This window comes from Emys orbicularis, chromosome 11 (assembly GCF_028017835.1).
Source record: "Emys orbicularis isolate rEmyOrb1 chromosome 11, rEmyOrb1.hap1, whole genome shotgun sequence".
In the NCBI taxonomy this organism is placed as follows: Eukaryota; Metazoa; Chordata; order Testudines; family Emydidae; genus Emys; species Emys orbicularis.
The window spans coordinates 10259406-11245419 of NC_088693.1; the positions used below are offsets into that span (position 1 = coordinate 10259406).

The window sequence follows — 986014 nt, forward strand, 5'->3', positions numbered from 1 at the left end:
GAGCTCCGAGACCTGCCTAGCCGATGTGATCGCAACCAGGAAGGCCGCCTTCCACAAGAGGTGTGACCAGGAGCACGTGGCTAATGACTCAAACGGGCCCCATGAGACGGGCCAAAACCATGTTTAGGTCCCACTGTGGGACAGGAGGCCTAACATATGGGAAGAGGTGATCTAACCCCGTAAGGAATTGGCCAGTCATAGCATGGGAGAATACCATGTGGCCCTGCACCAGCGGATGGAAGGCCGATATGGCTGCCAGGTGCACCTTGACTGACGAGGGCGCCAGGCCCTGGGCTCTAAGGTGAAGAGGGAGTCCAGAATAAGCTGGATTGGGGCAGCCACCGGGGAAACACCCCACTCGTTCGCCCATCTGGAAAACTGAGACCACTTTGCCAAGTAGGCTCGGCGTGTGGAGGGCCACCTGCTTTATAGGAGGACGCGCTGAACCCCTTCCGAGCATGTCCTTTCCTCCCAACCTAACCATTGAGCAGCCATGCCATGCGGTGGAGTGCCGCTAGGTTGGGGTGGAGGAGGCAGCCCTGGTCTTGGGAGAGCAGGTCCGGGCAGGACGGCAACGGCCATGGCAGGGCGACCACCAGGTCCGGGAGTGTCCCATACCACTGCTGCCTGGGCCATGCCGTCGCAATCAGAAGGACCTGGGCCTTGTCCATCTTTATCTTTTCCAGGACCTTGCCGATCAGCGGGAACAGGGGAAAGGCATAGAGAAACTGGCCTGACCAGGACAGGAGGAAGGCATCGGAGATAGTGCCCTGTTCCAGCCCCCCACCCCGAGCAGAATCGGGGGCAGCAACGGTTCTGCCGAGTCATGAACAGGTCCACCTAGGGAGTTCCCCACACTTGGAAAAGTCTGGGTGGAGAGACCACTCGTGCTGAGAGGAGAAGTCCCTGCTCAAATGATCTGCCCCGCCCGGCAGATGGAAGACCTGTAGGCAGATGTCGTGGGCTATACAAAAATCTCACAGCCTGAGGGCTTCACGGAAGAGGATCGGGCCCCGCCTTGCCTGTTGATGTAGGACATTGAGGCTGTGTTGTTCGTGAGGACCCTGACCACCCAGCCCTCCAGGTGCGAGCAGAAGGCCATGCATGCCAGCACCTTGACATTTATGTGGAGGGTCAGATCCTGAGCCAACCACAGACCTTGGGTCTGAACGTTCCCCACATGGGCTCCCCATCCCAGGTCCAACACGTCGGACACCAGCTCCAGCGACGGGGCCCTGTCCCTGAACGGAACCCCTTGGAGCATCTTTCTCGGGAGGACCACCATCATAGGGAAGTGATCACTGGCTCGGGTACTGTGAGGACTTTGTCCATCCTGTCCCTGGCTTGGGAAAACTCCAAGGCCAACCATCGCTGGAGGGGCCTCCTGAGTCTGGCGTGATGGACCACATAAGTGCACGCCGACATGTGACCCAAGAGCTGGAGGCACACTCTGGCTGTTGTCACTGGAAACCTTGTGACCGTGTCGATGAGCCCCTTCGGGGTCTCGAACCTGTCCGGTGGGAAGGAGGCTCTGGCCGATGAGGCGTCCAGGACTGCCCCGATAAACTCTATGCGTTGAACCGGGACTAACATGGATTTGGTGTTTACCAACAGGCCCAAAGTGGTGCACGTGGACAGAAGGAGCGCCATGTGATCCCGCACCTGCGACCGGGAGCTGCCCTTGACCAACCAGTCGTCCAGAAAGGGGAATATCTGGACCCCTCTGCGCCTGAGGTAGGCCGCCACCACGGACATACATTGTGTGAATACCCTGGGGGCAATGGACAGACCAAACGGGAGGACCGTAAAGTGGTAGTGTTCCTGCCCCACCGTGAAATGGAGAAAGGGTCTGTGCCCCTCAAATATATGAATGTGGAAGTACGCGTCCTGCAGATCGAGGGTGGCATACCAGTCCCCGGGATCCAGGGAGGGGATGATGGAGGCCAGGGAGACCATGCGGAACTTGAGCTTCACCATGTATTGGTTCAGGCCTCACAGGTCCAAGATGGGCCTGAGCCCCCCTTTGGCCTTCGGGATAAGGAAATAGCGGGAACAGTACCCCTTGCCCTTGAACTCCTCGGGGACCGCTTCCACCACTCCTAGGCCCAGGAGCCATCCCACCTCCTGCTCGAGCAGAGCCTCGTGCGAGGGATCCCCCAGGAGGGACTGGGGTGGGGAGTGGTTGGGCGGGAAGGAAGTAAACTGGAGGGTGTAGCCCCGGGAGATGGTGTTGAGGACCCATCAGTCTGAGGTCAGCTGTGACCACTCCGGGAGGAAAGCACACAACCGGTTGGAGAAGGGAAGTTTTATTGAGGGTGGATCCCTGATGAGAACTGGCAGGGCACCCGCGGGCGTCCCGTCAAAACCGCCTTTTCCCCGCTGCCCTTGGAGGACCCAGGCTGGGGGGCAGGATGAGACTGCCTCTGTGGGCGCCTCTTATAGTCCCGCAACTTCTTATAAGCGGTCTCGTATTTTGGGTGGGTGGCCCGAGCGGGAGTCTGCTATGGCTTGAACTTAGGTTGAGCCAGAGCCAGAACATAGAGACCCAGAGTCTGGAGAGTTGTGCGGGAGTCTTTCAGGTCATGAAGCTTTGAATCTGTTTGTTATGCAAACAGAGCATTGCCGTCAAACGGGACGTCCTGCAGGGAGGTCTGTGCCTCGCTGGACAGCCCAGAGAGCAGGATTCACGACGCCCTTCTCATGGACACCGCAGAGGCCATGGGCCGCGCGGCCGTGTCCGCTGCATCCAAAGCTGCCTGCAGGGTTGCCCTGGCAGCCGCTGTACTCTCCTCCACCAGCACTTCGAACTTTCCTGGAGGGAGTCCTCGAACTTGGGCAGGGAGCCCCACAGATTGAACTCATACCGGCCCAGGAGAGCCTGATGGTTCGCCACCCATAACTGGAAGCTCGAGGAGGAATAAATTTTCCTTCCAAAAGAGTCCAGCCTCCTTGAATCTTTATTTTTCGGGGTAGGGGCTGGCTGGCCCTGCCATTCCCTGTGGTTGACCAACTCGACCACCAGGGAGCTAGGAGCAGGGTGGGTGTATAAGTATTCCTGCCCCTTGGCGGGTACAAAATACTTGCATTCTGCTCTCTTAGAGATGGGGGCCAGTGAGGCCGGGGTTTGGCACAGGGCATTTGAAATTTTCGCCACTTTTCATGGAACGGCAAGGCCACCCTGCCCAGTGCCGAGGAGGACAGCACATTAAACAGGGAGGCTGAGGGCTCCTCCATCTCCTCTGCTTGGAGGTGGAGGCTTGATGCCACCTTTTTTAAGAGTTCTTGGTGGGCCCTAAAGTCCTCCTGTGGGACGGAAGGAGGAGGGGCCATAATCACCTCATCCGTGGAGGGTGAGGAGGCCGGCGTGGTACTTTGGGTGTCCACCGGCACCGGAGGGTCCACCACCTCGTCAGTCTCCGGGCACGGTGCCGAGGATGTACGTCCCACTGACTCCTTCCTCGGAGGTCTGGAGAGGGAGGCCGAACGTCCTTCTGAGGCTCCGGCCACTGAGCGAGCCCCCACTGGGGGCTGTGTTGAGGGCCACGGTGCCCACTGGTACCATTGGGCCAGCCACGGTGCCCGGTGCCACTGCAGCTGCTGTGGCACTGGCGGAGCCGGCTGTTCGGCCTGGCTGGCCTGATCCATCGAAGGACGACTAAGAAGGGAGGCCGGGCTGACATATGACCTGCCGCTGTCCCTGGACAAGGAGGAGCGGTGGCGCCGGGAGCGATGCCGACCACAGGACCGCGATCCCGACGTGGAGGACCGGTACCATCGGTAACAGCTGCTCTGCAATCGGCTCCGGCGGGCAGACCCACGATGGCAGGACGCCAGCGATCAACACCCAGGGCTGCGGAGGCGGTGCTGTGGCGGGGTCCTGGAGCTGAACGGGAACAACGTTGATGTTCGTGCCGTGACCAGCTGTGATAACCCCTCCGAGACGAGGACCTTTGGTGACATCTGCCTCAGTCCCATCGGTGTTCGCTCCTCAAGGCGGAGCGGTGTCGAGAGTCTCGGTCAGACGGAACCCAACCAGACAGCCTGGTGGGCGTCAAGGGCGATCCACGTGGATTTTCCCTGAACGGTCACTGGGCAGTGAACGGCATCAGAAACATTCCCTCGACCGAGACATGGGGCGACTGCGGAGATCCCAGTGGTGGCTTGCCTCTGGAGTGCGGGGTCAACATCGGCAGTGCTCCTGGTACCGGCCTGGACATAATGTCCCACGCCGCCTGCAAGGCGGACATTCGGGGAGGTCTGCTCCAAATGGGCCGGGCTACTCCGCTCGACTTGAGTTGGAGGCCTCAAGGCCGGTGGGGATTGAGGACTGCCCGACGTGGGTCTAGCCTCTGTTCTGGGTTTACTCCGGTGCCGCGGTGAAGAAGGCCTCTTCCTAGCCTTCTTGGCGTGCCCTGTGGATGGGGAGCGGTGCTGACTAGTCGATGGCGCCGGAGGGTCACCACGCACCAACACCATGGTGCCCGGTGCCAACTCGGAGCAGCGTGCCGGAGCCGGGGTCAGTGCTGACTCCATCAGGATAGCCTGGAGCCTAATGTCTCTTTCTCTCTTGGTCCGAGGCTTAAACGACTTGCAAATCTTGCAGCGATCGCTGACATGGGTTTCCCCCAAACAGCATAGACAGTCTGTGTGCGGATCACTCAGTGGCATAGATCGCTTACAGGTGACGCACGACTTGAAACTCGGAGCATGGGGCATGGCCTGCCCGGGCACTCTAGCTAAACTAAATAGCTAACTAACTACAGGTTCCAACACTGAACGAACAAGCAGTTTTGGGGATGAGCCACAGCAAAGCTGGAGCAGAGCAGTTCCGAAGCACCTTCACTGGCGGCAAGAAGGAACTGAGGGTGGGGGGAGCACACAGCTCCCCTTATACCGTGCCATGGAGGCGACACTCCAGGGGTCGCTGGGGCACTCCCCTACGGGTACTGCTAGGGGAAAAACTTCCAGCACCAGTGCACGTGGCGAGCATGCACGCCTATTGTGGAATACACATGAGCAATCACTCAAAGAAGCAGCTTTGTGCCCAGCAAGTGTGTGTGCATAAACAAAGAGTGGAAAGAGACTAATAGTCAATATATCAATCATACACTGTGTTTGTAAATTTGGTTCGAAAATATTCTCAAACTGCAATGTTTAAGGACCTTTAATTGCTCCAAAGTGTATCTTGGTCAGATAGATGAGGCATCAGCATGTTTTTGTTTTCACTAAAACCCCACTGTGTAAGAAGAGAAAATAAAGCACCAGGACTCAGATATTGTGCTATTAGGCATGGGAGAAAAACAGTGGGTGGATTAGATAGTTCTGGCTATTCCTTTAATGGGGACGCAAAGACCATTGAACTCCAGCACTATCCCACTGGCTGCTGTATTCATTCAGCAAGTGATTTGTCATTGCTAATGGATGTGCAGGTCTAGTAGCTATTTGTTGATGTTGCCCCTTCAGCCATCTCCAGTTAGGCAAGTAACAACCCAGACAGTAGGTGCTAGATTCTGCAACAGGCTGAGCACTTTGGCCCTGCTCCAGCAAAGGACTTAACCAAAGCCGGCCTACTCAAGGTGCTTAAAGTTAAGCATGTGTTTAATTGCTTTGCTGGAGTAGGGCCAGAACACTCAGCGTATTGCAGGCTCGAGCCCTCACAGCTCTGTGCCAGCTCAGAATCACTTACCTGGCCTGTTTGTAAGCCAGTATTCATATTTCGAGTGCCCCTAAACAAACTTCCCCAGATGCATGAGGGATTTTTAGATATTTTTACTAATGCATAGAGTTGTGAAGTGCAGTGAAGGTGAGTGAGAATAACATGCACTGTGGAACAAAGTGAGCCTGTTATTTTAATGACTCAAATTAGTAGCTAGAAAAACAATATGCTAGGCATAGATTTTTAGTTTCCGACTTGAGAATTCACTACACAGAAGTGTCTTGCTTGCTAAATGGTTTTGTTTTGAATTGCTTATGCAAATTCAAGTGTAGGAATAACGGGGGGAAAAATCTGATTCCCACTAAGTTTATTTTTACTGATGATGTGCCTCTCAATTACTTTTTGATGGTCTGCGTTTGAAAAGAAATTCTTGTACATACACTTGAGCATCTGAAAACACCCAAAAGATAGCTTATGATTTACTAGGGATAAGGTGTTCCATACGCAGGTGTAGCATGTTTCAGGTTGTTAGCAATCCAATCTATTTTTTATGACAGTATGGTGTAATTTTCTGTATAAAACTACAATATACGTCTTCAGCTGTCTTGAAACATAAACTAAAATGTTTCTGACTCTGTCACTTTCTACAGTCTTTATTTTGATTAATAAATGGGATGAGAGCACTAACGTTCTCCAGTAAGAGGCTATGATCATCCTTCAATCAAAAATGTGCCCATTTTTACAATTTTTTACTGTGATATGTAACAATTGCAAAGGAGTCAAATGCACCTAAAGTGTGGGAGAGTGGCAGGAGTGGTTTTGGTGTTTAGTTTTATTCTGGAATGCTGAACAAAATCAGGTTTGTTTAGATGGAGTGTTGCATTGTGTAGCTGAATTTAATTTTATACCCAGTAACCTTATGTAGTCATCCAGGCTAAAATTGTGATAAATGCAATTCTGTGTCATGGTTCAGGCAATAAGGGGATTGTGGTCAGCAAGGAATTAGATATTTACACATATTCCAAGTTCTAAACCTGGCCCAATTGGCCAGTTGCACTCTGGGATGTGTTTTGCCATCTGTAACGTATGTATTTACCATTGCCGGGAAAAGGTTGCCTGTCAAATCTTCGGTGACTTCATGTTATGTCTTTTTGAGGGGAAATGACTCACAAGCTCTCCAGGTGGTTCTGTTTTATTTCTGAATTACTCTTTACATTGTACAATATATAAAAATACAGAGTACCCCCAAAAAATTCACAGTGTCTAAAGGCAGTGATTACAGTCTAGGTCACCTTTATATACCAATAGTACCAGCGTGTTCAATTGCATAGGAAGGGTGATGTGCCTTCACACTAAGAGTCCACTAATACTTGCCAGATTTTCCTTTTTTAGAGTAAATATACTGTTTTCTACTAACAATTGCCTGTGTATCAAAGATCCAGTATTGCCTCTGTCACTCCCTCCTCACCCCTGCTTAAGTCCTAGCTAACATACTTACCCTGTGTGACAAAGGTTGTTTCTGATTAATTTGCTCATCTGTTCAAAATATATGCAGATGTTATTAGAGATGAGTTGCATGTAGATGAAACCCACAAGATCATGCAGCTGGGTGGCTTTTTTCCCCAATGTTTTGCCATATTTCTACTAAAAGCCCTTTTGCTTCAGTTATTAGACACACTGACCTCTCCCCCATGCTGTGGCCTGTATGGTACACAGCATCCCAATCCCACTGAGGTTTCAGTGTAACAAAGGAGTAGTGGTATTTTTATTTCAAAACTATTTATACTAGGAATTCAAAAGCTCAGTGCTGTCTTTATAGCATGTAACTATTCACGCTGTCAGGGCCAATGTGTTTGGAAAAAATAAATACTGGATAGGGCTGGGATGAGGAATCAAGTTCTAGAAGCAAACAACACTGATTACAATGATGAGAATAGGTCTTCTGCAGCTGGGAACCAGAATTGCAGTTAAAACTTCAAGAAAGGCTCTACCTTACAATGTTGTGGCCATGAGAATTAAGATACTGGATTCTCCATGAGGGCTTGCTTTTGTTAGTTTCCTTGTGCAGTTTTGAAGGCTCCAGTGCTACAGCCAGCATCCAACTTGGTCAGTGCTTATCTGACCTCAGAATTGTTTGATGTTTTCTCTTAACTGGCTTAAATGAGGGATTTACCTATACGAAGCTGTTCCCATTTGAGAATTCACTGAGCTATCAAAACAACCCCTTTAGCTAGGGCCAAATCCACTGCTCAGATGGGTATAGTCTTTACTCTACACTCCTTGAAATCAATGTTCCCATCACTCCAGTGGGTGCTGGAGCATGCCTGATATTCAGGGAGTCCCATTGATGTCCCTGAGTGAGGGTTAATCTAGAAGATAAGGCTGGGGATTATAAAGGTGCCCAAAGACATTAGCTACATCTTCTCCTAGTGCTCTGTCAGGTCCACTTGAAAATCACAACCTAGGAGGTGGCAGGATCTAGCTCTTAAGTTGTATGATAACAGTCCTGTGTGGAAATGGTTATTAAACTATTATGCTGTCACTCAACTGCAAAGCTCTTCAACATGCAAGTGAAAATTTCTTCCAGATCCAGTTTAACATTTTTTACTTTCCATTTATTGTTCTAACCTGCTACTTTGTTTGCATAATTAGTCTCTACTTGTAGTTGAATTCAAGAGTGATACACAGAGCTGCCTCAGGTTGATTAGTCATTCACTGAGTGGCCACAAAAATTAGGGGGTAGCCCTGTTAGTCTGTATATCCACAAAAACAGATCATGGGGTTTCTTAATCCTTATTTTCAGTCTTTCCCTATGGAATTTGAACACTAGCACTGCCTTTCTAAGTCTAAATTTTCTCTGTAGGCATTTGAATGGATGGAGACAGAGTGTGTGTATATATTATAAATATATACCCTAGATATCCGCTGGTAGCTATGCACACTATTAAACTTTAAATTTACATTTTATATGTATAAAAAAATCTGACATTTGGTACAAAGAATACACTGATCTGCGTGGACAGCAATTTCATCTTCACGTGGGCTTATCTTAGACTAATCATTGGAGGTTTCCTAATCATCTTTACCACATCTGGCATTTAATGGACTCCATTCCCACTCTCTACCTTGATTTCAATATAACTTCTATTTCATTTTCTCAAAATAAGGCATTAAGAACAGCAGTCATTACTCCATACACATTCTTTTCTGGTATTTGTACATTTCACATGTTTAAGAAGAGCGAGTGGCTCATATTTACAAACATTCACAAGTGCATCTTTAGACAACAGCGCCCCTTTCTCCAGGTATTTTACTTTTGGGGGGTCTTGTCTATTGGAGGCAGCTGCAAGTTATAAAGGGGTGGCATGTTTATAACTGGCATCTCAATCCAGTGAAGTGCAACAGCACTTTTACAATGGGGCATAGTTCACTCCATACATGCAACCTTTAGAGCAAGGGAGTAGTGCATCTCTTCATATGGAGGTGGAAAAAGAACGACCTCGTTAAACGCTACCCCCTACCCATTTGGGTGCAAGACACTTACTGCTTTCAACATGCTGTACAGCTGAATCCTATTCCAGAATATCTGCAGTGAGCTAAGGCTGCAAGGTCAACCCAATTTCTTGCTAAATAACTGATCAGCATTTTGTTTTTTTCTAAAAGTTAAAAAAAAAAAAAAAAAAAAAAGCCAAAGCTGCTGTTAGAAACCTTTGGTGCTAGAGCAATGGTATTTCCAACACACTGGGCATACTTTTAGATGACCTTAAGAATGGGAAATTTAAGCAGTTTAACGTCAGGCTGCAGCAGCAATTCAATCTCCTATGGATATTACAGATCTGATGATCTGCTGCCAATTTACCTGCTAGAACCAAACAGAAACACAAGAATATCATTGTATATTGTGTCATTAACCTGGGCCGCACTGAGGAGTGCAGAAGGAATTCAACCCTCACATCACATTAACATTGCCCTTAAAGAACTGCACTCTCACACAAACATTAATTGAGTACTAAGAGTTCAGAGTTTCTCCTCCCCCTGCTTCTACTTTCTGCTTGAATGGAGTGCACAGATTCTCGCTGTGATTGCCAATTTCATGAAGCCATTCAGATGGCTAATAAGAATGACTCTGAAATGTCTTGATGAAAATATAACCTACCCCATTGCCCCTACACACTATAATATATGCACCTTTTGAGCACCATGAAAGCAGTGATCTTGCTCACGGAGTTGAAAAACTAAATAATTTCAGCTCTTACATGGCTTTGGGGGGGGGCAAATGGAAATGTTTGAGCTACCAAAAAAAAAAAAAAATTAAAATAACTGCAAGGTTTAACTCGCTTGCAACTCTAAGAATTGCAGCTGTAATCCTGCCAAATAAACAATAACCGTCTAACTCTCCAACACAGGGAACCACCTGAAATGGAAGCTTAGAAATGACTTTAGCTTGTAATGTCTACAGTGATCTTGGGCGCCAATAGTTTCTTTAGAACTGCTGACATTAGAGATGTCTAGTGCAACAGTTGTCAGCCAGGAGGGCTCTGCACCAGTCCTGTAACTTTAGCTTGGGATTTTCTATAGCCCTAAGGGAATTAGGTACCTAACTCCCACTGAAAATCAATGGGGCTTTTGTGACCAGTGCCTGCCTCTTTTGATCTAGCTGAATAAGTGGAAGAAACTAGTACAGCCAAACTCTTAGGGCCAGAATCTGCTTTTGGTCATACCGCTGTATATATCCAGAGTAATTTTATTTAAATGGGGTTTTCCCAATTTACACTGGTGTCACTGGAAGCAGAACCTGGATCAGGCTGCTAAACTGGTACAGTTGCCAGAAAAGGTTAGAGTAGCTCAATAACTCCCAAGACCCTCACTGACGAAATTTTATAATAAATCTCCTTACAGCTATAGATCACTACCATAGGTTAGGGTTCAACTAGTTTAGAAACAGGTTACTTTGTTCTCCTGCTTTTGGTCCCACACTGTAAGACCAGGTTACAGAGTCCACCTCTGCTCTGCCTCACCCTTAGGAGAGCTGTTCATTTTGAGTCATGAGCAGCAAAGCCCCTTCTCAGCTCTGTGGATGGGTATGTGTGCAATGACCAGCTCCATCTCAGCCCCACCTTCCAAACAAGTGTCCATGAATGACAGCAACGAGAAACTAGCTGAGTGCTGGCTTACAGTGAAATCTCTCGTATGTAACCAATACAACCCAAACTGCTTCAAACACATCCCAGTCAATGACTGAAAACAGACATGGCAATTGCTACAGTAAGATGCATACAAAGAATTCAAGTTCTGGAGCTACTTGGAGCTCATGGGTGTTTAGGTTTGTACTCTTATCTCATGCTCAGTATTGTGGCATTCTAAAAAAGTCTTAGCCTCAGGAGTTCATTATAAATAGTTAGAAACATTCAATACTAACAGTGTCAAACTTGCTCACGTTGCTAACACATTTGATGGAACTGTCCATTAAGCACTGGCGATACTGTTTGGCCAAAACAAAACAATGTCAGACATACATATCTGGTTGTACACACCATGGCTTCTGCAACAGTCTAATACAGTTCTGCTGGACACAGGCACACACATACACAAAATTACATTTCAAGGCTGGATATAATGTTTAATAACGCTACAGTCCCAATTTAATAACTGTAACAAGGTTGGGTTTTTTTGTTTGTTTCTAGCTGAGAAATCTAAAGAAATATTGGCAAACAATGCACATTATTCAGCTGTATAATTATTTGATGGCGTACTGACTGGAAGACACTAAGAATGTGCAGCAGACTTTCTGCGTCATGGTATGCTATGAATACATTCCTTAGAAAAATACCGTGCCAAAAATTCAGAATTTCTTACTCTTCAAAAAATAAGTGAACTAAAAAAATAATAAAATAAGAATTAGCCCCAAGCCTAGTGATTTCACAAGAGGAGGGCCTGGCCATCAGTCGTCATTCCTTGCAGATATGAACAGGATCAAGCTTGGAGGGAAAAAAAGTAAATGTCATTTCAAAGAAAGCTCATGGCTCATGTACAGCACTCCTCACATTTTTTCCAGTGGTAAGCACATCTTTGTTATGCAAAGTCCACATCTCATTAATCCAACATTTACTTCACTTAACATCTCATTGCCTGTATCATTTTCTTTTAATTAAAACTGGAAATATTCTGAAATGCTTCTTTGGGTAGAGTACTTTGTGTGTTTTCTTTCCCCAGTTGAACTGGATGTTACCAAAGAAGAGACTGTGGAGGCTATTTCCTGCAATGTGAAAGGAATCTTCTAGTGATGCTGGAGACACCACTGGAAACCTAAAACTGTGTTCTAGTTCCTACCAGGATGGAGTCCCAGGCAGCTCGTCTTGTGAACGAAGTGTCATTCAATGTACCACCATTGTCTAGTCACTGTACAATCATCCATTGCTCTAAGGAGCTACCTGTAATGTTTCTTAGAACACACTAGTGTAGCATGGTGGAAACCTAGCACAGCATGCAATCAGCTCCTCGGCAATTCAGGCCTCAGAGAGAAATACTGATCATCCAGCAATGAATATTTGCAGCAGTAAGTGTCATCACCAGCCAAATATCCACAAAAGTCTATGCAGAATGGTCCGTGGTCCATAAGCATTCTGTCAACTTAAGATGTGCTGTTTAAAAGTAATACAGTTAACCAAAAAAAAAAAAAAAAAAAGGCCCTACTTGTACAATATTTACATCTGGAGACCGGGCCAATATTTGGTCCATAAACTCAGTTTAAAAAACAATTCATATAGGAAGTGATCCAGTCCTTGGACAGTCTGTCCATCATCAGCTGTTGGTAAAGGTCCTTCCAGGGGAGGCCTCAGGCCTGTAGTCATATTTATTCAGTGTACTGGGATAATAGGTTGTAGTGTACACGTTGGTTTGCTGCAAGGGGTAGAAGTTGGTCCTGTCATCAGGTATTAAGTTGTTCTTGTTAAGCGTCTGTAAAAAGTAAAAAAAATTACATAGACATATAAATGCTTTGTAAATGCTCTTTCCTATTTTCAGATCTTTCTTGCTCAGATTCCATCTCCATCCTGGGCCACTGGCACCTTCCCTCCATCTGGGAGGATAAGATGGGTGTGTACCATACATGGCTCTCTCTCTCTGTGGAGTCAGTCAGTGGGTGGACCCACAGCTCTTGCCATTTCTGTGTTGGTGGATCTGTGCTCAGCCATTACTAGAGCCAGAATCCAGAGTCTTCTGCAGAGACCCAGATTCTCCTAGTAGATGGCATGATGTCTGATCATCATTGTCACACAACCATGCTGGGCCTAAACAGGACTGAGTGGTGAACTGTACACTCAACCTATTCCCTTCCAAAGTGTTCTTTGTACAGCCACCAACTCCCTGTCATAGCAGTTACCAAAATGGCACTTCGTGTCTCTTTGGAAGAGCAGGTGCACATTTACCTGATCTCCATCTCCATTGGTAGATATCCAGGTTTGGACCCCCCGATATTAAGTGTGTCACTTCTGTCAGCTACAGTATAAGTAACAAGTCATGGTCACTTTTTGAAAAACTAAAATGACTCAAGAAATTCTACAACCAAGTAACAAGTGTTGTCAATAGCAGCAGAAAAATGAGAAATACAAAATGTATCTTTTACCACTAGAATTTAGAAAAGAAAATTCCCCCTTCTCTGCCTTATCATGGAATCACTTATAGTCATGGCACCAGAAATTGTTTTCCCCCTCCCCTTTGTTGTAAAATCCACTGACAAGCCAGATGTTTCCAGCTCAAAAGGATAAAGTCCTGTTTTGGAGGATGAGACTCCTCTCAGAAAATTTATCGTTTTCCTTGCTGTCGATGTCATTTCAGTCACACAATCCATTTCGCTTTTGAAGCATGCTCATGGCAGGCTTTTATTTTTAAATAACTGCATGCCTCAATCTCTCACGTGGGCCCCTTAATCTGCTGTTATGCTGCAACAAGGAATTCATCCCTTGTTCTGAAGCAACAAAAGATGTATGTTTCACTTACACCCTTAAAATAGGTGCACACTATTTCCTAAAAGGGTGCAGAGACCTGTGATTGGCTAGTTCAAGCTTCTTGCCATCTGGAGTGGAGAGTGTCACCTATTTGAAAGGCAGCATGGACTGGAGGACTGAATATAGGCTTTGGAGTCTGGAACTCCTGAGTTCTAATGCTGGCTCTGCTACTGACTAATTGTGTGACCTTGGGCAAATTACATCACCTGTTTCCATATGGGTTAATAATGCTTGCTAACCTACCTCCCAGAACTGATGTGATGAATAACTGGTCAATGCTCAACAAGTGCTAAGGGCCCAATACTTCTACTCTCACTCAACCTGAGAAGTAGCTTACTCATGCATAGAGTCCTAGGTACTTCAGAGGGGGCTTCATGTGAGAAAAGCACTGCTCTCGGTGACTAAAGGTAACAGCATCAGGCACTATATGCATGCCAAACATCACTATTTGAATGGGCAGAACTCCTACTATAGTTGTGCAAATGCTAAATAATTTCCAACTGGCCAAAAAGGGGTGAGAATTCCTTCTGCCCTTAGAAATGAAAGGAAGATGTGATAGGAAGTGTTATGCATCGCTCCCAATCAGCCAAAGAAATATCAAAATAATAAAGGGAGCAGTTTGTTGGTTAGAGCTCAGGGCTGGTGGTCAGGGAATTTGAGTTTAATTCTCTGGCTCTGCCACATTCTGTGTGTCCTTGGGAAATCTCTGAGATTCGGACTCCCCATCTGTAATATGAAGATAAAAATACTTACCCAGCTTGGTCAAAGAGTTGAGATCCCTGGGTAAAAGGCACATTATATGTGCAAAGTATTATTATTGGGGAGCTCTTCCAAAGCAAATGAACTTAGTTATTCATGCATACTGTACATAAGGTTTGTTATTTCCTAGCTAGTGTGATTTAGCTCCGTATACTTAACACGTGCAGTTAAATACTACATGCCAGTGCCTTCCATGGAGGAGTACGGCGCGCCGTACCATTGGTGTCCTCATTCTCCAAGTGAGCATAAAACACCGCCAGATCTACTCGACTGCACAGTAGTAGCCCAAGTGTAAATTTTCAGAAGCATAAATGAGGGCAAGAGGAACACGTGAGTGAGGAAATCGCCTCCTACATGGTCAAGTCCTGAGATGATGCTCAGGGAAATCTCACGGGTTGCACAATGTGGGAAGGAGAGGGCTGTCAGCATATGGATGTGTGAGAGCAGGTGTTTCAGTTGGATGCTCTCAGGAGGTCACGGCAGCTGTGGATTAGCTGAGTCTCTCACTAAGGGTTAAGAGTAGAGATGAGTCTAGATCTAAACACCCCTGAAGCTTGATGATGATCAAATCCTGGTCGGGCCCACCTCTAGCTGAAAATGAAAAATCACAGCCCTCGATTCCTTGGGCTCTCAGCTGGAATGACTAAATTTCAGGATTTCCTGCAATGCTTTAAATCTAGTCACTGAAAGCAAGCGTTGCATTTAATTAACACTGGCATTTTCTCTCTCTTTTTTGCCTTTACTTTCCTATAACACTTAATGAGAAAACAACCCCACAACTGTTTCTTTGTTCTTTGATGGAGGGTTTCATATCTTTGGGCAATACCTTATGAAAATGCTTTAAGGGATTTATAATGCAATTAGCTTCACAGAATAAGGCTCTGGCGATATTAGGAAGGCAGAACGAGCCCTAAATCAGTATGATCAATGTACAGCGCCTTAATGTTTTCCAGCACAAACCTATTGTTGGTCTTATTTTAATAAATAGATGGTTAGGCTCCCAGGCACTAGAAACTGGTTGATATTTTTGCAAGAGGCGAAATTAGGCAGCAGCGAATTTTAGAAATCCACAAACCCAGACGGGGATTGCACTTAAATCTCTGTGGGTAGCCTCACTTGTATTATTAAAAGATTTAACCCTGGCTCCTTTCCTTTCTCCCTATGCAGGGATGAGAGACAGGTGACAAACTGTCCCTCTGAAGACTTTCCTTCAGGAGCGACATGGGTTGCGCCATCAAGGCAGGACATGGCTCAGACGCTGGACCGCTTCATCCCCAGTGTGCTGAACTCAATGGAGTTACACCCGGGGCACATTTGGCCCACTCTGAACAGATAAGGGTCTCCAGCAGGGTTTGTTGATGCTATTGCCTCTCCTCTAAAACTGCAGTAAGATGCCTTTTCCTCAGGGCAGCACTCCCCCTGGGCAATACACAGCTGTATCTGAGAACCTTCCTAAACACGGCTGGGAAAGGGGTTCAGGCTCTCTCACAGCCCCATCCTGCCCTGCCTCTGTAGCAGCACTCAGAATCTATGGTGATAAAAATGCCTGTAAGCTATATTTAGATAGAAGGATAGAAAATTGTTTCACTCAGGAGCAAACAGGAACTCAAACCACATTGATCAAATATCTGCTACCTGCTTCCTCCATCCTCAAGATCAGCAGTATCAGCAAAGCCAAGTTATATTTGCCAGTCTATCCATCAGGAGCCTCCATCCAAGAACCTTTTAGCAGATGGCTTGCCAGCAATTTATGCTAATCTGACCAAAACCCATTACTCAAGGACACACACCAGAATTTAAACGTCTTCCTTTAAAAGAGTTTTTATTGTATTATATTGGCATATGAATAAAACACAAGAAAGACTCTTCTGTCCTAGGAATATTAGTTTGTCACATAGGGACGTTTTCAGAAAAGTGAAGAAAGAGATCACTGTGAGATGGTTTGAGATAAGTGCAGCATTTTGACATACTATCACTGTCAGCAATTTTAAAAAAAAATATGTCCTGACAATGCTACTGGGGCTAGCAGAACACTGAATAGCCCAATGTTTACCGAAATGTATAAGCAATGTATAGTTGTCATTACAATAATTTTAAAAGCATAGGGCTACCAAAAATGCCTTCCATATATTGTCATAACCTCTGAAACTTATATACAATATACGTATGGATATATGTATGAATGAATATGTTCCATATGGATGGACTATTTTGTATGCGCATATGTGTGTGTGTGTATTATTTAACATACACACACATGCACAGACAGTTCCATCCCATCCAAGATAAAGTTCCAATAAAGCAAAGTGTAAGTAATTTTTAAACGTGACTGGCATCATGATATATTTGTTCACTAGATCTTTTTCATCATTTACTAGTGATATTTTTAGGCGAAGTAAAACATTCAGACTTTCTAATTACTAACCTCCTGTGCCATAAGCCTTACCCCCATGCCAAAAAATTTTGCCCTTAGTCCAGGTCATTAAATTATAATCCACTAGTGTATTGGATTAAAATCTGACAACTATCAGCACATAATCACATTTAATAATATGCATATTACAGTACTAATCCAGTTTGATCTTGGATACAACTGTATATATGCCCTGTATGTACATTTGTTACTTATACATATAAATGTGTGCTAAAATTTTTCCAAATTTCAATTTTTTTACAAAAACTTTTCAATTTTTTCCCCATTTTTTTACCAGCTCCAGTGAAAAGGGCAATTTTTTTTTAGTGTATTAGCTATAAATACACGTTCCTCCCAAATATATGCCTCCAAAATCTAAGTCAGCACAAAAAAGTAACAGCGTTTCTAACACAGTGAAATAATACAGAAAGATTTCTGGTAAGCCTCATCTGGTGCCTGATTTTGCAGTTACTTCCACATTTGTCCAGTCCTCTCAGCACTTCAGACTCCTCTCCCTTTTTTGGAGCTCTCCTAGGATCTTGGGGGCAGATCTTCATTTGGTGTAAATTTGTCGTAACTGCATGAAAGCCAATGGCGCTATGACCATTGACACAAACAGCAAATCTGCCCCAACATCTTTCTGCCACTGGCAGATATTTCAGTCATTCCCTTTTACATATGGCAGCTATTTTTAGTTAGGTGACCCCTTTAGAGCATCTCACTCATCATTTGTGATTAACCCCTAATCACATTTTAATCTTGTCCTGGATTAAGAGGTTTTATACCATGATGCATATCTTTCCAACTGTAGTTTCCCCCAAAAGATCCCTCTAAAATGCGATGACTGCACTTCCACTCCTGCAGTTTTGTATATAATGTAAGATCTCTTTCTACCATTAAAAACACATCAGTCCTAAACTTCATGTTGGCTGGAAAGGAACACAAGAAACCAGCCAGCCAGCCAATCAGTGCTGTAGCCTCTCCATACACTTTTAAGCTTTGACATGCATTGTGCAGTGGATTTAGGCAATAGCCCAGAACTGGTGTCTACATATCAAAGTGACTGGATTGCTTTATGGATAGACAGCATGAATTAGACTACTGCACTCAGTCACAGTAGGAACCCACAATGCCCAAATTGGGACCATATGCAAGTAAAGCTTGATATCCTACTTCCACTGTAATCAAGGGCATGAATTCAATGGCACAACATTAGGCCTTTAAAGAATAAAGTGAGTGGCTCCCATTTTCCCTGCTAGCAGTATCCAATATTCTGCAGGAACAGTGATCTGAGAGAGCAAGCTGGACACTCCTGTTTTCTGTGGGGAAAGAGGGAGGGAGAAGGGAATTATATAATCAACTCAAAATGTAATTACATAATGGATAGAAATAAACAAACAATAAAGCATCCCAGATCCAACCTTTTGTCTTTTTTGTGTTCCTCGTGGGGCTCATGTTTTCCTCAGAGTAAAATCAGATTGGGTGAAATGCTTTTTCAATACAGATTGTTTATGTTTTATGGAGCTAGCCAGGCCCTGCTCATGACAGGAAATTACTCGGTGTCATGGCAACATAAAATAGATAAGGATTACTGAAATGGACTCAGATTATGAACACTTCCCTGCAGAATGCACTTTTCTGGAGTGGTACAAGGTGGTCATCTCAGCACTATGACTAGCCAGCAAATTGGTGAATAATTAGCACAACAATTACATTAAAAATAAACAAAGCACATGACTAAAATCAAACCTCTTGGCATTTACTAGCACTAACAAAACAAAGGATACACAGCCTACTCCCGCCCATCAACTGCCTGCTGCAACGGTATCATGTCTCTCACGCTATACATGATAGCCACTACTGAAAATACAGACAAATGCTGGAAAGGGCTTCGGAATCCCACAGATTAGCCACAAACTATAAAAAGATTCAGAGCCTCTGGCATCTCTTCTTTCAAGTCTTCCTTAGAAGCTCACCTCCTCCCGGATGGTGCAAAGACATTTAGATCTGCTAAACTGTACGCCCTGTGGGTGAAATCCTACCCCCGCTGCAGTCGATGGCACAACTTCCATTGTGAACTAGGCACATACTTATGGCTAGACTTGTGTTTAAGTATCTTTCTGAATTGGGACCCAAGAGTCTGATCCAAAGGTGACTGAGGTCAATGGGAGTCTTTCCACTGCCATCAGCAGGCGTTGGATCTGACCCTAAGTAATTTGTCCACCTCACACTCGGCGTGATCTCAGACTCGCACGTATTTGTTGCTCTTTGGATGGTTATCAGCATTGGTTATTTGTGAGTGCTACAGGAAACAATGTGCTAGGCACTATACAGACACGAAGCCCCAAGCAACCTACACCCAAAAAATTCCCTCCTGTTTGTCAGCATGGAGATGTTTGCAGTGGGACACAAAATTCCAGCTGTAGTCTCAACAGTGCTGTGGAGATACAGACTATCTGCTCCCTGCTCTGTGATGTCTCTGCAGAATTCTTCTGTCCACCTAGCTATCGCCTATTGGGAAGGTGGACAGATGCAAGCACCCCTCCTGTCGGCATAGGTATATCTACACTGAAGCGCTACCGTGGTGCAGCTGCAGCATTTCAAGTGTAGATAAGCCCTACATCAATGTGGCTACACTGGTGTAAACAACCCTAATGTGTATATACTGCAACAGTGCAACTTACCTGGGATGGTGTGAGCCCCACATCACTCCAGCACAGTGCATTTAGACTGGGAGTTACACAGATACAGCTACCCCAGCGCGCGCGCACACACACACTCACTCACTCTCTCTCTCTCTAATTTGCCAACCAATACTGTCCTTAGGTCTCTGACAGCCTTCTTGCTTTTCAGGGATCTCCTATGAGGCTGGCAGACCAGGTGCCATCTCTTGCCAAGGCTTTAGACCTCAGCTGAGCACTGACAAATTTATTGCTGGAAACCAGTCAGTTTTACCTGTGTATCCGCATGGCTAAGATGGGTACTGGACTTACCACAAAGTGTTTAGATTTTATGAAATGCTTAGAAATTGCTGCAGGCATTAATCTCACTTATCTCTTTATCACGTGCTATGAGGTAGTATTTACGTTTTTGTTTTGTAACTGTAAAAAATGCTTGCTCTGAAATTGTGAACTCAGTCAGGAGGGATGTCTCCTGCCCATCAAGAAGTCCTATCAAAATGAAATGAACCATTGTGGAACATTACAATACAAAGACTTTGTTAACTGCCCCCTCACACTCATCAAGAGGCTACATGCAAAAGGGCTCATCACATCAGCTTGAATTCTGGAAGCAGGAAATAAAAACAGCTGACAAGAAAATGTGTCATCTCTTTTGCTGTTTGGAAGCCAAAAGGGCTAGAGGCGGCTCCGAAACAGAAGCAGAGATCCCCTGGGTGAACCTGGGTTAGCCCTAAAAGACATTCAGAGCTGACATATTACTACAGCTCTGTCACCTTTTGAAACCACACACTAATTCATTTGCGTATGTATGTTTGCCTACTTTAATTTTGTAATAATGCTCTCGTTTTTTTGGTACTTAATAAACCCTTAAATAATTTACAATAGGATTGGCTACAAGCATTGTGTTTGGTGTGAGATCTAAGGTGCAAATTTACCCGGAGTTAAGTATCTAGTCTCTTGGGGCTGAGAGTAACCCAAATCTTTTGTTATCTTTGGTGCATAGCAACCATCTATCACTAAGTCGTTTGCCTGGGTGGCAAGACAGACTGGAATGCCCAAGGGGACTGTCTGTGACTCCACTGTAGATTTGGTGAAATCTAATTACAGAACATACAACCAGTTTGGGGTGTCTGCCCTGCTTTTTGACAATCTGCCTTGAGGTTGGCACTCACGGTCGTGAGCCATTCCAGGCAGCGTGACACCTCCCTCCCACTACATAGCTGCCTTTTGAGTACCTTCCACACGATTGCCTTGGGCCCCGCCCATGCTAAATCTCACCTATTTCTTTCTACTACACCTATGAACTCTCCGGGTCCTTTCCCATGAGTTTTCTATCAAGGCTGGTGTTTGACACACCTCCCAATTTAGGGTCTTCTGATAATTTCATTAACATGCTGTTTGCAATGAAGGTATCGAAGGAAACCAGGCTTCACACGGATCATAGAATCATAGAATATCAGGGTTGGAAGGGACCTCAGGAGGTCATCTCATCCAACCCCCTGCTCAACGCAGGACCAATCCCCAACTAAATCATCCCAGCCAGGGCTTTGTCAAGTCTGACCTTAAAAACCTCTAAGGAAGGAGATTCCACCACCTCCCTAGGTAACCCATTCCAGTGCTTCACCACCCTCCTAGTGAAAAAGTTTTTCCGAATATCCAACCTAAACCTCCCCAACTGCAACTTGAGACCATTGCTCCTTGTTCTGTCATCAGGTACCACTGAGAACAGTCTAGATCCATCCTCTTTGGAACCCCCTTTCAGGTAGTTGAAAGCAGCTATGAGATCCCCCCTCATTCTTCTCTTCTGCAGACTAAACAATCCCAGTTCCCTCAGCCTCTCCTCATAAGTCATGTGCCCCACATGAGACCTCCCCACAATATGGGTAATTGCCATTAATCATTGCTGAGGCTATGGATTTAATCACGGGTATTTTTAGTAAAAGTCACAGACAGGTCACGGGCAAGAAACAAAAATCATGGCCCATGACCTGTCCATGACTTGTACCATAAATATTCCTGATTGAACCGGGGGGGACGCTGCCGGAGCCCTCAGCACCAGCTGCTGCGGGGGAGGGAGCCCCAGGGGCCCATGGCACCAGCTGCCGGGGGGGGGGGCACTGGCGGGGTGAGAGCCCCGGGGGCCAGCAGCCGCTCCTGCCGCTGCCGGGGAGGGGGCGTTGAGCCCCGGGGCCTGCCACTGCTCCAGCTGTCCTGGGACTGCTGCTGGGAGCCACTGAGCTGCAGCTGCTCTAGCCACCCCTGGGACTGCTGCTCGGGCGTCCCCCGGGGCCGGCTGCACTGGCCGCTGCTCGGGCGTCCCCCGGGGCCGGCTGCACTGGCCGCTGCTCGGGCGTCCCCCGGGGCCGGCTGCACTGGCTGCTGCTCGGGCGTCCCCCGGGGCCGGCTGCACTGGCTGCTGCTCGGGCATCCCTGGGAGAGCCCCTCCAGTGGCGGCCGGTGTGGCTGTCCCAAGGGCCGCCTGAGTAGCTAGCTCTGGGGCCAGCTGCTTGGGTGGCCCTGGGGTCAGCAGCACTGGCCGCTGCAGAAGTCGCGGAATTTGTGCCTTCACAGCACTGGGGTATTGCCTCACTTTTCATAAATCAATACTAGTAATTGGGGCTGTTCATTAGCTAATTCTCGCAGACTCCAGGATACAGTCCATCCAGACCTGTTGATACAGATTCAGTTTTCCCCTTTATTCCCATACTTAGTGCTAGGTCCTGGGATCCAGTGAGGCCGCTCAGGCAAAGCAACTTTAGAGATGTCTTAATGAGGATTCCCCTTGTATACAAGCACCTGAAGGAGTGGCAGAGCCAGCATTGTTAACTCAATGCCAAACCCACCCTGTATAGGGGATGTGAGTGCTGGAGCAACCAAGGCATCTTAGAGCAGCACTGAGGCTGCTCTCAACTGCTCCTCTGGACTGCCCTGCTGCCTCGCAGCCTGAGTGTCAGGAAGACACAAAGTTGGCACATGGGCCAGGTCCCTTCCTCAAGCTGCTCCAAGGGGCCAAACAACTGTCCCCTAATTCTTAGAATTGATAGTTCATTATTTCCTAATTATCAGACTCACTCTCTTTATGATTCCAGTTAAAGAAGCCATTCAGTAGCTCAACTATTCTAGAGTCCTAATTAATTTAGTCTCCTTCCAAATGTATCACTGGGCTTATACTTTCTCTGGTATTTATTGTTCCCCTCATATATTTCTAAAGCCCCTCTTAATTTCTTTGCTTAGCATTCTGCTGGTTTGGTTCCCTTCCCTCTTACACAAAGCTTTAACCAATTCTGGCTATATTATTATTAGTCCATGGCCACTCAGGACTTCACAGGTTTCTCTATGCTGCATACCATTGCCACTCCGGGCTTCATGGGAGCAGTGGAGGGAAGAATACACATCTTCCTTCTCCAGTAGCACAGTCCCATGCCCCCGAGCCAAGGGAAAATCACCATTAGCTGTTAGCAGTAAAGAGCCTAGGACATAACTGAACAGCCTTGTTCTGGCCAGTAGAGGGCAGTGGTATAAATATACAGTAGCCAGTTAACTGCCATATTGTTGAATTCCCTCAGGAATCCACATTTCTTCTTCCTTGAATTCTGTTTTTTTCAGTGTGGGGGACAAATAAATATCATGCCAACGACGGCAAACCTGGCATTTGCAATGACTCGATGGGGTTCTCAGCTCAGAGTAGGGGACAACAGCGAAGATCCTGCTCACATGCATATCACCCTCGGGATGGGGGAGAGAGTTGAGTAATCATTAAACACTTGGCAGGACAAGAATGAAGCACCTACATCCACAGGGAGGTGGTTCTCAAGATGACTTAAAATCAAAGAGGAAGTGAAAACCGGATCGAGAGAATTGAGCAGAAGCTCTCTTGACAATTACCGATGTGCTAATTTGGATTCCTGCCACACAGCACGCAGCCACAGCCCTGCAAAGCAACGAAGCGCCCGCCTTAAAAACGGTTAGAGTGGAAACCAGATTGGACTAAAGCAGCAGTGAGCGGCTGTTTAACATTCCAAGGGGAAGCCCTATCAGGGACAACCAGAGAGATGAGACATTCCAGCTCTAACTGGCAGTTTTCACTGATCTTAAACAATTCATCTATAGATCAGAGGCATATGGGAAAACTAGAAGGCAGCTTTCCCCCTCCCAGCTCCCGTCCTCCAGGACGCTGCTGTCACGGGGTAATGACCCCTCTGCTAGATGCAGATCACTCCGTGGGCAGAATAATCACATAATAGCCACACATCCAGGCATGCCTGACTGCTCAATTTGACTTGACCCAATTAAATAAAAGGGTGGGGGGGAGACAGACACTAATAGATTTCATCTGAGTTGCATGGCTTAATCCTTTTTTCCCCCCCAACAGGAGCTCTCTTACTTTCCTTTCCTAGCAGGACTTATGTAAATCTAGACTCCCCTGAAGTGATATTTGCAATTGCTGGATCATACAATGAAGAGCACAATGCTCCATTGCCAATACAGCCACCAGGCCCTACCATTCTTTTTCAAATAAGACTATACTCGTAAAATATGTAATGTGCCATTCAAACAGTTAAATGCCACTTTGCTCAGGGGAAATAGTTTTTATTAAGCATGAAATTCCCCTAAAACAGATTTTATGTTTCAATCTGATTTACTGTTGTTTTTATTTGTTGTTGTTTCATCTGATTGCATCAGCTAAATCTCTCTTTAAAAAGCCACATAGCCAAGGCAGATGCTAAAGGGAAACTGTTGAGAACTTTCTTGACTGAGTTGTGTTTCATTAGCTGTTGACTAATGTCTGAACTGTATAGCCCAATTCCTGGGACTTGAATGATGCACAGTGAAAGGGTCATTGAAACAAAAGGAATTCTTATATCACAACGACATCATGGTCTGTGCTGTGACCACATAGGAATAAGTGGGTTAGCTAAGTGTAGTTGAAGTAGCAACACATCAAATTAGGGGATAGGAGACGGAGTCCTAAATTTTCCAAGGGTGAGAGAAGCAAATATCCTCACAAACTAAGAATGCCTTAGGCAAAACTTACCTCTGGGGGACCCAAAGTAGCTAAAACTTTAACCCCAGCTGCTTCTCGGCTTTAAAAGAGATGCAATTTTCAGTAGCGGTAAATACCCGAAAGAAACAGATTTTTAAAACCAAACCGATATCCACAGTCTGCTTCAAGCTTTATTTCTCACTACACAGTTGAAAGCTGCACCAATCTTTAAGACTGATGATTCGTTCAGAATATTTATTCTTCAGCAAGGCAGAAACACTCTCGTGCGATCCCCATATTGATATTTTGTTGCTATAAAATATTTTGCGATTGTCTGGCATCCCTTGCAGAGGGTGCCTGCTCCACATGGGTCTTTGGCGCTCAGTGGGACTATTCTCACTTTGTTGAAAGGCGTTTAATTTCGATTGTTTGATTTATATAGCTCCCATGGGAATTAATGAATATATTTTTCCATTTATGAATATTTTCTAATAGCTGTATTTTCATTCAGAGATATAACTTTGTTTGGGCAGGTGTGATATTCGCAGACTTACCCAAGTTAGTTTGTAGTGGCCTGATGTCTTCCTATAAACTCCAGGCACTAGGAAATGTATCAAACATTTACAAGTTTCTTCACAGCCCAATCCTGAAATCCTCACTCAGTTTTCACTCCATCCTCTCTCATATAAAGCTCTCGTTGGAGCAGATGGCAGTTTTGCTTAAGCAACAACTTTTCCCGTGGTTTACAAGGGATGGCAGTGGGGGTGACAGAGACAGGATGTGGAGTAGAGGAACTGGAAGCTTTGATCATTTGTCTGAGGCATCTCTACAGAGAGAGAAGTTTGATTTTATAAAATATATGGATAGGTCTTCAAAATAAAGCTACAAGCTACATTAAAAAAAGATACGTCAATACAAGCACCGCTGGGAAGAAACTCTGTATAGTTGTCATCACACCCAACCTTGAAAACATGCAATTCTCCTTAATTGATATGACCCTGATCCAAAGTCCACTGAAGTTAATGGAAGCCTTTCCACGGACTTCAATGGGATTTGGTTTTGGCCCTATGTGCAGGTGCCTTTCCCAGACTATTCTAAAACTCAGCCCATACGCTTTGTAGAGTCAACACTTAGCCCCGTTTATTAACAAAGAATTTAACAATAAGAGAAAGTTCAGTTTGAGCCTTGTCTCCAGGCATGGCTGCTCTAAGGCTCCTATCTCAGAACAGCTCAGCCCTGACCCTGGGTCCTCCTTGCTTTTCAATCCAAGATTCCTCCTCCCTTATATCAAGTGCAGAGCTAACTTGCCACTTGGAAAGAGTGGGCTGCTGGGCAATTCCCAGAAGGAACAAAACCTGCTAAGAATGCCAGTTTTGCTCTCCCCTATTATCATCAGTTATTAACTAATCAGCCTGACAGTACTGGGGATGTCGTAGGAGGTTCTGTAACCCATTCTGCCATGATGCCCAGTTCAAAGAGCTGCTAATTCTTATTTTATCGTGCCCTTGTACTGCACAGTGCTTGATATTGTCAAAGCCCTGTATGAATTTAACTAATGAATGAAATGTGAACTACTTATTAGATGACCCCAAAAGTCTCTCCCTACAATTTATGAATAAGAACTCAAAATCTACGTATTGCTGATGAAAGCATATGTATGAAATCTTTTAAAATGTCACAGCAAAAATATCTAATAATAGAATCCACAGAGTGTGACAAAGCAAGATAGAAATTCAAAAGAAGCCAGGAAAATAAAACATTCTTGTACAAAACCCTATCCTGGCAAGTTATCATCAACTAAATAATCAATAGGTCACTGTCATCTATGGTATTTACATCTGATCTCCATTAATATGTTGCTGTACTTGAGTGTCCCAACAAGGCTCAGACCTGGTAAGATTGCCTTCATTAAATCTACCTTAATATAAAATTCACCTCGATTTACAATTCCGCATTCAGCACTGTACATTTGAGTGTAACGCTCTCAAACTTTCGGCTGTGTTCCCCTGCTGATTGGGCAACAGAGATATTTCAAGATGAATACGAAATAAAGAAGGTTGCAGAAGTCTTAGTAGTATCAAAAGAATAGAGAAAATAATAGAGCTGTGCATTAGCTCAGCCTTATGTTATCATCCAGTCAATGTGCGTTATTGGTTTCTTTTACTGCCGAGTAGCCGACTGATCATATATTTCCTTAAGCTCAGGTTTTATTAACCCATACGCACGCACATACATCCATACTGTGTCCGTGTGCATTATTCTGACCCAGAAAATCAATTGGAATTCAAACATTTAGAATACAGACAGGCCCAAGCCAAAATTCCAGAGCACTTCCCATTTTTAAGAAGGTGAAATTTAGCCCCCGTGAATTTAGAAAGACAATAAGGTCCATGTTACTGTATAGAGCTCAGTAGGATTACACTAAGACCATGGACCCTTCTTTAACTGATGAGAATTCTAATATATTTTTAAACTTAAAAAACCATTAAGAACATTTTTAAGTTTCCCCTTTTTAAAAACCAGAGCAGGACAGAATCTCTCCCATCAAAACAAGCACCTACTACAGATCAGTTTAGGCAGGCACAAAACATAAGCAGTGAAAAAATCCCTCAAAATGCCTGCTGAAGTTTGTCAGCTACTCCCAAATACAAAACTAACTAATAATACCCCTGTGCCTTATGTTCCACACACACATGCAACCTCTCTTCAACTGCACTAACACTACATTATTTAGAGAACAATGAGAAGTGACTCAACTGAAGTGTAAGTCTAAGGTTGTTGGACAGACTAAAGTAGGGGTTTAAGGTAAGATGAACTATATGCAAGCAGATTTTAAGGGGACACGATTCTACAGAGGGAGTGATGATTGGGGAGAAGGGATTTCATTTAAATCAACTGCCTTCACCAACCTGGATGTCCATACCACTCATTCCCCACTGCCTCTGTAAAATAAGATCTCTTTAAATTCTTCTTAATATACAAGTCCCTTTTACCCTGAACTCTTAGTTCTTGGCTGTCCAATGATCTTCGATTTACATACTTCAGTTGTGTCACTTCTTAATGGTCTCCAAATAACCCCCATCTTGTCCATCACTTCTTATATGCGAGTCCCTCCTTTCCGTTAACCACCTTCACTGCCCTACCTTGCACTGTCTCCAATTAGCTAAACCTTCCTTCAAATAAAGTAATCTAAATTGGACACCCAGAATGTGATCTAACTAATGCTAAGAATTCCTACCTAATATATATACACACACCCCTTCAGAGAATCCAACATTCTATCAGCTTTTACTGTAGCTGCACACAAGAGCAAATATTCAGATATTCGGTCTGTCAAAAACCCCAGGTCCTTTTCTGATACTGTATTAACTAAACCATTGCCATTTTAAACTGTGCTTCACTTGAATATTATCAACTTTATACAGACACATTCCATTCCATAATCCATTTGCCCAGTCAATCAATATTAGTCTGTAATCAGCTGTATCCATCTGAATCTTAGCCACTCCCACTATTTTAGTATCATCTGCAAATGTACTGATCTTATACATCACAGCAACGTTTGCATCATTACCAAAATATTAATTTAGTGCCCTGCAAGTATCCATTCCTTGCCCACTTCCAAAAAGAATATCCCCCTTTCACTCCAGCCCTCTGCATGCTGCTCATGAAACAAGAGAACAGTCCTGCATAAGTCACACGAGCAGGCCTTACTCACCACTGCAGGCCTATCAGGACTAGTCACATAACCAAAAGGTTTACTCCTGTGGTTTTGGAGCTTTCAGGATCTGGCCTCAATCCTTTACCCATCTTCATAATTTATTATTTACCCTGTATTCTGAGAGTTTATAGGATAATCCATCCTGTGAAACTTTGTCAAGAGCTTTCTCAAAATCCAGATATTGTCTGCTGCTTCCCTTCTACCTAGATCAATATTTATTTAATTTAAAAAAAGGAATCCAATTTGCGTGACATGATTTACTGTCCACAAATGCATGCTGACTCTCATTATTATGCTGCACCCTTATTAAACTGCATGCAACTGTATCCGTAAGCCACCAGGAAACGTATTTTTGAGATTGCATTTACAAACTTCATAATCCTGCAAGGTGCTAAACAACAGAGGAGAGGCCCATAACACCCATCAGGAAGTACTCACCACCTCAATCAAGACCGCAGTTACCAGATGAGTCTGTAATTTTCAGACTCTTATAATATTTCTTTGAAGTACCAGAACAATAGTCACTCTCTTCCAATTACCTGGTATAGCCCCATTATCATAATTGTTGTTATTATTATTTGCGTCGTGCTAATACCCAAAGGCCTCAATCAGGATTGACGTCCTCTCGTGCTGGGCGCTGTGAAAAGGTTTAGGTAGAAACGGTCCCTGCCATGAAGAGCTTACAATCTATGGCCCCGATCCTGCAATGAGCACCGTTCAAAGTCTATGGGTACAGGGGTCTGCCTGCATGGAGCTTATTGCAGGATCATGGCCTAAACAGGAAAGACAGACAGACAACATACGCAAAATGTCAGTGATACATAACTACTGGGGAAGAGCGGTTGTTTGTTCTTATAACTTCCAGACCATCCTTCCCACTGTGTTCCTGTGCCCCAAGACAGTCTGCTCCACTCAAAGTCCCTTCCTGCCACCTCAGCAGTCACCATTCAGCTGTCTGATCCCTAATCTCATCTATTACCGGTAGACATCATCCATTACTACCCCAATTTTACACAAATACATGTTTACCGTTGTTTCAGTATTCTCAGTCTTCTCCAGCACATTGTCTCCTGCAACTCCTCCATGCATGTATTGCTAATGCTCTCCTTACGAAATACCGATGCCAAGGGAGCATGTGAGTTCTACCATCAGTTCTTCCTACCTCCTTAAGATCAGATTCTTCCAACTTTTCACACACTGAGTAGCCTCATTGATTTCAATGGAGCTACTCGCAGAGTAAGGAGTTACTCAACATAAATAAGGGTGGCAGAATTCGGTCCTTATTCTGTTGCCCCAGGAACGGCCTCACCAAGTCTCTCCTATTTTTCATTCCCTCAGTGTATTTAAAGAATCTCATCCCGTTTATCTAAATATCACCACTAGCTATTTGTACTTTAAGATTTCTATTTTTCTCTCCATTCCTTCTGCTTCTTTTTATCAAGCCCTAACAATGCTGTCGGGTTATCCTCTTTCTGATTCTTTTATGTACATATATACATTTTATCTATGTATCACACGCACACACATTTATAATTAAAACCATAGCATAATTATATACGTAGGCAGCTGTTATCAATTTGCTAGTGGTGTTTCTGGTAAAGTACCCTACCTTGAATTCCATGGGCGTGTACTTTTCATTCTTGGGGGTTGTGTTGCCTTTGTAATGGAGATGGTTGGGAGTGGTTGGGTGGATAATAGTCGATTCCTGGGACTGCCGCTGACAGCGCTGACAGTACACATAGATCACAAACGTTAAGAGACTGGAACCGAAGAAGCAGGAGACCCCGGTGGCAATCAGATGGAGGAGACTAAACCCTGCAAGCAAAACAACAAGTGATGCTCCTTTCAAAGAGCAGCCTTCTTCCTCTCTGGACAAGAGCACAGATACAAATCAGAGCTACATCATCTCGGAATCAATGGGGATAAGTTGCTGAACTGAATGGGTCCATACATTGTTTTCTCAAAGCTCTTTCCCTGTCTCCCCATTCTCTCTCCCTCTATTGATACTGAAACTAAACATTCTGTTAAGCTGACAGCAAAAGAAACGAGGCATACAGACAGACAATACACGTTCATGGATTCCGAAGCACGGGCATGTCATGGAAATAGGGGGCTACAAAAACTCAGTGTTTTATCCAATGGAAAATAAAAGCCCTCTTTGTTGGTGACCCAAAAAAATTCAGTGGGGGAGGCGTATGGGGGGAAGCAGCATGACACATTCCTCCTTTATGTAATCCCCACAGATACGTCGACAACGCAAAAAAACACAAACAAAAAAACAAAAACCCATGGCAGCAAGTCTCAGAGCCTGGGCCAACTGACTCAGCCACGTGGGGCTCCAACTATGGGGCTAAAGAATAGTAGTGTAGACGTTCCTGCTTGGGCTGGGGTCCAGGCTCTGAGACCCACCACCCACCCCGCCGGGAACGTCTACACTGCTATTTTTTAGCCCGGAAGCTTGAGCCCCACGGGCCTGAGTCAGTTGATCCAGGCTGAGACTCACAGCTCCAGGACTTTTTTGCAGTGTCCACGTATCCCAAGTGTGCTCAGCCATCTTGTTTGTTGATTTGGCAATTAGTCTCCCCCAATATCTATGAGGTGTATTAGCAACACTAAAGAGTGTTCTGGTAGGTGCACAGGAGGGGCCAGGGAAAGGGGGGGAATGAGGCGGAAACAAAATGGGCAGTGGGGAGAAAAGAAAATACCAAGGAAACTGCCTGAAATATTCTTTGATCAAACTTCTCCATGAGCTGCCCAGACAGAATTCCAGGCAGGCCCTGGCGAGGCAGCTATAGTACAAAAATGTCGAAGAGCAGAGCTCTTAACCTCAGGTTTCAAACACTTCCAGCACACCATGTTATCTCCTGGAAGGAGATGCATATCTACAGGCAGGAGAAACCACAGGTGCTGGGAGAGGTAAATGGAGGAAGTCAAATAAATGCTAGGAGAGAGTCATCCTTCTTATGTTCTTCATTCCTGCTTCACCCCAGAGAGCCTTTACATGGTCAGGGTATAACCAAACGGCCAACAGCTCTCCACCTTACACAAGAGGAACAGCCCTGACTGGAGTCCATGGCACAACCAGCACTCGCAGATGTAGGAGCGGGGACTGGAAGAGTCTTGCGCAGCACCCTGATGTGATCTGTTTAGTGTCCATCTTCAATCAGAGGCTGCTGCTTTCCAATCGAAAGAGTGGAGCGATTTGAGGAGAATCAGCAGCGTTAGCCCAAATGTACATTTCTACTGACATTGGTCTGCTACACAATCTTTCCAGGAAGGACGACATGGGCCACAAAAGTTGAGCGGAACCACTGCACTACTGAACATCAACATGCTCACCGCTGAGTGCAGCCACTTATGTTCAGAGACTAGCTACCAGAATCTATGGGAGTAACTATGACTCTATGACTATGACTCTCTTCAAGTGTTCTACTTGGGGGGGGGGGGGGTGTCGGGCTCTTGAGGCATGAAGAAGCAGCTTCGTTGGGGGGGGGGGGGTGACTCCTCCCGAGCGGCCGGCGCTCCAGCTGGATAAGGAGGTTGCACCTCTCCTCTTGAGGTTTGCTGATTCTCTCACTAATCTGAACCTTTTAGGGGGAAAAGACGTGGTTCACCACTGATCCTCCTAATCAGATCTAGTTACTGGGGCAGCAAGAATAGATCCTTAACCTTCTCGCGGTGCCCGCTGGATGCCACTTATATGGTGGTGACCAAGAGGATCTGCTGCCCTGCCCCACAGGGTGATTTGGGCTGAAAAACACCCTGTGGGAGAACACTTTTGTGTTGAAAAACAAATATGAATTAGCCGAGCCTTATGGTTCGCAGCAAATTGCCCTTTTTTGCGTAGAGAATGGCGGGGTTCTCTTGAAACTTTACATCTACGGCGACTTAAGTCACTCCTGGACTGGAGGTGGCAGGCGCTCTTCGAATGTAAAGGACTGGAAGCCGGGACCCTCCAGACCTTGAAAAGATCAGCCTTAGTCTTCGGACACTGCTGCCTAAGAAAGTTCGAATGAACACCGTTCCATGAGGTTCTTTCCCTCATGCGATGTCTTTCTCCATTTTCCCACTGTTCTTATCCAAGCTATCTACCTTGCCTCCTTCATGGGATTCCCGTAATGATTATATTAATCATGCTTGCTGTCACCAGATTTGACGTATGGATTGGATGGGCCATCTGTGAGTGTATTGCATGCTCCAAATAACCCAAAAGAGAACCCGCATGGGTTTGACAAATAGCCCAGGAAAGCCAAAGTATTCATCTGCAGAGGCTGCGGTCTCAACTTTACTGTGTGTGGCATAAGTGACTGCCAGGCAGGGAACACTAAAATGATGCTTATTCTTGGTCTGCTCATGATACAGATGTGCCTCTTTCTGCCTGTCAGAGGTTGATGACATTTTACTTTTTGATGGACATGCTTTTCAAATAGAGAATTTCACCCACTAATTTTACTGTTTTGCTCTAATCTTTATTTAAAAAAAAACCCTATAGAAATAGAGTTTAACTGGGAGTTTGATAGGGTTCTATAGAGACTTAATAGGGTTCTATAGTAATTACATGAAGGAATGTACAGAATTGAGTAGACCCATAAAAAATGGTTACCTACCTTTCGTAACTGTTGTTCTTCGAGATGTGTTGCTCATGTCAATTCCATTCTAAGTGTGCATGTGCCCACGTGCACAGTCGTCAGAGATTTTTGCCTTATCGGTAAATGTACGGCCAGCTGTGGTGCCCCCTGGAGTGCCGCGCTCATGGATCGGTATATTCGGCGCTGCCAGCCCTACACCCTCTCAGTTCCTTCTTGCCTGCAACTCCGACAAAGGAGTAGGAGGGCGGGTCATAGAATGGACATGAGCAACACATCTCGAAGAACAACAGTTATGAAAGGTAGGTAACCGTTTTTTCTTCTTCGAGTGCTTGCTCATGTCGACTCACAAGGAGTATCCATGGAGGTGGGCTCGGAGTTCACAGTCGTGCAGCTTGCAGTACTGCTCTACCAAAGCCAGCATCGTCTCGGGCCTGCTGGGTAAGCACGTAATGCGATGTACGTGTGTGGACAGACATCCAGGTGGCAGCCTGGCAGATATCCTGGATTGGCAGTTGGGCTAGGAAAGCTGCCAAAGAGGCTTGTGCCCTGGTTGAATGGGCTGTTACAATCGCCGGATGAGGCACCTGGGCCTGGTCGTAGCAGCAGCGGATACAGGCAGTGATCCAGGACGAGATTCTCTGAGCCGACAATGGACGACCTTTCCTCCTGTTGGCCACCGTGACAAACAACTGCGTCAACTTGTGAAAAGACTTGGTCCCCTTAATATAGGAGGCTAACGCCCTTCTGACATCCAGAGAATGCAACCTGCGCCTCTCCTCCAACTTAAGAGGTTTAGGGAAGAAGATAGGTAAGAATCTGTCCTGACTCCTATGGAACTGTGAAACCACCTTGAGCAGGAAAGCAGCGTGCGGCCGCAGCTGGACCTCGTCCTTGTAAAACACTGTGTCGGGCAGCTCAGAAGTGAGCGCCCTAATCTCAGAGACTCAGCGGGTAGATGTTATTGCAACCAGGAATGAAACCTTCCAGGAAAGGAGAAGGGGAGAGCAGGAAGCCAGAGGCTCCAAGAGGGGCCCTGTGAGCTGCGACAGCACAAGATTCTGGTCCCACAGAGGCACAGGGTTCCTGACGTGAGAGTGGAGGCACTCTAGGCCCTTGAGGAACCTGACCGTCATGTCCTGGGCGAAAACTGACCTGCCCTTGAGCAGAGGATGGAAGGCCAAAATAGCGGCCAAGTGGACCTTAACAGATGAAAGGGACAAACCCTGGAGCTTAAGATGCAGGAGGTAATCCAGGATGGGCTTGGTGGCTGGACACCCAAAACGGTAGACTGGCTGTAGAATAAATCTTTCTGCCAAAGAGGTCCAGTTGTTTGGCATCTTTATATTTTGGTGAGCCACTCACCTATCCCTGCCTGTCCCTCTTGTTAACTGCGGACACAACTAGCGACCCCGATGGTGGGTGGGTGTGGAGATATTCAAACACCTCTGTGGGGACATAATACTTCTCTTCTGCCCTTCTGGACACAGGTGTAATCGAAGATGGGGTCTGCCACCATGTTTAGAACCCATGGATGGACAGGCAGCTTGATGCGGGCCGGGGTAGGAGACAACATGATGTTGAACAGGTCATCTGACTGCTCCACCAACTCCTTGATTTCGAGGCTTAAGTTGTTAACCACCCTTTTAAAAAGAGCCTGGTGCTCCTTAAAGTTGTCAGGGGAACTGCCAGTCTGGGAGGGCCCCGCCACCCTTTCGTCTGGCGACGAAGATGACGAGGGCATCGCAGGGGAAGGGGCAGGTTCCCTTTCTGGGGATGGCTCCTTGGGTGGTGGCCCCTGTTGTGCTGTCCCCACGATGGACTCCACATCCTGTTCCGAATCCTGTGCTAGCGGTGCCGGGGGGGTTTTCGAGGCAGCCAGAAAGGAGTGGTGGAAGCATGGAACTGGCATCATCGGTACTCCCCAAGGGTTCCAACATGGCCACTGGGCAGGCCGCTGGCCCTGCTGCCACCCTGCCGTGCTGGTCTCGCAGGCCGACAGAGATTTGGACCCCTTTGGCGATGGGCTGAACCCTGGCTCTGACTTGGACCAGCCCCCTTCCAGTGATCACAGTGGGGCTGTGGAGGCCTACATCTGCCAACTAACCCTTGTTGGAGACCGGTGTCTAGCAGGCAGGGGTTGCCGCCTGTCCCTCGAGCGGTACCGGGGCAGTGAAGATTGGTGCCGCGATGGTGAGCAATTCCGCACTGGCGGGGACCAACGCCTAGGAGACCGCCTAAGTGATGGGCGCCAGCGCCAAGGCGATCTTAGGCGGGAGACTGGCCGCTACTGGAAACGTGGTGCCTCAATTCCGGCATTCATGCCTCGTGGAAGGAGAGCACGGTGCCAGGACCTGGGCCGTCTAGCCGGTGACCGAGGTTGTGGGACCGGGTCCTAAGCCGTGGGGACGGAGACAAACGCCTGAGATCTGGGGACCGATGGTGCTCCCCTGCCCTTTGGGGAGGTCCTATGGCCTTGCTTGCCCTTAGATTGCAGGGCCTTAGCTATGTCCGGTGCGAAATCTGTGGTGCCGGCAGGCCCACCAGCTATTTGGCTGCCTGGGCCATCTCGGGCAACAAAGGTCCCCATAGGGGCCAGGATCCCCTACTGCTCCCAGGAGTCGGAGTCACATCCCTGGCTGGCAAGGGGGGTCCGACCATAGCGGTACTCCCCTGTAGCTCCAGGGCTGGCACGGGGCATGAATTAGACCCTTTGCCCAGAGTCCCCTTCCCCTTCTTGGGCGCCACAGCTGACCCTACGGATAACAGTAAGGCAAAAATCTCCGTTGACTGTGCATGCGGGCGCACACACACCAAAAATGGAATCGACACGAGCAAGCACTCGAAGAAGAATCTATGGTTTACTTTTTAAACATTGTATAAAATTCCATAGCAGGCATATAATTTTCTATTATATTTTATAGGATGGTCCAAAAAGTCTACAGAAAGACTATAATTTCCTATTAAATTTTATAGGACTTTTCCATCAGGGCAGTTCCCTCCTAAAAATCCACTTCTACTTTAACCACCCTCGCATCTCATATCAACATTACAATAGCAAAAACGTAGAATGAATTCGATGAGTTCAGTGATGTCACACGACTTTCTCTTGCTCAGTTTGCCCATATTGTAACAAATCTGGTGATGGTTCCACGAGGAGGCATGTCTCTTCTGTGATTTTCATTCATTCATTCATTCAGTACAGTAGGAAATCCTTTCTGAAACCTGAAGCTCTTTTACAAACAGCTCCAGCCCTTGAAAGAGCCATCAGATTTTGTGCGTGTTTTCATAGCACCTTGGGGGCAAGAGATTTTGGGGGTTTTTCATAGGCAGCACATCAGTTCCCAAAGGTGCCTTCCTGGTTCATCACTTTTTAAATGTTGGTTTTCTCTTCAAGATGCAGCACGAGGAGCTTATATTGATTAGCTTCCTTGCCAGATATTGTAAGATGCTAAGTAATAAATAATATTTGACAGTATCAAATATAAATTGTAACTGCAAATAAAATAGCAATGGAAAAAAGACAGTTCAAATTGTCAATAGCAATGCATAATTCTGGAGTGCAAGGATAATCAGGAGCCCCAGAATAGGAGCAGATACCCTGCATTATTTGGGCAGAAATAAGTGATGCAGAAATACACTCTTTATATAATTGGTACTGAAGTCATAATTCCACTGACTGCCCTGCAGCCACAAACCAAGAAGCTACATATCAAAATACTGACGTTTTATTTGTATTTTTTGTCATCCCTTGGAAGGGAGAGTTGCTCTGCATGGACCAGAAGCTGTGCTTCATCATGAGGACTTGCAGGCACAGCTGGTGATTTGTATTTCACAAGAGCTTTGTGTTCACCACCAGTGGAAATCTACCAGAACCCCTGTGTGAAGCTTCTCTGGTACCGTTTTAAAACGTACAGAAAAATCAATAATCCGTGTCCCCAGCGGCATTGTAGGGAGCAGTAAGGGCAAGTCACAGAAATCTTGAAAGTCTTCAGAAGACCTTATCAATCTAGAACTTACAGGACCGTGGAGAGGTGAAGTTATTGATTGGATCTTCCAAGTTCTACACATAATGAAGACGCAGCTGCTTGGTAGATAAACAAGAACATGAATGGAAGGGAATGCTTGGGAGGATGACTGTCCACTCTGATCTAACCTACCTTGTCTCTCAAACCTCAATATACTGCAAGAGTACAGTCTGGGATGTTCTACTCATTGAAATGTTCATAGGTGTCTGAAGGATACCTCCCTCCAGACAGCTGGAGTGTCAGAGGAATCTCTCTTCATTTCTCTTGGACCATTTACAAAGTGGGCACAACAAGACAGGCATGTGCTCCCTGCTAATTAACGACTCTGAGGACCCACCCCAAATTCAGAAATAAGGAAGAGTCTTGGAACTGGCAGCTGGACAGAGCAATACATTCTTTCAATCTGACTCAGACAATGAGACTCCACGGGAATTAAGGCTATCAGCAGGATGCGAATTGGGTAGATTAATGGTTTGGTTGATGCTGCCCAGAAAGGAAAAGCCACATTAAGATAAAAAGAAGATATATAGTTAGTTGTACTCTACCTCCACAGTTCGTGCTCTCATCAATGCTCGAGGCCGGCAGGATCACTAAACAAAGAGAAAGCATTGGGGAAAGTTGTCATTTTGCCATCAGTTGCAAATACCCCCTTTGCTCCTTGCAGAAGTTGACTGTGCATTCCACAGCAAGCTGCGGGCCTAAGTGGAGAGATTGGCTGACAACATGGAGCAAAATTTAACAAAAACTCTGTATAAACCCCAACGGCACAAAGGTGCAGCACAGAAAAGAACACTTAGAAGGGGTTCTTCAGTCTAAAATTGCTAAATATTTGCACAGGGGACTCAAATTCAACTGACACAAAGCCTCAGGTTCCAGGTGTTCATGAACCTCAACCTGTCAGCAAAACGACACCCGAAGAGCCATCAATGCCCTCTCCCCTCCCCACATCAGCCCTACAAGCCCAGACGCCTTGCCCCTGTGGGATGTTTCCCCTGGGGTGTCTGAATGAACAAAACTCCAGTCGCCAACATTCACACAAACGCTAGGATTCATTTAATTAACACCTCATGAACTGCACCCTGTAGGGTTTAATGGCCCCAATTCAAATTAAGCAGCTTACTTAATTTACTGTAGCTGTAAACAGCATTGCCTTATGGGACAGCTGAGCTGCCACATCCATTTCATGCACAAGGCGCTGTATGTTACAGAGGGGTTTTTCAAAGAGGTCTGCAGGCGTGTGACACGCCATTGCCATGATTTCTAGTGGCATCCAAACCCCTTAGGCAGCTCTGGACATTGCAGCCTATGTTGACTGACAGTCATTCCTCCTAAGAGAAACCTGCTTTCCTTGCCCTGGGGGGCTATGCTGCACCTACCGGGAATCTCGTTGTACAGGCAGTCTTGGTACTGCGTGCTGTTTCCGACGCACTGGGATGACTCTGGATTGTGCATCTCGCAGTAACGGCTGCGATACTGGATCCCGTCTTCGTTGCACAGGCTCCACTCTGACCAGTCCGACCACCCACCTTAAACCCAACCAGTCTGAAATCAGGAATAATGCACACACAAGGCTGCCACGGTGGAGGGCAGGGGGAAGGAGGACACCCGTACGATCCCAACTTCCCCAGTGTTTGGGGGTGTCTGAATCCTGATTCCAGGGCAGGCCCATCTCTAGTACGGCGCACAACAGGGAGCCATCAGGGGGCTGGATTTAATTCCCTCAATATAATCAACATTACCACTGTGCAACCTAAGCGTCACACTACTCCAGTGAGTGCAAAGCACCCTGAAGGCTGACTTAGCCAGCCCCAGAAGGAAAACCCAGACTAGGGGGACCCTCCTGGGGCTCAGAGTGGGCATAAAGGCTCCTAGATCAGCCCTCTTCCTGTAGTGGCACAGAAGCTGGCTGGAGTTTTGTTCTAGCTGCCATAATGCCCTCGTGGGGGGCTGCTGGCAGTCAGCATAACTTACTGCAGCCTGAGGGCTGCTCTAATGTCCTACTAGCCACCAGCCCAGCATGCAGCCAACCCAGGATCAGGGGAGCATAAAAGTGGCTTCAAACCACCTCTGCACCCTTTTCCCATCTACCCGTCAAGTTGTGATGTGAGCTCCTCACCCATTCTGTGTAGCACAACACAGGAAAGGAAAATCCCTCGTCACCTGCACAGGCTGCTACTTCGGAGACTTCTCTTGCAAATGTCTCGCCTCAAAACTGATCTGCTTTTTCAATTATTTTAAATGGATCAGCTATCAACAAGATTTTGGCTGGCTGGCTCTAGAATACCAGGCCATGCTCTAGTGAACAAGTTAAGAGGAAGGTGATGCATTTAATTTTAAGAATAGGGTATCTATTCCTAAATAATCTGCTACCTTTGCAGGCGTGTGTGTTGCAGAGCGCCTCCTCGGTGTGCAGGCCAATGCAGATATCCTCTCCGCTGGACGGCGCTGGGTTGGTACAGGTGCGGGTACGCTGGTAGTGTCCTCCCCCACAGGTTGCTGAACACTGAGACCAAGGGGTCCAGCAGGACCATGAACCTTTTACTGAGGATCATAAGAAATAAAAGAGAGAGAGACACACTGGCTTTTATTTCTCTTTCTCTGATGAAGCTCAGGGGACCAATTGAGTCTCGACCTCCTAGGCAGCCCAGCCCAACCTAACGAGCTCTTTCTGTGCCACTAGGAATAGAGATTTCCTGGTGCAAGGTCTGTGCCTGACAAAGGACAACTTAAACCAACAACGAGGTTAAACATGTTATACTCCATAGATGCTGAATCAAACATATCTGTTATTCAGCCAGAGGGAACCCTGTATCTTAGAGTGCTCTAAAGGAAACAATTCTTTTTCATGTTTCTTTGTTCTTACACATGTATAATATAGCCACGTTCATAATCTATTATTTACCTATTTCCTGACAAGGCCCACTTCACCTACGAGGAGGCTGAACTACCTAGATTTCTTGGAAACAAATAGCTGCTACAACCCAAACATTTTAAATGCAATAATTAGTCTTTGAGTTTGCGTAGATTTCAAAGTGCTTTACTAACAGTAAGTCCCAGCACACCCTTGTGAGATGTGTAGATCAACCCCTTTTACAGACTGGAGAACTGAAGCACAGAGAAGTTACTTGACCCGAGGTCACGCAGCCAGTCAATGGCAAAGCTGAGAATGGAACCCACGAGTCCGGGCTCACAAACCCATATTCTGGCTACTAGACACTCTCCCCCTTTTTCTCATATCCATGTTCCGTTCCTTCAAATGTGATTCAGTGCAACATATACCGGTATATTTATACACACAGAGAAAGAAGGAGGGAGGCAGAGATAAACCGATATAAGAACCACGCACTCAAAACAGTGTGCAATAAATCACTGTAAAAAGGAAAAAAGAAAAGCTGTGCAGGGTGCACAAAAGGGCACAACCGTTAGTGAAAAGCCACTGGGATGTTCCAAAATAGGAGTAAAAGCCGTCTTTGCAGAGTTCAAATTTTTAATTTTTATGGGCCACGTGGCTCAAATTTTGTCACTCTCATTGTGCTCAGACCATTATGTTCACATCTCTCCTGTCTAAAAATGGCAGCTTTAGCTTTAGGGTTGCCAAGCCTCCAGGACTGTCCTGGAGTCTCCAGGAATTAAAGATTCATCTTTAATTAAAGATTACTGTTGTAGGATGAAACCTCCAGGAATACATCCAACCAAAATGGCAACACCATTTAGCTTCGCCTTTGATATTTTAAAATATAAGAAATATAATAAATGATACTGCTCATAATGATACTTAGCAGTTATAGTGATTTCACCCGTAGGGCATAAAGTGTTTCACAGGAAGTGGCTAAGTATTGTTACTGTTCAGTGGTGAAGTGACGGCTGAAATTGTTTCTACAGGGTGAAGAGGAGTGGAGTGGGGAGAGTCCCTGGACTAAGAGTAAGGCCCTACTTAATTCGCAACACTGCGGAAATTGTGGATCCCACAATATTAGGCTTCCCCTGCAATTTTGACAGTGGGAGCCCCGTCCGAACCGGCGGCCGACAGTGGAAGCCCCTGCTCTTAGCCCAGGGTTGCTGCTCTCAGCCCTGGGGTGCCGACAGCGGAAAATCACAGAAAGAATAATGGACCTTATTACCACAAACCATAAGATCCATTACTACTTTGATACGATTCTCCGTGGCTTGTCCGCAAGTCAGTAACAATTTTTTGACAATCATCCTGCAATTCAAGTAGGGCCTTCACTATGAGTACTATTCTGGACCAGAAGTGCAACAAAAACACGAGGACAAACTCGAAAACCAGGTAACCTGGCATGAATACTCCCTGCTGGCCATGCAGGAAATGCTAATTGATGTCAGGAGGAAATGCCCATGGTGAAGACATTACATAAGCGGGAGAGGCGGGAAGTGAGAAGAAACAAATGTTCACACAAAAAAATTGCCACAACAAGCATCTCTACGCAGTAGTAATCCACATTTGTTGTCCTCTCACCAGGGGTAAGGGCACCACACTGCCCTCTGTTGGATGGAGCACTATACCTGCACAAGTGTGTGTTAGTCACCCTCTAGTGGCTAGAAAAATGGAAATTAAGCTACAGTGCTGCTCTCTAGAGCATGTTGGTACGTTGCCCTCTAGGGACGACAGAGGGCATAAGGCATAGCACTGAAGTGTGCACGTATCACAGGCTGCCCAAAGCTTATTTAAATACCTTCAAAAAAGTGATACAAGTTAAAAACAGACATTTAGAACTATTGAGTCTTCATGAGAAGAGCACATAATTTTGTGGCGGAAAGAAATTATTTTTACCTGGGCAGGGATGTGGGTTACAATCTTGGTATTCCATTGCTGATCCCACGCAGGGCAGGCCACCATTTTTCGGCTCTGGGTTTGTGCATGTTCTCTTCCGGATCCGAAAGCCTAATTCACAGTCCCTGGAACACGATGACCAGGCCCCCCAAAAGGACCAGCCCCCATTGATAATCCGTGCAGAGGTCTTACCAGTCTTTAGAAGATCGTCAACTAGAGCTTCAAGAAGCACAAATAAGACACAAAAAAGTGTTAATTTTGGGGCAGGGCTTTGGCTTGGAAACAAACTCATTCCATATTCAGGCTCTGGGGAGGAATTCTGTGGAAACTGCATCCCCCAGCGGTGCTGGAAACCCAGTGCCAACAGCGTGGCTCGACTGCTCCAGAGTGAAACCGAAAGGGAAATGCAAGGGAGCAATCTGGTTTCCCTGTGCAAACCCAATGAAGTGAAAAACCAAACCCGCAATATCACAGGGGCAACAAACTGACGAGGGCCAGACTGGGCCTGAAAAGCACTGACCTGTGCTACAGGCAGCACAGAGGTTCTCTGCCCCACAGGCAGCACCAGGAGGATTTGTGCTTTCCCCTTGGGCCTCCAGAACACGCAGTGGGAGCGTATATGCCACACCTCAGGATGTCCCTCCCCGCTAGAGAGAGAACGGGTGAGGCTACGCCCCCACCTGCAGCATCTCAGCCCCCTGCGGGCACTAGGAGGAAGCAGTCACTACACTCCCATAAGCACAGGGATTAAGACTGTGTCCCCTTGAGTGCAGGGGAACAAATGCTCCTTGCAGCCTCCCTGCATGGTGCTCCCATGCCAGGGCCAGTGACAGTTGGGTCTAGAGACTCTTGCCATCCCTGCAGTATGTGGTGGTGTCAGAGCACAGGTCAGCGTTTATTCCTGACTGCGCCCCCCTTTCACCACCACAAAGGATGCAAAGCTGAGCTTGGCCTCGGGCTCTGGGCGAGCCGGCGGGACGTACAGTCGGTATCACAAACCGCCGAGCCGTCATTGGGGCAGAACCGACTCTCCGTCTTCTTCCTCCCAAACTGCAGCTCGTGAGGATCAGGCAGCTGGGCGCGGCAGGTGTAGCGGAAGCGCTGCTCTTGGCGGGCTCCATTCTGGGTGAGGTTCACGGGCATCCAGGGGGTCCAGGGCGTGTTTCTGCGCACCTCTGGGCAGCCCTCTGGATTGCAGGTCTTGTATTCCTACCAACCAGGAAAATCATTTCTCGTTACTCCCAACTTGCTTATGGATGAGCTTAATGACTATAACACATCTGCAGCACAGCTAAGAGGAAGGAATTCCTTTACACTCAAGAAACCAGCGTGAAAACACGTGGATCTAAGAAGGCATGCATCTGCATCACCCTGAGTGCTCCAGATACAATTCACCCCCATGCAGAAGGACAGCATGATCCAGAGGGATTAACTGGGAGTTAACTGGTGCAGAGGCCTCATACAGGTCTTCGGCATGGGATGAATTTCACCCACTGACTTGTGGCCTATGTCTCCTTTCTTTGTTTCTTTGTTTTTGTTTCTTTGCCGATTGCAAGCTCTTCAGAGCAGGGAACAGGTCTTTGCACACATTTGGACAGTGCCTAACACATTTTGGGCAGGGCCACAATGCAAGTAATAAATGAAATAAATTATAACAATAGTAAATCTCTGGCTGTGAACAGCAGTAGGACAATCCTGGAAGTTAAATCTACAGAAGTGCATGGCCCATCATTGAAGTAAAAGCATTAGCCCATTCTCCAGCACTTTATATTCCAGTCGTGGCACTATCTGTTTACTTCTGAAGAGGCTTTTAGAAAACCTCTCTTTTGATTTGGGTTTCTGACATACACGGTGAGGGCGATGGGCCATATAGGTCCTCAGTCTAGGTCTGAGTTCCTACTGACATTTGTAGAGGTTCTGTATGGGCGGATAGCATGGTGGTCCTGGATTCTGACAACCCCATCACCACCATGTTACAGGATGAATTCCAATGAATAACACTGAGTTCCTGTTTTTTAAAAAGAATAAGGGAATTCCTTCTGGCAGGGGGACAAGAATATTCCTGCTTCAGGACTTTATATGACTCTAGAGTAGATGCCAAATGGCTTGTGAACAAAATCAGAGGCCCCTGATCAAATCTGCTTGCACCTAGGAAAATCCTTCATAAAGAAAAACCTTTCTAAAACAAACTAATTCAAAATAGTGTGCACCCATCAGCTGACAAACTGTGGAGAAATACAATGGAAATGTTAACCAGTGTATCACCGGCAGGCTGACTAAATACACCTTCTATTGTCAAATGCGCGTGAGGCCCATTTCTGTGGTATGTGCAGGGCTCCCGCTAACTGCAGGAGGCTCCTCCACGGGAGTGAGATGTAAAGGAAAAAAACTGCTGGAACGCTCTCAGTTTCCCAGACAAGCGAGGGCAAAAGGCCTGATCGAAAGCCAACTGAAGTCAGTGTAAAGATACCCCTCCCTCCCTCCACCCCGGCATCAAGTTCCATGAGCTTTGGCTACCTCCCAATATAGAATGAATCCACTGACCTACCATTCTCCCCACCATCTCGCCTAGCAGAAGTTGCTCCTGGCATTTTTTACTAGCACAAAAAATGAAAAAATAAACACGAGCTCCCTTGTAGGCTGAATACAATGCCAGTAAATAATACATACCACAGCGCAGCCTGGGCAGGTGTTGCCATTCTCGCAGGACCTCTGCCTGGAATGTATCCCTCCACCACAATTCGCACTACATTTATTCCAGGGGCCCCACGAAGACCAAAATATTGGTAATGGGCATGGACTGTTCTCGTTGCAGAATCTGAAAGAGTGTGGGCAAAGCACATCAGAGAATCCCTGTCACTTACTAGAGGCATCCGAAGGACAGAGGGATATGGGCTCTAAATGCCACCCCCAAAGCAGGATCACAGCCATTACATACGTTTTGGGTGAAATTCATGTGCCACCAAAGTCAAACTTAAGGGAAGTGTGGGCTTTGCTGGCATGCCACACAGGAGTGAATTTCACACTTTGCACTTAACCCAAGGTGGTTAACCATTTAGGGGGAGATTTGCTAACAAGCTCGGCACCCACAGTCAGGGGCACATTTTCAAAAAAGAGTTCAGATCTCATTTGGATAGCAAAATCAATCTGATAGATTTTCAAAAAAGCCATACCCCCAACCCACATGTGTCACAATGGTAGACGCTGGGTACTGAGCATTTTGGAAATCTGGTCCTTATTTTAGGTGCCTAAATGGGAGGGGAGCTCTTCAATCTGTCCCCAGTTACAGGTGCTGAGCCCTTGATAAACTTTCGAATCGCACAAAACCAAATACCCTTGCCCCGCCCCTTCTCTGAGGCCACACTCCCACTCACTCCATCCCCCCTCCCTCCGTTTCTCGCTCTCCCCCACTCTCACTCACTGGGGCAGGGGGTTGGGGTGTAGGAGGGGGCAAGGGCTCTGGCTGGGGCCAGAAATGAGGGGTTCAGGGTGTGGGAGCAGGCTCAGGGCTGGAGCAGGGGGTTGGGGTGTGGGTGGGGGTGTGGACTCTGGGGTGGAGCCAGGGATGAGGGGTATGGAGTGCAGAAGGGGGCTCAGAGCTGGAGCAGGGAGTTGGGGTGCGGGAGCGGGTGAGGGGTGCAGGCTCTGGGAGGGAGTTAGGGTACGGGAGGGGGTTCTGACCTTGGGCAGGGAGTTGGGGTGCAGGAGGGGGGTTCAGGGTGCAGGCTGCAGCTGGGCAGAGCTTGCCTCAGGCGGCTCCCCATCGGCGGCACAGCAGGGCTAAGGCAGGCTCCTTACCTGCCCTGGTTCCACGCAGTTCCTGGAAGCGGCCGGCATGTCTGACTCCTAGGCAGAGGGGCCAGGGCGCTCTGCACGCTGCCCGCACCTACAGGCGTTGCCCCTGCAGCTCCCATTGGCCACAGTTCCCGACCAATGGGGAGCTGTGGAGCCGGTGCTCAGAGTGGGGACAGAGCATGGAGCCCTCATGGCCGCCCCTGGACCTAGGAGCCAGACATGCTGTCTGCTTCGGAGAGCTGTGCGGAACCAGGGCAAGCAGGGAGCCTGTCTTAGTCCCGCTACGCTGCCAACTGGACTTTTAGTGGCCCGGTCAGCAGTGCTGACCAGAGTCGCCAGGGCCCCTTTACGACCCGGGGTTCTGGTCGAAAACCAGACTCCTGGCAACCCTATGACAAACTGCTCTTTTGAAAATCCCACCTTTATTGATGTTTGGAACACAGGTAACTAGTGTTTGAAGTTGGGCTGTACCTAAAAGCAGATTAATGTTGTTTCATGTTTCCTTTTAAAAAGGGAACATCATTTTTGTTCAACTTTTGAATCAAACTCCATCTGAATTTTAATCACTCCAGTCTTTAAACTTAGACCACAACTGACATGCAGTCTTTAAAGTTCCTTTTGAATGGCCACAAATCAAGCCAAACATGAAGATGTCCAGAGTCAAGAAAGTGAAATGAATTACCCTTTGCACAGTGAAAAACACAGAGAAACCTGTCTTAAGTCACTACTCAAGAGACCAGCAAAAATCTGCTGCCAAGTAGAAATGGCCTTTAATGAAATGTCAAAGCTAGAAACCACATGGGGATACTTTAAAGCATTTGCTTAAAGAGTGGCTGGACTCTGAGAAGTGATTCTGTGGAAAACGTATTGTGCATTCCAAATTTATTGTCTTTCAATGATTCCAGATCAGATTTCCTCAGTTTTCAAGTAAAAACAGCTTTTTCTCATGCCCAACCCTGCAAACTCAACCTGAGATCTGAAAGTCAAACTGGGTCCTTTCTTTTTCGCACATAATTACCATTAACACTGACCTAACGGAGTGAATTGGAGTTGTAATTAAGGTGCAACTGATGTGTACGCTGACTAGAGTGTATGTACACCACTGCCCTCTAGTGGGTGGAATCAGAACTGCTCAACTGAGTATCCTAGGCATTATACTGCTGATAGAGATTCTCTTTTAGTACAAGAGATAGGATCATCTGTGTTTGGGGCAAGATGATGTCAGTTCTATCCCTGCTACTACGGCGAAGTTCTGCGAAACCATGGCATGCAGCACGGTGGTAACTGAAGTCTCAGGGCTTGTCTTCACTACCAGGGAGATCAACGCTGCTGCGATCGATGCAGCGGGTGTCGATTTAGCGGGTCTAGTGAAGATCCGCTAAATCGATGGCAGAGCGCTCTCCGGCCAACTCTGGTACTCCAGCTCCCTGAGAAGTAAGTCGGCGGGAGAGCATCTCCCGTTGACACAACGCATTGAAGACACCGCGTTAAGTCAACCTAAGCTATGTTATTTATGTAGGTGGAGTAGCGTAATTTATGTCGACCCACCCCACTAGTGTAGACAAGGCCTTAGATTTTCTCAGCTTTGTTATAATATAGAGGATGGTCAATGTGGGTGAGCTAATGCATCTTAACTCTGGAATTCCCTCACTTCTATGTGCTTGACTGGTCAGCCCTAACGCTGCATTAACCCTAGCTCTTAACATTTCATCTATGTTAACTTCAGACCCATCCTTCCTGCTGCTACATATTTATAACCTTGAAAGTGAATGCACTGCCCAGGATGAAACACCCTCTAGTGTTTGGGCTGTGAATGCCTCTTACCGCTCTTCTCTGCTCTGTCCCACACAGACCCTGCCCCCATACCGCGGAGCAGGGTTGCTGCATGATCTCTGACGGACCTGAAAGCCAATCCCACAGGAGGTGCTGCATTGGGCCCAGGCGGACCAGGGTGTCCAAGCTCCATTTCTGACAGAGAAAAGGGAAGGGGCAGATGAGAAAACAGGCTATTTGGGTTAATTACAATTCTTCCAGTTTCATGCTATACTCAAAGGCTTAGGCTGTAAAGTTCCTAAGGGGCAGCCCCACTAAATCACTGGGATACACTAGTTCTAAAAAGGCTCACTTCACTTCAGCCAGACCCAAGCGATAGGCCCCAAGTTAGGACTGGGATTTTCAGAAGCATTCAACCTTGGCCTAACTCCGTTCCCACTGAAGTTGATGGCAAAGCTCCCATTGACTTCAAACAAAGCAGAGTTAAGCCAATGCTGAACAATTTGAAAGTCCCACCTGAGGATTCTCTGAGTTTTCTGTGATGTTACTGTTGATGATTTCCCTTTCCCTTCAATCCCATTCCTCTACAAGTCTCATTGACCAATCCCCTCCAATATCTCTTTACCTTCCTTCTCTAGTCAATATGCTCACACAACAGCAGACCCCAACATTTGCATGTTAAAACCCATCCCCATTGCATGAACTGGTCCTCCCACTAAATGGGATTCAGGTGTGGGGGGTCCACAAAACCAGCTCTGCCAATGCCCAGGAGTTGAGAAAACTACCCCTCTCCATCGAGGGCATGCTGACACTACAGATTTGCTATAACTTGTGTTGCTAACTCAGGATTTTATCATGAATCCTGTGATATTTGGCAAATAAAAAACCCCAACATTTATTAATTTAAAAAAAATCTCAAGATTTTTAACCCCAATCTCACAATTTTGGGGGCCTGATGTACGATAGGGGTTGGTAACACTACTAGATCATAAATCTCAATAGGACCAGGGGACAGAAGAATTAGATTACGGTCTTTCATGTGCCACAGATTCTCATCTCAGACTGAGCCACCAGATAGGCAACTATCTCTCTCCCTGAAGACCTCATCTCAATGTGTTACTGTTTCTAGCCCAGCAATCTCATTTTGTAAAAAATGCCACTTTCTGATGTCTACTAAAGAAACGACTCAGGTGCTCTCCTGTTACAGCCATGCTCGAAAGCTGAGCTGGAAAACAGATGTTACTTTTCAAAACCTTTACTGAACTAATAACACTGCTGGCAACAAGTGCGTTTTAGCCTGGCACCAATCATGGTACAGGATGAAAATTAAAACCCAAGTTGCCCTGAACGTTTTTTGTGTTCGTTATCAGCTCTTGCCTTCTCTGAGCAGCCTGACTTCAGAACAGTGCTGGATATCCCCTCCTCCCCACATAGGTGAAGGAATGAAAGATCCTTTTACATGAAAATCTTACTCTTCCATGTTTTAACCCACCTCTCACCTGCCAGTCCTCAATCCAGTAGGAGAGGTTTTACGCAAAATCTTAAAAGGGAAAAACACTACAAGGAGGATTTTTGTTGCTGTTGTAGCAGGAAAAGAAAAATAAATATATACAAAAAATATTCCTCATAAAAATAACACTTCCTGCCATCAGGTGATTTGTATTCCAAGTGGAGAGGAGTCTTAATGGCAACAAAAAGTTTCCATTTTCAGATTTCCAACTCCTGCTTTCTAATAAAACTCATCTTTAAACATCCTGCTTTCTCTCTGAGGAAACATCCCAATGGCATATGAAGTCAATTAAAGGAAATTCTAGGGCTTACGTGGATGTAGGATGACCAGATGTCCCTATTTTTCAAACCCTGCTGCCTTCCTATGTTTTATGATGGAATACATATTTCAGCCACTTCTTACAGGCTGTTCCCACCACTTTTCCCGCTGGACCAGAGCCTATAACGTGAGCGATCCTGAAATGCTTGTCCCTCTGGTGGGCCTGACATCAGTCACTGACAGAAAGGGTCACCTCAATACGAGGCAGCAGAGCAGTGGCAGGAATGGCTGGCTCTGCTGGGTAGGCAGCACAGCTGGAAGAATAGACTGGAATTAAAATACGACCCTTAACAAATGTAGCTGATTCTTCTGCTGCCAAGAGCAGGGCTGAGCTCCGGGGAGGAGGTGAGGCCTACTCAGTATGAGGAGTGTGATTAAAGCTATATAGGATCCTGATTCAGGAAAGCACTCAAACATAGGCCTAAGCTGAGCTCTATTAGGGCAGCACTTAAGCAGAAGCTTAACTTTAAATCCACGATTAAGTCCCATTGATTGCAATGAGACATAAGCAAGTCCTGTCCTGAATAGGGACGCTTTCCTAGGTCTGCCCTTGTCTCATGCAGCCAGCCGGCACCAATCCCCTACGTGGCGTGATGCTGATGGTTCACTAACTCAGGGACCCCGGCACACAAAGGAGGCACCTGAACTCTCCCGTGCAATATACTGTCTCTCAGCCCCTTCCATTTGGCCACACTTCCAAGGCTAGAAACACAACACTAGTGTGCAACACTAGTGTGCTTAGCACATTTTAATCTTCACAGCACTGTTCAGTCACTACCTAACTAAACCTCCTGCCACCGCACTGTCGTCTCACTATTCCCCCTGTACAGCAGGGGGAAAGTGAGCCCCAGAGAGGCTAAGTCCAACATTTTCCAATACACCCGCTCACTTGGGGGCCTCTCAGCTTTTGGGGGCCTCACTTGACACACATTCAGCCTGTTTTTTCAGAGGAGCCGAGTCCCTGCAGCTCCTAGTGACTTTAACTGGAGTTGTGCCCACTTACCCCGTGGGCCAAATGTGGCCCAGAGACAAGACGATACCAGTGGAAACATAGGTGAGGAGACCAGACATTTAGGAACCACCCTGTTCCCCTCCCAGCCATGCAGCGGTACCTTGAGCAATTTGCAATCTCGATCCTGGCCCCTTCACAGCCGCGACCCCCGCAGCGAGGGCGAGGGCTGTCACAGGACCGTGACCTGCACATACAAGAGCCTGTGCTGTCCCCATCCGAATGCTCACATGGTTGCCACGGGGACCAGGACCCCAATCTCCCATTTGTCGTCAGGTTTTTCACCTAATTTAAAAAAAAAAAAAAAAAAAAGAAGTGACTACAGAGAGTTTACATTACTGGAGACAGCACCACAATAGACATGGCAAACAAAGCTGCTGAGAGGATTAAGATGCAGCTTAGACAGGAGCTGTCTGTGCCTGTGAGCGGGATTCAAAAGCTGGGGTTATTTTCAGACAATGCTGAGCCAATATTTACCCTCAGAATTCCACCCTGCATACCTAACCTGCGTATACAAGCAGCAAAGCTCCCTCAGGCTACTACCGCATCCCAGAAGAGCATTGTCTGCCTCTCTCACAAAACTGCCACACCTTCAGATATCATCTCACACCGCCTCAGCCTTTAAACCACCACCACATTTGGTTATTATCGTTATTTATTTGTCTTACCCTAGCACCTGGGAGGCCGAGTCATGGACCAGGAGCCCACTGTGCTAGGTCTTGTGCAAGCACAGAACAAAGACACAGTCCCTGCCCCAAGGAGCTTACCATCTAAGGAGAAGACAAGAGACAACAGGTGGATATGGACAGACGGGGAGTACAAGTGAGCAAGGAGACAATATTGCTCCGCATGATAGGCAGTAGGAACTGCCCACTAGCAGCCTAACCACTGTCTTCCTGTGTTAACAGTCCAAAACTCCACCGTTTACTAAAGTACTGCTGCAATGTTTGAGACTATTGCTGTCGAATTTATTATTTACTATTTATATTACTGTAGCATCCAGCTGAGCTCAGAGCCCCACTGCAGGAGACAGTCCCTGTCCCAAGCAGCTTACAATCTATTTAGATAACATAGGCAGAGGAGGGGAGATGAAACAGACACACAGAGGTAAGTGAAATGACTTGCTCGAGGTTACACAGCAGGTTAATGGGAAAGCAAGGAATAGAGCACAGGTCTTCTGTGGCCAGTCCAATGCCTTATCTAGTAGGTTGTGTCACTCGTCTCCAGAAAACTCAAATATATTCAGCTTTGGGGCAAGTGCTGTCTTTTCATTCTGTGTTTGTACAGCACCTAGCACTCTGGCCTCCTGCTCCGTGACTCGGGGATTCCAGGCATTACAATACAAATAAATAATAATAATAAAAAAATCAGGGTAATCATGCAAGTGCAAAAAACTGGAATAAGGGGAAGTTTCAGGCTGGGATTGAGATGTGTGAGAGGTGGGGTGTCCGTATCTGCTCATGCGATGCCTGGCTTGCTGTTAGTCTCATGCTTTCAGGATCGCTAAATTATCCTACAAAAGAAAAATAACCTTGCATGTCGGTCATGATTTATACTTTAAAAAAACAAACAAACCCAGGCACAATTATTTAATCAAACAATCTTCCTATTGAAATTAATTCTACAACCATTCCCATCCCCCCCACCCCTCTCGCTCTCTTTCTTTTGCTACAGGAAGTTGCCCATCTCACAGAGGCTCCTATGTGATGCACAGGCGTAAGGTCACAGAATTCTAGTGCAAAGTGAAGCCAAGGGCCTTGCGGAAGAGAAATGAGTTTGCTGAGCACGGTTGCCTATAGGGGAGGCAGCGTGGCACCCTAGCCAGCCATGGGAGGAAGTGTAGAGGCCCTAGAGGTGCCAGTGTCTATAACTGTGCCTGAGATCCATTGGGTTCCCAACGCCACTTCCTGAGGATGTGCAATTTGTGTGTTGTCTTGAGCCTACAACTCCCTTACAGCTTCCACAGAGACAGCCAAACCTGAAGGGCTCTGACAGAGGTGTGGTGGGACATGTCACCTGGAGCTGTTCCAGAACTGTGCTTCTGCAATATGGTCAAAGTGAAAGGAAACAGACTCGCCACGTGTCAGGCATCTCCTGTGACATTTGTACTTCCAGACCCAACCCCAACCCCTGCCCCCATTCCCACAACACCCAGCCACAGGGTCGGCTCTTGGAAACTGACAACCTCTGCACCTCTCTCCTCTGGCTGCTCCCTGCTTCTGGACCAGCAGAGAGGGACGGAGGCAGCAGCAGTGCCACTCAGGCAGGAGTGCAGGGGCACATGGAAAGAAGTGCCTCATGCCTCCTCTGCCACCCAGCAACTGCACCTCCAGTTGCCCCTGGTTCCTGCCCTTTCTTGTGAGGTATGCAAGGAATATGGTCCTGCACCAAACCCTGCAGCTATAGTGAAACTGCCAATAAAGACAAGATGGAAATTGGTCTTTGTGTCTCATTCCAAGAATGATAAGAACGGAATAGACTGGGGCCCTGGCTAACATCTCGGGCCCAAGTACTGAGCCAGATACAGCGGCAAACAAAACCAACATTGTCATGCTTAATGTTTATCCCTCTACAGCTTCAAAGAGTTCTACGATCATTCTGAACTAGCCGCCACTACCCCGGTGACGTACACATCTTTTCCTCAGCTTTACAGATGAGGAAACTGAGGCACAAAAAGGTTAAGTGACATGTCTGAGGCCACACAGTGAGTCAATTGTAGAATCGGGAGTAGAACTCTCTCACTCCTCCTCCCCCGTCTGGCCTTATGTTAAGCTTTAACTAGGCACTTTTGAGAGCTGTCATCATCCCCCTCAGTCCATCTAACAGCCTCAGCAACCAGCAGCAATGACATGGAAGTAATTTAGATCTGTTACTGTGCTCGTCATATTGTGGCTAAGGGGTTTCAAGCATCTGTTGCAAACCTTTGTTTTCAACACATTGTCATTCAGCAGCAAAAATTCATTCTGGGTTGAAGGTTACCAGGCAAGATGTCCCAAAGGAGTACATTATTTATTTTTGGTTGATTTTGTGATTTTAAATACAGACGTAAAATTAATACAGCTTGGGTGTTACAAAATTAGAAAATTAAGAGAGCTACTTTCAAACATTTGATTCTTGATTATCATTTTTTCTTTTTTTGCTTTTCAAAAGTAAAAATCCAAATATTGGATCATGCTGTTCATTTTTAAGCCAGAAGCCTTTGCTGATTTCCATGAGGAGTTCTGCTTAGAAATCAATGGTATGATATGGCCCATTGCTTCAGTTTTTAATAATAAAAAGCTGATAAATAATTATTGGCTCGTAATTGGTACTGGGAAACAACCCAACATTTAAATAAACAAACAAAATGGCTGAAATGTTGAGATTTATAAACATGTCACGTTGCAAGTGTGGGAAGTTTTTTTTTTTTTTTTTTTAAGAAATTACATATGGATTATTATTCCATCCTTAAGTTTGTAGTGACATTTTGAAAAGAGCAAGCTCGGGAATTTGGATAAAAAACCATGCATTGATCTTTTCCAGAACAGGTCTCCGTGGTGGCTCCTTTGTAGCCATCATATAAACGAGATACATTTTAAAACCTCTAATCAAATACACCTTTGAAATTATTACACGATCAAATAAGAGAGTCCTTGTTAATCATAAATAGACCCACATATGCAGAAGGGTCCAATCCTCCACTGCTCGCACAACTTAAATGTCTCACTGAGTTCAAGGAATGCAGAAACAGGCCCAAAAGCAGCGGTGCTCAGAATCCAAGCTAAAAATCCAGACTGACCTGTTTTTATGCAGAGCAGATAATTGTAATGTATAGTCAAATATTATAGGTGGGGATGGTAGCACCACCATAGTTGGCAAGTATAATAGGCCTAGACTCCCCTGATGCAGCTGCCGCCGCGAGACACCTGGGCCGTAGTGGCCTCACTTGTACCCAGCCTCTTCCTGACCCTGCTCCGCCCCTTCCCCAAGCCCCGCCCCCTGCTATCTGGGGAGTCCCTCTTCTTCTCCATTCCACCCTCCCCAGGAGGTCCCCCATTGCTCGCCACGTCCATCCTCTCCTCCACCTCCCCTGCCCCGCAAGGCCCCCACCGCCCTGCATCCCTCCTCTCCTTTACCCCCTCCCGCCCGCTGCTCACGGGCGGTGGGGGAGGAGGGTGGAGGAGAGAAAGGATGCTGACAGTGTGAGCAGGGAGGGGCCTCGCAGGGGAGGGGGCATGTGGAGGAGAGGAGGGAAGTGGAGAGCAGCAGGGGCCTCATGGGGGAGGGAGGGTGGAAAGGAGGGATGCGGGGAGCCTCATGGGGGGCGGAGGAGAGGAGGAACGCAGTGAGTGGCGGTGGGGGACAGAGTGGGGGGCCACGGGTGTGACAGGGAGCTAGCCTCCTTCAGGGGAAGCTTCACCCGCTGCCCATGAGCACCACCTAATATTAATGCTGTCCAACATTTCTCATTATAAGACCCCGTTTTAGGTTCCATATAGCTTTGCCAGACTCAGCCATTTGGGCTGGTTTTCCATGACAGGTGTCCGCCTCAGGCTGATTTTTTAATTTCAGCCATTTCTTAGAGCAAGGCTAGGGAGAAACACATGGTTTTCCCTATGTTAAAAATTTCTGATGTCTTTTTCTTTCAACAGCTCTAGTGTCCCTATGATTTGGAACAGGGGTTTGAAATTTGACAGAGGTGAATCAGGGATGTGCCTTTTGCTGTCCCAAATTTGGCCAAGTTATAAGCCTTTGAAAAAAATCACAGTTTGCACAAGCTCAATAGAGACTTCTTAGATTTTAGAAGCGGAACTCCAGGAGCTTGGTTTGTTTGTTTACCCTAACCAAAAGAAGGCTGAGAGGGGATATGATTGCTCTCTTTAAATATATCAGAGGGATAAATACCAGGGAGGGAGAGGAATTATTTCAGCTCAGTACTAATGTGGACACGAGAACGAATGGATATAAACTGGCCGTGGGGAAGTTTAGGCTTGAAATTAGACGACGGTTTCTAACTGTCAGAGGGGTGAAGTTCTGGAACAGCCTTCCGAGTGAAACGGTGGGGGCGAAAGATCTCTCTGGCTTTAAGATTAAGCTTGATAAGTTTATGGAGGGGATGGTTTGATGGGATAACGTGATTTTAGTCAATAGGTCTATAACGTACCATCGCAGGTAATTAATATCAATGGTCGATGCGGGTCTGGCTGGAGATTCTTGCCTGCATGCTCGGGGTTCTGCTGATCGCCATATTTGGGGTCGGGAAGGAATTTTCCTCCAGGGTAGATTGGCAAAGGCCCTGGAGGTTTTTCGCCTTCCTCCGCAGCATGGGGCAGGGGTCGCTGGCTGGAGGATTCTCTGCGACTTGAAGTCTTCAAATCATGATTTGGGGACTTCAACAGCTGAGTCAAGGGAGAGAATTATTCCAGGAGTGGGTGGGTCAGCTTTTGTGGCCTGCATCATGCGGGAGGTCAGACTAGATGATCATATTGGTCCCTTCTGACCTTAAAGTCTATGAGTCTATGAGTCCATGAAGATTGTATCCATGCTGGGAGGACAGAGCAGGACTTTCTCTGCCTCCGTTCCCCATCTGTAAAATGGGGATAATATCAACCCTTTCCTCACAGATATTTTGTGAAAGTAAAGGCATTAGTGTAGCACTCAGATCCTACAGAGATAAGTGCCACAGAAAAGCCCCTGAGGAAGTTAATCATTCTCTCTCTAGAGCAGAAGTTGAATAGGGTGCAGTGAAAAAAGCATGTGCTACGCATTGAACAATGAGGAGAAAACAAAATATTGAATAGTTGCTCATTAAACGAGCACTGTCCATACTATACAGTGAATCAGGCAGCGGTCCTGTGGAAGAAATAGTGCGTGATCATGTAATTAAAGACTACCATAATGCATACACGCAAAGAGGCTGAATTAATGCTGCACTGGCAACTTTAATTATGGTATTTTCTAACTTTTGAGTGCTTGACTTTGCAACTTGAATAACATTCTTTTAACGCAGTGTGCATGTGTGTGTATAATTTATGATTAATAAAAATGTTTATTTATATAGTTCCTTGGATAGTACTTAATAGAATACTATGGATCAAGTACCTGAAACCCAATAAGATAAAAATCTGGATTCTCCAAGACACAGGAAGTAAAACAAAAGAGATAACGGAGAGGCATTCTTCACAAGGGCAGGCCTGTTAACTTCAGTGTCCCAGCCAAATTCCGACTTGGGTCACTGCATTCTATTTACCTACATGCCATTGCATTTTAAATGGGTAAAACATTCTTCTGCTTACTGTAATGTTCGGTCCCTTCTGAGCAAGTTGTTTACCATGCACTTAAAGTTGGGTGTATGCTTCCATACATTTAGGGTTACTATATTTAAGGTTTTAAAAAAGAGGACACTCCACGGGGCTCTGGCCCTGCCCCTTCCCCACCCCTGGCCCCGCCCCAACTCCGCTCCTTCCCCAAAGTCCCCGCCCCAACTCCGCCCCCTCCCCTAAGCACCCCGCATTCCCCCTCCTCGCTCCCAGCCATGTGAAACTGCTGCCCGAGTGCTACTGGCTTCACGGTTTGCCGGGCAGCCCCCAGACCTCCAGACCCGCTGCGCCCCCAGCCGGGCGCTTCCCCAGCACAGCCGGAGCCCGGGAGGGGAAGCGCCCGGCCGGGGGCGCAGGGTCTGGAGGTCTGGGGGCTGCCCGGCAAACCGTGAAGCCGGTAGCGCTCGGGCAGCTCGGCTCTTCAGCTGTACAGAGCTGAGGCGTCTGGGGGGAGCAGCAGCAGCAGCCGCTGCCGCAGCGGGGAATCCGCCTGCAGCTCGCAGCCTGCCGGAGCCGCTCAGGTAAGCAGGGGACTGGGGCAGGGATGCCGGCATTTTCCCAGACATGTTCGGCTTTTTGGCAATTCCCCCCAGATGGGGATTTGAGGACCAAAAAGCCGGACATGTCCGGAAAAATCCGGACGTATGGTAACCCTAATACATTGCTGAATCAGGGCCTTAAATCAGCTGTTCCATTCCACATCAGAGATTGATATATTTCAGTGGAGGGGGGAGGGGAGAGCGAGAGGAAGTTATTTCTGTAATGTATGTGGTTATTAAAGTACTTGGAATGAAAAGTACTATATTGATGAAAATTAATATATTAATAATAAAAAACCTAAAACTAAAACTATATGCATATTAAATTCTAACGCAAAGGTGAAATGAATGTCCCTAGGAGCACACAATATTCAGAATGCTCTTGAATATTCTGTGCAGCTTTTATAACCTTGAAACAATGATCTGGAATTGCACGTTCCCCAATGTTCTGCCATGGCGGATGTGTTGGAACTAGAGGATTAACACCTCACACACCTATCAACAGACACAGGCATCAAACAGGAGATAACAGCTTGTGCAATCAGGAAGCACCACACTAGAGGGTTATAAACACACAAGCCTCTGAATCCAGTGGTGAAAGACTTAAGCCTGCCAAGCGGAGGATGGATTGAAGTAATGACTAGTATTTGCTGGGAAATCTTCTGAGAAGATAGATAGATAAGAGAAATAACTATCCCAGCACCTCCAGACATAAACAGCATATTGAAGATATAACCCACCCAACCCCTTCTCAGCCTGCTGTAGTTAGCAGCATTAGCACACTAATTGGCATTAGATAACAATGGAGGTTGAAGAGAAATCTTTTATTTTCCACATTGCAAGGTAATCAGAGTAGTTCTCTTTCCTGCAATCTTACAGATATGGTTCAAGCAGCAGGAATTAACTTGGCCATGCAGCTTTCAAAGACTGCAGCCATGAACTGGATATGGTAGGCAGAAAGTCAGCCAGTTTGCTGCTTTGTTGCAATGACATTTCAGAGACCACGGCAAGAACAGGAAAGTGTTCCCTCTGAGTGCCTTAAACCGTGTTTGAATCCTACTCAGATGAGTGGAGGGTTACAATTTCATATATATATATAATATCTCTCTCTCTCTCTCTCTCTCTCTCTCTCTCTCTCTCTCACACACACACATTTTTCTACCTCTTCTGTTTTAATTTCTACTTACCGGGCACTCAGTAATATTCTGAGTCCATAGGCTCATGTTGGAGCTGTCCTCAATGGTGGTGCAGCGTTTCTGTTTGTTATCCCAGCCACAGTATGGGTCCCTGGCTCCTAGACATTCCCTGTGTAAGGAAAGAGAACAGATTAGAGCTCTTTAGATTGGAACCTATATTAAAGTGTAGTGCTTCTATATGACAGCTGTCAACTGCACTGAACCTCAGCAGAAGAAACAATTTCTTTTAGGCAGTACTTCACCTGCTTGCAACGAGAGAACAGTTGAATAACAAGGGTGATAGGACACAAAGCAAATATCACTCATACAAACTGTAGATTAAAAACCCAGTCACTCTCTTTTGAGGCCTGGGGCGGGGGGGATTGCAAATTTTAGTCAAAGAACACTTGTCATTGAGATATCCTTGTGCCCCCTAGTAATCCTTCACCGGGCCAGATCTCACACAAAGCATCCTCTGTGAGCATGTTTGCTAACACTATGTCCATGCAAAGGGGTTAGACAAGCAGAATTAGCCAATAGGCCAGTAATAAAGGCTTTCTATTAGTCTTGGCCTTTGTCAGAACAATGATTTCATTTATAATCCTAACATCAAGATGTCAGTTTGGAAGAGTCACAGCAGAACATTATTTCTGAGCCTTTGGCTGCTCTGAATACTGGTGCCTTCATTCTCCTGCCAAACCCATATTTACAGCTATGTGTGTGTTCCCATCCTATGAGCTGCTAAAGAAAAATAACTATGGCTGCCACCATCACTGGACAGCAAAGGTCAGTGATGAGACTGGTCCATCTTGGGCTGTACTGGTTACTCCTCTCGTGGATTCCTTTCAAGTCCTTAATTTTCATTATGAAAACGTAATAGCACAAGCCACAGAGAATATGTACAAGTCAGGGAGAAAGAAGAGGGAGGACCAAAACTAAAAAGATTTGTAACATCATTTCTTTATTTCAGTGATCCATGCTTTGCTATCATGCAAACTGCTGCTTGGCTCTTTCTGAAATCCCCAAAAGATTTCAGAAATGCCAATTAAATGGTAGCATGGGACCAACAGGAAAAATCCAGTTCAGGCAACTAAAAAGGAAGATAATGAGATTCATTCCAAGGGTAGGTATCAGTATGATAAGTGAAACATCAGAAAAAATCAAATGAAATGAGATGTGAAGTATTCCCACCCAGAAATCTTTGAAATCCTATTAGACCATAATCAGCTACAAATGAAAAAGGATGTCCCTCAAGCACAGCTGAAAACACTTGGATGCAGCACTAGTCCTACTGATTCCAAAGCAATTTGCCCAAAAGCAAACACTTGATTCTTTTGCTCTCTGGTACTGGTTTTTATTACTTAACAACTCTCTAATTTGCTCATATGGTGCAGAAGGGCGTCTGTTTCACTAAAGATTTAAACCTGGTAAACAGCAAGCAATGCTGTCTCTTGGTTGTTTTAAAGGAGATATTTAGTGAACAAGTTACAATGATTCTCCATTATGTTTTCCTTAAACTGCTTAAAAATACCTGAGGAAAAGGTATAGATAATTCTCATCCAGCCCAAAGTAGTAAAGGGCTAGACTTTAACGTAGAAAAAGACTTCTAGCCCAAGGACATTGAAGGGTACATATGTGCTGCGGTGCTTACTATTCTGGCTAAAGAGCCCCATCCTACTGTTTTGGCTGCCCATCCTGTTCTAATCCACAGTATGGGGTAGAATTCATTTTCATAGGAAGTGCTTGTCTGCCTTTTGCACTTCAAAGGCAGCAGCTCCTCTCTGGGACGGTACATAGTCACTGAGCAAATGCAGAGACTGGGAAGATGCATGGCATATGCTCAGACCTCTAGGTAACCCCAGCACTTCAGGAGGGAACTGTGTGGTTTCTGGAGGAAGCGAGAAAAACACAGAGAAGAAGAACAAAAGAATCCTGCATATAACTGTACAGATCTCTGCTCATCCTTCCAGACCTTGAGACGGAGCACATGTGGTTGCTTCAGACTGTATAAAGCTGGTCCACTAGACACTCAGCAAACAGAGGCAGTCATTGTAATTCGTAACAGGGATGGCTATTGTGAGCATCACCCTATTATAAATACACATTTTCTCTGAATTTAATTGATAGGAAAACATGTGCTGCATAAATTCAGAAAATAATCTCCATATGTTCTGTGCTGCAGCCCACAGCCACTCTGCAGGCTGCAATATATCCCAGTTAGGCACTGACCACTTTGCTGGTACTATTATTCCGTATGTCATGTAGCTAATGTGCTGCTCTTGGCTGAGAGCAGCAAGTCACAGACCCTTAATGGTGCACACAGTGAATCACAGCCTGCCATTCTCTTGCCTCTCTCGCTAACCCCCACAGCTGATGGGCAATCAGTAACTGAATCACAGGACCGGTGCCGACGGGCCTTGGCAAAAGGCTGACACTGTGTGTGTTAACACGAGCTCTCTCTTGTGCGAGGTGTGCACTCACTGGCCTCTGGAACATGAATAGAACAAAGTGTCATTTGCCTCTCTCTGCCACTTACATGAGAACTGGACTCTATTTGGTTAGCAGAACATACATGGTATAATTTAATAATAATCATAAAGAACAAGACATTTCCTCATCTCAAGACTGGCTCCCGTGACCAACTGAGATCTAAAAACAACACAGCTGTGCTGTCAACTTCACTTCAAAATTCAGAACCCATCTGGTTCAATTCTTGTAAGAAACCTATCAACTGACAGTGATACAATTTAAGTTAAAGAGAAATGTATTTACTTACACACAAGTTGCTTCATTTTTTTCTTTTTATAAATGGAAAGAGCATTACAATACACAGTACAGCAAGAGACGATGTCTGGCTAATGTGTTAAGTAAACACTTTCAAATCCGCATTTCATTTAGAGTTTTGAAAAATATATTCCTATTTTATGAATAATATAAACACACACACTCAATACATACACACACACACGTGTATACACACACACACACACACACACACCTATACACAGTACATCCCCATTTATCTGAATGGGCTGGGGGACATCCAAATACTTCAGATAAACAGGCTTTCAGACAAACAGAAGTGCTAGTAACTAACATCGGGCTACATGGGAGGGACACTGTGGCTTTGGATAACTAGGATTTTCGGGTAAAGGGAATTTTGATAACTGGAATTATACTGTACATATACACACACACACCCCCCAAAGTGCTACATACATTGTATTGAGAAAATGACAATGTATGCAATAAAAAAACAAATTAGACACCTTCTAGACTGTAGACTCTGACGTAGGGACTGTCATGTGCTATATGTGCAGTGCATAGAAAAATGGGACCCTGATTTGGTTGAGGCCTCTGTATTTACCATAATATAAATGTTAAGGATCAATAATATCTATACAATAGTCACCATTAGTAAATCAGCATTTGCCACTCCATGGTAGCTAAGACACCACAGTATTTCCCTGTATTTAGAACAGGAAATACATGTGGTAACTACTTACAAATATTATCATGTAGCAGTTACATTTTGGTACTGCCCAAAAGCCCCCAATCAGGATCGGGGCCCCATTGTGCTATGCACTGTACAAGCACATAGTGAGACAGTCCCTGCCCCCAAAGAAACTCAGAGTGAAATCCTGATGCTACTGAAGTCAATGGGACTTTTACCATTGGCTTCAATGGGGCCAGGATCTCATCCCGTATGTAGACTCTTTAATAGCAAACAGTATGTAGATTCTTAAAGTGACGGATTAAAACCGCCTCAAGGAGCAAATGATACAGTATCATCTCCTCCCTGCCCCTTGCCATCACAACTCCCATTGAAGCAACACTGCCAGGGAATCAATCCACTAGTCCCCGCCCCCAGAAACTCTCACTGTGGGCCTTCCAGAGCACAGCAGGGAATAGTGATTACATTAATGCTGATGGTGTTGCCCACTGACTTACTTGATGAAGTCCCAAAGGGTGGGATGTGCATGAAGAGTAAGATGTTGCTGACAGCAAAGCCACCCCCCTGCACCAGGACCCCTCATGCCGATTAATAATTGCAACATGTTCACTGAGTCAGGAAAATACCTCTCCACGTACAGCTACTGGGCTCGGTTTACGACGACAGGGTATTTGTATCAATAGTGATTCACTTTAGTTCATTGGCTTGCAATAAATGTCTTATCTGGTGCCTAATGGCATATACTGAAAACCCCCAATTTAGAAACAATTCTGCTGGTATCTCCTGCACAGGGTATTTTGTCGCTCGCTCGCTCTCTACTTTCACTCACCAAGGATATTTGCATGAAAATAGGATCTCCTCCTTAAGAGTTCACTGGGTGCCGGCTGTTCTGGAGCCAGGGGACTGTCAGTTGTTGAACAACACAATAATCCCCACAGCAATGAGTTGGGATAACACAGACAGAGGATTAAGGTTCCAGGTGGGGAATCAGCAAGTAGGATTTGATCCACAGCCCACTACAGTCAACAGAAAATTTCCCCTGCCTCCTGGCCCCATTCCCCACCACTCAGGCCCGGCCTCCTATCTCCTTTCCTCAACTGATCGACCTCCCCTTCTAATCACCCTGCCTCCTGTCCCCACTCCTCAATTGCCCAGGCTCTGTCCCCCCCCCCCCATATCACTCAGGCTCCGTCTCCTTCCCCATTCCTCACCACTCACTATCTGTCTCCTCTCCTTATTCCATAATTATCTAGGGCCAGCCCCCCATCCCCACTCCCAATCACATAAGGTCCATGCAGCAGTGGCGGCTTATTGGGAAAGTATTTGTGAATTTTTACGTCCTTAAGATGCTGTTTAGCATCTGAAAACAAGGAGGAGAAGCCAGCATTGTGTGGCCAACCATCTCTGTGCAGACCACCGCAGGAGAATTTTTCTCTCGCAGAGCAATGAAAATGAGGGGGCCCTTCAGAGTCACTTTGTTGTTGCTGTTGTGGGCTTTGGTTTTTAGGGGAATGAATTTTACCACAGACTGTCCCAAAATACGAGTTAAATGACCCAGAAAGATGTCTTACCTGTGAACACAGTTGTTTCTTAAAGGGAATGTCTATTCCAATGTGCACCTATTGAAGCACTGGGGATGTTTGTGCCCACAAACATCTAAAGGCCCCTCCCCTTAACCCCAGGGGAGGAGCCACTGGACCCAGGCTTCAAATAAGTTCAGGGGACAAAAAATGAAAAAACAGGGACGGGAGTGAAGGTCACAGGTATAAAAGCACGGATCCAGAGGGGGACACCATGCACAGAAGCCCGGACACCACCCACTGCTCTTGGAAAGCAACTAGGGAGCCAGTGGAGGTGACCCAGAGGAACTCTACCCAGAGACGTGATTTGAGGGAGGACTGGAAGTAGACCCCGCAGTTGCAGAACACTCCTTCCCCCCCATCTAGCTTCCTGCTCCAGGTATAGTGGATGGACACTTCGGCCATGGTCAAGAGGAGGCTGACAAGGAGGTCTTGCGACTCTGTGGGGCCATGGATAGGGTGTTTGTAAATCAGGAGATGTGGGGAGAAGTGCAGCCAGAATCAGAGGAGTAAGTTCTGGAGGAGCCGGAAGAGGGGTTGCAACCAGGCACACTTGATATAAACGTGTGCCAGGGTCTCCCACTCGCCACAGAGGGAAAAGGTATTAGGGGAAGTCGTGAACCGTGCCAGGTACATGGCAGTGAAGGAGCCGTCAACAAATCTCCCCTGGAGCCAGGGTGGAATACAGACTAGCCCACCAGGATTCCTCTTCCTCCTTAGGTATGCCAATGTGCAGCGCAAAGCAGAAGCAGCAGCCCACTCAGTGACATGGGCACTTGGGAACTCTTGTTTACGGAGTGAACAATTTCTCCCTTAAAATCTTCATTAAAGTTTAAAAGTCTGCAGTTCAAAAGTTTCCAATCCGGCCCCTAATGTGCTGATGGCACAAGAGGACTCCATCTTTTGGTCAGTTTTCCCTGACAGATAAAAGCTTTAGACTGTGTAATAAACAGATCTTTTAAAATCAATAGAGCAGACTCAAGAGATTAGGCTTTGACAGGCCAAAGGAAAGCAAGAATTACTGTAACTTCTGTCCTCTCTTCTGATTATCATGGGAGAGACAACAAGCAAACGTGCTCTTCTGTACCAAGAGTCCCAAAGCAACCACATGGCATTTATACTAATAGATATTCAGCTAAGGCTCTCCAGCAATTCATCACAATGCTCTTGCTCTCCCCATGCCCTTCCTCTCTATTTCCGTTTTCTTCTTTCTCACTCCCTTTCTCTTTACTCTGTGAGTAAATGCAACGAATTCTGGAAGGTGGGTGAGGGTGTAACAGGCTGGCATGACCTTTAAGGGCCACAGGCCTGGGGCCAGCTAGCCCAGTTCACTAATCAGATTCAGCTGAGCAACAAGTTGGTGCTCCTTATAAAGAGCTGCAGGGCAAGCGTGTCTGCACAGAAAACTGCCAGGAAGGGATAGTCTTTCACAATAGTCCCTGCAGTAGGGAAAAGAGTCCAGGAAGGAAGGTCCAGGGGAGCAGCCCTGTGGATACTGTCCTGTATAAAGGGCAGGGAACGAGGAGAGAAACAAGACTGAAGAAAGCCAAGGGGCTATAGAGGTTACGTTTCATGTCAATCTCTGAGACTACTAGGGTGAAGAAAGGCCCAGGGAAGCAGTTCTGCAGCTACTCTCTGGAACAAGGAGCAGATTGCTGAGAAAAAACACAGGAGGGACGCAAGACTTTTATTAAGCCCAGGGTGGGTGGACCTTGTTTATGTTATTCCTTTGTTTTAAGGAAGACTGGGGACTGATAAAGAACCTGAAGTCATAGAAGGAGATGGGAGCCAGAATCTTTTGCGTTACAGTACTAAACTTTGCTTTGAGATGTTAGGAGTCCATATTAATAGGTTTCAAACACAGAGCAGCCTGGGAGGGATGGATAGCTCAGTGGTTTGAGCATTGGCCTGCTAAACCCAGGGTTATGAGTTCTTGGGGGGGGGGGATTTAGTTGGGGATTGGTCCTGCTTTGAGCAGGGGGTTGGACTAGATGACCTCCTGAGGTCCCTTCCAACCCTGATATTCTAATGCAGGGGTAGGCAACCTATGGCACGGGTGCCGAAGGCGGCACGCGAGCTTATTTTCAGTGGCACTCACACTGCCCGGGTCCTGGTCACCGGTCCGGGGGGCTCTGCATTTTAATTTAATTTTAAATGAAGCTTCTTAAACGTTTTAAAAACCTTATTTACTTTACATACAATAAGAGTTTAGTTATATATTATAGACTTCTAGAAAGAGACCTTCTAAAAAAGTTAAAATGTATTACTGGCACGCGAAACCTTAAATTAGAGTGACTAAATGAAGACTCGGCACACCACTTCTGAAAGGTTGCTGACCCCTGTTCTAATGCAAAGAGGACAGCATTTTGTAAGCAATAAGGTGGTATTATTGCTGTTGATTAGGTGTGATCCTAAAGACTGTGTTTGGCAGACTGGCATTTCCTGACAAGTTTAGCTTATTGTCCCATTAACATTAACCTGCAGAGGGTATGAATGAAACAAATAATCATATTAGCTTCCAGCCAACCAAATCATAATTCCTGACAGTCTCAATAACCCACGCAAAGGAGAGTGGACTTTTGTCTTCCCTAAAACCAGATGGCGTGAAGAGAGCAGAGTCAGAATCAAAGGATGTTCACGGCTTATGAAAGTAAGATTAAAAAGAAAAACCAACTCAAACAATCCCTGTAATTTCAATACATTAAAAAATTTAAACCCATAGAGATGGGCTTGTGATCTGTGCAAATCCATTATCTTTCCCACTGAACAGACAAGTGGACTGGAACTGAGCTGTTGCAGTCAGATGCTGGTCAAGTTGCAACTTCATTTTTCTGCCAAACAATGCAACACATTCAGAGCCAGATTTTTCACCCATTATTCATTTGGAGTAGGACTTTAGCCCTTGAGTAATCAATGGAACTACTTACTGAGTAAGGTACTGCTCCTAGACCACAGTGGGTAGGGTGATCGTAGCATTTAGAGTGGCTAGATGAGGTTCAATAGTTTGGTGCATGGTGTCAGAACACAAAGACAGAGAAGTGTGTATGTGAAGTTTATCACCTACACACCACCAGCTTCAGTGATTTCCACTTTGTACATGTTGTGTTTTAATCACAAAAATTAAAGCCTGACACATGAAAATGACTTCTGAAACTAAACTACCTTCCAGGCCATTTAAAAGCCAAAACACATCTAACTTATTTGAAAGTAATAGTGAATAGATGCATGACTTCTGTCGGCAATTTTGGCTTATTTCCCTTTCCACGCCACAGACCTTGAATTGGTTTTATCTTTGTTACTTTCCACTTGGGCCCCAACATTTTCAATATCTCCATAACTGATTGTGGCTTTATAGATTATGGCCTCTCACAATCTACACAACAAACTATTGCATTTCTTACTCCCGGACATCCCTTTCCATCATTTCTTAGGGACAATGAGTTCCTTATTGGGTATGGTTTGTTTTTTATTAAAGACATGAAATAAAACAACATTGCATTTATTCAGATTTGAAGATTAATGCTATCCTAAGAAAATTCTGATTAAATCTGGATTTACGTTGCATCAGTAAAACAGGTTATTAAAAAAAAAAAAGCAGCAGCATTGCTCCATAAACACTATTAAAAACTCCTGTCACCATGCCAAGCAAAACTGACCTCTAATAAAAACAGAAAGTCAGTGTGCCTTTGACTACCAGATTTGGAATCAGTCACCCACAAAGCAATGCAGATAACTACACAAGTCCTAACCAGAGGGATCGCAAGAAGGAATTCCTCAGTAGGGAGCGTATTTGTCCGGATGTTGAAACACAATCCATTTCCGAAACTCAGAAGACCTTAGCCATAATAGAAAATTCCTAGAGCATATGTGGGGGGAGTTCTATGGCCTGTGTTATACAGGAGGGCTGACTAGATGATCCCAATGGTCACTTCTGGCCTTGGAATCTACAAAGACAACATCTCTTATACACAATGCAGACTGCAGTGTGGAGCAAACACACCCAAAGCAAAAAGGCAGACGGGTTAGAGGTCCTTTTGAAAAACAGCATTGGCAAATTTGCCCATTCAAGTGTTATTCCCTACAGCTGCTCCGTGTCGTGAAATGCCAGGATGCTGATGCCACGTCTGGCTGGTACTTTGCCTCTACATTTTGAGTTTGCAATGTCAGATTTCATACTCTTAAGAATGAAGTGAATTCCTGCAATTTACTGGCTTGGGAGCATAGCAGAAGGGGCAGCTGGAGGGAAAAGAAATGTGTCTGCTCTCAATGGCAAGGAAAAATGAATATGTTATAGGCAACCTCCAGAAGATGCTGCTGATTCACACCTAGGCTACGATGGGATTTATCGAGAAGAAAGCGTGCAGAAGCAAACGACTTTGAAAGAGTCATGAACGAGAGACACAGGTCTGAAAACAACCTACAGTTTTCCCCAAGGCTGCACAAAACAATCCCTATTTGAGCAGCTCTTTCATCTCAGCTTGTTTTGTCCAACCTTTGGGTAATTACTTTCTGCTCAAAAAACTGCCCTCAGCGGATTCAATAGAGAGAGTATTTGTAGAATAACAGAATATTAGAGAGTTCGAAGAAATGTTAGGCCATCTAATCTATCCCTTGGGGATATAGTTCACCCCTTGCCCAGTGCAGGATGGTCCCTACGCTAGACAAGTGCAAGACGATCCCTTCAATATGTTCTCCATCACTTTGTTCTGTCTAGTTTTAAGTGTTCCAGGCAACAACACTTCCTCTACTTAACTTGACAGATTATTCCACACTGTAACTGATCTCACGATCAGGATTTTTTTCTTGATATTCACCCAATACCTTTCTAGTGCCTGTCCAAAACAGCTGTGTAGCGTTGCTGGGAGCTGCTGTGTTTCACTTGAGAAGTGACTAATTTTTAGTGGTGGATGAAATGGGTGACTATATTTTTCACAGAAGGTTGTTGCTTTGGGATACTTTGGCATGAAAGACACTATATAAATATAAATAACGATCACTATTATGTGTTTGATTCTGATGATGAATTGTATATACATATTTTACACACGATGCTGATGCTGTAAAGAAAACCCCAACAACTAGCACGTCTCCAAATGAAAAGGCCAAATTCCCCAGCAGCTATTCCGCTGGATATTAAACTATGACTCCTCCAATCAGGGGCGCACATTGCATATTACAGTGACTGTTCACTCTCACTGCAGGTCTTGCTGTCAGAAGACCGGAAATTTGAGATATGAAGTAGGCAGCCGGTGGAATTAGACTCCAAGCTCTTTGATGCAGAGACTGCATCAAAGTGGCTAGAAAATTGAGGGTGCTACAAATAATATGAAACAACAGTTGCACAAGATGTAAGAACTGAAGGCTGAAATGGATGAAACACCTGGAACCTGCTTATAGCATTTTGTTATTAATATTATTTAAATGACTGTAGTGTCAAAGCCATCCTAGCATCGTACATTCCAAGAAAACTGCATGCTCACTGTCAATCAGCACTGGACTGAGACTAATTTCACAGCGCCCACCAAGCAGTCATCAGATGGTAATGACTTCTAGACACCACTGATCTGGGCTGGACTCTAGCCAGTTAGCTAGAGGTGAAAAAATCCATCTTCTAAGCTATTCAGAATCTTCAGAGCCATCCAGGTCACAAGTGCAGTGTGGCTTTTTTTTTTGGTTTTTTTTTTTAAACAGTAACATCAAAGCATCCCAAAACAAATTGGCAACAAAGAGATGACAGTGAGAAAACAAAAGCCAGTGAGCCCTGAAATTAGCTCATTTTACTGGGCTCATTCTTAAGTGACCTTCGTCTGTCTCAGTTATAACCTTTCTTTTTTCAGTAGCTGCGTAAACCTGGGCTTCAGCTATTGTACAATATGGTAAATGGTAGTCTAAAAGTGAGAGAGAGAGAGAGAGAGATGGTATTAAAAAGACAGCATAAAAAGACAGCTTTATAAATTGAGTTTATAGAATCATATAAGACACAAATTGGACAGAACTATCAAATTGTCCAGTCTGTTTTCCAAGCACGGTGGGGTTCTGTCCACTCTACAGTAGTTTTAAATGTGCCAAGTGACGGGGCTTTCGCCATGTCCCTTGGGAGATTATTCAATAGCCAAACACATTTCTGTAACCACGTGGCATTCACACCCTGCTCTGAGCAGAGCATCCAGACGCAGCACAAAATCCTGAATTCCTACTGTTTGGTTTTTCATGTTTAACTCAACCACCACCACCAGAACACAAACCTCAGTCTCAGCTTTCTCCCCAAACTCACCCCATCTTAGCTTTCCTTGCAGATACTTAATTCTCTCATCACTGTTCTTTGTGATTCTTTCACACTTTAGTATCAGCCACAAAGCATGCTATTTTCTTCCACGTCATAAAGATACTGTCAAATAAGATGGACCTAATGCCAATTTCTTGGGTACCTCACTAGAAACTTCCCCCAACTTGCTTCGTTTTCACTTACCCGTGCCCTTTGCTTATGATCTTTTAATCGATTTTAGATCCATACGACAATGTTCCTTTCCTAAGCAATTTGAATTAAGCTTTCATGAGATACAGTACCCAATGTTTTACTAAAATCTAACCATATTACATCTATCTCATTCCCTTCAAGCACAAAAGTCCAGATCCTGCAAACTATGATGAAGGTGCTTAACTTTAGGGACGCGACTAGATTTATTATAGTAATTAAGAGTACTCATCTGCTTACAGCTCAGCATGTGCATCAGAGTTTGCCGTTTGGGGGTCCAATATTGTAGTGCTATAAAAAAAGCAATCAAATTCATCTACCACGTAAATCCATGTAGCTTATGGATTGTAGTTCTGCTTGTTATCCTTTAGGGTTATGTCTACACTGCAATTAAAAACCTGCGGCTGGCCCGTGCCAACTCACTCGGGTTCGTGGGGCTTGAGCTAAGGGGCTGTTTAATTGCAGTCAGATGTACAGCCTCTGGCTAGAGCCCAGGCTCTAGGACCCTGTGAGGAGGGGCTTCCTAGAGCCCAGGCAGCAGTCTGAGCCCAAACGTCTACACTGCAACTAAGCAGCCTCTTAGCCTGAGTCAGCTGGCATGGGCCAGCCACGGGTGTCTAACTACAGTGTAGACATACCCTAGAGGTGAAATGCTGGCCCCATCGAGTCAATGGGAGTTTTACCATTCACTTAAATTGAGTCAGGATTTCATTTGCACGATTTATCACATTATATTAGTAGGGTTTGTGGATGGATTTATGGGATAGTACTTTCCTTCTTTGAAGTTTTCCAAGGCTTTTCAAATTAATTATCAGTGGTATAGTAAGTAGCTAGTTCCCTTAACCCTACAGTGACGTCAACCAAACCCGATGGAAAGAGTTAGTACAGATTTTCCCTTTTCTGCTTTTCAACAATAGTTACATTTTCACAAGGCCCCCCTCCCTACTTCTCGTTAAGCTCTCAAAGACGTGCATAAAAGGAGTTCAGTATCTCAGCAATTTTCATAGTCGTTAAAGAACCAGATTTTCAAAAACACTCAGCTCCCACTTAGGTATCAAAATATTCAGCAAAAATCTGGCCATCAGTGTCACAATGGGAGCTGCTGTGCCTTAATTATGATGGTTCAGGGCTCCTCTGTGGTTCTCCCAGCATTTTTAATACTTCCTTCCATTGCACATTACTCGTTTGATTTCTGAATTCCCCAACATTTGCTTTCCTGAAATCTAGCAGGCTTGTAATGACTGCATCTTTACTATGCGAGATTCAGGTAGTTCACCTCTTTGTTTCAGGGGATCTCGCTTTTTTGTTTTTGTTTTTTTAAAACATCCAAACCCACCCATCTTTCACTTAAAATGTCTAGTGGAAGTTGCTTAGGCCCAGATCCACAAAGGTACATAGGGACCTATCTCCCATGGATTTCAATGGCAGCTAGAAGCCTAAATACCTTTGAGTTTCTGGGCTTAGAGGCCACCTTTAGAACTTTTATTTGACATGTGCCGAGGAAGACAGGAAGAGTGAGAGCGCGAGAAATGCACTACACTGCTTGGATGTTGCTATTGACCCTTCCTCCATGTCCAACATTCCCCTCCAAGCAGGTCCAGAAGTTACTCACCCACATGTATTCAGTTGTCTGATCACTGGCCCAGGGCTGTTTTGCAGCGAATTGTGTTCCTCACACAGACCCCAAGTCAGCAAACGAGAGTAGCCGTCAGTCGAGCATCAGGGTTTTTGCTGGCTTTGCATAAAGCAATATGGCCAAGGGGTATGTAAAACAGAATTTTGGTCAAGCTATCAATTTAAAACCCAGAGTAACAGGGTCAAAAGACAAGAGAGAGTCACAACTGCATGCAAAGAGGGCCTGGTTCTCATCCCAGTCACACAAGTGTAAATCAGGAATAACTCCAGTGATGTCATTACCCTGCTGCCAAACTGGTGTAGGGCCCAAGAGATTCATAGCTGAAGAAGTGAACACAATTGCACAGAGAAAAATGCACCTTTAGCAGCAGAGGTGGATAATAAACTGGCCTGTTCCCAAGACCTCATAGTGCACCCAAAATATCACTGATTCGTATGAGCTGTAGACTCTCTCCAGACAGTTGTGGGAGACGGCGTGGGGAGAGGAGGGGGCGGAAGATGATCCATAAAAAGTGCAGTAAAATAATGTCTCTAGCAGGAGTTGGAGCAGCAGTGATGTTGGCGTGACCTTCTAGCCTGGTCATCGACCATGTTTTGTTGATGCTGTTCTAAACCAAATGCATGACTACAGCTTTGCTCACATTCCCTGTCCTGAACGGGGTTGGCTGACCCACAGTTGGCTGCACTGTATGCACACTCTGGATAGATGCTGGGCAAGGGGTAGGTCACATAGATCACAAAGCTCCTTGTGTTAGTGCTGGCCTCACTGTCCCACCTGCTTCACTGTGATTCCCAACATGAAATAATGATCTCACTCTCCCTTTAAATAATTCTTGACCTAGACTAAAGATTGGCCCAAACTATCAACACTGGATCGTGATCACAAATCCCCACCACTCCAAAGTTCAGATGCTGGGTTTTGTTTTTACCTGTTCTAGATATACTGTGATGCCAGCTGTGAAATTTAGAACAGGAATCCAAGACCAACCCCAGGCCAAAGTTTAGGGGTATTTTGAAACAAGTGTTAAACCCAACTTTACCTACTTCTCGTATTGTAAGGAGATTAAAAAGGTTTCTAAACAAGTAAAACCCTGAGCAGCAAACCCAGCCAAACTACTATGCAGCAAAGAAGTCTAGAAACATGACATGTTTAAAAGGGTTTGCAGGTTTTGCATGCATTGGACACCCTCCTAATACTCTCCAGTGGAAGTGAGGAACCACAGCGTTAACACAATAGGAAAACACACAAATGCACAAGGCAAGGTCCCGGCAGCCAAGTCCAGCCATCAATTTGGGCAACTGACACTACAGCCGTCTTCCTGTCGCTCGGCTGGTGAGCCTGGCTGTATGAAAAGGCCAATTGTGACAGGTCAGTAGACATGTACAAAGCACCATTTAGACACCCAGAAATACCTTGGGTCAGCGAGACACATCAAGACACTGTGCAATACTATCAGTGACCATTTAGCAGGTTCAATTGATGCTGTGGCAATAAACAAACAGTAAAGGAGAGGCCAGACGTGCTTTTTTCACCCCCTTTCTTTCTCTTCCCCTCTTTCTGAGCCTTGGGTATGGGTCCCCCTGCCTTGCAGCAGCAGAGCTGTTTGGAATGCCAAAGCTAATCGATGCTAGATCAGTTTTGTCTCCACATCTGATTTCCCTTTCTTGGGGCCCAGACTGATAGGATTCCAAAAACTACTTGGCAATCATAATTCCTAATTAGCCCCCCGGGGTGCAAAACAGTCACAAGTTTCCTGATAAAGAAGGACAGAGCCAAGGGAAACAAACAGCACTGTAGTATTCCTGCCTGGGAGGCACAAAATTTTCATCATCTGAAAGCTTCCCAAGCCCCCATCAAAACGATTAGATTATGAAAACTGCTGAAACCAGAGCTTTTCTGAGAAGCCAGTCAAGAAGTCATAGCACTGGCAAGGAAGTAGGCGAGGGGTAGGAATCGTGACTTGCTCCTGAGGTTATTTATTGGCATGTATTAAACATAGACACAACAATAAGCAATAAATCACAGCCCATGAGAAGTGCCAGGTGGAAAGCACCAGATGAAATTAAAACACCCCTCTTGAAACAACTCAGCACTGAAATAAATACAAAGGAAGTTGGTAAACATGTGATCTACACATCCAGGATATTAAAGGGGGAAAGTTTCAGGAATCTGAAATTGAGAAATCTCCTACAAAACAGTTTCTATTAGGGAAAAAAAAAACACCATCTAAATACATACAACCCCAGCTCCTCTTAGCTTTCTTAAGGGATGTGCATATTTGCAAGTTTCCATTTGGTTTTTTGCAATGTACCATCCCTCTATTGCTCCACATCTCATGATAACCTCCCAGAGTTTTTCCCCATCTTCTTTTGAACTCAGGACCCACCACGGCATTACCTGCAAAATCACATTCATTGACCAACTCTCTCTGAACAAATTCTGGCTTACCACGTTGTACAAATGTGTTCGCTGTTTGGCACCCAGCATATTTACAGTACGTTTCAGTTTATCCTATCTCCGGTACTTCTATTTAGCCCAACCCTACTAATTTTACAGTATCTAAAACTATGATAAAACTGACTGTAGGAGGCAGGATTTTGAGTCACCAGCCCCTCAAGAGCTGGGTTGATGCTTTATTTCATTGAAAGAAGTATGATCTGGAGAAAATTTAAAACCCTCATCTGATGTCAGGCAGCTTCCAGTCATCTGAGATAGACCTTAACATTGTACCATGAAGTCAAATGACGACTATGATGTGTGAGAGTCTGTGTGTTCTAAACTATTGTATACCACTAAGCTGGAGTAAAGATGGATGACCAGGGGAGGAGTTGTGCCTCCCCGATCCAGGTGTGGAGGGGACTCTCATGAGGCAAAAAGGACTCAGCTGCGCTTGTGACACCGTCACCCTTTCCCCCCAGTCCATGAAGCGGGTTCTCTGGGTGTCTGGGATTCTGAGCCAGGTGAGGGGTGGGCAGGCTGGGACTTGGAACACATAGCATCACTCCTCTGGCCCTGCAGAAAGTCCTGGGGCTTTGTCATCTTTTCTGTGGCCCCCTCTCCAATCCAGCGATCCCTTGAAGTGGGATACCCATGGCCAGGGAAGTACCTGGTAGCATGGATCCAGTGCAGCCCCACTGAAGCACTGAGAGCTAAGGAAGGATGCAAGGGGCCTCTGTGCTAAGAGACTTAGCTTCCTATAGATCCCACAGGATCCTCGGGGTTTCTGGGTGGGTTCCACAGTCTGTTCCATATGCAGAAGCAAACCCTGATCCTCCTGATGGAATCTCCATGAGGAGATGGTCATAGACTGAACACAGGTGGTCAGGCCTAGTGGTCAGAGCAGGAGTCAGGAGCCAGGAACCGAAGGTTAGCAATGGAACCAGAGTTGGGAGTCAAGCCGAGGGTCAGAGCAGAGTCAGGAATCGGGCCGAGGCTCAGAGCTCGAGCCAGGAGCCAGAGGTAGGGCACAGAAGCAGGGATCTGGAACAAGGCAGGGCGTAGGAACCAGGAATAGGACAGGAAGGCAGGAATCAGGAACAAGGCAGGACTTAAGAGTCAGGCAAGAAGGCAGATCTGATGTAGCTACCAGCCAGGAATTCACCTAGTTGTTTAGACGACTTCTGGTTCAAACAATGAGTCTGAGCCAATTGGAGAGACCAGACAGTTTCTCCAATTGGGAGCTTTGTGAGCGGGGCCTATGGTGAGCTAGGGTCCACCAGCCCACACTCTTTGCTGGTACCAGTCTGGTGGTGGCTGCAGTCAGAGGACTGCCCAGGGACCTGGGTTGAGACCCATGATCCCCCACAGGGGACCCTAACAGACACTTCCTCTCCCAAACCCAATCTTATGGGTTTTTCCACAGGAACAGATGAGCCAGCCTATTGAAACTACGTTCTAAATATAATGGTGTTGCACCTGGAATGAAACTGGCCCCAGATGTGTATGTCACAAGGCTGTCTCACTAGGAAAACCCTTAGCACTAAATCAGCATCGTAATGAAGACTGTGCATGTTTGTCATGGTCATGACTTCCAGGAAGAAAGTCATGATTTTTAGGGGAGTTATACGATGACGGTCTCAGTCACCCAGTTCAGTCTGTTACTGAGCAAGTCTCATCCATGAATGCTCACAGGATTGGCTCGTTCTCTCTGTTCAGTGGAGTGGCATATAAGTTCTTCTTTAATGGTTAGCATCCAAATCCCTCAGGCAACGCGGAAAACCTTGGCCAAACCGCCTTTAATTTACAATACAAATTGTTAAAAGCAACGGCAATGGGAATGGAGTGTCCAGATACCTTAGGGAGCCTTGAAATTGTTGCCCATTTGACTTTACAACTTTACAAAAGCTGGACCCCACAGTGGAAAGTACTTTTATATCCTCAGACTGGGAACTTTAACATTCAATAAATTATTAGCAAGTTTAATTTGGGTATATCTTTCATGAACAAACAGAAAGAGAGGGAAGAATTAGGTTTCCCTTAATCCATTTTATATGTATATTCCTTTCAAGCTGTATTCTCCTATACAATCGTAAGAGAAAGGCTCTTGTGTTCTGGCCCTTTAAACATCTGCCATTCAGAGGGGAGGATTGGATGATGTTTTCCAACTATGGTTCCTTTCTCGTATTAAACCCTTCTGTATCAAACTCCTAAACCTTAATACATTCACCATTCCTGAGCCAAACTTGAAGTAATGACTGAAGTGGAGGGTTTTTTTCCTAAAAGGGATAAGTATACTTATGAGGCTCAGCAAAAATAGAAAAAGCCGTTGTTTTTACATTTAGACAGACTCAACTTTAGAACAAGCTAGTTAATAATTTTAACCTGGTTAGAAACTAAGCAATCATGAAATTCACCATGTGCTAGGCCAAGAAAGAGGTAGAGCATGCTAATGAACTGCCTCCTTTTGGCATGCACTGAAGATATCCATTTCAGACAAGGATCAGCAATGCAAAGGCTGCAATAAAGGGGGAAGAGTGTCTTTAGGTGTGCAAATAAGCAATTACCCACAGCTGGACCCACTTCAAACTCTAGGACTGAAGATGGAAAACACAGATTACATGAGCACCTGTCTCAGTCAGCTAGTATCACACTGCTTTGCCTGCTGAAACTAGGGGCAGGCCATGTAGCTATCCAAACCCTTCTGTATTCAACACTGGGTGGATTACACCTCTGCAATCAGAGGTCAATATTGAAAAAGTTTTTTTTATTTTCTTTTAAAATGTTCAAGCCAAACAGCACTTTTCCAGGTGCCAACTCTGTCACATGCTGTTCCAATGAGCTACTGGCTTCTAAAAGCAATGAAAAATAGCCACCCAATGCACCCCTTCATTGTTAAATGGTTGGGAAGCAATCATTTATAAGCCACAATGGGCCAGAGGACCAAGAATTCAGAATACTGCAGCCTTTCAGCCAGTGAGAACTACAAGCGAAACACGTGGAGATGATAAAACCAACACTGAAAAGTCAAGTAAAAAAGTAAATATCGGAAGTTACTCCTCAGTAAACATGTGATTAATTTCTAATGAGGACGAATTAATATTTACCAAAAACAATACCCTTCATTCCCATTGCTCCTGGCATGAGCACTATCAATCAAGACATATACACACACACAAATATCTTGTCTCTCTCTCCCAGTGATGAAAAAAGGCATTCTGAAATGAATCAGACTCGAATATGTTTCCCTGGTGCTTTCCTTTGAAGCTGGAGTGGAATATATCAGAGCAGTAAAATTTGCTTACCCTTCTGTTCTGTACACTGAACACCTCTCCAGAGGAATTTTTAGCACTCCATTATTTAAACCCACAAATAGTGACCTGTCACTATGCAGGATTTGGAGGCTCTTGATTGGTTCCTGTTGACCGTCGGGAAGAATCTGCATTTCCTCTAAATAACAACTCCTCAGGCTCCTATTAGTGGTAGAAAGTGCCTTCAAAATGGTGCCATACTCTAATGGAACAAGAAGCAAGACGCAAGTAAATCTTAGAGATATTGATTCAATTTTGTACCTAGCATGAAGACTAAAGATTAATGACATCCTATTTACATAAACACTTTAGTAGAAGAGGAAACAAGCCTTACTTTTTAAAAAATTTTGTTATCCAGGGTAGAAACTGCCTCAGCTATGTGGGTGCAATTCCCTTTTGTGTATTCAGGTGTCCTTACTGGTTTGTAGCTGTGGAACAGATGGACCCAGAATAATGCCATCTCAACTGCAACAAATGGTGCGCCAGTGTTGGAAATCTCTGATGTCATAGTAAGGACTGAATGGGTTTGAAGTCTAAATTATCCTTTCCCTGCTAAAAGTGGTCCTTACAGTAGGAATATGGGATACAATGACAATGAGCAGTGTTTGTATGGAAGCTTACACTACACTGTTGATCTATCAATTGATGGATTGATGGATCTATGGGAGAAGTTCATCTTTGGGGCTGTCAAACTAGCATTTTTTTCATGAATAATACATGCATTTAGAACAAAAATTAGATTAGTCAATGCCTGTTATCTTTGAAGTCTGATTTATTCAAGGGAATAAGCTTTCCTGGTCAAACAGCATTTTTTGTGTGTGTCAGTACCATAGTTAAATTACTCCTAGCAACAAAGTTCTGTTACATACAGGAAGTTTCTATATCAATTAATAGGGCCTCAAAATACAGATCTGGATCTATACCATCATGAAGTTTGGGGTCAATTCTGATTTGGGTTCAAGTCCACCCCTAATCTCCAGGATCCAATATGCTCAAGGCTTTCTCTAATTGTGATTCTCATCCTTTGAAAGGTTTCAGTTTCAACAGATTCCAGTCTCCAGTGACCACTACCAGTGTCCAGAGAAACTGATGTGTATAAAATAATAGATGATAAAACACTATGACTTCTTCACAGATAACGGAAGGCAAAAAGCAAATGGAATTAAAATCTCAGTCTTCCACTTCTGTTTCTTCTGGCGTAGTAACTGGGACACCTCACTTAAGGAATAAAGATGTAAAAATGGCAACACCATGCCATATTTCATTTTAAGTATGGTTTGCTCATCACGATCACTTCCATGCAGGCTTAAATCAGGGGGACTGTTACTAGAATATATCAAAGCTAATCACTTTCAAAGTAAGTGGTGGTAAAAGTTACATAAATTATGACACAATCCTGGAAGATGGTAACTTCAGAGTGAGAGGATGACTCCATATTGCAATGTTAGATTAAACTAACACTTACAGGGGCAATATATCTTATTATAAAGTCAACACTCTCACAATAAAAGATGAAAACATTACACCCATGAGGCTGGCCATATGCTCTGATTAATCAAAATATTTAATTTAACTTTGATCTCAAGTGTGAATATAGGTTAAGGCAACCATTTATAATGCTTTGCCTTTCTTCATCGCCTTTCATCCACGGTTCTTGTGCTTTCCAGCATGCCCTAATTGTCAGAGCATGGCAGTGGGAGTCAAAAGATCTGCATTATAATCTCAGTGCTGCCACTGACTCTTCGTGTGACCTTAGGAAATTGTCTGCCTCAGTTTCCCCATCTGTAATGTGATGATAATAATGCTTACCCATCTCGATCTCATAGGCGTGTAGAAGTGCACAAGTATCATTGCAGATAGGTAAACTGTAGCACGGAGAGGTTAAGTTAGCTTGCACAAGATCACACACAGCAATTTGGTTACCTAGGGCAAGCCGTTTGCCCTTCTCCACCATTGTGCCTTAGTCTGATTAGTTGATACATGTTAAAAGGAAAAACATCTTTTGCTTCTTTACGCATTGCGGATTTAAGGCCTATTCTCTCAAGGTCATGCCTCAAGGTCTCTATTCTGTTTTTATCTCTTCCCTATTCAGAAAAACTAGCTTCCATGGAGTTTTGCCTAAAGTAAGAACACAGTACAAACAGTAACGACCTCAGGATCAGGCTCCCATACTGCTATGTCTCTGAACGAGGGGGACTTCTCCTCCTTAAACTCGAATGCTCTTACCTGTGCCAATATACATCACGTGGTAGAGAGTATCCTTTCCTTGAACAATGTCAACCACCAGTTTGGAAAATCGAATGTTGTCCTGAGTGACGTAGGGATCCACGGAGACTGGCTGAACCACGTCATTCATCAGGAACAAGCGCTGGGCATCCTGCAGGATCCTTTCGGTCAGGTTCTCGTTAGGGCTGTTGTCATTCAGCATCCCACACTAAACAGGGACGACAGAACTTCAGCAGCTGTATTTGCACTTCACCCAAAACAACCCTGAAGTCCTTCTTCAGGGAAAGCACTTGTTGACTTCACTGAGAATTGTGCCTGAGGAAAGCCTTCAGGATTTGGCCCCTTGTGCTAGCAGCCAGTGTTACAGGGAGCTTTGGTCACTCTTCCACCCCATCAAGTCATGTCTCCATATTGGTCCATTGGCCAGTGAGATGGTATTTTATTCCTTTGCGACACCACAGAGTGAGCGCGTCTACAGATAAACTACAGAAGTTCAGAACTAACTTGGGAGAAAAAAAGTTAAGGATGGATAAAGAAATTCAGAGGAGATAAGAAAACCCTGAACTTCTACCCAAACCCTTTCTGAGGTTTTCCCAGGTCTGCCTGAAGTCTTACCCTAAAGTCCTGTAAACCTGAGATGAACGCCCCCCAAAAATTACTCTTTTTGTATGAAAACACCAAGTTCACCACCTGGCCTCTTCCACATGCATTCCCCCACTGGCTCCCCTGACTTTGAATAATCCTTGCAAGGGAGTTGGCCTGCAAGTTCCCTCCAACTCCTACAGCTTCACATAGATAGCTGGTTAGCCTGTGTCCGACCATCCTCAGACTTCACCTCACCTTCCAGGTCCATCAAAATGGACCTTTTGGTTAAGGCATTGGCCTCCTTGCTTAAGTTCAACAGCAGCATCAGATCTGCTACCCTGGTTACCTCATTCTGAGGCCTGAGTTGCCCTGGAATTCACTTTATATCATACTTTAATACTTAGCACTTAATATTGTCAAAACACCGTGAAAAATCATACTCCCACAGAAGTCAACGAGATGTTTGTTACTGATGTCACTGGGAACAGGATTGGCGCTGTGAGGTGGGCAAGGAGGCTTTCATTAACCCATATGAAATGCGAGGAGTCTGTTAAATGTCCTGTGCCCCAGGGCACAGAAGTCAACGGCAGAATTGGGATGAGTGCTCAGTCCTAAACTCAGTCCACTGGACTATGTTGCCCCACTGATTTACTGATCTTGACAGATCAAGGAACAGACAAATTATGTTTTCTCAATTAGGGTCCCATTTTTGACTGTTTACTGCAACAACGAACAAGTTCTTCACAATGTTCTAGGCACAACTTTCCTTTTGTGAATCCCTGCCGAAAATCTGCAACTAACTAAAATCTGCAACCAGAGCTGGAGGAACTGGAGGAAATCTAGGGCAGTCAATAGGGCTGGTGCTGATGTATTCCAGCTGAAGATCTAGCCCTTTGGTTAGTATCTTCAGCCTCTTTCTAAATACTCATGCCAAGGTTAGTGGTTTTCTGACTCAATCCTTACAGAATGCATTTGCTAATAGAGAAGTTCTTTCTATTTCATCAGTGCCTAATCCCTGGTTCCTAAAGAAGTTTGGAAATCTCTCTTTTGCCACCTCTCTTTTGCCACCTCTAGCCCTGAACGTTCATGCTTCAGATAGTCCCATTTTTACCCACTATACCCTTTTCCTTCACAGGTCATCAATGAAGGAGGAATCCTGATGGTTGGAATGTCATTGTTAGTTTTATTTCCTATGCTCATGAAGCAGAAGGTAACCCTTTTGCTCTATTGGCAGCCCGCATGCTGACACAGCATCCTCCTGTTATTGTTTTATTTTGTTTTGTTCTAATTTCCTGATTATCTATGCTGTCTTGATCCTCTATATCCTTCAGTATTTCTCCTTCCTCTCTGGGAAGACTTTTTTTTTCTGGCATCCTTCCCTCATCTTCCCTTGTGAACACTGAGTCAAGGAATTAATTTAATTTTTTTGCAATATCTGCCTCTTCTGTCACTAAATTACCTTTGTCATCTCATAAAGGCTCTTCACTGACCTCTTGTTCCTTACATACTTGAAATATATCCAAATCTCTTTTTGCAATCTTCCTTTCATCTGCCATGGACCTTCCTTTCTTTCTTTCTTTTAATCTTTTAACACTCTCATATTGGTCCTGTAATCTCTTCACTCCACCATTATATCTGATATTTTCCACAGCAAATAAATCTCTTTTCCAGACTCATTTTTTGCATTTCCCTGTTCACCCAGGACACAGTCCAGAGAGGTGCTGAACACCCTCGACTCTCAGAGAACCCTAATACTTTTCAAACCCAATAGGAATTGAGGGCATTCAGCATGACCGGGCCTCCAGTTAGGCCTTAGATTTTGTTTTGAATGCACCTAGATCAGTGTGGCCAAAACGTAGCCAATCAGTATGGAGCAATGGCATGTTGGAATCTGTAATCTGCATCAACTGCACCTCTGCATTTCTAAGGGGAAATGGGCACCCAATTTGGCACAAGGCTCCACTGTGCCACAGAGAGATTCACCCTGAGGGTGTGAGGGAAGATTCCTGACACACTGACACTCCCCCTGGGATTTCCACCAGTGGGGGAGGACTAAGTTCTATATTTCGATGCAGGCTTCATGGCAGCCCAGCTAACAGAGGCTGCTCACGGATGCTCTGAACCAGTCATCTTCACTCGCTGAGGTTTTGTGCAGAGCTGACTGTAAAACTGGATGGTTGCAATTTGTTCCTTTTTTGACAATTAGCTGTAACTCAGGATCCCAGCAAGTTCACAATTCACAGATGCTTAGATTTTAAGGCCCAAAGGAACTATTATGATCATCTAGTCTGACCTCCTGAATAATTCACACCATAGAATGTCACCCAGTAATTCCTGCATAAACCCATAAATTCCTGAAGAGCTAGCACTATCTGTTAGAAAGACACCCCCCACCCCCCAATCTTGATTGAAAGATTTAGGAGATGATTTAAGATTTCAAGTGACAGACAATCTACCACATCCCTGGGTAAGTTGTTCCAATGGTCATGTGCCTTAGTTCTAGTCTGAATTTGTCTAGCTTCAGCTTCCAGCCACTGCATCTGCAAATCGTGGCTGGGAAGTCTGCATGGCTCATTTTAAGAGTTTCATTCTAGCCACACACATACCACAGTGATGAGCATAGCAGAAATACAAACCTAGGAGCACAGGAATTCCCATTCTGCAGTCCCTCTAGCCCAATATGGTCTCCAACAGAGGCCAATGCTAGCTGCTTCAAGGGACAGTGCAAGAAACCCCACAGTGGGAAGTTATGGGATAATATGTCCCCCAAGAAATTTTCATCCTCACCCTTTTAATTAGAGGCTATTTTCTGCCTTTCAGCATGAAGGTTTATATCCCTTCCACAACTCTTGTTCATTTTATAAATCTTTACTATAACAACAACTCTGGCTATTCTTAGTCTCCATAGAAATGTTCAGTCTTCTCTTGAATCCTGCTAAACTCATAATCTCAGTAATATCATAGAGTCATAGTCATAACGTTTGAGGCCAGAAGGGGCCACCAGATCATCCAGTCTGTCCTCCTGTATATCACAGGTCACCAACGACCACCCAGACACCCCCATATCATGGCCAACAACAAGAATTAGACCAAAGTATTACAGCTCACAAGAGACTCCCCGGGCAGAGAATAGGAGGGACAAAGGAGCACCAATCCCCAAGACCCCTACAATGTCAGGTAATTGATTTGGCAAGATATACCCAGATCATGTGGCAGGGAGTTCCACAGACTAAGAATATGCTGTATGAAAAAGATTTACTTTTACCGGATGAGAGGCTAGACCTATATATTTTTTTCTCCTCCTTCTACTTCATTTGAATACATACAGTGATTCCCGAATTCTTCCAAAAACTGACCATGCTTTTCCCCTCTACTCACTTCAGTCTTTATCTTGAAGTATTTTGGTAAATCTAGAGCACTAAAAAGAACCCACCCCAAACCTTAATTTTCCATTACACCTCCCAGTGTGGACAAATATAGTTCAGTGATTTGTACAGCACCATGCTTCTGCCTGGTATCCTGAATTCCATAAAAATCAACTCAGTACAACAGTTCCATCAAAGAGAAATTAAAAGGGTCTGGAGTAAATTGAAGTGCTGCAGTAATACCTGAAAATTAGGGATGGGGTTTATTGTTGGCAGCCATGCTGATCTTGGATTCTCCTGGTATCGGAAAGGGCCATTAAATGCCTGAGTAATGGCACTGAGGTTGAAGGCACATACTGCTGAAGCAGCTATACTGTTTCTGGAAAGGGGGAAAAATCAATTTAATCATTAGAACATTGACAATTTCATCATAACAGACATCAAACTCCATTTGAATAAAATACATGTAAATTACTAGGTAAAAGTGCAGTGCTACAGATCTCAGAAGGAGGAAAAAATCCAGCCAGATTAGATGACAATCTTGAGAATGAATTTTAATCTCAATTGTAAAATGTACATGTTTTAAGAGCCACGGAAGCAATCCTGACACGAAGGGCACATATTGTTCAATTTCCATGGATTATTTGTGTCCGGTTTTTTATATCCCATCAATCCTGACTGATAATGAACAGACTAATTTTTAATTTCGTGGTATTTGTCAGATGAAGTTGAAATTCAGTTTCTGTAGATGCCTGAAATCTATAGCTGCAAAAATATACTAAATACACCTAGAGAGAGAATTAGCACCAAACCAGCGATTGCAACAGTTCAACATGCAAGGTCATGCCACAGAAAAAGCTGTTTTCAATGACCACAGTTCACTTCTTTGTGTCCCCAGCTGGGAACAGTATCTGTATCTGAATAGTATCAAGAATGCATGCCCCAGGCAGAGGAATCAGCCTGTAAAACAAATGCTTCTGGAGGAAGGACTATCTGCAAGGGAACTTGTTTCAGCAACTTTACCCTACTCAGTCATCATATCCTGCAACTCAGTGGGCCACTGCTGTTCCATTTCTGTCAGCAAGGGCATGTTTTGGCAAGGTGCTAAGCACACTCCACTTCTGACTTTAACAGGCAGTGAGGTCACCCAGAACCACCCAGGAGTGGCTCCATATCTAAGTAGGGACAAGCCCTAAGCATAGATATTAACTTAAGTGACAGAGCTTGTATAAGCCCAACCTGGGATTCAACCCATTCTTTTTAAAGGAAGAAGAAAAGAGAGAGAAAATTAGAGAGAAAGACATCAAATTAAAAATAAAAATAGATCACTAAGGGATAGCATGATTGACTTGTCATGGTGGCTTTTAGATAACCCAGGGTTTGCTTGACATATTGCGCTAATTAAAGCAATCTGAATTCTCTGAAAAGAACAATTTTTTTACTAAACCAATAATTACACACACAAAAAGCCTAGCTGCACAATTCCAGGCAGGGAACGAGAGGGACAGATTCTTTCACAGCAGATTCCTTTGGAGAAACTCCATATAAAGAGGAACTTTTTTTTCCTATTCCCTTTTCCTCCCCCCACTAACTCCCCTCCCTGCACCTTCAATTCCACTGTGCAGTGGAGCAGTTCACTCTGAACATGTCAAAGCAACGCAAGTCGAACCTTTCTCCACTTTTGTCTGAATGCTGCTGACGCAGTGCATGTTCACAGAAGGCAGCTCTTTAGACAAAGCTAATGATGGGTGACAAGTAAATGCCTCGAGGCACACAAAAAAAGGCTAGTCTAAATAAAGCTGCATAGCTTTTCAAAATAGAATGAATTCTTATAGAGCCCTGCTAAACATTACAGAGTCAAGTTCCTTCCCTCTGCTGAAGATGAGTGAGAAGAGGTGAATATCAGATAATTATCCCGCCTCCAGGGCAGTGCTGTTTCACCCTATCAAAAGCTTGATCCCAATCTTAAACCACTGACATTAATTTCTCTGTACAGTTCTTTATGGGCCAAGTGTAGCTATCCCCCTCATTCACATCCAGTACTAGTGGTGATGGTTCAACCAGGCCGTTTGGAAAATGATTTAGTTCAGAGGGTTTTAAATGTGATCTCAATGACCTTATAGAAAAACTTTAATAACAGCAGTTTAAATATTTCAGAAGCTACTTCCCTAAATAACCATCTTTCCTGCTGACTTAGCTCAATATTACACAACAATGAGCAATAAATCTGTTTGTCATGGATTTTTCACAATGAAGCATGATATAAGCCAATCGTCCTTTGTTGGGAAACGGCCCCGATCCCATTAAACGCGAGTTTTCAAAAAGTAATGATACTTTTAAACAAAAATCATGTATCTTCAGTCTACCAGCAGAACAGTGGATAGAGACACAGACTGGAGCATAAATCAGCCTTATTTGGCATGCAGAACACATATAGCAAGATATAAATCCCTGATGGAAGTTAAAGAATAATTATTATTTCTCTAGTCAGATGACAAATTGGAACATTTTCCTCTTTGAATTCTTGAAAGAACATTCTGTCGTAGCCACAAAAAACACTACTTGATCTAACTTCAGCTACTGTCAATAATAACGCATCTAGTCAATTACACCAGTGTTATATAATACATGGAGGTGAGAAGGATGAACCAAGTGTGGGGGTGGGCCCTTTAAAGCCATGGAGTAACAAGAGTGTCTAACTGTATCCCATATAGGGATTGGGTGACACCCATTATGTTCTGTGTTGCTTACAAATAATGGGAGAAGTGATGCTACAGACCCAGCAGGAGAGTATCCTATCCAACCCATGCCACCCAATACCTTCTCCCAGTAGATTCTAAGTATACCAGTTGTTAATTACAATAATGTTTTAATTTTTTTTTAAATTATCATTTCAAACTTTTTGGTGCCAAATGGATGTATGGATAAAAACCATCAACATCTTCATTGCAAACTGGTCAGCCACTTTTGGTAACATAAGCACTGTCTCATATCTTCACCCAAAGCTCTAGCCAAGTTTCTTTATAGGGTCAGAATGTTTGGCTAACTTCCTTTAAGCATTAATTCTAGAGAGAGTTTCATGCAAACTTCAGATCTGGGTTAGATTTTCTCCAAAGTGCACAGGGTGTTTGGATCTGGGTTTGTGGTTCAGGCCCACTGCCCAATTATATTTTCTTTTTTAAGCTCTGCGCTGGCTAGTTCCTGGCTGATTTTGGCAGTGAACATGCAGAAATAGCACAAGATAGATAGATAAGTACAGCCTACCACCCTCCCTCCCTCTTGGCGTTTATAGAGTATGGGTGAAAGCCGGGACCCATTGACTTCAATGGCAAAAGTCCCACTGCCTTCAGTGGAGCCAGGATTTCACCTCTAGGGCTGCAATATCTAAGCACTGTATGCGGATAACAAAAAGCACAACGCCATGAGTTGCTTTGAGAGAAGTTGGTTCTCTGTCCCAATCTCAGTGTCAGTGGAGCCCATGCTAAGACAGCGTGACTCTTTCCAGTCTGCCTCTAGTTCCTGTAGAGAGGTTGAGTTTGCTGCAGCCTTTGAGCTAAGGAATCAGGTTCTTTAGCTCAAAACGCAGATGTTTAGATCCAGGATTCCCAAGCTCAATTTCTGCCACTGCCAACCCCTGCAGAAGCATCACTGTACATAAGCAAGACCCCTATTTGAGTGTGATGCCAAGTCTCTGCCCTGCATGGGCTATTATTTGGGGCTAAACCTTTATCCACATTGAGTAGTATCCTATTCCATGAGTAGCCCCGCAGAAGTCAGCTACACAAATTAGGCTCTCTGAGTGTCGCATCTTGTACAACAATTAATTCCATTTTCATCTTCTCCTTTATAATTCAGTCTAACATAAACTCTAGAGAGTATTATTGTGCCCTCATAATGGACATGCTGGTAGCAGTGAGAAATTGTTCTCATCTGAGCGAGGGGGTTTGGAGAAGCCTGGCTTACACTCATCTAACTTTAAAAAAGTAAATAAAAACCTAAAAAAATTCACAATATATTTTTTAAACTTAGCTCTTCTCCTCTGACTCTGTCCTCAGGATCCTCACACATGTGCACCCAAAACCATCCCAATGCAACTTCCTTGAAAACGATCCCAACAAACATCAGAAAGGTGATATGACAATCTCCAGTTATGTCTTTGCATCCCTCTATTTTATAGTTCATGCTTCTCCCTGAAAGTTCTAAAGGATACTTTGCCTCTAAATGATCTTTCAGAATGATTGACTGGAATTGACAGTAAGACAGCTTCATTGTGCTGGGAGCTGAGGTGGGAAAGAGGGGCCGAAACGTAACTGAAAGTGTCACAACTCACACATTGGTAGTGAAGACTCCATAGATCAGGTCTTGCTCAGGAAGATAGAAGGTGCTTTGCAGTTCATTGTAATAGAAGGGGATTTCTCCAGAGCGGGAGCAGTTCAGCCTGGCCTTCATAAAAGTCGTCCACGTGTCCTCCAGCAAAAATCTCCCCCCAATGTCGTTTTTGCAAACTCTGGCCACGCGAGAATAGACCGTTTTCCCACAATCATGTTCCACCGCATTCTCACGGAAAAAGAAGTAGGTGAACAAACCAATGTCATAGGCAGCAATAAAGTTGGGCTCTGGAAAACAGACGCGCAATGAGATTTACAGAGCTCAGAACCCGAAGGGTGCTCATCGAACGGCTCTGTGCGTTGCACTGTTAGGTTGTAGGGGACACTGCGTTGGCAGAGGGCACCCGAGCAGTGGATCTGAGAATAATGACATATGGGTGTGTAGCTCCCATTCAGTTCCTCAGCTCCAACCCTGGGGATGCAAATACTGGGCCCAATCCTTTCACCATTGCTATCAGTGGTATAGCTACCACATGTGTACCTGTATTCACTCTACAATACAAGCCACCCACCCCCTTTTCATTGCTGAGTCACACGTTATGGTGTGTTAGATATGCTGTTGGCATCACCTCCTAATTCTCTAAATGCTGTATTGAAACATTCAACCTATTCTCCTAATGCAATGACATCTGGCTTCTATCATGGGCCTTATTCCAGTTCATAGGCACTAAAAGATTTTCTCCTGTTTGTAAAACAAACCACACCAGAACGGATAGTATCAAAACAAGCATTGTCGTTCTCCCCCTACAAGAATTTAAAAGACTCTGGAAGAGGTTTGAAGCGTGCATTTTAATCAGACACTACACACAGTTTTAAAGTGTATATTCTTTCATGCCAACAGACTTTGTAGAAAAGGAAAAAGTTTGGACAATGACCAATATTTGACTGGAGGGGGGAAAAAACCTGTTGATTTTACAGGCTGCTTTTATGATGCTTATGTTGGACTAATGCTCAAAGGAGGAAGAAAAATGTACAGGAATTCCTTTAATGCTACAGCCCAGGAGCGAGGAGGAGAACAGAGCATGCACGGGGAGATCTGGTAAAGCTGCAAGGCAGGTTTAAGCTGGGAGGTAGTAGATGATAAAGTAGGAGAGGGCTCCACAGAATGGGTCCAATCAGACCATCACAGATAAAGCTATATAGATTTTAAGGCCCAAGGGACATTATGATCACCTAATCTGATCTTCTACATAACACAGGCCACAGAATTTCCCCCTGTGGTTCCTGCATCAAGCCCAGTAATTTTTGGTTGAAGCAGAGCATATCTTTTAGAAAGACACCTAATCCTCACAGACCGATTTCCTGAGATTTCAAATCCTCCACCTTCCTTGGTAACTTGTTCCAATGGTTAATTACCCCCACTGTTAAAAACAGGCACTTTATTTTCAGTTTGATATTGTCTATCTTCCGCTTCCAACCTTTGAACTTATTGTAGCTGTGTGTGCTAGGTCAAAAAGCCCTTTTTTAATCAGGTATTTTCTCCCCATGCAGGTCCTTGAGCTGCACAATCAAGTCACCTTTTAACCTTCTTTTGAGTAAGTTAAATAGATTGTGCTCATTAAGTCTCTCACTGCAAAGCAGGTTTTCCAGACCTCAAATCATTCCTGTGGCTCTTCACTGAACCCTGTCCAATTTTTCAACATCCTTTTTTGAAATGTTGACACCAGAACAGGACACAGTATTCTGATAATGGTCTCACCAGTGCTGCATCCAGAGGCAATACTGCCTTCATACTCCTACTCAATATCCCCATTTATACATCCACAGTTTGCATTAGCTCCTTTAGCTACAGCATTGCACTGGCAGCTCAGCTCTGCTCTGCTCTTCTTTAAACTCTCTCTTCAGATTTTCTTTCCTTCGCCTGGATTTTTCTCTATTTGTCTTTCTGTTTGTTTGTGCAGGAAAACAGACCGAAAGGAGAAATGCTGGGACTTGCCTCTGAATGGAGAAACAATGCCATAGTCCAGCACCTTCTTCCTCTAGACACTGCTTCAACACAATATCCCACAGCTCTATAGCAGCCTTCATGAGCCTCACCAGGATCTGGCGAGTGGACACAAGCACTGCCCATAGGGTTTGATCCAATAGAAAGACTCCCACTGACCTGAACGGTTTGTGGATCAGGCCCCACTAACCAAGGGACATAGCAGATTCTCCATCACTTATGTCTTTCAGTCAAGATTGGGTCTCTTTCTAATAGATCTGTCCTTGCTCATCCAGGGCTCGATGCAGGAATTACTGGATGAATTTTTATGACCTGGGTTACACAGGAGGTCAGACTAGAACATTATAATGATCCCTTCTGACCTCAACATCTAGGAATGTATAATAGGGTAGGGGTTTATGTTGACTTAGTTTCTCCTCCTTTGGCATCTCAAGACTACATACCCAGCACCCTCTCGCTGTAAAAAGTACTCTATAAACCACATTCTCTGAACTGTATAACGTTCTCTGAGATCCCCTGTCAATTCTGGATTCTGGTGTGAAATGAGGGAGAGGGAGCTGATTTACAAGCCTATCCTGTTGCTTTCAATACACGTATTGCTTCGGTTTGGCCAGCGGGACTTTACCATTAAGCCATTTGGAGTTGTATTGTGCAGTCCGTAGTGGGGGAACATTTCCAAGGCTGCGGTAAATGGCAGGATCCCGTCCAGAGAAATCAATTACAGTTGCAGCATAGAGTTCTCCCCGGGATGTAATCACAGCTGTCGAGTTATGCCGAGGGTCATACGGGCATCTAGCCACTCCATTTATTTTGTCAATGGTTTTACTAAGATTTCCTACCTGTATTTAAAAGGAGAGAGAAAGTAGGAATAAAGGGTTTAATAACACAGCTGGCTTCTCTAAGCATGCACACAGAACTCAACCTTTCCTTGAGCACCTAGTAACAACCCCCATGTTAAAAAAAACCAATAGGCAATGGTAAGAAAATGACATTGTGCATGATTGTAAATCAACGGTCAAATCTGCCACTTGCAGAAGGCCAGCACAAAGCCAGTGTGGTGCATTAGCTTCAGACCTGCTGGCCCTCTGCAAAGAGGTGATGTGCACCAGCCTGGGATGCCAGCGGGCACAGCTCGCCAATGTCAATGGAGTTGTACCCACATACATCAGCTGCCTATTTACAGTCTCTGGATGTGTAGATTCCTTCTGTTTCCAATTTTACCAGCTGACATTTTTTAAATCACTAGGGTCCTGGTCCTGCTTCTTTTAATACCAAGAAGAGCTTTGTCATTTGCTTTGGTGGAACCCTATATGAGTTGGAATTCCAACAAACAGGGCCGACTCTCACTGAAAACAGCCTTTGTAGTACTAACGACACAGCTGCAGGGGCCAATCCTGATTCTGAGGGGGGAATCTCTCCCGTTTGGGGAGCTGCAGAATGCCCCCCCCCATTAGTTAGTCTGTGTTCCATGTCTCCTGAATCCACCCAGCTCAATTGCCACCCGGGATAATCTGGGTCTTGAGAAGGATGTCAGAGGACCGAGCATGCCCCATGCACATCCCCAACATCCTAAAACAGAGACAGCTTCCAGTTCAAGCTGACTGAGCATTCAGCTAGGGAAGAACCTTATAGAGACAACAGATGCGTGTGACCAGTCCTAGCTGTCAGCAGCAGGCTTATGAGCAAGGGAAGAGCAAGAAAGAGCCATGAAAGGCGTAAAGTTTCAACAGCCCTGTAATCCCTCTCACCCCAAGGCCCCTTTCACAGCTCTCCAGCTCTTCTGCCCTGCTCCCTACAAGGGGCTGGGGTGAGGACAAGTGAAAAAAACCCTCTCCTCCCAGAACAAAAGGGTAATCGGAGTCCAAGCCCCTTCCACCACAGTCAGCCTCCCACCTCACAAAGCACTACCCTATAGGGAGTGTGTGACTCACAAGGCCACAAATATTGTGTTGTAGCTGAACCCAATCCATATATAGCATCAGCCTCATTTCCCAGCAAGGGGGGTGGGTGGGATCACAGCAAAGAGACACAATTTCAGATCAAATGAATTTTAAATATTTATTCTATAATAGGGAATACTTCCATCTTCGCCTCAAAATGACTCTTTCCTTGGAACACACCCTCATCTCTCTCCACCATCCCTCCCCCTCCCAAAAGAGAAAGACAATAACAGACCTGTCTACTGGAACACACTGGGGAGAAGGCATTGGTACCACAGGTAAAAACCTTCTTGCCATAAACAATCAGCACTCGCACATAGTTCTGGCATTCCTCCTGCAAGAAGGGAAAAGACAAACAGTCTATGTGAAAGGGGGACTGTCAAGGTAGCAGTTTTGTTAAAAAATCCTCGTATTTTCCTTACCTGTGTTACAGCCGAAATATACCTTAGAGCATTACTTATCTTTGAATAGCATCCGAGAGCCCCATTCAGGATCAGGCCCCATTGTGCAAAGTGCTGTACAAATACACAGCTTTGTATAGTCCACTGCCTGAATGGATAAGTCAGACAGGCAACAAATGACCAATGTGCAAAGCAAGGTGTCCACGGAGATGTTAGAAATCCACTTTGTTGGTTACTCCTCTAACCGCCCCCATCCCCACTCCATTGAAAGGATTGCAATAATCTAATCTAATTTACCCTTCACCGGTTATGCCAACGGCTCACTTTAGGCACTTCACCTAACTTGCAGAATGAGGGAGTGTCCACAATAGGACATTTTGTACCCATTTTCCTAGCAGTGGTGCGGCTGTACCAGTATAACCAATGGCACAAGCTGTAGTGCAGACCAGGTGCCCTGCTTACACTGGGGTTCATACTGTTGCTAGCAGCAGTGTAGTTGCATTGTTGCTGGAAAAACAAGTAAGAAATTCTCTGCTGTAGACAAGGCCTGAGAGTCGAGCAACGAGGCTCACTTGTGTCTAGGCAGCTCCACTGCCTGGTTCTCATGCCCTGGGACTGTGTTCTCAGGAGTTTCACAGGATGCAGCATAAAACAAATTTCCCACACCAACCCAGGCCACTGAGTGTCAGCAAAGCCCCTGTTTACATCTGTCACTGGGGACTCCAGCACGCAGCAAATGACTGATTGATCTGCACAGCCGTAAATCCATGGTCCCTGCCCCAGTTCCCCAGAGCTGCCCTTAACAGCCCTGCAGAATATGGGAGATGTCCTGCAAGACTGCCATCAAAACCATGGCTTAGGGGTCTCTGTCCATCCTGCACTTCACAGAGAAAAGGATACAAGCACTTGTTCATCGACTACCATTCATAGGGCACATTGTAAAGAAATCAAATTAAATTCTATTGTAAACAGAAAAGGAAACTTGTTAAAAATAATAACCTCATCTTGGCTACATTGGCTGCTTTGCTTTCCTCCCCCCCCCCCCCCCGCTGTAGATAATAATTTGCCATTAAGCTGAGCCCACAATTGCAGACACAGCTCCTTCTTTTGAGAGTCGCAATCATGCTGCAAGCTCCCCTATCTCCAAGTCCTACAAGCGGCTGATCATTTCCCTGAAGACTTCATTTGCAAGATTCAGCCATGTAAAAACACTCCATATCATTTGGGAGGGAAGAGACTTGCTCAGTTGGATTAAGTCCTATCTCCTTTCATTTGCTACATGGAAATCAATTCCTGGAAGGATTGTATTTAAGGAAAGGCTACCAGCGTTAGCTAAGAACAAGGTACTGATGTTTAGAATATTTGGGGATTATTTTTTTTTTTTTTTTTTTTTTAAGATGCTACCAGACAGTGGGATGTGCACTTTCAGAGCTAGTCTGGGAGCACTCAAGGATTTCATGTGAAGGCTGCACTTTTCCATTGAGTCGGTAACTGCCAATCTTAATTTCAGGTTTATCGTTTCTTGATCAGATATAGCAGGGATCAAATTTGAAACCCCAAGTGCCCTGGAACCAGAGCTTCAAATCCTAGCTGGGTCGATCCACCACTTCATCTTTCAGAAGCAGATAAACTGTTGCTTTGTCTATCAAACAGGACATTAAATAACAAGATCCTTATCTGTTTTGTGTTGAAATTAAAGCTCTTGTGCTTTTTTAAATAAGACTAAGGGCTTGTCTGACCATGTCTCCTCTCACTCGGTCGTATTCTGTTGTGTGATCTGATTGCCCCCCTCTACCCTAGAGGCGGCTGCATTTCACTGGTGGGTAAAGTAATTCTTGTATATGTAAGTCATAGTTCTGCAATCCCGACTCAGCCAATAACTCAGTGGGGGTTTTGCCTGAATTAGGACTGCAGATTTGGGGTTGATAGCGGTACAGGACCAAGAATATGTTGGTCAGTGGCTGCTATATAAATAACTAGACATGGGCCCAATCCCTTTTCCCCACAAAATTTTCTATTTAGGATGTGGGGAAGGTTCAGCATCTAACCCAGTATGCAGATCTGTATCCAAATTCTAGTCTCAAAGAAGCTAACCCAACCCCACTCCTACTCCCCATTCCCCCAGCCTTGAGGGGATTGTAATCAGCATCTGATCTGAATTAGCCACAGTTGTTTAATTTGATCTTTTGGGGGGTAACTTGTGTTAGGGGTGCGTAGAGTGTTGCCTAGATTCCTTTTTATTATTTTAGGAACAACATAAACATCTTTTACAGAATTTGCCGCTTTGCCACAGAACGATATTCTGGACCTTCACTTCCATTAAAAAAAAAAAAAAAAAAAAAAAAAAAGCCCTCATGGCTGGCAAGATAACACTGAAAAAATGAACGACCTGTAAACTGATGCTGCAGGGTCTTCCTGACTCTGCAGGCAGCCAGCAACAATAAGCAGCAAAGTATGACATGAATTCTACTCCAGGGTGATTAGGATGCTCAAAGCATCCCGATCTGGCTGGTAAATTACCTGTATTTCTGAGAGGTTATGCACGGTTTTTAATTGTGCTCGCTCCAGCAAAAATGTAGGCCATTTAGCAAAACAGAAGGTGAATGGCTAAGGAATCTATATTGAGGAGATCTTACCACTGTGGTCTGAGCTCGTAGCATTACATTCTGACCTGTGACTCAGCTTGTCCGCTCCTGATCGTGGCAGCAAAGAACATGGTTAGTATGGGGGTAGTAGGTTAAAACAGAAGCATTTGACAGCTGATATTTTTCACAAAATTGAATGAGCTGAATTTGCTAAAGTTTTCATTGGTTGTAATGGAAGCTAGGGCAAATAGTGGCATTTTCTACACCGCTTGGGAGGAGGAGGAAGGGAACGCTGCCAGGCAGAGAGATAACATGGGGCAAATGTAATTGTCTTATTCCTACAAAATAATTGCCTGGAATCTGCATAGCTTCTTTAACCGAACTAAGTCTCTAGTGACAATAACAATGCTGCACACTTCTGGAAGAAGGGCAATGATAACATAGTTCTTTTTATCCACTGAGCTTAAAGAATTTTCCTTGGCATTATTGAAAGCCTTATAACATCCCTCTGAAGCAGGTAAGTATTATTCTCCTGTTTACAGAAAGGTGAACTGTGGCAAACAGGTGTTAAGGGACTTGCCCAAGGTCATGCACTTAGAGTCAGTGGCAGCTCTGAGAATAGGACCCAGAAGTCTTGACTTCGTCCCCTCCTTTAGCCACCAAATAGCACAACCTCCTACACATCCCTAAAAATAGTACTGTATTAATCTTACATTTTTCACTGCTGCCTCCACACTCTCAGTTGCCTGTCTGTGCTATGTGAAAGCCTCAAGCAAAAGCAAGAATGATGCAGAAATGTTTAGATTCACTGACTCTCAAAACTTCCCCATGTGCTTAACATGAAATATCCCCTTATTTCCCCCCCTCTAAATAGCTTTGTAAAAGGCCAGCCTTCTATACACATTCTTTAAATTTACCACCTTGTCCACAAGACCTGGGGTCTCTCTGAAAAGTTATCTGTGGCTGTATTTGATACACTTCTCCCTATAACTTAAATTTGTAACTTGTTAGTGAAATTAAATCAAATGCTGCAAAATAACCAACTTCAACTCACAGCCTCTGACTTGCCAGCTTCTTAGGCATAAACGTTTTAAACAAATAGAAGCTATTCAGTGCTAGATTTTACTAGCTAGATGTGGAGCAATTATTGTTCTAAATAGGTGTGGCTGAATCCAAAGAGGTTTTCCTGCTGGTCACAAAGTTTGGCAAGCCAGACTCCATGACACGACAATATTTACATCACAATCTGATGTCATGACACCAGCCCAAATGAACCTGTGACCAATCAGCCTGTGGAATTCATCACCACAAAATATTACTGAGTCCAAGAGTTTAATCAGATTCCAAAAAAAGGACTGGACATTTACATGACTAACAAAAACAGCCCCCATTACAATAGATAGGATTATTTTCAAAAAAAGAGGGTGGAACTGATATAAACCCTTATGTTTACTGCTCAAAAAATAAGCCAACCTCTAAGTAATGGGGTCAGAAAGAACTTCCACTAAGGACAGGCTATTCCATAATTATCCACTTCTGAGTTCTTGCTCTGTCCTCTGAAGCATCTAGCATTGGCCACTCTCAGAGACAAGCTACTAAACAAAATGGACCATTGGTCTGATCCAGCTGAGCTATTCCTGTTTTCCTAGAAAGCATGAGCATCTAACTGCTGGCCTAGTACTCAATCCACTAGGTCACCCCGCTTCAATATCAGGGAGAGAACTTCCCTAAAGCCCTCACTTGCGGTTCCATAGATTTCATGACCAGAAAGGACCATTGTAACCACCAAATCTGACTGCCTGTAGAACACAGGCCATAGGACTTCCCCAGAATAATTCCTAGAGCAGATCTTTCAGAAAAACATACAATCTTGATTTTAAAATGGTCAGTGATAGAGAACCCATCACGACCCTTGGTAAATTGTTCCAATGGCTAATTAATGGTTAGTTTTGTTTCCATTACTTTGATTGTTGCCACCTAATTTAAATCTTTGCTACTTTGTTTCATTCATTCCAACATTTGGCTTTAAAAGCTCCATGAACAACGTAATATAGACCAGCAAGGTATTAAGAGCAGGCCTCATTCTGGCATTTACACACTTGCAGGCTGCTCTGAATTGTCACCAAGAGCATTTCAAACCCAATCACAGAAAATGGCGCCTTTCTCGCCTTCTCCCCATTACTGCCCTTCTTCATCTGGGGAGACCAGCAAGGCAAATAAAGGGGAATGAAGTCCCTGCTGAGCTGAGGTTCAGATAAAAATCAAAAGGCAGTTTTCAGCATATTAAGAACAAACCTGCTGTAGATGCTTCCCAAGGCATGTAATCTGTCATCTTTGAATACTGGGGGTTTGAAACATGCCAACCCTTAATCTCATTGCACAGATGTATTTTTCCTTCTGACTGACTATATGGTGGGACCCCCTTTAATTGGGACCTCACTTTGAATACATCAGTGGGGATGGGTTTTCTGTGTGCTTTTTATTTCGTTTTTAGTCATTTGGCTCAAAATAGTGCACAACAGGTGAGCTGAACATCTTGGTGGATCATGAAACTAGCATGTAAAAATACAAACACATGATATAATGGGGAAGGATCGATTCTGGATGACCTGTTGCCCTTGGCAAAGAAACACATAAGCCATTCAGACAGCAAGGAAGGAGAAGAGCCACTTGGTGTGGGGTCCACAGTGGTTTTACTAGGAGAAATGGAGTAACGTTGAACAAAGGTATAGGTAAGAGGAGGACTACAATCAGACCCCTAGTGGTAAGATCTTGGTTGTGGATAAATGGAAGTATATTTTCACACTATGCACAATTAACCTGTGGAACTCATTGCCTCAAGATATCATCCAGGCGAAGAACTTAGAAGTATTTTTTTAAAAAGGAATAGGAGTTTATAGGGAGAAAAAGAACATCTAGAGTTTCAACAGCAAGGGTTTATTCCACGTGATTTGGAAGGGATAAAAACTCTCATGCTTCAGGGTTTCAACCAGCCTCTAATCAAAGGGGCTGAAGGAGCTAGGAAAAAACCTTCCCTGTGGGCAGGTTATTCCATAGCTACTACTGAAAGGTTTCTTGGATCTTTCCTTTGAAGCAGCTGTTACTGGTGCTGTAACAGCCAAGATACTGGACTGGATGGACCATTGGTCTGAGGCTTGGTCTACACTAGAAAATTAGGTCCGTTTAACTACATTGGTCAGGGGTGCAAAAAATCCATATCCTTGAGTGGCATTGTTAAGCCGACCTAAGTGCTTGTCTCCACTACCGCTTAAGTTGATGTAACTTATGTCGCTCAGAGGTGTGAAAAAGCCACCCCCGAGCCACCCAAATTACATCAACCTAAGAGCTGTCCACACCAGCGCTAAGTCGGCAGGAGACACTCTCACTCCCACATAGCTCCCGCCTCTCATTGAGGTGGAGTAACGATGCTGACGGGAGAGCGCTGTCCTGCTGGCATAGCGTGTCTTCACCAGACACGCGACAGCAGTGCAGCACAGTAGTGTAGACTTGCCCCAAGTCTCCGTGTAGACAGCGCTAAGTCAATGGAAGAATTCTTCCATTGAACTAGCGACTGCCTCTCTGGGAGGTGGGTTATCTACACCGACAGGAGACTCCATCCCGTCGGCGTAAGTAGTGTTTACATTGAAGCACCGCAGCTGTGCTGCTGTAGTCTTTTAAGTGAAGACAAGCCCTCAGTTAATATGGTCATTCCTACCCTCCCAAGTGAGGCAATGGAAGCCACATTGCCTGAGTTATTTAAAAGCGGATCAGACCAAATACTGAAGAATACACAGTGGGGAGAGACCCTGCATGGCCGGTATCAGGGGATGGATTCTAGACTGGCCCTGGCTGGTATTTCTTCTCTAATTCTATGATTCAGTATTTTCCACTGTAACTTACACATTACTGTCAAAGACTCATGGCTCTATCTATGGCATTGATTGAATGCAGGGGAAACATTCTTGACAGGGATGGGAATTTGGGAATTTCCACTGCACCAGGGTTTGCTTCAGTTCCCACTTACTGCTCTATACATTTAAAGACATTGTTCGTGGCCCTCTTGGCTGCAGGGACAGTGAACACGAGTGCATTCAGCTGCAGCGGGCTCGACTGTGCCTCCCGTGGGTCTGGGTTTGCCTGGAGCAGAAAACACACTGCACTCCAGTGGAGAAGCCCTGACGGGACGAAATTCTGGCTGGTAACGGTGTGGGAGAAGCCTCGGAGGCACTCCCATTTCTACTCACGTGCAATAGGTATAGACAGCAGAGTGCAGCCATCCCAATGCGCACGGGCAGCCCTCCCCAGGCATGCCCCTTAGAAGTTCTATGGCACTGCCAGCAAGACCCAAGCAGATCATCCCTGCTTGCTGTGTGTGAGTGGTGAAGTGGGAAGGGAAAGGGCTTCTGTGACACCTTGGTGATTTGCCACCCTGTGTCAGCAACTAAGATCAGCCCTGACAAATTCACTACACCTAGCACATTGCTGTCATAGCATTTATCGATCAAGATGACATCAAATGAAAGCTTATATCCTAGTGGTCCTCATAAGCACCGCGTGACAGATGTACGAGTAATATGTTAGTAGTTGCATGTACTACTCCTGAGGGTATTCTGTGCTGAAAAATTAAAAATTCTGCACCAAGAAATTAAAAATTCTGTGCACAATATTTTAAAATTCTGCCAATTTTATTTGTCAAATAAATGTGGAGGCTCCAGCATGGCATTGGGGAGCACAGGCCACTGGCTACACAGAGGTGGGAGATCACTGTGCAGCTCCCCCCTCCGGGATATGGACTCAGCAGTGAGGCTGCACCCAACCCTGACACAGCGCAAGGACCGGGCCTGCCCCAGCAACACCCCAGGGCCCTGCCCCTCCGTGCCAGGTGCACCAGGTGTGGGCAGGCAGGTTCAGCAAGGCAGGATCCAAGTGTGGAGGGGCTTAGTGTGGGGGGATCCAGGTATGGGTTGAGAGGGTTCTGTGTGGGGCAATCTGTGTGTGGGCGGCTCAGTGGGGGATCTGGGTGTGTGAGGGGGGGATCTGGATGCAGGGAGGCTTGTTGGGGGGTTCTGGGTGCAACGGTAATGAAACTCTGCAGGGGGGTCCAGGTGAAGATGGTTGGGGCTCAGCGGGGGGGGGTGGTCTGGGTGTGTGTGGGATAGAGCTCAGCAGGGTGGTCTGGGTGTTGGGAGCTTAATGAGGGCATTCAGATGCTGGGGGAGTGGGGCTCAGTTGGGTGGGGATCCAGGTGCAGCTGGTTGGGGCTCAGTGAGTGGGGATCCAGGTGCGGGTGGCTCGTTGGGTGGTCCAGGTGCAGGGGGAGTGGGGCTTATCAAGGGCGGTTCTGGGTGTGTGTGTGGGGGGGGTGAGGCTCAGCGGGAGGGTTTGGGTATGAGGGGGATCTGGATGCACAGGAGTTAGGCAGATGGGGAAGCAGCTCCTTGTACAGTGATCCCTCCCCTTGCAGCTGAGGAGCGATGGGTATAGGAAGCACGGGGGGTGGGGGGTGGGGGGAGGGAATTTGCAGAGCTTCCTATAGCCAGGGGAGAAATCTGGGTGTGGGTTTGACATGGTCCCGGATGCTGTTCAGGGGAAGAGGAAGTCCAATCCTCCCCAGCTCAGCCGGGACTAGCAGCTGAGCCCGGCCCAGGGTAGGAGCCACCAGCCGGGTCTTCCCCAATCCCGCCCCCAACCCCACAGTGATTTACCACTCTGCCAGCTGCCCTGGGCACCTGAAACATACTGCTTGGGGCGGGGTCGCATGACCGCTCTTGTGGCTTCCTTTTGCTTCCCCATCAGAAAGTCATTTTTTCTGCGGGGAAGCAAAAAAATCTGCGGGGGACATAAATTCTGCACATGCGCAGTGGTGAAGAATTTCCCCAGGAGTAATGAACATTCTAAAAGTATGTTTAAACTATGTAAGCAGGCAGGGATTGATAAACAAGTTTTTCCCAGACAAAGGAATGTTGGTTTACCTGTCTGACTAGGTCTCAGATGCAAATTAAGCACGGTAAACCAAACCCAATGGAATATATTTGCATCTGAGGTATACAAGAAGATCAAGTTAACCAGAGGATGGGAAAGAAGCATGGTGTCAGCATACCACAGCACAAGCAGCAGGGGAGAAGGATCTTAGCTGGAGGTACACTTCAAAAGGATCCATTTCAAAGGATTACCAGACTATAAAAAGGAAAAAGAGCCATTTTGCTATCCATCACTGAGGGAGCAAAAAGAACAGCGATTTTTGCATTAATGAAAGTTGGATCCTGGCCCAGGGACAGGGCTAGTGACACTGAAGTTGCTTTAGGTGAGCAACTTTCGTTAGACAAGGATTGTAGCCTGCTAAAGTTGTGTTTAATCTCTTAAAAGGCTGCTATACTTTCGTTTTAATTGTACCCAATTCTGTTTCCACTATCCCTATTCAGTATCAATTAAATCTCTGTTTCGTAATAAACTTATTCTTGGTTTTATTATAAATTCATCTCAGTGCTGTATATTAAGTGAAGTATAAATGCTCCACTAAACCAAACAGGCTGGTGTGTACACTTTCTCTTGGGAGACAGCAAACTTGGTTATTTCTGTGAGTGTCCAGTGACAGGGGCTGGATGCTACAGGAAAACGCTCTTCAAGAGGGCTCAGAGTGCACCTAAAGATGAACTGAAAGGCGAAAAAAAGGCTGGAAAAGCTTCTGAGGAGATTGGGTGGCTAACAGACTGGAGTGACAGGGAGCTGTCTCTCTCTAACTGAGGCAGGGGGGATAACAAGGTGATTTATAATCCTGAGTGCGTTGAGAAAGTGTCACAGCTTCTTCTGGCCTCTTCTCCTTCTGGGGAATCAGCACTGAAGTTCACAATCTCTCCCCCTTCCATTTACATCATCCCCCCAAGAAGAACCTTAGCACAATCCCAGACCTATTGGCCGAGCTGGATTGACTGGGTCACCTTCACTAGCCAGAGGAGATCCCAGTTGAGTGACCCAAGACTCTCCTCTTCTACACATGCTTCTTCACTCTATAGCACTCCCAGCCTAAAGGAACACCAATAGCAATGAACTGAGCCCGTCTCTCCCCCATGGCACTGAGGTACAGAGCATTAACCAGCAGAACTACCCACTGCTCTTTCCAAAGCCATGTCATTTAAGGCTGCAGCAAACAGATTTAATTTATTTGCTGCAGTCCACTCTTTTCAAAAAAATCACCCCCTTGGAGGCTTCCGAGCACTGTTATTAATACGCTTTCAGATATTTATATTTATTTCCTTAGACAACCAATTCCATTAATCAGCTTAGCCTGCATCCCAGCCAAGCTATCTTTCCTCGGCATGCAGCAGATACCAAGCAGGATTTCCTAATGATTTTCCAGCCAGTTTTATTTCAATGGACCTCATATCAAACTTGGGGATGAATCCTGCACTGCCAACTTAACAAGAGTAGAAGGAACACAGGATCAGGTCATTGGAAAAATTATAATAAGGGGCAAATCCGGACTCATCTCCATTTATCTATATCCATCTATCTAGGTAGTTATATGGCCCTTATCATATCTGGTTTGTGTCCTTCCCAATGGGTGGAGAGGACCCAGGGTGAAATGGAACTAAGGGTATGTCTACACCCAGCCGCTAGTTCGGCGGCTGGGAATCGAAGTTCCGGGTTCGATTTATCGCGTCTGGTCTGGACGCGATATATCAATCCCGGAAGCGCTCGCCGTCGACTGCGGTACTCCAGCTCGGCGAGAGGAGTACCACGGAGTCGACGGGGAGCCTGCCTGCCGCGTGTGGACCGCGTCTGAACCGCGGTAAGTTCGAACTAAGGTATGTCGACTAAGTTGCGTACCTTAGTTCGAAGTTGGGGGTTAGTGTAGACCAGGCCTAAGAGGACACACCCTCTGCACAGCATGGGAATCAGCCTGCAGAGCACATTCTCTTGTAACAGTACATCCACTCCACAGCTGGGGATAGCAGATTCCAGCCCCTGGCATACAGGACTACCTGCGCCAAGCCTTTGTAACTGGGCTCAGCACATGGGAAAGACTGGCCCCTAAATGCACGAGAGGAATAAGAGCATATTGCTGATCAAGCATACAAAGAATGCCACGGTAGGATTTCTTCTAGTTCGACTTTTAATCAGGTGTTTCCCTCAGTAAGATTTATTGCTCCCCAATCACTATTAGCTCCTTGTCTCTCTTTTTCTTTCTGACCTCTGTATTACTGACAGGCATACAGCCTGGGACTCTCACAACTGTACACTACAGGCAGCCTCCACTAAAGTTTTCCCACACAATCCACTCAGTCCCTAGCGGGAAGGCATGCCAATTTGGAGAGCTAAAAATAATTCAGCACTCACCCCAGAGCAACGTGTTCGGAGCGCTGCCAGTCTCTGTGTACTATGCAAAATGACCAGTGGTGGGGTCTGATTGTTATGCAACCAGAGAGGAACATCAGCTAATGACAGACCAAAAAACACTGAATGCTGAGCTCCTCGCTAGCGACAATGAATGCATCTTTGACCCAATGGGGTCACTTCTCCCCATGCCCCACCCTGTTACTCATGCTAGCCACACCCTCAATGTGACATCACTTGAAAGACAGGGAAAGAGGCAGCAAAGTGTTACACAATGCACTGCCAGCCAATAAGGTGACACTTTAAGATGTTGGTTTTAACCTGCAATCCCGAAGGGACTTGGACCTGAGCAAGCACCCAGCCTCATGCAATAGGTGGTCAGGTGTAGGGTTACTACTACAGTTAATGTTGTTACGGCAATATACGAGCAGCTCACCATGTATTTTGTTAATATTTTATCTGTGACTTGTATTCTTAGGCTGAAGCTCCAGGCACTCTATGGCAAGATTTTCTAAGCTACCCGAGGGATCTGATTTAGACTCTCAATTGCCATGAAAATGAATAGGATTTGGGCACTATAATACTCTAGGTGGCTTTGAAAACCCCTCCCTGAAAAGTACAAATAAATAAATATATGTTTGGATGGGGGAACTAAAGCAGACAGGTCAAGTAACTTAGCCCTGGCTATGGGATAATTGATGTCCAGAACTCTTGGCTCTATCTCTTTGGTGCCCATTATTACAGTATCTGAGCATTTCACAATCTTCTGTGTATTTATCTTCACAACACCCCTGTGAGGTAGGGCAGGGCTATTATCCCCATCATACAGATGAGGGACAGAGATACTAAGTCATTTGTCACATAAAATGACTGATAGAGCAAGGAATTGAACCCAGCTCTCCTGAGTCCCAAATTAGCACCATAAACCACTGGACCATCTTTCCTCCCTCCTGCCTAGCTACAGGTCTTGTTGTGAGACCAGTAGGCAACACCTGTCTGCTTTCAGTGCTTCTAATAGTTCAGTGCCACTCTAACTATTGTCCCTGAGAACTGTAAGATGGATTCAAGACATATCTGCAAGCAAAGGCCAACTGCATGCACTACGGTCCTCTAAGCTATGGCTCAAAATGAGTTTGAACTCAACTGTTCAGAACATTATCCTCTAGTGAAATGTTTGTCAAACTCTTTGCCATGTGATCAGCAGGGACAGAGCAGGCAGCAAAAAACCAGACACACAAACCATTGCTTTCCACTGACATGACGTTAAAAAGATAAAAGTGAAATTATCATGCGATGTGCTCAGTTGAGTGCATGGGAATCTCATACTGGGTTGCTCTGTGGCTTGACAAAATAATGCTTGGTTATAAATTCAAGTACTTCATGAACAATGGAATGTCATTTTATTCTTGCGCATTCCACAGTGGGTGGTGATAGTGAAATGCTCACGTCAGCGTATATATTCTAAAACGTAAGTACAGAAGATTTCAGATTCAACTTACAAAAGTTCCCAGTGTCTTGATTTTTTAAATTCTCTCTCATCTTGGGTTTTTTTGGTATATGTATGTACAGCACCTAGCACAATGGGGCCCCAGTCTCAGTTGGGGCCTATAGGTGCTATTGTAATACAGTAATAAGAATTTCAAATACCCTGAAGTTCCCAGCTTTCAAAACCGGGGGTTGGTTTGGGCTTCATAAGACGACAATGGCCATTTACAAATTGTGGGTGCGGATCTGAGCTTGAATCAAAAACACCCACAAATTCAGGTGTGTTGGAATCCAAGCTCTTTACATGGACTGTTTTTGGTTTGAATTGCATTCTAGGAAGGCGGACCTATCTTATAAAGAATGCTGCCATGTCCCTGATGTAGAGAATTGTTTTCTGTCATCAGATTAAACAATGCTGTTTGAGTGAATTATACCAGGACATGTGCTTGTCTGCAATTAAAGCCGAATGCAAACCGACATGGCTGAGATCCAGAAACTGACTGTCTCACACCAAGCGTAAGCTGACCTGATCAGTCTCAGCTATACAATAAATGTTACTCCTGGTCTGCCACCATTCTGCTCTCTGATTTGTCACAAATTACTCCCCTTCCAGCAGTGAATTACCTTCAAATTTCATGCAGAGCAGGTCTAATAACTAGAACAGAGGGCCTTTCAAATGGCTGGTTCTATGTAGCGTATGCATTTGTTGTGGAGGCTCTAAAACCCTGCAGATTTACAAACTAGAGCGGGTGTCAGATGTTCCCTGCATGTATTTCCAAGGGTGTGAAGCAAATAATTTAACTGCAGCCTCTTTGTGCCAAAGCAAAACTTACCTCAGTTTTTCCTTTACTCTGACAGGACCTCCTAGTGTCTTCATCTGAGCCCCATTCTGTTGCCTGGGAAACCAAAATGTACAAGTCACATGATAATAGTGTGAACTATTGCTTCTTGGCTAACCCACATCTGGAGACTCAAAGAAACAAGAGCAAGCATCTCAAGTCAATTTATGCAGTGCAATTTGCAGCAGGCACTGGGACAGTAAACATAATGTCATATATATCATTCTTCTTGTGCTCACAGTGCAAACAAATGATAAATAGATGAACCATCCAGGGGTTGAGGCAACTAACCCGTTAACAGAGAACAGATTTTAATTTGCATGTAAATACAACATCTGATTATAATTCAAGTGGAAGGGTCCAATACACAAGCCCCATACACCAGGACTTTGCCTTTTTTAAAGGTACAGTGCAGTGTAAAAGTACCAGCTTTAAGCACTAAATGGAACAACAACAACAAAAATCCTTACAGCAAAGTCGTAGGTATTCAACAATAATTTTGCACAAACTTGTTTAAGTTTCCTTAAAAGCTCCCCTGAGATAATCACCCTATTACTGAAACCTAGTCTTAGTCACACTGCAAAATCAGTTGGATAAGATGAGAAATGGAGGGATATCTTGGCAAGGGAATATGGGGGGGAAGAGACCTCGAAGTGATTCTACAGCTAAAGAAATGTGGAGTGCTTGGGCCAGATGCTTAGCTTATCCTTAGTGTAAAATGGCTCTGCTCAGTGCTTAAATTCAGCTGGAGCTGTCCAGAGCGGCGCTCCGGTCAGGGGCGGCTCTATGTATTTTGCCACCCCAAGCACAGCAGTCAGGCGGCTTTCGGCGGCACACCTGCAGGAGGTCCGCTGGTAACGCGGATTCGGCGGCATGCCTGCGGGAGGTCCGCCGGTCCTGCGCCATCGGCGTACCCGCCGCCGAATTGCCGCCAAAACCGCGGGACCGGCGGACATCCTGCAGGCATGCCGCTGAAAGCAGCCTGACTGCCGCCCTCACGGCGACCAGCAGAGCCACCCCCCGCGGCTTCCTGCCCCAGGCACGCGTTTGCTGCACTGGTGCCTGGAACCGCCCCTGGCTCCGGTAAACATTTTTAAACCTGGGGCTGAAGCCCTGAGCACCAGGGGAGCTCAGCACCCTGAATGCGGGGGCGGGGAAGGGAGGGATGCAGCCTCCAGGAAATACTATATGAGAATTTAAACCCTGGCTATATTGCATTGCCAATAGTGGAGTTATGCCGGTCTATACCAGCTGAGGATCTGACCCATAGGGACTGCTTTGAAAGAGGAGTCAGACCCCCAGCAATACTGTATCAAACAGAGCAACTTCAAGCTTTAAAATATACCAGCATCAGATCCAGCTGTTTACCACTGTCTCAATTTTTCCCCCTTTAAGCATTTTTAAAAAATAAATAAATTTAAACAAATATTCTTAGCTTTAATAACTGGCAGTGAAAATACACACAGACATGCAGACTGTACATTGCTCTGAGTGCTAGCAAAATAGCCCTTCTAACAAGATTGGATTGTAAGGTTCAGATATGGATCCAAACTCCGCTAAAGGAGACAGGGATTTGGTGGGTTTTTTTCCAGCTCATAACAAAGATTGGTAATAGCAGCAAAGTTTGGTCTAGAACTGAACTTTCCCCCAACTTTCTGACTGCTGCCAATATTTTAATACTGGGTGTTTCCAGAAATTGTCCCCTTGACACAAGATGAACCCAGGTTGCCATGGGAGGTAGAGGAGTGCCTGCAGAAAAGAGGGGAGCTATTAGTTTTCCCAATTCAACAAAATACACTCTCTCATAATCACAACCAAGGACGGAGGTAGCACCACCCAGTAAGCACATTTATATTAAGCAGCACCTTGTAGGGAAGTGTTTGGGACTGTTTATATATTGGTCCTGAAAACTGTGCTTTGTATATTATCATCAGAGCACTGCGTTCCACCTGGAGAGCTAAAAGCGTGTGTGTGTGTGTGTGTGTGTGTGTGTGCTAGAGAGAGACAGCATTGCACTGGAATATGGAGGGAATGGGGGGTGAACTTTTCCTGGGAATTGTTTGGGGAAATGAGAGCTAAAAGCGCGCGCGTGTGTGTGTGTGTGTGTGCGCTAGAGAGAGACAGCATTGCACTGGAATATGGAGGGAATGGGGGGTGAACTTTTCCTGGGAATTGTTTGGGGAAATACCTGTTATTTAATGCAACTCAGCCCATTCCAAAGGCCAAACATTTGCTCTACACAAGTATTTTATGAGCTTGGGGATAAGTCTCCACTGGCAGGGACAGTTTAGCAGTATCCAGATAGGGGAAAGACACCATCAGAGGTAGGGAGATGACTCCAACAGTCCCTTCAGACCAGATGTGGAATTTTAACTGGCAGCTCCCATCAGAGAGGTGTAACACAACAGTTAGGGGGTTTGGATTCTAGGTCCTGGTTCAGTCCCATCATCACAGCCAGCTAGCTGCAATATTCTCTACCCTAAGATTAATTTTTGACAAGCTAAACAACCAACAACAACAAAAGACCACCCCCACGACACAAACTCCAGAGCAAATAGCTTATTTGATAGTTTTCTTCCCATTTCAGAAACACTAAGAAGCAGCACTCTCCTTTACAGCACCCGTTTAGCATGACAGCGCTTGGCAGGACAAAATGAAAACCAAAAGAGAAGGTGACTTACCTGTAACTGGAGGTTCTTTGAGATGGGTGGTCCCAATCTGTATTCCATTGAGGGTTATGTGCATGCACCCAGAGCCAGAGCTTTTCAAAGTAGTATTGCTTGGCGATCCGCGCATGCAACCTTGTATTGCCTTGGGATTTCATTCTAGGTGATAAAGGGCGAGGAGGACTGGCCGCGCCTTCTCCACTGCAGAACTACAGACCTACAGAACCATAGCACAGGGGTGGGACTGAAATACAGATCAAGACCACACGTTTGAAGAACCTCCAGTTACAGGTAAGTAACCTCCTCTTCTTCTTCTTCTTCTTCAAGTGATGGTCCCGATTGTATTCCACAGAGGATGATTGACAAGCAGTACCTTGAGAGGCAGAGGGTGCGAGGAAGATGGCAGAACTGTAGAACGGAGGACCGCTGCACCGAATGAGGAATCCGTCGCAGAATCATGTACCAGAGCATAGTGAGAAGAAAAGGTGTCTTCTGAACTCCACGTGGCCGCCTTCCGTATGTCCGCAAGGGGCAGGTCGTGTAGTGCAGCTATGGTTGATGCTTGCACTCTCGTGGAATGGGCTCATCTCCCATCTGGTGGGGAGAGCCCTGACGAGAGCAAGCAGCGCATAATGCACCCTGAGACCCACTTACAGATTCTCTGGGTGGAAATGGCCTGTCCTTTAATTCTCTCCGCTATGGCGACAAATAGCTTGGGAGACTTCCGGATCGGCTTTGTCCTTTGTAGGTAAAAGACCAGGGCCCTACTCAACTCAAGGGAATGAAGCCGCCGTTCCTCGTTTGAGGTATGTGGTTTTGGAAAGAACGTAGGCAGATGTATGGGTTGGTTGAAATGGAATTGGGAAACCATCTTTGGCAGAAACTTGGGATGCAGTCGCAGCGAGGACTTGTCCTGATGGAACGTGGTGAAAGGGTTTTTTTGCCATCATGGTGGCTTCCAGCTCACCACCCATCCTCGCGGAGGTAATGGCAACAAGGAAAGCGACCTTCCTGGAGAGGACAGGGAGAGTGCAGGAGGCCAGCAGTTCAAACAGAGAGCAGACTTGTATATGGTCTGTCCACCACCGAAGACAACAGATGACCTCTGGTGGAATGCTGAGTATGATGTCCATTGACTGATGCACAGGGGAATAGATTCTTTGCAGCCATAGCTGTAGACAACAAAGGTGCAGGTGGGCAAAGGGCATGATGTATGTGCACGCTGCCATGTGCCCTAAGATGGAAAGGCAGGTCCTGACCAAGATCGAAGGCTTGGAGGTTATCAGGGACTGAATAGGGTAAAAAGTTGATTTTTCAGCACTGATGCTCACTCCTAGGGAGGAGATGAGTAGAAGAAGCTAGGATGTCAATGCTCGAGCTTCCTCTTTGGACCATGCTGCCAGCAGCCAGTTGTCCAGGTATGGGAAGACAAGAATTCCCTGACATTGTAGGTGAGTCGCTACCAAGAGAAAACTTTTGTAAAAACTCAGGGGGCAGTGGTAAGTCCAAACGGGAGAACCCTGAATTGGAAGGGTCTACGCCCCACTTTGAACCTCAGGAACCTTCTGTGGGTCGGATGTATGTCAACATGGAAGTAGGTGTCTTGCATGTTGAGAGCTGTAAACTATCTGCCTTTTTCTAGTGAGGGAATGATGGCTGCAAGCATGACCATACGGAACTTCGGTTTGCGAACTGAGCAAGTGAGCTCACGGAGATCCAAGTTCAGTCTTCATCCCTCTTTCTTCTTGGGTGCCAGGAAATAGTTCGAATAGTTCTCCTCTAGGGTAAAAATACTGTTGTGAGAGGGATCTCTATGTGGGGGTTAGGACGGGAGATGTGGAGGAAGCGTCGTCATAAACTCTATGGTGTAGCCATGTCAAACAATGTCCAAGACCCACTTGTCTGTTGTTGCATCTTTCCAAGCTGGTAGAAAGAGTTTGAGACAACTCCCGAAAGGCATGGAGGGTAGGAGCACTGATGTACAGAGTGGTTGACGGCACTCTAGGCGCACTCAGAAATACCATTTTTGCGATGACTGAGTGCGTCGTGGAGAGGTCTGAGTTGCCGGAACAGGTGGACGGGCTCTGTGTATCTTAGGGCGCTTCTGAGGAGGTTCAGAGGCCCAATGGTGGTAGAAGTGAGGAGTTCTATAGCGTTGGACTAGTGGTGGATGATAAAATTTTATCTTTGGTGCCAGTGTGTATATGTTCAAAGATCAAAAGATGGCTCTAGAGTCCTTTAGAGTGTGTAAGGAATCATGAGTTTTCTGGTTGAAGAGGTGTGATTCACGGAAGGGAAGGTCCTTGATTGTGTTCTGCACCTCTCCAGGGAGACCTTAGGAGTGTAACCAGGATTCCCTCCTCATGGCAATTCCAATCACCAATACACGCAAGGACATGTCCGCTGAATCAACTGCGGCCTGAAGTATGGACCTGGCGACCAACTTGCCTTCCTGTATAACACTGGTCTACAATTTTTGAGAAGTCGTCTGCTTCAGAGATAAAATGTGCTATTTATTATGTATTTTGATGTGCTGAATTCAAATATGACAATTAAAACAACTAATTGGCTACTGTTTCTAAGATATTTAAGTTTTTATATTTTATGTCTATGTATATTGTGTAGATAGTAGAGTTTTAATTATAAATTGTAAACCTAGGTCTTTTCATGTGTTTATGGTTGCTTTACATGATAATATTTCACCTGTCCTGTTTATGTAACACTTTAAAAATCAGCAAAAGGGTTATATAAATAAAATTTATTATGAAACAAAAGGCAAAAAACTATTATGTACATAGTTTAGTCCTATTCAGTGTCTACTCGGCGCTTCTTGGCTTGTCTCTTGTATTCATTAAATGGAGCATCTCTTGTCACTGTCCAGCAATAGCCTGCAAGCATTGATGGGCTCCATTTGCCCTGATAGCGTTTCTCCATTGTTGCAATGTCCTGGTGAAATCGCTTGCCGTGCTCGTCGCTCACTGCTCCGCAGTTCGGTGGAAAAAAATCTAGATGAGAGTGCAAAAAATGTATCTTTAGTGACATGTTGCAACCAAGGCTTTTGTATGCCTTGAGGAGGTTTTCCACCAACAACCTGTAGTTGTCTGCCTCGTTGTTTCTGAGAAAATTTATTGCCACTAACTGGAAGGCTTTCCATGCCATCTTTTCCTTGCCACGCAGTGCACGGTCAAATGCATCATCTCGAAGAAGTTCACGAATCTGAGGACCAACAAAGACACCTTCCTTTATCTTAGCTTCACTTAACCTTGGAAATTTTCCACGGAGGTACTTGAAAGCTGCTTGTGTTTTGTCAATGGCCTTGACAAAGGTCTTCATCAGACCCAGCTTGATGTGTAAGGGTGGTAACAAAATCTTCCTTGATTCAACAAGTGGTGGATGCTGAACACTTTTCCTCCCAGGCTCCAATGACTGTCGGAGTGGCCAATCTTTCTTGATGTAGTGGGAATCTCTTGCACGACTATCCCATTCGCAGAGAAAACAGCAGTACTTTGTGTATCCAGTCTGCAGACCAAGCAAGAGAGCAACAACCTTCAAATCGCCACAAAGCTGCCACTGATGTTGGTCATAGTTTATGCACCTCAAAAGTTGTTTCATGTTGTTATAGGTTTCCTTCATATGGACTGCATGACCAACTGGAATTGATGGCAAAACATTGCCATTATGCAGTAAAACAGCTTTAAGACTCGTCTTCGATGAATCAATGAACAGTCTCCACTCATCTGGATCGTGAACGATGTTGAGGGCTGCCATCACATCATTGATGTTGTTGCAGGCTACAAGATCAGCTTCCATGAAGAAGAATGGGACAAGATTCTTTTGACGGTCACGGAACATGGACAACCTAACATCACCTACCAGGAGATTCCACTGCTGTAGTCTGGAGCCCAACAGCTCTGCCTTACTCTTGGGTAGTTCCAAATCCCTGACAAGGCCATTCAGTTCACCTTGTGTTATGAGGTGTGGTTCAGAGGAGGAGGATGGGAGAAAATGTGGGTCCTGTGACATTGATGGTTCAGGACCAGAAGTTTCATCCTCTTCCTCTTCCTCGTCTGACTCAAGTGAGAATGACTCTGGTGCATCAGGAACCGGCAGTCCTTCTCCGTGGGGTACTGGGCGTATAGCTGATGGAATGTTTGGATAATGCACAGTCCACTTTTTCTTCTTTGACACACCTTTCCCAACTGGAGGCACCATGCAGAAGTAACAATTGCTGGTATGATCTGTTGGCTCTCTCCAAATCATTGGCACTGCAAAAGGCATAGATTTCCTTTTCCTGTTCAACCACTGGCAAAGATTTGTTGCACAAGTGTTGCAGCATATGTGTGGGGCCCACCTCTTGTCCTGATCTCCAATTTTGCAGCCAAAATAAAGGTGATAGGCTTTCTTAACCATAGTGGTTATACTGTGCTTTTGTGATGCAAAAGTCACTTCACCACAAACATAGCAGAAGTTATCTGCACTGTTCACACAAGTACGAGGCATCTCTGCTCACTTTGGCTAAACAGAAATGTGTCCCTTTGCAAAATCAAACACTGACAAATAAGAGAGCACGACACTGTATGATTTCTAGAGCTGATATAGGGCAATTTGTTCAGCAGAGTGATGTAAGCTTCGTTATGATTGCATCATCCATGACTTCTAGGAATAACATGATGCGATTCATATCATGTATGACGCAATACCAGCTTCAGATTGCATCATTCATTGTTTTGCCTAAAAAGCAAGTACTGTCCAAACCCAGTCATAGATTTATTCATAGATCCAGTCAAAGATGTATTTTAGTCATTTCTGGTTTAAATTGAGATCCCTTCCCTTTATAACTCACTTATCCTCCGCCATTCCCAAGTCAAGGGTCATATATACTGACCCAATAGCATATCTTGAAAACTAGAGCCAATCAACAATTTTAAGCATCGTTTTCGTTCTCAGTGACCCAGAATTAGTAAAGTTTGACTACATTTATTTCAGAAGCATTTTGGCTGTAGAGCAGTGTAATCTATTGGAATCAAGTACGATCCTGCTGAGGTAGTTTATCTGCAAATTCCTCCGTCCAGCCATGGTTTATAAAGTCATACTTGGCCATCAGTGCCAAGTAATTAGAGATCTGGAACTGTAGTCCAGCCAAGGAGGCCTTTCAACAGATGAGGTCCAGTCTCTTTCCCTCCCTGTCTGCCGAGGTGGAGCATGGGTGTTATGGTTTGATCCGCTCTGACGCAGCCTGTATTAACAAGGAGTTAGGTGGAGGGTGTGAAAATAAAAACGCTGACCTTCTGGGGGGGAAGTAGTTCCTTTTCTCTGTCCCCTTTGGGGTCAGTGCACATGTGGCCGGGGTATGCCACATAGTGCATGCTGGTTGAAGAATGGCATCACTGATCAGTAAGGCCATACTTGCCAGTACCGATGCCTGCAGAATGTCTACTATCTGGTGCTGACTGTCCTGCATCTCTTCTAGGGGGATCTCAAGAGCATTGGCTGTTCTCCGTAAGAGTTCTTGAAACTGAAGATAGTCATTTGCCGGGGAGGAAGATGTCGATGACACAGCTGTGTTTGGAGACAATGAAGGGAATCTCCAAAACCACCAGTATCATCGGAGCCAGGCTGATTGGTGCATCATCTAACTCCATTTCCAAACATCTATCGGATGGAGAGTGAGACAGTGAAACAGGAGTTCTCCCGAGCCAAATGGGACTGTTCTGAAGGCAAATATTGGGGCCATGAGCTCCAAATGGCCAACTCGTTTGATCCTGCTGTTGTCCTCCTTGGATTTAGAGGAAAACTTACTGCCATGCATATGTGCATGCTTCTGTGGCTCACGGCTAGGCCCCGATGCAGAGTCCGTAGCACTAGAACCAGCAGATCCAGATGGAGGCTCTGCAATAGAGCGAGTGCTCTTGGAGTGTTCAGGCCGATGTACGGGGTGGGGTGGGGGGGTTCCCCAACCACGATCCAACTTTGGGCCCATGGCTACCTCCATGAGGTGCTTCTTAAGGCAGAGAGGTCTGCCTTCCCATGTATGGGCAGGGAAGGAGAGGCAGACACTGCACCTGGAGGTGATGTGGACTTTCCCCAAAAACAGTACAAACAGCATTGGTGTTCATCGCTGATGGAAAACAAGCGAGGGCAGGAAGCACAGACTTTGAAGCCCAGCGTCTTCGGCATAATCCAGTACCCAGACCTGGGAGCTGGGGGGCAGGGGAGGAGGGAGACTGGCAGGAAAAACTGTTGAAGCGGCATCCCAAGTCCTTAATTATAAAAACTGCTAGAAATTACCAAAATACAATGAAAAAAAAAAACACAAAATCCTAACTACGAACAAAAATAAAAACAGTTGTGTAAATTTTTTTTAAAATGTATCACTAAAACAAGAGGTCAAGCAGAAGCTCCTACTCGGACCATGCGGTGGTGAAAAGGAACTGGAGCTGTGGATGGTCCGCCCCGCCTTTTTTTGCCTCGGGCGAAACCACGAGGTAATACGAGTGCGCATGCGCGGACCGTCGAACAATACTACTTTCAAAAGCTCCGGCTCCAGGGGCATGCAGCATGTGCATAACCCTCTGTGTAATACAATAGGGACCATCACTCGAAGAACCACCATTGGTTTTTTAGCAATTGATGCTGCCCCTTGGTAAATAATCTGGGCCCTTTGGGACAGCGGCAATGTAACTGAGAGCAGAATCTGGCCCTCTATAGAAGAGCCTCTACTTTCCACACACAAACTCAGAGTTAATCTGCAAACACAGTTCAAGTCAGGGATGTATCTGTGCTCTAAGCCATGTTTTTGTGCTGAGTTGTTTTCTTTTGTGGACAACACTGTCCTTAGGTTCCCCCAAGTCGCCTGATGAGACTGCTGATAACAGAAGCCCTTGCTGATAGAACAAATTATAGCAACATGTTGCCGGTGACTGCACCATTTGTCAATTTAAGTTTCATTAGAGTCAAGAGGCTAATTAAGCACTAAGGCATGTTTTATTAGGCCAGTATACACACCTCAGGTAAGCTCTGAGGCACAGGGTTGAGGGCTGACTGACTCCAATGACCTCCAGTGACTCAAAGAGCAAATTAAAGACCCTGCAAAGGGGAACCTGGAGCTTCTTGTCACTAATAAAAATATAGCTGCAAAACCAAAATGCTAATGTATGTTTAAGGAAAAGTAATTGTACATCAATGAATGAATGTGCGCCAAGGGCCTGTCTCAAAGCCAACTGAAGTCTGGCCATTCATTCCAATGAGCTCTAAAGGATCCCATGGAGGGCCAGGATTTTGAGCTCTCAGCCTTTTTATCACCTCTCCTTTTGGACTCAATCTGTTCTATCTGTTTAGATCCCTCTGCTGGCCAGACCCCCCTTTTCAGCTCTGCAACCACTTCCGAGTTTCTTCTTTCATTTCTGCTGTCTTAAGCATCTTGGATTTACCCCTATTGCAAGCCTCCCTAAAAACTGCTCAGGCTTCAGTGTAAGCTTGTCCTTTCTACTTCCCTTCCAAGTCTCTCCTTTCCAGAAGCTCCTTATGAAACCTTCCTCTTCCCCTAGAGGCATTCAACACTTCTGCTTCAGCCAACTTTATCTCCCAGTACCTTTCAGAATCTCTTCAGTCAGTCTTTCCAAGGAGACATATGTATTCTGCGGCACATTGAGTATATAAAGCACGTGTGTCTGGCTGATACCTACATAAGCAGCATAATACCAAACTTTGGGGGTAAGGCACCCTTGCACTCATTTCACTACCTGATCACAATGCAGATGGCCAGCCCAGCCATGACACATTTTCTTAGCCCCTAGTAAACAAAAACAAAAAAAGTTATTTCTGTTTATTTCTCAAAGCTGTCTATGCACATTTAGCTACACTGCAAACTAACTAAGCAACAGGCTGCAGATCATCTTGAATTCTTCATTCATTTTCTCAGCTGTCTGAGCCATTTAAGTTTCACTGCCACAGCAAACATCGACTGGACTATTTCCGTGCCTCCTGATATGTGTGTCAATCAGGAGAAGAACAGCAGATGCCTATGGAATGACATGGTAAGACACCAGCTCTCATGGAAAATAGAGCCCGGGTTGTTAGGTGACTGAAGCTGGTAGGAGGATGCAGAACAGGAAAACAGGAGAATATGAATGTTCTTCTAGCTGCTTCCCCATCTCCCACATGCTTACACCTGCAAGCAATATTTAGCAGTTTGAGGATCAACTGATTGGGGGCACCAGTACTTCACTCCCTGTTCCTCCTAACCTTGAGGGTTCCACCTCTTCTCACCTCCTACCTGGGGGGGGGGGGCTTCCAGCCCCCTCGCTCCTTCCCTCTTCCTATTTCCAAACAAACTTTATGGGGTTTCTTATTGTCAATGGTTCTGGAAACTTTGGGGACCTCATATGAAACCATGTGATCCATATGCAGAATGAAGAAAGCCCATATTCTTGTACTATAAGAGTTTGAATAGCTAGTCCAAGGGTACCGTCACTGCACAAAATGATAGGCACAAAAAACATGCACAGAGTGGCCCACCCATCTGTGCAGGCTGGCACTAAAAATTCTGGCAACAGTATCTGAGGACTGATGGTGCCATTTAATGTGCTTTTCATTCATAAAATTGACAGGTGCATCTGCTTCCCCTCTCCTCCACCTCTGTGACTTGTGTTCCTTTCAACACAGTTCTTCTCCCAAAAGGCTTTTTCTGCAACTTTCTGAAGCCATGCAAGGGAGAAGAATTCATTTTCTGAGCTAGCAGGGTCATGTTTACATCATCTCAGATACATGGTGCAACAGTGGCTAAATGGAGAACACTATAAGTACCACAGAGATGAGCCACAGACGCAAATCTGAACTTTCTTAAAGTTCATAGATATTCTGATTGAGAGTCTGGGTTTTGGCTGTTTTAATAGGTGATAGAGGCCAGTTGTAAAGTTTGCATCCAGTTCAAAATTTAACGCTGATGGATTATCTGATCCGAAAACTCCATTCTATCTTGTGCTTTCAAACTCTTTAGCACTCAGCACACACTTCTCGGGGACTTTTGTAGATCCAGCTACTCAGTTACCTACAGGTGCCACAGCAGGTATCCTCAGTACCTCCCTGTGTCACACAAATCCTGGTGACCTAGGTCATGTGTGTCCTTAGGCTAGGTCTACACTACCCGCCTGAATCAGCGGGTAGAAATCGATCTCCCGGGGATCGAATTATCGCGTCTCGTCGGGACGCGACAATCGATCCCCGAATCGACGCTCTTACTCCACCAGCGGAGGTGGGAGTAAGCGCCGTCGACTGGGAGCCGCGGAGGTCGATTTTGCCGCCGTCCTCACAGCGGGGTAAGTCGGCTCCGATACGTCGAATTCAGCTACGCTATTCGCGTAGCTGAATTTGCGTATCTTAAATCGACCCCCCCCCCCCCCCCGTAGTGAAGACCTGCCCTCAGACTCTGATGCAACACTCTCACTGACTTCCTGGGCCAGACTTGTCTTTGGCCCAGTAACGTTGATTTGCAATCTATAATTAATTTGAGACTGCATTTTAATGAAGTAGATTAAACTCACAATAATCCCTGTGTTATACTTGGACTACAAAGATACAGTTTTTGCCCAGAACTAACTAAGGTATCATTTCAAAAATGGAAAGCAAAGACTATTAAAAAAAAAAAAAAAAAGTTACACTGCATATGTATTTGGTAAATGAAACCCATTTTTAATTTCTAAAGTATCTCATTACAAACCCATCCATCTGTCACCATCCTCACTTCCATTAAATATGTGTTCCATAAGAGCTGCTGACAGCCTTTCGTGCCTGCAGCTAGGCCCAGAATCATGCTGTTCTCTTCTCTTTTCATTAAGATCTTTTGTTTTTACATCTTATGTTATTTATATCTGGAGGTGATTGGAATGCACATATTGCAAACACAGGGCCTGATTCTGCGAGATGCTGAGCATCTCCTGTAAGATCCTGAGCCCCCTCAACTCCTACAAATGTCTACAGGAATGGAAGGAGCTCAGCATGTTGCTAGATGAGGTCTACAGGGACTGCTAAAGGCAATCAATTCACAAGAATACACAGAGAGGGATTCTTCCATTTGCCCAGGAGAGAAGAGGTGATTTTTGTTCCATGCTTGTTCAATGAACGGCACCCTGAGCCCAGATTGCCAGCTCCATCAACCTGCACTGGCAAAGTTATTTCTCTCCCTTACATGTTCCTTTCCAATAACCCTAAAGGGGGCTGGTATCTGCAGTTAAAATACTCCTCTGAAAAGAGACACACCACCACCAAGGTAGCTTCCAATATTCCTTATTCCAGCACAAACGTCTGCATTTCTTATCATTTATATTAGTAAATCTTTTTGTACTGACTCATTTTGGACCTGACCGTGTGAGGTGCGGACAGCTCTCAAATCCCCCTGACAGCAGGGAGCACAGAGGGTGCTCAATACTCCACAACAGGCACAATTAAGCAAAGCATTTACGCATTCACTTAACTTTAAGCATGTGTTTAAATCCATCTCTGTTCAGCAAAACATGTAAACATATGCTGAAGTCTGTTGATTTGAACAGAACTAAAGCACCTTGCTGGACAATGATGGGCTTTAGCATGTGCTTAACGTTAATCAAATGCTTAAGTACTTTGCTGAATTGGGGTCAGGGTAAAGCCCTTTGGGCAAAATGCTGCCTACAGAAGCCAGCACATTTCCGCTACAAATTGCCATCATAAACCTCTTCATCCATTTAACACCAGTCAGGAAAATGTCAGTTCCATAAAGTGCAACATACAGATTATTGTTGATGTAGACAAACTACTTTATAAGGCCATTTCTATGCTCATAAATATTTGATAATCTCCACAGAAGACAAAGTCCACACCATCAATGACAATGCTGACCTACCGTTTATGGGAAAATCCGGTAGAGTTTAAAAGGAAATGATAACTTTCTATTGGTGTTAAATGACAGAATTTAAAAGAAACCACCTCTACTAGATGATTTTAAGGGTTGGATCAAGAAAACTCTTAAGAATGGATCTCATTTCACTCTATATAAAAGTATTCTAAAAACCCTATTCCTTTTCTACATAGCCTCACTGGTTTCCTCCTCATTAAATTCTATTCGACTTATCCATAAAGGCCTTGGTTTTTGTCTGCTAAGTACCAGGCACATTTGCCTTGCTCTATAAACAATACACTGCTCTACAGCCAAAATGCTTCTGAAATAAATGTAGTCAAACTTTACTAATTCTGGGTCACTGAGAACGAAAATGATGCTTAAAATTGTTGATTGGCTCTAGTTTTCAAGATATGCTATTGGGTCAGTATATACGACCCTTGACTTGGGAATGGCGGAGGATAAGTGAGTTATAAAGGGAAGGGATCTCAATTTAAACCAGAAATGACATCTTTGACTGGATCTATGAATAAATCTATGACTGGGTTTGGACAGTACTTGCTTTTTAGGCAAAACAATGAATGATGCAATCTGAAGCTGGTATTGCGTCATACATGATATGAATTGCATCATGTTATTCCTAGAAGTCATGGATGATGCAATCATAACGAAGCTTACATCACTCTGCTGAACAAATTGCCCTATATCAGCTCTAGAAATCATACAGTGTCGTGCTCTCTTATTTGTCAGTGTTTGATTTTGCAAAGGGACACATTTCTGTTTAGCCAAAGTGAGCAGAGATGCCTCGTACTTGTGTGAACAGTGCAGATAACTTCTGCTATGTTTGTGGTGAAGTGACTTTTGCATCACAAAAGCACAGTATAACCACTATGGTTAAGAAAGCCTATCACCTTTATTTTGGCTGCAAAATTGGAGATCAGGACAAGAGGTGGGCCCCACACATATGCTGCAACACTTGTGCAACAAATCTTCGCTAGTGGTTGAACAGGAAAAGGAAATCTATGCCTTTTGCAGTGCCAATGATTTGGAGAGAGCCAACAGATCATACCAGCAATTGTTACTTCTGCATGGTGCCTCCAGATGGGAAAGGTGTGTCAAAGAAGAAAAAGTGGACTGTGCATTATCCAAACATTCCATCAGCTATACGCCCAGTACCCCACGGAGAAGGACTGCCGGTTCCTGATGCACCAGAATCATTCTCACTTGAGTCAGACGAGGAAGAGGATGAAACTTCTGGTCCTGAACCATCAATGTCACAGGACCCACATTTTCTCCCATCCTCCTCCTCTGAACCACACCTCATAACACAAGGTGAACTGAATGCCCTTGTCAGGGATTTGGAACTACCCAAGAGTAAGGCAGAGCTGTTGGGCTCCAGACTACAGCAGTGGAATCTCCTGGCAGGTGATGTTAGGGTTTCCACGTTCCGTGACCGTCAAAAGGATCTTGTCCCATTCTTCTTCATGGAAGGTGATCTTGTAGCCTGCAACAACATCGATGGTGTGATGGCAGCCCTCAACATCGTTCACGATCCAGATGAGTGGAGACTGTTCATTGATTCATCAAAGACGAGTCTTAAAGCTGTTTTACTGCATAATGGCAATGTTTTGCCATCAATTCCAGTTGGTCATGCAGTCCATATGAAGGAAACCTATGACAACATGAAACAACTTTTGAGGTGCATAAACTATGACCAACATCAGTGGCAGCTTTGTGGCGATTTGAAGGTTGTTGCTCTCTTGCTTGGTCTGCAGACTGGATACACAAAGTACTGCTGTTTTCTCTGCGAATGGGATAGTCGTGCAAGAGATTCCCACTACATCAAGAAAGATTGGCCACTCCGACAGTCATTGGAGCCTGGGAGGAAAAGTGTTCAGCATCCACCACTTGTTGAATCAAGGAAGATTTTGTTACCACCCTTACACATCGAGCTGGGTCTGATGAAGAACTTTGTCAAGGCCATTAACAAAACACAAGCAGCTTTCAAGTACCACCGTGGAAATTTTCCAAGGTTAAGTGAAGCTAAGATAAAGGAAGGTGTCTTTGTTGGTCCTCAGATTCGTGAACTTCTTCGAGATGATGCATTTGACCATGCACTGCGTGGCAAGGAAAAGATGGCATGGAAAGCCTTCCAGTTAGTGGCAATAAATTTTCTCGGAAACAACAAGGCAGACAACTACAGGTTGTTGGTGGAAAACCTCCTCAAGGCATACAAAAGCCTTGGTTGCAACATGTCACTAAAGATACATTTTTTGCACTCATCTAGACTTTTTTTCACCGAACTGCAGAGCAGTGAGTGACGAGCACGGCGAGCGATTTCACCAGGACATTGCAACAATGGAGAAACGCTATCAGGGCAAATGGAGCCCATCAATGCTTGCAGACTATTGCTGGACAGTGACAAGAGATGCTCCATCTAATGAATACAAGAGACAAGCCAAGAAGCGCCGAGTAGACACTGAATAGGACTAAACTATGTACAGAATAGTTTTTTGCCTTTTGTTTCATAATAAATTTTATTTATATAACCCTTTTGCTGATTTTTAAAGTGTTACATAAACAGGACAGGTGAAATATTATCATGTAAAGCAACCATAAACACATAAAAGACCTAGGTTTACAATTTATGATTAAAACTCTACTATCTACACAATATACATAGACATAAAATGTAAAAACTTAAATATCTTAGAAACAGTAGCCAATCAGTTGTTTTAATTGTCATATTTGAATTCAGCACATCAAAATACATAATAAATAGCACATTTTATCTCTGAAGCAGACGACTTCTCAAAAATTGTAGACCAGTGTAATTTATCAAAATCTAACTTCTTAATAATACAGAACAGAAGCTCGGTGCCCTAAAAGCCACTTCTGAAGTTCCACAGCAGTTAAATTTATTAAAACTGTGATACACAAGGCTGATAATCAGATAGATACAGTTGAAAGTGAATATAATGCTGTGTCTCAGTAAATAGATGCGCTAAGTATTGCACTGGGCAAATTATAGAACACTGCTGCAGACTGTGATGCCTATGAGGAATGGTCATGGAATTCAGCAAATTAGTTTTTGATGGGAGCAGAAGTGGGGAGAGGAGAACTGCACTGCAGCGAATCAAATTGCTAATTGATTTCCCTTCAATGATCTCCAAATCCTTAGGATGTGATAAAATGCAAGTTGTACATTTCATTTTCAACCCAAACTAACCACACTGTCTATCAGCAAAAGGCAGCATAAGAACCTGGCTCTACCCCAAGTGACTGGGCTAACCATATGTGCTACAAGTCACCTGCAGACGCTGAACATTATAATGGAACATTTAGGAGGCAGGAGGGATACGTACTGAGAAAAAAAAAATCAAAAGGCCCAGATCACCATTAACCTGTATTAGTGGGTATATACATTTTTCACCAGCGCAAATCAGTGTACAAGGATCAGGGCGATAGTGAATCAAGCCCTCTGATTATAACTAAAAATAACCTATTAAAACAGTGCACCTGATTCTGCTCGGACACTGGTCTTAGACTTAGGTAACTCCTGATTTACACCAGTGTAAGATCAGAATCAGACCCTACGTGTAAGTGACATTAAGGGGAGGCATACACCAGCCAAAGGAAGAAAGTTCTTATTTAAGGTTTGCTCTGGATCTGTAGGTGTATTGAGGCTGGATTAAACAACCTAGCCCACAAAGAGTTTTATCAAAGTCCTTGTACACTGAGAAATGGTATAGCCCCAGGTTAGCTGCTGTACAAGAGTTGTACAAATCAGCTACAACCACTCTTCCTAAATAAGTCAATAGGGACAAAGCAGGACTGATCAGACACTCAGATTAACTCTTTCTTCTTCTCCGGTTGTATTTATTTTAACCATTTTGCACCATTTATTCCTGGCAGGGCCTGTTTCCCTTCCTATCATTTGTCTGTCTTGTCTATTTAGATGGTAAGTTCTTCCAGACAGGAACTGTCTCTCGCTAGATGTCTGTACAGTGCATAGCAGAATAGGGTCCTGATCTCAATCAAAACAAATGGGACTTACTGCAAAGTAAGGTAGACAAAATCTGGCCCTTAGTTTTTAAATGAAATTCTAAGTAATCCGTTTTTGGTAAAGTACTTTGCCTTCTGTGTGTTCTTGCTAATCCTGAACATTAGTTATTTCTCTCTCCTGAGCAGCTGCAATTATCATGTATTATTATTTATTTGTATTACAGAAGCTCTACACAGGGAGAAAAAACCTGCAGCTGACCCAGGTCAGAGGACTCCAGCTCATGGCACTTGGGCTCTGGGGCTTTCCTTCCTGTGTAGATGTACCCCCAGAGGCCTGGACTGAGATGGAGTCCCCATTGTACTGGCATTATGCAAACACACAGTGAGAGACAACCCCTGACACAAAGTGCTTACAATCTAAACAAACAAAAACAGGCAAATGGTGGGAGGGGAAACAGAGGCACACAGAGGCCCAAGCTCACACAGCAGGTCAGTGGCACAGCTAAGAACAGAGCCAGTTCTCTTGATTCCCAGTGTGCTGCCAGGTCCACAATACCACACTGCCTCCCAGGTTTATTTTTGTATAGCATTCTTCATAGAAATAGTATCACAAAATGCTTCTCAATCACCAGGTCAGTGCTAGCTGGAACGGAGCAGCACTGGGGGGTTTTAAGAACAGGCTAGACAAACACCTCTCAGGGATGATCTATGTTTAGTAGCTAGAGCAAAAAGGACTGGATGCAGGATGCACAGGTCTTATTCTTAATTCCAACATGGATTTGCTGTGTGATCTTAGGCAAGTCAATCACCTCTGACTTTGTTTGCCACTGTGAAACTGGCATTACTGTTCTGTAGCTGTAAACTTTCATTTGCCCTGCAGGGGATTCCATTGAATAACACTGGGTTCCTGTAAATCAGACACTCCTCCGTCCTGTAGTGTTGGGTAGGAATTTACAGCTCCAAACTCTATATTTCCTTATCTCAAAGGGTTATTGTGTGAGGCTTAATAGACCACAGTTTCTAAAGCACTCTAGGATGAAAAGCACTGTACAAGTGCAAAGTATTATTATTAAAGATTATTGTCTAAAGCTTTACTAAAGAGCATTTGATACCAAGTACAAATTTTTTTCCAGCCCTCTAGAACTAAAATGGTATAAAACTAGATTAAAATGTTTTTCTAAAGTAAGTGATAAAGATAATCACAGCCAGGGTACAACTTGCATTCCCTGTTTCAGCTCTTTGTTGCTTTAAGGACATAGATACAAAGGAATTAAAAAAATGAAATAAAAATCACAGTTTATAATAGAATGGCCAATTCATCCTTAAAGAGACACTGTCAACTTTAAATTCGTAACTTAAACAAGCAAATTTCCTTGCTAGTTGGTCTAATCCAGTGGTTCCCAAACTGGGGTTCGTGAACCCCTGGGGGTTCACAAAATGTTACAGGGGGTTCTCAGGAAAAAATTCCCTAATGGTGGACAGAGCTGTCCCTAGGGACCCCGGGCAGCACGGGGCCAGCAGCCCGGAGCCCCTGGACTTCTGAGAGCTACGCATTTCAAAGCAAGCAGATCTATCACACTGAGGAGATTTAAACTTCAAGACTCCATTTCTTATAAGGAAAGGGAGGTGGATATTTTTTGCTGTTTTTAAAATTAATTAGGCAGTTAGTATTGTTTTTAAAATTATTATGAAGAGCAAGTTTAAGCTTTGTTGTAACGTGCGTTGTTTGCCTGGACTGCTCAAGACCTGAATGCTTGTGTAGGAGGAACTCTTTGAGTTGGCGTCTTAAATACCTTCATGCTGTTTCACATCTGATACTCCTTGATGAAACATAGGAGCCTTGTCTCATAACAAGCTTATTCAAAGTGATACATGCTACGAAAATGAGATCTTGGAAGAGTGTTGCCGTTTTCATAATGTAATAAAATTACTGTAATGATAAATAATAATTAATAATAAATAGTGTATAATAAGCATATCATAAAAACAATTTTATATGTCCAAGATCACTGCTTTTATGAATTATACTCATGTAATGGAGAAAATCCCTGGAAATATTCATTTTTAGAAGGGGGTTCGCGAAACTTGACATTTTAGTGAAAGGGGTTCACAGATTGTTAAAGTTTGGGAATCACTGGTCTAATCTTACCCTCAGTCATTCTGGTGTATATCCAGTCTAACCAAACTGACTTCCACTGAGAACAGAACTTGAGCCCTTAACAATAATGTAAACTTAGATGGTTGAAACAGGAAGTATTTTTTAATTTCCAATTTACTTTTCACTAATTACTTTTTGCATTTCTTGCACTGCACAAAGTACAGTCAATGACATTCATGTCATTTTGTTTACAAATCATTGCTCAAAACTGCAATATTTGGTTGCAAATACTGCAGAAGAACATTTTTTGTTTAAAAACAACTATATCTATTGGCAGTTAGAAAGAAAACAAATATTTCTATTGGTTGTAAGTTTGTAAAAGCACATTTTTACAAAGTCTAAAGTTTGGTCCAAATGCAAGTTGATGGTGTTCCTTCACCGAGATTAAAGTTGGGTGGGAAACGATTTTTCCGGCCTGTGAAAAATTTCAAGATTTCAAAAATTTTCCTGTTCTGTATCAGAACAAAACCAAATATCCCAGATGAGTGCCTTAACCACCAGGCAACTGGCTATCCTGGGGTGGATTAAATATTCCTTGGAACGGGGACTCAAACTTGGGTCTCACACATCCCAAGTCAACGCTCTGACTGCTGGACTAGCAAGTCAGTCTTGCTTGGTCTCTCTGACCCAACGAATATATAGTTATTTATACAAAACAGAAGAGCTCAAATAGGAGAGACTGAGCAAGCCCTATCCCAGAACAGCCATTAGCCTGGTGGTTATGCTAACCACTGAGCTATTCTGTAAAGACAAGTTACAGTATTTCCTATGATTGAGAACCAAAAGCATACAGGAGCCATGACAAGGTATTTAGCAAAGTAGGCAGTTAACCTCCATGGTAGAATTTGGTCTCCTGCCATATCAAATATATCTTGTAAATTATGGCAACAAACGTTGGCAAAAGGGACAGGTGATTATGAAGACACAAGATTATATGATAAATCAATAAAATAATTATATAAAGGAAGTTAAAATGTACACAGCCAAAAAAATAAAAGATGTCACTTTAATATGTCAGACACAAGTCAAGGATATGAATATAGCTGAACGCTAGTTTATTTTAGGTTGGTCATAATCTTTAGACACACCTGACATTTTTGTAGCACATAATACACTTTCTTCGCACCTCCAGCTCTGTTTATTTTGCAAAGATCAATTTTTACATTTCTTCTCTCACAGGTATAACAAAGTATTCCTTAGGACTGACTCAACCACAGCAATGCCTCCATTTTAGCAGCATAGATCAATTCTCCCTTCCAGGCTAATGTATCACCAAAAGATGTCCATCTCCACCCCTTTTTGTTCTTTAGTAGAGTCACCATTCAGAAATAAATGCCTCCCTCCCATTCATGGGGTCCACTGATGGATGTGCCAGGACTCCTAAACAGCCTTCCTTTACTGTTCTGCACAATGATCTCGGCAGTAGAAGGTTCAAAAACCCTTCCAATGGACCAGCCCATATTCAGTACAAAATCGATTTACCATGGCTGCAGTCCCCTTTGTGTTTCTGCATCAAGCAAGGAGATTTTATTCTCCTTCATTTTTCTGCTCTGGGTTTCCTCTCCATTGTGCTTGCCTTTGAAGCTTACTGCTGTGTAGAGACGTTAAGACTTCTCGACTACACATGCTTTTCTTTTTCCACTACACAGATAGCCCGGATGGATACCGCACAGTCAATTGAGAGATTTTTGTGCACCCACATTAAAAGGCTTTAATGTCCAGCTATGAAAGGGGATCTTCGTCAACGCTTCCAATCAAAAATGTAATCAATAAAGTCTATGTGAAGCTTCCACACATTATCAGCTTCCTAGATAATAAAGTGGGGAGCCATGCATTCCTTATTCCACTTCAGGTTACTGCAAGAAGTAGTCCCTTTAAGCCTTTATTTGTTTGTTTAGAGAAATAACTGAATTAAGCTCAAGGAAACTGCCCAGCATGGACACAATTCTCTCAACAATTAGGATGAGATTCATGAATCAAAATCAGCACATCCTGCCGTTTTAAAGAGACTAATGAAGAACTCAAGATGACATTTTCACTGTTCTGTGTTCCTTGTTTTTCTTCAGGGAAATCACATCTATTGCATCAATGGAGCCTAATACTCTTTCAGATGACAAACACCGCAATATATTCTCATTAAAATCGTATAAGTTGTTCAACATGGGCTTAGTCCTGTCTCGGCTCTAAAAAAGGGGCAATTAAACAAATAAAATGTTCATGTGATTCGACTTATCCTACCCACATTCTCTTCTGGTTGTGCATTTAAGCTTGGTGTAGTGCAACCAAAGGGGAAAAAAGTGGAAATCTTTAATGAAGCAAAAAAAAATGCCTTACTGGGACCAAATGAAAGGCTTGAAATTACCTTAATTAGTCCAGGGGAATTTCGTGCAAGCCAGAGAAACTGGGAAAGTCTTTTGCAGAGAGACAGACTGAAAACATCAACAGGATCCTGAATAAACACGACTGCACTATGCAACTCTCTGAGTCTGCAGCACAAAAGGCAAAACCAGAGTCTAATTCTACTTCTCTATCTTATGATGTTTCTGAAGACATAACTTCAGGAGGAAAGGCAAGAATGGCACAACACCCACAGGTACAAGTCAGCCCACTCTTTTACCCTAGTCGATCCACTTTGCTGAGATCAAAGTTTCGCCCTCTTTTTAAAATATATATTTATTGCTGGGGAAAGAATCCAGACAGAAGACCATTATTATTATATGTAATTGTGGTAGTGCCTGGAGCCAAGAGCTCCATCACACTAGGCGCTGTTTAAATGTAGAACAAAAAGGAAGCCCCCGCCCCACAGAGCTTACAATCTAAGGATAACGCGAGAGACAACAGGTAGACACAGCAAAGAGATGGCAGAGCACAAGGTTACAATGAGATGACTGTGATCAGTGTAATAAGTGGCAGTCATAGACTAAATCCCTGTTTTGCCACAGAACACATGGAGCCCAGGCAGAAGCGATGAAAGCTTCCCCAACGGGACACTGGCAACATGCCTCAATCCTGACATGGAAGGACCCCCCTGACAGCTGAAAGCACAGTTCAGTCTCCAGGGCCCATTCAATCCATGGCCTACCAAATGCTACCTGAGTTGGTGGAATTTGGGATGCTGAACACACATCAAACAGAAAGCAGACTGAAATCACCACTCATTTCCCTTAAGTAACGAACACTACAGCAATCAGTGGGCAGCGACTTTCAGTTGCTACCAATAAGGGATGGTGTAGTGGGGTGGCTGCCCCACTCCTGCAGAAAAGGGGTCAAAAGCAGCCCTGGAGAGGGCTGCAGCAGGGAAAGGGATTAAGAACAGCTGGGGGAAGCTGACTGGGTAGCTGACTACAGCTGTGGTCAGCTTACTCAGGGCCAGCTGGCACTTATAAGAGGGCTGTGGGCTAGAAGCTAGCAGACTCTCTCTCTAGCTTCTGAGAGAGAAGGACCTGGCTGCCTGGGAGCTGAGCAGGGTACCTAAAGTGGAGCAGGGCTGGGGGAAGGCCAGAGGAGCTGGGGAGCTCCAGCCTGAAAAAAACCCAGGCTGCAGGCCTTGCTAAAGGCCAGGAAAGGTACTGGGGCTACAGAAGTGTAGCCTGGGAATAGGCAGAGGCAGCTGGTCCAACCCCCCTTGCCAATGATGAGTGGTTTACAGACTGCCGTCTGCCCCAGTGAGCAGGGCTAGATGGTGACTGGCAGTAGCCACTGAGGCAAGGTGGGGATAGAGGGTTGGGGGTTCCTCTGGGTGGGGAGACCCAGATTGTGGCGCTTCGGAGCTGGTGAAGAGCTAATTCCTAGGACGACCAGCAGGAGGTGCCACGCCAGTGAGTCGTCACACCCCGCCACAGATGGATTAAAAATCAGCTGAACTAGTGATGAAAGGTTCATAATGCATTACCAACCCCCAGAGCAATCCAGTCCCCTGCAGTATCTTTTTAAGTTCACTGTAGATGCAGTTGTGTTACAAATCTACACTTCTCCAGCACCTTACTCAGAGCACCCAGCGTCTAATTACAGCTTCCTGCCTGCTTTACCTCAAGCTCGCTCTGAAACTAACTTCCAGTGCCGGTGTGTCTTCATTAACACCAGACCATCCAGGGTCTATCAGCAATGGAGCACTTTACTTAAAGGAGATAGCAGAACAAACTGTGCTGACTTCCTCAGGCCATGCTCCCAAGACCTATTCCAAACTCCCACTGCCCTCAAATCAATCTTCTGAACAAACCAAAATTGATCCAGTCCTAGATGCACCTTCCAGAAAGACCAATGCACCCATTTTCTCCTAGAGCCCAGCTCCGTAAGATGCATCACCGTGTGCAATTACTTCCTCACTGGCCACTAAAACATTATTAGGTCCAGGTCAGGATGACCTTGCCAGAACTTCTCAGATGTAGATATAAAACTAGGGCTTGGTGCTTCATCATCCCGACCAGCTGGCTGCTAGTTTGCTCAGCCTGCAAAAAAAACAGCACTGGATCTGAGTGAGGGAATCTGACACTTCTCCAAGAGAAACACAGAGTGCCAGCTTTGAGAGAAAGTGATGGGGTTTATAGAAAGAGACCTTTAGGGAGGCTATATAAAGCCCAGCATTTAGTACTACAAGACAGAGACAAACAAGAGTTTAATCAAAACAAGATTATTACCTTAAAGAAAAAGGCTCCCCCCTACTCTATGTTGCCAAAAATTCTAGTGCCTCCATCAGAATCCCATTCCACAACTCTTGCAGCAATAAAATTTTATCTGCCTCTCCGCTGCAAGTAAGCATCCTCCCCAGGCTTCCCTTAGCAGTTGCTCTATCTCCTCCTCAGAGTCTGTTGAAACAGACTCCTTCAGACTCCCTGCTTGGTCTGTCACGGTTTGCCTTGCTTCTGTCTCTTCCTCTCCAACACCAGACGTCAGCACCTGATGCTCCAGTCGTCTCTGCCAAGCTCCGTCCCAACAAGGAATTTATTTGCTCTTTCTACTGTAAAGAAGACTCTCATCCTGTATTTTTTATTCCTTCCTATCTCTTGCCATCCCACTATTTATCTTCCAATTTTTTTCACCCTGAGCTCAGCCCCTAGTTTCTTTCTGGCACCTGTCCCTCTCCCCTACCTACTCCTCAAAAACAATTAATTTAACCTCTATCCAAGGTCAAAGACTCTAGTGTCTAGTAACACATATTAAGAGTATGCCCCTTATTTAGGATGTGGGAACACAGTCTGATTCTCTATTGGTCTTAACAAAGGATATTTTTCCTCTGTCCCATTTCTCTCTGGATCCTTTTCTGGCTGTGCAAACTTTACATGGAATGAAAATTTCAATAGATGCTACAAGCAAAGTACATTAAAAATATTATTATTTAACATTCATATTGCGATAGCATTTAGAGGGCAACTAGATGAGGGTCCCATTGTGCTAGGCACTGCACAAGCATCTAAGAAACAACAATGCCTGCCACGAAGAGCTGACAGTCTGAAAGATAAGACATACACAAGGATGAGAAGCTGGGGGCAGGGGAGTGAGAGATAGCCACAGTAATGGGATGTGCACCGTTCTTAGCCAGTCAGGCGTGGCAATCACAAGTTATTCCATAGGAAGACCTATACCCTACACAGAACTGTGTGCATTGGAAGCCTTTTTCCTTGAGCAGGATCTGTTCTTCTAAGACGGCTTTTTGAAATGCTAGACTGGAAAACCTGCATGAGTTCAGCTGGCGGCACAAACTCTTAAAGTTGTGGAGAAGCCAAACCTAAGCTTCTTCAGACTCCTGAAGCGAAGCTTGAAATAATCCCTGAAACTACGGTCTCCCCAGCTCTTGGTCCCCTAATGATAGCATCTTCTCCCAATCGAGGCAACCGAGAGGTATTTAGAGCTAATCAAGTTGGGGCTTGATCATCTTTTTCTCCTCTTCATACCTGGCTTATAGAATGTGGATTTTTTTTTTTTTCTTTTTTTTTGGAGGGGGTTGGGTTTATTAAGCGGGGGAAACCCTTCCAACCAAAAGCCTTGTCATGTTATCAAAGATTTCACCCTGGCATGCTGCGGTGAAATCAATGTTCCACACAAGTGATGAATTGTTCCCCTCCCTCCCCAAACTCTGGATGTGCCATAAAAGCCGCAGAGCTATGCAGCCTGTGTTAGTGACTCTGCTGTATGGCTTCAGGCTGCGATAATGGGAATTACTCATTCAAAACTGTTACATATCAACTAAACTGTTACCAACCAAAACAAATCAGGATCATTTTATCCCGGGAAACTGCTTGTGCTACCATGAAATGTATTTACTGTAAAATAAATGTTTGGGGTTTTTTGTTTTTTTTTTACAAGAGCTCAATCGTTTGTTTTATAGGAAACACACGAGGTTGTTTTTTAGGCCAGTTTTAGAGAGGCACAAATCAATAACTAGTCTTCTTACACTCCCACTATAAACTACCCTATGCTACCAGGGGCAAATTTGCTCCTGTGCAGACAGCCAGCACAAGGTATATGAACCACTTAAGTCTTATTCAATCCCTGTTTTGAATTTAAAATGCAGATATTAACCTATATTATACCTACACTATTCTACAGTAACTTGCCCAAATACTGCAATTTCACTCTTGAAAGATGCAATACTTTGGTACGGAAGAACATAATGTTGTCTCCTTTACTAAAGGTCACGTAAGAACACCCAGGAGTACTAGCAGAAGGAGAGCAAACATGAAATACTTTTTCAGCAGTGTCAAGGGATTTTCAGCTCATTTCTGGCCAGGTCTTAGGAACAAACATTTCATCTGCTTTCACAGAACTTCTCATTACTGAGTCCAAGAAAAAAAAAATTGCCCTAAGCAAACAAACAAACTTCTGCCAGTAGGTCAATTTTGGTGGAATGTTGATTCTTTGCTCAGTAACACCAACATAAATAAGGAGCAAGTCCCTAAAGACAATGAACTGATGTTGGTGCAGAGCAAGAGGAGAATCATAGCACAAGTACACCGACGTCTTCTGGGCACCCTGGAATCAGAGTAGTGGGAAGCAAGAGACAGAGAAAAATAAGCAAACTAAAGCCAAAATATGCTCCACATCCTTTTGCAGCACAAGGAATCAGAGGCAATGCTGATTGTAACAAATGCGAGGTGCATTTTTTCTGGTCTGTGTAAAGCATGTTTAATGGCCCTGGCTGTAACTTGCAAGTAATAAGAACATTAGTCTTCATTCCCCACACATAAAATGCCTGACAGGGTTTTATCAAATAAAAAGCCAATATGCCACAGTTATCAGTAAGTGACTTCAGCAGCTACTTAAATTCTCAGTTTTTGACTCCTACTCTAAATGTCTGCTGACAAAGCCCAAAGCCCTGGCAATTGTTTCACCGTTTACATTCCAAGGTGAGGGGTGGGGAATGGCCGCCTGAAAAGTTATCTGGGAAGAGGGCTGACAACCAGCGGCTGACAAACATCACAGAAGCTGCACTTTTCACACATGAAGGTAAAGTGCTAGGTCCTCAGCTGATGTAAATCAATGCAACTCTGTTGACTGCAGTGGAGCGTCACTGATTTACATCAGGTGGGGTTGTGGTCCAAACACATACAGTGTCAGAAAGTGAACCTCCAAACTCTTCTTACTGCACCCTAATAGTGCACCACAGAGAGCACTGACTTCAATGAGGCTTCACACAGCGGTAAGCAATATGACCCCAATTGAGCAAAACATTAAAGCATATCCTGAAGTCCATCCATATTCAGCAAAGCATGTCAGCATATTCTTAACTTTAAGCAAGTCCAAGAGGAACTTGAGCACCTGTTTAAAGTTAAGCACGTGTTTAAGTGCTTTATAGAACGCAGATGGACTCCTGAATAGAGACCTTACCTCTGTAGTGAGTGTTTGGAGGAAGGAGTCCTTAGAAAGGAATGCGGACTCCAGACACACACTTTGACACTTCTCATATTTTCCCCTACATCCTAGATTTCAAGAATCCAGAAGCTCCGGCAACCTCTTGGATAAAATCTGGGAAGAACCTGAAATTCAATTTTCAGGTCCAGATCTGAATTTTTCGAAAGGTGAGTGTATTCAGATGGAGGGTTTGATTTGGGCACAGACGTCAGATTAAAAAAAAAAAAAAAACCCGATGACAACAAGAATCAGGGTTCCCTCAGTATTCAACCTTCTATAACTGAAACACAAGGAACCACAATTTCGTATGATCTTGATGAAAACCAGATTTGCTAAAAAGCAGGTCCAAGATACTAACAAGATTTGTCAGATCTTCAGCACACAGTACATCCGTCACATAAGCCATTTATTATGGAATGGCATTAGAACTCTGGGCTGAGAGTAAGGGATTTTAGGTGTAGCTATGGTAGGTAATTTAGGAATAGATTTATATGTTAATCTGCTAATAAAAAAATGTATCATTCTGATAAAATATGTGACATTCATAACTAAACTATAATCCACATATTGAGGTTTGCTTCTGCTCTACTATATAAGGTGTTGATTATGTTTTAAAAAAATAACTGGACGTGCCTGAAAAATAAGAAATAAATGTTTTATCTAGGTATTTATACCACATCACACACAGTGGTAACTGAATATCTGAAACAGACAAGCCACATTCAAAACACTTGCAGTTAACTACAACTTAAAAACTATTTTCTTCTGTAAAAGTTACATTCTTGAAAATTTCAAAATGCAACTGATTTTAATGCAGCCTCACTAGTAAATAAAGCTATGAAAAAGGTCCAAAACTCATCTGCGTTTTGTGTTGAATGACAAACCTGGAACTCAGACCAGATTCTATTAAAGGTTTGCTAAAATTTGTGGACTTTGGAGGAAACTTGGACCTGCTTTTGAGCAAATCTGGTTTTACATCAAGATCATATAAAATTGTGGTTCCTGTTGTTTCAGTTACAGCAGGTTGAATACTGAAGGGAACCCTGATTTGGAAATATTTTTGCAAATAAATACAAATTAAAATAATAATGCTACTCTTAGATAGGCCTTTCTTCTGTAGCTCTAAAACCACTTTACAAAGGATCATTATCCCCATTGTACAGATGGGGAAACTGTGACAAGGAGCTGAAATGACTTGCCCAAGGTCGCTCAGCAGGCCAGTGACAGAGCTGGGAACAGACCGCATGTCCCAGTGCAGTAGTTTGTCCAGTAGGCAACACTACCTCCCAAGTTGAATTTAATAATATCATTCCACTCATCACAGTAATCATTTGCAAGTATCCTGCTGAGTACTGGTCCTTCATGAAAATGTTTCTGAACCCTTAAAGTTCCATGAATTTTAACATGAATGAAAATTTGGATGAAAATTTCTACTGAAAACTGCATTATTCACTATTCATCATTTGTTATGCTTATAAATGTTTATGCAACTGTCCAGGGAAATACTGGAAGTCAGATTCTGCCACCTCTACTTACACAGAGTAGTGCCTTAATATGTGGAATGCTTGCAGAGTAAGGTACCAATCAACATATGTAAGGGAGGCAGTGTCAGGCCTCGAATAGTAGGAAATAAAGCAAACAGGATGTGTTTAATTCTTGTTTTTGATTCAAGACCAGAAATACAAATCTTGTTCATTCTGTTGCAGGGAGAGATGTTCAGGACCGATGGAGACATTTTATTACCATTAACTGCAACCCGTTGATAGGTACTATTGATTTACCAGTGGTTTTGCCCTAGAGTTAGTGATCCCTCCACAGAGAAGTGTCAGAGGGAGAGTGTCTGTAGCAAGAGCAGTTCAGTTGAAGAGCTGGATCTGGGACGTGCAGCTGTTTCTGACTGTCAGATTAAGAGAGAAAAAGTGAAGCAGGGTAAAGTACCTTCTCTCAATGGAAATACTGATCGCTAAGAAGGGCAGTTTAACTAGTAAAGAAATGTATATCAGCTTTTCCTCTGTACTTGAGCTTTGCACATATCTGCTCCTTTACAGAGTGGTCCAAATGCCACTGAAGTCAGTGGAAAGAGTTCAACGATTTCACTGAGTCTTGGATCAGGCCGTATGGGCTTGGGCCCTGATTCAGAAAAGTGCTTGAGCACATGGTCAATGGGATTTAGGCACTGAAGTTAATGGGACAACTCGCCTGCTGAAAGTTAAGAACTTTCTTACAAGTAAAATTTTCAAAAGCCCCTAAGTGATTTAGGAGCATACGTCCCATTGACTTTCACTTAGGGTAAAATTTTCAAAAACACCTAACTGCTTTGCTGAACAGGTACCATATTTACCTGCTTGAGGGATGGACTGAATTAAGGCCTAGATTCTGATACCCTTACTCACACTGAAAAGTACCTTACTCCACAGATAAGCCACTAAAGACAATGTTGTTACTAAGATGCTTTTTTCCCTCGGTATGAGTAAGGGCCTCCATTCTGCAAGTCTGGACCAGGTATTTATTTTGCCATTTAATATGTAAATACTTTATGGCTCAACTCCCTATTTTTTTAATGGCACCCATTTATAAAAGGGGCAAGTATTCTTGAAACAGTTTTAAAGTTGCCTTCATGAAATAATGTCATCAATATACATGATGCGCTCATACCCTGCAGTGCTGTGAGCCGAGCTGGGCAAAATGGTTTGGATGAACAGGTTATACTTGAATAGTCATCTGAGGAGGACTTGAACTTGGGTCTAACACGTGAGAGTCCTAACTACCATGGTACAGAGTCATATATTTCCTTCTCTCCCTCCTTCCGCCCCCAATGACTATTCAAGTATTTTATACACAGTGGAATAGCATCAACAGGAGAGACAGAGAGCCCTGCCCCCAGAATCCCCCAAAACCCTGTGATTAGGGCACTCTCTTGGGAGGTAGAACACCCAAATTCAAACCCCTGCTCCCCATCAGGCAGAGAGGGGGATTGAAAACGGGTCTCCCACATCATGGGTGAGTGGCCTAACCACCAGGCTAAAGTTATAGGTGGCAGCAGTCACAGCCTCACCTCCCTTCCCACTTTGTTAATCTAGCCCCTTTAAAAATACCAAGGAACAAAACGTGTCAGGTCAAGCCAAGTTTCATTCGATGCCCAACTGACTTTCTAGATACACTGAAAATTTCAGAAGTTTTCCATTTCAGTTCAGGTCAAAACAATTCCCACTCCCCACCTCCCCGAACTGCCAGTGAACCGAAAAATCAGTTATTCCCCCAGCTCTAGTTGTGAGTACTCTCAATGAAGTCAGTAGGACCTGGGGGTATTCAGTACTCAGGGCCTAGTGGGAAATGTGTGCCAGGCAGAGTGATTTTATATATGCTGGCAAATGTCCTTGTTTAGTCCTTTTAAGAGGCCCAAATTAGTCCAGTGTATTTTTTTAAACGCGCCATGAAGATTTTGTTTTTAAACGGACACTTTCCACCTAATCTATTAATTGTGAAGTCTAGTATAAACATCCCCCTTACTGGCCTCTCTGTGAAAGCTGGGGATTAGAGGGTAACCCTGTTCCTGGCTCTTGCATAAATTGAACAGTGTGTGCTATACATGCATATCATTGCCTAGGTTTAAAAAAATGCCCAATATTTATGAAACATAATGCATACGTGAGAGCTGCTTTCAGGGTGGAAAAGGAAGATGTATGGATTTCATGTTAAAGGGACATTAGCAGATTTAAAAAAACCTGTATGTTTTACAGGCAAATTTCCAGAGTTCTGCCAGAATTTTAAAAAGCTACAAGATTTTCAATAGTGACTAATGTTTTTAGGTATCCAACTTGAGGTACCTTAAAGGGACTGATTTTCAGAAAGTCTTGAGAACTTGTCCCCTGGAAGTTCAGCTTCATTAAGATAGGCACTAAAACATTGAGACACCCAAAATCATTAGTGATTCCTGCAATATCTTGGCCCCAGCTCACTGTTGGCCATTAGCACAGACTGTTAATATTTTTCATTTCTCTCAGCTTGGGTAGGACAAGAATAGTTTCCCCTTTGTTTCTAATCCATTTTGCTTCCTGGTTCTCAAGCACAGGCCCGGTGCTGCAGCTCTTGGAAGGGCAAACAGGGGAAGGGAATGTTTAACTTCAAATGAAAATCTAAAGCCACCCCTGAACCAGAAGTGAACCTTGGATCCTGGCAGGACAGAGGGGACCAAAGCAACCTACTCTGGAGAAGAGACAGGAGATAAAGAGCGGAGAGTGAACGCAGAGGAAGAGAAAAGAAAAGGACAGTCTTTACTGTCTCCTTAACAGCTCCCAAAGACTCACATGTCCTCCTCCCCACCAAAGCCTGCCATATCTTACCCTTACCTCCTCAAAGTGTCCCCGCCAGCATCCTCCTGCACTCACCCCTTGAAACACACCCCACAAAAACCTTCCCATACCCATGCCCGACCCGCCACCAAAATCCTATCCTATTTATCAGGAAACATTCATTGTTGAGACATCTTTCATTGCACAAACCATACCAGTAATGTGCTCCCCGAAAACAAGGATGTGAAACAAGTTTTCATCATATGGGCAAGACATTTGTTATAGTTTGTCTTTGTAATTGTAATTTCAAGATCCTAGCTCCATATTTTATGTATTGGGGGGTAATGTTCTATTCCAGTTTAAAATGGATTGTATCTCATGTCAGTATAGCACATTTTTGTTGTTGTGCTGTGAGCTTACAAGCATTCATTGCAATGCTGTATGGGATAGAGCTGGGCAATTTTTTCCTCCAGCAAATAGTTTATTCACTGAAAAATGCCTTATGGGAGAACCAAGTTCAAATCCCTGCTCCACTATTTATGTAGATATGTATCCAGAATGGAACAGCTTCAATAGGAGAGACAGAGAGACCCACAGCAAACTATAGCCCAACCGCTAGGGTGCTTCCCCCACAATGTGGAAAACCCAAGTTTAAATCCCTGTTCCACAAGCAGCGGAGTGGGGAATTGAACCCAGATCTCTCACATCTCAGCTGAGTGCCTCAACCACTGGACTACAGGTCGGAAGGAAGACAGTTACAGCAATGCCATTGCCTCCTCCGGCTGTTTTATTTCATTTCCTTTGCTTTTACAGTAAAACGTGCCCAGAAAATACACCAAGCTGTTTGTTTGGACACAAAACAAAACAAAAAATTCAACTTTTTCTATTCACTGAAATTCTTCAGATTTTGTGTGTTCAGTTCAGGTTGAAACAATTTTAATTTTTGTTTTTTGCTATTTTTCAGAGCTGCCAGCAAACTGAAAATCCAGCTATGTGGAAAGAGAGAAACCAAAGTCCCAGAAGGCCTTCAAGTTTCCAAACCAAACAGCACCAAGAAGGTTTACTCTAGCCTTGTGAAATAGTAGCTAGAGCCCTGCACGGATACAATTTTATATTCACTGATATCCACATCCGCAGATATAAATTTGTATCCGCGCAAGGCTCTAATGGTAACTACAGAATTTTCAAGGGCATAAGAATTTCCTTTGAATGGAAACAGTGAATAATGTAATGTATATGATGAGTGACTTTGTCACCTGTTCAACAGTAGGAAATGTTCATTTTCTGAGTCGAGAAAAGACGGTGCAGGGAGGATGCATTAATCAGAGTTAGCCACTAAATCTACAACATTACAGAAGGAGAGAGATTTTCAAGCACCCAGGTCAGTGGGCCAGGTAACAGTGTCACTAGGATATTGCTCCAGTGTTGCCAGGCTCATTGGAAAAAAAAAAAAACTACACTTCTACCTCGATATAATGCTGTCCTCAGGAGCCAAAAAGTCTTACCACGTCATAGGTGAAACCGCGTTATATCAAACTTGATTTGATCCGCCGGTGCGCGCAGCCCCGCCCCCCCAGAGCGCTGCTTTACCGCGTTATATCCGAATTCGTGTTCTATCGGGTGGCGTTATATCGGGGTAGAGGTGTACTAAGATCAGCCTCCTTTGTGGCAAAAGCACTGAAGGGGCTTGACTCTTGTCTGTGGGTGCAGAGTGACTGACATTTACACTCACCCTTTACCCACAGTCAGCTGTGGCCATGGGGGGTGGCAGGGAAGGCAGCTTTAAGCTCAGACTAGTAGTCAATCGGATCCCCTCCATTAAAATTTTAGTTATAAGTTAGGGACGCATAGGTTGGAAGTGACGGAGGAGGAGAAGGACCTCGGAGTCCTGGTTGATCGTAGGATGACTATGAGTCGGCAATGTGACGTGGCTGTGAAAAAAGCTAATGCGATTTTGGGATGCGTCAGGCGAGGTATTTCTAGTAGGGACAGGGAGGTGCTGCTTCCGTTATACAAGGCGCTGGTGAGACCCCATCTGGAGTACTGTGTGCAGTTCTGGTCTCCTATGTTTAAAAAGGATGAACTCAAACTGGAACGGGTACAGAGAAGGGCCACTAGGATGATCCGAGGAATGGAAAACCTTTCCTATGAAAGGAGACTCGAGGAGCTCGGTTTGTTTAGCCTAACCAAAAGAAGGCTGAGGGGGGATATGATTGCTATCTTTAAATATATCAAAGGGATTAATACCAAGGAGGGAGAGGAATTATTTCAGCTCAGTAGTAATGTGGACACGAGAACGAATGGATATAAACTGGCCGTGGGGAAGTTTAGGCTTGAAATTAGAAGAAGGTTTCTAACAGTCAGAGGGGTGAAATTTTGGAACAGCCTTCCGAGGGAAACGGTGGAGGCGAAAGACCTTTCTGACTTCAAGATTAGGCTTGATAAGTTTATGGAGGGAATGGTTTGAAGGGATAACGTGATTTTAGTCAATTAGGCATTAACGTGCCATCGCGGGTAAAATGAGGATCCGGCTGTAGAATCTTGCCTGTATGCTCGGGGTACTGCTGATCGCCATATTTGGGGTCGGGAAGGAATTTTCCTCCAGGGTAGATTGGCAGAGGACCTGGAGGTTTTTCGCCTTCCTCCGCAGCATAGGGCAGGGCTCGCAGGCTGGAATATTCTGTTGTGGGTGGGTCAGCTTTTGTGGCCTGCATCATGCGGGAGGTCAGACTAGATGACCATATTGGTCCCTTCTGACCTAAAAGTCTATGAGTCTATGAGTCTAAGGCTAGCCTAGAAGATGCGCTGAATCAGGGTCTCTTCTGCACGTCCTGGCTCTGCCCCTACTCAGCACACAGTTCCTACTCGGTGGGCAGTGCTGCCCAGTTCAACCTCAGCAAGGCAGGGCTGGGGTTGGGGACTTGCACCACGTTATCCCCACTTTCAGGCAGATTTGGTGCCACTGGCAGCCTGCAACATGGGTTCCAGTGAGAAGTGAATCAGATCCACTGGTAGGAGAAAAGACCCTCCCAATACATGTTGAACTGTAGGATCCGGATTATATTTTAAAAGAGCTGCTAACACTTCCATACAAAACAGTCTCCATTTTGTTATTTTCTAAACTTTGCCTGCCTGCCTGCCTCCCTCCCCCTTCTATTGAACTGAACTTAGAATCCCCTTAATTTCTCGACTTGATTGTCTATTCTTTTCTTTAAAATGATGTATATGGAGGGGTGGGGTGTTCTCTGAGCAGCATTATGTGCTTCACGGATGCAAGCCAAGTAGCTACTTAGGCAACCACCAGGTCTGGAAACAATCGTTTCCATCATTCCCAACACGTGTGTCCGCATAATTCCATGCTCTCATTGTCATGCAAAGAGTTTTGTAGAAATGGCCGGATACACCCAGAAAGCAGGAACAAACTAAGCTCATTATGTTAATCAGAGATCCCACCACATCCTCCACTTGCATACAGGAGGGCTTTCAATTTTAGGCAGTGTAGCGTGCAGGGCATTGTGGAAGAAATCTACCCCAGTGCAGGAAGCCTGCACAAAGCTCTAGCCATTGTTGAAGCCCCACTGCAGCACTGCCCGCAGGAGACTCTCAACCAGGTCGGGATGTAGGGGACCCCAGCGGGTAACCAGAACAACAGGCTGTGATAGCCCCTCTGGGAATCAGCCCTCTACAGAGAAACACTATTTCACCACCACCACTAGGCTCCCATCTCTTCTATATCCCATTGGAATTCTTCTGGCACACGTAACCTACCATCCTTGAAAGGGAAAGTTCTGTTAGATGAGGTCAACTTTTAGAGTTCGTTCCACTGTCACTTGTACTTCATAGAATAAAAAAGGAAGATGCACGGGAATTAAGTGTGTGACTGCTAAATAGCTATGCTGCCCTCCATCCACACTTAATGTCAAGAGACTCGCATGCAAGGAAACAGGGTGTGGCAGGTGCTTTGCCCAGCCATGATGAATACTGCCCATTGGTCAGAGCATTTTAGCCAGACTCTACGTGGGCAAGGGCGCCTTGGAAGTCAACAGGGCATCACTCAGGCACCTGCACTGAGTGAGATGCCATAATGAGGCCTTGGACTCTAAAGTCTTTGGGGGTAGGTGCCCACATTTTGATCTGTCTAACAAGAGCAAGGCACATCTTTTGGTGCCTACAGAAAACAAACAAACAATCTATACCCCAGCATATTTGTTACTGACACTCTGTTACTTTTAAATTAATTAATTAATTAATTATTAATTTTTGCTGCACCTTTCAGTTCCAGATTCAAGCTGGAGGGGGGGAAATCTTGCTCATCCCATTGGCTGTTTGTAAGCCTTTTCAGTCCAGTGCAGACAAGCCTCCTCCTCTACCATTGGGTGGTGGGTGACACACATTTACAACCAGCTGTGCCTCTGAACGCCTGCAAGTCCTATCTTGTTTTTAGTAACACATTCAGCTCCTCAGCATTCCATGCTCCCACGGGCACAACAAAAGCAGAGAGCGGTGATGGACAAGAACTATTAAAGCCATCCCTGCAAGCTGCTGACCTCTGCACCAAGGAAAGCCAAAGATTTCTTTGTATGGTTTTATTTAAGCTGCACCAGTTATCAGTCATGCTACCTGCTTTGTTTCTTTAAGATGTCATATTTTCAGCACCCACCCATCCCATCACCACCAAAAACACTCAAGAATGGAGAGCAAGGAAGTGCTATCCAAATGGCCAAGCACTGGAATGCCCTCCCCTTTAGCATTATCTTCTCAGTGAGAACAAAATAGTCTAATTCTTCCCTCTGCCACTCTGAACGCATATTGACAGCATACACCAAGCGATTCCAGTAGCACGTTCATGAACGAGTCAAGCAAAACGATTGGGTAAAAAATGAACAGACGTACCTGGATAAGAGAAACATTGTGTAGACTAAGTCTGAAGAGGTAGTTCCTGCATGAGAAAGAAGAAATAAAAAAAAAGTTGTTAGATTCAGGAGAACTTTTTAAAAAAGGAAGGGCGGGGGAGAAGAAAGTGAGGGAAAATCATATACTTTCGGCTAAAATGTATGGTTATGCATTTATACAGGCAGCAAGGCTTTCCAAGAAAAGTGTCCACGTGATCCACCGAAAGAACAAAAAGAAATACTAAAATGGTGCCTCTTGTTTCACAGAAATGTAGGGCTGGACTGGACCTCTAAAGGTCATCTAGTCCAGGCCCTGGCACTAAGGCAGGACCAACTAAACCTAAACCATCCCTGACAGGGGTTTGTTCAACCTGTTCTTAAAAACGTCTAATGATGGGGATTCCACAACCTCTCTTGGAAGGCTATTCCAGTGCTTCACTGTCCTTACAGTCAGAAAGATTTTCTTAATCTTTAACCTCAATCTCCCTTGCTGCAGAGTAAGCCGATTACTTCTTGTCCTACCATCAGTGGACATGAACAATTGATCCCCATCTCTTTATAACAGCCCTTAACATATCTGAAGAGTGTTATCCGGTCCCCCTGACTCTTTTCTCAAGACAAAATATATCCAGGGTTTTTGTTGTAACATTTCCTCATAGGTCTGGTTTTCAAACCTTATTTCTCCTCTGGATTCTCTCCAATTTGTCCACATCTTTCTGAAAGTGTGGCACCCAAAACTGGACATGATACTCCTGCTGAGGCCTCAGCGCTGGCAAACACATCAGGACAATTACCTCCCTTTGCCTGTCTTGTCATGAACTTTGTAACAAAACTCAGAGCCAATTTGTAGCCAAACTTTCCAAAGCCTTTAATGGAGATGTACAAAGAAACTTGAACAACTAGGGGCTTGATTCAAAATCTTCAGCTGGCCCAAGGCCTATGCTGCTACACTCCTGTTTGCTTCTGGGAGTGGGGATGAGATGGAATCTGCAGACCTGGGCTCAGAAGAGCAGGGAAAAGGGCAGCTGCATTCTGCTAGGTGTTCTCCACACACACAAAATTTGCAGCGAAATCAGTGCAAGGGCCTGTGGCCTGAACCTGTGGTCCATGTGGAAACTCCCCATGCCCCCACACCCAAGCCATGATGTAGAATCTTCCCAAGCAAAGAGGATTCTGGGGCAGAGGCAGACGGGTCCTGACATGATAGTTCTTGCTGCCAAGTGTTAAAGGGGGCAAGGGGATGGCCAGATGGCTATCGGAGGCAAAGGGCCTAGGCATCCCCACGACACTTTCATGATGTGTGAAGAGCTAAAAGAAAGATTCACAGATTACAGAAAAAAAGGAAACAATCATTTGTGTTATGCAGGTGTTTATGCTTAATAACCTTGACTTAATGCATTCACATTTCCACCCATGTCTAATGAATACATTCAATATAGTACAATCATAAATATAATAAATAGAGAAAGATATAGTGTGATCCAGTGGCTGGAAGCTGAAGCTAGACAAATTCAGACTGGAAATGAAGCACAACTTTTTGACATGGTAATTAACCACTGGAACAATTTATCAAGGGTTGTGACAGATTCTCCATCACTGACAATTTTTAAATCAAGATTGGATGTTTTTCTAAAATATATGTCATTTATTTTGGGGAAGTTGTATGGCCTGTGTTATACAGGAGGTCAGATTAGATGATCACAATGGTCCCTTCCACTCACCTGCACAGGAATAACCGACATAGAGGAGCATGAGACTCTTAAATGACCCTCATCAAAGCATGTCACAGACGATACTAAATGAATGATTTCCTGAGAAGTATTTAGGCAGTGTGGCCTAACGGAGCACTAGACTGGGATTCAGGATACTTGGGTTCTAGTCCCAGCTCTGCCACGGGCCTGTGGAGAGACCTTGGGGAAGTCACTTCCCTCCCTCTGCCTCAGTTTCCCCATATGTAGCATGGGGATAATGACACTGACTTCCTTTGCACAGAGCTTTGAAATCTCAACTCTGTTCACCTACTGATGAAAAGAGCTAGGTATTATTAATTATTATTATTATTATTAGCAAAATGTGTCCAATGTATCTTTCCAAGTTCTCACTTAAGAGCATCTCCCCAAATCCAGCATTTCTTTTGTATACTGAAAACATCCTTCCCTTCTCTTACAGCTGCATAACCTCCCAGATACTCTGTTATTAAACTGTTTCTCATCAGCCACAGACTTAGGGCTTGTCTACACTGTGCAGCAATGTGCACTACCAAGGTGTGATTCCGAAAGCACACTAACACGTTGTGCACTACCTGGTCCGCACCGGGAGGCTGCATGCACACTAGAAGTTCCCCAGTGCACTGTATTGCAGTGCTGTTTCAAACAGCAGGATGTTAAAGCATGCTAGGGAAATTTTAGTGAAAACCAGCAGAGTCTACACAGACCAGTCAGTGCGCTTAGAAATCACATTGTTGTAGTGCACGTTGCCACGCTGTGTAGAGAAGCCCTTTAACAAATATTCAATGTTTCACAGACCCATGGCACGAGGGTTACACACAGGGGTGAAAGTAAGACGGTACGGGCTGGTACAGTGGCCAGTACCCAGCTGACTTTAAAGTGTTGCCACGTCAGCGCTTTAAGGATCCTGCTTAAAGTGCAGCTGCAGCAGCGCTTTAATGTCGTTTCCCCCCTCACCCCTCCCTGGCCACGGACAGGAGGAGCAAAAGGAGCAGCTGCCCCGGGGCCAGTGATTTAAAAGGGCCTGGGGCTCTGGCAGCGGCGGCTGGAGCCCTGGGCCCTTTAAACCTCCGTTGGAGCCCCGGGCGGTGCAGGCCAGGCAGAGCATATGGGCTGGCTGGGTGACGCTGACCCCCCCCAGCCCCGCCCCTTCAGCCCGAGGCCCCGCCCCTTCCGCCCAAGGTGCCGGCCTCTGTACCGGTAAGTCCTGTGTTTTACTTTCGCCCTTGGTTACACACAGCTATGGAATCGCTCAAACTGGAAATTTTGATCCAACAGCTGATTTTTCTTGGATCCCTTAGGAAAGCGCATGCTAATTTAACAAAAATAATAATGCAGCTCTAGTGTGTAAGGTATCATGAAATAATCCTGCTCCTGAAGGTGTTAAAGCATGTCACAGGGCCTCAAGTCTTATAACACCCCGAGGAAGGAGTTCTCATAACTGGCTCGGAGCTGGTATCCTGTTGTTAAGCATGCTATTTAAATGCATTGATTTTGGAAGTCTTATAACACAGATTCCAGCTCCTTGTTTTAGTCCTGTGAAACACGGGGTGGTTTGACTGAGTGATAAACTTTTAATATTAGATTTTTTTCCCCCCCACATTGGAACAGATTCAACCAAAAACTTTTAAAGGAAGAGGCATATTCAAAGGAGATGGTTTTCCTTGCACCCAGAAGAGCTGCAGAAAGAACAGAGTCATTTAAAGAAAAACAGAGTCTATCTTTGCAGAGATCACTATGTGGCGCATGCACATATGCATCAGCGGTGAGCTGTGGTCAGGTGGCACACAACCCTTCATCAGTCAAGGATACTAAAGTTCACGCAATTATCTTCTCGACTCTTCATACTAATGTTACTCCTGGTGAAATTCTGCACCAAAAAATGAAAAATTCTGCAAACAATATTTTAAAATTCTGCATATTTTATTTGTCAAAATAACACAATATCATCACACCAGTTTCAATTATTTTGGTAATTTATTTCAAAATACCTGTCAGCCTAATTACAAAATACCTGTAATTTATTTCAAATTACCTGTTAGGTAATTTATTTCAAAATACCTAACAATACAGACAACAAAAAAGATTCAGGAAATGTTTTTTGACAAATAGATTCCTTACTAGGCATATTAATACAGAACTCTGAGTAAGAATTCATTTAAACTACAATACAGAACCCCCACACCCCTCAGAAGCAGTGCAAAGGCTTGGGGGAGTCTGGGATAACGGATGAACTTAGGGAGAGGGAAGTAAGTGCTGGGAAGGACCCTGGGTATAAACTTGAAGGGTTGTTGGGTATTGGTGGGGAAAGTATGGAACAGGTTTTTTGGAGGGTGGGGAGGGATTGTTAAGGAGCGTCCCCATGCAGAGCCTGGCTGACCCCGCGCCTCTCCCATTCAGTCAGGCACATCTCCCTCTGTCCACATGTCTCTGTGTTCCTGCTCAGCCATTCCTCTTCCCCCCTGTAGCTCTGCACCCCACCCCGTCTTCCCATGTGGCCCTGCGCCTCCACTCCCATTCAGTCCCTGCCCTAGTCTGTCCGCCCTCACTAGCGCTTATGAGCCCCTCTCTGTGACCACCCCAGCAGCCCCACACTGTCCGTCTCCCGACCTGGTCACAGGCGCTGTGAAGAAGGCAGGCTCTTTCTCTTCCCTATCCTGGCTGGGGCTTGCCAGGAGCAGCTGCTGTGTTCTAGTGCCACAGCCACCTTCTGGTGGGCAAAAGGCAGAACTGCCAAAGTTATTTTCTGCTGGGAGCCGCTGCTTTGTTCTAGCGCCACAGAGCCCTCCAGTGGGCAAAGGTGGAACTGAAGCAAATTTTCAGCAGAAGCTATTTTCTGCAAGAAAAATAAAAAATATGCATGGCACATGTAATATGCACATGCGCAGTGCCGCAGAATTCCCCCAGGAGTAATTTAATGTATACCTCTGTCCTGCAAACACAACTCTGTAAGAATGGTGTCCTATATGTTTGCCATTTTTCCATGGAGAAAAATGGGCCCCATTTACAGATACAAATGTGTTTTTTCTTATTTCTCACCTGGCAAACTCAACATGGCATCTGAGATGAAACTGAGTTCTTTTTTTCTCGCATATCATCACCAGTAATAGAAATTCTGCTAGCCAGATTATGCCCTCAGTGATGCCTATTCAATTCTTTGTCTTTTAATGGCTTTACACAATTGTAACTGATTGAATCTAACAATTCTGTTGGTGATGCACAAGAAGGGATAGAATCCAGCTCAGTTGCTCTTAGCTGTGTTGGCCCTGTAGGGCTAACAGGAGGAAAAAGCAGCAAAAATTTATTTTACTCACTATATTCAGCAAATGTGACTCTGAATATGCCCAGGGAGAAGATTTACTGAGTAAGAAGGCACCGTTTCTACACGGTCACTTTTAAGAGTAGAACTGTAATTTAAGGCCCCTATTTAAAAAGGTACTTTAAAAAGGTAACTCAAAATGCCCCCACATTGACTTCACTGGCACATGTGCTTAAAGTCATATGGCTGTTTAAGTAACTTGCTGAACTGGAGTTTAAATCAGCTGGAGGTGTAGAATTAAGGAATACCCAGGTGCACCAGGCCTTTACATAACAGCAGAGGTGCCTAACCTTATTACACGGGAGGGCCACATAAATCTAAGCACAACCTTGTGTTGGCCACACAGACTCTACATATTTTATTAAGATTTAAAGTCATGTGTATTGATTTATATTTTAAGTTCAGCCTGGGCAGCTCTTTATTTGTGATTTGGGAGAAGGTTGTGTGTTCTTTACTGGGTTTTTTCCCCCCGTTTTCTATAATTCTGATGCATGTTTTATGCACTGATTTCTTTATTTGTTTTTAAACAGACAATACTGTACATAGATTGTTTCTATCTAATACGTAGGTCGGGCATCCCTCTGCATAACAGGGTGGAGAGCTGAGCCCCACTTTAGTACATTCCCTCTACCCCCCAAACCTGGCCCTTTTTCTTTTCTTTTCTTTTTTTTTGGGGCAAATTTCAGTTATTTCCTTTTCACAATAACTTTTTTTTTTTTTAATAAACAAACCTGGAGCAGACCAAACCAGCCAAAAGAATAACTGTCTGGTGCAACAAAAGTTATCCTATGAACACCTTTCTCCTGTAGTCCTATAACAAACAATGGTATGAATACATTTAAAGGGATAGGATGGTATTCACTTCCCGTCCAAATTGTCCCCTTCATTTCCTGTCCTAAACTGCCATGCAAGGTTGCTTCATACTGGTAAACAGTTGCTTGTTTCATTCCAGAGTTGGCTGCATTTCACTGGTGGGTTGTTCAAGTGATTATCATTTGTAAAGTGCTTTGGCACCCTTTGGGATGAATAGTACTATATATATTGTAACATACTATGAATGCTAATTATTATTATGCAACAGAGGGTCCTGTGGCACCTTTAAGACTAACAGAAGTATTGGGAGCATAAGCTTTCGTGGGTAAGAACCTCACTTCTTCAGATGCAAGGAAGTTCTGAAGCTTGCATCTGAAGAAGTGAGGTTCTTACCCACGAAAGCTTATGCTCCCAATACTTCTGTTAGTCTTAAAAGTGCCACAGGACCCTCTGTTGCTTTTTACAGATTCAGACTAACACGGCTACCCCTCTGATTATTATTATTACTACTACCCTTATTTCTCACAACCTCCAATGCGTTTCTAAAAACTCCCCTATTCTTATTTCTTGTATTACGGCAGCACCCAGCAGCCTCAACCAAGACTGGGGTCCCATCGTGCAAGACAATGTATGTATTCGTAGTAAGATCATGCTTTTTCTCTAAGTCCCCAATTCATGAAAGCACTTAAGCACATGCTTAACTATAAACCCATGCTTAAATCCTATTCACATCAATGGAATTTAGGCACGTGCTTAAGTACTTTTCTGAACAAGAATGCTCTCCGCAATCTGGACCTAAATCCTGTTTATTTGCAGGTTTCTCAGAGCTTCACTGTAGTACAAATCCTATAGATAAAAGTATGTATTAATTGGCTGGCCTGAAAATGACTACATGCTCCTCGTGCCTACCACCACATAGCATGAGCTGTTACAGAAAGGGAACAGTCTTGATGCATCTTAAAGAGTGGAAAAAACATATCCACTTCATTCTCCTTCCAATAACATTCCACAGTCAAATCTGCTTACTGAGTAGCCACCTCACTTGGCCAAGCGCACCCTGGCTGAACTTTATAACACGTTACCACATTCTCCCTCCAAAACTGCCTTGCCTTGAAAGAATTGTATGGAGGGCTCCAAAGCACTGAGCAATGCAGCTGAAAGAGAAACTGGGCATTTCTAATGAGACGCCATTTAACGTGATCTGGAACAAAAGCCGAGATCTCCTCTAGAGGGTTTATAAGTATTTTACAATATACTTTCAGGCACACCAGTCTACAAACAGATGTGTACTCTGCTCTCTGCAAAGCCCTCTCTTTTTTCAGTCACCAAGTCTGTCAGCACGATGCCTACTGATTAAAATAAATCTTCCTTCTAATGAAAAGAAATCCTGATCCAGAGCTCACTTACGCTGCTATAAATCAGGAGCAGCTCGAGCAGAGTCAGTGGTGTTATACCAGTTTAAAATGGTGCCAGAGAACAGAGAGTCAGGCTTCCATTACTTTTAAATGTGGTAGTTCATTTTCACATCTTGTTTCCATCTGTATTTACCGTCTTTCTCTAAAAACCAGAGTAACTCAGCTGTGCTTCAGAATGACCTCTGCTGAAGACTGCAAAGCCACACATTTTTCCAGTGCTGGTGGCCAGTTGGGACGCACAGAGGCAGATAACGTTAATTCACAATTAAAAGCATGGCTTGTGGGGGGAGGAATGTGGAGGTGGAGAGAGAGAGGTGTCATTCTCTCCTTTTGGGGCCACTCAGCTCACTGATACAGACTGATCCTCCTAGATGAGGGAAGTTTAAAGCCATCCCTGGCTTATAAGCATTCTGACATGTGATCTGAGAAACTAGAGACTTCAGGTATATCAGTGTAACTCTGGGAAGGAATCTTCTGTATTTGTACAACACCTGGCATAGTGGGGTCCTGGACCATGAAAGGGGCTCCAAGGTGCTACAATAATATACTACAGTAGTTACCAGAACTGGGTACAGCAGACAAGATAAAAACAAGATACAGACTGAGGTGTGAGACAAATCTTAACACCTCGCTTTGGCATTTTGCTAGAAGCCACATGGCTTAGGAATGCAAGGCTGGAAGCTGGAACTCCTGACTTCTCTGCCTACCTCTGTAAGGATCTGGGGACTAGAACCCAGGTCTGCAGAGCCTGGGACAACTGATATTCCCACGCTGCCAACAGGATGCCATGCAGAGACACACTGTGGAGAGTAGGCGCCGTAGGAAGTACCACCCAAGAGACTCAGCGTGATGGTACCTTATGGCCCTCTGACTGGCCAAGCGTCCTATTTAACCCCAGGAAGTTGTCTAGGCAGCCACACAGATTTCGGCCTGTTGCAATGCCAGACTTTGTCTGATCTCCTGATCTCCGGTCTCCAACTCCAGCCTGACTCTGACCCTGACTCTTGCCTCCTGATTCCAGCCTGGTACTGCCTCTGATCTCTGGTCTCCAACTCCAGCCTGACTCTGACCCTGACACTTCCTTACAGGACCTGGGTCTTGCGATTCCTCCAAATCCTGCTTGATAACTACTGTCCCTGGTGGGACCTGAGCCCAGCTGTGACTGCTAAGCCAAACTGCCCTAGTCCCTTACATTGTGGAGCTATAGGCCTAAAGAATACTTTGTATTTCTATAGCACACGGCAAACATAACTTAGTCGTGTTTCACAACCCCTTTTGCAGATGGGAGAAAAGGAGCCACAGAAAGGTTAATGACCTGCCCAAGAGCACACAGCAAGGCAGCAACAGAACCAGAATTAATACACAGGTGTCCTGATGGCCAAATCTCATGCTAGACTGGCCCACAATGTCCCCACTGAGGCCCAGATGTGGTTTGCACTTCTAAGAGGGCTATGTACACCTCTGAAGTTGTCATCTGAAGAAGCCCAGAACACGGACAGATGATTCCAGGCTTCTTACTCAGAAAGGGTTGATTACATGCCTGCTTCATCAAGTGATGCAAACACTACTCTACTGATTCATTTACAGGGACCAGCATATGGATGCTGGAGAAAAGCTGATCTGCCAACATCTCCCTTGCAGCTTGTAATCTCATCGGCCAGTAATTTGGTTTCTACTGAAGAAAAACTTGTCTAGAACATCATTCTTTCTTAAAAATCAATAGTTGCTCAGCAGAGAACTGTACTAAATGGCACACAGGAATATGATGCAGTTACTCTATGAGCAACTGCTTTTCCCTTAGCAACAATTCTCTGTGATGAATCTAGGCAGAGCTACTGCAGAGTTCTCTTAGCTGGGATTGTCTTGTAGGCAGCATATCATTCCGATTAATCAACTGTCTCAATTAAGAAAGGAGCCCACTAGGCCTTCATGTTTGTCACTGTGCCACTCATCATGGCCATTTGGTCCCTCACACTGGCAGTGAAGGTGAAATCTCAGATTCTTCTGACTCCAAAAACACAGGCGCCCGGCCAGCCATGGGAGAATTGCCATCAGCCGAAGCAGTATAGGGCTTATAACAGGCAGTTGAGCAGTTCTGGTTCTGTCTAATAGAAGGTAACAGTGTGCATGCCAGTTCTGAACAAAAATAAAAGGATAAAAATAGTATTCTGAGAAATCAGAACAGCACAGAAATTCGGTGTGGATATGCCTTAGCAGTAGCAATGAATGAAAAACAAAATAGGGAACATTTCAATGAAATTGTTAGTGGAATTTCCACCCTCTTTTTCACACAAGTACAGAGCTGGCTGAATTCCCCCCCCCCCCCAAAATCTCATATTTGGCAATGGGGGGGGTGGGGGGGAAGAGAAAGAATCACAAAAACTTCCATGATACTTTTCCCCGACCAGCTCTGGTTATTAGGTTATCTATTCCATCCCTCTGACAGGTTACAATATTCTCCCACGCATTGCCCAAGCAAGCTGTAATAAATTCAAACTATAGAGCTTTGACTACTTTCCTAGGGAGACTATTCCACATCCTAATGCATCTCACTGTCAGCAAGTCTTTCTTACTATCACCGTATTACTTTTAGTTACACTCTGTTATGCCATCTTTAGTGTTTACATTATTCACATCTTTATTGGTAGTCCCTCCCACCTCCTTAAGCATCATCACTTAGCCCAAATATCCTTATTTAACTTTTTCTGTTTTCCCCTAAAACTCCAGATGATCTCTATGTTCTCTATATGCAAATGAAGGCATGCGGGGCTGGTGATGCCGGTTCACTGTTGACCAACCCACTTTCTCTGCTGCTGCTGAGTTCCTTATGCCCTTTGAACTGCACAGAAACTTTATGTTTAACTTTTAAGCAGATGGAGAAAGAATCACTTTAGGTCGAACTATCCATATAAAACTGCTATATCACAAACTTTGCACCACAGCCAAAGATGATAACTCCATTAACACAAGGTTAAAAACTGCTCTGCAGCGCCACGCAGTGGTTTTGAGAGGAGTGCATTAGAAAGAAACCTGGGTTAGCCAATTGCTGGGGTATGTTTTTCTCAACGGGAAGCCGTTCCGTCAGTTGAAGTTTGTGCTAGGAATATCAGTGTAATTAATGTCAGACGCTGCCTTAAATAAGCACAACGGCTACTGTTGTGCTGCTCCTTCCTCCCAGGGATCATCCAGTTGGCCACTCTCTAGAGCAGTGGTTTTCAATCTTTTTTCATTCGTGGACCCCTAACAAATTTTGAATGGAGATGGAAATTTAACCTGTGGTCCACAGACCCCTATCATAGAAGTCTTAGTCTGAAAACTGACTGAACAGAATTCAACAGTAAATGTTGAACGGGCTTGGCACAGCATTTGACGCAGTGTGAGAAAGGGCACTAAACTGTGGGCGTCTGGGTTTTGACCTGTAGGTGGGAGTATTCACATACTTTGATCAAAAAAACAGAATGCCTTTTCTAGGATCTGAAACTTTATTTTCAGTCACCTTTCGCGGACCCCTTAGACAATCTGTGGACCCTCAGGTTGAAAACCACTGCTCTAGAGCTTTCAGAAAAACATCATGACCTTGTGTTTGCTTGTACCCAAGTCTCTGGAACATAATTTTTTAAACTTAATTATCCTGTATGGGCTATTAGAAGCAAGTGTCTCTCATGGGTGATTTATTTTGTGATGGGGTATCACTGACATTCATTTTATCTGACGTGTAAGGCACATTTGCAATCTAGCCCTCATTTGTGAGGTTAGGATGATTTTCATAGAACCCACATTGTGCTGAGATGGTCTTTCACACAGTGCTGTCTGTGAGACTATGTCTTGAGCTAACTGAGACCCTCGTGTGTGGATACCATGGTGATGGAAGGTTATAAGATTAGGTACTCGATTAAACAGGCTATTTGGCAGAAATGCAGATGGTGCCACCCTGAAGTTATAATTGAGGAACATTTGTTTCCATAGCTAACAAAAGGAAAACATGGGCTAAAATGCCCATTGTCACAGCTTCAACTCCTGGAACTCCACCTCTTATTTGTTCAATTACAGCAGCAACTGCTTGTGCGCACTGACTAGCACCAGCAACCTAAGTCTGTTTGTTTGATTCTATGCTCTATTTATTCTGAGGTAATCAAAATGCCCATGCTGAATGCTAGGTAAATGTACAAACTTTACACAGAAAAAAATTATACACTGAGCAAACTGGGCCAGTGTTCAAAGAGCCCAGAAGCCACAAATTAAAAAAAAAATTCTTCCATCTCCTTCTCCTCAACAGATAGCCGGAGAGACTGCTAACACTTGGAGCATGACATGAAGTCAGCAAATTCAGACTCTTGGGACCTCTCCCCTGGAAGGTCTCTAGCACCTTCACATGTAACCTAGGAGCTGCTATCTGAAGTGCCTGAGCGAATTCCAGCTAGCAAAATACCATATAAGAGGGAAGCCAATGTATCTCAAAAGCTTGCGTCTTTCACCAACAGAAGTTGGTACAATAAAAGATATTACCTCGCCCACCCTGTCTCTCTAATATGAGAGGTAAGTCTACCTCTGAACTACCTGAGGATCAACCCATGTAAAGCTCTATTGATTAAAGCCTGCACTTTAAATCACGTTTGTTCCCCCGTAAAGAAACTCTGTGCACCCCTAATTAAGGTTTTAACCGGCAGTAATGTCTACTCATACATTTCTCACACTTTGCCATGTTCTCTCTCATAGAGAAGATCAGGCAGTTTCTTTAAAAAAATGTCAATGGCCTTTTGAATTTCTCTGTAAATTTTGAAGGAGGGTCCTTCTTTCGCACATTACCAGACTTGTTTATTTTCTAACACTGGGATGCAGCTTTTAAATCAGACCATTTCTTTTGTTCCTCAATAAACTTAACATGGTAAGAGTGGAGGTTATTTGCTTTTCTGAGTTTCCTTCCAGCTTCTGCAACAGATTTCAGATACCCTCCTACAAGCAATATCATCAGACACACTCTCATGCTCTTTGCTTGATCACATTCCCATGAATACTTCAACTGGCAAAGTAATTTCTCAGCCACAGATGACTTGGTAGGGGGCAAAGCCAGCAGGAGGCTGAGTGATATGAATGTAAGCCATCATAACAAATGGCAGTAACTCATCTCAGTCACTCTCTCAGAGAAATATTGGATCAGATTCAGAGGTGAACTAAGGACTGCACATCTTGTCCCTATTGCTAACTTGATAGTCGACGTGTTATTCAACCTCTCAACGTACTCATCAGATTGTGGGCGATAACAAGTTTGTTGTGTTTTAATTTCTACGTGGGCACACACTACCTGATTTTCAGAGCGGCTGAGCACCCACAACTCGAGTTGAAGTCAATGAGATCTGTGGCTGCTCAGCATCTTTGACAAGGATGGTCCAGTGGTTAAAATACGAGATTAGAACTCTGAAGTTTTGATTCAAGACCCTGCTCTGCCACAGACTTCCTCTGTGAGCTTGGACAAGTCACTTAGTCTCTCTGTGCCTCAATTCTCCATCTAAACAATGAGATAATAGCATCCCCCTACCTCAAAAGGGGACTGCGAGGATAAGAGATCGTGAGGTACCCAGATCCTATGACAATAGGAAGTAGCTTAGACAGACTCCCATACTTATGATCTGACATTCTGTGTCTTCCTAGGAATGCCAAACATGAATATAAACTCCCAGACCAGGACTTTGCCACAGTCCCAGCTTCCTGGTTTGCAATGAATTTCTGCCCATGCAACATAATCTGGTATAGAATCATAGAATATTAGGGTTGGAAGGGACCTCAGGAGGTCATCTAGTCCAACCCCCTGCTCAAAGCAGGACCAATCCCCAACTAAATCATCCCACCCAGGGCTTCATCAAGCCTGACCTTAAAAACCTCAAAGGAGATTCAACCCCTATGTAACCCATTCCAGTGCTTCACCACCCTCCCAGTGAAAAAGTTTTTCCTAATATCCAAACTAAATCTCCCCCACTGCAACTTGAGACCATTACTCCTTGTTCTGTCATCTGATACCACTGAGAACAGTCTAGATCCATCCTCTTTGGAACCCCCTTTCAGGTAGTTGAAAGCAGCTATCAAATCCCTCCTCATTCTTCTCTTCTGGAGACTAAACAATCCCAGTTCCCTCAGCCTCTCCTCATAAGTCATGTGCTCCAGCCTCCTAATCATTTTTGTTACCCTCCGCTGGACTCTTTCCAATTTTTCCACATCCTTCTTGTATTGTGGGGCCCAAAACTGGACACAGTACTCCAGATGAGGCCTCACCAATGTCGAATAAAGGGGAACGATCATGTTCCTCGATCTGCTGGCAATGCCCCTACTTATACAGCCCAAAATGCCATTAGCCTTCTTGGCAACAAGGGCACACTGTTGACTCATATCCAGCTTCTCGTCCACCGTAACCCCTAGGTCCTTTTCTGAAGAACTGCTTCCTAGCCATTCGGTCCCTAGTCTGTAGCAGTGCATGGGATTCTTCCTTCCTAAGTGCAGGACTCTGCACTTGTCCTTGTTGAACCTCATCAGATTTCTTTTGGCCCAATCCTCTAATTTGTCTAGGTCCCTCTGTATCCTATCCCTACCCTCCAGCCTATCTACCACTTCTCCCAGTTTAGTGTCATCTGCAAACTTGCTGAGGGTGCAGTCCACGCCATCCTCCAGATCATTAATGAAGATATTGAACAAAACGAGCCCCAGGACCGACCCTTGGGGCACTCCGCTTGATACCGGCTGCCAACTAGACATGGAGCCATTGATCACTACCCGTTGAGCCCGATGATCTAGCCAGCTTTCTAGCCACCTTATAGTCCATTCATCCAGCCCATACTTCTTTAACTTGCCGGCAAGAATACTGTGGGAGACCATATCAAAAGCTTTGCTAAAGTCAAGGAATAACACGTCCACTGCTTTCCTCTCATCCACAGAGCCAGTTATCTCCTCATAGAAGGCAATTACGTTAGTCAGGCACAACTTGCCCTTGGTGAATCCATGCTGACTGTTCCTGATCACTATCCTCTCCTCTAAGTGCTTCAGAATTGATTCCTTGAGGACCTGCTCCATGATTTTTCCAGGGACTGAGGTGAGGCTGACTGGCCAGTAGTTCCCCGGATCCTCCTCCTTCCCTTTTTTAAAGATGGGCACTACATTAGCCTTTTTCCAGTCATCCGGGACCTCCCCAGATTGCCATGAGTTTTCAAAGATTATGGCCAATGGGTCTGCAATCACAGCCGCTAACTCCTTTAGCACCCTCAGATGGTAGCACTTACTCATTTTATGGTTCAATGGCAGCCACACTCTGGATACAACTGAAGAGGCCCCGGGGCTGGAAGTGATGTTTCCCAAGTGGCACAGTTTGACAGCACTATTTGGAACTTTCTGCCAGCTACGCAGGTAAAAGCCTATTTTCAGCCAAAAGTCTGCTCAGAGGCTGCTATCTGAGGTACGAAGCTACCAGGCTCCAGGGCTCTCCAGAGAGTTTCAATCAACTCAGGGTGCCAGACCTGCAGGCTAAGGATCTCAGAACTTATTTGCAATCCCAACCTTACAGAAATATGTGGAACTTAGGTAACTGGGGCCTCCATCCAGACTCCAGGCCTTCAGCTTAGCTAGTACACAATCATTTTTTGTTCATACTCTACCAAGGCCCTGTGATCAGTGTTTGCTGGCATTGGGGGTACCTGGGTGCCATGCCACCTGTTTACCAGTGATCTGACCCCTCCAAAGGAGGCTTTTTTAATATATATCTTCTCCCCTTTGATACTCAGAAGCAGTTCTTTTGACCTAATCCAGAAAAAGCATTTCTAATTCATGTCCTGGTCTACCTTCCCTTAAAACATTGAGTTGCCTCTTTGCCAAACACTAATAGGCATATTCAGAACAGCTCTTAATCACTCCCCTACAAAGCACACAGGCCTCCATCACTGTCAGCTGCACAGTCCTAGATCAAACGAAGGGCATCAGACCATATCACAGTGGCCAACAGTCTCACAAAACCCAGGCCCTCTCTCCTTGCCAGTTTACAGCCCTTTAACAGGGCTCAGTAACTTCCTTACCACCAACGGCCTCCTCCGCAATGTCTGTTTATGGAAACAACTTCTGCGCTTCAGAGCCCATGTGAATTCCACGAGGGACAGACATTTTATAGCTCCTGCTGGAGCTGGCCATCCCCTGGGCAGGCTGAACAATGGAGACTTCTTGTCATGATGCTTTCTGGCTGCTTTTCCATAGCAGCACCTCAACTTGCTGCAAAAGGACAGTCTCCTTATAGATGCTTCTCACCATCCACAGTTCCAGCAGGCTATCTCCCCAGAGCGACATTCCCTGCAGCTTCCTTCTCGGGGAAGTTATAGGTTTCCCAGTCTTTCTGCGTGTCTCCATTTGTCTGGGCACCATCCTTTTTTCGGCCAAGCTGCTTCACTTCAGTTTGTAGCCATGCAGATTGTCTCACAGGGTCTCAACTATCCCCCTTTTAAAGCTTTTATTCTCTTCTAGTCAGCAAGTTCTTGTACAGTGCAAGTGTTGGCTTTAGTCTGAGTTGGGTCTTTACAATCAACTCTCCTTAGCTGCTCCTGCCACTGCCCAACAGGTAATGAGATAACCCTGAGCTAGCATGTCTCAAACGGCTCTGTCACATACTTGGTAGGGCAGTACACGTCCTCCACAAAGCCCTTTATACCTTTCCCCAGGTTACCCCTTCTGGACCAAAAGGCAGCAGGGCCATCGCATGCGGACACTGAAGGTTGAAACAGTTGCTTTTAATTTACCACTCTCACTTTTCATCTCAGCCATCTAAAACACTACATGCATCTCTTGCCCATTCATTGAATTAGGAAATTTAGGTTGCCTCCTTCATAAAACCCATTTATTTTTGAGCAGCTAACTCAGGCTGTTCTGCCCAATCCATTCACCATCTGTATAACTCTGGCAGAAGAACATAGTGTTCCAATCTGCCTAGTCTTTGCTCCAGTATTTGAAATAACCTCTTCCCTGGCAGTTTCGCCGCTGCAACGCTTTTGTCTGTAATTACTTTTAACACAGACACGCATATCTCATTACGTGACACCAATCTGCAAGATGCTGCCACTGATTTGTTACCTATTACTCTTAGATTTCAGATTTTCTGGTTGTGTACATATATTCTTAGTTAATAAAAGCAAAACATCCACAAGGAACGCTGCACAGCAGGGTTAAATTTGAACTCTGACAACGGGGGAAAAGACAATTGTTCCAGTTATGGCATTGCAGAGAGATGGGAGCCTTTTCAATAATGAACATGGTGTAGCTGGAAAACTTGACTAGACAAACCACCGATAAATAAACCATAGGGCTCAATCCTGCATTGGCAGAGTGATGGACTACACTGGCCTACTAGAACTTTTCTAACATCTGTTATTCTCTGGGAGACAGCAGCTTCCTGTTTCATTTTAATTGCATTTCAGACGGTTTAAAAAAAGTCATGATTTCAATTCTTTACAATTATATTGAGATTCTAAAACCCCTATATAATTATAGCCCTCTTTTTGAGAGACAGACAGACAGGCAGACAATCTACCCTGAAGCCAGTAACCTGCAGGGAAAGAGCTTGAACAGCAATACTGGTCTAATTACAAGATTATCTTTACCTTGCTCCCACAACGAGCTGATTCCTGTTGGCATCCAGTGCGAGCTGAGAAAAGTCGTGTACACCTGGATAGGTGAAATTCGACACCCAGGGTTTCAGATCTGCAAAGAAAATGAAAAAGCAGAAAACAATGACGCTGCTCCATAAACCGAGAGTTCACCCGGACATCCACTAATGGTTTTCCTACCGAGTATCTGTCAGGGGAAGGATAATTAATAATCTTTTAAAAGTGCTTCTGTTTATTCTGAGCAGAATCTGCAAAAGCTGCATAATAATGGGAGGTTGTCTCAGCAGTTATTTTCACATCCATGATGCCCAAAGATTGAGTGTCAGCATTATCTCTGAACAGACATCATGGTGGCTTGGTTTATTAGTTTATTTTAAAGTCTATGTGCCAAATTCAGAACTGGTGTTAGTGGTGCAATTTCACTGAAGCGCCATCCAGGGTAGAAAGGCTGGTCTAGTGGATAGGACACTAGACTGGTACTCAAGAGACCTGGGACCAATTCCTAGCTCCATCACATACTTCCTGTGTGACCTTAGGCAAGTCATTTATTCTACCCTCTTCTGGAGTTTCCCCATCAGTGAAATGAGGATAGAACTTCCCTACATCAACAGGGGTGTTGTAGGGTGCTGTGGTGATGAGGGCCATATAGTGCCCAGACAGAATTCTTCACCAGGCTTGAATATGGCCCTATAAGATACATGTATCTTATTTATCTAGCTTGGATTTGCCATGCTAGGCACTTCCTCAAATTGCAAAACACACAAAAGTTAGATTCTAAGCAACGGAACTGGCCGTCCTCAGATGGTCAAAACTCCCACTGAAGTCAACAGGAGACCCGTGAGAGTCACATCAGTTAACACACTAACATCTATTGAAAGATCCAGGGGAAAATGTTTGTGATATAATAAAAAATAGTATTTAAAAAAAAAAAAAAAAAAAAAAAGAGCCCAATTCCACGGCAGTTCTTAGATGTAATGTGAAGGCATTTATAGATTTTGAAGGCCAGAAGGAACCATTAGATCATTTACTTTGACATCCTGTATACAATGCAGGCCATAGAATTTCACTGTACTGAGCCCAAAAACTTGAGCTTGGCTAAAGCATATCTTCCAGAAAGGCATTCAGTCTTGATCTGAAGATATCAAGATACGGCATATCCAGCAATTCCTTGGTTAGTTTGTTGCAGTGGTTAATCACCCTCAATGTTAAAAATGGGTGCCTTGTTTCTAATTTGAATAAATTCAAACATCCAGGGTAGCAGAGGCAAAAATAAGAACCATACCACTACCTCTCTAGTACTTCTATGACCAGAGAAAAAAAAATTGTGCTCCCATTAGGTGCTGACCATAGGCACCGACTTTGTGATTTGCCGGGGGGTATTCGACCTCCCAGCTCCAACCCAAGCCCCGCCTCCACTTCATCCCTTCCCCAAGGCCCCGCCCCGCCTCTTCCCACCCCTGCTCCAACCCCTGCCCTCACTCCGCCCTTTCCCCCAGCATCTCCTGCATGGCTGAACAGCTGATCGCGGCAGGCGCTGGGAGGGAGGGGGAGGCAGTGATCGGAGGCTGAGCACCCACAATTTTTTTCCCCATGGGTGCTCCAGCCCCAGAGCACCCATGGAGTTGGCACCTATGTTGCTGACAGTAGGGCTGGTCAGAAATTTTCTGATGAATTCATTGAAGCAAGATGTTTTGCTGAATCTATCACAAATTTGACACAAAACTTTAGTCAAAACACAAGCAGGTTACATTGGAAAGCTGCCAGTGTTCCAGGGTCCACAGTTCTGCAGCAGAGAGCCCTGGCTGGAATAGCAACCATGATTCAATGAACAACATATGTGACACAGTCAAGAATGTCAATTTCACTTATCCCCTTTCAGGAACATGTTTCAGTGTTCCCAAACCAAATTTTCCAGGGGCTTTGGTTTGCAAGATAGTCTGCTAAAATTTGCACTTTGAAAGCAAATTCCAAAATACTGAAATATCTTGTTAACCGCCCCCCCCCCCCCCCAAGTTTTGGCCAGATGAAGCTGGAAGTTTGGAAGGATAATTAGGATCCAGTACAGTAAGAGATTTCAAAGTGAAAGTTAATGTATTCTATGTACATGCCAATCCATGGAGCAGTGATCCTTTCTACCCACCCCCCTGGGATCATGCTGTTATGTTCTGCATGACATAACAGATTCAAAATCAGCCCACTAGAGCTTTTAAAATCTGCACATTTCATTTATATGCTAAGTATGGGTTTAGGTGCCTCACTTTAGGAACCCAAGTTGGAAAATTTCAGTCTTAATGTCCCTGTGCCTCAGTTCTTGCACCTCGACACAGGGAGTAATAATGCTTCCCTGAGTCACAGGGGTGTGCACTGTTTGCAAAGCACTCTTCATGGGCTACAGAAGTGCAAGGTATTATAACAAATGAATGGCTGGGTATCTGCTGGTTAACCCCAAGCCCCTTCTCATTCCAGCAGTCAGGAGGGGTAGATGAAGGCTAAATGAGACCTGGAGCCACCAAAACCTTGAGAAGCACCCTGGATGCTCTTCACCTTAGCCTGGCCTGCCCTTTCCCAGACAGACTCTTTCTTCCAAGCTTCCACCTTCCCCGGGATGTTCTCACGTCTCCCACACACGCCTGAACTGCTCCTGACTGAGCCATCCCCACCCACTGCGATCAACTGTGCACTGAACCGTGGCCTGGTGCTCTGACTCAGTGCTGAGTCAGGCCCCTTATGGCAATGGATTTAAAGATCCTGCCTCAGGGCTTTTCAGTGGGAGTCATGGGGTTCCCTGCACTGCTCAGGATCGGGCCCTTAATCTTAGCGAACAAGCATTCATAATCACACTAACCTGGCACATGGAATGCATGTACCCTACTCTGCTATGCAATACAAAGGTGTGAGGTACGGAATAATTCAGCCAGACTAATCTTCAAGCACTTCCACCTACTGAGCAGTCCTCCGAGACCTTTAATGGTGTACTAGCACCAGGGAGGTGTGATGCTTTCACCTCTGGCGACAGTCCTCGCTAATGCAGCTCAGACTTCTTTTCCTGTAGCTCTTTAGCTGCAGAAACGTTTCTGAGCCCAGCGGCAGAAGCTGTAAGAAGAACACCTTTCCAGGCAGGTGAACCAGGGCATTCATGTGGTCTAATGTGGGAGATCAAACACTGTCTAAGGTGGAGGAAGGGAAGGTCAGCACATAACCATAGAACCTTTTAAGAATCCTACTTTTATGCCCTAATTTCTATTTGTTCTTCTTCCCTTCTACCAACTCTTTCCCCCTCCCCCCAAACCAACCCACTATTATAATTCACTGGCAAGAAGAGGATTTCCTCATCTGCTGTTCTAAATGAAATCTCCTCACTTCAGAGAGGCCCAGTCCTCAACTCTTCCTTTTGATAGCAAGTTCTGACAAATCACAGGTAAAAAAATAACAATCCTAATGAAAAAGCTGTCAGTGGCTCAGTTCTTGCCACAGACAGTTTAAACATCAAGCAAGCCTATGAAATAACAGGCACTGTCCCGCTTTCCATTTACTACCGCAGGTGGCACAACTTATAAAGAAACCTTTCCTGATTATTAAATTAAAGGCTGAAAGGCATGCATCTTCATAGCAAAATTAAGCTTTTATAGACACGTCACTGGAGATTATTAAGCTCAGCGTGGTTCCCATCTAAGACTATCTAACTGCGAGTGATGGGAATTAATGCCAAACGGCACATTATCCTCCCCAACCTTCTTTTCTATTAGAATGAATGGATAAAGTGGAATGGAAATCCAAGCGGTGAGAGAGGATGTAGGTCTTTTTCATTCAACACATTAAATCCTATCACTCAGACCACAGGCATCCCTAAGGGCAGCTCAATGCTTTTATTTTAAAATGAGCCTCACTTCTGTGAGAGTAAGTGTTTGGCTGGGCCTGTCCCACCTTAGCAGAAGTTTACACATATGGACCCAATGAACTCTAGCGTGTGCTTGCATTTGACCTTTCTCCAAGAGCTGATTTTTCAGAGCCGACTTTTTCATTTGGCTGGAAGCCCTCAATGCTGAGGCATGTTTACCTTTGCAAATTTATCGATTTAAAAACACTATGAAAAATTAAAACCCAACACTCTGGCTTGGCATGTCGGCAGCAGGGGCAGGAAATCTAGGAAACAAATGACTTAAGGGCCAATCTGCTCATGAAGGCCTCCTTTGTGCTTCATGTTTCTATTTCCAAGGGGTTAGAGAGCCACGTTGTCGCTTTCTCCACGTTAGTACCCCAAAGTGTAATTGTTTCAAATACACCCCAGGGTCAGCAATGTGATCCAGAGCCTCTGAACTTTTGCTGGCCTATCTGCGGCCCAAGCTGGTTCGCAAACATGGCTGCAAAGACCTAGGGCCTTCATACAAAACATCAGTCCTCCACGCATGCACAAAGGTGGGGAGAAAAGTCAAGGAATTTGTTGCATTTTTTAGGCTGGGGTCAGGCACAATGCCATTAGGGAGGGTAGCCACTGATCCTGCTAGCACTTCATTGTGCATTAATCACCTAATGTAAACAGGATGTGGCGAAAGGGCTGGATCTAAAGGCCGCTGAAGCCAGCAGGATTTTTTCCATTAAGTTTGGTGGGCTTTGGATCAAGCTCTAAATGTGGAAATTGTCTCATAAGTCTCGTTATGATCACACTTAATCCCATGTCTCCTCCAAAACCCCCTTTCTCCATCCCATTCACACCTTGCATGCTTATGAGTAAGGAAGCAGGAGAGCAGAGGGCTTGAGACATCTCTGCATAAAGGATCCACCTTCAGTTTAATTTCACTTGTGCCCACATAGAGCCTCTACCTGCACTGGAGTGCAACAGTCTCGTGCAACCTGCTCACACCATGTAAGGATCAAGGTGTTAAATACTCGCATCTGAAAAATGCAAAACCATCTCTAGGTGCTAAGTAATATTCCTATTAGAGGTATTGGGGTTATTAGGCCTATATGAGCCAGAGTTCTTCCATGTTTAAACTCGGTCCTTCCATGTTTAACTCTAATCGGCCTCAAGAGCCAAGGACAGGAATTGGAATGTGTAAATAGCCAGTTACCAATTACGACCTTGCTCATATCCAGGTACCAAGCAATAATGATGAGGTTTGCATGTTTTTAGCTGGAGAAGGGGTAATAAACTAAAGGTAAACAGAACCAAATAACTGTTTAGAGGAATGTTACTAACAAGCTAGATTTATAGCCCTAGAATGATTTAACGGCTTAAAGGTATAAACATGCCTTCAGTAGAGAGGGGAGGGGGAGAAGAGGGGGGGGCTTAGTTGTAAAGTATAAGAAGAGAGAAACTGTTTTTGCTGGTGTGCTCGATTTGAGACTTGCCTGTCTCCTTGCACCACTTTGAGATCTCAAATAAACTTTGATTGTTTCTCCACCCCGGTATGTTTATTGGCGCGAAGCACGCCGGGCAACGAACCCCGCAGTTGCTGTCCTCGGGCCTCTGTGCCTGTAACAGAGGCATGCCACTGTAATCCACCATCACTGTCAATTTGAACCCTGGACCCATTTATTCCCTGTTAGAAATGAGAGGGTAGCACTGAAACGCATGAAAGATATAACAAAAACATACTGAAATAGGCAAGATTGGAAATTAATGGGAAGGAGTCCCCCAGGACCCCACTCCAGAAACAAACCCAAAGCAGAAACTCTGTTAATTAGCCTTCATACTACAGATTTATATTATATAAAGTTCCCATAAAATAAAGCTGATTCAACAGTAATGGAGCAAAACATACTATACTCCTGGGCGCCTGCCAAACCCAGTGGCATAAATAAATACCTGCTCTGCCGACACTCAAACCCACTTTTGTACAGGGCTAACCTGACCACACATGGAGTGGTTTCCTAAGTGCCTCAAGACGCCCTCCTAAAAAGACTTGAACTGACTTCACTGGCTGCATGTCACAAAACACGGAATGGGTATTTTTCTTGGTGTCTGAGTTGTGTGTATGTGAATTTAGTCCCCATGGAAGGTACGCCCATTTGACAGCCATGACGTTTGTTTATCCATAGAACAGGTACAGTTAAGGCAGTGGCCATGAAAGTATCTCACATGCACCCTTGTAACATGTCTCAACTCTGACAGGGAGGGATCACCTTTAGTTCACTCTTCATGTCTAGTCAGCCACTAGCGTCTCCGTTGGGAAAGGTCAGTTCAGAATGGTCTCGGATTGCATTGGATCCCACCGCTGACCAACAGATTTCCTTGTAACAAAGGTTTAGGTCTCAGGCAGCTTAGTCTGAATACAGTGACGATGCCTCCTCCCCAGCAACAGACCCACCTTCGAGGCCTCTAATTTGCTTAGCTGGGTGTGCAACCTCATGTAACTCAGCCCACTTCAAGCCATGTTCCCTTGGAACTAGTGTCAACGGTGGCAGTGGCTTTTGTGATCTGGACTCTTTTCTGCTACAAACTGAACTGAGACCATGATCCTCATTTTATATAAATCACTGAACAGACAGCATCAGATGGTGATAATTTCCCATCAGCACCAGCAGAGACTGGATCAGCACCAACAACCTAGAAGGGAAAAGGCTTTAGATGCTACCACCAGTCCCCTGAGGTCAGTGTGCATTGGTCATTGCAGAGAGATTCCCAACAGCATCCACATACAATCCTAGCACAATCAGTGAGACACCACTTTATAATTCCATCAGCTAAATCTTTACAGCTTCCTTCTATCAGCATGGACATTTTCACAGCTGAATAAAAAGCTACAGTTGTCTTACAATCCTCAGACAATGTAATCTTAATATGTGATTCACTGTCAGTTTAATAACCTCTTCCTTTGAAATTCTGACTCTCTCTGTAGGTCACACTGTGGGGTTAGTGCAATAGTTTTTGGAGAATTGAGTTCTAATCCTGTGCAAATGAGCTGCGCAGCCTCCTCCTCGTCCCTATTGTACACAGCGTAAAACCAAACCACAACGTGGGGAACTGGAAAAATCACAACGTGGGGAACTGCAAAAAAAAAAAAAAATCTATAGATGCGTTGGCAGGGCTGCCTAGACAAATATGCCAACATTCAGACTTTAACTTTATTCCTGAAACCAGAGATCTTGGTGTTACCCTGGGTTCTCTCTCTCCAGGGATGAAAGTAACTTAAAGGGCTTACCGTACTCCGGAGTTCTTAGGAGGGGGCGGAGCCTCAACCGGAAGAGGCGTGGCATTTAAATTCCCAGGCACTTTAAATCAGCATCGGAGGGGGCCCCAGCCTCTGACAGAGCTTTAAAGGGCCCGGGGCTCTGCTGCGGTAGCAGCAGCCGGGAGCTCCTGGCCCTTTAAATCACCGCCAGAGCCCCGCGGCCGCTACCCCAGAGCTCCAGCAGCAGGGCTCGGGTGGCGATTTAAAGGGCCCTGGAGGGTAGTGGCAGTGGGAGCCCCGAGCCCTTTAAATCGCCGCCCGAACCACACTGCCGGAGCCCCAGGGTAGCAGCGGCAACCGGGCGCTCGGGTGGCGATTTAGGGCCCCGGAGGGTAGTGGCAGTGGGAGCCCCGAGCCCTTTAAATCGCCGCCCGAACCACACTGCCGGAGCCCCAGGGTAGCAGCGGCAACCGGGGGCTCGGGCGGTGATTTGAAGGGCCCGGGGCTCTGGCTGCCACTACCACCCCGGGCCCTTTAAATCATCCCCGGAGCCCTGGGGTAGCGGCGGCAGTGCTCCGGCGGCAAGTTAAAAGGCCCGGGCAGTAGTGGCGGCCAAGCCCCTGGCCCTTTAAATCGCTGCCTGAGCCCCGCCGCCGCTATCTCAGGGCTCCGGGGACAATTTAAAGGGCCCGGGGCAGTAGCTGCGGCAGGCGCCCCGGGCCCTTTAAATCGCTACCCGAGCCCCACCGCCGCTTCCCCAGGTGTCCGTCAGCAGGGCTCTGGCTTCCCCTGGTGGCAATTTAAAGTGCCAGGGGCTCCCAGCAGCAGCTGGAGCCCCGGGCCCTTTAAATTGCCGCCAGGGGAAGCCAATCCACCCCGGTACGGCGCACTGGCTCTTGCGTACCAGCTTACTTTCACCTCTGTCTCTCTCTCTTTCTCACACACACACACACACCTTTGCTATACTGTCTTCATTGTGCACTAATCACATCCTTGCCTCAGTGACTGCAGTTCCTACTTCCCCTGTCTTCCTGAATCCCTGCTCTCCAACCAAAGTTCCAGGGATTCAGAATGCTCCAACCAGGCTACACTCTTGTTCTAGGAAATGGGGCTACATCATCCCAGTTCCTCTGTTATGATTGCTGGCGTCCTTTCCACAACTCTCATCTCCAAATTCAATTCAAAATTGCCTCCCAGATTTTCATATCTTCCTGGATTCCCCCAGCCTGCTTCTCTGACCTCATATCTACCCTCCTGTAACTTTAGCGCCCTCCTGGCCAAGATGGGGTCTGTTCTGCAGGCAGTTCTTGCCAAGAGAAGGCGCACGTAGGAACGCAGCAGTGAAAGTCTCTTCCACCCCAGGGGCACCTGTTCCAAACACCCTCCCCCCCCCAGGAGTGAATACACACACACGTGAACACACACACGAACACACGTGTATAGTACAGTGAATACAGGAAAGGGAAATATTTATTTACAGAGGGATGAATGGAGAAAAATATCAGGGGGAAAGACAGGGAGAGCGGTAAAACAGGGTTGCATTCAACACAAGGCCCCACAGGCCCAGTGGTAGCACAGTCTGAAAGGACAGACACTGAGCAATGCGTCTGCACTCAGAGTTTGGGAGTCCTGGCAAAGTTCCAGTCCAATGGTGAGTCTTGGGTGCTCCTGGTCATCTTCGGTGCCAGTGAACTTTCCCCAACAAACCCCTCCGGGGCCCTCTTCTGCCGCTCTCTGCAAAGCCACACACACAGAGGGACAACCTCCCCCCTTAACTAGCTAACAGCCTCCCTCCTTATCCCCAGTGCAAGCTCCAGTATTCACAGCCCCATGCAGCTCTGGGCAGCAGTGATACTGGGTCCAGCTCCGGCCTGTCCTTCTCAGGCAATTCCTCCCTGGCACAGTGCTCCTCCTGGCTCCATCCTGGAGTGTCCCGGATCCAGGCAATCAGCATTCCCCCACTCAGGACAAAGATTTAAAGGGGCCATGCTCTCTAAACCCCAAAAGGGTTACACTCCTCTCCCACCCACTCACCCAATCGGTCTCCTTTCCATCTCATTTCCTGCCCACTCACTCCACTCTTCCAATCCTGGCCAGCTCCACCATGAGCAGAACAATGAGCAAACTCACAATGGTGAGAGCGCCACAGGGAATCTTGCCTCCCCCCCCCCCTTCCCTTAAAAGGCAGTGACAAAGGAAGTACAGGAGCTATCAGTGCCCCCACAGCCCATGCTGTCCAACAGCAGGCAGGAAGGGGCAGCCTAGATGGAAAAAGGGAATAAAATTCCTGTTCTCTCCCAGCACCAGGAGGGAGAAAACAACCCCCTTCCCCTCCCCTCAGCAACCAAGAGAAGGAAGGAGACAGAGCAGGCAGCTCTCCTCCTTCCCAGCAGTAACAGAACAGAGGAGCTGGAGACCCACGTCATCACTGAGAGGAGTCTCAGAGACACGGGGTCATTGCCCAACCCAAGACCACTTTGTGGCACTCACGCTCGCAACAGTCCACAGTAGCTCCCTAAACTGAACTTCCCATGGTCCTCCCATCCTAAGTTACAAGGGAGAAATGAGACCTCGTGACCTGAGCAGAGACCAAGGAATCCTGGAATGCCAATAATGGCTCTGACACGGAATCCCTTTGTGGCCTTGAGCAAGTCACTTAAACTTTTCAGTGCCTCAGTTCCCCTGACTGCAAACTGGGGCTAATGACTCCTCCCTAACTCACAAGCGTGCTGCAAGGCCTAATGACTTGTAAAGCACTTGCAGGATGTGACGTACGGCAAGACTATGTGTTGGTACAACAGAACATGGATCATCTCAAACCTTAGGTTCCTAAATAATGATCACTTTCTCAAAACAGGAGTTGGCTTGCCAAATTGCTGTAATAGGAACAGAGAGGAACTTATTCCAAAACCTCTTCACTGTACAAATACAATTACTAGTATTTATTTGCTTTTTTTTATTACTATTGAGCAGCCAGCAAAGTGTTGTGGTCTGTTTGGAAGAATCCCCAGTGATTCAAAGCCCAGGTAAAGAAATGCCAGATAATCCCTATGGGCTAGATCGTGACTATACAGTCTGCTCTCATTCTGTCCTTGGAGCACCCTAGGAAGGAGATTGTGAGGCAGAGTCTCACAACTACCCTCCTGGATCCCTTGCTGCTCCAAGGAAGAAGTAAATTCCACCAGATCTATACCAGAACAGTGCATGCTGCCTGATGCACTATAGGGTGGAGCCAAGGCTCCGCCATCCCCCACCCCTTCGGGCCCTCCCAACCACTTGCACAATGGGAGTGGGGGGGGGGGGACCTGCAAAGCCCTTGCTGTGCCCCTCACTCTGCTATCTGAGAGCGGGGTAGCCAGTACAAGGCAGTAAGGGGACTTTACACCCTATTACTAACTTGCATTGCTGCACTAGCCCAGACCACAAACTGGGGCCCATGTCAGCTAATTTAGAGCCTTCTTGTTTTTTTAAGCACATTCCAGGGCATTTAAACATTGTGACCCATTGTTTACTGAGACAAACACTGAAGCTGTCACACAATCACATTTATTGAGAAAGATAAGACTAGTTGCCCATGCATCACTCATTGCGTCTTATGACAATCTGATCCGTATAATCCCTCTTTTCAGACAGGAAGGCAAGTTGCATCTTGGCTCTCAGAGCCACTGGCATCTGATGGAAAAAAACACACTCTTTTGTCATCACTCAACCAGCCTCTCCCACATCTGGGGGGTGGATTTTACATTATCTCTACACTCACATCTATGCCAGCAATTTTGTGCCAACAGATGTGTTGTACCAAATTCAGAACAACTATCTCCCCTGATCAGATCCTGCAAAGTCAGTAGAGACTCAAATCCTGTTAAAACATAAGCTTTAGTCAAATACAACTTACTAGGCTCCACACAGGTATAACTGGATGAAAGTCTATGGCCTCTTTTATACAGGTAGTCAGGCTAGAGTATCTAATAGTCTATTCTAGCCTTTGAATATATAAATCTATGAATGAACATCAGCCTGAAAAATCCTTTATGATTGGGTTTAAAATCTGCAGATTGCCAAGGCCTTGATGATTCCCGTTTTATTAGCACTGGGCAATTCTTAGAAGGTTTTAAGTAGAGAGGCTCAAGCTGCAAAATTCAGACCCAGATTTCAAACACAGGGACCATTTGGTTCTAGGGCACATTAATGGAGAGAGCGAGAGAGAAAGGGCCATTTGTGAAATTTAGTCCATGATCATCCTCCAGTATTAACTTTCACTTCCTGTTTGAAAAAAACATCCAGAAAAGTTTGACCATGTATTCAAAGCATTTCCACATGTATCTGGTCTGCATGCCAAATGGCAAATCTCCTGGGAACCGGCTTCCTTCGAAACACTTCCAGTATTTCGCAGCCTCACCTCTGTTTGGTGCATTAGTGTGACCCACTGGTAAATGTGAGTTATAGGCCCCTCTTGGTACTGAGGATACGCGCTTGTTACTATCTAGAGAGCATTAGCGCGAGGTATCGGCTTATGCTTGGAGTTCTGGAAGTCCCCAGCTCGGTCTCCTGTGTGTCAGTCAAAATGGTAGCCATCATATCAGCACGTCTGCTGCATATACACATGGAAATCCAAAAAGGGAAAGCTAATCAAGCTCTCTCTAACCTCAGAAAGGTTATCCCAACCAGATGGCTTAACCATGGTTGAGGAGATTGTTTGCCAGTTGTATCTATCATCGCAACCCTCTGAGCAGACCAAAAAAAAAAAAAAAAAGTGTGTTAGGATTTCCAAGTAAGGGCTTGATCCTGTAAAGTGATGAGCACTCTGGCTCTGCTTCAGCAAAACACTTAAGCATGTGCTTAGCTTCAAACACGAGTCATCCCATTGGCTTCAAGATAAGCATGTGCTTAAGTCTTTTGGTGGATCAGGGCCACAGTGCTCATCACCTTCCAGGTTCAATCCCCTGATAGCTAAAGGATAGTATCAATTAAACAGTTCTCATACAGGGATACATTTAATTCAGACACGATGAGATCTTTGGATGGAAGGTGTTAGAGAAGTGCATTATGTTATTGTTATTTACAACAGAAGATGTGTACAGAGGTTAACTAAATCAGTTTTGCAATACTATTGGCTCATAAACTGAATCTGTTAAGGAGCAACATTACGCAAACCTTAAAATCCAGAATGAGCTCTCTGGAAAGCAGATGCTTGTTGGTATTGAACCACCACAGAAAAGTTGTTTTTTTCCCCGCTTCTCTTTCTTTTGCTGTGGTTGCTGCCTGGGATTTGTAAAGCAGCACTGCTTATTAACAGCACAATTTTGTGTCCTGGATCCGACTATTCTGAATGATATATTCAAGACTCAAAGCAACGTTGCATGCAGCTGTTATCAGAAATTAAGCTAGTGGCACCTAAGAAACACCCAGATGCTTTTCAAAACTCTACATGGACTCATTCCATCTATGCTACCTTTTTGACCTACTCGCAGTCAATTTCCTCTGCTCCACAACACTTCCTCATGTGCTTCTCCTCTGCATCCCACCTCCCATGCCTCTTCGCGGTTGGGGGTCGCTCTTTCACTTGTGTTATCCCATCTCTTTAGAACTCCCTTCTTCTCCCCTCTGTGAGAGGCTCTGAATCACCCCCCTCCTTTAAATCTTACCGTAAAATCTTCCTTTTCTCTGCAGCTTGTGAGGGACTCTCTCTGTTTAAAGCATTTTATGAATGAAGGGCACTTTTCCCAGACCCTTTTTATCCCAGAGGCCTTTCGGCACAGCACACTGAATCCTTTTTATCAGTTCTCATCGTGTTTATTTGCAAGGCTCGTAGGACACCATTGATGAGTAAGTACCAATGAAAAAAATATTATTGTATTAAAAAAATACATTGTACTGTATAGTTGAAAGCTGTTGTGTGAGATTTTCAGATGGTTGCCTGAGAGCAAAATTACTTTCCTAACCATTGTTCAATTATTTATGACTTTATTGCTAGTACTTTCAAACCAAATTCTAAACCAACCCTGAGGAAGAAAATATCAGACTCATTTGCTATAGTTCCATTTTCAAGATAAATAAAATACTATGAGGTTTTCTAATAGAAAAGAAATCCAGAGCCAAATGCCTTTGAGGTCAAATATTCTGCACCACGGCAGTCTTAGGCACATGCTGCTGTTGCTCACCCATCAGTGTTACATTAGCAGCTCAAGTTTCAACTCCCTTAATGGAGATACCAGAGTGGCAATGGATTTTTCCCATAGTACCTTTGGTTTCCCCAGGATATTTGGCCAGCAATACCTCCCAGACTTCATCCCAAAACCCTCCACCTTTTTAAACGAAATATTTGGATAGGAATGGCAAAAATAAAGCACACTCAACATGAATGCAAATCTTTAGCAAAATTTCCTATGGGCTTTTCATACCTGGGTGGTGGACTTCATGGATGATAGTGTGTTTTCCCCCCCCCATCAGTACACACTAAAGGGAATAATGTATTAGTGACCAATTCAACTGTAGTGGGGGTGTTTGGCAGAATATCGTGCAAATCCAAGAGAAATAAATCATACCCCATTATCTTTTAGCCAGACAAAGTTAAAACAGCCTTTTGTTTCAGTACAACAAGCACACATTTAATAGCTCCCTGTAGACCTCAATGTTTGCAAGTTGGCTGGTTTTCAAAAATAAGTTGTTTAAAAATAAAAATAAGAACAATGCATTTATATGCAGCAAGCTACGTTCATGCTATCCAAGTCATATTCATCTGGTAGCAGGTTACAATTACACATCAGCCCAAAGTAAAACCCCAGATTAGAACACTCCCAAATCAATTAAAACACCAGGCAACAGAAAATGCACCCGAACATAATTCAGGAGAGATCAGGTACCTGCCAATAGGCCAAATTTTGCATGCACGGAAACTTTCACCAACAGTTATGATAGGATATGGAAAGCGGTCATATATAACGCCCTATGTGGTTAGGGATTTAACAGTCTTAGTTAACTAGCTCAATCCACCTCTTCCCTATGCATCAGCATGATGGCTCAGCTCAGCGGAGGAAGTTTTGCTGACAGTCCCCCCCAGGATTGGTGCTAGCCCATTGGGGGCCCTAAGCAGGAACATTTCCCCCCCACACACACTAATAATTAATAGGGGTCCCCTTGAGCTGCTCGGGCCCTAAGCAATTGCTTAGTCTGCTTAAGCCTAGCACCGGCTCTGGTCCCCGCGTTGTGCATGCTTGCGGAGTGGAGGTAGAGGAGGAGAGCTGCACGACCAATATTGAAACAAGGGACTCCCACAAATAGGTCCATCTTAGCCTATAACCACCCCCATGTCCCAGGATGAACACACTGGCTAATAGGAGAGAACTAAGGACCCTAGTAATTTGCTTACTCATTTAAACAACATTCTTTCCTAACCATAACCAATAAAGAAGGCAGCATGATTTACAAACAAAACCAGAGAGAAGGAATTAGTATAGAAATCTCACATGAAAACCTGTTCTCAAGTGACTTCTGGAGAAGTCTGGCAGATCCAGGAGGTTCAGAATGGACAAACACATAACATATCTAAGCTTACATAACATGGCCCTGGCTCTGACTTTGTTCCTGTGGAATGGATAAATAAACCTCGATAGGACACACGTTGCCGCAAAAGGCTTACAATATAAGTAGATAAGACAGAGAGTGGTGCCCTACCTTGACCCAACTTATCAATAACCAAGCCAAGGCTAGAACCCCGAGTCCTGACTTCCAGTCCAGTGCCCTACCCACTAGACCATGGGCAACAGCTAAGGAGATGCATGGGGTCTTGGGAAAAGGAATCCTCCACCAGGCTGTGGAGCATCAGCCCAGCTGCTCCATAGGCTACAATACCAGCAGCTGCCCTTGCATTCCCACTACACAGTAGGTTATGGCCCATGGAACAAGGTATTTGGGGACCTATTGGCCACAACTCTCCTGCTCCATGCTGCCATGGAGAGAGCCTTCACAGAGCAACACTCTGCAGCACATAAGATGTGGATTTCCCAATCTGTTCCCCTTGCACAGCAGAATGGCAGTGGTTCCAATGCATTCAGCACTTTCCATGCCCACTGGTGTTGGGACCAGGACAGGATACAGCCTTAAGGTAAATCAAACAAAGAGCTGTGACGTGCTTTTTGGATGCACAACACTCTCTTCCATAGACTTTTGAGTGCTGCTTGTAGCTAAGGAACAGCGGTACCTTTAATTTCATTCTGCATATTTTCCTACAGAACATTTTCAGCAGGGCTGCATAACAGAGCACCCAAGACTACAATGTATCTTGAACAATCACCAGGAAACAGGTGCAGAAAACAAACTATAATCATGAATCTAACCAAAGTTTAGAGGACCCATGTGAGGACATTTGCCTTAGATGGCTGTAATTTTCATCTCTATTTCTTTCCTATAATTGCCGGGCTCTAATTATTCCATACCAGAAAAGAGCGGGGAAAGGAATGCTCTGGGTTTTTGTGTTCCTGCTATGCCTGATTAACACAAAGCAGTTTGGCAAACGAAGACATCCATCTTGAACATCAACATCTCCAACTGGCTTCTCAGGATCAGAAGCTAGGGTTGAAACATGCTTCTAAACTTCACATGGGCTCTGGAAGCTAACACATCTTAAAGATGGATCCTATAACCTGGTTCTTTGTGAACCACAAAAACCCAACCAAAAATATATATATATAATATTTTTATAATATTAAGAGACCCAACTTCTCTCTCTCTCTGTACTTGTAATATGCTCATTACTGTGTATCTGTTTAAATAGCCAATTGAGTTCCAACACATTTTTTAACCTCAGGGATGTCTTTCACCCTTCCCCAATAAAGCAGAAGGTCAGCATTATTAAGCAATTAAATATCAAGGTTTATTTACCCATTCCACAGGAACAAGGTTAGAGCCAGTGCCCTATTATGTACTATAGGCTTAAAGATTTGCTAATTTACTTTAATCCACTTAAACCTTTAAAGCATGGATAATGGAAAACAGACAAGAAAACTGTTTCCAAATGTAAAGACAATAGCTTCCTTCCCTCCAAAGAAGCATAAAGCCTTAGACAAGAGCCCTAAAAGGTCATCAACTTCTCCTTTCTCCCTAGACACCCCATCTCAAAGGTCACAGAAGCCTCATTCAGATGCCCTCAGCAAAGAACCTAACCACAGATGTACTGCAATCCCCCAAAGGGCAGCCAAAATCAATACTTCAACATTTAGGAGGAAGCTAGAGCTGCCAAGGAGGCTCAATGCACTATGGTAATGGTGTATGGAACTTCTTACACTGGACTGTATAGGTGCTCGGATCTGAGGGTGATGAGGGTCATGGAACTAGATGGATGAATAGATAGAAGCGCTGACAGAATCCATGGGGTACCACTACTACACATAACGACATGGACCATTTATCTGGGATAAGGACACAGTTCTTCAGGGGAATTCTTATGCTACAAGACACCAGTAAGAGGCCTATGATGTTTTTATGTATGGCACTGTAGGCCTCTGCAGTTAAAAAGGCTGCTCTTTTGCCTCTAAGATCTTATCAAGGCCGGAGTCCAGATGGAGGTCAGAAAAATCACTGGCAATGACTACAAACGTATGCAGAAAAAAGCAACAATGGAAGCAACTAGTGACGATTTTATTATTATTATTATTATAGTATACACAATAATCTTGCTCTAAATGTCCAAAATAATAAATGTGCCTTTCAAAGATCTACAAATGCTTTACAAGTATGAAATAAGCCTCATATTAGCCCTGTGAGGTTTAGAAGCATCACTGAACCCATTTACGGATGAGGAAACTGAGGCAAAATTCAGTGAGTTGCCCAAGATCACAGAGTCAGTGGTAGAATGGTGACGAGAAACCCTGAGGTCTTATCTCCCAGCTCTCTGCTCTGACCTCGCTGCTTCCCAGGACGTGGACTCCAGAGCAGATTATCCTATTGTACCTTGCAATCAAGCTAAGGCATCCAAGGGAAGAGAATCTCTTACCTTCGAAAGCAATGGTGGGGTGTTCTCTTCTGATGCATTGCTGTTGCTCAGTTTCAGGATATTCAGGTGCATTCTGTGATGCTGAGAGATGAAAAGTGAAAAGGAAAAGGCTTGCCAATGACAGAGAAATGCCCTTTAATCTTGATACAACCATGATTGGAGGCCTGCGGCAGATCTAGCTTCCAAGGTAGGCCCTGAGAGGATACCTGCAATGCAAAGAATTTCATTTTAGAAAACATACATCCCTATCTAAAGTCTGCAACAACTCTCTGGGTTTTCCTCTTTCATTACAAACCCACGTGTGTTAACTAGATGTGATAATATTCAGCAAACAATACACTGAAAAATTAAGTGCCTTTATACAACTCTTGGCATGCAATACCAACAGAAATTGTAACGATACTGAAAAGTGCAAATACTCCAAATACATGTAAATGGCTCAGTATTAAGTAATTCAAGTAATGCAAATGCAAAAATAAACTGCTTAAAGCGGCAGTAGGAAAGAGGCACCAGGTAGCAACATTAGGTAAAGCCATATGGTATGTTTTATTCTTGTCCCTATGGGTTCTGAATATTGCCATAAAGATGATCAGTAACTCTTCACACCCTCGAATATCTGCATCTGCAGCAACTACTATATATTATATCAAAAATTATGTTAAAAGAACATTAAGATTGAAAAATCAAGCACTCAGAAGTTAGGAAATGCCAAAATTAAGATTGCTCCAGCCCCTCAGCTGCCCGCACCAATTAATTCCCGCATCCCACCACACCCCCTCCTATCTCTTGTCTCCTCTGCATTCCAGAGTGGCTACTTCCTCCTTCTCTGCCTCATTGTCTGGCTTCCAGCAGGGTGTTTTACTGAGAACACAGGAGACTGTCTTCCTGCTGCAGACTGGAGCATGCTCAGTGCAGACAGAATCTTTAGAGAATTTAGCTGCCAAACTAACAAGTTTCTATTGAGCATGTGCAAACTGAGATTTTTTCCCCAAAGGCTTATAACTTGGCCCGATGTGGGCAGTTTTTCATGGGAAGAGCAGAAGATATGTCCCTGACACCAGGGCAACCCCCTCCCCCTGCCACATTTCAAGCGCCTGCTCCAAAGCAGGGGGTAGCTACAGCTTTTCAGTGAAATGGTTGCAATAATTTTTTAAAATACATGCAAAACAATGTATTTTCCCCTAATTTTGTTCTCAGAAACAACTGAACCATTTTAGCTGAAACTTTCCAAAAAAATTAAGCTGAGGCAGACATCCACCATAGAAAATTTCAGCCCTAACAGTACTTATATGGTAAGCAAGTTGGGGCAGGGGCAGTCTTCTTGTTCTGTGTTTGTACAGCACCTAGCACAATAGGATCTTGATCCATGACGGGGACTCCTATGGTAATACAAACAACAGATAATAAGAACAGTAAAGTTTGACAAAGTTATAAGCAACTGTAATGGTCCTCACTTGGGGTCTAGTTGGGAAGTGTGACCTAGTGGTTATGGCCATAACCCCTGACTGCCAGGGGGGGTTGTGAGGAGGGGAGCCCGGGCCCTTCCACTCCAGCAGGCTCCAACCCAGGGCCCTTTGGGCTACCAGTAGTCTAGCAACCAAGTAAGGTTGCCAACTTTCTAATCGCACAAAACCGAACACCCCTGCCCCGAGGCCCCGCCCCTGCCCCAAGGCCCCGCCCCCACTCGCTCCATCCCCCTCCCTGTCGCTCGCTCTCCCCCACCCTCACTCACTTTCACCGGGCTGGGGCAGGGAGTTGCGGTGCAGGAGGGGTGTGAGGGCTCTGGCTGGGGGTACGGGTTCTGGGGTGGGGCTGGGGAGGAGGGGTTTGAGGTGCAGGAAGGGGCTCCAGGCTGGGGGATTCAGAGTGCGGGAGGGGGTGTGGACTCCAGCTGGGGGTACAGACTCTGGGGTGGGGCTGGGGATGAGAGGTTTGGGGTGCAGGAGGGGGTTGGGGCAGGAGGTGTTGGGGATGTGTGCAGGCTCTGGGAGGGAGTTTGGATAGGAGGGGACTCCGTGTTGGGGCAGGGGGTTGGGGTGAGGGAGAGGGTTCAGGGTGCAGGGTCCTGGCGGCGCTTACCACAGCTCCCAGGAAGCAGCAGCCAGGTCCCTGCAGCCCCCTAGGCGCATGGGCAGCCAGTGAGGCTCCATGCACTGCCCTCGCATCTGCAGGCACTGCCCCCGCAGCTCCCATTGATAACACTTCCCGGCCAATGGGAGCTGCTGAGCCGGCATTCAGGGCACGTATAGTGTGCGGAGCCTCCCTGACCACCCATGAGCCTAGGGGCCGCAGGGACCCGGTGGCCACTTCCAGGAGCCACACGGAGCTAGGGCAGGCAGGGAGCCTGCCTTAGCCCCAGACCCCCACTGCGCCACCGACTGGACTTTTAACAGCCCAGTCAGCAATGCCTACCGGACCCGCCAGGGTCACATTTCGACCGGGCATTCTGGTCAAAAACCAGACACCTCGCAACCCTACAACCAAGGCTGCTTAAGGCTGCCCTCCCTGGGCCTCTTCGTGTCATCCCTCGTGCCCCCTCTTATCAGGCCTCAGTCCAAGGCCTTCCCCTGGTGGGGAAATCCAAACCAAAAAGAAGTAAGAGGGAGTTACCAATGTCCAAGGTCACAGGATACTTCCCTCTCTGGTTGTATCTGGGGTGGGTCCTCCCTTCCCTCAAGGAGGAGGCCCCCTTTGGGCAGCCGTATCAGAGCCTTTAGGCTTCCCTCTGCTCTTCAAAGCTATGGACTACAGGTCTACTCACCTCCAACTCTGACACCCAAATAAACTAATTGTTCCCTCCCTTTTAATTCCTCCAGCAGATGGAGCATTTGCTGCAGTTGTGGTGGGGAGGGGCTGGCTGAACCCAAAATAATCCCTTAACCCCTTGTTGCCCAGTGTGGGGTTTGTACACCCCATCACAGCAATTGAAAATGGGACCCTAGAACAGGAAGCATCAGGCAACTTTAACTAAGGGCAACACTAGCAGTTCCTCGTACCGTTAGAGGCTATGTCCAATTTAAATCCTTACTTGGGCTAACTCAACCCAGTAAAGTCAATGGGAATTTTGCCTGAATAATAAGTGATGAAAGACCTCAGAATTTGGCCCTTGGTGTTCACTCCTATTGCATCAGCGAGTTGTGTCTGAAAAAAAGACTCGGGATTTGGCTCCGTGGCAGTTTTGTCTGACACAGTGAAGTCAATGGAAAGCCTCAAATTGGTTGCAATGGGTTTCAATCAAAGCCCTCAATGCTGCAAAGTTACTACAGGAAGGTATTCAGGGTTTGGCCCAAAGGATTTTTCAAATCTTTTGCCTCCTTTTGAGTGGTTATGAGCACCATCAATCCCAAATTATGTCACTGATTGTTCTGACAGACATAGCAATTTCCTGTAATAGCCTTGAAAGACACTAGTGCATTAGTGTATCACTGTGTTCTATTCCATGGGGGAGGGCTACTTTAGCTCCTCCAGGAACTAAAACCAGTGGGTGGTGATTAAGGCAAATCAGTCAGGTTGTAACCCCCTCCCAGAGAGGTACCACCTCCTGTGGAGGCTCACATATACTAGTTCAAACTACATTCTCCAGAGACCAACAGACAAAGAAAGGCCTTTTGGATAAATAGCCTGAGTTTAAAGCAGACTGCAAAGGGATCTCACAAAACTGGGTGAGTAGGCAACAAAATGGCAAATTAAATTCAATATTGATAAATGCAAAGTAATATTTAAACATAATCCCAAATATACATACAAAATGATGGGGTCTAAATTAGCTGATATCACTCAAGAAAGAGATCTCGGAGTCATAGTGGATAGTTCTCTGAAAACATGCACGCAATGTGCAGCAGCAGTCAAAAAAGCTAACAGAATATTAGGCACCATTAGAAAGAGATGGATAATAAAACAGAAAATATCATAATGCCACTATATAAAACAATGTTACACCCACACCTTGAATACTGCATGCAATTCTGGTCGCCCCATCTCAAAATAGATAAATTAGAAATGGAAAAGTTACAGAGAAGGGCAACAAAAATGATTACGGGTATGGAGCAGCTTCCACGTGAGGAGAGATTAAAAAGACTGGGCTATTTAGTTTAAAAAACTGGCAACTAAGGGGGATATGATAGACGTCTATAAAATCATGAATGGTGTGGAGAAAGTGAATAAGGAAGTGTTATTTACCCTTTCACATAACAAAAGAACCAGGGGTCACCCAATCAAATTAACAGGCAGCAGGTTTAAAACAAACGAAGTATTTCTTCACACAACGCATGGTCAACCTGTGGAACTTGTTGCAAGGGGATGATGTGAAGGCCAAAAGTTTTACTGGATTCAAAAAGAATTAGATAAGGTCACAGAGGATAGGTCCATCAATAGCTATTAGCCAAGGTGGTCAGGGATGCAACCCCATGCTCTGGGTGTCCCTAAGCCTTTGACTGCTAGATGCTGGCCCTGGACTTCAGGGGATGGATCACTCAAGAATTGCACTGTTCTGTTCATTCCCTCTAGAGCATCTGGCATTTGCCACTGTCGGAAGGCAGGATACTGGGCTAGATGGATCATTGGTCTGACCCAGTATGGCCATTCCTATGTTCTTCTGTTGATTCAGGGCCTTCTTTCTGATCCAGCAAGTGGGTGGGGAGCTCTAATCCTTCCAGAAGGATTGGAAGGACTTGTCCTATTAGGGCCCAAATGACTGACAGGTGAACTTCGTTAAGCTTTTTTAGCATGTGTATAGGTTCTTTATATATAAAACCTATTTATATAATAGGTTTTCGCTATAATGCTTTCACTTTAAGAACAAACGCACTTGCTTAGAAAGAGTTGTGTAGTCACTAACACCTATGGGCAATTACTCTGTTCATAGCCTCTGGAGAGGAAGCAAAGTGCAGACTCTAGCTTGTTTAGGCAGTCTGGCTTGCTGGGAATATCACAGTGTAAGGGAACTCTGCAGCCTGGAAAAACACTGGTCAAGAGGGAGTGAGGAGCAGGTCTCCGCCCAAGAGAGGTGATGGCTGGGAGCCAGAAACCTTTAAGTGGATGTCCTTGATGGAGCACAGCGGGGGGAATATAGGTGCAGTTGCCCTGAACTGTGACAAGTGTTACTGGCATTTAGCTATTCTCAGGCCCCAGATTAGCACAGATTTCATAGAGGGCTTTTATAAAATCCCACTGTGATTCTCCCCAGGAGGCGCTATGTCTCAGCTCACAAATACTGCAGAAGGATATATTTTTTTCTTTTAAAAACACAAGCAAGTTAAAATAACAAGTGGCACTGGCAGAAATGAGAGATGGAAAATAATTCAAAGTTAAGGTTAGCACAGTCTATAGCTCATGCCATTAAAGACAAGGCTATTGCAGGGATCACACACACACACAAAGGGTACTGGGGAGAGGTTACATGCAAGCCATGTGACGATGGGAGGTATCAAAAGAGGATACTGTGGGGGGCGGAGTGAGGGCAGCGGCTTCAGCAGTGTTAGTGAGCATGCTCAGTCCGTGTGAGCATGCTCAGTACAAGCCAAGCAGGAAATCGGGAGGGGGGGACCCGGCCCACGGCCCACCCCCCACTGCATCCCCTCTTGTATCACAAACTTTATCATTACAGAAGCAAGCAAGGGACTGAATACAGCAAATATTCCCAACATCTAGGAAGATGTGCTTTTTATCACTCTCTCCACACTGGGTTCCAGAGAAGGTAGCATGCAGCCTTCCTCCACTACAAGGTGCTTGTTATGGTGGAGGGTGTCAAAGATGGGAAAGGACCTGGGACAGGGTGGGCAAACTACGGCCCTGGGGCCGCATCCAGCCCTCCAGATGTTCTAATTCAGCCCTTGAGCTCCCGCTGGGGAGAGGGGTCAGGGGCTTGCCCCACTCCACACAGCTCCCGGAAACAGTGGCATGTCTCCCCTCCGGCTCCTATGTGTAGGGGCAGCCAGGGGGCTCCACATGCTGCCCCTGCGCCAAGCACTACCCCCGCAGCTCACATTGGCTGGGAACCATGGCCAATGGGAGCTGCAGGGGCGATGCCTGCGGACAGCGAGCGCACAGAGCTACCTGGCCATGCCTCTGTGTAGGAGCCGGAGCAGGGACATGCCGCTGCTTCTGGGAACTGCTTGAGGTAAGCGCCGCCTGGAGCCTGCACCACTGACACCTTCACTTGCCCCAACCCCCTGCCCCAGCCCTGATCCCACTCCCGCCCTCCGAATCCCTCGGTCCCAGCCCGGAGTACCCTCCCGCACCCCGAACGCCACATTTCTGGCCCCACCCTAGAGCCTGCACCCTCAGCCGGAGCCCTCACCCCCTCCCACACCCCAACCCCCAATGTTATGAGCATTCATGGCCCGCCATACAATTTCCATACCCAGATGTGGCCCTCAGGCCAAAACGTTGGCCCACCCCTGATCTGGGAGGACCTCACCCAAAAAAGGTGACCTTGATTGACACTGCTGAGTTGCAACAATAACCAGATATAAAGTGCTCACCCTTGACCCAAAGACACATGCTAGGCCTCCTGCACATTCCTCTGATGCACTCCTCATTCACTGTGAAGTCTAGCATCAAGGGAGAGAGAAGCCTAAGTTGCATACTCGCTAGGATCATGGAACCATAAAAACTGCAGAGAGAAAAGACTCACAATGTCATGCAGTCCATTCTCCTGCCAATGCAGTGTTCCCTGTTGTATAGTTACGAGCATTTTGTCCAGGCTAGTTGTAAAATGTGCCAAGTGATTGGATTTCTGCCACTTTCCCTGGGAGACTATGCCACAGCCCAGTAGATATCCGTGTTCCCTAGAAAGTTTTCCCTGATAGTGTAAATTTCCACTCTCTCTTTAAAGGTTTACCAGTGTAGTTAAATCTAAAGTTGTATTCAAAATCATTATTTTCAAAATGATACCAAGTAGAACCAAGATGAAAAAGAAACCATAAAAAAAATCTAAAGCTTAAATATCTGTGAATATCTTCCCACTACTCTGAAAAACTGAACAAAAATCAATGCCATGAACCCCTTGAACCGAGACCCACTGTAGTCCATGGGAAATGCATGCTTGGATTTAAAAAAAAATAACCTCAAAACCCTTTTTATGGTTGGGTGGATACATTTATGGTTTTATTGAAACAGGACATTGGAAGCTGGGAGCAACAGCAGACGGAGGTGCGTTGGTACCAAAATATTCAAAATGAGCATTGGACCAATACACAAAATAAATATAAATGTTATACAACATGGCAGCTGAGCGATACAGTCATGACAGCCTAGCACAGCGAACTATGCACTGTAAAAAAAAATAAAAATAAAAAAACCAACCCAATGCCAGCAAAAATGCAGTCCTTGATATATTCAGATGTCATTGCCTGCCCTGACCACAGACCTCAGCCAGCTGGAGTTCACTCTTTCAGACTGTTTCAAAAGGCTGCTTCTCACTATCAAGAAAAAAAACAGAGCTTTTCTCTCTGCCACCAGCAGTTGGTACATTTACCCATTAGTGCTGTTTATGTTGTGAACAGTGGATCTGTCTTACAACAGAAAACGATACAGTGCAATTATATAACACAATGTGTCAAATCTTTCAATCACATTTACAGAACTAGACTCCCTTCTAGCATACTGAACTTTTTATTTTTTAATGCGAAATACATTTGACTACATAAACCATTGTTCAGATGTGTGTCTGGGAAGAGTATCTCTCTCTTTTTGTTTTAATCAATGCATTGTATTTTTCTTTTCTTTTTTAAACCATTGACTTATTTCTACTTTTACTTCCAGTTAGACTCTGAAGTTCTTGATTCTGGCTGGGATTTGTTACTTCTAGCTGCATCAGTCTCTACAAGCTACTTATATGGCCCTAATTAGCATACCATCCTGAGGACCTAAGAGTCTCCAAGATATTTATCCTCACAACACAGGGAAGTATTACCACCTCCTTTTTACAGAAAGGCTAAGTGACTTGCCCAGGATCACACAGGAAGTCTGTAGCAGAGCAGAAACTTGAACCTGGGTCTCCAGCTTGCACTCTAACCACTGGGCCATTGTTACTCTTTCTGAGTGTATAACTCACTAGGAGTTTGTCTCTTTTGAAGCACTCACGAGCTTTTGACAACATTGTTGTTTCTCATACAGGAGTAAACAATGCAAATCAGGAAATACGACAAGACACATTACTCTAATCTCTCTGTTATCTTGACATATGAGAATAGTTCAGACATCTCCACATAAATAAAAAGTTACTTAACCTACTAATTCACATTGCAGGCACATGGCATGGAAGCCTAAAAGGGAGTTGGGAAGAAACAGTCTAAGGTATGAGCATCTGTAGGACTAGATAGCTCAAGGGATTGGTAATGGGCTTAGATCACCATTTGATTCCAGCTCATCTTGGTAGTGACCAAGGACATGATCCAAAGACCACTGAAGTCAATTGAAAGACTCCCATTGATTTCAATGGGCTTTGGATTAGATACCACAAGATAATACTCTCTAATGGCAGCTTGGTGGCCCAGTCTGAAATGAGTCAGTGGGTCTCAGTCCACTTCTGCATGGGCCAGGTGTCCAAATCAGAGGAGCCACCAACTGGCATTAGTTGGCCCCCTTGTTGACAGAGAAGCTAACGAGTGAATGGTCATGGAAACTGAACTGCTGTCACCCTTAGAGGAGGTCCCTCCAGAACAGAATTCTATTATATAAAGTTCCCATAAAATATTTCTGATTCAACAGTACAAGCATGTGCAGCGGAGCACGACCTACTATATTGCTGGGTACCTGCCAAACCCAGTAGGCACAAATAAATACCTGCTCTGCAGACACAAACCTACTTTTGTACAGAGCTAACCTAACCACACATGGACTGATTTCCTACATGCTTCAAGATGCCCTCAAAAGAAAAAAGGACTTTTGAACTTGCTTTATTGGCTACATGTAATATAAAAACGTGAGCTATTTTGTTATTTGTTTGAATTCAGCATTTGTGAAAGGTGCCTTGGAGTCTGAAGTCTTCTGTTTATCCAAGGAACTAGTTTGGCGGTCAAAGCTTGCACACATTGCCCTGTCCATATGCCTCAATCCTTCTCTCGGGGACCCCTAGAATCATAGAAGATATGGGTTGGAAGGGACCTCAGGAGGTCATCTAGTCCAACCCCCTGCTCAAAGCAGGACCAACCCCAACTAAAACAGGACCAACCCCACCTAAATGAGAAAGATGGGAGGAGTGGGAAAGAGCAGCAGCTTGGAGAACGCAGGCAATGATCCCGCTACCTCTCACATGGTAAGCGAGCGCGCTACCATTTTAGCTAACTCCCCTTGCCCTCTATGACCCCTGCTAGGCTTGAGAAGGTATTTCCATCCCTGTCCCCAATCAGTACTTGGCATCTCTGCTGAGATGGTCAAGAAGGTTGCCAGAAGTGATGGTGGTTTTTGTGCTGAGAGAGGCTTGTGAGCTAGGAACTCCACTGAGTATGAAATGAGTGTGACGGGTTAGATCATAGAAACCCTCTTGGGAGCTGCTACCTGATGTGCCAAGACTACCTCTGCCCCTGCTTTCCCTGCCAGCTTGGGACCCCAGCACCCTGTCTTGCTAGCCAGACATGCCCGTCTGCTCCAACAAAGACCCAGGGTCTGAATTACTTGCCCCAAAGCTGCAGGTTTACCTGAAAGCAGCTAACAGAAGTGTTCTTGTCTTTAACACTCAGATGCCCAACTCCCAATGGGGTCTAAAAGCCAAATACATCCGTTTTACCCTGTATAAAGCTTATACAGGGTAAACTCATAAATTGTTCGCCCTCTATAACACTGATAGAGAGATATGCACGGCTGTTTGCTCCCCCAGGTATTAATACATACTCTGAGTTAATTAATAAGTAAAACATGATTTTATTAAATACAGAAAGTAGGATTTAAGTGGTTCCAAGTAGTAACAGACAGAACAAAGTAAGTTACCAAGCAAAATAAAATAAAACGTGCAAATCTATGTCTAATCAAATTGAATACAGATAATCTCACCCTCAGAGATACTTCAGTAAGTTTTTCTCAGACTGGACACCTTCCAGGCCTGGGCACAATTCTTTCCCCTGGTACAGCTCTTGTTCCAGCTCAGGTGGTAGCTAGGGGATTCTTCATGATGGCTCCTCCTCCTTTGTTCTTTTCCACCCCTTTATATATCTTTTGCATAAGGCGGGAATCCTTTGTCCCTCTCTGGGTTCCCACCCCCTCCTTCTCAATGGAAAGACACCAAGTTAAAGGTGGATTCCAGTTCAGGTGACATGATCACATGTCACTGCAAGACTTCATTGCCCACTTGCCAGCACACACGTATACAGGAAGACTTACAGGTAAAACACAGCCATCTGCAGACAATTGTTCTGGTTAATGGGAGTCATCAAGATTCCAAACCACCATTAATGGCCCACACTTTGCATAATTACAATAGGCCCTCAGAGTTATATTTCATATTTCTAGTTTCAGATACAAGAGTGGTACATTAATACAAATAGGATGATCACACTCAGTAGATTATAAGCTTTGTAATGATACCTTACAAGAGACCTTTTGCATGAAGCATATTCCAATTACATTATATTCACTCATTAGCATATTTTTATAAAACCATATAGACTGCAACGTCACAAAGAGTTTTCAAGGTCCCCATTTCACAGATGGAGAAATCAAGGCAGAGATTAAGGACCTGATTTTCAGAAGTGTCCATCACCCAGAACTCCAAGTGAAGTCTGTGGGTGCTACAGTACTCAGCACCTTGCTAATCAGGCCATACATTTCTTGATAGGGCTTCAGGCATAGGCGCTGAGTTTCTAACCTGCCAGGGTGTGCTCCCCCCCAGCTCCACCCCTTCCCTCCAATGCCCCAACCCTGCTCTGCCCCTGCCCGTGCTGCGCCCTCGCTCCCCCGTGCCTCCTGATGCGGAGAAATGGGCAGGAGACGCTGGGGGAGGGAGAGGCATTGTTAGGGGGGCTGCCAGTGGGTGCTATGCACCCACCATTTTCCCCCTGTGGGTGCTCCAGCCCCGGCGCCTACGGCTTCAGGAGGAGTGATTGACACAGCCTGGATCAGGAATCAGGAGCCCCAAGTTCCAACTCAAATCTCTAGGTGTTCCATCAAAAGGATTGAACGAGGGGAATTGCAGAGGGCCAGAGAGGGGAAGAGTCCTCATAGGTCACAGGGCAGTAGCAGAGCAGCTGTGCAGCCACTATTGCATCCTTAAGCCTGCAGCAGCTCCTTTTCTGGTTACTCCCGCACAGGCTGTGGAAATGGCTTCTGGCCTGGGCAGTGGGTATCATAGGCCAGGGGAGGCTAAGCCTCCCCAAATAGTCAGACATGGCCCCGCCCATGCTCTGCCCCGAGGCCCCCTCCTGCTATTCCCCCGTAGCCCCAGCCCAGGCTGCTCCTCTTCCCCAAAGCGGGCGGGGGCTGGGGCAGGGGCTGGGGCTAAAGCAGGCCGGCCTGTGGCATGGGACTCGGGGCAGCTGGGGCTGGGGCTCGGGCCACCCGGGGCTGGGGCTCGGGCCACCCGGGGCTGGGGCTGCCCAGTGCTCAAAGGGCTGGGGGGCCGGCGAGGGAAGGGAGGCAGAAGATTTGAGGGCGCGGTCTTGGGCAGAAGGGGCGGGGCCAGGGGCTAGCCTCCCCGAACAGACCGTTCTTGCACTACCCATGGCTTCTGGATCTGCAGAGTAATGCATCCAGAAGCACTAGCTTCACTCTCAGCCCACAAGTGCCCCCTCTAGAGCAGAGGATTTTCCCCTTACTGCAGTAACTCAATAAATATTTAAATAAATGCAGGTGTATTTTCTAAGTAATTAATTGTTTAAAAGGCTATTTAACAGAATGTTGGGAATCATTAGGAAAGGGATAGATAATGTTTTCACCCCTCGAAGCAATATGATATTTTCTATCAATCCATGGTATGCCCACATCTTGAATACTGCGTGCAGATGTGGTCGCCCCATCTCAAAAAAGATATATTGGAATTGGAAAAGGTACAGAAAAGTCTATAAAATCATGACTGGTGTAGAGAAAGTAAATAAGGAAGTGTTATTTACTCCTTCTCATAACACAAGAACTAGGGGTCACCAAATGAAATTAATAGGCAGCAGGTTTAAAACAAACAAAGGGAAGTATTTCTTCCCACAACACACAGTAAACCTGAGTAACTCTTTGTCAGAGGATGTTGTGAAGGCCAAGACTATCACAGGGTTCAAAAATGAACGAGATAAATTCATGGAGAATAGGTCCATCAATGGCTATTAGCCAGGATGGGCAGGGACGGTGTCCCTAGCCTCTGTATGCCTGAAGCTGGGAATGCGCGACCAGGGATGGATCACTTGATGATTACCTGTTCTGTTCATTGCCTCTGAAGCACCTGCCATTGGCCACTGTCAGAAGCCAGGATACTGGGCTAGATGGACCTTTGGTCTGACCCAGTATGGCCGTTCTTATATTCTTATGCTGGGAAAATGGGAGTTATTTTCAATTATTTTTCTCATCATTTTTTTCAACTCAAAAAGATTCAATAGAAATGTCTATATTCATGCAAAGTTACTGCTCGCTTTTATAATACTGTGCATTTCTATAGCCCCTCCTATCAGAGGATCTTGGAACACATCACAAACACTAATGAATTTACCTTCTCAACACTCCCACGAATTAATTTTACTAGCCCCATTTTACAAATGGGGAAACTGAGGCACAGAGCAATTAAGTGGCTTGCTCAGAGGCAAATAAACAGTCTTTGGCAGAGCCAGAAAAGTAACTCAGGTCTCTTGATTCCAAACACTTTAGACACAAGGCCCTCCTTGTTCTCCCAGTTTAATTTGGAAACCATAACTCTGCTTGACTTTTGCGCAATTACAGTACTAACCATAAAGTTTTACTGACATTGTTTTATATTGCCGTGTAGAGGCACACTGGGGGTGTTCTTTGATTAAGGCTTTTGGAATAAATTTAGTGCCTGTGGCAATGAAGAGAAACTAGTAACAGCCCTGGAAGTAAGTCAGGCATAGTTCAGGCAGATACAGTACTGTGGAAGTTCCCCCTTCGACTCAACACTGTAAAGACCCTGGCTAGTCCAGTCCTGGGACTCTTTTGAGGAGAGGTTGATGATCACGCTGCACTGTACCAGGCCCTGTGGTGGTCTTGTGACTGCAATATGCAGAAGGGACTAAAAGGAGATCAACAAACTCAGGGTATGTCTACACTACAGACACGACAGCAGTGCAGCTATGCCACTGTAGCACAGACACTCACTACAGCAACAGAAGTGGTTTTTCTATCATTGAAGTCAATCCACCCCCTCGAAAGGTGGTAGCTTGGTCGACAGAAGAATTCTTCTGTCAACCTAGCGGTGTCTACATTGGGACTCAGGTCATCTTAATTAGATCTGAATCTAGATCTTAATTTTGCCCAGCCCTGAGTGATGCAGCTAGGTTGACCTCAGTTTTAGGTGTAGACCAGGCCTTATTTTCACTTGTGACATAAGCCAGGATTTGAACTTAAGTCTCCAGCAGCCAAAAGCCAACAGATCAAATAGCCATGCCACCCAACTTCCTATCTGATAGTCAGGTTTAGCATACAGGCTTGATCTACTCAGCAAGACTTTATTTTCTGACTTAAAGACGCCAGTTACAGCTTCCTTCTTTCTCCACTTACCCTGCCCAACTACCCCTGGATCAACAATTGCCATTCCTCTGATCTAGCCACCACAAGGCATTATGGATACTCAAAACCCCGCACTCCCCAATCAGGCATAATCTGATTGGCATAACAAATTTGTAGCATACCCTGCAGTATTTCTCTCAAAAACACTGGAGTCTGTGCAATAACTGGATGAGAAAAACCTTTATCTAACGTGCGTGTGTGAGAGAGAAATGTGTTTTTGGCTGAGACTTGTGATTATCAGCTGCCTCATAACAAATATATGACTTAATTATAACTATAGAGGGATAAGCACTCAACAATGTTACAACGGAACTCAAGTTTAGCATGCTTGGAACCACGAGTACTTTTCACTGCAGTGTTTTTTTGGCACTTCACAGCATCGTTTATCACAAGCAAGCTCTCAGCTACAAGGCATCCAAAAGGTCTATAAATGTCCAGAATGTGAAAGGGGGAGGGGGGTGAATCAAACAGATTCTCCCTTTTCCTGCTACACCCAGCACACCAGTTTTATTCTGCACATTATTCAGCAGCAGGCAGCTGTCGCACTACATTAACTTTTCTCATCCATGGACCAACTTTTATCAGCCCCATCTATTGCACTCTGGATAGGTGTTCTTTAGGAAAAAGTGTGTTATGCTAAAACATATACAGCTGCATAACATCACTTAAAGGGAGAGAAACAAGTAGGAAAATACCCAAATCACAAGTCCCTTCAACTCTTCATTACCATGAAGGATGTAGAACTGTTACACTCAACACGGTTATGAAGGGCTTAAACCAAACAATGTAGGACTAAATTCTCAGAGTAGCTTCACTGAAACCACCCCAATTTACACTTCATAAGTGTCTGACATCAGTCCCCCTAATACTCATGCATACCTCTGTTCTACCCATGAAACAACCAGGCTTTGATCTTATCTTTAGCAGGCTGGACCAAATTTCTTTCTTAGCTACCCTAGTGCAACTGTCAATAGCCTTGCACCATAGTGCACTGGCCTGCTCTTGCTCCCACTGAGGTTAGTGGAAGCTTGCCATCAGCTTCAAGAGGAGCAAGGCAGGTCCCCTGAGAAAATCTGGCTCACCGTTTTCATTGCCTCAAAATTCACTTTGCAGTGGGCTCTTGTTTATGGTCCCAATCCCGGGAAGTGCTGGCTCCCTCTGCTCCCAGCGACATCAGCGGGACTGAGGGGTCTCAGCTCCTCACAGGGTTGGACTCTGTGTGATCTAACATTAGGCCAGACAGAACCATGCTGGTGTAGTAGGAGGGAATATCTAAGACTATGCAGCCCTCCACGCACTTCTGACATATGGCTAAAAGCTGGGTCAAACCTCCAATTTAGAACTTGCTTTAGGAAATGTCATCTTTTTTTTTGGGGGGGGGGGGGGGGGGAGGAGAGAAGTCTGCAAATAGAGTATCTCCCAGCCCCATGGTGCTGACTTTACACTGTGGAACAACTTTTAAAAATAACCCTTCAGATCCAGAGCTTGTCATTTCACGGGTGGAGAAGGGCTATGAGTGACTGCTAGGAAGGCTGGTGTCAGTTTCACACACTGTGAAGCTAGGGCTTTCTGGAGAAGATGAATGTGTGTAATGAATTCCAAGCACATGAGTTCTAACCCCCTCACCACCGTACTGCATATATAACCAAATTAGTTTAGAAGATGTAAGTTATTCAGGGACTTAGCTGTTCAGTCTGGCCTCTGAGGATTTGCTCTCATTATGGCTTTTATGCAAATTCTGTCCTCCAAATCTCTTCTGAATCAATTATTACTAGATTAATTTAAACATGTCCACCTGGGGTGCCTGTATATCATGTGCCTCATGTTAAAAAGTAAAAAGGATGATAATGAATTCAGGAGGTGACTGAAACAGATTCCTGCTTTGTGGAAATGTGACCTTTTTGCATAATGTCATAAATGAAAGAAGTTCCCTCAAGAAACATGGCAGACAGGGTCGTTCCTCAGATCATCTGGGTTCTCAATCACTCTTTGGAAATTAGCATGACACAATAAAAAATTTATAAGAAATTTTTTTTTAAATATCATTTTAAAGCTCCAGACTATTAAAGTTTTTGATGGAGTGCTAATTGAAATATAATGCTTAATTTTAAGCAATGCCATTTTATTAATGGTAAAAACTTGAATTAACGTCATTAACCAATGTTAATATTACATATACCCGAAGGGATAACAAAGCAATTAAGTTATTCACGAAATCTGAGACAAAAAAAGTACATAGCCTGCACATGGCTCTTGTGAGGAGGCAGAAGAGATTGATATGATCTGCATTTCCCCTACTGAGAAGGGATTTTTGGGGGGGGGGGGAGGGAGAGGGAGAGGAAAAGGAGAATTTTTGCTAACTTAATCACTGAGCTTATTCAGACTCTTAATATGGTTTTAAGGCTATTCTGCTACCTGGACACTACACTAAGGAGATTCTAAAAGAATAACTTTGGGAAGCAAAACCCAGTGGTGGAGAAGACACCCCACTTGGCTCCACTTGGATCCAGGTTGTAGCTAGAACACATGCCAGCAGCACACCCATCCCCACACAACTGGACAGATCCTCACCTCCTGTTAGTGGTTCAATAGAGCCATGTCCGTTTGTACCAGCTGAGGCACTGGCCCAATCCAGACACAAGAACTCTGTGTGGTGCCGAATGCCCTCAGTTCTCTGTGAGTTGAGAGAATTCAGTAGCTTGCAAGATCAACCCTAATACAACAGGATAGGAAGAGACTTAGTGTTAATAAAAGTCTAGATGAAGAATCAAAAATGAAACCCTCGCCAATTGTCAAAAGCCATATCGTTCACAGGGAATTAAAAATTCTGTATGGCAATGGCGTAACACTGTATTTACTGAACCACAACCACATTCAGGATAAATCCTTGATTAGCATAGTCTCTGTCATACAATCTTTGTTTGGCTGAGTATCCAGCAGCAATGGAAAGCCTTCAGCAAGCCAAGCAAAGTGGCAAGTCTCACTGAAGAGCTGAAAACCTTGCTATCTTTCTTTGGGTCCCCAAAGATTTATTTCTCTCTCTCTCTCGCACACACACACACACACACACACACACACACACACACACACACACACACACACACACACACTTCCTTGAAACTCCACATCAGAAAAGCATATAAACCAGCATCCCATTGACAAAAACAAGTCAGTCAAAAGTACAACAAATTCCCAAACAGCATCAATGCATCAAATAAATAAATCAATAAAATTAAAAGAAGATATTTCTATTAGTCCCTGCTATTGTACAGAATACACTAATGCTCTGCTTTAATAGTTCACACAGAAAATGGCTCAGAAGGTTCTGGTGTGATCTAACGAATCATTTTTTCTAATATATTTCTGTTTCCCTTCATTCTTGAGGGGAAACCCATTTACAAACAGGCTTACTAAAAGCATTACTAACCAACTTCTTACTCACTTTAGATGCATATAGCATAGACAGCTCAATTCTGCCTCCACAGAAATCAACGGAAAACTAACTACTGACTTCAGTGGGTACAGGAACTACCTATAAGTTGGGTCTAGTATCATAGATTCGCATATTTGCTATGTGAAACCATAGAGTCTTTGTTCCTTTGTGGCCCAAACCCCAACACTCCCACAAAGCCTCTCTCAGCATTTCAATTTGGACATGGTGAGAGTTTGGGATTTCAATACACTGATACATTACGTTGGGTCTCATTTCAAAGGGGAGAGAGCAACCAGGAATACTTAAATATTAGAGCAATATAAGTCCCCAAGAAGCACTGCCGCAAGAATTTTCTAGTGATTGCTGATGAAGTCTAGCACATGGAAGGTGCCAATCTAGCAATCTGGTCATGTTGGAGACAGACACACCATTTCTTGTGCAAAATTTACAATCCAGGTCTTTTATTTTCCAGTAATGCACTCTCGTGCTCTCTCCTTTCATTTCTTCAGAGATTGCAACAGGATGCATGAAAACCCAAGAGAAATATACCCGAAGTCCTTTCCTCTAGTGCCGTCTCTTCCTTATCCCCCTCTTCTTCAACAGGATGGAGAACAATCATTGAAGACACCAAGGTCAATGCAGAGTGAGCCAAAGTCAAATTCATAAGATCATTTAAAACCTCACACCATCCGGCTATTATAGAGATGCGAGACATTATGGATTGCAATTTAACAGATCACAAAGGCGGACGATAAAGGGGGGGGGGGGGAGTTCCCTATACACTGAAACTTACTGATTAAGGAGCAAGAGTGGTCGGGGTCCGCGACAGCATTCACATTCATAAAGCCGAGACTCACTCGCTTCTTGATATTAATGGACACACCATTGTCGCCAGACACAATGTTTTGTTATTCCGTGATTAATTGAAAGTTGCAGGCAATGACATATTATAGGCAGGATAAAGCTGTCACTAGAAAGTCATTTTTCACAGTAATTCCTGCCAATGTCTACTATCTGAAATTGTATACACTGTTACAGATGAGCCCTCAAGTACAAATACATTACATATCTTTATATAAATAACAGTGCCGAGCAGCAGCAGTCTAGGGTAATCTCTATGGGATATGAAACAGGGAGAAAGTAAGGCAGAGAAATTGTCTTCAAATATTAGTGAGGTTGTGCGTGTTAATCTCAATCAAATGAGGCATTTCTCTTTTCCTCTCAAGGAAAACCATGCTTGTCTGAGATGCATGTGATATAATAACAGAGACGCTGTGGCATAAACTACAATGGAAAACCTTCTTCTTAGGCCGCTAATTCTAAATCTTAAAAACGAATGTGGATCAATACTAATTAAGCTTCTACAGGGTTGCCTCATCAGTGACTGGTCAAGTTTAATTTCTGAAGACCTCTTGATCAAAGATCCTTTTATATTGCTTTCTTCAATGGCCTCAAGAAGATACCAAATCATCACTTTTTTCCAGCATATTTTATTTTAGTCACAAGTAACTGTGACCAAATTATACACTGGCTGACACCTGAAACAATGTCTACAATGCTCGAGAAAAAGACACTGCCATATAGATAAAAGGTACCGAGGACGCAGTTCACGTCACTTACATGTCTTGTGTAACAAATTCACAGCTGAGTTGCCATATTGGGATACAGTTGTCTAAATTTCCGGAGTTAAACCCCATTCTGCACTCTGTTGGATGACGGTTAGATCTGTCACAATACTCTACTAATATATTTGCTATTTGAAAAAAAAATTTAAGATATTCCACTATTCCAAGTAGATGTGCATTTCACAGACCTCGCCCTGCAAAGATCACAGTATCTAAAACCAAAAACTTTAGCCTTACTGAACCAAAGCTTTTCACCAGTTTTCAATCTGCATTTCAGACATCCTTTGAGAAGTCCAAGAGACTTTAGAGCATTTAAATGCACCCACTTTTATATTTTGCACTGAACTAAACAAAGCAATAGAAAAAGAGGTATTTACCTGGTTGTAAGATGGTCTTGCTCAGACTCTTGTAAATCTGCCAGTGACAGAAAGGACCCAACATAAATGGTGATATAAAAGCACAAAGCCTGGGTTGTCCTATGGCCTACAGGCAAATAGCAATCTCTGTCTTTACCTAATCCAACCAGAACCCTGGAAGGGAGTGAATCTGTGTCCACCGGCCCTTTTAACAGTCACTTAATGACCGTTAACTTTTTTCAGCCAGCCATTGATTCTAATGGCATGTGCATTCACAGACAATAATACCTCAGACGGCCTTCATTAATTTACCATGCATAATTTCTCTGAAAGCTTTTGCCAATAGAATACCACTAAACTGACTCGCTAACTGGTGAAGATAAAGCACTTTCTGTGTGAGACCATTATGCAGATTCATGGAGTTCTCCTAAAATAAGTTAAAAAGTAGGTATTGTTTGGTGTCTACACATTTTTGGACACAACAAAGTTACATGGCTGGCAAATTTAAAACTGCTGCTTGAATATCCGGTATTACAATGACTACGTAAGATACTCTAGAGGGACAGGGGGAAAAAAACAAACCCTGACTTATATGAATAAGCCTTTCTGCTGTGAAGTTCCTGAAACCCCTTACAAATTTCAACAATGGGAAGCCCTAAAAGTGAAAGGCCTTTAAAATACCAAGAGAAAATGCAGCAATATAGATATTCACAAGCCCAGTTTCATTCATCTGGAAAGATTTTTTTTTTTTTAAGTAGACTTTGTTCTTTGGAAACAAACCATCTCAGAAAACAAAACTTTGGGACTTTCAAGAGAATTACAGTGCTGCCCATTAGCACCACAATAATTTAAGACTCTGTCAGCATTTTCCCATTATAAATCTTCTGAGTCTCCTCTCATGTACACTGGTGTAAAACTCAGGAATAACTCCAATGGAGTCAATGGAATTACAGAGCGAAGAATTATGGACCCTGTTTATAAAAATTAGCTATAAATATTGTCTATGGCCTTTCAAATTTACATAGTACTGGTTTTACACACGAAGGATTTTTTTTTAATTAAAATTAAATTGGCCTTTTTGAAGTTATAGGAAAGACAGATGCAAGACAAACCACAAAAGTTATTTGGAATCAACTCTGCTACCTTTATGCTACATAGTACATTACTCTGCAAGTAATCACATTAATTTCAGTAGGCCTGCTTGTGGAGTATGGTATTACTCAAAGCTAAAGGTGATCGTCTAGCTCTGAGTGAATACTGTCTGTTTTGTTTAATATGCAGGCTTTTTTTTTTCTTGCCCTCCTCTAGCACAATATCTAGAGATGGGGTGAAGCCTAAGAAGTTTGGGCCTATAACTTAGACTTTGTCTAAATTCATGGGTGTTTAGATCCAGTGTTTTGGTTCTACCCATTAGACAGAGAAGAAACGGCACAAAGTTCTAACACAGAAGCAAACTTTAGCAAAGTTTATGGGTGTTGGGATCCGGAGTTCTTGCTCAGACTCTCTCTATTAAAAACAACTTAATTTTATTTAAAGGAAGTGGCATTTTATTATCATTTCAGAATGTAAACTGCACAGGAGGCCCCTTTGGGTATTTTACAATGAAGATTGAGTGACTGGTGGGAGGGGACAGCAGGCGGGGACCTGTTCATATGTAATAACTTTCAGCCTAAAAACATCCATAAGACTTTTGACAACATGGACTTAGTGCAGAAGAAGCGACCTGCTACCAGTACACATGTAATGAATACTCTGGAGGAGACATCAGGGACTTGAGCTAATAGTGCCAAAGAATGGTTAATATTGCTGGTAATTTAAAGTGCCTAAGCACAGTTTTATATGAGGCTGTAATAGTGACAAAGAAGCCAGTACACCATCTGCCTAGTGAATAATGTGCATTTCCACAACCCCTAAGTATATACCTGCATGATGAAATGGAAAAAAGCCAATCTACACTTCAGTGGAGAATTATTCTTCTTTAATTTTTCTTTTCTTCTATACGTCTGATTTACATTAACCAACCCTTCGTTGTTGTCTTGGTCAGTGAATCAGACACCAAAGGCTTTTGTTAAAGTAACACAGTCTGATTTTGACCACTGGAAACCTGGAAGGGGGGAGGGGGGAAACCAGTATTAAGACCAGGATTCTCCCTTCACTTAAAGTGGTGGCAGTATTCAAAGCCTATTCAGTGCAAGTATAAATGGCTATACTAAACAAAGTAGTGGAGATGATGGAGAGTTCTGGTTTGGTAGCATTTTACTCACTTTAAACAGGCACAAATGATGACTCAAGCAAGGTAGTGGATAAGCAGGCCTTCTCTAGGTGTTATGATACAGCGATACCTTGGTATGTTTTCCTGACTCTTTGAAAAAGTGTTTCTGCATAGTACTTTCATGTGTGTTGGTGACAAGGTGGGGGAGAGTGGAAAAGAGCCACAAGTACCCCTTCTCTAGCTCTTAATTTCTGCATTAATTGGTCTTTATTGGAATCCTGAATGTAATGCTACTAGTGGAAAATTGCAGCACTCTGCTTTCAGAGTTTATACTGACAGGCCAAAATATAATCCAAATGTCTGAAGTACCAGAGGTTTCTAGCCAGGACTGATTAATGCCAACTGCATTTCAACAAAGACAAATCTAAAAATAATGTACCATTTCTCTCTTTGTGAATAACCACTTGAGAAAACTCCCCTTCTGTATCTTAGAAACCCAAACCAATTTTGGAAAATTGTCTTACAATAAATCAAATTTGGGACAGCGCTTGACTGATGAAATTTCAAGCATCATCTCTTTATTCTTTGGGTGCCTCTTTTATGATGTCAAGTTAGCAGGGAAAAAACCACAGTGGATATGCAGACTCCAGAGACTTTCAAAAGTTTCCATCTGGGCCTTAATTGCTATCACAGTTGCCTCACTAAATTGGATACGTTCCTCCCCCTCCTCAGGGTTTCGTCTTTATATCTGTTTTGTCTTCGTTTTGCCTTAATGAATGGAATCTGGTATAATCATTTTGTATAATGCCCCTGAGAAACATCTTCCTGTGTATGAACATGCAGGCCCATAAGTCAGGTTTTTACAGTTCTGTCTTCAGACTTCGCTCTGAACTTTACTCAAATTGATTCTTTTCCCTTTCAGGATATTATTTCGGAAAAGCTTAGGAGTAGATTTCCTCCAAAGATCAGACGGAGATTAGATTCCACCCTCCAGTTTTTAACCACTGGAGGAAAAACTACACCAAAACTTCTAAGCAACTTCTCCCAACCCCAGAAAGCACAGACAAACACAACTCTTTCTCCCCTAGAACACAGTATCACCTGTTCCTGACCCTGTCTGACCAGTTCATTATTGCTTTCAGATGTTAATTAAAGATCCCAGAAAGTCTGCTCTGGCATTATTTCTGATCTGTCATTGCCTGGCTTCTCACAGTTAATATCAGTGTATTTCTATAGGCATTCTCAGAGGGTAGTAAAATGTATACCATCTGTCTTCACTCTCCTAATTTGGACTGTTAAATAAAAATATGCAACATCATCTACAAAAACACCTTCATTAGGGCTCTGCCATGAGCTCTGTATCATTTATAATTAACTGCAGGCCTGCTTGTTGGTTTCCAATAAGGTCACTCATTCACTAATCAGATGTGTTTCCAGGAGACAGTGCATAAATATCCCATATTGAAGCCCAAATTAGGCTAATTTCGAACTTTCTTTTCTCCTTTAAAGCAAACATTTATGAGCTCTTGCAATATCAGAGGTTCCTTTCTACAACCATAATTACAGCAGATCTCCTTGCTGACTGAAAAAACAAAACAAAACAAAACAAACACCCGAAAAACAAACACATCAGCCTAAGCAAATGTACTGCAGTTTGGATTCCTCTGTGCATTCACTATGTTGGAGATTTCTTATTCTACTCATAACATTTCACTCTTTAAAAAAAAAAAAAAATTAATAAAAAGAAAAGGAGCACAAAGGATAATTAAACTGGGAGGTAAAGACAAAGAAAAATCTTGGAAGGAAACATGGTTTTGTGGTTAAAGCACAGACTGGCCAAGGTCTCAGGAGATCTGGGTTCAATTCCAAGCTCTGCCAGACTCTCTCTCGGACCTTGGGCAAGTCCCTTAACCTTTTGGTGCCTCAGGAACCCATCTGTTTAAAAAAGGCAAAGCAAGGGGGGAAATGTTATTTCCTTCCTCCTACCTTTTGTCTTGTCTGATCCTACAAAGACTTACTTACATGCCTAACTTTATGCGCCGTGAGCAGCCCCATTCTCCAGTCACCATGTGTACAATTCCACAAGCATGTAAGTCTCAGCAAGAGTGGGTGGGGCCTTACACTCTAGAACCTCCAGGGCAGAGATTTTCTCTTAATATGTGTTAAGTCCTCTGCTGGATAGGGTTGGGTTTTTTTGGAGATGACTGAGGGTTTTCATGCCCATAGCGATAAAGGGGCGGAAGGGAGTTTTTGTTAGTGTCTGGCTCTCTAAGCTTGGGTTGAAACCATTACTTTAAATGCTCCTGGGATTTTATTGTTTTACTCATGATGTGTTAGGACCTTGGATAGGTGTCTTTTTAAATTATTTTTTATTTAAATCTAAATAATTAATATGCGTTTTTACAGTGCCCAGCATAATTAGGCCCCAATCTTTAGCAGAGCTTCTACGTGCTGTTGTAATACACATAATAAATAATATTAATCATCTTATCCCAAGGCAGCAGTAGAAAATAATAGGTCACTGGAGAAGTGGAAAGCGTTAGAGATTGGTTTTAGTAACCAACAGGGCATCAGTTGATCAACTGGAGGTGTAAGGATCTTTAACAGCTAGCTCCGAGTTAAATTTTTCCCATCCCACATGCTAGTGCCTACCTCACGCTGAGACACGATGGAAAACCCTTTGGGATCTCTCAGCAGGACAGGTTCCCTAGCACTGCTAGGTCTTGCAAGGCAAGAGCATCATCATTGGCTAGCCAGCCTGTTTGATGGCAATTCGTTGTTTCTGGTATCACCCATCAATATGCTAGATACTTTCCAAATAATAAAAGAAGGCGTGGGTCCTGCCTCAAAGAGCTTACCATGAAGCCAACACAAAGTGTTCAAGGTGTAGTACATTTGTTCACAGGCTAGCAGAATGGGTGTGGGGCCTTCAGCTGCTACCATCACACAATATTAAAAAGATAGATAAGTGAAGACATGAAGTTCACAACTGACCCCATTAAGTGTTTTAATTACAATGTGTTGGGAAGAGAGGGTGGTTTTGGAGTTCAATGTCTTTAGATATGGTAAGATTTTTCACACACACACACACACACACACACACACACACACACACACACACACACACACACACACACACACACACACACACACACACACACACACACACACACACACACCATTATCCCCCAGCCCTAATCAGAGACCTAGTTTCTTGCATGGCAGACTTGGACCTTCCGGAGGGTTCTGAATGCACAGAGGGTACTGGCCTCATCAGCCAGCTCCGGAAAGGTGTTCCGTGCCTGGGGGCAGCATGAAAGAAAGCACAGTGATTTGTGCAGGTGAAGTGCACTGTAGATCTTGTCAGTCTTGGCTAGTTTTTATAATCTCAACATTGATGGGCAGCCTGTTAAATGTACTCATCAGTAGTAGGTGACACCAGGGGTACCCACACTTTGCAAAGCCAAGAGTCACATTGGCAACTTACCAGGAGCCCTAAAGCTGCACCTGATTTTGAGAGAGCGACATTTGTTTTGATGCAATTCACCAGAAATGAAGACAAAGCCCAAGAAAGGCTGGGTTATGACTCTATACAGAGACATGCTGTCCAACCAGCAGCGCCCCCCCAGGTATTGGGCTAGGAAGCATGGACTTCCACCAGGTGCATCGTACATCTCCCTTGTGCAGGGCATGTTCTGCTGATCAGGTCCTTTCCCCATCATAATTCTTGTGCTCCCCAGGTACAAAGTGTGGGATTGTCTAGCCTCTGTACAGGGCTAGAGAGGGGATTTGGGGAATGGAAAGGGAGGGAAGGTTCCTTGTGCCTCCTTCTTCTCCTTATAGTTCTACACTGGGCCACAGGCAAACAGGGCCCCAAACTTTCATAGAGCCACTCAGTGGAAGTAGCAGACTTGGGGTACACCCGGCTAGAACCATTAGTCTCGGTCAGTCACTCCTGTACACAGAAGGACCAAGACGGTGTCCACAGGCCCCGTTTTAGGGCTCTGGGTCCCTGGCTGCACCTTAGGTACATATACATACCTATGCCACAGTATACACGTATTTGTGCAAAATGCTATGAAGTCCCACTGGATTCCCCATGGGCCCTAGACACCTAGGAAACAGCAGAAGAAATGTCTGCTACCATCTTCAGCTTGCCAGCAGACTGTGCCCTTTCTTCTCAGACATGAGTCTAGCCACAGTGAGCCATATATTAGTCACCTCTAGATCAGCGTATTGCAATTCAGTGTGTCTGGGACGGAAGGTAGAGGTGATACAGATTTCTGCACGGGCAGAGTGAAGCAGCACACCTTATCAGCAGACCACCTCACACCAGTGCTCTTCATCTTCCAGTAGCTCCAGTTCACTTCCCTTGACCAAATGTTCAATAGGGGAGGGACCCAGCTACACCAGAGGCTGCCTCTCCATTCATGACTCTCTGAGAAAGCTGCACTCCTCTGGAACAATGCAGCTAATGGTGCCCTCGACAACACTCATCAGAACTGCAGATAATGTGTTCTCAACTGAGGGCCCTTGACTTCGGAACGACCACTAGACTGAGCCAAAGTCTGATTGTCTTCATAACAGGTTGGAACGTTCAACTGTTTAGCAAGCTGGCCTTGCAATAAGCAAGCTACTGAGAACTTGGGAGCATTGGAAGAGCAGAACCCACTATGAACAGCATGACCCTAATCTTGAGTACCGTATTGGGTGCTTAGATATTATGATGATGGGTGCTCTAGAAATGATACAGACTGGAGAAGTTGGTAGATGTAGATAGAATAGATACATATAATAAAAGGTTGGGGCATCTGTGACCGAATGCACCCCTGTATTCACACCCTACACACTATTGTAATGATCTTTGTACAAAATATGCCTTGTGAGGAAAGCTAATAACTCACTGGTCAGTAATATCATTGGTAAAATGTATGCAGCAATATTGTGTGTAAAGATATGAAAACCTCCCTATATATATTAAAGGCACATGTTCAAACTCACGTAACCCTAATTGGGTAAAACAGGTCAAGCAAGCCTGTCTTAAACAAAGGGATGTTTGTTTACCTCAATTTGCATATAACCTGTAAAAAGAGTCCTCAGATAGCAAGAGGGGAAAGAAAGAACATACAAAAAATCTGCAGTCAGCATACCCACGTGAAAAGAAACGGCAAAACATCTCTTCCCCACAAGACTCCACGTCTCCTTGCTCTCAACTGGACAGAGCTTTATTTAGGGGGTCACTCTCAGGAAAATACATTTCAGAGGGTGACTGAACTATAAAAGTGAGGGGCAAAAACACCCAAGTTATATCTCCCTGTCCATCCCCCTCTTTTCACCTAAGAAGACAAAGAAACAGACATTGGACCTTGGGATCAGATCCTGGCCTGAGAGTTTGGTCAGCAGTGTACTGAAAATATACGGTAAAATTTTCACCTCAAACCAAGTCTACTTTGTTAAGTTTAGCACTAAGAAGCGTTTTATCTCTACTTTTCTTCTAACCATTTCTGACTTTAATGCCTCATTATATGTACTCACTTAAAATCCTATTTTATTTTGTTTAATAAACTTGTTTTATTCTTTAATCAAAACTAATCCAGTATCGTGGTTAAACTGGGCTGTATGGTAACTCCATTTAAAAGGAGCAAGTTGTTGTATATTGTACCCTTACAGGAACAAAGGACTTTTGTTATCTGAACTGTCCAGGAGAGGGTTGAACAATGCAGTACATAACACATTTTTGGGGAGGGGGGAAATCCGGGACTGGGAGTGTGTTGGGGACATCCTGCATATGGTAATCAAGGCTGGTGGAAGCCAGAGTGTGACTGGAGTGTACTGGAAGGCTGCAGCTATACACAGACTCTCAGGGTGTGACCTGCATGCTATTTGTGAGCGGCCCAGGTGGGAACTACTGCAGCAAGGCATTGTGAGATACCCACGGTTGCAGGGCAGGGGTGACAAACCCTCACTGGTCTGGATTGCACCCTGGAATGTCATAGCTTCTTTCTTACTTTACTAAACCCGTGCCTTGAAACCACGGAAGAGCGAAGGACAGAAGTGAACTATTTTAACTGTGTTCTTCTTCACCCGAACCTAAAGGTTCTCTTAGCTACAAAAGATGGACTTGTGAAAGTCCTAGTTCTATTTCATTATTAATTCATCTGCTTAAATTTGGTATGTGGAATTTAAAATTTAACTAAATGAAGGCTAAGTGAGTAATAGCCTAGTGTTTATTGCCCCGTTGCCTCTGGAAAACTGGCTTCAAATGCCATTATAAACAACAAAACATTTTTTTTTAATAATTTTTTAAGGTCTGGTGTCAGAGGGGAAGGGCAAGCCTTGGCAATTCTGGATATAATACGTTTCCCTCCCCAGGTCCCTGATGAATATTGTGTATCTGTGTACACAGCATACAACAAATAGCACAGCTGTCTGTATTCTCTCTGCAATTTTTCCCTTTCATACATAATTCACAACTTGTTGCAGCCATTCGGCAAAGTTACATCTCCTTTAAACACAATATACAGATTCTTTCCCTTGCTGTTTTGAATATTGAGCACATTGGATACGGATTTCCTTTTCTTTTTGTTTAAATTTCTCTTTTCAGCGTGGAAATGGCTTAGGCCAGGTACAATGCAGACAGGTAGCATGCAAGGATTCCCTACACAGGTCTGCTACTCCTTCTTGATTGAAGTCTGTGGAAACTGCCAGTGATGTGGTGGTTTGATGATATGAACAAATGCTTATTAGGATTTAAGGAGGAGATTTTTAAAGGAATACATGGAAATTAGGCACTCAACTCCCACTGACTTTCAATGGGGATTGGGAACCTAAAGCTTTTAGGGAAAGGGAATGTCTCTTTTTTCTATGTCTGTACAGTACCCAACACATTAGTGTGACAGCTGTGAAAATAACAGATGTTTTCGTTTGCTGGCAATTCCCAAAATTAAAAAAAAATTGTTTTGGTTCAAAGTATTTTGTTCAATCTGAAACAAAATGTTTTCATTAGATTTTGAGCACTTTTAAACATTTTTAAATTTTTTAAAATAAAATTAAGACGAAATTTCAAAACAAAAAGTCATTTTGCATTGAAACATTTCAATTTTTTTGGAATTATATTTTTTCCACAACAGAAACAATTCTGTAAACAGCACAAATTCTTGAAATGTTCCCATATCACTGAATCTGTACTTTCTGCCAAAAAAAGTTTCAGTCAAAAAGTTTTGAGCCGCTTTAACTGGGGCCACAATCCCACTTTGGCCTTTTTAGACACCACCACAATATAAATATCTTGCACTAATAATAATAAATAAATAAATAATAATAATAATAATAATAATAATGCCTAGCTCTTGTCTAGGGCTTTTCATCATAGAGTTCAAAGTGCTTTACAAAGGAGGTCAGTATCGTTATTCCCTTCTTGACACAACTGACCTTTGTGTCTTCGAAAAATCTCCCCTTCAACTGCCACTACCAAATTCATTTTCACTTAGCATCTAAATGACAGATTTGACATCAGACTTCAGATTACCTGTGGTCTCCAAGTCTAGTTTTAACAATGTCATACAAAATCACAAGTTGAAGTCACATACCCCTAACATAAGGCTCTTTTTAAAGTTCGGTAAGCAGTATCATTTCTCTACCACATTCCCAGGAGGCATGGAGAAAGAAAATGACTCAGATTGTGGGTCAAGTGAATGGCATTCCAGCAGGAATCAAAGTGAAAAAAACAAAAACAATACAAAAAAACAACAACCCAAGAATGATTTTATTGTTGTTTCTGAAAGATCTAGTTGGGTGCAGGTAAGCAGAGATTTCTTTTCACTTCTTGCACTTGCAGCCGACTTACCTTTCTCCTCTAGACCAGGGGTAAGCAACCTATGGCACGCGTGCCAAAGGCAGCACGCAAGCTGATTTTCAGTGGCACTCACACTTCCCGGGTCCTGGCCACCGGTCCGGGGACCTCTGCATTTTAATTTAATTTTAAATGAAGCTTCTTAAACATTTTAAAAACCTTATTTACTTTACAAACAACAATAGTTGAGTTATATATTATAGACTTATAGAAAGAGACCTTCTAAAAACGTTAAAATGTATGACTGGCACTCGAAACCTTAAATCAGAGTGAATAAATGAAGACTCGGCACACCACTTCTGAAAGGTTGCCGACCCCTGCTCTAGACTAAATGATTAATATTTGTTTTTCTTTTAAAAGGTTGGTCTCTTTACAAACTTGTGTTCATAAAGCACTGTGTAGTAGGGCTCTTCTGGACAGCGCCCCTCTAGTTCTGCATGCTTGCTTGCCTATCTACCTAAGGGTCCGTCTACACTACAGCCAGAGGTGTACGAGTAGACATACACACGCGAGCTTTGATTTATCTAGCATCCAAAAAATAACAGCATTGCCAAAGCAGCGCAAGTGGCTGCACATACCTAGGGTCCTGAATGGGATTATATTCAGGCAGCTAGCCCATGACGCTGCCCATGCCGCCATGGCTGCACGATCAGTCAAAGCTAGCACGTGTACGTCTATCGAGCTGGACGTTTCACCGCCTGCTGCAATGCAGACATACCCTCAGAGAGCAACGTAGAATTACCGGCTTTTACAAGGCATGCTCGACACGGGTTGCATTTCATTGCAACATCACGTTGATTTCACATTCTGAACACAAACCAGAGTGACAGGTTATACACATAGTGTATTCTGTGGGCCAGATCCTTAGCTGGTGTGTAAGTGAATCTAACTCTACAGTAGGTCAAGTAGTGCTACACCAAATTACACAGTTGAACATCTAACCCAGGGGTCGGCAACCTTTGGCACGCGGCTCGCCAGGGTAAGCACCCTGGCGGGCCGGGCCAGTTTGTTTACCTGCCGTGCCCGCAGGTTCGGCTGATCGCGGCTCCCACTGGTCGCAGTTCGCCGTCCCAGGCCAATGGGGGCGGCAGGAAGCAGCGCGGGCCGAGGGATGTGCTGGCCACCGCTTCCCGCCGCCCCCATTGGCCGGGAGCAGCGAACCGCGGCCAGCGGGAGCCGTGATCGGCTGAACCTGCAGACACGGCAGGCAAACAAACTGGCCCGGCCTGCCAGGGTGTTTACTTTTGGACAAGTTCGGCGTGCCAAAGGTTGCCAATCCCTGATCTAGCCTCTGTGTCTAAGAATTAAGGCACAGAACTGCAAGGCAAGAGTGCTAGCTTTTAATTTTAGCACTACCCTGTGCAAGTCATTTAATGCTCAGTGCCCTAATACACCCTTCTGTAAAATGGAGCTAATATTGCCTATCTACCTCACAGAAATGGTTTAGTTACAGTTTGTAAAGTGCTTTGGGATTCTAGAATGAAAGGTGCTATGGAAATTCAGAGTATTATCATAAACCATTAAAAACACACTACAGAGAAAGTTAATGGGTACAGTTGCTAGAAAAACATCACCCTCCCGCCCATGTTAGCATCATGCTGTACCATGAGCCAACGAATTAGGAATCGCAGCAGTGCTGTATTTGAAGAACAGATGCCAAAAAGAGGAATGTACCATAAACTAAATTCTGGTCAGTCCAAAGGCCATCTGCACAGGTTGGTGTGAAAGTGTTGTGTGTGGGTTTTCTACCCTAGCACCATGGAAATCTGGGGCAACTGGCTACATTTTCAGGGGTGGAACCTGCCACCCAGACAGTACTATTGACATTTGGGTGCCCTCTCCAAGCAGAGCCTTCACTGGAATAGGACATTGCCAATTAGAAAGCATATGTGTAGTCCTCTTTCCTCCTCCCCCTCCACTGAACAGGCTGTAAAAGAACAAAACCACAACAATCTCACAGATCTAACAAGAATATAAGAGAAACCAGGAGGCGCTGCTGCCCACCTATGACTGTCTAATTCCAGCCCAAACAATCTGCCTCCCAGCTGTGGAGAGCAATCAGCGATGGAATCTGACAGTAAAACAGAGCCAGTAGAGACGCGACTTTGCGCCTCTGGCTCCAGCACTCAGCTAATTACAAAGGACCATTATTATAATTAGTGCCAGTGGATGTGGCCAGGTCTCCCTGAAACAACTGCGGGGAATTTTCAACCCTCACTCCCAACCAAAAACCATCTGTCTAACCGGAGAGCGCAAAATGAAACACCTTCATGCCAAATCCTTCCATTAAGTCTGCTCGTGTCACTAATCCAGCTGCAATGTGTGACGTGCAGGCCTCAGATAGGAACCAGTTAATTCATGTTTGTAGAAAGAGATTGCCATTTCCAACCCACTTCCTTCCCAGCCCATTCCTTCTCATCTGTCCCAGGTCGGTGTGTTTCAGTAAGCTGGGCTGAAGAAGAGGGATCAATTACAGAAAGAAAGTATGATTTGGAAGGGCTATCAGGCAGCAGTGGCGACGTTGCATGTTTTGCAAAGGATGGTTGCTCCTGGCTGTTCACACACAGCATGCTTTAACTTTCTTGTACGTGCACTTTGGAGACTTCCTGCATGGTAACTAGAATACTGGAAAATATAGTAAAGGCAGCATCAAGCTTCCAACTGATCTAGACACAGACCATGGAGAGAATAACCTCATGCATAAAAAGCGATGGACCATATCAGACTGCTTTTTCTCCCTAGCTCAATTAAGAAACAAACAAACAAGAACACAGTATCATCCATCGTAGTACCCTGTCTTATCTCTTTTCATGTTCCAGGGGATTTTTTTTCCTTTCCTCTTCATACTACAGTGTTGGAGATGAATTCTCATGAGAAAATAACGGAGTCAACCCAAATTGGCCATTTTTTGTGTATTTCTTTAGCTACCAGACCCCAATCCACAAGTTCACAGATTGCCATCTGGTTGGTCTGACACCCAATTACCCGCAGTTATTTGGGGGGGGGGGGTACTTACAGATATCTAAGCAGGCTAAGACTGCCAGTCTCAGTTACAATGGTTTCCCCCAACAATCTAATGGTTAATACAAATAGGCATCACAACTAAATGAGCATTTTCAAATATTTTGGGTGAACATTTTTTTTCTTCCAAAATTTTTCTAATTTTAGGACTATAAAGCCAATAGCATAGAAAATCAGAGGTCTCTATGTACAGATGACCCAGATATGCTTATCAGACCAGCTCAGGTTGCAAACTCCTAAAATTTCAGAAGCAGTGGCAGGCCAGGCCTGGTATGCAACTGAAAGACAAACAGGATGTTGCTGCAGAAAGCAATGCAAGTAATTCAGTGCAACTAGTACTCAGATCCTAACCACTAGCTGTTATAAAGATAACATAGGAGCAAAGGAAAGACGGTATGGAATTGGAAAGCAGCTTCAATCTCAGAGCTGCCAGAGACATCCCATATGGTTTTAGGTAAATCATTTAATCTCTCTTTGCTTCAGTTCTCCATCTGTAAAATGGGATAAATGGTGGAAAAAAGAAGAATCTGTCTTGTCATAGGCTACGTCTTCACTACAGGGGGGGGTCGATTTAAGATACGCAAATTCAGCTACGCGAATAGCGTAGCTGAATTCGACGTATCGCAGCCGACTTACCCCGCTGTATGGACGGTGGCAAAATCGACCTCTGCGGCTTCCTGTCGACGGCGCTTACTCCCACCTTCGCTGGTGGAGTAAGAGCGTCGATTCGGGGATCGATTGTCGCGTCCCAACGGGACGCGATAAATCGATCCCCGAGAGGTCGATTTCTACCCGCCGATTCAGGCGGGTAGTGTAGACCTAGCCTAAGAGAAAGCTCCTTGGGCCACAGACTGTCTCTTATGATGATGAGTATATAATGGTGCATAACACGATGAGGTCCCAAGCTTGGTTTCTACTATAGTAATAATTATAAATAATAAAGAGCTGAAGGTTTTAAGCTGACACTGCTTCAGGGACAGAGTTAAGGTTGTTTTTGTAGTATGTTTGCATATGAGTGTGATGAATGATGCACATGTTCAGGACTGGGCTGAATGAAAGCTGTACTTTCTACAACTTTTTGTTGGTTGACTGCTGTCTTGGACATAAACATATTAGGCAATTCATAATTAACTTAACACCTGGGTTGATGGTGGGTGTACTTGTGTAAACTTAACTGTTACACAAGACAGTGTTCTGTATTGGAATATGCACATGAAAGTTTCTAATGTGCTAGATAAATGTACATTATTATTTAATATGGAGACTTTTCAATTCATGAAAATGTTACACTTTGCTGCACATTTTAAAAAAGTTTTCATATTTCCCATAATATTTTATTGTAAATCTTTAATTCCAAAGGAGAATAAAATAATCCAGAGGAATACAGATCACATTTAATAAATTTCAAGAATAATCTCCAGCGGATTCCAGCTAAATAAACCAATCTCTAATGTGTTTTAAAATGGACAAGGCAACCCACCACTGAACCATGTTTTAGTCTGGGAATTTAAGCATACTAGTGTCCCTAGACAGAGATTTAACTTTTCCTTTTATATCCTAAATCATTCTTAAGACTGTTCAGAGAAAATAACCTTTGCAGCTTCGGAAACAATGAACATCTAAAGTAATGGGTTTCCCGCCATGCGGATTACTCATATGGCTTTGTTAATGTCAGTAATGATTTAATTTCCAATCTAGATTTCTGGGAGAACAACAATAAAATAACCTTCATATAAATGGTAAGAATCCCCTGGGCTATCTGAGACCACCAAGATGAAACTCCTAAAAGAAAAATTGAGGAGTCCAAGTCAGGTAAAATAAACTCTCTATGTTTTATGCAATTAGTAAGCATGTTTTACACTAAGTCTTATTAATCCCATCTTCCTGTCAGATAACCTAGTCATAAATTCATCAGCACTGAGTCACCACTGTGTCCCTCTAGGGTGCAAATGTAACTGAAATCTCAAAACCACTTACAGCTGTTGTTTTTTCCCTATTAAAAAGGCTACCAAGGTTAGAGTCAAATGCACTAAAATATCAGATCAATCTGACATTCATAACAGCTTTATCTCATGAAAGAGCCCCTGATAAGTCTGTGGATAAATGTTTGGCTTTCGATTTGCATTGACTTGCACTATACATACATTCAGATTGCTTGGCCTGGGAAAGTCAGGGGAGACGCACCTTCAGTAGAAAATTATTTGACAATCACTTAACAGTGGTTAACATCTGGTGCTTAGCTACATTAAGTCTCATCAATCAGTTTTCATTCTACTTCCCATTGGTGTTTTTCTTTATTGCTCTATCTTCCCTCCATTATTGCTGTTCAATGAAGTAAATACAGCAGATAAAATGTTAAAACGATTAAAGACTATAAAACTACAAAAAGTATGTGTAAATAACATGAAGAGTCTGACTTAAGCATAGGAAAGTCAAGGTGAAGATGACATCTTAGAGCAATTCAACAGCCTGAAATCACAAAAGAAAGAAAAAGAAAAATCATCATCCACAACCATTTAGGACAGGAAGTGAAGAATAACCTATGTAACTGATCAGTGGATGTTATTTGTATTTCACCCTTTCGGTTGCACTAATGGGGATGGGTTGACGCTTTTAAAACAAAAAACAGAACAAAAATCAGGCCCTTGGTGTTTCCCAGAACATAAGCAACTACAGCCAGGAAATGACTAGGCTTGTGATCCTACCTGTGCAATAATGTACTCCTGGTCACAGGCAGCAATGTGAAATTGGCAGCTGTGTGAAATTGACTAGTACACCACAGGCCAACATGCACTACAATTTGCAATCCTAATCAGTTCCATCTGCTGAAAGTGCTAAATGGAAATGGATTTGTCCATATAACCATAGCCAAAGCCCTTGATATTCTGCACCCTTCACAGGCCTTTCTACATCAAGTACTCACTTGAAACGGCAGCAACAAACATCACCCACATTTATGTACACAGAATCAACTAAGAATTCTAGGAGTCCTGTCATTAAACAACCAAATAACAAGCAGCACATCAACCTTATTTGAAATTCTTTTTTTAATAATGCTTTACTTCCCACAATATTATTCTTGGGATATTCAATCTCTTTTTGTTCTCATGGAACCACCAGTCTGGATAACTGACACTGGCTAAGTGATGTCAGATCTGGCAATGTTTACCATCAGATACTATCCAAACAGTATATTTAAGAATGATGCTGACATCATATATATTGAAATTTTGCAGTTATTCACCTCTCTCAATTCCACATTACTTTTCTATTCTGCAGTCGGTGGGCAAGGAATCGTGAAATTGAAGAAATTCAAGTGGCCTGATTGTAACATCGTCATCATCATATTGTTCTCACTGACAGCTCTCCTGATCAAAACATAGGGGAAGCAAAATACCCTGATCATACAATACATATGAGAGAGAAAACTAGAACCAATCTGGCTAACAATGGGAAAAAAATATACACATTTTCATTCAAATGCTAAAGCAAATTTCTATTCAACCATGTTCACAACCCTTCGGTATTCAATTACCATGAAAATTTGAGAGCAAGAGATTTAAGTGTATAATAAGCTCAAATACCCTGAAATTCCCTGAAAGTTAATTTCAGATTGTATATTTGGTTTTATTTGCAGTTCAAACGGTTTTGATTATTTACATAATTCATCCAATCAAATAACAGAAACAATACAATAATACTTATAAGCAAAAAATATAGTGCAAACTGAGAATATCTGCAATTTGCAAACCATCAACGGACTTGAAATTATTCATGCTTGAATAAATGATAAATAAATAATTGCAGAGTCTGTGAACATTCAGAAATAGAAAAAAAGGGTGAAATTTGCCAAATAAAAGTTGTTCACACCCAGCTCTAAATCAATTGCTTTCATCAGGAAACATTACTTTAAAATAAACTAAGCAGAGCCAAATAAAAAGATACAGATCTGGCAATACAAATAGACAAAATGTTCTGAAACAGAAACCACTCTTAATTCATCATTTGGATGCAACCTGTAAATCTAGTGTCTATTCTAAAGTGGCTCAGAGGTTCAGTTTTCTTCAACTTGAAACGTGGAAAAATATCTCTGCTATGGGAAGAGCACTGGGATTCCAACACATAAAATGAAGAGCATGGAGGTTCATCATGCTACACAATCACCATGATCCTACCACTTACTAAAGCTGTGCCATTGAGTTTACAAATGGCATTTTCACAAGCACGCTGGCCTAACTCTGCTCCCTTTAAGTCAATTGGCATTTTACCACTGACTTCACTGGGAACAAAGTTAGGTCAATGCAGAGCACTGTCATACAGGGTTTTCCCCTACAGCAGTGGTTCCCAAACTAGGGTTCGTGAACCCTTGGGGGTTCACAAAATGTATCAGGGGGTTCTCAGAAAAAAAATCTGTAATGGCGGACAGAGCTGGCCCTAGGGACCCCAACCCTCATGGGGAGGCAGCCCGAACCCCGTGGGGAAGCAGCCCGAGCCCCGTGACCATGACTTCCTGGCAGAACAAGTTTAAGCTTTTTTGTAGTCTTGCATTGTTTGCCAGGACTGCTCAAGACCCGAATGCTTGTGGAAGGAACTCTTTATTTGAGTTGGCTTCTTAAATACCTTCATGCTGTTTCACATCTGGTACTCCTTGATGAAACATGTAGGAGGCTTAATCTAAGTGCTATGAGCTACAGAAGTGAAATCTTGGAAGAGTGTTGCCGTTTTGATAATGTAATAAAATTAATAATGTAATGATAAATAGTGTGTAATAAACATGTTATAAAAAACCAAATTATTTCCAAGATCACTGCTTCTATAATTTATGCTCAGGTGAAGGAAAAAATCCCTGGAAATATTCATTTTTAGGAGGGGGTTGGCGAGATTTGATATTTTCGTGAAAGGAGTTCGCGGGCTGTTAAAGTTTGGGACCCACTGCCCTAGAGAGTGGTCACAGTACCACGTGAAAGCCAGGGGAGGGTTCTTTACCACACAACAGAACTGGCTGCACCGAGTCCTGGATCTCCGGGAACCCTGGCACAGGCAGTGTAAGCAGGTCTCTCTAGCTGCTGCAAATGCCTCCGGGATGGACAGTACTGTAAATTGCCCAGTATGCAGCCTGCTAGGAGGATGGTATTTCCTGCACTGGAGTTCGCGGAGCTGGCATAGGTGCTGGGGTTGACAAAGGCAGCGGCTGCGGTGCCAGGGAGGGAGAGCGGCCCGACACAGGTCTCGCACTATCCCGATCCTCTTGCTTGCTTCCTTTCAGCACCAGGGAATGACTTTTGTCCTGGTTCTTATGGTGCCTCTTCTTAGGGACCAACAAGGAGGACTGGTGCCAGGACTCTCGACTGGTGGGAGGTGCGCTCCGCACCGAAGCGGAGGTGCTTGATGCCGAGTCCGAGTGCGGCTCTGACGCTGGTCTCAGCGCTGCCTCCATGAGGAGGACCTTCAAACTCGCTGCCCGGTCTTTCTGGATGTGGGTTTGAAGTCCCTCCAGATCTGGCAAGGGTCTTTTCTGTGCTTCCCCATAGCACTTGAGACAGCTTGAGTGTGGGTTGCTCAATGGCACTGACTTGCCGCAGGAAGTGCAGGGCTTAAAGCACGGTGACCGAGGCATATCCTGGCACTGAGGAGCAGACAAGCCTCTTCAGGTAAGTGTAGAGGCGTCCAAAACACGCTAACTACAAACTACTACTATCACTATCAAACTAACTAAACTACAAGAACTATATACACAAAAAAAGGAGAAGGAAACCACTGGAAGAGATTGTCTGAACAATGAGTGAAGTTCCAGCAACCATCACGAGCAATAAGAAGGAACTAAACAGGCGTGGGCTCAGCAGGGCCCCTTATACCGGCGCTATGAGTGTGCGGCACTAGGGGGCGCTGGAGCCGACTCAACGGATACCACTAACGGAAAGAATTCCGGCAACTGTGCTTGTGGTACACACCTAGAATGGAATGGACATGTGCAAGAACTCTAACTTCCTTTATGACCCAGGTTGGGATTTCTTACATCTTCCTCAGAGGTATCTGGCACTGGCCAACATCAGAGTCCAGGGATTGCGGGTCTGATCCAGTATGACAATTCCTATGCTTCTAACAAGTAACAATAGCTACAACTGTGTCGCCGAAGCACTGCTTAAAAAATACACTCCTAATTATTTTGCCAGTAGCATTTTGAAATCCTATAAGGACAAGCCACCCACAAGGAGGATATAGTATGGTCAGATAACCAGTTTCCTGCTTAGGAATAGAGCTATCTTCTGAAAAGTAAGTAAGTGTTGGTACTAGGCATAACAAGTCTCTCCTTGCCATCCAAATCATGTTGCATCATTATGAACAAATGTTTAGTAGTGCGCGCACTGGAAAGCCAATATAACTCCAGAAGCGTAGATTCTGCCCTATTTTCCCTCATGCATTGCAAGCAAAGTTTCCAGCTAAGTTCTGGATCCAGCATCTTTATTGTAACTGATGATGCATGAAGCAAGAAGAACAATGCTTGTTTTTTCCAAAGACCAGGTGGACCTTGCTGTGCTTGTTTTGACTTGAAAACTTACTGGATTAAGTGTATAAACCACACCTGAAGAGTAAAGAAGGAATATCAAGGCATCTTTTCTATTGAGTCGCATGACTCTTTAATGTTTATTACAGTCCAAACATGGTCTGGTCTAAGGATCAGTGCCAAAAGGATTGTATAAGAAGGTAGAGGCCATCAGCTAAAATGGGAGAAAATAAGTATAAAAAAAAATACAAGGCTACAGACAAATGACATAAAAATAAAATTCACTAAAGGAAATCTACACACATTTTTTGTTAGCTTTAAAAATAAACCGTGATACTGTAATTCTAGCCTACAGCAGCATAACATGCAACAGCCCACAGTTCATACAACAAGTGAAAGTCATTTAGAGGAGGGATGGGGATAGCATCCTGTTAAATTAAAAAACAAAAGATCAGACAAATAGAAAGGTGCGAGGATCTTAAAATCAACCTGCTGCTTTATTGGGAATCAATTTAGTTCCCTTAGGATACGAATAGCATAATGGAAAGACTTAGATCTGGAAAAGTGTATTCCTACTGAATTCTATATGAGAGGCAAATATTAAAGGACAGCTACTAGCAGCTATGCAGAACAAAAATGCTACAAATCACTCATAGTTGGATCAAGTTTCTGTGCTAGACCTGGATCTACAAACCCTTACTCAGATCAGCAGGCCTTAATCACATGCTTAGTTTGCCAGCCTCTCGGACTTGGTATCTGTCTTCAACACCATCCTCTTCTTCAAAGTAGAATCTTTAGCTTCCCCCTTTGGAACCATGCTCATCTTTTCCTTTCCCCACCCTCTGCTTCTGTGCTGTTCCCCATACTGTACTCCCTCATCTGGTACCCTGTGCAACCTCTCCCCCGCTTCAAACCTGCCTTTCCAATAGTCCCTCAACCACTCTCTACATAGTTCCCTTTCAGAGGTAAAAAACATAATTACAAAAAGCAACACATTGACCTCACATACTGTGATCTGTGCCATTCAAGTCATTTCTTTGTAATCCTTCCTTCCTCCATCCCCCTGGCCTGTTTACACTCCCTTGCCCCAATATCCTATCTTGTCATTTCATTTGTAAATGCTGAGATTTACACAGCTATGGCCAAGATTTTCAGAAGTGTCATTGACTTGGGAAGTCTCCGTTTTTGGGTGTCCAAGTGGAGACTCTTTGGCTTGGGTTTTTGTCGGTATAACTATGTCACTCAGGAGTGTGGAAAATCCACACCCCTCAGCAACATAGTTATGCCAATCTAACCTCTGCTGTAGACAGTGCTAAGTCAATGGGAGGGCTTCTCCCGGCGACATAGCTACCGCCTCTCGGGGAGGTGGAATAACTACACCGATATGAGAAGCTCTCCCATCGTCATAGGTAGTGAATTCACTGCAGCAGCACAGCTGCGCCACTAGAGCATTGTATGTGTAGACAAGCTCTTAAAGGGGCCTGATTTTCAAGAAGTGCTGAGCACTCACCCTCAAAAAATCATGTCCATTTACAATGCCTTAAGTTGAGAATGCAAGAAAAGAGGGGGGAGGGATAGCTCAGTGGTTTGAGCATTGGCCTGCTAAACCCAAGGTTATGAGTTCAGTCCTTGAGGGGGCCACTTAGGGATCTGGGGCAAAATCAGTACTTGGTCCTGCTAGTGAAGGCAGGGGGCTAGACTCAATGACCTTCAAGGTCCCTTCCAGTTCTAGGAGATAGGATATCTCCATTCAAAAAAAACAAACCAACCTCCAAAATCACTTGTCACTTTTGTAAATCTTGGCCTATGTGAAGCACAAGACACACCTATGGCACTATATACTAATCTTAAATAATCGCCTTGTTGGCTTCAATGAAAGAACTCACATATGGGTTTGCAGAGGTCTACAATTCTTATTTGACAGTTGGGCATCTTAATAGTGTGAAAGATTCTGAGCGCTCTTTGAGTCCCAATCAACTAGGACACTGGCTTACAAGTAAAGGCCTTACAAGATCATAGTGTAAAAAGAAGCCACCCTAAAAGCCATCCACAGACAAAAGCATAAGTCCCAGAACAGACAGCAATGGTGCTGTGGGCAGGAAGAGACCTGATACCAAATGCTCTGCAATCACACTGGTGCTCATGGGACTAATACATTTTAGGCTTACGGCACATTTTACAATTCCGATGTATACAGAATAAGCCTGCATTGCAAACAAAGCCCACATGTGGATCACAAAATAAATCCAGTCATCATAAATAGAGACTATTTGAACCATTCTTTTAATGTCACAACCCAAAAGCAAAGCTTCTAACCATCCTCCAGCCAACGGCAGCACTTGAAGCACTGTCTCACCCAGAAAAGGAGATAATACATCAAAGCTTAGCAGCAGTTCCACAGAAAAGGACCTGGGGATTACAGTGGACGAGAAGCTGGATACGAGTCAACAGTGTACCCTTGTTGCCAAGAAGGCCAATGGCATATTGGGCTGAATTAGTAGGAGCATTGCCAGCAGATCGAGGGAAGTGATTATTCCCCTCTATTCAGCACTGGTGAGGCCACATCTGGAGTACTGAGTCCAGTTTTGGGGCCCCCACTACAGAAAGGATGTAAACAAATTGGAGAGAGTCCAGCAAAGGGCAACGAAAATGATTAGGGGGCTGGGGCACATGACTTGTGAGGAGAGACTGAGGGAACTGGGCTTATTTACTCCTCAGAAGAGAAGAGTGAGGGGGGATTTGATAGCAGCGTTCAACTACCTGAAGGGGGTTCCAAAGAGGATGGAGCTCAGCTGTTCTCAGTGGTGGCAGATGACAGAACAAGGAGCAATGGTCTCAAGTTACAGTGGGGGAGGTCTAGGTTGGATATTAGGGAAAACTATTTCACTAGGAGGGTGGTGAAGCACTGGAATGGATTAAAAACTATTTCACTAGGGAGATGGGGGAATCTCCATCCTTAGAGGTTTTTAAGGCCCAGCTTGACAAAGCCTTGGCTGTGATGATTTAGTTGGGGTTGGTCCTGCTTTGAGCAGGGGGTTGGACTAGATGACCTCCTGAGGTCTCTTCCAACCCTAATCTTCTACGATTCTATGAAAAGTAAAATAAACGTGCCTTAATCCCAAATTCCACATACAACTGCCAGATGCTAATCTGACAGCACAGCCCTGGCCAACTGGATAGGGCACCGGAGTGGGACTCAGGCAAGTTGGGTTCTATTCCTGGCCCTGGCATTGGTCTGTTGAGTGACCTTGGGCAAGTCACTTTGCCTCAGTTTCCCCAACTTTAAAATGGAGTTAAATGATACTGATAAAAAGCCCTATAAAGAGCTTGACAGATATACCTCTGCCATTTACACTCTGGGGCTTGCTCATCCTAGTAGGAGACTCCACAATAGCAGCAGGAGAACTTCAGAGAAGGTGCCCATGCTTCATTAGGTAGTTTGGCAGCAGAAGACTAACGGGAATGTTCCAAAGTGCCCTTAACTAGAAAGCGTGTGCACAGTTAGGAGGAGCTACTGTGCTCCAACCTAATGGGCTGACCATGAGCTGCCACTGCCTCTGGGCCAAGAATAAAAACTGCCGCTGTTACTCAGATACCAGGTTACATCCCTCTAATTCCTCTCCAGCCTAAAAACAAAAGCAATCTTACCTCTCCGGGTCACCCTGGTTACAGAGTCGTGCCTGATCCTCCAACTGGCAACAAGTCTCTGCTTCCCATCTGCAGCTTGACACGTCCATCTGCAGCAGAGGGATCCCCAATGGCAAGGTTCCTTCTCGGCTCTCGCCTTTCCCCTGCAGTGTCAGATCACCCCTCTCCTCCCCACCCTGGCAATCAGGAGTTAGTCTGCAAGGACCAAAGGCAGGATTTCCAAATAGAGAGAGGAGGGAGGGGGGCAGTGGGAAGATTCACTCCATTCCAGAGGGACACACAAGTGATGACAAAACCTCACCTTGTCTTTCTAGAGTTGGTGTGACCGTTTTCTTCTTCCAGTTCAGCAGCAGCTCAACACATGCTGAACAGTGGGCTCTAACTGCCGATCATGCTGACCAGCACCATCTCATAGTTTACTTGTCGTTCCCCGCCTGTCTGCATCCATTTGTTGTCTCATACTCAGATTGTAAGCTCCTCGGGGCAGGGACCATCTTTTTGTTCTGTGTTTGCACAGCAGCTAGCACAGTGGGGCCCTGGCCCATGACCAGGACTCCTGGATGCTACAGTAATACAAGTAAGAATCATCATCACCTCAGCTCACCAGTCTCCCAAGTTAGAGCTTGTGTGGAGGTAGCCAAAACTTCCTTTCATTTGACTAGTTTAAAACACTAATTCAGCTTAGATCTGGAACCTGGGCTCATTCCACCTTCAGCAGGAAATAAGCATGTCAGTAGCTAGACAGTCACAAGCAAAGACAATTCAGGTTCCTAACTCAAGATCTATGAAGTGTCATTTTGACTCTTTCCCCAATAGCTAGTGCAGAGGCCTGGACTCCTTAAAGTGTGACAGGATTCGCTTAATGCTCATGCTGGAATGCTCCTTAGCACTCCCCCTTGCCCCCTTTGGCAGGAAAAGGCTCTTCAGATAGCCTGACTATTTAATCAAGGAAAATTCCTCTGAGAGCCTTTGCAAAGAACATATTAAACAGAGTTTGTAAGTCCACTGCCAGAGCTGCTATGACACCAGCTACTGCATGGTATTTATACAGGATGTAGTTGAGGAAAAGGTACAACTTATTAGCCATGGGCCTGGTCCCACACATGAACATCCCTTCACTTTGGATCTGAACTTTTGCAGCTCAGGCCTCTGCCATCTAGACAGACACACAGAGCCACAGTCTTGGCAGCTGCAAAACTGAAGTCAACAGAGTTGCATCCATTTACATCAGGAGATAATTTGACCGATAGAGCTCCACATTACAGGAGTCAGAGCTCGGTCTGTCTTAGGTATTTATATCTTAGGTACCCATTCCCATTGTATCTGAAACTCTCGCAATCATTGCAATGTATTTATTCTCACAACACTCCTGTGAGATATGTATCAGCTCCAATTTACAGATGGAAGAACTGAGGCACAGAGATACCACGTGACTTGTCCGTGGTCAGACAGGATGTCCACGCAGAGCAGGAAATTGAACTCAGGTCCTACACTAGCATCCTAACCCCAGGATCATCCTTCCCATCAAAAGTCACTGCTCCATCATTGCATCCCTGTCCATGGACCTGTCACACTCTGAACGTAGTAGAGACCGATTCCTCAAACTGCTTTCACCCACTCCTCACTGCCTGGAACTACAGCCTCTTTCTAATCCTTGCAGCATATGCTCCCCAGAGGCTACAGAGCCTGACAAAGAGGCTTTTCAAGTGGGGGGAAACTGCTAATGAAGACAATTCAGAAAATCTTTCCCACCCCAGCGGTGTCTCATTCAGAGGAGAGATATTAAGCCAAGGTCCTGATTGTCTAGTCATTAAAGAACCCATGGTGCTTTTTCTCACAGAAAGAGTTGTCAACTCTAGAGTTCTGTCCACATTGCAAATGTGGTAGTTGAGGGTCTGCTTACTTACACGTCCCCCTGCCGCATTACCTGAATACAGCATTCTTCACTTCCTATCTTAGACTACTGAGGAGGGTTGCTGTTCCCTTTTTAATGACCTCCCTCTTCTCCATTTCAGTAATTAAATGATCCCTAAATAATTATACATTATAGTCCCTAAACTGCTGTGGGGCCCTTGTGTGTAGTAAGAAAGCCACAGAATAATAGAATCGTAGGACTGGAAGGGACCTTGAGAGGTCTTCTAGTTCACTCCCCTGCACTCAAGGCTACCCCTTGACTACGTATAATAATATAAGGTTAACAAGCATGGGGACAAGGGTGATCCAGTGAATATAGTGTACTTAGATTTTCAGAAAGCCTTTGACAAGGTCCCTCAACAAAAGGCTCTTAAGCAAAGTAAGCAGTCATGAGATAAGAGGGAAGGTCTTCTGATGGATCGGTAACTGGTTAAAAGATAGGAAACAAAGTGTAGGAATAAACAGTCAGGTAAATAGTGGTGTCCCCTAGGGTCTTTACTGAGACCACTACTATTCAACATATTCATAAACAATTTGGAAAAAGATGTAAACAGTGAGGTGGCAAAATTTGCAGATGATACAAAACTACTCTAAATAATTAAGTCCAAAGCATACTGCGAAGAGCTATAAAGGGATCTCACAAAACTGGGTGACTGGGCAACAAAATGGCAGATGAAATTCAGTGTTGATAAATGCAAAGTAATGCACGTTGGAAAACATAATCCCAACTATACATGTAAAATAATGGGGTCTAAATTAGCTGTTACCACTCAAGAAAGATCTTGGAATCATTGTGGATAGTTCTCTGAAAACATCCACTCAATGTGCAGCAGCAGTCAAAAAAGCTAACAGAATGTTAGGAATCATTAAGAAAGGGATAGATAATAAGACAGAAAATATCATATTGCCTCTATATAAATCCATGGTATGCCCACAACTTGAATGCATGCTGTTCTGGTCGCCCCATCTCAAAAAAGATATATTGGAATTGGAAAAGGTTCAGAAAAGGGGAACAAAAATTATTAGGGGGATGAAACAGCTTCCGTATGAGGAGGGATTAATAAAACTGGGACTTTTCAGCTTGGAAAGGAGACGACTAAGGGGGGACATGATAGAGGTCTATAAAATCATGACTGCTGTGGAGAAAGTAAATAAGGAAGTGTTACTTTCTCCTTCTCGTAACACGAGGACTAGGGGTCACCAAATGAAATGAATAGACAGCAGGCTTAAAACAAACAAAGGGAAGTATTTCTTCCCACAACACACAGTCAACCTGTGGAACTCTTTGCCAGAGGATGTTGTAAAGGCCAAGACTATTACAGGGATCAAAAAACAACTAGATAAATTCCTGGAGGATGGTCCATCAATAACTATTAGCCAGGATGGGAAGGGCTGATGTCCCTAGTCTCCGTTTGCCAGAAGCTGGGAATGGGCGACTGGGATGGATCATTTGATGATTACCTGTTCTGTTCATTCCCTCTGAAGCACTTGGCATTGGTCACTGTCGGAAGACAGGATACTAGGCTAGATGGACCTTTGGTCTGACCCAGTATGGCCATTCTTATGTCAGTTCCCTTTAGTCATGGATCCAAACTGCAGGCTACCCCAAGCTAACACTGCCAAATCCAAATATTTGTCATTTAAACAAGGAACTGCACCTCAAGTATTAGTCCTAGGTCTCACAAAGCAATGGAGAGATTAAACCTTTGGAACTGGGTTCATAAAAGAAATGCCAATGCAACCTTAACTGCAACGGCAGAGTCCCGAGGTTGCGAGATAGTGTTGTCAACCTTCAGACTTTCAAATCAGCTGAGCAGTAATTTCTACTTGCTTAACAAAAATAGAGAAACTTTTCTCCCCCATGTCAGGAGACCAGCCTGAGTGTTTTCACGTACGCCCACATTTGTCTCTCTGTGCAGTACATTACAGAAACATTTCTTTTTGCTCTCTTTATACACTGTGTTCCAAAGCTTTTCTGACAACAGTGAATTAAATCCCCTGTACTGAGTTAATACATGTAGTCAACTCATAGGCAATCATCAATCCCACATAAAGTCATGAACCTTTTATAGAAGCCTTAAGAAGTGTCATAATGAAAAGGATCAGCGCAAGTCTATTATACTAAGGGTGACATTCCCTTCCCCTCCACCCCCACATTGCCCAGGCTCTTCTGCTCTGTTGAAGGCCCACAAAAACCTTTAATGTGCATTATAAACCATGCCACAGTGAAGATGACATCTCACGTCCCACACTGCACCCAGTGTGTGCCCCCCAGAGCTTACCCAGGCCATCTCTGGAGGGCCTTGTTGCTATGTGCATTGTGACGCTCTCCTTAGTGTGAGAAAGTTTTGTCTGTGCCTTCCGTGGATTAGCTCCCTGAAACCACCAGCCTCTGGCACCACAAGCACTGACTTCCAGACTTCCACGGGCAAGTCCTTGGTGCGTTCCCTGTAAAGTCCAGCCTCTTATCCACTGAACACTCTACAGAGTTACCAGGGCTGCTGTTCCCAAAGGAACAGTACACACCACCCTGTAAGATTCAACTCAGGAACAGCGTTTTGCTCACCACCCCAGCACTTAGATATATTTACCATGAAAACCAGTGATATGGAGTCACAATACTGGAAACAAATGATTACATATAAAACAAAATCATAACTTCCTTTCTAGACACTAAACTTAGCTTAGAACAGTGGTGCCCAAGCTTATCTCACCCAACATTCTCTCCAGCATTTTCAACCAAGCCCGACTGAGATCCCACTTTCATGAAGAAAGCTTGCTGTCTGTATACTTCCTAGGTAAAGGATGACAGGGTGTCATCTTTGTCCCCCAAATATACTACAGCAAACCTTTAATGTGCACCTCAAGATAGGGTTCTCCTCTCCCTCGTTACTGTATACTTCTTCCTGTTAGTTTTCTCTCTTTGAAGTTCTTACAATCGTTTATTAGCATTCGGTTCAGACTGGTGAGAGGATACCCATTGTGAAACAGACCATACTTAATTTACATGTAAATAGCTAGTTAGATAAGCATTTCTTCTCTGACAGAAAACCTGTTTTCCACCTTTGCTGGGGACCAGTCCTGAGACACGGACTTTAAGGACATAGTTTTCAGTGTATAGACATAACTCCTTACTCAACATCCGGTACACAATCATACTGATGACCAGTCTGACACTGGCTTTTATTTGAGACCTCACCTGACACTCTTGGGTGAACAAGAATGTACATGCCCGACCTAAGAGTAAACCCTCTGCATTGCCTCTGCGCCTCTTGCCAGTTGGCACTCAGAAGTTCCTGGGTGGCATATATTAACACCATATACAGCAATAATAAATATGAACATATGGGCAGACTGGCTGAGTAATGATCGGTGTGGGAGCCAGCACTTCGAAGCTCATAATTTTCGTGGATTTAAAAACTGAATCACAATGTTGCAGTAACACTGGGTGTGATGCTTTCTTGGGGCGTCTAGAACTGTACGTCACCTTGTTACCCATCTGCCTCAGTGAGAAGAGATTTGTTGGTGCTATGCTGTGTGACAGCACCCTGCCACCCCAGTTTGTTAGCCAGCAAACAAACTCCACAGGACTCTGCCAGTGCAAACTTTGCCTTGCAGGTTGATCCTTGACGTACTTCAGCTCCCAAATCCCTTGAAAAAGCGTTCTTCTGCAGCATCCAGCCCCCGAAGTCGGGATGCCAACAGAAACATCAAGTCCCCTGTCTCCAAAGAGACAGAATACACACCAGCCTCTTGGCTCAACTGAGGGTGCACACCTCACTTGAGTATAAACAGCACAGAGATGAATTTATAATAAAACTCGAACATGTTTATTAATAAAGACCAGAGCGTTAAGTGATACTAGGCAGAGATAACAGAAGTAGAAAAGGGTTACAAATCAAACAAAAGAATAACACACTTCTAAGATTCCACATGTAACCTTAGCAGGCCCCAAGCTTTGTCTAAAGCAGTTTTCTCACCTATAATTACTTTTCGGCATCACCAACCCACATAGGTAGGGCCCACCATTCATAGATGAAAACAACGCTGGCCTCTCTGTTCCCTCCATGATGGGCAACAAAGGGTCTCGCTCCCCTTATTCTCATAGTCCAGTGAACCTTTGAAATGTATTCCTGTGAAGTGCATCTTCAGATTCTTCTCCCCTTCTGTTTGTGTTCCCGTGAGCTGACACCATGCTTTTTTCTCATCCTCCTCAGATGATATTTACCTCAGATGCGAACAAACCGCCCACTGTCTTTGGCATAAAGAACAGGAGTACTTGTGGCACCTTAGAGACTAACAAATTTATTAGAGCATAAGCTTTCGTGGGCTACAGCCCACTTCTTTGGATGCATCCGAAGAAGTGGGCTGTAGCCCACGAAAGCTTATGCTCTAATAAATTTGTTAGTCTCTAAGGTGCCACAAGTCCTCCTGTTCTTTATGCGGATACAGACTAACACGGCTGCTACTCTGAAACCTGTCTTTGGCATGACGCTGCTCAATTTACTTTGGCAAAACAGTGAACAGGCAAGCAACATTTCTTTGTCTAGGAAAAATTTCTCTCAAGTCTGCCCCCAAAACATATTTTAGGAATATATTTCCAGCACATATACATAACTTTTTACCCCCCATCCGTACATACATCATGCAATGATATTAGTGACTGGTGTCTCCACAGCTTTCCTTGGATACTACACACAATATTCTACAGAGATATATACTATGATGGCAAGTGTTAAGGTGTAGTGAGTGTGTCAGACCTGATGGGAGTTTACAGAACAGTGGGCCATTTGCCACTGAGGGGCTCTTAGCATTACATGGGGGATTATGGTTGGCGGTTGGATTTAAAGGATAACATTTTATATTTTCTCCAAAATGAAAAAAAAAACAGCAATATTTGAATGGATTCACATCAAAATAATCAAAAAGAAAATTCTCTTCTCCCATAAGAGAAATTTCATCCAAAATGGTAGTTTTTATAGAAGAATCTGAAGATGCAGGTCTGGAATGAAAGTCCCATTTCAGCCTTAATCAAAGATTCACACTGAAACAGTAGTGGATTACATATAAGATTAAAAAAAGCAGGGATATTAACATATGAGCCCCATTAATTACTGTTGATCGGGAAAATTAGCCCATATATTATTGAAATAGTCTGATTTGGGGGATGACTCAGGTGATTGGTAGTGGACTCTTCTAAGTCAGACATTCAATCTCATCAACAAAAGTCACGGCCATCCAATGGATGTTCAACAGCAATACTTCCCTAAGATAACTAAAATGAGATATGCAGTTAGTTACGCTGTTAGCGGCATTCAAAGGATTCCCAAAATAAGCATAGGGAAGAAGAAGGGAACCTGCAGCTATTGAAGTAGCTGAAGAGTTAGATCTAAAGTGCATTATTTTTCCCCTCTCCACCCTGCAAGGAAATTTATCCTACATAATAACTGGCAGACAGAGTAACTGCCTTACCACGTCTTAGCTTTCAATCAGAAAGATGACAGGGCAATTGCTACTGCCACCAGGTCCTCTCCTTCAGAGACTTCATTCGCTGATACCTGTGACATTGCACTGTCCCAGCAGTGCCCTTGTTGTGAGCAGCATGATAACGAAGTACAGATAATGACTCCAATTAAGAGGTGTGAATGTCATTCCACTCCCCCTGCTTTCTTCCAGGTCAGGAAGAATGCAGCTGAAAACGACTGGTGCAGCAAGTTAACGATAATTTAAATTTAATTTGCTCCCTGTCATCTCTGTTTTTTCTAGAGGCTTTAACAGTTTAATTTAACAGTCGTAAGCGCTGTCTATATTACCAAGACATAATGTATTTCAGGTCTGGGCGGTTGCTTGGCACAAAATAACAACATCTCACATTTATATGGTGCCTTTCATCCTGAAGGCACTCAAAAGTGCCTTAACAACCATATCCCTACAGGAATCACTTCATCCACTCCTGAAGGGCATCCACCTCATACGTGATCAGGGATTCAGTTTTATGTCTACTCAAAAGACAGAACCTGTGGGGGCACAGTTCCCCCGAACACCATGGCCATCTGCTGTGCCCAAGATTTTCCTCAGCTGTCTCCCATCCAATTACTGACCAGGCGACAGTGCCACTGCTCAGCGTAATAATCTGGTGATAGCCTGAAGTGGTGTAGGCCCCAAAGAGAAAAAAGATGTAGTGAAATAACTGGTTAGGTTTCTCACTTCATAATTGCTCCTGCTGAATATATGCACAAGATCCTTAATACAGAGTAGGGTCCTGATCCAAGACTGAAAGTTGATGGAAAGACACCCACTGACTTGGGATCAGGCCCTAACTGAACAAATCTTGATGTGCCTGTATAAGTGTTACCAGGTGCCAGTTTTCCAACTAAAAGACTTTTGATCAGCCCCACAACTGTGGGGTGAGAGTAACCATTTATGTTTGGACAAGCATCCTGCTTTAACTTTGAGTGAGTGGTACACCAATCACAAGAGCAATTCCTAACATACACATTTAAGACATATTACGATAGGAGTTGGTTTTGGAAACTGAATTGGATCTGTTTATATTACCAGATATTTCTGCTTTGTTAAGGTGGAGTTCACTGTATAAGAGCTTCTGTCAGATCTTCCCTATCCTTAAGGCCCTGGCAGCAATCAAACTTGCTGCATTCTTGTGGGTTTCCCAGATAAATCTTCATTGCAAGGGCATATTTTTGTGATAGTGATCCAAAGACCAAAAGAAGTAGCAGAAAGTGGGTGGGTGGAGAATGAATGTGTTAAATTTAATAAAGATTCTCTCTATTTTCTATCTAGCACATTATCACATCTATGTTCATCATTTATTAAAAGCCTTTCATTTATTAAAAGTCTTTAAAGCCTAGTTTAATAACCTGTAATCATTATTTGAATCACAAATTCTGGTGTGTGTGAGAGAAGCACTGTCGGGCTCAGTTTAAATTAAAGATATGCTCAAATGCTCCTCGGGTTCCTCCAGCAGGACTGCTCAGCCCACACCCTAGAACCTCTTTCCCTTATATCCCGATGGGATAAAAAGGGGTGATTTCATTATTAATCCTCTTTCTTCCTGAGCGTTTTGTGGGTATTTTTAAATTAAGAGTTTAAACCCTAAGATTTCCAAGGTGGAATTTGTGTATGTGACAGGTAAGGATATAACAACTTTGATGGAATTATCTGGCTTATGGGAGACCGTATGGTAGCAAATCAGAAATCCCACACACAGTTGGGAGAGAAGTCTAGAACCCTACCCAGTCAGCTCCAAAGGCACAGACCTCTACCACTGAAGCTAAATGAAAATTCCTATAAGGATTAATAGCAGTAGGTCTCATATCCCCAGTGAGGCCAACCACTAAGAGGGCATCGTCACTCATACACACAAGAGGAAGGACATTACAAGAGCTAGATCCAAACCAGAACGAAAAATAAAACAAGAGCCAAATTAAAATTGGAAACGGGTCCAAGTTGCAAACCTGAGATCTGAATCTAAAGTTTGAAGCTATTCAAATCGGGGTTTTGGTTCTGGCTCATCTGTAATTAAAAAGATGTACAATCTTCCTGAGACAGTCAACAATCTCCACTGATTTCGAGATCTGGCTTTCATTAATTTCATTAACATCTTAAATGCATTCTTGTTGCTTGTTCTCATGCTAAAGAGCAAGCAAAATAACAACACACCATGAACTAGTTTATCTTTGTCTTCATGAGGAAGCAGATACAGTATCAGACTCATGGGCATACAGGCCTTTTGTATGGAAGAGGCTAGGGAAGGGAGTTGTACTCGTGTGAAAATCTCCATCTTGAAAAAAAAGATTGAAACTCACAATTTCAGTGCTTTTTGGGAGCTGCATAAAATTCTTAGTATTAATGAGCACAAGAATTTATTATTATTTGCAGCCCTTGGCTCAGGGAAATCCCGAACAATCAGGATCCTTATCTGATCTTTCCAGCAATCTGTATTCTGAAAAACTCAACTCGAAATCTTGTAAGAAGTAGCCTAGTTCTCATGAGATTTCCAGCACTTCTTGCTACTGGTCAAGGAAGAAATATTGAGAGCCAAATTCACTACTGGCATTAAGTGGATGTATTATGTGGTATTTGTGTATCCTGTTGTATTTTGCATTTAAAGCCATAGCTCCAATTTGAAAAGGCAGCAGCAGAGTGAAAATGAAACACAGTTTGGAAGCCACCCAATTTTTTTCAACCTAACTAGCATCTCAGGGTACTGAAATTTGGAGCAAACATTTAATAAAACTTCTTATTGTATCTAAACTCTTTTGCCCATCCGTAGCCGTTGACCAGTACTGGGGTAAGACAAATTACCCATGGAGTTAGCTAGATGGCACTAAAGCATACTTATGCTTGGAATGTGACTGTCTGGAGTACAATACTTGTTGCTGGTTAGAAGTTCCTGGAATAAGTTAACTATTCAGGTTTGTGATGCCGTTGATTTTTTTCCCCAAATTGGAGCAAATGGTATTGCCTCCACTTAAAGATTTTTAGTGGCAAGAGGAGAGGGTGCTTTTTATGTGCTGTCATCTTACTTTAAATCCACTTTGAGGTTTAAAAGTAAAAGAAGAGTGGAGAAAAAAGTTTGTCTTAGAAAGATAAACCCTCTCTTCTCACATGAGAATTAGTTTTAATTAAACCACCACACACAAATTATAATCTGCACATAAAACTTAACAATATCACCTAAAATTCTTAACAAATGCAAATTTTCTCCAGTGATTTATTTGTGCAATTGTGAGTAGGGAGAAAGCACACAAAGCTTTTAAAGTTGAAGATCGAGGTAAATTGTGTGTCAGACTATGTAAAATGAGGGAAGGAGGAAGAGGAAGGAACAAACACATTCCCTGGCTGGGAAGTTATTGAATGCTCAGAGCCAAAGAGGACCTAGCAGCTTGGAGAGGAAATTCCTACAAATAACCCCCTGATTCAACCCCATTTCCACTTCAAATGTCTCTCCCACTTAGCTAACAGATGAAAAAGTTTCAGGGGTAGATGGAGGATTAGATTGGTGGTTTAAAAGGTCATTGCAGAAAATCAGCTCTAAGGTAAGCGAAGTTTTGCAATTGGTTAGATCCTATGTGTTTCACACTTGTGTAGAGCACTGGGAATGAGGTAATCGCTTAGGAATGTGTGTGGTTGGATGGCCCTGAAAAGAGAGCCGCTCAGTTACCAAAGCTCTGTGCTGAATATTCACGCCACACACACACAATCATTTTTCTTGTTAAGTGCCTAGAAGAATGGGAACATTACAAATGCAGTATCTTTTTTGGCTACAAGTTTAGCTACTATAAAAAGATATTAAAAGACACTCCCCTCCCCCTCCGCCCCCAAAGCAGATCTGGATATACAGGAGTTGAGAAGGAACTAACAGAAGAAAAAAGAAAATATATTTCAAATCTAAAAGAGGATTTGCCAAACAATAAGAGGTTTAGAAAATGACGATGTAACAAAACCATAACAAGTATTTTAAGATTTGGCTACATGAAAACAGATCAGCTCCCCCCCCCCCAGTATTGGGTCATATCTGCTGACCTTATATTAACCAAAACAAGCATTTACTTCTGTTAAGAGGGCAGTCAGTACAGCCATGGGAAAGCAAACTAGGTTCTAATATCAACAGAACTGTCAAGTCAATTTCTGGTTGTGGAATCTTTCCTACCGGCAACACAATTAAGACAGGCAAAAAGAACACAGCTTGATTTTCCAATGCCAGGTAGTGTTTGTGGTGCTGGCGGTTAGAAGAGTAATTTTTTGCCTAAGATACTCAGCAAATTTGTTATGAAAAAGGCATTCAAGGCCTGATCCAAAGCTCAATGAAGTCAATGGAAAGACCCCAATTCACTTCAATAAACTTTGGATTAAGTTCTAAGAGAACAAAACGCTGAAGCCACAATATAATTAAACTAGCTTTTCTGACTATTAGTTGCCCTTTAGCAACAAGATTAGATAAATAATCTTCTCTTTGGGCTAGATCCAACTCCTGCTGAAATCAATGGGAATTTTTCCATTTACTTCAATGAATATTGGAAAGAGGCCACTTGTTTAGCTCTGTAGGTTCAGTTTTATGCAATTCTCCCCAATGGTAAAAAGAAGATGACTCTGCATAAGAATTTCTAAATTGCTGATATCTATGAAAGAAAAAAAAAATCACTCAATTGTATGTCTCCTTTTAAAAACCTTAACTCCACACATTTAAACTCACAAGACTATGCAAGACTCTAGAGCCAGAGGATTTCCGGATGATTAATCAGTAAGATATGTTTAAATACCAACCAATGTTCTCTTAAGGGAAACAACCAGTCCAACATGTATCTCTTGGCCTGCTTTAGTTCCTCTATAATATACAGTTTAATAAAAGGGCGGGAGGAGAGCCCATCATCTTAAAATCCTCCATTACAGCTCTGAAGACTTAGACTCCAAAGAAGCATTTGTGTGTATGTGCTCAGAGATGAAAAATCATTAAGCACATGAACTATCTACAGCTCGGCAATAGAAAGTGTGTTCCAAGAAAGCCACCTGTTCCATGCCAAATGGCCAAGATGCTAATTTGTTATCTTCAATTTCCAAGGACACATTTAGAAATTTCCTGGATATCTGACTAACGTTACAGAACTGGTATCATTTTCCATGACACAGGAGTAAGTGAATGATCCTCTCCTGTCCCCCACACATGCCAATGAGTTATTCCTATAACCACAGACAACCTGCAAGGCAAGTGATGAGTTTCAGATGCAGACACCATACTTGTAAGAGGAATACTATTTCAGTAATATGGAAAAGGCACCCGAATCCTTACACAATAAAGAGGCAGTAGCAACTGCTTACTTTTAATGACCAAGTCACCTTTTTCACCTGAAAGTTGCATTTTCTTCCGGCACCATTCTTCACAAAGCCCCAACTGCTTCACAACGAGGAGACTGAAACATGACATAGAACTGAAAACACACATATTGAGCCAGATGATTCTCAGTTGCAGCTACATCAATTGACACTAGCTGAGAATCTGGCCCTTAGCACTTCTGTTTGTGCCTCCCATCAGAGGGTACTGAAACACTTCAAATGTAAATTGATGAAGCCTCAGAACATTAAGTAACCCCCCTCCATTTCACCTGGGAGGGGAAAAAAAAGAAAGAGTGAAGTTAAGTTACTTGCTCAAGGTCACACAGTGAGTCAGCTCACCTATAGGTTAGAACCCCTCTTCAGCTCTTTGTTCTGGGTTCTAACCTCAGCCCACATTCAAAATGTCCTTGTCTCTGATGACTATCTCCAAGCACTTAGAAACAAGGCATGAAACTTTGACCAAGAGGAACCTCCTTTACCTTACACCAGTTAAGTTCATTACCTTATTTTAACGAGAGGCACTGCCTTGAATACCACCCCACCCCACCCAGCTACACCTGAGTTTGATCACACCTAGAATCACTACGTCCAATAGAATGAATGCCCTCAATGGAGCATAATGGAGCTCATCTCCAATGTAAGGCAACTAAGGGATTAAAAACTTCCAAGTGAAATGACATTTATAGCTTCAAATTTGTGCCAATTACACACACTTGAAAAGAGACAATTAGGGACTACACATAACAATTATACTAAAAAGTCATTTTCTTTTCAAATGTCTCATCAAGTTTGTTAATATCCTCTGATGTTGGTGAAATGATCCCTTGTTAACATTTCAATTTATTATTGCTGTTCCATTAATGAGACCACACACAAAAACCCCACCTATAGTGGAGGCCCATAAATATGCTAAGAGTTAAACTCGGGTAGCCTAATATTGTGTGCATTTTATGAGCACTGCCATGTTACAGCTAGCATTCAAAAAGCGCTGAGGGATGGCTTTGCAGCATAAGTACCAGGTTTGAAATACCCACATTCAAATCCCAGCAGGGTCAACTCTGCTATATGTCATGCCATAGTAGATGGATGAGTTGAGTTCCATTTAGTTCATTGTGCAAGTGTCTTTAGGGTGAAACCTTCAAATTAGAGGTTGCATGTGGCCATTTAACATCCCAGGGCACTTTCTGCAAGAGTAGGGATTTGACTCAGAGTCACTGACTGAAATTCCCCTCCCCACGCAATTACAGAGAATTGCTGCTGTCACCCCTGAGTGGTGGAGAAAGCAATTTTTATCTGTCAGTTGTTTGGAAGGTATTTTCGGATCGTCCTGAGAATCAAAGTAAAATCCTTTTTGTTACTAAGCATCCTTTTATTTATATCAGCTCATTGTGGCTCCTCCGCTGAGCTTCCACAAGTACCGGTGAACATGCTCCTCAGGTCAAGCAAGACTTCTCCTAAGGCAAATGCCATTGCTGTACTTGGATGTTCAATTATTAATGTTTCACTTCTTGTCTTCCAAACTTTTTCAAAAGAGGAAAGCAGCAGCCTCTCTCTCCCTGTGAGCAAATAGCAAATCACATCACAACCTGTTGCTTCCCTGATTCATGAAAGGAAAGGTCCATTCATCACGGGGATGGCTTATCACACAAACAACATTTTTGTCTTCTAATATTTTTCTCTCTAGTGACTAGTTACAATAAATCCTACCTAGTTTTCTGTGCAGGGCTGAAGGCATCAGGCGGATGCTAAGGGACAGATCTGTGGCCACACTTCCACTACAGGTATCGTCTTGCAAGGAACAAACTTGTTTTAAGTTGATTTGCAATTTATTTCCCATGAAAGCCCAAGCTTAGAAGCAGTATTTGGTTTGCACTGAGGTCTTGCTCCATTGGTGATGAGAGAACTGTACGCTTCATGCTCCTTTTATGCGTTAACAGAAGAAATAATCTAAATTAGCAATTTTTCTGGTGCATTACAAGTGGGTTTTAAAAACTGGATACCTTCAGGAAGATGAAATAAAATGAAACGTAAAAAGAAGCCTATTTAATGACAGCACAGACTATCCTAATAAACCTATTTCTTTGATAAGCAGACTCCAACTGTCAGCCTTTTATCATCTGCAAAAATGCATAATGGATCTTCTCTGTTTGCTTACAGTTTCAAACCTTCCTCCCTTCGATCAACTAGCATTTTTGCTCCAGTGCCTACAACAACAATAATTTCTAGCAACAAACTCAGATTCCCCCTCAAGCAGTGCCAATCCAGCCATGGGCTCACTGGTATCTACAAATGCTGCACACACAGACTGGTGAAAGGTTGTGCAATGCTTTTCTTGTCCCGAGTTTTCCTCCCTTTCAGGCAAACTGTCCACACGGAGGTCGCACACATGCTGCTGAAGCAAACACTATATGTTTAATCGTAGCCACTGTGAAAGAGCAATAGAGTCTAGACTGTGCATTCTGCATTGCCATTCCCTACTGCAGCTGCTCAAGTGAGGCAACTTTGGAGGGTTATTAATTCCCATATTAATGGCTGGCCTTTTCCTCGTTAATGAATCATGGGATCCTGAGTGTTTCACTCCCGCTTTCCCACATCTCTTTCAATTCCTCTATTGTAAGGAGATAAAGTCATTAGTCGGCGGAAAAGGGCCCCCATACAGCACATACTTGCAGCACTTTATCTAGCTTCATGATTCAATTGCTCATTTTTTTTCTGCTGCGTAAACAAATCTTGTTCCAAAAAAACCAAAAATGTACGGCAAGTTCCAGGAAAACTGCTGAACTGGTTACTGCCTGTGTGCACTGTTTGCTCTAAACCAGTTAGCCTGCCACATGAAGGAATGATTCAACTGCAATTTTAAACTAGGTTAGTAAAAGTATCTCAGTCCCGATCCTAGCTGATTTGAGATGATTATTTCTCAGCTATGGATTTGAGAAAGCAACGCTGCCAGACATCATTAACATAGGGGCACTTTATGCAAAATGCAGAGTACCATACCAAGCCATGTGAACCTGAAACACCACCAGCTTTCCAGGTTTGAATCTTTCAGGCACTTTGCTGAAGTTCATGTTTTATTTCTTGGATATTAGCGGGACAAACTCTCAACTGATGCTTATCAGCATAGTACCACTGAGTTCTGATTCCACTTGCATTAGTGCAAATCAATAGCAACCCCACAGAAGTCAATTGGCCAGAGCCTCAAAAAAGAAGTCTTTGGAGCTATCCTAGTCTACACCAGCTGGGTATCTACTATCTTCAGACTGAAAGATGCTCAAAAGCTTGCTATTTTTATTTGCATTAACAAACTTAAAACAAAATTAAAAATTTAATCTGTGATAAAATCATCTGGCAGCCATTATAAAACATGCTGACCCAGATTCTCATCACCTGTTGTTTGTCCACTAGAGTAAATCCATTGACTTCAGCGGAGTTCCTTTATCCTCTCATCCACACATTCATGAGATCTACTCCAAAGTAATACTTTACATGGACTGAATGGTGGTGAAAGGCACTGGACTGATAATCCTAGATTCCTCAATTAACTCAGAGAAAAGGTACAGCAAAGGCATCAGGGACCAAATTCACTCCAGTGAAGGCCTTTGATTTCAGTGGGGTTGCATTAGGAATGAATTTGGTCCCAAGGATGTCTGCTTTCCCCAGCACTGCCGCTCACTCTAGCCCAGGAGGGTTCACCTCTAGGACTGAGTGAGGGGCCTGTTTGTTTTGAATACTGCACTGGGAACATTCTTATCGTTAACAGCAGGTATGTGCCTGTACAACTAAACCACTGAGTATGTGCCGCCACCACCACCATAAAGAGTTACAAAGGGCCAGGTTCAGTGCAGAATCCGTGCTGGCGTCTCACAGTGCAGACCCTGCTAGATGACAGCCCAACAGTGGGGAACAAGCCAAAGAAGAGAGCGAGGCCTACCTCAGCGTATAGACTCCCCTCCCCATCTTACACCATATACAATTCCAATATGGGCTACCTCTCAGTAACCACCACCTACCCACACATACACACCCCCACCGTCCCACCCAGGACCAATCCCAGACCATCCTCCAGTTCATACTCTCATTAGTAGCAAGAGACACCACGCTCTTGTTATCCTCTAGGTGTGCTCGAAGGGCCACTGTCCAAAAGGCAGAAGATAGGAGATACACTGATTCAATGCATCCCACGAGCAGTCTCCTATGGATCTTGCCCCATCCATAAACTCTAAGTTGTTCCCACCCACAAACCCTACCAGAAAACCCTGAGGCGGAAAGTAGCAGTAACATCACCTACCATCCCTCAGGGCAGATTCCCCTTTGGAGGGGGCAAAGCCCGGGCTGGCACAGGGAGGTATCATTTACACTTCACTGAACCGTCTTTGATGGATCTTGCTGAAGGTTTTGAGAGTTCATAAACGAACGGCTTCTCTTTCCAGCATCAGCAGTGTCAGGATGTGACACCAAGGTGTTTGGAGGCAGTATCTGATCTAAAGCTAAAACAAAAGAGCTTATTTCCCCTTGTCTGAGGGAGAATCCAGTCAGCCTCTTGGGCACATATTTGAAACTACAGTAAGGCAATCAAAGTCCTGGCTGAAATCCCAAGATCCAGAAGAAAGCAAGCCTGTAAGATAGACCGTCTGGAAAAGAGCTGCAATGAAAGGTGAGGTCTGGTGTAGGTCCACAGCAAATGTCGGAGAGCTCACTCCCATGGGAAGCAGCATGGCATAATGCAGAGAGCACTGGACTGCAAGTCAGCAGACCAGCCTTCTTATTCCAGGCTCTGCTAGGACCTGTTGAGTCACCTTGGGCACTTCTCTGTTCTCTCATCTGTAAAATGGGGACACAGATAGGAGCTAAGTATTGTTAAATAAATAAATGGAGATATCCCATCTCCTAGAACTGGAAGGGACCTTGAAAGGTCATTGAGTCCAGCCCCCTGCCTTCACTAGCAGGACTAAGTACTGATTTTGCCCCAGATCCCTAAGTGGCCCCCTCAAGGACTGAACTCACAACCCTGGGTTTAGCAGGCCAATGCTCAAACCACTGAGCTATTCCCCCCTCCCCCTAATTGTTATTAATAGCTCATGGCATGCCAGCTCCTACATGTCCTTATCCAGGCAACAACCCCACTGAAATCAGCACTAGATTTGCCTGCCCTAAGTAAGTGTAATGGGACAATATAAGAACAAAAGATGAAACCGGGGGCCTTTCTGAGGCTCTCTAGACTGCTGCCAAATGCAGTCCCCATGTTCGCTGTCGCAAAGGAAAGCTCAGGCCTGTTACTCTTTCACAGATGCAAATATTGCTCCATCACAGGGCCCTAGGACTTGCTTTTGCTTCTTCCCTCCCTTCCCCCCCTCCTCCCCCATAACCAAAAACCTCCCCATTCAGGATTTCAGACGGTGCTGATTAATTTGGGGGGGGGGGGGGGAATGGGCACCGTTTCTGCTGCAGCTATTGTTTGGCTCCAACCTGGAAAGCCTCTCTGCTTCTCCCCCACACTCCCACCTGGGGAATTCAGCTGCTTGCAGAGACACTTGAAAAGCTAAAAAGGAATAATAATAAAATTTAAAAAAAAATAAAAAGTTGGCTGGCGCAGCCCAGAAATCGGAATTAAAGGCAAGCTGCACACCTCGCCCCAGTGGCTGCAGGAGTTGGAGCCAACTCAGGGCTGTGGAAACAGAACGTTGCTCTTTGTTAACAAAAATAAATAACTCCTCACTTTCCCCTTCGGGGCATGTTTCTACGGAGGAATAAACCTCCACGGGGAGTTTATTATGTGTACATGAGAAGTGTGCCTCCTACTGAAAAACAGTAGGGGTGGTTTTCCCCCTGCGAGTCTCACTCGCGCCCTTCCACCACCTCTTTATTTATCCCCCAGGTTCTCCCCACCGCCCCCATTTCTGTAACAAGTGAAGCAACACAAAGGGACATTCAGGTAATTTCGATTTTAGCTGCACAAAATGACACGGCATTCCCCCTTCCTATATAAACGATCAGTGTGTGGCCCGGGTTTCATTTGCAACTGTAAATGAAACAGGCCTACAACTGTGTTTATAATCCTCCTTAATTGAATTTCTGTGACAAAACCCAGACAAAATTATTACCCTCAAGTTAGCAGCTTGCTCCAAGTAGCCAAGGGTTCCTGGAAAGCTTTTAGAAACACATGGCAGATTCTGATGCCATGCAGCAGTACTTTGGTGTCGCTAATTTTTTTAATCTATTTATTTATTTATTGGGTCGAGGGTGGGGAGATACAGAGGTAAAGATGAGGGGAGCAGGGCTGCTTCACTATCAGGGCCAGCCTTAGGATCCGACAGACCCCAAGCAAGAAAGAATGGAGGTACCTGCGGGGGAAGCACCTACGGTGGAATCCAACCTTAGGCAGTGATTTCGTGCTATGTTCAAGGCATTCGCACAGAGGCGTTAGACAAAAACATAAAACACTCTTGCTGGAAGCTTGCAATCCTACCCTATTTCTTAGGATTCAGAACGATAACACACAAGAACCCAAGCACAGAGAGACCATGCGGGCTGCTCCCTAATACAGAGAGGCACATCTGCTCTAGGCTGGCTCTCTGCAGATGCTCCACAGGACTCTTCGTTGCTTTTTACAGATCCAGACTAAAACGGCTACCCCTCTGATACGCTCTGCAGATGGACTCCAATTGCACACTTTCCTACTGAGCACTGTAGCCTACAAGTAGGACCAGGAAACCTCTTAGAAATGTCACGGATTCCAAGTTCAGAAGGGACCACTGTGATCATCAACCCTTCCCTCTTGTAGAACACAAGGGTAACAGGGTGTTCTGGCCCTTTAAACTAAGCAGGGAAGGGAGGGGGGAGAAACCCCATCTCAGGGATGTTGGTGTGAGCACAGCCCAAGGAACCGATTGAACTGGGAAGAGAAGAGGTGGTTCCAGCCAAGGACTTATCAGTGGAAAGGGGAAAATTCCAGGAATCTGTTACTTTAAGGGACCAGGATCAGAAGTCTCATAGCACAGGAGGGGCCAGGGCTCCCCTTTCTCCTAGCCAATCGTGAGGAGCTCTTAGAAGGAGGAGAATATATATACACACCTCTACCCCCGATATACTGCTGTCCTCGGGAACCAAAAAATCTTACTGAGTTATAGGTGAAACCGCATTATATCGAACTTGCTTTGATCTGCTGGAGCGCGCAGCCCCGCCCCCCGGAGCGCTGCTTTACCGCGTTATATCCGAATTCGTGTTATATCGGGTCGCGTTATATCGGGATAGAGGTGTACCTCTTCCATACCCAGAACAGGGTGCACCCCAAAAGAGGAAGGAAGGCAGAGCCAGAGAGCCATGCTTTTGCTGGGCAGAATAAAGGCTCCACACACGACAGGAGCATTGGAGATGGGTATGAACTATGGGGTTGCTAGGATGGACGTTATGTTTGGGACACTGAGTCCTATTTTGAATTACTTTGGGCTACTGACCCAGTTTCAGGGGAAACCTGATGAACTGTACCAGGGGTAGGCAACCTATGGCATGTGTGCCAAAGGCGGCACGCGAGCTGATTTTCAGTGGCACTCACACTGCCTGGGCCCTGGCCACCTGTCCGGGGGGCTCTGCATTTTAATTTAATTTTAAATGAAGCTTCTTAAATATTTTAAAAACCTTATTTACTTTACATACAACAATAGTTTAGTTATATATTATAGACTTCTAGAAAGAGACCTTCTAAAAACGTTAAAATGTATGACTGGCACTCGAAACCTTAAATCAGAGTGAATAAATGAAGACTCGGCACACCACTTCTGAAAGGTTGCCGACCCCTGGACTATACTGTACTCCGTAAGGAGCCCCAAAGAGAGGGGACAGATGGAGTGAGCTGCAGAAACACCTCTGGCCACAAGAGGGAGTCCCTGCTACAACAGGCAATAACAGTTCCCCAAAATAATTCCTAGAGCAGATCTTTTTAGAAAAACATCCAATTTTGATTTAACAATTGTCAGCGATGGAGAATCTATCACAACTCCTGATAAATTGTTCTAATGGTTAATTACTCTCATCATTAAAAAGGTAAACCTTATTTCCTGTCTGAATTTGTCTAGCTTCAACTTTTAGCCATTGATTCTGTGATAGCTTACAATTTTAACACAATTTTCCAAAACAACACTTTTGCCTCTCCTGCTCCAGCTACTGGAAAAGGGTAAGGCACTGTCCTGTTTTTTGGAAGAGGAGTATTATTTGCAAGTTGCTGTGGTTAGAGAGGGAGACTCAGAGGCAGAGGAGACCCTCAAAGAGGGGTTTGTATTGTTTATTCCTAAATCCAGATCGAGCCAAAATTTAGGGGTTTCTCCTTCAAAACAACTCCCCTGGTAAAAAGCTTATTCATTTCCTTAAAATAAAAAATTGACTTATGTAGTAAACATCATTCTTAGTAAGAAACAGAGCATTAACAATAATATTGTGCCACTGCTAAAATATCCTGGGCTTATACCATGAGAGCTCTTCTTATTGGAAATACTGTTTCAATAAAGGCCCTGTTGTTTTGAATTACGTCTGGAATAGGAACATTAAATAAAGCCCCTAATATTACTGAAAATTCATGCAAACTCTTCCTCCAGGTGATTACAGTGTTTTTTGGGAGGCTGCTTCAAAACTTCTTTGGACACAGGTTCGTGTTTGCACCAACTTCTTGTGTCACATGCACTGATTTGGGCACTGACACGCGTGCCACATTTAGCAATCATTAGAACACCTCTGCAGCTCTCTGTGTCGGCTGGTAAACTGCAGCAAACTAGTAAAGTCATCTATTACATCTCAAAGCCCACCATTAATATTTTACTTAGCATTCCCATTGACCTCAGTAGGAATTCTGCCTGTGGACTGATAGCAAACAGAGCCCTTGATGAAAAGAACAGGAGTACTTGTGGCACCTTAGAGACTAACAAATTTATTTGAGCATAAGCTTTCGTGGGCTACAGCCCACTTCTTCGGATGCATGTAGTGGAGTTTGACAGGGAGGAGATGGAAACAAGCCAGCCCAAGTCAATGCAGTTTCCTAGGTTGCCCCCAAGTCATCATGGTGACAGTTGTTCTTTTGAACTTAAGCTGGAGGAGAGACAAAGAACGGGTGGAACTGGGTCAAGAGAAACGGAAAGGGAAGAGCAGTGGCTTCAGAATATCCCCCACTGTAGGCCACAGCAGCTCCTTCACAGACAGCTGAGGTTCATGGGTATGTGGAGGAGTTGGGGGTGGGAGATTACACAGAGAGTCTGTGTGGGAATCAAATCCCTCTCTATTAAATTACTTCTATCCTCCTCAGTGGTGGGGTAAGACGCAGGCACAGGTGGTGGAGAAGACTAAAAAGCAGCATGGCTCATGGAGGAGAGGGGAAGACCAGGCAGCAATGTTCAGGAGCCAGGTGCACAGGACTTGGCGACACCACCTGACTGTCGCCAGACCACTCCTCCTCCCCACCTGCTTTAGCGCTAAGAGTTTCTAGGAGACATTTCCCGTCCTGTGGAAGCAGCAGGAGGTGACAGTCAGGTCCTATCGCCTCTCCTCAACATCTTCTCTGCTCAGAATTTGCCATTGCTTGCACTAACACCTGTTTTTGAGAGTGCTGATTAGCCCTAGGGTCTTCTCTTGTAAATTTCACCAACAAGCCACTCATGGCTCTCTAGGTAACCTTTTAAGAAGCATCTTTTTATAGGGTATAGTCCCTGTTTTTCCCCAGGCCATGAGCAAGCTGCACTGAACACCTGGAGCAAAGTGAGACAGAAAGGCAATATATTTATATATATAAAAAAATCAGGGCAGGAGACCAATGCCCTCCGGAGCAGATCTGGGGATAAATCCATGACTGTGCTGTACCACTGCTGCAGCACAGGGAAAAAAGGGAAAAAAATTTAGAGGGTGATTAAATGCTTTGAGAAAAAGCAATATATTTTTATGTACTTGTAAAATCCATTGGCAGTGAATTTTCTGGTTAATTGGTTTCATCTTATTAAACTAAAAACGTATTTGTAAAAGCCAGGCCTTTTTGAGCACAAGTTTGATTCCTGCACCAAAAGCCAATACAGCATTTTGCAGACAGAAAGCTAAGCACTGCAAGCCAGGTTCCATTAGTCTGAAAGCACAGCATTTGCCACACAGAAGAGAAATGGAATGGAAAGCTTGATTTTTGTAAAACACACCGTGAAAATAAGCTTGTTAATCCATTTCCCCCAAAATTGCAGGCTCTTCTCTCAAGCAAAGTCTGCTCAGAAAACTTGATAAACATTTCAGTGCAATAATTTGATGATTTATAGATCAATCTTTTGGTATCTTTTCCTGCACATGTCACGTTCAATTTCTTCCCCTCATTAGGCTACTCTCTCTTTCATTAAATAGTTCCTCTGTCTAACTTGCCAAGGAACTGCCAATGGGCCCCTCATCTTACAGAAGAATAGGCCCAGTTTTACCAATGGGAAAGGGCCTCTAATGTACCATGGACAGAGTACAATGAAGCATGGAAATTTGCCTGTGTTAATGATGCTATTCCGCATTGATCGGTGAAAACAAAATCTTTAATAGCGAAATGACATCCAGTGTTTCTGTAGCCTGTTGAATCTGAAAATAGGGGAAGCAAAAATCGGTGTCCCTTGAGAGGTGGAATCAAAGAAGCTGCAATGTCCATTTTTTCCAGGTCTGGCTGGAAACACTGGCAAAAAAAAGAGAAAACCCACACTTTAAGCATGTTAGCAGTTTAAAATCAATGGACATTAAGGTTTTGGATTAATAAACAGATGAGTGTGTTGTCACAGTTCAGGGCAACGGCACCTGAATTTCCCCTCTGTGGTCCACCAAGGTCACCCACTCGCAGACTTCCAGCTTCCCAATTGTTGCCTCTCTTGGGTGGAGACCCACATCTCACTCCCTTCTGACCAGGATATGGCCAGGCTGCACAGCTCCCTGATTGCACTGTGTATTTCCCAACAAAGGCAGTCTGCCTAAACAGACCTGCTTGCTTTCTCTTCAGAGACTGATAGAGTGATTGCCACAGATATAAAAGTTACCACACAGTTCTAAGCAAGCCTACTTTATTCTTAAGGTAAAAAGCGTTACAGAGAAAACAATAAACATGAGAAAACATGCATCCTAATAAGCTTGTCAGAGTTCACCCTATCATGCATTCTGGCAGGCCCAGTCCTTCCAAGCCTATCCTAAGGATTACTTGTGGCACCTTAGAGACTAACAAATTTATTTGAGCATAAGCTTTCGTGGGCTAAAACCCACTTCATCAGATACATGCAGTGGAAAATACCGATGAAGTGGGTTTTAGCCCACGAAAGCTTATGCTCAAATAAATTTGTTAGTCTCTAAGGTGCCACAAGTACTCCTCGTTCTTTTTGCTGACACAGACTAACATGGCTACCACTCTGAAACCTATCCTAAGGATTGGGGCCTTCTGCAGACCGGGGTCCTGTGCGTGTGCTGGATCAGGAAGAAGGCCCTGAGTCCACCAAACCCAGGTTATTTATCCAAAAGTCTTTTCTTTGCCTCTTGTTCTCTGGAGAATTCAGTTCGAACAGCTATGTGCATTTGTCCCCAGGGGGGATGGCTACAATGGCTGATAACCAGGAAGTTCATTACCTTCTCTAGTAGGGTGGGGGAATATGCTATATACAATGCCACAACACACACAACTGCATTTTTCATACAATGTACCCCAAAGATATTAACCCTAATTCAGAAAATTTATCTTAATTCAACAAAGTGTATCTTCATTCCATAAGGTTTCTTCAGGATTCTGTCAGTTTGTCACATATGTACTTACGTTTGCATATGCTATACACTTATACACACGATTAATTACACGGCACAGTCGAAAGCATTAGTGCAAAATATCTTTCACCGGTAGAAATAAAATCTGTGATGCATATTTTTAAGGAGAATGGAGCAAATCATTGTAAAAAAAAAAAAAAAAAAATTCACCAACATCCTTTGACACTTTTATTTACTAATCCCATTAAGAACCCATCCCTGAAGACTTCCCAGTTCAGCAGAGCACCTAGTACATATTTAAGTGTTTGACTGAATCCCAGCCTGAGTGCAACCTAGGAAGTGCTGAGCACCCTCAACACATATTGGATGCTCTGCATCTCTCATGAGCAGGCTCTCTGGGTTGCTCGGTTAGTAAAAGGCTGCTCAGTACAGGCGATCTTTGAATGAAATTAATGGAGAATTGTAGTCAATGGGCCAAATTCAGCTCTCAGGTGTGCCTGGGTAAATCTGGTATAACACCACTGACTTTGATGGAGTTAATCTGGTGTAAAGGTGAAGAAGCTATGAGCAGAAGTGGATGCAATATGTTTGGGACCACTTAGGACAATCACTGAAGATGGGAGGTCACAAATGAAGTTTCTTCTACAGGTTTCACAATTTAGGAAGACTGAGAGCTATGGTTTACACCAGGGGTAATCAATTATTTTTTGTCAAGGTCCAAATTTTTTGGTCAAGGTATAGTCAAGGTCCAGACTCCAGAGAAAATAATACAAACATAATAATAATGATGATGATAATAAGTAAATAAAAAGATTTTGTAGTCCATTGAAAAGCGCCGGTGGTCTAGATTTGGCCAGCGGTTTGCCTGTTGACTACCCCTGGTTTACACTGTAGTTTATGCTAATCAAGGTATTTGATTGATATTTCTGTTATAGAAACCCTTATTTTCAGGGTATTACAATTTGTCAAAAATTCACTGGATGTGTTTAAGACTTCATAGCAGTCCAGATTTTCATAATACAATAGGCTTATCTAAACTACTGCTAAAGTCGATGTAACTTACGCCTGTGTGAAAAAACCACCTCCCCGCCCGCCAGACGTAAGTTACTTTGACTTAAAGCCATGTCTACACTGCACTATGTCAGCAGGAGACACTCTCCTGCTGCCATGGCTTCTGCCTCTTGTTGAGGTGGAGTAATTAGGTTGACGGGAGAGCGCTCTCCCATCTACATAGCGCTTCTTCACCAGCTGCGCTACATCGCTGCAGCGGTGCCAATGTAGCCACGGTAGAGAAGACAAGCCCAACAATAAAGGGTCATCAACGGAGGTCAATAATAAGCATTTTAGGACTCTTTAAATACTAGCAAAAAGAACAGGAGTACTTGTGGCACCTTAGAGACTAACAAATTTATCACTGTGCGGCCCGCGGGGCTCACTCTCAAGCCTGGGAGGGAGGGGGAGCAGCGGCGCGCGAATCAGCTGTTTCGCGCGCCGCGGCCGCTCGGGGTCTCCCCCTCCCTCCCAGGCTCTCAAACCTGGGAGGGGGGGGAGATCCCGAGCGGCCGCGGCGCGCGAAACAGCTGTTTCGCGCGCCGCTGCTCCCCCCCCCCTCCCAGGTTTGAGAGCCTGGGAGGGAGGGGGAGAAGCGGCGCCCGCGCCGCGGCCACTCGGAGTCTCCCCCTCCCTCCCAGGCTCTCAAACCTGGGAGGGAGGGGGGGGAGATCCCGAGCGGCCGCGGCGCGCGAAACCGTCCCCCGTGCCCCAAGCGGGACACGGGCAGGGAGCCCTCGCGCGCCGCCGCGCCTCGCCCCAAGCAGGACACGGGCAGGGAGCCCTCGCGCGCTGCCGCCCCTCCCCCCCCCGCCCCAAGCAGGACACGGGCAGGGAGCCCTCGCGCGCTGCCGCGCCTCCACCCCCCCGCCCCAAGCGGGACACGGAGCCCGCGTGCGGCGCCGCACCCCGCAGGCCTCAAGCAGGACAGGGAGCCCGCGCGCGCCGCTGCCCCTCCCCACTGCCCCAAGCGGGACACGGGCACGGAGCCCTCGCCCCCCCCCCCAGCAGGGACACGGGGCTCAGCCACCGCCCCCATCCTGAGCGCTTTTTGCCCCCCCCCCGGGATTCCTGCCACATCCACCCCCCCGCGTTCCTTGATGCCCCCCCCCCCGGGACCCCTGCCCCATCCACCCCCTTCCCTGTCCCCTGACTGCCCTCCGCCGCCCCATCCAACTCCTCTCCTGATTCCCTATCCAACCACCCCTTCTCCCTGTCCCCAGACCACCCTTGGAACCCCTGCCCCTGCCCCTGACTGCCTCCCACCGCCCCATCCAACCCCTGCTCCTTCCTGACTGCCCCCCGGGACCCTTGCCCCCATTCAATCCCCCTGTTCCCTGCCATCTGACTGCCCCGACCCCTATCCACCCCCCCACCCCACCCCCTGAACTCCCCTGCCCTCTATCCAACACCCCCTCCCTGCTCCCTTACCGCGCTGCCTGGAGGTGGCTGGCGGCGCTACAGCCACGCCGCTCGGCTGGAGCCGGGCCACGCCGCCACCGTGCAGTGCCTGGAGCACCGGGTCAGGCTGAGCTTGCAGCCCCCCTGCTTCCCGCGAATCAGCTGTTCACGCAGGAAGCCTGGGAGGGCTGAGAAGCAAGCGGCGGCTTCGCGCTCAGGCCCAGGGAGGCGGAGCAGAGGTGAGCTGGGGCGGGGAGCGGTTCCCCTCCGCGCCCCTCCCCCCGGGTTACCTGCTATGGCGCGGGCGGCTCCCCCCACCCCAGCTCACCTCCGCTCCGGCTCCCTGGGCTTGAGCGCGAAGCCACCCCTTGCTTCTCTGCCCTCCCAGGCTTCCCGCGCGAACAGCTGATTCGCGGGAAGCGGGGGGGGGATGGGGAGAAGCGGGGCAGAGTGTTCAGAGGCAGAGGCGGAGCGGAGGTGAGCTGGGGCTGGGGAGCGGGGCGGAGAGCTGGAGCACCCATGGGGTCGGCTCCTAAGGCGCCACTTTTGGATAATGTGCTCAGGGGGAGCAGCCGCTCCCTCTGCTCCCCCCCAGCTACGGTCCTGGTCACTTCAACTTACCAGTTGTTAAATTTAGAAGCCCTTTTAGAACCGGTTGTCCCGCGCAGGACAACTGGTTCTAAAAGGGCTTCTAAATTTAACAACTGGTTCCTGCGAACCGGCTCCCGCTCACCACTGGAGACTCCCTTTGCCGCTCTCACCCTAGGAGCCAGAGACCTCCCAGCAGGGCTGGTGAGTACGGCCAGGGAAGGGGGAAGGGTGTGGTGGAGTGAGTGTCTGGGAGATGTGCGGGGGGTGCTGGGCTGTGAGGGTGTGGAGGGCGCTGGGCAGTGGGGGAGGTTTGTGTGTTTTGGGGTGCTAGGCAGTGGGGGCCTGTTGGAGGGTGCTGGGCAGTGAGGGAGATCTGTGTGTGTCAGGGCACTGGGGGTCTGTGTGGGGCATTGTTTAGTTGTGGTGGTGGGGCTGTGGGGAAGGGCACTGGGAGGGAGGGAGGAGAAATCTGTGTGTATTGGGAAACTAGCGAGTGGGGGGTTCTATGTGGGGTGCTGATGTGTATTAAGAGTTACCAGCTGGATTGAGGACTGATAGATCTGGACAGAGTTTATATTGAATGGGCAAATGAAAAAGATCGCAGGGAAAAACAGTAAGGTTAGTTTAGCGGTCTTTGACATTTCGACCAATAAGGACATTAAAATGCATTTGTAATTACATATCTTATTCTTGGCTGATAATCATTTATTGATATTTTTTAGGAAAATTTTCAATTTAAAACACAAACTTTTGTTTTTCTTTTTTTACTTATGATGTCTATCTGAAAACCCATATAAACTGACACAAATTGCAAATTAAAACATTTTAAATGTATAAGCATTTTACTCACTTGGGCGCATTTGCCTCATGGCACACAAATTTGAACTCTGCTTCAAAAATTTGCACAGAAGAAATTTTTCTTTTACCTTAATTATACTATCTTAGGAGCCCGCTATAACATAGTACCAAGGTTCAATACAAAGTCATATAAAAGTTATACAAAAATGCATAATGCAGATATTTATCTACAACTGCATTGATTGACTGCTGTGTGCAGTAATATAGTGACCCCTGGACCTACAGGCTTCCACACACCGTCAGTGCCTTGCTAGTGTGCCATGCGCCGTGAGATATCTCTTCTCTTTGTGTGTGACTGTGAGTGTTTCCCTTGTGTGTGAATTTATTCAACAAAATCTTGAGCTTCATAATGGATACCATGAGTGAAAAGAAAAATAGAAAAATAGAATCAGAGCACAGAGTTTTCAACACTGAATGGACGAATAAATACTTGTATACTATTTCCAAAGACAAAATACTGTGCCTCGTGTGTCGCGAAACGTTAGCCGTTCCGAAAGAATACAACCTTCGGTGGCACTTTGAAACTAAGCATCCCAATCTCGCCAAATTGAGCCCAAATGAAAAAATAATTAAAGCAGCCAGTTTAGCGAAAAACCTTAGTAGAGAACAGCAAATTTTCAAGAAAGTGAGCACTGAGAACGATACAGTTACTAAAGTAAGCTTTAAAATTTCTAAGGAAATTGCTGCTGCTGGGAAATGCTTGACAGAAGGCGAGTTATTAAAAAAGTGTATGTTGATTGCTGTATCTGAGTTATGTCCAGAAAAGAGGGGAATATTTGAGAATGTCAGTCTATCACGCATGACTGTACAGAGAAGAATAGCTGACATTTCTACTAATCTAAGTAATCAGTTAAAGCAGAGAGTCAGTGAATTCTGCTTTTACTCCCTAGCTATGGATGAAAGCACCGATTTAAAAGACACCGCCCAACTTCTTATTTTTATTAGAGGTATTGATAAAAACTTTGAAATTACTGAAGAACTTGCTGGCATGTGCTCCATGACGGGTCGCACAACCGGAAAAGAAATTTCCAGTGAAGTGATAAAGTGCACGAATGATAAGTCGGGATTAGATTTCACAAACTTGGTGGCCATTTGTACTGATGGTGCTCCAGCTATGTGCCAAAAAAATGTTGGAGCAGTTACTCTTCTTGAAGAATTTATCGGGAGAGAAATAACCAAACATCACTTCATTATGCATCAGCAGGTTTTGTGTAGCAAAGTCTTAAAATTTGAGCATGTAATGTCAGTGGTAGTTTCCATTGTAAACTACATCCGTTCTAGAGGACTAAAACATAGGACATTTCGAGCCTTTCTTGAAGGGGTAGACACCGAGTGCAATGACTTAATCTACCATACAGAAGTGAGATGGTTGAGTCGAGGAAGAGTGCTCCAGCGTTTTGTTGCTTTGAAAGAGGAGGTAGCAAAATTCCTAGAAAATGGGCCAATAAAATTCCCAGAGCTTGAAAATGAGTCCTGGAATCAAGATCTCTTTTTCTTTTGTGATATTAGAGCACACCTGAATGATCTCAACATTCAACTTCAGGGAAAAAATCAACTTATATTTCAAATGTGTGCAGCAGTGAAAGCTTTCAAAATGAAATTGAAACTTTTCAGAAGTCAGCTGTCAAAAGGTGAAATGTGTCACTTTCCCACTTGTGCACAGCGTATCCCTCAGCACAAACACGCCGAGTTAGGAGAAAAATACGCAAAGCACATCATTCTTTTGATTGAAGAATTTGACAGAAGACTTACTTTGTCTAAAGAAGAAGACGTCCAGTTGAAGCTGATTGAAGATCCCTTTTCTGTGGATCCAGAGGAAGTGCCACTAGATTTGCAGTTGGAGGTTATTGAACTTCAGTGTTCAGCAGTTTACCGAAATAAGCACAGAGAAAGCAGCTTGCGGGACTTCTACAAAAGTCTGGACAATGAAGTTGCACTGAAAACGTTCAGCATTTTTGGACGCACTTACATATGTGAACAAACATTTTCCATCATGAACATGAATAAAAACAAGCAACGTTCTTCTCTGACTGACAACCATTTGGAAGACATTATGAAAATATCCACTTCAAATATGACCCCCAAATGCGACAAGCTTGTTGCCGAAAAGAGATGTAATATTTCTCATTAAATTTGCAAGGTAATTATGAAAAGTACAAATGTTTTCTTTCAATGGAACAGATGTTTTTAATTTTTCCATGATTAATAAAAAAATTTAAAAGAATTAAAAAAATTGTTTGATTTAATTGAAAAATTCTTAATAAAGTATCACACACCCTCCCCCGCAAACCTTAGCTGTTTCGGCGGTGCGGTGCTGGGGAAGGAGGGTTTGTTTCCGCGGGGCTGGGCGGTGCTGGGGGGGGGGGTGTTTCCGCGGGGCTGGGAGGTTTCGGCCCTCAGCTGTTTTCTTTGGAGTAATATGGCCCTCGCCGCTTTACGAGTTGTGCAGGCCTGCTCTAATAAATTTGTTAGTCTCTAAGGTGCCACAAGTACTCCTGTTCTTTTTGCGGATACAGACTAACACGGCTGTTACTCTGAAACCTTTAAATACTAGTTTACTCAATAAACCAGACTAGCACTAAGGGGAAGTGTTAGAGTCCAGGAAACGAATACCTCACACAGCATGTTAATAATTCCCTAATATGTTGTATTATTAGCCTTTCTTTGCTGATCTGAAATATCTGACTCAATATAAAAAGCTCCCTAAATATGTGTTTACATAGTTGGCTCAGTAATCTACTTGTAGAAAGTGGGCTTTTGTGGGGGACGGACATTTTGGTTTTCTTTGAACACTGCTTGAGTTACACTAAATAAATGCAACAAGGAGTCTGGTGGCTCGTTGTTTTTGTGGATACAGACTAACACAGCTACCCCTCTGATACTAAATAAATTAATCCTTAAATTTCTTGGATAAATTTTGTTTTTGTCCTCCTCATTTTGGGTCCCACATATGGCCTGTGGCAATTTAAGAGTATAACTGTCACGAGGAATATCTCTGTAAGTAACCAAATAACTATGGACAACTCTGCAACAGGTCCCATACTTCACTACTCATTCAAGCAAACTCTGATTGCAGTCAAATACCCAAAGCAAGGACTACAGGATCTGATCAAGTAGTTATTAGTCCATTCCAAATCTGGGCTCCAATCTTTCTCCTAATGAAAGCAGTTGAGGTTCTATGCAAGGAAAGGCTAAAGGATTTGGCCTGTAATTTTGCAAAATCCATGATCTACTTTTTGCTGTAAGTGCCTGATCAGATTTTCATTGTGACCACTAGAGAGTGGGTGACAGCATGCATAACACAGAGGAACCTATAAAGTTAATCACACCTATGCAACATCATTTTTCACATAGTATTCTCTTATTGTCTTTTCCTCAAGCTCTTTCATATTTGATCTCCTTGAGAAAAACAGCCTTGCCTACTGATATAAAAAAAAAAAAAAAAAAAAATCACAATTTTCAATGCCAGGGATTGAGTTATCCGATAACACCTGCCCAAAGCCATCAACAATGACTGAAATAATGGCTGGAAATGGTCTTGTCTTCATTATAAGTGGTTTGGGTGATGAGTTTTCCACTGAATTAAATGGAGATTGAATAGACCAGCAAATGAGCTGAGTGGAAGGCGTAACATAACACTTAGGAAAGATCTACTGAAATTCACAGTTAACTATTTAATTCAACCATAAAAATTAGAAATGGGACCAACCAATAAATAACAGCACGACATTTCCTTTTTTAAACTCTCTCCAGCCCAGGACTAATAAATCTAACCAGGTTTATGCCACAAACAGTTTTTCTGCCATACAAGAGGAAGAAAGTTTGTGGAAGGAGAAGGCAACTTCCCATTATGGAAGCTATTTTTGGATGTAATGAAAATTTTAAGCTAAATGCCAGAAACTTTATTCCCCAAAGTATAAATGGTAAAAGGCTGAAAATGTTTTATTTTTAGGTGCGAAAAGCCTTTACGGGGCTCCGATTCTGACACAAAGTGACAAAAGGCCGACAAAACACAGTCAGGGCTGGAATGAACCCGAAGTCAAATTCATTCCTAGTGTAGCATCACTTAAAGTAGGCCCCCTCAACATGCCACTCTAGGGTTTAGAGACAATATGGTCTCCTTGGTTCAGAGTGGAATTCCTAGTGATATCGATGGGACCTCCACAAACAGGCAGAAGGCAGCCCAACACCCTTTGCTTGTTCTGTGACTGGGTATTGCATGCCAAATTTTGGTAATGTATCACTGCCTTTTATTTGCTGCTCATAGATATTAGTGCTGTTTTTATTTTTATGGTTCTGTGCCCTTTCCTGCAATAATGATGGGTTCACTTGGCATTCCACACCCAAGCTAAACAAGCCATTTTTGGAATTCTTAAACAAGAGAACAATAAGCTGTGAAAGCAAAATGTCTCAACTTGCACCTTCCATTTTGGAACCATATGATCTTACAGTCATTTCCTTCCAAGCTTTCTGTAGAAAGGAATTCAGAAACAGAAGGCAGGTTCTAGCAAAGAATAGGGGAGGGCTGTAAATAGAGTCTTAAATACTTACTGCCTCTGCATCACTGGTGTGTCACATTCAAAGTCACACTCAGGGAAATATCCTGTAATAACCTGAGGAAACACCAAAGAAAATGGTAAGTGGGGAGAGGACACATAGGACCAGGTCTCAGCAGAATAGAGCAGAGACTTAAAAAAAAAAAAAAAAAAAAAAAAATACTATTATTTAAAAATAATTATTTTTAAATCACCTTGATATTTTGAATTAAGAGTTAAATACAGAGTAGGGCAAAGACTACAAAAACGTTTCGGTCAATGTTCATTTCAATGTGGCTTCGGAATTTGCTTTGCTTGTGCACACTCCAGTTTTGTATTTGCTTTCTGCATTTATCCTAACCACAGTTTTAGAAATTTTGCAGAAACAGCAACATAGCATTTGTTTGAAAATTGGATATGTGTATGGCCCCCATTACCGGAGTATCTGAGCACCTCCCAATCTTTAATGCACTCATTCTCCCAGACTCCCTATGAGGAACGGCAGGGTTATTATCACCATTTTACAGATGGGGAACAGAGACACAGAGAGGCCAAGTGACTTCCCCATGGTCACAAGGGAGGTCCATGGTTGAATCCAGGTCTGTGAGGTCACTAACCACTGGACCATCCTCTCTCTTGTTGTGAGAAGCAAAATTTGTAAACAAGCACATTCGCTCCAGACATCTAATTCTTAAGAATTATCTTCACCCATTCAAGAAGCAGAAACATATGACGTGTCCAATCCAAACTAACCTACCCGGCTCACATTTAGAATTCCATGAAAGTCTCACAATGGGTTTGCAGAACTGGAGAAACTCTTTAGCTGCTTGATGACAGTGAAGAGGCAAGAGTAAGCTATTAATAGTATGAAACTGGATTGCGGTAGTGTCAGAAAGCTTCAACCCATTTGGACCCCCTTGTGTGAGGTGCTATACAAACATAATAAATGACAGTCTCGGCCCCAAAGAGCTTACAGTCTAAATGACAGGCTTGGAGGTTGGAGACTTAAGTAAGTAGACAGGCAGGACCACAACAATAAGGAAAAGTATAAGTTCTTTTACCAAGACTGGTTGTGAGTGCAATTTTTAGCCAATCAGTTACTCACTTTGGGACAGATTCTGATATCCTTACCCACATCGAATAGCGCCTTACTCCATGAGAAGTCTCACTTAAGTCAATGGGAGCACCCATCTCTCTCTAGATATCTACCTGCCCACCCCCTATCACTGTACTATCTAAGTACCTCACAATCTTTAAGGTATTTATCCTCACAACACCCTGTTTGGTAGGAACACCTATTATGCCCATTTTACAGATGGGGAACTGAGGCCCTGAGACGCTAAGTGACTTGCCCAAGGTCACATAGGGAGCTGTGCCCTAAGCACTGGGCTGTGGACCTCCCAAAGAGAATGTGTCACTTGTCATGAGCAAAGGGTATCAGAACCTGGCCCTCTGAATTTCTTGCTCATCTCTGATATCTGATTATCCTCCCTGTAGAAAAGACTCTAAAGCAGAGGTAGTCAATAGGTGAACCGTGGGTCAAATCTCGACAGACAGATGCTTTTGAATGGACTCCAAAATATTTTTATTTACTTATTATCATTATTGTTATTTTTTTTTATTATTTTCTCTGGAGTCTGGACCTTGACTATACCTTGCCCAAAGAAATATGGACCTTGACAAAAAATAATGGACTACCCCTGGCTCTAAAGTGTTTAGCTCTTGCAGATCTTACAGCAAAAAAATAATAGTTCTAATAATTGCAGCAGCATCCAATCTGGGAAAAACAAGGAAGCTGCAACAGAAGAGCATTCACACCGTTGGCAGAGAGGACTGAGACAACTGTTTTCCCACAAGAAACTTCATTTATCATGTCTCCACAATGCAGAAGCGGCTCTCAGGCCCTTTTTTGTAACATTTTAAACCTGTCACACACACATGGTCACACACCCACCATCACCTTTCAATTTCCTTCCCTTCCCTAATTGTGCTTGTGGGAAAAACTAGAGGAGGGGCTTTCGGAGAGGAAATCTCCACAGGGTTCTCCCTGGGGCTGGACTCAAACGCTGCAGAGCCCAAGAGTTTTCCCCACAACTCTGGCCTGGCTCTTTGGCAACATGGGCATTATTGAAGTCGCACTAGCAATGACGCTCCGGAGGATTCTCCTCAAAAAGGGAAGGGCGTGTAAATAACATTCCGCTCAGATGATACTACTGCTGCATACAGCCAGTGGGGGAGGACCATGTGCATTCTCATCCCTGCAGATAGTCCACCCAATCTCTTTCCAGCCTCACCCCCACTCCATCCTTGGACACCTCTGCTTTAGGGCAATGTTACACAGCCACCCTTGACAGTTCATTAGACCATAATATATACAAGTCAACTCAAGCCTTTTAACTCAAGATCGGGGGGGGGGGGGGGGAGGCGCGGGGAGAGAGAGAGAGAGAGAGAGAAGAGGAAGGGGCTGTCTAAAAGGCATGCTGTAGCTCAGCCACCAACTACTGGGTTCAAAGCAGGGATTGCCAAGGGGATTTTCATGGCCGCTGTGATGCAGGAGGTCAGACTCAGACAAACTGCACAGTCCCTCTGCCCTAAGATGTATGAGTCTATAAACTAACTGACGCGTGTGTTTGGAAGCAGTGATGTGTTTACCTAACACTACTTCAGAAGTCAGATTTTGAACTCCCTCCCAAGTTAAAGGATGAAGCTGTTCTCCTCTCTCGGTTAAAAAATAAACATGATTTATGGGTGGGATTTTCTAAGTCTGTCAGGTTATTTGGATGCTCTATTCCCACTAATTTTAAAGAAAACGGGGGTTCAAGTCCCATGTGAAGCTATGAAAAATCTCAGCCTCCATGTTTTGCACAACCAAAGACAAGAAATTCTAAGCGAAGTATGACAGTGAGTGTCAAGAAGGGACTGTCAGAAACGTTAATAAGTAGAACTCCATGGAAAATAAGGACCAAACCTCACCCTGAACACGATTTCATGCTGGTTGCCATCTTGGCCAACACACCAGAGCTTGAACTGAGGACCTCCAGAATTAAAAACACAAACTGCTATAGCTTGAGCTAAAGAACCAAGCCACTCCTCCTGGGGCTAGAACAGAGTCATATTTTTGGCCGATCAGACACAGAGAAGGACCTGTAATGCACACTCCCCCGTGGGTTACACAGGCAGCTCCCACTGGCTTTAATGACAGTCAGATGCTACCAAGGGCAGAATATTACACTGAAGAGCACCACCTTCAAGAAGCAACAGCGGTGGTGTAGAGAACTGGGAGTCCGCGGACATGGGCTACACTCCCAATTCTGCCACAAACTTGCTGTATCATCCTACTCAAACCTCTTTGCTCCTCTGCACCTCTGGTTTCCTAGGTGTATAGAAAGGCTAATGATGCTTGCACACCTTTGTGAAGCATTCTGAGAGCTGCAGACAAAGATCTCTGAAAGTCTAAATAAAGCTGGAGTTTTGGTGTTAGAGTATAATATACCTAGCTATTTGCGTGGCTCTCTTCAGGATAGCATCTGAGCAACGTCATGATGGATTTTAATCCGCACATCACCCCTATGAGGTAGGAAAGTACTATCCCAGGTTTACAAAGTAGATTAAGTGCCTTGCCCAAGGTCACACAGGAAGTCTGTAGCTGAGTTAGGACTTGAACCTAGGTCTCCCGATTCCAAGTCCAGTGCCCTATCTACTAACCCATCGTTCCTTAATCCTGGGCAACCTTTGAAGCTCCCAATGGGTGTGCAAGGAACAAAGACAAACACAAGAGGTGAATGCAACGGCTCTGATCACTTTGCATTAGTGTCAGTAACATTTAAGCAAGGAGCTGTAGGATTAACCTGAAATGAAAGAGTTGGTTGAATATCATGTTTGGGTTACTACATAAAACCACAAGAAAAATACTGTAACAATGTCAACATTTTCCCCTCCAAACTAATCTGACCCCTAACTGTTCAGTGCTAGGCTCCCAGCCCCACCACAGATTCCCCATTCCTGTCACTTAGTTGCATAGCAAGGAACATTAACACAGCAGAAAAACTAGCCACAAATCATCAGTAGCTGAAGGCTCATGCATTATATCGGTGTGATTGAAAGGGCAGCATGTGGTTGCACAATGAACCAAAAGGGAAACAGAAAAGCTAACAAGGTTCAAAGCCAGACAGCTAACTTTTCAAACTGTGCAAGCTTTTAAGACCAGCTTTATTATTACAGTTGTGATTGCTCGCCCTGGTTTTGCTGAACAAAGTGGTGTTTTCCCTTGTAATATTTCAGAGTCCTTTTGGGAATCAGAAAACACCCCCAGCCAAGTACATAAGGAGCAAATAGATAATAATGTAAATGAACCAATAATTTAAAGTCAGTGGAAGGTTCCTTGGGTTAACACTGAGAAAAACCTGGGTCAAGGCTTCAGGATTTGATCCTTTGATAAGATCCTGAGTGCAGAAAACCTGCACCCCTTTGGCTTGTACAGTGCTGTGCACACATCTCACACAGAAGAAACAGTTACTAACTTTCCATAAATGTTGTTCTTCGAGATTGTCTTCGAAATGTTGCTCATGTCCATGCCAATGTAGGCATGTGCTCGCCCCAAACACCGCTGCCAGAAAGCTTTCCCTCAATGGTATCCGTTGGGTTGGCTCTGGTGCCCCCTGGAGTAATGGCCTCATAGCACCAGAATAAAGGGCCCTGCTCCCTCATTGCCCCTTCAGTTCTTTCTTGCCAGCTAACTCCGACAGAGGGGCAGGCAGTGGGGATGAGGAATTTGGAAAGGACATGAGCAACACATCTCGAAGAACAACAGTTACGGAAGGTTAGTAATCGTTTTTTCTTCTTCGAGTGCTTGCTCATGTTCATTCCAATGTAGGTGACTCCCAAGCAGTTGTGCAGGTGAAGGGTTCGGCATTCACTGGCATGCTGACTGTAACACTGCTCGGCCGAAACCCTCATCGTCTCTAACTTGCTGGGTGATGGTGTAGTGGGTCACAAGAGTGTGGACTGATGACAACATTGCCGCTCTACAGATATCCTGGATAGGAACGTGAGCCACGAACACCGCCACTGATGCTTTAGCCTTGTAGAATGAGCTGTCAGCAGAGGAGTCGGGACTTTTGCTAGGTCATAGCATGTGCGGATACAGGAAGTGATCCACGATGAAATTCTTTGGGCCAAGACTGGACGGCCTTTCATTCAGTCTGCAATGGCTACAAAAAGCCGAGAGGAAATCAGTACTGGGCTCGGTGCTGGGACCTTGTCTCTGTTCCAAGGGAGGTGGTGAGGGAACTCTCGACTCCGATACAACGGAGTAGGACCTCCGGGACTATGGACCCTGGACTGGCGGAAAGCCCAGGGGTTCTAGAACAGCCACTGTAGTGGCATCTGTCACTGCACCGGTGGCCAGGCCATCGGCGGAATGCCCTGGCTCATGTCGACCGTCAGGTAATGCCAGTTGGAGCAGTGTTTGCTCCTGCGGGAGGCATATGACTCCACCTCTGAGTCCGACTCTGAGGAGTCGCTTCTTGGCGACCAGGGTGGAGCGATGCCGACTGATATCGGAGAGCAGTGCCGGGAGGGAGAAGACTATGCTGTGGCATCATGGCTAGCTTGCCTTTTGAGGGCATCTGGGGTCTCGGTGCCGCGGTGGCCATTGCCTCCAGTGCCGCCGCTGACAGCTCCCAAATGGTGGGGGATGGCAGTACCGGGAGTGAGAACAACTCCCTCGGTGCGTCAAACACCTCCAGCGTGGACGGTAGCACCAGGGTAGTTGAACTCCGATGGCTCTCTCGGTGGAGAGTCCAAAGGTGCCAGACTCAACAGTGCTCTTCCCGGGACCGGACTCAACGGTACCGTCCGCACCGCTAGTGTCTGAGTGGCTTGGCACGGGTCACACTCTGCCAGCATCTCTATGTCTGACCAACCTTGGGGTTGGGGATCGCCTGCAGTCAGTTTTCCTCTGCTTCTTTCTCAGCACCGGCAATGGATAGCGGTGCCAAGAGTCCCGTGCAGGAGTGGTCTTCTTTGGCAGCGGGGATGACTGTCGGTGCGGGAAGTCCCAGGAAGCAGAAGCAGAGTCCTTCCTTGGCTCCGGAGAAGCAGAAGGGCCTGCACCTCCCTTTGAGACGCTGGGGCGCTGCTTACTGAAGCACTCTGTGCCAGGTCGGCGCGACGCGGCTCTGAGGGCGGGCAAAGTGCTGCCTCAACAAGGAGGAACTTGAGTCTGGTGTCCCTGTCTTTCTTAGTTCTAGGCCTGAAGCCCTTGCAAATCCTGCAACGCTCCTGCATGTGGGCATCCCCCAGACACTTGAGGCAGCTGGAATGTGGGTTACTATCTGGCATGAGGACTGAGGCATGCCGTGGTACTGGGGAAGGGCTAACCCCGCTAAGTGGGGTCTGCTAATCAGTGTTCACTCTAATTTTTTCCACCTATGTGCGGAATTAATTGTTATGTGCACCAGTATGGAGATGATGTGTGACACATCACCTTCATATCAGTGCACACAACAAAATTCATGTGGCAGGGGTGGAGCCGAGAGGTTCGGAGTGTGCCGTGCCGCCCCGGCCAGGTTTGGGCTGGGGTAGGGGTGCAGGTCCAGGCTGTGGTATAGTTGGGGCTGGGAGGCCGCCCTGGGGTGGCAGGTTGGGGGCCATGCTAAGGTGGGGCCGGGATGGGTTCCCTGAGCGCCTGCTGTGTGGCCATGCGGCTTACAGGGCACTTAGCTGCTAATCTAACTTACTAACTGAAACATAAACACTACAAAAGAACCATGTACAGTAAATAAGCAAAGTTCACTGAGAGAGGTACTTGCGGGAAAACGCAAGGATGAGATGCAGTTCCAGCCATCGTCATGGGCGGTAAGAAGGAACTGAGGGGGTGGCAGGGCCCTTCATACTGGTGCTATGAGGGTGTGACTCCAGGGGTACCAGAGCCAACCCAGCGGATACCTCTGAGGGAAAACTTTCTGGCGGTGATACTCAGGGCAAGCACAGGCCTACATTGGAATGGACATGAGCAAGCACTCAAGGAACAATCACATACAAGCTGGAGATTAAAGGTACTAATGACATAGTGCCTATCTCTTACCCACCTGCACAAGGGAGTAGGAGCGAGTACCTGTTCCACCACGCGTTGCAGAGCTACTTAGGGCCTGTCACAGTTACAGCACCAGTGCTTGAGGACGCTTAGGGCCTAGGTCCCTCCAGAGCAATGGGACAAGAAGTGGGCAGAAAGTAACCAGAGCCACAGCCAGTAGAGCGGCAGGTCACACATGGGGAAATGGGGGGGATGGTGCCGAAGGCTATACATGGGTGCCACAAATGACTCTTCCCAACCAATGCAACTGGGTCGCCCAGGAAAGAATGTACCTCTCCAAGGCACTATTCTTCCTGATGCTCCCTCGGAACAGTCGCCATTAAGCACGACCCCTTCCTGTGGGCTGGAGGCAAAGAGCACAATCCAGCCAATCATTTCTACTAGTGAATATTTTTTTTCTTAAACAACAAATTGGTCAAAGTGCATCTGATTTTTAAAAGCACCAACATCCAAACATACACAGGAAGCAAAGTCATTTTCTTTGTGAACTTTTCTACAAGTCGCATAAATTTGGTGGACATCCTTGCATAAAACATGAGATAAGAGGGGGCTTGGTTTTTAGACTGCATATCTGAGATGGTTCCTTAGATACCAGAGAAAGACTGAAGGCATGTCTTGGCTCTCGATCCTTTTTTTTAAAAAAAACATTTTCGGAAAGCTAAAGATGCCTTTGACATAGAACTGATGAGAAACAGGGATGTTATCTGTATCACTCTGGGTAACATGCCAAACCATCTGGAGAGACCATCATATTTAAAAACCCTCCTGTTTGCTACTGATTATGCAGCCGAATTAAAACTGATTAAATGATTGACTGGGATCCAAGACTGTTTATCTGCACATAAATCACACTCACACTATACTCGGCCAGTGTGGATTTGGCAGCCTTGGGAAGAACCCACCTCTTTGGCAAACTGATTATTGCAGCAATTAAAATATCAATGAAGTACACGTCTTTGGGAGAGAGATGTCAGGGGTTCCTGAAGCAGTGAATCCATGAAATATGAATTCAAACAGGCTCCCAATTAAAGTTTTGAAAACAGCTCCTGATAGAGTATTAAGTATTAATTTGTTCCTTCTGGTGGGTGTGTGATGTTAGAAGAATCAAATCCTAGGGAAGGATAGGCACAAATTAAGTAGTTAGACATGCCGAAGGGATGGTAGATACATATCGTATGAGTGCAAGGGAATTAAAAAATAAAAATAGAAGGTGCCCTGTCAATTCAGACATGGTGTTAATAGCTAATGAATATGACAGTACGAACTGCACTTTTCATAGCTATTAATCTAAACTGAAAATTGGTAGCAGACTGCAGCAAAGAAAAATAAATCACACTTTGTTCAATTTGAAGATATATGTGTCAAATAACTCCCATCCCCACCCTTCTCCCCCGGCAGAACTCTACCCTGTCAAACAGCTCCGCAATGAATGTGACATTTCGGAAGCACAGAACTCCCAGATGAACTGAAAAGTGACATGATTTCATACTACTAAACACAGCTAATCTACTTGGGGGGAGGGGAAACCCACAACTTTTGTATTTATTTGAAGCATGAGCCATGAGATGCATTTCCAATCCTGAGAAACTATTTAACATGGGAAGCGGCCGGGGGGTGGGGAGGGGAAAGTTACATATCCCAGCTGGAATCCAGGATGATGCTTCACAATTCTGATCTCTTTCTGCCAAGTTACATGCAGGAAGTATGAGAGCATCAGGGGTGCAATGAAATATGTTCTAGACAATAAACAACCCAGGGATGTATACAGACGGCAATGTTATGGGCCCCGTTGTGAAGCCCTTAGCATTTACTCATGCAAGAAGCCAACAGGACTACTCACATGAGTAAATGCGCATTGTTGAGAGTAAGAATCCCACAACTGGGCTCTATATAAATAAAGTCTTCTATGAAATGTGAACACAGAATATGTCCATAGGGGGAAATGTTGTTTGGATGCCGTATGAGCAGACAAGGCCCCAAAAGGCAGTGCTGCATATGGGGGTTGGAAGTAAGAGGCAGTACCCTCATGTGCTGATCCGTGGCAGCTCTCATGGTAGAAAAGCATCTGGGAGAGAGTGCCACCCAGACCCGTTCCCAACTCTGCTCCAGCCTTGGCCGCGAACCGCAGCTTCATTCCCAACCCCAGACCTGCCCCAGCTGTGGCCCCAGTCTCAACCCCCTTACCCGTCTGCATCCCCCTCCCCAACCCACGGTCCCACTCCCAGCCCTGGGGGAGGGGCACAGACAGGGGTGGGGGGGTTGACCCCGAACAATTTGGGGACCACTGCTATAGACACTGCTACAGCCCAGAGACTCCCCTTAGCTCTGGGCTGGGAGTGGGAAAGAAGAAAAGAGGAATTCTGTATCCCCCTTCCGCCCACTAATCAGTCCATGTGTACTTTGCCCACACAAACCCCAGTTGCTCAGGTGGTGCTGGAAGAGGACAATTTGCCCCCAAGTGGGTATTTAAAGAGGGGCTTCCAAAGTCCTTTGTTATGATTCTCAATGTTCTGTTATTCCTCTTGGGCCTTGGCTACACTGGCAATTCACAGCGCTGCACTTGCTGCGCTCAGGGGTGTGAAAAAACACCCCCCCTGAGCGCAGCGAGTGCAGCGCTGTAAAGCGCCAGTGTAATCAGCGCCTGCAGCGCTGCACGCTCCCTCGCAGCGCTGCAAGCTATTCCCCTCGGAGAGGTGGAGTACTTGCAGCGCTGCGAGAGAGCTCTCGCAGCGCTGGCGGCGCGACTACACTCGCGCTTCACAGCGCTGCCGCGAGTGTAGCCAAGGCCTTAGCTCCTAACTGCCTTCTAGAAGCCACAAACCAAAATATGTAGATTCCCTCCTGTTCTGTCTGATCTCCTTTCCTCCGGTAGCTCCAACAGAGCAGGAGCCACACTCACCGCCTTACGTTTAGTTAATTCTTATGACAGATTCAGCAAGAGAATTCACAACATTGTTTTTGTTATCCATAGATCTAAAATATGGATGATGCTTTAATAACTACTGTTAATGTGGGTAATTTCACTCATCACAGCAATGCAGCCATTTCTGGGGTGGAACAAGAGGCAGTTATTTAACAAAATAGTTGACAAATTATATGAATAAAATTTGTCAACTATTTTGGGATCCATCAAGATGAAAGTCTCTACATAAATATATATTACAATTTTACTGAACAGCTGATGATAACTTGAGATCCAAAGGAAACGCTTTCCCCCTATTGAGAAGAGACGGGCTACTACATGAATCAATTCAATCTCTGTTTTTCAAACAATATAAAGCAGTTATAACTTTCAAGGAGCCACATCTCATCTGATTTTTTTTTTTCCTAGGCTGCCTACCAGGGATTGAACAGTAAGTAAACATTTGAAAAGTGTTCCTCTGAGAGCAAAGGTTTAGATTTGAGTCACAGGATCCATTGAAAAGAAAAATTGCTTCTGTGTATTGGGACAGTGCTTTCCTTTCTGAAAATTTTACAAAAAGAATAAATGGAGATAATCTCTTTACAAGGTATAGCCCATATGGAAATTCATTATTATTATTTTTTCTAACGTCAACAGAGTTCTGAAAGGGTCACAAGAAAAAAAAACAATATTATGTGGAAGAAAGATTTCCTCACACCTACATACAGCATGGGTACATTTTAAGGGCTGTATCATGGTCTTGAGCGATAATGGAACTGTTAATGACAATGGGCGATGGGTAACAGAGAGAAAGGTACAAAGCCCCAAGTGATCAAGTGTATACAGCCCAAAATTGTGCAGTAAATATTCATAGACCCCCCCCAAGGCCAGAAGGGATCATTGTGATCATCTAGTCTGACCACCTGTATAAGACACGCCAGAGAACTTCCCCCAAATAATTCCTAGAGCAGATCTTTTAGAAAAACTCCCAATCTTGATTTTAAAATGGTTAGTGATGGAGAATCTACCATTACTCTTGGCAAATTGGATCCATTCTCGCTCAGTGCATAATACCCACCTATTGCACGTTTTACCTGAGGCTCTCAAACATTTTATTAACAATTAGTCCAGGCTTATAACTCCGCTTTGAGGTACAGTAGGAAGGAATTATTGTCCCCATTTTGCAAATGGAAAACTAAGCCACAGAGAAATTAGAATACTAGCCCACTCTAAACATTAGGTCATGCTGCCTCCCTTCCCAGACATACTGAGAACAGAACTCAGAGCTTAACTACAGTTTTCAATATTGTACATTTCACATACAGCTGTAACTACAGAACTTTAGATTCTCAGATCTAGAAGCACAGACATCCACAGCAGAATGAGAGAGGAAGCAACTCGGACTGACTGACCGAAGACAACATTAATGGCTAGATTCTGCCTTCAGCCAGCCGCACCACTGTGAATCCAATGTAATTCTGTTGACTTCATTGGATTTACACTTGAGATCAAAATTTGATCCTAACGGTCTAAATTAAGCCACCAGCTGCCTGAAAATCATTTTCTGTTATAGCTGTCACTCATTCTTGTAGTCGACTTGATTGTGCACTGTAAGTATGGCAAGCACCTGAGAATGCTAAGTAATCTTCCACACAGGACATGCTGCAGCACCAAGACAAAACAATGTGAGTTCCAGACACAGACAATAGGCTCATGGATGGTGACCTGAGGCATCAAATTCTTGTCCTAAACGAACGGATAGGTGACTGGCTGGGTTAAGGACACAACAGCAGCTTTAATTCATGGTTTCTGTGTTTTGCTATTCCAAGCAGAGTCTTTAGGGGCAGGAACTGTATATTCTATTCTTAGCACATATTCACAACTCCCATTAGAGTTAAAAATGTGAGTTTTCTATCAGTCAAAATGTGGGGGGAGAGAGGAAATGTCTTCAGCCACAGAAAATGCACTCCACAGTGAAGTCCATCATATGATTCAACCCTTTTACTGAAGAGAGGACTGCCAAATAACTGAACTCAAGGAAAGTCAACATATTCGAACAAAGGTTGCAATTTGCAAATTTTTAACCAAGCCTATCACATAGCAAGTGACTTATGAATATCTTGTTGCAACACGATGATGGAAGAGGAGAAGAGCAACTAACTCTTCCAGTGGCACTTATTTACCGTGGGCCAGATTCTGACCTGTTAACTTCACCAGGCTTGATTCACTCTTGCCCTGCCCCTTGGGTAGTCATTTCCACCAGTGCAAAATAAGTGGTACATATAAGGTGTAGGGCTACAGTGAACTGGGCCCATAGAGTCCAATCAAGTTACTCCACATTTGCATTGGTGTAACCTGAGTCAGAATTTGTCCCTTGCTTTATGGTTATAACAGGGGTAGGCAACCTGTGGCACACGAGCTGATTTTCAATGGCACTCACACTGCCCAGGCCCTGGCCACCAGTCCGGGGGGCTCTGCATTTTAATTTAATTTTAAATGAAGCTTCTTAAATATTTTAAAAACCTTATTTACTTTACATACAACATTAGTTTAGTTATATATTATAGACTTATAGAAAGACACCTTCTAAAAACGTTAAAATGTATTACTGGCACACGAAACCTTAAATTAGAGTGAATAAATGAAGACTCGGCACACCACTTCTGAAAGGTTGCCGACCCCTGGGTTATAACATGCTTCCCCTTATGCACCATACAGTATATATAAAGATCACATCATTTAACATCTCTGAGATAGGAACATAGCCATTTTTATGTCCAACCTATCATACAGACCTACCCACTTGTGCAGCTAGGCAGTCTGCAATATAAAGGATCCCATTCCCATTGAAGATCATGGTACAACTCCCACTGACTTCAATGAGAGCAGAGTTAGGACAGCACTGAGCATTTTTAAAAATACCACGCCTCAAGTCCATGATCCTTTGCTTTGCTTTACAGTCTGTGGCAGCCTTAGAAACAGACCAGGTCTCCCGACTCCCACACTTGTGCTATAACTACGTGTCTGCATTTCATCTCAAAACTAGAGCCACTATCATTTTATTAAGAAAAAAATCCAGCTCTGGGGAGAGCGGCACCCAGCGGCTCTTCATAACTCATGCTTCAGCACAACATAAAGTGTACAACTCCATCACTAACTCGCCAGAGCAAAATCCAAGTCCAAGACAAATGGTCCTGCCACAGTCCAAGTTCCAAGTCCCACAAGATAAACTAATCAAGAATAAGGAAATACAGAACCAGTGCTGCAAGCCCCTATTCGCACGAGCAGTCCCACTGAAATCTTCTTTGAATTCCTCATACTCTGAGAGCTTCCTTCACTGGCATATCTCCTGGGCCTCCTTCCTTGTATGTCTCTTAAAACTTTGTGGATGATTTATTGCTTTTAAAAAAATGTAGTTTTGCTCATCACAAAGCCCTCCGAGTTTGGCCGGATACAATAATGATGTTATAATGTCTTCTTTGAGGAAGGCTCTCATTCTTTCTGTCAGTTCCTCTCTCTTTTCCTGAGTTATGGGTCTGAGATCTCAGGAAAAATAGCTTAGAGCCTTCATAGTCAATATCCTTTTTTTAAGCAGCATACATGATTTTATGTCTCTCTTGAGAGTCTAGTCTGATATAACCGTCATCATTGAAGGGCTTGCTTTTCTTCCAGTAGGGGCACTTGTAGGGATTCTGTATCCCTGTTCAATGTAAATTTCACTGAAAGCTCACGCATCAGATTATTATTACTACTTGTATTAAGGTAGTGCCTAGCGGTCAGCTCCAGCATGTTAGGCACCATACCCACACACTGTGAACTCCTTGCACAAGGCTCTTTTACAATCTGAATAGAAACAGAGAGATTAAGTGATGTGCCTAAGGCCACACAGGGAGTCTGTGGTAGAGTCAAAAACGGAATGAACCCAGCTGTCCTGAGTACCACTCCCTAAATCATAAGACCATCCTTCCCCTCCCACCTGTCTCTGCTTAGAACCCCCCGCTCCGAATTTTCAGCTGCATCTCTTGCTTGCTACTATCTCAAGTATCATCTCAGTAACAACATTACTAATTGCAGTTGGTTTTTTCGAGCATACATCTCCAGTGGCAACCATGGTGCTAAAAAATTATCTCATTTGTGAGTCCATACTGGTAGCATGGAATCTATTAGAAGAGACTAAACCAATCTGCATCCTGCTATTAATATAGGTTTGACACAGCATTTAAAAATTAAAGTGCCAAATTCTTCTCTCAACTACTCATATGCACCACACAGGCACTTCCAGGGCAAAATTTGATCCTAAAAATTGTTTGAAATATTAAAGCACTATAGTATTTCTTCAGCTAGAGGAAATCTGAGCTGAATTTTGAAGCTTTCACTCTCTCCCTTGCTTCTGTATTACAAAACCAGCAATTATGAATCTCTTTAAATTGTTTAGCTCCACTCTTTGCAGAAATAAATATTACAAAATGAGACACAAGTGCCAGTCTTGGAAACGCTTGTCCTGACAGAAATGTACAGATTTTTCATGCTCAGCTACAAAACCTCTTTAGGTCAATCCAGTCCAGTAGGAATTACAAATGCTAGGGAGTTATAAAGTCAGGGCCACATTCAGATCAGAATCTGTACAAAGTACAAAGGAAAATCAAGAAAGACAGGAAAAGTCTTGAAACACCCACATTAAGTTCCCAGATACACAGCCTGTTAAGTGAGTTGAAGTGGAATGGTGTAAAGGATGGAGAACCTGCCAGAGGTTGACAAGCCAAGATGAACTGAAAAGAGGAACAGTTACAAGGAAAGACTTATTTTCTGTGCTGTGATGAACTGCTCCATCCAATTACAGCACCACAGAGCAGAGAGGGATTAGCCTATGGTATCTGAGCAGAAAGACTTCTGGCACCTTCTTAGAAGAATTAAGATATTGGAAAAGATATTCCCAGTAGGAAATGTTGTCAGCCTGCTTCAGCTACACAGGCTGTTACAACAGGCTGTGCAATCTCCTTGCTTATGTCTTTTAAACAATATGGACATTATTCAACTATCAAAGATGCACTTTAATTAAGCATCCTTTGTTTTTTGCAGCTGAGCAGGTAGACATACACAAACACTACACAGCAGTGTGGACATTAATAATGGTGGTCTCACAGTAATGTTATTCATAGATGTTAAGGCCAGAAGGGACCATTTGATCATCTAATCTGACCTCCTTCATAACACAGGCCACAGACCTTCACCCGGTTACAGGGTTTAGTTGAGAACATGGTATGTATTATTTGTAGAACACGGTGTGCTATGCACTTTTGCCTACACATTTCTACAAACAGGGGTGCTGGAACAATGTGTACAGTGGGGGTTCTCAGAGCCATTGAACCAAAACTGTAAACCCTGTATATAATGGAAACCACTTCAACCCAGCACCCCTAGTTCCCGCACCTATGTCTACAAATATTCATGGAAAAATATCTACCTTTCTTGGGTCATGCCACAACTCTACTGGCATAATCTCAAAGGGTCATTATTGGGCAACTCAAATATTTACATGATGCCTGGGGTAAAATTGAGCATGTCGCTCTTTTTGCCCCCAGAGAATTAGGCTGCTTTAGAAAATCACCATTCTTTAACACATATTGTATTGGCTGCTGCTAATTTGGATTTGCCTTCTTCAGCCTTTATGACTTCTCTCACTGTTTTGGTAACTACTGCTTGCATTGCCTCTGCTATTGCTGGCACTACACAACCACAGTACGCGAATGATACTTTTCGGCTCATCTACCACAGGTAGAGAAGATTACAAAGCAGTACGATCTCCTGCATGGATTACAGAACACAGAGTAGGTCTCAACAGGATTGTCATCTCACAAGTGGAACAACATTCTGATGGCCCACAAGTTCCATGTGTGCAGTAGGAGGTGTGGCAGAACCCAAATAGAAGTGGAGAGATCTCTAAAGGCTGGCTAACAAAGATATGGAAGAAACACGATGGTGCACATCTAGAGAAATTGAAATATCCAATTTCTCTGCATTTTTTATTTTGTTTTGTTTTCATTGCCCAAAAACTACACTTTCTTTGGCTGTAAACTAGGTTTTCATCTGAAATTTTGGAGTTTTCAGTTGCTGAACACTGAAAAGTTTTCAGTTTTTCAATGAAAACCTGAAAAATTTGAAGTTGAATTTTTATGAAAATTTAAAAAAAAAGTTTTCATGGGAACAAAAACATCTTGCAACCAGCTCTACAACAGGCACAGTTACAGCACACTGTACCAAATACTAATAGCTAATAAGTTCAGTGGACTCCCTCTGCAAACAGCAAGCTGGTTTTGTATCTTTCTGAACAAGCAGAAAGATACAATCCTTTTCACTTCAGATAATTTTTTCCTCAGTTTTGCATTACAGGATCTACCGCACTGTCCATTTCCATTGTTTCTGGCGCAGATCCACGCCCTCTTGGACACTGAAATAAAACACCAGGCCCTGGCTCTTCCCTCAGACTGGTTTTATATTGGTGAAACTCCAATGATTTCTTTGGAGTAGCTCCTTACTTACACTAGTGAAAGTGAGATCAGAACAAGACCACATGTCCCTAAAGTGTCCTAGGCCCAACATCAGCCAATGGAAAACACTCTGCATCTGATAACATATCACATCAATCATTGGATTGTAGTATACAGTGAAGAGCGAGAGACAATAGCATTTGACAGTGAAATCTGGGACCACATATAGATATCACAATCACCACCCATATGCTGAAGAGGGGAATTGATCTAAGGATCCCATGGTCCAACCACAGCCTTAGCCACTGACACTAAAGGAGAGCCTTCAGCGTCTAATTTTTCCAGGAGTACCACAGCCTCTTCTTAGACCAACTATTAAACACTTAGGCCCTGACATTCCATCCAGTAGAGGACCACAATAGGTCATAAAAGGATCACAATAGCTAATCTGTGTGCCTCAATTTACCCACCTGTATTAAGCGTATAATAATAATATTGATCTCGCAGGTTTGTTATGAAGCTTAATTAATAACGGTAACACTTGGATATACAAGTACAAAGCATTATTACATAGTCCTCTTCTCTCTGTTGCTATGTATTGTTGGCTCTCTAACAAATTCTGCCAATCAAATCACTGAGAGTGCTTTCCAAATCATATGAAATTAAACAATTTTACAATCACTTCCAGATATCTGAGGATCATTGTGAGTTATATTAATTTTGAGCAGATTAAATCATTCTATGAATTCTGTTACAAGAATGTAATAATCATCAAGTGCTTTGTGCAATATTTGCCATTCTCATACACTAAAATATATCAACCCACTTCATCTTCAGAAACAGTAAAAATTACCATTTGGTGACCATTATCCATTAATTAGGCATTTTGCATTTGTCAAAGTATTTTAAAAATGAGGCGAGTAACAAACTGTATAATTGTGGAACAAAGAAATAAATATATTTTACTTTGCTAATCATTTCCTTCAGTATGTAATTCCCTGGACTAAATCCCTCGCAGGTGCAATGCCACCAATTTCTTTATTCACTCACTTCTGTGGACTTAAACCTAGGATTAGTTTGTCCCATTTTCACAAAGAGGTGATGTTCTGGCAGTATGTAATTTGCATCTCATTTCATAAAGCTGTCATAGTTTTCCTCCAGCTTTTTAATTTTTTTCCACAGGAAAAAGATGTTTGGGTTTGTTTTTTGTAAGCTAGAGGAAATGACAACCCTGCACACCAGTGGTTTTCAAAGTATAGGTCGTGACCCAGTACTGGGTCGCAGAATATTAGGCACTGGGTCACTTGCAAAATTAAAGTCTCATGATCTCTTAAAACATCTTGTATTACAGTTTTAAAATAACATTACAATCATTTAAATGTTGGACGTTTTACTTATTTTCAGTAAGACTTATTTGTTTGCAGAATGTTTCTTACGCAGTATGCACTACACACGTACACAACGTGGCCATTTTGAATACAATCACCTTGCAAGACTGCTTTCCACACACTGTCAGTTTTGTTAATGCTGTGGAGACTCAAGTTGCAAGGTTTAATCAACAAACCTTAATCCTGAAAAATGAATTGTTTTGTAATAAGAAAAAGAAATTCAGAAACCCAGTCATGAGATCCATCTACATCTGAAAATGAAAATATAAGTGTAAGTATGGCGTCTGCAACAGAAAGTTCTAGTAATAACGGACAGACTTCTGCCATGTCGGCCTCGTCCAAACCACTTACTAAAAAGAAAACCAAATTGTGGTCTAGGCATTATAGTGATACTTTTTTGAAATATGGTGTCATCAATTGAGCTAACACAAACCAAGATCCAAAGCCACAGTGTGTTATTTACAGCGAGGTGCTTGCAAACGAGAGTTAAAAGCCAAAGTTAAAAAGACATTTAGAAACAAAACATGGGGGACTCATTGATAAGCCTCTTGAATATTTTCAAAGGAAGCAACAGGAATTAAAGTTGTCAGCACAACTTCTTAGTCGGTCAACTACTTTGAATGATAAGGCACAACTGGTATCATATTTGGTAGCATCCCATCAAGAGAAAATGGCCCATACAGTTGCCGAATGTGGCATCATGCATACCATTTTTGAAGACGAGTCTGCGACAAATTGAGAAGTATTCCTCTCAGTGATTACACAACATCTCGGCGAATATGTAATATTGCAGAGCATTTGGAAGCCCAGCTTATTACTCAGTTACAGTCAGGCAGGGATTTTGCTATCTAACTTGACAAGAGTATTGATATTTCAAATTGTGCAACACTGTTAGTTTAGGTGAGGTAGGTATGGCAAGATGACTTTATGGAAGATTTGCTGTGTTGTCTGACTTTACCAAGAAATACAACAGGAGCACAGATATTCGAAGCACTGCATGACTGTGTAACTGGAAAACACAAATTGGACTGGGCTAATTGCAAAGGAATTACAAGTGAATGGTGCAGCAAATATGACAGGTAGAAATAGCGGAGTTGTGAAAACAATAGTCGAGGCAGCTGGTAATGATGTCATTTGGAATCGCTGTTTCATTCACCGTGAAGCTTTGGCATCCAAGGGGCATTTCCCTTGATCTTATGGCAATACTGAAGGAAGTAGTGAAAATTGTTAATTTCATTAAGGGAAGCTCACTGAACAGCAGGCTTTTTGAAGTGTTATGCTCAGAAATGGGAGCGGAGCATGCTCATTATCTGTTTCACGCTGATGTACGGTAGCTGTCACAGGGCAGGGTGTTTACAAGGGTGTATGAACACAGGAATGAGATTCACATTTTTCTGGTAGAGAAACAGTCTAACTTGGCAAATTTGTTTGACGCCGACAGGTGGTTAATAAAGTTATCATGTCTAGCTGCCATTTTCTCAATTTTAAACTAACTGAATTTGAAGTTACAAGGAAAAAACAAATATTTGTTTCGACACTGTGAACAGATACAAGCATTCCAAAAGTCATTAGCACTGTGGCAAGCACGACTGAAAAGTAATCGTCCGAGTTACTACATGTTCCCAACACACTGGGAACAGTATCAGTGAAGACAAAGTGAATGAAATGAAGTGTCAGACAGTTACATTTCACAGCCCTGACCATTTTAGTTGCTACTTCCCTGAAGAGGGGGTTGAAAATTTGAAGGAAAAGTGCTGTGTGAAAAAAGATTCTTTGGCTTTCGAAAATCCTGAAATCAATAATGGAGCTAAACTTGATGCCTGAGCAAGAAAAAGAGCTGCTGTAATTTACCTGTGATAGCACACTCAAAATACACCACCAGTCATTAAGATTGTCATAGTCTTAGATAAGTGTTTTCAAAGAATATCCACTGATAAGCAAGATCAGTGTTCTGTTGTTGCTATGGTTCACAACAACCTACATGTGTGACTTGGGATTTTCAATTTTGACAAGATTAAAAACAAAAGAAAGAAGAAACCGACTCAATAGCGCATCTGATATGCAGGTGGCTCTTTCATCTGGTGGAGATCATGAACACCAGGCAGCCCCTCCCGTCACATTAAGTACGTGAAACTCAACCGGATAGTCTTTTTTACTGCATTATATTGTATTTAAAAATGTTTCACAAGTAACGTCGATGTCTAATTTTAATTACTTGAGGTGAAGTGGTTAAAGCTAGCAAGTATTGCCCTTTATTGTGATTTTATGAAAGCTCTAGTCAGAAGATATTATTGTTTTGGGTCACAGGGATGTGTGATTTTCTTCCACTGTGTCTCAAGAAAAAAGGTTTGAAAACCACTGCTCTACACGGTCCCTTTTTCCATGTATACTCTTATAATGAATAGTACAATATCTGCAAGGATAAAATAGAGCATCTCCAGTTCATCTCGTGAGGATTGTAAATGGTGGTTAATGAAGATCAACCATTTAACCATTAATAGCCACTGTCAGCTGTAGTAAAAAAAAAAACAAAAAAACAACCAGAAACATGAATCCCAGCTTGACTTTCAAAAGAACCAACGGAAGTTAGTGCTTGTCTACATAAGGACACTCATGAAAATTAATCCAGATTAGTTAAACTGCATTAAAACCCTGTGTGGAAACTCTTATTTAAAATTAAAGTGGCCTTAATTCAGTTTATCTTAATTCACTCCAGAAGTAAATTAGTCATTTGTAAATTTCATATGATAACAAGACTGCCCAGACATAGCATACTGTGAAATCAAAGGCTTTAAATCTCAACTAGAAAAACAATTAAGCATTTCACTCTTCAGCTTTTATTTTGAAACTAGAGCACAGCTGTAATTCAAGGATCCTGTCTCTGACTCTTCTTCTCACGCTCTCTACTGTTAAAGGTTAAGAATCTTGTTTCTCTGTAACAGCATTTCTACTAAAATATAGATTATTGCCCAACTAACCGTCATTGGATTGGAAGAGGACTGCTGGGTCACCTAGTCCAAACCTTTGTGTCAAGTAGGAAAAATTCAACACTACACTTATTGAACCTAGAGACCTCAACAGCTCTACTGAGTTTGCTATAACTACCTTATTAAGCAAACTATTCCATGGTCCGATTGCCCTCAACTGTCTGACAGTTTATCCTCATTTCCAATTTGAATGTGCCCTTTATTAGATTGGAACCTATTGTTTGTTCTTTGTGTATCTAATGTCATTTCATCTTCCTGGTATTTTATTACCCTTAAGTTGATCATCTCCCATTAAACGTCGCTTTGGACTAAATAAGCTGCTGGATTCCCTTTAACCCTCATAAGTCTCTCATGCTGCCTGCCCATCTATGTATACTATCTAGCTTTGGAGCAGTTTTCTGTTTAAGTAAGAGCACTCTCTCTGTGCATGGGATCCCAGGTGTGGTCCCAGCAAAATGTGGTAAGTGACTCTTCAATCTCTTACCGTGTAAGAAATCCTTCAAGAAAAGGTCTTAAGAGTCGAATTGTTCTTTACAAAGGCATCACACTCTGAACTGATAGTCAGTTTGTTATCCTCCATTAGCAAATCTCTCCCTTCCTGACTGCTTTCAAAGGGCCAGATTTGTGCCACCTTTATTCAAGACAGCCCTCCTACTAGGAATAAGTCACTACACAACATGAGTAAGGTTGGCACAATTTGGTCGTTAATAACACTTTCTTAATTTTTATCTTCTGGTATCTGCTACACATATTGCCTTGCCATTCTTTACATATAACTTGGGTCCAATCAGCTCCTGAAACTATACAGATCTTTCTGTATGTTTACATGGTGCTTTCTCTCTGTTTCACATCCCTCTCTTCCCGACCTCAAGATCCAAACGGAAAGACGCTTTTTGTTAAAGAAATATGTTGGTGTGCAATCCATTCACTCCCTACATTTCCCAGGCCTTTAAGTAAGCAGACGTGACAAATGCTGCAGGGAGCAAATTCTGAAGTGAATCAAGTAAACAAAACAACAGAGCCTGATTAGCAGACATCTGTGTACGTGAAAATCAGGCCCACAATGCCATTTTTTAAAATGACATTTCTGTGCCGACTTAATAGAATCAGGCTGCTGTATTTCAAAAGCAGCCTCAATGGATGGAAGCAATAAATCTTGTCTGATCAGTTTAATTAAAGGTAGTAAGCAGCAAAGCCTGCTACACAGCCTCTGTGCAAACACACATACACACTAACTCATAATATAAAACCTTTTGCCTCTCTTCCATGATTTATCTGCAAATAGCTTATAATGTGGCCAAATATCCATCTAGCAGACCCCACATTACAGGAAATATATTGTGTAGTTTGAAGCTGTTTATTTCTCATGGTTCTCTTTATTTATTTTTAATTTTGGCCTCCTCTCCCCACAGAGAGCAGAATGGTATGGAAATTATTCTTTAAGTGGAACTGTAGCTATGTGGGGAAAATCTCGCTGGTCTTAATTAGGCAAAGGCTCTTAAACTCATGGAGATATAAATTGCCAGAAGTAGAAATCTATTGAATGTAATAAATGTGCTTTAGATAAACACCAGGGAAGAAAGTACAAATAGCCCCATGTTATGTGGCCTGACAAAGTTTTACTTTACTTGGATCAGTAGTAGAGGTTTTAATATTGAATTTTTTATTATTATTGGAACTTTGCAATAGACTATTTAATATCATGAACTGGGATTCATAAAAATAATGAACTGTCTACATATTTTTTCTAATTATAATTTACAGAGACAGTTTTGCACTGCTTATTTACAAGTCTTTAACCAGGAAGCACAAAAAACAAAACACAAAGAAAAAGAAAGATTTAATCTCTTTACTATAATACCAAGCAACTTCATTTGCTGTATTTTAAAAAGCTGCATGATACCAGCAGTGGCTTTTATAATGCCATATGCACCGCTGAACAGTGTTTCACACCACTTGTGCAGTCTTACTGGAAGGTTAATAAAGAGGCGTGATCCTTTGCTAATAAAAACTGAGCCCATTACAAAGGGGATAAATTTCAACTTGCAGGAGGTAAAAAGTGAAAACAATGATAACAGCCAAGGGAGAACTCTATCCCTCCCAAGGACTGTGCTGGAACAGTAGTGTTGGATGGAGTAATTTGCAGAGCAGAAGATAATGGCCTCCTATGGTGTATCATCACTATAGAACATGGGGAAGGTAGCCATAGGCCCAAGTCAGAGAGCTTGGATCTTGATCTAAAGTTTGGAGGTGATTGGATCTGTAATTTTTGGAGTAGCCCATTAGAGACAGACGGACAGTTACGGAGCTTGGATCCCAAGCTCAAGGATAATGGGAGGCAGCGTTTCAGTTCAGGCCCATCTGTAGGTTTGCACTTCGGTGGAATCTGCTGCACTCCAAAGGCAAAGCGTTTTCTCTTTCCATAGGTGTTTTCCTAGGCCAGAGAAACAGAGTGATCTCTAGTGGGGGACAGCTTAGCAGCCGCTAGAGGGGACCAGAACTACAACACCCCAGAGCAGAATCCCTGCTCCACCATGCAGTGTGAACACTGCCAGCAAGCACCAAAAAGCATCTTTTGAAAAGGCAAACCTCTCGCCTACTGCTAAGGAAACAGCAGACAGACACAGACACAGACACAGACAGACACACACACACACACACACACCAGGCCAGGTCCTGAAGTCTTTACTCTATTTACTGAGACTACAGTCCCGTTGAGGTAAATGGGAAACAGGATGCCAGGATTTGATCCAGTCTTCAAAAGGAATTTTGCTCTAATATAGAACTAAGTGCTGCAGGATTTTGCCCTTAAGAAGTTTCCAAAATGACTCATGGAAATTACCTCCTGCTTGGTTCAGTTGCACTGTCACTGTCACTTTGGCAGGCTATTCTTGAGGGCATCAATGCTGGCATTCAGACAAGTCATCAGCTAAGAGATTTAAAAATTATTGATTCTCCTTTCACTCTGAAGCAGACTAAACCAAACTCTTAACATACTGCATCCTTCATTATATCGCTTTGGAGAAAGACATACTTGTAACACTGAGGCGGGGGTGTTGGGGGTGGGGGGGAGGAGAGATCTCCATCTCCCACACTGTGATGAGTGGATGGTGTGATGTGGCCGGTGTATTTTATCCTAAAACAAGAATTGGTTGAACGAAAATATGTTTGCACAAAGAACTGCTTCCAAATCCCTTCCCCTTGAAATGTAAAGTTGACAATTATATAAGAAATAAAAGCTATATTATAGTGGCTCCAATGTGGCACACAAAGAAGTCAACTCAAGAGGCAGTTTTCCCCAAAGTCATCCTTTGATAACCTCAGATTACAACCTCTCTCCAAAATTCAGGAGCCAATCCATTTAGTTCCATGCATAATCAATGACCAGTAGCACTAGCCTGCGGATGCAAGAAGATCTTGACAACATCTTTTTGCATCCTGCAAGCTGGTAATGGGGTGGGGAGGACTTTTCCATGGTGTCAGGCAGTCTATGTGCATTATGCCATAGTGACACTACATCACCATTGGATCATGTCATTACAATTATTTTTCTTGCCAAGGAGTAGAAACCATATCTGAATGTCTGGACCTCCCTTGTTTGTCTTCTGCTTAACCATCACCATTCGTAGGAGATGGGACTCCCTTCGGGAATGATGTTTAATAAGCCAGAGGGGTCTCTCCTCAAGGGATGAGCTTTCTGTCTCCACCACACTCAGACCTCCTGCCGTCCCCAAAGGCTGAACCCCAGAATGGAGCTATGGAGAGCACTGACTACTATACCTTTGCCTCTGTTAATTTATAGCAACCGAAGGACACGGAAGCAGCTCCCCGTTATGTCTCCTGAACTTGGGAAATCTATGTTGGGACTTTCTACAGAGCCCATTGCTGACTAATGCTTTGCACTCATATAGCACTTTTTATCCAAAGATTGAAACCAAGGCTCAGAAAGTTTAGTTTACTAGCCAGAGTTCACACAGTGAGTCAGCAGCAGAGCCAGAAATAGAACCCAGGAGTCCTAGCTCCCAGTCTTTTGCTCCATCAACTAGGCAACACTTTCCACAGTATCGTACTGGGCCACATCAAGAGTGCTAGAGTATCACATAAAACCCCTGGGCAGAACTCCGGCATCTCCTGATTTAAAGTATAGACTAATTCAAGTGGTCCAAATCTTTCACTTTGAAACGCTTCCTCTGCACCTGACATATAAATACTTTTCATGCAAATTTTTACTACACATGCCGCAGAGATTCTAAATATTCATTCAACCGACACATCTTAATGGCTCTGAAGATGATATTATGGCTTATCAGGTCAATGATCTGCATTTTAATATCTCCCTAAACACATATTTACAAGCAGCACCACACAGGCTGTTAAAATCTATTGTGTCAAACTGTTACATTATTAGCTTGAGTGGCTTTTTTTGTTGTGTTGTACAAATACTACTTTTCTCAATACTTAAATAATAACACAAGTGATTGCTTTAGCCACTGCTTTTAGGACTGATTAAGATAGATACACGACGGAGATCTCTCATTAGCATGAAATATTTTGTACCATATACACTGTAATACACAAGGATAATAAATTCAGGGTTGCCACATGTTCCAATTTTCAAGGGACAGCTCTGATTTGGGTAGTGTTGCTAAGACATTAAAAAAAATGCAATAGCACCACATCTCAGTGATGTACTGTTTGCACCACAGGGTCATGATTATGTGTCACAGCGATGCTGGGACATCCTGATGTAAATGACAACAGAGAGTCGTGAGGACTTTATCGCAGGAGACGAAGTATAAAAAATGGCAACTCCACAGGGATAAGTAAAGAATGCAGAATCAGGTGTAACTTGGTGCTTTCCACTGATTTGTCGCAACGGCTCTGATCTTGCAAAGTACATGCTTAATTTTAACCTCAATAGGATTACTCACACATCCCATTAGGTCAGGGGAGGGCAAACTACGGCCCGCGGGCCGGATCAGGATTCCCAGCCCCATGGCGCAGCAGGGCTAAGGCAGGCTCCCTGCCTGCTCTGGCCCCGCGCCGCTCCCGGAAGCGGCCAGCACCATGTCCCTGCTGCCCCTGGGGGATGGGGGGGCAGAGGACTCTATGTGCTGCCCTCGCCTACAGGCACCGCCCCCTGCAGCTCCCATTGGCTGGGAACGGGGAACCACAGCCAATGGGAGCTTCGGGGGTGGTACCCACAGGCGAGGGCAGCACACGGCAGAGCCGCCTGCCCCACCCCACCCCCAGGAGCTACTGCCAGACATGCTGGCCACTTCTGGGAGTAGCGCGGGGCCAAGGCAGGCAAGGAGCCTGCCTTAGCCCCGCTGCACATCGCTGCCACCCCAGAGCCGTTCAAGGTTAAGTGGCGCCATGCCAGAGCCCGCACCCCGAAACCCTCCTGCACCCCAACCCCCTGCCCTGAGCCTCCTAATCCCCTGCCTTGGGCCCCCTGCTACATCCCTCCTGCACCCTAACCCCCTGCCCTGAGCCCCCTCGCACACTCCACACCCCCTCCTGCACCACAATCCCCTGCCCTGAAACCCCTCCTGCACTCCGCACCCCCTCCGGTACCCCAACTCCCTGCCCTGAGCCCACTCCTGCACCCCGCACCCTCTCCCACACCCCGCACTCCCTCCTGCACCCCAGCCCTCTGCCCCAGCCCTACATTCATGGCCCAGCATGTAATTTCCCCACCCAGATGTGGCCCTCAGGCCACAAAGTTTGCTCACCCCTGCATTAGGTGAACTGACCATGTGTGTGAATATGGGCTCAGAGGCCAATCTTTGCATTTCTCATATGTATTTGGAACAGAAACAATAAGACACAGGCTCATATATACACAGGATGTTGAAATAAAGGGAAGGGGGCAGGAAAACACTGTCCACAATATTTAAATCAAACTGAGTTAACACCAGAGGATAGCAAGGTATTTACACAAACATATATAATAATAAGCAGAGGACAGCACTGAGACAGACATCTACCCTGGATAGATGGTTTTGCAGCCTTGAAAAACACTAGGCACAAATCAAATATGAACAAGCATTAGCTACTGCAACATTTCAGATGATGTACTGATAGCAAGACAAGGTAGATCATGTGTATCTTTTATTGAACTACTATATAAGCTGTTACACACAAGGACTTCAAGCCAAGAAGATTCTTCAGGGGCTGGCTGCAGAAAGAACCTTTCTGGCTTGAAAGCATCTCAGTATTTTGGGCCAATGAAAGGCATCCATCTCTGCCCGTTTTATCTCAAGCAGCTGCAAATGTTTTCTGCATCCTTTTAGTGACACAGCAAGACAACTACAGTGACAATCTGCACTGAATTGCCACGCCCACTAGAAAGGTCTTCATCATCTGAGTATTCCATTTTCTTTCTGCACTGTTTCTATCAGTCCATAGTACTTGTAGAGCATTCATCCTGGTGATTAGGGGTCAAGCCTACACTATAAGCAAGTCCAAGCTTTTAAGAAGTTTTAAGAGGCACACGAGCATGTGAAAGTACACGTGACTAATTTCGCCTGACATTGAAATGCAGCTACCTCTAGGACAGAAGACTGCAGCTGGCTTAACAGCACTAGACAACAATTTAGGAAAGGAAAAATACCATATCCAAATGAAAATGCAAGTGGTTTTAGGGAGACAAAATGAAGTTACCCAAATCTAGATTTGGCCAGGACATGGACTATAACTTCCAATCTTACACAAAATGTCCTTGGATCTCTTAATAATTATTTGTATTGCAGTAGTGTGATGACCACCATCCTGGCCAACACATTGGGAACTGAGCCAGAGAACTCCAGAGCTAAAAGCATGATCTGCCAGAGTCTGAACTTAAGAGCTGGTGGTTGTGACAACTTGTATATTCTGTGGATCAGTACAGAGGAGGACCTGTAAACAAACACACACACACACACACACACACACCCCCCCCAGTGGATTAAAGTAACCCCTCGCAGTCCTACCCGAGACTGGGCCATCAGTGTGGAGTGCTGTACATCGATATATATTAAAAAAAAAAAAAAAAGACAGACCCTATCATGAATATCTTACAATCCAATGACACAAAAGAAGCATTATCATCCCCATTTTACAGAGGAGGGACTGAGACACAGGGAGATCGTGTGACTTGCCCAAGGTCTCACAGGAACTCTGTGGGAGAGCCAGAAATTGAACGCTACTCTTCAAAGTCCCAATCCCACACCTTCAGCACAGGACCAGGGGCCAGATTTTTAAAGCAATTCAGACCCCTAAAGATGCAGATCGGTACCTTGAGGGAATTTCAGAAGCTCCTTGGTAGAGATGGTCAGGAAAGCATCAACTTAGCGATTTTCCATTGGAGAATGCAGTTTCATCAAAGTCAAAACCCTATGTGAAATGGTATCAGTTTTGCCAAAATTTCAATTTGGAGGGGATAAAAATGGGAACAAGAGTTCTGACTAAATGTCAAATAGTCCCATTTTGATGTTTTCAGAATAAATGTTTTGATTTTTCATTTTGAAACAACTTTTCATGTCCATTTTTGTTATTTGGTATTATGTATAACAACACACTTTTAAAAAAGGAAAAAATTGAAACAAGTTTTCTTCAGAATTTTCATTCACAAAGAATTTTGAAATTTTAGGAATTTGATGCTAATCGGAACGAAGACAAATGTCAAAATCTCAAAAGCTTTTGTGAAACAGTTTCTATCCAGCTCTACACACAGGTATCTAACTCCCAGTGATTTCTAGGTGCTTTTGACAATTCCATTAGGTGCCTAATCTGCATTTTTGGGCACCTAAATTCCTTTAACAAATCTGGCCCAATGTGGCTGTTTTGCATCTCATCTGGAAACTGGATTTTGTATTCCCACAACATAAGCTAAATTGCATCTCCATGGAAATCACTTAACATCAGATTATTTACTGTCTCATGAATACCATTTCCCTCAAAAAAATAAAAATAAAACAAACACCAGCCCCTTGATAATGATAGTGTAAGAATTTAGCTGTAATGTACTAAGGTTGTAGCAGCCGATATCATTCTTTCCCCAAAGGAACCTTAAGTTTATGACAAATAGGAGATGAGGCTCAACAGCTATTTGATGAGCTCCACAACAGCTGCCAAGGTCTGCATGCCACTGCAGCACAGCTGGAAACATACACTGCCGCATCATTAACTGGATAATAATTCAGGGCTTGCCATACACCACGGAGTATTACTAACTTTTTTTGATGAGTTATTTGTGTCGATAATCAGCTGTGAAACCCTGAGGAAAAAGATGCACTCTGCAAAGGAGGATTTATCGGAAAAGGAACCGCGTGGTTATTAATAAAATGGCCTGCCCTCTATACCTGGACACAAATCAGAATCAAAAGCCTGTGTCGTATTCTTAAGGCATTTAAATGTTGTCCCATTTAAATTTAAAAAAAGGATTAAAAGTATGATGCTGTAAGTAAATGAATTGAGAGACTATGGTACTTAAAAGATTCTGTTAGGGAATTCTAATACACCCATCAGCATGGTATCTTGGGTACATCATCTCGCATTACAGCTAGGATAATATTCAGCTTGAAAAAAAATCTTCAATTAAAGGCTACAATCAAGCCCTAAAAATTACTAGGGCTTGATTGTAATTTTACTATCTGCTCTGAGTAAGGCATGGAGCATAACTGTACTGGCACAGGTGTAGCCAGGGAAGGAACGGTAGATCAGACAGTCACGATTCCTTCCAAGCTCTGTGGGAGGAGTAAGCTACCCAACACTGTTGCATGGAACACTCCACGCCCCGTGTGCATGGCCATATTGGCCAGCTACTCTAGACAGGGAGTGCAGTGGACAGGACCAGGTCCCTCCCCATCTTGCAGCTGATGCCACAATCTGAGCAGGGGGGAAGTATGCAAGAGTGGAGTATTGTGTGGCCAAGCATGGGATGTGACAAGCTAGCTGGTACTGATTGTCTATGTGTGTAGTACAATAAAACCCTTTCCATAGCTCTCAGTCAGTGGCAGCCTGAGGTGTAGACTGTACACTATACCATACACTATACCAGGCCTGCACAACATGCGGCCCGGGGGCCGCATGCGGCCAGCGTGGGCTCACTGTGCGGCCCGCGGGGGGTGAGTAGGTGGGCTCACTGTGCGGCCCGCGGGGGGTGAGTAGGCAAGCGGCGGGTGAGGGAGGGAGGCTGAGGAGGCGGGGGGTGAGTAGGCAAGCTGGAGGGGTGGGGGGCTGAGGAGGCAAGTGGGCAGACAGTGGCAGGGGGGCAGGTGAGGCAGCAGGGGCGGGACTGAGGAGGTGAGCGGGCGGGCAGTGGCGGGGGGTGAGTAGGCGAGCCGGGGGGCTGAGGAGGCGAGCGGCCGGGCAGTGGCAGGGGGGCAGGTGAGCCGGCGGCAGAGGGGGGGGGCTGAGGAGGCGAGCCGGGGCAGTGGGGGGCTGAGGAGGCGAGCGGGCGGGCGGGCAGTGGCGGGGAGTGAGTAGGCGAGCCGGGGGGAGTAGGGGGCTGAGGAGGTGAGTGGGCGGGCAGTGGCGGGGGGGCAGGTGAGCCGGCGGCGGGGGAGGGGGGGCTGAGGAGGTGAGTGGGCGGGCAGTGGCGGGGGGTAAGTAGGCGAGCCGGGGGGATGGGGGGCTCAGGAGGTGAGCGAGCGGGCAGTGGCGGGGGGTGAGTAGGCGAGCCGGGGGGATGGGGGGCTCAGGAGGTGAGCAGCGAGTAGGTGGCTGACCTGTTCTACTGATCTGGTCTGGCTCCCATCCCCTCTCCAAGGGTTGCAGCTGCCTGGAGGTGCTGCCTTCCACACCTTCCTCATTCACACCTCATTCATTCAACAGGGCAATTGATTACAAAGTGGGGGGAAGATCTTATTCTACTTCTAGCAAAAAGACATTTTTCTTTTACCTTAATTATACTACCTTAGGGGCCTGCTATAACATATTACCAAGGTTCAATACTGCTGTTTGAGCAGGGCGGCGCTGGGGAAGGAGGGTTTTTTTCCACGGGGCAGGCAGCGCTTGGGGGGGTTGTTTCGGGGGGGCTGGGCGGCGCTGGGGGGGTTGTTTCCGTGGGGTGGGCGGCGCTGGGGGAGGTGTTGTGTTTTGGGGGGGGGTTGGGTGGTGCTGGGGGGGGGTTCAGCAGGGCCGGGGGGGTTCGGCCCTCAGCTGTTTTCTTTGGAGTAATATGGCCCTCGCCGCTTTACGAGTTATGCAGGCCTGCACTATACTATGCCAGCCTATACCATCTTCTCCTGTTGGTGGTGGGGCATGGGCCAATAGGTAGCGTGGCCAACAAAAGGTCCAGAGATTCACCTAGGAGAATCTTCCAAAGACAGCATTCTACATGGAAAGACCGTGTCTCTTCTGGCCCTCACCCCAGCTCTTCAGCATTGCTGTGTGTTGCATTCCGCCCCCACACCCACCATGCATGAAGAACCTCTCCTTCATGCAGTGAAAACTACAATGCCAGGAGCAGCTGTCATTCTTGAACATGCAGGGAACCATGCTGCGTAGAGCACATTTCTCTTACTCCCCACTAGCCTCACACCTAAACATTAGATCCATCTACCTACATAGCTCAGGACTGTGAAAAATTTTGCACCCTTTTTGACGTAGTTAGGTCAACCTAACCTACACAGTAGACGCAGCTAAGTCAATGGAAGAATTCTTCCATCAACCTACTTACTGCTTCTTGGAAAGGTGGATTACCTATAACAATGGAAAATCCCCTTCTGTAGATAAAAGAATTGTTTATACTACAGCACGACAGCTGCAGCACAGTAGCTGTATCACTGTAGTGTAGACATACCCTAAGTAGGTGGACATTTAGAGAATCATCATGTCTAAGGGTATGTCTACACTTCAAGTTGGGGGCGTAATTCCCAAATCGAGGAGACATACTCACACTAGCTACAGTCACAGTGGTGCACGCGGGACTAGCCACCCCAAGTATGTGCTTAGCATATCAGATGGGACCATACTCAGCGTGGTAGCCCCTCCCACAGCTTGCACTCCACTCTATTTTTAGCGCACTAGCTCAATCAGAGCTAGCACAGGTATGTCTCCTCAAGATGGGAATCACACCCCCAGCTCAAAGTGCAGATACCATCTGAGAGGACATCAGAAGAGCACAGGGGCTACTCATGAACTGAGCTGTTCCTCAGCTCTGACATTTCTGATCACCCACAAACCGCTGAGCAGAAAAGTTACAGATGGAGGAAGAGCTGTTGGAAGCAAGGGGAGCCATCTGAGGTGGACTGGGAAGATAGAAGGTACAAAATTCTGTTTTTTGCCCAGGGTGCTAGTTCATGTAGCGCCAGTCTTGCTTTCAGCCAGAGCCATTTATACAGTGACCAATCTTTTCTGTCTTACACATTCCAAAGGAGTCTGCCTTAAAGAATTACAATAAATAAGAGTCATCGTATTTCCTTACATTATTTATACCTGGGGCATGAGAAACGAGGATCTTGGTCTTACGTATTCACATCAAATATCATTTTCCTTCCTAAACTATATGCTGGTGGGGTGGGGGGGGGGGGGGGAGAGGAGAGAGAATCTACAGCATGAACCAAGGAGACATCTTTACTGCTATCATCAAAGGAGACGGAAAGCAAGGGAGGAACAAATGGGGGAGCAGGATGTCTCAGACATGGGGAAGCCAGATTTCCACTGGGCAACAGTGTTGTGGAGAAAGAACACATAGGCTGAGCCCATGGGGGGCTGTGTCTACAATGGAAGGGGGAAGCCATTCCCACCCTGTAATCCTACTTCTCCAGGGGGACAGAAATCAGACAACAGCAGCCACACTCCAAAGGTTTCCACTACCTAGAGTCAAGTGGCACGTGACACCCCATATAGATTTTGTAGGTCTTACTAGATCAACACTCTTCACTCAGGACTTGACTCAGGCAAAGCCATTGCTGGAGAATAAAGACATGGATTTCACTTAACGGCACTTCGCATTTTCCAGGTTCCAAGTGCTAAGCACAGGGCTATATGATGAGCAATTCACCAGGAGGGGAATCAGAGGAGATGGAAGAGGCTTATTGCAACACTGACCCTCTCCTCCTGCAAGTGCAGGGGTTAGTCTCCAAGTAGTGCATTAAAACGGCTCCGATATTTGATCTCTACAAAAAGGTCAAGATTCGTCGAAAGACTCTACGCAGCAGCATGTCAGCAAGAAGATACAGGAACACTCACACAAGATACGGCAATACCAACTGGCCTCTCATTCCCTTTAGCAAAGCACTCCTGGAGCCCATTTGGAGGCACTGAGTGGAACAACAAGAAATACCAAGCAATGAAAGTTAATCCATGTTCACAGCATTTTAATAAATAAAAATGAACAAACAAATAAATCCAGACAGATTCCAATGGCTCTTGCCAACTTTGTTAATTTTTTGTAAATGACTTCACACAGGGACATGGAATTTTACAAGTATTTGGAGCCAATAAGTGTCACTCCACTGGCTTCAGTTGGAGTTGAATCAGGTCCTCGGTGTTTTATAATTCACCACTCAAATCTGTAAATCAAGCTCATGTTGTCTAAGCTTTGCCTCCAGAGATAAAGCACTGGTTGCAGAAGGCATGTAAAGTGATTGGCACATTTTATTTGAACCTAATTTCTAATTTGCTTTGATGTCAGCTCTGACTGCTCAGGAGTTGGTTTCCTTCAGGTATGGTGGGCTGTCACAATAAGGCAAGGGGGGTTCAATTAACTTTTGATGTATTGCAATATTCTTCACGCGGAACGCGGCTGCATTGTAAACAAGAAGCAGGAAGCATTATCTCCTCCAAATTGCAACCAAACTTGTTTGTCTGAGCGAATGGCTGAAGTAGGACTGAGTGTGGACTTGTAGATTCTAAAGTTTTATATTGTTTTATTTTTGAATGGAGGTTTTTTTTGTATGTAATTCTACATTTGTAAGTTCAACTTTCATGATAAAGAGATTGCATTACAGTACTTGTGTTCGTATTTTTCAGTTTACCTATTTCTTATTTACAGTGCAAATATTTGTAAAAAAAAATAAAGTGAGCACTGTACACTTTGTATTCTGTGTTGTCATTGAAATCAATATACTTGAAAATATAGAAAACATTCAAAAATATTTAAATAAATGGTATTCTATTATAGTTTAGCAGCACCATTAATTGCGCAATTAATTTTTTTAATCACTTGACACCCTAGTGAAAAGTCAATCAGATTTAAAATCATTTCATTTTAATCATTATATTGATACTCATTAAAATGAAATAATTTTAAAACATATATTTTACTTTTTATCATGAATTCAGTCTGTTTAAATGGCTTAAAGAATGCCTCTTCCATCCAGCAGTGAACTAGCCAGGCCCACCATTGGAGACTGCAGTGTAGACAACACTCTGGCTTTTATACCACTTTGTTGTTCAGCGCTGCTTTGTTTCACCTACAGCTTCCACTTGTGCAGTCATTGGTGAGGAGCACCCTCTGGGAACTGTGGCTCTGAAAAATCCTAGCTTAGACAAGGCCTCAGAGGCCTCATCCGGACAGTGATTTACATCACTACAGCAATGAAAATTCCTGTCTGGAACCAAGTGCATCACTGCAAACTTACTATAGCTTCGGGGCTAACCAAGAGTCAAGAGGTCGCAATGTTTATTTGTTGCTCTTCCAGGCTCATTTTCCCATGAACTTGATGGATCCTCAAATGCCTTGTATTCCACAGCTTCCCCCTCCCCTGAAGGCTAACTGTGATTAATGTAAAGTCTTGTTTTAGTTGGAAAAGCTTCAGGGGGTTTTATGTTTTGTTTTGTTTTGAAGAGAATCTCCTCTTTAAATATACTCAGATTCTTAACAGCTTTAAACGTGAGTTAGTAGTTTTAGATGACCAATAAAAAGGTAGGGTGTTTTTTTTTTTTTTAAATGTAAGCATAATGGCACTGATCCTGCAAGAATAAATTACTCATACACATAGCCTTTACTTAAGGAGTCCCTCTGAATTCAGCGTACAACTCAAGTGAAAAAGGGTTGCGTGTCCAGGCCCTTAGAAAGGAGCAGGGTGACATAGTGTAATGGATGAGGCCAGGGCCGTCCTTAGGATTTATGGGGCCTTACGCAGTATTATTAAACTGGCGCCCCTATGCCCGATGGTAGCCTGGGCTCGCAGCCCAGTATAGGAGGAACGAGACAGCAAAGGATACCGAGCCGCCCGGTCCGTCTCACAGCGGCGGAGAGACACAGTTCCCCGCAGAGAGCCCCATACCTTTTCCCTCACGCAGAATGCGCAGCACCAACGCATTTGGCTCTGTGAATATGGCCCCTGCCTAAGGAGGCTGCAGTGCGCACGCTGGGTGTGTGGGAGCCGACCCGCTCATACCTGCTGTCACGGCAGGCTAGCTACCCAGCCCACCTCCCCAGCCATGCCCAAACCCCGCCCCCACTCTGCCCAGACCTCACCCTCTCCCCACTGTCTCCCTTCTCTCTTCCCTCCCCCTCCATGATCACCCCCTTCCAGCTAAATCCCTGAACCCAAATGAAGCAAATGCCATTTGAAAAAAACAAAACCACTCTTCTTCAATTTCTTTCTAAAAAAACCAGAGCATGTTTTCCACTGCATGCCAGAAGTTGAAGACTGGACACGCAGAAGGTACCTAATTTAAAGCACTAAATTTGGGAATAAAAAATGTCAGTCACAGGTTTTTTGATATACCCTGAAGTTTGTCAGAGATTTATTTGCAAAAACTTTGTAGTAAGGGCAAGTCAGCTGTCCTGCTGAATACATTAAATATTATGGAATACATGATGCAGCTCTTCTCTGTTTTACATTTTCTTAATCAGTATTTCTAAGCTGTTTTATAGTTTAAATGTACTCTTAAGCCTTCATAAAGTAATCATTTCAGATTACTACATATTTAACTCAATACATACTACATATTTAACTCAATGTCTGAAACAAAGACATTATTTTAATTAATCAGTCACAGAGGTTCAGTGTGTTCATAACAATGTTCATTGCTTTTAGAAAAAGGGAACACTAATTTCCTTTGTGTGCTCTCCATAACAATAGATATGTTTATGAAATCTCACCAACTTTAAAAAATACGTTTCCAAAGATTTTAAGCATAACAAAGGATTTTATATCTTATTAAGGTACTGATTTTGCTAGAGGGTTCTTTTAAAACTAGTTCATCAAATAGTCAGAAGTAAAGAAAGGAAAATTAATTTGTCCAGCTATCTGGCAGGAAAGGGGTGTTGTCCCTTTAAGGGCTCTCTTCAAGGATTTTTTAGAGATGTGATTTTATCATCTTCAGCAACTCACTAATGAAATATTTTTAAAGCAAATTTTAAACTAAGGTCCTGTAGACTAACATGTTCTGAGTTAATATTACAGTAATACACAACTGTTTTTGTCAGTAAATTCAGAAACTGACAGTATGGGGGGGGGGGTTGGCAAATGCCTGTTAAATGGCTTCATTACCACTTGAATGGCTCTTTAACCATTTCAATGTTGTGCTAATAGGTCTGGCAGGCTGGAAGGCCTTTTCACTTTTAAGTTACTAGATGGCCTCCGGAGTAAGAGTCACCAGACTGCAGCAGCCAGCTGTGGGAGCCAGCAGGAAGGGTTAGATAAGGAATAGGAAGAGGCGGGAGGGTGGACACTAAGACCCAGGGGTGGCCCAAATTTTCGGGTGCCCTACGCAGCCGCGTATGCTGCGTGTGCCTAAGGATGGCCCTGGATCAGGCACTAGACTGGCATTTAGGGGAGTTAGGTTCTTTCCCAGCTCTGCCATTAACATGCTGCTCACCACTGCACATGACACTTCACCTCTGCATGGCCGTAGCAAGTCACTTCACCTCTGTGTGTTTGTTTCCCCTCAATCCTGCTGATAATAAGAGCTAGAGTAGCCCTAACCATTTTGCCGATCACAGCAGAAAACGTTGCGCCGCCACCCCCTCCCCCACTCCCGCCAAAAGATGGCCAATCAGCAGAGACCAAATAAAGGCTGGCCAATCAGAGCAAATTTAAAAAAAAGAAGCCAAGCAGCCCCCCTTGGAGGCTGGCAACCAGGGCGACCGCCCCTGCTTGCCCACCTACAGAGCCAGCCCTGCTGTTTAGAGACAGAAAAGTGGTTTATTATTTCTGAATTCTCAGGTAAAATAATGGGACAACGTATATTTACACAGAGTTGTCAGCTCTTGTGATTCCATCGTATTCTTGCACAATTCAGAGGGTTTTTTTTAAATCCACAGTGCTTGCAGCCATGTTCTTATGTGAAAATCTCAGCCTGCATTTAAAGAAAAGAAGTTTCTAGTTCTCATGACTGGAGAGAAAAGATCGAAATTATGAACCATAAAATAATAAAATGTAGAAATCTTTTGATTTAAATTTCATGATTTTAAAACCAATCTCTTGGTTTTGGGGACCTGACTCATGGGTTTTGAACATTTGGGGGTTTCAATGCTGTTCATAGGCCAACATATTTACTGCTGATTTATTTCAGAAAGGTATTCTTCTTCCCCCAACCCCTCACAAATATGGCTGGTTTTCCCTCTCTTGCTTCATTGTCTTGCGAAGCCAGAACTCAATTTTGCGTTTAAGACTAGGCCTGAATGGGATACCCCGAGAGAACAGTTTTCCAGAAGACCAGATGTCCTTTCCATCACGATAAGACTATTCAGTCCCACCCTCCCATCACTACTTTGTTGTATACCAGGTCCATTTGTGGAACAGTGTCCCAAATCCAAATGGATCAGAGACCATCCTCGATAGTGATTTCAGGAGAGATCTTCAAAAGGCCCAAATGGCAGTTTGTCTTTCCAAGAGAACTTGGCCACCTAACTGCCCTTTGTGCCTTTGGAAATCTCCCCATTAGTTAAGATTCTAACAAAGAACAATTCATTTAAATTGCCATTCAAGTTCATAGGATGATGTCATCATTCAAAGGGGTGTGACTTGTCAGTTTAAATCACTGGGAATCATCAAGAAAGGGACAGATAATAAGACAGAAAATATCATATTGCCTCTATATAAATCCATGGTACGCCCACACCTTGAATACTGCAGATGTGGTCGCCCAATCTCAAAAAAGATATATTGGAATTGGAAAAGGTTCAGAAAATGGCAACAAAAATGATTAGGGGTATGGAACAGCTTTCGTCTCAGGAGAGATTAATAAGAGTGGGACTTTTCAGCTTGGAAAAGAGGCGACTAAGGGGGGATAAGATAGACGTCTATAAAATCATGAGTGGTATAGAGAAAGTAAATAAGAAAGTGTTATCTGTTCCTTCTCATAATACAAGAACAAGGGGTAGCAGGTTTAAAACAAACACAAGGAAGTATTTTTTCCACGCAATGCACTGTCAACCTCTGGAACTCCTTGCCAATACTATAACGAGGTTCAAAAGGGAGCTAGACAGATTAATGAAGATAGCCATTGATGGACCTATTAGCCAGGATAGGCAGGAATGGTGGCCCTAGCTTCTGTTTGCCAGAAGCTGGGATTGGGTGACAGGGCATGGATCACTTGATGATAATCTGTTCATTCCCTTTGGGGCACCTGCCATTGGCCACTGTCCCAGAGGACAGGATATGGGCTTGATGGACCTTTAGTCTGACCCAGTATGGCCATTCTTATGTAAATCCAGTCAAAGGAACTCTAGTCAAGGCTTGTTGGACTAAAATTAGACATAACGCCTTTGCCTTCATTCATAGGCATGTATATGAAACGAGCATCCACGATTGCAAACAAACCAGCTGATCTGAATTTTGCTGACTGGGGGTCAACTCTCAGAGAAGCTGGGATTGTGGCACTATTTCAGCAGCCCACATAAAGGAGGCAGCGATCTATTTTTGGGGAACAGCAGAAAATGTAATACTGTGAGTCTTTTTATGAAAAGGTTCAGTTAGGGCCTGTCAGTGCTGATGGTGTCTATTAAAATAAAATTCTGAACAGTGCCTGTAAAGTGTCAGACTCAGGCTCACAAGGTGACTTGTCTTCCAAGAGCCTTATAATTAACTTGTTATATTACAGTAATGCCTAGAAGTCTTAAACATGATCAGGACTCCCTGATGTGAGGCCCTTGACTGGTGACTTGTCACCAGCAGTGACTGGTTGTGCCCCAAAGAGCTTACAATCCAAAAAGAGAAGACAGTGTGTGGGAGAAAGGAAGTCTTTCTATCTCCATTTTTCCTCTAAACTTGCCCAGTGTCACACAGGAAGTCTGTGGCAAAGCTACGAATTGAATCCAGATCACCTGAACAGACATCTGATGCCATAACCTTAAAGCCATCTTACACTCAAATATCAGAGGGATAGCCGTGTTAGTCTGTATCTACAAAAACAACGAGGAGTCCGGTGGTACCTTAAAGACTAACAGATTTATTTGGGCATAAGCTTTCGTGGGTAAAAAAAACATGCCACCGGACTCCTCGTTTTTGTTTTTGTTTTGTTTTGTTTCTAAAACACTAAAATGTAGATTAGAGGATCAGAGAACTGATTTGCCAGGGGACTGGCACTGGATCCTTTCAACCTCAGGTCCCTCTACAGTGGAGCAGAGAGTGTGGACAGCTCCAACGATGGCTTTTCCACACTGCCCTAACAACATGATTCAGTCCCTGTTTTGGAGGGACCAACTCTAAGGACAAGAGGATATAAAAGTTTCAAGGTCCACCCAATACACGGCTTCTCCACGGAACTGACAATTAGCACCAACAGGAGGGTGTTTTTTCTGTGAACATCTATCAGGATGTAATGAAAGCAGTGGCTATCAACCTTTGAAGACTACTGTACCCCTTGCAGGTGTCTGATTTGTTTTGCGTATCCCCCAAGTTTCACCTCACTTAAACTACTTGTTTACAAAAATCACACATAAAAGTACAAGAGTGTTACAGCACACTATTACTGAAAAATTGCTTATTTTATAAGTATATGGTAAAAATGAGAAAGTAAGCAAAATTGGAATATAACTATTGCACTTACATTTCAGTGTAAAGGATATTGAGCAGTATAAACAAGCCATTGTTTACATGAAATTTTAGTTTGTACTGACTTCGCTAATGCTTTTTATGTAGCTTGTTGTAAAACCAGGCAAATATCTAGATGAGTTGATGTACTCCCTGGAAGACTTCTGCATACTCCTAGGAATATATATGTACCCCTGGTTGAGAACCACTGAACTAAAGCATCCATATAGCTCATTTCACATTGGCTGCACAACTGAAGTGATATGATTAAGACTTTTGGTGCCTACTACCCAGTCTCAATTTAAACCGGTAGCCTAATATTATTTTTAAATATGTTGTTTGCAGTGTTGTTGTAGCTGGGTTGGTCCCAGGATATGAGAAAGACAGGTGGGAGAGCTCAGTGGAGCTTGAAAGCTTGTCCCTTTCACCTACAGAAGTTGGTCCGGTAAAAAATATCACCTCATCCACCTTGTCACTCTCGTATTTTTAAATACGACAGTTATGGGGCAGTTTCAGGATTGGGCTTATGGGCAGAGCTCCTGGTGAAGTGAATGGGAGCTGAAATCTTGAGCACATTTCCAGTGGGAAAACAAGTTGTTCCAGAATTTTGAAAGCTGGCAGGAAACCCAGCTTTCCAAGAGACTGGAGTTACATGGGACAAATCCAATGCTGCTACTCAGCAACTCTGTTTCCCAGAGAAATATAGTGAGGAGCACAATAAGGTCAACAGAGAACTAAAAATATCCTAGGGCTTAACCCACATTGTACATACTGTCATTTAACATGCTGAAGTCATGAGTTTATCATACATACCCAGCAATGTATTGTATAGCACAGTTGCTCAATTAGCAACGGTAATGCCAGGGATGGGTTAAGGCAAGGTAATAGGCAGTGGTACATTACAGCTATCTGCTGAGCCCCGCTGGGATGTCACATATGAAAGAAAGAAGTCTCAGGGACAGGAGTACATCAAGAGGAGCAACTCTAGTAGGGGGAGAATCTGCCCCAGACGTTAAAGGAGGGTAGGAAGAAAAGTCTGTTCGGGTGGGAGCCCAACAATTTGGTGAATCCGGGTACCATTTAGTCTTTATGCTTCCCTGGATTACGCCTGAAAATTCTACTCATGCAAGACTGCAAAACATCTCTGAGACAGGCTCTAATTCAAGTCATCTTTCCCTTTCAGAGGATAATGGCATCAGATTCCAAATAATTAAATCAGACAAAATCTAGAGCTAAGATGCTGCAAGATTTGATATTGTTCATGTAGCAGCAGGCCAATCTGACACGCGTTAGTGGATGTGAGTGTGCAGTTACTGCATGAAGCTCTGAGCCCATTGACAATAGTTAATGGGTGGCAGTTATCGTCCAGGAGTAGGGTGACCAGATGTCCTGATTTTATAGGGACAGTCCCGATTTTGGGGTCTTTTTCCTATATAGGCTCCTATTACCCCCCACCCCCGTCCTGATTTTTCACATTTGCTGTCTGGTCATCCTATCCAGGAGCCAAAAGTGCCTTTTGACTAAATGTTATTGAACCTTCTCATTTTGGTCCTTGAATTCCCCCTTGGTAGGCATCATTCCCTTCATGTAACCTCTGGTTGTTGATTAATGAAACTTGGCAAAGTGGAGCAACTCCATGCCAAAAGCAGCACAAAATCCTAAATTTCCTCAAATCCTCGAGGTGGAAATGCAGACAACCATCACCATTTCCTGTCTTCACTTAGCTGTGAGCTAGCTGAAAGTACTCAAATAGGCTGTGCTTCCTTCTCAGCACTCCTACCAATGGCTTCACTTTCAAAGCAATTGCAGCCATCTCTTGTGTACAATTACTGGCCTTTTACAACCTCACCTTGTCTAATTCCCCACTACAGGTCACGGCTCCAGTCAGACGCCACCTGCATTTTCAGTAACTTCTCACATCCGTTGCCTAGAACTCCAGCAACTTAGAAAGCCCTGCAGCCTGCAAAGTTAACACACTTTAAAACCTTGGGTACAATTCTCACATAACACTAAAACTCAGCTCTGTGGATCATTAATGTCCATGGCACCTTATTGGGCTGGTGTCAGAACAACTAACCTCTGTGGTCAGTAGATCCAGCAATGTAATGAATGTAACATTCACATATGACGTTCTTGGGTGTTCAGATTCTAGCTCAATTTTTTTAATGCATTATAATCATTATTAGGGAGGCAGTAGAGCCTAATGGATAGGGCATGGGATATGGTTCAATTCCTGGCTCTGCTAAGGGCCTGCTGGCTGTCTTTGGGCAAGTTGCTTCCCTGCCCTGTGCCACAGTTTCCCACATTTTTTTAAATGGGGGAAATGACACTGACCTCTTTTGTAAAGTGCTTTGAGATCTACTGATGGAAATCACTAGAGAAGAACTACTAGTAGTAAATATTTATATGGTGGCGGTGCCTACAATTCCCAGTGGGATTGGAGCTCCATTGCAACAGGCACAGTACAAACAGTGTTAGAGGGCTTTCCCTCCACCCTCTCACTTCCCTGGTTCTTGTCACGCAGATAGCAAGCAGCAAAAGACCAGAAGTCCAAAGTGCAGACAATGCGATGTTTATTGGGGTTAGTTTCCAAGCAAGCCTATTCCAACGCCCTTCACACCAGTCGGGCTTATCTCTATACGATAGAGTCTGTTTCCCAGTGTTCTGTTCCCAGCTCTAACACCGCAGAGCCTTGCCCGTGTCCCTGTTCCCTATTCCCGTTCCCCCCTTAGCAAACATGATTCCAATTTCCCTTCCCTCCCACTTCCTGTTTAACCCGTTTATATAGGAATATTTTCAGCTATACCTTAACCAATCATTTTACTGAAATTTAACTAACCAATCCTAACATATTGTAACATAATTCTCTAACCAATTATATTCCACTACCCTAATTAACTTACACCTAGCAAAATTAATTATACAGCAGACAGAAACAATTAGAGAACCAGACAGATTAACAATAGAAAAGTGGGGGCCATAAAGACAAAAGATCTGTTTCTTTATCTGGTGGTGATGGGCACTATCAGGCCAGGATCATCTACCTAACAGCCCAATACCACCTTATTTCAATGTGACTGGTTTTCAATGTGAGGATGTGACCCTAGGCTTCCCAGCTGATTGCTGCCCCTGGTGCTTAGACAAAGGCCTTAGCCTAAGAACAAGGCTTCAGACTATCCTAGTGAGAGAAGGCCCATACACAGGCGGACTTGTGATTTTGATTCTTTGTTTTATACCTCTATAACTAGCTAAGTGATAAAAATACACCTAATTTCTATATTCTAACACATCGAAGAGAGACAATCCCTGCCCTGGAGGATTTACAATCTAAGAGACAAACAGAGGAAAAGTAAGGGGTAACACATACAAGCAAATGAGTACGGTGAAGAATTGGCCCAGCTTTGTTAATTACAGGTTTTGCTGTTTTAAACTGGGGTGCAGGCAAAGAGTAGAAAAAGGAAAGAAGGGGAAGAGGAACAGTCACAGATTGTCACACGCCTAGGCATGAGCAGCAAGCTGGGTTTTGTAGGCAGACGGAAGTCTTAAAACTCATGCACATGAATTACTACTACAAAACATTGTCTTGCACAGTGATTTTGAGGGGAGTGGAATGAGACAAAGTTCTCCGCTTCACATTAGAGCAATTTATTATTATTTAGTTGTTAAAATTTATTTAAGTTGTGTTGGCCATTTTCAAACTGGCACAATGGAACCAAAGAAAGTAGTCAGACTGATTGTTTTTAATTATACTGAAGAGAGGTATTTTACGAAATATATTAAGGACATAAGAACGGCCATACTGGGTCAGACCAAAGGTCTATTTAGCACAGTATCCTGTCTTCTGACAGGTTTCAGAGTAGCAGCCGTGTTAGTCTGTATCCGCAAAAAGAACAGGAGTACTTGTGGCACCTTAGAGACTAACAAATTTATTAGAGCATAAGCTTTCGTGGGCTACAACCCACTTCTTCGGATGCATGGCCAATGCCAGGTGCCCCAGAGGGAATGAACAGAACAGGTGATCATCAAGTGATCCATCCCTTGTCGTTCATTCCCAGCTTCTGGCAAACAGTAGCCCTGCCCATCCTGGCTCATAGCCATTGATGGACATATCCTCCATGAACTTATCTAGTTCTTTTTTGAACCCTGTTATAGTCTTGGCCTTCACAACATCCTCTGGCAAGAAGTTCCACAGGTTGAGTGTGCGTTGAGAGAAAAAAATACCTCCTTTTGTTGGTTTTAAACCTGCTGCCTATTAATTTCATTTGGTGACCCCTAGTTCTTGTGTTATGAGAAGGAGTAAATAACACTTCCTTGTATCAGAGGGGTAGCCATGTTAGTCTGGATCTGTAAAAGCAGCAAAGAGTCCTATGGCACCTTATAGACTAACAGACGTATTGGAGCATAAGCTTTCGTGGGTGAATACCCACTTCGTCGGATGCATGTCATATAGGCATGCATCCGACGAAGTGGGTATTCACCCACGAAAGCTCATGCTCCAATACGTCTGTTAGTCTATAAGGTGCCACAGGACTCTAACACTTCCTCATTTACTTTCTCCACACCAGTCATGATTTTATAGACCTCTATCATATCCTCCCTTAGTCGTCTCTTTTCCAATCTGAAAAGTCCCACTCTTATTAATCTCTCCTGAGACGGAAGCTGTTCCATACCCCTAATCATTTTTGTTGCCCTTCTCTGAATCTTTTCCAATTCCAATACTGTACATCTTTTTTGAGATGGGGCAACCACATCTGCATGCAGTATTCAAGATGTGGGTGTACCATGGATTTATATAGAGGCAATATGATATTTTCTGTCTTATCTCTTTCGTAATGATTCCCAACATTCTGTGTGCTTTTTTGCCTGCCACTGCACATTGAGTGGATGTTTTCAGAGAACTATCCACAATGACTCCAAGAACTCTTTATTGAGTGGTAACAGCTAATTTAGACCCCATCATTTTATATGTACAGTTGGGATTATGTTTTCCAATGTGCATTACTTTCCATTTATCAACATTGAATTTCATCTGCTATTTTGTTGTCCAGTCACCCAGTTGTATCATCTGCAAATATTACCACCTCACTGTTTAGCCCTTTTTCCAGATCATTTATGTTGACTAGGACTGGGCCCAGTACAGACCCCTGGGGAACACCACTATTTACCTCACTCCATTCTGAAAACTGACCATTTATTCCTACCCTTTGTTTCCTATCTTTTAACCAGTTACCTATCCATGAGAGGACCATGACAACTTACTTTGCTTAAGAGCCTTTGGTGAGGGACCTTGTCAAAGGCTTTCTGAAAATCCAAATATACTATATCCACTGAATCCCCCTTGTCCACATGCTTGTTGACCCCCTCAAAGAATTCTAGTAGATTGGTGAGGCATGATTTCCCTTTACAAAAACCATGTTGACTCTTCCCCAACAAATTACATTCATCTATGTGTCTGACAATTTTATTCTTTACTATAGTTTCAACCAGTTTGCCCAGTACTGAAGTCAGGTTTACCAGCCTATAATTGCCGGGATCACCTCTGGAGCCCTTTTTAAAAATTGGCGTCACATTAGCTATCCTCCAGTCACTTGGTACAGAAGCTGATTTAAATGATAGGTTACAAACTACAGTTAGTAGTTCTACAATTTCACATTTGCATTCCTTCAGAACTCTTGAGTGAATACCATCTGGTCCTGGTGACTTATTACTGTTTAGTTTATCAGTTTGTTCCAAAACCTCCTCTAATGACACCTGATAACATCTTGTAACTGGCCATTCAGAACTACAAAGCAACAACAGGAATGGAATTCAGAGCCCTGCTCCCCAAGCCTAAGTCTGTATGGCTTTATCTACAGAGAAGGCTGTTAGCCATATAGGACTTATGAGATAATGCTGAAAGTTGTGATTCTACCCAGTAGAAGGCAGAGGTGCACATGCACAGTAGCAAGTTTTATAGTTTTACATGTCCAGCGGAGAACATAAAAGACTGGATTCTTATCCAAACCTCTCTCTAGAGATGCAAGCACAGGACTGAGAGCATGGCATGGCTCTACCACAGACTTCCTTTTATGACCTTGGTTAAAGCATTCTGTGTGTCAGTTTCCCCATCTGTGAAAGTGATGATAATACTTACTCATTCCCCAGGGCTATTGTGAACATTAATATTTGTAAAGCACTTTGAAGATGAAAAGTAAAAGTCAATATTTCCCTTGTATCTGCAGAGCTATTCTTACAGAAAAGTCCTATGGTGTTTAATAGAGATGAAACCAATAGGAGTCTGTAGAATTGCAATAGTGCTATACAGATGTGATCCTAAAATCTACAGAATGTAATAAAGTATAAAATCCTGTATGGGGAAAAAATGTAAGCATCCTATCAATTCTATAGCAAGAATTTAAAGACAGGCCCAATCTCTATTTTTCAGTATAGGAGGAGACAGAACAGGACTGGGAAAGGAAGGGACAGAAAAGAGACAAAAGGCTGGCGTTGGAGGAAAATGACTTAAGAGGCAGAGAATTGAAATGAAACGTGCCGTGTAAGTGTCTAGGGAAGACAGGGGGCAAGAGAGGAAATGATGTCCCTGCTATGAAAACCAAGGAAAGCCAGGAAAGCTATAAATTCTTCACACATCAGTGAATTAGCAGTGACTACTCAGGGAAGAGGTTTGAAAGAAATTATGTCAACAGCGGAGATGGGGAAAACATTGCAGAAAAAAAAGAGCCAGTGTGGAATTTGCAGACTGCAAAGCAGAGTCATGGCAAAGGTGCCAATGAAATGTGTGTTATGAATTACTGATACAAATACGGGAGATGGAAGCTCTCCACAGAAAGGGTTAAAAGCAGAACCACACAGTATGTTAAGGGGGTGGTGTGGGTTAAGCACTTTGCCTGCCGACTACCCTGGACAAAGCCAAGTAATGTGAACAGAAAATGCCAAAATAACAGGAGTACTTGTGGCACCTTAGAGACTAACAAATTTATTAGAGCATAAGCTTTCGTGGGCTACAACCCACTTCTTACTCCTGTTATTTTTGCGGATACAGACTAACACGGCTGCTACTCTGAAACCTGTCAGAAAATGCCAAGGAGCTGATGGGGCAGGCAGGATGCAAGAACAAAAGGCTTGGTTGAGAGGTGGGGGGGCCAAGAGAGAAGCTGCTGGATAAAAGTATGGATGACTCTGAGCCCAGACTAGGCTGTCTGCAAGTGAATTGCTTGTTTTGGTTGCTCATCTGTTGCAAATCAACATAGTTTGTTGTATTTTTAGCATGTACAGAAAATAAGAGGTAACAGCAGAAATCTGGACATCATTAATTTATCTCCCGGTATGAGAGACACAAGCCCTAAAGCTCCCAAAATTCAGCACATGAGACAACAATAGAAAGCTGGCTATGCAGCCCTCCGAACACAGAGCTCCAAGTAGCAGAGTCCCTAGGAAATGCCATGTGATCACTCAGACTATACAGTAACAATAACACCTTTCAGTCATGAATAGCAAAGCATGGCATTAACATTAATATAGCCTCACTGCACTCCTATGAGGCCAAGGAATATTGCTACCCCCAGTTTACAGAAGGCAATCTGAGGCATGGAAAGGTAAATGACTTGCCCAAGGTCATACAGCAAGTCAGCAACAGAGCCAGGAAGAGAATTCAGATGATCTAACTCCCAGTATACTACTCTGCCTTTTTCCCCCCCAATACTTTTTAGTTAGACTTTGGAACTCATTGCCAAATGATGTGGTGTAGGCCAAGAATTTAGCAAGATGCAAAGAAGCTTTAACAAGACCATCCAGAGTTGTACTAGTTAATGCTAGCCAAAAATTAAAAAGAGGAGTTTTGGAAGGGATATAAAAACCTCATGCTTTATGGCTTGAGCCTAGCTCTGAATATTAGGGGTTAGGACGAGACTTTCACGGCGGGCAAGTTATTCCACATCTGCCTACTTGCACCTTCTTCTGAAGCATATGGTGCCAGTCAGTGACTGTCAGAGACAGGATACTGAACCAAATGGACCATGGATCTGATCCAGTCTGGCCATGCCTATATTCCCAACAAAATCACTATAGTCTATCTCTATGAACAAACAACTTGGACAATTCAGTTCCTAGCAGAGACGCCCTGGCTAGAAGCTGTTTTCAAAATGGTGAGGAAAAGAGACTGAAAATATTCCTGGATGGAACTAGATTCTTCCTATCGTCTGCATTCTTTCCTTTCTATTTGCCACTTCAGAAACCGCCTCTGGCCAAAACGTCCCCACCAGGAACTGAACATGCTCTGAGCTGTCTGCTGATAGTTATCCACTTACAGCACGTAAGGAAGTGACTTCTCTCGCAGTCAGTGCTGATATCGCTAAAGGGCCCAGAGAGTCATTCACCGAGAAAGTGCTGAGGATGTAGGTACAGGTAAATTCACAAGCCGAAGGACTGGACTGATCTTCAGCCCACTCGTTCGTTCCTGGGCCAATCTCTGCTGATTGGGACCGATTCTCCACTGTCCTCAACCTTGTGTAGTCATTCAAGCCAGTGTGAAGTGAGTGTAAAATGCTACTATTTTTAACTGGTAGCATTTAATAGCAATTTTGCTCCAGTGTAAGTGACTACCCAGGTGAAGGGCAAAGGAGAATCAGGCCCTGAGAGATAACTGAAATAGCTTTATTAGGCGCATTAGGAATCGTAACCTATGTGTGCACACACACACGCATATTAACATACATATGCGCAAGCAGTGGGCTACATTTAAAAAGTCAGCATTTGCAAACAGCTACAGATATACTGTTTCCTGTCTCTTCCGCCACATGTATCCCCCCCCCCCCCCCCCACACACACACACACAGTGACTGAATAAGAAATAACGGTGCAGCACCTATTGGGAAAAGTTGACCATGTAGAAAACAGGTCCAATGTCTGACAAATAGCAGTTTGTAATCGCTTGTGCAAGTCAGGCAGAGAATCACTCTGCTAGACAGGAAGGAAAGATTCCAGGGCACCTCAGAAGAGAGATGATTTAGCCCCTTTTGCATAGAGCAGGGGTCGGCAACCTTTCAGAAGTGGTGTGCAGAGTCTTCATTTATTTGCTCTAATTTAAGGTTTCACGTGCCAGTCATACATTTTAACGTTTTTAGAAGGTCTCTTTCTATAAGTCTATAATATATAACTAAACTACTGTTGTATATAAAGTAAATAAGGTTTTTAAAATGTTTAAGAAGCTTCATTTAAAATTAAATGAAAATGCAGAGCTCCCCCGGACTGGTGGCCAGGACCCAGGCAGTGTGAGTGCCACTGAAAATCAGCTCGCGTGCCACCTTCGGCATGCATGCCATAGGTTGCCTACCCCTGGCCTAGAGTAAGCTCAGAACAATTCACACACCTTCCCCTTGCTGGAAATCTTCCCTGATCCCTGGCCCGGTGCTTCTGACACCATCCACCTGCTCTGCTACAAGCTGGACACAAGCAAAAGGGAGATCAGCCAGGAGAACATGTACAGGGAAGTAGAGCGAAACAACAACGGGCTGGTCAGAGCAGGTAAGCAGCTGTGTGGAGACCGGAGGGGAGAGGAGGCAACTGGCCTTTCAGGGTGGGGAGACTGGGATGCAATGCTTTGAGTGCATGTGGGCAGAGGGGAGCTGTGGGAGGATTAGGGAGAGTCAAGGGAACAGCAGCTGCGGTCCTGTTGGGGACAAAGGAAAGTCCTCTAAGGGTTAATACTTTCCCAGTGAGGGTGAGATCCACCTCCTTCCAAGGGGTAGAGGTGAAATCTGGCTCTATGCAGCTCTAGCAGCCCCCAGGGCTTGTCTGACAGCACTGCCTCAGCAGGAGCACTTTGCCCTCCCCTGGCAGAGAAAGTGAAAACTATTGAGCCTTATGATTTTTCTGCACCAGTAATCTCCACCCATCCCTTTTTGGCGACTCAGAGCGGGAGAGCTCCGCACACTGAATCATCCGCAGACCAATCATTTCCTTATTACATGTGGCAGCCTCCCACAGACCCAACCTGCCAGAGGGCTCCTTGGAATCTCATTAGGTGCCTTTCCTTCTCCCTGCTTCATTCAACCCACCTTCTCCACCCTAAAGATTACTGGTTCACATTAACATCTGGGCAGGCCTGGACGTGCTTCCCTCCAGGGTCCATCAGTATTTAGATAGTCAAAAAGAGACCCTGGGAAAGAACAGTGTGAGTCTGTATAGCATTATGGAAGTCACTCTAGTCTGCTAATTCCCATCCAGTTCTCAGTGGCCAGGTGGCCACATGCCCAAAACCACTAACCGCAACTCATAATAATTGATACCTCCTATTGGGGGGTCTCCACCAAGAGCCAAGAGTTGAATTAGTCTCACACACCTAGAGGTGATTCCTCTAGGTGAGGGTTGAGGCACATTGAGTAGCTTGCATTGCTTCCCTGCTGCATGGAGTTGCAGAGGGCTTCATTCTCCAGGGAATGCCTATGTGGCATCTGTTATACACACAGTCCCTTTTTTAAGGGACTGAAATGAATGAACAAGACTCTATAAATGTACATGAACTAAGGCTGCAATTTATCTATGGATGCTGGGGAGATCAACAAGACATTGTAGTTTGGCACTCACGGTTTCTGATGTCACCACCAGCATGCCTTGATGGAATTATAGCAGCATGGTTATGCACAGCTGGAGGTAAATTCTTTATGTTACTTTTTTTTATTTAACACAGTAACTTCCCTCGTAAGTACTATTGTTCAGGTCCCATTAGGCAGAGGGAGGCTGCCAATCAGAGCTATGATAGGACTATACCAAGTCTGAATCAAAGCAGACAAACCCCTGCAAAATCCCTTAAAATGCTCTACACGAACACTCAAAAGAACGGATTTCAAAAGTTTGTAGCATCTGAAGGGTGGGCAGTTTCTCTCTCTCTCTCTTTTTTTTTTTTAATAAACACACACAAATGTAACAATTCCATAGCAAATGCCTTTGTCACATAGTTCTACAGGACACACAGTCAGGATGTATAGCTAACATAGCTGTTGTGAAGTGGTCTCTCTCCACTGGAATGCCTATAAGTCACCAGAACAACCTGAGTGTAAGGTAAACAGACGTTTTCTATAGACATACAATTTTCTAAACTACTCTGCCGTTAAATTTGTATTATCAAGTTCTTGTCAACCATCATCTTCCCATTTTATTTGTGTGGTGTTCCCATTCCCCATATCTTCCACCTCTGTTTTGTCTTGCTAGAGGATTAGCACGATCCTTTGCCCTATAGTGATTTCTTTTCTGTTTGGAAAGCATTTAGCCCATTGCAGGCTCTATTGGAAACAAATCAATATCACCACCACAATGTCATGATAGTTACAGCAACAGGGAATGGTGATACATCATCATCTCCTAACTACAGCCAAGAGAAATTCAGCAGCATCAGGACATAGGGATTTGTCTCAAACTTTTTCCAGTTCTGGGTCCAGGTGACTTTGTGCCCCTGCAGTTCTTCTTTGAAGGAACCCATAGTCTAAAAGCAAAATTCACATGACATCTCAGAACCCTCAGTTTTGCCTAGCATCAGCCTACATCCATGAAGATTACTGTGGCTTCCACCCAAAACCGTAAACCACTCCTCCGTGTCTGGAGCACATCCCAGAATTACTTTAGGGGTTGAAAACCTCCGCAAGTCTTTAAGGGAATCTAGTCCCAGATCCGGGGATGTAACCAAATCTGAATCAGGTGAGTTTCACCTGTTTGGAGATTGTTTGTGAAGGTTTCATAACACACTCCAATCATGCGAGCAACATCACCACATGCTGACAATGCAACATTGCAACGCTGAGTCCTGGCGCTACAAAGGAGATTTGGGGCATTAATTGTCCCAAAAGTTAGACCCACTGTCTGCAGAAAAGACCCATGAAAATCAGGAGCATCCCACAAGTTTCAGGATAGTCCTCTCTATGAAATAGCACAGTAGTGTTATTATTTGTATTACATGGGCATCCCACTGTGCTAGGCAACAGCCCTGAAGGATTTATATCTAAATAGACAAGGCAGGAAAAGGGTGGGAGGGTATTATGTTACAGATGTGGAATGGAGACGGAGATTAAGTCACTTGCTCACGGTCATGCAGGAAGTCTGTGGCAGAACTGAGAATAAAATCAAGATCTCCTGAGTCCCAGGCCTTGTCTACACTACAGCAGTAAGTCTACCTAAATTACACTACTCCGGTTACGTGGATAACGTCACTGAAGTCGACGTAGCTTAGGTCGATTTACCGGGGTGTCTACAAAGCGCTGTGTCGGTGGGAGACACTCTCCCGCCAACTTACCTTCCTCTTCTCAGGGAGCTGGAGTACCGGAATCGACGGGAAAGCGCTCTGCCATCGACTTAGCGAGTCTTCACCAGACCCACTAAAATCGACACCCGCTGCATCGATCGCAGCAGTGCCAATCTACCGCTAAGTGTAGACATGGCCCCAGTCTACAGCCTCAACCACAAGACCATCTTTCATGTCTATGAAGGATAATCTTTGACTTTCAAAGGCAACGAAGAGAAAATTAAAGTATTTTTTCACTGTGGAACAAAGCAGAAAGTAAAGTTACAACGTGGGCCCAGGTGGAACTGAAGACTGAGTGCCTTTGATGGCAGTATTGAGCATCTCATCTTTTATAGCAATTAATGAAGCTTCACTACAGTCAAAGGCCTTCTTTATCACAGCAGCGCATTGCCTCAGCCTTGCAAGCAGTTTGCTTTTGGACAATTTCCCCTCTCTCTCAAGCCCATGTATCAGTCACAGTCACAGGGAAGTGGACACTCAGATTGCAGGGGCTGATTTACCCCCAGTCTCAGTTTCTCACCCATACCTATTTCAGCACTGAACATCTGCCCCACATTTCATAGACGCTTTAATTGGGCCTGACTCTCAATCTTACAACCCTTTTAGCAACAGCCCCCTAAAATGAATGATCAAGCCAGACCTCATTCTTACACAGATTAGCAGGGAAAGATGATGCTTGGCTGTGAAAGGAGAGGGAAAGGAGCTGTTAGCCTCCACCCATCCTCAAGCTGTCACCCCATGAACAACTACTCAGCTCCCAACAAAACTCTCCTCCCAACAAAACCCTGCCTTAACCATCCTGATTTATACTTTTAAAATCTTGTCACCACCTCCAAGCCAATCTGAACCACATATGTGCTTAGGTGGACACCTTATAAAACAAAAAGCATCATATGGATTCAGCCTAAAATCAGGCAAAATTTGTTTAAACTTCACTTTGAGTTTTTGGATTCGCTCAAACCTACATCTCAAAGCAAAATGCAAGGAGGGTGAACCACCATGAGGCAAAGACAAAACATCACTCCAAGCATGACCCTCCTCAAAGCACAACTGCTAAGTTCTGCGGCCCTAGGAATACAGAGATGCTGTCTATTTTCTGATGCAGTGAAGATTTAAGTTGCTGTAAATGCCATAGAGATTTATAAACATTTTTGAGCATAATCTATTGCACTAAATATAAGACTGGGAGTTGGGAACTAAGGTCCAATCCTAGCTCTGCCACTCACTCTCTGGGCTAAATTTAACCCTGATATAAAGGGCTGCAGTTTCATTGACTTCAATCAAAACACACACATCCACGCCAAGGCTGGAGTTGGCCTTTCTGTATGGTGCCAGGCATGTCTCTTCACCTCTCTCTGCCTAAACTGAGCCATTTGTTAAATAGAGACGATAATGCTTACTGCACAGGTGTGTTCTGAGCTTCAGCACCACCTTGAACCGTAGTCAGCTTCAAATGAGAATTTCAAGTACTTTCTGACCCTACACCTCCCGAGTCACCCTGACAGTTTCTGTGCCCCTGAACTCACCTTTTCCCATGTTTTCCTCTCCTTCCTTTCTGCATGAAAGACGCATACAAACCAAAGGGGAAATGGATTGGTGGACTGTACAGGGGGAAATGGTGCAAACTGACTATACACAAAGTACTGTCAAAGGTACAACATAAGCAAACTGAGGAAGGAGGGATTTATTTTTCTTCCTTTATTCTCTTTTATAGTTAGAGCTGTTCCAAAAATTTCCATCAAATCCAAATTTTGACAAAAAGAAAGGGGGAAAAGGGGGGGGGGGATGCCATAAAATTCTCCCCTCGTTTTCTCAGTAGCTCTAGTTGTTATAGCAGTCTCAAGTGTTATTTGTAAAATCGTAAGAGAAAATCAGATTTCAAACAGAAGTGTGATTTCTATGTTGAGCGTGTCTCTTTAATTAGTTAGTGTTTGTACAGCACTTTGGAGATGTAAAGGGTTATTATAAGTGTTAAGCATTATTTAATGACTATGCATATGCAAAATTCAAGCAGGTGTGAACAATGGGATAGTAGGGAGTTGCCAAACACTATACCATGTGGCTCTAAAAAGTCACAAATCCTAAGAAAGATCTGTAATGAACCCTTCCTCTTTAAATGGTGGGACCAGGTGGTGAAAACTAATGCCAGATCAGGTGGACCTTTGAACCATGCACAGCTCCACTGACTTAAAGCTTGTAATTGTATACACTTAAGACCTAGTTCTTATATAGTGCTTTCCTTCTGTATGTCTCAAAGGAGGTCAGCATCATATCAATTTTAGATGGGGAAACAGACACAAGGAGGAAATGACTTGCCCAAGGTCACCTAGCAAATGGGGAATTGAACCCACATCTCCGGAGTCCGGTCCACCACTCTAGCTATTAGATCACACTGACTCCCTCCAAATAGCTGGACAGAGTTTTGATAGTAGTCACAAGCAGAAGTATTTGCAGGGTCCCTGAAGTCAATAGCAGCTCTCCCGCTGCCTTCAATGGGAGCAGGCCCAGGCACTACAGAGGAAGCAACGAACCACCTTCAAGGAAGTGAGGCTAAGAACAGGCACAAAGTGCCATATCTTGCGAGCCCCCCTGACACAAATGGCAGGATCTGGCCCAAGAAAACAGCTCTTTTGTACTTGGGGACCTGTTAAGGCTTGCCTGCCTTTAAATAAAATACCCTGAGACTGCATCTTCAGCCTCAATTAAGCCAAATCTAATGAAACAGAAGCTCAGCTGAGCAGAGCTGGTCACAATCTCTTCCTGCTCAACCCAGAAACCAGCTCCTCTTTCAGACTCTGAGGGATGGAGAAGCTCAATATTCTCACTGGGAAATTTTAAAAAGCTGACCCGACCCTAAAACACTGAAACACACTGCCAGGCTCTGGCCTTTCCTTCTTCCTCCTCTCTGAGGCAACCCACGCTGCCTTCATACAGTGCCGCTCCCACACACAAAGCAATTAGAATACCAAGGACCCGAGAAATGTTCACATTTGGCTCTTTCCACAATGAAATTGCTGCTCATGCTACGAAAGCTTAGTGATATGGGCAGATGTCTGGTCAGGCCACACAGATGCTTATATCTAACTCTTAGAAGTTTGCTAGCTTTGCTAATTACCCTCCCCCACCAAAAGGAGCCCCAACTTCCTCCCTGCTTCTGTTCCTTCCCTTCTCTCCTTGACAAAATTCGATCCCTGCCCTAGACCTATCACCAAGCTGAAGACTCTCCACCCCAAGCCAGGAGAAAAATCACTCCCTGATTAGAGCCATCAGCCTTCCATCTCTGCCAGCTACTTCCTGAATACACGAAGACCTATCTACCACACTGAGACATAAGTCCAGAGCAGACAGCTGCAGAAGGACACAGGTCCTATCAAAGACGAAGGAAGGAGTGGGCTTTCTGCAGGATGGAGGCAGAACACATTGGGACTTGCTCCTCTGAAGGACCTCAAATTTGTCCCACTGCCCAGTAGCCACAAAACCTGCTTCCTTCATAGAAAATGCCACTTAGGCGTCCAAATCCCATTGTAGATCTAGCCCTAATTGCCACTTCAGGTGCCTAAACTGAACATTTAGATCCTCAACACCATCACTGCGGTGCCTAAATTCCCTAGGCACCTCACTTTCCACTGGTAAAGTCCCCGAGGCATCTTCATTGCTGCCAGTGGGTATGTGCAAAGCTCCCTCAGTTCTGACACCCAAACTCTAGCTCACACCTCAGCTCTGGCAGGATTCACAAACTAGGTGTTCTCCTGTCTAGCTTGTCTGTAAGGCCCAATCCAGTGGGGATACCATTCTTTTACCCAATATCCCAGTGGTTAGCGCTCCCATCCAGGATTTCAAGTTCAAATCCTTCCTCTGCCTGACATGCAGCAGGCACTTGAACCCGGTTTCCGATATACCAGGAGAATGCCCTAAACCCTGGGCGGATCTCTTTCCATTTCTCCTGTTGAAGCTCTTACACCTTTTATAAAATAATTCATTGGGCCAGAGCAAAAGTAAAATGACTGTACAGCATGGTCCTTAAGGCACCCACCTGGGAAGGGGAAGACCTGTGTTTAAATCCCACCTGCAATGAATATTTAATACCTCTCCTTGGCACTTCCCATAAGCTAGCTTATCCGGCAGCCCATTCGTCTTGTTGGCTTTTGTGAATCCCATTTTTAAGTGCCGATATTCCTCCATGCACTGTATAGGGAGCAAGGTGCCTAACTCAGGGCTGTGGATTCTATTAGGTGGCAGAACCCCTAAAAGTTAGGTGTTGCAACGCTGAACCTAAGTCCCCTCTGGGGAACTAGTCCTTAGCGGCCACCTCTGACTCCTGGAAATGAGCCAGTTCTCAAGTGGTATTATTTAATTCCTTCACTCACTGCCTATCCCAAGCTCTACACTCATTACAGAATATATACAACCACAGCAGTAAATTATTAACACAGGATATTCAACCACACCCTTTTTTGGGGGGGGGGGGGAAATCAAACATGAAACATATACTTCTCAGAATACCTTCCCAGTCACAAGCAACCCAGCCCCATCCTTCAATCAACACTCCAATCAATTATCCCCCCTCCACTCCCCAGGAAACACCTGGGCAAACAGGTGGCTTGTACAGGGTGTCCTGTAGTTCACCAAATCCACCTGGATGTTAGCTAGCTTCTTAGATGTTAAATAGAGCAGAACATTCCAAAGAATTACATGCCAAATATAACACTTTGCCCCTTTTGGCCCCAAGCGAACTCAGAATTCATGCTGGAAATGGCAGGCAGTGTAGTCCAGTGAGCATGGCACTGGACTGAGAATCAGGAGACCTGGGCTCTATATGTAGCTCTGCCATCAACTTTGCCTCTATTTCCCAGTCTGTCTTGTCTGTTTAGATTCCTTCGAGCAGGGAACGGTCCCTCACAATTTGTTTTTAGAGTGTCTAGTATGATGGGGCCCTGATCTCAGCTAAGGCCTCTAGGTGCTGCCATAATTCAAATAGTGGTCAAAAAATGGATAGCTGTCCACCAGGCCAAACTAATTTCCATTTGTAACTTGACTTAGCCCTTGAACCCACAGCTATTGAGTTTAATGGTTGATAGCACTAATCGCTACTGACTGCCCCATTCCTCCCCCACTGTGCTTTAACCTCAGCTGCGACCATTAGCATTTTACTCCTTCCATAATGGAATGAATTCATGATTGATTGTGGGCCTTCGCTATGAATCTTCAGGCTTCTATCAGCCTGTGTCACAAATGTAACATTATTTAATTGTAAGTTTTCCCATTTAATTGCAATATACACCTGCTCGATGTCCCTCAGTGTGTGGAACAGCACCATACTTCATTTAAAAAGCCCTCATTTAAATTCAACAGCTAGCTGCACAGATTTAACCATTAAACTGATTTATGTTGCATAAAAGATCAAACCAGATCGCACCTTGTGGCCAAAAAACCATAAAGGTTTCTGTAAAGATCATTAATTCACCTCCCTGGGCAGTTAGTTTAACAGTAAATATGGCTTAGATGACTTTATCTAGTTAACCTTAAATCAATTTGTTATTATGATTGGTTGCCCTAAATAATACAAATGTGAGATAAGAAAGTGCTACAGTTTAGGGCCCCCCGAACAGACCATCCCATGATGCATTGACCCTGGTTTCCCATGTTTTTGGGACAGAGGCACCTATCACTGCCTGTGACTTGACTGGGCTTTAGATCAACCCCTTAGTAAACTGGCAAACTGCATATCACAGCACAATGACCTCTCTCTTTAAACTGAGAAAATAAGATTACAGTAGACTGGGATGAGATGCAACAACAGGATATAAAACTGATGAGAGAGTTGAGATGGTCCAGTGGTTAGGACACTAGCCTGAGATGTGGGAGAATGTGGTTCGATTCCCTGCCTGCTCTGTTACACACTTCCTATATGACCCTTATCTCTCTGTGCCTCAGTTCCCCATATATAAATTGTGGATGATAGTACATCCCTACCCCCACAGGGGTATTGTAAGGACATTAAAGATTGTGAGGCACTCGGATACCAAGGTGATACAAGTACCTTAGTCAGACAGACATGTCAGATATCACATTCAGGGTCCAATTATCCTCTCACACCAGTAAGACTCTGACTTCAACTGATTTTTCACTGCAGCAATGTAAGCTCAGTCAGAGTCAGGCCCTCAGCCTGGTAAAGGGCTGTCTCTTCATCTGTGTTATACAGAACCCAGCACCATGAGATACTGGCTGGGACCTCTGGGCACTACAGTAATACAAGGAATTATCAATAATAGATATCATAGGCTTGAGTCTCTGCAGCCTTGCTTAGATATTTACACCTGTGCAAAGTGAGTGTGTAACGCTGCCAGCTCAGGATTCTCCACTCAACAAGGGGGCAGGCGGGCATTTTGTACAAGCCCTGTATTGAAAAATGTGGGCGTCGGGACATACAAAAGAGATAGGTTCTAATCATCCTCTTACCAGGGCAGCACCAGTCTCTTCCCAGTGGTGGGGCGCTGAGGTGAATTAGCCTCACCCCCTACTCCTCCTAAATTCTGGCCCGGCCTCCTCCTCTCTTCCAATGCCTCACCCCCTGGATGGGGCTGCAGCTGCTCCTCAGCTTCCCTCCACCCTTTGACTGCTTGCAGCCGGGACAGGCCCAAGAACCCAGGTTGGAGCAGGTCAGTCCAGGCAACTGTGGGGAGCCCTGGACCCTCCACCTGCCCTGGGCGGCACGCCCCGGCAGGTGGGGCCACAGGCCGCTCTTGGGCAACCCGCCTGGATTTACTCCTGCACTGCTGCTGGTGGTGGCGCTGCCACCTTCAGACCTGGGCACCTGTCCAGCAGCCACCAGCCTCTCTGTTCTGCCTTCAGAGCTGAGCGGCCAGAGAGTGGCAGCTGCTACAGAGAGGCTATGGGGGTCGAAGGCAAATTTGGGGGTGGATACACCCCCTAGCACTGCCCCTGCCTCTCACACATATTGGTGCAGATCGGGGTAACTCCATTGTAGTCAATGGTATTACACCGGTGTGAGTAAGAGGAGAATCGGGCCCAAGGTGTCTAGATTGCTGCTCCGCAAATCAGTCTTCCCATCCTGCCAGTGGGAAGAAAGCCTCACTGACACCGTGCTACTGCACTTGGTATTCAGTCAGTGCACCAGTAAATCATGGCTCCTCGCATGAAAGAGCTCATTCTGTCTGTGTGCATATCTGTGTCTGTGTTCAGTCTCGCCAGACTGAGGAAAGCACTTTATCCTTCATTTCTATGCTCAACCACATGCTTCCTCAGCCTTCCTACCTTGTGCATGCAGCCACAACAGTGGGGAATATTTCTCCTTCCGAAATGCACCCCCACACACCTCCCATTAGAAAAAAAAAAAAACCTATGCACACGGTTTTCTAACACACACAAAAATCTTATGAAAGAATGGATTTGATATGAACAGGGCAACAAGGACCTGATCCTAAATCCACTGAAGTCAATTGGAGCCTTTTCACGGACTTTAATAGACTTTGGATCAGTCTCCAAGTGTTACTTGTCTTTTTCGCCTAAACACAGAATCTGGTCATACCTTTCAACCTGCCAACGAACTGACTGTGGGACACGTGTTACAGGCATCCAAAATTATTCATTCAGAAAGCTTAAAATGCTGTGGGGGAGAGCATGAACCTTTCCACAACCTCAGCTGCACAATGTTTTATTTCTGATGTAAATACTTTTTCAGCAAGACAAGTGAAGGGGTTACAAATTTGCGTGGCCTGGAGGTAACGTTGGGTCTAAAATGAGCAATGTCCTTTGAAATAAGGGACACTGGAGAGGTACGTGTCTGATAGTTTATACTCTCACAGATTCAAATTCTATGAATCTATGAATCAGACTGCTGGAACATGGTCAATGTGATTATAAAGAAACTAAATAGCCTATTTTCATTCTCCAAGCTACATTCTCAGATACCACAGCAAAAAGTGTGATATAAGGGCCTGAATGGAAAGCTGACTGAATTGTAAGCAAACTAAGGCTCCAATTAAGGCTAGCACTTAAAAAAACCATGAAGTGTGTGTAGGTCTCATTTTGACTTAAATGGGACTTAAACATGTGTTTAAGTGCTGTCCTGAATTGGGGCCTAGAAAGCAGAAATATTAGAAAGCAAATCTACAAAAATCTTTTAATTTTAATAATCACAGGCACTATCTGTCACACAAATGAAGAGACTATCTATAAAACATGATATGAAATCCAAGTTCCTTTAAAATGCTGAGGGTTTTTTTGTCACATTTGAAATCCAGGTGCCGCGTGTGACTTCCTGACAGATTCACCAAGGAACTGCCAATTAGCAAACAAGAAACAATCAGAAACTGAGCATTACAAAGTCACAACATCATCAGAAAAGGGAACACATTTCCTTTCTCAGACTGAAATGGCATTGAGGGGGAGGAAAAAAAAAAACTTTGATAAAAATAACCTTTAATGATAGGTAAAGGCTTAGCCCTTTACTACCGACCACACACGCATAAAAAGGTCTTAGTGACAGTGTAAACATAGAAACTACATATTGCATCTGCATTTTATTTAACTATGTTCTTCTTGCCATTATTTCCAATAACAATTTAGAGAGAATTAAAATTGAATAAAAAGCCTAAGCATATTTTTCACCATCTTGTTTGCTTTTTGTTCCATTTGCATAATCAAACTAGATGGTCAATTTTACATTTGTTTCTAATCTATGGAGGCCCAGCAGCAGGGTCAAAACAGGAATGCTATCTGGTGCTCACAGGTTGTTTCGCTTATTTTCAGGCTGAGGGGAAGGAAGGGGACCAGGCTGCAAGGTAGTTAATAAGAATAATCTCACATTTCTATAGTGACCTTCATCCTAGAGAATCCTATATTATTTTACCAACCATGGCCTGATCCTGAATTGAAGCCAACTGGACTTTAGGTGAGAATAAATTATCTGCAATCACTTTGCAGCATTGGGGCCTAGGAGCTCTTAAACTCACCCCAGAAATGCAGCCGCTTTTGGGAACACAGCAGCTGTTTAGACAATATAGAGGAAAAGAAAAGAACAGAGAAAAGAAAAGAGAAAGACTATCATATTAAAACTGCAAGGGGGGAAATCAGCCAGACAGAATGCAAGTACCCAGACTGGAATGTGACCAGGGTTTACATGACTACTCTTCTGAAAATTGCCAGGTGATCATCATTAATGATTTCAAGTGGTCAGTAATAATAGCTTACCTGAAACACACCACCTCCAATATTGACACTGTGCTGGGCACTGATTCAGGACTGACTCAGACAGAAGGACACCTTCTACTGAATCATCACCTGCATTTCCTGCAGCCCACTGGGGTTTTCCATGGAAGTCTGAGCAGGTCTGACCCTGTTTGACAAGTATGATCTGGAAAGATCAAAGCCTGCCTGATGTGCTAGGGCTGAATACCGCAGATATACAGAGCTCTGTGTCTCATTACTGTATTAACCCCAACCCCCCAATATCTGAGTCTTGTCTCTGTGCACCATTACCAGTTCCCTGACTCATGTCCTGTCCATAGTGAGCAATCTGTTACAAGAAACAATTCTGAGTCTCTCTCAGATTGTTTCCTAAACCAGTGGTTCTCAACCAGGGTATGCGTACCCATGGGGGTATGCAGAGGCCTTCCAGGGGTACATCAACTAATCTAGCCTAGTTTTACAACAGGCTACATAAAAAGCACTAGCAAAGTCAGTACAAACTAAAATTTTATACAGACAACGACTTGTTTATACTGCTCTATATATATACACTATACACTGAAATATAAGTACAATATTTATATTCAATTGATTTATTTTATATGGTAAAATTGAGAAAGTAAGCAATTTTTCAGTAATAGTGTGCTGTGAACACTTTTGTATATTTATGTCTGATTTTGTAAGCAAGTAGCTTTTAAATTAGGTGAAACTTGGGGGTACACAAGACAAATCAGACTCCTCCAAAAGTTGAGAGCCTCTGTCCTACACAACAGGTGCATTCAGAGGACTTATTCAACAGAAGACTCTTGTAAAGGTATTGAGATATAAATGAATACTATTTAATCATTAAGGTAGACAGCTTTGCTACTGACGCATCTGCTGCCCATATTTGTATATTAGGTCTATGTCATAATTTAAAGACAATAAAGAGGGTGTTTTCTGCAGTAAAATGATCAACCTGTTTTTCAATTTTTTTTCAGGTCCATTGTATGGCGTGTTTCTGACATAAATACAATAAACTGACTTGGAAAGTGTCACATTTCTGAGAGAGAAAGCATACTCCAATTCGCTGGGCAATGACGTTAGTTTACATGCAATTTTCTAGCTTGTTTTGCCAACCTCAGACAAGAGTAACAGTTTAATTGCTATTTTTATTGGTATAATAGATGATCAGGGATAAGGTGTTATTTTAAGTTAAACCCTACTGCACAGTTAAGTGGAAGAAAAAAATGACTGTGTGTAGTTCTCACGTGCTTCAGATAAAATCTGTATTGCAGGGACTTGCGGTTTTCTATGAGGGTGTCTTTAATGGAGCTTGTATGATGACAACCAAGGCCCCAATCCTGCAAGTTACTCTGTGTGGGCAGAGCCCCACTGATTTCAACAGGGGGTTATGCAGGTGGAAGGATTCACCCACACAGATTAGTTTGCAGGATCAGGTCACAAGATAGCCCAGGGAAATCAAATTCAATCCTTGTCAGGCCTAATGGATTCAAAGTGGGTGGAAGCAAAAAAAATCAGGGTAGAGTTTTAAAGTAAGGACTCATTGATAAATAGCTCATAAAAGGGTTAAAACATCTATTAATAAATGATCAATTGTTATAGACTGTTAGAGTGTTCAACAGGTTGTTTATAATCATTGATAACACTTTCTATAATATCACACTCTTAAGCCCCTGCATAACATTCACATTCAAATTCATCAGCCCGTGCAAAGTTCCTCTTCAGAACGATTTTGCCTTCACCCTTGATTTTTCCATTACAATGGTGTTAAAGAAAGGCGCTTGAGCACGCTGGACTTGGAATGACCCTTGAAGGCACCACTTATTCTCACAGCAGGACACTTCAACTGCCTGGTCAAATAAGTTTCCATCAGACGGGTTTACTGATTGGGAGAAGCCAAGTCTCAGAGAGAGGATAAAGCATATTTCACAAATAGTGGGGAAAGTACAATAAAGTCCCTATGTCCTCACACAACCCAAAAACGTTACCTCTAGGCTGCATACACTGACAGTCCTTTGAATTTATCCTGCACCCTCTCATCGGACTCTTATGAAGAGTCTTACGAGTGTAATAGGGATAGAACCAATAAGGAATAAAACCTATAAAGTTTAGTAGATAATAAGACCTTGGCTACAGGTTTTATTTTAACTGTCCTATAGCAGGAGAGCGAGAGAGGGCTCTGTTAAATTGCAATGTTATTTTAGCAAAATACTCAAAGTGGAAGAAGTGCAAATCTAGAGTTATACGTGAAACTGAAACTGCAGATATTCCGATGATTAACCCAAGACTAAGAAAAGTAGATGTCCTGTAACTATATAAACCAAAACATACATATCTGCTGTCATCGCCCACACCAGTTGCTACAATTGCTCCAGGGATTTGGACCAGGAAAAGTAGCAGAACAGGATTACGTAAGAGAGTCGTCCAGAACCAAGATGAAGTTGAGAGCGAATTTAGGTTCTAATCCATACAAAAGTTTTAGGAAAAGATCACAAAACTTGGGCGGATGATGTCAGAAGCAGCATCCTTCCCCCATCTACACAGTCTGGCCCTCACACGGGTACCTACCCAGCCACCTTCTCCCAAACAAGCCTTGACTACTCCTCACCTTACTTTAGACGCCGTCAGAAAGGGGTCTAGTATGAGCCCCTCCTAGGGTTTTCAGGGAGCACCAGATGCTGTCCCACACAGGAGCACATACTGGTTGGCAAGAAGTGGTTCTAATATTGCAGCAGGCCAAGTGGCCGTGATCTATATCAGGCAGCTGTTTGGGAACTGTGCTGACCTATGGGTGGGTGAGGAGGAAGGAAGAGATGCTGTGAAGGGATCAGCACACAGCTGGCACCTCCTCAAGGCCGGGTGTGGCACGTCAGCTCTCTCTCCGCTGTAGTCTGCTGCCACCGGCTGCTCTGCCTCTGCGGTGACCTGTGGCCCTCCAGCCAGGTCACTCCCAAGTCTCTTCCCTTCTGAGGTAGTCCATGAACAAAAGCAAGGGGAATGAACACAAACCAACTGAGCTAGTGAGAGAGAGCCAGGAATGCTTCCCTCTCAGGATATGTCAAGATCAGGCCCTTCTTTCCCTCCGGGAGGGACCATCAGGCAGTGGCTGTTGGGGAACCTCCTGCCTTGAGTCAGCCCTTTCTCTGGAGCTGAGGGTTGAAGGTCTCTTTTCCCTGGCCTGCCCACAAGTGAGCTGTTCTGCTTCCCTTTTAATGCCTCCTCCAGCCTGTGCAGGTGTGGTGGGGTGGGGCTAGTTGAGCCCAGAGCAGCTCCTGAACCCCTGATGTCCAGTGGGGGGCTTGTATACCCCATCACAGATGCATATCCCACTACCCCCACAAAAAACTACAACTATTGGGAGACAGTGCACTGCATGAGGCAGCCCCCCTAAAGGATCGCCTGGTTGGAGGGAATGGAGACTCAGTTCTCCTGAAGAACCGGGGGGAGCAGAGGGGGCACCTTTATCTCATAACTACTTCACGGGATGGGAGCAGTTTACTGTAGGCTGCCCCAGCCTCTGGGGATGAAAAGAAGAGAGGGCTTTTCACTGATGGAGGGGCAGATTTACCGTCAGCCCAAACCTTTAAACATACCCTCAGGAGCGAGACCCTTGCTACCCTGGGGAATTGATCCTAGCAGATTTGGGCAGTCCTAAAAAGGTAGGAGCCTTAGGAAGGCAGGACCTTTTGGGCAAACTGACAGGTAAGAAAACAGCAGCTGCTATAATCCAGATGTTGCCAGGGAAGAACTGCTAGGACAAGTATATGACAAAGACCGTATCTGATCTCAGGAGGAGAGCCGTAAGCAATCTATGATGGCAGCAAAAAAACAAAAACTCATTTGTAACCTTTAAAAGCAACAGGCTCAGTGAGCCAAACATCATCTCCTAGATAATGATCTAATGAGAACCAGTCTCTCTCTCTATGTGCATTCCTTTGATGTACAGGTGTAAGAGCTAGTGCGGTGTGATTTGTTTCATAAACCGATAGAATACATAGGGCTGTGCAGAATAGTCCCTTCAAAGCTCAAACCAAACTCAGGCTCAAGGTTTCTTGTAAGGTTCAGCTCCTGATTATGAAAGTTTGGCAAATGTGGGCTGAGGATGTTTCACAGCTAGGGAGGTAGAAAACTTCCCTTCTCCCCGATAAGCCCCTGGAGTGTTGAGAGAAAAGGACTGAATCCAGTGGGTTTCCTGGGAAGTAGGAGTTAATTTAATGAGAACCTGGAGGGGAGTGGTTCACTTGCAATCTCTCTGAACCAAAATTGCAGGGCTCCGCTTTTGTGAACTGATCACTGCAGAAAGAAAGGATGCAGAAGTGGGTCATGAATAGGCTGGAAAGTATTAAAGACAGGTCCTGAGCCACAAAATTTGGATCCAATCATCCAACTTTTGGGCAGGTTCAGATCTTCGGTTTTGTTCTTTATGGAGATGGGACCGTCATGCTGTTAGGAGCTGGGTTTGGATTGCTTCCTTCCCCTCACCAAAAAATGCAGAGGGTGGTCAGATCGGTGTCCATCCCTAAAGCGTATACCTGTTACAGCCCTCTGCTGAATGGAATGAGACCTGCTGAGTATTACTCATTATCTCTATTACCTCAGTCCCTTTTACCTCAGATCTATTACCTCAGATCCCTTGCACCGACTACTGTACACACACCCACACACACAGCAAAAAGATGGTTCCTGGCCAGAGAGCAGAGACAACAGGTGGATACAAAATAGGGGAGGAAGGTAACAGAGAGATGACGGTAAGTGTAATAAGCACAACACACCGCACTGCTCCTGTGCTGGTGATCACTTCGACCCCTAGCTACTGAATATAAGCCTTATACTAGTGTCAGACCTACTCTGAATCCACTGAGACAGCTGTTCCCTTTTGTCCGCAATTTCCTCTTCCCAACACTGGACCCCTTATGGCAGTGCTAGTGGTTAAGGAAGTGTCTGCATTTGGCTGCCCAACCCCAATACCAAATTCTAACCCCACACGCTCTTTACATGAAACCATAATGAAGCCTGTTTCCCTGCTCCTTGGTTATTGATTCCACCTACAATCTTTCATCTCTCCTGGCACGTGCAATGAGCGATTTCCAATATACATGCTCATTATGCTCCAGTAGAACATACCATAAAGTAAAGGTAAGCGGCACGTAGCAGACTGGCTGCATGTAACAATCAGTGATGGGGAAGCTATTCTCAGCTTACAAAATCCACTCAGACACTTCCAGAAAATTCACATCAGATACCCGTGCCCTCTGAACGGATAATAAATACGTCTGACCCAGCAATCCAAGTGTTATCTGCGTTTCAGTTACCAATTCATACAATACTGCTGTACACCTGACGTGATTTTAATAACATAAGACCACAAAGAGCAATGGAGCACAATGACTAAAAGCAGACAAGAGAATATTGATTTTCAGATTGCATTCCACTATAACATCAATCAGCTGGTAGCTTATCTGAAATATAAGCAGCCCCAAGTGGAGCAAAGCAGCCCGTGGTACATGTTTCCATGCGCTATCCCCACTGACTCCTGAAAGCACCCCCTCATCCATCAGAAAAGAATCTTTATTCAAATAAATACCAGCTTTTTGAGAATCAATATGTCCTTAGCTACAGATTTACTAATCGGTTTAGCCAGAATAAAGGGGGTTTGACAACGTTTACTTGGGTGTTACAGGAGATGGAGCCTGCATGGAAGGAGGGAGCTTATGTCTAACTACTTGTAGCATATTGAGAGCCCTGGCCTGCTTTAAAGCCTTAACCAAAACCCTTGTGTTCATGTAACAGAAAATCTGTTGCCCTTTCTCATCACTGAGGCGTTTGACATCAGAACTCTAATCCACTGTAATGGCCAGGTGCTTCCTCACTTGCAGTGGGGTCACAGAACGTTGGGGCATTGTCTTGAGATGGCGATCTCGTCTTCGGCTCCAACTGACATCTCGAAGTTCATGAAAATCACATGAGTGCCCAGATCAAGCCCACATAATGAGATCCCTAAGGCCAGATTCTGCTCTCACTTCTATGGGTGTAAATCCAGAATAACTTCACTGATGTAAATGGAGTTAGTTCAGATTCACAGCCAGGAAATTGAGAGCATACTCTGGCTCCTGGTGCTTAGGCCACAATAGCTTTATACGATTTATGCAATGAATCTGGGCTTCCTGTGAGAAACTCTGCCATCTTAGCAGATATGGGAGCAGACATACCAAGCACATTTATTTGGCTACACTGGAAGCAACTAGCCCATTTCCCTGCCCAGAATATAGAGGTTAGAGACAGACCAGAACCCCAAACTGAAAACCCCTGAATTTAGAGGTCACACAATTCCCATGCACTTCAAGATGTTCAGCATCTCGAGACCACACCCTAAGACTGTGACCCCCCCTCCCGCACCACAAATCTGAACCCAAACCCAAGTTACATGATAGGTAGGGCTAGCATTCTGTATCTACAAGGGGAATCTGTGGGGACAGAGGAGGGGACATTAGAATGACATATCAGCCAGCTGGTGGCCACACATGGGACTCTGCTCCATATACTGGGTGGCCTTCATGGTTGCCAGCTTGCCTGGTATGATACTGAAGTTGAGATTCAAGCCTTGCTGTCTACTGACAGATTGTAGGAGCCCATACAAGCCGCTCCTTCTGGCTAACCCAGCAGAAGCTGTGCTAAGCTAGTCTCAGCTAAAAGTCACCCCTCACATCTCTTCCTTGGAGCATTCCTCCTGCCCACATTTCTGAGTTGATGGAGGGCCCACAGGTAGAAGATAACTGGATGCAACAGGTCCAGACTCCAACGATCTTACAGTATTTGGGCCCATTCTGCTCCCTTTAAAGTTAATGGGGAAACTCCTATTGACTTGAACAGGAGCAGGATCATAAGGTAGACAACACAGTGCAGATAGCCAGACGATGGTCAATGTAACAATGGTGCTGATATCACATCTGTCCCATCCTCAAGCACTGATCATCATTTTAGAAGCTGTTCCAATGCTATTCTGAGGCTGGCAAATGAAATGGCCTGTCCATTTCACCCCCATTTCCCTCAGCCTTAGAATCTAAGGAATTTAGAATTTGTCCATTTGCTAATATTTACATGTAAAGGTTTAAAAAAAAATAATAATAATCACACAGTGCTGGATTGCTGTATGTTTCCCCTTGCCTGAAATGTACAAATGGTTCAGACCTTGGAATACATTTCCAGCACCAAACTTTTGCAAGGATCAGGGCCTCTACAACAGAGCAAAATAAGTGATGGGGTTTGATTTGCCACTTGATTACTCCAGTTTTACACCAATGTAACTCAAAATTAGTGAATGGAAAAGAATGATTCAGGGTCTGTAAAACATGCCTTACAGTGAGAGACTTACGGAGTTCAATCTAATTAGCTTATTGAAGGGACGGTTAAGAGGTGACTTGATCACAGTCTATACGTACCTACATGGAGAGGAGATATCTGATACCAAAAGGCTCTTGGATTTTGTCATACCTTTGTCTGCCAGATTAAATGGCTACAAGCTGAAATTAGACAAACTCAAAACAGGAAATAAGATGCAAATGGTTGAAAGAGGATAATTAGCCATTGTAACAGTTTACCGGGGGTGTGGTGGATTCTCAGCCATTTGAAATCTTAAAATTCGAGATTAGATGTCTTTCTAAAGGGTATCCTGAGTCTAGTTCAACCACACATTATTGAATTTGGAGGAGGAATTACTGGGCAAAATTATATGATCTGTTTTATGCAGAAGGTCAAACTAGATGATCATAATGGTCCCCTCTGGCCTTAAAAGTCTATGAATTAAATAAATGGAGTTACACTTGCATAAAACTGGAACACTGCATTAGTGAATCAGGCCCATCACTTTTGCAGTGATAGTACAGAGGATAGAATAGAAAATACATATTTTAAGACAAAAAAAATCAGTCCCTATTTTACAAGAAGGGTCCAATAAGACTTTATTCTGTTATATATTTAAGATGATGTTCATTAGTTTTCCTTTACAATATTATTCCCTTTAAACCTATACAATTTATTCTAAGAAAATGTTACATGTCAGATGTGGGTTTTCTTTGCCTTCAATTTCATTAACATCCAGGAGTTTTCAAAAGACCCACACATGGAACACAAAAGTTGTAATAATACAGATCTGCATGTTTTAACTTTGGGAGTGAAACTGACCTTTTTTTCCTCTCTTTGCAACTTCTCATCTTCCAAGGAGGGAAATTCTCTCTTTTTGGAAGATTTGGGAATTCCAATCAAATTAGTATGCATGCCATGGATTATCATACTCCTAAAAATGCTTGTCTTCTCTTTGCAGGCTTGAGCCAACAAAACACCTATTAAAGTCAATGGAAAGACTCCCATTAACTTCAGTGGGCACTGGATCAGTCCCTAAATTATTATTACTGAATATGGACAGACAGAAGGTATTTCAAGGAACAGCCACTACAATCATTTCTTGGTCTGACGTTAGCTATACTGAAAGCTCTACCAAAAAGCCGGAACTGAAGCTGTCTAAGACCCCATGCAGTATTTATTTTAATAATGTGAAACAGCCAAATGTTCCCAGACAATTAACAATAGTTTGTACATCTTCCATTCCACAGCTACTCTATAAACTATATTCCCCTCCCACAACCCTATGCCTTTTGTCAGATTATTTCTTCTAGGCCATCTATGGCAGTGGGTTTCAAACTTTTTTTCTGGCAACCCAGTTGAAGAAAATTGTTGATGCCCGCGACCCAACAGAGCTGGGGATGAGGGGTGTGGGAGGGGCTCAGGGCTGGGGCAGAGAGTTGGGGTGTGGGAGGGGGTCAGGGCTCTGGGCTGGGGGTGCAGGCTCTGGGGTGGGGCCAGGGAGGAGGGGTTTGGGGTGCAGGAAGGGGCTCCGGGTTGGGGGGGCTCAAGACTGGAGCAGGGGATTGCCGCACGGGCTTACCTCCGGCGGCTCCCGGTCAGTGGTGCAGCCGGGGTGCAGAGGCAGGCTTCCTGCCTGTCCTGGCACCGCAGATCATGCTGCACCCCGGAAGCACACAAGGTTGAGGCACACAAGCAGTTCTGCGTGGCTCTCGCCCGCAGGCACCACCCCCCCAGCTCCCATTGGCCATTAACCTGCCAATGGGAATGCAAAGCCGGTGCTTGGTGGGGGGGGGGGCAGCGCGTGGAGCCCCGTGGCCCCCCTGCCTAGGAGCCAGACCTGCTGCTGGCCACTTCCGGGGCACAGCGCGATGTTGGAACAGGTAGGGACTAGCCTGCCTTAGCCGGGCAGCACCGCCAATGGGACTTTTAATGGTCCGGTTGGCGGTGCTGACCAGAGCTGCCGTGAACCAGTGCCTTACATTCCGCGACCCAGTACTGGGTCACGACCTGCAGTTTGAAAACCACTGGTCTATGGGAATAGTGTTTAATATCACAAAAGGCAAATCATTTGTGAAGCACTGCTTTTGATATTGTTACATTCCTTTAAATACAAAAAACTCATCTTACAAGGAAGAAGGGGAGGGGAAATCTTAATAGCAATGGCTCAAACAATTGTGTGCAACTTACAAAGTTAATTCCACAGACTCCCTAACATTATCTTGGCAAGAACTATCATGGGGCTCTCCAGCTTGTTACAAAATACTACTTATGTCCAATCAAGTGGCATGTGATTGCTGAACAGCAATGAGTTACAGCAGGTTCGTGGAGAGCCCCAGAAAAACCTCTCCACGACCGGTTTTAGAATAGAGGTCTGTTTCTTGTCACATCTCACACAGACAGATAATTATTGGCCTGAAAGTACAGAAACCATTTTTTTCCAAAGGAAATCCATGGTAAGTACTGTAAAATCAAACTATTACTTAAAAAAAAAAATGAATGAAAACAGGCAGAAGCAGGTGTTTAAAAGATAGAAACAGAGGTGCGGACAGAAGCTGATGCACACAGAGTTGGAGAGAGAAAGGGGTATATTAAAAATTAGCTCTAAGGCAAGGTTAAAATCAAGTTGTGTATTAGCCTGTTCTATTGCTCCATCTTATCACAATTACCACTCTATTTTCCTCCTATCGTTTGTTACACGCTTGTTGCCTTTTGTCTTTAAATTATCCTGGAAGCTATTCCATGCAGTCAGAGCCCCATAAACTCCAGTGGTGCACTAGGTTCATCTAGATGGATTAGTTTGCAGGATCCAGGCTGGAACTGTCTCCTACTATGGCCTGGTCTACACTAAAAAGTTAGGTTGACGCAAGGCAGCTTACATCAACCTAACTCCATAAGCGTCTACACTAAAATGTTGCCCTCGCCAATGTAACTTGCCTGCTACACCGACTTAATAATTCCACCTCCGCAAGAGGTGTAGCACTTAGGACAACATAGGTAGGTTGATGCAGTGTCAGTTTAGACACCGCGTTACTTATGTTGACTTTAGTGGTCTCCAGGAGGTGTCCCACAATGCCCCATCGTGAATGCTCGTCACCATTTTAAACTCCACTGCCCAGCAGCTAGGTACATAGGTACACACCCCTCCCTTTTTAAAGCCCCACAAATTTTTGAAATTCCATTTCCTGTTTGCTCAGCATGGAGAGCTCACCTAGCAACTGCCCAGCTGACCACATCAACTCCATGCTGCAGACGCACTCCTGCCTGGAGTACACAGGAGGTGGTGGATCTCCTGGGTCTGTGAGGAGACTAGGCTATGCATACACAGCTCTGATCCAACCGTAGAAACATCGATATCTACGAGCATGTTGCTCGGGGCCTGGGGGAAAAGAGCAACAAGAGGGACACTCAGCAGTGCCGCGTGAAAATCAAGGAGCTGCAGCAGGTGTACCAGAAGGCAAGGGAGTCTAACAGTTGCTCAGGTGCAGAGCGGCAGACATGCCACTTTTACAAAGAGCTGCATGCCATCCTCGGTAGAGACCCCCACCACCAACCCCAAGAGCCCTGTGGATATTTCTGGAGTCACAGCCCCTGAAGTGAACAATGAGGAGTTGTAAGAAGAGGAGGAGGAGTATGGGGGACAAGTGACTGGGGGATTCAGTGACACAGGACCCGTTTGTGACTCCAAAGCAGTCAAGCCATTCCCTACATCCAGCACGGGTGAACCTGATGCAGGGGAAGGAACTTCTGGTAAGTATGCACTTAGCTTTGACATTGCAAGGACACATCTGTTCATTTACTCTTTTTTAATCATGCTAGAAGAGGTAGTGAAATAACCAATAGAGGTAGAGTCGCTATCTGCTTCTCTGTACAGGTAGGCAGAAGGGGCCCTGCAGAACAGTTTGTTTGTTTATGTGCACTGGGATGTCCTGTGAATCCTCCATAGTGATCTCTGCAATCCTCTGCTGAAGGTTTCTGGGAAGTGCTGCCTTATTTCTTCCGCCACAGTAGGACACATTCCCATGCCACTCAGCAATTACTTCAGCAGGCACTTGCAGCACACAAGCTAGCAGTATACGGACCTGGTCTGCAGATGGATGAGTGCAGGAGCTGTTCCCTTTCAGCCTCCGTTATCGCACTCCTGAGGGTATCAGCTAAAATCATCACTGCCTGTGGAAAACAGTATTCAGTGCAATTGCCCTATCTGCATATACTAATACCCATAAGCTACTCCTCTGCCCCCTTGTTGTCCCAACTTGCTTCCTTCCCCCCGGGCCATACTCACATGGCTGGGACTGCTGCAGTGCTCTGTGAATCCCAAGGAGAAGTGAGAATGTAGTGCTTGTAACTTGTGTGGATCAAGGGAAGTGAATTCAGTTTCCATTTATCTTTTGAATACACTTACAATAGTACCTCTGTGCAGTGTATCTTTTACAGCTGGAAATGTGGCCTTGAGAATGTCTCCATCCATACCAGCAGAGCGGCTCAGCCAGAAGGAGGAGGAGAAAGAAGAGGACACAGGATGACATGTTCCAAGAGATCCTGCAAGCCTCTTGGGCATCGGATACCGAGCACAAGGCTTTAAGGATCACTCTCACAGACAGAATGTACAGGGATACAGCGGAGAGGAGAAAAGCACAGGAAAAGGAGAGACATATACCACAGGAGATGCTAGCACTTCGCAAGTGGCTAACAGACATGCTGGAGACTCCACCATCGCTTGCAGTACCGTAGAAAAGTAGCCCTTTCTGTCGATCTACTCTGTGGCAAGGTGGTCTGCTGCCAAAATAGGGAGATACCTACTATCTATCCCCCCGCTGCATTTCGGGAACTCCACTGCTGCAAAACCATCCACTATGTCCTGCACATTGCCCGGAGTTACCGTCCTTGGTAGCAGGAGGCGATTAATGGCTCTGCACACTTGCATCACAGCAACCTCCACAGTGGAGTTCCCACTCCAAACTGATTCCCAACTGATTGGTAGCAATCTGGCGTTGCAAGTTTCCACACAGCGAATCGCCACTCGCTTCTCCACTGTCAGTGCAGCTCTCATTTTGGTGTTGCTGCGCTGGAGGGCTGGGGCGAGCTCCACACACACTTCCAGGAACATGGCCTTGCACATCCAAAAGTTCTGCAGCCACTGCTCATCATTCAATAATCCCACCAGGCAGCGCTAGTTTCTCAGGCTCAGAACCGGTGCTCCACCGCCTGCAGCTGCTCCGTGAATGCAAACAACAACCGTGAATTGTTTCTATGACCCACAGCAAGCTAGCCTCCAAGGAATCATCTTATTCCTTGCAGCTCCCCCGGCGGCTCTGCAAATACTGCAGGATCAAGCGCGTTGTGCTCACAATTCTCATCAAAACAGTGCAGGCCTGTGCAGGATCCATGCTTCTCACAGAAATGGCAGATGTGAGGGTTTGAGGGGCTCTTGGAAAGAGGCACAAAACATTATGGGATGCAGATAAAATTATGGGATGGAGAAAACTGCATCATGGGACTTTGAAACCATGTTCCCAGTCACCCCTGCGCGACTCGTTTGCCCCTAATGGGTAGGGGATGATATGCCTCAAACACCCTGTGCTAGATGGTGGCAAGTTGCAGAGTGGATAGCTACCCATGGTGCACTGCTCTCTGCCTTGATGCGAGCGTTGCTAGTGGGGATGCGCACCGCCAACCCAAGGAAAGTAGCATGGACATGCAAAAGCGAGTTAGTTACTGCAGTGGCTGTACGTCGACGTAAATTAGGTCGCCTTAATTTTGTAGCCGAGACTTTCCCTATGGCTTTGTACAGCACCTCTCACAATGAGGCCCTACGCCTAACTGGGGCCTGTAGGTGCTACTGCAATACAAGTAAATAGTAATAAGCATATTTAGTCAGTACAAAGATTAAAATTACAGACTCTTCTGTGGGTCTGAAAAGGTTCCTCCTCCCCAGTAACAATACCTGGCTCTCATAGAGCACTGGTCATCTGTACATCCATTTCAAAGCACTTTATGAAGGAGATAAGAATCATTATCCCCACTTCACAGAAGAGGAAACTGAGGCACAGAGAGGCAAAGTGACTTGCCCAAAATGACCCAGAAAGCCAACAGCAGAGAAGAGGATAGAACCAAAATCTCCTGAGCCCCAGTCCTGTGTTTTATCCACTAGGCCACAACTGCCTCCCAGGATACTGGTTCCACCCAGCCTCCCTTGTTAGACAAGAGAATCATCCTAGTATTACTTCATTTAAATGTACTGGGTTTATTTTAAATGCACAGTGCGGATAGGAATGTCTCCTTCAAGGAGACGGAGGATAAATCTGTGCAAAATACAAAATACTGCATTCTGCTCTGGTGTCTATAATATCCTGCACATTTTATGCCACAAAGAAAGAAGAAAAAGCTTTGGGATTCTATCTGCCTCTGCTACACTGCTGAAATGGCAAAGGATAAAGAAATTCATTGGAGGGCAAGGAATTGATTCTCAGAGGTCTCATCTGTTCCAGTTCTGGTCATACTTACAAGTGAGACGCCAGTAAATTATCTCTGCCAGGTCTGTCCCTTGCCAGTTCTGGGAAAGACAAATGGTTGTTCACAGATTCTCCAAGGAGCTGCTACATTGTTCTGATGTTACTGATCATGCTAGAGATAGGTCTGAGCTACAGAGTTCAGAACCAGATCCAAACCGCTGAAGGTGGTGAGTTTTGGATCAGCCCATTATGGAGATAGATCTGACTTACCTTCTGGACCCTATGGTTTTGGTTAAGGCCCATCTCTGGAAGTCACCATTGCAGTTTAACTTCTATCATCCTGAAGCCAATTTGCCTATTAAACCCCAAAAGTTATGAACAGTTGGAGCCCAATTCTGACCTCACTTATCCTGGTGTGAACTGAGCATAACTCTGCTGAAGCCGATAGAATTATCACAGTAAATCTGGTGCAAGCAAGATCAGCATTAGGTCCTCACTTTAAGACAGTTCCACAAAAAGTCTCACCGAGTGACACGAGGAGAGAACAGCAACAGAGGGTCCTGTGGCACCTTTAAGACTAACAGAAGTATTGGGAGCATAAGCTTTCGTGGGTAAGAACCTCACTTCTTCAGATGCAAGGAGAGAACATGCACCCATATCTTAGAGTTCTAGATATACCAGAGAGGACACCAAGACACAGGGCCAGATCCTTAGCTGATGTAAATCGGCATATCTTCACTGATGTCAATGGAGCTATACCATTGAAGTTCTGGTCCACATTCTTTTTTCTCATTTAACGGAGTTGGAACAAGGGACACGAAAGGAATCCAGAGAAGTCACATGAAGTACATGGGGAATTGTCTTCAAATGGGAGTGTAACTTGTAGGGTTCTGCAGAGATCAGTACTAGGGCTGACCCCATTCAATATTTTTAATCAATGATCTGATGTAAATATAAAATTACTGCTGATAAAATGTATGGGTGACACAAAGATTGGCAGAGTGGTAAACAATGACAAGGACAGGGCAGTCATACAGAGCCATCTAGATTGCTTGGTAAGCTGGGCCCATTCAGACACCAATGTGTTTTAATACAGCCAAATGTAAGATCGTACCTCTAGAAATAAAGAATGCAGGCCATAGCTACAGAATGGAGGAATGTATACTGGAAAGAGGTGCCTCTGATTTAGGGTTCATAGTGGACAAGCAACTTAACATGACCTCTCAGAGTGCCATACAAAGCACCAATGCAATCCTCGGATGTATACACAGGGGAATAGTGAACATGAGTATGGAGGTGATTTTACCTCTGTATATGGCTTTGGTGAGCCTAATACAGGAATACTGTGCCCAGTTCTTGTATCCACATTTTTAAAATTATGTTGAAAAACTGGTGTGTGCAAAGAGCCAACAAAATAAAAGTGTTTTGAGGACTGGAGAAATGCCTTGCTGAGCGGTACTTAAAATGCTCAAGCTGTTTATTTTATGAAAATGAAAATTGAGATGTGACTTGATTACAATGTACAAGTACCTTCATGGGGAGAAAATACTGGGTACTAAAGGGCTCTTTATTCTAGAGAACAATGGCTGGAAGCTGAAGCCAGACAAATTCAAATTAGAAATGTTGGTAAGTACAAAGTAACACACATTGGAAAACATAATCCCAATTATACATACAAAATGATGGGGTCTAAATGAGCTGTTACCACTCAAGAAAGATCTTGGAGTCATTGTGAATAGTTCTCTAAAAACATCTGCTCAATGTGCAGCGGCAGTCAAAAAAGCAAACAGAATGTTAGGAACTGCTAGAAAAGGGATAGGTAAGAAGACAGAAAATATCATAATGTAACTTTATAAATCCATGGTACGCCCACACCTTGAGTGTTGCATGCAGTTCTGGTTGCCCCATCTCAAAAGAGATATATTAGAATTGGAAAAAGTACACAAAAGGGCAACAACAAATGATTAGGGGTATGGAACAGCTTCCATCTGAGGAGAGATTAAAAAGACTGGAACTGTTCAGCTTCGAAAAGAGATAAATTAAATTAATTAATTAATTAATTTATGGAGATATCCTATCTCCTAGAACTGGAAGGGACCTTGAAAGGTCATCGAGTCCAGCCCCCTGCCTTCACTAGCAGGACCAAGTACTGATTTTGCCCCAGATCCCTAAGTGGCCCCCTCAAGGATTGAACTCACAACCCTGGATGATTAAGGGGGGAATGATAGAAGTCTATAAAATTATGAACGGCGTGGAAACGGTGAATAAGGAAGTGTTATTTACCCCTTCACAAAAGACAAGAACAAGGGGCCACCCAGTGAAATTAATAGGCTGTAGGTTTCAAACAAACAATAGGAAGCACTTCTTCACACAACACACAGTCACCGTGAGGAACTGGTTGCCAGGGGATGTTGTGAAGGCCAAAAGTATAACTGCGTTCAAAAAAGAATAAGTAATGAAGGATAGATCCATCACTGGCTATTAGCCAAGATGGTCAGGGATGCAACCCCATGTTCTAGGTGTCCTTAAACCTCTGACTGCCCTAAGCTGGGATTGGATAATGGGATGGATCACTCGATAAATTGTCGTGTTCTGTTCATACCCTCTGAAGCATCTGGAACCAGCCACTGTCAGAAGACAGGATACTAGGCTAGATGGACCATTGGTCCGACTCAGTATGGCCATTCTGATGTTCTTATGAAAAAAGGTGCACATTTTTAACTGTCAGGGTGATTAACCACTGGAACAAACTACCAAGGGAAGTGGTGCATTCTCCATCCGTTGATGTCTTCGGACCAATACTGGAGGCCTTTCATGAACATATACTTTAGTCAGACAAGTTACTGGACTCAATACAGGACTAACTGGGTAAAATTTAAAGGTCTGTGATGCATGAGAGGTCATATTAGACGATCTATAGATCCCTTCTGGCCTATAGACGAACATAATGATGATGATGGTCTCTCTTCAAATTCTATTTTCTTCTGTGTGCTAAATGCTTCTGTCAGTATGGATGTCTTCCACTGCTGAAAAATGCAGTCTTTGGGGTTATGTACTATGACCCAGTCACCTCTTGGTGCCTACATAATAATTTGTCAAAGGGTGTCATGTAAGGTCTCTACTGAAAGCCTGTGTCACACCAATCATCATAATCACTCTGAAATGTATATACAGATAATGTGTAAGGAGTTCTGTATTTATACTGAAAATTACACTCTTAAGGTCTGTGAGATGGGACTGGTCATCGAAAGTGATAAATCAGTTTCTTTCAAGCAGGACAACACTTATCTACCTGTCTGCTATATGTAGATTGAGTATTGTAAACTTCACAATGGATACTTATTTACTGTCTGAGCAAAATGAACATAAGAACATAAGAACGGCCGTACCGGGTCAGACCAAAGGTCCATCTAGCCCAGTATCCTGGCTACCGACAGTGGCCAATGCCAGGTGCCGCAGAGGGACTGGACCAACAGGCAATGATCAAGTGATCTCTCTCCTGCCATCCATCTCCATCCTCTGACAAACAGAGGCTAGGGACACCATTCCTTACCCATCCTGGCTAATAGCCATTAATGGACTTAACCACCATGAATTTATCCAGTTCTCTTTTAAACGCGGTTATAGTCCTAGCCTTCACAACCTCCTCAGGTAAGGAGTTCCACAGGTTGCTAATCAAGTGATTGCGAAGTGTCCAGGGGAGATTGTATATAGGAAATAAGAAGCAGTGGGGGTTACACTGTTTACAAGAGAAGACAATGGATGGTTGGAACTATAGCTGGGAATGCGGAGGTATACCCAGGTATCCTTTACCTAGGGGACAAGCTGCCAGCTGGCTTGTCTTATGAACAGAGGATCACAGCTGGTCTGGCTGTATAACACTGGGAGAGAGATTTTATGAGACAAGAGAACATCTTGTTAGTTAAGTTGAGGCTCTAGAAAGCCTGTTATACTTTTACTTTATACGTAACTATTAGTTTCCATTAATTCTACTTTGTGCTTCTCTAATCTGTGTTCTTCATAAAATAAATGTGTACTAGTTTTTGCTATAAACCAGTACACATTTACGCACAAGATAACTTTTCGATTTTAAGTGCAACCCAGGATCTATCCTGCTCCTTCCCCGAGGCCCCGCCCCCTCACTCCATCCCCCCTCCTTTCGTCGCTCACTCTCCCCCACCCTCACTCACTTTCACCCGCTGGGGCAGGAAGTTGCTGGGGTCTGGGGGGGGTGCGGACTCTGGGCTGGGGCCGAGGGGGTTCAGAGTGGGGGGGGCTCCAGACTGAGTCTGGGGCAGGGGACTGGAGTGCAGGAGGAGGTGAGAGATGTGAGCTCCGGTAGGGGGTTGGGGTGCAGGAAGGGGCTCCGGTGTGGGGTGCAGGCTCTGAGAGGGAGTTTGGGTACAGGAGGGGGCTCCAGGCTGGGGCAGAGTGTTGGGGTGCAGGAGGATTTATGGGGTGCGGGCTCTGGGAGGGGGCTCAGGGCTGGGGCAGGGGGTTCGGGGTGCTGGCTCCAGGAGGGGGCTCAGGGCTGGGGGTTCAGGGTGCCGGAGGGGGTATGGGGTGCTGGCTCAGGGCTGGGGCAGGGGGTGCAGGAGGGTTTATAGGGTGCTGGCTCTGGGAGGGGGCTCAGGTCTGGGACAGGGGGTTCGGGGTGCAGGAGGGGGTTCAGGGTGCGGGCTCTGGGAGGGGGCTCAGGGCTGGGGCAGGAGGTTCAGGATGGGGTATGGGGTGCTGGTTCCGGGAGGGAGCTCAGGGCTGGGGGTTGGAGTGTGGGAGGGGTGCGGGCTCCTGCGAGGCGGCACTTACCTCAGACGGCTCCCAGTCAGCTGCGCCCCAAGGGCTAAGGCAGGCTCCCTGTCTGCCCTGGCCCTACGCCACTCCGAAACCGGCCATCATGCCCCTGCAGCCCCTGGCGTGGGGGCACATGGCTCCACGCACTGCCCCTCTCTGCAGGCACCGCCCCCGCAGCTCCCATTGGCCGGGAATGGGGAACTATGGCCAATGGGAGCTGCGGGGATGGTGCTTGCAGGCAGGAGCAGCACGCAGAGACCTCTGCGCCGCCCCCCCCGCCCCAGGGCCTCAGGGGCATTCTGGCTGCTTTCAGGAGCGGCACATGGCCAGGGCAGACAGGGAGCCTGCCTTAGCCCCGCTGGACTTTTAGCGGCCGGAGATTGCAGTCGGTTGGCAGAGGCTCCAGGATCGACCTGTCCATCGCGATCTACTGGTTGGTGATCACTGCTATAAACCAATCTCAGAGTTGTGAGCTGAGCGGTGTGGTGACGCTGCTAAACTGACATGCAATATACCCTTGGGAGTAGCAAATCTGTGAATTCTGCATGTCCAGTGGAACTGGGGATAGACACTCCAAGGAATGCTTGTGGGGATCGAGGGTTGGTGTGTGCCTATTGCTAACCTGCAGAGGGACAGCAGAACCCGCATGGATTCAGAGGGGAGCACTTGCGCTGCCTGCGGCTGGTGGAGGCAGGGAGCTGACCCAGCAGAAATTATTCCACTTTCGCTTACTTTAGCGAAAACACAGTTGTTTTAAACAAAGAAACGTTCCCCTGGTTTGGATTGAAAACCAGAGGTTGAAGCACTAAGAACTGGAAAGTGAAACTGATTTTTTAAACAAATGTAAAACGTCATTGATTTCCGTTGTGCAGGCTGAGATGAATGCGAAAAAGTGACAATTTTGGAGTGTTAATTCCCCACACACACACACTATGAACAATCTAGTGTCATTAGTAATTTATGTAAAGAGATGTGTTTATAACCTAGAGGGCCAGAACTTCAGCTGGTGCAAATCTGGATAGCACCACTGAAGTTTATTATTCCAGATGAGTATCTGGCCCATGATTTTTAAGTTGGCAGTGTCCCTTTAAGAAATTACGCTTTACAGCATGATGGGTCAGATCTCTTAAGTCCCAGTCTTGTGCCTCTCATCATTTAGGGCTAGTTGCTATAACAAAGGCTTTGTGTTTGTCACGAATTCTGTGACTTCTGTCCCCTGAGCAGCTCAGGCAGCCCCTGGGCCAGTCGCATTGGCTGCTGCTGGGGCAGTCTCGGGCCCTCCTATCCCTCAGCAGCAGGAGTTTCGGTGTGGGGGGGCTCAGGGCTGGGGGTTGGGGTGGTGCTTACCTGGGAAGGGCTCCCCGGAAGGGCGACAGGAACTCCCCTCCCTCAGCTCCTAGCTCAACGTGCTGCCTCCACCCGCAGGTACCGCCCCCACAGCTCCCATTGGCCGCGGTTCCCAGCTAATGGGAGCAGCAGAAGCGGGGCTTGGGGAGGAAACGGAGGCAGCATGTGGAGTTAGGAGCTGGAGGTCGCCGCTTCCCAGGAGCCGGGTAGGGAACCTGCCGAGCCCCCCGCCAACCCTCAAGTTCTATCCAGTAGGGGGCAGTGGTACATGGACGCATGGGCCAGATCATGACATTCTATTCTTTTCCTATATGGTCACCTTCTCTTCTGAATTCTGAAGCAGGATATATGGAAACAACAAGGAATCCGGTGGCACCTTAAAGGCTAACAGATTTATTTGGGCATAAGCTTTCATGGGTAAAAAACCTCATGGCCATGCATCTGAAGAAATGAGGATTTTACCCACGAAAGCTTATGCCCAAATAAATCTGTTCGTCTTTAATGTGCCACCGGACTCATTGTTTTTGTGGATACAGACTAACATGGCTACCCCCTAATACTTAAGGATATATGGAGTGACACGAGAACAAACTCTGAGGGAAGTTCAGTCTTTTCATGGATCTAACTTACACCACGGACCTAAAAGCACATTGTGGATTCACACTTATATGTTAAAGGCCAAGCCACTTCAGAGTGCTGTCAGATATTACTTATTCACCTGCAAACTTCTACACCTCTACCCAGATATAACACGACCGGATATAACACGAATTCGGACATAACGCGGTAAAGCAGTGCTCCGGGAGGACGGGGCTGCGCGCTCCAGCGCATCAAAGCAAGTTCGATATAACGCGGTTTCACCTATAACGCGGTACGATTTTTTTGCTCCCGAGGACAGCGTTATATCGAGGTAGAGGTGTATTTCTGTTTAACCCAGGAAAACATAGTAAAAAAACCTCAACAGATTTTTTTCCCCCCAATCTGTTTAAAAAAAAAAAAAATCACCACCAACAAAAACCCTTACTCCCAGGATGAGGTGCCGTATGCCAACTGTCAGCATGGAGCACATTTTTGCAGCCAGCTTCTAAACCCCTGAATAAAGAGAAGGGCTTAGTGGAAATAATGACAGAAGTTTAACTACTATGGGCCAAAGTTAGCCTTGTGTAAGGGCAGGCAACTCCATTGATGATAATGGACTTCCATCAGGGCTAGATTTGGCCCCGTGCCTCTAGCTGGCATGGCTAAAATATGCAGCCGTAATACTGAGGAAATGAAAGAGGAAGGTCTCTGGGGGACATGATTCTTGATTCTCGCATCTGTTGGGATTCCTGCTTCAGCAGGATGGATTGCATCGCACACCTCATGAATTAGCACCTGCAGATTCACCCATGACCAGCTCTAAAGGAAAACGGTGCCACTTTTCCACGGGACAGTGATTATGTATTACACCTCTGCTAATAACTTGTAAAGCCCAAGAGACGATAATGGGGCCCTCATTGGCAGAAACCTCACGGCAGGCCTCATTTTGCACACAGTAATGTGCTTTGTTTTTTAAAGAGAGACCACACAGGGATTTTGACATCCTGTAAATGGGAAATTGTGGCTGGTTACTAACCACGAGGAGTCCGATCCTTGGCTTCAACAGGTGTTTTGTTTGAGTAAGGAACAAATAAGGGGGGAAAATCAAGGAAAACAATACACTGTATTATCAAATTAATTTCACAGAACGGATCGGGTGAGGTTTCTTGCAGTCCCTCCAACCCCGAAATACAGTCTGGCTGTATAGTGCAGTGGCACAATTGCTGTCATCATGGATATAGGAAGACCAAACACTCGGGGCCAAAACCATCCATGGTGTAACTCCACTGGCTTCACAGAGGATGAATCTGACACACATACACTAGAGAAGGAGTAGTCAACAGGCGACCCACGGGCCAAATCCAGACCATCAGATGCTTTTGAACAGACCCCAAAATCTTATTTACTTATCATCATTATTGGGGGTTTTATATTATTATAAATTTCCTCTGGAGTCTGGACCTTGACAAAAAAATAACTGACTACCTCTACACTAGAGTACTTTTTAATAGCACTAGGATGCGATATAATACAGAGTTTAAACAGCTTTTGATTTCAGCAACAAAGCTGGATTACAGTCTGTGTCTGGATCAGTACTGTGACAGTGTACCCCATAAGGCTTTATGGGGAGGGGGTGCTTATAAATGTATGTATGACATAACTGGAATATGTTTTGTGCTGCCTGTGCCATGTACTATATCTCCGTAAAGGTTATCGTCTACTATATCTATTCATCCTATTTGTACATATATATCATTTTCTACTTGAGGTTAAGAATATGGGCTGTATGCTTGCTTGGTTTCTAAGTAAGCTTTGGGAGGCATTTGGTCAGCTTCTTTAGGAAGGAATTCGCCAGGTTAAGTACCTGATCAGGAAACACTTGGAGAACAATGCATCTTGGAATGCTCCAATCCACATAAGAAGTCTTCCTGGAGACATGCAAGATACCATGTGGACAATGGCTTCGGCCTGTAAAGACTGAGTCATGCAGGAACATGTGACTTGCCCAGGTGACTCCAGAACTCCACTGTTGGAGCTGGACTTTGCATAGGAGGGAGGAGGAGGGGTCTCCACCCACAAGAGAGAGTCTATTTAAACCCGTGGGAGACCCCTCCATTTTGTCTTCAGCTGGCGAAAGAAGGAGCCTCTCCATCCCCCCAGGATACTTGAAGGAAACTAGGACAAACGACAGTAACTACAGGTGGTGTGAGTGATTGCTGGACCCAGGCTGAAAGGAGATTAGCCTGTAAAAGGGAGCATTCTGGAACTGGTGAGGAACTTACCTGTATTTAGTTTGATTAGACATAGATTGCGCGTTTTATTTTATTTTACTTGGTGACTTACTTGGTTCTGTCTGTTACTACTTGGAACCACTTAAATCCTACTGTCTGTATTTAATAAAATCACTTTTTATTTAGTAATTTACTCAGAGTATGTATTAATACCTGGGGGAGCAAACAACTGTGCATATCTCTCTATCAGTGTTATAGAGGGCGAACAATTTATGAGTTTGCCCTGCATAAACTTTATGCAGGGTAAAACGGATTTTTTTGGGTTTAGACCCCATTGGGAGTTGGGCATCTGAGTGCTAAAGACAAGCACACTTCTGTGAGCTGTTTTCAGGTAAACTTGCAGCTTTGGGACAAGTGATTCAGACCCTGGGTCTGTGTTGGAGCAGACGGGAGTGTCTAATTCAGCAAGACAGGGTGCTGGAGTCCTGAGCTGGCAGGGAAAACAGAAGCAGGGGTAGTCTTTGCACATCAGGTGGCAGCTCCCAAGGGGGTTTCTGTGATCCAACCCGTCACAAGTACATTTAAGTACATTCAAGTATAAGGCTCCAGTCCTGCAAGGAGCTTCTGCATGGGTATAACTCACATGGAGCCCCATTGGCTTCAAGCGAAGTTATACCAGCTAAGGATCTTGGCCATATACATTGTGTGCCCATATACACAGACCAACACGTACACACTGCATCTAACTCCCAGCCAGACTGAAAATGATCTTGGATATCGTTCTTAAAGGAGCTCTGCATGGGCAGACCCCAGCATAAGTACCTGACCTTAACAGAATTGGGTCCTGCTCAACAAACATGCTCAAGTTCTGTCCTTTATAGGGGGGATGCTTTCCTGAACCGGAGCTTAAAGGCTTTATCCTGCCAAGTGCTGATCACCCCTCAGTTGCCCCTGAAGTCAGTAGCACCAAAGGAACTCAGCACTACAAGAGCTTTTAATGCGATGGATGTCATCTTGGCCGACACAGTGGTGATGGAGCCAGGGACCTTCAGAGCTGCTACAGCTTGAGCTAAAGAGCCAAGGCCTTCCAACTGGGGCTATAACAGACTTGTCTCCTCTGCAAATCAGGCACAGAGAAGGGACCTATGACCCACTCACCAATGAGTTACAGAAGCAACTTTGTAGGACAGAGTCCTAAATCCCATAAAGCATACAGTAAGTTTCTAGGGAAAGTCCTTTTTGAGCTAGGGGTTTATTAAAAAAAAAAGTTCAGAAGAATTTTCAAAAGAAATCTATTACACCTAACTTTTCAAAGTCTCTTATCGCTAGGGTGACCAGATAGCAAAGATGAAAAATCAGATGAAGGGGGTAGAGGGCAATAGGCACCTATATAAGAAAAGCCCCAAATATCGGGACTGTCCCTATAAAATCAGGACATCTGGTCACCCTACTTATCGCAGTTGACAGATTCAATAGACACATTGCCTAAAAAAACCTCTCTGGTCAAAAATCAAATATGCAAGATTTCAAACACATGGGACTTTTTTTGGAGGGATGAGGGACATCAAGAACAGAAGCGTCATTATTGGACAGTTATTATATTAGAAAGCTACCATAACTGCAACCTGAACTATGCAACTGCTGCTGCTGCAGGCCAGCAAGAATGCTTATAAATACTATACAGCGCATGTGTAATTTCGGGGGTGCTACATAATCTGCTTGACATATTTAGAAAGCTCTAATTAGTTTAATGATCTATGCTTTGAAACTACCAATTGAAGTCAGTTAAAAAAAAATGTTAAATTACATTTGTGAATTAAAACAAGCATGGCTGAGTAATCACCACTTCATGTTGATGTATATTTCATTCAGTTCAATTAAGTTGTATCACAGAATGAAGAGGGAAAGATAGCCAGGCAAAATGCTCTTGCAGGAATTTAGGTGGAAATGAATACAGCTTACAAATTAGGGAGAGAGATTGCTGGCAAATCATCATTTAAAGAAAATAAGTTACAGATCTATTAAAAAGGCAAAATTATTATCACTTGTATTTATAAGTGCCTTTCATTCAGAATACCATCAAAGCATTTTACAAGCCATATTAGAAATACTTCGCCCATCACTGAAATGCAGCCACCACTGGAAATGGAAAACAGAAACTCTTGAACGATACACAGTACCACACCACAATATGTTAGAAAAAGAGGGGACGAATACTCTAGGCAGTTGAAACTGCAAGGGAGACTTATAATATATAATATAAATATAATATATAAGACTCACAAGCCATATGAAATAACACTGGGAGGAGAACAATTCAATGTAAAACAGCTATAGCTTCACTGGAGAGGAGATCATCAAATATTCTACCTACCTAGCTTAGGGGTTTATCCCGACACCCATCACAATACTATCTGAGAACCTTCCATATACAATCAATAGCAATGGCCCTATTGGATTTCATGGAATCTCCTTATTTTGGGTGTGGGAGATTATTTGGCTAGCTGGCTACTTTATTTGTTACAGGGTTTAGCAGGGGTGAATTAATGCTTTCTGGAGGAGGTTGTGTAGATGGGGGTGTCAAGGCCACTGATCCTTAGGGATCCAGGTCTTCCAACCCCACAGATCACACCTAGCCGCCTGGAAGTGCAACAGGATCAACAGCCACATTGCCATTGGCTGTCACCCCCCAGCTGTGATCTGTGACGCAGCAAAGGGGAGCCCCAGAGCATACAAAAGCAGTTAAAGCTGCCAGCTGATCCTGTGGCTCATCCCTCATCTGCAGGCATGGAAGGAGCAAGTTTTTAGGCCACCATCACTGGCCCTGCCCAATTCTTCTGTGAAGCTCACAGGGGTGGGGAGGGAGTCTACGTACAGGTTGGGGGACCATGCTGCTTAGCCACTCCCCGTGTGTGGGTCCACCACACCTTCCTCAGTAGACTTGTTCTCCTCTGAGCCTCACAGGGAACATGGCTCACAGAGTGCGATTTCCCTAGTTTGCTATCCAGCCATGACACCAGGCTCACAACCCTATCAGTACAAAGTTCTGCCTCAAGGGTCTCCCATTCAAGAACTGATCAGACCTGCCCCCCCTCAGCTTGTGAGAAGCAAGGAGATCACAGCCAGGGGCGATAGAGCTAAAGGCTGCTAGTTACACTTTTTTTTTAAGCCATGAGATAATGAGCAATACTTTCCTACGCAAATCAGAGGAGACGTCATTACTAGAAAATCTTACCACTGATTGTCTCGCTGTAGTACATTCTGACAGCGGTAGCTACTGCTGATCTATCAGCGAGCTCTTCTGCTTACAAAAGTCCATGCTAGGAAGACAAAACCTTTCACACGTCCATCTTTCCCGATTTGTGAGGCATGCCAAAAAGGAAGAGAGAGTGAAGCAATGCTAACTGACTCAGGAGCAGATGAACACTGTAACATTTCATTACCTGGGTAGCACAGTCAATTTCTGCAGCGGGAACTCATTTGATCAGAAGTGATTCTGTTGGCAATTTCACTTCATTGCTCCCATTGAAATATAATCTATGCTCCCTGTTTTAGCCAGGGCTTCTACTCACTGCCCTCAAGAAAATGAAAGCCAGATAAATGATTTCCCAAAGACATGGTGGATGCTTCTTTTTAGATTCAGTAAAATGATTTTGTCTCGATGCATACTACAGGTTTTATTAATTTAATTCAACGCCACGAAGAAGCTCTGCTTTCCTTATGAAAGTAAAAAGCTTGATTTTTAAACATACCTGTCTCAGGTTGGGGTTGCAGGGCTGTTAGTCAACATAAAACCCCCATCTTTTTGCTTGCAAAACGAGTGTATGAAATACGGAGCCACTGGGAACCAAATCAACATGCAGCTCTGCATTGCCATTACAACAGAATCACACTTTAAAAGCAGTTTTCATCTGAAATAACCAGAGGTTATGCACACTAAAAACACTTATTTTTTTGAGATGATGCATCTCCAGAGTCCTGGGATAAAAGAAACACCAGTGGTGGCCTAACTGGACTAAAAGACAGGTGAGTTAATCACAGAATGCTACCATCTCCTCTTGAACTTGCTGGTCTAATATCAACCAATCTCAGGAGATGACCTGGTCTCTCATTTTTCATCCTTTTCTTTGCACCTGACCCCCACCATGCACCGCTCCCCAAGTCCCCACCCTTCTTAAACTCAAACACTTGTACTTTTGGCAATACATCCCCATTTGTTTCTAAAAGAAAAAAAATCACTTAACAACTTAACCATTTGGTTTCGCAGCAAGGCAAATAATCCAGCACTACATCAAAGCAACAAGTAAGAGCAATTGGAAAACTGCACAGGTTTCAGAAACAGAACAGAGCAAAGAACAAGTAAGGTCTTATTACCAAACAGTGAGGAAAATTAATGAGGCTTTCAAATACCCAACTGGCAGTGTTACTGCGTTAAAAGAATGTAAAAGAGGGGAAAGGACCATCTGCCTGCCAACTAAGAGTGCTCTCAGGCTGGTGCTAAAAACTCCACTGACTGCTGGGCTTAAAATTCAGGTATTAAAATTTAAGGGATGTGTTCAGGACTTTTATTAAATGAATGTGAGTTACACTCAAAAAAAAGAGAGTCAGTGATGCTTTTTATCCTCTCTTACTTTTAGTACAAGTTTAGCGCTAAATGTACTTTCTGGCCACCTGTAAAAATGTTACCTTTCCAAAAAAGGAATGTTTTCTTTATTTACAACAATTCATAAAAAACACAACACTGGGGTCACGGCATAGTGTTAGGTTGATGCCTCTTTGCTAGACTCATATCAAAAACGGCGAGTTGATTGCTGACACCGTTCTGCTTGACATTGTCTAAAACAAGGGACAGTCCTCATGTGATCAAGAAATGGGCTCAAAATTTGGATCCAGATCTCTCTTGCTCCAAAATACAGTCTTTCGGACCTGGTGTTTTGGTTTGACCCATTATAAAGATAAAGGGCCAGTTGGAATAACAATACTTAGCACTAACCATCAATAAATCTCAAAGATTTAACAAAGCTGGGTAAGTATCATTGACTCAGTTTCTCCATCTGTAAACTGGGGTTAGAGAGGCTAAGTAATTTTCCCAAGGTCATTAAGTGAGCAAGTGGCGGAGCTGGCTATAAAAACCCTGGATCATTTGCGTCCCATTCTGGGATGGTTAGATTCACTACAACATGTCCTCCAATATTCAGAACTAGCTCTGGGTTTAGATTTTGAATACTTCTAAAGATCACAGGTACCCAGATGCAGGGGTTTGGCTCAGGGTCCCGATTTCCATTCTTATTCTGTATGCTATGGAAAATGCACATTGCTGGCCTGATCCTGGAAGGTGCTGGGAGCTTGAGAGCCCTCGCAGAATCAGGATTCGGTCAGAAAGATGTAGATCTACAGGATGGAATTCAGAGCAGCACAAACTATTAGTGAGCTAGAGGGACCAATTTATAAAAATAAAACGCCTGACGGGGTAATGAGAGAACCATCTACAAATATTTGAAGGGTACAAAAATACAAAAAGGGGAAAGAATTATAAAGGGTGGCCAAAGAGCTGTAACAAGAAGTGATGGGAACAAATTAAGGAAAAGAAAGTTTAGGCTGAATGTCCAACGAAGCTCACTAACGGCGAGATCTGCTAGACTGCTGAATAATCTCCCAAGGGACCTGATAGAAACTCAATCATTTAAAACTAACACTAGAAAATGCACTGTAGGGAACAATCCTGCCTTAGCGGGGGGATGAACTGCATGGCTGAACAGCTCAGAGTCTTACCAATTATTTTATGATTCTCTGATAATCCTTTTTGGGACTGAAAGGTCAAACATACTCCACACAGCTCAGTCTGCACACCAAGAGAGGAAAGCAGAAATTCTCCCTGTGCTGTATGTTACATTGACGTTCCTCAGGGTTTCAGAGTGAAACCCTTTCCCAGCGAAGTAGTTACATCACAGAAACCCCACTCTCCAAATGGGGGTGTCGTTTTAGCCAGAATTGCAATTTACATGGAGCAAGTTGGGAGCTTTCTTTCGACTTCACCATAAACACTTTCCCCCACATCTGAGTTTGCTGCAAAACTGTCTAGACGAGGAAAACAGGTTGTGATGAAAAACGCGTTAGTTAACATGTTTTTAAAATCAGTAGTGTAGATATGGTTTAACGCCTGTGAAAATGTGTTAGCTGGTTGTGGTCGAGCCCACGGGTTAAACCCTGTTTACACTGATGTTTTAAAAGATGGTAGTTAACACATTTTTTAAACAAGACCAATTTTCCTAGTCTAAACATGGCCTAAGTGGGTCCCACTACATATGAAAATCTGCAAGGCACACAAAAAAAAAATTACCAGATGTTTGCCGAGTGAACGACTAATAATAATCCCCTTCCCACCCTCAGTAAAACAGGCAGATCTACAGAGGGCTAAATGACAAAGACTATGTTCAAGCGGCACGAAGGGATATAGCCTCAATTTCACAGGCAGGGCTTTAGCTCCCATCGGGGGGACAACCAGAATTTTCTTAAGGAGGGTGCCCACCCCTCTCCCTCCACTGACCTGCACCCAGCCGGACCCACTTCCCCCTCCCTGCTGCCCCACACCCAGCAGCGAGCTCTTCCCTTACTGCTCCCCCATACCTACTCCTGAGGTCTCTCACACAGCCTCCGCACCTAGACCCAGGGTCTTCTCCCCATACCTAGCTCCACACACACTCCCCTCCTGTTGCCCCACACTCAGCTCCGAGCTCTCCCCACCTCGCCTGGAGAGAGGCGGTTAGGCTGAAGAGCACCTTCCCCACCAGGGGCCGGGCAGTGCTGGGTTCCTCAGACCCCACCCTAGCTCTCCTTCTCTGCTTCCCCAGGAAGCACCAAACACCTGGCTCTACTCCTCCCACCCTCCTGCGGGCCAGGGGCTCCCAATGCCCATGGCCACCGGAAGGGCTGCAAAAGTGGCATTGCAACTTGGCACAGGGGGTCACAACGCCACTCAAATTTGGCCTGGTCAGGGGCCAAGGAGGTGGGGGGGGAGGACAGGGCTACCCCATCTCCCCTTCTTGTACCTCTGGCCTCCATTAGCATAAAGCTGAAAACAGGTCATTGAAAGCCTGAGGAGTTCACAAATGCCTGCACGGTTAGGCAGACCGGGAGACTTCTGGTTAGGCACAGAACCAATGTGACATGGGCGGTGGCAGAGTGGGCTTCCTGCCTTGGCAATGGGACCCAAACCAGGACCACCAGTAGGGTTCAGTGGCTAGTTCAGTCCGCAAGCCCACTCAGCTCTCAGCCTCTCTCTTCAGCCAGCCAACAAGGGCAAAAACACACTGCCGCAGCGAATGAAGTGAGGAAGCAGGCAAGCACAGCGCTGCCTAGGGGCCTGACACCCTATTTGCTGCTCTCCCTAAAGCACATCCTGCCAGTGAGGTGGGAGGTAGCCAGGGTGGATATATATGATAAAATGCTTTTTGAGGAAAAAACCTATCTAAAAATCGTTTTAATTAAGATACATTATAGCTCAAAGATATCATCATGGAATAGGGATTATAAATTCTAATTCTATAGTATGAGACAATATAGTCATGTAATGTTTAAGAAAAGGTTTTTAAATGAGTTCCAATAGTTCATGGATTAGGGACCCAATCTTATGGGATTCCACAGGCTTCTGTATAGATTATTTAGGTTTATCTTTCTATCTACCCAATGGGACTCAGTGCTCAGTCTAGAAGATACCATCAGAGATGCTTAGTTTTGCAGTTCTCAAACTGTGGATTTGTGTCTCCAGAGGTAACATGCTTGTTAACAGTAAAAATGTTTTTAAATAAATAATATAGAGAGGTGAGAAATAACAGACCTCAACTCTATTGTCCCTCTGCAAATTTGTGTACACAGAGTCAGTCCCTTACCTCTCTCTAAAAGTGCAAAGTTTCAAAAAGTTCAACGAATAGAAGATTGTTGGGGGCGGAATAGATCTGGACAAGGAGAAGAAGTCTGGAGATAAATGTGAGAAGCGAGGGACAGATGCTTGTTTTGTTAAAATATTATATGTTTGCTGTTGAGGGGGAAAAATCCAGAATACTTAACGTTGTTGTTTTACTTAAATAAAACAATTTAAATGTCTGTCTGGTGATGTTCTCCTCCTAATACAGCACGGCAAGAAATTCCTCCAAATATTAATGATTAACCTGTTGAACTGGAGATAGTTCACCACCCAATCACTTCAGAAATATCTGCTTAAATTACCTTTGATAAATGAAATAACCAAACAATCATTCATTTTCTGATATAGCTGTAAAACTAATCTGAAAAGTTTTCAAAATAAATCACTGTTTAAAAATGTATAGTGTGTACCTTCTAAAAATGAAACCCACATCTATCTCTAAGTTGTGAAGAATATGTATTAAGGTTATAAAACCAACAAGAATGCACTTTTATCTAGAAAATGATGATTAAATCAAGTCTTCCTGACTAGTGATTTAAATCAAATCCACCCTGGAGGTAGCACCTTAGGCCCTAAACCAGACACATGCATCAGGCAGAGCAGGAAGGAGAATGCCTCAGTGCTGGAGAACATCAGCTCCCGGATGGGACAGACAGGGGCAAGCAGCAGCCAGCATCGCTGCAGGAAAGGAGAGAGAATCCTGCCCAGCAGGTGCTTCCCCTATCAGCAGCCAGGACGGGAGACCGGAGCTTGCCTGCTTCCAGCAGTGCGGATGGAAGGGAAAGAGCATGAGGCAGTGAGGAACGGCGCCCATTTCCAGCCCGCAGGAGAAAGCACGTCCAAATAATTTAGCAGCCCGTAGAAGAAATAGCTTGATAGGGTTTGTTCAGTTTTTGCTGTGTGTCTCTGTGAGAGAGAGAGAGAGAAACAAGGGAGCTCCTCTCTTCCCCACCCAGCAGAATCCAAACCCATCACCCACACAGGAAACCCAGCATGCCACCACCTCCACAGTTTCTAGATACTGTGAACAATGAGCTACCTGTTGACTCTCCTGCCTGTTCTCCGCTCTGGAAAAGCGAGGCCCAGCCATTTTGCCAAAGGAAAGCTCCCCATCAGAGGCAGTAGCATTATGATTATCCCCCAAGGCTGCTAACAGTAGAGGGCAAAACACCATAGATTTTTCTTTCTTGAGCATGTGTAACATTCCGTTCCGCAGCGGACAAGCACGCAGCTCTACTACAATCAGAGGCCACGCAATGGGTGAGGCATAAAAATCCTAGCACATTATAGATGTTTTCACACCAACGAGACCCCATAAATCTGTCCAAGGCATTAAATAAACAAATTTGCATATTTTCAACCTTAACCAAAGTTTAGCACTGCCAAGTGAAACGCTCAAATGCAGGTGGACAGCATATAAAGCAATACATCCATCCCCCGGAGTAAGGCACCCGGCCCTTACCGACGTGTGCTCCAGCTGTATTGCAGCAGATGTGCAGTTCTCACTTGGCTACATAAATAAATAAATACATACCTAAATAATGGTTTGGGTGGAATCGCTCGCTTAAAGCTACAACATGCTACTGGCCCCAGATTTTAGTTGTACAACATCTGTATAGCCACCTTCCGTCAAAAAAACCCCACTCGATTACTACATCAGATGTGGTTAGCTATGAAAATCAATGTAAATTCACACACAACAGACCATATTAAATGAAAATGAAACTGTAAGCTGGTTGTCCCAGAAAAAGTACCTGTCATTTTGAAATACAAGGCAGTGTTCTCCAGTATTGCACCTATGCATCGCGTGGAAGGAGGAAAAAGGATGTTACAACAGGATTTGATTAAGAGCCTGATGCAGAGCCCTTTGGACTCCTGGAAAGATGCCTCCTCCCATTGACTGCAAAGGGCTCAGGATCAGGCCCATAACAAGGAGCCCTTAGGTAATTCAGAGATGTTAAGGTCATTAGGACCATCTAGTCTGGTATAACACAGGCATAGTTCTGTTCCTGGGGAAGAGGACGACTTGCCTCTGGTATTTTAAAGTCCACATCAAAGGTAGGGCCGACTAACAAAGTTCATGGAAACTTTAAAGCCAGTTGGACCTTTGCAGTGAGCACTTGCAGAGCCGTGAATGGGAAACATCCTCATGGCCGCCCACTTCAAAGTCAAGTGAGAGGGGGTATCATGGGAACATGGAGCCACTGAAAAGAGAGGCTTGGCACTTTTATAATCTTTTCGGCCTGAAAAGAGGCTCAACAAGCAAGAAGGCTAGCATATGAGACTTAATACACTAGACTAGAGAGCTCTCACTTTCATTCTGATCACCAAAGGGTTGAGGATCACGGCCAACAGAGTCAGCAGCTTGTTTCCAGTTCACAAACTACGTATGCAAGCTGGATTCCCACTCTCAGAAAGGAAGAGCTGAAGGGAAATAATTCAAGTTATCACACCCTCGGGGGCTTTGTTTGTTTTGTTTTTTTAAGTTGGCACAGGTCACTAGATCCAAAGCCAATATTAGAAGCATAGAATTTGTCTAGTGACTCACTCCTTGTTACCAGAACCACAGGTGTGGAGGAGTCTAAGAACGGGGAACGCAAGCTTCTCCCACCAAAGAAAATAAGGATGGCTAATGCCAGTTGTTCTGCAAGTAATTTGGGGCAATGACGTGAACGGAGTTACAAGCAGCAAGACTTGGTGCAAATCTGGGGGCGCTGTAAGTATATCTTCGGTGATATGGATTTCAGAGATGGCACAGCCAGAATTAACTAAATCATCTTTTTATCTTTTTTAATGGCACACATCTGTCCTTTCTGTTGTTTTGATTTAAAAAAGGGTCATTCCAAAAGGAAATCACCCAACAGGAGCTGCACATCACACTCTGGTTTTGTTTTGTTTTTTAATTTTTTTAACTGCATACAACTCGTACATAGAGGCAGGAAGCATTTTTAAATACATGGAACTTTTCTGGTTCAAAGCACTTCACAAATAATCTCTGATTAATCCTCACAACATTATTATTCCAACTGGGCAGATGGGGGAGCTGAGACAGAGTTTAAGTTGTTTGTCCAAAGCAACTGACAGAGTAGCTGGTAGACATGGGTTTAAAAGTCAGACTTCCTGGGCTCTGTACCATCAGAGAGCTCCATTCTCCCTCTTTCCTGACTGTTGTTAACATGCTGCAAATCTTGCAATAGCTATAAAGGATACTTGACTGACACCTCCAGACTCCAAGCAGAACTCATAATAATACAATACTTTTACTTTACATTTCTTTAGTATATCTGAGGCCAAGTTCTCATAGTGCTTCACAAATCCTAGTGATGTAAGCCTCACAACACTTCTGTCAGGCAGGTATTGTTTATTGTACTGTGGGGGAAACTGAGGCACTGAAGGGTTAAGTCACTTGCTCATGATCACACAGCAAGCCTGAAGAAGAGCCAGGACCAGATGCAGAATCCAGGTCTAAGTCTCCTGATTCCTAGTCCCGTGCTTGACAGATGAGCCTATCCTTCCTCCTCCTCCAGTATGCTAACAGATCTATATGAAAAAAGAACAGGAGTACTTGTGGCACCTTAGAGACTAACAAATTTATTAGAGCATAAGGTGCCACAAGTACTCCTGTTCTTGTTGCGGATACAGACTAACACGGCTGCTACTCTGAGATCTATATGAAGTTACCTTGTAGTGTAATTGCCAGATGTTGTGTTCTCCAGGCAGATATATTTTCCACATGTGGGATGACGATATAATATTACAGTAAAAGATGATCTTAATCAACCTCTTCAAAGCTCCGTGCACAAACAAATCTGGAGGAATTAAATGACTGTTCACATGGGGATAAATTATTTTGTTTTTCTAAACCATCTCTTGGCCATGTCCAGTTTAACAAGTACAGCATTTAGCCTTTTTAGCATCCTTAGTAAAAGTTGCCAACAAGCTCAATAAAGCAACATTTGAATCAGTCTCCCCTAACTCTAAAATCAATTCCACCCATCACAGAGCAGTAAAAGCTAGAGCTGCGAACATATTGTATGGCTCCTAGTGCTCTTGTACATAAACACACATCAGGCCCTTAGTGGTACTGTAGTCCTGCTAAAACAATTTCCATTAAATGCCTCAAACAGCTAAGAGATTTTTATCTGAAGGCAAACAGAAAGCATTTAAAAAACATGAAGCACTTGGATTTTTGAACTTATTACAACAGCATCTAGAGAGGCCACGACTGAGAACGGGCCCATTTTGTACTGTATATACATATAGTTTATTTCCCTAAAATACTTTGTGATTTCAATAGACAAGACAAAGGAAGTATTCATATCCCTATTTTACCGAGGGAGGGAGGGCATTGAGGCAGAGAGAAAAGGCTAGATTCTCCATTCCATCTGTCCTCCCCTGGGAGCTGGTTACAGTGCCCTGATCCTGCGCCATCCTGACTCCAGCATAAGTTAGAGCAGGGGTAGGCAACCTATGGTACGCGTGCCGAAGGCAGCACGCAAGCTGATTTTCAGTGGCACTCACACTGCCCAGGTCCTGGCCACCGGTCCGGGGGGGCTCTGCATTTTAATTTAATTTTAAATGAAGCTTCTTAAACATTTTTAAAACCTTATTTACTTTACATACAACAATAGTTTAGTTATATATTATAGACTTATAGAAAGAAACCATCTAAAAACATTCAAATGTACTACTGGCACGCGAAACCTTACATTAGAGTGAATAAATGAAGACTCGGCACACCACTGCTGAAAGATTGCCAACCCCTGAGTTAGAGCCATCGAGGAGCAGCTCTAATTTATGCCACTGGAGTAAGCATGTCAGAGAAGTAGCGCAGCTCCATAAAGTGCAGCCACAACCGATAGCTAATGAAGATATTTTTGTTTAAACAAAACTCTTTGCTCCTTTACAGTCCATCGTCTGTAAAGCTCCAAGAGGAAAAGAAACAAGGACTGTAAGAGCAGGGTAAGTCCTGCTGTCTGAGTGCGGATGGTCTCTTGGATCCTGAGCACGAATGGGTATTTGGGAATCAAACCTGACCTACGACAAAGAGGATTCAAGGAGCTGTTGTATCTAAATCATGGTATCTGACAGACTCTTGTCTGTGGCATCTTTTAGCGCAAGTGCTGTACAGTAACTCCTCACTTTACGTTGTTGTTATGTTCCTGAAAAATGCGACTTTAAGTGAAACGATGTTAAGCGAATCCAATTTCCCCATAAGATTTAATGTAAATGTGGGGGTTAGGTTCCAGGGAAATTTTTTTTTGCCGTACAGTACAGTACTATAGTTGGGAGGTGCCCCCGCCTTACCCCACACAGGCACAGCCCACTGGCACTGGAGACAATGAGGCAGGCAAGGAGGCTGAAGGTGCTGTAGGCTAGGAGAAGCACGTTGCGCAGCGGCAGCTTCCCCTACTCTGCAAGCACCAGGGGTGGGGGGCTCAACCCTCGGACCGCCCACTCCACCCTTTCCCCCAAGCCCCCACCCTTAACCCTCCTCTTCTTCCCTCCCTCCTCCCCCTTTACTCCACACGCTGCGTCCTCGCTCCTCCCCCCTCCCTCCCACCCGCAGCAATCAGCTGGTTTGCAGCATTCAGGGGGCAGAAGGGAGGGGGGAGGAGCTAGGACTCGGCGCGCAGCCTCCCCCCTCCCGCGGCAATCAGCTGGTTTGTGGTGTTCGGGGGCAGGGAAGGGAGGGGGAGCCTGCGCGCCGAGTCCTCGCTCCTCCCTCCTGAACGCCGCAAGCCAGCTGATTGCTGCGGGCAGGAGGCGGGGGAAGGCGCTGATCCGTGGGGTCTGCCGGCGGGCGGGAGGTGCTGGGGGGGGTGTAGGGGAGCTGATAGGGGGGCTGCCAGCTGTGGACAAAGCAGGCAGCCAAACAACGTTATAGCGAACCATTGCACAACTTTAAATGGCGCATGTTCTGTAATTGAGCAAGGACGTAAGATCGAAACAACGTTAAGCGAGAGGACGTTAAGTGGGGAGTTACTGTATATACATACCACCAAAAGGCAGCTGTGGCTGCAGTGGAGGGTGACAGACATAGGATATGCTGCACCATAGTGGCAAAGGAGAGTAACTCCAAAGTAAGTTCCTCTTTCCCATTAGAAGTACCACAGGATCTTTACGCTGCACACAGAGTAGACCACTCCGCAGTTTAAAGTTTTTATCCCTTAGACAGACAGGCATGCATTCAACTATATTGAACTATGGCTACTGCAAACACTATTGCCACTTAGACCAGCTACTGAGCTCAGGAATTGAGCTGTTTTTCCTTCACTACCCTGCTTCCTTAGCCTGAAGCAGGGCGCATGCCTTCAGGCAACGTGAGCAGCTGGGGCAGAGACCTGGAGAATGGGCAGTTGGAAACCTAGGTTCCCCTCTCAACTCTGCTGCTGACTCACTGGGTCACCCTGCACCAGTCCTAGGCAGCCAGATTTTCAGAACTGGCCATTGATTTTGGGCGCCCAACTTCAGCTACTAGGCCTGATTCTCACAGACACCAAGTACCCAGAGCTCTCAGCAATTTCAACTGGAGTCATGCGGTATCAGCATCTCTGACAACTGGGCCCTCGTTGTCCAAACTGGGCATCCAAAAGGGAGGCGGCACCCAAAATCCCTTCTGAAAATACTGAGCCAGGTCCTCTGCTGGTGTAAATGAGCGCAGCTCCATTGATTTCAGCGGAATAGGGATTCAATGGAGCTGAGGATCTAGCCTGTACAATGGGAATAGTAATATCCATCCAGATGGGCAAAGCATTTCCGATCCTCCAATTAAAGGGTACAGTATTGTAGGCACTAATAGGATTTATTATTAAACTGCAAAAATGCTGCTGTCCTCTGTGAGTGCATATCGTACACTTCTCTGTTGCACAGACCTGAAGCAGACACAGGGGGAAAGGGATGCTGCAATAATCAACTCCAGCCCTTCTGATCTGTTTGTTCTACAAATGAAAGGAATATTTGCTCAGGAAGCAGGTTTACAGAAGATGAAGAGTGTCTAAGAACAAATGTGATTTAATTATGGGTAGATGCAAGGAACATTCTACACATTAAGTAGATTAATTTATGTTCACTGAAAACAGGCAAATTTACTGCACAAGACTGGTACTTGGCTAATAATTTTCTGTGAGGGAAAGAGAAGGCAATGAAAAACTTAGAGTAGCTGTATTTGTTGTAGAAAATGTATTTAAAGGTGATTTGCAATTCTTTTTTTAAATAACTAAATATATTTTTGTATAGTACAACTTTATTTTTACAGCATCTTTCATATAAACTGTACCCCAAGAGGCTTCACAGAGTTAAAGAATAAAGTTACAGAATTAAACAAGAGAGAAATCAAGAGTTTTAAGTAAGGACAAGATTTGTTTTTATCACAGATTTGGCATGTGACAGAGAGCAGATGAAGTGAGGGGGTAGAGAAAATTTCCTTATAGCACAATCCAGAAAGGGTTCTTGCACCAAGAGTGGAAGGGACAGAGAGCTGGCCATTCCTAGCCGAATGCTTTGATTATATGTTTACTTGTAGCATATTATTCAGTCTCTACATGACTGTGTGCTGTAGAAAGTTCCAGACAGGGTGGGATTGTTGGTGAACAAGGAGACAAAGCTGAAACTCAAGCTTTGTGGAAGTCTGTTTCATTGGGTCAGTAGTTGTATCTGTTTTCCTCAATAAAAACCTCCTATTCAAGACAGACTGTATGATTCGATCGAACAGGAGAAGTGTTAAAATGAGTAGGAAAGTAGAGACGACAACCAAGCAGGGCTTTAAAAACCAAGGGCAATTTTGAATTGGATCCTTGGAGTGTGGCACTCAAGTACACGTGTTCTAAAACATATCCTATCACCACTTAATCCAGGGCAGTTTACATCTCAGTTTTCAGCCTTGTGGGGCATCACCAGCCATGGCTTCCAAACTTCTCCAACAGGAGAGTGGTGGGAAGGTAGTTTTTCAGAGATGGCAATTTGATGGCACTGTGAATAGTGGGACAAAACCTAAAGAACAAGTTTGAAATTTATTTTGTTATTGTAAGCATCCCTAAGGCACCTATCAGCATAATATTAGAGCTCACTTTACAGAGCAAAAATATTTCCCTATCATCAGGAGCAAATATCTCAAGGCCTCAGCACACCAACAAGCAGAATTAGCCAGATTTCTGAGGTGCGTGTCAGAAAGTCTCTTTAAAGACGAGTACTGGAATCAGAAACGCTTGTCCTCTAATCCTGACCTTGACACTGCCTCCTTCTATGACCGTGGGCAAGTCACTTAATTTCTCTGTGCCTCCGTTTCCCCATCTGTAAAATGAGGTTTCCTTTGCTGGAGTTTGTAAAGTGCTACATAATGGCTATGATGTTTTAGTGTGGTAAGGGGCACTATGCAGAAATCATATTGCAGGTATTGACCGATTCTTTCTGTATCTTCTTCTTGCTCTTTTAAATCTATTGCTAAACATAGCAGGGTGAGGGTTTTTTCCTTAAAGTTGCTTTCGCTCTCTCGTCTCTGCACTCCCTTCCCCCTCTCCACCACACAGAAGTTGTATCTGATTCCAATGTCCTTTATGAACAAACGATTTACTGGAGTGCTAGCACATTTCAATATCCTGGTACTGCTTGGTTTCATACCAGTCAAGGAGTTTGGAAAAGTCCTTCCCGACTGCAAATATGGTGATCAGTTAGACCCTGAGCATGTAGCCAAGACCCACCAGCCAGACACCTGGACAAAAATTCTCTGTAGTAACTCTGAGCCCTCCCCATCTAGTGTCCCAGTTTGCTTTCCAACCAGCTGTGATGTTTGTGGGTATGTAGAAGATTCCATTTTTCCAGAGATGCCCAGGCTTTAGCCTGCAGGTGACAGATTCTAGAGAAACATTTTTAAAAGCCTTGATAAAGGGTAAAATGCAGCTAAATCTGTAGGGAAGAAAACAATGCAGAAATAGGGATGGCTACAGCTGCTCCCTTTTAGGTCCATTTGGTGCAGTCCTCTGCCTTTTAGCAAGTTGCTAAAGCAGCATTCAGTTGGGCAAGATTTGGCCACCAACATTTTAGATTGTTGCCTGACTGTTTACACCATGTAGTCCATCATTACGTTGCTATATTGAAAACCCATTCTGAAAAGAAAAAAATGGGGGAGGACCCCAGTTTTCTGGAACCCTCCATGAAAAAAAAAAATATATAGGGGCTAGCTAATATAAAATGCTTTGTTGCATATCGGAAATTAACAGCAGCTCCTTTTTATCAAATACATGCTGTTGTAGTTGAGCCAACATAGACTGTGGCCAGATTTGCAACTTTTGGTCTTATAAAAGAAACCAACATTTTCAGAAAAGATCTCCCTACACCAATCTGCTTTGAAGTGCTTCCTACAATCATGATAATCTGTTCCAGAAACTGGTCAGAACAGAAAGCAACATTTTAAAGCAGCACATGAAACACATTTCCAAAAATGCTTTCAGTTACACCTCAATAGCAAATGTGCTCACTTTGTCATCTGGGAAGGCTGGCTGTGATAAGCATGCATTCCCCCGATCTATTGCCTTTTAATCATACCTATCAACTCAATTGTAACTGAGAAACATGTTAGCTTTGCTATTTAAAACAAATTGGAGATATCTAAATTATGCCATTGCATTTTAAAAGAGACCCTTTCAGGTTAAAAATTCAGGATCAAATCCTGCCATCCTGACTCAGACAATACTGCAATTTCAAAAGCAAGGAGTGCCTAAGTAAGAACTGCACGATCTGCACACATTTAAAGAGCCCAATTCTGTCCTCATTTAAGTCAATGGACACTTTATTATTGATTTCCACAGATGCAGGATCAGGCCCCTCATTTATGTTACAAATAACACAGTTATATCTGTAATAATTTAAGAGTTGAAACCTTATTTTCAACTCTTTGCACTGCTCATTTAGGTTTGGTTTCTGCTATCCTAACTCAGGCTGAAAAGAGCTTTACTACGCTAGTAGTCCCATTGGAATCAATGGGCCGGATCCTCGGCTGATATAAATTGGGGTAGCTCCAATAAGGTCATTTAATAGTTAATTTGGTCTACTTTGTGTATGAAAGTACAACTCAACCCAAGAAAGAATGGCAGAATGTGGCTCTTGATTCCCCCCATCCCTTCCAGTTCCATCAGTCTGGCCTGCGAAACAAACAAGACCCATCCATTTCACTTCTGCTTCTAATCCATTTCAGAACTGGGTCTCATGCTTAAATGTTTGTGGTACTTGTACCTCTCTTTTTAAAAAGCCTGTTTCCATTGGCTTGTTCTTACACAACCTAATTTTGGAGGGCAAATTTGACCTGACAACATCCTTATATAACCCTGTAACAGATAAGCCAAAGATTTTTTAAGGACATATTTGTGTGACACTATAGGCCAAACTGTACTTTGTTACTCTGGTCCAACCTCAAGACACCAGGGGGGTTATGCCAGAGTAAATGAGAAAAGAATTTGGTCTGTAAAGTGTTCATGGATCCCCAAGTCCTTTGAGAGCTCTGTAAAAGGTCAGAGTACCATGCTGCCAGAAAACAAGAAGTTTTTATTATGTGATAATATCTTCCTGAACTTAACAGAAAGACTGTGTTACTTAAAAGAAGGTCCTAATCCTTAGGCATAGCAGTTATCACAGTTTATGCCAATCCAACTCAACCAACCTAACCTGGTATTAGATTCATAAGTTTGCTTGATCCTGTAAAATCTCATTCACTAGTAGTCTCATTGAAATGAATAAGACTTCATGCATAAGGACAGACCACTCACATGAGTCAGTTTTTGCACGAACATGCCTTATGTTTCCAACGGCAGCATGACTCATGCTAGCTAGACATTGAGACTCAATCCTCATCTTACACTTTTGTTTAAAATGTCTTCTCCTGAGTGTGCATTTGAGTACTCTTCAGTAAGAGCGTGTGTTTCCATGGCTGGGAACAGATGCTCACAAACTTCCCCACGTCAAGCTCTGCTGATACAACCCAGTCCTGATATACAACACTTTCCGCTAGCCCAGTCCATCCCATCCTATAACAGAAGGTGGTTTCCCAGAGATACTCCAGCTCTTCCCCAAGCAAATACCTCTGCATCTTAGTCCAGACCTGCTGTTCCATTCTTAGGCCTCCTGTGCCAATAAGCCTCAATCTTGACTTACAACTTCATTGTTGTACTAATCCTTACCTTGCCCCTCAGCTCTGCTAAAGCACCTCAGTCTTGACCTGCAGCTCTTTGGTATTCCAGTCCTCCCCACCTCCTACAGATCTGCCACTACACCTCAGTCCTGACCGCCAGCACCCTCACTGCAATTTACTGTAGGCCGGCGGTTTTCAAAACTTCATTGCACCGTGACCCCCTGCTGACAAAAGAAAAAGTTACTACACATCCCCAGGAGCAGGGACCGAAGCCTGAACCAGCCCAAGCCCTGGGGCTCAGGCATCTGCTTCAGCCCTGGCCCAGAGCAAATCTAACACCAGCACTGGTCACCCCATTAAAATGGATTCATGACCCACTTTGGGGTCCCAACCCACAGTTTGAGAACTGCTGCTGTAGGTTATTTATCAGAGGGGGGAGAAAAAGCACATTCTTTCAGAAATCAGACAGTGGGTACGTCTCCACTGCAACAACAACAAAAAGACACAGCAGCGACTCTCAGAGCCTAGGTCAACTGACTCAGGTTCGCACTAGGGAGCTAAAAACAGCTGTGCAAACATTCCCACTTGGGGACTTGGTCTCAGAGACCCACCCCCCTTTCTGGGTTTCAGAGCCCAAGCGGGAATGTCTACACTGCTATTATTAGCCCATAGCACAAGCACAAGCCAGTGGGCTTTGGGTTCTGAGACTCGCTGCCACAGGGGGTATATTTGCAGTGTAGCCGTACCCAGCGTGATCTACTGATGAAAACAGCTATCTAGGTTTATTATTAATGGTAAAAACCTGCAAATCCCAATTCACATGTGGATTCCTTACTCACACAAGTAGCCCCAATAAAGTCAACACGATTGCTCATGGGTATTAGTCATGTGCGCCATTTGCAGGTTCAGGCACTGGGTTTGCAATGAACAATTTTAGATTTGTCACCCCTATGCACACTGAACTAGAATAGAACAATCACTTTGTCCAGTTGTCTTTTTAAGTGATTTAGCATTTTGGATGCCTTAGCATTTGAACTTTACACAGTGATACTTGGTAGGGAAGGAAGGCATTGTAGCTTTGGCCTTCTTAAAATTAACTCACACCAGCTATTATCTGAGGAACCATCATCATCTGTGAAACTGTTCAAATGAAGAATCAATAAATAAATATGAAGAAGAAATTTAGGGAAAACGAAGTGCCATTAACATTGCAAGAGTATAATGAACTCATAATTCTCAAAGGCAACGCAGTGAAACCCAGCTGTATGAGGCAACCAAAGACAAGTAAGTGTACAGAGCTCATTCCAAATCTAAGTTGTTTTAATATTTCAAAGACACATTAGAGGGAACACATCACATTAGCAACACCATGATGTACAGTCCTAGACAAATACAGCAGATAGCTGGTAAATTACTCTCCTGGAAACAGTTTCTGTTGGTTAAGGGAGGACATGCTAAGTTTAATAAGATGTTATTTACTTGTTTTCATTTTAATTAAATCTTTATATATCAAGAATGATCCAGTCCCACTTCAAAATACTGGGCCCAATTCTGCACATCTTTACCTAGGTAGGCAGCTCTCTCTCAAGTAGAAATCCTATTGATTTCAATTGAATTATGTGGGTGAGTATTTGCAGGATCACGATAATTGTTTTAAAGGCACAGGACTAGGGCTCTGATTCAGGAAAGCACTGAACTGAAGCACTGACTCAATGGAATTTAAGTATATGCTTATATATGTACGTGTTTAAGTACTTTCCTGAACTGGTGCCTAGGAATCATGCATTCTGGAGTCTTAACTCATCTCTGCCAGTCACTCACTGTGTCCTTTGGCAAGTCACTTAGATTTTTGAACCATCAATGGGAGGTCAGACATCATTATTAATTATTGGTATTGCGGTAGCATCTAGGAGCCCCCGCCATGAGTCAGGATGCGACTGTGCTAGGTTCTGTACATATATATACACCCTTGACCACTTCATGCTACCAATGTATTTCTTCCCCATTCACCATCACTGCTATTTCCTGGCTACATGTAGAATACTAAATTAATTATTTTTTATTTTAGATATTTAGTTACTAAGTAATTAAATAATAGTTGAGCTGCCTTACTATGGATAAGCATATCAGGCAAATGCCAAGTCCTGTACTTTAAAAAAAAAAAAAAAAAAAAAAAAAAACCACATGTGCCCTTGAGATATACAGTGGACCCTGGAAAGGTCACATTGTGGAACATTATATGGACTGACAGGACATTCATTGATTGTCCTGTATAATCCAGCTGATTAAAAAACTCTCTCTCATTATCATTTACAACAGAAAGGGAGGTTGGGTAGGAGGAGACCCTGCGATAACTTTAATAAACTTTTGAGACCTGGCCAATTCTCTTCTCCCCTCATACATACAGGATCAATTAGGTCTCCACATGCGTCTGTGTCTATTGCATCGTTCCTTCTAGATGATCAGTCCAGAATGAGCCTCTAGCCATGACCAATGTTTCATTTTATGAGACAAATCGGCAATCTTTAGCTGAAACTGCAATCTAAACAATTTATGCCTGACCTGGAAACAGCACAGCAATTACACCTGGACAAGAGGCCATCCTTATTCAGCAACCTCCTGTCTTTCATATAGGCAAGAAAAAAAAACAAAATAAAACAAAAATCCAGTTTCAGGTTGACCAGAAAAGAATTTGAGGGTGGAGGGAGAATTTGGGGGGGGGCGGGTCAGTCCCCAAACTGAGGACTCAAATTATTCACTCAGCTCTAACTCTGTCCAATTTAGAATATATGCTATCTGAGGGACCACCTAATCAGGCTCCATTCCCACCTACCAGATCAGGGTGCTGCTGGTGCACGGTCTCGGTTTCAAGTTCATATTGTCTCTGCCTCGCTCGGTCTTCAAGCATCCCAAAGTATTCCCAGACTTAGATCCCAATCCTATGCACTGATCCCAGTATGGGCAGCCCCCTGTGCTCACTCAGAACCCCTTGAAGTTACTCTCCACAAGCACCGAGATCCATTGTACAAATCCAGCTGCAGAAGTGAGGACTTTGTAAAGTTCTGATCCTCCTTTATTAGGAAACCTGTTATTCAACCAGTTTGTTTTCTGTCCTCCGAGTGGTTCCCTAAGACAGGTATCTACCCCTGTGCCATTAATAACTATTATGGTCATTTCATAGAACCCACTATTTGACCAATATGTTAGAACACTTTTGGTACCATATAAGCAACTTCCATTCCATTATGTTTTGAAAACATTAAGCAAAATTAAAACTACTTTTAAATTTCTGAGTACCTTGCATTATCTTTGGATTAATTATTAAAATGAAAATATTACTATTAAAATGAAGCACATGGAACACATTACATCTATCACAGCTTAAAAAAAAAACTTAAGTCTATGAATGGATGTAGTTCATTCATTGACACATGCACCACAACTCCTCCAGGGAGTTTCACAAATTCACATGATCTCTCACAGAGCCGGATTTTGCATCTGAATCTGTGTTAGATATAAAAGACGTGTAAAATCTCATGTAGCCAGACACCGTTCCCTCTTGGCTACACAATACACATTTTAGGAAGCATAAATTATTACAGAAAGTGGTCTGGAATAAATTACGCAGAATAAACTGACTTCAGATCCACCTGTTTCAGCACATAGCAAAATGCATTTTGCTAAAGCCACACGCTTTTGTCCTGAGTTTTTTTTGAGAATTTTTTTGAGAATAGAAAACTACTTGTGGATCACCCACTTATGGCCAAGTCCTGGAGTCTTTACTCACATGAACTATAAGCTTCAGTGGAACTGCTCAAATGAGCAAGGCCGTAAGCAGCATCTATGCCGAGAGCCCGATCGTACTAGATGCTAAGCACCTCCTACAAAATGCAGAGACACCTAGACCAGCAGTAAAGGAGGGCCCATCGGCACCTTGAAAGTCCAATCATAACACACTATTCCAAATTTTGGAAACTGTCTCAGGGATCTAAAAGCAAGATCAAGCCCTTGAAACTCAACAAAATATCTGGCAGAGACCAAATACATTACAACAATTCTGAATTGTAAGCTGTTGCTTTCCAGCTAGTCACATGAACGGGAATGTTGCTGCACAATGGATAAACTTGAACCTTTGTAACTGGCACATTGCATTGGGAATCAATTTTTTTTGCCTCCTTCCAATAAACTAGCAAGTATATAGGCATTTAGTCAGCTGTATGACACAGGGGAGGGGGGGAATCCTTGCTCATTCTGCAAACCGCTACTTAATGAAAAACCAATCAGAAATCACACACAGTCTTATTATAAACGCTCAGTGTGGTCACAATCAATTTGGGAATTAAGCCTAGCAATCTGCATGATTGCTTGAGATCTCATTTAAAGCTCACTAATATAAATAAAAAATACATAAGCCCTTATCCAACAAAACACTTAAGCACCTGCTTAACTTTGAGCACGTGAGCAGTCCCATTGCTGGATCAGGGCCATATTCTATAACTTGCTAACATATTTCATGCATAATTACCCCACAGCTTTATACAGCTATGAAAAAAAAAATCATTTAGATCATAGACACACGCTTCAGAACAATGTAACAGCTCCAACCCATCAATGTTTATACACTGGTCAGGGGAAGTTTGTTAAAAGCACAGAATAATTTATATGGTCATTGAAATTTGCAAATTTCTTTCTCCCAGTGTCTGACATAGACCCAGTCCAGCAAAGCACTGAAGCACATAGGGAGCTCTGAGCCTGTTGGCAATCCCAATGGGATTTCTTACATGCTTAAAGTTACATGGGTGCGTAAGAATTTTGCTGGTTATAGGGCTTGAACCTGGGATAGAGGGAAACAACGAGGATAGAGTACTCTACATGACAGTGAAATTATAACCAAAGTAAACCCCCCACTCTTCCACCAGTATCCATAATGTGCAAGGCACTGTCCACAGAAATAGGAAGACGTTGTCCCAGACCCAGAAAGCTGCAGAAATCTTTCCTTACTCAGGTAATACTCCCATGAAGGCTACTGAGAATTTTGATTAAAGAAAGAGAGATCCAATGCATCTATCACACACAATATGTAGCTGCCCAGAAAGAAAGAGAGGGGAGCGCGGAACTACAATATATCCGTATGCCATTATGTTATCACACCTTGCTGTATAAGCCTGTTTGTTTTTTCTTAGAAGGGAAACAGATACTGGTATTTTGTTCCCACTGATGGCTAGATATTCTAGAATGCAATCTTCATAGTCATGTTAAATGTTACAGTGGGGCCAGCTGAACAGTGCTGTAACACTTTGAGATAGTCTCTTGCAGTAAATCAGAATAATGCGAGTTGGAATACTGCAAATTCACCACTGCACAGAGGGTCAGCAAAAGGTCTATGTATCTCTTAAGTAATATTTTGAGAGCTTCGTGGAACTTAATTGCTGAATAGGGCACAGGGGCAAACTTTACCCTGAGAGAAGCTTTCCAATTATCTCCAACCTTATCCGTACTTGATTTTAAATAACCTCCACCTTTTATTAAAATGTATCAAACTGCTGTATTTTGTGCTTCTTCATTTGTAAAGCAAGTCTTAAGAAACATAAGAGAAATATTAAAGGCAGATTGTCAATTTAAACTTGGCCCAATTTTTTTTGTGAAAACAACTCTTTCTCAAACCCAAGATTGATACAAATCATGGAATCATTTCCAAGATGTTTTTTAAGAAATAAACATTCCTCTTCATTATTGGAAACCCAAACAGTGCAGCCTTATGAACATTGGAACGAGTTACGTGAAACTAGCTTGATTGATTTTTTTTCTTTGTCCAAATTGAGGGAAATGCAAAAATTTGGGTGTGTTTGTCACTTTTATAATCTGAAAGTCCTAGCAACAGATAAATGTGTATTTGCCAACTTATGCTTTTATACTGGTAGCGTTCTTTTAACACTGAAATATGTCACATTCAGTTTTATAGCAAAAGGTATGTAAAATCATATAAAGATTCCAACTATATGAGTAAAGAAAAGGTTAAAAGTTTTTAATGCACTTTTTAAAAAATTTCTGTATGCCTGATCAATATATTTCCCTAGGCAGAAAATAAATGAGTTCTCCTAGGAAGCGAAGGACAGAACAAAATGTCCATTTCTCTTTCTAGTATGAAAAGTAGTGATATAACTGCCCTCCAAGTAATTTTCATTAACAGCAGTCCAAACCTAGGGCTTGATCCTGCTCATTGAGATCAATGGGAGATTTGCCTCGCCATGGACTTCAATAGGAGCAGGATAGGGCCCCTGTAGCTGGTATTTTCAGTTGTCAGCCTTCTTAATAGGAAGAAAAGTGGCTTTGCAACCATATGGTATTATTTTTAACCCAAAACATTTCACTGGAGAAATTTAGGCATGTTACAAACCAACGTAGTCATAAGCTTGCTACTTCATGCTTCAAATACTTTTCCTTTGGGGAGATCTAACAATGAGGGCTTTGATCATGTAACTTTTACTCAGGTAACTAGTCCTGATGACCGTCAGTGGAACTAATCACCTGAGTAAGGGCTGCAGGATCAAACCCAACGTTACCAGGTTCTGGGTAGGAACGGCAAATGTTAATGCCCACGGCAGAAACTCAAACGCACAGTTCCAAAGAGTGGATTTCTTTGTAGTATTGTTTGATACTGCCCCCTTTTGCCCAACAACAAATCAACACCCTAGACTCCAGACAAAACTTTGCGTGACATGCCGCTGTTTTCAGTAAAACATGATCATGCAAATGCTCTCATTTAACCCTGACATTGCTGCTCGGCGCTCTAAAGAGAGACTATTAATCAGGGCTATATAGCTCTGCTGTGCAAACCTCATTTAAAACCTGGCCGCAATTTGCCAGGCAAGATCCTTTTAAAATAGAAAACCCGTCAGCGATATTCTTCAGTAACATTTCCTCCCTTGTACTGAGGGCCCGTGGTCCGATCCTACTTCAATTTAAAGGTTTCAGAGTAGCAGCCGTGTTAGTCTGTATCCGCAAAAAGAACAGGAGTACTTGTGGCACCTTAGAGACTAACAAATTTATTAGAGCATAAGCTTTCGTGGGCTACAACCCACCTCTTCGGATCCTTATGCATCCGAAGAAGTGGGTTGTAGCCCACGAAAGCTTATGCTCTAATAAATTTGTTAGTCTCTAAGGTGCCACAAGTACTCCTCTTCAATTTAAAGTGACTTAAATGGGAGTAATACCTGAGTAAAGACTGCAGGAGCGGAGCCCCAGCTCACCACGTGGAGCGAAAAGGAGGTCAGGCAAGACCAGCAGAGACCTTTTGAAATTAAGCCCTTGTTTCACCCGCATTGTCTATCAATCTTTGGGCATTTCCAATGCACCCAGCCCCGTGCTATCTTTTTCAGGCTGAGGCTGTGTATATAAACGGATGGGGCCACCTTGCTACAAGTCATTCCCCCTGCCGAGTCCCCTTTGCCCAGGGCCCCCGCTTCAAGCTTTTGTCTTCTGATTTGAACTCTCTCTAGCTTGCCCCTTTTCTCCTCTCTGGTCGCCTGAGCGCTTCCTAGGGGTCATGCGAGGGCAAACGCGTTGTCAATTGCCCCAACCTAACAACAAGAGGGTGGGACAACAAACAAAGCCAAGACCCACATTCTGTATGGCAGGAGCCCCGGGACTACTTCGGGATTAACACGTCCCTGACCAGGCTGAGGACAAAAAAATTAATCTCTTTAAGGATAGAAGAAGGGAAAGGGGGAAATCGCCCCCCTCTAAAACAGCAGAAGGCATAACACGCACCGCAAAGGTTCCCTACTGGAATCTGCTTTATTCATCACTCAATCCAATTTTGGAAGGAAAAGTTTTAGTCGGAGGGTTTAGGAGAAGAAAAACATGCATGATTCAAGCAGCTGTTAAGAAAAAAAAAAAGCTATTTTAAAACCCTGAGTAATCTGGTTAAATATCAGCAGGATTTTCCTTCTTGCCACCCCCTTTCTCTCTGCAGTTTTTGACTAGTTTTCTCCCTTGGGTACCTTATAAAGGCATATAGCCAAATTAGCGCTTCTCTGTAGGAACAGTCGTTTGTTCCATCTATGCTGTCTCCCTCCTTCTTGCCTTTATTCGCCCATCTTTTCTAATGAAAACAGCAATAACAACATTTGCCATCCGTTCAGTAAACAAACACTGAGAAGGGGGTTGGGATGGGGGAAGAATCACAGCCCTGTTATAACTTTTTGCTTTAGTTGGTTTCTCTCCTGTTGGCAGAGCAATCGGCCCTGGGTATCAGCTTGTATATGAACCCAGCCAAAGGCGCTGAGATCAAATCTACTGCAGCCTAAACAAGAGTTTGGGCAACAAAGATAATAAACAAGGGCGTGGGCATTCTTGTTTAGTGCAAGTTTAAACTTCACCAGGAGCCCCCCCACACACACACACACATACAAAAGTTAAAGAGAGATCAGGAGCTGGGGATCTCACATGCTTGCAGGGTTTTTTTTTTAAGTGCAGGAAATAATTTAAAAACCCAAACAGAGCGAACAGTGTACAAGGAACCATACAAGTGTACTTCTCCCCAGTTACTTCCCAGCAGCGATCTAAGCCCATAAATAAAGGGACAGATTTAATAACGGAGTAATGTGGACTTGACAACCCCTTTAAAATATCCTCGCACTCCCCCCTCCCTTTGTTTGTTTTCTTTAAGGAAACTAACACTGTCTGGGCACTCATGCTGCCAGTCAGTACCCTGTGGCAGGTGGGAACTGCCGGAAAATACAGATCTGCAACTTTTGGTGGGTGGGTGTGTATGCGTTGGCTCGGCAAAGATTTGTTTTAGGTTCCCCCCCCGCCCCCACCACCTAAATTTCCAACAATACATGAAACCAAGGAGCCGTACAAGGCTCTCTGGTTCCCTCTCCCCCTCCGCTTTTGATCTTCATCAGGACGTGAGCTGAACGTTAATGGGCCACCCCTACCACAAAGACAAATTACCATCTGGGGGGAAAAAATCATTCATCCCCTTTTCCTCCAAGGTACCGCACCCCACCCCACCCCCACACACCTCTCCCGCTCCTCCCGCTCTGTGCAGCCCCGGTGAGTGGATTTAGGGGGAGAAAAAATAAATCACTTCCACAGCCGCCTCTCCTAGTTCATTTCCTCTCCGGCGCTCCGGATCGCCAACTGCAAACCCCCCCCCCCCCCCAGCTCTACAGCCCCCGGTGGGGAAGGAGGTGTGGAAAGGGACCGCACAACCCGGACACACACACACACACACACACCCGGTACAATGCAGCTCCCCAGCACCTCGCCTCCCCTTCCCCGTGGCGCCGCGAATCGCCTCCCACCGATCCCTGTTGCTGCGGCAGCCGGAGCGAGAAGGAGGTGAAGCTACACAATAGCTTTTCTCCAAAGACCCCCCGGGTTTGCGCCGGCTTCGCCATCCTTTCTCCTAGGCACGGCTCCCCCCTTCTCCCATTTACCCCACCTCCACACGCACTGAAGTTGCTAAAGTTTGCAACTATACCCACACCCACCCCTCTCCCTTCTCACTTAAAATAGACAGCGCCGGGGCAAGGAAAGGGGAGATAATCCCCCCCCCCCCCGCGCGCGCACATACACACACACACACAGGCTCTTACTTACTATTTGGGGAGGGGGGGCAGTCACTCACTTGCACATCTTGCTCTGGATCTGCAGGATCAGCTCAGGCAAGTCCACCGCTTCTCAGCCACCCTGGTCTCCCACGCGCGAGGCTCCCGGCAAGATCCCGGGGGTCGGCGGCGAGTTCTCGGGACTGAAGTCGCCCCCGTCCCCGTCCCTCCTCTCGCTGCCTTCCACCCCAGAGCAGCCCGGCAGCTCCTACCAGGAGCGCTTCCACTCTTCCCATCAGGGAGAGGGGGGAGGAGGAGGGAGGGGGGGAGCCAGGGGCTGGCAGCCCCACTCACACTGATGTCAACTAATATATTCAAAGTTCAACAGGGCATTTATTGACACGCAGCTCCCTCTCTTCCTTCCAGCGCGCACACAGCCTGGCTCGATGTTCTGCTCCCACTCCTCCTTAGCGGCTCACGATGCAGCCAGCGCCTCCCTCCGTAACCACCCTCCAGGAACCCGGGCTCCCGTGCAGCTTAAAAAGCTTGCACGCGAGACCCACGTTAGCCGTTTGCACGGGGGGCTCGCTCGCCTCTCTAATAAAGCCGTTGCAATATTTGTCCTTGCCTGCTCTGTCAGGCACAATGCCTGCCTTGTGTGCGTTTGCTGAGGAACTGTTTCTCACGGGCTTACCAACTGCATAGCTGGGTATTTTCGCGTGCAAGCCGTTTGCAAGCCTGCTCGGCGCAGGAGTGAATAGCCGAGGGCATACTGCAAGCCCCCGGCTAGAAATGTTTGCATTTAACCCTTTAGGCGCGCAGCAACATTTGCTGCCTGGGGAGGAGGTGGAGCAGGCGGGTGCTGTTTGGTTGCAGAGGTTTTTTGGAAGCAAGCGAAAGTGAGAAGTTTAAACTTCGGCCCTGGGAAATTTTCAGAGCAAAGCGCGTTAAGAAGCAAAGGAAATGCATACAGGCAACTCACTCCCTCTCTCTTCTGAGTGGAGTTTCCACGACTGCAGCGAGCAAACGAGTTGTTTGGAGGGAAACCTGAAAACACCCCCCCCCCCCCTCCGGGCAGTAAGGGACTCATCTGTCAGGTCAGCTTTGGACCAACATTTTGGGCTCTACAGCCATGGATCAGCCTTTTAAAGTTCCTACAAAATCTAAGACCAATGGAACTGTCTCCCTGAAACGTCCCATTGAAATTGCTTAACAAACAAATATTTCCCAGCACTGATTGCAACCCCCACACTGCCGCTTGGTGAAGCATTAGGAAGATTATTTGCTTTTTGGGAATGCTCACCCCACAATGGATTTATGTGATTTGTAAAGCAACAAGAAGGTAGGGTTCCTGCCCCAGACAGTTTGCAGAGTGGCAGACAGAGGGGAAGGGAAAGTGGTCATGGTGGTGTTGCCAGGATGCAACCCCATGCTCCAAATGTCCCTAAACCTCCAACTGTCAGAAGTTGGGACTGGACATGGGATGGATCACTTGATAATTGCCCTGTTCTGTTCATTCCCTCTGAAGTATCAGGGCTGGCTTTAGGCCGATTCCCCTGAATCGGGCCCCGCGCCTAAGAGGGCCCTGCACCCTAACGAAGAGCACCTAACTTAGGCGCCTTTTTAATTTTTTTACTCACCCGGCAGCAGTCCGGGTCTTCGGCCGCACGTCGGCAGCGGGTCCTTCACTCGCTCCGGGTCTTCGGCGGCGGGACCTTCAGTGCCGCGGAAGACCCGGAGCGAGTGCAGGACCCGCCGCCGAAGACCCGGCTGGGTATTCGAATCGGGCCCCGCACTTACTAAAGCTGGCCCTGTGAAGTGTCTGGCCCTGACTACTATCAGAGACAGGATGCTGGGCTAGATAGACCATTAGTTTGGCCCAGTATGGCCACTTATGTTAATTGCCCTTGCTAGGTGATAATGTTTTCACATCACAATGAGGTGAGTGTGAACCAGAGGGATTTATCTCCAAGTGCCTCCAATCTAGCCATAATCAGCCAGTTGGTTTCTGGTCCAAGAGAATCTTTAGCAGGGTTTTGAATGCAGAGAGGATAGTGGCTGGAAAGTGAAATGAAACTGAGTGGTTTGTTTTCTAGAGACAAGGTGGGTGAGGTAGTATCCGAAGAAGTGGGTTGTAGCCCACGAAAGCTTATGCTCTAATAAATTTGTTAGTCTCTAAGGTGCCACAAGTACTCCTGTTATTTTTGCGGATACAGACTAACACGGCTGCTACTCTGAAACCTATCTTTTATTGGACCAACTTCTGTTGGTGAGAGAGTCAAGCTTTCATACATCTCTTTTTCAGGTTTGCTTTGTTTTCATTATTCTAAATTGAGAGAAATACAAAGTTAAAAAAAACTGGTGAAAAGCAAATTAGATTTGTACAATTATTTCACTTTTAATACTCTGAGGCGTTGTTAGTAATACAAGTGAGGACATTTGTTTTATTTTTTTAATATATTACAGGCGAGTCTCATCTTACGCGGGGGTTCCGTTCCGCAGTTAGTGCGTAAAGCGAAAACCGTGTATAGTCAAAATTACATTGAGTTGAATGGCGGGCAAAATCGGCCGCACTACTGGTACAGTATTAAAATTGTTATTTTTCTCTTCTTTGTTTTTTTGTTTGTTTGTTTTTGCCGACCGCGTAAAGCTGAAATCTCGCATGTTAAATGTGCGTAAGATGCGACAGACCTGTACTTTTAATCAGATGGTATTCATTTAATAGCTACTGCATCTTACATAGATTTAATAGTGATCTCTCAAGTACTGTTTTAGGGCTCCATTGGGCAGCGTAGTGGCAGGGTGTGGCAGGGTGTGCACATCATCAGTGGAGATTCACACAACATTGTGCCAAACAACACAAACACAATGCCACCAGAATTCTGTGGGCTGCAGGCATGGTAGGCACCCTGCAAGGCTAGCCAGTGCAGCGGAGTGGTTAGGGCTGTGTTCCCCTCCATCCCCTAACTGAGGCCAATAATTGGGATTGTGTCAGAGCCCTGCACACAGCTGCAAGGAGGTAGACTCCAGCTTCCATTGAAGGCAGTGGAAAATTACACAGGTTGCAGGCCAACCCATACTGAACAGAAGTTGATCTGAAAGTGCTATTGCTTGTGATTGCACTCTAAACAATATCATGGTGCACGTTTTCCCAGCGTGCTGAGTGCCAGGAGAGTTTACTTCAAGACAATACAGTGGTGGTTTTCTCCTGAGTCCTTATCTGCAGAGTTTGCAATAAGCTTACACTGCAATTGCATTTATCGGGGAAGGGGACTTGCCGTCCCTCATTTCAGTGAAACTTAGGTGTTAGTATAGACAGGCATTATTAATATAGCATGGCACATTTTGTTAGAGCAGAGGTTTGCCCCAGTGTCCTTGCCCAAAATTCCATGCCCTTATGGTTACCCATCTAGTTAACACCCTCCATCCTGGAAGTGGTTGCATCTCCTTAGTGCTATATGTATATTGTCACTCCGGGATCCTTTGCCCTGAAAATCGGTACCTATGGCCCTCAATAAAAATTTAAAATTACTAACAGATCAATATTTACATTAGCAATATGTTTCTTAAGGTGTTTAGCTGAAGCTGTATAAAGACAGTATAATAAATAACTCTATAGTAAAAAGAAATACATCAAGGGGTTTTAGTGACATTACAAATTACAAGATGAGAGCGTCAGTTACTTATTTCCAGAATCCCAAAATGGAATTTTCTTTAGCGGCAGTGTTTCAATATATATATGAAACTGTTTCTATTCAATAGACTAATCCAGTCATATTGATATTGTCAGTATGTTATAGTTATAAAACAGTGTGATTGTAGGATGTCTCGTCAATGCTAATATGACTATACATCATGTTGGTGGTGGGTGTTTTCAGAAATCATATCACAGGAAAACAGCGGTATAGAGCCACTGATGTAGTCATCACACAGTAAATAATAATCTGCCTATTCTTTGCCTGCTCTAATTTCTCTGTCCTTCTGTAATCTTGTTATAATTTAACTCCGTCATTGCATTCTTTAACTCTGAAAACATTTTGCAGTACAGTTTGTATAGGAAAAATCTCTATATAAAGCTATATGTATAGTATTTTCAATCTGACTTCCTTTCAAAAACTGAGATTGAAAAGCAGGGGACTGGTACTTTTAAAAACAATTTGAATTGTTTTCTGATTGCAAATCTATTGCAATGCCACAATGGGCTCCACTCAAAGTTATACAAAGGAACTAGGCTTGATCTAGTCCTAATGTAGAATATATTGTTCCAAACCTCTCCTTTCTTCCCTGTTCATCCAGCCTGGTCCACTCGTAGGATATGATCTGAAGCACATGGAAGCCAATGGAAGAATTCTAATTGACTTCAGTGGGCCTTGGATCAGGCCTTGGAACAGCAATGCCACGTGTGTGAAACTGCTGCAATGGAATCATTAGTTCTCTCTCCTGGTTGGCGTAGGCATGTGATCAAGCAGAGTCAGGAATTTGGAAGTGAGCAGTCCTCTCCATTTTTCCTGTCCTGCATTTGTTTTTCCCTCAACTTCTCTTTACAACTGTAGTTTTATTTGGCATCATTACATAGTTTTTAGGGTGTTGCCTTAGTTGTCAGGTATCTTATAATGTCTTGTGTTTCTCCATGTCCTTAGCAGGATGGATGATTGCAATCTTACTGCATGTATTTTTGTTCCGTTTAATTATATTACATTTTAAATAACTGAGGTGCACCAACTTGGGCACAGAGAGGAGATTATATCTCCAGCTTTGTAGGCATCTGATAGTACACTAGCAGTTTTCCTTTTAAAATTTAATTTGGAAGGGATGGGTTAGCTGTTAGCTGACACTCCCTGCAACTGAAAATCTAAATCCCAGAAGAGTCAACTCAAACTTTCTTTCTTGTGAGGTATGAAATTTAAGTACTGAGCAGTGTAGTGTGTGTGGATGTTTACCACAAGCCCTTATAAACCAGGGTCCTCTCTGGTCTCTTTGAGCATTAAAGATCCCACGGCACATTTTTACGGTGGAGTTCTCCCCTGATGTCCTTGAGCAAAATTTATCCTCTGATACTGTTGTGCTACCTTTCACCCAAAAGGTGGTGGCAATTCAGTGGAACTGTGCATATGTAAGTTGTAGAGAGCTTTGGGACTAAAAGTATTATTTAAAATAAAGCATTGTAACATTTCCATAGCTACCTAGAATTTCATGGTTGTCACTTTGCTGCAGATTGTGGACTCTTGGAAGTTCATGGTGATGGCAGCAGGGATGAAACTTAAATCTTCCATCCCTAATGCAGAGGACCCTATCTCTTGAGTTAAAGGAGAATCCCCATTAGCTGTTAGGCCAATGACACCTGGTTGTTCAGTTCAGAGCAATGTACGTGAATAGTCAGGCTATTACAATATTATTTTCCACTTGACATGACATACAATCAGTTTTCTGACCTCAGAATCCTACCCCCTATTCCAGGCCATTATACAGACTGTATCAGAGCTTCTTTTCTGTGACTTTACCAGAAAGAGCTCTCGCTGGCCAGACTTTGAACTGTTACTATTTATACTGACCACGGGCCTCTTCTCCCAAAGAATCTCCCTGCAGGACTCATTTGTTATGGGCACTGGTGTCTGGGATGAAGACCTTTCTTCTGTGTTTTCTCTTCATCTTCCAGCGCCACTGTTCCTTTTCTCCTTATTCCTCCATTCTCTTGATTTCTTCTTCTGGACTTCACCTTACACTGCATGCTATCTGAAATGCACTGTCCTGCATGCAGATGTTTGACAGCTAAACTAAGGACAGATATTGCAAAAAGGATTCAGTCTGGCAGTTGCATAGTCCTGCCCTGCATCTCCCCCCAGAAAAGTGTTCAATGTATTTTCACCACTAGGTGGTGCTGATGCATCCTCATACTCTCTTGAGTATGGTACGGAGGAGGGACAGATTGCCCTGGAGAATTCACACTCATGGGGATGTGTCCATCACACGAGCAAGAGTGAGGCTAGAGGAGCATATGTTTAGTCACAGGGTGTAGTATATAAAATCTGTGCCCTGTATACAGTAGTTGAGTTGCATATTCTGTCTGAGGGCCCGCACTACAAGCCAGCGGCCTGGCCTCAGGAATCCCTGCACGTTTATGTCGCTCTGAGGGTGGCCAAAGGTTGGGATAGAGGTGCAAGCCAGGGAGACTAGAGGGAAAAATCTTATTGCTTAGGACAAGGCAAAGTGCTGCCTGTGCAAGTTGAAGTGTTGCTGCCTGACAGGGCTGGGGAGGCAGGTTCATTGCCATCAGCCATAGCCCTGCTGAACTGTCTGTCAGCAGGGACAGTGACACAAAGGGCTAAGTGGACCAAAGAGAACTGAGCTGCCTCAGGCAAGAGAAGGAGGAACTAAGCTGCCAATCCAAGGAGGGCGAGCTAGCAGATATCGGGCACACAAACAGAGTCTTGGGAGAAAAGGGGTGGAATCAGAAATGCAGTGCGGAGCCAGCCTGAGCCTCCTTAGAACATGTGGCCTGCTAGTGCTTTGATCAGAGATCTGCGCTGAGTGGGGAGGGGAGAAGTTGCATTAAGGTTTTTCAGTGACTGTCAGGTAGTTCAAAGGGAGTAACCATTGCAAGAAATGCAGCTACAGTGTCACTTTCCAGCCAAGCCAGAGTAGGCTGTGTAACGTCTGTTTGAACATCGAGAATTGGTCTGTTTGTAACTGAACTGGCTGGCCAGAGGTGCTCCAACACTTCAGTGCATTCAGATTAGTCATGCTAACTGAGACTTCAGAGGCAAAGGCAAATCCACAGAAAAGTCTTGCCATTGGCCTTAGCATCTGGATACCAGATTCGCATGCGGGTGGCTGCTCTTGGTGGTTTCAGTGCTTTGACTACATGTATTAACCTAGTGATTTTTTTTTTTAATTGTCACTCTGCCATAATGGGCTGGACCACTTCATATATATTGAGAGAAGAGGAAAAGGAGTGTGGTTGCATTTAAAATTACTCTTAATACCATCAAATCCACATCAGTGCATGAACATGTTTCACCAGCAGGCCACTTGCCTTTCAGGATCAACTTCTCTTAACCTTCTCATTGTCCTCTAGTGCTGCAATGGAAGAATGCGGGTTTGCCACAGCCACAGTGAACGTAATCAAAACAAACCCATACCTGTGTAGCAACGCAGTAAGACTGAATGGCCTAACTGGCCTGCTGGCTACATCTCTGCTCTTTTAAAAGGTGAACTGGGACCAAAATGTATTTCTGAATGCATTCGCAGGGAGCACTCAACAGCAGGCTATGCTAGTGGAGGATGAGCGCTCGCCTGAATGATCAGGTCTAGATTTCATGCCACATAGCCATTATCCATAATATTTAGGTATAGGGATTTTTGCTTAAATTTGAAATGTTATCATATACTCTCTGTTGCAGCTTACAGTCTCAGACTGGTGGCAATGTAACTTATACTAAACAGAGGACAAAGCTAAAGATATGATCCCACGTGAGAGTCAGGCAGGCACATTGAAAGCAAGAGAATAAAAATTAAAAGCCCTGGGGACAGTAGCACAAACAGAGCCTGCAGAATGCAGAGAGGCCTTTAGACAATTACAGCAGCAACTGTATTTAATTTACTGGGAAGATGAAGTGAAAGCCTGAAAACTGGAAAATCTGTTTTCTTGTCATACAACCAAATTTTAAGTTTAGGTGCCCATGAAAAAGTAATCTGCAATTTTCCCATCCTGAAGCCAGGTACTGTTAATTATCAATTTTCATATGTCCATTGGTGTGATAAGGCAGGCAGGTATCAACATTGCTAATACAGGCAAGACCTCGGGACTTCTGAGTGTCTCTGGCTGACAGATGGGGGAAAAGGATCGTGGGTCTGTCTCCATAAACAGAGAAGCCTAAAGGATTTGTGGACTAGAAATTGATTTGACCATGTGTCTCATATGTGACCTGAGACACATTCCATTGTGTGGTGAGTATCTGCATTACTGCAGCTCTCACAACACACAGTAGCCAACCATTTGCTGCCAGGTAAAAAGGAACAGTGAAAAATTAAGTTATAGCAGCACCACAGTAAACTAAATGGTTCAATCCCACATTAGGAACCTGTTTTTCAGCTCTAGCTTTGAGCCCAAGAGATCATATCAATTGGAAACAGTTTCTGCTTTGAGACTGGAAAAATAAAACCAGACTCTGAATTCATTTATTGTACCAAGGATAACTTTATCACAGGGACTGAAAAATTCATTGTGGAACCCTCTCCAGGGTAAGTCTGGGGGCCCTATGTCTCCTTTGCTACAGAAGTTAAGCTTTCAATGAAAGGCACTGTGGTTGGGTGAATAAAAGATCATAGTGATAAACTTGATATAAAAGTCAGAATAGAATAGAGCAGTGGTTCTCAACCAGGGCTCTGGGGCATCCCTGGGGGGCCATGAGCAGGTTTCAGGGGGTCCGCCAAGCATGGCTGGCATTAGACTTGCTAGGGCCCAGGGCAGAAAGCCTAAACCCTGCTGCGTGAGACTGCAGCCCAGGGACCTGAGCCCCACCACTGGGGCTGAAGCCGACGCCTGAGCAACTTAGCTTTGTGGTGCCCCCTATGGCATAGGGCTGCGGGCAATTGCTTTCCTTGCTAGTCCCTAACCCGGCCCTGGCTTTTATATGCAGAAAAGCAGTTGTTGTGGCACAGCTGAGCCATGGAGTTTTTATAGCATGGTGGAGGGGGACTCAGAAGGTAAAAGGTTGAGTACCCCTGGAATAGAGCCACACCAGAGCTCAAGGATCTCATTTAATTGACTTTGGATACATCAACTAGGACTAGTATCAGAGGGGTAGCCGTGTTAGTCTGGATCTGTAAAAAGCGACAAAGAGTCCTGTAGCACCTTATAGACTAACAGACGTATTGGAGCATAAGCTTTTGTGGGTGAATACCCACTTCGTCAGACACAAGTGGGTATTCACCCACGAAAGCTTATGCTCCAATACGTCTGTTAGTCTATAAGGTGCCACAGGACTCTTTGTCATTTTCAACTAGGACTAGATTTTCAAAGAGCTCAGCATGCAGCAGCTCCCATTGTGACACTTGTAGCTACAGGAACAGGGTATCAGCTCTTTAAAACAGTTGGCTCACAAACTATTTAAAGGGATACTATCCTACTCCTACACACTGTAACACTTACAGCACCCAGTGAGCTGTGCTCTTTGGAAAATCTGCCCCCAAATGTGGATGCTGTGCTCTTCGAAAGGCTGACCCTTAGCCTTTCACCTCCGCCTCCTTTACACTACATGTAATATACTGACACAGAGTAGCCTGGTTAATGAAATGCAAAGAACTAACGAAGGCCTTCCAGGGAAGAGGTGGAAATAGAATGTAGGACTTCCTGGCTCCCAGCTTTGTGCACATTCCCTTGGGATATTCTGATGGAGAATGCAGTGGAAGGAAGAGGATCTTCTTACCAGATTCTAGTTCTTTCACAATATCTGAAAATCATGGCCTGTTTGCAGCTATTTTGAGGACTAAAGAGTCAAGAGCACTTGGCTAACACAGCCATATAGAACATGTCCTTCCATAGCTGCACACTTTTCATGAGCTTGAGTAAAATACCTTCTGGGCATGCTCAGTATGTGATATTCAAATACTTACAAGTCAGTCAAATCAAAGCCAATTAACTTTCAAACTTCACCCAGTTTGGCTGCAGTGTTGTTCAAATTAAAAGGTCATGAGAATTTTTTTTAAAGGGGAAAATTGTTTTTTTCCATCTCACTCTCTTCTTGCTTAAAAAAAAAATCATAACTATTTATTCAAAGTTGAAAAAAGTCACATTTGGGCTGAGATCACACAGAGAAAATTTAATCCACCAAATTTATACATTTCAGAAAGTTACAAGTGATTGAAAACAGGGGTTTAGAATAAATCTAGACTACAGCAGCTGTGACGAAATGCCCACTATCCCGAGAAATGGAGCCGAGGCAGGGATTGAAATCCAAACTTATCTCTGACCTTTGGGAAAGTTCAGACCCAAACTCCTGCCCAAATCAGAACTTCACCGCTCAGACCTGTCACAATGATAGGCTTGAAATGGAATCTTGAACCCCATAACCCTCTCCCTCCCCCAACCGTGGGAAGGTTAGAATCCGGACCCAAACTTTGTGGCTCAGTCCCCTCTCAAAAGGTAAGATACTCCATTCTGCAACATGTCGATATACCTGAAGGACCCCAGCCATGTCGGGCTAGAACCCCTGTTGCAGTGGGTTGGCAGAGAGATACCTATGGGGCTCTGCACTGGCCCCTTTCTGCACTCTCCTTTTTGTCATTTTTTTTTGGGGGGGCACACTTTTTAGTGGTTTTTGCACTGCCCCCCCCCCACTCCCCAGAATGCTATGTTGGCCTGGGGGCAGGGCCTAAAGGGAACAATTCCAACAAGAGAGTTTTTTTCAGAGAAGGAAGAAAAATGAAAAGAAAAGCCAGGAGTGTAGGGATCCTGCTCTCATCAAAGCCCATGGGAGTCTTGCCATTGACTTTAATCCTGGGAGCTGGATCAAGCCCTTACGTCTCCAACCAAGAAAAAGGGGAAAGCCCCTGTTGGACTTACAATCCTGTGGCAATTGGGCTGCAATTGGCCATCTCCAGGATTGTGTCACACTTTGTCCATCTTTTAAGCGATGGGTTAATAAGAAGTCCACTTAGAGGAGTTTACAGGTGGGCACAGTACAAACATGAGATTGTTCCCATTTTTCCATTTGTACGATGCTGTGTGGTAAGTTGGCTTGGCAGCAATATCACTCATTCACAATTCTTGCCTTTGCCTCTGTAACTAGGTAAGAGGGAATCAGTGCTACTGTGGAGAAGAATGGCAAGCAATAAGGCCTATGTGATGCAGCTTTGTTTTAATCCAGGTCTCACAGCCCACTCTGAAACCAGTGCCCTGAACGCATGGATGGGAGCATGGAGAGAGACCTGTAACAAGCAGTGTTCACCTGAAACACTGTTAGAAGATGTTGATCCTGCTGAGAGCGGGTTTCCTGGGTTCTACTGACTCATGGAGATAGGTGGCTCATACACCCACGTGGGGTTAAAGGGAGGTGGGAGTAGCTTAACACAAGAACCAGGGATCACCCAATGACATTAATAGGCAGAGGTTTTAAACGAAACAAAAGGAAATACTTCACCTAACACACAATCAAGCTGTGGAACTTGCCCAGATGGAAATGTTGAAGGCCAAAAATATAACTGGGTTCAAAAAAGAATTAGGTAAATTCAAGGAGGATAGGTCCATCAATGGCTCTTAGCCAAGATGGTCAAGGATACAATCCTATGCTCCAGGTGTCCCTAAACCTTCATCTGCCAGAAGCTGGAACTCGACAATGGGATGGATTACTCAAATTGCCTTGTTCTGTTCATTCCCTCTGAAGCATTTGGCACTGGCCTCTCTCAAAAGACAGGATAGTGAGCTAGATGGATCATTGGTCTGATCCAATATGGCCATTCTATGTTCTCTGAGAAGAGAGGATCTAGAGTGTGGGCTGAGTTGTCCTAAGAGGAGCTAAGACTGAGCTGAACTTTGTTCATGTTTCTTTTTTGTTCATAAAACTATACCCCAGAAAGACAATGAGTTTGGACTCGCTACACTGTGCGCGCTGTGTTTGTAGAGCAAGTTGGAAGGGGTGGCTGCTCACAATACCTCAGCAAAAGTTTTATTGACACCACAGCCCATTATATTACCTTAAAGCTGAGAACACACATATATAGCAATGCACTGTTCAGCATCCTAATGGAGTGTGTCTGCTTCCCTTCACAGGCACAGCCAGAGATGCCAAGAAAGAAAGATGATTGCAGCAAAGAGTGTGTTGGTGCAGAAGGAGAGAGGTGTCCTACTCTAAATTTCAGTGATAAAAAACTTGCAAACCTCTTCTGCCTAGCATCGTATCCTTCATTCAGCCTGCGCATCACAACATGTAGCAATGGACAAATAGCCACTAAAGTTCCACCCGTGAAGCACAGCATCAAAGAGAATCAACAGCTTTCTCCTGGTTTTTGAAGGTATTGTACAGCACAGTGCTGCTGCATACGATGAAAGACTGTTCTGTTCATACACTGCCTTTGAATGTCTAAAATCAAATCCTGTGCTTGTATTTCAGGAATCAGGAACAGGGAACATTTTGAACAAAGTATAATCAAGATTGCGGTGGCATTAAACACATACACAGATTGGGCATTGTTTCATCCCAGGTTAAGTATTACTAAACAGTAGTATTAGATTCTTGTAAGCTGTCTACTCAGATTTTACTCAGTGGAGTCTAAATACACTGTATATTTCATTTAAATCTCGTAGCCCAAAGCATTCAGCATCATTTCAGGCAACAATCCCATACACCCGGTTTATCTCTTGGGAGTATAAGCTCCAGCTGAGTAAGCAGAGTATCTCATCCCAGTACTCTGACATTAACCACACGGTCCACTTAGGGCCATGTCTTGTAAGGTACAGAACACTCCCAGCCTTCCACAGAAGTGGGTCAAAGGTGCTTAACGCCTCACCGGAGCTCTTGCTGCATTACAGAATCAGACTGTTCATTAGAGCAGTGATCTAAATTTCAGCTCTGTTGGTGTGTTGCAAGTCACCGGATATCCAGCCTGATCAATTATTTGATTTCTCATGAGCGCCTCCACGCTTGAATCCTTCTTCCTATTTCTTTCATACAAAAGTTGTCCATCAAAAAATACTTTTAGCAGGCTAGTTTTCCATTTATATTCATGTTGTGATGGGAGAGTGAAATTTACAATGTTTGATTCTTCTGTCAGGCCTGTTCTCCATTTTCCACCAAATGTCTGATTCAAACAGGAACAGAACAGAAGAATGTTTAAGGCAAATAGTGTTTTTCACTAGAAAATTAGAATTTTACTACTGAATGTTATGCAAATATTATCACCGATTTATGTTACAATCATTTCTTTGTACTGTAGTCAGTAGGACAAATCTTATTCCCCTATCAAAATGAACAGAGCAACTGAGAAGCAGGAGCTACTCAGGTGAGTAAGGTTTTTCAAGTATGCTAACTAATTTGTATTAAAATGCTTATTCTTATAAAGGAAGTATTAAATAGGTTTTATTGTTCAAGCTTAGTTTCTTTTTCTTGAGCTATTCACATGCAGCATAGATGCAACAATGTAGGTTTTCTGAAAGTAGAAGTGATTAGTTCTAGGAGGTGTGTTCATAGTCAGTTGAAAGTCATGTCTTAGAGGGGGGGGAACCAAACACAAGGGCCTTGAGGTATTAACCAGGTAGATTATATAGTGGCAAAAGGATAGGGTTATTTTTGTATGAGTGCTCAATTTTTGAATGTACAAGGACGGGGGGGGGGGGGGGGAACAAAAACGATGTGTAGGAACTTAGGCCCTGATTCAGGACAGCTCTCAAGCACATGAGCAATCCCAGCTCTGTTCTTCAAAGCATATAAGTACATGCTCAGACTTTGAGCACAGGCTTAAAGTTCCACCAAAGTTCGAGTGAAGACAATGGAACTTAAACAAATATGCTTAAAGTTAAGTGCTGGGCCTTATTTACAGTAAAATAGCCCCATTCTACAATCTAGGAGCTGTCATCAGGTTTATTAATATTTTATGCAATGCTCAAGTTTTGCATCTTCTCCGTCCCTCTCACTGCATCTCTATCAGGAATCAAAACAATTTTGGGTTTCATCCACTGAAGGAAGTGAGAAATCCTTTAAGAGACTCTCAGGTTGGGCCTATTTAAGAGCTCCTGAGTTTAGCCACTGTCTTCAGGGAGAGCAGGATTGGTCCCGAAACAAATTCTATCTATCTCAGGTAAGCAAACCTCAGAAACTGAGCTGTAACAGCAGCACACACTTCAGAGCGGCATTTGCTCCGACACAGGCTGTAACCCTTTTTTCTTGTTAAATACAGAAGTTTTTTCACTGAGGGGTTCAAACATACAGGTCTGCCTTGGTTTCAGGAGCTGGTGTCACATTGCTACAAACTGACAGCAGGATGTGGCTGTGATCAACATGGTAGCACACTTTCGACCTCTTTGCAGCATTGCCATGCGCACACCTAGGGACATGCCTTAAAAAAAAAAAAAACACCATTATTACAGAAGACCCAAGCCACAATGTTCAGATTGGCATCCACTTCCCCAAAGTTTGAGGGTGTTTGGATCTTCCGGTTATAAGATAGACCCAGATCTGAACTCCACAGCTCGCCTTCAGCTTCAGGCATGCTTGGATCCAGGTGTTTGCTTTGAGTCCACCTCTAATCCTTAGTGCTACAGCAGTATACAGCGAGGCAAGATCTACATCTTGCATAGGCATGCAGGTGGTTAGCTCAGATATCCCAGGCGGACAGTTTTGCTGAATCAGCGACCACAGTGGGTCTCAAGCTGTAATTGGCTGAGCTGCTCCTGTCACAATGGTGCCGCATCTGTCAGTCTTCAAGCTGTGACTCTTGCAGCTAGTTGGAGCTCAGTTAAAGATTCTCTTCAGGTTTCCAGATGCTGTTTTGGATTGTCTGACCAGCTGAACTCAAGCCATCTCTGCTTCATAGCCTGTGCAGCTGTTTTTCTGTGTGGGGTGTCTTTGGTGTAAATTCAACTGTTGATCAAACTTTCAGACAGGTCAGGATAGCAAACACACAGGAAGACAAAACCAAAATGCAGAGTGACCTGGAGAGATTAGTGGGAACCTGAAGACAACAAAATGAGATTCAATCCTAAAGAAAACATGAGGCCCCATTTGTTCTATTTATAGATTCATAGATTCTAGGACTGGAAGGGACCTCGAGAGGTCATCGAGTCCAGTCCCCTGCCCGCATGGCAGGACCAAATACTGATTTGAACAGTACAGATGCAAAAGAGGGGGATGTAACCAACCAGGTGCACACATCCCATTAAAGTGAGTTTAATTTCACATCACTACTTAGCACTAGCCTAATTTTCTCTTCTTTTTTTTCTGGTAACTAGAGTTGCCATTGGAAAAATAGGAGATCAGGGTTGGGAGGAAAAATAGGGTACACGAAAGGAGAGCTTAAGATGAACTGACAGTAGGAAAATGTTTGAAAACCACTGACTCAATCTGCAGTTAGTTATGCTTGCTGTGGAAGCACTGCTGTTCTATTTATGTAAATTCCCCCTGTAGTTTCAGCTGGAGGTAGTATTCTTCACATCCTGGCCCCAACTATTCTGGTGTGTGCATCATTAAGCAGCAGCTGCATTTCATTGGTAGGCTAAGAGATCCCGATATGTAAAATATGTAGGAGTTAAATAAGTGTAAGTCATTTTTATTTCATTAAAATATATGCAATTGCCTTCTTTATGGCAAAGGCACATTACATCTAGTGCATGAGCTTGTCTCCCCTGAATCATCTGGAAACCCCCCATAGTCCAGTAGTGGGTCATCAGCTGATGTTTGGATACCTTTGATACAGCAGGTTTTGCACTTGCAAACTATATCAATGGTGTAAGGCCAACTTGAGTTGTTTACCTTCCACATTCATGCAATGCCATTCTTGCCTTAATCATCTGAGTTGACATGGGGCTTCTGCTCGCTTTGCTGATATACCGGTACACTCCAGAGGTGATATATCACATGTACAAATACAAAATGGGGAATAACTGGCTCACCAACAATACTGCAGAAAAGAATCTGGGGGTTATAGTGGATCACAAATTGATTACAAGTCAGTGTGAAGCTGTTGTGAAAAAAGCAAATATCATTTTGGGATCCGTTTGGGGTGCCACATTTTATGAAAGATGTGAACAAACTAGAGAGAGGCCATGGAAGAGCAACAAAAACAATAGATTTAGTAAACATGACCCCTGTGGAAAGGTTGAAAGAACTGGGCATGTTTAGTTTAGAAAAAGGAAGGCTGAGGTGGGACTTGATAAGTCTTCAAATATATAAAAGGTTGTCATAAAGAGGATGGTGATCAATTGTTCTCCATGTCCACCAATAGTAGGACAAATAGTAATCAGGTTAGTTTACAGCAAGGGAAATAGAGGTTAGACAGTTTTTTCCTAGTACCTAACTATAAGAATAGTTAAGAATTGGAATAGGTTATCAGGGAGGTTGTGGAAGCTCCATCATTAGAGGTTATAAGAACAGTTTAGATAAACACCTTCCAGGTATGGTCTACGTGTCCTTGTTTCTGCCTCAGCACAAGGGGAGGTACTAGATGAGCTTGTGAGGGTTTTCCCAGCCCCATGATTCTATGCCATCGGAAATGTTGTCAGACTGCCCTAGGACTGGCTCGTAAGTGCAGGTTACAGCCTAAACAATGGGATTTCCATCCATCATGCTCCGTAGTGCATGCACAAGAAGTCCAAAAGGGCAAGAACCAGACAAGAGACAGGAAACCTAAAGCATGGAAGCAATAACATTTTTGCCAGTCATCCCTATTTGCATGTAGCCTCAGTAACTGGAAGTCATTAAGGTTAGATTTGCTTTCATTTGTCACCAATTAAGCTTGCTTAGCGTAAGTCACCTGACATTGGTATGCAGCCTTCCTTTGCATGGCAGGGTTCGGCCTACGACATAGGAAAGGTCAGATTGGATCAAGTCAGCAGTCCATCTATTCCAGTATTCTATCTCCAGCAATGGTCAACACTGAATGCTTCAGAGGAAGGTGTAAGAACTTGCAGAGCAGAGGTGGACTAGTCTGCCCCCCCACACCCTTAGATTGGTTTAAACCCTGAAGCACAAGGATAATATCTCTTCCATAATTTTTACCATCATTAATTATGTAGAGCACTTTACCAATATTAAACTAACCCTCACACCACCCCAGTAAGGTAGGTAGGTAGGTCACTATTATCCTTAATTTACAGGTGGGGAAACTGAGGCAACTTCCCATAGGCCACACAGTAAGTCAGTGGCAGAGCTAAGTTTAAAACTCAGGTCCTTCTGGTCCCCAGATGTATGCTCATGCCTGCTTTGAGCCCTTTGTTCATTCAGCAATGGCCGTCGCTCTTTCCTGACTCACACACACACCACTATTGGTTTAGCCTTTCTGCCAGGTGTCATCTGCCAGCAGCAGCAACGGCTAGGTTCAGATGTCTAGGGGTTCCTATTAAACTTCTAACAAATACCACAGGCTCCAGCCTCCACCCAGACGCACTCGACACCTTCCTGGGTACCCTTCGTAGGCAATCCTTCCCCACTCGCAAGAACTGTCTGTCTGTGAAACAAGGAGACCTCACTAAGGTAAAAGGGGACACAGAACTGACTTGGGGAAACACAATAATAAACCTATATATATATATATATTACCCTCATGTTGTCTTTGTCAGAAATCCTTTAGCTCAGTTTCCCACCCAATGGTGTGAACATCCTATAAGGCAGAGGTGGGCAAACTATGGCCCGCGGGACCGTCCTGTCCAGCCCCCGAGCTCCTGGACTGGGAGGCTAGCCCCCGGCTTCTCCCCCGCAGCCTCAGCTCGCTCGCTCCGCCGCCGGTGCAATGCGCTGGGCGGCGGGGCTGTGAGCTCCTGGGGCAGCGCAACTGCAGAGCCCAGCCTGACCCGGTGCTCTGTGCTGTGTGGTGGCGGCAGCCTGGTCCGGCTCCAGCCGGGTGGCGTGGCTGTAGCGTCGCCAGCCACCGGTACTCCAGGCAGCACGGTAAGGGAGCAGGGGGGGTTGGATAGAGGGCAGGGGAGTTCGGGGTGGTGGGGAGGGGACAGGGGTGTGAATAGGGGTTGGGGTGGTCGGGGGGTGAACAGGGGGTTGAATGGGGGCAGTCAGGAAGGAGGGGGGTTGGATGGGGCGGCAGGGGGCAGTCAGGGGACAGGGAGAAGGGGTGGTTGGATGGGGCAGGGGTCGCCGGGGGGCCATCAGGAATGAGAGGAGGAGTTGGATGGGGCGGCGGGGGTCTGGGGGCAGTCAGGGGACAGGGAGCGGGGGGGTGTGGATGGGTTGGATGGGTCGGGGGGGGCAGATAGGAGGTGGGGACCGGGCCACGACCCCCTCCCCTAACTGGCCCTCCATACAATTTACGAAACCCGATGCGGCCCTCAGGCCAAAAAGTTTGCCCGCCCCTGCTATAAGGCAATGTCTCTAACGGTCACTTTCTTCTCTGCTATATGCTACTTATAGTTGGTTGTCGGTGGTTAGCTAAATCCCAGAGTTCAGGTTGGTCTGTCTCGAGTCCAGCCACTAAGGGAAGTGCGTCTTGATCCAGAGCTGAGATGCCACCTGTCTAACCCAGCTGTGGTGATGTCAGCTTTACTGGTGCAGGATGGGGGCCTGCATTTAGCTCTGTGGCTGGCTCTGCAGCAAAAGCCATCTGGAACTGCATTTATTTCCTCTCGTCCATTAAACCTCAGCAGACCTCATTTCCCCACCCATGCCTCAATTGCTTTTTCCCTCGGGTATCATTAATTCCATAACCGGCTTATTGACACTGTCTGCTGATTTGTACAAAAGACACTAACATAAGAACCCCATCTTCGCACTATCACTCATGCTAGCAGTCCTTCATTAAGGCTACTTATGTACGTGAGAATTTGCAGAATCAGGTCCTATATCTGTATTGTTTTGAGGGGAAAAAAAACTGTGCTAATAGAGGGACCAGGTATTTGTTACTGCAGAAGTCACCAGGTGGTGCTGTCACACACAGGCCTACAAGTTATTTTTCTTAGCACACAAATGGTGTACAGTCTCCGGAGAAATATTGTATCGCTGTTAGGTTTGTGATGTAGCTTCTCTTTGGGAGAGCTGCTACAAAAAGCAACTGAATTTGCATTCAGCCATAATATCTGTAGCTAGAGATCATTCTTCAGGCAAAGTTACTTCCTGGGAACCGGGCATCTGTGCTGGGCTGACAGTTCTGAAAGAGGGGGTTTGCCTGTATGCCATTTGGCCACCTTTGTTCAAGGACTGGTGTATATAGAGTAAGTAAAACAAATTACACTGAGAAAATACCCAGACTCCATGTCACTGATTTCTCCCCGAATGGGAAGCTGAACCACACATCCAAACATCTACCAACTCTCGGCAGAGGGGTGACACCATCGCTGTTTGTATTACAGTAGGGCCTGCAGGCCCCAACTGAAGCTCTGTTGTTCTGGGTACCGGCTGTGTAACCCAGATTAACCCATTCTAGGTCTGTCTCCCCTCTAGTGGCTGATCATATATGAGCTTACTACTTTCTCTAAAGCAGTAAATGTGTCTTCAAGCGGTGGAAGCTTAGGCTTTTAGATCCAGACAGCCCAGGTTCAGTCCTAACTGATGATGCAATACCTACCCTAAAGAGTTAATCTAAACAGACAAGTGGGGGAGAAATAAAGTGTTATTTTACTCTGGGGAACCAGGGCCGGCTCCAGCATTTCTGCCGCCCCAAGCGAAAAAAAAACAAAAAAAGCCGCGATCGCGATCGGCGGCGGCAATTGGGAAAAAAAAAAAAAAAAAAAGCCGCGATGGGCGGCGGCAGTTCAGCGGCAGGTCTTTCGCTCCCAGAGGGAGCGAGGGACCTGCCGCCCCCAAATTGCCGCAGGTGCCGCCCCTCTCCCTTGGCCGCCCCAAGCACCTGCTTGTTAAGCTGGTGCCTGGAGCCGGCCCTGTGGGGAACTGAGACAGAGACAGAGAGGGATTGATTGCACAAGGAAGTCTTCAGCAGAACCAAGAATTGAGCCCAGATTTTCTGCGTCCCCCTGCAGCATTTTAACTACAAGATTACCCTCTCCCTGTGGTATCTAGAGTCCAATAAGATGTGACTTCTCCTATCTTATCTCTTGTATTTTCCTCATTTTATTGTAACTATTTTTGAATCCGATAGTATTGTTAAGATATTAAAAAAGAGTGAGCCAAATGCAGCCAAGTATAATGGGTTTGAATTAGGCATTAATTTGGGCCAATATGTTTGGCTATATTCATTCAGTTTAGTGTTGTCCTAGGTGTGTGTATAAAAAATATTTGTTTCTTGCTCTTTTCCACTTGCTCATGGAAAAATTGTTTTGGTTGTGTTTTTTTCCCCCCTCATGAAAATTAATCAAGAATTAGTTGACAAATGAGATGCTTGGAATTATACTAAGCTCTGGCTCTCTCCAGTTCTTTGTGCCTCAGAGAAAGAAGTAAAACAAAGAAATACTAATGGGGAAAGAATATAATAAACTACCTTGGAATGAAGAGCATTTCAAAATTATGCAGCCTCTCTCCCTTTCATTATGCCCTTGGTTTGCTTTAATTCATACAGTATTGTTATCAGGTTTGTTGGGGTTATTTTGAGAAGAATGACAAAACAATGTAATGAAATGTGGCTATATTCATCAGCCAGAATTAAACTCAGAAAATTTAGCAGCAAAAGCTGAAGTCCCTAGCAAGTGAACTGAAGGACTGACTAATGCCTGGCAATGAGTAACAGACTGTTACAGTCTCAGGGGCCAGCTACTAGAGGGAAATATACTCAAGTAGTCAGTATACTACAATTATGCTGTACATCAGAATCTTTCTGGTAATGTGTAGAATAGATCTATGTAGATCATCAACAATTTTTTTTTTTTTTTAAGAAACAGCTCAAGAATCTCTTATGATGGAAAATAAACCCAGTGGAAGCTGGTGACATCTCAAAGCAGAGAGGCCAGGTCCCTTTTCTCAGGTTGCTTTCATTTGTGTCACTGTGGATTGTGCAGACTGCCAAAATTCAAAATATTTCTGAAATGCTGCTGCAGTGGTGTCTAAATGCAATTGTAGTTCAGGTGTCCCATGCTCCTATTTTCCTTGATAGGCCAGGATCTGTGGTTGGACTACATTACCTACAATGCACCATGGTTTCCCCTTCATTGAGCAGAGTGGGTGCATCATGGGAAATATCTGGCTAGACCCACCCATCCAGAAGAAAGGGGGATATAAGGCCCTTGAACTACACTTCCCTCGAGGCATTACAGCAGCATTTCAAAATTGGAACACTTAAGTTTTTAGGCAAAAAAAGTCAAAAACTTTCCAGGCATTCAGTTTTTGAATGAAAAAATTAAAGTTTTCGGCAGAAAGAGACACTTTCATGGAAGAGTTTGTTTTGTTGAAAACCCAATTTTCTATTGCAAAACAACTTTTATAAGTGATAAATAGAGCAGGCACTATCTGCCTATAATTCTAACACCTGTATTGCAACCTTGAGATGTATCTGCGAATGTGATAGAGGATGGTACATTCTGGCAGGCAAAGCTCCTTTAGTGATGCATTGGAAAAGTCGCCTTCACAGAAAGAGAAAGTGAAACATACTTTCTTCAGCCAAGTCCTGAGAAGAAGAAGAAGAAGAAATCCATTCTAGATTCTGGAAGCCCAGACAAGTATCATGTAGCATAGGCATGGAAAATAGCCTTGCACCTCCGACTGTTCTGGCCATACAAGTCTATGTTCAAGCAGGCACTCTGTCAAAACCTGAATAAAGGTGGGCTTTTTGAGGGGCTGTTGATTTTGCTGAATGCTAAGGAACAACAGTATCCTATCTGCCAAACAGAAAACTCAAACATGGAGAATAAAGTAATTATGGTGACTCAAGTGTGACACATTGCATTCCATATTCCTTATGAAAATATGCTTATGATATGAATATGACATAACAGATATAATTGGAAAGGTTATGGTTTACTGAATGTCAAGTATCAGAGGGGTAGCCGTGTTAGTCTGAATCTGTAAAAAGCAACAGAGGGTCCTGTGGCAACTTTAAGACTAACAGAAGTATTGGGAGTATAAGCTTTCGTGGGTAAGAACCTCACGTCTTCAGATGGCATCTGAAGAAGTGAGGTTCTTACCCACGAAAGCTTATGCTCCCAATACTTCTGTTAGTCTTAAAGGTGCCACAGGACCCTCTGTTGCGGTTTACTGAATGTGATTATCCATTTCTGTATCTGAAGTTAGGAATATTGACTATGTATCTGTATTTCAGCTATGCTACTTTGGGTGACGCCCACTGTTAACACGTCAGGTACAACAATGGAAAAGCCAGACAGGGCAGATGGCCCATCAGCAAGAACAATAGACTGTGAAGAGCTTGGCCTTCCTGTGGACACTCCATACTGCCACTGACTCATGGATGCTGTGATCCTACAGAGTCAGGTGGTCTTGTCATCGGATACTAAAACATTACTGGGGACTTGTAACTTTCCACTGTAAGGGAAGGGGGGGAGGGTGTCAAGTTTGGGAAACAAAGGATTCCCGCCTTATGTAAATACTATTTAAGGGTGGGGCGGAAGGCAAACAGGACTCCTCCTCTCCATGGCCTGGCTACTCAAGAAGACAGACTGCAAAAGGGAAGGCAAGGGGGGAGTCCAGACTGAGACAGGGGTCCAGACTGAAAAGGAATATAACCGGAACTCTGAACCACAGAAGCTTTGCAAACTGCCTGCAACAATATCTAGGGTGAGAAATACTATTTGTAACCAATTTCTTTAGTGAAACTAGCTGAGTTTGCATGTTTGATCTCATTTGCTTAGTAATCTGCTTTGTTCTGTTTGTTACCCCTTTTATCACTTAAAATCTGCCTTTTATAGTTAATAAAATTTGTTTTGTTTATTATTAAACCCAGTTTCTGTCATTTCTAACTGGGGTGGGGGGTAAGAAGGGTGCACATCTCTCTCTACACTGAGGTAGGGGGCAAATTTCATAATAAACCTTTGAGTCTGCACTCCAAGGGAGGTGGACACCTGAGTCTGGAGCAAGTCCCTTAAACTGAGTCTTCCCAGAGCTGATCTGCAGCTGGGTGTGGCCCAGCCGGTGTGTGTTAGAGGAGGTTTTAAGAGTAAAACAGATTAAAGGGGCGTGTGCTGGCAGAAGAGGTAGACTCAGTGGTATCTCAGCACATCAGTTGGCTTCCCAAGGGGTCCAACCCGTCAGAAAGTATTTGGAAATAGAAATGTAGGACTGGCAAGAGTGGGGGTGGGGCAGTTGTTAGGGTGTTAGCCTTGGATTTGGGAGACCTAGATTCAAGTCACTGCTCTGCCACAGACTTCCTATGTGATCTTACCTGTGGGCACATCACTTACCTTCTCTGTAATATGGGGATAATAGCATTGCCCTATGTCATGAGGGGATGTATGTAAGGATCACTGTATAACAGATTGTGAGGTACTCAGTTTAGTAATGGGGGGCTATATATGTACAATAGATTATGCAATACCATTGGATTGGCCATTGATTTCAATGGGATTAGAGTAAGGCCAATATGGAGTCCTTTCAAAAATTCCACTCCAAACATGGATCTAGTGATGCACATTGGAAACAGGGACGGCTAGTTAAATAGTGGGGAAAATTCCCACATGTGAAATTTGGCACTTAAATCAGATGACAGATATTATTGGCTGCATCTTCTTTATGCAGCTCTAGAGCAGGTCAAATACTTCTCTTGCCGACATTTTCATTTTTGGTCAAATGCTTAAAACCATCTCATGTACAAACTTCCAGTTTTGCTCAGCATAATCATATTTAGTTCTTCTTTAGCACACTCTTTCTTAAAAAAAACCTACACAAATATGAAGGGGACACGAACATTCCTCCCTCTTGGGGTCAGGGAGCCCCTTTCCGGCAGCACTGGGAAGCTGGCACACACGCCAGAAGTTCGTTGGGCGGTCTGACCTGCGACCATGCAAGTCAGCCAAATAGCAATTCAGATCTCCAATAGGAGGGCTCAGCACATCCCCAGTCAGCTGTAGTCCCAGCCTCCTAGCTGGGGTGGACAACAATAGTCTATGGCCCCGGCCCTCTGGGCGTGGGCTAAACATTTCAACAGTCTACGGCCCTCAGCAGCCTTGCTGGAGTGAAGAACGCTGTTCTAGGGCTCTGGCCCTTTGGCCTAAAGGTTAGTGCACACCCAGCCCCGGCAGCATTGGGTAATCCCACCACAGGGTCAGTGGGGAAATGTGAGGTTGCTGCCATGCATCCCAATGGGACAACTGGACCAAATTCTTGTTTCCCCAGGCTACTTCCTACCAGTTCCTGCCAGCACTGCTCCATCACCACTAGGCCCTGGCTCTCAGTCTCACAGTCCTTCCTACAGTCTCTCTCCATAACCTTCCATCTCAGGGGACTATGGTTTACCTTTCCTCACCGCTTCCAGTCACAGGCTCAACTCCCTGGGAGGGACAGCCGTCTCCTTCCCTGGTCTGCCTGCAACAGAGCTACAGGGCCCTCCTCTTATACTTCTTGCCCCACCCCTGCACTTCCAGGGAAGGGGGTGGGACAGGCTTAGCTGCACCCACTAGGGGGCATTAACTCCCTCCATACTGGAGTGAGGCCACTATGCCTCACTACAGACACCATCAAACCATACTGGGCCCCAAATTTAGAAGGGAGGGGGGTAGAAGTATGCCAGTCAAGTTTCCCCATGAGTCAAGACACAGCATGGCAAGTGTCTGCCACTCTATCACCCCCTGGCACTCAGCTCTTTGGTGACTCAGTCACCTGTTCTTGTCCACAACTTAGCCCCCCAGCTAAGTGACATACAGTCCAGATCCCTTCCAGGGTAAGGAAAGTCCAACCAGTCCCTCTCAGGCTACTCCTCAACCCTGGGCTCAGTCTTCAGGCCCACCCTAGGCTCAATCATCCTTACCGTGAGGCTTTTACATCCCTTTCTCAGGGCTGGTAGGGGAACATAGCACACCCTCTACAGTGATTTCCAGCCCAGGGATTCTGCATTAAGTCTGCTCCTGTGGACATGCTGCTTCTTTCTTGGGCTACTTTCTACCTCCAAGCCCCTTAATGCAGTTTCCTAGTAGCTTAAAGCTAATTTAGGGTCTCCAGGTTTCTTCCTAGGCCCTCCTAGTTCCTTGTTCCTCCCCTGATACAGCAACCCACAAGGCCATCTCCCTGAGTATCACCCCTTTTTCCAGGCCCCTCACAGAGATATCCACTCCTTCATCTGACTGCCTTCTCTTCCCTCTCTATGTAGTTCTGCCTGCCCTGACCCTTCCACAGCTGGAGTCACTAATTGAAATTGTGTTCAGATCAGCTAGCTGGAGGTTAACTGCTAGGTCACAGACAAAGCAGAGCCTGACTCCCCTTAAAGGGCCAGCCAGCTAGTGATAGGGTAAAAATAAGTTTTTTATAAAATCCAAAACCAATAGAAATGTTTCTAGACTGTAAGCTCTTTGAGGCAGAGACCATCTCTTTGTTCCGTGTTTGTACAGCACCTAGCACAATGGGAGCCTGAGCCGGCTGTGACTCCTAGGTGCTACTGCAGTACAAATAATTAATAGTATTAATCTCTAGTAAGTCGCATCCCACAGCCATTCAAAAATTCAGTGCCAGTGGAGACAGCACTCTCAGCCTTTGCTTCAAAAAGAACAGATCCCAATGATTTGAGCTAAAGGAAAATCTGTGTTAGCTATTAGCATTACAGAGCACATGACACACAGTTGCACGTTTTTGATTCTGCCCAGTAGAGGGCAGTGGTACATATATACATGAATCAGTTCAATACACAATCAAGTGGAAATACCAAATATTATTTAATTGTATTATGTTAGCACCATGGAGTCTTAGTCACGGACCAGGACCCCATTGTGCTAGGTGCTGTACAAGCGGAGAACAAAAAGATGGTCCCTGCCCCAAAGAGCTTACAATATAAGTAAGAGCTTACAATCTGTCTGTTACTGAGTAGAAATGGTTTCTCTCTGGACATTCACTAGAGAAACCTAAATGAATATTTGGTCATTCTATATTTGAACTAATTAAATTAATCCAGGGTTGTGAATGTTCCCCATCACAGGATCTCATATTTTTTGCATGAGGTTGTTTTCCCTTTCAGCGGCCTGGACATAGTACCACGGTATAGCTCATGAGCAGTGTTGTGCTTCACATCCACAGCATTTTTCACTGTCAGCTTCTATTTCGTAGGTCACATTTGCTGCACATGCTTGCATTTTTAGCACAACCATTTGCTGCCTTTCATACCTAAGTGCCTTCAGCAGATGCTCAGTTTTTCTGTTTTTCTACCTGACAGAATGAAGGAAAAAAACAACAACAAAAAACCCTACAGTTGTTCAGTTCAGCTGTGTTCCTTCTCTGGTGCATGTGGGGAAATGAACCCATTGAAATGACCCTGTCAGCAACAGCTAAAACTCGTTCTATTGCTCTTTACTAGTTCAGCTGGCCTATACCTTATCAGTGTTTCAGTATTGTTCCCATCTTATATTTCATAGACTGCACTGTCTGCACATAGCTAGTTTCAGTGGATGTTTTATCAGACTATCCTTCTTCCTATATATATAGCCTTGGTTCTGTGTTGCTGCCAATAAGCAACTTGTTTAAAATATTAATCAAACGTAGATCCTGATTTATGTCACCAGGATAACTTCAACTCTATGGTTGTCTCCTTAATAAGGTCAACTTATCAGATGAAATCATCTAATAAAATGAAACTTGGTTTGTGGGAAATTATGTCTCATGAGTAGGGCCCTACCAAATTCATGGTCCATTTTGGTCAATTTCATGGACATAGGATTTTAAAAATCATAAATTTCATGATTTCAGCTATTTAAATCTGAAATTTCACGCTGTTGGAATTGTAGGGGTCCTGACTCAAAAAGGAGTTGCGGTGGGGTCACAAGGTTATTGTAGGGGGGTGTTGCGGTACTGCTACCCTTAAGTCTGTGCTCCAGCTGCCTTCAGAGCTGGGCAGCTGGAGAACAGCGGCGGCTGCTGGCTGGGAGCCAGCTGTGAAGATAGAGCCACCACCAGCAGCAGCGGAGAAGTAAGGATGGCATGGTATGGTATTGCCACCCTTACTTCTGCGCTGCTGCTAGCGGGGCGCTGCCTTCAGAGCTGGGCGCCCGGCCAACAGCCGTCGCTTTCCAGCCACTCAGTGCAGAATTAAGGGTGGCAATATCGTGACCCCCCCCTAAAGTAATCTTGTGACCCCCCCCCTGCAACTCCCTTTTGGGTCAGGACCCCCAATTTAAGAAATGCTGGTCTCCCCTGTATAGTATAGAGTATAGAAATCTGTATAGTATAGAGTAAAAGCACACAAAAGACCAGATTTCACAGGGGGAGACCAGATTTCACAGTCCGTGATGCGTTTTTTACGGCCGTGAATTTGATAGGGCCCTACTTGTGAGTCCAGATCCAAAGCCCATTGAAATCAACAGGGGTCTTTCCACTGACTTGAGCTCAGTCACATAGTGACTGCAACTCTTTCTGAGCTATTCTGGAGTCACTGTGTAAGATTTTGGGATAATAATACCTAGTTATTACATAGTGCTTTTCATCAGTAGATCTCAAAGCTCTTTATAAAGGAGGCTAGTATCATTATCCCCATCCTAATGGGGAAAATGAGGCACAGAGACTTGCCCAAAGTCACTCAGCAGGCCAGTGGTGGAGAACTCAGGTCTCCTGAATCCCAATCCAATGCTCTATTCACTACACCACACATTTATTAAAGCCACTGCTATGTGGTTTGTAGATGTAACAAAAAGTAACTGCTAGGCCCTTGCACCCATAGCTTTCTGAGGTCACAGCTACACAGGGATAGCCCAATCTTGGAGTCCCTCTGTAGGCAACTCTTGTTGGCACTCAAGGAGGGCAGGATTGGGCCAAAAGTGACTGGAGAGTGGAACTTCATGTGTCATGCATAGATATAGAGCTGGTGAAACATGTGTGAATTTTTTTGGATTAAAAAACGTGTTCCCATTTTTCAACTAGCTTTACATAGTTGTTTATTATTTCTGAATAGACAAGCTAGTCTATGGCCATAAAGATTCATTCATCATCTGGGATTTTCTAGTCCTTAAATGAAGGAAATTTTTACATAAGACTTGCCCAGATGCATCAGATCACCTCACAGTCTAGTTCTGTATCCGCCTATTTCCAACACTGTTGTATAGATGTCTTATATATACACATATTACACACAAAAGGCTACATTAAAACAACAGAATTAAAGTTGCCCCCTTGTACACAAGCATTATGATTTAATCTTTAATTCCATTATCACATACTATTTTTCCTCACAGGAACCCTGCCTCATTCAACACACAGGATGAATGTGCTCATTTAATATTTTGTTTTGTCCTCATTATTCAATGCGTGCCCCTCCCCCAAGGCCATTTTTACTGCACGCTATTCAAATCCTGCTCTTAATACAGAATTATTCATTTCCTCAAAGGCTTTTCAGTGGGGCTCATCACTGTAGTATCTGAGTGAGTCACAAACATTAATTCATTTATCTTCACTACAGCCCTGTTGGGTGAGTGGATGATATTATCCCCGTTTTGTAGATGGGGAGCTGAGACACGGAGAGATTCATTTAAAATATTTCCACTAATTTGGGTGCCCAATTTGAGATCCCTAGGAACTGATTTTCCAGAGTACTTAGCATTATATAGCACTTCATGTGTTCAAAGTACAGATCCCGTTGACTTCAGCTGCTGCTGGATGCTCAACTCTTCTGCAAATCAGTCCCCAGGGTCTCAAGTCAGACACCTGAAAACTGAGGAACACACAGTTAATGACCACCTGTGAAGAGTTTGGTTTCAGTGCAGTAGCGTAGCTGGGGGGAGGGCGGGGCAATTTTTAATTTTTAATTTTACTCACCCGGGAGCGGAAAAAGAAAAAAGGCACCACCCGCTGCGGCGCTTTTACTGATGGGTGTTTTCGGCGGCACTGAAGCTTCATCGCCGAAATGCCACCGAAGATCTGCAGAGCAAGTGAAGGTTCTGTATCCGCCGAAGACCCGGCACGCCGCCCCGTCAGTAAAAGCGCCACAGTAGGTGGCGTCTTTTTTTTCCCCGCTCCCCTTCTTCCCTCCACCTGGCTACGCCACTGTTTCAGTGACTTGCCCCACATCACATAAGAACTCTGTGGCAGAGGCAGGGATAGAATCCAATTCTCCAGAGAAGCATACAACATTAGCCATGAGACCATCCTTTCTCTTCCCACAAGCTCCCTGCCTCATTCCTACACACCTGTGACTCAATGGGAGCCTGACTTGCGGGTGGTCTTGTCAGTGTATGCGATGACATGCTCCTTGTGGCCCAGGAGCAGGGAGACCTTGTCAAGCCATCTATTTGGTGGCTTCCTCTGCCAGGGTCATCTGGGTCAAGAGCTCTGGGCTGATGGTCAGGGGCAGGTGACAGGTGGGGGTCCCTCTGACCCCCGCTTTGTGCCATCTGGTGTGTGTGTGTGTGTGTGTGTGTGTGTGTGTGTGTGTGCAGGGCCGGGGCTTCCACTAGGCGACCCTAGGCAGTCGCCTAGGGCGGCAGGATTTGGGGGGCGGCATTTTGCCGTTCTCAGCAGAAATTCGGCGGCGGGGGGGTCCTTCCACTCCGGGTCTTTGGCGGAAATTCAGTGGCGGGTCCTTCACTCGCTCCAGAACCCGCTGCCGAAGTGCCCCGAAGACGCGGAGCGGAAGGACCCCCCCGCCGCCGAATGCTCAGAGGAGGAGCGCTGCCGCCTAGGGTGGCAAAAACCCTGGCACCACTAGTGTGTGTGTGTGTGTGTGTGTGTGGCCACTGCTCTATCTGGGTGTGTACCTTTCTGCCACCAATCCCTCCTGGCTGGAAAACTGGATCAATCTAGAGAGCAGGGTGTCTGACTGCGTGCAGAGGTGGATGGGGCTGCGCTACTGCTTTACCCTGGCGGGTGCTGGCGTTCAGCCCGCTAGGCCTGTCCCTGCTCTGGCAGCAGTTTAACACCCTCAGCCCACCCCTGGAACCCAGGCCAGCCTCCAGAAGCAGATCCTGGAGTTTTTCTGGCCGGGGCTGCACTGGGTCTCTGCGGGTGTCCTGAGCCTCCTCTTTGGTGAAGGCGGACAGGGCCTGGTCTGCATCTGCAGCCAGGTCCCCCCCACACACACACCTCCAGGCCCTGCACAACCACCCTTTAGTTGGTGTTGGTCCTGCTTTGAGCAGGGGGTTGGACTAGATGACCTCCTGAGGTCTCTTCCAACCCTGATATTCTTTGATTCTATGATTCTACTGTGCAGGTAGCCTGGCATGGAGCTTGCTGGCACACACCTTTCTCCACCACCTCCGATATGGCCAGCCATTCTTTTATCTCCACCTGAGCTGCCAGTCTCTGAGCTGTCAATCTTCTACCAGCACCGCCTCAGGACTGGAAGCTAGTCTTAGCAACCAGGTTCTGAGTGAGTGCTGAGGGGGACACGCTCCTAGCAGAATCACTGCTATATAATCCACAGCTTAGTGTGCAAGTGGTGGAGTCCCTGTTGGTGCACTGGAGGTTGGTCCTGGCTGCACCACCAGGCTCAGAGACCTCCTGGATTACAATTTAAAGGGCTGGGTGGCCCCTGCAGTGCTCAGCCAGTGCATGGGGTTCCCCACTCTGTGTGTCCCCTCTTGTATGCTCCAGGAGCTGAGGACAGCCTTGTCTCCTGCTTCTCTTGCTTTCCTTGAGCAGGTCCTGCAGGAGCGTGCACCCCACCCATCCCTCAACCCTGGCTCCCCAGAACTAGTCATCAGGCCCCTGCCCCGCAAGCCTCTCCGTTTGCCCCCAAGGAGCCATCTGAGCTGTCTGCACAACATCCACCTCCAAACCGCACCCAGAGAACATCTGTATGTGCTGGTGCTTCATATCATCCACTTCCTCATTCTCATGTCCTGCCTTGACACCAAGTGGCAGGACCTGTTTTCTCCTTTGTTGTTCCCCATAATTAATTGTAGTCTGGACTTGGTGGTTCCTCCCCTTACTTGTTTCCTTCAGTTTGGGCGGGCCTACACCCACCTGTCCAGTATTTCAAATAGTAAACACCCTCCCGCTTCTGCAATAAAATTGGCAGGGATTCTCCAGACAACAATCTTCTTCACTATGCAATCTTGATGCATCCCCAAGAGCAGGTCCATCTTGTGTGCTGAATGAGGCAGGGGTCCCGTGGAAAAAATAGCATGTGATCATGTAATTAAAAACTGTATCCTAATGCATACACACAAAGTGGCTAAATTAAGGTTGCAAAGGCAAAGATCTCCCCTTCTCTAGCAACTTCCATCTACATATATCCGATGAGCTCATCCCCGTAGTATGTAGGAGACAAATACAAAGGGGATGAGAAACTTCATTGCTGAGTGAATGAAGAATCATGTCCTTTGACCCGCTCTAAGCTATACTGTGATTCTAAGAGATCAATCTTGGTGGTTGATTTCCAGGGGGAAAGACCCATGTTGCAACCTCTGCAAACATCTGTTAGGGCTTTTGGAAAGAGTCGCGGGTAGAATTCCCACAGTGAGGAAGGGGGTGGAAAGGAGTTCCTGCTGAAATGATTGTCTTAACCCCTGGCTGGGATTTCATTGTGTTATAAATGATGTGTTAGGATGCCTAAAGCCTGGGATTGGCATTTTTTCAATTATTTAAATTCAAATAAATAAATAAATGCAATAAGTATTAAAGGAAGGTCTGCAAAACTAGCCTGTCTTGCACCGACCTCCAATGGTGGCAAGATTCAAACTCTCCAATGGCAGCGGGGTCCACAATGGAAAGCTCTCGAGATTGCAGAGTGCTTTGTAAAGACTAGCTAATGAAGCCTCAATAAGCTGAGGAAGTTATCTCATATTACAGAAGAGGAAACCGAGGCAAGATCAGCTAAGTGACTTGTCAAAGGTCATGGTGAATCTGTGGCAGAGCTTTGGAACTTTGGTCTCCTGACTCCTCGTCCCATTCTTGAACCCTCAAGACCATCCCGTGTTTATAAAAACCCCAAATCCACAGTGACTCACATCATTGTTTAGCTAGGGCTCAAATCTGCAAGATGCCAAGCACTCCTGTGAGTGCTGAGTTCCCTCAGCTCCCATTGATTTCAGCAGGAGCTCAGGGTTTTCAGTAACATGCAGAAGTGAGCTTTTAGGGTATGTCTACACTGCACTAAAAAAACCCTCCAGCACTGAGTCTCAGAGCCAGGTCAGCTGTCTCAGGCTCATGGGGCTCTAAAATTGCAGTGTAGATGTTTGGGCTTGGGCTGGAACTGGGGCTGTGAGACCCTCCCTGCTCATGGGGTCTCAGAACCCAGACTTGAACCCAAGCCTGAATGTCTGCATTGCAGTTCTGGAGCCCTGCAACCCAAGTCAGCTGACCAGGGCCAGCCACTGCCCTGCCGTAGTTCTTTTATTGAAGAGTAGATGTACCCATTGAGACCAGTTTGAGCCAGAGGAACCACCAGCTTTGAAACAGTCAGAAATAAGCTTCTCCTGGGTCAGCTTGTGCCATCAATCCCCAATGCTGCCTGCCTGCACAGGCTCCTAGCTGGATTGCTCACTACCTCTCATTCTTTCTCTTCATGAATGCCCCAAAGGCTTCTATATCCACTCTCGCCTGCCTCCCTTCCACTTATTGCTATGTCCCATCCCACTCTGATTTCTTCCTTCTGTCTCCTGCATGGATTCCCTGTTGGCTTCCCATACCTCTCCCTTCTTCCTCTATTGACTTCTCTCCCACATGTTTAGGGCCTGATCCAAAGCTCACTGAAATCAATGGGAGTCTTCCTATGGACTTCAGTGAGCTTTGGAGCTTGCCCTTATTCCCTTGCTCTTTTTGCAATCTCCCTTCCCTGTACATGCTCCTTCACAGCAGTCCCAGCGGTGTTTCCCTGGTAAAAGAGGTTTTTTTGCAATGTGTGTGTGAATTCTCAGGACCTTGTAAATTCCATACTGAGTTACCAAATTGCTACGCTGGCAGTGGAACTGCAGAAAGCCAGCAGACCTGATCATAATTTTGTTAAGGTAGCTCTGCCATGCTTTTTATATGGTTGTGAGTAATGATCCCTGCAAGAAAAGGTCCTTTAAAAGGAAAATCCCTCTTCCATTAAAGTATTCTTATTGCATTCTATAACCAATGATTGCAGTCATGTGTTTAATTGTGGCTGCTGGTAGTAAGTCTGGACAGTCTGTATTTTAATCATACAAATGAATGTAAAAAAAACCCCTGAAAAATAGGGAAAAATTAAACATACAAGAATAATTGTGACTGAGTCATAGGGAAAAACAAATGATCTAATCTATATTTGTATAGAGATACATTCTATCTATGCACACATGCAGAGAAAGAGAGGGAGAAGTACTGTGTATGCATCTATAATATGTATTGCTTGGAGTAGATATACATGAACAAATTAGCTGAGTGGAACTATATTGAGCTCAATACGCTGAAAGATTAAATTAGTTTGCATTTTTAGAGGCTCAAATAACATTTGCATTTGTGATCATTTTGTACACGGGGGGACAGATCCTCAGCCAGTTTAAATCCTCACAGCTCGGCTGAGGACTGAAGTCAGTAGAGATATGTCAATTTACACCAGCTGAGGTCTGGCTGTGTTATATATATATAAGCCCGATCAAGCAAACACATACAGGTGTGAATAACTTTACTCACATGAATAGTCCCATTGACTCTAATGCCACCATTCATGTGCATAAAGCTAACGTATGTGGGTGTGATGGGGTACAGTCACTATTGGGGGCACCTCCTTGTGGCTGGGCCTGGAGAGCTTTCACTGGGTCTGGTGCCCCTTTCTGTCAGTTGCTTGCACCATAGCTCTTCTCTCTCTCTGGGACTCAGGGTGCTTCTTCTCCATGACTCAGCCCTCTGGCCAGGTCACTATTCTGTCCTCCCCCTCCAGGGTGCCAAAGTCCCACTGGAGACTCTATCCATATGCAGTACCAGGCAGTCTTCCAGTCCAACTCCAGGTCTAGTACCACTTTCCCAGTGGCGGGTGGGGGAACCTGGGCCTGTCCACTACTCTGGGTTCCAGCTCAGGAACCCTAGGCCTAGCAACCGTGATCTATTGAATCCCAAGCCCAGTTGCTGTTTCCCTGGTTTCCTTCCTACTTCACTTCTCTATCTCCTGGCCCACGTCTGGGTTTACCAGCCCAAGCTTCCTCCGTTTTCAGTGGCTACTGCCCCCCTCTCAGCTTCTTGCCAGACTTGGTAGTCCGAGACAGGATCTCAGGGTTTACTCTCCCCCCTAGAACTCCTCCTTGTCTCTTCCCAACTCTCTTCCTCTCGGGGGAGTGACTGCAGAGCTCCCAACTGCACCCACCTCCTGCCTCAACTTCCTGCCTTTATACAAGCCCTGCCTAGCTGGGCTTCATCTTCAGTTTGGCTTTATCTGGCCCTGGTTCTCCTCACAGTGCAGCCTGAAAACACAGGCTCTGACTTATTTTTCCCAGTGGGTGCTCCACCCCTGCTCTGCCCCAAAGCCCCACCCCAACTCTGCCCCTTCCCCCGAGGCCCCACCCTTGCTCTGCCTCTTCCCGCCCCTGTGCCTCCCGCAAGGCCCCCTTGCCCGCCCACCACTCTCCCCCCTCCCTGAGTGCCTCCAGGCAGCCGCCGAACAGCTGATTGGTGGCCGAGCTGAACAGCTGTTCCTGGTGGGTGCACCCCTTATTTTTTGTGTGTGAAATCTATGAATGAGCCTCCCAGCCCAGGTCCACAGACTCCTGCTAGCACTCTAAAAATAGCTGTGTGTAGACGGTGCTTCAATATTCAATATTCTCAAGCTCACCACCTCACTGGCTTCAGAGCCCGAGCTGCAATGTCCAGCAGCAGTATAGACATGTCCTATATGGCCTCCATCACCATTATATCTGAGTTCTTTCACAATCGTTAATGGATTTTATCCTCACTCCCACACTGTGAAGAAGCAAACTGCTGTCCCCATTTTACAGATGGGGAACTGAGGCATGACATAGATTAAGTCTTGCCTAAGGTCATGGTTGCAGGAGCTCTCTGGCTGAGACAGAAATTGAATGCAGGGCTCCCGAGTCTTATTCCAGTGCCTATCCATTGGATCAGCAGACAAAGGGGAGATGAGATAATATCTTTTTTTGGACCAATTTCTGTTGGTGAAAGAGACAAGCTTTCGGGCTTACACAGAGCTCTTAGATCAGCTTTTCACCCAGCCTTGATGATGCATTAAAAGTAAAACTACCTTAAAACATTTTTAATGCTTCTGCAAATCACTAGAAAACAGACTTGACTCTTAATAAATATAAATGTTTATGAAACATCCAATATAAGTGCCTCAGTCTCTGTACTTCAGTGGGTGTTTTAATCTTGTTAAAGCAATTTTCTCAACAGGTGACTGAAAGACATAAATTATCTACAACATGACAGCAAGGGCCCATACTAGCTCAAACTATAGATGGTGTTTATATTACATATGAACATATTATACCTGCCTTTGGAGACTTGAGGAAAGAGACTATAATATTACTAACAGTAGGGCCACTTTAGTGTTAAGGGGAGCTCAGACCTAAGACAAAGAAAACAATAAAAACTAATGGAAAATTTTTGAGAATAAATATTTGGAAAATATCTGTACTAAACTTTTAAACTGACCCCTGAGATTCCTACTGTTATACCCCCGCACACACATACAAAGACTGCTCTACCTATAGTCTAAAATTACTTTGATTTTAGACTGAGGGAAACAGTAACAACAAAGTACTGAAGTAAAGTTTCTGTGAAAAAAAACATTGTGCATGTCTCCCTTGTGCTGTATGAAAGGGCTGTCCTTAAAGTCCTTAGCAATTTAAAGGTGTAGTTTGCAGAAAAAGAAAGCATCAGATGTGCATAGGTGCACAGAGCTGGGTGACCAAATGTCCTGATTTTATAGGGACAGTCCCGATTTTTGGGTCTTTTTCTTATATAGGCTCCTATTACCCCCCACCCCATCCCAATTTTTCACATTTGCCGTCTGGTCACCCTACACATAGCACACCTACAGATGGATCAAACTCTCCCCTGCTTTGCCTTCGTTCCACTCCCATTGACTTCAGTGAATAAATCAGGTGTATCAGGCCTGTGACCTGATCTATTTACCAGATTTAAAAATAGTTTAAAAAAATGGGGAAACTGATAAAATAGGAATGTTTGCTCTCAAATGCAATCCTTTAGATGCAGCCTGCACCCTTAAACAATTTCTATTGGTGTGATTACAATCTCTTATGGAATTTGTTAGCAGGATGCTCATAATAATAGATCTGGCTGCATCTCTCAATATCGGGTACTGGGGACCTAGCAGGAGCAAAAAAATTACTTCGGTGACTCCCTTCAAACAGATCTCGGAGAGTAGCTCTGTATAGCTGTTCCTCATCCTCCAATGGCACTTGCACATAGAATCATAGAATATCAGGGTTGGAAGGGACCTCAGGAGGTCATCTAGTCCAACCCCCTGCTCAAAGCAGGACCAATCCCCAACTAAATCATCCCAGCCAGGACTTGTCAAGCCTGAGCTTAAAAACCTCTAAGGAAGGAGATTCCACCACCTCCCTAGGTAACCCATTCCAGTGCTTCACCACCCTCCTAGTGAAAAAGTTTTTCCTAATATCCAACCTAAACTTCCCCCACTGCAACTTGAGACCATTACTCCTTGTTCTGTCATCTGGTACCACTGAGAACAGTCTAGATCAGGGGTTGGCAACCTACGGCACGCGTGCCAAACATGGCACGCGAGCCGATTCTGAGTGGCACGCAGCTCCCTGTCGTGGTCCCGGCCCCCAGCCCCACTCAGCCCCCCCGCCCACCACTCTCCCCTGCGGGGGCAGGAGGCAGAAGCTTGGTTCTGCAGCAGCCAAGCTTCCCCCCTCCCCTGCTTCTTCCCCCAGCGTGGTGCTTTCCTGCCCCGACTCCTCTCCATCCCTGCGCCAATCAGCTGATGGCCCTAGCGAGGGGGAGGGGGAAGAGCAGCAGCTCTGTAGAGGAGGCAGAGAGAGGTAGGGATGGAGCCTGGGGGAAGGGGGTGGAACAGGGCATATCCCTTCCAGCCCCCTGCCGTGAGCCGCTCAGGGCAGGGGGCTGGGAGCACCCCCACGAGCCGAGCACCCCAGCCCTCTGCCCTGACCCCCCCCCACACACCCAGCCTTCTTCTCTACACCCCCACACACCCCCAGCCCTCTGCCCTGAACCCCCCCACACACTCAGCCTTCTGCCCTGCACCCCCATACCCCCAGCCCTCTGCCCTGAACCCCCCACACCCCAACACACACTCAGCCTTCTGCCCTGCACCCCCATACCCCCAGCCCTCTGCCCTGAACCCCCCACACCCCAACACACACTCAGCCTTCTGCCCTGCACCCCCCACACACCCAGCCCTCTGCCCTGAACCCCCACAGCCCCAGCCCTCTGCCCTGAACCCCCCCCCACACTCAGCCTTCTGCCCTGCACCCCCATACCCCCAGCCCTCTGCCCTGAACCCCCCACACCCCAACACACACCCAGCCTTCTGCCCTGCACCCTCACAGCCCCAGCCCTCTGCCCTGAACCCCCCCCACACACTCAGCCTTCTGCCCTGCACCCCCATACCCCCAGCCCTCTGCCCTGAACCCCCCACACCCCAACACACCCAGCCTTCTGCCCTGCACCCCCACAGCCCCAGCCCTGTGCCCTGAACCCCCCCCCCACACAGCCTTCTGCACTGCACCCCCATATCCTCAGCCCTCTGCCCTGAACCCCCCCACCCCAACACACACCCAGCCTTCTGCCCTACACCCCCCCACACACCCCAGCCCTCTGCCCTGATCCCTGAACCCCCCCCACACACCCCAGCCTTCTGCCCTGCACCCCCTCCCCCAGCCCTCTGCCCTGACCCCTGAAACACCCACCCCCAGGTCTGGGGTCCCGGCCGCAGGCCCTACTCAGCCCGCTGCCGGCCTAGGTGAACAGAACCCCAGGCTGGCAGCTAGCTGAGCAGGCTGGTGGCGTAAGATCAGCATTTTAATTTAATTTTAAATGACGCTTCTTAAACATTTTGATAACCTTGTTTACTTTACATACAATAGTTTAGTTATATAATATAGACTTATAGAAAGAGACCTTCTAAAAACGTTAAAATGTATTACCGGCATGCGAAACCTTAAATTAGAGTGAATAAATGAAGACTCGGCACACCACTTCTGAAAGGTTGCCTACTCCTGGTCTAGATCCATCCTCTTTGGAACTCCCTTTCAGGTAGTTGAAAGCAGCTATAAAATCCCCCCTCATTCTTCTCTTCTGCAGACTAAACAATCCCAGTTCCCTCAGCCTCTCCTCATAAGTCATGTGCTCCAGCCCCCTAATCATTTTTGTTGCCCTCCGCTGGACTCTTTCCAATTTTTCCACATCCTTCTTGTAGTGTGGGGCCCACACTACAGGACATAGAGTCCTGAAGGGGTCAATCCTGTCTCCTCTTCTTTTCCATCATGCACAGGAGACCTCTTGGAAAGGTCACGAGGAGCGAAGGGCTACACAATACTGTCAATATGCGGACAACAACCAGCTCTTGTATGTATCTCCTCCAGCAGATGCAATCAGTGCTGTCGCACAGATATCAAAGCGCCTGTGAAACAGAAGCCCATGGACAAAAAGCAGCTGGTCAAGCTGAATCTAGAGAAAGAGGTGCTGCTGGTAGTAAGACAGTGACCAAAGCCTTCAGTAAGGACATCAGCCCTTATTTTATCCAGGCAATGCAAAGCCTTGGGGTACTAGCACAGTCATCACTGCTCCTGGATTCACTGATAACGAGTGGCAAAAAACCACTTTCTTGCACCCTTGGCTTGCTAACAGGCAGCATCTATTCCTAGCCACACTGATATCATCTCGGGGCTACTAGAGGGGGGATCCTTTTACCTGGGCTGAAAGTGAAGGCCACAAGAAACTTCTGCAGATTAAAAAGACAATAACTAAAGTGCTCAAGTAAAGTGGTTAAACCTAGGAATGGTGGAGTGCACAGTCCTTTACACTCATATGCAATGTTACGCTAATTGTGTATTTAGCACTTGTGCACTTGTATTTGTATAGGTGTTGTGCACTTGTATAGGTCCATTACAAATACTTGAGATAGATAGATCGGTGGTGGCGAGTGGTCTGAGCAGAGACCTTGGAGACAATATCTAATTCCCACTCTGATCCTCTCACTTTATGGCCTGGGGCAAATCATTTAACCTTGTTGCCTCCTTATTCTGACCTGTGATCTGGAAACAATAATATTTTCTTCCTCAGAGGGGTGAATTAGCTAATGTCTATAAAGTGTTTTGAAAAGCCTTTTACAAGTGCTGTGTCTTGATATTCTGGACAGGCAAACAGCATGATGCTACATAGCAACTTGCCACCAAATCAGAAATGGACAGTGATGCCAAACAGACACTGCATGGAGCCTGTAATACTAGATAGCAATGCACCAAGATCCCACAGTGATGGGTTCATTAGAAATGCACAGCTAGACTGATTAGATAGATACCGCTATGAAGTTCTGTCCTGGAGAGAGACGATGTGTGATTTTGACTTCAGACAGATACCCAGTGCCATTGTCCTGTAAGCAGGGCCGGCTCCAGGCACCAGCTAAAGAAGCAGGTGCTTGGGGCGGCCAATACCAAGGGGCGGCACTCCGGCCACTATTGGGGCGGCACGTCTGCTTCAGCGGCAGGTCCCTCAGTCCCTCTTGGAGCGAAGGACCTGCCGCCGAATTGCCACCGAAGAGTGGAGCGGCACGATCGCGCTACCGCGACTTTTTTTTTTTTTTTTTTTTTTGCCACTTGGGGCGGCAGAAAACCTGGAGCCGGCCCTGCCTGTAAGTAATGACAATGTCAGGAGTCAAGGGGTATGTCTACACTACGGGATTAATCCGAATTTATATAATTCGAATTTAGGAAACCGATTTTATAAATTCGAATGTATTCGGCCACACTAGGCACCATTAATTCGGTGGTGTGCGTCCAAGATACCGTAGTAGCATCGATTTCCAGAGCGTTGCATTGTGGGTAGCCAATAACATTGAATTGCCAATAACATCGAATTGCGGCCACACTAACCTTAATTCGGATTAACAATACCGATTTTGACGCTACTCCTCTCGTCGAGGAGGAGTACAGAAATCGAATTAAAGGGCTCTTTAATTCGAATTAAATGGCTTCGTTGTGTGGACGGGTCAAGCGTTAATTCGAATTAAAGCAGCTAAATCCGAATTAAAGTCGTAGTGTAGACCAGGCCAAGGCCTGCAGCTAGCCAGTCTGGGAGCAGGTCCTGCAGCAGATCCAGTCTCCAGGCAACCTAACAAGCACAGGTGGCCTGTAGTAGGCTGCCCAATTGGCTACATTGCCTGATTGGTGGGAAGAGTCAGCAGAGCAGCTCGTAAGCCCAGCAGCAGTTCAGTGGCTGCTCGCAGTTTTTGCCCATGGCTGCAGTAGCTCCTGTGCATGCTTGTTCCCAGCCTTTCTCCTGCTTTGTTCCAATGTTTGACCCTCCCCTCCCCCTGCCTTGCCTGACTCCAGGTAACCCAGTTCTGAGCCTGGGCTCAGAGTCTCCTGGCTCTGGCTGTGACCCTGGGCTCTGACTCCTGGCTACCTATGCATGTTCGACCCTAATGCCTGCTGCAACCACTCGATACAACCACCCGTGTCCCGGTCACCGACAGCTTGAGCAGCCCAGAACACAAACAATAAGGGCATTAGAGCTGACCCAGCAAACATGAATCCTACAAAACCCAGTCTCTCTCTGATGGAGATAGTGGGCGCCCTATAGACCTTGCAGGCCCAGGTTGCCCCCTGCAGGCACAGGATGCAGTCCTGCAAGCTCCAACTGCACCGTCTTCATCTCCAGCCCCCAGTCCCCACAAGCCCAAACTCCCCCTGCCTGACAAATTCGATGGGTTCCTAAATCAGTTTTGGCTCCTATTTCTGCTATGCCTACAGTCGTACCCCACTGACCAAGCTCGAGTAGCACTGATTATCAGACTGCTTCCCGGAGAGGCCGTGGCTTGGGCGTCTCTGCTCCGGGGAAAATCAAACCTACTTCTGGAACAATTTGAAGACTTCATTTGAGCTATGGCAGTGATCTTCAATGACCCGTTGCGAGCAAATGGTCAAAGCCACCCGTCAGGTATTGTGGCAGGGACGCTAGCCAGTTGCTGAATATGCAGTGAAGTTCTGATCCTTGATAGTAGACACTGAGTGGAACAAGGCCACCCAGTATTAACAGTTCCAGTTTGGTCTAAACGATGATATTAAAGATGAACTGGCAAGGGTGAAATCCCAATCCGGCCTGGATGCCTTAGTTGACCTATGCCTCAAGATTGATGACTGCCTGACTGAACACCTCCTGGAAAATGCCTTCTGCTACCACAGGTTACCGATGGGCATTGTATTGGACTGGGGTCCCTAGTTCATCTACTGATTCTGGTGGGAATTTCTCAGACTCCTTGGCATCGAGTCCCTCACCTGATCTGCCTGTCACCCATAGACTAATGAGCACACAGAGTGGGTCAATCAAATATGGGAGCAGTATCTTCATGGTTTTTTGAGCTACCACCAGGATGACTAGCTTCCCTTGCTGTGCTATGCCGAATTCACATTTAGTAACGCAATCCATATCTTGACCCAACAGAGCCCATTCTTTGCAAACTATGGCTTTCACCTCCACTTCCACCCAGACTTGCCCATGAGCTCCTCAGGACCAGCCAGCGTGGATTTAGCCTCCCACCTACATCAGGTGCACTCTTGTAGTCCACCAAAAAACCTTATAATGCACCATGTGGACCAAGACCATCAGGCTACCCCACATCTGGCTGTAGGGGACAAGGTGTGTCTCTCTGCCCAGAACCTTAGATCAAGCCACCCATCCACCAAACTATACTATCTGTCATGGCTTGGGTTGTGGGCAGCCAGATCTAGTGGTCACAGCCAGAGTCCACATTCAGGAGACAGGAGTAGAGAGTCAGCTGGGTCAGGATAACAGGGGATCAGAAGCAGGAGACAAACTTGAGATCAGAACCATGAGTTGGGAACCAGAGTCATGCTGGGTCGGGATGCCAGGTAGATAGCTGCCTTCCTTCCTGTCTGGGAGAAAATCTGTTTCTTTCCCTTTGGTGGGTCACAGACTTTAAAGTATAATATTAGTGAGTATCCATAATTCCGCAGTGTTAATACATACATTTCCCAAATATATTAATTCCCAGTGTGTCACCAATTCGCACATGATACCCATTTTAGATGCAGCTTATGACAGTACATTGGGGTATACTGGGCTGGTAAAGTCAGCTGAAACTCACTGCTACATACCAGGGAGTCCCTTGCCATCTGGCACTGGGGTGCTCTTAGGGTTACACCTTCACTCTGTCATCTGATCCTGGTTCTGACCCTGGACTCTGACTCCTGGCTACAGATGCCTGCTCCAACCACAAAACCTGAATGCCCATGTCCCAGTCGCTGACAGACCATTCTTCTCTATGCAGGTTAAAAAGGAAATCAAAGTATAGATTATTCAATTGAGAAAGAAAATCTGAAGGAACCACATGAATGTTCTGTGATATTTCAGTGTGTGTGTGTGAGAATTATAGTCATCAAGAAATTGCCAAACTGTATTTTTGTATAATCTTTCTGAATTGCTGTTTGGAATAACACATCTTGTACAAAGCTTTTCTTTTTCGTTCTCCTCCTCTCCCCCACTATTCCTGAGAGTATTTCTTCTTTTCTTTTCACTGTGATTTTTTTAAAAAGCACCACTATCACAAAAGCAACGACACACCAGGATTCTAGCCCTTTCTGCAGCAATGGCAGCACATCCTGCACGGTGCTGACCTACCTCAGCAAACTGTCATATTAAGGTTACTTTTGCATTGCCTAAAATATTGCTGGTGACAATGAGATAAAGCATTAGGAGATGGAACAATTTTCGACATAAAAGAGTCAAAGGAGAAAGTCGCGCTGTCATAAAGAGCTTGGGAACCCAAGTGAGAATGGAGGACTGGATGGGTCAGGTCAATTGTGTACCTACCTCTTTCAGCTCTCGGTTATCAGTCTGAAAGTGAACTAGTTTGGCAGTGAGTGGAAGTTGTTACTAGGTGACGGCTGTTCGATGACTTACTTGGTTGGGGGCGGGGTTGGGCTGACTCCATTTCCTAAAGGGAAGTTGCCAGTTCACCATATACACCACCACTGGAACCACTGCCTTCCTCCTTGTTGGCAGTCTCAGAAGAGTGGCCAAGAATCGAATGGGCACGGATGCAAGTAGACATGGAAATTAACAGCATCTGCCGTGAGTGTCCTTGGGGTACAGGAATGTTTGTACTAGCTCCTTTCACTCTTAAGTGAAAACTTTTTTTTCCTTCTCTTTGACTTTTGTAGGTCTCTGCCCAGCCATGTTTTCATCCCCAACCCAACCCTTCCTGCCTGCCTGAAAAAATTGTCTACTAGCCAACTAGCTTCCTTCTGTAGCTCTTGTTCTAGGGATGGGTTCCCAGAATGCAGGGGATTTCCAGTGAGGTTGCTTGTTCATGCAATGGAAATCCTCTTCACAATCCCATCACATATGACTCTTTCAAAGGTTGCCTATCTACCTTGTGCCTAAAGTCACTTCTGGTGATCCCAGGATCCCCCCAAATAAGGAGTGGTGGGGACATTAGTGGAACAGTATGGGGTAGTTCAGACTGCTGTTACATTGTCCTGTGTGTTATGTGTGTAAGCAGGGTCTGAATGAACTCTCCCCTGACAGCTAGTTGGTGGTGGTGGGGGGGGGGACGACTTCAGGAGCAAACTGTATTTACATGAACACACCTATTGTGCGTAGGTATCTAGCAGACAGGAGCTGTGGAGCGCCAAGTGATCAGCTTTGGTTGGTGTTGGGTTTCACATCACTTTTGAATGCAGGGGTAGTGAAATGTTGTTATCAGTGTTGTTATCTTCATTGTATGAATAAAGGGGAGCAGAATTGTGCTTAACCTGTCCCAAATGAGGGGATCACCCTCAGCTGAAAGAAACTCATTAAGCCAGGGGCTCGAATGCCAGACCCCTGTGAAAGTAAGAGGGGTGGGGACAGGTGTCTCAGCCAAGCAGTGAGTCTGGTTTAACCTATTCCTCCCCACTGTTCAAAGATAGAGCTAAATAGGCTTAATTAGGAGCCTTTTTGTTATTTTAAATGCTTAATCAGAGCTGAAATCACTTGTGGTGGGATTGTGTTTCTGCCCAGCCTGCTAAGAGCTAAAAATAACTAAGGGGTGACAATCACTGAGAGACTGATCTGCAGAGATCACAGCAGAGAGGCAGGTGGCAGCAGAAGGGTGGCCAGCGGGAGTGAAGAGCAGCTGGCGAGGCAGCCAGCACAAGAGCTCAGATGGTGGATCAAGCTAGCTGCCTTCTTCCCTGGGTGGGAGGTGAATTCACACAGATGCACCTCTGAACCCTGGGGCCTAACTGACCAAGGACAACCACTGTGAGTGGGGTATGGTGAGGGAGCAGAGAGGGGCACAGAAAAAGAACTTTTGGTTGTAGAACTCAAGAACATGAGGCAGAAGGCATAGCCCCATGCACTCTGGGGTGGGTGTCCTGCTCACAGTTTTATGATTTATGAATCCTGCTTGTGGCATTTTCCCTAATTAATGTCGGGTGACTTCCCTCCTTTCATTAAAAGTTTCTTTTCTACACTCAGACTCTGTGCTTGCAAGTGGGGAAGTATTGCCTCTCAGAGGCGCCTAGGGGTGGTGTGTCATTTTCCCAGGTTATTGTGTAGGGGCTCGAGCCAGTTCTGTGTTGTATTGTTGAAAAGGAACCCCTAGATATTGAACCTGGCCCTGGTTGCTGCCGGCTCCACCTGGCAGAAGGGTTACATGTGGATAAATACAGGGCTTCAGTCTCCATTTGCAACCACATAGCACAGCAATGGGAGCTATGGACCTACTAAACTAAATACCTAGATAATCAGAAAGATGGTGGGCAGGAAGACAGATGTGGGCTGCACCAATCACCAGCCAAAAGGAATCCAAGAGGAACCAATGGTTAGGGAAAGTGGTGGCAGTTCAGTTGACTCACATACAAAGAACTCATTAGAATGTCTTTCTAACCTTTGATTTAGGTTTAATAGGTCTGTTAAACTGATGTACTGTGCAATAGGCTGCCTGAATCAAACAACCTTTTGGATGATGTGCAGAACAGGTCCTGAGCATTTATAACATTGAAGATTCCAAGGCACTCCTCATAAGAGTTGGTGCCAAATTTCCTTTGCTATTTCAACCAGATAATACATTTCTGCCGCTTCTCCTGACACCAGTGTTCCATTTCTAACAATAGTATTACACTTCTGCCAAGCAACAGGGGAATCCTCGAGCCCTGCATGTCAGTGACCCGGCTGCTTTATTTACAAACATACACCAGTCTTGGAACAGAGACCGTCACTGACAGAATGCATGCATTCTCCTATTCCACAAGTTTCAATCCATCCACTAACATCCAGTTCCCTAGGAAGCTACTCTGTCCCAAGAACTTCTCAACTTTATTCTTTATATTTGGAGAGCAAACTGCCATCTGCCACACTTCTCACATAAGACCACTACAGCTTTTCTTCAAAGACTAAAAGTTTCCTCGCATGCTAAGAAAAAGAATTTGTAAGACTATATATAAGAGTGCTGCCTGTTAGCTCCTCCCATAACAATATTCCTCTTCACTTTCTGCCTTACACAGTTGGAAATAGTGCTGTGCACCGCTAAATGTCTTCCACATTCTGTTATGGAAGGTGTCAGCATTTCAGTGGTGGGTAAATGAACAACAGATAAACATGTGCGGAAGAAGTTATTAGCTAAGAAAAACCCATGGATGACAGATGAAAGCGTGGATGAAAGAAGAAAAGTAAAAGCACAAAGATCAACAACAGAAAAAGAGGAATACCGAAGACTAAATAAAATTATAAAGAATAAAATGCAGATTTACAAAGTCTGAATGAGAAATGCAAAAAAGTTAAACAGTTGGATAAAGAGAACAAAGTGAGATGTGTCACAAGATACAAGACTTTAATTACAGAAGAAAGGTGATCAATATGACCCTTAAGAACAAAAATGGACAATATTTGACAGACCCTAAAAACAAGAATGAGAGATGGTGAGAATATACCCAGGAACTATATGGTGATCATAAGCCTGAAAAAGCTAAACTATAGATCAATCAAGTAACTCCAATGTCACAAACCCATGTGCTGTGCCTCAGTTTCTCCTTCTAGCTATATAAATAACTCTCATATCAGATTTTGTCTCCAAGATTCCCATAACCAGGAGAAGACTTTATTTATCAGTAACCAATAAGCTACCATAAAGAGATAGTCCAAAGTTTCAGTTTCAGTTACTCAAGTCGTCATCTTCTTGCCTCTTGTCTTCAGTAAGATGCCAGCAGCCCCTCTTGTCTCTCAGACTCACCTGCTGGGCCCTTGCCCACATTGGGGTTCAGGCTCTTGTTCTGTTACTCCTCCTTAGAGTGCTACTCTCTTTTCAGGGTCTCTCTTTCTCTTCACCAGCACCCTTTTCCTCTTCCTAGTCCCTTCCCAGAAACCTGGCTCAAACTGTAGGCCTCCCCCCTCTAAGGGCAGACACCAGCCTTCTTCCTGGACTTACTGACAGGAGTCTCCCACTTTCTTCCTCAGCCAGGGACTCTGAGCGGTCTCTTGGGGATCTCACTATTGACCCTACCCCCTCCTTCAGGGCTTGTTCCCCCTCCTGCAGCATCTGCCTGCCTTACCTGAAGAGAGCTCCCTTTCCCTAGGGCAACTTCCTCTTTTACTATTCTAGCAGCCTCCTAACTCAGCGGTTCCAATTCTAATTAGCTAAAGGGAGTACCACCTGGATCATTTGATTGCTCCCTGGTATAGCCCCTCAGGCCATCAAGGGCCAGGCAGGTCCTATTTCTCCTGCAGGACCATCGGCCCTATCGGATCCACCAATAATGGATGAGGAAATCATGGCTGTAATAAGAAGACTTTTGAATGGAAAAGCACTAGGTTGTGATGGAATACCGGCTGAATTGTTCAAAAGCATAGGGGATGAAGACTTGAAAGCCCTATCAGAGATAATGAAGAATATGTTTGAGACAGAATTACCAGAAGATTTTACAACCTTACTGTGTATTCAAATCCCTCGAAAGAACAATGTGATGGACTGTAAATACTACAGAACACCAGCCTAGAATCGCATGCCTTTAAGATACATTTGTGAGTTGTTCAAGACTGATAAGGAAATAAGTGAACAACTTTACAGCTTCAGATGTGGAAAGGGCATGATAAACGCCATTATGAACTTGAAGCTCATATTAGAAAGAGCCATTGAAATGGGGAAAACAGTATATTTGCGTTTCATTGGTTTTCAAAAAGCATTTGACAGAATCTTCCACTACAGATTGCTCAATATATTAAGATCTGTAGCGACTGATGGATATGAACTCTGAGTAATAAAACAATTATATTGGAATCAGAGGGCAATCTAACAGAAATCAAGAGAAGAGTGATACAAGGTTGCATAATGTCACCAACTTGATTCAACATTTATAGTGAGTGTTTGATCAGTTGAAGAAACAGAAAGAAGATATTAAGATGTATGAAAAATGGGTGAATAATGTTCACTATGCAAGTAACACAGTGCTGTTGACTGATTCAGAAGAAGGTCTGATGAAGTTAGTGGAGATTCTAGATGAACAGGCAAAGAATATGTGCTAGAGTTGAATGTGGATGAGACAAAAACTATGGTGGTTGACAGGGAGCCTGGGTAAATGTGCAAGATTTCAGTGAATGACTCAGCCATACAGCAAGTGACAAATTATTGCTCCTTTGGAAGCATCATTACAGAAAATGGAAGTTCAGATCCTGAAGTCAGCCCTAGAATAGCAAAAGTGAAAGAGATGTTCTGGAAGAATAAACATCTGATGGGAAGGAACATAAATCTGAAAACTAAATTCTAATTCTTAAAAACTTACATTTTGTCTGTGTTAAATTATGGCTGTAAAACATGGACATTCAAACAATAAATAATAAAGAAATTACAATTCTTCATATGATGCTGTTAAAGAAGAATTCTGAAAATATCATGGATGGACCGGGTAACCAATGAAAAAGTATTGCAGATTATTGAAACTCAGCAAACACTTGTTAGAAATCTTAGGAAAAAAGTGATTTGATTTGCAGAGCACATTAGGTTCAACAGGCGATGCATATTTATGGGCACTGGAAGGGAACATTGATGGAAAAAGAACACAAGACAGAAAAAGATCTTGGATGATCTATGTGATATCCTGGCTGGATCAAAAGGACTATTCAACCACAAAGAGATTATCAGAGGACCGTAAAGAAAGGGCTACCATGGTTGCAAACCTCCAGTAATAGAGGTGCCACATAAAAGAAGTACAGTAACTCCTTACTTAATGTTGTAATTATGTTCCTGAAAAATGCAACTTTAAGTGAAACAATGTTAAACGAATCCAATTTTCCCATAAGATTTAATGTAAATGCGGGGGGTTAGGGTCCAAGGAAATTTTGGGGGGGCAGACAAAAGGCATTATATACTGTACAGTACTGTACTGTGGTTGGGAAGTGCCCCTGGCTTACCCCACACAGGCACAGCCCGCTGCAGGCAAGGACACTAGGAAGCACCTTCACAGCAGCAGTGGCAGCTTTCCCAGAGAAGAACAGGCGCCAACTTTGCCAGGGGATGCTCCAGGCCTGCCTCTTCCCATCCCCGCTCCACTCCAGGCCCGCCTCTTCCCACCCCCACTCCATCTCCTCTCTGGAGCACGCCGCGACCCCGCTCCTTCCCCCCTCCCCCAGAAAGTCCTAAGCGCCGCCAAACAGCTGTTTGGCGGCGCTTAGGACTTTCTGGGAGGGAGGGGGAGGAGCGAAGACGCGGCGCTTCCCACCTCTTCCCCCTTTTTCCCCAGCACTTTGCGCTTAGGACTTTCTGGGAGGGAGGAGGAGGAGTGGAGATGCAGTGCTCCTCCTCCCTCCCAGAAAGTCCTTAGCGCTGGGAGGGAGGGGGAGGAGGAGGAGAAGAGGAACTTGTGCAATGCTCCCTTGTAAAGTTGCTGCTCTTCCACAGAATCTTACAAGCAGTGGACAGAGAAGGCAGCCAAACGACGTTATAAGGGAGCATTGCACAACTTTAAACGAGCCTGTTCCCCAATTGAGCAATGACGTAACTTTGAAATAACGTTAAGCAGGAGGACGTTAAGTGAGGAGTTACTGTAAATGAACTCTTTATATAGTTTGGATGTATCAACTTATTACATCTTTGCAAGCTTTTATGATAAAGCCATAACATAAATGTAAATCCTAACTATCCTAATATCTTAACCTCTTTTGCAAGAAGTGGAATTTGCTAGCTTTGCAAAAGGAGAACACTAGATTGTAAATTCATTGTTATTAAAATAATAATAATAGCAATAATTAATAATATAATAATAAATACCTAGCTCTTAAAGCACTGTACAAAGGAAAGAAGTGTCATTATCCCCCCTTTTACAGATGGAGAAACTGAGCACAGAAAAGTGAAGTGACTTGCCTAAGGTCACCCAGCAGGAACTGGGTGATTAGGGCAAGGACTGTCTTTGTGCTATGTCTGTGTACGTATGACTGTATCTGAATGCTACAGCAATATAAATAATTATAATAATAACAACTTTCTCTACATATGTTTCTAGTTTACATTATTAGCTCCCTAGCGGTGGGAGGAGTTGATTTCAGTAGCTTTGATCACCACTTGAAGTGATCAGTCAGCTGTATGGATCTACAAATTACTTCCCAGAATTTGTCTCCGGTTAGTGCTGATGGGTTTTCCTCTCACGTCAGTTGTAAGCATCAGACTGTGAGTGATGTCTTTGATTTCCTTTGATATTTCCAAGGGAAGTAAAAATGTCATGCCTTCCCGCTTGGCTGTAGGTAAAGAACTGTGCTGTTGGTGGAGGGCTAATGAGAGTCAATTATAACCTGTGTGACCTCTCTTGACATTACGATTCCTAGCAGGGCTCACTGTCCTTGTTTGCTAGATAGAGAGCTGGCTCTCTGTTTATGCCTGAGCTGGAAAATGCTCAGGAGATTTTCTAATCTGGATGAAGTGATCATTCAGCTATAAAGATCAAAATGAAGGTTTCACAAGCTGATACTAGCATTTATTTATTTGCAGTTTTAGATTGTCACCAACACATGAGGACATTCAGAGATGACTTTAGGGTTTTGGGGGCACCTAATGAGATTATTCTTTGGGGTCGAGGGTCCCATTTCCTAACCCACTACCCCCCCAACCCTCAACCCACCTTTTTTTACTCCTCTTTACTTATTCTCCCCTGCTCTTGTTGTAAAACTAGGCAGAGCTAGCAAAGACTTCCTGGGGTGGAGAATAGAGTAGGGGTAAGAGCTGAGGACAAGGGTTGAGCCACCAAGAATATGGTGGTGATGGGAGTGGGGCGGATTGCATGGATTAAGATAAACATTTTGGGGAGGGGATTGAGGTACAAGAGGCAACGTTCCTGATAACATCCGAGAGCTGTAAATAGGCACATTTGAAAAGAAAAACAAAAATACACCATTTAACGCCATTGAAATACACTGGACAAGAGTAGCCCTTTATTACTATTATAGCTGAGACAGACTGAGCATGGGAGAAAGTACTATTATTCCCATTTTACAGATGGGGAACTGAGGCACAGAGAAGTTAAATAATTTGCCTAAACTCACTCATGACTCTGGGAAGAGCCAGGAACTGAACCCAGATCTGTTAAATCACAGGCTTCTAAGTCACAGGTGTAGTGACTTAACAACAAACCAGCCTTCTTTTTGTATAGAAGCCAAATGGAAAAAGGATCAACATAGTTACTGAAAACTGGGGCCTGTCCCTCCTAAAAGAGGGCCAGTCAGCATGGGAAGGGGTCACATAAGAGTTCTGGATATGCATTGCTGAGTGGCTCCCCCTCACACTGCACTGCCCAGGGGAAGGAATTGAGATGTGGCACAGCTCTAAATGTCTGCAGCTCCCCTGTAGCCTCCTACCTGAGAGAAGGCTGGGGAGGCGCAGGCATTTGGAGATGTGCATGTCTCAACTCCTTTCCCTGGGCAGTGCAGTCTGAAGGGGCTCCACACAGCCTTTGGTGGGCAGTAATGCCAGCCTCAAGATCAAAAATCATGTATTGGACCCCTTGCCCCCAAAAGAGATCAGAAATCATTAAATTGGCCCCAAAATTATGAGATTTTTATAAAAAGATGATCTTGTGGTTTTTTGGGCTGTTTTTTGAACTTCTACCCATCCTCAATGTGTGTAGCAATTAGAGAGCTCACTCTCCCAAAGGTATTGAGTAAGGTGATTTTGGTCTCTCATCCCCACATCTGCCCGCTCCGTGACCAGCGGTTAATCCTGTCCCCCACTCCTCTCATCATTTCTGTCCCCAGCCATCCCTCCCATTAGTTCAGCCCCCCCCCCTTCAGTTTAGACCCCACCGCCACCTCTGCTCCTCCTATGTTAGAATTAGATAAGTTCATGGAGGATAGGTCCATCAATGGCTATTAGCCAAGATGCTCAGGGATGCAACCCCATGCTGTGGGTGTCCCTAGCCTCTGATTGCCAGAAGCTGGGAATGAATGACAGAGGATGGATCACTCAATGACTGCCTTTTCTGTTCATTCCCTCTGAAACATCTTGCATTGGCCACTGCTGGAAGACAGGATACTAGGCTAGATGGACAATTGGTTTGACCCAGTACAGCTGTTCTTATGTTCATCTCCTTCGTTCCAGGCCTAGGATGGCTGCAGCGGGGTCCCCTCTCCAGATTGGGGGGGAGTGCAGCTTGAGGGGCTTTTTGTCTCTCTGCCCCTTCCGGGTTGGGTGCTGGGGAGAAGCAGAAGCACCATCCTGTCTGTGTTTCTCACAGGAGGAGAGAGTGGAGCTGCACCGGGTTGCTAGGCCAGCTTCCAGCAGGGCTGAACTTTGGGTATGTCTACACCCAGCCGCTAGTTCGGCGGCTGGGAATCGAAGTTCTGGGTTCGACTTATCGCGTCTTGTCTGGACGCGATAAGTCGAACCAGGAAGTGATCGCCGTCGACTGCGGTACTCCAGCTGGACGAGAGGAGTACTGCGGAGTTGACGGGGGAGCCTGCCTGCAGCGTGTGGACCGAGGTAAGTTCGAACTAAGGTACTTCGAACTTCAGCTACGTTATTCACGTAGCTGAAGTTGCGTACCTTAGTTCGATTTGGGGGTTTAGTGTAGACCAAGCCATAGTGAGGGGGCTGGAGCTTCTTGTGTCATCGCCAGACAAGCTCCAGAACCCTCCGAAGTTCCACCACTGTGAATAGATTGCGCACATTGGCAGTACCTCCCCTATTCTTCCCCTCATCCCATGTCTAACCCTGTTCCCCCTACCAAGATAGGGGGGCATCTGCACAGGGCAGAGGTGGGGGGTAGGACAACTCCACTGTAATGAAACACCCCAGGATGGGCAGGCAGTTGCAGGGATTGAACCCAGGACCTCTAGATCTAAAAACACAAGCATATACTGCCTTTGCTAAGAGATCTTGCCCTGCAGGCTAAGGCTGTAGCAGGCTCATCCTTTGTATGTGGCACTGCTGGAGGGGGGCAGAGCACCACATGGCATGGGAGCAGGCTATGTCATCACTGGTGGCCAAACAGAAAGGGGAACCTTTGTGCACCAGCCTAGGGGAGGGGATGATGATTTGGCCCATTCCAGTGCTGCCAATCTTTGTGATTTAGTTGAACTGTAGGCCAGGGCCAGAGCCAGTCTGGTGATCATAGAATATCAGGGTTGGAAGGGACTTTAGGAGGTCATCTAGGCTAACCCCCTGCTCAAAACAGGACCAAGCCCCAGACAGATTTTTACCCCAGTTCCCTAAATGGCCCCCTCAAGGATTGAACTCACAATCCTGGGTTTAAGCAGGCCAATGCTCAAACCACTGAGCTATCCCTCCCCCCTTAAGGTCCAAGCAGCTCCAGCTGTTCCGCTCCACCAGGGGGCAAAACTCTCTGATGACTGCTTTCCTCACCATCCCATCTCCTGGGGAAGAGCTGCCCATCAGAGCTGCTACAGGAAGCAGGCAGAGCTCTGCCACCCCCCACCCTTCCCTTGCCCTGTCAGGAATGGACACCACTGTCCCCTCCTATCAGCAATGGCCCGGGTCAGTCTGCTGCCTGCTCCCCCCTCAGCACCTGGCTTGGGAAGGGGGATGGCGAAGAACCTGTGGAGCTGCAGGAGGGGCAGAGGGGAGGCTGGGGCACAAGCAGATGTAGGGGCACGGGGCAGAATTGTTTTGTGGCAGAATCACTTGCTGGGCAGGAGTGGAGCTGGGGGGGCATGACATGGAATTAATTAATCAGCATGTTGGGGAGAAGCTGGAAGCCCCGTGCCATCAGGCAGCCAGGCCCCAAGAGCTCCCGCAATGGAGGCCAAAATCACCCTACTCACTCCATTTGGGGGCCTTGGCAGCACTGATTCTCTCTCCCTCTCTGTCTCACACACATGTGGGCAAGGGGAGTTCAAAAATCAAACCAGACCAGCCACCGCAATATGATCAATTGTCTAGACTAACCTCTTGCAGCGGGGCGGGCGGGGGTGTCTGACTCATGTGGGGTTGGCTGTACAACCCCATGGGCCCACCTCTGAGCAGAGCCTCAGCTGAGATGGGCTCAGACCCCCGGGGATATCCCGGGGCTGGCAACACGCCTGATCTCCAGCATGAGCTACCTGTGTTTTGCCTGGGTGGGGACGGTGTGGGGGGGACCTGACCAGTCCTGGGGGGTCACCCCTGCTGCAGTGGGTCTGGGGGACAGCACGGGGCCCCTCTGACTGTGCACGTGCTTTCTGAAGACGGAGCACCCAGGCACTAAGGGTCAAGTAACTGCACTGGGGAGGAGAGGAGAGTTGCTGCTGCTCCTGCTCGTCTCTTTCCCCTTTCGCCATCTGCTCCGCGCCCGTCCCACGCGCCTCGCCGCCAGGGCCAGGGCAAAACTACAACCCCCGGCATGCCTCTCGCCCCCCTTCCCTCCTCCCCACTCGCAGGATTCCCCATGGATTGCGCATGCTTAGCCAGACGTGGCAGCCGCCGCCGGCAGCAGCGGGAGCTGGGGGTGAGCTGGCACTGAGCGCTCGGCGGGGAGAATGCTGCTGCTCGGACTCCTGGTACGTGCCGGGCGGGGGGGGCTCCCCCAGGAATGGGCACGTGCGGGGTGGTGCCCGGGGGCTGGCGCGCGGCGCGGGGGTGCAGTGGGGAGCCGGGGCGTGTGCCGCGCTCGCTGTCAAAGTGGCTGCGTGGAGCCGCCGCGGCAGCAGCAAGTTGCCTGGGCAGTTCTGGCAGCCGCAGCTGAAGTTGAACTTCTCCGGGAGCCTGCGGGCGAGTCCCGAGCGGCTCCTTCTGGGGCAGCCGCTGCCCGGCTGCTGTGGCTGGGCTTGCAGTCACCCGCTGCCAAGGTGCGGGCGCTGGCATTTCCAGCCTCCTGCAAAAAAACATACACATGCATGGACCCTTCCGCCCCCGCCCACCGATGACCCCTTTCAGATTTCCTAGGGCATGTTGTGTATAGACTGGTCTGGGAGGGTTATATAACACTCTAGGGTGGCACTCTGACATGCATTCTGTGGGGTGTTGCAATATTTCAGGGCATCCAGCTTCAAGTGCAGAAAGTGTTGCTGATGGGAAAGGGCTGGGGTATTTCAAGCCTGCTGCAAAAGGGGCAGAGTTGGATTAAGCTTTGGGTAAAATGTAAATGTGTATATACAGCAGAAGGTTTGAAATACCAAAGCCTTTTTCAATCAGCAGCACTTTTTGCACTTGGGATGGATATACTAAAATATTACAATACCACATTGGATGCATCTAAGGCTGGCCCCCTGAATATTATATCATCATTATAGAACAGTCTATACAAATATATTTATATGATCCTTTCAGGTTTTAAAGGTGTGTAGTCCTGAGGGAATCCTTTGAAATGTTTTATAACATAAGGCTATAATGCTGCAGGGACATCCAACACTCAGGGTAAACATGCTATTAGCTGGAGGAGGCATTGGCATTTCAAACCTGCTGCAAAATGGGTTTAACTTCGTGCTAAGTAAATGCATTTTTAAAGAATATCCTTTAGATTCTATAGGTATGTTTGTATATGTCACATAAATATAAAACAACTAGAGAATATGTAAATATTGCAACAGTGTAGGGTATTCCATGTAGAAAAAATTCCCCCGAGGAGACTGCTGACTCTGAGGCAATTAGCTTTGACATTTTGTGTCTCACATGGCTTTACTCTGGGGTACTTGGCCCCTTCTGACTTTGCCAGTTGCTGAGGTGAACTTTGAATTGTTTCTCCATTTTTCCTTTTGGGGCTTTATTTTCAAAACAGGGTGATTTTCTTCTTTTGTTTTGTTTCCTTTCACCTATTTTTTTCATCACCTAATGTACTCTCCCCACCTTCTAAAAACATTTCCATTCTGCCAATGAAATAATCTATACGTATTTCTTTATAACTTTATAAAATATGAGAGATGCTATTATTAATGGTGAAGGGAATATTCCTGTGATCAATATTACATATTAGATTAATTTCTTTTTTTCGGTTGATCAGTTCACATAGTAACTAATTAGAAACAAAAGATCCTGCATGATGAAGTGTGGCTTATTCTGTTGAAATTCCTTTTAAGGAGATCTGATTTGGTGGGGTTGCCTCTTTTAAATCATAAATTTCTATCAAAAATGAACATTACCACTGAAAATGGATTTATTAAAGATGTCTATATAGTTACATTCTATAGCTTTTTCCATGATACGTTTGTATGTGTGTACTCAGGTTACAGATATCCAAAACAATGTGGAAATCTTAAACTTTAACTGGGTACTGAGTGAAAAATTGTATGACAGCACATCCAGGAATATCTAGGCACATTACATTTAAATTATATGAAAGAGAATAGCAAAATAATGCTGTTTCGTACCTTAGACTCATAGGCCTGCAAAAAGATGCTTTTAAAACTGATTCTTTGAAAGTTTAGTATAAATATGTAAAAAGATTGGTTAACATGAATACTTGCATTCACTCTTTTATTGAACTGATTTAGTGGAAATATATTTCTTTTCCCTTCTCTTTACAAAAAAGTTAATAATTAATGATAAACTGTGTTTATTTTCTCATGCACACACAATCCAAAATACACGGCAGAAATACAACTATATGAAGCAAGTGGCAGAATTGCTAGAAATGTTATGATGTGGGGATTGCCCCCATTGCATTGGAAATTAAAACATAATGTTGGAGTTGCCGTTCTAGGACAGAACTGATGGCCCATCTAGACTAATCTCTTGCTTCTGACAGTGGCCTAGATATCCGTTGGTTCAAAGAATGACGGAAAAGAACTACACATTCTGCACAGCAGGTTGCATGTACCTGAAGCACAGAGGTCACTAGCATTTGAAGCTGTGTAAGCGTCTAATTGAAGTGAAGCTGAACTGTGGAGCCAAACTCTTCCTAAAATCTGAAGATGTCTTGATTCAAGGTTTTGTATCAGGCTCCTCTTTAGTATGTGAAGCGTTTGTCTCAATAATAGCTGTGGCAGTGAAAGTCCCAGATTGATTATACAATTTGGACCAAGATTATGCCAGTGGAGTTACACCAGTGATGAGGTTGATCCTAGGTCTTTAAAAATAAATACAAGAATTTTTATTTATTTCCCCTTTTTTCTTATCTTATCAGATTGGAGATCATTATACCACTCCCTTTCTATATGTAGACATCTGTCATAATTCCTCTTCTCTTTTCCAGATGAAATAATCTTAAATATTTTAAATCTCTCTTTGTATAGAACTCTCTGACTCTAAAATTCTTTTTGCCTTTCTCTGGATCTTTTTTATTACAGTCATGTCCTTTTTGAGATAAGATGAGCAAAAGTGAATGTGGTATTCTAAGTGAAATTACATGGTGCCATTATAATGAGCAGATGTCTTAATTGAGCTGTTGATTGTGCTGATGCTTTACCCATCAGTGTGTACAAGTAATTTAAATTCTTTCTTCCAGTTTTTGTTATCTTGAGCTTGAAGGTGTGTGTCCTCTTGAAATTTTACTTCAAGATAAAAAAATAAAATAAATTAGCCTATGGTCTTGGTACAGCAAAGTCTGTGATTAACTTTATGCACTCACTAATTTACCATAAATTAAACATATGCGTGAGACTTTGTAGGATCTGCGTCTTAGTCTTGATTTTAGTGAAGATAGTGTTAACTAGTAGTTAGAGCAGAGACTAAGGAATCAGGAGACCATTTCCAGCCCTGACTTGCTCTGTTACCTTGGACTGGTAACGAAGGTCTTGATTTTCGTAAGTCACCTCCATTTTTGGGTGTGGACTTCTGAGATTTTTCCAGAAGTGCTGAGCACCTGCAGCTCTCTCTTTGATGTCAACTGGCATTGTGGGGTGCTTGGCACTTCTAAAAATCTGAGTTAGGTGCCCCAAATTAGAGGTTACTTTTGAAAATCTAGATTTTAACCTCTTTCCGTCTCAGGTTTTCCATCTGTAAAATGGAGATGGTTCACATACCTTTGTAAAGCAGTTTAGGATCCTCTAAAGAAAAGCACTAAAAAGCAAATGATTATTCTTAATGCAGTGAATTATATCAGGAAAGTTACTGCAATAATCTGTGTTAGTTGTAAAGTCTTCCTTACGGATGTCCAAGTAATATGATAATCAAGTTGTGTGCAACCACATAGTGCTGTGGTATACCTTTTTAAGATACTTCCCTTTTCAGTATATCAAATGGTTGATTAAACCTTATACCTCAGGGCAAAAACTGGTGGTTGTAGGAGTCAGGAAGGCATCTTCCTTCAGTGCACAATATTGCACAACTGATAAGGTGGAAAGTGCACCTTCTTATGGTGCATAAGGTATAGACCATTGCCAGAGGCAGGATAATTACCGCTTCTACAGCATCTCTGGAGTACTTTGCAAACATTGACTATCCCTCACAACATCCCTTGGAGGTAGGTGACTGAACTGTTGGCACCATTTTACTGATAGGGAAACTGAGCTCAGACAGTTTAACTTTCCTGAAGACATTCTACACATAGGTGACGGGGTCAGGATTAGAATTCAGGAGCTCCTGGTTCCCAGACCATTTCTGAGCCTATTAGAGTAGACTATAGTGTCTGAGTTGGTGTGGCAAGTACTCTTGTGTGTGTGTCAGAGGGACACTGCGGACTGCCAAGTCCTCCACTTTAGATCCCCTCCTAAATACAGATATGTGCATGTGTCCATTTTGTCCCTACCCCACCTCAAAATGTTTATTTCAAAAAGCTATCCCCTGGGTAAAATCTCAGATATCCCTCCAGAACCAAACCTCGACTCCTGAATTGGTTTTGGTTCACAGGCGTACGCTTGATGATACTTATATAGAGTGAGATCCTGTTTCCATTGAAGTCCATGGGAAAACTCCCACTGACTTCAGTGAGGCCAGGTTTTCACCTGTAGCGTCAAAAGTGAGTGCTCAGCTTTACAAAGTCCTGTCCAGAGGAGCTTATGGTTTACATATATGACCTTTAGATGTTTGTGAAGAAGTAAAAGCAAGTGATTGAGTTGGGGTAATTAGCAAATGTCTTGTGATTGGAGGACTAGACTGGGACTCGGGAGACCCTTTCTGTTCCTGGCGCTGCCGCTGGCCAGTTGTGTGACCTTGAGCAACTCCTTTTACTTCTCCGTGACTCAGTTTCTCCATCTGTAAAATGGGGTGTAATGATATTGAGCTCCTTTTATAAAGTGGTTTGAGGGCTATGGATGAAAAACTCAGTATACGAGCTATTATTCTCAGTTGCAAGATTTTTGTTTCTTTTTTGCTTATGCTTTTTTGGGGTAGGGCTAGGCTTGTAAGGACTCTGGCAGTCAGCTGCAATATTATGACACAAAAGGCCACTGAAACTAGCATGGGGCTGTAAATTTCAATGTCCTGGTAGCTCATGGGAGCAGAACTGGTAGTGTGAACGGAGGGACAGTGCGATATGTGCACCTGCAAAACAAAGATGACAGAGCTAATCTCAATTTTGGCAGCTTTAATGCAATGTGCTATCTTTGGTTGTGTTGATATGACTTTAATACCTGCTCTGGATCGGTAAGAGATTTCTTTTACTTAAAGATGCAGCATAGTGTGATCATGCCCCCATGATCTACATATTTCTGAGTTCTCATCATGGCTCTGACACTGCCTCTGTCTGGCCATAGTCAAATCATTTAACCTCTCTGTGACTGTTACTCCTGCTGTTAAATTAAGATAATACTCCTTACCAGCATGGCAGGGGTGTTATGGGGATTGAGTAGGTAATGTTTGTGCAATGCTTTGACAATGTAAAGCATTCTGTAAGTGCTAAGTATTATTAGAGTTCATCCCCCCCAAATCCCATTAGTGGAGTGCGATTTCTTTCTTTGGTCTCACATATCGAATAAATTATATTGTATCTCTTTACACTTCCTCAAAACTACTGTCTAGCAAGGGATAATATGGCACACACTCTTTTTCTCAGGCCCTTAATTTTAAAAATTACACAAATGTGTTCATTCATGAATTGATATCTGGGACAAATACTAAACAGAATGTCAATAAAATAATATGTTGCACCAATGCTGGACTTGATGAGAAATTGAACTTTACATTCATAACAAGGAGAAAATTCTTTGTCAGCATTGGTAATTGACCGTATTACAATCATTTGTTAATTAGTAAATAGTTGTGCAGGTTTTCCTTCACTAAGCATTTTAAAACCAGTGATATTCAGTATAATTAATGGGTTACACAGAGCTTGAAACAACTGTTAGGACAAACTATATATTATGCCTGTAGTTTAAGTACTGTGCAGAACAATAGGCACTAGTCACATTTTGACATCACCATGGTATTTTTCACTATCCTCTTGACTTAGAATGTGAATTCTGCAAATACCATGTTACCTTTAATGCATTGTTTATAGTGTTCCTTATTTTAAGGGTATGTCTACACCGCAGTTTGAGGTGTGACTGCAGCATAGGTAGGATATCTAATCTAGCAGTGAAAACACAATGCTAGCAATGCAATACTTACTCAGGGTCCCTGTCAGCCTTGTACGGCCTACCCTAAAACCTACGCTGCTGTAGCTTCACTGCTGTTTTTAGCTGAGGTAGCATGGGAATGGTAACCGGTGCTGCAGTCACACCTCTGATTGCAGTGTAGACATACCCTAACTTTAGGGTAGAACATAAATACCATGATGTGATCCCTGTGTCACTTCTTTTGTTGGAGGAAGGAAGAAATGACGTTTGTCCTTTTAGTTACTATGCATCGTAACTGAAAATGCATCAGTGCTTTTTGGCTGTGCGTTGTTCCTTAAAAGGCTAGAGGTAAGGATTAATTATTCTCTTTATAATTTGGATCAGTAAAGGGCCATGGCTTGTACCTTTCAAGAAAAATGAACATAAACAAGTAGAAAAGTCAGATGGGATTTGCAAGCCTAACTCTACATTAGTTGAGACTTCTTCCTTTTTTTTTATATACATTGTCAGTACCACAGTGGTTAAGAAAAGGTCATGTTACTGGCCCGACGGATACCATAGATGCTGTTTATATTTTTATTTTGTACATTAATAAACTGGAGATTTATTTATGACCACTAAAATCTGAGGCCAAAATGTTATCCTTTCTTTGTTCCAAATATGAAGAACTCAGCAGTTTTCTTGAAGCATTCAGAATACAGAGTTCTAAATACCTTCGTGTAACAGAGGGGAACCCCATTGTTTCTGATCTGATTTGATTAAAATGTTTCTTCAGCTATTTTAGATATTAATCATAAACAAAAATGGGGGACTGTCTGACTTATCACTTTCTGTCTCACAAGACATTTGTTACAAATGGCTCAGTGATCAAGGCAGCGCCATCCTGATTGTAGATAGTGGTAACGAAAAGGTGTGTGCGTGGGTGGAAAGAAAGCAATTATTGCACAAGGTCAAAAGCAGTTTACATGATGAGCTAGGAAGATAAAAAGCCTATTAACAATTTTTTTTCTCTTAAACAAAGGGGTCTACATTTTCCAGAGTGACTACTTAATATGGGTGATGCAAGTTTTGACATGCCCAACATGAGACAATCTAAAGGGACCTAGTGTTCGGATAGTGCTGCCTGCCTGCTATCTGAAAATCAGCTCTCTTTGAGGTGTTTCTCATTGGACACCTAAAATCATGAGTCACTTTTGAGTAGGTCTACATAAGTTGTTTGATATCCAAAGAAATAAAAAAAAAAAAAGACCAGGAAAATTAATTTTAGATGTTTTTGTGAATTCTTAATATATGGGTTTACCCTTTAGATTTTGGTGATTATTATAAAACATGTATAATAATATAGTATACGTTACAGTAGCTTTCACCATGCTGTGGTTTCTGTTAAATCTTGTTGTAAAAGAAGTCTCTGATTCATGATTATAATGCCTTCATACATGTACCTGGCACAGCTTATTTCAAGTGTGCTAGCAATTGCATTTAAAAAAAATAAAATCAAAAACGTGTATGAGAGGAGGGAAAACAATAGTCATGAGTGAATATTTCAATTTGTCTAGACGGAGGGGGAAAATCCTTTTCAGTTTTGGCAGTATGTGACTATTTAAAAGTAGTGGAAGATCCAAGAGAATTAACTTTTAAAGAAAGTTGCAAATACAGCATAAAGCACTGCCACGGGATTTGCTATAGGAATTAGTAGGAAAAGGATGGGCAAAGCCAGTCTGCCTATAAGGATTACCTGCTCTTTCCCATCTCACCCTGGCAAGTGAAAGACCTTTTTTGGGTTGTCCTGCCTGGAATTTGTGTTGCTCCTCTTGTAAAGAAATCAGATAAGTTATTTAAAGTCTATAATCTCCATAACTGTTGTGGAATTTCAGGGCAGTCTTGATGTCCTTCTAAACGCTGATTAGGAGAATCATGTAAAATGGATTTTTTTGTCAGGCAAAGTCTATTTCATACACACAGGATGACTTAATATTCTTATTTAAAGTGACTAAATGCTGCTGTGCCAAAATGAGGACACTTGAGAGGGTGACTGTGCTAAGGTGGGGAGTCCCTTTCAAAGACGAGTTGCAGGAGAGTTGGTGTTGTCATCAGTTGAGTTAGGGGAGTCTGGAGAAGTCATTACATACAGGAAGACCATGATTTCATGGCAGGACGCTAGGACCTCCTGGTACTTGTATTAGAACCCAAATTACTTTCATGGTCCCAAAAAATACACATTGCCATGGGTGAGACTTTCAAAGGTAGGTATATGCAGTAGCACACACCTGTTTTATGCATGCAAATACCCATTGTCCACGTAGAAATCAGATATTTGTACATACACTTGGCCAGTTAGGTGCCATTTTGGCTATGTGCCTGTGCAAACACCGAAGTCACATAGATATGTTTGATTATGACTAAGGCTGTGAGTTTGTCACGGAAGTCACGGATTCCGTGACTTTCTGGGACCTCCGTGATGTCTGCAGCGGCCGGTGTGGCTGGCCCGGGGGCCGCCTGAGGGTCAGCCGCACCAGCCACTGCTGGGGCAGTCTTGGACCACCGCACGTCCCCCTCCCCCCCCAGCAGCAGGAGATTGGGTGGGGGATGGGGCTCAGGGCTGAGGGATGGGATGCGGGAGAGGGGTGAGGGCTCTGGGTGGTGTAGAGCCAGGTAGGGAGTCTGCCAGCCCGACCAACTCCTCCCCCCCCCCCCAGCACCAGCAGGGGTCCCAGGCCGCCCGCCCACCTGTGCCCCCAGCACAAGCGGGGGTCCCGGGCAGTGCGCTGTTGCCGCCCCCAGCACCCGTGGTGCCTCCCGGGTTGCACCCTGCTCCCCCCCCCCAAGATTTAGTCAAGGTTATATAGTATAAGACAGAGGTGGGCCACATCCGGCCCGCAGGATCGTCCTGCTGTGCCCTTGAGCTCCTGGCTGGGGAGGCTAGCCCTGGCCCCTCCCCTGCTGTCCCCCCACCCCCGCAGCCTCAGCTCGCCGCGCTGTCAGCACTCTGGGTGGTGGGGCTGCGAGCTCCTGCTGGGCAGCGTGGTGCCATGGCTGGCTCCGGCAGGGCGGCGGGGCTGTGAGCGCCCGCCGCTCTGAGCGGCATGGTAATGGAGCGGGGGGGTTGAATAAGGGGCAGGGGGTTTTGCAACCCCGATGTGGCGCTCGGGCCAAAAAGTTTTCCCACTCCTGGAATAAGAGGGGCAGTCAGGGGACAGAGAGCGGTTGGATGGGGCGGAGATTCGGGGCAGGGGCAGATCAGGGGACAGGGAGCAGCGGGGGTTGGATAAGCGTGGGAGTCCTGGGGGGCCTGTCAGGGGGCGGGGGTGTGGATAGGAGTCGGGGCAGTCAGGGGACAGGGAGCACGGGGGTGGGGTTCCGGGGGGTGGTGGTTAGGGGTGGGGGGTCCTGGGAGGGGGCATCAGGCGACAAGGAGCAGGAGGGGTTGGATGGGTCAGAGGTTCTGAGGGGGGCAGTCACGGGGCGGGAAGTGGGAGGGGGCAGATGGGGCGGGGGCCAGGCTGTTTGGGGAGGCACAGCCTTCCTTACCCGGCCCTCCATACAATTTTGCAACCCCGATGTGGCCCTCGGGCCAAAAAGTTTTCCCACTCCTAGTATAAGTCATGGACAGGTCACAGGCCGTGAATTTTTGTTTAGTGCCCATGACCTGTCCATGACATTTACTAAAAATACCCGTGACTAAAACATAGTCTTAGTCATGAATGCATAAGTTAAATGTGTGCAAATGCATGCGTAGACTTTCACATGCCTAATACTGGAAGCCAGGGCCCACATTATTACAAATTTAGGAGAATTTTCTCCTAACAGTGGTAACTCTTTGACATACACCATATGAAGCAAAGCTGTGTTCCACTATTGGGTAGTAAATGTGCCTTGTTCATTTGCATTGTTCAGCACAAAAGTTGACTTCCAAGTTTGAAGATTACTGTGTGTTCAGTGTAATTGTGTGAAATGCCCTGATGCTTTTGTGAGCTGTTAAGGGGCTAGTTGTATAAGTTAAACCACGCACCCAGTCATAGTGGTACTTTTTTTGAGTCATACGCCACATGGATAACCAGGTTTAAATATGAAAAAAGCACTCTGAGAATTGTTTAAATAGCATTCTCTTTTGTTGTTGCAAAACCAGCTTAGTAGCCTTATACGAGCTTGAGTACACTCTTACCTCTCTTTAAACTGCCAATGATTTTGGAGTTAACATAAGGAATAACAAAAAAGTTCTTCAAAAGTTCATTTGTCCTGAAGGTGACTTACAGACAATTACTTACATACCTGCCCCTGGGGCCAGTGAGAGTGGATTTTAGGAGTTCCTGAAAACCCAATTGTCACTTGAGCAACAACTCTTATTATAGTGGGGCAGTAGGTTGAGACAAACTTGCTCTTTAACAGCGGATTCTTCTAACAACTTGTAGGAATCACTAGTTTAGAGATAATGGAAAAGCTCAAAAGGAAAGAGTAAGCTAAATGGAAAGACTTAAATATATATCTTGATATGGTGGTCAGGGACAGAGTAAAACCCTGCAGCTGAATCTCATGATCTTATAATTCTGTATATTCAAATAGGAACAACACATATCTTGTTCTGAGTACTGTAAGCAATTACAGGACCTTTTACACGCTCCAGCTCAGATACTATTATGATGAGGGCAGTGTAAGAATCTAGGTAGAATGACAGTATTTATAGAAATAAATCCAGATCCTGGAGACAGGGCATGGGTAAAACAGAGTGGAACTGAGATCTGCCACCTCAGGGCTCTTCTCCACCCAGAATCCTAAAGGCAGGTGGCCTTGAGACATCTTCATGTCATAGTGCCTTTCCTTGAAGGCCTCCACCAAATTTTCCTACTGCTGATGTGCACAGTGCCACAACTGTTGTTTGTATTATCATAGAGCCTAAGAGCCTAACTCTTTTTTGCTAAGCCCTGTACAAACACAGAACAAAAAGACAATCCCTGGCCAGAGAGCTTGTGATCTTAGAAAATTGTTGGCTTGACTTCACTCTTTCCTGATCTCTTTAGAGACAAGGCACTTCTTAAACAGCGGGCATGTCGCTTTAATATTCCCTCTACTCTCAAGGATTCCAGAAGTCCATTCCCACATGAAGCTGCCAGTCTTGCTGGGCTTTTCATGAATAGTTTTGAATTTTTAGGTTTCTTTGATCAAATGGCAGGTCGGCTTCATTTGTTTCTTATTTATAGTGCTCCATCCACGTGCATAGTGCTTCCTGAGACAAATAAAGTCAGACTTCCTGCCTGCGGGAGTCTGTCACTTTTCCTGGCCCCTTCTTTTTAGTATGAGCTCATCCTCTTCTGTGTCCTGGATTTGAACAATGACTAAAGCATTTAATACAGTGCTGGCTGTCTTGTAACCCCTTCTACACAGACTTGGACAAAAAGTCTGGTGTAAGTCTATCCCTGAATCCCATCTTGGTATCCAGATAAGGTAGCAGTGGATTTGCAAGTCAGCCTTCTCTACACTAGACTTCTTTGCTGTGGATTTTCAAATGAACCTCAGGGAGATAGGTGACCAGTTCTTACTGCACCAGTTTCAGTGGGAGTTGGGCCTTGATTCCCTAAAGCTCTCTTGACAACCACTTGTTTCTTAATTGCCTGCTGGTGCATCTCCAGACCAGCTGCTAGTGTTTTAACCCTTGTGTTGACTGAACCATGCCTGGAACAGAGCTAGTTGAGCTCATGGTTGAAACCCAGGCCAGTGCCGGCTGCACCGTGTCTGCATTAGTACTCGTTGTCCCATTGTTGCTGCTCGGTTTGGGTGAGGGATCTTACACTAGATCTTACACTTGTCTACACTAGACATTTTTTCTTATGTCTGAGGATGGTCTCAATTTATTAATTTAAACTTGAGAGATTCAGAGAACACAAACCTGATGAATTCTTATCAATTTGCAAATGCCATGTCCCTCAAACTCTTATGACAAGGCGATGAGCTTGCAGACACCAGCTGTAACCTACCAATATTGATGCACAGCCTTAGACTCATAGGTGCCGACTCTGTGGGTGCTCCGGGGCTGGAGCACCCACGGGGAAAAATCGGGTGCTCAACACCCACCGGCAGCTCCCCGTCCCCACCACCCAGCTCACCTCCGCTCTGCCTCCTCCCCTGAGCGCACCGCATGCCTGCTTTTTCCTCCTAGCTCCTAGCACTTGTGCTGCGAAACAGCTGTTTCATGCAGCTGGGAGGGAGGGGAGAGGAGGGGGTACGCGGCATGCCAGGGGAAGACGACGGGCAGGGATTTGGGGAAGGGGTCCAATAGGGGCAGGGAGGGGGTGGAGTTGGGGCAGGGACTTTGGGGAAGGGGTTGGTATGGGGGCGGGGCAGGGGCAGGGAAAGGGTGGAGTCGGGGCCGGGCCAGGGGCAGGGGGGCGCGAGCACCCACCGGCGCCGGGGAAAGTTAGCGCCTATACTTAGACTGATATGCAATTGCTATATTCATGTATAACTCAATAGTTTCAGACCGAACCTTGGTTTCTTGTGGCTTCAACATTTATCTTAATTCTGAGAAGATGACAATGATTTATTTGGTGGGGGCGATCAGTGTACTTGGCATGCTTCAGTACCTGGCACCTGCCCCAGTGGATTTATGATCTAAAATGGACAGGCACTTGGGTATCACAATGATTGGTGTGGTAGAAGAATGAATGAATAACACACATTGATAGCTGCAGAGCAAATTGTGCTAGGTAGCAATGGATATGTGCAGTGCAAGGGGCTTCCCCTTTAAGGGGACTGCAATTACACCAGCACAACAAATTCTGTGTTGGTGACTGTCGTTAAAGCCATTGTTTCCTGAATCCATGTTTTCAACGGGTGTATAACTCTGCCATAAAAATTCACTGAAATTGGCTGTACAGCTTCTCCGTCTGGAAAAGACATAATAAGTTTGCTTCCAAACTATCAGTAAATCTATACAAGTGCTTTTAAATAAAGTTTACCAGTTTATGATGCAGCCTGGTGTTAGTGACATTTTGGAAATGGCTTTGAGTTTTAAACTCAGATTTTCTCAGACAGTGATTCCATAGTGTAGTCTTATTGATTTTTGGTTTCCTAGACAAATAAAAAGTGTATAGTTTCAGCCTCTCTTTCTTGCATGCTAGACAAATTTGGCAATCCCTAACCTGTGCAGATTTTTGAAAAACCTCTTACTAGTTCTGGTATAAAGTTGTGAGAACTTCAATCATCCTCTCCCCCTCCTCCCCCCCCCTTAAAAGAAAAATAATTATATGGATTGTGAACAGACCCTTTTCAGTCCATGTGTTAAATTCATCCCATTGATGACTTCTGTGGAATTGCATGAAGCTGAATTTCAGTATGTGTAACCCCATTAACACAGTGCAGCTATCTGTCCCCTCTAGTATCTAGAACGTGTATTCGTTTAGCTCAAGCAGTATACTTGTATCAACACCGCTGACTCCAGGGATTGAACTGTGGACCTCTCGAAGAGCCTCTACTGCTTGAGCTAAAGGAGCAAGCCTGTTTTATTTTGGAGGTGGGAGTGGACTTACAAATCTCTATATGTCGTCTAACCACTAGAGTGAGACTAAGAATCACACTCTGTTGAGAGGTTACATGTGGAGTGGGGTAACTCGTTCATTTATAGGTGTACATGACTTTTTACAACTATAGAGTAAGTGTCAGTATAGTTTTCTGTAACTATAGGGTCCCAAACATTGTATTACAGGATTTCATTCCCATGGCTACAGCAATTTCTATCTAACCTGACAATTGAAAAAGTTCCTGAAAATACTCTGTCCAATCAGGAATTTGAAATATCTTTTCTTTGGAAATGTCTGTCACCAAATAACATGGCTTTTATGGATTTTGGGTTTTGTTTTTCGGCCTTGATGACAAGCTGTTGCTTGTAAATAATTTTGCATTTCATTTCAAATTTAGTGCCTGGAGCAGAGAGCTCTGACTTTGATTTGCTTAGTGTCTTGCTTTTGAACACAGGTCTGTAGCAGACAGGATGCAAAAAGAACTGGCTCTTCCTTTTTCATATGCACTCTGGTCTGGACGCATGTTTTACAGCTCTCTTGGAATGAGACACTCAACTATTAGTACTGTAATTAGGGAAATGCTGAACCTCTTATTTGTCTTAGGCAAATAAACTAAAGCTTTTAGCTAAGCAATTGAGTATTAAGGTTTTCCTGTAAGGTGAAAGTAAACTAGAGAATTTTTCCAGCGAGGCTTCCTATAATCTTTTGATTAGTATGAATGCATTAGAGTGCAGAAGTGAGGCAGAATGGTCCAGTAGTTAGGATGATTATTACTGGAGGCTACAGTAACGCAAACGAGTAGTAGAGGCCCCAACTGAGGCGATGGCCCTGTTGTGCATACATAGGCTAAGAGGCTAATAAGTCAAAAGGTGTGACAAAAATATTATCCCCATTGTATTGATGGGGGAACTGAGGTACGTCTACACTGCCATTAAAAACCTGCGGCTGGCCCATGCCAACTGACTCGGGCTCGAGGGGCTTGAGGTAAGGGGCTGCTTAATTGCGGTGTAGACTTTCAGAATCTGGCTGCAGCCCAAGCTCTGGGACCCTCCCAGCTCCATCCTCAGCCTGAAAGTCTACGCCAGGGGTGGCCAACCTGAACCTGAGAAGGAGCCAGAATTTACCAATGTACTTTGCCAAAGAGCCACAGTAACACGTCAGCAGCCCCCCCCCCCCCCCGGGGGGAAAGGAGGAGGAGCGAGGGCACTGCAGGCTCAGGGGAGGGGGCGGGAAGGGGTGTAGTGGGGGCAGGGCCTGTGGCAGAGCCAGGGGTTGAGCACCCCCCCGGCACATTGGAAAGTTGGCGCCTGTAGCTCCAGCCATAAGTTCCGACTCCGTGGGTGCTCCGGGGCTGGAGCACTCACGGGGAAAAATTGGTGGGTGCTTAGCACCTACCGGCAGCTCCCCGCCCCCTACCCCCACCCCAGTTCACCTCCGCCTCCGCTCTGCCTCCGCCTCCTCCCCATGGCTCACCGCGTGCCTGCTTTTTCCCCCTGGCTCCCAGCGCTTGCGCCGCGAAACAGCTGATTCGCGCAGCAAGCGCTGGGAGGGAGGGGGGAGGAGGGGGAACGCACTGCGATTGGGGAAGAGGTGGGGCCGGGGCGGGGATTTGGGGAAGGGGTCCAATAGGGGCAGGGAGGGGGCGGAGTTGGAGCGGGGACTTTGGGGAAAGGGTTGGGGCAGGGGCGGGGAAAGGGTGGAGTTGGGGTGGGGGGGCACGAGCCCCCACTGGCGCCGGGGAAAGTTGGCGCCTATGGCTCCAGCCCTGGAGTTGGTTCCTCTACAAGGAGCCACATATTAACTTCTGAAGAGCCGCATGTGGCTCCAGAGTAGGGTGACCAGACAGCAAGTGTGAAAAATCGGGACAGGGAGTGGGGGGTAATAGGAGCCTATATAAGACAAAGCCCCAAATATCGGGACTGTCCCTATAAAATCGGGACATCTGGTCACCCTACTCCAGAGCCACAGGTTGGCCATCCCTGGTCTATGCCATTATTTAGCAGCCCCTTAGCCCAAGCCCCATGAGCCCGAGTCAGCTGGCATGGGCCAGCCGTGGGTTTTTAATTGCACTGTAGACATACCCGGAGAGGCAGCGAGATGAAGTGGCTGGCCCAGGGTCACAGAGGATGTGTGTGAGCAAATCTCCTGAGTCTCCATTCAGGAGGCTCTCTAAGATATGGGACTGGGAGTTGAGAGATGTGGGGTGAAATCTTGTCCCCCATGAAGTCAGTGAGACTTTTGCCATTGATTACAGTAGGGGCATGATTTCACCCTTGGATTCTACTCTTGGCTCTATCACTGACTTTCTCACCTTGGGCAAGTCCCTTAACCTCACTTTGCCTACTTGTAAAAAAAGAGAGACCATATTTGACCCCTTTGAAAAGCATTTTGGGATCTACGGGCAGGAATGCTTTATAAGTGCTATATTATTATTTATTACAGTGGATAAATAAAATAAGAATTAGGTTACTTGAGCAAATTTTAATGGGTATGCTTGCACACCTCTTAAATAACTGTCTTGGTGGTGTTGGGAAATATTTATCCAATACTTGCCAGTTAGGAATTTCTTTGTGGAAATGCTTAACATTGCATAGTTCCAGTTTTGATTGAATGGGGTTTTTGTTGTTGTTGCTTTTTGTTTATCAAATTGTTGTGAAACTTTGCTTAAAGCACTAAGTTATCTGAGGTCGGAACAGTTTGAAATGCCAGAAAAGTGGTTGGTTTTGGAAGTGCCTTTCTGCATTTGTTTTTCATGCAAGCAGGGAAGTTGTCACTTACATTTCTAACTTCCTGCATCCTTAGGCAGTCCTGCCAGCATGTCTGTTTTCGGTGAAGGTGTCTCCACTCATAGAAAAAATTAGCGACCACAAGGATTTCAAGAAGCTCCTCAGGACACGGAATAACGTATTAGTGCTCTATTCCAAATCTGGTGAGTTCTCCTTTTGCTTTTGACTGTTGTTCTTTGTACCTGATGAACTAGATTGTGAGCCCCTGGGTACTTATTTAGGTGCCTAAATACAAACTCCCCATGTTTAGCCCTCATTTTTTAAAATGTTGGCCAGTGTCATCGTCTTTTCCTGTACAGTGATGAGCAAGCTCTTGGTGCTCAATATTTACTAACAGTAATGCACAGTTGTAGTTTAGTGGTTAGAGCAAAGGCCTGGGAATCAGGACTCCTGGGTTCTGTTTCCAGCTCTGTTGCTTACTCCCTCTGTGACCTTGGATAGGACACTTCATTTCTCTATGGCTTTGTTTACCAGTTGGCAAAAATGGTCACTATAATATCTATCAGTAAGGCTATGTTTTAGTCACGGGTATTTTTAGTAAAAGTCATGGACAGGTCACGGGCAGTAAACAAAAATTCATGGCCCGTGACCTGTCCATGACTTGTACTATACACCTGATTGAAACTTGGGTGCTCTGGGGTAGGGGGCAGCCCAGAGGTGGCGCGGGTGCTCTGGGGGTGGTGGGGAGCAGCGCATGGTCTGAGACCCCCGCTGCTGCTGGGGGAAGGGGCGGAGGGGCTGACGGGGCTGGCAGGCGCCGCACGGCTCCCGGAAGCAGCCGGCATGTCCCTGCGGCCCCTACATAGGCGGACTCAGAGGCGCGACCAGGGGGGCTCCGCATGCTGCCCCCGCACCGAGCGCCTGCTTTACAGCTCCCATTGGCCGGGAACTGTGGCCAATAGGAGCTGTGGGGGCAGTGCCTGCAGATGGAGGCAGCACAGAGAGCTGCCTGGCCATGCCTCCATCTAGGAGCCGAGGGAGGGACATGTTGCCACTTCTGGGGAGCCCCCCCGAGGTAAGCACCACCCAGAGCCCTCACCCCCTCCTATACCCCAAGCCCAACACCCTGCCTCAGCCCTGAGCCCCCTCCCGCACCCAAACTCCTGCTGGTGGGGGAAGGGCGCTGTGGCCCGAGACCAGCCCAGCAATGGTCTGTGCGGCTGGCCCAGGGGCAGCGGCCCTCGGGCCAGCCGCATTGGCCACTGCAGAGGTCACAGAGGTCCTGGAAAGTCACGGAATCCGTGACTTCTGTGACAGAGTCACAGCCTATCTATCAGACACAGGTATTTCTAATGTGCCTGTCGCCATAATATGTAAGTCCAACCTCAGGGTGGTGCATTGTAAGGCAGAATGAATGAACATTTAGAATACCTAAATCCAGCCATTTGTATTGCTAACACCTTTGGATTTTCTATGGTTGCCTCTTGTCTTAATTACCATAATAGTGGGCCTCTTGTGTTGCTCCCCCGTCTCCCTCATCTCATACCATGTTACTTGTCCCTCTAAGATCTTTTCACTGTCGTCTACCAATCTTATTCAAACTCTCCATCCTCCCCTTTAAGGCTCTTCAATCTTGCTCTTATGTACCTCTTTAATCTTATTTCCTCTAGCTCCTTACCCTTCTGCTTTACTTCCTTTTCCTGTTTGTGCCTTTGTATTTTCCTTTGTGCTGCTCCCCAACCTTGGAACAGTCTTCCACTTCTTGGTATGTACCTGCTCTGTCTCTCCCATGCCTCTTAGTTAAAACCAGTGTCTTCCGTGAAGTCTCCCCTGCTGATATTCTCACCAGAGATGTCCCCTCACAATCCATAACTGAAATCTTGCTCTGTGTGTTTGTGTCATCAGACATTGATTGCAAGTTCTTTTGGACAGCGGTACTGTCTGGCTCTGTGTGTCATAAAGTACTGGGTATATTTATGGTGCCAGGTAAAAGAAACAGTGCTTTGAGATCCTTAGGGAAATGCAAAATGCTATTATTGTCGTGGATTTGATATTCATTTGGCCAGCACACATGAGAACTGCTGATTAACTGTGAAGTGAGATCAAAACAAGTCTCTTTAATGCTGCTGCTTCTCACCCTCCAGCCCCTGCAAGTACAGTACGGAAAAGGAAGCAGCCAGGAAATGTTGTTTTTTAATATTAATATCTTTTGAACTGTGCTTAGTGAGATGGACCCAAATTCTGTTCTCTGTTACACTGGTGTAAATCGAGTAACCCTACTGACTTCACTGGAGTTACTCCAAATTTACACTACTGCAACTGAAAGCAGAATTTGGACCCTTAATATGGTGTTCCAATGTTCTTTCCCCAAAATAACTATTGTTGATAGAATTCTCCTGTTTTCTAAAGTGCAGATGCTTGGGGGAATTAACTTTGTTTCTGAGGTGTGGTAGGGTGGAGGGTTATGCTGAAATGGTTAAACTGGCACGTATGCAACATTTGACTTAAATACTGTTAAAATATTTATATGTTTGGTATAATGGGAAAGTGCTCAAACTTGGCCAAGAATGTCTGTGGAACAGACTCAACGTGAAAATCATAAATCGGGTTTCTAATATTTTTCCATTTGAAAAGAACATTTGTTAAAAAGTAAGGCAACTGTATTGTTAAGCTTTTTAAAAGTTTTTTTTTTTTTTTTTTTTTTTTTTCCAGGCTTAACATTGTTAGTGGTGGTAGCTTTCATTTTTAGTAGTACGACCACAGCACTTCAGCACAGACACTTGTCAAATAAATGTCGCCCTATGGGCATCCTTCAAAAGTCATGTTCTCGCTCTCTCTTTTTTAATTTAATTGGTTGGATTTAACAATGTAAAGCATTGCACTGAGAGCTGTCTGGGGGATTAACATTTCCTAGAGTGGTGATCCTTATACACAATTAAAAAATCTCTCGCTTAGCCGCTGTCCTGTAAAAAGTCATCGGGCACGATTCTAATCCCAGATATGCCCCATGCATCTGTGTTGAGATTCTGGCCAACTGACAGTCACATTGCTGGTGAGAAGGGTTAAAATATCATGTGGGGCTCAAGCAAGTGCTACCTAATATTCCTGGTACGTGCAGAAAATTCATTGATCATGAGGGATGCACCCACCTGAGGTATGTGCTTATTTCATGCTAACAGATGACTTCCACAACCATTGTTGCTGTCCGTGGAGGGAACTCCCTCCATGTTCTCATCCAGTATTTCCCAGTTTGAAATGCCTTCTTGGCACTGGGTTTGGTGATTGGGTATATTTAGGCTTGAAAGGATTAGGTTTTTATTGGTAAATGTCTTGTTAAGATTGATTTCACCGTACACACACAAACAAATGAAATTTTTTTTCCATCAGTACTCATTTAAATTTACAGGTAGGCAGAGGAAGAAAAATGCTGCTTGAGAACTTATTAGAATTTGATTAAAGGATATTTTCTTTGTATATTTTGACATGTAATGTTGACCTCTCTCCCGTAATTTCGTGCAACTGTGAAATGTAAAGCCATAAATATTTGAAAAAATGATTTAAAATAAACATTGATATTATCCCTTGAAATTATATTTAAAAAAAAAAAAACTCATTTGGCCAAGCCTAGGTATATTGTTGCATTCTGTACTGTTTAGAGCAAATGCCAGTCGCATAGGGTCAGTGTTTGGGGACGAGGATAGTTTCCTTAGTACTAATTCCAGTGGGAGGAGTCCCTGATAGCATAGCTTCATTGAGCCTATGCTGCAGAGACATGGAGCAATGCTGGGGATTATGGAGCTGGTATACAGAGAAGGTGGTTCCCATTACTTAGATTCCAAGATAACAGGTGCTTTGTAAATGTCCTACAGAGAACAAGAATGCTTTTTAAAAATTCAGCTGGTAAGCAGAAAAGGAATGTTCTTTGCAGCGTATGCCTCTTTGTTAACCCAGCCAGCATCCCCATATGTACACTGAAGAAGAGAGAAAGAACCCTCTTATGAAAGCCCTTGGGGCAGAAGTGCTGCTGTTTAAAACTACCCTCTGGGAACTCTCAGGCCTTGATTTGTCTAGGAAACAGGTTGACTTGTTTTTATAGATCAAGTTAGCGAACCCCCTTTGAAATGACCTTCAACTCTTAGTGTAGGCAAAGTTCAAGGCCTTAGTAATTGAGTTAGCTGGTAACAGATGGCCCTAGTGAAGAGTTAAAGGTGGAACCCTACCATTGGCAAAGGTTCCAGTCTTGCTAGTTGATTGGTGTAGGCGAGTGGTTCTGTTCATGCGGATTAGCTTGTGGGGTCAGGGCCTAAACTGGTGGGATGTGGTAGGCTTGTTGTTTTTTTGTTAGCTGAGGAGCCAGCAATGGGAGCTCTCGTGGTTTTGATGGTTCCATTAAAATTATGTTTTACAGTGGAGCAGCTGATTTCTTTCAAATGCAGCCACTTCTAGGGTTAAAATGATAAGGCCCCCTTTACCATAGTATTTGAGCATCTCTTTAATGTATTAATGCTCCCAACATCCCTGTGAGTTAGCAAAGTGCTATTAGGGTTAGGATGGGGAACAGAGTGGCTAAGTGACTTGCCAAAGGTCACATAAGAAGTCTCTGGTGGAGCAAAGAATCAAATCTCTGTCTCCCAGAGTTTTCGCTAACGCTCTAACCACTAGACTATCTTTCAAAGGCAAACCACTGAGTGCACAGCTGTAGGGAGAAGGAGGTGGGAGAAAGAAAGTGGGCCAAGATCCTGAAGTCCGTGGTAGAATGCATGACATACCCCCAGAAATGTAGGCAGTGCATGCTGTAGGTATAAATGTTCAAGATATCAGCGTTCCTTTCAAATTACACAAGCTTTACTGATTCCTCTTACAAATGGCACTCTAGGAAAAACGTTCTCTCTCTGCTTTGAGCAAAAGATTGCAATTGCTGTATCTGCTGATTGGATTAACGCTATTACTGTTGTTTTCAGCTGCCGCTGCTGAAACTCCACTCCGGTTACTGTCCGATGTGGCCCAAGCGGTGAAAGGACGAGGTACTATAGCCTGGATAGATTGTGGGTATGTGATGCGCTGTTTTCTTTTCCCCCTTCCTCTCCATCTTATTTTGGTACTGCGAATTTACCTCTTCAGTGGCTGTAAATCGATCACCTCATATAATGGAAAGCACTTTGTCATGAAGGGTAACCCTGTAATTGGAGTGGGTGTACTTTTTACACACCTTTCTGGTCTTCCTTTGGGATGTCCTTGGGATAGTCTCTTCCCCACGGCTCTTGTCAATTCCTCTCTACCAGCATGTTCTTTTGTCATGAGCTGGGAACCCTGGAGCATGGTCTTTCTTTTGCTGTGTCTCTCTCACCCCCTTCAGAGGGGAATGCAGCATGAAAACTCTCCTCTCCTCCCTCCTTGGTAGGGTGACCAGATAGCAAGTATGAAAAATTGGGACTGGGGTTGGGGGTAATAGGTGCCTATATAAGAAAAAGGCCCAGATATTGGGACTGTCCCTATAAAATCAGGACATCTGGTCACCCTACTCCTTGGCTCCTCATGGAAGAGATTGCAACACAGAAGACTCTGTGAGCTGGAAGAGAGATTGGAGTGTACTCTCAGACAGCGCATACTCATCCTCTGTGCTCCATGGCTGGGAACCTAGAGCTTAGGCTGTTCTCTGCTGGAGCAGAGCAGCAGGCTCAGGGGATGTTAAATATGCAGCTGTGAACTGGGGGACAGTGGGTGCAACTCACCCCTGTGCAGAGGGACAGCCTCAAACCTATGCAACACTTACATCATATATTGAGGGTAACATAGCTGTGGTAGAACATGCAAACATTGCATGATTTGTATAACTCTTTGGTTTGGAAGGGACCTGCAGTTATAGCATTTCACTAGAAGATGTATTTTAGAAACTTGCTCTCTCACTTGTAGTTTCATGGCAGTTCTCAATGCAACATTGGGGAAACTTTGTTTTTTTGTATATTTGAGGGGGAAGGAACAGGTGTGCGGTTTGGTTTTAAGATCTGAAAGCCTCTGCTGTGGTTCTGCTCATGACGCTGACAATAGCACAGTACATGTGGTTTTAGTTTTCATATCTTGGTGTGTGTCTCTGTCTCTCCATCTTGAAAGCTATGCTTTTCTGCCTGCTGTTGACAATGTCCACTTCCTGTTCTTATAAGGGAACAGATTGCTGGCTACCTTTCTAGAGGCTGATATGCTATAGTACAAGTAGATGCACCATGGTCAGATTTAGGTCATCTATAAACTCAAAGGGATTTTTCTAAAATTGTATTTTCGAGTCCGGGCCCTTCGTCTTTTGTTAGAAAACAGTGACCCACAATAAAAGTTATTGGTTAACCAAAGTTAATTCATCATTATTTTGCTCCCTGCCACCTCTAAACAAATCATAATTAACAAGGGTCACATTATGCCTTTCTTCTACGTCAGGGGTGGCCAACCTGAGCCTGAGAAGGAGCCAGAATTTACCAATGTACATTGCCAAAGAGCCACAGTAAAATGTCAGCAGCCCCCCATCAGCTCCCCACCCCACTCCCAGCACCTCCCACCCATCGGCAGCCCTGCCAGTCAGTGCCTCTCCCTCCCTCCCGATCAGCTGTTTTGTGGCATGCAGGAGGCTCTGGGGGGGTGGGGGGGGGAAGAGTGAGGGCACGGCAGGCTCAGGGTAGGGGGCAGGAAGGGGTGGAGTGGGGGCAGCGCCTGTGGCAGAGCCAGGTGTTGAGCACTGAGCACCCCCTGCACATTGGAAAGTTGGCGCCTGTAGCTCCAGCCCCAGAGTCGGTGCCTCTACAAGGAGTCGCATATTAACTTCTGAAGAGCCGCATGTGGCTGGTTGGCCACCCCTTTTCTACGTTCTTGTTCTGTTGGGCCAGTCCAAATGAATGTTATGTCCTCCTTCCAGGAGACGACGACAGTGGTTGAGATTGTTAGCTGGCATAAACTGGGGTAGCTCCATTGACATCAGTGGAACTGTATCAGTTTCCAACCTCTGAGGCTGTAACTCAGCAAACGGATTGTGAAGAAGAAAATGTAGTGGGGAAATGTGGCATATCTCTTAGGTCCCCTCTCCTGCCAAAAAATGTCAATGACAACTAAAACTTGACAGGCACTGAGGTCTAGTAAATAGGACACTGGACTAGAAGTCAGGAGACCTGGGTTCTTTTCACAGATTTGCTGCTGACCTGCTGTGAGACATTGAGCAAGTCTCTTCACCTCTCTGTGACTTTGTTTCCCCTCTCACCCTTTCTCTTCCTTTCCTGATTTAGATTGTCACTATGGGTCAGGAACTGTTGCTTACTGTGTGTGTGGATACAGCTCCTAGCATAGTGTGCTCCCATCTTGGTTGGAATCTCTAGGTGCTACTGTAACACACATAATCATAAGCTTCTATGTAAATTTTAGCATTACATCAGGGAGAAATATTCAGTATTTAGGGCCCAATCCTGGTCCCATTTGAAGTCAATAGGAGTATTGCTATTGAGTTCAGTGGGATCAGAATCTGGCCCTTAATTTCCCCGTGTGGGATGGGGGGAGGAAACACAAAGATCAAAACGTTGAATTACAACAGGTTCTATTGACTTTAATTCTAATATCTTCCTCCCTCTGCTTTCCTTCCAAAAGGCTGTCACTTAAAACAAGCTTCCTTTATGAGTTACTCACAAGGAATATACTTTAACTCGAGGAGACTTTAATACTTTAATTTACTTTATAATATGTGTGGTACTTACAGTGCCTTTCATCTGGTCAGAGCAGAGTTCTGTACAAATATAATCAATTAAGCCACATCACCAAAATGAGGGGGACAAGTATTGTCCTCAGAGAAGTGAAATGACTTGCTGAAAGTTGTACCGTAAATCACTGGCAGAGCTGGGAATAGATATCCTGGCTTCAAGATTGCTCCTTTTAACCCCAGATAATGCTGTTACAACAGTAATTGAGTGCACTAACAGTGGAGACCACGTTGCAAACATGGGGCTGGTTGTAATCCGTCAGAGGGCCGAGCTACATTCATGTTCAGAGGGTTCAATTTGGGAAGAGACCTAAAAAACTTGGATGCTTTTCCCAGACATAATCAGAATGTTCAGAGGTCTCTTTCCCTGCCCCCTCATTGACAATGAGATATCTTAACAGAGAGAGATGAACCAGCTGAGTGCCGGAGACCGAGTGAGGGAAGGCCAGGAGTCTTGATGGTAGCCAAGGGAGTTCTGTTGCAGATCCAAATTGGTTTGGTTTTGAGTCAAGTTTTGCTTGGTGGTTGATTGTTTTAAAGCCATGGAGAGCTCTCTGAAATCAATATATTCATAGAGGATGGGGTATTATTTTTTTGCTCTCGAAAGATTTTCCAACCCATTGTCTCTTCCTTTCTGCAAGAGGCTGCAAACTTCCGCTGACTCCCTTCATTCCAGCCAGAAAATGTGAAAGGTGTCTGTAGTGCCTTCTGTTGCTGACCACAAAGGCCTGTTTCCAGGAGTGCTGAACAACTGAGCCCTACCAGAGCTGCTCAAGATACTCTCCCATTGCAAATGTTTTGTGATGCTTATTTGTGGTCTCGGCACCGAAACAACAAATGCACAGATGTAGGGATATTTACAGTGCAGGCTCAATTTGTTTTACAAATATTGACGAGAAATGGTTTGTTTGGCAGCAGTATTCTCCGCTCCCTTAAGCAGAGAATTTTGGCTTTAGTCTCTATGCCCTGCTGTAGCGAGCTCCCTTTGCTTTCAGATATGTGCGTTGGCAAGGCTGGCATTCATGCAGAGTTGTAGTTGCTGCCTTCGGCTCGGCTCCCGTGTGGCGACGACAGCGCTACCTCTTCTATTGGCCGTGTTCACCGCTTTCTCAAGGCACAGTGGTTTTTGCTCCTTTTTGCAGGAGAAAGCAAGAGTATATTGCTCCCCCAACAAAGCTGGGGGAGGGATAGCTCAGTGGTTTGAGCATTGGCGTGCTAAACCCAGGGTTGTGAGTTCAATCCTTGAGGGGCCACTTAGGGATCTGGGGCAAATTCAGTACTTGGTCCTGCTAGTGAAGGCAGGGGACTGGACTCAATGACCTTTCAAGGTCCCTTCCAGTTCTAGGAGATAGGATATCTCCATTAATTTATATTTATTTATTTAATCTGTTGTTGAGCACTAGCTGAGCTCTCTCTGCTGTGTGAAATACAGAGGAAGATGCAGGCCTTACCACCAGAAGTTTTCTGTCTAAATAGCCTACTTACATGTAAACCAGCTTCCCCATTCGTGGGTTTCCATGGGTCAAGCAAGAGGTTAGGCTTGAGCTCTCCGGTCCAGTGCTGACAGAAATAGAGCAGCCTCTGGAAGGCCAGGAAGACTTGGCCTTGCCTAGACTCTGGGGGAAAGTTGGTCGCTTGCCCAGCTAGTTAGCATGGAGAAAATCTGCTGCTTAGTTGGTAGCAGCTATTACAAGGATAGCTGAGCTCCTCCAGAATAGATGTGACTGGCTTCTCTGTGATGCTTTGGACACAGTTCTGCAACGTGCTGAGCGCCTTCCTCTCCCAGACCTCTGGGATTTATTCATGTGCATCAGTCCCTTGCTAGAGCAGGGCCCTATTGTGTATAGGCTCGGGGGCCTCTTAGCACTTTGCAGCATAAGGCCTTTACTCAGCAGCTAGATTTGAAGCGATTCATACTGGCTTAAGCCCTGGCAGAAAGGAGCTGACCCCTACTAAGGGGGTGCTTGTGCTGGTGGAATTTATCAAAATATCAAAGTGAGGACTCTTGGTTCCTATCTGAGGTACCGTAGGTGGCTCTGTACATAATGAAACACGAAGCAGTTCAATTATGAATGAAAGACCCGCAAATGATGTGACAAAAATACTTACATTTTATTTCAGCCTTTCCATGTTTTAATTAGGAAGCCCTCACTGAGGCGTTTGATGTTGAATGAATTGCAGCGTGTGAGATGTCGGAATGTTGAATTAATAATGTCTGGTGAGATGCAGTCTTACACATGACATCTACTTTTTGCTGCTGTCTGTTTAAACAGAATGCTCCCATTATGTATTTCAAGATCTAGTGCATCAGTTCTGGATTAGAAACTAAAAGCTAACTATATGAGGGTTCAGTAAACCTTCATATAGTATCTGGACGGGGACAGCTGTTGGCAAGATAAGGTTTCTTATGAACTGCTCCGGTTTGGGCTATAAGTGCTTAGAGTGAGGCACCCTAAATACAAACTAGGGGTACGTCTACACTACCTGCCGGATCGGCGGGTAGTGATGGATCTATCAGGGATCAATATATCGCGTCTAGTGTAGACGCGATAAATCGATCCCCGATTGCTCTGCCGTTGACTCTGGAACTCCACCACGGCGAGAGGTGGAAGCAGAGTCGACGGGGGAGTGGCGGCCATTGATCCCGCGCCGTGAGGACGCGAAGTGATTCTAAGTTGATCTAAGATACATCGACTTCAGCTACACTATTCTCGTAGCTGAAGTTGCGTATCTTAGGGCTGGTCCACACTAAGCCCCCAGTTCGAACTAAGATACGCAACTTCAGCTACGTGAATAACGTAGCTGAAGTTGAAGTATCTTAGTTCGAACTTAAAGGTACATACCGCGGGTCCACACGCGGCAGGCAGGCTCCCCCGTCGACTCCGCCTACTCCTCTCGCAGAGCAGGATTACCGGCTTCGACGGCGAGCACTTCTGGGATCGATTTATCGCGTCTAGACAAGATGCGATAAATCGATCCCAGAAGATCGATTGCTTGCCGCCGAACCAGCGGGTAAGTATAGACGTACCTTTAGATCGATCCCTCCCCCCCACAGTGTAGACCAGGCCTAAGGCTCAGGTGGTGTAGTCTAATAACTAGAGCAAGGAACTGGGAGTCAGGACTTCTGAGTTCTATTCCCAGCTCTGCCACTGACTATGTTTATAATTTTGGGCAATTAACTTAAGTCTCTGTGCCTCGGTTTACCAGACAAATGGATAGGTTAACACCTATCTCCCATGGATGTTGTAAGGCTTAAATAATTAATTTTTATCAAGTGTTAGAGATTTTTGAATGACAAAAGTACAAAGTTAAAATAAGTATTACTTCTTACTGTACATTTAGTGCGTCCAGATGCTAATGTGGTGGGCATACATATCATCAAAAAAGGCTTAATATTTCGGTAAGAGTCTAGTTCAGCTTTCACAAATGTGGGCATGGATCTGGCTGTAAGTTTGCAGGGGAACTGAAATGGGGAATAGAAAGCTTAACTTGTTTGAAAAGAGAGAATTATTTTCAACCCTTATTGTGACCGTAAAATAGGATATGTGGTAAAATAGGGTGATTTAAGAGCTGTGTGTGGTGCAGCGTGAGGCTCCCCACCGTGTGCATCTGATTGGCTTACTCTACCTAGTGTCACTGCAGATCTTCCATGTGCCCAGCTCCCATTGGGCTCCCTGGAGTTCCATGGACTGAGAGGATGCAGGATTGGGGCCACGAATTGGTGATATGAGTAATGGGTAAATCAAAAGAGCTGTGTCAAGTGTAATAGGACAGTTCTTTGGGCCCTTTGTAGCAAATGTTAGCATGGTCTAGCAGTGACAAGTATAAACTGTGAAATGATGTAAACTTATTTCTGTGTTGGGGTGGTGGAATGCCAGTGTTGTTATATTGCTTGGATTGAAGTTCAGTCACTCATTACTCAGGTAGCTTTGGCCTAAACAAGGAAAACCTAACCCCAGCTTGGAAAGCGCTGAGATCTGGTTTTGAAGGTTACCAATCATTCTCAGATTAGTTTGCAATGGATGGAGCAGAACTAGAGTGCATCTGAGTGGAGGCGGAAGGGATGGGTGGAATGTGGCAGATGGGCGGTTGAGAACATCAGTTGGAATTGAGTGGGGGGATTAAGGATGGGAACTAGGTTATTTGGGAGATGCGGTCAGGAGGACATGGCAAAGGGTCTCTAGAGAACCTTTACGCTCTAAAATGATATCCACAACACTGATGCCTCTTTCTGCCCCAAATTCCTACCCACAAGAAAAGAGGAAACGAATAAAATCTTTAAAAAAGGAAAAACAAAAAAGAGCCAAGGTCCTTACCCCAACCAGTGCTGTGACTTTGAAAACGGACAGGTGCCAAGGACTCCATAAAGTCCACCATGAACTTTGCTATCCCTGTTGTACCTGAAAGGTGCTCTGATGCTTCCATGTTGGGTGGCAGTATGAAACTCTAAGATAAATGGAGAGATAGAAGTGGGAATTGTGTCAGAATGTTTGCAGGTCATCTTTTAGTACACAAATACAGTGGCTAAATGCTGGCATTCTGCGGAACACACTCTGAAGGACATTTACGAGTAGCCTGGGGTATTTTGGATGTGTAGTTCTCCTGCCTTATTTTTATAACTGGGTATTTGAATTTGGTATCCCCATCTGATCTAGCTTCTTCTGGAATCCCAGGAATTTGTCTGCTGCTCTGTGATAACATTTTTGGTTTAGTATCATTTTCCCAATTATGGAAATTGGTTTTAAAAACCAAACCAAAGCAAGTGCATATTGCTTTGGCTTTGAGTAATTAATCCTTCATCAAACACACACGGTGCTTTTTAACGTAGGTCCCAAACAGAAACAAAGCTGTTTGTGTGGGTCCCATCTGCTGTCACAGAGCATGTGCTCAGATTTAGCACATCCAGACTGTTTGTTAGGGAAATGCAATCTGGCCTAAAATGCCTTGCTCTTGGGTTGGTCTTAATCCCACCTTCCTGCTTCCATGTCATATACCTCAGTCCCGTCTACCTCCTCCAGAAATGGGTGTAGGTGGCTGATGAATGCCTTTGTAAGATATTGCTCTCCTTCCCTTCCGATATCTTATCGTATTTGTTAGCTGTTGGGTGAAATAGTTCTCTCTGAGTTTCTCATTTCCTAATGTTTTGAATACAGAATGTTTTTATAGGAACTGTAGTAAATGAATTGGTTTAATTACTTGGGATGGAGGAGAGGGACTTTTAAGAGTCTAAAATCCATCTCAATTTTTGTGACTGAAGGTAGAAATAAGAGCTGGTCAAAAATGGGATGCAAATTTATTTTATCTATTTATTGCAATTTTTTTCACACATTTATTTATTTATTTTGGGGGTGGGGATTGAAATTTTGATGAGAAACTTTGATGAAGTTGTGAATTTCAGAACTTTTTTCCTAGAGCTGGTGAAGAGAGAGAAGAGGAAAGAAAGGAATGCAGTGCTGTTGCATTTATACAGTGCCTGCTTAAGTGTAGCCATGTCTGGGGTGAAAGATAGTAACTGTGCAGTAGAAGATAGCAAGTAAACATTACAGGACAGGTAGGAGAGGAAGTGAAGAATACAAATATCTGTTTGAAGCTCTTGAGGGGATTTAGGGCAGGTCTACACTAAAAAACACACACTTTTGCCAGCATAATTGTGTGTACATTGGAGGGTTTTGCCAGAATAGCTCTGTCAGCTAGGGAGATCACCTCATCACACCACTGACCAGCAGAGCTATGTTTCTGATGTAGACCTGGCCTGATGTGATGTAATCAACCACATTAGAATTTAGCCAGGGTGAGACATGTCTGACTATTGTGGTAAGTGCCATAGGATTCTACTAGCTCCAAGGAGTCAGGGCTTCAGTTTTAAATGCCGACTGGGAGATGGTCTCTCTGACATCACACTGCCTCCTAAATCATGCTGCAGCTTTAGGTCAGCGACTCAGGGAGAAGAGTGGCACCTCCTTGGGTTAAAGCATGTAGGGGTGCTGCTAACCAAGTTAAAAACTAAGTTGGCTTGTCTTCCCCGATATTTTAACCTGAGTTAGCTAACACAATTTAAGAACACCGGTTTTATTTACAGTGTAGACATACCCTGTATCGCCTCTGCTCCCTACAGCACCCAGTGTAAACATTTCTCATGCATGGGGAATAGCTCCACTGTAAGAATATAAGCAATTTTATAGTTATACTATTCGTTTAGATTGGGGAAAGGAGCAGACTTGTCATCAGTGGATTTCAGCCTGGTGAGTAGGCCTAGCCTTTGGGCTACTAGATGTAAAACTCTTCAAGCCCTGGTATATTATATTAGTTCAGAAGAATTATGGTCACCTCTAACTAAAGACTACCGGAATGCATGCGCATAAGAGGTAGCGTTCAGATCGTGCATTCAACCTTCCTGTTTATTTTCTGATTTTCTGAATTGCTGATTAACTGCGGAATGTTAACATTAATGTTATTAGCTAAGATTGAATTAACGCTACCTCCGTTTTCTTGCATTTAGTGCTTAATAATCCACTTTAACCATTCTCTAGGTAACTCTCCCAGTTCATCGAATACATATGCAAAGACGCAACCAAAGGATAATACATTATATAACAGCTTCTGTATATATGTGGATGATATTTCCTAGAAGTATTTTCATATATATTTAATTCTAATGTGAATTCAAACATATACTTATCGCCTTCTATTGATTACAGCATTGTTACCATAATTTGGAATCTCCTAGGCCAAGATCCAACAGTTTAGGTGGAGTCTAGTAGAATCTACAATGAGAGGGGCTTTTTTTTTTTTTTTTTTTTAGAAGAAAGTGACGCTTGCTTTCTGCCCAGCCTTTGGTTGCTTTTTAAAATCTCTCTATTTTATTTTGATGCAGGTTTGTGTGTTGCTGTCTCACCTTATTAATTTGGAACTCCAAGGAAAATACCATTCATTATAACATTGTGGCTTTCTGCAGAGCTGGAAGATCATGGTGTATAATGGTTCTTTTCCTGCTCTTGATTGTTGGTGTCTGAAGACACCTGCATTAGCTTTATCTTGGGGTGTTTTTTTTTGGTTAAAGATACTTTTGCTGTTAGTGATATCTCCCGAGCTTCAGTTTTGGAAAATGTCCCCCCCCGCATTTTGTTTGTTCTTTGGCTTTCTAATTGACTAGAGGGTAGACAGAATCATTTTTATTGGAAGACTGGTGGTGCTGGTTTTATACAGCATATAAATTGCTGCTGCCTCTTCCATTCACATCACGTTTCAGGGGAATGTTCAGAATAGAGAACTATGATGCATTGTGGGTCTCTGATGGAGGAGTTTTGCTGTCTTTTGGGCGAGCCCCAAAATCCACATGAGTCCCTGGATTCTTGTTGATCTGCTAATCCCATTTCCTATTTACTTTCTATGAAGCAGTTTTTCCTTTTTGGTTCAAACCTCCCTGTCCCCAAAATCAAATCAAATCAAACCCTTTAACCATTGCGCAGCCCCTTACTTGATTTCTGTCTGTTACAAGCAAGCCTGTTGTTCTCACTTCTCTAGTAAATTAGTTTCCATGAGAAATGCAGCATCACACTATGGCAAATGTTATTTATAATAAAGGAACGAGTCCTTTATTTTAAGCTTCCCGTGGTTAAAATGTTATCTCTGTCCTGCTGTCTGGGTCTTTTCCTGTTCTGTTCGACATAGGTTCTTATACGGCTCTCGTTGTCACAGTATCGGAGTGCCTGTCCGAGTTGAGAGCGATGCAAGTGCTTTCTGTCTGAGTGGATGTAAGCCATTATCATCCAGTGGCTGCTTAGCACAGCTGTTTGGAGAAGAAGAGCTCTTGCAGCCAGGTTGACAGCTTCTGAGAAGTGATTCTCTTCTCCCCCCCCCCCCATTTCAGATCTGTCTCGGGAGAGTGATACAGAAGGGCCTGGGATCATTACAGAATATGAGGATCCATATAAATGTGACATACTGTAAGCAGCACTAGTCGTGGCAGCTGCTACCTCAGACTAGGAAGTATTAATAATGATACACACACAAACACCTCCCTACAGTTGGGGAGAGATTGGAGGGAGAGGGTTGGTATGTCTTTTCTTTGATTGGCACGGTACTCAAGCTGCTGTATTATAAATGCATCATGTGGTTCTTGCTCTAGTGTAGGGAAGGTGATTGTAAGGCATATAGTCAGAAATCACATGCTGCCTAAAACACATTGCTAATCAGTTGCATTTAAAGTTCCTAAACGTCATAATCACCAATAAGACGCTGACTGTCAATGGCTTTTCATTTCAGAGGATGCAGCTAAGAGTTGCTATTGCAAGTCTGTACGTTTTTGTTGAAATGGATTGTGAATGTTTCTGGCATCTGTGTAACCTTTTCGATTGCTGCTTTATTGGGTCACAAGTGCGAGTGGATGTCTGGCTGGAGGCGCTAGCAAGATCTGAACTCCATGCATCTCTGGATGTGCATTGGCTTGTTGCCATAGAAGAAGAAAAGCAGGACAGAGCCTGTATCTCTGGAAGCCCACCAGAGGGCTTTGCGAAGGCTGTGCACTGGGGTTGGGAACCCAGAGAAGCGACACCAGCGGGCTTTGGGAGATTAGCCAGAGCTTGGGCTCCCCAACCTCAGAGAATGCTGGCTGCCAGCGAAGCTATTGGGCAGAACAAATCCAAGGGATGTTCCAAAACTCCAGTTAACCTGGAGTTACAACTGGGTCTGTAGTGTGCATGTTTTTCCTGGCACATTGTGGGGAAGTAGAAGCACTTAAAGAGCAGAAGCAAAAAGTGATCAGGAACACTGATGGCAGAAGGACAGTCCCGAATGATGATTTTCTTTCAGCATCTGAAGTGTATCTGAGAGGCATTGTGATCCAGTGAATCAGATGCTGGACTGGGGTGTTAGAGACACTGGTTCTGTGTCCAGCTCTGGCATTGACCTGCTGTGTGAGCTTGGACAAAACACTCCACCACTGTGTGTCTCTGATTCTCCCTGCCACCCAGTCTCTGTCTTGTCTGTTGAGACTGTAAGCTCTTCAGGGGCGGGGCTGTCGGTGTGTGTGTGTGTGTGTGTGTGTGTGTGTGTGTGTACACGTACACAGGGCCTAGCACACTGGGGTCCCAGTCTTGGCTGGGGCCTGTAGGTACTGCTATCATATAAATAACCAGAACTGGGAAACAAAATGTAACAGGCAGGAGTCACTGAGCCTGGTTTCGGATTGTGAGATATGGCTGCATGGTTCAGCTGGGCATACGTGGATCTGCATATCCGGGAGTGAGCCAATGTTAATATAGGCAGAGTTATTGACCTCATTATTTAAAACAGTGCTTCCCAGGTGTCTTTGTTAGCCACTTCTCTTATGCCTGGGACCACATCATGTGCAGCTACAGACTGGTCAAGACAGCAAGCTGCAACCAGGCGCTGGTGCTATGTGAAGATGATATGGCTCAGCCTGGCCACACAGTAGCATTGTTTTATTGTGGGCTATAGAAATGAACTTGTTTTTCACATAGAGTTTTGTCATATTCTAGAAGAGGGTTTGAAAAACTTCCCAGACCCTTGCTAGCCAGAAAGTGTCACTTTCTGGCCAGAAGCTGATGCAGGCATAGGGCTCCTTTGACTTCCTTGGTGAGAAGCCAAGGGTCAGCATTGTCTGAGGAGGGAAATCTCTAGAGGATTCTGGAAGTTACTGTCCCTGAATTAAGAGAGAGAGGACATTGGCCAGTACACCGAGTCTTGTCCTGCTGATTTCAGAATTTGCCAGGGGGATCTTTGACTTGCACCTGATGGGATGGTGGTCAATAGTGCCACCACCAGACACTATATTCAAGTCAGTATCCAATTCCGCCTTGATTTCCTAAAAACCCTGCATGGGCTCGCTGCAGCCAAACTCCTGGACCTTGTCTCTCTGCTCCCCGTTATCTAGCAGTGGCCTTTCCTCTCTCCCTCCATGCAGCCTGCCCACAGTTGGTGCAAGCGCCTTTTCCTTGCAGCTCCTGGCATTGGGAACACCCTTCTGTATTTCTCCACCTCATTGACTTGCCAGCCCTCTGAAAGTTGAGTTGAAAACCTACCCCTTTCCTAAACCTCGCCCACGGATCTTCACACAACCTCACCCAGGCAAAATGCCCCCATGCTGCTCCTAGAGCCCCAGCAGCACATCTCCCCCAGGGGTTTCCACTGATTCCTCATCTGCTCCTGGGCCATCTCCATCACCTTTGGGGGGGTGGGGTGGACAATACAAAGCAGGTTTCCATGCAAGCTAAGGTTGGCAGGGGCAGCATTGTTGGATGCCAGGAAACTCAGTGGATATTCCCAAGATGGCTTTCCATGAGCCCAGTCCCTCTCGCAAACTATAGATCACTTAATGGCTTCTGTAGAGCCAGATTGGTGGGAGGTGGTGAGATGGGACCACTTTGGTTCAGCTTCCCTTTCTCTATTGATATTTTTAGCAAGTTTCCTGGTGTGCCCACTCCTTTGGGAGGGGGATATTCTGGCCTCTGGTTTGGGCTAACCTCAGGGGATAAAGCTGGATCATTTGTAAATAAAGCTGTGGCCTCTTCCTTGTCAGTGGTGGTGTGGCACTGAGCTGCTGGGGTTAACATTCATGCAGAAGTGGGTGGCATGAGGAACTAGAGCAGTATTAATGTGGGCAGAGTTCCTGACCTCATTACTTAAGCTAGCATTTCTGAGGGGTCTCCAGTAACCACTTCTCCTGAGCCTGGATCCTTATCTCTAATGTCTTATAAGTTCGACAGTCAGTTTGGGAGTTGTGTGTGTGTGATTTTTTTTTTTTAACATGCCCTGTAACAAACTTCCTTTCCTCTTCAAACAGTATAATTAAATCGCAAGAGCTGGAGACCTAATTATCCTTTCCCATGTGAGAGGTGAAGCGCTTGTCATTAGAGAAAGGCTGTTGGCTGAAATCCAAAGGAGGTAAATCTCCTCAGAGCAGAGGCTGAAGCTCTGTTGGTATTTACTGTTAAGAATAATGGCAGTTACCAAATGTATCGGAGAAGGTTGCTATCAACAGACACCTTGCGGATTATTTTATTTTTTGGCTTGCGTGGAGATAAGCAGAAGGAGCAAAGATAAAAATAACTAGATTCAGCATTCCCTTCTCAGTTACTTGGTTTTTTTTGCCCCTTCCAAAGAAACATTAATGAAGCCTCTGCATGGTGCATTTGACATGCTGAAATCTTGGCCATGGAACCTGTGAAGCTATGACATCTGCAGTGATGCATGAAAAAATTACTGATGAAGATCTAAGCCTCATCTGTGCTGGGGGTTTGCTGTGATCCAGCCATGGGTGTAGCTTGTTCAATGCAAACCCTAGTGTAGATAGATGAAACTTTCATGGCCTGGTGTACCTGTGCTGGAAACCAGGGTAAGATGCACCAGTGCAAATCATAGCTTTCCTTGTCTATACTAGTGGGTTTGCACCTGTGCATCTATACAGGTGGCTGCAATTGGGGCAAATCCCAGTGTAAGCAATGCTTTAGAGGCTGGTTTTTGACCCGGTACCACCTGTTGTTTGTATTCCCATTGTTTAATAGATGCCCAAGTTAGTGGGGAGTTAGTAGGAATTGCATTCGGTTATGTTCATTACAAGTATTCATAGGGCATCCATTTTAATATCTAGCCATCCCTTCCATCGGAGAACAATACTGTGTAGCACTTCTCTGTAAATCTAAAGAACTTTTCAAAGGTAAGTCTCACTATCCCTATTTTACAAATAGGAAGAATGAGGCTTTGGGAGCTAAGTGACTTCCCCACAGTGAATCAGTGGCAGAGGTGGGAATGGAATCCGTCTCTTGACTCCCATTCCAGTGTCCTGTTCAAGATAAACATTCCCAGCAACAGAAAGCAAATATACAGCAACACTATCTGCAGATAAAGGTCTGTCTAGACTAGAGCTTGTGGCCCTACTGTAACTTGCTATATAGAGTTGCCAGCACCTTTGTACACGCTAAACTAGACACTCCACAAAATTTGTTCTAAGATGAAGCTGAGATGTAGGGTAAACCACAGTTGTATGTGTCCTGGAACTAACGTTTGCGGGGTGCCGAGAGTAGCATTTACAAAGACGTTAGCTAGCTCGTGTTAATTGGCAACCAGTTACTCCAGTTACAACAGCAGCACAAGTTCTACTCCAGATGGACCCTCTATGTCTCGGCTACAGCGTCCTGGCGAGAGTGAGTTTTGGATGCTAGGGCTCTGAGAATTCACTGTCATTGGCTGCCCTGAGCCTGGCCCATGGGGCAGTTCACTGAAGCATCTTGGATGCGTGGAGGTGGCGTGATAGGCCAGAGAGGGTGAGGAGGTCTCTGGTAGCTTGGCTTATGGCCATTTAAGGCCTTGTGGATGGTAAACAATACGTTGAATTTCATTCAGTTGATGTGCAGAGAGTGGAGCACAGATGTCCCATGCTGTCACTAGCTCACCTTGCTCATGAGATGGGCAGCCCTGTTTGTTCCTGGCTGCAGCCTTAGAGTCCTGTCCCATTGCAGTGCTATGGAGAATGAATCTCAGTAGTCCAGCCTGGAGGTAACAGAGATGTTGCTGACCATAGTGAGATCTGTATTGGAGAAGCAAGCATGCGGTCTCTTGGTATCTGAAAGTGAAGAATAAGGAAATCTATTACTGGCCGTGATCTGTGACTCCAGGAACAGATGTGAGTTTAGAAAGCCCCCAAGACTGCAAGCTATTTTGATACTGAGAAATTGAGGGAATAGTCACAGGCATTGCTATTTCCTCAGAATGCTAATTTGGATTCACAGAATAACAGTCTAGTTTTTGTAGGTGTCAGTACTATTTTCTTTAACGTAATGCCATCTGTAAAGTGTGTTCAGAAAACCTCTGCACACAGGGTTTGCTCTTATCTGCATCACAGTGTTAATTTATTGTTCGTTTCTCACGTTTGCAAAGAGACAGACAGTTCTTCTGACAGTCTCAGTCACAAACACCAGCAGTAGCACTGCGTTTATTGAGGCTCCTGGCAGCCATTGTGTGTGTGTGTTCACACTGGAACAAAACACCCACACCTGGCCCTTGTCAGCTGACTTGGGCTTGCAGGACTTGGGCTGCAGGGCTATAAATTTGCAGCAGAGATGAGCCCGAGCCCAGGCTCTGGGACCCTCCCACTTGCAGGGTCCCAGAGCCTGAGCTTCAGTCCAAGCCCAGACAGCTACACTGCGGTTTTATAGCCTGCCCCCGGAGCCCCGTGAGCCCGAGTCAGCTGACATGGGCTAGCAGCGGGTGTTTTATTGCAGTATAGACATACCCAATGTGTCTAGGCTTTCATAAGTGGCTCTAATTAGTGTAAATTTCAGCAACATTGATGGGCGCTCAGCGTTTTCATTTTCTAAATTGATTTATCAGTGCAAAAAGTACCAGCTGCCGACTGCTGCGGAACAGGTTTCAAAGCCTTTTAATCTCGCTCTTTGTCTATGCAAAGAATAGTATTGCCGATGCGAATCCTCCTTTTCCCATGCCACTCCGACCATTTTTGGCCTCTCTGCAAAATTCCTTCACTGGCGGCTTCTTGCCTTTCACATTCACGTCAACCTTTAAGGCTCCATCCATGCAACTCCACTCTGATCTTTGTGCAGAATTCAGGACAACACTTAAGTATGTGCTTCAACAGGACTTGAGCACATGCTGAATTGCTGTCCTGAACAGGGATGCTTTCCTGAATTAGCGTCTACATCTGTCTTATTTCTTCCCAGGCCCCCTCTTGCCCCTTTGACTCCGCCTCTAGCCTTTTCCCACTCTTGTCTTCACTCCTTGCATGCTGCCCACCCCTTTTGCCTGGAATTCCCTTCTACCCCGATACAAAAAGTTGTTTTTAATTCAAATCCCTTCCTGAAACACTGTTTGCTCACCAGTCCCATCAATAAAGCTGTGGACACATTCTTTGTGGAACTTAGAATCTCTCTCTTAGTCACCTGCACTGAAGCCCTGCCTGCACACTAAAACATGTAGCAGCTAAACTCAGTTCTAAGCGAGAGGAATCTGGGCAGGAACCGCAATTATTGGTCCCCGTTTTATCACCATTCAGCCCCATGTACAAACTGTCAGAATCCGAGCTGGCTGCAGCAAGGTTCCAGTATGCTTGGCAACTTTGATAGAAACCACTGTTGCTCGAGACTTAAGTGAATGAGGTTCCTAAACTACGAGTAATCACAACAAAGTTGATGAGAAACCAGAGCTATGCATTTTATTTTAAATGTTGGACACATTTTGATTTCGTTTTTTAACCATACATTTTCCTGTCTCTGTATTTTGCAGTGATGCAGAAAGCCGAAAAGTGTGCAAGAAGATGAAAGCAGATCCTAATTCAAAGGAGAAAGGGGTGGAATTATTGCATTATAAGTAAGTATAGGACTGGGATGAGATTTGCTGTCACTAATTGTTCAAGCTACTGTATAATGACAGCTCTATGCATCCGAAGAAGTGAGGTTTTTTACTCACGAAAGCTTATGCCCAAATAAATCTGTTAGTCTTTAAGGTGCCACCAGACTCCTTGTTGTTTTTGTATAATGACTTTCATTATTAGTTCTGTATTATATTATACTGCACTTTAGTACAGGGGTTTATTAGCTTGCCACTGTGCACTTGGACATTTAAAGCAGTCCAGGCCCCTATTTAACTACGCATCTCAGCATGTGCTTACGTCCCATTAAAGGTGAATTTACTAAGGTATTGAATTTGATGGGATGTAATCACATGCTTACATGCTTTGCTGAATCAGGCCCTATATGAATAGAGGTATGAATCTGAGGGAGCCTGTGTGACCTAGTGGATAGAGCACTGGACTGGGACCTGGAAGACCTAGGTTCTATTCCTGGCTCTGCCACTGGCCTGCTGGGTGGCCTTGGGCAAGTCACTTCTGCCTCAGTTACACCATCTGAAATAATACATACATCCTTTGCTAAGCACTTTGAGATCTATTGATGAAAAGTGCTGTGTATTATTACTCATAAGAAGAGTTGCAATATTGCAAATGTAAGAGGTGCTGAGCAGCTGCATCTCCTAAGATCATACCTCTAGTAAATGTTCTCATTAAGGCTTTGCAGAAGAAATTATTCACTAGAGAGCTGTTTGCTTTAAGCTTCCCCCCTTCTTTTTTTTAATTGCTTTGCTGTACATTTCACACAGTTCTGTGATTTGAGTAGGATAATTTTATTCTGGCTAACGAGATGCCAGGATAAACAGCTGTACGATTTCTAGCAACATTCCTGAAAGTTAACACTGTTCCCCACTCTTCATTCAACAGGGATGGTGCATTTCATACTGAATATAACCGAGCTGTCACACTGAAGGTAAATTTAAATATTTGATTTTTTTTTTTTGGCACTGGAAAGTGGAGGGATGGGGAGACGTACGTGGATTAAAAACAGATGTTGGCTTTTGCAGTTTTGTGTAGGAGGCGGCAGGGAGAGGGTACATTTCACAAACAGCTGAAACCCTTTAGGTCATTCTGTCTCTATGCGTCTGTCAGCTACATATCCACAAAAGTTGGATATGATTACCAAGATAGAACCAACGTAAACTGTGAGTTTATTTGCAGGCTGGTAACAAATATGTTGTTTTGCCGTGAGATCCTGTCGATGGCAGTGTGTAACTAATAGTGTTAGCTGGACAGCATTTTGGGAAATACTTTCTCTGTTGTTCTAGCCGCCGAGATATGAGCTTTAAAGGGAGATGAAATGGCCTTTTCTCTGATCTGATTATGGCAGCCTAGATTCATATGGATCTGCCCTGAGCACAGTGGGAACAAAATGACCTTCTTTCTCCTCCTGGAGATTTCACACAGACCAACAGGAAGCAAAATTCTATGGGAACAATGAAAGAAGGAAAAAGACTGTCAAAAATTCAAATAAATGTGTGAATTTTGGTGCAGTAGATTAAAAGCACTGTAGGTCGGGCAGACATTGCAGAGCTTTCCCCTATGAAGCCCTGGCAGGGAACCTGCATCCTAACCGGCAACATGTCTTCCTATCCTGGTGCTGGGCCCTCCGCAGCCCTGCCACTGCACCAGATACAGACCTGCAGTAACACTACCTGTGCAGCTTTGCTGCAGCTCCTCCATCCAGCCCTGCAGCACCTCCTGCTCTCCCAGCAGGTTTAGCCTTGTGAGCGGGGATTCGCCTGAGCATTTTGTGGACTAATGCCCAGGCTAACACCACGGCATTCCCTTTTCCCTTTTGCCTCAGGCCGGGATTTGAACTGGAGATGAACAAACCTGCAGAGCTTGAGGCATGTGGGTTACATGAACTTGCCCTGTGGGAGCCGTGCTCATTGGCTGCATGTTTCAGCCCACTCCTGCATGTTCCCTTTAAAGCCAGGATTTCCAAGCGGACTTATGCTTTCTATCTTTGAGATGGGCAGAGGGCTGAATCCATGGTCCTCGGGGAGCACTCAGTGTCTACTATCCTGTCTTCAGTCCTTGTTGGGTAAGGGCACTTGTCTTTCCACCCTGTTCAATAAAGGTCTTGATGGCTGCCAGGAATCACCCCATATCCCCTACAAATGTTGCCACAACAAGGGAGAAATGCTCCTGCAGTGCTGGCGGATGGGCTATGGTAAACCGCAAGGCACGCGCATGCTCCTGAAGGGATTAGTGTGCTGTTACTAGAGAGCGGAGCAGGTACATTCTTAAACATTATGGACGGTTACTTATTCTCTCAGCTTCTGCTGGGAGCTTTCCCCATTCCCGCTGCCCTGTTTGGCACATCTTTCTTGGGCCTCCCCTGACCCTTATTGACTGGATTACTTGGCCCTACCACCCACCCTGTCCACTGCCTACTGAAGATGGGTAAGCAACTCATTGATGACCCAAGGAAGGGGGTATCTGGCTCTAGTGCAGATGAAAAGGGGTTATCCAGGTACCATCTTGCCCCTATGTTTAAAGACCATACTCCTTATTATCAGTTTAGTGTCTTTAAAGTTAGCTTGCAAATGCATCAGTTCAGCATCAGTCCATCATTCAACATGACTTTCATAAACTTTCTCACTAGCTTTGCTACTCAGAGCTATGTGTCTGTTGGCAAGGGCTTTCTCCCTTATAGCCCATCTTCTCCTCTTCCTATTTCATCTTGCATAGGCTGTGATATATCTCCCTCAATTGCATTTTGGCCATGCATCTCCAAGTACTTTACAAACACTAACTAAGTGGTGCAATACCCCAGCTAGGTAGGTTATTGTACCCATTTTGCAGATGGGCACACTGAAGCTCAAAGAAGTTAAGGGATTTATTCCACATCACACAGCAACTCAGTGGCAATAAACCAGGATTTTTTTTATTCCAAGTCATGTGCTTTAATTGATCGATCGACCATACTGTATAACTTGTAGTTTTCTGTAGTGTAAGGCCAGGATGCCATAAATGCAGGATTGGAATTTAAGGCTCCACTGCAGGAACTACCTGAAAGGGAATTTTCTCCTGTTCTGTAAAGGATAAAACTTGTTAAAACACAAATCTCTTCAATAATAGCAAAGAGAATACACAGACGTGCTAGTCTGGTAAATCAGTCCTGGTATTATCTCTGAATCAAGTTTGCTCTTGCACGTCCGTGTTTAAAACTGAAATATTTGTGTGTCAAATCTAAAGGATAATAAGCCTCTTATTAGCATCCTGATGCATTATGGTTTACTTTCCATAAGGTGGCCAGTTAACAACCAGCTTATATGGGGCTCACCACTGTGCTGGGGAACCTGGTTCCATCATGTTGAAACATGGTTTGATCTTGCAATATAGAGTGGACAACACCAGGTTCCTGAACTGTGCTACATCTGTATTAAGTTCAAAGCTTTGGTGTGGTTTGAGAAAACAGTTAAAGCACAACTTGGTCCTGTCTGTGCGATGAGATCAAAGTGGTTTTTTTTAATCACAGTGTTTGCTACGGACTCCCTGACACAGTGGGTGGACCTTGTCCAGATCTCCAACCCTAACCAGGGAATGCAGGAACCCTTGTAGTTGCTTTTTATGTTCTTGGGATTACAAGGGTTATTTTAAAATGCTCAGGAAATGTGGCAGCTCCACTGAGCAGAGGAATGAGTGGAAGGCAATATGCTGCCTACCCCTGCCAGAAAACATGACACAGCATCTTTTTTTTTTGGCTGCAAGATAGAGGCTGGATGAATTAAATCCCTTTAATCCTTCATCCTCTAACAGCATCTGTTTCTACATAGCTGAACTTGGCACATGGGAATTCCTGAAATCACGCTTGATAGCAGTTAAAAGATTGACCCCCTACCTCTTCCCCTGATGTATAATTGAGATCTAGACAAGCTCTGCCAACTCTGAGAGAGCAGAATCTGATGTATCGTTCTTAACTGCAGAAGATCTCTCTCCCTTCCTCCCTCTCTTTCACCTGCCCTACCTCCCCCACATGCTATAGAGCCCTCTTCCAGCATTGGTCAGGGAGGTTATTGCCCGTAGCTTCTGAGTGCCATCTATGCTACAGTTACAATTACGTTATAAGATGGTTTGGCCTGTCTAGATGGGACCCATCTCTGTTACCACCGTGGTAATGTGTGTTGCTTCTCCCAAAAGTGCCGGAGTATGTAAAGTCTCCTTACTCAGCAGATCTGCTCCCTGGATGTATTAAGAGACCTGTCTGCTGACTCGAGTAACTAAAATACACAGATACTGCTTTTCCCTCCCCTGAGCCCTTCAGAGCCAACTGGGATGCCGCCGGAATCTTTCTTCTTGCCCATCATGAACAGATTGTTGTGCTGAGTTCCAGTCGGTTACACTGTTGCATCCCCACTGAAGGCAAAAGGGTTGTAAGAATGTCACTGGGGCCTTGTCTAGATCAGAATAAAAGGTGGGGTGTTAGCATAGGTCAGCTAACGTGTCTGAAAAGTCTCAAGTAGACAAATCTTCAACACCAGCTAAGCTGGTTGAGCTCAAGCCTAGACTTTAATTTGACCAGTTGAGCCATGTGCTAACTATGTGTGGCTGTGAGTACACTAGACTTCTCAAGTGTGAGCTGCCTGAATAGAATGAGAATCTGGCTTGAAGGAAGGGAGGAATCTTAGCCCACCAGGCCAGGGAGCAGCTGAGGAGCTGCTTTATAGAATCTAGTCCTGCTGAAGTAGTCCACTGTGATCTGGAGGATCCTTGCAGCAGTGTATCCTCTAACCTGATCATGCCCATTTTTTGACCTGTTTCTGCCATGGCTCCATCAGCCATACGGAGAGAACAAGCCCTGATGACCTGGGATATTCATGTCATGCAAGGAGTTCATGCCTTTGAACAGCCCCTCAACTCCAGCACCTTCCACCCTTGTTCAGATAAACTGCATCAGTTCCCCTACCCGGGGGCCCTCTGCTGCATTAAAGAGTATAGCTTTAGGGCAGAATGGCAAAAGCTGTTGCTGAAAGGGAAGACGAAAAGTCAGCTTAGTGGAAAGGTGGCATTTGGGATGGTATCCCTCCTGTTCTGGTAGCAATTATGTTTAAAAGCCCCTTGTTGTCTTTCCATTCATCGCAGTCAGTGGTGGCCTTTCTAAAGGATCCGGAAGGAGCTCCGTTGTGGGAAGAGGATCCCGAAGCCAAAGATGTTGTGCATGTGGACAGTGAAAAGGTACTTCAACCAGATACATAAAGTGTGTGTCTGTATTTTTAATGTAATGTCAGTAAGAAGTGTGTAAACTCTTTACAAAAGTGAGCAAGTACCATTATCCCGCTTTTCAGAAGAAGAAACTGAGGCACCGATTGTTTAAGTGACTCTCCTGAGTTCACATCTCACATTAACTGCAGAGCCCGATCTCCTGACTCCTGTCTCTGCTGCAGCATGCTGCCTTACTTTTAGTGAATTGCAAAACCATTGTGGGTATTGCAATAGTACAGCTGAGATCGGGGCCTCATTGTGCTAGGAGCTGTACACCCAGTAAATGACCAGTCCCTGCCATGAGGAGTTTACGTCTAAATAAAGATGAGAGAGACAGACTGGGAGAAAGTAATGCTATTTTCATTTTATAGACTGACAATAAAGCACAATGAGATTCAGTGATTTGCCCAAGATCATGCAAGGAGTCTACAGCAGAAGCAGGAAGTGAAACCACATCTCCACGGTGCTTGCCCAGTGCTGTAACCACAAGACCAGCCTTCCTCTCCGTTTAAGTGGGAAGGCTGTGAATATGTAAAATTGTATTTCTCGTTTTGAAAAGACAGGGTGGTTGCAGTGGTAACAGTGCGGTCTCCAGTAATGATCAGTTTGGTGTTTTGTATGCTTTTCCAGTCTATTGATTTTAAAATTTTAATTGATTGAGCTTTAGATGATGTTTCATAAAGAGCCTTATCCATATCTAGCTTTCATTTTTGATATAAGGAACAGTTATTTTGACATTCAGTTTTTGTAAGAAGATTAATTTTTAATGTTCACCATTTTGTTCTCCATTACAAGCTCTCCCAGGGTCACATTCAATTTAAAAACTTCATCTCGTTTTCCCACCATACCGGCACTGAAAAATCTATTCTCATTGCCTCTCATGGCCCTAGGCTTTCATGGTGTGGAAGCTAAAGTCTTTTATTTATTTTTTTATTGAGTCCAGCTCCTTAATAAGAAATCAGAGTAGTTTTCTTTGAGAGCATCAGGCTGGAAAACTGGTTTATTATCCTATAGCTTCCAAAAGCCTCTATTGAGAGTCGGCAGGTAGTGTAATTTCTACATCCTATCACTGAAAATTTCTCGTAAGGTATTTAGTGAATCAGTCCCGTGGTAATTTGTATTAACTCTTTCTAAGCCGGAATTGAGTGGAGAGAAGTGATTCGACTTTTGGCTTTTTACAAGATTTCCCCCCCTTAAATAATGAAGCAAACAATGGGAAGTGTCTTTAATACATTATTTGCCTTTTAAAGTTGAACACAGATAAGTGACTGTGGCCTGATGCATGTGTCTGTTTCATGGATAACGGTTTTTGTTTGGTTTATACTTTAGGAATTCAGAAGGCTTCTAAAGAAAGAAGACAGACCTCTTCTGATGATGTTCTATGCCCCATGTACGTGATCTGGTATTTCCTATCAACTCCTGTGGCTGATCAACCATCATCCCTACCCAGACGTGCTCTCCTCTGAGTGGAGTGCTCTCCACTTGCTTCATTAATTACGCTTTAGTGACTAATATTCATCTCCTTGCACTGTACAGCCCTTAGCATTTGTCTTCTGGTTTCTTTCTGGTCTCTTTCCCCCTGGCATCCACTCTATCACTCTCCTGGCCAATCAGACTTCTTTTAAATTTGTTTCCCTTTTCTTTCCACAAGTTGTGCCTCTTTCCACTGCCTGCTGGTACCGGTCTCAGTCACTACACTTTCACATCACTTTCTTACTACTTGTCCTGTCTGGTTTTCTCATTCTCTATTCCTGTTTGGTATGCTGAGTGCATATGACTTAATAACGCATATGCTTTTGTGTGTGCCCAGCACTCTGCCCTGTATAGTACTATGGACGCATGTGAATACTGTTCATATTTTTATTTACTTTCTGCAGTGTTCTTCTCCATAGCCCATGAAAAGCTGGTCCCATGAGAACAGAGAATCTCCAAAGGAGACCAGGGCTCTGGCTGCAGCTTCATATGTTCTTCCTTGTGTCAGGCAGAGGGGACCGAGTACTGCTCAGGAGAGCTGCATACATGATGTAACATGGGGTGCTGAGTAATTGAACCCAAGTTGCCAGGATCCCTCAAAGCGTTTGGGAAAGAGTGTGTCAGGTGGAGTTGTAACAAGTCACAAAATGACAGCAGTGTGACACCTTGACATTGTGTTGTATCAATGCCCGGTGACTGAGTCACGCTGCGAACATCGCTGGGTGTGAATGTTGCGCTGCTGCTATTTGGTGGCTCCTTGCAATTCCATTCAGCAACCTAGAGACTTTCCAGCTCTTTTAACGCTCAGTACCATTGCACTAGAGCCATTGCCCACTTGCAAGACAGGCGGGCTGTGAAAAAGGAGCGAGCACATGATCTAAGGTAGAAAAGCACTGCTGCATTAACCTTGGTAGTGGAACTGGTGATGAGTTAGGTGTCACTTGCAATTGGGTGATCATTGCTTTGCTGTGTTAAACTGAGCATCCCAAGGCAGCATTGTCTGTGGTTTCCTAATGAGTGGCCCAAAGTGGTTTCCTCATCCAGGGTATGTAATTCTACATTTAGTCCCATCTGAGCTTTGCTAGGAACTGCCCAGGACTTGGTCTAATAGCTCAGTAAAAGAGCGCATTTCCCTTACCACTGCAGCTTACCCTAGCTCCTTTCATTTAAGCTTTACACATGTGGAGAGATTCTCCGGGTCATCTCTGCGGGACCTTGTCATGTTCTGAGGTGCAGCATGTACTGTAACTCCCAGCAACTGCCTCCTGCCTTGTGTCCGGTGAGATGATATGCCTTCCCTAAGTCGGTAACTCGTTCCTCTAGGGAGATTCCTGAGCCCCAGAACACTTTCGCAATTTACCTCCTTCATTAATAATTGTTTTCCACAACCAGTCCTTTCTTGAAATGCGCATTACTTGACCCTTCATTCCCTTTGAGCTGTTCCCCAGACACACTGCCGCTTCCAGTGTTGCTGCTTTTGAACACCTGCTAGTTTTCGCTATTGTAATGCTTTTGCTGCTCTCTAAACTTCTACAAAGAAGCCTACTTTTTTTTTTTTTAACCCTTCTTTGATTTCACAATCCTTCATTCCCTCATCTTTTATTTAACATTAACCTTCTGACTTGGTTCTCTTCCCACTCTTCTACTTCCCTTCCGCTGTGCCACCTACTCAAGAAAGACCAAACTCATCCAGCAGTCATGTTAAAATACTGGTTATCAGAATGTGCAGATACTGATTGCTGCCACGTGGCGTGGGTGGAACCTTTTGTAGCCCTGACCTAAGTCTTGTTTTTGGAAAAGGAAAATCTGGATCAGTCTCTTATAAGCACCCCTGTGTTTCACACTGTTATTACCCAGAGCTGGAAAAAAACTTTTCCTTTGATAAGAATGGGGTCCCAAATCCCTCCATCTGGGATGGTACCTGACTAAGATCTGCAGTGCTTCTAAACTTTCTTGGAAGCAAGTCGTACTGCAGAGAAATCAAAGACGGTGAAATCATCCATTTTTGCTACATTGTGGCAGACTCACAGGCAATAGACATCTTCAGTATGTGCTAGTGAGTGGGAAGATGAAGGTATCTGCAAACTGCTAAATAAAGTAATTTAAAAATCTAAGAATACAGTGATGCACACTAAAAGCTATTGGTGGGGAGGGGGGCGAGGAAAGGCTCATTTTCCATAGAGAAATCAGCTGCCACATGAGAGCATTGGTGGTTGTTACAGGCCTGTGCAACTAAGCCAAATCTAAACAACTAGCAGGTGGACTAATTGGAGACCAAATTATTTGTGGTATAACTCCAGTTCAGTGCAAAATGATTGCAGGAAATGGACCTGACTTTGCAACAAATGAAGGATATTTATAGTACTGGGCTTCCAAAATGGAAAGGTTAGTGAGCATTGCAAAAATTGAAGTGCATCTGATTAAAAATTCATTCGAAGGCATAAAGACAAAATGGAGGAATAAGCAAATGACAGAGACCAAAATTGCTTGCCGTGAATGTGGAGGAACAACACAACTGAGATGTCTGCATACACTAGAGGTGCGGGATCATGTGTGCTGCAAAAGTGTGGTGTTCTCAGCACAAGTTGCGAAAGAAGTACAGAAGCAAAAACGTGACCAGACAGCTGGAGGATATATCTCATGATGACGACGACAAAATTAAGTTCTTGATTGGGTCTCTTGATTAAATTTACAAAGTGATGCAGTCACATTCAGTGTTTGTTAGAAAAAGATCAGTGACTGTTCAATGTTAAAATAAACCCTAGCCTGTTTCAAATACCTGGCACAAAATGAGCCCTTGTGACAAAGCTACACTGAGAAGTCTGTATAAGGACAGATACTAGTCGATGAAGTTTGTAATAGGGTAACAGGGAGTTCACTGCTGAAAGATGGTAGATGCAATACAGCATGGAGTTGAAGGTGAGGACCTCAAGGCAGCTGTCGTAGATGGTGTGTTCTGTGAGTTTGGAGCCGAAGGGAGTTAGGCAGGTGGGATTTTTGAAGGTAGAGGAGACCAGTGCATGCTTGGATTTTTAGGAAAGAATTCAGAAGAGAGTGAAAGGTTAAGGCGGGGACGACGGAGGTTACTAGCCAGGACAGTCTGAGGCCCAGAGGGCTGCTGGAAGGAGTTTGAAGTATAGAGCAAGAGACGTCAGCGTTGGTGAGAGGACAATGAAAACGGCTTGTGGGAGGAAATGACTGACAGAGGATGCCATTTGCTGGCTGTTCAGCAGACTGCATGACAGTGGTTGATGCCAGTTTAGGCCTCAGTGAAATGGATGGTGTGCCATGTGCATTATGAAATCTTCTTAACTGGCACTAATTAGCCCCCTTGTACCAATCTCAGCCAAGGTCAATCTCACGCCAAGGGTGGAATAGCCATGGAAACTTGAATCCTTTTCCCTTCTCTCCTAGAGGATGTTCCCCCTGGTTGCGGATGAGGCACACTGATGTGGGGAAGCTTGAATTGCTGTTGCCAAAATCTCCCCAGAAACATTAACAGATCTTTTTGGGGGTGATCTCATGCAGCGTACAGGGCAACTGCTTATTCTTTTTCTCGTCTTCACTGCTGGCTGGAAGACAAATGCTGACTACTGTCACATTGCAGTCCCAGGAGTCATTCAGATAAAAGTCCCTTTCATCTGACTCAGAAGAACTTAGTCACGTCTTCTCCCCCATCTCAGTTTACTTGGCAATGGAAAAACCTGCTGGTTACAAGGTGATTTATTGCTAATCTACTTAAACCTCCTACAGCATCATCTACACACAGCTTTTTAGCACATGCCAGTCCCATGTCTTCTCTTTTTTGCTAGCTAATCTGCCTTGTCTGGCATCTGGAGGATCTTCTTTGAACTGTCACCTTTCCTAAGTAGTCAAATGAGCATTAGTGTTTTTTTAATGTCCACTTAGTGTGTTAAGGAAGGGTTCCTCGATTAAATTCTTAAGACTTGTTACACTGGATTGAATCAGAAGTGCCCTAATTTTTCCATATTAAGGGCCAGATTCTGATTGCTCTTGCACTGGAGTGCAAGTTTGGGGAGACACATATGACCTTGAACTTGGATCTTGACAAGTGACTTTTAAAATGTAGGGTGAGACACAGATACCTATTGGACCCAGCTCAGTGGGAATATTGAGTGCCTAGAGAATACAGGATCAGGTCCTTTAATTGTAAGTGTGTGTGTGTATGGTTTCAGTTAAAGGGACACTGAGAACTCAGTTTAGGTCCAGAATTTAGAATTAATTTTTTCTTTAAGTGAGGAGGCGAGGGAAGAAAAAAGGTTTTAATAAAAAATGAAGAGAGATGTTTTGCTGAAATTTTGGGGGGAAATATCAGTGATAACTGTTTCAAATTTTAAGAATTTTTATGAATTATCATGGCCCCAAACACAACACTACTGCCTCTGGAATCAGAATGTGAAACTGAGTATGAAATTGGCTGATCTGGATGAGTGAAATGCAAAGCCAAACCCAAATGGCAAAAAAGTAATTCTCTTAGAGATGTTAAATAATCTCAGGGGCTTAGTAAAGTAGGTAAGGAATAAACAGTGATTTTATTTTTTTTAATCTTGATATTCTTTAGAATGTTTTGAGATTTGAAGCTGTTTTTCAGAAAACATTTCATCTTTCACTGTTTTGATGTGCTAGATTTCATGTATGAAATAGTGTCATTACTGGTATATGATTTGCCTTGTCTTTTTCTCCCCCCTTTTTGACCAGGGTGTGGTGTTTGTAAGAGAATGATGCCATCTTACCAGCAGGCAGCCACAGAACTGAAAGGCACATATGTAAGTGAGAGGATGACAAGATGTATAAATGTCAAAAACAAAAAAAACCTTAAGTTTATCATCTGAATATTTAAGACTGTACATATTAACTGAAGCAGGACATTTTAACTGATTTCAGGTTGGATGAGAAATATTTTAAGCAACTCCAAAAAAACAAAAAACAAAACCCAAACCCGACTCCAAATCCTTTCACAATGTTTGGTCTTGATTTCTGTACTGTGGAGCACAAGATTTTACTCATTCACCTCCTACACCAAGTGTGACTCTTGCCAGAACAGGCTATGGTTCTGATCCCGCACACACTTACCCACACACTTAGCTTTAAGTATGTGAGTAATCCTGTTGATTTCAATGGGGCTGGTCATGTGAGTAAAGTTAAGGAAGAGTTTGCAGGATTGGGGTCTAATAGTCCTTTTAGTCTGGTGTCCTGTCTATGAGGGTACGTCTGCATTGGAATGGGAGGTGGAATTGCACCATGTGTGGACGTACCGGAGCGAGCTTTGATCGAGCTAGCTCTTTAAAGTAGCAGTGAAGCCATGGCAACGTGGGTGATAACCAAGTATGTGCCCAAGATCCTGGGTGGGATTGCACTTGGGCAGCTAGCCTGTGCTATTTTTAGAGAGGTAGCTAGATTAAAGCTAGCGTGGGTATGTCCACCTGAGCTGCAGTCACATCTCTTGTTGCAGTGTGGACATATCCTGAGAATGACCAAAGCTGGATGCTTCAGAGAGACACTTAAATTCCCATAATACACCTAGTTTTATAACAGGGAATCATACTCTGGTGGGAGGGCGAATTCCTCCTGACTGCAGCTTGTGATCAATCTCTATGTCATGAAGGATGAGGATTGATTGACCTTGTAATTTTATCTTAGCTTTTATAACTGCAGATAATGTTCGTATTCATAGCAATGTCAATCATGTTTAGAACTTCATTAAAGTACTGGCATTGGTAATATCCTGCAACAGTGAGTTCCATAGGTGAATTATATGTTACATCAATAAGATTTAGCATTGATCATAAAATCATAGAAATATAGGGCCGGAAGAGACGTTGAGAGGTTATTAAGTCCAGCCCCCTGCACTTGAGGCAGGACCAAATAAACCTAGAACTTCTCTGACATGTGTTTGTCCAACCTGTTCTTAAAAACTTCCAATGATGAGAATTCAACAACCTCCCTTGGAAGCCGATTCCAGAACTTAACTACCTTTATACTTAGAAAGCTTTAATCTAACCTAAATCTCCCATGCTGCAATTAAGCCCATTACGTCTTGTCCTTCCTTCAGTGAACATGGAAAACAATGGATTGCCATCCTGTTTATAACAACCTTTAACATATTTGTTATCAGTCCGTCCTAAGTCTTCTTTTCTCAAGACTAAACATGCCCAGTTTTTTTAACCTTTCCTCATAGGTCAGGTTTCCTAAACCTTTTATTATTATTTGTTGCTGTCTTCTGGACTTTCTTCAATTTATCCACATCTTTCCTAAAGTGTGGTGCCCAGAACTGGACAGAGTTCTCTAGCTGAGGCCTTACGGGTGCTGAGAAGAGCAGGACAATTCCTCCGTGTCCTACATATGACACTCCTGTTAATATCATTTTGGGGTGTATTAACCTTTTTCACAACTGCATCACGTTACTGACTCAGATTCAATTTGTGATCCACTCGAACCCCCAGATCCTTATGAGCAGTACTGCCACTTAGCCCATTGTTCTCCATGTTGTAGTTGTGCATTTGATTTTGCCTTCCTGAGTGTATTACTTTGCACTTGTCTATATTGAATTTCATCTTGTTGATTTCAGACCAAGTCTCAGATTTGTCAAGGTCATTTTGAATTATGATTTTGTCTCCAAAGAGCTTGCAACCCCTCCCAGCTTGATGTCATCCACAAATTTTATAAGCATAGTCGCCCCTCCATTATTCAAGTCATTAATAAAAATATCAAATAGTACTGAGCTGAGGACTGGCCCCCACAGGACCCCGCTAGATACACCCTCCCAGTCTGATAACGAACCATTGATAAGTACTCCCTGAGTACAGTCTTTCAACCAGTTGTGCACCCACCTTGTAGTAATTTTATTTAGTCCACATTTCCCTAGTTCGTTTATGAGAATGTCATGCGGGACTGTGTCAAAAGCCTCACTAAAATCAAGATATATCACATTGACTACTTTCCCCCTACTTGATATCTTCAAATAAGTCACGGGGAGTGCTTGGGTCAAGATTTTATATATATATAAAATATATATATAAATATATATATAGAGGGAGAGGGAGAGGGGGTCTGGGTACGTGGGAGGCAAAGGAAAATGACTGATGGAAATGTGGGTTAGAGCAGAGTTTAAGCTGAGTTTGGGTTCCTTCTAACAGCATTCAGGTTGTCACAGATGGCAGGCTATGCCCCAGAGAGGCTGCACGTGGTAGAGCAGAGAGGTTGAAGCCTTGAGTTTCATTGGCAGGGGAATTCCAATCAGTATATCTTGTGAGCATTAAAAATCCTCACACTTGCATGCTCCCCCAAGTACTTGTTCTGAAACTCGGTAGACGCATGCGTTAAATGCTTGTTTGCTTAGGGCTACCTTCACTGAGATTTGCTTGCATTTCTTAAGGGCAGAGTACTGCCCTTGAAGATATTTGTATAAGAATTCTGGTATGGCTGAAGAACATTAAAATTCCACCTGTCCTACAGTGTGAATTCCATTGAATTAACACTAGGTTCCTCTGTACAAGACACCCCTGTCTGGCAGGACAGGTGAATTGTATTGCTTCAGGACTTTAGGTATACAGGAATGAGATACATAAGGATCCACATGTGTAACCGTTGCTGGAGGGCTAGCACTGTGCAGAACGCACTGTATTTTCTTGTAATTTTCTATTGCCTATGCCATAGACAATTCCACTTTTTATAGGAGTTGCAACTCAAGCCGGAGAATTTAAACCATTATTGCCCCATTTCCTCCCCCCCCCCAACAGTTGATCATTTCCTTCTGCTCTTTAGAACGATCTTTCAGGAGTATCGTCTTAATAACCCAGTGAGACTGAATGCTGGGGTCCCAAGACTACAGCGAGCTCCATGCAGGCAGACACCTGGGCCGGGTGGAAAGTTGCTGAAGTCAGCGGGACTTCATGTTGGCACAGGGGGGCCTCTCTGCACAGAGTCAGCTAAGACCAAAGTCTTGATCTGGCAACTCACTGTAGATCAGTGGTCACCAACCGGTCGATCGCGATCAACTGGTTGATCCTAGAGGATCTCCCAGTCGACTGCGATCTCTGGTGGTGCTGTGTGCCTGCTGCCAAAGCAGACTCCCTGCCTACCCTGGCCCCACGCCGCTCCCGGAAGCGGCCAGTGCAGCCCCGGGGGTGGGGGGACAGGGGTCTTCCTCCGCGCACTGCTCCTGCCTGCAAGCACCGTCCCTGCAGCTCCCATTGGCTGGGAAAGCTGTGGGGACGGTGCTTGCAGAGACGGACAGCGTATGGAGCCATGTGCCTCCCCCCCTGCAGGGGCGTGTTGGCCCCTTCCTGGAGTGGTGTGTGGCCGGGGTAGGCAGGGAGCCTGCCTTAGCCTCGCTGCGCCTGCTGCCGACCGGGAGCCGCCAGAGGTAAATGCTGCCCGGTGGGAGGCCGCACGCCAACCCTCATCCCTGAGCCCCTCCCGGAGCTAGCACCCCATACCCCCTCCTACACCTTGAACCCTCTCCTGCACCCCAAGTCCCACCCTGAGCCCCCTCCCAGAGCCAGCACCCCAACCCCCTGCCCTGAGACCCCTCCCGGAGTCAGCACCCCATACCCATTTCTGCACCCTGAACCCCCTCCTGCACCTCAAGCCCCAGCCCTGACCCCCCCTCCCAGTGCAGCACCCTGTACCCCTGTCTGCACCCCAACACTCTGCCCCAGCCCAGAGCCCCCTCCTGCACTCAAACTCCCTCCCAGAGCCCGCACCCTGCACCACCTCCTACACCCCAGCCCCCTCCCACACTGTGAACCCCTCGGCCCGAGCCCGCACCCCCTCCCACACCCCAATCCCCTGCCCCAGCCCGATGAAAGTGAATGAGTGTGGGGGAGAGCGAGCGATGGGGTGGGGATGGAGTGAGCGGGGCTTGGGGAAGGGCTGGGGCCTCAGGGAAGGGGCAGGGTTGATCCTGGGTTGCCCCTAGATTCAATAAGTGTTCTTGGGTGTAAAAAGGTTGGAGACTACTGCTGTAGAAGATGCTGTTTCCACACAGAAGCTCAGTCCTTTGGTCTAAATTAAAACCCAGTTTTCCATGGATTAATGGTCCTATATTATCTAACTTTTTCCATATATATTTCGCCATTTCTAAAATTAAATTAACTTTTAATTATACTGCACACGTCACAGTTTTTCCATTGTGTACTTTAAAGCAGTAATGGCTCCGGGTGAGGTGTTTCCTGGCAGTTTGTGACTGGCTTGGACAAGCTGAGGGTTTGGCCTTTTAACCCAACCAGTCATTAACTGCCAGGAAACGCCGGGCTCTGAGGTCATTATTGCTAGGAGAAAGCATGAAAATATAAAATAAAATAACTGCCTATTTAATAGGTTGTAAAAATGAAAAGGTGAACTGTACCTGACATTGGTTACTGTATTCTGCTTGTGAGACTGGTCTTTTTGCTGTCAGTGCTGTGGCCAAGAGGAAAGCTAGATGACTTTTTCAGTGTTAAAGTAGGTTCATAATTCACATTAAATTGCACAACGGTGCAAAAGGAAAAAGACCAGCTCACAATTTGAATGTAGTATCTTTGTCCTGCAATCAGGGTGAATTCCAGTTAATAACAGTGAATTCCTGTAAGTGTCACTTTCTGGCCCCAATTTGGGAAAGCATTCCTGGTCGGCAAAGCACTTAAGCACATGGTTAAGTTCCCATTGATATCAGGTACTTGCTTAAGAAGGCCCCTTTCTTGGAGGTTATTGTGTTAGTGCGTGTCATGTGTTTTACTTTATTGCATGGGATCAGCAAAATCCAGACATGTTTTAAAATACCGAGGATTACACATTGCATGGAAGTTTTGATCTCATCTTTCTCTTGGAATTCTTAAAGCGTATATTATAGCAAATTTGGGGTCAGTTCATGCTCCCGTTAATGTCCATGGGACATAAACCGTTCACTTAGAGCGATCATGTGTCCCTGAAAACCAAGGGCCAGATCCTCAGCTTGTGTAAATCATTGTATCTTAATTGAAGTCAGTGGAACTACAACAGTTTACACCAGCTGGCCCCAGGAACATCCTTGTGGAGTCTTGGAGTTTTCTGAGCTCGTGTAGCTAATGATTTAAGTGAGAGCTTTGACAGCTTGACCCTCAGAAGAAATGTAATTAATCGGCCTGATTCGCCGCTCCTTTGGCCTGTATAGTCATTTATACCATGCAAACTTACCATTGTGATTTGGTAGCTTGTTGCACTTACTCTGCATGTGTGTAAATGACAACCTGAGATACAAGGCATGGAGAATCAAGTCCAGTACCTGTAAGGATCAAGTAAAATCTGTCATTGGTGGTTCAAAGAAAATGTATAAAAGTAAAATGAACAGAAGGCTGATGTAAGGCTTGCTCCTTTAATCTGCCTCTTTGAGTTTGCTGGAGTAGGTGTGGAGGAAAAGAGACAAAAATGTCTCCTTTTGTAACTCTCCAGTACATTCTGAGTAAAGGCTGACTGACCTTCATGTGAGGATTTTGTACTGCAGATTTATTTCCAGCTGGCTCTGAGCACATTTTGTCCGTGCAGTTTGCTGCAGTCAGGAAACTGGTATTAAATTCCGATGTGGTATTTCAGCTGGAAAGAGAAAATCCTGTTTTCAGAGGGGTTTGGATTAAGCCCATGCTGCTAAAATGATTTAAACCGTCAATGCCATTAAAATGGAGTTAATCTTGGAGTTGTATCCCCAAGTTGTGAGGTGACCTCTGTGTAAGTCCCACACCCACAGAAATGCATAGCTACTCCTATCCACTACTCTCCAGTGTTTTGAAAATACTTGAGGGGTAGTATGGTCTGTTGGTTAGGGCACAGGATTGTGAGCCAGGAACTCCTGAGTCTGTGTCCATTTTTTGTCACTGACGTCTCTGTGAGACATGTCACTGTGCCTCAGTTTCCCCATCTGTAGAATGGGTATCGTGCTCACCTGCCTCACGGGCATTGTGACATTTATGAAGTATATAATAAGCACTGTGTGTGTTATTTCGAGATGCCATGGATACTTGGTATCAAAAGGCAGGCCTCCCCCTTGCCAGGCATTGGTTATAATGGACATATACTTACTCCAGCCTTAGCATAGGGGGCTGGACTAGATGACCTCTTGAGGTCCCTCCCAGCCCTACGTTTCTGTGATTCGAAGTGAGGATGGATGAGGGTGGCTTTGTTGGTTTAAAGAGATTCATGCAGCTCAGAGCCCAAACCCATTTCTGGAAGCCTCTGAGGAAGGACTCCTTTCCTGTTGTACAAAATGAAAGCGAGCTCTATTTTTAAATTGCAGCAAGGTTGATTTATGCCTTCTCCTCCCCCACCCCACCCCAAAGTGCCTTTTTAAATGGCAAAGCCACTGCTCAGGCAATTGGGTTTTCTGGCCTTTAGGTGAGACTTTAAACTGGCTGCCCAAATGGAAGCCAAAGACGTGGGGCTAGAACTGCTGCTGTCCTGGCTAATGTCTGCGTGCTTTCTGAGCTGTGGTACTTGAGAAACAGAATAAACCTGTTCATCCTGCCACTTGAAATGTAAATATTCTGAGATGGCATCAGTAATTCTATTGAACAAGTCCCCTTTGGGTACTTCTATTAGACGGTGCATATAAATATGAGTAATCTGTAGCAGAAAACAAGGAACAGCAATAAGCTAACTGGAATGTTTCTTCACAAGCTGTATATAGTAGGCCAGGCTCTGATCTCTCTTGCATCAAAGCAAAACCAGTGTAATTCCACTGACTTCAGTGATGTCTCTGTGGCTTTGCCGTAAAATGAGTGCAATCAAAATCTGTCCAGGACTATTAGTCTGGGCAGTTTGTTTCTTGTTTTGAATTTGCAGTGACGTCTTGTATTATTGGGAATAGCAGGAGGGCAAAGAAACAAATGGTTCTGTTCTGATCTTGCAGGTACTTGCAGGGATGAACGTCCACTCCGCTGAATTTGAAAAGATAAAGGAGGAATACAATGTTCGGGGATACCCTACCATCTGCTACTTTGAGTCAGTCCTTTTTACTTCTTCTTTAGAAATCATATGTTAAATCATAATTTCATGTTCCTCCTCATCTTCCAATACAGGGACTAAATCTCATTTTGTTGCATTAATAGGAAAGGAAAGTTCCTGTTCCACTATGAGAACTATGGGGCTACTGCAAAGGATATAGCAGAGTGGCTGCAAAAGTAAGGCATTGAACTTTATGTACTGTACAAAACAATCCAGTCCCCTTCCTCCCTCCCTCCCATACTTCCTCCTCTCCAAAGACCAAATAAAACCACACCACTGATGTTGACTGACCTGTTACAGGTTAACTCTGAGTAATGTTTGTTTTCAGCATGCATGCCTTGTATTTTACAGTTGCAGTGTGTTGCTAGCAAAAGGCTGTCTGTGACCTGTCTGCTGTAGACAAAAAGGTGTGCTGATCTTTGGGTTTCAATTCCAGTTCAAAATGTGAGCCTAAATTTTCAATTATCTTGGATGTTTCCATTTTTAGTGACAAACTTGAGACACCTTTTTAAGGGGCCTGAGTTTCATAAGCTGGGTGCCTCAGCAGTTTTGAAAACGACAGGCCCCTTTAAGGTGTCTCCTGTTAGTCACCAAAAGTCAATGCACCCAAAATCACTAGTTGCTTTTGAAAAATGAGGCCAGGATCCCTATGATGGAGATTGGGTTTTCTGCCTTGCTAGTGGCAGTGCTTATGTCATGCTAAATATTTTTTTGGCTTGTTGGAGGTTTGTGGGAATCATAGTTGAGTCACTATACATTTTTAAACACTCGTTTTGGCTAGATCTTCAGCTAGTGTAAGTTGGCATAGCTTCACTGAAGTCAGTGGAGTTACTGGAAAGCACGCAGATACTGTGGTGATGAGGAAGACACGAGAACCTGTATAGAATAGGCTAGAACGCCAGTTTACAGCAGCTGAGGACCTAGCCCATGGATTTTATCAAAATTTGAGAAAGTCAGGACTTTCCCCCTTGCCTTCCCTCATCCAGTATGTTCTCCAGCACCATATTCTCCATATCTTGGTCGATTCCTCAATAGAAAATGTGCACCTCCCTCTTCCTTCCCTCCCCTTCATCTGTTCGCTACACTTGAGGCGTGGGGGTCTTGGGGCATTCACAGCAGTAGGCCATTTGGCCTGGACTTGCTGATACTTCACCATGCCGGTACCCCAGAATGGAGCCTTGACAGGATGCCCATTCACATCAATGGGAAATCTGCATTAGGGAACCTAGGATGCTGAGGTTGGCTTGAGTCCTACTATGTGAATCAAAGAGAAATTTGGCTTTGGTCTCTAAGCCTCTTTCAGTCCATGAAGTCATCAGAATTGAATGAGTAAGACAGCAACTCCCTTAGAGCAAGGATATATGACTTCATCACCTGTACCTTTTATGCCTTTCAGGCCTGGAAGGATGTGGGTTATCACCTGGCTACCACATGTGAAACCTTAGACGTTTGGTGCTTTTTAGTCTGCCCACATTACATCCAGATAATCCCTGTAATGTGCAGTGCTTTTATATCAGTGCCGTGACAGCTCGTGAACACCGCTACTGGAAGCAAAGCAGAACAGCTGCAAGCTCTTTCCAATGATAATCTCCGTTAACAAGCCGCTGTGGGCTTTGCCTGTTACTGCAGCAGTCCAGAGCTAAAGACAGCTGTTTGTCCTCACTTAATTTTCCGTACATGCTTAATAGTTTCTCAAAAGACAATCTGTGCAGACGCTTTCTTGCCCCTCTTTTGTAATCAATATAATTTTTAAGAAATCACATGTAGAGATTAAAAACACTAGGATTTTGCCAGTAATAGATGTTGCAATTAAAATTGTATATAGTGTGAGCCTATCACATGCTCAATATGATCTTACACAGAGCGATCTGCAGTACAAGTAGCCAAAAGCTGTGGCCAGGGCCTAAAAGTGTAATTAAACAGCTTCAAGACGTATGTATTTTAAATATACAGCACATATGTAATTGAAAACTCTCAGCAAATAACTCAACCTCAGGTTCATCCTGCTCTTTGCAATATCTGTTTCTCAGGCTATTTCTGTAAGTGGAGAGAGAGGAAAGTGGCTTCCTTTATGAAACAAAAATGGGGTGAAGCAGTCGGTGAACACGCGAACTCTATACATGTGCCCACACCAGCTCTTGGTTCTAATATCCTAGCACCAGATGTCGGGAATGCTCAGATCGGAGTCTAAATTCCCCTGCTTTGGTTGTCTCGAGCACGAGTGAGGCGTGTGTGTGTGTATAACGTCTGAAATAAAATGGTTTGAGGTTAAAGAAAGCCCCTGCAACAGAATCTCTCACATTAGGGAGCTACTTTGGTACAGACCATTCTGTATTCTGACTGTGCAGAGCAGCCAGGATGTGTCCTTACCAGAGTGTCCGTTGTGGCTGGTGGTTGGGCAGGCCATCACGTATACCGAGAATCCGGCAAAGACTTGTGAGCCATAGAAAATGTCAATAAATTGTGAAATAATATAAATATATCCTCCAAGGGGTTGCCTTCCCCCCCCCCACCCCTTTTCTCAATAAACTTGCTTTCAGTATTTGGCCATTCAGTCAGCCTGTCCTAAATGCTGGGGGGGAAACAGTAATTTGATTTTGGGGTCGCAAAGGGGGGAGAGAGAGAGAGAGAGAGGGGGAGAGAAGGATTGAGTCAGCCAGGGTAGTTGTTTTCCCTCGGGATAGGATCTAATAGTTTGGAGGATTCCAGCATCTTTCCTACTGCTTACTCAAGACTTCTGTTTCTGACGCTGGAGGCGTCTACCTCATCAATCTGCAGATATATTTGACCTCTCTTATCTTTCTAATAGACACCCAGATAGATCTGACTGCTTATCTCATTGAGCCTTAAGACATTTGTATGAGGATGTAGAGGAACAGCAGTCATACACACTGCACACTGCAAGGTTAATACATTAGATGCTATCCTGTACGTATAGTGCTGTAGCACTTCTCCCGCAGCCTTTCCTATCCTGATGATACAATGCATCTGTCTTATTAATGGCATTATATAAATGATCTTCAGTGATGTCGCCCACTCATGCTCCCCTCCCTAGTAACAACCACCAGGCCCAACCCCTCGCAACTGATTACTGAGTCCATCTTTTTCTTTTTCTTTTTTTTTTTAACACTCAATTCCTAAGCTCTGCTTTTTTTCAGCTGCATCGGTCCAGATGCAAACTGTCTTAGTAGGTTCTTAGCTCCTCTCACTGGCTTCTTTTGACCTCCTATTGGGCCCCACTCAGACATCCCATTGCCCTGTTACAGTACTCCCCTTGTCCCTAGTTCTTCATTTAAATAGCCCTTGATAACCCTTCCAAACTTCTGTCATCCACTGTCGTTAGCCACTAGGTTTGCCTTGCCCCTTAACATGCCCCAGGTGCTTAGATGGGATTTCAGCCAAGCACTGAGGCATGTCTTCTCTGCTGCTATCTAGCCTTACTAACATGCACACAGGATTTTAAGTGAGCCACCCATGTGGAACTCCTTCACCTTAATTTACTAATTAGTTCCTAAAATAGATTATATGGGGCCTCCAGCACTGCTTTCCTTATGTTCATTATTTCCTTAGGTTGCTATTGGAAATGATTTTTATTATTGAAGCATCTAAGAGCCCCAATCATGGACCTGGATCCCATTGTGCTAGGCGCTGTACAAACACAGAACACAAAGACAGTCTTTGCCCCAAAGAGCTTACAATCTAAGCGAGTGCCTTCATTAATTAAACTGCCAGATCCTCTCGCAGACCTGGTAAAATTCTGCCCGCTAATGGGGAACAAAAACTCCCCATCAAAATTCTTAAAACCACCATGTGATCCTCTTAAAAAAAAAATCCCTCTTTAAACCCTACTTCTGCCAGGACCCTACAAATCACTCCCATCTGGCACTGATTAGGCAAGTGGCTTTTCTGCTAAACCCTTTGTTTTATAGCTTTACCTGAAGCTCCTCGCCCACCGCCCCTCCTTTTGTCTGTTTTGGCCTCCTGTTGGTCTCTCTCTACGAATTAGATTGTGAACTCTGGGCAGGCACTGTCATCTTCATTTGTCTGCACAGTGCTTCGCACAATTGGGCCCTGGTTCTTGATTTGAGGTTCTTAGATACTACTGGGATCTACATAAGGGGCATGGTGCATCCCAATTTACTATGTAATATTTGGTATTCTTGGGCCATACCTCGCCGCATATGTAGGCAAAATCCACTACCTCTGTCTGTCTGTATCTCTTTTCTACTGTTACTAAACTGTCTTTTTGTCTAGAAATGACAGCCAGACAAGATAAATGAGTTGTATCCTCCACTTGCCATTGCATGTGCCAGGCAGCTGAAACAGTAATACATTTAAATCAAAAATAGCAAATCTGCCTCCATCAGAGATGGGCCAGAGCCAGATCTGAACTTTGCTAAAGTTTTTGAAGATGTTTGGTTCCATGTTTTTAATTCAGCTGATTATAACATCAACAAAGTCTGGATCCAAATGTTCCCGTGTTTGAGTCTACCGTATTATCAACAGCATCTTAATAAATGTCAAATTAGTACCGCTCTTTGCATCTTCCAACTTCTGTTGCTTTTCCTTCTTTCCGTTACCCCATCATCTGCCGTCTCTTTACTGCCCATGCTTCTGCAGCATACAGCATTGTGGAGCGCATCACTGTTCTGTACAGTTGGGCTTTCAGTCTCAGTGGCATACACTTGTCAGACATAACACCTGAGATGTTATTTCATGCTCTTCTAGCATTCCCCAGTCTGGACTGTATCTCGCGTTCAAACTCTCTGTCTTCCATAATCTAGCCACCAAAGCACTTGATATGATGAGTCTGATTAAGTTGTACTCCTTTAATCTCTTTATCCAGTTTTCCAGTGGCATATTTATTGACCCGCATGCCCTCAGTCTTAATGATGCTCATTTTCATCTCATGAGTGCTTAGCTGGTCACACCGCTGGTTTACTGTTTCCTCTAGGTCTTCTTTTGAGTATGCCCATATTGATGTGTCATCTGCATATAGCAGCTTCTCACCTTTTCCCATTGGGATCTTCCTGCTGAAGTAGTCACCAGTATGATAAACTGCCATCTGCCATCTTCTGTCTCTTTAGTGTACGTTTATGGAGGGGAAGAAAGATAATCTTCAGGGTGAGGCATTGGACTGGAACTCAGGAAATGTGGATTCAGTTCCCAGCTCTGCCACAGGCTTCCTGTGTGTCCCTGAGCAGTCACATAATCTCTTTGACTCCGGTTCGGCAGAGTACGTAAGCATGTGCCTAACTCTAAGCACATGAGCATCCCAGTGAAGTCAGTGGGACTCGTCACGTATTTGAGGTTAGGTATGTGTCAGAGTCCCTTGCTGAATCAGAGCATAAATGCCCAGTCATAAGATAGGCCAGTATTATCTCTCAGAGGTGTTGAGGATAAATCCATAAGTATTTGGGAGCTACTCAGATGGGGGCCATAGATCACTAGAGACAGAGTCTTGGCACGAAGTCCTGAGACCACCCCCGTCACTTTACCTCTGCATAGGAGTGCTAAATCCAGCAACGTGCATTCTGAGGCTATTTGTTAGAATGGCTGTTTTACATTTGCTGCTTTCCTTTCATCTGCAATGGGGCTAATGGTAGCTAATGCTGGGAGAACGGAGCATTCTGCTGAACTGTCTAAAAGAGTAGTTTAAAAAAGTGAATTTTATATTATAATGAAATAACAAAGCATTTCTGTTTATCTCCCTGCTCTACCCCTTCTATTTCCACCGTCTTTAGGAGCTTCTGATCATGATGGATTTTTCTTCCCCCCCCTGTTTTATCTAGTTTCAGTGCATATCAGCTCAGAGTGGAACCAATTACAGAACTCCATTTGGTGGGGTTAGCGTGTCACGCGTTGGTGTTTGCACAAGCAGATTGGTTTCCTGCAATCTGGTTGGCTGAAATGATTGCTATTTAACACAGAAGAGCTTCCTCTCAGCTGTGTATGTTTGTTTTATAGTCCCCAGCCGCCTCAGCCACAGGCCCCGGAGACTCCCTGGGCAGATGAGGAGAATGCTGTTTATCATCTGACGGATGAAGACTTTGACAAGTTTATAAAGGAGCATTCGTCTGTACTAGTGATGTTCCATGCACCATGTGAGTTTGCGTTTTCCATTCCGTAGTCTGATCCAAATGCCTGTTTATAAATAAAAAGAGGGTTGTTTCCATCTCAGTCTCTCACACACAATCTGAATGTCAAGATGCAGATTTTTTTTTTTAATGATCCTCCTAAAAGAAAATTAGCTTGAAATGTTCATAAGTTCAGAACACAGCTGAGGAGCTGGAGATGCCTTGTTTTTTGTTGTTGTTTTTTTTTACCGCAGTTGAAAAACTTAATGTGTTGAATATTCTGGACACTCATTATTTTACAAAGCGATCGCCTCAGGTTCAGCTCATCCCGTGCGTTGTCCCACTTCCACTGCGAGGGATCTAGTGGATTCAGCATGTAACTGAGAGCCGGGTATTCCTGAATCCTAATCCCATTGCCTCTAACTTTTCACTTTGCAGCCTTGAGCAAGTCACTGGCACCTATCTGCCTCGGTTTCCCCAGTCTGCCAGAATAGGGACAACTGTAGTTGTGTACTTCCCAGGGGTGTGGTGACAGCTGGTTAGTGTTTGTTGGTAAAGGGCTTTGAAAACCTAACGCGCTGTAGAATTGTTGGTATTTTAATGTTAATTATTTTGCTTACAATAAATTGAGGTGGGTTGGATTACTTGAATTTTCATCTTGAGCAGGGCAAATGCAGGATCTTGCCTCAGATCGTTGCCTTTTTGCTCCTTCTATGGTCTCATCCAAGCAGAATGCTCTAAAGTGACCTTGAGAAAGTATTTGGAGCACATTTTAAGTTGACTCCTGAGGTTGGTGGTGCTTTATTGACACATCTCAGGTTGTCTAGGAGGCTGTGAGTAGGCCTTGCCATGATGTTTCATGCTGTGTATGATCTGCATGTTGAACTACTGAGAGGCACTCTATTTTAGTAGATCACTTGGTGCACACTTGAAGACCACTCAGATACTTCTGCTAGTGGAGAATGTGGTTAGCCTGCTTACTTAGTGGCATTCTGCATCTAGTGCATATATATCACTACTCTTATGCAGATTGCCCTGGCTGCCAATTTGTTTCTGGGTGCAATTCAGGATAATGATTTTAATCTATATTGCCCAATATGGCGTAGCTCCTGTCTCTTCATACGCACCATCCTGGCAATTGCAATCAGCTGGGATGTTCAACAGCTCTAATGTACCTAGATTTGAACACCACAGGGGCTCTGGAGGCAGTGTGTTCTCAATTAGCAGTCTTTGGCTGTAAGGTCGAAATCTTAGCCCCCTTGAGGGGTTCTTGGCTCAAGGGTTGAAATCCTGGTACTAGCACTTAAATCCTGGCTCTGTTCAAATCAATGGGAGTTTTGCTGTTGATCTCAATGGAGCTGGGATTTCACCCTAGAACTTTCTTTTCCAGCAAAATCCAAGTTACAAGGCCTGTCTCTTTAAGGAGGCTATGTGGGTAACATTGTCAAAAGAACCTGGGGCTAACCGTGCAATCGCTCTACTCCCCTGAGTAGTCCCATTGGTCCCTACCAGCACTTTGTCCTACCTGGCCTAACGTGGAGTAAAAAGCATGTTTACTATTAGAACAAGTCCTTTTAAACAGAGCTTTTTTTATTTGGGGCATAGAAGACGTGGTGTGACTTGTTTACATCCAGAAAATTCCTACCAAAGATAGGTGTGTGTATATGCAGAATCCAGCCTACAAAGATGTAAAAGATCCTCACTCGCAAAAATCCTCTCTGGGCATCAGCAGCAGAGGGTGGGCATGCAAACTAATTAACAACAGACAGCTATCATAAACATTATCGCCATGATTAAAAGATCTTCTCCAGGCACTTCTTAAATTTGCTAATGGAGTCACCTTACGAATATTAGGAGATAAATTACTCTCTAGCAGAACATGCAGTAAAGGCAAAGGACATCTCCTCATTATTTGTTTTAACCTTGGGAAACTTAGAAGATGTGAATGTGTCTTCATTTAAAATATATACACATTGGTCTCAGAAGAGACAAAATAAAAAAAATCGACAGGAAAGAAATTCTGGATATACTCTGTGCAAGTTCTTTTGGTAGAAGCAGAATTATGGCAGTGATGCTTTAACTATAGTTTCATAGATGGCCAAAGTACTAATAGACCTAGTATTAAGAGACCCCAGGAAAACAGAAGTATTTTTTTAACATTCTGTTGAGCCAAACTCCATCATGGTGTAATTCTATAGTTCCATGGCATTTTGCCAGGGATATATTTAGCCAATTGTATCTCCTTAGCTACTAATGATAGTCCCTGGGGACCAGATCATGATATCTTTAATCATGATGATTTGCTCCTTATTTCACAAGTAACCCCACTGAAGTAATTGGGACCATGGTGGAGTAAAGCGCTACTCAGCCTGAGTAAGGGTATGAGAACAGAGCCTTCTCTGGCAAGTGCAGCCCCATACTACTGGTGCAGTCCAGTGTGAGCAGGTGCACATATTGACCGCCACTGGCAGTGCAGCTCATGCTCCCAGTTAATCAACCTGTGCCTAGTCTGGGGATAAAAACGTAGATTTGCTTTGAAGCTTGGTGCATAAGTGGGCGGAGAGGTGCAAGTCACTAAGGGCTTGTCTACACTTACAGCGGGACAGCTGCACCACTGGAGCACATAGTGAAGCTGCTATCTATGCATCGGCATAGGTACTCCACCTCCCTGAGAGGTGGTAGCTGTGTTGGCGGGAGAAGCCCTCCTGTTGACAAAGCACTGTCTGCAGCGAGGGTTAGGTCGGTAACTCCGTCGCTCAGGGATGTGGATTTGCCCCACCCCGAGCAATGTAATTATACCAACACAAGTTTGTAGTGTAGAACAGGACTAAGGTTAGGTGTTTGTTGCTCAAGTTAGTTTAGGCACAATGGAGGGTTTTAACCTAAAACAAATTGCATTGTAAAGCTCTCAAGAGGATGTTCAGTTAATCTGAAAGTTTGGATGAGGGGAACCGTAAATAACAGTCAGGTGCACTTTTATGATGTGTGAATCTGAAGGCCACCTCTGAACCATCCAGGCAGGGCATGCATCATTGCATTCATATGTTTTGGTTCATTTCTGTAACTATTAGCTAACATGTCTTCAGCTTTGCCGTGATCCTGGATTACTGTAATATACTTCTACCTTAATCCCTATATAAATCTTCGTATTGGTGTGACGGTATCCCCGGGGTGCAACCTGGACTGTCGGATCACTGAGCCTTCTGTCCAGCCAGGCTGGGGTATCCTTCTCACACTCTGATGCTGTTACCACGCTACAAGCCTCTGACAAGTGCTGCACTTGCATCCACAGACATCCACAAGCAGGGACACACCCAACTGAAGTACGTGAATGATCTCTCTGCCATTCATGAACCAACAAAAGAGAGGCTCCAGCTAATTCCCCCCAGCTCCCAGCCTTGCACCCCAGAACTGTACCGTCTTGCACTGGTCAGAGGCCTGACCAGTGTAAGTTCATTACCCAGTCCGCCCCTGCCTCGATGTGGAGGGACATACACTCGCCTTTGTAAACTGAGCTGAGATTTCCCTAGCACCCCAACCACACTGCTCTAGGTAAAATACAAAACAGACGTATTAACTACAGAAAGATCGATTTTTAAATGACTAGAAGTAGGAAGCCTAGAGCTTAAAGTTGGTTACTTAAGAAATAAAAATAAATTTGCAGTCTGAGTTCTACAAACTAAACAGGATTTGAATCAAGCAGTGTCTCACCCTGATAGATGGTACAAACAGGTCACAGATCTTCAATACACAGGCTGAGACTCTCTCTTTCAGCCCGGGACCACCCTCCCCCAGTTCAGTCTTTTGTCCTCCAGATGTGTTTCCAGGTGTTGAGTTGTGGGGGAGAGAGAGAGACCAAGTGATGATGTCATTTCCCTTCTTTTATAGTTTCTTCCAGCTTGCTGGAAACATCTTTTGCTGTGACGTGGGGGTCTGCCCCCATTGGTCAAGCAGTCTCCATTCTCTACGTGCTGTCCCTGAAAAGTCTTCTAGGTTGGCTGTTGGGAGAGTAGATTCCCTTTAATGGGCCAGCAGGACATGTCTGGCTACTCCATTTTTTTTTACCTGAAAGGCTGGTTGTGGGTGTTCCCAACCTCACAACATATTTCAGTAACATGTACAGCAGTGCTTTATAACCTCACATACAATGATAGCACATACAATCCAACAGAATATTAATGTTCTACAGAGTCAGACTTTTAAAATGATACCTCAGAAGGCATACTTTGTACAAAATATCTCATAATTATATGACAGTGGTGAATATGCAGGTTCCAGGGTGCTGCTTTGAAGTATAGAGTGTCACAGTTGGAATCTACTATCTCTAAATAAATAGATATTTACAGTCCTGTGCTGAGTTCCTTGTGGACTAAATCTGGCTGCACTTTGACTCTACCATCTCAGCGTTGCACGGAAAGGGTGAAAACCTTCATTTAAACACACTTGCACCTTTTCTTGTATTATTTCTTTTTGTTATTCTGGCTGTTTCATGTTCCAGTGCTGATAATACAGAAATATGCTGTCCCAGAAGCCTTCCTCCTCACAGCAGGGGGGTTTTCACTCACAGTTTGTTGGGCCCGCACAGCTTTGCTTTGGAACTGAATGGTTCCAACCAGAGCTATTCATCTCACCTCCACACCATAATATAGAGGCAACTGTGCAATTCAGAATAGAGAAGGTCTGAAAAGCCTCAGAGTCAAGACTTTCAAGAATAGGAGCCTAAATTTAGCCTCCTGAATCCATATTTAGAGACCTACGAAACAGCCAGCTGCAGTGCAGTGTGCTGAGCACTTCTGAAAAATCTGTCCAGTTCATTTCGGTTCCTAAAATGAAAATCTAGCCCATTAGGTCTAGACTGCTGGTAATATGTTACACTCCTAAGTCTTTGAGCACTTAAGTCAAGTCCCAATGGGCTCCTAAATCCTTAGGCACTTTTGAACACTTTGCCCTGCATCTCTCTTGTGGCAAATAATTTGGTGAGGCACATGTGAAACAATCCCTCAAAAAAAAAAAGGGGGGGGGAGGGGAGGGAGAAATAATCACCAAACTAATGGAACTGGGAATCTCTTGGACAATATTTCTCAAAGGAAAACATAAGCGCCGCACATTTTCTCCTACACTTAGTTATTTCCCTCCAAGCACGATCTCTATTAAGTCTCATACAATATAAGCCAGAGTCTCTGATAAGTCAATGGAAATGCTGCTAAAGGGCATTTAAAGTCTGGGATTGAAATTAAAATCCATTCATCTCATGCATAGGAGATACTGTTCATTATGTTTTCTTAACCGAGGTGACATTGGTAACATTTAAAATGTCACCATTCCCGTTACATCATGTAGAAATGACCTCTTGAGCTCTCCTCTCCTGTGGTGTATTAAGCAGTACAGATTCAGCAGCAAGTCCCAGTTGCTAGGGCAGTGAAAGTTGTTGCCCTCTGATGGTGGTTTGGTGGCCTGGGCAGGGACTTTAGGCTGATTCCCTTCCCATACTATGTCAGCTCCGATGAAGTCACTAGAGCTGCTCTCATGTCAGAAGTGGTGGAAGTGAGACGAGAATTGGACCAGCTGTTTTTAGGATTAAACAGTGAAAAAAATATTATTACAACCACCTCCTCCAAGTCTCAAAGCCTAAGCTCATGTTAAACCCACGTCCAAGCAGATCTCTCCAGAGCTGACTCAGACATATGATGTAACCTGTTGCAGAGGACCTGATGATTGCAAAATTACTGTTGCTGCTGTTTCTCTGCCCTAGGAGCCATATTCTTCTTCCCACTCTGGTGAGCAGGGCAGATATGGAGTACTCTTCATATCCCCTGGACGTCAATATCCACAAAGATGCAGCTGGTGATGCACATCATCTCAGTTTAGTCATAAACAGAAGGTCTGGCGAGAACTAATCTAGAGCTGGTAGAAATGTTTCCAGTTTTGGAACTTCATTGAGATTTTATTGAAATTCCCTTTCCCCCTCTTTAGAAACACTTTCCTGGTGTGCTGTTCCCTTTATTCCCCCCAAACCAGCTCTATAAATTACATGATTGAGATTTTTTCAAGTAGGTGATTTAGCCACACAGTTCTCTTCACTTGTAATGGGAGCTGTGTGGCAAAATCCCCCAGTTGGCTCTGAAAAATCTCAGCCCATATTTTTCTTTTTAATCAGTGAAGCCCAAAATGTTTTGAGACAGGCTGTGAACGTGCGCTCCCAATGCTGAGCAATTAACCCAATGTGAGCGAAGGGCTCAGAATCCTAAACACAGAGGAGTCTAGTGCTCTCCTGCTGACTTCAGTGGAGTTACTTCTGATTCTTACTGCGAGTGAAGAACTGGGACAATAGATTTCACTTTTTACTTTAAAAACAAAAACCCAACCCCCCCAACTGATTTTAGAACTATAAATGAATTAATAAATCCTCCTTCCGGTTCCCAGGGGCACACGCTCTGGAGACTCCTTACAAAACAGCTACCATGGTAGTTAGCTCTAATTGGTACCTCTCTGGCAGTTCCAGCAGAGGGGCCAAGGGTTGAAGAAGCTGGAGACTGGATTTACTGTGTAGCCTTAAAAGCGGTCCTTACAGGACAGGTTGAAGCTCATCAGCAGTGCAGTGTGGGCAGGCCTTTGAAAATACAAACTCATCCCATTAATTTTTTTTTATGATGCTCTGTGATTTGATCAGGATGAGCAGCACTAGGGCAAGCGGTTTTGTTCTAAATTAGTGTCGTTTGGTGCACAGGTGAAGGAGCACACAGATTTTTGTTTGTTAGATATTTTGTTAAATTTTGGATGAAGAGCAGGTAAAAAGGATCCTTCACTTCTTGAGGGATGACATGTCTGTGCACTTGAGAATTTACTTTGAAAGTCCTTCAAGGAGCATTCCCATGTTGGTCCCATGCGGTGGCTAAGTACAGAACTTCCACGCGGCAATTGTCACCAGCATTCAATTCACTAATAAGGGCAAAATAGAGAGCAGTGGGAGACCTTTCCAAACTGTATACGTAACCCATTGTGGGAGAGTGTAATTTTTTGTCCCCCTCTAGTGTCCCCCAGACCTAGTGGCTGGTCTGCATAAGCAGTTGGAGTCCATTGCTACTTCCAGCTAAGGACTAGTCCTTTAGCTCAGATAGTAAAGATTCATTATTTTTAGTTGTGAAGGTCTTGATTTCAAATCTCACTGTTGATCCAAATAGGACAGTTATAATAAAGTGGTGCCTGATGTGGAGTTCCAACACAGAGAGACCTCAGATACTTTGGCCATCAGTGGGGTCAGTTACAGAGACATACTTTCTGCAGTGCAGGGTGGGGAGTTTTTTACCTGCAGTTTTTTATTTGTATTCCCTGTTTTCAGTCATTCGTAGTTTTCAGAAACTTTAAACTCTGAGGCTGATGTTTTCCAGGCTTGGTCTCTGCCTGAAGATGAGTGTATGGGTTGGGGATAGATAAACTCATTAAGTGAGATAAGAATGGGCAAAGGTTCACTTTCTCCATTATATAAATAATATTTCCATTGCTTGAAATGGCAGGGACTTGAAGCTGAAATTTGGCAGGGAAATATCCCTCATTCAGGGAAAGTCCCTTTTGAGTTTCCTGGTGAAATTCAGTCTTTGAAAATTGGATTTTACACATGAGTAACTCGGCCTTTTGGCTGAGAGGTGAAAACATTATCTAATATTTTACCAAATATAACATTATTTAACTTCAATCACATAAGAGAGAGAAATGAAGATGTATTGTGCCTGGTACATTAGCCACAGAGTAAAATAATTGTAGGGAATGAGGCAGGCATTCATAAGGGCCGTGCCTTGTTGTCTGCATATCTTGTAAGAGGGCATGACCCCATGTACGCTTGATAAGGGTACATATGAGCTCACTGACTCTAAAGTGTGCATCATGCCACACACCTTTTCAAAGTATTCACTGAGAGATTGAGCCACCTCCCATTGAAGTCAATGGAAAGGCTCCCATTGGCTTCATTGAGAATTGGATGAAGCCTTGGATGAGGTAAGGCTTCTCTGGACCATCACCTATTTACTTATTTACTGTCCATCACGTGCCTTGTACTGTGTGAATCCTGTGGGGGTAGAAACAGGGCAGATCTCACAAGGCTCTGGAAAGGGGATGGGACTTTGTATATATTTCAAAAGGGAAAAAAGGAAGAAGAAAAAGAGAACTTCCATCCATAAAACTTGTTTAAAGAACATCCTAAGAACATAAGAATGGCTATAGTGGGTAAGACCAATGGTCCATCTAGCCCAGGATTCAGTCTTCCACGAGCGGCTGATGTCAGATGCTTCAGAGGGAATGAATAGAACAGGGCAATTTATCTAGTGATCCATCCCCTGTCATCCAGTCCCAGCTTCTAGCAGTCAGAGGTTTAGGATGCCCAGACCATGGGGTTGCATCCCTAAGCATATTGGCTAATAGCCATTGAGGGACCTTTTCTTCCTGAGCGTATCTAATTATTTTTTTTAACTCAGTTATACTTTTGGCCTTCACAACACCCTCTGGCAACAAGTTCCACAAGTTGACTGTGTTGTGTGAAGAAGTACCCCATTCTGTTTGTTTTAAACCTGCAGCCTATTAATTTCATTGGGTCATCCCTGGTTCTTGTGTCATCTGAAAGGGTAAATAACACTTCCCTATTCACTTTCTTCACACCATTCATGATTTTATAGACCTCTGTTATATCCCCCCTTAGTTGTCTCTTTTCCAAATGAACAGTCCCAGTCTTTTTAATCTCTTCTCATATGGAAGCTGTTCCATACCCCTAATCATTTGTGTTGCCCTTCTCTGTACTTTTTACAGTTCTAATGCATCTTTTTTTGAGATGGGGCGATCGGAACTGCATGCAATACTCAAGGTGTGGGCATGCCATGGATTTATATAGTGACATTGATATTTTCTGTCTTCTTATCTATCCCTTTTCTAATGGTTCCTAACATTGTTAGCTCTTTTGACTGCCGCTGCACATTGAGCAGATGTTGTCAGAGAACTATCCACAGTGACTCTAAGATCTATTTCTTGAGTGATAACAGCTAATTTAGACCCCATCATTTTGTATGTATAGTTGGGATTATGTTTTCCAGTGTGCATTACTTTGCATTTATCAACATTGAATTTCGTCTGCTATTTTCTTGCCCAGTCACCCAGTTTTGTGAGATCCTTTTGTAACTCTTCAGCTTTGAACTTAACTATCTTGACTAATTTTGAATCATCTGCAAACTTTGCGACCTCACTGTTTACTCTGTTTTCCAGCTCATTTATGAATATGTTGAACAGCACTGGTTCCAGTATAGATCCTTGGGAGACCCTTCTATTTATCTCTGTCCATGTGAAAACTGACAATTTATTTCTACTCTTTGTTTCTTATCTTTTAATCATTTGCTGATCCCTGAGAGGACCTTCCCTTTTATTCCATGGTTGCCTAGCTTGCTTAAGAACCTTTGGTGTGGAACCTTGTCAATGGCCATCTGAAAGTCCAACTGCACTATATTGACTTGATCGCTCTTGTCCACATGTTTGTTGGCCCCCTCAAAGAACTCCAATAGATTAGTGAGGCATGATTTTCCTTCACAAAAGTCATGTTGACTCATATAAATTGCAAAGTGAAACACTTCTAAGTCTGGAAATGACAAAAATACTTAAAGTTTGAATCACAATGCAAACTCACAAGGACGCTCAGATACTACTGTGGGGAGTGCTGGTAGAAGAAACTGATCGGTAGATGAAAGGGAGGCAAACATCTTAATGTTGCCATTTCTTGACTTTTGAGTACTTAACTAGATCAACTTAATGTTCTTTTAAAACATTTCTTTTTATGGAATATATACTAAAAAGTTCCCCCTCTGGCAAATAATTCAGTATGTCAGCTTTCATCTAATTTTTTTCATCTGAATTCTAAACCCCTGAGAAAGGTGCTACAGCAGAAATTCTTAGACTCTCTGCTACTACAGTGTAAATGGTTCAGCTGCAATCTTGGGGCCTTATCCTACTCTCAGTGAAGCCAACTGAGGTTTTGCCACTGATTTCAGTAAGATTAGGATAGGCCCCCTTACAAAATCCAAACACTACATGAACAAAATATTTCAAAGGGTGTTTATTTACAGATACAAAGTGCTTGATATTGTAGAGTTTTTAAAACCAAGAACAAAGAAATCCAAGGGAGCAATAATGTACAGTAGACAATTCGCTATCATATCTATCAAACTAATTACAGCACCAACTCTCAGTACAGCAGTTATTCACATGCATTCGAACAGGCGTCCCTGAAAATGCAGTAATACCATTAACTTGTAAAATGAAAATCCCGCTATTGATTTTTTTGAGCTCTTGAAAAATGTAGGTGGGATTGTGATTTAAAAAAAAAAAATCAATGCAAGTTTATAGCAATAGATCATGTAAATAAGAGTCAGAACATCGTAAAAATCCTAGCCACCAAGTTATGCAGTAAAACTTGGGTAGATAATCAAAAGGACCAGGGCATCAAAGGCAGTCCACGGTCTCTCTTCTGTACGTAACCTTCATCAGTTGTATAACAGTAAGGGATTTATCTGTTGAGTGTTCCCAGGGCACTAATGTGAATAGAGGAAGGATTGTCCACTGTTAGGGTGCTAGTCTGGGACTTAGAGAGACCCAGGTTTAATTTTCTGCTCTGCCACAGACTTTCTCTTTGTCCTTGAACAAGTCCTTCAACCTATCTGTGCCTTGGTTTCCCTTCTGTAAAATGAGGACGAGTACTTCCCTATCTCCCGGGGGTGGTAAGGATAAATACAGCCAAAAAGATTGCAAGGTGCGTAGATACTACAGAGGCACCAGAAAATCACGCCAGCTCCCAGCCTTGCACCCCAGAAATATACCATCTTACACAGGTCGAGATCCCCTTGGACAGTACAAGCTCATTAATAAGTTCGCCACTTCTTCAAAGGAAAGTGGACATGCACCAGCCTTTGTAATCTGAGCTGAGATTCCCCAGGCACTTCAACCAAAACCACACTGTTTTAGGTAAAACATAAAACAGATTTGTTAACTACAGAAAGATAGATTTTAAGTGATTACAAGACTTAAGAAATAAAAATAGAAACACAGTCTAAATTCTAACTTTAACAGACTAAGCAAGGTTTGAATCAAGGGAGTCTGTCACCCTAACAGACATTACAGGCAGCTCACAGTTCAGCTGGAAGGTCCCTTCCAGCCTGGGACCAATCTCCCTAGTTCAATGTCTGTCTTCCAGGTGTTGAGATTGGGAGAGAGGAGGAGGGGACAGGCCAAGCGATGATGTCATTGTCTCTCTTTTATACATTCTTCCAGCTGCTAGAAAGATCCTTGCTGTTATGTGGATTGAGTACGTGCTTTCTCTGAGAAGCCTCTGGGATAGTGCATTCTTCTTGATGGGCCATTAACGCCTGTCTGGCCAATGATAACTGCTCCTTTGTTGCTACTGAAAGGCCAGCTGTGGGTGTCTCCCAACCTCCCAACATATTTCAGTAACACCTATAGCAATACCTCATAACTTCATATACAATTATAGTACATACATTCCAACAGGATATTAAGGTTGAACAGATCAAGACTTTTAAAATGATACCTCACAAGGCATGTGTTTTACAAAGCCTACCATAATCATCTAACATTGGTGAATAAGGGGGTTCCAGAGTGCTAGTTGAGGTACAGTGTGTCACAACCATCTTAAGGGGTTCAGAGCTATTTCATTTCCTTGGCCTGGCTGCTGGGATGGACAGTGAGGGTGCGTTTATGATGATGGGTTTGTTGGGGTTTGGGTTTTTTTTTTTTTTTTTTTTTTTTTGGGTGATGTCGAAACTTATCTCTGACAGCCTTTGGTCATTGCAGGCCTGGGAGACTTCTTCTGGGAAAGAATCATGGTTTATATTCATAGCCTTATTTTGCTTGCTTCTAATGACTGATTAACCCATGAAACTATTTCTTACCGTTAAAGCAGCCATTTGTTTATTTCATTTTGAATGAATTCCCTCCCTTGCCCAGAATATAGAACCAATTAGGTTGATATACGGTGCAAAATTTCCAGTCATAAAGTCCCCTATAGTATCTGTGCCCCATGATGGCTAAGAGTCTCTCATTGCTTTGACGTTAGAGCCACTCTCTGTTTTTTCTGGGCCTTGCATCATTTCCACTAGACTGAATTTAAGAACAATCTCTGGTTAAATTAGACAAACCTAATCAGTGTGTGTAGGTGGGAAGAGGTTGGCTTTTTTGTTTTTCATTTTCCTAAATACTGTGTGGTTTCGCTCAATTTTCTGTTGTCCTCTGCAAATAGGGAATTTGGCCTGCCAACCCTGTAATGTAATCAGGGAACTGACTGTCAAAATGGTACCTTGTTCCTCCATATATCTGCTCCCTGGGTATTTGAGACATATATTTACTAGTTTTGCTGACAAAAACCCTGTTGGCATTGCAGAGGATTTACAGCTGTAGAGGAATGATTTGGATTCTCTTTGACCTGCTGCCCTGCCTATGATCTTTCTGCTGTAATCCTCTCAGAGCTTCCGATCAAAGGGGGGACGGACCAGGTCAGTACTTGGATGGGGCCATCTCCAAGGGATGACTTGGTGTTGGTGTTACTCTTTCTTCTGACTTAGTAATGAACCAGTACCTCAATATGATGATGGGGACAGTGTGCGGGGAAAGGTGCTGTGTTCTGGAAGAGATATCTGACTGGTCACTTGTGATTAGTAAGTATCCCACAGCACTTTTTCTAATAGTGTGTGTGTGTGTATGCACAGGTGGAGTTCCCACCCTGCTCTGAATCTGAACAGAAAATACACAATCTGCATAAAATCCAAACTTACCCCTTCCTGGAGTTTGCCTTTGTTGGTAACAACACAAATCCAACATCTACGTCACTCTAATTTCTCTCCAAGGTTGGTTTCTCTTAGGGTTTTCCCTGTAGGACCTCTGTGTCCCACGCCCTAGTTCCCTCTGCCTCTGAGAGAGGATCCAGTCCCACTTACAGGGGTCCAACTGCTGACATCAGGATAACTCTGAGGAATGCCACATTTTTATGCAGGGTCCAGAACCTGTTGTACTGCTACAGGATGTTAACCCTGATGTCCTGAGCAAACTGCATCTTGGATTAAGATGTTCTGCTCCCTTAAACTCCCCTTGCAATTTCTGCGAGTTACATTACTTTTCGCTATCTGGCCTGAACTCTGTTTCTGTAGTGTTGTGTTGTAGTTAAATCCTAAATGAAGAATCTGTCCTGGTGCTGGTAGTATAACAGTCAGGAAGAATACAATTTAACTTCCCCCTGAGACAAGTTTGTGTTTGCAGGACTGGCAATTGGGGGTTGGGGGGATCATCTTATGACTTATGAACAAAGTGCATTTGGATATGGAATAATTGTGAGAGAATAAAGATGGAACTCTTGTGGTAGTGGTCTCATAACATCCCTTTAACAATTTCACTTTAAGGCGATGCTTTGTCTCTCATTTTCACAATCAAATAGGAGAGAATTTATTTTTCACACCTGCTCAGGGCCTGTTTCCCAAAGCTGGCGTAGGGAAGTATAATCAGCCACCCCCATATCTCTCCCATCTCGGAGGGAGGAAAGTTTGTGGTACTAACCTCTATCGACACTTCCCACAGATTGGGAATCTGTTTAATTTCCATGGGGCGCACCATATGACCTCAAAAAGTTGAGACTAGGGATGCAGAGGCTCTGGAGTAGCAAGATCAATGTCTGGAAGCTGCAGCGAGACAAATTCAGAATAGAAATAAGATACAATTTTTTAACAGTGGGGGTAATTGGCCATTGGAACAACTTGCTGAGGGATTTGATGGATTTCCATTGCTTTAAATTGAGATTAGATTGAGAAGAAAGATGTAGGTCAATCAGAAGCTTTGAGCTTGTTGCAGGAGTCACTTGGTGAAAGTACATGGCCTGAGTTCTGCAGGAGGTTAGGCTAGATGATGATCATGCGCCCTTCTGGCTTAAACTATGAATGTGATCTGCAGGAGCTCTGACTAAGCCTTCTCTCCTCCCAGTACCACCTCTGTATTGAGCTGTCCTGACCAATGAGGTGGAATTTTTTACCTCCTTCTGCACCTCCCCCTCCCACTTGGGAGTTTTCCTTTGCCAGGATCTACCCTGGGTGAATTTAGCCCTGATGCTGTAACTGTGAAAATGGGTGAATGCACAAAGGATTTCTGACAGAAGCATTGAATAAAACTTTCTAGTTTTATCTGATTCTTCCACAGAATACAGTGATCATCCGAGCCCGTTTTTTTTTTTTTTTAAACGTAAGTCCATTTAGCAGAACTTGTGGATTGCCTTTCTAAAAACAGTCATGAAGCTTTCTGCTATCTGCAAGATGTTTGTGCCGTCAGGTACAGCGTAATGCTTGTAAGAGGAAGGGAAATCCAATTCTTGACCTTTAGTTCAACTAGATCTCCTCTCCTTCTGCAACGATGATAATGACATATCCAGTTTAGGGTATTAAAGCCAAAGCTGCGGTGGTTGCCACAGTCAGAGTTGCATACCATTCTAATCCCATGTTTTCAGTTGCTGAGAACTTAATAGAGCACTACGCCTTGATCGAGCCTCTAGAACTGATGTGGCAGTTGGCAGTGCAATTCTTTCCTCTCTTTTGGACTTGATTCCGCAGCTCCTTCCTCCTTATGTGGCTACTGCTCCGGAGTCTTTGAAGTGGAGCACCCACAGGGACACTACTTGAAGGAGGGGTTACTCACCCTGTGCCGTAACTGTAGTTCTCGGAGCTGTGTGTCGCTGTGGGTGCTGTACTATCCGCCCTCCTTCCCCTCTGCTTCGGAGTTTCCTTCTGAGACTTGGCGATGGAGAAGGAACTGAGGAAGGTTTGGCCACACAGCCTGATATAGCCTTGATCTGATAGACAGGATATGGGGCATATGTGCACATGAAGTGGAGCACCCACAGGGGGACACATCTCTAAGAACTACCCTGACTGCACAGGGCGAGTAATCTCTCTTTTCCCATTAGGTTAACAGAAATATTTGTAGTATGCAGCCATAGGGGAATGCAGAAATGGCACGTTCTAATGAATATTGATAAATGCTAATGTTGCCCGAATAGCTTGTCAATAGAAGGAATTTAATAATGATTCTTTAGAATCTTTATTCATAATCTAATTTGTCTCTAGGGTTCTGCAAATCAGAATTCTGCAAATTGCTCGTTCTCAATCAGCTGGAGGTTGGTGATGATCTTTATCTCTTGCTTGTTGTGTACCTGCCTTCTCTTGACAGCCTCAGACAATGCTGTGTCGAAATGAGAGGCTGTGACCAAAATTGTGATATTTATATAGCCTTAACTTGAGAGAAACAATCCGTAAATAAGTGCCATGGAGAAGCAGTGATATTTGTATTCTGGGGGCAGTAGTAAGACTGCCTATGCAGTAGCTTGGTTGTTGGATAATTGGTTTGCTCCGTGTCTTCTATAGGCAGAACTGTAAGTTTTCAGGGGTAGAAATATATAAGTTTTTAGCAGTGGTTTTGAAAACAAGTTGCTGCAATACACACTGTCTGTAGTTTTGTGTCTTTTTAATGGTCCCAAGTGTCATATATAATAGATAAGAATGCTGTTTATTTTGGGGGAGGAAAGGAATTCTCTTTAGTTAAAGCTCTACACTGCCATGTAAAAGGTCTAGATTCAGTTTCCATTCCTGATCTCTTGCTTTGTAGACCACAGGGTTGGGTATACTTTGTAGGAGGGCGTGTATGTATGGAAGAGGGAGGAGAGTGCAGTACTGGGCATATCCTCGCATTGGTGAAGTTGGGTTAAGACCTGCAGTATTGGAACAGACTAGTTGTCCATCCGATTCAGTGGTGAGCCGGCTGTTCTGTTCTGGCACCACAGCAGCCCCTGGTGGGCAAAAGGTGTAACTGCAGAGCCTTGCAGTCAGAATGTATTTTCCACGGAGAAAAAAAAAATCTGCGGGACACATGAATTCTACAAGTGTGCAGTGACACAGAATTCCCCGAAGCATTGAGTAATTGGCATGGCTCGTTTGGTTTCGCTAGAGGCACATGGATTTACACTGGCGGAAGATCTGGCCCCTGAGACTCTAAGGCAGGGGTTCTCAAACTTCATTGCACCACGACGCTCCCTTCTGACACTAAAGTTACTATATGACCCCTGGGTGGGGGATGTCGGAGCCTGAGCCCTGCCACCCTGAGTGGAGTGAAAGGGGTCCACAGCACAAGCTCCGCTACCCCGGGTAGGGGTGGAGCTCGGGCTTCAGTTTCAGCCCTGGGTCCCAGCAAGTCTAATGATTAAAATGGGATCGCGACCCACTTTGGGGTCCTGACCCACAGTTTGAGAACCACTGCTGTAAGGTGCTTTTATCCTTTTTTGAAGAGAGCTCACAAAGCACCGTCCTCTGTTCCTGCATTGTCACAAGAAGACTGAAACGTTGGTAATGGCATCTTCAAAGGTGGACCTCACAGCTGCCGCCAACTAGGCATATGTTTGCAAAATTCTTCAGCCTGCTGTCTGGGATAAAAGCTCCCTTCTATACCTACAAGCTTGCTTGTCAGTTCTGTTTGTAACTCTGGTTTCCTGGACTGGAGCAGAACCTCGGTAGTATGGAAATGTTCAGTTGCTCACTGATGATGTAAGTCTCTTACTTAGTAACTCATCCCTTTGTCGATATACTGCTACCTCTTCCAAATTAATATCGTCCCACCTGCTTTGTATCTGAAAGAGCTCCCAGCTGCTAGCAATTGGGATGTGCCAAGTTACAGTCCTATCTACCCGACAGTGGGGTTTTGGTCTCCTGAGTCTTGCAGTTTATGCCCAATCCCTATGCTTTCTCTGCACTGGAATGATACAGAGGATGTTAAACAACACGATTCTGGCTGTTATCATTGAGCCTTCTGACTCCTGATTAACAGCAACTGCACTGGAGGAAGACGCTGTTTATTCCCATGGTTACTTAGGGCAGTTGAGAACATAAATTATAAATAAATAAGGAAACTGGAACTCTGTTCGTGCAGCTATTTTAAAACCATTAGCAGGGGCTTGCGTTACACAGTATGTACAGTACTTGATTTTTTTGTAGCTTTTTTAAAGTTTAGATCCCCCCCTCTCTTTTCAGTATGGAATATTAACAACTTACACTTGTTTTATGTATCACATTTCACTGCAGTGGCTCAAAGCATTTCACCTCTCTTAAGCCCTGCAGACTAGGTAAGATGTCCATTGAATAGGTGGAGGAAGCTGAGGCACAGAGATGTCAAGTTATTTGCCGAAGATCATTCTGCAAATCTGCAGAGCCCGGGGCTGGTTTTCCCGCTGCGGGGTGAGAGTCACTAACTTTCACTTCCTCGGGAGTTCTTCTTTCCTGTGATGCGAGTCTAAGGGTACGTCTACGCTGCAAAAAAATAAACCCCGTGGCAGTGTATCTCGGTGCCTGGGTCAACTGACTCAGGCTCACGGGGCTGAGTCAGCAGTGTAGACATTCCTGCTCAGGCTGGAGATGGGGTTCCGAGCACCTCCCCCCTTGCTGAGTGTGAGAGCCCACAGTCCTCCCCAAGCAGGAATGTCGACAGGGCTATTTTTACGTCGTAGTGCGAGCCCGAGTCAATTGACCCAGGCACTGAGACTGTCTGCCACAGGGGTGTGTGTGTGTTTTTTGCAGTGTAGACATACCCTAAGGCTCCCAATTATCCTTATTCTCACTTATCTACAGTCCTCCTCTCTCCCGTGTCTCAGATGTTCCCAATAGCCCCAGCCAGGGGAGACAACGAAGGCGTTTTTGCAGCAGGCATCAAGACATCCTTGCACTTGATTGTGACCTTTCTTCCTCTTCTGGGACCGGATAGGTCGCTTTCCTTGCTTTGTCTTTTGCTTTTAATGGCGCCTCATGTCAATATACACTTAACACAAAAGTGCATCTTCTCAGAGTGCACATCAGAGGTGTTTGCTACAAAACCTGTGGGCTTCCATCCAGAATCCCAGCAGACCTTATGCAGCACATCCTAGCATCTGGGTTAAGGGCATCTTGTAGAATTGTTATTATTTTTCCCATTCATTTTTCCAATAGAAAGCATCCAAACTAGAGGAACTTAGCACTCAGGGAAATATAAACTGTGCTGAACAGCATAATGTGGCAGTCAGAGGAAAGGCAATGACCTTGGAATTCATTTTCATGGCTTTCTCATTGACCACGAGAACTTAATGGCAATCCTTGCAAGATTAGCAGAAGGTAGGATAAGTAACTATAGGAGAGATGATTGATTTGCAATGTTGATATCAGACTTAACTTAGTCTTTCTTTTTCTCTTCTTGGATGGACTAGGCAGGCAGCAAAACACAAAATAAAAGGGAAAGGTAAATTCCACATAAAAATGGGCAGAGTAACTTCTCTTTATGATAGTAAAAGCTTTAGCTGTAGGGTTTTTGTAGCCTTAGTTTAACAGGAATTAGGGCTGTCAAACCATTTTTAAAATTGCAATTAATAGCGAGATTTTTTTTTTAAATGGTCACGATTAATCACAGTTTTAATCATACTGCTAAACAATAATAGAATACCAATTTAAATTTATTATAAATATTTTGGATATTTATACATTTTCAAATATATTTCAATTATAACAGAATACAAAGTGTACAGTGCTCACTTGATATTATTTTTGATTACAAATATATGTACTGTGAAAAGATAAAAGAAATAGTATTTTTCAGTTCACCTCCTACAAATACTGTAGTGCAGTCTCTTTATCATGAAAGTGCAACTTACAAATGTAGATTTTTATATTTACATAACTGCACTCAAAAACAAAACAACGTAAAACTTTAGAACCTCTACAAGTCCACTCAGTCCTACTTCTTGTTCAGCCAATCGCTAAGACAAACAAGTTTGTTTACATTTACGAGAGATAATGCTGCCCTCTTCTTATTTACAATGTCACCTGAAAGTGAGAACAGGTGGGTTCTGCTTGATAACAACAATCCAAAGCAGTGTGGACCGATGCACCTTCATTTTCATCGTCTGAGTCAGATGCCACCTACAGAAGGTTGATATTCTTTTTTGCTGGTTTGGGTTCTGTAGTTTCCGTATCAGAGTGTTGCTCTTTTAAGACTTTTGACAGTATATTTGACTCCTCGTCCCTCTCATGTTTTGGAAGGCACTTCAGATTCTTAAACCTTGGGTCGAGTGTTATAGGTATCTTTAGAAATCTCACATTGGTATCTTCTTTGCATTTTGTCAAATCTGCAGTGAAAGTGTCAAATCAAACAACATTTGCTGGGTCATCATCCTAGACTATATGTAATATATGGCAGAATGTGGATAAAACCACGGAGAAGGAGACATTAACTTAAATTTGTGACCGAACTCCTTGGGGGAGAATTTAACACATTATTTTTTTAACAAGCGTCATCAGCATGGAAGCATGGTGGCCGAAGCATGAAGGGGCATCTGAATATTTAGCATATCTGGCATGTAAATACCTTGCGACGCTGGCTACAGCAGTGCCATGCAAATGCCTGTTCTCACTTTCAGGTGACATTGGAAATAAGCAGGCAGCATTATCTCCCATAAATGTAAACAAACTTGTTTGTCTTAGTGATTGGCTGAACAAGAAGTAGGGCTGAGTGGACTTGTAGGTTCAAAAGTTTTACATTCTTTTGTTTTTGAGTGCAGTTATGTAAAAATAATTCTACATTTGTAAGTTGCACGTTCACAATAAAGAGATTGCACTACAGTACTTGTATGAATTCCCTGAATTACGAATTACGTTTTTGTTTTCCAAACAAGATATGCCTAATCTGCGTTTTCCTACCCTGCCATGCGAGAGCTAAGAGAAATTAACAAATACAGTGGAAAAGCATTGATCTTTGTGGCAATTAATAGCAACCCATGCTTGCTGATCAGCAGTCAACAAGAAGCTGGACAAACGTACATTGTACCCCACCTTTTATTGGGGAGCCAAATGAACAAGTAATTGATCAGAGACTGCCCATCTCTTGGGCTGCTGAGTAAACGTCTCAAGCAATCTGAGCTGTGATTCAAAGTTTTCTTTATTTACGGGGGGGATAATACAAAATGAATAAAGTTCCCTGCTCCAAAAAGGTTAAATAAATCAATTCAAGTCTATGTCAGCGGGAACTGTCAGTCCCTCCCAGAAAGCTGTGTGACTGCAGGATTTCTGCAGTGGCAAATAAATCATTGCACAAGCTTTTTGCATACTCTTAAAAACGGGATGAGCAGTGACTGCGGTGCTGAGACAGTAATTCTTTAGGCTATTCCAGCTTCTTTCTGAATAGAATTTCACCTCTTAGTGTATCACATCTGGTTCCCAGCTCAGGGCTTTTGCTCTTCTGACTGTAAAAGCTCTTCTTGTAGCTCCCCAAGGCAAGGAGTTTCAGTTCCAAGACCAACCTGATTCTGCCATTTTAATGGCTTTAAAACTTTATTTGTTTTACTCGCATTGAAAGTGTCTCCTGGTATCAGCTATAGCAGTTGGGCCTGTACCTAGTTGTTTCATAGATGTTATGCCATAATGTTGTAATTTAGGCCTTGTCTGTGATGGGCTTTGAACCTAATGGAACCACAGTTCCATCTGTAGTGGGTGCAAACACGGGTGTCTGGCCAGGTTCTAACACCATGTTCAAGCTTAGATCCATGACTGCTCTGGTTTTGACTTCCTTTCCTCCAGAATCCTTCAACTGGGCTTCATCTGGCCCTACTTAGTCTCAGTGCACTATTTGAAAATGGTTTTAAAATATCCCCGGTGCTGCCTACACAGCCTAGAAAATGGCTTTTGCTGGAGTCACACTGAAACGGACATCAAGCCCTGTTTTCAAATATGGTAAAGACAGGGTCTTTGAGTGCCTATTACAGCAACAAGCAAAGGAGGAGAACAACATGACTGACTGCAACCTAGGGGAAAATAAAAGCACCTGTAGGGATGATCACCACCAGGTATCTAAATGCAATACATCCCTTTTGCAGCACAGTACATTAACCACCTTCAGAGTTTCTGCCTGTTTAAAGCTGTTGATAATCAGTTCTGGTGCTTTCAAGCTCTTGCCCTTTGACAAATGGTGGGCCAACCTTATTCTGTGTTTGTACGGCACTTAGCAGAACGGGGTTCTGGGTCCATGAGTAGAGCTCCTAGGAGCTCCAGTAATAAAATAATAAATAATAACTTCACACAGGAAGTACCTTTTATCTCCATTTTACAGGCCTTGCCTTCATTAAGAATATATATATTGGTGTAATTACATGGAAGTGATTAAGCTGGTGCAATTCCCTAATGTAGGCAGGCTGCACCAGTATAAAGTGGGATTTGTATCACGGCAGTGTAATCCAAATTAAATTGCTAATTTAAGATGCACCAGCATAAGCCCAATTTTAAATTGATGAAGTTACCCTGGTACATCATTTCTCTAAGTCGATAGGAATTTGGAAATTGAGGCAAGATAGGTTGAGTGACTTGACCAAGGCCACACTGCATGTCAGTGGCTTGACAGATACTGTGTGTTCTGTACTTCTGATTCATTCCAGAATCCCGGAGAATGTGTCCATTGCATTTGTTTAAACAAGTTAAATTCTAGTAGCCATTTTGGAAATGATCCGAAATGTTGCTGAAGCTTTACAAATAAAACATGTTCTGAATTCAAGTAAATCTCCATTACCTGGTTCTGGACATTGACCGTGGCGGGATGGGGCAATGACTAACCATGGAGTGATTCTTTGTTTTTAGTAATCCAGCTGCCAATATCATTGTGTAATGTAGAGTTTAATTTGGGTTTTCTCTGGCAGGGTGTGGGCACTGTAAGAAAATGAAGCCAGAGTATGAGATGGCCGCAGAGATGCTGCACGGAGCCAGTGATGTAAGCTAATTTCCTTTATTTCCCCCTTTTCAAATAATCCATGATAAATACCAGAAGTAATAAAAATGACGTTTCCATCCCTCCCTGCCACAATTTTAGCTGTTCTCATCCTCCCACAGGGCCCTCCGAGATGTGCTTCCAAAGTACAGTCTCATCGGTAATGCATGAGCCTTGCCAAAGCGTTAGCAAGAACATTCTGTCTTGAGCGAAAACAAAATTGCCAAGTGATTATATATTCTGCTGTAGGGCCTTATTTATACACAATATGATCAAACCCAAATATAATGTGGAAATGTTTATTTTCCCATTCATTAAAGGCCTCATGCTAAATGCAAATTAAGAAGACGTGGGGGGGGGGGTTCGGTTATGGTGTAGATGCAAAAATTTAACGGGCTTGTTTCTCCTCTTGCATACATTGATTTTACACTGGAGTCATTCCACTGTACATTAATGTAACTAAGAAAAGAATCTCAGGCCCAGCGATGATAATAATCACTGTTGTTGATTCAGCACCAGCACGGCACAGGCCATACAGGAATGGAAGAGATGGTCATTGCAGCTCAGACACTCAATGCCTAGGAGACAAAGGTCTTGTCTCAAAGCACAGTAGGTCCTTTTTCAATAATGCTCCCTTCCATGAAGCCCATCAAGCCCTCCCAGAGAAAGGAGTGTCAGTTAAGGAAATCTGAATGAAGAGTGGTTATTTGGCAGAAGAGTGTATTGGAGTTGCAGGGGAAGACCTGAGGGGAGAAGGCATGAAGATGAGAATGGGAGGAGGATATGAAAGGGGGCATTTAGGAGCTCTTATGGGGGAGGAGGTAGGAGGAAGTGGGGGAATAGGTATAGGATAGTATGGTGCAGACACTTAAAAGTCAGATGGGGGCTTGAAGTTGATGCAGAACGCGAGAAGAAGCCAGAGGCGGGCTTCAATGAGTGGAGTGACATGGTTAGAGTGGTTAATTTATCAGCAGCATTCGGTATCGATTGGAAGGGCGCAGGAGGAGGTATGGGAGGCCAAAAAGAAGAGGCAGGATTGCAGTACTGGAAGCAAGCAGTGACCAAGGAATGGACAGTGAGTTAGTGGGAGGATCGGAGACAACAGGGTAGGTTTGTAGCGATGTTGTAAGGGAAAAAACAACTGCCTGTGTGTTAGGAGAAAAAGGGAGAGGAGCATATGGCACCATAGTGACAGGCCGGGGAGGGGAGTTGGAAAGTGGAGTTTTCAGCAACGGCAGACAGGGAGATTTCAGTGCGAGGGGTGTGGATCAGGAGCTCAGTTTGCTCCATGCTGCTTCTTGGTGGTAGGGCATCCAGGATGAGATATGGGACTGGACAAAAAGGAGGGTGGGGTGGAAAGAGGGTTCTGAGGGTGGGTAATTGAAGGGTAGAGAGTGTATCAAGGTCACCTGTATTTAATAATTTACGTGGTAAAGGGAAAATCCTGCTCCCCCATGTAGCCGTGCATAGCAATAGAACCAAGACAGTCCCCCTGTGCATACAACAATAGTTTAGTTATATCTTATAGACTTATAGAAAGAGACCTTCTAAAAATGTTAAAATGTATTCCTGGCACGTGAAACCTTAAATTAGAATGAATAAATGAAGACTTGGCACACCACTTCTGAAAGGTTGCCAACCCCTGCTCTATGACCTGGCAAAATATATCCATCCCTTCACAGTGATATTTGGAGCCAGCTGTGTTTTTCAATATACATGTAGTTTGTACTTGGAGTCTAAACCCATATGAGTGCCTCTCTGAATCTGTACCATCTCCTGGCTGAGAGTGAGTGTGATGCCATGGTTTGCAGTTAGCTTTCTCTGTTTCAGAGTCCTGGTGTCCTTGCAGCTGTCGATGCTACTGTCAACAAGGCTGTGGCAGAAAGATTTCACATCTCAGGGTTCCCTACGTTGAAGTACTTTCAGGATGGAGAGGAGAAGTACACTCTGCCGCAACTCAGAACTAAGAAGAAGATCATTGACTGGCTGCAAAAGTAAGTTGTATGAGTTGGAGATTTCATCCAGATTTCTGGCTATTAGCCACTGAAGATTGCTTTTGTGAAGAAGTAAATCTTAAACTGATTCATCTCATACTTAAATCCTTACTAACAAAAAAGAAATTGAAAGTACTGAAAGCCACACAAAGAGGTGTTCTTTATATATTTTTTAATATACAAAATCCTTTGTTTGCTATGGGTTTTTGTTTTTTTTTAAATACGTGACCCGGTAATTCTATCCCCAAATAAATATTTTTAAAATATCTCCTAAGCCTCTCTCTGGGGGGGCATAACAGTGGCTCAAACAAATAAGATCAAATTTGCTGAACCCTCTTTTTGTTAGCCAATAGTTTTCCTTGTTTAGCCGCCAAATTGTTGTAGCTGTACTTTTTTCTTTCTGAAGTAATTTCTGACCATCAAAAATGGCATCTTTCTTATTAGTTGCAGTAAAACATACAGATTTAGGTTGAATGCATGTTGAGAAGGATGTAGCTCCAAGAGGGAAGAATTGTTGATGTAATTGTCTCTATTCACTGTTTTGGAAGAAAAATATAAAGAATTGTTTTTCTTGACGTACAGAGTTTGTTTTCTCAGAAACTTTGTGTTTACTCTGTTTGCTATATTGTGCCACAGAAAGAAGTTTCATCTGTATTTTGCGATTACACCGCTACCTCGATATAACGCGACCCGATATAACACAAATTCGGATATAACGCGGTAAAGCAGTGCACCGGGGAGGCGGGGCTGCGCACTCTGGTTGATCAAAGCAAGTTCAATATAACGCGGTAAGATTTTTTTGGCTCCCGAGGACAGCGTTATATTGAGGTAGAGGTGTATTTGTTGAAGTTGTTGCGCTTTCACCATCTAATTGTGAAATGAGGCATCCAACCTTGATTTTTGAACGGAAGAGTTTGGTTAATAATACTTGGGCATTTTTATTGTGTTGGGCTTGTAAGTCTCTCTAACTGCCTTACATCAAATGATTAATTTGGTCTCACAACACTGTTGTGTGGAAAGTAAGTATTAGACATGTTTTACACCGGGGTGCACTGTGGGGGCAGTGAGATTGTGATTTGGCCAAGTTCACACACACAGTCAGTGACGGTGAGGAATACAGACTCCCTCTTCCTGCTGTAATCACTGGACGCTCTCCAAACCAGTGCCAGATACAGTACCCAGAGGCCAGATGTTGAGCTGGGATATATTGTCATAGCTCCATTGAAGTCTGTAGAACTATGATAGTTTACATCAACTGAGGATCTGGCCCCCAGGTATCCTGATTCCTTTGTTAGCAACTGGGCGACTCAGTAGTGATGGAAATATGGTTGGTGTCTAGCGAATGACCTTGAATGGAATTAAAATGTTGAGTTTTCATTTGTTTTATCCATAGCCGACTGTATTTAAAACAGTACCTTTCAAAATGACAGGAAAGTGTGGAAACTGTAATTTAATACTGCGGTGACAAATGAAGATCTTGATAATATGCCTTCACACTGATGATTTTCTATAAGTAATCACTTATTTAAGATACAGGAGGAATGAGTCTGAGACATGTCCATGAGGTGGTGAATAGCAAGAGATTTTTAGGGGTACTCTCCATGTACAGGGTTGCTATTAGCTGGACACTATATGCAATCACAGTTGATATATGAAATTCTATTTATTCAAATATTGCAGTTCATTTACTTCCTACCCTCCAAAATGGGCTAGTGTTGATTATTGTATCCTGGTTTCACTTTTAGAATTTTGTATTTCCCAGCCGGTCTTGAAAGACTTGATAACAAGTTTACATTATGGTGATATTACATTGTTTGCTTTAGTGGGTGTGATTGATGTATGTCAGTTCCCTTTTGATTCCACCTGCTGTACCCTAATGTTCTATATGCACGCCTATAAATGCAGCCGTACTGGTGTGACTAGAGCAAATCAGGAAACCTTTATTTCAGCCTGACCTTTGTCTCAGAACTATAAATTCCCACAGTCATTTTAAATGGTTCTGGAGCAAAAGTCCACTCTGTGACATCTTTGCTGAAATAAAGGTTTTCCTATATTGAACCAGTCATGTTCAAAATCACATTTTTCCTGATTTCTGAAAATTAACTCTTGTCCTTCCTGGCAATGGAAATGCTAGGTGCATTTTTCTTCTGCACAAATAGCCATAAGGATCCTCTACCACCATTTCCTCAATAGATGACTGAGCCACAAGGCCTCTTTGCATGCTTCTAAAAAGATCTAAGAGATCCATTGTTTTTTCTTCTCCTCTAGCCCGCAAGCACCACCTCCACCTGAACCGGCTTGGGAAGAAAAGCTAACAAGTGTTATCCACCTAGCCGGAGAAGACTTCAGGGAGTCTTTAAAGAAGAAGAAGCATGCCCTTGTCATGTTCTATGCCCCATGTGAGTATTTGTGTCTCTGTTTATCATATAGCTTTTGTGTCCCTTGTAGCTTCTGAAATCCTGTGCTTTGTATATACTTTTGTAAATAGAGTCATTAATTTAGACATAGACCTGAAACAAATCTCCAGATCTGAACACCCTAAGTTTGTAGAAGTTCATATCTCATTCTGACTTAGTTGCTTGAGACCCTCCCTAATATATTTTATGAATTTGGGGGGGGTGGGGGTGTCAGGATCGGGGAAACAGCCTACAGCTTTAATCCAGAGACTGACTGTACTACAAGGGATCGCAAAGGAGGCAGATGAATAAACAGAAAGTGCATTTATTTTCCTCTGCTTCATTTTATGGCCTGCATAACAAAATGTGATTCCTTATAATATAGTGATGGATACGTTAGTATGTTCGTTAGTATGTTACTCCACTTTATTTGCCATGGTAGCTCCGGTGAATCAATGGAGTAATGCAGGGGTGAATCAATCCCTTGGTAGTCCAAATCTAAATTCTGATGGAACCATTTCAGGAGTAATCTAAACCCACATTTTGATCCCTGCCTGGAACAAGAGTCCAACTTTAACAACTTCATCACCAGATTATCTCATTTACGTATAAATGAGCTCCAACCAGCTTCCTTTAGAAGTCAAAGGGAGTCTTTCCATTGAGATCAACGGAAATTTGGATCAGGCCCTTTGTAAATCAGATGTGCAGGGTGGGGAGAGAAGCCAATTTCTCCCACTATTTGAAATAACACTTTTTCAATTATGTTCAATGCCAGAAATGTTTCCAGCCAGCACTGGCGCTTGGCCGCCTTCGTGATTTGCATTGTGTTATTTAAATCAGCAGAGTCATCCCTTCCATTGTCAGTATTAGTCCAGAGGTGGCTGGACGCCATTCAGCTTTTAGTCTTGGGGAGGTGTTTTGGTTTGTGTTGGGGGGAGTCTGTTTAATATCTATTTAATATCTATGGCCTGATTTGTTTTATTAAGGGCCCTGACCCTGCTCCCACCCAATTTTTCATGGAAAATACTGTACCATAAGATGACTGTCTCTGCAATTAATTGATAGCATTTAGATATGTAATTTTCTCAATCAGATTTGTTCTCACACAACTGGAGACTGTTTTTGAGAAATCAGGCCCTTAATGTTTAATCAGGCAGGAAAAACAGCTCCTTATTTTGCTTTTCTGTAAGAAAATTAAACATGAATGCATTCCGGGCTCCTGTGAAGCCCTGCTGGTTGTGGGACGCAGAGAGAAGGGAATTCCTGGGAGGTTGTAAAAGAAAGGGGAAAGAGATTTAATCCTTTTTCAACTCCAGTTCCCACCACCCATTGACTAAAAATGGCCCGTGTGCCAGGAATTTCTGATACATGGATCTCTATTGATTAAGAATGAAGTTTATTTTAAAAGCAAATACATTTAGTAGTAAAAGTAAGACGTATGCCATTGTTCTCGCCAGCTAGTTCATTTTACCCTAGCTTTCCAGTATGAACAACATCCATGGAGGGAAGAGATCTTTTTCTTTCCCCCACCCCACACTGTGTGTGTGTGTGTGTGTGTGAGAGAGAGAGAGAGAGATTTGGTTATCTTTAGGTCATTTTAACAAAATCTAAATTAACTAAAAACTATTTAAAGGCATGCATTTAAAATATTTTAGTCTTCATATGTCACTAAGGGCATGGTTTAGAGACTCGTTAATATGCAACTCCAGTGATCAAAAGCATGTGGATATTTATGGATACTCTTACTTGTGTTGGATAGTACCTTATACCATAAATAGTCCCACTGAAGTCAACAGGGCTACTTATGAAATAAGGTACTAATCTCATTGTGAGTAAGGGTATCTGAATCCGGCCTTAAGTGCATTAATGGGTCGGCATAACTCAGTGGTGTTTGGTGCAGCTGGATTACTCTTTGGACGTAGTTTTACAACACACCTTTGGGTAAAGTGGTACGTGAGTCTATCTGCATAGAGGATAGATTGGTGTTGGTTAAATATCCTCACAGGGCTTTTTATGACTTATAGTCAAGAGTGACCAAATTTCCATTACAATTTCCCATGTTCAGGGTGTACAGTATTTCAGCAGATTTGTTTTTGGTTAATGTGTGTCTGTGTGCATGTGGGGGTGGGTACGCACACACATGCAGCAATCCTGCTTTTAGTCAGGCCTGGTAGGAAAGAACTGATGAATATTTTAAATCTCTGGTTGCAGTAAGATAATTATTAAGGAAACAGAACAGTACAAATCATCCTATACGGAGTTGGCTGCTTTTCTGCACTGACAATGTGCCTTCTGCTAAATTTGATAGATTATCTTTTGTTTACAATTTCCTCAGTCATGGGATTTCTCCGTTCTTATGCTTGCCAATTAACGTTAACTTGCTTATTTTAGTGCAGAAGGAGCACTGCTAAAATTGCCAGGTCTCATTAGATCAAATAATTTTCTTTCTCTATTCAGCGCCACATCCTAGGCCGGTGCAGTCCTGCAGTGTGTTACTGTATTCAGTGAGTGCCCTATGAAGGAGCTTGTCTTATTTTTTTGATTTTTTGTAAGAATTGTGAATCTCTTATATGATTTAGATTTTGGACCTAAAACAGTAGGTTGAATGTTCTGACCTTTCTAAAGCCTTCAGTTAGACGAATAAACCTGGAGGCAAAGGCCACAGTCATTTCCTACCTTTTATCCTTTTCAAAATAATTGCTTGCATTTATATAGCACCTTATAACCCAAAGCACTTAATGTATCTAATGTACCTTCACCCCACTGAAATACAGCCACTTGTGGGATCGGAATGTGGCAGTGTTTTAACAGCACAGTGCAACCCTTCACAGTAGTTTAAAACAGGAAGTGAGGCATACTGAATCAAACCGAATCCACAGGGGGAATTTAGGTGGGCAGCGCATAACTCCCCCATCAAGAATTTGGCCAGGACATGGAGGCTAACACCTCTGTGCTTGCAAAAAGTACCATAGGATCTTAATGACTTTGAACATGTATCAAAGTCCCTTGAAGTCAATGGAAAGACTGCCATTGATCTCAGTGGACTTTGTGTCAGGCTGTTTTGAGTGGCAAGGGTCTTGGTTTTATGTTTCATGCAAAAGATGGCACTTCTAGCAGTGTAATGACTCCAAATTTATATTGGGCTGTTAGTACTGACTCGGTGGAAGAGCAGCACCCACTATATAAACAATGCTACTTGTAGTAACTAGGTTTTCACTGGTCTTCCATCTTGGTACTAAAGCAGATCCAACCCGGAGCAGTGTGGTTCTGCATGGCTGTAGGCTGTATGGTGACAAATGGCATTATGGCTGCAGGCCTTTTCAGCAGCCAGTTGGCTGTACCAAAATTTGTTAGTGTTAACATGCCCCTGCCGTTGCACAGTAAACTTCACGATAAAAATCAGTTGTTGATTAGCTGTCAGAGCCACAAAGGGCAAACAAATTGCAATAGAGTATCATCTCAGTTTGGAATGTTTTCTGGGTTACTCCCAGTGAATCAGACAAGAATGCATTATAAGGTTTATTACAGAGCGTAGCGTTCTGGTATTTTTTTCTAGTTAAGGGTTTTCTGCAAGTACGAAAGAATTTCCAAAAGGAAAAATAAACCCAACCCACATTTATTTTCTTTCAAACAGAAATACTGTTCTTTAAGAAACGAAAACTAGCATGGAAACACATTTCTTTGTGGATTATCATGGAGGTCAAAATCTACCTCCAAGAAGACTTTTATACGAAGGAATCAACCAGATCGGGAATGGGGTTGGATTGTGATGGAATAGTCTTAGTTCTTTGGGATTTATTTTAATTGGTCAGTTTTAGTGCAAGGGTTTGGTGTTTCCCAGACCAATTTGATTTCTCTTCTTAAAAAGTACCAAGACAAACACTTTAACAAATATGTCGTGTCAGCTGAAACAAGAAGTAATAATAAGAAAAAAAGTTCACTATTCCTTTTAGTGTCTTGTAACGATGGTCATTGCCAACACTATTAACTTCCCAAATGGTTTCAATTTGTAGGGCTCAACAGGGTTCACAGAATGGACATTTTTAATAGATATTTCACTGCTGAGAGCTGATTTTCAGTTTGCTTTACTAATCAGCAGAGAAACTTCAATTTAACCTGAAATGATTGTCTGCTGGTGAGGTTTATTCCTTAGTATTATTGCAGTGTAACCCATGGAGGTTATGCAAAGATGACCCAGAATAAAAACATTATTAGGGACCACACTCTTCTATGAAAGGGTTTTATATAGAACTAGTCGGAACTGGGCAGCCGCTGTACGTATAGTTAGGACATTCATCTCTTCTTTGGCTTTTGCTCATCTCCTAAAGTTTTCTCAAACTTGCATTGTTCTTTTTTTTGGTGCGGGTGAGTTAGAATGTGAAACCTATCTCTGAAAAGTTTTTTGGGTGGGGTTTGAATCTTGGTTAAAAAAAAATGGGTCTTAACATTGTTGTAGGATGGTGGTTGGGAGACATGGCATCAGGTCCTTCTCCTGGCAGTGGTACAAACACTCTTTTCAGGCCGCAGGGTCCTTATTAAGATGTACCCTGACTGAGAGGCATTGTCACCAGCTAGGCCAGGAACACCTCAGTCTGCTTATGCATAGTGGTAAGAAATCAGATGGGGACATGGCTTTGTATAGATTAGATCAGTTATTTTCTGTATTTCTGTATCTATCTCGTTGATGTTGTGTGGGACACTGAAGTCTGCAACAGGCACACGTTGATTTCCCCCCACAGACTTTGCTGGAAACTAAGATCAGTCTCCTGCCTTATTACCTGCACCAATTATACCCCTTCTCCCCCCCAGTCCCTGACCCCCAAAATGGAAACTTCCTGGTTCCGTCTCATCTGTACACCCACGAATACACAGAATGACCCAGGTGAGCAGGAAGTTGGTGCACAGGAGTGGAACACATCTGGGCTTCTCCAGGGGCACAAACAGGCCAGAAAGTTGCCTTAATAAGATAACTGAGTATCTCCCTTCCCCAGTCCCATTACAGAGTAATCCTTAGTTGGTTTCACCAGATCTCTGCTATCCCTTCTTTGTCCCTCTCATGTAGGGGTGTAGTCAAGTCTGCTGTGCTCTGGCAATCCCTGTCTCGTGTAACAGTCAGCCAGCATAGCTTAGAGCAGGGACCAATGGAGAACTAGCCCCAGAATCGGGGTGTCATAGAATTGTTTCTTTTGTGGCATTCCCTACCCCACCCCCCAGCTAGCTCATCACTGTAGACGTGGAGAGAATTGATCCCCATGTGAGGGAACCACAGTGAAAAATTGTCTGAAATATTCAACTATTGGGTGAGCTAGAACCAAACATGCATCACAAAGCAGCAGTTGTGTGATAAGTTCTGTATCCCATAAGCACGTAGGAAATGCTGTACTGGATCAGATCAATGGTCCATCTAGTCCAGTATCCTTTCTCTGACAATGGCCAGCACCAGCTCTTTCGGAGTAGGCATTTATGACATAACTTGTCCGTGGGAGAGATTTCCTAACTTCCCAATAGGTAGAGGCTGGTTTATGCTGTAATTGAGACTGCTTATCTTTTGTGCAAAGGACTGGTATTTAGTTCCTCAGACTATCCCTGCAGAGTAACGACATAAGGGGGTGTGTATACATAAGCCAAAATCGTTCAGGCGTCTTCATGACAGAGATATCAATTTTAATCACACACACACCCCATGTACAATTACTGGCTGCACACAGCAAAGAATCCCTTTAAAGGCAAAAGCATCTCCAGGAAGGTTTTACTGGCTGAAAGGAGAGGTAAATATCCAGGACCTAGATCTGAGCCCTCGGATAATGATGCTTCACATCCAGTGGGTTTATGCATTTCAGAGTTTTGATGATGTATGTGAGCTCTGCCTGTACCTAATTTCTCTCTGTACATTAGTGGGGAACTTGCTGTTTATTCTCATGTCAGTCAAGTATCTGCTTATTGGTGTAAATAGTGCGGATGACAGTGCTGTCCGGATAATCCATTAATGGTCTGTTTTGTTAATGAGTGAATCTGTACAGAGGCTTCCGTGATCAAGCTGGCACAGCCACTGTTACATTCTTGGTATCTGCGGATAATAATTAGTATGGCGAGAACTGCTCTTAAAATCGTTTATCCATTACTCTTACTTCAGAATTATGAGTTAGTTTAATGGACTGAACACAGCTGAGGAAGAAATGTGAGGAAGAAGCTGGGAATACAGCTATGGCACTAAACCTGAAGATAAATTAGTCAGGTTCACACTCATAAAGCCCTCTTGTTTTCTGAAACAGGATTCCTGCTTTAAATCTTGAATAACCTTAAAATGTTACAAGTGATTTATTTATTGGGAGGGAGATTATCCATATTATGTGACTGGCTACGTTAGCCGATTTAGCAGTTGTACCACGTGTGCCATTTGCCGCAGAATATTCCTTCTCCCACCTCCAAAAGTACTACCGTTACCGTGCGATATAAAGATATGAATAGGGAAGGTTTCAGACTGGTAATGTACTACCATCCTTCTGAAGTCTCTTGACTTTGTAGGGTCAAGCTTATATTAGGTAACGCTGTAACCTGTGTTTTTGGCTGATACCATAATATTACAATGGGCCTAATTTTGAGCCAGACTCTAATTTAGGACTTTGATGCTGCAGTTAACTGCCCCTTTATCTTTTCATCGGCAGCTAGCTGCAGGCACAGCTATAGGACTTTACCTTCTGACTGCCCAGCTGTGCCTACAGGTCAAGTGATTGCATGGCAAGATCCGGTTTGCTCATGCAGTTAAATGCAGCCACAGAAGTGTGGTTGGAGTTAATTGTGCCTGCAAAATCAGAGGCCAAGTTGAGGCCTGTGTTTGTGGTCCACAGCTTCATGAAGCTGTATTTTAAAGGCTTTGTCAGATGTCACTGGGAACTGACAAAAAATGCAGGGAAAAATCCAGCGGTTCTGTGAGTGAAACTCCAGCTCTGTTCTGAGTGTCTTTTATTTCAACCCTTTTCTGTTCTAAACCAGCTCAGAGGTGCTCACTGTACATCTTTCCATTTTGCAGGATTACATGTGTCAAGGGTCAGAACTACTCTGATGGTGGTGATAGTCCACTCTTAATAAAATCGCATCCTTGTCCCCTGCTGTAGGGGGGGATCCAACTGAGAAGTCCTCCACTGCTAACCTCTTCCTCTTTCCTTGCCTCCCCCATCCCCAAATTCCAGGGAACCCATGTCTGGCCTGTGATATTTTTTGTCAAAGCTCCACACATTTCTGTTAAAGGCAGCAATTTCAAAGGATTTGGTTTTATGCAGCACCTTTGCACTCTAGGTATCTCAAGCATTTGACAAAGTAATGAGATAAATACAGTATGCAGACAGTAAATGCGTAGGCAGAGCTGTAGCCATAGTTACCTGGGTGCCCTTTCAACACGCGATATGCATGCTCTTTGAACAAGTGCACTTCAAGGGTTAATGATATTCCGCAGCCAGTAGGAGATTCTGTGCCAGTTTCAGACCAGACAGAATTCTAACTAGCTAGGACTTCAGAAACCGACAGGAGAGGATTCCAAGGGTACGCAGTGCATGTCATTGCTCTGCCAAATGACAGCAAGCTAGGAGCTGCACTTCTATGATGAAGACTGACGATCTAGAGTGAGTATCCAAAGGCACCTCAGGAAGTTAGGTACACAGCTGCCATTGACTGTCAGGGGTAATTGGATGCCTTAGATGTCCTTGAAAATCCCCCTATAAGACTGGTGAATGAGGGCTCTCTTGAAGTATTAGTAAGGATAAAAATTAGTACTTAACACTCGCATAGCTCTTCCTAGACTATGCAAGAGACTAATTAATCCTGACAGCGTCCCGGGGGAGTAGGGTGTAAGTTTCTCCATTATACAGATCGGGTAGTTGAGGGGGAGAAGTGGAGACTTGTCTGAAGGCACACGATGAGTTGATGGCAGAGCTGGGATTATTGCACAGGAATCTCAAAATTTTAGCCCACTGCCTATTCTTACAGACAATGCTGTGGAATAGTATCTAACCCACACTCCCACATGCTTCATGCACAATTACAGGTGGCTTTCTTTCACCTGGTCCTTTAAATCACTTTCTACAATGGAAGAAAAATTTCTTTTTTACTCTTTTTAAAGTGTTGATAAAATAAGATTTCAAATATCTTAGCAAACTCCAGCGCATTGTGAAATTATTAATAGGTTGCTTGTCAATGTTGAGAGCCATGAGGCAAAGCCTAATTGACCTGACACTTAAACGAAACCCCACAAACTTCTCAAATCAAAGGACAAACCCCTTCCTTTCAAATATTAATGATCATTGTCCCAAGCCACAAGTTATGCTGTGTCAGGTCGTATTATGAAAAAAGGTTTGGTCCCAGATATTGTATTAAAAGGCCCTCCAGTTCTTTACCAATGGAACAAAAACAAATTAACCTTTCAATAACATCTCCAAATGGCTTTCTTGAATTTGTCTGTGGTTTCAATAACTTGTGTGGCTGCATGTATTGTATTAGTATAAGCACTAGCTGTTTTTTCAGCTCTGATCTCTGCAATTATAGTACATGGTCTAACTTTCTTTGATTGACCAAGGAATAGCCTTCTTTTAATTCTAGTGAACCGCTTCAATTCTCAAAATGGAAACAGCCTTTTTTGTCTTCTGCATTCTGCCAGCTCCTCTGTCGGCTTTGATGGATTCTGATGTGTTTCTTTCACTTGCTTGGAAGTGTGGTTGTTTTAAAATCAGTAATGGAAGGCAATGTCTCTTCGTCTTATTTAGAGGGTGGTTATTTAGACCAGCAGACAGGGAGTCAGGACTTCTGGGTTTCAGTCCCATCTCTGCATCCAGGCTTGATTCTGCAAAGTGCTGGGCACTCTGTCAGACTTCAGTGCACGCAGCACCTCACAGATGTGCTCAGTACCTAGCAGAACCAAACCCCATGAGGAAGTTATGTAACCTCTTTTTGACATAGGTTAATCTTCAATCTTATGAAAGGGATAGTAATGCCTATTGCTCATGGGCAATTTGAAGCTTAATTAAATGAATGTTGGTTACAGCTGTTGAGATCCTGGGATGCGAGTTGCTAAAGGATTGAAGTTTTTTTTTCCCTGTTGTGCAGAGACAAGAGCTCAGACAGTGTAAATGCCATTGTGTCCTAAGCCAGGTGTGACAGGGCTGGTTTAAGTTTGCATAATAAATTTTTTCCTGAAGCGGGTTACAACCTTAAATGTCAATGTTGTGTTTGTAATCTGTCTGGTAAAATAGTGGATGTGTAACAAATACATATCATAAATATATTACTTGATTACTCATCATACTCCTTACTTGTGTGTGAATATATATGTGTGTCTATATATAAATGTATGTATTATGATCGAGACAGAGATCTGTAAAGGTATAATAAGATAAAATTGTCAAAAGTGCTCACCACCTGGTCTGCACGCTGATTTTGTACTGGTATAACTACTTTGATTTGGGATGTGACCAAAATAGTTGTACTGGTGCAATTCCTACTGTGGGCGCAGTATAGCTCGTTCTCCTTCTCATATGGGAACTTTTACACTGGTGTACCTGTGTCCGCACTAGGGGAGTTATACTGTCTAACTATATCAGTAGAGTTAAAACCGTACAGCTTTTGTGTGTAGGCAAGGCCTAAAGTGACTTAGTAGCAATTTCAAAAGACTCAGCTATATAGAAGTCTTAAGTCTTTTTTTGAAAATGGGACTTAGGAGCCTGTCAATGGGATTTTGGCTCTTAAGTGCCTAAATCCCTTCTGAAAATTAGATTTAGGCTACTTAATCAGTTAGGAGCTTTGACACGGAACACAGCAACACCTAAATACCTTTACAAATGTGGGCCTAAGTGACTAAGGTGCCTAAGTGCCTTAAACCCTTTTGAAATTGATATTTAGGCTACTAAATCAGTGAGGCATTGCAAGGCTGAGCACAGCAGTATCTAAATACTTTTTAAAATCTGAGCCTCAGGCATTTTTGAAAATGTTACCCATATATATTATAAGTTCAATATTGTGAATGCTCTTTGTCAGTCACTATCTATTGCACACACTGTTCTTTGGACACATGGATAATAACTACCTGGTCCTGATGATTTACTGCATTTGAGTTTCTAGACTTTCTCCTTCAAGGCTTTGATGTCTGTTAAGGAGACAGTCCATTTTCCTGTTTAAAAACAAACAAACCAAAAAAACCCCTTAAAATGAGAATTTCCCTATCATACGCTAGTAAAGATAGAGGCAAGAATTCATTTCACTTTTTCACTGCTTGAACATTCTATCCCATCTCCCTTTGGTAGTGTGGAAGGCCTACAGTTGCACATGCAGTCTTCTATTTGTGATGTAGCAGAATGATTACTTACAATCATTTGGTTGATTTTTTTTTTCTTTTGTCAATTTGTTCTTAATATGTGCTTTGTATTTTTCTGTAAGTCACACTTTACCGGGTATAGGTTTTTATTTTCTTCAATCTGTTCACTGTTATGGCAAAATTTTCACTTGCAAAAGGGAATTTGTTAGCCTTAGTAAACGCACATACAATCAACTCACATACATCCGGGGTGCAATCCACACCAGGGAGGGCTTGTGTCACCCCTGCCCTGTAACTTTGGGTGCCTCACAATGCTTTGTGGCAGTAGCTCCGATCTGGGCCACTCACAAACAGCATGCAGGTTGTACCCTGGGTGTCTATTTATAGCCTCAGCCTTGATCCGGCAGCTCTGACCCCAGCAGCCTGTCAGCAAACATCAGCCACTCTGTCTTCCACCAGCCTTGGTTACCACTTGTAGGGTGACCCCAACACACGCCCAGTTCTGGATTTCCCCCAAAAATGTGTGTTCCAGCCCTCTCCTGGACAGTCCAGAAATATTAGGTCTGTTTGTTCTTGCCCCCTTCCTTGGCTACTTGACAGATGATGGCCCATCAGCTTTGATGACACCTGGCTAGAGGCATCAACTTGTCCTTTGTCTTTGAGAACCTGCTTTTCCCACTCCCCAGACTTGTCTGGCAAACACACCTCAGCCATGATTTCGGCTTATGATCATATCTTTACATATAATGTTGGTACATACACCTCACCATGATATTACTGACCTGCAAGTTATTAGTTTTCAAATGATACCTCACCAGACATATTTTGTACAGAGATTATTACAACAGTGTGTAGGGTAGGAATATAGGAGTGCATTCGTTCTCACGTCCCCACTTAACATTTAGCTTCGCCTATTTTTTTTTTTTTTTGCTCTTAGGTATACAAACCATCTGTGCCTTTAACACGATGCTCTTAAACAGCCCCCAGCCCAACTCAGTAGTTCCTAAGTTTGTCCTTCAGCCTGCTGTTAACCATTTTCCTTGTCATTTTAAAATCTGCCTTTTAATGAGGGCATAGCCCGCTTTTATATCAAACCCCGTTTTTCAGCAATTATTGTCCCCCAGTAGAGCTCTCACAACCTATATAAAGAGCTCTGTATTGCACAGACCTAAATCCGTTCGTTACATCACCCCTCAGAGATGCCAAGACAAGATACTCGAAAATCTAGTCATTTATACTGTCGATAAATTCAGTCTGCATTAAAGAAACCAGGCCAGAAAAGGAAAATTTCCTCCCCTCTGCTCCCACAAAACCCCAGTCTCTCCCCAAATGCCTGTCCAAATAGATGAGCTTTGCCATGTGCCCCAAAAGTCAACAAATTCAAGCTATTTCAGCATGTGGGTGGTGGAGTCAATTCCAAAGTTGATGGACCCTCCTCAAGAACCTCCTCTGGGTAGTTGCAGTTCACCGTGTTACACCTCTACCCCGATATAACGCGACCCAATATAACACAAATTCGGATATAACGCGGTAAAGCAGCGCCCAGGGGGGCGGGGCTGCTTTACCACGTTATATCCGGCAACGGGGCTCAGGCGGAGATTTAAAGGGCCCAGGGCTCCCTGCAGGGGCCGGAGCCCTGGGCTCTTTAAATCACCGCTGGAGCCCCGCTGCCGCTACCCTGGGGCTCCGGCAGCGGAGCTCGGGCGGCGCTTTAAAAGGCTCGGAGCTCTGGCCACTGCGGGGAGCCCCGGGCCCTTTAAATCACCGTTGGAGCCCTGCCGCCGCTACCCCGATATAACGCGGTTTCACCTATAACATGGTAAGATTTTTTGGCTCCCGAGGACCGCGTTGTATCGGGGTAGAGGTGTGCTTGTTATATGGGCAGATCTGGCAGCTTCTTGTGCCCTGTGGCCATACCCACTCGGGAATGCTCTGTGACAGTGTTTGTCAATCTGTGGACCTCTAGTGACTAGTGGGGCCCTTCCAGGCGGTTTATAGATCTGCTTCTATCAGAGGGTTAAAGAATGTATGATTCAAATGGGCAACGCTGCTATGCTAGGTTTCAGTGGTTCTTCCATGGCAGCCCGCAGCCACCATTTTGGCCAGCACACCAGGGATTAAACCGGGGACCTCCAGAGCTAAAAGCATGAGCTGCTGTAGCTTGAGCTAAAGAGCACAAGCTTCCTGGCTGGGGCTGTAACCCACTTGAATCCTCTGCAGATCAGATGCAGAGGGGGACGTGTATCACATGCCACTGTACTTCAAGCAGGACTCTCTTGTGTCCCTGCCAGAGAATTCAAAGCTTTTTGGGGATTTCTGCATAGGGAATGAATTTTGGTCAAGATTTTTAAAAGCAATTTAAGGATTTTGCTTGCCTCCATTTTAGGATGCCAACTTTGGGGACCCTTTACAAAGGGCTTGATTTTCACAGGTCAGGATGCTTGGCATGTTCTGAAAACTGGGTCTCTTTAAGGTATCTCAAGCTGGACACCCAAAATCACAAATCTCTTCTGAAAATCTTGTCTGAACTGTGTTTAAACCTGTCCTTTGCTAAACTCAACCACCATGTGAATTCAGCCAGGATCAAATTTGCCAGTGACACTAAAAGTGGAGAGGTAACCTTTGGGAAAGCAAAATCAAACAACAGTAACTGTGAAAGATTAGAACAGTAGTGGGGCATCAGGCAACTATGGGACATTCAGTAAAATTTCCTGATGGGGGAAATTAATGCAGTTGTATCCGTGCGCTTTAAGTGAGTTTATGTTCATGTTGTGACTCTCATACTCTTCAAGGGTATAACCAAAACTTTGCTGAAGTGAAGGTGTAGGATTGGGATTAAGCCGCTGGGAGAGATGAGCCATGACGGAATCTATTTTGAGAAATGTTACATGCTAGGAACAGAAACGATGAGAGCCTCTATTTCATTCTTTTATGTGTAATGCTACCCAAGCACCCTTGGTGACTTATTCTGTCTGTGCCGATGAACTGGTAATATCCCTTTCATTTTTTTTAAATGATTCCTTTACATCTTTAACCTCAATTATCTAAACCTCGTATTCCTAGAATGTGAGGTCTTTTCTCTCTCTTACTTCTCTGTTAGGTCCATCATCTAGTCCATCACCATCCCAGGACAGCTGTCCCATCTAGCTAGGAACCCCTTACTATTTAACAATAAGTGCAGGGTGGTCACAACTCCCTGACATCTATTTGTGGTGCTCCTGGGGGTCACCACCCCCTGGTTGAGAATCCTTGATCTAGTTCATCCCCTGGTGGCCTCTGCAGTTTATTCCCTGCAATACATTTTGGAGTGATTTGTCCATTCTGGTTTTAAATGCCGTAAGCTTAGGGCATCTAAGGGGATCATTCCAGCTTGCCCATTTCTGGGTTTTAGCCTTATCATTGGTATTTACTTCTGCCAGTATGGGGCATTCCTATTTCAAAATGAAACACTGCTGCTTTGACCATGTTGACCTTGCCATGGGAAATTGAACTCTTCTTAACAAACACTTTTGTCTTAGCACCTCATTGCAACCAAAGCTGCCTATGGATATTGTCGTGCAGCCTTAAAGGGCACCTTAACCTCTGCTGATTTTCCCCCAGACTCTTTAGTGGTAATAACCCTCCTCTGTCATTATAAAGCCTGTTATTTTCAAGCAAGCTGAATAAGGTGGAACCCATCTTCCCTGGTATAGGTCTTCTGTTTCAAGAATGTTCCTGCCATGCCGCCACCCCCATCCAGCTAGATACTACAACTGAGATTTTCAAAGATACCGGAGGGGTTTTGAATCCCATTTCCCATTGCAATTAAAATCTCATCTTTTCAAGATTTGCTGCCCTATAAATACCTAAGAGAGATGTATAGAACCTTTCCACTCTTGACATCTCATAGACACCTTAAGTTGCCTCAAGTTTAATCTCTTTCCATTCCAGCCCATCTGGAAGATCTCTTCTGAGCAGCCTGTGTACTTTCATATCTTAATCCACAGTAATTGTACACTTGTTCTTTTTACATTCAAATCTCCACGACAGCGTGAACGCTTAAAATAAAAGTGTGATGGGAAGTGTGAAAAAGGAGTGGTGGGAATGAGTTTTCCTTCTGTCAAAAGAAAGATGTCATCCTCTGCTTTTTTGTGGGTGCGCGCCTTAAATAGAATGACTGAATTGGGTGATTTCCAGTTTTCTGCATTTGGCAATCCTTTTAAGTTGTAACAGATGAAGTTCCGTCTGAGGCGCTCCTTCCCACATCTTTTTCAATGACTTCTTGAAACTCCTTGAGCATTCAGCACAGAATTTGGCACGGACTTCACAACTGTTCCATGGGTAGATGGCCAAAGTTAACAGAATGCCCATTGAACAGTGATGCTAAAAGCCATATATGTTGGTGTTTTTAGCTTTGTGACCAGAATACGTTAAATAAAACACACTGGGTCAAATTCAGAAGTGAAATGTAAGATACACACCAGTAAGCCATGGTGGGGGAGGGGATGTGTTAGACATAGGAAGGACAGGTAGGAAGGGAGGAGTGTAGAAGTGAAAGCAACTACCAAGAGTGTGTAAGATGTGGTAGGATAAAACTGGGAGGCTTACACTCCTTTACCTATGATTTTGGATTATGTGTGGTTTAGCTATCTCCTCTGTTGCCTAAAAACTCCAAACATATTAGTCATAGCATTTGGAAAATACAGGCAATGATCCAGATGATCTAATGGTCCCTTGTGCCCTTAAAATCTATGAATCTTTGCTCATAGCTGTCTTGATGCCCTCTGTTGGATATTACTCTGCAGTATATGTCATGATGACGTGCTAGGACAGTAGGGCCGTTGAGCAACTGTTGACATGCCTGACAGTTTTATTACTCCCCTGTTATCAGCTAAACTGCTATTTGGTATTCTGAGCTGCCATCTGTTGACCACTGTAAAATACCAGGTTGCATTTTTAATGTGAAGTGGACTTTTCTGTGTCTAAAGGGACACTCGTGGTTTATTGGCTTTCAGTTGGATTTACTTGAAAAGAATGACTTGTTCTAAATCCTAACTATCAAAGCTATCTGTCAGCACATACGTGGGGGCTTGTAGCTGGGAGTTTTAACAGATTCCCTCCTCAGGCACAGAGAGTGGTACAACCCACCCAAGGGATGCTGTCTGAAAGACATTTGCTTGTTGGGGGGGAAAACTTTAAATCAAGTTGCGTTTGGTTTTGGGGTGTCTTATTTTCAATCTGAAGGATCACTTAATAAAAACTATGTTGGAGAATCAAACTCAAGTCCTTCAAAACAACCCCCCCAACCCTCCAAAACACTTCGTAGGGTAAGTTATTGGGGGACCCTTGTCTTCTAGAGGGACTGAATGGAGCAATGCTGTGAAAGTGTAAACTACTATTTAAATAATTTTGGGGGAGGGGTTTCTTCGATTGTGGGTGTGATTTCTTGCCTTTTTGCTTCTGAAATGTCTTTAAGTGTTTCCCCATCACCGATTATTATCTTATTTGTATTGCATTAGCAACTGGAGGCCCCAGCCAAGACTGGGGCCTCATAGTGCTAGGTGCTGTACAAAAACATACTGAGAGACTGTCCCTGCCCTGAAGAGCTTACAACCCATATAGACAGGACAGACAAATGGTGGGAGTGGAAACAAGGGCACAGAGATCACCTATCAGATGGGTTACAGACCTGGGAAAAGAAACCGAGCAGTCCAGAGTCCCAGTCTAGTGCCCTATCCCCGGGGCCAAATGGCCAGTTCAGCCTGACCAACACCAAAGCACTTAACAAAATTAACTTCAGACTATACTGTGTATGCACAGGGATCTCTTTACCGAGCGCCGAAGTGCAGCTGCCTTTGGGATGGGAATGTAGCAACACTATAAAATAGTTGAGGACAGTAAGGGCGGGATTTTCAGAAATGCCTGGGTGAGTTAGGAGTGCGAGTTCCATTGACTTTCTTTGGTATTTACTTCCTACCAATTTACTGGCTTTCAGTGGGACTTGTGCTCCTAAGTCACTTCGTGCTCTTGAAAATCCCTCCCTGCAGGAAGAAGACTGTGTGCAATTCAATCTGAAGTTGGCAGGATGGCCAACAGTGTAATCAATGGTACTGCAATTTGCCAAGATGTCAGGGTTAACCATCTACACTTGTGAAAAAGACCATGAAATCTTTGATACCAGAACCTTGGTTTTAATCTCATCTAAAAGACAGCAGCCCCAGTAACAAAGTGCCTTTTAACATCATGCTAGGGCATCTGTTCAATACTGACTAAGAAGGGAAGAGTGCCACCTATTTACAAATATTTTGCAGTGATAAATGACTAAGAATAATGTGAGCTGTACTGTGAACACGCAGTTGCCTGCATGCTGCTCTTTATCATTTGAAGGCAAAGGCAGGAATACTTTGATTATCCGTCGATAGCTTTTGACCTTTACATTAGATCAGTGCACGACTGGAGGAAGTTAACCAGTTTCCTTTGTGTCTAATCAAAAGAGAAGGGCTCTGACAACTCCATTGTGCACAATCTCCACAAGTTAGGAAGAATAGTTCACTGCAGATATTTAGTTACTTTTGGTCACACAGATTTATCTAATGTAGGCGAAGTATTTGAGAGTACCTCAGGTTCATCACAGACAGTATACGGAGCCGCTGAATTGAGACCGTTAAAATCTGAAGCTGCTCTCTAATGAAAAGGGCAGATCTTCCTTCCCCGGTTTGCTTTTTTGTAAAATATGAATGAATTTTTTGTCCACATAAGTGAGAAACTAACTAGTCTCTAGTTTGACACTGCTATAATACCAGCATATATTAGCCAGTCTTTCCCACAAAATTTTACCAGTATACTGCGCAGCCTTTCTGTGTGTAGGTTTTTTCCTTCAGTCCTATCCCACCCAATCCCCTTCAAATTGCCTGATGTTTGTTGTGTGAGCAAATGGGAGGAAACTATGGAAAAGCAAGGACTTGTAATCTTAACGCAAATTGGAGGTCTGTCCTCCAGCTGTGAAAAGCTGGTGTACTGACGTACTTCACAGCCACCCCCAGGGTGTGGCTCTAGAACTTTCAAAGTGTGAGCTTGATGTTTAATGCAGAGATTGTCTCGTGGATACCTCCCTTCCAATTCTCAAGCATACAGACCACCTCTCCTCCCATTCATAACTGCCTCCACCTCTAGTCCTCCCATTCTCAGTCACATAACAGCCCTGTGGCAACTACAGTAATTACATATGTGAAAACAGAATAATATGAAAATCTTGAATCTGTTTACAGATGTTTTCTAATGCTATTTAAAGCAACTGGAAATAAGGAGGGAGACCCTTGCACTGTGGTTCCAATTCAGGAAGGCGCTTAAGCTTCAGTCCATCCCTGTTCAGGGCAGCATTTAAGCACGTGCTTATTGGGAATTATGCCAATATTTAAGTTCTCTCTTAAACTTGGATACTTTCCTGAACTGGAGGCCACGTGCCCAGCGATCGCTCACCATATCACCAAGTTCCTCAGCTCAGAGTTTCAGAACCTCTCATCTAGAAAGTTTTTTTTTTTCTTTTAAATGCTGATTCTTAATTTACCTACAGGCTTGTCTTTCAGTTGCCCCAATGTCTTGTTCTGCAATGAATTTTACATAATTTTTTTTCCTTTTCTTCCCATGCTGCACAGGGTGTCCACACTGTAAAAATTCCATCCCACATTTCACAACTGCTGCAGAACTCTTTAAAGAAGATCGAAAGGTAACCCATTTTTAATAGTTTCTGAGATGTTTAAAGTGCCTCTGCCACCTTTTCACTTAACAAGCTTGATCTAGTTCATTTAATGATAAGGCTTGTGCAGAAGAATGCTGTTGAACAAGTTAATCAGTTATAAAATATGTGCGCATCTTAGAGGTCATATTTTTTTTGGCCAAACTGAGTTGAACTTTTAACGTTCTTTCTGATTTTTCTTTATTTTTCCCTTTTAATTCTTCTCGGGTGAAATCTTCCCTATTAAGTCATGTTATAACTCTACAGATGAGAAATAAATATTATTTAAAACATTTTCTTGTCCACCCTTCCTTACAGGCATGTTATAATTAGTGGGGTGGACATAGGAAGAAATGTATGTGTCTGAGGTCTGGGCTAGCCTAACTCTTAATTTGACCTGGCTACATAGTTCAGAGCAGTGAAAAATTTTGTTCCCTGTTCCACAGGTCAATCTAAGCCCTAGTGTAGACGCAGCTAGGTCAACAGAAGAATTCTTCCATCAACCCAAATACCACCTTTCATAGAGGTGGATTAAATATAGCGACAGAAACACTCTTTCTGTCAGTGTAGGGAGCATCTACACTACGGCCCTTCAGCGGCACAGGTGCAGTGCCGGAGCTGTGCACTGTAGCAGCTGTAATGTAGACATACCCTGACTCTGGGCAGAAACGCAGAGGGGATTGTCAAAAGAGCTTAAGTGATTTACAAGCAAAACCCAAATGAAGTCTCTTGGGAGCACAAGTCCCATTGGCTTTCAATAGGACTTGTGTTTTGTAAATCACATACAAGCTATTGAAAATTCCACCCTTAATCCAAAAACTGGGAAATTGCAATTTGTGTCAGATCTATCAAACCCTTAGTCACATGGGTAGTCCTTGCTCACACAAATACAGTGGCCTCATTGGCTCATATAAGCAAAGGCTTCTACTGTTAGGCCCTATCATTTCTCCTTTGTTAGTACATCTTCAGTCTTCTCTCTTGTCTCTATGATCTGTAATGTGTTTCAGGATATGGTTTGTATGAAAGATGCTATTAAAAAAAAACACTTTTTTGTTGTTGCTTTTTTTAGTTCCCTTTACTTCTTCCCAGTCTTTGCAACCCAGCACCTTCTGTCTGTACAAGAAACAGAGGCTCCAATTCAGCAATCTGTTTAAGGACATGACTAGTCCCGTTTTCTCACTTGCTTCTAGTGAGGAACATGATTAAGTCCTTTGCTGAATTGGGACCATAATCCTATATCTATGTTTGTGGTTTAACTTCCTGCCTGCTTTTCACCTAGCCATGCTGTGGAAATGGCTTGGGGGATTTACTAGGAAATGAAGGGCTAGCTTTGAAACCTCTTGCCATTTAGACTTTACAGATATTGGCGAGACCTCAATCAACTGTGGATGCATCTGTGCGTGCACATGCTGGGAGAGCAGGGAGGAGTTTCTATGGAGGGCATTTAGTCAATTTCTGAACTACATGTGATGAACTGTAAGGAGGCAAACCGCTCTCTTGTCTTGCTTACGGATGGAATTAGAATGCTGCTGTTATGCCCTTGGGTTCAGGTGGCATATAGCAGCATTTAGTGGCACACCGTTCTCAATCCTCCTGCTGCTGGAACTTTTGCAGCGTTATGCCTTGTGGTTACTAGTTTGTTTCCAAGAATTCTAAAAACATGTCATTTTTTCTCTCTACCTTCTGCTAGCTCTGAGACAGGCCTTTCTGTCCGGAGCTCCCTGCAATTTTATTCCATCTAGGAGTTATGAAGTGAATGTACCAAACAATGTGAGACTTGCTTATCCGGATGTATTAATAAACATCTGATCACAATTTTAGCATGTGTCATGGTTGTGCTGAATGCAAACATCTGAAGGTTTTGATTCACAACTGCAGGCAGCTGTGAAAGGACTCAAAGCCCTGGAGACAATGATTGATGGCTGCAACTCTTTATTTCAGCTGAGGGCATTTAAAGCTGAAGTGCAGAGGTATAAAATGTAATGAGGTGGAACAGAAGATCCAATAGAGAATATTGAGGTTTGTACAGTTTCCAAAAGGTAGGCACGCAGCAAAAACAGCTTCGTTCCCCTTGTTGATTTATGAAAGTGCTAAGGATTGATCACCTTGGGAACCCTCTTCAGTCATGCACAACCCATAGGCTACCAAGATGTTTCTTGCTGCCTGTTGGTGCCCTTGTAGAAAAGACATAGGGGTTTGATCCAGCAAAGGACTTAAGCATGTGACTGTCCCCACTAACTTCAATAAGACAACTCCTGTGTTTAAAGTTACACACATCCTCAAATGTTTTGTTGAATTGGGACCCTATGGAATTAAACAGGGATTAAACCAAAAGGGTTCAGTAGACATTACTCCAAAAATAAGGAGCAAAGGTATTAATCTTAAAAATGTACAGAATGTAATAGAAAAGAATTAAGCTTTCTCTTTTTTTTAAACGGTTGTCCTATAGGATTCTGTAACAGGGATGCTAACAATGCTAACAGATGGTTCAAGTGTTACCATTTTCTATTAAATTCTCATGGACTTTTCAATAAGGGTGGCCCCTTGGCATCTGGAAAATTTTAACTTTTTAAATTAAAAAAGGAAAGGATGATACCAGGCCTTATGGTTGCAAAAAATATCTGAAAAGGTGAACTGACCAAGCTCTCCCAAGTTTGTAGAGAGACAGAAAACAGACTGCTCGGAGGTATGAATGTTATCTCCGTTATCAAAATGGGGCGTTAATTTTGAAGTCTCATAACAGGCCAGATTTTTTCCAAAGAACTCAATCTGTTGGTGTGCACTTGTCAATCACATAATACTTGTGCACTAGCGACAGAATTTGCACATGCAAAGCCCATCATCTGCATGCGAAGTCACATGCACAGAAATGAAGGTCACTATTTCAAAATTGGGCCCCAAATATCAACGTTTCATTGGTTGTCTCATTGCTGATTACTTTAGCAGAAATATCCAACTGATGTGCTTGTCCAATGTGTCTACGCATTACAGAAGATCTGGAAATATCTGGCTCTGGCTCTGGCATACCACCCATGGCCCCTGCACCTCCACTTGCTTTAGTGTCTCTGGACTACTGGTAAAAGCAGGCCAGCGAGGAGAGGCGTCTAGAGACGCTGAGCACATCCTGACTGTATGGAATTCAGGGTAGCTTCTGGAAAGGCTCTTATGTAACCAACTCTGCTAGGCCCAATGAGACATCCCCCATTGCAAGGCTCCTCCCTCACTGCAGGACTTCATTCTCTGCCAGTTGCACGTCACTTCTTGCTTTTCAACAGCTGACAAAATGTTACTTTCAGGTACTTTAAAAATATTAAACCTGGGTCCTGGGACCTTCTGTTTTCAGCTGCCTGGGGAGCTCTGGCCCTCACTTGCAGCTGCCAGGAGAGAGACCTGGGCCTTGACTTGCATCTGCAGCTCTCTTTATGGATGCTTTCAGCAGAGACCGTTCATACCTTCCGGCTCACCAACAGATGCTGAAGAGCTGCAAGTGTGACCATTGTCCCTTTGCTGAACAGATGGAAGAGCATGAAGATTTGTTCAGTCAGTGCTCTAGACTAGAGACTCTTAGGGACGCCAATAAAACCTTTAGAAGTCCGCAGGCTCATTTTCAGCTGAGCCCCAAAAAGCTGAGTCCAAGTTAAGCTAGAATGAATTGATTTATGGTGCTCTGATCTGAACTTCGTGGAGGAAATCTGTTGATTTTTTTTCCATGCCCACAGAGTAAGAGAGATCTAGAATTCTGCAAAAGGTGCTGCTGTTTGGGCAAGCCTCTTTGGAATTACTTACATTTTTGAACACACTTGTACTCTTATGCATCTATATAAAGCAGACCACCAGTCAGCTAACAGTGGGTTTGTATGGTTGTCATTGAGGGCAAAATCTGAAGAAATGGAGATTGCACAGCCGTCACTGAAGGAAGACCTCTAGAACCTGCAGAACCTCTAGAAATCAGTGAGACTTAATGAATCACAATATGGAACTCCACCATGCTATTTTTGGCAGTCGCTTTTTTTTAGGTTGAACAACACTTTCAGGTCCTAATCCAGGAAAATTCTGTGTGATGAAATTGGGACACACATGCACTAAAGAAACAAGAAACTAATACTTTGGAGATTCAAGCATGTCTTGAATTAAAAAAAAAAAAAAAAGACTCATCAGACATGGTAATGTTGTTGCTGTACATCATGGTAACTAAAGATTAATCTTCTCTTGCAAACTGATTCCCATAGAAATAATGAGTGAATTGTGGCTAACCTCAGTGGGGTGCATTGTATTTTGGAGATACAACCAGTTACATAAATAAAACCTTGTACAGTAAACATAGGGAAGAATGGGTCCCTGTTTAATTCATATGTGCTATCAAAACCTTTAAGTCACTTGGCAACAACAGACTTTTTTTTTATAATCAGATTTGTCTGATTATAGTTGACTACTCTAAAGCAGATGCTTAGTACCATTCTTTTTCACACTGAAATTTTATCCCTAATTTATTTTTTTAAATAAGCCTGTCCTATATCATTCCTTCCTCGAATCAATATTCAGTTATTCACTTCCATTTTCATAACAAAAGTCAATATTAGCTCCTGCAGAGATTTATTTCCTTGAATCAATAAACCAGTGCGTAGCGGTACATATTTTAACAGGAGAGCAACTGCTACCGAAGGAAGATATTTTACATCATCCCACAATGGCTGGAAGACGGATTGTTAAAATGCAAAAGGTTGAAAAACAGAAGAGGAACAATTTCCTGAAAGGAAAGGAGATTCTATTGTCTCTTTCCCAGACACCCATTTAACACATGAACGTTTTTTTTAAATGGTAACGTCACTCTAGAATAGAAAATTGTTTTGCAATTCTGTTGGGAGGTGGTTCCCCTGAAGAAAACAATGACACGAAGTATAGTAATATACTAGGGCTTGTCTGCGCAGTGAGGTAATGCGCACTATTGGGTTGTGATTTCTAAAGTGCACTAACGTGTTGCACAGCATATGCCCCTGTGGCTGACCCTCCCCCGGGCCACATCTGGGGACATCGCAAGGAGTAATAGCTCCCATCGCTCCAGGAAGAGAGAGAGAGAGATGGAGCACCACCACCACCCTTTGACGCAGCATATGGCCTCACCAGCACATTTCCCTCCACTGCACCCCCTTGCCTCTGAATAACAGCTTTCTCCTGCTGCCAGCTAATATAGCAAGTAGAGGCAGTCTGGGCTGCAATGCTGAGGGTTTAGGATTCAAACCCAGTTTGATGCACAATACAGAGATTTACAGTTGCACCTAATAGAACTTGTTTTTGCCTTTTTCTTTTAAAAAAAAATCCAAACCAATTAGGAAATTACATATGAAACTTGGTTAAAAGAACATCGTTAAGGCTGCAAAATCAAGAACTCCAGAGATCGGAAATACCAGGTCTACGGTTGCCCATGCAACTTTAATTCTGCCCTCTTGCATGTACATTATGATACAGTCTTTAATTACATGGTCAGATACAACGTTTTCCCACAGGACTCCTGCCTTATTTTCTTGCACAGAATGGTTGCACAAGGAGGCAGCAATAACCTTGCACAACCGTAAATCTGGCTTTTCCTTTCAACTACTTGACATGCAACTAAATAATGCTCTTTTAATATCACTTTTAATGTATAAATACCTGACATAAACAGATGAAGAGTTCTTGCTGCAGATGATTCTTAACATTTGTCTTTAGTGGCCCCGATTCATTGAGAGTTCCTTCTGTTGTACGAAAACTACCAAAATGTATTTGTGATTTTATTCCTTTATTTAAATAGTCTTCAGGAATTCTTGGTCTTTAAGGCCACTTTAATGGTTTTCCTGTTTTAACACATGAATAAAGAAGTGATATTCTGCAGTGAGGTAGCAATTTTCATCCGAGGATGCCATCGAGTTTGATCTTTCTAAGCCACTGTTTTATGAGGATCTCAAATCCAAAACAACACAAAACCCAAGATAGATTTTCCAGTTTCTTTAATTGCTGCCCAGATGTTGCGATCAGTTGATGTAGTTTTGACTGCCTCACCATGCAAATAAAAGACACAGTGGCATAGTAAGTGATCTTTAATTATGGGAGTACAGGGCATCAGAAGCACCGACATCATGCAAATAAAAGGTATTTTGCTCCGATTGCTTGGAGTAGGCCAGTGGAATGGAATGTTAAAGTTAAAATGCATCTGATATTAAATTAGCTTTGAAATACTGTTGCCAGTAGTCACAATAATCCCTTCTCTAATCGGTTGGCTTTTACGTAGCATAGACTTAACACTGTATAACCCACCCAGTCTCCAGCAAATGCATAATGGGATTGTGAAGGTAATACATGTGTGTAAATTGCAGTAGAACTTTAGAATAACTTCTGCAGGTGGAGCTACGTATATGTGATAACAGTGGGATTGGGCCAATGTAAGTAAAGTCCATTTTCCAAAAGAGCTGAAGCTGAAAATTTAAAAAAAGGCCTGATCCTGAGATGCACCCACAACTCCCACTGCAGCCAGTGGGAAGTGCTGGTTCTCAGTACCTCTCAGAATCAGGTTCCCAGTGATACACACAGGGTGGTAACAGTAGCCGTGAGCCCTGTTTAGTCTGGGACGACATACCATGGCTCCTAAGTTACGAGCTCTCCCTGTGAGCAGGCAAAGAGGGACAAAGCCAGTCTATGGTAGAGCAGCAGAGAGTTGCCCAGGGCCGCTCAGAGGATTCAGGGGGCCTGGGGTCTTCGGCGGCGGGTCCCGGGGCAGAAGGACCTCCCACCGCGGGTCTTTGGGGCACTTCGGTGGCGGGTCCTGGAGCGGAAGGACCCCCCGCCGCCGAATTGCCGCCGAAGACCCGGAGCGGAAGAAGCTCCGGGGGCCCAGGCCCCGCAAGAGTTTTCCGGGGCCCCTGGAGCGAGTGAAGGACCCCGCTCCAGGGGCCCCGAAAAACTCTCGTGGGGGCCCCTGCTGGGCCCAGGGCCTGGGGCAAATTGCCCCACTTGCCCCCCCCACCCCCCCGGGCGGCCCTGGAGTTCCCACGCTGAGCTCTCTTTCGGGCTAATACTGTTATTTATTTGTAGAGTCTAGGGACCTTACCCGAGATCAGAACTCCATGGTGCTAGGCACTGTACATACTCATAACACACCTTACCCCAAACAGCTTGCAGTTCAAACTACAAGACAGACAAAGGGTGGCAGAGGAGTAAAGCAACCTGCCTAAAGGCACACAGAAGATGAGTAACGGAGCCACGATTAAATCCTAGGTCCTCTGACTCTGGTGCCCTACTCACTAGACCCACATCTCACTTAACCTGGGAACTGGGTGAGGGTTGTTACAGCTGCTTTGAGCATACATCGTTAATGCCCTTTACACTTGTATGAATTAATTAATAAACATTGCACCATCTTTCTATATAAGCTTTTCTCTGAATAAACTAAAGAGGGAAGAAGACGTTGCAGCCAGCCAGATACAGTAGTATATTTAGGGATAACGAAGATGGTTTTCTTACCCTATAAGCACTTGCAGCCGAGTAGCCCTAATTAATGAAGTTTAAGAGATACAGTTCTAGCCAGCACAATGAATTGCTGCACCCCTAGAGAACAGAGTTCATATCTTACCTAAGGGTTGTGCAAGTCAACTTGAGTCTGATGCTCTTATCCTTCTCCCCATCTCTGGAGATTATAAAAGCATTGCATATTTTGGTACAAGTGGTTGTTCCTATTCCAGACACATCTAGGCTGCAACAGCAGAGGGTGTGTGCATCTCTTCAATTTCTCATCAACTAAAAGTGCCGCTATTTGAGGCAGCAGACAGTTATGGTTTTTCATCTCTTATGTATTTCAGATAGCCTATGCTGCAGTGGACTGTGCCAAAGAACAGAACCATGATCTGTGTAAACAGGAAGGTGTGGATGGTTACCCCACCTTTAACTATTACAACTATGGGAAATTTGTAGAAAAATATAACGGAGAGAGAGGGGTAAGTATAAAAACAGGTTGCAATTTGAAAAAATAACCTCCATGGGGAGAGGAATGTCTTGTCTCTTTCCATTTTTGTTGTAAATTAACAGGACGGTAAACTTTCAATGTATTTCAAAAGGCTTTTCCGCTCCCATCAGTAATTCACTGGGCTGAATCATTGTGTACCACACCCATACGCATTTTTGAACTGGAACTTGTTTGGTATATTCGGGGAAATTTAGCACCTGCTAAGGGAAATTTGGAGTGAATTTGATGATTTAGGCTGCCAGGTAAGAGATTGAAGTCCAGGACCTCCGTGGTAGCATTTAATTTCAGAAAAGGGACCGACACAAAAATGAAGAATTTAGTGAAACAGAAATTAAAAGGTACAGCGCCAAAAGTGAAATCCCTGCAAGCTGCATGGAAACTTTTTAAAGAAACCATAATAGAGGTTCAATTTAAATGTATACCGCAAATTAAAAAACATAGTACGAGAACCAAAAAAGTGCCACCGTGTCTAAACAACAAAGTAAAAGAAGCTGTTAGAGGTAAAAAGACATCCTTTAAAAATTGGAAGTTAAATTGTATTGAGGAAAATAGAAAGGAGCATAAACTCTGGCAAGTGAAGTGTAAAAATATAATTAGGAAGGCTAAAAAATCGAAGAACAGCTAGCCAAAGAAACAAAAAGTAATAGCATTTTTTTTTTAAGTACATCAGAAGCAGGAAGCCTGCTAAACAACCAGTGGGGTCACTGGATGATCAAGATGCTAAAGGAGCATTCAAGGAAGATAAGGCCATTGTGGAGAAACCAAATGAATTCTTTGCATCGGTCTTCACGGCTGAGAATGTGAGGGAGATTCCCAAACCTGAGCCATTCTTTTTAGGTGACAAATCTGAGGAACTGTCCCAGATTGAGGTGTCATTAGAGGAGGTTTTGGAACAAATTGATAAATTAAACAGTAATAAGCCACCAGGACCAAATGGTATTCCCCCAAGAGTTCTGAAGGAACTCAAATGTGAAATTGCAGAACTACTAATGGTGGTATGTAACCTATCATTTAAATCAGCTTTGGTACCAGATGACTGAAGGATAGCTAATGTGATGTCAATTTTTAAAAAATGCTCCAGAGGCAATCCTGGCAATTACAGGACGGTAAGCCTAACTTCAGTACCGGGCAAATTGGTTGAAACTATAGTAAAAAAACCAGTATTAGACAAATAGATGAACACGATTTGTTGGGGAAGAGTCAACATGGTTTTTGTAAGGAGAAATCATGCCTGAACAAACTACTAGAATCTTTGAGGAGGTCAACAAGCATGTGGCCAAGGGTGATCCAGTGGATATAGTGTACTTAAATTTTCAGAAAGTCTTTGACAAGGTCCCTCAACAAAGGCTCTTAAGCAAAGTAAGCTGTCATGGGATAAGAGGGAAGGTCCTCTCCTGGATCAGTAACTGGTTAAAAGATAGGACACAAAGGATAAAATGGTCTGTTTTCAGAATGGAAAGAGGTAAATAGTGGTGTCCCTGAGGGGTCTGTACGGGGCCCAGTCCTATTCAACATATTCATAAATGATCTGGAAAAAGGGATAAACAATGAGGTGGCAAAATTTGCAGATGATACAAAACTACTCAAGATAGTTAAGTCCCAAGCAGACTGCAGAGAGGTAGAAAAGGATCTCATAAAACCGGGGGACTGGGCAACAAAATAGCAGATGGGACTTTTCAGGTTGGAAAAGAGATGACTCAGGAGGGATATGATAGAGGTCTATAAAATCATGACTGGTGTGAAGAAAGTAAATAAGGAAGTGTTATTTTCTCCTTCTCAAAACACAAGAACTAGGGGTCACCAAATGAAATGAATAGGCAGCAGGTTTAAAACAAACAAAAGGAAGTATTTCTTCCCACAACACACAGTCAACCTGTGGAACTCTTTGCCAGAGGATGTTGTGAAGGCCAAGACTATAACAGGGTTCAAAAAAGAACTAGATAAGTTTGAGGATAGCTCCATCAATGGCAGGATGGGCAGGGATGCAAAACTATGCTCTGACGTGTCCCTAGGCTCTGTTTGCCAGAAGCTGGGACACTTGATGATTACCTGTTCTGTTCATTCCCTCTGAATCTTCTGGCACTGGCCACTGTCGGAAGACAGGATACTGGGCTAGAAGGACCATTGCTCTGACCCTGTATGGCCGTTCTTATGAGATTTATGAAGGAAAGGATTCCAGCTCTAGAATCACCTGACTTAAGGGAGACATTGTCCAATTGTTGGAAAATGTTCTAGCTAGTGTGTTTGTGTACAACTGACTCTTTATTGGATAGAATTAGAATTACTCTTCAGTGTCTCTCTACTTTAAACAAGTACTGGAGATTCTCCTTTAGTTTGATGGCATGGCCATCTGCTTTTGGAGCCAGAGAATGTGATTTCTGTCCCTGCTGTCATTGTAAAGTCCTGAATGGACATAGCATGCAGCAAAGTGACAACCATGAAGTGCATAGAGTTACAGGTTTGTTGCAATATGATAGCAAAGGATGCTGTTATTAAAGCAGTAAAACACTTCAAGAACTACCATTCTCCTGGATTCCTTTTACTGTGTCAAAGGTTGAAGAATCTTGGCCTATAGCCTCCTATAGCAGACACTTCCTGGTGCAAGTGCTGGAGGAACCAACTAGGGGCAGAGCTTTTCTTGACCTGCTGCTCACAAACAGGGAAGAATTAGTAGGGGAAGCAAAAGTGGATGGGAACCTGGGAGGCAGTGACCATGAGATGGTCAAGTTCAGGATCCTGACACAAGGAAGAAAGGAGAGCAGCAGAATACGGACACTGGACTTCAGAAAAGCAGACTTTGACTCCCTCAGGGAACAGATGGGCAGGATCCCCTGGGAGAATAACATGAAGGGCAAAGAGGTCCAGGAGAGCTGGCTGTATTTTAAAGAATCCTTGTTGCGGTTGCAGGAACAAACCATCCCGATGTATAGAAAGAGTAGTAAATATGGCAGGCGACCAGCTTGGCTAAACAGTGAAATCCTTGCTGATCTTAAACGCAAAAAAGAAGCTTACAAGAAGTGGAAGATTGGACAAATGACCAGGGAGGAGTATAAAAATATTGCTCAGGCATGCAGGAGTGAAATCAGGAAGGCCAAATCACACTTGGAGTTGCAGCTAGCAAGAGATGTTAAGAGTAACAAGAAGGGTTTCTTCAGGTATGTTAGCAACAAGAAGAAAGTCAAGGAAAGTGTGGGCCCCTTACTGAATGAGGGAGGCAACCTAGTGACCGAGGATGTGGAAAAAGCTAATGTACTCAATGATATTTTTGCCTCTGTCTTCACGAAAAAGATCAGCTCCCAGACTGCTGCACTGGGCAGCACAGTATGGGGAGAAGGTGACCAGCCCTCTGTGGAGAAAGAAGTGGTTCGGGACTAGTTAGAAAAACTGGACGTGCACAAGTCCATGGGGCCGTATGCGCTGCATCCGAGGGTGCTAAAGGAGTTGGCGGATGAGATTGCAGAGCCATTGGCCATTATTTTTGAAAACTCATGGCGATCGGGGGAGGTCCCGGATGACTGGAAAAAGGCTAATGTAGTGCCCATCTTTAAAAAAGGGAAGAAGGAGGATCCGGGGAACTACAGGCCAGTCAGCCTCACCTCAGTCCCTGGAAAAATTATGGAGCAGGTCCTCAAGGAATCAATTATGAAACACTTAGAGGAGAGGAAAGTGATCAGGAACAGTCAGCATGGATTCACCAAGGGGAAGTCGTGCCTGACTAACCTAATTGCCTTCTATGATGAGATAACCGGCTCTGTGGATGAGAGGAAAGCAGTGGATGTGTTATTCCTTGTCTTTAGCAAAGCTTTTGATACGGTCTCCCACAGTATTCTTGCCGCCAAGTTAAAGAAGTATGGGCTGGATGAATGGACTGTAAGGTGGATAGAAAGCTGGCTAGATCGTCAGGCTCAACGGGTAGTGATCAATGGCTCCATGTCTAGTTGGCAGCCGGTTTCAAGCGGAGTGCCCCAAGGGTCGGTCCTGGGGCCGGTTTTGTTCAATATCTTCATTAATGATCTGGAGGATGGTGTGGACTGCACTCTCAGCAAGTTTGCAGATGACACTAAACTGGGAGGCGTGGTAGATACACTAGAGGGTAGGGATCGGATACAGAGGGACCTAGACAAATTAGAGGATTGGGCCAAAAAAAACCTGATGAGGTTCAACAAGGACAAGTGCAGAGTCCTGCACTTAGGACGGAAGAATCCCATGCACTGCTACAGATTAGGGACCGAATGGCTAGGTAGCAGTTCTGCAGAAAAGGACCTAGGGGTCACAGTGGACGAGAAGCTGGATATGAGTCAACAGTGTGCTCTTGTTGCCAAGAAGGCTAACGGCATTTTGGGCTGTATAAGTAGGGGCATTGCCAGCAGATCGAGGAACGTGATCGTTCCCCTTTATTCGACATTGGTGAGGCCTCATCTGGAGTACTGTGTCCAGTTTTGGGCCCCACACTACAAGAAGGATGTGGAAAAATTGGAAAGAGTCTAGCGGAGGGCAACAAAAATGATTAGGGGTCTGGAGCACATGACTTATGAGGAGAGGCTGAGGGAACTGGGATTGTTTAGTCTCCAGAAGAGAAGAATATGGGGGGATTTGATAGCTGCTTTCAACTACCTGAGGGGGGGTTCCAAAGTGGATGGAGCTCGGCTGTTCTCAGTGGTGGCAGATGACAGAACAAGGAGCAATGGTCTCAAGTTGCAGTGGGGGAGGTCTAGGTTGGATATTAGGAAACACTTTCACTAGGAGGGTGGTAAAGCACTGGAATGCATTACCTAGAGAGGTGGTGGAATCTCCTTCCTTGGAGGTTTTTAAGGCCCGGCTTGACAAAGCCCTGGCTGGGATGATTTAGTTGGGAATTGGTCCTGCTTTGAGCAGGGGGTTGGACTAGATGATCTTCTGAGGTCCCTTCCAACCCTGATATTCTATGATTCTATCTTGCAAAGGAATTCTAGCAGTTAGAGGAAGGCACTGGGAGTCAGGAAACCTGTATTCTGTTCCTGACTCTGCTAAAGAAACCTTTACTTGTAAATTAATTCCCTGGGTTGCACAAAGAACCACCTTTTGTTAATCAGGGCCCCAGTCCTGTAACAGATTCTGCATGAGCAGGTCCTTTACATTCATGTGGCACTTCATGCCCATGTGGAGTCGGTTGTGATCTAAGGTCTAAGAGAGATCCCTAGAGACAACCAAGGCCGAGCAATGTCATGGAATAAAGAATTGTGACACATCTCTGTGCTCTTGGGTGGCAATCGCATGTCTTCTAGCTGGTTTTGAAGTGGTGCATACAGCATATTAACATGGCACTAATGTATGTTTCAGAGTTTATTAATGAAAAAGCATTGACAAAATTTGTGAGAAGCTCCCTGCCCTCTCCTCCGTTACATTGTTGCTTTCCATATTCTTCCTCCCCTCCCTACTGCCAGTTTTTCATGAGAGACTTGATGAGTCTAAAGCCTCTATGGATATTTCCTTTTCCACTTCATTGGAGGAGCCCTGCACTAGCACATTGTTGTGATCAGACAGTACAGAAGCAATGACTCTTCTCTAGTTTACATTCCACATACATACCCATGCCTTGGTGTTGGGAGTCTTGAAACATTGTTTTGGTGTCTTTTATTTAAAAAATTTAACCAATATTTGTCTTTCTTTAAATACAGGAGTCTGGATTTGCCACTTTCATGCGAACCCTTAGAGAAAGAGACCATGAAAGGGTAGGGAAGAAGAAGGATGAACTGTAATTTCTGCCTCAAAAGACATTTTCCACTGCACTGTGAATGGTCCCAGGTCCATTGTTACTGCACCTGAGATTTCACATATTCTAAAGACAGAGACTTAACAAAAAAACAAAACAAAAAACAGCCATGGCCATTTTGTACAATTTTGAAATAAAGTGAAACTACTTGATTTTTAAAGGAAAACAGATTGTTGCCATATTCTGTTTAAAAACTAGCGTTTTCTCATGATGTGAGAATATGCCCATCAACACTCCTATGCAATATTTTTGTAATCTGTAGTGTGTCTGTAGGTGAAGATGTTTGATACGGTGATTCTGCATTTTTCTTTGAAGGGTGTTACAATCCATGTAATAACTTGTTTGTTTGTTTTAAATCAGTGGAGGAAAATGGGACTTTTGAGAAACATAAAAATCTGTTCAAATGCAGTTTTGTGAACTAGATACATGTTCTTCAGAGATGTTTGGGGGGAAGAATTTTAAGGTGCTCAGGGATAAATAGGGAAATTGAGTTAATGAAGACACTAGCATTGACCATTCCAGATCTAACTGATTTCATTTTTAATCCGCTGTACCAGAACTGTTTACATATCTTTATAGAATGTACGGAGTCATTTTAAACAAAGTTGTCAAAAATCAGCACAGCATAGTTTAAGTTCAGAATCAGTCTCATTTTTCAGCATTTATGTCATCAAATGCCCCTGTAAATATGGGAGCAAAATGTAGGCTGTTTGTCTTTTTGTAAATTTATGTTTAGGCCATATGAAATGCATATTGAAAAGCAGTATATTTGATTGACTGTCTGACAGATGTGTAATATTTTTGATATGCAGAAATTACATACAAGACAATTTGTGTACATTCCAAATGCTTGTCCGCATTGTTTGTTAAATAAAAATTTTAAAAATGGAGTTATAGCATTAAAACTATTTCTTTAGCAGTCATGTTAAAGACTGCAAATCACTGTAAACAAATACAGCATTACTACAGAGAGTGCTTTAAAAATGTGCGATTGTGCTGTTCGTTCTACAAAGTTACATTCATCTGGAGGTACTTGATATGTCTTCATAGAATGGGTTTTTTAAGATTCATTTTGACCTAAAAATAAATCAATAAACTGAAAATGTTTTAATCCTGAATCAGCCTGGTTTTGCAGCTCTTTCAGGCAATGTGCTATGTAACCAGCACCCGTAAGAGCTGGTGACAAGAAAGCATAAGCCACTGCAGGTTCCATGAACAAGGGTTATTTCCTGTCTGATGAGTAAGGGGCAAGCCCATCGTTTAACTCTGATAGGTTCTCTGTTTTTTAGTATATCCTCTGTGGCACTAGTCTCACATTTCACACTCTCTGGTGACATTGAGCTGCAGGTTGACATAGCATCCTCATTAAATGATGGAGAACCATCACTTGGACCTGAACACTTTCTCTATTGCTATTAGAAGTTTGCAGATATATTAAATATATCTTATAAATATATATATGAAATATATCTCTTTTGCCTGTCTGTGATGTATAAGGGGCAACTTCTTGCTACATTGGTGGAGAGTTTCAGGGATTTCTCACACTCTTGTCCGTTTTGGGTGCACGTCGCCGCCGCCTCCTCCTCTCTCTCTTGCCCAATTAATGGGACTGTACATTTGCCACTCATTAAACTGCTGAAGCCATTACTGAGTAATCAGGAGTAAGAGCTGGTAGGCTGATTTGTCTTGTGTGGTGGCCAGCTTGTTAACCATGCCATAAAACTAAGCAATGATGATGCCATGCCAAATATTTCCTCTTATTAGGCACCTCCTGAATCTTCCCACCACCAACAAAATTAGCTGTCAAGCAGTACACGGATATTCTGCATGGCCTAATAATTTATTACAACCTCCTATTTACCCTCCCACTAGTCCATTTTTTTTTTTTTTTTTGGCATAGCCACTGTTTTGCATTATGTCCCATGCTCATTGGTAGCTATGGATCAGATCCTTTAAACTGTCCTCATGCTGAGTAGGGCCTATTCATCCTTATGTGTGAGGGGGGAAAAATTATATACGGCCTTTAGATTCCAAGAGGGAAGATCTTTGCTTCTGGCTGAGTATGAAGCAACGAATACAATCAGTCCAAAACTGTAGACATGTTACTGTAATTTTCATGATCTCTAAGTGGTTGGCACTGAGGAAAGGAAATACAACATCCATGAAATCCTAAGCTGTGGGATATGTCTATATTTGCATTAATTGCAGAGAATTGTAGACTTCTTAAAAAAATAACATCACAGCTGGCCAATGGTGACATCACTTCTTGGGACTGCTGTGATTTATAGGCTTTAGTAAATGTTTAGAATAGGACAATTACACACTATGCTTTAGACCAGTAATTCTTTACAGCTGGTTACACCATAATAAAATTAAGGAGCCTAGTTTTTCTTTTGGTGTTTTGTCATGTTGCTTCTTGGACTTGGAGGGGCTTTTTCCTCAGTTAATTGTGTGTTAATGTACAAATACAAAATACTTGAAAATACTTTACCTACTGTTATAGGGTCATTACTCATCTGGTTTATAGTCAGAATGTCTTTGAAAGAGATGATTTTGAACAAGATGAACAATTAAATCTAATTGCTAACAAAAGCATTGGCTACTATGAACCAGAGTATATCAAGCTTACTTCCTAGCCTGTTTAATTAGGTAACATTTGGGCCTGATTTTGATCTCAGTTACACTGGTGTAAATCCAGAATAAATTTATTGAAGTTAATCTGAATTTACACTAGGGCAAATAAAATCATATTCTGACCCGTTGAAGTTACACTGACTATTCAACTTCCTTTTTCCTAAAATTACACTTAAAATTCTTTTTTTTTTTTTTTTTTTTTAACAAGCTCTTACTTGACAGACACAAGATTTGAGTCACTGTCTTTAAATGGAAGGCCAGTTTCACACATTTATCATCCCCAGTCATTTGCAGAAGGTATGGTTAGTCAAGCATGAATTTGTACTATTAAAGATGAGTAACAATCTTTGTCAAATCAGGTATCAACAATAAATTAATTACTTGTCATTAGTGGCTTGCAGTGAATCAGAGAGGCTGCCATTCTTGTGAATCCTGATCCTGCAGCCCTTGTCGGTATGATCCAAAGGCCCTTCAAATCATCCACGGGAGTAGTCCCTTTGAGACTAATGGTGTGCATAAAGAATTCATAGATTCCAGGGTCAGAAGGGACCATTGTGATCATCTAGTCTTACCTGTATAACAGAGGCCAGAGAACTTCCCCAGACTAATTTCTAGAGCATGCCATGCCATTCTTTTTTTGGTTCACAAGTTTCACTTTGCATTTTATCTTTGCATTTGCTTTTTAATTCTTCCATTTCAGTCTCTCATTTTAGAGCAACTAGCTGAAGTTTGCTCTGTGTTCTGATAGTTGAGGGGGGCGGGTAAGCCCAGATGATTTACTTTCCCTGATTAGAAAATGCTACTGTACATCTAATGCACCTGGCCAGACTACCAAGCTTCCTAGTGCCACCTTCAGCCATGATGCTGTTATGAAGTAGAGTCCTTTAAGACTTTTCTTTTCCTTGAATATAGATGAAATCTCTTTAGGAAAAAAATCAAACTTTGTGCATAGAGAAGCCAAGCCCAGTGTGTTAGAGGTAATATAGTTCAATATGAGCAACCAGCTAGTGGAGGTAGCTGTATCTAGTCAGGCATATCTTCCATCTTGTGAGGTATTTGGAACCCCGGAGGACAATCAAGAGAAAAGGTGTATGTGTTTGGTAAACTATACACAACATTGATGTGCCACTGTGCAAAGGGCCAGCCAAAGACTATGTACCACTTAAATCCTCAAAATAGGCCTTGTACTGGCCCTACAGAGCCTTAGATTCCTTCCCAAGTGAGTAAGGCTACAGGATAAAGTCCTATGTAACTGTATAGGCAGGGCCCTTTATTTTCGGTTTTTATTTTCTTTAATTTTCCCCAGGAATTTATTGGTGTTTATTACTACAACAAAAAAAAAACAGGTGAAAATCGGTGGAAAAAACGATTAATTTTTATGGGTAAATATTGTGGTTTGTTTTGCTGGATGGAAGGACAGGAGGGAAAAGTATTCAGTAGATTAATGCTTTGATGAATGGACTTGTGTGGCTTGCTGCAGAACTAAAAACACAATACCATGTCTGAATTTAAGAAAACGTCTCCAATCCCCAAATAAAAATTTTCATTTGAATAAACAGTTTACTGTTGTAGACTTGTAAATATTTATAGGCTAATAGTTCTATTTAATAATTGGGCCACACCATTTGCAATGCCTTTTCTCCTGTTTTTGTTTTCTGAAACATATTCTGATACAGATTTTTGTTTTCTTCCCATTTTAGTGTGTCACATCTTTAAACCATTATCTGCTAACAGTTTGAAATGGTTATGTGGTGGGTGTGAGATTAATCAGTGCAGTTAGACACGCACGCACTTCAGAGTTTGAGTGCGTGCCTGTTTGTTTATTGTGTGTATCTTCTAGACTAATACATAGCCTACTTCAATATACACACAGACTAATGTATTATAATACATATATTTCATGCAATATATTGTATTTTCCTAATAAAACAAGTTGTTTTTTATATATTTGAATTATTCAAAAGTAGGGTGAAAATTGAAAAAAAAACAAATACTTTTTGTAAAACCTGGGATTTTTTTTTTTTTTTTTTTGGGGGTAAATATCAGTTTAAACTGAAAACAAAGGGGCTTATGTACAGGTTAGTAAGGGAAGCTCATTTACCGGCCCAAGAACCTGTATTGGGAAACTGGGCTGCTTTTTTCAAAGGAATTTAAGGGATTCATGTCCCCAAATTCCACTGAATTTGTTGAATTTCATTGGGATTTGGGGTAATTACCTTAAATTGCTTTAAAAATCCAAGCCTTAGTCTCCGTCTAGTGGCTAACTGCTCTACCATTAAGAATAAAAAGTGACTAGGGGGAGAAAGGAAGTTTGTATGTTTAAATCTTTAATCCAAGGATTAGACAGATAGATAGATAGTCTCTGAATAGGCAAGTCCTGCATGGATGGTAAAATTTAAGATAAAACCGAAGTACATTTCTGAGGTATTCTATGAAACCATTTCATGGATGATTTATTGAGTTTTGAGGTTTATAGCTTTTTGAAAGAAACATCATCATCACAGCAATTCAGGAATTTACTAGTTGATTTTATTTTATTTTTTAAACAGACTATCAGCATTAATCTTAATAGTCTTGGTAGTAGTGAATCAATAGAAAAGCAATGTAGAAAAGAAAACATCATGTATACAGATTTACTAGAGTAATTCAAGATCCCTGCCAACATGCATTTTATAGCTCAAAAACATTTGACAAAGTAATCTTACATTCAAAATAATCCAAGAAGCAGGGACTACTTATTTATGCGCACACTCCATTTAATTTAATGGTGAGTAGTCCCATTAATCTGTAATTAAGGACTACACTCCTGAGTAAGGGTTTCAGGATGTAATCCTGAAAGCAGCAAGAAAGAAATTTAGCCTTTACCACCAGGTGATGATCTTTAAGTCAAATATCTGTTTTCTTTGCCATTTGATTCCCTACATTAATGTTACCTTCCCTTAGTTTTTCCAGCGGTAGAGTTGCAAACCAGTGGATCCAAAATAAGTTTTCCCTTTTATCTGTGAGCTTTAAAATTTCTGGATCTATAGGTAGGAGTACTAAGGGTAAATTAAAAGGATGGGGGAGTTTGCAGCAAAGGTCATGTGGGTAGTGCGAAGGGGATTCATACTGAAAACATGGTTGAGATCACTACTCTTTGGACTTCAGAGAAAACTTTATTCAAACCCTTCCTTTAGTAGGAGTGTATCAGTCAGTTAATGGGACTAATTTTTCTGCTTACCTTTCATGGCTAGGCTTAAATTGAGAGGGAAAAACAAGAGCTGATCCTTTTCTATTCATTGCCCTTGACTGCTTGCATACAAAACTGCCCAGTGTCCAAGGACTTAGGACATATTAAGCCTCTGAGCCATGATAAAGAGGCACACGGGGGCAAGGCTCCACCAGTCATGGACTCCACAGCTGCAATGTTGCCACCTATGATACCATCCAGGTCAAGGAACCGAGAACCACTGGTACCATCGAAGAGCACACAATGGAGCCTCATTCACTGGCAGTACTGTTATGACCCCATATGGATCTGCCATGTAAGCCTTCCCACATTGCTTGTCCCACCAGAGTTAGGCAAGCAGAAATGTACACCACTCTAGAGGACATCTGTGTTCTCCTGGATCCAGAGACGCCCCAGTCCAGATCCCCTCAATCCTCACCAGGGGGGATTTTGACAGTGTCAGGAGACAAGGGGCTATGGGAAGAGAAGTCCATCTTGCATACTGTTTACTAGCTGTGGCTGTCCTTCAACAGGTATGACTGCACTGCCTATTGAGCCCAATCTGACCTTTTTGTCATTGGGAAAATCAGATGTGCTGGAGGAACCATCATCGATAACACCAAGGGAGATCAGTCCAGACATGAGATCAAGAGCTTTCTGAAACCAGCCATATCCAACTGGGATCACCCCCTCGGGTCCAGCAGGACCCATGCCTTCAGGACTTTCACAACCCTCTTAGCCTTTGGGGCTTATGAGACCTGTACATGTTGTGACTCCCAGAGGCTATGGTGTCTAATACTGAGTCATATCACCCCTCACAAAGCAACTAGAACTTTCTCCTGAGCTCAGAGAAAAGGAGGAATATGAGCTGGTTCTGCTGCTTACTGATGAAGGTAACTTCCTCATCTCCTGATCCAGCTTCACTGTCTCCTCTCGATAACCACAGCAATTCCTGGAGCTGCTATGGAGGGTGGCAGAAGAGCTCCAAATCTCTTTAGAGGAGATCCAGGACACAATATATAAACTCCTAGACATCCTGAAACACACAAGATCCGGCCAGCCAGCACTCCCGTGAACAAAGCCATACAGGAAGCAGCAAGGGCAGCATCGTATACACCAGCAACATTCATTGCTATCCCTCTGTAGAATTCCATAGCAGTCTAGTAGTTTTTATTATTCTTATTAGTCTGGAACCACTACTAACTTGTTCTCCATATTGGCCTTCCAAAGAGTTAGTCAGATTTTACAGATATTACTTTACCTCCTAGTCTACAGTACTCAATCTCATCAAGTACTCGTCAAAGGAAAACAGTTCCCTTATGAACAAAATCTTTAGAAAGTGGCCTCTGATGCCCCACTTAAATGGCTTCATATATACTGGGCATTCAATAGAGAGAGCCTGGTTCATTAACATGTGCAGTTCTCCGTGATCTGATTAGTTCTTACAGCTTATTTGGCAGCAAATGTATAAAGCCACCACAGTCCACATGCTAAATATGTGCACAGTTAGCTGAGAGAGAAGCAAGAAATGGTGCAAAAGTAACAGGCTTTGCTTGTAAAGAGAAGCAGGGGTTTTATCTAGGGCACTAGATTTATCTACTGTAGCAGACTGGATTTACCCAGTGCACTAGTCTCACTCGCACTTTGGTACCTCTCAACTATTTAAATACATAATAATTCTTCTCATGCTGATGTCCCTGTCCAGCGTATTTAATTTTTGTGCCTCAGGACGATAATGGATTCCAACGTGTAGTTCCAATGGCCATAAACCAATGATAGGCATAACAGAATGCAGTCTTCATTTGCACAGTACATAAAACTAAATTAAACAGTTATTAAAGTGTATTAACAATGCTCTCACCCCCATTTTTATTGCTGTTAAACTGACAGTATCTAAACCCCCTTTGGAATAGGAAGTACTGTGTGGGGGTGTCGGTGGGGGGATGCTGGGTCTGGGGATCAGCTTTCCTCCAGTCCAGCCTTCTGTTGCTCACTTATCCCATGGTCCCTCTTGCTCTCCAGGGCTCAGGTTATTCTCTCTTTGTGACTCAGCCCTTTGGCCATGTCACTACATAGTTTTCCCCTTCCAGGGTATCGTCTTGCTGGACCAACTGTACACCATCCCAGACCATCCTCCATGACAATTCCCAGGCTGTACGGCAACCCAGGCCTGCCCACTACTTCGGGTTCCAGCCCAGGGACCCTATCATCATCAGCCAAGGTCTACAGAGTCTCCTCCTTGCTGCTCTTTCCCTGGGCTCTTCCTACTCTGTTTTCCACAGGTTTTCTTCCCCCCAACTCCTCCGGTAAACCCTTCCATCAGGGACAGGATCCCAGGGCTTTCTCTGCCTGGGTTTCCTCCTAGCCACCTCTCTGTGCTCAAAGAGTGGCTGCCAACTATCTCCTTACAGTCCTAGCTAACTCCCCTTCTCTCTTGGGAGTGACTGCAGAGCTCCTACCTGCAGCCCCCAACTGTTGTCACCTTGCTGGCTTTATACAAGCTCCTGCCCAGGTGGGCTTCATCTTCAATTAGGGCTTGTCTTCACATACAGCACTGCTGCAGCATTTTAGTGAAAACACGACTACACCAAAGGGGGAGAGTCTCCCATCCGTGTAGTTAATCCACCTCTCTGACAGCCATGTTGACAGAAGCCCTTTTGTCAACATAGCACTGTCTACAGGGCGGGTTAGGTCAGTATAACTACATCACTTGGGGTGTGAATTTTTCACACCTCCAAGCGATGTAGTTATACTGATATAGGTCTGTAGTGGAGACCTGGCCTAGGCTTTAGCAGATCCTGACTCACCTCCAAGTGCAGCCTATAAGGTTAATTAAGGTTAACTAATGTTGGGTGGACTCCCCATCAGAGAGGCTTTTGATTTTTTTTTTTTCACCTACTGAGGAGCTCTAACGTGACCATCTACTTCAACAAGAGAAGCACTATAGTATGAAATAATAAGGCTGCGATTCTGTCATGGAGGTCACGGAACCTCCGCAGCTGCAGCAGCCAATGCGGCCGGCCCCAGGGAGCACCCCAACAGCGGCGGTCCCAGGGGCAACTGCAGCAGTGGACCTGGGGAGCACCCGAGCATCAGTCCCAGGGGCCCATGACTAAATCCTAGCCTTAATCATTAACGTGCAATGATGGGCAGGAAAGTGAGTATGTAAAAATGGCATTTTCTTACTCAGCAGACAAGCACCCTGGCTTTATTCAGTCACATCTTCTGACACCATGAATGACTGCTCCAATCAGTTACACTGGTGCAGAATTTGGCCCTGAGTTTGCAGTTGTTTGAGGCATGTTCTACTACTTTTGACACCTGGTAGCCCTGCACAGCCAACAAGGCTCCAAGGTCCTGATTCAGCAATGCACTTAAGTACATGCTGAAATCCCACTGACTTCAGTGGCACTTCAGTCTGTGCTCAGGTGCTTTCCTAAATAGGGATGGACTTCATCATGTTCTTAAGTGGCTTGCTGAATCAAGACCTGAACGCCAGATTTGGATCCCATTTTGGCTTGTGAGAATTGTTAAGCAAGTTCCTATACAGGGTCAACTCTGCCCTAAGTAGAGCTGGCTGAAGATTTTCTGATGGAACAGGCTGGTGGGCTGCCTGGGAATCCTGGATCCTCAGATGCCAGGCTGCCTGCCTGGCAGGTGCGTGAGCTGACTGATCTACCTGGGAAGTTGGGCAGTCGGTTCCCCACCTGGCTGGCTCCCTGAGCTACCCAGGGGATGGAGGACTGGGCAACCGGTTCTACTATACCAGTAACCTTTAAAAACTTTAAGCATGCATTTCTCTCAGCTATAAAGTATGGCATTCTCAAATATAGCAAGGTATCCAATGTGCATATTGCGGCTACAGTCTCTGTTCAGCCTTACCTGCTAATCAATAATAAATAAAATATGAATGTTATTCAAAAGCCACGGTATTCTTACTCTGTCTTGGTGAGTTACTGTTATATAGAGCTACATTTCCATCCCATTCAATTATAATCTTATTTGATCTTACAGTACCTAATAATGCTTTCCAGCCCTGCTAAGGCTACTTTCTATCTTTCTGAATTAAATTACGGCTATAACATCATAACTCTACTTATGCAAAGTTTGTTGTGGATATTATAAAATTCAAAGGTAAATTTCTTTAGGGACCCAGAGTTCTCTGAATATAAATGAAGTGTTTATTGTACAATCTTATTAATAAATAATGCTTTTATTTATTGTAATTGTTTAAATGGCGTCTACTGAAATTTCTGGCCTTGTGATGTGATCAGCTTGGAATGATTTTCCTTCTCTGGAAATATTTGAATACAAACAAAGTCTGGTGGTGTGTTCAATTACAGTAATGTAGGGAACTAAAGGGATTATGCCTACTAGGAGTACATTAATGTGGTTTTTCAGTTCATTTTTTCCCACTGAACAGGAAATAAACTAAATAGAGATGAAAAGCCCTGAAGCGAGACCTTTATTATTGGAATGGCTTGTTACATGATAATCAAAAATAGCCCATCTTGTTTTATTTCTACAAATCCAGGATTGATGGCGCTGAAAATAAAAATACACTTATAACTTGTCAATCTCATTGGAGCTTCTTACTTTGCAGACTGACTGAGATGCAGTGTGAAGATTAGAGACACTAAGTATTCTGTGTGAAAGAGAGCATGCCACAGTTGTTGTAGCAAATGCATTTATTAGTGGTGAGGTTCCTTATGTGATATTACTGGGTTTCTTCACATTTTGTAAGGTCCCAGAGAATGAAACACTGTTGCTCTAAGGAACAACCCCTTCTGCCTCCAGAATGGACTCTTGAGAAAATTTCAACAGAGAAACGCAGGAAAACATGTGAACAAAGAAATAAACTATGTTTCACGGACGTTCTTTATCACCCTGACGACACTCCCACCTCAACTGTGCTAGCAACAACAGCACTGAAACCAGGGAAGCAGTGACTGTATTGCCAACTCTCACAATTTTGTTATGAGTCACAATATTTGGTGTTTTTCTTAAAGTCCCAGATGCTAGGCTCACCTTATCTGTGAATGTCAACTTTCATTTAAAAACAGTAAGGTTCTTGATCTCATGGTTGTGGACAAAAGCTTGAAAGTGTGACCTCTACAAGCTCTAACAAAAACACAAACACCTAATCAGTGTTCTGATTTTTAAGCCACTGTCATGATTTTGGGGGATCTGATTCATGTTTTGTAAATATTTGGGGTGAAATGATGGCCCTAACTTCCATAATGGAATGGAATAATGGCCAAAACGTCCATTGACTTCAACAGAACCAGAATTTTACCCTTGGGGTGAAACACTGTGCGAGAAACAGTAGGGCACAGAGGCGCCGACTTTCTAACGTGCCGGGGGTTGCTCGACCCCGGCTCTGCCCCAGCCCCTACTCCACCCCTTCCCCCAAGGCCCCACCCCGCCTCTTCCCACCTCTGCCCCTTCCCTCCCCTCCCCTGAGCTCACCCCACCCTCGCTCCTTCCCCACTCCTCCCAGGGCCTCTGGAACAGTGGATCGTAGCAGGCGGGAGGTGCTGGGAGGGAAGGAAGGAAGGAGGGGTAGGCGCTGATTGGTGGGGCCACTGACAGGAGGCTGTGGGGAGAGGGGGAGGAGCTGACTTGGGGGCTGCCCGTGCTGCATCCACCATTTTTTCCCCCATGAGTGCTCCAGCCCCAGAGCACCCTGAGAGTCAGTGCCTATGGTTTGACAGTGTCATGTGCGTGTTTGCAGGACTGGTTCCTATTGCTGCTTGAATGCTTTCTCTAGCCCAGAGGCTTTTCTGAGATCTCGGTTATAAAACAGTACCATAGATGACTTGGTGGTATTGCAGACTTCTCAGAGGAGGGGGAAAATGTGTCCAGATTGTGTAGGCAAACCTTGTTCAAAGTTTGTGCTTGCTTGGTTTCAATCACACAGTGGACACAGCCCTAGTAGTCTTTCAGTAGCTTCTCGCACAAGTCAACTGGTGACTCCTACAATTATTACTCCTGAGGGCATTCTGCACCAAAAAATTAAAAATTCTGCAAATTTTATTTGTCAAATAAATGAGGAGGCTCCAGCACGTCACTGGGAAGCCCAGGACACTGGCTGCTCAGAGGTGGGAGATCACTGTGCAGCTCCCCCGGGACACAAACTCAGCTGTGAAGCTGCACCTAACCCTGACACAGCGCAAGGACCAGGCCTGTCCCAGAAACATCCCAAGGCCCTGCCGCTCAGTTTGGACACGCTGGCTCAGCAAGGCAGGATCCAAGTGTAGAGGGGCTCAGTGTGGGTGATCCAGGTGTGGGATGAGAGGGTTCTGTGTGGGGAAATCTGGGTGTGGTTGGCTCATTGGGGGATCTGTGTGTGTGGGTGTGTGTGGATGCTCAAGGGCTTATTGGGGGGCTTCTGGGTGCAACGGTAAAGGGACTCCGCAGGGGGATCCAGGTGCAGGTGGTTGGGGTTCAGCAGGTGGGGTTTGAGTGTGGGGGGTATAGAGCTCAGAAGGGGTGTGTGGGGGGACTCAATGAGTGTCCAGTTGCTGGGAGAGTGGGACTCAGTGGGGTGGGGATCCAGGTGCGGATGGCTCATCGGGGTCCACATGCAGGGGGCGTGGGGCTCATGGGAGGGTTCTGAGTATGTGTGGGGGGTGAGGCTCAGCACAGGGGTCTGGATGCATGGGGGTTGGGCAGATGGGGGAACAGCTCCCTGTATAGGGATCTCTCCCCCTGTAGCTAAGGAGCAATGGGTACAGGAAGCAGAGGCAGGGGGAGTTTTCAGAGCTTCCTGCAGCCGGGGGAGAAATCTGGGAGTGGGTCTGACCCAGCCCCAGATGCCATGCAGAGGAAGAGGAAGTCCTGTCTTCCCGAGCCCACCTGTGACTAGCAGCTGAGCCTGGCACAGGGTAGGAGCCACCAGCCGTGTCTTCCCCAGTCCCGCCTCCTGCCCCACAATGATTTACCTCTCTGCCGGCCGCCTTGGGCACCCAAAACATGTGCACAGTGGCGCAGAATTCCCCTAGGAGTAAGTTATGCAGGATTTTTCAGAACAGTGCCACACTTTATTATTTCAGGGTTCTAAACCACATCCTAAAATAACCAACCAATTCAATTTAATCTATGAGGACTGGACCTGTTCAGTACCACTGCTTACAATTCAACTCACCCATCTAAGTTTTGAAGTTATCCAGCCAACTCTGCATTCCCCTTAACTTTTTCTTTTCCAGAGGATCTACTCCTCCTTTATACATGCATTTTATGCTTTACATTTCTCCTCTTGATCTGCTGAGCCCTAAGGCCCAGAACCTCAAAAACATCTAGGTGCCTAACTCCTATAGGACTTAGGCACCTAAATACCTTTGAGGATCTAGGCCTAAGTTCTTTCCGCCCTGTTGCAGCTCCTACTGATTTATTCAGTAAACAATGTCCCTGGGGCATATGCTTGTCACATTACAGAAAAGTTAAACAAACAGGATTCTTATCAGGGACTGGTAATAGGATGTGGAGGCTTTTCGCTGAGTTACCAGATGATTGTTTGGTGGTCTGTGTGAATAGTGCTGGACCCGGTTAGTCCCTGGTGCCAGCTACCGCTGGGGCTGAGCTGGGAGTGTTGGTGGACTCGGGAAAAACACCAAGGCTTAGTTATTATTATTTATATAACGTTAAAACTTCACCAGGCGCTTTACACACAGCGGGGGGGCTACCCACAAGCACCTGAGGGAGTGTTAGGAACACAAGTCCCATTAATAACAGGAGTACTTGTGGCACCTTAGAGACTAACAAATTTATTAGAGCATAAGCTTTCGTGGGCTACAACCCACTTCTTCGGATGCATATAGAGTGAACCATATGCATCCGAAGAAGTGGGTTGTAGCCCACGAAAGCTTATGCTCTAATAAATTTGTTAGTCTCTAAGGTGCCACAAGTACTCCTGTTATTTTTGCGGATACAGACTAACACGGCTGCTACTCTGAAACAAGTCCCATTGAAAGCCATCAACTACTTGGGGGCCCGACTGCAGAGCCCCGCCTTTTACAGGCATTTGTGGCAACTTTTCCAATATCCATAACTTCATTAGCATCACAAATCGCTGACAACGTGAACTACCTCCCCACCCCCACAGAGCAATGGCGGTCCCGTCTCACCCCACAGAGCAATGGCGGCCCAGCCGCCTCGTCCCCACCCCCACAGAGCAACGGGGGCCCAACCCCTTCTGAGCAACCGCGCCCTTGCAACCACCCCATATCACCAGAGAGCAACGGCAGCTCGACCACCTCCTCAGTCCTCACCCCGCCGCCGAGCAGCGGTCGGCTGATTACGCAGAGTCACGTGTTATCCCCTCGCCCTGCCATTGCTTGCTGCGGGGGTACGTCGATGGTTCCCACAATGCTTTGCGGCAGGCGGACGTGGTCCTGCTGCTGATGCCGCGGCTCCGGTGAGGCAGGTAGTTCGAAACGGTCTCCTACGCCTCGCAGAGCAGTTGCCTAGCAACAGACCTAGGCCCGCCGGACCACCCGGCCGTGCGGGCTGCGCGAAGGCGACTCAGGTGGGAACTGGGGCCGGGAGAGGCAGCCCCCGGGGGCAGGGATGGGGCGGGGCGCCCCTCCCCCATGGGCCTCGGGCGCAGGTAGGGGGCAGGAACAGGGCTGGGTCTCCTCCTCCTCTGGGCACAAGTTGGGGGCACGGATCGGGATAGCGATGGGCCCCCCCCCGGGTGCAGGGATAGGGATGGGGCTCCTCCCTGCCCCCCACCTGCGCCTCCGCCCCCGGGGGGGGAAATAGGGATAACGATGGGTGTTGGGATCAAGGAGACGCGGAGTCAAGAGGTTTGTCAAGCAGGCGTCCCAAGCTCTCTTGAGCTGGGGTTTTTATTAGTAATTAGATCAAAAGGCATGAGATCATAGTTACTTGTAACATATTGATTGGTTCACCCATAGCCATCTCCCCTTGTGCAATAAATCATGATTGGTGAAGGGACTACGTGAGCTATTGCCTAGTCTATGCTTAATCAATAACCTGAGCATAGCTTTACCTTGCATTGCTTTACCTTGAGAATAAGCCAGGAGTAAATGTAATAAACACGTGTGTGGTTTGCCAGCACAGCATGTTTCACTACACCTCCCCCTTTTTGTTTTTAAGCAATTTGCAGGCATAATGAATGCTCTGTTTAGTATTAAGTCGTTGCCAAGGGCAGCCTTGGACAAATAGGCTAATAAGGGAAGGAATACACTGTAATATACAACAACAAACTATTAATCCTATAACTATAACAATAACATATGCAAACATTTGCTTTAGCCAGTATAGGTCTGGCAGCCACCCAGTAAGCCAGTCCCAGAATCCTGAAAAACCAACATCCATTGTAACTTCTTTTGTTAAAGTATGTAGTTTTACAATTTGGTTGTCCACTGCTTTTTCATTATTGCTTAGGTTAAAGCAACACATACCATCCAATTTTTCACACCCATAATGATGTTGCATTAAAAGATAATCTATGGCCGCTCTGTTTTGCAAAAGTCCATGTCTTAATTTGCTCTGTTCCTCATTTAACAAGGCTAGAGCTCTAGACGTTGTATTTAAGGCTTTTACTGCTGAGCAGGCTAAGGCGTTAATGTTTTTACTGTTTCGTGCCGCCAGACCGGGCACCCCAACCAGGGATACGGCCAGTGCGACGTATTCGGCCTTACTAATTAGGGCCGCGTGACTATTACAGCTTTCATCAAGGAATACACTTCGTTTTGTCTTAGTGAGTGATGTACCCTTAGCTTCCTTTTGAGGCAAAACCAAAGACAGCCTACTAAGACAGCATGGAGTTTCATGACTGATGTTGGCTGGAATGTAGTTAAAGGTATATCCGGGGCAGGACCAGAACCAGCCCCTTGGCAATTGTAGGTACTCATACATATATGATATATTAACCATACTTGAGCAATTGAAGTTCCCTTTTGGGAATTGAATACAAGTCTTTTTGGTACAATTAACCATTCTAGCACAACTAACATTAAAACTAGCAACATGCGGTGTTAACAGGGTAACAGCAAAACGCGGCTTGTGTGTTAGTCGATTTCCCCAATTATGGTACCCAGGGTACCCTAAGGCCCTAAGGGTAGAATTTTGTTCTAGAGAATTATAAAACCATGTATCATTGTTGATGTCTGTGGGATTATGGCACACTGGTATTAGGCAAGATCCTAGCACCTCCCCCACCGCCCTCTGCTCCGTTAAGCAGAAGGTACTTAGGTTTAAAGTCTTTGCAAATACCTCCCATATATTAAGACGAACCCCCCCAGTCACTACCGGCCCCCCTTCTGTAGGGACAATAGTTAAACTGAAAATAATGATTGTTAACAAAAGTACAGAATTGGCATTTAAGGAGGCTATTAATGCCATCATATAGTTCTCTGCCGTTTTCTCTTGGTTTGTTTTTTCCAACAGTTGTTCAGCCTGATTAGCTAGGTTCTTCACTTGGCCCCATGTGGCAGGTGCATTTCGTTGGCCCCCTCGTTTTCGGCCCGTTGTCACTTTTCCTTGTTCATCATATAAGTGTATGTTGAAGTCAGGGATGGGGTTGCTCAGTCCCTGATGCCACGCCATCCTTGTATGGTCGAACGTATCGTGCAGGTACCCAGAGCGGGCCGCTTGGTGTTGATACAGCTGCGTAACCGTGCCCCCAGGTGATTAGTGGCACAGGTTCGCTCCACTCCGGGCCAGGTAGCTGACGATAGGTTACCTTTGGAGCAGGAAGAACTTCGGTCGTCCGATAATGCCGTTGTGCCCTGGTGAAAAATTGAGAATTGAAAGGTAATAGATTTAAATGATTGAGTGTAAACAGTACTTGAGCCAGCCATTCTTCCTTTTCTGTCAGGCTGCCGGGGACAATTCCCCCTTTCTGTTTTTGCCGCAGGAGAGCATTTTTTAATGTGCGATTAGCTCGTTCTACAATGGCTTGTCCTTGGGAATTGTATGGGATGCCAAAGGTATGCTTGATTTCCCATCGCGTGCAGAACGCTGCCATTGCTGAAGAGCAATAGGCTGGGCCGTTGTCAGTTTTTAAAGCTGATGGCTTTCCCATCACTGCAAAGGAACGAATGAGGTGATTACAGACGTGTTTTGCCTTTTCCCCTTTTTGTGGAGTTGCCCATATATATCCAGAATAAGTGTCTATGACTACATGCAAATAGGACCAGGGAGCTAATGGTGGGAACCGAGTGACGTCCATTTGCCACAATTGGTTTGCACCTAGCCCCCGAGGATTTACCCCGATAGCGGGTCCTGCGAGGTTTCCAGTACACTCAGGGCACTGCTGAATAACAGCTTTTGCATCAGATAGTGGTATGGAAAATTGCTTGGCCAACGCCCTAGCATTTTGGTGATGTAAGGAGTGACTTTCCATAGGAGAGCAGGGGAAAGCCTTTAAGGCGTTATCAGCATAGGCATTGCCTTGCGAGATTTCTCCGGGGAAAGGCTGATGACTTCTAACATGTGCGATAAAAAATAGATGTCGTCGGTGACGTAATATCAGTTGTAGGGAAAGAAATAAACCAAGCAAATTATTATCCAAAGATGCAGTAACACAACTAGAAGCAATATTACTAACAACATTTGCAGCATACAAACTGTCTGTTATGAGGTTAACTGGTTGATCAGAAAATGTGTTAAAGGCAAGAATTAACGCAGCTAGCTCCGCACGCTGAGGAGAGCGTTGCGGTAAGGTAAACTGGGATTGCCACTGGTCATTTTTCTTCCAAGCGACCACCCCTCTGGAGGGGCCACCATCGGTGAAAATGGTAAGAGCTTCTTTTATGGGAACGGGAGATACCAAGTAGAATACTTTCAGTGGAATATGTTGAGCAACTTGGAGACGAGGATCCTTTGGAGTATGGTAAGTTACGCACCCAACATAATTGGCTAGTGCTATTTGCACCTCCTCCGAGTGCATGCATGCAACTTCCCAGGTGGCGATGGGGATGGGTATAATAATGTTTACTAAATCCATGGCAAACAAGTTTAATGCTCGATTGCGTCCTTTAGTGATTAATTGAGCAATCCTTTCAGACAATGGGACGAGTGTGTTTTTGTGTGTGTGTGGTAAATACATCCACTCGAGGATAAATTCTCTTTCATTTGTATGTTGAAGTAATGCCCCCATGAATTGCTTAATGTCCCCAAGAATGATTAAGGACGGGGGCACATTAGGTACTGCTCTATTTACCCACCTTTCTGCCATGGCTTCGTTGACCTTATGCACTACCTCCTGTTGTTCGTTTGTCAGTGATATTATGTCTCCCGGTTGCTTTCCTAATTTTAGGGCATTAAACAGTGGAGTCAGCATAGATGTGGGAATCTTGTAATACGGTCTTATCCAATTTATGGATCCCAGAATTTGCTGTAGCACTACATATGTTAATTTTTTTGGCAAGGTAAGTTTTGGAAGTATGGGCATGGAGTATGCTGCAAGCATTTTATGACCTAAATATTGAAAAGGTTCGGCTTCCTGTATTTTTTCCGGGGCTACTACCAGACCCGATTGACTTAAGATATTCGTTAACTTACTTTTCCATGTGGTGGGTAGGGGCCTACCGGCTATTAAGATATCATCCATATAATGGTAAACAAGTAGCTTTTTGAACTTATTTCTGAAAGGTTGAAGAGCAGTGTTTACAAAATACTGACACATGGTAGGGCTATTTAACATGCCCTGGGGTAACACTTTCCAATGATAACGTGTTGTGGGTTGGGCATTGTTTAGGACTGGCACTGTGAATGCAAAATATTTTTTATCCTTTTCCTGTAATGGTATCGTAAAGAAACAATCCTTTAAATCAATTATTGCTACCTGGTAGTCATATGGGATTAAATTTGGATTGGGGAGGCCACACTGCAGGGGGCCCATTGGTTCTAGTATTTTATTAATTTCACGCAAATCATGAAGGAGCCTCCATTTTCCTGATTTTTTCTTAATTACAAAAACAGGAGTATTGTACGGGCTTGTAGTATGCTCAATGTGTTCATCTTTTAATTGTTGCTCAACTAATTGCTGCAAAGCTTCTAATTTCTCTTTAGGTAATGGCCATTGTTCTACCCAGACTGGCTTATCAGTTTTCCACTGTAACGGAAGAGCCTGAGGCTTACTCATCTTCCAAAACCAGTTTTGCCCCTATCTGTTCTAACAAATCTCTTCCCCAAATGTTAAACTGTAAAGGCAATATGCAGGGTTGAATATATGCTATTATGGGGCCTTGTTCCTGGGATTTTACTGGTAACCATTGAGAGCTCTTTTGAGATGCTTGGCTTCCTCCTACCCCGAATACCGCAGGGGCTAGCTCAGAAGGCCATGTAGGCTCCCAATCCTTTTCAGCTATGACAGAAACATCCGCCCCTGTGTCCAACAAACCGGTCAGCCACTTACCTTGGAGTGTATACTTACGTTGAGGTTTTTGCAGGGATATTCGGTGTACCAATGCTGCCACCTGTGGGTGAAAGGAAGAATCGCTGTTGCCTTCAGTACGGGTGGATCCGAATCCTCCTGTGCGTGTTACCTGTGATTTTTCTCCAGGGAGCTCATATGGCAACAGTATCATCTGTGCCCAGGAGTCCCCTTGTCTTAAAGTAAAAGGCAGGTGACTCCAATACTGAACATATATTTTTCCCTGATAATCAGCATCAATCACTCCTGGAACTACCATAATTCCTTGTTTACTTGCTGATGACCGAGGGAGTATAATGCCCACCGTCCCTTCAGGAAGGGGCCCTTTCAGTTGAGTAGGCATTAAAAGAACTTCCCCCGGTAAGAATGAGGATTTTTCTTCTTGATTATACAAGTCTATTCCAGCACTGCCGGTCGTTGCCGGTTGTGCCCTAGTCAATTCTTCCGCCCCCGTTGTTTTTCCGGGGCCCGGGGAGGGCCCGATTACTGGTTTCCCTGCCCTAGTCCTGATCGACATTGATTTGCCCAATGATACCCCTTGTTGCATTTAGGACATTTTTTGGAGGGCCTACCCCCTTCCTGGGGTCTTCCTTTATGTGCTCCTCCCCCGGGTGCCCTACACTGGCTTTTAAAGTGTCCCGGTTTTTTGCAATTAAAACAATTTCCTGCTGGTTTATTACCTTGTCTTATAGCCCCCGCCAAAAGAGCCATAGCATGGGTTTGACTACCGACATCAGCGCAAGCCTGAATCATGTCCGCTAAAGTGTACGAGGGGCGATGTATTATAGATTGCAGTACCTTTTTGCAATCAGCATTAGCCTGCTCATAAGCCAGTCGCCGTAAAAGCTCTGTCTGTGCCTCCTCGTTATCGATCTGCCGCTGTACTGCTTCCTTGAGCCTATCTATGAACTGCGGATACGGCTCTGTAGGCTGCTGCCGGGTGGCTGTGAAAGACCTAGTCGGTTTCCCACTTACAGGAACCCTTCTGAAAGCTCTCATAACACTAAGTTTAGTACGAATATATGTGTCTGGGTCTAACTCCAACTGTCTCTCTATAGTGCTAAATTGGCCTGCTCCATAAATCTGGTCGGGTATGGCAGCTGGGGTTGAGTAACCTACAGCAGCTAACCTGAACTCACTATCCCACACCATATACTGGGCGGGGGTCAGCACCATACGAAATAAGTCTTTCCAATCTTGTGGAGCCATTGTGTAGCCATTTCCAATTCCTTCTAAGATGCCTGTCACGAAATTAGACCTGATGCCTGTCTCCGTGATAGCTTTTCTCACCTCCCTCAGTACTGTATACGGTAGCGCCGTCCACTGTCTGGCGGCATTGCCCTGTGCATCGACTTCTGCCGTTATAGGCATTAGCATGGGCAACTCCCCCTCCCACTGATGTTCTTCCTCCAAACTCAATTCCCCTGTCTCACGCGCCAACGCAACCGCCGCCCGGACGCAGCCCCCACGATTCCCCCGGAAACAAGGCTGATCAGTTCCTTTATCAATGGGGGGATCCGAGGGCCGCTGCCCCGTATCCGACACCGCAGGCGCTGGTGGTAGCACCCGCGGGTACGGAGGCGGTGTCGTCAGCGTGAGAAGCGGGGCGGCAGTGAGAGACGCCTGTAGCCCCAGTTTTCCCACTGCCTCAGTACAGCGCTGCCACATGAGCAGGTGCTGCACTGCTGCTCTCGGTTTCTCAAAGAGCTGTGTTCCTATTTTTTGCCAATCTTCTTGCTGCAGGGACCCCTCTTCGGGGTACCAGGGGCATTGACATTCTATTTCCTTAACAAAATCCTCTACATGCCGCAGCGTAACCGCTGGGCAACCGCTCCCCTCAATGAGCTTAAATAATTCCTTAGCATGAGCCTTTTGTGGCACTGATAAATCACCCCCCATACTCACGAGTGGCTGTTTCCAGCGGGTGCACCTAGACTATTCCAGTCGGATGAGCAGGGGTCCTCGGGATCCGGTGAATCACGTCGGGGTCACCAGATGTTGGGATCAAGGAGACGCGGAGTCAAGAGGTTTGTCAAGCAGGCGTCCCAAGCTCTCTTGAGCTGGGGTTTTTATTAGTAATTAGATCAAAAGGCATGAGATCATAGTTACTTGTAACATATTGATTGGTTCACCCATAGCCATCTCCCCTTGTGCAATAAATCATGATTGGTGAAGGGACTACGTGAGCTATTGCCTAGTCTATGCTTAATCAATAACCTGAGCATAGCTTTACCTTGCATTGCTTTACCTTGAGAATAAGCCAGGAGTAAATGTAATAAACACGTGTGTGGTTTGCCAGCACAGCATGTTTCACTATAGATGGGCTCTTTCTCGAGGGCCGGGATAGGGATGGGTCCCGCTCCTGGTGCCCGGGTCCCAGACTGTGGGGGAGAGGGGATGTGGGGGCTAGTGCAATGGAGGAATTATTCCACCTGCCCCTTGCCTTTCAGAGATAGGGAGGCATAACCCTGCCTATGACCTCTTCCCTGTAGTGTAAGGTTGCGGTAGGTGCCCTGGCACCTCCAGGCGCTGGGCGTGAGTACAAATGCTGCTCTGCAAAACAGCTGTGACCTCTGTTTCCTCCCCACTCCTCCTGCCATGGACAGAGTGCCACGTGTAACTTATGGGTGCAACACAGGTGTGTGTGTTGGATAGCTGCTGTAGCCAAAAGTTTTTTTTTTAGTGTGCCCCTATTGAGAAGGAGGCAGTCCCCCTCCCCCCCTCGCCCGCCCCCCCCCCCCCTGTGATATGGGTTATCCATAACACCTCAGGATCAGGTTATTGTACTGCACTCTCCATGGAGTTACACAATGACATTACCTGGAAATGGAAACTAGTGCTGAACTGGGTAGCCTGGTTATTAAGCATAATTTTATAACTGAAGCTCATTACAACATAGTTCCAGGATCTTCATTGGCTGTTAATAGACTTCTGCATGGAGACCCCGGCTTTGGTGCTAACCGTCAAAGCATAAGTGGTCTGAGCTCTTGTAACCTGGGAGATTGTTCTGTCCCCATTTGTATGGTACTGGTGCAATCAGTTAAAGTGCTCAAACGAAAGCTTCCTTGTTACAAACAGAAGGAAGTTGGTGACAGGGCATTCTAGGGTTCCTTAACTTTAATATGCAGTTTCCCCCCACTCTCTTGGTCTGCCAAAAGCTAGATCGGGGTGGGCAAACTTTTTGGCCTGAGGGCCACATCTGGGTGGGGAAATTTCATGTAAGACCATGAATGTAGGATGGGTGTGGGAGGGGGTGCAGTGTGCAGGATGGGGCTCAGGGCAGGGGGTTGGGGGTGCAGGAGGGGTGTGGCGTGTGGCAGGGGGCTCAGGGCAGAGGGTTGGGGTGCAGGAGGAGTGCGGCAGGGGGCTCAGGGCAAGGTGTTGGGGTGCAGGAGGGGGCTCAGGGCTGGGGGTGCAGGAGGGGTGTGGGGTGTGGCAGGGGGCTCAGGGCAGAGGGTTGGGATGCAGGAGGAGTGCGGCAGGGGGCTCCGGCCCTTCGCCGCTTACCTGGAGCGGCTCTAGGGTGGCAGCAGCGCAAAGCTTGGCTAAGGCAGGCTCCCTGCCTGCCCTGGCCCCGCGCCACTCCCGGAAGCAGCTGGCACCATGTCTCTGCAGCCCCTGGGGGGAACAGAGGGGGACAGAGGGCTCTGCGTGCTGCCCTCGCCTGTGGGTACCTCCCCTGAAACTCCCATTAGCCGCGGTTCCCTGTTCACGGCCGATGGGAGCTGCAGGGGCAGTGCCTGCAGGCAAGGGCAGCGCATGGAGCCCTCTGCCCCGCCAGAGGCCGTGGTGCCGGCCACTTTCGGGAGTGGCGCGGGGCTGGCAATCCTGCGGGCCGGATCCAAAGCCCTGATGGGCTGGATCTGGCCTGCAGGCCGTAGTTTGCCCACCCCTGATCTAGAGCATGCAATGTAATGCTTTTATACAGTTAAGAAAATAAACTAATAAATAGAAAATTGTGAAACAGTTAAGGTTGATACACATGACATGAGACAAACCCAGAAAAAGCAAGAAAATGAGACGTTAGCCTAACTTACTATACATAACAACAGGCACACACCTTACTATTCCCACAAGAACTGTACACCTTAACTCTGCCCTCTCAATCAGCCCTTCAGCAGGCAGCAGCCTACCAAATTATCCCATCCATTAGTTGTGGATGTTTAATGTAATAAGTTCATGTGTTGGAAGGGGATAATTTGAAAATTGAGGGGCTGGAAGTCTAGCATATGTTGGAGAGCAGAGACTACCCATTGCACCAGATCTACTCAGAATTCATCTCTGTTCGTTTTTGTGAAGCTAAGCAATGTGTTGTGGGTTTTTTTTAAAGGTGGTACTGCCATGAACGACACTCATCAACAGCCCAATTTCAAACAGCTTATATTAAAAATTTATGCAAAGGAGTCAAACAAAAATTGCCTCGAAAATTCAGACTATAAAACTAACACTGTATCACATTTCACACTGAAAGGCCATCTTCACATAGGGAAAAACAGGAATATATACCTCATATTAAGGCTCATTTCAGAACATAGCTCTGAATATGGAGTTGTAACCACGTACCTCCATATTAAAAACAATTACCAGTTTCCTCTTCTCAATAGAAGAAACTGGGATTAGGTCATGGACCCCACAACCACATATTCCTAATTCCCAGGGGCCCTGCAATGGAAACAGCAGGCTTTAAAGTGAGTAAAGTACTTTTCACAAATTTGTGAAGGGTGGGAGACTCACTGTTATATTTGTAAGGAAAGTGAGGTCCCTTGAGTTTAGGATAGTCTGAGGTAGAGAGTATCTGGGGAAAAAATACTAAATATGTAAGGGATTGAGTGCAGATTAATACCTAAACTTTTGGATGGATAGATAGAAATGACATTTAAAGATATTATTTATACAAATATTTCTTCATCACATTTTCCTATGTACACATATATACACATGCATAAAAAACTGCTTGCTGTAGAGAAATATTTAATATTTTTGGTTGGCTGAGTAAAATATTCCTTGTTTTTTAATTTCCATCATCCTGTTATAGGAAGGGTTAGTACATTTTTGTTTAGTGGTAAATTTTCATGACCGTTTTGCAGTGCTGAATTGCATACAGTTAAAATATGTATATTTATTAATTTCTCTACATTCATATACTCTTGTAGCCACAGTGTGTTTGGTAGTAGTGTTTTTGTTTGTTTTTGTTTTTAAGCTAAATGACAACTTTTTATACAGTCTTCTGACACTGTTCTTTGGAGACGGAGAAGAAAGAAATGTATTCATTGGATGGCTTAATAAGAAATATTTCACTAATGATATTAAAAAAGACTGTCTAAACAAAGTTTTGTTTTTCTGTCATTTCATAATGCATGGAAGACAGCTGGCAGGTTTCAGGGAAGTTTATCCTTTTTAAGAGGGACTAATTTGCCTTGATATAAATAGCTTTCATTTCATCTGAATCCCTATTTATCTAGGATTTATGAGAATATTTTATTTACAAATAAAATAAATATGTAAAATAGATAACTTAGATCTAGAAGAAGGATTTTATCCACTCTCAGTTCTGCTGTCTCTATTATTGATATTGGCTATTTATATTCTTTGTCCTTAATTCTGGGAGTAAAACAATGATTGAATGGAAATTGGGTTCAGTATTTAATATATGGGCAATGGGAGAGTTTTGGAGAGATACATATAGCATTATGTAATCCTACCTACTTGATATTTTCGCACTCCTCCTTTTTCCCCATAAGAGATTAGGGATAAATGAAATAGCATTTATTAAATTAATCACAGCAATCAAAGAGCTTTATTACTGTAGGTCATTTGTCCATCTTCCTGCCAATATAGGACCGTTCTTGATAATATAATATTCAGCCTAGTTTAAAATGACTGAAGGGATGGGTCTTTGTCCTCTTCACTTTGGAAATCTGCATAGTCAAATAGAAATGGGTTTTAAATTCCATATTTTAATCATGCGATTAATCACACTGTTAATAATAGAATACCATTTATTTATATATTTTTGGATGTTTTCTACATTTTCAAATATATTGATTTCAGTTACAACACAGAATACAAAGTCTACAGTGCTCACTTTATATTTATTTTTGATTACAAGTATTTGCACAGTTAAAAAACAAAAGAAATAGTATTTTTAAATTCACCTAATACAAGTAATGTAGTGCAATCTCTTTATCATGAAAGTTGAATTTACAGTTGTAGAATTATGTACAAAAAAACCTACATTCAAAAATAAAACAATGTAAAATTTTAGAGCCTGCAAGTCCACTCAGTCCTACTTCTTGTTCAGCCAATCACTCAGACAAACAAGCTTGTTTACATTTGCAGGAGACAACGCTGCCCGCTTCTTATTTACAATGTCACCTGAAAGTGAGAACAGACGTTTGCTGTTGTAGCCAGTGTCGCAAGATATTTACGTGTCAGATGCGCTAAAGATTCATATGTCCCTTCATGCTTCAACTACCATTCCAGGGGACATGCGGATGACGGGTTCTGCTCAATAACAATCCAAAGCAGTGCGGACCAACGCATGTTCATTTTCATTATCTAAGTCAGATGCCACTAGCAGAAGGTTGATTTTCTTTTTTGGTGGTTTGGGTTCTGTACTTTGTGCATCGGAGCATTGCTCTTTTGAGACTTCTGAAAGCATGCTCCACACCTCATCCATCTCAGAGATTTTGGAAGGCACTTCAGATTCTTAAATCTTGGGTCGAGTGCTGTAGCTATCTTTAGAAATTTCACATTGGTATCTTCTTTGCATTTTATCAAATTTCTAGCAAAAGTGTTCTTAAAACGAACATGTGCTGGGTCATCATCCGAGACTGCTATAACATGAAATGTATGGCAGAATACAGGTAAAACAGAGCAGGAGACATAGAGTTCTCCCCCAAGGAGTTCAGTCACAAATGTAATTAACACTTTTTTTTTTTTTTTTTTAACGAGTGTCATCAGCATGGAAGCATGTCCTTTGGAACGATGGCCAAAGCATGAGAGGCATATGAATCTTTAGCGCATCTGGCATGTAAATATCCAGTGCCATGCGAACGCCTGTTCTCACTTTCAGGTGACGTAATTAAGAAGTGGGCAGCATTATCTCCTGTAACTGTAAACAAACCTGTTTCTCTTAGCGATTGGCTGAACAAGAAGTAGGACTGAGTGGTCTTGTAGGCGCTAAAGTTTTACATTGTTTTGTTTTTGTGTGCAGTTATGTAAAAAAACAACAACCCTACATTTGTAAGTTGCACTTTCATGATAAAGAGATTGCACTACAGTACTTGTATAAGGTGAATTGAAAAACACTATTTCTTTTTTATCATTTTTACAGTGCAAATATTTGTAATCAAAATAATAAAAAGTGAGCACTGTACACTTTGTATTCTGTGTTGTAATTGAAATCGATATATTTGAAAATGTAGAAAAACATCCAAAATATTTAATAAATTTCAATTGGTATTCTATTGCTTAGTGCGATTAATCGCGATTAATTTTTTTGATTTAATCACGTGAGTTAACTGATTAATCGACAGCCCTAGTTTATACCCTTTAAATAATTATAAACTGTTGAAGCTAGACAAATTCATACTGGAAATAATGCATACATTTATAGCGGTGAGAGTAATTAACCATTGGAACAATTTACCAGGGGTCGTGGGAGATTGTCCATTATTGGCAGTTTTAAAATCAAGATTGGATGTTTTTCTGAAAGATCTGCTCTAAAAATTATTTTTGGGAAATTCTATGGCCTGTGTTTTACAGGAGGTCAGACAAATGAGCAAATAAGTAATTTTACTTTTAGAGAACCACATAATGCTTGTCTTGCTAAACTTTTGATCATTTTGATATATCTACTGTAACTTTTAAAGGTTTGGACATTTTAAATATTTATCTATCTTTTAATTCTTGACAAAGGTTTCATGGGTGTGTTTTAAAATGTCTGCAGTGATTTGCCACCTTTTGTGTCAGGAATATTTTAATAAACTCCTTTTGTTATATTGTTTTGTACATGCAGACCAAGCATACCACAGAATATATAATTGTTGGAGAAAGTTGAGAGCAGCATTACATCAGGGCCAAAAAGTAAAATTTTAGTTTGAATAGGAATCACTTGACGTTACATTTATTTTATTCTTCCCCATCCCTGCCTCAGAGGTTAGATCCCATGTATCTTAAAATAATTATACTTTGTCCTTTTATGGTAGGTCATTCATGGTTTTCACATGCTTTACAAACATTATTTATTTTAAACTTCTCAATACTTGTGTAAGGTGGATATTGCTATACACATTTTACAGATCAATAAACTCAGACCCAAATAAGAGAGAAAGGGTTTCATGGTTAAGACACTGGACTGTGACTCAGGAGACCTAGGTTTTATTTTTGGTTCTGCCACATGTTTCCTATGTTACTTTGGTTAAGTTAAGTCGGTCTCCATTCAGCAAGATATTTAAACTTGTGCCTAACTTAAAGCATATGCATAGTCCCACTGAATTCAGTAGAACTATTCACATGCTGATAGTTAGGCACTTGTTTAATTTTTTTCTTGGTCATGGCCTTAATCTCTCTGTATCTCAATCCCCCATCTATAAAATAGGAATAATAAAACTCCTTTGTCTGTCTTGCCTATGTAGACTTTAAGTTCTTCGGACAAGATCTTCTCTTGATCAGTGAGACAAAGATGATGTAGTATGTATGGCGCCTAGCACTATGATCTTGATCTCAATTGGTGCCTCTCGGCACTACTGTAAAACAAATAATAAAAAAATAGCAGGGCCTCAATCTCAGAGTCTCTAAGTGCTGTGGTAATACAAATTGTGTACATATTAATAAGAGAAGTTAAAAGTCTGATTGTGTGACCTGTTTGTGAGTCAGAAAGACAGGTAGGGACTACTCAATAGGACTTCTTGTGTGAGCTTAGGTTCAAGACTAAGCCCTTTGTGACTTGCCGTGTATTAAGGCTGAACCAGGCATACAACCCATCAGCCTTGATTGAGAGTTACCTCACCTGCCCACCAGATAGTAATGGTTCTGGCTGCATATTCACTTTTTGTTTATTTGTTTTAATTTTGTCTGATCTGCATTTCTGAATATATTTTTGTTTTGTTTTAGGCTTTCACTAAATCTGTTGGCAATGTCTATGATCTTATCTGCCTCAGTGGTCCGTGTTAGAGATGGGCTCCCGCTATCTGCCTCTACAGATTATGAGCAAAGCATGGGAGTGCAGCAATGTAGAAAATATTTTAAAACACTCTCGAAGAAGCTTGCTCAGCTTCCTGATAGATGTATGCTGAAAGCGGGCCAGTATAATATAAAGTAAGAATTTCTTTTTTTATCCTTGTAACATTCCTGAGTGGTGTTTAGTTAACAGTTGCAGTGTAGAGGTAATGAATTAAATTAAGAATAACTATCAACAATTATTTTTGTATTTGGAAATTGAAAGTTAAGACACGTTTGACTTTAAAGACATTTATATTCTGGTGGAAATCCTAGTTTGATGTAACCTGCATTGTTATAAATATTTAAATTATTGACCTACTAGAGTCTTGCAAGATTAAGCATTTTTAAGATTTATTCCATTATCCTATTGGTTTCAAGATAGTGTGTGGCATTAAAAGCCCCAGGAGCTCAGGAGACTTGTGATTAGTCCTTGGATATTTTTTGTTATGGCAGTTCAAGGAATTTATGATAGTTTTATTTTCTTTGTCTGATCTGAATTATCAAAATATAAAATGAATGTAAAATTACTACCTTTTCAAATCGTAAGTCTGTATATAAAAATGTGTTATAGAATTGGGGCCAGATTGTTACAGATATGTACGTGGCTAACTCATTGAAATCAGTAGGAGTCAGTGGTCTAGATACTTTTAAAAATCTGGGCTATAGAGCCTAACCTGCGTGCCTTGTTCACCTAAAATTACTATTGACTTCAGTGGGAGCATTGCATATGTAAGGAATACAGGATTTGCACCCTTACCTTAATTTGTAACACCAATAGCAAACGTTCCTTTGGATAGGGACCATGTTTTCCTACATCTGTAAAGCACCTGGCTCAGTAGAGCCTCCGTCCTGATTGGAGTATGCTAGCTGCCTCCATAATATAAATAATAATAATATGCAATATATATATGGCGGAAATATTCCATGATTAAATGTGCACTGTTGAGATAAACATCTTATCATTAACAGCCTAGTTTATTAATAAACAGTTATTTAGTAAACACCAAAATCTAATTTACTTTTCATCTTTTATGTACTTTACTCAGCTTGGACAGTGAAACTAAAGTTTCCCTTATGGGTCTCATGCATTAACACATTGCTATTACATTTCTTTCCAGTACTTAAGGTAACTCTTTACATCGCCTGAACCCTCTATCTTTTCCATCTCTCCCCAATTTTTTAAGTTGTACTCATATTTTTAAAAGTCTTGAAAATATTTATTAAAAGTTTTTATAAAAGCATTTTCCTATGTATGTCTGTGCTTTTCTATAATGCTCATCAGTGTAATTTTGTGTTCTCATGAATTAATTAATTAATGAACATATGCAGGATGTATCAATGAGGTAGAAGAAGTAGAATTGTCCCAATTTATGGAGATGGGGAATTGCAGCACAGAAAAGGAAAGTGCCTGAAGTCTGTGGCAGAGCTTTGAGTAGAATCCAGGGATCCTGAAGCCCATCCAGCATCTTCACAATGGTGCCACTGATTCTCCTAAAACTTTTTTGGTTTTGATTTTTACCAGGCTTAAAATTTGGATCTAAAGTATTTGACAGTGCCCATGCATATTGGTGCTATGTAGTTAATATAACAATGCAGAATGTATTCTTTTCCTTCATTGTAGTTTTGAAACTTCTTGGATTATCCTGAAATAGTTATCTGACTATAATGTTCACTTTTCAAATACTACTTGATATGTATTTTATTTTGGGGTTTTGGTTTTTTTTAGGTATCACTCACTAGAAAGGTGTTTCTGTGGGAAAAGAGTTAAGGCAGGTCTACACTACACAGTTAATTATATCAGTGTGTACACTACAGCCTTCCTTCTACCAGTGTAAGTGCCCTACTACACCGATATAATAACTCCACCTCCACGAGAGGCGTGAGGCTTATGTCGGTGTAGTTAGAACAATACTGTGTTGCTTACATTGGCTGTCTTACTAATTTCAGGGCATGAGCTGTGAAATTAACAAGAAAGCCCCCACTTCCCTGGAGAGCTGAGTGGCTGCACCCTACTCCCGGCCTGGAGCTGGGCCAGAGGCCGGGGTGGCTTTGGGACCCCATTCCTTGCCTGGAGTTTAACAGTCTAATCAGTTTCACAGCTCCCTGAGCTGTGAAATTGACAAGGCTGCAGGGCTTCCAGTGGGCAGGCGGGGGATCTGGAGGGGGGAAGTAGCCAGGACAGCTGAACACCTCTCTGCAGTGGTGAGAAGCCCCAGGTGGCTTCCCCCTGCTCCTGGCGGGGGATGGGTAGGGGAGAACCCTGGGTGACTTTCCCCTGCTCCTGGCAGAGAATGGGTAGGGCAGAAGCCCAGGGGCTGGGGGTGGGGGGCAGCCCACCGGGAGCTTGCGGGGCAGCCAGGCTTCTGGCAGGGAGCTGCTAGCGGAGTTGAGAGCCCCATACTGCTGCTGTTAGGTCAGTGGAAGCGCTCTGGTGAAGCGCTTACATTTATAATGGTGAGAGTAATTAACCATTGGAACAATTTACCAGGGGTCGTGGGAGATTGTCCATTATTGGCAGTTTTAAAATCAAGATTGGATGTTTTTCTGAAAGATCTGCTCTAGGAGTTATTTTTGGGAAGTTCTATGGCCTGTGTCGGCGTTTATAGTGGAAACGCACCACTGACCCAAGCAGGGTAGTGTGGACACGCACCACTGCAGCAATTGCTGTGGTGGCTGTAAGTTGACCTGCACCTCTCAGGATCAGGCCATAGACAGCCTGAACTTTTCCAGTTTCAGTTTCTCTGATTCTTTGATTCAGCATGGTTGGCAGGCTCAGCTCAAGAAAGGTTCTTACAAAAGCAGGTCAGAAGAGCAGTGGCAGTTCTGCATGAAGAATCTTGCGCAACACTTAACTTTACTAATTCTGGCTCTAGCCAGTGTTGCCTGTCTCTCACTTTCATGAGCATGAAATTAACCAAAATTAAAAGGTCAGGGATTTAATGTCTTTTCCCCCCAACCATTCAGCATACTGAATAATAATAAAAAAAAACATTAGCGTTAGAAATGTTTTATGTGGCTGCTTAATGGTAGCTATTGTATTCTAATAACTTCTGTGGCTCATTGATGTAACTGTTTAATGTTATAACTATCACAACATATGAGTAAAGGGTTAGCCTCTCGGTTTATTTTAAAAACAACCCCACTAATTATCCTCTTCCCCTCGCCCCCAAATTTGTCCTTTTACCTTTGTTTTGCCACTCATTGTAGCTATGCTTCAGACAACACAAAAAGAACAGTTTTCACAAAACAAATATTCACAGTGGCTGATATTTTTATCTCTGTGAATTAAGATAAATGCAAGCAATGAAACCTAAGCTATAGTTGTTAAGGTAGAGCAAATATCGATTCTGTGTGTGTAAATGCAAATGAAAAAGTCAATATTTCCTCTCAGAAGTTAATGATCATTGCTTTAACTAATTATGCAAAAAATATAGCACTGTGGCTTTGACTTTATTAATAAACTTCAGTAGTATATCTTAATACATCTATAATTTCTTTGACAACTGATAAACTACAAAGAAACTTTAAAGAACTGGACATTACGTGTAATCAAAGATTTTATATATTTACCATCTATTAGTAAGACTCTGTTTAAAATCTTGATATATAATGATTAGGTTGATTATTTTAAGCTGTATATGACAGATACTTCAACTAATTTTGAAACTTCTGTTTCATGAACCAATAATCGAATACAACAATTTGTTAACATCTAAGTGAAATATGTATAGGTATATACCAAATGTTTAATTGGAAGGGGGGGGAAGATTTTCCTGTCTCTGGTCATCTTCATCTCCATCTCTGGATACTGATGAAACATCCTTTCTATGGAAGAGTTTAATACCCGCACTTATAAAAAATAATTCTGAAGAGCAGTTTTTTGCCTTTGGAATGCACCAGATGGCATGTTCTGCATTTATTCTAAATGTGCCATTCCCAGGAGAGGATACCCATGTGTTTCCCGCCCCCCCCGGCCCTCCCGCCTAAGGATTTTATCATAATCTCCCTCTCTTCCACATGTTAGTCCGTTGCAACACACTATACACTTTTATATATATAACATAGCTTCTCATTCATTAATACAATTCTGTTTAAAAGAAAGACATTATCTAAAAGTAATTTTTCCCTAAAACAATCTGTCTTTTTCAATAAATATTAATGTCTTCATTACCCCATAGAAGTTTTTTGCTTCTCTGTTTATGGCATATGGAACCAGTCTTGCAAAGCTGTAAGTTACATGGACTTAATTTTGAAATTTTAAAACCATTTTTTAAATTATAGTTTTATTAGCTCTCTGGGAGTGAGCTACATGATGCTGTGCACTGAAAATTACCCCAGTGTTCTGGCTTTCTGCTTCCTGGATGAGCTTCAGAAAGAGTTCATCACCACGTACAATATGATGAGGACAAATACTGCCATCCGGCCATACTGTTTCATAGAGTTTGGTAAGGATCTGACTGTTTACTACAATAACTCTTTCAAACCTAATTCAAATTCAACTAACTATTTTAAAGAACGTACAACTTAAAACCTAGTTAGTTAGCTTTAGGGTGATTTAGGGCCTAATCCAGCTCCCATTAAAGTCAATAGAAAGTTTCCCATAGTCTTTGGTGGGAGTTGAATCAGTCTGTTAGAGCCTGATGCAAAATCCATTGGAAATCTTTCCATTAACTTCAATAAGTTTTAGAGCAGATTCTGCGTGAACAAATATGGATGAGTTTAACGTCTGCCAGTTAGTAATATGTTGAGATGTTTGACATTATACCCGTATCAAAATATTGAACCTATAAAGACATTGAGCTTTGTAAGCCATTTCCAAACTAAAAAATCCCAGTTATATGTTTGCTCTTCACTGTGTAATAGTTATTTGTTCAATGCAAAGAAAGGAAGTGAAGATTTTGATTTGCTTTATGCATTGAATTTTCTGTGATTCAAGCTTCAAATACCTACTACATGTGGCGTTACTTGTAGCATCTCTTGTGGTTTCTGCTGATATCTACAGTGGCTTAAAAATTATACCTTCATTTGGAGGTAAAAGAAACTAGTTTTATGTATTCTAACAAAATACATTTTAGACAGAGTAAAAGGAATACAAGGTGCAGAAAAATGTGGTACCTACTAAATTCATTCAATTTTCCAATGCAGCTGATCTAGTCTGTTTTTTAAAGGTGTCCTTTAGAATAACCACTGTTTGCTTTCTTTCCTTTCTCCATCCTTCAGTGTGTTTTCCTAGCTGTTAGTTAAGAGAGTAATTTCGGTATATTGGTGTGTTTACTGCTGAGGAGAGAAGATATAATGAAAGTATTGAGCCCTAATATTTTGCAATTTAAGTCACATTTTAGAATTAAGTGCATTTATATCTGAAAAAAGAATTATTTTATTTTTATAAGAATATTTGCTAAATTGAGAGAGAAGCTAAAACTAGTGAAATAAATCCATTATATTAGCAGTGCTTTCAGTATCATGCCGTGGCAAGTCATTAGTTTATTCACAGTCATTAAGTAATTAGATTTCTAGAGCTTAATTTTTTATACTGCAGAATTAATTAGTCCATGATATATTAGTCATAAAACAGAAATAGTATTAGAATGTTCCAAGATAAATGTAAGAATTTCAAATAATAAATTTAAATTTGTATTTTAGAAATATATGACCCATAAAGCCTCACTCTGGAATGATTTAATTAACAAATGTCTATAGGGATATTTTTTTTTAATTTTACACAGATAATTTTATTCAAAGGACCAAGCAGAGATATAATAACCCACGGTCTCTGTCGACAAAGATAAATCTTGCTGACATGCAGACAGAAATCAAGCTGAGACCACCTTATCAAATTTCCATGTCTGAACTTGGTTCAACTAATGGATTGGCACACTTATCTGCTGCAGAATTTAAGGGTACTGGTAAGATATCTACTGGTGAGTTTGGTACCTTAATTACTATTATCTTATGTGAACCAGATACAGAGCCATATGTTTACTTTGCCTTTTTTTTTTAATCAAAATGAAGTATGGAAAATAATGCCAAACCTGGTACTTTGTTAGTTGCTAGTGTGTATAAAGAACAATTGCCATGACATAGGATGTGTGTCCTTGTTTAGCAGGTGTGGCTTCAGTTAATTACTCTTCCCCTGCAGCTTCCATAGAGGGCAATTACTGATAGACTGGTTTCTAAATGAAAATATACAAGTGAAGGTAGACATTTAAATATGCATTTTTTTATAAGACTCATAAATCAGTTAGTGATTTCTTTATAATGGGATCTGAAGGCATCATGAAACCATTGTATTGCTGTCGGCATGTCATGACTACTGGACTCAGTGGGAAGAGCATCACATAGGGCAGGTCCTTGACATTCAAATTCAAAGTAATTATCCTTTTTAAATTCAGTACTCTTTAAAAAAAAAATGTTTGTACCTAGTACATCACATCAGTAATAGCATATTTTCATTTATTTTTGTCATGACAGTTCTATTTTAAGTCTTGAATTTTTTCATGTATATCATGAAAAGAATAAATTTTATAGGGTAACTTTTAAAGCATCTATGATAACTAATGCATTGGTGAGTTTGGATATTAGAGTACTATATACTGACATATGATTCTAGACTTTATCTTGTGATATTAAAAACACTTTCAAGCAGTTAAGCTCCAAATTTGGGTATTTTCCAGCAGAATAGAAGAATGAAAACAAGAACACAAAAACATTGTACTAATGCATGGATTCTACAAATAAAACTGACTAGAGAAAGTGAAACAAAATAGTCTAGTTTCAATCTTCAAGTTCAGTGAAGTGAAAAAATAGAATAAATGATGAAAACTTAATTTAAATGTTAAACATTTTTCATTTTAAAAAATCTTTGGTCCTGATGCTCATCCACATGGGCAGACTCTGTCAGGGCTGCCCAGAGGATTCAGGGGGCCTGGGGTTATCTGCGGCGGGGGGCCCCTGCCGCCAAAGACCCGGCACTTCGGCGGCGGGTCCCGGAGCGGAAGGACCCCCGGCTGCCGAATTGCCGCCGAAGGCCCGGAGCGGAAGAAGCTCCGGGGGCCCGGGCCCCATGAGAGTTTTCCAGGGGCCAGGGCCCCATGAGAGTTTTCCGGGGCCCCCGGAGCAAGTGAAGGACCCCGCTCCAGGGGCCCCGAAAAACTCTTGTGGGGACCCCTGCGGAGCCCGGCGCCTGGGGCAAATTGCCCCCCCTCCCCCCCCCCCCTCCCCCGGGGCAGCCCTGGACTCTGTACCAATCAGTTCATCTTGCAGGATTAGGGCCTGAATTAATGACACAAATGTGAACTCTTATTAAAGTACTGTAAAATAAGTGATCAGCTAAAATTTGTACACTTTCGCAAATATTAAGTCACTTTAACTATTATGCTAGTAATTCTTTTTCAGCGATTACCTTAAACACTTCAATTTCTTCTATTTCTACTGTAGGTTTTCTTTCTACAGATGTTAAAATGCTGTTTTAGTTGAAAAAGGTACATTGCTAGGTGTTTGTTCAGTGCCCACCACAGTGGGGTTCTGATCCTAATTGAGACTTTTAGGAGCTATCAAAATGCAAATAATTTATAGTTATAATGATTATAACGTTGATATTGACAAAAAAAATCTAAATACTGCAACAACAAAGGAGAATGTGTAATCAGGTTCAAATTATTTAGGACAGTGGTACCTCTCAAGTTATGCCATATACCTATGCTAAATCATCCAGGGCATTCTTAATATTGTTGGTGACTGATGGAGAAATGTGGAAAACATTTTCAGTACCACTTCTGCTTGTGTATATATGTACTATACATTTTTATTATAATTCTATGGACATTCTATGGACTCCTTTTATGGCTTCTGACACTTTCACCTTTCTTCAGAGTTAATCTCCTGCTACTTATTTAACAGCCTGATGTAATCCTGTGTCTGTGGCAAAGGTTATGGTGTCACAAGTGGAAGCAAATAAACTCAGTAAAAATCCTCTGGATGGAGTTCATGGTTAAAAGGAAAAATACTGAACGTCTATGGCAGAGGGCAGAATTATTTCTAAATAGATTATTTTTAAAAAGTGTTTTCAGGAAGCATTAGATGCTTATTTATGACACTGTTAGAATAAAAGATCCTCTGAGAACATAATAGCTTAAATTCAAATGCAGTAAGGCACATTTCTTTCTCTTTTCCATTCTTCCTTTCTTTTTTCTTTATCATGTTATCACAAGTTAAAGATTTTTTTTTTTTTAAACTTTAAATCAGAAGTCAGAGTTCCCTTGCTGGTTTTTGCTTGACCTGATTGTTTCAGAAGTATTGCTTCCTGACATTTCTCAATTTTTCTGTCATATTTTCATTTAATTAGTTTGTCCTTCCTCTCTATATTACATATTTTTCTCTTCTCTTCTTCCTTTCTGGAATTTGCCTGGTTGCAGACTCTCCCTCTCAAGGCCTATACATCCAGGGAAGATCACACTCTGTTTTTTCTCCCAATATTTAAGTTTTAGCTGCCTTTTGCTCCTGATAGAAAGGACCATTGGATACTACAGTGTTTGGAGTGTAATTATTCCTTTAATACAAGTCTTTTATCTTAGAGCAGTTCCAGAATTTCACAGGTCAGCTGCTTGCTCAAATATAAGCTTGCAACCATCTCCCAGAGTAACGACTTGCTTAAAAAATCTTCGCTGTCTGTCTGATACCTATGCAGCAGGTCAGACGTCCCCATTTCTCTTCTGTTCCAAGGATAACTTTTCCAAATGTGACCTTCCTTGCTCAAAGTCCCATAATTCTTTTGCTTTCACATTCAGATATGAGTTTTGTGATGGGTGAGTTACATGTCTTAAACCACTTCAGCTAGTAAGTGGTGCTAAATAGACACACAGGCCAAATTCTGTTTTGTTACACGAGTGTAACTTGAGAGCAGAATTTGACCCATTAACTGTAGCTGTAATGGTAAAGCATTTGGCATTACTAGCATGGATACAGCTATTGGGCATATATCTGATGTTGAACAATATTTAGAGTCTAGGCTTATGAAAATGTTGTTCAAATGATTGAAAATTGGAATCCTTTCTTTAGAGAACAACTGTTCTGTATAATGAATAAATTAAAGCTATTTTTTAATGTAGGGACTGGACCGGCTTCTCCGGCGGTGATTTAAAGGGCCCAGAGCTCCAGCCACTGAAGGGAGCCCCCAGGCCCTTTAAATCGCTTCCGGAGCCCTGCCGCCGCTACCCCAGCCCTAGCCTGAGCCCTGCCGCCCCAGGGTAGCAGCGGCAGGGCTCCCGCAGTGATTTAAAGGGCCCGGAGCTCTGGGCTCCCAGCCGCCTCTGCAGCTGGTAGCTCCGGAGTGATTTAAAGGCCCTGGGGCTCCCAGCCACAGCCGGAGCCCCAGGGCCTTTAAATCTTGAAAGGCCCCGCCTCTTCCGGTTGAGGCCCCGCCTCTTCTGGTTGAGACCACGCCCCGCTCAGGACTCCGGCGTACTGGTAAGTCCTTTAAGTTACTTTCACCCCTGGGTATGCAGCATGCAAACTATTTTGCTTTAAAGATAATTTCAGGTTTCATCATGCTTTAGAAATGTGGTTATAACAGACTGTTAATTTGTTGTATACATTTGTCTGGTTAGGGCAGATTTTAAATATTTTTAAAGCTTTTTTTCAAATGTCAGTTTCTAAAGTTAAGGTGCCATTAACTTTCCTACTTTTAAAATAAGGAATTCCAGTAGAACTGGTACAGTCTCTCAAATCAGTGGAACTAAAAGAGGTACTCGCTGTATAAATTAGTAAAAATAGTACATTGAGGTTTAAATATAATAAGTAAACAGCAATAAAATGTACTACATATCTAGCAGAAGGCCAGGTTACACTTCTTGGAGCTCCCTTAAGCCACTAAAAAGTTGAGTGCTTGATATTTCAATCACAATATTCCATTCCATTTTTTAAAATGGCAGCTGGGGAGGGAGAACAGGAGAAATGTGAATAAATTTAAAGTCCTTCTTTACAGGGAATGTACAAGTTCTGACATCAGAATTTGTACGTTTTTTGATCCCGGGCCTATACTAAAAACTCACTAATTTAGTGATTATCTGCTGTCTCCTCTTAAGGGTTTATAAACTCCACAAGCTGATGGACCTAGTGGCTCTAGTACAGCTTGTCTTTTACTCTGCCATCTTTAACTGACATTCTAAATTCTGTTATGCATTTATTTGCTGTCTGGTGCTTAGCTCTTTTGATAATAGAATGTGTAATCCCTTGAGGAGCTTAATAGCTTTAACAATGGTGTAGATTGTCCTTAATTAGAGTGCCTGAAAATTGTTTTAAAGAAAAAACAGAAAGGTTCTAACACTCATGCACAAAATTGCTGATTTTTGCTGACAAAACTGTTGACTTTTCCAGAATAAGACGTCCCTCATTTTTGTGTTATCAAAATGTAAAATTCCCGATTGGAATATATGGGGAAAATGTGGGTGTGGCTTTCCTCCCTCTACTCATAAAACTGAACAAGAGCTGAACTAATTTTACCCAACAGTTTAAATAAATGCAATTTGGCTGAGACTAAAATTTCAGCCAAAAAAAAAAAAAGTTTGAAAAAAGTTAAAAGTAACTGAAGAAGTTAGAATGAAAATTGGCATCCAACCTTAACTTTAGTAGTTGCCACATCTAATGTTTCTTGTGGTTAGAATAAAAATAAGTTATCGAAGTTGAGCATCAAGGTATTTTTTTGTTTAAAACAAAAACATATGTTAAGTCTTGTACAAATTAGTTATAACAAAACATATACGTTGAGCATAATAAAGTTAGGACACAATGACACTCAAACGGTCTTATGTGCTTATCAGGAGAAATAGCTTTTGTCATATTTTTTGTGGTTTCTGTAACTTTCTGAACTATTTGGAGAGCCTTTGTCTGCAGCTGTTAAGTGCAAACAATCAGGATTGACACCCCTCTCTATATTATTGTTACAGTTCGTTAACTTCATTGTTTGCACCTTTACACTTCACTGATTTAAGCAAAATGATTTAAATATGTGAACCTCTTGTGCCCCTCCCCCATGTTGCATAGACTGTTACGGATTTTGTGTTGGATTCCCTCCCCACCCCCCGCCATTTTATTTGTTGTGGAAATGCACAATAATGATTAATACACATTTGCAGTCATTTGTGTAACTGTGTCCCCTCATAAACACAAATAAATGTGTGCAGAGAAATATATATTTTCAAATCCCTTTCTGTATTTTGTTTTTAATATAATCAGTAAGAGACTTCTGAATCACAACTGGAAAGTATGTATCCTATTGTAGTACAAATACTAGCTGTAGTTCCAGAATTTTTCTCCATTTGTATCTCTGGTAGCATTTACAGCTGGTGTGCTTTGCTGTAGTGGCATGTAATAGGCTTTGCCTCACAGCATTTCGTTCAGCAAACAAGTTAAATCAGTCCTGATACCCCTTACTAATGCGTTAGTGTTAAAGAAGAGTGAAGGTTGTGAAAGGAGCTCTCAAGTATGTGACTTATTAGCTGGTTGCTAATTTTGGACAAATTTTACCAGCAAGTACATTATTGGGTATTGATTTACTGGTATGTTTGAACAGTCTGCAGCACCGTGCTGAATAAACTGGATATCTCAAATTAAATTTCTTCTTTAACAAAGACATTACTTCAACTAAAATACAGACTTGATGTTCCTTAAAGTATATTTTATCAAATCTTTCACTCTTTTTAGAATTTTACGTATACACTAAAGGTTTACCAACTTTAATTATGTGTTTTTGAGCAGGAAGAAGTCACTGAAAAATAAGATTTATATTTTTCTAAACTTTAAGGAAAATGCTTTGATTTATTTCATACCATTTTTTTCCTGTGCCTTGCAGCTCCTCATCAACGACTGGAAGCTGTTACTCTGCCAGGGATTGTTTCATTTATACTGAGCCTGTTATGTGGGGCTTTGAATTTAATTAGAGGATTTCATGCCATAGAAAGTCTTCTGCAGGTACTGTACCATTTTTACAACTCTGTAGTGGGGAAGAACTGAAATCAAAGTGCCATGTTTGTGCAAAATATCAATCATAATTAGCTCATATAAACTTTACAGTATGAACCAAATCCTTCTATCCTAATTCATATGAATGTTCCTATTGATTTCAGACCCAATATGTATATTACTACTCCTGGGGGAATTACACACGCAGAATTCGTGTTTGGCGCAGAATTTTTTTATTTCCCGCAGAAAATACATTCTGCCCAAGAAGTGCTGCAATTCTGTCTTTTGCCCACCAGAGGCCACTGTGGCACCAGAACAGCCGTCTGACCAGTAGTAACAGCTAGCAGCCAGCTGCGTTCATTACAGCAGCCTGCCCGTGGAGGCAGGTTAGGTGGGAGAGTGGGGCACAGGGGGATGCTGTGGGGGTCAGAGATTAGGGTCAGAAGGGCTAGTGGGGGGACAGACTGGGGTATGGGCTGAGGAGCTAGTGAGGTGACAGCATTGAGCCAAGGGCTGAATGGGAGGGGGGCTCCAGGGCCACATGGGGATGGGGGCAGGGTTTCCAGGGCCACATGGAGACAGGGGCAGATGTGCCTGACTGAATGGGAGAGCCTTGATGTCAGCCAGGGTCCATACTTCTCCCACCCACACCTAACAACCCTCCAGGTTCACTCCCAGGCTCCTTCCCTCTACCTCAGCTCCTCCGTTACCCTTGACTCCCCCAAGCCTTTGCACTGCTTTTGAGAGGTGCGGAAAATACATTTCTGTATTGTAGTTTAAATGAATTACTCAACGTTCTGTATTAATATATCTAGTAAGGAATCTATTTGTCAAAAAACATTTCCTGAATCTTTTTATTTTTTTGTCTGTATTGTTAGACATACTTGCTGACAGGTATTTTGAAATAAATTACCAAAATAATTGAAACTGGAGTGATCATATTGTGTTATTTTGACAAATAAAATATGCAGAATTTTGCAGAATTTATTTTTTGGCACAAAATTCCCCCAGGAGTAATATTCTATATCCATTATTGAGTGTGTACAGGAAGAGATGTTCAAAGGTGCCTAATGGAGTTTGTAAATCAGTGGAAGATGGGCAGCTAACTCCCTTAGATACTTTTGCAAATCCCACCAGTACAGGGCATAGACTGCTGATTTCTAAACCCATGCCATAATGATAAACTTTGAAAAGCCACTTTTTCATTGGTGTCTGTTATGCATAATGCTCAAACAAAATGATATGCCTTCAAAATTTGGACAGTCTAGCCCATTGTCAGCAAAGAACCACAGAACATGGGTCTTTGAAGGATTTTTGTAACCAGGACCTTTGTTCCTTTGAGAATAAAATGAAAAATTATGTACTTGGTTATGGGAAGTTCTGTCCCTTTTAAAATATATTTGCATTCAATATTGTGATTCATGACCTTGCAATGAATAAGAGATTTTTCTTTGTACACCATTACTTCTATAAGATACATTGCCATTGATATTATGTACTGAATGGAGGATACTGTGCTTTTAGAAGGGCACATCTTCTGATGGTGTAAATTGTCATAGCTCCATTGAAGTCAGTGAAGCTATGACAATAGACAGCTGCTGAGTATCTGCCCCAGTTAAAACATTAAACTGAGGTCCTCTCATGATGGTTGTCCTAGTGGAAGATGAAGATCCTGTGGTGGCTTTCAAAAGGAGTAGGGGGAATCTTACTATTTTGGTTAATATTTATTCTCTCAGTAAAGTAAATTCAGGTGTATAAGACTTTGTGCACTATTCCTTCATAATCACAGCATTATCAGTGTTTGCTTAATCACTTTTTAAGGACACTGGTTACCTAAAATATGAAAGATGGTGTGTGCATTCTAATTGTGTTCTGTATACATACTTGTGTATTAATTTAAACATTAACAGTTGAGGCCCAGGGCATTTCCTGAAGATTAATGAATGGCTGGGAGGAGTTGATGAAAATGCCCTGTGCCAAGGTCGTTGTTACTATTACAAACTGAAAATGAGAATAAAGCCAAGGTATATGGATTTTTTTAATGCATTATGCAGTTTCATGTGGCATTTCTAGAGAATTAATGCCCTGTTCCGTCACAAATCATATTTCTTATATATTATGTACATATAAATAATATTTCCTGAATGCTTTATCGCCATGCCATTAGATTTATAAATATAAATTACAGTACAGAGTTGCACAAATAGCGGACAGAATTTCACCTCTTTAATTGTATAATATCTGTATTACTTATTCTGTTTCTAAGGCCTGGTCTACACTACACCTTTAATTCGGATTTAGTGGCTTTAATTCGAATTAACTCTGGAACCGTCCACACAACGAAGCCATTTAATTCGAATTAAAGGGCCCTTTAATTCGATTTCTGTACTCCACCCCGACGAGCGGAGTAGCGCCAAAATCGAATTTGTCAATTCGAATTAGCGTTAGTGTGGCCGCAATTCGATGTTATTGGCCTCCAGGAGCTATCCCACAGTGCACCATTGTGACCGCTCTGGCCAGCAATCTGAACTCGCATGCACTGGCCAGGTGGACAGGAAAAGCCCCGGGAACATTTGAATTTCATTTCCTGTTTGCACAGCGTGGAGAGCACAGGTGACCACAGAGAGCTCATCAGCACAGGTAACCATGCAGGCTGATAATCGAAAAAGAGCACCAGCATGGACCGTACAGGAGGTACTGGATTTGATCTCTATATGGGGAGAGGATTCAGTGCTAGCTGAACTGCGTTCGAAAAGACGAAATGCCAAAACTTATGAAAAAATTTCCAAGGGCATGATGGAGAGAGGCCACAATAGGGACACAGATCAGTGCCGCGTGAAAGTCAAGGAGCTCAGACAAGCCTATCAAAAAGCAAAGGAGGCAAACGGTCGCTCCGGGTCAGAGCCGCGGACATGCCGCTTCTACGCTGAGCTAAATGCATTTCTAGGGGGGGCCGCCACCACTACCCCACCTCTGACTGTGGATTCCGAGCTGGGGATAATCTCATCAGGGACACCTGATGATTCCGCGGAAGGGGAAGAGGAGGAGGAGGAGGAGGACGAGCTGGCAGAGAGCACCCAGCTCTCCGTTCTCCCCAACAGCCAGGAACTGTTTCTCACCCTGACTGAAGTACCCTCCCAAGCCTCCCAAGCCAGCACCCAAGACCATGACCCCATGGAAGGGACCTCAGGTGAGTTTACCTTTTAAAATATAAAACATGGTTTAAAAGCAAGCATTTTTAATGATTAATTTGCCCTGAGCACTTGGGATGCATTCGCAGCCAGTACAGCTACTGGAAAAGTCTGTTAACATGTCTGGGGATGGAGCGGAAATCCTCCAGGGACATCTCCATGAAGCTCTCCTGGAGGTACTCCAAAAGCCTTGCCACAAGGTTTCTGGGCAGTGCAGCCTTATTCCGTCCTCCATGGTAGGACACTTGACCACGCCATGCTAGTAGCAAGTAATCTGGTATCATTGCCTGACAGAGCCTGGCAGCGTATGGTCCCGGTGTTTGCTGGCATTCAAGCAACATCCGTTCTTTATCTTGCTGTGTAATCCTCAGGAGAGTGATATCGCTTAGGGTAACCTGGTTGAAATAAGGGAATTTAATTAAGGGGACTGAGGTGGCCGTTCCTACTGGGCTGTTTGCCTGTGGCTGAAAAGAAATCCTTCCCTGCATTTAGCCAAGTGCAAGGGGGGGGGGAGGATTGGCCCAGAGCTTTTCGCGTTTTGCTAGCAGGGATCTTCCCTGATACCAGCCAGGCGGTGGGGGGAGGGATAAAGCACTCATCCCAGAGAATTCATGGCGGGTGGGGGGGGGGGTGTTAGTTTGGTTCCTGCAGGGATCTTCCCTGATACCAGCCACGCGGTGGGGGGAGGGATAAAGCACTCATCCCAGAGAATTCATGGCGGGTGGGGTGGTGGTGTTAGTTTGGTTCCTGCAGGGATCTTCCCTGATACCAGCCACGCGGTGGGGGGAGGGATAAAGCACTCATCCCAGAGAATTCATGGCGGGTGGGGGGGGGGTGTTAGTTTGGTTCCTGCAGGGATCTTCCCTGATACCAGCCACGCGGTGGGGGGAGGGATAAAGCACTCATCCCAGAGAATTGGATGGGGGGGGGGTGTTAACCTTCAGCAGCAGAAAACAAGCTAACAGGAAAACTGCAGCACAACGGGCTTTGCTTGGTATGTGGGAAAGCAGGGCGCAGAAGCCTAAAGACAGTGGCTTACCATGGCAGCATGCAAGGTGAATTCTGTTTCCCCGACCTGCGTCTGTGATCTCTAGCAGCAAAGCCACAGGCACTCAATATTAAGAGGCAAAATGCGACCTTGCACAGAAATCACATGTGCTATGTAATGTGAATAGTATACACCGTGAAAGAGTATAAGCATTGTTCTGAAAAATGTATCTTTTAAAAAAATTCTCTCCTTTTTTCACTCCCTCCAGCAGGTGCAAATGTTTCAAGCCTCCCTCCTCCTTCCCGAAGGCTATCCCAGATAAGGCGTCGTAAAAAAAAAACGAGAGAAGAGATGTTTTCCGAAATCATGCAATCCACCAGGAATGAAAGAGCTCATCTGAATGAGTGGAAGGAGACGGTTTGCAAGTATAGGAAAGAAGCCAGTGACCGTGAGGACAGGAGGGACCAACGTGAGGACATGAGGGACCAACGTGAGGACAGGAGGGACCAACGTGAGGAGAGGAGAGACGCTCGAGATGAGAGGTGGCGGCAGGAAGATCAGAGGAGTCGGGAAGCAACGCTGGGGCTGCTGCGTGAGCAAACAGACATGCTCCGGCGTCTGGTGGAGCTTCAGGAACGGCTGCTGGAGAACCGAGTGCCGCTACAGCCCCTGTATAACCCCCCTACCTCCTCACCATGTTCCATAGCCTCCACACCCAGACGTGTAAGAACACGGGGGGGGAGGCTCCGTACACCCTCCCATTCCACCCCAGTGGACAGCCCAAGCAAAAGGCTGCCATTTTTTTAACCTTTTTTTACTGGGCTTTTCCTTCCCGCAGATCCTCCTCCCAAACCCCACTCAGGTTCTGTGCCGCTACAGCCCCTGTATAACCCCCCTACCTCCTCACCATTTTCCATAGCCTCCACACCCAGATGTGTAAGAACACGGGGGGGGGGAGGCTCCGTACACCCTCCCATTCCACCCCAGTGGACAGCCCAAGCAAAAGGCTGCCATTTTCTTAACCTTTTTTTACTGGGCTTTTCCTTCCCGCTGATCCTCCTCCCAAACCCCACTCAGGTTCTCTCCCTCTTTTTATAATCAATTCATAAAGAATAAATGATTTTTAAACAATGGTGACTTTATTTCCTTTGAAAGCAAGCTGGGGGAAGGGGGAGGGTGGGTTCCTTACAGAGAATGAGTCAATAAAGGGGGCGGGTTTTCAGGAAGGATAAACAAACATAAATTTCACACTGTAGCCTGGCCAGTCATGAAACTGGTTTTCAAAGCTTCCCTAATGCGCAGCGCTTCATCGTGTGCTCTTCTAATCGCCCTGGTGTCTGGCTGCGAGTAATCAGCAGCCAGGCGATTTGCCTCAGCCTCCCACCCTGCCATAAAGGTCTCCCCCTTGCTCTCACAGAGATTGTGAAGCACACAGCAAGCAGTAATAACAATGGGGATATTGGTTTGGCTGAGGTCTGAGCGAGTCAATAAGGATCGCCAGCGACCTTTTAAACGGCCAAATGCACATTCTACCACCATTCTGCACTTGCTCAGCCTGTAGTTGAACAACTCCTGACTCCTGTCCAGGCTGCCTGTGTATGGCTTCATGAGCCATGGCATTAAGGGGTAGGCTGGGTCCCCAAGAATAACAATTGGCATTTCAACATCCCCCACGGTTATTTTCTGGTCCGGAAAGTAAGTCCCTTGCTGCAGCCGTTTAAACAGATTGGTGTTCCTGAAGACGCGAGCGTCATGAACCCTTCCCGGCCAGCCCACATGGATGTTGGTGAAACGTCCCTTGTGATCCACAAGTGCTTGCAGCACCATTGAGAAGTACCCCTTGCGGTTTATGTACTGGGTACCCTGGTGCTCCGGTGCCAAGATAGGAATATGGGTTCCATCTATTGCCCCACCACAGTTAGGGAATCCCATTGCAGCAAAGCCATCCACTATGACCTGCACATTTCCCAGAGTCACTACCTTTCGTAGCAGCACCTCCGTGATTGCTTTGGCTACTTGCATCACAGCAGCCCCCACAGTAGATTTGCCCACTCCAAATTGATTCCCGACTGACCGGTAGCTGTCTGGCGTTGCAAGCTTCCACAGGGCTATCGCCACTCGCTTCTCAACTGTGAGGGCTGCTCTCATCTTGGTATTCTGGCGCTTCAGGGCAGGGGAAAGCAAGTCACAAAGTTCCATGAAAGTGCCCTTACGCATGCGAAAGTTTCTCAGCCACTGGGAATCGTCCCACACCTGCAACACTATGCGGTCCCACCAGTCTGTGCTTGTTTCCCGGGCCCAGAATCGGCGTTCAAAGCCTATAACCTGGCCCATTAACATCATAATCTCCAAAGCACCGGGGCCCGCGGTCTCAGAGAATTCTGTGTCCGTGTCCATGTCCTCATCACGCTGGTCGCTGCGCTGCAATCGCCGCCTCCTCCTCCTCCTCGCCTCTTGTTTCTGGTCCTGTGTAAGCATAAACTCCACGAGAAAGCGCGAGGTGTTTATAATGTTCAAGACTGCGTTCTGGAGCACAACGGGATCCATGCTTGATGCAGAATGGAGTCTGCAGAGTTCACTCAGGAAAAAAGGCGCGAAATGGTTGTCTGCCGTTGCTTTCAGGGAGGGAGGGGGAGGCTGTACCCAGAACTACCTGCGACAATGTTTTTTGCCCCATCATGCACTGGGGTCTCAACCCAGAATTCCAAGGGGGGTGGAGACTGCGGGAACTATGGGATAGCTATGTAAAAGCTACCCACAATGCAACGCTCTGGAAATCGATGCTACTATGGTAGCTTGGACGCAAACCACCGAATTAATGGTGCCTAGTGTGGCCGAATACATTCGAATTTACAAAATCGGTTTCCTAAATTCGAATTATATAAATTCGAATTAATCCTGTAGTGTAGACATACCCTAAAGGAACACAGCTGCAGAAGGATATTCCAGTGTAGAATTAACCTATGTAACCAATAATGTGGTGGCCAATTCAGTTTCTTTCGATGGTGGATAGTGATTTACAGATGGAATATAGTGTTTAGTATTTAATTCCTGGCATTTTGGATCCACCCAAAATAAGTGAAATGAAGAGGAACTTAAAATTAACATGGAATAAATCCATAAAGGTCAAGGCAGAAGTCATCCGAACACAATGTTAAATGGAAGTTTAACTCCAGGGGGAAAAAAATCTTTCATTACAAAGGTTCCTTCTGAATTTAGAATACTTTCCTTTTTAATCAATAATTCATTTAGAGGTTACAAAACTACTTTGTAACCTGTAGTTACACTGTACTGGATTCTGTTGTGACTGTGAGGTGAAAGTTTTTATAATCTGTTGAAGTTCTGTTCCTGGACATAAATTTTGTGTGCAGAAGTACAGATTTTTTTTATAGCCAGAGCTACAGATGAGAGAACTTCAAGCTAAACGTGTTCTCAAGAGAGAGGGGCTGTAGTTCCAAATGGACCAGCTTCCTTTAGAAATGGAATTCTCCTTGATGAAAAACAGATTGCATGAGTGCCCTTGTTCGTATGGGAAAGTTTCTGATTGTGGCAGATGTTTGTTTGAAAAGCATGAAAATGCAGTCTAGAATAATCACTGTAAATTTATTCTGCTCAGCTTTATGGAAAATATTAAAACCTGTTTGAATATATTAGAAGAAATAAGTCTGTTTAAGGAAAAGCAACTTAAAGTGAGAAAATCTGTAATTTTAAGTTCATTTTTTTTATTGTTCTGCTTAAAAGAAATTCAATTTGCTATCCATATAACTGTTTATTAATAATCTTTGTCTAGTAAATAGTCATGCTTTTGTTTGTTCTCTCTTCTATTAATGTATGTTTGCCTGCATTGTTTTCTACATAGAATTTTAGCACACCCTAGTGGACAGTTTGTATTTTTCAGTTTACACAGTTTCCATTTTGTGATGATGTTATATTAAGACAGTTGTACAAATTGTTACTTCTTCTAGTTCCCAACGTTTAGACTAGGATTTTCAAACTAGTCTAGGGAAACTAGGTGCCCAAAGCTGCAGATAAGCCTCCCTTATTCTCTTTTGAGAATCCCAGCATTAGGTGTCTGCTGTGCTGAATAGAAATAGTAAGCAAGGATAATTAGGATATTTTGGACCCTCCTAACTCCATTCTGTGGATCTGACCTTCCCAGAGAGAAATAAGTGATGCCTTCTAATTTCTCCACTTTAGTTTTGGTACAGGAGTCATTCTAAATTTGTATGTTGGATTATTTTTAATTAGAACTAGAAGTTTTGTGTACACCATGCATATCTTTTGTATTTACTTTTGTTGAAATACATTGTGAAAACACTGGATTTTTATTCTCTTTTCACAGAACGAGGGTGAAGATTTCAGTTATGTCATTGCGTTTTTCCTTGGAACAGCAGCCTGCTTGTATCAGGTAAATTCTTCCTGCTGCATATTGCAATAGTCTTCAGAAGCATTATTTAGTCGTGTACAAATGTTATCAAGTTTTCTTAAATATTGTGTATATTTGAATGGATTGACTTTAAGAGTAACCTCTGCTCTTATTTTGGTGGTGATGAGAGATCACAGCATAGATTCACGCCTACATGCTTGATTCTGGGCTATTGTTTTCTGGGATTGTCTTTTCCCAGTTAGTTTCTCGAAATAGGGATGTGTTTGTCTCCTTCGGGAGGCTGATATTAGGATTGCTGTATGATTCAGCATCATAGAATCATAAAAGTTAAAGATGAAACTGACATTTTAGGTCCCTTTTTTCCCTTCCTGGGCAAATACAGATTTTGTTCCTACAGTGTTATTACCAGGTTAGCTTGTAAATGTCACAAGGGATAGAGAATCGTTCACTTCTCCAAAATGACTATTACGCAGGCTAATACATCTCACCATCTGGAAGTTTTCCCTGATACGCAGTCTTCCTTTTCCTCTCCTCAGTGTTATCTCACTATTCCTCGTTATACAGTCTTTCTATCCCACTGAGTAATTCTTCTCCTTCTTTCATATTTGTGCTCTTAATAGATTGTTAAATTTTTAGCAAATCCCTCTTCTCTTAGTTGTTGCTTAGCTAAACTATACATAATTAGCTCTCTGTCTTTCCATATAAGTCAATTGTCACAGTCCCTTCATAAGCATTATGGCTGTTCACTGAATTCTCGCTAATTTTTGCTTATCTGTCTGGTATTGATGAGCCCAAAACTAAATGCACTATTTCAAGTGTGGTCATTTTTGGGATTATCACCTCACTGCTTCATAACATAATGTGTGTTCAGTCAGAAAACTCACTCCCTCTTTTGCTGCTATATCACATTGCTTACTTGTACGTATTGCTGTCAACTACAATCCCTTCCATAAGTGTCTTTTAGCAGTACTGAAGTCCATTGTCTTGCATTTTTCCAGTTTACATCTTTTGTATCTTCTGATAATATTTCTAACCCCACTAGGTCCAGTTGCATTGTTGTCTGTTCTCAGTGACTGTATTTCCTCCCAGATTAGCAACCATTCTGAAGTTCATAACATATTGGCCACCTCCTCTCGAAGATTATTAGTAAAAATGTTAAATAAGATCACAGCTAATGCCACACAGAAGAACACCCCAACTTGATACATTATCATGTATCTTTACCCTTTGTTTGCAGTCCTCCAGCCACTTTGCACTTCATATGATAATGCTCTTGTTCTACTATGTGATGATCTTCACTCAGAAATTTAGTCTCACTAGATTATTGGGATTTTTTCCCATACAGTGTGACTCCCCAATCCATACAACGTATCCGTCTTTCATGTATTGCTGTTTATTAATTTACAAGAAAACGGTTACAGTCAAGTTGTACGGGCCAAAAATTGGACCTAAATGGAATAGGAATTTAGTGCTAAATGTTAAACTAATAGTGAGGTATTTACAGAACCCCATTGATATTTGTCTTCCACCACATTTCAGGAATACCCGTTATGTCAAGGTCCTTTTCCAGTGCCTGGTATTCTAATTTACCTAGTTTCGCTCTTCAAGAGTCTTGCATTGATATAGTACCTTGACATTTATAGTTTCTATTTTTGGCAATGTACCTTTTATTCTTGGTCTGGCACCAGTCTAACTGGCCCAGAATTTACCTCTGTGATCTCAACCTGTCACTTGTCTAGGTCAGCTGTAGTTTCTGTCCTTTCTTTTATAGGACACAATTAACCTTTGTACAGTAACTCCTCACTTAACATTGTAGTTATATTCCTGAAAAATGCTACTTTAAGCAAAACTATGTTACGTGAATCCAATTTCCCCATAAGAATTAATGTAAATAAGGGGGATTAGGTTCCAGGGAAATGTTTTTTTGCTAGACAAAAGACTAATACACACACACACACACAGTATAAGTTTTAAACAAACAATTTAATACTGTACACAGCAATGATGATTGTGAAGCTTGGTGGAGGTGGTGAAGTCAGAGGGTGGGATATTTCCCAGGGAATGCCTTACTGCTAAATTATCTAGCGCTTGACTGAGCCCTCAAGGGTTAACACATTGTTGTTAATGTAGCCTCACACTCTATAAGGCAGCACGAATGGAGGGAGGGGAGACAGCATGGCAGAGAGAGAGAGACACTGTGTGTGTGTGTGTGTGAGAGAGAGAGACGCACATTGCCCCTTTTTAAGTAGATAAGCAAGCTGAGACAGCAGCTGCTGCCAGCAAGCTCCCTCTGTCCTGAGCCCTGTTGTGTCCCCCCCGCTCGGTGGAGATGAGGTAAAGGAGCGAGGCGGGGGAGGGTGTCATAAATATAGAGGGAAGAATAGCATAAAATCCCTCCTTGGCAGCTGTACTCAATTGCCTTACCTGTAAGGGGTTAAACAGTTCAAATAACCTGGTTGGCACCTGACCAGAAGAACCAATGTTCTCTTTTGTTGTTCCGTCTCCGGATGGAGGGAGAAGCCAAACAGGTATATCATCTCCTGAAAATATACCTGGAATAATCCATCTAAAACCACAGAAATTGTAAGTAGGGCAGGGGTTCTCAGACTTTTGTACTGGTGACCCCTTTCACACAGCAAGCCTCTGAGTGCGACCCCCCCTTATACATAAAAAACACTTTTAAAAATATATTTAACACCATTATTAATGCTGGAGGCCAAGCGGGGTTTGGGGTCGAGGCTGACAGCTCGCAACCCCCCATGTAATAACCTTGCGACTCCTTGAGGGGTCCCGACCCCCAGTTTGAGAACCCCTGAAGTAGGGCAAGGAAATGCATTCAGTTATCTTTTGGTTTGGCTTGTGAATTTTCCTATGCTACAGAGGGAGTTTTATTCCCGTTTTTGTAACTGTGAAGCTGAGCCCAGAGGGGAATCCTCTGTGTTTTAAATCTTTTTATTACCCTGTAAAGTTTCCTTCCATCCTGATTTTGCAGGTGTGATTCTTTGACTTTTTTCTTTATAATAAAGTTCTTCTTTTAAGAACTTGATTGATTTCAGTGTCCTGAAGACAAAGGGTCTGGTCTGTGCTCACACTGCTAAGGCAATTAGTTGGTATATTATTCTCAAGCCTCCCCAAGAAAGGGGGTTAAGGGGGTTGGGGCGATATTTTGGGGGAATAGGGATTCCAAGTGACCCTTCCCTGAATTTTTGTGTAAATCACTTGGTGGTGGCAGCAATACCATCCAAGGACAAGGAAAGGAATTTGTGCCTTGGGGAAGTTTTAACCTAAACTGGTAGAATATAAGCGTAGGGAGGCTTTCATGCAGTCCCCACATCTGTACCCCAGAGTTCAGAGTAGGGGGGAACCCTGACATTAGCACCCCTCTTCTCCTCCTCCCCACCCCCTGCACAGCAAGCAGGAGGCTCCCGGGAGCAGCTCCAAGGCAGAGGGCAGGAGCAGCACATCGCAGTGGGGGGAGGGACAGCTGAACTGCCTGGCAATTGATAGCTTGCTGGGCGGCTGCCACACAGGGAACTTAGGGGAGCTGATAGGGGGGCTGCTGGTCCACCCTGGTTCCAAACCCCCACCAGCTAGCTCCAATGGGCTGCTCTTCCTGCAAGCAGTGGACAAAGCAGGCGGCTGCCAAACAACATTATAAGGGAGCATTGCGCAAATTTAAACAAGCATGTTCTCTAATTGATCAGCAACGTAACAACGTTAACTGGGATGACGTTAAGTGAGGGAGTTGCTGTATTAGTGACATCTCTCTAGTAGATGTCTTTTTACAACTTGAGTTCTTTTCTGCACCTGTTGATTTTTCATCAGTGCCTACCTTAAATAATCTCCCCACAAACATTATTTTCTATGCCAGCAGTCTGGTTTCATTTTGGATAAGGTGGAGCCGATCCCTTCTGTAGAGGGTGCCCTTCCTGCACGTAAATTTCCCAATACCTCAAAAATTGAACCCCCTGTTCTTTACATAATCTCTCATCTGTGCATTGCAACAGTGGAGTCCCACCCCCGCCCCCAGCATACTGGCTGACCCTCTGCATGATGGAACTGGAAACGTTGCAGAGAAAGTGACCCCAGAAGCTCTGGATGTATAAACCTTTTCCTAGTATTCTAAATTTAATTTCCAAGACTTCTCTCCTATAGCTGTCTGTGTCATTATTACCAAAATGCAGTTAGCCCTCTTTGCTCCCCAAATCAAGTGTCAACGACATGGCATGTTTAAGACTGTCCTGGTATGGAAGTTATTTCTAAGTCTAGATCAGGGGTCTGAAACACGCGGCCGGCCTGCGGAGTTATTTGCTGCGGCCTGCCAAGCTCCCTGCCCCCCCGGAGTTATTGCCTGCGGCTGCCAAGCTCCCCTCACCCGCCGCCCCCACAGCGTGCTGTGTTCCCCACTCCTCTGCCTACCTGCAGGCGCGTCCCACCACTGAACAGCTGTTTGGCGGCGCTTAGCGCTTTCCAGGAGGGTGGGGGGAGGAGCGGGGAGCCGTGCTCTCAGGAGAGGAGGCAGAGAAGAGGCAGAACAGGGGCGGGGATTTGGGGAAGGAGTTGGAATAGGGGCAGGGAGGGGGCGGAGTTGGGGTGGGGACTTTGGGGAAGGGGTTGGAATGGGGGTGGGGAAGGGTGGGGCCTCATGGAAGGGGTGGAGTGGGGGGCGGGGGTGGGGGGGGCTTTTGTATCTTTATATGAAAAGGTGTCAGTGATGCGGCCCTCGGGTCAATGTACTAGTCCCCATGTGGCCCTCGTGGTGATTTGAGTTCGAGATCCCTAGTCTAGATCTTGCATGAAAGCGCATTGCATTGCTGTTCAGTCACAGGACTGGCCTAATGTTTTACATTTTGTTCAGTTAATACTTCAGAAAAAAATGAAGTTTATTAATTTACAAGAAAATGGTTACAGTTAAGTTGTACAGGACAAAAATTGGACCTAAAGGGAATAGAAATTTTTAGTCCAACATGTTAAACTAATCACTGTGCTGCCAGAAAGATTATACTTTACTAACTATTGCTTAGCAAAGAATAAACGCGGTGTGGCTCTGTGTCTGTGTCCAGTCTCTGAGTTTGAAACGCAGTTGCTCCCATTAGATCTAGAATTCTAGTTATGTAATCCTAAATACCAAGAGTCCAAGCAGAATTCAGCCACACACAACAAAATTCTTCAGAGCCTGGTAATAGATATCAGCAACATATAGATATCATTGACTGGCAAACCAAGACTCAAAATAATAATATACATGATGTATCAAACTTAAAAACAAAATGCAGTAGCTAGGAGTAGTTTTTAGCAGATGAAGGGAAAAAACAAGGCCCTAAAACAACTTCAGAATCAGCTGTTTCAGCCTTAGTATGAAGGGTCCCTCCCTGGCAATCCTTACCAGATGTTCTCTAAAATCTCCCACTCCTCAAGCAGGTGTGATCAGCATTTCTGTTCATTCTTTAAATGCAAATCCAATAACTTAAAACTCTCATATATAGTTTGGTCAAGAAGTATCCGTGAACGACTTGCATATTAATTCTGATTTTGAGGCACATTTGACATTGTATATGTCTAGCCTCAGATATGCATTTCCAAGAAAAAATGTCTATTTTTCATTTTTCTGAATCCAGTTTGCTCATGAATCTAAGATTTGGCTCTGATTTCCCAGCTCCAGCCAGACTAAAAAAATCTTTAGTTTGTCCCTCAGTGCTGCAACTTTGTTGAAACAGGTAGCACTGTAATATTCAGAAAGAAAAGTAACTGAGGGGTTAGGGAATCAATAATACAGCCAAGAAAACGAAAAGTTTCTATCCCAATAATGGAAAATTAAACCTAGTGTCTGAAATGTTATCTGGTCTGCTTTGCATTATTCTGGCTCGCTCCACAATCTTGTAGCGTTCTTTGAAGTCTCAGTTTCCCCCAACTACAAGTCTCAAGAACTGACCTCAAGCCATTTCTTAATAGGTATAAAAGCTTTCTTTCTCTGAAGTAACATAGGGAAGCCTTCTACACAAAAGCACATTCTGTAATTGCTATGCAAAACAGTTCCCTTAAAACAAACCAACACACGAGTTTCATTACATTGCTTGTTAGAGTGACATGTTAAAATCACAGTGCCTTGGCCTTTTGACTGTTGTTGTTTTGTAAGGGGCAAATTTCTCCCCATCTCAAAGTAGGAAAGGGATTGCTGAAAAATTCAGCTCTGCACATACAGCAAGGCAACGAAACTTGAGTAAAAGCCTCCTAGTTTATGGAGCCTTGATCAAAAAGCACACTTACATTATTAAATATAGTTACTACATTTGTCATCCTATTTTTAAACCCTTTGTTTTCCTTGATCATTTGAGAGAAGCACATCCTGATGGCTCACTCTGTTCTTTGAAGCTGTCACACTCAGCTCTTCAGATTTTATTACATGGCGAGGTGATTTCATGAAATGAGCTAGATTCTAATTGCTGATTTACTGGTACATGTTAATTGTCTTTTAAATATAACTTTTAGAACCCTCCCCAAAAATAGATATTAGGTCCTGTACTTGAAGATACTCCACATGTTCAGAGGAAGCCAAGCTGTTCTCTTGATACTAGTTTTACTTTGGAGTATTTTTTGTTCTGTTTCATAGGGAGGATAAACAAAGGTCTTAATAAAGGGGCCCAGACACTATATAGTGATGGGCACTATAAGGCCTGGTCTACACTGGGGGAGGAGAGGGGGGGAGATTGAGCTAAATTACGCAACTTCAGCTACGTGAACAACGTAGCTGAAGTCGACAAACTTAGATCTACTCACCGCGGTGTCTTCACTGCAATGAGTCAACTGCTGCCGCTCCCCCGTCGACTCTACCTGTGTCTCTTGCGGCGATGGAGTACAGAAGTTGACGGGAGAGCGCTCGGGGGTCAATTTATCGTGTCTAGACTAGACACAATAAATCGACCCCCGCTGGATCGATCACTGCCCGCCGATCCGGCGGGTAGTATAGACATATCCTAAGATAGAGCAACAAGTTAGTAAAATATCCAACAGAATAAAAAATAACCCAGTAAATTGTATTATCCAGAAGCAATCACGCAATTCCTGACTTTCCTTGTAGAAACTTAAAAAATAAACACTACCACTATCTGTCAGTATCGTAATGCTGATGTTTCAGTTTTCACCAAGGGCTTTGTTGCAAGGATAGGTTCCTGGGTTAGTGTTTGTTGTATACCTCATTTTCACTGGTATTCACTATGTTAGACATCCAGTCACCGCCAACCTCCTTGGTGAAAACTGAAACAGGAGACTAACAAATGAGGTAGGATCAGAAGAGGCTAAAATAGCGTCAAAGTTAGACTCAGGACTCACAGTTTGTCAGAGCGATGCCCGATGCAACACACAAAAGGAGCCCGCAGGCAACTGCCTCAGTCGCCCTTGCTTTCACACCAAGGGTTTTACCCAAGGTGCGGTGCGGCTGCGATTGTGCAGATTTCACTCACTCAGACCGCGGGGACAGGAACCCCTTGGTCGGCCGATCCCCGGACGGAGATGGCACCCAGACTCAAACACTCCACAGGACAGTCCTCAATCCAGACAAAACACAGAAATAATTACCTGACCAGATTCCCGATGTCAGATCCCGGGATCCCTACCAGAACAGAGTGGGAACCAACAGGTTCGAGGGCGTAGACTTCACTGTGGTCATGCGCCCTTCCGTTCAGGAGGAGGACCGCTCGGGCCAAATGCCCAGGTGCCGGCTGCCACGGTCATCCTACAAAAACGGTCAGGAATTACACGGCCCCAGTGAAGACGGTCGCCATCTCAGTGGGACCTCCAAATTGTCAAAGTTAGACTCAGGACTCACAGTTTGTCAGACCACTCTGTTTTATTAGCACAGCGCTCTGCTAATAACACCCAGATAATGTGAGCACCATCCAAGACCCACACTACCTTATTTTATACAGATAAAAAGGGTGCGAACTTAACAAGAGGACAAAGAAAGCAGAACTGACAAGTTTACCCGAGGCTAGACATACATATTCAATTTTCTTACTAACTTTTACAGATCTCCGGCTGATGTTCCACCATTAGCTTAAGCGGACTCATTGTTTATGCCTTAATGTTCCTTTTCCTGACACCTGTATTTCAGCATTCCTTATTTCTGCTTAAAGGTACATACAGCATTTCTTTAATCCATTCTATTTTTACAATATAATTCATTCTACTTTCACAATAGGGAAAGAACAAATTAAAAATTACTTCGACATATTAAATGTCTTCAAGTCACCAGGGCCTGATGAAATGCATCCTAGAATACTCAAGGAGCTGACTAAGGAGATATTTGAGCCATTAGCAATTATCTTTGAGAAGTCATGGAAGACGGGAGAGATTCCAGAAGACTGGAAAAGGGCAAATATAGTGCCCATCTATAAAAAGGGAAATAAGGATAGCCCAGGAAATTACAGACCAATCAGCTTAACTTCTGTACCTGGAAAGATGATGGAGCAAATAATTAAGCAATCCATTTGCAAATATCTAGAAGATAAGGTGATAAGTGACAGTCAGCATGGATTTGTCAAAAACAATTCATGTCAAACCAACCTGATAGCATTCTTTGACAGGGTAAGAAGCCTTGTGGATGGGGGGAAACAGTAGACGTGGTATATCTTGACTTTAGTAAAGCTTTTGATACTGTCTTGCATGACCTTCTCATAAACAAACTAGGGAAATGCAACCTAGATAGAGCTACTATAAGGTGGCTGCAAAACTGGTTGGAAAACCGTTCCCAGAGAGTAGTTATCAGTTATCAGGCTGGAAGGGCATAAAGAGCGGGATCCTGCAGGGATCAGTTCTGGGTCCAGTTCTGTTCAATATCTTCATCAATGATTTAGATAATGGCATAGAGAGTACACTTATAAAGTTTGCGGACGATACCAATCTGGGAGGGGTTGCAAGTGCTTTGGAGGAGAGGATTAAAATTCAAAATGATCTGGAGAAATGGTCTTAAGTAAATAGGGTGAAATTCAATAAGGACAAATGCAAAGTACTCCATTTAGGAAGGAACAATCAGTTGCACACATACAAAATGGCAAATGACTGCCTAGGAGTGAGTACTGCGGAAAGGGATCTGTGCGTCATAGTGGACCACAAGCTAAATATGAGTCAACAGTGTAACACTGTTGCAAAAAAAAGTGAACATCATTCTGGGATGTACTAGTAGGAGTGTTGTAAGCAAGACATGAGAAGTAATTCTTCTGTTCTACTCTGCTCTGATTAGGCCTCAACTGGAGTATTGAGTCCAGCTCTGGGTGCCACATTTCAGGAAGGATGTGGACAAATTGGAAAGAGTCCAGAGAAGCGCAACAAAAATTATTAAAGGTCTAGAAAACATGACCTGTGAGGGAAGATTGAAAAAATTGGGTTTGTTTAGTCTGGGAAAGAGAAGACCGAGAGGGGACATAACAGTTTTCAAGTATGTAAAAGGTTGTTACAAGGAGGAGGAAGAAAAATTGTTTTTCTTAACCTCTGAGGATAGGACAAGAAGCAATGGGCTTAAATTGCAGCAAGGGAGGTTTAGGTTGGACATTAGGAACTTCCTAACGCTCAGGGTGATTAAGCACTGGAATAAATTGCCTAGGGAGGTTGTGGAATCTCCATCATTGGAGATTTTTAAGAGTAGGTTAGACAAACACCTGTCTGGAATGGTATAGATAATTAGTCCTGCCACGAGTGTAGGGGACTGGACTAGATGACCTCTCGAGGTCCCTTCCAGTTCTGTGATTTTATGAAAATCAGTAGAAATAAGTGTGCGGTTTAGTTCTAGCCATGTCGGTCCCAGGATGTTAGAGACAAGGTGGGTGAGGTAATATCTTTTTTTGGACCAACTTCTATTGGTGAGAGAGACAAGACCAGAAGAGGGTGGTTCAGGAAAGATTTATTTCAGGATGGGGTCCCCATAGAGTATGGGTTGTAGTTGTTTGATACCCCATGTAGGTTCCAGTGTTGGGGGATGGTGACAACTATGGGTGTGCGGTTGGAGGGGATTTATTTCTGTTCTTCAAACAACCCCTCAACCTCTCCAAGCTCATCATCAAAAGCAAGCTCCCCACAGACCAGGACACCATCTCAAAGCCACACCAGGCTCTGCCAGAACAACATATGCAAAATCTGCAGACATATCTCCACTGCTACAATGATCAACACACCTTTCAAGATCCATGGGTTCTACGCATGCCTATCACAACATGTGGTGTACCTCATCCAGTGCACTTAAATGCCCCAATAACAATTGTGTGGGTGAAACCAGACAATCATTACACTTTTGAATAAACTCATACAGGAAGATGATAAAAGACAAAAACACTGTATCACCTGTGAGTGAACACATTTCAGAAAGCGATCACTCTGTATCTGACCTGTGAGTCCTCATCCTCAAAGAAAACCTGCACAACACTTTCAAAAGACGAGCCTGGGAGTTTAAATTCATAACTTTGCTAGACACTAAAATCATGGTAAAGACACTGGATTTATGGCTTATTACAACGATCTGTAACCCACTAACCCCCATTTTTGTCCTATAATTACAGGGGTGTTCGTGAGCCACTTCACCTTGAATGGTCCCTTAGAATATGTGCTAACTATTTATGCTAAACTATCTGTTTGACCTTGTATTTAGCTGTGACACTCTGAGTTCCTTTCCCAGACCCGAGGAAGAGCTCTGTATAGCTCGAAAGCTTGTTTCTCTCACCAACGGAAGTTGGTCCAATAAATGCTATTACCTCACCCACCTTGTCGCTCTAGAAATAAAAGTGCATATGACAAGTCTTTTTTTTGTACCAGATGAGAGAAATGCAAAAAGTAAACAAGTAGCATAAAGATTTTTTTAAAAACAATTCTTTCCAAAAAAGAATATTTTCTAGGGATTCTTTCTAAAGAAAAGCCTCTTAAATCAGCATCAACCTTGACCACTGGATCCATGGCTTGATATTGATCTAAAGTCCTCAATCAAATGAATTTGGTGGTATGAACTCAATGCATTTTTATACTAGACTGTATCTTAATAGCGTCTTGATTTTCACCAGAGCTGGCCCTGTTTGGGGAGAAGTCTCTTGTGCTGTTCCTTTTGCAGGATCCCTTGGTATTTTCTGCTTTTGCTTGCTTGCTTTCACTCCTGAAAACTTCCCCCCCTCCTCCCAACATGATTCCCTACTTTGAAGTGACTTTGGTTTATTTTAGCACAGCTGTCTGCTGTCTGTGTTCTGTGGATCCTTGATGTGCCATAGCATCCTCTGCCCTGCTGCTTTAAATAGCAGCCATGCAGAAGATTCAAGGGAGCATCAAAGATCAGAAGGCATTGGTCAGCATGCAGCTGAGGTGAGAACAAAGCAGTCTCTTAGGAGGCGGAGTGGGCACAGATGGAGAACAAGAAGAGGAGTAGATGTGGGAGCTAAAGTCGGGAAATGGAGCCGTGAGTTGTGGAAGTGGGAGAGGAGGAAAGCATTTGTGAAAACGATGTAATTTTAGCAGACCTGAGATTCGCAGGTGTAATGGAATAAAGGATTCGGACTTTGAAGAATGTTTTGTGAAGAAGAGAAACTTGGGATGAATTGAAGTTGTCCCCTTAAGCCTCCTCTCTGTGAGGTGCTCTTCCCTCTACTCTTTCCCCTCCTCCTACTGACTTACATTTGTGAAGCCAGAATGCAAATATGCATTTGAATCTCCACAGTAATCCTACCACCTTTTAAGGATTGGGGTGTGTACAAAGGGAAACTGCATGTGCTGGATAAAGTAGAGCATGGGGGCTATTTACAGCTCCCTGATTTTCCGGCTCCCATCCCATTGCAGGTTAAGCAGCCTGAGATCTGTTCTAACTTGTGCCAGCTGGCAATAGCTTGGGTGTCTCCCACTCCCTATGCTAGTGACTACAAGGAGTGAGACCAAGGGGACAGTCTACCAGCTTCACACCTGTATTAACTCCCCAATGCTGAGGGATTCCATCCAGCCGGGGACTTAAGGATTCTTCTGTTTCTTGTGCATTGCCCGAGTGGCATAGACAAGCCAAAACATGTGTTTCCATTGCCACTTTCCTTATTGATAATGAGCAAATATGATGACAAAATCTTCCTTGAAGAGCGAATAATGGAAGCAAAATTTAACTTCTTCTGATGCTGAGCACTGGTCACTCCAGAATGCCCACTTACGTTAGTACCACATTTACCTACTCAATTAAAAAAACAACACGTTCTACATGGTTCATTTCTGTATCTACTTGATAGTTCAGTGTGATTTGTTAGCAGAAGTAATTTTCAATGCACTAATCAGACTTTGTGTTTTCTTCTTTGCAGTGTTATTTATTTTTATACTGCACAGGCTGGCGGAATGTCAAATCCTTCCTGACTTTTGGTTTAATCTGCCTGTGTAACATGTATCTGTACGAACTGCGCAATCTCTGGCAGCTCTTCTTCCACGTGACAGTGGGAGCGTTTTCAGCATTACAAATACGGCTAAGACAACCACAAGGGAAGTCCCCTGATTACAATGTCTGACCCAAGTCCTGGGATGTCCCAAGGCAGTCTCAGTCCACCCATGGTTCCCTCTCAGGAATGAAAAGCTTTTCTCCAAAAGAAGAAGTTGTGTTTTTTATTTGTTTGTTTTTTTTTAAAAGATCAACACAAGATGCCTGTGGACGTTTGTGACTTGAGAACTTAGACTTATCCTCATTGAAGACTGAAGACACACACAATACAGGATTAGTGGAGGAAAATGGGTCCTATCCATGCAGAGCATTGTCCCTTGAGGACAAATAAAAGTTTAGAGGACTTGACTGATAGCAGGAAAAAGCCGCCTTCAAAAGTATGATAATGGAAAAAGATATATATACAGGGCATGTTCTGCATATCAAGTGAGCACTCCAATTCCAAAATCAGTTTTGCCTTTGTGAGGCAGTAGTATAGGCTGAATACAAAGATGCTATTGCATATTAGCAGACTATTGGAATGAGTGCGTTACTAAATGTGAAACTATTGGATTGCACATTAAATTTAATGGGATGCGTGTATGTGTTTTCTTAATTAAAGCCTAACCTGGAAACATCTGTTTATGGGGATTAGCTCCTTGGTCCCAGTGGCCTTCCATCTAGTGCTGAGTTAACTATAAATCTTGGTAAATATTTTTCTCTGTATAATTTGTTTTTAATGATCTTTTGAAAGTGACCTTTATGGACAAGTTTTATTTAAGTAAATAACCTAAAATTCTGTCTCTTGGCCCTCTTTGCTCTCCTCCTCTATTTGAACACTAGAAGTTTGAAAAGAAGTTGCCAGGTGGGTAAACAAACATTGATTTGAAACCTGTTTGAGCTATTGCTTGTCTCTCTCTACATTTTATGAGCTGGATTAATAGCTGAAACCTAACTTAGCATATAGGCAACTGGTGGTGAGCTTATTTCCATCAATCATAAACGGAGTTCAGTTTAAAAAAATCCTTTTTGGATCCAGGGATTTTGTTGGTCTGGTAGATTTACATTTTACTGTGTATTAGTGGCTGGGACAGCTATGTAGAGTCCCAGAGTTTGTGAATTAATTAGCAGATGAACAATCAAGGCTATTACATTGCATTCTATTTCTTTTGACAATCATATTTTGAGTTAATTATTTCCAGGGCTTTATAGTACACTAGTAAATATATTTTAATATAGTTTGCTCAAGTAGTGAGGTGTAGTAATATGGGGCATAACTAAAGCCTTCAGAAAAGTTTTAATAGCAGGATGGCTTCCACATTGCTTGTGAGCATTACTAGGCTTGGTGATTAGTGAGGTTCTGCTTTACTATGAAATGTTACTCATCAGATCTCTGTAGGCGGTCCCCACATAAAATGCTCTCTTCGGTAATTTATTGGCAATCAAGCTGATAGCAGAGAAGTAATACCTAGACTGGGAACAACTATTGTTTTTTTTAAAGGAAGTGACCTTACTCAAGGGGATCCAGGTGCCCAAGACCAAGATAATTTACAGAAAATGGAATCAGTCCTAAATGAACAGCAGTGGTATGTATTTTTTGATGCACTCTTTGTTATAATGTCTCTTTCTAAGACCAATGTAATTAAGAGGCTGAAAATATCTTGGTGCATGTGGTAGCTAAGATAATTGTTGCAGGAGGTGTTCTTTGCCTTTGAACCTTTTTCTTTTTTTTTTCATTCATCCAGCAAATAGAATGGGGATGCATTTGTCTGGTCTTGTATGTTCCCATTATGACACTTTTGTTGGTATTTTGGGACAGTAGGGGAAGGGAAGGAAGGAGGAGGATTTGAAATTTAAACAGAGTGTAAGAGGCGTATCTGCAGGAATACAAGGATTTCAATACTGTTAGTTAAACCCTTAGTTTTAAACAGCTCAGACTACCCACTGCCAAACAACACATGTTGCATTAGATTGCAGTGCAGCCTTTGGAAATCAGGACACCTGAAAACACAAAAATAAATCTTTCACTATTTTAAACTTGGGGTTTGAAATATGGATATTGTGTGTTTAGTACAAACTAAAGCTTTCGTCTTTTCAACACACTCCTTTGAGCCAAAAATTCTGAGTTTTTTTGGTTTTGGGGGGTTTTTGTTAAAAAAAAAAAAAAAAAGGTGCAAACATCACTCAGGAACTTTAATTTATTATGCTGATATATTTAGGACCCAATCCGACTTCCAGAGAAGTCAATAGAAAACCTCCCGTTGACTTGAATGAGTGCAGGTCCCCTTTAAGCCGCATTCTGATAACTTTAATGGTGCTTAGGTCTTGAGTGAATTTCACCCAGAGGAAATTGGACCAAGGAGTTGCTTCTTGTTACGAAAAAAAGAGGTCATGAAGAAGTAATTGTAAGGGTTACTTATGGAAGCAGCCCAATGGAAGTCGATGGGAATACTAGCATGCGTATTGAATACTTACATGAACATGGGTTGCAGGATTGGGCTTGGTATTTGTAACTTCTGCAGTTAATGAGTTAAATTATTTGCAAAGATAATGCTTTTAGCTTATTATCATTATGACAGTCAGGAAACTAAACAAGAATTAGCATTATAAACCTGCTCTGTTGGAAGGTCTAAAATAGTTCTACCACTATTCATTTTGCCTCAGTTGTAGTACTAAAGATGCTACTAAGAATGTACACTGAAGTACCTCTTTGTTCCCAGGGCCGGCTCTAACTTCTTTGCCGCCCCAAGCAGCAAAAAAAAGCGCCGCCCCGCCGTAACACCCCCCCCCCAGCGCCGCCCTGCCCCGCCAAAACACCCCCCCACTGAATGCCACGCCGCCGAAACCCTCCCCACCAAGTGCCGCGCTGCTGAACACCCCCCGCCGAGTGCCACGCTGCTGAACCCCCCCGCGCCGAGTGCCACGCTGCTGAACCCCCCCGCGCGGAGCGCTGCCGAACACCCCCGCCGAGCACCGCGCCGCCGAAACCCCCGTCGAGCGCCGCGCCACCAAACAGCCCCCGCCGCACTGCCGAACACCCCTGCCCCCCGTGGAGCGCCGCGCCACCGAAACCCCCGCTGAGCGCCGCGCTGCCGAACACCTCTGCCCCCCGCCGAGCGCCGCACTGCTGAAGCCCCCCCCCGCGCAGAGCACCGCCAAACAGCCCCCGCCACCCCAAGATTGGCCGCCCCTTACCAGGTGCCGCCCCAAGCACGTGCTTGGTTGCCTGGTGCCTGGAGCCGGCCCTGTTTGTTCCAGTCTTGTGACCTTATGCAGATGTAGGCTTTTCTGCCCTGTCAGTGGCTGCTGATGTATCAGTCTGAGAAGACTGTTTTTCCTTTTAATCTTTTTCCCTTCCCCTGCTTTTTAAAGGATGCGTTCCCTTGCTGTAACATCTAGAGCCATTATTGCATTACTAGTGGCATTAAACAAACTGCTGATTTAACAGATGTAATGAGCAAATACAACTGTCAGACAGATTTAACTATGCTTGTTGAAAAAAATCACAATTTACAGTGAAGAGATAATGTCTACTCCCCAGCTGTGACAGTTCCTCACAAATTCATTACTAAACATGTAAGCTAGTAATACATATTAGAAGATGTTCAGTACTGTTTTTGTATACAAACTTCATGTGGGTAGTTAGAATATTTGAACTTTTTCTGTGCACGGGTTTGGAAAATGCACCATTTGTGTCCTGTTATGGGGTGAAATTCTGACCCACTGAAGTCAACGGCAAAATTTCCCTTGACTTAGTGGGGCCAGGATTGTGCCCACTGGACCTCATCCAGTACTCATTGAAGTCAACAGGAGACTTTCCATTGACTTCACTAGATGTTGAATCAGGTTCATGAGGACAGATTCTGTACTGGTTACAGTCCAAGTCTGATTAGAATTGGAGTTGCGCAAGGAAAAGGGCCTGATTCTGATAGATGCTGGGTGCATTCAGTGGGACATCAGTGGAAGCTGAGGCCACTCGGCATCTATTAGAGGTTAAGCTCTGAGGCAGACTGTATCCAGCATATGTAAAAAGAATGAAAATATTTTCTTTAAACAAAACATGAGTCTGTTCAAATTTGATTAATTAGGAATGTTCAAATGCCTCACTATAGCTTTTTAAAACACACACACTGTTGTTTTTATTGTTTCCCTGTGTGTTTTCTGACCTAAAAGTCCTGACCCCTTTCATGGTATTGTGTGGTCTGTTTTTCATTTATTTTTTAAATACCTGAGTAGAAATGTGAAACTTTTAAAAATCTCTCCTACAGACAGTTAGCTTTTTTGTTTGTTTTTTCTTTTCTCTCCAGCAGCCAACCTTCTCTCAGGCACTGAACAATAACCAGCCTTCTCTCTTGTGTGTTTTTTCTAGCAATCTTTGGTGGGTTAACTACCTAAAGGTGCATTTTAAAATGTAGAATAATATCAAAAGTCTTTTGGAAAATACAGTTGTTGGTTTTTTTTTAGGTTTGAGTATGTAGTTGGTAATGTAGCAGATTCAATCCAATCACTTTTTTGTCCTAAAGAACTCATTTTCTCTGCATCAAATGGCTGACGGGAGATAGAACACTATTGTTTTAAAGTCTGTCAGGTTTTTTAAATGGTGAGGTTAGTCAACACCCATTGCCGTATCTTTAATAATTAGTAGTTTCTTTAGCAAAGAAGCAATGACATCTGTTTAGGCTTCTCACCTCTTCCCCCCCCCCCCCCCCATGAATTGCTTTTTTGAATCCCAGATTAAGTAATAAGTAGAAATGCATTACCATTTACAAACACTAAACATATGCTCTTTGGGCTTGGCACTTGGCAAGACGGTAACAGCAGGAAAGCTACATGTTTGTGTAGCAGCCACTCATTGTAAAAATGCATGTTGTGTGAATGCTTGTAGTATTAGTGGTTTTGCATAATTGAATGTGTTGCAAAGGCATTTTACTTTTTTGTTTGTTTGTTTTAAATGGTAGTGGAAGAAAGCCCCAGTAGTGCTCTGATCCTGCAAATAGCTCCATAAGGGCACAGGAATCTGCCTCTAGAATCCCCAGTAATTTCAATATGGGGCTGCTTGTGTGGATCCATCTGCAGAACTGGGACAAAAAAATCTGTAAACTTTGGCATTTCTAAGTGATTTTACAGGGGTTTTACATATGAAATTGTATTCATCACGCAGCTCCATTGACCCAATTGTTAAGTGTAAGAGAGATTGGATAATATGTTGAGAGGATATAATTACTTGTGATGGGACAAAATTAAGACAAGGAAAATGTAGGCTAAAGATCCTGAAAAACTTCCTGACAATGAGATGGATTAGATTGGAAAATAACCTTCCAGGAGAAGTGGTGAAAGCTCTGTTTCTTGGCCTACAAACATTAGGCTGGACAAAAAACACTGGTACATAGACAGAAGGGAAGAGTCATGCATGGGCAGGAAGATTATCTTGGAATTTGGGGTCTAACTGGACTTTTTCTAGCTCTACTCATCTGTGAATTAATGTACAGAAATCATTTTAAAGATGAAACATGCTAGCTTAGCAGGGAGTTAAGTCATCACAACCGAGCTATAAATTGTTCAAGTTACAAAAAAACTCACTCTTGTCTAATGAGTTGGCTAGAAAAAAGTGACATGGGTTTTTTGGTTTCCTTCAGCTGCTTTTGGTCACTTTAGGTGAGAGAAATTATAGAATCAGGTAAATATTGGATATAGCATGCCCTTTCCTTAGGAAATTCTACCATGCTGTTGGATTAGATCTAGTCCCTGCTTCTCTCCCATCTCTGATTTTTATGATGCTATGTTTGGTTTTGGTGTTAACATAGTGGATTGTCTGAAGTGTAAAATAGTTTGTTTCCAGCAGATGGCAATATTTGTATACCTCTGAGACTAAAAAAGGGGAAATTCAGATTCTGGGGAGATGAAGCAAGTACAGTACTGATGGTAGGTTTCTAGTCTACCGCATCCTCCCTCCCCCCGGCACTACAAATAGTACAAGATTCCATATATCTTTACTCTGGCAGGGAAATAGGAGGAATTCCATAACCAAAAGGAAATAGAGGTGATTTAATTTATTCATAATGGTTTTTATTATTTTTTTAAAATTGTCCTTGTTTTCTCTGAACAAAGAGGAAACTCAGTAAAAAAAAAAAACCCACTATCAATGATATGTTAGGTGCTTAATCAATCTAAATCGATGCTCCTTTTTCAGTAATACTAGGGCCTGACCAGTTAGTGCTTGAAAAATTATACCTGTAAATCAGCTTATATGATATTTTGAGATATATTATGAACTCCAGGGTTGCTATACCTAAGTCCTAGGGGCCCTGACACCAAGTTGAAATCACCAGGTTCCCCCACACCATGCACAGGGAGAGAGATAGGGCATGCTACACTGTAAGCTCTCTTATGTAGCCACTCTACACTGCCGGGAGAGAGCTCTTCGGTCAGCTTAACTACTCCCACTGGCAGAACTACCACTACTCGCAGGGGCTGGAGACGCTTTCCTGGTGACATAACGCTGTCCACACAGGCTCAGGGGGGGGTGTTACACCAACACAAATGGTGGTGTAGACTGCCTCAGGTTCAAGGCCTTGCCCCAGTAAATACTTAATTACTGAAAGTGAAAAAGCTCATTAGCTGTGGGGCAGCATCAGCACTTACGTGGCTTGGCCCATGCCTACTAGCAGCAATACAGACATCGACGGTGTTAGGACAGCAGTGGTGCCTAAATGTTGGGTATGAATACCTATGTGCTTAAATCTCTTTGTGAATCTAGCTATTAGGTGTTATTTTGACGAGAACTAGTTCCCCTTCCAGTTGGCCTGGGGAGTTAGCGTTGTAACAGAATGTGGCATTTACATCAGCCTTGCTCTCAGTTCTAGGAGGTATAGCTTGAACCCCTGTACAGAAGTGCCTCATCCTTCTAATGCCTAGGCATGCTAACAGGTCTGTTCCTTAATGTACGTCATACAAGCTAACTTCGAAAGTAGTAGCAAATAAACCATGTGCAGCAAAACGGTAGCATTGTAGGTAGAGTAGCCATTTCAAAGTAACATGAGTTACTAGCATCTATTTAAATATGCCAGATATAACCAGGCTTTCTGATATTGGCTCTAATTTACCTTAGGTGGTTCCTCAATACACAGCACACACATATAGTGGGGCGTTCATAGTACAAATAAGTGCTAAGAGGATCTGTGCTTAAATCGTCTCACAGTAGATAACCTGGATTGTGCAACTGGTCACAAAACTTCATTCAAATACAGTTCTAGGTTTTTTATACAGAACACATCAGTTACATTACATTTAAATATGGAACGTCTAAAATTTGTGCATAACTATCATTTGATGCACAAATATGTCTTTTCACGAGCCAGCTAGATCTTAAATAAAACGTAGAACAAAGCCATGTTACCAGTGAAACAGTGTTTAATATAGTTAAATTACTTAAATAGATTTCAATTTCCATGGGAAATCATAACAGTATCAATTTTTATAGGAGCTAAAATAAAGAGCGTGTATACTCCTTGAAATGATCATGACACACTGTCAACAATCGCAGTCAGAGATAGTGGGGACTTGAAATATCATTGACAACACAGCTGCGCAAGGTGGAGCAGCAGACTGATCAAAAGTTAAGAATACAGACTTTAGTAAAGTAGAAAGCAAACCTAAAAATGAATGTACATGATGAAGATGATGAAACCCAGTGAGTGGTAGAAAGGGATAGAGGGGGGGAAGGGAAGGGCGTGGTCATTGTGCCATGTAACGAAAGTATTTTGCAAATCAGCAAATGCAAAGCAGCAAAAGTATAGTACAAGGGCAGACTTGGCAGTTTTACAGAAGTCAATATACTATACTTTTCAAAGATGTGGCCTATTAAAGGGGAAAAGGAAGGATCACAGGGGTGCCATTTAAGCTCAAGTTTAAATGGCTGGATGCTAAGCAACATGGTAAATTAATTAGGACAGGCCCATGCATTTTAACTTACTCTTGTTGTAAAAAATAAAGTGAAACACCTATTTTATAAATCACCACTATAGTGCAATCATTAAGTTGTTAATACAGTAATTTTTGCCCTGAGAAGAGTCGAAAAGAACTTTACTGACTGTCAAAATATTTGAGTCATTTTAGTGATAGCCAAATTCAGTATCAAAACTCTCCCCTCATAGAATATAAAAAATAGGGCTTTAAAATGCTTTTTAAAAAATAAAATAGCAAGGGTTTATTTTTTACAAGTTAAAAAAGGTACATAAATCATAACGAATTATTCATATACCTCCCCCTCTAGTAAGAGGATATGTCCAACATGATATCTGTGTCACTCTATTTAAAGATCTCCTGAATCCACATACAAATGATCCATCTGTCTTTTTTTAAAAAGATAGAATCACCTAACTCTTAAAATAGCTGTGAATCATTAATTTAATTAAATGTTTGCTACAAGATAGTCAACCTGGCAATGCAGTACATAGTTCTTTGTAAAGACAAATGGCACTTAGAGTATCTTGGACACTTTTTTTGTATTATCAGGATTCTATTAATAGCTGCTGTGAGAAAATAATAATTTTAAAGGAATTGTAAAAATGATCTTATTTTTGTTCCAGTGTGACAGAGTTTTTGCTACCTTCAGATGAAGATTTGCTTAGTGCTCTTCCCTGTTATGCTCGTCTGATATTCTCAACAGCTCAGTTATTTATCATGCATCCTACTTTCATTCACTGCACTCTTTATCAGCCCCAACTGCATCTTGAATCCTGAAATGAACAGTTGTTTGTAATGATTATTGTACTTGATTTTTTTCCTCTTCTGTAGGGTTTTCTGAATTTTCACTTAAAAATGCATCTGACTCGGCCTGCAACCTCATCAACTGTTGTTTGATTGTTTACTCTTATTCTGAAAACTGCCAAGTCTGTATTCAGAGAATAATGCACGGAATGTTACATAGTTCTGCAGGTTATATATACACAACCCACCACACTCTGGTGTGGACAGACTTTTTTCTAATATATATAATTTACAAAATATAGAATTTGGTATATCTGTTAGATCTCCATGTTTTCAATATTACAAAATAAAAAATACAAAAACAAGAAAGTTGAGGGGGGGTTCCCCCTAAAGTGTCTCTTGTTTTCATCTAGTCTTTCACATGTAAACTGAGATATATACCAAAGAAGAGCACAGAAGACTTTCATTTAATAAATATGTTTGCAGAGCCATGTTTCCTCATCTTGATCTGAGGTGTACCAGTCCTATTCAGAAGAGTAGCCCGTTAGCCATGTAAGAGAAAGGGGACAGTTTTATAGGGCAAGGTGTCTTTTTCAACCTAAAAAACATTACCGATGCTGTTCTGAAAGGCCCTTTGTGTAGAACAGTGGGTGTCACTTTTAATTTTGAAAGCCTATCAAACAGCTAATAAAAGAATAGGGGTACACTTGAAAGAACTGACCGTATGGAACGGAAATATTATAGGAGTGCAAATCCTTTCCAAAATAATGCTTTGTAGTGAATCATACATTCCTTCAACCCAGTAAAATTTTGTGTAGCTTTAATAAATATTTAAATATCTTATGTCCTGTGCAACAGCTTCATTTTCAAAGCTCAAATTCATTTCGTTTAGCTGGGAATTCCATAGAGATGCATCTTTGGTCGATTTAGCACTCCACTGGGAATTAATCCACAGTGTTTTCTTTCTTCTGCACTGCATGGCATGTGGCTAAAGTTCATTTGCTTGTCAGAACCATGCTCTAAAGTCGTTGCATGAAAAAATGCAACTGCGCTGTACTTTTGGGTCCACAGCTAAACAGCAATTCTTCTCCATGCAAATGCCATTTTTAAAGTTGGTTACTGCTAACTGATCGGCGGCCCTTCGTTTAGGAAGTAGGTGGTCATTTCTCCTTTACCCTTTACCTTAACGACCCCTCGACATTCCAGCTGATAGCCGTTGGCTGCTAAAACCTGGTACATGTCTGTGGTCACCTGCAGAGAGAGAATAGATTAGAAGTGATAGCAGAACCGCTAAACTTGCTCGCCCCCACCTCTACACCATCTCTCTTCAGCCACGTAATCCACACATGCAATTAATTTTGGGTGTAATATTTTGTTTTGTTAAAATTCTCTTACTTGTATCAACCAGTTTATAGGAAGGTGGCCAGTACAAGTTACGTAACTGCTACAAGCTGCAAACAATGAGTTTCAAGGTCATATTGGGCACATCAGCTGCTCTCCAGCTGAGGGTCATGATTCTAGAGGCTGGGAAGGAAATATTACTAGCAATTCCATTTCATGGATCCAGTATTCTGCTGAAGTTGATTTGCGGGGGGCAGGCCAGGCTACAAAGGATCACAATATGAAAAAGGTAAGTCAGAGTTATAAGCTTGTCTCTAGAACCCAGGTGAAGTGCTAGGTCATGATCCCAGAGCGGGGGAAGGAAATATCCCATTTCATGTCTCCAGTATCTGCTTACATTAAGGGGGTGGTGCACAGGTCACAATATGAAAAAGGTTAGTCATAGTTAAAGTTAAGATTCTGTCACAGGTATTTTTAGTAAAAGTTACGGACAGCTTGCAGGCAATAAACATCAGCTGCTCCAGTCTCGCCACTGCTTCTGTAGCAGGTGCTGACCATTGCTGCTCCAGCCCCTGGGGGACTGGCCCAACCCCACAGCTGCTCTGACAGGCCTGGGGCTGGCCAGCTGTTTGGTGGCACCAGGACTGACTGCTGGTCAGCTGTTCTGGCAGCCCCCATCCTGGCTGCTGCTCCAGTGGTTTCAGAGCCAGCTGCTGCCAGTTGTTCCGGGGGCCACTGCTTCAGGGCTGGCCGCTGGCCACCTGTTCTGGCAGCTGCTGCTGCTCCAACAGCCCTGTCCCAGAAGAACTCATGGAGGTCCCAGAAAGTCACAGAATCCGTGACCTCTGTGACAGATTCGTAGCCTGAGTCATCGTACTAAGCTACTGCATCTAGAACCCAGGTGAAATGCTTGGCAGTATTCCTGTGAAAGTAGGGTGCTGTTAGGGAAGTAGGTTGGAAATCCATTTAAATTGTGGACCCTATGAAGTAAACCCTTAACTAGGTTAAATGGATAATACACGGCTCATGTCATTTCTCAGGAAGCTGCAAACAAACAATCAAACTGGAAACACACTAGGTGATCAAATTGGGTGAAAGACAACAAGGATTGTTCAGGCACTATCCTGTTTCATGCTGCAGCTTAAGGCAGCTGCCATTCAAATATAACCATTTGCTACATAGAAGAACATTTTTAAGGGGGTAGGGGCCAAATTTTCAAAGATATTTAGTTGCCTAAAGAAGCAGTTTAGGCACCGAACTCATTGTGAGTTAGACCTCTAGCCTGCTTAGGCTCTTTTGAAAATCCCACTAGACACCTAGCTACCTCTGAAAAGCTAGACCCAAATCCTTTCAGTTTAGGGCCTTTCACCTGACATTTGTACACCGAAAAGCTGATCCAATCATCCTCTTGCAACATTCCACTGATTTTCCATTGCCTGATAGATCCGGAAATCTAACTGCACTCAATGTGTTAACTATCAGTGTGGGCAAAGAGTCTGATAATTTCCTGAACTCTCCTTTTTTCCTTGAGTATTGTGTTGTATATACGGCATACCCATGTATTTATCAGCTCACAATGCAGCTCATTAAAATATGGTCACTTTGAAAACGCAGAGCTGACAAAACCCTGTTAAGATCTGATCTATGGCAGACTCTGTTCACTGCAGAATTTTTCCTTACAGCATTTTCTCATGCTCTGTTCTCTGGATTTAAATGTTTCCACTTCTACCTTCATAGGACTGGAAAGTCACTAGTCTAGAGAGAAAACTGCTCATGGATATTCTTAGGGAGAAAAGTTTTAATAAATAGTGATCCAGTTAACTCTCAGTTTAGCTGGAAAAAAGCACAAAATCCTCACTTGGATTTGGCACCATTTACTCTTATTATTTTTATACCTCTGCAGTATGGTACTGAGGAATGATGATACACAAACAACTCTTTAGAGAAAACAGGACCGTATGTGCCATGTGACAATGGAAATGAATTGCTGGAAAGGTCACTCTCTTTGAACACTGAACAAAGAGCTTGATTAGAATAAGAAAGATTGCATTAACCTTAAAACTACTCTTTCTCTCCGCTTCTCTAGGGAAATGTCCCCACCCCCATGCCTGTCTGAAATCCTTCTACAGTTTTGAAGAGAGAGTATATATATGTCCTCACAGAATACAGGGTATCACTGTGACAGAGAAAATTAAAGACATTATAGTTTGTGGAAAATGCTGCTTACAACAGATAACAGTATTCACAGAAACAAATTTGTGAGGCAAGTCCTAGTAAACCAAAATAATTCTTAAGATTCTCCTTGCTCTTTAGCAGTGAGGTTGTGTGGCAACAGAAATATAGCCGTATCCTACTCCAAAGGATGTCATATTTTCCAATATGTGTTAACATATTATCTAGTTGCATGGGGCTCAACAATAAAGTCAATGGGGTGTAAGTCAGGGCAGAATTTGCTTCCTAGTATCACTTCCCCCAGTGGTTTAACATTAACCTTCACAACGTCCCTACAGCATACGAACCCCCAACTGAAAGATAGGGAAATGAATGAATTGTCCCAAGACCACAAGATTCAGGATCAGAACTCAGGATTCCAAGCTCCCAATACTGTGCTCAGGCCTAGTTCACCTCTCTCACCCTAAACGTTTGGCATGAACTGATGAAATGAGATAGAAACCTAGATTAGATAGAAAATCCCATAAAAGATACATTATATGTTTTATGGTAATTAAAACTCACCTGAATTCTGTCAGGAACACCTGTACTGTCCATTCGACTGGCTACATTGACTGTGTTTCCCCAGATGTCATATTGAGGTTTTCGTGCGCCTATTACCCCAGCTACCACAGGACCAATATTTAACCCTAGAAACAGAAAATAAACCCCAGTGCTTCAGGTTCATTGTTTATACACCATCACCCAGGAGTCATGTGAGCATATGAATGTCCCAGAGCTAGGCATTTCCCCTTCTAAATCCAGAAATAATCCATAAAACCTTTCAGCTGTGCAATATGTTGTTTTTTAAAGCTGTGGGAAGATTAGGAGATGTATAGGCCACAGGGAAGAACGGGGTCTTCTATATGATCATACAGAGTCCTGATGAGTTCCCTAGCCTAAATATCACTTTAGGGGGTTGTCACACTCCTTTCCTTCTCATGTCTTCCCCTATTTTTAAAGGAAATGTAATGTCCAAGTCAGGTGATAGAATGACAGGCCTTGAGACTGAAGTCTGTGTCCACATAGCAGGTGTATCAGGGCAGCAACAATGAAAGATTCCCAGTATGGTTCAGATGCCAGCATGCCTCAACCTTTACACAGTAAGAGCCTCTGTGACTTGTTCAATCTGGTGCCAATTCTAGTGGTGGTTTTCATAATGTGGACACTTGTCCTCAAAGAACTGGACAGACACCATTTTGTATGGACCAAAGAAAAGCATCATCACTAGTTTTCTGTCATCACAGGCCAGATTCATTGGAACCAGCGAACTTGTAGGTTTTAAATATAAATTAAGCTGCACTTTTAACTCTAGATGAAGTGGCCAGGTTGGAATGAACATCAATAAAAATTAATTCTGTAACCTCAATCCAAATACTTTACCTATTTTCATCTGGAAGTTGTTGAACGAATGCTCATTAATGTACTTCATTTGGTCCATTAACTTCATGGCAAAGTCAGCCAGAGCTTTGATGTGTGATTTTCCCACCTTGTCATAAGTAGAGTCATTGAGGCCTGAAGCAGCCATGTACGTACTGCCAATGGTTTTGATCTTCTCCAGCTGTCGAAATTGGTCTTCACTTATTATCTGTTTAACAGAAAGAGAGCAAAGTTACTGAATAAGACTTGATGCAAACTAATACATGCTGTTTAACTCATCCTTACAGCAACACAGTATGGCATGGCACATCCACTATGAAAAATTGTATCAAGTGTGTCCATGACTCAGAGAGGATGTGGTCAGAGTCCATGGAGCTCCAGCCAGGTAACAATATGCAATACAGAAGCTCCCCGACTTACGCAAGAGTTCCGTTCTGGAACGCCTTGCGTAAGTCGAATTTTGCGTGAGTCGGGAATCTCCGAAAATTATGAAAAAAAAAAAAAAAAAAAAGCTTACGGAACTTTTTCCGTAAGTCTGGTTTTCCGTAAGTCAGGTTTGCATAACTCAGGGAGCATCTGTACACAAAGGAAGGGAAATTATTTGGTGCTGCAGAAGAGGGTAAGGAAAAGAAAGTGATCATAAACTAAAACAGGTTAAAGACTGAGAATGTGTGTGATGAGGACTGGACTGGTCCCATTGCTGGTTGACTTCCTTCTTGTGAGGGAAGGGTTGAACTGATTCTGTTTGCTCTGGCAGTAGAACTCTAGCAAGATTAAAAGTCTGGATATCCTCTCACTCACTTCATCAAAGTCTGCAATAATTTCGTTGAGGAGCCTCAGACATTCCACCCCTTCGTTGTTTGCCTCTAACTCCACGTAGAACTCCGAAAAGTTGCTGATGGAGGCAAACATGACAGCCACGCACTCACAGGACTGGTAATACAGCTCATCGTTTCGCCGCTCTTGTGCCAGGAAATGGGCTGCCACGTCCTTTGGCAAGATGTTGTGGAGGAGGCGTCTATTGTAGGCCTGTAGCTCCTCCATTTCCTCTTTCTCTTCAGTGGCCTAGTTGAGAAAAGAGAAAGAGAGAGTTGTGCTGGCCATTCTAGTTACTACTTGGGAGGAGAGAGATCTGCAAGTGAGCTCACAGAACCAGAGAGCAGAATATTAATACACTTTAGGGTACGTCTATACTTACCTCCGGGTCCAGCGGTAAGCAATCGATCTTCTGGGATCGATTTATCGCGTCTTGTCTAGACGCGATAAAGCGATCCCGGAAGTGCTCCCCGTCGACGCCGGTACTCCTGCTCCGCGACAGGAGTATGCGGAGTCGACGGGGGAGCCTGCCTGCCGCGTGTGGATCGCGGTAAGTTCGAACTAAGATAGTTCGACTTCAGCTACGTGAATAATGTAGCTGAAGTTGCGTATCTTAGTTCGAAGTGGGGGGTTAGTGTGGACCAGCCCTTATAAACATGGTCATACTTGGTATAAACATTTGCCCTGTTTTTGAGCCTGCTCAGCTCCCACAAGGAGATCATTTCAATAGGGCCAGCACCTCACAGGATTGTACCCTTTGTCCCAGGGCAATCCAGACCTTGAAAATCCTTAAAGACAAGCTGTCCTGCCCCTTGGGTAGTTATTTACAGCCGCGCAAAGGTCAGTGTAAAATTCTATCACTGGTATACGGGAGGAGAGAGGGACGGGGGTGGGGCAGAATGCCGGAACTGTGGGGTGTGGGGAGGAGATGCTGGAGCTGTATGGCTGAGAGGCATGTGCAAGGAGATGGAAGTGGAGGAAGCTCAGGGATGTTTATATGGGGTACCAGGAGTGGGTGAGATAAAGCTGCATGTGTGGGGAGGGATATCAGAAGGAGGTCTGTTCTGGAGGCCAGAGTTGGGGGGGAGAGGGGGGGGGGTACTGGACCTCAAACCAAGTTGTTTGGTTTGCTCCAAAGCTTTTCTCCATCTTATTGCATACGGATCCAAAACACTAACACTGCTGAACTGTGTGGGTTTCCTCCTAACCATCTGCACAAAGCCTCAAGAGTACATTGCCAGGATATCTCCTTCCAAGTCTGACTGCAGAAGTGATATTACAATGTAATCCCCCTCACAAAAGCTCATTACTCAACTAAACAAAAGGAAACTCAGTTTGCATGAGGTTTGCCAGTACACATGGATGCTCATGAAATGTAATTACAATTGAGCTTACACAAAATCAAGCTAGTCTATAGCTCTGGTCTGGTCTACACTCTCAGCGAACCTGTTCAGAGTTACTGTATTATAAGAGAGATCTTCACCACAGGAGTGCAATGGCCAGCCCACCCTGTGCTGGCCAGCCAGAGTCTGGAATAGATGACCTTCAGGTCAGTCTGCAACGTCTGTCTGCTTTCCCAGGTATTTTCAGAAGAGGAGGAGTATGTTTGAGTGGATGGGAGGTTGGGTTGAAAAAGTTTGCGGGTTGAGGAGGGGTGTTAGTTTCTGGACATTGGCCCAGCATGCATGGATTTTAGGAATATTATTTAGATGAAACGGAAGCTGTTGGATGGATGTACTGTCATAAGACGAGGCGGATACAATAAAATAAGAGTATAAGCTCACTATATGACTCAGACTTCACGGATAATCTTTCTGAGTTCTCCTTGTAGACCTAATTAGTACCAGCTTTGCAGTCACTGAACACTGATTTAACTGGAGATGCTCCTGTGAGAACGGCATCAGACCTGCATATATTGTGCCTCTTCCATCACTACCATCCGGTAATCACTTTCTTCCCTCCCCACCCCCCTGAAAAATCACAAAACAAAAGGAAAGAAGGAAATCTGTACGGGTAGCAAGTGTGAACCGTGTGGCTAATACACAATAACCACAGAACTGCCCTGCTCACAGCAACACGAAACAGCTGTCCCAGATACATGTGTGCTTTCACTCCTCTAGAAACCAGGACTTCAGTGATGGCCTCCTGACACTGTGAACCTGATTTATACAAATAAAGCCACTTCTGGAATGTGATATTTCCAGGTCTGACATGAAACACAAGAACATGGAATCCTGCCTTTTTAAAAAATTAAGCCACAAAACATTCATAGGCTCTAAATATATTAATATACCCAAACTCCGACAACCATACCTCTGCAAGCTGCAAACTAAAGCCTACCCAACTTGGTTTCTGCTTATATTTCAGAGGTGGTTTCTGTGTTTGTTTACATAGAGATCAAGGGCTAAAAGAAGCATAGGTCTCTGATAACTTTTGAAAGCTGTACAGACTCTTTCTGCTGCCTGCCTCTGATTTCAGAATTCAGCAGCATGGTTAAAGAAAACAAATGGTGCCTTGCTATATGACCTTTGGCAAGTGGCCTAACCTGCCTGTGCCTCAGTTTAGCCAGCTGTAAAATGGGGATAACGCTTACCCCAATAAATTAGTATCATAGCATCCCTGTAGGTAAGGTACGTCAAGTGCTTTAAGACCCTTGAATGAAAGATGCTACAGAAGAGAAGAGCATTATTGATCTATCGGATTGAAGGCAATGTCCAGCTTGAATTCATGGGCATTTGATCACACTGTCCATCACTGTAGGGCAATATTTTGCATTATGACACACAACTTCATTGCATTATGCAAACACATACAGCACCCACCCACCTGCAGTTTCCAAAGGAAGTCGAGCCTTGCTGTGGATTCCACCTGCTGGGCATGCAGATATAATGCCAGGACAAAAACAGTTATGACGATAGGGGTCACAATCTTCAGTGCCACTCTCGACGCTTTCTGGGAGCTAGAGTCAAGGAGAAGACAGAAGCTTGTGAATATTCTCGGCCCTCTGCTCCTGACCAGGAAGAACACAGCTGTAACTGTAAGCTCCATTTCTCTCTTGAAGGCACAGTTGTGCAACGTAACGTTTGTTTTGCAAGAGCAGTGGAGGGAATGTTCCTGACTTGCCATTTGAACAATACTTGTGGTCGCTTGCAAACTTTGCAGTTGATAATTGGTTTCAAATATGACATCTGAAACTGGAGATTAGATTTAACTTCTTAAAGGGACATTGTCAATATAAAAGCCATCTTTAAAAAGCCATTAACACAACACTATACTCGGTAAAACTGAAATAATTTTAAAAATCTGGTTTACTTAGCACCATTTATGCTTTTTTTCCTTCCCCCATTAAGCTTGGACAGTGAAACTAGACTGCTCAGTTTCAAGTTGTGTGTGCTTAATATCTAGTCAATCTCTCTCTCTTTCATTTACAATTATTAAAAAGTTACACTTCATGGAAATTTTAAAATACCTCCCCTCCCCCCCAAAAATCCCCTTTTGAATTTAAAATTATGAAAACATTAAAATAAAACCTTCAATCTTTTTTAAAAAACAAAATCTACAATCTGGACTAGTAGCTAATTGGCATTATCCCTTTCAGAATACACTCCAAGAACAGGCATACATGCCTGGTCAATATTCAGCACCTTTAAAGTATCTATACTTTATTGTGCCAGGTCATGAAAGCAATGACAAGAACTAGCAGAAGCCTTGCTATCTGTGACTCAGACATAGAATCATAGAATATCAGGGTTGGAAGGAACCTCAGGACATCATCTAGTCCAACCCCCTGCTAAAAGCAGGACCAATCCCCAGATGGATTTTTGCCCCAGATCCCTAAATGGCCCCCTCAGGGATTGAACTCACAGCCCTGGGGTTAGCAGACCAATGCTCAAACCACTGAGCTATCCTACCCCTCTGCCTCTATTATATTTTTGTGAACATTTTAAAAGGCAATTTTTGGCATGAAATGTGAAAAAAAAAAGAAACTCACCATGTTGATGTTCCATTAGAGAACTCACTGGAAAAAAAATCAGACATATTTAAGGTGAATATTTTGGTTTGATCTCTTCAGGAGTAACACAAAGGTCTTTTTGACATCACTGAGTAATCTCTTTACAGTCCTGCAGTTTTAACACTGTGTGGCACTACAATCCTTTTAAACAGTATGTCATTACTGGTCAGTAGTTAAATTGAGAGGTGCAGAATGATGCTATTACATTAATTTCCCTTGAAGTGAGAGTGTGAATTAAACATACATTATGTATAAAGATCACTGGGAAAGTTAATTTTCAGAAGGCTGTCCGGGATTTAAAATCCAATGGAAGGCGCTTGGCAAAAGCCTGTGTATGTTTCAGGACATTTTGTCGCACTAAATCCAGCAGAACAACTTGCTTTAAAGCTGGAGGATTTGGAAAAAGATGTTCCGAACTACCAGATCCATCTTCCCAATTCATGAATTCTTTAATATTAAAAAGGAGCTTATAATAATAATAATAGTGGTAATTTACTTAATTATTGCAAATGTCAGTGTGTTGTAACAGGAATCATCAATTTGCGCTGTAGCTACCATGTGGTGGCAGGATCTAATTGGGCCTGAATCTTCCACCCACTGAAGTTAGAGGCAACCTACTGTTGACATCACTGGTTCAGGAATAAGCACACTTGTCATACACACTCATTGCATCTAATTTTCAAATAGATTCTGAATACTTCGGGCAGGAATGCCTGAGATTGCTACACATGACATGTTGTACGGTATGATATCTCTGGATCCACTAAAAGCACATTAGCACTGCCCACCCCATCCTTCAAGGCATTCAGTTACCAACGCGAAACTGTGTTATAACATTAGTGCAAGCGCCCGCACTATACACATGAACGTTAGCAGGAGAAAGGACTTCTTTTAAGTAAACCAGGGTTCTCAACCTGTGGCCCACAGGCCGCTTGCGCCCAATCAGCACACAGCTGTGGCCCATGTGACATCCTCAGGCCCATATACAGGTAGTATATATATTGTGTGGATGTAGCCCACATAACACAGAGAGCTGCATATGCGGCTCACACTGGAAAATAGGTTGAGAAACACTGAAGTAAACTTTAAGGGCCACTTTAGACACCAGTTTGCATTACTAGTACTGTGCTGGGTAGGCTGCAAAAGACATCAATTTAACAGAGTTGTTGGAGAGGGTGGAGAATATGCTCCTCTTACAAAGAAGGGGTGGCAAGGCACTTTTTTGTGAGTAGCTGGCTGGCAAGTTCCTGTCTGATTGTTTGTTTCATGTTGCCGGGGCTAGGCTGTAGTATGAATTGAGTGTTCAGTGTCTAGCACTCTATATAGGTGTCTTTTCTTTTTTAACTCTTTACACAAAAATAAATCAATGATTATTATTATGGTGCCACTGGTGTGCTTGGTGCTTTACAGGCAAATCAGATGACATAACCTTACCCTGAGACCTTACCATATCCCTGAATACGTTGTGCTAAATTATTCTGCAATTTTGTTATACTGAGACTAAAGCTATGTCTACACTTAAACCACTACAGCAGCACAGCTGCAGCGCTTCAGTGTAGACACTCGCTACAACAACAGATGTTCTCCCATCGCTGTAGTTAATCCACCTCCCTGAGAAGCAGTGGCTAGGTTGACAGAAGAATTCTTCCCACCAGGGATTAGATCGGCAAATATATCGCTCAGGGGCTGTGGATTTTTCACACCCCTGAGTGACGTAAATGGTTCAACCTAACTTTTAAGTGTAGATGTGAACTACGAAGAATATTTGACTTCTCGCTCTAGAATTAGAGATAGAATCCACCAAAACCCAAGAAGCATAGTGAAAAAACATTTGGTTCCCTAATGTTATTTCTTACAGAAGATTTTCTGCTGTATTGAGACCAGGGTTCCCTCTCATTTTGATTTATAAATACGTCTTTATCTTGCACATTATTCATATCAGACTTCTTAGCCACTTACTCTGCTACACCAGCAATAAACAGGGTCCAGGCTGTATGTATCAGTATACACAATTCAGGAGCTTTGGACATTGCTAACCTTGGCTGTTAATCATAGTGAAACGGTGATTTATAATAAAGCCCTGGTGAACAAAAAAGCCTGCTGCCACAAACAATGTCTTTCTATTAATAGGTTGAGGGAGACTCATGTTTTGTGGCAGGAATATTTTACAGAGTTTGCACCGATTGGAACAGCAGAAAAATGTACTATCCAACCAGGTTAGTGTATTTCCCATCTGAGGGCAGTGGATGTATATGGGGGTAGATTCTCCCCTGTGGCGAGGCTCTACCTGGCACAGGATAGGTGTGGTGAGAGACAGAAGAGGCCATCAGGGTGCTCGTTGTGTGACTCCCAGATCCTGCAATACCTGCTGCGGGTGTAAGTGAGAGTAGCTCTTCGGCTGCTCTAATTCACATCACAGGCATAAGGCGACTTAGGAACCTCACACTAATAGAGGACTGGCATAGCAAAGTAGGACGAGTTAAGTGGGGTGTGTGGGGGAGATGACCAAACGGGGAGACTTCCTAACCTGAGCTTGAGACTTCAGGAATGTCCCTTGACAAAAGATTCAGCCAGGAGGCATGTATTAGATGGGTGCAACATATACATGCAAGTGCTTGGTCGGCCTGACGGCTGGGGTTCTCAGGAACACAGGCATTCAGTAAGTATTGAAAGATTCAGCCAAGCTCGCTCAGTCATTACTGTTAGTTTGTAACAATGTGACACAGAGGCCCATTGGTGCCTGCTGGCCAAGGGCTCACTGCTCTGTGTCAACAACTGCTAGTAGGCCTGACAAACTCATTACACCTAACATGCTGCTTTTGCGGTAATTATTCCCACATAGTGTCTTGTTAGGTATCAAATGAAAGCTGGTGTCATGCTGGGCATTAATATCAATGTGAAATGTATGTACTGATGATATTTAAAAAGTTATGTACAGAAAATATATCCTGAGCATCTGTATCAAAGGTCTGAGTCACCAGCAGGGACAGGTTCTCTCTCAGCACAGGGGTATTTGTACAGCTAGCTAATTTACATGTAAATAAAGCCTAGTATTGTTTCACAACGGGCTTCCCGTCACTGGTTAGAACTGAATGCTAATAAAGAACAGAGACATGTGAAGTCAGCATGAATTCAACAGGCACCAGAGAAAAACAGGCTTTGTCACCACTTAAACCACTCCACTAGCGCATCAGTGTAGACAGGTTCTCCCATCGCTGTAGTTAATCCACCTCCCCAAGAGGCAAGTAGCTAGGTCGACGGAAGAATCTGTCTGTCAACATGTCTACACCGGAGGTTTGGTTGGTATCATAGCTTCATCTCTCAGGGGTGTCGATTTTTCACAGCCCTGAGAGATATCGCTACGCCTATGTACGTTTTCAGTGTAGACCAGCCCCTAGAGGGTTTTACTGACTTTGGGGGGATATAAGGGGAAGGCAAAAGGACACATCTTGGTCCATCACAGAGGGCGCACAAAGGACAGGGCTTTTGCACCCATGAACAGTGGATCCAGCCATGTGGGTTGATGATGCTGGGAGAAAGGTTTAGGTGAGCTTTAGACAAGGATTTTAGCCGTTAAAGTTAAGTTTAGACTCCAAGAAGCGGGTTATACTTTTTATTTCATATGTAACCATTCCTGTTTCCATTAACCTTACTCAACATCTCTTAAATCTTAATCTTTGATGATAAACTTATGATTGTTTCACTCTATCTCCATGCTGTGGTGTTATAAAGGACCTGATCCTAAGCTGGGGACCTGATCAGTGAAGCTGTGTGTATACTGTTCCCTTGGGAATAGTTACTGTGAGTGTCCAGTGCCATGGGCTGGACACTACCGGGGGACACTTCAGAAGAGGAGCTCATGGACTGAAGTATACCAAGTGTTAACCTGCAAGGCAAAGTAAGGGTTGGCAGAGCCCTGAGGAGACTCTTTGAGTGGCCAACAGACTGAGAATGTCAGGGAGATGACACCCAGTTGAGCACCAGCAAGTCTCTCTCTGGCTGAGGAAGGGGGATAATCAGGTGACTCACAATCCTGGACACACCGAGAAATCATCACAAACAAGTCTGGGAAAACTGGGGGAGGAATGGAAAAAAGCTAATGTTGTGCCACTATTTAAAACGAGTAAATGGGATGACCTGGGTAACTAGACTGGTTAGTCTGACATCAGTCTCAAGCAAAATCATGGAAAGGCTAATATGGGATGCAACTGGTAAATAATTAAAAGATGGTAGTTTAATTAAAGGCAGTCGACATGATTTGATGGAACATAGGCCATGTCAAACAAACTTGATGCTTGATGCGATTACAAAGTTTGGGTTGTAAAGGTGATTTTTGACATAACATTCTGATAAAAGAGTAAGAACTATACCAAATCAATGTAACCCATATTAGATGGATTAAAAAGTGGTTAACTGACAGATCACAAAAAGTAATTGTAAATGGGGAATCATTATCCACAGGAATATAAGTCATAGGGCTGGAAGGGACCTCCTGGGTCATGGAGTCCAGTCCCCTGCTAGCACAGAAAACACCGTCAAGTAATCCTTTTAATAAACATATCAAACTCCATCCTAAAACTAGTTTGGTTGTTTGCCTCCACTACTCCTACTGGAAGAAGGAGGGGATGTTTCTAGTGGATTTTCACAGGGACTGTTCCTGGCCCCATGCTATTCAATAGTTTTTAGCAATGATCTGCAGAAAACATTAAGTCATTGCTAGTGAAGTATTCGGATAACACAAAAATTGTTGAGTGGTAATTAATCATGGGAACAAGTAGGTAATACAGACCAAGCAGGATTGCTTGATAAGATGCACTTCTTTGGGCAAAATGCGTAGGAGCAGCCCTAGGCATTTTGCCAACCAAACAATTTCAGCGACCCCCTCTCCCAAAGCGGCAGAGAAAACAAAATAATGGCCAGTCAATCAGCGGAGGAGGGGAAAAAAAAGTCAAGTGGCCCCTGGAAGTTGGTGCCCAGGACACCCGCCCTGCTCAGCCAGCCCTAGAACCAGCCCTGAATATGCATTTTAAACAGAGCAAAATGTGAGGTCGTACATCTAAGAACAAAAAACACCGTTCACATTTACAAGATGGGGGATTGAATCCTGGTATGTAGGGACTCTGAGAAGGACTGAGGGATTATGCCATATAATCAGCTGAACATGAGCTTCCAGTGCAATGCTGTAGCTAGTCAGCAAATGCAATGCTTGCATGAATAAACAGAGGACTAACAAGTGGGAGTACGGAGGTGGTATTACCTTCTGCGTACGGCATTAGCGAGACCATTACTGGAATACTGCATCCAGTTCTGGCGTCCATACTTCAAAAAATATGTTGATAAATGGAAAGGGTTCTGCAAAGAGCTACAAGTACAGTTCAAAATCTTATAATGAAAGGCTGAAGAAGCTTAATCTAGTTTATCCAAGAGGAGGTTAAGAGATAACTTGATCATATCTACAAGTACCTACGTGGGGAAGAGATTTCTGATAGTAGATGGATCTTTAGTCTAGAGAAAAAGGCATAGCAAAATCCAATGGGTGGAAGCTGAAGCTAGACAAATCCAGAATAAACCTAAAATGAAAATTTCAAAATTGAGGAGAATCAACCAGTGGTGCAACTTACCCAGGAACATGATGTACACTCCATCTCAAGACTGGATGTCGTTCTAAAAGATATGCTTATAGCTCAAGCAGAACTGTGGGCTTGATGCAGAAGTTACTGGGTGAAGTTTTCTGGCCTACGTTATGCAGGAGGTCAGACTGGATGATCATAGCGATGCCCTTTGGCCTTAAAAGCGACGAGTCTATGAAGTTAATTTTATCTCCCGCATGGCAGATGAGTCTTACATAACACTAGCTTTGCTCTTCTAGTTATAATTCAAGTGTCATGATGCTGGTGTGTCATTGTAGTCATGTCTAGTAATTCCCAGTGCATTACTATCAGTCTTCAGTTGCTTGCATGGTGGGATGGTTTGTACCCAGAAGTACAAAGTGACATCTGTATAGTTCCTAATTAGTGAATGTACTCTAAAGCCTGCAGAATAGACAGTAATTATATAACTACAACAGGAGTCCAATTAAAGTATCATGAGGCAGTGTTTTTTATGTCAGCTGGACAAGATGGTACATCTCTAGATTGTGTATTGTACACTGACTACCCATCTCCCATAAGACACAAATGGATTGCTATGCTTTGGGGTGTTAGCTGCTAATGGAGCTTTTAGTGGAAACAAAAATCATTTAATGAGAATACAGCAGCACAGAAATTTCTTTCTGGGAAAAACTGCTGATTTCCTCCACCTTATTACTGACATTTTGATTGCGGAGTGATGTAAATTACACTTTTAAGTTCTGTAATCTTGCAGAACGCTAGGTTTACCAAGAATGTGATGCCTTTTTGGGGTATAAAATGCTTTTTTTCTCCTAATTATGTTTTTATGTTATTTCTTCAAACAGGCAAAGCTATTTAGGGATAAATTTTCTCCTAAAAGAAGGAAAAAACAACCCCAAAAGAGATTAATTGCACCAAAACTACTGACAATGAACATGGCAAAGAAGCGATACGAGTGCCACTTGGCTTCCTACACGATTTTGTTTGCTTATGCTAACAAACTATTTGCAATGATTCCATTGAAAATTTAAAGGAGAACCCATAAAATCATAAATTATTATTGGACACATAATAATGCTAATAAAAGTGGTTTTGAGTGTTATGAGAATTGAGCATGCCCAGCTCGAAAGAACCAATGGACCTCAGAAAAGACATGAAGCCATCCGTGTGGGGTAGTTGTCTCCATCTCAAATGTGGTGAAATTAGGACAGATGAACATGTAAGAAAACAATGGAATATGTGGTGGGCAACTCAGGAGGAAAGTGTATGTGTGTGTGTGTGTGTGTGTGTGTGTGTGTGTGTGTGTGTGCCTCTCTGTGTGTTGTCTGTGCACGTGCCCACCCCTCTCTCTTCTCTCAACATCTTGAGGAGATTCCATGATCAGTGGAAGGAGGTTTGTTCAGCAGCATTAGTGCAAGCTTCCCTCACACTGTGCTTCAAAGCCCTGACCTGGAGGGACCAATGCACCTGTATAGATAAAAGGATAGCTTTCATTCCCACTTAGTCCTTGGCCTATTTGCAGAGATTGAGAGTTAATGTCACCGTTGGTGTTGGCTTTTGAGATGTGGACATTAGGAACGGGGCGGAGATCACAAGGCAGACATCAGATTATAGCAATTTTGAGTCCCTACTAACCTGGGCTGGATTTGAAGCAACAACCCAGAGGTGAAATCCAGCACCCCATTATTTCATTACCAAGGGCTTGCCTAGTGGAATAGTTAGTGCATGGTAGGCTGGGGTGTAAATCTACCTCATACTAGCCTGCCAAGCACTAATGGTCCACGTGTACCCTTCTGCCCCACACTAGAAGTTCCCTAGTGACCTACTCTCATTTCAAAGCTGGGTATCTCTAAGACCACTGAAACTCCTAGTGCACGGTACCAAGTTTCACAGGGACAGTTGTACGCAGCGCAGTAATGCGAGGTAGCTTTACAGCCCGGCCTGTGATGTGCTAACTGTTCATTTGATGAGCCCCAACTCTCTGAGCCATTCAGACTCTGTCGTTATTTTTATTTTTGAAGTAGCCATTTCTGTCTTGATAGTGTTGAAGAGTCTTATGCTAGCAATCAGAACAGCTAACAGCCTCCATTTTAAGGGGGAAAAAATCCATACTCATTCCAATTACGTTTTGCCAGTAATATTTGATCATTACTGAGAACCTGACAACCAGGTTTAATCTTCAGGAGAAGATTTCTAAGGTGTAGAGGCCTGTGAGATGGCATGGAGATAGCAACAGTGATGGAGCCTTAATTTGTTGTGACTTACACGTCAGTACTGCAGTTCCATAGTTTATGCACTGAAGACTCAGAAACCCAGTCTTCCTAGTGATATGGAGGCATCATTGGGAGTCAATATGATGGAGGAAGACATTTTGAAAGTGAAATCCACTTACACAGTGTTGGCTGCAACCAGAAGATCTGCATTGTCAAAGAGGTTTACCCCTGGCACCTCCACAATGAGAACGTATATGAATTCGATGATCAACATTAGGATCAGTTTCCCGATGCAGCTGATCTGAAGGAACACAGAGCAGGCCAGGAGACTCAGTAAGACACTGTAGGTAAAATACTGTGTAAAGACAAAAAAAGAAAACAGGAGAGAGATAAAACTCAGTAGGACAAAGCAAACCAAAACTAAGAGACATAACAGACCATATAGAGGGAGTAGTAACCCTACCCCTGAGCTAAATGAACACTTAGACTGAAGGCCAAGGTGTGTGTGTGTGTCCAGGAGGTAGCAGAAGGCACCATCACATGAATATTACAGTAAAATGCCTAATGTTCTAAGGCCAGATTCTGCCCTTGGTTATACCTGTGCAACATCATGGAACTTAGTGGAGTTGGAGCAATAGCCACATCCGTCCTATACTTTACCAAGCTCAACGTGCCAAGCAGAGTGGAGGGGATGGAAGCTTTCCTCATCCGGCCATGGAGCAGCACGGCTCAGCTTCAAGGCTGCAATAGCATCCTCGGCCTGCAAAGTGGATGCACTAGCCCTGCTCCCACTCCACCCCCATCTGCCACGTCCAGATAGACGCGGAGTATCCTCAGTTCCCATTATACCTAATTCTGCTCCCCGCTCTCTACACAGACCACACGGTAGGTATGTCTGCGGGTTGTAGAGTACACACACTGCACACCTAGCTAACATGGGTATAAGCAGCAGTGTAGATGGTGAGGCACGGCTTAGGGGAACAGAGTAGAGGGCCCTATGTGACGCTGGCAGACCAGGTGCCAGCTCTTTGAAAGGCTTTAGGCCTCAGCCAAGCACTGACAAATTCATTGCTGGAAACCAGTCTGTTTCACCTGTGTGGCAGTATAGTTAAGATGGGTATTGGACTTATAACAACGTGTTTAGTCTTTATGAAATGTTTGTGAGTTGCTGCATGCATTAATTTCATTTATTTCTTTATCACCTGCCGTCAGGTAATATTTAAGTTTTTGCTTTGTAACTGTAAAAAATGTTTGCTCTAAAACTGTGAACTCAGTCAGAAGGGATGTCTGCTGCCCATCAAAAAGGCCTATCAAAACTAAATGAGCCATTGTGGGACATCACAATACAGACTTTGTTAATTGCCCCTGGACACCTATGAAGAAACTACATGCAAAAGGGCTCATCCCATCAGCCTCAATTCTGGAAAAAGAAAAGAAAAATATCTAAGAGGAAATGTTTTCTTTTTTTTTTTTTGCTGTTTGGACTCTCACAGGGCTGGAGCTATGAAACAGAAGCAGAGATCCAAGGATGAAACTGGATTAGCCCTAAAAGACATTAAACTCTTATAGATTTCTACAACTCTGTCACCTTTTGGAACCATAGACTGTAACTCAGTTGTGTATATATGTTGCCTGCTTTAACCTTGTAATAAGTCTCTCATTTGTCTTAGTTAATAAATCCTTAGATAGTTTACTATAGGACTGGCTACAAGTGTTGTCTTTGGTGTGAGATCTAAGGAGCAAATTGATCTGGGGTAAGTGACTGATCCTTTGGGACTGAGAGTAATCTAAATATTGTTGTGATTTTTGGTAAAGTCACCATCTATCACTAAACTCAGCTTGCCTGGGTGGCAGACGAAACTGGAATGCCCAAGGGGACTGTTTGTGACTCCCTGGTAAGACTGGTATAGTGCTTCAGGAGTTCACACTTGCTACTAGGTTGGTGAAATCTAATTATAGAACATACAATCAGTTTGGAGTCTCTGCCCTGCTTCTTGACAGTCTGCTCTGAGGTCGGCACTCCTGGTTGTGAGCCATTCCAGACAGCGTGACACCCGACACACCTGAATGCTACGCATGGATGGCGAGTGGAGCCCCCCTTTGGGGAGGCTAGCCCCTGGCCTCTTCCACCCACACCCCTTGCTCCTGGGCCAGAGCCCTGAGCACCCTACCCCGCGGCCGGAGCCCCAGGTTGAATGAAGCACTGAACGCCCTCCACCTGCCCGGAGGAGCCCTGAGCCCCCCACACTTGCCTGGAGGAACCCCGAGCCCCCCATCACCACCTGCCCGGAGGAGCCCTGAGCCCCCCACACTTGCCTGGAGGAACCCCGAGCCCCCCCATCACCACCTGCCCGGAGGAGCCCCAGGCCAGCCGCAGCCACGCTTCCCCTCCCCAGACCCTAAGCTGCCCAGAAAAAGCCACAGCATCTCTTCCCGAAGAGTCCTGCACTTAGGAAGGAAGAATCCCATGCACTGCTACAGGCTGGGACCGACAGACTAAGCAGGAGTTCTGCAGAAAAGGACCTGGGGATTACAGTGGACGAGAAGCTGGATATGAGTCAGCAGTGTGCCCTTGTTGCCAAGAAGACCAATGGCATATTGGGCTGTATTAGTAGGAGCACTGCCAGCAGATTGAGAGAAGTGATTATTCCCCTCTATTCGGCACTGGTGAAGCCACACCTGGAGTATTGTGTCCAGTTTTGGTCCCCCCACTACAGAAGGGATGTGGACAAATTGGAGAGAGTCCAGCGGAGGGCAACAAAAATGATTAGGGGGCTGGAGCACATGACTTATGAGGAGAGGCTGAGGGAACTGAGGTTGTTTAGTCTGCAGAAGAGAAGAGTGAGGAGGGATTTGATAGCAGCCTTCAACTACCTGAAGGGGGGTTCCAAAGAGGATGGAGCTCGGCCGTTCTCAGTGGTGGCAGATGACAGAACAAGAAGCAATGGTCTCAAGTTGCAGTGGGGGAGGTCTAGGTTGGATATTAGGAAACACTATTTCACTAGAAGGGTGGTGAAGCACTGGAATGGGTTGCCTAGGGAGGTGGTGGAATCTCCATCCTTAAAAACCTCTAAGGCCTGGCTTGTTAAAGCCCTGGCTGGGATGATTTAGTTGGGGTTGGCCCTGCTTTGAGCAGGGGGTTGGACTAGATGACCTCCTGAAGTCTCTTCCAACCCTAATCTTCTATGATTCTATGAAGAAGAACCTGAGCTTTTGATATTTCCCGTGCAGGTTCCGGGGTGGCTGAGGAGGCAGTATCTGCTACTCAGCTTCCTGGATTCATCGGTAATCTCTCTGGAGTCCAGGGAGATTACTGATGAACCCAGGAAGCTGAATAGCACATACTGCCTCCTCCGCAGCCCCAGGACCTGCATGGGGCATAATAAAGCAAAAAGTTCCCCTGTCAAACCTGCCAGTGGGTGGCCAGCAGCAGCAGCAGCGCCAGGAGAAGCAGAACCTGCCCTGGTCTATTATACCCACCGACATGACGCTACGGTATTTACCCTGCATAGCCCTCTACATGCTCAAGCAGTGCCTTCCACATCTGCATTGCTATTTTTAGCAGCATAGTGTCCCACTGCCTCTCTGCTGCTGGAGCCTTTCCCCAATGCAGTGAAAGGCTCCAGCAGCAGGGAAAGATTCCTGCAATGCCAGCGGAGAGCTGCCGGAGCCTTCCCCCGCCATCTCCCTTTCTGCTGCAGCCTTTCCCTGCCATGTGTAGCTACATACTGCAGTTACAAGGGTGAACACAGCCTGCTTTCACTGCGGCTCCTAGCGCCGGTACTCTCCATGCCACCATAAGTTTAGACAAGGCATAACATAGATTCTGAAATGTTGCAAATTACAGTAATGAGTGTGGTATAACCCCGCCTCCCATAGATTAGATAATGGCAAAATTCCCATTGGCTTTAATGGCATCAGAATTACGCCCCAATTGCTCCAAGGGGAGATAAGTGCACTCAGCACATCTTGGGGGCTCAGTAACACCTTGAACAATTGGGCCCTAAAGGATCAGCCAGAAAACTGAAAAGGTTCCCATAAACCCCCAAGATCCAGACAGCACAACCACCTGCACCACCGTTTTTTCCTTTTCAGTTCCTACAGACATTTTTTTTTAATGGCTGTGACCTAAACGCTCACAGAAGTATCTTGAACAACTGCCCAAAAGGAAGAGATTTAGGGCGCAGTAAAGTACAATGGCATGAAAAAGATTTATATCTTTTGCTGTAGCAGAATAAAAACCAATAGTTCAAAGCAGATTGCTTCAGTGCTACAAATCTTGACTACTGGACCATTATAACTTTTCTGCTTCTAGTCACGGCTCATATCGGATGCTCCAGAGAAACTCAGAATGTACCTGGCCAAAGTTTTCAAACTAGGTGCCTTCAGTTAGGCTCTTAAATGCATATTTAGGCACCTACATTAATTAACATTAACCTACTGGCAGCCATGGAAGCATGTCAGTAAACTATGTCATGAATGCATGTGATCATGTCTCTCTCTAGTGGTTGGATCCAGTAACTACAAAAGCCTACTACTACTAACTCAAAGCTAAAGGAGTTTTCCTGCAACTTGAGCAGTGAAGGTCTCCGGTTCATCCCTTCCAACAACAGGGTGCATATGTAATAGCTGTGGTTTGTTACACCGAGCACCTGCAGGTCCCACTGACTTCAACCAGCGCTGTGAGCACACAGCACCTCTGAAAATCAGAAAACTTGTTTAGATGCCTTAAAATGGATTTAGTTGCCTAACTTGAAATTCCCATGTTTGAGAATGTTAACCCATGTCAATTCTGTAACGATGGCTGCAAAGGGAAATTTGTGTCCTGGCTCCTGCAGTGAACAGTTTTCACCCCGTATCATGAGATTTAATTACTTTTATGCACGCATGAGTAAATACAGAACTGAGCCCCTTTTAAACTCCAGCTCTGCAATCAGTTCTTTCAAGCAATACCTCTGGGAAGTTGCAATTGGGCAGGGAACTGCCACAGAATCCCTGCCAGTTGCCCAGGCTGTAACTGAAAGATGAGTTGCTGATATGGCATATGTCCACCTGGTCGGGAGTGATGTTATATTCTGTAGCCACACAGCTGACAAGATCCACAGTGCTGCACATGAACTGGAGAAAATAAAGAGTGTGACAAGAACCAAAGGCACGGGTAAGAAGAAAAACCAGCAACCAATCCACTTTAAAAATGCTCTTGAAAACGACAGAATTAAACATCGGGTGACACAAGATATATATTCAGTGCCCCAGTTTCCATAATAAGTTTGCTTATCTATGCAAATCACTGTTATATTTATACTTGGTAGCAACTAATGTATTGACAAAGGGGATATGGTGATAATTTCTCATAGCTAGCAATCTATCACTAAGACTACTGCAGCGGGGGGGCTTCTACAGCAAAGGCTATTGGACCAAGACAAAACCCACTGTGGCAGACTTGCTACAAAATGCCGAGAAACCAGCAGAATACTGGTTCCTAAGAGTACCGAGTACTATTTCATGACCACTCGATTAAGCAACGAGTTTGTATCAGACTTGGTTAACGTTGTTATAAAATGGTTAGCAATGGCAACGGCCAGACACTCCAGGCTGTTGAGTAGAATGCCCATGAATAAGGGTCCAATTCTTAAAGGTGCTGAGCACCTTTAATCTACACCTGCTTCTTTATAGTTACATTATTGGGGCCCAATCCTACAAGGTGCTTGAAAGATCAGGCCCTAACACTGTAACCATAATAATACTTTGCACTTCCCTAGTGCCTTCTACCCAAGAAACTAAAAGTGCTCTACAATGTTTATCTCCATCTTACAGATGGGGAAACAGTGGCATAGAGCGGCTTCCAGCCTGATTTAAGAGGTGCTGAGGACCTGCTATTTTCATTGAAATCAATGAGATCTGTGGTAGATCAGCACTTTTAAAAGTTAAGCCATAACTGATGTACCGGAAGACTATAGCAGTGCCAGCAATAGAGGCCAAATCCAACACACTGCCCAGTGCTTTAATCACAGGATCATCCTTTTTCTCTTAAAAATCCCCCAGATTTATGTAGCATACAGAATATTTAGTTTCATGTTTAAAATAAATTTAGCTAACAAGTTAAAAATTAAAAATAGTAGGCTATCAAGAACATTCAATCTTTCTCTTTGCATCTGAAATTAGCCGCAGCGTCTGGATGCAAAGAAATCCAAATGTTTCACTTAAAATGCAGTCTTTCCAATCTGATTACAGTCAGTGTGAAATTCAACGTTGTGCAAAGGCCAACACAAAGCCTAGGCAGCACGTAAGTCCCACTCAAACTAGAGCTTTTGTGGGGTCTGAGTGACACATAAGCCTTGGCCTGGCCCTTTGTATAGGGGTAAACTTCGCTCCTGGTTTATACAGCTACCAAGAGAAATAGAACAGTCAGAAAAATGGATGTGCAACAAAAGCAAAACCAGAGTCAGCAATGCAGGCAGTTTGGAAGGCATTTAGATGACTCCCATTTCACTTCTGGGGTGGAAAGGCTGCCCTCAGATATAGCAACAGCAACATCTGACATTAATTCAGATGACTGCAATGATTATGCGTCTGGTATGCATGCCTGAAAAGATCAATAATAAAACACAGTAAAGAAATGGATTAAAAACCATGTACCATGTTGACAAATGCTGACAGAAAAACCAGTATAATGGCGAAGACCCCAACTAAGGTGCTATTGGTCCTGGATTGAACAATCTTCCTTGTGAGACTCTGGAGTGGAGCTGGGAAAAGCTGGACATGAAATAAAGAGTAAATAAAATACATAAGACATGGATATTTATAAATGTTGTAATGTTAAGAGTAACCTACATCCCTACATATAAATGGTAGTGCTTGTGCTGGATGGGGTCAAAGAAGGGTGACAAGGACTTGTCTTCTTGCATGTGTTTTTTGGGAGGTGGAGGCAGACAATAAAGTGACAGCAATACAGTCTGGCAGACTTGTCAAATCTAGTTGTTTCTTCCCAATGGAAACGATGTCTTCTGAGCCAAGATGACATGGCGTGCAAAACTGTGTATCCCGTCATGGTGGATGGAAAGTTAACCACAAGTCATCTTTAACTGCCAGGATCTAGAGGTCATGGATTGAAAAAAAGAGGGCTGCAAAATCTCTGGTGTATTCGTCAATGCAATCATGGATTCATACCTCACTTTCATTCAAGGAAATTAAGCAGTACCGTTTTAAGGACACATTGCTAATAGCTTGCGACCTCATCATATTATCTACTCTATCCTCCTGGCCAGGCACTTGGTTATCAAACTCTCTTGTCGTGATTACGCTACTGGGCGTTCTTTTCCATCTTATGCTGAAATAAATTTGTTAGTCTCTAAGGTGCCACAAGTACTCCTGTTCTTTTTGCGGATACAGACTAACACGGCTGCTACTTTGTAATCTTCCATCTAGATTAACCTTCTCCATAAGCACTGTCCTACTAACAGGGCATCTTTAGAACACTTGGCTCCCAGATGTCTCACTCTATTCAGGGTGGAAATACAGTGAATGGTGATAATCCCTAGGAATCCAAGCGTAGGCTTGCCCGGTCACCCATCTTATTGAAAAGCAATATTGCAACAGGTCTTCTTTCCAGCATGAAGCATTGTCTCAGCTATGGCAAGTCCCACTGTGGGTAGGATAATTTTGGGGTGGGGGGGTTGTTGGTTTTTTTTAACCTTTCCCTTCTTTTATATCCCCCTTTTCTGATCCCATTCCCACCTCCATTTCTCTGCTCTATCACAGTACAGAGCATACAGCTACAGAGGAGCAAAGAGGCTCCTCTAGAACTAGACATTAGCAGATGTCTGAGAACTGTTCACATTCCCCACAGCCTGTGAGCATGACCTCTATGATGCTCCCCAGCATCTGCACTCAAGGGAAAGAAGGGCTAACACAAGACTTCTGCTGCTGCTCCAGATCTCCTCTCTCTGTTACTGCGCTGTTGTACCAGCAAAGCCACTAGACTAGAGGGTATTTTTAGAGACACTAGACGCTAGTAGCACAATGACACCGCACTGCAATTTATCTATGACTAATGCTTCTATTAAAAGTCCTGCTTTTCCCTTTTAGCCTCATTCTTACATTTTCAGAGGTGCAACATTTTGCCAGTGTACTGCTTCCCACATAGCAAACCTACAACATAATTATTAGCTGGTGACTATTACAAAGGGGGAGAGAATCAGCAATGCTGCAAACCATTTTAAAATGCTGACTTCACCAGCTTCCGGCACAAAACTGTTTCTCTATCTCCTGGGGGGACAGGGTGTGTGTCTGTGTGGACTGGGAGGGCTTGGCGTTCTGACACATTCACACCGAATGACTAAATCCCGGAAAAGGTTACAAATTATTCAGATTCTTGTAATGTTCTTGGAATTAATTGTTTTTAAAGTATTCTCTTTGGAACTAAAAACTGTTAATATAGCAATTCTTGCCATCTAGAGATGAGCCAGTGTCAAAAGACTTCCTGTCCGCACCACCCAGCTGCTCCTACAACAGAATTAGGGCTCGTCTACACTTGAAATGCTACAGCAGCCCTGCAGCTGCACCGCTGTAGCGCTTCAGTATAGACGCTACCTATGCCAATGGGAGAGGTTCTCCCATCGGATTAGGTAATCCACCTTTCCCAAGAGGCAGTAGCTAGGTCAACAAAAGAATTCTTGCATTGATCTAGCGCTGTCTAGGCTGGAGTTTAGGTCCAAACAGCTCCGTGTCTCAGGGGTGTGGGAATTTTCATACTCCTGAGAGATGTAGCGATGCCCAGGTAAGTTCCCAGTGTCGACCAGCCCTTAGGCAAGCAGGAAGGTAAGCCCACATGCCTAAGTCTAAAGAGGTATTGCAACAGATGTCTGTATTTTCAACAGTCAATGGAATTTTGGCTCCTAAATGCCTTTTGAAAATGAGATTTAGGCTCCTAAATCACTTAGATGTTGAAATACCTAAACATCTTTAAAAATCTGGGCCACCAGGTGCCTTAACTCAAGCTTTAGATACATTTGTGTTCCGCTCTAGACATCTCTGGTTCAATCGTTGGTGTGCTGGCATGTAATTTTGATTTCTATTTTTTTTTTAAATAAATCCAGACCCCAAAAGAGTTGACTTTTGACTCTTCATTGTATGTGTAGCTTTTGTTTTGAACTGGAAGGGAACATCACCACTTTATAGGTATCTTAATAATTAGCAGCCAGAAGACTTATAAGTAAGCAACTGTCCAATGTCTTTAGCTTGAAAGCTTTGCTACCACCACAATTAGGACCTCTGTCCTGAAATTTCAGTTCATCTGTAAGATTTGACAGTTTTGTCAAGGAGTTAAATTAACTTTAAACTCAAACATTCAGATCTTGCACCAACAATCAGTCAGTCAATCATCCATTACAAGCTCTCTGAAATGGCTACTTGCCCCACACGCTTTTCAGAAGTGTGGTTCCTGGATAATGTGGCATGCAAAACCTCATCACAGAGGACTATATCATTTTTTGATCTGTTGATGCAATACCAACTGATATTAATGGGAGCTGTATATGCAGATCAAACATACAAAATGGCCCTTAAACTATAGTGGTCATGATAACACTGAGAAAATTGTCACTAAATGTAATTTATGGCATCTCTTTACACTCACACCCTCTTTAGAAACACCTCTAATGCACATCTAAGCCCCACAGACCAGACTCTCCTCTCACACCAGTTATACACTGGTGTAATTCCATTGACTTCAGAGAAGCTATTCCTGATTTACACCACTATTTGGTGAAAGACGAGTCGGACACCATGAGTTCTACTCTAGCAGCTAGACTTCTAATGAGGGTGCTTTTTTTTGGATTAAACTGAGTTTCAATATTCAGCTACAATCAGCAGATGTGAGTTTTTAAAAAGTTAAATTGGAAAAAGGCAGCCACATCTGCAAAATCCATTTCTGAGAAAAGAGAAGGAAAATCATGAAGGGAGAAACAAGGGAATTAAGAGCCGCGGAGTGGATTTCCCATGTTCTCTATTGCAGGAGCTGCTATACAATAATGCCGTAGCAACTAATTTTTTTAATAAGTAGAACAGAATAATAATTAGCACTTCAAAGTGCTGTACAAACACTAAATAATTTATCCTTACAACACCTCTTTAAAGGACTCCAGATAAGCATTATTCTCATTTGACAGATAGGGAAACTAAGATGATGCAAGGAGTTATCCCAAGAATGAATATGGCTTGCAAAGGTGAAGGGACTTGCTCACATCTGTTCAGGAAACAGTGGCAGAGCCTGGATTAGAACTCAGTAGTTCTTCCTAGCCTCCAGTCTTGTTCTCAGAGCACAAGACTATAATGCCTGCAGTCCACCCTATATAGGATTGACCTCTAACCAGTCCTGAGAAAATGAGCAAGATCTTTTGGTAATGATAATCAAACAAACTAAACTCCATTAACAAACATGCTTTCCTGGTACAAATATTGGTTCTCATTACTCTGTACATTGGGGAACAGATTGTGTCAACAAACAAGTACATCCTGGAAAAAATGGAAGAGAAAAACAATGAGCAAAGCTGCCCAATGGATACATGATATTGTAATGCCATAGAAATATAGCACCTCTGAGGCAATTATTCTTTACAAACAATAATGAATTTAGTTCCTAACATACGCCATAAGCTAGATAATTACTATCCCCATTTTACAGATGAAGAAACTGAGGCACAGAGAGGTTGCAACTTGGTTGAGATCTGTGACAGAACTAGGAATACAACCTAGATCTCCTAACATTCCCATCCTGTGTGCTAGCCACTGGACAATGTTTCCTTTGCAAAAGCCTCTATAGAGCAGCAGTCTATTAAAAGTAGCAAAACAAACACGTAAGCATAGTTCAAACTATGGTTATTGCTTGTTTGAACTAGTAAATGCGATTCATTTTCTGTTTAAAATGGTATCTAAATGTAGAACAGCAGAGCAAATGTGACGAACACACACACACGTATAGGAGGGGCTGAAAATAGGGACATGATTCATTTGGTAAATAAAGGTGCTGATATGGGAACTTGGGGCCAGATACCATTAGCCTGATCAGGCTCCCAAAATCCAAGTGTCAAGGAAAATTAGCATAGGGAAAAAATAGTCAGATGGATTTCCCCATTATTTAATTCACTCTAGTTTAAAATGCACAAAAGGCATTGAAAGCAATAGGTGAAATCCTATCTTCAGATGTCCAGCTTTGAAGTACCAACAGCTAGAGCCACTGTCAGATGCAGGACACCAACAGGATTATATAGTAAGTGTGTCATAACTAAGGCTATGTTTTAGTCACGGGTATTTTCAGTAAAAGGCATGGACAGGTCACGGGCAGGAAACAAAAATTCATGGCCCGTGACCTGTCCATGACTTTTACTATATACCCCTAATTAAACTTGGGCTGGGGGGCAGCCCAGGACCCCTGCTGGTGCTGGGGTCCTGGGGAGGGGCTGGGAAGGAAGGGAGGGTGGGCTGTGGTGCATGGCCGGGACCCCCGCGTTGCTGGTGCTGGGGCGGGGATTGCCAGGGCTCGCAGGCTCCCTACCGGGCTCCACATGTCCCCACAGTTCCGGCCAGAGGGGCTCCAAATCGCTGTTCCCACCGCAAGTGCCAGCTCTTCAGGCAAAGCTCCCATTGGCCGTGGGAGCTGTGGGGGAGAGCCTGTGGGCACGGGTAGCGCGCGGAGTCCCCTGGCCCCTCCTCCGCCTATGCCAGTGGGAGCTGGGGAGCCCCCAACCCTGAGGTAAGTGCCCCCTTTATCCCCCAACCCCTAGCCCCCTCCCACACCCCAAACTGGACAGCCCCTGAGCCAGCACCGGCCGCTGCAGAAATCACGGAGGTCACGGAATCCGTGACCTCCGTGACAGACACACAGCCTTAGTCATAATCATCATGGCAGGAGAAAGTTTCGGAAAACGCACACTGAGCCGAGTCCTGTCCTGATTACACCCTGTGCATCAATGTTGTTGCCCAGGAGAAGTCAGGACAGGACTCACCTTACAGCATTCAGAAATCTACCACCCAAGGGGCCAGGAAAGAGGCACTGCTTTCTACAAGGAATGTCACATGTAAAAACCAAACCTACAGGAAGGTGGGCACATTTAATTCTATTGAGTCCAGTGGAGTTATACTGGGGAGGACCCATGACCTCCATTCACAGGCCTGTTGAAAACAGAAAACACACAAACTAAAATGATAATCTACAAGGAGAGAGAAAAACAACAACAAAACCACAACCACCAGAGAAAGGAGAGTAATTCTTCTGCTTTCTGTCTTTTTCAACATATACTCTGGACATGGAAAATTGTTTGACAGTCAGGATGTAATTAGTGCTGTATGCTGCAAAATAAATAACAAATTCTCTAAATCCTGAACTTCCAATCTGGAATAACATAATTTTGGTCATTCTGTAATACATTAAGATGTCTGAAGTTGAAGTCAATAATGCCAGGCAATTCAGGGCTGTAAATCCATTTGTTTGGTTTATTATTTAGTGTTTTATCAGCCTATAAAACCAACGTACAGTTTTCAATTCACTAAATGTTTCCAAAAGGAAAGATCACAAACAAGAAAATATGCTTTTAAATTTTCTGGCCACTTTGGGAGGGAAAAGCCAAGAAATGGGTATGTGAAAGTTAGTATATAAGTTGTGATTTCCAGATCAAATTAACTCAGGAAGATGTAGCTTGTTCTCTGTCTCACATTCATGTCCAGCAATGTCTAAGAAGTTGAATTCCAGAGCAGGGAGTGCAGTATAATTTATGGGTTCTCAGAAGAAATGTGAAGTTTTTAAATCAGTAGCAAAACAGATGTCAGTCAGCAGTGTATTTAAGAAGAGATAGTGGTTCCCATGGCCTTGCAGAAACTAGATTTTAATGGGAAGACACCATCGGACCTCAGTTGCCAAGTCTTCTCAGAATAGCAAAGTGAGGAGCGAGAAGTGTTCTCCGTTTATTGCAGCTGAAGGAACTTGGAAATCTACGTTGGCTAGACTGGCAATTCCAGGATCAACTCCCATGGAGAATTTTATAGTGGGAGATAATGACAGCAAAAAATAAAACAAAATCAAGTTGTCCTGAAAGCGCCTGCTAGCAATCGTCAATGCCAGATATAGAGAGGACAAAAAAAGGAAAAGGAAATCTTAGATGGAAACTGTAAAAAGATAAGATGGGGGGAAAAGGGGACCATTTACCATCTAATAGTAGTGCAAATAGACATAAATTATGCTTGGGCTCCATCAGTTTGATATTCCAAGCTGGAATGCCAAAATGCTGGTTTTCCCACACTTCCTGTACGGAACTGATGGCACCTAACACACACGCCCTCCCATTCTGAGTCCAGGCACAGAAAAAAACATTAGTCCTGCTATCAAAATGAATCTGACCCAATAGAGAAGCCCTAAAGTGAGCTAGGGAGCTTTATATCTTAACACAAAACCCCCAGACTACATCTATCTGTCCAATTAGTTATATAGCCCTCAACACAACAGCAGCTGACTGCCTTTTCCTCACATACTTTGACAACAAGCTGGTATTCTAGCAAAAATCAAACAAATATTAGGGGTGAAAAAAGAGAAGATGGTTAATTAGTTGCTGTTTGTACAATGCTTTGAAAATGTAAAGTGCCACATATGTGCTTAGATTAGCAGCAGTATTTTGATTAGAGAATAGGACAGACACGAGAGATCGTTTCTTATCTGCATTATGAATCCCGCCACCAATCTACTCTCAGCACTAATGTCCTCTATAATGACCTGCAGTGATGCACTGGTATTCAACCACCTGGTGTTCGATTGTTTTACTCATCTTTCTTAGGGACAGAGTAATTCATTAGTACTGATAATCTTGCTGTAAAACAGGTGCAGTGCTCCCGTAACAACCACTACACTGACTGGATTCTTGAGTCACTATCAGATTGTATGTACTGTACCCTTCTCAAGAACCAGAGACTTGGCCTGGAGGATGGAGGTTGCTTTGGTTGGTATTTAGGTGGCACTGCCCAGGACCGGCTACAGGGTTTTTGCCGCCCCAAGCGGCAGAAAAAAAAAAAAAAAAAAGCTGCGATCGCAATTGCGATCGGCGGCACTCCGGCGGCAGCTCCACTGCGCCGCTTTCTTCTTCGACGGGAATTCGGCAGCAGGTGCTTCCCTCCGAGAGGGACCCGCCGCCGAATTGCCGCCGAACAGCCCGACGTGCCACCCCTTCCCCTTGGCCGCCCCAAGCACCTGCTTGCTGGGCTGGTGCCTGGAGCCGGCCCTGGCACTGCCACACACAAGGCCTTGACAACTCCACAGCAACTCCTGCTCCTCTTCAACATTCCCACCATTGGTTTCACCACCACTTCTCTCAGGATAACAAAAGCTCCAGCACATTTCTCCAGCTGGTGGTCAGAGAATACACAACAGAATCCTCTTTTGGGATGGACAAACTAGTCAAGTAATAAAAACTGACCTGAACATTCACCCCTTAATCTTTCAGTAATTGACCACTAAAAGCTGCTGACATCAAAAGTCCACCGCTGCTATGTGACATCTTTTCACTGTAGACACTGACAAGACCATCTTTGCAAGAGGGGTGTAGGCTGCCAACAGCCAGCCCAGAACCCATTAGTTATGTTTATAATCTGGTGCACTAATCAGGGAGGCTTTTGTGCATCTGAGCACTAAATGGTGGAGAAATCAAAAATTCACTGGTGCTGAGAAACCATATGCTTGGGCTTCTCTTTAATAAAACCAGCCACCAGGAACTGTTCAGTAGATCTTTCACAGGGCAGCCTCTCATGTCATACCCTCTGGTGGCCCCCTCAGATCCATAAAAGGAAGGAAGAAGTGGGAAAAACAGCATCCAGACCCACTCATTCTCTGTGAGTTCTATGGGGTAGGATACACCTCGCTGTGTTTTGCAGAGTATGGTGCACCTCTGTAATGTTATGCATATAGTGATAAACAACCACTTCTTAGAAAAACCAGGCAGCTCACAGGAACTTCCTCGTTTCTGCCCTCACTGGCTTGCCTTTTTGTGTTTGTCCACCTGCATTCCCAGGGGGCATGTGTGGTTTTGTAGCCCAGGCTGATCTTCTGAGGGAGGGACATCGTAAAAATAGCAGCTGCAGACATCATTAGACAGATCTCCTAAATGGGAACTGGGGAGGTCAAGGCACGGAAAACAAAACAGAACAGCCTTCCAGGGTCATGGAGACACAGAGAACTCCTTTGTGTATTATAAACTCATTCTTCATTCAGATCACTCATACAAAAAATCTTTGACATCCGAAAAGCTAGTGCTGCTGTCAGTATACGAAAATAATAGAAGCCCATACAAGCCAACAGGAGGAAAATATCCATGCCTGTTCAAGTCAGCCTTGTTTGGTGTCAGCCAGACTCAAATGCCACAAGCCTGGGCTCAGCAGAGCTGATGCTGCAACAACATTTGTCCTAGGACACGAGTCCAAAAAGAGCTGTGCATTGCAGCAACCAACCCCTCCAGCACAGGCTCTAGCTGGCTGGTGTTGTGATCGAGTGTTGCTGCCTGGTGCCATTAAGTCATCGTGTCGATCTATGTTGGGTTCACAAGACGCTTTCTGGATTGGCCCACACTGTATCATTAATCACAAAAGCATTGCGTACACAGTAATGACAATCAGAGATAGGCAGTGCAGGCTACGGGTTTAAAATGGAGACATATAAAGTTTAACAAGGCGCTCTGGGCACCATCTCCTGGGTCAGAGGGACCTGTGTGCCTGTTAAGATTGTTCTCTTGAGCTTGTAAACGGCATTGTCCACCGAGAAAGGATGACTGGCTCCAAATAGCATCAACAAGTGTGGTCAAAGAGAACAGCCCATTTCTGAGCAAGTTCCCTCCAAAGGGAACCTTTGGGAACTTGTTAGTGAGCTACCCTAAGTTCTGAGTTTTAACATAGCTTAGGGCCTTTGGAGTTTCACTGGGAATATTTCATAGCCCATATTAAAGGAAAAGCCAAAGTCTAACTTTTAACAATAAAATCTGCCCAGAGTGCCTTCCTTGGACCGGTACCACCAATAGCATCCAGAACTAAAGAGCTGCAGATATCAGGTAGTGGACTGTGTCAGGCAGATTTTTTTTCTAGGAAAAAAAAGTGTTATTGAGCTATTTCATTTTAGCCTGTTAGGGGCAGAGTTGCATCTGAGCCATGATGTGAGGTTCCCTGAAGTCTGGATCTGAACTTTCAGAGGCTTTCAAAATGGGAGAATCCACAAAACATCAGACACAACAGACCATCAGACCAAATACTCCAGCACCAACACACTGCCTTCCCAAAAGCAAAGAGGAAAGTTTTACTATGGAAGGCTGCAGGGCCGGCTCTGCCTTTTTGGCCGCCCCAAGCAAAAAAAAAAAACGGGGCGGCCAGAACGGCAAAGCAAAAAAAAAACCTGCGGCGCGGCCGGAGCGCAGATGCAGGGGGACCGGCTGTGGGGGGGGAGAGGGAGGGAGCGGGCGGGAGAGAGAGAGAAGGGGGCGGCCAGGGCTACAGCAGGGGCGCTGCCACACGGCCCCTCCCGCTGCGCCGCCTCCTGCCGCCTGCCGCAAGGGCTCCGCTCTGGTCGGCGGTGAGGGAAGGAAGAGGACTGCCATGCAGGGCGCTCTGGTTCTCCACGCCGCCGCCCCATACAGGGCGGCCGGAGCGGAACAAAATAAATAAATAAATAAAAAAAATAAAGCGGCCATGCCGCCCTAGGATTGGGCAGAATGCTGCCTCGAACAGTCTGCCGCCCCAAGCACCAGCTTGCTCAGCTGGTGCCTGGAGCCTGCCCTGGAAGGCTGAGCATACTTAACACTTGTTTTACAACCATCCTTCTTTGCTTATCAACCACCGGTTACAAAAAGGAGATCACTGACTGATTACTGCTTATGCTCATCTGAGACAGGCTGAGAAAGCTCTAAATGTTTCTGCTTTTATTTCTCTTCAAGACATATTTCCTTGATGCTACCCTTCTTCTGATTATCTGCCTACCAAACCAAGCATGTGCCACAGGGGACAATACACAGCCGGCTCTGCAGGAAGTTTAAGGGGAGGAAGCGCAGGGTCAGTGTTCTTGGTTCCACATTAGGAATTTTATTCTTTTAAAGTCAAAATGAGAGTGCCTGTAGGGGACTTCATAGATATGCAGATCCACAAGGAGAGCAGCTGATTACTTCTGACTGTGGAAAACTATGCCAATCCTAGCACAACATGACCTCAGCTCATTCTGTCTTATCTAAGGTTTCTTCTATAACCCTTATCATTGTAGTATGTAAGTGCATCTACCTATGGAGAATGGTGGGGAAAGGACAGCTGATGAAATACAAGGATGTTATATATTAGCTTAAGAAACAGACTGGTTATCCTAACAGGGTCAGCAAAGAAAAATCTCATTACTCACCTTTACGCAGGAGTAAATGACCGAAACAAACACCACTGTGGTCAGGATCAAAAAACTGGTCAGGTAAAAACCCAACATAAATGTAGAGCTGAAACCAGAAAGGGATTTTTAAAGATTTACACCATATAGAACAGTTACTGCTCTGCTTTTAGCCTTAGTACATCTGTACAAACTATAACATGTGGTATGGGCTTTCTCTCTGGCTAGGATGGCAGTAGGAGGTAGGAGATGCTTTGAATAAGGAGATTCCCTGTTCCCTTTAAATTGCTGGGGTGACAGCAGAGAGACTGAGAAATGTTTCATGTGCTAGAAGAGATGACAAAATAATTTGTTACAGTGGGCCACCCTCAGGCTGGCAATGGATACCAGATTCACTGGAAGAGAAACTTGCTGCGCTTTAGAATTGAGGCCGCTGCAGCCAAGTGCACATGAAATATGCAGGGGAGACATATTTCAAGTCACACTTATGAGTCCATCCCCATCCTTTCATTTGCATTCTCTGTGAAGGACTCAGAAACCTTGTATTGGCTAAGAAGGAAAATACAGAGAAATAGCCCATATCCAACAAGGTCATAAAGATGCCCAAGCCTAGCCTGATTTCTCATATAGAGAATCTCTGCTCTACCACTTTGGCTGTCCTCCCGCCTAAGCTCAGGAACAAAGACGGCTAAGAGGGCATCACAGCACTCATGAATAAAGCAGCAGTGCTGGGAGTCTGCATTGTGCCCCATCTCCTTCCACTCTTCCTTTCAGTGAAAACATGATTTCCAAGCCAGCTTTGTGGTACACATTTTTGTTTTGATTGTGCAATTATTCAATAACATTTTGAAAGTTTCTGGTCTCAGTACAAAAGAGACAGGTCCCCTCCCCCCCATCCCAACACTTTAAATTATCAGTGAGGTTATCTTGCACAGTGACATTAAGACCAAACACACCAAAGCCAGCTGGTTTCCATGTTCTTCCATGACAGAGGCAACTGTCTTTGCAAATTCATTGTTTGAGCCTTCAAGGCATTCATTAAGGCAATTCCTCTTTATTATCACAAATGATCATTGCTATTTTGTGTGAAGTTTCAGATTCTGCTGATATTTCATGAAAGCATTTGATGGCGACACACACATACACATGGCTGCAGCTGCTTGTTAATTGCTGTCATCAGTAAAGACAACAATCATGCAATTAAGAATATTAGAAAAATGAATAAAAAATGTGATGGAAATATATATCTGGTCCAAAGATGAATCATGAAGCTTTGTTTACTCTAGAAACCAAATCAGCCTACAAACATGCCAAGCTATCCACAGGATGGTGGAGAATTTAACAACTCCCATGCAATGTGGGTATTATCCTATTCTCACTACTACTTGCCTGCAATATTATATATATATATATATACACACACACCCTGCATATATAAATGCAATTAGCAGGAGTTTGTGTTTTGGGTTCTAATTTTGGGATGAATTTAATGGTTGTGAAAGCAAGGTGATTGATGGTGCTGGCAAATGAGTCCTCTTCTACATAGCTCAGCCAATGCACTTGACCACTGACCTCCAACTCCTCTGCTATTCTAGTCCTCTCCTAAGAAGATATTATCCATTTATACTATATTTCTGCTATGTGGACAAATGACCACTACAGACTGGTACAGAACCTTAGAACCACCAAATTCAGGTTCACTTGTAACCCAACTCAGATATGAGTTTGGGTCTCTGGAGATGGTATGTTATTATGGTAACCCACACCACTTCCAGTCAGTCTTGCCAGTTAGCTAGTATTAATATATATGGAAAAATAATGCGCATGTATTGATCTCTGGTTGTTATATGTTCTCCATTACTGGAGTATCTGAGCACCTCACAATCGGTAATGTATTTGTTCTCACAACACCCCTGTGAGATAGGGAAGTGGTGTTATACTCATTTTGCAGACAGGAAACTCATGTTGTTATACTCATAAGGCACAGAGTAAAATTTTCAAAAGCATCCAAGTCCCATTTTCAAAAGACTTGGGCATCTAGCATCCTAAATCTCATTGACTTTCCTATACGTGGGTTTCCATACTAGAAAAAGCATGCATGCAGATTTGGGCATGCACATAAATGCAGTTTGGGGTCTGAAATGTCAAGCCCAGTAGGTTTTGCCATACAGATTAGACTAGTTGACTATAAGGTCCAGTATCCTGCCTGTGGATTCTTTTGAGGAAAGCTAAAAGTGCTCAAGATTATGGGAGTCTCTAGAACACCTGGAAATAAAATTTCAAAACATCAAATATTTCTGCCCATAAGAGAAGACTGGCAGCATACAGCATATGCCACATCATAATGAAGCTGCTCCGATTTCCTTGTGTAATACAGAACAGAGAGAGCCAGCCAATAGGACGGCCAAGGGCCCAGACATTTTTTGTCAACCCTTTTAAAAAATGTTAAATTAGCTCTAATTAAATAGTCCGGTAGCTGCTTAGGGTATGTCTTCACTACTGGCCGGATCGGCGGGCAGCGATCGATCCAGCGGGGATTGATTTATCACGTCTAGACTAGACGCGATAAATCTATCCCCAAGCGCTCTCCCGTCGACTCCTGTACTCCAGCTCGGTGAGAGGAGCAGGCAGAGTCGACAGGGGAGCGGCAGCAGTCGACTTACCATAGTGAAGACTCTGCGGTAAGTAGATCTAAGTACGTCGATTTCAGCTACGTTATTCACGTAGCTGAAGTTGCGTAATTTAGATCAATCCTCCTCCCCCACCCCAGTGTAGACCTTGATGGGCATACCGAACCCCTTTAAAAGGGCTTCTCTCACAAAGGTATGAATTCAAGGCAGCAGTGTCAAGTCAGCTGATCTAAAGTGTAAACCTTTGCAGAACCTGGGCAAACATGAAAAGAACCGCTTTAGTGATTATTAAGCATGTATGAAGTGCAGGGATTGACCTAATTTCAGTTTTCAGCCTCTGATTTCCTTAAATGGATCTGTCTCTTTATACACTGTATTTCTGCTGCTGCTGTTCTGCTTTGTTGAGTCTATCATTCCTCGAGCAGTGGCAACCTTCCTTTTGCCTGGGGGGAGGAGAAAGAGTGACCTCAAACATCACATTGCTTCTGTGGCCCGGACAGACATTAATCTTGCTTTCTTAGATGGGAAGAAGATAAATTGGAGCATTTCTGACTCTTCAATTATATTATTCTTGAGATTAAAAGTGACCGAGTCTAAAATTATCTTAGGAGCACTTTCTATTTTTAGGTGCCCAATTCACGAGAAAGCATCGCTACTGAGCCAGTTATGGTCTCTGAAAAAACACAAGCACACTTAGTTTCTCATTTTTCAATAACAGAAATGAAAATTCTGAAGCATCGTCTTTTTTGAGAAGATCCTCTGGGCTAGGTTGTGCCATGAGGCACCCATCTGAGCACAGGGCCATGCATACGCTGCACCAGTCCAGAAGGCATTGTATCTCTGACACACCTACGAAGCACAATTCCTTCCCACTGCCTCTCTTGCCTGGCTGGGAGAGGGTGAATAAATGACTGCAGCCCTTGAAACGACGCTCTGCCCATTCTCTGACCTCCCCGCTCATTTGTTCATAGAGCAAGGCAGAGCTTTGCAACAGTATTCAGATCCAAGATCCAAGTAGGCTGAACAAGAGGATTGTGGTGGATTGCTTATTCCCCCGTCCTCCTCTGCTCAGCTTCATTCAACATAGACCCACTCTAGCCCTGTATTACAAAGACTTTACTGCCTCAGTAGACAATCCTTTCTATTCTAGTGATCTGGTTTTGTGTGGGATTATAAATATACTAAATCAAACTTCTCAAATGAGAGGTAAACGTTAAAGAAAATCATGCCGGCAAAATGAAAATCCTTGCATGCCAAGCATAATATACCATAACTAGAAATGAAGGCATACAATAAGCATTGTACATTACTTAGGCATGCATTACTTAAAGACCTTTGCTTCCTTTTGATGCACTGAAGCCTCAAGGACAGAGAAAAAATGCCAGAAAGCAGAAAAAGTGATAGAGAGCGACTCACTGGGGCACGATTGTGATTTGGACAAAGCAGATGAAGAGGAAGACGAGGGAGGCACAAGCCACATAGGCTCCAAATCTGTCGTCCACTTGCTTGGAGTACTGCGAGGAAGTAAACAGGCATTTATAAGCATAGGTAATACATATAACCACCCCGTACGCCCCACCAAACCCCTCATTCAGCACCCAGCACCCTCTGGGTTCCCCAAGAAGCACCACTTGCAGAACTACCACTTAGAGAAGTGTGAAAATTTCCCCTTACTTTAGCCTATATTTTGGGGCTCCCTCCCCCCCAAAAGATCTCAGGGCTCTGGAAAGGTCCTGTGCAGATGGGAAGAAGATTTATATTTCGTCCATTTCCTGATGTCTGTCAAAATAGATAAATCTGAAACAGAGGGCACAGCTGTGTATATACACATCTTCTTTGGGATCACTCACAAGGAGAATCTCTTTAAACTAAAATCTCTGGGGCATTACTTTGAGTGTATCCTCTTTGGGATCCACTTTTTGCTTTGTCTGTGTACAGGCTCTAGCACAATGGAGACCTGATCCCTGTTTGGGGTCTGTAAGCGCTGTTGCAGTACGAATAATAATAGAGACAGCTGGGAACTGTAGTCCAATTGGAGCAGGCCAGTGGATGCTCCAGAACAATTTGCCTGCCCTCCAGGGATCTGGGGACCTATCAAAGGCCAAGGTAGAATTGATGGATGCAACTTATATGATACAAAGACCTTCTGAGAAGGGTTTTCCCCCCCTTCACCTTTTCTTTGGAACAGAATCCAGTGCAACTTTTTGTTCATGCATTAAAAGGTAACGTGTCAACAAATCACTGCATTTCACCAGAAGTGAAAGATTATTGTGAAAACACCAATTTCTTGTTTGCCTCTTTCAAGCCTAGTGAGAAAACATTGTTTTTCGTGGTATCTGCCAGTGTTAAGAAACACTTGCACAGTTTTAGTTGGTTCTAATGAAAATGTGAGGTTGCCACAGGTTCTCATTAATTCACAACATTCACATTAGTGATCAGGTATCAGGTATAAGGTGCCACCAGACTCCTTGTTACATTAGTGATCAGTGTCAGTCACAGATGAGCTGTGTCCAATTCCTAAACGTGTCCTCTGTGCTGCTAGAACTGCAATTCTTAGTCCAAACAAACTCAATCCCTAAGCTGTGAAACAAGGAGGCCCTTGAGATATGTGAACCATTCAGTTTTCTTAAAAATGTAAAATCAAATGGGGAAAATAACATGCTTACACTTCTGATCAACGCTAATGTGATCCATTCAGAATTGAAAAAATACTGCAAGTACTGCAAAGACGTCTTGCTCTTTAACTAGATTAATCACTGTATCCTCTTTTTGCAGTACAAACATAATTGCTAAACATAGTAATAGAATAGCAGACTCAAACTTAACCTGACCAATACAAAATTTATAGATATGGCTTTTCCTGTTAAAAATATGGCTCACCTTTTATTGTTATTATTAAGGGTTATCCTAAAGACAGCTCACATAGCCCTAAGGCTCACATTATTTAGGATTAAAAAAGGCAGAGCTTAAATTTTCCCTAAGCAGTGTGTGTGTGTGTGTGTGTGTGTGTGTGTGTGTGTGTGTAAAATAATTTATTTACTTATATGGTACACACCATTGTAGTATGTGAGTGCCTCCAAACTTATTATGAATTTATTCTCACATCCCTGTGAAGTAGTATTGTCTCCATTTTACGGGCAACTGAAGGGCAGAGAGATTAAATGCTTTGCCCCAGATCACACAGGATATCTGTGGCAGATCCAGATTTCCTAAATCCTGTTCCTTAGCCTCAAGATCACCCTTCCTCTCCTAAACTGTAGAAGAGAGCAGTGCAGTTTAGAAAGAGTATAATTTTGAGTGCCACCCACGACACATACTCCAATGATCAGTAATGGGCACAAGAACATCTTGATTTCACTCTGAAGTTCACTATTGCTATAGGTGAGAGAGAAATGGCTCAGCATGCATTCCTACCCAATGGTGCATTTCTATCAAATGTTTCCTTCAACAGATACACTGTGTCCTCTAAAAGCAGGTAAGTTAAAATCTCCCTAAAGGAACTGAAGTGATAAGTGGGGGGAAAAAAGTAAAGTAACTCCAAACTGTAGGAAGAAGATTTTAAGCTTAAATTGGACAAACAAAACTAACAATAGACTTTCTTCATCCGAGAGAGTAGTTATTGGGGAATCTTACCTTCTTCTCTAAGTCAGGCTCCCTGAATGTTAAGAGAAATTTGCGAACATGCTCAGAGCGTAACCGATCAATACTTCTGGCATCGATTGCACGGCCCAGAAACTCATCCACCTCATCCTCCGGGTTCATGCTTTCTTGCGTGTTCCTGAGGATGTCACAAAAATGGAAGAGAATGGGAACTTTACAGAGCACTCAGCTTGATCTTTTTTCGGCAAAGAGGCCCAAAGGAGTGCACCGGTTCACCGTAGAGTCACCCGGATGTTAATCACGTCTCATTTATTACAAACTTTAGCTGGATAATCTCCAGGTGAAATGTTATCAGCTATCCAATACATTGTCAGTCCTCATCCGTCTGTCTTCACTCAATTAAGATATTTGATATAGCTGTCTTTCCCTATCATCAAGGTGTTTGCTTTCCTTAAACGTGTATTTTTATCATACATCAACCTCTAAAACCGCATGGATTTTCCCTCCATTATTCTCGTGCTTTGTTTTTTCCCTATATTTCATTCCTGCTATGTATGTTATTGCCTGAGTTGGTCAAAAAACATGGGGGGAAAAAATCACAAAAATTGTCAAAATCTTCCACACGCTGACCCAGCTTGAAATTTTAGAACTTGAAAATTTCTCCAGCTTTGTTCATCTACAGCGTGCAGGAATAGTTAAAGGTGTTGGGCATGACTCGCCACTGTGTCATTCCTGAGTAGTTATTTACAGCTCGGCAAAGTATAAATTGATACCAAATCGGAACTTTCCATTTGTGACATTTGGGGCAGCCAGGGCTGTGAGTCTCCTCATCACCACCTGTCTCCAGCATGGCAGTCTTGCTTGTGCCAGGTGGGTGTTAGCTCCCCAACACAACCAGCCTGTCAGCCACTCAAACACTCTTCTATGGGCTACACCAGCTGACTCTTTGCTTTGCAAATTGACTATAGATGCACCCTAAGTCATTTCAAAGTGTTCCCCTATGGTATCCAGCCGCAATCACTGGATACCCACAGAAATCCCAGATCCTCTGTTCCCAAAAGAACAGTGTACCACAGTTTATCTGTTTTAACTTAGACCACCACTCCTGTATTACGCACAGCACTTGAGTACAATTATAAAACAAAAGAAAAACATATTTAAGAAAGAATAGAAATTCCAATAAAAACCAATGTGAGAGATGGGAACAAATGGTTCCATATAAAACAACATAATAACATGTACTCTAAAGCCTAAACTTAACTAACTATACCACTGCAAACAAGTTATCCTCCTGTCTTAAGAAGTTCATCTCATCCAAAGCTCTCTCCAGCATTTTCAACCAACCCTGGTTGAGATCCCTTTTTCATGAAGCAAACTGGCTCTCGGTTTACTTCCTAGGCGAAGGACACCAGAGTGTCTCTTTGCACCTCCAAATATACAGAACAGACTTTTGAAGGTCACCTCAAGATAGGGTCACCTCAAGATAGGGTCCCTCCCCCGCTGTTTACCCTTCCTGTTAACTTTCTTCTCAAGTCTCTGCCAGCTCTTCACTAGCATTTGCCTTAGAATGCTAACAGACTCCTATTGCAGGATATACAATACACAATAGCCCCCATGGAGATAAGTGTCTCCCATCTCCAGTCTGGAGAAGTTTATCTCAAGACATGCTACCTTTGAGTGACCCTGTTTGTAACTACAGATATGACAATTTTAGATATATACACATAACTCCTCACATATTCTCCGTACATGCATCTCACAATGGTCATGATGACCAGTGCGACACAGGCTTTCATTAGAGACCGTGCATGACATTATTTTGGGGAACCCAGGGGGATCCCTGTACCCCTATAAACCTCAGGGATCTGTGCCACCCCTGGCAGCTCTGGCATCCCGAGGTTCTTGGGTCAAACCATTTTCTGATGCAAATGATATTATTTTATACCTTTGAGCTAAGAGAAAAGATGACACGAGGTGGCAAGGCAATGTGGAGTCAGATCCTACTTTCCAAACATATGGACCAAGATTTTCAAATGATTAGTGATTTTCAGTCCCACAGCTTTTTTCATACCACAGTTTTTCCGATGCCTACATAGAGCCACCTTAAAGGGATGTAATTTTAAAATAGTGATGAAAACCAACAGTCTGAAAATCAGACTCCTTTAAGATCTCAAGTTGAGCACCCAAAAAGTAAGGCACTCATCATTTTTGAAAAAACTTAGTCAGAATTTTTATAGCTTGACATTGTCTCTTTAATGGTCTGGCTTAAACTGACGAGGCAGAAATTAAAAGCTAAAGCTGAAATTTTGTTATTCTGCTCAGTTTCCATGATGCCCAAGTAAATATAGCTTGTATTAGGACAGACCCTAATGTGATTCCTGATTCCAACTGCAATTCTAATTGATTCCAGGGCAATATACAGCCCATGTTAGGCAAAATCAACCATTGTTCAGACACCTCCTAAAAAATGAAACCTAAAGCACAACAGGGCAGGATGAAAGATGGTATTGCCGGCTGAGTTTTCTGGGTTTTGTCAGTGCTATATAACACTGGCTAATGCAGGCATATAGCATGAATTGTAACAAACCCATGGCCAACAGACCTCTGTAGGTGTGAGTAAGATGCTCGCAAAATTGGCCAAAACATAATCGGGACTTCTGTTTCAAAAGCCAATGCCCCACAACATGGAATTAAAGGAGACTTTTCACTAGCTTTAGCATTATTGGACCTGATTTTCAGAAGAGCTCAATACTCACAATTTCAATTTAAGTCAACAGGATCTGCACATATCTGACAAAAAATAATAATCAGGCCCCACTGTCTTATGACACACCATTGATCATTGAAATTCCAACCAAAAGAAGACAGTGATACATATACGCAGTAGACAAGTCATTACAATACATCCTCAGCATTCAAACAGGAGGCAGTCTGGCAAATGCAAATGGTCTTTGTCTCAGTTCCTTAATGTTGTTATAGCAAGGGTTTGCATTTCAACAGGGGTCAGGGAAAGGAGAAGGACTGTTTTTATTTTTGGACACCACAGTTATTTAATCCATCAGCTAGTATATATTCCACTTCTGAAATGCAATTTAGATTTCACCGTGGAGGAAAGGAAATTCAATTTACTTCTAGATGTTTGTTTTAAATAAACCACATCTGCTTAAGTACATAAAGAGCCATTTTTTATTTTTGCTCAATTGTCATAATCCTGTTCTCTAGCTTCATAAAAAGAGCAAGGAAATTACTAGTCCTATTTACAGAATGCATTCAAAATTCCTGCTAGTTAGTTCTAGATTTGGACAATTTAAATTTAGCCATTTTTATATCACATGAGAGTTGCAATAATTTTCTCCAAGAATCCAAGGTTAAAACTCATTGCCATCTCAGTGAGCCTCAGCTAGATTCAAAGTTCCAGTCTAACAGCACAGCCTGGGAGGATAGGGAAGGAGAACTACCACTTTGGGTAGTTTTTGACTGTGGCTGGCTGGATCAGGCTTAGTAATGGCCTATGGGTCATTTCACCACTAGGTCGCTGGTTTGAATCCAGCCAAAGTCTCGAAGTGTTATCCCGTCGCAGTTTGGTAGCCTTGAGTTGGTTGCCTCAAAGCAGTTCCTTTTGGACATTAGTCCACATCACCTTTAGCAGTACACTTCTTGCCACAGATGCCAGAGTAGAGTTACACTGGTCGAGCAATGAAGGGTGTGTGTAGAAACTTTTATTGATACTGTTTTTTGTTATATGGCCCTGGGGAAGGAGAGCATGTTAGGGTCCCTTGCTGTCAGGCAGACTTCAAAATTATTATTCTGGCTTTCGGAAGCATTTAAGCTGCATCAAAATGCTTAAACATGAGGAAGCCCATCCCGCTGGTACTCTGAAAGACCTCCTAGGGCAGTGGTGGGCAACCTACGGGCACCCATCAGCGTAATCCGCTGGTGGGCCGCGAGACAGTTTGTTTACATTGGCATGGCTGCCCGCAGCTCCCAGTGGCCGCGGTTCGCCGTTCCTGGCCAATGGGAGCTGTGGGAAGCGGCGGCTAGCACGTCCCTGCAGCCCGCGCCGCTTCCCGCAGCTCCCATCGGCCAGGAACGGCGAACCGCGGCCACTGGGAGCTGCGGGCGGCCGTGCCTGTGGACAGTCAATGTAAACAAACTGTCTCGCGGCCCGCCAGCGGATTAGCCTGATGGGTCGCATGCGGCCCGTGGGCTGCAGGTTGTCCACCACTGTGCTAGGGTTTTAACTCTTCTTCCTCCTCCCCCCCCCAAAAAAAATTAACAAACCCCCCTCCCCATAACTTTTATTCTTATTGAGTGACACCTCCTCCTAGAGACTCCACTTGGGGCAGGGTCATTCCTCCAAAGGACATGAAACAACCTATTTACGCCCTGTCGCAGGAAAGATCAGTAGAAATTCCCAAGCATGACTCTCATGGAACTTCCTGAGCCACTTGTCATTTTGCCATGTCACTTCCAGGGGAGGTGCCAATTTGACCCTAAAACCAGATATTTTACAAATGGCAGTGGCAACCGATTCAATTCAGCTCCCACATAGCTTGACTCATTCACATCAAAGACCTACAGCCAAATAACATTCCTCTGTTCTTTTAATCACACCTCTACAATAAAAATTCTCTCATAAATAAAAATATCTTGGTAATAAAGATGCTTTATTAGTAAACACAACTGGCAATTAATCCATGGTTGTTTCCCCCCACCCCTCCTTCTCACTGCTGGCCTCTTCCTCTACTTCTGTTGCAAACACATTTAGTGAGCAACAGGTTAATGTCAGTAGTGAGATCAAACAATGCAATTATTAGGATTTAATTCTTAATAGCATTTTTGTTGTTCAAAATTTAGAGGTAAAACCTCAGAGTTAATATGATCTTGAAGAATCTTTTTAAAAAAAAAACCAGCAGATTTTAAGACAGACAACTAACTGGAATATATGCCAAGAAAAAAATCTGTTGAGAGCCAACTTCATAGTCAAAAAAAGAGGCAAGCAAGTAAAGATTTAAGGCATAAACTAGTATATGATCCTGAGTGAACTGGAAAATTTAGAGCAAGTATCACTCATTTTAATGAGCTGCCAGCGATGAATTTAACAAAAAAGGATCATCTTTCTTGGAAATTTAATATCAACATCTTGTTACCATATCCGTCTCATAATGGCCCAGCATCGTTAGAGAAACATCCTTTATATGTAAATTTTCTTCTGGGTATGTTTTGAAAACAAACAAACAAAAAGATAAGGAATGTTGAGGGCGAGGAGCAGAGTAAGCATTTTTGTCACAGAGGTTTGTTAGAACCACTGGGAATAAATAACTTGACAGAATTGGTCTTTTATTCACACAGGCCAACATTTTCAGAAGCAGCCAGGGATTTTAGTTGTCTCAATTTGAGAGACAAAAACTGTGGGTGCTCAGCCTCTCTGCAAATCAAGCAAGATGTTTCTAAGTTGGACTACCAAAAACCGAGGCACTTAATATCACTGGCCACTTCTGAAGATTTTGGTCACAACCCTTTGTACTGGAGGGAGGGGCCCAAAACTCTGGAATGCTGTTCCCTTCAACATATGCCAAAGTTCACCGATGATATCCTTCTCTCCAGGCTGAAGGCTTCCCTGTTTCAATATGAATTTTCATGGAGTGGGCTTGACTTTATGTATTCATTGAAAAGCATGACCCCAGTGGGTTTAGCACAGAACTGGGAGCCAAGAACTCCAGAGTTCAAATGCTGGCTCTGGCAACATCTCCTGGTGGCAAGTTGCAACCTCTCTGCCCCAGCTTCTCCTCCTGTAAAATGGGGATAACTATTCTTACTTACCTTATTACTTGATAGGGCTGCTATGAGGGTTGGATAATGTTTGTAAAGTGATTTATAACTATAAGGTAGGGCCCTGCCTGTTGTGGATAACAGTAATCCATTTGTTTAGTGTCACAGTAGGATAGCTTTCATTACCCATAAATCAACTCTGATAGATGGTGCAACTGACTTCTCAGTATATGAACCCTCATTCACAAGTATCCCATTACAGCCCCTGTTCTGTTATTTCTCTCTCATTTGCTTCATTTAGGAAATGAGCCCAGTGTAAGTGTACACAAGTTAACTCTTATTTCCTGGCCCAACTGCTCCTCTACATTACCACCTACTACAGGTAATTTCATTGGCACTAGCAGTAGAATGACTCTAAATGCATTTTACATCTCTCTTATCTGGCTGGGTTTCTTCTATCTGAGCTGCCACTTCCCCTAAATGAATGATCTGCCAGCTAAAGCTCTGAGTATTGATATTGCCTTTGCTGGATCGACAAGCTGACATGGGAGCCCCTGTAAGTGTAGCGATTGTGTAACACTAAGGGAGTAAGAGTTCTGCCTCAACTCTCTTGTCTCAGGGGTTCCTCTATTTCACTACTGGAGCTAGGAGGATCTCTTACTGTCCTCTCCCACTTTATAATCCCCACTCCCATCTTCCCTGAGCTGATATGCTGAACCCATTCCTATTGAAGGCCATCCTTACTGTTCCTTAACTGGTAAAGCAAAATAAATAAATAATAATAGCAGCAGTGGCTATTGCTCAAGCGCTCTTGCACAAGAAGTGCCCTGGGTAAGAGAATGCCATGTGTGCCAGCATCATTTATAATTCTCTAGGACAGGTTCTGCAACTGGCACTTAGACTCCTTCTCAGCATTCTCAACAGAGATGCTTAAAACAGAAGGTAATTGGAAATAGACTAGTCCTCACACTCATGGAGGTGGTGCCTGTAGATTAGCTGCCCCTACAGGAAACGTCACTGCCTCTCTTCATGCTATGACTTCATCCGTGTATAAAAAAGATGGGGACTCCCGTCTCCACTGTTGGAAACTGGGCATCTGTCTCAAACGCTAATTTCACATTAGGAAAAACAAACAAACAAGAATGCAGAAACACAAAACATTTATGACAAAATTTGCTTACTTGTCCTTGGGATCCTCAAAACCCTGAAAGAAAGGAAAATGAAACATAACAGTTAGGAAACAGAATGACCTTGGATACAACAAAGAATTCTGAAGGATGGCATTTCATACACGAGCTTGCACAGTGTTCATTTGTTATATGTTGATGGAGAACCTGCCAAGCCAATACAATATTCTCTGTCTCTATATCATTCATCAGATAGATTGGACAGAACACAATTTTATATAAATACATGTCTTAAAATAAACATAGGAAAGTTAAAGGTAAGGGAATGGCTTCTGCTCCTTCAGTTGATCTTTGTCATGCATTTGCTGTGCCTTTAAGAAAAGTTTACTGATACAAGTGATGCAATACACACTTGGGTCAAAATTCAGACAGACAGGTGGGTGCAACTCCATTGTAGTTAATGCACTGCTAGCCTGCACAATGTATGAATTTGGCTGATGTTGTCTGCCTCCAATCACAGGAAGGGCTTATATAGTTAGATATCCATTTCTTCCTCAATACTTACTTTCATGAGTCTTTGCTCTCCCATGTCTAGTTTTGAAGTCTTTCGTTTTCTTAAAGTCATTTCTCTTATTAGGGTGGGATTTTCAAAAGTGCTCAGAGCTGGTCTAACACAGTGAAACTTAAATGGGAGTAGAATTTGGCCACAGTTTTTGAAATTCCCATTCTTGGAATTTTATCATGCCAAGTATTTTGCATAAGCATAGACTTTTCAGCCATCAAAACAGTGGATAAGACATTAATGGACTATTTATTGGGGATCCATTTAGTTAAGCATTACTAACAAAATCTGTTCTTTTTCAAGCCCTTCCATGCTCCCCTTTAACACGAAAATGCATCTCTATGAATGGGAAGGGGGAAATTTCTTGTATTTTGGCAAGTAAATTAAAATACACTCCAGGATCATTCAGGTTTATTGAATGAGCTATCTACACGTTTACAGGTCCAACAAAGCCCTGAGAGTTGTTTGAAGGGTCCCCAGAGAAAAATATGCATTTATCTGCAATCTGAAATGTCTATTAACATACCTGATAGAGCAGAATAGCTTCATAAAATAGGTCTTATATGGACTGGACCAAAATCTGCCTTCAGATACCCAGGTACGAGTCTCACTGAAATCAACAGGAGTTATGCCCATGTACATGAGGGCAGAATTTGTACACTGTGTTAAAACTCTAGCAAATGTAGTGATGACAGATGTAGGATTCCATGGGGGTTTTGTGCATCTCAATGACTCCAGCTCAAATGTGTTTATTTTACAAGTAAAATGATGGTATGCTATACTACTGGGGGAATTCTGCTCTACTGCATGCGTGCATAATTAATGAGCCCCACATATTTTTTTTTGTGCCAAGAAAAATGCTTCTGTCGAAATGTTGCTGCAGCTCTGCCTTTTGCCCACCAAAGGGTGCTGTGGCGCAAGAACAGCAGCAGCTCCCTGCCTGCGAGGGAAGAGAGAGAGCAGCCTTCTTCGCAGCGGGCCAGGTCAGGAGACAGGGGTTATAGGGAGACAGACTACCTGGGAGGTCAGATAGGGGCTCATAAGGGCTAGTGGGGGAGGACAGACTGGGGAAGGGGCTGAATGGGAGTGGAGGCACAGGGCCACATGGTGATGGGGGAGCGGGTGCAGAGCTACATAGGGACAGGGGAGTGGCTTGGTGGGGGCACAGAGACACATGCGGTCGGGGTACAGGGACACATAGGGACAGTGGAGTGGCTGGATGGGGCACAGAGACACATGGGGACAGGGGAGTGGCTGGATGGGGCACAGAGACACATAGGGACAGTGGAGTGGCTGGATGGGGCACAGAGACACATGGGGACAGGGGAGTGGCTGGTGGGGGCACAGAGACACATGGGGACAGAGGGAGGGGGTGCAGGGACACATGGGGACAGGAGAGTGGCTGGGTGGGGGCACAGAGATGCATGCGGATGGGGGAGGAGGTACAGAGCCACATAGGGACAGGAGAGGGGGATGCAGGGCCACATGGGGATGGGGGGAGTGGGTGTCTGAGTCGGGATAGAGGGCCACATGTGGACAGGGGGTGCAAGGACACATGGGGGTGCAGGAATACATGGGGACAGGGGCAGATGTGCCTGACTGAATGGGAGATGCTAGGGGTCAACCAGGGTCCGGATGGGGGAAGCTCCCTAACAATCCCTCCTTGACCCCCCCAAAAAACCTGTCCCATACTTTTCCCACCCATACCCAACAACCCTCCAAGTTCACACCCAGGCTCCTTCCCAGCAATTTACTTCCCTCTCCCTCAACTCCTCCATTACCCCGACTCCCCCAAGCCTTGGCACTGCTTCTGAGGGGGTGCGCGAAATACGGTTCTGTATTGTAGTTTAAATGAATTATTACTCAGAGTTCTGTATTAATATGCCTAGTAAGAAATCTGAATCTTTTTTGTCATCTGTATTGTTACAGACATACTTGCTGACAGGTATTTTGAAATACATGACCAAAAATAATTGAAACTGGTGTGACTACATTGTGTTATTTTGACAAATAAAATGTGCAGAATTTTAATATATTGTACGCAGAATTTTTAACTTTTTGTTGCAGAATTCCCCCATGAGTAATGCTAGCACTGCAATCTTAGCCTGGGTACTGAGATTTAATGTGGATCCTTTCCATACACAGCCTGCTGGCCAAATCCTGCCCACAACTGCATTTGTTCAATGACACTGGAGACAATGGCATTAAACAGTTGTAAATGAGGGTGAAAATTTGGCCCTGCAACTGGAAATAAGTTATCAATCTGGTGATGCTGTCAGAATCCTGCACATTTTCCCTAAGCTGGGTAGGCTTTCTGGGACGAACAAGAGAAAACATATTTTTGTCACTGAAATCAACAGGTCTGATTGTCTGAATACACAGAGCAGGTCTATTCAACAAGAAAGTGCCATTTTTACAGTCACTTTTCAGACTAAACCCACACTTTAAAATAGAAACTGCAACTAAAACACTGCCATTCAGGCACGCAGAAAGAGGAACCCTCCTGTCCCCCTGCTCTTCTTTACTAACTACTAGCAGACTAATGCCGAATGGGAAGGAAGCATGTTTTACATGCCCAGCAAACTTACTTAGCATGTCCAAGCAACTAAGCCAAAGAATACTACAAGTGCTTTTGGTTTAAGGTTAAAGAGGGACTGAAATATCACTCAGATATTCGTTTTGCTTAAATTGCTTTATAGCTGTCAAAAGAGTTGATTTTTTCCCCACCTGTATGGAATTTTACAAGATGGTGCCAGAAATAAAAGCCCACTGATTAACCATGTAGACAAAGTGCTCATAATTTGCCTGGTGTCATAGCTAGTTGCACTGACAAAAGAAACCATCTGAACGTGAATAGCTATCACCCAACAAATGGGGCGGGGTGAACCTTAATGTAAAAACACAGACAGTGCTTGTTAAATATAAAGTCCACATTTTCAGACATGGGTTCCTGGGAGTTAGGGAACTAAATCCATACACAGGAGCCCAAATAAGTGGCCTGATTTTCAATGACAGCTGAATAGCCACTGTTCCTACTGACTCTACATGTTGACACTACATACTGATACTGAACTCCTAAATTTCAGGTACCCAAGTTTGAAAATGTAGACCAACCGGGTCAATTTTCTAAAGGACACAGCAGTGATTCTCATAAAAACAGGTGAACACATTACAATGGGCAAACTTTCACAGGTCAACAGAAATCTGACAATCATGCCTAACTGCCCATTTGAGTGTGCAATTACCTGGTTTGCACAAGCAAACTTGGATTTTTTTCTGGCAAGCCCATTTAAAACATTAAAAAATAATATTGGGTTAATTTAGACTCTTGTTTAAACACTAAAACTTGCTTGAAACACTGGAAATGATTAATGAGAGACTTCTATACTAGTAGTTCAACTTACGCTGTATTCTTAAAATGAAAGACTCAAAAATGCATACATCAGGTATAGCAAAAATATATTACTCACTTTTTCTTTTGGGACTCTTCTCATCTAATGAGGTTAAATATTTAAGAGTGACTTGAATTTTAATTGAAGGGAAGCAGCTTAAAATTATATTTAGTGGGAACCTCTTTAGCTAAGTAAATTAAATTATTCACTTCAAATACTCCCATTTTGAATGAATGATGGCTTCTTCATACAGCAAAACTCATAAAATGGAATTATTATGCAAGAGAACCTGCAAGCTGATTTTTTTTAAATGCACTGTCTAAAAGGCTAAGATATTATTAAAGGAAATACTCCTTATTTGCACAGAAGTACTTCACTGGGATACTGAAAACATTGCTCAGGGATTCAATTGAGACAATCTTAGGGTACTTCCCCATAACATTTCCTCAAGTAGACCCTCTCTAAGCAATTGGCAGAAGAGCATAATCAGTGTTTGGAATTTTCCACATACTTTAGGGCTCTATTCTGCTCTCAGTAAGCATATGAATTTTTTGCATGATGCCTGTTAGTGGAAATGACATGCCTTTTGAGGCCAATGGGAGTGTGGAGCTGGTGTTCGGGGTGGGGGCAGCGTGCGGAGCCCCGTGGCCTCCCTGCCTATGAGCTGGACCTGCTGCTGGCCACTTCTGGGGCGCAGTGCGGTGTCAGAACAGGTAGGGACTACTAGTTTTTACTGGCCAGCCGTCAGGGTCCCTGGGTGCTGAGCAAGGCGACCCAGTGCCTTGCATTCCATGACCCAGCACTGGGTCGCGACCCAAACTTTGAAAACCACTGCCTTAAACAATAGTGCTCAGTTGAGAAGCTTAAAATATAGGTGTTGTGAGTGCTCAATACCTGTGAAAAATCAGGCCTTGTCTTATCTACATAGCTTGTTTTAAGTCCTCTCCTCAAGTGTCCTTCAGCTTGGTAACTCAATTTGCTCTCTGCTTGGTGAGGTTTAAGGATCCTCTATGTAGATGTGTACACCTTTTCATTCCAGGTGCAATTCAGTGAGTGGCCTTGTAATATTTAAAGTCCTACATGATCAGGACCCCAAATATTTGAGACAATCTCTCCCCTTAAATCCTGACATGGCACTAGAGGCCTCTTGTGGCACTCTTGCTGCTGGAACCTGGAAACCAGCTTTGTAGATTTGCCAGAGGGTCTCCCAATTCAACAACCACAATTCACACCCTGAAGGAAATTGTGGGCACTGAGCACCTCTCAAAACCAAGCCTTAAGACAAAAACAGCATGTCAGTGGTATGACAAAGTGGTAAAATTGAATTCATGATGTGGTTTCAAATGGATCTTTGCCTCCCTTGTCAGCATTGCTCAAGCTGCAATGGAAGGATCTGGCTATGCAAGTCATCTCAGGCCTGCTCTTCCGTGGTTTACTGAATAGTTACGTCAGTGATGCCCCGGGTCTTCACCAGTGCAGCACCACTCTGCTTATAAAGCATTAGCCACACTACAAAATGGAATTGATGGCCTATCCATGATGCCACCCAGACCAATCTCGTGGCTGCTGGAAGGGTGACACAGCAGGGGTCACGCCAAAATCAGAAAGACAGAGTTCAAAGGAGGTGAAGGACAGTTCTAGAATAAAGACAATTAAATGGATCCTCTTTTGGGTACAAATCCTCTAGCTCTGTCTAAAAATGAACTGGAAACACATTAAGGCTTTTATTACAATGTATTAACTAAAGAAGGAATGTTCCAGACAGTGTCTTATCTAATCTTTTGTTAAGTCTCATTTTAAATGTCCCCAGTGCCAGAGCTTCTGCCACTTTCCATAGGGGACTACACTATTCCATGATCTAATTGCAATCATAAAGTAATGAAATCTGATAACTGCTGTAAAATTAACATAATCCACCACATATAAATTCAGGAATATTAATCCACACCTAGCTGCACTGGCGGCACAAAGCCAAGACAATAGTATTAACAAGGGATGGACGAGATGATTTAACAGGTCTTCTATCTGTTTGAGCCTATACATTTTAAAACCTACTTTTACGTTGAATGAGTCACGAGTAATTATTTTTTATTACAGTGCTTGGAAGGAATGGGAGAGAAAGACTGACCATTGTATTGCTGTCTCTGTTCCAAAATTTTATTATATGGATTTATATGAGTGCCTATTGCTCTAACAATTCAAATCATTCTAATCTCCTTGCTTGCTTTATAAACTGACTGAGTTTATTTGAAGTTGCCGATCGATACAGATTATTTAAAGAAAGTGATAAAACATTTGTCAAATATATGACAAGCAGATCACTATTTCTGTTTCAAGTCAAGAGCCTTCTGAAATAATAATGCCAACTTTCAGAACACTTGTTGCAATAACTAAACTATTGTAAATTTAAGAAGGAAGGTGAATAGTCTTACATCTGCCTTTTACCTTTTCATTCAGCTCCAAGGATGTGACAGCCTCTGGTCACAGTCTATCTCCTACTGTCCACATGGTTGGAAAGCACCACCATAACAATTGGCAGCTTCATTGGCAGCCCCAGCAAAGATTTTAAGGAATGAGTCAGCATGAAGACCAAACTATGCAAAAGTGTGCACCCGCAGAGCAAGGTTGAGGCATATTTGCAAGGTAGTCTAGGAAGCTTCCACTGCTCCCGCCCTGCGCTGTACCCATTTCGTGACTTGAGGGGTTTAGTTCCGACGGTGCCAATCAGAACTTTTCACAGGCAGTAAAAAGTGACGAGTTGTTCCTTAAACATTATTTAGTACCAGGTGTCCAGCAGCTGGCTCATGACTTAGATTTGGTCAACATGGTGGATATATCTGGCCCAGCGATAGATTCATTTTCTGCAGAATGAAAGTTTTCACTGAATCCCCTGCTCCCCAAAACGTTTCTTGTCATTATGGTTATTAAGATAACCTTCCAAATGTAGCACTGTCTTAGCCAGAAGCAACACCCCTGAGGGGTGTGAGCCTCACACACTTACCAGTTTTTCATTGAACTTTGAATCTTGATGATGACAATTCAGGGACCATATTTTCACATGGAACAGGTCAGAGTGATGGGCCTACACTGTGCATACAACCACCACAACAGGGCTTGCAAATTTGGTAAATTAACTTTCAAAGGCCAAGAAACAAAGACAGAAATATCAGTAAACCTGGGAAGTGCTCTGTATCATTCCTTCCCATCCTTAATCCCCTCCCACCAAGTGATGATGACTGCAACAACAACTTTATTTTCTATTTTCGAAATGGCATTAAAATTAAAGTGCCCAATCTTAGATCCGTTGAGCCTGAAATCAAAGCAACTGACCAACAATCAACATCTCTCATTGACTTCAACTGCAGCATCACTGAAATGATTTTGTTGAAGGTTCAGCATCCAAGAATTGTGACATTCAAAAAATCAGAGCCCCCGTTAGAAAGTTTTGGCATTCATTGTTAACTAAGTGCCACAATTCTACCTTGATATTTGTGCAAAGCTCCCAGTGATATCGGAGGGAGTTCTGCTGTGCATTAAGGGTAGGTAACGTATGGCCTTATTTTTATATACTTGGATCATAGACAATAATTAAATATGTAATTCAGTCCACATTCTAGACTGCATTTGACACTTTTGATTTAATGTCTTAAATGACTTTTCGGTATATGGAATAGGTTAAGCTTTTGATACATTATTTACATTAATTATGTAAAGCATTTGGGAAAATGGTTTGTTCAAAAGATGCCGTTCAAAACAAAATGGTCTAGAATGTTCCTGTATTATTAGAGCAATTCCAAGGTTTTCAAGTAAAAATAAGAATGTAATAAATGTAAAGTCCCCTTCACTCAAACTCATTACCATACAGATATCAGTTGAAGAACTTCAGGTTTTATATGCTAATTATATGTAAAACAATAAGTGCTGACTTTTAACTTTATTTTAAAGAACTTAATACAGGATGATTGCCAGTCTTGATCCACCAGAATAAAGTTCGACTTTCACTGTATTTAGCCTATATGAGGTATTAAACATTTTTATGGTGGTTCCATGAAGTTCTATGCACTCTCCAGACACTGAAGAAGAAGAATATAGATCATAGATATTAAGCAAAGTTCTCCTCACAAGTACAGCAACCCCACTGAAATCAAGGGAGTTGTTCTGATGTAACTGGGAAGAGTTTTCTTACTGAATTTGAGCTACCTAAAGCTCTGGCTGTAAGAACAAAACAAACTAGATTGGCGATTTCCTGCGAGCTCATACACCATAGTGATGAGCATGGTATAAAAACATATAAAGATTAGACTAGAATAGAATGATTGATATTTTCTCACTTCTGCAGTCAAACAAATTACAAACCAATTCTCAGAGTCTAAAAATGATGGGGAAAAAATAGTGGGTCATGTCTATTCTCAGCTGCCCCATTCCACACTGTAGACAATGATTATCAAATGATTGCTTGAAAAGAAGATAATGATGAACTTGTTCAGGTCTGATGAGAACTGATCAGCCCCCCTTTGTCTCACTCACAGGAGTAAATCCTCTTGCCTTCAGTGAGATTGCACGGAGGTAAATGAGAGGAATATTTGTCCCACTATGGTTTTTTCTTCAAATCATAGTTGATAGAACAGAAATACTTGTGGGAGTAAAGTTAGGAGGGTTTGCTGTGTTGAGACTTTTTCCAACCTTGATTTCCTGAATAATGGGAGTCATTGTGAGGCAGTGTGGAGGCAAGGAATGGTGTAAATAGGCTGCTTTAGTTGCACAATATGGAGACAGTCGTTTGAGTTAACGCAGTGCATGGTACTAAGTGTCTTTTTTTTTTTAACGGCTGAATGAGCAGGCAGCTATGCAAGTGCTCTTTTATTGGGATGTAAAAATCCAGTAAAATATTTGGTACTACATTCTGCTCTTGGGTGCCCAAAGAGCTCCAAATGAAACCACATGGAGTCTCAAATGTGTTTATGTAGGCCTTTAATTGTTGCATTAGTAGTATCCAAAATATTTTTTCCAATTTGCTATAACTTTAACACATTTATTGTCAGGTTATTTTTTAAACTGCATTTGACTGTGTTTCAATTTTATGTTGGAATAAGCTCTGCAATTGTATCACCAGGTGATCCTGGCAGAAAGGGTAAAAGTCAGATATCTAAGGGTACATCTATACTGCAGCCCTAAGTCAACCTACGTTAGGTCGATTTACAGCCACCACAGTAATTACTGCAGTGGCTGATGTCCACACTGCCCTCCTTCTGTCGGCGCTACATGTCCTCATTAGGAACGCTTCCACCGACTGAAGAAGGCGAGATTGGGGGACTGAGAGCCAGGGCTCTCCCGACAGGAGCCCAGCTGCTCCCTGGGCTCTCAGCTCCCTGCTGGGAGCAGGGGTCAGCCACCCATGCTTCTTGCCTCCCCACTCCCTGGGGGCATTCGGGCTGTAGCTGCCCCACTTTCTTGTCAATTTCATAGCTCCAGTATGGAGTCGTGAAACTGACAAGACAGCCAACAGCCAATGTAAGGAATGAAGTGTGTACACAGAGCTATCCACAGACACTGCGTCGCCCTACCTCTACTGACCTAAGTGCTACGCCTCTCGTGGAGGTGGAGTTATTGTGTCGGTGTAGTAGGGCACTTACCTTGGCAGAACAAGGCTGTAGTATGTACACTGACATAATTAGGTTGACGTAAGCTGCCTTATGTTGACCTGTGCAGTGTAGACCAGGCCTCAGTTAAATCAAAGTTAAAATCATAGACATCTGCACCCAAAATTCCTGTCTTTCCTCTTCCCTACCCCAACCCCTGGGTTTTAGCTAATGGAGCAGTCACCCTATTGGAGCAGACCTCTAAAATCAGCTTGCCTCTCCATGGGCCTGATTCTGGCATGGTGCTGAGTGCCTCCTGAACAGCTCCGTCTCCCATTCTCTACAATGGGAGTGGAGGGAGCCTGACACACCTTTCAGGAGCTGCTCATGCCTTCCCCTCTTGTAGAACTAAATCCACTAAGCAGCAAAATAGTCTTGGAGACTTAAAGCTCTCATTGAGAGTCCACTGAACCTGTAGCTCAGCCTCCGCTCTCTACAGGTCCCATGTGCAGTCCGGGGCTTAACTCAGCAGCTCTCAAATCTTTCCATTACCTTTGCTCAACCGTTCAGCATCTCACCCACCCACTCACATGAAAGAATCCAAGCATGTGAAGTCTTGATGCTTGGTTTCAAATTAGCATTGCACATTTCAATTTTTTTTATTCCTAAACCGACTCAGTTTCAGATCCTCTCCCTCTAAGAGTACGTCTACACTGCAATTAAAAACCTAAGGCTGGCCCATGCCAGCTGACTTGGGCTCAGACTAAGGGGCTGTTTAATTGCAGTGTAGCCATTCAGGCTTAGGCTGCAATGTGAGCTCTAGGACCCTCCAACCTCACAGAGTCCTGGAGCCCAAACATCTACATTGCTGTTAAAAAGCCCCTTACCCCGAGCCCCATAAGCCTGAATCAGCTGGCATGGTACAGTCATGGGATTTTAACTGCAGCGTAGACATACCCTAAGTGAAACAATAATGGGGAGAGATGCCTGGAGTTCACACCAGGACTCAGGTGACATTTTGGGAAATTTGCTCCTGCTTGCTTAAAAGGGCTTTTTACTTGAAGCCCCACCTTTTCCCCGAGACACGTGCTAGCGGTCAACCTACGCAGTTATACTTCAGTCAGCATAAGAGGAATATAATGAACATATGGTAGCCTTTGGAACCCATGCCAGCACTTATGCATGAGCAACTGGAAAGATAGCACGATGCACGTCACACTGCTTTTTCTAAAGGTCAAAACCTAACTGTCCAATGGCCACAAGGGCACTTTCCAATCTGTGTATTTTCAGGTGAAGTGCCGAACTCTGCCACCATGACAGACAATTGGCACGAAAAGGGACTCTTGATAAAAACAAATTATTTTTAGTTCCACAAAGAGAAGAGCAAACAGGCATATTTTTTGTGTGGAAAGCCAAACAAGTGTTATTAAATGAACAACAACTAACTGAAGCCAAAGTACTTTAGTTTATTATAGATTATGGTGTGCAACCTTAATTCAGCCCCCAGGTGTGTATGGATTATGATAGTCTTTAATTACATGGTCACCCACTACTTTTTTCACAGGATCCAGTATGGACATTCAAAATTCTGTCTTCAGAGCAGGGTTTGAAAGATGTGCAGAAAATAATCCATAGGGCAATGAGGATAAAACAAAATATTAAATAACCACTCCTGAAGTGAGTATTGTCCATTCTGTCCACTGAATGCGGCAAAAGTCCTATGGAAAAAAACTAATATGTTATCATGTAATTAAAAACTACCATAATGCAGAGGCACATGGGGGCTGGCATTTCCTGATGTTGAGTGCTTTATGTTATTAAGTGATTAAGGTTGCAAAGTAGTTTTTGTGTGTGCGCAATATTTACAAACCAAAGACTCTCACACTCGTCACCCTTCCTTTGAGACTACATGGACAAAAGCCTCCCCCCATGTTGTACATTTATGGAGAATGGACTGAGATCAGAAGGCAGAGGCAGACTTCTCCCCCTAGTGCATGTATCAGGACTTGCTGCACCTTCCAAGTGCTTGTTGAGTGCTAGGATGGGGGCCCCATGAAGTCTGCTGGTCTGTTGAGTCAGGGGCACAGTCAGCAAGCTCTTGGCCCCCTACCCATGAATCAGCAGCACACACTTGTGGACGGCATACATGTGTGGAGCAGCAATAAGCAGTGCTTCCTACCAGTCAACCCGAACCATCCTGCCTGTCAATTCCTCTGGTAACAATGTTATCCTTCCACTTGCAGCCAGACGAACACTGCGTGCTGGGGCATGTGATCTCTATGGGATGCACTTTCTTATTAAAGATATGGCTGGCTGCAATCTGCGGCATTTTATAGTAATTTGGCAGTGGCTCCCAGGAACTCATCAAGGAGCCAGTGTGAAGCTCAGACGGGCAGTCCTGAGAGAGAGCATAAGATTCCTTTTCTCAAAGATGTACCACACTTACTCTGCTACAGACTGTGTTTGTGACCTTGGCCAGGAGATTTAGTTTTTACATTCCCATTTTACAGATGGGGGCACTGAGACACAAAGATATTCCCTGACCTCCTGGGTGTGTGAGAGACTAAAATCCATTCATACACCTAACACACTCCAAGATCTTAAGTCTGGAAGGTGTTACAGAAAAGCAAAGTATTGTTACTATTGAACAAGTGAAAACATCCTCATAATCACCACGTTTTCAAGCCACCTGTGTTATTAACCCCCTTAAATTAAAAATAAAACCTGAGTGTGTAACAGCGAGGAGCAGGAACTCTGTTCCTTTGTGTATATCACACACAGTGCAAACAAAATTGTGTTTCCATGGGGGAATAAATACTAGTTTATCCTGGGTCCACTACCGTTGCTTTAGAAAGAACAAATATCCTAAGAGTAACAAAAATAGAAACCAGCTGACAGCAGATTCTTTCACATAGTTACTCTGGCTCTTTTCCAGTTCTGTGCAGTCACAATGCCGATCTTGTCCAGGTCTCTTCCACTCGGTTTGCTTTGGCTAATTAACATGAGCGAGATGACTCTAATTGCTCTACACTGTTTATGCTGGAAGAGGCATCACAAGCAACAAACACAGGCCCATCAAGGGAACAGTGGCCCAGTAAGGTTTACAGTAGAGTCTGCCAACTGACAGCAGTTTCTCACACAGGGCAGATTATTTTCTCCATTACTTTTTTTGGAGCAGGCAGGTATTTCTCATAGTGTCTGTTTCCCATCCTCCCTTGCCTTTAAATGCCAGAGGGATATAGTGCTGAGGCTGGCAAAGAGCAAAGAAAGAGGGTTTGGTGGAAATCCTGTGAGGAGCTGAGGCAGTTTACATTGAGGGGGGAATGAAGCAGAGTCCTGGGGATCTGGACCCCACAGGGAGGGGTCACATGTATGGCAGTGAGCCAGAAACAGAGGGGCCTGGGCAGTGGTGCAGTGCGCCCTGATTGGTGCTAGCTGGCCACCTCCTGGATGGGTTCTGTTGCTCTACTTGGCAGGAAGATCAAGAATGGAGGAGTGGGAGGAAGAAGATCATAGAATCATAGAAGATTAGGGTTGGAAGAGACTTCAGCAGGTCATCTAGTCCGACCCCCTGCTCAAAGCAGGATCAACCCCAACTAAATCATCCCAGACAGGGCTTTGTCAAGACGGGCCTTAAAAACCCCTATGGATGGAGATTCCACCGCCTCCCTAGGTAACCCATTCCAGTGCTTCACCACCCTCCTAGTGAAATAGTTTTTCCTAATATCCAACCTAGACCTCCCCCACTGCAACTTGAGACCATTGCTCCTTGTTCTATCATCTGCCACAATTGAGAACCACCTAGCTCCATTCTCTTTGGAACCCCTCTTCAGGTAGTTGAAGGCTGCTATCAAATCCCTCCTCACTCTTCTCTTCTGCAGACTAAATTAGCCCAGTTCCTTCAGCCTCTCCTCGTAAACCATGTGCCCCAGCCCCCTAATCATTTTCGTTGCCCTCCACTGGACTCCCTCGAATTTGTCCACATCCTTTATGTAGTGGGGGGGCCCAAAGCTGAATGCAATACTCCAGATGTGGCCTCACCAGTGCAGAATAGAGGGGAATAATCACTTCCCTCAATCTGCTGGCAATGCTCCTACTAATGCAGCCCAATATGCCGTTAGCCTTCTTGGCAACAAGCACACACTGTTGACTCATATCCAGCTTCTTGTCCACTGTAATCCCCAGGTCCTTTTCTGCAGAACTGCTGCTTAGCCAGTCGGTCCCCTTGAGTCCTAAGTGCAGGACTCTGCACTTGTCCTTGCTGATCCTCATCAGATTTCTTTTAGCCCAATCCTCCAATTTGTTTAGATCACTCTGGACCCTATCCCTACCCTCCAGCGTATCTACCTCTCCCCCAGCTTAGTGTCATCTGCGAACTTGCTGAGGGTGCAATCCATCCCATCATCCAGATCATTAATGAAGATGTTGAACAAAACCAGCCCCAGGACAGACCCCTGGGCACTCTGCTTGATACTGGCTGCCAATTAGACATCGAGCCATTGATCACTACCCGTTGAGCCCGACGATCTAGCCAGCTTTCTATCCACCTTATAGTCCATTCATCCAATCCATACTTTTTTAACTTGCTGGCAAGAATACTGTGGAAGACCATATAAAAAAAAAAAGATATCCTGGCCCATGTGAACACTCCTTGTTTGAGAATAGTAAACCTAATCCAAATGTGTCAACTTGATGTTCTGCGTTGTTGGTATCACAGTGTGATTCTAGCCCAACTTAGTTCACCCTCTGGAAACCCATCCCCAGAGCACAAAGAGAACGTGAGGACTAGCTACTTCCCATTGTACCCAGTGCTCTCCCGCTAACAATGCCCCATTGCTGGTGAGAAGTGCTCTACTGGGCTGGTGTCTCACTGCAAGGATGGCTGCATTGCATCATGACATAAGTGTCTTGTTACAATGAAGTGACAAGATAAAGCTTACAAAGTTATAGAAAAAAAGGTGTGGGCACTGCAACCACAAATCCATCTCACCCAGTAACATTCATATATTTCAAACCTCAGAGCCCCCACGTACAGAATTTAAAAAAATAATTAAATTGCCATTAGAACATTTCTCTCTGTCCTCCTGAATGTAGAAGTTTGATTCCAAAATGTCTTTGCTGAGGAAATGCCATTCAGAAGAGTGTAGTTTCTCTTGTGTGTGACAACGGGAAGGCCAAAAGAAATGCTTTAAAGACACCCTTAAGACAAACATTAAGAGATGTGGCATAGATACCATGCACTGGGAGACAATAGCCCAGGACTGGCCAAGACTTGCCAGAGTAGGGACTATCGCTTTTGAGGAAAATCGCCTTACCTGGTCACAGAAAAATGCCAGAAAAGAAAGGACAGATGATTGTCATGTAGCAATCATGGCCCAACACTGCCTTCCAACATTACCTGCAATGTTTGCCAACGAGTTTGCGGCTCAAGGATTGGACTCCTCAGTCACCAAAGGACCCATAAAAATAAAAACCTGGCTAAAAGAGCATCCCTGACCCCGAGGGATCGCCAAAACCTTTATACCACACCATCATGGGCTGGGAATGGGAAAAAATGCACAGTGAGTGGTATAAATGGAGATATCCTATCTCCTAGAACTGGAAGGGACCTTGAAAGGTCATCGAGTCCAGCCCCCTGCCTTCACTAGCAGGACCAAGTTCTGATTTTGCCCCCGATCCCTAAGTGGCCCCCTCAAGGATTGAACTCACAACCCTGAGTTTAACAAGCCAATGCTCAAACCACTGAGCTATCCCTCCCCGAGGGAAAGGTACATTTTCAGGAGTTTGGGATGACTGTTACTCATGAAGGTCAAAGCCATGACATCATCCCACTTAAGTGCTGATAAAACCTGTGTCCACCTACACATATTTTTGTGCACACATATTTTATGTCTATTTTACCCATCGACATATAGTTTACAGACATAGTGTGCATGTGTGCACACAACACAGGGTATGCATCTAATACAATAGCGGCAACATGTATTTTATACCACACACATCCACTGCACTGCCCATGTGGCAGGGTAGAAAGCTAACTATTACAAAGCTGCAGAAGAGAATTTACCTTAAGGGAGAAAAAAATCCCACCTATGATTGAAACAGCAAACCACCTGCCTAGTGGACATTAAAATGATCTTTTCCATGGAGAATGCAGGTGTTATTTTTGGCTACAGCATCACAAACAAAAGGAAAGTGTTGTGTAAAAGTGACAGAGAGGGGTCTCAAAACCTGAAAATAAGTAAAAAACAAAACTGAGTCAGTTTCAAATTGGTTTTTGGGAATGAATCTGACACAAAGAGTTGTAGACAACGTCAGCCTCTCAAATTAAATTCTCCCATCAGTGTAACCAAGAAGTATTAACTGCTACTAAAAGGAATGGAGGTTGATCTAACAGGAAAGAATTTCTGAGCTGCAGACTCTTTCTAAAGGTAAAAGTCATTGCAAATTAAGGTACAAGATATGTAAAGGAATGAGAAAGTGACACTGTCTTCCCTTGTTCCAGAACTCTCTCCCACCCCCAAGCAATTGGCAGCACATGTTTTTTAATCTTATCTTGATATGTCAATAAATAATTATGTTTTTCCAACTGAACAACGAGCTAGACATGGCAAACTGTAATTAACAGCATGAAGCATAATACCATTTGGCATGCTCACTCCTCTTTTTTAATAGGATGATGCAACAACCCTTTTCAAGCCAATTCAAAAGAAACTTCTACTTATAATTACATGCTATCTTGATTAGGATTTGCTAATAACATCATGCCTATTGAGTCCGAACTACTGAAAAGATAACATAGATTTGTCCACTAACAAAATGTACTGCCAGACAGATAATATGTTATGGCTATTTCATGGAACTACACTTAAAGAGCTTGGGAAGGGAAAAAAAGCCTGCATTCATTAAACAAGATCACATGACTATGGGGATACAAATGAATTAGGCTTCATTATTGTGAAGGTAAAAGATATTATAGGCAGACGGGTAGCACCACCTATAATTAAGGTTATCTGACACTTCCCATTATAAGACCCTGTTTTCAGTTGCTTATAACTTCACCAAACCAATTGTTTGGGCTGAAATTTTACATGCAGAGGCCTGCATTTGGCTGAATTTTTAGGAAAATTTTGTTATGCCCTTGTTAAAAATGTCTGGTAATAATTTCCACTCCTAGCATCCCCGTGCTTTGGAGCAGGGACTTGAAATTTGGCTGGGGAGTGGCCTTTGTGTCAGCAATGTGCTTTTTGCCATGCCTGTGAAAGTCTGCCTACATTTGGCCATATTATCAGCCTTTGGGGGAGAAAATCACAGTTTGCACATGTTCCATAGAGACTTTTAGATTTTACCAGTTAAAATCTCCAAAGATTCTATCCTCACTGAGCCCCTCACAACCCCTTTGTGTGACCAGACTCTGCATGCAATCATCACAGAGTGGCTGAGCATACTCCCTCCAGCCCAGAACTATGGGGTGAAGTTGGATTTTCCCTGTAATGGCTGCTCCTAGCTGCGGTGAGCCAGGCCACCTGAATGATGGAATTTCCTAATTTCTGAGTGCTTAATGTTGCAACTTAAATAATGTTCTTTTAACATAGTTTTTTTGGTGTGTAATGTCAATGATAAGTAAGGCTGCGAATCATTTACGGAGGTCACGGGAAGTCACGGCTTCCGTGACTTTCTGTGAGCTCCGTGAATTTTGCAGCGGCAGTGGGGCCATGGGCCGTCCCCCACCAGGATCAGCGGCAGTGCCACAGGCTGCCCCCCGCTCAGAGTGGCAGCAGGGGCACGGGCTGCCCCCCCAGCAGAAGCATCACCCCATGCTACCCCCCCCCCAGCAGCAGTTTTCAGGAGCGCCCCCCTCATTAAGGCTACGTTTTAATCACAGGTATTTTTAGTAAAAGTCATGGACAGGGCTCAGGGACCGTGACTTTTTAATTGCCCATGACCTGTCCATGACTTTTACTAAAAATACCTGTGACTAAAATGTAGCCTTAAGGATAAGCAGTTTGCAGAAAAATGAAGAGACCTTCAATCATACCAAATTATGTTTAGTGGAAACAAAAAAATAATTCTCCTATCACTCAGTAAGCGCTGCAATTTCAAAAATATATGGGGGTGTATGCGACATGCCACATAATTATGTATGCAAAATCTATGTGTGTATATAGTTTGTAAATTCCAATTGGCTGTCGTAGAGAGAGTACACTTATAAAGTCTGGGGACAATACCAAGCTGGGATGGGTTGCAAGTGCTTAGGAGGATTGGATTAAAATTCAAAATGATTTGGACAAACTGGAGAAATGGTCTGAAGTAAATAGGATGAAATCCAATAGGGACAAATGCAAAGTACTCCCAGAAGGCATGATCAGTTGCGCACATACAAAATGGGAAATGACTGCCTAGGAAGGAGTATTGCAGAAAGGAATCTGGGGCTTACAGTGGATCACAAGCTAAATATGAGTCAACAGTGTAACACTCTTGGAGGGAAAAAAAGGCGAACATCATTCTGGGTTGTATCAGCAGGAATGTTGTAAGCAAGACACAAGAAGTAATTCTTCCACTCTACTCTGTGCTGATAAGGCCTCACCTGGAATACTGTGTCCTGTTCTGGGTGCAACATTTCAGAAAATATGTGGACAAATTGGGAAAAGTCCAGAGGAGAGCAACAAAAATGATTAAAGATCAAGAAAACGTGACCTATGAGGAAAGATTGAAAAACATTGGGTTTGTTTAGTTGGGAGAAGAGAAGACTGAGAAGGGACATGATAGCAGTTTTCAAGTACATAAAAGGTTGCAACAAGGCGGAGGGTGAAAAATTGTTATCCTTAACCTCTGAGGATAGGACAAGAAGCAATGGGCTTAAATTGCAGTTAGGGAGGTTTATGTTGGACATTAAGAAAAACTTCCTAACTGTCAGGGTATTTAAGCACTGGAACAAATTGCCTAGGGAAGTTGTGGAATCTCAGTCATTGGAGATTTTTAAGAACAGGTTAGACAAACACCTGTTAGGAATGGTCTAGTTATTACTTAGTCCTGCCTTGAGTGCAGGGGTCTGGACTAGATGACCTCTTGAGGTTCCTTCCAGCCCTACACTTCTAGGATTCTACAATCTCAGAGACATATCCATTTGTAACCGAGACACATTTTTAATTTTGCCCTGAATTAACTTGAAATGTAGATTAAAGGAAATTCATTTATTTTAAAAGCTTTGATTAATCAATGATTAATAAGTTAATGTTTGTAAACTAATGTGACTATGCAAATTACTACAAAAGTGCTAAGTGTTATTATTATGTTACTATTATGAATTGCCTATTAAAATAAAGTGTTTTCTTTTCCTTCATCTTTATTTCCCTTTTATTCCCTGCAAGAAAGACTCACCATCTCCAATGTTCCCTAAAATGAGCCAGAGAGCAGCACTGCCCTGTCAAGAAGTTGTGTTGGCAACTGGCTGGATATCAAATTCAATTTTCCCAAAGGAAGGCTAGGAACTAGAGACCCATTGCCATAGGTCAACTATTCCATATGCTTTACAGTGTATTCTTGAGTGCTATGTATAGTGCAATCTTAAATAATTCAAGGGATGGAGCTGCCACTTTTCCTTTGGAGAGTTGCAAGTCATGAAAAAGATTCCCTGGAGACCAATGAGTATAAATGATGATATTACTTACAGTAGTTGTACATAAAAAATCCAAAGCAATGAAAATAACCGTTGGCAATTAATCTCTTTTACATATGGAAAACTTGGTGTCTACACATATTTAGTAGAAAACTTGCTCTTCTCACTCAACGTGGGGTGAGTGTTCACAACATGGTGAAGAGTTAAATAAAAGAAGTCTTTTTTTGCCATTCAACCTCCCATCTCAGTATTAGTCATCCTCAAATAACCTAGGGCCCAATCCCACAAAAAACTTGTGTCCAGGAGTACCTAGTACTGCTGTGAATTGTCGTTCTGAAGTCAAGGTAATATTCACCGTGTCCAATAGTAAGTGTGTGCAGCATTGGCCCCTTAGACTGTAAATTCCTCCGAGACAGGGAGGCACATTTTTCTGCAATGTGCCATACACAGCCCCTGGTGCTCTATAAATAATAAACAATAATAAATATTCCATAAAGCAAAACATCTTTACCATTCTCTTCATCTCCTTGGAGACCTGGTGAGCACCCAGATGGTTGTAAAAGGGGCGATCCACACCCCAGTGTGGAGGGTTATGGCCGATGGAATTGGTGCGCTGTCTGTTCATTTTGGCTATTGTCGCTTTCTCATCTTTCTAAAATAAAAACATGAGAGAATTGCATGACGTATTTTGAAACATTTTACATGGCAATCACTCCCCAGACGCCTTTGTTTATGATCATTTATCCCCCTGCATTAACCTATTAATCATGCACTTCAACAGAAATAAGGAGCGTTCATCTGATCATTTCTTTATTGCTTTATTTCCTGTCCTTCCAAGCGTCACAGATAAGTAAAATGGGACAGTTTTTCAAAGGACTCAAAATTTGTTGCCCACCATTTTACTGGCAAATGATAACTCCCCTCCTCTGTGAGGACAAACAGCTCTGGTGCGTGCAAACAGGGTGTCTTTTTTTGCCTTGAGACGGAACAATTAAATTCAGGAACAAAATTGTAGTTCTGAGGGGACAGACTGTGTTAAGATTCCTTGGAAAACACGAATCAATGTGCCTGCAATTTACAGGACAAAGGCAGAGGGCTGATCTGCGTAAATGACTAGGAGCCAGGTTTCAATTCTGGCACTGATCCTGCCCTCCTGTACAATGGGGATGCCTCCCAAAGGAGGGGTGAAGAATACTTAATGTTTGCTGGGTACTGTACGTGGTAAGTGCTAAGAAGAAAATAATGGTACTGCACAAGGTGAAAAAGGTGTTTTCTCCTCTTCAACTCTAACTGCACATTTTGTCTTTGACTGAAATGCTCCCGAAGTTGAAGGGTGTTTGGTGGTAAGAGATAGCTATGAAATTTGGACCTGACTCAAGACTGCTGCAAAGGTTGGGTGTGTTTGAACCCAGAGATTTATTTCAGGCCCATCACCAATAAAAACAGAAGTGCAGGGCGCTATGGGGTGACATAATAGTATTGTGAATTACTTATTCTGAGGGTGTTTTCTAGCTAATGAAAAGCACTGCTTTTTCAACATAGGATTTTCTCTGTCCTCCCCTCGTTGGCCTCTGCTTTGTAAAGGAGGCAGGAGTAGCTTGTACAGGATCAATCCTGCAGTTTTCATTCAGACCAAGATTTCAACAAGAGTAGTAGGGTTGCTTAGTAGGGAACTATGTGATCTGACCACGTTGACTTAACAAAAACCAACGTGGCCGTGGTCGTAAGCATGTTAATATATCATTACTGAGAGATGGGCGACCCTTGGAGAGTTCGGGGGTTCTGTTGGAATGAGCATTTGAAAAGTTGTTTTTTTAATAGCTTGTGAGATCACCCTTTTTTAAGATTTCCTGGATCTGGCTGAGCACAAGCACCAGAACACACTCACGTAATTATTATTGCGTATCTTGGATTTCAAAGCCAGGAATTGCAGAGGCAGCAAAACAATTTTAGAAAAGAAAAAGCCACCATTTTTTCAAAATGATTGAGCCTGGTTCAGCTCAAGTCTTAGAGGAAGATACAGGTTAGTCCGTATATTCTCCATACGGATTCTCTTGTCCCAAGCAGTAACTGTGGTTTCCAAGGCATTCACCACGTTCCTGTCACGTTCTCACAGAATGACTGGTGCTATTTCCATGGTAACCAGAGAGTTAACGGTCACGTTTTATATTGTCATGCTTTTCTGAATTAAAAATTTGTAAATTTAGTGCTGGGGAAAGGTGCTAGATTGACAGCCATGGAGACGTTACTCTTAATAGCCACTGGATAATAACAGCCTGGGGTTGCTACTGCCCCATGGCTGCATTTGAACTGCTTCAAGGGTTCTATCTCATTACCGATTCCCAGGTCGCTGGGAGCACTGCTAGTGTATTCCTATAATGGGCTGGGGGCAACCGCAAAGAACTTTCAGCTCCATTGCAAAACTTAGAAGAAGAAGCTACACATTATCACAAACTGCTGAAGCCACAGAAAGACAGGTGTGGGGAAACAAACCTCATGACTGTCACTCCTGTCTCTCACCTGCATCAAACCAGCATCGTTTAATCTATAAGAGCTGGAACTGTGAACATTTTGTGCCAGATGAACTTCACATTAGCAACCATTATGGAAACTCTAGCTAATCTCCGAGAGAGCTGTGCTTTAAATGTTTCTAAAAATACACAAGTATGAAATGACTATTATCGGGGGGGTTTTAAAAGCCACAGAACTTTTACTTTTCTAACCTGTACGATCATTTGTGGTACTCTAGCTGCAACCCCTTGCATAGTTACAGATCTGTATATATCATCTGATGCCAGAAAAACACTAACAGAAAGAACAGATTAGGTATCTACAACCAAATATTTACTGCTCTGAATAATAAAAGTGACACTGCCTGTACATTTTATTACAGCTTAGTGAGAGACTTTCAACCAGTAGCAATCAAACAAAAGCTAGGCAGTAAATCTAGTCTGGAGACCTATAAAAGCAAACCTATTTGGTTACATTATAAATGCCTTTACGTCAACAGACGATAAAAGATACATGCGACAAGTTTTCCCCAATGGTGAAGCACAGTCCAATATGATATTAGTCTTAGTAAATGCAGATATAATCTCAAACAAAGACTTAATTCCAGAAATCCAAGCAGATAAACTGAAAGGTCTCAGCCAATTAGTAAACTGCATTTGCTTTTGACTAGGGACAATTGACTGTCATATACTAAATTTACATTATGTCAATTGTGTGATTAATTTGAAGGGAATAAAAGACCTCAGTAGGTACATGTGTATTGACAGTTCTGGGTTGGGGCAAGGTCAGGACAAACTGTGGTAAACACACACACTATTGAGGTCATTTACAACCATGAGATCACGGGCCATATAAATTATCCAAAGCTGTGTGAAGAACTCTTGCATTTCTTCCCCCTCAAAATGGTGTAGGGGAGATTTTGAACCATGTATTCTGTAGCTTTTGCCATAGATAAAACCCAGTGTGGGGCAGTGTTTTTCAGTCAAAGCCTCTGGTGGCAAAATTTTGCTTGCACAAATAAAACACGATACTCAAACTTTTTACTCAAATGGACTTCACTGTTAGTTGTACCACTTATTTAAAAGAACCTCCTTAACTTGATTTTTTTTAAATTTACTTTTTTTAAAAAATATTCAGATTTCTGATTGAACACTCTTTAAAAGTATGTTGTGATTTAATTTTTTTTTAAAAAGATGAAGTCCCAGCATTGTGAGGGACCCCAAGTTGCAGGGCAGGTGGTGACACAACCCCTCACTGGTCTGGACTGCACCCCAGAATGACACTGACTATACACAAAGTGTCATCAAATGCATGAGAAAACTGGGGAAAGATTGAGAAAAAGAACTGCTGACAATGTCTTTCAATTCTGCTAATCTTTATGTGCTATCTGTTACAATGGGAGCTGCAATAGTCTCAGACAGCAATGAGCTTTTCAAATTTAACATGGATAAACTCCAGAAGTTGCTTTGGGAACTTTCAAATATGAGTTTACAGAGACCGTAAATCTTATCCCCAGAGGTTTTATGAATTCTCATCACCATTTCCCACACACTGAGGTACAGTAACACCATGTCAAAACCACAGAAATAGTTGAGATTTTCTTAGACCAATCAATTGCATCAAACACCTTTACTCTATGGCTGCATCTACAGTAGGATTTTTTGAGATCTGTGGTTATCAGTGGGGCAGCTCCAGCAGTCAAAGCTGTAGCATTGACATTCCTAACTTAGCTATAGGATAGCTCCTTATATTGTTTTGCTGTCATACTGACATGTGAACTGTATTTCTGACAATAATATATGACCAATTCCATCACAGCAGTAAACCTATGTGAATGGAAGCCTGCTCAGCTGCAATGAAACTCATTAAATCTAAGATGTTTTAGTAGAGTCACATCCACAACATATAAACAATCATTTTGTTTGTTCAGCTGGATGGCGTTATTTAGAGAAGAATGAAAGCTGCTTTCCTAGGCGCCATGGCCAGAACTCATTGAGCCATTTCAGGCTTAAGGAGCCATCATTACCATTTCTTTCTGAAAATGTTGTACCTGCTAGTATTACAGGGAACAGCCACATTTCCTATAACTGAAAGAGAAGTGAGAAAAATACATGTGTCCCCCCCCCTTTTTTTAGGGTTTGTTGACTTTGTACATTCGGCAGCACTTTGTGGACAGTCAGCATTCTCACTCTCTAGTTGATGGTCATGTTCAGTGCCTGCATTATTTTCTTAGCATAGTGTTTCCCAAACTTCTGAAAGCTGATGCTCCCCCATTCAAGAAAATGAAACTACCGGCAACCCCACCATGTGGTGTTAGAGCCCTACTCAATGTAATGTAGACATCTTCCATACTCCCCCAGGTAGTCCTTTGTGCCTCCCATCCCACTTTGGGAAATGCTTGCATAGATCGTTAAGTTAAGGTTGAGATACTATAAATCCTTGCCTTTCTTACATGCTTTGATGAGCTATGAAATAGTTAGCAACTTGCTGTTTAAATTGGCATCTGAGTTCACATCCCATTAAAATAAATGGGAAAGGTCACACTTAGAATCTATTGTTTCAGGCTGTCTGCAAACTCAGGCAGACATCTGTGCATTTATTACACTTGCTTTATGTTTTGAATGGTTTCTTCACAACCCTAGGAGCTAGGGGTTTTTGTGTTGGTTGGTTTATTGATTGACTTCTTTTGTTTTCAAATGAAAGTGGAGACTCTGGAGAACAATATAGAGGTCTGTCTGTGTCCCCTTGGCTATTTCTTCGCATCCCCCGGTTTGAGGAAAATGGCAATAGCATAACACCATCACTCCTGTACTTAACAGAGGCATGGGAAGGCAGGGGCTCAAACACCAGCTTTCCCACAAGTTCTGCAAGGAAGCGTTTACCAGTAACAGCACCAGCAAAGCTGCTGGTGAAACTGAAGAGGCAGTAGGCAGGTATGTGCAGGGAGAGGAAAGAGATGGGGTTGGGTCTGAACCAGTTTGGTTTTGAAACTCTTGTGTCTGCCTGTTCCTTCTGCTAGTAAAAGATCTTTATAAGCATCAAGGGGGAAGCAGAAAAGTCCCTATGTATATTTTCAATTCTGTGGATGTTATTTAAAGACTGCTCTATCAGAAACTAATTTTTTTTTAACAAGTCAATATAAAAAAATTCAAGTTGGTAGCATCCTTTTATTAAACTATTTTCAAAGGAGGACCTAGTCTGATATATATACAAGTCACTGGAACAGAAAAATATTACATACATTCCTCCTATTTAATTAGTGCAACAGAAAACTATGTTGATGCAAATAATTCATTTAACGGCTGAGAATGCAAACAGACAAAACAGCAGGAAATTCAAAGTTATGATTCATCAGAGCAACAGTAAGTGGAATTTGGTATCACAGTGTATGCCATTAATAGGGCCGGCTCCAGGCACCAGCGGAGGAAGCACGTGCCTCGGGCGGCACATGCTAAGGGGCGGCATTCCGTCCATTCTTGGGGTGGCACAGTCCGGGCGGCTTTTTTTTTTTTTTTTTTTGCTTGGGGCAGCAAAAATGGTAGAGCCGGCCCTGGCCATTAACTTTATGCCTTAACTATTCTCCTGACAATGCTGAGTTACAGTGTCTGTGGGAGTTATGGGCCAGTTATTCAGACACTTGAGGTATGCCCACGTAAACTGGGAAATTGCTCATCCAAATGGCTAATTGCATGGATTTGAAAATGCAGTCATGGTAACTCTATGTAAATTAGGTCCACAAGTGTTCACCTTAATTATCTGAAATTCTGGCCTCACTACTGTGAATTCCCTTACTTTATTTGCCATCAACAATAAAGTTGTAATTACCCGGGTTTTTTGGCATAATAATTGCATTATGTGATTGATTGCATATGCAAATAAACATGCTAGGCCAAATTAATCACTGGGGTAAGGAGTGCCCCTCCACTGAAGTCAGGCAAACCTGTTTTCCCACTGACTGATTTTATCTGAACATGCAAAGGTGAGTTCTGTTTAAATTCAAGATTTTCAAAAAACTGAGAGTAGGCATGCAAAATATCAGCTCCAAAGGTCATCGTTTCAGAAAGTTTAAAATGAAAACAGCTATCTCAATGATAACTGCAAGTGAAATAGCTTTCTGGAAAGAATAAATAAGACTTGCAAAGCCTGATGTAGATGTAACTGATCTTGCCTGGGCTGACAGCAAGGTTGGAACATGGGAATTTCAATGCTAAAAGCATGAGCTTCTACCACTTGAGCTAAAGAACCGATGTCATTAACTGGAAACAGTAGCAGACTCACTAACCTCTTACGTCAACCAGCTACTAGAGATGGACAAAGATCCAACACTATCCTGGTGTGGGTTACATGGACAGTGCAATCAACAGAGGTCCTGGGCTGTAAGGTGCTGAATGCCACCAGCTCCACTTGAACTGGGTTTTGAAGGGGTTCACCACCCTGCAGAAATCAGGCCCCGAGTGACCGAACCATCCAATGAAGTGTTGTTCACCAAAAACAACCCTTCTTGGCAGAAAGGCCAAGGATTTAAACAGACCTACTCTCTCACCCCTGGAAGGAGCCTAAAGATCGGAGATGAGGTACATTTGTGGAGCAGTGGAGGGTGAGGGAAATTTGCCCTGCCACTGCATCTGCTGCTCCTGGTTTACGTGGAAAAACAGAAGATTTACATCTTTAGCCCATATGAAATACATTGCTACCCTGGGCCACAACGCGATACATACTCAGCTTTGTTATGAGAACTCCATATACAGTGTGTGACTAACAGGAACCCAGACACCACTCACAGGAACCCATTACTAAGTTAGACGAACATTTTATGGAGGTTATTGGAACGGACTCCAGTAAAAACCTCACCAAATAAATCATACACAAGAAAGTAGCTAAAAATAGAGGGAATGGAAGCAAAGGTAAAACACTGGTACCTTGTCCATCTTTACTTCTAGCAAAATATTAAGCAGGGGGGGGGGGAAGGAAAGAGAAAATGCTTTTCACTTCTGATAACTTTTTATTCTATTAAAATTGGTATTTAAATTTGGGCAGAGAGCTTTCAAAGCTTCAAAGAGAGGCAAGGTCAGGGCTTCAATTACAAACAAGTGAACTGTAAGAGTGAGGAAGCTGGAATTGTGAGGCCTAGAACTCAGGTCACCTCGCTTCTCTTGGACTCTGACACTAGTCTTTGTGACCTTTGGGTAAGTCACATCTTTGTGCCCAGTTTAAGTATAATAACTTCCTAAGCCACATGGATATTGCAAGTCTTAATATTAAGTGCTTTGGGACCCTGAGGTGCAGAGTACTATTAGCAGCGGCATTACGTTAGAGCCGAGAGGTCCCAACTAAGACCAGGGCCCCATTGTGCGATGTTCTGTACCAACACATAGTACAAGAGCTTACAGTCCAATAGACAAGGCAGGAAAAGGGTGGAAGAAATGAAGTACCAAACCCACGGGGGACTGAGGCAGAGAGTCACACAGGAAGTCTGTAACTGAGAACTGCTAACTGAACCCAGAACTTTTGAGTCCCACTCCACCACAAGACAGTCTTGCTGAAAAACGAGGCAAACGTGCTTTGGATTACTCCTTTTGAAAATTCTATTGCAGTCTCCGCTGCAGCCACCGTGAGGCAGCAGAATGTTGTAACATATTTTGAAGTACTAACATTCCACTTGTCCCAACAAAGATCTACAGATCTTCACAGGAACATAACAGATACTTAGTGTGTTCTCCTGATGTAACAAATCAATACACCCTCCCTCCCCTGGACATGGGCCCTCACCAAAAGTGTGTTTTGGAGCAGTGAAGAGGGTAAAGTGTAAATATCTCAAGTGGCTTGAGCTGCCCACTGACAGGCCATGATGTGTGGGACATAACGATCTTGCCCTGAAAACTCTAATCATCTTCTGAAGATTGACAATCATTAATGAGGTTTATCTCTTGGGTAGATAGATACCAAAACATTAGCTTCTCTCCTTAGAGGATGATAATGGATTTTCTTCCCTTCTTTGCATTTAGAAGATTTGAGGCTTGCTTTCCTTCCTGACAGAATGATGATGAGCAAGTAATGATCTCAAGCTAATTTTGTATAGACATAGTGGTCATTCACCATGTTATGCATGCACCATGCTTGTCACCAGCAATGCATTTAACCTCATAACGCCCATGTTTATCAACATTCCTATTTTACAGAAGGGGAAAATAGGTCAAGTGATTTCTTCAAGGTAAGACAGCAAGACTAAGGGAGAGCTGGGAACAGAACCCAGATGTCCTGACTAATAGTCCTGTGCTTTAACACAAGACAATCTTTCCTCTGTGAGTTAGAATAGATGTTCCAAAGTTTGGGGATGTTCTGAAATAGTGTTTTGCTTTGTCCCGTTATGGACCTGGAGACAGCTGCAAAATAAACATTCGGATCCAGTTAATAAATTTTCAGATGCTCAGGGGGTTTCAAATCTACAGTAGAGTTTTGATTAGTCTCAGATTCAAAATTCAAAAACTGAGTTTTGCTCCAGACCCATCGCTACAAGCTGGTAAGAACTTCAGACAGCATACATAGTGTCCACTGGTGCTTGGAGCTTGACGAACGAAATACTGGGTGAAATATCATGGTCTGTGTTATGCAGCAGGTGAAATTAGATGATCAAGGTAGTCCTTTCTGGCCTTAAAATCAGTTATAATCTGGACACACAGACTAGTTGCAACACAGCCCACTTTTTGTTAGAAGAGACACACAGCAGAACCAGTGGAATGAGTGGAACCAGTGACTGTAGCCTACTGCATTGACTTGAGTCCAGCTCAAGTCAATAGTGACTGAAAGCTGTTACCTTGTGCTGCTTGTTCAAGTGATCTATGGGAAATGAATTGGTACTCTCAGTCCCGTTCCACAAGGACAGGCATCCACCATCCCAGCACACCCTGACTGATAACCTGGCTGGCAGAACCAGCAGATATACTGAGGAAGCATGTACCATGGAGTGAAGCACTGTCACTAACTCAAGGGGCCCCTCTAGCTCATGTCTGAGGCACACTAGTGGGCAGGCGGGGAAAGCTTCCCCGGCTGCAGCCAAAGCTGTACCTGGCCTGGGGTATGATGGAGAACTTTGCTTTTCTAAGGCTAATAATTTGCCAGCTTCCACCAGCATAAAACTCAGTTACAAAATAATCTCCCAAGTGGTTAAAAAAAAGGATTAAGGCCAGATTCTTTTGTACAGACGAATTGTGCTTGGGGCAGGAACGGGGTGAGAAGAGGTGCAAAGGTGGCCATACCCTGCCTCCCCCCAGACACACACCTGTGCTGGGGGCCAGGAGGGAAGGTATCCTAGAAGTTGTTACACTGGGCCTCTGGCACTAGAGGATTTCTTGGCATAGAGGGAATCCCCTACTGGCCAGGAAAGCCTAGCTTTCAGGCTGCTTTGAGGTGTTAGGAGTGGCCACCAGCCAAAAACACCTAAAACATACATTAGTCTGTTTGCTCTTACCCGTTTTTGACTGCAGCGTACAATCAGGAAGGTCTCTATACTGTGCTCCTTGAGGTAAGCATTGCGTTCTCCTCCAAAACCCAGCTCCACCTCGTAGTCTCCATTCAGATAATTCAAGGTTGCTTTGGTAATGTGGATTCGCCTGGAATGAGACAAAAGGCAAATTGTGGAGTTCATTAGGCAGCTCTAATAATCACATATCTAGTAAGCCAATTCCTGCCGGTGACAGATTCTGTGCACTAGAACAAATAGCTCATTTCAGGGTCCAATCCTGCTGCCGCTGATATCCCCTGGGAGTTTTGTCTTGCCTTTCAAAGGGAGTAAAATCAGGCCCATTGATATTTTTCCATAGAATTAGGTTAAAACACATTATCCAAGTTTTGCATCCATTAATAAGCATCCCGGTGGATGTAAGGCAGCCATTCATTCATTTGATTTGCTTGCTCTAACACACAGTAGACATGCTTGCTCAACAACCAAAACACATTACACACACATGACCGAGACATGAGTCTATAAAGTCATATGCCATGTATACTCTGCTGCATCTAGTTTACTATACCATATTCATCACCGTAGTACCCAGGTGCCTTACAGAGGTATACAATCAAGTAGATGATCTATGTTTTCTACTCTTCCCTCCTAGGGGAGAGGAAATATAGAAATACCTGCAGAATAATAATCTCATGGGGAAGCTATGTCAGGGAGTTGGTCTTCCACTGGTCCTTAAGGTAGTGAAATGTACGTTTATTTGGATCTGTTATGGAAGGGTGTTCCAAAGCAGGAACAACATTTCCTTCTGATGACCAGGTGATATCTTCAGCAAACATTTATTAGCATATGGTTACACCTCTCTCTAACCATGACCCATTGTGATAGGGATCACACAGAGACATTAATCCCGAGTGTCACTTCATCAATTTCACTGGAATTACAAAGAGGATGAATTCCATTCTTTGCATATAAGGCATGTCCACCATGGGTGACTGCAGACCTATTGTGAACAGAAGTGTAGGGTTGAGAGGAAATAAACCAGCCAGTGAGTGCCCAAATTCAAAATTCTGCACCACACTCATGCTATGACAGACAAACAAACTAACCAAGACCCTCCTGCAGGTCAAAAGCAAAACTGTCATGTGGATTGACTCACAACAGCTTTGGTGAAGCAACAACTTACCCTGCTTTACCTCCGGCTTCCATGTGATTGGCTAGCGTGACATCATTTGACCACACATCAAACTGCCACTTCCTGAGGCCCAAGACTCCACAGTGAACTCTCCCACTGTGGATCCCAACCCTCATGTTCACGTTGACTCCTGTCACCTCCCGGACCAATCTGAAAAGAGATGCAGAAAGAGAAGGATGTCTCTGGGAATTATGTGCCTGTATCCAGTGACATAACTTGACTCCAAGAGTGCAAAATCCACAATTCCCTAGAAATTATTCAAACACACACAAAGGGCTGCTCATTCATAGTACTTTAGCTACAGAAAACAGACAGGCTGTACTGCACTTTGATAATCTGGCTAGCCAAGCAAAGTACTAATTAGACAGGGGTGTCCTTGGAATAAGTCCTTTGTTCTCTCAACTTGGTTGCAAGTTCAGAGCTCATGGAAAAATTCTTTGGGAGGGTGAAAGCACTAAGTCTTGGTCTTTGATTTCCATTCCAAAACTGGACATAACCTCCCAGCTCTCTGAACCTCATTAAAAGTAATAGCATGTTGCAAAGAGAAAAAGGAAATGATTTTGAGCTCGTAATTTGTCTGTATGGCACCAGGCATCAAGTGTTCCATGGATGAAACCTGATCTGTGTGTGAAATACTCACTGCAGTTGGAAACCTTGAACTGAGCTTTAAGCTGCAGCCATCACAAACCACAGAACCACATCTTCTGCTCTCACTCCAAGTGGGCAGCTACAAACACTCAGACTCTGATTTTAATGAGCTCTTGGATCCTCTGTTTGCTCCCAAAACGATTACTGTCATACTTGGTGGTTTTTTTCCTTTTTAGGGCAAAAATTTACTTGAAGAGCTCTTCACATGGAAATTTCATTTGGGAATTCAGGTGGGGGGGGGACCTACGAAGGGTCTGATGGCCTCATTAAGGCCAAATATGGCTTATAGTTGCTGATGATCACATCATTACCAGAATGCCCATGTTTCACAGAGAAACTCACCCGACAGTTCCTTGGTTGTCTATGGGGTTGAGAGGGGGGCAGGGCACACAACAATCTGAGCAGTTGATTCTATGGGCCAGATCCTGTACTTTCAGTAAACGCAGGTTCTTGTTGTGCACAAGGCAAATCCTACTAACTGCAGTCAGTCCTGACCATAGCCCTGTTCTGTTCCTGCAAAGACAAGCTAATCTGGGGGAGGAACCTGCATGGAAAGGGAGATATTAATTCTCCAAGGATCTAGTGCATTCTGCCCTCATCACCTGATATGGGGCTCCACAGCCTTAGGTTTGGTAACAAACGAGCAGTGGTTGCATACACCAGTCAATAAAATAAATTGCCCCAAATTCAGTTTCATTTGTTCCTTATTCTTTTCTTTTCTTTAAGAAGGAATCAAATGGTTTTATAAAAGTGCTATTTTCAACTCCAAAGCCTGATCAGGATTGAGACCTCATTGTTCTAAGTGTCATACAAACACAGAGGTAGATATGGTCTCTCTCCCAAAGACCTCACAATCTAACACTTGACATGTTTCTAATGGCAAACGCCTGACACTTTGACTTACCGGGGTGTTATCATTGAACCTTGTCTCATAGCTCCCAAATGAACTGATAACACAGGCTGTTTATTTTTTCCTCTGGTTTTCTTAACGATATATACATAAATAGAAGCCTATCTTTCCACTTACTCATCCCGGTACTTACATGTCCTCTGTGCACTGCACTGTCTAGCTTTGAGAACACTTATTTGTAACCAATTATGCCTATGTTAATTGATCTGCTCAGAGCTGGAACTCCTCAATATAGGTCCAATTCTGTGATATGGTAAGTGTTCACAAATCCCAATGATTTCATTGGGAGCCAACATGTGTTCAGTCCTTTTCAGGATCAGCTCCTCTAGCATTAAAGGATCTAAAACAGAAATGTAAAGGCTCTGCAGTTCTCATCTCCTTCAGTTCAGTAAATTGGATTGAATTTCCACTTTATCTTGATCAAGTCTCAAGGTACGTATTTATTGTGCTGGGTACAGTACATCCTTATTATTGGGATTTTTTCAAGGACATAAACAAACACCCACACCTTTGTCTCGTTTTTTAGATCACAAGTATGTGGTTTGAAAAGCAGCGTTCCCACCTAAGAGATCTCTTTCTGAGACTGGTATGCAACAACTATTCCTCGTCTCATACACAATGCACACCTGGACTATTATATCTGTACTTTCACTTATTTTTACATGCTGCTTCCTTGCACTTTTCACCTGTGAGATCTGTATAAAAGGAGTTGTCAAATAACCTGCTTCAATGGCTGTAGTAAAGAATCCCATGGAATTGATGTGGAGTACAAAGAAATGGCAGGTTAGGCAGCATCTTATTAAATGCTAAAAGGAATCATTTCCAACAACTTGTACTACCAAGAAAACACTCGGTCTATTACATTTAACAGCAAAGGTCTCGCTTTCTACCGTGGGTGGCTTGAAAGAATCTATAGCCCTTGACAGATTGCTTTGTAAACCACCCTCCCCGCTCAACTGAGTAACACTTAGGGTATGTCTCCTCTGCAGTTAAACACCCGCAGCTGGCCCACGTCAGCTGGGATGTGGGGCTACAAAACTGCAGTGTAGATGGCTGGGGATGGAGCCTGGATTCTGGGACCCGGTGGTGGGTGTCCACAGCGAAATTTTATAACCCTGTCTGAGCCCCACGAGCCTGAGTCAGCTGACACGGGCCAGCTGCAGGTGTTTAATTGCAGGGTAGACATACCTTATGAAGCCGGAAGAGTCTAGGCTTCTTTATTGAACTGCAACCCACCTTGCCTTGAAAAAAATGCATTGGGCTGCTAGTACCCTAGGGTTTACAAATAACTCCTCCTCTATCTTTAAAGCTTGCCTCCCACTTTGTATGGGATGAAAGGCATTTAACAATCACTGGAATAAGTGATTTTCTGTTCTCACTCCCCCTTCCTCCCCCAACCTCCACCTACCCTTAGGAACACAGAGAAAATGTTTCAGATTTATTAACAGTTACAAAGATCTCTTGAACATTGTAAAACAGACTTTATCATTGCTGGGCTTTGCCCCATGTGGAGTTACTTTTGCCTGTGCACAGGGACGGCAAAGCAGGTGTTGAACGCTACTGTTGTAACCCGTTGGATTTATACACTCGCTCAGTGCAGTGTAAACGACTGAAAAGGGACAAGGCAATGAAGCACCAGGCTGCTTATCTGTGAATAAACAGCCAAGCCCAACTGTTTGCGGCCAAGTAATTAGTCTGAAAGAAGCTGTCCACCCACCAATAAACAAATCCTCTGGACTTGTGCCCATCTTCAGGAAGATGACTTGGCACAGGGTGGATGAAGGGGTGATCTGTGGCAGTTGTGAGGAGGATACGATCCTCTTTCCCCATCCCAAGCACACTCTCTGCAGCTGCTACGGACCCTCAGGGTTGCAGTGGCGTCCATGATTGTGGCACCAGCAGCATCCTTCAGTCCCCTGATCCTAACCGCCCTCTAAGTTGGTGCAGTTGGAGCCCTTTTGGTGCACAGGCCTATATCATATTGTCCTCATGTAGCTTCATCAACATCCTGTCTTAGCCTTTCCTCCCCCTACACATTACATCTGCAGCCTATTGGGCCTTTTCCAAATCAGGTTAGTAGGCAGCATTTTTCCCTTTAAGAAGCAAAGGGGCAAGCTACTGCAGAATGACCAGGGGTCTACAAAGGTTACAGACAGATTTCCATTAGAAACCCTCTTTTCACATGCCTCTACCTTGCTGAAAAATTCTTGTTTGGGACTGACACCTTCCATGCCTAGGATGACCCTATCCCCGTAGGGAGGAGGGGGAATATTTTAGATGCCCCATCTGGTTCTAGTGGAATCAGGCTTCCATCTTTCTACTGTCAGGTCCATTTGTGTGCCTGTGCTGGTCCCAAATGTACCCGCTCTCTGCTGGCCTTTAGCTCAATGAGCTAGCTACCTCATGCATTAAGAGATGAAATACATTTCTCTCCCTGGGGAATCGGTACTTACGAGATAGCCTCTATCATGTCCATTCCCATTTCAACACAGCAGTGTGCATGGTCAGCTCTTGCTTCTGGTAATCCAGACACGCAGTAGTAGCAATCGCCCAAGATTTTTATACGTAAACAGTGATTTTCCTACAAAGAAAAAAGAAAGAGAGGGAGAAGTATGAAACTTCATTTCATGCTTGCAATAACTTGCCTTCTAGGGCAGTGAATGTTAGAAATCTAGTGAACCGGTGCAGTATGTCAATCGTGTAACAGGAACCAAAATCAGAATTATAATAGAAAACTTACAGCTGCAAGCTTATCAAATCTGGCAAAGAGCTCATTCAGCGTCATGACCAGCTCCTGAGCTGTACACTGGGAGGCCAGGCTGGTGAACCCCTCTATGTCTGCAAAGAGGATGCTATGGAAAAAAAATAAAGAAGAAAGATACAGACACAAGTGCCATTAAATTATTGCCTCGTTGCCTAAGTTCTAATCTGCTAGTTAATGTCCCAAGAAGAACACACAGGCTGGGAGTCATTCAAGTGGCTTAATTCATGGCTGATATCAACCCTTTTCCCCAACAGAGCACACTCTTGGCAATTTCCCTCCTTGTCCCATTTCTGAAGGCTCCACTCAGAAAAGCCACACTCATTTGTCTACTTTCCTGCCCCCCAAAAGAAATTGAGGTTTTTCCTGTAATGTGCAAATCTAATTTCCTTGTCCCACCTCTCACACAGCTATAATGGTCTGGTTTTCTTGCCTACACCCCTGATCCATTACTACTGCAATAATAATAACAGTACTCTGCTCATACATTGTAGCCTTAAAGGGACCTTAAAGTGCTTAATAGATGCTAAGTTCCACAACACTCCCTGTGAGGCAGGAGTTATACTAATTGTATAGACAGGTAAAGCAAGGCACAACAAGGTTGAGTAAAATGCTTAAAGTTGCACAGTGAAGAGCAGGACCCGAGAGTCCTGATTCCCTGTTCTAACCCACTAGAACACCCGGCTTCAGAGCCATGGAACGCTTCTCTGTTCTTTATGAACCAGCGAGGGAAGTCTGCAGTTTTCTTATAGCCCAGCCTTATTAGCTTCCTTTTCTCACCTCTAGTTTTTTGGTCTAATTTCTGAAAAACTTATATAAATAATATTTCACTTTTACACAACATCTTCCATTCTGAATGGTCCCCAAAGCACTATCCACAACTATTCACATACAGTACCCCGATACGCTGTCACCACGGAGGATGTAGGGAAGCAACCTGGCAGCGTAGAGCGCTGCCGCAAAACAAGAAGGGAGGGGAAGACATTCTTGCCAAACACACTGGGGCAAACCACTTCTGTTACAAGAAGTGTGTCAGGATCTTTAACATCCATATAGAGCAAATAAGACTAAGACTGTTAAGATTTCATCCGAAAGACCCCTAAACTGCATCACACAAACAGACATGAAACTAAATTATTCTACCTTGGAAAAAAGATGAGTTATCCCTCCAGGATTTGATGCAGTTGGGTCTAAATATTAGACATGCTGTTTAGGCCATTGAGGTGCCTCACAAAGCAGAGTGAGATGCCACATTACACCCAGCTCATTATTTGCTACAGGAGATCTCTGATTTGTTACTCCCCAAGAGCTGCTGCTCTAGGCAAACTGCAGCGGGCACATTTTCAGGGACATCTTCCCATAACATCCCAGGACATGAAGTAGTGCAAAAGTAGCAAAAAAAATTTCATGAGTATTTTGAAAATGCTGAAGCACATTTTGATTCAGGCACATTTTCACCCTGTTTTCTCACTTCCCTTCCATATTTCAACTCTAATATCTGACCATACTGCATGAAATAATTTTGGTCGGGCAGATGTTGACGCTCAAACACGATAGGGAAGAGAGAAAACAGGGTGCCAAGCATGCCTGAACCAAAATGTGGTTTGGGATTTAAAAAAAAATACTAATGGAAACATATAATAAATCAAGCTTTCATATCATTTGCAAACAAGTTAAAACAAAGGAATACAATTAAAATAAACCAAAAATCTATTGAGATGCATGTATAGCTTCCTAAGCAACCATGGCTCTCCCTTGAAGACCTTGTACATTTTAATCTTGTGTTGTATTTTTGGACCATGAGCAATTATTATTAGAACTGGCTCATTATAAAAATTGGAAAATGTCTGATTCTTATGCTGGCAAAAAGCCTAATCTTTTTGTGGGCTCAAGATCTACATGAAAACTACTTTCATACTGTTACTTACTTTTCAAGACAGGAATACTCTGTTAGGCACCAGTACAAGACAGAAAAGCATTTAAACGGCCCTGGATTCAATATAATATGTGGTTTCCCTTGACTGGGATGGGAGGAAAACTGGTAAAATTTCACTATGGGGCAAACAATGAAGTCCTTCATCTTGCTCAGATCCCATTGTGTGGGCCTGTGCATATTACATAAACGACATTACACCTAAAGCACAGCTAGTAGTACTGCTCATTGTTCTCTTCTAGGTATTTCTGGAGACACTATGCATAATGCCTCACATCGCGTCACCGCTTGGGCAGTATAGTGGCTGTCTCTCACACACAGAGATTACTCTAATGATTCTGAAATAAGGGTCAGTGCTAATGCTAATATGCACAGGATAATAACTAATGGTCCCCCTCGCCATCATGTCAGGTAGGTAATGGACACTCCACAAAAGCTACTCCTGGTAATCTTTTATTGGTAAAATGGAGTAATTTTCAGAGGGCTTCATAGCTGATTTGCACACAAATTTATGTCTTTTCCAATTGAAGCTAAATGCCAACAGCCTCAACATTGCCTTAACTTGTAACCTTTGCTAGATGAGCAAAAATTGCTTTTGGGTTGAACGCTGATGAATTAAAGATGCCTTTCTGTCAGCTTTATCCTCATCCTGAAGTTACAGGGAAAGAGCAGCTATGGGCCCTATTTTAGGATTCCACATCTGGCCCTCTGGCTGAACTTTGGACAGCTGTTGCACAGTGTAACACTAGAAACTCACAGATACAAACACCAGAGTTATGAAGTGACCGGTCAACCACACACCTCATCTGGAACCAGAAGTAGGCAATCAGACAGCAGCAGAGACCCCACTACAGTTCTGTGTTAAATTTAAACTACTAAGAAAAGGGAAAGTTTAAAAAATTGACAAGGTAAAGAAACTGTTTTTGTTCTTGTTTCATTTAAATTAAGATGGTTAAAAGCAGCATTTTTCTTCTGCATGTTCTGGTTGGTAAAGTCAAGCACTGGACACCTTCCAACTTCTGCAACAAATGAAGCAGGTTTCTACAGCCAACAACCTCCTTCATTCTAAACCAGTGGTGCTCACACTTTTTCAGTTGTGCCCCCTGTTACCAGTAATGGGATCTGTCTGCACCTTCCCCCTCCATTACTGCACAGCCAAGGCTTCCTCAGCAGTGGAGCTTGGGCTGAAGGCAGAGCTGGGGGTGGAAATAGGGATGGGGGAGTAGCTCCAGCTCAGAGCGGAGCTAGTTTGGAGGTGGAGAGGGAATGAGGGCAGAGCCCGTCTGGGAGCGGAACGGAGGTACTGCTGGGGATGGAGCTGGTCTGGGGGCAGACAGGGAGTGACGGCAGAGCTGGGCCTGGAGGCGGAGCAGGACTTGGGGCTGAACAGGGTTGGGGGAGGAGCAAAGCTGGGGGCGGAGTTGGTCTGGGAGCCGGGCTGGAAGCGCAGCACTCCCACCCCCCCACCATGGGGGCTGGCCCCAGCCCCGCCGCATGCCCCCCATAACATTCCTCTGCGTCCCCGAAGGGGAGCATGCCCCAAAATTTGGGGATCACTGCTCTAGACCCCTGATTCATCCCCAGAGCTCCACCAGTGTACTGAATGAAACAGGGTCCTGTGAAAAAATAGCAAGTGATCACATAGGTAAAGGCTGCATGACAATGCAAACACACAAGGGGGATGAATTGAAGCTGAATGGGCAGCCTTCGTTCTGGCATTAAAGTTTTGTGTGCTTGACTTTGAAACTGCAACATTCTTTGAACCGTTTTTTGGGGTGGAACAGACTTATAGGCCACAATTTAGGGCTATTATCATTATCTAGCCTGCCCTCCCCCTCCCACACAACACAGGCCACACAATATCACCCCACAGGCAGAGTCAGAGCTTCTCTTTAGAACGAAATCTACCAGAAATTCCCCCCAAATGGCTGATCAGATTTGTGGGACATAGAATTGAAAGAGGAATTACTGTAATTATGCCAAGTTATTCTGAGGGAAAAAAGGAGCCTTCGTGCCTTAATTCCACCCCACTCGGCCACTTCCGACCCTTTCTTTGTCTGGCGCCATTTATTTAGTGTCGTTTTATTTCAGGCTGCCCTTAGAAAATAAAGGTGTTTTGTTCAAGGAGGATGGCAGCTAGCATCTCTATTGGCAGGGCCGGCTCCAGGCACCAGCTTGTCAAGCAGGTGCTTGGGGCGGCCACTCTGGAGAGGGGCGGCACGTCCAGCTATTCGTCGGCAATTCGGCGGACGGTCCCTCACTCCGGCTCGGAGCGAAGGACCTCCCGCCGAATTGCCGCCGCAGATCGCGATCACGGCTTTTTTTTTTTTTTTTTTTTTTGGCTGCTTGGGGCGGCCAAAACCCTGGAGCCGGCCCTGTCTATTGGAAAGCAAAAGTCAAGCCAATTATTTTGCAGGATTCATCAGATGAGGCATTTTCCTACAGGTGAAAGTGGACTATGCTTACACATCAATGAGTGCAAGACACTGCAGTCGTGCCCCTTCACAGACGAAGGGTCAACCAGCATTGAAATTTTGGGACGAATAGAGATGTTGACGATAAAGGCTAAACAAAATGAGGGTTTTAGCTATAAATCTCAAGGGGATGAAGAGCTTACTGGTTTAAAAATGCCACTGATGCCATTAGTGAAGGCTGAGTGGAGGGGAATGGTAGTAATTGACTACAATTAATTTATGGCCTGAATTTCATAGATGATCAGCTGCCACAGGTCCTGCTGACTTCACTGGGAGCGGAGACTGTTAGCACATCTGGAAGGCAATTGCTGTGCAAAAAATATAATCTAAACAGGTAATTAAAATGCAGAAATGGCTTTAATGTTCTGGAGGTAGTTTCTGCATCATCACTGACCTCATGCTAAACTCATAGTGGGGTCTACATTGACCAGAGCTTGACTTTCCCCCTTATTTTTATGTAACTATAAGAGATGGTAAATTGCTTATTTCTGGGGGAATACAGGGGAGAAGAGAAGTTAATTTTTTTATATGGCTGAAGCCCTTTGGTCTCAACTTGGTCTTAACTCGATGATCCACAAGGTGCACTACCCAGTGTTTTATTACTTAAAATTCATTGTCTTTTTTCCAGAGTATATTTTCCTTTATCCTATAACACAACACAATACAACTTCAACTCCTACTCCCATTAAAATGCTTGACAAAACTCCCAGTAATGTCATGGGCTGCAAGATCTGGCTGGTAATTTATATCTTATATACTGACACCATCCTCAGATGCTTTCCAGGGTTAAATCACAGAGCAACAGCAGGAGTACAACTAAACATAGAGAGAGACTGATTAAGAGACACAGGCAAGAGAGAAGACACATTTTGAGCTCAGATTTCAACACAAAGAGAGAGTCAATGAGTCAGAAGACATAGGAGGGCTCTTCCAGATGGCAGGCATCATACAGGAGAAGGCTCTTGGATCAAGAGCCTGAGACATGAGGCAGAGAATCCAGCTGGAAACCAAAGCAATGAAGAGAGGAATAGAAAGAAGAGAGGTCAATGAGGGAGGCTGGAGCAACTCTATGCAAGTTTAAAAAAAAATCCAAACAATCACCCACCTGCCCTCCCACCACAATTTTTTAAATTGGAGCCGTATACGACTTAGAAGCCAGCGGAGTTATCAGAGGATGGGTTTAATGTGGCCACGCTTCTTTTTAAATGCAAGAATATTTGAAATGCTAAAGCAAATCACCAGTATTACTAACGTCAAGAAAAATGATCATGTTCTATTTCAAAACATTTGCATCCCAGCCACAACACAGATCTTGCAAGGGAAGAAACACAAACCCTATCACCATCACAATGGCAACACGAGCCATGAATATAAACAGCATGTGTTACTGGAAACTGAGCATCAACGTGCACTGAACGGCAAACTCAACAAAACCCTAGACACATTGAGATTTAATGAGTTATAAAACACAGTAAAGCACATCCAACTGCATGAAAATTAAAGCCATGGTATTTGATTGTAAGAAATGATTAAGTAATGAGAAAGGGGAAAGCTAATTTGTCATAATAAAATTATCATAGTTTACAATAAACTATAATTTAATTAATTTGGGCAAACGGTTAAAGGTACAATAAGTGAAAGTAAGTAATAGTTTGTAGCAAACAATATGTTTGCTACAAACATATTGTTTTTGCTACAAACATCAATGTTTTTACTAGGCTAATTGGTAAGGATAGTCACTCGGAGCATTGCTGTTAGTTTTATGACACTGCCAGTGTGCTGTTTGTTTATTATTTATTAAAGTCAGCGTATCTTTTTTAACTGGTTAGATCATTTTGCATTAGTTACTTTTACTACTGGAAATCAACTAGCCTTTTAAATTTGGCTCCATCAACTACTCTCACACATTAACTGGCACTGCTACAATTTGAGATACATATTTCAGGGCAACTACATTACATGTAATGATTGTGCTATCTATTCTAGGATCATAAGAACATAAGAATGGCCATCCTGGGTCAGACCAATGGTTCATCTAGCCCAGTATCCTGTCTTCCAACAGTGGCCAATGCCAGGTGCTTCAAAGGGAATGAACAGAACAGGTAATCGTCAAGTGATCCATCCCCTGTTGCCCATTCCCAGCTTCTGGCAAACAGAGGCTAGGGACACTTCACAGAATGGGTTAGCATCCCTGCCCATCCTGGCTAATAGCCATTGATGGACCTATCTTCCATTAACTTACCTAGTTCTTTTTTGAACCCTGTTATAGTCTTGGCCTTCACAACATCCTCTGGCAAAGGGTTCCATAGGTTGACTGTGCATTGTGGGAAGAAATATTTCCTTTTGTTTGTTTTAAACCTGCTGCCTATTACTTTCATTTGGTGACCCCTAGTTCTTGTGTTATGAGAAGGAGTAAATAACACTTCCTTATTTACTTTCTCCATACCAGTCATGATTTTATAGACCTTTATCATATCCCCTCTTAGTTGTCTCTTTTCAAGCTGAAAAGTCCCAGTCTTATTAATCTCTCCTCATATGGAAGCTGTTCCATACCACTAATCATTTTTGTTGTTTAGTCTTTCTCCCCTTCAGCCATTTGGAGGATGAGCATGCACATGAAAGGGTGCATGTGAAAACTAGTGCACGAAGAAACTAGGGAAATGTGGTCTAGATGAAATTACTATAAGGTGAGTGCATAACCGGTTGAAAGACTGTACTTAAAGAGTCGTTATCTATGGTCTGCTGTCAAACTGGGAGGCCATATCTAGTGGGGTCTTACAGGGGTCTATCTTAGGTCCGGTAGGACTGATACTAGTCAACATTTTCATTAATGACTTGAATAATGGAGTAGAGAGTATGCTTATAAAATCTGCGGATGATACCAGGCTGGGAGGGGTTGCAAGCACTTTAGAGGACAGTAATCAAAATGACCGTGACAAACGAGAGAATCCGTTTGAAATCAACAAGATGAAATTCAATACAGACAAGTACAAAGTATTACACTGAAGAAGGAAAAATCAAATGCACATCTACAAAATGGGGAATAACTGGCTAGACAGTAGTACTGCAGCAAAGGATCTGGGAGTTATAGTGGATCACAAATTGAACATGATCCAACTGTGTGATGCAGTAATGAAAAAGACAAATATAATTCTGTGATGTATTAACAGGAGTGTCGTAAGTAAGATATAGGAAGTAATTGCTCCACTTGGCACTGGTGAGTTCTCCAGTAGCATGCCGGATTTAACTAAATTGATTCTTCACTGGAAACAGGTGATAATAAATAACCTCTCTGGAAGGAAGGCTATTTTAGGAAGGCAAAACAAATAAAATGAGATATGCAGTGGCTATAAGCCAGACCACAAAAGGAGTTTGTTATATCTGTCTTTGTGACATGCAAAGGAAATTCAGTGATTTATGTACAATGTAAGTACCACTTTATTAATCCATCACCACAAACCAAATCAGATGTCTCTGCCTGCTGATCATAAATATAAATCCCAATAACCGTTTCTAAATGAGGTTTCAGAGGATTTTGAACCGTGTCGCGTGTCTAATAGGGGATCTGTTCTTCAGGACTGCTGGGAAGATGGAAACATTCACAACTGTACAGGACAGAAAGTGAAGGATGTTGTCTCTATTCATACTGAAAGGGAATTTAGGAAGGCAGAGTTTAATTACCCAGATTGGAATATGACCCAGCATTAAATCCCTGCTCCTGCAATACATGTCATGGGATCCATAAGGCCCACAAATGGGCAGATCCTGAGATTTATCTCATTCAAAATAGGTCACCATCAGCAGAGTATGTCTGCCAAAACATGGGGGTGCTGGTTCTCTACAGATTTCAAAGGGAAAGTACCATCTACCGGATCTGCAGCTGCTGATCTGATTTTAACATCAGTAAGATGTCTCTGGGAAGTAAGAGGAAAACAACTGATCCAAATTCAGCCTTCAAGTCAGGGGAAGCTCGATACTTTACATTGAAACTTTCATTGTTGTATGCAGTATTGTTGTAGCCATGTTTCTTTAGTGTCTCTCACTTTAAATATGTTTTCTGTAATTCTGGGGTTCTAAAGAGTGAATATGTTTTTGGGGTCGAGAGAGAGACAGAGGGATTCTCTTGTCATCTAAAAATGTTAGTGGTACCAGAAGCCAGTAGGGAAAAGAATAAGATGACTCACTATCAGAATGGCTTCTTGACTCTAGTGCTACTACAAGAGGGATCCTTGTGGGGAATTGAGGAAAGCAATAAGAGCCATGAGGATGTAAAGGGGAAATTAACCAAAGCTTTAAACTAAGGCTGTCAAGTGATTAAAAAAAATAATAGTGATTAATTGCGCTCTTAAACAATAATAGAATACCATTTATTTAAATATTTTTGGATGTTTTCTACTTTTTCAAATGTATTGATTTCAATTACAACATAGAATACAAAGTGTACAGTGCTCACTTTATATTTATTTTTTATTACAAATATTTGCACTGTAAAAACAAAAGAAATAATATTTTTTCAATTTACCTAATACAAGTACTGTCATGCAATCTCTTCATCATGAATGTTGAACTTACAAATGTAGAATTATGTACAAAAAATAACTGCATTCAAAAATAAAACAATGTAAAATCTACAAGTCCACTCAGTCCTACTTCAGCCAATCGCTCAGACAAACAAGTTTGGTTACAATTTGCAGGAGATAATGCTGCCCGCTTTTTGTTTACAATGTCACCTAAAACTGAGAACAGGGTGTTTGCATGGCACTGTTATAGCCAGCATCGCAAGATATTACATGCCAGATCCGCTAAAGATTTGTATGTCCCTTCATGCTTCAACCACCATACCAGAGGACATGCGTCCACGCTGATGACGCTCAATAACTATCCAAAGCAGAGCGGACCGACCCATGTTCATTTTCATCATCTGAGTCAGATGCCACCAGCAGAAGGTTGATTTTCTTTTTTGGTGGTTCAGGTTCTGTAGTTTCCGCATCGGAGTGTTGCTCTTTTAAGACTTCTAAAAGCATGCGCCACACCTCGTCCTTCTCAGATTTTGAATGGCACTTCAGATTCTTAAACCTTAGGTCGAATGCTGTAGCTATTTTTAGAAATCTCACATTGGTACTTTCTTTGCGTTTTGTCAAATCTGCTGTGATAGTGTTCTTAAACCGGGTCATCATCTGAGACTGCTATAACATGAAATATATGGCAGAATGCGGGTAAAACAGAACAGGAGACATACAATTCTCCCCCAAGGAGTTCAGTCACAAATGTAACTAACACATTATTTTTTAACAAGCATCATCAGCATGGAAGCATGTCCTCTGGAATGGTGGCCAAAGCATGAAGAGGGATACGAATGTTAAGCATATAGGGCACGTAAATACCTTACAATGCCGGCTACAAAAGTGCCATGGCTACAAAGGTGCCACATGAACGCCTGTTCTCATTTTCAAGTGACAATGTAAATAAGAAGCAGGCAGCATTATCTCCTGTAAATGTAAACAAACTTGTTTGTCTTAGCGATTGGCTGAACAAGAAGTAGGACTGAGTGGACTTGTAGGCTCTAAAGTTTTACATTGTTTTGTTTTTGAGTGCAGTTATGTAACAAAAAAATCTACATTTGTAAGTTACACTTTCATGATAAAGAGATTGCACCACAGTACCTGTATGAGGTGAACTGAAAAATACTATTTATTTTATCATTCTTAAAGTGCAAATATTTGTAATAAAATAATAATATAACATGAACACTGTACACTTTGTATTCTGTGTTGTAATAGAAATCAATATATTTGAAAATGTAGAAAAACATCGAAAAATATTTAATACATTTCAATTGGTATTCTATTATTTAACAGTGCGATTAATCATGATAAATTTTTCTGAGTTAATCGCATGAGTTAACCACGATTAATCAACAGCCCTACTTTTAACATAATATGGAATATTTACCTTTCAGACACACTCCGTATTCACTGCGACTGTTAAGCAAGAATCACAGAGCAGGCAGCGAAGGAGGAATAAACTTCAGCTGACTAGTGTACAGAAAGCAAACTGTTCATGTTTGCACCTTGAATCAATGGTGTCAGAAGTTAGAGAGGAAGAGACCCATTCAGTCTCATCTAGTCCAGTGCAGGAGGCTCCTTACAGTATATTTTTCAGAGCTTTGTCTAGCACAGCTTTAAATCCATAAGCTCTCGACATTTGCTGTTTGAATCGCATTTGGCAAGTTTATCCTAGCATCAAGGATATTTAGCCAAGCAAGGCTGCTTTTCCATTCCCTATCCTAGAGCAGCAATATGTGCAGAATGATCACTTTCAACCTAACAACCTTATTTGGGGTATTGCTTCCTTGCTCCCTCTTCTCCACTCCCCTTTCATCTTCTACAGTTTTCTTGGAAATTAATTCATTTGCAAACTGTTTGGACCAGGGATTATGTCCCTGCTCACTATGGAACGCATTGGGTTGCCTATATCATTACGTTACAGTGTTATACAGCAATAATTCCTTGGATAAAACAGGTGACTGTAGGGAAGGTGACTAGCGCTGTAAAGTGGACGAGCTTGTGCCAAGACATGAAGAGAACCTCACAGAGAATTGAAAGTATGGATCAGAGGGACAAGTGAAGTTTCACAAGGGTAATTTTCAGTCCAGTTTAGGGAACATATTAAATTGATGACACAAAGAAGAAATATGAGGTAAAACATCAATTATTTGCTGGGAGGATTGAATTAGCAGGGAAAAGACATTCTAATTAGAAGAGGAAAGCAACCAACTATAGATTGAGTTGCACAAAGATGGGACACATAAAGGGCCTATGGAATTTAATCATCGAATCATAGAACCATAGGGTTAGAAGGGACCACAAGCAAGTTTGAGGTATTTGCTAATTGCAGATGTAAAATTTCACCTTTTAAGGCAGGTTTTAACAATCTAGTCCATTAAATCTAGGGATGGGAAAGACCTATTAGGTCACCTTGTTCCCTACAAAATATTTGTCAGTGTTTTGTCCATTCTAGCTGTAAATGTCACAAGGATTGGGGTTTCCACCGTTGGCCTCAAGAGACTATTCCACAGCCTAACAGATCTCATGGTCATGAAGATTTTATTGATATGCATTCCCTTTTACCATAGTTTTAACTTTTTCCCTCTCCTCGCTATTTACACCCTGAAAATATTTGCTGATTTATCTACTGTCTGCTATCAAATTCTACTGATGTTAATTTGGTGTAGTTCCATCACCATTCCAGTTATTCCAGGTTTACATCACCACTGTATGTACTTCACATACACTACCCAAGTGACTATTATTCCTGCCTCTAAATAATTACACCACCCTTTCCATGGCTATTGAATCAAGCCCACTGTATAAACAGAGCAGTAGCAGGAACAGGGATTTATACTGTGAATGCTCATATTTGAGGCACTAAAACTAAGCAACACAATCGATTTCAACCTAACAGAGGGTTCAGTACTGGAGATGAGTGAATCAGTTAAGATAAAACAACTTCCCCATTCGATTCTTTGCCGAAAACTTGATCCCAGATTTTTAGTTTTAAAGACTTTTTAGAAAGTTTAGTTAACTTTCTTTGTTGTACACTTTTATATTTATTTGTGCATTCCAATATGGACTAGAAAGGAAAGTGCTGAAATATGGAAAGAAACGTGTTCTCATGGCATTTCCAGCTCAACCAGAAAGAAGAAGAATCAAATCTCACAAATAAGGCTGTTTTTCCACCAGATTTCCAGTTAAAGAAGATCAGATAGCTTAGATATGCATTGCAGCCGCAACGCTGAGAAGTAGAAGTGTCTAGCTCCTCTATTGTGAATAGCAAAACACTGTGGGAGTTGGTCTCAAATACTTATAAAATCCACCCAACTGTGTTTTCACAAACTCCAATTTGGTTTAACATGAATGTAATAAATGGGAGAGCGGAAACCACTTTGCTTCACATAAATAGAAAAATAGGGGGTCTTAAATATCTATTTGATGATGTATTTTTTCAGACCTTCAAAAGAGAAAGTGGTTATAAATTTACCTGAGGACCAAGCATGAAAATAAGGGCAGTTTAGAAATAATAATCAGGCTACTGTGTGAAAATTGGGAGGATTTTCCTGGAACATCCATTCTGGGAGACTTTGATTTCAGGGGCAAACACTCGGCATGTTACTTGCAGCATTCAGTTAAAGAAGGTAACCTGAATGTGTCACACTCTGAATGTGATATTACTGTAAGACAAACTGAAGAGCTCTCCAGGAATATGAAAACCCAGGCAATCCACTCATCTTCAAGAACGTTTTGGGAAGTGTGGCTGCTTTCTGCCCTCTCTCCATCCCTTTCTCTTATATGCCTCATTTTCTCCATCCATAAAAGTCAGATACTACATCAATTCGGTGTTATGAAGTGTCATCAATATTATTAAAGCACCTTAGGGCATCAGGTAGAAGGTATCAATTTAGTGCTTTAATTATTATTATTACTATAACTTATTGCAGCAACTAGGTATCCCTTAAATGCCCCCCACCCAAGTATTGACCCATCTGGCCCCTGTTTAGCTTTTGAAATATCACTGGATCATCAATTTGGCTTTAGAGCAGTAGAATTAAAGAGGACAGCTCCAAAATCACACAGAGCTTGAAATAAAATTTTAGATTACATTATGACTCTCATATAGTAGGTATGGGACATATAAGAAGATAAAGGGAATTGTCCTTGGTTTGCTCAGAACATACACATACATCTTGGAGGAGGGGGCATAGAGAAAGGCGACAAATAAACACCATGCTAATGTTGGGAAAATGCATGATTGTGTCAAATAAATTATAGGCGAAATTCACCCTTGTGCCAACACAAGGCTTACGTGCCATGGAAGACCCTCTGAAAGGAGGTCCTTAAGGGGATGTTAAGTGGAGCAAAGGCTTTGTGCTGGCCCTTAGCACTAGGGTGAAATTCACTCCATGTGAATATTTCGAATTTTTCCTAAGTCAATGAAACCTTGTGTTAAGCATCATGTAAAATTGTGGCCCTGAGTTGCTGAAAACTTTAAGTTTTGTTTTTGCACCTGCCCATTTTCTCCAAAGTCTCCATTTCCACCAAGCCTCCTCAAGGTGTTTTGGATGCAGATCTTGGAGTATGATCAAAAATCCTAGGTGGCTGAACTACCCATAAATTAAAGGATGGAGCTTCCATTCTGCAATTGTTCTGAATAAGCTACACTAAAATGTATCTTCAGCGTACATGAATCCAGTAAGCCCAGAACCTGTTGCACATTCTCTCTCCACCTAATGGTTTGTTTAGGGAAAAGATGCCCATTTGTCAGGGAGTGAATTAAGCAATGTGAAGTGCAGGAATTGAGATTCTTGACTGATAACAGAAAGGAACATATAGGAGAACTATCCATTTTCTACCTCTACGGGTATGGGCTTTTGAAAATTTAAGAGGTGGTAATTATAATGATTATATTTTATTGCATCCAAAACAGCAAGATTAAATATCAAGGCTTCAACAGAGTAATTGACAGGTATGAATACATACTGAGATTTGACTCTAGATGTGATATTAATGGTAGCAATTTGTAATAAAGTGTAAACAGACAAAATATTACAGAGAAACACTGGTAATATGAATGCAATTGGGGACATTATAGCAATTTGGATAAACGGGTTCAGATAAGACATGGAGTTTTAATGTAAATGAAGCCTATTTGTCTACATGATCTCATTTTGAGGAAGAAGACTGTTAGGATAGTAGTAATAATAAAGCAACAATATTAGATGCTTAGATATTGCAGTGAAGAGCGCAGTGTAGATGGTAAGAAACGTTAGCTAGGATAGGTAACGAAGATGTCACTGGACTCAGATACCCTCAGTTTTTGAAGACATAGCATTAAACTAAACTAACCGTCAAAACAGAAGAGAAGGAATTCTGTAGGCAGCCTTACACTTATTCCGCGTACAGGACTGCATAAGCTACAATCTTCTAGGAGTTCTGCACCCCCCAGCTATCATGTCCTCACTGATTTGCCATTCGTGTCCTCATCCAACTTCCAAGCTGATCAACCTCAACAGAGATTGATATCCCTAACAGTCCTTGAGGTTTGAAAAGTTGTACTTCAGATCCACTTCTTGGCTTCCTAGAGCAGGAAACAGACCACTGGTAATACAAATAATTAATAGTAATAAATAAAGTGGAAAAGGCATTTGACCACAGCCTGAGGGCAGGAATCTCAGGTAGGTTGGGTGGGGTCAGCTGCGGAAATATGTCCATCATGGATCTGATCACAGGTTGTGAGGGACTGTAATGATCCCTGTACATGCTACTACATATTGAGCTTCACACAACTGACAGTGGACCATACTGTAGGCAATGGGGCTACAGTCACAAAATCAAAATGGCCTGGGCACTGAAATGGAGCTGACTAACCATAAGCCTATAGATCATCACAACTCAAGCCTGAAGAAATCAGAAACTACAACACAATGTAAAAGTGACCACAGATATAGAGCAGCAGCGAAAGCACTGTCATTTCACATCTATAGTGGAATATGCTAACATCAGTCTAAGAAATGAATCTTCTACCTACCATGTTTGCTAAGAACCACTCTTCTGGGGAACATTTGTGCTGCATTAAGGGAGAAGAGCTGGAAGCTAAGGTGGCTTCTTTCATTAATGACTCTAAAAGAAAAAGAGGCCATACTGAAAGGGGTATAGCTCACCCGTTAAGGGACCATCCTGCTCCCAATGACATCAATAATAAGACTTGTGTGGATTTCAGTGGGAGAAGAATTGGGCTTAAAGACTTTAGAAGAAGAAATAAAGAGGAGGATCCACTGTGGGAGTAAAACAGCTTCCTTTGGATGCTGCAATCTTCACTGGTATCCTTCAGTAGTTGGCAAGAATCTTGGGTGAAATCTTGTCTCTACTGAAGTCAAAGGCAAATTCCCACTGACCTTATTGGTGTCAGGACTTCACCCCCCACGGTTACTAAAAGTTACAAACCCAGCATCTAGTATCATACCTTGTTTAATCAATATAATATTTAAAACTCATATATATCCATACTTCCCTTTGTAATTCTGTAACTGTTAAAAGACTTCTGAATTACCAAACTAAACATAAAAAAATTCCGGACGCTCATTGGCAGGCATAAAAATAGCTCCCCTTCATTTGAAGGCAGCTTTGGATAAGTCACTGGATGAATAATACTTTTGGGTAAAATCCATCCTGCAATATGAAACGTATTCCACACATCATTCCTCCCTCCCTAATTATCTGACACTTGGAATTCAACGAGCGAATGCTTTACATAAATTAAGTTAGTTACTTATGGAAGTACTAAAGTGAAGTTAAATGCTCTAATACCGTGTATTCTATCTTGCGCTGTTCAGATAGTACACAGCAGTACCAGAAAATGTCTTCACACCACTTCCATTTCTACTCGGTAGGGCAGGGGCAATGGCAGCCAGCAGATCTGGCTTCTATTCCCTTCTGCCTCACTGTTTGACCACGGGCCTATTGCCTAAACTGTCTGTGCCTCAGTTTCCTTGCCTGTAAAAAAAAAAAAAAGAGTAATAATGCTTACCTAGCTTTTTCCAAGTATGCCGAGATCCTCAGATAAAAGGCACTATGTAATAATTAAGATTACTAAGTATTATAACTTGCAACAATTTGGCACTGAATGGGTGAACAAACATACAGCATATACCAAGCGGGTGTGCAGCTGGAAAAACAACAAACAGGACAAGTGTACAGTACGATGGGGAGGAGGCCTGATTTAATTGTACCTCGTCCTGCGAGCTGCTTTTCCTGCTATCTAAGGCACTTATTGGCCCCTCCTCCCCCACAACACACACCTAAATTACCACAGCATCTGAACACCTCACAATCTTTAACATCATCTTTTTGAGGTAGGTAAGTACTATTTTGCCCTATTTTATACCCAGGGCACTGAGGCACAGAGAGACCAAGGGTAGTGCTACACTGCAATCAGAGGTGTGACTGAAGCACGTGTAGACACCCCTGAGCTAGCACTGATCTAAGTAGCTCGAACAACAATAGCAGTGAAGCTGCGGCAACTTGGGCTGACCGCCTGAGTACATATTCTGGGTCCCGAGCGAGCGTGTACAGCCTGTGGTGCTGTGGCTTCACTGCTATTGCTATTGGAACCAGATCAAAGCTAGCTCGGGTGCGCTACACACAGGGGCGGCTCTATGTTTTTAGCCGCCCCAAGCACAGCAGTCAGGCGGCTTTCGGCGGCACGCCTGCAGGCGGTCCGCTGGTCACGCAGATTTGGCGGCATGCCTGCGGGAGGTCCGCCGGTGCCGCGCCTTCGGCGTCCCTGCTGCCGAATTGCTGCCGAAACTGCGGCACCGTCGGACCTCCCGTAGGCATGCCGCCGAAGGCAGCCTGACTGCCACCCTCACAGCGACAAGCAGGCCGCCCCCCGCAGCTTGCCGCCCCAGGCACGCGCTTGCTGCGCTGGTGCCTGGAGCCGCCCCTGGCTACACACGCTGCAGGTACACCTCCGACTGCAGCGTAGACATACCCAAAGTGACGTGGCCAATGGGGAAAATGTGGGGAATCTGTCTGCAAGATTTCTGAGTTCTGTGTGAGATTATGAACTCCCTGTGTGTGTATTTTTTACCAAGCTGCAAACCCCATTTCAAATGTGGGGCTAGCTGTCATTTCTGTGGCGCTGCTGCTACTGTTAACTGAAATTTCAAGGCAGAGCAGCAGAGGCCTTACAACGGAGTCTCCTTAAACTTTGACAATCATCCATCTAAATGACAAAGTTGGCTGCTGTCCAGGGCGAATTGGCTTTTCAGGTCTGAACTCAGGGGGGAAGTCGTCTTGGGAATGAAGTCACCTGACAGGGAACTGTGATCCTTCTCAGCCTCCTTGAGTGATATCAGTTGACAAAGGGTGTGAGGTTATTAAAAAGGGCAGGAGTTGAGCTGCTCAGTAGTCCATTTTTCACCAGCTCAAGAGGAGAGAGAACAACTCAGCATGTAGGAGGAGCTTGGTGAGGTAGAGGAGTCTGCACCTACCTGGACACAGGTGGTCCCCCGAGAACACACAAGGGAAGAGTGGCTTAGTAGAGGGCATTGCTTTTAGGATGTTTATTGTTTTCTAAATTATGTGCACTCTCTTACGCTTCATCTGGCAAGGAAAAGGAGTCATTTCCTTAGAATCCTGGGCAAAGGGTTGGTGTGTGTTATATATTTCACAACTACCATGTACATCCTGAGAGAGCTGAACTGTAACCCAGAAGGTTCACACCTTAGGTGGTACTTTGGGGGAGAGAGTCTTTAAGATGGGGAGAAGTCAGAAGGGCCAGCATTTAGACCAGAGTTCTAGACAGCTGGACAACATATTTCAACTCTCGGGAGGAGGTTCTCGACAAAGGGGCTGTGCCTCAAGGGGGTACTAGGGACCCCAAGACTGGGGTAGTGGCTGCACTCTGTTGAGGCTCCAGAGGCTTAAAACACACATAGGCACAGCAGTCTAGTGAGTGGTCATGGGGAGCCAACTGGGACCCGACACCAAGGTCACAAAGGAAGTCTCTGATGGAGCAGGGAACTGAACGTGGGTGTCCCAAGACTAGGGTGAGTATTCTAACCACTGGATTATCCCTCCTCACCTGGCTACATCCTCCTGTCTCCTCAACATGCCAGTTATTCTTATTTTGCATATCTACTAAATATCAGATCAAGCTACACCACACTACACTACCTTACGAATTACCATGCATTTTCTGACCTGTGTAACTTACACCACCATGAAACTTCGGTTGAGTTTTTCCAAGAGAACTGAGATAGCATCCAAACTTTTCATGGGGAAAATTTAAATCTAGTGAGAGAAAAGATTTGATTGTGCCAACTGATGAGGAAATAGCTGCTTTAGTTCTGCCAGCTACAGAACTTAACTTCATCTGCAAATGATTCAGGTAACCGAATAGACAGCAGAGGTCAAGATGGAAAAAGCCCGAGGGAGCTTCAGCAACACTGGCCAGGCAGATACGGTTTGGGGAGTGGAGTAGAGCACAGGGGGATGACAGGAAAGCAGTGACGCTCCTGTAGCACCGCAAGGTAGTTGTGGATCAGCAAGGAGTGCACTGCGGGAAACGTTGAGAAGAGGAACACCTGTTACACTTCTGAACTGTGGAGCAGAGCAAAGGGCTAAGGCTAGAGAACAGAGATGAGAATTGCACCATCACACATGCAAACACCTTTAACTTTCCTATTTTATTCTCCCAATTTTCACATCAGTTGTTTCTTATTCTGTTGAAACGTACATAGGATTTCTAATTTAATTTTAGGAGAAGCAATGCCACTCTGCTACTGCTGGACAAACAGATCTGCAAATAAACAACAGGAGCCGCAGCGGCAAGAACTTTGCTCTTGCTATAGCATTGTCCATCAAGGAATTTCAAAGCAGCACACTCTATGAATTCATGCAATAAAACATAAAGAATAGGCCAGATGCTTACTCTGGAGAGTCTTGAGAGACTTTAATATACCAAACAAAATTTTTTAATATAGTTATTAGTTTGCAATTTGATAATGCGTTCTCTAAAGAGTCACTGGAGTTTGGTCAAATCTTTCCCAGAGCAGAGAAAGCTACCTGAAACAAGACAGTGCTTGGAAAAACGACATGATGTCTCAGACCAGAGAAATAAGAGGACAGAGTTATTGGTTCAGGACTATTTGCATATAAAGCACCAATTACTGTAGTATCTAGGTTATTTCTGCTCTCACAGTAGATCACAACAGCAATCTCGGTTTGGCGATTAAGCACCAACGTTGAAAAAATGCTTGGCGTCTGAAAGGGTGACAAGTTCAATTCTAACAGCAACAGACATGAAGGTTTTAAACACTATTCTATGTATAGCTCTCAGATGGGGCAGAGAGGCCCCATACCAGCAGAGAAGGGATTCTGGAGAGCGTTTGGTCCCAGCTAGCCCCGCCCTGCTATACCTGCATCCAGTGCCGAGCCTGGAGGAGGAACAAAAGGAGAGAGCCTGACTCAGTTGAGTACTTACTGGCCAGGAAGGAGTACAGAGGTCTGACTCTCTGCCTGAAGGCAGCTTCGCTTGTGACGTTGTAGAGACAGGCCTGCTAGCCGAAGCAGCCACTGGGAAGGACCAGCCAGACATCAAGGATCAAGCAATGCTTGAATCAGAGACTTGTTGGGGAACCAAGCCCAAAGGAAAGGGCAGGGATGCCCCTCCCCCAGAAGACTGGGGGACAGCCCAGTATTGAGTTACCTTTGAGTGTTTTGGTTATAGAACTTTCTGGAACCCCACCCAGAAGTGGAATAAGACTGAAGAGACAATTAGCTGGTGGTCCAGAGTCCACCTCAGTGGGCACTGAAGACTGAGACTTCTTTCGCTACCCCGGGAAAACAGTGGCTATATCTGAGCTCCCAGAAGGTCCACTAGGGCAGGGGGTTGTCAACCTTTTTTTTCCTGATACCCCTCCAACATGCTACAAAAACTCCATGGCCCACCTGTGCCACAACTGGTTTTCTGCATATAAAAACCAGGGCCGGTAAGGGGTAGCAAGCAGGGCAACTGCCTGGGGGCCTATGCCACAGGGGCCCCCACAAACCTAAGTTGCTCAGGCTTCAGCTCTTGGTGGCGGGGCTCAGGGCCTTGGGCTTCAGCCCCATGTGGTGGGGCTTTGGCTTTTTGCCCTGGGCCCCACAGAGTCTAACGTTGGCCCAGCTTGGTGGACCCCCTGAAACCTGCTTGCGGCCCCCCAGGGAGCCCCAGACCCCTGGTTCAGAACCACTGCACTAGGGGGTGCTGCCACAGCCACATCACTGTAATCTTTTACCAGAGATACAACTGACCAAACTCCTGGTCTGGACAGCACTATGTCGATAGGAGAGCTTCTCCCGTCAACACAGCTACCCCCCTCTCGGGGAGATAGAGTACCTGCGCTGAGAGGAGAAGCTCTCTCCCGTCGCCATAGGTAGCATCTTCACTAAGCACTACAGCGGCACAGCTGCACCACTGCACCAGCACCGCTGCAAGTGTAGACAAGCCCTCAGTGTATACTGGGCAGAGGAACAGAAATTGAGACAAAGTTTGCTAGCGGCTGCATGTCAAACATCTGATGGCTGCTGCTTATGCTGTGTGAAATTCAGTTTGTTGGTCTCTGTGGACAGGCGTCCACCTCACAAACCCACCATCATAACTAGCATTAAAATTTCTGTCCGTCTCAAAGAGGCAAAGGATAAACACACAGGGATTCCGTCCCGCTCCCTAGAGGTGATCCTTGAGGTCAGGGTTAGCGTACATTCGCAGAGCAGTGGAGAGACTTTTGCACAATTGCTTTTGGTGCTGCACCTATTCTGGAGGATATAGGACTTGTGTCACTGGTCCACACTGGGAAGTTGTGTGGTTGTACACCTATGATTGTTGGAATGTAACTTTTTTTAAATCAATATAGTTATCCTGGTACAATCCCTAGGGTGGATGCAGTTATACCAGTATAAAGGTGGTACATAGTGGTGTGGCTTACTCCACGTCCTGAACGGGAATCGCTATGCTGGTATAGAGCAGTAAATATAACATAACTGCCTCCACTCTAGGGGGCGTATCTCTCTAAGCTCCCTTTAAGCTTTGTGGCTGTGCAGCAGGCTATCAAGGGCCATGCAGGCGCGCAGCCACAGGGGCCAGGAGAGGAGAGAGGTAGGGGGTTGGCAGGGAGCAAGTTGGGGCATGCAGGGCTGAGGCGGGGAGAGGCACCTCACCCCCGGACCCAGACCCAGCCCCAGAGCTGCCATCACCGGAGAAAGGTGCCTCTCCCCCGGACCCAGCCCTGGAGCTGTTGCGGCCAGGGAGAGGTGCTCTCCCACAGCCCCGGGCTGCTGCGGTGAGAGAGGGCTGGGGTGAGTCCTCTCGCCCCGCTGAAGCCCCTGGGCAGCCTGCACCCCAAACCCCTGATCCCTGGCCCCACCCCAGAGCCCGCACCCCCAGCCAGAGCCCTCACCCCCTGCACCACAAGCCCAACCCTCTGCCCTAGCCCTAAGCCCCCTCCCACACTCTGAACCCTTGGGCCCCACCCCCATCACACATCACCTCCATATTGGTGCACATAACAAAATTCATTCCGCACATGGATGTAAAAAATTAGAGGGAACACTGGTATCACTGTAACTATACCAGTATAGTTAAAGTGGTACAACTTTTTAGTGTAAACAAGACCCAAGGCTGTCAATCCAAAATGTGTTTTTAAGAACCCCAACAAACATCTATTGGGAAGAATGAAGAAAAAAACCAACAGTGTAACACTGTTCTGAAATATACCAGTATACTCTCTGCACGAAATGAAACTCGAAAAACACATGCTAAGCCAAACAGCAGCTGTGGTATTTGATGTTTGCACTGCAGTTTTCTCTATCAAGAAGTGATTCTCTGTTCTGAAGTACCATGACACTCTAGAAGCCCAAGAATGCTTAGCACAGCTAGTCCGTTTCTTATCCGGCACAATGAAGTAACTTTCAGAGCAGCTAATTTCTTAAAGCGAGTGGAAAAATAAAAGCCTACACAGCCTCAATTGTGGGTGTGCTCAGTGCTAAACAGCAGATGATTCCTATTGAATAACTGCCCTAGTTTTTACAAACAATGCAGTGAACAAAAATAGAAACCCATTTACATACTGATGCTAATAACTTTATTTATAGTGTCACAGCTACAACACAACAAACTGCAACTACAGCCCAACCTGGAAGCCATTCACTGTAGAAGAGTTTTCCCAGCCCATACACCACAGAAAAAATGCTGCTTAAGGCAGCCAACAAGACCTTTAAAATGGAACATATGGTACCAGCCAAAATGAACAGTGTTCAAGATATTCCTGAGGCACATATACCCCTCTCAGAGCCCTTCCCTGTTAGTTAACATGAACTGCAGTTAATCAAGCGAGGCTCAGGAATGTTACCACATCCCATTTATCTAGTCACACTGTATTTTCTGGACCTCATGATAACATCCCATAAACATATTTGACTGATGATTCATTTGGAGAGGAGGAGACAGGGATCACTCTAACCAACGCCAGAAGGTGTAATAAGAAGGGATACATTTGATACTATAGATAAGGAACGTCTTTAACACATTGGTGCTGCCTGGTGCAGGACTCTTGCCAAATTATAACTGGCAGGCAGGCATGTAGAGCTGCCAGCTAAGACAGTTTGGGCCTTGTATATCCTTAAGGAAGACACACACACTTTTATGTTCTGTGTTTTTATGGGCTTCTTTGCATAGGGAATTAACCCTGGTTTCAGCCATCAGTGTAGCTGCGCTGGTAACAAGGTTCTACTATAGACAGACTAAAAAAACTGCAGTTTGCCCTGATGCAGCTTACCTCAGTTTCAAGCGAAGGTAACTTCCATTGATTCAAATCAGGGCTTTCCTTGTCTGGAATATACGTAGCCACACTAGTGGCTGAAACTGGAGCTCATTCCCAATGCAGACAAGGGTGATAACTGTAAAAAAGAGCTAATCCTCAGTTCGAAGTGTGAGAACATCTCTCCCTTGTTACTAAAACATAATTACTTTGCAATGTACTTATCAGAGGCAGCAAGGTCTAGTGGTTAGAACATGTGATGCGGAGCAGGAACTTCTGAGTTCTAATCCGTCTCTCCTGAGTTCTAATCCGCTTCTCCTACTGAGTCACTAATTAACATTAGACAAATCACCATCACATCCTCTGTCTCTCCCTTTCCCCATCCACAAAATGGAGATAATGCTTACCTACCTCTCATGGGGGTTAATATTAGCATGGTGTTTTGAAAGTGTAAAATGCTAAGACTCATGCAAAGAAATATTTTCCTGCTCTCTAAATGACAGTATCCTAACAAAATGACATAGGATTTTTTGTTCAATTATCTGTAATAATATAAATGCAGTATTTGACACAGGTTAATTGGAAAACTACAAAGCTATGAGATATGATCCATGAATAACCAATGTCAAATGCTCTTTAGGTTTCTACTAGGAGCTCTATCAGGGCTTACTATTAGTAGAAATTGTTTTCCTAGGTCTTTAGGGAGAATAATCCAAAAGCATGTGAAGGAACACAAAGGAAAAATTAAATAAACCACATAATAGCATCAATTTTATTTATATATTTAAGCCAAGCACAGTGATCTAATAAACACTAATGAAAGTGCTAGTCAGGGATTTAGTAGCACTGAATCGTATCTTTTCCAACTGATCATATGGAGACCAAAGACTAAAAGTAAGGCTATAGCCACATTAATCCCAGAGTTTTTAATTACAATAGACTCTAGAGTTAAGCATTTTACCTCACTCATCACAGCCTCCAGGTTTATCATCTAAAGGTGGCATTTTGAATACATTACTCAAGAAAGAAGATCTTTTTGTACTTCCACAGCTTTTTGTTATTCCAGTTTCCGAGCACTAACTAAATAACATTTTGAGGACTACCCAAATAAAAGATCGAGAGATTCCAATGGTTCTAATTTGATGCGACTACAGCACAAGAAAGATGCCAAGCATAATAGATAAAGCATGTGAGGCCTTTATTTAATGAGAAATATTTTGCGATGAAAATTAGTAGCAAATGCGCATTACACTAGCTCTGTAGGCTACTAGTAGAATGTCATCACTGCAGTATCTGAGCACCTGGCAACAATTATATTCAAATGAGTAGCTTAACACATCAGACCAGAGGTAGGTAGGATAGGTGACTACAAATTTCACTTTTAAAATAGTGTAGTCAAGGGTTGGGGAGGGATGAGGCATGTGTGCACTGGAATGGGACATGAATGTGAGCAAATGGGAATGCTATTTCTAAGGGATGACGCTTATATTTCGTGAAGATGGTCAGATTCATAACCATCCTCACTTCCGAAAGCAAGTTCCACAGTCATGGGTCAGTGCTGAAAAAAATCAGTCTCCCACTATCACTTCTACTCCCCTTACACTACCTGTTGAGTTTTTCATCATCTTTGAGGACTGCAGCCACTTCGGGAAGCTGTGTTCATGGAGGGGAAGATGATGTAATATTCAATGAGTAGGCAATGATGTACTCCAATTTATATTTGTCAGCAGGCAGACATATACTTTCTGCTCCAGCTGCAGTTTCTTTAGTGACTGTGGACTCCCTCCTGAGTAATGTGAGCGGAGATAGCTGAGCTGGAGCTGATGAATGTGATGCTCTAGCCTGCCACACAATAACTGGCCATGGAGACCCTGCCGCCACGCACTAAAAGTTCCGTAGTGTGCTTTGCGTATGCAAAAGTGCAATTCAGAACTTTTAGTGTGTGGTGGCAAAGTCCACATGGCAACATAGTGCACAGCAGGCTACAGAGCTGTAGCTTTTCACTCTGGCTTGTCATGCATTACGACTCCGTGTGGACAAGCCGTTAGTTCTCATTCTACTATACCTGCAAATACATCCTTCCAATAAACACAAACTGACAAAAAAATTTTTGGAGACCACACGACTGCAGTTCCAGACCTTGAGTGCCTGCAAGAAATTCATAAATATTTTTCATTGTAAAACCTACATTTGATTTAGTTGCATTAGCAAGATGAGATACAGTACTGTAGCTTAAAAAAATAGACCACACACCCAGCATTTCCACTCCATAAAACAAACACCAGTTCATGGCATTTGTAAACCAAGACTCATCATGCTGAGGCAGTATTTGCCGGTTACTATTTTATATAAGTAAGGGTTCTCCTCAAGAAAAAGAAAAAACTGTACACTCAAAAGGCCTCTGTGCTTCTCTACCAAAAAAAAAAAAGTCTCCAAACCTAAGAGATTGGGATTTACAGTAGCTCTGAACAGAATCCCAAATCAAAGCAGCAGAATAATTATATTTGTATGGATGACTATTTGGTTTCTGCTGAGTTCAATTTGATCTATAGCTACAAGTTATCAAATTGCTTACTGCAGAAGCCAAAACTCCATTTTCTTCACTTCACAAATTGGTCCCAATTAATGCACTCTTGGGAATCATCAGTCACTGCAGAAAGGAGAATATATATGTGGAAACTGCTAATCAGTCCTGCTTTGCCACCTAATAATTAACTTTTAAAAGATCCTGACATGGCTCCTCACCGTCTCTCTATTCCCCAATCCAGGCTGATGATCAATGTATCTGCTCCTCACTTTCCATGTAGTGTTTTGCTGTTTTCCCTCTCTTCCCTACCCCCATCCCACTACAACACCCACCCCCTTCAGCTTTTTGACACACCATCTCTCGTCTTACTCACGCTCCCAAAGATATTTTACAAAGGGTCTCTCCAATGTACCTCTGCACTCAGCACTCATGGGTCTGGCAGACTTTGGAGATAACAAATTAAGTTATTGTCAGAATATCACTGGGGTTGTCCTAGTAGTAACATCTAATTAGCAACACATTCCATATCATGAGCGTTACACGGTGCCAACATATTACCAAACTTGACAGAGACCTCTGTTGTCAAAGTTAAAAAAACAAAACAAGTGAGCTGTCAGGGTGGATCAACAGATGATTGCTACTAAATCAAAGGAGCCAAATGAGCATTAGCAATGGGTCTGGGAATGAAATAAAGCCTTGGTCATCCAACTCTCCGAACCACTGGCCTTTTATGTTGGAGCACTCATCAACAAGCAGAGGCTAAGACAGAATTTTTACGGACAAAGTGATACTGATTAAGTTTATGTGACTGAGCATGCTGCATAACCAGTTAGTGCACAAGCCTTTTATCTCCAATGGCATAATCCTGAGAGGTGCTGAGCAACTGCAACTGACCTTAATGGAATCAGGCCTTAAGAAACCAGGGTTCAAGTCCTAACTTAGTGTGGGGCTTGGTTCAGGCCCTTAGTTCAAAAGCGTAAAGGAGGTCATTTGTGGCCATTACTGATGGAGTTATATAGTGCTTTCTGAAAGCTTTAGAGAGTTTTTCTGAATTGCCAATTACATACATACTGTATCAGCCGAGGCTAAGAATTGGAACAACCCTGAAGGATCAAAAAGGGATCTTGAGAAACATCCCGTCCCTCTTTTCCAGAACAGACCAATGAGAGCTAACACAGTCCCTCTTCCAAGGGTTCTTAAAGCAAAACACAAGCACCTACCCCATTGTGTTCTCAGAACAAGCTTTATTTCATTAAAGTCTTATTCCTGTCATTTAAATCTATGTATTTTTCCAATGCTGATTTAATTAAAAGGCAAATGCACAAATAGAAAATAATATGCTATGGAACAGTGGTAGAAGAACGACTCCAAAAGACAGAATGGCACAGGCAGATACCCTAGAAATGATACATCTCTTTCTTCCCCTCTATGCTCCTTTATTCACAGTCTCTCTGTTAAAGTGCTTTTCCTCATTGCTCAACCTCGTCTCCCTAATCCACCCTATTTTTTTGCCCACTCTTTGCCTTCGCTCAGTCACCTTTTTGCAGTCTCTTCTAAACTGAACATACAGCCAGGAAGAATAAGACACAAACTTTCACAACAAAAATTGATGAAGGATTAAACATTAAGGCACAGGCAGGTTATTTATTGTGTTTTGTTTCTTCAACAAAATGATTTTATGAAGTTCAATGTACTGTGGGATGAAAAACTTCCATGTCAAATATTTATAAATTGTAATGTAAGGAGTGGTGGAAAAAAGGGTATGCAGACTATTTAATAAAAATAATAATTAAAAAAATAATAAAAATACATCCAAAGCATGATATAAATTCATTACTCCTCTTAAACCATCTGCTCTGCATTTTGATAAACTAGATAGTACTGTCTTTGGTTAACTTTCAGTGGGTCTTTTGAGGTATAACTTTGGCTACTGGAGAACTCAGTTTTAGTCCCTAGCAGTAGAGTTTAAATATATTGGGACACATTTTACGTACCTCATTCAATCCTTATTCTGGCATTATGTCAAGGAGAATAAGGGAAGGCAGAAAGGGAATCTCCCTAGTTGGTTTAATTAACACCCTTTGTGATTTGCCTGGATCTATCTTTAGGGTGATCAGAAAATGAGACCTGCATTATTTTGCAAATGAATTTATTCATAAGTCTGAAGAAGAAATTGACTCTAAATAACCTTGGTGAGCTAAAACACTCCTCTGTAGACTTCTATGAGAATCTTTTCATTATTCTCTCTAATTCTCTATCCACAGTATTTCATCATTAAAACATCTAGCACTCTCCTATCCATCACCCTGGGGACTTCACAGACCCCTGTGTAAATTTGGAATAGCAGGGTGTGAATTATACATCACAAGTACATCCTATTTGTGGATAGACTGCTGGGGGGGCTGCAGATCTGCAGTTGCTTGGTACTCTGTACTTTTTGGTTGTTGTCTTCATTACTACACAAATGTTTAAGTAATGCACTCCAACAGGGTGCCTTACAGATGATTATTTAGCTATTTTGTTCTTTAGAGTATAGACGAGTTCTTTGTCCCCTCTGAAGACCGTAGGAGTTGCCAGCAGTAGTCGAGATCACAGCACAAGATACAGCTCTAACACACACACACACACACACACACACACACACACACCTCTGTAGCCTCTCAGATGAAAACTGTAAGCAAGTTACCATGTGTTTGGTCTTTTATTATTATATTAAGATGAGCAGCTATGTCTGTATACATGTGTCAACTGCTCTTGGTGCAGTCTCTCTAGGGGTCCCAGCTTTCTCCTAACTGGTCCCCTTCAATTCATCTACAATTATACCAGTCTATAACCTCTTAACTTCAGTCGAGTCTATGAACCCTTAAACTCCCAGGCTTGCCATCTCCTTTTGTTCCCCTGTCAGTTTCTCAGAGGCAATCTGGCATGGGGCTGTTGGCCCTCTGCTGTCCCAGGGCGTCCTGCCTTCCTTTCCCTCACTGATCTCCCGGGGCCCCCTGTATAGCTGGGCTTGTTTTCTTAGTGGTTACAGCTGTAGGTGCACGTGTCCATGACAGGCAGTTCTGGATGCTGCCTGGGGTGTGATCAGTCTGACTACAATAAGCAAGGAAGATGCTCCTCCCCCGACTGTCTATGCTCAGTGTGGAGTTTGTAAACCCCATTAGAGCAGGTACGTAGAGGAGAATTCGATGAACTTATAAAATTGTGTTGTCCTTACGTTTAAAGATTATCTGAGGCTTTCAATAATGCCATGTCTATAAAATGTGTATCATAGGGAGGGAGTGATTTGGGACTAAATACTACTTTGAAGTGTCTTCTTTGATCCTATGTGTCCCATCTTATTGCAGAACTTTTAAGCCAATTTTATATCAGCTACTATGACTACTGTAAATACAGATGCTCCTCTCACAGGCAGATTTTAGATTTAACATCTTTTCCCAGAAGACTCTTGTTTGCTCCATCACATGCCTCAAAGAGAAATCATAAGTGGACAGGATGACTCAGGCAGTTAGGCGAAAGCTAGAGTTTTTCAATAATCGGTTCAAATCCAACTTGGGTTGGCAGTTGCTAAAGAGTTACTGCTATCTGAAAGATTCTCAGGGTTTATGGAAAATTATTTAAGATGAAATTCACCTCACCTGGATAAAGCTGGGGGATTCAGGCATGAACTCTCTGCAGGTGAAGTGCAGAACCGTTCAGGAGGTGAAATCCACCACTCTCACTCCAGGTGGGGCTGCTATGCATCTCTCTCACCGCTGCTGTTACAAGTCTATGGACTGCAACAGCAGGCACAGCCCCTCTGCAACAGTTGTGTACTGTCACTGGATCCACATAGACCTGAATATGCAGCCCTTCCCTGGCCTATTCACAAGGTAGCCTTCCAGTCCAGCATAGGCCCCCCACATAGGAGTGCACAGCCACCACAAAGAACCCAAGAGGTCTGCCCTGAAGAGCCATGATGTATTGGCACTGACTTTGAGAAGGCAAAATGATCTCTCACAACAAGAACACAGCAATCCCATGCTTCTCCCTCTGGGGAGATGCAAACAACATAATAAATATGTAGTCCTGTTGCTTAATGCCCTAATGGAAGGCACTCAGATACTACAATGATGAGCACAGTATAAAAACCTACATCGAATAGATGAGAATCCCCTAAAAGAAATGCTGCAGAATACTAGTGCCCTTGTTATCCTTCCAGCACTCCGCCATCTCACCTGGTATGGAGAAAACCAGAAAGGAAACCAAAGTTGTGCACTGGTCTGTGACTGATATGGAGAGTACCTGCTGCTGGGCCTGCTCCTGACTGACGTAAGACTCCCATGTTTTCAACTATAAACCATCATCTTTACACAAGCTGACAGAGTTGGGAGACAGAAGGAAGAGGAGGGACTGGGCAGCAGATATTTAAACACTTACTGGGGCAGCCTCACCCCAGTGACGATGCTTTCCATGGAAATAGTAGCTACGTTAACACTGGCTGAGACAACGGGTTATTTTTGGAATCACCGAAAATATCCAGGGCATGACTATTACACATTCACTCTACGGTATTTATATTTAAGGAAGATGGTAAAATTAACCCACTTCTACTTAGCTTCAACTGCCTCAAGAAGAAAATACGGAAATAAAAATCCAGATGAGCTATTGACTAACAACAGCCGGATGATAAACCTATCTATAGATGGAATGCACCAATTTGAACCGGACTTAATAGAATATGCCCCATTATAAACTCATTCAGTTTCAAAAGAAGGGTGTTGTAATTTAGCATCCCAGAAAATCAAGAGCTAAACCTACATATGCCACCAAGAAAACACCATTAATTAGCAAGCAGAGTTGACAGACTATTGCATTAACATCAATGTACCCATTTAAAGTTATTCTATGGGAACCTTTCCACTAGCTGCAATTAAAACCAAGCTGTGACACATAGTGTTTGGACTGATATCTCCTTTAAAAGAAGAAGCGTTTAGGCTTGAGGGGGAAAAAATAGCTACCTAGAAAATTTTAATTGTACTTTGAGACTAAAAGAAAATCTGAGATCTGTAGCAATTTTAGTTGAAGATTATTACCCAAAAGTAATAATTTGCAATTATGTAGTGCCTTACATTTTAGGATCTCAAAGAACTTTACAAACAATTAGTTAAGCACCACACTTTACCTGTGAAGAAAGTGATTATATCCATTTTACAGAGGAGTCATAAAAAGGGTAAGTCAGCGGCAGAACTGCTATTAGAAGCCAAGAACCCTGATTCTCAGTTGAACTATACTGATTTGCTCTAATTGAAAACATGTTTAATGATAATTAAGGTGTTTTTCTTTTAAAGTTTTGATGCTAGAACATAATTGAATTGGAAAGGTAGTTAAACATGTTTCTCACTTACAGTGCCTACAGAGAGTGGAATCCATTGTTTTATTTCTGCCAACAGTATAATCCAAGTTGTCAAGCTATTGTAAACAATTTACAACATCAGGTTAATCTTGTTCAGTATACAATTCATAAGAATTATATAAAGAGGAAATTGTCACTTTCCCTATGCCTGGATACCATCTCTAAAATAAATGTTGTGAAACAGTTCATCTGAAGAATTTAAGTGACACTACCAACCTTTATTCTTTTACAGAGGCCATCTGAACTCTGTTTATAGTACTGAGATTACTATATTTGGCTAAACCATTAAGCCATTATCATGGCAATGGGTTACTATAAATAGCAAAGGCAACACTGCAAGTTTAAATTTCCACTTGGAAAGCATCAGCTCAGCATCATAATCCATGCATATTTTAGTGCGTTTGGGTCAGCTATAATCTCATTCAAGATCAAACAAACTGATTTAATTGCACAATTCACCTTGTTGTTTACACACACACAAAAGTGACTGGTATGGTCTTGGGAACTCCTTTCCTGATTATATTTGACAATGGCTTTATATTTAACACACAGACGTGGGAAAGGTCAAGTCATTCTATAAGGTTCTGTATTTGTCAAAGATAATTCTCATACAATAACTCAGGGAGGAAGAATGTTAGTCTCTCTATAAAAGCTCATAAAACCTGCTCATTTACACTGCAGTAGAATATATTAACCCAAAATATCTTTTCATCTTGACTACCACCATCACTCCTAATACACTTTAACAGAGGAGAGTCTGGAAAAGTAACTTGCTGCCAAAAGTGACAGGAAATCATATTTTCATTGTGGATAAATTAATCTCTAAACGTTACTTTCCATAACAATGAACAGAAGAATATGAACTCATTCCCAGGAAGTCCTGAATAAGGTTCTGAAAGACTTTCTTTTATCCACTCATTAGAGGAACCACTTTACTTCTTCATGAAAATCTTATATATTGCACACCTATGTATGCCTTAAGAAATATATTTTATTTACATATTGTATTAAACAGGATAATGTGAGTACCACTACACTGTAATGCGTTGAATCTGCATTGCTCAGCTGTGTTTCTAGGCCCTAGCTAACAGCTAAAGAAGGTTTCTCTTGTACATACTTTTAAATCAATGCATGTGTAACCCACACACCTCCTGGGTGTGGTGTTCTGTCCCATCTAGTGGCACCGAAACCACTTAAAGAGAGATAAAATGAGTCTGCTCTACAGACTTAGCTGACAGCCAGCTGGCTTTTAGCTCACGCTGTAGCAGCTCATGCACTAAGCTCCAGAGGTCCTGGGTTCGATCCTGCTCACCGACAACTGGGGTCTGTTGGCGTTACAAGTGGGGGGTCATCTGGGATTTCAACTGGGAAGTCTCTGGAGCTCAGGATACACTTCCTCGGCTAGGGGAAATATGTAACCCACGCACCTTCTGGGTGTGGTGTTCTATCCCATTTAGTGGCACTGAGACCACGGTCTTAAAGAGAGATAAAATGAGTCTGCTCTACAGACTTAGCTGACAGCTAGTTGGCTTTTAGCTCATGCTGTAGAGGCTCATGCACTAAGCTTCAGAGGTCCCCAGTTCCATCCTGCCCACCGACAACCGGGGGTCTGTCGGCGTTATACATGCATAGGGAAATTATCTAAAATATCATGAGAAAATTAGTCTAATCTCTTCATTGCTAGGAAAATTATTCTCAGACATTTGGAAGGACAAAAATGGTCCACTTGTGAAAGTTGTATTCCTTTCACTTACAGGGTCATGGTACGATTATATGAAAGGCTAGTTTCTGGAAAGGTGGACAAACGGAATATTTTTGTGAAAAAGCCACACCAATCTGGGGTGGAGTGGGGGAGATATTAAGATTAGCAGAAGAAACATGACTACAAATAACTAAAAACATCAACAGTCAATAACACACAGAAAGGGATGAGTTAGGTTTCCATGTTAAGCATCATTGCAAAATAGATCAAAGATAGAGTAACTTCCCACAACAGTTTACAAGAGAGCATTTTCTGTTAGACAATTTTTCTGCTAAGTAAAATTAAAGATGGGTCCTCAACAAAATCCCAGATCCAGTCATCTTTAGAGAATTTGAAGACTCTATCTGGATCTGAATTCAGCAAACGGCTCGTCTCTCTCTGTAACAGGATGAAACAAAAGCTTGGCTTCCAAATAGCCTCAAGGCTATGAACCTTAGGTGATCATAAGCCAAATTTTGCATCCTGAGCCCATCCTTAGTTAAAATTCATAAACAACTTGTATATATATTTTATATTTCTGAAACCCTAAAGTTGCTTGCAGGATTTCTAGGTATGGTAACATACTATTGCACTTGTAGTTCTCTTTTAATTCTGTTCACTCTATCTGGTAAATATCAATTAAAAAAATTATATGCTTCAAGTACATACCAAAAATGCGTAAGGCAGCAGCCAGACAGACAACTGGCACAAAATGTGCTACAAAATTGTGAGGGATTAGGAGAATTTCTGGGTAAGGATACCAGGTAAAAGCCTTTTTCTCTTCAGGTTCTTCACAAGGTGCACATGGAGCAGACAGGACCTGGATGCTAGTAAGAGCTTCATCCAAGAGACCTCAACACACCGACTTCACGGAGCTCAATGCTTCAGAAGGGCAAAAGGCTGAGCTGAATCTGCTGAGATCAAACCTATGGCTGCAGTCTCATTACTTCCACAATGATTATCAGATCACTTTGCCTTCCCTATCTATGAAGCATTAGTAGAATGATTGTTCTCAGAGACTGGATATTACAGGAATAATCCTAAAATCATCTTTGAATCAATAAATGCAAATGTAAACCAAAACAGAGTAGACAACAGGATCAACCTATTTTAGCTAATGTGTGAGATTACTAGAAGAGTTTTGTTACGAGACTGATTTACAAAATTCAAGTGAAAACAATAAATAAATAAATAAATAAACAAACTTTTCCCACTTCTACTAACTACAAAGGAAATGTTTCTGTTCATTAATCAGCAACAGGAAGCCACATTCAATGGGCAGACACAAACCCCTGCACGGATTTAACATGTTTCTGAATTGCCTTGACACAATGACCTTTATCTAATACAGAACTTAGATCTTTTTACTTTTTATAACACTGAAAAACAAACAATATTGGTTGGATTTTTCCAACCTCAAACAAAAAGCTTTCCTTGACTGTTGCACAGATTAAAGGAAAAAGCATGCCCGCTAATTTTCAATTACATTCCTTTATTCATTTGATTTGTACACTGCGCCCATCAACAAGTTTCTAGGTACACATATAGGCTTTAAAAAGGTCCCACAGTAAAGAATAATTCCCAGTACAGAAGGTTTTACTGAGCCCACTTAAGGCAATGAAGTTCATGCCTGACTCCTAGAGTGAAAGGAGTCATTTGTTCCAAATCACATCTCCTTTTCCCGTACTCTTACTTATTTTTTCATTTCTCTGAAGTACAGGTAGAGGAGATGTACTAATTCTAAAGTCATTTCCCCTTTGCTTTCAATAAGGCCATGTCTAGGCTAGGAAAATAGACTGTGTTTGAAAAGGAATTACATAGCACGTTTTAGGCCCCAATTCAGCAAAATACTTGAATACACACTTAACTTCAAATGTATACTTAAGTCCCATTGACTTCAACTGTCATCAATTCAGCAAAGCACTTAAGCATGTGCTTTTAACACTCTCTCTCTTTTTTTTTTAAAGTGTTAGGTGGTTGAGGAAATCTCTAGGCACCCTTCTCGCTTCAACCACAACCAGCTAACATGTTTTTAAGAGGCATGAAGCCCAATATGATCTAGTGTTTAAAGAGGTGTTAGTTAAAACATGCTAACTAGCATGTGCTTAAAACAAAACATTTTTCCTGTCTAGACATGGCCTAACACATAGACTCCTTCACCTTTATTCATACTGATTAACAAGAGTAAATGTGGCAGAATGTACTCCAAAATTCTTAAGGGATTTGATTTGGGCACTTGATACTTAAGAATATAAGAATGGCCATAGTGGGTCAGACCAAAGGTCCATCCAGCCCAGTATCCTGTCTTCCGACAGTGGCCAATCCAAGTGCCCCAGAGGGAATGAACAGAACAGGTGATCATCAAGTGATCCATTTCCTGTCGCCCATTCCCAGCTTCTGGCAAACAGAAGCTAGGGACACCATCCCTGCCCATCCTGGCTAATAGCCATTGATGGGTCCATGAGCTTATCCTCCATGAGCTTATCTAGTTCTTTTTTGAACCCTGTTATAGTCTTGGCCTTCACAACATCCTCTGGCAAAGAGTTCTACGGACTGACTGTGCATTGTGTGAAGAAATACTTCTTTTTGTTTGTTTTAAACCTTCTGCCTATTAATTTCATTTGGTGACCCCTAGTTCGTGTGTTATGAGAAGGAGTAAATAACACTTCCTTATTTACTTTCTTCACACCAGTCATGATTTTATAGACCTCTATCATATCCCCCTAGTCGTCTCTTTTCCAAACTGAAAAATCCCAGTCTTATTAATCTCTCCTCATACGGAAGCTGTTCCATCCCCCTAATCATTTTTATCGCTCTTTTCTGAAGCTTTTCAAATTCCAATACATCTTTTTTGAGATGGGGCAACCACATCTGCACGCAGTATTCAAGATGTGGACGTACCATGGATTTATATAGAGGCAATATGATATATTCTGTCTTATTATCTATCCCTCTCTTAATGATTCCCAACATTGTGTTTGCTTTTTTGACTGCCTCTGCACATTGAGTGGATGTTTTCAGAGAACTATTCACAATGACTCCAAGATCTCTTTCTTGAGTGGTAACAGCTAATTTAGACCCCATCATTTTATATGTACAGGTGGGATTATGTTTTCCAATGTGCATTACTTTGCATTTATCAACACTGAATTTCATCTGCCATTTTGTTACCCAGTCGTCCAGTTTTGTGAGATCCCTTTGTAGCTCTTTGCAGTCTGTCTGGGACTTAACTATCTTGAGAAATTTTGGATCATCTGCAAATTTTGCCACCTCACTATTTACCCCTTTTCCCAGATCATTTATGAATATGTTGAATAGGACTGCGCCCAGTACAGACCCCTGGGGGACACCACTATTTACCTCTCTCCATTCTGAAAACCGATTTATTTTGTACCTTTACTTATTTTGTACCTTTACTTTTTCTGTACCTTTACTTTTTCTAGTTACTATCTTTTAAATACTGATCGTGCGTAGGCTAGAGTCAAAGCCCACTGAAGTGACTGAGGGTCTTTCCATTGATTTCAATGGGCTTTGGAAAAGATCCTTAATATTCTACTGAACATGGAGGAGGCAAGGTCCATGACCGGAAGAGTTTACCCTCTAAGATGTTTGATCCTACAAGGTGCCGAGTGCCTTCAACTCAGCACCTTTCAGGAATTTACTCTGTGGACTCAACGAGAGAGGCAAAGTGAAGGTTATCTTTGGAATGTGCCATGTTATATTTTTACATATGTATATCTATTTAAAGGCTCATACATGCTGTTAGGATATTTGAATATTTATCAACTTGTCTATATTTGTCTATTTCTAGACTTCAATATGAATGGCAATATACAAAAACCTGTAGGAGAACACTTCAACCTCCCTGGCCACACAATAGCAGATGTAAAGGTAGCCATCTTACAGCAAAAAAACTTCAGGACCAGACTCCAAAGAGAAACTGCTGAGCTTCAGTTCATTTGCAAATTTGACACCATCAGATCAGGATTAAACAAAGACTGTGAATGGCTAGCCAACTACAAAAGCAGTTTCTCCTCCCTTGGTGTTCACACCTCAACTGCTAGCAGAGGACCTCACCCTCCCTGATTGAACTAACCTCGTTATCTCCAGACTGATTCTTGCCTGCATATTTATACCTGCCTCTGGAAATTTCCATTACATGTGTCTGACGAAGCGGGTATTCACCCACGAAAGCTTATGCTCCAATACATCTGTTAGTCTTAAAGGTGCCACAGGACTCTCTGTTGCTTTTTATATATTACACAAATACCACAATGCTCTATCTGAACTGAGGGGTGCTCATTTTGCGTGGGGGGAAAATTGCCTTGAGACCCTTCTTCATAATACATAGACCAAAGAGGGAAGAAAACAATCAGGAAAATATGGAACAATCTTCTAAACCTCTCTAATAGCTGCTGCAATAACATCTGTAATTACTTCTTGTACAAGTTTCAAATCACTAAGAGCAAACTGTACATTAAGTCAGCTATCCTCTGTTTCTAGCTTTGTTAACTTGTTGCCTAGAGACTCTCAAGAAACTCTAATAAGGTTTCATCATTTCATATCAAAGACATGATACATGGATTGAGGGCAACCTCTGCCTTGGATCCAATTCCTGGTTGGATGTTAAGGCGGTGCATATCTGTTATAGTACCTCTTACTCAAGGACTAGCAAATATCTCCTTTGAATCCGTTATTGTCTCATCTCATTTGAAATAAGCTATTACACCTCCTCAGCTGACGAAGTCATCATATTAAGTATGACTTATCTGAAAAATTCTAATCAGTTTTTAGAGCTGAAGAGAGAACTATTAGCATTATATAATTTCAAGTGTAATGACTACCTTTATTTGCTCATTGTAACCCTATAAATTACTAACGGAACTCAGTATTCTATTTTATCCTTTAACTCTGGTAGAATTTATTTTTGATTGTTTAAGAAGAGTACATACTGAAGATACACTTTACCCCTAGATATTTTATCTCAGCCCAGTTTTATGTAATATGGTTTCAATGAAATAAAGAGGAAAGAACAGTTAAGCTTGCTCCCAGTTATTTTAGGAAGGTTTCTATAATAAACAACAAAATTTCAGATGAATTATTGTCCTAAAAAGACAATCAAATCTTCATAAATATGATTTTATTTGCAGATCCTCTATTCCAAATCCAGGAATTGCAACATCACATAAAGCCCAATATGATGATATGTGGCTGTCCTGTATTGCTTCCTCTAGTACAGGGCTTTCTCAAACTGGAGGTCGGGAGTCCTCAGGGGGTCGCGAGGTTATTACAGGGAGGATCGTGAGATGTCAGCCTCCACCCCAAACCCCGCTTTGCCTCCAGCATTTATAATGGTGTTAAATATATTTAAAGGTGTTTTTAATTTATAAGGGGGGGGTCACACTCAGAGGCTTGCTGTGTGAAAGGGGTCATCAATACAAAAGTTTGAGAACCGCTGCTCTAGTACAACAAGTCACATGCTATTCAAATATCAAGCCAACTTTTAGGTACTGACAAGAAGTCATTTTTCTTCTAGAGAAATTGTGACCACCATCCAATCACACTGAAGTTACAAACTCTTCCCAAACAAATTGAATAGGAAAAAATGGTATACATAAAGAATGCAGTAGCTCATGTTGTTACGAGTACTGTGTTGATGTAATATACTTCTTCTGATTTAAAATCACTAAACCAGTTACCATAAAAATCTGCATTCATTTCAAAGCTGTATAATTTACTTTTACATCATTAAAGGTTGTAGCCTTTCATAGCTGATTAAACATTTGTCCTACATCCTACCCATGCATGGATATCAGTTACCAGACCATTTGATATGTCCACGTTACAATCAAAAACAGAGGCCTGATCTAAGACCATTACATTCAATGGAAAGTCTCCCACTGATTTCATTGGGCTTTTCACATGAATGTTCCATTTGTTGCCATTTTCTAGTCATCTGTTATACCTTTTTACAGCTACAGACACATCAGCTTGTCATTGCTTTCAACTGCTTTGACAAGTCTGAATATGTTAAATGTGTTTTACTGTCTCAAATCAAAGAATGGGACTGCAAGTTCTTTGGGGCAGGGACTATTAGTATTAGTACAGAACCTAGCGCAATGGCTAGGGGCTCCCAGGTGCCATGGTAACACAGATAGTAATAAAGTACTAATCACAGAAGGACAGTACATAAATTAGAGACACAGTAAACCTATTTTAATTTTATTTGTTGGTTACCAAGTATCAGGTTATAAGTTGCATTGGATCCCAAACACAAATCAGGGTAGTAAAGCATGTCACACAAGTTGTTGGGGAAAACGGTCTCATTTGAGTAACATATATAATCCACCCTGTGGGGCATTGATGAGAGGGAAGGTTCCGTAGTTTATCTAGCGTCATGGCTGGAGGAAAGCTACCCAAACCACTTCAGAGTCTGGCTCAATGAAGGCCAAAATAACCCCACACAGGTTTATAACTGCAGCAGAGATAAGTCACATCAAAATTAAATTATTCATCCACATCCCGTGGGCATCAGATTTTGCTCCTTTAAAAATGGCAAGATAAATTAATATTTCTTCTCATCCCCTCTCTGTTCTCCCAGACACATGAATCGATGCCAAGCGGTCCTCTCTTGCTAGCCAGGCTGCCGCTGTATCTCACAGTGCTCACAAAAAGCCCAAACACATGATGTGATGAAGAACCCCAGCTTTCCTTGAAATCAATGGGAGTGAGGGTGCTTAGAAACTTGCAAGACTGGGCTTCCTCTCAGCAATACAAACATTGTATTTGATTGCGCACTGCTTGCCATAGATTCAGTGCCTGTTTCTTGTGGGACCTTCTCTAAAGGGCCAGACCAGGGAGCTGTGGAACACGGGTGCGCTGTCTGTTAACGGAGTAGCTGCTAGGAGTTGGTTCTCACTGATTACAAAGCTTGTTGTTTAAGGCTAGTGATGAATAGTCAAGTCATTTTAAGAGCAATTTGACTCTGCAGTTCTTTTTTCACCCAGGTGCTGCAAGTCAGAAAGGAGTGCAATTTGGGGTAACTGGGATGGTTTACTCGATAATTAAACAAGCAACCAAACAACATGTGACTCCCCAGCACCTTTCTAAAAAGTTTGAAGGATTCTAGGAAAAGTTCTTGGAAGAGGGTTATAGTAGAAACTACTTCCTGAAAGAAAGATGTTGCAGATACAGAGGATGCTGCCATTCTATCCCACACACAAACTCACTGATGTTTGTTGGTGCTGCTTTTTAATTCAATTTTCTAGCTGTTATTTATTTTGAATTGTGTGTCCCTGCCACCTGCTACTTTAATTCTCTGTAACTAAGAGGTGGGGCTCAGTATGGCCCCCCACTTCCATTGCCAGCTGGGATTCAGTCAGCAGTTCTTACCTGACATTGTCATGCTTCTGGATGTAGATCTTATGAAACATCATATCCTCCTGTTTGGCATTAATGTCGGCTTTCATCTCCATGGCAACGTGACGAGGAAGTACAGAGAGCAGGAGCCGCTCCTGTTGAGTCAGACAGATGAACCAATTAAAACACCTGCTTCCCAGTTAACAAACGCACGTTGTTTCTTATCGGAGAGAAACGAAGCCATCAGTTCAGTGACTGATGAGCAAAAGCAAGAGGAATGGTCTCCATAAATGCAGCAACCAGTTCTGCCATCAAGGCACCGGGGGTCCTGTCCCACTCAGAAAAATATGAACACAATATCAAAGGGAAAGTAAATTAACCTTCATGCCAGATCCACTATATATGCTATCCACAGTTGCAAATTCTTCCAGATGAAGGAGCCATATGGAGGCAGCTGCTTCAGTGCCCAAGTCTGTATAGTACACAAGTTTGCATTCCAGTAGGGGGCTCCAAAGCAGCAGGACTTCATTATATAGACCAGCAGTCACTGCAAAGTACTGAGGGGCTCTTTAAAGAGCAGTATTACTAGCTGAACACATTCACAGGCAGCAAGAGTAACAAAGCCTCATGTAAAAATGTAGACTTGGAAGTCTCATTATATAAACCATGCATCACTACAGGGTTCTCCGTTGGGCATAAGGCTACAGGACTGATTTCCCAATTCCCCTGAAATCCATTTAAGAGTCTCATTTTACTTCACTAACCTGTAACAGGCAGAGCACAATCTAACTCACAAAGGGAGCGTTCCTCACTACAAGCAATATGGGTTCTCCGTGGCAGGGTTGCACCAATATAACTGGCAGTAGAATTTGGCCCAATTGTACAACACATACTCCTGAGGGCATTCTGCACCAAAAAAATAAAAAATTCGGCCCCCCCAGAATAAAAAATTCGGCCCCCCCAAATTAAAAATTCTGAAAATGTTATTTGTCAAATAAATGTGGAGGCTCAAGCATGGCACTGGGGAGCACAGGCCACTGGCTGCACAGTGGTGGGAGATCACTGTGCAGCTCCCCCCAGGGACACGGACTCAGCAGTGAGGCTGCACCCAACCCTGACACAGCGCAAGGACCGGGCCTGGCCCAGACACACTCCAGGGCCCTGCCCTTCCATGCCAGGTGCACCAGGTGTGGGCAGGCAGAATCCAAGTGTGGAGGGGCTTAGTGTGGGGGGATCCAGGTGTGGGTTGAGAGGTTTCTGTGTGGGGCAATCTGGGTGCGGGTGGCTCAGTGGGGGATCAGGTGTGGGTGGGATCTGGATGCTCAGGAGCTTGTTGGGGGGGGTTCTGGGTGCAATGGTAATGGGACTCTTCAGGGGGGGTCCAGGTGAAGGTGGTTGGGGCTCAGTGTTGGTGGGGATAGAGCTCAGCAGGGGGGTCTGGGTGTGGGGGGCTCAGTGGGGGTCCAGATGCTGGGGGAATGGGGCTCAGTGGGGTGGGGATCCAGGTGCAGCTGGTTGGGGCTTGGTGGGGTCGTGCAGGGGGAGTGGGACTCATCGGGGGGGTTCTGATTGCAGGGGGGAGGTGAGGCTCGGCGGGAGGGTCTGGGTATGAGGGGGTCTGGATGCACGGGGGTTGGGTGGATGGGAGAGCAGCTCCCTGTACAGGGATCCCTCCCCCTGCAGCTGAGGAGCAATGGGTGCAGGAAGCGGGCTGGAGGTGGGGAGTTTGCAGAGCTTCCTGCAGCCCGGGGAAAAATCTCTGGGTGGGTCTGACCCAGCCCTGGATGCCGTGTAGGGGAAGAGGAAGTCTTGTCCTCCCCAGCCCAGCAGGGACTAGCAGCTAAGCCCAGCGCAGGGAAGAGCCACCAGCTGGGTCTTCCCCAGTCCCACTTCCTACACCACAGTTATTTACCTATCTGCCGGCAACGTTGGGCACCCAAAACATACTGCTAGGGAGGGTTACATGACTGCTCTTGTGGCTTCCCTTTGCTTCCCCATCAGAAAGTCATTTTTCTGCGGAGAAGCAAATAAATCTGTAGGGGACATAAATTCTGCACATGCGCAGTGGCGCAGAATTCCCCCAGGAGTAAACACACTATTAGTAGTAATTTTACAGTAGCACCTGAAAACCTCAATTAGGATCGGGGCCCAGTTGCATAAGGCACAGTAAACATACATGCATACAGTGACATTACCTCCATTACCTACCTTCCATCACCCACAATTCACATCTCTCTACCCTCATCCTGAGCAACTAAGGTGCATCCTTGTTTATTTGTAATATCTTTGTGTTTTAAAGATTAAAATGGGCTCAGTGTAGCTTTCATAAAATTACTTTGTATGTTGTTCGCTATCTAGTTTTGTACCTTAAGAAAGTGAGTTATTGTGTCACATTACAACTGATGGGAGTGGGACAACTTTTCCTAAATATCAGAGAAAAGCCTCTGTGACCTGGCCATCTATGTAGCCTGTGATCAGCCTAAATCTGGTAGTAATTTTTATGCAGAAGTTGCAGAATGTAAATCTGCATGTGTATGCATGCTGGTGTTTTGTGTGTGTAGTTAGAATTAGACCAGATACAATACGGTTTTGCCTAAATCCTTTATTTGCCTTTTATTTTCTGATTTCACCTCAAAAATTTTTTAGTTTAAGGAATTTTTTTCTACAAGAAAAAGGCAGATTAAAATATGGACATCTATTTTGTTGGTCCAACTCAAATGTAGTCTAATCAGTAGGCAAGAGGCAAGATGTTCTGACAACACTGTAGAATCACAATGATTTATACAGTCTACCAGTCCATACCATCTCTTTTTCCTGCATGACAATTGCTACTACATAGCATGGAGGAAAGCAATTGTCCCCTTCACCAACCACACAATCATAATCTAGTCTAAATGAAGGTCCATAACCTTATTCAATAGATCATTAATTCCTAACAACACAGAACTCCACAGATCAAACTGCAATCATGACTCAGAGGGGTCAATGCTCTTGTACTAATTGCTCACATCACCATTAAAAACCCTCTTTTCCATAGTTCATTCCATTATAAAACACAATTCTGGTTTTTAATTCATATTTTGTCTTACTGTTGCCTATTTACTTGTGTCCAAGTACAGCATAACAAACTCTGTGGGAACTGTAAGAGAGCAAACTTGTTGATAATATGTGCAATGCACTCACTAGAGAAATCTTTACAATGCATAGTGTTGCACTGTATTTACCTGTCCTTTAATGTACATTGTCAGGGCTTGATTCCCATCTCCAGTCCCTTCATCTGTACCAACACTATGGAACAAAATTCATGAGGGATCACTATCAGGCACAGCTCAAAACTGTAGCAGCTGAGAGAAGGTACTGCGGTCCTTGAAAATACCTAATAAAAGAGGTCTGCATCATCTGTGCCTGTGTGCTTGAATATCAAAATAAGAAACTTTAGCTATTTTCACATCAGTTATACTTGCGCTTCTGACACTAATGTATGTCATGAGCACAAAAGCACAATATAGTTCATATATTTACTGGAATAACCAAGGCACGTTGGTGCACACGCCATTGCCTCTCAGTTAATAATTGTAATGGACACCCTCAGATGTGCAGAAGCTGCTAATCCTACATTTTCCAGAGTAGCAGCCGTGTTAGTCTGTATCCGCAAAAAGAACAGGAGTACTTGTGGCACCTTAGAGACTAACAAATTTATTAGAGCATAAGCTTTCGTGGGCTACAACCCAGAATTTTACACATCTGTCAGATAACTCAGAGAGCCAAATAAAAACTCCTTAATAGAGCTGGGCAAATTTTTTTGGCAAAACCTTTTTCTTTTTTGGCTAAAAAATGCAGTTTCTAGTTGATCAATACATTTTGTGAATTGGTGTTGAATTCGCCCGATTCTTTCACTTAAAAAATTGAAGTTTTGTTCCAATATTTTCAAAACTAAATGTTTTAAGTTTTTGATTTGAAACTACTTTTCATTTGTAAATTTTCTTCAATTTTATTTAAAAATGTAAAAAAAAAAAAAAAAAAAACCTCAGTAACAAAATGAAATCATTTCACTCAACCCCATCCAGATTTTTTTCAACTTTTTGGTTCATCAAAAAGTTGTAATTTTTTTTTATTATTTCCACATCAGTGGGCAAATAACAAAAATCAGGTATTTGTAAAGCTCTACTCCTTAACCCAGGGACATCTTATGGGCTTGTGACCCTCTTCGTAGGTCCATAAGGGCAGAAGGATGATCTTGTGCTTACAGCACCACAATGGTGATCAGAAGACCAAGGCTATGTTATTGGCACTGCCACAGACTTCCTAGGCAACTTTCAGAATGTTCTTTAATTTGTCTACTTTCCCCATCCGTGAAAGGAGAATACTAATATTTCCCTACATCACAGGGATTTTGTCAGGCTCAATCTATTGATGCTTTTGAAGTATTTTGAGATCCTCAGATGGAAAGCACAAAGCATCATCATCAACCAATGAACAGGTTACACTTACCCAGATATAGTTTGCCATCTCATACAAATACATGGAGTAGTAATAGCCTTCATTTAATAACTAATCTAAGCACAGTTCAATACAATTTACTGGTACCAGTTAGACACCTTCATTTTATGTAACTGGTTAAGAATATACACAATAAAACACAACACAACTAGTATCTAGCTTTAAATTTCACTGAGATCTCTAATGAAACACTGCCACCCTAACTGTAATATCATTCAGCATGTATTGGCCAGGCGAATAGTATTGCCTTGCTATACTTATGTTGGCAGTAGTCAAACAGGAGGAGAGAAATAAGTACAAATTATATACATTTCCTTGATTTTTATACAAAGATATACTAGATAAAGATACAGAATTACAGATAGAGCTCTCTCTCACTCTCCAGCTATGTATAACTAGCTAACATACCTATATTACTAGCTAGGGATAACCTCAAAGCACTTACAAAGAGTAATTAATTAAACCTGTGAACCTGCTTGTGAAATAGGTATTCATAAAATAATTATACCTGTTCGACAGATAGGGCGAGTGACTTGTTCATGGTCAAAAAATTAGTAATGCTGGGAGTAGAAGCCTGTAGGCCTGACTTCAAGTCCTTTCCTCTAATCCTTAGAAAATACACACTTGTTGGAGGTTGTTTAGGATGCGCAATTTCAGCTAAGAATTCTTTATTCCATTCCAGTAATGCTAACCTCACTTACTACTCCTCGCCAGGTTATAGTGGATAATGAAATCACTAGAAGGTGGGTGAGGTAATAACTTTTATTGGACCAACTTCAGCTGTTGAGAGAGACAAGCATTCCATCTTACACAGAGCTCTCTCCCATACAGCATGTGATAGTACTGTCAGATTCCCCAGATACTGTTAGATAATCTTATAGCAGCAGTTGGCCTGGATGGATATTTTTTACCTATGCCTAGTCTGGAGACTGATTCATGTCTTGTCACCTGACGACAAGATTACAGCAATGCATTTTACAGGGGATACACCTTAAACGAACTGGGAAATCAGTGCCAGTACAGGATGAAGTAGCAAACTTACTGAACAAGCTATCTTGCTGTGAGACCACAACACCAGCATTCTAGGGCCTGCACTGGCTGCTGGTGGGTTTCTAGGTGGAGCTTAAGCTGTTGTTTTTTGACCTATAAACCTCTAAAATCATGAAATGGGGTTTCTATTTTTGACCTATAAACTGGACTGCCTCTCCCGCCATGCATCATAACTACAGTCTGGGGAGACATTCCAGCTGGATTCCCCTCGGTTTAAAAGGGAGGGATCTGCTAACAGGGCGTTCTCCATGAGGGCCTCTTGACTTTGCAAAGCCTGATCTAAAGTAGCCCAAACTTCAGGGCATGCTGCAAAGCCCATCTGTTTGCCAGGGTTTTGTGGGAGGGAGAGGCTTGTTGACATCTGGCATTTGTAGGTAAAACATTTTCCTAGATTGGGGATTTGGGGGTAGGAGAGGCTGCTGGTTTTATCTTACTGTGACTGTATTTTTAGTTTGCGTAAAAGGCATTTAGTTATGGTTGCCAACTTTCTACTCGCACAAAACCGAACACCCTTGCCCCGCCCCCTGCTCACTCCATCCCCCCTCCCTCTGTCGCTCGCTCTTCCCACACTCACTCACTCGCTCATTTCCACCAGGCTGAGGCAGGGGGTTGGGATGCAGGAGGGGGTGGGGACTCCGGCTGGGGGTGCGGGCTCTGGGGTGGGGCCAGGGATGAGGGGTTTGGGGTGCAGGAGGGGGCTCCGGGCTGGGACCGAGGGGTTTGGAGGGCGGGAGGGGGATCAGGGCTGCAGCAGGGGATTGGGGTGAGGGCTCCAAATGGGGGTGCGGGCTCTGGGGTGGGGCTGGAAATGAGGAGTTTGAGGTGCAGGAGGGTGCTCTGGGCTGGGGCCGAGGGGTTCGGAGGGTGGGAGGGGGATCAGGGCTGGGACTGGGGGTTGGAGCCTGGGGAGGGGGTCAGGGATGCAGGCTCCGGGCAGCACTTACCTCAGGCAGCTCCTGGAAGCAGCAGCATGTCCCCCCTCCAGCTCCTATGCGGAGGCATGGCCAGGCAGCCTTGCGTGCTGCCCCGTTCACAGGCACCTCCCCTGCAGCTCCCATTGGCCACAATTCCTGGCCAATGGGAGCTGCAGAACCAGCGCTTGGTGTGGGGACAGTGTGTGGAGCCCCCTGGCTGCCCCTACTCATAGGAGCCGGAGGGTTGGGGGCATGCCGTTGCTTCCAGGAGCTGCGCGGAGCCATGGCAGGCAGGGAACCTGCCTTAGCCCTGCTCCGCCGCCAACCAGACTTTTAGTGACCTGGTCAGCGGTGCTGACCGGAGCTGTCAGGATCCCTTTTCGACCAGGCATACCAGTCGAAAACCAGACTACTGGCAACCCTACACTTAGTGCATGAAATGGATGCTCTTTATGTACCAGATGTCAAAATAAATAAAATATGCTTAGGTATACATACATACTTCATTTCATGGTGCCCATGTTGGCCAAAAGTAGCCCAGAATAACACTGTCCATGGCCAGAGCTACAGATGCAGGTGCGCTAAAGCAGAGTAGTATAGTGAAAGTTGTGTTGCCCTTCTGACTCACAGAAATGCACAGCCATTTCAACTGATTCATTCCCCTCCTATCTGAACTCATAATCAAAACTGTAAGGTACTTCTCAAGGGAAGCCACAGAAACCTCATTTCATGAGTTATTTAAAACTGGACTGGAAAATGTACTGCAGGGCATGGTCCCACATTATCAAGGGAATGGACAAGCTGACCTAAAAAGTTTTTTCATCTCTAATTATTATGATGTAAGAGACTCATTGTAGCAAAACCAAAGAATGTATTAGCAAATAGATATGCCCACAGCCCTTGAGAGCAAGACTGTGTGCTGATAGCAATTAGGCCTTTTTCTAACAAACACTAAGTGAGGACATTAAAAATGGTTAAAAACTAAAATGTAAGTCAGCGGAAGCCTGTAGTCTTGTGTTCAAGGCCACACACACAATGTGAAGTGAGGATGCTCTAGAGACAGATAAAAGAATGCCTTTGGAGGCACTGGGGCAGCACCCTCTATGGGGAACTACTTAATTTCTGCCACAATTGGCCTCCAGCTGCTAATGTGTGCAGAAGAACCAAACAACAGCCCTACCACTACCAAATGCTATTTGCTGTGCTGACAAATCATCATGCTGTGCACTTATGATGGAGTGAAGTATACGCCCTGTTCAGAGGGCCAGCACAAGGCCCATATGCCACTCGTGCTCAAGATAGGCTTAGATGGGACTTAAATGGTGCATAACACCGTGCAAATCCTCTGCTTAGGGTGAATTTCATACAGGGAGCACAGGCAGCAGGATTTTGTTGGCACCCCTGAACACTGGTCTATAACGGTAGCTGAGTGAAAAGGTTCCTCTGAGCTCTCTTCTCCACCTTCCCAAATCCTGCCCTGCCATCCGCGATGCATTTTCACACAGGGTCATTCAGTACCTGGCCCTAAATTAACAATTTTCAGACTAATTCCAAATCAGCAGTTCCATTCTCAAATTTCTTGTCACTCTCCTTCGTACCTGTTGCTGGTTCTCCCTTTGAGAATGTAGCCTGGCCTGAATGCACTCCCTGGTCTCTTGGAATGCTTGTCTTTGAGACACCTCTGCTGGGTAATGCGTACACACTCCTACAATGTTTGTGCAGGAGAAGATGAGAACATTGGAGACCAGCTGCAACAAAAAAGAGAAACATATGATTACAATTTGGAAACCTACCATCAACAATAGACAGAATACTTAAAAGCTCAGCATGGTATATAAATCATTCCACAATCCAACACATGACTGAGTCTAGTATTCTTCATTTCAGTGCATTTGCCGTTCTTTGAAGTATAAACTTTTACACATGCCCTCAGAAGCATATTTCTTCGCATTAATGTAAATTCTTTTCTCTAATTCTGTTAGCAATCAAGTGTCTTAAAACTATTATGGCAGAGACTTATAAAGAGGTTTTAATGTGACTATGTTTGGCTAGCTCAGAATTATGTAGAAGAATCTGAAGGAAGATTTTAATTATTACTGTTTTAAAATACCTGCATATACGGCACGAAAATACATTGAAAGATACATTAGCTTTCATATTTCAGATAGTGTTCACTTATTGCAAGGAAATAACTTTAGATTTCAATCGACTTCAAAAACTGGGATTTTTTTTTTATCACCCAGTCTCAGCTCTTTAAAACGAGTTGAATGACAATGATTTTCAGATCACATCTTTATGGGGTTAATAATATGTTATATACATATATGAATGTGCAAATAGGTAGGAAGAGCTACATTGCTCCGTTATTTCCACAGTGACTATATTTCCCAATAAAATAATTACATCTCTCTCACTGGTAATTAGAGCTGGTTAGAAAACAAAATAATTAAACATTTTCAAAAAAAGAATTTGCGTTGAATTTTTTTATTTTAAGAGAAATTTTCAAATCAGTTCTACCGGTAACATGCAAACAAGCATTCTTCTTAGAGGAGATTTTGTGCTTCTGTACCATCAGCCACTTGTGAGCTAGACAGGATATACTGTATCTTCCTATAGAGACAGACTTGTGTGAATATAGCTCCTATTTCTAGGGGAACAGAATATCAGACTTGTAACAGTCTCATAGATATGAATATTGGAAGTACTTTTTTCTGAATGGTTTTCTGTAATGCAACAACAATTCAAAATTTCCCACCCCACCCCCTGTAGATACAGAGCCCGATTCTGACAGGCAATGTGCACAGGTGTAAATCAAACCAAGAAGGCAGCAGTGGGAGCTCGGAACTCAGACTGGCTACTCCAGCAGTGGCAAAATCTAACTTAAACAGGATGCTGCTATCATGCTATAGAAGACAGTATTAAGGGTTGCATGTTAATGCACACACACACTCCCTGTCCCAGGAACAGTCTCTACTCACAACTCCCATCAGTATTATTCTGACACTAGGAATAAATCCATGTGCTGGAGACAGCAGACAATTGCTGTATAATAATCCTGCCCCCATTCTGAGGAACTGGGAACAGAATCCTGGTTCTTCAGCTTCAAAAAACTACCACAGATTCAGCTAAGGGGGAACTCTGGAGTGGTAGGTCCTTATCCTCTTTGCGGACCAGCCATTACATGAGAATATCATCCACTCACACACACACAAAGCGAGTATATTCCATACCTAGTGCTTGCAGTCAGAATTAGGGCACATATTAATGCTAGTTTTGCAGTGCATGAGCGCATTTTTAGGCAGTGGTTACACCACTTTCCTTGCATTCAGGATTTGATTCACAGCAAAGAACAAAAATCTAAAAATCTTTAATTTCCTCCCAGCTACTGCTAAAACAATTCTGTAATTAATGAGGACAAGAATGATATTACATCAACATAGTAAAAAAATACAAATCACTGAGACTTAGTTCTTCCAGGTCTTTGGAGGGCCAGTAAGAAATAGTTGTGTGTCTTTAACATCTTATAACTCCGGAAAATCTAGCATGTATACAAATCAAGCAGATCTAATTTGAGTAAAAGTAAAGGTAACAAAATTTTGTGGAAAAATGTGTTTTGTTAGAATCCTAATTCTAGAAGGATATTTGGTAGAAATACTTTATAGACACTGAGGAAAACATTGGCTTTTTTAGAATTATTCCCCCCTCCCCCCGAAAACATAAGAACATTGATGCTCATCATCACAGAAAAGGAAAATCAATAAGGAAATGGAAGTAAGGGCTTCCCTAGGAATTACAAAGAGTTCTGCATGTTGCTTCATAGATGGGTTGATTGTGATGGACAGCCTGTGAATCCAGTATGGTTATTACAAACAAGCTCAATGAGTTAACACTAAATAGCATTGTTTGCATCATCAGATTAAACTGACTCCAGAATTCTCTGTACTGAAACTACTTAGTTACACATTAAACAGAACATTTATCAGTATACATAAAATATAGTCCAAAACACACATGCACACCATATTTTACATAAATATATAATACATGACTGTTCCACTTTATAATATTGCATTGTAATTTTAAAATACAAATAAGTTTGGGCTTAATTATGTTTGTAGTTGCCACAGCGCAAATGTAAAGTAAATCTCCTGAGGACAATGGACTTGCTCTGAATTTAAACATGTGTAAGTGAGAATACACTCAGAGCTTGTCTATAAATCTCTGTGTGGACGCTCTCATTCAAAAGTGAGGTGACTTTAGTTTGCTGTAGCTTAATCCTTCAAAGGGATAAATAGATTCATTTTAACAATCCTGAGAGTCCTCATGTAGACAAGCCTTTTCTAGGCAGTTTAGACATTGTGCAGTGAATACAACGGGGGTCCATTCATTGGACAGTGGGAAGACCTCACTCCTGCAATGAGCTTTACTGCAGGCACATCTCTGTGCCAATACAAAGCCCCACTGAAGTCAGAGGGGGTTCACAGATGCAGATATAATTGCAGCACTGGTCACTTAAATAGCTCAGTTGCCTCATTCATGGCACACCATCCAGGTGTGCATGGAGACAGATGATATCCATGGGTTCAACAAACATCATCAGTTCAACATTATCAAAATAGATATGGTATTGAAAGTAGTAACGTGATTTTCAGAGGTCTCATTAACTTCATTTCAGAGTAGACAAACCCATGGGACTGCAGAGACTGATTTACAAAAGAGGCTCAGAAAATCACACTCTACAAGACTGACATAAGTTACACTGCAATGAACATTCACCAGGAATGGATGTAAGCCGGTATTTACTCTCCTAAATGAAAGCTGATTTACACTGTAATATTACATGGCTTGAACAAAAAGAGAAATATACAATATAATGTTGAGAGTATCAAGCCTCTGCAAAGATTTAAAGCTCAGCTCTTGCTACTCAAAGCAACATTCAGCATTTTGCTTTGGAAATATTTCTCTTGGGCCTCACAGTTCATCTGATGTTCCTAAAATAATGTGGGGGATGGTGTGGGGGAAGACAAGGGGATGGTGTGTGGGGAAGAATACTTTACTTGGTATTTGATTAAAATCACTTTGTTCACAGGTGGTTTAAAAATAAATTAAGGCAAAATTAAAGATTTTCTGTCTCATTAATTTTTCCATAGCCCTCTGTCTTCTTAATGCAAATGAATTTATATCCTGTTTGCCAAATGGTACTACTGTACTTGCTTATCAGTTTCCTTGCGGTTTTGCTATGGTAACCAGCTTCAGTCCCAGGAGGAAGGAGATGATGTAGATATTAAAACTGGTTCCCTCAGCTCCATGGCCCGAAAACAGAAAACATATTATTGGCAGTTATTTCAGGCAATTTATGCTTCTAAAAATGTTCTTAAGAGGCACTGGGAAAATGTAGATTTCTATTTTGGGGTTGAAGTCTCTCTCCCCTGCCCATTAAAACATTAGTCCATGAGGTCTACCCATAGCCCTCTGATTTTGGTGAAGGCTGTTTCACTTATTTATTATTTGTATCTATCTAAGATACCTATTTGGCCCCCATTACCAGAGTGCTTGGGCACCTGATAATTAATGTATTTATTCTCACATTACCACTGCGAGGTAGAGAAGTGCTACCATTCCCATTTTACTCAGGCACAGAGAGATCCAGGGAAAGAGTTTAAAAGTATTTCAACACTTAAAGATGCAGACAGGCAATGAGAGGGATTTTCAACACTGCCTAGGCACTTAACTCCCATCAAAATTGATTCATTTTTCACTGCTTGGAAAATAAAAATACACTAGGCAGTTTCTAGTCACTTTCACTTAGGTTCTCATACACTAGCAAAATGCTGTATTGTTTGTATTGAAAATAATGCAGAAAATTATGTTTGAAATATTGTTTCCTTGGGGATTTAAGAAAAATAAATTGATGGCAATTTTTCTGTTTTGTTTGTTTTAGATGTTATGAAAGCTTGTTAACACAAAATAAAAATTGAAAGAGAAATTTAAAACAATGGCATCTCTTTAAAAATCAGAGAAATGTAGGCCTGGAAGAGACACAGAGGTCATCTAGTCCAGCCCCTGGCACTGAGGCAGAACCAAATATAACTACCTACACCACCCCTGACAGGTGTTTGTCCAACCTGTTCTTAAAAATCTCCAATTCTAGGGATTCCTCAACCTCCCTTCTTGGAAGCCTATTCCAGTATTTAACAATCCTTATATCTATCTAACCTAAATCTCCCTTGCTGCAGATTAAGCCAATTATTTCTTGTCCTACCTTCATTGGACATAGAGAACAACTGACTGCCAGCCTCAGGTCCCCCCTCAGTCTTCTTTTCTCAGACTAAACAGGCCCAGTTTTTTTAACCTTTCCTCATAGGTCAGGTTTTCTACAGCTTTTATCATTTTTGTTGCTCTCCTCTGGACTCTCTCCAATCTGTGCACATCTTTCTTAAAGTGTGGTGCCTAAAGCTGAACATACTACTCCAGCTGAAGTCTCCCCAGTGCCAAGGAGAGTGGGACAATTACAATTACAAGCTGTGACATATGACACTCCTATTAATATACCCAGGAATAATACACCTCTACCTCGATATAACGCTGTTCTCGGGAGCCAAAAAATCTTACCGCGTTATAGGTGAAACCACGTTATATCGAACTTGCTTTGATCCGCCAAAGCGTGCAGCCCCGCCCCCCTGGAGCACTGCTTTACCGCGTTATATCCAAATTCGTGTTATATCGGGGTAGAGGTGTATTCACCTTTTCCACAACTGCTTCACAGTGTTGGCTCATGTTGAATTTGTAATCCCCTACAACCCCCGATCTTTTTCTGCAGTACTACAGTCTAATCAGTTATTCCCCATTTTACATTTGTGCATTTGATTTTTCTTTCCTATGTGCAGCATTTTGCACTTTATTGAATTTCATTTAATTGATTTCAGTTCAATTCTCCAATTTTATCAAGGTCATTTTGAATTCTAACCCTGTCCTCTGAAGTGTTTGCAACCCCTGCAGGACCCCATTAGATACGCCATCCCAGTTGGACAGTAAACTATAGATAAAATGTCACAAAACTGATGGCTAGGGTGCGACAGGTAAGGATCAAGAAGTAATCTGTTGTTTCAGTGATTCAGGGAAAAGCCTAGTGAAACCATCACAAACAAAATAAAATATCAGCGTGAATCAGTATGCTGTTTTTAACCTTCTGCGTTTGTATCCGATTATTCAAACACCAGGATGCTAGTTAATATATGATAAAGAGATGGCAATATGTTTAAAAGAGTCACTGTCAGGATAATTTATGTTAATTCCTCACCTGTCTTACTGCTAACAATGAAGGTTGTTAAAGTGGAAAGATACATTTTTTAAAAAGCTTTTATTTACTTTTGACCCACTGTCCAGGGATCACCTGAGCCCAGCACCCCCCCATAGTGGGTTCACAAGTTTACAGAAAACAAATTAATGCTGAACTCAAAATAGCTACCTGGGTGTTAAAGCCCATAACATAAACAACAGTCTTCCACAGAGGTCCAAGGCATATACTGTCAAGGTCAGGCCCTGACCCGGACAGGTTATTTGTTTTAGGGCAGATCCTTCCTTCCCTGTCCTGGCTTCACCCAGAAATGGCCCTTAGTAGAAGCAGCCAGTCTTTTTTAATCTGGCCTGTTGGTCTCTGCATGCTCCTGGCACTTCTAGGTGCTGGAGGACCAGCTCTTGCTGGTTCTGCCTGCAGCCAGTTGTGGGAAGCTAATTCTAGAGAATACCTGGAAATCTGAACTCATGGTGCTCCCCCTTCCAGCAGGACATCTTTTCAGGGCAGGGTGTGCCAAGGCAGGAGAGCCGCCGGCAGGGGGCAGCAAATGCCTGGTACATCCCATCACACCCATACTTTACTTTTTCTTGTCATTCTGCTTCAAAAGGACTGGTCAGTTACCTTCTTACCTTTTTAAAAATATTTTTTTCATTGAAATCAAAACAAAATCATTAAAATATTTATTATTCAGATGATATTAGATTTTGTAAAATCCTATTTAAAAATTCTAAATTTGGGGCTTATGCTGAATAAGAGTTATTCATCACTGGCACAATTTGAAACAAGAAGGCGGCAAGCACATCACGCAGGGAAATCTAAAAAGCCATGCAAAGCACAATCTACTGCCAACAGAGAATTACACATCCTTTCTTTCTGGAGTTCAGCACAGCTCTAGCTATGCTTCCCAGCTCTCATCATTCTCTTATTCACTGGGAATCTATTGTCAAATTAATTATCATTATAACGGCCTGTCTAAAAGAAGGCACGACAAGTGAGTTTCTAGAATGCATCTTATGGGGCCTGTATGGTGAGTCAACAAGATCTAATTATTTTACTAAATGTGCACACATCATGAGTAGCCGGGGCCGGATTTAGGGGCAGGTAACCCAGGCGACCCACTGGGGGGGCTGGACTTGGGGGGCTGTTTTTGTTGTTAGCAACAAAAGAGAAAATAGAATGTTTGAAGTAAAATGTTTCAGGTATTCTGTATGGGGTTCCCAGCCAATGGGAGCTGCGGAACTGATGCTCGGGGCGGGGGGCAGCATGCGGAGCCCCAGTGACTGCCCCTGTGCCTAGGAGTCAGAGGGACATGCTGGCCACTTCCTGGGAGCCGTGCAGAACAGGGTAAGGAGCCTGTCAGCCCCGACTTTTAACGGCCCAGTCAATGGTGCTGACCAGAGCCACCCAGGTCCCTTTTTGACTGGGTGAAGAGGGAAATGATTTTTTTTATTTGCTTATATATGTCATGAATAAACACAGATTTACAGATCCTAGCATGCAAATTTATCGTCTTATATGACAGGGATAAATCATGCATGAAATCATGCATCAAAGTCGTGAAATGGGCCACAAATGCAATAAAAAATAAGGTATTCAAAAGTTTAACAAATTGGGGGGGGGGGCACCAAAGATATCCTTGCTGGGGGCGCCATTTGGTCTAGGGGCATAGCTTTACTCATTAAAGTTCCCCTCTTTTTCTAATATTTTAAAAGAAAAAACATATAAACTTCTTGAAGTCTATCTAGAATACAATCAAGGCACAATGTGTGACCAGCAACAGATGCCCTGTTTATCCAAGCTATTTCTATAATACTGTATCTAACTACTGATGGTTAGACACATTCCAAATGCTTGGCTGCGAAGAATCAAAAGCACAAAAATATTATGTGAAGCATTTTTTTTGAAGGTCTTCATTAGAAATTAAATTGAAGACTGGCTCTAGCTTTTAAAACATTCTATTAAGTAGCAATTAACTCTGGGCTGCCTCTTTACATACTACCTAATAAAGAGCTGGAACAGTTACATAGCCAGAGGTGCCACCAAGATTAAAAGAAAAAGAAACCATTAGCAACTAGCTGCAAGATCAATTTCTGTATTTTTTCTGCACATGAAATGCTGTCTTTAGTCCCAGAGAGCAACTATCCAGTACAGCCATACTCTAGCACAGGGCCAATATAGTCAAAACCCGTAGATCGGATTAGGATGGCAATGATACAGTTATAGTCATATGATCCTCTCTTGGCCATTTGGATGGTGTTTGGGCAGTGAAAGACATAATAAAAATAAATATTAGTGCAAAATAGAATGCACAGAAGAAAATAATGAGGGTTTTGTTTTTAAACAAGCCAGTTGCATCGTTGTGTACTGAATACCTGAAATAGCAAAAAAGGGGAATCCAGCACAAAAGAGTTTCTGAACCAATTTTTTGAACATGCTTCTGGAGTAGCAGTCAGATGGGTCCCTTTCCGCTCTGCGGCCTTGGTGCACCACACTAGGACAACACAGCTTTCACAGAACCCCACTAGAGCACAGAAACAGACTACGACCATGCTCTTGCAAGACTTATGCATATGTCTAACTTAATAAACATGAATAGTCCCACTGAACTGATGTGTGTGTAAAGTTAACCCACCTTTCCAGGATCAAGATAAAGTACCAGGTTTTACCTGATGGTGCCCTTATACAGTTTACCAAAAAAAAATTCATGGCATGAAAACAAAGTTTTCTTTTGCAAGTTGTTTGCGCTCTGCTTTAATCTCTCTCACTAGACTCTATTCTTAGGGCAGTTTCTTCCTGAGAACCAGGTGGTGGTTTTTGAGCTCAGAGTTGCAAAAGAGGGGCTTACCTGCATGCTGTTTGTGACAACCTCTGTTCAAGAACTGGGGTATACAGTGTAAATAAAACAAGTTAATATTAAGAAAATACCATCAATCCCTGTCACTGATTTCTCCTCTCATGGGAAACTGACCTGCAAGGCCCTGATATAGATTTACTGTTCAGCAGAAGGATGACAATATATTCTATCCCCACAGTGATAATAATTTTGCAAAAATGCACCACAGAAATTCATCCTTCTTTAGATATGATAATACAAGCAATTCTGTAGTTAAAAATAGTTGCTGCTGAAGTAAGAGATAGACACACTATGAAATAATTACAAATTTACCTCAAAGCAATAATTTACTCTGGAAACTTGGATGTTTACAAACAATTGCCTCAGATGAGGTCACCAAAATCTTTGCCCAAACAGCTTTCTAATATTTAGTATTCCACACAAATCTCATGTTCTGTAGATTTTCATTGGTTTACTGCTTACTGCAATTATGAACCCTGTGTATACTTTCTTTCTATCCAAGAGACAGATGTTCTTCTCCCACTGATATTTTCACTGACTCATACACAGTAGAGAAACATGAAACATCTTAGTCATGATCCACTTCTCTAAGAAATAAATGGTGGGCATCTTTTCAAAAAGAATAAGAGATTACATATACAGATGCAGCTTCAGTAAACTTCTAGCTTAGAAGGAATTTTTCCTACATTCTATTGGTCACAAGTTTTCCTTTCCCAGTTATTTTTTTATTAAGTTTTCTTCTGGGATTTGAATTGGACCATATTTTCTCTAGCCACCGAGTGATTAAGGGGCAGTGAGGGAGAGGGAGAGAATGTATTGTCCTGCCAAAATGTTTTGCTAAATACCAAGTAGAAAAGGTATTTCTATAGCTACATTTTCCTCCTCTTTTACACTTTCAGCTAAGGCAATTCTGTACAGCAAAAGAGTAAGAACATAAGAACATAAGAAAGGCCGTACTGGGTCAGACCAAAGGTCCATCTAGCCCAGTATCTGTCTACCGACAGTGGCCAATGCCAGGTGCCCCAGAGGGAGTGAACCTAACAGGCAATGATCAAGTGATCTCTCTCCTGCCATCCATCTCCATCCTCTGACGAACAGAGGCTAGGGACACCATTCTTACCCATCATGGCTAATAGCCATTTATGGACTTAGCCACCATGAATTTATCCAGTCCCCTTTTAAACATTGTTATAGTCCTAGCCTTCACAACCTCCTCAGGTAAGGAGTTCCACAAGTTGACTGTGCGCTGCGTGAAGAAGAACTTCCAGAGTCTATTAGGGAAGGGGATGCTGCCTTTGGAAAGAGTAAAAAAAATTGGCGAGCGAGGATTACTGGCTCCCATCATCTGCTCTACCACTGAACCTCTACAGAAGCCATGTTTTGTGCAGCTTCATGCATGACATCTCTCAGCTGCCACCGATGTCAATGCAGGGTCCAACACTGATCAGTCAGACAAGTGGGGCAAACCAAGAGGCAGCTAGAGGAGAGCCATGTGGCAACCATACAGGAGAGGGATAGCTGTGAAGAAAGAAAGACTGGGTTAGAGGCTACTGGAGAGATCCTGGTGTGGCTGTGGCATTTGGGAGTGAGATCTGGGAGCAATCTGGGGAAGGGCTTGTGGGGAGGGGGCTCGTTCAAGGTGGAGTGGGAGAGCTTCCCCCATTCTATCCCTGTCCCCCGCAGTTCAACCCCAGCCCCATGGTTCAACCTGTCTCCTCCATCAGCCCTTGCTTCCATCTTGTCTCCCACATGCCTCACTGGACTCCCACCTCCTGTGCCAGCAAGGCACCGCGCCAGCCAGCATCTTTGCCTGGAAGTGGGGAGAGGAGAGCATGGTCAGAGTCTAAACCTGTCTGCCTTCAAGTGCAGCACCACGACAGGGAAGAGTCAGCACAGGGGAAAGCATGCTTGGAGTGAGCAGAGACGCACAGGCATAGGCGACAAGCCCATTTCATTTAGCAGGTTTGACTGTGTGAGACCTTGGGCAGGTCATTGACTCTGGGCCTAGTGGGAGCTGAGCTTCCTCCACTCTCACTGAAACGTGCTGATCTCCTGTTATACAGAGGAGCAGACGAGTCCAAGAGTGGAGTTACCAAACCATGGTCTTTCTACGTTACAAAACTTTTCGGGTAAGTCTCTAGATATCAGGCTGACCTTGTCTTTGTAGGGGAAAGGGCTGATGGTGGGGAGAGATGCACTTAGAGGAGAGGAAAGTGATCAGGAACAGTCAGCATGGATTCACCAAGGGCAAGTCGTGCCTGACTAAGGTAATTGCCTTCTATGAGGAGATAACTGGCTTTGTGGATGAGGGGAAAGCGGTGGACATGTTATTCCTTGACTTTAGCAAAGCTTTTGCTACGGTCTCCCACAGTATTCTTGCCGGCAAGTTAAAGAAGTATGGGCTGGATGAATGGACTATAAGATAAATAGAAAGCTGGCTAGATTGTCAGGCTCAACGGGTAGTGATCCATGTCTAGTTGGCAGCCGGTATCAAGCAGAGTGCCCCAAGGGTCGGTCCTGGGGCTGGTTTTGTTCAATATCTTCATTAATGATCTGGAGGATGGCGTGGACTGCACCCTCAGCAAGTTTGCAGATGACACTAAACTGGGAGGAGTGGTAGATACACTGGAAGGTAGGGATAGGATACGGAGGGACTAGACAAATTAGAGGATTGGGCCAAAAGAAATCTGATGAGATTCAACAAGGACAAGTGCAGAGTCCTGCACTTAGGACGGAAGAATCCAATGCACCGCTACAGACTAGGGACTGAATGGCTAGGCAGCAGTTCTGCAGAAAAGGACTTAGGGGTTACAGTGGACGAGAAGCTGGATATGAGTCAACAGTGTGCCCTTGTTGCCAAGAAGGCTAACGGCATTTTGGGCTGTATAAGTAGGGGCATTGCCAGCAGATCGAGGGACGTGATCGTTCCACTCTATTTGACATTGGTGAGGCTTCATCTGGAGTACTGTGTCCAGTTTTGGGCCCCACACTACAAGAAGGATGTGGAAAAATTGGAAAGAGTCCAGCAGAGGGCAACAAAAATGATTAGGGGTCTGGAGCACATGGCTTATGAGTAGAGGCTGAGGGAACTGGGACTGTTTAGTCTGCAGAAGAGAAGAATGAGGGGGGATTTGATAGCTGCTTTCAGCTACCTGAAAGGGGGTTCCAAAGAGGATGGATCTAGACTGTTCTCAGTGGTGGCAGATGACAGAACAAGGAGTAATGGTTTCAAGTTGCAGTGGGGGAGGTTTAGGTTGGATATTAGGAAAAACTTTTTCACTAGGAGGGTGGTGAAGCACTGGAATGGGTTACCTAGGGAGGTGGTGGAATCTCCTTCCTTAGAGGTTTTTAAGGTCAGGCTTGACAAAGCCCGGCTGGGATGATTTAGTTGGGGATTGGTCCTGCTTAGAGCAGGGGGTTGGACTAGATGACCTCCTGAGGTCTCTTCCAACCCGGATATTCTATGATCCTATGACATTCCTGTTTCTCTGTATCTGAAACAGCGATAGGGTAAAATGACACAGCTGTTGCACACGTGTAAGCGTTTCCAAATACAGCATATCCAATTCAAGCTCCGTGTTTCAGACAAAACTCACCCTGCTGGACAGTTACACATACTCAAACCCAGGAGAAGATGCAGAGAGTAAAACCATTTGAATGATAATTTAATCAAAGCTGGGCTAAGGCACCTTTACATCTCCCAAAGTTCCCACGGCTCTACTGTCAGACACCTGTAAATCATATCAAACTATTTGGGGGGGCGGGGACGGGATTGTCCAAAAACTAGTTTGAAGTTGGGAACCTTCCGCCTGTTCCCCACCACTTCTAAGTTGTGCTGGGGTTGGGGCAGCAAAGGAGGGTGCATGCTTGGATTTTCCTCCAGCCCCTATTATAATTCTGCCACCAAAAGGAGGGTTGGGGCAGTTTTCCCGACTCTGATGTCGTCCCCTCCATTTTTTAATACTGCTGACTTGCCCCCAAGGCTCACAAGTTTGCTTGTGAGAGTTTTAGGGACTTTGGTTTTTCCCCCCCCCCCCCCTCTTTGAATGGAGCAGACTGTATTGTGTGGTGCAGTGGCTCTCAACCTTTCCAGATTACTGTTGCCCTTTCAGGACTCTGATTTGTCTTGCGTACCCCAAGTTTCACCTCTCTTAAAGACTATTTGCTTACAAAATCAGACATAAAAACACAAAAAGGTGTCACCGCACACTGTTACTGAAAATTTGCTTACTTTCTAATTTTTACTATATTATAAAATAAATCATTTGGAATATAAATATTGTACTTATATTTCAGTGTATAGTATATAGAGCAGTATAAACAAGTCATTGTCTGTACCATACTAAAATTTGTACTGACTTCTCTAGTGCTTTTTACGTAGGCTGTTGTAAAACTAGGCAAATACCTAGATGAGTTGATGTTCCCCCTTGAAGACCTCTGTGTATCCCTGGTTGAGAACCACTGGAGTGGTGGATATTTTCAAATGATGTCTTGGTGAGGAGACCTTCCCAGGCTGCACTATAAGCAATTGACTCCTCCCGATCCTCAAATCAATCTACACAAGTTGAAACGTGTACTATATTGGAAATATACTCTACACTTTTCAGAACAGAGCACCTAAACATTTCCAGCAAATCGCTTAACAGAAGTTTGTTTGCCAAATTGTGTGACTTTTCTCACTGGTTATGAGACAGCACTTTTGTTTTAAAAGGAAAAACAAATTTAATTTTATTCCACGGTCCTTCACTATTCCTGTCTGCCAACAAACATAGTCATGGCCCATACAGTTTATCACATGCTACAGGGAATATTTATAGGAGCCCTGTGTTAAAATACTGGCAGTGCATCATTGCTTATTTCCCCTTCATTTAAACCCAGGCTTCACCACCAGGTAATTGTTAAAAATGTATCTAGTTACAGGAAAGTATTATTTATTTGGAAGGGAAGAACATTCCTCAAAAGCTCAGAAGGCACAAGTGAATCCCCAAATATGGTTTGTGTGTTGCAAAACTCATTTCCCCCCACCCCCAAGTATTAAAAAATGGGTGGGAATTGTAAAACTGGGGAATGGTTTGACAGAAAGGGAGATTCAGGATTTTTAAGTTAAGACCACTGTTCCTTTGTCTTTTGTTGCCTTTTAAGTTAAGGCGAGGGCACCTAGCGCATACAGATAGATGTATAGAAATGCTAAAAAGGATGCCTAACGGGCCATCGCGGGTAAAATGAGAGTCCGGCTGTAGAATCTTGCCTGTATGCTCGGGGTTCTGCTGATCGCCATATTTGGGGTCGGGAAGGAATTTTCCTCCAGGGTAGATTGGCAGAGGCCCTGGAGGTTTTTCGCCTTCCTCCGCAGCATAGGGCAGGGGTCGCAGGCTGGAAGATTCTGTTGTGGGTGAGTCAGCTTTTGTGGCCTGCATCATGCGGGAGGTCAGACTAGATGACCATATTGGTCCCTTCTGACCTTAAAGTCTATGAGTCTATGAGTCTATGAGTCTACAATCATACAAAGACCTACATTAAAAGAACATTATTTGACTTTTTCAACCTAAGCACTTAAAAGTGAGGAAAAGTCAGATTTATGGTTGTTCAGAGAACCTTAATTCTGTTTCCCTTTCCATCCTCTCTGAGCATTGAATGAGAAAAGTTCCTGTCGGAAAAAATTATGTGATTAATTAAAGACTGCATTGTAATGCATATGCACAAGGGAGTCAAATTAAGATTGCACAGACAACTGTAAATCTGGCATTTCCTAACTTTTCAGTGTTTGTCTCTGCAAACTAAATACTATTCTTTTAATGCAGTTTTTGTATGTAATTTCCCACAATTCTTTACTTTTTAAAGAAAAAAGTAAAAAACAAATTCTATTATGTGCAACTAACAGCCTAGACCATTATGCATGATCTTCAGCACTTCAGGAGAGACCATAAGAACGGCCATACTGGGTGAAACCAAAGGCCCATCTAGCCCAGTATCCTGTCTTCCGACAGTGGCCAATGCCAGGTGCCCCAAAGGGAATGAACAGAACAGGTAATTGTCAAGTGATCCATCCCCTGTCGCCCATTCACAGCTTCTGGCAAACAGAGGCTAGGGACACCATCCCTGCCCATCCTGGCTAATAGCCATTGATGGACCTATCCTCTATGAAGAGACTGTTACTGCTTGAGGTACAGGACTAGCTACTGTAGGTGACAGCAGAAAGATGCAACCCAAATGGGGGATAAGCTGCTGGCGCCATGTGCTGTGTTCAGAGGGGGCTGATCGAGGAGTTCAGCTCAACTCTCCCCACCCTGCAGGAGGAGTTGAGGGAGCTCCAGCCCCATATGTTACCCCTACCTACCCGCTCTCTCGCCCACCTCCCTCAGCCGCTACAGCTACTCTCACACTTCCCAGGTGCTCCAGAGCAGTGTTCTGTTTTGGATTCAGTGGTAGCCTATGCCAAACCAGGGCCGCCCAGAGGATTCAGGGGGCCTGAGGCAAAGTGCAGGAGTGGACATAAAAAAAGGCGGCACCCTCTGTGGTGCTTGTACTCACCGGGCGGCGCTCCGAGTCTTCGGCGGCGGGTCTTTCACTGGCTCCGGGTCTTCCGCGGCACTGAAGGACCCTCCACCGCCGAAGTCCCGGAGCAAGGTGAAGTGCCGCCGAAGATCTGGAGCGCCACCAGGTGAGTAAAAATTAAAAAGGCGCCTCTAGCCAGGAAAGGGATTCTCGGCCAGGGCTCGCGGGGCCCCTGTGGGGCCCGGGGCAAATTGCCCCACTTGCCTCCCCCTCTGGGCAGCCCTGTGCCAAACTCTTTAGACCATCCATGATCAGTGAGTTTGGCAGAATGCCAAAATTCTGTTATGGAAGGGAAATGGTGATTAGTTGTTTATACCTCAGCTCCTGTCTACATACAATTTCTGTACCATTGTGTTTACAAACAGCTATACTTAAAGAGGTTCATCATTCCTAGTATGGGCATTGTTGCACCAGTATGAAGGTATTTATAACAGTTTATAATAATGTTCATGCTAGGATGATGTACCTCTAAGTACTGTATATTGGTTTCTAAACAGATAGTTATAGTCATGGGTGGCGGGTGGAGCTCCCCTTTGGGGAGGCTAGCCCTGGATCCACCCCTTCTGCCCGGGCCCCCCCTCCACAGCTGGAGCCCCAAGACTCCCTGCTCCCGCCCTCCATGGCCGAAGCCCGAGACCTCCCCCTGCCCAGAGGAGCCCCGAGCACACACACCCCCGTAGCCAGATCCCTGAGACCCCCCTGCCCAGAGAAGCCTTGAGAGCCCCCCCGGCAGCTGGAGGAGCCCCGAGACTCCTATACACACACACAGAGGATTCCCGAGCACCACACGTGCCGGAGCCCTGAGCACTCCCCTCCACGGCTGGAGCCCCGGAAACACACACACACACACACACATGTCCGGAGGAGCCCCGAGTGCCCTCCCCGTGACCGGAGCCCCGAGACCCCCCCACAAGCCCGGAGAAGCACCGAGTCGTCCCCCAACCTGCCCGGAGGAGTCCCGGGCCAGCTGCAGCCACTCCACGCCTCCCCTCCCCAGACCCCAAGCCATCCGGAGAAAAGCATCTTTGAAACACTAGTCTTCTCCTCCGGAAGAAGCTTTTGATATGCCCCATGCAGGTTACGGGGCGGTTGAGGAGGTGGTATTTGCTACTCAGCTTCCTGGGTTCATCAGTAATCTCTCTGGAATCCATTTGTCGATATGATAAACCAGTTTTGACAGCAGGTTCAAGAATATTTTCTTCATTTCAGTTTATTCAACTAATTCAGTTCAATGAGTAGTTAATTCAGAGTTAAGAAACCAATTGGAAGTTGAAAAAGCAAGAAAGGTTGTTTTCCTCTTCCAATCTAAGAATAAAAGCTAGATATTAGAAAGGATGAGATCTACTAGTTCTAAAATCTTGAAGCACACGGTGACCAGAAAAAATCAGTTCAGTTCACAAACTACAGCTAATACTACCTTTGTTTAATAAATCAGTTAGTTTTAAATGCCAAACATGTTTGGATGAGGAAAAAGTTTATGTATCCAGCAAATTTAAGGTAGTTTATTTAATTAAAAACAATTAAAATGCTGTTTTTGTGCATGTTTAACTGAATTTGAATATCCATCTAACTAGACCTTGACACAAATCACCATTAAAAAAACTAATCGTCCAGTAAATAAGAAATTCATCATTCGCCATTTTCTAACATACTAAAAATGTAAAAAAATAGAATCTGAATAAATGTAAGTTAAGTTATATAATTGCTTAAAGAGATGTGTAGAGATATAGTATATCCTCCTGGTTAGCAAAAAGAAGCACCAAATTTAGTGTACAAGTTATATTTAGTTGAAAATCAACATGTTTTAATGGTTATCAGCTAATGAGAATCAAACTTTCTTTAGGAAAATAACTAAAAAGTACAAATGCAAAACATGATTAAAACTGATTATTTAAATCAAGTTTTCCTGTTTGATGATTTAAATCATGGCTGAAATCAGTGATTTGGTATTGCTTTGATTTAAATCAATCCACTCTAGTTCTAAACAATCTTTAGGTCCCACTCTGTAAGACTTGGGGCTATGAATTTCTTCAGGCAGCATAAACTGACAATGAAATTGAATGAGCAAAATCTTGTATTCAGAAACAATGTGGCCACAGAAGTAATATTGTCAAGATCTGCATTTAGGCCTATATTGTTTACTATCAAATTCCCAAGTTGAAGATATTTGAGGAATTGCCAAAAGAAAATAAAACGAACAAAAATATTTTTGCTGAAGATTTAAGTTTCAACAGCCTTTGCCACCTCAAACCTCCATGAAATGAAAAAAGACAAGAAACTCAGGATCTGCTGAGAACTGGGTGGGCTGTGGGAGAATAAATGATTCCACATTTTTGTAATCCATGGACAATTTGGAGTCCAGAGATGAAAGCGTGTTTTCCCCTGTCCAAAAGAATATTGATCAGGGATTACGCAGCAGACACAGGGTTTTCTGAGGTGAATTTAACATTGTCATATCATCATACTGCACTATCCTGAGGTCACCATAGCATTAGACTTTAAAAACACTGAACTACAAATGTTTAAGTAACCAAAACACTGAACCACAAATGTTTAGTAACAACCTAAATTCACCAAAAGAAAACCACAAGCTAAAAAAGAAAAAACAGAGGGCATGTTTACTTGAAAAACTGTAGTCAGTCCATTGAAATTGGAACCCACACCATTTTGAAGACTATGATTCATGCCACTTCAAAACAAGTTTATTCAAAATACTTCACCAAAATTAAAGATAATTAGGTAAACAATTACTTAATAAAAAGGAGCAAATGGCTGTCAGAAGTGTTGCTGTGTTGCAGCATAAAATCTGTTTATTAAAAAACTACGTAGGAGGATAGTCTACATAGCTTGGAAATAAAGAAGAACCATATGAAGGAAACAGGTGAAAGCTAATAAGCTATTAAGGAAGACAATATTATTCATGGTGTAAAATCATACAATGCGTGATCCTTTGCAAGATTAGGTCTTGAAAACACAGGGATTTATTTTCCTCTTTGTTACACTAGTGTAAATCAATAATATGTACATTGATTTAAATCCAGTAAGGAGCTATAAAGAAGCATTTGATAGAATAAAAACATTGCATCATATTTTCCACTCACTTTGGTTTAACACTATATGTTTATGGAGTTAAAACTTGTGTGAGTGGAGATTTAGTCTCAGAGATTTCATCTCCACAAATGCTTCTTCATAGCTCCTTAAGGGATACGGGTCATTGGGACATTGGCATCAAATAAGGCATAATCCTTAAATTACAGGATGGGTGGCCACCCAAAGGAGGTTAGAATGGTGATAACTATCACGCTGCGGTATATAAGGCCCAAAGTGCTTCATAAGAGATCTCTAAATTAGGCCCAATGCCGCAGACAAATATACACATACACTTTCTGAAGACTTCAGTCAGATTTGCATAGGTGTGTTTGAGGGCAGAGTGAGATCTAGTGAGTGTGTTCTATTGCATATCATTTAAATTAACTCAAGCAATTAACGCAGAACAAATTAACTCAGTGGTTCTCAAACTTTCTTTTTAACGGACAACTTGCAAATTGCTGAGGATCTCGGTGAACCACTTAATGATCTTTCCAAATGTTGTTTGTACCGTTAGATAACTATTGTAAAGCACTTTGGATAAAAGCGCTATATAAAAAACCCAATAATAATTAACGTTTTTTGTTCTACAAATAAAAGCGCATAACTCATATTTTAATACCAGTAGTCTTACCTTTCTAATGTGATAGATGTGCCCTCTCTCCCGCGTCGAGGCAGCCCCTGAACTGGGCTGGGAAGGAGGGGGGGTGTCTCTCTCTCTCCCCCGCCGCAGCAGCCCCCAAGCTGGGGTTGGAAAGGAGGGGGGTCTCTCCCCAACCACAGCAGCTACAGAGCTGAGGCTGGGAAGGAGGGCCATCTCTCCCCAGCAGCCACAGCACTGGAGCTGGGGAAAGTCACCTCTTTCTCTGGCCGCCGCAGCACTGCACGTCCCAAATTCCCCCCACCCCCTTTTCTCACCCCACTGCCCCCTCCCATCTACCCCCTATTTCCCCCCAGGCCACCATCTCACCTTACATGTGCGTCTTCTCCAGGGTCCAGGCACCTAATTAGTGGAGCCACACAGGCGTGGCTCCACTAATTAGGTGGGTGCCCCTTCATTCTCTCGTGTGTAGCCGCCCAGGCACGCACCTTTAGAGGCATCTATCCGCGGACCACCTGAATAGAGCTCACGGACCACTGGTGGTCCGCGGACCACAGTCTGAGAACCTCTGAATTAACTAGATAGAAAAATAGTTGCAATTAATCACAGTTTTAATCGCACTGTTAAACAATAATAGAATACTGTACAATTTACATTCATTATAAATATTTTAGTTGTTTTTCTACATTTTCAAATATATTTATTTCAATTACCACACAGAATACAAAGTGTACAGTGCTCACTTTATACTATTTTTTATTACAAATATTTGCACTGTAAAAAAGATAAACAAAATAAATAGTATTTTTGAATTCACCTCATACAAGTACTGTAGTGCAATCTCTTGACTGTAAAAGTGCAATTTACAAATGTAGAATTATTTTTTTCCATATAACTGCACTCAAAAACAAAACAATGTAAAACTTTATAGCCAAAAAGCCACTCTGTCCTATTTCTTGTTCAGCCAATCACTAAAAGAAGTTTGTTAGCATTATCTCCCGTAAATGTAGTCAGCTTCTTATTTACAATGTCACCTAAAAGTGAGAACAGGTATTCACATGGCACTTTTGTAGCCGGCATTGCAAGGTATTTACAAGCCAGATATGCTAAACATTGTATGCCCTTCGTGCTCTGATTTGTAGATTTTTTTCATCTTTTTACAGTGCAAATATTTGTAATAAAAAATATAAAGTGAGCACTGTACACTTTGTATTCTGTGTTATAATTGAAATATATTTGAAAATGTAGAAAAAGTCAAAAAATATTTATAATAAATGTAAATTGGTATTCTTTTATTGTTTAGCAGTGCAATTAAAACTGTGATGAATCACAACTATTTTCTTAATCTTGCGATTAATTGCAATTTTAAAAATCATTTGACAGCCCTAAAAAAATAGATCTTCTGATATATATTAGAGTGGGTGGTGAACGCCTCATCACTTTGGAAATCTAAAGCTAGATTTTAAAAATGCTAGGGAAAATGTGTGATTTAGAACAAGCCTGTAAGAGCAGGGGCTGGATTGATTATCTAATAGGGTCTTTTCAATTTCTAACTTCTATGATCTAATGAAAATTCCCAGGGTTCTGTCTTTATTCCTTAAAGAGAAGCCACAGAATCATAAAATTTTAGGACTGGAAGGGACCTCAAGAGACCATTTAATCCAGTTCCCTGCACTCAAGGCAGGACTAAGTATTATCTAGACCATCCCTGATAGGTATTTGTCTAACCTGCTCTTAAAAATCTCCAATGATGAACCTCCCTAGGCAATTTATACCAGTGCTTAACTACCCTGATAGGAAATTTTTCCTAATGCCCAACATAAATAGCCCTTGCTGCAATTTAAGCCCACTGCTTCTTGTCCTATCCTCAGAGGTTAAGAACAATTTTTCTCCCTCCTCCTTGTAACAACCTTTGAAGTACTTGAAAACTGTTATCATGCCCTCCCTCAGTCTTCTCTTCTCCAGATTAAACAAACCCATTTTTTTTTCAATCTTTCCTCATAGGTCATGTTTTCCACACCTTTAATCATTTTGTTGCTCTTCTCTGGACTTTCTCCAGTTTGTCCACATCTTTCTTGAAATGAGGCACCCAGAACTGGACACAATACTCCAGTTGAGGCCTAATCAGTGCAGAGTAGAGTGGAAGAACTGCTTCTCACGTCTTCCTTACAACACTCCTGCTAATTCATCCCAGAATGATGTTTGCTTTTTTTGCAACCATGTTACACTATTGACTCATACTTAGCTTGTGATCCACTATGGCTCCCAGATCCCTTTCCGCAGTACTCCTTCCTAGGCAGTCATTTCCCATTTTGTATGGTTGCAACTGATTGTTCCTTGCTAAGTGGAGTACTTTGCATTTGTCCTTATTGAATTTCATCCTATTTACTTCAGATCATTCCTCCAGTTTGTCCAGATCATTTTGAATTTTAATCCAATCCTCCAAAGCACATGCAAACCCTTGGTATCATCCGCAAACTTTATAAGTGTATTCTCTATGCCATTATCTAAATCATGGATGAAGATATTGAACAGAACCAGACCCAGAACTGATCCCTGTGGAACCCCACTTGATATTCCCCTCCAGTTTGACTGTGAACCACTTGATAACTACTCTCTGGGAACAGATGCACCCACCTTATAGTAGCTCCATCTAGGTTGAATTTCCCTAGTTTTTTTATGAAACAGTCATGCAAGAGTAGCAAAAACCTTACTAAAGTCAAGATATACCACATCTACCACTTCCCCCCATCCACAAGGCTTGATACCCTGCAAAAAAAAGCTATTAGGTTGGTCTGACATGATTTGTTCTTGACTGTTACTTATCACCGTATTATCTTGTAGGTGTTTGAAAATCGATTGCTTGATTATTTGCTCCATTATTTTTCTAGATACGGAAGCTAAGCTGACTGTAATTTCCTGGGTTGTCCTTATTTCCCTTTTTATAGATGAGCACTATATTTTACCAGTGGAGTCTCTCCTGTTGTCCATGACTTTACAAAGATAATCGCTAATGGCTCAGATACCTCCTCAGTCAGCTCCTTGAGTATTCTAGGATGTATTTCATCAGACCCTGCCGACTTGAAGATATCTAACCTAAGTAATTTTTAACTTGTTCTTTCCCTATTTTGGCCTCTGATCCTATCTCATTTTCATTGGCATTTACTATGTTAAATGTCCAATTGCTACTAACATTTTTGGAGAAAACAGAAACAAAAAAGTCATTTAGCACTTCTGCCATTTCCACATTTTCTGTTATTGTTTTTCTCCCCTCATTGAGTAATGGGCCCTACCGTTTCCTTGGTCTTCCTCTTGCTTCTAAATTCTTGTTACCCTTTATGTCTCTCATTTTGTGCCTTGGCCTTTCTAATTTTGTCCCTACATACTTGTGATATTTGTTTATATGTATCCTTTGTAATTTGACCTAATTTCCACCTTTTGTAGGACTCCTTTTTTGAGTTTCAGATCATTGAAGATCTCCTGGTTAAGCCAAGGTGGTCTCTTGCCATACTTCCTATTTTTCTTACACAGTGGGATAGTTTGCTCTTGTGCCCTTAATACTGTCTCTTTGAAAAACTGCCAACTCTCTTCAACTTTTCCCCCCTTAGACTTGCTTCCCATGAGATCTTACCTACTAACTCCCTGATTTTGTTTAAGTCTGCCTTCTTGAAATCCATTATCTTTATTGTGCTGTTTTCCCTCCTACCATTCTCAGAATCATGAACTCACCATTTCATGATCACTTTCATTCAAGTTGCCTTCCACTTTCAAATTCTCAACCAGTTCCTCCCTAGGAGCTTTCTCCACCTTCTGAAATAAAAAATTGTCTCCAATACATTCCAATAACTTGTTGGATAATCTGTGCCCTGCTGTGTTATTTTCCCAACAGACGTCTGGGTAGCTGAAGTCCCCCATCACCACCAAGTCCTGTGCTTTGGATGATTTTGTTAGTTGTTTATTAAAAGCCTCATCCACCTCTTCTCCCTGGTTAGGTGGTTTGTAGTAGACCCCTACCATGGCATCACCCTTGTTTTTTACCCCTTTTATCCTTACCCAGAGACTTTCAACAAGTCTGTCTTCTATTTCCATCTCAACCTCAGTCCAAGTGTATTTTACTTTTAATTTTATCCTACCATCTTCATTTTATGTCAAAACACCATCACTAAGCAAACAGCCACCTAGTCAGAATGGCTGTCCTGGAAGCCATGGAAATATCACAGAGTTCTTAAGAGGTTTAAACAAAACATAAGATATCAAATGTCTTGTCTGCCTGTGACTAAAATAATTCCCTTTTAAGGAATCTTACTTCAGAAAACCCTCTCTCAGTGCAACTGATAAATCTCACCATTTCACCATGTTGATGCCAAAACACGGTACAGTATGTTGTACTGTATTATTATAGATGGCCCAGGTAGTGGTGCCTATAGTTAAGTTTGCTGAACACTTTCCATTGTAAGACTCTTATTGTTGCTTATTGTTTTGCCAACTAACTGTTTAGCCGAGAAGTTCTAGCATCTACGGGCTTTAGAATAGGGATTTGAAATTGGCAGCAGGGTCACCCTGGTATCAAGGATGTGCCTTTTGATGTCCCCGTGAAATCCACCCAAATTTGACCAAGATAGAAGCCTCTGACAAAATCTCAGTTTGAACTTGCTCAGTAGAAACTTGTTAGAATTTGGCAGCTAAATTCTCCAGCGATTCCATCGGCATTGGTCATGCTCCACCCCTTCAGAGCTCCTGTATGTGACTGGACTGTGTATGTGTCATTTTCACAAAACAACTGAGCATGCTACATCCTGGGAGTACAAGGGATGATCAGGACTTCCCCCCCGAATTGCTCCTCCCAGCTGCCAGGGGCATCGGAACTGAGAGCTGGGAGACCATCTTTCATGTTCTCTCAATGCTCCCCCTGCTAATGCCCAGGCAGTGTGGAGGAGAAAGGAGGAAGCAACCTGATTCAAATACAGAGGGGCGAGGAATGGGGCAGAAGCTTAGGTAGAGGGGCGGAACAAGAGGAGAGAGGAGCAGAGAGAAACAGGGAATGGAGGCAGGAGCTGGGATAGACGAGTAGGAGCTTGGTATATAGAAATGGGAACAGCAAGGGACAGGGGCAGAAGGGTCTTTAACCACTAGGATACACTTCCCCTATAGAACCTGGAATTGAACCCATTATTCCTAAGGGTAGGTCTACACTTACCCGGTAGTTCGGCGGCGAGCGATCGAACTTCTGGGTTCGACTTATCGCGTCTTGTCTGGACGCGATAAGTCGAACCCGGAAGTGCTCGCCGTCGACTGCGGTACTCCTGCTTGGCGAGAGGAGTACCGCGGAGTCGACGGGGGAGCCTGCCTGCCGCGTGTGGACCGAGGTAAGTTCGAACTAAGGTACTTCGAACTTCAGCTACGTTATTCACGTAGCTGAAGTTGCGTACCTTAGTTCGAATTAGGGGGTTAGTGTAGACCTGCCCTAAGTCTCAACATTCCTTTGCTGTCTAGCAAATAGCTGTGAAACTCATTACCAGTATCTTTCCATCCCTCTAGAAGATAACAGCTTTATACTGCTCCCAGTTTCTCCACCGGCTCAAGCAGAAGAACTTAATATGTGATCTGTAATTAAAGATGATCAAAATGCATAGGCATAAGGGGGCTGAATGAAGGTTGCACAGGCTACCTTAATTCTGAACAACTTTTTGCCAGCTCCCCGCGCATTTTTATTAGAACAGATCATATATACTAGGCAAGGTCTGCCACTTCCTAACTTGAGTTCATTGCTTTGCAACCTCAATGTTCTTTTAACACAGTTTTTGTCTCAGGCCTGTGGGGGTTCCTATAGGGTGGGCCAAGAAGGGTCTCCTAATTGTCACGTTGTCAACACCACCCCTTCTCCAATCAGCTGGACAGAAAGCAGTGGCGGCAGCTTGAGCTGAGTACAGTGTGAGCCAGGCCCCAATCCCTGCCCTGCACCAACTATTGATAAGACACCCCCTCAAGCTCCCCTACTCCCAGGGATAGGACTTGCCTACCACCTCCCTGACCCCCTCTGCGATCAGACCAGCTTGCTACCCCCCACAAGGAGCTGTAGCCTCAGCAGGAAGATGGAAGAGGGGAATTCTGACACAACTTTGGCCCCCCCATTATTTTTTCTGAAATGACATCCTGCTATATTCCTCAAGTGGCCCCTTTCCAAAAACCCACAAATTAACCCAGTCAGCTTAACTTCAGCACCCGGAAAGCTAATGGAGCAAATAATTAAGCAATCAATTTGCAAACACCAAGAAGATAATAAGGTGATAAGTAACAATCGTGTCAAGAGCAAATCGTGTCAAACCAACCTAATAGCTTTCTTTGGCAGAGGGATGGTCTAGACTAGAGAATACTTAGTCCTGCCTCTTGAGGTCCCTTCCAGTTCTATGATTCTAATAAAGACTATCCTTTCAAGATGTCCTAAAAGTCAACACATTTCAGGCTCTGCTGAACCAAAGGATAAAGGGAAGTGAGTGCAAGATTGGAAGAACATGTTCAGAAAAAGCCCTGCTTCTCTGGGTGACTTTTCCATCTATTAATCCAGAGGTCTGTTAGTTCAAGTGTCCTTATGGCCATTGAGAGAGACAGCTTCTCAGAAAACCACACCCTAAACCATTTAGGGCTTTACAGATCCAAAACAAACACCACCAATTCCACCTCAAAGCTACCACAACTGGAAGCCAGTGTAGCTCATGGGGCAATAGTGTAACTCACTTGATGTATGAAGCGGCACTTTGTAACCTGGCAGCTGCATCCTGCACCAACCTTTCACTGGGAGCACATTACAGCGCTTCCAAACTCAAGGAAAAAAAGGTGTGCATAGTTTAAATGAATTCTGCACCACAAAGAAAAAGCCAGACTCTTCTTGTTGAACACAGGTGGGGAAAAAGTGCTGATACACAGCTACTACTTGAGCATCCAAAAACTCTCGAAACCCCAAACTGGAAATCTGATTTATAAACAGCAGGTGCATTCCCTTAATCAAAGGGGATGGTTAAATCTCTTCCATTTCTTCTGACTGTTGCCCCAGCTTAGCAGTATTAGATCAGTCTTATCAGGGTTAAGTCTCAGCCAGTTAGCACTCATCCAAGCCTCAATCTCAAATCAGACACTATGTATAAGAATAGCTAATAATCAGACCTAAAGCCAGGTGTTATCAGCATACTAAAGGCGCCAGAACCCACACCTCCTCGTTAATCTTTTGATAGCCTAATATTTATTAGTTGTATAGGAATGCTCAAAAAGGCACCTAGCTATGCACTCTAGTGCCCCTGGAAGCAGCTTGAAAATACATCCTAAATGTGGTAGTGCAATTTAAAAGCCAGTAAGCCAGGCAACTTGAACTCAGATTCCCCCCAAACAATTCCTCACCTTCAAATGTGTGGCACAAATTGAAGAGGGAAAAATAAAGAGTTGAAAAGGGGGATGGAAACCTGTCCCCATTATGAGAAAGCCTTAGGGGCAGAAGAACAATTATCCAATGCTACCTTCAAAGACATCTTGGGGGAAAAAGACTAACAGTTACTCGCAAGGGCAGATCAACTACCTCTACTAGGGACCACAGTCATGTCCACAATCCTTTCTGATTAACCATAGTGAAAGCTGCTGCAAGACTCAAAGAATCAACATGCACACTTGATGTTCCTCCAACACCAGAAGGAGATCCTTGAGCAACACAACTAATATGGCCTCTGGATCATATGAATAGAGCCCTGCACAGATACAAAAATTTGGATCCTCATCCGCGGTAATTAACTTGTATCCGACCCGTGAACCGTACTCCATCTTTATATGTATATGCATCCACACCTGAAACAGCACCCTATCTCACTGTGCCTCTTAGGAGGAACATCTGTGTGCGTGCGTACTGTATAAGAAAGCTATATGGCTTAATAAATATGCACATTATTGTTATTATTTTAAACTTCAGTCTTATTCTAAACAGGCATCAGAACAAATAGCCTTTTACATAAAAAATAATAAAATAAACGTCTCAAGTAAATAATGCTCAAAATCACAAACTGAACTGTAAAATAAAGTCACCTGCCTATTTAGCTTGCGATTTATACCAGCCCTGAATTGCAGGACTTTGTTTTAGATATCTTCCTCAGGAGAGCGGACTTGCTTTGAAATATTACTGTGCAAAAACATTAAATCATCCACAGTGTCTGGCTTCAGTGAAGAACGATGCTCATTAATTGTGTAACCAGAGACTGAGAAGGCTATCTTGGAGGGCGCACTGGATTTTTTCTTGGATTAAAAAAAAAGGGATGGAATGCACAAACCGTGCAACTCGACTGAGAAGGGGAAAGTTGTGCTTGTGTTGTCTCCATCGCTCCAGCAGTTGCACATCTTCATTCTTTGTCAGCTTCAGGGTGATATACTTTGACACTTCATCATCGTTATTTCCACAGTCACTATCAGAATCCTCAAACTCTGCATGTGACCATTTTGTCTCCTTTGGTGATGGTGTCTGTATAGCTGACGAAAGAAACATAAGATTCATTGCAGGAATATTTCTCTCCTGCAATGAGACAAGCTTCTTGATCTCTTGATAAACTTCCTGTCTCTCCTCTTCAGTGAAAACTTTCATCCCCTTCATTCATGAGTGCAAGAAAACTGCTACTCTGTGCATTGGCTTGATTAAATAAATAAATAAATTAATTAATGGAGATATCCCATCTCCTAGAACTGGAAGGGACCTTGAAAGGTCATTGAGTCCAGCCCCCTGCCTTCACTAGCAGGACCAAGTACTGATTTTGCCCCAGATCCCTAAGTGGCCCCCTCAAGGATTGAACCTCACAACCCTGGGTTTAGCAGGCCAACGCTCAAACCACTGAGCTATCCCTCCCCCAATGAGACCTTGCAAGGCTTTGGATTTGAGTTGACTTAGACTATCTTCATCAGTGGTAGGATGGAGATTCTTTTTCAGCCTTTCGTACCAAATGGGCACCAAGGGGAGACTGGGCTATGATGACTGCTCTCATGCATTTGACGCTTCCTTGAAGGGTGGCAGGAACTCTATTAAGATGTTCAAGGTGTTGTGGTCAATGCTATCAATGAGCTGAGTATCCCCCTTTTCTGTCAAAATTTCATATATTCCGTCCCACTGCTCCTCGATTGTCTGAAACGTGAGTACTTTGCTGTTCCATCGTGTTTCTACACCTCCTTTCAGACACTTTTGCAGTCTGCTTTGAAGACCAGATCTCCTGAAATAAATAATGGGATTTCAGCTTACATGGATCAGTTTGGTTACTGCTTCCTCTTTTTGGTTTCCCGGTTTGGTAGTGTGCTCAAGTATGGTATTTATAATGTGCGCTGAGCAGTTTATTCGCCCGTAGGACTTGAGGGCTGCAACCACGTTCCGTGATGAAAACCATCTGGTTGGTAATGCTGTGTATATCAAATCTTCGGAATGCTTAATAACAGCCGATCGAATGTTCTCTGAAGTTTTTGGTTTCCCGTTGTCAAACTGAGTCACACAAAGCACCCGCCCTACCATTCCGAAATGTTGTGACTCTATGTAATGAACAGTTACTTCCAAATAGGCAACCTTTCTGTAATCATCTGTCCACAGATCAAGGGTAATCCATTGTGCCAAGAACATTCTCAGCTCCGTGGAGATTTGTTTTCTTTTTTCTTTTGCCACAGGTGCAGCACGGTTGGCTAATGTTGTGGAACGTAGTATTAGCGCACATGTATCCATCTGACCATATTTGGCACCCATCTGACCATATTTGGCACATGGATGCAGATTTCCACGGATTTGCAGGGCTCTACATTTGAAGTCCTGAAACCAGACTAGGTTGGAAAAACCTGAGAACTCCAGATATTGCCAGAGCTCCTGTTACAACCTTCTTTCCCAAAGCAGGGAAATTCAGATTGCTCACATCAAAATACACATAAGAACATAAGAACGGCCATACCGGGTCAGACCAAAGGTCCATCTAGCCCAGTATCCTGTCTACCGACAGTGGCCAATGCCAGGTGCCCTAGAGGGAATGGACCTAACAGGCAATGATCAAGTGATCTCTCTCCTGCCATCCATCTCCATCCTCTGACAAACAGAGGATAGGGACACCATTCCTTGTCCATCCTGGCTAATAGCCATTAATGGACTTAACCACCATGAATTTATCCAGTTCTCTTTTAAACGCTGTTATAGTCCTAGCCTTTACAACCTCCTCAGGTAAGGAGTTCCACAAGTTGACTGTGCACTGCGTGAAGAAGAACTTCCTTGTATTTGTTTTAAACCTGCTGCCTATTAATTTCATTTGGTGACCCCTAGTTCTTGTATTATGGGAATAAGTAAATAACTTTTCCTTATCCACTTTCTCCACATCACTCATGATTTTATATACCTCTATCATATCCCCCCTTAGTCTCCTCTTTTCCAAGCTGAAGAGTCCTAGCCTCTTTAATCTCTCCTCATATGGGACCCGTTCCAAACCCCTAATCATTTTAGTTGCCCTTTTCTGAACCTTTCTTTGAAGTAGAATCCTTGTAATTGTTCGCTGAAAGAGAACGGGCTCCTCCCTCCCAAAGGGATGCAGGGCCAAGTTTCCATTGACAGCAGAACCAGAACTTCCCTGCTGGTCTTCACCACCCAAGAACTGTATGTTTCCAGCTTACAAGTCACATCCCAAATTTCCGCCAACTGTTGAAGAGTGGGGGACAAATTTTGCTGTTGGCTAGACCCATGCAACCCCAATGAACTAAACAGGATTGGCAAGAATGTAGCTAAGCAGAATTTGGCTCCCATTATTACTATATTTATTTGTAGTGCGGTAAATGCCCTGAGGCCCTAGTCGGTTTCAGAGTCTCATTGTGCTAGGCACTGAAGAAACACGAAGAAGGAGTGTCCTTGACTTGAAGAGCTAACAGCTGATACAACACTACAGCTAGCTTCAGGAAAGCAAGGCTACCATGCCAGCTCACAAGATTCACCACAAAAATCTTGCTCTCTGCTCTCGCACACACACTATCTGTCTCTGTCTCTCTCTCTCACACACACACTTTAATCTCGTCAAGTAAAGCAGATTTACCAGAGGATTTTGTGGTCAATCTTATGAGAGTTCCCACAATCTTTCAAGTGCGGTTTGCACACAGAATGGAGTTTGGCTAAATCAATGGAGCCATCTCTACTAACTCCCGGGAAAACCATCATGGGTTCTTTAATGGCCATTAGGTTATGACTTTGGGATTATCTCTCATCTTGTTTCTCCTCTGTATATGCAGCAACCAGGCAAAACTACAGTAAGAAACTCAAGATAGAAACTGTAAACCTAATAGAGTTTTATTTCCAAAACCTTCTTGCCCACAATTCCAATCCCTCTCTAATCTGAACTGCTAAACAATCATCATCATTTATTGGGATCAGTATTTAGACCTATGTAAAATGAAGGTGGGTGGGGAGAATCCTATGTAACTAGAGTGCATGGATGGTTTGTGATAGTCATAACTGATGCCAGATTCTTAAGGCCGAACAATATTTGTCATTCCTGAGGTTAGGTTAAAACAAAAGGCAATTTGATACATGCTGGGTCCCATTATCTGAAACTAATTCTATATTATGGATGTAAAATCCTGCTTTGCCAATGTAAAGGTGGGCTTTCTAGGCTCGCTGTTTGCCAGGCCCGTGTGCGGTTTATGAAGGTGTTCAGGCAGCCATCTTGAAAACTGGATCAGGTGGGTTTTTTCTTGGATTAAAAAAATTAATTTACTTTTAAAGTTAATTTAAAAAAACACATCAAGACCCTTGAAGACTCCATGTGTGCTGAAGCTAGTGCTTTGTATCAGCTTTGCCTCCAGTCACAGGATTGGTGACTTTTGTGAAGGCTTTGAACGAATGGGGGCTGGAGCAGCTGTAAAGGGAGAGAATGTCCTGTTGTTTCTTTTTGAAGAAATATGCTTCAGTGCAGCTGAGGTTTTCTTATGGGTGTAAATTAAAGCATGTTGTGTTTGGCTTTTGTTTTAAATGCAGTTTTCTCCCTTTATGGGGGCTGCAAGCCAACACATGGATACTTCAAAGGCTTGAAATGTAACAGACTGCCGCACACATCATCAGCTCGCTCTTTGTTTCTCTGCAAAGCTCAGCACTTGACTCTCTTGCTCATGACATGAACCTTCCTACCATATTTACCTGATTAGCATCTCTTTAAACTCCGACAGGAACACTGTAGCTTACAGCTGACTCCATGGTTTGGAGTGAAGCATGTTAACCCTGGCGTGCTGACCATAGAGAACTCCCGTGTTAATTCATTCCAGACAAAGTACCATGAATCAGATAAAGTTATAGGCCCAGATTTACAAAGAATGTCGGCGCCTAAAGATGCAGATAGGTCCTTACTGAGATTTTCAAAAATGCCGGAGCAGTTTAGATATTTAACTCCCATTGAAAGTTAGCAAGAATTAGGCACCTAGCTCACTTTCACCCATACTATTTTTGTTTGTTTGTTTTTGGCATATTTATCCTGGAAGGACAAAAGACAGAAGTACAGTAGCTACTGAATTCCAGCCCAGTTACCTGTTGTTCCCTAGCAGCATCTGAGTGGTGCTGAATGCAACAATTAATAACAATTAAAATAACTAAAAGTTTAGTGCCCAGTTTTGCCACCCGTACTCCTGTAGGTTTAGTATCTTACTTCACAGCTATTCCAGTGGGACTACTTGTTAGCTCAGGTACTATTCAGTGGGAGTAAATGTGGTGGAATTAGGTGCTATTCAGTGGGAGTAAATGTGGTGGAATCAGGTCCTTCGTGTCTAAATGACCTACTCTGACCTCAATCTTGGATTTAATGGGAAGTATGCACCACGGGAGATCTGCAAGTGTAATATCTGAACCTCCTGGTATGGACAAATGTTTGAGACCTTCCCCTAGAGAGAGGGGAAGGACCTGATTAGGGAGGCAGGGTGTCATTGTGGATGAGCACTGAACTGGTGCTCAGGAGATTGGGGGACGATTGCTGGCTCTGCCACTGGGTGACCTTGGGTAAGTCACTTTGCCTCTCTGTGACTCAGTTTCCCCATCTGTAAAATGGGGATAATGATACTTCCTTTGTAAAATGCTGATAAAAAGCAGTATATAAGAGCTCGATATTATCATTCTTAATTATATACTGGTATATGGATCATAATTGAAGATAGAATATGGCCCTCTTAGGAACAAGCTTAAGTGGCTTGAGCCAAGGTCTCAGAGAGAGCTAGTGGCAGATCCAGTAATAAAATTCAGGAGTCAGAGACTCTATATACCACCTCCTATTATGCGGCTTCCCTGATAATTAGCTAACAATATTATATTTTTATAACTAGGAAACTAAATCGGTATCTAACCATACCTCGGGATATTCAGTTTGTTCAGTTGAATCTAGCAGCTAGGAGATATGTTAATTCTTTTATACCCTAGTGTTTAAAGTCAAATAGAAAGGTTATCAGTGCAAAGCAGTTTTTAAGGTCTTTGTGGTGAGAGGATTTTTTGAAATAACTAGAGGGGAAAAAAAGACAATTTTATTACTGTGACAAATATCTCCAGAGCATTACTCTGGTGCAGTAACCTACCTAATGAACCTCCAAGCTAACTAATTCTGTCTTTCCTGATTATACTGTTGGTGTCCCTTGAAAAATCCATAGAACTATGTGATAAATTTTAATTGGTGCATTAAACATATGTGACTATAGAAGTAGGCGTTCTAAGCCATCTTCATTAGGCCATTGAAAAGAAGCTGGCTTTACTGTTTTATTCAGATTCACCGTGAAAGATGGCCTTATAGGATTCATGAACTTCCTACATTGCGCCAACCATGTAAGATTCAGTCTCATACTAGAAGTAATTAAAATAAATCCTAATGACCAAAAAGTTACTTTTTATTGATGAAAAATGTCACTCTTAAATTACAATGACATGATGTCCTAAGTAGCTGAGATTTCCAAGGACATCAAGATAGTTGATTTCTAACCCCTGCTGTTGCTGGCTTTTAGAATCCCTCTCAAAGCGGAATTCCATAGTGCAGAGGATGTAAGTTACTGTTGGCCAAGTCTTTGGTTTCTTTCTTTCTTTACCTAATCAGAGTAAAGCAGAAAGCAGTCTGAGATTCCTCTTTTCCAGAACTCTCTACTGTGAATTCCCCTGCCCGCCCATTCTAATACCGCTCTCTCTTACTCTCTCACATGCACACACACAAGTGTATTGTGAGGATAAATCCATAAATGATCAGGGGAGACATGGGGAAGAATACTACAGTGTTTGGTTCCATAGAATTACCTAGATTGCTGCAGTTTCCGGAAGTGAGATTTAGAGTGGTGTTCTGAGAATGCTTTGCATTGAAAATACTGGGCGGTGTGCTGGTTTGTCAAAACCGACTTCTTAGTTTAAAGAAAAAACTGAATTTAGCATATCACATTTTTGAACCACTATTCAAACCTTTACCAGTTATACAAATGGATTACAAATCCATTGATATTGCTTCTCTGATGACCCCCCCACCTTTGAGCTTACCACATAAAATTTATGCCTGTTCCACTATTTTCCCCCCTACAGTCTCCTTTGCTCATATGATCATAGATTCCAGAGATAGCAAAGGCCTGTTAGCTCATCCAGTCCATCTCCCTCCCTACAGTAAACTTGCTAGTGTATTTTTCGATCTAGTTTTTTTTAAAGCCCTAAATAGTGGAGGTTGGGAGATTGTTCCGCAGGCTGGAACAGCTTGTTGTTGGGACAATTATCCGGATATTCAACACCAATTTCCTGCTTTTTAATATCATCCCACCATGTATAGTACTAAATTATTCAAGCCAAATTCAGAGGTGAGTCTACATGGAGCCAATGTTGTAACGTATCCCTTCCTCAAAATGTATGGTACACAAACCTAGACTTGCACCCTTTTACCTCTGTGTAACTTATCCTTTTCCCCCCCGTCACCTTAAACACCACCACATCTGCATCTGGGCTTTCTTCTGCATTTTAGTGTTTGCAACTTTCAAATATTTCTAGTGTAGCCCTGTTTAGCCCAGAGATGCTACCTGGAACTGGCCGCTGTATTCCAAGTGTAGCAGCTGTTGCTTCCTCCAAGACAAATGCCACTTTACCCAAGTGGATGCATTGTAAAATTCTGCTTTTAGTTTTGAAAAGATTCTACCTTTCATAAGCATGAAATGAGAGACTAATGCCTCATCATTTGGGTGCATGAGCTACCTCAACATGCATGTGTGTCATTTTCGGGAGATGAGCCTACAAAAGAGCTCTCTTCTGGTGTTTGCTTGTTTTGTCAGCCTGTTCTACCCACCTACACAATAAGGCATTTTCATCAGCTGACACGGCTCCTCACCCCGTGAACCTTAGAGCAGGATGAGATTCCGGTCTTGCTTTCACTGACTTTAATTTTTGATCGCTTGGGCATAGGTGAAGAAACCTGCAAAACTCATTGTGTGTGAATGCTGGAGGTTCCCTTTGCGTGTGTCGCCTCTTTAGCCTTTTCCTCTCGCTGACAAACCTCAACCTCTGGAGAGGGAGAACTCTTGTTGGCAGCAGCAGAATGTTTCCATTTGTAAAACTTTCACCATCTCCCCCACCTTTTTCTGTGGCTAGGAAGATAGTGGCCTGCAGTGGAATCCCTGCAGCAGCTGTCTTATTGCATATACATGCTTGTGACACTTTAATAGTAGCTGTCAGATAACATTAGCGCACTGCTACAAATAAACCGAGCAAGGGCTATGAGCTAAGAGAAGTCAACCGAGCAGTTGGAAAAGGGCAGACTCATCCAATGGTATCAAACAAGGCCACCAGGAGTCTTGTCTGCTCACGTTACTAGCTAAAGTGTTGGCTGTACAAAGATGTGGCTTTGGAGAATGAGGCATACACAGATCAGAGCTGGGAGCCCTCCCTTCCCTGGATAACCATTCCGAAGGTGAGGGAAAGAAGCCCAGTTTGGTCATGTGGGCAAGCCCTTTGGGTCCCCTTTAAAAACTAGTTCAAGGGGAGATCTTCCCCTTGTGGAGCATGGACCAGTGTGACCACCCATTCTCTCATGTAGCTTTAAAGTGGCTGAATACCTTAAAATCCTATTGCCATCATAGGGCCCCAAACTTGGGGACATGTTGGATGGAAGGGTTAGCATGCTGAGACCAATGGCAGCAGAGGGTGTTGGACTGTGGATGCAATTAGCTGGCAGGAAAGCCCCATCAATCCAATTAGACAATGCCCAGACCATTGTGGCATCCCTGATGGATATTCCAACAGGCTCCATTGAAATCTTCCATCTGATCACTGATCTTCCACTCCAGCTTGTTCTGAAGAACCAGTTGCTCCTGGAGCCAGTAGCCAATTAGGTGCTTCTCTGTTCTAATTACCCGTTGTTCGCTGGTAGCACTAAGAACTAGTTGAGAAAACAATTAAAAACAGAAATTTCCTTCAGGGGGGGCAATGTCCTGGCTACTGAGACCGAGGATCTCAGACTGTGTCACCCACTTAGGGACATCTCAGAGACCTGAAGAGCCCCATGGGATAAAAATTCATTACCACTGTATTACCTTCTAAGGGCCGTAATGAAATAACTTAGACTTTTCTGTAGCCAGTGATCTAAGTTCTTGCACCAGGGGTATGTGCAGCCTTTCCATCCTCCCAGCCCTTGTGAAACCCACTTCAGGACCTGGCATGCACTTGTGCCTTCACTGAGAAACCACCAGATAATAATGCCCCAAGGTCCTAGAATTTGTTGCTTCTACTATACTTGTCTTTAAGGCCTTGTTTTCTTTCATAGTTGGCTTAAGAAGATTGGAAACCCACCTCCTTAACATTCCTGGGTACCCAGTTGAATGCCTCTCCAGTTATGTTAGCTGGTCATGTTGTAGCCGAAGAGGGAGCCTAAGGCATACCATAAGCTTGTTGTATACCTACCTGATTCACTACCTGGTTCCTGAAAGGGTTTAGTGTGTCTCTGCACTCACAGGACCACTTTGGGTACGAATAGATCAGTTGCAGGAATCTAAGCTAAAGAAAGTTGCAGCAAATCAATAAAAAAAAGTCTCTGGCAGCAGCAACTGCCTTTAGTACAAGAAGAGGGAGCAAATATCCAATTACATTTGTGGAAAATAGTTTCTCTTTTCTCTCTCTCTCTTTTTTTTAATTTATACAATTTACCATGATTGTCATGTTCTTAAAATTCTCTCAGTGACAAGTCTTTTGTGTTTCCTTAAACTGGTGAAAGCTTTATTATGTTGAATTTGACAGGTTAATGATCAAGAAGGAAATCATGTGACACTTGTTAGTGCTGCTTTTGATGATATAAAATTAACTTTATCCTTTCTACAGGGTAAAATCATAAGTAAATTTATAGTGTAAAGGTTTTTTTTAATCTTTTAAGTCACATTAGCGCTGGTGGAAAGTGTCAGATTGACAACACTGAAGACTGATGCCTTGTCTTTATCCACACAAAAGATACATATCAGGCAATCGAAGAGATATAAAACCTCATGTTTCAGGTCTAAAGCCAACCTCTGACTAATGAAGGAACTTTCTGTGTGGGTAGCTTATTGCACAAATGCCTGTTGCAGGGTTTCTTGCACCTTTCTCTGAAGCATCTGGTACTGGTTGCTGTTGGAGACCGGATACTGGAATAGATGGATCCCAGTCTGCTGTATGTTTATGTCACATGCTGCCCTACGTGCCGCTGACCTGTTAGGACCTTCTGTTTGTTCTGTGTTGGTATAGCGCCTAACACAGTAGGTTCCTGGTTTATGACTAGAGCCTCTATGACACAGCAATACAAATTCTTAATTAGACAGGGGCCGATGTTGACTACTTATTCAGTCATTGGCCACTCAACTGAAACTACCATAGAGTGTCAATTGTAATGGTGATTTTTTTGATGTGGACTGGTCCTAGGATAGCATGGTGATGGAGGCCATATAAGCATAGATAAGTAACTACTAGGAATTAGATCAAAGCCTCTGATTCACTTCACACAACCACTGAATAGCCATCAGATGGCAGCAGCTTTTGACCAGTACTGAAGTAGTTTCTGGATTTGAACTAGTGACTTGAAAATGAAAAAGACTCTGTAGCCTATTTTCAGTCCCTAGAAGAGGGGGTTGTTATTAAATATATCAGTGTTTCCCTAGTGAACAAGTTTCCTGGAATCCTGTAGTTCATTTATTTTTGGTAGGTTTCACTGGGAAATAAAATCAACAGTTCATGTACTTCTGAATAGAGATTATCATTGTATATAATTACTAGGTCCGAGCACCCAAATGGAGCAGGGCTGAGGCTTTGAAAAATGGGTGCTTAACTGTAGGCACCCAAGTCCAGTAACTTCTTCAATGAGAGCTGCTAGGTACGCAGCAGTTTGAAAAGCAGTCCTCTTATAAAGGTGCTTAAATAAGGATTTAGAAGCCTGACTTTAGGCTCCTAATTTTTAAAATCTTGGCTCAGGTTTTTTTCCCCAGTAATCATAATTTTTTTTTCTTATTTAAGGGTGTGGAGCAAGTAAGTCTCCCATCCGCTGATTGCACTTGTGTGCCTCTGCATTATCTCAGTCAAGACTCGAGCCAGAGGGTCTGGGATGGGGAGGTTCTGGAAAGTGGCAGCTCTCCCTGGAGAACCAGAAGCATGGATGAACTGGTATCTAGAGTGTTTTAACTGCAGCTCCATTCTTTTCGTATCTCACACCTATTCAAGAACGTCATGATTTGTCAAGTGGCTTGAAGCACTGTATTCAAGCGTACAGAGCTGCACAGATTCCCGGGAAAGGTGGGAGTGAAATGATTGCTTAATAGTTGCCTAACAGCTCCCCTGGAGGGGGGGGTGCAGGGCCATAGGGGACAGGGGCAGGGGCATGGCTAAGTCGGGTTTCAGGGCCACATGGGTATGGGGAAAGGAGTGCAGGGCCACATGGGGAAAGGGGTAGATGTGCCTGACTGAATGGGAGAGGCTAGGGATCAGCCAGGGCCTGCATGGGGGAAGCTCCCCAACTCTATAACAATCCCGTTGCCAAAAAAACCCCACCAAACTGTTCCATGCGTCTCCCACCCACACCTAGCAACCCTCCAGGTTCACTCCTCAGCTCCTTCCCAGAAATTACTTCCCCCTCCCTCAGCTCCTCCATTACCCCTGACTCCCCCAAGCCTTTGCACTGCTTCTGAGGGGTGCAGGAAATAGGTTTCTGTATTATAGTTTAAATGAATTATTACTCAAAGTTCTGTATTAACATGCCTAGTCAGGAATCTATTTGCCAAAAAACATTTCCTGAATCTTTTTTGTTGTCCATATTGTTACAGACATACTTGCTGACAAGTATTTTGAAATAAATTACCAAAATAATTGAAACTGGCATGATTATATTGTGTTATTTTGATAAATAAAATATGTAGATTTTTGCAGAATTTTAAAATATTGTGTGCAGAATTTTTAATATTTTGGTGCAGAATTCCCCCAGGAGTAATTTTACTCAGCTTGGATAATGAACACACACTAATCACTTTCACTTCTGTTTGTAGGCAGCTTCATTTTCTGATCTCTGGCACTAGAATAACATTGCAATGTTTGGGTTGCATGCATGGCAGGAAAGTTTACATCCAAGCCAGTAAAAGTGGTTCTCATTTACTCTAACTAAAAAACAAACAAACAAACAAACAAAAAAAGAAATAATCATGGAAACACTTCTATTAGTTTCAGGATTAGTTTATGCAAACCCTGAATTTGGGTCTTAAATCAAACTGACAACATCCTTGTAACATGCAGGTCCCTCTGCACGGGCCTTTAACTTCCAGTCCCCTATTCCTGCTACTCCTGTTCATTAGCTGATTTTTCATATATCATAAATGAGTATAAATCTGTTAATTTTAGGTGCTAACTCCTGCTGAGCTACCACGTGTATGACTACCCACACTGGGAATTATACCTCCCAGCTGTTGTGTTGATGTAACTTTACTCCATGTTTGTACAGCACCTAGCAAACTTGTATTGGTTATAGAGATGTTACTTTAATAAAATAGCAGTAGAAGAGAGAGGCTGGTGGAAAGCAGGAGATAAGAAGTGTAACTATGGTCCCTTGTGGCTTAATCCTGCTGTCCCTTTCCTCACTCAAAACTTTCAGAGTAGGTCTACACTTACCTGGTAGTTCGGCGGCGAGCGATCGAACTTCTGGGTTCGACTTATCGCGTTTGTCTGGACGCGATAAGTCGAACCCGGAAGTGCTCGCCGTCGACTGCGGTACTCCTGCTCGGCGAGAGGAGTACCGCGGCATCGACGGAGGAGCCTGCCTGCCGCGTGTGGACCGAGGTAAGTTCGAACTAAGGTACTTCAAACTTCAGCTACGTTATTCACGTAGCTGAAGTTGCGTACCTTAGTTCGACTTGGGGGGTTAGTGTAGACCTGCCCTCACAGACTTCAACAGAAGTTTTGTCAGAGCAAGGACTGAGCCGTTATGAAATAAAGACAAAATTCTTGCAGAATGATCATTTGTGGGCATCTAAATCGGAGACTGGAAAAAAAAATTTGTCTAATCTTTTAATGATTAGTCAAATCACCAAACTACAGAGTCACAATATGCAGCATTATAGCTAACTTCAAACAAGGATGTGAAGCATTATAGCTTCCTGCCAGGCTACACCCATCTTCCCCCAAAGCTCCTTTTTAAGGTTGTATCTAATGACATTTTCCCTCTCTTTTTTAAGGTCACTTAAAAAAACCCCTCAAAAAACAGCTGAGACATTTTTCCTCAAATTTTCCAAAATAAGATATGAAGTTCTGCTCTGATTTGATACCATGCATAAGGGTTTCCTGGCCACAAAGATCTTTAAAAAGAAGTCAAGAACCTGGTAGCGAGCAGGTTACGGTACATCTATGGCTCTCATAACTGTGGTATCTGAGCACTTCCCAAGGATTAATGGATTTATTCTCACCATCTCCATGAGATTTTCATCATGATAGCTCACCCACAATTAACCAGAGCAGCTGACTCTCCTCAGAGCTGTACACAGGAGTCCTCCGGGTTCTACCGCCCACCAGGCTTGAAGTGGTTTCCATCATATACAGGGTTTACAGTTTGGTTCAATGGCTCTCAGCACCCCCACTATACAAATTGTTCCAGCACACTTGGAGCTGTACCCCCCTCCCTAGTCCATGCTCTCCTTGTGTTCACTATGTCACTGCTTCTCTCACTCCATCACTGGAGGCCTCTCCCTCTTGTTGTGTCTTCTCGTTAACAGGTAGTTAAGAAACAGATCCAGAGTCTGCACACCCCTGAATTTTGTGGGGAAAATGGATCTGAATCTCAACTTTGCAATCCACACCCTTTTCCCTTAATTTTTTTTGAGGACAATCTCACATTGCTAAGTAGTCCCGGACTGCGAATAAATGACAGACTTGAGAATTCCCACTGATCAAAGAAGTTAGTTTGGTTTTACTTGTACTAGAGAAACCTGCATCTGAAGGACTGGGGGCAAGGGAGATAGAAGAAAGACTTTATAAGTATTAACAGCATCAATTCCTTGTAGATGGTACTTTTCAACACTAGTCAATACACAACCTACAGTGCAATTCTCCTCCAAATGACTGAAAATGGAACCGTGGGATTCCATGCTAACTGTGTCTCTGATTCTATAACAAATTGGCTTCATTTACCACTAAAAGGATTGTTTTACTAACTGTCAACCCTGCAGACTCAACCTGGGCTCTGAGAAAATCCAGGCTCTTTCCTTCTCATGCATCTTCATTAGTCATAAGAGAGAGCCTAAAGGTCAAATTCCAGCCATGATTACACCTGCCCCATTGAAGCCTTGCACGTGGTTGTACAGGTGTAAATGAGGACAGAATTTGATCTAAATAATACTAATGCCTGGGCTTGAAAACAGACTGCATGACAGGGGCGGGCAAACTTTTTGGCCTGAGGGCCACATCGGGTTTCTGAAATTGTATGGAGGGATGGTTAGGGGAGGCGTGGCCCAGTCCCTGCCCCTTGCCCCCCAACGGTCCCCCCCAGGACTCCTGCCCCATCCAACCCCCCTGTTCCCTGATGGCCCCCCCGGGACCCCTGCCCCATGCATGCCCCCTTGCTCCCTGTCCCCTGACCCCCCCCCATCCAACCCCCCCTCTCCTTCCTGACTTCTCCCGCCGGGACCCCTGCCCCCATTCAACCCCCCTGTTCCCCGCCCTCTGACTACCCGACCCCTATCCACACCCCCACCCTGAACTCCCCTGCCCTCTATCCAACCCTCCCCGCTCCTTGCCCCTTTACCACGCTGCCTGGAGCACCGGCGGCTGGCGGCGCTACAGCCGCACTGCCCAGAGCACCAGGACAGGCAGCCGTGCTGCCCGGCTGGAGCCAGCCACGCCACCGCGCAGCACAGAGCACCGGGTCAGGCCGGCTCTGCAGCCCCGCCACCCAGAGCATTGCGCCGGTGGCAGGGTGAGCTGAGGTTGTGGGGGAAAGGGGAACAGTGGGGGAGGGGCCGAGGGCTAGCTTCCCTGGCCAGGAGCTCAGGGGCCGGGTAGGACAGTCCCATGGGACGGATGTGGCCCAGCCATAGTTTGCCCACCTCTGCTGTATGACAACGCTATACTCCAGCCCTGAACTGAGGTAGAAGGATAAATTTTAGTATTTTCCAATGTTGTTGCAGCTGTCTCAGTCCCAGGATATTAGAGAGCCAAGGTGGGTGAGGTAATATCTTTCATTGGTCCAACTTCTGTTGGTGAAAGAGAAGCTCTGAAGCTTACATTGACCTGAAGAAGAGCTTCAGGTCAAGCTTACATTGACCTTTCACCAACAGAAGTTGGTCTAACAAAAGGTATCATCTCACCCACCCTGTTTCTCTAAATTTTACTGTGTCAATTTATCAGTCAGAATGAAGAGGACTGTTGGCAGCTGCTCCCTTTTTCCAGCTAACCCTGGGACACCAGTATTTCCACAAAGTGTGTGATCCCTTTTAAGGGCTCTAGTGAGCAGGAACTCCAACCCTTCTGCCAGTTAGGCACTCCGATATTGTGAGGACGGGCACAGCGTAAGATAGATAACTACATGCCGGCCAACTGTCGGCCAAAGCAATAAGAGTGCACATGCTACAGTTTGGTGCTTCAGGTGGGTACATAAAAGATACAAATGAATAGAGAAAAGTATGAGTTTGTAATACATTGAAGCCATCTCCACAGAAGCTATGGATTTCAGTCTCTCCCCCCCACAAGGTATTATTCACAGCTACTGTGTCCCTATAATGGATCCAGCACACTTGAATTCCATGCAGTAGTGAACAAGGCGATCATCTCCCGTTAGCAGAATCCTGCGAGGAATAAAACTGGCTGACAAATACTACACCAGCCCCGCATTCCTACAAAAACAATTAGCCTGATAAAGTGATTTACCTTGCTGTTAGCAGCAGTCAGGCCTATGGGTTTACAAGAGTTCTCTGCCCACTCCAACTCACCTTAAAAGGGGTTCACCATCTCAGTCCCTTTGGGACTTTTGAAAATCCCACCCTATGTGCACCCGCCCCAAACCCCTGTCTTGCCCCCCACCCATGTCACTGAACAGTCTTTCCTTCACCACTTTGAAGCTGTCCTCATCGCTCCTCTTCACATCCTTTCCCCGACTCAGGAAGACAGCACCATATCTGTATAACTTCCGCTCGCCCTTGGAAAGTTACCTCCACGGTAACAAGGGCTAGGAACTTGTGACTTGCTGTGGAAACGCAAGAGTGGATTGTGCAGAAGTTGATAGCACGTATCTGAGAAAGTTTCCTATTCACCCTGGACGACTTGATTTTGCCCTCTCCTCTTGAGATTCTGCTTTAAATGATCTGATTTATGTCTATTTACTACATGCCTTTTTGCCTTATCTAAGACCTTCTTCTCTTCCGGCTTTGTCCTTTCGTGAGATAAGGTAATCAGAACTGAACGCAGCATTTCTGGGTAGGGCAAACACCGCTGACTTTTATAACGGCATTATAATATTTTCAGTGTTATTCTCCAGTTTATTCTCTGTATGTCCTAATGTTTGGTTTCTTTTTTCTGAGTCCTGCCGGCCCATGTAGTGTTCTCGTGCTGTGCGGGCCTCAACCTCACTGGTAATGGGAGGAGGAAGTAGCAGCCCTCTAGAAGCCGATGGACTGGCACTGATAGTTCCTGTGTCGTGGGCGTTCATAACTAAAGAGGAGATGTTGTTTCATTCATACAGGTATAGACAATGCTTCCCACAATGCTGCCATGGGCCAAGCAGAGGAAACGTGCGAGTCACTGTCCTGCTGCATCCCACTGCACCAAACCTGGGCATGGAATGCTGCAGTCAGGACTGGTTAGCCCACCTCTAGTGCTCCATATAGTCAGCAGCTTAAGTCGGGATGCCTCTTCTATAGATGGGCTTGCTGGAGCCACAGGATTCTTCTGCCCATTCCTCCTAGTAAGCCTTCAAGGGAGACCATAAATGAGCTCACAGTGAAGGATTTCCTCTCCAAGTACACCTCTACCCCAATATAACGCTGTCCTCGGGAGCCAAAAAATCTTACCGTGTTATAGGTGAAACCGCGTTATATCGAACTTGCTTTGATCCGCCGGAGCCCGCAGCCCTGCCCCCACCGGAGTGCTGCTTTACCGCGTTATATCCGAATTCGTGTTATATCAGGTCGCGTTATATCGGGATAGAGGTGTAGTATGGTAGAAATGCGTCGATGGATAAAAGTCATTGGTACTGTGTTTGTATCACATGCAGGCAGAATTGCATTGAATCGGGATGCTGGAATTTCACACACAGTCTTTTTTATGATAGCAGTGAATCCGTATAGTGCAATTTTTTGTTTTGTTAATTCCCTACTAAGAAATAGCAAAAATGGATTCACGTTAACAAAGCCCCAAATCAAATCATAAGACAAGGAATTCTTTGGCAGCATCCTCGGAATTAAATATTTATTGAATACATTTGTAAACCTTCCAGGGACCTAGCCAAAAGAAGAGAAAAAGCATGTTGGGTAAACCTTCCTTAAGCTCTAACTAAGCATAAAATCTCACGCCTGAAACCACACGTCCCCTGCTGAAAGATCACAGAAACCTGGCCCCAGAGAGCATTCATCTGAAAAGAAAAAAACTGGACTGGTGGGCTCAAAGGCACATCAGGCAGCCATCACAACATAGCTGCCTTGATGTGCCCTGCCCCCATTCCCTTTCTCCTGGCAAGAATTGTTCCTCTCACTACAGACTACGAGCTCAAACAAATGTTGTTTACATTAGTGCTTGATTAAGGCAGGGGAGTTGTCTACATAGTAAAATTTTACTCTAAACCTGATGAGGCTCGTGATTGCCAGCATACCAAAGTGAGCTGCTCACTTTCATTATTACCTTCCAGCTTCCCTTTCCCATAGCAACTCCTTGCAATCAAACAACATTAACTGATCCTGGAAATTGATCAAACTGCTGTTACTTTTGCATACAATATTCTATGGTGACTCACTTTCACCCCATGGACAAAATAAAACAGATTATTTTAATCAAATTTATACAAAGAATATATTGTGCCAACACTTCAAAATATTGTCAACACTTAGTCCACATAAATCCATCACTAAAAACCAGAAGTGGATAACCAATGAAGCATTAGAATTTAAGTGGGTGAGGGAAAGAGGCAAATATTTAATCAACGGAGACACAATCTCATCGACAGAAAGAGATATGACAAGAGGAGGGCAAGGATGAGATAGAGCTGAGTTGTGTCAAATTAAAATTCAATAACTTCACAGCAAGTGGCAATGCACATGGAATGAAGACTCCAAATCTGTCCTCCCATGATGGAAGATATCAGAAGCTAACAGCAGAATCATAACTAGGCATTTTGGTGCCTGGAGAGAGAAAGTATATTTGTGCCCCCTACCAGAGGCGATATGTGTGTGTGTGGGGGGGGGGAGCACGCAGGGTCACATTACCCCCAGATTTTTTGATTGCACTCCCCCAACCCAAACAGGCTGGGTGGCCTGCTGAGGTGAGTCAAAGGGTGGAGATGGTGTGCCCTCCCTGAGCTCTGCCATGCGGGCGACTGGTCGTGCTGAGCTTCGCCATGCAGGGCTGGCCCCATAGGCAGAGTTTGACTTCTGTATTTGGGGGACATAGGGCTTAATAAAAGTGTTTGTGGATAGAGAATTGGAAGTTAGATGCACAAGTATGTGTATCTGGTGAAGTGGTTGCACATTCACCCAATCACAGAACAGAGACAATGAGTTATGATTTGTCTGACCATTCATTATTAAATAACATCTTGATTTTTGAATATTGGGCAATCCATAATGCAAACAGTGTGACAAGGTATCTGTTGAATAAATTTGAGGAAATTATGATCTGCCTGTCTATATCCCACAAACAGAAAAACATGGCTCCATTCGCTCAATAAGTTATTCACTCAACTCTATTTAAAATCAGAAGTTAGAAGTGGACTAGACATTGAGTTACCATGTTTATCTCTTACCAAATCAGGAGGCACAACCTTGGTCCAGTGCATTCTTGTGTACTTTATCTAGTCCCATTTCATGAGGGGTGGGGCTCTTATCATTGCCTTTTGGACACTATTCAGCAGTATAATAGGCCTCTCCATTCACTCCAAATTTTCCTTTGCTCAGTTTCATCCCATAACTCTCACTTGTAGTCCACTAGCATTACCCTCAGTCAGCCAATTTCAAATTTGATCCACTGACCTTTTCCTGGTAGCCCTCAGAACGAAGCATTTGAGGAAGCACATACTGGGTGGGGGTGGGGGATGAGATTGAGCATTTAGGAGAGAAGGGAATCTATCTTGTATGCTGTCCACCCAACGAAAGAGCTGGAAAACCACTGCTGTAAATAACAACTTGGGAGGGACAAACCGTAGGTAGTTCAGAAGTTCAGCTCAGCTATTAATCCAAACCTCTTTGTTCTGTAGAATCATACCAGAAATTTCTTAACAAAATTTGTGGGGCTTCCTGCCTGGTCAGAAATACTGCAAGAACAGTCTTTCTCCAACTATTATTTTGTCATTTCTGGTTCTGCTTCTAGCTATAGCCCTGGAACTCAGAGGAAAACAAGAATGGAAAATAGAGAGAAATAAACAGAAACATTTTCTAACATAAAAACATCAACAAAGTTCTATAGCGGTAGAGCTGGGCAAATAATTTTTTGTTTGGTGCCCAGAACCAAAACATTTCATTTCAGGTCCAATGAAAGAAAACATTTTATTTCAGTTTTGGGTGGTTTTTTACCTTTTTTTGGTTAAATCTAGTTCAATTTCTAACCAGAATATCATTTTAGAAACAAAAGACAGGGAGCCCTTAGAGGATGAGGGAGGGGATTTTGTGGGCCTCCAGCAGGGACCATAGCAAGGTCTGTTCTCCTAGCACCTGGTCTTGCCCATGTAGTCCCCCAAGGTGTATGACCACAGCTTATTGGCCAGGGGCTTCCCCTCCAGCTTCTGACCCATGGTCTCCCTGCTCAGGGCAGCTGCATGGCTCCCAGGGTTGGCACCAGGCCCCGCACAGTCTTGGTCTGGGCTTTCCACTCGCTCCTGGTTCTGGGCTGCAGCAGCTGCTCCCCAGGGAGCCCTCCCCCCTCCTGTCCTGCATGGGGTTCCCAGGGAGGCTCCAGCCACCCAGCTCTCGTAGGGAAGTTTCACCTGCCTTTGGATGCCCCCTCCCCTGCCCCCCAGAAGTTTGCCCGGCTGCACTCCAAGCAGCGCTTGGGGATGCAGGGGAGCAGGAGTGCCCAGTTGGGGGCTTTGCGCCTGTTTTTCTGCCTCTGTGGCTTTGTGCCCTGGGGGGCTTTGCGCCCTGGGCTGCTGCCTCGCTCGCCCAGCCATGGTTACGAGGGAAAAAGCACAGAGGCAGAAGAAGAAAGCACAGTGCCACCATGCCCTTGAGCTGGGGCTACCTAATTGACTGGGAACAAAAGCTAAGATAGTAAGCTTCCACCATGGAATCAGTTGCCATGCATGAATGGAAATTTAAAATGGATGGCCAAGCATTGATGCAACACAACCTATGTTCCAACATGAATGGGAACCTGGAATTGTCCTTTTAAATGTGCATGGTAGAGTATTGACAGCAAGAAAGAATCTTCAACTGCTTTACAAACAGATAAGTCAGTCAACGACTTCACCTGTGGCCTTGTCCACACTGGCAGTGGTGCGTAGGGTACAGGCACCACTCGTGTAGCTGCAAGCCACCATGAAAAGCAGGCTGTGTCCACACTGCAGCTTGCAGCTACACATGGCAGTGAAAGGCTTTGGCAGAGAGGAGGCAAAGGTTCCAGAACCTCCCCATCAGAGCCTTTCCCCACTGATGGAGCCTTTCTCTGTGGTGGGGAAAGGCTCCATCAGTGGGGAGGCAGTGGGGAGAGGCACAGCTTTGGCATTTAGAGAGCCATGTAGGGTACATATCCTAGGGTTCTGGTCTGTCTTTACTCACCCTAAGCAGAGCCTCACCATCTACATTGTTATTTATATCCATGTTGGGGTGTGTGCAGGGCACGTACTATACACGCTGCTGTAAGGAGCGTACGGTGTAGGCATATCTGGAGTTTCCTGTTCCCTGGAGAATCAGCTTTTCCAAATATGGCTGGGTTCAATTTTAGCTAATATTTTCTTCAAAGGCCAAATCCTGAGGCCCTTACGCAAATTCTATCCATTCCATTTTAACGCAAACTCAGCCAGACTTTAATGAGAGAGTCTGCCTGAATAAAAACTGAGTAACATCTACATAAGGATCTGAGGATTCAGCTCCAACAGAGATCAAATATTCGACACAATGCCCATTTCAGTTTTACCTAACGCTATACTTCCATAATTAAACAGACTTCATTTCCCTCAGCAGGACCAGTTTCATCTGGGGTATAACTCTATTGTAGTCAATGGGAGTTGCAGACGGTCTACATCTCTGAAAAATCATACCGTAGGCTTCTCAAGATGGGCACTTAAAGACTGGAAGAACCACAATTTTGAAAATATAAGTGTAACAGGGCAGCTACCTCCTATGTCCTGCCTCATGGCCAGAGGTCATTTAGTGGCTCTCTGCCTCTGTTTCCCCTTCTTCAGGTCCCTTCAGAACCGCACACAGGTTTCCCTCTGGGTTACCACCACCCTTGCCTAGGGCTGGTTTAATAACAGAACAGCTCAAAACAGTCCTCAGGGTCCCATGGTAAAATCCACTGCCACAAGACAGAAGTTCATACTAGCTCTGGCATCTTCCAACACCAGCAGAACCCTTCTGCTGTCCCAGTCTGTTTTTGCAGCCAGTCATCCCAGCTCTTCCTACTGTATATGTAGCTCAGCCTCTGGCCTCCAGGCCCAAATCGAGTCAGCATTTCCCTCAGAAGACTCTTTCTTCACTGGACCCTGGCATCCAAACTCCCCTGATGTCAGGGTCTTTCCTGCAGGAGCCTTTCTCCCTGCCGTTTTCTGAGCTTTCCCCCTCCAACTTCCTGGTGCTCTTTACAGGGAAATCGCCTGATCTCTCTGAGGTGTGGCTCCTTCAATAATCAGGGCTGGCGATTCCCAGGTCCTCCAGTGGCAAGCCACTCAGTTACATTAAGCTTTTATCTCTGTCTGTGCTTCAGTTTCTCCACCTGTACAATGGAGATCATGCAACCTGTTTGTAAAACTCTTTGAGGCCTAAGAATGAAAGATGCCCTATTCTGCATTTTGGAGTGTACATCTTTTATATTTTAATTCACCCAATTATCAGTTCCTAACAATTTCCTTAATAAAAGATTCTTATCACAGAAGATCCAGCATATCTCAGAGACCTGGTTAGGGTGACAAGATTAAACACAACTAGCTACCTGTAGTTTGTCTACCTGCGCTCTCTTCATCGTAGAGTGTAAGTTCGTTGGGGGCAGGTACCATCTTTTTGGGATGTGTGTATACAGCACCTAGCACAATAGGTTCCTGGTCGATGACTGGGACTCAGGCGCTACTGCAATGCAAGTCCTAAAAATAATTACATAAATTGGAAGTAGGGAACTAACTAGTAATTATCTCAATTCTCCCCATCACCATCACCATCCCACTTAGCTTGTGGCTGCTAATATTGCTTCACAGCCTCAGGCACTTGTGTCCATTCTTTGCGGTTATTTATTTACCTAGAGAGATCCTCTAAAGAGCTCTGCCTTTTCATTACCAAATTATTTTAATTGGTTTCTGATCTTGTTCCCAGTTTCTTTCTTCTCTGAAATTGTTAGGGGCTTCAGCACTCACACTGATGTAAACACAGATTCTGTGGACAAAAGAATTTACGGCTACTCTGGAATCACTGAAAACCTGACATGTTGTCACTCCTGCTTGCTTTAAAGATCACATGTAGGATTTGGTTACTTCTTTGGATCTTCTATTCTATATAGGTTCACATGCCACGCTCATAATCGTAGTGTTCATACGTCTTCCAGTAACGAATTAAGCAACATCCGTCACATATTTTTCTTATCTTCCCACCAGGGGAAGAAGCATGTGCAGTGGAGTGCCTTGGTTTGATTGGGTTTTTTAAATTATAGCAGTAGCTATGTACTTATGTTAGAGAAGGCAGGTTAAATAGACACACCTGGCCCTTGGCATGGAAGATGGAGAGATTTGTGATGGTCCTTAGTTCCTGAGGGAGTTAATTCCTGCGTCTGTGACAGGCCCCTAAGAAAGTTCAGTCTCCTACACAGGAGCTTATCGTAGACAGTTCTACCGTGACAGAGGAGCATAGTTGTCAGCCATGGTCTTCATCTCAGAGCTTCAGTCAGTTTTTTAGGTATGCTGGGCTCAGCCCATGGAATGCTTTGAAGATAAGGACTGAGGCCACCTTGAACTTGATTTGAAATTCTATGGAAAGCCAGTGTAGAGAGCAGAGGGTAGGTCTGGTGTTCTCACAGCACCCTGTGCTGCTGAGGATATGCTCAGCACATTGCATTTCCCAGTTTCTGATGTTTCCTTCCTTTATTTGTACCTTTTTTTGCTTGCTCTTGAATTTAAATTTCAAATTTAAATAACTGTCATGGTCAGTTGTTGTTCCAGAGTTAGGGGGTACATTCAATTTATTACAATATTTTTCAGTATTATTTGCTATCCTATTCTTTGTAACTTTGACATTTTTTATGCTTTTTTGGTCCACCACTGCACACCGAGCAGGGATTTTAACTGAGCTGCTGACAAGGATGCCCAGGTGGATCTCTCACCCTTGCAGTCCCCTTTCCCGACTCCATAGTAGTTGTAATGAATTTAAAACCTGGCAATAAGTATGAAGAGTTCTCATTACTCCTTCCTATGCCTACTATCTTGCATCTGTCAAAAATGAATTTAATCTGCCATTGTGCTGCCCATTCCCCTAGCTTAGTAATGTCCCTCAGAAGTTCCTCAGTCTTCTCTAGTCTCTGTTAACCTACAAAATCTCCTGTAATTTCCGACTATTAGCATATTAAACATTGGCCATAATTAGGGCTGTCAAGCGACTAAAAAATTAATCGCAATTAATCGCTCTGTTAAACAACAATAGAATACTATTTATATAAATATTTTTGGATGTTTTCCACATTTTCAAATATATTGATTTCACTTACAACACAGAATACAAAGTACAGAGCTCACTTTATATTTATTTTTATTATACATATTTGCACTGTAAAAATAAATAGTATTTTTCAATTCACTTAATACAAGTACTGTAGTGCAATCTCTATCATGAAAGTTGAACTTACAAACGTACAATTATATAAAAAAAAACTGCATTCAAAAATAAAACAATGTAAAACTTTAGAGCCTACAAGTCCACTCAGTCCTACTTCTTGTTCAGCCAATCGTTAAGAGAAACAAGTTTGTTTACATTTACGGGAGATAATGCTGCCCGCTTCTTATTTACAATGTCACCTGAAAGTGAGAACAGGCGTTCGCATGGCACTTTTGTAGCCGGCGTTGCAAGATATTTACGTGCCAGATGCGCTTAAGATTCATATGTCCCTTCATACTTCAAACACCATTCAGGCGGACATGCGTCCATGCTGATGATGGGTTCTCCTTGATAACGATCCAAAGCAGTACAGACCAACACATGTTCATTTTCATCATCTGAGTCAAATGCCACCAGCAGATTTTCTTTTTTGGTGGTTCAGGTTCTGTAGTCGGAGTGTTGCTCTTTTAAGACTTCTGAAAGCATGCTCCACACCCTGTCCCAATCAGATTTTGGAACACACTTTAGATTCCTGAATCTTGGGTCGAGTGCTGTAGCTATCTTTAGAAATCTCACATTGGTACCTTCTTTGCATTTTGTCAAATCTGCAATGAAAGTGTTCTTAAAATGAACATGTGCTGGGTCATCATCCAAGACTGCTACAACATTAAATATATGGCAGAATGCAGGTAAAACACAGAGCAGGAGACATACAATTCTCCCCCAAGGAGTTCAGTCACAAATTTAATTAACACATTTTTTTAAACGAGCGTCATCAGCATGGAAGCATGTCCTCTGGAATGGTGGCTAAAGAGACTTGTAGGCTTACACTGTTTTGTTTTTGAGTGCAGTTATGTAACCAAAAAAAAAAAAAAATCTACATTTGTAAGTTGCGCTTTCATGATCAAGAGATTGCACTACAATATTTGTATGAAGTGAATTGAAAAATACTATTTCTTTTATCATTTTTACAGTGCAAATATCTGTAAAAAATAATATAAAGTACTGTACACTTTGTATTCTGGTTATAATTGAAATCAATATATTTGAAATTGTAGAAAAATATCCACGTTTAATAAATTTTAATTGGTATTCTATTGTTTAACAGTGTGAATAAAACTGTAATTAATCGCGATTAATTTTTTAAATCACAATTAATTTTTTTTAGTTAACCGCATGAGTTAACTACGATTAATCGACACCCCTAGCCATAATATGAAATTTTTGAGCACCCACTGTGGTGGGTTGGATCACAGAAACCCCCTTGGGAACTGCCAACTGATGTGCCAAGACTACTTCTGCCCCTGCTTTCCCTGCCAGCTTGGGACTCCAGCACCCTGTCTTGTTGAGCCAGACATGCCAGTCTGCTCCAACACAGATCCAGGGTCTGAACCACATGCCCCAAAGCTGCAAACTTAGCTGAAAGCAGCTTACAGAAGTGTTCCTGTCTTTAACACTCAGATGCCCAACTCCCAATGGGGTCCAAACCCCAAATAAATCCGTTTTACCCTGTATAAAGCTTATACAGGGTAAACTCATAAATTGTTCGCCCTCTATAACACTGATAGAGAGATATGCACAGCTGTTTCCCCCCTCCCCAGGTATTAATACATACTCTGGGTTAATTAATAAGTAAAAAGTGATTTCATTAAATACAGAAAGTAGGATTTAAGTGGTTCCAAGTAATAGCAGACAGAACAAAGTGAATTACCAAGTAAAATAAAATAAAACACGCAAATCCAATAGAGTAATAAAACTGAATACAGATAAAATCTCATGCTCAGAGATGTTTCAATAAATTTCTTTCAGACTGGATGCCTTCCTAGTCTGGGCAAAATCCTTTCCCCTGGTACAGCCCTTGTTCCAGCTCAGGTGGTAGCTAGGGGATTTCTCATGATGGCTGCCACTGTTTGTTCTGTTCCACCCACTTCTATATCTTTTGCATAAGGCAGGAATCCTTTGTCCCTCTCTGGGTTCCCACCCCACCTTCTCAATGGAAAAGCACCAGGTTAAAGATGGATTCCAGTTCAGGTGACATGATTACATGTCACTGTAAGACTTCATTACCCACTTGCCAGCACACACACATATACAGGAAGACTTACAAGTAAAACAGAGCCATCTACAGTCAATTGTCCTGGTTGATGGGAGCCATCAAGATTCCAAACTGCCATTAATTGCTCATACTTTGCATAATTACAATAGGCCCTCAGAGTTATATTTCATATTTCTAGTTTCTGATACAAGAGTGATACATTTATACAAATAGGATGACCACACTCAGTAGATTATAAGCTTTGTAATGATACCTCACAAGAGACCTTTTGCATGAAGCATATTCCAGTTACATTATATTCACACTCATTAGCATAATTTTATAAAATCATATAGAGTGCAACATCACACCCGCCTCTTAACATTTTTGCAATATAAAAAAGTAACAATTTATTCCTAAATCTTTTTTTGGGGGAGCGGGGGGTGTCTCTTGGCAGCAAGGCCATCAGATTAATCATCTATTACTAATTATAATAAGAACAGGGCAGAGAGCCAGACCTCAGACTCTCAGTGATATTCTGAATCCTAAAACATCAGTTTAACATTCTTACAGAATGGTTCTTTGCATATAATTATTCAAAAAACAGATTAATATTCTAAGCAGATGCATAGCATTTTTAAGCAAGGATCTCCAAATGCTTTACAAACATTGGCTCCAGCAAGGCAGAGGAGTATGATGTGCAAGTCAAATATTGAAGTCACCCTTGTGCCCCATCAATATTGGGAGCTGTTCGGATGCCAGCAGCTTCAAATGGCTGTTTCAGCAGCTGCATATTGCTGGGATATAAGGGAACCCTGATCAATGGCCCCATGCCAGGCCAAAGCCCCTTGCACCAGCTGTTGGGAGGTAGAAGCTACAGCAGCTGCTATGGTGGCTCTATGTTCAGTGGCTGCCTAGGCCAGGTTTTGGCAAGTGGCTAAAGTACAGGGTAGGATTTCTCATCTCACAAAAGACGTCCCTATTGTGTTAATACTGGATTAATTTTTACAGATCGTAAACTGATGTGCTGGGGGCAGTTAAGGGACATACTTAAAGGCACACAAGTCAGTTGCGTAGTTGGGAATATAACTCAGCAATACTGATTCTTTGTTCTCCACTGTGAATAACTGGACTGATTAATTCCAAACGTAATGGAGCCTACATTTTATTATTGTCTCAAGAGGAGGATATTGGCAGTTTAGGCTTTTTCTTTCCACTTTCCTTATTCCCCATTGTAAACTAGTTATTACTTTCAACACATCAGGAAAGAATGGTAGCTACTCAGTTACCTTCTGTTCAGTTCTGTGGCCCATACAACTTCCTTTGATGGCAATGGCAGGCAATGTGAATGACTCCCTAATACTTGGCCACAGACCCACTGCAATTTAAGCAGCATTTGTTACTCCTTTGATTAAAATATTTGTCTTACCACTAAGCTAAATTTCTTGTCCTCTTTAAAATTTATACATTTCAGTTGGCTTTTGTCAATGAATCTCCAGTTTAACTCAAAACCTTATTCATTTGAGAGCTGCGCTCAGCAACATGGACTGCAGGGTTTTTGACTGCTTTGACTTTCCTTCTTAAATGGTAGTGGCAAAGCATTACTGCTATGCTGACTCTACCATCTACCATTCTTTGCCCCCGTCTTTGTCAAAATAACACCTGCATTGTTACCATGACAGATGTTCAGAAATAGACTGGATTGCCTGGTTCTAAAAGTCATTTCCTTACAGAATGACATTGGGATAGGTTACCTCTGCAGTAACCAAACAGAACTTCTTGACCAACCCTTTCTTCTGAACATCTATAGCTTGTTACTACAGCTTTATGTCACTTAAAAGATTACAAGTCATAAGTCCTGCATCATCTTAGTCTGAGGTGGAGATGGCGATAAAATAATCTTTCAGATGTGACCAAAATATTTAATGCCTTATTTCCTTAACTACCTTGACAGTACTCCGTACAGATGATAATTTGTGCAGAATATTGCAACTGAGTGGTTTTAAGAAGCTTGGATTAGTTCTTAATTCAGTTTCAAATTCCTCTATCAATATACAATATAATCTGCCCTATTTCAGCAGTATCCATGTAGCCTGCATTCCAAGTCACATACGGAAGACAAGTGAAGCAAGTCTTTTTTGATGGCTTCTAGTTTACAATATAAGAGCTATCTGCGTACTGATTTGAACTTTAAATACATCTTTAGTTAGGAAAATAATAGTGTAGGGATGCCACGATAATTTCTTACATAGATGCACAGTCTGATTTCTTACACAGAGGCAGCATAAAGAAACACCTTGTGGGAAATCTGAAATATGTTCTATTTAGGGAAAAAAATCTTGGATCACATTTTCTATTACGTCTCCTTTGCTGGTGGTTGGTGAGTACAGGCCGGCGCCAGGTGGTAGATGGTTACATGTCGCCTCTGGTGCTCACCCATCGGCCCTTTACATGCTTCCCCTCTTGCTGTTCTCTCCGTGCTTTGCTTCTTTGCCCCCCCCCCCAACCCTGCTGCTCCTCCATTCCCCCGCCCCGGTGGGGGACGTCCCACTCCCAGCGCTGTGCGGAGAACCAGCCCCTGGTCAAAGCACTCCGCTCACCAGCAGGCTCCTTCCTTCCCCCACTGCCTCTGGCTGGGCCGGCGCCCCAGGACAGCCCAAGACCCTCCAGCCCAGGGTGCTGGCCAGGAGGAGCCGAGCCCTGTATGTGCCAAAGCCCCGCACAGCGCTGGCACGGGGAAGCCTCTCCGCCCCTCAGCTAAGCTCTGGAGTGGCGGCGGGGGGGGTGGGGGGTGGGCGCGAAGTGATTTCCATCTGTTCATGCCCCGAACTGGCAGGCTCCACAGCAGCCCCCAGGTCAGGGGTTTAGCACCCTCTTCACCTGCCTCCACCGCAGGCCCTGGGTCCTGCCCCCAGGGAGAGTGGGGCAGCATCGTCCCCTAGGCACCCTCCTTTGCTGAGCCACCTCCCTGGCCGGTTCGCTGAAGCCCCTGCAGTCAGGTTCCCTTGGCCCTGGTGCACAATGCATCCTTAGGGCTTAACCTCTTCCTGCCTGCGCTGTAGCTGGGGGACAGGGGACGGCTGGTTTACGTCCGTGGCCAGGAGCAGCCTGGAGGTGTTAGCTGCCTTTTGACGCTGTACGGGCAGAAAGGGACAAGCTGGTTCCAGCCACACAGAAGCGGAGGGGTGCGGGTGGGGGGAGAGATCAGCTCTGCAAAAACACAGGCCAAATAATCCCTCCCCACCCCCTCCTCTCCTGCGGCTGGAAGCAGCTTCTGTCCCTTCCCTCCCGCACAGTGTCGAAAGGCTGCTGCTGGCCACATTCTGGTGTGAACCCTGGCAGAAATCTGGGGGGGGGGGGGGGGGGAAGGGGGCATGTGACCCTCCGGAGAGTGGAGAGTGCCAGGCAGAAAGGGTTGGGTTGGTTGGCCACCCCCCTCTGTGAGAAAGGTGTACAGGAGTATGTGTATGTCATCTCTCCCCGTGTGAACCCTAAAGCCTTAAAGATAAGAAGGTAAATAAAAAGAATCCAACTACGCAGTACTTCTTTTTAACAGAGGCTCAGTCAACTTGATGTTATTTTGAACATGTGTACGATTGATTGCTGTTGAACTCACTTGAATACAAGTAATTTTACCAGGTGTCCCTTATTCAGCATTGGGAAATATAGTCACCCTATATAATTAGCAATTATTAACTTCTCTAAAACAATCCACAGAGTTATCTTCAACGTCTTGGGCTGCAAAACCAGAATAAAAAGAGGACTATAGTTGACATTTTTGTTTCCTTGGCATGTTATAAAAATAATTTACCCAAGGCATTTGAGTTGTTCTGAACACATGGCGGATGAAATGTAATTAACTATGCTTTTCTGAAGGCTGGATCCTATGAGCATCAGCTGAACTGGATTACATAACTTCTAAGATTAGATGAAGGGGATGAAATGATTGCCCACATAAAAAATATTCCAGCTAATGATGCCCTGCTGCTCAATAAAAGCAAGTGGTTAATCATATTTTTATGCAATAACCCCCCCTCTTCCCATCTCCTTGTATGACAGATCTTCCAACAACTTCTACATTTAAAAAAAATGATGATTGCTTAATTAGGAGGACATCTCTGGGCATGAGCATGTCAAGTGTCCAAAGATGACCACAGGGAATGAGAACCAAGTTACTTTTGAAGAACAGCCTTCAAAAGAATGGAGTCCCTTGATCTTTGCAAGTGCAGTGGTCATGGGATGTTTTTTCAGATGATCACTCTTTAGAACATGGTCATGAAGTCAAGCTTCAATCACCTTCACCTTTCCTGAGTGAACAATATCTTTGAAATTACTCCCCTTAAAATTAGCTTTCTTCTTAACTGATCCTGCCTTAGCAAAATCCTTTCTTGTAGGGGACATGGGAGTGGAAAATTGGGGGGGGGGGGGGGCTGAGGAGGGGAAGGAACTACATTAATGCAAAAAAACTTGTTTAGAATAGCAAGCATTTGTTTCAACTTAATAACTGCTGAACCTCACTGTAAAAACGAACAAACAAACAAACAAACAAAAAAACCCACAATTTTTTCCCAGCAATTTTGCTTCAGTAGCATGGGCTTTTGCCAGGACAAATTTTAAAGAGAGAGAAGAAAATTAATGGATAAACATTATTAGCACTCTCTGAACTATTGTCCTTGGTTGAACAGCAGTGAGATTTAATTGATTAGGAGCCGGACTGTGACTCAAGACAATTGGGTTCTTGTTTCCAGCTCTGTCAGAGACTTACCTTGGGCAAGTCATTTAAACTCAAATTTTTGGAAGTGGCTGTTAGCGCTGGGCATCCCAAACTTGAGACACATCAGACCTGAGCTTCAGAGGTGCTGGGCACCTACACCTCCAGCTGAAATCACCAGGAGAACTGGGTGCACAACATGCCAGAAAATCACAATCCAGGTTTTCAGGATGGGCACTGAAAACTAGGGGCCATTTTTGAAAGAGTGGCACTCAACCTTTGTGTTTTTCAGATTCCCTATCATTAAAAAGGAAGTAATAAGACCTACTCATCTCACAAGAGTGTGCTGATTATTAATATTTATAAAGAGCTTATATCTAGTAAAATACAATACAAATTCTAAATATCATCACCAGTATATTTACTTGCTTGCATGCGTTCAAACTGTCGGTTTCATCGTTTCCACTCTATTTGTTTCATCATCAGCCTTTTATTCATGTGCTGAAGACTATTCAGTCTGGTGTAAGCTTAATATTCAGACTAACAGAGACTCTTCATTAGCGACAAAGGGACAAATCTATGACTTGCAAAGGTAGGTGCAACCTTAAATTCAGTGAACTTATCTCAATGGCTACAGGCAGGTATGACAACTAGAATAAAATCAATAATTAACAGTTTCTTAAAAGAGTTACAGAAAAAAAGAGTGTAATGTTAGAAATAGTGTTTAATTATATACAATTGAAAAGATGTTTATCTCAACATATGAAAGATGAGGCTTTAACTGTGAACGATGCTAACATTACCAGCATATTTTAAAAGGTACTGAAGCACTGGTCACTCAGTTTCTCATATACAAGCTGCTATAAAAATAGCATATTTTTTGGCTTATTTGCTTTACCTGGGCTATGCCACCATCATGCAACAGAATTTAGATTGCCAAATTAATTATTTTTAGAGATTTTCATTTTCAATTAAAAAGGGATATATACATTAGTTAGTGTAACCATGACACTCATCCATGTTTGCAACGTGGGCAAAACTCCCGTTTTATTCAATGAGAACAAGATTTGGACCCTGAGTATTTATAAAACATGCTTTTAAAAAAAATCCTGGCAGAGTGATCACATGTGCAAGAGGAGAAAAAAAAAAAAAAAGTCATCCTGATGTGATTCTTCAGGAGATGCTGGCATGGACGGTGTGTTCCTGTTATTCTCTTAATTACACTACACAAGAGGAATTCTCCATTTTATTAGTGACTATTTGCTTTTACTATCTGGTGTTACTACAAAAGTCAATTACACAAATATAACTGATGCCAAACAGTAATATATAAAAAAAATAAAATTACTCCATCGGATTAAGTCTTTGGGCTGCTCCTTACGCTCTGCTTTCACACTCTATCCTGAAGAGCGCTCTCCTTTCTCCACCCATGTAGGGTTGCCAACTTTCTAATCTCACAAAACCAAACACCCTTGCCGTGCCCCTTCTCTGAGGCCCTGCCCCCGCTCACTCCATCCCCCCTCCTCCCTCTGTTGCTTGCTCTCCCCCACCTTCACTCGCTTATTTTCACCGGGCTGTGGCAGGGGGTTGGGGTGCAGGAGGGGGTGAGGGCTCTGGCTGGGGGTGTGGGCTCCAGGATGGGGCCAGAAATGAGGAGTTCAGGGTGCAGGAGGAGGCTCCGGGCTGCAGCAGGGGGTTGGGGTGCGGGGTTTGGGTTGCAGGAGGGGGCTCTGCGCTGGGGCCGAGGGGTTTGGAGTGCAGGAGGGGGTGCAGGGTGCTGGCTCCGGGAGGGCGTTTGGATGTGGGGGGGCTCAGGGCTGGGCCAGGGGGTTGGGGCATGGGAAGTGGCAACATGTCCCTCAGCTCCTAGGCACAGGGGCAGCCAGGTGGCTCTTCATGCTGCCTCTGCCCGCAGATGCTGCCTTGCAGCTCCCATTGGCCAGGGTGAGCACGTGGAGCCCCCTGGCCGCCCCTGCACCTATAAACCGAGGGACATGTCACTGCTTCCGGGGAGCCACACAGAGCCAGGTAGGGAGCCTGCCAGCCCATGCCAACTGGACTTTTAATGGCCTGGTCAGCGGTACTGACCGGAGCCGCCAGGGTCCCTTTTGGAAAACCCTACATGTCTGTTCTGACACTAACTTCGTTCAGCCGCTAAGTATGCATCAGGGCCTGTAACAGGACAGTCAGAGCCAGGGTGGTGTTAGGGTTGCAGTCAGAAGTCGTGCCAGCGTCAGAGTCAGGAGCCACGCCAAGGATTAAGTTGGAATAGGAATCAGAAATCAGGCCAAGGGTCAAGCCGGAGTCACTGGAATTAGGGCAAGGAATCAGGAACCAGGCACTGAGGGATAGCTCAGTGGTTTGAGCCTTGGCCTGCTAAACCCAGGGTTGTGAGTTCAATCCTTGAGGGATCCATTTAGGGATCTGTGGCAAAAATCTGTTTGGGGATTGGTCCTGCTTTGAGCAGGGGGTTGGACTAGATGATCTCCTGAGGTCCCTTCCAACCCTGATATTCTAGGAGTCTCAGAAGCAGGCCTAACGACTAGTTGTTCAGACAAGCGGTGGGACAGGAACAGCCCATCACCAACTTTTTCTGCTTCGCTGCCAAATCACTAATAGGCTAAAGAATGTTATGATGGCTATTTAAAATTCATGATGCATTGCACCAAACTTAGGGTTACCATTCGTCCGGATTCCCGCGGACATGTCTGGCTTTTAGAGTTAAAAATAGCGTCCGGGGGGAATTTGCAAATGTCCGGACTTCCCCCCCCCCCCCATGCAGAGCGCGCGTGGCTAACAGGGCAGCCGGCCGGATGGTGCCACTTACATGGGGCTCCGACAGCCAGAGACAGCCCCTCCTCCGCTTCCCCCTCCTCTCCCCTGCAGCTGAGAGCACTCCCTCCCTCCCTCGCAGATCACCAGGCAGCCGTTCGCACCGGCAGTCTGGAGCTCCTCCCCCTGCTCCTCCTCCCCGGCACGCTGGTCTGAGCGGCAGGGTAAGGGAGCCAGGGGGTCGGAGAAGGGGCAGGGAGGTTCTGGAGTGGGCAGTCAAGAGACAGGGAGGGGGGGGGTCGGGAGTTCGGGGGGGGGGCTTTCTGGGGGTGTGTGGATAAGGTTTTGGGCAGTCAGGGTACAGGTAGGGGGTAGGGTCCAGAGAGGCAGTTAGGGTGGGGGGTCTCAGGAGGGGGCAGTTAGGGGACAAGGAACAGGGAGGCTTATAATAATGATTTGTTACAATTATTGGGAATGGACAGAAGTAAAAATTTTAAGGAGAGTATATGTAGACTTGTTTTATATTCCACTATTGGTATGATGGCTATATTCAGTGACAGGTAAAGATCCCGGAGTTTCCATTCCGTGTATCTTGCCAAAACTAAATTTTAGCTATTTTGGTTTCCATGCTCTAAATTTTCAAATTTTTAATATTGTTTTGAACATTAATTTATTTAGTGTTATTTAATATCTGTCCTTCAATAGAATGGTTTTAATTATATAATAAATACTTATTAATGGATGAAATTCCAATTTAAATTATTAGTTTATTTTTTTTTTTAATTACTGGATGTGGATGCGGACTGGCCGCGTATAATAACCAGGAAAGGGCAGGTAGTCACGCCTGTACATAAATAGGGGGTGGGGTTCTGGAGGGCAGTTAGGAGCAGGGGTCCCAGGAGGGGGCAGTCAGGGAACAAGGAGCGAGGGGGGGGGGTTGGGAGTTCTGGGGGGGGGGCTGTCAGGGGCAGGGGTAGGGAGAGGGATCGGAGCAGTCAGGGGACAGGGAGCAGAGGGGTTTAGATGGGTCGGGAGTTCTGGAGGGGGCTGTCAGGGGGTGGGCAGTGGTTGAATGGGGCGTGGGAGTCCCAGGGGTCTGTCTGGGGGTGTGGATAAGGGTTGGGGGAGTCAAGGGACAGGTAGGGGGTAGGGTCCTAGGGGGCCAGTTAGGATGGGGGGAGGGTCTCAGGAGGGGGCAGTCAGGGGACAAGAAGCGGGGGGAGGGTTGGGGGTTCTGAGGGGGCGGGAAGTGGGAGGGGCAGGGGCAGGGCTAGGGCAGGACAGGGGCGGGGCTAGGGCGGGGCTCCTCCCGTCCTCTTTTTTGCTTGCTGAAATATGGTAACCCTAACCAAACTGGTAGAGTAGCAGATGTTTTACATTCAAGAGCTATAGACCATCAACTGGCTAAGAGCAGAAGAAATGCAATTTTCTTTCTTCCCCATTCAACAACTCAGTCTTCAACTAAATCAAGAAAACTGAACATATAAGTGAACCTGGGTTTAAAATCAGTGGCAGACTTAAAGCAATTGAGTGTTGATTCATCAAAAATCACCTGAGTTCTAATCTCTAAAGAGAGAATAATTAAAGAAACACAACAGTGGTACCAGATGACAGAACAAGGAGTAATGGTCTCAAGTTGCAGTGTGGGAGGTTTAGGTTGGATATTAGGAAAAACTTTTTCACTAGGAGGGTGGTGAAGCACTGGAATGGGTTACCTAGGAAGGTGGTGGAATCTCCTTCCTTAGAGGTTTTTAAGGTCAGGCTTGACAAAGCCCTGGCTGGGATGAATTAGCTGGGGATTGGTCCTGCTTTGAGCAGGGAGTTGGACTAGATGACCTCCTGAGGTCCCTTCCAACCCTGATATTCTATGATTCTATGATCAAACTCAGTTGTGCTGTAAAGGAAGTGGTAGGTATTTAAATGTCCGTACCATACAATACTTCACATTCCAGATGATTTGGTCTACATTAATTTGTAATTACAGACTGTGCAAGTCATATTAAAGATATTCAGGCCACCAACTTAAAAACAATTACATGCTTGCCACTCAGTAACTTATTTCAGTATGGAGCATCCAATCACAATCTAAACAAACTCTTTCCATAAACTTCTAACTGACTTATACTGTGTAATACAATTTAACGACCTAAAGGTTTCATTTTTACACCGCTAACACAGAAAACAGGCACTTCCTCTGAATTGTTACCATACAGGTGTCAGAACAAGATGGAAGGGGTGTTTCTCTTTCAACCCTATTGCCTGTTTTTACTCAAGCAAATGTTGCAAACTGCATTGAAATTACTGCCGTTTGGAACCCAGAACTAGCACTCTTTGTTCGGGCAAGTGGCAATAGATAAGTGCAGTCTGAGCCTGAAATCCCTAGTGCTAAACCCCATTCTTATATTTGCTCCCTCTCTGCCTTGGAGCAAATAATTTCCATCTCTCTGCCTCAGCTTCTTCTACTTATAAAACAGATGCTACTCACCTACCTCACAAAGGTAATATACCTCACAATTAGTTAATATACATCAAGCACTCACTCCGTTACCCACTTGAGTGTGCAATATTACTATTAAAATAGCAACACAAGGTGTTATCACTACAGTAATAAAAACATCTTACAGCAGAGGAGCACTTTTCAGGCCAATGCCTTTGCAAACATCATAAATACAAGAAGCACTTCATCTAGCACTGAAATGCAGCAGCTGGATACTACGCCTAGGTACGAGTAGGATGACATTAGAAATGGCTTTCACAGATTGACATGGAGTACAGCATTATACAAGAGCTATGGGGAGGAAATGAAGAATATCATATCCAACAAACTACAGAGGAAATTTAGGCAGGTAGAATGTAATTAACTAAATTGGTATTTGACAACGGCATTGGGTCCAACATCCCCTACTCGGTCATTTTATGAATAAAAAGATATCCTCTGTTCCACACACAGTAAAACTCCCATCTCTCAACCGGCACATTTTCTAAGAGGGCTGTGTATGGAACAGATTAGTCTTTCATTTACATGGATTTCAACCGGACCCCTTTTCGCTTTGAGGATTTTAAAGTTACTTGGACAAAAAACACTAGCACACAACTGGCCTTTCCAAAGTCATTTAACTCCCACTATGATGGACAACCTTTCAAACAGAAAAATGCCAGATGGAAAATTGCGTGCGCGTTAATATTTGTACAGAATATTCAACAATGTCTTCATCTGTAAAACACGTCCTCTAATATTTCCATGTATGGATCATGGCTTTTTTTGTTTGGTTTAATACTCTTGTAATGATAAATGGGAAAGGAAGAGAGGAGAATAGCACCACAAACGTATCTCAAGTCAATAGGTCCCCAGGGAGTGCTCTGTTCATTGGCAAAGCCTTGAAGAGTCCCCACCTTCCCTGCAGTTCATACTGTCCAGGAGGGCCTGTCTCCTGGTGATCGGTCTTCTTCCTGAGGCCAGTTGAATGGGATTCATTTTAGAGCCCGTCACTGACCTGACCCTCACTCGGAGTTGCACCAAATAGGGACAGAGTATAATGAAATGAGCTGCAGCAACCAATTACGTGAAGCAAGTGTCTCCATAAAGAATTAAGAGAGCCACACTCCGGTGCCCTTCCTTGCCTCATGTTGCCCTCACAACGTGCTCTGCCTTTCTGGCCAAGACTGATCAATTGAGCCCAGGCCTCCCATATAGAAGCACAGATCACGTCCCACAAGACGACCAGATTATTCCCATCTCTCAAAGTCACTTAGGTCAAAGTATATTTATTACTAACTCAGACTGTTCAGTGCAGCAGGAACTACCATAAGCAGCAGATGTCCAGCAATAACTTTATTTTCCTGCAAACAAACGAACAAACAAACTGGTGTGTTGAATTCTTAGGCAATATCTAAAGGATACCAAACTTTACCCAAAGACCAAGCAGGGAACTAAAACAAAGCATGCTGCTGCTAGATGTTGGACTTCCTTATAGGGGCAAAAAATGTCTAAAGCAGTCAAATGAAATCAATTTTATGTCCTGAAGAGGAGGAGGGGAAAAAAGTCAATAGATTTAAATTGCTTATTTTAGCAAACCGTGTAAATAAAAAACTGTGCTTATATAAGTTTATTTTTGCTCAAAGAAAAGCTTCTCCATATTTGTTGAAGTAAAAACATTCTGAAATTAAGGCTTTGTTTGAATGGATACATTACATTAACTCATTCCAATTACTAGTTTCCCAAAGCAGAGATATTAGCTACACAAAAGGTGGGGAATTAAAAGACATGAGAAGCAAATTATTTCCTTTGTTTTACAGCAATGTGCCAAGATCCTATTTTTTCTCTAGATGCTTTGAAGGTGCCGTACACATACTTCCCATAAAAGGAATTACTCCTGCAAAGTTTGGTGCAATTAAAAAATAAATAAAAAAGGGCTTCTATGAGCCCGACTTCGAGCAGTACCTGCAAAGACTGTGAAAGTTTAAGTGGTTGGTACTAAGCAATACTCGATTAGGGCTTCTATTATATAGGACACCACTGAAATATAGCTACCTCTGCAGGGGAGGGCAGCAGCGAGTGAGGAAAGCACATTTTCAAGCACTACTGCGAGGGTAAATCCCTGCTCTTACAAAAACTGCTTTGGGGTTATTAATGCCCACATAAAACCTTATTATATCCAAAAGTCTCCCACGTTGTAAACTGAATTCCATGCAGTTTATCAGCAGTCCCTCTGGAGGAGAAAAGACCAATTTAGTCCTGCTGGTATTCTGTGGTTCAGAGGAGTCTGTTTTTTTAAATGTGATGCCTAGACTTCCAAGCCATGCCCAGTTTCAGACATTTGATGAGCAAAAAGCCACATTAGCTCTGAGCTATCAGACAGAGCCATAAAAGACTGCTTGTATTGTACTTGAAGGGTTAGCACAGGGGACTCGGACCCTGGCCTCCCACGTGCTCTTCCCTCTTCTAGCACTGAGCTTGGACAAGCCACTCAACCATTCTATGTCTCCACGTATCCATCCATAACATGGGGATAATGGGGCGAGGGTTTGGGAAGTCCTTGGAGACCTTCAGCTAAAAGGACCACTAAGTATTTTTGCCAATCATCATCTCTAAATAATTCTTTGTTGATAAAGGTGACTATACATTTACGTGTGTGTATGTATTTTTTTATTATATATATAAAAACTTATTTCAATATAAAGCACACACACACACACACACACACACCAAGGACATTTCTTTAAACAGACTCAGATACATCAACTAAAATGAATGATATATTCATAAAACAGCTTAATATTACTATTTATCTGTTTTTGTTATGTTTGTGCATTGCACGGATACTGGACATTTATTCTAATGAACTAGGTAGTGTAGGTGCTTTATAACCCTCTATTGAATGAGGCCCCCAATCCTAACTGTGCTAGTGCTGTGCAAATAGAAAGTATTGTCACCAGTCACTCATAGGGGCCTGTGCTTTTGCAGCATGAAAAAATGGAGGTCTATTCCGGCTATTATCCAGGCAAATTCTACCACCATTACTTATGTCCTAGGACTACTCGTGAATTAAGGCACTAGTCAGCGTAAGGGTTGAAGAATTTGACCCAAACCCATGCAGTGTAATCAATGTCACACAGTGACCACAGATTAGTTATGTTATTTTTAACCACAGTTAAGTGGATTCTTTCTAGATCTAATATTAAGCACTTAACTCTCTTGGAATGTTTAGTGTGAAATTTTATTTACGCTAAGGAGCTCCACATGAAAGGGAGAGTGGAATATGCTAGGTGCAGCAAACGTCTATTTTACAGTAATTCACTTGACAAGTTTCACTATTCAGAGATGTTGAATTTCATTAAGAACACCACGAACGGATCTAATCGAAGCACATTCTTTTCAAAAAGAAGCAGATGTATAGTATTTGGGGCATAATCAGAGAGAGCCCCCCTCTGGAAATCAAAATGGTAAAGAAAAAAGAACACTTTGCTTTTTACTTACACTCAATCCAGCCACTCAGTTCTCAGAAGCTAATGCCCCATAGATTCGTGGCTTTAATCGAAAATAATTAAATGGAGGCCCTGGCAGTTCTAGTTATTGATTTTATAATTTCTTAGAGCTAATAATGCAATTTATTTGTGTTTAACTAAAAAGTGCTCATTTAAAAAACAACAACCCACTATTTGGTTTCCTCAAACAGAATGCAGAGGGTGTAAACAAACTTCTGATTTCTACTTAATTCTGGTTCATGCAGAGGAGATATTTTCCACCAAAAGTACAAATATAAGAACTGAAATCTTCATGCTGGACAGGACTGTTGAAGGAAAACGGCAGATCCTCTTAATTAGGGTTGTCTTGTATCATCTCACTGAAACAGGCGTGATCAATAAGGGCAGAGTAAAATTGATTGCTGCAGCTCATATCATTATGTGAAGCAAATGTCTCCATAGAGATTAAGCATGTCTTTAATACTTGAAAGTGCTAACATCTGCCCTGTTGCAACTGTGCAATCTTTGAAGCAAGGTTTAAAAAAAAAAAAAAATCAACCAGATTACTAGCAGCAGAGTAATTCTTACAGTTCTCCCCCACCCCCAACTACCAAACCCCATATTTATAGAAATTATCTTTAGGGCTCTTATCTAATTGACCCTCCACAGTGATACTGGATGTCACATCCTCCCCTAGCAACAGCTGCTAGACAGCACAAGCTCTCTGTCTGCCATGCATATTTCTGATTAGCAATCATCAGGGAGTTCCAGCAAGGACGAGGCTGGAAAAGAAGGGGAAATAAGGTGGTGGGGGAAAGCCCAGGAGGAGATCTGCAGCACAGAAATGGTGGAGGGAAGCAGAAACTGGCAGTGAAGAACTCTGCCATCTAAGCCAAGAGACGAGAAGAGTGGTCAGGCAAGGTAGTTGGTGGGAAGGATCCTTGCCCCCTCACCATACCTCCCCTCTTTGTGCTGCTCCTGTTGTGTAGGCTATTTGCATGCGTAGTCATTACTGAGATCAAGCCCTGATTTTAGGCATGATCCAACAACAGGAACAAACAATGGGAGAGGATAAAGTGAGGGGGAACAACCTTTTTAATCTCATGATTATTTTTTTAAGCCAATCTCATGATTCTCAGGGAGCCTTACTGATGATTTTGCAAGGGCCTATTTGTAAAAGTGGGATCAAATTCTCTGTTACCTTTCCCCGCCCACAGTGCTTTACATCCGTGCAAGGTGAGCACACAGTGGGCATAAGAGGCTGCCTCATCCAAAGGGTCACATTCTGCCATGAGGTAAATGACTGAAACCGTGACTACCAGTAGGAGCACTACTAGTAAACCACACCAGCAAAGCACTCCTAGGGTAGTCGCAGTTATGCTGGCAAAGCCGTGCTTTTACGGACGAGGCTTATTCCATCCTCCCTGAGCGAAACAAACTGGTCAAAGCACATTTTGGCCAGTATAATTAGGTCTACTTTTGCTGGCACACTTCCTCCTACCTGACCCAAAGAGCTGTGCCAGCAGAGGCCCATAGCGTAGACATGGTCTAACAAAGGATGCCAGATAGCGGAGAATCAGGCCCACCTTTTCTTTTGTGAATTAAAATCACTTCCAGGAAGCAACACAACAGGATGGGATTAGAACAGGGCCTGGCCAACGTTCCTCTTTAAGCAGGGCATCTTGTCAAGATGAAAAATGTTGCAATGGCTAACATTATTCTAAACCATGTAACTGAATTTTATGCTAGAAAACTCTGCATTTTGGGGCTGCTCTATATTTAAGGCCCAGGTCCTGCTAAAAGCAAGTGCTGAAGTCTTTGCAGGATCCAGGCCTTAGAGGCATAAAATGTTTCCCCACCTCTGTTTTAACGGATTGTTTTCATTTTAACTACACCTGCACCATCTGTCACAGTTGCCTAAACAGTACCATGTGTGCAGTTTGTGCCATTCTCTCTTTAAAGCTGTTTACATACTCTCTGCACAAAATGCTCGGGAAGATGGATGAAAAGAAAGTGTGACCCTTCTGAGGCACCTGTAGGAAAAGTTAAAGAAAAAAAAAAAAAAAAAAGGGCCATTTGGAATTAATATGATTGTGCTGCTTGGTAAGGTATTAAAACACTCCCATTGGGTGCTCACAAGCATGTTTATGTAACTTTTTTTTAATACTATCCTAAACAAAAGTTATTGCAAAGTGCTAGTCATTGTGGAGATGGGCAAAATGTTTTCAAGGAAGCCAGGCCTTGTTCCAATCTGCTACTGTCCCCTAGTAAACCTCCCCCCCACCAGCAGGTTTCTGGTTTTGTTACAAACAAACTAGCAAGAGTTCATTCAAGTTGGTGGCCTTTCAAACAAACATGCACTTCGCTTTGAAAGAACTTGGGCTGATTTCTGGTTCTGATGCCAAAACAACAGTAATAGCTAGCTCTTAGCACTTTTCATTCGTAAATCCCAAAGCAGTCTACAGAAGAGGAAAGGATCACCTTACCTGTTTTACAGATGGGGAAACAGAGGTACAGAGAAAGGAAGTGATGTGTCCCAGATCATGCAGCAGGCCAGCAGCAGTGCCAGCAATAAAATCCAGGTCTCCTAAATTGCAGGCCAGTGCTCTATCAAAGAGGCCATAAAATATGTGAAACTCGATGGTTTCATCAGAGATTCGTTTTTGGGGTTTATTTAAATCCAAAACTCAAAATCAGACCTAAGGGTGCAAACCCGTGCAAACTGCTAGTAAACAAACAAGTTCTATGTAGGCATTCCTTGGACACCCATCACTGGGTATGTTGGCTGTGGAAATAGTGTCAAGATGTGGATTAGGTATGTAAAGACCCAGAGACAAGAGCTCAGGTGTTCAGAGCCCGGGATAGCTGATATTCCCACAGTGCCACCAGAAGGCTATGCAGAGGCACAGCTAGGGAGCAGAATGGAGAGTAGACACCGCAGGACTTACCGCCAGACCCGCCGACTGGGGGAGACGGGGGGGGGGGGGAGGGGAAAAGGGGGCAATTGTCCAGGGCCCCGGATAATTTAAAAGGGCCTGGGCAGGCGACAAGGCTCCTAGGCGTGCGCGGGGTGGTACCAGCGGCAGCGAAGGCAGCCGGGCAGGCATGTGGAAGCCCTGGCCGTGCCCGAAGAGTGCACCCAGCAGCGCAGCCGGCAGCAGCTCGCTGGGCACCAGCCAGTAAAGTCACAGCACCGCCCAAATGTCAGGCAGACCTTTCTAGGGGGGCCCATTGACTGTTCTGCCCTGGGGCCTGGAATTGCTGTCAACGGGCCTGGGCACTGCCCAACAGATCCAGGGTGACAATACCCTGCAGCACTCTGAGTGGCCAAGTGCCCCTACTTAACCCCAGGGGTTGGCCAGAAAGTTGTCTGGGCACTGACACAGACTTTGCCTTGCTGCAATGCCAGACTTTGCCTCATGTCCTGATCTCCAGCCTCTGACTCCAGCCTGACTGGGACCCTGATTCCTGCCTCTCGATGCTAGCCTGGTACTGCCTCTGATCTCCAGTCTACGACCCCGGTCTGACTCTGACCCTTGTTTAGAGGACCTGGCCTGACGATTCTTCCAACTCCTGCCCCATGACTCCGGTCCCCGGTGGGCAGACCTCAGCCCAACTGTGACCACTAGGCCAGACTGCCTGCGCCCCAGTCCCTTACAAGGTTTATGTAAGAGAGGTGTCAAAGTTCAATCAGAAGTGCTTTAAATCACACTCACATTCATCCTTTCCCACAACCCAGGCCATGAAAAAAGTGTGAAAGTAGCTCAACTAAAACAGCAGCCTTTCAAGAAACATGCTGCTCGTTTTAGGTGCCACAGCCGCTAACTTGCCAGCGAAGTTTTGTGCCTGCTGTGAAGTGTCTAAACATTGAAGCTCCCTTGAAAGAGTGCTTCAACATGTCAAATGCATGCTGATGTGGAAAGGCTTTGAAGTAAGAGTAAGATGCGGGCAGAGCTTAGATGACACAAAGCAAGCGGTTCCTAGTTAAGAAAGAAACAGACAGCATGGAGACATGAAAAGGACAACTGCCACCATGTATCAGAGAAAACTGGCTTTCTGTGATACTAAAGAGGGTGTACTCCACACCCACATCATGCCGTTCTTTGAGCGAAGGGCAATATATGTCCAAGTTTGAACTTGGCTGCACTCAGTACTTTCAGTGAAAGGAGATAAAGGATGCATAGGCCAGCCCTGCCACAAAAATGAGGTGTGTTACCGAAAGGTATAAGCCAACACATTTGAGACACCACTTAGAACCTAGTGTAAATTAACATGTTCACTAACAGTTACTAAACAGGCCCCATTTTCCTAGACAGACATGTTTCCAGAACAATTGACTATCCCTCCTGAATGCCTTTAGCCAGGAACAAAAAAATAAGGAAATAATCCAGAATCCCATATTAGAGGCAACTCTTTTACTTGATAACATTCATCATAAGGTGGGAACTGGGCTGGGACATGCCCCCATCCCACTGATAAAAGGGCTAACTAGCATTCTTACACTCAAGCAGCAGAAATTAGGTGCACCTGCAAAACATCCCCCACCTGGAGAAGGCGAGCTTAAACAGGTGAAACTTGCCACAGAGAGAGACTTTTCCCAGGAGGAGAGGCTGCTAGGGACTGCTACTGCCTCCAGTAGCAGGGGAGCCCAGTCTCAGGCAGTGGCTAGCCTTTCCTCTGCTCCCCATTTCAGGGCAGACTGACTCTACAAGTCTGGTATGGGCGAGGGGCCCTGGAGGGCTGCTCTCAGCCAGCAACCTGTAGCAGGATCTGCGGAGCACAGCCGGGGACCAAAAGTAAATGCACTCAGAAAGGACCCCTGGTGTGAGCTGAACACCCAGTGGGAACAGAGTGACTGCCCAGGAGTGGAGAAAGTAAATAAGGAAGTGTTATTTACCCTTTCTCATAACACAAGAACTAGGGGCCACCAAATTAAATTAATAGGCAGCAGGGTTAAAACAAACAAAAGGAAGTATTTTTTCACACAACGCACAGGATACTGGGCTAGATGGACCTTTGGTCTGACCCAGTATGGCCGTTTTTATGAGTGGGGGCTCCCTTAGGGCACTCAGGGACAAGAGACTCAAAAGACAATGGCCAGGCCCAGGCTGAGCATCAGCCAACTACAGGCACGTTCAAAAGTGTTCTAAAGCGTCACCAAAAACTTTCATCCCATCACCAAAGCTCTCCGCAGGGCCAGAGTTGGTTGTTTATTCCTCCAGTTCCTGTTCAAAAGCTGAAGCCTCCACAGTATTTCAGCAGAATACTGAGATGACAATGCAGAACTACAAAAACATAAGAACAACCATACTGGATCAGACCAAAAGTCCATCTAGCCCAGCAGACTGTAGACTGACAGCGGCCAATACCAGGTGCTTCAGAGGGAATGAACAGAACAGGTAATCATCAAGTAATCCATCCCCTGCCGCCCATTCCCAGCTTCTGGCAAACAGAGGCTAGGGACACCAACCCTGCCCATCCTGGCTAATAGCTATTGATGGACCTATCCTCCATGAACTTATCTAGTTCTTTTTTGAACCCTGTCATGGTCTTGGCCTTCACAACATCCCCTGGCAAGGAGTTCCACAGGTTGACTGTGCGTTGTGTGAAGAAATACTTCCTTTTGTTTGTTTTAAACCTGCTGCCTATTCATTTCATTTGGTGACTCCTAGTTCTTGTGTAATGAGGAGTAAATAACACTTCCTTATTTACTTTCTCCACACCAGTCATGATTTTAGAGACCTCAATCATATCCCCCCTTAGTCGTCTCTTTTCAAGATGAAAAGTCCCAGTCTCATTGATCTCTCCTCATATGGAAGCTGTTCCATACCCCTAATCATACAGGACAAGCTCTCAATTTTTGATTCTTTGGCATCAACACAAGCTAAAGAGAGTAGCTGAAAAGATCCAGAAGAGAAGTTAGCTTCAAAAAATATGAAATTTCATCCTAGATAACAGAAAGAACATTTGAAGTCTGTGTTGTTAACACTGAGCAGCTGGGGAGCATTCAGTAGCTTTCCCACACTGAGGCCTTTTAAAAAATATATTAAAAACTGTATTTGAAAATGCACAGACCAAAACTTGTTTGCCAGACAGTGGATAAGACTGGTCCCCATTTAACATGGATCATAAACATGAAACTGAAGATCTTTTTTACAACTTCTAGTACATTGCTACCTTACACCTATCATCGATCTGACAGGATATAGCAAAGGTTTCAGAAGAGGAAATATACATGGAAGGGGAAAGAGGAGGAAAGGGTATTTGATAACTGCATTGCCAGGATAACATTCTCTACAAGTTGTCAAGAAAAATATTAGTTATGTTTCTGGAGAGTTGTTCATTCCATTAGCCGGTGGTTGAGTCTCACTTTTCAATTAGCTAATGGAGTGACAGTTTGTCTCTTCCAAAGTCTGACTAGCACAGGACCGGCCAAGACTTTCTTCTCCACCTTAGCCAGAAAAATAGGGGACAATTTAACATCAAGACAGAGGGCATCCAATTTGTCATTGGTAAGTTGTTTGACAATGTATTGCACCATATCTGTCAGGACTTCAGAACAAACTGACAGAAGCAAACTTTCTGGGCCACTGGGAGAAGCGACTTGCAAAACGTGCTCCATAGTAGCTCATACCCCATTCTTTGCGGCTCTTTTGTCATGTAATTAAAGACCAAGGGACAGATATACGCTTGTGCATGCAACTTCACCTTTGGCATTTCCTGATCTGAGAGACGAACCATGCAACTTTAGTTCTAAAATTTGGGGGTTTATACTAAAGTAACCCCATTCACTTCCATAGAGTTACTCTTAATTTAAAAAAACTGTTGAGAAAGGTGAAATCGGGCCCTTAGAGTTGTTTTTTGAGGAGATGTAAGGGGTGCAGCTATGAGACTACGGCTGAGGAGTTGGGAAGGTTTAAAACTTGAATTCAATTCTCAATATCCATTAGGTTATTCTTGAGATGCCAACTTCCCCATGCAGTTTGATAGCAGGACATTCCCAGAGGAGATCAAGGATACAATGAGCCAAGATGAGTTATTTTGACCATACAGGTCTGTCGCATCTTAGGCGCATTTAACATGTGTGATTTCAGCTTTACACGGTTGGCAAAACCAAAACAAAAAAAAACAAAAAAAAGAGAAAAACAACAATTTCAATACTGTTTCTGTAGTGCGGGCGATTCCGCCCGCCATTACACTCAATGTAATTTTGACTATAGGCGATTTTCGCTTTAGGCACGGACTGCGGAACGTAACCCCAGCGTAAGATGAGACAGACCTGTACTGTGGTGTCTATTATCAAGTGATCAGTAAACTTCAAGACAGCACTCTTGTTGATGAGTTGTTTCTGAAGCTAGTTTAAGTATCTTCTGAAATAATGAGAACTGCTGTATGATAAGTGTCTCTTTTTGGACTTGTTTAGATTAGGGAAACTGGTGGGGTGTTTTTGTGGTGGTGTTTATTTTATTTTTTTGAAACCGCACTAAAGTGCTACATTAAACAAACACCTTTAATATGCACCAGCAGGGTCTTCCTGGACCAATTATAGCCAGATGTTAGTGTGCTTTAGAAATCACACTCCCATAGTTTGCATTACTCCACTGTATAGATAAGCCCCCAGAAATGACTGTAACTGGCTATGTTACCTAGTAGTTTCCCTGAGTAAGAGATTGAAATGAGCACACACAAGAACTAATCAGTTGGTCAAGAGATCCTTAGTGCAAAAAACAATTATGAGAGGCTTAACTCTGAAAATTGCTATACTTGTTTTAAATCAATTTGCTAATCTAGAAGAGTAACTTTCCAGATGAAAGAGTCTTTGGTAAATTTAATGTTACAATGTATATTCTGAGCTCTCTCCTCTCTTTAAATACATAGCTAGAAGATGGCATGGTGAACATAAAATAAGAAACGTTCAGCATGTTTAGCTTGCATGTATTTACAAATCGTTTGCTGTGGTATACTTGTTTTCTGTGTCACTTTCCCTTTGTTCCCATATTCCTACTATGAAACACAATGAACTGAAAAAAAAAGAAATTGAATTAGAGGCGGACTAGAGATTTATATCTTGTTTTCCATGATTTAGCTGTGTCCCTTCACATCATCTTGGTTTTTATTATGCTGCTCTATAGTTTTTATGAATGCAACAGATGCTTGTGTATTTCCACTACCTTCAGCTGCTTTGCTTATTCCTTTAGTTCCATTGAAATAAACTATTTGAAAAGAAAAAGAAAAAAACCCTCCACATTTCAAGTTGGAACACTGTGCCCCAACAATGAATATAGACAAAGCCTGGCCTTCCTTTAGACAGCTATCAAGTAAAGGGCCTGGATAAAGGAAAAAATAAAATAAAAGTGTATGTCTTATAGGACAGTATTTCATAACCCTCAAGTTAATCTACATAATGTAATAAATGCCTCTGTTAGAGAAGCCAATCAAAACCAAGTCAGCCTGCCAAAAAGGCTCAAAAAAGAGACCTTAGAAATGTCTACTTAGAATGAGATTTAATTTATAAAACTTCGAGATCATCTGATGACAGTAGCTGTACGTGCATATAGTGCTCTACAAACATTAAGCCTCAACAGCCCTGTGAGTTTAGGTGAATGCCACTCCCATTTTACATATAGATAAACTGAGGCATGCAGATGTCAAGGTCAACTTTTAAAAAGGGACCACTGATTTGGGGAGCCACCATTTGAGCTGAAAGTGATGTCAATGGGAGATGTGGATGCTCAGTATCCCTGAAAGTTTCAAGACCAAGGTATCTCATGTTGGGCATCCAAACACTGAGGCAGCAGAAATAATGGGCCTCTTTTGAAAATATGGCTGTAGCTTGCCCAACACAACATAATGAGTAATCAACAGAGCTGGGAATAAAATCCAGATAAACTGATTTTCAGTTACCTGCTTTAACCACTAGAAATGTGGCCTCCTATTTTTGCAAGGGAAATATTTAAAACTATAGGACAGACTGTTTTAAACGCAAGGCAGCCTGAGACAAATTATGTCAATAGGAAAAACAATAGACCAAGGATTACATTTTATTCATCTCTAGCTAATACAACGTACAATTCACTACTATAATTTTACTACTGTGTTTTCTTTCTTGGCATTTCTAATCAATCGCCATTCGAGAAAGTGGTTACACTAGTAGCACAGTTAACGGATGAACCTTAGTACCTTACTCTGCTCTATTCTCAACAATAACTCATCTTCGTCAGCAGTGGAAGTTAATTGAGAATCCGCAGGACACATTCAGTAGTACTTAATGGTCCTTTCAAATGTAATAATTAATTGCTAGCAAACAGCAGCTGAACTAATGTTCCTTAAAAAGGTCTCAACATTATCAATTCTCTTTTTTCATAACTGACTAGGGGACAGGTTATGATTAACAGTAACTAAATATAGTAAAAATGAAGTTCACTCTTGTTTAAACAGGAGCTGTAAGAGAAAGGTGTAGTGTAGAAGACTGAACATGTGGAATTGGGAGCCGGGAACTTCTTGAGTTCATACTGTGCTATTTATCCATAGCTCTCATAGCACTGTATGAAATGGCGCTAAGCATATGTGGAGAAACAGAAGTACCAGAGATGATAAGTAACTTGTCCAAGATTATACAGGTTATGTCTACACAGGGGTAAAAAACCAGTAGCTGGCCTGGGTCAACTGACTCAGTCTCATGGGGCTTCGATTCCAGGGCTGAAAAAAAAAAAAAAAAATCACAGTGGAGATATTTGGGCTTGGGCTGGAGCTGGAGCCCTGGGATGCTCCACCCTTGCAGGGGCTCAGAGCTTGGGCTGAAGCCCAAGCCTGAATAGCTACTCAGCAATTTTTAATCCCACGGCTCTAATCAGTTGACCTGGGCCAGCTGCAGGTCTTTTATCCCTCTGTAGATGTATTGCCAGTGACAGATTGGGAATAGAAAGACCCCAGGTCTCCTGTCCTGCAGCTTTGCATTCAATCCACTGGCCCACAGCAAGTCACAAAAAACTGCCCTCCTTCCCCAAACAAAGCATTTGGAAGTAACTTGACAATCTCATAGCAATTCCAAGAGAGCCACAGGCACCAAACTATGACTTCGCTCACGGCATTTCAAGAACACGAGATGTCGTTTTATGCTTGCTCTGCTGGAAGTGACAATGGAAACAAGACTCACGTGACAGCATAATACCCCAAGGAGATCATGCTTCCCCTTTTAGCAGATGTTACAGGAGCAGACAAACAGAAAGGGGACAACTAAATTCCAGCAATGCTCAGCAGAAATTATCAGCAAATTACCTAAATTATTGCGCTACCTTCAGCTCATTGCCATTGGGTAGCAAGGTAGCTAGGTAACCGAGGCACCTCATGCACTTACTAGGATTTTTATCTTGTTAACATAAAGGAAGAGATGATTAGAGGTTGGTTTGCATTGCTGTGTTCACTCCAACAGTTACACAATGTGTTTCCCATTCTGAGGGCACAATGTAAATTAAACTTTGGCTTGAGAGAGAGTTGGGTGAGGAAACAGGGCAGTGGCCACTGTTGCCAACCTCTGCAATTCACTGATTGGGCTATTTTTCAAAGGCCTCTGACAAAAAAACCCAAACACCTTGAATTGGCAACAGGCTACACATAAAACTTCCTTGTGGCAAAATTTGGGCAATTTAACTTCGAGCTCCACTGCTCCCCAGTCTTTGTCTCTTTGCTACCATCTGGTGGCCTTACAAATGAGCAGCCACTGAGGTGCATTCACAGCAGGACCAAACCTGCCTTCCCCAGCGAGCAGAAGTCCCATGGTGAATGCATCTGTGGGAACAGAGCCCCAGGGGCCTGTGGATTTTCCTATTGGCCATGGGATGTATCCAATCAGACAGAGGCAGCCAATGCGGAGGGAGGGCTTTAAAAACCTGGAAGCGGCCCCCAAACTCATGAGCGGTGGCTATTGAACAGCTTTGCCAACCGTGACAATTTCTTTTGAAAGGGCAAAAAGGCGGGCTTTTGAAGCCAACTGTTTTTCGGCCATTTTGGGGCTGCTTTTTGCATGCGATTGGTGAAAACTCAAGCTTTGAGGTTGGCATACACCTCATCTCCCACTCCGCCCCCTACTACTGCATTGTCTGCCTTTCCTTCTAGACAACTCTGGACACTTTAGTTGGCCTGCTGTAAGTTAGGACCTAAGTTGGACTGGCTTTCAGCAAACTGAACTCTCTAAAAATGCCATATAAAATACAGCACCCAATATTAAGAGCACAGATGCTCACCATTAGGAGAGGTAAGTAAAGGTAAACCTCACTGCACAGGCTCTATTATAGATTCTGTCCATCCCCTACCAGTCCCCCAATGCATGTCCTCTGCCAGTTCAGGGTCTGAGGCAGATCACAATAGGACAGCAGGCTGGAAAAGGAATGGAAGGTTCCTAGCAAGGATGGAGAGGGATGAATTAAGACATATCCTTTCCAGGGGTCTCAACTAGGCCCTGACTCTCTCCCCCCACCTCCCCTGACAGAAATCCACTTCTCACCACAACATCCACCTGTTAACTCACAGGCCCCAATTCAGCATGGCACTTCTCACAGCCAGGCAAGTGCTGCACACATGGAGTCCCCTATGACTTCAATGGAATGACTCCCATGCTTAAGTACCTTGCGAAATCAGGGCCCCTAGGCCCAACAGTTAGAGTTTGTAAAATAAAACAATGACAAGCCCTCACACATAGAGAAGGGCTGGCTGAAGTCCTTCAAATGTCAAAGGGGCGAAAGTTTGTCTGCATCTCAAAACTGGTTAAAAAAACATGCAGTGAAAGTTTTCACAAAACCCACCCACCCTATTTTTCAACTTGCTCTAGTAACCAGAATCAGGACGTTGGAGAGAGGATGAACGGGCGCAGGGGTTAGGTGAGTTATCAGACATGCCCATTTCCCCCCAAACAAATATTTTGAACCTCCCCCAGCATTTTTTTTAAACAAGACATTTATGTAGCATCCCAGCAGCTGCAGTTTCCTTTTAGTGCAGAGGTTTTCAAACTGTGGGTGTGCCCCTTAGGGGTGTGTGGAGGAATATTTGGGGGGGGGGGGGGGACGAATGGTGACACCAGGTGGCCTGTGCCAACCCACATGTGGGGGGAGGAAGGAGGGAGACCCACCTCCACCCTGACTCACCTCAGTGGCCCCCCAGCCTGTAGGTCAGTGTCAACATCCACCATGGCCGTACTGATTTCCGTTCCCGGCAGCCTCTGTGCTGAGCACTGGCTCCGCCCCCAGAGACAGTCACACGCGCCTTTCCCCACCCTGAGAGGGGAGAGGAGAAAGGCAGGTATTGGCCCTGCCCTAGTGTACAGCCAGGCTGCAGCGTAGAAGCAGCCCGCTGCTGAGGAAGCCTGGCTGTGCCATTGGTAACTATCTGTGCAGGTGTAGGTAATTTAATTAAAGTTGTGTCAAGGTCTCTGTTAGGTTTATGAGTAGGCCATCAAGCATATTTTTGCATGTGTCTATTTTTGTTGGGGGGAGGGAGGAATTGTAACTCAAAGTGGGGGCTCAGCTCAAAAAGTTTAAAAACCGCTGTTTTAGTGTCATGTTCACTGGGCCTCTGCAGTCACATTCTGTTCCCAGATGAGGATTCCATCCTCATCACCAGCTGGTGTGTCTTGTACTCTTTACCAACAAAAACAATATGTAGAAACCACAGGGGCTCGGTTGGGCCTGAACTACTGATGTTTACTAAACACAAACAAGCCAAGCCAAGCCTAGCTACATACATACTGTTGCTCTGACTGGTTTCTCATAATGTGAGATTGTGGATGGAGTTTACTAACATACCACTACACTCACTCTCTCACACCCACACCTGTTCCCTGTTAATATGGCTACCTTGTCTGTTTTCCTTTAATTGTATCTAATAGTGCTGTCATGGTAACATCTCAGAAAGAGTGAACCCTCCTCCCCATTTCTTATGACAAGATTCCAGAACAGTGCACAGTAACATGAATGCAAACATTTGACCCAAACTGCACCAGGTTAATTGTCATCCTTTAACCTGAGGCAGATTCCTCCACAGCAGATGGACTTTCAAAATTCTCTCTCAGGTCAGATTTTCTATTCCCCATTCCTTTCCCTGCCTATACAACAGAACATTTTTCCTTCTCAGCTCTGACACTATCAGACATCCCCAGTGCTTTCCTCATCTTAAGGGGAGGAGTTTGGTCTGAGCCAGATAAGCACAGATATCAATAAATGTTCAATGCCTCCATGTGCATTAAAAAGCTTCTTTAATCTCGCTGTCTCAACAGCAGCATTTTTCTCTACTTTCTAATGTACTTTGAGTTGGAGGAGGTATGTGACTTTGTCAGCACGGCATGGGAAATTAAATCTAGGTCCAGCAATCAGCGAAAGAACATTGTTGACAACAACCAAAGAATTTCTTTCATCTTTTACTTTGTTTTAAAGAATGTATAACTTACTCCTGAGTTTTAGATCTTGAGCCTTTTGATTTTGCAGTGCAAAGAAAATGAAATCGCTGCCTGGAGAATGCAGACAGTGTAAGGTGTTTGTAGGGGGCAATCTTTCCTGCTGAGTTGGTATCAAAACAAGTATAGGGCAAAAGGTAAGTAAGGGTTATGCATTACTGGAGGGGTCCATCTTTTGCATGACATTTACAGCAGTGGCCTGGAATATTTGCAGTCACTAAAGAATGACACAGCACTCTTTACACAAGTCAGAAGTGTTAGACCTAGGCAGCTTAGCCAAATTCCAGATTGCTTCAGTTGTATTCTGCCTACCTTTAACCTCCACAGTTTCTAGTGAATATGAAAATCTTCACTACCTGTCCTAAATTGTTGCATAATTTTGCAGCATGCTATTAGAAATCTGCCACATTCCACTGCACAGGGGGGGTGAAGTGATTCATGTTTTATATATAGACCTGTTGTTCAAGTGTAAATTTTTTTTTTCTTTTTTGCAATTGATCTGAACCCACTTTTACATTTCACATTATTTGTTTTTAAATGGCATGTTGAGCATCTGTCAGGCTGAAATACAAACTGGCTGTGTCTTATCTCACAGATCAATACAAGCCAATTTGATATATTTAATAAGTTTCATGTTTTTTGCTCAAGTTTTCAGGTGATTCAAAGCCTTACAGCATAAGGGCAGGTGTGTCAGGCTTTTCACATTTCCTCCTTCAGCTTTACAGTTCAACTGTTTGGAGGGGGGAGGAACGTCTGTTTAAAAAATCCCCCCTGGTTGTGTCTTTTTGGTGGTGCCCCACTTTAATTGAAGCGACCTGCAGCTGGGAAGCTCATTGTCAGAGTGCCATGAATAAGATCAATAAACACTATATCCCTCAAGGGATTAGTTGGCCAATACACTATTGAAAAACTCTTGGGTACAGTAAATTGCATTGGTTCTCATGTGTAACTAAGATGGAACATGCCCCTCCTTTCTTCCCTTTACAATCCAAAACCCGGAAATGAAGGAATTCCCATTTTTCCCAATGTAACCTTTAAAAAAAATACAATAAACAAATTCAGTGCTTCTAAATTTATCTGGAGAATGACTGGGGGTAGGTAAAAGGGAAGGCTGTCTGCCAGATACTTCCTTTGCTGCATTTCCTAAGTGACTTTTTCCCTGTTCTGTATTGTGGCAAAATTAAAAGGCACATATTAGATTTAGTCATGCATTTATCAATTTTACTTTTGTCCCTGAGCAAGCCTCTGCTGAATAAAAGTCACCTCACATCAGTGGTTGTAGTCAGGGTTAGCAATGGCAGCCTTTCATTCCCTCCTCCCCACGCTTCAACTCTTGAGTCTATCCATTTTTCTAACTTTAGTTTTGGTTAATAAAATGGAGAGGGGAAAAATTTACAGCATTGAGAATTTAAAAAAAAAAAAAATCCCCAGGGTAAACAGCAGAAGGACAATAAACACAGAGCTGCAAAAGCACAGAAGTATATTTGTTTCCCTGGAAAATAAGATGTCACCAAAAACATGTGCATTACCATGGAAGAAAGACTAGCTTTCTGGTTGCATATATGAGCTCATCTGACTGGAACAAGTTGACATTACGCTGCGGTTATTTATCACACACATGTTTAAGGACACCTCTTAATAAAAAGTGATAATCATTAGCAGCAACACAAATTCACCAGACCATGAAAGCTAACATTTGCTCAACGCTAGGTACCTAATGGCCATATAATTCCTCAGGAGGCTTTGAGTTTGCCTCTTGCCTTTCCACTGGAAAGGTGATGATTTTTTTTTTAACTCTATTTAAATTAAGAAAAAATCATTTTGTATTTTTACCAGGTTATTCAACTATAACATTTCTCGTCAGGCATTACAAATACTCTACTATACAATACAAGTCAGACTAATTTCCTTTAAAGTAAAACCTGAGATTTCAACATTTTAAACCACAAATCACAATGAAACAGATTTTCAACTTTCCATTCAAGGTTTTTATTTGATAAGGATCCTGGGAAAGGGGAAAAAAAGAATGACAAGAGCTAGATTGAGGAGGCCAGGGAAAGAAATGGGACTAAGTCAAAATCCCCAGCTTCCTTCACCCTTTGCCCTCCTAACAAATTAATTCCTTCCACCCCACTCCTTTTTGCTGGTTCAGGTGTGCTGGGGGGCATGGACTATAGGCTCCACTCACGCCTTATCTACCTTAGATACTTATATGGCCCTCATTACTGTAGTGTCTGAGTACCTCACAATACCTGTGTGAGGTAGGGCAGTGCTATTACCTATATTATACAACTAGGGAACAGAGGCACAGAGAGATTAAATGACTTGGCCAAGGTCACACAAGAAGTCTGTGGCAGAGCAGGGAACTGAACCCAAGTTTCCTAAGTCCTATGTTAGTGCCCCAAGCACTGGGCCTTGCTGCTTCACCCGTATAGGGCCAGGCAGCGGACCTGCAGAGCCTGTTCTTCCCCTCATTGTCTAGAGTGGTGATTCAGGGAGACTGGTCAGGGGAGTATCCGGGGGCATGTGAGCGCATGTCTTACTCCCCCTTCTGCTCCTCTGTGGCTGTGTACCTCAACACCACAAACTGACTCTGGGCAGAAAAACGAGCAAATTTCTTCAGATAAATTATTCATTCAGCTCTATTGATTATACAGGAGAAAAGCTATAGTGTACAAATATCCAGAGGCAATGGAAAAATGCAGACAATTGCTTAAGATGTCAGGGAATTGACTCATTTGCTTTAAAGAGCAAGGTGCTCATTTATAAATCACATCTAACCTCGGCTCTATAAGAAGAGGAAGTGATCGGAAAAGTATAACTTACAATTATTGAAAGAAATAGTGTAGCTATACTCTGCACTTCTGTAGTGACTTTCCTCTGAGGGCCTCTAAATGCTTTAAAAGTCACTGGGATACATTCATTGCTTTAAAAAAAAAAAAAAAGGAGAGAGAGAGAGAGAGATTGTTTCCCTGAAGAACACTTTACAAGACATTGCAATAATGAAATTACTGGCCAGAGCTGCATCTGTCTCCAAAAGGAAAACAAACATATCTGCTTAAACGTACAGCACATCCTTGCTAACAAGATGTATTACACACACCTCAGAGAGGAGAAACCATTATATAAGAGAAATGAAGGCCCAAGTCTCCTTTCATTTATAATGGTATAACTCATTCCTTCATAGATTCCAAGGCCAGAAGGGATCATTGTGTCATCCAGCCTTACCTCTTATATAACACAGGCCATCGAACTGCCCTAAAATAATTCCTAGAGCAGATCTTTTAGAAAAACATCCCATCTTGATTTAAAAATTGTCAAAGATGGAGAATCCACTATGACCTTGGGTAAATTGTTCCAATGGTTAATTACCCTCACCATTAAAAATTTATACCTTATTTCCTGTCTGAATTTGTCTATCTTCAACTTCCAGCCACTGGCTTGTGTTATGCCTTTCGCTGCCAGATTGAAGAGCCCATTATTAAATATCTGATGCCCATGTATGTACTTACAGACTGTAATCAAGTCACCCCTTAACTGTCTCTTTGTTAAGCTGTATAAACTGAGCTCTTTGAGTCTATCACTATAAGTAAGGCTGTTCGTCTGTCATGGAGTCATGGATTCTGTGACTTTCCATGACTTCTGCAGCAGTCAGTGAGGCTGGCTCTGGGGCTGCCTGAACAGGGCTCTGTGTGCTGCCCTGCCCACAGGCACCGCCCCCGCAGATCCCATTTGCTGCGGTTTCCAGGCAATGGGAGCTGCGGAGCCAAAGCTCATGGCAGGGGCAGTGTGCGGAGCCCCCCTGGCCTTCCCTCCCCCTAGGAGCTGCAGGGATACATGGAGCCGGATAGGGAGCATGCCGCCCCGCCAGCACCAGCGAGGGTCTCGGGAGACCGCTTCCCCCAGCACCCACGGCGGCCCTGGACCGCCCCCCCAGAGCACCCCAACCCAAGTTTTAGTTAGGGGTATAGTCCAAGTCATGGACAGGTCACAGGCCATGAATTTTTGTTTACTGCACGTGACCTGTCCATGACTTTTACTAAAAATACCTGTGACTAAAATGGAGCCTTAACTACAAGGCATGTTTCCTAATCCTTTCATTTTTCTTGTGGCTCTTCTATGGATTGTTACTGATCTGAATTGGCATAAGCAGGGAGAATCATTACCAAAGATCAATTAAAAAAAGCATACTGAACCATTGTAACAGTGAAGTTAATATTTTCATTGTTGTATGGTTGCACTACAAGATCCTGTAAAATAAGTATGTAAGTTAGTAGCAAATATTTGTGATATTACATTATATTAGAGAAATAGTATGTAATCACATAATCTGAGGTTGTGTCACAATGCATACGCACAAGGGGGCAGAGTTAAGGTTGCATAGCCATCTTCAGTTCTTGCATTTCCTGTCTTTTGAATGCTTCACTTTTGCAGCCTTCCTGTTATTTTAACATAATCCAAACTATTTGGTTTATTCAGGGACAATCATCATCAACGTGCGATTTGCTCCTATTCTGCATTTTCAAAGACATCCAGAAAAGCTTAGATTCAGGTGGGTGAACAGCTTTTAAAAGACAGTATTTCATACTAAATCTTTTACAGGTAGCAAGAATTTGATTTTTAAGACATTCTCTTTTGCCAACTTATTTTCTACCATCTCCACGAGATAGATTTCATAGAGCCTTGTTCAGAACTGCTCCACAAATTCTCCCCCCAAAACCCCTTTGCTGTCTCTTACAAATGTGTAAATTTCTTTGGGCAAATTTCAAAAGAAATGCCCTGGGCGATGAGCCATGTTAAAACAATGAGGCGTACTTGTGGCACCAAATAAATTTGTTAGTCTCTAAGGTGCCACAAGTACTCCTCGTTGTTTTTGCTGATACAGACTAACATGGCTACCACTCTGAAACCTGGAGCCACGTTAAGTTTCATGAAAATCTGTGCAAGGCAGTTATACAGCACAGAAGGGAAGGGATACAGCCTATACTACCTCAAGCTTTGTGTGTCAAATCTCAGTTTAACTTACAATTGACTGAAGTACTGCAGAAAGCAGTGGTACTTGTGTAAATAGTCTACCAGCATGGTGACAGGGGGCACTTTGCTAATGGAGGCTTTACCTTTCAGATATGTTCATTAAAAGTCCCATGGGAATTTTTGCAAATATAGAGGTAATAGCCTGTTGATCAAAATCACGTTCCAGGTATTTATTTTCTGCTGACATAAAATTCCTCCCCTGCAGCTTCGTTGGATACAGCATTCATCTTCACTTCCTGTCCTAAATTGCTGTGTAGTGGACAGCAGTGCTACATTGTTAAATGGTCACCGAGTTCCACCCCAGAAGAGATCACATTTCAGTGGTGGGAGAAGTGATTCTTATATACATAATCAGTAAAGAGCCTAGAGAAATCCCTTGGGGTGAAAGGGGCAATAGGAAACCAGTGTAGGATGTTTGATATGTATGTAGATTGTAAAACGAGGAAGTTCACTATTGAGTTGACATTACTTCTCCCCTTGTTAGACTTAATTGGAGGACTCTCAAACACTAAGCTGATGGGAGTCATATGGATAGGTAGGTGTGTTTTCTGGCTACTGTCATGGCCCCTGCAGTCACCTTTCCCTAGTCTCACAGAGCTTCACTGAAGCTCATCTTAAGACACCCAGTATCTAATCCTGCACAATCAGGTGCATTTCCTTTGAAGTGCTCATGTTCCAAGTGCTGCTACACACCACACGCTACGATGGCAGCATTAGCAGAATAGTAGGTTTAGAGTTAGCATAAGAAATACCGTAAAACCTGCTAGTGCTCGATCTTCAGGAGTCAATTATAAAGTCTGTAATTAACCAGCTTCTTGGAACAATCGTTCTATTTTTAGGACTGTTAAAGGACTTTAACTGACATGGCAAAACAGCACGAACTGCTCCACTCATGAAAATATTAAAGAGACAATGCTGAATTAAAAAGAAAAAGTAATGCTACACGATTTCCAGCTCTAATCAATAGATTAAAATGGTAGTGCTGATATTGGTAGGGTGGTTCCTATAATGTCTGAAAATACATAAAGAACAAAAATCTGATTACTAAAGCAATCCAATGCATGTACAGCATTCTGTGATCCGCACAATGCAGTCATGATCCCAAGAGTCACTACCCCTCCTGCCTTGGCTGTATTAATCAGAAAGCAGCTATTTTCATTTCCAACATAATTAATCTCTTCCCTCCCCCGCTCCTGCCCCCCAAAAAGTTGTTGCAACATCACACTGTACAAAAAAATGCACCTTCTGCTTCCTCTCAGACTCTGGATATCATCACCATGGCAACACATTTTCCTGCAGTACTATAATCTCCAATTTGGCAAAAAGATTTCAAGATGCTGGATTGCAATCACTTCTGCTTAAAAAAAACCCCAAGCAGCAATAAACATTCTGCTTCCACTAGTCCAGGTGTGTATGTGGCCAACTGGCAGATTTTGGTTTTACTTCTTTAACGCTATGGGGAGTTTTTAAGAATTGTAACATGTAGATAAAATTGGATTAAGTAGGATGGATGGTCCTGTGGTTTAGGGCACTAGCCTGGGACTCTGGATACCTGGTTTCAATTTGCTTCTTTGTCACAGACTTCCTGTGAGACCTTGGTCAAGTCCCTTAGTCTATCTCTGCCAGAGTTTGTGAAATGGGAGTAAGGGCACATCCCTACCTCACAGATGGTTTGTGAGAATAAATACACGGAGGATTCTGATTCAGTTATGGCGGAGGGGGACATGGAAATACGATGAAGAGAGAGGTATTAGGAGGAAACATGAGTGTGTGGAAAAAATTAAATTCCCACATGAAGGTTCCAGGGTAAGAGGACTACAGGACTGTGAGCCAGGATGGTCTGGATTCTATTCCCAGCTCTGCCACTGATTTACTGTGTGACCTTGGGCAAGCTACCTACAGTTTGATTTTCATAGGTGCCGAGCACTGGCAGCTCCCATTGGCTCCAGCTGGAGTTGTGGGTACTCACCACAAATTAGGCCTGCGTGTCTGAGTTTACCCATCAGTAAAACAGTGGGAACCTACCTCACAGGGGTTGGGAAACTGAATTCATTAATGTAACGTGCTTGGAGATTCTCAGACAGAAAACACTGACTCCTCTGAAGGAGGGTGGGGCACCATTTCCTGCCATTGTTCCTCTGTTCTCCCAACTTGTCCCTTTAACTTTGATAAGGCTTCCCCCATCCCCTCTCCCTTCCTCTCCTATTTACTCTTTGCCATCCCCCGCTCCCTCTCTAACCTACGTATCACTTCCCCCTCTCTCGAACACTTTCTAACTGGAGCTGATCTGGAGTCTCAGCAGCACCTTTACCCCATCACTGGAAGCTGCTTTCAGTCCCCCATTCAGATTTGGATGCTGCCTGTGCCTGCAGCCCGATTCACAGCCTTCCATCCGTTGCTGGAAGTCCTCTGGACACACACACCTGTCCTCCACATTCTCCCCACATCAGCACACATCTTACCCATTTTTCTCTGACTTTCTGGCCTCACCACCCACTGGGAACCATGACCCAGATGCTTGGCAGAGGACAGAGCCTGTTGGGCCACTGAACTGAACCAGTGGCAACAACAGGCTCTTACTTTATGCTCCCTGGCCCTTCTGCCATTGCTAGAGGATGCAGCAGAGTAGGAGATCAAGCTGATAGCCACATGGAAAGTGAGGGAGAAACTGAAGGAAAAAGGCAGAGACCTGATGGTTAAAAATAAACAATCACAGTTCCTCCAGTGGAACCTTGAAGTTAACAACCCCAGCCCAGGAATCAGAGCGACATTAACCAATGCACTTCAATCTCTCTCAAAAGGAGCCTGGGAATTCATGAGGTTATATATTTCCGTTGCCCAGCTGATCTTGCAATAAAAAGTATGGATGAACCCTTTTGTTGATGCACCACAAAAGTGGGAAATTTTACACATTTGCAAAGCACCACATATAAAAAAAGGGAAAGTGGGAATAACTCGCACATGAACATCCGTCACAGCAGCAGGAATTAACACCGTACTGAAGTCAACACCATCCTCAAACAAATACATGCCGCCTCATACCTGGAAACAAACCTGCCTCTCCAGCAGCCTGAAATTGTGGCTTTTTGTCCGTGACACTGCCTGTCTAATTTGCTCAGGACTGTGTTTCATACAGTTGACTAAATGATAATGAAAAAAATGGCCCAAATTCCTCAAGTTTAATTAAAATGATCTTTAGGGAGCCTGAATCATTGCTAGTTGTGAAAAAGCTGCTAGAATTGCCTAATTGCAATTAAGTGCATGGGCAGATTAAACACAAAAAGGACCAATTTTGGGGAATCCATAAAGAAAAGATTACTCGGTATCACTAATTATAGTGATTTAAACTACATGAGCCATCCCCCCAGACCTGCAAACATGCAAATAATTAGAAAAGAAACAGCAGGGGCAACCTGAGGGTGGGTAAAGGCAGCCAGTCCAAACCCCTTGTTGCCGGTGATGATTGGCTGATAGACTGCAGTCTGCCCCAGTGCGGGGGGGCTAGATGGTGACTGGGAGTAGCCATAACTGAGGCGACATTGAGATAGGGGGTGGGGGTTCCCCTAGGTGGGGAGACCCAGAGAGAGACTGGGGTACTGCCAGGGGGGCAGCACCCAAGCCAAGGGCACCGGAGTCCGGGAGGGACACGGGGCCAACGACAGGTGGGACACCTGGCCTGCAGAGGGCGCTGCGGATGCTGGGTGAGCAATTCCCGAGACGACCAGCAGGAGGTGCCACAGGGGTGAGTCCACGCCTGATTACAGGGCCCTTTTATCTCAGGGCCTCAAAACACTTTACCAATATAAATTAAGCCTGTAAGATAGCTGATGCCCATTTTACGGGCACAAAGCAATTAGATGGCTCTCTCAAAAAGTCACATAGGAGTCCTCCAATCACCTGCTCAAACCAGTAGATTGATCTCTAATGGAGTGAGTGTAGATAGGAAGGAATAGGAGAGTTCCCATGTTTGGTTGAGGCATCTGATTGAGATTTGAATTATCTGTTAATCCTGATAGCAGAACTGCTGGGAACCACGTAGGTTTTCCTCCAGTTCTCCCCCAAGTATGATGCTGCACTGGCTTCCTGTTGAATGGAGAGTACACAGTGAAGTCTTAGGAGTAGCATTTGAAGCTTTAAAAAGCAGTGGGTCCCCAGATCTGTGGGCCACAGGGCACAGTGGTCAGTGCAGAACAGCTGGTGATCCAGAGAGTGCTGGCTGGTTACATGGCGATGGCTCTCCTAATTTCCAGCTCCATAACATCACACCCATGTGCATATGAAACACACAGTTAAATGCTTATCTGCAGATGACTAATAGCTACTGTGTAGGTGTCTCATATGGAAATTTACCTTCAGCTGCAAACACGGGTGAAAAAATCTGACATCACCTATTGTACAGCCAGAAATGTTACAGAATCTCCCAGGTCAGATATATTTTGAAGGCGCAAAGCCTTGCCAATGCCATGAGATTCACCCCCGCCTCCGAACACACACCTTCTCTCCTAATGCAAAAGCATCAGAGGCACATCACAATGAACAATAACCACAACGTATGGGAGTTATTGGCCAGAAATCTTACTCCACCTTTCATGGTCTTCACCCAGCCTAGAGAAGCGTGCTGTGGCGGGGTCCCCGTGTCGCAACCTGGACTGTGGGACTGCTGAGCCCCCCAAAAACCGACCAACCTGGGGTATCCCTCACACTGTGTTGCTGATGTCAAACTACAAGCCTCTGACAGGCACTGCACTTACACAGACATCTACAGGCAGAGACACACCCAGATGAGTTACATGAATGGTCTCCCAGCCACTCATTAACCAACAATAGAGAGGCTCCACCCAATTCCCCCAACTCCCCGGTCTTGCACCTCAGAACTGTACCGTCTTCCATTGGTCAGAAGTCTGACCAGTGTAAGTTCATTACCTAGGCCTTGGCTACACTTGCAAGTTAGAGTGCATTAAAATCAGACCCGGACACCCTAACTCCTGAGGTATCCACACTGACAAGGCACTTAGAATGCCTGGACTCCGTGGCTGGAGGGCTCCTGCTAAGCCACCTCCACGAAAAGCATAGAGCTTGCTGTGCCCTGGCTGAAACACCGGGGTGTTAGTGTGGACGACGTGTTGCATTACTGCGCTGTGATTGGCCTCTGGAAACGTCCCATAATCCCCTGAAATGAAGTGGCCACTCTGATCATTGTTTTGAACTTGGCTGCAGGCGTGCGGATATCCCCATTCAAAGCTCCGTTTCTGATGGCCAGCATGCTTATCTGCTCCGGGACACAAAGCAAACCATTACTGTGGAATGCTCCTGCTGCAGAGGCAGGAGTTTGTGCGCACATGTGTGTGTGTGCGCGAGTGAGTGAGAGAGGGGCAGGGGGTGGGGGCTGATGTCAGATTTCCCCTCTTGCCCCTGCCGCTGTCTGAACTTACAAGATAGCATGCTGACACACACTGCCCCCCCTGCTTTGCAAACCCTTTCCAAAGCACGCTGCAGCCACTTGCACACTGGGATAGCTACCACAATTTACTGCTCTCTGTGACGTTGCAAGAGCTGCTAATGTGGACATGCTCCACAGTCATAAGGAGCACAGTGTGAACACACAGCAGCGCTTTCCCTGCTGCGGTCTCCAAGGGCTGGTTTAACTCCTGGCGCTCTACTCCTGCAAGTGTAGCCAGGGCCGGCTCGCGGCCAGAGCGCCGGGGACAGGGCGGCGAGAGGGCGGCGAGCCCCGGCTGGGGCTCGGCTCTCCCCCCGGCAGCCGGGGGGAGGGCGCGGGGGGGAGGGCGGCCAGAGCGCCGGGGGGAGGGCGGCGAGCCCGGCTGTGGCCCCGCTCTCCCCGGCGGCCCGAGCGCCGCGCCGCCCCCCTCCAGGTGCCGCCCCAAGCACCAGCTTGGTTGCCTGGTGCCTGGAGCCGGCCCTGAGTGTAGCCATGCCCCTAGTTTGCCACTTCTTCATAGGAAAGTGGACATGCACCAGCCTTTGTAACCTGAGCTGAGATTTACCAAGCACTTTAGACAGACTCACTAGTAAGGATAAAACATTAAAATAAGTTTAACAACTACAGAAAGATAGATTTTAAGTGATTATAAGTGGTAGGCATAAAAGTCAGAGATAATTAAATTAAGAAAGTAAAAAGAAAACAGATTAAAAGTTTAGGATTTAGAATAAGTAAGAGAGATGAATCAAAGCAGCTTCTCTCACCCAGACAGAGGGTACAAACAGGTTACAATTCCTCAGTACACAGGTTGGGACGACCTTCCAGCCTGGGACCAAACTTCCCCAGTTCAAAGTCTTTGTCTTTCAGACATTCTTCCAGGTGTTGAGATGTGGGGGGGAAAGTGGCCAAGTGATGAGGTCACTGTCTCTCTTTTTATACCTTGATCCCGCTGCTAGAAAGAACCTTGGTGTGACGTAGGGGTCAGGCAATCCCCATGGGTCTAGCAGTCTCCATTGTGTACGTTCCTTCCCTGAGAAACCTCTGGGATAGTGGATTGTGTGTTGATGAGCCATTAATGCCCACTCCTTTGTTGTAACTGAAAGGCTGGTTGTGGGTGTTCCCAACCTCACAACATATTTGAGCAACACATAGTTATACTTCATAACTCCACATACAACAATAGCACGTACAATCCAACAGGATATTAATGTTCAACAGATTAAGACTTTTAAAACGATACCTCACGAGGCATATTTTGTACAAAACATCATATAATCATAGGGTAGTGGTGAATATGGAGGTTCCAGGGTGCTGCTTTGAGGTACAGAGTGTCACAGAGGCCATCAGGCATCTCGCCCAGATGGCCACATTGTTGAACTGCACCTGCAGCAGGTGCCCACTGCCCCTGGCATCAGTCCCTGCAAAACTTGCTTCAGCAATCTCTCTGCTCATCTGGCCCCCCTGGCCTGCAGACTCCAGTTTTCTTCATCTGACCATCTTGACAATATAAGGGATCACTCCAGTGATGCTGTAAATGTGGGTGATTACCTCCTGGTTAGTTGTGTGAGAGGTATAGCTAAAATGCACAGCCATCGCCTATGGCATTTCAGTCAGAAGGCAGAAACCCTCTTAATGTCCTGTTTCTTTGGGGTCCGTGTCTCGTGTGCATGTAGCAAGATGCTGAAGACCAGAGATGGCAGCAGTTTCATTTTACACTTCATGGTTATAACTTTGCTTCTCCAAATGTGGTTGAGTGTCGCTAGAGTATGTCGATGTCAGATTCCTAAGTGATGTTTAGCGTTCCTTGCAGTCTTATTACCCAGGTATTTCAAGTGCTCAACACACTCCAATGCTTTCTCAGATTTGGGTAGAAACATCTTCGCCTATTCAACAGACTTAAACATCTCCATTGCCTTTGTCTTTTCATGTCACATCTTTAGATCTAACTTCTCTGCTTCCATGGCTACTCTTGCTAGCAATTTTTGCACTTCTTCTCGTGAGGATCCAAACTGGTCAATATCAGCAAAGCACAGATTACTAGTTTTTTGTCCATCGACAGGTCAACCCTCCTGTAGGTTTCCATCAGTTGCTCCTCTTAGGATTTCTCCAAAATAACAGTTGAAAAGGGTTGCTGATAGCATGCAGCTCTGTCTCACACCTATCCTCAAGTCAAACCAACTACTTTGCTCACATCCCACACACACCCAAGCTGCCGTGCTTCCACAGAGATTTTTTTGCAGCCTTATTAAACCCTGACCAGCTGCAGGATTGCCCAAAGAGGTTTGGGCCACGCGCTATCAAATGACCTAGCAAAATCCAGAAACATGTGGACCACCTCCCATCATTCTCCAGCACTTTCTAACATAGCACAAGCACATTTAATATTTGTTCCACTGTACGTCTTTTGGGTCTAAACCCGGATTTTTCTTCAGCCAGGAAGTTCTCTATCTGCTCTCAGATTGCCTAAGTTTAAATAAATCATTACTTGGATAAGAAGCAGGCACATAACAGGCTGCCTTACATTTTTGATCTGAGTAGCTGTTGGGCCCAAGGCTTATAACCTTTCTTCAGAACAATTATAGTTCTAATTCTGATCTATCACCAGCTTTATACCAGGCCAAATTCCACTGACTTCTCTCAATGTACAGTGTGAAGCCAGTGTTCGGTCTCAAGTGTCCCAAGTCACTGCTGGGAGATGAGGCATAAACACCACCAGAGAGAAGCAGTGGCAGCATTTCTCAGTGAAGGGAACGAGAAAGCCAACCAGTTTGTGGTAGCCACCACAGTGCTTGTAAATACCTAGTAGAAGGCAGCTGTGAAAACAAGGGGTAAGGAGGGGGAAAAAAGGGCCAGCATGGTATGGTAGGTAGAATCAGCTCAAAGTCACTTGGAGATTCTACTCTCCTTTCTACTGATTCTTGGGTCTCCCCCCCCCTTTGACCTTCTTTTACAACTGGCTGGGCAAGCTGCGGTCTACCCAGTTCAGGTAACAGACCACACCATGAATCTCAACTAAATCCTCAGGGACGAGATTCCAACCACAAGCTTCAGCTGTCATTTGCACCAGACAGAAAGGGGGGGCAACAGTTAACTGAGTTAGTGTGTACTTCTAGGATCTTCCTGCTACTTGTTCTGCAGAGGGGGTTTAACTAACAAAAGCCATTCCCAGTTCTGTGCTGTTGTCTTCCATTCCTATAGTGCACAACCAAATGAATAAGACAGGTATGATTACTCCAGCTCTATTAGAAACACAAATTGTCTGTCAAAACCATGTCCTTATTTGCTTGGGAAAGCTCAGCTCAGTTCCAGAAGTTGGTTCATATTGAGATCCCGTTGCTGGTTTTATTTTAAATCCAACATTCCCAACTGTGTTGACTAAGGCACAGAGATCAGGGACTATGCTTTTTAAATGTTTACCACCATAGAAAATGCGTGTGCAACTGTGCCCCCAATTTGTGTGCATCATTATCACAAGTCAGGTAATTGCGCATGCAAGTGAGTCTGAATTGTGTCTGCAGTTGTAGTAACTTCACACACAAAATAGGCATGTAAATGCTCATATATTTTGCTCTCACAAATGCACTTATTAAAAACTTCACCCGAAGTTCTGCTCAAGTGGGATTAGGACTCAATAATTCTGCTTCCCCAGTCCTCTGGTTTAATCACTAGATGACAAAATGTATGTGGCTTAAAGCCCTACTTGAATCGCGGGAGAATCTTCAAATAATTGAAGCTGAGCTGCAGACAAAACATGGGGGGAAAAAATCACAGAAAAGTAATAACGGACCTTTATTAATAGTGGTAATTTGGAACAGCCAGAGTAGACCTATCTGCTTAGGAAAAATTTGCTGGAACAATATAAACAGTCAAGTATTATGTTATGCCTGCTAATTTTTCTTGATAACCAGACATTCTGCTGCAACTATATTACATTCATTAAAAAAAAAAAAAAAAAAAAAAAAAAGTGACTGGTACAACAGAAGACTAAAACTCTTAACATAACTACCGTAAATATTGAGTCCAGTTACTTTAGCCTTTTATATTTTACAGGCATTGAATGTTAGTGCAGTACTAACTGCACACTCAAAATGCATGCAAAATTGTGGACTGTGCAAAGTAAGCTAATTAAAATCAAAATTGCAGTGGAAGCCTAATATTCTGGGATCTGCAATTTCGCAAATGAAGTAGGGCCTTATGTTTCTGTAACTTTCATTTGTTACTGACTAGGTTTATTTTGGAGGGCTAACCACTGTTTATTCACTGTGGAGTGAGATTACTTAGTTTTACCCAAAACTAGTAATATTCCTTTCTCTGGATTTGTAGTTTCCTAAAATGGTTTTAAAAGTTCCTTTCAGAATTCCCTCCCCCCACCAAATGGCTCATGAAATAATCACTTTTTAAAATACATTATTTAGCATTTAAAGAGACTTGAGTTGTGCTTGAACACTCTTACCTACATGCATGACCCCAGATTTGTAACTGATGTGTCCTCACAAACATATACCTGTGTAGGGTGTGCAAATCCAGGGTTGCACCCACACAAGCTGGACATGCAGACTTTGGGAAAAAATCAGGCTGGGAAGCAATATCAGAATGCAAAGATTACACACGCGATTCCCTCCCACCTCCTCCACTCCATATTTGATATTTAACTTGTTTTTTTTTAAATCTGTGCTTCTCAGGTTTTTACATTGTGTTCTTCTCTGAGGAACAGGAAAACACACACCAAAAAACCAAAAACAAACAAACAAACAAAAATCCAACCCAAACCTGTATTTAGACCTCCTCACATTAAAATATTTTCAAACAGTCTTCTTAGTGTACACGCAACGTGCCTCAGGTGGCATGTGACCAGGATTCATCACCAAATTTGATCAGCTGGTTAGATCTTTAGCTTTCCCAGCCCTAGCTTGGTACTGACGGGAAGTGCGAGGAATCTCCTATAGACAACAAACATTTACAATAGCCTTCCAAACATGGGCCTGTTCATTTTCCACCTTTAGCCAAGTCATCTACTTAGCGGAAACAAACTCTTCTGATTCCACAAGGCCCTGCGTGAAAAATGAACAAGGCAAAGCTCATGTGAGCTTCCTGTTTTTCCTGGGCTTGCTTTGTGCTCCCTAGGAAGATGATGGTTTAAGAAAAATTCTTCGAAGTGCCCTGGCAACCTCTAATAATAATCAGCATCTTTTTGCTATCCTCTTCAATAGTATTACGCACAAGCATAGGAATATGTTCACTCAAGTGCTGCCCTCTCTGGGGTGCAAAGGCAACGTGGTTTAGTAGACAGGGCACCGTGACGGGAATCAGGAGACTGGGGTTCTTCTTCCCAGCACTGCCACTGGCCTGCTGTGTCACCTTGGACAAGTCACTTCACCTTTCAATCCTCTATTTCCCCTCCTACCCTTTGCCTCTCTTCTCTGTTTCGATGATAAGCTCTTCGCAGAAGACCTGGATCTTGCTACATATGCGTTGAGTGCCTAGAGCTAAGGACCCCCTATCTTGGTTAAGGCCTCTAGATGCTACTGCAATGGAATCAATAATAAAGCTGCAGCCACATGGTCAGACAACAGGCTTGTAGCAGTCGTAGACTTAAAAAAAACCCCAACCAACCAACCGAAAACCTGTCCCGGAGATCAGGACAAATCCCTGATCCTTACAAAAAGCACATGAGATTTCTAAAGTTTATCTTAAATACACAGAACCAGTGTTTAAGGTTTCATCCAAACGACAATGCACAGCACTCACTTTATCTGCTAAAAAGAAGAACTGAGCCAACCTGGCTGAGATTTGAAGCTACAGTTCAAGGAAATCTAATATTTCTAAACTAATGCTTAGGCCAATAAGCTGCCCCTCTCTCCCTGCCCTCTCCAATAATGAACGGTTAGTGTACTTAATCAAAGGGTAGTCCCTTATAAAGTACTCAATACAATGTTGAAAAGTGATATTTACATGCTGGTTATTCCTGTAACTGCAGTTTTGTTTATTTCGATGAAAATGAGGTGGTCTCTGAAGTCCAGGTAACTGCCAGAAATGAGAACTGTTTTAAATACTATGTTTTATTTAATGGGCCACTTATTCAAAATGTAGCATTCTGTTTAAAAGCTGATTAGCAATTATGTGGTTTACGAAAGTTCACATTCACACTAGCAAACGTCAACAGTACAAACATTGTGTTGACGACTCTGCAGCCTACTGCAGTGGTTAGTAAAGTCAACTGCTTGCATTCGTTATTTGTTTTAATAATCAGCATATGGAGATTATTACATACACCTTACTCTGGCACACAGGGATTGGATTTCTTAACCTAGAAAAATTATAAACACTTTTAAAAGTGCCCTGGTTAATAATTAAAGCAATACAGAGAAGTAGTGACAATCTTCCCTGAACATCTGTGTGTAGAAAAGCAAATTCTCTTTTTCATCTTTCACCAGCACCAAATTCTCATTAAAAATATTGAGAGTCTTAGAATATGAAGGCCCCTGTAGCCAACTGACAATCCTTGGCCTCCTCTCTATTGCCTCAACCCTCCTACTGCAGGAGGTCAGACTAGAAGATCATATGGGTCCCTTCCTTGAGGGGGGCATCTCAAAGGGTATGGAAGAATCTTGCGGTTCATTAAATAACAGCCTTCAGGGCACACCTCCAAATTCCTATGTTCATAATACTGTCCCTCATGAGGGAGCGTCTCTAAATGATAATGGTCTACAAACATCTCTACAGAGTAAACATCCAGTCCCTATGACCACTGGATCTTTGACCCCTTCGCTAGGCATCAGAGGGTTCTGCTATCTATGACAGCAGAATCTGAGCATTTCCCATGTCAAAGCCTGGCAGTTGTGTATTTCCTAGTGAACTGAATGAAATCTCTGGCGCCTTACCCTTTGCAGGTTATAGAAACACTGTTTGCAGAGAACAGCAACCAGGGGGTCAGTTATAGATTGAGAGCTGGATGCTTTGGTGCAGCTCCTAGTGCATCTGAACCATGACACCTCTACTTACGTTGCAAAGGCCACTGAAATTCAATTAGATGCTTCTGACTTTCCATCCCCACAAAACCTGTGTCAGATTTGAACTAGTTTTTATTGTGGGCTATAGAGCTCAGCATTCACACTGTTCCTTTAGCCACAATAACCCCCTATGACAGCTTTACGCTCCTTATTCATGCTCAGCTGCTCCCTACATAAAAGCCCTGTTCAGCTACATATTTACAGCAGCTTCAATCATAGTCCAGAGCACCTTATCCACTCACCCTCTAATTCACACTGTGAGCTACACCTTTATTGTAGCTGTTAGGAATGCAGTTGTTGAACTTGCACCATTTCAGATCCTTGGCGGGGAGGGGGGCGGGGGGGGAGAGTGTTAAATGGAGCCATATGTTAAGCATTGTTGAGTTTGCCCGTAAGTATGGTCTTTAGGCAGCCATCTCTCTCTACTGCAAGCGAAAGGGCCTAAGGCAGCATTTTGATCCGTTCATAGTGGCTGGCTTACTTAGAAAAGCAGAGTGGAGCGGAAACAGCCTAACTTCTCTCAGTATCCTGTGTCAGGCTGTCTGGAATGGCTCACAAAGGTGTGCGCCAACCTCAGGGCAGACTGTTATAAACCAGGGCACAAACCCCAAACTGGCTGTGAGTTCTCTAATTAGATTTCACCAACTGAGTATCAAGTTTGAACTCCTCAAGCACTGTAACAGCCTTACCATGGAATCACAGATAGTCCCCTTGAGCACTCAGGTCTATCTTGCCGTCCTGCCTTTATGATAGATGGCCCCTTACACACACAAAAAATCACAATAATATTCAGGTTACTCCCAGTCCCAAAGGAGCAGTCACTTACCCCAGGTCAATTGCATCTCAGATCACACACCAAAGACAACTATAGCCAATCCTTTAATTAGCGTGACCATATTTCCCTATGCTGAATACAGGATACCTGGTAAAATTACTCCTATTCAAGCGAGTTCAACGGCAAATCAATGAGAACTATGCAGTACAAATGTTCAAATTAACATCAAGTTGACTGAGCCCGTTAAAAAAAAATGCTGCATAGTTGGATTCTTTTTTTTAAACCTTCTTATTTTTAAGGCTTTAGGATTCACACGTGGATGGGGGACACAGACTCCTATCCTTCCCCCCCCCACACACACACACACTCTTGTACACCTCTCTCACGGCGAGCAGCCCCATGCTCCCTGGGAGCAGGACCCAGGGCTGGGGGGCAGGTGAAGAGGGTGCTAAGACCCTGCCCCAGGGGCTGCTGTGGAGCCTGCAGGTTCATGGCACGGAAATCACTCCCCACTCCACAGCTTAGCTGAGGGGTGGAGAGGCTTCCCCGTGCCAGCTTTGGCACATGCAGGGCTCGGCTCCTCCTGGCCAGCGCCCTGGGCTGGAGGGTCTTGGGCTATCCTGGGGCACCGGTCCAGCCAGAGGCAGCGGGGGGAAGGAAGGAGCCCGCAGGCCAGGCTGCTGGTGAACAGAGTGCTTTGACCAGGGCTGGTTCTCCGCACAGTGCTGGGAGTGGGACGTACCCCGCCGGGGGGATACAGAAGAACAGTAGGGATGGGGGGTGAAGGGGAAAAGCAGGGAGAGGACAGCAAGAGGGGGAGCACGTAAAGGGCCGATGGGTGGGCAGCAGAGGCAACACATAACCAGCTGCCACTTGGTGCCTGCCCGTACTCACCAACCACCGCAGCTCACAGCCTACAGCCAGTGCCGGCCAGAAACGGGACGGGGGGCAGGGTCCTGCTGGCCGAGAGCTGGCACGCAGCGGGGGCCACACTGACAGACCAGCAGGGGGAGCGGCCGGCCGGCCCTGTGCGCTACATCTTTGCCCCACCACCAGCCTTGCACACCCACCCCCATCGTCGGCCACTGGACCCCCATCCCTCACCGCTGAGGGGTGGGTGGCTGGCAAGCAGGAATCTGGCCATCAGCAGGACCCACCAGTACTGATGTGGGGGGGAGACAGAAAATATGGGACAATTTACCCATTTTTAAGAAAAAGTCAGGACACCTGCAGGAGGGCTTAAATATGGGACTGTCCCTTTAAAAGCAGGATGTTTGGTCATCCTACCTTTAATAAACTAACTAAAGATTTATTAACTAAGAAAAGGAAAAAAGAAAGTTATTTACAAGGTTAAAGCAGGTAAACATACACCCACAAATGAGTGGTTTCAAAGGATCATAGATGCTGTTGTAATAGGCAAGCTCTATATGACCTTTAGGGCTAACCCAAACTAAGCAGATTGAAATCACCCGCTGTAGAAATACTGCCCTCTCCAAATTCCAAGCAGCATAGTGATACAGTTCCCTCTGATCAGGGATTTTTATTCCCTGCGCCCAGAGTTCAAACTGATGGGACAAGGGTTTGTGCTCCTCCCCTCTTCATGGGTGTGGAGGGAACAATCAACAAAGTCTTTGGTCCACTGATGTTCTACAATGGTTCATCTGGTATTTATGGGCCTTCTTTAGTTGGGCAGAAGATGATACCTCTTGTGGTAAACTAGTATTTCACACTTGGTAATGCTTCTCTCGACACTGGGGGTTTCCAGTTTCATAGCAAACACTTTTATAATTACAAAGCAAACTCTTAAATATTACCTTAGAACATGGAATACAGATATTATAAGTGAGATAAATGCATATAGAAACTCCCAAGCATAAAGTCCAAACACTGAACACATTCTTATAAACTTAACATCTGTTCTAACAATGCTAACACAGGTGAGCCCAAATGGTTTCCAGCAATGCGTTTGTCAGCGTTCAGTGAGGCCTGGGGGCCTTGGCATGAGCTGGCACCTGGTCTGCCAGCATCACAACCTTCATATCTCGTATTCAGAAAAATGCCCTGCTCTAGTACTCTGACATGATCCTTGGCAGCGTAGATAGAGTGCAAGATGCCAAGAAAAATATACAGGTGATGCGGAGCCAAGAGACAGCCAGTTGTCAAACACCCACAAGGGACTCTTTATTTAGCTACATCCGTAACCACGTAATGTTCACGTCGCACAGGTAAAGTTATACAAAGATAACATTCAAAGTATTGCACATTGCAGTACGAAATGTCATTGCATTAAAGCTAGTTATGATTCTCTCCCATCATATTACAGAATGCTTCAGACACACTTAAAAAGCAAAGTACCATGAGTGTAAACACTGAAGGATGGCCCATTATTAGGCCTCTCATGCCAGGGATTGCTGTATCATCCAATTGTTTAGTTTTCCTTCCCAGCACCCTGCTGTGTCCCTTTTGGTGGAGTCCATTTCAATATCATAGAGGGTATCCTTTGTCTTATGGCTGCTTGTGATAGCTTCTCCAGAATAACTCCCCCTGTGGACATTCTTATTCTGGAATAAAAGAGCCTTTTTCCAGTTATTCCACAATAAGGACCTTTTCCTGGTTTAACTTAACCCATTTTGGAAACAGATTCTGTTAAAGCAGAAAAAAAGGCTCTCTTGTTCCAAAACAAGAGTGTCCACAGGGGCAACTACTATGGAGTAGCTATTGCGGAATAGCTTATTCCACAATAGCTATTCTGGTCAATTTCTCTCTGTAGACAAGCCCTTTGGCTCTGTGGTTGTCTGATACAGAAACCAAGGAATGTTGGCAGCAGGCACCCCCTATGTTTGTGATCACTAAATGTTCATTCATTTGGGGAGGGTAACCATGCATGTGTGTGTTTGTATGTTCTTTAGACTTACTGGTAGGTTTTTTTCTAGGTTAGTTAAATTTTACCATAGAGTGTCTCTCTCCAATTCCTAATTTGTACGCATGTTGGGTGATTTGGGGGTTTCCATCCAGTCACATGCAGTAATGTTTGGTGCCCGAAACCCTTAAAATTACTCTGGACACCACACTAGAAAATATACTGTGGGGAATCAAGACTAATAGGCCTTTGCCACCTGAAATGTCTACAAATAAGAACATAAGAATGGCCATACTGGTTCAGACCCAAGGTCCATCTAGCCCAGTATCCTGTCTTCTGACAGTGGCCAATGCCAGGTGCCCCAGATGGAATGAACAGGTAATCATCAAGTGATCCATTCCCTGTCACTCATTCCCAGCTTCAGGCATACAGAGGCTAGGGACACCATCCCTGCCTATCCTGGCGAATAGCCATTGATGGACCTATCCTCCATGAATTTATCTGCCGTATATACTCGATCATAAGCCAGTCTATTTATAAGCCGACTCCCCCAAGATGGATAAGTAAAAATGGAAAATTTTTATGACCCATTCATAAGCCGACCCTATAATTCAGGGGTCAGCAAACTTTGGCTCCCAGGCCATCAGGATAAGCCGCTGGTGGGCAAAGATGGTTTGTTTACCTTGAGCGTCCGCAGGCACAGAGGTAAACCTAAGTAAACAAAGTGTCCCGGCGCGCCAGCTGCTTACCCTGATGGGCCGGGACAGCAACTGGTGGGGAAATGTTTTTTGGGGGGGAGAAGCTGTGACCACCCCCCCACGACCTTATTCCTACCCCGGGACCCCCAAAATCTCCCCATTCCATCCCTTCCCACCTTATCTGGGGAGGGCCAAGGGAGGATGTCTCTGGCCTGGCTGGAGCTGCTCCGGCAGGCTGGGCAGCGCGGCTGCAGCCTGCTCGGGTGGGCCAGACCGGGCGGCACGGCCACAGCATGTTCCAGCGGGCTGGGCCGGGCGGCGTGGCCGCAGTGTGCTCTGGGGGCCAGGGCCAAGCGGCACGGCTGCAGCCTGCCAGCCCCGGAGCTGCGGCTGCTTCGGAGGCTGGGGGAGAGCAGCGTGGCCAGAAGCGGAGAGACTCTGGCCCTGCCTCCTCCCTTCTGGCTCTGCTATCTCTCCTTGCTCCCTCTGTTGGGGGAGAGGGTCTGTGTCCCACCTCTCCCTCTCCATACCTGTTCATAAGCCGACCCCCTTCTCTGGTGCTTCCCTTTTTTACTAAAAAAATTCGGCTTATGAACGAATATATACGGTAGTTCTTTTTTGAACCCTGTTATAGTCTTGTCCTTCACAACATCCTCTGGCAAAGAGTTCCACAGGTTGACTGTGCATTGTGTGAAGACATACTTCCTTTCGTTTCTTTTAAACCTGCTGCCTATTAAACATTCAGGTGATTCAGTCACCTTTTTGCTAGTTAATGATAAATGTATTGAAGTCTCACTGAACATAAAAAGGAACATTCAGTCCTGTGAGAGATGGATATATTCAGAGATTTGGAACCACCTTCAACCCCGGAATAAGAAACATACAATCCTGGTGAAGGCAATAGGATTTTCACCTGCTTACATAGGGATGGAATTTAGAAGGGGAAATTTTAACCATACATTCAATCCATCTGTGAACCCCAGATCATTTCTATGCTGCTGCAGCATTAATGGTTCCAGACAATGATCCTATTTTTTTAATTCTACTTAAGTACTTAGTATATTTAATCTACAGATCTCAAAGTGCTTTTTTCTAGATGGGTAAGTATTATAATCTACCCAACAATGTCTATATTTTCCCCACTGGTGAAGTAACTTTCCCAAGATTTCAAGTCAGCCAGTGCAAAGCCAGAACTAGGACACAGGTCTGAGTGACTCGCTTGCAGTCCAGCCTCCTATTCATTGGACCACAGTGCCTCCCATTCAATACAATATAGGGTCATCAAATCTCTGGAATCGCCTTCAATTTTCTCAACATAACACTACCTTGTAGCCCCATCTGTTTAACATTTTTTCCCTCAACAAAGGCTTGGTATTTTTTTTCTTTTTTCTTTTTAAAAAAGAGAGTTTTCCTACTTTCACCAGAATCTCAAGAAACATTTACACGCCATCCTTAGAATCAAATCCTCCTTCTCCAAAATGACAGCTTAGAATGTCTCGCACATTTGACGTTGCCATAGAACAAATATGCAACGCGGTTTTGTTTTCCTTTTTTTTTTGGTCTCTGCTTATGGCCAAAGGTGGTAATTTTAGTTTGTATCCCTGAAACAGAGCTAGATTAGGATCCTATAATGTTTATGGTCTTTTATAGTGTGTATTTTGGAAACATTAATAAAAATTATTTTGGAAGGAAAAAGAGAAATCACATTCAATCCCTCATGATATGTGAAGAAGAAATGCTGTTTTAGCAGAGCTGTAAATCCATGCCTCATGTAGCATTTGTTACAACACATTTTATATGCACTAAGGTGGGACTCTACTAAGTTCTCAAGTAGCATGTTTCTTACTTTGCCTATCTTTAAATTAGATGACCATTGTTGGAAATATTTTTTTTAATCGGTTAGTATGTGTACAGTGAAATAGAGGTTTACTGACATTTGCTGACAAATATCTAATCCTTCCAAGCCTAAATATGCTGTTTACTTACTCTTGGGTCACAAAACATGAAGCGAATGTTAAAGGGCTTTTCAACATCTCTCATTTAGCAACACATACATGTGTAGTATGGCCTTCTGTGGCTGTACACCTTGGAAATACCCTAGCCTCCTAGGGATCTGTATGCTCATCTCCCAGTGAAACCAGTGGGAATTAGACATCCAAATCCTTGATATGCCTGAACTCTCAGCCATGCACTGCATGTACTAAGGGTGATTCTGAAGGCATCATGAAACTCAGCCCAGCTACACTATAAGCTAAGGGTGTGAGTACCGATCTCACTTATACACAAATAGTAGCGTAGCTGCTGTAACATGGGCTGCGGACGTGCTGGGTACAAACCTGCCTGAACCCCATGGGTACGCACGGATGTACATGCATGCTGCCCATGTTACAGTGGCTACACTGCTATTTATACTCACACTAGCTCTCATGGAGCTAGCGCAAGTATATATACACACATGCTGGGAATCACCCTCCCCAGCTTATAGTGTAGATATAGACAATGTCACATCCCCTTGATAAAACAAAAAAGTTATTCATAACCAAAAACCAGGAGTTAGAATGGAACTTCTTGGGCAAGCTTAACTATAGCCATCGTTAACACACCAATTACAATACTGAGAGCTCACAACTGTTTAGATAGAAATACCAAGCAAAAAAGTCTCAAGCAACAGTTCCGTACTCAGGTGTCACAGACTAGCAGCTATAGGCTCAGCCAGCCAGCCACTGACCAGAGTCCTTTTTGTAAGCACGGGCTCCACACATCGACCAACACTGGGGAGGACATAAAGCTTTTCCATGTTACAGGGCCAGATCAGGCCTTCTCTGGAAAAAAAGCAAGGCCCAATGGATCGGGCACTGGACTGGGAATCAGGAGACCTGGGTTCTAATCCTAGCTCTGGTTGCTGACTGCTGTGTAAACTTGGACAAGTCACACCTTCTCTATGTGCCACTGTCTCCCCCTTTCTGTCTCTCATCTAGTTGGGTTGTCAGCCCCTCAGAGCAGTGGTGCTCTCTCACTATGCATTTGTACAGTACCCAGGAAACAAGGCCTGAATTGCAGTTGGGGCACCACACTCCCACCACTGTTGTGGAGCTTTCCGGTAGCAGAGCTGCAGTGACAGCTTCTGCCTTTCCCAGCATTTAAGGAGGCTTCCATATGCTCCCAAGCCCAACCTGCTCCGCTCTTGTTACTTCGCCTGAGTAAGTCCAGGTTCTCAGACACTTCTGTTTTTTTAACTAATTGAAAGTTGTGAAGTTACAGTGTTGTACCAAATATACGGGTATATCTTAATTCCAAACTTCCTTACCTCCAGTGTTCTTTCCCCAGCAATTTTCTAATTGTGTTTTCAATTCATCAGTGACTACGTGTAACATAACTCTGTAGGGGGCTTTTTTGCTCTGAAAATATCCTAATATATTTTATATTACATTGAAAGTATGAAAATTCAGGAGTTTTCAAGTTGAATCTGTACTCGCTAGATGAAAAGTCACAACCATTGATATACATAACATTCCTTTGTTCAGCAAAGGCATTTGGCTTGATTGGAGTTTTTTTGAATCCCAAGTCTTTGGTTCTCTAAACATGCTCCAGAAGCAGTTTATAAACAAGAGTAACTTTTCTCTAGACCATTACAGCCACATTCCTTAGACATTAAACAGATTTCTCTTCCAAAGATTTGAAAGGACCCGATAAGCAACAACAAATGCTGTAGCTCTTTTAGCTTCAAAAGTAACAAATGCTATTGAAGAGAGAGCAAGCTCTGACACTATTCTAATGATGACGACAAAGAGATAAAAGGGTTTGGGTAACCGTTTGAAAGCCCCTTTGAAAAAAAAAATTTGATTAAGTTTGACCTTTGTGGTTTAGTGCAAGGACAGAAATGGAAGCATTTATTTGAAGTGGTAAAGATTAAAAGAGATCCAGGAAGGGTGTTAGCTGCATGACTCCTATGGACTTTAGTGTTCAGCAGGGTGGCTAATTTTCACCTTTGTTTTTACTGAGATGAACCCCTCAACTGAGAGACAATATTCCTAATATTTGTGCATATTAATTTGTCCTGCTCAAGAGCATGTAAAACTCATCTGTTGACACAGTGATGGAAATCTATAAAATAGATGGGTAATCTATAAACCATGTAGGAACAGCAGTTACACTGAGGGGGGGGGGGGGGGAAAATCAAGATTTATTTTATTTTACAATTAAAAAAAAAAAAAAAGACAAAAAATTTTAAGTTAATGTTATAAATAACCATCTATTAAGAATGTACCACAGTTTGTTTATTTATATTACGCCGCACAACTTCTTTACATCAGGATATCAACAACACAGGCATTACGCATCAGGACACAAAAGTAGGATGGTGTTGCAGTGTCTCAACACGTGGAGGTTTGCTCAAGGTATCAGAGATAAAGGAAGGACTCAGCTGTCCTGCCATACATGGTGGGTTTGCAGCTTATGTGGAAGACCTGTTTATTTCCACAGGTGACAAATCTATTTTAAATGGGAGTTGTCATGCTATATCACTCCCTGCTATATTTGAAGCTTTAAGGAGAGGTGTCCACTACTCAGACTTTGTGTAGCAAGCATCTTGTCAAGTCATAAGGGTTTATCTATCCAAAAAGATATTAAAAGCTCTTTATTCTCTGTTCTGCATTATGTTCTTCTGCTTCACTGAATTCAACACAATCCAAAATATGTAAAATGAAAATGCCTCAGATACCAGTATTCGGACATTAACATCTAACCTGCCCCGTGTCACTCACCATATCGCTTGTCCATATTCATTAGACCTTGGGCTCATCTTTGAAACCTTTGTATGTCGTGGCCACAGCCAAACCATATCCAATTCCTGCTGCTTCTTCCTCAACACCTCTAAGATCCAGCATTTCTTTATATCCCTACAGCTAAAGCTCTCATCCAGGCCTTCACCTGCTGACCTGATTACGCTCATCTCCTTTCTAGCCAGCTGGACTCCTATCTCTCCTCCCAGCCGTCTACCCAAAGCACAGCCACTAAGATCATCTCCTTTGCCTGATATCCAGACCACCCCCACCCTTCTCTTTGAATCCTTTTTCTTGTATCCCCTTCTCCACGGCATCCAGTTTTAGCTTCACATCGCCATCCTCCAAGCCCTGCATACCTCTGCCCTTCCAACTTATTCCATATTCTTGTTTACTCATCCTCACCCTCTGCCACCGACGCCAGCTTGTCTACCTGTTCCCCAGCTGCTCATACGAATGGCTCCACATGTTATGAGCAATTATTTGTTGAAGAATTACTAGAATTCAACACCTGGTATTATTTGAAAGAAATTAAAAGAGCTACATTATTAATATTTCCCGACAGACGTTGTTTTGACATGAGGTAGTGTGGTGGTATCCTGCTTAGAACAGGGGTCTAGGAGTAACAAAACCACAATTCTAATCCTTCCCCTGCCACTGTTTGAGTTTGGACAAATCATGAAACTCTGCCCCTCAGTTTCCCCCTGTGTTAAAGAGGGAGCATTGCGCCCACCTTTTCCCCCATCACTTTCAGGTTCTCAGATAAAAGGTGCTATTTTAAGTGCAAAACATTATTGTTTGAGTCTTACAGCTTTATTCCCTGCTCCCTTGTAAGTCCATCTTCCCTGAGCATTTATGGAGCTCATTGTCTGGTTAAAACAAAGAAACCCCAACATGGTGCATGGAAAAAAATACTCATCGACGTAACCTTACAGGTTTCCTTACACCTCCATCTTGTTATAGCAAACATACATAAGCTGATAAAGAAACAATCTTTAGGGTGGTTGCAGTAGCTCATTGATTCTAAGCAGACTTGGTATTTATTTATTTTTGACAAACCATCACTCCTGTTTAGGATTGTCCAGCAGTTTCTGTATCAAGGAAACATCTGTACACCAAGGCCAAACTACTTTTTCTGGCTGAATTTCTTTGTTAACTTTCAGACAGTTAAAGTTAACCCTTCCACTGCCAAGCGCCATCACTTAAAAAATTGAAATAAAATTACTAAAAACTATTTGACACAGAGGTGGACTGCTAGTTCCTACACTTCATAATCATCATCAGATATTATGCAGCTGCTGTTGCAAACAGCTGCTCAACTCACATCATCCACTGTTACTGTTAAATCTTAATGCACTGGATTGCTCTCTCTCTCTCTCTCTCCCCTGAAATGAGCATAGCAATCTATTAATTACACAGCCCACACGAACTTTCCATTAGAAACACTTCTGCAAAAATTAAATTAAGAGATTTATTCAGTATGACACAAGATAAGCTAAGAACAGAATAAAGAGAGTCATTATATACAAGATAATACTAAGTAATACGTTAATGCAGACTCTCCAGGGCCTGGTTTTCAGAGGTGCTAAGCACCAACAACTGAAGACTATTTATTTATTTGTGTTGTGGTGGTGCCCAAAGGCCTAGGCCAGGTCAAGATCCCATTGTGCTAGGAGCTGTACATATATATATAGTAAGTGACAAATGCCTAACCCAAGGAGCTTGCAGTTTAATAGACAAAATGTAACAGTTGGACAAGAGAGCCATGTTGGTAAAGAGAAGTAACATAATTAACAGGATATCTCAGTACAGGCTGGCAGTTAGAGTCGGCCAAAGCTTGTCAAGTGTCAAGATTTTGATGAAATTCTTTTGAAGTTTCATCGCCAGAGAGCTAATCTGGTTTATGCTCTGATTTAGCAGCTCTCTTCCTTTCTGATCTGCACCCATTGCTGTCATTCCTGCAATACCATTGTAGCATAAACTTGCACCAGGTAAAGGAAGAGGAATGTAGAAAAGTGGAGGGGGGAGAATTCCATGCATCGTCTGGAGAGCCTGTCCTAATTAAAGCTTACACAGCACAACAGGACAATCCAAAAGCCTTGCTCTACACTTCACCTGCCAAACAAGTTAAGATGCTTTTCACAGCATTGCAGGATTTGGCTCTGCATTTCCAGCAAACAAACAAACCAACCAACCACCTAGGCTATACAAATGGATACTTTTAGTGTACATTACACAAAATGGGCCAAACTCATCCCCGGTAAAACTCCACTGATGTCAATGGAGATACACCAGACAAATATTTGGCCCAATATATTGATGGCTACTTAAAAATATCTCACTTTGCTGTGATTAAAGGCATCTGCACCACACAGCAACAGAAATTGCAAAAATCTCAGATTTTAAAGAATTTCTCTTTCATTCCTGGGTTTATGATTTTGTAGGCAAAGTTTATCTCAAGAGAATTAAAAAAAAGTGACAAATGTCATCCCCATTATGAAATTTCCATGGAAACTCTTCATATGCAGCTCTGCAGAATATGTTAAAATGGGCTCGCTCATAAGAGACTGCACTTCGTCAAAGAAAATTGGGTATGCTTGTATTACAACCTGCAATGCACTTAAAATAAACAAATGTCTTGCATTTCCCTTCAAGTGCGTTTATCTTCTGTTTTTCTCTAGAAGATGGCCCTAGAAGAGGGAACATGATATAGAAACCATGTGAAATGCAGATGAGAGATGACCAGCGAGTGACCTGGGGCTTGCCTATATGGGGAAATTTACTGGTATTGCTATATCAGTGTAATTATACTGGTATAAGACAAAACTGGCATTGTTTGTGTGCAATGAATACTTGATCTCAGAGATCAGTCCACAACAAAACTGGTACCTTGTTGGCAGGCTTGGCAGAGGCACCAAGGACTGAATGGGTATGGAAATCTCTAACCCTGTAACCCCTAGAGCCAGTCTCTCCACATCAAGGTTGCAGTACTGGGAAGGTTTCCCTGCTCCTCCCCATATGGTCTCTGCTCTGTGCATACACTGGAGTTCAGTTACCAGGGTGATCAGTTCAACACCTCACACAAGCATTAAAAAATAGAGAGTCATTAAAATAAATTGCAACACAGATGCCAAGTGCAGAGAAAGCTTTGTGTAGCTGAAACACTGACAATTGTGCAATGTTGCTGAAATTATACTGGTAGATGAATATGAATTAATGTTTTTCTAAAATGATTGAATTTAAGGAGTACCTCTTGGGGTGCAGAGGGGGTGGTGGAAAGGGATGTTTTCCTGGATATTTTTGGACTGCTTTTTAATAGTGCTGAGAAACTGCAGTTTTCAGAGGAACAGACATTATTTTTAAAATCAGGGCTGTTACATATGCGCGCGCACACACACACACACACACACACAGCTTATCGGTTTGTTCCAATATCATATCCACCAACACACACAATTCAGGTTGGGAGGTACTGCAGGTGTATTCTGCCTACTGTAAACAAGATTATGAGTTTACAATTTACTTAAAAATAATCAATAAAAAAGTTAACCCTTCCGTTGCCAAGGGATACACTTATTCAATAAATTCTATTGAGGATCTACTATGTGCCGCCAATACAAGAATAGTTTTAAAACCTACAGTACAGATGGCTTTAGTTACATTCAATATGTGAGTTACTAACACTTGATGTTTTTTTAAATTGGTGTTGTCATGAAATACACACATTTTAAAAAGTCACATTTTAGTAATCCAATGCGCAATCGTCTGCTGAATTCTTGTTAAAAGGTTTGAAAAAAATCCAGATAAAGTCAAAATAAGACGACCACTACCCTCACTGCATGCAAAATACTGAGATTTGGCCTAATTCTGCTCCCATTTAGCTTAAATGGCAAGATTCCCATTGACTTCCATAGGAGCAGAGTTAAGCCAAAGTGGTGCATTTTGAAAAGTTCACCCCAAGTGCAAAATCACACCGCTTCAAGTTAGCTTTCCTACAACTGTTATTTCCTACCAATTATTATTAATTATTGGCATGATGGTAGCACCTAGGAGCTCCAACCAAGTTTGAAATCCCATTGTGCTAGATGCTGGAAAGTCACAAAGTGAGAGACGGTGCCAGCCCCAAAGAACTAACCATCTAAACAGACAAGGGCGGGGGGGGAGGGACTAAAGAGGTGAAGATCACACAGCAGGCTAGTGACAGAACTAGAACGTAAAGCCAGACCTCCTGAGTCCCCCATCCAGTGCTCTAACCAATGCTGCCTCCCATGTACTCCAGTATCCTGACACTCAGAACACCAACAACAGGGCTATAGTTCTGGGTTTACTTTTCACAGAAGGAGTTCAGGTACCACAGTGAGAACCTAGACAGATCGCTATAGTATTATATTAATGGCTGTGCATGACAACCATGTTTTGGACTCTTGTAAGTCCTCTGCCTCTTGTGCAGTGCAATTTACTAAATATATTTCCAGAGCTAAACAGACTGATGATGGCGCACCCAACAGGAATTTAAACCAAAGAAAGTCAGACAACTCCTTTGGTGGAAGAAAAGTATTTGCCTAATGAAAGGAGGACAGCAACAAACATGTCTGTAGGGACAGAGGTTTTATTTTCAAAGCCATTAAGAAAGTTCATTTATGCGCCCTTTTGAAATCCCTGTCAGGTACAGTACTGTAGTCAAAGATCCACTGAATTTACATCTATAAGACTTTGTTCATTCACTTATGATTGGACCCCACCCTGGTTCCTTGCCCTCTTATTTCCATTCATTGTTATGGTTTTCCTCCCCAAGACAATCCATCCAGAAAACAAGTGCAGTTGTAGAGTCTATAGTTTGAGTTCTTCTTAAGTACACATTTGTTTTCTAGTTTTTCTGTGGCCATTCTTGCACCTCCAAGGAATCCTTTGAAAAGAAGATACAAAATGGCTTTCAAGATGGCTTCTCCAGGTGACAGCTATAAAGCCAGCGAGCTATAAAGCCAGATTAAACCCTGTTCCACTGACTACATCATAATAAACAGAGATGAGGGGACCAATGCAGGATTGTTCCATATTAATGTTTTTTTCATAGCTTTCTCCCCAGACCAGAGCAGTTTTACTTTGAATGGAACATAATCACGGCCCTATCCAGAGAAAGTCTAACCCTTTTGTTGTCCCTCCTCAGTCCCCAAGCCTATAGCCCATTCCACTTAAGCAAATGATGCAAACAATTTGCACCTACCCCTTGTATCTTGAGCCAAGTGATAAAACAAAATCCAACAGATCTTTAGTACAGATGTTTTATGAAAAAAAACTGTATTCCTTCTCTCTGCCCCTTCCCCCAGTTTGATCATTGGATACTCTCCCTTCTTTATAAATTGCTCTACCCCACCTAGTAAGGACAGCCCGGAAAAGGTTTTACCGGTGCAAGATGGCTCCCCACCAGCCACGAGGGCACACACCCAGTTAAGAGCAAAATGAGTGTCCTGCTCATGCTGTAAATATATAATCAATACAAGAAAATACTATTGATTTCAATAGATTAGGATCATAAGTCAGCTACTGGTTTCTCCACTGTATATCATGGTGAGCCAGCCATCTTAAAGCAGCTTCAGAGTCAGTGAAAATAGCCCTCCTCCCGCTCACCCTAGGCTCACCAAATGTTCTAGTCCCTAAAGAGACAGATCCACCATGACTGACAGCCAAGAAACCTGGAGCCTCTATTCCACAGAAATAAGTACGACCTGCCGATCACATTCCAGGGTGCAATCCAGACCAGTGAGAGGTTGTGTCACCACCTGCCTTGCAACCTGGGGTGCCTCACAAAGCTCCCAAGCAGGGCTGCTCACTAACAGCATGCAGGTCAAATCCTGAGAGTCTCTGTATAGTTGGTTCTACTCCAGCAACTCTGACCCCAGCAGCCTGTCAGCAACATACCAGCCACACTCTGGCTTCCAACAACCTTGGTTACTACTTGCAAGTTGCCCCCAGCACACTCCCAGTCCTGATGTTCCCCCAAAACATGTGTTCTGCATTGTCCAGCCCTCTCCTGGACACTTCAGATATTATAGGTCTGTTGCCCTGTAAGGTGCCAACAGCCTGTTACTTTAATTGGAGTTACTAAACAGCTCAGTTTAAACACAACACTGGATTAGTTTAGATTAAAAATAGGGCTGTCAAGCGATTAAAAAGATTAATGGCACTGTTAATAGAATACCATTTAAATATTTTTGAATGTTTTCTACATTTTCAAATATATTGATTTCAATTACTACACAGAATACAAAGTGTATAGTGCTCATTTTATATTTATTTTTGAGTAAAAATTTTTGCACTGTAAAAAAAAAAGTATTTTTCAATTCACCTAATACAAGTAGTGCAATCTCATTATCATGAAAATTGAATTTACAAATGTAGAATTATGTACAAAAAATAACTGCATTCAAAAGCAAAACAATGTAAAACTTTAGAGCCTACAAGTCCACTCAGTCCTACTTCTTGTTCAGCCAATCAAGTTTGTTTACACTTGTAGGAGATAATGCTGTTCGCTTCTTGTTTACAATGTCACCTGAAGTATGCCCATTCCAAGCACCATTCCAAGCACCCATTCCATTCAAGCACCATTCCAGAGGACATGCGCCCATGCTGATCACGGGTTCTGCTCGATAACGATCCAAAGCAGTGCATCCTGACATATGTTCATTTTCATCATATCTGAGTCAGATGCCACCAGCAGAAGGTTGATTTTTTTTGTGTGTGGTGGTGGTTCGGGTTCTGTAGTTTCCACATCGGAGTGTTGCTCTTTTAAGACTTCTGACAGCATGCTCCACACCTCATCCCTCTCAGATTTTGGAAGGCACTTCAGATTCTTAAATCTTGGGTCGACTGCTGTAGCTATCTTTAGAAACGTCATATTGGTACCTTTGCATTTTGTCAAATCTGCAGTGAAAGTGTTCTTAAAACGAACACCATATGCTGGGTCATCATTCTAGACTGCTATAACATGAAATATATGGCAAAATGTGGATAAAACAGAGCAGGAGACATACAATTCTTCCCCAAGGAGTTTACTCACAAATTTAACTAACACATTATTTTTGTAACGAACATCATCAGCATGGAAGCATGTCCTTTGGAATGGTGGCCGAAGCACGAAGGGGCATACGAATGTTTAGCATATCTGGCACGTAAATACCTTGCTTTCAGGTGACATTGTAAATAAAAAGGGGGCAGCATTAGCTCCCTTAAATGTAACAAACTTGTTTGTCTTAACGATTGGCTGAACAAGAAGTAGGACTGAGTGGACTCATAGGCTCTAAAGTTTTGCATTGTTTTGTTTGAGTGCAGCTATGTAACAAAACAAAAAAAATCTACATTTATAAGTTGCACTTTCACGATAAAGAGATTGCACTACAGTATTTGTAGGAGGTGAACTGAAAAATACTATTCCTTTTTAAAATCATTTTACAGTGCAAATATTTATAATAAAAATATAAAGTAAGCAGTGTACACTTTGTATTCTGTGTTGTAATTGAAATTATTATATTTGAAAATGTAGAAAAACATCCAAAAATATTTAATAAATTTCAATTGGTATAATAGTGCGATTAAAACGACGATTAATTTTTAAAATTGTGATTAATATTTGAGTTAATCTCATGAGTTAACTGTGATTAATCGACACATTTAAAATCGAATTTAAAAACAAAGCAAGTTTATTTAACCACAAAGAGATTTTAAATGAGTACAAGTATAAGGTATTAAAGTCAGAACTGGTTACAAGAGACAAAGATAAAATGCTTTCTAGTAGCTAAGCCTTAAGCTATATTTGGTTCAAGGTAAAATCCTTATGCCATGTTCCCAGAAACATTGCTAACCACATTTTCATGTCAGGATCCCTCCCAAAGTCAAAAGGCTGGTTCCTTTATCTTCTTAGATGAGAGAAAGAAAGATAATCTAGGGTGTTTTTGCCCCTCACTTTTATATTTCAGTCTCCCTTTGAAATACATTTTCCTGAGGGTTCCCCCTAGATAAAAAGTTCCTTCCAGCTGTGAAGATGGAGACATGGACTCTCATGGTGAAAGACAGTCCATGTTGTTGCTTGCTAAAATGCAGATTGGCAACGAAAGGGAGCAGGAACAGATCAAAGAATGGCAATCGCTGGTCTAGTGGCCAATTAACTCTGATGATACCTGGCTGGAGGTGTCAGCTTGTCCTTTGTCTTTCAGAAAGTCTATTTACCCCCTCTTGCTGTCCCAAGGACCCTGTTTACTACTCATATGTAAATTGAGGTAAATGCACATTTCTTTCTTTATGATAGACCTGTTTAAACAACTCATGCCTAGTCAGGGCTACGTGGGTTTGAACATGTGCTATCATCATCATACAGGGGCAATGGAGAAAGTGAATAATGAAGTGGTATTTACTCTTTCACATAACACAAGAATGAGGAGTCCCCCAATGAAATTAATAGGCAGCAGATTTAAAAAAAAACATACAAGGAAGTATTTTTTTCACACAATGCACAGTCAACCTGTGGAACTCGTTGCCAGGGGATGTTGTGAAGGTCAAAATTAATGGGGTTCAAAAAGAATTAGATACATTTATGGAGGATAGGTCCATCAATGGCTGTTAGCCAAGATAGTCAGGGATGCAACCCCATGCTCTGGGTGTCCCTAGTATCTGGTTGCCAGAAGCTGGGAGTGGATAACAGGGGATGGATCGCTCGATGATTACCTGTTCTGTTCATTCCCTCTGAAGTACCTGGCATTGGTCACTGTCGAAAGACAGGATACTGGGCTAGATGGACCACTGGTCTGACCCAGTATGGCTATTCTGATATGCTTATGTTCATAACTTGACATATAATTTTCTACATACATTTCACCATGATATTGTTGACCAGGGAGTTATTAGTTTTCAAATGATACCTCACAAGGCATATTTTGTACAAAGATTATTACAATAGTGTGTAGGGTGTGAATACAGGGGCGTATTACATCACAATGGCTGCCAGAAGAGTGAGACAAACATTAATTCTTTAAAGCAGGCTCTGACAAATCTGAACTTGGCCAAGGTGAGAAAGCCCTGGGAAATATAGAGTACAGAATTAGCAGCAGCACAGACTAGATGTCGTGATAGGTCTTTTCCATAACTAACTTGGAGTTATGGAATTTTGCAGCCCCGCTCACGTTATCGTATTGTTGTCCATGCAACACCACGCAACAGTTTGGAGAATGATTTGCTAATAAAGGAACAGACAAATCATCCATGTCACTGGCTCAAATCCAGCCCTAGTCAGCAGTGAGGGACAGTTAGTGCTATCTCATGACTGTTTAGTGGCCTGTGTGAAATGAGTGGGTGGAGATCAGTACAGTTCTGAGTAAACCCGTGTCCACTTCACAAAACTATCATCAGAGTTTGCACTGAATGGCTACCTTAACTATTTCAGTTGGAAGGATGGCGTATTAATTGGATCATTGAGATTAAAGTATCCTGTCACCTCAAGAGATTGTGTCCTAGAGGAACCATCTCACACCACCAGCATGGGGGACCTGGCACTGTTTTCAGTGTTGTACCTGCTCTATGGCAAAGTCTAGTAGATCAGAATCCAGGAATGCCACTCCAGCACTTTTCACCAACACTTAGACACACACACACACACACACACACACACACACACACACACACACACACACACAAATCAGATAATACTACTGCCAAAAAGTCCTTTGAGATTAGATTAAGAACCATCTTCAGCAAACTCTTCATACGCTTTCAAAGAGGAATCCAATATGAATTAAACGCTTGTCAGTGAGCAATACAGCAGAAAGCATTAAAGATTAACTTTCTGCAGTGTGACCATGATGAGAATTAAAGCTACAGAAGCAAATGACCTTTTAGCTTAGAAGATCTGAGCCTAAGTAAAGTAAATTTTTAGTGGCAATACATGTGGAATAAAATGTAAATTTCCAGTTCACCAAAATAGAGGCGTCTTTCCCCCCCGCCACCACCACCACCACCACCAAGATTAAAACAACATCTGTTCCCATTATACTAGTTATCTCGCAAACTTTTCCAGCAAAGGGTCAGGAAGATACCTGCATCTTTCTAAACGAGTGGGCAAATATTCCCAAAACATGGGGGCAATTCTGTTGTATGGCTTGTGAGCAAACGCAAGAATGACCCACACACTAAAGCGCGTGAAAGTTATTAATATGTTGGTGGTTTTCATAGCATAATTCTGACCTTTTCAGTTTCCAGTTATATCTTTCAGTGACTGAAGAGATCTGTTTTATGGCTCCTATAATTTAGAGAGGACCTTGGCAAATGTACACAATCTTTTTCAACATTGTTGCCAAACAACTTGGGTTCAAATCGTAAATCACATCATAACTGTCCTCTGGCTGATAAGCAAAATCACCAGCAACACATGCTTTATAGCTCAAAGACACTAACTACTTCTATGATTTAAATCGTAGCATCACCTGAGGGAAGAACGTGCAACAGTACAATTACAAAGCACCAGTGAAGCGTTGCATGAACAGTACTACTAAATGTAATTTTATTGCTGTGCTTCCAGTCATGGTTTGAGAAAGCTTTGCCAGATAGCAACTGTAGGCTACAGCACACTCTTGTCAGAGAAAAATGGAGCTGGGAAGAGCAAAATTTATTACTCACCTGGACACAGATTCTATTCCTCTCCTATGATCTAATATTGTTTCAGCTGCCTAGACTTTGGAAAGGCAAATACTTTAATAAACTGACTCAAAGGCAGTCTAGTGTCACTGAAGCTTCCACAAGCACCATGTTGGGGTCCAATCATGCAGATGCTTACTTCTGAGCTCATGGCTTTATTACTGCAAATGGTGGGTGAAGAAAATGCAGCAATGTGATGCTCTCCTCTAGCATTTCTCCACTATTTCAGACTGGTGACCCCTTATTCAAGGTCACGTTTTCAGGATCCCCTCCGTTTACCATTAAAGAGGTTTTTAAAAAAAATATACATTTGATAATGATAATCCCAAAAACGTCTGTGCACGCGTTTGAGAAAGTTGGCAGAATACTTGACTCTGAAGGGCAAGGACACCCAGGGATTGAGGGAGCAAGATTTTTCTTTGCTTTCTGTTGTAATAAAATTCTCAGTGCCTCAACCCCCCCCCCCCCCATTGCCTTCTGTGCCTGCCCTCCTGCCTCCAGAGTTCGCAATTCACCAGCTGAGACAGTTTTGCTCAGACAGACACATTTTCCCTTCTGCTTTAATTGTCTGCAGCTTACCATTTCCCCTAATGACCAGGAAACTGGCTGAAAATAGTGGAAACGGTGAAACAAAATGTAGTGTATCGAAGGGCCATTTTGGGTCCCCCAGTGTAGAGAGGGGCCAACAGGCAGCAGGAGAGGGGAGAGAGGAATCAGGTTGCTTGACCAACCTGATTGCCTTCTATGATGAGATAACTAGCTCTGTGGATATGGGGAAAGCGGCGGACGTGATATATCTTGACTTTAGCAAAGCTTTTGATATGGTCTCCCACAGTATTCTTGCCAGCAAGTTAAAAAAGTATGGATTGGATGAATGGACTATAAGGTGGACAGAAAGCTGGCTAGATCGTCGGGCTCAACGGGTAGTGATCAAAGGCTCGATGTCTAATTGGTAGCCAGTATCAAGCAGAGTGCCCCAGGGGTCTGTCCGGGGGCTGGTTTTGTTCAACATCTTCATTAATGATCTTGTTGATGGGATGGATTGCACCCTCAGCAAGTTCGCAGATGACACTAAGCTGGGGGAGAGGTAGATAAGCTGGAGGGTAGGGATAGGGTCCAGAGTGACCTAGACAAATTGAAGGATTGGGCCAAAAGAAATCTGATGAGGTTCAACAAGGACAAGTGCAGAGTCCTGCACTTAGGACGGAAGAATCCCATGCACTGCTACAGGCTGGGGACTGACTGGCTAAGCAGCAGTTCTGCAGAAAAGGACCTAGGGGTTACAGTGAACGAGAAGCTGGATATGAGTCAACACTGTGCCCTTGTTGCCAAGAAGGCTTTGCTTCCACAGCATATTGGGCTGCATTAGTAGAAGCATTGCCAGCAGATCAAGGGAAGTGATTATTCCCCTCTATTCGGCACTGGTGAGGCCACATGTGGAGTATTGGTGTCCCGTTTTGGGCCCCTCACTACAAGAAGGATGTGGACAAATTGGAGAGAGTCCAGCGGAGGGCAACGAAAATGATTAGGGGGCTGGGGCACATGACTTATGAGGAGAGGCTGAGGGAACTGGACTTATTTAGTCTGCAGAAGAGAAGAGTGAGGAGGGATTTGATAGCAGCCTTCAACTACCTGAAGGGGGGTTCCAAAGAGGATGGAGCTAGTCTGTTCTCAGTGGTGGCAGATGACAGAACAAGGAGCAATGGTCTCAAGTTGCAGTGGGGGAGGTCTAGGTTGGATATTAAGAAAAACTATTTCACTAGGAGGGTGGTGAAGCACTGGAATGGGTTACCTAGGGAGGAGGTGGAATCTCCATCCTTAGAGGTTTTTAAGGCCCGGCTTGACAAAGCCCTGGCTGGGATGATTTAGTTGGGATTGTTCCTACTTTGAGCAGGAGGTTGGACTAGATGACCTCCTGAGGTCTCTTCCAACCCTGATCTTCTATGAAAGATGGTATAAGGGATCCCCCACACAGCTTCTTGTGCCAGAATCCCTACAGGGAGCAACAGAGGGTCCTGTGGCACCTTTAAGACTAACAGAAGTATTGGAGCATAAGCTTTCGTGGGTGAATGCCCACTTCATCAGATGCAAGTAATGGAAATTTCCAGAGGCAGGTATAAATCAATATGGAGATAACGAGGTTAGTTCAATCAGGGAGGGTGAGGTGCTCTGCTAGCCGTTGAGGTGTGAACACCAAGGGAGGAGAAACTGAATGGCTATCCAACTACAGAAGCAGTTTCTCCTCCCTTGGTGTTCACAACTCAACAGCTAGCAGAGCACCTCACCCTCCCTGATTGAACTAACCTCGTTATCTCCATATTGATTTATACCTGCCTCTAGAAATTTCCATTACTTGCGTCTGATGAAGTGGGCATTCACCCACGAAAGCTTATGCTCCAATACTTCTGTTAGTCTTAAAGGTGCCACAGGACCCTCTGTTGCTTTTTACAGATTCAGACTAACACGGCTACCCCTCGGATACCTACAGGGAGCGTTAGTCACTGTTCCCCGACCAGCGCCTCAGGGCTCTCTAGGTGCCAGATGAGGGCAGGATGACAATGGAACCATGGTTACTGTCCTGTTCCATCTCCATCAGTCTGAAGAGCTATGACTGGGCAGTAGTGCAGTAGGCATAAAGTTTGGTGCCGCCTGCCAGAAATTCTGTAAGCTAGAATTACTCCTAAGCTATCTAAGATGCTGTCTGGCCTCTGACCACGCTGAGTGCAGATCCTTGTCCTCTGTCTTGCTTTGCTACGAGGGGCATTGTGTACGAGTGGAACTCATGATGTTTAAAGCTGACCTACTCACCCCAAAGCAGAGAGGGTATTGAAAAATTTGTCTGAAAAGGCTTCCCTTTGTTTTGCTTCATTAAAAGAAATGAAAGCAAATGTGGCCATAAAAGGGGGGCTTAGCAGCAGGACTCTAAAAATAATGCCAGCGAGGAAGAGGCTCAGTGTTTTCTGTGCACTGTATTTGCCAGTTAGGAAGACATTTAGTTCAGTCCATAAATCCAGAGCGGAGAGTTTTTAAAGTGAAAGGCAGGCTGTTTTAATACCACCCCATTCATTTTTTTTCTTCTTCTTCTTCTTCTTCTTCCCAAACACCACACATTCTTCACACTGACCGACGCTTTCCAAACAGAAGACGTGCGCAGCGTAAAGAATCAGGAGTCATACAGAAGCTCTGCTAGAATTCACAACTTAGAGGGCCACATTCTCTCTCCCTGAACTAGCTCCTCCCTGTTGTTCAAGTGGCACAGGAAGACTGACTGACTGTAGCTGGGCCAGGAGTATTCCCTGATACTTGGCCTACAGAAAAAAGGAAGACTTGGGCTAACTTCGCTGCTGTGAGCAATAGCCTGACACATTCCCAGGTCGCTATGACATCCCATCTTTTTAAGTAAGGCTTAGTACTTAGTACTATCCCATTAACAAATAACTAACATTGTTCTTCCTTCTCAAATCCAAATCACCACATGGATTAACCAGGTAGTATATTTGTAAAGCAGTCTCCAATATTTATATCCAAGGAGAGTATCCAAGGGTAGGGACGAGGGGATATTTGGGTTAAAAGAATCAGGTGCACTAATAATTTAAGCTTTTTTAAGCTTAAAAACTTTCAGCCAGATCCTCTAAACCACCTGTATATTCCCCCGATGCTGGGGCCCTCCTAAAGGCTGCTCTTACCTGAGCTGGCTGGAATGGCTCCCAGGATCTGTTCCACAGGCTTGCAGTCATTGGAGCACAGTGCACACCAGCCCTGCCTCTATATTGTGTCTCCATCCCCATACTATGGTCCACTTTGGATGGGAGGAGCAGGGGCCCCTGCAAAGACTTCAAACCTATGAACTCACTTTGCACACAAAACATGTGAGCAGGAGACTTCTCTCTCCCCTCCCCAGAGAAGCAGGTTGACAGCTGAGGACAGGGTAGGGAGTCCGTTAGTACTTACCCCAGTAGCCAGGTGTTTCTACTAGGCCAGTGGATGAGCCAGGCCTGCAGCATTCTTCCGCTCTTACCACACAATGCCCTTTGCTGGGTATTGCTGTCAGATCTCACCAAAGCAGTGGATCTTTGCATTAACACCCCATTGAGATGCAAGTGGCAGTTTCAGGCTCTCTGCAGACTCTGGCAATCATCACTGCATCAGTTACACTTGGGTCATGTTTATAAGCTTTTCTTCACAACCACAAAGGCTAGAAACTTTAATTTTTTCTTCAATGAAAACTTAGACAGGAAATCACATGACTCCAGGAGCTGAGGCCCTAGGCATCGGCCTCTAGTACCTATTCTTTAACCCATCTGGGCCCTATCCCATACCTCAGGGGTATTGTCAGAGTGATGCAAAGAAGCTCAACCTGGGGCGAGGCATCTGGTTTATTTTTAAGACTTTAGATGCTCAGTTTTTGAGGGGTTTTTTTTAATTTTGTTTTTAAGGTTGGGAGATAAGGTGTCATGTAAATGTTTGTAATTTATGAAAAGAGCTAAATAAAGTTAAAATTCATTTCTAATTTCAACCTTTTGACATGCATCAGCATTTGCAGCCACAGCACCTGTTTCCATCACGCTGCTCCACTAAAGGTTTACACTGTATTTTAAGACAACCCTGTCCTACAGGCGCTTTAGCGTGTGAATAATTTTACTCTCGTAGGCCCCGTTCATGTTATGAGAACTGTGCAGGCAAACCCCTGTGCCTGGCTAGAGCCAGGGAACTCTGCAGGGCTCCCCATGGCCATAGGAGTTTGCCTAAGCAGAGCTCATTTCAGGCTCTGTGGCCATCGCCCCCTTGGTCAGTAAAGCAGACAACATTATGAAACCCTGTCATATGTACAAACAAATACGATGAAGTCTTTTAGAGGTGAAAAAAATTGTTGGTTCAACTTCTTCCCCTCCCTCCTCGTAAAGCCAGGAATGTTTAGTGCCATGAATCCAACTGGAGAGGACTAATGAGTAAACTTGACAGAGATTTCGGAAATCTAGACGTACATGCAAAACATATTTTTCTACATATAACAAAATTGAATCTTACATGGTACAAATATCTGGGGATTCCTGGCTTTCTAATGGCATTAAGTTCCCATTTCCAGCCTCGAAGTCACAAGATCAGACCCATCACTGGTCTGGGACATCACACTAGCCTAATTTTGACAAAAAAAGTCAGGCAGCACTTTGTTGACAGGTCGTTTTAGCCGCCACCACCACCACCAATGAAAAGTGTCTGCTGAAGTCACTCAGAGATTTACAAGTCAAAAGCAGTCCTACTGGAGAGGGATTAATGGGCAATCCAAGTGAAGTCAGCAACAGGTGCGTGCTAAACACAAATAGGCAGATGCTCCCTAATTTATCACAAGAATTCCACAACCAGCTAGTATGTTGTATTACACACATGTATGTACTAGGCATGATGCATGTATGTATGGACATATACGTCCATAAATCATATACACCACAACACACAGTTGTACTTTACATTAAGGCGAGCTTATATTTAACAGTTGCGTTATTCCTTTATTCACTCTTTATATCCACATAACAAGAGCCTGCTATAAACTGCAGCCTGCTACTGTCTGATCTGTGCTCTGCAATTCAGAGCCCCACCTTCCAAAATGGAGAAGGGCCTTCGGTCTCTGCAGCAACACCCTGCATCTTTTCAAAACAAGGACAGCTGCTCCAGAAAGTGATCCCACGAAAATGACCACCACTCCATACACTATGAATGAAGGGGAGCATCAGGAAAAAGCTTCCAAACAGCAAAGTCTTGTAGAGTGAGATTTTTAAAACATGCTCAGAGTTGGCTTAATTATTCTGCCATTGAAGTCAATGGGAACGGAGTGCTTTTGAAAATTCCAACCATTATTCTGCAAGAATCTCCCATGGAAAGAGATGGAAGTGCCAACATTTACAGGCATTTAAAAGTAGACTGGACAAAGCACTAGGAAATCTATAAGGCAAGGAACAATGTTACATTTATCCTTGGGACAGTCTTGGACTGGATCTACCTGGTGAGAGGCAGCATGGTTTGGTGAAAAGAACACAGGCCAGATTTCTAATCCAAGCTCTGATCCTGACTTGCTCTGGGTGCTTCACCTCTCTGTGCCTCAGTTTCTCCACCTGTAAAACATGAGTTTATACTATACCAGTACGTTACAAGGATTTGCAGGGACTGTACTGTACTCTGTACTGTCCCACTCACGCATGTCCCCAACCTTGACATTAGTCACCTTTCTTCTAGATCTCATAAGCAGATCCACAGGTGTTGCTGAAAAAACTCCACACACCCCAGTTTTAATGTACATTGGCACATTGGGAAATTAATCCCCATTAAGTTGCCCAGGAGGCTAAGCTCAGTTGAGCCACAATATAAATATAATTTTTAAAAAGCAGCTGTGATTATATCAATACAGGTGCAACAGTGAAGCAACACATTTGTCTTGCAGTTTTTATTGACTCAATGACAATTTCATTGACTCTGAGCTCTGGATCCTGACATCTCCTTGTTACAAGGGAACAATTTCAGACATGTTATTTTTCTGCAAGGATTTGACTCATTCTTCTAAGCTTTAATTTAAAATCAATTGTCTACTGTATTACTTCCATCATACAAAAAGGCAGCACTGGCTCTTATTCCCCCCACAGAGGCTTTTAAAAAGCTGCAATAGTTTGGGGGGTAAGTTCACACCTTAAAAACAAAACAACCCCCCCCCAAAAAAAAACCCATACACAAGATGTTCAGCTAAGCTAAACATTCTAATGACTTGCTTTTTGTTTCACAGAGCAATACAGCTCGTCATTGGGAGTCCCTAGTTTGTACAACTCAACAGCTAATAACACTGTTTGATTGTCACTACCGAGGGGGTGGAAGTTCTTTTAAATCAATTAGGAAAAAAAAAAAAGCCACCCACACTTTTCTACATTTAGTTAGGATCAGGGGGTAAGTGACCACCTACCAGTCTATGGGGAAAGAAAATTCAACACTGTTCCTATAGCTTGCATAAGGATTTTCTCTTCTCTGCCGAAGGTGGTAGGATTCTAGGTGGATCAACAAAACATGAATTCATGAACATAAGAACATAAGAACATAAGAAAGGCCGTACTGGGTCAGACCAAAGGTCCATCTAGCCCAGTATCTGTCTACCAACAGTGGCCAATGCCAGGTGCCCCAGAGGGAGTGAACCTAACAGGCAATGATCAAGTGATCTCTCTCCTGCCATCCATCTCCATCCTCTGACGAACAGAGGCTAGGGACACCATTCTTACCCATCCTGGGTAATAGCCATTTATGGACTTAGCCACCATGAATTTATCCAGTCCCCTTTTAAACATTGTTATAGTCCTAGCCTTCACAACCTCCTCAGGTAAGGAGTTCCACAAGTTGACTGTGCGCTGCGTGAAGAAGAACTTCCTTTTATTTGTTTTAAACCTGCTGCCTATTAATACAAGAACTAGGGGTCACCAAAAGAAATTATGGGAATAAGTAAATAACTTTTCCTTATCCACTTTCTCAACATCACTCATGATTTTATATACCTCTATCATGTCCCCCCTTAGTCTTCTCTTTTCCAAACTGAAGAGTCCTAGCCTCTTTAATCTTTCCTCATATGGGACCCTCTCTAAACCCTTAATCATTTTAGTTGCTCTTTTCTGAACCTTTTCTAGTGCTAGAATATCTTTTTTGAGGTGAGGAGACCACATCTGTACACAGTATTCGAGACGTGGGCGAACCATGGATTTATATAAGGGCAATAATATATTCTCAGTCTTATTCTCTATCCCCTTTTTAATGATTCCTAACATCCTGTTTGCTTTTTTGACCGCCTCTGCACACTGCGTGGACATCTTTAGAGAACTATCCACGATGACGCCAAGATCTTTTTCCTGACTCGTTGTAGCTAAATTAGCCCCCATCATGTTGTATGTATAGTTGGGGTTATTTTTTCCAATGTGCATTACTTTACATTTATCCACATTAAATTTCATTTGCCATTTTGTTTTGTTCATGCCATCATTAAGATATCGGTACTGTGTATTTAACTCTCTAATTGACCTGCCAATCAAGAGTTTGACTAGAAAGATGTACAGAGAATTCAAATCGCTGAGCAAATCAGATCTTTTTACTATACTGCAAAAGCAACTATTAAATAAGCATCCCTTTATCATAATGAGAAATGTAGTCTCACTCAATTCTGTCCATCTATAATCAGATGAGAATTGATATAGACAGGAGATGCCTGCCATAAACTCGGGTGGGAAGATTCATTACAGATCTTGCAAAGAGTAAGTGACTCAATACTGGAAACTCAAATCTTCCCCAGGACAACTGATTTTCTAAGTAGTTTCTGTTCTAAGAACCACAGCTTCAGTAACATTTTCTTTGTAGGACAATCTGAGGAATTAGAAAGTGGCTTTAATCTAGATGTCCAGATGTGTGCTTCAATGAACACTGAACAGTGTTCCAAAATTCGCCTTGACTGACTCTATTGGTGTGTCTTTTACCAGAGTATTGTGTCCAATTCTGGCATCCGCACTTTCAAAAAGTACACTGAAAAATTGGAGGGGATTCAGAGGATACTAGAATGATCTGTGGTCTGAAAAATACACCTTACAATAAAACACTTAAGGAGCTCAATCCATGTAGTTTATCTAAGAGGCACTTACTTCATCATCATCATCATCATCTATAGTTACACAGTGGAAGAGCTATCTGATACTAGAGGGCTCTTTAATCTAGCGGACAAAGGCATCACAAAGTCCAAAAAATTCAAACTGGAAACAAGACACATATTTTTAAGAGTGAGGGCAATTGCCCACTATAACAGCTTGCCAAAGGATATGATAAATTCACCATGACTTGGATTCTATTTAAAATCAAGTATATATGTCTTTCCAGAAGATACAAAACAAGTTACTGGGTTTGATGCAGGAATTTCTGGGTGAAGTTATAGGACCTGTGTTAAGTGGGAAGTCAAACCAGGACATCATATCAGTCCCTTTGGGCCTTAAAAGTCTATGATTGAATTTAGGTTCTATATAGAAAAATGATTATGATTTATTTTCTGACACAAAGAGATGGGATTTTTATATTGTGAAGGATATCCTCTTACCTATCCCCACAATAATGTAATGTTTTAATCGTGCATCATATTTGGAGCCTAAACTATCAATATGCGCGCGCACACACACACAGTCTCAATAGCCATGGAGCAGCCTGCATTGATTCTGCACCATTCACCTCCTCACTGAATTTAAAGTGCATGGGGCTACCTCCCAATCCCCTCAGCCGTTTTCCACAACTGCTATTAATATTTAAGAATAATCATCTAGGTCAGGAGTATTGGTTTCTCCCACAATACTCACAAAGGTGACCTGTGGCAGCCAATTTTAGTTCAATTGGTAGAGGTCTATGCTGTGGGTGTGGAAGGTTCCAGCCTCTTTCCCAACCAATGCCATGCAGTCAGAGTAACCTCTAAATATTTCACTGGGAATCACTATAGTCTGACTATTTTACTGTTCATAGAAAAACCAGTTACAGACATTTCCAGAGGCTTTTAAAAAGCACTTAAAAATTATACATTCCCCCCCCCTCTTATTCTGCAGAATTCCTGTAGTTGATTTCTTTTAATGAGACACATGGCAACGAAGTCAACCCAGCTTTACAGGTGAAGATAAAATAAGTAGTATCAACAACAACAAACCCGTTCAACTTTAATTACTGTATAAAATTGCTTACCTTTAACATCTATGGCATAAGTGAAAGGGTGGTGTGGGACATATCGCTTTTATTGGCACTCATTTGGATGGGCTATAATAAAGCTACTTTGCTACTGGCAAGTAATAGTGTTCTCAAACTCATGCCAATGAAAGCTGTGTATCGCACTGGTCATTAATTTCACATATTTTATTACCTACTGGATACCCCTCCTAACTCCTCCAATGAGAATTGCCAGAGCTGGCGGAGGGCCAACAACAGTGGCAGAAAAAGTTTAATAGAAAGAGTGCTCCTGAAGCTAGACCATGAAGTGAAGCTGGTCAACCAAAAGCCAATAATAATTATTTTAGACTGACATTTTATATAAACATACGTTACAGCTGCTAGAAGGTGGGGGGGATCTTAACAGGTTACACAGAAATACAGCTCAGACACGAGACTTCTAAAAGGTTCATTAATTAAAAACCCTGAAGAGAAATATCTAGTTTAGTCAGACAATTGGAGCATTCGAGTGTCAACAACAAAACTGAGTCGTGCTCAAATATTATGGTATAATAAGTCGACCCTCTTTATTAACCTATGCATCATTTTCTACCTAGTATCACTGAGTTGAATGAACGGCAGCTGAAAAGCGATGTTCAAGCCAGAAGAAACAGACACATGGGTATGAAGTAGCATAGGATCGTGCTTATGGAAAAGCTGGCTCGCAGCTGGCAAAGCACAGAGAAGGATGTGCAGGGCTCCCAAAGTAGGTCTATTGAATGTGCAATATTGTTATGTACAGTAATGCTGGTCGCCAACATAATGGTGAAGAGCAGAGTTGGCAGGCAGAATAGGCCAGTGGATAAGGTACTGAGTCTTGCAGCTACACTGGGCTGAGTTGTGAGAGTATCTGGGATGGGGATAAGCAAGTGCCCTGGTGAGGTAAGCAGGGAAGCTCGGTCAGTACCATTAGCATCATGTTCCTGAGCATTATAATCATGCTTTAAGTTATCCCCTCCCCCCAAAATTGACCACAAGATCCATGCTGAAGTCAAAATTAAATTTGTACTCCGTTAAAATAATAAGAGCAAAGGAGTGCTAGATGATCATGACTTTCATAAGTGATTGATACGTTTCACACACAGTGTGTATTTCAGTGGACTGATGCAAGTCATCAGGAAATAGGAACTGCACGCAGTCTGACAAAGGACGCTCTTGCCATTTGCATTAAGGTAATCAGCTGCAACAGAGACAGGAACATGGGCAGAAGAGAATGACTGTAGTAGTATATTGTCCTCACTCGCTGCGTCCGCCCCATCAGAGCAATTGAATGCATAATGTGATGCAAATTATATTTACTGAACTTAATTCATCAGTCTCAGCTGACAGAGGTTAGTTTCTGAGCACATTATCTCTCGACAGGTATTGCGCTGCCATTTAGAATGTGGATGAGGGACAGATAGACTGAAAGTGAGGTCGAGGGCTCATTACAAAAGGTTTATTAATAATTATGTGGTCAATGGTTCTCTGAATTTGTGCAGAAAGGAATCTTACTCTGCTAACGACAGAAGCGTGGCCATTTTGGGAGAGAGCATTTGAGCCCTAAAGAAGTATTCAGTTCATGATAAGGCCAGAAATCATCAAGCCTGCTTAAACTTGGAGTTGGAATAAAATTTTATATTTTGCCTGGAAAGAAGTGGTCTTATGTTAGTTGAGACAATAACACAGGCAAGACAACAAGGTGGCTTGGTAGCCATCTTGTCAGAAACAACTGTTTATAAAGGCATAGTTACCATAGTGCCTCCATTTCAACTACAAGTGCACCACATACCTCCTTCTACCATTCACGCTCGTACATTGGGGACAGTCATGATTTGATGACAGCAGTTACGTTCACAGCATACACACAGAGATAAGTTAGATACAAACACCAATACTCTTCTTGGCAGGTTGCAACGTAACACTACTTTATTTCTTAGAGTTCAGAACAGTAACACACAAGAACCCAAAACCAGAGTGAGAGATAACAGGCTGCTCCCTTCACAGATACACAACTCACCCCACCTTACTATAGGCTCTCTGTCTGCAGGCTGACTGGGGCTAGGCCCTGCTTCCCCACAGAGCCCCCTAGCCCGCAAATAGGACCAGAAAAAAAACCCTGAAATTGAAAGGGACAGAGCTTACAATTTTTCTGTGCCCTACCATGACTGCAACCAACAAAGTAAAGATGCCCACATCTCCACTTACTTTTAGGTACAGGAATAGTTCCCTACTATGCCTCCCATGGACATTGAAACGGGGTCTTTGGTCTACATGTCTTTGACAATGAAGAGCGCTAAGTAAGGTCAGATCCAAGGGCACATGCCTCCCCCAAACCACTATCATATTGAAATGGTTTCCTAAAAGAGCATCTTTCTCATGCTGGAAACTCAGAGATGCTATCTCTACTACAGTCCTTACTTGTGCTCTCCCTTCCTAACAAGATGGTGGATATTAGTAAACAAAGCCCAAATCATGTATGTTTTAACACACACACACACACACACACACACACACACACGACCTACCCTAATTCAAACCAGTGATCTGACCTTATTTCAGAGCTGGCACTTTTGGCTTATCTGCTTACATACTTTCAGAGCGAACAACCTCAGTTTTATAAGCCCAAAAGCTTGGCAAAGCTCCACTTAGGGTCAACACTACCCCAGTAAGGTGCTATTTGCTAATAGACCTCGAGTTTTTCCTCCTTTGAGTAAAGCTGTAGGGTCATAGCTCTAACAGAAATGTTCCCCGCTGACTTTGGTTCCCCTCTTTGAAGCGGACTGCCTAATTCTGCATGTGGGATGGGGAGTAAGGATGTGCCGGGATGAGCATTCTTCTACTATTAGCTAGCTGAATCCTCAGAAGGGAACACATCTGTGCATCCAAACGGGTGGTTCACCCACCTGCTGCCCCAGACAGCTTAATCCCCAGGGTGTGTATCTGAGAACTAGCAATATCCCCCTCCCATCTCAGGAGATTAAAATTCCAACTAGGGCGACAGCACTAGCTAAAGGATCCTTCCAAGAGGATTTACTCAGAGCTCAGAGGGAACTGAACCTACACAGAGCCACCAACAACCTACTCAGCCCTATAACATCAAGGGCCTGGGTCTCATTTACACCAACACCATATGAATGACCCACTTTGAGGCTGCTTTAGGCTGCCAGGATTAGCTCAAAGAAGCCTTAGTGTAGGTGGGAATCGGGCCCCAGGAGAAGTGGGACATTTATTCACCTTCTAAGTACAGTGGGCCGATTGTAACACGTCCACAGTGAGAGCCACGGGAAGTCGAACATGGGTCCATGAAATACATTACTCAGGTGTGAGGGATTTGGGTGCCATTGGGTGAGCTAGTCACTCCGGGATACCTCAGGAACCTCAAGTGCCAGTTAAAACTCCCCTCCACTGATTGAACCCCCTGATGAAAATGCGGCCTGCACTCCCCCTACAATTTGGGGTAATTAAGTCCCATAGAGTTTGTTTTGTTTTGTTTTTTTAAGTGAACCAGTAAGGAAAATGCGTTAAGGTCAAGAAATGCTCTAGAACAACTGATTAGAACAACATCTAATCTAAGTGATTAGAACTTAATGAAACTGTACCCAGATTCTACTAATGCAGCAAGGTTTCATTTCAGAGATCAGAATAAGGGAAGGCAGCGGGCACTAATGGTTACAGCACAGAACTGAAGACTGGAATCACGGCCTCTATTTACAGCTCTCCCACCGGCTGTCGGCATGAATAATTCTGAGGGCCAAGCATTATCATTAAAATGCAATGTCAGCAGGAGTTATCCACTTCTGCTCCTTTAATGCACTGCCAAGATTTCCTTCCTGTGGATTAGCAGGAGTGAACACAGGTTTGCATTTCTGGCTGACTTCAGAAAGGAGCATCATTTTTTCTTGCCTTTGTAAACACAGTTCAAATTTTAAAATATAAATCTTCCGGGTTAATGCACATGTTGGGCAATGCATAAACCTAAGCAGGGTATATTTAAACAGGATATCACGTTCCATTTCTCAAAGACATCTGGTTTTGTTCAAAAAAAAAAAAAAAAAGACACCCCAAATTTAAGACCTAGGAAAAGGCCATCTGGCCAATTGTTCCTGCCCTTGTTTTGATTAATTTCAATCCCACTTTCCTGTTTTCTTATTCACCATATCCCTCAATCCTAATCTCCTTGAGATATAAACACAGGTTTGTCTTGAACTCATTTGCACTTTTTAATTCAGTCACCATCTTTGGGTAACTTCTGCCACATATTTATTATCTTGTGTCAAAGTGCCCCATTTTCTAATTTTTGAATTGCAGTCCATGGCTTGTAGAACCATGATGTGAACAACTGAACTTCATTATTGCTCTCAGTCCTACTGACATGAATTGTTAGCTACCATGAACTGGACTGAACCCACCAAACTCACCTCATGGAACAGCCTTTTTCTATCTTTGTATTTATACCCCATTCACTACCCGGGTATTTGATCACCCTAAAATTTGCATTAAATCAATCCCTCACCCCACCCTCAAAAAAAGTTTACAAACCACTGATGCTGGTTCCCTCCTCCCTTTCTCCATAGATAGATTTTCCCCCTTCCCTTTTCTTTTTTCCTTCTCCCAACAAAGTCTACAGGGCCTGACATGTAGGCAGAGTTGAACTGAAAAGCACCTTAAAATGGCAAACATGTGTGGTATAGAAATGTAACCCACGCTTACTCAGGATGGCACTCTGTCCCCATCTAGTGTTGGCTGGACTTCCTATATAGGCTTGGAGGAATTTTATACATTTTTTTTTAAAATTGACAGATAACCTTGTGGCTGTGTAGTCGCAGCACTGGCGCTGGGAGAGAGCTCTAAAAAATGCTCTAAAAAACCCACCTCCACAAGGGGCGTAGCTCCCAGCGCTGGTGCACTGTCTACACCGGCGCTTTACAGCGCTGAAACTTGCAGCGCTCAGGTGGGTGTCTTTTCACATCCCTGAGCAAGGAAGTTGCAGCGCTGTAAAGTGGCAGTGTAGACAAGGCCTAAGAGATGTGGCTCTTAATCACAACCAGTAAAAACATTTCATCAACATAACTGTCTCTGTGTGACGTGGTCAGTGGTGGTCCAACTGTTAACATGTTTAACACACCTCATTTTCCAGGGGAAGACAAAGCCTTAGAGTAGGTCACCCACTTTCCCTCTGCGCATAGGAGAAAGCAGAATAGTGATGGCAGAATGCTGTGGCAATCTACTTTGAAGGCTCAGAGCAATATCTTAAACCAGCAGTGGTTGGTTCTCAAGTTTTCATGGTGCAGACAAAATTTTAACACAGAGGTTATCTTGTGGGCTACCTGCCTCCCATCAGCAATCCACTCATATCTTTGCAGCAGCTAACAGAATGCTTTACCTGGAAAATTATTAAGAAAGTATGTGTTGTGCTCTTTCAGCTTCTTTTTAGCTGATCCAATGGTTGGGAATAAAGGAGGACAGCTATCATCATGTGACCAGCCAGGTCTCCATGGACCCCACTTTGTGAACTTCTCTTATATTTTTGTAACAGAAATGTATTCTGCTTCTAAACCCAGTGAACTTTTGCCCCTAAGTTCAAGGGGACTTAGAGAGAGGTGATTAAAATCGCCAAGCATTATGATTACTGTTGAAGCATTCTTCATTCCATGCAACAGACACAGGAGTTAATGCCTGCAAGTAACTAAACAGCGCAGAATCAGCACCTTGGATCAAGTTTGCATATCATGTTTCCTACTTAGTAAAGTTAAGAGGGAGACTGTCAAGTGAAAATAATGTAGTAAAAACAATTAAGTAGTCATTTACTTTTATGCTTTTTATCTAAGATCTTCACTCAACTCGAGCTAAGAAAAACTAACTGTCCGGGTGATTCTGCCAAAACACACACACACACACACACACACACACACACACACTTTCATTCTCTGGTTCTCATAAACTAGCACAATGTTATGGTTGCAAATGATGCAAGGGGAACTAACTTTTCATAGAAATTAGAAATTGCATTAAGCCATTTATATGCAATTTTATACTTTGTTAGAGTTAAGATTCTCAAGAATGTCCCTTTAAGAGGAACCTACAAATTCATCAGAGTTAATTCTTTCTAGCATCCTTTCAAATTCACACTGACAAGAACTGCAGTGGCAGTTAGAACAAAATCCACAGGTACTTTCTTCAAGTGGCTTTTTTAAAACCAATCTCCAATCAATCGAGTAATCAATTTATGCCAAAACTTTATTTTAAAACATTGAGAATTATTTCCAATTTTATCACGTGGAAGGTGGAGGAATACACAGAATTCTGCTGGGTTCTCTTGTCCCTATTGAAGTTGTGGCCTTAAGGATTAAACTGTCAGGAAGGGTGAATAGCACAGACAGTAAATGCTAATTATTTCAGACAACCCCTGGGATGATGCTCAGATCAGTTTAATTAAGGCATGTCGTGCACCCAGTTGTACGGTAAAAGAAAACTCCACCCTTTAGCACAGCCCAATGGTCTGGAAGCTCAAAAAGCCAAGAATGAAGTACAAAAGGACATGACTGCACTTGTATGCTTATTGGGGGATGATGCCTTTAAAATCCTCTTCTGAATGACAGGTTGGGCACCCTGCAGCAAACTTACCTGTTTAACAAGATGAAGGACACAGCAGAAGAGCAAGGAACATGACCTCAGGCCCACCATTTATTCCCCCATAGGAAACATGCCACTGAGAATAAAGCAACAGGCAGGTATTTGAAACCCATCTTACCTCCCTGGGATGAAACCCTGGCCCCACTCAAGTCAATGGGACTTTCACCATTAACTTCAGTAAGGCCAAGATCTCATCTCTGGTCCCTAATGGGCATCGGTCACAGGAGCTGCTCATATTTACAGGAAAACAGACCCAGGAAGCAGCTAGCTGAGTCAAGATTGGCTCTCTCAACTCCTTAGAAATTGGCATCATGGAGCTACCAACAGACAGCCCCAAGCCTGAGGAAGAGGTAGCCAGCTGGTGAGGGAGGGGGCAAAGCAGCAAACCCAGCACATGCCAGACAAGAGACACAAAAAGGAAAGATCAACACTGACTGAAAATAGAATTTTAAAAAAGTAAGCCACTAAAGGAAAATAAACTAAATGGAGTCAAAAAATAAAGGGGAAAAGACAGAAGTAATTGGAAATGTAGCAACTGTGTCAGGACATGAAAGAGAGACTAAGGTATAATTTTATTCCATTCTTATGTAAAAGCTATCTCTATTTGGCAACTCATCTCTGCTAGAGTTTCAGTCACAAGACAGGCTTCCTTGTTTATCATATTGTGCAGAGCGTGTACACACACACACACACACACACACACACACACAACCTAAGCAGTGATCTGGGCAACCAGTTTGGGGAAATACAACAGAGTGCTGCAAGGGTTAATCTGTACTAAAACATGATGAAATAGCCTCTGCTCCAAGTCTTAGAGTGAGCTTCCCCAGAGACAGCATCACCAATGGCTGTCATCACATCAGGCTCAGAAATGCCTAGTGCACAGTGTCTCACCGGAGGGATGACAGACAAATTTCAGACAGCTGCAAATCACCCTTTTTTAATGGCTAAATGGCATGGGGGTGTGTGTGTGGGGGGGAGAAACCTTGAAACTTTCTGATGTAACACAGGGTCACAGTACAGAAGGGATTCAGAGCTACTGGCATACAGTAACACCTTGGCTGCACGCAAGAGTTATACTGCTTTAACTATGCTGGTGTCATTCAAGTGGTACAACCTCCCTAGCCTGGATGCAGCTATACTAGCTTATAACTGCTATACTAGCAGAGCTTATTCTCGATTTTTACTGTTCAGACTGCTGGCTTGTGCAAGATAGCCGTAGTTTTCTGAACACTGCTGTTTTAAATTGATATATACGTTCTGCTCCAGATTTAATATCTACAAACAAGTAGAGAATACTTTCCAAACAAACCAGAACGAGTTATTTCCGGCAAATTCACACCTAATCATGCAGTAAGGAAATGTCAGCACGGTAATTAACATTTTATGTACTACTCCAAGAGAGGAATATATAAACTGTCCTCCAAACAAAGAGAGTCCTGTGTGTTCACACTGGAAACTATCAGTTAGAGGAGTAACTCCAAGGATCATTTCACGCCAAAAAGAGAGCATTAAGCTTTATATTTACCGTCATCCTTGGTCCATCAAGTACACATTGAGCCACGTAAGGTCACCAAGCAGGTTTCTTCTATAATTAGAGTGATGTTGTAAAAAGGAATTTACTGAGGAAGAGGATCTGGTACAAAAGAAGGTGTTTGAGTGTTGGGCGGGGGGGGGGGAATATTTTAACTTCAGAAAGAAAATACAGAGGAGTCCTATTTTGAAATGGTTGGTGTGTGGGGGGGGGAACCTTCAAACAATGTGGAAAGAAATGTGGAGCTTTATTTAAAAAAACCAAACATTCTTTTTATCTATGGTATTTATATGGCCCCCATCACCATAGTCTCTCAGCACCTCCCAATCTTGAGTGTATTTATCCTGCTCTCCTACCCCCAGTGAGGGAGGGAAGAGCTATTATCCCCATTAGAGTCCAGACCCATGGGGAACTGGAGCACAGAAAAGAACTTGCCCAAGGTCTCACAAGAATTCTGTAGCATATCAGGGACTTGAACTGAAGACTCCCAATTCCTAGGCAAGTGCCCCACTGAACCGTCCCTTCCCCAAGACCTGAATGCCTAGTAGCCCCCTAAGTCCACGTCTACTGCAATACAGGGTCTGTTTGTGTCAAAAGTTTCCTAGCTGTTGCTAGTACCATTGCCACTCCACCACTTGCAGCAAAGGTGGGAGCCCTAGTACAGACCTGGCTCCTGTGGCCACTAGCGTTTTTCAGCTGCTTAGGCCAGGTCTAAATGACACAGCATTAAACACACAACTGGTCACAATGGCCTGCTTGCATTAGCACACCCGCCAGGGCTACAACTGGTGGAGATGCAAATTTTGAAAGGAACCCCTAGCCTAAGCAATAGAGCTGGTGACATCGTTCAGATTTGTGAGTTTCTGAATTTTGAATAAATAAATAAATAAATAAATAAATAAGAGTTGTTTTTAAAACTGGTGCAAATATCTTTCCCGTTTTTTGACCAGCTGTAAGGCAAAGCTTTTAGAGAACTGATGATTTGTAGGTCTTAATATTTAAGCACAGGTTAACTGATCATTGGAATTTGGCAGTAAATCTTTGACTTAGACTTCAGAACATCTTGCACTTTTGCAGATGTCTCAAAGCTACAAAATATTTATACATAAGTACAATTGGATCAAAAATATTTTACTCTTAAGCCAGACCCATTCAGTTATCTAGTGACGAGACCTCTATAAAAACAGCCCCATTAGTAGGGCCCTACCAAATTCACGGTCCATTTTGGTCAATTTCAGTGTCAAGGATTTTAAAAATAGTAAATTTCATGATTTCAGCTATTTAAATCTGAAATTTCATGGTGGTGTAATTGTAGGGATCCTGACCCAAAAAGGAGTTGTGGGAGAGTCACAAGGTTATTGTAGGAGGTGTTGCGGTATTGCTACCCTTACTTCTGTGCTGCTGCTGGCAGTGGCGCTGCCTTCAGAGCTGGGCAACTGGAGAGCAGCGGCTGCTGCTGGCCAGGAGCTCAGCTCTGAAGGCAGAGCCACCGCCAGTCGCAGCGCAAAAGTAAGGATGGCATGGTACGGTATTGCCCCCCTTACGTCTGTGCTGCTGCCTGCAAAGCTGGGTCCTCAGTTAGCAGCCGTCACTCTCTGGCCACCCAGCTCTGAAGACAGCAGCGCAGAAGTAAGAGTGGCCTGGTATGGTATTGCCACTCTTACTTCTGCACTGCTGGTGGTGGGTCGTCTCCTTCAGAGTTGGGCACCTGGCCAACAGCTGCTGCTCTCCGGCCACCCAGTTCTGAAGGCAGCGCAGAAGGATGGCAATACCACAACCCCCCTAAAATAACCTTGTGACCCCCCCTGAAGCTCCCTTTTGAGTCAGGACCTCCAATTTGAGAAACACTGGTCTCCCCTGTGAAATCTAGATAGCGTCCATGATGTGTGTTTCATGGCCCTGAATTTGGTAGGGTCCTACCCCTTAGACAATTGCTGCCCATTAATTTTATACATTTAAATTACATGTAACAAAATTCCTATTGACATTTCTAGGCACCTGACAATTAACCATCACAATCCACACACACATGAATAGTTGCTCAACTGCACAAAATGTCCTACACACTACACTTACCAGTAATCCAAAGCTGCAAAAAAACACTAACGCCCCCAAAAGCTTTTATATCCAGCCCTGAAGTCTTATTTTCAGAAGTACTGAGAACTCATTGACTTCAGTGTGAACAGTAGATGGTCAACCCTTCTGAAAGAACTGGCCCTTACCAAACCAATAGTTTTAGCTGAATGCCCTGAAAGTTAACAAGTTTGGGTTACATTGTCCAAGATTAGGGCAAATTTAGGTTCTGCTGCAGCCATTAAAGGGACAGAGCCAAAAACGGGAGCTGAACTGCACAGGGGAACCTGCAGTAATCTACACTCCCATGACAGAGCTTCTTTGGGAAAGTCTATGAACACATACTATTGGGCGGGGGAGGAGGGGGAAAGAGGGGAAAGCCAGGGAACCAAAGTTAGCTTTCAGCAGGAGAAATTCTGCTCCATGGCTCAGATCAGATTTCCTGTGAAGTCAACAGAAAGACTCCCAAATGGGAGCTGGATCAGGATTTAAAGTACCCTAATGTAAGCCTGGAGTAACTCCAGTAAGGTTTTTTTTTTTTTTTTTTTTTTTTTTTAAAAGGTCACTCCAGATATGCATGGGAGTAACAGAGCAAAGTCTGTCCCACTGTGTGGATGGCCAACCCTTACCTCACAACGCTTTTCATAAAGCTCACAATTTCATGTGGCAGAAGCATCTCCAGCTCAGCTTACACACACCGCTACTCCACACACACACACACACACACACCCAGGAAGGCCACTCTTGGAGCACAATCCCTTTGCCGGACAATCCAGATATTGCAGTGAGGCAACAGTTTGCATTTGTGACCAGAATCCATTTCCAGTTAGGCCACCTCCTTTTGTGGCACACATATATTTTATACATGGGTGGAACTAAGAGACCATGATCACTTCTATTTCTTCCCCTTTGTAAAAAAAAGTGTTCAAAATTAAGTCTTTGGACACAGGAAGCTTTAATAGAACAACCTCAGTTAGTAATTGAGCTTACTACAGGTCTCATCCTATAGCTTGGCAATGGGCAAGTTCAACTAGGTTCTTCCCTTCTCATGCATGATTGACAGAAGTAAGAGAAGTTGCCAGCCAAATTATGTCCTTGGTTACATCTGGGCAATCCAGCTGTCTGGTGATTGTGCCCTTGGTTACACCAATGCATCTAAACATCAATGGTAATGCACATGTGAGCAGATTCTTTGCTGTGGTGATTTTCACTAGATTGAATTAAAAAGAAAAACATACATTTAGCAATTCTATAGCATTTTCCATCAAAGGATCTCCAAATGATTCTCAATTAATTTAGCCACAACACATTTCTGTAAAAGAAGACAGTGTCATTTCCAGTTTACTTATGTGGTAACTGAAGCACAGAGGCCAAATTACTGAGTCAATGTCACAGCCACAACTACAAGCTGATCTCCCAGTTACCAGTCTCATGCTCCAGGAAGCAAAGTTACAGAAAGGAATTTCTGTAGATTCCCCCAAGACAAGTAATTCACAGCCAATGGCTCCCAGAACCATTGACATTTTCGGCGAGAGAGAATTATTAGGAAATTCACATACATTAAAAACTGGTATCAATAATCACTGCATTTCATTGGAAAGAATGTTGTTTGGATAAAAGAGATTAGGCACCGATAGGAGATGTAGACATTGTGTAGCATGCTTGTTCTGAATGGGGACTCTATGATTTATTTCATGATGTGGGAAACAAACAAGATTAATTAGAGAAGGAAACATTTCTAAACCGAGAGCCAAAAAGTCTTTTGTGGAGGAAAAGGAGCCAAGTCACAGTCAGCAAGTCTGACACAAAGAGGACAAGCAGCAAAGGATTATGAGAACAGAGTCACTTTTTCTCAGTAGTTAAATTTTCTTTACTCGAAGTCTAAATATTTTTAAACTATTTCATTGTTAAAATTTAAACACTGTTCCATACGACCCAAAATAATGTTCTCCAGACACAGTCCTGCATCACATGACTTATAAAAACTAAAGTCAATGAAAGGTTAAAACAAAAAGTTATAATGGCAGCTTTTGGGTACAGGTTTAAAGGCTCTTGTTGACTGCTCAAAGGTATTATTTCCATTATCATAATGCAACTGAAATAACAGTTACAAGTAGAAGGTAAGTGTTTTGGATCAGATGGATCCCTTATGTAACCTCATTATTTTACATCATCCAAAAACTGTCTGGCTGCCTCAAGTATGCAACACTGGCCTCTCAGCAGGTTTAATAAAGCCATATTTCTCACACCTTGCAGCATCACCTATTGCTTGTGGGACAAGCATCACAACACAGCGCTATTGAAGAGGCTGTGTTAAGAAGGGGAGGACCAGACTTCAGTGGTTACAGGGGATGGAGAAGGCAAGTGATGGCAGTGTTCTTTGCAGTGAAACAGTGGATGGAGAGGAGGAGGAGGAGGAGCCGGGGGGGGGGGAGAAATGAAGAAGGCAGAGGTGGAGATAAGGCTGCAGATAGCAAGTTTGAGAGACAAATATGGTGTCACAGAAGGGTGCGGCAGGAAGACATGATGGGGGAGAAGGGGATGTGCAAGATACAGGGAAGCATTGCTGGAGGCTAGCAGGCGGTGGCAGAGATTGAAGATAATTTGGGGAGGGTGAAAGGAGGGGATAGAGCTGGTGGGAGCAAGAACGGGGACCGGGGAGGAGGAACGAGGCTAGAGTGGGCAGCATCGTTCAGATAGCAAAGCGATTCAGATGGTGGCAGAACGGACACTGTAGCAGAAACAGTCAGGCCAAGATACTGGCAAAAAAAACAATTAATCACATTAAACTAGCAAATGGTGGCAACTCAGTCAGGAAAACAAGGGTAGCATCTGTGAAAACTCACTCAGTGGAGTTGGTCACAGGTGAAAGGAGGCTGCATCCCTGGGTCTTGCCAAGGACTGTGAAGGCCATTTCCCTGGCTTGGCTGGCTGGACCCAGCCCCTTAAACAGCAGGGCACCCAGAAGATGATGTGTTGGTCTATAGCGTGCATGGGTTACTCTAGGGATTAATGGGTCCTTAGTCTCCATTTTGATCTGAAGACTGTGTCTTTGCAAGGCACTGGATGCCGAAACCGAACTAGGTTTTTCTCCTTTGTACACATGTAAAGTCTATGGTTAGGAGAGAAGCAAATGTGAGTTTCTGATAATTAAATCAGAATCCCCATGGAGCATCATTCGGCACAATCAGGGTTCGAGGCAGAGGAGACTCAGCAAGCACAGCCATGCCCTCTCTTTTCTAATTATGCTTCTTTGCCAAGAGGCAAGGAGTTTGCCAGCTTGATCCTCATGCCTGACAAACTGCAGATCTTGCAGTTGCAGTTTCTGACTCTGACCTGGGAGAAGTTCCTTTTCCCTCCCTCCTGAGGCCAGATCCTCATCAATGCTTCAATGCCATGGAAAGAGGCACCTTATAAAAGGACTGGAAATAGAATAGCTTCGGTTACACCCATGTAAATCCAGAGTGACTCCACTGAGTCAGTGGCGTTACTGCCAATTTAGATCAGTATAGCTGACATCTATCTGCACTCCCTCTCCCAAGGGATTTAAATTCCTGTGGAGGGAATGTTTTCTACACATGTGTACTATGGGCCTAATCCAAAGCCCTTTGAAGACAATGGGAATCTTTCCACTGAGTTCAATAGGCACTAGATCAGGTTCTCTGTGGGTGCTTAACTATTAGCTATTACTAAAAGGGATCCATTTATCTTATTGCAATAAAGACAACATTGTAATATTTTCCTAGTCCCAGACTAATATCATGGTGAGCTGACAAATGGACAATAAGGTAGGAGTCTTCTTGTATAAGGGTATAGCCTTTGGAGAACTTGTATTCAGTATTTACTCTTGTATTTTGAAATGAAAAAGGAAGTGAGAACAGTGGTCAGTCGCTTCCCAGCTTATCTAGGGTTACAGGCTCCAAGCAATCTTTAAAAAAAAAATTCCGGAAGTCCAGTTTATCTCCCATCTGAGCCAGTTCAACCATTCTGCTGAGTGTTAAAGGGAATTTTTAGGGTAGAGGTGCAAAGGAACGGCCATATCAAGGGTTAAAAAGCACAGCATGCTTTGCCAACTAAAAGAAGTTGGCTCAGCTAGCAAGCCGCTCATGCAATTAACTCACACAATCAACACCCCATCGTCTCAACACAACTTAGGCGTATCGGGCCCAAATGGGTAGAAGAGAGCAGACAGCTTGAACTTTGTGTTCAAGAGGGAGAGCCTTATTTAAGAACATTTATAAAGTGCACTAAGTTTACACTCCTGTCTTGCAAAGAGGGTGCAGAGGTTCTCAGCATGTGTGTTCCCTAACTTGGGCACCTGGTCATTCTACCCAGAAGAACCCAATTCCCATTTACACTCCGGCCCCTTTACATTGTGTCAACAATTTAAGAATCTTAGTACATTGGGGATAGTTCAAGCACAGCGGCCACGGTTTCTACGCACCTGCAGCTCCCAGTCAAACCACTGGTTTAAGTGCCTACCTTTAGGCAGGTAAATCTGAAAATTTTGGCAATCATCTTTTGGAAGATCTAAAGCAGTTAACAGACTGGAGTTAAACATTTGGATTTTAGGAATTTGATGGAGATAATGACTGCTTTAAAAGTACACAGGTCTGTACTTGCTTTTTAAACTTCTCTGGAGATATATTCTGCAGGAACCTTACTTACTGTTAAATGCAGATAAGTTTGGATAACTTTGCTCGTTGTGTCCACTTTTCTCTGTCCACACATCTGTGGAGTCCAAATCTTCCTGACCCCTGACAAGCTGTGACAGAATTCTAGTATGGGAAGAGAGTCTCACCAAATGAAGCAGGGGAAGAGCGCATCATGTGTCTCCAAAATACAATCCATGTACTTTCTAGAATGGTCTCCTGGCTATGCCATGAAGTGACTGCAGGCTTCTTAGGACTAAAACAGGTTTCATTCAACTCATAGCCAGGTGAACAGAAGCTTCACTGAGAACTCATTGTCATTAGATGAAGGATGGTTCACTTGTTAAGGAACTCATAAAACATAGGTTCAATTCCCTGCTCTGGTACAAGCTGTGTGAGAGATCTTGGGCAAGTCATTTAGTGGCTCAGTTCCCCATCTAAAGTGGAGATAGCCGTATTTCCCTACCTTGCAGGGATATTTACCCCCACAGCACATTAAACAAAAATTGTGCTCAGATACTAGGGTAGTGGAGGCCAAGGAAGTACCCAATATACATGCTTGAACCTCTCTTCTTATATTGCATGACCTGATATTAACTCCTGGTTTATTTCTACAACTTGGTAATAAAAAATCAGAAGGGCAAAACCCTAAAACCAGAGCGAAGGAAACCATCTCATGTGTTGGCGAAAGCCCCCTTAGCACGTCCACTCTTGTGATGAGGCATTTCATCTGGGGCCTTTGAGTGCGGAGCACCGTGCTGTGCACGCTATGCAAATTAGAATGCCCTTCAGACAATTCATGTCAGTAGGAAATGGGAGATGGCAGAGTTTGAGACCTTTGCCTCATTAACATTCCTAATCGGTCCTCAACCGATCATGCAATAGCAGAGACCTCATCATCAGGTACTACTGTTGTCCATGCAGTGTTAAGAGGAAATGAAAAAAAAAAAAAATGCCAATAGGAAATCTCTTTGCACTTAAATAGTGAGTCCTGTCCTGGAGTAACGCTGGGGGGCTTTTGCCCCAGAGTGAAGATGGGGCAGGAAAACACATTTAAAGAGCTAAATTTGCATGGAGTGATGCAAAGCTCCATAGTCTGAGTTAACTTTAGGTGTCAAGTGGCTTTTGGCAACTTGCCCAGATTCCTTGGACAGCTGCCTGCCAAAACCTTGGAGGCTATTTTTATCTTTATTTATTAAATTCATCAGTGGGCTGGATTGCAGACAGATAGCCTAAAAAATACAGACAAATATTATTTAACATAAAACCTGTTAACAGAAGAACAAACAGGTTATGTAAAATGAGAACATCCAGTCCTGTCCCACAACAGAGAATAACTCCTGCAGGAGCTGCTAGCAAGAGGGCTGGCTGGCTGGCATAAGTCTCTGCCAGTTCTCTGACACTCTACCTCCATGAATCACATAGTGGTTGTTGATGTGATAAGAATGCCTGCCGGACTCCATGGCTTATGATTTCCGAGGCAGGTAGCAGACTGACAGCACTAGAAACGGATACCATGCAAGCGGTTGGCCCATCCTACCAAACCGGATAGGCCACTTCTAAGCATGAATCTGTAGTCCAGTCTCCATCAAGATTCAGGGCTAGTCTACACTACCTGCCCGGATCGGCGGGTAGAAATCGATCTCTCGGGGATCCATTTATCGCGTCTCATCTAGACGGATAAATCGCTCACCGAATCGACGCGCGTACTCCCACCTCGTCAGGAGGAGTAAGCACCGTCGACGGGGGAGCCGCGGCGGTCGATTTGCCGCCATCCTCACAGCGGGGTAAGTCGAATAGGATACGTCGAATTCAGCTATGCTATTCGCGTAGCTGAATTTGCGTATCTTAAATCGATCCCCCCCCAGTCTAGACCTAGCCTCAGTCTTTGATACTTTTCTGTCAAGAATGCAACAAGGATGTTACATTGGTGGTGCGGTCTTGTTTTGGTGTTTGTTTGTCCACCAGGGCTCTGGTCACTAATCCTTTCAGAGAGGCTGCTCAACAGCCAGAGAGCTTTGTGCCGATAGACCTTCAATACTGCACGTGCAGTGGATGCTAGTGAGAGTTGTGGGCATTCAACACCTCTCAGGAGGAGACCTAGACTGTAACTACTTTCAGCTGCTACCAACCTGAGCTGGATTCAAGCTAGTGAGAGATCTGTATCCCAGTCCCATGCCACACAGTCTTCTATTTGGAAAGCACAAAAAACAATCATAGTCAGAAACAAAACCCACAGTTCAGAATTACCTTTCCAGATAGACTGAGATTAAAATATAATGATTTGTATCCTAAGAAGGAACCATGTATCTTAATGCATGGATATCAAGTCTGAGAACAGGAAAATATTGCAAATAAGGAGAATTTCACACTAGGATAAGCAATTCCATTGTAAATAGGAATACTTCCCACTAAAATAATGCTTTCCGCCTGCAGACCACAAAAGCGAGCAAGTGTGGTTATTCCTGTTGAACACAAGGCAGCTGAAGCATAGGGAAGGCAAGTGACTTGTCCAGGGTCACACAGCACAATACTGTATTGTCAGTTCTTTTGACCTTGCTTTTCCAGTGCTTACCTTTCCCCATTGTACGCACTGGTCAACATGCTGATAGATGATAAACATTCTAAGGGCTATAAATCACAACTACCGATCTGCTCACATTCTCAAGCTCAAGAATGCCAACACTGTCCTTTAAATTCACCTCATTCCTGGGTTTAACTGAATCAAGAGGAGGTGCCTATAGCTGGCATATCAACATTTTGATGCAGGGACTTAACATAGTAACACCCTGATAGCATATGTCCTGAGAGTCTAGTGTAGCATATGCTTGATTGTACCATACAGAAGTTAAAAAGTTCATTTGCCGTACAGCTGGGCAGCAATTCTTTGTCTCTGTACATGCAATGGTAGCTCACTCAGGCTACGTCCTCACTACCGGGGGGCGGGGGGTGTGTCGATTTAAGATACGCAAATTCAGCTTGCGTAGCTGAATTCGACGTATCCGAGCTGACTTCCCCGCTGTGAGGACGGCGGCAAATCAATGGCCGCGGCTCCCCCGTCGATGGCGCTTACTCCTACCTGCGCTGGTGGACTACAAGCGTCGATTCGGGGATCGAATGTCGCGTCCCGACGAGATGCGATAATTCGATCCCCGAGAGATCGATTTCTACACACCGATTCAGGCGGGTAGTGTAGACGTAGCCTCAGTGCGCATAACTCTGCACGTCCTCTCTATGTGAAGCTTCCACTGACTCCAGTGGAAATTCCAGGCTCAAACAGGTTTGTAGGATCAGGACCAGAGCAGGCTAAGACAACGTTACGGGAACCAAAATGGCTTGGATCATTACATAACAGTTAGTGCTGTATCTCCCCATATTTTCTGCAAGACCGAGAACTGCCATTCAGTCCTGGCAAATTAAGCATTCTGGATGCCTCTGTTGTCATGGTTCAATCACATGTGCTAAAACCACCATGCTAACACCACATGCTTATTAAACATGGCACGGATTAAAAGAATCCAAACAAACAAACACCTTAATTGTGGCTTAAGCCTACAACCTATCAAGCACCTTCAAATACGGCATCTTCACTCCTTGAATTTGGAAGCGCTTTGCTAGTTAAGACATTTCAATACAATGCACATACAAGTACTGGGGCAGAAAAAAAGGCCATGAGACTCCGAAAGAATCAGTCTTGCTGAAAGTTTCCTTCGTGACAATTTGCTGGCTGAGTCATTGTGCAGTACATGCTTTTGTCAGCAGGCCTTATTTGGGGTTTATTCACTTGAACTGCAGTTCTCTTTGACTTAGATCTTTCCTTATACACACCTTCTCCCAATGCGCTTTTGTAATCTCTTATGTAATTAGCAGGCCAATGAATGTGGAGCTATTATTTTAGTCTCTTTACAATTTCAGTGGCTGAGAAACAATCCAAGATCTACTTTTTAAAAGAGCAGTTTCCATTTCTACGGTAATCTTAGCAAAGCCGCTAACTACATTTGAAGCCTGTCTTTACAGCAGCAGTAATATTCCTTAGCACTTAAACAGTGCTTTACGTCTTCAAAGCACATTGACAAACATTAGCTTGTAGTCCTTGCAACACTCTTGTGAAGCTGTTGCTATAAATATGTATTCGCCTCAAACAGATGGGGAAGTTGAGAGTCATAACTTAAAGTGATTTGTGCAAGGAATCAGTGTCAGAACATGCATTAGAACTCAGGCATGTGCCCCAGCCCTGTGTTCTGACCATACTTACCTTCTATTACTCTTAAAATGTCAATTACATCCTCCCTCTTCACGCTCACGGGGTGCATGTCAGAGATTAGCTGCTAGCCCTATCTGAGTGGTAATACTAAGCATTAAACAGTTTAAAGATGCACTTTGAGTCAAGGCATTTTCTTTTAACACTACAGGCCTGACTTGACACTCAGCACCCCAGAAAGGAATAACAATTAGGCCCTATGTACAACTTCACCCCAGTGGGCCCACTTCTGCTCAGCTACAAGGATGTAAAGCGGGAAAAATTCTGCTGAGCTCCAGAGGAATCAGAATCTGGTCCTTTCCCTTTGCTCCCACATGCTACTGTGCAAGTTGCCTGGAAGCAGGATTTGGGTATTGACCTGCTCCATCCTCCTGGAGATGAATCACAACAAATTTTTTTTTGCAATGCCCAACCTTATGTCCTCCAAGGAGAAGCCAGAGTGCACCCTAGTTAGCTGTGTGATGCTGAATCATTTGAAGTTCTGCACTAATGTGCAGCGTGGATGCAGCTGAAGTGAGATATCTTTGTTGCATCCACGGCTTTCTCCATTTCTAACATCTCTTCATTTTGAGTAGGCAGGAACCACCCTTCCAAAGCTTATGATCTGCAAAGTTACTTTGCAGAATTCCACAGACTTGGAACCCAGAAAGGAGGAGGTGGTGATATGGAGGCAGAATACAGCAGCACTTGCCAGCAGTTTGAATAGATGGATGCTGACTCTATAGCGATGCAGTATGCTAGTTGCTGGGAAAGTCAATTCCTTTTACACAGCAGAAGTTTCCTTTAAAACAGAAAAGCCACAGAACAATGTGGGAGGTAGCCCTATCACCACCCCTCCCACACTCTCATTTTTTTCCCCACCTCATTGATCCCAGTACTTAGATGTTCACTATGATGAAAGGACAGACAGACTAGGGTTACCATATTTCAACAACCAAAAAAGAGGACGGGAGGAGCCCCGCTCTAGCCCCTCCCCCGTCCTGCCCTAGCCCTGCTCCTGCCCCTGCCCCTTCCACTCCCTCCCACTTCCCTCCCCCCTCAGAACCCCCAACCCTCCCCCCCACTCCTTGTCCCTGACTACCCCCTCCTGGGACCCCTGCCCCTAACTGCCCCCCAGGACTCCACCCCCTACCTAAGACTCCCTGCTCCTTGTCCCCTGACTGCCCCCTCCTGAGACCCTCCCCCCATCCTAACTGGCCCCCTAGGACCCTACCCCCTACCTGTCCCCTGAGTGCCCTAACCCTTATCCACACCCCCACCCCCAGACAGACACCAGGGACTCCCATGCCCCATCCAACCACTCCCCACCCCCTGACAGCCCCCACCCCAGAACTCCCGACCCATCTAAACCCCTCTGCTCCCTGTCCCCTGACTGCCCCCTCCTGGGACCCCTGCTCCTAACTGCCCTCCAGAACCCCACCCCCTACCTAAGCCTCCATGTTCCTTGTCCCCTAACAGCCCCCTCCTGAGACCCCCCCCCACCCTAACTGCCCCCCTAGGACCCTACCTGTACCCTGACTGCCCAAAACCTTACACCCCCAACCCTACCCCCCCCCCAGAACTCCCGACCCATCTAAACCCCTCTGCTCCCTGTCTCTTGACTGCCCCCGCCAGAACCTCCCTGCCCCTTCTCCAACCCCCTGGCCCCCTTACCGTGCCGCTCAGAACAGACTGCTGCGGAGTGGCGCGCTGGGTAGCACGGGAGGGGGAGCAGGGGGAGGAGCTCCAGACTGCCGGAGGCCCGATGTGAATGGCCGGCCGGCGATCTGCGAATGCAGGGAGGGGGAGGGAGAGAGAGGCGGGGAGTGATCTCAAGTTGCAGGGGAGAGGAGGGGGAAGCGGAGGAGGGGCTCTGGCTGCTGCCCTGTCAGCCGCGCGCACTCTGCATGGGGGGGGGGGGGGGGGGGGGAAGCCGGACATTTACAAATTCCCCCCGGACGCTATTTTTAACTCAAAAAAGCCGGACATGTCCGGCAGAATCCGGACGAATGGTAACCCTAAGACAAAGGATTGGAAGAGTACATGTACAGGAGCAGAATTCTGAGGTGCTATTCAACACCATTACATTCTGTGTGGTGCTATGAGAAGTGTTTCATAAAGCTCCTAAATCAGTCCAAGTTCCCTAAGATTTTGCTCCACGGTCACCATATAATGCTTCATAAATTCGTCTGAACTGCATATTCTTTATCATGTTTTCCTGTGTTTGCGACACAGGACAGAATTAAAGAAGTGGTTGATCTGGGCCATTGAGATAGGCCATTGGGTTGGATGAGGTATTTCCAATTAAACTCCTCTTCCCACCCACCTATCTTCCGCATCATTTGGAGTTGTCCCCCAAGACGACCACAAACACTTTTTTATCCCTTTGTTTTCACTGGTTTTTACCCCCCACAGAAATTTATAGAGTTTAATCAAAGGGTTTGTGAAAGTCCAATTTAGTTATATCATACTGATTTACAGTATACATACATGTAACAGTCAGTGTAGTATGCAAGGTTAGTCAGATAAAGTCTCAATTTTTTTTTAAACCAATTATTGCCAACGGAAGTGCAAGTACACTCAGGAGGTGTGACCCCACAAAGTCATTATATGGATTACAATATTGCCTAGAGGGCCCAACCAAGATCAAGGCCCTATTATGCAAGGTGCTGTACAAACTCATAAAGAGGACAGTCCTGGCCCCAAAGTGCTTACAGTTTAACAATACCCCCACACTGCGCTCCAAGTAACAGCTATAGCTATTTGGCTATACAAAAACCCACTAATAGCATGTTCAGAGTGCAAAGCCAAGCATTCCAAAAGTAGAAAACCTGGTCTTGCCCCTTGTGTGGATGAATCATCATGTGTTTTGTATTCAGGAAAAGAAGAGGAATTGGGTGAATCAAACCAGATGACACCATTGATGCATTGTGGCCAATATCTGATACTCCAAAGTTAAGATGAACGACCCTTTGTTGCTGATCTCCCTTGATTATCAGACAGGGAACGTGACTTGCATATACATCTCCTAGCATACGATGGGTGCTTCTGCAATACAAAAATATCTGAACTATTAACACGCTTGTGACATTGTGCAGTCTATATGGTTTTATAAAAACATGATAATAAGTGAATATAATGCAACTGGGGTATGCTTTGTGCAAAAGGTCTCTTGTAAGGTATCATTACAAAGCTCATAATCTACTGAGTGTGATCATCCTATTTGTAGAAATGTACCACTCTTGTATCTAAAACTAGAAATATAAAATGTAACTCTGAGGGCCTATTGTAATTATGTAAAGTGTGGGCCATTAATGATGGTTTGGAATCTTGATGACTCCCATTGTCTGCAGATGGCTGTTTACCTGTGAGTCTCCCTGTATGTGTGTGTGCTGGCAAGTGAGTAATGAAGTCTTGCAGTGACATGTGATCATGTCACCTGAACTGGAATCCATCTTTAACCTGGTGCTTTTCCAGTGAGGGAGGGGGGTGTGTGGAAACAAAGGGTTCCCGCCTTAAGCAAAAGATATATAAAGGGGTGGAAGAGAACAGAGAGGGGGAGGAGCCATCATGAAGAATCCCCTAGCTATCACCTGAGCTGCAACAAGAGCTGTACCAGGGGAAAGAATTGTGCCCAGGCCTGGAAGGTGTCCAGTCTGAGAAAAAAAACTTACTGAAGCATCTCTGAGGGTGAGATTATCTGTATTTAGTTTGATTAGACATAGATTTGTGCATTTTATTTTATTTTGCTTGGTGACTTTGTTCTGTCTGTTACTACTTGGAATCACTTAAATCCTACTGTCTGTATTTAATAAAATCACTTTTTATTTAGTAATTTACTCAGAGTATGTATTAATACCTGAGGGAGCAAACAACTGTGCATATCTCTCTATCAGTGTTATAGAGGGCGAACAATTTATGAGTTTGCCCTGCATAAGCTTTATGCAAGGTAAAACGGATTTATTTGGGTTTAGACCCCATTGGGAGTTGGGCATCTGAGTGCTAAAGACAAGCACACTACTGTGAGCTGTTTTCAGGTAAACTTGCAGCTTTGGGACAAGTGAATCGGACCCTGGGTCTGTGTCTGGAGCCAGACGGGAGTGTCTAACTCCGCAAGACAGGGTGCTGGAGTCCTGAGCTGGCAGGGAAAACAGAAGCAGGGGTAGTCTTTGCACATCGGGTGGCAGCTCCCAAGGGGGTTTCTGTGATCCAACCCGTCACACGCTATCTTCCCATCCTCAAGGAGAGGCTATTTAAAAGGAACAGTGTTCTTCAAATACCACCTAATTGCTTGATATATGTTTTTCTTAGGCTAAGACTACATTAGTCTGGAAAACTTTGTTCTGGGGAAAGCTGTTTAAACAGAATTCTTGCTAGAAAAATGCTAACTCAGTTTTTCTGGCCAGCACAGATGGAGTTAACTATAGCCAGCTATAGCATGGTTTAATGAAATAATTTAAAGCAGGGAATAACTTATAGCCCTGGGTACAATGGTCAGAGAAACACACAAGCAAGAACCAGTTTAAACCCAGTTCTGGGAAGAGGTCCCAACACAGTTTTCTTGGCCACAGCAGACAATGCCTTATTGTGTTTTCTAGAATGTGGTTTTGTCTGGGGCCCTCTTTGGAAATTACATGAGGAGTCTCAGCATGGATGCATGCTCTCCTCCTCTATCGTTTTTTCCAACCAGGATGTTGTATTGCACCGCCTATAACTTCTTAAATGACGATCTGCCCCATGTGATTCTGTGCAAGAGCTCTCTAAAGCAACAGTAGATAGTGTAATTTACACAGAGTTGTGAATTACGAAGACATATTAAGGGAGTCTGGGTGACACAGATGAGGTTTATGCACACTCCAAAGGCAGCTGTAACAAGGGACCTCAGTGTTTTATTTTCAGAGGGTAACTGAATTATGCTGCCAAACAACTCCCCTTTATTTTTCTCTTCAAATTTTTAATAAGAACTGTAGGTACCATATGCTAGCATGAATACTCAGGATTCAAGGTTTTACCCCGATCTCTTTAGGGGCATTACATTTACATATTTCCAAGGGTACATATATGAAACACTGTTCCATAAAGGAATAATGCAGGAAGCACAGTGAGAGGAAAAGTAGGAATGAAATTAATTCTTAAGTCTAACATAGCAACTACAGACTAATATGTACAAGAAATTCAGGGAGATTAAAAAGCAGCATTTGACCTACGTACATAAACAGAAGGAACAGACACTTGTATATTCAGGCAGATACTAAAAATAACTTAATTAAACACACAAAAAACCCCTGATAATGAACCCTTTGCTGTGATCTAAGTGACTATATAATCTCGTTGAAACATAGCTCATCCAGTAGACAGCCTCCATGTGTACCATCTTTACTTTAGGGAATATCATTTCCTACAGAGCCCTCTGGAAGCAGGAAAATAAGGCCTAAATGTTGGACTAGTCCAACTTTTTCTTTTTTGCCACCATCACCTCAGATGCCTAGAATTACTGCAGCAATGCCTTATAGACGTTGTTTATAATGTACTGTGGGGTCACCCGGAGGCCCAAATCAGGATTGGGACCCCCCCCCCCCTTGTGCTAGGCTCTCCACTACCAGGACACACCAGAATCACAAAAAACCTGCACCCATGAATACTTCAGTCCCTATTGGATTTAAGGTACTCTGAATTTCCCAGCCCTTCTATTCTCCCTATCCCACTATTCTACCCCATAGCTCTTTCCCCACTTGTCCAATTTTCAAGTCAATCTGCTAGTCTATCTAGTCTATTTTAAAATCATCTGGCACAGTTAAAATGCTGACTTGAGGTTTTACATACTCCAGATTAGACTTTCTAAATAAGCAAGCATGGTCACAGATGAATGCTACATATCTAAGAGGCTTTATGGCTGTGGTATATAAACTACTGAGCTAGATAATCATAGGGCAACTTCCCACCTGCATTTTCCTCTGCCAGTTTCAATACAGCTCATCAGAAGCCACTTATAACGGTGTTTGAAAAGGATTAGTTAGAAACAAAGAGAGATCAAGCGCCGAGAGCAGGGGACAGAGTCTCAGGACTGCTGGGTTTTGTTCTCAACTTCGTCATAGACTCATGGTGGGCAAGTCAATTATGGCATGATTTTCCAGAGATTTCTCACACCCACTGAGGCTGGCAGAGCAGAGGGAGGGGGCAGGATGCCATAGTAAGTCTTAACCAAACTGAGTTAGTATCAGCTGGCAGCTCGTTCCTTTGAGGCCACCAAATTGCTCTTTCGCAGAAGGGAAAGGAAAGCCATTAAGGAGGCAGAATATACCTGTGATGTCTTCACTTGCACTACTAATTACCCCACTGGGATAACAAATACCCCTTAAGTGAAATACAGGAGAGAAGGAATTACTGTAATCCCATTGTTCAAACAAACCGATAAAGGGAATACTAGCCAGATCACCTGACTTTCTTGTTTGGTCTCTCACTTCAGTACATTCACCTCCCCTCGCCACACACACACACACACACACACACACACACACACACACTTTTCTTATTAACTTAATTAAGTTGCCCAAGAGTGATTTGCTTGCAGGCACGTTTGAGACAGTTTTTAACCTGACAGACATTCAAAAGATGTAATGGAAGGTTCAATGTTACCTCTTCTCTCCCGCTCGGTCACTTTCGGGAACACAGGGCAATAAATGCCTTTTATTAGCTACCGTAATTCATTTTTCAGTTGTGAGCATCTTATGCAACCATTTCCCTGCATGTCAGTGAAGGATGATATTTGATCACTAACAACGAAAGAGGCCTTGCATGTTAGGGAGCCAGAAAAACCACAGCCAATAACCGGAGCACAGGGCTGCGTGGGCTTCTTGGATTCAGTCTCTTGTGAGAAGGGATAACACAATAATCAAAGGGACAAGAAGGGACAGTGTGTCTGCGACCAGCCCCAGCACATATATAGGCCATACTCCCAGCTTCCTCCCCCAAAGTTATTCTACTTGTTTGGTGGTGTGGTGGCTTTAGGCCCATTACAAGCACCAGCTGTAATGCAGCCTAGGGAACCATCAAGAGTTTGGAAAGAGACTCTCCCTGTCCAATGAAACTAGTCAGGCTATGGACTGCTAAATTTTCAATGATTATATCATTATGTTTTGCATGAGCAGTGGGTACAATAGGTCAGGGAAGGTTTTTTCTTCCTTGGCTGGAGCTGCTCCCGGCGGAGCTTGGGTCGGTCAGTTGGCTAGGGCTGGCCCAGGACTCCTCTGGTGGTGGCTTGGGGTTCTGGCTAGAGAAGCTCTGGTCTGGCCACAGGAGAGGGGTTCAGGGCTCCTGCTGGGGGGGGGGGGCTAGCCTCCCCAAAGTGGAGGGTCCACCCACCATCCGTGATGTATTGGTCTATAAACTGGTGGCCCAAGGATCCTTGTCAGTGTCCCATGGACAGACTGGGGAAGGAGAACAGAGGCTCTGCGACAATGCTGCCCTCACAGACAGGACACTATAGAGTGAATACTACAATATAGCTGCCTCTCAGCAAAGCGGGGAATTAAGCATAATCAGCCACTCTTGTTTTATGCCAGCAGTCCCTTCTTCACACAGGGGGGAGTTGAGGGAACCTGGCAGGCAGTTAGGGTGTATTTGGTAGTCCCAGGCAAGAGGCATTTAGTTCTCTCTAGTAGCATATAAACCAGACCAGGAAATGAAGGATGTGAAATGAGACATACAGATAGGATTCCTAATACATACAGATTGAGGCAGAGGGGCACACAGCCTGGGGGAAAGCAGATTGGTGCTGAGGAGCACACCGTTCAGACAGACAGACACATCCCTTAGGGGAGGATTTATTAAAGGGGATACTCTATATCCTAGTAAAGAGGAGAGGATAAAAAGTTGATCAACTACTGCTAGGAACTGAAGAGAAACAGTCAAATGAAAAAGAATCCCATGCAGCTGCATCACATGAAGGAAGACAACTAAATATTGACAAATTGTATATGTGCTTGTATACAGTTGCTAGTGAACTTGAGGGCCTGGTATTATATGAGAAAACTGATATAACAGGCATCACAGAAACTTGGTGGAACGATAAGCAATGGGACATGGGAATACCAGGATACAAAAGATATAGGAATGATAGTAGATCACGCTGCGGGGGGAAGAGGAATTTTATGTGAAAGAAAGCAAACTCAAGTATAGTAAAAGTCTTAAATGAATCAAACATTACCGTAGAACAGTGGTCCCCAACACGGTGCCCGCGGGCGCCATGGCACCCACCGGGGCATCTATGTGTGCCCCGCCGCCGAGGAGCGCGGCCGCTGAAATGCCGCAGAGAAGCGGCAATGTCAAGAAGCGTCGCCGCCGAAATTTCGGTGGCGACGCCTCTTGATGACGCTGCTTCTTGGCGTTGCTGCTTCTCGGTGGCATTTTGGTGGCTGCTTGTCCGGCGGCCACGCTCCTCGGCGGCATTTTGGCTAGTCATCCGGCGCCCGCCACACTGAAAGGTTGGGGACCACTGCCCTAGAATCTCTGTGGATAGAAATGCCATGCTTGAATAAAAGTATAGCTTTAGGATTATATTACCGACCACCTCACCAGGGTAGTGATGGTGATTGTGAAATGTTCAGAGGCTATAAAAACTGCAAACCCAATAATAATGTGACTGTTCCCACATTGACTGGGAACATGTCACCTCAGGACAGGATGCAGAGATAAAACTTCTAGACACCATTAATGACGGCTTCTAGGAACAGCTAGTCCTGGAACCCACAAGGGGAGAGGGAATTCTTGATATAGTCCTGAGTGGTGCACGGGTTCTGATCTAAGAAATGAATACAGCTGAACCTCTCTGTAATAGCAACCATAATGTAATTAAATTTAACATCCTTATTAGTAGGAAAAATGTCAAAGAAACCCACCACAGTAGCATTTAACTTCAAAAAGGGGAATATACAAAAAAATCAGGAGGCTAGTTAAACAAATTACAAGGAACAGTTTTAAGAGTGAAATGCCTGCAAGCTGCAGGGAAATTTTAAAAAAAACCCATAACAGAGACTCAAATTATAGGATAGACAGACAGACACCCCAAAATTAAAAAACAAAACCAAAAACAGTAAGGAGGACCAAAAAATGCCACCATGGTTAACAGAATAAAAGATCCAGTTAGAGGCAAGAAGACCCCTTTTAAAAATTGGAAGTGTCCTACTGAGGACAACAGAAAGGAGCATAAACTCTGGCAAGTCAAGTATAATTAGGCAGGCCAAAAAGAATTTGAAGGGCAACTAGCAAAAGACACAAAAACTAAGAGCAATTTTTTAAAGTATATCAGGAAGCAGGAAGCCTGCCAAACAACCAGTGGGGCCTCTGGATGATCAAGGTGCTAAATGAAGACGAGGCCCTGGCAGAGAAGCTAAATGAATTCTTTGCATCAGTCTTCACTGCAGAGGATGAGAGAGATTCCCACACTTGAGCCATTCTTTTTAGGTGAAAAATCTGAGGGGTGTCAATAGAGGGGGATTTAGAACAAATTGATAAATTAAACAGTAATAAGTCACCAGGACCACATGGTATTTACCCAAGAGTTCTGAAGGAACTCAAATATAAAATTGCAGAATATTAACTGTGGTACATAACCTTTATACCAGATGACTGGCAGATAGTGAATGTAACGATCTTGGCAAATCACAGGCTGGTAAGTCTAACTTCAGTATCAGGCAAACTGGCTGAAACTATAGTAAAGAACAGAATTATCAGACAGATCATAGAATATCAGGGTTGGAAGGGACCTCAGGAGGTCATCTAGTCCAACCCCCTGCTCAAAGCAGGACCAATCCCCAGACAGATTTTTGACCCAGATCCATAAATGGCCCCCTCAAGGATTGAACTCACAACCCTGGGTTTAGCAGGCCAATGCTCAAACCACTGAGCTATCCCTCCCCCTAACATGGAGATATACCTGTCTCTTAGAGCTGGAAGGGACCTTGAAAGGTCATTGAGTCTAGTCCCATCTTCACAGCAGGACCAAGTACTGTCCCTGACAGATTTTTTGCCCCAGATCCCTAAATGGCCCCCTTGAGGATTGAACTCACAACCCTGGATTTAGCAGGCCAATGCTCAAACCACTGAGCTATCCCTCACACAATATGCTGGGGAAGAGTCAACACGGCTTTTGCAAAGGGAAATCATACCTCACCAAACCATTAGAATTCTTTGAGGGGGTCAACAAACATGTGGACAAGAGTGATCCAGTGGACATAACACTCTTGGACTTTCAGAAAGCCTTTGATACAGTCCCTCGCCAAAGGCTCTTAAGCAAGAGTGCAGTGACGGGATAAGAGGGAAGGTCCTCTCCTGGATCACTAACTGGTTGAATGATAGGAAACAAAGGGTAGGAATAAATGGTGATTTTTCATAGTAGAGTGACGTAAATAGCGGGGTCCCCCAAGGCTCTATACTGGGGCCAGTGCTGTTCAACATATTCATAAATGATCTGGAAAAGGGGGTAAACGGTGAGGTGACAAATTTTGCAGATGACACAAAACTATTCAAGATTGTGAAATCCAAGATTGTGAAGCGTTACAAAGAGCTCTTACAAAACTGGGTAACAAAATGGCAGATAAAATTCAACTTTGATAAATGCAAAGTAATGCATATTGGAAAACATAATCCCAACTATACAGACAAAACGATGGAGTCTAAATTAGCTGTTAACATTAAAGAAAGATATTGGAGTCATTGTGGATATTTCCCTGAAAACATTTGCTCAGTGTGCAGTGGCAATCAAAAAAGCTCACAGAATGTTAGGAGCCATTAGAAAAAGGATAGATAATAAGACACAAAATATCATAATGCCACTATATCAAGCCATGGTACACTCAAACCTTGAATACTGCATGCAGTTCTCAGAAAGATTTATTAGAAATGGAAAAAAGTATAGAGAAGGGCAAAAAACAATGATCAGGGGTATGGAACAGCTTCCATCTGAGAAGAAACGAAAAGGATGGCCCGTTCAGCTTAGCCATCTCTTTTCTAAGTGGGGGGTGGAGGGAGGGAACATGATCGAGGTCTAGAATTCCTGAACCGTGTGGAGAAAGTGTTATTTACCCTTTCACATAACACAAGAACCAGGGATCACCCAATGAAATTAATAGGGTTTAAAAATAAAAACAAAAGGAAGTACTTTTTCATACCGTGCACAGTCAGTCTCTGGAATGTGTTGCCAGGGGATGTTGTAACTGGGTTCAAAAAAGAATTGGACCTATCCTCCATTAATGTATCCATCGATGACTATTAGCCAAGATGGTCAGGGACTCAAACCCATGCCCTGGATGTCCCTAAACCTCTGACTGCCAGAACCTGGGACTGGACGACAGGGCATAGGTCAGTTGATAAATTGCCCTGTTCGGTTCGCTCCCTCTAAAGCATCTGGCACCAACCCCTTTTGGAAAACAGGGTACTGGGGCTAGATGGAACATTGGCTGTACTGGGTCAGACCATTCTTATTTTCTTAAGAAGTTAGAATTCAGAAGCTGTTTAACTTGGCCTAACACCACATCACATCCTTAACTAAAGCCATCTGCATAAGAGGCTTTCTTTATTTGTGCCTCCTTGTTCGATCAGAGCCCTAAAAATCACATTCCTACCAGAGAGCAGAGTCCCAACACCCTCAGTTCTTGTAAAATGCTGAGCTGCTTTAATGATCTTCAGCATTAGGCTCAGCAGCTAGCTGTGCTGGAAACCAGTGTATCATCTTCTCTTGCCTTTCCCAGCATGCAGGAGAACTCATGAGGAGGCCCATTGATCTTGGGGAGAAGGAAGAATATTTTGAAACGAACTGGCTGCCCATTACTGCATCAGTATGTAAACCACTTGTAATAAAAGGGGAGGGGTAAAGGAGGAAGCTTATACAAATAAAGGGGGTTGCCAACTTTCTAATCGCACAAAACCAAACACCCTTGCCCCGCCCCTTCTCCGAGGCCCCGCCCCGCTCACTCCATCCGCTCACTCCATCCGTCGTTCGCTGTCCCCTACCCTCACTCATTTTCAGCATCCCCCTTTTCGACCAGGTGTTCTGGTTGAAAACCTGACACCTGGCAACCTTTATTTGAAATAAAGGAAGTCTACCATAGAAAGCTTTTACTCTTTAAGAGATCAGTTGAATGCAAAAAGGGTCACCTGGCACACTGATATGTAACAATTTAGAGTCACAAGTTAATATTTTAATACAATATGTTGTAGGAAATAGGACTCCTCAAGGAATTGGCAGTAGGTTCCGTTCCAGCCCAGATCAATAGACACTGAAAGCTGGTAGTTGCTAATAATACTTCCATGGCCCATGTGGAATGAGCTCCATGATCTCCCAGCAAACAAGTGACTATATCAGAAAGACAGCAACAACTGGCATCCTTATTAGCAGTTGCATTAAAGGGGTCAAGGGTAGACAGGACAAGCGAGCAGTTCTCTTGCCTCTTGGAAAGGGTTGAAGCATGTTGGTGGCGCAGCATAGTCAAAGAGAAAGTCACTGAAGAGAAAGGCTGGATCTGTTCTGATAGAAGTTTGCCACATATGTGCAGTGAGGCCAAATTAATGTTACTAAAAAGTCCCAACTTGTGCAGGTGTAATTGTCTTACCTCAGCTACGTCATAATGCTGCAACAGATTTTTTTTACCCCCCAATTGTTTCCAAGGTTTTTAAAATGAAAGAGGAAATAGAATTACCTATTGGTGCTTTTAAGTGGTACAAAAATGTTCAGAGAGAGCTTGATATGGTTACAAAGTAGTACACACTCTGAATTGCATCATTAATACAAACACACTTCAAAGGAACATGCATTTCATTGCGGAACAACTAGGGTGTTGCAAAGCGTGTCTGATAAGTCAGCAGGAGAGACTGAGCATGCTTATCCAAGCCAGGTGAGAGGGACCAGGAATTAGATGGAGAACCCACGTCCAAAATGATGGAGATGAGTTCAGGTTTAACAATATTATTTGTATTACAATAGCTCCTAGAGGCTCCAATCGGGTGCTGTGCAAATGTAAGGAACAGTTTTATGACACTGGGGACTAGCCCTGATGAGCTTAGATGTAACAAGTAAACCATGAGACCCGTTTCCCCTGGGCATCTTCTCCCTACTTGGGGAGGGTGGAGAAATCTACTTCCCAGCCAAGGGACCCCTTCCCAGCTATCAATTTCAAAATGTCCCCAGGTTCTGGAAAACTTGGCACAGTCGAGGCCGAAAAGCACATTAAAAAAGGGAAGTTTTAGTTGAATGTGTGATTTAGTGTCTTCCACAAACTTCAGTACAGTTGTACAGGCTTACTCTAGGATAGAACTTGGCCCAGCATATTAATAAGTGCATTTAACCAGTAGTCAAGACGCATTATGTCCTATGTACAATGTGACCCAGATAAGATGCTAATTGGAACCTTAACATCAGCATTTTTCTGGCTTGTTTGCAGTCTTGCAAGTTTCAATCACAGTTGTAAAGTTACTTGCATGCAGCAACTGTTGAAACCTGCATAGCAGCTCTGTCAAAGAATACAGAATCACAAGTGAAGAATATCACACCCAGTTGAAGTTACAGAGTACTTAGGGATGCAAAAATGTAATTACCCAACATGAAATCTGGACAGCACATCAAAGCCTTATACTTGGGAAAAATCCCAGAAGAATCTTTAATGACCACAATCTGTCAGGACCTCTGTTTTACATTTCACCCACAAGCTTCGAAGTGTTCTCAACCCCCTGCATCACAAAGCACTATCATCCTTACTCATTAAAGAAGAAAAAAGGCATTGGGGTCAGTGCAGATATCATTTTTGATTCATTTTTAAATTGACAAATACTGCATGATTCAATATTTAGTTTTCCAGGGGAAGGAAAAGGAAGAAATTGTTATTGCCATATAGGAGTCATTCAATAGCCTGTGTTCTGCAGAAGGTCAGACTAGATGATCATAACAATCCCTTCTGGCCTTTAAAAGAATAAATAAATAAAGATCTACAAGTCTTTTCAAGTGGTAGGTGTATTTCAGACACTCACTTCTGAAAGGGAACTTGCGCATGAGCACAAGGCCAACAACCGACAGGGGGACATTGAGTGTTCATGAGACTGCAACTCTCACTGGAGAGCCATAATTCACTTGCAAGCAACGTGTCACACAGTAGCAGCTTTGAAGGTTCCTGTTACCTTCTGACATGTGGGAGACAAAGATTTTGCTGCGCTGTCTCCAACCACACTGCGCAGTTTCCTTCTTCACTGATAACACGAGGACATTTCTCCTTCTTCCTCTCAAAAAATATTACTATGGGTTACCTTAAAAATCACATCATACGGAAACAATTTTCATGAATGTATTTGTGGGATCTCTGCATAAATCCCCCATTTATTAAAATTGAGACTAGACATCAGTGCCATAGGTACCGTCTACCAAATGGAAAAGATGCATCACTCACACACAGATGCAGTGTCCTCTGTACACTAGTTGGCAATCTTGCTGTTAATAGAAATACCGATTTGACTTACTCCATAAATTAGCCATGTCCGCAAGCTGACATGCTAAGGGACTACTGCTTGCAGCAACAGTCTTCTGCCTCTATCACAAGCATGGGACAAAGAGAAGGGAGAGGGAGCCATAGCGTTTGGGAAAGTGGCACACTGCTGAGGCATGGCTTGCATTAGCTTCTCTGTGACAAAGCTTTGCTTGCAGCAATACCGAAAAGTCTTTCGACCACAGAACCAGGCTGCACCTGGTAATTGTGAACTATCTACAGACTACTTCAGAGGAAGCATAGGAAACTTTCTTTTTAGAGAAGAGTTTAACAGTTAGCTGAAGTCACTTCTCTAGCAGATCTATTTCTAACAGCTGAAAAGAACCATTTCTTCACTTACATTTCTCCCCTTTATGGCTACCTCTCCTCTGTACCGCCTCGGATTTACTCTCCACAAAGCAAACATTTCCCTAGCATCATAATATGTGACAGGGTTACATAGCAGCTTTAATCCCAAAAAGGCTCTTAAAACACTTTACAGCATCACTGAAATGGAGCCTCCACTGAGGTGAAGGGTGACAGCTACCTAACCAATGCACAGCATGCTCAACAGCAGTATGGGGAGGGAGGGGCATTTTGACTAAGGATGCCAGGACAAACTCATACAGGCTGTTTTACAGGAGCTTTAAATGTCTGTGAAGAGCAGACAGAACCTCTGGATTTTGCTAGTTTCCAATGAGAAGCACCTCGTCACCCAATGAACTGCAGAGAATTCTCTTTATCTAGAAGAGAAAGGTAAGTGGTTACATAAGTAGATGGGACTTAGACCTGTGGTGCTAGGGAGTCTATTTCCCTTCAGATGCTTACATCACCAAGCCATCCCACGGGAGAGGCCACACACATGCAAAACTTATGCTGCATGCATCATGTATGAAATCTTGCATACACAAATTGGATTCCTTTTCTTTGCATCTAGGAGGTGGGCAGAATACATCCTAATCGTATTAGCAACTTCTCATGCATGTGGAAAAGAGCATAGTGGCAACACCTTCCAGGAAGAGTGAAGCATAAGTGCAACCTGGCATTATAAACCAACTTTTGCAAAGACAATCAAAATGAAAGCCTTACTGAATGTCCGAAGGTGCACCAATGAGAAGCACTGCTAATGGTCTGTCAGAGATACAAACGCTGGCAACAAGCTCCTAAGTGGCTGAGCCTATTGCCCTTCATGCAGGAAGCTTATCTCTGCACTGCAAGATTGAAGATATCCAGGAGATGAGAAAGCCATTCAAGTATTTATTCAGGGAAATCCTAAATGCTTCAAATATAGGAGCCAAAAGCTGAAGTTAGAGGCCGCGTTCCCAAGGACATTTAAAATGGGAAATTGCTATTAGTCCATTTTGGTCCACCTCCTCAGCGGTCAATGCAGGACTATCCCTGCACCTGTTTCCACAGTACTTCAAGCCCACTATTAAATGATACAATTCCTATTGGTGCCAGCATGACAACTGGTGAGGCTTCAAGTTCACATGAAACCCCCAAAGCACAGAACTTCCCAGATGCGGCTCAGCTATGGATGCTGAAAGCATCCCGAATTCTCATTTTGCCTGGTACAACGGTCCGGTAACCATTCCAAGGTACGATCTCACGAAGTGCAAGAAACTCACATCGTGTTCATTGGAAAGCTGGAAACCCAGCTATAGCAGATGTTCTCTTGCTTTGGGGATTCAGGCGATGTCAAACTTTGAGGAAGGATTTTTTTTAAATCCACATCTGGATTATCCTCTTTCATGTTTGCTGGGTTATGCTTGTAAAAGGGCATCCTGTCCTATCACATAGCTAATCCTCCTCTGAGACTTCCTCCTTAGTTCTGCTTAACTGACAACCAAGACTGCTCTGCCAGCATATAGTCCTTTACCTGTCCCCTGTCCTGATGCCAGGGGTTAAGATTAGGCAGAGAGTTACCTTCCATTTCAAAAGTGCTAGTATAGCCCTAAAAAAATTTCACGAGCTTGTGGTGGCTCTAGATCATAAACAATCTCTAACTTTGCTTGTGCCTCAGCCAGGTACCAGTTTCCCTTTGGAAAATGTTTTCCCTGGCCCTCTAGAAGATCTCACCTTTAAGAAACCTGAACTAATTATTCTTACTCATAGCTATTCTGCCACTCCCCACATCCCCCTTAGTCAGCACCTGCCAGGATCTCAGTGCAAATTGGGCTTTGGTGGGGCAAGGAGGTTTCTTGTGCAAAGGCTGAAGTGAAGATGAATGAGAAAGTAGTGAGAGGGAGGAAAGAGGCTCCACTGGATGGATGGGAGCAAAGACTGTTAATGCTATGTATTTAAAAAAAAAAAAAAAAAAAAATCAGAAATCTCATATAAGAGAAAGGAAAGGAACTAGAAATCAGAGTGTCCTTAAAACAACCCCCCTGGCCACACGTGAGTCAGTTTCACATCATTGCTTTTCAGGAAAGCAAGATAGAAGATTTTAAATATTTGCATTACACACACTTTTCCTTCATCACCCCACTATTCCCCCCCAGCCATGAAGAGATATACATCAGGTTATTGGACAATCAGGAAGGGGAGGAGAGATTCCGATGCACTAATTCCACCTGCAGTATATTTTTTGCACATATGGTCTATACAGGATGATGTATGCATTTTACTGAAGGATTCATAAAAGAAAATAAAGCTTGACTTAGGCTCACAAGAAGAGTTATACTTAGAAAATCTCTTTTTTTAAAAACCCCACCCACACCACATCAAAAGCCGATCCGTTTTCTCAAACACTCAGCAGTACAGCATAGAAAAAAAAACAAAAAAAACACAACAACAGGAACTAGAGAGTGTGGTTTCTCAGAAGCCACTGAACAGCTCCAGGGGAGGGCCACTTTACCACATTAACAAACCCAATGCAAACCAGGTAACAACGGTTAAATTTGACAATAGGCTCAGTCTACGTTTAACTAAATGCTAGAGATTTTTAGTTGCAGGATGAGTAATTATAACAAGAGATCAAGAAGATTCTGTTGAGCTGACCACAGAAGAACAACAACAGCTGGCCACAGAAGAACAACAACAAGAAAATATTCCACAAGCGTTCCAGTTAAGAAAGAAAAAAGAAGAGAGACAGGCAGGCAGGTAACGAAAGCTAATAGAACAAGCTTCAATCACTCAAGGTGGGGAGGAATCAAAGGATGCTTTGGTGGACAACTAACGGTTTTCAAGCAAAATCCAACCCTAATCCATTTGAAGAATCGCCCGATGCCCAAAGCTCACACTCCAGTTGAGACGACTCCCAGACTTCTCCTGCCCAAAACCTTGGCAACACTGTCAAGCCAGAGTTTGCTCTGTATGTGTGCATGCGCACACTTTGAAAACACCACACCTGCTCGAGACTCAAGGAAAGCAAACATTCTCTTTGAAGCCTGTGGAAATCTTACACCCTCAATTAAGGAGAGCCTTGTAAATGTGGCTACGGTGTAAAGTATTACACCATTCTGGAAGGCAGCAGCTAGAGATCATTTCATTGTAGTTAAAGCTCAAGACCATGTCACTCAGAGGCCCTATTGTGGGCCATCTAGAGTCCACATCTGACATTAGTTTAAGGGCTTTGTTTCCCTTTCACTAGCGTTATTTATCACCAAGGCTATCACCCTCCACTGAAATCCTATCAAACAGACACAACAAGCCTAAGATGCTTAAAGGTCAGTCAACTGTGCCTTGTAAGATTCAAGAACACTTGAAGGTATCATTTCCCCTCTGTGCAAAGCATGAAACAATCCATCAACATTTGGCTGAAACATCTTCATCTAGATAGAGAACAAAGATGAAACTTGCATATCCTGCCATTTCCAAAGTGTCATAAAAGTGACTAGAGTGATCATTCTTTCACTAGAATTATTGCACCTGGCACAGCAGTATACCTAAGCCATCTCCACCAAGGTAGGTTTGATATTCAGTTCACCTACTCTCAGTCAGCCATAAGACTCTGCAATCATTGCTGAAGGGATGAGAGAACTAAGTGCAAGTGGGTCAATCTACTAGGTTGCTGAACGTGCCACAGAATCCTGCAGATCAGGAGTGGAGGGGAATTAAGAGCATCTTCTCCAGCACTGAAGCACACTGTCAGCACTCAAACGTTATATCACCTGTTATGTTTGTAGCCATCAGGACCAATGAAGAGAACAATAAACCTCCATCTCTAACAAGCTTCCTTTCTGGCAGAAAAGAAAAAAGAAAAAAAAAGAATGCTAAGGAAAATTAGGGGGAAGAGAATCATTCATAAGTAGACCTTTAAAAACCTCAAGCCATATTCCCACTGCAATAAATACAGAACAATATTCTTTTTAAGGACAGTAGATACTTAAGTCCCTGAAATGTTGCACAACTGGGGCTAATTTCTACCCCCAGTTGCACCCACTGAAGCCAGTGAGACTGCATGGGTATAACGGAGTTTTGCTTTTGGGTACTTCAGTTTTCTAAACCAAGGACTCCCAATCCTGCATCTCTTACTGACTTCAGATGAACTATTCCTGGGGTAAATTCTGCCACCATTACTCACATTAGATTGTATTTTATAGGAGACCCTCTATTGAAGTCAGTGGGGCTACTGAGCGCAAGGTATTATGCAACATAACTAAGAGTGGTGGAATCTGGCCCCAACGTGCATGAGAACTGCAGGAGTGGGTCTCATATTAGTGTTATTTAGATTTGCCTCCAACCCCACTTCCAATAAGTAACAGAGAAAGCACAAATATCAACAAGCTTAAAGAGGTCACACATGGGGCTTTGCATTTCAGGTAGCAAGTCTATCTCTGCTTATGAACAAAAGACAACCCCAATTCCTATTTGAAAACAATAACAAAAAAATATATCCCACTAACTCTGCAGTGGCACATTTCTGATAATCTGTCAGTCTCAAAAATCAGTCATGACCTAGATATCTCGTGTGCTAGTGCAAGCTAGCCGTAGTACAGAGATAGTAATTTCTCCTGGTGTGTAGACTGTGCTATTGCTACTAACTGAACATTAATTAGATCACATCCAATAAGAAGCATCTTGATGAGATGCTAAAGAGCTATTCGTAACATGAGCCGATGTTCTAATAGGAGCAGGAGCTGCTTCAACTTTGCTAAAAATAACAGCCTATTTCAGGAAAACAGAAACAGAAAAGTATGTATACCTACACCCACGTAGAAATGGGAGAATGGAATATTACATTCTTGTGAGGGTCCAACATTCAGCTGCAGAGCAAAAATGTATCATTAATACAAATCTATAGAGAGAAAGGTCAACACGTTCCCAGTTCTCTGAAGTCAGGCATGGGGATCATTAAAGCAGTATTGTTATGACAGAGGTGTTTGTGATGGGGCTGAACAGCTAGGAGTCTAGCTGCAGGAGGCTTGGATCAGAGAGTGCTATAAAAGAGAGCCACATGATGGTGCAGCTGGTTGTGAACAGTGCTATTAGAACTCTTTTGAGAAAAGGTTAACAATAAATGTTACTTTAAAAGAGCACTGTAATTTCAGTTCCACTTTCCACAAGGTTATTTATGTAAGACAACTTTCCTAGTCATCTATTATTCTGATACATTGTAACTGGACGACCTCACGTGGCCTGAAGTATTTAATGAACTACAAGCGCCCTTCCTCAACTATGTTATTGAGAAATAAATGTGACGGTACAGGTTTGGGCAGTAAAACAGAGCCTAAACCTAAATTAACTGTTAGTTAATGCCTGTTATGTTGCATCCCTATCCCCAACTCTTGGTTCTCTTTTTCTAAAGCCCAATAAAGTCTACTGAAAGACGGTCCATTGGCATCAATTGGATTCTCAACCCCTGATCCGGTTGACACATAGGCTTGATCTTAACTTTATACACTCAAATAGCCCCACTAAGGTCAATGGGGCGACTTGCATACATGAAGTTTATATAATTGTTTTCAATGTTACAGCTTTACATTGTAAGCTCTGTGGTCTTCCTAGGTGTCTGTGCAATACTTGCACATTTGAGGGTCTACTGTAATATAGATAAACCACAATATCAGTTTTACCATGTATGTAAAACAATTAAGTGAGAATAGTAGGTTTCTTTTCAAATGACCAAGTACTGTATTAGACTGTCTTGTTACCATAAAAGGGTATTTTACTGACAGTCTTTATATGTTAATTCTGAAGCTGATCTCATTTATTCATAGTCCGGAAGTGTATCACTACCTCATGGAAATTTCAGCACAAGACGAGATGTACAGTATGTACGCTGAATCACATTTATAAATCAAACATTCTCAAAATAACTCAAGGATAAAATTGGAAAAATAAAGGTTTTGCATTTTAAACAGGTTTAAAAATGTGTAAATTTTAACTAGTTGCAGGTGTACAAGGAATACATAAGCAATTAAGATTTGTAGTTTGACTGAAGTATTATGCATGGAATATATTTTGCTTCCACCGAGCACTTTGTATGTGAAATATGCTCTCATACACTAGTTTATTTCTCTTTTTACCTAGTGCAGTCCTGAACTGGGAATGGTCAGTCATAATAAACATTCACATTTCTTTTCCTCCCTCACTCCCAGTCAAGAAGAGTTGACCAGGTGCTAAAGAAGGCCAAAATTTCTACAAGTGACCTCTACTTAAGTTTTGGGTGCCTGACCTTATCTACAGGGGTGCAGAGTACCTGCAGCTCTTGTTGACCACAGTTAGAGCTGCCAGCACTCAACGCATCCAAAAATCAGGTCCAAGGTACCTCAGGTTGGAGGACCTAATTCAGTGGCCACTTTTGAAAGTTTTAGATTCCCAAAAATGTTTTAAAGAGCAGCACAGCTCGAAAAGGGAGGAATCACAATAGCCACGATTCTCAGTCCATCCTGCATGGAGCACAGGAAAAGCATGGCAGGGGGAGAGTGTGTGCAAAGGTGGTTTAGGACACTTTAGTGTTCCCTATATTCCAAGGACATTAAGGGGCGGGGCAGGCATGGCTTCCAGTATCACAACAGCCACAGGGCTGCTCTAAATTTACACCTTTCTTCCCATGGGACGCAGACCCTAGCAGGAGGGCAGCGGGCTGGGGCCATGTCCAATCCTGCCCTCTCCTTCCCATTAGTCACCCCCACATTCCCCTATCCCAGAAGGGGAGAACAGAGCTAGTCAGGTGTGCGTTTATTATGATAATCTGCAATGTTTGCATGAGTACCTGTTTTGTCCAGCTCTGATACAATTGGGAGAAAATACAAACAAATAACCAAACCCACAAACCAAAGAGGAAGGGAAGGAAGTAGTTGCCATATCACGGTCAAAGTGCCAAGAAAAGGGAGAGGGATGAAAGTTCTAAATGGTCTTTGAATAAGAAATATGGCTGAAAGACCAGTTGCTCTGATGGCCATGAGTTCAATTACTGACCAATTCGACAGTCACATCATGACTAATAACAGTGGACTGAAAAGGCCATTTGATTTTTCTGGCCTTCATCCACCTCTGCCCATCTTGGCTTTAAGAGAAAGAGAAATACAGAAGGAGGGCTTATATGCATCAGTGGGGCAGAGTCTAACAAAAATGAGATTTCCATGGCAACACGCAAAAGCCTCTGTCAGAAAGGCCTGCTAATAGTTGTGAGGCAATATGCTTTGTAGATACAGATTTTAATATTGGACAGATCACATATGTAAACAAATACAATGCAGGCCAGATCCTCAGCTGGTAGAATAGGGAATAGCTTCACTGACTTCAATAGAGTTAGGCCAATTCACACCAGCTGAGGATCTAGCCCAATATCTGGATTAAACAACACAAACCCCACAAGATCACAGAGAACTAATTTTTGAAAATAGTTTAAAAGAAATCCTGTGATGTTGTTTAACTATTGCAGAACCTCACATTAGAATAATTGGGAGATCAACTGTTGATGCAGAAATTTGTGAATTACCAAAGAGTACCAGGGCTGGTTCTAGGGTGGGTAAGAAGGGTGCCAACTTCCTGGAGATGCTGTACTGCTTGTTTTTTTGTTTTTTATTTTTGCGCTCTGCTGTTTGGCCAGCAGGTTGGGGGGGCGGGGGCGGGAGGAGAGAGGGGAACATGACAAAATCAAAATGGCTAGGGCCACTCCTGGAGAGTAGGGATATTGCAGCACATTATTACTTTTGACAAGCATAGTTTTATTTGTGATAATACTTCACATTTTACCAATAAGTGTGCTGCAATAGAAAGAAGGCAGGCAGTCTAGTGGTTACAGAAAGTGGCTGAGAGCCTGAATTATCATCCCAGCTCTTCCAAACCCTGACCTTGGGCCAACCACTTTACCTCTGTGACTCAGTTTCCTCACTATTAGTTACAAGATTTAATGCTTTCAACAGCAATTTGAAAATGCAACATTTTAAGTATTATTGATAAATTATTTTGTAAGGTTTCAGAGGAAATGTCACTACAGCACTTTGATGTTAAGCCTTGGCAGGATCAAGGCCTAAAAACTTTCAGATATGCTTCAAATTATGCACCACGAGTAGTCTCATTGACTTATATGGGACTACTCACAGTCTGTAAAATTAAGCTTGTGCACAAGTCCTTGCAGGATTAGGGCTCTAACAAGTAATATTTGAGTGTGTTAGTGAAAAAAAACAAAACAAACCACCAATTAGTAGTTGTCACGCTTGTAGATTAGAGTAATAATTAGGGAAGTCCTGCTACAAATACATAAAAATACACTATGTACAGTTTAAGCCTCTTACCTAGTTTCTATTTTATGGACAAAATGCATTTTATGTGATTTCTGGATTTGTACAGAGCACCACTGGCACAATCCCATTAGGTTTTCCTTGTCTAATTTCAGGCCCCAGAAGAAGTCTCTCTCTAGAATACCCATGATAAGGTGGATACTGGAAGATGTCAGAAGTAATAATACTTGGTCAGCCACAACAAAGTGTGGCATAAAATATAGTGCTGGAAAAGAGAAGACTGTAAGCTACCAATACCTGATTTATACTTAATTATCAATTCTTAGTTAATATACACATCCTACTCAAAACCCCTATTATAAGAGGGACTGCAATGCACTGCAGAATGAAAATGATTTTCAGAACTTTTTAGTGATAAACAATGATAGTTTTCTATTGTCAATGTGTCTGTTAAACTTAAGCAAACAACCTCCCAATATTGTTTCTTTCACTTAGAAAGGAGAAGAGGTTCCTTGTATTACTGTTGTCTAAACAGATATGGTAATTTCTAAACACTGCACACTGACCCATTCTATGAGTCTTATTGTTTCAATGAGCTGAGCCTCTCACTGGTAGTTAACATTCTACCACAGCTACAGATAAGAGTTAAACAACCTTGCATTTTAAAAACAACAACAAACAAGGTTATGGCTGGCAACATATGGAATCTATTTTTACCCCTTACCCTCTAGGCATTTACTGTACATTTCACAGAGCAAACCCCTCTCTTTAGGTCATTGATTTACATGAGTCAAGGAACACGCATCTCTGAAACCAAGTTGTACATTTTGTTGACATTTTACAGAATTACAGGCAAGCACAGTTCTCCCCCCCATAAGAGCACCAAGACTTTTCCACACCATTTTTCAGTCACAGGGCACCAAGCACAAGTACCATTCCACTGGTGATCTGTTGACATTAAATAAAACAGAAAGGCTCTATCCACAGGGCTAGTCAAAAATAACAGGAGTACTTGTGGCACCTTAGAGACTAACACATTTATTAGAGCATAAGCTTTCGTGGGCTACAACCCACTTCTCATTCTGTGCTAAAAATGCCACTTACTTAAAGCTAGTAAACCAGATTAAAAAAAAAAATTTTTTTTAAAGGAAGAAAAAGGTTAAAGCAGTTATTGAAAAGCAACAGTGCGCACTCAGAGCAGGATTTGACTAGTCAGCATCCAGGGCAAACTCCCACCTAGTAGCAGACAAACCAGTGTCCAGAACAAGCTACCAAACAGATCCACAAAACTAAATTTAAGCCCTTTTGCCATCTAAAGCCACCAGAGCTTAGAGGCAGAGCTTGCCTCACCTGCTTTAACAGGAACTGGTCCTCTGCGTTGGTCTTCAGGGAGATGGCCAGGTGGATTGCTGAGAGGACCACCCCGCTGATGACCGCAGCCCTCATCCTGACTGGCAGCAGTGTGTAGATGCTGTAGATGAAGAAGACAGTCCACCAGATGCCCTCGGAGGCGCTCCTGGGCCAGACCAGCAGCACCCCCACCACTTGCACGGCCACGATGGCCAGGATGACCGAGTAGCACACCAGCCACATGTGGTCCTGGTGGAAGTCGTTGCGGTTGCACAGCACACACAACACCACCACCACCACGATGGCCAGCGAGAGCACCACCACGTAGGGCACCTTGTAGTGACCGTACACGACGTGGAAGATCAGCATGACCAGGCACACCAGCACCAGCACGGCCATCAGCATGGTGAGGCTGCTCTGGTTGAGCCGGAAGAAGTAGCGCTGGTAGAGACGCTCCAGCTTCTCCGACTGGAACTTCTTGGACCTGAAGATCTGCAACAGGCTGCCGCAGCAGCTGCCCATGGAGAAGGCCACCTGGGAGTCCCTTTCCTCCTCCTCCAGTTCCTCAATCTTGGCCTTGATCCGCTTCTCCTCCAGCCCCAGCTCCACGGACCGGGGCCGCACCTCGCCTAGTTCCCCAAAGTGCCGAGGGCTGGTGGTAAAAGTGGGATTCCCTCTGCGCTGGTGGCGGCGACTATCTTCGCCGTGCTCCTGCCAGGCCGACTTGGATCTAAAACTCATCATCCTGCAACCGCTCTCCCCCTGGTTCCTGTTAGGCTGAGGCTCATAGTCTTCCTCACTCCTCCACCTGTTCGCCATGCGAGAAGGCTTCTTGCTCGATGACCTGTTTGGGGCAGGGGGATAGGAATAGCCATTGGCCCTGGACTCTGCTTCCCCCCAGGCGGATCGATGCTGCTCGGTGCCTCCCCGAGGTGCAGGGGTTCCGAAGCCCGGGGGGCTCACACTGTTGGGCCGGGACATGCCCTGTAGCAAAGTGTGTTGGGAAAGGGGACAAGCCACAAAGAAAAGAAAAAAAGTCCGCTCACAGCCAGGGGGGACCTGATCTTCTGAGCATCTTTCTCCTAGCGTCAAGGGAACAATGCAAGGGGAGCGAAAACTGCAGATCCTTCCCTCTTTGGCAAAGTCCTGGTTCACACAAAAGTCTCAGGTGGTCAGTGATACAAGATTCCTGCTAGTTGTCAGGAGAGCACAGCCAATTCGGTGAACAACCACCCTCCCCTCTACAAACTGGGGTCTCCTGGAGCTTGCTACAAGTGCCTCATAAATACCTGGAATCCCAGCGGTAGCTTCCTAGAGGGCTCTCCCCAATCTGTCATTTCCTCTCCCAATTCTCTAGGGAACTGGTCATTTGTTTAAATAAATATACAGAACTTTCACAGGAAGGGGGCTGGGGAAGGAGAGAGGAAAATCACCTGAACTCCCACCATAAACCAGAATCACTGCCCCAGATTACTCAGTTTTATTAGCATTGTAAAACTGCAAATCCTCTCTTGGATCAAAACAATTATCCCGGCACAAGAAGCAAAGGCTCCCACTCCAAGGTACCTTACAAGAAGCGTGCTGAAGAGCCAGCATATTTCTGCTGCGTGGAAGGCAGAAGAGAATCAGTGATAACTCCCACCTGGGGTTAGTGCCTGGCGAAACCACCATTTGCTGGCCATCTGAACGGACTCAGAACCGAACTACAAAGGGCAGAGGGAGGGTGGTGCTGGGACCAATCTTTGGCGGTTAGTCGCATAGAAAAAGAAAACATGACCTAGAGATGATCAAAATCCCTCCTCGCCCCAGCGGAGTGCGCTGCAGCAAATGAGGAGCTTGGATTTTATTTTTGTTAGGCTCTCAGTACACTAATGTCTGGAGTAGTGGATGTATCCTTTACAGAGGGGACATACACTGAGCTTTCCCTTCAGCAGACTCAGCATGAGTGTCCGGGGTGCTGGGGGGACCAAATCAATCGGCTCCTTGAGAGAGACGGAGCCACCCGCTAGCTCACAGGGCTATTTCCCAGCCAGCAGAACGCATGGGGGTAGGTTCTAGCCGGCAGCTCCCGCTGCGGGGCGATGCGCTATCTCCGCTGCAGACACACCAAATGAGCCAGGAGAAGAACTAGCGATGGTCTTGTCTTCCAGGGGCAATGCAGCCTTCTCTGCAAAGCAGGATCGAAGGGGACCTGGCAATTCATTCACACATCCTCCTCCGTCTGCTGCGGACCTGGCTTTTGCTTCAGATCAATGCCGTCAGCCTAGGGTGCAAGCCCTCACCCTTCCATGCCAAAAAAAAAAATTTTTTTTTTTAAATTCAACAGCAGAGTGGTTTCTTTTTCTACGCAATGCAACAATCCAGCGCGGCAGCTAGTTGCGGAGCTGCCCGGTTGCTCTTACAGGAGACGCTGCCCTGAAGCACTGGCTGCCCCAGACACCGCCAGCTGCATCTCTCCCCTCGTCCGCGCTCACACGCGCCGCAGCTCGAGACATTCCATCCGCACCTTTCAAACTCGCCTTTGTACTCCCCCATTCAACCAAACTTCAGCCCGGCTGGCCTCCGCCTTCAGCGCCGGCGGATTGGTGCTGGCTCAGCGGCTGCCTTCGCCGATTGGGCGGCTCTGCTACCTGACCAGCTGCGTTGGCTTCTCTTCCAATAGATGGTCCCGTTTGGCTGAGGGGGCGGAGACCGCGGGGGCAGCAGCAGCTGGAATCTGCAATATAAATTCTTTAACTCCTTCGTCCCCTCCCTCCTGTCCCAAGTGTGTTTACAAGCAGCAGCGCCTGCAACTCTCGCTTCACGTGGCTGCAGCTGCTGCCTGGGACGGACCGTGGCAGGGGGTGCGGGGTGGGTGGGTGGGTGTGTGTGTGTGTGTGTGCGTGCGCTTGCTGGGCTGCCGGCTGGCTGGCTGCCTACTTCCCACGTGGCTGGGACAGGACTGTGGCACTAGGTGATGGGGGTGTTTAGTTGGTTTGTGGTTTGGGTGGCACGGGGGGGGGGGTTGTGTGCGCGCTTGGTGGGCTGCTGGCCGGCTGGCTGCCTACTCCCCACGTGGCTAGGACAGGACTGTGGCACTAGGTAGGGGATGAGGGAGTGTCTGGGTTGGTTTGTGGTTTGGGTGTTAATGGGGTGTGTGGTTTGGATTACTGGGGGTGGGGGGAGTAGCAGCACTGTTGCAGCGCAGCAGCCTGATTTGCCTGGTCTGGCTGCTGGCTTGCTTACGCTTTTTTTGGTTTTTGATTTGTTTTCACTGCTAGTGGGCACCCCCGAGGGCACTTAACTCGGTGCCTGTCTCCGTCGGAAAGCGTTTTCAGCACCTCAACGGTAAGTACCTGCAGCTCAGGTCGGCCCTGTGCCACTTTTTTTTTAAGAACATAAAAATGTCCACACTGGGTCAGACCAAAGGTCCATCTAGCCCAGTATCCTGTCTTCTGACAGTGGCCAGTGCCAGGTGCTCCCGAGGGAATGAACAGGATTCTGAGTGCATCTCTGGTGGTGGGGGAGGGGCTGTCGGGACTGGTATGGCTGCTGGGCTGGGGGGGCTGTGAGGGGCAGGGGACACACAGGCTGTGGGGTGGCAAATCTGGGTGGGGGTGCAGCAGCACAGCTTTGGGCGAGTCAGCGGCAATTGGGGGTGGCACAGTTGTTGGTCAGTCACTGGTGGCTGAAGCAGGCATAGCTGTCTTGGGGGCCTGTCGGGAGGGGGGTGGCACAGCTGTGAGTGGGGAAGGGGGACTGCAGGGTGGCCATGGCATAGGCCTCCTGCTTTGTTGCCCACTCCACGCTCAGGAGGGCGTAGGCGTAGGGTTTTGTTGCGGGGCTGTGGTGGGCCCCTGCTGTCTGCAACTTTACTGGCAGTGACAAGTCTCCAGTGCTGACCTGCCTCACCCCCATTCCCCCATCCTTGGACAGCCCCCTCCCTCATGAGGCTGCTACCCCCGACAATGTGGTGCGGTGGGTACCCCCCCGCTCCTGTCCAGTGCCTCCTCTTTGACTCCCCCCTTGTAAGGACAGCATCAAGGAGTGAGGAGCAGCATACATCTCTCCTTCCCCTACGATGAGTAAGACTATAATGGGGGAGCCAGCTTTCCCTTTTTCCAACCCCTTCTCTCCCGCCCCCCCGAGGGCTGCTGTTGGTGTGAGGCAGATATAATTTCTCCCCCCTTCCCCTTGCAATGTAGCACATACATAAGTTGCTCTCAACCTTTCCAGGCTACTGTACCCCTTTCAGGAGTCTGATTTGTCTTGTGTACTCCCAGTTTCACCTTACTTAAAACACACTATTACTGAACAATTGCTTACTTTCTCATTTTTACTATATAATTATAAAATAAATCAATTGGAATATAAATATTGTACTTACATTTCAATGTATTGTATATAGAACAGTATGAACAACCCATTGCCTGCATGAAATTTTAGTTTGTACTAACGTTGCTAGTGCTTTTTATGTAGTCTGTTGTAAAACTAGGCAAATATATAGATGAGCTGATGGACCCTCTGCGTAGCCCCACGGGTACACTACACGTACCCCCGGAGAAGTGACATAACACTATTGTGAGTGAGTTGGTTTTTGGAAGGGATGCCTGTTTCTCTTTCTCCTCCCCTTATAATAGTAAATAAAAGAGGGGGTGTTTGTTCCCTTTTCCCTTCCCACCCCATGTGTCACTTGTGGAGTTCTGTAATGGAAAGGGGTGTGCTTGCATATATAAAGCCGAACACCTGATTACAGAAATGATGCATCTCTTGGCGGGCATGTTGTTCTTCATGCAATTATTTGAATGTAGTGGATGGCCTTCCCCCCCGATAAATGAAGGGGGGGAGGTAGCTCCCTTTTATGGACAGCCAGCCAGTAGCTATAAAATCCCTCTTAGCAGCTGTTCTCTAATTGCCCTACCTGTAAAGGGTTAAAAAGTCTCACTGCTATGCATAGGTAAAAGGAAGTGAGTGGGCTCCTGGACAAAAGAGCCAATGGGAAGACTAGAATTTTTTAAAATTGAAAAAAGACTCCCCTTTTGTCTGTCTGTTCTCCTGGGGAGAAGTGGAACGGCAGCAGCTATGCTCTAAGAAGCTTGGGCCAGGTATGAAAAAAATCATCAGTATCATACCTAGAAATGACTCATTTAAAACCCCAGATATGTAAGTAGATCAGGAAATGTCTAGGAAGCTTTAAGCTAGACCTCAAGAAAGCTATTCTTGGTGCTTAATCCTTGTAGTTGCTCTTTTAAAGTCTATCAATAGCCTGAGTTCCCAGATGCATTTTCTTTCTTTTATTAATAAAATTTACCTTTAAGAACAGAATTGGATTTTTGTCTGAAGAGGTTTGTGCACATTGTTTAATTAGCTGGTGGCAACAGCTGATTTCCTCCCCCCCCCCTTTCTCAGCTCTTCCCCGGAGGGGGGTTGAAAGGGCTTGAGGGTATCCCACAGGAAGGAATTCCCAAGTGTGCCTTCCTGGGCTCTCAAAGGGGTTCTGCACTTGGGTGGTGGCTGCATCTACCAATCCAAGGTCAGAGAAAAGGTATAACCTTGCGAGTTTAATACAAGCTCCTGAGTCCTTATTGTGGGTGGTTCTTGGTGTGGGTGGGGGCCACAATAATGACGAGGTCCACCCACTTGATGCATCCCTCCTATTCCTATCATATTCCAGTTTAGCCTGCCTTGTCCACCATTTTGCAGCTCAGCCAACAAAAGAGGCAAGAAGAGCAGTCTGCACCAGCAGCAAAGCAAATGGGCAGAGTATGGGGGAAAATACAAAAAGGAGTAGGAAAAAGAAAAGGAGTTGAAAGACTGGTTAAAGCCTGCAGTTGGTGCTAACAGTAAAGCTTTTTGCAAATGTTGCAAAGCCCTGATTTGTGCACATGCAGACCTTTTGCAACATGCAGGGACTGACAAACATAAAGCAAATGCAAAACCATTTTCTTCTATGCGCCTGACAGATGTTGGTTTCACAGTATCAAAACCGGCAACCACGATGCACCAAGTGGAGCTAACACTGGCCTGCTACGTTGCCTGCCACTCAGCAGTTACTTCCATGGATCACCCCAGTGAACTTGCCAGAGTAGCTTTTGATAAAGATGTAAAATTCCATCACACAAAATGCCTGGCATTAATAAACAATGTTATTGTGCCTTGCATGTTCTCTGACCTCATCAAAGACATTGTGAGTCCCAGTATTCCCTGGTTATAGATGAGAGCACAGATATTGCTGCAGTAAAGCAGCGTGTGCATTGTAGTACGTTACTTCAGCTCCTCCTTAAACAAAATTGTGTATGTTTTTGGGACTAGTCAGCTTGGCAGGTGAAACGGAAGAAGCAATTGCCACAGCACTGATACAGTTTCTTGACAGTGTTGGTCTGGATTTCACCAGATGTACTGGGACTGGGACTGACGGCTACAGCGTTACGGTCGGGAAGAAAAATTCCAACTACATGCATCTCCTCAAAAGGAATAAGAATCTCAGTCTCATCAAATATGTGCCAGTAAAGCTGTAGAAATGCTGCCACACAGTCTAGAGTTTTTAGTTTCTCATTCCTACAGCTGGTTTTCTCACAGCCGCCTGAGACCGCGTGAATATGCACAGATATATCAACTTATTAATAATGATGGCAACACTCCACTGAAGCTTGTTCAGCTATCAGCGACAAGATGGCTCTCCATTCACAACTGTTGTGTGCGCGTACTGGATCAGTGGGATGAGTTAGTTTCATTTCCAACTGAGCAAAGATAGACAACAATGCTATGATACAGAAGTTCTGTATCAGGTGTATTGCAACCCTGTGAATAAACTATTTACAGTTTCTAACACCAATTCTGCAGCAATTTGCTAGAATCATCAAACTGTTGCAACTCAAATCTGGTGGTAATGCCTTCAAGATGCTGGACTGCCTCTAGTCTTTCTTTTGTACTCTTATATCAAGAGTGTTGTTTTCACAAAGGATACCTGCAACTGACACTAAACTCCTTGAAGTCAATTTGAGTGACACAGCCAGCCACTTGCTGCTGTGTGCTGTTAATTTCGGTGCAATGTTCACTATTGCTATAGGAGATGCAAAGCTTGACAAAGCTGTTGAAGAGACTATAAAGAGTAGATGCCGAGTCTTCCTCCTTGAAGCTGCTAAACAAGTGCAGTCAAGACTTCCAGATTTATTAATCTGTGGAACTCTGTCAGTGTTTAGTCCATCAGTTATTCTCTTTCCGGGAAAACCTCAACTAGTGACCATCTCCATGATGAAAATTTTCAAAGGTGACTTGGGGGCCTTGGATGCACAGTATCAAGCCATCAAATTCCAGAAATGGAAGACTACAGATGACACACACAGAACAGTTCTGGGTGGAGGTATACAATTTTGAAGACTCTAGTGGTGAATGGTGCTTTAAAGAGCTAGCCCTGTTTTCACTTTCCTTACTGGTCATGCCTCTGAGCAATGCTGATATGGAACGAGTGTTCTCTCAGAGGAATAGTTACGTCCAACCACTGGAACAAGTTGGGTCACCAGACTCTGAGCCGTATACTGCATATCCGTTATGGGTTAAGACTACTAGATTTGTTGTAAAGCTTTTGTCAGCAAAGCTCTGCTGATTGGCCAGTGGGGTTTTGGGGGGAGGGGGTTGGAGGGCGGAAGGGGGAGACAACAATCATTTTTCTCCCTGGCTGACAAAATGTCTAGGGCCACTCCTGGAGACTAGGGCTATTGTCGCATGTTATTACTTTTAACAAGTGCAGTTTTATTTGTGGTGGTGATTCAAATTTTACCAGTGTGTGCATTTTACCAGTAAGGCAGGCAGTCTAGAGATTAGAGAAAGTGGATAGGAGCCTGACCTATAATCCCAGCTCTTCCAAACTCTGACCATGGGCCAATCCGTGACTGTTTCCTCGCTATTAGTTACAAGATTTAATACCATCAACAGCAATTTGAAAATGCAACATTGTAAGTATTACTAATTTATTTTGTAAGGTTTCAGAGGAAATCTCACTACAGCACTTCAATGTTATGCCTTTGCAGGATCAGGGCCTGTGATGGGATGGACTAGGCCCAAACACGCATTGCTGGAGGCCTCAGGGCTCTGCCACACCCATCCCAGGAAAGGAGTAGTGGAGAGGTCCTCCAAGCAGGCTAGAGGGTTGCAGGGGGAAGCACCCACTCTGGGCTCAGGAGGGCCATATAAAAGGAGCTGCAGAACAGAGCAGCAGTACCTGCTGCTGGAAGCTGGAGAAGAAAGGACTGCGTGCCTGGCTGGCTGAAGGAACTGCAGCACGATGGACAGTTAAGTGGGGGCAGGGACCGGGGGAGTGAGGCTCCTGGCTGGCTGCTAGGACCAAGCCAAAGATAGTTTGCTAGCAGCAACCAGGGGAAAGCAATGAAGAAGCTCCTAGGGACTGAGCCTGGGAAGGGCATCAGGAAGATAGTGTCTCCAGGGAGGAAGCCCTGGGGATACAGCCCCATACCAGGGCTAGACTGATTGAAAGAATGCAGACACACCCCATCATGGGGGGTGTGTGCTTGCAAGAGATGGGTGCCAACCCTGTTACAGGGCCTAAAAACTTTCAGACATGCTTCAAATTATGCACCATGATTAGTCTCAGTGACTCACATGGGACTACTCAGTGTGTAAAATTAAACTTGCGCACAAGTCTTTGCAGGCTCCTAACAAGGAATATTTGAGTGGGTTAGTGAACCTTCCCAACTCAAAAAACAAAAACCACCAATTAGTTAGTTGTCATACTTGTAGATTAGAGTAATAATGATGGAAGTCTTGCTATAAATACACAAAGGCCCTGTACATCACATACAGAAAAATACACTAGGTACAGTTTAAAAAACCTGCCAACTAGAAAAAATTTAAAGCCTGCTTACTTAGTTTCTAATTTATGGACAAAATGCATTTAATGTGATATTTTGGACTTGTAGAGAGCACCACTGGCCCAATCCCATTGGGTTTTCCCTGTCTAATTTCAGGCTCCAGAAGAAGTCTCTCTAGAATGCTCATGATAAGGTGGATATTATAAGATCTCAGAAGAAATAATGCTTGGCCAGCCACAGCAAAGTGTGGCATCGTAAAATATAGTACTGGAAAAGAGAAGACTGTAAGCTACCAATACCTAATTTATACTTAATTATCAATTCTTAGTTAATATACACAATCCCTGCTCAAACCCCCTATTATAAGAGGGACTGCAACGCACTGCAGAATGAAAATGATTTTCAGAACTCTTGAGTGATTGACAATAGAAAACTATCATTGTTTGTGTCAGTTAAGCCTAAGAAAACAACCCCATAACACTGTTCCTTTCGCTTAGAAAGGAGAAGAGGTTTCTTGTATTACTGTTGCCTAAAGAGATATGGTAATTTCAAAACACTGCACACTGACACATTCTATGAGTCTTACTGTTTCAATGAGCTGAGCCACTCACTGGTAGTTAACGTTCTACCACAGCTACAGATAAGAGTTTAAAATGCAAGGTGGTTGCTTTTTTAAACAAGGTTATGGTTGGCAACATATGGAATCTATTTTTACCCCTTGCCCTCTAGGCATTTACTGTACATTTCACAGAGCAAACCCCTCTCTTTAGGTCATTGACTTACATGAGTTAACTCATACAGAACATGCATCTCTGAAACCAGATTGTACATTTTGTTGACATTTTAGATGCTTAGATTTACAGGCAAACAGAGTTCTCCCCCCATAAGAGCACCAAGACTTTTCCACACTATTTTTTCAGTCACATGGCACCAAGCACAGGTACCACTCCACTGGTGATCTGTTGACTTTAAATAAAACAGCCTCTATCAATAGGGCTAGTCAATATCTTTGTGTGCTAAAATGCCACTTAAAGCTAGTAAACCAGATTTTAAAAAAATTAAAAAGAAAAAGGTTAAAGGTTATTAAAAAGAAACAGTGAGGAGAGCATGATTAGACTAGTCAGCATCCAGGGCAAACTCCCACCTAGTATCAGAGAAACCAGTGTCCAAGACCAGCTACCAAACAGATCCACAAAACTAAATTTAAGCCTAGACTCCTTTTGCCATCTAAAGCCGCCAGAGCTTGCCTCACCTGCTTTAACAGGAACTTATCCTCTGCATTGGTCTTCAGGGAGATTACTGAGAGGACCACCCTGCTGATGACGGCAGCAGCGTGTAGGCATTTACCGCTATATTCTCTGCTGACCTGGGGCTTCTGTGATTCCTTCTGCAAAGCCAGATAGAAGATTTGGCTTAATTCTTTTTTCACAAAGTGCAAGGTTGACCAAGGACAGCTTCTTAGATGGCCCTAATGCATTTTTGATCGTGGGGGGACAAGGACTGACTATATTTTAGTTCTAAATGACTGTCAAAAAGCATTGCTCAACCCAGGGGCCAGAAGTCTGATGTTTCACCATCAGGCCTAAACCAAAGAGTTAAATAAATTATTTAGCATTTATGTTGCAATAGCACCTCCAGGCCTCAACCAGGCTGAGGGCCTCATTGTTCTAGGCACTGCACAATAAGGATAGGTCTACACTGCAGTGACAAACCCATGGCTGGCACATGCCAGCTGACTTGGGCGCAGGCTAAGGGGCTGTTTAACTGCAGTGTAGATGTTTGGTCTCAGTCTGGAGCCTGGGTTGTAGGACCCTGCGACGAGGGAGGGTCCCAGAGCTCATGATCCAGCCTGAGCCCAAACCTCTACACTGCAATTAAACAGCCTCTTAGCCCAAGCCCCATGAGCCTGAGTCAGCTCCATGGGTGTCTAACTGCAGCATAGACATACTATAAAAACAGTGGTTCTCCAAACTGTGGGGTGCACCATCCCCTAGGGGGGCATGCAGCAGTGCCCAGGCCAGCCCCCATAGGGGGCGGGGAGGGAGCACAGCACAGCCCAGCTCCACTCCGGCCCCAACGCAGCTGTGCCCTGATTCCCTGTCTGCCCCCAGGCCAGCTCTGCCTCTAGCCTCAGCTCCTGCCCCATTCCCAGTTCTGCCCCCAACTCTGCCTTCAGCCCAAACTCTTCTGCTGAACCAATTGTGCAGTAATGGGGGCGGGGAAGAGCATGCAGACAGATTCCATTACTGCTAAGGGGGAGCATGACTTGACAAGTTTGGACACACACTGACAGTCCCTGTTCCATCTGAAAAACAAGACACAAGAAATGGATGAGAAACATGTAAAGAGGAAGAATGAGGGTCACAAAAAATAAAATGTTAAATTGAGACCCCTAATTTCTTTCTTCTCCAATGTCCAGGAAAAAGGATTTTCAGTTTCAACTGGAAATATAATACTTTACTTCCTATCCTAAACTGTTATACACTAGTGTTGCTTGCTTCTATCTTGGAGATGGCTGCATTTCAAAGATTGGTGAAGTGAACTATGGTAGTGCTAAGGGCTCCAATCAGGGATCAGAGTTTCGTTGTGTGAGGCACTGTACAAACACATAACACAGACAGTCCCCAGCCCAAAGAGCTTACAATTTAGACCAGAGACAGCAGGTGGATACACCTGTGACAGATTAGACCCCCCCTTTCAGGGTGCCACCGGATGTGCTAGGGTTCCACTGAGACCACCCATTCGATGAGCCTGGGTTTCCTCACCCTGTCCTTGCTGTGCCAGGCTCTCAAGCCTTCTCTAACACACACACACACAGGTAAGGCCATACCCAGCTGCAAACACAGACTGAAATCAGCTGTGTGTGGGAGGATTCATCTCAGGAATTTACCCAGCACTCACATGCACACCTCCTTTGGGGTGTAAACCCAAAATTATATTGTCTTGCCCTGTATAGAGAGATCTATGCAGTGTAAGCTCATAAAAATCACCCCCTCCCTCAATGTGGAGAGAGCTATGCACAGCTCTTTGCCCCCCAGTTATGAATTGCACAAACTGGGTTTTGAAATAAGTTTATTAACTAGAAAAGGTAAAATTCAAGTGATTCTACGGGATAGCAAACTGAACAAAGCAGATTACCGAGCAAATAAAACAAAACATGCAACCTAAATTTAATTTCCTAAAGAAACAGGTCACAAATAGTAATTCCTCACCCTCGTGTTGTTTTAGGCAGGTTGCAGAGTTTCTGCAGCTTAGAGTTCCAGTTATTTCTCTTCACAGGCTAGACCCCTGTCTCAGGCAAGGGCTGAGTCCAGGCTTTCTCCAGCTTAGTTCCTTTGTCTCTTCAGGTGCTTTCATCAGTCTTCCTTCTTGGGCAGGGAGGCAATAGAGAAGAGCCCTGATTGACTCACTTCCCAGCCTTAAGTAGGATTTACATAAGGCAGGAATCCTTTGTTTCCAGTGGAAAAATACCAGCAGTGTCCAAGGTGGTACTCCGTACCAGGTGACATCATCACATGACCCTGCAGTGTCAAAGCAACATCCCAGGAAGCTTCTCCAGAAGGTGGGAGATTAGTATCTTCAAAGTTCTGTTGTCTTTGTTAAATGGCCCATTCAGGCTGATTACCTACTGTCTGATGGGCGTTCCCCCAAGTACACACAGTTGTAATTGTTACATAGTCAATATTCCTAATTTCAGATACAGAAATGATACAAGTATACAAATTGGATAACTACATTCAGCAAATCATAACCTTTCCAATGATACCTTACATGACTCACCTTGCATAAAATATATCTTCGTTATGCCATATTCATATCATAACAATATTTCTATGAAGAATATGGGGTGTAGCGTCACAACACCAACAGAAGACACAAGGAAATAAAACAGTGATCAGAGCCTTTACCTACTTTATCAAACACTTTATACCAGCCTTCAGTCTACCAGACCAGAGACCTTCTAGAAAGCAGCATATATTCTTTATGTTTAGCACATTCCTTCATTGTTGCTTTTGGAATTGGAATGTGTTTTGGGGGCATCCATCAGGCTGTGAGTCACATAAAATCTTATATAGTCAAATTTTTTTTAATTATACTCCTAAAACATATCTTCTGAGCTGATATCTACAATTGATTCTCAACTGAAATGCCATTCCTGTTCCCCAGCCCTCAGCTCCGGTGCTGGGGTCAGCGCTGACTCCATCAGGAGTGCCCTGAGACGGATGTCTCACTCCTTTTTCATTCTGGGTTTGAACGACTTACAGATGCGACACTTGTTGCTTATGTGTCTTTCTCCTAGACACCTTAAACAGCTAACATGCAGGTCGCTGGTGGGCATGGGCTACTCACAATAATCGCATGGTTTAAAGCCTGGGGATCGGGGCATGCCCTGTCCCTAGGCTGAGTCCCATCTGGGACCAAATAACTACAACTAATACTAAGGGTAAATACTAAACTATATACAACTATTTTACAAAGAAATATTTGTGAGACACACTGAACTAAGCGAAAGCTAGCCGAAGCAGCAGAAGTTCCAGCACAGTCACTGGCGGCAAGAAGGAACTGAGGGTGGGGAAAGCCTGCGGTGCCCCTTATACCGTGCCATGCGGGTGCCATTCCAGAAGGCGCCATAGTCCGTCCCCTATGGATACTGCTAAGGGAAAAACTTCCGGCACCAGTGCATGTGGCAAGCACACACACCTAATATGGAATGGACATGAGCAAGCACTCGAAGAAGAAAAACCTTTACATTTCAACTTGTGGAAGTGGTATCTGAAATAATTTGATCTTACTAAGTAGCCAATCTTCAGGTAAATTATTCATAAGCATTAATTTGCACTGGAAGTAATATAATGTAGCCCTTATTCCTGCAAAAGGGCCAGATACTAGTGTCACACTGGACTTCAAATTGTCTAAACTGAAAGCACAATCCTACCCTGGTACAGGTAATTCATAAACTCTATAATTCAAGACTGCAAGTCACAACCTTACAGAAACAATGAAAAAGGCAAGTATTTATTTGTGTTACAGTAGTGCCCAGCAGCCCGAGTCACGACAGAGGCCCTATTATGGTAGGCAGTATAAATACATAGTAAGAAAATGCCCCAAAAGGATTACACTTATCTTTCGTCTTAACATGCAGGTCTGTAAACTTGACCACCTGTTCAAATTCATGAACCGGGAACATAATTAACTGGCAGGTAGATAGCTCTGGAAGTAAAACTCCCCTGTTCAGTTTTGAATTTCCACTTCTTTCAACACAACTCCATGGACTAAGAAATGAGAAACCCAGGTTGATGGAATGCAGACATAAGTCTTGTCCAGTCCTTGTCTGGACAAGATGGGGGCTTTGCGATAGAGCCATGAAGACATGGTTAGCAGGGGCCATTAGTCACTTGAGAAAAAAATTACCTAAGTGACTTAAGATCCTAAAGTCCATTGGTTTTAAGTGAGTTAAGCTCCTAAATCACTTGTGCTTTTGAAAATGTTACATCTTGTCTCTAGGGTTGCCAACCCTCCAGAAATTAAAGAGTAATCTTTAATTAAAGGGTGTCATGTGATGAAATCTCCAGGAATACATCCAACCAAAATTGGCAACCCTACTTGTCTCTCTTATAGACCAGGGGAACAGAAATAGGGAAGGAAAAATACTTAAATGACTTACATTTTAGTTCCAGGAAGTTCACAAGGCCTAAATTTTCAAAAGTGATTTAATGTCAGGTACCCAGCTTGCCTGAGACAACTTAAAGGTGCCTGATTATCAGAAATGGCTGAGCATCACACACTTTGAAAACCAGGCCCTTTGATGGTGACTCAAGTTGGGCATCTGAAAATCTAGGCACCTGAAACCACTGATCATTTTTGAAAATGTGTTTCAGTAATAAAAAACAAAAACAACCCAAGCTAAATTCACACATGGACTTAAGACTGAAAATAGCCAAATGTGCAATATATCACAACCATGCACTATGAGAAGAGCTATTCAAGGAAGAAAGCTAACAACAGAGCCATTTGGATTTCTTTCCTTTTTAAACTCACACAGGCCGGCCTAACTTATCACTAGGATGCAGGGAAGAGAGACCCAAGTCATTTAGTGCACTCCCTCTGCCAGTAAAGGATTATTCCGTACAGTATGTTTTACCACCACTTCCACTGGGAAATTATCCCATAGACTTAATATATGAAGCATGGATGTGGGAGCCAAGAACCACTGAGTTCTAGTCCCCCCCTCAGCTACTGACTAGCTATGTAACCTTTGCTAAGACATATTACGCTCTGTCTCGGTTTCCTGATTTGTAAACTACCTGCCTAACTCTCAGAGGTCAATGAATGTGTCTGTAACTATGACAATATAATGCAGAAGTACAAAATGTTATTAATTCTTACCTAGATAACATGCTGTCCCCACACCATAGCCCAGCCTTGCAGAATTCTACTCATCTGCTTGCTCATACAACTAAAATATGATTACTTTTTTCATTATTACAAAAATAAATGTTGAAAAGTGGATTTTGTGCCTCTGCTGGTAAACATCCATGATAGTTTTGCCAGGCTGCCTTAGTCATCATTTAGTCAAGCTCCAGATAGTGTCAGTTCTTAATTTTTTTCTCCTAAATCGGTCCTTTCAGACTCTTTTCCTTTGATCTACAAAGTAATTTAAATTTCAGGTACTGAAGTGCCTAGAAATGCACAATATCCTGTAGCTGTAGAGAAGTGGACATGCAGCAGATCCATGGTTTGCCAGCATGAAAGTCTTTACATGGAGAAATATCTTGGCAAGAGGAGACACTCCCTGTTTAGCTCACAGCTGCCCTGAAGGAACTGCCTGTATAGTAACTGAGCTGAATGAAGGTACATTATGGCACAGCTGGTTCTTACAGGGGAAAACACCCCTGTTTACAGATAGACATTCACTACATATCCAGATGCAGTGTTGCATGTAAATATTACAATATAATGAACTGGAAAATGTTGCAATAGGTGCAAGTGGGCACCTTAAAGATGGAGGTTTGCTCACTGCATTACTTACTTGGAATGGGAAACATAATGCCATAGTAAATGTCACCAGTGCAAGTAGCAAATATTCTGTTTCTAATGGCTTCATTTGTTGTATGAGGTTTGCAAAAATATTGTTCCTGACCTCTGAAATGTCCATGCCATCTGTATCAGTGAAGGTCTCCTAAAACACTTCACGTTTCCCTCAGCAAGACGTCATCTACATCGCACAAAATAATGCTTGGAACCACAAAGCAATTACAGAATCTGACTCTGCTTCATGAACAAGCTGAAACTCCATTCAGGCTGCTTTTATATATTCTCTCAACCTTTTCTCATGTGATGATTCAGGAGGAAAAAACCAAGGGAGAGAGTGGCACTGTGAAAGTACAGCCATGTCTTCTTTCTAACAGCCTGACTCATAATTGACCTTTATTTTGTAGGCTAAACCAGCTCACAAGGAAAGTGAGCTGCGCAGATCCTAGAAAGACTTAAAATTTGAGTATTGAGCTGGATGTATTTATAATGATTTATTTCATTTTATGAACTCCACTGTCTCTAAGAATTGAGAAAAGTTGAATAAGGATTTGCACTTGCATGGCACACAGGATCAGCCTTAAAACAATCAAGTGGGCAGAGGTATGTGCATAGATGCAATGAAAAACATTGCAGCCTGGCATTAACATAAATGCAAACACCTCAAGTGATTATTTGCTTTGACCTAATGCTGGCACCTTGGCTGGAAGGATCTTAGTGCTTTAGAAAGACTAAGCCTTAAATCACCTCTGTAGCAGTATTGTACTCATGTAACAGATAGGTACACAGAGGTAAAGAGACCTGGGACAACATTTTCCAAGTTAGGCACCTAAATCCAGACATAGGCAACTAGATAACACTGGTCTACAATTTTTGAGAAGTCATCTGCTTCAGAGCTAAAATGTGCTATTTATTATGTATTTTGATGTGCTGAATTCAAATATGACAATTAAAACAACTGATTGGCTACTGTTTCTAAGATATTTAAGTTTTTACATTTTATGTCTATGTATATTGTGTAGATAGTAGAGTTTTAATCATAAATTGTAAACCTAGGTCTTTTATGTGTTTATGGTTGCTTTACATGATAATATTTCACCTGTCCTGTTTATGTAACACTTTAAAAATCAGCAAAAGGGTTATATAAATAAAATTTATTATGAAACAAAAGGCAAAAAACTATTCTGTACATAGTTTAGTCCTATTCAGTGTCTACTCGGCGCTTCTTGGCTTGTCTCTTGTATTCATTAAATGGAGCATCTCTTGTCACTGTCCAGCAATAGTCTGCAAGCATTGATGGGCTCCATTTGCCCTGATAGCGTTTCTCCATTGTTGCAATGTCCTGGTGAAATCTCTCGCCGTGCTCGTCGCTCACTGCTCCGCAGTTCGGTGGAAAAAAATCTAGATGAGAGTGCAAAAAATGTATCTTTAGTGACATGTTGCAACCAAGGCTTTTGTATGCCTTGAGGAGGTTTTCCACCAACAACCTGTAGTTGTCTGCCTTGTTGTTTCCGAGAAAATTTATTGCCACTAACCGGAAGGCTTTCCATGCTGTCTTTTCCTTGCCACGCAGTGCATGGTCAAATGCATCATCTCGAAGAAATTCACGAATCTGAGGACCAACAAAGACACCTTCCTTTATCTTAGCTTCACTTAACCTTGGAAATTTTCCACGGAGGTACTTGAAAGCTGCTTGTGTTTTGTCAATGGCCTTGACAAAGTTCTTCATCAGACCCAGCTTGATGTGTAAGGGTGGTAACAAAATCTTCCTTGATTCAACAAGTGGTGGATGCTGAACACTTTTTTCCTCCCAGGCTCCAATGACTGTCGGAGTGGCCAATCTTTCTTGATGTAGTGGGAATCTCTTGCACGACTATCCCATTCGCAGAGAAAATAGCAGTACTTTGTGTATCCAGTCTGCAGACCAAGCAAGAGAGCAACAACCTTCAAATCGCCACAAAGCTGCCACTGATGTTGGTCATAGTTTATGCACCTCAAAAGTTGTTTCATGTTGTCATAGGTTTCCTTCATATGGACTGCATGACCAACTGGAATTGATGGCAAAACATTGCCATTATGCAGTAAAACAGCTTTAAGACTCGTCTTCGATGAATCAATGAACAGTCTCCACTCATCTGGAGCGTGAACGATGTTGAGAGCTGCCATCACACCATCGATGTTGTTGCAGGCTACAAGATCACCTTCCATGAAGAAGAATGGGAAAAGATCCTTTTGACGGTCACGGAACATGGAAACCCTAACATCACCTGCCAGGAGATTCCACTGCTGTAGTCTGGAGCCCAACAGCTCTGCCTTACTCTTGGGTAGTTCCAAATCCCTGACAAGGTCATTCAGTTCACCTTGTGTTATGAGGTGTGGTTCAGAGGAGGAGGACGGGAGAAAATGTGGGTCCTGTGACATTGATGGTTCAGGACCAGAAGTTTCATCCTCTTCCTCTTCCTCGTCTGACTCAAGTGAGAATGATTCTGGTGCATCAGGAACCGGCAGTCCTTCTCCGTGGGGTACTGGGCGTATAGCTGATGGAATGTTTGGATAATGCACAGTCCACTTTTTCTTCTTTGACACACCTTTCCCAACTGGAGGCACCATGCAGAAGTAACAATTGCTGGTATGATCTGTTGGCTCTCTCCAAATCATTGGCACTGCAAAAGGCATAGATTTCCTTTTCCTGTTCAACCACTGGCGAAGATTTGTTGCACAAGTGTTGCAGCATATGTGTGGGGCCCACCTCTTGTCCTGATCTCCAATTTTGTAGCCAAAATAAAGGTGATAGGCTTTCTTAACTATAGTGGTTATACTGCGCTTTTGTGATGCAAAAGTCACTTCACCACAAACATAGCAGAAGTTATCTGCACTGTTCACACAAGTACGAGGCATCTCTGCTCACTTTGGCTAAACAGAAATGTGTCCCTTTGCAAAATCAAACACTGACAAATAAGAGAGCACGACACTGTATGATTTCTAGAGCTGATATAGGGCAATTTGTTCAGCAGAGTGATGGAGCTTCGTTATGATTGCATCATCCATGACTTCTAGGAATAACATGATGCAATTCATATCATGTATGACGCAATACCAGCTTCAGATTGCATCATTCATTGTTTTGCCTAAAAAGCAAGTACTGTCCAAACCCAGTCATAGATTTATTCATAGATCCAGTCAAAGATGTAGTTTAGTCATTTCTGGTTTAAATTGAGATCCCTTCCCTTTATAACTCACTTATCCTCCGCCATTCCCAAGTCAAGGGTCGTATATACTGACCCAATAGCATATCTTGAAAACTAGAGCCAATCAACAATTTTAAGCATCATTTTCGTTCTCAGTGACCCAGAATTAGTAAAGTTTGACTACATTTATTTCAGAAGCATTTTGGCTGCAGAGCAGTGTCATCAGCCTGATTTTCAGACGTGCTGAGCACCAGCAGCTCCCATGGGCTTGCACTGGAATTCAGGGGATTCAGTGCACCTCAAGATCAGACCTCTAATTAGTTGTCTTCTCCCATCCAATGTCTATGACACTGACAAATAGACTCAGACTGTGCCAGACCACTATTGTGCAAGAAGGCATTTCCACAGTTCAGTAATCAGCAATAGTGGAATAAAAAAAAAAAAAAAAAGTACAAACAGCCAAGGTTTTTATTAAAAAGTTATTTTAAATTTTCACTAGTAGGGGCTTTGTATCATACTGTGAGATCAGCTAGAGTGAAATGAACTTGGAAGTATGTACTGTGATTATTCATTTTAATAACGTTTTAGGGTTCCAAAAGCTATTTAATTATGCAAGCATGTTTCAATTTTGTTTTTTAAAATCAGATACTAGCGATATGTCGTGGATTTATTTGAATATAACTGGTATGTGGTTACAAAATAGTGAGAGAAGATAAGTAGTACATTGTAATAATAAATTATTAGAATCATGCAAGCAATTCTTAAAAAAGAATACTAATAAGAAAGGCTATCACCTCAACTGGATCTGCTGCTAACTGTATACCTGACTTTAACTGTTTTGATACCAAATAAGTCTTTTGCATTGTACTACGTAGTGTTTGTCCTGCTAAAAATTGATGAACATATAACACCTTTTCTGTATTATAAAGACTATCGAAAAGGTCAATGTGTTTAAAATAAGTGTGGTTTGTAGAGGATAAAACTGGTTCCAATTGCTTCCTTTATTTAAGGGAAGAGATACTGAAATGATAAAGAATTTCCTGAGCACAGCTTAATTGCTAGTAAAAAGCTGCACCCAAAAGTACTATTTTTGTTGTTATAGCAAAAGGAAAAACATTTTAGCATCTAATTTGTTTGCAGCATAACTAAAATAATTGCGCTATAAGCTGGTTGGAGTAACTCTATTAATACTCACTTGAAGCTTTGCTAGGTCAGTCACACCACCCTCCATTCCTCCATGCCCTCTGGCACCTGAACCATTCTTCATCTCATATTTGTATTGGCATTGTCATTTGTCACCAATTGTAAGTTCCCAGCACTAGGGACCTTTGTCTTTCTCCATTGGATGTAGTGCTATGTACACTTGCAGAACTTTACAATAATGAAAAGCAAATGAAAAACATACACAAAGTGATTTCTTAGAATAATCTTATGCTAAATGGATATCATCTTGCTGATTAAGGGCCTGTTCCTGCACTCCCAAAATGAAGCATTCTTGGGCATTTTAAATCCACAAGAAATGCAGGATTAGCTTTTAAGTGGATATTATCAACATAGAACTGAATGTAAAGGGACACAGTTTAAAATTCCATTTCTTCAATTCTTCAGGGTAACATTCAACTGCTGTAACCACAAGAAGATCCTATCATAATGAAGTCACACAAGAGGGCAGAATTAAGGTTGTAAAAGCAACCTTAATTCTGCCATTTCCTATTTTTCAAGTGCTTGATTTTGCACTCTTATCAATACCACAGCTCTGGCAGCATGCACTCCAACTTTTAATGTATTTTTATACTTAGTGATTTTAGTGCTTATGAAAGGTGCCTGACTCAGTCTATCCTCACAACAGGTAGCAGCTGTACAATTTTATCCATAACCATCATAGTAAGGTGCTTTCAAGTCTGAAGTGGTGAGACCATCACACAGGGACAGGTGCAGTTCAGCATCTATATGAGGAAACCTCTGCAGAGACTTCAAATAACGGAGCCCCAGTAGTACCATGTGGCTGGGATTGCTTGTAAACAAGGAACTGGATTAAGAGAGCACACATTTAATGTCATAGTGGCAGAGTTTAAGGCCACCAAATCATCTATTCTGACCATCTGTATATCACAGGCCACTAAACACCCTGACCCTTTCCTCTCCCCCACCCCCAATGTAACAACCAGAATTAGACCACAGTATTACAGCCCTCAGGAGACTTAGATATTGTTCCATAGGCAGAGAACAGCAGGCACTAAGGTGCACTAGTGCCTAAGGCGTCTGCAATGGCAAGGAAATGATTAAATGAGACATACCCAGATGGTGATATACAACAAAGGCTGAACTATTTTGTCATTTTGGAATTGTCCTGGCTTGGAAATGGTGACCTACAAGTGGAAGGCTTTATACATATATTAAGCCATACCTTTATAACTGAGGGTTTTAAAGAAATGAAGACAAGGTTTCTTAAATTATAAACCAATGGAATGTTGAGAGAAAAGTTCTGTTTTCCAGCTGGTGAGCATACTGGCACATCAAGACTAGCACTGTAAAGAGAATACCACAGCTCTGGCAGCATGCACTCCAACTTAATTTTTCAATATATAAGAAGGTAAATACTTTGTTTTCAATGGCTCTTTAGTAGCCATCAAATTCTTAGGGTAGGGCATTATCTGGAAATTAGTGACCAACTAAATCAGTCTGAAGTTATCCATCCAGTCCTTAACTGCCAGGGGTACCCTTCCTGCCAGTAATTACTGCTTAATTATAACCTAACCTTGAAAAACTGTCACAAACTTTGCCTGCACAGGCAGAAAATCTACTTGCTCACCTGCTACCATCATACTGAGAAAATAGCTTACTTATTTGTCAAAAAAAAAAAAAAAAAAAAAATCATCTATTTAGGTGACTGGGTGAGTAGAATTTCGGACCTATTGGAAGCTGAATGGAATATTCAGATAGTCAGATGGCTAACATCATCTCTAAGGGAAAGAGAACTGGCCCTCTAGAAATGCCCTCTCCATACTAAATAAAAGGGAATTGTGTAGAAAACCACACCTTTTTATTTTATGCCTACCCCAGCACAGAGCTTTTCCTGAGTTTCAGGCCATCAACTGCCATGGCCTGTCACTTAAATATTATTTTTTAAATAATTCCCCTGTAAACAGGGTGCTCATACTTAAAAGCTTTTAGATTTTACCCTAGATAACTAGTATTGCCTCCATATTTGCTGTATTCTCTGTATTTGGTAAAAGAAATATGAAGGGGGACACACAAAATACTGACCATTAGTTATGCTAAGGCAAAGCTGGGAAGAGTTCAGCCTAACCACTGTACATCAATAGCAAAGTTAGAAAAGGAAGTTTTTAATTACATACTAGTTGTGCTAAGTCACAGCTGTCATGCATGGGGCATGTGCTTTTACAGGGCATGAAAACAATCCTTTATTTCATCCCTTTTTTTTGTGTGTGTGTGCAAAATTACTGTAGTTGTGGAATCCTATGCGAAACATAGGGCTAGAATAGAATAACTTACTTTGCAACCATTACTCAGGTCCTGTTAGAGGCTTACAACATATTAGCTAGAGTCCATTAATTTTCACAGATATTTAAAATCTTTCTCCCAAGAAGTGTTAAAAACATTAAGACAATATCCAGAAAGCTGCCTTGGTAGCAAACACTTTGCAGTATATTTAGTAAGTGAACTCCCAAACACTCTATTGCATTTGTTAAAACATTTCATTGTATTTCGAATAATTGTAATTATTTGTGCTTATAGAATAGCTGTACTTATCTGTGATAGTACAGATAGCAATGGAAAAGCAAAAAATCTCTCATTCTATTCAAGGATCTGTACGTGTTTTCAACACATTGTGATGCACATTTCCAAAAACTGAAACTACATTTCAAGTTTAGGCCATCTTCTGTTTGAGTGCAAAAAGTTATGAATCCAAAAATTTTCCAACAAACTGCAAGAAAAAATATATTGCATATAGTACACAGCAATAACTATTAAGGATTAACCGCCTGGTATTGCATACTCAAATATATTTATGCTTTTTTCCTTACATACTACCAACACTCCATATTTCATCCATAATTTTATTATTTGGATTACAGAAATCAGTAGCACTGGTCAGTAGTTCAAATCCAGGCAAAGAGCACAGAATCCATTTATTACACAATGCAACAACACAAACTAATATTTAGTGAACAAACTGTTTCACTACATTAACATCTGGTAGAAATATCTTCCAAACATGCATAAAAGTCTAAGCTTAGTATTTCAGAGCTCCATGTAATATCTGGTTCCTACATATACAAAAAAAAAATACATTTAACTTATAATTATCTTAGTGAATCAAAGACTTATAAAATTACAATTTTATTCTTCACAACATACAAAAAATACAAAAACGACTGTATATAATGTAGTTTTCATCCAAATTTCATTATATCAATATGCACCAACATATACCTGATTCGATGTATATTCATGAATATTTGTGTCTTGAAAGATGACTTTAAAATGACTTTGCAGATTAGTCCACACAAATGTCAATCTTCACTGGTTAATAAAAAAAATCTTTGATAGAAACATCACATTGTGAAAAATTACAATTTGTTTATCTGCACCTTTAATCTGCATTTTATTGTAAATTACACTATGAAAATTTCTACAACTCCAGGTGTACATTGTCTACTAGGAAGGACCATGGTGTTTCTTCCATTTAATGACAATTTGGATAAAGAAGCACGGCAGGACACAAGTTAGTAACCTGTCTACAAACTATTATGCACATCATGAAAACCATCAAAGCAGAAGCAGATATCTGCTGTAGCAGTTTGATGATACCAATGGAAGGGAGAAAATACGTGAGTCAGGTAATAGTTTATGAAAAAGAACTCTCTAGATTATACCAAGTAAAGTACCTATGAAACCCTCCACTATTAGGTTCACGTAAATTGAATTAAATTTCAGTGAAAGATACACACTTCACAGAATGTATGTTCATTCTCATTTTATAAAAAGAAAATATTATGAACAAAGAAACCAGCTATTATAAAGTTATCTTGGGGCCTGATTCTGCAGTCCTTATTCAGGATGAACTTCTACCAAGTTAAATAGGAGCTTATTCCGAGTAAGTACAGCAGGAATGCATTTTACATGTTGAAAATGTGGAGTACCGAATTCTTGAATAGGTTTTTGATGACGAGATTTCTTATAACCCAAACAATTTATTTTTCACATCTGAGAATGCTAGCGCCATTTTTTTTAAAAAGGTAGGAGTTCATTTACATGTGTGGTCAATTACCTTTATATATGGTATTGTATTATTGGTACAGAAGTGATAAAATGCCAAAATATAAAAACTTATTTAACTAAATAGGTAATTATACAGAGTCTTCTCCCCATTCTCAAAGATTTGTGGCAATCTCTCTGCTTCTTATCAAAGCCATCTAATTAAAACTATTATACAAGCCTCCTTCCCAGCAATATAGTTAATATATCCCATTTCATATATCATTCACATAGGCCAAAATGTTTAGACATGGGAGTCTAAAGTTAGACTCCTAACTCCATATTTAGCCACCTAAATCAAAGTGGCTTGATTTTCAAAGGAATTGAGCATCCAGAATTCTCACTGATTTCAATGGGAGCTGTGTGTGTTCAGAACTTGTGAAAGTCAGGCCATTTTGATTTATATGTCTATGTATATATTTGGGTGCCTCCCTTTGAAAACACAGGCTATAATTAACCTGGATAACCAATTTGAAGGGGGTAGGGGGAGATTTATTGGTCAATAAAGATGTACATTTAAATTATTTTGTACAGTAAATCAAACACAGCTATATTTCTCTAAAACAGACCAATACTATTATCTCTAGGTTTTCTCCCCTCCCCAGTGTTGCCATGGTATCATTTGTGCTGCATTATAAGGTTTAGCTATTTACATATCAAAAGCTCTGTACCATTTTGAGCACTGATAAAATTCACCTGTATTTTTTCAACGGAGCAAGAAGCAGTGTTGCCAACAGCAGTGTTGCCAAAAAATAAAAAATAGTAATGAAAAGATTCAGATTTTGTCTTCTTTAGAAAAACCTAAAATAAATGTAACTATAAATCTGTTCATGGAAATATTGCCCCTCTATGAATTGCTACATTTAAAAAAAGAAATGTTTGGCTTACTAGCATCATTAAAATTAGAGTTAACAGTATCACTGAAATTATTGCCTATGCATCTTTAAGTTCAAGCAGCCAAACACAATTTGGAAAAAGGCTCTGTATAAAACATATTTAGACTGTGATTGTGTACATTTATTCTTAAAGTTGAAAGTCAGAAATGTATTTGAATCCTCTGTTTACAAGTTTGTAAACAAAAGAGGTTGTTAAATGAGCTAGTGGAAAACAGTTTGAACGTATGGGGATAATTTAAAGCCATAAAGGGAGGAAAACACTGAGCAACCGAGTGACGTGTCCTGGTGTCACTCTGTACAGGTCCATGACTGATGACATTGCTTTACCCAATTATTTCAGAAAAATTAAAATTACACTTTCCCCCCCTATGTATTTCAAAAAAGTGATCTGAGGCTGCTGTACTCAAAGCAGTTTTAATATTTCAAAGCAGTATTATAGCTCTGTAGGGACAATACTGGAACAGAGCTTGAGGTAATAAACAGTTAAATCTTTAGATAACATATGCTGGTAGGACACCATACTATTTAAATTCCTAGAGAATCACATTTCCCTTCAGTTTCAATAATTGCTTCCCTGCTGTCCCTCCCACTTGCCTTTCAAGTTAGGAAATTCTCTTGCAAGATTTATGCAATCTGCCTGGTTACTGGAGTCCCATCCAAAAATCTTAGAGCATTCCAGAGAATATAGTTTGCCTCTACAGCAATACATACAATTTCTGGCATGCAGTCAAGCGCTTTTAAAAAGCAATGACAATAATAATATAATCCCAATTCAAGCACTGCACTTAGTGGGTACAACTTTATCACTCATATTGTAACTTTCTGGTGTCAAGTAATAAATTGAAGTCTTGTTAGCATATAAATTAAAGAAAGATAAAAGGCTAAAAAGTCAAAGCCACATAAATTTCTTATAGCAGTGCATGCTGAAAATGATATTCCAGTGTTTTACATGGTGAAATGTCAACAAAATCATCACATTAGTTATTTCTAAGTTTTTTTTTTAAACTTCTGATTTAATTTTTACACTCCTGGTTTATTTCGTATAAATGTGCTGGGTTACTGAAAGTCTGCAGCATTTTGGTGTGTGAAAAGTTCTGAAAAAGAGCTGGAATTATTCAGATTTCTTGTGTTCTTCAGTATGGGAAAGTACCTTTCTCCTCTGATGTAGCATGTGGAAATACAACTGAGGAAAGACTGAAAAGAGAATAGACTTATGTAAATAAAAGTATGAAATCAGGTTTGTGTTTGAACATGACACACTTACAGTCATACATTCAAGGTCTCTCTGAAAATAACAGATCGCTTATCCACTTTCTCATCAAAAATCAGAGAGAAAAATAGAGACGCAGTGGATGATGCACACTATTGTCCCTACAGACTTCAAGTACCATGCATCAATTTTTGCCAGTATGTTTTTTCTATTTCAAAGACAAAATACTACATTATTTTTCTGCATGACTCAATGTAGATCTTCACTCCAAGGTATGCATGAACAGTCAAGAGTACACAGCAGAACGCTGGCATCAGTGTGAGTTTGCCAGACTATATATCTAACTAGGAGCTGAACAAACACATAAGATGAAAAGGTTCATGATCTGCACAGAGAATAGGAAGAAAAGGCTCTTGCAGGGGGGGGAGGCGGGGAAGGAGAGAAATAGATCTCAGAAAGACAACAAATTGGGTACAATTTCTTTGGTCCTGAAGGAGGGATGCATAGGGTCAGAGAGTGGAGTAAAATTGTATTTATACAATAAGTTGCAGTATTTGCAGAATGAGAGAACAAAATGCGAGACTGAAATCATGCACATATGATATGAACAGCTAAACAAGCCTGAATATTAGTTCTAAACATGAGCTCAAGATCAGTTCATCCTAGTGAACCATATGAGCCTGTTAAGGTTAGTGTCAGCCTAGATTATGTCAATTGTGTATTCCAAGAGTTTGTTATGCAAAATAGATCAGCCCATGGCTATTTAAATTGTGCACTAAAAAAGGTTTCAAGGTGGTTGGTTATAAATCAGCACTCTTTGCTCCGACTTCTTTCACTTTGTTTCTCACATATCCTCTCTCTCTCTCTCCCCCCCCCCCTCCCCCCCCGGTCACACTTTAGTTTGTCTCCCACCTGACTGAATTCCAGATTATACTACTGCACTCCAGGGAAACTAGTGTTGATGAAAACATTCATTAATTTGGTAAAAAACACATTGTTGCATAATTATTCCAATGAAACTTGAACAAATGCAGGAAGTCTGTCATGCATAGGATCCATTATGAGCAATCAAGATTTTCATGAGAATTATTTTAGTCCGAAGCTAATTTGACAGGACTTTCATTTTAAAACTAAAGGTTTTCATGAAGTGGAGTTGCAACTAGAAGGAAAATTAATTGTATTACTTTCAATGAGGATGTTTTCAAAATTTTTCTGTCATTGTAACCCCAGTATTTCCGAAGTTTTCAGTGGGAGTTTAGGGTCAGGAAAAGAGCATTCATTAGTTCCTATGTTTATTTTCTCCAGGCTTAGACAGACTTCCATAAAAGTGTGGGGCTTCTGTGGAGGGACAGCAGACTTGTGAAGTTGGTCAGGAAGAATGAACTGAATAAACTGATTTGACAACTGAATCTTAATTCTCATGTGCTACCAAAATATCAAAGGCTACACGTTTATGCAAGAAGACACCTATTACAAGTTGAACAATAGCAGACATATGTCATGAATGTTTTGATGCTTATCTACCAGGGTGATCAAAAAAACAATTCACATTGTTGGATTATTAGTTCAAAAATTCTGTACATATCTGAATACACTGATGAATCTACACTGAAAGGGGCAAGTGCTGCCCCAAAACTGAGCTGTTTTAAGGGTGAGATCTAGATAAATTGTTTTGAAGGCTCAGTTTCCACCACCCCGCTTGGTTCCACCAACTACAATCCAACTATTCCAGTGGATGGATGGAAGTGAAAGAGTGAGACTTTCCTTCTTTTTATGTAAATAAATCCAAAGTTACTCTGCATCTTTGGAGCTACATCAAATATATTATTCTCGGACACAAATGAATGAAATGCAGTTTTCATAGCGGATGGAAAAGTTTATGACTTTTGTGACATCAAGATTCATAAGAAGCCTTACTTAGAAGATTATAAGCGCTGATTGTAGAATTCAACACTGCTCAAGTTTAAATCTTACTTAGGATACGATGCATCATTCTGCATAGACTAGAAGGCTACATAGATAATAAAAAGTTCAGAGAAAAAACAGCTGTAGAAATAGCTAAATAGACACCAATAGCATTATCATTACATTCTTTTGAATTTTTAGACTCATAATGGCATAACTGTATTGGTTACAGGTCTTTTACTTTAAAACACCACAGATCAAAGAAAAACAAGAGCTACATTATATCTTTCTAAATTATGAGTCAGATTAGCTCTCTTATCTTGAAGGGGAGAGGCAAAGAAGCATCCCTGATGAGTACAAAACCAGTGTTCCCCACAAAGACCATTTTTGTTTGAGCAAAAAAGTGCACTGCTCTGCAGTTTTTGTGAGGATAGCAAATCTGCCACTCATCTACTTAACTACTGGAAAAGTCATGAAGAGATAACCCAAAAATAAATAAATAAATTTGTTTATAAACTATAGACTAATTCTGTGTTCAGAACAACCAAGTCCCGTAAATGAAAGAGAGTGGCAGAGAGAAAAATAATTTTAAAAGTCAACATTTGCCAAAAGATACTACAATTATTTTATATTTCAAGTATAGATAAAAAATCCTAGTTTCTCCATTACCACTATGTGGTAAACATTGGCAAATGCTGACTGCTGTAGTTCTACTTTTGTCTGATCTCTTTTCTTTAAGAAACGTTCAGAAAAGTATGTTGCTATCTGCAAAGCTAGCTAGCTATGCATACAGTTTAATCACTCGGTTTCTCAGTTAGCTTTACATATACTGTTTTCACACAAAACCCTAACATAATGGTGTACTTACTTGGAATATAAGAGATCATAACCAGGATCAGGAATGTATAGTAATCAAAGGAAAAATTGTATTTGTTAGGTAAGCTAATGGAATACAAGCCAGCCTGTCTGACGAAGGGCAAAGCAGCATATATTGTGAGTAATTCGCCTGAGACTCCCATTGGATACAGTACTATGAACAGTGTGTACCTAGAACAAAACATTTAGGGAAAGGCATAAAAAAAATAAATCAGTCCCAAACTCTTATAAGTGAAATTATTTGTTAAATTATGTTATGGTTACTCCACTTTTCAATAACCACAAACAAATTTAATATTTGCCTTGTTATTTCAGTATCAATTGGTATTTGATTAGAGCACAGTAAGATGACGTTGCTATCTCCAAGGTAAAATGTTCAGACCAACAATCAAATTTCACTGAATGCAGAAGTGTCTTTGATAAGCTGCAAATTATATTTGAATATAACCCTGTAAAATTGTAATTCACATTTCTGAACCACCTGCTATTGATAGTTAACTTGCTGAAGAGTCCATATCTGCTTGAAATCTTGTCTATAAAGAGTTAAAAGTAGTTTCAGGTACAACACCTGTGCCTGAGCCACTGCCAACTTGAGGATTTTCCATCACATTTGCCTTTTAAAAAGACATTTTGCCTTATTGCTATATAAAAGATCTGTACAAACAAAGGAAACTGTCTAAAACTGGGAAACAGTAAAACTGACTATACACAGAGTGCTGTAAATTTTTTCTTCCCTCTCTTTCAGTTACAGTCATCTTATAACAGGGAATAACTTATAACAATAGTAAATGAACATTTTCAGACAGAAGTGTGATTTTTAAATTGTCATGTTCCTTTAAAATAGAGATACTTGTAGCATAGGAGCCTGTTGTACGATAAAGAAATTTGACACATTTATTATATCTCTGATGTTCAACTACCAAAATTAGTTTATTAAAGGATAACAGAGAAACTTGTAACAGGGTGACTGACATTTCTTTATGTTCTTTCCTCACTACTGTGTGAAAGAGACATACAAAAAGAAAATTACTTTAAAACTATATAATTGGCAGGACTCAAGAAGCAAGCATAGTACCTCAAAATATAAATTTTTTATTGCTAGATGTTGAGTTGATGGTGTCCTTAAATTTCCATGCTCCCATTTAGCTGGAATCTTAAAATTGGTATTCATATTCACGATGAACTGCTGAGCGACCAAAAAAAAGTCCAAATTTGATTGTCACTGCAAAGTAATCAGTCTGATCTATTGGATTACAACTCTCATTACTTTTCTGAGCTAGTGTTGAAAGTTAGTACATTAATTCACTATAGACTGATTCTGGAAAAAAGCAAATATAGTATTTGATATTTATATCATTGGTCACAAAAAAAAAACCAAACTAAGTTTATAACAAGAATTTTTATTTCTTTCATAATCACTTTGGGCTGGTCCACACTGGGGCGGGGGATCGATATAAGAAACGCAACTTCAGCTACGAGAATAGCGTAGCTGAAGTCGACGTTTCCTATATCGAACTAAAAGTACTTACTTCGGGTCCACGCGGCGCAGGCAGGCTCCCCCGTCGACAGCGCTTCCTCCTCTCGGCGAGCAGGAGTTCCGCAGTCGACGGGGGAGCGCTTCTGGGATCGATCTATCGCGTCCAGATGAGACGCGATAAATCGATCCCAGAAGATCGATCTCTACCCGCCGAATTAGGCGGGTAGTGTGGACCAGCCCTTTGGATATGAAGTCTCCAATTGGGAGACATTAAAGATCATTAATGTCAACTTCTATTTAACAGATTTTAAGCACACAAATTGCCTGAGGGGAGCAAGAGCTGGACACGGAGACATATCCATTTGTGGCTATGAGGTGGCTACTGTCAGCTAATAATCAATTATGTTGTGTATGACAATTATTTTCCATGCTTACTAGACTAATTTTCTGTGTGGTTATATAAACTTTCCTGTCAAGTCAGTAAAATATCTGCAAAGGGCAACCTTCCTTTTATGCAACTTACCTGGCCCATTTGATGAGGTAAGGGAGGTGGTTTAATAGGCTAAATGTATAAAAGGAGTAACGGATAATTTCAGTGATCGTCCAGGCAACAACAAATAAGAGGACACTATCTTCATTCTGTACCTATTAAAGAGAGGAAGAAAATATACAGTACAACAACTTCAGAAATTATAAATTGTTAACTACTCACATGACAAGAAATAGTTCTCAAAATAATCCACCCTTGCACCTTGTTTTTATTGTTTCATTTAAGAAAGTGAGTTCCAAAGATTCACTTGAAGATCAACAGGGTGCTTTAGTAATAGTTTTCCTTGTTAATTCTAAATATTCTCCCAATAGTGAAAAATTCTGAAGAAAAATGGAAAATATAATTTAAAAGTATGCAACACACTAGGCCTAAATCAGTGATTCCCAAACTTTAACAACCTGTGAACCCCTTTCACTAAAATGTCAAGTCTCGCGACCCCCCTCCTAAAAATGAATATTTCCAGGGATTGTCTCCTTTACCTGAGTATAAATTATAAAAGCAATGATCTTGGAAATATAAAATTTGTTTTTAATGACATGCTTATTACACACTATTATTAATTATTGTTTATCATTACAGTATTTTTATTACATTATGAAAACGGCAACACTCTTCCAAGATCTCACTTTCATAGCTTGTATCACTTTGAATAAGCCTGTTATAAGACAAGGCTCCTATGTTTCATCAAGGAGTATCAGATGTGAAACAGCATGAAGGTATTTAAGAAGCCAACTCAAAGAGTTCCTCCTACACAGGCATTCAGGTCTTGAGCAGTCCAGGCAAACAACGCACGTTACAACGAAGCTTAAACTTGTTCTTCAGAATTATTTTAAAAACAATACTAGCTGCCTATTTAATTTTAAAAACAGCAAAAAATATCCATCTCCTTTTCCAATTCTTATAAGGAGTCTTGAAATTTAAATCTCCTCAATGTGATAGATCTGTTTGCTTTGATCTGCTTAGCTCTTGGAAATCCAAGGGCTCCAGGCTGCTGGCCCCGTGCTGCCTGGGGTCCCTAGGGAAAGCTCTGTCCGCCATTAGGGAATTTTTTCCCGAGAACCCCCTGTAACATTTTGCGAACCCCAGTTTGGGAACCACTGGCCTAAATGATGTGCAAAAGCCCCATGGAATAATTTTCCACTGCCTGAATCCCCAGGCTTGTACCCATTCCTTATTGCCTCCCCAACCTCGGGGGGAGGGGCTATTAGGTTTAGTTAGGAGAGAGAGGATGGTCCATTGACTGGGCAAATCACTTAGCCTCTCCGTGCCTCAGTTCCCCATCTGTACAATGGGGACAATAATACTTCCCTAACTTACATGTGTGTTGTGAAGATAAATACATTAAAAACTGTGAGGTGCTCAGATACTATGCTGATGGGAGCCTTATAAATAGATTTACACTGCCCTAAATATTTAGTTTTCAGTATGATGCACATAGTGTATTAAAAAGCATTAACTGCATCACTGAGGTTGTCAAGCGGGAACCTGGAGGTTGAAAGCTTCACCAGAGAAGACAGAGCTTTTGGCACCGAGGGAGGCATGGGGTTCTATTTGAGTTTTGTGCATTAATGAGGAAGCTGAAACTTTTGGCACTGCAAAAAAGATACATCTCCTTTTCCCTCCCGTCCCCAACCTTTGTGTGTCTGCGTGTGTGTGTGGGAGGATTCATTAACTACCTCAGTAAACTTGACAACTATCTGCCTCACTGCACCTTGTCCCAATTTCTGCTACTACATCCAGTGTAATTTCTGCTAAAACTAGGAACAGTGAAATAGTTAACATTGATATGTAAAGCATTATTAGGTTTCACTGTAAATACATTAAAATACACAAGAAGAATAGGCCATTTTGCTCTTCTAAGACATACTGTTTCAGGAAGACATCACTGCATCAGTTTCACTCAATTCACAGTCTGAAATTTATTTTCACAACAATAAGATTTTTTTTTAAAAGAAAGCTTAGATTTGGAAGCACAACTTCAAAAAGGAACAGCAATAATGGGGCAGCTTATGTGGCCACAAAACTGCATTACAAATGGAGGCAAGCTCTAATACATAGCTTATTTCAGCAAACATTTTTATGTACAGTTTTCTTCCAGGAGAAAAATGTCATGAATTTTCTCTGCTATTAGTGAACACTGTGAGCCCAATTTCACTGGACTGTAGAACAAAAGCATAACAGCTCACCAACTGGTACTTGCATATTTTCCTTTTTTCTCCAACTCTTAAAAGAGGAAAAGGAAGTCAGTAGGTGTGGGTGGTACACACACACACAATTCACCCTGGGTAAAGTACATGCACACACACAAAAAGAGGAACAAGAAAATATATGGGCATAGGGGAAATGTTTGCTCGTAAATAGGGCTGATCATATGTTTGCTTGTCAAAAGCTCATGGGACAACACACACAAAGATGCTATTTTATTACACTCAGACTGCAAAAACAGATGGCATTACATAAGAAAAAACAGCAACCCCAGAAAACATTTTTTGCTATTATTCATGATCATGTTGCTTGTAATAGTATTTCAGACTACTCCTACCTCACTCTGCAGTATGAAACTCTGATCATTTGCTTGTATGTTGTATACCAATCCCATTAATAACATATATGTGTGTGTGTGTGTGTGCGCGCGCGCTCTCTTCATGGCAGGAACCAGGTTTTCCTACATATTTCTACAGCACCCAGCAAAATGGAGTCCTAAATCCTCTTTGGGAGCTTTGGGTGCTACTGCTTCACAAATATCAATAGCAAAGCTTACTCCTCAAGCTGGAGAGAATTAGGAGCATTGCACAGGTGGTACTATTTCCAGGGATAGGCAGTTTCAAAACATTCAATAGCTGCCCCTTCTGGTCAAATCAGGAGCAGCATTTGGTGAGTTCAAGTCTGCCAATTTATTTTGTGTTGGGAAATGGATGGACCCTGATGAAAGTTAAGATTCACATGCTGTTCTGATCTCTGTCCCTTAAATCAAGGAGGAGGAGTGGATTGCTGTGAATGTGGGAAATAAATTATCACTTGAGGAGCATCAAATGGTGGGAGTAAGGGGAAAGGGTGCCAAGAAACTGGTACTTGGAGTGGGTGACGAAAAATACTGACATAAGTGGGGAAAAAGAACCTAGATAGCTCTGATCTAATTCTATGGTATAACTTTTCTGTTGCCATTGATTTCTGAAGTCATAGTCCTCTCATTCCCGAACTACACCAAGAAAGCTGTATATGAAAACATGCAACACTGCTCTACCAATCATTGCTATGGCCATTTAACCAACCCATGTGGAGGAGGTCTTAGAACGGTGTTCAAACCGGCCTCCACACCTGTTGGTCAATGCTGGAAGCCAGTTCAGCAGGAGGCATGCCTGAACTGTTTTAAAACTGTTCTCAACCAAGTCTTTGCTTTGCAGCAAAGCCACAGATCGAGTATTCATGTTCTTCATTCTTTTTGGCTAAGTTCTTTATATCGCCACAAAGAAGCAGGTACCAGTTACTTACTGACAGACACACTGGAAATCTATTTATCATGGCTAGAACTCCTCGTTCTGTGTTTTTGGACCCTTTAACTTAATTAGAGGTTTGAATTTGTGCAAGAGGCACATTACCAAACCTCAAGGGCTTGATTTACTAAACAATATCTCAAGAGAGTCTTATTCGATTAGATATAGCTACGGTTAATTCAGCAAAAGTATCAATAAATAACCCAGGAGAGCCAAAAAAGGGACAGCAAGACTTTACAAAGCCATCAGTCTATTGCCGTCCTCAAAAGTCATTTGCACTCATTAAAACTCCTCTTTTTAATTTTTAAAATACTTGTTTCTTCCTGTAGGCCTTGGAACGCAGTCCTAGATATTTGTTCAAAGTATATTTCATGCTCTTAATATGACTGATGATTTAACAAGCTTCTTAACTAAGCTGTTCAGACCACAGATATAAATTGCTGTCAAAAGCGATTTCAAATTGATTTATTACCAATGAAGGTCTTGGATTTATTTTAGCTTATCCTCGCAATTACGAATAGGAGACAATCTTTATATTAGTCAAAACAAAAACAAAAAAAAGACTATGCTGGGATGTAAAGTTAATGTTCAGAATCCAGGAAATATGACAAAATAAAGTCATTTATCCAACCTTAATCATTTCCCCTCATGCATACGCATGAAAGATATCCTAAGGTTGGGGGCGAAGAAAAAAAGGTAGTTCTTCATGCTTTTTGATTTTTATGATGTGTAAAGATGTTTTCTCATACTCAAAATGGCTGAATTGTTTTGCTCAACGTTTAAAAACAAGAATAATCTTTGGTCAGAAAGCTTTTCTGAAAAATTTCAGCCTACAATGTGAATATTTGGGAAGTGATAGAGGATTGAAAATGGGTGGGTGTTTAGAAAGGAGGGAAAGCTCAGTGGTTTGCACATTGGCCTGCTAAACCCAGGGTTATGAGTTCAACCCTTGAGGGGGGCACTTAGGGATCTGGGGCAAAATCAGTACTTGGTCCTGCTAGTGAAGGCAGGGGGCTGGACTAGATGACCTTTCGGGGTCCCTTCCAGCTCTATGAGATAGGTGTATCTCCATATATATTATACAAATGTTAATTATAAGGGTAAGTACAACTCCTTCCAATCCTGTTTTATTATCTTCACAAAGAAAATGTGGGGTTCCAAATAGATATACAGGGCCTGATACATGAGTTGCTCCAGTGTTTCTGTTACTCCAGTTTTATGTCAGTGCAAGTATTATTACATCAGTGTAAATAATGGTCTACAGGCCTACAGCATTTTGTTGTTGAGAGTTTTGATCTTTTTAGTGTGGGCTTTTTCTTATTTTATCTGCCCTGATAAAAGCTCTTGCAGTCCCAATAATAATAATATCCTAATAAAACTAGGATATTAACCTATTCAATTGGCAGTCTTTCTTTTCAAATAATTTTTAGTATACCTGATTGCTGGTGAAAGATGTCAAGTTCACAAACTCAGAATCTGACATCTTCCATTTACCCACCCAAGATATTGTATAAAACAGACGGAGATTGCAAGGATCCGATAGAATTCTATCCTGTTTTGGAAAGACCATCTCTAAAAATAAAATATACATTGGTCTTCATGTCATCAATTCCTGACCTTTCTGATGAGAGCGCTAATAAGGATGCCAATACTGATATGAACACCTTTCCACTGGAACTGGAGAAAAATCATCAAGTTGCATTTCATACGGGCAACCAACAAGGCATCACATGATAGCATGGTTCAGTCACTACTGCTCTAAATAGATTCAAATATATGACATGGAACTGGAAGGCTCCCCATTATTACCCTTACCCTTTTTTTTGACCCATGTTTTGCTCTAACCACTCTCTTTCCCTTTTTTCCTTGGAACCACAATACTGGCACATACCAAATCACAGAGGCCAAGCAGACTCAACTCAGGATGTAATGACACTTCATAAATAACTGCTGGACAGCAGATATTGCACCACATGCTGGACTTTCTCTATAAGGCTAACGACTGCCAGTCCTAGCTGACCCAAAGAAAATAAGGTAATCTCTCCCCTCCCCCCACCATACAACATCACACAAAGCTTAACAGAAGTCTATCATGCAGCTATAAGTTAATATATCTATAAACATGATAGCACCAAACCCAACAAAATCATGAGAAGCACAAACATGTTAACAGCAAGATTCATGCTTCAGATCATATCAGAATAAGTTTCTAGATGGTCAATGTACAGAGGAAGAATGTGGTACTGATGTTTCTTCTTTCAAAAATCTATCATATCTGCAAGCACTCTGGAAAGCAGGATATTAAATGCTTCTAACTCAAGAAGTTAAACAGCAAAATTGAAGTTTATTTAAAAAAAACCTCATCATGCATATACATATTATGTCTTACAAAATCCATAAAGGTGCGTAAATTTAATCCTGGACTTCATCAAGGAGATCACTTGTGCAGACAGCCCTTTAGAAAAAGCAGAACACTCATGACACTGTAAATACCAGACATTACAGCACCATGTCTACCTGGAATCTGGTGTCCATAGATCATCTCCTCACCTGACCTGCTACCACTTTCTTTTAGTCACTGTCTCAGGGTAGTTTAACTACCATGCTTAAAGCTAGCATCCAATATGAATCTTCACCATCCTCACCCTACCTTTGGGGATATTAAAAAAGTAGTCTAGGCAATCTAATCCTTAATATTTTAGTGCCAAGATAATGAAGAAAATTTCTAATGTGGATAATTTCTATATTACTGTTCTTGTTTACAAGGCACCATGAATCCCAATGGCACTATAGAACTAACAATATTTTCACTTGTGGTGTGTAGATGTATCTTAAGATATATCTAAATATAAACATTAATTCTTTCATAGAATCATAGAATATAAGGGTTGGAAGGGACCTCAGGAGGTCATCTAGTCCAACCCCCTGCTCAAAGCAGGACCAATCCCCAACTAAATTCTTTGCTCCTAATTAAAGTCTCAGAATCCCATTTTGCTTGTTTGAAATCTGGCAGCCATCTCTGGTACTATTTTTTTGCTGGAGTCAACAGGGACTAGAACATTACTATACTTGCATACTGAAGGTACATCTGTCAGAGGAAAAGCAGATGTTTTCACATAGGTGTTTTGGATTTTATTAAGAAAAATGTTTAAATACTCTTGCTTATCAAATGAACTAGTGGAAAGGATTATTTCACGGTGTTAGAAAACCTGCAAATTCATGGCTCCAGTAAAATATGTGCTAATCACTACCTTGATCCTCTTGCTTGTATATCATATTCTTTTCCTCCACTTGTTTGTACATACATTTGGACAGCTCATAGCACGCTTCGGGACCTACTGTAATATACACTAATTGTGATAAAGGGAATATTCTCTTAAATGTAACAAATTATCTGAAAAATATTCCATTCTCAGTACAAAGAACAGAATATTAGAAATACTGTTCAGGAAAATATTGTAAGCTTAATGCAAAGACACCTACAATTCTTAATCCTATTCCAACTCAAAAGTAATTTTACTATTACCTTTAATGAAAGCAGGATCAGACACACAGTAGAAAGGGATATGATATAGTAGCAAGATTCAGGTAACAATGGTTTGGCATTGCCCAATTCAAAATGATATAGTGAAAAAGTGGGATTTTGGGTTTAGGATAGTAAGTTTAGTTAATGGAAATTACAAATTTAAAGGGGGAATCTCAATTGAAGACATAGTGACAATCCCTCACTGGCTCTTCTAGAATCACCACCTATTTACAGGAATTTGCCAGAAGAATCTACCGTTGGATAACTAGAAAACTTAATATTACACCCCTTCTAGCCCCCCTTAATCTCCAGACCAGTGGTGTAATGGTAATTTTGGAAGTGAAAGAGCTTAGATTCAGCTATCAAAAAAACAAAGTCCAAGGAGGCGGTCATGGTGGTGGGCCAGAATTGGGATACTTATGACCAATGAGATACACTAGTATTTGGAACAGAAGCAAGTTATTTCATTCTGATTATCACCTCTATATAGAGGGCCACCACAAGTGAAATACCAGAAATTAAGTCTTTCCCATCATTTCATTTGCCCAAATATTCTGAATACAAGTGGAATTATTGTGTCAAAAATGTAAGATTCCCTTGAACTAAGCATGGGAAGAGAGAGAAGTGATCAAAGAAAATGCCAACGTGTAACATGTAAATACCATGTAAGCTGTAGTCAAATATATTTTTTGTGGTGTATAGACCTCTCATATAAACCATTCAGATGTGGGGAGGCAGAGAAGAACATATTTAAATTAAAGAAAAGTGACTGACACTGGCTTCTTTGTAGCACCTTCTCATTACCTTTCATTCTCTCTCCTGTAGCTTAAACTTACCTCTTTTACACTGTGTGTTACCGCCCATGTCAGGAAAACCCTTGACATCACTTGGAAAGCAGTCAGGACAACAGAAGAGGGAACAATGCCTGAAAAATATTTTAGGACTGATAAATATACTCAGTTTTACTATTTTGGAGAAAGAGACAGATTTACTAAAGCACAATGTTATTTAGCAAAACTCCAGTAAAGCTGAACTTTTAAAACACAGGAGCATGAACTTTAGTTTAGACTGCAAAATTTTCAGGGCAGGGACTGTGTCCTATGATGTGTTTGTACTAACAGGATGCCTTGATTGGGACTTTAGACACTATCCTAATACAAATAAGAAATAATCAGTCTTGTTGCAAAGAGTATGGCACAGACCTTAATACCCAAGGAGAAAACTGGGTGAGTAAGGCTATGTGTACACTGCACTTTTGTCGGTAAAACTTTTGTCAGTCAGGGGTGTGAAAAAAAACATACCCTTGACCAACAAAGTTTTACTGATGAAAAGCACCGGTGTGGACAGCACTTTGTTGGCAGGAGATGCGCTACTGCCGCTCGTTGGGGATGGTTTTATTTTGCCGGCAGGAGAGCCACTGTTGGAAGACAGGACGCTAGATTAGATGGACAACTGGTCTGACCCAGTATGGCTGTTCTTACGTTAACTGAACTGCAAACATCTAGCACCAGCAGTGCTTGGGAGATGAATAAAGACTGCGTAGGAACGAGAAAAAGAAACGAGAGGCAAGGATGTGGAAGGGTTCAGAAGGAACTGACAAAAAAATTAATTTCACAAGAATTAGATTTTTCATCAGACAGGCAGTACAGACCTCAAAAGAGCTAATTCAGGCATTACAAAGTAGTAGAAGTGATGGAAAGAACCAAGGCACCCAATCTAAGGTAAGGAAAATAACTGAGGCATGGCACTTTTCAATGTTATCCATGTATTAATGGTGGGTAGATTTCTGAAATGCAGTATGATAGAACTCCTGTGTAGCTCAAAAGATGCAGAAAAAGGGCTGAAAAAAACCCTAGTCTGCCTAGTCGTTTAGGAGTGTGATGGGTTATACAAATCCCATTCAGTCCAGGAAGGGTTAACAAGCTGCGGTGGGCTCAATCAGCTCAGCCCACCTCACCTGCAAGAGCAGTCAGGAAGCAGTTAAAAGGAGAGAACCAGCTCAGTTTGGGACTGACTGGGAAGAAAAAGAGACTAGCAGTTACCATGTCCTGTAAGAAACATGGGTGGGCCAAGAGCCATCTGAAGACTTGTCTGCCAGAGTCTCCTTGAGGGGAGGGGAGGCGTGACACAAACTGTTAGTCTGATTTGTTACCAGGACCTGTTGGGGCCATTAAGGCAAGCAACTAAAGCCTGAAAGAAAAGGGCTGAAAGCTGAGTCAAGCAGGGTTGAAAATTCCTTTAGTTTGTGTTTATGTTGGACTTTGACTTGGGGAGGCCGTTATTTTAGAAGGGTTTGAATTCTCAGTGACTTAGCCAGACAGCTAACCCATATCCATCACCAAAGTGTGCTGAAGCCTCCCTTGGGCAGACTGAGGCAAAGGTGCTGCAGTGCCACACAGAGTGAGTGCTCTACCACAAGGACATATACCAAATGTGACAGACTCTCTCTTTTACCTAGCTGTTGTTCACAGGACTACTAGGCCTGACTTGGACCCAAACTGGATCCGAGCCCATCCGACCTGACCCAACGAGGGTCATTTTCAAACCCAACTTGACCCTTTCCCCTGAACCTGAGTTAGTGCCACTGCTGCTCACTCCTGCCCATGGGGTTTAGTGAGTGCCAGCAGTGGAATGTCCCAGTGTCTGTGTGCCTGCTCCTGCTGCCCACGCTGCACTGTGTGCACACTGTGGAGTGAGAGGCGCTGTGACTTGTTGGCACACTCACTGCAGCACACAGACATGGCGGTTGACAGAAGTGAGGCAAATAGATACCACTGCACCGACCCCATATGCTGGAGAAAGTCATCAGAGGTCACCCAACCCAATTCCAAGAGGGTCTGGTTGTTTTCTAACCCAAACCTGACACTTGTAGTGGGGTCCTATTAGGTTCGGATCAGGTTGCCAGAAAGAGCTATGTAGCAACTATTTGGGATTAGCCACTTTTCTGAGCTAAATGAAACACTGTCCCAGAGGCTATCTTCACTGCAACAGTTAGGTTGAGTTAGTATGGTTCACTTACTCCACCAGCCTAGCTCAAGTGAGTGATCACATCACAAAACACTCAACTGACTTTTTTTTTTACAATAAAACCCCTATTTTATGAACGAATTAGGGATTGAGTTTTTCAAAATGAAACATCTTAGTTACAGTAGGAACAGCGCATAAATTGCAGTCTGATGCACTGCATCACTTTCTTTTTGTCCTTCAAATGACTGCAAAGTGATTCCCAATGCACTGAAGGTATCAGAATGCAAAGGGATGTTGACTTGTTCTTCAGACTTCACTTTTGTTATGTGTCTCCCTCTCCCACAATTGGGAAATATGATTCCTATAACAGATCATTCATAAGACTGGTGTTTGTAAAAATTGAGGTTCTACTGTATTAAATTCACAGAGATGTTGGATTAGCATCCCCACTTCATTACTCACAGGTCATCTAGCTTGAGTTTAAAGCACCACTAACTTGAGCTAGAGATTTTTGTGTGTGGACAGAAATAGAATTATAGCTCGAGCTAACAATGTAGTGAAACAAGCACTCAGTCACAGTGAAAAGCAAGAGTCTAAACCCAAATGGGAGACCTAACTGACCTGATAATTATGATTGTTGTGTAACTAAGCTTGTCTCCATCTGTCCGCTAACCAACACTAAAGCCATGTCTACACTAGCAAACTTGCAGCTGCATCACTACAGCTGTGCCGCTGTAAAATTGCTCACGTAGCCGCTCTATGCCGAACTCTCCTGTTGACATAATAAAACCATCTCAATGAGCAGCCATAGCTATGTTGGCAGGAGAGCGTCTCCCGCTGACATAGTGCCGTCCTCACCGGCACTTATGCAGGCAAAACTTGTATTCCTCAGGGGTGGTTTTTTTCATACCCCTCAGCGACATAAGTTTTGCCGATCTAAGTGGTAGTATAGAGACATTGCCTATGAAGGCTCATGACCGACACAACTTTACCCTCTATTCTAACGTATCCATTCCAGGATGCCTATCACCAGAGTTATAGAATACCTTACAAACAGGGTGGATAAAAATCAATGATTTAAAAATAAAAAAAAATTAAAAATTGTTTTTTTATTTAAATCGGATTTTTGGATAGGTTTTTTTTCCCCCTCAAAAAGCATTTTATCTAAAGATAGTTATAATTAAGATATATCTGACATATAATGTCTCATCACGGAATCGGGATTATAAATTCTAATTCTATAGTATGAGACAACATATTCATGTAATGGTTAAGAAAAGTTTTGTAAATGAGTTCCAATAGTTCATGGATTAGGGACCCAATCTTATATGGTTCCAGGGGCTTCTGTATAGATTATTTAGGTTAATCTTTCTAGCTACCCAATGGGACTCAGTGCTCAGTCTAGAAGATACCATCACAGATGCTTAGTTTTGCAGTTCTCAAATACCTTTGTATCTCCAGAGATAACATGTTTGTTAACAGCAAACATATTTTTAAATAAATAAATAATATATAAAGGTGAGAACTAACAGACCTCAACCCTACTGTCCCTCTGCAAATTTGTGTACACAGAGTGACTCCCTTACCTCTCTCTAAAAGTGCAAAGTTTCAAAAAGTTCAATGAATAGAAGATTGTTGGGGGTGGAATAGATCTGGACAAGGAGAAGAAGTCTGGAGATAAATGTGAGAATGGAGGGCCAGGCAGTAGAAACAAAAGTGAAACTGTTTGAGCAGCATATTCCAGAAGTCTTGAGGTCTTTCTGAGTGTAGCCTTCATTGATTTGAGATCTACCATGCCATTCTCTCATTAGAAGGGAAAACTTATAATGGCAGCAGACCATAAGAGAGACCCAGTTTGGGAATATTTTAATGAAGTTCCTCTATCTGTGGGTAAGACAGGCATGTGTGCAAAATGCAAACAGTGCAACAAAGAAATGCGAGGCCTGGTTGCCCAAATGAAACAACATGATGAGAAGTGTTCCTTCTCAGGAGGAAGCTGTGTTGAAGATGATGAAAGGAACATGTCTGAACATGCAGGATCTTCAGGTTGGTAAACTTTTTTACTTCATACTTCTTTCTTAAGGACTGCCTGTCTTCCTTCTGGACTATTCTTGAATTCTCATGTTTGAGCAAAGAAAATATATATATATAGTTGTTACTCTATGGTACTATCATTTTAGATGCAGTTGTGATAAAAAATAAATAGCTGAAATAGGCAGGTCTTCCATTTACAATTTCACTTTTAAAGTAGTACTGAGTATCAGTGAATGCAATGAGTAATACTAAATGAGCAGTATGGTAATAATAATTAAATAACTGCATTGACTTATTTTGTTTAGGAGAATCCATCCTCAACATATAGGATTCTGAAGACTATCCACCTTCAAGATCACCATCATTTTCTGTAGTTTCAGAGTTATCTGCCAATGATAGTGTTTCTGTCACATAGCCACAGTATATCTCACCTGTAGCAAAAAGAAAAAAAAAATCTCCATCATCCAGAAACAACCATAGATAAGTTTGTGATAAGAACCAGCAGATTACAAAAAGAGGTAATTGATGAAAAAATTGCCCGGTTTGTTTATGTAATAAACTCTCCTTTCCGTATGATTGAGAACCCACACGTCATTAACATGGTTCAGTCATTAAGACCAGGATACAGTTCACCCAACAGAGCAGATGTTGCAGGTGAATTGCTGGATAAAGTGTATGAAACTTGAGCAGTGTGCAAAAGGTCTAGAGGGGGAAATTGTTAACCTGAGTCTTGATGGGTAGAGCAATGTCCACAATGATCCTGTTGTATGTGCTTGTGTGACAACAGAAGAAGGGAATGTCTTCCTACAGAAACAATTGATACATCAGGAAATGCACACACAGCAGAATACTTACAAGAAGTAGCAGTAAAAGCTATAACAAACTGTGAAAAAAAATTCAAATGTCTAGTACGCAGCTTGGTCACAAACAATGCTGCAAATATATCCAAGATGAGAAGAAATTATTTAGAAGAGAGTCCCAAGCAAATAACATACGGTTGCAGTGCTCATTTGATGCACCCCCTAGCCAAAGACTTCAGTGTTCCAGAAATAAAGGCTAATGTTGTTGAAACTGCAAAATACTTCTGTAACAACCACTTTGCAGCAGCTGCTCTGAAAAAAGTGTGAGGAACCAAGCTAACTCTCCCACAAGACGTGCGACTGAACTCAGTAGTGGACTGTTTTGCACACTATATCAAGAACTGGCCTAATCTGATGAAAGTTTGTGAACAAAATCGTGAAAAAATAGATGGCACCGTCACAGCCAAAGTTCTCAACATTGGGCTTAAGAGAAATGTTGAACACATGCTGAGTACCCTGAAGCCTATTTCTGTAGCCTTGAACAAAATGCAGGGAAATAGCTGTTTTATTGCAGACGCTGTTGAAATGTGGAAGGAACTGAGTGAGATCTTAAAAAGAGAAATATTCAATGACAGAGTTAAATTACAAGCATTAAAAAAAGAATGGGACAAGCACTAGCTTCAATTGCAAATATTCTCGGTATGAGGGTCAAACCTTAGCTGCTGAAGAAAAGGAGTTGGCTATGACATGGACATCCAGCAATCATCCCTCCATAATGCCAACTATAATAAACTTCAGAGCTGAGGGTGAACCATTCAAGAAATATATGTTTGCTGATGATGTTTTAAAGAAAGTCACACCAGTGAACTGGTGGAAGTCACTTAAGCACTTGGATTCAGAGACTGTTGAAGTGATAATTTCACTTTTAACAGCAGTAGCGTCTTCTGCCAGTGTAGAAAGAATATTTTCTTCCTTTAGACTAATTCATTCCAAATTAAGAAATCGTTCGGGACGTGAAAAAGCAAGAAAGCTTGTTTTTCTTTTCCAGATTATGAACAAACAGGAAAGTGAAGGTGAAGACAACTGAGTTAGTTGCAGAAGCCAATATTTTAAGTTTCTCATATTGACCTGGCTGACATAGTCGATTTAATTTTTTTTTTAATATTTCATTTGACTATTTTAAACAGTTTTAACAAACCTGATTTTAAAAAACTTGAATGTTTAAACTAAATTAAAAATTCATATGCTTGTTTTGTTAAAATATTATGTTTGCTGTTGAAAAAAATCCAGAATACATAACGTTGTTGTTGTAGTTAAATAAAACAATTTAAATGTCTGTCTGGTGATGTTCTCCTCCTAATACAGCATGGCAAGAAAATCCTCCAAATATTAATGATTAACCTGTTGAATTGGAGATAGTTCACCTCCCAATGACTTCATAAATACACCTCTACCTCGATATAACGCTGTCCTCAGGAGCCAAAAAATCTTACCGTGTTATAGGTGAAACCGCGTTATATCGAACTTGCTTTGATCCGCCAGAGTGCGCAGCCCCGCCCCCCCCGGAGCGCTGCTTTACCGCGTTATATCCGAATTCGTGTTATATCGAGTCGCGTTATATTGAGGTAGCGGTGTATCTGCTTCCATTACCTTTGGTAAATGAAATAACCAATCATTCATTTTCTGATATAGCTGTAAAACTAATTTGAAAAGAATGTACTTTTATGTAGAAATCCATGATTAAAACAAGTCTTCCTGACTAGTGATTTAAATCAAATCCATTCTGCTTACAAACAAACCTCACACACTTTCTGTAGGCTGAGTTCAATTAACATACCACAGGCTCCTTGCATTCCTCCAATCCACCCCCACCAGCTCCCTTTGTGCCACCTTCTCATTCCCCTCTATTTCAAGGACTCCCTATACCCCCTCACCTCTCCTTCATCCAAGGGGCTGTGTGCCCCCCCCCCATCCCACTTCCACCACATACAAGTGGCTCTGTTTATGTTTGCATTTCCCCTCTCCCCCCATGTCAGGGTCTCCCCATTCTCCATCTTTACCCCCTTCTCAACCCACCATTATTATTATTTTTCTGTCTGGGAGATAAATCATTCAGGGTTAATATTTATTGGGAGGATGGGCAGAAATGAGATAAAGGGTGTTATGTTGGAAGGTGTTAATGAGTGCCATCAACGTTTTCATATAACGTTTTCATACAGCGTCGTTGTAGCTGTGTTGGTCCCAGGATATCTTTTATTGGACCAACTTCTGTAGGTGAAAGAGACAAGCTTTTGAGCTTACACAGAGCTCTTCTTCAGCTCACCTCCCACCCTGCAGGTTCCTCGAGCCAGCTCCAGCCCAAGCCCGAAGGTCTATACCTCAATTAAACAGGCCCTTAGCCTGAGCCCCGCAAGCCCGAGTCAGCTGGCGCAGGCCAGCAGTGGGTTTTTAATTGCAATGTAGACATACCCTAAAAGGCTTCCGGATGTCAAAGGGAAAAAGATAGACAAGGATATAGTTGAAGCTATTAGTGGAAACACTGCTTGTGAAAGAAGAAGTATGCCATTGTGTTGACTGAAAATATTTTGGGACATTACACTAACAGTGTCTTACACAGGGAGCTGAAAAATTGTATTGTGGACGAATAAGTTTATGGGACTTATGGAGTAACGAACTAAAGAGACTGAAAGCTCAAACACATTAGAATGTTCAAAATTAATACAGATTCACTAAGGCAAAAAACCACACAATTTGCAAATTTTAAAATTTCAAATAAAAACTTGATGGTAACAAATGAAATCATTGAAATCCTGATACTCCTGAAAGAGTGAGTAAAAGAACCTGAAAAAGAATAATGCAATGATTTCTGAAGGCACACAGAATAAGACAGTTCTTACCACACACAAGTCAAATATTTGCAAGTAATTCAGTAAATAACTTGGCATTTGAGCATTCTGCTAGTAGCAACCACTCTGCTGAAAATATACCAGTTTATCTCATAAGATGCGATCATAGAATCATAGAATCATGGAAGGGACCTCAGGAGGTCATCTAGTCCAACCCCCTGCTCAAAGCAGGACCAATTCCCAACTAAATCATCCCAGCCAGGGCTTTGTCAAGTCTGACCTTAAAAACCTCTAAGGAAGGAGATTCCACCACCTCCCTAGGTAACCCATTCCAGTGCTTCACCACCCTCCTAGTGAAAAAGTTTTTCCTAATATCCAACCTAAACCTCCCCAACTGCAATTTGAGACCATTACTCCTTGTTCTGTCATCAGGTACCATTGAGAACAGTCTAGATCCATCCTCTTTGGAACCCCCTTTCAGGTAGTTGAAAGCAGCTATCGAATCCCCCCTCATTCTTCTCTTCTGCAGACTAAACAATCCCAGTTCCCTCAGCCTCTCCTCATAACTCATGTGCTCCAGCCCCCTAATCATTTTTGTTGTCCTCCACTGGACTTGTTCCAATTTTTCCACATCCTTCTTGTAGTGTGGGGCCCAAAACTGGACACAGTACTCCAGATGAGGCCTCACCAATGTCGAATAGAGGGCAACGATCATGTCCCTCGATCTGCTGGCAATGCCCCTACTTATACAGCCCAAAATGCCGTTAGCCTTCTTGGCAACAAGGGCACACTGTCGACTCATATCCAGCTTCTTGTCCACTGTAACCCCTAGGTCCTTTTCTGCAGAACTGCTTCCTAGCCATTCAGTCCCTAGTCTGTAATTGTGCATGGGATTCTTCCGTCCTAAGTGCAGGACTCTGCACTTGTCCTTGTTGAACCTCATCAGGTTTCTTTTGACCCAATCCTCTAATTTGTCTACATCATGGGATGTACTTTCCACTGTGTGAACTTTCAGAATCCATATGATGGTCTCAGCCGGATTTAATGAATGATGAACGAAATTAATTGTAGCAAAACAGACAAGCCCACCACTGATTCTTTAAGAGTGATGTAAGGTGCACCAACAAAACCCTACTGAAGACAGCTAAGAACGTAGCAAGGGAATTTGATTTGACAACAGGAATAGTTGCTAAACACACAGACAAAACTCAGGGACTGGAGGGAAAGCAGAGTGTGCGGCTCAGTGGAACTGGAAGCCAGTTTACAATAATCAACTTCATAGCATGGCTGAACTCTAAAGCAGGCAAGCTCCATAAGACAGAAGAACCTCAGGGAGAAAGGCAGCGTGACATCTGACCACTCAAGTCTAAAATTTTTCCAAGGAAGTGTTTCATGTAATTCCCAGATTGCCATAAAGTATTAAACTGAACTTTCAACTCAAATTCAATGACTATTATTTGACAACATATAGTTCTGTGAAAGGAGTTCCAGGGCAAAATGCAATACGAGTCCAGAAAGTACAATTAGATGCTATCAGCAAAAAGGCTGCTGTGGCTGCAGAGTGCTGGGAGGTGTCCCTTAAGAACAATGAAGAGAAACTGGGATAAATCAGGACATGCTGGAGACCATCCAAGAGACATTTTGAGAAGAACTGTGAATACTGCTATCAGCAGCCATTTATAGATCGGTCTGGTTTGAGAAGCCTGGGGGAACAAGCACAAATAGTATAGTGCTGATGTTTTGTATTAGACACCTAAGCAAAATGGTTTAATTTATAAATCAACATTTATTGCTTTGAGATTATTTAAAGCCCAGCCTTTGTAAGAGATTGTAGAAAAGCGGAGTGAAAGAATTATAAATCCTTATTAATACTTCTGAAAGAAAATCCTGTTTCACTTGAAGTTTTCCAACTAACAAGGACCATTTTTAAAATGAGTGCAGATTATTTTGGAGAGACAGTAACTGAGTATTTGATCACCTCGGGGTAACAGCAGAAAGTTATGTTAATCTGGGAGAGTTATTAATGTTACTAGTTTATAACTGCAATCACCTTTCCTGAAATGATCAGCATTGGTTAAATATAATCCAGTGATTTATGATAACAGGCTGTTAAATCCCAGTTTGGGATAGGTAATGTACGAAGTGTAATAAGCCTGTGAAAAATACTTCCCATTCGCTTTACAGAAGAATGGCACTTGAAAATAATTCTGTTGAATAGTAACTATATGTTTAAAAGAACTGAACACTAATATACTGTTAAGAAATAATGTATTTATTCATGGTAACAGGTATTAGACATTGTAATTTTTACTAAAATAAGGAAAAGCTTGTTTTCTGAAGAAGGATATTCCTCAACTCAGAACAGAAAGTCAAAATGATATACTGAAAAAGTGGGATTTTGGGTTTAGGATAGTAAGTTTAGTTAATGGAAATCAATCACGGACTTTGTCTTCATGTGCACATGTCCAATACCTACTATACTGCAGGATCTTATCAGAATACAAATAATTGTATAAAATTACCAGATACTCAAATTAGGGACCAGTTTTATAACCTGTAAGCAACTACTGTACTTGTACTAAATTAAGCTAAAAGTAGCATTTGTAATTATTTGTAATTATTTCATTCAGGAAGAGTTTGTATAGTTACCACTATTATTTAAGAAAAAATGTTGTCAAACCCTCACTGGAACAAAAAAATTCAGATTGCTTAAACATTTACTCTTTAAATGTAAAGAGTTTTAAATGTAAAAACGGCCCTTTTAAAGCAATCTAGTGGTTTCTTCTAATGAAGTATTTTTTTGTCCAAAGTAGTAGTATTCCCACAAATGGGTAGGGAGAGATCTATTCTTTTAAAGACATTTTCTTTTATAATTTCACTAATTTAAAAAAGATCTAGCTTTTCACTTCTTGGAGACGCTATGCATGGTTTACTAATTGCCTTTCATAGAAACACACAATTTTTTGGAGCAACAATTATTCAGAAAGCCAAAAACCATTGCATCAAACAGTATTAGACTGCCCTCTGCTGCTAGATATATCAATGTTTGAATTCAACTTTCCAATAGCAATATTTGGTTATACTGAAATACATTTTAAAATCAGAAAATTAACAGACTTGATGCTAGCATCAGGAAATACTTCAAATTTGGGGGGATGCTTAGATGGTGTCTGGTGTTTTCAGATTTGTAGCTTTATGGATTTGGAATCATAAGGACATTTTATTGATTGATCCTGTCTTTGAATGCTTGTTGAATAAGAACTAAACAAACAGTTGTATTTCAGATTACAAGAGGAACTTTCTGAATGCAGAATTTCCCACTTCTTTATGAAAAGTAATTTAGTTTTAAAAATAAACATCTGGATTTGGTAGAGCAGCGTAAGTGGGCTTCTTCACACTGTGGCCTTGATTCTGCAAAGTTTTACAGACATATTAACTACACACACTGTGAGCAGTTCCCTGGAAATAGTCATAGGGCATGAAGTTAAGCAGGTGCTTAAGTACAGTATTTGCAGAATCAGTGCCTGTATGAATAACACATAAGAATGCTTAAGTAGCAACATTTCAGCACAAAAATCAATCAATTGCAAAGATGCCCTTCTTGCCATCATGTGAGGTGGGGTTTGTAGGTCCATGCACTTCTAGACACGCTGAAGCTTTCTACTAGTACTTATGCATTGAAATCTAGACTATTGATATGGAGTTTACAGTTTCTATTAGGCAAGTTATTGTCTGTGTATAGGCAAGTTATTGTCTGTTGTGACGGACTCAGACCAGAAGGCTATAAAAGAGTACTGGAAGGCAAATATATCAACCTCAGGATGAGCAGGTCCCTGGGTAGCCAAACAAAGGCTACTCCAGACCAATCAAGTCACCTGACACCAATTAAACCAGTTAAGGTCATTAGGCTAATGCAGGCACCTGACTCCAATTAACCAGCAAAGGCTGTTAGGCTAATGGAGACAGTTGGAACTAATCAAGGTCATACTGCTCATACAATACTCATACTGCTTAAAAGCTCTCCTTCCAGTTCCCTCAAGGAAGCCCAGGTAAAAGGGGCTGGAGGAGAGGAAGCTTTGCTGAAGCCTGAGGTAAGGGTGAAGCTGGGAAAAGGGAATCATGGGAAAGTGGCCCAGGTAATCAAAGCAGCATCAGTGGTGAAGGGGAAGCTGCCAACAGCTGCTACCATTAGGGTCCCTGGGCTGGAACCTGGAGTAGAGGGTGGGCCCAGGTTTCCCCCTTCCACCCCATGCTCTACAGAGATCCCCTTGAGAGGGGAAGCAGACATAGGTCCAGGCAGGAGGCTGAACTGCACCTACTGAGCTCTAAGGAGCAACAGAGACTATGGGTATTCCACCTTCCCACCTCCCATACTGGCCTGTGATGAAAGTAGCTCAATAAGCGGTGACCTTTGCCGCTATACTGAGAAAAGGAGGTCACATTGAGGGCCTTAGCAAGCTTGTGAGGCCACTGAATCTGCCTGGAAGCGCGGGACCCACCAATACAGGCTTGAAACTTTGTCACACTGTGTACAGAACAGACCATATGCTAGGGCCTGAACTTGCAACCCTTGTTCACCTAAGTAATCCTTACTCACCCAACTAGTCCCACTGAAGAAAGCAAGATTATTATTGGTAAGATCTGGAATAAATAGTGACTTTGTCTTGCCCAATTCTAAAATACATCTCCACATTCAATGACCAAAAAAACTAAGTTAATGAAGAGTTACGGTTGCTTGGTGGTGTCGTCCCCTTGCAGAACAGTGAGTTGAGCAAAACTCAAACTTCTGAAAACTAGGAAATGCAAAATTAACGCTACCCTCTTTCAGCAATGCCCTAGTATGCCCCACTAACACACATACCTTTGCTTTGCCAACCACAGTTGCTGAAATGTATAAGCTCTTCATGTCCTTTTACAACCCACTCACTCTCACCCACAGGATTCCACTTAACACTATTAAAGGACAAAAAGGGGGAAAGGAAGGTTGCTCCCATCACCTTCGTCTGCTCCCCTGAAGCTTGCAGTAGATAATGGGACTTATTTGGATACACTCCAAGTGCAAGGGGTGTGTTAGGTGTGCCTACACTAAATGGTGGAGGCAGTAGTTGGTCCCATTTGGTAAAGGTGTGTTTGTGATACACGGGTGGATTACCTTGAGGTGACAGAGCTATGATTATATGAGGGAATCTATGTTTTGCATCCTCCAGTGCGTTAGCACAGGTAAGAGCTGCATGTATACATTCAGGATACAATATGCATGGGGGGTTTATTAGAAAAAAGTATTGTCAGTAGTGAGCTGGGAATATAACAGTCTAAGCATTTATCATCTGCATGCACTAAAGGTAAAGTGAGTGTAGTCAGTGTCAGGTGTAGCTGTACTGAATGGTGAAAGCAGTATTTAGCTCTGAGGTGTTTGAGAGATCTGTGGATTACTTTGAGGTGTGACAGAGCTGAGACTGATACGAGGAGACTGCTGTTTTGCACCCTCTGATGCATGTGATGAAAGGGAAGAAGTGCATTTGTCTCTTCAGGATGCAGTAGGCATCATTTCCATGCTGACTGTGTACGTTACATCAGTAGCAGGGCATAGGGCTTTTATTACAAAGGATATTGTCAGCAGTGAAGTGGAGCATAAGCAGTTTTTAATGCTTTAATGATGGTTAAGTGTATTCTGTGAGTAATGGTACGTCTACACTTGAGCTAGGAAGTGTGATTCCCAGCTCACTCAGCTGCATCCTTGCTAGCTCTCCTCAAGCTACCTTTATGAGTACAAACCCACCTCGACCCTCTTGGTACATCCTTGGACACTATCCCAAGCCACCATCCATGCTACCCTCCCTCTCCCCCCCCCCCCCCACCTATGTATAAAATGTATTTTTGCACCTCCGAGCTCAAATGTAGACATACCCTCAGGGAAAGGCAGTTGTAAAAGACTATAGTAGTTCTTAAATTGCACATGTGTGGTTAGATGTGAGTCTATACTAGAATCTTGACCCTCCTGATTCTAATAGTGTCAAGGGCCAGTGTATGTGCATATTGAAGTATGTTGTGATAATTGGCTGGTTGCAGAGCTGCACTGTTACCCAGCATGTCCACAAGTGGTGGATCGTAGAACAACAACCTACAGTGAATGTTAGCTGCGAAATAAGCAGAGGTAGCTCTGACAAATAAGCAGTCACGGACCAAGCAGCAGCAGCACCACCAGAATGTGGTGGAGATAGCAGATGGCAATGTTGTCCTTTTTGGAAAGCCACATGTGCCCTCCAATGGTGCTGTGACATGGCGAATTCAGGCCATCATTATGATAAACCTGTCTAGCCCTCAATCTTTTGGGAGTAAGACCTTTAATGGCAGATCAGGCAGAGGTCGACACTAGTATCCTCAATGGCTGTAAAGCTGAATATAGGCTGCAGTGAAGCAGTATATCTCCAGTTGTCTTGGTCTCCTTGCCGTTGGATTAAGATCTTGTCCCGTCAAGAATCTGTGGGGAAACTGGCATGCAACGGTTCCTTCACATTAAAAGAATCCATGCAGACATCTTTCATGGAACCACTGCCTACCAGCACATACCTCAGTCCTTCAGAGACCAGCTAATGGCAATGGGAGCAAGATTGTGATGTCTGGGAGCTCCTAGTCATAAATTGGCATGGAAGCTGCAGTTACAAGATGGTCGTTAAGAACTCAGATGAGGCAGGAGTGTGTTTTCGGCAACTGTAACTGAGCAATCCTTTTTAGGATTTGCTCTGCTCACCCCACATGGGGAAGGGAATAGAAAAGGTGTCCCAAATATAGCTTGCATCACACCTCCAGTCTGCATTGCCACATCCAGAGGAATCTTGTAGTGGTTGAAATCAGCAAAGCCATTTCATCTAATTTGGGACCTGGAATGTCAGGACTCTCATGGACCAACCTAATACTGATTGTCCAGACCACCTTACTGCAATTGTGGCCCAAGACATTATGCGATATGTCATCAATATCGCTGCTCTGAGCAAGACTCAACGAGCAGGAAAGGGGGAGCTTAAGGAACAAGGAGGTTAATGTACCTTCTTTTGGAAAGGAAAACTTGAAGAAGAATGTTGAACTCACAGCTGGATTTGACATCCAAACTGAACTTGTCAACCAACTTAACAAGCTCTCTATTGGAATCAATGAATGCCTTATGACTCTTTGATTGAAACTTGCAGTGAACCAATAGGGTACTGTTATTAGTGCGTATGCCCCAACACTTGATGCCAATGATGATGTCAAAGAAGAATTCTACACCAGCCTTGATCAAGTCTTCTTTGGTGTACCAGTGACAGATTGGTTCATCCTTCTTGGCAACTTTAATGCTAGAGTCGGATGGGACTTGACTAGGAAGGTGTAGGAAAGATCACTTCAAACGGCATCCTCCTCCTTATCAAATGTGCAGAACGTGAACTTGTTATCACTAACACCTTGTTTTGCCAGTGAAACAAATGCAGATCATCACAACATCCACAATCCAAGCACTGGCATTTGATTGCCTAGGTCATTGTCCAGGCCTGGGACTGCAAAGACATCTGCATTACTGAAGCCATGACTAGAAGCAACGACTGCTGGACTGATCATCACCTCATCTGCTCGATCATGACCAGAAGACTAGCCCTAAACGACAGCTTCAATGGAAACGATGCAGACAGAAAATCCGTATAAAGGCACTCAAAGATCCAAGAAAGCGTGACCTCTTCTGCCAACGCCTCAGCGAAAAACTGACAAATCTAAAAGAGACAACCGAATGTGTCAGCAGGGTTTCCCCCAAATCCAGCATCCTCAGTGCCTGCGAAGAGACACTAGAGTTCTCTGACAGAAAACATCAGGACTGATTTGATGATAATGATCGGAAGATACAACACTTGACCGATCACAAACAACGACTTTTGTGTCTGGCAGAACATCAACTCTGTGCAAAAGAAGCCAGCTCACCAACAAGCAAAGGCACAGGACTGAAAGAATTCGTGACATAAAGAACAGAAACCCATGATATGCATGGCTTCCTTATTGCCATTAAAACCATTTATGGCCTATGCATTTGGAGGCCAACCTCCTGAGATCTAAGGATGGAAGGGAGTTGATCAAAGAAACTGAAGCCATCAATGCACACTGGAAGGAACACTTCGAAGATTTCCTCAATAGTGACTCTGCAGTTCATGAGTTTCTTCACCTTCATCCCACAATATCTGATCAGAGGTGAACTCGCAATACCTCCAACCCTGGAAGAAGTGCGCAGAGCTATTAAGCAGATGAAGACAAAAAGGCATCTGGAGTTGATGGAATCACTTCAGAAATTTAAAACAAGGGGGAAAGGAACTCACCTTATAGCTACACACTTTTGTTCTCAAAATATGGAACCATGAGAAAATCCCAGATGAACTTAGAAATGCTATGACTGTGACAATTTTCAAGAAAGGAGATAAATCTGACCATGGAAATTATAGAGGAATCTCTCTGGTAGCAACTGTAGGAAAGGTCCTCACAAGACTTCTCCTGAATCATCATCTTCCACTTGCCAAAGACATTCTTTCTGAATCTCAGTGTGAGTTTAGACCACCTAGAGGCATTATTGACATGATCTTCACTGCTCGCCAGCTGCAGGAAAAATGTAGAGAACACCACCAACCACTATACTTGGCGTTCATCAACCAGACAAAGGTCTTTGACTCCACTAATAGGGAAGCATTGTGGAAAATCCTTCTGAAGTATGGATGCTCACCGAAATTTGTCACCACTCTTCATCTCCTTCACAATGACATGCAAGCGGTGATCCTCTGTAATGGACCTACTATGGCTCCTTTAGGGTTAAGGCAGGCATCAAGCATTCCTTGCTGCAATGCTCTATATTTGATCACTGATAAGATCCTAGTCAGAGTGCAGATAATCTACCGAAAGGATGGCAACCTGGTTCAGCATTGGCTGCTTCCTATCCAGAATCAAAACATCGCCGACTTCAGTTGTCGAGCTTCAGTATGCTAATGATGCCGTAGTGTGTGTTCACCTGGATGTGAACACACACTACGGCATCATTATAAACATCTTTGCTGAAGCATATCAGAAAACGGGACTGACACTTAACATCCAGAAAACAAAGGTCCTCCATCAGCAAGCTCCTGGAGCATAATTCCCAGCCCCAGAAATATAGATCTATGATAACTTTCTAGTGAATGTTGTGCACTTCCCATATCTTGGAGGCCAGGCCATCTCTCAGACAGCAGACATTGATGAAGAAATCCAGTAGTGGCTCAAATGTGCAAGCCAAGCTATGGTCATCTGAGAAAGAGGCTGTCTGAAGATTGCAACATCAGAACCAAAACCAAACTCATGGTCTATAAAGCTGTTGTGATCCCACCCTACTGAGTGGGACTGAAACATGGACAACATACAGGAGACATCTTAAGGTGCTGAAGTATCATCAATGCTGTATGCATAAGATTCTCTGAATCAAATGGGACAATAGACACACTAATATCAACGTCCTCTCGTAAGCCAATATTATGAGCATGGAGACTATGATTATTTATCATCAATTTTGCTGGGCATGCCACTTTGTCTGGATGCCTGATTCTAGACTGCCAAAACAAATCTTCTACTCTCAATTCAGCCAAGGCAAATTCACTAGAGAAGGGCAGAAAGAATGCTACAGGGATGTCCTCAAGGCTAATATGAGAAAATGCAATATTGACATCAACTCATGGGAACGTATAACTAAGGCTAAGTTTTTGTCATGGGTATTTTTTATTTAAAATAATGGACAGAGCATGCGAAATAAACAATAAAATCATGGAAATGTAGATATAGTAATGCAGTTTTCATCAGGGTGGATAAAAATCAATTTAAAAAAAATCAAAATTTGGATTTTTTTATTGAAATCTTTCTTTGATAAAATGCTTTTTGAGGAAAAAACCTATGTAAAGAGTTTTAATTAAGATATATTATAGCTCAAATATCTCCTCATGGAATAGGGATTATTAATTCTATAGTATGAGACAATATTCATGTAATGTTTAAGAAAAAAGTTTTGTAAATGAGTTCCAATAGTTCATGGATTAGGGACCCAATCTTATGGGGTTCCACAGGCTGCTGTATAGATTACTTAGGTTAATCTTTCTATCTACCCAATGGGACTCAGTGCTCAGTCTAGAAGATACCATCAGAGAGGCTTAGTTTTGCAGTTCTCAAACTGTGGCTGTCTCCCCCCCAGAGGTAAATAGCAAAACAGCAAAAATGTTTTTAAATACATAAATAAAATATAGAGGTTAGAAATAACAGACCTCAACTCTATTGTCCCTCTGCAAATTTGTGTACAAGGAGAGTCAATCCCTTACTCTCTCAAAGTGCAAAGTTTCAAAAAGTTCAATGAATAGAAGATTGTTGGGGGCAGAATAGATCTGGACAAGGAGAAGAAGTCTGGAGATAAATGTGAGAAGCGAGGGACATATGCTTATTTTGTTAAATTATTATATGTTTGCTGTTGAAGAAAAACATCCAGAATACTTAACGTTGTTGTTTTAGTTAAATAAAACAATTTAAATGTCTGTTTGGTGATGTTCTCCTCCTAATACAGCATGGCAAGAAAATCCTCCAAATATTAATCATTAACCTGTTGAATTGGAGATAGTTTACCTCCCAATGACTTCATAAATATTTGCTTCAATTACCTTTGGTAAATGAAATAACCAATCATTCGCTTTCTGATATAAACTAATCTGAAAAGTTTTCAAAATAAATCACTGTTTAAAAATGTAGAGTGTGTACCTTCTAAAAACCTACATCTATCTGAGTTGTGAAGAATATGTATTAAGGTTATAACAACCAACAAGAATGCACTTTTATGTAGAAAACCATTATTAAATCGAATCTTCCTGACTAGTGATTTAAATCAATTTGATTAAATCAAATCCACCCTGCACTACATCAATACAGAATTTTTAAACTGCCTATTTAAATCTTATATAATGTTAACTATTGACCAGATTAACTGTTAGAGTGTAAAATGGTCATTTTTTAACAGAGCTTTCAACTATTCTGAAATAGCATATTGTATATCGCCAGATTGTCATCTTTGATTGAGCGTCTGTCATGTCGCAAGATATTTTTGTAAGACTAAAATTATCTCTCACAGTCCACACGGTTATCAGGCACCAATAAACACCTCAGAGTAATTATGGCCCGACTTGGAAAGTGATCTTTTAAGTTGCACCAACATTCCAGGATGTCAAGACCCTTCATTTCAGAAACGGCACTGCTGCAGTTACAAAACTTGGCTTTTGCCATCTCATTGTCTTCAAACATGGGAATAGACTCAAATACATTTAGTGATGCAAGGTCAAGAAGTTTGGCCTGATTGGGATCAAACACTTGGCAGGCTTTAAGAAAACTGGCAGCGGGCTGACAAAACCGTTTAGAACCAGTCATGAACCAGTCCAAAACATTGATTCAGCAGTTCTTTCAAGTCACTCTGACATGTCTTTCAAATTTTTTTGGCAAGTATGCTCTTCGGAGATGATCCGAAGGAGGTATAACACCAATGTTTTTCAGGGAGCTTTTCATAGCAGGATTGTCTAGGACATGCAGTGGAATGTTAGCGGTACAGAAAGCCTCTGTAAGTCGGTAAACTTCTGTCCTACGATGCAGCTGTTCTTTGGTCTTTACAGTAAATAGCTCACTCACTGTTCTTTGTAGTTTAGCTTTCTCGCTCAGGCCTGCTTCAAGCTCTTGTGCCTTATGTTTATGCAAAGCACTTTCTATATGTTTGTCACAGCTTCCTTTTCATGTGTAATCTACAGGAACATTACACGCCATACTAAACATCAACCCGCCACTTTCATGAAATGTTCCCTTTGGGTATTGACTACTTCTCTACTTAGTAGTGGTTTTTGCCACTTTGCTCTTCAGTGTACTTGGCGTTGCCATTTTTTCCCCCTCTCAGTCAGCTAAATCTTATGCACATGCTCCTCACGCTTCAAGATTTTTTTTTTTTTTTGTAATTAAACAGTGGCTAAGCAACAACCAGGGCCTAGAGTGGCCTGGGCCCAGTGCAGAAACTAAGGCATGGGCCCAACTCTACCTCCTGCCGCCAGGGGCTGACTGCCCAAGCCCCACTTACCAGAGCTAACAGCCCAAGGGCCTGACTGTCTTCACTCCGCTGGTGGGAGGTTGACAATTGGCTGGGGCTGAATGCCTGAGCTCCTGCTGCAGGGGGCTGATTTCTCTTCGTGCCTGATTTCTCTCAGGATCCCAGGAACTGCTGCTGAGGCTCCTGCCTGTGGGCTGTCCGCCAGCCTGTTGCTGGGCAGACTCCTGCAGGGTGGGCTGTCCACAGGTTGGTTGCTGGGTAGGCTTCTGCAGGCGGTGGGGAGGAAGGGGAGAGAGACTGCTGTCCACAGCCAGTTGCTGGGCAGGCTCCTGTGGGGGAGAGGGGACTGAATACTCCTGCCCCAGGGACCCTGCTCTAGTGGCTGCCACGGAGCCCTCTCCCCACCAGCTGATGGGGGGAGGGGGGGCGGCGCATGCTCCTGCCATGGAGCCCTCTCCTCACCAGCTGATTGGTGGGCTCCTGCCAGGCGCCCTCCAACCAGCTGATCGGCGGCGAGGCTCCTGCAGCAGCGCAGACTAATGGCCAGCTGCTTTTAGGGCCCTGGGGACCCGGGGGACTGCTGCACCCCTGGGCTGACAGCTGCTCTAGCCCTGCCATGGTGGAAAAAGTCACAGCGGTCCCGGGAAGTCATGGAATTTGTGACTTCCATGACCAATAGGTAGCCTTACGTATAACCAGGACCAACAACAATGGAGGAACTGCTTGAGGCAGGGAACTCAGCACTTCGAGAATCAAATGCGACTACATGTAATGGAAAAACGGAAGTGACAAAGAGCGTGGTATGGCCCAAACCAATACTCCAGGTTCAACCACCCTGCTGGGAAACACGTCTGCAATGTGGCAGAGTCTGCAACTCCAGAATAGGCCTTAGCAGCCATCAGTGGACCCACAGATAATTTCAAATGGACAATCCATGAAAGACACTCATCTTTGACTGACGGATTCCCAATGTTAATTGGGCATACAAATTTACCCAAACTGTACACTCAACTGTTGAAAAATGGGAACAAGGTTCATGAATTGTCACAATGATCTGTCATCTAAAACTGGTTAAGAAAAGATGTGAGGAGACAAATACTGAATTAATTTAAACACAAAGGGTTTACTAATACCACTCAAGGACTATTTTAAGATTATGACTAGTAAACAAGAGGAGTAAAATATTGGAAATCAAAGAAACAAAATTGGAGTGCCAGAAATTAGGCCTAATTGGTGGATGGACTATTTTGCTCATCATTCCCTTTTTTGGGGGGGTCCTTAATAGAGACTTTGGGGGAGAAGACGAGGAGAACTTTTTACCATAACTGCAGCTGTGGCAGAATGATTGTTGCCATGACACTAGACCTAGAAACTCCAGTGGGGATGTTTGACCATCACAACGGGGACTCCAACCTGATACATGTGAGATCCTGCACTGACTTTCCTTCCCTTGTGTGCTTCTTTCTGGACCCCCAGATTTTTCTCCTGTCCCCTCTCCCTCTCCGCTTGCCACTGGCACCAGCATGGTGAATGGCATGACCCATTCAGATCTGCCCAGACTGAGAGACCCCCTGAAGGAGAGGGACCCGACCAGACTAACCAGATGGATGGTCTTGATCAGGGAAATGAGCCAGCATCCAGAACAACAGTTGTCATGGCCAACATGCCAGCTTGAAAGCATCCATCTGTGACTGACCAGCCACCCTGTATCCTGAGAACATCAAAAAAGCCATATTTCCCCGCTCTTTACTATCCTATCTTTTCTCTCTCTCACGTATGTCTATTTTATTTAAGGCATGAATGCGATTATCATTCTGAATTGAATAGAACTAACCATTTCTACCCCACCAAGATGGGCTGTTTGGCTGAATAAGAGGGTTTAAACTATCTTAATCACAGTCTCTAGAAAGGCCTCTGAATATTTATGCAAAATAAATTTCATCAATTTCAGTTAATACTCTTTACTTCATTTTGATTCTTTTTCTTGTGTGTGTTTCAATCAATTTTTTCTAACCTCTGGTCTCAGTTGTATAGTATGTTTGCCATGGTATTAAGCAGGCTGAGGTCTCTATATATCAAACCCCAGATTTCATTTAACTCTGTAATGTTGAACAGTGAATAGATTATGCCCATTTAATTAATATAATAGGCATTGCTTGAAGAGGGTAGAGAAAAGATTGTGTGGGCAACTTTTTTTTCTTTTTGTCCTTTAATAGTGTTTGATAGAATCCTGTGGGTGAGAGTGAATGGGTTGTAAAAGGAAGTGAAGAGCTTGTACATTTCAGCAACTGTGGGGATAGAATAGTAAAGATGTGTGTACTAGAGCACTGCTGAAGGAGAGCAGAATTAAGGTTGCATGGGCAACTTTAACTCTGCAGTTCCTGCTTTTCAGAAGTTTGAGTTTTGCTCAACTCAACATTCTGCAAGGCAAAGACGTACCACCAAACAACCTTAATTCTACATTTAATGCAGCTTTTTGCCAATGAATTTCCTAGGTTTTGTAAACAGGAAAATTATATGTTGGTGTTAGGAGTGAGTAGTCAATTAGGCAGTTGTACATATGTCCTGCAATTAGCATAGTGAGCCAACCTCTTTTCCCCCAACACGTACCCACACACATCCCAGCTGTGTCCACAAGCCTTGCTTCAGCACACCTCCCAAGACACACCCACGATCCATTCAGTGAGTTTGGGGACTCCAACCTGCAACCTAGCCCCTTCCCACTACTGTACCCAAGCTTCAAACAGGGAACATGTCCTTCTGAAGTCTTCTCTCTCCGATATATAAAGGTTTCTATTGCCGTAAGCTTCCCCCCGTCGAAACACACATAACCAGACTCCATGTAGTGCCTGGAGCACAGGACAACTACATTACAACAGTACAGTATTCCTGGTCATGTTTCACAATGGTTGATGGGCCAAGTTTGGGGCAGGACTGGTGACAGAAGATACAGGCAGGGTTTCTGTTCCAAAATACTGATAGTTTTATGTTTGAGAGAAAGATTCTCTGACCCCTGTCCAATAGATGTACCCCATCTCTGAGAAACATTGAAGCCTCAGAGCTTGTAATGTTTATGCCATACAGTACACTTTACTGGTCAGCAGTGAACTCTCCACTTTCCCAATCAATGTTCTTCAGACATGTATTAATAGGTTTCATGCAGTGTTGAGGGGTGCAGTGGCAGTGCTGTAGGCTATAGGTGGGTTGGAGTTCAGGTGGTTGGGTTCCACTGGCAGAACTGGGGAGTGCGGGGGGGTCAGGGTTCACTAGCATAGATGGGATGCAGGGGGTTGGGGTGCACTGGCAGAGCGGGAAGTGCAGGGAATGGGGTGTAGTGTCAGATGTGGGGTGCAAGGGGGTTAGAGTCTAGGAAGGCTGGGATGCACTGGCAGAGCAGGGAGTGCCATGCCTCCTTCATCTGAGTCCCCAAACTTTCTCACATCCTCTACCATCCATCCCCATTACCCTACTCCCCTTGCTGCAACCTCAAACTCCTCATCCTCTCTTTCGCCTCATTCCTCCCCCGCAAATACCTCTCCCCTCCCACTAAGCATTCACATGTCTAATTTGCCCCCAAATACTTTGATTATATTCTCGCCAAAATGAAATGCCACCCGTTACTCACAAATTGCAGCAACCTCCAGCCATTCAGTCCAAGACTCCTTTTGCCTTAGGCTGGGTCTACCCTAGAAATTTACATTGGTACAGCTACGCCTCTCATGGGGGTGAAAAATCCACACCTCTGAGAGGTGCAGCTATACTGACCTAACCCCCGGTGTAGATAACGCTAGGCCAATGGAAGAATTCTTCCATTGATCTAGCTACCATCTCTCAGGGAGGTGCAGCAGCGTCATTGTAGAGTATTAAGTGTAGATATACCCTTGGATGGAGGCTTGGGAATAATTTATTATTAGATATGTTAATTGAAGTGTTTGTTCATAGCCATTAAGAGGTCTGTGATTCATTCAGTCATCAGTACCTCTCACTTTAACAGTACAAAGCAGCAGAAGGAACCAGGTTTTGGACCACTAACGTTACCCCGCGCTCCTACGTGGCACATCGAATTTCAAAGCAATCTGAGGAATTGTTAGGATTTTGCAACACTTATGAGAGTTGAATTTAAAGCATATAAAATGGCAAGAATGAAAACACTCTAGCAGTTTTTCTGTATGGGTGAATGCATAGTGTAAAAAAAAATGTAGATTTTCCTAAATACTGTTTTTAAGTTGGGTCCCCCAAAGATTTAGTGGGTGCCATATACTACCTTGGGTAAAACTTGACAGATTGACACAATTTTGACCCACATCACATCAATACTTTGAGCTCTAGCTCTGGGCAAAAAAAGCCCATCTAGAAGCTTTTTTAAATAGGGCTATTTTTGGGGGGGGGGGGGGGAGGTTATATCTTTGGAACCCTTTGGTCAACTTACTCCAGATTTGGCTCGCTAACCCTATGTGGCATTCTCCTGAGATGCACCAAATTTCAAAGAAATCCAATTAAGCATGTCAGTTTTAGAGGACTTAGAAAGCTCCACCTTTTAAACAGATGTATTGACGCAACCTTTCCCTATAGTGACAGTCCTGCACCACTATAACAACAGAACATTGGTTCAAATCAGATCTAAAATACATGGAGTTTTATATTCTATTGGAATTAACCAATTACTGCTAAATATCAGAAAATTAAAAAAAACTCTAGATAAATTCTAAAAAGATAGTGTCCTCACTCTGTTTTGGATCATGTACTAGAAGTCAGGGATTACAATTATGCTCACAGTCATCTGATATCTTAGCTTCCTAGATAAAGGAGGGTTTTTGGGGAAAGGAAGAGTGATACAAAGAATCATAAAGATGGGTAAATTAAGGAAATGACTGCAGTGTTCTGTACTGTATTTATAAAGCACTTCAAGATTCATTGTCAATGAAAGGCTATATAAGTGTTAAGTTATTTTATCTCTTTGTATTATTTACTTTTAGTTTGGCCACATTTTAAAATTATGATTTCTCTAAAGTTCTTTGTCAACTAGAATTAACATTTACCAAATAATAATTTAATAAGACAACAAATTAATTCTACTACATTTATACAGAAGCCAGGGAAGCTATGCAAGAATGAAACTGGGAATTTACTCCATAATATTAGTAACAAACTAAACGATTATTGATTTAAAAAAAATCAAAACAGCATTTTTTCCATGAGAAACAGAAAAATCAATTCCAAGCTTACCAAATGCACAATGCAGAATCTAGAACAAAAAGAAAATTCAAATCAAGAACAGCGACACTTCATGTTTAATCAGTTTTAAAACAGTTGGCTTTATCAGAACAGTATCCACTAACACTACAATAATTGGGAGTCTTTCAAAGTTCCCACTACTTGCTGCAGTTAAGTGTCAACATCTAGTTTTCCAGAAAAATACTGGGCATAAAATTTCAGCTCTGATACTGTCTATCTTTGTAGAGTAGAGCAAGTTCTGTTACTTTATCATCAACCCATCTGTAAAATGGGGATAAAAACCTCTCTCACAGAGGCATGAGACTTATTTCATTAATATTTGTAAAGCGCACTGAAAATAAACAGTGCTAATTATTATTAGATGATCATTCAAAACGAAGTGATGTTTAACAATGGCTTGTCACTTTGTCTCACCTAACGCTCATGTAGTTGTCAGCAACATTAAAACAAAACAAAAAAAAACACCAATCTACACCTACCTCAAGCAGAGCTCCAGTTTGGAAGAATTTCAAGGGCTTTTCTATTGAGTAGTAAAGACTATGGTAGCTACCCTTAGTCAGATATGCTCGGACTATACCAACTGCTATAACAAGCCATCTGGAAAAAGAGAAGAAAAGACTGAAGATAAGGGGATATTAAATTGAGCACGTATGCTGAGACTGAGCAAAGCTAAAGTTACCCTCTGACCTAGAAAAATAGTTTCCCATCCTTATCTGATAGGTTTCAGTTAACAGTCATTCAACAATCCTGCACAATGTCAACAGTTGGCCAAAATCCCGAAACCCTGCAAAGACTTCAAAGCTTGAATGTGTACAAACCATCACTTAAGAGTTAAGTCTTATGCACTTTTTTGAATGTCTTACAGTACTGAGCATACAAAAATATCCTTAACACAGTGGTAAAAACAAAAACTATCCCTTAATAACCTACGCTTAATTATAATTTAGTTGAGGGGTGTTCATGCCATTAAAATTAATGTCTTCAAGATTACATAATAGACCCCTTTTGGAGGGTTTAATTACTTGGTAATTATCAAGGAGCCAAACAAATATTTACTGATGTTCAGAGCTCTTACAATACTATAGCTTTATGAAGCCTGCCATATAAATAGGAAATTAAATTTTAAAAGACATTCATTTTAGGGTTATGATTCAATGTAATCCTCCCCATTCATCATAAGCCTCCCCATTCAATGTACATGACAGCCTGTCAGTCTTCATTTTTAATTTCTTAGTTTTATCAGAAACTGCTACAGGTAAGGAAGTTTCTCTAAGTAAACTGAACCTCAGCAAAAGAAAGGGCCCGCATCATATTAAATTAAAAAAAAAAAAAAAAAAATGGCGGACGAAAGATGCACATAGTACAATATTACCACATATCTTTCTCAATAATATGGACAAAGTAATACAATATTTTTAATAGTCCAAAAAAGACTATTAAGACATGAATCCATAGTTAAGGTTACAACCAGGATTGCATCATAAACCCCAATTTTAATTCACCTAAAACTTGTTAGGAAAATTGCCAAGTTTACTCTAAAGACAAAGGACAACTTTTCTGCAAGATCTGAAATTGGTTAAATTGTTTGTTACAAGTCATTAACTTTCCCTGATTTGAAATTTTGATCAGAGTGTAATGTCTCATTGGGTCCCTCAGACAGACATCCAATAAGCCTGCAGAGATTCTATGTTCTGCAGGACAGCGAGGGACATTGATACTGAGGAACTCAAGTTTCAGGGCAGTGTGAACTCAGCAGAAAGCAAGGATCCTGGGGAGTTCAGTTCCGCAGCGCTGGGAGATGTATGAGAAGCCATGACATTTGTGTATCTCCATGCTGGCCCAACAGCTTTATAAACGACAATGTTAACAGACAAACACAGTGAATTTTAATTTAAGATTGATTGTTGCAGGATGGGAAGAAGAAAGCAGTGTTATAGGCCTGGTCAACATAGCTACATCGCTCAGAGATGTGAAAAATCCAGACTCCTGAGTGACGTAGCTAAGCCAACCTAACCTCCAGTGTAGACAGCACTAGGCTGACAGAAAAATTCTTTCATCAACCTAGCTACTGCCTCTAGAGAGATGGATTACCTACACTAGTGGGAGAACCTCTCCTGTCAGCATAGGTATAGTGTCCACACTGAAGCGCTACAGCTATGCTGCTGTGGTGTGTCAAGTGTAGACAAGCCCTTAGTTGACGGACTGAGGCTAGGTGTGCAGATAAGCATAGAGCTGATATAGCTTTTTGAGTACGTAATATGATTTTACACATGGAAAGGTACTGAAGACATTGCATGAACTGTGAGGGTATTTCAATATTTTTTTTCTACTATCCTTGTTTATTTCCAATGTATTAAAGGCTTAAGTTTTTTTTGTCCTTAAATGTTATGTTCTTGTGTACATATATCATTCCAACTTCAATGGTAAACATCAACTTTTTTTTTAAACTTTATTTTTAATGTTTTAAACACAGGCTTTTCAATACCCAAATAAAAGAACGCTGCAGCCCAAAAATGTATACAGAGTAGCATTTATTGATGCAATTTAAAAAGCTATTTTACTTCCATCACTATTTCTAGAAAATGGGAACAATGCCTTAATAAACTAAGTATTTACTATATGTAAAGAGTTAAGCTATTTAGCTATTCAAAAGACTGCCATTTGAAATATGCCAGTATGTTACTGTAATACCAATAAGATTATCCTCTGCAACACACAAGGATTCCCTTTGAAACTAGATTATCAACTTTCTGACATTGTCTTGTTTATACCTGCGAGTGGCTGTTTCTCTCTCTCGTCCTTCAGGTTTGTTGAGAAATTGAGCTAAAGCTCCAGATTATACGTGGTGGCACAATAACAGATTCCCCTGCAGCAGACACAAACTCCACCCACATCAAGCAACTGGTAAAGTACATGGGGTTCTAAAGTAGCTCCATCCCTTTTCCTGCCTTTTTCTCTCCCCTCTGCTGGATGGCTGATTTTAGAAATACTGTGAGGTACAATGATTTCAATGACAGTCTCTTTTAATTATAAAATGACTATATTTTAAAATGCCTTTAGTGCTGAAAGTAGTAATCCGCCCAAAATTAAAGCTTCTTTTTAAGGATTTAATATTTCTGTCCTCAACTTCCTTTCATCCCACACAGATCTTATACTGTGCCTAAGCTTCTCATTTGATTGCTCCTTTTATCTTCCTTTCCCATTCAAAGATAGATGCTATCCTTTGTAAACATGCAAAAGCCTCAAAATTGATGTATTCCAAGCTCTCTGTTTAGCCACTGAACTGGTACAGTATAGGTAGCAACCTTGTAAGCTTCCCCATTATGCCTCAACACCGACTTGAAGGGCCCCCCACCTTAAGGGCTGAGAGAAGTTCAGGATTAATGTCAACGCAATACATTGCCTCCCACGGTCACTAATGTGACACCTAATGCAGGGATAGGTTTTGTTGATCTGGATATCCATTCACTAGGAAATGGATTAAGACCACCAAATCATTTAAGATAGCATAAAAACAGTGAAAGATGGCTGCAACTATTGATCTGTTTTGGATTCCAACCAGACAGCTGAACGGCTCTATGCCCTGTTTTTGATATCTAGTTTTTCAAGAACTTCTGAGGCCTCATGGTGAGCTCTTTTATTTAGAAATGGTTCTATATAATTTTCTGTGGCCTTTTCCTTCACACGGGGCTTATTTGGTGTGGGAGGAAGGCATGAATAGGGACTTCAGCATGTAAACAGGATCTTTATTCTTTTCAGAGTTCATCTGCTCCTGCTGTTTATTCCGGACCTAAACTCAAATAGAAGATACAGCTGGGGGGAGGGGGAGGGAGCTGAAGGGTTCCCAGAAGCTGCAGTTCCTGGAATGCCCTGAAGGAAAGAGGCCATGTGCAGGAAACTCCATACAAGCCGGGCCAGCATCAGGCTCTCTCCCCCTCTGGATCTCTGGGAGGGAGGGGGTAGAAGTGTCTGGGCTAGAGGGGGCCCTGTAGCTGGGCTTGGGGGGGGAGGGCAGGGAGGAGGTGTACGGGTTGGGGGGAGCACCCCATGGCTGGGCACTGGAGGGGGCAGAGAAACAGGACCTGGGTTGTCATAGGACAAAGGTCCTCAAACTGGGGGGCACACTGAGGAACATTCGGGGGGCGGGCAGCTGAGGCCTGGGCCAGCCTCCACAGGAGCCCCAGCTGCCAGCCCTGGTCTGAGGCTCCACTCTTGGCCCCGCCCCCAGCTGTGGCCCCAGCCTCGGCTCCCTTACTCCTGTCCACATCCCCCCTCCCAGAGCCACATCCCTGTTCCCAGTCCCAAGGCAGGTAGACAGAGGTAAGGGGAACCACTGTCATAGGAATTTCTTTAACTCTTTACTCCTGGGGGGGAAATTTTATGTTGACAGGTATTTTGAAATAAATTACCAAAATAATTGAAACTGGCATGATTATATTGTGTTATTTTAACAAATAAAATATGCAGAATTTTAAAATATTGTGTGCAGACTTTTTAATTTTTTGGCGCAGAATTCCTCCAGGAGTAGAAGAGCAACCATGGCACTTTACCAAATAAAAAAGTGATAGTCTCTCTCATGAAGAGCTTAAAATGAAAGTTCCTCCATTATCCCTCATATGCCCACAACACTCTAGCCACATTTAAAAAAAATTCTTACTGGCATTCTTTAAAACAACTCAACAGCCATTTTTAGGAAAAACTTTCAGTTACAAAACAAAATTAAAACATTAGCAGGTTCTTCTGTATTGTGTGGGGTTTGTCTGTCTGCCAAAAGAGACCGTCAGGTCATATTTGGACTGAAATTAGATATATAAAAAATTATTTAGAAAACCTCAACCTACAGAAATGTTTCTGCAATTCCTTCCTCCCCAACCCCCAACATTGTTTTGGAATCAAATAATGGAGCATTGTGTTGATGTAGGAGAATGTGCAAACAAAATTAGACACTGACTATAAATAAGCCTAAAAGGAACTAATCTATGTTCACTCTCTAAGTCAGGGGTGGCGAACCTACGGCCCGTGGGCTGGATCTGGCCCATTAGTTAATTTTATCCGTCCTGCTGCAGGGGGAATCCCTGAGCCTCTGTGCCCCCCTGGGCGGATGAGTGGCCTGCGATTTATTTTTTTCTGTCAGTCAACGGCCCCTGACACAAAAAAGGTTCCCCACCCCTCGTCTATGTTCAGAGAAATACAAAACAAACATGAAAATCAAAAGCAATGAAAATCAAGTTTTGATCAACACTCATTCTGTTCTAATAAAAGATTTTACTAACAGATACGGTAACTTCAAAAACATTTAACTCATATCCCTTTAATATATATGTAATTATAAAGTTTGAAATAGTTTTAATTTTTTTATGGAGTTATCTACCTTGGGTACTTATATATCCCCCCTCACCACAGTATCTGAGCACCTCACAATCTTTATGATAGTCATCCTCACAACATCCTCCTGTGAGGTAGGCAAGAACTATTATCCTCATTTTTCAGATGGGGGAAACTGAGGAACAGAGACTTGCCCAAGGTCACACAGGAATTCTATCTGGGGATTTGGTTTTAATTCCAAATTCTAAGCTAGTGCCCTAACCACTGGGACCATGCTTCTTCATCCCATTGCCACAAGCTTCCCCAAAGCAAAAACAGCCCACCTGAAATTTTGCAGGCCACACCTCATGAGAGTGCAGTTTTCTGGAAAGTTGGGCAAAAAAATCAGAAAAGGAGGTTATAACAAGCGATAAAGAATTATATAGCAGCAGGGAACCGTCTGGATCGCATCGTTATTTACTTCCAGATATTCTCCCACTTGTGTGTTTGTTTTTTAAGGTGTAGATTTTTCACAAAGAAAGTAACTGTTGTATTTAAATAAAGTTTGTATGTATGTAAATGTAACAACTTTGCATTTCTACAAAATTCATCAGAGGATCTCAAAGCACTTTAAAAACAAATGAATTAAAGTTCACAGCAGCCCCGTGATTCAGGCAAGTGTTTTTTGCATCTGTAAAATGGGGAGTAACAAGCTCAGAGAGGTTAATTTAGCTAAAGTCATATAGGAACATCACAGCAAGATGGAAAACAAACCAGAGCTGCTGACTTCCAGCTGTGCATTTTATTTACTACTCATATAATTACACATTTATGAAACAAACAGTTTAATTATACCAGAAAGGAAGACAGAGAGATTTTTCTGTCCGTTAGATAATCACAGTTTATATCATAAATGTGCATACATTATACATTTCACAATAGATTTATTCTCATGCATAGCTTTGCATGCCTGATGTGGGTTGGACCCTCTTGTAGTACAGGGATGCCTAAGGGAAAGTAAAATCATCCAGCAAGTTGAAATCCACCAGCTTCACCATCAGTGATGTGTGCTGACATGAGACTATTTTAATAAAGATTTAAAAATAAGCGTTGCACTCTGTGTCCTGCTGAAACATGTAACAAGAGAAGTTTCATCACAAAAGGGAGGGACTTGAAACCTCATGAGCACTAATCATAAATGAGGACATCTTCCTTCAAAAGAACAAGACCTGTCAGATTTGTTTGCCCGGCACCACATCGACCAAGTCTCTCTCAGTTATCTGGAAGATGCCTTCATTTAGGGTTCATTTTAAGGCTCCCTCCCCAAGTCCCTCCTCCTTGCAAAGGAAGATTTTTCACTCCACATATGTTTCAACAAGACCCTAACATTGCTTAAAAAAAAAAAAAAAAAGTCTCACTCAAATTGGCCCAGTATGACAGTCCCCAGTCATCACTTATTTATTATTTTGGAGACTCCAAGGCCAGACGGGACCATTGTGATGATCTAGTCCAGTGGTTTTCAGAGTTCGAGTCGCGACCCAGTACTGTGTTGTGGAATCCAAGGCACTGGATCACCTTGCTCAGCACACAGGGACCCTGGCAGGCAGCCAGTAAAAACTACTAGTAAAACTAGTAGTTCCTACCCGGAAGCAGCCAGCAGCAGGTACAGCTCGTAGGCGGGGGGCCACCGGGCTCCGCGTGCTGTCCCCACCCCAAGCACCGTCTCCACACTCCAATTGGCCGGTTCCTGGCCAAAGGGAGCTGGGGGGAGGGGGGTGCCTGCAGGCAAGAGCTACGCGGAGCTGCTTGCGTGCCTCCACCTAGGATCCGGACCTGCTGGCTGCTTCTGGGGCGCAGCGCAGTCCGCGGTGCCAGAACAGGCGGGAAGCCTGCCTCTGCACCCCAGCTGCACTGCTGACCAGGAGCCGCCGGCGGTAAGCCCCCACCCCAATCCCCTGCACCAGCCTTGAGCCCCCACCCCCCCAAACCTGGAGCCCCCTCTTGCACCTCAAGTCCCTCATCCCCAGCTATCATTGGGTCACGGGCATCAACAATTTTCTTCAACTGGGTCACCAGAAAAAAAAAGTGTGAAAAGCACTGATCTAGTCTGACCTCCTGTATAACATAGGCCACAGAACGCCCCCAACTAATCCCTAGAGCAGATCTTTTAGGAGAACATCCAATATCTTGACTTTAAAAATGGTCAGGGATGAAGAATCCCTCCCAAGCCTCCTGTCAGGGCGGATTTGGCTGAGCCTGGGAACAGCTTCTCCTACCGACAGAAGGGCGGTTTCTAGGGGTGGGGCTCTGGGGCGAGGAAGGCGGACACTTGCTCTCCCTGCCTCGGCTCTGAAACCCGCCCCTCAGCCAAGCCTTGCAGCCGCTTGAGAGCAGCAGCCCCCGAGGAGAGCTTAGGCGGGACCCGGCGGGCGAAGGCTGGTGCCCCGGGGCCAGGCGGAGGAGGAGGCCGGGTCCCTGGGCTGCTGTCGGGCTCACGTGGGGAGGAGGTTGGCGTCCCCGGCGGGGGATGCGGAGTCCGCCCCGGCTAGCGCGGATAGAGTAGGCGGGAGCCGCGCCTCGCCCCGGCCCGGCTTACCCCGCCGTCATCACCACATTGTAAATGACCAGATAGGTCGTAGCCAGGGCGCCCGGGCCCTTCCTCCGCCGGGGCTGCTGGCTCCCGTAGCCGTTATCCGCCCGGCCAGCGCCGCCGCTCCCAGACGCCGCCATGTTTGTCGCCCTGCCCAGTAACTGCCGGCTGCGAGGCCTCGCCCCCAGCCCAGCCCCGCCCCGCCTCCTCTCAACCCGGCGGGGCGGGCCCCTCCCCTCCCGGCCCTGCGCGCTGAGGCGCCCGCCGCCCGCTTGGATCAGGGCAGAGCTGGGCTCCGTTCCCGCCAAGCCGGGGGCGGGAGCGGCGCTCTGGTGCCAACTGAGAGACCTGCGCGGCCCCGTAGCACAGCGCTGCGTGCACGGGGCCCCTTCCCTGGGGGGTGAGCCCCCTGAGTCAGAGCAGCCTGCATCCCCGAGCATTGACAAATCATGACCCCCCCCCCTCAACTTAATGCCATTTTAATACATGTGGGTTCTTTGTATTTGCTTTCAGATTTAGCCCTGGTAAGTTTCACAGTTTAAGCTTTTCTCTGCAACCCCACGGGCTGGACACGTAACTCTTTTTAAAGGAAAGTTGAGCTTGTCATGTAGTCACATTACTCCATGAATTGGGGCTTTAAGAAAAACATCAAATATTACCAGATTCAGCAAGAGTTGGAAACTGTGACGCTTTGTCGGTACAGCGCAGGGGTAGGCAACCTGCGGCGCTCACACTGCCCAGGTCCTGGCGGCTCTGCCTTTTAATTTAATTTTAAATGAAGCTTCTTAAACATTTTAGAAACTTTATTTACTTTACATACATACAATAGTTTAGTTATATATTATAGACTTATAGAAAGAGACCTTCTAAAGGTGTTAAAATGTATGACTGGCACTCAAAACCTTAAATTAGAGTGAATAAATGAAGACTCGGCCCAGCCCTTCTGAAAGGTTGCCGACCCCTGTTATAGAGTATTCAGCTGAGAAGCCCCAAGTGCATTGCACGGATGGAGAAAGCTGATGTTCGCTTTGTACCTGAGAAGATAGATGATTAAATCCTGGTCCTATTCAAGTCAGTTGCAAAAGTCCTGATTTGAATGGGGCCAGAGTGAACGGGGGTTAAGTGACTTGCATCCCAGTTACACAGCAAGGCAAGGGCAGAGTTGGGACCAGATCAGGGGTCGGAAACCTCTGGCACGCAGCTCGCCAGGGTAAGCACCCTGGCGGGCTGGGCCAGTTTATTTACCTGCTGACGCGGCAGGTTCGGCCGATCGCGGCTCCCACTGGCCGCGGTTCGCTGTCCCAGGCCAATGGGGGCGGCGGGAAGCCGCGGCAAGCACATCCCTTGCCCGTGCCGCTTCCTGCCGCCCCCATTGGCCTGGGACGGCGAACCGCGGCCAGTGGGAGCCACGATCGGCCGAACCTGCCGGCACAGCAGGTAAACAAACTGGCCCGGCCCGCCAGGGTGCTTACCCTGGTGAGCCAGAGGTTGCCGACCCCTGGACTAGATTCTAGGTTGCCTGACTCCCAGTCCTCTAACCACTAATGACTTAGCCTGATCTATGGGCAGAACCCACATTTACCTGCATCTAGGTTTGGAGCAGGTGCTCATGTGGATCTGCTTGAGAGACCAGTAGAGGACTGAAATGTGGATTAAGGAATAAAATGCACAGATGACTTTTTAATGCAATTTTTTAAAATAAAAGGTAAAATCTCTCTTCTTGATCTCACTCCACAACTTTCAGTGGCTTGTTAGACCCAGGTATAACTAGAGCTAGTATAACTAGATGTTTTATATTGCCAGATTATTTTTTAATTTACAAAGTACAGCAATGAAGGGAGAAAATTAAATCCTTTCTTTTACTGAAATTATAAATATTCTATGAAGTTACTTCAGTCTCCCACTGTAGTTCTCACTTTATCTTCTATGCTACAGGGCTTTATAGTGTGGCTGCTTTACAAAGATATGAGGAAATTAGTGTCTACACTATAGATACATGCACACACACATGACATTGTCTCATAGATACAGCATGAGCAAAGTCCAAATTTTGCTTTCACATAAACAAATACAACTCCCACTGAATTCAGTGCCCTACGTGCATGTATCTAAAGTCAATTTGGTTCAAGGACCTTAAAGACAACTTAAAAGAAAACAGTTTTTAAGGCAAGAATATTTATAGCATGGATTCTTTAACTAAATATGTAAAGAAATTTCAGTGAGGTCTAGGAATAAGGTTCTGTTGGGTCATTAATGGTTTAGGCCAGTGGTTTTCAACCTGAGGTCCGTGGATCCATGTCTAAGGGGTCTGTGAAACGTTGTTGCCATAGAACAGTGATTTTCAACTGTGGTCCACCAATCCCAGGGTGTCCACAGACTAAGTCTAAGATTTCCAAAGGGATCTGCACCTCCCTTTCAAATTTTTTAGGTATCTGCAAATGAAAAAAGGTTGAAAACCATTGGTGTAGGCAAATGTCTTTCAAAATGCTTTCTTGTTTGTCCCTATGGTTTCAGAAGGCGAAATTCACTAAAGACTGGAGAACTGTACCACTTAAGCCCGGTGATAGCTTCTTTCTGGGCAAGCAGGGGTGGGTTGGCCATACAGTGGAGTCTTTGCATGGGAGTAGCAGAAGGCAGTGGCCACTATTCCAGCCTTCAGGCTTTTTTTATGCTTTAAGTGAGGAGAGTTGAACTTGAGGCAAAGGAAATAGAAGCAGATGTAAAGTGAGCCAGTCTGTGCAAGGAACAGTGTCTTGAGAACATGAGGCATCAGCTGTACTGTTGGAGGTAGATGCATCAGCAGAAACCTCATCTAAAACTCCAATCCTGCAAATGTTTACCTTTAAGTAAATGAGTAGTCTCCGACTTCAATGAATAAAGTTAAGCACATGCATAAGTCTGTTTAGGCCCTGATTCTTCAAATCACCAGTGCTTCTTGAATGTTAAAGTATTGCTTGAGACATGCATTTCATTAAAAACAGTTGGAATATTTCTCAAAATGCATTGAGTTTTATCTTGGGCATGTTCTGCATGGGGACTATTATCGTACATTAGAGGGTTGTATACATCCTTTCATGAAAAGGCACCACAAGTGGTAAATATGCTTGACTTTACAGCTTGCAGAAGCAGAACATTTTTATATATCTACACTAGGGTGACCAGATGTCCCAATATTAGGGGCTTTGTCTTATATATGCAACAACCCCCTTCCCTCCCTGAAAATGTCCCAATTTTTCCATACTTGCTATCTGGTCACCCTAATCTACACATATACTTGTCTAAGCTTTGGGACAGATTCTCTCTCCCTGTTCCAGGTCCAGCCATTTTGAGCTGTTGAAGTAACAAAGTGCTAGAAGTTGGCCCTAACTGGCCAACTGAGAATTTCCTCCAGCCTATGCTCTGCAAATTCTCTAGTTTATGGTCCCATAGTGATTATAGCCAGTGGTGTAAATTAGTGCAGCCCCGAGCAGCTCTAATTTATGTCCATAGGCCTGAACTGGTAGCAGATGCACCAGGAGAATCAGAGGCATAACCCCTGCCACTCTTTCTCCCCCCCCCCCCCCCCCATTCCTGTGCTAAGTAGATCTCAGTATAGGAGAGAATCAGGAGAGATCCTGTTTGCCTTCCTCAGCCTGTGTGAATAAACTGGAGTCTGCAATTGATTATACAAACAGCATGCTTTGTGGTATTTTTTATTTAGAAATTGTGAGTAACTACAGCTGTAGTGTTCTCATTTCTCCCAATTCTGATGGTTTAACAAAATGGGGAAACATTAGCATATTTTGTTAAGGTACAAAAGACACCCCATTGTTACCTAAACACATTTAAAACATGTGAGGAAAACTCTGTATGCTCTAAATCAGATTTTTAAAAAATCTTTCCTTATAAGGAGTAGTGGCAATATTGTGTTTAGTATAACAAGAGTTCTTTACCCATTTAAAAAGAAAAGACATGCTGGTGCTGGCAATTTGAACCTAGCAACAAAGAGCTAAGCAGTTATTTAAAAAAACATTGTGTGATCCACATTAGTTGAGCTTGATTTGTTACTTTAAAGACATGTAGAAGAGCAAATAATATAAAACACAAAACTAGGTAATATCAAACATCCTAAAGTTGATATCATATACATCTGCATAAAAGTACACTCGATACCTTAATTTGAGGAACTAAATTAATTTTTTTTAAAAGGTACTCCTTGAAATTTAAAATTGTTGTACTCTACACACAAAAAGTGGAATAAAGGAAAAAACACATTTGGAATGATGTACAGATACTGGAAATGTATTCTCATTGGATTATGCATATCATCTTATGGCCTCTGATATTACCCTTGAACAAAAAGAATTAACAAGTGCCAATAGTGAGAGAGTAAAGGAAAGTTGCTCAGTCTGAGTGCATTAATCACTTTTGAGAAGAGACACGTTTTCTGGATTTTTTTGTTTTTGTTTTTTGCAAAAAAAATTTGAAGGCAAAAGCCTTCCTGACAGGCTCAAGATGAAAACTAGACTGTCAAGTACATAGGGTACGCAAGGTTCTTTGGTAATTGCTTGGTATAAAGAAGCTTGTAATCCAAACTTTTTTTTTTGGCTACTCCAAAAATCGGTGGCAATTTCCAGCTAATCATCAGTTGAGATCTGTTTTGTAATGGCCAGATAAAGTACAAGTAAATTTTTAACTAAACTAGGTTTCCACACACAGATCAAAGTTAATGGATGTACAATAACCTATAGTTCCCAGCAGCACTTATATGAACCATGAATCTTTATTAAAATGACAAGCACAACCA

The 986014-nt window shown here is 43.6% G+C and overlaps 6 protein-coding genes across 7 annotated transcripts; 2 read left to right on the forward strand and 4 right to left on the reverse strand.

Annotated features, from left to right (window-relative positions):
* Nucleotides 1-12457: 12457 nt before the first annotated feature.
* On the reverse strand, nt 12458-175917 carry SEMA5B (semaphorin 5B). Its single transcript, XM_065413429.1, has 21 exons — nt 175764-175917; nt 158655-158754; nt 141762-141807; nt 105024-105086; nt 91621-91719; nt 90071-90284; nt 87443-87728; nt 83356-83491; nt 79163-79370; nt 76931-77138; nt 58057-58174; nt 50135-50316; nt 47246-47389; nt 44297-44444; nt 42610-42835; nt 41627-41845; nt 39205-39375; nt 38211-38360; nt 37380-37424; nt 29830-30035; nt 12458-12613 (listed from the first exon to the last, which is right to left on the reverse strand). Exons 1-21 carry the CDS (start codon nt 175915-175917, stop codon nt 12458-12460), a joined length of 3279 nt encoding a protein of 1092 aa, XP_065269501.1.
* Nucleotides 175918-417390: 241473 nt separating this feature from the next.
* On the forward strand, nt 417391-538485 carry PDIA5 (protein disulfide isomerase family A member 5). The gene is made up of 17 exons (XM_065413261.1): nt 417391-417465; nt 433650-433776; nt 438535-438622; nt 455562-455645; nt 456550-456595; nt 460774-460866; nt 462223-462283; nt 467086-467153; nt 474248-474339; nt 474447-474518; nt 480310-480446; nt 502189-502259; nt 504087-504250; nt 506519-506649; nt 524581-524651; nt 532490-532624; nt 538311-538485. The coding sequence occupies exons 1-17, from the start codon at nt 417445-417447 to the stop codon at nt 538389-538391; spliced, it is 1542 nt and encodes a 513-aa protein (XP_065269333.1). The 5' UTR covers nt 417391-417444; the 3' UTR covers nt 538392-538485.
* Nucleotides 538486-542309: 3824 nt separating this feature from the next.
* On the reverse strand, nt 542310-554860 carry LOC135885762 (uncharacterized). The gene is made up of 2 exons (XM_065413668.1): nt 553676-554860; nt 542310-542365 (listed from the first exon to the last, which is right to left on the reverse strand). Exons 1-2 carry the CDS (start codon nt 554820-554822, stop codon nt 542310-542312), a joined length of 1203 nt encoding a protein of 400 aa, XP_065269740.1. The 5' UTR covers nt 554823-554860.
* Nucleotides 552707-600612, forward strand: SEC22A (SEC22 homolog A, vesicle trafficking protein). The gene is made up of 7 exons (XM_065413590.1): nt 552707-552774; nt 566773-566976; nt 571162-571325; nt 572607-572801; nt 578729-578847; nt 587360-587425; nt 599710-600612. Exons 2-7 carry the CDS (start codon nt 566795-566797, stop codon nt 599908-599910), a joined length of 927 nt encoding a protein of 308 aa, XP_065269662.1. The 5' UTR covers nt 552707-552774; nt 566773-566794; the 3' UTR covers nt 599911-600612.
* Nucleotides 600613-609650: 9038 nt separating this feature from the next.
* Nucleotides 609651-910095, reverse strand: ADCY5 (adenylate cyclase 5). Of its 2 annotated transcripts, XM_065413069.1 has the most exons (22): nt 909115-910095; nt 739111-739260; nt 731082-731203; nt 691241-691352; nt 690954-691081; nt 686934-687092; nt 685757-685898; nt 676289-676429; nt 656680-656702; nt 649760-649904; nt 647543-647640; nt 643518-643605; nt 632750-632866; nt 631064-631228; nt 626290-626465; nt 619736-619742; nt 618268-618290; nt 617103-617235; nt 614262-614525; nt 613464-613668; nt 612606-612730; nt 609651-609779 (listed from the first exon to the last, which is right to left on the reverse strand). In XM_065413069.1, the coding sequence occupies exons 1-22, from the start codon at nt 910093-910095 to the stop codon at nt 609651-609653; spliced, it is 3633 nt and encodes a 1210-aa protein (XP_065269141.1). The 2 variants fall into 2 exon arrangements, with proteins under 2 accessions (XP_065269141.1, XP_065269142.1); XM_065413070.1 differs by lacking the exon at nt 619736-619742 and having other exon boundaries at nt 618268-618294.
* Nucleotides 910096-935431: 25336 nt separating this feature from the next.
* Nucleotides 935432-981368, reverse strand: HACD2 (3-hydroxyacyl-CoA dehydratase 2). Its single transcript, XM_065413697.1, has 7 exons — nt 981235-981368; nt 973814-973931; nt 973326-973344; nt 948195-948283; nt 940312-940433; nt 938304-938482; nt 935432-935514 (listed from the first exon to the last, which is right to left on the reverse strand). Exons 1-7 carry the CDS (start codon nt 981366-981368, stop codon nt 935432-935434), a joined length of 744 nt encoding a protein of 247 aa, XP_065269769.1.
* Nucleotides 981369-986014: the final 4646 nt, after the last annotated feature.

Bases quoted from the DNA above. Each gene is read 5' to 3' on its own strand.
- LOC135885762 (XM_065413668.1), bottom strand. From the start codon at position 554,822: ATGGCGTGGCATCAGGGACTGAGCAACCCCATCCCTGACTTCAACATA. The intron at 542,366-553,675 runs GTATGTGTTGCT...TTTTTGTTGTAG, and splicing joins TGGGTGTGAAAAATTGGATG to TAATAAACACCAATAAATTC.
- ADCY5 (XM_065413069.1), bottom strand. From the start codon at position 910,095: ATGTCCCGGCCCAACAGTGTGAGCCCCCCGGGCTTCGGAACCCCTGCA. The intron at 647,641-649,759 runs GTAAGATTCCCC...ACTTCCTCGCAG, and splicing joins AGCCTGACTTAGAGAAGAAG to TACTCCAAGCAAGTGGACGA. The intron at 613,669-614,261 runs GTGAGTGAGAGG...TCTGTTAAACAG, and splicing joins TTATTGCAGACTTTGATGAA to ATAATAAGTGAAGACCAATT.
- SEC22A (XM_065413590.1), top strand. From the start codon at position 566,795: ATGTCTATGATCTTATCTGCCTCAGTGGTCCGTGTTAGAGATGGGCTC. The intron at 571,326-572,606 runs GTAAGGATCTGA...AATTTTACACAG, and splicing joins ATACTGTTTCATAGAGTTTG to ATAATTTTATTCAAAGGACC. The intron at 587,426-599,709 runs GTAAATTCTTCC...TCTTCTTTGCAG, and splicing joins CAGCAGCCTGCTTGTATCAG to TGTTATTTATTTTTATACTG.
- PDIA5 (XM_065413261.1), top strand. From the start codon at position 417,445: ATGCTGCTGCTCGGACTCCTG. The intron at 455,646-456,549 runs GTAAGTATAGGA...TTCATTCAACAG, and splicing joins GTGGAATTATTGCATTATAA to GGATGGTGCATTTCATACTG. The intron at 502,260-504,086 runs GTAAGCTAATTT...TCTCTGTTTCAG, and splicing joins TGCTGCACGGAGCCAGTGAT to AGTCCTGGTGTCCTTGCAGC.
- HACD2 (XM_065413697.1), bottom strand. From the start codon at position 981,368: ATGGCGGCGTCTGGGAGCGGCGGCGCTGGCCGGGCGGATAACGGCTAC. The intron at 973,932-981,234 runs GTAAGCCGGGCC...CTCTTTTTCCAG, and splicing joins AATGTGGTGATGACGGCGGG to ATGGCTTGTTATAGCAGTTG. The intron at 938,483-940,311 runs GTAAGTTGCATA...GTTTTGTTCTAG, and splicing joins TACCTCATCAAATGGGCCAG to GTACACACTGTTCATAGTAC.
- SEMA5B (XM_065413429.1), bottom strand. From the start codon at position 175,917: ATGGTTGTATCAAGATTAAAGGGCATTTCTCTGTCATTGGCAAGCCTT. The intron at 77,139-79,162 runs GTAAGAGCATTC...TTGTTCCATTAG, and splicing joins CGTGATGTATATTGGCACAG to AGTATGGCACCATTTTGAAG. The intron at 47,390-50,134 runs GTACCGCTGCAT...TTTCTCTGTCAG, and splicing joins GAGATTGCAAATTGCTCAAG to AAATGGAGCTTGGACACCCT.